An 864470-nucleotide genomic window follows, 5' to 3' on the forward strand; every position below is an offset into this window, starting at 1 on the left:
TGATCTGATAGCCATTACAGAGACATGGTTGCAGGGTGATATAGATTGGGTCCTGAATATTGAAGGGTACAGGGCATTTAGAAAGGACAGGAAGCTAAGAAAAAGGTGGAGAGGTAGCTCTGTTAATTAATGATGCTATTAGTGCAATAGAGAAGGATGACCTAAGTTCAGGAGACGAGGATGTAGCAGTCGTTTGGGCAGAGATGAGAAATCATAAAGACAAGAAGTCATTTGTGGGAATGGTGTACAGGCCACCTAACATTAACCACACTGCAGGATGGGGTATAAAGGAAGAAATAAGGGCAGCTTGTCAGAAAGGTACAGCGATAATTATGGGAGATTTTAACCTACATATGACTGAAAAAATCAGATGGGCAGAGGTAGCCTAGATGAGGAATACATAGAATGCTTTCGGGATAATTTTTTGGAACAATACATTCTGGAGCCAACCAGAGAGCAGGCTATACTAGACCTGGTACTATGCAACGAGATAGGACTAATTAATGACCTCATAGTTAAGGAGCCCCAAGGTAGCAGCATTCATATGATTGAATTTAACATTCAGTCTGAGGGAAGAGAAGAGTGAGTCCAAAACTAGTATTTTAAACTTAAATAAGGGCAATTATGAGGGCATGAAAGCAGAGCTAGTTAAAGTGAACAGGCAAATCAGGTTAAGGGATAGTCAACAGAGATGCAGTGGCAGACATTTAAGGGGATATTTCAGAATACAAAATACATTTCAACGAGAAAGAAAAATTCCAAGGGGGGGGGGGGGGGGGACCTGCCATCCGTGGTTAAAAAACAGTTAAAGACAGTATCAAACTTAAAGAAAAAGCCGAAAATTGCGAAAAGATGGGAGGTAAGTCAGAAGATTGGACAGAATATAAAAAAACAGCAAAGAATGACTAAAAGATTGATAAGGAAGGTAAAATTAGAGTACAAGAGAAAGCTAGCTAGAAATATAAAGACAGATAGTAAGAGTTTCTATAGATATTTTTAAAAAATGTCAACAAAGTGAGCGTTGGTCCTATAGAAACTGAGTTTGGGGAATTAATAAGGGATAATAAGGAGATGACAGATGAATTGAACAAATATTTTGCATCAGTCTTCACTATTGAGGATACAAGTAACAACCCAGTATTAGCTCTAAGTCAGGAAATGGAAGATAGGGAGGAACTCAAGAAAATTACAAACACCAGGGAAGTGGTACTGAATAAATTGTTGGAGCTACAGGCTGACAAGTCCCTGGATCCTGATGGACCTCATCCTCGGGTGTTAAAAGAAGTGGCTAGTGAGATAGTTGATGAGTTAGTTTTAATTTTCCAAAATTCCCTAGATTCGGGGAAGGTTCCATTAGATTGGAAAATAATGAATGTAACTCCTTTATTCAAAAAGGGAGACAGAAAGCAGGAAACTACAGGCCAGTTAGCGTAACATCTGTCATAGGGAAAATGTTAGAAGCTATTAAAAACATTAGAGCAGAACATTTAGAAAAATTCAAGGTAATCAGGCAGAGTCAACATGGTTTTGTGAAGGGGAAATCATGTTTAACCAATTTATTGAAATACTTTGAAGGAGTTACATGTGTTGTGGATAAAAGGGAAGCGGTGGATGTATTGTACTTAGATTTCCAGAAGGCATTTGATAAGGTGCCACATCAAAGGTTATTGCAGAAAATAAAAGCTCATGGTGTAGGGGGTAACATATTGGCATGGATAGAAGATCGGCTAGCTAACAGGAAACAGAGCAGGCATTATTGAGTCATTTTCTGGTTGGCAAGAGGTAACAAGTGGTGTGCCAGAAGGATCTGTGCTGGGACCTCAACTTTTTACAATTCATATAGATGACTTAGATGAAGGGACCGAAGGTATGGTCGCTAAATTTGCTGATGACACAAAGATAGGTAGGAAAGTAACTTGTGAAGAGGACATAAGGGGGCTACAAAGGTTACGTGAGTGGGCAAAGACCTGCCAAATGGAATATAATGTGGGAAAGTGGGAAATTGTCCACTTTGGCAGGAAGAATAAAAATGCATATTATCTAAATGGTGAGAGATTGCAGAGCTCGGAGATGCAGAGGGAACTGGGTGTCCTGGTGCATGAATTGGACAAGGTTAGTATGCAGGTACAGCACATAATTAGGAAAGCTAATAGAATGTTATTGTTTATCACGAGGGGAATTGAATACAAAAGTAGGGAGGTTATGCTTCAGCTACACAGGGCATCTGGAGTACTTCGTACAGTACTGGTCCCCTTATTTAAGGAAGGATGTAAATGCATTGGAGGCAGTACAGAGAAGGTTTACTAGACTAATACCTGGAATGGGCGGGCTGTCTTATGAGTTAAGATTGGACAGGCTAGGCTTGTATCCGCTGGAGTTTAGAAGAGTAAGAGGCAACTTGATTGAAACATATTAGATCCTGAGGGGTCTTGACAGGGTGAATGTGGAAAGGATGTTTCCCCTTGTGGGAGAATCTAGAATTAGGGGTCACTGTTTAAAAATAAGGGGTCACCCATTTAAGACAGAGATGAGGAGAAATTGTTTCTCTCAGAGGGTCGCGAGTCTTTGAAATTCTCTTCCTCAAAAGGTGGTGGAAGCAGAGTCTTGGAATATTTTAAAGGCAGAAGTAGATAGATTCTTGATAAGCAAGGGGGTGGAAGTTTAGGTGGAAACATGGAGTAATCAGTTCAGCCATGAACTTATTGAATGGCGGAGCAGGCTTGAAGGGCCGAGTGGCCCACTGCTGCTCCTAATTCGTATGTTCTTTACTATCTTATATTTCTGGCCCCTAGTTTTGGTCTCCCCCACAAGTGGAAACATGTTCTCTATGGCTCTTCTCTGTTCTGGCAGGTCACAGACTTGAAATGTTAACTGTTTCTCTCTCTCCACAGATGCTGCCTGACCTGAGTATTTTTAGCATTCTCTGTTTTTATTTCAGATGTCCAGCATCTCCAGTATTTTACTTTTATCTCCTATCAAATCCTTACACAAGCTTCAAGACCTCAATCAGGTCACATTTCAGCCTTCTCTTCGCTAGGAGAGCACTCTGGCATGTTCAATCTTTCCTGATATGTATAACCTCTATGTTGTGATCTCATCCTTGGAATTTTTAAAAATCCTTTTCTAGTCCTTCTCTATCCTTTCTAGAAGATGACCAGAATTGTGCATAGTGTGGTCTAAACCAAGGTTCGATACAAGTGAAAATTAACTTCTCCATTATTTCATAGAATCATACAATGAGATAGCACAGGAGTCTGCCGTTCAGCTCATCAAGGCTGTGCCGGCTCTTCAAAAGGGTTATATAACTGGTCCCACTCCCCTGCTCTTTGCCCATAGCCCAGCAAATTTTTCCTGCAGTAGCTCTTTTGTAGTACACCTCAGCAGACTTAACAACTTACAGTCCAAGTGAGAGTATTTAACCAAATAGGTCCATGCTAACAGTTCTCAGGTCAAAACTGGAGGGGAATTTATTACACACAGGTAAGACAAGTTTCCTGAAAATTACACTCTAAACTATTTGAACATTCTTCCCACTTAAAGCCCAGTTCTTCGCCCTTACCTCCACTTTAGTTCATAAAAAGCAAAGTGGTTACAACAATACTCCCAGATATACAGTGGGGAAGGCGACAAAAGATTCTTTTAGCTACAGCTTTATCAACGTTCATTTGAGTTGCATTAAGTAAAAGAAAATAAGATTTTAAAAAATAAAACTGTAAACATACAAGAAAAACTAAATAGTTGCTGTGTTTAACCTAACTTAAGCCTAAATTTAAAAACACTGAATGTTCAGTGAATTGTAGCTGGCAGATTTTTGGACCACAAACAAAGTTCTTTAATGATGGTGCTCATTATGGATATATATTCCGTACATACCCCAGTGCTCCTGAATAGCAGCAAGATTTGCCAGTAATTTTTCATGATACAGCTTTTCCAACTGAATAAATTGAATTGCTTTCTCATCTAGGCGTAGGGTAAAGGAAAATCACTTATTGCTCATATATCAAACTAACTGCAAATTGTTGCTAACTCATAGTCATGTTGTCCGTGGTGGTAGAAATTACAGAGGAGAGAGGTGCTGTTGAACTCGAGTTACTGCAGTGCATCCTGTCGGCCATAAATACTGCAGCCAGAGTGTGTTGGTGATGGAATAGACAAATATGGAGTCCCGTGGTAGGGGCCCAAATTAAGCAAACTGCCTTGCCCTAGCGAGCGTTGAGCTTCTTGAGTGCTGTTGCAGCTATTCATCCATCCATCGCTGTGAGTCTTTAGGTGATGTAGAGGCTGCAACGGGTCAAGAGGCGAGCCACAAATCACACAGTACCTAGCCTTTGCTTTCCTCATAGCCGGGATGTTGATATGGCTGGTCCAGTTCAGCTTCAGTGCAGCCCAGAATGCTGATCGTGGGAACTCACAGCCACAGGAACTTTGAGAGAAACTTTGCAGGCCTGTTCCTTTCAGGTAAACTTGGGTTTCAAATGGCCTCACAACCATAGGTTGGGGAGAGGAAAACTAATTTGAGTTCCCACGACTGATCATTATGTAGTGACCCTTGTTGAAAGTCTATTTATAAAGTCATTGAATGCAGACAGGATAGGGTTCACCTGTGATGGCCCCCTTTGGTGTCCTGTTCAGAATCTAGATTTGTACAAATAGCCACTTGGATTAGGTATCAGGGCAACTGAAACCAATGTAATTGCGCAAGGAGGCATGAACTATTTAAAAATGAAAATGAAAGGATACATTCTTTTTCATCAAAATAAATTTCTGCAATCTGAAAATGAGAAAATGATAATCAATAATTGCCACATTTATTGCACTGTAAACAGTTATGATAGAACACAACATGCAACTGGATTATAAAACGTTATACGCTATGAACTTGCTTTGAAGCCACTTCACATACTTATTGCAGAAAATTAAAAAGATTAAACAGATTGAAACTTTTTTTTTTACAAGAGGTACACATCTAAACAAAAACAAATCTGCAACAAAAAAATCAAAAAACAATGAGGATTGGTCTGTTTATTGATTTTTACTATCCACTATTTAGTCAGTTTCTACTCAGTCATTAACAAGTTGGCTGTTATTAAGTTATCACAATTAACACAGTATAAAATAGCATTTCAATTATCCTGACAAACAAGTAGACAAGCTAAAATAGCCAATTTAACCCTCTGTTATTGCCAAAAGTAAATGAGCAAACAAATCTGTTATTTGTTAAGGCCTGGTTGATTAATTTTTATTTAAGGTTCAGTATATTCCTCAAAGAAATTTAAAATAACTAGCTAACTCACTCAGTTGACATAAATTCAACAATGGAGCAGATAAACTCTTCAGTCGATATCTGTTCAACTTGTACTTGGCTACAACTGTTACATGAGCTGGTACAGTGTTGCCTTTAGTGAGAAAAGACTGTTCAGGAGAGCAAGCTCCAGAGACTAAGCACCCATGTGGCCAATAACTTGCTAACAGTTTATTAAACTGTGCCTCATTGACAATGCAAGTTGTTGTAAGCAGAATTGTCACCCATTATCCTTCTTTACATCCTCTATCCACTGTCTGCTGGATCACTCAATTTCCTACTAACGCATTACTACGTCCTACTACTAATTATTCACTGCTTTACTTCAAATTCTTTCGGCTCTTCAAAGTCAGTTCACAATAAAACAAACAAGTTCTATTTTATATAGGGCCTTAATGTAAAAAAAGATCCCAAGGCTCTTTACAAAAGTGTAATTAGACAAAAACTGTCACAGAACCAAAGGGGAAGATATTAAGAGGGGTGATAAAAAACTTGGTCCAAGAGGAAGGTTTTAATGAAGATCTTAATGGTGGAAGAGAGGTGTGTAGTTTAGGGAGGCTGGTACTGTAGAAGAAAAAAAACTCATTTATATAGCATCTAAACCTCAGAACATCCTACATTTCTTCACAGTCAATTGGCTTTTTTTGAGATGCAGTCGCTTAGTGGACAAATGCAGCAGCCAATCTGCACACAGGGAGGTCCCATAAAGGTAATTAACTAATTAAACTGTTTCTGGTGTCTTTGCTTGAAGAAATACTCACTCTCAGACTGGAAAAATTCCCTGCGCTGATTCAAATAGTTCTGTGGGATCTTGTGTTCACTTGAACAGCTAACATCTCACCCGGAAAATGGCAATTTCAATATTCATTAGAGTCAGCCTGAATTCAGCAATCCCGGTAGTGGGCTTGAACATACAATCTTTGGATGCAGAGGTAAGAATACTCCGGAGACAATCTGACAATATGGGGGTATCAGTTTTTTTTGACATGCATAAGATTTGCTGCAACCAAACTTCTAAAATTTCCTTTCGTAAAATGCCCACAACCAGGGGGATGTCAATCAGGTATGCATAATACTTCACCAGCTATGTGGGAATACCGAACCAAAAATATGACCCTCCTTGAAATGGGAGCGATGGACCCTGAGGCTGCTGGGGTTAGGGAAGCATTTGTGACTATATCTTTTTCACCTCCATTTCTTCCACTCCTCTTCTTCCTCCATTCCCTCAGAACCTGCTACAACACATACAGGTGACTGAGGAACTCGGAACCACAGCTGACAATTAATAAGAATCCTGGGAAGGAACTCAACTCAAATTGGGCAAAAAATAAGTGAGGCAGAGTTTATTTTTCGTAGACAGCACTCAAATTCATGGAGAAGGGTCTTGCATTGTTTAAATTCATACTTTTTTCATGAACAAGGATTATTTTGAATCAAAACTACTCCTCCCGACTTGCCTTTCACTTCAGAAAAACTAAAGCAACTTTATAATTTACTGAAATGATTTGCTTACATAGCCCATAGGAGAATAGGTTTATTTAAAATCCACTCTTCCTTTCACTCATGCTACATTTGGATGAAACAGGGGGAAAAAGTCACAACTGTTGTACCTGATGAAGATAGTGTGGCAGGCTACTAGAATCGTTTAACTCTGTTACTCTCTGGATGCAGTTGAGCAGAGTCTGAAGAAGTCCTTTCCTATCGACTTGCTGACAGTTTACTTCTGACTCAGAACTTGTGTCATATAAAGCAGTGCTCAGTGACTTGGATAAAAATTCTGAAGAATCTTCTGTGGCTTCCACTGAGGTCCCTGTAAACCCACAAGAAGTCTACTTATAATAAATTATATAATTGAAATAAATGAACACGCAACAGCTCAGAACATTATGAAGAAAAACAGCACCCATTAAAAATTATGCCCAACTGCATGGTACATTGCATTAACACACATTTCACCTTTGGGACTACAGCTCAGGTTCTGGTGAAAAAAAGTAAAAGGATGGCACCTGTGAGAGGCTGAACCAGACGATTCACAAACTTGGTGTTGTATCTGACCCAGAGATGAACTTCCGACCCCACATCTGTACTATCACTCAGACTGCCCATTGCCACCTCTAACATCACCCAACTCCACCCCTGCATCAGCTCATTTCCTGCTGAAACCCTTATCCGCTCCTTTGTTAGCTCTAGATTTGACTATTTCAATGCACTCTTGGCCGGCCTTCCATCTTCCACCCGCCGTAAATTTTACCTCATCCAAAATTCTACTGCCATAGCTTAGCTCACAGCAAGTCCCCTTCAAACATCACCCCTGTTCTTGCAGACTTACATTGGCTCCCAGTTGATTAATGCCTCAATTTTAAAATTCTCACCCTTGTTTGCAGGGCCTCGCTTCTCCTTACCTCTGTCACCTCCTCTGGCCCTACAACCCTCCAAGATAACTGTGCTCCTCCAATTCTGGCCTACTGCACATCCTCAATTTTAATCTTTACACCACTGGCTGCCAGAGGCCCAAGCTCTGAACCACTCCAACTCTTTCCTCTTATAAAATGATTTTCAGAGTCTACCTCTGGCAAATCTTTTGATAATCTGCCCTAATATCACTATGTGGCTCAGGCAAATTTTATTAATACTCCTGTGAAGCACCTTGGGACGTTTTATTACATCAAAAGCACTACATAAAAGAGAAACACCACACACTTATTATATTCGTTTCTTCAAACAATTCTTTCCCCCACATGAAGTAATCAGTGTACTGTTTTCTTCCCCTTCCTGGGTTATGGTTCCATGTGGCTGACCATGAAGTATCGCACACAAGTACCCAAACTTTATCCAGGGGAAAAGACATCGAGTGTCAACAGGTTATTTGACTGCTGAGAACATCACAGCTCAGCAAGAACCTGTACTTAGCTCACATTCACACTCTGGACAGAAATCAAGAGCAGGATTCCGAGTCAATTTCCCCTTCATTAATTCAGAGATGCAGAACCCAACTGTAGCCGAGACCAATTAATATAAAAAAGACGGACAGATTTGCATTTATCTAGCACCTTTCATGACCTCAGCGCATCGCTAACTGACTTAGAACGAATGAAGTATTTCTGAACTGAAGTCACAGTTGTAATTAAGAAATGCGGGAGCCAATTTGCACACAGCAATCTCCCACAACAGCAATGTAATAATGACCAAATAATCTGTTTTTTTTTAAAGTGATGTTGTTTGAGGGATAAATATTGGCCAGGACATTGGGGATAACACCTTGCTCCTCTTTGAAATAGTGCCACGGGAGCTTTTATTTCCACCAGAAAGGGAATATGGGGCCTCGATTTAATGTCTCATCCAAAAGACAGCACGTCTAACAGTGCAGCACTCCCTCAGCACTGCACTGGGTGCCAGCCTTGATTTTTTTTTTTTGCTGAAGTCCTGGAGTGGGACTTGAACCCACAACCTGCTGAATCACAAACTTCTGTGCTATCAAATATAGCACAAGTTATGGATTAAACTTGGGATCTTTTGGTCTGAGTAATTCAGGTACACATTGCCTTAAATAGCTAGGTCACCAGGCAAGCTTTATGCTAAAAGTGAAGAATGTAATTTGTTGTATATAGTGATTTAATTATTTGAAATACTGTTTAATATTGGAGGAGTAAGGTGACAGGGGCAGGGGGGCTGGTGGGGAAGAGCTCCAGATTGCAGTTAAATGACCCATGTTGGTAGAGTGGTTAAGGTCAGAATGGAATTAGAGATGACGTGGCCTGCTGTTCAACCAGTTATGGAAGCTCACTGTTTTAGATTTAAACATGATAAATGTCAACATGATAAAAGGTTGACAGCTGAAGTTCGAACTATACCTCCACAAAAGTTTCCATCTTTTGGAGGGGTAAGAACTGGGAGGTACAAATGGCAAGTAAATTTATTAGAACACAAAAACATACTGAACCAATATTTTTTCAAGTTTGTTATATGCTTTTAGGTTTCAAGTGTGTTTTTGCTGGTTTGGGCAGCGAAAGATCCTAACTGAAAATTTACCAGAAGAGGTGATTTTCAATTTTCTTTCCATTTCTGGTTCCCAATTCTTAACTGGTTTTATTCCCAATGGCAGTTCAGCACTCAGGTTATCAATGCTGTTTGAAACCTCAGCTTCATCATCACAAACGGCCTCCATACAATCACTTTGCATGATCTCAAAGCCAGTTTTGTCATGGTCCTCTTTATTGTTATTGGTTAAATCTTGCTTGATCCAGTCAAATCCTCCCATTCTGTCATTACTGCATGGTGACATCTGTACCTCACGAATCCGATTTTCATTTTCATCTGAAATTAATGGGGAAAGTTTAGTGGCTGCACTGGCCTTTTCCACACTCTCCTTACAGCCACTTTTCTTTGTTGTATCAAATTCAGTCGTAAGTGATCCTCCTTCATCCATGAGAACCTTCGACTACAGCCCAGGCTGGGACCATCAATTTTCTTCAGTTTTTAAAAAAATATAGTATGCCTGTTAAAATAAAATGAAAAATCAATCGAGTAAAAGAATTATTAATATGGCCCTGATCTGAAATTCAAGAGTTGTAACTACAGATTTTTTTCCCCAAGATATGGCCAAGATTCTGGCATGCGGTTCAGGTAAACTACAGCACTGCAATTTGATTTACAAATCACAAAGAACTGCCTTTTAAATCTTCACACGGATCTCATTTAATACTGCCATACAGGATCCTATCATTTTATGTCATCCAAAAGCAGCATTTAACTAGTAAATCTACAGCATGTTTTTTGTTTTCATATCCAAAGGACACTAACAGGATTTTGTAGAAAATCACAACAGCTTCATAGACACTTCATATAACACAGGCACTTCTGTGCTCTAAGAATATTTTAAGGTAGCAACAGACTACAAATCCAATTGTCCCTTGCATTGTAATAAGTCTATTGGCAACAGCTTCTCAATATACAAGTCACTTGTTAGAATTATGCCCTCAACTTGAACTATCAAATCATATTTGAATATTGTAGCCACAGGAAAAGATAAAACTTATGCTGAAGTTGATACAATTTCTTACATGGCGTGTTTCTGTACGCGAAAATACAGTGGCTTTTCGGTTGATTGAACTGTAAATTCAGAGATGAACCTAAGAAGTATGCAAGAAATCAAAGAAAAAAACCATTTTTAAAACACTGAAAATGGTAGCTCGAGTACCAATTCTTTTAAATTCCTCCAGAATTACCATTGCCAAAATTTACTAATTATTTACTTACTGTTCTGGAAAATTTCTAAAATGACTACACCATTTAACAACTAAGATCATCAGCTTCCAACCTGTGTCCAGGTCACCAACAATGCAGTTCAAAATGGAATGGCAACTTACCGAATTTGCCTCCACCTTGTGGGAAGCACATGGGGCTGCATTTTAAGAGTCCGCTGCCGAAGTAGGCGGCGGACGCAAAAAAAATGCGCCCCGCCCACATAGGCACCGCGTCATGGAAATTGCAGTAGCTCATTTGCATGGCGATCACATGGAGGCGGAGGGCAAGCCATCACAGACAATGGCGTCCAGCGCTAATGCACAGACGTAATTTTTAAAGGGCTAGGTCAGTTCAATGACCAAAAAAAATTTAAATTATCATTAAATTCATTTTCTCTCCCCCACAGCATTTCAAAACATTCCTGCCCTTTCCCACCCTCCCCCTAGAATTTGTTTAAGAATTTGACCTACCCCACCACCACCATCCCCCCCACAAAGTTCGGCACCTTTGCCCTTTACCCCTTCCCATCACCTACGTCTCGACCAATCCGCAGCGAAGTGACACCACTCCTGCACAGAGAAACAATCCTCCTCCCCACTCTCTACAGGCATCATGCCACATGTCCCCTAATGGGGATTCAAAGGCATGGCATTGTCGGCCGCCCAAATGAAGATTGGTGCGGCAATCAAGGAGGCGACGGGTCCATCATTAAATCAGCTATGTAAATTAGTTTACATATTTAAATGGGGATCTCATCACCGTGCGGCGTGACGGCTGCCAGGAGGCCTTGATGCCGCCGAGATTGGCATGGGGCCTGTCGCTGTCGGTGGCAGGCCTCCGCCACACCGAACTTCATTACCTTCCCGCCAATGTTCCTGATGGCGGAGGGGCTTTAAAATCCAGCCCATGGTCTCTGTTTGATACCAAATTTGGACATGGCAACAAGGATTAATAATCTGACTTCAGGAATTGTGGAATTATTCATTTTCCTTTCACGCTGTGGCATGTAGCAGCATTAAGCAAACATATTTTGTGATGGAAGGCTGTTTCTAATGGGGTTCTGCAGGGCTCAGTACCAGGTCTTCTTATTTATTATTAAGAGGAAGTCATAGCAGGGCACTTAGAAAATCTCAATGTAATCAGGCAGAGTCAACATGGTTTTATGAAAGGAAAATCATGTTCAAGCAATTTATTGGAGTTCTTTGAGGAAGAAACATACAACATCTATAAAGAAGAACCTGTGGATATGCTATACTTAGATTTACAGAAGGCATTTGACGGTGCCACATCAAAGGTTACTAAGCAAAATAAGGGTAACGTATTAGCATAGATAGAGGATTGGTTAGCTCAAAGGGAAACAAAGTAGGCATAAATGGGTCATTTTAGGGTTGGCAAGATGGGACGTTTGCAGTACCACTAGGATCAGTACTGGGACCGCAACTATTTACATTAAAGACTTGGATGAAGGGACGGAATGTATGGTTGCTAAATTTGCTAATGACACAAAGATATGTAGGAACATAAGTTGTGAAGAGGTCATAAGGAGTCTGCAACGGGATACAGATAGGTTAAGTGAGTGGGCAAAAATTTGGCAAATGGAGTATAATGTGGGAAAATGTGAACTTATCCACTTTGGCAGGAACAACAGTAAAACAGCATATAATTTAAATGGAGAGAGATTGCAGAACTCTGAGGTACAGAGGGATCTGGGTGTCCTGGTACATCAATCACAAAAGGTTGGTATGCAGATACAGCAAGTTATTAGGAAGGCAAATAGAATGTAGTCATTTATTGCAAGGAAAATGGAATTTTAAAGTAGGGATGTTTTGCTACAGTTGCATAGGGTATTGTTGAGACCACATCTGGAGTATGGTGTACAGTTTTGTTCTTCTTATTTAAGAAAGGATATAAATGCATTAGAAGCAATTCAGAGAAGGTTCACTCGACTGATACCTGGAATGGGATGTTACCTTATGAAGAAAGGTTGCAGAGGTTGGGTCTGTATCCACTGGAGTTCAGAAGAATGAGGGGTGATTTTATTGAAACATTTAAGCTCCTGAGGGGACTGGACAGGGTGGATGCTAAAAGGATGTTTCTTCTTGTGGGAGAGACTAGAACTAGGGGACGCAGTTTAATGATAAGGGGTCGCCCATTTCAGATGGAGATGAGGAGAAAGTTTTTTCTCAGAGGGTCGTGAGTCTTTGGAACACTCTTCCCCAGTGAACAGTGGAGGCAGGGTCATTGAATATTTTTAAAGCAGAGGTAGATAAATTCTCGACTAACAAGGGAGTCAAAGGGTAATAAGGGCAAGCGGGAAAGTGAAGTTGAGGCCACAATCAGATCAGCCACGATCTTATTAAATGGCGCAGCAGGCTCAAAGGGGCCAAATAGCCTATTCCTGCTCTTTAATTTGTAGGTTCGTATGTCTTTTAGTGGTATATTTCAAAGATGTAGACTTAAATGTAGGGGGCATGATTAAGAAGTTTGCAGATAGTACAAAAATTGGTTGTGGGGTTGATAATGAGGAAGAAAGCTGTAGATTGCAGGAAGATAGCAATCGACTGACAGGTGGGCAGAACAGTAGCAAATGGAATTTAATCTGGAGAAGTGTGAAGTAATGCACTTACTAAAGGAACAGAGTACAAGAGTAGGGAGGTTACGCTGGAACTGTATAAAACACAGTTGAGGTATAGAAAATGAGGGGCCTGGACAGAGTGGATAGAAGGACCTAATTCTCTTAGCAGACAGATCAATAACCATGGGGAATAGATTTAATTAAGTGGCAGAAGGAGTAGAGGGGACTTGAAGAGAAACTTTTTCACCCAGAGGGTGGTGGGGATCTGGAACTCACTGCCTGAAGGAGTGGTAGAGACAGAAATCCTCATCACATTTAAAAAAAATACTTGGATATGCACTTGGCTACAGACCAAGTGATGCAAAGTAAGATTAGGCTCGACAGATTTTTCTCAGCTGGCACAGACATGATGGGCTGAATGGCCTCCTCTGTGCTGTAAATTTTCGACATTTCGATATGGCACGACGATGACTTTTACAATTTTAAACTGAAAAAGACAAAATAACTACTAACAAAACATTCCCATGGAGTTCTTTTTCTTTTAAATTTAATAATTAGTCACTAGAATTATGATTAACTTGAATGTTTGCACACTGAGTGTAGGTAACTAGCATGGAAGTAAACCAAGCTGAAGACATCAGTTCATAACATTGTCTACTCCCAGCAATTTCAGCTGTGAACGTTAACTGGATTCTCAAGCTCAGTAACTTCCCCCAAGGACCCATTTAAGAATTCCATATGCCCATTCACGTCCTTTTTTTAAAAAAAAAGTTCCAAATAATGTACTACTTTTATTATCTTTGTCTTAGTAGCACTTGTTTCTTGGTTTGGAGAAGTTATTGAGTTTTAATTAGTTTAATTCTGTAACTGTCATAGTCATAACGGCACAGAAGGCCATTCTGCCCATCAAGTCCATGCCTGCTCTCTGCAGCACAATCCAGCTTATGACAGTTGACCAAACCATTCTCCTCCAAAGCCTCTACCCTGTTGTCCAGCTGGGTGTGTCTGCACTCAGCTGGTTCCATTCTTAACTATTTTTAAAAATTCGTTCACGGGATGTGGCCATCACTGGCTAGGTCAGTATTTATTGCCCATCCCTAATTGCCCTTGAGAAGGTAGCGGTGAGCAGCCTTCTTGAACCGCTGCAGTCATTCTGGTTTGGGTACACCCACAGTGCTGTTAGGAAGGGAGTTCCAGGATTTTGACCCAGCGACAGTGAAGGAATAGCATTATAATTCCAAGTCAGGATGGTGTGTGACTTGGAGGGGAACTTGCAGGTGCTGGTGTTCCCATGCGTCTGCTGTCCTTGCTCTTCGAGGTGCAAGAGGTCGCGGGTTTGAAAGGTGCTGTCGAAGGAGCCTTGGGGAGTTGCTGCAGTGCATCTTGTAGATGGTACACACTGCTGCCACTGTGAGTCAGTGGTCGAGGAAGTGAAAGTTCAAGGTGGTGGATGTGGTGATCAAGCAGGCTGCTTTGTCCTTGATGGTGCTGAGCTTCGCAAGTGCTGTTGGAGCCGCACTCATTCAGACAAGCGGAGAGTATTCCATCACACTCCCGATTTGTACCTTGTAGATGGTGGACAGGCTTTGGTAGGTTACTCACCACAGAATTCCCAGCCTCTTATAGCCACAATATTTATGTGGATGTTCCAGTTCAGTTTCTGGTTACTAGTAACCCCCAGGATGTTGATAGTGGGGGATTCAGTGATTGTAATGCCACTGAATGTCAAGAGGAGATGGTTAGATTCTCTCTTGTTTGAGATAGTCGTTGTCTGGCATGAATGTTATTTGCCACTCATCATCCCAAGCCTGGATGTTGTCCAGGTCTTGCTGCATATGGACATGGGCTGCTTCATTATCTGAGGAGTTGTGAATGGTGCTGCACACTGTGCAATCAACAAACATCCCCACTTCTGACCTTAGGATGGAGGTAAGGTCATTGATGAAGCAGCTGAAGATGGTTGGGCCTAGGACACTACCCTGAGAAACTCCTGCAGTGATTTTCTGGGACTGAGATGATTGGCCTCAAACAACCACAACCATCTTCCTTTGTGCTAGGTATAACTCCAGCCAGTGGAGAGTATTGTCCCCAATTCCCATTGACTTCAGTTCTGCGAGGGCTCCTTGATGCCATACTTGGTCAAATGCTGCCTTGATGTCAAGGGCAATCACTCTCACCTCACCTCTGGAGTTCAGCTCTTTTGTGCATGTTTGGATCAAGGCTGTAATGAGGTCAGGAGCTGAGTGACCCTAGCAGAACCCAAACTGAGTGTCAGTGAGTAATTTATTGCTGAGCAAGTGCTGCTTGATAGCACTGTCGATGACCCCTTCCATCGCTTTGTTGATGATTGGAAGTAGACTGGTAAGATGACAATTGGGCGGGTACACGTCTTCAGTACTACTGCCGGAATGTTGTCGGGCCTTTGCAATATCCAGTGCCTTCAGCCGTTGCTTGATATCACATGGAGTGAATCAGATTGGCTGAAGACTGGTATCCGTGATGCTGGGGACCTCAGGAGGAGACCGAAATGGATCATCCACTCAGCACTTCTGGCTGAAGATGGACGCAAATGCTTCAGCCTTGCCTTCTGCACTGATGTGCTGGGCTCCCTCATCATTGAGGATGGGAGGTTTGTGGAGCCTCCTCCTCATGTCAGTTGTTTAATTGTCCACCGCCATTCACATTTGCAACCCTGATAACTGGAACTACACATCAAAGTTATATGTTGACTATGAAGCACTTTGGGATGTCCAGAGGACATGGAAGGAGTTATATAAATCCAAATTCATTGATTATTTAATAAATTTGTTTTATCACAACAAAACTTAAATCCCATTGTTCAAGTTCTAATTTAGTTACATTTTTATAGTTAACATACACTGTTCACCCTGTTCAACAAGCACCTGTCATCATGTCGCAACAAGTCAGCCTTTCTTCTGTCAAATATCCTTTGACAAGGTTGCAGATCAATACAAATCTATTTGCATATCCTAAAAGGAGTAACCCACATCTCACTGTTCTAAAAATCTACGCACGAAGGTGAGTTTGTTTGCCTTTTCCAATCCTAATTTAAATAATGTAACTGAATGGCCTAACAGCTGATACAGCACAAATTCTGCTGCAATTGGAAATGTCCAACTGCTTGAAACAAAAAATGATCAGCAGTATTCTCAATTTTGTTTTCAAAGGCAATGATTGAAATATATCTAATAAAAATGAGAGATTTTTATTCTGACAATATGCAGATTGTGACGAAAAGCACACCTTCCAAAAATGAGACATTAATTTCGTGATATGGAACATTATTTTTGACCTGTTACTGGATTTGAAATAACTTGTTTAAAAAAACCACAACATTGGCTGAAAATAAGGCTGCACATTTGCATTTGAAAAGACAGTTGCCCGAAGAGGACAATGGGGATGCCTTCCTGATTCAATTAGCCAGATGGGTTTTGATCAAGAGACATTGAATATTTAAGAGCCAGCATTCCATCACTCCTCCCCATTGAGAGTGTCTGCTCAGCTTGAAGGCATCCACAAAACCTCGCAGGCAAAAAGAGTTGTCCAGCACCGAATGTTGCAGACTGGCACATTCCAAGGTCCAGGACTACATGCCGAGGGACGCACTAAAGCTTGGGGCAGCCGCAGCAAAGGCTCAATGGGGAAAGACCACTGTGTAAGGTCCCCCCACCAAGCTGAACGGAGGGGCTGGACCTATGGGAAACCCCTCAAACTGTATCGGGAAAATTTCTGTCTCCTGTATAATGTAAAAATGTATCTGGCACGACAATTGTGAAATGGAAGGGTTGTGAGGCAACTCATGATTGTATAGAAGGAAACTGATCACCTTTGCAGTGTTTGTATTTTTTGACTTGATGCTGTTTTAAACTGTTTGGGAATGTTTTTTTTTAAACAGATTTTTGTGAATAAAGTATATTTTGGAAATTTAAAGGAACCTCACAGGCGAGGCTGCTCTAAATAAGGAGCTAGTCACATGACTAACCTGCTGGCAACCTGCGGGTTGTTTGAATTGTGCCACAAAGAAAGGAAGAGACTGGTTTTTGAAGACCAAAGAGAAGCCAGGCCCCTCTCTCTCTCATGCAAAGTTCCAAGGACCCACAGAAGTAACTTAAGCCTCAAGACAGAAGACCAGCGAAACAAGTTTGAAAGTGTGCACTGGGCCCCAACGACAACTGCAAGACTTGACTTTACATCAGAGAGTTTACATCAAATCCAAAGCCTGTAACTGAACTCCAGCTATTGCTTCAAACCTTCCCCCTTTGATTCTTCTTTACTGTCTCTATTTGTGTGCGTGCTCATCGCATATGCATACTTGCGTGGTCGCGTCGTTTATTTCTAGTAATTTTAACTGAATTAGCGTTTTAAGGTTAATAAACTTACACCTTTCTTGATTAAATCTGAGAAAACCTGTCTGGTTGATTTTTTTGCCATTACAATTAGAGACGCCAAATTCATTGCAGGCAGCCGCAAACCTGAAGAGTGTCTGCAGAGACTCATCGACAGGTTTGCGGCTGCCTGCAATGAATTTGGCCTAACCATCAGCCTCAAGAAAACGATCATGGGACAGGACGTCAGAAATGCCCCATCTATCAATATCGGCGACCACACTCTCGAAGTGGTTCAAGAGTTCACCTACCTAGGCTCAACTATCAGCAGTAACCTGTCTCTCGATGCAGAATTAAACAAGCGCATGGGAAAGGCTTCCTCTGCTATGTCCAGACTGGCCAAGAGAGTGTGGGAAAATGGCACACTGACACAGAACACAAAAGTCCAAGTGTATCAAGCCTGTGTCCTCAGTACCTTGCTCTACGGCAGCGAGGCCTGAACAACGTATGTCAGCCAAGAGCGACGTCTCAATTCATTCCATCTTCGCTGCCTCCGGAGAATCCTTGGCATCAGGTGGCAGGACCGTACTACCAACACAGAAGTCCTCGAGGCGGCCAACATCCCCAGCATATACACACTACTGAGTCAGCGGCGCTTGAGATGGCTTGGCCATGTGAGCCGCATGGAAGATGGCAGGATCCCCAAGGACACATTATACTGCGAGCTCGTCACTGGTACCAGACCCACCGGCCGTTCATGGCTCCACTTTAAAGACGTCTGCAAACCCGACATGAAATCCTGTGACATTGATCACAAGTTGTGGGAGTCAGTTGCCAGCGATCGCCAGAGCTGGTGGGCAGCCATAAAGGCGGGGCTAAAGCGTGGCGAGCCGAAGTGACTTAGCAGTTGGCAGGAAAAAAAGACAAAAGCGCAAGGAGAGAGCCAACTGCTTAACAGCCCCGACAACCAATTTTATCCGCAGCACCTGTGGAAGAGCCTGTCACTCTAGAATTGGCCTTTATAGCCACTCCAGGCGCTGCTGCATAAACCACTGACCACCTCCAGGCGCTTACCCATTGTCTCTCGAGACAAAGAGGCCAAAGAAGAAGAACAATTAGAGAGCAGCGAGCAAGGACTCACTGAGAGGGAAGCTAAAACATGGTGTTTTAAAAACTAAACCCCATTACAGCCGAACCAGAAAAAGGCCAAGAGGGAACCCCTAAACCCCTTTTTCACCTGGTTGTAACAGAAATTTGGGGGCCAGCATCCTGGATTGGACCCACAGACAAACAAGAAATTGGAAGTGGGAAGTCAAATTGATCCCAGTCAAAAAGAGAAAAGATTTTAATTCCAGGTTTTATTGTGGTTGTGTTTGCTAGAATACCAACATGTCTGCGACTGAAGCCAGTAACTAAGCAATGTGGGATCACTGTCCATGCCAAGGCTAGGAAGTCCGAACTCCTAAGACTAGTGACCAATTTTCCCTCGAGCCTGAAGAATCAGAAACAGGGTTAGCAATAGACTTAGATAGGGTATTGCTAGCAAAAGGTACAATTGGAAGAGAGGAAACTTGAATTAGAAGACAGGAAAAGAGAGAGGGAGAGACAGGAGAAAGGAAAAAAGGGGAGAGAGAAAGAATGAATCTTCCAGAAGGAAGGTGAGGAAAGAGAACTGATGAGGCTTGAGTTAGCTAGGGGGCGACACAGTAACCCCAGTGAAAGCATGGCCAATATGGAGAATAGTAATTCGGGGCTGTGCACAGAATTCTTAAAAATTTTCCCAATTGATTCCAAAATTCAATGAGGGAAATGTGGAAGCATTTTTTGTACCTTTTGAAAAACTTGCAAGGCACTTAAAGTAGCCAGCTGAGAGCTTACTTTGCAACAGAAGAGTCCAACTAACAGAAAAAGCCCATGAGGTTTATGCCCTGCTGCCAGATGCGAGCTCATCATATTATGAACTGACAAAAAATGCTATCCTCAGCGCACATGAGCTACTCCAGAATCCTACCGCCGGATGTTACAAACCCTCAAGAAGCAAGTTGATCAAACCTACTTGGAGTTTGAGAGAAATAAGCAGCTGGCTTTTGACCAGTGGTTGAGGGCTCTTAAAGTGCAGCCCAGCTATGAAAACCTCAGATAGGTAATTCTGCTAGAGGAATTTAAAAACTCTCTCCCACTCTCCATAAAGACCCATGTAGAGGAACAAAAAGTTCATAGAGCAAGGCAAGCCGGAGTTCTGGCTGATCACTTTGCTCTAATATACAAGTTGATTCCCCAGGGGAAAACCTTTCCTATTCACCCCCACAAATCCAAAAAGGACAAAGGGTGGGAAGGTGATTGGAGCCCAGGCAGTCCTGGGAGAGAAAGAAAAGCAGGAAACACAGGGGGCCCTCCTCCAGCCAAAAAGGAAGGTGATATAAGTAGGAATGAGACCCAGAGACCGATGTGCTTCCATTGTCATAAAGCAGGACATCTAAGAGCTGACTGCTGGAAACTACGGGGAAAGCCAGCAAGGTTAATCAGGGCACGACTGCCCAGTGAAGGAGAAGGGACCCTGATGAACAGCACAGCTGAACAAGGCCAGAAAACATACTGCTGTGGGTGCAGGAAATTTTAATTGGACCCCTGAAGGTTATCAGGATTTTGTGTCTAAAGGGAGAGCAAACCCATACCCCAAGTGGGGCAAGCAAGCCCATAGTAATCCTCAGGGACACAGGGGACACCAGATCCCTTTTACTGGCAAAAGGCCTGACCTTTCCTCCAGAGAGTGCAGTAAATACCAGAATAGTGGTGAATGGTATTGGAGGGCAGTGTACGCCCGTACCTTTACACGGGGTGCATTTGGAGTGCGACCTAGTTTTGGGACCGGTGACCGTAGGGATTGTCCCTAGTTTGCCTGTGGACGGGGTTGACCTGCTCCTAGGTAATGATCTGGTGGGGGCGAAGGTCGTAGCTTCCCCAGTAGTGATCAAGAGACTGCAGGAGGTCAGAAAGACAGGGCAGTGGCAGGCGACAGTCCCCCACAGTTCCCCTGAATGCGTCGTGAAACGGGCCATGACCAAACCAGCTCCTCCAGAGGAGACTGAATTGGTACTGCAGGCAGATGACTATGAGGTCTGTCTGTCTGAGACTCTCTTTGGAAAGTTAGAGGACCCAGGGAATGAACCTTCCCTAGCTGAGGCTCAGCGAGCTGACCCAGTACAGAGAGTTAGCGCAGGCTGCCCAATTTGAAACTGAAGCAGAGGGAGTCCCTGACTGCTATTATTTAAAGAATGAGGTATTGAAGAGGAAGTGGAGGTCTCCTCACAGACTTAAGGGCAAAGAGTGGGCAGTGGTTCACCAGTTAGTGGTGCCGCAGAGGTACCGGAGAGAAATATTAAGAATGGCCCATGAGATTACAATGGCTGTACATGTCAGTTTACTGAAAACCAAAGCCTGCATAAGTCAGCAGTTTGACTGGTCAAAACTCGACAAAGATGTGGTGGAGAACTGTAGGTGTTGCCACATGTGCCAGATTTAGGGGAAACCCGAACCTACAGTGAAAGTTGCACCCCCAAGTCCTGCACCGGCATTTGGAGGACCCTCCAGAAGAGGGCTGGTGAATTGTAAGGGGCCCCTGCTGAGAAAAGGGGACAGACAGGCACAGGGCTGACAAAAGGTTAGAGGGGAACAGGGAAACAGGGACAAAGAGGACATGTTAAAGGAGATCCAAGAGGATTCCCAAATGGAAACCCGTCTGGTTATCCAACCACTAAATGTTGGAAAAATTAGACCCCACATCCTCCTATGTAAATGCAGACACCAGAAGCACCCCACCAGAGTTGCTAACAGCATTTATAGAAACCTGCAGAGACAAAGAGAGTCCTCAAGGAGGCAGAGAAACTGAGGGTGATGCCTCACCTAGGCAAAGTGTCGCATGGGAGTGCAGTAGAATCTGGACAAATGCCTGCAAGCAGGAATGTCCCAGAGGACGAAGGGAAGACTAGCTAGGAATCCACCCCCATAGTCAGTAGAAAAGGGAACCAACCATACCCTAAGGTGAAAAGCCCTTGCATGTTTCATCAAAGTATTGAAAGAGAGATCAGAGTAGATCCACCCACTGCCAACTCTCATGAGCAGAACTCCAAACCAGGGCTAACTAGATCTAATTCTAACAGGACTTGACAGGGTAGATGCAGGAAGGATGTTCTCAGTGGGGGAATCCAAAACCAGGGGTCATAGTCTAAGGATACAGGGTAAACCTTTCAAGACTGAGATCAGGAGAAATTTCTCCACCCAGAGAGCAGTGAGCCTTTGGAATTCGTTACTACAGAAAGTAGTTGAGGGCAAAACACTATGTTTTCAAGAAGGAGTTACATAGAGCTCTTGGGTCTAACGGGATCAACAGGTATGGGGAGAAAGCGGGAACAGGTTTCTCAGTTGGATGACCAGCCATGATGATAATGAATGGCGGAGCAGGCTCGAAGGGCCGAATGGCCAACTCCTGCTCCTATATTCCATGTTTCTATCTAACCCTCCCCCTGCAGACCTCAACAGGAACAAAGGCACCCTCGGTAGTCATAGAAATGTGCAAACCTCCCCAAAAATCACATGTTTATTGGGATGTCCATTCCCAATGTATTGCAGGCTGATAGAGAAGAAACTTCAAACCCCTTTGGGCAACACTTAACTATCTCAAACCCACCTCAGGGAAAAGGGACAGTTTAAAGCAGCATTGCTACAAAGGAAAGACAGGCTGTAACAATTTTTAGGATTTCTGAATGAGAATCAGAGAAATGCATGTATTTTCTCTTCTTGCTAACGTATAATGAAATGCTCTAATATTGCATTTCATTCTGCTGGATGTGGAGGTGTGACAAAGCGACACCTGCCAAAAATGAGACATATTAATTTCGTCATATGGATTATTTTTAACCTGCTACTGGACTTGATAGAATTTGTTTAAAAAGACCACAACAGTGGCTGAAAATATGGCTGCACATTTGCATTTGAAAAGACAGTTGCCTGAAGGACAATGGGAATGCCTTCCTGATTCAATTAGCCAGATGGATTTTGATCAAGAGATATTGAGTATTTAACAGCCAGCATTCCACCACTCCTCCCCACTGAGAGTGTCTAAACTTGAAGGAATCCACAAAATCTAGCAGACGAGGCTGCTCTAAACAAGGAACTTGTCACATGAGTAACCTTGCTGGCAACCTGGGGGTTGTTTGAATTGTGCCACACAGAAAGGAAGAGACTGGTTTTTGAAGACCAAAGAGAAGCATGGCCTCTCTCTCTCTCATGCAAAGTTCCAAGGATCCACAGAAGTAACAAGCCTCAAAACAGAAGACCAGCGAAACAAGTTTGAAAGTATGCAGAGGGCCCCAATGAGAACTGCAAGACTTGACTTTACATCAAACCCAAAGCCTGTAACTGAACTCCAGCTATTGTTTCAAACCTTCCCCCTTTGATTCTCTCTCCTTTTCTGTCTCTATTTGCTTGCGTGTTTATCGCGCATGCATGCTAGTGTGGTTGCGTCACTTTTTTCTAGCAGTTTTAACTGAATTAGAGTTTTAATGTTAATAAACTTGCACCTTCCTTGCTTAGATCTGAGAAAACCTGTCTGGTTGATTTTTTTGCCATTACAATTAGCCATTACACTGGTCCGCGGTGACTGCAACAACTACCGTGGAATCTCCCTGCTCAGCATAGTGGGGAAAGTCTTTGCTCGAGTCGCTCTGAACAGGCTCCAGAAGCTGGCCGAGCGCGTCTACACTGAGGCACAGTGTGGCTTTCGTGCAGAGAGATCGACCATTGACATGCTGTTCTCCCTTCGTCAGATACAGGAGAAATGCCACGAACAACAGATGCCCCTCTACATTGCTTTCATTGATCTCACCAAAGCCTTTGACCTCGTCAGCAGACGTGGTCTCTTCAGACTACTAGAAAAGATCGGATGTCCACCAAAGCTACGAAGTATCATCACCTCATTCCATGACAATATGAAAGGCACAATTCAACATGGTGGCTCCTCATCAGAGCCCTTTCCTATCCTGAGTGGTGTGAAACAGGGCTGTGTTCTCGCACCCACACTTTTTGCGATTTTCTTCTCCCTGCTGCTTTCACATGCGTTCAAATCCTCTGAAGGAATTTTCCTCCACACAAGATCAGGGGGCAGGTTGTTCAACCTTGCCCGTCTAAGAGCGAAGTCCAAAGTACGGAAAGTCCTCATCAGAGAACTCCTCTTTGCCGATGATGCTGCTTTAACATCTCACACTGAAGAGTGCCTGCAGAGTCTCATCGACAGGTTTGCGTCTGCCTGCAATGAATTTGGCCTAACCATCAGCCTCAAGAAAACGAACATCATGGGGCAGGACGTCAGAAATGCTCCATCCATCAATATTGGCGACCACGCTCTGGAAGTGGTTCAAGAGTTCACCTACCTAGGCTCAACTATCACCAGTAACCTGTCTCTAGATGCAGAAATCAACAAGCGCATGGGTAAGGCTTCCACTGCTATGTCCAGACTGGCCAAGAGAGTGTGGGAAAATGGCGCACTGACACGGAACACAAAAGTCCGAGTGTATCAGGCCTGTGTCCTCAGTACCTTGCTCTACGGCAGCGAGGCCTGGACAACGTATGCCAGCCAAGAGCGACGTCTCAATTCATTCCATCTTCGCTGCCTTCGGAGAATACTTGGCATCGGGTGGCAGGACTATATCTCCAACACAGAAGTCCTTGAAGCGGCCAACACCCCCAGCTTATACACACTACTGAGTCAGCGGCGCTTGAGATGGCTTGGCCACGTGAGCCGCATGGAAGATGGCAGGATCCCCAAAGACACATTGTACAGCGAGCTCGCCACTGGTATCAGACCCACCGGCCGTCCATGTCTCCGCTTTAAAGACGTCTGCAAACGCGACATGAAATCGTGTGACATTGATCACAAGTCGTGGGAGTCAGTTGCCAGCATTCGCCAGAGCTGGCAGGCAGCCATAAAGACAGGGCTAAATTGTGGCGAGTCGAAGAGACTTAGTAGTTGGCAGGAAAAAAGACAGAGGCGCAAGGGGAGAGCCAACTGTGCAACAGCCCCGACAAACAAATTTCTCTGCAGCACCTGTGGAAGAGCCTGTCACTCCAGAATTGGCCTTTATAGCCACTCCAGGCACTGCTTCACAAACCACTGACCACCTCCAGGCGCGTATCCATTGTCTCTCGAGATAAGGAGGCCCAAAAGAAAGAATTACAAAAAAATGATCGCAACTCCTTTTCATGATCATCTTGATGTTAGTAATCCAAGATTTCCTCCCTTTCAATAATTAGTATTGGTTTTTATTACCTGCATTCTACAACAAAAAAGTTTCACGTATTGGTTGATTTTGTAACAAATACCAGGAGACTGCTAAAAAAAAACAATGAAAACTTCAGGAAGTTGTGCTCTGCCTGTGTTTATGTGTCTGAACTCTTCAGAAGATCATGTTTAACTAAGCTACAATACCTTCATCACAGGTGTGGGATGCAAGCAAACAAAACACAAGGCAAAGGAAACCTGATTAAGAAAGCATCCAAATTTGTATCACAAGAACATCTCTAAAGCTATTTTTCTTTACAAAAAATGTGTTACTTAGAAAAGCAAATGTCTTATGTAAACAACGTAATAGTAATTTTGCACACAGAAGTTTCAGTAGTAATGAGATGAATCATCAGGTAAGTGCATTTGTTTTGGTGGCACTGGTGGTGAAGAATATTAGCGAGAACCTAAGTCTTCAAGTAGTGTTATGGGAGCTTTCAAATCCTCTTGAATCACTAGGGCAGAGAGACAGCCAAGAGCACTGCCAACTTACTAAATGTAAACTCCAGAAGGTGGTTTTGTTCTCCATTAATCCCACTCCTCTTCCATTGATTGGCTGAACAGTCAAGTAATTTGTTACACTCACCCATATATACACAAGGACCATACACCTAATTTCTGTAAAGACGAAGAAAAGAGATTATATGCAATCTTATTCCTAGCTCCTTTTTACTATCTCATGACCTTTCTTTCAAACGTGCTTTGTATAAGAACTCCCAGTTTTAATTTTTTTTTATATAATGGCAGTTAAAGCTCTGCTTGGGTATAAAATTAAAACCCGACCCAGGCCTGATCGACCCACTGCCAAAAGGAACCTAACTGGAGCCAGAGTCCTTTAACTTTTTTTCATGCCCGGCCCGACCCAATATCGCAATGAATGGAATCTACGGTAATCAGAAGTAATTATAGGTGCGATTTGCACACCGAGAAGTGGAAAAAACACTTGCTAAAATGTAATAATGCATTTACTTATAAAACACGGAGCCAGTAAATCCAGCCAGACCCGACCTGAGCCCAAATGCTGGACACAGAATATAGACTCAACCCCACCCGAGCCCAACACATGTAGTCAGGTTTGGGTCAGGTAGCCAGACTTTAATGGCACGCAATTACTCGATTAATGAAAGTGAATGCAAGGCACCTTTACTTTCACTAATTTTGACTGAATTCCATAAAACCAAGATAAAAGCAAAATATTGCAGATGCTGGAAATCTGAAATAAAAACGAAGTGCTGGAAATACTCAGCAGGCCAGGTAGCTTCTGTGGAGAGAGAAGCAGAGTTAATGTTTCAGGTCTGTAATCTTTCACCTTTGCCAGTTCTGATGAAAGGTCACAGACCTGAAACGTTAACGCTGCTTCGCTTTGCACAGATGCTGCCTGACCTGAATATTTCCAGCATTTATGTTTTTATTCCATAAAACCAAGAACTGGTTATATGCAATCTTATTCCTAGCTCCTTTTTATTATCTCGTGACCTTCCTTTCAAACGTGCTTTGTATTTGTCAAAGAGCTATAGTTAGTAGGGTTTTTAAACAGTTTTGAAACAAAGAAATGCACAGGAATATTTACAGAAAGAGCAAGATGGGAAACTAAGTGTTATGGGTTTAACACAACAGCACTATTGCACAAAGATCTGACAACAGACATGAGCTGATAACCATTTAATTGACCAACTCTCAGTTGCACTATCTACTACAGTAATGTGTTTGTGATCCTTTGCAGTATTAAAACTGGTGATTTTATCAGAAACAGCTTTACTTTCCCAACTGTTATAAGTAGTCATGGGAGGTGAGATAAAAGAATGCAAAGAAACAAGTATCAAATAACATTTACCCCATATTTCCCTGTAAGATGATCGAAGTACAACGAGATTCCTGCCCCCCACCAACCCCTTCCAAAAACAACAGAAGCTTTACCTCAAACAGCAACATTGATTCAAATTTCAATTGCAATTTTACACTGGTATTAGAATAGATGCATCGTTTTTCAGCCGACAGACATGATGGGCCAAGTGGCCTCTTTTTGTGCCTTAAATTTTCCATGATTCTAATCTCCTGCTCACCAATTATTTTCTAACACAATTCCATAGTTACCGAAACACCACAGCTCCCCAAAAAGTAGATTTGGTTAAATATGCCTTCTCAAGGGCAATTAGGGATGGGCAATAAATGCTGGCATAGCCAGTGATGCCCACATCCCATGAATGAAAAAAAAATTAATGCTTACTGTTGACAATGCTGCTGCTTCATACCAACATAGTCAAGCACAGGAGACTGGAAGCTGGAGCTGATGAGTTCATAATGGTCAGCAGAGGGATAAAGACAGGACAAAGCCCAGGTACACTGTGTTGGCAGCCGCACAATGATCCACATGCAAGATGACAATCCCTACCTACATTGATCTAAATTCTTCCTCTTATATACTAGCGTCAGCTTGGATCAATACAAGCACTTTCGATTCCAATTCTCATTTGTGAGCTTAAGCCCCAATCCAGGACTTGAATACAAAATGCAGGCTCAGTGCTTGCCTGAGGGAGTGCTGAAAGGAACAATAAAAACACAGTTCCAAAGTCAGTATCAGATGTGCCATCTTTCAAGGTCCATCCATCTGTTTAGATGGATATAAAGAACCCCATAACACGTTCTGTTCTGGACAATGTTTAGCCTCAACCATCACCACCAAAACAGATGAACTGGCCATTCATCTCATTGCTGTGTATAAATCATTTGCCAACTAAGGGATATACTTAGAACTTGAAAGGTGCTATACAAATACAAGCTCTTTTGTTCTCTAATATACAAGCCAAAATATAACAAAGGAAGCAGAAAACAAACATTTTGGGAAGAGTGACGATACAGTAAATTGAAGAAAGGAAAGGCGGCTATAATTAAATTTAAAAATACAGCCTATGACTTATGAAAAATGTTCCACCCAACAAGTTGGTAATGCTCCAGCTGCTGAACTTGTATTGCCACCCTCTCGAAAGAATTAGCTGAGAGTACAGGAATGGTGGAAATAAGGCAAAAATTCTTACCTATAGTTTTTTTTTCTATTTCTCTCCCAAAGAATTGTGCCTCCAGTCTTGCCTGTCATTAAGGTATACTGCATTTTGTATATGTATTATTTTTGCTATTAATTCCTTTATAACAACCAGCAAACTCACCACAAAGAGCTGGGTGTGCCTTAGGCACGGAAGAAATTACAAAGCACAGCTAAGATTATGTAATCCCAAAGTCACACCGCCATTTAGTAGATCAAGAGTTACACAGATATTAACAATGCTGCTTGTTTTTTGTTCTGGGAAGATAGAATTTCTTAAAAGTTATCAGATGAGTTTTCTCAGCCAGCAACAAACCTGAAGTAAGCTCATCAAACCCAATAAAGTAGGGACCAAGATGGCCTAGTCAGAGCAGATTTTTCAGGCCTTAACTGACCCTTAATTGAGAGTTGCCACCAACCGCACGAGATCTTCCCACCTCCCAGCAGCCCTAACCCCAGTAAACCAAAATAAAAGCGGCTGAAGCAGAGAATCAACAGGTGACAGTAGGAGAAAAGTTTGGGATAGAATAATCACACATGTACTCTGGATGGAGTGCGCGTCATGGACAGAAGACCTTTATCATTCGAGATTTTTGCAGTGATTGGCACACCAATATTTTAAATCAAACTAATATACCTCAAAAACATTTAAATATTTTGTAGAGAACAAAATAAACCTTCCTCATTCCTCTTAAGCAGTCTAGCTGCTTCACTGTTTACAAAATTATTGCTTTGGAAAGACTACAATGAATGAAGTTACTTAAGAGACCTAGCAACAGCTCACTTGCAGTTGAAACCAAGTTACCAAACATGTAGAGCGCACACCAGCTTCCAAAAGGAAGTCAAAAAATCACTGTGACACAAAGTATTTAAATAAGATTTTATATAATGTACAGATTAAGCTATGGGGCTGCACTGAATATAGTACGTAAATATACACTTGGAAAAAAAACGCAAATGGCAGCACACAATAACACCTGCCATACAAGAGCAAAAATCACTTTAAGGTGCAGCTATACATGTGAACTGCAATTGTTAAAGAATAAAACTTGATGGCAGAAATTATTGGTGGCACTTCAGTATGTCATTGCTTGGTCCATTATTTGAACAGTGGTATTAACCTGATCAAGTTCACCCATTTATTTGACATGAGATAAAACCTTCATTAAAACAGCAGAGAGAAGTGATAGGAACAATAAGCAGTTGCCAGTTAACTCACCCACAGTAATTTCATTTGATCAGCTGTACATAATTCACCTTCACCATATAAAGTCAAGTACTTGTAATTAAAAATAACTTATTTTATCTTATTTATAGAATTGAGATTCAGAAAACTTTGCTGAATAAATTCAGTTTCAGATGAAAACACATTAGACTTCAAAAGGTATTTTGGTTTCTTAGAGCAAAAGTTCAACAGTCAACATGACTACAAAAGGAGATACAACACCTCAACAAAAATAATTGATCTGTTCAAATACATTGAACATACAAGCCTAATATTATGCTACACAAAATAGTCCGGACTTGGTCATTGTAATGATGACACACTGCCAACTGGCTACAAGAGCAGGTCAGAGGCTGGGAATTCTGCGGCAAGTAACTCACATCCTGACTCCCCAAAGCCTGCCCACCATCGACAAGGCTCAATACACTCCACTTACCTGGATTAGTACAGCTCCAATTCAAGAAGCTCAACACCATCCAAGACAAAGCAATCCGTTTGATCGGCACCCCATCCACCAGTTTAAACAATCACTCCCTCCACCACCAGCGCACAGTAGCAGCACTGTGTGCCATATACAAGATGCACTGCAGTAATTGGCCAAGCCTCCTTCGATAGCACCTTCCAAACCCATAATCTCTACCACCTCGAAGGACAAGGGTAGAAGGCACATGGGAACATCACCACTTGCAAGTTTCCCTCCAAGTCACACACCATCCTGACCTGGAACTACATCTCCCGTTCCTTCGCTGCTGCTGGGTCAAAATACCGTATCTCCCTTCCTAACAGCACTGTGGGTGCGTTGGTGAGCTACAAGCACAAATAGCAGTATGGGAATATGATGTAGTGGCAATAACGGAAACATGGCTTAAAAATGGTGAGGACTGGGCACTTAATATGCAAGGATATCAAGTGTTCAGAAAAGATAGAAAAGGAAAAAAAAAAGAGATGTGGGATGGGCAGTGCAACGTACCTCCTGTGCAATGTGGGAAGTGCCATGTGACCTTGGTGAATCTGTCTGCACAAAGTGTCTCCAGTTGCAGAAGCTTGAGCTTCGGGTTTTGGAGCTCGAGCGGCAGCCGGAGTCACTGTGGCGCATCCGCGAGGTGGAGGACTACGTGGATGGCACATTTCAGGAGGTAGTCAAGCCGGTGCCCAGGCGAGCACAGTCGGGGGGGTGACTGGGTGGCTACCAGACGGACAAAGAAGTCAGGGCAGGTATTGCAGGAGTCTCCAGAGGACATCCCACTTTCTAATCGGTATTCAGTTCCGAGTACCAATGAGGGAGAGGGTTCCTCTGGAGAATGCACCGAGAGTCATGACCAGAATGTCACGGCTGACTCAGCTGTGCAGGGATGGAGAAAAAGGGACAAGAGGACAATCGTGGTAGGGGATTCTGTGGTTAGAGGAACAGATAGGTGTTTCTGTAGTCACAGACGAGATTCCAGGATGGTATGTTGCCTCCCTGGTGCAAGGGTCTTGGATATCACAGAGCAGCTACAAAGTATTCTGGAGGGTGAGGGTGCACAGCCAGAGGTCCGTGGTCCATGTTGGTACCAAGGACACAGGTAGAAAGAGGGATGAGGTCCTGCAAAAAGGAGCTACACAGCAGATTAAAAAGTAGGACCTCAAAGGTTGCAATCTCTGGGTTTCTTCCGGTACCACGGGCTAGTGAGTATTTGAATAGGAGGTTAGAGCAGATGAATGCATGGTTGGGCAGATGGTGCAGGAGGGAGGGCTTTAGATTCTTGGACAACTGGGCCTGGTTCTGGCGAAGGTGGGATCTGTAGAAGATGGACGGGTTGTACCTGAACCAGAAAGGGACCAGCATCCTTGCTGGGAGGTTTGCTAGTGCTGTTGGGGTGGGGGTTAAACTAATTTGGCAGGGGGATGGGATACAGAGTGGAAGCACAGTAGGGGGTGATGTACAATCAAATATAAGTATGAAGCTAAGTCAGTCCAGAGGACAGAGTAAATGTCGACCTGTTAAGGCTCAGGCAAATAATGCAAGGCTGGATTGTATCTATTTTAATGCAAGGAGTCTTACTAGTAAGGCAGATGAATTGAGGGCGTTGATTAACACCTGGGAACATGATATTATTGCTATTACTGAGACATGGTTGAAGGAAGGGCAGAACTGGCAGCTGAATATCCCTGGGTATAGAATATTCAGACGTGATAGGGCAGGGGGTAAAAGAGGTGGTGGCATTGCACTGTTGATTAAAGAGACAATTACTGCAGTAAGGAGGGATGATAGCTTAGAAAGTTCCTCTAATGAGGCCATATGGGTAGAACTTAAAAACAAAAAGGGGGCTATTACTTGGCTGGGAGTGTACTATAGGCCTCCAGTCAGGCAATGGTAGAGGAGCAGATATGTAGGCAAATCTCAGTGGTGCAATAATAATAGGGTAATAATAGTAGGGGATTTCAACTTCCCCTACATTAGAGGGGATAGTATTAGTGCAAAAAGGTTAAAGGGGGCGGAATTCTACAAGTGCATTCAGGAGAGCTTTTTGAGCCAGCACGGAGGGAATCCTACAAGAGGAGGGGCGGTACTGGACTTAATCCTAGGGAATGAAGCCGGACAATTAACAGAAGTGGCAGTGGGGGAGCATTTCAGGGATAGTGACCATAACTCTAAGATTTAAGGTTGTTATGGAAAAGGACAGAGAGGGACTGGGAATGAGTACTGAATTGGGGGAAGGCAGATTTTAATATGATAAAACAGGATCTGGCCAAAGTGAACCGGGAGCAGCTTCTTCTAGGAAAGGCTACATCAGACCAGTGGGAGTCATTTAGAAGGGAAATTGAGAGGGTTCAAGGTGCAGTATGTTCCTGTTAAGGTGAAGATTAGGACCAACAGGTCAAGGGAACCCTGGATATCAAGGGATATAGAGGATTGGATAAGGATAAAAAAAAAAGGAGGCATGCGGCAGATTCAGAGTGCTGAAAACAGCGGAGGCCCTAGAGGAGTATAGAAAGTGTGGGGGAGTACTTAAAAAAGTAATTAGGCGAGCGAAGAGGGAGCATGAAAAACCACTGGCAGACAAGATAAAGGTAAATCCCAAGGCATTTTATAAGTATGTTGGGGCAGGAGGATAACCAGGGAAAAAGTGGTGCCTATTAGGGATCAAGGAAGCAATCTGTGTTTTTAGTTTTAGTTTTAGAGATACAGCACTGAAACAGGTCCTTTGGCCCACAGAGTCTGTGCCGACCATCAACCACCCATTTATACTAATCCTACACTAATCCCATATTCCTACCACATCCCCACCTGTCCCTATATTTCCCTACCACCTACCTATACTAGGGGCAATTTATGATGGCCAATGTACTTACCAACCTGCAAGTCTTTTGGCTGTGGGAGGAAACCGGAGCACCCGGAGAAAACCCACACAGACACAGGGAGAACTTGCAAACTCCACACAGGCAGTACCCAGAATTGAACCCGGGTCGCTGGAGCTGTGAGGCTGCGGTGCTAACCACTGCGCCACCGAAGGACTTGGGTGAAGTTTTGAACAATTATTTTTCATCTGTGTTCACTAAGGAGTGGGACAATGTAGGTGTAGTGATCAGGGAAGGGGATTGTGATATACTTGATCAAATTAGCATTGAAAAGGAGGAAGTATTAGCAGGCTGAAAGTGGATAAATCCCCAGGCCCAGATGAGATGTATCCCAGGATGTGAAGTGAGGCAAGGGAGGAGATAACGGGAGCTCTGACACAAATTTTCAGATCCTCCCTGGCCAGAGAGAGGATTGAAGGACAGCAAATGTGCGACCATTATTCAAGAAGGGTAGCAGGGATAAACCAGGTAATTACGGGCCGGTGAGTCCATCAGTGGTAGGGAAATTATTGGAAAAAATTCTGAGACACAGAATTGATCTCCACTTGGAGAGGCATGGATTAATTAGGGATAGTCAGCATGGCTTTGTCAGGGGGAGATCGTGTCTAACAAATTTGATTGAATTTTTCAAGGTGGTGACTAGGTGTGTAGATGAGGGTAAAGCAGTTGATGTAGTCTACATGGACTTCAGTAAGGCTTTTGATAAGGTCCCGCATGGGAGATTGGTTATGATGATAAGAGTCCATGGGATCCAGGGCAATTTGGCAAATTGGATTCAAAATTGGCTCACTGGCAGTTGGCAGAGGGTAATGGTCGAGGGTTGTTTTTGCGATTGGATGCCTGTGACCAGTAGTGTACTGCAGGGATCAGTGCTGGGACCCTTGCTGTTTGTTGTGTACATTAATGATTTAGACATGAATATAGGAGGTATGATCAGTAAGTTCGCAGATGACACAAAAATTGGTGGTGTCGTAAATAGTGAGGAAGAAAGCCTTAGACTACAGGACGATATAGGTGGGCTGGTAAGATGGGCGGAGCAGTGGCAAATGGAGTTTAATCCTGAGAAGTGTGAGGTGATGCACTTTGGGAGCATTAACAAGGCAAGGGAATATACAATGGATGGTAGGACCCTAGGGAGTACAGAGGGACCTTGGGGTGCTTGTCCATAGATCACTGAAGGCAGCAGCACAGATAGATAAGGTGGTTAGGAAGGCATATGGGATACTTGCCTTTATTGGCCGAGGCACAGAGTATCAGAGCTGGGAGGTTATGATGGTGCTGTATAAAATGCTAGTTAGGCCACAGCTGAAGTACTCTGTACAGTTCTGGTCGCCACACTATAGGAAGGATGTGATTGCACTGGAGAAGGTGCAGAGGAGATTCTCCAGGCTGTTGCCTGGGCTGGAGCATTTCAGTTCTGAAGGCAGACTGGATAGACTAGGGTTGTTTTCCTTGGAGCGGAGAAGGCTGAAGGGGGACCTGATTGAGGTATACAAAATTATCAATGCCCCTTATAAGATAGATAGAAATAAACTTTTTCGCTTAGCGGAGGGGTCAATAACTAGGGGGCATAGATTTAAGGTAATGGGCAGAAGGTTTAGAGGGGAGTTGAGGAAGAATTTTTTCACCCAGAGGGTGATTGGAATCTGGAACACACTGCCTGAAGGGGTGATAGAGGCAGGACCACTCACGACATTCAAGAAGTATTTGGACGAGCACTTGAAACGCCATAACATTCAAGGCTACGGGCCAAGTGTGGGGAAATGGGATTAGTTAGGACGGGTGCTTGATGGTCGGCGCAGGCGCGTTGAGCCAAAGGGCCTGTTTCTGTGCTGCAATGCTCTATGACTCTACTGATTGGGGAAAACATTGTAGTGTTGGAAAGGGGATGTCCTTGAGGGGTCAAGGACAGAATCCATTGGTGAGAGTTGAGAAGCAAAAAGGGTAATATCAAACTATTCGGGGTATTCTTATAGACCTCCAAATAGAGAGAGGAGCCAATTTGCAGGAAAATCACAGATGTGCAAGAACTATATAGAGTGGTGTTGGGGGACTTTATCCCCATCAATATTTGGACAATTAATGTTAGGGTAAAGGGAAAGGAGAAGGAGTAATTTCTGAAATATGTTCAGGAGAACTTCCATGGTCAGTATGTTCTCAGCCCAACTAGAAAGGAGGCATTGCTGGATCTGGTGCTGGGAAAAGAGGTGAGCCAAGTGGACCAAGTGCCTGTGGGGGACCACTTGGGTAACAGTGATCACCGTATCAGAAGGTTTAGACTCGTTATGCAGAAAAGCAAGGAACAATCTAAGGTACAATGGTTAGATTGGAAGAGAGCTAATTTCAATGCAATGTAAAGGGATCTAGCCAGGATAAAATGGAACCAAAGACCAAAAGGAAAAACATGTAATGGAACAATGGGTTATCTTTAAGGAAGAGATGCTTCAGGTGCAGGCTAGGTACATTCCAACAAGGGCGAAAGGTAGGAGAACCAAAAAACAGGGCTCTGGATAACAAAGGAGATAGAGAGTATGATGAAACAAAAAAAAGATGGTGCATGATACATGGCAGGTGAATTCCTCAAGTGAGAACCAAGCCAAATACAATAAATTTGAGAGAGAAGGTGAAGAGGAGAATAAGACTGGCAAAGAGAGAGAACTGCAGTCAAAATAAAAGGGAACCCAAAAATTTTCTACAGGCATGCAAATACTAAGCTGGTACTAAGAGGTGGAGTGGGGCCTATTAGGGACAAACAGGGAAATGTATGCTTACAGGCATAGGGCTAGGCTGGAATAGTGAATGAGTACTGTTGCAACCAAGGTGGGAAGAGTGCAGTCTTTTCTAGTTCACTTCTCCACAAGTCACAACATGTATTTGAATGTTTATCCAATTATGATGCGGTCAATCCACGATCGGACAGCACTTGCTAAATAATCCTCAGTGTGCTAAGAATTACGCTGAAAACCAATTTAAGATTGTCAGTCGGGCTCACAGTGTGGCGCATTTGCGTGTACTGGAAGCTACATATATTAATACATAGGGCCCTGTTCTCTGCAGACAGAAAGAATATGTACACACATTGCAACTGTTTCAGCTAAACAAAATAAGTGACAGCCATTTGCTGGTTCTTTCCTCAGGCCTTGACCAGAGTCAAGCTGCCTGGTTTAAATTTCAAACAAAGCTTGGCAGTTAACTGTCAGTCACCATAAACTGGTACGCTTCTACCATAGTCCATTTGCCAACCATTCAGCACTCTCTTCTAATACAGTATAAATTTGTTGCTTTCCCTTACATTGGTATTCTTGCATCTTGTCCCTATGAGTGCAAGGCGAAAAGCTTCGACAAAATGTCTGTTTTCAGCAATACTGTAAGAAACTGCCTCAAACCAGTTTTCCCTGGAAAGTCTTCCCAAACTGATCTTTAACGTCGCCTGACAAGAATCGTTTCAGGAAGATCCCAGTGACAGCCCAACATACATATTTGGGACACCAAACCAAAAAGGACATCTTACATCTTTTCTTCAAGATTTAGCAAGTATTTTGGCCAACGTATTTTTTTTTTTATACAAGAGCTCGAAAGATCTAAAATCGATAAATCTCTAGGGGCTTAGGTAAAAAGGAAATTTTTATATTTCAGACTGTGTGTTTATGCTTTGCGATGTTACTGGTTAAGACTTGTTTTATAATAAACTGATAATTTTGTTATTTATTAAAGAAACCAGATTGTTGTGTTTTATTCTGGGATAAAAATAGAGTCTATGATTGACTGCACTGTTAAGTGGGGAAAAAAATTAAAGATATGTTGTGACCTGTGGAGAAGTGGATCAAGAATAAACAGTGCACTCCTCCCACCTCAGTCGTAAAACAATATAAATATATCATTCTGTATTTATGATGTTCAATCTATCCCATGTTAAACTTTCTTCCCCATTGTGTACAGCCTACAGGCTGTGAAATTCTATCCAGCAATCTACAGTTGTGATTGGCATCCTTCCATCTATGAAAGATGATGGACACACAGCAAACAATTCATTTAGGTAGGGTGTCTGCTCTTGGTGCACCTTTGCTGTTGGCTGTCAAACCAATTCTTGAGAGGCAGGTTCTGCCACAAGTGCCAAACGTGAAGCTGTGAGTTGTTTAAGCATTGGTGCCTGTTGCCAAGCTGCTATAGCCACTGGTCGTCGTAGTAATGTACACCAGTCCACAGGAACATACACAGCAATACCCAACCTTCATAGTGATATTCAAGAAATTACCTCAATCTTGCGTGGAAGAGGACAACAAAGGATATTGAGTTATAATAAAGATATCTTCACCTACAGCAGAATGCAGGAAGGCCAATTCAAAAGTCATTTACCACAGTCCACACATGCTCCAACATAGCCAGCACTCCATACCAATTGGCTGTTCAGCGGCTGACAGCTCAAGAACACTTTCCTCCACATAGTCTGGCCACGCCACTGGTTTTAGCTATTCTGAATCGTAGTCTGGGAAATCACTAGGAACATGACCAGTCTCAATCTCAGATGGCCCAGCTTGGTGCTTGCACACTGCAACAAGCAACTTAGCACAATTCTTGTTACTAGTGGCAAAGAGCAGTCGCAACCCCAACTAATATGGCTGAAACACATCTGCTGTTGCACCTCCACCTGGTATTGAGTGAGTACCAGGCAGTCTGGGGACTGTGTCCGGAGACCCACACAACATAATATCCCACCCATTGATCAAAATAACCAAAAGTAGGTAGGACTCTGTCCTGCCAACCATAACACGAACCAACATCATAACTAAGGAACAAACAAGCGGTCTCAATTCTCTAACACCCCTCAACCTACATTGCTCTCCATGCAAGCAGCCTGATGTAGTCGTACATTCCACCCACATGCATGTGTAACAAGTTTAACTCTCACAAAATGTGCGATTGTACACATTAATATACAATGACGTCAAAATATATGTTAATCATACAATCCTTCGCAAATTTTCAATGTACATGCATAATAGCTTCATTGAATATAAACATTGTACTCCAGGGAGAATGTTGTCACTGAGACTGCCCTCAATGCAGCCCAGCCTCTACCAATCATGGATGAGCTGGACGTACAGCCAACAAAATCGGAACTCAGTGATGCCATTGATTCTCTAGCCAGCAGAAAAGCCCCTGGGAAGGACGGCATTACCCCTGAAATAATCAAGAGGGCCAAGCCTCCTATACTGTCAGCACTACATGAACGGCTTTGCCTGTGCTGGGACGAGGGAGCAGTACCTCAGGACATGCGCGATGCCAATATCATCACCTTCTATAAAAACAAAGGTGACCACGGTGACTGCAACAACTACCGTGGAATCTCCCTGCTCAGCATAGTGGGGAAAGTCTTTGCTCAAGTCGCTTTAAACAGGCTCCAGAAGCTGGCCGAGCGCGTCTACCGAGGCACAGTGTGGCTTTCATGCAGAGAGATCGACCGTTGACATGCTGTTCTCCCTTCGTCAGATACAGGAGAAATGCCGCAAGCAACAGATGCCCCTCTACATTGCTTTCATTGATCTCACCAAAGCCTTTGATCTCGTCAGCAGACGTGGTCTCTTCAGACTACTAGAAAAGATCGCATGTCCACCAAAGCTACAAACTATCACCTCATTCCATGACAACATGAAAGGCACAATCCAGCATAGCGGCACCTCATCAGACCCCTTTCCTATCCTGGGTGGCGTGAAACAAGGAATGTGTTCTCGCACCCACACTTTTTGGGATTTTCTTCTCCCTGCTGTTCTCACATGCGTTCAAGTCTTCAGAAGAAGGAATTTTCCTCCACACAAGATCAGGGGGCAGGTTGGTCAACCTTGCCCGTCGAAGAGCGAAGTCCAAAGTACGGAAAGTCCTCATCAGGGAACTCCTCTTTGCTGACGATGCTGCTTTAACATCTCACACTGAAGAGTGTCTGCAGAGTCTCATCGACAGGTTTGCGCTGCCTGCAACGAATTTGGCCTAACCATCAGCCTTAAGAAAACGAACATCATGGAACAGGACGTCAGAAATGCTCCATCCATCAATATCGGCAACCACGCTCTGGAAGTGGTTCAAGAGTTCACCTACCTAGGCTCAACTATCACCAGTAACCTGTCTCTAAATGCAGAAATCAACAAGCGCATGGGAAAGGCTTCCACTGCTATGTCCAGACTGGCCAAGGGAGTGTGGGAAAATGGCACACTGACACTGAACACAAAAGTCCGAGTGTATCAAGCCTGTGTCCTCAGTACCTTGCTCTATGGCAGCGAGGCCTGGACAACGTATGTCAGCCAAGAGCGACGTCTCAATTCATTCCATCTTCGCTGCCTCCGGAGAATACTTGGCATCAGGTGGCAGGACTGTATCTCCAACACAGAAGTCCTCGAGGCAGCCAACATCCCCAGCGTATACACACTACTGAGTCAGCTGCGCTTGAGATGGCTTGGCCATGTGAGCCGCATGGAAGATGGCAGGATCCCCAAAGACACATTGTACAGCGAGCTCACCACTGGTATCAGACCCACCGGCCGCCCATGTCTCCGCTTTAAAGACGTCTGCAAATGCGACATGAAGTCCTGTGACATTGATCACAAGTCGTGGGAGTCAGTTGCCAGCGATCGCCAGAGCTGGCGGGCATCCATAAAGGCTGGGCTAAAGTGTGGCGAGTCGAAGAGACTTAGCAGTTGGCAGGAAAAAAGACACAAGCGCAAGGGGAGAGCCAACTGTGTAACAGCCCCAACAAATACACTTTTCTGCAGCACCTGTGGAAGAGTCTGTCACTCTAGAATTGGCCTTTATAGCCACTCCAGGTGCTGCTCCACAAACCACTGACCACCTCCAGGCGCTTACCCATTGTCTCAAGAGACAATGAGGCCAAAGAAGGACATCCATAAGCAAAAAGGTCTTCCTGAGGGTACACAAGTTACACTCAAACATATAGGGGTGGGAGCGCAATACAGGACATTCTTAATGTGGGGGGAGAAAGAAATTCCATTTACAGCACAAGTCACATCCAGAAATGATACTAAACAGCAGACTGTGTGATATAGCTTATTTAGTTCCAAGTAATGTTCAGCTTAATTGAAAACAAATCGATTATACAGCTTGCAGCTAATATTTGTTTCAATATGAAAATAACATTTACTTTTTTTTTTACAGAAAACTATTGGGCCAAGAGCAAGAGGAACTGCATCCTTCTAACAGTCTATGAGAGACAAGCATTTCACAGCTGTCAGCCACAGCTCCAGGGAGGACAATCACCCCTAAACAAAGAAAGAACTTACATTTATATACATAGCACCCTTCACAATTACAGGACTTTACTCGGTGAAGCATAATCACTGTTGTTATGCAGGAAACGCAGCAGCCAACTTATCCATATGGCTTGAACCCACAACTTTCTGACTCTGAAGAGAGAGAATGCTACCTCTGAGTCAAGGTTGACAGAATCAAAAGGTGGCATTGTTGAAGACCCAATCCTAAAACTCGAGTTCATAATTGAGGCTGACACTTCAGTACAGTCGTGAGTGAATACTGTACAGTCAGAGATGCCATCTTTGGATTGCAATGTTAATCCAAAGCGCTCTCAGGTGCCCTTATTAATAAAGCACAAGATCTTGCACACTTTATTAACCACGTTCTCAACCTGTCCTGTCACCTTCAATGACTTATGCACCCATACACCCAAGTCCCTCTGCTCCTACACCCCTTTAAGAATTGTATCCTTTTCTTTTATATTGTCTCCCCATGTTCTTCCTATCAAAATGTATCACTTCATATTTCTCTGCATTGAACTTCATCTGCCACCTGTCTGCCCATTCCACCAACTTGTCCACGTCCTTTTGGAGTTCCACACTATCCTCCTCACAGTTCACCATCCGCAAACTTTCAAATCGTGTCCTGTACACCAACATCTAGGTCATGAATATACATCAGGAAAAGCAAGGGTCTCAACACTGACCCCTGGGGAACTCCACTGTAAACTTTCCTCCAGCCCAAAAAACATCCATTAACCACTACCCTTTGTCTCCTGTCACTCAGTCAATTTCGTATCCATCTTGTTACTGTCCTGTTTATTCCATGAGTTATAAGTTTGCTCGCAAGTCTGTTGTGTGGCACTGTATCAAATGCCTTTTGGAAGTCTCTGCACACCACATCAATTCATTGCCCTTATCAACCCTCTATTACCTCTTCAAAAAACTCCAGCAAGTTAGTTAATGATTTTGGGCGGCACAGTGGTTAGCATTGCAGCCTCACAGCTCCAGCGACCCGGGTTCAGTTCTGGGTACTGCCGGTGCGGAGTTTGCAAGTTCTCCCTGTGACCGCGTGGGTTTCTGCCGGGTGCTCCGGTTTCCTCCCACAGCCAAAGACATGCAGGTTGATAGGTAAATTGGCCATTGTAAATTGCCCCTAGTGTAGGTAGGTGGTAGGAGAATGATGGGGATGTGGTAGGAAATATGGGATTAATGTAGGATTAGTATAAATGGGTGGTTGTTGGTCGGCACAGACTCGGTGGGCCAAAGGGCCTTTTTCAGTGCTGTATCTCTAAACACAAAAGTCCGAGTGTATCAGGCCTGTGTCCTCAGTACCTTGCTCTACGGCAGAGAGGCCTGGACAACGTATGCCAGCCAAGAACGACGTCTCAATTCATTCCATCTTCGCTGCCTTCGGAGAATACTTGGCATCAGGTGGCAGGACTATATCTCCAACACAGAAGTCCTTGAAGCGGCCAACACCCCCAGCTTATACACACTACTGAGTCAGCGGCGCTTGAGATGGCTTGGCCATGTGAGCCGCATGGAAGATGGCAGGATCCCCAAAGACACATTGTACAGCGAGCTCGCCACTGGTATCAGACCCACCGGCCGTCCATGTCTCCGTTATAAAGACGTCTGCAAACGCGACATGAAATCGTGTGACATTGATCACAAGTCGTGGGAGTCAGTTGCCAGCATTCGCCAGAGCTGGCAGGCAGCCATAAAGACAGGGCTAAATTGTGGCGAGTCGAAGAGACTTAGTAGTTGGCAGGAAAAAAGACAGAGGCGCAAGGGGAGAGCCAACTGTGCAACAGCCCCAACAAACAAATTTCTCTGCAGCACCTGTGGAAGAGCCTGTCACTCCAGAATTGGCCTTTATAGCCACTCCAGGCGCTGCTTCACAAACCACTGACCACCTCCAGGCGCGTATCCATTGTCTCTCGAGATAAGGAGGCCCAAAAGAAAGAAAAGAATCTCTAAATAAATAAATAAATCCATGCTTGCTTTCTTTAGTGAACCTGTATTTGTCCAGGTGACTATTCATTTTGTCCCAAATTCTTCTTCCTAGAATTTTTCCCACTGCCAAAGTTAAACTGACTAGCCTGTAGTTACTGGGCTTATCGTCACACCTTTTTTTTGAACAAGGGTGTAACGTTTGCAATTCTCCAATCCTCTGGTACCACCCACCGAGTCTAAGATAACTGAAAAATTCTGGCCAGTGCCTCCGCTATTTCCATTCCCACTGCCCTCAGTATCCTTGGATGCATCTCATCCGGTCCTGGTGCCTCATCCACTTCAAGTACAGATCAAGAACACATACCTAAATTGCTAAACCCATCCTGTAACACATTAGAGCCCCAGCACCTAATTCAGTTCTAAAGAGAGCATTCTAGGTCAGAAATGCTGAAGCAAGAGATAAACTTGGATGTTTCTGCACTCAGCAAATAGCCACATCCCTCTTGACCAGGCCTGGCACAGATTATTACTCGCTTTCTGGTCAAGTACCATAGTAACGCATTAATCTACTTGCAGCTGCAGGACAAAAAACAAAATGTATCCCTCTCAGTAAATATATCCCCCATAGAAATACAGTACAAGGGATATTTCCAAAAGAGGAAAGGGAAAATAAAAACAAAGGTACTGTGAGTGGTTTAGGGATTCCTGCAGTACATAAACTAACAGATGCAAACATTTAAAAAGAAACCACAACTACAATTGCTACACAAACTGTAATTGCTTAACAGTTAAATGGACATGTTAATTCACTTTACAAAGCCTGATATTCTGTTTAAACAAACAGCAGGATTCAAATAAGTTGTAAAGGCATACTGCAGATAAAGTTCTTGACAGCTTTGTCCTGAAATGTGTTAAAAAATGCACTGCCCAAGATAATTCCAGTAATTACAAACTTCATCAATTGCCTCAATTGGAAATACTCTTGCTTTTATGTCAGAAGGGTATGAGTTCAAACTTCACTACTGATTAAAGCACTTAAAGGGAGTTCTGCATTGTTAGAGGTGCTATCGTTCAGATGAATTATTTATTTAAACCCAGTCTGCCTATTCAAGTGGATGTAAAAACTCATACTATACAAAAATAAGCAAGATATTCTGGCCAACATCCCTCTTTCAATCAGCATCAACACAAACATATTACACAGATGTACAGAGAAATTACAGCACAGAAACAGACCATTATGCCCAACTGGTCTATGCCACTTGATCAACTTTGCTTCTCATTTCCACCCTTCTCGCACCTTTACATGGTCCATCGCCAACACTTCCCTTCCTCGCCTTCTCTGTCTCCATCTCTGGGGATAGACTGCGTACTAATATCCATTATAAGCCCACCGACTCCCACAGCTACCTCGACTACACTTCTTCACACCTTGCTCCCTGTAAGGACGCCATGCCATTCTCCCAATTTCTCCGTCTCCGACGCATCTGCTCTGATGATGCTACCTTCTGATATGTCTTCCTTTTTCCTCAACCGAGGATTCCCACCACTGTGGTTGCCAGGGCCCTCAACCGTGTCCAGCCCATTTCCCGCACCTCAACGCTCACCCCTTCCCCTCCCTCCCTGAAATGCGACAGGGTTCCCCTTGTCCTCACTTTCCACCCCATCAGCCTCCATATCCAAAGGATCATCCTCCGCCATTTCCACCACCTGCAGCGTGATGCCACTACCAAACACATCTTTCCCTCCCTTCCCCTGTCAGCATTCCGTAGGGATCATTCCCTCCGCGACACCCTGGTCCACTCCTTCATTATCCCCACCACCTCGTCCCCTTCCCAAGGCACCTTCCCCTGCAAATGCAGGTGGTGTAATACCTGCCCATTTACCTCCTCTCTCCTCACTATCCCAGGCCCCAAACACTCCTTTCAGGTGAAGCAGCGATTTACTTGTACTTCTTTCAATGTAGTATACTGTATTCGCTGCTCACAATGTAGTCTCCTCTACATTGGGAAGGCCAAACGCAGACTGGGTGACCGCTTTGCGGAACACCTCCGCTCAGTCCTAAAGCATGACCCCGAGCTTCCAGTTGCTTGCCATTTCAACACTCCCCGCTGCTCTCATGCTCACATCTCTGTCCTGGGCTTGCTGCAGTGTTCCAATGAACATCAACGCAAGCTCGAAAAACAGCATCTCATTTAATGATTAGGCACACTACAGCCTGCCGGATTGAACATTGAGTTCAATAATTTCAGAGCATGAAGGGCCCCCCATTTTACTTTTATTTTTAGTTATTTTTTCTTTTTTATATTTTATTGGGTTTATTTTAATCTTAGTTTGTTCAGTTTGCCTACCCACTTTTATTTTTCATGTTTGTACTTGCGGTTGTTCAGTTTTCAGTCCATTAACACCCTATCTGTACTAATGCTTTGTCTTTCAACACACCATTAACATATTGTTTGCCTTTGCTCCATGACCTTCTGGTCAGTTATTCTCTGTGACCTTGTCCTATCTACACCACCTCCTTTGTTAACTCTTGCCCCACCCCCACTTTACTTGCTTAAAACCTTTCACATGTCTAGTACCTGCTAGTTCTGAAGAAGGGTCACTGACCTGAAACGTTAACTCTGCTTCTCTCTCCACAGATGCTGCCAGACCTGCTGAGCATTTCCAGCATTTCTTGTTTTATTATGGTCTATGCCAATGCTCATTCTCCACACAACCCTCCACCCACCCTCTGATTACCAAGTCATAGGCTGTTGTGGGGGTTGGGGGGGGGGGGGGGGGTGCAAGGACACCTTTCATACTTTCTTGGTGCTGGAGGTGGTGGGTAGGAGGTGGAATTCCACACCTGCAAAATGGTGGATCTGAAGGAGCCCCAGCATAGATTTTCCCAATTTCTTCCATCCACTGTGGCTGGCTTCGTTCACAAGACGTTTTTTAAGTTACAAAGTCCTTATAGCACAAGAACCAGGCCATTTGGCCCAACAGATTCATGCCAGTGTTGCTGCTCCAGACAAGCTCTCACTTCTTCATCTAACTCCATTAGCATATTCTTCTATTCCTTTCTCCCTCATGTGCTTGTCTAGCTTCCCCTAAAATGCATCTGTGCTATTTGAATAGGTTAGTCCTTGTGGTAGTGAGTTCCATATTAAAATCGCTCTCTGGTAAAGAGGTTTCTCCTGAATTCCTTGTTGAATCTGTTAGTAACTATCTTCCTTTCCTTCTTTGGCCTCCTTATCTTGAGAGACAATGGGTAAGCGCCTGGAGGTGGTCAGTGGTGTGTGGAGCAGCGCCTGGAGTGGATATAAAGGCCAATTCTAGAGTGACAGGCTCTTCCACAGGTGCTGCAGAAAAATGTGTTTGTCGGGGCTGTTACACAGTGCTTTCCCCTTGCACCTCTGTCTTTTTTCCTGCCAACTGCTAAGTCTCTTCGACTCGCCACACTTTAGCCCCGCCTTTATGGCTGCCCGCCAGTAACTATCTTATATTTATGGAATACCACCAAGGACCAAGTTCATGGTTTATAAGGCCTGTGTTCTCAGCATCTGACTCTATGTCTGTGAAATATGGGCGACTTATAGCTACCAGGAAAAGCAGCTCAATAATTACCATGTTCGCTGTCTGCCGTGCATTATGCGTATATCCTGGCAGGACAAAATCACAAATGTGGCAGTCCACTCAAAGGCAGAGCTCCCAAGCGTGTTGACACTAATCAAACAGAGACAACTTCAGTGGATCGGATATATCCGCAGGACGGAAGACTGTCGCATACCTAAGGACCTTCTATATGGTGAGGAAGCCGGGGCCAGCCTACTAGTGGGGCGCCCAAAGCTCCACTTCAAGGATGCTTGCAAGCGTGACAGGGAGGCCCTAAATGTTGACTATTGCACTTGGAAGTCACTAGCTGACGAGAAAAGGAAATGGCGACACATCTTGTGGACTGGTGTGCACTACCACGATGACCAATTGCTGCAGTCCAATGACCAAATACAGTGGTAGGATTTACAAGATCAGAATTAATGAGTGAATGCTTGGAAGAAGCCAGTTTGCTTATAAAATAGCAAGTATTCACATAAATGAAAGAGGAAATTTTTCTTGACCAGAGTAGAGGTCTGTGCAAGATTTAAATGGTATCAAATGCTAAAAATTAATGAGCTGATCCTGCCATAATACTAGAATAATTTTCCCAGGCAGTATAAAATCACAAAACATCTAACTAACATCCACTGATTTACTGGTCCAAGTATATTGTGAGGGGACCAGCTTGTATTATAGGTAGGTATTATAGGCAAAATGATACGGATATCAACATACTACATGATTACCAGATCTGAAAGATAAAATAAGGACAAATATTTAACCATTTCCACTTCCAATATATATCCACCAAGACCTAATGACAAAATTTCAGATTGATGGGTCCAAATTAAAATCTTTTGCATTTAAATCAGTATATCCACAGTTTAGAAATTCCTAAATATGTCAATCCACTCAAAATCAGAATTGACTTGACAACTAATGAAGTAATGTTCTTTTAATACCTTATTTATAATGCTTGATAGAGATGGGGATAAAACACAATTGTAGTTTTATCATTTATCTGCCCAAAGCAGACTCAACAGAGCACCAATGATCAGTTTTGTATGAATCCACTCAATAATCCACTCTATAAAAACAAAGGTGACCGCGGTGACTGCAACAACTACCGTGGAATCTCCCTGCTCAGCATAGGGGGGAAAGTCTTTGCTCGAGTCGCTCTGAACAGGCTCCAGAAGCTGGCCGAGCGCGTCTACCCTGAGGCACAGTGTGGCTTTCGTGCAGAGAGATCGACCGTTGACATGCTGTTCTCCCTTCGTCAGATACAGGAGAAATGCCGTGAACAACAGATGCCCCTCTACATTGCTTTCATTGATCTCACCAAAGCCTTTGACCTCGTCAGCAGACGTGGTCTCTTCAGACTACTAGAAAAGATCGGATGCCCACCAAAGCTACGAAGTATCATCACCTCAGTCAATGACAATATGAAAGGCACAATTCTACATGGTGGCTCCTCATCAGAGCCCTTTCCTATCCTGAGTGGCGTGAAACAGGGCTGTGTTCTCGCACCCACACTTTTTGGGATTTTCTTCTCCCTGCTGCTTTCACATGCGTTCAAGTCCTCTGAAGGAATTTTCCTCCACACAAGATCAGGGGGCAGGTTGTTCAACCTTGCCCGTCTAAGAGCGAAGTCCAAAGTACGGAAAGTCCTCATCAGGGAACTCCTCTTTGCTGACGATGCTGCTTTAACATCTCACACTGAAGAGTGCCTGCAGAGACTCATTGACAGGTTTGCGGCTGCCTGCAATGAATTTGGCCTAACCATCAGCCTCAAGAAAACGAACATCATGGGGCAGGACGTCAGAAATGCTCCATTCATCAATATTGGCGACCACGCTCTGGAAGTGGTTCAAGAGTTCACCTACCTAGGCTCAACTATCACCAGTAACCTGTCTCCAGCTGCAGAAATCAACAAGCGCATGGGAAAGGCTTCCACTGCTATGTCCAGACTGGCCAAGAGAGTGTGGGAAAATGGCTCACTGACACGGAACACAAACGTCCGAGTGTATCAAGCCTGTGTCCTCAGTACCTTGCTCTATGGCAGCGAGGCCTGGACAACGTATGTCAGCCAAGAGCGACGTCTCAATTCATTCCATCTTCGCTGCCTCCGGAGAATACTTGGCATCAGGTGGCAGGACCGTACCTCCAACACAGAAGTCCTCGAGGCGGCCAACATCCCCAGCTTATACACACTACTGAGTCAGCGGCGCTTGAGATGGCTTGGCCATGTGAGCTGCATGGAAGATGGCAGGATCCCCAAAGACACATTGTACAGCGAGCTCGCCATTGGTATCAGACCCACCGGCCGTCCATATCGCCGCTTTAAAGACGTCTGCAAACTCGACATGAAATCCTGTGACACTGATCACAATTCGTGGGAGTCAGTTGCCAGCGTTCGCCAGAGCTGGCGGGCAGCCATAAAGACAGGGCTAAAATGTGGCGAGTCGAAGACACTTCGTAGTTGGCAGGAAAAAAGACAGAGGCGCAAGGGGAGAGCCAACTGTGTAACAGCCCCGACAAACAAATTTCTCTGCAGCACCTGTGGAAGAGCCTGTCACTCCAGAATTGGCCTTTATAGCCACTCCAGGCGCTGCTTCACAAACCACTGACCACCTCCAGGCGCCTATCCATTGTCTCTCGAGATAAGGAGGCCCAAAAGAACTCAACAGGTAGTCTGCACAATTTGCAACAATTGCAAACTTGAGCACAGCACAATTTTAGGGCAAGCTGGTTTACAATTAAACAGTAATCACAACTTCAAGATAGAATTACTCTTCCAAATCAAAATAATAACCGAGAGATAAGTTATATCGGTGCAGTTGGCTCCCCAGTTATGCTATACAGTTGGCAAATTGTGTAATACGATATTGGTGCAGACAACAAAAGCAGACTTAAGCCAAAAAGTGTAAGACTATCAACAAAAGCTATAATATCACTTCAGAGACACTCTCGTGACTTGGCTTCACACTCAGTGCAGTCCAACTGCAACTCTGGGCCACTCGCCAAATGTTGAGCTCAAGTTCATGGAGAGCGTTGGAATAGTCAAGTTTGGAAATAATAAAGGCATAGATAAGGATTTCAGCAGCAGTTGAGTTGAGGCAGGGGGTAAACATGGACAATATTATGGGGGTGGAAGTGGGCAGGCTTGGTGATGGAAAAGATGTGGGGTTGGAAGCAGGGTCAACAAAGATGCTGAGATTGTCAACAGTCTATTTTAACCTCAGACAGCAGCCAGGAAGGGGGATGAGAAATAAAGGGGGGGGGGGGGGGGTTGCAGAAGACATTAGTCTTCCCAATATTTTAATTGCAGGACATTTCTACTCATTTAATACTGGAGGTCAGACAAGCAGCATAACAAATCATAGGCGGTCAAGAGAGGTAGAGCTTGGCGTACACGTGGGATCTGATGATAAAATCTAGAATTAAAGATTCGTTTATGAGCTAGATGATATTTTTACTATTTTGAGACCTGGTTAATTTCAAAAAGATTCTGACACCACTAGTGAAAGTGAGAAGCTACAACTACAAAAACTGATTTTGAAACTGAAGATTCCCACACACAAAAAAAAAACAAAACCGAACAGAGGAGGGAAAGTAAAGGTAGGCGACTACATAAAACGATTTAGCCTTGCGCTGGAATTCAGCCAGGCCAAAGCACGATATGTGGGTGATGCTGAGTGGAGAAGGATGGTGGTTACAGACGGACAGTCTTGGATTTAAACCTCGCACCAGTCTCACTGGAATACAAGTCGAAGGGGGGACCGCGCACCCCCACAAAGACAGAAAGGGAGACATACACACAGAGACAGACCAAATTAAACCATTTCTGGAAATAAAAACTACATTAAGGAATGGCAGCGAGCAGCTCCCGGCCGCTAGGGGAGTGTTGGCCGATGCCGTAACAAGAATCACATCAGAGAGCAGCTGCCCGCAGACGGCAATCACAACACACACACACAGACAGACCGACCGACAAAAGCGGGGCATGGCCCAACCCGCCGGCAGCACCGGCCGGCAACTATCTGACTGACCTGTGACTCGGGGTGGAGAAACTGAAAAGAAAAAAAACAAAACCGTCGTGCTTTTGTTTTGAATGGAATAGTCCGAGGACTGGAGCAGTGACGATCGCAGAAAGAGAGACAGGCAGCGAGAAGAGACACTCACCCGCGGTGGAGGTGACAGCCGGACCGCTGCAGTGGACATCCATCGCCCGGCCGAGCGAGCCTCTCTGGAACGCCGAGCCGTTACTGGCGCGGGGGGGGGGGGGGGAGGGGAGGCTGCGCGCGACCCTCAGCTGCTTCGTGCTCCCAGCTCCGCGCGCGCTCTTGATCGTCCCTCGCTCCCTGAGCCCCGGGCGCCAGGTGACGGCCAAAGAGCTCACCTGTTGAGCAGCAACAGCGACCACAGCCTCCCGCGCTGCTACCCTCTATCGGAGGAGCCTGGCACCACCGCGCATCCAGCATCGCTCTCTGCCATATTAATAAACCGGCTACGCACATAAGAAATACGGGCTGAATCGGATCATTTGGTCTTCCGAGCACGGCTCTGCTTTTCAACAAGAGCATGGCTAATCTTCTGCCTCAACTGCATCTTCCCCCGCTACCCCAAATCATTCAATTCCCTTAGTACACAAAAATCTTTGGATATTTGTATGAAATTCTTTTCCTCCACTATTTCAACGTGGGCACTTGATTTTTAGCTTGGTTAGGCCAATTATATTCTTCTTTTGGGCTTCCTTATCTCGAGAGACAATGGATAAGCGCCTGGAGGTGGTCAGTGATTCGTGAAGCAGCGCCTAGAGTGGCTATAAAGGCCAATTCTAGAGTGACAGGCTCTTCCACAGGTGCTACAGAAAAATTTGTTTGTCGGGACTGTTACACAGTTGGCTCTCCCCTTGCGCCTCTGTCTTTTTTCCTGCCAACTACTAAGTCTCTTCGACTCGCCACATTTTAGCCCTGTCTTTATGGCTGCCCGCCAGCTCTGGCGAACGCTGGCAACTGACTCCCACGACTTGTGATCAATGTCACAGGATTTCATGTCCCAATTATATTACTGGTGGCATTTATTAGTGATTGCCCTGCTGGCAGTGGGATCATACCTGGTACCTATGAACCCAGACAATTCACAGAATCGTTACAGTGCAGAAGGAGGCCTTTCAGTCCATCATGTCCACACTGGCTCTCCTAACAAGCATTTCACCTAATTCCATTCCCCCGCCTTCTCCCTGTAACTCTGAATATTCCTCCTTTTCATATAAATATACAATTCCCTTTTGAAAGCCTTGAATAAACCTGCCTCTACCACACTCTTGGGCACTGCAGACTTTAACTGCTCACTGTAAAAAGTTTTTCCCCTGTCACTTTTGCTTCTTTTGCCAATCACTTTAAATCTGTGCCATCTCATTCTCGATCCTTTCTGGAGTGCAAAGAGTTTTTCCCTATCCACTCTGTCCAGACCCCTCATTATTTTGAATACTTCTATCAAATCTCTCAGCCTTCTCTCCAAGGAAAACAGTTGCAATTTCTCCAATCTATCTTCATAAATAAAGTTCGTCATCCCTGGAACCATTCTCATGATTCTTTTCTGTACTCTCTCCAATGCCTTCATATCATTCCAAAAGTGCAGCACTCAGAACTGGACGCAATACACCAGCTGAGGCCGAACTAGTGTCTTATACAAGTTCAACATAACCACCTTCCTCTTGTACTCTCCTTCTTCTTTGGCCTCCTTATCTCGAGAGACAATGGATAAGCGCCTGGAGGTGGTCAGTGGTTTGTGAAGCAGCGCCTGGAGTGGCTATAAAGGCCAATTCTAGAGTGACAGGCTCTTCCACAGGTGCTGCAGAAAAATTTGTTTGTCGGGGCTGTTACACAGTTGGCTCTCCCCTTGCGCCTCTGTCTTTTTTCCTGCCAACTACTAAGTCTCTTCGACTCGCCACATTTTAGCCCTGTCTTTATGGCTGTCCGCCAGCTCTGGCAGACACTGGCAACTGACTCCCACGACTTGTGATCAGTGTCACAGGATTTCATGTCGCGTTTGCAGACGTCTTTAAAGCGGAGACATGGACGGCCGGTGGGTCTGATACCAGTGGCGAGCTCGCTGTACAATGTGTCTTTGGGGATCCTGCCATCTTCCATGCGGCTCACATGGCCAAGCCATCTCAAGCGCCGCTGACTCAGTAGTGTGTATAAGCTGGGGATGTTGGCCGCCTTGAGGACTTCTGTGTTGGTAGTACGGTCCTGCCACCTGATGCCAAGTATTCTCCGGAGGCAACGAAGATGGAATGAATTGAGACGTCGCTCTTGGCTGACATACGTTGTCCAGGCCTCGCTGCCACAGAACAGGGTACTGAGGACACAGGCCTGATACACTTGGACTTTTGTGTTCCGTGTCAGTGCGCCATTTTCCCACACTCTCTTGGCCAGTCTGGACATAGCAGTGGAAGCCTTTCCTATGCGCTTGTTGATTTCTGCATCTAGAAACAGGTTACTGGTGATAGTTGAGCCTAGGTAGGTGAACTCTTGAACCACTTCCAGAGCGTGGTCGCCAATATTGATGAATGGAGCATTTCTGACGTCCTGCCCCATGATGTTCGTTTTCTTGAGGCTGATGGTTAGGCCAAATTCATTGCAGGCAGCCGCAAACCTGTCAATGAGACTCTGCAGGCACTCTTCAGTGTGAGATGTTAAAGCAGCATCGTCAGCAAAGAGGAGTTCCCTGATGAGGACTTTCCGTACTTTGGACTTCGCTCTTAGACGGGCAAGGTTGACCAACCTGCCCCCTGATCTTGTGTGGAGGAAAATTCCTTCTTGAGAGGACTTGAACACATGTGAAAGCAGCAGGGAGAAGAAAATCCCAAAAAGTGTGGGTGCGAGAACACAGCCCTGTTTCACGCCACTCAGGATAGGAAAGGGCTCTGATGAGGAGCCACCATGATGAATTGTGCCTTTCATATTGTCATGGAATGAGGTGATGATACTTAGTAGCTTTGGTGGGCATCCAATCTTTTCTAGTAGTCTGAAGAGACCACGTCTGCTGACGAGGTCAAAGGCTTTGGTGAGATCAATGAAAGCAATGTAGAGGGGCATCTGTTGTTCACGGCATTTCTCCTGTATCTGACGAAGGGAGAACAGCATGTCAACGGTCGATCTCTCTGCATGAAAGCCACATTGTGCCTCAGGGTAGACGCGCTCGGCCAGCTTCTGGAGCCTGTTTAGAGCGACTCGAGCAAAGACTTTCCCCACTATGCTGAGCAGGGAGATTCCACGGTAGTTGTTGTAGTCACCGTGGTCACCTTTGTTTTTATAGAGGGTGATGATATTGGTATCGCGCATGTCCTGGGGTACTGCTCCCTCGTCCCAGCACAGGCATAGCAGTTCATGTAGTGCTGACAGTATAGCAGGCTTGGCACTCTTGATTATTTCAGGGGTAATGCTGTCCTTCCCAGGGGCTTTTCCGCTGGCTAGAGAATCAATGGCATCACTGAGTTCCGATTTGGTTGGCTGTATGTCCAGCTCATCCATGACTGGTAGAGGCTGGGCTGCATTGAGGGCAGTCTCAGTGACAACATTCTCCCTGGAATACAGTTCTCGGTAGTGCTCAACCCAGCAGTCCATTTGTTTGCGTTGGTCAGTGATTATGTCCCCTGATTTAGATTTGAGGGGGGCGATCTTCTTGATGGTTGGCCCAAGAGCTCTCTTAATGCCATCATACATTCCTCTGATGTTTCCGGTGTCTGAGGCCAGCTGAATATGACTGCATAGGTGTTGCCAGTCGTCGTTTGCGCAGCGCCTGGCTGTTCTTTGTGCAGTGCTTCTGGCTGCTTTAAGTGCTGTGGATGTTGAATCGCTGGGGGCTTTCTTGTAGTTCAACAGTGCAATGCGCTTAGCGGCTATGACAGGTTCCAGCTCTTCATTATAAGATTGAAACCGGTCTGCATTTCTCTTCCCACTTTTGCCGTAGGTGGTCAAAGCTGACTCATAGATGGCGTCTCTGATGTGGGCCTACTTGGTCTCAGCATCCCCTGTGGGAGTGTTTTGAAGGGCTGTACTCTATGCCCCTATTAATAAAGCCCAGGATACTGTACGCTTTATCAACTGCTCTCTCAACCTGAACTGCCACCTTCAATGACTTATGCACATACACCCCAAGGTTTCTCTGCTCTTGCATTCTCTTTAGCGTTGTACCCTTTATGTTATACTGTCTATCTATATGTTCTTCCTACCAAAATGAATCACATCACATTTCTCCGCATTGAACTTCATCTGCCACTTTTCCGCCCATTCCACCTATTTGTCAAGTCCTTTTGAAGTTCTACACTATCGTCTTCACAGGTCACAATGCTTCCAAGTTTCGTATCATCGGCAAATTTTGAAATTGTGCTCTGTACACCAACGTCTAGGTCATTAATGTATATCAGGAAGAGCAAGGGTCCCAACAATGATCCCTGGGGAACTCTACTACAAATCTTCCTCCAACCTGAAAAACATCCATTAATCACTACTCTCTATTTCCTGTGTAGCCGGATGGCTAACAGCTAAGCATCTGCAAAGCATGAAGGGAAAAATAGCCATCCTTACACAAGGACAAGGACTGTGAAACAGCTGCAGTTGCAGTTTAATGAACTGCCCGCTGCGTAGGCAATTTATGATAAGATGCGTGAGACTGCTGCGGTTGCGAAGGTTGCTAGACAAGGATAGATAAGAAGAACAAGGCCAGCAGATATATTTTGTCTTGCAACTAGTAGCTAAGCAAACGGATGACTCCAAGTCATGGGTGTATGTGACTAAGGACATTCTCGATGCTGGGAGCAACTGGATAAAAAGGGGAGGCTAGGAGCCTCCGCAGCGAAGCCGCATGAACAACCATCGTGGAAGGGAACCCTGAGTCCGGGATTCAGTGAAGAGAACCCATCGGGAGGGAGACTGATCACCTCACCTCGCTGTGAGTCTTGTGATTTATTGTAACAAGTAACAAGTAGTTTAACAAGTGAAATAACGAGTAGCTTAGTAAGTGATTTAAGTATCAATAAAAGTGTTTATATGAAGTATTTCCTGTCGGTGTCTTTTGTCCGCCACGTCAGTTGACACCCAAGTTTGAGGGTCAACATTTTGGCGTCCCTGGGTGGGCACGGTTAAGTGATCGCCTTAAAGTCACACCGTGTCCAACCCATGGACGTGCCGGTCAAACAGCAGAATGATGGATGCCTGTCCAGATTGGGAGAAGGTGCTCCGGGAGTACCAAAAGCGTAAACGGCCCAAGTGGGTCGAATAGGCTGATAAGGTTTTTGAGGGTCCGGGACCCATTGGACAGAAACACTGGGAAGAGGCTAGGAAAGAACAAGTGAAACGCGCCTCTAAGCTTAGTAAGGCTATAGCAATAGCCAGTTGCGTGAGGGAATTGTGTGAAAAGAAAATGGAAATTGTTAGGTTAAAAGCAGAACTCGAGCGGACCAAACTGATTCAGTTTATGGCAGAGTGACATAAAAAGGCTATATTTTAGTGGAATTTCAAGTGAGTAAAAACAACTTACTGTGTCTTTTGATTCGAATGTGTGAATGTTGGAAGCTTCCATGAATGAAATGAATGTCCTTGGGATGTGCAGCTTGTGTTCTGTAGAACTGACAGTCGTTAACTCTTTGTTGTCTGGCCTTAATGTTGAAAGCATGAATCTGTTACTTGTTCTATTTTTTTCCACATGTATATTTTGTGGGAACCTTGAATCATGTTTTGGTTGTGAACCAGTTGAAGCTGTGTGTTCCTTGGCATCGGGACAGGGAATTTAACACAGATTTTGGTACTTTGAATTGATAACCCATTTCACGAATCAATTTTCGAAGTAGTTTGGAATTGAATGAGTGTGAAAAGTGACTGTTGAGTGTATTCACACAATTTAAGATTGTGCACCCAGGAATTGAATATAAAATTGAATTATATTTTAAGTTAAAGTTTTATTTTTATTTTAAAAGTTGGTTTTGCAACTGTGAAAAGGCAATGAAAAATTTTCTAAGAGATTATCTTCAGCCTTGAAGATCTGAAGATGTCTGGCAGAAATCCAATTTGAAGGTTAAAACACTGCTTTAATTGGAGTTCCAGTTTAAAATCTGTTCTTGTTTTTTTTGCAGTTTAAATTAAATACATGTTTTACTGACTGTTTTAAGTAGCAAATGTCAGGACTGAGATATTGGTTTAAAGGAGAGAAAGATAAACAAAGGAGATATGGGAAAGATTCTGTCTGTTTAAAGTTTGTTTAAGAAGCTGGTGTTAACTCTTTTGTTTTAAGAATGTTAAATAACTTTTTATTTAGTTTTTGGTTTTATTACAGTCATTTGAAAAGGCGCTTGAAGAAAGAACAAGAAAAATGATGTAATCTTTTAAAAAGCGCGTGCTATTCTGTTATGTGTGTAGTTAATAAGTATTATAAGTTAATAAGTCTGAGTTAAATTTATACTGTTAAGGTTAACTGACCTGTTAAGTTGAGAAAACTGGAAATTTCATTTTTGGCCATAATGAACTTTCAAGTTTATGATGTCATGTTTTGAGGGAGTCTTTAATTCTGGACATAAGACTTGCTCATATAGCATTGACAGCTTTGATTTTTAAATGTTTATTGCCATGAATTGGAATTTGGAATCATCTTTGTTGTATAAAAAAAATCCCTGGATTAGAAACCTCTTACAAAAGATGCTAAAAGTTTGGAAACAATTGCAGTTTAATATAAAATGCTGTCTTTCCTGATGGAGATGCTTTCCTTTGAAATTGATAATGGTACTAATTATTTTGTTGTTTTCAAACCCTAAGGATACCAAAAGAATTGAAAAAACTGTTTAAAATGGAGAATAGTTCTTTCTGATTGGAAAAGAAATTACATAAAGTGACGCAGCTTAGAATGTTTTGCTCCGCCCCCTTGGAGACAAGCAAAAAATTAACACTGCTGCAACTACTGTTTTTCCATTTAATCGACCACACAATTTTTGCATTGCTGAGAGTAAAATGTATATATATTGGACATTATTAAATCTTAAATTTCTAAATTGACAGATATAATTGGACAAATTTAACCCATTGGGCTCAGGGACAGAGCCACAATGGATTCTTTGTGTTTTTTAAGCAGGTGATGGGGGGGTTCCAAGGCCACATGAGAACTGATGCCACAGCAAGAGATTCCACAGCTTTAAGAATTTAAGAACTTAATTGCAGACAGCAAATGTCACAGTATCTTTATCAATGAGACAATGTGCTTGAGAAGGAGAGATAGTTGCAAGCACTTCTGTCTTTAATGTAAAAAAAATGCAATACCACCAAGTCTGGGCATAAGAAATTGGAATCGATGAACACAATTTAATTGATATGAGTGGTTATTTAAAATTTATCTGACATTTAACAGGACAATCAAAGTTTTAGAAAACAAAAAAAACATAAACAGTCTAAGTGGTTTACTGTGTTGGACATTAGCAATGGGTTCTGGTCCATACCGCTGGCACAAGAGTGTCAATATAAATTTGCGCTTACGTTTCAGGGACAATAGTACACCTGGACGTGTCTAATAGTCTGTCGATATTCCACCAGCGGTTGGCACAGAGTAAGGAGGAGCAATTAGAGCTATTGGAGGAGCTCCTTTGACTCCTCTGGAAGGTTGGAGTGAAAATTAACCCTAAAAAGGCACAGATAATGAAAGAAAAGGTCTCCTATTTCGGATTAGTGATAACACAGAGAAAACATGAGATAAAGCAGTTGCAAGTACAGACAATCCTCGATCTCCCCCTACCGCTAGATATTAAGGCTCTGAGATTATTTTTGGGCCTCGTTGGGTAAAAGCAGGAACCATATTGATGAATTTGCTTTAAAGGCAGCCCCTTTATATGTTCTCCTGAAAAAGAAATCCGAGTGGGTATGGACACCAGACTGTACGTCAGCAGTTGCAGAATTAAAACAGGTGCTGGCCACAGCCCCGGCGCAACAGGTGCTGGACCCATCCCTACCCTTTGCCTTCGATGTCGCTACCACAGATACTACCTTATCAGCAGTATTGCTTCAGGAAAAACATGGTCGATTTTGCCCAGTGGCATACGCATCTCGCCCGTTAACTTCGGTAGAACGGGCCTTGCTGGCCATCATCTGACAATTCAAAATTTTACTTATATTGTTGGTCTCAACCCCATAACTATCCTGACTGAACACACACCCATCCAGTTTTTTTTTTAGATTTTTTTTAGATTTAGAGATACAGCACTGAAACAGGCCCTTCGGCCCACCGAGTCTGTGCCGACCATTAACCACCCATTTATACTAATCCTGCACTAATCCCATATTCCTACCACATCCTCACCTGTCCCTATATTCCCCTACCACCTACCTATACTAGTGGCAATTTATAATGGCCAATTCACCTATCAACCTGCAAGTCTTTTGGCTGTGGGAGGAAACCGGAGCACCCAGAGGAAACCCACGCAGGCACAGGGAGAACTTGCAAACTCCTCACAGGCAGTACCCAGATTTGAACCCGGGTCGCTGGAGCTGTGAGGCTGCGGTGCTAACCACTGCGCCACTGTGCCGCCCAGTTGTTACTGGATGTATGACTGAAGGACGACTGTTAGTCAGAATCGTATTGCTCGGTATACCTTGCTCTTGCGAGGTAGAGACATTTTGGTAAAAAGAGCAAGGATGACTACATGCCTGGCAACCAATTTAATATACCAGGGCGCACCCCATGAGTATCAGGTTTTGACAGCAAAAGCCCTCAAGGGACCTTTTGTGTCAACATCATTGGGAGGTGTACAAGGGAAGGAGCCAGCAATCAAAATCTTTATTTTGGAGGATTTGGAGGACGGGATTAGGCAGACAGGGTGTGGATTACATGTACAGGAAGATGGAAGTCCCAGACTCAGGGATGCGGTGGGTCTTTCTTGTAAACATTACTATCGGACAGTGGGTATGTGTCGAATGCCCAAAAGTGGCCACATTAAGGGACCCACTAGGGGGCCCTGAGTTCCCTGTATGGCAGTGCGCTGATAAAGACTGTAGAAACCAATCAATATGTGAGAAACCACACAATGATGGGGGCTATTGGCTTTATTGTGTTGGGAAAAATAAAAAAGGACAGTTCCTATTCCAGGTCGTGAGATTAAACGGGCAAGAAGCACCAATCCCCACAGTTACGCCCACATCTGAATTACCAACGGGTAGGGTTACGACCCAGCAGCCACAAGTGACTGATCTCCCTTGCCCTGCCTTAACTGTGTGACCAGAAAATGGACTTGCAATAATAAAAACTTGTTAAGGTATGGAAAGGTCAGGAGTGTGTAAATACGAGATCTATGAGTATTGGAGTAGTATTGGGAATACCTGTAATTCCAAGAGATAAGTTAGGGATACAATTATACGAAGTAGAAAATATAGGGGTGATAAGGGGAAGAGATTACATAAAATACTATGATATAATGCCCTATGTTGTGGAAATTGGAAAAGAGATAGTTGGAACAATGTTGTCTGCATGTCATCTGGAAAACCAGGTGGTCACATGTCCTCATCCTATATATAAAACAGCAGAGTCAAAATGTGGATTTAATGCCACTGTGAATTGTACCATGGAAACTAGGAAAGCATTGTCAGGGCTAACCCATGTGGCCTATATGTGGCCTATTGCTTAACCACCACGGTGAGGGAATACCAGTATGGACATAACCGGGCTTGTCCAGTGAGCAACAGTATGTTCTGTTTCAACCCACAAATAACAACCAGAGTAGGAAAGATAGAGTTGGTCGACATACATAAACGAAAGATTGAAACGGTTAGAGTAACCAACTGGTGGGATGATATTTTGAGTTGGAATATCAACATACAGATACATCCGTGGATAAGAATTGTTTCACGCATTGTGATTATTGGTATGATTGTGATTTTGATGTATCAAATGTATACTATGATTATGTTTAAACGTTGGAAAGTTGAAACGGAAGGAAAGTTGGAAATAGACTGGTATGTGCGAAATGCAAATAAATGATAGATATAACTAAATGTAACACGGCATGGACTTGAATATCTGCTGTCACGAGGTGGGGTATGATCAGGGCTCCTTTATGATCCAATTCGCTAATGCTTAATGGATCAAGGGGGGGACTGTAGCTGGATGGCGAACAGCTAAGCATCTGCAAAGCATGAAGGAAAAAATAGCCAGCCTTAGGGCGGCACAGTGGCGCAGTGGTTAGCACCGCAGCCTCACAGCTCCAGTGACTCGGGTTCAATTCTGGGTATTGCCTGTGCGGAGTTTGCAAGTTCTCCTTGTGACCACGTGGGTTTTCACCGGGTGCTCCCGTTTCCTCCCACAGCCAAAGACTTGCGGGTTGATAGGTAAATTGGCCATTGTAAATTGCCCCTAGTGTAGGTAGGTGGTAGGGAATATGGGATTACTACAGGGTTAGTATAAATGGGTGGTTGTTGGTCAGCACAGACTCGGTGGGCCGAAGGGCCTGTTTCAGTTCTGTATCTCTAAATAAATAAATAAATACACAAGGACAAGTTGTAGTTTAACGACCCCAGCCTGCTGAATAGACAGTGTGTGATAAGATGTGTGAGACTGCTGTGGTTGTGCAAGTTGCTAGACAAGGATAGATAAGAAGAATAAGGCAAGCAGATGTATTTTGTCTTGCAACTAGTAGCTAAGCAAATGGATGACTTCAAGTCATGGGTGTACGTGACTAAGGACATTCTTGATGCTGGGAGCAACTGGACAACAAGGGGAGGCTAGGAGCCTCCGCAGCAAGACCTGCAGGAACAACCATCACGGAAGGGAACCCTGAGTCCGGGATGCAGTGAAGAGAACCCATCGGGAAGGAAACCGATCACCTCGCCTTGCAACGGTAGTATTTAAGTCCAAGGCATGAGTCTTGTGATTTATTGTAACAAGTAAAATAACGAGTAGCTTAATAAGTGATTTAAGTATCAATAAAAGTGTTGATACGAAGTATCTCGTGTAGGTGTCTTTTGTCTGCCATGTCAGTTGACACCCTAGTTTGAGGGTCAACACCTGTCACTCAGCCAACTTCGTATCTATGTTGCTTCTGTCCCTGGACATGAACTGGTTTAAAATAAATACTAAGGTATCAGTCCAGAATATTTCAAAGCTCTATTTAAACTTCTCTGAGGAAGGGGAATAAGCTAATTTTTTCCAGAGCTACTTAGGCCAAGTCAACAGCACTCTTACTTGAGTCAGAAAGCTGAGCGTTTAAGCTCACTCCCAAAACATGAGCACATACTGAGTGGGAGATGCAGTCCTTCAGATACAACATTAAACTGAGCTTCCCTTCAGTATAAACATTAAAGATCCCATAGTACTAGTCAAGGAGGGAGTCTTCCAAGTCTCCTGGCCAACATTTCTTTCCATCAATACTATCATTTCAGTGTTGTCTATTAGATCTTGCTTCAAATAATGTGAAATAATTTGCGAAGATTCTGGGAGTCACATTAAGATAGTGCCTTTTTAAAAGTTCTGCAACTTCAGTGCTACTGTACTGAAGGTAAACCAAGGAAACCCCAGGAAAAACTACCTTTTTAAAATTTGATCATGGGATATTGCCATTCCTAGTTGCCCTGTGAACATTGTGCTGGGCCTTCAACTCTTTGTGGTGATGACACTTCCATGCTGGAAGAGAATTCTAGAATTTTGATCACCAGTGAAGAAAGAATGATGATATATGTCCAAGTAAGGATCTCATGTGACTTTGAACGTAATTAAACCATCATTAATTACCCTTAGTGCAATGGGTGACCCAGACACAGAAGTTGGGGATTCCAAGGCCAGTCCTCTCCATTCTAGTACATGTCCCAGCAGCTTTGACCATAAAAGGCCCTTGAAGCTAATGGAAACTACAGTGCTGCGATCAACAAACAGAAATCTGGTGGAAACATGACTCATTCCAGAAACTAGCTACAAAAATGTCGGTACGCTCAATGGTAAGTAAATAGGGCGGCACAGTGGTGCAGTGGTTAGCACCGCAGCCTCACAGCTCCAGGGACCCGGGTTCGATTCCGGGTACTGCCTGTGTGGAGTTTGCAAGTTCTCCCTGTGTCTGCGTGGGTTTTCTCCGGGTGCTCCGGTTTCCTCCCACAAGCCAAAAAGACTTGCAGGTTGATAGGTAAATTGGCCATTATAAATTGTCACTAGTATAGGTAGGTGGTAGGGAAATATAGGGACAGGTGGGGAAGTTTGGTAGGAATATGGGATTAGTGTAGGATTAGTATAAATGGGTGGTTGATGTTCGGCACAGACTCGGTGGGCCGAAGGGCCTGTTTCAGTGCTGTATCTCTAATCTAATCTAATCTAAATTCATGACCATGCCTTGGGTTGATTTGCCCAGCAATTATTTCCTTCCTCTTTTGTAGGGGAGTGCTTGGCCTTCAATCAGCATCTGCTCCTGATGGCAGACTGAGGAATCTTTGCCATAATCCTACGTCCTACAACTCAATGATATTTTGCAGGTTGCCCAGTTTAATTTGTAAATATTCTTTTGTTTCTTCAGGGTACATTAACCTCCAAGGAGAGAACATATGTTCACTTGCTTCCTCTCTCCTCACCCCTCATGCTTGAGAGGGCAGGAAGAATTACATTTCTTACATTGCTTTTCCTACTGTGATGTGAGAAATGAACAGAGGCTGAACATCATTGTTCCTCTTCGCTATGTCAGGAGGAATGCATCCTCTCCCTACCACTGCTGCCTCTGGACCACTCCAACTCTGAAGAAGAGATACATAGCTACTGTCTGACATCACCCTGTATGGAACCAAGTGCAGTCAGCTCTTGACTTGACTGCTCTATGATGATGCACATTAAATTGTTGACAAATCCTGTCGTTGGTCTATTTACTTGACCCTTAAAACATTCAGGGACTAAAACACTAATTTTAAAACACTATCTGCGGTCAGTTGAGAGGTGAAAAGTGGAAGTCATTTACCCACCTGGCTGTAACATTAGTTATAAACTTGGATATGTTAGCACCACCTCCTCCCTGCTTTCCAAACAACACTCAAGAAGCTCGACACCATCCAGGACAAAGCAGCTCGCTTGATTGGCACCCCATCTACAAACATTCATTCCCTCCACCACTGATACACAGTGGCAGCAGTGTGTACCATTTACAAGATGCACTGCAGCAACGCACCAAGGCTCCTTGGACAGCACCTTCCAAACCTGCGACCTCTACCAACTAGAAGGACAAGGGCAGCAAATGCATGGGAACACCACCACCTGCAAGTTCCCCTCCAAGTCACACATCATCTGACTTGGAACTCTATCGCCGTTCCTTCACTGTCACTGGGTCAAAATCCTGGAACTCCCTTCCTAACAGCACTGTGGGTGTACCTACCCCACATGGACTGCAGCGGTTCAAGAAGGCAGCTCACCACCACCTTCTCAAGGGCAATTAGGGATGGGCAATAAATGCTGGCCTGGCCAGCGACGCCCACATCCCATGAATGAATAAAAAAAAGTATGTTTTAAATTGATTTCCAACCATCCCTATCTGGTGTCCGTCTCCCTTACTCTCTACCCCAATAAAACACTTGCGTTATTCCTCTGTAATGTGAACTACCATTTATCTAAATTGTATGATATTGAGTTGTTGAAACAATATAGCAAGTGCCTTGTACTGTGTAATTCTGGTAGCAATCAGCTATTACGCTGTGGGGGGTGGGGGCCAAATAAAAAGGAATAGGGTCAAATAGGTTGCAAGCTAATGAGCAGAACCTAGCTGGGGTTGCGAAGACATCCACACAAAGCAATTACTCTTTCGTCACCGGAAATCATTCTGAGCTTGCAAATTTGAGACAATTAGAAAACCATGTAAAATTATGTTGTTCAAATCCTGAGGTCAGATTGGTTCCAATGTGCCAAAGTGCTGGTTTCATCCATCAGTAAAATATGATTCCTTGATCAGAAACAACATTGCTCCTGAGTTTAGAGTTTTAGACATCGCTGACACTTCTTCCATTCATGCAAGTCCTAAAAGAAATAAAGCAATTAATCCTCATGCACCAAAGCATTTTACCCCCCACACAGACAGGAATGTGAAATACCATGTGATGCTGAATACAGCTAAACCAATCTGATCAGATTGTACAATCTCCTAACGTAGCAATATCAGATTTGATCTGTATGAGATGATTGAATAATGATACCATTATTCAAGGGGGATAATTTTCCCCAAAATGATCAGAAAAATTCACTTCCATGATACAAAATGTGATTTGCCTCTTTTTAGTGGCAGAGTTCATTCTGCTGGCTGCTTGACTCGAACTAAGGACTTGTTTTGCTTTGCACAGGAACTCTATGCTGTAGTAGTTAGAAGTTGAATCAAGGGTTCTTTTGAGTGTCAGCAGTGAGCTGCCAAAGTTGTTGCACAATTAAACATTATAATTGCTCTGTTGAAGTAATTCTGAAAGGAAACTCAGTTCTTTACACCCATTGTAAAAGTCGACCTGCTGAAAAGTCACTTACCATTAGTGCTGGTTTCAGAAATTACAAACCGTGAAACCTGTCTTGTACACGTAATTAATTGGGTTTTTTCTGCCTGTTTTCTTGCCTTTTCCTTATTTCCTAAAAATATGCCTAGCTAGAATATAGTTCCCTCCCTGATAACCACCCTCCAGTACCTCACCTCTGACCATTGATCACATGTGAGTCATGATGATGTCAGTGAGCTATTTGACCACATCTTCACTGAACCCTATGCCTGCCAATCTTCCCAGACTATGGAATCTCACACGCCGCATACAAACTTGCCCAAGATATAGACAATACCTTTGTTTGGTACATCAGACACTTTATATCAACTACTGTTCAATAACAGCAAAATTCTATGTTTACATTGTATCTTTAATGCAGAAAAAGGTCCCAAAGTATTTCATAGAGGTGTAATCAATAAGTTCTTGTGTGGCAGGGTATGTCTGTGCCAACTGACGAGCCCCAAATTGTCATTGTGGCCATTCCATCAAGCACCCCTGCTTTGTCTCAGGATGGTAGCTGGAAACTGTTCGTAGGTGCCACAAAATCCTGCATCCAATGAACAGTTCACCCTGTTCCTAATGAGGTGCTGTACCATAAGAACATTAGGAGCAGGAGTAGGTCATTCAGCCCCTCGAACCTGCTCCGCCATTTAATAAGATCATTATTTATCTGAATGTGGCTTTAACTCCACTTTCCTGCCAGTCCCCCATAACCTTTGACTCCCTTGTAGATCAAGAATGTGTCTAACACAGCCTTGAATATATTCAATGACCCAACCTCCACTGCTCTCTCGGGTAGTGAATTCCAAAGATTAATGACCCTCTGAGAAAAGAAATTCCTCCTCATCTCCATCTTAAACGGGAGTCCCCTTATTTTGAAACTGTGCCCCCTAGTTCTAGAAACATCCTGTCAGCATCTACTCTGTTAAGCCCCCTCAGATCTGTTAAGACCCCTCAGAATCTTATATGTCTCAATAAGGTCACCTCTCATTCTTCTGAATTCCAATAAGTAAAAGCCCAACCTGCCCTCATAAGACAACCACTTCATTCTGGTCCACCTTCTTCGGACTGCCTCCAATGCAAGTATATCCCTCCTTAAGTAAGACCAAAACTGTACACAGTACGCTAGACCTCATGTCTCCTCCGAAAAAAGGCAAGGTTGTTCCCTCCTGCGTTATGTGCGGTGCAAACCTGCATTCCAAACACCCTGTGCCTCCTAGGTGGCAGGACACACCCTCCTAGAATATAGTATGCTTTTAAATTCAGTCTGTGAGGTGAAGCATGAGTTTTCTGTCTGCCTTTCCCTGAGCTTTTATATTTGGTGCAGCAAGCTACCCTTCCCCCAGCTCTCCTCGCGTTCTATTCTGCACCATGGAGCCCTAAGAATCATGTGGTGTAATGATGGCTGTTCCTCTTCCTGCCTCTGTGGGGCTCAGCTGAACCAGCAAGACTTGATCTCTTTTTTTCCCCGAGCTGTCTATCTGTAAGCTCTCTTCATTTCAATGTCATTTCATGACAAAACACCAAGTGGCGTGGATGAATAATCCCACTTCCCTGTACCCTATATAACCAAAACATTCCATCCAAACTCTGGTCACATTTTTGGTCATGTACTGTCCCCAAATATGGGCAACATTGCTGTTCACATAACGGTAGTCCTCTCAAGTCCTCTGAAGAAGGAATTTTCCTCCGCACAAGATCAGGGGGCAGGTTGTTCAACCTTGCCCATCTAAGAGCGAAGTCCAAAGTATGGAAAGTCCTCATCAGGGAACTCCTCTTTGCTGACGATGCTGCTTTAACATCTCACACTGAAGAGTGCCTGCAGAGTCTCATCGACAGGTTTGCGGCTGCCTGCAATGAATTTGGCCTAACCATCAGCCTCAAGAAAACGAACATCATGGGGCAGGACGTCAGAAATGCTCCATCCATCAATATTGGCGACCACGCTCTGGAAGTGGTTCAAGAGTTCACCTACCTAGGCTCAACTATCACCAGTAACCTGTCTCTAGATGCAGAAATCAACAAGCACATGGGAAAGGCTTCCACTGCTAAGTCCAGACTGGCCAAGAGAGTGTGGGAAAATGGCTCACTGACACGGAACACAAAAGTCCGAGTGTATCAAGCCTATGTCCTCAGTACCTTGCTCTATGGCAGCGAGGCCTGGACAACGTATGTCAGCCAAGAGCGACGTCTCAATTCATTCCATCTTCGCTGCCTCTGGAGAACACTTGGCATCAGGTGGCAGGACCATATCTCCAACACAGAAGTCCTCGAGGCGGCCAACATCCCCAGCTTATACACACTACTGAGTCAGCGGCGCTTGAGATGGCTTGGCCATGTGAGCCGCATGGAAGATGGCAGGATCCCCAAAGACACATTGTACAGCGAGCTCGCCATTGGTATCAGACCCACCGGCCGTCCATGTCTCCACTTTAAAGACATCTGCAAACGCGGCATGAAGTCCTGCGACATTGATCACAAGTTGTGGGAGTCAGTTGCCAGCGTTCGCCAGAGCTGGCAGGCAGCCATAAAGGCGGCGCTAAAGTGTGGCGAGTCGAAGAGACTTAGCAGTTGGCAGGAAAAAAGAGAGGCGCAAGGGGAGAGCCAACTGTGTAACAGCCCCGACAAACAAATTTTTCAGCAGCACCTGTGGAAGAGCCTGTCATTCTAGAATTGGCTTTTATAGCCACTCCAGGCGCTGCTCCACACACCACTGACCACCTCCAGGTGTTTACCCATTGTCTCTCGAGATAAGGAGGCCAAAGAAGAGTCCTTCACCAGGCTGCCATGCACTATTGTGAATAAGTAGTCTTTGTTCCATAACCCTATTATGTGCATAATATTCAGAGTCCATGTGAACGTAAAGGCAACCTACCTACATCACTAGTCACAGCATAACGCGCCATCTCATACCTTACAAGCTTGCAGGGATTCCCGGTTTTCGTTGCAGGATTTCTGAGAGCAATAGCAGTTTACCCTGTGGCCTGCCCTGCTACATTTGAATCACCATCATCTCATTGTTTTCAGACCTCTGGCTTCTGTCCAGCTTCCCACCTTTTGACCTTAACCAGGGTAGTTTGTGCAACTGGCTCACTGAGTGACTCAACTATGAACAGTGTGATTGAACCTGTGTGACTGCTGATTTGTGCTCACAAGTCAATGAAATGATCTCCACATGTGTCAAACTGCTAGAGTTTTATATTCCAGATCATGTAACGAGATTTTAAAAATTATTTGTAACTATTTCCAAAAAGTTGTCCCTTAGCATTATACGGTAAAGACCTTCATAGTCTGTTGGCCTTTGTTTTCCCACTAAATTTGCCTCGTCTCGAGCGGGTTGACCATTCCTCTGGAAGAACTTACTGAGTTTCTTAAATTTCTGCCTGTACTTTTCAGGGATTAAATCAATCTGGGAACAATATGCTTTACAGTATCATCCATTCAATTGGCAGGATTGGCAAGAAAACACCACACAACCCAAGAATAATCAGAATATTTTTGTTTTTTGTCTTCCTGACATGGTTGTAAGCTTGTACAAAGTCAACTGTATTCACCAATAGGCAGTCAGGCATTTAGACCAGAGATGAAAAACTTCTTCACACGGAGGGTTGAGTGTCTTTGGAATTATCTAGGCCAGGAGTCTGTGAATGCTCAGTCATGGAGTATATTCAAGACTGAAATTGATAGATTTTTGGATATCAGAGGATAGGGCAGGAAAGTGGAATTGAGGTAGATCATTAGCTATGAACTTATTGAATGCTGGAGTAGGCTCAAGGGGCCTTATAGCCTTTTTTTTTTACACAATAACCAAAAAATGTTTGTGACTTCACCAACACACACACATACATACACACAACGAAAGACAGAGAGTAAGGAGTAGCATGCAATTAAAGCCCAATGGTTGTAAAAGAGTAAACCTTTACAAGCAGCTTTTCAGGAGGAAATCTTTCAGCAGTGCAGGCCTGAATGTTTGTTATCTTGAAAAGGATGAAGTGTTGCATGTTCCATATGGTTAAGCCTGAATCCGAAGTCGGTGGTGGAAATCCTGGTTCACTTTCACAGATGGGGAGTTCCAAAGTCACCTTGCAATTTCTCTGTTGCAGTAGTTATTGTCAACAGGGCTCTTGGTTAGCTGGAACTATCTCATAGCTTTTCTGGCTGAAGAAGGCTGTTCTGCCCTCTCTCCAGAGAGATACCTTTTAAGGCAGGAACTTGTCAGGTTTGGCTGCTGGTCAGGTGACTGAGGGCTCTCTCCCCTGGGGTGATTCATACAATGTTCCAGGATACGGGAACCATTGTTACATGATGGCGTCTGAATCTGGTGAAGCGATGCTGCTTCACACCTATTATCTTAGTCTTGGCTGCGGAATCAGCCTGTATGTAAAAGTCTTTGTTAACTCCCTATCTTCAGGAATGGAGCTGTTAGCATGGAATGGGCTGTTTTACATTTCAATGTGTTTTCCTCAAAGCTAATTCACACATGGATAATGGGTTTTGTCTTCAACAGACAAACATGTTTATTGACAGCACAGGAGGGGGTCACCTGACCTCTACTCCATCTTGCCTGTAGCACAAATGTGTCCATTTTTTGTAGTTCAGTTCAACAGTTGACTTGTATTTTGTAATTCCTCCAGTTCATTTCATATTCCATCACTGTTCCCTCCACGAGCATAACACTGAATATCACCTACCCTCTAACGAACGACGAAAACTTTCAACAAGGGATATCTTTGTTCAAAGTTAGGTCTCTTTTCAGTAGTCACTTATGCTTGTTCAGTCTGCATTCCAATTTAGCATAGTTTTTACAGCCTCCATTTGATATTTTTAAATTTAGTATCCATTAACCTTTCCAGTGCTCCCTGTATTAATTCAAAAGCCTTAATTTTCTTTTCCCTTGAAATGTTCATCTATCAAGGTTTTTAAAATCAGCTTGAGAATTAAGCAACTGTTTTGCTAGACCACATTAGCTTTCAACTAGATATTTTCATTGGAAGCTTGAAATCACTTAAAGTGGTTTTACCTTTTCCAGTTGCACAGAAAAGTTTGAATAGCGGAAGTGCACACTGCCAGCTGCACGTAAAACTGTTAGCATGTATACGCACCAAAACAGTTGGGTTGCACATACCAGTCAGAACACACACAAGTTAAAGACAGCAGAGTTGAGTACACGGGTCATTAAATTTGTCTAGTTTAGTATGCAAACTTGGACAATGATTTTATTGAGATAAAAGGAAAAATAGCAACATTTCAATTCCCAACAGGTTCCAATTTCATTTGGAGTTACGTCAGACACCCTTTGACTTTCCCCGGTTGCTATTTGAATATAAATCCCACTGCTTACAGGCATCCACTATAAAACATTAACACAACAGTACCATTATCTAGTGCAAATGAGATTTTAGTTGAACACACTAGGAAAGTTTCTGTACCAAAACTAAACATTTGTCAAGAAATAACTGCAGCAGTCACCATGCATAGTCATCCAGGTCCAATGCAATTAGTACCATCCTACCCCAAATCTGTATTAATTTTTTTTAATGTTTATTGTTCCACAGTCACATGCAGGAATTATTAGTTGAACATAGGGTAGTATCTGTTCTTTGATTTGTAATGTATGGGTTTGGTACTTTTTCTTACTGGGTTAGTGTATACTGAAAAATATTTCCGTGCAAAACATCACAAAAAGTTCTCATATCCCAGCTACCACTAAAATTAAATATGGATGATATTTAAAGACAACATTTCATCACTATTTGTAACTAAACTGAACAGAAATGAAAATCTCTCCATTTCAAATGGTGTCTGTTGCTTTGACCCATCCACTCTTATCTCTGTGTCAGGTCTGGTACAATCAGATACAGTTGCACTTTCCACCCAAGCACCCCCGACTTGCACTTTTCCTTCAGGTCTTTTGGTTTTAATTCCACCCTGCAATCAGGAGTAATTCCATGGAGGAAACACAAATTACTTAAAATTCCTTTGTGGGATTCCTCTAGATCTCATCAACGATCCATAAATCTTGTGAAAAAGATCAAGGGGATTTGATTAAGCACAAAGCCAGCATTAACTGTGTTGTTTGCAAGATTAAGAATTCATTGAAACACATCCACTTCATGGACCTTGAGGCTTTCTGGTGAAACTAAAAAACAACACAGTGCAACTGACAGAAAAGGACTTGGACTTGAAGCCCTTGTTTATTTGCTTCCAAGTGAAGCCAATATTAAACTCTTGTAACTCATGTAACATTAAATATGGAGCAGATCCTCAGCCACTGTCACTGAATAATGTGACTGGGAGGAATTACATATACAAATACAGCATCAGATGTGATTTGAATCACATACAAAGAAAATTTATTACTTTACATTTAATATTCATGGAAGCATGATGACATATTACAATACCCTTGAATTTAAAGAAAATGGGCAGGTGATTAGAGTTTTCCCAGCTGAAAACATTAGTGATGGCAAATAATGAAAGAATTGCTTTAAAATCATTTGTAAACAACTCTGATGTTTAAACACAAGCTGTAGCTTACAAAAGCCATCAGTGTATTAGAGAATGTACGAAGAACCAAGTTAAAAAAAGCTATGAAAATCTTCAGATTTTCAAGAACAGATTTACTTGGTATTAACCATTGTACAATTGGGCTAAATTTGATAGTTAGTCAACAGTGATGCAATATGGCTGACTATTAACTGCCCTCTGAAATGGCCTGGAATGCCACTCAATTCTCAAGAAGGCAGCTTACCACCACCACCTTCTCAAAGTCAGTTAAGGGTGTGGAACAAATACTGGCTTTGCCAGCAATGCCTACATCCCATGAACGAATAAAAAAACACTGTATATATCTAGTTAAGAATTAAAATGCCATTTGCAAATCACAGCCGTGAAGTGGCATGCACAATTCGCCAATTGTTCATCTGATTTGTATGCCTTACAATGGATTAAGAAGTCAATTCACTTTTCATTTGTTAATCCTGTAACTCAGTTATGATCTTGTTGCTCATGAGGCATTTGACTTTCTATAATCATATAGTGAATATGTAGATCAACAGAGTACCCTCCAAACCAAAATCTAACAGGCTCCACTGAAAAAGAACTTCACTGCTGAATAAAAGCATTTAATGAGAATTCTATTACTTTTAGTACATTGTTTCAAAAAAAAAAATTCAGTTTTTGGATAAGTTTAAATGCCACCAATTGCTGCAATCTGTACTTCTGTAGAATATGTACTCTTCACTGTTATGTCTCATCTCATATTTGTCAATTGAGCTCTGTGCAGCAATTAGAATGGCAAGATCTAACATTCCTTGTGATATGAGGAGGATCTGTAATACAGAGGTTGAAGCCAACATGAAGATTTCACTAACCGGGTGCACGGCATATCATTTTGGAAATGGACCATCCTTTTAGTGATACATGTAAAAGCACGCGAAGGTCTCCAGTGATTTGGATGCAGTTGCATCTGCATGGCAATCACACAGCACTGAGAGACTGAGGAGAACAGTTTTTTCCTGAAGTTAGACATTCAGATGTGTGATACCGTAGAGTTCATGTTTTCCAAGACCTCGTCATAGAGCCAGCTTTGACTGAAATCCTGAGAGTGCTCCATTGCTTCAAAGAGTTCCTTGTACTCCTCTGGATGCACATCACCTGTTAATACATCCTCTGGTAAATCTAGCTGCATCAGTAACTTCTCTCCACTTCCAGGACACCAAGACCTATGTAGTGATTTAAAAACATTTTGGGGGATTAAAAGATTGCTGTTTAAAAAGCCAATTAACATTCATTATGTTTCAATAAACTGAATAGGTATATAGGTATAATATTTTGCATCTTAAATCCAAAGAGGTCATAAGACATATGAGTGAAGCTCAGTTTGTTTATAAACTAAGCAGTACTGAAATTAGATTGGATTACTGCTTAAAATTCACTGAGCAATATCAGTAATTACATGGAAAGTAGGGAAGTTTTGATTTTTGAATTTATAGTCAAGTATAGTTTTGATACTGCACTTACTAAGTGTAGAAAAATTGCCTTAAATGGGTCTGGAGTCAATTATCAGGCTGAGGTTGTACAGCTGTAACAGACAGATCCAAGTGTCCAGTTCTGGGCGCCGCACTTTAGGAAAAAGACGTGAGGGCACTGGAGAGAGTACGAAAGGATTCACGAGAATTGTTCCAGGGATGAGGAATTTCAGTTATGAAGATAGAATGGAGAAGAGAAGGCTGAGAGGTGATCTGATAGAGGTATTCAAAATCATGAAGGGTCTGGACAGAGTAGATAGAGAGAAACTATTCCCATTCATGAAAGGATTGAGAACGAGAGGGCACAGATTTAAAGTATTTGGTAAGAGAAGCAAAAGTGACATGAGGAAAAACTTTTTCACGCAGCAAGTGGTTAAGGTCTGGAATGCTCTGCCTGAGAGTGTGGTGGAGGCAGGTTCAATTGAAGCATTCAAAAGGGAATTAGACTGTTATACAAAGAGGAAGAATGTGCAAGGTTACGGGGAGAAGGTGGGGGAATGGAACTGAGGGAGTTGCTCTTTCAGAGAGCCAGTGCGAACATGATGGGCCGAATGGCCTCCTTCTGCACTGTTGTGATTCTGTGAAGTGTCTCACTTCAATGTACAAGTTTCCCAAAGATCAAGGAAGGAGATTTAAGCAGTTACCCAATGCAGAAAATGAATTTACCTAGAAACAAAGGATCTTGGAGAAATCCAAAGCATCTGCACAGATTAGATACAAATACAACATGCTTTTATATTGTGGCCTTAATGTTCATAAAGCGAATGATTATGTAAGTTCTGGAAACATTGCAACAGCAAGCAAATATTTTCATCTATTTCAATAGACCAGCCAATTATTTGCTGATAACTTGTCAGCTTTCTAAGGAATCTAATCTTAATTTTGCCAATTTACATCAACTTCAGACTAAATTTATAAACAGAAAGCAGTCACTGATTAATTACTGTGACATAACTGAACTGCCTTTGTAACCCTTTAGTCAATTAGCCTTATCTACTACTTACTTGTTTACCTAATTAAGTGCTGCAACTGGGATTCCAAAACTAACAAAGAAGTTAATTTGTTACTTTGTTGTCTGACTTCTTTCATAAACAACCAAAGAAGGGTTAACTCAAGAGTTTGTTGTGGATCATGTTGGGAGGTTAGTGGTGGAACTGTTAATATCATCCTAACTGGTTGATCCAAGACAGTCTGGCTAGCCAAATATAGGCATCAACAGAGTGCTGAATCGCCAATATTTCCTTGATGCTAAGTTAAGCATGGCCTTTATGAATATCTCGTCAGGCTATTAATCCTGATTCTCCTAAAGACACAAAGCATTGGGTAGCACTGGTTACATCATGCTCAACCACAAATTCACAATGCCTCAGAATATAACCCAATTTAGGAAATGTGGACAATGATCATACACATTTATTTAAAACTCCATCAGAATTTCAAAACCATAAAACACCCAAGTACAAGATGATCAGCTAAGAGGCAATGTGATTCTGATTGCAATACTGAGGGTAAGGAAAAATTCTTTTAGTCATGCTGCTCTGGGGAGTGCCTGAATTTCCAGTTGATGAGTTTTGCCAACTTTCAGCACCAAGCAATACCTCAACGATATCACATGCTCACTTAAAAGGGAACTGGTAGCATCTGATGGATCTTCCTATTTGCCTCAGCTTGGTGGTTGGGGGGGGGGTGGGAAGAGGGGGAAAGAGCAGGAAAGGGGAAAGAGAAAGTTGAATGTTGCACCAGGAAGTGCCCAACTTGATAAAGTACTGTATACTTACTCCAGTCGATCAATTAATTTAGCTTTACGTTTTGTAAGGCACTGCTTCAGCATCAGAACTAGCGTGGATGAATTGGCAGCCGTCAAAGTCTGATTGAATAAGTCTCTGCGTGGAGTCAGTCGCACAAGACACAAATGATCGTTTGTCAGCTACAGAAATTTCAAGAGATAATATGGTTAATTTCATATTTGAAGTTAAAATCCTCTTAACTGGCAATATTTATAAACAACGGTTAATTATAAAACCTGCAGAATTAAAATGTTAGCTGAAATACCAAAGGAGCCCATTTCAATTGGCTTTCCCATTTTCAATGTACAAAAATGAAGACCGTTTCATATAACATCAACATTAACCAACTGGGGCTCAGCATAACTTGTAAAAATATAAAAATAAGTAGTAAACACATCAGGAAATAGGCTGAGAGGAATTCCCACCCTGGAAATCCAAATACCGTTGAAACCAAAACAGATTACTGAGCCAAGCATAAAAAAAACTATTAAAACAGACAATTTTTCTGGGTGCAGAAGTGACAATGAAAACCAGTGTTTGTAACATGGAGAAAGAGAACTGAGATGTAATTCAAAATTACATTGTTATATACAATGGGGTGAAAATACCAATTGCTGACCACTGCGTGACCACTGATTTGATTCTTAAACAAAAATAATGGATAGCGCCCCAGATATTACTCCCACATTTGAAGGAGCATTTATTGCTATGTACAGACTGAGACAAGTTTTTTGTAACCATTTTGAACAAAGAAAATTCAGAAATCAAAGAATTTGTACTTAACAACACTCAAGACTTAAAGCTTACCGAACTTCGTGGTATTGCACATCCACCATTTTTAGAATTTGTAGCAAAAGACGACCAAGGTTCCTAAAACAATATATTTATTTTAAAATGATATTTGGCACTTCAAAGCAATAAATATTACAGTTGTATTGCTAGTACGAATGCTAAATATTCAACCTAATAAAATCTTTCACGAAGAGCGAAGGCACCAAATAGCCCTACAACTGGGGACGATGACTATTGTATAATGGCTGGGTACCTTCAATTATTTGTATTATAAGAATTTGTATTTATCCTATTTCATCACATTTCCAGGACTTCACAATCAATGGTTGCTTTTGAAGTGCAGTTTCAACAGGCTTAAACACAGCAGTCAACTGGAGTAATCCAAGATCACACAAACAGCAAATGAGATGGTAAACTAGCAAATCAATTTTTCACAAATTTTTGAATAATGGCTTGGGATCTTTGAAGCCCCCTGAAAAGGCAGCATGAGGGAGATCAATTTAAGGCTCCCTCCAAATTCCAATGCAACATTTCCTCAGCCCTGTACTGGAATATTAGCAAAAATTCTATGCTTAAAACCTGGAGAATGGCTTGTGGCCACAACCTTCTGATTCAGGCAAGACAGAAGTCAAATTTCAGTATACTTCCATGTATGTTAGCAGGTTATAGGTAACAGTACAGAATCAAAAAATAATTGGCCTATTATCAACACACGCCAATGAAAGATGCTGTAATCAAGGAACATTTTCTGAGTCAAACTGTTCAGATACATTATCCAGTTTTAGAAATTGTGCATAATCATTCACTTAGCTTGAAGTATAAATTGAAGCGTCCTATAGCCCTTTAAGTTTCAACATTTCTTGTCCTTAGAAAAGTGTCACTTTATCTACATTATTGAAGTCATTTTAATGCATCACCTTACCTTTGCAATAAAAGATTCACATTATGGGCACAAGGCAGGTTAAAATGTTAAATAATATACAAATACTTGTACACATGTCACTACTACCTCAGCACAAGACTAAGGAAACTTGAGACTTGAATGAGCCTCTTGTCTCATCCCAGTTGAATCCTCGTAGCTTAATGACACCAACTGCTATAGCAATGTTATTCAGCTAAGTACTGAATGAGGGAAACATAATAATCAAAATTTAGAGAAATACAGTGCATAACTAGATGACTTAGTGCAGCACCAAAAATTCAGCAGTGCTCAAACGAAGCAAGAACCGGAGAGAGATTCCCAGCTCCGCGTCAATGGAGGGTTACTGAACACTTAGGGAAGGAGGGAAAGAAAGATAGACAGAATGGCCAAATGGATAAATTTTTAAAAAGCGACTTTGGAAAACACAGATTGCAGATCAAGTGTATATTTCAGCTCATTAAAAGTCTAGAAAGCCAAATGCACTTGCAGAGCTAGTTCACCATTTCAAGAGTGATTCATTATTCTAAATATGGATACAAAAGTAGGAAAAAACAAACCATTTCATACAATTACTGTGAAATCCACACCAGACTGCTTTCAGCTCAGACCCTTCAATCCACAATTTGGTGATTAATATTAAGATTCACATGGAGGAGGATATAAGGCTACACTAGGTTCACTTTAACTCAAGAATGTTTGAGTCATAGAGTCGTACAGCATAAAAACAGGCCCTTCGGCCCACCGCATCCATGCTGACCATAATGCCTATCTATACTAATCCCACCTGCCTGCATTAATTCCATATCTCTCTCTGCCTTTCTCATTCAAGTACCTGTCCAGATGCCTCTTAAATGTTGCTACTGTTCCTGCCTCCACCACCTCCTCTGGCAGCTCATTCCAGATACCCACTATTCTTTGTGTGAAAAATTTACCCATTTGATCCCCTTTAAACCTCCTCCCTCTCACCTTAAACCTATGCCCTCTAGTTTTAGTCACCCCTACCATGGGAAACAGACTCTGGCTATCTACCCTATCTATGCCTCTCATAATTTTATATACCTCTAATCTAGTCCCCTCTCAGCCTCCTTCACTCGAGGGAAAACAGACCTAGCCGATCCAATCTCTCTTTATAACTCAAGCCCTCCAAACCAGGCAACATCCTTGTGAATCTTTTCTGCACCCTCTCTAGCTTAATCACATCTTTCCTGTAGTGCGGCAACCAGAACTGCACACAGTACTCCAAGTGCGGCCTAACCAATGTTATGTACAACTGTAACATGACCTCCCAACTCTTGTACTCAATGCCTCGGCTGATGAAGGCAAGCATGCCATATGCCTTCTTCACCACCCTGTCTACCTGTGTTGCCACTTTCAGGGAACTATGTACTTGCACCCCAAGGTCTCTCTGCTCAACAACACTCCCCAGGACCCTGCCATTCACTGTATATGTCCTGCCCTGGTTTAACTTCCCAAAATGCATCACTTCGCAATTGTCTGCGTTAAATTCCATTTGCCACTCCCTTGCCCACTTTCCCAGTTGATCTATATCCTGTTGTAACCTTAGACAACCTTTTTCACTGTACACTATACCACCAATTTTGGTGTCATCTGCAAACTTACTAAACATGCCCCCTACATTCCCATCCAAGTCATTAATATATATGACAAACAACAGAGGGCCCAGCACCGATCCCTGTGGCACGCCACTGGTCATCGGCCTCCAATCTGAAAAACAACCCTCCACTACCACCCTCTGCCTCCTGTCACCAAGCCAATGTTGTCATGATAAATGACATTCCAAACTCTGGAAGGGGGATCCTCAAATGGAACAACCTCAACAAAGCCAGAGTCCAGTTACAGTCTGTAATTGTAAAATCTGATGCAGTTACGTGATTTCTACTACACACAACCATCAGTGTTACATACACTTAAAAATAACAAAATAAATGCAAATAGAAGCAAAGTCCACAACTGAACAATCATAGCACTAAAAAAGGAAACAAACAAATTCTCACCTTGTGCAACAGCTGTATTTCACAAGCAATCTGGCAAAGAGCAGTCAATGCCTGATAGTGTTTCAGGTTTCCAGGCTCTGCTGTCAGTTTCTGCATGTAAAATAATAAAATGCTCAAGTTCACCAACTGAACTCAAAGCACACGTCACATGAACATTTCAAGCACTTCAAAAAAAGATTGCTAGACATACTGTGTATTCTTTTTCACTCATGAACATGTTCATTTCTATTCTCCCATGTTGAAACACTGAAATCCGTTCAAACAATGCATATATAAGCTTCCAAAGCATGTTCCGTTCATTTTTTTGTGGGAAGATTCCAACTACTTTTATTGGAATATCTAGGAAAGAGAACAGGAATTTCTTAATACATTAGCCCATTTTTGTTTTTACAAATCCAACAGAATATAATACTTAATTTGTCTAAAGCACAAATCAAAATCTGCTCATGCCATGGCCATAAAACTTACCCCTTCCCACCCCCATTTCTCCTCAGGCTGCTGGCTCTTTGCTGATGTACGGTTCTACAACCTTGAGCACTGACCTATACTGCACTCAAGTGGCCAGTGTTCATCAGTGAGCCTTCACAGTTGTAGCAGGATATAGGAGTGTTGGAGCACCAAAGTTAATCCAGATCCTGTCCTCATCCATCATCTATGTAGAAGGCTGCTGGATAGCTTAAGGAGCAGGAACTTCGGTTGATTTTCCCCCTTACTAACTTGGGGGTGCTGATGCCAACTGCATTGACCTCAACTGATGATCTCCAAAATCTTGGAGAAATGGTACTAGACAAAGTAGTGGAGTTAAGGATGGACTTAAGAAGCAGGTTACAACAACAGGAATACTATGGGGGGTGGGGGAGCTGGGGGAAGCTACTGTTGTCCTCCCAAGTCTTGAAGAACCCACCAATCAAAACCCTCAAGGGGTTTGTCCAGTTAAAAAGGCGACCAATATACAAAGGTGCATAAAGCTCATGCAATTTATAAATAAAACAGTATTCAAAAGTTATAAATTAAATCAAAATCCTCCAACTGATAATCTCTAGGCAAAAAAGGTCAATTCAGGGCGCAATACACAATGTCAAATTGACAAACAAAAAAAAACTTGCAATTATCTAACATCTTTCACGACCCAAGGACGTCCCCAAGTGCTTTAAGCTGATGAGGTACTTTTGAAGTCTCGTCATTGTTATGATGTAGGAAATGTGACAACTAATTTGCACACAGCAAGCTCCCACAAGCATTAATGTGATAATGACCAGAAAATTGTTTTTTTAAAAAAATAATGTTGACTGAGGGATAAATATTGGCCAAGACACGAGGATAACTCCCCTGCTCTTCTTCAAAGAAAGCCATGGGATCTTTTACATCCACCTGACAGCACAGACAAAGCCTTGGTTCAATGTCTGATCTGAAAGTTGGCACCTCTGACAGTGCAGCACTCCCTCAGTACCTCAGTGGAATGTCAGCCTAGATTTTTGTGTTCAAATCTCTAGAGTGGGATTTGAACGCATAACCTTCTGACTCAGGTGAGGCTACTACCAACTGAGTCATGCTGATTCTTCAAATCTCAATGCACCACCTCCAACTATCCATTTCTAGGGACTAAATTTTTATTTCAATAAAGTTGGCAATTTGTAGTTATTGCCAAATGTACAACGTTACTCTTAACACCATCTAGTGGACTTTCAACTGTATTACGACTCAGTTACCCTTCATACAAAAGTTCAGAGAAGAGTTGCATACAATTCTTTGCAGTGTAAACATTGTTAGATTCAAACATTTAAAATGAGGATTCTGTAACTCAGTTCACAAGAACAGAAATTATTCACCTGCAGTCCAAGCAACTGGTGATATTCCCAGATCATTGAAGAGTTTGTCAGATAACATGGCAGGAGGTTTCACTGGGCCACGGCCAATTGGATCCAGCTTGAAGAAATCACAATGCACCACTTCCAACTGTCCATTCAAACGTTTTTCTAGGGACTAAATGTTTATTTCAATATTTTAGAAAATGCTTCTGAAGGTATTTCTCAAGTGCTGACAACTACTTTACTTTAAAGCACCAATCAGTAACTATTTACCGCGGTACACAGTGAAGAAATGGGAGTCTGTACCTTCAAATACTGAACATATTTAAAAGTTAACCAGAACAAGGTACCAGATGCAGAAAAACACAATCATTTGAGGAGCGATGGGGAAGGAAGAGTAAGAACATATGAACAGGAGAAAGCCATTTAGCCCCTTGAATCTGTTCTGCCATTCAATGAGATCACGACTGATATGTGACCCAACTCCATTTTCCTGCCTTTTCCCCATATCCCTGAATATCTTTGGTTAACAAAAATCTTAAACCAATCTCAGATTTTAAATTACGACTTCAGGCAGTAAGTGCTGCTTTTTTGTGGGGCAGAGTTCCAAAGGTCTATCACCCTTTGTGTAGAAGCATTTCCCAACTTCTCTCCTGAAAGGCCTCGTCCTTGATTTTCCAACCAGCGTGAAGAGTTTCTCTCTATCAAGCTATCAATTTTGCTTAATAATTTGAAGATTTCAATCAAATCGCCCCTTAACCCTCTAAATTCCAGGGAATACAACCCTAGTTCAAGTAATCTCTCCTCCTAATTTAACCCTTGGAATAGAATCAGTCACTCATGCAATATGTGCAAACCTTGGATTGGTCACAGGATTTTACCTGAAGGTTTATGACAATGTAAATCCTTTAATCTAGCATTATATCCACTTTACATGAACATAAGACGATAAGAAATAGGAGGAGCAGGCCTGCCCCGCCATTCAATAAGATCACAGCTGATCTTCCCCAGACCTCAACTCCTCTTTCGTGCCAACTCCTCATAGCCCTCAAATCCCCGATATTTCAAAAATCTATCAACCTCCTCTTTAAATACTTTCAGTGATCTAACCTCTACAACTCTCTGGGGTAGAGAATTCCAGACATTCACTACCCTCAGAGAAGAAATACCTTCGCATCTCAGTTTTAAATGAGTGTCCCCTTATTCTGTAACTATGTCCCCTAGTTCGAGATTCCCCCACTAGTGGAAACATCTTCTCAACATCTACCCTGTCAAGCCCCCTCATAATCTTGTACATTTCAATAAGATCACCTCTCATTCTTCTAAACTGTAATGAATAAAGGCCTAACCGGTTTAGCCATTCTTGATAAGTCAACCCCTTCATCCCAGGAATCAGCCTAGCGAATCTCTTTTGAACTGCCTCCAATGCCAGTATATCCTTTCTTAGATACGGGGACCAAAACTGTACACAGTACTCCAGGTGCGGCCTCACCAACACCCTGTACCGTTGTAACAAGATTCCCCTATTTTTAAACTCTAACCCCCTAGCAATAAAGGCCAAAATTCCATTTGCCTTAATTACTTGCTGCACCTGCATGCTAATCTTTTGTGTATCATGCACAAGAACACCCAGATCCCTCTGTGCTGCAGTTTTTCGGAGTGTCTCTCCATTTAATTAGTCTTCCTTTTGATTCTTCCTACCAAAGTGCATGACCTCACACTTCCCTACATGAAACTCCATCTGCCAAGTTTTTGCCCACTCACTCAACCTATCTATATCCCCTTGCAGATTCCTTATGTCCTCATCACAACATGCCCTCCCACCTATTTTTGTAGCGTCAGCAAATTTGGATATATTACACTCTGCCCCCTCCTCCAAGTCATTAATGTAGATAGTAAATAATTGAGGCCCTTGGACTGACCCTTGTGCCACTCCACTAGTTACGTCTTTCTAACCTGAAAAAGACCCATTAATCCCGAGTCTTCTGTGTGCTAACCAATCCTCAATCCATGCGAACAGATTACCCCCAATACTGTGAGCTCCTATCTTGTTCAATAATCTTTTATGTGGCACCTTATCGAATGCCTTCTGGAAATCCAAATACACTACATCTACCGATTCCCCTTTATCAACTCTGCTTGTTATATCCTCAAAGAACTCTAGCAAATTTGCCAAACATGATTTCCCTTTCACAAAAGCATGTTGACTCTGTTTGACTGCGTTAAGCTTTTCTAAATGTCCTGCTATTTCTTCCTTAATAATGGACTCCAGTGTTTTCCCAACGACCGATGTTAGGCTGACTGGCCTATAGTTTCCTGCTTTTTGTCCACCTACCTTCTTGAACATGGGCATCACATTAGCAGTTTTCCAATCCGCTGGGACCCTCCCGGAATCCAGTGAGTTCTGGAATATTTTGACCAATGCCTCCACTATCTCTGCAGCCACTTCCTTTAGAACCCTTGCAGGTCCTGGCGACTTGTATGCCAAGAGTTTGTCAAATATTTTGTCCCTTGTGATAGAGACTGTAACAAGATCTTTCCTCCCATTAGCTCCTCGCTTATTTGATACCTGTGGGATGTTTATAGTGTCCTCCACCGTGAAGACCGAAGCAAAATATTGGTTTAAATTATCTGCCATTTCCCTGTTCCCCATTATGGTAAGGAATATGAGATTAATGTAGGATTAGTATAAATGGGTGGTTGTTGGTCGGCACAGACTCGGTGGGCCGAAGGGCCTGTTTCAGTGCTGTATCTCTCTCTATATCTCTATATCAATTCTCCAGTCACATCCCCCAAGGGTCTCATGCTCACTTTAGCTACTCTCTTTCATTTTATATACCCGTAGAAGCTCTTGCTGATTGTTCTTATTTTTTTTTATATTTCCATAATCAATTTTCTCCCTCTATTAGCTTTTTAGTGATCCGCTGCTGGTTCCCAATCCTCTGGCCTATCATTAGTTTTTGCTGCTTTGTATGCCTTACTTTTTGATTGGATACTCTCCTTGACCACCTTTGTTAACCACGAGTGGTTCATCCTTCTCATCGAGTCCTTCTTTGACCAGGATAGATTTTTGCTGAGCGTTATGAAGTATCTGCTTAAATGCCTGCCACTGCTCATCCACGGACTTTCCCCTTAGTCTATCTTCCCAGCCCGCTTTAGACAACTCTTTCTTCATACCCTTGTTTAAGTTGAGGACACTGGTTTGAGACCCGAGTTGCTCACCCTCAAACTGAATTTGAAATTCTACCATGTTGTGATCGCTACCCCCTAGAGGATCCCTAACTGCGATATCTCTTATTAATCCTACATCATTACTAGATCTAAAATAGCCTGTTCCCTGGTAGGTTCTGCAACGTATTGCTCTAAGTAACAATCCCTGATGCACTCTACAAATTCATCTTCCATGTTACCTCTGGCAATCTGATTTGTCCTGTCAATTTGCAGATTAAAATCACCCTTGACAATTGTAGTGCCCTTCTTACACGCCTCCTTTATTTCCTGATTTAAACTTTGTCCTATAGTGAAGCAACTCTTTGGGGGCCTATAGACAACTCCCACCCATGACTTCTTCCCCTTGCTATTCCTTATTTCCACCCAAACTGATTCCACATCACGATCTATTGCAACTATATCACTACTCACCACTGCACTGATACCTTCCTTTATTAACAAAGCTACCCCACCTCCTTTTTGCCTATTTTTCCATAACGTCGAATACCCTTGAATATTGAGTTCCCAGTCTTGGTCACCCTACAACCACGTCTCTGTAATAGCTATCAAGTCATATTCATTTTTCTATGGTCAACTTGTGTGGTCAACTCATCTTTCTTGCTACAAATGCTGTGTGCATTCAGATAAAGAGCCTTAAGCTTTGACTTTTTATCATTATTACTCATTCTGGTTCTAATTTCTGCTGCACTCTTCTGCTTCCATTTTCTGCCCCTTCCTGTCACACTTTGACGACCGTTCACCTCTTCACTACCCTGTACCTCTGCTCTCTCATTTCGTTTTGATTTTTTAAACACCCCCACCCCCCAATTAGTTTAAAGTCCTATCTACAACCCTAGTTATACGATTCGCCAGGACACTGGTCCCAGCATGGCTCAAATGAAGCCCATCCCAAAGGCACAGATCTCTCCTTTCCCACTACTGGTGCCAGCGCACCATGAATTGGAACCCATTTCTCCCACACCAGTCTTTGAGCCACACGTTTACCTCACTAATCCGATTTACCCTACGGCAATTTGCACATGGCTCAGGTAGTAATCCAGAGATGAGTACCTTTGTGGTTCTGCTTTTTAATTCAGCCCCAAGCTGCTCATAATCCCTCAGCAGAACCTCTTTGCTAGTCCTATTTATGTCGTTGGTACCTACATGGACCACGACAACTGGATCCTTCCCCTCTCACTCCAAGTTCCTCTCCAGCCCAGAAGCGATGTCCTTAACCTTGGCACCAGGTAGGCAACACAGCCTTCAGGACTCCCCTGTTTTTGCTGCAGAGAACAGGATCTATTCCCTTAACTATACTGTCCCCTATTACAACATTTCTTTTATCGCCCCCCACTTGAATGGTGCTGTGGTCAGATTGCTCATTCTCCCTGCAGTTTGTGCCCTCGTCTACACCAGGAGCAAGAACCTCGTATCTATTGGATAAGGGCACTGGCTGAGACTCCTCCAAAGCTAAATTCTGGATCCCCATACCTGCCTCACTCGCAGTCACACCCTCCTGTCCCTGACCACGGTCCAAATTTGATGTAATTAATCCAAGAGGTGTGACTCTGTCCTGAAACAGTGTCCAGGTAACTCTTCCCCCTCCCTGATGTGTCGCAGTGCCTGCAGCTTGGACTCCAGCTCATCAACTCTGAGCCAAAGGTCCTCGAGCAGCCAACACTTGCTGCAAATGTGACCACAGTGGATCACACCGGCGTCAACCAGCTCCCACATACTACAGCTGCAACACATCGCCTGCCCAGCCATCTCTATTCTATTTAATTAATTAATTTGGATGTTAAATAATTTAAAAGTGAATTTCTTAACTGTACTCTTCAGCTGTAATAATGTCTCGATTTAAACCACTTGGCCAAAAAGAAACATGGAAGTGATACCCACCAATCACCTACCTGTTTTCCTGTGACGTCACACCTCGGCTCTGACAGGTAGAAAGGGCTCTCTGCTGCCAGTGTTTATCGCCTGCCGCTGCTGCCCTTCTCAGTATACAGACTTAAATGTTGGATAAAAATAAAGATCAGCAGAAAAAAGAAAAGGAGAAAGTGAGAAAAAACCCACCAGATACTCACCAACCAGCTCCCTGTGCCTCGCCACTCTCCCCTCTCACTGTTTTTGTCGCTCTGAAGTCTCACCCAGCCAATCGCCTATCTGCTTCCCTGTGATGTCCACTTACCAATACAAATCTACCTTATCACTATTCATATCCTCTACCAATACTAAAATATTACCAATAGTAGTATTAACCTCAGTAATAAACCTTATTGCTTTAAAATAAAACAGTACTCACCAGTTTTTCCCTTCTGCTTGTGTGCCTTAATTAATTATAAGGTAGTTCCAGATATTTAATTGTTATTTTTCTAATTTGTTGCTATTTATTCACACACCCCAACAGTAGTGTACAAACCTAACTATTTACAGAGACCCCTTAACAGCACTTACTCATTGACCAATCATCTTACAGCTTTCCTGTGATGTCACGGTTTGAATTTTTTTTTCAAACTCAGCCAGCACACGCCAAATCCTGAAAAGATTCCAGCCCTCTCAGTTACCCTGAAGGTAAGTGCAGGCCCGGAGCCTGGTGCTGTATTTATTCTCTCCTGGGTCTAGCTGCTTCCTCGCAGGTCCGATTCCAGCCTCTCGGCTCCCGAAGGTAAGTGCATGCCCCGAACTTGGTGCTGTATTTATTCTCTCCTGGGTCTAGCTGCTTCCTCGCAGGTCCGATTCCAGCCTCTTGGCTCCCGAAGGTAAGTGCAGGCCCTGAGCCTGTGCTGTATTTATTCTCTCCTGGGTCTAGCTGCTTCCTCGCTGGTCCGATTCCAGCCTCTCGGCTCCCGAAGGTAAGTGCATGCCCCGAACTTGGTGTTGTATTTATTCTCTCCTGGGTCTAGCTGCTTCCTCACAGGTCCGATTCCAGCCCTCTCAACTCCCGAAGGTAAGTATTCTATATGTTCACATTTTATTTATAACTGAGGATGAGAAACTTCACTTAATCTGCTTAGAATTAAAACATCATTTGGTTATACCTTATCTAACTTGATTGGAACTAGCAAATCCAGAATGTGAAATATTAAATCAATAAGTGTTCAGCACCTCTGGATCCAACCAAGCTTCCCTTCCATAGAATGGTTAACTGGATTAATGTTCTCTCACATGAAAATTATGAAAAATCCTGATCATTTAAAAGAACACAGGAGAACATTCCTTCCTTAGAAAACTGAACAATTAGCAGCTACAGCTTAGCAGCCTTGTGTTGTGCAACACAGCGCCATCCTGCTTTTCTGAAAAAAACTGGCCATTAAAGCCAAGTAAAGGAGCAGCGACTGTGGATGCTGGCTAACATCCCTTCCAACATTCTGTAACCTTGTTCAGGTGCTGTGCAGAAGGGATAACCTGATGTCGATTGTGTCTCAAGAATGAGGTTGGGTGGGAACCCAGACTCATATGCTGTCAGGTCAGGCCGCAGAAAAAATTACTCGTCTCAAAACACAATGCCAGGTGCAACCTCCATTCTTTCAGAAGCAAATTTAAACCAACCAAAGCGCACATGCCACAGGACTTGTGATTGGATTAATAAATGCAAATTTCAGCATTCCTGGACAGTGTATCTATGAAATACAAAGTCAAATTGTCCAATCTAACTCATAGGTAATATATATTGTCAGCAAAGGAAACTCGGAACAGAAATTTTGAACTCTTGATGCTGAGTCAAGCCAAATAGAAGTTTCACTCTGGTACTTACTGCCTTCAACATTTAAGCATTTTTGCTTTGGAAATAAGACAATACATCAAGTTTTTTTAGCCACCCACTAATCCACCACTTGCATAACTTGTGGGATTCTATGGAAAAACCCAGTGCATTAAATGCAACAGAATGAAACCACATTCTTTACTCATGAGTAAATTTTAACTTCTAGGCCTTATATGTAATCATTCTCAATTGTGTTTAATGTATGTTATTCTATGAATCCAATTCTTTAGATACTCAAGGAAAGCAGGATTACTTATACAAGTCAGTTCAACTGTTCTTTCCTAAGAGCAAACCAGCATCTATAAGACATCTTTCACAACCTCATATTTCACAGCTGATGAATTACCTTTGCAGTGTAGGACAATGGAGAGCTCCCTATTCTTCATCTTATGCCAATCTGAGCAGACATATTTATTCTCACATTTCATCTGATAAAGACAGCATTTCTGACATAGCCACAGTCCCTCAAAACTGCATGAAAGTGCTGTTCTATATTATGTGTTCAACTCCTGGAATATCAGTGACAGTAAACTTGGGAAATGGACCAAAAACATTGATACTCCTGCTGTGAAAGGTGGACCTATGCACAGCTATCACAGCTTCTGCAAAGACTGCCAATACTTGTAACAATACCTGCATGAAAATTCATGGCCGATGAAGACATCAGATTCTTTCTCCCAGAATTATTACACAGCAGATCCTAAACATTCATTTACAAATGGCATAGTCCCAGGATAAGTTACAGTATCAACCTGTGCCACATTGTTTATATTTCTTTTTAGATTTAGATAATAGCCCCAGTTCCAAAATCTATGAGTGGGGAGGGGGGACATGTACTGAAAAAAATCATTCTACCCTTGTAGATGTCCAAACATTCTCATTTTAGCATAAATATTACTCCAAGTTTCAAGTTCTGCCTTAATGGAAAGCACCATGGACATAGCTAATGACGGTAATGGTGAGAAAAGAGCCACAACTGGATATGAAGCAACTAGTGTAGACACAAACCCAAGAATGTTTCAGTTTAAAAGGGGGAGGTGTTGAGCGGGGCAGGGGTGGGGAGAAGAACAAAGAACAGTACAGCACAGGAACAGGCCACTCGGCCCTCCAAGCCTGCGCCGATCTTGATGCCTGCCTAAACTAACTCCTTCTACACTTCCGGCGCCCATATTCCTCTATTCCCTTCCTATTCATGTATTTGTCAAGATGTCTCTTAAACGTCGCTATCGTATCTGCTTCCACCACCTCCCCTAGCAGCAAGTTCCAGGCACTCACCACCCTCTGTGTAAAAAACTTGCCTCACACATCCCCTCTAAACTTTGCCCCTCGCACCTTAAACCTATGTCCCCAAGTAACTGACTCTTCCACCCTGGGAAAAAGCTTCTGACTATCCACTCTGTCCATGCCGCTTATAACTTTGTAAACCTCTATCATGTCGCCCCTCCACCTCCGTTGTTCCAGTGAAAACAATCCGAGTTTTTCCAACCTCTCCTCGTAGCTAATGCCCTCCAGACCAGGCAACATCCTGGTAAAAGAGAAGTAGCTTTCTTGGTAACTTGGAGACAATAATTCTTGGTAACATGGCTGCAGAGCAGAATCAATAAGCTCAAGAGTAAGTGAGAATTTTCCTGAGCAAGGAAACAGCACTGAAATGCTCTTGCCAGTTAGGATCACTTTACTTTCTCTCATCCCATTGAGTGCTTGACCTTCATTCCTTTTTCTATTTAAAGGTTGAAATCAGGAATTGGTATGGAGAGTTGGGATCCCAACTTACTGGTCCATCTAAAAACAAGTTCCATTAACCTGCCGAATGTATCTCATTCACTAAATTGTGATGAGCTCAGTTTCTTAAAATTAATTAATGTCAATCAAGTAAACAAAAATGAACTAGGAATAAGGAATATACCTGTAACGCAGGGAGAAACTGCTTGTCACTCTCCAGAGCCACCACTCTCTGTGCTCCACCATTCAGCAATGCACGTGTCAAAACTCCAGGGCCTAAGAATACAAATCAAACTAAGCTAATCATCAAGGGAGGGGAAGAAATCCTTCACCAAAGTACAAACATACATGTTCAAAAAGAGTAGACCTACCTGGATTGCACTCAAAAATTACTGCATTATTTTCAGAGAGGTCACCATCAAGACATTCCACGATTAGATTTGCTAGGTCAGGATTGACAACAAATCTCCTGAAATGTTTGCTCCTCTCTGCCTTTATTATTATTTCTTCAATGTCCTCCAAGTCCAGAAAGTCAAACCTGGATAACGGCCTCTGCTGTTCTTTTCTGAGTACTGAACTGGCGAATGCTGACAAATATCTCTGTGTTCTACCACAATAGGTTGAATATTCCACAAGCTTGTGTAGAGACTGAAATTTTGGTGGGTTACCGTCTGGAAACCCTGCGTTATGTGAATATGATTTTAGTAAATGCTGGACTTGTTGCGGACAACCACATGCTCTACAGGAAACGGTCCTTAGTGTGAAAAGCGCAGTCTTGTAACTTAATAACAACATTTTGGTTGTGATCTGCAATAAAAGGAAGATATTAAAACTCCAGACAATAAAATTAAAACCCTATCCATTACTTGCACCAAACCCAAATATACAATCGTGCTGCTAATACCGCTAAAGTCAGGATTCCACTTCACATAGAAACATAGAAAATAGGAGCAGGAGTAGGCCATTCAGCCCTTCGAGCCTGCTCTGCCATTCATTATGATCATGGCTGATCATCCAACTCAGTAACCTGTTCCGACTTTCTCCATCACTCATCATGGTGGGTGAAGATTACAAACAGTACTTTACACAAATGGCAATATCCATATTCTAGCATGGACCAAGCATCAATAGATCATGAACTGAGGGGTGAACTGAATTAAGGGTGCATTCAATCTTCACGAGATATTCTTAAAGGAGGCTTTGCTGAACAGCAAAATGAAACTCTAATTCTGTCTAATCTTTCCCTACCAGAGCATGGAGGTCAACTGTCGTCCTTCCATCATCAATTGGCTGAAATCGGCCCTCAAGATAGAAATTGTTCATTCATTATTAGCTCCTGCAATAACTCAGTGAATTTCATGATGACTTGAGAAAACATTGCTACTATGAATCAAAATTTCTTACATTCTTGTGTTCTACCAAAGTTTCATGATTTCATACTTAGGCTTAGATGATTTACCTGCAAATTATGATTTCATTTAAAAGCTGTGGCTTGTATTTATGAAGCAACATTTTCAGCCAGCTATATTTAGCAACTCAGCTGATATGGTGAATGGAAAAATTATTTTTAAAAAAGGTAGGTTCTATCAAAATACAATTAAAGACAATGTAGATTGGGCTACTTCTGTTTCCAAAATGTCAGTGTCATCATAATTGATGCAAGTAAGATGAACATAATCCAAAAATTGTCACACAGCTTTAGATATGACAAAGGTCATTAATGTATCAACAATCAACGGAAAAAGTCATTGGAACTGTTTTTGTCAGGCTGCTCAGTCACCTATTTTGTGAGGGTGCAGTGGGTGAATGGGAAGGAAAAATGCTCATGAAAAAAGGTACAGAGCCAAAAAAACTGGGAATTGTCATTTCTTCTTACAGATGGAGATAGAATTGCTCCATAATTCCCTCCATTTTTTGATTTTAATTCAAGAAAAAAATATTGGATGGGATTAACTCTTTTGGGGAGGCCATTATCCTGCATTTTCTTTAGAAAAATTATTTCCTGCTCCTTGCTTTAGTTTTAGATCATATGCTACAATCAGCACACATATGACCTCTCAATCTACCGATGTACAGTGAGCAAGACAACCTGGAAAAGATTGTCCCATAGCAATCAGGATGCCAATTACCTATAGGTGCAAAGCACTAGCAAAAATGTTGAAAGTTCAACTTGACAGACATTTTAACTTTCAACAAACTCACCAACTTTTTGCAGTCTTTCTAAACTGACAAAAGAGCTGACATGACAACAGTTTAAGTGGAAACACAGCTCACTGCTCAAGCCTAAATGAAAACAATTTTAGTACAAAGGGTACAGAAAATGCTATACTAATATGCCACAAACACCAATGTGAAGGAGCAGCATGGCATTAACACATATTATGCCAGTCTTACACAAGTGACAACAAAATAGAAAAAAAGTGTCAGAAGAAATGGAAATACAGGTGTATCAATAACACTCTAGATCAGTGGACTAAATCAAGCCAAATCAAACATTAGGGTATGGTAGGCTATTGATTATGATACAGGATTAGGAATCCAGAGGCAATAATCCCAAATTTGAACATAAAATTCAAATCTCATAAAACAGCTTGAGAATTTGAATTCAGTTAAATGGAAATCAACAGTTGGTATTTGGTATCAGGAAAAAAGTGACCATGAGGGTGGCACAGTGGCTAGCACTGCCACCTCACAGCTCACTTCTGTGTACTGCCTGTGTGGAGTTTGCAAGTTCTCCCTGTGACTACGTGGGTTTCCACCGGGTGCTCTGGTTTCCTCCCACCGCCAAAGACTTGCAGGTTAGTAGGTAAATTGGCCATTGTAAATTGCCTAGTGTAGGTAGATGGTAGGTAATATGGGATTAATGTAGGATGAGTATAAATGGGTGGTTGATAGTCAGCACAGACCTGGTGGGCTGAAGGGCCTGTTTCAGTGCTGTATCTATGAGGGCATCAGATTGCCCTCAAAACCCAACTGATTCACCAATTTCGTTTACAAAAGGAAACCTACGTCCAGTGCCCACATCAACCTGGCTGACGTTTAATTGCTCTGTGATCGAGCAAGCCACTCAATTACATGACAACTAGGGATGAGCAATGTATGCAAATCATGCCTGCATCGCAAGAATATATACATATTTTCTAAAAATACTAGAATGCTTGATCACAGTGACCGATTAAAGTTTTCTTTTACTTAAAGCTGGTAACACGCTCACAAGTGACTATAAACTGAAATTTACAGCACTCCAAGGTGCTGAATGCGGAATTTCTGCGTTGTTATGCAATGATTTGGGGATGGGAAATAGAAAAGCAAGGGTCGACTCAGTTCCAAGCATCCCGAATTTGGGAGTGAGATTGGTCGGTCTGTTTCAAATATGATTAGCTTGATGCGTAGTTCAGCCTGGAACACCAACACATCGTGTTTGCAATCTAATTTCTGCTGTTACGAAATGTTAGCCCTTCAGCATGGACATTTCTGCATTGCGAAAAGAACGATATACAAGAAGAATATGCCACAGATCCCATTAAACCTGACCTGATAAAAAAGCGGAGTACCGAGCCTGTGAAATGAGTTTAGTCACCACTCATGCTACTTACACCACTCATTTCCTCAAACACGCCGCCGCCATTGTAACACTGAACCCGACGTAACTACGACAGCACGTTCCGAATTCACGTCTCATTACGTGTTACGTCATTCCCGACCGTTGGCCTGGCGCCGCTCGAGACTGAGTTCCAGGCTGAGGTAAGGGCTAAAGATTATCAATAAAACCTCAATCTTGAACACCCAAAAAAGTGGGGCAGAGAAAACGTTTTAATTCGTTTCTGACGCTGCAGCTGAAAAAGAATATCTTTCAACGACCGCTTTAATCCATCAATTTTTAAATCTGAAGCAAACGATCCGCCTCCTCGGAACTCCGCCCACGTGCGGCGGACGTTCGGAAATATTTAATTGGCGCATGCGCGATCGCGGAGACGGCACTCACGGTATCCTATGTGCGCATGCGCATAAGCTGCGATGCCCGTATATAGTCCTCAGTATGTGTGCGTTGTAGGGGTTTGGTTGAGGTGGGTTTGTGTGTGTTTCGGACAGGAGTGTACCAGGAGCTGCGGGGAGGTAACTTCACCATCTCCGAAGCTAAGGAGGTGGTGGGCGGTCGCCTCCTCGTAGCAGGTGTAATGTACAACAACGCTTCGCTCCGGTTGATCAACGTATATGCTCCGGTTCAAGGCAGTGAGCGGCTGACCGTTTTCCAGCAGCTCCTGGCAACGTCCAGGCCTGTCATCCTAGGCGGTGACTTCAACTGCATCATTGATGCAGCTGGACGATCCGGTAGAGACGACAGCAAACTGGACACTACGTCCAGATTCCTAATCGAAACAGTAAAAGATGCCAAACTGCACGACGTCTTCAGCAAACCTGCAGACGGAGCACAGCGTCGATACACATGGTCAAGATCGATGGGTCTGCCCGTTCCACAATTGACTTCCTGTTTGTGTCCCGTGCTGTCACAGTTGGATCCACCGACGTCAAGCCGGTGTTCTTCTCCGACCACTGTCACTTACAGGACGACCAGCGGGTTGGCAGGGGGACATGGAAGCTTAATACTGCACTGCTAACCCCAGAGAACGTTGAGGAACTCAAAAGGGATTACAAAGGTTGGAGAACCGTTAAACCCCTCTTTGAGTCTCCAGTTCACTGGTGGGAAGCGATCAAGGAGAACATCAAGAGGTTCTTTATCCTCAAAGGTGTTCAGAGGGCGAGAGAGAGACAGAGGGAAATGTCCCGACTAGAAAAGCATGCAAAATCTGATCCGGCTGCAGTCAATGGGGGTCGAGGTCAAGGAGGACCTCCATGAGGTGAAGAGCCAGCAGGCCTCGCTCTTTGCCACGGAGGCCTCCAAGATCATCTTCCGGTCCAGAGTCCGCTCCATTGAGCAGGATGAGACATGCTCGCGTTACTTCTTCCAGAAGGTACACAGAGAGAGCTCTGTTATCAGCAGCCTGAAGGAAGAGGATGGCTTGATAACATCTTCGCAGTCCGACATACAAAGGATCAGCAAATCCTTTTTTGCTGGGCTGTATGACGCAAAGCCCACAGACAGCAGAGCCTCCCAGTCTTCCTGTCATCTATCACAGAGATCTTAGATGACAGCACGAGGGAGAGACTGGACAAGCCGCTAACTCTGGACAAGCTGACAAAGGCCATCGAGTCCTTCGAGACGAGTAAAACTCCCGGAAGCGATGGCTTACCGGTTGAGTTGTATTCGGCCCTGTGGGACTGGGTCGGCCCAGACCTGCTGGAAGTATACGAGAGTATGCTCCTGGCCGGCAGCATGTCAGAATCCATGAGGAAAGGCATCATCACCTTCATCTACAAGCGGAAGGGGGAGAGGGCCGAAATCAGAAATTGCCAGCCCATTTCACTGCTTATGTTGACGACAGGATTCTGTCCAAAGTCATAGCCGGTCGAGTCAAGACTGCTCTGGAGTTGGTGATCCACCCTAATCAGACCTGTACTGTACCCGGCAGGATGATCTCTGATAGTCTCGCGCTACTCAAGGATACAATCGCCTATTTATGGGACAGGAGGGTGGACACCTGCCTCATCAGCCTGGACCAGGAGAAGGCTTTTGACAGGATATTGCACACCTACATGATGGACATGCTTTCCAAAATGTGGTTTGGGGAGGAAATCTGCAATTGGGTCAAACTGCTCCACACAAACATCAGTAGCGCACTCTCAATCAATGGGGGGGAATCAGGAAGTTTCCCGATCCAATCTGGAGTCAGACAGGGCTGTCCTCTCTCCCCGGTCTTGTTTGTTTGCTGTATTGAACCCTTTGCTGAGTTTATGAGGAAGGATGTGAGCATAAGAGGGGTGACAATCCCAGACAGTGGAGACACTCAGGTTAAAACCTCCCTGTACATGGATGACGTCGCCGTCTTCTGCTCTGATCCGCTTTCTGTGCGCAGACTGATGAGCATCTGTGACCAGTTCGAACTGGCGTCGGCAGCCAAAGTTAACCACGGCAAGAGCGAGGCCATGTTCTTTGGGAACTGGGCTGACTGATCCTTTGTCCCCTTCACCGTCAGGTCAGACTAGCTGAAGGTGCTGGGGATGTGGTTCGGAAGAGCCGGGGCGTGCATCAAAACCTGGCAGGAGCGAGTATCCAGGATACACCATAAGCTGAGCATGTGGGAGCAGCGATCTCTCTCCTTTGTGGGTAAGAACCTGGTCATCTGGTGCGAGGCTCTCACGTTGTTGCTGTACGTGGCGCAGGTCTGGCCCATACCCCACTCCTGCGCTGTGGTGGTCACCCGAGCCATTTTCCGCTTCATCTGGGGATCTAAAATGGACCGGGTCCGGAGGGACACGATGTTCAAATCTCTGGATAAGGGCGGGAAAAACGTACCCAACGTCGCTCTCATCCTGATGACTATTTTCGTGTGTGGCTGCATCAAGCTGTGTGCAGACCTCCAGTACGCAAACTCCAAGTGTCACTACGTGCTGAGGTTCTATCTGTCCCCGGTGTTGCGAAGGATGGGCCTGGTCACATTGCCGCGGAATGCTCCATGCAGTTGGACTGTGCCGTACCACCTATCCTTCATGGAGCAGTTTCTGCGAAAAAAACACCTTTGACCACCGATCCATCAGGCAGTGGTCTGCACGGAATATACTCAAGGCCCTACGGGAAAAGGAGATGGTGGATCCTGTCGGATGGTTCCCCGAACAGACCGCCAAAGTCATTTGGCGGAATACCTCATCACCAGAACTTTCAAACAAGCATCAAGAAGTAGCTTGGCTGGTGGTGAGAACAGCCCTTCCCGTAGGATCCTTACTGCACGCCCGAAGTCTCACCTCCTTCGCACAATGCCCTCGCGGTGGCTGTGGTGGGGAAGAGACGGTTACCCACCTCTTTCTGGAATGTGTCTTTACAAAACAGGTGTGGAAAGAGATGCAGTGGTTTTTGTCAAGGTTCATCCCAAGCAGCTCTGTAACACAGGAGTTTGTGCTCTACGGGCTGTTCCCAGGGACGCACACAGAGATAAACATCAACTACTGCTGGAGGACTGTCAGTTCGGTGAAAGATGCCCTTTGGTCTGCCCGAAACTTGCGCAAAGAGTTGTCAACGACCGAATGTTGCAGACTGGCACATTCCAAGGTCCAGGACTACGTGCTGAGGGATGCACTAAAGCTTGGGGCAGCCACAGCAAAGGCTCAATGGGGAAAGACCACTGTGTAAGGTCCCCCCACCAAGCTGAACGGAGGGGCTGGATCCATGGAAAACCCCTCGAACTGTATCGGGAAAATTTTCGTTTGCTGTAAAATGTAAAGATGTGTATGGCATGACAAATGAAATGGAAGGGTTGTGAGGCAACTCATGATTGTATTGAAGGAAACTGATCACCTTTGCACTGTTTGTATTTTTTGACTTGGTGCTGTTTGAAACTGTTTGGGAATGTATTTTTTTTACAGATTTTTATGAATAAATTATATTTTGGAAATTGTTTCGGTGTGGTATTCACAATATCCAAGTCTGGGTATATTATTTGTTAACATACACGAAGTCTCCTTGATCGTGACTCACTTGAAAAATAAACTGCATTCATGCTCTGGTGAAATTAACGTGGTGTCAACAAGGGAGTTGGAGAATGAGACGGACATATGCCATGGGTCTTGTGACATCGAATGGTTACAGTGCAGAAAGAGGCCATTCGACCCGTCGTGACCTTGCCGGCTCTCTGGAAGATATCTCAGCTAGTCCCGCTCCACTGCCCTTTTCCCCGTAGCTCTTCAGCTGCTTATCCAATTCCCTTTTGAAAGCCATGATTGAATCTGCCTCCACCACACTCTCAAGCAGCGATTCCAGATGCTAACCACTCACTGTGTAAAAACATATTTCCTTGTGTCACTTGTGTTTCATTTGCCAATCACTTTAAAGTGGTGCCATCTGGTTCATGACCCTTTCGCCAATGGAACAGTTTTTATCTACTCTGTCTAGACCCCTCAGGATCCCAGACAAGTCCAGTGACAAGGAAATCTGGCACAATGAACAGAAAGATGATAGTTCTAAAAAAATCAATATTTTTGTAGTTTTTAAAAATTAAAATCATTTTATTCATATAACAATTCATGTCACAAGGTCAATTTTACTAAACTGAGGAGTGATTTGGCAAAAGTGAACTGGAAACAGCTACTTGAAGGTAAATCAGTGTCAGAGCAGTGGGAGGAGTTCAAAGGGGAGAATTCAAGGGGTTCAGAGTAAACGTTCTCACAAAGAAAAAGGGTGAGATGGCCAAATCTAGAGCCCCATGGATGTCAAGGAGCTTACAGGGCAGAAAAGAACATAAGAAATAGGAGCAGGAGTAGGCCATTCAGCCCCACAAGCCTGTCTCGCCATTCAATAAGATCATGGTTGATCTGTCCCAGACCTCAACTCCTCTTTCGGGCCTGCTCTGCATAACCTTTGACTCCCCGAGATTTCAAAAATCTATCTACCTCCTCCTTAAATACATTTGGTGACCAAGCCTCCACAACTCTCTGAGGTAGAGAATTCCAGAGATTCACCACCATCTGAGAGAAGAAATTCCTTCGCATCTCAGTTTTAAAGGCGTGACCCCTTATTCTGAAACTATATCCCCTAGTTCGAGATTCCCCCACCATTGGAAACATATTCTCAACATCTACCCTGTCAAACCCCCTTAAAATCTTATATGTTTCAATAAGATCATCTCTCATTCTTCTAAACTCCAGTGAATAAAGGCCTAACCTGTTTAACCGTTCTTGATAAGATAACCCCTTCATCCAGGAATCAGCCCTCGTGAACCTTTTCTGAACTGACTCCAATGCTAGAATATCCTTCCTTAAATACGGACAGCAAAACTGTACACGCTACTCCAGGTGTGGCCTCACCAACACCCTGTACAGTCGTAACAAGACTTCCCTATTTTTAAACTCTAACCCCCTAGCAATAAAGGCCTAAATTCCATTTGCCTTCCTAATTACTTGTTGCACCTGCATGTTAACTCTTTGTGTTTCATGTACAAGAACACCCAGATCCCTCTGTACTGCAGTATTTTGTAGTCTTTCTCCATCTAAATAATAATCTGCCTTTTTATTCTTCCTACCAAAGTGGATGACCTCACACTTTCCCACATTGAACTCCATCTGCCAAGTTTTTCCCCACTCACTTAACCTATCTGTATTCCTTTGCAGATTCTTTGCGTCCTCATCACAACATGCCTTCTACCTATTTTTCTTTCGTCAGCAAATTTGGATACACTACACTCTGTCCCTTCTTCCAAGTCATTAATATAGATAGTAAATAGTTGAGGCCCTAGGACCAATCCTTGTGGCATCCCACTCGTTATGGCTTTCCAACCTGAAAAAGACCCATTGATCCTGACTCTCTGTCTTCTGTATGTTAACCAATCCTCAATCCATGCCAACACATTACCCCCAATACCTTAAGCTCTTACTTTGTGCAATAACCTTTTATGTGGCACCTTATGGAACGCCTTCTTGAAATCCAAATACACTACATCTACTGGTTCCCCTTTATCCACTCTGCTTGTTATACCCTCAAAGAACTCTGACAAATTTGTCAAACATGATTTCCCTTTCATAAAAACCATGTTGACTCTGTTTGATTGCATTATGTTTTGCTAAATGTCCTGCTATTTCTTCCTTAATAATGGACTCTAGCATTTTCCCAATGACCGAGGTTAAGCTAACTGGTCTATAATTTCCTGCTTCGAGAACACAATACTGCAGAAAGCCGAGAGGACGTTAAAAAGTGGTTCAGGTTGGACTTTGCCATTGTGGGTGCTGGTTCTGCCTGCCTCTCTTCTGTGGTCCTGTCTGCCCCTGGGTGGCCCTGGAGAAGGAGCAGGTGGTGTTCATTTCAGTCCTTGTGCCACCAGTGGGCATCGCAGGGTCTGGAGGGCATATTTATTTATTTATTTAGAGATACAGCACTGAAACAGGCCCTTCGGCCCACTGAGTCTGTGCCGGCCATCAACCACCTATTTATACTAATCCTTTCTTTGGCATCCTTATCTGGAGAGACAATGGGTAAGCGCCTGGAGGTGGTCAGTGGTGTGTGGAGCAGCGCCTGGAGTGGCTATGAAGGCCAATTCTAGAGTGACAGGTTCTTCCACAGGTGCTGCAGAAAAATTTGTTTGTCAGGGCTGTTACACAGTTGGCTCTCCCCTTGCGCTTTTGTCTTTTTTCCTGCCAACGGCTAAGTCTCTTCGACTCGCCACACTTTAGCCCCGCCATTATGGCTGCCCGCCAGCTCTGGCGAACGCTAGCAACTGACTCCCATGACTTGTGATCAATGTCACAGGACTGCATGTCGCGTTTGCAGACGTCTTTAAAGCGGAGACATGGACGGCCGGTGGGTCTGATACCAGTGGCGAGCTCGCTGTACAATGTGTCTTTGGGGATCCTGCCATCTTCCATGCGGCTCACATGGCCAAGCCATCTCAAGCGCCGCTGACTCAGTAGTGTGTATAAGCTGGGGATGTTGGCCACCTCGAGGACTTCTGTGTTGGAGGTATGGTCCTGCCACCTGATGCCAAGTATTCTCTGGAGGCAGCAAAGATGGAATGAATTGAGATGTCGCTCTTGGCTGACATACGTTGTCCAGACCTCGCTGCCAGATAGCAGGGTACTGAGGACTAATCCTACACTAATCCCATGTTCCTACCACATCCCCACCTTCCCTATATTCCCCTACCACCTACCTATACTAGGGGCAATTTATAATGGCCAATTGACCTATCAACCTGCAAGTCTTTGGCTGTGGGAGGAAACCGGAGTACCCGGCGAAAACCCACGCGGTCACAGGGAGAACTTGCAAACTCCACACGCCGCCCATACTGGACATTGACACTTTTTAATATATGTAAGTTTCCTTTGTTTTACAGTTTGATTCCTTATTAGTTATGCCCCTCTAAAAAAATGGGCCACTTTAGTTTGTTCTTTGTCAGATGGCACTGAAACAACACATTGCCACCTTCTCAGGTGATCAGAAAAGGTGAGAGCAACAGCTTCATGTCACGTGAGAGTGGCGCCTGTTACGCAAGCTTCTGACGCATGACGTCGGGGGGCGGGGCGAAGAACGCAAGTACGTTGGAGAACGCGCCAGTCTCCAGATTCCAAATCAGCTGTTGCTGGACAGGATGGCGCGCTATTTCCAGAGGAGCAGCTGTGGGCACAGAGGAGAAGGACTGAAAGCCACCAGAGCTGTACCCCCTGGGCAGCTCCTCTACTCCGCTTCGCCCTACACTTGCATCCCTTCCAAGAAAGCCAGGGGCTCCGTCTGCGAATACTGCCTTTCCAGGTACCATTGCTGTCTGACTTACTGCATGTTGCACTTTGGTAAGATGTGCCATTTACCTGTCACAATGCCTGTAGCAGTAATTAAGGAGGCTGGGTATACTTTGCACTCCTGCTTTGATTCACATCACTCTACAAAACACCCCGTGTTTAAGTATATTTGTCATCTATGTTACTCGTTATTTAAAACTTTAGCGATTTATGTTCTTAACAGCTTTGATACGCAACACATGAGAAATTTACAGTTATAAAAACGCATTAGGATAACCACAGATTCCTTAATCCCCTCCTTGAGGAAGTTTGTAATGTATAAGCGTTGCCTGATGTTTACTTGTTTACTCACAAAAAGGCTTGCATTTGTATAGTCACCTCAGGAAGTCCCAAAGCACTTTATAGCTCATGAAGTACTTTTCACGTGTAGTCACTGTTGTAATGTAGGATATGTGGTCGTGGAAATTATGTAGAGTAAGCTCTCACACACACACAAGTGTGATAATGACCAGATAATCTGTTATAGTGATGTTGATTAAGGGATGCCTCATTGTTAATATGGGGAGAGTGAAGGAAAATCTGTTTGAAAGAAAGTTTGATGCATTGGTTGGAATTTGAAGCAGAAGAGCTGCCAAGTTATAATTTCAGGGCTTTGGTAGGACTGATCAGTTTGAATAGAAGCACAGTAAAATTGGGTGGATAACTGGGCTGGCTGGTGTTAACTTTGTGTGACTGGAACTGTGTTGGGGTTACATCTGACTTGCACAGGATAGATGAACTGATTTAGATCTGATAGGAACAAGGAGATTTGCTGCTGATACAGAGGAGGGAGTAAAGCTTCTTAAAACTAGGTACAGAAAGGGTAGAGAGTCAGTTACAGTAACGTATATTTATATAGTGCCTTTAACATAAGAAAATGTCCCATGGTGCTTCACAGGAACATTATAAAAGAAAATATGATACTGTGCCACATAAGGAGATATTAGGTCAGATGACCAGAAGCTTGGTCAAAGAGGTAGGTTTTAAGGAGTGTCTTAAAGGAGGAAAGTGAGGTAGAGAGGCGTAGGGAGGGAATTCCAGAACTTGGGGCCTTGGCAACTGAAGGTATGGCTGCCAATGGAGGATTTAAGGCATTTTCTGGATATAAAGATTAAGTAAAACAGGAAATATAGGCCGAGTAATTCAACACAGATATTGGAAAACCCTCATGCAAAAGTTAGGAGCCTGAGTTTTTTTTTTCCATTTATTCTCAGGATGTGGGTATCACTGGCAAGGCTAGCATGTATTGCCTATCCCTAATTGCTTTTGAGAAGGTTCAAGGGTAGAGGTTTGGTAGAAATGAGTGGCTTGCTAGGCCATTTCAGAGGGTGGTTAAGAGTCAACCACATTGTTGTGGGTCTGAAGTCACATCTAGGCCAGACCAGGTAAGGATTACAGGTTTCTTTTTCTGAAGGGACATTTGTCGACCAGATGGAGTTTACAATAATCCAGTAGTTTCATGGGTACCATTACAGATACAAGCTCTTCAATTCCATGGTGGGACTTGAACTCACATCTCCATGATTAATCCCAGCTATTTGGATTACTGGTCGAGTAACATAACCACTATGCTACCTGAATATTTACTATGTTTACGTGAATGCTGGTAGCATTGGGAACAAACTGGAATTGGAAGAAGTATTGGGGCATAGAGTATAAAAATTGGCAAGTCATATTGCAGCTGTACAGAACTTTAGTTAGGCCACACTTAGAATATTGTGTGCAATTCTGGTCACCACACTAACAGAAGGACGTGGAGGCTTTGGAGAGGGTACAGAGGAGGTTTACCAGGATGTTGCCTGGTCTGGAGGGCATTAGCTATGAGGAGAGGCTGGAAAAACTCGAATTGTTTTCACTGGAACGACGGAGGTGGAGGGGCGACATGATAGAGGTTTACAAAGTTATAAGCGGCATGGACAGAGTGGATAGTCAGAAGCTTTTTCCCAGGGTGGAAGAGTCAGTTACTAGGGGACATAGGTTTAAGGTGCGAGGGGCAAAGTTCAGAGGGGATGTGCGAGGCAAGTTTTTTTACACAGAGGAGGGTGAGTGCCTGGAACTTGCTGCCAGGGGAGGTGGTGGAAGCAGATATGATAGCGACATTTAAGAGACATCTTGACAAATATATGAATGGGAAGGGAATAGAGGGATCTGGGCCCCGGAAGTGCAGAAGGTGTTAGTTTAGGCAGGCATCAAGATCGGCGCAGGCTTGGAGGGCCGAATGGCCTGTTCCTGTGCTGTACTGTTCTTTGTTCTTATGATGTCCTGGAGGAGTTCAACACAGACACATCCATTGTTGACAATGGACATTGAGCTTTATATGAATAAAATAATATGGATGTAAAGGAAGTTGGAAAAATATTTCAAAAGAAGGAGACAAAATAAACATGATGGCTGGGAAAAGAAAAAGCAGAAGATTGGATTATCTTTTGAGAACCGAAGAATCTGAGGTTTACAGCAGCACAAGAGGCTATTTCAACGGTGCATTTTAGCTTTTCTTGCTAGAGCAATCTAACTAATTCATAGAATAATAGTATTTTACACGTGCATGAGTTGCAAAGAGTTGGTATGCAGGTACAGCAAGTAATAAAGAAGGCTAATGGAATGTTATCCTTTATTACGCGAGGAATTGAAAATAAAAGTAAGGATGTTATGCTTCAGTTATACAGGCCATTAGTGAGACCACATCTCGAATACTGTGTGCAGTTTTGGTCTCCTTATTTAAGGAAGGATGTAAATGCGTTGCAGGCGGTTCAGAGGAGATTTACTAGATCGATACCTGGAATGAGTGGGTTGTCTTATGAAGGAAGTTTGGACAGAGTGGGCTTGTTTTCACTGGAGTTTAGAAGAGCGAGGGGAGACTTGATTGAAGTTTATAAGATCCTGAATGGTCTTGACAAGGTGGATGTGGAAAGGATGTTTCCTCTTGTGGGTGAGTCCAGAACTAGGGGGCACTGTTTTAAAATTAGGGGTCACCCTTTTAGGACCGAGATGAGGAGAAATTATTTCTCTGAGGGTTCTGCGACTTTGCAACTCTCAGCCTCAGAAAGTGGTGGAGGTGGGGTGATTGAATATTTTTAAAGTGGAGGTAGATAGGTTCTTGGGCAAGGGAATCAAAGGTTATCGGGGGTAGATGGGAGTGTGGAATTCGAGACACAAACAGATCAGCCATGATCTTATTGAATGGTGGAGCAGGCTTGAGGGGCCGAATGGCCTACTTCAGCTCCTAATTCGTATGTAAACATAGAAACGGAATATAAGGGCCAACAGGTCCATGCTGGTATTTATGCTCCACGCGAGTCAATTTCACTGCCTTGCATCTTTGTCTGCTTAAAATATTCATCCAAGCTTCCTTTTAAAAGGTGCAGTGGTGTCTGCTTCAGCCATCCCCATGATCCCTGCTCCATCTATTCTGTGAGAAGAGATTTAACCTAATTCTGCCACTCCTGTTCACTTCTCTTTGTGATAATTTTAACGTGATGACCTCTGGTCAACTGGCATCCCAACCAGTGGAAATCTTCTTTCGTTGGTCCCTACATCAAAACCCTTCATAGCTCTAAAAACTTCTCTAAGTCTCCTTTGTTCTAGTGGAAGTAATCACACGCTCTCAAGTATCTGAACTATAATTTCCCTGGCATCATCATGGTGAATCTGTGTTGCGTGTTCTGTATGACGTTAATGCACGTTCTGTAATGGAGCACCCAAAACTGGCCATAGTAACTATGATCTAACCAATGTTTTGTATAAATTTATCATTTCTTTACTCTTGTACACTGTGTTCCTATTTATAAAACCCAGGATCTGTTGGTAGGGTTCTTACACGAAAGGATATTGGCCAATTCGCTTTTTTTTTTAAATTGGCATCCCAGCTTTATGGTCATTTTTACTGATGCCAGCATTCTATTTCCTGATTTTTATTTCAGAACTGTATTCAAATTCTTAGCCTAGGTGGGATTTGAACTTGTGTTCTCTGGAATATTAGTCCAGTAACATAATCATTACATTACCATTGCCTTCCACTTGACCTGCATCCCCCACACCCACTCCGTGCCTCTCCATAACCAAAAAAAACAAGAACAAGAGGGCCTAGCGCTGACTCTTGGGATTACACCACTTCTAACCCCTCCCAATCCAAGCAACTTTCATTCACCCAGGGTCTTTGTTCCCTGTTTATCAGTTCTCTCCTTGCTGTGACGTTTCCTCTTAGAATCTTGAAGCTTGTTTTTGAACAAGCCTCTTATTCAGCACTTCTTTCTGAAAATCCATGTCTATGTCAAATCTGCTGTGACAGAATCCTCCTCCTCCAGTAGAAAAGATAATGGCGAATTAGATTGCTCTATATGGACAGGTTCATACTGGGTTTGTGCAATTAATAAGATGGATGATGTCACTCGACTTCGTGCAATGCCCAAATAGTTGTGGGGAGAAGCAGTCTTCCAACCACACTGTTATGGATCACAGCTTTATCCCTGGAAAGGAATCAGGATGGCATCTACGATTTGCAAGAAATGGCAACATCTGGAGGTGAAACCGTAGGAAATGACTAGGAATTTGGGCCTTATAGTGATAGTGGCAGCAAATTCAATATTAACATTTGGAAGGAAATTGGATAAATACTTGCAGAGAAAAAAATTCAAGGCTATGGGGAAAGAGCAGGGAAGTGGGACTAATTGGAAAGCTCTACCAAGGAGCTGGCACAGACACTAAGGGCCGAATGGCCCCTCTATGCGCTATATAATTCTGTGAGGTTGACGTCATCTGGCAGTCAGTGGCAGCAAAAATCGGGGCAGAAGTATTTGGTTTCAAGTAAACTTCAGTTGAATAAGGGATAAACTAATTGTGTGAGAGAGAGCGCAAGCAAGCACTGTGCGTTTATATATTCACATTTCTGTAGGTGATGGGCTGAGATTTTGTACTGATTAGGCAACGCCAAGCTTGGATTTAAAATTGTAGTAGGAATTGAGGGCGATACTAGAGTCTTGCAATCAACAGGTCCTGGGAAAGAAGGTGCTGGAGTAGGAGACTTTGTGATGAATGGGGTTTGTCAGAAGTTTCAGATTGTGATATGGCTTTGTGGGGCTCAATATCCTCTCCACCCTCTGGCTAGTGCTGCATGCGGAAAAGAAGTTTCTGAGTTCATGGGACATTTGCCAACAGCTCTGAGGAAGCCTATTGTGTTGGAACTTACTGGTCTCCATGGGATTTGCGGCTTGTAAAGTGTTAGCTTGGCCCAGTTGGTGGTAGTGTTTCCTCTGGGTTCGAGGGTTCAAATGCCATTTCAATATCTGAGCCCATCATCCAGGCCGGCACCTCACTGCAGTACTGAGGGTGTGCAGATGTTGAACCGAGGCCTGAAGCGCTTGTTGCGGTTAGTATTTGAGGAACCATGGCACTACTCGAGAAGGGGGTTCTCCTTATCTTCTGGTCAACCTTCTATTCATTTTATTTTTTATTTTTATTTAGAGATACAGCACTGAAACAGGCCCTTCGGCCCACCGAGTCTGTGCCGACCATCAGCCACCCATTTACACTAATCCTACATTAATCCCATATTCCTACCACATGGCCACCTTCTCTATATTCCCTTACCACCTACCTATACTAGGGGCAATTTATAATGGCCAATTTACCTATCAACCTGCAAGTCTTTGGCTGTGGGAGGAAACCGGAGCACCCGGTGAAAACCCACGCGGTTCACAGGGAGAACTTGCAAACTCCGCACAGGTAGTACCCAGAATTGAACCCGGGTCGCTGGAGCTGTGAGGCTGCAGTGCTAACCACTGCGCCACTGTGCTGCAATTTAATTGCTATTTGTGGGACATTGTGTGCAAGTCGCTATGGTCACCCAAATGACAGCTGCACAACGTAATTCATCTGATGTGAAATGCGTGGGAACCTTTGTCGTTGTGCTTCTTTGACAGCACCTACCAAACCTGCGACCCGCACACCCAGATGAACAAGGGTAGCAGATGCAAGGGACCACTATCTGCAAGTCCCTCACCATCCTGACTTGTATCGACATTCATTTATTGTCACTAGGTCAAAATCCTGGAACTCTTTTCTCCACTCCCCACACTGGCCACCACCCCTAACGGCACTGTGGGTGTACGTACACAGGGCCTGCAGCAGTTCAAGAAGGCAGCTCACTGCCACCACCTTGAGGGCAATTAGAGATGGGCAGTACATGCTGAACTTGCCAGCACTGCCATATCCCCAGAATAAATTAAAATTTGAGAGATGTGACCAAGGCACTTATTAAAGTATGCAAAGTATCAGTTTTAAAATGTTTTTTGCTATGAGAAATAAGTTGAGCTTTCACACTTATTTTTTAAAAACGGCAAATAAATCCGTTTGTTCTTAGAATTACATCGAATTTACAGCACTAAAATCGGCCCTTTGCTTAAAGCTCCATATGAACCTTCTATTCGTTCCTCCGTGTACTTATCCAGCTTCCCCTTAATTTCTTCTATGATTTGCCTCAGCCACTTCAGGTTGCAGCAAGTCTCCAGATTCTAACCACTCTGATAAAGATATTTCAGGCTGCCTGGAACACACCAAATATAGCACAAGGTGAGTGGATTGGCTCCTCCCAGAGTGCTCCCTACTTTGGCACATCCGGAATTGTACAAGAGGAATGACTGGCCAGTTGTCGGTTTGGCGGGCATGGGGGGCAAGCGGGGAGAGGAGGAGGAGGAGGAAAAGTGAATCTGTTCAATTTTTAACCTTTTGGGATAAAAATGAAATTCTTGCCATGAACCATACTTAATTTATTAATTGGGTTAATTGGAAGTGCAAATTACATCAAATGGAATCAGTACAGGTGCCTATCAGATTTGTTGTACAAATTGATACAACACAAAGTTAACAAGTGATTGGGAAAACAAATGGTACGTTGGCCTTTATTGCGGGGGAGTTAGAATACAAGAGTAAGGAAGGCTTGCTGTAATTGAACAGGGCTTTGGTGAGACCACATCTGGAGTATGGACCTAAGGAAGGATATACTGACCTTGGAGGAGGTGCAATGAAGGTTCACTAGATTGATTCCTAGGATGAGAAGGCTGTGCTGAGAGGAGTGATTGAGTAGAATAGCCCTGTACTCTGACTATTCTGGCTACCCAGCTATTCACAATATATGGGATGAGGGAACTAAATGTAATATTTCCAAGTTTGCAGATGACACAAAGCTGGGGGGGAATGTGAGCTGTGATTTGGACAAGTTGGGTGAGGGGCAAATGCACGGCAGATGCTGTATAATGTGGATAAATGTGAGGTTATCCACTTTTTGGTTGTAAAAACAGAAATGCAGGTTATTATCTGAATGGTGAAAGATTGGGAAAGGGAGAGGTGCAACTAGACTTGGGTGTTCTGGAACACCAGGTGCTGAAAGCAAGCATTCAGGTGCAGCAAGCAATTGGGAAGGCAAATGGTATGTTGGCCTTCATTGCAAGAGGATTTGAGTACAGGAGCAAGGATGTCTTACTGCAGTTATACAAGGCCTTGGCAAGACCACATCTGGAGTATTGTGTGCAGTTTTGGTCTCCTTATCTGAGGAAGGATGTTCTTGCTTTGGAGGGAGTGCAAAGAAGATTTACTAGGCTGATTCCTGGGATAACAGGATTGATGTATGAGGAGAGATTGGTTCGACTAGGCCTATATTCACTAGAGTTTAGAAGAATGAGAGGGGATCTCATAGAAATCTATAAAATTCTAACAGGGGGGGGACTAGACAGGCTAGATGCAGGGAGGATGTTCCTGATGGCTGGGGAGTCCAGAACCAGGGGTCACAGTCTCAGGATACTGGGTATGCCATTTAAAACTGAGATGAGGAGAAATTTCTTCACTAGAGGGTGGTGAACCTGTGGAATTCTCTACCACAGAAGGCAGTGGAGGCCAAGTCACTAAATATATTCAAGAAGGAGACAGATATATTAATGCCAAAGGGATCAAGGGATATGGGGAGAAAGTGGCAACAGGGTACTGAATTGGACGATCAGCCATGATCTTTTTTGAATGGCGGAGTAGGCCCGAATGGCCGCCTCCTGCTTCTATTTTCTATGTTTCTATGAATTAGAAGAATGAGAGATGATCTCATTGAAACGTACAAGATTCTGAGAGGGCTTGACATGATGCTGAGAAGTTGTTCCCTCTGGCTGGAGTGCAGAACTAGGGGCAATAATTTCAGGATAAGAGGTTGGCCATTTAGGACTGAGATGAGGAGAAATTTCTTCACTTGGTTGTGAATCTTTGAAATTCTGTTCCCCAGGGAGCTGTGGATGCTCAATCATTGAGCATATTCAAGACAGATTGATGGATTCGAAGGGAATTGAGGGTTATGGGGATTGGGCAGGAAAGTGGAATTGAGGTCAAAGATCAGCTATGATCTTATTAAATGGTGAAGCAGGGTCAAGGGACCATCTGACGTACTCCCACTCCTATTTCTGATATTATGTTAGCTGCTTTGAACAGTGATTTTTAAAAAGTTTATATCGAGTCAGAGAAGTCAGGTGAGCTCACACCAACTCTTAAAGACAGGGCAGAAATCTTGGTTACCAGGACAACAGAGAACACTGATCAAAGACTGCAGGGGTAACACCTGAAGAACGATGGGTTTTCACCCTCCCAGACTTTTTGATGATAAACAAGGAATGACTGATTCCTAAGCTGTTAACACCTGGGAACAAATGGAAGGCCCAGGGGGCTCTGTTGAAACCAGACTTCTGGACTTTGCATATTGGAAAAGGACAATGAACTGTTGAGGTTTGGTTCCAGATAAATTTAACAGATTTTACGAAAGCAGTCTCCGAGCAGGCTATACAGAAGACCAGCAGTGCTAGCTTCAGGGCAGGCTGTAAGAAAGGAAGACTTCCAGCAGTGGCAGCCTTAAGGGAGAGAGAGGGAACACCTGCTCTCAGAGAAGACTGATACCCCAAAAGACTGTCAAGACTTTAACCTGTTTTAGAAGTTGAGGTTTGTGGAGAAGTAAAAGCCCAATAGGATCACCAGGAATCGCCCTATTCATGGACCTCCAGGTCAAAAGGGCTTGGAGAAGTGAGCGAAGAGGGCATTAACTTTGAGAAAGGTCTGGGAAATCCAACCTATTGCAACTGGGAGGAGTTTGGTACTTATAACCACAAAGATTTTACCATCGAAGAGGACTATTGTATGAATGTGGTGTGAGGTTTTCAAGTATTTTCATAAGTAACAAGAATACCTTTTTATAATTCAGGATATCAGCTACTTTTGAAGTACTATTTCGTCAATGGGGATTTCTTTTAGTTTAAAGAACAAAGAACGGTACAGCACAGGAACAGGCCATTCGGCCCTCCAAGCCTGTGCCGATCATGATCCCTGTCTAAACTAAAACTTTCTGCACTTCCGGGGACCATATCCCTCTATTCCCATCCTATTCATGTATTTGTCAAGATGCCTCGTAAACATTGCTATCGTACCTGCTTCCACCACTTCCCCTGGCAGCAAGTTCCAGGCACTCACCACCCTCTGTGTAAAGAACTTGCCTTGCACATCCCCTCTAAACTTTGCCCCTCACACCTTAAACCTATGTCCCCTAGTAACTGACCCTTCCACCCTGGGAAAAAGCTTCTGACTATCCACTCAGTCCATGCCACTCATAACTTTGTAAACCTCTATCATGTCGCCCCTCCACCTCCGTCGTTCCAGTGAAAACAATCCGAGTTTATCCAACCTCTCCTCATAGCTAATACCCTCCAGACCAGGCAAAATCCTGGTAAACCTCTTCTGTACCCATTTAGTTTAAATGAAAGTCTTAAAATGTGAAATTTTGTTGTGTAATTCTTTTAAACTAGTCTGGGGGTTCATATCTTGTAGTTTTAACATTGTAATGATTTCATTGAGGTCGCAATATAACATATGAATGGAACAAAAACAAGAAATTCTGGAAATACTCAGCAGGTCTGGCAGCATCTGTGGAGAGAGAAGCAGAGTTAACGTTTCAGGTCTGACCTTTCATCAGAACTGGCAAAGGTTAGAAATGTAATAGGTTTGAAGCAAATAAAGTGGGGGTGGGGCAAGAGATAACAAAAGGCAAGGTGTTGATAGGACAAGGTCGCAGAATAACTGACCAGAAGGTTAGGGAGCAAAGGCAAACAATATGTTAATGGTGTGTTGAAAGATAAAGCGTTAGTGCAGAGAGGGTGTTAAATGACAGAATAATAAACAGCTCTGCCCCAAAGCACAAACATGAAAAAAACAGTGGGCAGGCACGTGGTAAGAAAAATGACTGATGCAACAAACTAAAATAAAAGGAAAAAAGAAAAAAACAACTGAAAATAAAAATGGGGGGCCTGTCATGATCTGAAATGACTGAACTCAATGTTCAGTCTGGCAGGCTGTAGTGTGCCTAATCGGTAAAGGAGATGCTGTTCCTTGCGCTTGTGTTGATGTTCACTGGAACATTGCAGCAATCCCAGGGCAGAGATGTGAGCATGAGAGTAGGGGGGAGTGTTGAAATGGCAAGCAACCGGAAGCTCGGGGTCCTGCTTTTGGACTGAGCGGAGATGTTCCGCAAAGCGGTCACCCAGTCTGCGCTTGGTCTCCCCAATGTAGAGGAGACCACACTGTGAGCAGCGAATACAGTATACTACATTGAAAGAGGTACAAGTAAATCGCTGCTTCACCTGAAAGGAGTGTTTGGGGCCTTGGGTAGTGAGGAGAGAGGAGGTAAAAGTGCAGGTTTTACACCGCCTGCGATTGCATGGGAAGGTGTTGGTGGTAATGGACGAGTGGACCTGGGTGTCGTGGAGGGAACGATCCCTTCGGAATGCTGACAGGGGAAGGGAGGGGAAGATGAGTTTGGTAGTGGTGTCATGCTGCAGGTGGCGGAAATGGCAGGGAATGATCCTTTGGATATGGAGGCTGGTGAGGTAGAAAGTGAGGACAAGAGGAACCCTGTCGCGGTTTAGGGAGGGAGGGGAAGGGGTGAGGGTAGAGATGGGGGAAATAGGCCGGACACAATTGAGTACCTTGTCAACCACAGTGGGGGGAGTCCTCGGTTGAGGAAAAAGGAAGACATGTCAGAAGCGCTGTCGTGGAAGGTAGCATCATCAGAGCAGATGCGTCGCAGACAGAGAAACTGCGAGAATGGGATGGAGTCCTTACAGGAGGCAGGGTGTGAAGTGTATTAGAGGTAGCTGTGGGAGTCAGTGGGCTTGTAATGAATATTAGTAGACAGCCTATTCCCAGAGATGGAGACAAAGAAGTCAAGGAAGGGAAGTGTCAGAGATGGACCATGTAAAGGTGAGAGAAGGGTGGAAATTAGAAGCAAAGTTGATAAAGTTTTCCATTTCGGGGCAGGAGCAGGAAACTGCACCGATACAGTCATCAATGTACTGGAAAAAGAGTTGGGGGAGGGGGCCTGAGTAGGACTGGAACAAGGAATGTTCGACATATCCCACAAAAAGACAGGTATAACTCGGACCCTTGCGGGTACCCATAGCAACACCTTTTACTTGAAGGGAGTGAGTTCAGTTGAAGGCGAAGTTGTTCAATGTGCGAACAAGTTCAGCCAGGCGGCGGAGGGTGTTGGTGGATGGGGACTGGTTGGGCCTCTGTTCAAGGAAGAAGCGGAGAACCCTTAAACCATCCTGGTGGGGGATGGAGCTGTCGAGATATTGGACGTCCATAGTGAAGAGGAGGCGGTTGGGGCCAGGAAACTGGAAATTGTCAAAATATCGTCGCGCATCAGAAGAGTCACGGATGTAGGTGGGAAGAGACTGGACCAGCGGAGAAAAGATAGAATCTAGATAGGAAGAAATATGTTCAGTGGGGCAGGAGCAGGCTGACACAATGGGTCTGCTGGGACAGTCCCGTTTGTGGATTTTGGGAAGGAGTCTGGCTGTCCGGGGTTGCGGGACTTTGAGGTTGGAGGCTGGAGAGGGAAGATCTCCAGAGGAGATGAAGTCAGTGACAGTTCTGTGGACAGTAGCTTGATGTTCAGTGATGGGGTCATGGTCTAGGGGGAGGTAGGAAGAAGTGTCTGAGAGTTGGCGCTGAGCCTCTGCAAGGCAGAGGTCGGTACACCAGATAACAACAGCACCACCCTTATCTGCAGGTTTGATGACCATGTCGGGGTTAGACCTGAGAGAGCAGAATGCGGAAAGTTCAGAGGGAGACAGGTTAGAGTGAGTGAGGGGGCAGAGAAATTGAGACGGCCGATGAATCACTGACAATTTTCAATGAAAAGATCAAGAGTGGGTAATCAGCCAGAGGGAGGGGTCCAGGTAGAAGGGGAATGCTGGAGGCAGGTGAATGGGTCTGCTGGTCGGGGGGAGGACTTCTGGGCAAAGAAGTGAGCCCAGAGGCGAAGGCGACGGAAGAAGAGCTCAATGTCATGCCCAGCGTGAAATATGAATGGAGCACTCTCGGTAGTGACCTTGATTGGCCAACAGAGGGAGCTTCTCCCCTGCTTAGAGGTTATAGAAAGCAAGAAGGCCCAGTGTATGTGCTGGCAAACAAAAACTACTCTGATTCCAACTGCTTCAAATATTACTGCACTCTCCCTTAAAAAGATGTGATGAGAGATTTCACCGGGAAGCAGCGAGATCAGAGCGGGGCAAACTGCTGCTGTTGCTCCTACTACCAGTCTGCTGGCATTCGGGAAGAAAAATCGAGGTGTGAGATCTCAGGGAAGCAGGTAGGTGATTGTAGCTCCGAAGTCATACCCAGCCAAACAGCACAAGAGGGGGAAGAGAGTAGCGAAGCACGGGGAGCTAGTCGGTGAGTATCTGGTGGGTATTTTCTGACTTTTTTCATGCTGATTTTTACTTTTTCTTAACATTTAAGTCTATCTACTAAGTAGGAGCTAAAATACCAGTAGTCAAAGAACAAAGACCAGTACAGCACAGGAACAGGCCGTTCGGCCCTTCAAGCCTGCGCCGATCTTGATGCCTGCCTAAACTAACACCTTCTGCACATGCGGGGCCCATATCCCTCTATTCCCTTCCTATTCACATATTGGTCAAGATGTCTCTTAAACGTCGCTATCGTATCTGCTTCCACCACCTCCCCTGGCAGCAAGTTCCAGGCACTCACCACCCTCTGTGTAAAAAAAAAAACTTGCCTTGCACATCCCCTCTAAACTTTGCCCCTCGCACCTTAAACCTATGTCCCCTAGTAACTGACTCTTCCACCCTGGGAAAAACCTTCTGACTATCTACTCTGTCCATGCTGCTCATAACTTTGTAAACCTCTATCATGTCGCCCCTCCACCTCCGTTGTTCCAGTGAAAACAATCCGAGTTTTTCCAACCTCTCCTCATAACTAATGCCCTCCAGACCAGGCAACATCCTGGTAAACCTCCTCTGTACCCTCTCCAAAGCCTCCACATCCTTCTGGTAGTGTGGCGACCAGAATTGCACGCAATATTCTAAGTGTGGCCGAACTAAGGTTCTGTACAGCTGCAACATGACTTGCCAATTTTTATACTCTATGCCCCGACCGATGAAGGCAAGCATGCCGTATGCCTTCTTGACTACCTTATCCACCTGCATTGCCACTTTCAGTGACCTGTGGACCTGTACGCCCAGATCTCTCTGCCTGTCAATACTCCTAAGGGTTCTGCCATTTACTGTATACCTCCCACCTGCATTAGACCTTCCAAAATGCATTACCTCACATTTGTCCGGATTAAACTCCATCTGCCATTTCTCCGCCCAAGTCTCCAACCGATCTGTATCCTCTGACAATCCTCATCATTATCCGCAACTCCACCAACCTTTGTGTCGTCCGCGAACTTACTAATCAGACCAGCTACTTTTTCCTCCAAATCATTTATATATACTACAAACAGCAAAGGTCCCAACACTGATCCCTGCGGAACACCACCAGTCACATCCCTCCATTCAGAAAAACACCCATCCACTGATGCCCTCTGTCTTCTATGACAGAGCCAGTTCTGTATCCATCTTACCAGCTCACCTCTGATCCCGTGTGACTTCACCTTTTGCACCAGTCTGCCATGAGAGACCTTGTCAAAGGCTTTACTGAAGTCCATATATATAACATGCACTGCCCTTCCTTCATCAATCATCTTCGTCACTTCCTCAAAAAACTCAATCAAATTAGTGAGACATGACTTCCCCTTCACAAAACCATGCTGTCTCTCGCTAATAAGTTCATTTGTTTCCAAATGGGAGTAAATCCTGTCCTGAAGAATCCTCTCTAATAATTTCCCTACCACTGACGTAAGGCTCACCGGCCTATAATTTCCTGGATTATCCTTACCACCCTTCTTAAACAAAGGCACAACATTGGCTATTCTCCAGTCCTCTGGGACCTCACCTGTAGCCAATGAGGATGCAAAGATTTCTGTCAAGGCCCCAGCAATTTCTTCCCTTGCCTCCCTCAGTATTCTGGGGTAGATCCCATCAGGCCCTGGGGACTTATCTACCTTAATGCTTTGCAAGACACCCAACACCACCTCCTTTTTGATAATGAGATGACTGAGACTATCTGCACTCCCTTCCCTAGGCTCAGCATCCACCAAGTCCTTCTCTTTGGTGAATACTGATGCAAAGTACTCATTTAGCACCTCGCCCATTTCCTCTGGCTCCACACATAGATTCCCATCTCTGTCCTTGAGTGGGCCAACCCTTTCCCTGGTTGCCCTCTTGCTCTTTATATATGTATAAAAAGCCTTGGGATTTTCTTTAATCCTGTTTGCCAATGACTTTTCATGACCCCTTTTAGCCCTCCTAACTCCTTGCTTAAGTTCCTTCCTACTGTCTTTATATTCCTCAAGTGCTTCGTTTGTTCCTAGCCTTCCAGCCCTTACGAATGCTTCCTTTTTCTTTTTGACTAGGCTCACAATATCCTGTGTTATTCAAGCTTCCTGAAACTTGCCAAACGTGTCTTTCTTCCTCACAGGAACATGCTGGTCCTGGATTCTAATCAGCTGACGTTTGAAAATACTGTTTCAAGAAGCCCTCCTGGATGCTCCTCACAAATTTTGCCCCATCCAAGCCCCTAGCACTAAGTGAGTCCCAATCAATATAGGGGAAGTTAAAATCACCCACCACCACAACCCTGTTACCTTTACATCTTTTCAAAATCTGTCTGCATATCTGCTCCTCTACCTCCTGCTGGCTGTTGGGAGGCCTGTAGTAAACCCCCAACATTGTGACTGCACCCTTCCTATTCCTGAGCTCCACCCATATTGCCTCGCTGCATGACCTCTCTGAGGTGTCCTCCCGCAGTACAGCTGTGATATTCTCCTTAACCTGTAATGCAACTCCCCCACCCCTTTTACATCCCCCTCTACGCCGCCTGAAGCTTCTAAAGCCTGGAACATTTAGCTGCCAATCCTGTCCTTCCCTCAACCAAGTCTCTGTAATAGCAACAGCATCATAGTTCCAAGTACTAATCCAAGCTCTAAGTTCATCTGCCTTACCTGTTATACTTTTCGCATTGAAACAAATGCACTTCAGACCACCAGTCCCACTGTGCTCAGCAACATTTCCCTGCCTGCTCTTCCTCGGTCGGTGGTTACTCGTTTGTTCGTTCTATTTATAACCATTTTATTGTGTTATTTAACTTCAATTTTAGTGCAGTACATAAATAATTTGAGGCATGGCAGGGCTACCCACATCAGTTGAATGCACATCCTGTGCCATGTGGGGATTACAGGGCCCTATCCATATCCTGGAAAAATACACGTGCAGAAAGTGCCACCAAATGCAAAAACTCGAATGCCAAATCTTGGAACTCGAGGAGAAGCTGGAGTCACTGAGATGCATTCGCAAGGATGCAAGATACATGGATAGCACGTTTCAGGAGGTTGGTCAACCCACAGCTTAAAAAAGCGCAGGCAGAGAGGGACTGGGTGGCTGCCAGACAGACAAGGAGGACGAGGCTCCGGAGGGCATTCCACTTTCTAACCGTTATTCAGTTCTGAGTACTGTTGGGAGAGAGCACTCTTCAGGAGAGTGCAGCAAGAGTCATGAGCAGAGCACCATGGGTGGCTGAGCTGTGCAAGGAGGGAGGAGAAAGGACAAGAGAGCAACAGTGATAGGGGATTCTATAGTTAGGGGACCAGACAGGCGTTTCTGTGGTCGCTGACGTGACTCCAGAATGGTAAGTTGCCTCCCTGGGGCAAGGGTCATGGATATCACCAAGCGGCTACCGAGAATTCTGGAGCGCAAGGGTGCACAGCCAGAGGTCGTGGTCCACATTGGTATCAATGATATAGGTAGAAAAAGGGATGAGGTCCTGCAGGCTGAGTTTAGGCAGTTAGGAAAGAGATTAGCAATCAGGACCTCAGACGTAGTAATCTCTGGATTACTCCCAAGGCCACATGCTAGTGAGTATAGAAATAGGAGAATGCACCAGATGAATGTGTGGCTGGAGAGATGGTGCAGGAGGGAGGGCTTCGGATTTCTGGGGCATTGGGACTGGTTCTGGGAAGGTGGGACCTGTACAAGCTGAACAGGACCAGGTGGAATATCATTGCAGGAAGGTTTGCTGGTGCTGTTGGAGATGGTTTAAACTAGATTGGCAGGGGGATGGGAACCTGAGGGCAGTTTCAGATGGGACAAATTCAGAGCAGGGAACGGGAAGCAGAAAATTAACGAGTGACTCAAAGACAGAAGAAGCCAAGATTAAAAAGTGTGCAGCACAGGAATTTTGCAGTGTTGAAGGGTATTTATTTAAGTGCAAGGTGTATGGTAAGCCCTTCTTAAAGCATGGACCAAAGTACGGAAAGTCCTCATCAGGAACTCCTCTTTGCTGACGATGCTGCATTACCATCCCACACAGAAGAGTGTCTGCAGAGTCTCATTGACAGGTTTGCAGCTGCCTGCAATGAATTTGGCCTAACCATCAGTCTCAAGAAAATGAACATCATGGGACAGGAAGTCAGAAATGATCCATCCATCAATAGCGGCGACCACACTCTGGAAGTGGTTCAAGAGTTCACCTACCTAGGCTCAACTATCACCAGTAACCTGTCTTTAGATGCAGAAATCAACAAGCGCATGGGAAAGGCTTCCACTGCTATGTCCAGACTGGCCAAGAGAGTGTGGGAAAATGGTGCACTGACACGGAACACAAAAGTCCGAGTGTATCAAGCCTGTGTCCTCAGTACCTTGCTCTACGGCAGCGAGGCCTGGACAATGTATGTCAGCCAAGAGCGACGTCTCAATTCATTCCATCTTCGCTGCCTCCGGAGAATCCCTGGCATCAGGTGGCAGGACCATATCTCCAACACACGAGGCGGCCAACATCCCCAGCTTGTACACACTACTGAGCCAACGGCGCTTGAGATGGCTTGGCCTTGTGAGCCGCATGGAAGATGGTAGGATCCCCAAGGACGCATTGTACAGCGAGCTCATCGCTGGTATCAGACCCACCGGCCGTCCATGTCGCCGCTTTAAAGACTTCTGCAAACGCGACATGAAGTCCTGTGACATTGATCACAAGTCGTGGGAGTCAGTTGACAGTGATCGCCAGAGCTGGTGGACAGCCATAAAGGCGGGGCTAAAGCGCGACGATTCGATGAGACTTAGCAGTTGGTAGGAAAAAGGACAGAAGCGCAAGGGGAGAGTCAACTGTGCAACAGCCCTGACAACCAATTTTATCTGCAGCACCTGTGGAAGAGTCTGTCACTCTAGAATTGGTAGCCACTCCAGGCGCTGCTTCACAAACCACTGACCACCTCTTGGCACTTACCCATTGTCTCTCAAGACAAGGAGGCCAAAGAAAAAGAAAAACAAGGAGTATAGTAAATAAAGCTGATGAGCTGAGGGCACAGATAGACTCATGGCAACATGATATCATTGCTATAATGGAAACTTGACTTAAAGAGGGGCAAAAATGGCAGATCCCTGCATATAGAGTTTTCAGGCAGGATAGAGAGGGGGATAAAAAAGGAGGGGTGTAGCATTATTCGTTGAAGAATCAATTGCAGCTGTGAGGAGGGATGATCTGCTAAATGAATCATCGAATGTACCTACCAGGAGTGTACTGTAGGCTTCCAAATAATGAAAGGGAGAAAGAAGAACAAATATATGTAGGCACGTTTCTGAGTGCAAAAACAATAGGGCAATAATAGTTGGGGATTTCAATTGCCCTCGTATCAACTGGGATACAAACAGTATGAAGGGCACAGGGGGCACAAAATTCTTGAACTGCATTCAAGAGAACTTTTTTAGCCAGCACGTAACCAGCCCAATGAGAGGGGGCACAATTCTAGATTTAGTCTTAGGGAATGAAGCTGGTCAAGTGGAAATAGCAGTGGGTAACCATTTTGGAGATAGTGACCATAATATAGTTAGATTTAACATTATTATGGAAAAGAACAAATATAGAACAGGAGTAAAAGTTCTAAATTGGGGGAAGGCAAATTTTACAAAGCTGAGAGGTGATCTGGTGAAAGTGGACTGGATACAGCCACTTGAAGGAAAATCAGTGGGAAACCAGTGGGAGGTATTCAAAAGCAAGATTCTATGGGCACAGTGTAAACCTGTCCCCACAAAGAAAAAGGGTGGTACTGCTATTGTGTATTCCCTTGCTTTGTTTGCCCTCCCAGCTAGGGTTGTTTTCCTTTAGAACAGAGGAGGCTGAGGGGTGACTTAATTTAAGTGTACAAAATTATGAAGGGCCTGGATAGAATAGACAGGAAGGACCTGTTTCCCCTAGCGGAGAGGTCAATTACCAGGGGGCACAGATTTAACGTGATTGGTAAAAGGATTAGAGGGGACTCGAGGAAAATCCTTTTCATGCAGAGGGTGGTTGGTGTTTGGAATTCACTGCCCGGATCGGTGGTGGAGGCAGAAACCCTCAACTCATTTTAAAGGTACCTGGACCTGCATCTGAAGTGCTGTAACCGGCAAGGCTATGGACCAGGTGCTGGAAGGTGGGATTAGATTAGGTGGCTAGTTCTTTCAGCTGGCACAGACACAGTGGGCTGAATGGCCTCTTTCTGTGCTGTAACCTTTCTATGGTTCTCTGGTCTCTGCCTCAGTCATGTGGCAAAGTAACCATGTTTAACAGCTCTTTGCCTAAGGAAATTTCACCTAACTCCTCTACTCTCTCCAGTTTTAAGTTGATGACTCTTTGTTAGTGACTTCCCAACTAAAGGCAAAAGCCTATCCCTGTATCAATTTTTAAAAAAAAAGAAAAGCCTTTTATCAAAGCTGTTCTTCAGCTTTCTCTGCTCCAGTAGTCCGAATGCCTCATATTTCACCTCATCACAATAAGTTTTCATTGCTCGTGTCATTCTGGTGAATCTACCCTGTATCTTGCTTAGTCTTTCATATCCTTTCTATAAAGGTTGCCTAAAACTACACCCAGCACTCTTAACTGTGGCCTAACCATTGCACTGTAGAAATTTATCCTCATTTATTGTATTTAATGCCACTGTTTACAGAACTCTGCCACTGCCATTTATTTCAGGATTACATCTCTGCACTCATTTTTTAAAAAAGATTTCTAATCCCCTCGGTCTTGACAGCAACCACCACCTGCGTTGCCTTTTAATGTAGAAAAACATTCCAAGGCTGTTGTTGAGGCCTGAGGAAGATGGGCACTGAGTCAAAGAAGGGGATGTTGGGCAGGGTGACTAAAAGCTTGGTCAGAGATGGGCTTTAAGAAGGGTCTTAATGGCTGAGAGACAGAGGGGTTTAGGGAGGGAATTCCAGACTTCCTTGCTGCAGCGGCTGAGGGGTGGGGTGAATGTCAATCATCCCTGGAACCGAGGGAAGTGATTGGGCCCGTCAAATGTGGAGGGAATAAGCATGAAGCTGGAGTTAGAAGATTGAAAGAACTGTCGGGCTAGAGTAGGTTAGAGATGGGGCAGAGTAAGCCTGTGGAGGGGCTTAAAAAAAAAGATACGAAATTGTGAAAGGCGCTGCATAAATGCATTTATTCCGTATGGTGAGGATTATGGAAGAAGGTCATTTGGAGGATAAACTGCAGTATCCGCCTAATGCCGTTAGAGGGTAGCATTGTCCTGCATTGAGGATGGGATAGCCCAGGTCCTGCATTGATCGTTTATTTTATAGTAGTGGTTTTGGTTATAATTATTGAACATAAGGGTGAAAAAATGCACAAATGACCTATTCACTGTATTAGGCAATGGAATCTGATGTTCGGTGAATTTAGAAAATGCTTTCTTGCAGGAAGGGAAAAATAAGGCTAAAAGCCCCATCTGTACAATGTATAGTTAGAATGGTTAGCAAATTTGACTGATAATACTCATTCCTCAGAGGAGCCATCTACTCTAATCCTGCTCTTGTCATGTACCCTTTAGTATTTTACTTGAAGCAGATCCAATTTCCCCCCCCCCCCCCCCCCCACCCCCCCAATTAACCCCATGTTCGTAGCCACTTGTAATACGTTCAAAATTCAATAGCCCTTTGCAGGGTAAATAAACTCCTCTAGCCCCTTAGTCCTGGTTCCAGTATTAATCCTGTTTGACTCATTGTTGGCAGAGGCTTGGGAACAGGTCATTTGTCTATTGTGATCTGTTGTCTGGATCACAGGTCGTGAGAGAGAGAGAGAGATGCAAAATTTGAAAGCTGTTTTTAAGTTGTCACTTTATTGGCAGTGTTGCTCTATGTGAAGCTTTAATAAAAATAGCTTTAAGCTGTCAGAATGAGGTGCTGAATATTTATATAGGAATGAGTTCTGAGAGCCCATGTGACCAGCCCTACCATTGAACACTAATGATTACACTGGTTCTGCTCAGATTACAATGATTGGAAATTTGCTTCACATCTTTTTATACAGAAGTGAATTCTGTCACCACTGTGTACTGTCACTGCTTGAAGGATGTTGAACTGCTGAGACACTAGATTGGGGATAGTGAGCTGAGGGAAGAGAATATGACAGCGAAGATGTGGAAACCTGGCTGAAGTTATCAAGAGTCCAATCCCAGCCAGTCTCGTCTGACCAATAGGACATGAAATGAAAATCTGAGATGCAGTGGAAACATAAAATGTCATTTTAACGTTTTTCAAATTGGCTGGGTGCTTGGTGAGAAAATTGTTTCCAAAAGATTGAAGCGTCTCACCCCAGTTTCTTTTCTTATGTTGGCCCAATTGCCCCCTCTACTTTCATTCCTCTTCCCCCTGCTTGTGACTTCTATTGTCAAACCCCGGGACTGACCATTGTATGTGAGCAGTTTGACCTTTCCTTTGATTTGATTTGACCCTTTCAACCTAAAAACCTTAAAAGCTTAAAACCTCTCCTTTTCTTACCTTTGCCAGTTCTGATGAAAGGTTACAGCCCTGAAATGTTAACTCTGCTTCTCTCTCCACAGATGCTGCCTGACCTGCTGAGTATCTCCAGCACTTAGTGTTTTTATTTTGATTTGACCTCCCTTGTGCTTGACCTGTCGTCTCAGCACAGAGGGAAAAATAAAACTTTGCAGCAATTTTTGGAAAACAAATGATCCCTTATTATTTGACTGATCTTCAGAGGTCAATTTCAGAAGGCATTCCTGTTTAATGTTCTACCAGTTTCCATCTTGTCTCCTCTGAAGATTGTGTTCCACAGTTGCCTTCTGACATTTTGTAGAAGTGATTGTTCTGCAGTGATGACCAAAGCCCTGGTGTTCAGCCTCCTGCTACGAACTCCATACCCTAGTCACCAACTTCATCATTGTTCTGAACCACCATCACAGACTGAACCTGACTGTTTACAACTTTGTGTCCTGTTGTAGATTGAGCTGAGTTTCCATTCACTTACTCTCTCCATCAACAAGACTGCCTACTTCACCTCTAACATTGCTGGTTACTGCCCCTACCTCAGCCCATCAGCTACTGAAACCTGGATGACGCGATTTCTGCTTCAGTCACGAACTCTGGTTATTCATTGCACGAAAACCGCGCAATCCACAATCCTCGCCCTCTTTAATTTTAAAAAAGAAGTTTCTCCTGCTTTATGCCCTAAATCTTACATTCAATCTTGCATTTATGTCCTTTCTTTCAGGACCTCACTGTAAACAATCTGCTTTGCCCCATCCCTTTAATAATTTTAAACCCCTTTATCAAAACACTCCACACAGTGAGTTGTGATGATCCGGAATGCTCTGTCTGTCTGAAAGAGTGATAGAACTCGATTCAATAATTACTTTCAATGGAGATTTGGATAAATGCTTAATTAGGAAAACAAAATGCAGGGTTTTGGGGAAAGAACAGGGGAGTGGGACTAATTGGCTAACTTTGCCAAATAGCCAGCACAGACACAGTGGGCCAAATGGCCTCCTTCTATGCTGCATCGTTCTAGGGTTCTAAGCAAGTCTCTCCTAATGAACACAAGCCTCTTTTAATTCTTTAGAAATAATGTAGTGACACTGCACAGCAGAAGCATGGAGCTCCTCCCTGGGCTTTAACGCGCATTCATGAAGCGATATTTAGATATGCTTCCTGTTGTCTGAATTCAGGTTGACATGTGGCGTCCAGATGGCATGTGCTTTCTGTCTGACACCCTGGATGCTAAGGCAGTCTGCCAGGCAGTACAAGTTCCATCCCTTCCATTTCATGTTTCATTCCCATGGGGAAATGCAGTGAAGATATTTCCCCTGGTAAATATGCATCATGCTGTTTTTAGCTCCTTACTGCTCTTTAGGGCAATGGATGGTCAATAGGCTTGTCTGGCAGACTTCCCCCTCTTGGTGGCTTGGCAAGATCTTTGGTTAGACCACAGTTGGAGCCCTGTACAGTTCTGGTTTCCATATTACAAAACTGATATGGAGGCATTGGAGAAAGTGTGTAACAGATTCACAAGGATGATAGCAGAACTGAGAGGTTATACCCAGCAGGAAAGGTTGAGCAGCTTGGGGCTGTTTTCTCTGGAAAAGAGAAGGCTGAAGAGCGATGTAATACAAGTCTTTAAGATTATGAAAGGCTTTGATGGGGTGGACGTAGAGAAAATGCCTCTGCTTGTGGGGGAGCCCTAAGCTGGAGGTAAATAACGTAAGATAGTCACTCATAAACCCAAGAGGGAATTCGGGAGAAACTTCTTTAATCGAAGAGTGATTAGAATGTGGAGCTTGCTACCGCGAGGAATGGTTGAGGTGAATAGTATAGATGCATTTAAGGGGAAGTTAGATCAGTACATGAGGGAGAAATGAATAGAAGACCATGCTGAAAGGGTCAGATGAAGAGCAGTGGGAGGAGACTTGTGTGGGGCATAAATGCTGACCTAGACCAGTTGGCCGAATGGCGTGTTTCTGTGCTGTGCACTCTAACTTTACGTCAGAGGCTGATTGTTGATGTGACTTTCACAGCCACAAGAACAGTCATCCTTGTCCTTTTAAAGTTGTCTGCAAGATTAACATATAGTCAGTGGAATAACTTGGCCATTGCGTCTCTCGTGAAGCAGTTGCACCAGAGGTAGGTTGACGTCTGACCTACACCGGTAGGACCGGTGTCTGTAGAATCGGGTCTGAGTATTGGCAGCTGACACGCCCAGGCTCTCTTTGGACACAGTTCCCATGAGTTGGTTCTCCTCATCCAGTTATTCCAGTGCGATCGCCAAAAAAATTAACCGTGCAGCTTTGATTGGAAACAACCTTTCTTGAAAGTTACAATGGGAAATGTTTTTCGAGCAATCATTTAAAAAAAAAAATTATTGAATGGCTATTAAATCATGTGTGAGAAATTTCTAGAAAAGTAGATTGTGATCTTAATGGTAGTGGAAATGGTATGCTTCATTAGTGACTAGTTTTATGGAGAGAAGTTGTGACTGAAGAAATCAGAACAAGGGAGCAGTTTAATGTTTAAAAGGAAATTTCCTATGGATTTTCTTAAACATGGTCTTTTTCTATTGGTCAATTACTTTTGGGGGGATGAACCCTTTTTTTTTAAAGGGAGGTTCATGCACAGCCTATTGTTAAGCGATGACTGGGCTGCTTCACTCTATGAAGTTGGGAACTAAATAACTACACTTGTTCACATGCTTTACACCTCATGTCCTCCAGTCTTGTAAGAGCAGATGAGATTCTGACTGGAACTCCCGTTGTCCGTTTTGTGCCATTGTTTTTTTTTTTTGGGTAAGCAATACTGAATGATTGACCTTTGAATTCTCTTGTCAGCTGAGGCTCAATAGGTGGCACTCTCGTCTCTGAGTCGGACGTTGTGGGCTCAAGTCCCGCTGAGGGAGTGCTGCATTGTTGGAGGTGCTGTCTTCAGGATGAGACGTTGCCTGTCCTCTCGAGTGGACATAAAATATCCCATGGGACTATTGTGAAGAAGAGCAGGGGAGTTATCCCCTGGTGTCCTGGCCAATATTTAGCAACATGGCTAAAACAGATTATCTGGTCCTTATCACATTTCTGTTTCTGGGATCTTGCTGTGTGACTACTCTTCCAAAGTATTTCAACGGTTGCGAAGCATTAAGGAAAGTCCTGAGGTCATGAAAGGTGCTATAGAAATGCAAGTCTTCAAAATTGAGGTGCTACCTGAAAATGTTCTACGTTCCTGAGCAAGGAACCTAAAAAAAAAAAGCAGCTGTGGATGATTAATACCCAGAGTCAAAGGTTCATTACAGCACAGAAGGAGGCCATTCAGCCCATCGAGTCCATGCTGGCTCTCTGTAGAGCAATCCAGTCAATTCCATTCCCCTGCTCTCTCTGTCTGTCTCTCTGTCTGTCTCTCTGTCTGTCTCTCTGTCTGTCTCTCTGTCTGTCTCTCTGTCTGTCTCTGTCTGTCTCTCTGTCTGTCTCTCTGTCTGTCTCTCTGTCTGTCTCTCTGTCTGTCTCTCTGTCTGTCTCTCTGTCTGTCTCTGTGTCTCTGTGTCTCTGTGTCTCTGTGTCTCTCTGTCTCTCTGTCTCTCTGTGTCTCTGTGTCTCTGTGTCTCTGTGTCTCTGTGTCTCTGTGTCTCTGTGTCTCTGTGTCTCTGTGTCTCTCTGTCTCTCTGTCTCTCTGTCTCTCTGTCTCTCTGTCTCTCTGTCTGTCTCTGTCTGTCTCTGTCTGTCTCTGTCTGTCTCTGTCTGTCTCTGTCTGTCTCTGTCTCTCTGTCTGTCTCTCTGTCTCTCTGTCTGTCTCTCTGTGTCTCTGTCTGTCTCTGTCTGTCTGTCTCTGTCTGTCTCTGTCTGTCTGTCTCTGTCTGTCTCTCTGTCTGTCTCTCTGTCTCTCTAGCCCTGCAAGTTTATTTTCCTCAAGTGCCCATGGAATTTCCTATTGAAATAATTGATCGTCTCCGCTTCCACCACCCTCGGAGGCAGCGAGTTCCAAGTAAAAGAAGTCCTTTCTCATGTACCCCACTGCATCTCTTGCCCAACACTTGAAATCTGTGTTCCCAAGTCCTTGTACCATCAGCTAATGGGAACAGCTTTTCTTTGTCTACCTTATCTAAACTTCTCAATCATTTACACCTCTATCAAATCTCCCCTCAATCTCCTTTGCTCCGAGGAGGTCCACCCCAGCCTATCCAACCTAACTGGCTGTTATGAGGCGTTGTTCAACTGCACATGTGTTTACCACTGTTGGCCATTAACTGGGTGAAGGTGTGATGGGAATAGTTTCCTGAGAGAACCTCAAACAGATGTTAAGATATGTGGGAGGGAAGGGAGATCAGATCATGTCTGAAACTGGAGCAGAACAGAGGGAAGTTGAGGTCAATAATGCATGTGAAAAATAATTGGTTTTGGTGCCTGTTCTCTCAAATATTTCCAACTCATTGGTATCCCTGTGTTTAGGGATACAAGATGAATCATCCCTTCGTTGATGAAGAGATGAAAATGTTGGCAGCTTTACAGTGCACAGTGGAAACACTGCGACAATTTTATCAGCGTGGAGTTAAAAATGCTGGAAAGCTGAGGTACTTGAAGTTGGTGTCCAGGGTTCGTTCATGTTCGTATTGCATGAAAAATCTATTTTACACAGTGTAGCTCAAGGGATCTCACACAACACATCACACAATTAAAATTACTTGGGGGGGGGGGGGGGGAAATGCAATTGGAATTTAATTTTTGTGAAAACCATTAAAATGTATTAATCTTTGGGCGTGATAATACAATATTTAACTGAGGGGAAAAAAATCAGTAAGAGGTAGCGACTAGCAAAGTTAATTGGAAGGAAAGCTATGTGGAAATGTGAAGTTAGTCAGAAGTGTTGCCTATGGGAGATAGATTATTGCAAAACCTATGGTATTGATTTATTGTGAAACTTGTATTCAATTTAATCTTTAAGATTTCGGTGTGATTGTCAAGATGGTGGTTGTGGTTGAAAACTGAGTGAAATTCTCTTAAAGCTTTATTCTGACTTCATTCCAGCTTTGTTTTCTTTCTGGATTCTCTCCAACCTACCAGCCCCTCCCTGCCCCTGCACTGTTCCACAGCCCATAGGCCTGTGGTACCACACAGTTAGCAGAAACGACTTGTGGAATTGGTGTGATGTTGTTTGAATCTGTTTTAGGCAGTCCTTGAAGGTGAGGTGCATTTTTTAAATAAAATTTGATCTTGCCCATCCCTTGTTGTCCTACGGGTAGTCAAACCGAATAGGGTGGAACTGGAGACCCGTAGACACCACTGGTAGGGTGTATGCACCTTACCTGAAGAAAATAAATGAATCAGTTGGTTTGTTAAAACAACAGCTTTTGTGTTTTTTTTCCCCCTCTCCAGTGCCAACCCACAAATTATCAGTTTAATTGAATTAAATTTCTCAGCTTGCAGCATGGTTGGGATTTGAACTCATGATCTCTAGGTTGCCTGTCCAATACCATAACTATTAGGCTACCATACCAAGACCTGGATGTTAGGATTCGGGTCCCTTTGTGATTGATGCAAAGGTTACCTTCTACAGGCAAATGTGGGTCTCTTTAAAGCCTAGGTAGCTGAAGGTTAAATACTAGAATTCCCTTTTTTTCCCTCTCTTGCTTGCTCTCGCACTCTCTCCCCTTCTCCACCCCCCCCCCCCCCCCCCCCCACTTTACTGGAACAGTTTGGCTTGGAGCACAACTAGTTCTGGAGCGTAAGTGTTCAGCATTACAGCTGGGATGTTGTCAGAGCCCATGCCTTTGCTGTATCCAGTGTGCTCAGCCATTTCCTGATAGCACATGGAGAAAATTGAATTGTCTGAAGCCTGGCATCTACGATGGTGGGAACCTCAGAAGGAGGTGAAGATGGTTGCAAATACTTCAGTCTTGGTCAGCACACCAGTGCTAAAGACGCCCCCCCCCGCCACCCACTCTCTCCAACGATCATTGGGGATGGGGATGTTTGTGGAGCCTCCTCCTCTGGTCAGTTGTTTAATTGTCCACTGCCATTCACGACTGGATGTGACAGGACTGCAGAGTTTTGATGTGATCTGTTGGTTGTGGGATTACTTAGCTCTGTTTATAGAATGCTGGTTAGCATGCATGTAATCTTGTGTTGTAGCTTCACCAGGTTGGCCCTCATTTTTAGGTATGCCTGGTGCTGCTCCTGGCGTGCTGTCTTGCGCTCCTCATTGAACCATCACTGCAAGGCCAGCATTTATTGCCCATCTCTAATTGTCCTCGAGAAGGTGGTGCTGAGCCACCTTGAACCACTGCAGTCCATACTGTGTAGGTACACTCGCAGTGCTGTTAGAAGTTCCGGGATTTTGACCCAGCAACAATGAAGGAACGGCAATATAGTTCCAAGTCAGGATGGTGTGTGACTTGGAGGGGAACTTGCAGGTGGTGGTGTTCCCATGCATCTGCTGCCCTTGTCCTTCTAGGTGGTAGACGTCATGGGTTTGAAAAGTGCTGTTGATGGAGCTTTGGTGAGTTGCTGCAGTGCATCTTGTAGATGGTACATGCTGCTGCCACTGTGCGTCGCTGATGGATGGAGTGATTATTGAAGATGGTGGATGGGGTGCCCGTCAAGTGGGCTGCTTTGTCCTAGATGGTGTCGTGCTTCTTGAGTATTGGAACTGCACCCGCCCAGGCATCATGACGATTATTATGAACAAGACTCCAGAAATGAAGAATTTCCTCAAAATAGATGCCAACTTGTTTCATGTTGTCTTCCGTTGTTCCATTTCTGACCTCCATACCGTGAAACAGTTAGCCAAAACAATGTGGTCATGAAAATGCACAAACCCTACGTACTGTAGTTTCAACAAACACCTAAACCAAAGTTCCAGTTAAATTGTACCTCAAAATTAAACTCTGAAGCATCCTTGGAATGAGCAACTTGAACTATTTTCAATATTTCTAGCTACAGTTCGAATCTACAAGCTATCTAGCTGTTAAAAGAAACCAAAAACTTTAATAATTGCCGTGAAGGAATATGTTGAGCTGTGGGTAGTCCAATGTTGCAGGACCTGTAAGGGCAGAGTTCAAGGTAGCTCAAACTTGTGAGTTAGTATAATTACAGATGGCGCAGAGGGCGTCTTTTATCCTGTCGATCGTGGTTGAATTCATAACTTGGGGCCCCAGAACTGAAAGCTTGTGCTTTCCATTCCCAAAGTCATAAAACGTTTGTGTTGTCTTTTTGTGAGGTTGTTGATTTGTAGGATGTCTGAAATATCCAATGGGCCTGCACTCTGAAGGTTCTATTCATCAGTGAAAATTGAGGGATGATATGTTTTTCTTGGCTAAAAAGTTTTATTTTCATAACACACTTCTATTTGCTCTCTCTTCAGTGCCTCTAGCCGATTAACTCAATTTACCGGGTTCTTTCCACTCCACCCCTCCTGACTATGTGCTGTGAGGTGCATGTTTGAGATCAGCTTGAATGTCCATTCTTTGTAGGTTGCCCGAGGGGAGTAGATAGGCTGCTGATCAATAACAGGGCAGACAAAGATTGATTGGCAAGAAAACAGGTATTTATCAGGAGGTTGTTAGCTTGCAATGGGGATTTACAACAAAAAAGAATTTTTATGTACTGGAGGTTTATCTAATATGGTGTTGGCTGTGTTCAGCTGGTAGCAAACTTTGCCTTTTGAGTCAGTAGATTGTGGGTTCAAGTTGCACTACTGTTACGACCGAGGTGGGAGGAGTGTACTGTCTTTCTCTAGGTCCACTTCTCCACAGGTCACAACATCTATTTAAATATGTACCTAGTTACCAATGCGGCTAATTATATACTCGACCTAGTTTAGTTTCAGAATAAAATCCACTGACCAGGTTTCTTTTTTTAAACAACAATTGTGTTAATTTATTATAAAACAAAACCTAGTCAGTAAAGATGCAAAGCTGTAACACGCCGTTTGAAATCTGACAGTAAATATATATATTCTCTTCTATATACCCAATGCACACGCACAACCGTTAAAGGAAAAATAACCATGCTTTTTCCAAAGTACTTGTTAATTCTTGAAGAAAAAGGATAAGATATCTGTTCCAGATGGCATATAGTCTGGCGTCCGAGTACACTTAGATGGATCACTGGGATCTTTTCGGAAGCAGGTTGTTCAGGAGATTTCGAGAGGAGGTCTTCCAGAAGCTTCTCGGGAGAAATTCTGCTTTGGTTTCTCGATTTCTTACACTTGAGTCTCAGGGTTTCTCAAAGAAGTGGAGAAAAGTTGAACTGGTCTTCTCTTTTAGCAGATGGACCTCCAACTGACATATCAAAACAATCCACACCCCAACCTGACCACCATAAACCCTGACATATCATTTCTCTGTAAACAACTCCCCTGAGTCACCAAGGCGTTTGTTTTTAAACCGAAAGCTAAAGTCCTTCCATTGACCTTTTTTTTAAAAAAAAATACATCCATGGAATCTCTTCAGTCCTCCAAAGGAATCCATCTCTACAATTCTAAAACACGAATCCTCAAAAAATGGAAGCACTTTCATATCATTACAGAGACTTCGGTGCATAATCTAGGTTGACTGTCTCAGTGCAAGAAAAAGAGCATGCTGCACTGTTGGAGGTATCATTTTTTTGGTTGCGACATTAAATTGATGCCCCGTCTGCCCCCTCAGATGGAGGTAAAAGATCCTGTGGTATTATTTTGAAGAACGCTGAAGTTCTCCCTGGTGTCCTGGGCCATTGTTTATCCCTCAATCAACATCACTTAAACAGATTATCTAGTCCATTGCTGTTTGTGGGAACTTGCTGTGTGCATACTGTCTGTTGTGTTTCCTACACTACAATAGTGACGAGACTTCAAATATACTTCATTGGCTGTAAAGCACATTTTGGTATGTCTGGTGGTTATGAAAGATGCTGTATAATGCAAGACCTTTTTACACATCAAAACTACTTCATTGACTGTAAATGCTTTGGGAAGTCACGAAATGTGCTATATATTGCAAGCTTTTGTCCCTTTTTAATTTCCCAAGCCATAAAAATGCTGCTTGCTTCCATTCAGGTGGTTGAGATTCTGTCTCGTGTGCTGGAGTTAGCTATGCCTGCACACTGTTAGACCAGTCCTGGATCGGAGTGGCCTAAACATTAGACACTCAGCAGTCTGGCTGATCCACAAACCAGACTGTGCTGTGCAGTACCCTGTCTGGAGGACACTGATAGGAATTGACACTTGCTGGTGTCCTGAAAAGGGGTCGATGTAGTGGGGGTGTGGTGTGAGGAATGCCTGAGGGAATGGGGCCTTAGTCTAGATCACTGTGAAAGCTCTTTGTAGATCCCATGAATACACAATTTAAGGACTGCCAGTAGTCTGTACTGCAGGTAGGAATTGCAATGGATTGTTCCAATACACTGCGACAAATACCCTTTTTTGATGAGAGATGTTGCTAGTTCAGATATGGGCTTGGATCTGATAATTTTCTTTCCCCTTTCTTTCCTCTATCCCTATCTCTAAAAACATTTTGTTTTTTGCTGTTTCCATCTGATTGCATATGACAATGCGATTAAATACTGTGGGAAAGCAATTTGTATTACACAATATGCCATTTCGCGACTCCCAGGGCAAAGTGATTTGCCCTTCTGACGTGGGTGGAAAATTAAGCAGCAATATCGTTAGCATCTCATCCTGTGAATGTATGAGGTTCAGCTAGTGATAAGGACGCAATTTATGGCTGGAGAAAATTTTTAGTTTCAAAAATTAAATGATCTTTTGTGCTTCGTATGTTTGCATGCGCTTATCTTCTCTCTCACAACTCTGGTTCTCAAGCCATTGTCTACATGCCTGAAGATGTTCCTTTGCAAAGCCTCCTTGGGTTTCATTCTTGTGATGTATGGGTTGGATGGGAATCACACAATCACTGACCAATGCAAGCAAATGGACCGCTGGGTTGAGCACTACCGAAGAACTGTACTCCAGGGAGAATGTTGTCACTGAGACCGCCCTCAATGCAGCCCAGCCTCTGCCAGTCATGGATGAGCTGGACGTACAGCCAACAAAATCGGAACTCAGTAATGCCATTGATTCTCTAGCCAGCGGAAAAGCCCCTGGGAAGGACGGCATTACCCCTGAAATAATCGAGTACTAAGCCTACTATACTCTCAGCACTCTACGAACTGCTTTGCCTGTGCTGGGACAAGGGAGCAGTACCACAGGACATGCGCGATGCCAATATCATTGCCCTCTATAAAAACAAAGGTGACCACGGTGACTGCAACAACTACTGTGGAATCTCCCTGCTCACCATAGTGGGGAAAGTCTTTGCTCGAGTCGTTTTAAACAGACTCCAGAAGCTGGCCAAGCGTGTCAACCATGAGGCACAGTGTGGCTTTCGAGCAGAGAGATCGACCGTTGACATGCTGTTCTCCCTTCGTCAGCTACAGGAGAAATGCCGTGAACAGCAAATGCCTCTCTACATTGCTTTCATCGATCTCACCAAAGCCTTTGACCTCGTCAGCAGACGTGGTCTCTTCAGACTACTAGAAAAGATTGGATGCCCACCAAAGCTACTAAGTATCATCACCTCATTCCATGACAATATGCAAGGCACAATTCATCATGGTGGCTCCTCATCAGAGCCCTTTCCTATCCTGAGTGGCGAGAAACAGGGCTGTGTTCTCGCACCCACACTTTTTGGGATCTTCTTCTCCCTGCTGCTTTCGCATGCGTTCAAGTCTTCAGAAGAAGGAATTTTCCTCCACACAAGATCAGGGGGCAGGTTGTTCAACCTTGCCCGTCTCAGAATGAAGACCAAAGTACGGAAAGTCCTCATCAGGGAACTCCTCTTTGCTGACAATGCTGCATTAACATCTCACACTGAAGAGTATCTGCAGAATCTCATCGACAGGTGTGCGGCTGCCTGTAACGAATTTGGCCTAACCATCAGCCTCAAGAAAATGAACATCATGGGACAGGAAGTCAGAAATGATCCATCCATCAATATCGGCGACCACGCTCTGGAAGTGGTTCAAGAGTTCACCTACCTAGGCTCAACTATCACCAGTAACCTGTCTCTCGATGCAGAAATCAAGCGCATGGGAAAGGCTTCCTCTACTATGTCCAGACTGGCCAAGAGAGTGTTGGAAAATGGTGCACTGACACGGAACACAAGTCCGAGTGTATCAAGCCTGTGTCCTCAGTACCTTGCTCTATGGCAGCGAGGCCTGGACAACGTATGTCAGCCAAGAGCGACGTCTCAATTCATTCCATCTTCGCTGCCTCCGGAGAATCATTGGCATCAGGTGGCAGGACCGTATCTCCAACACAGAAGTCCTCGAGGCGGCCAACATCCCCAGCTTATACACACTACTGAGTCAGCGGTGCTTGAGATGGCTTGGCCATGTGAGCCGCATGGAAGATGGCAGGATCCCCAAAGACACATTGTACAGCGAGCTCGCCACTGGTATCAGACCCACCGGCTGTGCATGTCTCCGCTTTAAAGACGTCTGAAAAGGCGACATGAAGTCCTGTGACATTGATCACAAGTCGTGGGAGTCAGCTGCCAGCGATCGTCAGAGCTGGCGGGCAGCCATAAAGGCGGGGCTAAAGCATGGCGAGTCGAAGAGACTTAGCAGTTGGCAGGGAAAAAGACAGAAGCGCAAGGAGAGAGCCAGCTGTTTAACAGCCCCGACAACCAATTTTATCTGCAGCACCTGTGGAAGAGTCTGTCACTCTAGAATTGGCCTTTATAGCCACTCCAGGCGCTGCTCCACAAACCACTGACCACCTCCAGGCGCTAACCCATTGTCTCTCGACACAAGGAGGCCAAAGAAGAAGAAGAAGAAGGAGGGTTGGATGGGAAAGCTCTGGACCAGTAGTATGGTATCCTGTCTTCTGGCATTGGGTTGGTCGACTGCTTCTAAGTCATTTGTCTTTGCAGCTTCTGGTCACATTGTACTGTAGTTGCTATGACATCAGGAAACACATCTGGCTTGGGTGTGATGGTCTAATAAGAATGGACCAGCGTGGGTTATCCTTGGAATACTGGCCTATTTCTGCTCACTGTCAAAGTTCGCTGTTGAAATAGTCATTGTCACTTTGTGAAAAGTTTCAAGGTGCAGTTAAAGAGAAAGGAAAATGGAAGTTCTTCTCCCGTTCCAAGCTTTGGGATGTCAAAAAGAACTTCGCAGTCAGTGAAGTTCTTTTGAAATGTCATCACTGTTGCAATGTAGGAAAATGTAGCAGTTAATTTGCGCACAAGAAACTCCCAAAAGGGGCCATGAGATAAGTGATGTTGCTTGATGGATACATAGTGGCCAGGACTCCGAGGAGAGATCTGCTACTCTGCTTTGAATGGCGACATAGGATCTTTACATCTACCTGAGAGGGCAGACCTCAGTTCAACGTCTCATCTGAAAGGCGACATCTCCGACAGTGCTGCACTCCTTCTGTAGTGCACTGAAGTGGCTTGAACCCGTAACTTTCTGTTTTAGAGGTGAGGCAAAGCTGGCATGCAGGTAAGTTTTTTTTTTTAATATCACTGTAAAATAGATCCTGAAGTGATTATATAATGTCAGAGTCGTCATGCGAGACTCCTTTGGTGAAAGCCTGCATTGCATTTCCTGGGCTTGACGCCACAGGGGTAAAACTTTTTGGAATATTGTCAAGCCGGGTTTTAAAAGGCGGACCTCGGGGGCACGTTAAAAAGCAGAACAATTTTGTTCTTTTTAAAAATAATTTTTGCTGGGACATGTGTGCTCTAGCTCCACTCCCAAAAGATAAAACATTTATCAAGCAGGAGAGGAGCATAATCGCAGTCTTGCCATCTGTGCTAACCTAATCTATGCAGTTGGCATCCATCCAGTCAAGCTTCTATCGTTGGGGCTTTAGGCTGTTGGGGGGGGGGGGGGGGGAAAAGTAAATATTGAAAGCAACTTAAAATCCTCTGCTTAAATTAAAATTGAGGACTGTTGGAAAGTAAGTGACCCCTACATTTGTTGTTCATTAGTTACCCTGAGCATAGCTCTGCTATTTCACCCATTAGAAATGTTTAAGGCGGAACATTGCTTTGGAAATGTAGTCCAAAAATAACAATCGAAGAATTCAGTTACAGTATTTTCATTGCGGAACGTAACTCCATTTGCTTTGATGCAGTGCTCACTGCAACCTCAGTTTCATAAAAACCCTCTTGTCAACTTTTATCATGTCGAGGATTTCATCTGGTTCTTGTAAGCCAAGAATTAAATTGACCAGAACATAATCTGATGGAGGGGTTGATTTTTTTTTTATGACTTGAACAATGCAAATTGTTCCAATCTTGTAAAAATTCATAAAATATGTGGCAATCTTTATAGTGCCATATAATAATAGAAGGATAGCAAATTCTTTACTTGCATTTAAAACATCCAAGCTCCTTGGACTGGCCAATGTCTCTGTTCGTGCTTTTGGATTTTTATGCAAAATATTCTCTTCAATTCAATGTCACTGCCTCTTCTGTAAGCAGATCTTCCGTCCCCGACAACTGACTGCACCTTTTCCTGCTGCTCGATAACTAGGGCAGCACAGTGGCGCAGTGGTTAGCACCGCAGCCTCACAGCTCCAGCGACCCGAGTTCAATTCTGGGTACTGCCTGTGTGGAGTTTGCAAGTTCTCCCTGTGACTGCATGGGTTTTCGCCGTGTGCTCTGGTTTCCTCCCACAGCCAAAGACTTGTAAATTGGCCATTATAAATTGCCACTAGTGTAGGTAGGTGGTAGGGGAGTTGAGGGAAGGTGGGATGTGGTAGGAATATAGGATTAATGTAGGATTAGTATAAATGGATGGTAGATGGTCGGCACAGACTCGGTGGGCCGAAGGGCCTGTTTCAGTGCTGTATCTCTAAATAAATTAAATAAATAAATCGATACAGACCTGAAGATCATAACAGAGAGCCTGTATTCTGTTAATTGGTTCCTGGAAAGTTTGCACATGAAATTCTTTCTTTTGCGCTCTCTGTCTCTCCGTCTCTCTGATAGAGGGGGTCTGAACAGAGTAGGTAGAGAAATACTGTTCCCATTGACGAAAGGGTTGTGAACCAGTGGACATCGCTGAGAGAGAGACTGCAAAATGCTGTGAGAGAGGGGGATCTGGGTGGTGTTGTACGTGAATCAAAGTTAGAGGCAGGTACAGCAAGTAATTAGGCAGGCAAATGGAATGTTACTCTTTATTGCAAGGGGATGGAGTATAAAAGTCAGGAAGTCTTGCGACAACTGTATAGGGTATTGGTGAGACCACACCTAGAATACTGTGTACAGTTTTGGTCTCTTTTTATTTAAGGAGGGATATACTTGCATTGGAAACAGTTCAGAGAAGGTTTACTAGGTTGATTCCTGGGACGAAGGTGTCTTGTGAGGAAAGGTTAAGCAGGTTGAGCCTATACCCATTGGAGTTTAGAAGAATGAGAGGTGATCTTGATTCTGAGGGGGCTTGACAGGGTAGATGGGTAGATGCTGAGAGGATGTTTCCCCTTTAGGGGAATCTTGAACTAGGGGGCACAGTTTCAAAACAAGCGGTCTCCCATTTAAGACTGAGATGAGGAGGAATTTCCTCTTTGAGGTTCGCTGATCTTTGGAGCAGCGGAGGCTGGGTCGTTGAATATAATCAAGGCTGAATTATACAGATTTTTGACTTACAAGGGAGGTGAGGGTTGCGGTGTGGGGGTGGATAGTTGATTCTCAGTCTTGTGATCAAATCCCACCATGGTCCATGGCCTCGCCCCTCTATCTTTGTAACCCCCTCCAGCTCCACAACCCTTTGAGATATCTGCGCTCCCCAAATTCTGGCTTCTTGAGCATGCTCGATTTTCATTGGTGGCAGCACCGTCATATATAGCCCTAAGATCCCTCCCTAAACCTCTGTACCTCTCTACCTCTCTGCTCTTTTTAAAACCTCCTCCTTTCACCAAGCTCTTGGTCATGGACCCTAATTTCTCTTTCTTTGGCTTGGTATCAACTTTTGTCATCTTATGCTTTTGTGACGAGCCTTGGGCTGTTTTACTATGTTAACGACACTTTATAAATGCAAATTGCTGCCCTTGTTTCTGACATGAACTGGAGAATAGCTGCATCAATGACCATGAATGCTGTTTGCAGACGTACCAATGAGTGCTAATGGAAAATTTTCTACCCCAAATGGGGGTTCATTTGAGTCTTATTATAATAGCACATTGAGAGTTTTGATGGCGTTGTCTCTATTTTCTGACCCTGTACAATGTGAATTATTGCTATGTAAATAAAAAAAAATCCAGCATATTATTAATATATACACAGCCATAGCATTAAATATTGAAGGTTTGACCTTAAACAGCATTGGAATGTCGTAGCTGCGATTTTATTTTGGCTACTGTTGCAGAAGTTGGACAGTTTTGAGAAACTCCATTATTCCTCTTTAGTTAAACCGTGAACATTGCGATTCCATACTTGTCATGGGCTGGTTCACTTGTAGATTGGCCGCCTCCTGCTCATATGTATTTAATTCAACCCCTTGAGTCTTTTTCTGCCATTCAGTTCTACCATGTATGATCTGTATCCTAACTCCATCTACCCACCTTGATTCTGTAAATCTTAATACCTTTACCAAACAAAACTGTCAAGCAAAATTTGCATTTATGTAGCCTTTTATGACCACCGGACATCTCTTTGTGCTTTCCAGCCAATGAAGTATTTTTGAAGTGTTGTAGGAAATGCAGCCAATTTGTGCACAGCAAGCTCCCACAAACAGCAATGGACGACATAATCTGTTTTTGAGATTTTGATAGAGGGATAAATATTGGCTAGGCTAGGTAACTTCTCTGCTCTTCTTCGAAATAATGTAATGGGATCTTTTACATCTGGCTGAGAGGGCAGATGGGGCCTTGTTTAACATCTCTCTGAAAGGCAGCACCTCTGGAAGTGCAGCACTCCCTCAGTCCTGCACTGGAGTGTCAGTCTTGATTTTTGTGTTGAAGTACCTCGTGGGACTTGAACCCTCAACTTTTTGACTCAGGAGTGAGTGTGCTACCGACTGAGCCATGTCTGGGACTTTAGGAAGAGTTCCAGATTTCCGCTACCCTTAGTGTGGAGAAGTGTTTCCAAGCATCACCCCTGAATGGTCTAGCTCTATTTTTAAGCTTATGCCCCCTTGTTCAGGACTTGCACCACTAGAGGCAATAGTTTCTGAGAATGGCAGGCTTTTGTCGACTGAAGTGATGGTGATGGGGTCAGCCTGTTCCTGCATATTGTTGACTAGCTTTTTGAAGAAGAAAGTTTTGAGACAAGATGTTTGGTCACTGAAGCTTCGAGATACAGTGGAAAATTAATACATACTTTGAATTGCAAAACTTCACAGCCTGGATAACTGGACTTCTGTCATCTGGTCTAAAAATGAGCTTTTTTTTTGAACAGGAATGATTGGTTTTATTTCTAGACTTCCTAAAGAGTGGGTAGGATGTGTGTGCCAACTTAAAATGGCTGATCACAGACTTGACTTGCAAACTCTGTCTTTTTTTATAAATTTGGCAATCGCTTTTCTTTGCTTTCCAGAGTATTTTACCTGGTACTGATGTGAGGCAGATGGGTTTGTAACAATTTGTGCCTGTTTTGGAAAAATTAGCATCTCTTTATCCCATTGGCAATCTGTTAGAACAGTCTTGCCATTCATCAATGTCCCTCATAATGACCGTTAACACCTCACACAGGCCATCCCTTGGTGCCAGAGGATAACCATTCTTTACAAATGAAGTATTATGGATGTGGAGATACAAGCTCCCGCAACACAGTTGCGGAAATGGAATTGGCCATGCTTGGTTTCAAATTCTCGCAATGCATGTTTACGATACAAGTTGCTTGAGTAGTTTGTGTGGATGTGTGCTGTAAGCAAAAAGCTTTTCTCCTGCTGACTGGAGGCTATGCAACTGTTTAGATATGACACCATTTAAATTGATCCGTTGCAGTTCTTTCCAAGACTTGTTGGCAGCGACGCTTCTGGATCTATCTGCTGATTGTTTGTTTAGTTCTGCCTTCTTTGAGCTGTCTGCAACTGTGGCTGTTGTCCACTGGGTTTTCTCTTGACTTAGTGCAGCAGCATATCTTCATCCCTTTGCCTTCAGTCAGTCTCTGGCTGTGAGGTAGAGGCACTGGAGTTTTCTAATGACCTCTTGGCCCAAGGTCTGAATATTTTTGAGATCTTTCTGACCACTACCTCCATGTTGATGCTTTGCTGGTTGTTCTGCAGAATGTTACCTAGTGTTGTTTTTTTTCCCCCATCTTAATACCTTCAACTGCCGATTTGGTCCCCAAATTCTTTCCTTTTACACTTGGATCTCTTATCTCATCGAATATGATGAAACTCCAGATAAAAAGTGCAAATTTCAGTTGGTCACCTCAACCAGAAGGATGCAAATCTGTCATCAGGAATAATCAAAATGTTAAGAATCGGGTTCCAGAAGTAATTGTTCATGGACTTGTAGACTTGTCTACTTTCCACTGACAATTCTGGCATTGGAAAACTATTACCAAACTATTTACTTCCAAAAAGAATTGCTGTAAAACAATGAATTAACATTTTTTTTAATACTTTGCCAGTAATAGGGCATGAATACATGTAAAATATTTCTGTAAATCTCTGGACATGCAGATCGCCTTATCGACAATTGTGTTCCACTTAAACGAAGAATATTTTGTGCTTGAGGCAGATTCATCAACATAGTCATGTTTTTTGGGGTATTGTTTGTGCAATACTGTAGCACTGGAATTGTCTTCATACCATTTCAGTGAACAGGTGACAATAGATGTGTTGCATAATGTTTGACGCTGACTATTAGCTTGTAAATCAGTTAATACAAGGCATAACCCACTAAAAATCAAGTACATCAAACCAAAATCAGGGCTCCATGTTTTTGCCTGCACTTAATATTTCAGGAAAATCTTGAACCCCAGTTTGGTGTCTGAGACACATAATGACACCTTCCCTTCAAATCACACAGGTTCTTCAAGGGATTTGCTTCATGCATCACAACCATCTCTATTGTTTGCCTTTGCTCCATGACCTTCTGGTCAGCTATTCTGTGACCTTGTCCTATCAATACCTTCTCTATTGTTATCTCTTGCCCCACCCCCACTTTACATGCTTAAAATCTTTTACATTTCTTGCATCTGCCAGTTCTGAAGAAGGGTCACTGACCTGAAACGTTTTCTCTGCTTCTCTGTCCACAGATGCTGCCAGACCTGCTGAGTATTTCCAGCACTTTGTTTTTATTTCAGATTTCCAGCATCTGCAGTATTTTGCTTTTATCTTTTATGCTGCATTTCTGGCATTGGGTCTGGTTCCTTTTGGACTGTTTGGAAGGAACCTTTTTAAAAACAAACTCTGGTAGCCTGCTCTACTGTAATTTAAACATTCTAACAACTTTTGGCTGAATATTTCATCAGCTCCTTTCAATCATTTGAAATATCACTGGCATTCAAAGGCCATTGAGCACTAGTTCAAGTGAAACTCAGCCTTTCGCTGCTTGACTGCAATGCAATGAGGCTTCACATTTCAGAATATCGCTTGCACCCCTTGATGAGGTGCATTCATGTACTCTTGCCTGCCTTCTGGGAGGCTTTCAGTTAATTCTTCTTTCTCTCCAGCAGGAGTGCTCTATGTGGATGGGGTGGGTAGGATGGTGGGTCCCAAGATCCATCCTGCAAGAACTTTATTAAAATATAGAAACTGAGAAACCTACTGGTTTTAATGAAGTAATTTCTCTTCTGCTCTGCATAATGGCTTTAGTCTTAACAAGAGAATGGATATTCAGATGTAGAAGCTGAAGGGAAGATGGCTGATGCACCATGAGTTATTGGGAAAGGCAGGGGGCAAATCACTTCACACTTATGTGGGGCTTTAAGAATGAATGTACATTTATAAAGCACTTTTGACAACATCAAGACGACCCAAAGCACTATACAGCCAATGAGGTGCATTTAATGTATAATCATTGTTACAGTGTCAGGAAACATGGCAGTTATTTTGTGCACAACACTGACCCACAAACAGCAATGCTGTAGTGACCAGTTAATGTTGTTATTACAAAAGCAAAATTCCACGAATACAGAGAATTAGAAATAAAAACAGGAAATTATGGGAATACCCAACAGGTCTGGCAGCATCTGTGGAGAGAGAGGTCACAACTGTTTTTCATAAGAACTGGGAAAAGTTACAAATGTAATTGGTTTTAAGCAAGTGAAAGGGGGAAATGGGTGTGGGTGAGAAAAAAAAAAAGCAAAAGGGAAGGTCTGTAATAGAGTAGAAGGCAAGAGCGATTTAAATGACATTTAAAACCTGTTAAATTTCTAACTTTTTCCAATTCTCAGAAAAGGTCATAGACCTGAAAAGTTAACTCTGTTTCTCTCTCCACAGATGCTGTCATATTTGCTGAGTATTTCCAGTCTTTTTTTTAATGATTAGTAAAGGGACAAATATTGGCCAGGACGCTGGGGATAACTCCCCTGCACCTCCTTGAAATAGTGCCGTGGGATCTTTTACCACCTCCTGAGGGGGCGCACAGGGCTTCGGTTTAACGTCTCACCTGAAAGATGACACCTCCTGTAATGTAGCGCTCCCTCAGTACTGTACTGGACGGTCAGCCTGTATTTTGTGTCCTCTGACTCTGAGGTGGGAATGCTACCACTGAGTCACAGCTGACTCCCTATTGTGGTTACGTTACCATTGTGTATTTTAAAAAAAAAAATTATTGTTGCCATGGTTTCGATCCAAACTCTGCCACAGCGAAAGCTTGCAGTTTGCTGTAAGGAATGGTTTTTATGTGCCGTACATTTCATGCAAGTCTGATTCTGTCAATTTCCTGCTGAAATGTAGGCTCCCAATGGGCTGAAAAGCTGACTGCTCCTCGCATTAGCTCCACTTCGATTTATCACTCCTACGTTCAGCTGAAGTACAAAAATCACCATGAAATGCGGTGTTACGATTGTATGTGTGGGCTTGAGTATTAGAGAATATATGGTACTTGGAAGGGAAACTGAAAGTGGCTTTGTGTTTTGGGGAAAACACCTGACCTGGGGGTAGTTGTAAGGACAGATAGCTTTGTAGCCACAGTGAGCAGCAGTAAGCAAGAACTCTACAGAAGTGTTTAATAAAGCTTGTTAAATCTTTGTTAAAGTAAAAGCTGTGACTTCAAGTGTGATTCTTCAGGCTGAGCTGTGACTCACGGCACAACAGCTGGAGTCACAAATGAACTACGGTTCGTGGGTTGGGCATCATTCAGTGGCTTGACGGCCTTGATGGGTTGAAGAAGCTAAGAAATCTTTAAAGCTCATGAGCCCAAGTGATGACCATGACCATCTCTTGCCTGAGATTACAATTGCTCTTTATCCCAGATTTTGAAGCCGCAATTAATTCATCAAATCTGGGTTAAAAGCGCTAGCTGTGTCTGTTGTACAACGACGAGTGTTGGAATGTGGTGGTTTTGTGGGGATGTCAAAACGAACGATTAACTGCTCTTTGTGTAATGACACTTGCTGTGAGTGATGCGGCGCAGATGAAATTTGAATTAACCTTCCTGCTCCCCTTTGTGTCACTTCCCATCCTCAGTTGATTCAGCGCACGCTAGGATTGAACAAGGGACCTGCCTGCATACAAGGCTCCCTGTGCCATGCATTTAGCCACTGAGTTCTGGGGGGGTGCAGATGTTTTTTTAAATTCATGAAATGATGCAAGAATTTTCATATTGGTGACTGGTTAATTAAACTTTTATTGTCAATTCTGGGGGAAGTTCATCCCTTTTGTATTCCAGCCTGAGATGTCGGGATCTTTAAATGTTAAGGCTAACAGTAAATGGCCAAAGCCTGATATCTGACTAGCAACCTTGACTACGGTACAGATTTATCTCCAGCAAATTACATTACTGTGCAGCAAAGGTAGTCTGGGCTGAGCAGTTAATTATCTAACTTGCTACAGCAGGTTTTTCCACAATCTGTGAAACAATTGGGAGCATGTAACTGAGAGCTACACTCAGTGCAAGGTGTGACATAATCCTTGCCATTGGGAGTGAGGTTGATTTAATTGTGCAAAGCAGCAGGTTTCTGAAAGTTAAATGCAGCATTACATTAAAGTCAGTTTCTCTGCGAGGGTAGCTAATTGAAGGATGTTTTGGTAAATGTACTTTTTCAAGCACATTGGACCCTTGGCTTTAAAATTGTCATTTTAGAGTGAGGAGCGGGGTTAGGGGAAATTTCTTCATAAGTGGGTTGTTGCAGTGGGGAATATTTTGTCAGAGGCAGTGGTTGAGGCAAAGACCATTGAATCTTCCAAGCAAAAGCTGGCTAAGTATTTGAATTGGATCATGATGTTATAGGGGTCTACGGAGCAAGCAGAACAGTGCAGTTAGTTCAGGATTGTTCAGACAAAGGCGAATGGTCGATTGACCTCCATGGCATTGTAAGCTTCTATGAGCTTCTGATCAGCCTCGTAAAGGGTTTGATAGAAAGGTCAGTAACGAGAGGACACAGATTCAAGATAATTGGCAAAAGAACAAGAGGCAAGATGAAATTTTCTTTTTTAAATGCAGCAAGTTGTGATGATCTGGAAGGCAATGCTTGAAAGGGTGATGGAAGCAGATTTACTAACTTTCAAAAGGGAACTGGATAAAATACTCTAAGGGGAAAGATTTGCAGAGCTATTGGGGAAAGGGCAGAGGAATAGGACTAATTGGGTAGCTCTTTAACAATGAATCGACATGGGCACAATGAGCCAAATAGACTATTTCTGTGCTGTATTGTTCTGTTCCAAAACAGCCTGTACTCTCCAGAGTTTCTACACTAACTGTAATGAGCATGGCATCGCACAAAGTTTACACTCGAGGAAGGAACACTTGTAATGTTGCTGTCAAACTTGAATCCTAAACAAGGACTTTGTGATGGAACAAGATTGGTAGTTCGGAAGTTGTTTTCTTCGACAGGTGCTGAAATTATAACCGGCAGATTTCAAGGAAATTAAATGTTTATTCCTCAAATAATAACGAACTCATCACTTGTAAACCTGCCTTTTCAACTCAGGAGAAAACCGTTCCCAATTAGACTTTTATATTTTATAACTATAAATAAGTCACAAGGCCAGACTTTGACAAAATTTGTATTTATATTTGTCGGCCTCTTTTTACACATGGGCAGCTTTATGTAGCTTTTTCCAGACTGAGAAGTTTTGATTCCGTTGAAGTCTTTGGTGGAAGAATAACTAGAAGTACTGTTGCAATAAAGACACTAATTTAACCACTGATGTTTTGCGGGTCTCTGCTAGTATTTTTATATTTTAACTTTACCAAAGCTCGCCTATCATTTGGACATCTTGATCGTTCGTGACTAGTATGTGAAAATTTGTGGGATATCATATGCGTGTTATAGTTTGCTGCCGTCCATTGTTCTGTCTTGCTGAGTTTCTCACCTCGCTGCGTTGCTGTGGAAATGAGCAAGGCCAAGACCAACTACCACACTGGAGTTATTTGCTGCCTACAAGGCAGGTGTTTCCTGAGGGTTGTTATGCAATGTTGGAGTTGCTGGTTAGCTGCAGGGAGACTGTTAATTCTATGTATTTAGTATCAAACACATTTTCTTATGTGGAATGTACAGGACAGAAACAGGCCATTTGGCCCAACGGGTCTCTGCTGGTGTTTATGATCCACATGAGCCTCCTCCCACCCTGCTTCATTTATTAATAGCTATCCCTCGCATGCGAGGATGATTGTCTTCTATGAGTCTGAAGATTGCTGATGAGGTTGATTCAGGATCTACAGAGTTTATGGCACGTCGGGCATTTGTTGTCACGTGGGATGTCTGGTTGTGTATTACTCGCTCGGGTCATGGCTCGTTCTTTTTGCTGCTCTCGCTTTTCATCTTCTTTTTGTTGTTGGGTCTCAAAACACTGGGATCCTTCCCACAGACTCTGCCTCCATCTGGTTCAGTCCAAGGCGATGATCTCCCAGGAGTTGATGTCAATGCTGCATTTCTTCATGTTGGCTTTCAGCACATCCTTGAAGCGCTTCTTCTGTCCTCCTCTGGTGCGTCTGCCCTGATTGAGCTGGGAGAAGATGACCTGCTTTGGGAGCCTGGCATCTGACATCTGAACCAACCCAACGAAGCTGATGGTGGATAATCATAGTCTCGATGCTTGTGAGAGGACACTGTTGCTGTGCCTGTACTCCCACTTGATATGTAGGATCTTCAACAGACAGCTTTGAAATGACTCCACTGCTTTGAGGTGCCTGCTGTATGTTGTCCATATTTCAGCCCCATATTGTAAGGTAGGGATCATGACTGCATGGGTAGCCCATGAGGTTGGTTTCAGTTTTGATGTCGCGATCTTCAAACACTCGCGTTCGCAGGTGGCCAAAGGTTGCACCAGCAGCTTTCAGGCGATGTTGGATTTCTTTGTCATTGTCAACCTTCTGTGAAAGCTAATCTCCAAGATATTGGGACGTGTTCCACATTTTCCAGGCACTCATCATGAATCCTAATCGGTGGGGCTGGGGCGTGTGCATTTGGAGCTTGCTGATTGAGGACTTTGGTCTTCTGAAAGTTCAGTGCAAGTCCCATCTTCTCATATGCCTCAGTAAATACATCGCTGATTCTCTGAAGATCCATTGCTGACACTTACTGCAGCGTCATCAGTGTATTGGAGCTCAATGACTGATGTTGGGGGGGGTCTAGGTTTTTGATTGGACTCATCTAAGATTAAATAGTTTACTGTCCATTTGATAAATAAGCTGCACTCCAGCAGGGAGCTGGTCTCTAGTCAGACGGAGCATGACTGTTGGGAAGATCGACCAAAGAGTTGGGGTGATGACACAACCTTGTTCAACTCCTGTCATAATCTCAGTGTTCTGTAATGGATCCATTGTTGAGGATCACTGCTCGCATATCATCATGAAACAGGCAAAGGATGGTGGTGAATTTTGGAGGACATCCATACTTCAACAGAATGTGGCAGAGTGCATCACGATTTAGAGTCAAAGGCCTTTTGTCAAGTTAAAAAATGCTATGTTGAGAGGCTAATGTTTGCGACATTTTTCTTGTAGTTGGCAAGCAGTTAAAATCATGTCAGCAGGGCCTCTTGATAGCCTAAACCCACACACAGATTCGGGGAGTAGCTCTTCAGCAAGTGTAATGAGTCGGTTCAGAAGGGTTCTTGTAATGATCTTTCCTGCAATGGAGAACAGGGACATGCCTCTGTAATTTCCACAGTTGGATTGTCACAATCATAGCATCCTTGAGATCATTCGGGACGTGATCCTCATTCCAGATCTGTAGGATGAGGGCATGGAGGTGTAATGTTAGTTCCTCTCCTCTTGTGCTTAAAGTTTGCAGCAGGGATTCCATCACCTCCTGCTGCTTTGTTGTTGTTCGTTTGTGTGATAGCTTTCATTACCTCCATAGGCTTTGGTGGAGTTCCAAACTCATCTCTAACTGGATGTTGTGGGACGCTTTTTATAACTCTAGCATAATATCCTGCTATTTCTTTCTCTCTATAGTGTATACCTAGCTTTGCCTTAAAAGCATAAATGCTGTTTGCCTCATCCGCTCCATGAGGTTGCGTGTTTCACATTCCAATAACTTTCTGGGTAAAAACCTTTCTCCTGAATTCTTACCGAATTTACTAGTGAAATCTTGTATTTGTAGCTACTACTTTTAGCCAACTCCACAAGTGTTAACATCTTTTCTATATCTACTTTATCAAACCCACTTCATAACTTTTAAAGACCTCAATCAGATCACCCCTCAGTCTTCCCTCTTCTATGGAAAAGATTCCCACCTTGTTTAATCTTCCCCGACAGTTATAACCTCTCCGTTCTGGTGTCATCCTTGTAAATGTTTGTTTTTGGATCTTCTCCAATCCCTGTATATCCTTGTAGTAATAGTATCAACAACTGCCCTCCCTTCCTTACCCTTCTCCCCCACCCCACCAAAATAACCTGTTCTTTGAGTGTCAAAACTGAATGAATATTGTGTCTGTAACTGGGTCAGACTACAGCTGCATGCAAACATCTGCCTGTGATCTGCTCGGCATGCATCCTTGTTAAAACTGCAGTCCAGGCAAGGTAGTGTGAAATTGGAATGAACTTACTTCCATTCTCCCAAGTGAAAATTATTTTCAGTTCTGCCTCCAACAGCACCAATTAAAGACTCTATTTTCAGTCTCCAGAACTTGAGCTGTGTGCCAATTTCAGCAAGTATTCCTGCTGTACTATAATTTTTGCACCTCCTTGAGTTTTTCAGAGAAGGACACTTTACAAAAGCCTCCTGGCTCACCTCTTGTTTGGTTGCTGCTCTGTACACGAGCTCATCACTTCCATTCCCTCCTCTTTTACTTTTCTCTCTGCTCCGCCTGGCCCCTCCGCTTCCAGTCCTGTCGGCATGCCTCCTTTAATTTCTCCCCTCTCTTGGGGGCCCCCCCCCCCCCCCCCCCCTTATCCCTACCCCAATGCTTCAGCACTCCTCGACCTTCCTGTTCTCCTGCTGCCATCCCAGGCTTGACTCGTTCTTGGATGAGCATGCTGTGCCTCTCTCGGTTCTCCAGAAGGGCCATCGAGGCACTTGCAGCTACCTCCTCATGAGCAGCAACCCCAACTGCCCCGTCCTACTCTCTTGCTGACCTTCCCACCTAGCCTGCCTGCTGGTGGGCTGATTCTGCCAATCTGTCCAACTCTCCCCTTCCCGGTGCTGATGCTGTGGATTTTGCCAGCAGATCAGCTCACACTGCCCCTCTCTGCATCTCTCTCCAGAATGTCCATTCACTGGTGAAAAAAGCTATTGCTATCCATGAGCTTATTGTGGATGATTGCTTCAGCATCATGGCCTTCCTGGAAGCCTGGCTGACGGGTGATGACATCTTTCCTATTACTGAAGCCTCTCTGCCTGTCTATACCTTTTCACCACTTGCCTGTCTAGATCATTGTGGTGGTGGCTTGGCAGCTTTTACCAGATCATACCTTTTGTCTGATCCCCCGACTCCTATGTCACTTTCTCCCCCTTTCGGCATCTTGCCTTGTTCTACCCCTCTAGCCTCTTATTTAAAATCCTGGTTCTCTACGACCTGCCCAAGTACCATGCCAATTTTCTCAACGAGATAGCTTCACTGCTTTCCCCTCTTAGTCTCTGCACCGAGACTTCTCCTCCAAGGTGATTTCAAGCTTTAACTCAAATTATCACGTTCTCTCTCCTTTTGAATTTGCTGCCCTCTTATCCTCCCTTAATCTTACCCTCCATGTAAACTCCCCAACCCATTTTCACAGCCACCCGCTTGGTTTTGTCATCTCGCATCTGCTCACTCCTCCCATAGTATCAATCACGGGTAAGGCCATCTCTGACCACTTCCTTGTATCACTCGCTAACCACATCCCGCTTTCCCCTCGAAACCCTACTTCCTTCTGTATTCATCCCTGTGGGGAAAAAAACTCTCTCCAATTCACTTAGAACTGCGCTTTCAAAATCCCAACTAGTCCAGTGACATTACCACTGCGCACCGCCACCAGCTTCATCCACCTCTCTAGCCATTGTCTGAGGCGGAACCAGACTGTTCACAACCTTGATGTCATATTTGACCCTGAGATGAGCTTTCAACCATACCTCTGCGCCATCACAAAGACTGCCTATTTCCACCTCCGTAACATCTGGTTCACTGATGTCCTTCAGGGGATGAAATCTGCTGTCCTTACCCGGTCTGGCCTATATGTGACTCCAGGATCACAGCAATGTGGTTGACTCTTAACTGCTGCTGAAATGGCCTAGTGAGTCACTCTGTTGTATCAACCTGCTACAGAAAAGTTGAACAAGAATAAAACCAGATGGATCATCTGGCGTTGACCTAGGCACCGGAAATGACAAAGGCACTCACTGCAAAGTCCACCTCACGAACATCTGGTGATCCCTCCATCATCATCCCTGGTTATGTCCTGTCCCACTGGCAGGACAGACCCATCAGAGGTGCCAGTTAGGAGGGAATGGCCCTGGGAGTCCTCAACATTGACTTTGGAGCCCATGATATCTCATGGCATCAGGTCAAATCTCCTACTGCACTCCCTCAACAGATGAAGCAGTGCTGCTCCATGTTGAACACCACTTGGAAGAAGCACTGAGGGTAGCAAGGGCACAGAATGTATTCTGGATGTCAGACTTTAATGCCCATCACTAGAGTGGCTCAAAGCACCACTGCTGACCGAGCTGGCCAAGTCCTGAAGGAGCTATCTGCCAGACTGGGCCTGTGGTAGGTGGTGATCGATCCAACATGGGGGAAACCTACTTGATCTCGCCAGTTTACCTGTCGCAGGTGCATCTGTCCATGACTGTATTGGTCAGAGTGACCATCGCACAGTCCTTGTGGAGACTGAGTCCCATCTTCACACTGAGGACATGCTCCATCATGTTGTGTGGCACTACCACCGTACTAAATGGGTTAGACTCAGAACAGATCTAGCAGCTGAAAACTGGGCACCCATGAGGCGCTGTGGGCCATCAGTAGCAGCAGATTTATATTCAACCACAATCTCACCTCATTCCCAGCATATCACTACCATTACTATCAAGCCAGGGGACCAATCCTAGCTCAAGGAGGGATATAGGAGAGCATGCCAGGAACTGCCTTAAAAATGAGTTGCTAACCTGGTGCAGCTACAACATGTATGCTGAACAGCAGACGCCGCATACGATAAATAGGGCTAAGCGATCCCATAATCACGGGTCAGATCAAAGCTCTGCAGTCCTATCACATCCAGCCGTGAATGGTGATGAACAATTAAACAACTAACCAAAGGAGGTGGCTCCACAAATATCCCCATCCTCAATGATGGGGAAGCCTAGCACATCAGTGCACAAGTAAAGGCTGAAGCATTTGCAACCATCTTCAGCCAGAAGTGCCGAGTGGACGATCCATCTCTGCCTCCTTCTGAGGTCCCCAGCATTAAAGGCCTGCTCCCTGACCTGGACCTGACGACGTGTCGGGTTCGGGTCAGGCCGCTCTTCCGGGTCCGACCTTCGGGCTTGGGTCGGGCCGGCCCGGGTCCGGGTCGGGGGCACACAGCAAGGTAAGTGTTAAAAGTTAAAAAAAATTTAGCTGAGCTGTGAGTCCGGGACGTCAATCAGGGGAACTGAGTCTGCGCAGTGAGCGTCTCCATGACGTCATCACGCTCACGCTGCAGCTTCCGGCAGATTGGGAGTTGGAAAATAAGTAAAGGGAACATTGTGGTGGTCGGGTCGAGGCGGGTCGGGTGAGGCTCTGGGAGGGAAATGGAGGGTCTCGGGTCGGGCTTGGGTCCCACGTGGTTCTGTCATTTTTTTTGTGTGTCTTGAGCAGGCCTTTACCCAGCATCACAGATGCCAGTCTTCAGTCAATTCGATTCACTCCACATGATATCAAGAAAAGGCTGAAGTGACTGGATACTGCAAAGACTATGGGTCCTGACAACATCCCGGCTGTGCTTCAGAACTAGCAATGACTCCTAGTCAAGCTGTTCCAGTACAGCTGCAACACTGGCATCTACCCAACAATGTGGAAAATTGTCCAGGTATGTCCTGTCCACTAAAAGCAGGACAAATTCAACCTGGCTAATTACCGCCCTATCAGTCTGCTCTTAAAGTGATGGATGGTGTCGTCGACAGCGAATGTCCCCACATTTGACCTTATGAAGGGAAGGTCATTTATGAAGCAGCTGAAGATGGTTAGGTGCTATCAAGTGGCACTTACTCAGCAGTTACCTGCTCATGGATGCTCAATTTGGGTTCCACCAGGGGCATTCGGCTCATTCCAACCATAGTCCAAACATGGACACGAGCTAAGTTTCAGAGGTGAGGTGAGAGTCACTGCCCTTAACATCAAGGCAGCATTTGGCCCAGTATGGCATCAAGGAGCCCTTGCAAAATTCAAGTCATTGGGAATCAAGCGGAAAACTCTCCACTGTTTGGTGTCATAATTAGCGTCAAGGAAGAGATGGTTCACTGATGTCCTTCAGGGCGGGAAATCTGCTGTCCTTACCCGGTCTGACCTATATGTGACTCCAGACCCACATAAAAAATGTGGTTGACTCTTAACTGCCCACTGAAATGTGTTCGTAAGCCATTCAGTTGGATCAAACTGCTATAGAAAAGTCAGTATTAGGGATGGGCACGATTGAATTAAAAAAAAAAAACTCAGTCCCAGGACATCACTGCAGGAGTTCCTCAGGGCAGTGCCTGAGACTTAACCATCTTCAGCTGCTTCATCAATGACCTTCCCTTCATAAGGTCAGAAGTGGGGATATTTGCTGATGATTGCACAGTGTTCAGTACCACTAGTGATTCCTCAGATACTGAAATGGTCCGTAGCTACATACAGCAAGACCTGGACAACATTCAGGGCTTGGGCTGATAAGTGGCAAGTAACATTTGCACTACACTAGTGCCAGGCAATGACCATCCCAAACAAGAGAAAATCTAACCACCTCCCCTTGACATTCAACGCCATTACCATCGCCGAATTCCCCACCATCAACATCCTGGGGCTAACCATTGACCAGAAACTGAACTGGAACAGCCGCATAAATACTGTGGCTACAAGAGCAGGTCAGAGGCTGGGAATGTGATGCAAGTAACTCAACACATAACTCCCCAAAACCTGCACTGGTCAGGAGTGTGATGGAATGCTCTCTACTTTACTGGATGAATGTAGCTCCAACAACGTCATCTGACACCATCCAGGACAAAGCATCCCACTTGTTTGGCACCTCATCCACCACCTTAAACATTCACTCCCTCCACCACTGGTGCATCTACAAGATGCACTGCAGCAACTCACCAAGCCTCCTTCAACAGCACCTTTGAAACCATGACCTCTGCCACCTAGAGGAGTAAGGACAGCAAATGCATGGGAACACCACACCTGCAAGTTCGCCTCCAAACCACACACCATCCTGACTTGGAACTATATCGTTGTTCCTTCACTGTTGCTGGGCCAAAATCCTGGAACTTCCTCCCAACCAGCACCTTGGGTGTACCTACACCACATGACTGCAGCGGTTCAAGAAGGCAGCTCACCACCACCACCTCTAGGGCAATTAGGGATGGGCAATAAATGATGGCATAGCCAATGGTGCCCACATCCCATGAACAAATAACAAAAAAAGGGTTCTCAGAATGAGATGGTCATATTGACACAAGACAGGAGATGATTGCAAGCTTATTCAAAAAGATGGGTTTTTGAGGAGGGTCTAAAAGAAGGAGAGGTCACTGTCCTGACATTCTTTGCTTATTGTGGCTCAGTTTCCAAAAATTGAAAGTATCCTCTTTTTCCCCCCCCACCCATTTATCATCAAAGGGTTGAGTGCCTAACACTACCTTTCTCCCCACTCTTGAGTGTTGGTACTTTGAAAGTTGTACTGTGCACTTACTCTCAGCTGACCTATCTAATGTGATATTAAAGGCTATGATAGCTTCTGCAATACAAGGCGGAATGACGTCAGGAAAATGCTGGAATCTATAATTGAAGAATTCTTAACAATGCACTTGGAAAATCATAGTCTGATGAGACAGAATCAACATGGTTCTACGAAAGGTAAATCGTGTTAGACAAATTTTTAGTTTTTGCGGATGTAGTATACTTGGATTTCCAAAAGTCATTCGATAAGGTGCCACATACACCAGACAAGGGCTCATGGGGGTAATATAATAGCATGGATTGAAATGGACAGGGAGTAGGGATAAATGGGGCATTTTCAAGTTTACAGGCTGCTACTAGTAGAGTGATGCAAGGCGCAATGCTGGGGCCACAGCTACTTACAATTTATATTAATGACTTCGAGACAGAGTAATATGTATAAGTTTGCTTATGATTCACAGCTCGGTGGGAATGTAAGCTGCGAGGAGGACACAGAGGGGCTGCAAAGAGATAGTTGGCAGATGGAGTGTAATGTGGGGAAGTGTGAGGTAATTCACTTTGTTTGTAAAACAGAAAAGCCAGAATATTTTTTAAAAGATCTAAATGTTAATGTTTAGAGAGACTTGGTATACTCTTACAAGGAACACAAAGCTAGCACGCAGGTACAGCAAGCAACTAGGGAGGGAAATGACATGTTGGTATTTATTCTGAGAATTGAAGTCTTGCTACAATTGTACGTGGCCTTGGTGAGACCACACCTGGAATAGTGTGTGCAGTTTTGGTCTCCATATTTAAGGAAGGGTATACTTGCATTGGAAGCAGTGCAGCAAAGGTTCACTGGATTGGTTCCTGGGGTGAGCGGGTTGTCCTATGAGGAAGAGGCTGAGTAAATTGGGCCTATACTCTCTGAAATTTACAAGAATGAGAGGTAACCTCATTGAAACGTCTAAGATTCTGAAGAGGCTTGACCTGGTAGACACTGAGACGTTGTTTCCTCTGGCTGGGGAATCTAGAACATGGGAACAGTCTCTGGATACAGGTTCGATCATGTAGAACTGAGATGAGCAGAAATTTCTTCAGTCAGAGTGTTGGGAATCTTCGGAATTCTCTACCCCAGAGTGTTGTGGATGCTCCATCGTTGGGTATGTTCAAGACTGAGATTGATGGAGCTTTTTGCTGTCTCAGGGAATCAAGGGAAATGAGGAGCGGGTGGGAAAGTGGAATTGAGGCAGAAGATCAACCATAATTGTATTGAGTGTCGGAGCGGGCTCGAGCGGCCGAATAGTCTACTGTTGTTCCTATTTCTTGTGTTCTTAAGCTGGACTGCATCCTTTACCAATAATGCAAATTATAAAGTTTTTTACGGTTTTTAAAGTTTAAAACTTTCAAGGCTTTTTGTATAAACATCTGTGTATATTGGAGAACACATTAAAATGTCTGGGCCACAGGCCATGTTAGTTGTGGAAATACAATACTGTAAATGCACGTAGATGTCTGAAAGAATTATGTTGTTGCTGAACTAGTAGGCTGTGGACAGAGCGTGCAATACCAGATGCTGCAATGTGGGTATGTGCTCTGGCGATGCAAATAATTAAGATGAAAATTTTACATGAGAAAGAAAAAAACTTGCATTTCAGGGGCACCTTTCACATCCTCGGGGTGTCTCTAATCACTTCACAGCCAATGAAGTGCTACTCCAATGTAGCCACTGCTAACCAGATAATTGTGGCAGCCAGTTTGCACCCAGCAAGGTCACCAGATGAAATGAAAATACTGCAGATGTTGGAAATCTGAAATGAAGATGGAAAATGCTGAAAAATCCATTGACGATCAGGCAGCACTTGTGGAAAGAGATACGAGAGTTAAATTTTTCAGGTTGATCGTTCGTCAGAAAACATTAGGTAATTTAACAGTTTATAAACAAGTACAGAGACAGAGTAAAAGGAGGGTATGCGGGCAGGGAAAGAACGAAGGATGTGTGATAAGGAAGGCAGGAGTGATTAAATAACAAGAGCGATGGGGATTCAAGATAAAAAGGGGGTGGTGATGGGACGGGTCTCTTCAGAGACTCCAGACAGTTCAATGGATTCTGGTTCTAACAGATTGTCCAGTCGCTCGTCCTGCACGTACTGCTCATTGCTTAATGTGATGCACATGCCCAGCTGCTGGTAAGATCAGTAGTGCCGTGTGCTTGCCAGCCTATATAAACAGGAGTTAGAGCCTCAGCATGGTGATCAGTTTCACTGCCCACCCTCTGAGTCACACCTCCTGAGTGTGTTTAGCAATTAGGATACCTTTGTTGCTACTGATAATCTGTTCACATAAAATAAATTGCACGGGAATATCCCTTCCCACTGCATTCTTGCCCCCTTAGTCTGTTCATTTACAATCCAGAATAAAATGGGATTTCCAAAAGGCTAAGCATTAATGGGAGGGTTTTGGGTGGTGAATCCTCTGACTCTCCTTGGTTGAACATTATTTAGTATAACTCATTGATATGATCTGATGCTGTCACTTTCAGGTTGTCTGCTTGTAATTTTTTGTGACTAACCTGGCCTGTCCTCTTTGAGCCTAGTGCTAAAATTATCTCTCTCTCTCCTGTGGAAGTTATCCAACAGGGTCTGAGGTGGTCATATAAGTGTTTGTTTGAAAGGGTTAATGTCTGGGACAGTGTGAGCAATACCTCCCACAATGATAACGTAAGAGATCACATGAGAGAGAGATTTGAAGAAGCGGCATCTTGACCATTTGAGGACTTCATATTTAATAAAGTGTATACAGTTCTCTAATATGTAATAAAGCAGTTATTAAAGCTTACTGAAGCTTCTGTAATCTCTCCTAGCTACGCTAACCAAACATACAATAGAGGTGAACTGGTGACTAATTACTAGAACACCCTTGAAATTGGCATTAGCTTGGCTCCTCTTGTTACCTGTAGAAGCTTGCTGATTCTCTCCAAGGACAGGAAGTAACTGGGTTCTTTTCTCCTTTCTTAAAATTAAGATTGTTCAATTGTAATTTGTTCCCTAGCTACCAACTCCATCGCTGCTCTTGGCAGCTTTTTGAGGCTGAACAAGACTGTTCACAACCTTGGTATTGTATCTGATCCTGAGACGAGCTTCCAACCACATCTGCTCCATCACCAAGCTCGTCTCCTTGCACCTCCTAACATTGACCCTGCCTTTACTGATCTGCTGCTGAAAGCCTCATTCATGTCTTTGCTGTCTCTAGACTTGACTAATCTGATTCTCTCCTGTCTGGCCTCCCATTCTTCCACCTATCCAAACTCTGCTGTCCGTATCAAACTCGCACCAAGTCCCATTCACCCGATACCTCTGTACTCATTGACCTACATTTGGCTCCCAGTTAAGCAACACCTCCAGTTTTAAAATTCTCATCCTTGTGTTTAAATCCCTCCCAGGGCCTCACCCCTCCCTATCTGTTTAACCTCCTCCAGCCCTTCAACGCTCTGAAATATCTGCACTCCTCCAATTCCGGCCTCCTGAATGTTTCTTTTTTTCCCTACCTTAAGAGGCTCATTAAGCCTATTGGTTATCTAATATGAATATCTCTTTATGACTTGGTGTTAAATTTTGTTTTGATAGCGCTCCTGAGAAGCACCTTGGGATGTTTTACTATGGTAAAGGTGCTATATAAATGCATGTTGTTGGTGTTTTGCACCAAGTGTGTTGTCTGGAAAGTGACCCATTTTTACCAAAACTTTTTTGTGTAAGTTAACAAAACGGTTGAATTTTCTGTAATTAGTATCCATGCATTAGAAATTTAAATTAAAAAAAAAAACTTGCTTTGGCTAAGATCAAGATATACTCAGATGAAGAAGGCTTGGGCCCATCTGTTGTCACACTCAGTGATCATGCAACTCTTAATGCCTTTGCATTGTGCATTTTTGACATCCACCTGAACTGAACCTTGGTTCAATATCTCCAAAAAAAAAACAATACCTGCAGCAGTGTCTCACCTCTTCATACCTGCATTGGAACTTGCATTGAGGTTGTGTGCTAAAGTTCTGGTGTGGGACTCAAATCAGATCTTTTATTCCCAGAGCTGTGATATTTGTTTCCAACTGAGCAAAGCTGACCATTTGACCTCGTCTGGGTGCATTCTAGAATAGTTATTGATCACCAGATCCGGTCTGGCTGCACTGATAGCATGGAGAATGAATCATACAATGATAGACCGAATGGCCTCCTTCTGTGTTCTATCGTGCCTGTGCTAGCTCTTTGGTAGAGCTATCCAACTAGTTTTAAAAATTCTTTCATGGGATGTGAATGGCGCTGACAAGGTCAGCGTTTGTTGTCCATCCCTAGAATGCCCACGCCCTCAAATAATGAATCTGAATAAGAAAGGGTGAAATGTGTGCTGAATTAACAGTTGGATTTATTGGGATTTGGTTACAAGCAAGTACACATGGGGTCTCCTCGTTAACCTTTGGCAGGAAGTTGTTTCGAGATGCAGTACAGTTCAATTCTAGGATCAGAATTTAAAAACTGTAGCAAGTCCCTCCGTTCAGGCAATCTCCAAAAACACGTGAACCCCATATGGTGATGAACCTAGTTTGAGCGCTTTAATAAGTTCAAAACTGGTGTGAAGTCAACAAGAACAGATGGCTACAAATAGAATGCAGTGCAATTAGCAAAATCCTGGGCAATGATGAAATGATCCTTCATAAATACTTAGCACAGATCCAGAAAAAACGCTTGCAATGATTTGCACCTGCCGGCCGCCCTATTTATTTTGGCATTTACAGGATGGTAGATTAAACTAGTTATTTAAAAAATGATAAATGGATGTTTTAACCACGAGAGGGAGGGTTATGGTTTTTGGGTGGGTTTCAATTTGACGACACTCCTAATGAAAACAGGCGGGGAAACTATTCAATAGATAAAAATTCAGGACTGAATATCATTTTTGTTCGACACGACACTGCCACCACTACTTGCTATGCTCACCTACGGATGGCAAAGGACAGGAGATGGTTGCGTAGTGGTAATATCACAGAACTAATAATCCAGACGCTCAGGCTAATGTCCTGGGGACACTGGTTCAAATGCCACCACAGCAGCTGGTGAATTTAAAATCAATTAATTGATTAAATTTAATTAGTTAATCTGGAATTGACAGCTAGTCTCAGTTTCATGGCACCATTACTATCATCGATTGTCATAAAAACCCACCTGGTTCACTAATGTCCTTTTTTAGGGAGGGAAATCTGCTGTCCTTACCTGGTCTGGCCTACATGTGACTCCAGACTCACAGCAATGTGGTTGATTATTAACTGCCCTCTGAAATGGCCTAGCAAGCCACTCAGTTGTCAAGGGCAATTGGGGATGGGCAACAAATGCTGGCCTTGCCAGTGATGCCCACATCCCATGAAAGAATTTTAAAAAATGTGGCCAGCTCCAGGACTCGGTAAAGGATACTCCCCTGCTGTCATTTCAATTGCTAGAAACCTTTGGCAGATGCAGAATCACTGTTTTGTTTGCTGTGGCGGGACAACCTTCAATAAAGTTAAGGTGGGCAGTTGGTCGTTGCTGAAAATGGCCATTCCATTCTGGCGAGTGGAAGGGGTGCAGTAGCACCAGTTAGAAGTATTACCTGCAGGGTGGCCACAGCAGGAGGACTTCTTGCAGGACATCTTCACCCCAGCCAGGTGTACAGACCCAGACCAGAGTGACATTCCTGGAACTCTGAGGAGCAGTGCATCAGTAGGCTGTCACACAGCTGCGTAGCCTTCTGCGACCAGACCTGTAACCCAGCGCAGGTGACTGGTGCCATGGTAGGTGAAGTAACTGAGTTCAGCTGATCTTCCCCATGGACAGCCAGAAACAGCAAAGCAGAGCCTCTGGGGTTCACGCTGCTTGCAGGTTTTCCCCAAATCCAGAGCAGTCGCTGTCTGCACTCTCATTTTCCATGAGGGCTCCCGCACTCCAGCTGGCTGCCTTCATGAACCGCAAAGGCTTCCATTCCCTGAGTGTACAGTTGGTGTGTGCTCACCCCTTGGAGGTCTGTTCCCACGTTCCTGCAGCTGATCTTGCAGCAGTCCTTCAGCCCCACCCTTCATTCTCTCTTGCTGCAAATGTGTACCGTGCGGCTGCTGCCATTCTAATTTGCTGTGCATTGAAGTGCATCAGCTGTTGCTTGTATTTCTTTTTCTCTGATCCTAGCATTTAAGTTTAAATTGTACCTCAAAGCCACAATGGCCTTCTGCGTTGTAAATTTTCCATGCTTATGTGTGTGTCTTGTTATGTTACGTCTTGTTTGTGTCCAATTTAAAAAAAAAACATAATTTCTACTTCTTTCCATGTTCACTCATTGCAATGGTGATGCTGATTGATTAATAATCAATCTTGCTGTTGACCACCGTGCTATGATGATAGTGTTGAGCCATTAGGTTTTTCAGGAGTGATTCCAAGGTAGAAATCTGACTTCGAAGCTTGTGCGTTGTATGACTCTTTTTATTCACTTGCCATTCAAGTCAGTTCCAACATCTTTTTTTTAAAACATTGTACACTGGGGTTATTGATGACGGCTATAGCTAATCGATGATGTTGCGTGATTTTGGCCGCACAGAGATTTTGAAATCACTTAACATGACGATCCACAGGTGAAGACTAAGATTCCTTCCAATTGCTGGGGAATTAATAAATCAAAACCTCTTAGTAGTGCTTATTTACCCATTCGCATCATTTTTATGGTGAGAAAACTTATATTTTGAATTTATCAATCTGAGTGAAGGTTGGGCTGTAAAGTGAAAGAGCTTTCCTAAGCACTGGTAATGGGCTGGTACAGAATGTTAAGCCACAAGCTGTTACTCTCATAGTTGGTTTCTCTTATTCTCCCCTGAGTTAGCATTCCCTACTGGTTACCCATAGAATAGCCAATGAAAGTCGAGCACTTCCCTGCAAAAGTGGAGGAAAGCAAGAGAATGATACAACAGGCACTATTTTTACTTAAAAGGTTAGATTCACTGTTTACTTGGCCTACTTGACCGTACACCACATCCTTACAGAGTACCAGCCCTGATACATCAGCTGTGATCTAATTAAATGGTGCAACAGGTTCGAGGGTCTGAATGGCCTACTCCTGTTCCTATGCTCCCTGCTGTCTTCCCATTTAACTTTTAATATCCATCTGAGGCATGGAGAGTACTTCAACATTTCACTCAAAGGAGGTTATCTCTTGATAGTGATGTCACAATTTCAATGCCCTTAATGGTGGCGGCATGTTTTAGATGGAAATATTGAGTGAAAGCCTTAATATAGCAGCGACGAGGGAAAAATAATGCAATAAAAAGCCTTCTTTTAGAAAGCTGACTTTGTCATTTGAATATTGGGGCTGAACATACACACGAGTTCATGATATTCCTGTGTGTAGGACTACTGCATCCTCAAAATGTGAAGTACTGATTCTCTGTACAAATGAACACAGCTGAAACTGGTGTACTCCCATTGATTCCAATCGATTATTTGGGAATGCATGATTTTCTCAACCCTTAAATGTATGCCCCAAAATGAATTCAAGAACATTGTTTAACGTGTGTGACTGCCAGCTGGCGTAATTGCATAGAATTTAACTCCTTTCTTTTGTGAATAATGACATATTCGCCAATGCAAGTGTTGCTCTCCAGAGAGGAGAAATGAAAAATTTTGAAATTATATTACCCATCCCTTTGGTTTTACAATTGAGGTTTTGCTGTAATCGCCTTTTGGGTGAAGAAATGGCCTGCTGAGGATGTGTGGCAAATCAATGTTATTGGTACTTAAAATACAGGTGAATGATAAAGATAGTTGCTGTTGCCAGGCTTGTGTTCAGCTTGTGGAACGAACCAGGGAACAGGCTATTTTAGATCTGGTCATGTTTAATGAGAATTAGTTAATGATTTCAGAGTAAAGGATTCTCTCGGGAAGAGTGATCATAACGTGATAGAATTTCCCATTCAGTTTGAGGGTGAGAAACCTGGATATGAAACTTAATGCCTTAAAATTAATTGAAGGCAATTACAAAGGTCTGAAGATCGAGTTGGCTGAAGTGGACTGGGAAAATAGATTAAAAGGTAAAATGGTAGAGGAGCAGGGCAGACATTTGAGGAGATATTTCATAATTTTCAACAAAGATATATTCCACTGAAAAAGGAAGACTCTACGAGAACAATGAACCATCCATGGCTAACTAAGGAAGTTAAGATATCAAATTGAAGGAAAAAATATACTATTTTGTGAAGATTAGTGGTAGACCAGAAAATTGAACATTTTAGTAAACAGGAAAGGATTTTTAAAAAAGGAAAAAAATAGATTGAAAGTGAATTCTACAAACAGGCGTATGATCTTCTATAAGTATATGAAAAGGAAGAGAGTAACTAAAGTAAAGATTGGTCCCTTGGAGAATGATACTGGGGAATTAATAATGGGAAACTAGGAAAATGGCAGAGACTTTCAACAAATATTTTGTATCTGTCATCACGTTAGAAAATACTAAAAGCATCCCAATAATAGGGCAAATGAGGGGGCTAAAGGGAGGGAGGAACTGAAAAGAATCATTATCACTACAGAAAAAGCACTCGGAAAACAAATGGGACTAAAGGCTTACATGTCCCCTGGACCTGATGGCCTCCATCCTAGATCATTAAAAGATGTGGCTGCAGAGATGATGGATGCATTGATTGTAATCTTCCAAAATTCCTTAGATTTTGGAAAGCTTCCACCGGATTGGAAAGTCAGAAATGAAACACTCCTGTTGGAAAGGAGGGAGACAGAAAGCAGGAAACTATAGACCATTTAGCCTAACATCTGTCATTTGGAAAATGCTGGAACCCATTATTAAGGAAGTAGTAGCAGGATATTTATAAAATCATAATACAATCAAGCAGATCAACTTTGTTTTTATGAAAGGGAAATCGTGTTTGACAGATATATTAGAGTTCTTTGAGGATGTGATGATCAGGGTAGACAAAGGGCAACCAGGAGATGTGGTGGTATGAGATTTCCAAAAGGCATTCAATAAGGTACCACATAAAAGGTTCCTGCACTAGATAGAAACTCATGGTGTTGGGGGTAATATATTAGCATAGATAGAGGATTGGCTAACTAACAGAAAACAGAGTTGGGATAAATGGGTGATTTTTCAGGTTGGTAAAGTGTAACGAGTGGAGTGCCATCGTGTTTCAACTATTTACATTATTTGAATGACTTGGATGAGGGAACCAAGTGTATTGTAGCCAGATTTGCTGACTATACAAAGATAAGTAGGAAAGCTAGTTGTGAGGAGGATGCAAAGAATCTGCAAAGGGCTATAGATAGGTTGAGAGTGGACACCAGTTCGGCAGATGGAGTATCACGTGGGGAAATGTGAGGTTGTCCACTTGGATAGGAAGAATAGAAAATTAAAGTATTATTTCAATGGAGAGAGACTGCAAAATACTGTGGTACGGAGGGATCTGGGTGTCTTCGTGCATGAAAAGTTAGCATGCAGGTATAGAAAGTAATTAGAAAGGCAAATAGAATAAAAACAAGAAATGCTGGAAATACTCAGCAGGTCTGGCAGCATCTGTGGAGAGAGAAGCAGAGATAACGTTTCAGGTCAGTTGATGAAGGGTCACTGACCCGAAATGTTAACTCTGCTTCTCTTCCACAGGTGCTGCCAGACCTGCTGAGTATTTCCAGCATTTCTTGTTTATATTTCAGATTTCCAGCATCTGCAGTATTTTGCTTTTATTTTAGGGCAAATGGAATGTTGGCCTTTGTTGCAAGGAGGATGAAATATAAAAGTAGGGAAGTCTTGCTGCAACTGTACAGGACATTGAGACCACACCGAGAGTACTTTTTCAATTTTTAAAATTTAATTTAATTTTTTAAATTGTACTGTGTACAGTTTTGGCCTCATTTATTGAAGGATGGATCTACTTGCATTGGAGACTGTTCAGAGAAGGTCCACTAGGCTGCTTTTTGGGATGAAGGGTTTGTTTTGTGAAGAAAAGTTGAGCAGGTTGGCCTTTTATGCTTTGGAATTTAGAAGAATGAGAGGTGATGTTATTAATACGTATAAGCTTCTGAGGGGACTTGCCAGGATAGATGCTGAGGGAGAGAACTTGGAACTAGGGGGCACAGTCAAAGGATTTGTTCATTTAAGACTGAGATGAGGAGGAATTTCTTCTCTCAGAGGGTCATGATCTTTAGAATTCTGTACCCCAGAGAGCAGTGGTGGCTGAATCATTGAATATATTCAAGGCTGAGATAGACAGATTCTTGAATTATAGGGGAGTCGAGGGTTACGGTGAACAGGCAGGAAAGTGGAGTTGAGGCCATAACCACCTTGAATGGTGGAGTAAGCTCAAGGGGCTGAATGGCCTACTCCTGCCCCTAGTTCGTACGTTCTGCCTGACTTTTCAAGCTTTTATACTGCAGCTAGTTTGGCAATTACAATGGTGCTGCCCCCTTTAGGAATATTTCTCACTTGAACTTGCTTTGGGAGAATAATTAGAGACAAACGTTCAAATCTGCTGAGTTTTTCTGTTTTGAACGAAATTCCACAAATTAGAGATTACACTAGCAGAGACCTGCAAGACATTTGTGGTGAAATTAGCAAGCCACTCAGTTGTATCTAACCACTACAAAGTCAATAAAAAAAGAATTAAACCGGACGGACCACCCGGCATCGACCTAGGCACTGGAAAGGACAACGGCAAACCCAGCCCTGTCGACCCTGCAAAGTCCGCCTTACTAACATCTGAGGGCTTGTGCCAAAGCTGGGAGAGCTGTCCCACAGACTAGTCCAGCAACAGCCTGATATAGTCATACTCACAGAATCATACTTGACAGACAATGTCCCAGATACTGCCATCACCATCCCTGGGTATGTCCTGTCTCACCGGCAGGACAGACCCACCAGAGATGGTGGCACAGTGGTATACAGTCAGGAGGGAGTTGCCCCGGGCGTCCTCAACATCAACTCCGGACCACCCATGAAGTGTCATGGCATCAGGTCAAAAATGGATGAGGAAACGTCCTGCTGATTTCCACCTACTGCCCTCCCTCAGCTGATGAGTCAGTACTTCTCCATGTTGAACACCGCTTGGAGGAAGCACTGAGGGTTGCAAGGCACAAAATGTACTCTGGGTGGGGACTTCGATGGGTGGCTCGGTAGCACCACCACTGACCGAGCTGGCCGAGTCCGAAAGGACATAGCTGCTAAACTGGGTCTGTGGCAGGTGGTGAGAGAACCAACAAGAGGGGAAAACATACTTGACCTCGTCCTCACCAATCTGCCTGCCACAGATGCATCTGTCCATGACAGTATTGGTAAGAGTGACCACCGCACAGTCCTTGTGGAGACGAAGTCCCGCCTTCAAATTGAGGATACCCTTCATCGTGTTGTGTGGCACTACCACCGTGCTAAATGGGATAGATTTTGAACAGATCTAGCAATGCAAAACTGGGCATCCATGAGGTGCTGTGGGCCATCAGCAGCAGCAGATTTGTACTCCACTGCAATCTGTAACCTCATGGCCCGGCATATCCCCCACTCTACCATTACCATCAAGCCAGGAGACCAACCCTGGTTCAATGAAGAGTGCAGGAGGGCATGCCAGGAGCAGCACCAGGCATACCTCAAAATTGTCAACCTGGTGAAGCTACAACACAACTTGCATGCCAAACTGCGTAAGCAGCATGTGATAAACAGATCCCATAACCAACAGAGCAGATCTAAGCTCTGCAATCCTGCCATATCCAGTCATGAATGGTGTGGACAATTAACAACTAACTGGAGGAGGTGGCTCCACAAATATCCCCATCCTCAATGATGGGGGAGCCCAGCACATCAGTGCGAAAGATAAGGCTGAAGCATTTGCAACAATCTTCAGCCAGAAGTGCCAAGTTGATGATCCATCTTGGCCTCCTCCTGAAGTCCCCAGCATCACAGATGCCAGACTTCAGCCAATTCGATTCACTCCGCATGATATCAAGAAACAACTAAAGGCACTGGATACTGCAAAGGCTATGGGCCCTGACAATATTCTGGCAATAGTACTGAAGACCTGTACTTGCCATGCCCCTAGCCAAGCTGTTCCAGTACAGCTATAACACTGGCATCTACCTGGCAATGCGGAAAATTGCCCAGGTATGTCCTGTACACAAAAAGAGGACAAGTCGAACCCAGCCAATTACCGCCCCATCAGCCTACTCTCAATCATCAGTAAAGTGATGGAAGGTGTCATCAGCAGTGCCATCAAGTGGCACTTGCTTAGCAATAACCTGCTCAGTGATGCTCAGTTTGGGTTCCGCCAGGGCCTGTCAGCTTCTGACCTCAAATCCGTCTTGGTTCAAACATGGACAAAAGAACTGAACTCAAGGGGTGAGGTGCGAGTGACTGCCCTTGACATCAAGGCAGCATTTGACCAAATATGGCATCCAGGAGCCCTAACAAAACTGAGGTCAATGGGAATCGGGGAAAACTCTCCGCTGGTTGGAGTCATACCTAGCGCAAAAGAAGATGGTTGTGGTTGTTGGAGGTCAATCATCTGAGCTCCAGGACATCACTGCAGGAGTTCCTCAGGGTAGTGTCCTAGGCCCAACCATCTTCAGCTGCTTCATCAATGAAATTCCTTCAATCATAAGGTCAGAAGTGGGGATGTTTACTGATTGCACAATGTTCAGCACCATTCACAACTCCTCAGATACTGAAACAATGCGTGTGGAAATGCAGCAAGATCTGGATAATATCCAGGCTTGGGCTGATAAGTGGCAAGTAATATTCACGCCACACAAGTGCCAGGCAATGACTATATCTCCAACAAGAGAGAATCTAACCATCTCCCCTTGACATTCAGTGGCATTACCATCGTTGAATTCCTCCTCCTATCAACATCCTAGGGGCTACCATTGACCAGAAGCTGAACTGGAGTAGCCATTATAAATACCGTGGCTACAAGAGCAGGTCAGAGGTTAGGAATCCTGCGGTGAGTAACACACCACACCTCCTGACTCCCCAAAGCCTGTCCATCTTCTACAAGGCACAAAGCGGGAATGTGATGGAATACTCTCCTCTTGCCTGGATGAGTGCAGCTCCAACAACACTCAAGAAGCTCGACACCATCCAGGACAAAGCAGCCCACTTTGATTGGCATCCCATCCACAAACATTTACTCCCTCCACCACCAATGCACAGTGGCAGCAGTGTGTACCATCTACAAGATGCACTGCAGCAACGCACCAAGGCTCCTAAGACAGCACCTTCCAAACCCAACTACAAGGACAAAGGCAGCAAATGCATGGGAATGCCGCCACCAAGTCACACCATTCTGACTTGGAACTATATCACCGGTCCTTCATTTCTGCTGGGTCCAAATCCTGGAACTCCCTTCCCAACAGCACTATGGGTGTACCTACCTCCCATGGACTGCAGCGGTTCAAGAAGGCAGCTCACCACTGCCTTCTCGAGGGCAATTAGGCATGGGCAATAAATGCTGGCCTAGCCAGTGATGCCCACTTCCCATGAATGAATCAGAAAAAGGATGGTGTTTTTCATCAGACCTGTTTTGTTGGGGGTGGCATTGGGTTTGAACAAATTTGCGATTTTATTTTAAGTTTGCATTTGTTTAACTGAATTGAACCAGATTTTGACCTTTTTGTGTAACTTGAGTGAAACTTCACAAGAGGGATCCAGTGCAGTCAGAGTAGAGAAGTGTATCCAGTTGGTATTGTGCAGTTCTTAATAGCTTTATGTATTAACAGCTGTGGTGATGTAACCGTGTTCCATGTCATCAAATGTTGATTTTTCTTTGGCCCCATTGCAAGACCTAGACCTAGCAAGAGCTGTGTGTGAACACTTCTTCACACAAAGGGTAGTGGGAATCTGCAACTTTCTTTCCCCACCCCAGCCACTGACCTCGGAAAAGCTGTTGAGGCTGGGGGTCAATTGAAAATTTCTAAACTCCGCGCAATAGATTTTTGTTAGGGGAGGTATTGAGGAATATAGAACCAAAGTGGGTGAATCGAGTTGAGAACCAGGTCATCCATGATGTAATTAAATAGAATCTAATGGATCAGGCTTCGGGGGCTGACGAGCCGACTCCTGCTCCTGTGTGTCATTATAAGGCAGCACGTAACACGACAGTAATTTTTCTACCTTGCCCCGTTGTTCATGGAAAAATGTCCATTATCTCATTTGGTGGGTTGATAGTAAAGGTCAGTAGGCTGTGTATTCTGAAAATCAGGAGTCCATTCACACAATTTATGCTGTGTGATATTGGAAGAGAATAAACCATTTCTAAGGTCAGGACATAGTGAAACGATTAAACATTTCTCGGAGGATGAAGTGTCTTCTGTTAACTTGAAAAAAAAATACACATGTAGTTTTGGCTGTTGAAAGACGTGGGGTACTAGTTAACTTCAAGGTTGGAGTAGTGGAATAATGTCTTTTTTAAAATGTGTTTCACATTAAGTGTTCCTGCTCTTCAACTCTGCAGTGTACCATGTGCTATTACTTGGATGAAGCACACTAGACTTATTCTGGATGCTGTTCTCCTTGTGCTTGTTTGTCGATGAGACAAACCTGTTGGAGGACGACAGATTCGCAGAATCTCTTGTAGTGCAGCAACTAGCTGCTCTGAACAGCTCTTGACAATGAGATCCGAAGACCAAATTTATGTCTTCCAACGTTTATTAAATGAATAAATCAGACCACACTTCATATATTCCAGGACAGTGCAAACACAGGCTGGTTTTGCCCTGGAGGCATTCCATTCATATGTATAAGTACGGTTTCCTGTTTCTGATGGGGTCAGTTTTGTTTCTGTAGTTTGAAGAAAAGGCTGAAAATTTGTCATGACATAAACAGTTTCAACAAAATTCCGACGTGTGTTTTGGTGCTCATTTTGATCTTCAGTGTAGCTCTTCACATGGACATGAACACATACGTTATGAGCATCACTAATTCCGATCTATAAGCTGTCAATACTGTGTATTGAAGATCTGCAGTGCTTCTTGGGCAAGTTTTGTTGTTGCCTCCAGATGGCACTGAAGTTCAGAGAATAAGCGAATTTGAGCTTTGCTTTATCAGACAGTGGAATGAATTTGTTGTGGTTTTGCTGCTCTCTATTATGGCCTGAGATTGTTGGAATCAAGTTGTGCACATTTGCAGATTTGCTCTTGGGGGAGTTTCTGGATTTTGCTAGGTTTGTTTTGGGAGATTGAGATAAAGTAACTTCCAAGTCCTGTAAATCCAATTTTCCTTCAAGTTAAGCGTTTCAGTTTTTCATTACAAATCTCCTGCAATCGTACATCTTTCTCCAGTAAATTCTTGGATGGTGTAAGTTGAAGGTTGAGTTTTTTTTCCCTTTCCTTTTAAACTTCTTTTGCAGGTGTGTACACTAGTGGGCATTTTAGTAATGCAACCTGCAAGCCAAATGTCCCAGTTTCTGAACAGGCTTTTGCTTAAAATCTTTCTGTTGATGTACTATCTCAACCTCACCACCCCCTCCCCCCACACTCTGAAGTTTGGGACGATTGCAGTTGTGTTATTTAGATTGCTAAATTCTGGCTGTGTTCGCTGTGAAAGTTCAGTTCATCAAAGTTGAAAATTGGAGTTCTTGAGTCTAATGTGTTCATATCAGGCTGCTCCAAATCGGGCGCAGGATCCTGTGCCCATCCAGAGTAAAGTGAAATGGTTTCTCATGTCCTTGAGGATTCCTCTGGCATTTGGGAGCTCTGTTAGATTATTTTTTTTTAAAATGCAGATAGCCTATGAAACTGAAGTATTAGTCACTATCTTGAAGAATTTGTAATAAATTGGCATGTTTTATGTGGATGTGTGAATAAGAACATGGGAGCAGAAGTAGGCCATACGTCCCCTTAAGCTTGCTCTGCCATTCAGTAAGGTCATGGCTGATCCAACTCAACGCCACTTCCCCACCTGATCGCCGTATTCCTCAATTCACAGTCTCCAGAAATCTCTCAAGCTCTGCCTTGAATATACTCACTGATTTAGCATCCATTGCTCTCCGGCGTACAAAACCAAAGACTCGCAACCCTCATAGTGAAAAAGCTTCTCCTCACCTCAGTCCTGAATGGCTGACCTCTTTATACTGAGACTGTGACCTGTCGTTCTAGACTCTGCAACCTGGGGAAACAACCCCTCAGCATCTACCCTGTCAAGCCCTCCAAGAATTTTATTTGTTGAATTGCAATCACCTCTCATTTTTCTAAACTCCAGAGAGTATAGGCCCATTCTACTCAATCTCTCCTCCATTGGACAAGTCTCTCACCCCAGGGATCAATCTAGTGAACCTTCCTTGGGTAAGGAGACCAAAACTCTGCACAACTGATGGCAGCTTTGTGTTGGCATGAGTGCGTTCAGTAATGCGAGCGTTCTGTTTCTTTATCGCTTGATAACCAAGGTGTTTATTCCCTCTACTTAATACCAGTGACAATTTGTAGATAAGTGGGCAGATGGGAAACAGGTGCCTTCTAATTCCCAGTTGGCATCTGATGACGAAGAGTTTTTACTTTTTATATCTTCTAGACCGCTAAGGTGAAAGTTTTTTTTTTAACAAGTGCATTCTGCTTGCTGTCTGTAGCAGCAGAGAAGACCCTTTATCTCTGATGAGGACTTGGTGAGAGTCTCCTTGTCTGGTCTTCATGCCATTGTCTGCACTCAAGCTAATTAGGTTACAGCTTGCTATTTGGGCAGACTTTGCTCTTGTCAAGTTTGCAAATCAGAAGAACAGACAAATTAACGGCAGACCTGTTGAGGAATATGCTTGGAGGAATATCAACACTTAAGACATGAAGATCTTCTCTCTGCATAAAGCAGCTGGCCAGCTCTGTTTTAATTTGGTCCAACTGTCAGCCGGGCTCTGTGTAGTGGACAGGAATTTAACATCACCTAGCTACAGCTATCATATTGTGAATGTCTGCGACTTGTCTCATCCAAAAGCCTTGTCTTAATTAATTGTCCAACAAAGGGTATTTTAATCTCTTATGATTTTTTTTAAACTGTATTTCCTAGATATCTATTAGTAGTATTTACTTGTACATTTTGAATGGTTTATTTGCAAGTGAAGTTTAGTTTTAATCTGAATTTAAAGGTCTGAAATCTCTTGCTCTCCACTGCACACATAACATTGTTGCAGGAGAATTTTTAGTCCTACCATGTGGTACTTCACTAAAAGCATGCTTAAGGGTACAGATTCTGCATTGTAGAAGACTCTATATGCTTGTGGAATCTGCTTCTATGCTGTGAGCACTAAATCAGTGTCAGGAGAATGGCTAAACTGGAATACATGGTGGTGAGGAGGCATTGGAACACATTTTTGTCCATTTTTTTTTTTGTTGCCGTTGAACTGGTGCTAAATTTGGCAGTATCAGGCCACAATCCAGCACACCCCATTAAAAACTGGCAGTGCAACACGTGCCGTATTGGTAGGGTGCCCCTTAGTCGTCCGGGGAGGCTGCTGAAAATAAGAATTTTACATTTCAAAAACATTGTCGCTTAGCAGGAGAAACCTGTGGATTGAGTGGTGCAGTTGTTTGGCACTCCAGACCTGATTGATGGGATGAATGTCTTCTCTCTTTTTGGCTTGGGAGAGAGTTGTAGTGGGCGTTGGTCTCTACCCTGGGATAAGCTGACATGTTCATTCGGACCACCAAGTTTGGGAAATGGAACTGGGTGCAGTTTGGGTTTATGGTATGCTGGGCAAGAGAAGAGGGAGTTTTACATTGTACAGAACCTGACTGAGGCGTGCTTGATTGGGGACAGACCTCTTTTTTTCATTCTATTTATAATGAGCCCAAAAATTAATCACATGGTCAATTTATCAACCATATTTCAGATGAAATGGTTGATATTGGAGTTGCTGAGTGACAGTGGTGTTTTTTGCAGGCTGAAGAGCTGGGATGTCCTGCATTAGAATTGGTTTTACAGCTCCCTGATGACCTTGCAATTGAAGGCCGTGCCTGGTAAAGCACGAAGCCATATGGAGCAGAAAGATCCCAGGCTTGACTCCTGGATCACTGCTGAGTTACAGTCTCAACTACATTTGACCTCCGTGACATGGACAAGGGAGAAATGCAGTTGGGCTGGTGTTTCCAGCTCAGGTTACCCCCCAATATTTCTTGCTAGAACGGGTGGTCATTGGGTGAGGTCATGTTTACACTTTTTGCTGTAGTTCCCTCCAGTATTAAAATACTTTTTGGCAACACTTCACTGTTACTACCACTAGTCTACCTACAGCAGTGTTCTTTTTTTCCCCTGCCCTACCTGTCACCTCCTTACCCTCGCTAACTTTGTGCTGTCATGCAGGCCCCCACCTGCCAACAATGAGAAATATTAATTGCGCCACATGAATTTTAAACTGTTACTGGAGTGAAGAAAACTGGTTTTAAAAAAAAAAACCCACAATGGATCCTTGGCTGGAAAGACATTTTTTGCATATTAACAGACAGCACTTGGAAAGGACGAAGGGGCTACTCTCTGCTCCAATTTAGTCCACAATGGACTTTTGATTACCAGAATTTGAGGGTGGAGGAGCTCATGTTCCTGGTTAACTACTTTAGATGGCCGAATACACAAATGGATGAGGTCACACTAGCTAGTCACATGACTAACCTGGGTCACTGAAGTTTTTTTAAAATTTGAACTTTCCACAGAGTTTTGAACTGGCAGAAAGCTCCTGGCTGCTGGATTGAGAACATTTCTCTCCTGTCTGCTCCGATCTCTTTCTCACGGAACTCCAATACCTATTGAAGACACATGAACTCCAAGAGAGAAAAGTCTTCTGCAATGAACAAGGTTTAAGAAGAATACTGGGCCCCAACGAGAAGCAAGATCCACCTACAAACAAGGACTCTACAGTGAACTCGAAGCACAGTAACAAGAAACTCTCTTCGGATATTGCCTCAAACCTCTCCACTTTATTTTTCTTTTTTTTTTGTCTCTATTTGCATGTGTGTATTGTGTACGCATGCTAGCATGGGGCGCGGTGTGTATCCGTAGGCGTTAACCAAATTCGAGTTTAAGTTTTACTAAATTTCACTTTTCTTCTTTAAACCCAAGAAAGCCTGTTTGTGCTCATTTCTTTGCCTTCTAATTGGAAAGTGGTGAACAAGGATTCACCAAGGGGGAGCTCCGAATACTCTGTTCAAAATCAAATCCTGTTACAGTAAGACCAGGTGAAGGCTGAAAGGGACCCCGAGAGACTTTTCTCACTTGGTCGTAAGTGTGCCCACTGGGGGACGTCCTCTGTATTTATCTTGCCACCATCTCTCATGACCACCTATGTGCTGGTGCCCTCACTGATCTTTGTTTTTTTTAAAAAATAGAGCACAAGTTGGGAAACTCCTGAGAGTAGGTTGTCTTTGGTTAAAGAAAAATTGCTGCTGTGTGTGGCAGGGTGGGGGTGGCGTGGAAAACAAATGAAATGAGTACGAGCTGTTGGCTGATGCTGGAGCAATTTGGCTTTCCTGATATTTTATTCATTTTGAGGGATGTAATGGTTTTATACGGTGAGCTTTTTGGATTATGATGGTGATATTTGCATTTAACTGTATTAATTTACCCTTGTAATTCTTGTCTGATCCCAATTCTGGTGTCTATGGTATTTAAAAAAGATAATAATGTTGAAATTTTCAAGATCACCTACATTATGCTATATAAAACTCTTTTTAGACCATCTAGATTACTGCTGTCATGCAGGCCCCCACATGCCAAGCATGAGGCATATTAATTCCGCTACATTGGACATTAAATTTCAAACTGTTCTTGAAGTGAAGAAAGGACTTGCTTTAAAAAATTACCAGATCTTGGCTGGAAAGGCATTTGCATATTAACAGACAGTGCTTGGAAAGGACAAAGGACCATTCCCTGACACATTCAACCCACAATGGACTTTTGATCACCAGGCGTTGAAGGTGGGGGAGCTCGCATTCCAGGTTGACTGCTAAAATGGCCAACTACACAAATGGACATGGTCAAACCAGCTAGTGACATGACTAACCTGCTGGAAAACCTGAGGTTTTTGAATTTGTACAAACAGTTTTGGCAGAAAGCAGAATGCACCTGGACTGAGAAGATCTCTCCTGGCTGGCTCGCCACAGACCCTCCTCTCTGCCTGCTCCCATCTCTTTCTGATGGAACTCCAAATCCACTGAAGGCAAATGAACCCCAAGAGAGAAACGTCTCCTACAGTGAACAAGGTTTAAGAAGAATACTGGGCCCCAACGAAAAGCAAGGCCTACCCACAATCAAGGACACTATAGTGAGCTCGAAGAACCGTAACACAAAACCCACCTCAGATATTGCCTCAAACCTTTCCACTTTATTTCTTTTTGCTTTCTGTCTCTATCAGCATGTATCGCGTATGCATGTTAGCGTGGGCGTGTCGTGTATCTGTAGGCGTTAACCAAATTACAGTTGAAGTTCAATAAAATTTCACTTTTCTTCTTTAAACCTGAGAAAACCTGTTTGTGCTGGTTTCTTTGCCTTATAATTGGAAAGCGGTGAACAAGGATTCACCAAGGGGGGTGGAAAACAGTGTGTTTCAAAATTAAACCTTTACATTAAGACCAGGTGAAGGCTGAGAGGGAACTCTAGACACCATTCTCACCTCGTTGTAACACTGTGTTCAGTTCTGGGCCACGCCTCAGGAAGGATGAGGCGGGAGTGCAGCACAGATTCAGCAGAATGATATGGGATACAAAAGGTTAAATTATGAGGACAGGCTATATAGATTAACTTTGTATTTCCTCGAGTGTAGAAGATTAAGCGGTGATCTAATTGAGGTGTTCAAAGTGATTAAAGGATTTGATACGGTAAATAGAAGGAAACTATTTTCTCTGGTGAGGAGTCCCGAACAAGAAGGCAGAATCTTAAAATTAGAGCTCGGCCATTCAGGAGTGATGTCAGAAAGTGCTTCGTCACACAAAGGGTAGTGGGAGTGTGGAACGCTCTTCCGCCAAAAAGCTGCTGTTGCTTGGAGTCGATAAAAAATTTCAAAACTGAGATTGCTAGACTTTGGTTCAGGATGAGTTATGGAGCAGTTCGATGGATTTAGTTACAGAATAGCCATGATCTAATTGGTGGATCAGGCTTGAGGGGCTGAATGGCCTCCTGTTCCAGTGTCTCAGGCTCACAAATTCGCAGGGCCCGCTAAGTTGCATTCTGCCTGCCAGGAGATGTTTGACTAAAGTCACCCATGTTTTGTTAGTTCAGTTTGACCCTTGCTAATAAATAAATCTATCAAGGTAGTTGTGGAGCAGTTGAATGGGACTGAGTTGAATTGATCTGCATTGAGGTATGGGCTTGGAGTTTATGCTTGGGTGTGGGTCAACTGGTTCCCTTTGAGGTTAGGAAGCATGTGGCAGGGAGAAGGGAGCAGGAAGAAAGTGAAAGAGGGAAAAGCGAGCAACATTCAACTTCCCAAATCCTGAGTTTCACTGATCTCAGTTCTGATGTTTTAATAAGTTTAATGGATCAATAAAAGGATCCCAATGCTTTCATTTTGACCTAACTAAGTCATTGGAACCAAAGGGCGATGACACAGTTTTTGGCACTCCCCTTTTGAACTATAGGATTGGATTTGTTTCCATGGTCAAACCCGCAACATGTGATTTTGTTTTTGCTCTTGTATTGATTTTGTGCAGACACGTAACAACCATCAATCTACTTGGGAGGTGGAGGGAGTGGGGGGGGGGGGTGGGGGGGGTTGGGTGGTGCAAAGCAAGTAATCTCGATGCTGAGGGACCGGGAGGTGCTTCACTTTCCATCTCCTGTGCAAGTTAATTTGCTCCACAGTTGAAGAACAATACAGCTAGAGACCGAAATGAGCTTTCAGAGAAGGTCTCTCGGGGTAGGTGCAGCTTAAGAGCTGTGGTGCTTGGAATGGATGCCGTCCACTCCTGAGAATTCAGTCATTTGCTTTTCATGAACATTAAAAAATTTTTAATAATTGCGTTATCCAGTCATTTGAATTGAACCATGTAAATAATGGAAGAATGCTTAAAAAGAAAATTGAATTTGAATTCAGGGACTAAGAAGGCTTTAATACAGCAGTATTGCGGATCTTATGTTGTCTGACCTGGGAGTGATCTATATTTGTAATGAAAAACATATTAAAGTCTATTTTTTTTTTCTGTTCCCATTTCATCCCGAGTCTGCCAGATCACCAGCGGGAATGTTCCTTGATGAGCACCAAAGAAAAAGCAGGCAAGGAACAACCCATCGGTTTCTTCCCAAGATAAAATCTGATACTAAAGCTATTACAGATGTAATCAGGATGTTGAAGACCGGAAATGTGTAAATCCATTCTTTTCCGCTCTTCAGTGTCGCATGAAATTGAGAATAGGCACTTTTGTGAAAATAACATTTTATTTTCCAAACCAAAAATGTATTGGAATATTTATGATGCACATTGTAAAGCAGATTTATTTCAAGCACTTGGAAACGGCTGATTTTCAAGTCTTTTTGTCTTCATGGGCTGTGCAGGTACAGCAGTGACTACACTTCATAAGTATTTCATTGGCTGTAAAGCACTTTGGGACATCCTGAGGTCATGGAAGGTGCTATCGCTACCCTATCCGTCTACTCTCGATCATCAGCAAAGTGATGGAAGGTGGCGTCGACAGTGCTATCGAGCGGCACTTGCTCAGCAAAAACCTGCTCGCAGACAACATTCACTCCCTTCACTACCGACGCACAGTGGCAGCAGTGTGTACCATCTACAAGATACACTGCAGCAACTCACCAAGGCTCCTTAGATAGCACCTTCCAAACCCATGACCTCTACCACCTAGAAGGACAAGGGTAGCAGATTCATGAGAACAAAACCACTTGCATGTTCCCCTCCAAGTCACACACCATCCTGACTTGGAACTGTATCGCCATTCCTTCACTGTCGCTGGGACAAAATCCTGGAACTCCCTTCCTCACAGCACTGTGGGAGGATCTGCTTCACATGGACTGCAGTGGTTCAAGAAGGCAGCTCACCACCACCTTCTCAAGGGCAATTAGGGATGGGAAATAAATGCTGACCGAGCCAGTGACGCCCACATCTTATGAATGAATTAAAAAAAAAATGCAAGTTCTTTGTTTCTCTCCCTTTACAATAGAACCCAGGCCACACATATCTGTGTTGCTATTGCTTTGCGCAAGCCTTCAGTTTCTGCTGCGACCAGAACTTGGTGTTCTGATTTTAAGATTTATCTAACAACTGTGCTAAAAATAGCTCTTTCCAAACCTCCAGGACCAAATGGGATTAACCAATCTAAGCACATAGCCTGAGCTTCCAGGAGCTAGATTGTCGATGCTCAAGAAGCTAAAAGGCTGTTGTTTGTGACCCCTTGCTGTAATTTTATCCTCCACTGTTTGTTTTCCTTTTAGAAATGTAAATCCTCAGTTATAAAAAAAAAACTTGCATTTATATAGCGCCTTTCATGATCGCAGGAGGTCCCAAAGTACTTTACGGCCAGTGAAGTACTTTTGAAGTGTAGTCAATGTAATGCAGGGAAACACAACCGCCAATTTGTGTGCAACATGAAATAATGATCAGGTCATAATTTTTAATGTAAAAATGGAAGATGTTGGAAGCTCTCAGCAGGTCTGGCAGCATCTGTGGAGAGGAGAACACAGTTCATGTTTCAGGTTGAAAGGGCTGACCTGAAACGTTGATTGTTTCTCTCTCCACAGATGGTACCAGACCCACTGAATATTTCCAGCATCTGCAGTAACTTAGTTTAGTAGTGATTTTTTCATGTTCATTGTTGGATAAATATTGTCCAGGACATCAGGGAGAACTGTCCTGCTCGTCACATGATGCTGCGGGCTCTTATACGTCCACCTGAGGGGGCAAGGTGGGGCCTCAATTTGATATCTCATCATAAAGACTGCACCTCTGACAGTGCAGCACTCCCTCAGTACTGCACTGGAATGTCCGCCTGGATTATGGGCTCAAGTCTCTGGAGAGGGACTTGAGCCCACAACGTTCTGACCCGGAGGTGAGCTACCCAGTGAGCCGCCACTGACAAATTGAAAAGTTACAGCATCCTTACCATAATTAGTTTGTTCATCTCCGTGTCACCCGTGGCTCAATTGGTTAGCACCTTTGCCCCGGAGTCAAAATGTTCCAGTTTCCAGTCCCACTCCAGTTCTTCCATCTATCTGCCTTCTTGAGGCGATGTAAAAGATCCCATGGCATTATTTTTGAAGAAGAGCAGGGGAGTTCTTCCCGGTGTCCTGGCCAATATTTAAACCTCCATCAACATCATTAAAACAGGTCATTATCACTTTGCTGTTGTGGGAGCTTGCTGTGCGCAAATTGGCTGCCATGTTTCCTACATTACAACAGTGACCGCACTTCAAATAAAGTACTTCATTGGGTGCACAGAACGTTGAAACTTGCAATGGTCGTGAAAAATGCTATTTAAATACAAGTCTTTTTTCTTGTTCCTTGAAAGTACTTCAGTTGATCTTTTTTAAAAAAAAAATGTTTCTCAACCCTAACAACATTTTCAGATGATCAAAACAAGTCACTCTGGACAAACACAAGGTGTTTGGGGCGATGAGGGGTGCGAGGGGAATACTGAATACAAAATGTCATGTGTTGATTTTTGGTTGCTGTGGAGATCTGAGGATAAGGTGCAAAGACTTTTTCAATTAGATTCCCAATGGTGCATTTCTGGAGCACGCTCCCTTCAGAAGTAGCCTGTCTCTTGTATTTAGTTTGGGCAGGAATAGAAGTAGACAGTATTATTGATGGGATTTTTGTAATGCGTGCAGCAGTTTCCTCTTTATAGCTGTGACCATGTGGGGAAAGCAGATATCATCATAGGCAATGTTTCCCCAAAGCTGAGATTTGAAATATGTTTTCGAGCAGTATCTCGGGGACTTGGAATAAATCAAGCTCGGGGAGCTCGAGAGGTCCATTTATTTTGTTTTTAAATGGTAAAGTAACTTTTAGAGTGGCACATCAGTGCTTGAATGTCTCAAGAGTCTGCCACATCTGAAGCTTGTTTTCTGCCCGTACGCAAACGTTTTTATGCGATGCATTTAATGTTACAGCGGCAGATGTTCATTCACTGGGGAAGCAAGAACAAATTGCATTGATGGCTGGGGATCTGATCTTGCATTTTTCATGGAGCTTAGTTTTAGTACGTTAGTGCAGCATGGGGAGCTTTTTTGATCTTTTGAGGAAGTTTTTGATATGCAAATGTGTACTTTCCTCCTTTTTTACCCCGTCCTGTACATAGAAGCATGGAATCTTACTGCACAGAAGTAGGCCATTCGGCCCATTGTGCTCGTGTCAGCTCTTTGGTCAAGCTGTCCAATCAGTTCCCCTCACCTCCTCTTTCCCCATAGCTCTGCAAAGTATTTCCTTTTCAAGTATTTATCCAATTCTATTTCAAAAGAAGCAACATGAGAAAAACTTCTTCACGCAGTGAGTCGTTAGGATCTGGAATGCACTGCCTGAGAGTGTGGTGGAGGCAGGTTCAATCGAGGTCTTCAAAAGGAAATTAGACTGTTAACAGAAAAGGAAGCATGCACAGGGTTATGGGCAGAAAGTGGGGGGAATTAAGTGAATTCCTCATTTGGAGAGCTGGTGCAGGAACGATGGGCTGAATGGCCTCCTTCTGCTCTGTAACAATTCTGTGACTCTGTGAAAGTTACTATTGAATCTGCTTCCAGCGCCCTTTAAGGCCGTGCAGTCCAGATCATCACAGTTTCAGCTTATTTACTCGATCAAAATCCTTCATCATTTTGAAGGCCTCTGTTAAATCTCCCCTTAATCTTCTCTGCTCTGAAGAGAACAATCCCAGTTTCTCTAGTCTCTCAGTAGAACTGAAGTCCCTCATCCCTGGTACTGTTCTGATAAATCTCCTCTGCACCCTCTAAGGACCTGACGCCCTTCCTAACGTGTGGTGCTGAGACTTGTTCCTTCCATAACAGTGTACGTGTCTGACGTGAGTGTAATACCCATTGAGGGAGTTGGGGTGGCAGTGAAGGTGTTGTGGTTTCCTCATCTTGTAACACCACTGAGCTCACACCTCATCACACCTAACAGCATTATACTCTTGAAGAGTAATGCTTGACGCACTGAAGTTTTTAACTTGAAGCTTGAGGAGTGTGAATTGCACAAATACCCGAGCTTGCTCGCATGTCGTAGCTGCTTCTCCATGTGCTTAGAACTGAGTGCAGACGCCATTGTTTCCTCCCACCTTGTCATTGAACATCAAACCACTTAATACAGTAAAGCCCATTTGGTCTCTTGCATATCTTGTTCAATGAGTTGAGATGTCATTTAGGTTTTCTGATTTTCTTTCCCCCCCCCCCCCCCCCCTTCTTCCCCGAATTCACAAATAAAAGTATTTGCAGAATCAGAAGGCTTTAAGTTTAATCAACAAACCAGTTCTGGAAGGAACAAATAAAAGATGAACAAGTTAATGCTTTGTAACTGCTTAACCAAAGAACATTTTAAAATGAGTTCATATGCATTAAATGTAACTCCAGTATCTCTTTGTTTAATTCCTGCCCCTCCTCCCATGGAATTTATACTTCTAAATGGCAATTGGTGTGGAATGAAGATCAGTGCTAAATGGTAAAAGTTGACATGGGTGTCCTGCAAGATCTACAGTGTGTCAGTGTTGACGTTTCTGGTTTTAATGGGTTTATTTTCCATTTTGAAATTTATCTTTTGGGGTATTCCAATCAAAGTGTTTCAAAGAATTCAAATCTGAATAAGAGACCGTGTGCTGAAGTGTTGAGCAGCATGAATGTGCTTCCATTATTATTTTTTGAGGACTTGTGTTTAAAAGACTGTGGAAAATGCCCGAGGAAATGCTGGACATCATTTTTTTAAAGGGTCACTGGAAGGACACTTGGGACTTTGTTTTTAAAAAACTGTCATGCAGGCCCCCACCTGCCAAGAATGAGGCATATTAATTTTGCCACATGGACATTACATTTGAAATTGTTGCTGGGAAGAAGAGAAGGCCTATTACAAGGGGTTGCCAGGCCCCCTGGCTGGAAATACATTTTTGCATATTAACCAACAGTATTTGTAGACAAAGGACCATTCCCTGACCCACACAATACACAGTCAGAAGTAGGTATACCAGTAAGTCACGTGACTACCCTGCTGGCCAACTTGGGGAATTTTAAATTATAGAGACAGCGTTTGAACTGGCAGAAAGCAGAATGCTCCTGGACTGAAACAGACCCCTCTCTCCTGTCTGCTCCCATCTCTTTCTCACAGAACTCCAAAAACCCACTGAAGATACATGAACCCCAAGAGAGAAAAATCTCCTACAGTGAACAAGGTTTAAGAAGAATACTGGGCCCCAATGAAAAGCACGATCTATCTACATTCGAGGACTCTACAGTGATCTCGAAGAACCATAACACCAACCCTTCAGATATTGCCTTACCCTTCCACTTTATTTTTCACCTGCCCTTTTCTACCTCTATTTGCATGTGTGTGTCGCGTATGCATGCTAGCGTGGGCGAGTCGTGCATCCATAGGCGTCAACCAAATTAGAGTTTAAGTTAAATAAAATTTCATAATCTTTAAACCTAAGAAAGCCTGTTTGTGCTGGTTTCTTTGCCTTATAATTGGAAAGCGTTGAACAAGGATTCACCATGGGGGAGCTAAAAACACGGTGTGTTTAAAAATAAAACCCTGTTACAGTAAGACCAGGTGAAGGCTGAGAGGAAACCCGAGACCTCTTTCTGACCTGATCGTAACAAAACACTTACTGGAAGTCACATGTCTTAAGCTAAACAGCAGGAGCCTTGCTGGCGATTGGAGTTGTTTACCGAGAAGTCACTTATCTGGGTTTTTGGCTCAGGAGTTTGGGTTTTGTTTTGAACTGTTTGAATGGGCAGTTGATGTGTATCCTGCTAAGAGAGAAGCCACCCAACTCATCCTGTTCCACCTCTGAGAAACTGTCAGAATCCAGTGTGATAGCTGAAGCCACGGATGCGGTAAATCTCCCGAAAAGCCTGCAAGATTACTTGTTGACATTTCCTGAATGACCTGCTTCTGAAGAGATCCCAGTGACCGGCCGTCTACGTGTATCTGGATGCCAGACCAAAAGGTATCTGGAACATTTTGTATCATCCCTTTTCTGCAAGAATTAACAAGCATTTGGCCAAGTATTTTTGTTTTTGTAAAGTTGATCTTTGCAGAGAAAGCTTCTTTATTTTATCTTTAACGCGTGTGTGCGTGCGTTGGTCTGGGATAACCCAAAGACGACTAAATGCAATTGTGAGTGTGGTAATAATAATTGAATAGGGGAAAAGGAAAATGCCAGGTTTCTTGTACATTACAGTCAAGTTTATACTGCTGGAATGGCTACTTTTGATGCGAATGCGTTTGTGCAACAGTCTGGAATAATTATGATTCTTTAAAGGCATTGTCTGCTGGTGAGCTGTGAAGTGTGGCGGAGCACTTGAAGGTAGATATTAAATCAAAAGCTCGGAGACCTGAAATTCAGAGACTAGTGGCCAGACAGCTGAAGATTGAAGGGAAAGAGCCAGAGGGACAAGTAGAATTGGAAGAAGACAAGGTAACACTGGCACAGATTCAGTTGGACCGGACAATGTTAGAGCTAGAATTTCAGAGAGAGGAAAAGGAAAAAGAAAGGGCATTTCAAAGGGAGCAAGCAGAGTGGCAGGAGAGAGAAAGAGAAAGGACAAGAGCATTTCAGAAGCTGGAACTAGAATGGCAAAGGTAAGAGAAAAGGAAAAAGACGAAAGGCAGGAGAGAGAACGAGCAAGAGGGAGAGAAGAAAAGGAGTGAAAGGGAATACCAGCTTAAAAGGCTGGGACTAACAAAGAAGGGTGGCCTTGACTCCAGGGAAAATTCTGAGGAGAAAGAATCTGATTCCAACCCAGGACCCAGCTATTTAAATTTGTGTAAATCCTCCCGAAGTTTGAGGAAAGGGATGTCGATGCATTTTTCACTTTTTTTTTGAAAAGCTAGCTAAACCGATGAGGTGGCCAAATGAAAACTAGACACTGCTCATGCAAAGCAGTTTGATGGGCAGAGCTCATGAAGTTTATGCTATGCTTTCTGAGGAGGCTTCTGCAGATGGAGTTGGCAAAAAAGGCTATTCTCACTGCTTATGAGTTGGTCCTTGAAATTTGCAGGCATAAATGTTGGAACCTCCAGGAACAGCCTGGGCAGACTTATATAGAAGTTGAGAGGGTAAAGCAAATTAACTTTGTTCATTGGATGCAGGCACTGAAGGTAGAGGCCAGGTATGCGATCCTTGGGGAAATAGTTCTCCTGGAGGAATTTAAAAATTCACTTCCTCCGTTAGTAAGAACCCATATAGAGAACCAGAATGTCTCAACAGCCAGACAGGCAGCTGAGATCGCTGATGATTACAAGCTTGTTTACAAGTCCAAACCCTTTGTCTATCACACCTCAAACCCGAGAAGGATAGAAGGTGGGAGGGTGAAAGGAAGGCAAGAAGCCGGAGACAAGAAGGGACAGCTGGGAATGCCCTGGGGTTTCCTCAGGCTAGAAAGGAAGATGCTGAGTGTGGAAGTGAGGTCCGAAAACCTAACCATTGTCACAAGTTGGGACACCTTTTGTGTGGATTTCTGGAAGTTATGGTGTAAACCCATGGGACTTATTTGGCCTTGTGTACCCCATGCAGAGAAAGGGGCCCTGACCGAGAGTACGACAGATCAGGCTGTAGCTCTGACTGCAGCTGTAAGGCCAGGTAGAAAAACTGCTGAGAGTGCGGGGGACATGAGCAAGATACCTGAAAGTTATAGGGAATTCTTATCGAAAGGAAAAGTAACTCCTTATTCCTCAAGTGAGTCGGGTAAGCCTATAGTTATTGTCATGCAGGCCCCCACCTGCCAAGAATGAGGCACATTAATTTTGCCACATGGACATTAAATTTCAATTTGTTGCTGGGAAGAAGAGAAGGCCTGTTACAAGGGGTTGCCAGGCCCCCTGGCCGGAAATACGTTTTTGCATATTGACCAACAGTATTTGTAGACAAAGGACCATTCCCTGACCCACACAATACACAGTCAGAAGTAGGTATACTAGTCAGTCACGTGACGACCCTGCTGGCCAACTTGGGGAATTTTAAATTATAGAGACAGTGTTTGAACTGGCAGAAAGCAGAATGCTCCTGGACTGAAACAGACCTCTCTCTCCTGTCTGCTCCCATCTCTTTTTCTCACAGAACTCCAAAAACAGACTGTAGACACATGAACCCCAAGAGAGAAAAGTCTCCTACAGTGAAGAAGGTTTAAGAAGAATACTGGGCCCCAACGAAAAGCAAGAACTACCGACAATCAAGGACTCCACAGGGATCTCGAAGAACCTTAACAACAACTCTTCAGATATTGCCTCAAACTTCTCCACTTTATTTCTTCTGTTGTTTTCTGTCTCTATTTGCATGTGCGTATCGGGTATGCATGCTAGCATGGGTGCATCGTATATCAGTAGGCATCAACCCAAGTAGAGTTTAAGTTTTAATAAATTTCAATCTTTAAATCTAAGAAAGCCTGTTTGTGCTCTTTTCTTTGCCTTATAATTGGAAAGTGGTGAACAAGGATTCACCAAGGGGGAGCTAAGAACACAGTATGTTTAAAAATAAAACCCTGTTACAGTAAGGCCAGGTGAAGGCTGAAAGGGAACCCTAGACCTCTTTCTCACCTGGTCGTAACATTATACTTAGGGATACAGGAGCCGCACAAACTCTTTTGCTGGGGAAAGGCATAACATTTCCACCAGAGAGTGCATTGAATGCCAAGGTTTTATTGAGCGGTATATGTGAGGAGTATATACCTGTACCTTTGTATCGGGTGCACTTGGAGTGCCTGGAATGGTAACCATAGGAGTTGTCCATAGTTTGCCTGTAGACGGAGTTGAACTACTCCTAGGGAATGATTTGGCTGGAGCAAAGGTAATAGCTTCCCCAGTAGTCATGGAAAGACCAAGTGAAGTTTAAGAGACAGAGCAGTTGCGGGAAAAGGTTCCAGGAATTTTTCCTTCATGTGTAGTGACCTGGCTATCTGAAACTTTCTTTGGGGATTTGGATAATCCAAAGGAAATGCTCAGTAAGTCTTCTCTGATCGAGGCTCAGCAAGCCAATCCAGAGTTAAGTAAGGTGGCACAATCTGCTCAAACTGAAGCTGAGGCAGAGAAAGTTCTGGAATGCTGCTATATTCAAAATGGGAGTCTGATGAGGAAGTAGAGACCTCCTCACAGACCTGTGGATGAAGAATGGACGGTGGTTCACCAGATAGTGGTACCGCCCAAGTATTGCTGGGAAATATTTAGGATAGGCCATGAAATTCCTATGGCAGTAAGTGTGGGGATCCAGAAGACCCAAGAAGTTTAAGTCGACATTTTTTACTGGCCAGGTCTTTCCAAGGACATGGTGCAGTTTTGTAAAATGTGCCAGATTGTGGGAAAGCTGCGACCTGAAATAAAACCGGCACCTTTAATTCCCATACCAGTTTTTGGGGAACCATTCAGTCGGGTTTTGGTCGACTGTGTAGGACCTTTACTTTTAAAACAGTGTTTTTAGCTTCCCCTCAGTGAGTCCTTGCTCACTGCTCTCTAATGGTAATTTGTAAAAGAATCAACCAGACAGGTTTTCTCAGATTTAAACAAGAAAGGTGTAAGTTTATTAACCTTAAAACTCTAACTCAGTTAAAACTACGAAAAATACACGATGTGACCATGCTAGCATGCATACGTAATAAACACACACACAAATAGAGTCAGAGGAGGATGGGGGAATATTTAGGGAATTAAGGGGGAAAGGTTTTAAGTAATAGTTGGAATTCAGTTACTGGTTCTGGGTTGGATGTAAAGTCATCGACTGAAGATCAGTCTTGCAGTACTTGTTGGGGCCCAGTGTATGCTTTCAAACGTGTTTAGTTGGTACCAGAAGGCGACAGGAGTCTTCTGTCTTTAGGCTTGAGTTACTTCCGTGGGTTCCCGGAACTTTGCGCCAGAGAGAGAGAGACAGAGAGGGAGTGCTCTCTTCTTTTCAGTTGCAGTCCCTTCCAAAAACTGTTCTGCAATTCACTTAACTCCAGGTTGGCCAGCAGGTTGGTCATGTGACTAGCTCCTTGTTTGGAGCAGCCTTGCCTGCAAGATTTGTGGATTCCTCCAAGCTGACCTCTCTGTGTTGGGGGGGGTGGGGTGGTGGGTGGTGGAATGCTGGCTCAATGACTCTCAATGTCTCTTGATGATTACTATTGACAAAACCCATCTGGCTAATCGAATCATGGAATACTCCCATTGTCTCTCCGTGCCACTGTCCTTTCGAATGCAAGTTTTCAGCCACTGTTCCGTGGTCTTTTAAAACAAGTTATTTCAATGTCCTGTAACAGTTCAAAAATAATATTCTATATGACTAAATTAATGACTCATTTTGGCAGGTGTGGTTTCCATCGCGTTTTTCTTCATATTCTTTTTTTGTCCACAATTTATAATAAAACACATTTAAAATGGCGTTTCATTCCTCCAAGGGTGGAGGTGTCATGAACCTGCTTCCATTCTTAATTTTTGAGGACTTGTGTTTAAAGTACTGTGGAAAATACCAGAGGAGATTTTGGAATTTTTTTTTTTTAAAGGGTCACTGGAAGGACACTTGGGACTTTGTTTAAAAGCAAACACTTACTGGACGTCACATGTCTTAAACTAAGTGAACAGCAGGAGCCTTGCTGGCGATTAGAGTTGTTTACAGAGAAGTCTGGGTTTATGGCTCAGAGGTTTGGGTTTTGTTTTGAACTGTTTGAATGGGCAGTTGGTGTGTATCCTACCAAGAGAGAAGCCACCCAACTCATCCTGTTCCATCTTTTTGAGAAACCCTGAGAATCCAGTGTGATAGCTGAAGCCATGGATGCAGTAATTCTCCCGAAAAGCCTGCTAGACTACTTCTCGACATTTCCTGAACAATCTGCTTCTGAAGAGATCCCAGTGACAGCCATCGACGTGTATCCGGACGTCAGACCAAAAAGTATCGAGCACATTTCGTAAAATCATTTTTCTGCAAGAATTAACAAGTATTTGGCCAAAGTGTTTTTGTTTCTGTAAAGTTAATCTTTGCAGAGAAAGCTTCTTTATTTTTTTTCTGTAACCTGTGTGTGTTTGAGAAGAATATATTTATACTTTGACATTTCAACTTGTGTGTTAATAAGCTTTGCATCTTTATTGAATAAGTCTTGTTTTATAATAAATATGCAGAATCGTCAGCAAAGAGGAGTTCCCTGATGAGGACTTTCTGTACTTTGGTCTTCGCTCTTAGACGGGCAAGGTTAAGCAACCTGCCCCCTGATCTTGTGTGGAGGAAAATTCCTTCTTCTGAAGACTTGAGCACATGTGAGAGCAGCAGTGAGAAGAAGATCCCAAACAGTGTAGGTGCGAGAACACAGCCCTGTTTCACACCACTCAGGATAGGAAAGGGCTCTGATGAGGAGCCACCATGTTGAATTGTGCCTTTCATATTGTCATGGAATAAGGTGGTGATACTTAGTAGCTTTGGTGGACATCCGATCTTTGCTAGTAGTCTGAAGAGACCATGTCTGCTGATGAGGTCAAAGGCTTTGGTGAGATCAATGAAAGCAATGTAGAGGGGCATCTGTTGTTCATGGCATTTCTCCTGTAGCTGGCGAAGGGAGAACAGCATGTCAATGGTGGATCTCTCTACTCGAAAGCCACACTGTGCCTCAGGGTAGACACGCCCAGCCAGCTTCTGGAGTCTGTTTAAAGCGACTCGAGCGAAGACTTTCCCCACTATGCTGAGCAGGGAGATTCCACTGTAGTTGTTGCAGTCACCGCAGTCACCCTTGTTCTTATAGAGGGTGATGATATTGGCATCGCGCATGTCCTGTGGTACTGCTCCCTCGTCCCAGCACAGGCAAAGCAGTTCGTACAGGGCTGAAAGTATAGCAGGCTTGGCACTCTTGATTTCAGGGGTAATGCTGTCTTTCCCAGGGGCTTTTCCACTGGCTAGAGAATCAATGGCATCACTGAGTTCTGATTTTGTTGGCTATACGTCCAGCTCATCCATGACTGGCAGAGACTGGGCTGCATTGAGGGCGGTCTCACTGACTATGTTTTCCCTGGAGTACAGTTCTAGGTTGTGTTCCACCCAGCGGTCCGTTTGCTTGCGTTAGTCAGTGATTGTGTCCCCTGATTTAGATTTGAGGGGTGCGATCTTCTTGACCGTTGGCCCAAAAGCCCTCTTAATGCCATCATCCATTCCTCTGATATTTCCAGTGTCTGAGGCCAGCTGAATATGACTGCACAGGTGTTGCCAGTAGTCATTTGCGCAGCGCCTGGCTGTTCTTTGTGCAGTGCTTCTGGCAGCTTTAAGTGCTATGGATATTAACTCGCTGGGAGCTTTCTTGTAGTTCAACAGTGCAATGCGCTTAGCGGCTATGACAGGTTCCAGCTCTTCAATGTGAGATTGAAACCAGTCTGCATTCCGCTTCACACGTTTGCCATAGGTGGTCATTGCTGAGTTGTAGATGGTGTCTCTGATGTGGGCCCACTTGGTCTCTGCATCCCCTGTGGGAGTGTTTTGAAGGGCTTTTTCGAGTGAATTTAGAAACTTACATAACAGCTGTGGATGAGAAATTCTGCCAGTGTTGATGCGCGGGCGGCCCTTCTGCTTGGAGTGATGCAGCTTCTTTGGTTTGAGTCTAACCTTGCTGCACACCTGGGAGTGGTCGGTGTCGCAGTCCGCACTGTGGAAGCTGCGTGTGATTTGAACGCTGTTTAAAGAGGCTCGCTTTGTGACGATGAGGTCCAGCTGGTGCCAACGGCGTGATCTTGGGTGCCTCCAAGAAACCTGGTGACAGGGTTTAGTGTGAAGGAACGAGTTGGTGATGCAGAGGTTATGATAGGTACACAACTCAAGCAGTCTCTGTCTATTCTCATTCTCATTCACCAGTGCCATAGCGTCCAAGGCAGGAGGGCCATGAGTCATGGTCGGCCCCAACCCTGGTATTAAAGTCCCTCAGCAGGAACAGGTGTTCGGTGTTGGGGATGCTACGAATGATCTTATGGAGTTCCTCGTAGAACTGGTCTTTAGCTTCAGTTGGGGAGCAGAGTGTTGGAGTAGCTGCTCAGTAGGTGTACTAGAACAGAGATGGTGAACAGCTGGATGGACAGTATGCTTTCCAAGTGATTTGAGGGTGGCTCTATCATGCTGAGCAAAGAGTTTCTGACGATGCTGCATTAACATCTCACACTGAAGAATGTCTGCAGAGTCTCAGGGACAGGTTTGCAGCTGCCTGCACCGAATTTGGCCTAACCATCAGCCTCAAGAAAACGAACATCATGGGACAGGACGTCACAAATGCCCCATCCATAAATATCGGCGACCACACTCTGGAAGTGATTCACGAGTTCACCTACCTAGGCTGAACAATCACCTGTAACCTGTCTCCAGATGCAGAAATCAACAAGCGCATGGGAAAGGCTTCCACTGCTATGTCTAGACTGGCCAAGAGAGTGTGGGAAAATGGCGCACTGACGCGGAACACAAAAGTCCGAGTGTATCAGGCCTGTGTCCTCAGTACCTTGCTCTACGGCAGCGAGGCATGGACAAGGTACGTCAGCCAAGAGCGACGTCTCAATTCATTCCATCTTCGCTGCCTCCGGAGAATCCTTGGCATCAGGTGGCAGGACTGTATCTCCAACAGAAGTCCTCGAGGCGGCCAACATCCCCAGCACATACACCCTACTAAGCCAGCGGCGCCTGAGATGGCTTGGCCATGTGAGCCGTATGGAAGATGGCAGGATCCCCAAGGACACATTGTACAGCGAGCTCGTCGCTGGTATCAGACCCACCGGCCGTCCTTGAAGACGTCTGCAAACGCAACATGAGGTCCTGTGACATTGATCACAAGTCGTGGGAGTCAGTTGCCAGCGATCACCAGAGCTGGCGGGCAGCCATAAAGGCGGGGCTAAAGCGTGGCGAGTTGAAGAGACTTAGCAGTTGGCAGGAAAGAAAGACAGAAGCGCAAGGGGAGAGCCAACTGTGTAACAGCCCCGACACACAATTGTATCTGCAGCACCTGTGGAAGAGCCTGTCACTCTAGAATTGGCTTTTATAGCCGCTCCAGGCGCTGCTTCACAAACCACTGACCACCTCCAGGCGCTTACCCATTGTCTCTCGAGACAAAGAGGCCAGAGAAAGAAGGAAGATAATAGTTTTGTTTATTAAAGAAAACCTGGTTGGTTGATTTTTATTCAGAAACTAATATAGATAAAGTATATAATTGGCCGTATTGGTAACTGGTAAAACATTTACGTATATGTTGTGACCAGTGGAGTAGTGGGGCTAGGGAAAGACAGTGCATTTCTTCAACCTCGGATATAAAATGAGTCATGGGAAGGAGAGGTTGTACCAGAGCATGTTTGGAGTGAGGAGCAACACTTCATGTTCAGGGGAGTAGGACCAGAGTAGGATCAATAGTGTAGGCAAAGGCAAAACGTTTTGAGTGCCAAATTGATGTGGAAGGATTTCTTTTGGGCCTCCTTATCTCGAGAGACAATGGATACGCGCCTGGAGGTGGTCAGTGGTTTGTGAAGCAGCGCCTGGAGTGGCTATAAAGGCCAATTCTGGAGTGACAGGCTCTTCCACAGGTGCTGCAGAGAAATTTGTTTGTTGGGGCTGTTGCACAGTTGGCTCTCCCCTTGCGCCTCTGTCTTTTTTCCTGCCAACTACTAAGTCTCTTCGACTCGCCACAATTTAGCCCTGTCTTTATGGCTGCCCGCCAGCTCTGGCGAATGCTGGCAACTGACTCCCACGACTTGTGATCAATGTCACACGATTTCATGTCGCGTTTGCAGACGTCTTTATAACGGAGACATGGACGGCCGGTGGGTCTGATACCAGTGGCGAGCTCGCTGTACAATGTGTCTTTGGGGATCCTGCCATCTTCCATGCGGCTCACATGGCCAAGCCATCTCAAGCGCCGCTGACTCAGTAGTGTGTATAAGCTGGGGATGTTGGCCGCTTCAAGGACTTCTGTGTTGGAGATATAGTCCTGCCACCTGATGCCAAGTATTCTCCGAAGGCAGCGAAGATGGAATGAATTGAGACGTCGCTCTTGGCTGGCATACGTTGTCCAGGCCTCGCTGCCGTAGAGCAAGGTACTGAGGACACAGGCCTGATACACTCGGACTTTTGTGTTCCGTGTCAGTGCGCCATTTTCCCACACTCTCTTGGCCAGTCTGGACATAGCAGTGGAAGCCTTACCCATGCGCTTGTTGATTTCTGCATCTAGAGACAGGTTACTGGTGATAGTTGAGCCTAGGTAGGTGAACTCTTGAACCACTTCCAGAGCGTGGTCGCCAATATTGATGGATGGAGCATTTCTGATATCCTGCCCCATGATGTTCATTTTCTTGAGGCTGATGGTTAGGCCAAATTCATTGCAGGCAGACGCAAACCTGTCGATGAGACTCTGCAGGCATTCTTCAGTGTGAGATGTTAAAGCAGCATCGTCAGCAAAGAGGAGTTCTCTGATGAGGACTTTCTGTACTTTGGACTTCGCTCTTAGACGGGCAAGGTTGAAAAACCTGCCCCCTGATCTTGTGTGGAGGAAAATTCCTTCTTCAGAGGATTTGAACGCATGTGAAAGCAGCAGGGAGAAGAAAATCCCAAAAAGTGTGGGTGCGAGAACACAGCCCTGTTTCACACCACTCAGGATAGGAAAGGGCTCTGATGAGGAGCCACCATGTTGAATTGTGCCTTTCATATTGTCATGGAATGAGGTGATGATACTTAGTAGCTTTGGTGGACATCCGATCTTTTCTAGTAGTCTGAAGAGACCACGTCTGCTGACGAGGTCAAAGGCTTTGGTGAGATCAATGAAAGCAATGTAGAGGGGCATCTGTTGTTCACGTCATTATTCCTGTATCTGACGAAGGGAGAACAGCTTGTCAATAGTCGATCTCTCTGCACGAAAGCCACACTGTGCCTCAGGGTAGACGCGCTCGGCCAGCTTCTGGAGCCTGTTCAGAGCGACTCGAGCAAAGACTTTCCCCACTATGCTGAGCAGGGAGATTCCACGGTAGTTGTTGCAGTCACCGCGGTCACCTTTGTTTTTATAGAGGGTGATGATGTTGGCATCGCGCATGTCCTGGGGTACTGCTCCCTCGTCCCAGCACAGGCATAGCAGTTCATGTAGTGCTGAGAGTATAGCAGGCTTGGCACTCTTGATTATTTCAGGGGTAATGCTGTCCTTCCCAGGGGCTTTTCCGCTGGCTAGGGAATCAATGGCATCACTGAGTTCCGATTTGGTTGGCTGTATGTCCAGCTCATCCATGACTGGTAGAGGCTGGGCTGCATTGAGGGCAGTCTCAGTGACAGCATTCTCCCTGGAGTACAGTTCTAGGTAGTGCTCAACCCAGCGGTCCATCTGTTTGCGTTGGTCAGTGATTATGTCCCCCGATTTAGATTTGAGGGGGGTGATCTTCTTGATGGTTGGTCCAAGAGCTCTCTTCATGCCGTCATACATTCCTCTGATGTTTCCGGTGTCTGAGGCCAGCTGAATATGACTGCATAGGTGTTGCCAGTAGTCGTTTGCGCAACGCCTAGCTGTTCTTTGTGCAGTACTTCTGGCTGCTTTAAGTGCTGCGGATGTTAAATCGCTGGGGGCTTTCTTGTAGTTCAAAAGTGCAATGCGCTTAGCGGCTATGACAGGTTCCAGCTCTTCATTATGAGATTGAAACCAGTCTGCATTTCTCTTCGCACTTTTGCCGTAGGTGGTCAAAGCTGACTCATAGATGGCGTCTCTGATGTGGGCCCACTTGGTCTCAGCATCCCCTGTGGGAGTGTTTTGAAGGGCTGTTACAAGTGAATTTAGAAATTTTTGTAACAGCTGTGGGTGAGAAATTCTGCTCGTGTTGATGCGCGGGTGGCCCTTCTGCTTGGAATGATGCAACTTCTTTGGTCTGAGTCTAACCTTGCTGCACACCAGGGAGTGGTCGGTGTCGCAGTCCGCACTGTGGAAGCTGCGTGTGATTTGAACACTGTTTAAGGCGGCTCGCCTTGTGACAATGAGGTCTAGCTGGTGCCAACGACGTGATCTTGGGTGCCTCCATGAAACCTGGTGACAGGGTTTAGTGTGAAAGAACGAGTTGGTGATGCAGAGGTTATGATAGGTACACAACTCAAGCAGTCTCTGCCCGTTCTCATTCATCCTTCCAACGCCATAGCGCCCAAGGCAGGAGGGCCATGAGTCATGGTCGGCCCCAACCCTGGCATTAAAGTCCCCCAGCAGGAATAGGTGTTCGGTGTTGGGGATGCTGCTAATGATGTTATGGAGTTGTTCATAGAACTGGTCTTTAGCTTCAGGTGCGGAACAGAGTGTTGGAGCATAGATGCTGAGTAGGTGTACTGGACCAGAGGTGGTGAGCAGTCGGATGGACAGTATGCGTTCCGAGCCATTTGAGGGAGGCTCTATCATGCTGAGCAAGGAGTTTCTGATGGCGAAGCCCACTCCATGCTGTCTTGGTTCTTCAGGATCCCTGCCCTGCCAGAAGAAGGTGTAGTCTTGCTCTGCTAGAGAGCCACTCGCGGGGAGGCGAGTCTCCTGAAGTGCTGCAATGTCCACATTGAGTCTACTGAGCTCGTTGTTAATGATGGCGGTCTTCCGAGAATCGTTGATTTGTGTAAGGTCTTCCGACAGGCCAGGACACATAGTTCTGACGTTCCAGCTTGCAAAGCGAAGGGCTGGTACCTTCTTTCCTTTTTTCATGTTGTTTGGTGCGGTGTATCAGTCCACCTTTCGGGCAATGACCCTGAGCTCCAAGCACCCATTGAAGCAGGCAGACTGTGGCGGGACAGAACCTTATTGACCGGGGGCTGCCCGGTTTGAGGCGGGCGGTAGCTGTCCAGTGAGGTGCAATGACCTCTCCCACCGACAAAGGCAACCCGTGGCGCCCAGTTTCTACGCCAATTTATCTGGACTTATAACCCGTAACTGCTGCCTTCCGTGTTGTTTCAGTCGCTGTGAGGCAACTATGGAGTGACCTCTCCATGGCGCATGCCTGGGCAAATTTATGGAGGTTGAGAGTTGCCCAGTCGTCAAAACCCCCCTCTCGGCCTTTCTGGTGGGGTCCAAAGGAGTGCAGGACACGACGTTTGGCACCAGTATGGCTGCAGGAACTGCCGGAAACATGCCAAAGGTGACACATGACCGCCTACGGGGTTCCGCTCCGGATTTTCTGTTAGGGTTTACTCCCTTAGCCTTGGTCTCTCCCGAGACGCCCACAAGGCAGTGGGGTTGTTGGGGCCCCTACACAGGTGTAGGATGGTGCCGGTGGGAGGAGGGGATGCAAGGGGGAGGGGTAGAGGGAGGGGGTGGGGGGGGTGCAGGGGAAGGGGGTGCGGGGTGAAGATGGTGCGAGGGGGGGCGGGCTGGGACGGGGTTGTGAGGGGGTGAGCTGAGAGGGTGGAGCAGGGAAGGGGACGGGGGTGGGGGGGGGGTGGAAGGGGGGTAAAGTGGGGGGGAGGGGGGGTGGAATCTGGTGCAGGTAATAAGCCATTTCCTCAGTGCCCACCATCGACGTCCGGAAAGCTCATCCACGTCCTTCGGGAGGTGAAGCATCATTTGGCAGACTTAGAGGTGATTACATTTGCTAAGGGTTTTTTTTTTTGCAGTGGTTTAAATAAAGGCATGCAGCATTGCCGACAGTGCGCTGCAGATGCTCTCCGAGCCATCTCCCGCGGGCGCTTTGAAGTTGCGGCCGGGGGGGCCGTTCGTGGATGTTTTGGGTGTTCGGGGCACCTTTTCACAGGACTTCTCTCGGGTCCCGCAGCTCCTTCTTCACCTCAATGGACTTACCGCATGCCGTGGCTGCAGACACTCTGGACTGTGAAGACAGCAGGATCGGAGATTGAAGTATCGGCAGCTGTTCTCGTCAGTTTCATCCGGATCAATTTCATTGAGAAAACAAAGAGCAGGTGTGGCTGGGGGAGGGCAGTGGGCCCAGGTAACATACACTAAACTAACTGTTAACTTTTAGATAGGGCTAAAATGAACTGATTTAAAGAGCCAGGGGAATTTAAACAGTTTAAGAGGGCAGATTGGGGGAGAAAACGTTAGGGATGGGAGCAGATGGCCATGGATAGAGTTGAACAGCTAGGGAGCTTCCTAGGGAGCTTCCAGCCCAGGAGCCATCTTGGAACAACACTTGGAGGATTACATAGCAAATAAAAATATCCTGCCAAGAGTGAATAGAGACTCTCCGAGTATTGTTGAATCTGTAATGAGGGGTCACAGACTCTAGATAAGGGGTTGGCCATTTTGGACTGAGGTGAGACATTTCTTCTTTCAGAGAGTTGTGGATCTTTATAATTCCTTACCCCAGAGGGCTGTGGAGGCTCAGTCATTAAGTGTGTCCAAGAATGAAATGGATAGATTTTTAGACAATAAGGGAACCAAGGGCTATGTGGATAGGGGGTGAAAGTGGGTTTGAGATAGAGCATCAGCCATGATTTTACTGAATGGCGGAGCAGGCTGAATGGGCCAAATGGCCCACTCCTGCTCCTATTTCTTATGTTCTTAGACCAGAGCCCGATTGAGGTTTTTGATTGATTCTGGCTCCTGTGTTTTTTCTTTTCTCAGTCAATTTTGCCCCTCGCCACCTCACTTCCTGAAGGATCCATTTCTTTACTGGTGTATAGTTCCATGGATAATGGATGTCTGGCAGTATCTGAGTGAAATGGCTATTCTTTGTGCGTCAACTGATTGTTTACAAAGTTTATAGCAGATCTGAAAGGTTATACCAATCAGCAAAGATTGAACAGACTTTGGGCTATTTTCTCTAAAAAGGAGTAGGCAGAGAAAGGTGAAATAATTTGTTAGAATAGATGTCGAGAAGATGTTTCCACCTGTGGGGAGACGAATACTATGAGCCTTAAGTATAAGACAGTCACTAATAAATCCACTAGGAAATTCAGGAGAACCCTCCTTACCCAGGGAGTGGTTAGAATGTGGATCTCACTACCACGTGGAGTAGTTGAGGTGAATGGCATCGATGCATTTAAGGGGAAGCTAGATAGGCATGTGAGGGAAAGTGAAATAGAAGATTATACTGTTGAGGGTTTGAGAAGGAAGGGTGGGAGAAGGCTTGTGTGGAGCATGAGCATGAATAGACCAGTTTTGGGCCAAATGGACTGTTCCTCTGCTGTAAGTTCTGTGTAATTCCATTTATGTTACACTGGCAAATTAAGTAGTTTTTTTTGGCATGCATTTTGTAACCTTCTAATTTTGTTTTCTCTTCAGCGTTGAGGTTAGCAAAGTGCCTTTACCTGATCTTGTTCCTCCCTTTTTCACTATTCCCTAATCTGTCTGAAGAACATCCTGTGTTGGAGGGAACAAAAGGTTTTTGTTGATGGAGTTTGTTTCTATGTGAACTTGCTGGCGATTTCTCCTAGAAATCAAGTTCAAGTGTAGCTGGCTAATATGACTCAGGTGCCAATTTAAGCACTTACTTGGCAGCACAAACCTGTATTATAAATTCCTGCTTTCAACACACACCCCATAAACCAGAAATTATTGCCTTTCCTTCTGCTCTAAAGCTTTTTGTTGCCGCAGATATGTCTGGCAACAGTTATTTTGTAAACTAGCAAGCTACCTGGATGAAGTCTGATCATGGTCTGCTGACTTTGTACTGTTCTTTGTTTGCTTTATTATGTAGGCCTGGTATCCGAGGCCTCAGCCAGCAAGGAATTTTCTGGATTATCCTTGATTATCTCTTTTTTTTGTTCGCAAAATTGCTGGTGGGGAAATATCACTGGATACTACAAAAGACAGATTATGTTTGGGTGGTGATCACTTTGTGTCTTGATTATGTGCTTGCAGCGAGTATTTGTTTTACAGTAATGGGGATTGTCAGGGGGAAAACCCGCCGGATTGGTTGTCATAGAATAATGCAGCGCAGAAGGAGGTCATTTGACTCATTGTACCCGTGTTGCTCTTTTTCAGTCGCCCTGCAAATGTTTCCGTTTTTTTGAGTATACTGTATATTTTCCTTTTGAAAGTTTTTATTGAATCTGCTCTCAACACCCTTTCAGAGAGTGTGTTCCCACTCATAACAATGTGCTCCTTTTTAAAAAAAAAAATCGCCTTTTCTGCCCCCTGGCTTCATGCCAATTATCCTCAATCTGTCTCCTCTGGCTAGCGATTCTCTTACCGCTGGAAAGAATTTCTTTCTTCCACTCTTGACTACGCTCTCATAATTTTAAACAGCTCTATTAAATCACCCCTTAACCTTCGCTGCTCTAAGGAGAACAATCCTAGCTTCTCTAGTCTCTCTACAGAACTGCATTTCCTTATCTCTGGTAAACATCGTCTGCACCTTTTCCCAGGCCTTAACGTCCTTCCTGTAGTCTGATGCCTAGAATTGGACACAATACTCCAGCTGAGGCCAAACCAATGCAGGTTTTGCATAACTTTCTTGTTCAAGTGAATTGGGATTGGGGAGTTTATGATATCTGGCCAAGTGCATGTCTGAAATGTTAAGTGTTTCCAGTTCATATACTGTACTTCGTGTAATGGATGTTGTCTTTTGTTGCTAAGCGTGATTCTGGCTTCATATGCCACAAACTCCACTCTCACTAGCTCAAAATGACTGCCCAGCTGGGGCTCCAGAGTAATCTGTCCAACTGAACAGTCAGGCAGACAAATGTTCCAACTGAGCATCCCATTCAGCTTTTATTCACGTAAAGGGTAGTGGAAATATGGAACTCTCCCCTGAGCACCCCCAAAGCTGAGGCTGGGGGTCAATTGAAAATTTCAAAACAGAAATTGATAGGTTTTTGCTAGGCAAATATGTTGAGGGATATGGAACCAAGGCGGGCAAATGGAGATAAGATACAGATCAGCTATAAGTTAATTGAATGGTGGAACAGGCTCGAGGGGCTGAATGGCCTACTCCTATTCCTGAAAGGGAACTTTAGACTAAAATGGCAAAATATTTTTTGAAAAAAAGTTCTGTATATGTTGGCACAGGAAAAAATTTGAAGGCAAAACTAAATTTTATTTTAAAAGCAAAATACTGCAGATGCTGGAAATCTGAAATAAAAACAAGAAATGCTGGAAATACTCAGCAGGTCTGGCAGCATCTGTGGAGAGAGAAGCAGAGTTAACGTTTCAGGTCAGTGACCCTTCTTCAGAACTGGCAAATATTAGAAATGTGAAAGGTTATAAGCAAGTAAAACAGGGGTGGGGGCAAGAGATAACAAACGAGAAGGTGTTGATAGGACAAGGTCACAGAGAATAACCGACCAGAAGGTCATGGAACAAAGGCAAACGGTATGTTAATGATGTGCTGAAAGACAAAGCATTAGGACAGCTACGGTGTTAACAGACTGAAAACTGAACAGCCACAAGCACAAACTTGAAAGAAAAAACAGCGGGTAGGCAAACTGAACAAACTATGATAAATAAAATAAACACAAAAAACAATTAAAAGAAAAAATAATTAAACTTTTTTATTTTTAGTTATTTTTCTTTTTGTTTTATATTTTTTGTTTATTTTATTTATCATAGTTTGTTCAGTTTGCCTACCCACATTTTTCATGTTTGTGCTTGTGGCTGTTCAGTTTTCAGTCCATTAACACCTTAGCTGTCCTAATGCTTTGTCTTTCAGCACATCATTAACATACCGTTTGCCTTTGTTCCATGACCTTCTGGTCGGTTATTCTCTGTGACCTTGTCCTATCAACACCTTCTCGTTTGTTATCTCTTGCCCTACCCCCGCTTTACTTGCTTAAGACCTTTCACATTTCTAATACCTGCTAGTTCTGAAGAAGGGTCACTGACCTGAAACGTTAATTCCGCTTCTCTCTCCACAGATGCTGCCAGACCTGCTGAGGATTTCCAGCATTTCTTGTTTTCATATATAAATTTTAATTTGGATGCTGCAAATTTGCTAGCGTTCCAGTCTTGTTTCCCCAAATCACAGGCCCTTGTTTGCAGTTTCTAAAGCCACAAGTACACCAGGTAGTACCTAAACAACACAACACACATTCTATTAAAGCATATTAAAAAAAAAAGCATCAGTATATTGAACATGTATAGAGCGTGCGAAGTGATTGCATGCCACCTCTTATTCGGTGGTATTCAGTCTAATTCAATTCCATTGTTTGAGATTATCATACATGTAACACTTGGTTAACTAACTCTGGTCTTTGTGGGTAATAGGCTTTCCAGTTTTATGATTTCATGTTTGGGTTTGCATTAGTTTTTGGAGGATCGCAACAACTGATAGGTTGGTCTGTTTTCAATGGGACACTTTATATTGGCCTTGCATCAGAAGAGAAGATTTGTGAACCCTTCATGTATAATTGTAGAAGTTGTAATGCAAGTTCCAGACCTAAGTGTGCGTTATGGATTGAGTCTTCTGTAAGAAAGATTGATTGTCATCTTGCTAATAGTTCTCTGGATGTGGGTAATCTTGGCAAGCCTTCATTTATTGTTGATGCTTGGTTGCTGTGATAATTAAGTGTGGCCTTTGCAAAGGACAATATGTCATCACCTTATGTGGAACTGGAATTGCCGGTAGGCCAGACTTGGTATGGGTGGCAGGTTTTCTTCCCTCGAGGATATCAGTCAAGCGGTTTGAAATTTTCCAACTATCCGGCAGTTTTCGAGTGACATCTGAAGAAAGCCCAGGTAAAGTTGAGACTTTACTCCATGCATAGTGTCGGCTGCACACAGGTGATTTAAGCGGAGAGCAATTGTGGAACATTTTAAAACTTGCATCGTGGAGTCTGTTTTTGTGGGGCACAGGAACAGTTGAAGCTTGGGTTATCATGAGCTATGGGCGTGTGAGGCTGTGACATCCATGAGCCTGTGCTGCTGTGGTTAATGAGCAGTACATATGGCTGCCACACAGAGACTCGTCTCCAGTCGTTACTTAGAATCCCACGTATTGATCCTGATTGATTTTCTCCAGACTGCTGGCGCTCCTACAGAACACCTCATCAAAGGTGCAACCTTAAGTCGGCTGCATGAGTGAGCACTTCTTACACTGCGGTTGATGCAAAACTTGGAAGCATTGTGAACTGTGAGGGGGATAGCGTTAAAATTCCAAAGGGCATAGGTTAGTGGAATGGGACAAGTGGCAGATGAAGCTGAATGTGACATGATTCATTTTGATTCAAACACTAGTTCAGCCTCAGCTGGAGTATTGCATCCAGTTCTGGATACTGCACTTAAGGAAAGATGTGAAGGATTTGGAGAGAGTACAGAAAAGATTCGTGACAATGGTTCCAGGGATGAGGAAGTTCAGTTACTTGGATAGATTGGAGACGTTGGGACTGTTCTCTTTAGCTAAGAGAGGGTCAAGAGGAGATTTGATAGAGGTATTCAAAATCATGAGGGGTCTGGACAGAGTAGATCGGGAAAAACTGTTCCCATTGGTGGAAGGATCGGGAACAAGAGGGCACATTTTTAAGGCAATTGGCAAAAGAAACAATGGAGACATGAACATTTTTTTTCACGCAGTGAGTGGTTAGGATCTGGCATGCACTGCCTGCGAGTGTGGTGGAGGCAGATTCATTCGAGCCATTCAAGAGGGAATTGGGATATTATCTCAAAAGGAAGCATGTGCAGGGCTATGGGGAGAAGGCAGGGAGTGGCACTAGGTAAACTGCTCATTTGGAGAGCCAGTGCAGATGTGACAGGCCAAATGGCCTCCTTCTGTACTGTAACAATTCTGTGGTTCTATATGTCCTCATCCCTTGGCGAATGCCTCCAGACTTGGACAATGATCTTGTGAATGAGACTGACTATTGAAGGCTGAGCTTGAATTGAAAACTTGAAACGACCTAACATATTTGCCATCAGTTTTGAGTTTGCGTTTTAGTTTTACACCTGAAAATAAATCATTAAATATGTTTGGGGAGAAAGGGAAGCTTTATTTTTTGAAGTTTCGTTTAGACGTGGATTTTTTAGCATTGTAATAAAGTGTGAAATTTATATTTAAAAAATGTGCTTTTAATTTAGTGCCTTTCACGACCACCGGACGTCTCAAAGTGCTTTACTGCTATTGAAGTCCTTTTTGAATGTAGTCATTGTTGTAGGAAATGTGGCAACCAATTTGCAAACAGCAAGATCCCACAAACCGATCAGATAATCTGTTCTTGTGATGCTGATTGGAGGATAAGTATTGGCCAGGACACCAGGGATACCTCCTGTGCTCTTTGAAATCGTGCCATGGGATCTTTTACACCCAAGCAGGCTCATGGGGCCTCTGTTTAATGTCTCATTCAAAGGACAGCACCTCCGATAGTGCAGCACTCCCTCAGTCAACAGTGTCACCAACTGAGCCACAGCTGGCCTGAGGTGAGCAATGCATGAATTTGGAGTACTGTTGTGTTAGCACCAAGAATCTCCATTTCAGGAGGTATACAGATAGTAATGAAAGCAAAGCATTCTGCACTGCACCAAAAATGTTTTGAAGTTCTCCCAAGAACACCATGTAGAGTTCACGGTCTGGGTTATTTAGTGGTTGGGGCAGGTTTCACGTTGTCACAGCAATATCGGTGACAATTGACCTTTCTAGATTCTCTTTCCCCCGCCCCTTCCGCTACTCCAGAAGCAGGAAGACTTTGCTTTATAATGCTGTCCTGCACTCCTTTGCTGAAATCCTAATTGAAGGCTCGCTAGATGAAGCATATTTGAAATTGTGTAAAATGTGCGAGTTTTGTTATTGTGATTAATAAAAAATGTAATTTTCCATCAATGCGCAATGTAGCGCATCATATTAAATGTGTTGCTTTAGCTGTACAGTGGTGGTTTAAATGGATAAGCTGTGCTATTCCTCCACCTAGTCTCCTTTTATTGTCAAGTTCTTGAAGCGTGAAATAACCTGCCAGCTAACACAAGCTTAAGTTAATGAATTGGTAGGTATATATATCAAAAGTACTTACCAACAATCTTCTCATACAAAGACACAGAACTATAGCTTTGTTTCCATTTTTGTTTTTCCAACTAAGCCACTTCTTATTGAAAAGCAGGCCATGGTTTACTTACTGAGCCTACCTTTTGAGTGGTTGGCTTGTTCTCTGCTCTGATGAGCACAGCCAGGTTCTTAGCTGGATCAAGTCCACTTCAATTAAATCTGATTGTGTGTTGTGCATCGGCTTTTGGTTTGGGTAATATTCAGCTGTAACAGCTGAGCTCCCAAAGGCTTGTTTGTTGTATATTTTTAGGAGTTTTTTTTTTTTGCTCATCAAAATGAGGGAACCCAGTTGTAGGAAGTGAAATACCCGGACGGTTCAGACTCCCAGAGGGTAAAATTCAGCTTCAGCAGCCGGTAGCCATTCAGTTGTCTGTTGTACATCCTGCCTGATATTTCTTTCCCTTGAATTCTATGTGGTGAGTTGTATTGCGGGCTACTGATTGCTTCAGCTCCTTTTTGCCCCTGTCAAAATTCCACGCCCCCAGCCCAGTGTCATCATCATGCACTCCAGGTCTAGAATTGCATATGAAAATCTTATAACATGCTTATTGTTATTTGGGCGGCGCAGTGGTTAGCACTGCAGTCTCACAGCTCCAACGACCTGGGTTCAATTCTGGGTACTGCCTGTGTGGAGTTTGCAAGTTCTCCCTGTGACCGCGTGGGTTTCCTCCGGGTGCTCCGGTTATCTCCCACTGCCAAAGACTTGCAGGTTGATAGGTAAATTGGCCATTGTAAATTGCCCCTAGTATAGGTCGGTGATAGGGGAATATAGGGAAGGTGGGGATGTGGTAGGAATATGGGATTAGTGTAGGATTAGTATAAATGGGTGGTTGATGTTCGGCACAGACTTGGTGGGCCGAAGGGCCTGTTTCAGTGCTGTATCTCTAAATAAATAAAATCATGGGCAGTAAAAGACCTGCTGGCCCATTAAGCACACCCCCAGCTAAGGTATGCAATCTCCAAGAATGGATGTAAAGATCCCTGAAATCTGCTGCAATAATGTCTATCTTAATGAGCAGCCTTGAAGTGGGGTGGGGGGTGGGGGGGGAAGGGGATATCCCTTCAAACTGCACAAGTGCTTTTTCTTTTAGGTTGTGCTTCCAGTTTGAAACTATTAAACTGCCCCAATTACATGCAGAAGACTCTACAATCTCAGAATTGTGGCCCGGATGCATCTGAACACATTTTTTTCGGTAAGATCCGTAAAGTCAAATAGAGGAAATTTGAGGTCAGAGTGTGGAAACTTTCAGTCAGTTAAAGGGAAATAATTCCCATCACTTCAGGCAGAGTTGAACCAAGATACTATTGTGTAAGCTGAATTTGAGTTTTACCCCAAAGATGCATAATTTGAGTTTGGAATTAGCTTGACCTGGCAGTCTAAAACCTCATGAAAATTAGTGCTGGGAAGAAATCTGAGGTAAATTATTCAATTTTACAAAAATATATAAAGGGCTTGAATGGATTGCAGAGCTAAGGCAGAGATAACTGTTGATGATGTGCTTTGATTTATGGGTCTCTGATTGATTAGCTCCAGGCTTCCAGTAGATGTTTAAGTTGCTGGTGGCCTTTTATGACCTCAGTGTCTCTGAGGCAAAGATTCCAAGACTGTGGCGGGGCGGGGCAAGATTTTAACACTATTTATTTCTTATCCAACTGGGAAACCTCCTCCATAGTTGTGACTGGATGTTTCATGGATACAGAGTGCTGTGCTTGAATGAGGTGGTGCAAATAACCTGGGGAACTTGTTCTGAGCTGTGCAAAACTAGAATGTGCAGAGCTATCTCTGGGGTAGGTAAATAGAATAGCTCTTTGAATTAGATGTAATAGCTGAAAGGAAACTGGCATTTAGAACCAGTTCAATCAGAGCTGCAGGACGTCCCAAAGTGCTTCAGAACCAATGGTTTACTTTTCAAGTGAATTCATTGTAGGCAAACACAGCAGCCAATTTGTACACAACCATTCTATAGCCAGTTGACCTGTTTTTGGTGGAACGGATGGTTGACTAGCTTACTGGCAGAGCCTCGTGCTCTTCTTTGAATAATGCCATGGGATTTTTAACATCCACCAGAATAGGGAGATGGGGCATTATGTTAATTCCTTATCTGAAAGATGGCACAGCTCTCCCTCAGTCCTGTGCTGGAGGGTCATATCTATGTTACTTTTTTTTATTTGGGGGATGTAGGCATCACTGGCTAGGCCAGCATTTATTGCCCATCCCCAATTGCCCTCGAGAAGGTCTTGGAGTGGAGCTTGGAGTCACAATCTGCTGACTGTGTCAAGCGTCAACTTGACACTAAATTAACAAGTATTATTGTTTAACTGATCTTTAGACGTCTTATTTTTGGCTCTTGTGGAACTGTGTGGCTCAGGGCAGACTGGTACAAAAGGTGAAGTCACACGGGATCAGAGGTGAGCTGGCAAGATGGATACAGAACTGGCTCTGTCATAGAAGACAGAGGGTAGCAGTGGAAGGGTGCTTTTCTGAATGGAGGGATGTGACTAGTGGTGTTCCGCAGGGATCAGTGCTGGGACCTTTGCTCTTTGTAGTATATATAAATAATTTGGAGGAAAATGTAGCTGGTCTGATTAGTAAGTTTGCGGACGACACAAAGGTTGGTGGAGTTGTGGATAGTGATGAGGATTGTCAGTGGATACAGCAGGATATAGATTGGTTGGAGACTTGGGCGGAGAAATGGCAGATGGAGTTTAATCCGGACAAATGTGAGGTAATGCATTTTGGAAGGACTAATGCAGGTGGGAGGTATATAGTAAATGGCAGAACCCTGAGGAGTATTGACAGGCAGAGAGATCTGGGCGTACAGGTCCACAGGTCACTGAAAGTGGCAACGCAGGTGGATAAGGTAGTCAAGAAGGCATACGGCATGCTTGCCTTCATCGGTCGGGGCATAAAATTCGTGTATAAAAATTGGCAAGTCATGCTGCAGCTGTACAGAACTTTAGTTAGGCCACACTTAGAATATTGCGTGCAATTCTGGTCGCCACACTACCAGAAGGACGTGGAGGCTTTGGAGAGGGTACAGAAGAGGTTTACCAGGATGTTGCCTGGTCTGGAGGGCATTAGCTATGAGGAGAGGTTGGATAAACTCGGATTGTTTTCGCTGGAACGACGGAGGTGGAGGGGCGACATGATAGAGGTTTCCAAAGTTATAAGCGGCATGGACAGAGTGGATAGTCAGAAGCTTTTTCCCAGGGTGGAAGAGTCAGTTACTAGGGGACATAGGTTTAAGGTGAGAGGGGCAAAGTTTAGAGGGCATGTGCGAGGCAAGTTCTTTACACAGAGGGTGGTGAGTGCCTGGAACTTGCTGCCGGGGCAGGTGGTGGAAGCAGGTACGATAGCGACGTTTAAGAGACATCTTGACAAATACATCAATAGAATAGGATGGGAATAGAGGGATACGGTCCCCAGAAGTGCAGAAGGTGTTAGTTTAGGCAGGCATCGAGATCGGCGCAGGCTTGGAGGGCCGAATGGCCTGTTCCTGTGCTGTACTGTTCTTTGTTCTTTGTGTGAGTTTATGACATGCCTGCTATTATTGTTGTGGAAAAATATCTGGCGAGTAACGGCTTGAAGGTCCGATAATGTTCTACTTTTGAATGGCTGGTCCAAATACTGCATTTTCCAAATTGAACCCATTCAAAAAAACAACAGCGCTGATGTCGAGGCTGTCGTCTTTGAGGTTGTTATGGTAACATGTTTCTATAAATGGAGGTTGTTAGCATCCTGTCGTTTCACGTTGTATTCACTGGAGGAACCAGGTAGTTGCTGGCAAGCAGAACCAAGTGAAGAGAGCTTCAGGCCTTTGACTTTGGAAAATCTGACGAGAAAGCTGGCTAACAGAGGGATAGATTCTTTAGTTTAACAGAAGCCTACCATTCTGAAACATAAACCGCAAAACCAGATCACAAACTGGACTAATTCTTTAGCTCCTTTTGGTGCTGCAACTCAATGGAAGGAAACCAAGTCTCTTAGATGAATCATAGAATGATAGTTTGGCCCATCGTGCCTGTGCCGGCTTTTGGTGGTGGTCCTGGTGATCTGCCCCAAGGCAGGTCCTCTGCTCATTTCTCAGTGCCTCACGGTCCTGTACTTTCCTCATGAGTTGCTTGTAAGAGCTTCCCACTTTTTAACTTCCATGAGAAATTAGCAATATGACGAGAGAAAAAGTGTATGAGGTGGTTTGCCGTTGCCTTCCTCGTGTGTTTTAAAGGAGACACAAATCCTCTTCCCTTTGGGAGCAGCCGTTGTCCCTCGAGGTTCAAGCATCACCAAGATTTCACTGGTGCTGCCACTGGCCATGTCTTGTAACCCTGAACATGGGACCCTAACCTGGACCTGGGGCGACTCGCACAAGGGCAGGAACAACCACTTTCTGAGCTCTTGGTGGATTTGTCCAATTCATCCTGCATTCCACTCTTCCCCAAAGCCCTGTAAATGTTTCCCTTCAGGCATTTAGCCTTTGGAATACCACTACTGAATGTGCTCCCAGTCTTTCAGAGTGCGTATTCCAGATCAGCTCATTGATATCAAAAAAAAATGTTTCCTCTTGTTGCCTCTGATTCTTTTCCAATCGCCTTTAATCTGTGGCCTCTGGTTACTGACCCTTTTGCCATTGGAAACTCTTAAACTTCTCTGTTCTAAGGAGAACAACCCCAGCTTCTCCATATTAGCTAAGTCCTTCATCCCTGGTACCATTTGTTTTCTGCACCCTGTTCAAGGTCTTGACATTCTTCCTAAAGTGTGCCTTGAATTGGACACAACACTCTAGCAGAGACCTAACTGGTGTTTTATATAAAGGTTTGGCATAACCTCCTTGCTTTTATACTCTATGCCTTTATTAACAAAGCTGACCATTCCATTTGCTGTTCAACCTTCTCAACTTGCCCTGCTGCCTTCAAGGATTTGTGTATGAGTTGGTATAAAATGTATAAGCTTGAAGCAGAAGTGTAGCACAACAGCCTAGTAAATAAAATACTTTATGTATTGACTAGACAGAATTCAGTCTGCAGTACTCTTGTGATAGACTTGTGGCTGTGCTGAATTACCAGTTCATTGCAACCTCAGTTGACTCTCGGCTGATTTGAGAGGGGGTGGGGGCATGGGGAAAGCCTATACAAGCAAGTCATCAGTTTGTTGCTTGGATCTACAAATGTATCTTGGTTCTACTTAATTATCTTAAAAGTAATTCCTGTCTCACTATCTAATCCTCATTTTACTTTGGCAGTCGAGTGACCGCATGAAATGTGGTGAGGTCTTTTTTTTTGGTGCTGAAAACCACATCTTAATCACCTTTTTTTTGAGGAGAAGCTTCGAGTCATAACATCATGTGGGAGAACGTGCTGCTACCTGCTGTTAGATTTTCCAGCAGTGCATTAGAATACAGGCCTATGGAAGATTTGAAGGGTGCTGAGTGTAATGTGTCTAATGGGCTATCTGCTTCTGCACAGGGATACACACAGGCAGTTCATGTGTCTCATATGCAACAGCACCTGCCAACTAAGATGCCTGGCTGCCAGGTCATCGTTAACGCCCATGCCAACAGAGGAAAGACTTAAAACATCTTTCACACCCACAGGACAACCTGAAGTGCTTTACAGCCAATTAATTACTTTTGAAGTGTAGTTACTGTTGTTGGAAAGATGGCAGCCACTTTTTGCACAGCAAGCTCCCGAAAACAACAATGTGATAATGACCAGATGATCTGTTTTTGTGATATTGACTGAGCTATAATATTGGGATAACTCCCCTGCTCTTTGAAATAGTGCCATCGGATCTTTTACATTTGCCTGAGGGGGAAGACAGGGCCTCGTGTTAATGTCTGAACGGAAAGACGGCACCTCCAACAGTGCAGCACTCCCTCGGTATTGGACTGGACTGAGCTTTTGATTCTTGTGCTCAAGTCCTAGGGCTGAATTTTGGGTCCTGCTGTAGTTGGGAATGGAGACAGACGGGGCATGAAAATACCAACACTGGTCAGCGGACTGGTTTTTTGACGTCATTCCTGGCGCCGGCTATGTTCGCGAGGGTGTGGGGGGGACAGGAACACAGGAGCAAGCCATTCAGCCCGTCAAGCCTGCTCCACCAATCAATTCCATCATGGCTGAACATCTACCTCAATGCCACTTTCCCTCTATCCCTATATCCTTTGATGTCATTGGTATCTAGATATCTATTGATTTCTGTGTTGAACATGCTCAATGATTGAGCTTCCACAGCCCACAATTCCAAAGATTTACAACCCTGAGTGAAGAAATTCCTCCTCCTCCTCAGTCCTAAATGGCCTGCCAGTATCATAATCCTGCCACATCCCGCCTGAAGGCCAATTAAGTGCTTGGAGAGCTCATTAAGAGCTTGTGAATGAGGGTGTTGAGAGTTTCATGGAGGCGCATGGGTTTCCAGGCTGTCCAGGGCAGACCAGTTGAAGGGAGTTGGATAGACAATGGGGAACCGTTAATGGCTGCCCCAGGGAAACCCCCAAGACCATAAAAGATTAAACTGCACAAAGGGGAACTCGGCCATTGACAAACCTGCTGGCAGCAAGCACTTGGGCAGTGCAGGGGTCATTGCCCTCCTGGCATCGCAGGGGCAGACGAGCAGGGGGCAAGGCCACCAAGGACAATTAAGCAACCAGCTGAGAACAAGGAAGGCTGCAGCTGGCAATGGGGAGCGACTCTCGGTTTTGGGCCCACTGATTATGAGGAGCAACATCCTCTGCAGGGAGGGCAGGGGAGAGGGACGAGGGGCAAGAAAGCAATGGAGGCCACACACTCCGCATTAGGATCTACTGCCGAAGGAGGAGCTCCCTTAAGATGACCGATTAACCAGTGCTGCAGGAGGCTTCGACTCTCCAGGCGAATGGTCACAGACATCTCGCAGCACCGGTCGCCATGCCCTGTAGCCTTGAACCTCTTGGACTCTGGCTCCTTCCAAGGATCAGCTGCGGACCTTAGTTGCATCTCACAAACAGTTGCACACCACTGCATCTCGCAGGTCACTGATATGCCAGAGCTGGACAATACCTTCATTTCACGACAGGTGAGGTCACGCAGGCACAGAGGGCATTGGGTTTCACTGCCATTGCTGGATTCGTCCCGAGTGCAGGGCATCATCCATTGTACCCATGTGGCCATCAAGGCACCCAGTGACCGGCCAGTCAGATTGCTGAACAAGAAGGGCTTCCGTTCCCTCAACCTTGAGCTGGACTGCGACCAAAACACAAGTTTCTTCCACATGTGTACTTGCTTTCCTGGCAGCTGCCATTATTACACCATCCTCCGCCAGTCCACACTGCTGCTGATCTTCACTCCAACCCAAAATGTCCATGGATAGGTCCTAGGGACAAGGAGAATCCCTTGACGTGATGGCAACTCACCTCTCTGAGAGCTCTAGACAGAGGCACAGAGGTGATACAACCCATGCTGTCCATAACTAGGCTCTCCAGGGAGGTGTGGACCTTGAGGGCGGTGAAGCTCTAGAAACAGTTCATTGGCGGGAGAGGAGGAGGAGGGTGGTGAAGAACGGAGGTGACTGGGCACAAAGATCTCGTCAGGATGTCATCAGTGTCGGGGATCATGTGATTCAGGAAGGTTTTAGCTGAGTCCCTCTGACCCAGGATAAAGGGCAGGATGGGGAATTCAGTTTGAGATACCTGTGCTAATGCATCCATTCAAGACGCAACCTGAAACAGCTAAAGACTTACTGCCAATGAAGGATGCACCGCTGCCCAGAGGCTTTGCCCTCACTGTTGAGGAACCTTGATCATTGTCATCCCCTCTCACCACTTTTCATGCCATCAGTAAGGCAGTCTCATGTGTGTGGCTTAAAGTCTCATTATGCAGTGCTAAGAAAGGGAAATAGTGTGCAGAGACAGTAAGAAGACACCCCAGTGACGCAGTCAGTGCTCATCATGATGCAGTGTCCTCCGCACTCAGCCACTGCTACGCAGTGTTCCCCTTGTGGCCTCTGAGGAGTCGGAGGCAGCCTGCTCACTTGTCTCTGCCTGCAACTGAGATGCATGTGACAGTCATCCTTGTTGTGGAGGTGCTTGTGGGGGGGCATCTTCAGAGGCTGCTGCCCCTGCATCATTGCAGGGGCAGTCTCTGTCACTTGGCCCTGCGGACAAAGGCTTCCACAGTCAGAGGAGCCAAGGAGGCTGAGGACGATGAAGGTGCCATGTGAGGGGTGGCACCTTCATCCTCCTGCATGATATCCTCAGCTCTTGGTGGGCACTCCAGATGCCGAGAGGGGGAACTAACTGGGGCGCAAGTGGCATCCACTCCAAACATCTCTGCGCCACCAGCACCACTGGCCGGTCCAGGCTACATAGCGTGAAATGCATCCTGTGAACGTCAGGTGTTCAGTTTCTGTATATGCTGCATATAGCTCATCATGAGGTTGGCCACTAACTCAATGGAGGACCTTGTGAACTCAAAGCCCTGAGCCACGGTGGCACTCATGAGCTGGATGGACACCTCCCCCCTCTGCCCATTACTGCGCACTGCCGCAGGAAACTCTGACATGTGGGAACACATCTGCAGCTGCTGGTCTAAGTAGAGCCTTCTTTCCAGTGACTCCTGACGCCTTGCATCTGTGCCCAGCTGAGCAGGGCTGTGTCTGATCTCCCTCCTCTGATGGGAAATGCCCACAGATCCCTCTGCCTCTGGCGGCTCCTCCTGCTCACTCGTGGTGTGCTCCTCCCCCTGTGATGCACTCCTTAACAGTGTCTGAGAGAATCTGTTCTGGCGGACAGCGCGCTTGTAAGGTGTGATGGTGCTTCTTCTATATCATGTTGCTGCTCTTGGGCCATTGCTCGGGAGGGAGACGATCTCTGGATGAATCTCTGCACCTGTGTGAGACAAGATAAACAAAAACGTGAGAACTAGCCTAGGAGAGCAGAAGCCTCTGCTGTGCTGAGGCCTCCCAATGCAACTCCGTGTTGGGCATGCTGTCGGACGGGGTGAAGTGCAATGCACCCCCTTAATGAGCATATTGCCCTCCCTAATCACCATCTCTACCATGACTGTCCATTTCACCAGGGCCAACTTCCTCCTGGTCAGTGCTCCTGGCTATTTCCATCGCTTGATTGTCTGGGTGTTACTACCTGAAAGGGGACGCCTCCTCCCATTTGGGCCCTCTCCCTTGCACTGTGTGTCCGTTTCTCCTGCAAGGACAATTGAGAGTGAGATAAAGCACCACTGTCCTTTATGGCCAATGTCATCTGCTCCTGTTCATTTGCAGCTGCATGTTTCAGTGGTGACAGGGTTCTGAGCCTTGCTGAGGGGTCTGTAAATGGAATGGGTGTACCTGCTCCCATGTTGATGAGCAGCTTGCACCTTGGGACTTCTCAGTGTGTGCTGCTGCAGGAGGGTGAATAACCAGGGACCTGTCCCGATGGCTGCGGCTGGCACTCGCCTTGCCAGAACTTATAAGGTTATTGAACCTTTTCCAGGGATCTCTGGGTTACACGTCCGTCACAGCGATGTTCTGCCAGGCCTGTTTTGTTTGTGTGTGTGTGACCGCCCCCTGCCACCCTTTGCAAAGGGGACCTCCCTCCTCTCCCTCACAGCCTCCAACATGGCCTCAAGGTCTGCAGTGGAGAAAGGAGGGGCAGCCCTGCCCCAGGTTCCAGGCCCCTGGCTCTCCTGCGACATTTTAAACAACAGTGGATTGAATTGAACATCAGCCACAGTAATGGCTGCTGTGGTCTGTTTAAATCAAGCCTGCACTTTAACAGTCCCGCCTTTGTTCTGGTCCCCACGGCTGTTAATTGGATGGCGGAACCCATCTGCGTATCATTTATGGGGTCAACCCCAAGAATATTTGTGCATCATTTCCATCTGCCACCAGGTGGTGCCCCCTCCACGTGAAAATTGAGCCTCTGGAGTGAGACCTGAACCCACAATCTTTTGACCCAGGTGAGAATGCTGCCATCCAAGCCCAGCTGAAGTTCATCTATTATGTTTTTTTTTCATGTGTTCAAGATACTAAAGAGCAGTGCAAGTATATCCTTTTTTAAATATGTAGACCAAAACTGCACACAGTATTCCAGGTGCGGTCTCACCAAAGCCCTGTACAATTTTAGTAACGCTTCTTTATTCCTGTACTCCAATACCCTTTCAATAAAGGCCAACATGCCATTTGCCTTCCTAATAGCCTGCTGTACCTGCATGTTAACTTTGTGCGTTCCTTGTACGAGTTTCCCCAAGTCTCTCTGAACATCAACACTTATCAGTTTCGCACCTTTTTAAAAAAAAAAATTCTGCTTTTCTATTTTTATGACCAAAGTGAACAGCTTCACACTTCCCTACGTTATACTCCATTTGCCATCTTGTTGCCCACTCACTTAACCTGTCTATATCTCTTTGTAGCCTCTCTACATCCTCCCCGCAGCTTAACTTTCCACCAAGCTTTGTATCATCAGCAAACTTAGATACATTACTCCCTGTCTCTTCATCCAAGTCATTAATATACAGTGTAAATAGTGAGGCTGCAGCACTGATCCTTGCAGCACCCCACTATTCCCTGCCTGCCAACTTGAAAAAGCCCCACTTATGCTCATTCTCTGCTTCCTGTCTGTTAACCAATCCTCTATCCATGCTAATATATTACCTCCAACACCATGAGCCCTTATCTTGTCTATTAATCTATGATGTGGCACCTTATCAAAAACCTTTTGAAAATCCAGGTATATTACATCTACTGGTTCCCCTTTATCTACCCTACTAGTTACATCCTCAAAAAAACTCTAATAAATTTGTCAGACAGGATCTCCCTTCAGTAAAACCATGCTGACTTGTTCTAATCATATTATGCTTTTCCAAGTGCAATGTTAAGACTTCTTTAATAATAGTTTCCAGCATCTTCCCAACGACTGATGTTGGGCTAACTGGCCTGTAGTTCCCTGTTTTCTCTCTGCCTCCTTTCTTGAAAAGTGGCGTAACATTTGCAAATTTCCAATCTGACGGGACCATTCCTGAATCTAAGGAATTTTGGAAAATCATCACCAACCCATCCACCATCTCTGCAGCTATCTCTTTTAGAACCCTGGGGTGCAGGCCATCTGGTTTGTGGAACTTGTTAGATTTTAGCCCCTCAAGTTTCTCCAATACTTCTTTTCGACTGATATCAATATCCTTAATTTCCTCACTTTTTAGCCCTAGATTACTGTCTATTTCTAGTATGGAACTTGTGTCTTCTACTGTGAAGACAGACACAAAATATTTGTTCAATGCCTCTGCCATTTCCTCATTCTCCATGATGATTTCTCCTGTCTCTGCCTCTAAGGGACCAACGTCTACTTTAGCTATTCTCTTCCTTTTTATGGGAAATACAATCTGTTTTTATATTGCTGGCTAGTTTACTCTCATTCTATTTTTTCCCTTTTTTATCAACCTTTTAGTGGCCCTTTGCTGGTTTCTGAAACACTCCCAATCCTCAGACTTGCTACTATTTTTTGTAACATTGTAAGCCTCTTCTTTTAGTCTAATACTCTCAACTTCCTGAGGGAGCCACGGATGGATCTTTCTGGACTTGTTTTTGAACTGAATGTACTTTTGTTGAACCCTTTGAATTATTTTCTTTAAATGTTTCCCACTGTTCATTTACTGCCATACCTTCCAGTCTATTTACCCAGTTAACCGTAACCGGTTCTCCCCTCCTACCTTCGTAATTGGCATTGTTTAAGTTTAAGATTCTTGTTTCTGATTGAAATGTGTCACTTTCAAACTTAACATGAAATTCTGATCACTATTTCCCAGTGGATCTTTTACCACGACATTGCTTATTAACCCTGCTTCATAACACAATGAGTTCTAAGATAGCTTGATCCCTAGTTGGTTCTACAATGTATTGCTCCAAGAAACTGTCATGAAAGCTTTTGACAAATTCATCTTCCATACTGCTGCTGCCTATTTGATTGTCCCAGTCTATATGCAGATTAAGTCTCCCACAATTAATACATTACCTTTTTTACATGCTCCAATAATTTCCCATTTAATGTTCTATCCAATAATATAACTACTATTAGGGGGCCTGTAAATTACTCCCACCAGTGTTTACTGACTCCTGCTATTCCTAACTTCTACCCAAACTAATTCTACTTCATGCTTTTCTGAGCCCAGATCCCTTCTTACTAATGTCCTTATGCCATCCTTTAGTATCAGGGCTACTCCTCCTCCTTTGCCATTCTGTCTGTCTGCCCAAAGTATTGTGTACCCTGGAATATTTATTTCCCAACCTTGATCTCCTTGTAACCATGAGAGTGTAAATAGTTATGTATATAAAATAAATAAGTTACTCTTTAGCCTTACAAAGACTCCGAGACATCTGTAAACAATGCTTGAACTACACTAATAACAATATACAACATCCTCCAGCCCCTCCTAGAGATCGGCACTCCTCCAATTCTGGACTCTTGAGCATCCCCGATTTTTAATTATGCTGCCATTGGTGGTCGTGCCTTCAGATGTCTAAGCCCTCAGCTCTGGGACTCCTGTCCTAAGCCCCTCTACTCCTCTCATCTCCTTTAAGGTACTCTTTAAAACCTACCTCTTTGACCAAGCTATTGGTCATCTGCCGTAATATCTTACGTGGTTCGGTGCCAAATTTTATTTGATAACACTCCTGTGAAGCGCTTAGGGACTTTTTTTTTTTACTATGTTAAGGGTGCTGTATAAATGCAAAGTGACATTGATGTTTGTGCTGAGCAGTGTAACAATTTTTAATTTGGATGCCAAGTGTATATGTTGCAGTAAAGTCTTTATGTGCAGTAAGTACTTCCAGGTCACCAGCGGCATAGCTAGATGTAGCGTAAATCTTCATCTCTTTCCCAGCACCTCCAATAATGTGAATAAACCCCAGGTTTAGAAGTGGGCTGCTATACCAGACTGACACTCATTATTTTGTGGCCTCTGCGTGAAATTGACAATTTAGGGTAAAATTTGGGGGCAATTTTATGCTGTCGGCCTGTTTGGACAGAGCACACTGATTTCACAGAGGTCCCTTCTTGCCAGCATGCAGGAGCCTTGCATTCTATTGGGGTCCAAGCTGGTGTCAAACTCCAGTCCCAGAGGTGAAAGCCCTGTCTGTATACAACTTTACAATGAACCAATTGTAGTGAGGGCTGGTTGAAGTAATTTGCAAGACTAAGAGGTAGTACTTGGAAACATTTGCCCAGTTGGTGTAATATGACACACCTGCACTTATTAAATGTACATCTATAATAATAATACGCAGTTTTTGTCCGTCTGGGCTGTTTTGATTGGTCAGTTTAAGGGGTGTGTCTGTTGGTGGGTACATTTGGTGGGCGGTGCCTGGGTACACTCAGTACCCAAATGTTAAAATCAAGTTTTAAAAAATCTAATTAACCAATTGTCATCCCAGTGATGACCAGAGTTTTACAGAACGACCTCAGCAAACAGAATGGGTGAAGGGAGGTGGGGATGGCATCACGGGATGGGGAATGGGATGGCATAGAAAGAAGGGATGGGGATGATATGAGAGGGATGAAAAGAATGGAATGGGGTGGGTATGGCAGGAGAAGGACACCATGGGGAGGATGGGATGAAGATTTAAGGAACTACTTTTGCAATAAAGATACTAATTGCACCAGAAATGTTTTGCAGGTGTCTCCTAGTTTAAAATAGAATACAAATGGACTAACTTTTATCAAACATCCTTTTCAGTTTTTTAAAAATTCTGAAATCAGCTACTCGGATGGCAAAGGAAAGGCCCGATGACGAGCAAGAGGCTGTGTTTGAGAGCTTGGGTGGCACAGGGCACCAGTATAATGCCTTGGATACCTTAAGCAAGTATCCACCAAATTTTTTTTTGGAGAAAAATTAGAAGTGAACTGCATTGGTGGTTGGTGAAAGCTGACAATTTTCCAAGCTGTTTAAAATGGAACCACGTGGAGTGGGATGAATAGCATAGATAGATTTGAGAGGAAGCTAGGTGAAGATGAGGGAGAAAGGAATAGAAGGATATTTTGATGAGGTTGGGTGAAGAAGGGTATGGGAGGAGGCTCATGTGGAGCTTAAAAGCCTGGTTGGGCCAAATGGCCTGTTTCAGTGCTGTACATACTATGTGCGAGTTCCGTGTATTTCAGCTAATGTGGTTTAATCAGCAGAAATGACTCCTGTGAGCTAGAGAGTGCTTTGGCCAGTGAACTTTGTCATTTATTCAACAGTTGGGAGGTCTTTATTATTTGCAAATGCAGTACTCCAGCATGCGTCATTTAAATCCCATTGTATGTTTAAAAATACGTTGGATTCATTTTGAGATGTGTGAACCAATGACTTTCACAACTGATGCCGATTTCATCCTTTATATGGCTTGGTAACTGGTTATGAAATGTTCTGATGAAGGGTCACTGACCTGAAATGTTAACTCTGCTTCTCTCTCCACAGATGCTGCCAGACCTGCTGAGTATTTCCAGCATTTCTTGTTTTTATTTCAGATTTCCAGCATCCACAGTATTTTAGTATTTTGTTTTTATAAAATGTTGGATCTCAGTTGTTGATTATTTAACAGCTTCAACATTGGCCAAGGAAGAGAGAGCGAGGGGAAATATATATATTTTTTGGTGTTGGGGGTGGGGGTAGAGAACGGGAGCTGCATTCTCTGGCCATGGGGGAGGGGAGGGGGGGCTGCATTCTATGACCAGGGTGGGGGGGGGGGACAGGGGCTGCATTCTCTGGCCATGGGGTGGGGGGGCTGCATTCTCTGGCCATGGGGGCGGGGGGTGGAATTGGGGGCTGCATTCTCTGGCCATGGGGGGGGAGGAGGCGGGTTGCATTCTCTGACCATGGCGAGGTTGAGGGGATGGTGTCCTCTGACCTGGTGGGGTTGTTCTCCCTTTGGCTCAAGGAGATGGGGTGCAAGCTCCATGGACTGGGAAGAAAACTGAAGAATTTGCACTCTCTCTGAAGTTCTATATCATACCTTTTTACTTTTGTATGTTTTGGACATGTTTATATGTGCGATGTCGTTCCTCAACTGAGGAAGCCTTTTGTGTTGCAGGAAGCTGTTTGGAAAGAGAGTGTCCATTCAGTTTGTCTAACTGTAAGAAAGTACATACAACCTCTGGTTACAGGACTGCAAAAACATTCACCCAACTCCTCAATCGTCAAACAGAAGTCTGATTGTCAGAGTTTCTCGTCATAGTTTTGTACTCGGGGATTTTCCCGCCGGCGGTATTGTCAGGCCCTGCATTCAACAATCATGTCCTCAGTGGTTGACGACCTAAGTGCTTTCGCTGTTTTTGTTTCGATTAACACAGCAGTCTAGAACCCATAAACAGCAAAGGAGATGAATGATCAGTTAATCTGTTTTTGGTATAGTTGGTTGAAGGGTAGCTCCCCATTGCTCGTCTTTGAATAGTACCTTGGCAGTCTTTTGCCACCATCTTACGCAGTTTTTCTCGTTCCTCGGCCCACTCAATACAAGTCAGCGTTGGGGCTGTTAATTCACCTGAAGAAGGTGGTAATGGACACAAATGAGCAATTTCCATGTTTCACTTAGTGTGAAGTTAAATCAAAAGCAAGAGGGAGATAAATAAAATGCATTTAAAGAAAAAGTGAGAGAGAAAGGGAGATGGATAAAAAGGCAAGTTAAAAGTGAGTGAACTGAGTAGCCATCCCAATGTAATATTGTTTTGTCAGGATGAAACTGAAAAGCTTTTAAAAAAAAAAAAAGGCCTAAAGAGTGGAGAACTTTCCTTGACGTTCGTCTAAGGGTTAGACATGTATGTTATGGTACCCTGCATCCAGCATGTGATTGTGTCATGTTAGTATGTCCATGTTCACAGATGAACATTTGCACAAATTTGGGCTGCTGTGTGCCACTCGGGTCAAACCCCTGTGACCTTTGCTTGGTTGTAGTTGAGAGGTTGAACTGAAGGTGGATATTTAACTCGCTGTGCTCAGGCAGCTTTTTATTCATTACTCTGGTTCTGGTGCGTTTGGTCTGTATTTGTAATTGGAATCTGGTGGGGCACAGCGGGAGGGTCAGGGAGAAGCTACAGAGTGAGACATGTTACAGTAATCTTGCAGCAGATATTCGGGGTTGCATGTTTTTCGAGCTGAAACTGCTGCACTACCTCAAACGTTAACTTAAACCAGCAGCATCATTTTGGTACCCTTGTTTCTGGCGGTCCTCCTTTTCCCACCCCCTGCCCTTTTTTGGGTCTGAAGTTCTGTTAATGGATGATAAATACCTGGTAGTTCAAGATAATAGGGTCAACGGGTGTTGGGTGTTAATTGTATTCCAGTGTGATATATAAAGAAGAGCCAGCCAGCAGTGGCTGAGGGTGTTTTTTTTTTTTTTGGAGAGCAGAAGTAAGCTCTGTGGCAAGCAATAAACAATCTCCACCAAAGCATCCTAGTCTCAGTGTCTTCACAAATAGGCTGGGATATTTCTCGAACAGCCCTAACCCCGTTATGATAAAATGATAGTATTACACAGAATGAGGCCATTCAGCCCTGTTGGGTCTGCAGCAGCTCTTTCAAAGAGCAATCCGGTTAGTCCCACTCCCTCCACTCTTTCCCAATATCCCTCCATCTTTTCTCCTTCAAGTATTTATCTAATTCCCTTTTGAAGGCTACTATTGAATCTGTTTCCACCACCCTATCAGGCAGTGCATTCCAAATCCTGACCAGAAGGTTTTTCCTCATGTTGCCTCTGGTTCTTTTGTCAATCACCTTAAATCTGTGCCCTCTCGTTATCAACCCGTAAGCCATTGGAAACAGTTTCTCTCTATTTACTCTATCTAAACCCTTCATAATTACATCCTTGTCCTCATGCAGGGTATTTCTCGGTGAAAAGGAGACCAGCTTAGGTGTCATAAGGTGCAGATAGCGATTGGAAAGCACAACAGGCAGTTTAAGGTAGTAATAAAAAGCAGAAAGTGTTGGAAATACTCAGCAAGTCTGGCAGCATCTGTGGAGATGGAAACAGACTTAATTTTTTAGGTTGATGACCTTTCATCAGAACATTTCTAGTCACTGACCTGAAACGTTAACTCTGTTTCTCTCTCCACAGATGCTGCCAGACCTGCTGAGTATTTCCAACGCTTTCTATTTTTACCTGCCTTATAGTCTCAGTTTTCATATTGGATGCTGAGTGATGTATGCACTGGTCCTGTGATCTTCGGGACTTCTGATCTCCTGAATAGGTTCGAAGGAATTTTTCAGATTTTGTTTTCCATTTAATGGGTCTTTTAATCCTATTTTTTGATCGTCCCAATCATGGATTTAGAAGCCAAATTTACCAGTTTTTAAATTTATTTTGGTAGGATTTCCTTTTTATCTCAACTTTAACAGTCAGCATTGAATAGGTTGAGTTGCTCATTCACAAATTACCTCCTCTTCATATCACCTTGAGGAGCTATGCTCCAAAATGTCCTCATCTGTAAAACACAGTAAATGTTGTAATAAAAACAAGAAATGCTGGAAGTACTCAGCAGGTCTGGCAGCATCTGTGGAGAGAGAAGCAGAGTTAACATTTCGGGTCAGTGACCCACCTTTGGAACTGGCAAATATTAGAAATGTGAAAGGTTTTAAGCAAGTAAAGCAGGGGTGGGGCAAGAGACAACAAAGGAGAAGGTGTAGATAGGACAAGGTCACAGAATAGCTGACCAGAAGGTCTTGGAGCAAAGGCAAACAATATGTTAATGGTGTGTTGAAAGAGAAAGCATTAGTACAGATAGGGTGTTAACGGACTGGAAATTGAACAGCAGCAAGTACAAACGTGAAAAAAACAGTGGGTAAGCAAACTGAACAAACTAAGATGAAATAAAATAAACATACAAAAAAAAATTTACAAAAGAAAAAATAACTAAAAATAAAAGTAAAATGGGGGGCCCGTCATGCTCTGAAATTATTGAACTCAGTGTTCAGTCCGGCAGGTTGTAGTGTACCTAATCGGTAAATGAGATGCTGTTCCTCAAGCTTGCGTTGATGTTCACTAGAACACTGTAGCAAGCCCAGGATAGAGATGTGAGCAGGGGGGAGTGTTGAAATGGCAAGCAACCGGAAGCTTAGGGTCCTGTAAGTGTTGTAATGGTTTGCTAATTTACAGTACAGATTGTAGTATTCATCTAACTCTTATATCATTTGATTCTGGTATTTTAAATTATCTATTTCGGTTTTTCATGGTAGCGACTTGATGCAATTAAAAAGGGGTTCATGTTGCGGCTTGTCTGATGTTCAGTAAGTGTCGTCTTGACAACCCAAACACCAGCCAATGAATGCATTCTGAAAGCACCTATAACACGATGTCCTTTTAAGTCATGCCACCACAGCACAGTGGGTCTGTCTCTGTCGCTCCTGCTGTGTGTGTCTCTATCTGTATCTCTTGCCTTCTCTCTCTCTCTCAATTGTCAATAAGGCTGATTTACCTTCAAGTTACTCTTTCCAGTCCACTTTTGCTACATCACTCCTCAGTTTAGTAAAATTAGCCTTGCCCCAATTGAGAACTCTAACTCATGTTCTATCTCTGTCTTTTTCCATAATTATGTTAAAACTGACTGAATTATGATCACTATCACCAAAATACTCTCTCGCTGCCGTCCCTTCCACCGGCCCATCTTCATTTCCTAAAACTAAGTCTAAAACGGTGCCCTTTCTTGTTGGACTTGCTACATATTGGGCAAAAAGGTTCTCCTGAATGCACCTCAAGAATACTGCTCCCTCAATTTCTTTCACACTAAAACTACCCCAGTTAACATTGGGGTAGTTAAAATCCCCTACTATTACTTGCACTTCTCAGAGATTTGCCTACATATCTGCTCTTCTATCTCCCTCTGACTGGGGTCTATAGTACACTCCCAGCAGTGTGATTGTCCCTTAGCCCAATCCATATGGCCTCATTTGATTGACCTTCCAACATATCATCCCTCCTCACAGCTGCAATAGTTTCCTTGACCAAAATTGCCACTCCCCATCCTTTCATCCCTCTCCCTATCTCGTCTGAAACCCCTGTAACCAGGAACCAGCAGTACTGAAGACCTGTGCTGCAGAACTAGCTGTGCCCCAAGCCAAGCTGTTCCAGTACAGCTACAACACTGGCATCTCCCCAACAATGCAGAAAATTGCTTAGGTATGTCCGGTCCTGTACACAAAAAGCAGGTCAAATCCGACCCAGCAAATTACCACCCCATCATTCTACTCTTGATCATCAGCAAAGTGATGGAAGGTGTCATAGACAGTGCTATCAAGTGGCACTTGCTCACCAATAACCTGCTCACCGATGCTCAGTTTTGCTTCTGCCAGGGCATTTGGCTCCTGACCTCATTACAGCCTTGTTCCAAGCATAAACAGAAGACCTGAGGTGATGTGAGGTGAGTGACTGCCCTTGACATCAAGGCATCAAGGAGCCCTGGCAAAACTGAAATCAATGGGAATCGGGGGAAAAACTCTGCACTGGTTGGATTCATAATTAGTGCAATGGAAGATCGTTGTCGTTGTTGGAGGTCAATCATCTCAGTCCCAGGGCATCACTGCAGGAGTTCCTCGGGGCAGTGTCCTAGGCCCAACCATCTTCAGCTGCTTCATCAATGACCTTCCCTCTGTCATAAGGTCAGAAATGGGGATGTTTGCTGATGATTGCACAGTGTTCAGTATCATTTGAGATTTCTCCGTTAATGAAGCAGTCCATGCCCACATGAAGCAAGACATGGACAACATTCAGGCTTGGGCTGATAAATGGCAAGGAACATTTGTGCCACACAAGTGCCAGGCAATGAGCATCTCAAACATGGGAGAATCCAGCCATCTCCCCTTGATATTCAATGGCATTACAATCGCTGAATCTCCCCACTGTCAACATCCTGGGGGTTACCATTGACCGGAAACTTAACTGGAGTAGCCATATAAATACTGTGGCTACAAGAGCAGGTCAGAGGCTAGAAATTCTGTGGTAAGTTACTCACCACCTGACTCCCCACAACCTGTCTACCATCTACAAGGCACATGTCAAGAGTGTAATGAAATACTCTCCACTTGCCTGGGTGAGTGCAGCTGCCACAAACCTCAAGAAGCCGCTTGATCGGCACCCCATCCACCATCTTAAACATTCACTCCCTCCACCAGCGGCACACAGTGGCTGCAGTGTGTACCACCTACAAGATGCACTGCAGCAATGTACCAATGTTCCTTTGACAGCACCTTCCAAACCCGCGACCTCTACCACCTAGAATGACAAAGGCAGCAGCTGCACAGGGCCACCACCACCCGCAAGTTCCCCTCCAAGCTGCACACCATCCTGACTTGGAACTATATCGCTGTTCCTTCACTGTCGCTGGGTCAAAGACCTGCAGCTCCCTCCCTCACAGCACTGTGGGTGTACCTACCCCCCATGAACTGCAGCAGTTCAAGAGGGCAGCTCACCAACACCTTCTCAAGAGCAATTAAGGATGGACAATAAATGCTGGCCTAGCCAGCAATGCTCACATCGCACGAAAGAATTAAAAAAAAAAACAATTTCGAGTGATGGAAATCAGGGATGCGTAGAAGGCCAAAATTGGAGGAGTTCAGAGATTTCAGGGTTGTAGGGCTGGAGAAGGTTACAGAGTTAGGGAGGAATGAGGCTCTGCAGGAATTTGAAAACAAGGATGAGAATTTTAAAATTCGTGCTTGCCCTTTAACTTTAAATAATTCTAGCAACGGTTGGAGACATGATAGTTTTTTGTATTGTTGACGATTCCATGGAAGCTGGGGTCGAATTGTGATGCCACCTTTGGCACTGTTGAAGGACCTGTGGTGTCCAAAAAGGTGGGCATTCTTCGGTTGGTCTGGAGATACTGCACAGTTTTCTTTCCATGTAAAGCAAAACACAGCAACTGAAATGAGAATTAAACATGTGGGGCAGACCAAAACTTAAGAACCATCAATATAAGATAGCCGTTGATGAATCCAATAGGGAATTCAGGATAAATGTCTTCAACCAAGAGAGTAGTTTGAATGTGGAACTCGCTACCACAGGGAGTGGTTGAGGTGAATAGCATCAATGCATTTAGCCGAAAGCTAGATACGCTAAGGTGAGAGAAATAGAAGAATATTCTGATAGGGTAGATGAGGAGGCTGGTATAAAGCATAAGCACAGCCAGTATGGAAGAGCTGGGCCGAATGGCCTGTTTCCGCACTGTAAATTTTGAAATGACTACTGAAATGCACAAAATGCTCAGCGGGTCAGAGAAAAGATAGGTTTGTGTTCTGGGGCCTTCATTTGTGACTTGCAGCAGATCACTTCTGTCTCAGGTAAAGCTTGACCCAAAGAGAGAATGGCAAGTTATTATGTATGCGGAGATTCCTGGAGGGACAGTTGGGTGCGTGTGTGTTTATACATGGATAAATTCTCATCAAAGAGAAAGCATGACTGTCGGTGCATCTGAAATTCCAATGGACATGATCCAGCTGTTTCTGTTGTGAGAACCATTATGACAGGATGTTCTTCCTGGCACTTGGGTTGCAATATATCAGAGCTCATCTGGAGGTCGTTTCCAATTTGGAACGGCTCGATTTGTGTTTTCACAGTGACCATTTATCCACTTTTTCCTTTTACAAAGCTGTGATTGTAAAGAAATGCTTGGAGTGTCTTCAGGAAATTTGTAACGCAATCCCAGCCGACACGGGTTTTCTGAGAATCTCTCTTTTTTTTTTTTAGAAATGTATTAGACTTCTTTTATTGGGTTTGAAATGGTTGTTTTTTTTTCACCACCATTTTTGAAAATTACATGATCAGTTGCCATATAGTATTCAAATCTTGGCACTCTTGCTGTCTAGGGAGAATGATTGATTGAAATTTCAGCAACAAACTCAAGTTCAATGGATAGTTAAAAGGTAAAAATATGGTCAGCCCTTTTCATTATTGTGAGGAGAGTTAGCTGTCTTCTGTTATGCTAGCTGTTAACTGATATAACCAGGCTCTTACCAGTGCTTTTCATTAACTCATCAAATGACTGAAATGTAACACTTTTGCTGATTTATGTATGAAATAAATTAAAACTCAAACGTGACGTTGGATTAAATCAAGTCTTTTTAACAAGTGAAATGGTAGACACTTGAACAGCAAGTCCTACTTTTCTTCACCTGGTAAACAGTGCTTTACACACTTGGAGGCTGAGAGCAGCAGCTATTATCACTGGCAAGGCAAGGGCCTTGCATGGATTAAAGCTACAATGACATTCCTCTTCTTTCCTCCTTGGCCATTGATTTTTCCATACACATACTCCATGAAACACCTGAGGATATCTTTCATATTAAAGGTGCTACATACCGTGTCCTGCCAGTGTTCAGTGGGGTGTGTTACACTGCACACAAGGGCTTCTGTATGAGAGTGCAGCCAATGATTCACAAGTATACAAACATATATGGGTGTGTGCTGGATTAAAACTCCAACAAGATTGGAAGGGGTAAAGGGAGTGCTCTAGCTTTGATTAGAGCTATTCGAAGCTCGTGATGCAGTGTGAAGTCTTGCAGTGTATTAGAAACAGTTATTGTATAATCAGTTTGACCATGAAGTTTGGTGGTTTTTACTTATTTCAGCATTCAGTGCTCAGTGCGTGTTTTCACCTTGCATTCCTGTTATTGGTTGGGTCTTGAAAGTTGCGGCGGGTTAATTGATGTCTCGTGCTGCCGTTTCCTGGGTTGTGTGCAGATGGAAGAGCTGCTTCCAGTGGCCAAGACACACCAACCTGTGGCCGGTGCTTGACTGTAAGCAGTCTGCCAGGTTTGGACATTTGAGCAGAGGACAATGATGGGATGGTATCAACAAAATATTTGCGGGTTTGGCTAAAGATCAAAATTGATGGGTGACGTTCAGAGACATGAAGCCTTCAAACCTAAATCTAGTACTGTACATTTAAAACAAATTAATTTATGATTAAGGTCCTATGTAGCTGGAACCTATGGACAAGATGATCCGCTATTGAGTTCATTGTGCTGAGATGTGCTTCAAGTAGTCTTGGTTCTTGTGGGAGGAGCTAAATCAGCTAGGACCCCTCCCCCTTACTACTACTGCAAAGTGCACATCAGATGAGGGTGGGACTGTAGCCTCATTGGAATGTCCACAGCAACCAGGCACGAGGAGTTATTGTTAGGGTGATAGAATTGAAAAGTAGGAAATTATGCTAAACCTGTTTCGAACCTTGGTTAGACCATCCCTAGAGTACTGAGTGCAGTTCTGATCGTCATATTATAGAAAGAAAATAGAGGCACTGAAGAGGGTGCAGGGAAGCTTTGCAAGGATGATAGCAGAAATGGGAGCGTATACATATCAGGAAAGGATGAGCAGGCTGGGTGTCTCTTTTGAAAAAAGGCTGAGGGTGACCTAATAGAGGTTTTTAAAATTATGAATGGTTTTGATGGATTGGATACAGGGAGAATGTTTCCACTTGTGGGGAAGAGCATAACTTGAGGCCATCAATATAAAACAGTCACCAAGAAATCCAATGGGAAATTCAGAAGAAACTTCTTTACCCAAAGAGTGCTGAGAATGTGGAACTCGCTACCACAGGGAGTGGTTGAAGTGAATACTACAGATGCATTTAAAGGGAAGCTAGACAAGCATATGAGTGAGAAGGAAATAGAGGGTTACGTTGATAGATTTAGATGAGGAGGAAAGATGGGAGGAGGCGTGCGGTGAGCATTAACGCTGGCATGGAATTGTTGGGCCGAATGGCCTTTTTCTGTGTCATATATCCTCTGTGAATGAATTTGAAAAAGATAGGTGGAAGGAAAATGGAGACATTCCGCTCCTCAGACCATTGTAACAACGATATAATTGCTTCCTCCTGCCATTAGAAATGGGCGCGATTGATCTGAAGTTTATCTGGGTGGATTGTGTGGATAAGGCTGACTGTGTCAGCAATCCGCCAGCTTAGCTGAATTGGCCCGTGGGAACCAGACTGCACAGCCAGGGTACGGGTGGGTTTCACTGATCCAGTGGTGTTGATACACCTTGAGGAGAATGGTAATTCCATCAACGACATTAAAGCACCATAAGAAAAACCCGCAGGCATGGATTGAGGAGGCACAGTAGCTCAATTTGTTGTGAGTTCAGGGCATTGTATTTGATGTCTGTGCTCCCCTGTGTGAAGCAAGTGTTGACAAGTCTTAACCCTTTTTGTTTTTGCAACAGAGTAGCCTGTTTTGCTAAATTTGAAAAAAATACTTGGCAGGATGCCAGGATTGCAGATGTTCCTTCTGTCAGCACCATGTTGGAGGTATTTCTTTGAATTTAAGAAAAAAAACTTTTTAAGACTGTTTCAAATCGGTTAGTTCGATGCTCCTGTAAACCTGACATAAGTTGCTGTCCGATCCGTGTGTCTTGACCACTTGCTGCAAAGCAGTGATTTTCCAACTGGGATGTGTGGGTCAGGAAGGGGAGGGGGATGTGGGAGAGAAGGTTGGTATTTGAGGAATTGCCAAAAGGCCTGTAAATTGATGATCTGAAATCTGGATTTGTATCTTTGGTCATGCAGCAGAACTCTGCAGCAATCAGTAACTTTCTGCAGTGACATCCCCATTTTGCCTTGGAGTTCATGGAATCCTACAATACAGAAGGAGGCCATTCAGTCCATCGTGCCTGTGCTAGCTCTTTGGCAGAGCAATCCAATTAGCATGGATAGGGATAACATATTAGCATGGATAGAGGATTGGTTGGCTAACAGGAAGCAGGGAGTAGGGATAAATCGAGAATTTCTGGGTTGGCAAGCTGTAACTAGTGGAGTGTCACAGGGATCAGTGCTGGGGCCTCAACTATTTACAAACTATATCAACGTTTTGGCTGAAGGGACTGTCTGTATGGTTGCTAAATTTGCTGATGACACAAAATAGGTAGGAGAGTAAGTTGTGAAGAGAACATAAGGAGTTTGCAAAGGGATATAGATAGGTTAAGTAAGTGGGCAAAAGTTTGGCAGATGGTCTATAATGTGGGAAAGTGTGAATTTGTCCACTTTGGCAGGAAGAATAGAAAAGCAGTATATTATTTAAATGGAGAGATTGCAGAACTCTGCATTACAGAGGGGTCTGGGTGTCCTGGCACATGAATCACAAGATGTTAGTATGCAGACACAGCAAACGATTAGGAAGGCAAATGGAATGTTGTCCTTTTATTGCAAGGGAAATGGAATATAAATAAAGGGAAGTTTTGCTGCAGATGTGCAGGGCATTGGTGAGACCACATCTGGAATACTGCGTACAGTTTTGGTCTCCTTACTTAAAGGATATAATTGCATTAGAAGCAGTTCAGAGAAGGTTCACTCGACTGATTCCAGGGATAAAGGGGTTATCCTATGAAGAAAGGTTGGAGAGATTGTGTCTGTATCCATTGGAATTTAGAAGAGTGAGAAGTGATCTTTATTTTTATTTATAGATACAGCACTGAAACAGGCCCTTCGGCCCACCGAGTCTGTGCCAACCATCAACCACCCATTTATACTAATCCTACACTAATCCCATAACCCTACCACATCCCCACCTGTCCCTATATTCCCCGACCACCTACCTATACTAGGGGCAATTTATAATGGCCAATTTACCTAACAACCTGCAAGTCTTTGGCTGTGGGAGGAAACCAGAGCACCCGCGGAAACCCACACGATCACAGGGAGAACTTGCAAACTCCGCACAGGCAGTACCCAGAATTGAACTCGGGTCCCTGGAGCTGTGAGGCTGCGGTGCTAACCACTGCGCCACTGATCCTGAGGGGCCTCGACAGGGTGGATGCTGGAAGGATGTTTCCCCTTGTGGGAGAAACTAAAACTAGGGGACACAGCTTAAAAATAAGGGGCCATTTAAGACAGAGATGAGGAGTTTTTTTCTCTGAAGGTTGTTCGTCAGTTGAATTCTCTTCCCAAGGGAGCAGTGGGGGCAGGGTCATTGAATATTTTTAAGGCTGAGTTAGATAGATTCTTGATTGACAAGGGAGACAAAGGGTAGACAGGAAAGTAGAGTTGAGGTCACAATCAGATCAGCCATGATCTTATTAAATGGCAGAGCAGGCCCGAGGGGCCGAAAAGCCTACTCTTGCTCCGAGTTTGTATTTTTGTATGCCCCACTCCTCTTCTCTTTCCCTGTAGCTCTGAAATTATTTTCCTTTTCAAGTATGTCATTGCTGTTACTGTTGATTAATTCAGGGTGAGATGTTTGAAATGTGCAGGTCTCCCACACGTGAAAACTTGAAAGCCACACTGTACTGATGTATTATTTACTTAGAATTTTAAATAACATGAAACAGAGTTCTTGTACTGAAGACTGGAACCGTGCACCAATCAATATATCTGCAAGAGGAAAGATTAAAAGGAGTAAAACTGTCAAACCGACTAAAGAGGGTTTGAGTTGTTGTAGGTAAGCACACTTGAGTGTTTTGTCAGCAAACATGAGCTCATCCAAAACACTGCTGCCCGTATCCTAACTCACAGTAAGTCTTGTTCACTCATTACCCCTGTGTTCGCTGACCTACATGAGCTCCAGGTTCAGGATGCTATGACCTCCAGTGAGACTGTTAACATTAAAACAGAAGATATGAACCCCCAGAGCAATTTATAGAATTACACGACAAGATTTCACTTTCTAAAACTTTTGTTATAACAACTAATTGGAAAGAAGTCCCCATTAACTGAATAGTACTTTGTAAGTAGCTGATACCCCCAAATTACAGAGAAAGGTATTTTCTTCACTTGAAAACCTCACACCAGACTTGTACATCATACAGTCCTCCTTGATAGCAAAATCTTTGTGGTTAAAAGTCCCGAACTCCTCCCAGTTGCAATGGGTTGGATCTCCCGGACCTTTCTCAAAGTCAGTGTCCTCTTCACTCACTTCTCTGAGCACTTCCAACCTGGGCATCCGTGAATAAGTCGCTTCCTGGTCATTCTGTTGGCAAACCTCAACTTTCAAAACAGGTTCAAGTCTTTTTACAGCCTTTCGCTGTATCAGTCTTCTCTGAGAGCAGATGTTTTCTCTTGAGGCTGCCACCGCTAGTCATCTTCCTTGCAGCCTGCTCCGAGGCTGCAACTGCTAGTTTCCTTTCTTACAGCCTGTCTGCCTTCAGAAAATCTGTTAAATTTATCTCAAATCAAAAGTCAGTAGTCAATTGTCCTTTTCCACGAAGCAAAGTTCACAAGTCTGGCTGCAGTGGAGCCACCCTGGCTTTCCATTTGTTCCCCAGTGTTAGCAATGCCAATTCACATTTACATTTCTGAGTCACTGACTCCTTGTTTACGATCTGAAAGTCTGGGAGGGTGAAACCCATTATTCTTCAGATGTTCTACCCCTGCAGTCTCTGCTTTTCAAAAAGGTTATGATCTGGGTTCTTTATTGTCCTGGTAACCAAAATCCCTGTCTTGTCTTTAAGCAGAGTTGATGTGAGGTCACCTGACTTCTGACTCCATCTTAAACTTTTAAAAATCACCTGTTTTTAAAACATAATCATGCTGCAAAGTCCAACATTCATAATGAGCAGTACCTTGATTTTTAAAATTCTCATCCTTATTTTCAGATCCCTCCATGGTCTCCCCCCAGCAGTTGCAGCCTCGGAGCAGGCTGCAAGGAAGATGACTAACGGTGACAGCCTCCTCCAGGCCTCCAACCCTCCTAGATCTCTTCCAATTATTGTCTCTTGTGCATCCCTGATTTTCATCACTCCACCATTAGTGGCCATGTTTTCAGCTGCCAAGACCCTAAGCTCTAGAATTCTCTTCCTAAACCTCTCAGCCTCTCCACCTCTCTCTCCACCTTTAAGACGTTCCTTAAAGCCTACCTGTTTGACTGAGCTTTTGGTCATCTGACCTAATACCTCCTTATGTGGCTCGATGTTGAATTCTGCTTGATCATGCTCACGTGAAGTGTCTTGGGACATTTTACGAAGTTGAAAATTGGATAAAAGTGGTGAGTTGCAGGGTCAGATTGCTCTGGGAGTTTGGGCTATCATGGTTTTAACTTGGACATGCCCTTGGCTAGGGCAGGACTGAGGAATGGCTTTTCATCATTGCAAACCATTAAGTTTTTTAAATGTTTTTCTGAAATCCTCTCATCCTGAAGCCTCCCAGCACAGAGTGAAGGGGAAGTTTGGGGTTTGTCAGAGGGTGTGGAATTTGGGGTTTTCTCACTGCTGCGATCAGTCAGCACTGTGCAGGAGAGCCTGAATGTGGCATGATTGGGAGATGAGATGAGTGCTACAGGGTCTGGCATCACTGCTTTGTAAAGATCCAAGATCTCAGAAGAGGTAACAAGTATTTATGATTTATTTGTTGAAAAGTAAATAGCATTTTATTCGGATAAAGAAATGCCACAGCTGCTGGCAACAGGCGCCATCGCCGAAAACAACTCAGTGTCACATGGTAGCTTCACTGTGGCACTTGTAGCAGAACCTGCCTCTCAAGACTTGGCCTTCGGCCATCGACAAAGGTGCACTGAGAGAAGACACCCCACCCAAATGGATTGTTTGCTGTGTGCCCCATCATCCACAGATGGAAGGATGCCAACCAACCAGCTGTAAAAATAAATATCAAGATTCTACTCTCTGCCCCTCAGGAACATTGAACAAATATGTGACATCTTCAACACACAAGCTTACTTTTACTTCCAAGCCAAATTTCAGCAATTGTTGCACCTCCTGTCCGATGTGTGAGAGGGAGAAGCTTTCAAACAGTTGCCCTGCAATAGGCCAGTTTTGCTGTAAATTGTAAACATTTCCCGAATTTATTTTTATTTCAGTAACATGACTGCAAAATATTTTTGTGCAATCTGAGTTTTTCCTGCTGCACTGGGGCAAATCCTCTGTTAATGCCGAAATCCTGGTGTCAGTCATTGAAATAATTTTTAGAATACAAAACATACGTTTACCTCAGAGATATGTCCTAAAATTCAGAATTTGCGTTCGTTTTCCTAAGATTTCCAGGAACAGAAGAAAATCCCTGGAAGCGATTAGTATTATCTCTTAAATGCAGAATGGTATTGTAAAAATAAATCTGCAGCAATACTTTGTATCAATCCATGACTGAAGGCTAAAAGGGTACGGGTTCATTCTGGTGAAGATTAAATTAAGGATGTCTTTCAGATGAGACATTAAACCCGAGGCCCCGTCTGCACTCTCAGAGGAACGCAAAGGTTGCATGGCTGTGTTACAAAGAGCAGGGGAGTTCTCCCCAGTGCACTGCCCAATATTTAACCAACAGCCAATACATAAAGACGGATTGTCTGGTCACTATCTCATTGATATTTGTCGGGCCTTTAGTAATTGTATATTAATTGTATTTAATTATATGCAGGTGGTGGGCATTAACTGGGCATTCACTTGAGCTCCCTATAAATGGACACAGACGGAAACTATGGTTGCAGGGTTTGGAGATCTATGCTTGTAATGTGTAACTCTGCAAATAAATATGAAAGTGTGTGAAGATTTGCTCCAGTTCTATGCTTCACTGACTGGCTTTCTGGATCTGAATAATCTTGCTGTGTGCAAATTGGCTGCCCCGTTTCCTACATTACAACAGTGACTACACCTCAAAAGTATTTCATTGGCCGTAAACAGCTCCTGAGGTCGTGAAAGTAGCAAATGCAAGTCTTTCTTTAGGACCAATGTCAAGAAGTTCTAGAAACAAAACCTGATCAATGTAGGGTAAGGTAGAAGAAACAAAAAGGCTCTGGAACTGTTTAAGAACAAGTTGGATTTTGAAATTGAAGGTGGTTGGAGGATGCAGAGCCAGACTATAATGAAGGAATTCTAAAAGGCCAGATGGCCTTTCTTCAACTGTATCTTCTGGAAGATGTTTGTTTGCAAGCAGTTGGGAGAATTTGGGAACATTATCATAATTTTTGATTCTGTGAATTAAAGGCCAGCTCGGCTCTGCAAATGAAACCCGACCCGACTTGAGCCGGACAGAACCACATCCGGCCCAAGTCCTTTCATTTTATATCTGACCAGACCATCAGTTAACCTAGCTTCCGTTTTTCACTTTGTTGCTTATCTGCACAAGCTTAAAATTACTGTAACTAAACAACCTTTCAAGTCCAACAAGTACATTAACATTGGAGCCACTTACCGGAGGTGGTGATGGAGAGTGTCCGCCCCAGCCTGACCTGACCCAGCCGGACCCGGAAGAGCGACCTGACCCGAACCCGACACACGTCTTCGGGTTCGGGTTGGGTAGCCATGCTTTACTGTGAATGCTGTTCAGGTAAAAGAAAACCAACAGGAGGGGAGAAATGGCACCAGTTTTAAGTGTGTCCTCAGTAGGCAAAAGGGTTTGGAATTAGAGCAGAAAGCAGGTTGGCCCAACTGGAGCAGTCACTGGGGACCACTGCAATGTAGTTTGTGTTCCTGTTCGGTTTAAGAGGCAGCTCACCTGAAATTCCGCACAAGTCGGTGACCAAAGTAACTTGGAAAATCTGAATCAGAAATTGTTCCAAAATTTTTAAATCCTGACAAGGTTATTTCAAACAGGCACAGCTAGTGTGCTGCTTTTAAATATTTCTTGAAGAGACGAGCACCACTTCCAGAGATGAATTATGGTTGTTGATGAGACTGGATGCATTTGGAATGGCTCTTTAAACCACTCGTATCACTTTTGAGTTTTTAAAATGGTTGTCCGTCATTGGCCACGAGGCAAATTTGAGTACAATATGAAAAGTAATTTGTGGAAAACTATTTCTACTTGTGCATGCAGCAATATTGATGGTTACACATAGTGGAATTATTTGCACCTCCCTTGGCAGCTGTGCCTTGAGCTGTCTAGGCCCTGAACTCTGGAATTCCTTCCCTACACCTCAGCTTCCCTTCATCACCTCTTAAGCCTTTGAAGACCCTCCTTCAAACCTACCTCTTAGACCAAGCTTTTAGTCACACCCTCTTTGACTCGTTGATTTTTGTCTGAATATGCTTCTGTGATGAGCCTTGGGGCTTTTTTCCTATGTTGCAGGCGCTATATAAATGCAAATTGTTGGTCCTGGGATACAGGTGACATTGCACAAAGCAGAATTCATGACCGCCAGACCAAGTTGGGTGGCGGGTTCTCTTTCCTCAATGGAGTTGAGTTGGGTTTTTCATAGCCATCTGGAAATCTTCGTAGTTGGCTTCATACTGGCACTAATCCACAATAAAGCCTGGCTTGGGTATAAAGTTAAAACCACACCCAGGCCTGACCTGACAACTGCCAAACCGAACTCGACCCGGGCCCCGAGTCCTTTTTTTATTAAATGCCCGACCCGACCCGACCCGAAAATAACAAACATATTATTGAAACAGATAAAAACCGTAGATTAAAACAAAAGCAATACGAAACAAAACAGTACTGTCCAACCCGAGCCCGCATGCTGGATGCATACAGACCCGACCCGAACCCGACACGCGTAGCTGGGTTTGGTCGGGTTCGGGTCGGGAAGCCAGGCTTCAGTCCACAAGTTACAGGATTTATTCAATTACATTTTGCAGTTTGCCATGGTGGGATTTGAGTTGCTCATTTTGTGCTAAACCACGAAACTGCCATTGAGCCCACAGGAGATTTCAATCCTTTTTATTTGTGTTCAGTTTTCATCGATGAGAAGACAATGTGCTGAACTCACTGCACCACCAGTTAATGTGGCTTTCTGGTGTGGGAAGAGGCGATGGTGGAAGTGTGGAAAATTGATGGAAAATAGAATTCTTCATATTGTATTCGAATGAGGAAAAATGGGTTCATGTCGCCAAGAGCTGGGCAACCACATGGGATAGTGTGAGGGAACATAGTTTTCAAGATTGCTATCGTGGGAGCCAACTATCTGTTTAGAAATTTTTTGCGTGCACTATCATCTAATCCACACTTGTGCGTATTTATAAATTCTCTGGAGGGTTTCTGTTTTTTTTTGAAAAAAAAACTGAGAAAGCTGTAGATTTTGGCTCCAGGTTTTGTTATATGCATTTTGCATTCATGTTGTGAATTACCTGAAATCTAATCACGGCTGAGATCCCGTAGCTGATATCATGTTGAGCATGAGGGAGGCAAAGAGCCTGCATTACCCGTTTTAATGGCAGTCCTGATGTGTAAATCTGCACTGACATGTAACTGATGGACAGATTTAAGTCTCACGGGTGGTACAGTATGTGATGGAGGTATGTCTGAAGGTGGGCAATGTGCACAGTTGGCTGCTGTTAGTCACGCACTGCAAAATTGTATACTGGTTCTTTGCTGTTTTGGTTCTGTCATTTTTTTCCCCCCCTCTTCTGATCCTCTCTTCTCAATCCTGTTAAGAACATAGGATCAGGAGTAGGCCTTTTAGCCCTTCAAGCCTGTTTTGCCATTCAGTGTAATCAAGGTTGATCTGTGCTCTAATTGTATAACCACCTTTACCCCATATCCTTCAATAGTTTTGGCTAATCTTGCAGATTTAAAATTAACAATTGACCCAGCATCAACTGTAGTTGTTAATTTCTACCCAGTTCTTTGTGCATAGAAGTGTTTCCTAATTTCATTTCTGAAAGGCCTTGCTCTAATTTTTGGGTTATGTCCTCTAGTCTTAAGACTCCCCAACCAGTGGAAAGATGTGAGGACGACTGCCCTGCCTGGAATGGGGTTCCGTGTGCAGCCATAATAATGTAAAAGCAAAATACTGCAGATGCTGGAAATCTGAAATAAAAACAGAAAGTGCTGGAAATACTCAGCAGGTCAGGCAGCATCTGTGGAGAGAGAAGCAGTTTCAGGTCTGTGACTTTTCATCAAAACTGGCAAAGCTTAGAAAAGAATTAAGCAAGCCAAGTGCGGTGTGGAGGGGTGGGGGGGTGGTGCGGGTGGTGAGGTAGACAACAAATTTGAAGGTGTTTGATAGGGCAGGAGAGATTAAATAACAAAGCTGCCCTGGGGCAAAGGCAAAGCGTGTGTTAATGCTTGTGGTGAAAGCATTAGTCCAGAGACTGTTAATAGCGGAATAATAAGCAGTCTGTCTAGATGAAAAGCAGGCACATGGTTAAATAAAATAAATATAAAAATATTTTTAAAAAAAGGCGAGTCATGCTCTGAAGTTATTGAACTCAGTGTTCAGTCTACAAGGCTGCAGAGTGTCCATGTGCAGCCATCTGCTCCTCTGCTGGTTCTTGCAGGTGGACATTTCTGTTTGTTTTTATTTGTTCATGGATGTGGGCGTCGCTGGCTAGGCCAGCATTTATTGTCTATCCCTAATTGCCCTTGAGAAGATGGTGGTAAGCTGCCTTCTTGAACCGCTGCAGTCCTTGGGGTGTAGGTACACCAACAGTGTTGTTATGAAGGGAGTTCCAGGATTTTGCCCCAGAGACAGTGAAGGAACGGTGATATAATTCCTTGAGAGCTGCTGTAGCTACACTCAGTCCTGTATTCATGGGACTCCTGTAAACAGCGCTTAGTTACCTTTCTGTATACAGTAGCAAAAATAATGACCTGTACTTTTTTTTTTAGAAACTTGAGATTTGTCTGGTGAAGAATGTTTTGGAAGTTCATGAGGTGCCCGCCTCTACCGCTGTTCACTTACTCAGCTACAGAATGGTTAAGGCTGGGACCATCTTATATGTACACACGGCTCTTGTAGTTGGAATGCTCAGAGACTTGAGGAATTGTTTGTACAAATCGGAGGTGGCGGCTGTTTTCAAAAATGCATTAGAAAAGTTTGTACTGCATTAACTTGACAGTATGTTGACCTCACTGTCCAGTGTGGTGAACACAACATAGTTTAAGCAAACAGTAAAAGCATCTTAGTCTCCACAATGTCTCTTCAAGATGGTGACTAAGTCATGATGATACATTTTGCAGTAACTGTTTGCAGTTGGGTGAAAATGTGGAATCCTGAAGTGTGGCAATTGATTGAAGCACTTGGTGGAAATGAGTAGTTGACATTCCAATTCAGGATTAGTATGTCATTACAATAAAAAAAAAATTGGCTTTCCTTTTATGCAGTGCCACAATGGATTAGTGTCCTCATTTGTACAAATGAAACATGGGATGTACAGCATATAGAAACTGGCAAATGACAGGTGGGATGGTTACGTTAAACATACAAGCAGAATTTGACATTTGCAGAAGAACATTTCCCAAAGTGTTTCTCTTGGAGTGAGGCTTGTGAAGACCCGCAGTAGTGGCATCTCTCCTCCTCATCTAACATTGACAGCCAAGGCCTGGAAGGTTTGAACGTTTAAGGTTTGAGGATGTATCACTGACGTGGACAGTTGGACGATTCGTAAAATATGATGGGCATGAAGAGGAGGTTGAATTCAAAATTTCAGAAGAAGCACTTGAGCTGTGCATTTATATGGAAGAACATATCAAAAATCTATTCTATGGCAGATTCAATCGTGGCTTTCAAAAGGGTAAGCACCTGAATGGAAAATATTTGCAAATCTACAGGGAAAGAGCAGAGGAGTGGGACTAACTAAATTCCTCTTGCAGAGAGCCTGTATGAGCTCGACAGGCTGAATGGCCTCCTACTGTGCTGAAACTATTTGATGATTATTTAAATAGAGTCCAGTTTATTGTGACAGGAAGTTTGACTGCCAAGAAATGGACTCCTTGTGACAACAGTCTCTCAGGACTGATTGCTGGCATTTTTTTGAACCTCCCATTGGAATAAAGTTTGCTTTTGCTCTGCTGTGCTAATTGTTTCAGTCACAGTTAGAGAGGTGATGTTTAATCTGGGTGAGGTGGCATTGTATAAGGTTCTCGGTGGCCTATGTTTGAAAAGTAATCCATCATCCATCAATGGTCTAATCACTGGGTGCAAGCATTATACAAGTCTCCTGAGTGCACTTTACAAATTCGATCCCTCTAGCCCTGCAAGTTTATTTCTTTCAAGTGTCCATCCAATTTCCTTTTGAAGCCATTGATCATTTCCGCTTCCACCACCCTTATGAACAGTGAGTTCCAGGTCGTTACCACCTGCTGCATAAAAAAGTTCTTCCTCACATCCCCCCTGCATCTCTTGCCCAGAACATTCAATCTGTGTCCCCTAGTCCTTGTACCATTAGTTATGGGAACAGTTTTTCCTTGGCTAACTTATCTAAACATGTCATAATCATGTGCACCTCTATTAAATCTCCCCTCCATCTCCTTTGTTTCAAGGAGAGCAACTGCAGCTTTTCCAACCTAACCTTGTAGCTAAAATCCCCCATCTTAAGTTAGCCAAGATCAATGTAACTCTCATTCCTTTCTCTGCCTTTTCCTCACTTCCCACCCTCCTGGTGGCAAGACTCCCGAGTTATGAAGTGAGCTGGGTGCAAATTCTGTGAAACATTTCTTGGTTGAATATGGGATAACCAAAATGGATCTTTTTCAAGAGTGGAAGGGGAAGTATTGGAGAGGGAATTATCACCCTTTTGTTCGACCAATTCTGACCACTTGTGTATTCCCAATTTCCTTTGCTCCGCCATTGGTGGCTGTGTCAGACCTGGTAGGGTTGTGAGACCCCCTGATTGAGTCTTACACTGCCAAGGCCCTAAGCTCTGGAATTCCCTCTCTAAACCTCTCTGTCTCTCCTCTTTTAAGATTATCCTTAAAACCCATCTCTTTGACTAAGCTTTTAGTCATCTGTCCCAGTATCTCTTTATCTCAAATTTTGTCTAATAACATGCTAGTGAAGCACCTTGAGACGTTGTACCACAATAACGGCACAATATAAATGCAAGTTATTGAGAGTTGAAGGTGTTCTTGAAATGTCTGTTTCATTGCTCGACAGGTGTTGAGCAGCTTCATTTCTCAGTTGGTTTTCTGTCCCCGCAGCAATAATCGTGTTATTGAAATGCTAACTTGGGGAATGCTGGGACTTCCCTTCCCAGCTGACAATCTTCACTTATTGGTTTTGGTCCTGATTGACTGTGTGACTGAGTTTCACTTTCCAGTTTTTAGCAGCTTCTATTACAAAGAGGCCTGGATGCAGATATGAAGTATTGAGTGAGGGACTGTATGATGCTGCCTCAATCCAACCATGTTACTATTGAATCTGCTTCCACCAGCCTTTCAGGCAATGCTGTCCAGAGCACGACAACGTTTTGCATTTTAAAAAAAAGTCGTCTCCTCTCCCTTCTCGTTCTTTTGCCAATTACCTTCAAATATTTTTTCAAAACCAGATTTCTTTTTAAAAAAAAAAATCCGGAAACCCAAGTGAAAATCCTGCTTCAAGAATGAAAATAAATGTTAATAAAAATTAAGTGCTAAGGCATTGCTCCATCAGTTTGAAGTGTTTAATTAAGGCTTTGTTCTCTCTGGTTACTGAAGTCGATGTATATTGGTTAATGGCCGCTGCTGGTGTTTCCTATATAGAGCAGGCAATGCTCTGATTTGTATAAATATTTGACCTGGAAGCATTTGGAATAAATTACATGCAATTCAGTTTTAATTTAAAACAAAAATGGTATCCATAGTAAGGATGGGAACAAGGTTTTTAAAAAAAAAACATACACATCAGTAGTCAATTGACACCTGATGAAATTGTTGGCCTTATTAGGTCGTCTCCAGGGTAATGTGCTTGTTATACCATTACACACGCAAACTGGTAATTTAATCACAGAATGCTGCATTCGGGTGCTAACTGACTGATTGCATGTTGAAATTCAACGTTATTCAACATTGTTCAAAGGCGGTCAAATGGTGTAAAGATCTGTACAGCAAGATTAATTGACGTGAATATTTGTACCAAAGGATATCCTTTTTAAAAAAAAAAAATTATACTATGGAATCTATTTCAAGTACCATGATAAAATATCTCTTTATTCACCCCCCCCCCCCCCCCCCGCCCCCCCCACCTCAGTTAATATCTATTAGGATTGGGGGAGAGGGAAAGGCAATGGATCAGTATCTGTATCTAGGCACTCGATATCTGAGCAGCATTTGTTCTACACTTAGCTAGCCCCCCAATGTGCTGCAGCAGCTAATGTCCTGGCAGTACTGATGAGCTATTTAAACCACCTAGATTTTGGCTGTGTTTTTAGTGGATAGATGGCGAAGTCTGCTTTTAAACAAACAAACCTTCTTGTAAGATGCAATGCTTTTGATGAAGAGGCTTGTGTGCCAAACTTATTTTTATTTTAAGCTTGTATTAATAACTGAAATACATAACCGCATTCATTTTCAATATTCTTTACACAGATGTTATGACTGTTCTCCTTTTGTTGATCCTTCAGCTGACTGATGGAAACCAAGGAACAGCTTGCCAGCTGTTCACTTCCTATATATAAACAATCTGAATCTGGGAATAGAGAAGGGTATATCTAAACCTGCAGGTGGTGGTAAGCTGAGAGGTGTAGTGAATGGCAAAGAAGAGAGCAGAAAATTTTCAAAAGGCACTTAAAGTGATTGGGTAGAACAATGGCAGATACTGTTAAATGCAACAAAATCTCAGGATATTCAATGGGACAAATATTCACTTGTTAGTTAATTCTAGCTGGACAGATCTGTACACTTTGGACATGAGTAGCTGTTGGGAAGACAGTCTAAATGCAAAGCACTATAGATGGTGGGGAAGAGAGACGTTTAAAAAGGGATTTCAGGCTTAAGTACACAAGTTATCAAAAACTCGATTGGGAGCATTCAGAAAGGCTAATGGACGGTTGGGCTTCGTTGCAAAATGTTAATCTCAAGTAGATTTACCGAGTATGGTCATTATTTGAAGATTTCATGTTCAATTAAATGATCTGGAAAGGTGGCAAAATAATCTGCCTATCTGTCAGTTGGGTGCCTTATTTTAACATCCTCAGCTGGCATTAAAGGGCATGAAATTCCCAAATGAAAACCGACCAAAGGAAACGTCCTGGGTTTCTTTTCCTAAAGCCCGTGAAACCTTCAAACTATTCATTTAAAAACTATAGAATAAGGAATTGTCGAGGGACTCTAATTGGGAGTATTGTTTAGTTTTGGATGGCATATTTTGATCTGAGAGGGAGTTCAGTAATGATACATGGGCTATTATATTTCCTAGAGATGGGGTTAATGGTTGATCTAATTGAGGTGTAATGTTACTTTATTAATGAGAGGAAGTTACAAGGTCAGTGGAAAGTGTCTTTACTCTCCAGTACAATTTTTTAGAACAAAGGGACAGAATATAATTAGATAGAATAACAACTACTTGTATTTATACAGTGCTTTGAACAGAGACAAATGACCCAAATAAAAACAGAAAGTGCTGGAAATACTCAGCAGGTCTGGCGGCACCTGTGGAGAGAGAAGCAGAGTTAACATTTCAGGTCCGTGACCTTTCATCAGAGCTGGAAAAGGTTAGAAATGTAATAGGTTTTAAGCAAATAAAGCAGGGGTGGAGGAAAAAAGAATAAAAATAAAGGTGTTGATTGGACAGAGGGCCAGAGAGATTAACTGACGAGGTCATGAGGCAAAGGCAAAAGAGTGTACCAATGGTGTGGTGAAAGACAAAGCATTAGTGTAGAGAGGGTGTTAAATGACATAATAATGAATATCCCTGGCCAAAAGCACAAACATGAAAAAACAGTGGGCAGGCACATGGTAAAACAATAATGAAACAAAATAAAATAAAAGTAAAAATAAAAAAAAGGACCAGTCATACTCTGAAATTATTGAACTCATTGTTCAGTCCGGTAGGCTGCAGTGTGCCTAATCGGTAAATGAGATGCTGTTCATCGAGCTTTTGTTGGTGTTCACTGGAACACTGCAGCAAACCCAGGACAGAGATGTGAGCATGAGAGCAGGACAGAGATGTGTTGAAATGGCCAGCAACCGGAAGGTCGGGGTCATGTTTTCAGACTGAGTGGAGGTGTTCCGCAAAGCGGTCACCCAATCTGTGTTTGGTCTCCCCAATGTAGAGGAGACCACATTGTGAGCACTAAGTACAGTATACTAAATTGAAAGAAGTACAAGTAAATCACTGCTTCACCTGAAAGGAGTGTTTGGGGCTTTGGATAGTGAGGAAAGAGGAGGTAAAAATGCAGGTATTCTACCTCCTGCGATTGCATGGGAAGGTGCCGTCGGAAGGGGGCGAGGGTGTTGCAGAGGGAACGATCCCTTCGGAATGCTGACAGGGGAGGGGAGGGGGAAGATGTGTTTGGAGGTGGTGGAAATGGTGGAGGCTGATGGGGTGGAAAGTGAGGACAAGGGGAACGCTGTCGCGTTTCTGGGAGGGAGTGGAAGGGGTGAAGGCAGAAGTGCGGGAAATGGGCCGGACAGTATTGAGGGCCTGTCGACCACTGTCGTGTGGGGAATGCCCCAATACACTTCACAGGAGTGTTATTGGACAAAAACATGACCCAAGCCACATAAGGAGATATTAAGGATGTTAGTGAGCATTTTAAAGGAGGAGAGCGGGACGGAGAGGGAGCTCATTCCAGATACTGGGGCCGAGGCAGCTGAATGCATGACCGCCAATGGTGGAGTGATTCAAGTCAGGGATGTGCAAGAGAAATGCAGAGATCTGGGAGGTTTGTGGGGCTGGAGGAATTTACAGAGATAGGGAGTGTCAAGGGCTTAGAGGAACTTGGAAACTAACCATTCAACTAACAATGGACTTTTGATTACCAGACGCTGAAGGTGGGGGGAGCTAGCATTCCAGAGACTGCTAAGATAGCAGAATCCACAAACACAAGTGGTCAGACCAGTTTTAGTCACATGACTAGCTGGCTGTTGAGATTTGAACTTCAACAAGGGATTTGAACTCCGAAAGTCACGTGCTCCTGGAACTGAAGCAGAACCCTCTCCTGTCTGCCTGCTTATCTCTCAGGGAACTGAATCTTGTGAAGACACGTGAACCTCAAAGAGAGCAAAGTCACCTACAGTGAACAAAGTTTAAGAATACTGGGCCCCAACAAAAAGCAAGATTATTTACAGAAGGACTAAAATGAGCTCGAAGCACAGTAAACAATAAACTCTTCTGATATTGCGTCAAACCTCTCTTTACTATATTTTCCTCTCTTTTCTGTCCCTATTTGCGTGTTTGTATCGTGTGTGCATGCTAGCGTGGGTGCGTCGTATATCTGTTGGCGTGAACCGTATTACAGTTTAAGTTTTAATAAAATGTCATCTTTCTTTGAACCTCAAAGCTTGTGTGAATTGGTTTCTTTGTCTTGTAATTGGAAAGCTGTGAACAAGGATTCACAAAAAGGGGAGCTCAAAACACTCTTTAAAAAATAAAAGCCTGTTACAATAAGACCAGGTAAAGACACCAAAAAACCCCAGGACACATTTCTCACCTGGTCGGAACATCTGACACAGCTTACCAAATGGCAGACTGCCTAGCTGAGCCAAATAGCTTTCTCCTTTGTTTCAAATAGTTGTAAAATATGTCCAACACCTTGTAGTTCTGTATCAAAATAAACTACCTATCATGTCATCATACCATCTGTCTCATTTGCTGTACCCGCCCTGCACCCCCATTATAAATGGGCGGTTTTGGACTTTTCTGAAATTGCAATCTGTCAGACGTTCAGCTGAACATATAAAGTGTGTGTTGAAAGATTGAGTTGGGCTTGTCATCTGGAGATAGTCTTAAATTCAGAGCTATCTGGTGTTTATAATGTAAGCTGTTATTTTCTTGTGAACTGCCTCTATTATATTCTACATTCCGATGCTAACAGTTTGGGTGATGAGTTGCATTTTAAAGGTTGTCGTGTAGCAATTCAAGGGATATCCAGTATTAGTATCATTGGTGGCATGTGTTACTGAGTTATTAAATCATTTACTGAAGAATTTAAAGCTATCGCAAGGTACATAGGAACAGGAGTAGGCCATTCAGCCCCTCAAGCCTGATCTGCCATTCATTTAGATTATCGCTGATCTGTACCTCAATCCATCCACTTGCCTTTGCTCTATGCCCCTTGATACTTCTGCTTAACAAAATTCTATTGCGATAGATTAACAAAAACTGCATCAAGAAGGTAATGACTCCATGGGGTTGATCCCGCTATGGGAAAAGGTCATTAAATATCTTCTTTGGCCTCCTTATCTCGAGAGACAATGGATACGCGCCTGGAGGTGGTCAGTGGTTTGTGAAGCAGCACCTGGAGTGGCTATAAAGGCCAATTCTCGAGTGACAGGCTCTTCCACAGGTGCTTCAGAAAAATTTGTTTGTCGGGGCTGTTACACAGTTGGCTCTCCCCTTGCGCCTCTGTCTTTTTTTCCTGCCAACTACTAAGTCTCTTCGACTCGCCACATTTTAGCCCCGTCTTTATGGCTGCCTGCCAGCTCTGGCGAACGCTGGCAACTGACTCCCACGACTTGTGATCAATGTCACAGGATTTCATGTCGCGTTTGTAGACGTCTTTAAAGCCGAGACATGGACGGCCGGTGGGTCTGATATCAGTGGCGAGCTCGCTGTACAATGTGTCTTTGGGGATCCTGCCATCTTCCATGCGGCTCACGTGGCCAAGCCATCTCAAGCGCCGCTGACTCAGTAGTGTGTACAAGCTGGGGATGTTGGCCGCCTCGAGGACTTCTGTGTTGGAGATACGGTCCTGCCACCTGATGCCAAGTATTCTCCGAAGGCAGCGAAGATGGAATGAATTGAGACGTCGCTCTTGGCTGACATACGTTGTCCAGGCCTCGCTGCCATAGAGCAAGGTACTGAGGACACAGGCTTGATACACTCGGACTTTTGTGTTCCGTGTCAGTGTGCCATTTTCCCACACACTCTCGGCCAGTCTGGACATAGCAGTGGAAGCCTTTCCCATGCGCTTGTTGATTTCTGCATCTGGAGACAGGTTACTGGTGATAGTTGAGCCTAGGTAGGTGAACTCTTGAACCACTTCCAGAGCGTGGTCGCCAATATTGATGGATGGAGCATTTCTGACGTCCTACCCCATGATGTTCGTTTTCTTGAGGCTGATGGTTAGGCCAAATTCATTGCAGGCAGCCACAAACCTGTCGATGAGACTCTGCAGGCACTCTTCAGTGTGAGATGTTAAAGCAGCATCGTCAGCAAAGAGGAGTTCCCTGATGAGGACTTTCCGTACTTTGGACTTCGCTCTTAGACGGGCAAGGTTGAACAACCTGCCCCCTGATCTTGTGTGGAGGAAAATTCCTTCTTGAGAGGACTTGAACGCATGTGAAAGCAGCAGGGAGAAGAAAATCCCAAATAGTATAGGTGCGAGAACACAGCCCTGTTTCACACCTCAAATATCATTACTGCCTTAAGTATTGTGAATCTTTGGAATTTTCTGCCCCTCCAGGGCACTATAGATGCGTGGTTGTTGAGTATATTCAAGACTAGATCAAGAGATTCTTGGGCACAAAGGCAATCAAAGGATATGGTGATAGGGCAGGAAAGAGGAGTTGGTAGAGCAGCCTTGACCTTATTGAATGGCAGAGCTGTTGTATGGCCTACCTTGCTCCTATTTCTTGTGCTCTTAAGTATTTCTGTACCTGAAGAGAACTCTCCAATCTTGGTATCCAACATCCTACCCATCATTCTTGTTTTCAAAGCCATAATCATTATATGATCAAAGACCAATGCATCGGGAATGATGAATATTGCGATTTGCAGTCCGATGCGATGTACTGGCTGAATTTACTGTCTCAGCGAAACATCTCTATCCTAGGTAAATGATAAAACCTCAAATCTTCAAAAATTATTTTGGAAGAGTTACTTTCACACAATGAAACGCCTGGTATTTTAGCTATTCAACCCTAGTTTGAGTCGTAGGCCTCTCCCACTTCCCACTTCATGAGATGATTCACTCTTCCCTCTACTCTGCCTTATATAGAGCAAACCATTTGGCTTCCATTCAGTAGCTCTCCTGTTAGCATAGCCACAAATCTCACAATGGCCAGATGAAGGGTTAATCTGTGAACTCTGGACTATCTGGGCTGCTGTCAACATTAAGACAGCTACATCAATAGTTTTTCTTCCCTATCCTGAGTTGTGGGTGGAACTAAATGCGCAAAAGAAATCGGGAATGCAAAACCTTATTCAAATAAGAATTTTAAAAGCAACTGGCTTAAATATGCATATTTCATGCAGCTATCATAAAATACCAAAAAGTAAAAGTGGTCAAATTTGCCTCTGCCAAAAGTTGGTCTTGCTGTTGATCAATGGCCTTGTTATTTTATGAACTGCGACTGCAAAGGCATCGCTCCACATGTTCGGTGACGGATGCGAGAATTTCTGCTTTTATTTTTATGGGATTTCAGATTGTCGGTTCAAGTCCCATTCCATGGACTCGACACAAAATCTAGGCTGACATTGCACTGCAGTACTGAGGGAGTGCTGCACTGTTGAAGGTGCCATCTTTCAGATGAGATGTTAAACCATGGCCCCGACTGCCCCCTCAGTTGGCTGTGGAAGATTCCATGGCACTATTTTGAAGAAGAACAGAGGAGTTCTCTCCGGTGTCCTGGCCAGTCTAAATTGCAGCTTTGTGGGAGCTTTCTTTGTTCAAATTGGCTGCCATGTCTCTTACATGACAACAGTAATGGTGATCTGTCCAAGGGTAGGTCCTCTGCTCATTTCTCTGCGCCCCTCAGTCCTGCACTTTCCTCTTCAGTTGCTCGTAAGTGCCTCCCATTTGTTAACTTCCATTAGAAATGACCAATATGATTAGTGTCAAGCAAACCTGCTATAACCAATGAGGATTTTTAATTCATTGATTGAAAATATACTTAAACTTTTAAAAAGGAAAGCTGGCACCCTACTTTTAACTTTTTTAAAAGCTTGCAGCCAAGATGCCCACCACAATTTGCATTGAAATACCTCACATTCCAAGACATCAAATTGGAGATGCATGTCGAAAGTGGTCCCAACCAGGAAGACGCCTCATGAATTTGGAATCAGCTAGCAGGTTTGCCTCTAATGACAAAACATTCATAGCCATCTTAGAACATTAACAATGGAGCCATACCTCCAGGGGGTGAACATTGAAACAATGAGACTAGAGAGAGATTAAGACTTCTCAGACTTGAATCTAATTAAATTGCAAACAAGGACACTGGACAATCATGCGACTGCCTCCCCATCTGTGAAAAAATTAGCAGTCTTTTGTAAAAGGACAAGCTCCTGAGACTTTGAAACAGGAAAGCTTTGAATGCTAACCAGACAAGTCCCCAGTGGGATAAAAACAAGAAATGCTGGAAATACTCAGCAGGTCTGACGGCATCTGTGGAGAGAGAAGCAGCGTTAACGTTTCAGATCCTTCATCAGAACAGTGGTGCTGTGTGTGTCTCTCTCTTTTTCTCCAGATACACTGCAAGTTTTGAAACCTGTCTGCGACTGTGGAACATCCAAATCTACCATTGCTACAGACAGAGACCCCAGGGAAGAAAGCCACCTACAAACTTGTCTCCAAGAAAACCTGAATCAGGTGGGCCAGCCACAAAGTGCACTTCTACCAGCCAGAGACTTCAAGATCACAACTTTAGCTAGAAGGCAATGGAATTACCAGACCTCACTGACTGTATATTATTTTACTTGTACTGGACTCTAATCCAAACCAAACTATTCCTCATCACTCTGTGACCTGTTTGTGTGTGTGTGAATGAAAGTGTAGCATAGTTTTATTACTTTATCTAGATGCAGTTTAGATTTTTTCCTGTTTAAATTCAAGAGCACTTTGCCGATTGGTTCTTTTATGATCACAACAAAGGTGAAAGGTTAAACATTCACTGAAGTGGTAAGCACATCCACTGTTTTCAAAGGAATAAACCCGGTTGCAGTCAAACAAGGAGAAGGACAAGAGGTGTGCCTTGTGGCCCCTCCTCACCTGATCATAACATTAGGGAGAAGGTACATGAGGTGGTTTCCTGTTGCCTTCCTCGTGTATTAAAGGAAACACAAGTCCTTTTCCCAAAGGATCCTCCGCCTATAAGCAGCCATTGGGGGAGGCGGTGGCTTAGTGGTAATGTCTCTAGACTAGTAATCCAGAGCCCAGGCTAATTCTCTGGGGGCATGTGTTTGTATCCCACTCCAGCAGATGGTGAAATTTGAATTCAATTTTAAAAAAAAAAGTTAGTCTTATGGTGACCATGAATCCATTGTCGATTGTTGTAAAAACCCATCTGGTTCATTAATGTCCTTTAAGAAAGGAAATCTACCATCCTTATCTGGTCTGGCCTACATGTGACTCCCGACCCACAGCAATGTGGTTGACTCTTAAAATGCCCTTTGAAATGGCCTAGCAAGCCATTGAGTTCAAGGACAATTAGGGATGGATCATAAATGCAGGCCTCACCAGCGATACCCACAGCCCAAAAATGAATATAAAGAAATAGCCCCTCGAGGTTCTACCCCTTCTGCCATCACCACTGAAAATTAGCTGGTTCCGCCCTTGGCCATGGCTCATAACCCTGAGCTTGGGACCCTTACCTGGGCCAGGGACACTTACAAAAGGGCATGGAGGACAACCCCCTGAGGTCTCAAATGATCCTCCTGCCCTAATTACAAAAGTGACTCCACTTAATTGGCTGTAAAGCACTTTGGCATGACCCAAGGTTGTGAAAGGCACGATAAAAATGAAAGTCTTTTTCTCTCTTTTTAATGCAAGTTTAAAATAAAAAGAAACACTTCAGCCAGATGTGTGTCTGCAAATACTTAGAATCTCTTTGTTCTTTGGATTCATTGCAATGATTCTTCTGACTCAGAGCTCGAGAGCTCTCTGATATAATGAGGTCTGTTATTTGCATCCTGGGGAGACGGGGTAGATGAATAATGTAATTTTAGTCTTCTGTCAGTTCTTGATAACCAGTACAACTGGCGAGGTGTGAACATCACTGAAGAGAGACTAGTTTCTGGGGATAGTGATCGTCCACTGACTCTGATGGTTAAATGCTTGGATACAGTTCAACAATTTTCTACAGGCCTGCTTTTACATGCAAGAAAGGATACCTTTACACTCCCAGAGACCCTTTCAGTATTCTCTTTTGCCTTCCTGATGACATCTGATGCACGCTAATAGAGACTGCAAAAGAGATGGAGTTGTTGACTTAATTCGCGATCCAAGACTGTAGTTTCTAGGGTTTGCCAAGTGGGTTGGAAAGGTTTGGTGGATAGGGTACATCAACCATAGATGTTAGTTTTAGGGTGTTTATGAATTGCACTGTCTCAATTCCTTGCTGTCACTTTGTGTCTGTACATTTAATCTGAGTCAATTTTACCAAGTTTTAGTCTGTGTGCATATAATGGGGATTTTTATCTACTCTCCCATGGCAACACATCATTGGCTATGGTTTAATTGTGAAACTAGGGCACGTTAACCCATTCCTAGCCATGAACAGATGAAATTTCATTTGGTTCTTTTATAGAAACTACTGTCTCCATGTGAATAAGGGTTCGGGAGGGAGAAGGCAAACTGAACTATAATAGCACCATTCTGCAATTCTTCGTGACTTCTGCTTGTCTCCAGGTTGATGTCACATGTTGGCTGTGTTAAATTATGGGTTCCTAATATGGTCTTGTTTGTAAAGGTATCCGTTAAAAGGAACAGTTTGGAATTCATTTTGTCTGCAGAACTGGGGGGAAACATTTTTAATGAAGCCAACAATTTATGGCAATGTTTTGGCATTTAGAGTGCCTAATGTTGCCTTTTATTCAAAATGACATAATTTTCTTGATATAACTTTTTTTATTGATGGCACTGTTCGTCGAAGTAACACACAAAATATGTTCACTGCGTGAAAATGTGTTTTAGGCAAATGAAAATTTTCATTTATGGAATCTAATTACATGCTGTAGCTCCCTAGAACTCCACGTGATGTATTGCCCAGGTCACTCTCCTGGCACTGAATTGTCATAAATGCTTTACAAAAACATTGCTGTAAGTACCATTGACTGTTGGCACCATTCATGAGGACCTAAATAAAACATGTCTAGATTTGCAGGCAAAGTTTCAAAGCACAATGAGGATGTGGAGACAATTGGTAACTATCGGGGTGTTTGTTTTATGTCCCTTATTACCCGAACTGCATGTTGCAGTTCATTTAATTAACAAAATGATTTCCTCCTGATGAGTAGCAGAACAGTTACTAGATTTCCATGCATGGAAACTGCTAGCAATGCTGCAAGATAGTGGGGAATAATATGAAACAGTACAAGTTCAGCGATATGGGTAGGACCTTGAGAGATTAAAAAACAATGAAATCCAGATATGTGAAAGCGATGGATCGAACTATATTTCAGTGCCTTACTTAATCCAATTTAGAATTTTTTCTTCTCTTGTTTTACTCTAATTTACCATGACGTATTCCGTTGTATTAATGGTGATAAAACTAAATCTGTAACTGTATCTATTTGAGAATCCTGGGTGAAAGTCGAGCAGTGTCATCCAGGACACCAGCAACTAGAGAAGAATACAAGAGTAGCTTGAGATTATTAGATGGCATCACACATGGGGTTTAAGAGTCTGAAGATTGTTGGGGGTGAGAAAAGGGAAAGATTGAAGGGATGAGGAGCTTAAGGTCCTGGGGAAGGTTGGCCGAAAGTAGGAGGAGGATAACTCTCGATTTACATCCACGAGGGCGTCAAGAGGAGAAAGAGTGTCGTGGATTCATAGTTTAGAAAGATGAAGGAAGCCAGGTTCAGAAGAGTACTGACCATGGTAATATTGGGGAGTGATATGAATTGCAGAGAAACCGTTTCATTTGTTAAGGTCAAACCAGAAAAAAGGATTGTGGTTTGTAAAGTTGTTCCTCGTCACTCAACACTTGCACCAGAACTTTTCTGTCTCTGCTATCTTATTACTGTTGTTTGGTTGGTGTCCCTTTGGATATTGTGAATTTATTGAAGCATGTTAAAGCCAAGAAAGCTTCAGCACAATTCCAACCAGTACAAGGCCTTCTACTGTTCACAAAATGGCATTCGTTAGTCTTATAGCTGAATAATAGTTTTGATGTTGTCCTTTTAAGGACCGAAGCAGACTGACTTGAAACAACATTCATTGTCTGTATGTGGCGTATACGCAACAATAAGACCAACTTGCATTTATATAGCGTTTTTAACAGTTTTACGGTGTTTCATGGGAGCGTTATCAGACCAAATAAGACACCAAGCCAAAGAATGGAACATTAGAACAAGTGAAAAATAGCTTGGTCAACGGAGTAGATTTTAAGGAGCATCTTGAAGGAAGAGAGGTAGACAGACAGAGTTTAGGGATAGAATTTCGGAGTTTGGATGCTACGTAGCTGAAAAACTGGCCATCAAAGGTGGGACGATTTAAAATGGCAGATGCTCAGAAGGCCAAAATGCAGATATCTGAGGGTTATAAGGCTGGAGGAGGTTACAGAGATAGAGGCAAAGCCATGGAGGGAATTGAAGACCAGGATGAAAATTCTAAAGTTGAAGTGTTGCTGGACCATTAGCTAATGGAGAGCACTGGGGTGATGGGTGTACAGGATTTAGGAGACTGTCAGCAGAGTTTTGGATGAGCTCAAGTTTACGGACAATACAAGATACTAAGTAAACGCTTAATTTGTATAAGCAAACCTTCCAATTGTCAGTGGGCAAAATCTAATTTTGTTTGTTCTGCCTCCACAGCTGAATTTCAAAACTAGGGTCAAACTTCATAAAACACAAGTGGAATCTTCAAGCTACACGAAATTGTAAGATTAAAAAGACTCTGTGTTCCCCTTTGCTATAAATAAGTCAGATAGTGTGTAAGGCATACCTCTTCCCCACTTCAAAAATAGATGCTTGCTGAGTTCAGATCAGTGCCCATATTGCGCTGAATGCATATGTTGCTTCATTAACTAATTAACAGACTGCATTAATATAGCACCTTAAACGTAAAGAAACATTCCAAGACGTTTCACAAATAGGCCTAAATCAGATATACACAAAGGCAGAAAGGGAGCAATGTGGTGGGGTGACTGAAAGACAGGTCTTGAAAGTTTTTAAGGTGGAGAGAGAGGTGTCAAGGCAGAGGGATTCAGGGTGGGAGTTCTATGGAGCAGGGCCGAGCTGTTTTGAAATCCTCGCCACTAAATGTTGGGGCATAGTGGGGGAGGGTGCACTGAAGGCTGGGAGAGTGATTTTGGAGGAGATTGCAGAGATGGGATGCGATGAGACAGGGCCATGGACCAATTTTATGGACAAAAGCAAGGATTTTGAATTGACTGCTTTGGGGGATGAAGGTGATTGGGCAAGCAGGCCTCTGTGTGGGACAGGGTAGGTGCAGCTGAGTTTTGTCAAGTTGGAGTGCACGGATGACCAGCAAGGAGAACATTGATGCAGTCAAGCCTGGCAGTGATGAAGATGTGTATGGGAGCTTCAGGGCTGGGAGGGCTCAGATTGGGGTGGAGGTGAACAAGAGGGTAGGCATTTCAGATGAAAAGAAGAACGAAAGGAGAAGTTAGGAAAATTAAATTTTCTCACCCAAGTGGGTTAGAATGTTGAATGCTCTGCCACAAACTGAAACGGGAAATAGATACGAGCAGAAGGATGTGATTAGACTAGGTAGTTTCTGTGGGGGGAAAAGCAGTGGCACGGACCTGAAGGGCCGAATGGCCTGATTGTCCTCGCTGCAACATTTGGCAATTGTTGAAGATTTATTAGAATATATTCTGGAACACCATTTTAATGGCTCATTTTTGGACTCTTCACCCCCTCGATGCCCCTTCTGAAAAATGGAATCTATAGTGCTTAGTGACACTGTGAGTTGGCTTTCATCAGTGATATGATTTTGTGTAGTGGAGGGGGTGGGGCGCGTTTTCTGTTTATTTTTTGTCTCTTACTCCAGGATCTCACATCCCAGCGTGACATTATATGACTGATTATTACTGTTGGCGGGGGTTCGGGGGGGGTGGAGGTGGGGTTTCAGACAGTGCCTGAAAATGCATTGTAGCATGTTTGATTTAAGTAATGGCCCCATGATCTCTTTTTGAAACATTATAATGACTGTGCTATCTTTATTTGATTTAAGATGTGCAAGCTTTCTTTTTTCCGAAGTTAGCCTGTTATTGTAAATGGAAAGAAGATGTACATCAGAGCTTGAAAATGTTCTGAGACTTTAACACAGTAATTTAATCTGCTTGGTAAAGCTGATGTTTTAGGCAGTGCTTCGTGACACTGTGAATTGGCTTTCATCAGTGATATGATTGTTGGCCTTTGTTTTAAGCTGCTTTTTCAGTGTCGTTTAATGTTGCTTTTTGTTCTCCATCTACTCTTCAGGTCTAATTTTCAGTTGATGCTTTCCCCCCCCCTCATGTCATGTAAATAACGTCACTGTGCAATTTATTACATCATACCAAGAGTTTTTTAAAAATTAGTACATGGGATGTGGGTGTTGCTGGCTAGGACACTATTTATTGCCCATCTCTAATTGCCCTTGAGAAGGTGGTGGTGAGCCGCCGCCTTCAACCGCTACAGTCCATGTGGGGTAGGTCCACCCACAGTGCTGTTAGGGAGGGAGTTCCAAGATTTTGACCCAGCGACAGTGAAGGAACGGCGATTATAGTTCCAAGTCAGGATGGTGTGTGGCTTGGAGGGGAACTTGCAGGTGGTGGTGTTCCCAAGATTCTGCTGCACTTGTCCTTCTAGTTGGTAGAGGTCGCGGGTTTGGAAGGTGCTGTCGAAGGAGCCTTGGTGCATTGCTGCAGTGCATCTTGTCGATGGTACACACTGCTGCCACTGTGCGGCGGTGGTGGAGAGAGTGAATGTTTGTAGATGGGGTGCCAATCAAGCGGGCTGCTTTGGCCTGGATGGTGTCAAACTTCTTGAATGTTATTGGAGCTGCACCCATCCATGCAAGTGGAGAGTATTCCAACACACTCCTGACTTGTGTCTTGTAGATGGTGGACAGGCTGTGGGGAGTCAGGTAGTGAGTTACTTGCCACAGGATTCCTAGCCTCTAACCTGTTCTTTTGCCACGGTATTTATATGGCTACTCCAGTTCAGTTTCTGGTCGATGATAACCTCCAGGATGTTGATAGTGGAGAATTCAACAATCGTAATGCCATTAAATGTCATGGGGAGATGGTTAGATTCTCTCTTTGTTTGAGATAGTCAGTGCCTGGCACTTGTGTGGCACGAATGTTACTTGCCACTTATCAGCCCAAGCCTGGATATTGTCCAGGTCTTGCTACATTTCTACATAGACTGCTTCAATATCTGAGGAGTCGCGAGTGGTGCTGAACATTGTGCAATCATCAGTGAACATCCCCACTTGTGACTTTATGATTGAAGGAAGGTCATTGATAAAGCAGCTGAAGATGGTTGGGTTTAGGACACTACCCTGAGGAACTCCTGCAGTGATGTCCTGGAGCTGAGATGATTGACCTCCAACAACCACAACCATCTTCCTTTGCGCTAGGTACGACTCCAACCAGTGGAGACTTTTCCCCCCCGATTTCCATTGACTCCAGTTTTGCTGGGGATCCTTGATTGCATACTCGGTCAAATGCTGCCTTGATGTCAAGGGCAGTCACTTTCACCTCACTGTCACTGGACTAGTAACCCAGAGACCCAGGGTATGGGTTTGAATCACACCATGGCAGAAGATGGAATTTGAATCCAATTAATAAATCTGGAATTAAAAGCTAGTCTAATTATGGCCATGAAACTATTGTTTGTCATAAAAACCCATCAGGTTCACTAATTTCCTTTAGGGAAGGAAATCTGCTGTCCTTACCTGGTCTGGCCTACATGTGACTCCAGACCCACAGCAATGTGGTTGACTCTCAAATGCCCTCTGAAATGGCCTAGCAAGCCACTCAGTTGTATCTAACTGCTAAGTGTTCATCGACACAAAGAAATATTTTGCTACATTCGGGTAGGCAGTACTTAGTGCAGTGGGTGCGGTATGATGTTGAACAATCAAACAAATTTGATTGAGGGAGTCATTGGAATTTGGCTGCTTCAGCAGCAATGGAGGGTCCTGCAAATGCAGTAATGGTCATTGTAAAGTTGGGCATTGTCACTTGTCGAGTGGTAGGAAGAGGTTGTTTATGGCTTTACTCGGGTTTTCTCAGCAAGGGGGTGTGTGGGGTCGGGTGGGGGTGGGGCTTTGGGGTTGGTTGGGGTGGTCCAGGCCTATGTGGGATGTGCCTTGATCATGTGAGCTTTCAAGAATAGGCTCCAGACTGCCTTGTATTTCCCAAATTCCAAGCCAAATCACTCCATATAAATAGGACATGTCCCACAGTTATAGTCTGGGAGGCAGCGGAGGGTGTTATGTTCGAGCACAGTGGGAGAATGCATGGTCTTCCAATTACTTCCAACCCCCTGCATTTTCCCCATGGCGCTGCAACTTTTCTCCCCTTCAAGCATCCATCCAATTCTCTTCTGAAAGTTACTGTTGAATCTGCTTACGCCACCCTTTCAGGCAGTGCATTCCCGATCATAATAACTGGCTGCATAAAAAAAAACTCATCCGGCCCCTGGTTCGTTTAGTGTTTCAGCTGCTAAAATCATTGGGTAGTGATCTTGTAGGTTCATGCCAATTTAAAAGAATGAAGGTTTTAAAAAAAAAACTTCTGAACTAAATTTCGAAACAAACCTTGCTTGAAAATGGTATTCATAATGTATCCTACATAGCAATCATTGTCCTTCAGAATAATTCTGTTTGAGAGAAATTGAGTTGTTGAGGAGATGTTCTAAAGTGCTACATTGCAAGTCTCTTTCTCTATTGTCCATTTGAAACACTAATCATCATTAAAGGGAAATGAAAACAAATCTACCGAATTGTTGAAAGGAATTCCAGACCATGATTGTATTTGGAAGTGCTGCTACATTAGGATCCAACAACCAGGAGTGTTTTAAGATAGACAAGGGTAGGAAGTGCCTCATCACTGTGTGTGTGTGTTTCTTCATTTAGTGCATCAGTGGTGATGGATTTCTTCTGCCAGACTCTCTCCTCCTGTATCAGAGTCTGGACTGCTATCAATATTAAAACTCTCAGCATACTGGACTGATATTTCAGGGAGAAATGATTGTCCTTGTGATGCCTTGGGCCAGATGTTAACTCTTGGCAAGTGGGTGTTTTGAATAGGTTAAAATTGGGTCCTCAAGCTTTGTTTGAGGACTAACAAAGTTCAAATGACTTCAGATGCTAACTGGAGGAAGTATAGAGTTACAGAATAATGGGTGGAAAGCCTGAAGAATTGGTAATAAATTCTTCAGGACATTTAGGTGTAATGATTGCTCTTTCCAGAAATTTGATACAAGGGTCAGTGTACATAACAAGAAATAACAGCAGGATAAGACTGCTCCAGCCTGCTCCGTTATTCAATACGATCACGGCTGATCATCTTCCTCAACTCCATATTCCCGCCTGCTCCCCATTTCCCTTGATTCCCTGAGGGATCAACAATCTATCTCCACCTTGAATATACTCAACAATGGAGCATCCACGACCCTCTGGGCTAGACAATTCCACAACCCTCTGAAGAAATTTCTCCTCCTCTCAGACCTAATTGATCGACCCCTTATCCTGAGACTGCGCCCCCTGTGTTCTAGGATCCCCAGCCAGGGGAAACAAACTCTGTGTCGACCCTGTCAAGACGCTTCAGAATCTTGTACGTTTCATTGAGATCATCTCCCATTCTTCAAAACTCCAATTTACTCAGCCTCACATCATAACAGCCCTCTCAACCCAAGAACCAACTAGTGAAGTAAGGAAGTTCTTAATCTAGTGTTTTCTTCTTGTGGTTTTTGATGTGGATCCTTTCAGAAAGGCCAGGAAAGGCTGGAGTACTTGCTTTTCGGTGATGGGTTTAATTATGAAGGGGGCTGGCACAACACTCCAGCAGCCCTCCAAAACTATCGGTTGACTCGTTAAGCCCAGGGAAAACTAGCAAGTTTTGGTCATGGCTAATAACCCACGTGAGATGAGAATGCTTTTCTGTTTTTAAAAAAAAAACTGATGTGCTGGCTTTCATTAATGCAAAATGAAAAAGAAAAATGTGCATTTTTTAGTGTCTTTCGTGCCTCAGGAGGTCCCAAATTGCATCACAGCCAATGTAGTACTTTCTCAAATGTAAACGCTGTAGTGTAGAAAATGCGGCAGCTAATTTGTGCATCGCAAGGTAGATTGTACAGTAAGTTTTTCTGATTAAATGGGAGTAGGATCCATATCTCCCCATCCTCTCCATAGTGATTAACTCATTGCCCTTGGTGCAGTGTTGGAGAGCTACTGCAGCAACACAGTGTAGAGGCGAATTTTCGGGATTTGCAAAGTATAGCTGAGTACTATAATGGGAAAGTTAAGGGTCCAGTCGAATGGGCTTTGGGAGCCAAATGGGCCTTTTTCATTCGACACTTATTACATTCCTTTACTTTGTGCAGTGTACTATAACTGAGCTCCGAAATAAGGAACAATTTCTGGCCTTTCTGTTTGTGTCTTTCTAAGATGACAGTACATGTGCAGTGATAGGAGAGACTTACTCATGTGATTTCTCCCCCTCTCTTGACTCCGATCTGCCACTGCTAATCAGCACCTTCCCAAGTGGTATAGTTGTGTTTGAGAACTTTTGCGTATGGACTGAGGCCTGAATCTGACTATTCTTATGAGATGTGCTCCTTGCCAAAATGAAACAACTAAAACAAGTCATAATTCATAACCGCAAATGTACTAAGGATGAGAGTTTATTTATTTTTTTGATGCCAAGCTTTACAAAACACGTACTATTGGGTTTCCAAGTATTCCATCAGGGTACGCGTGCCTGGTTTGAGCAGTCCCCTGCTGAGTGCTGCCTCAGGGATCCGAATGAAAGCAAAGTGGCATTTAGTATGCTGGAAACCAGAGACACATTCCTACAAACCAAGGCTGGCCTATGACTTAGCAATTTTAGCAACAAGTGAAGGATGCAAGGCACTAACAAGTTCACCTCTATATCATAGATCAAGTCCCGGAAACTCCCCTCCCCTTCCTTCGTGATCACATCTCTCCATTCCTTTTCTCCATAATCTCCTCTAATTATCCTTTTGCTGATGCGTGAAACACCTTGGGATGTTTTGCCACCCGAAAGGTGCTTGCTGGTTTGAAGTTCACTCGAAGGTTAATGGGGTCATGGACTAAGTTCTACCAGGCTTCTGTTTCTGCTCCCAACCACTTTTCTGTCACTTCAAAGTCTCTTGTGGAAAATAATATCTTTTTTTTCTAGATTTGGCATGGTGGCTTGAAATGCAGTCAAAATACCCCAAGTTTAAAGGCTAGCTGTAATTAAAATTTTGTGATTTTCTGCATCTATCATTCATTTCCAAGATTCCAGGAAGTTGCTTTCCCCTGAGACTGAACAATAAGCTATTTGTTAGCTTGTCTGGGTAATAGAAAAACACCTCGCATCAACTGTATTGAAAAGTTCTTTGCTTCCATTGCAAGGTTATTCAGGCTTTGAAATAGAGAGCTCGAAAAGCTTCGTGCGAGGTCAGGAATGCTGGAAGATCATTAACTTCAGTTGACCTACTGATGTGGGGAGGTGTGGTGAATTCTTTATTTTGTATCATTGCGCCAAGATGTTTTGTCGTGTTTGAAGCAAGTGAGTTCCATCATTCTGGATATTCACAACGTGAAATAAAGTAATTTCTTGGTTCGTATTGGGCCCAGTTTCAGGAAGTGTTCTCTCCGCTCGCTCTCCACTCCTGGAGAGTTGAAGAAACGCTTGTGTGGAAGATGCAAATAAATATTGGGCAGTGTGAATCAACTCCTAATAAAAGTAAGGTGCACCTTCTGCTTAAGGAGCGACTGGTGCCACTGGGCTCCTGATGGTACCTACAGCAACCCAAAGTTAACTATCAAGGCAAATCATGAGTAATGTCACAGTGGGGCTGTGTCTTTGACTCATCCTTTATGCGTGAGTTGAGGTGGAGTACTTGTTTCCTCCTATATTCCCCTTTGTTTCACATCATTTCATTAGTTATGTATCTATTTTATGTAAACTCGAGCTGTTTTTTAATCTCTGGTTCTTGTGTCTAGGAGTATGGGAGGAGGGTTCAAACCGCCATTATTTGAAATTTGATAGTTATGGAATATGTTGTAGTGCAATTCACGTTGCCTTTTGGATTGTGTACACGGTGAAGTGTTTTAAGCGTTCACTTGTGAATGATCTCTCAACTCTGGCAGAACCAATTCCTGTGGGACCGTGAGCCCTAATAGAAGACATAATTTTTTTTTCCATGAAAAGTTCGGACTTGATGCTTACCCTGGATGGCTGCCGCTTGCTGCTGCACCCATTTGTTTGCAGGTTTTCTGAGTTCCCAAGATAATCAGATGCTTTGCCAGGAGAGTTTAGCTTAGACTAGTTTGCAAAGGAACCAGTTCTGTGGCTCTGCCCTGTCCCCAGTGCCGCTGATGTCAGTTGGTGGTGTGGGATTAACCTGTTGTTCCTCTGCGCTCCGCTGCATCTGCTGACTGGCAGCTGTCCTTCACTGCTGTGCCTTCTCCCTTGGGATTATATAATGGTGTTGTTAGCTGGATTACAAAGACAATTGGTATAAACAGGAAATTGTTGAAGGAAACTCCATTTGAAAGCTGTTGGGTGCGAAGCTGTGCTTGTTCAGCTGGTCAACTCATTTCTCAGCTGTGGCTCAGTGGGTAGCTCTCTTGCCTCTGAGACAGTGGGTTCGAGCCCCATTCCGGAGACTTGAGCGTAGAAACTTGGCTGATAATTCAGTGCAGTACTGAAGGAGTGCTGTACTGTCGGAGGCACCATCTTTCGGATGACCCGCCCCCTCAGGTGGGCGTACAAGATCCATGGCACTATTTCAAAACCAGTACCACTAAACCAAATGATTGTGTCATTACCACGTAGTTGTTTGTGGGAGCTTTCTCTGTGCAAATTGATTGCAGCATTTCTTATATTACAACAGCGACGACACTTCAAAAATGCGTCCTTGGCTGTAAAGTGCTTTGGGATGTCCTGAGGTCGTGCAAGTCACTTGAACACTTCCTGGAAGGATGCTTCTCACACCGAATTTCATAAATTCCCGAATAGAGTTGTTACCAAACTCAAAATCTTCAGAAGACTGTATTTAAAAAAAAATTAATCTCAGAATGAGATGTTAATTCGTGTTTTCCTTCCTAAAGCCTCATTGCAGTTCGAGTTCAAGCACTGGCAATTGAGTAATTGACAAATACTGAACAAGTACTGCTCTTTCCTTAAACTTAGATTTATATTTGTCATTTGCTACTGTTAGTGTCTGTTGCTTTCCAAATGTCTAATTATTAAGCAAGTGGATTCTCCTAACTAAGTTTGCAATCTGACCTCGATAGGCGCAATCACGGTTGCTGGTTTGGGTAAGTAACTGCTAGTGTGATGATGTAGGGTCTTGTCTTTTTCATTTGTCTATCTCTCCCTCTTGCCCATCTTCCTGCTGTTAAATATGATGCTATCAGCAGTTGATGTCCTGCGAAGCTGAGGTGTGAAGGTTACTGGAAGTTAGGATTCCATTCATGCTCTTCAAGCAGGTTGCCAGGGATTGATACGACCTTATTTATAATCTCTATCATTTATTGTGCTGACTTGAAATGTGCCTTTGAATACCCTGGAGCAATAAATATCAGCATGTATACTATATTAAACTGGAGTTTGGCAGCCCATATGTTAGTCTTGTTCTACGGGGATCCAATAAAACTGAAGGATAAGACTGTTCTTTTTTTTTTTGCTGGTGCCTACACGTGCTCCTGTCAGCAGCGAGCGGAAGAATAATAGCAGAAGCCTGGTTGGGCGGAGGGGATGAATCTATTTTCTGCTATCGTTGAAATTTTGAGAGTTCTGTTTTAATGTGAGCAAAATTCAAAATCCCTGACTTCCTCTTCTTTCCTTTCCCATTTTCTGGGGTAAGTGCTACACATTTTTCTTATATTGGGTGGATTTGATCGGGATGCAGTTCTTGTTTCACCAATCATGTGGTGACAGTGAGGTTGGCTCACGAGTAAATTGTTTACCAGTGACATTACAGATCAGTCAATACAAGACCAAAACACAGGAAAAGGGATTCACTCTCCATCTCGCTATATTTATCCAAAACATTACAATTAACAACACTGATAAATGTGAAAACCCCCTGACTTACCCAAGAGTGATTCTTAGCATTCACTTGGTTTCCAATTAGGTAAATAGTCTGTAATCAGCAGTCGTTTCAAACTCTGAGAAGTAGTTCTTTTCATCCTGAATCTGAGGCCAATTGTTTGAATATTTTCACATTGTAGGCTGACTTTAGTTTGCTTTCCCTTTGTAGGTTTAAAACCTGGAGTCAGCACTTGGCCATTGAGTCTGGAGCCAAGTGATTTGAGACTCCTCAGAGCTGGTGGTTTGGTTGTGATGGGGTTGATGCCATAGCCAAATGTGGCATCATACTGAGTTTAAAAAGTATTGCTTTGAGAAAGCTTATCTGCATTTCATTTAAAAATTTGAAGACTGCAGACGATGCCACCCACACATTCTGAGCATTAAGATTTATCAGAGTAGAAAGCAGCTCCCACATATAACCCTGCGTGTGTGTGTGTGTGTCTGTGTGTGTGTGAAACCCGATCCTAGGTGGCAGCTTGCATTTCCAGGCAGGAAATGTAAACAGGCTACTGCCCGGCTGGAACCGGTGCTGGAGCTGCCTTTATGGGCCGAGTTGCCACAATTAAACATAGCACTGGTTCCTGAGGCCTCATTATTTTTAGGACCAAAGCATATGTACAAAGAGGGGTTTGAACTGTTCACTGACTGAATGCTTGGTGAAATGATGCCCAACACGGGTGTTTCCTACAATTTAGAGAAATGCTACTTTAGGCTTTGTTAATTGGTCAATGTGCTTTCTTTGAAAGTACATAAATTACCTGCCACATTTTTCTTTTGATCATGAAGTACCCGTACTTTACAAGCATCTGGTCAAGCCCATTTACTTTGCCTGTAAATTCCGCAAGGAGGAAGGTGCTAAACTGGATCTTGTACTAAAATGTGACCGTCTACTGCAAGTAAACGATGCTTTAACTAGTGGCTAACAGGATCATTGTCATCACTGGGTAGAAGTTGTGTTCCTTCTGGATTTCGCACTGTTCCTTCATCCTAGTCTGAGAACAGCACCCTCTACTGCATCAGTTATGACATTTCCGCTGCCCATGTTTGCTGCTTTTCAGGGTTCTTTGAGTGAATTTGGAGTTATGTGGGTTGGTTTGTGCTGTGGATTCACACTCACAGACTCAATTTACAATGGACCTTTACAACTGGTACAGAATAACTTCAGTCTGGCTTCAATCCAAGCCCATTCCCTACAATGTAAAAGTAGCACATCACTCTTCTACCCAGTTCATATCGCTGATTCAAACGGAATTGTCAACAAAGCAATGCAGTGCCATGTTTTTATCTACAGAGCATTTCATGTCGTTTTTTTAAGGTTCCATGTGTTTTGCTGCTAAAATTAATTACTTTGCATTTGAAACTTTGCCCTCTTAAAATATGCCTTCTTCACAGAAGGAGAGAATTGTGATAAATTTGGAAGTGCATCACCTTTTGTAATGTAAATGAATGTGGTAGTCATTGTATGCACAACTTCCTCCAAACTGCAGTGAGATGAATGACGAGTTGATTATTGGTTTACCATTCCATGAGAAGCTTGTCACCTCTGACAGTGCAGCACTGTCACAGTACTGCGTTCAAATCTCTGTCCAGATTACACGCTCCAGTCCTACAGCCATTGAACCTTCAACGTTCTAACTGAAATGAAGGTCCTATTGGCTGAGCCAAGCTGACGCTGGGTAAATTGGGTAAGGAAGGAAATTTACATTTGAAAAAAAACGTGCATTTTCTTGGCCGTCTGTTATTGCTTGAGAGATAGTTGGATTGATTGTCCAGTGCATTCAGTAAAGCCTTGTACAGTTGTAGTGCTGGAAACACTCATCTTTCCACATGTACTGGAGGGACAATGGTCATATTGGGATATAAACTTCCTGAATGTGCTCATTATTTCAGTCTAGATGACTATTATTAGTTGAATGGTGACCCTAATCAGGACCCTAAACTCTCTATTTCTATGAATGCACCTCTGGATCTGAGCACAGAGATTGGCACTTCATGTGCTACACACAACTTTGTCTACCAGCTGTGTGGGTCCAGGTCCAGTTAGCAACCAGATCAAACTGGTTTTACATATTATGGATGCCTGACCTTTCAAAAAACATTACATGCGTCATATCTCCATCTCTTTGATAACGCTGCTGTGAAGCACCTTGGGATGTTATACTGCGTTAAAGCCACTATATGAATGCAAGTTGTTGTTGGTACAAATTCTGCCAGGCTTGGGGGCACATATTTGAATGGGTTTTGTACGACGTGCACGTTGACCACTTCTGGCCGTGTCTGATGGGTTTTGGGGACTTTGTGACTGAAAAGGTCAATCATCTTTAAGTTGGGCAACTGTATCTTCGGGGCTCTTGCTACCTATGTAATCTCCTATCCGACTGTAATCTTGGAAATTGCTCTCATTTCTTGGCAGCATAATTTTTATCTTCCTCTGAGAGCATACTGGTGAGGAGCCTTGGGTGAGTCTAGTGATGGTCATCACATATATGTTCTTCACAGCACCTATGTCTTTTGATCAGCCTTGAGCTGACCCTTCATCCAGTGCAAGTACTTGTGATACATTATTTTATGATTCCTGTTGCATTCAATTATTAATGGTCATCATTCCCGTGATTGGGAAAAGGGAAAAACCTTGAAATTTAACAAGTACCCGATTGTTTTAAAAAAAAAAAGGAATTTGATAAGTACTTGAAGGGAAAGTTTTGCAGGGCTATGGGAAAGAGTGAGGGAATGGGATAAATTGGATAGCTCTTTCGAAGAGCCAGCACAGCATGATGAGCCAAATGGCCTCCCTCTGTGCTGTATTATTCTATAACTTATATTTATCTCTGTTTTCTTCACTGCCCTCCCTTCTCCAATATTTGGTGCTCTGGCAAGTTGTTGAACAAGACTAAAGTATATATTAACGATTTGGACGTAAATGTGGGGGGACTGATCAAGAAGTTTGCAGACGACACAAAGATTGGCCATGTGGTAGATAGCGAGGAGGATAGCTGTAGGCTGCAGCAAGATATTGATGGTCTGGTCAGATGGGCAGAAAAGTGGCAAATGGAATTCAACCTGGAGAAGTGTGAGGTGATCAATTTGGGGAGGTCAAACAAGACAAAGGTATACATGATTGATGGGAAAATACTGAGAGGTGTAGAGGAAGTGAGGGACCTTGGGGTGAATGTCCATAGATCCCTGAAGGTAGCAGGATGGGTCAATAAGGTGGTTAAGAAGGCATATGGAATCCTTTCCTTTATTAGCTGAGGTATAGAGTACAAGAGCAGGGAGGTTACGCTGGAACTGTATAACTCATTGGTTAGGCCACAACTTGAGTACTGTGTCAGTTCTGGTCACCTCGTTACAGAAAGGATGTAATTGCACTAGAGAGGGTACAGAGGGGATTTACGAGGATGTTGTCAGGACTGGAAAAATGCAGCTATGAGGAAAGCTTGGATAGGCTGGGGTTGTTCTCCTTGGAACAGAGAAGGCTGAGGGGAGATCTGATTGATGTACAAAATTTTGAGGGACCTGGATAGAGTGAAGGTGAAGGGTCTATTCACCTCCGCAGAGGAATCAGTGACGAGGGGGCATAGATTAAAGTGATTGGTAGAAAAATTAGAGGGGAAATGAGGAAAAACTTCTTCATCCAGAGGGTGGTGGGGGTCTGGAACTCACTGCCTGAAAGGGTAGTTGAGGCAGAAATCCTCAATTCATTCAAAAGGAGTCTGGAAATGCACCTCAAGTACTGTGATCTGCAGGGCTATGGACCAAATGCTGGAAGGTGAGATTAGAATTGGGGGATCATTTTTCTGGTGGCACAGATGCGATGAGCCAAGTGGCCTCTTTCTCTGCTTTACACTTTCTATGATTTCTATAAAGCAGCTCTGTACCCAAGCAGTTATGGGACATACATGAGTACATTATTTCCTTCTGATCTATTCAAGGGATCTTCTGTTGTGTGGATCCTGCTTTCAACACACATTCTGCACAATGTTACTTAAAAAAAAAATTGAGTATTTTATTGGCCACTTGTTATTGCTCGAGAGAAAATTGGATTAATTCTCCATTGCCTTGACTAAAGCCTTATATAATTGTCGTTCTGGAACTGTTCATCCCTTAGCTCGAGAGACACTGCTCACATTGCATCATACACTTCCTGAGCATGATCTCTGAACTATGTCAATCTAGATGACAACTGTTGGTTGAATGGTGACCAGAACCAGGTTTACAGTTGAATGTCCTTCTGTGCATGTATCTTTGGATCCTCGTGCAGAGATTGCACCTGCTGTCATATTGCTCTAATGTCATTGAGGCTGGATTTACAAAGGGTAGATTACTGATGGCACTAAAGGAGTATGAAAGCAGCTTTCTCTCAATATGCTGCACAAGGTCACCCGATTACAAGCGGGTTTAACATTTCTTTTTCCATTTTTGTGGCAGATGGACTATTTGCAAATATTGAGTTGAATTTGATGCCAGTAAACATCTCCTTGATTCTGTCAGTGCAAAATCAGATGATCTGCATACAACGCCTTCGCTTCGGCAGTAGTGTGTATAGATTTTTAAAATGTGCCATCGAGTTTCAGGTCAAGTTAAAATGCCTATCTATCAGAAAGCAGAAAGACCTATTCTCCTTCTGTTATACACAATTCCTCTTTTCACAAAACTGGGCAAGGACTCGAGAGCTCATCAGGGAAGCGGGTGATGGTTCGCGATTCCTCATTCTTTCCTCCGTCCCTACAGCAGGGCACCATTTGGGAATAGATCAGCCTGACTTTCATGCTCTAAAGTTGCGTGCGGGCATCGTGCCCAAATCTAGGGTTGGCGCCTGTGGGTAATTGGAGTGTGGATTGTGTGTTCTATGTACCAGCGGCTTTCAAGGTTATTGACGCTTCTACGTCGTTGTGGAGAGGAAAGCAAAGGAAGAAAACTCAAAGTGGAGAGCTTTTATTCTGACAGCTGACCTTCTGGTGAACTCAGTAAAGGTTAGCTTGTAGATTATACGGAACCTAATGGAGGCAGTATATTTTCTGTAAAGTCATCAATAATAAATGGTGCAGAAAACGCTGCTGATGGCAAATGAGTATTTGGCACTTGAGTGAAGGAGCATTTTATTCAATCTTTTTGAATTTGGCTGCAGTCTGTATTCTTCCTGTTTCGGAGGTGGGTGAATTAACAAAGGCACTTCCTTTTACCCTTTGGAACGTGGGAGTCTGTACGAGGACGTATTGGGAAGTGACCCAGATTTAATTTCCTTTTTAAACGATGTCCTTGCCTGTGTTCTGCAGGTAATGGAAGTGTGCAATGAACGACCTGCCCTACCTGCTGTCGGGGTGCTGTACATTTTTTAGTTTTATAAACTACCGTTCAAACACTTTTCCCCTCTTCGCCGATCATGCTCTCCTTTCCTGGAAAGTGGCAACTCTTTCTGAAGTATGGTTCCAAATGCCCTGGGTACCCTTTTGTAACTGGCTAAAGTGGCTGTTTTTCACGTGTTAACAAAGCTACTGTTCTGCTATTCAACTACTGGTAGACTCGCATCCATCTCATCCTGTTCTCACCTGACTGAAGGGTACATTCCATACTGGAGTCGATGTAAAATGATCAAGAAAGGGTGCTATAGCTACTTTTCCCCCTCCCCACCCAAGAGGTTTATGTACAAGGAGGTGGGTTTTTACGATAATCGATCGTTTCATGACACTGTTACAGAGACTAGCTTTCAATTCCAGATTTTTGTGAATTAATTGAATTTAAATTCCACCAGCCGCCATGGTGGGATTTGAACCCGTGTCCCGATGGCATTAGCCTGTGCCTCTGGATTACTAGTTCAGCGACATTACCACCATCTCCACTCGGTGGTGATCAAAGTTTTCTAGACTTTGTGCTGCACCGATAAAGTGAATGAGACGCACTGATAGAACCTTCGTGGATCAAAGGGACCAGGCCTTCGTGAAAGTGTTCGGCGAAGATTTCTCTTTGTGGAGGGTAATTCACCACGTGATAAAGTGCATCGCTTTGCTCCGGTGTCATGCACAAATGGTTTGTTCATGTCCTCTCGTATGATTTTGGTCATTATTAGCCTGTTAATAAACAAGTGAGAGAGGATGCTGCAAGTTGGACATTTGATTCTTTAGAAGTTGACTCCCTTTTAGCAACACTTTATGAACATCAATTCACAAGATTTCATCTTCATAATTGTACACCAGAAACTTAAAAAGTAACAGTGGAAAATACCTGAAGTGCAGCATAATTAACACCTATCAATGTTCAGTTTTGTAGAGCTTCGCATCTGGATGGTGCTGTTCACATTGTACTTTTGGTAACTTTCTGAATCATAGAATTACACAAAACTTTAAGTGCAGAAAAGGCCATTCGGCCCAACTGGTCTATGCTGCAGTTTGTTCCACACAATTGAAAAAAAATCATTTAATTCTTGTGATTTGCTAGTTTAATAGCATATGCCTTTTATAATCCAATAAGGTCGCACCACTGGATTGTCCCAGTGAGATCAACTTGAAAGTCAACTAAATAAATGTCGCCCCTTTTTATACAGCGACTAACAGAACTTAAGGAAACTTAGCAGACTAAATGATGATGTCATTCTGGATATTTGATACACACTTTGGTCCCTGCTGTGTCCACTGGTCGCTGAAAGACTTTTACGGAGCTTAACAGCGGACCCTGCATACTCTCTCCAGGTCCACCTGGAGCGTGGACAAGACCGCGGAGGAGGGGCAGGCAGTCAGAGCAACACTATTCTCTCTCCTCACGGGCTGCGCCCAGCCTGTACATATGGTGGTTCTGTTCCGGTGACCAATTTTAGTTACTTTAAAATTGAAAAAGTTGATCTTTCCCACCCCTAACTGAGTGAGCAAATGCATTACTCTGTGTGCAACAGTAAAGAATGCCTGTGCTAAATGAATGGATTTCCACTTGGACAGAGTCGAGAGGCTCGTTATCCGCAAGCTTAGAATGGAGGAAGCAGCAGAAATTTCCTCTCCTAACCGCCAGCCAGTGATGCTGAGCAAGAAAGGGGTTTCCTAACTTATACCAAGTCCTGTTTACCCATCACCCCTGTGCTCACTGTGTGAAATTGGCTCCCATTTAAGCAAAGCCTTGATTTTAAAATTATCATTCCTGTTTTCAGTCTGTCCACGGCCTTCCCTCCCAATCTCAGTAACCTCCTTGATCTATATTAATGACCTACTCTTGGGTTTGCAGGCCACATTTTCAAAACTTGCGGATGACAGAAAACTTTGACGTATTGTGAACTGTGGGGAGACATAGACTGGCTGGTGGAATGGACAGACACATGGCAGATGAAATTTACTGCAGAGAAGCGTGAAATGATGCACTTTAGTAGGAAGAACGAGGAGAGGCAATATAAAATAAAAGATACAATTCTAAAGTGATTGAAGGAACAGAAGGACCTGAGGGTATATTGTACAAATCGTTGTAATTGGCAAGACAGGTTAAAAATGGATATAGGATCCTGAGCTTTATAAATAGAGACATAGAGTAGAAAAACGAGAAATTTTTGGTGAACCTTTATAACACTCTGATTCAGCCTCAACTGGAGTATTGTCCAATTCTGGGCACCACACTTTTGGAAAGATCGGAAGGTTTTAGAGAGAGTGCAGAAGAGATTTACGAGAATGGTTCCGGCGACGAGGGACTTCAGTTACATGGATAGATTGGCGAAGCTGGGGTTGTTCTCCTTAGCGAAGAGAAGGTTGAGAGGAGATTTGATGGAGGTGCTCAAAATCATGAGGGGCCTGGACAGAGGACATAGAGATAAACTGTTCCCGTTGGTTGGAGGGTCAAGAACCAGAAGACAAAGATTCAAGGTGATTGTCAAAAGAAGCAATGCCGACCTGAGGAAAAACTTTTTTATTCAGCAAGTGGTTCGGATCTGGAATGCACTGCCTGAGAGTGTGGTGGAGACCGATTCAATTGTGACTTTCAAAAGGGAATTGGATAAGCACCTGAAGAGAGAACATTTGCAAGTGATAAGGCCGGGGAGTGGGACTGACTGATTTGCTTTTGTAGAGAGCATGGACATGATGGGCCGAATGGGCTCCTTCTGTGCTGTAATCCTCTATGATTTTGTGGCAAGATCTGACTTAGCTGAGGACTCTACCCAAGGCGGAGCAGAACGCTGATAACTCACCCATGTTCCTGACATTTGTGTCAGCTGTTTTTTGTTGGTGAATTTCAAAACTATTGTGAATATTTTCCTTTATTGGTTTGTATGCATGCCTCTGATTTTAATTGCTTCAGCATTGGTGGCCGTGCCTTCAGATGCCTCAGCCCTAAGCTCTGGAATTCCCTCCCTAAACCTTCCTGCCTCTCTTTCCTCCTTTATGACCCTCCTTAAAACCTACCTCTTTGAACAAGCCTTTGGTCACCTTCCCTAAAGTTGCCTTGTGTGGCTCGGTGTCAATTTTTGTTTACTGCTCACTCCTGAGTAGCACCTTGAGACGTTTTACTACATTGAAGGTGCTATATAAATGCAGGGTATTGTTGCTAGTTCTCCGCTTTTGGTGTTACTGGGGTCCCTTCAAAACACTCCCACAGGGGATGCTGAGACCAAGTGGGCCCACATCAGAGATGCCATCTATGAGTCAGCTTTGACCACCTACGGCAAAAGTGCGAAGAGAAATACAGACTGGTTTCACTCTCATAATGAAGAGCTGGAACCTGTTATAGCCGCTAAGCGCATTGCACTGTTGAACTACAAGAAAGCCCCCAGCGATTTAACATCCGCAGCACTTAAAGCAGCCAGAAGCACTGCACAAAGAACAGCCAGGCGCTGCGCAAACGACTATTGGCAACACCTATGCAGTCATATTCAGCTGGCCTCAGACACCGGAAACATCAGAGGAATGTATGATGGCATTAAGAGAGCTCTTGGGCCAACCATCAAGAAGATCGCCCCCCTCAAATCTAAATCAGGGGACATAAACACTGACCAACACAAACAAATGGACCGCTGGGTTGAGCACTACCTAGAACTGTACTCCAGGGAGAATGCTGTCACTGAGACTGCCCTCAATGCAGCCCAGCCTCTACCAGTCATGGATGAGTTGGACATAGAGCCAACCAAATCGGAAGTCAGTGATGCCATTGATTCTCTAGCCAGCGGAAAAGCCCCTGGGAAGGACAGCATTACCCCTGAAATAATCAAGAGTGCCAAGCCTGCTATACTCTCAGCACTACATGAACTGCTATGCCTGTGCTGGGACAAGGGAGCAGTACCCCAGGACATGCGCGATACCAATATCATCACCCTCTATAAAAACAAAGGTGACCACGGTGACTGCAACAACTACCGTGGAATTTCCCTGCTCAGCATAGTGGGGAAAGTCTTTGCTCGAGTCGCTCTGAACAGGCTCCAGAATCTGGCCAAGCGCGTCTACCCTGAGGCGCAGTGTGGCTTTCGTGCAGAGAGATCGACCGTTGACATGCTGTTCTCCCGTCGTCAGATACAGGAGAAATGCCGTGAACAACAGATGCCCCTCTACATTGCTTTCATTGATCTCACCAAAGCCTTTGACCTCATCAGCTGACGTGGTCTCTTCAGACTACTAGAAAAGATTGGATGCCCACCAAAGCTACTAAGTATCATCACCTCATTCCATGACAATATGAAAGGCACAATTCAACATGGTGGCTCCTCATCAGAGCCCTTTCCTATCCTGAGTGGCATGAAACAGGGCTGTGTTCTCGCACCCACACTTTTTGGGATTTTCTTCTCCCTGCTGCTTTCACATGCGTTCAAGTCCTCTGAAGAAGGAATCTTCCTCCACACAAGATCAGGGGGCAGGTTGTTCAACCTTGCCCGTCAAAGAGCGAAGTCCAAAGTACGGAAAGTCCTCATCAGGGAACTCCTCTTTGCTGACGATGCTGCTTTAACATCTCACACTGAAGAGTGCCTGCAGAGTCTCATCGACAGGTTTGCGGCTGCCTGCAATGAATTTGGCCTAACCATCAGCCTCAAGAAAACGAACATCATGGGGCAGGACGTCAGAAATGCCTCATCCATCAATATTGGCGACCACGCTCTGGAAGTGGTTCAAGAGTTCACCTACCTAGGCTCAACTATCGCCAGTAACCTGTCTCTAGATGCAGAAATCAACAAGCGCATGGGAAAGGCTTCCACTGCTATGTCCAGACTGGCCAAGAGAGTGTGGGAAAATGACGCACTGACACGGAACACAAAAGTCCGAGTGTATCAAGCCTGTGTCCTCAGTACCTTGTTCTATGGCAGCGAGGCCTGGACAACGTATGTCAGCCAAGAGCGACATCTCAATTCATTCCATCTTCGCTGCCTCCGGAGAATCCTTGGCATTATGTGGCAGGACCATATCTCCAACACCGAAGTCCTCGAGGCGGCCAACATCCCCAGCTTATACACACTACTGAGTCAGCGGCGCTTGAGATGGCTTGGCCATGTGAGCCGCATGGAAGATGGCAGGATCCCCAAAGACACATTGTACAGCGAGCTCGCCACTGGTATCAGACCCACCGGCCGTCCATATCTCCGCTTTAAAAACGTCTGCAAACGTGACATGAAGTCCTGTGACGTTGATCACAAGTTGTGGGAGTCAGTTGCCAGCGTTCGCCAGAGCTGGCGGGCAGCCATAAAGGCGGGGCTAAAGTGTGGCGAGTCGAAGAGACTTGGTAGTTGGCAGGAAAAAAGACAGAGGCGCAAGGGGAGAGCCAACTGTGCAACAGCCCCGACAAACAAATTTCTCTGCAGCACCTGTGGAAGAGCCTGTCACTCTAGAATTGGCCTTTATAGCCACTCCAGGCGCTGCTTCACAAACCACTGACCACCTCCAGGCGCGTATCCATTGTCTCTCGAGATAAGGAGTCCAAAGAACACAGGGGTCCCTGTGGACTGGGCAAAAATCGCTGTTTGCTGCTGCAGGTCAAGTTTATGGACTGTATCCTTTGAATAATACATATAAGTTGCATGTAAAAAAATTAAGACGACTTGATGAATTGATCTCCACAAAGGGTCTTGCAGATGATAAAGGCCGCAATTCATTAAAATTTAAATGCTGTAAGCTGCTTCATTTGAACGGTTTATAATGTGATACCAATAGATTTTAAACAGCTTTCAGTTGGTAATGTGCTATTGAACTGAATTGCTGATGCTTTTCCTTTTAGTCCCTAAATTCCCAATTGCTGGTTGTTGGAGACATCATAAATCATCGGTGCAGATAATCTTACAGTGCGGGCATCCTGATGAAGAAGGCTACTAATGATTAATGCTGGACAAGCAGGAGTTTATCACAGTCACAGCCCTGGCCACATAAGGTACATTCAATTGGATGTCGAGCAGAGGTGTCAACCCTGGCTCAGTGGTCACACTCTTGCTTCTGAGTCAATAGGTTGTTAGTTCGAGTCCCAGTCCAGAGATTTGAGTGCACAATCCAGGCTGACAGTCCAGTGCAGTACTGAGGGAGTGCTGCACTGTCAGAGGAGCTGTCTTTCAGATGAGCCATTAAACCAAAGCCTCGTTTGCCTCTCAAGTGGGTGCAAAGATCCCATGGCACTTTTTTGAAGCAGAGCAGGGGAGTTCCCTCTGGTGTCCTGGCCAATGCTTATTTTTCAACCAAACATTGCTGGAAAAAGCCCCCAAATTATCTGGCCATTGTTCTCCTCCTTTGCGGTTTGTGGGAGCTTGCTGGGCGCAAATGGGCTACCACCTTTCCTACATTACAGCAGTGACTACACTTCAAAGGAACTTTGTTGTCTGTAGAGCACGGTGGATGTCCTGAGCTTGTGAAAGGCGATCTATAAATGCAAGTCCTTTTCTTTCTCTTTCTCTCCCTTTCTCTTTTTAAGCAGCTTGCATGTGGCGCCATGTTGCAGGATGACTGATGGTTCTGATTCACCACGTTGACAGTTTCTGTTTGTAACAGTACCACTTTAAGGGGGGGAGGGAGTGAGAAATGTGTTGAGCAAAATCAGTATGGTTACCCACGATAGGTTGGGAAAACTGAAGATTGAATTCCCAGTTTAACCTTTCAATCTTACTCTTTGCTCTCAACCTCCCAAAATGATGCAAATAATTGTTCAATAGTTTTACATTCTTGGCGTTGGAGGAGCTCCACAAAGAATAAAGGGAACAGAATAAGGGGAAATGTTCATTTTACTGCCTATGCTTTTTGGCCTTTTCTGTTGTTCTTGATTATTCAAGTATTGTATCACTGTTGAAGGGGTTGAGCAATCAGTTGAGACTGGTGACGCTTTGGGTTTCCTTCCAAGTGACAATGCTTAGTGCGCAAGAACCAAGCTAATGACATATATTGAGAATCCAAAGGCAGTGTCCTGCAGAACTGATCTGTACAGACCAGCCGAGTCCCACGTTTGACCCCAGACAGTGGACTGATCTCAGTTGGGATGGTGGTAACACTACAGTATATTTTGGAATGGGGAGGTGGTGAATTTCACCTAATTCTTCCCATTCTTAATGTTTATTTCTGTGACTCCAGTAGAACATTGCATGTGATTGGGCTGGAACCTGAGGCCCCCCTCCTGGATTGGACTGGAACCTGAGGCCCCCCCTCCTGGATTGGACTGGAACCTGAGGCCCCCCCTCCTGGATTGGGCTGGAACCTGAGGCCCCCCCACCTGGATTGGGCTGGAACCTGAGGCCCCCCCACCTGGATTGGGCTGGAACCTGAGGCCCCCCCACCTGGATTGGGCTGGAACCTGAGGCCCCCCCACCTGGATTGGGCTGGAACCTGAGGCCCCCCCACCTGGATTGGGCTGGAACCTGAGGCCCCCCCACCTGGATTGGGCTGGAACCTGAGGCCCCCCCACCTGGATTGGGCTGGAACCTGAGGCCCCCCCACCTGGATTGGGCTGGAACCTGAGGCCCCCCCACCTGGATTGGGCTGGAACCTGAGGCCCCCCCACCTGGATTGGGCTGGAACCTGAGGCCCCCCCACCTGGATTGGGCTGGAACCTGAGGCCCCCCCACCTGGATTGGGCTGGAACCTGAGGCCCCCCCACCTGGATTGGGCTGGAACCTGAGGCCCCCCCACCTGGATTGGGCTGGAACCTGAGGCCCCCCCACCTGGATTGGGCTGGAACCTGAGGCCCCCCCACCTGGATTGGGCTGGAACCTGAGGCCCCCCCACCTGGATTGGGCTGGAACCTGAGGCCCCCCCACCTGGATTGGGCTGGAACCTGAGGCCCCCCCACCTGGATTGGGCTGGAACCTGAGGCCCCCCCACCTGGATTGGGCTGGAACCTGAGGCCCCCCCACCTGGATTGGGCTGGAACCTGAGGCCCCCCCACCTGGATTGGGCTGGAACCTGAGGCCCCCCCACCTGGATTGGGCTGGAACCTGAGGCCCCCCCTCCTGGATTGGGCTGGAACCTGAGGCCCCCCCACCTGGATTGGGATGTAATCTGGGGCGCCTCCTCCTGGATTGGGATGTAATCTGGGGCGCCTTCTCCTGGATCAAACTGGCATGTCCCAGTCCCCCCTCCCCCCACAAACAGACGCACTTAAATGAATCTAAATTTTAAACTGGTTGTTGAATGGGGTTTGTAATGTGAGCATGTGCAGTGTGATTGGTGGGATGAGGAGGTAGTGAGAAAACACATGGGCCTCACTTTGTCAGTTGATGCAATCCCTATCTGGTTTAGTGTCACAAGGACTGAGACTGCAAATTTAATCAATTTCTGTTTTTCATGTGTGACTGAAATCAGATTGTTTTGGGGGGAAAATAAACTCGAATATTCAATTTTTATTCCATTGATTTATTCATAAACTGTGTGTTGCTGCAGAAATGCCCTCTTCCCACCCATCCAAATGCCACAATTCCTCTTTCACCCTGAGTGTGGAAAAACAATTTTCAGGTGCCAATAAATCCATTGCATGATGCTGTGCAACAACTCAGTAACTCACTACAGTCGACATGAGGAGCCCTTAATGGTCAAAAAATGAAGGAAATCACTGCAGTTGGGCTGTAGAGATTTATGTGAGGCAGCTGTTGTTGATCTTCAGGATCCAATACATTTTTGTATTTTCTGCCCTCAGGGCAGTAAATAAATCTTGAGTCTAATTTTTTCGGACATTTGTGCTTGCTCTTGGTTTGCCGGTGATTGGAACCGAAAAGTGACTAAACCAGCCTTTGTTGCTCTGTCAGGGTGTCGCCAAGAAAGAAAGAACTGGTGTTACAGCCTCAGTCAGATTGTTAACGCGAAAAATATGAGATATGAACCGCCAGACCAATTTCAAGAATTACGTGACAAGATTTCACATTTTAGGACTTTTATTCTAACAACTGAACTAAAAGAAATCCCCATTAACTAAATAGTACTTTGTAAGTAGCTGATACCCCAAATTACAAAGTAAGGAATTTTCTTTACTTTAAAAAAAAAATAGTACTTGAAAATATTGCACCACACATATAGGTTATACAGTCCTCTTCGCTGATGAAATCCTTTGCGGTTAAAAGTCCCAAACTCCTCGCAGTTGCAATGAGTTGGATTTCCCAGACTATTCAAAAATCAATGTTCTCTTCACTCGCTTCTCTGCGCACTTCCGACCTGCTTGTCCGCGAATAAGGTGATTCCTGTTAATGCTGCTAGTCTTTGACTTCTCCGCAAGCTTCAACTTTCAAAACTGATTCAAGTCTTTGTAGCCTTTTACTGTAACAGATGTCCGAGAGCAGGTGTCTCCCCTCTTCCCCCTCTCCCTCTCCCCCGAGAGGCTGCAACTGCTGGTTTCTTCTCTTGCAGCCTGATGTGAGGCCACAACTATTGGTTACTTTTTTTACAGCCTTTTTGCCTTGAGAAAGTCTGTTAAATTTATCTGGATTCATATGTCAATAGCTTATTGTATTGTTCCAAAAGTACAGAGTCCATAAGTCTGGTTTCACCAAGCCACGTGGGCCTTTCCATTGTTCCCAGCTGCCTGGTACTTTACATCTTCTGAATCACTGATTCCTTGTTTTACAACCTGGAGGTCTGGAAGGGTGAAACCCATTGTTGTTTACTTGTTAGCTCTGCAGTCTATATTTTTCAGAAGAAAGTCTTCGATCTGTGTTCTCTGTTGTCCTGGTAACCTTTTTCAGAGTAGAGGTGAGGTCACCTGACCTTCCAGACTCCAACTTGAACATTTAAAAATCATGACTTTTAAAACATAATCATGTTACAAGGTCCAGCATTCATAACACTTGTGTTTCTATAGAGCACCTCTTACATCCTCAGGATGTTCCCAAACACTTCACTGCCATTGAGTTACATTAAAATTATACTCCAGTATTGTTCTGTCGGCAACCCAGGGCAGCCAAACTTGTGCTCAGCAAAGCTCCACAATCAGCAGTGAGGTAAATTAGTGGTTAATCTGTATCGGTAATGTCAGTTGAGGGATGAACATTTAGCAAGGACACCAAGAATTTGCCTGTTTGTTCTCTGCTTCATGCTATGGTATCTTGTAGGTCCACCCAACCTGAACAGGCAGATGGGGCTTTGGTTTAATGTCTCACCTGAAAGACGGCACCTCTGACAATGCAGCATTCTCTCTTATCAGCTTGAATTATGTGCTGTAGTCCTTGGAGTGGGCCTTAAACCTGTGGCCTTCTGCTTCAGGCTATGCATCTGCCTGTACTAAAAACTGGAAGCTGCCAAATCGTCTGTCATTGAAATCTAAAGTGGGATTAGACTAAGATTCATCAAATGTAGGCCAGGTTGTGGTTGCTATTTTTGGAGCTCCAAAAATACAGATGCCATACTGAGGAGTGAAAAATAATGAATGTGTTAATACATGTCAAGGGCATTTGATTTAAATCTTCCATGAGGCACCTGAGGAGAGAAAGTTTTCTCATGACTTCTCATGTCTGGGATCTGGATACTTTTGATGGGGGAGGGACGTGGGGGTGGCAGGCAAATTATTTCTGCGTCTCTGGAACTAATGAGCCCCATAGGTCAAATTGCCCTTCATCTTGTGTATTTTCTTTAATATTACTCATTCCTTTGCGTGAGCTATTGTAAGATTCACAGGAAGACAAGTAATATCCAAAGAATACTTAGGTTTTTATTGCAACTTAAACTGGAACATGTATACGCACAGCTACTACAAGAGCACACCGACACGTGTCTTACTCTGTCAGGCTACACCCACAACTCTCTGGTCATGTGTGACGTGATATCACTTCCTCTGGTGATCTTCACTTACAGCCTCTAGAAGTGATCCCACAACATCCCCCTTTTTTCCCAAAGACAAAAACCTATGTACAATATACGATAATGTTACGGTTCAGGCTAACTTCCCAGGAATAAAACAAATTTACAAGTAATTTACAAGTAGCAAGTTTAATGCTCTCTTAAAAAGTTGAGCCCCTAGATCCAATTGCCCCTTTGTCTGAACAAAGAACAACAAAGAACAGTACAGCACAGGAACAGGCCATTCAGCCCTCCAAGCCTGCGCCAATCTTGATGCCTGCCTAAACTAAAACCTTCTGCACTTCCAGGGTCCATATCCCTCTATTCCCATCCTATTCATGTATTTGTCAAGATGCCCCTCAAACGTCGCTATTGTACCTGCTTCCACCACCTTCCCCGGCAGCAAGTTCCAGGCACTAACCACCCTCTGTGTAAATAACTTGCCTCGCACATCCCCTCTAAACTTTGCCCCTCACACCTTAAACCTATGTCCCCTAGTAACTGACTCTTCCACCCTGGGAAAAAGCTTCTGACTACCCACTCTGTCCATGCCACTCATAACTTTGTAAACCTCTATCATGTCGCCCCTCCACCTCCGTTGTTCCAGTGAAAACATTCCGAGTTTATCCAACCTCTCTTCATAGCTAATGCCCTCCAGACCAGGCAACATCCTTGTGTATTTTCTTGACGCGACACACTGACACAGCTCAGAGAGTAATGGAACAAAACAGTAGTTGTTATTTTTGGCAGTTAAAAAAGATTGCTGAACACAGCTATCAGTAGAATGAAAGGTTTTATGTAGAATTACTTAGGTTTTGATTGAGCATAATCTTTTAATCAGAGTAATTAGGTTCATAAGTGCAATGGTATTACAGGTGCTTTATGAAACAGTGCTGTTTAATATAGGATCCTATCCATTATTGGTGCATAACCCATTTCAGTGTGCAGATTAATAGGGCCAATGTGCTGCCAGATCAGTGATGTTTCACAATGGGGCCATTCCAAATTTTCCAAGATTCTCCATAGCACCTCCCATAGGATTCAATGTAAAATGGAAAAGGGCTATATTTCTCAAAAGCTTCAGCCTTTGCATTTATTTTTACGGGTCAGCAGAAATTGGTCAGGATTACCATATGGCACTTATGCCGGTGTTTAGTTCATCATTGCTGACTGGTTCATGTTACTGTGTAAACAGTTGAAAGCAAAATTAAACTTGCGGGTGGTCCGCTATCACTGGTCAAATCTAGGTCACTTTGAAATTTTATCTACGAGTGTATATAAATATAAATTTGGTTATGTTGCTTTATAGTGTGTTTTTAAAATTCATCAGTTGCTATTTTGAAACCTAAATATCTGAAGAAAGCCTTTCTCCCAAAGACCTTTTTATTAAAAGTCACCAATGTTGCACGATATTAAATTGTGTTCAACCATAAACGTGTCCTGTTTTATTCAGTTGGTAATATATTATTCTCTTCACAGGAAGGAATCTTTGCTGCGATGTTCTCAATGCAAGATGGCAAGATACTGCAATACCACATGCCAGGTAAGCCGTTACTTTTGAAGCTTAAATCCATCCTGGGTGTATGGTGTGCCCTTTATTCTTGATGTCATGGAACTACTTATTTTCTCCTCTGATTAAAACAGTGTGCCTTTAAAAACTAAGAGGCACAGTGTGGCAGCTGCACATGTTACCTAGGCAACAGCAGGAGAGTGAGGAGGTCACATGGCGTAATGTTTCAATTTGACTGTGTGCAGGGGCTGGCTGAAATCAGTTTTGAGACACCAGTGAAGCTTGCTTGCCTTGAAGGAAGAGAATCCTCTCAGCAGACATTCTACAATGAGCTACAGGCTGTGGTAATCGCCTTGGGAGAAAAAAAAACCTTTTGCAGAGAACATTTGTATCGCTGGAGGTAGCAAAATTCCTAAGGAATCTTTGCTTCAAGATTGAATCTCTCTTGACTGATTGTGTTTTCTGGAATTTGCAGTAAAGCTTCAAATGAAATCTACAAATCTTAAAATCCAAACATAGGCCAGTCGTCATACCCCGTGTTGAAAAAACTGTTTGATGCCTGCTGCAGCCGAAGTGCTTTGGAAAAGACTTTCATCAAATCCGCGTGGAGACTTTGGCATCTGATTATTTTTACACTAGGATACCTCGCCCATCAGGAATGTAACCCACAAAGACTAACAACCCAGTTATTTATTTATTCTTAAGCAACAGCTAATTTTTTAAGACATAATTTTAAAACTGGTTAACGGTTGATTTTTGAATCTGTGTGTGAATGAGGGAGTCAGGTTAAAATAAGAAGTTATAAGGTCTTTATACATAGGTTTATCTTAATTATGTTAAGATTTAGTTTTAATAAATAGTTAACTTATTGTCGAAAGATGCCTGGTTTGGTCTGTTTTATTCTGGGAGTTACTAGAGTGTTTAATTTGGCTGTTTTTCAGTTGGGTGGGAAAACTTTAATAATATGCTGCGACCTGTGGAGTGTGGACTGAATTGACAGGGCATTACACCCTCCTCGGTCGTAACAATGATAAGAAAGCAAAGTGAATATTGATGTCACTGAGTTGGAGGCAGGATGGAACTTGTGGCAGGATTCACAACGAGCAGTCTAATTTACAGCAGAGTCTATTTGAAAAGATTCTGTATAAACTACAGCAAATAGAACTCATGATCAAAACTGCAGAAACGCCTCCCGATAAAAGCAGGGTGATTTCTCCAGCAAAATGCAGTGAGTGAAGGATAGTTAAACGATATAAATTATATGCATAAAATAAACCCAGTCACTTACAGCAGTAAAAAGAAAGACTTGCATTTATATAGTGCTTTTCATGACCACTGGATGTCTCAAAGTGCTTTACAGCCAATGAAGTACTTGTGAAGTATAGTCGCTGTTGTAATGTATGTCATGAGGTTTTTTTAAAGAAAACTAAGGGGTCTGTGTGCCTTTAAGACTGAGAAAAAAAGACTTTCTGTGAACTAAATGTTGACACTTGGTATGAAGTGTAGGCTGGTTTGGTGTGCTTTATTCTGGGGGATAAATAAAGTATTTAATTGGGCTAATTTACAGCAGATGGTAAACTTTACGAGTATACTGTGACCTGTGGCGTAGTGGGACTGAAGAAACAGTGCATTACTCCCGCCTTGGTTGTAACATGTAGGAAACGCGGGAGCCAATTTACTTACAGCAAGCTCCAACAAACAGAAATGTGATAGTCACCTGATTGACAGGGGAATTACCCAATCATCTCAATCCTGGTTTGGTCTTGTGGTGGTACATGCAGCTCTAAGATAAAGCACAGACACTCAGGAGGTACTTGATAAACAGGCTGTCTTTTTTTCTATATTTTTTATGATGTGTGCCCTCAGGATTGTATACCAATCGTTACTTAAATTCATGCTCAGCAGCTCAAAAAGCACTGGGCTCCGATTTACAAGGCTGAAAATGCTTGGGTTGCAAAAGTCTGCCAGTGATCCACATTTGCTTTTAAACAATGCAGTGCTCAAACCAATGAAGCAGTGCTTTCAGCAGGGTCTGTGACACTTTGAGTGTGAGCAGCCAAATAAATTAAATGGAATGTAGAAATAGATGGACAATGTTCAGGAGATGTCTATCTGTCTGTCTTCAACTAGAACTAAGCAAAAACCTTGTTCTGTCTTGGCTCTGCAACAGACTGAATTTCTGTCGAGTTACCCAACCAGCCCTGTACTCCAAATAGTTATTCGTTGTGTGAAGCAGCCAGAGACATTTCAGTGTCAAAGGTGCAATTTAAACAAAGGTATTATCATTATTGGAGGGTACAGTACTTGTTGATGGACTGCGTTTGGATTTGTGCCTGCCCTTGTCTGCAACTTAATACCTTGCCTGTGCCTCGGATAATTTTTTTAACAGATTTTTGAAAACTGATAGACTTGTTAGGCAAGGGTTGCAGAACCTGTGTTGATAGAGTTATGATGCATTATCTAATTGAGCAGGCTCGAGGGGCTGGATGGCTTACTCCTGTTATTTTTTGTTGGCTGAATTTGTCAGTAGAGGCCTCACATTGGTGCTTTTTGGGTTAAAATGCTTTTTGCAGCTTTCAAATTCCTTGCACATTGTGTGCAACCAATCCCCTGTGGTTTGCAATTCTGACTGTGGTATGGCAGAATTTAAGGGATTCAGGTGAGTTGCTTTGCTTTCCAGTGAAGCTCCACAGTTCCCAAGGACAAATTGGCTTTCACCACAATTGAGAAGGAATAACCTTGAGATATTTAAACTTGCTAATTGTCTTAAAGCAAAGAAATTAAAGGGGAAAATGCTAGAAACGCAGCTGGAGACAAATGATCTAAAGGCACGATTCGAAAAAAAGCAGGGGAGTTTTCCATTGTTCAACATCTCTCTTTATTATTCTTTTCCAGTATTGAGTTTTCAACGTTCAGTTCACTTCGGTCTTTCTTTTTGTTGTTTAATGTCCTGTCATTATATGTGCAGTTCATGTTTTTTTAATTTAATTCTCTTTGTCTTTTTTAATGAGGTCTAAAAGGACTTGTTATGAAGCAACAATTCTCAGAGCATTAGTGCTTTAAATAACTTAGAAACTAAATGAAACCTTTGTTTCAGAAATTAACTCTATCTGCAGTTACTGAACAGAGTTCCTGAATATACACATGTTCACATGGCCCTCGATACACATGGTCTCTCTCTCTCCCTTGCTCTATCACTCACTCTCGCTACACACGGTTAAAGAAGGTCCTTCTCGGCCCTCGACCATGCCGTCTCTCTTCCTCTCTCTCTCTCTCGGCTCTAGGTACATAGTGTGTATTGCCAATGTGTACAAAGTGCACACACCTGAGTATGTAATGAACAGTAATGCTTAATGTATTTGAAACGTTGAGCCAAGTTTTAGTTCAAATAATATTTGTTTGGGAGAAGAGGGAAGAAATTTATTTCCTTGGCCCGATTTAAAATCTTTCTCCCTTTCTTTCGGCCTCCCCATGCATTCGCTGTATGGCTAATTTTAAATTTGTTCCATTGGAGGCACCATGTGTTGACAGCCGCACTCTATTTAGTCACCCAAAGAGGTACATTAGCTTAGTGGTTATGTTACTGGACTAGGAATCCAGAGGCCTGGACTAATGACATGAGTTCAAATCTCACCCTGGGGGAATTTAAGTTCAATTAAATAAATCTGGGATAAAAAGCTAGCATCAGCAATGGTGATCATAAACTACTGAGTTATTGTCAAAACACATCAGGTTCACTAATGTATTTTATAGAACGATATAGTCCATCCTTACCCGGTCTGGCCTGCGCATGGCTTCAGACCCGCAGCAGTGTGGTTGACAATGTGGCCCTTTGAAATGGCCAAGCAAGCCACTCAGTTGTATTCAAGAAGGCAGCTCACCGCCACCTTCTCAAGGGCATTTATGGATGGGTAATAAATGCTGACATAGCCAGAGATGCCCATATCCTGTGAACGAATTTTAAAATAAAAGCTAGGGTAAGTGACTCTTGCCAAACCTTTGACAGTTTCATTTTTCTCAGGCCTCACCAGTGTCCTTGGAAAACCCAGATTATGCTATTGTAAAGGCATTTCACAACATGAAATTTGAACCTATTCTGTGCCCTATATGTTCGGTATACTGTTATTCCTTGATACTGGGATAGAGACATGGAGATCCATAAGCTGTCAGTACCATGGTTGCGATTTAATGCTACCAGTCTAGTTGGTTCTGTTGGAAGACAAATTTCTCATCAATACGAATGACTGCTCCCAGGGAAGGTCAGGTCCCAGATAGCATTGGAAGTTTGTCCTCTTTATAATGCTGCTCATTGGAGAGAGTGTTTCTATGTATCTGTAAGCTGTCTGTAAAAACATCCTAATACAGTGTTGCAGCTTGGATTGTAGTCAGTGTGTGTCTATGTTGGTGGCCTCACTGTGTGTAACTGAGACGATGCTTTTATTTTTAAGCAGTCAGCAGGAGCAGTGTGGGGAGAAATTAGTTTAAGGATACATGTACAATGAAGTGAGTGAATTATTGCCATTGTCTGCAAATATCCACCCATCGTGAATGATGTACAGCTGCGGATACCATGCAAATAGAATGAGCTGCAACTTAAGCTGAGATATGTGTGTGTGTTTGGGTTGGGGAGCAGTACCCCAGGACATGCGCGATGCCAACATCATCACCCTCTATAAAAACAAAGGTGACCGCGGTGACTGCAACAACTACCGTGGAATCTCCCTGCTCAGCATAGTGGGGAAAGTCTTTGCTCGAGTCGCTCTGAACAGGCTCCAGAAGCTGGCCGAGCGCGTCTACCCTGAGGCACAGTGTGGCTTTCGTGCAGAGAGATCGACTATTGACATGCTGTTCTCCCTTCGTGAGATACAGGAGAAATGCCGTGAACAACAAATGCCCCTCTACATTGCTTTCATTGATCTCACCAAAGCCTTTGACCTCGTCAGCAGACGTGGTCTCTTCAGACTACTAGAAAAGATCGGATGTCCACCAAAGCTACTAAGTATCATCACCTCATTCCATGACAATATGAAAGGCACAATTCAACATGGTGGCTCCTCATCAGAGCCCTTTCCTATCCTGAGTGGTGTGAAACAGGGCTGTGTTCTCGCACCCACACTTTTTGGGATTTTCTTCTCCCTGCTGCTTTCACATGCGTTCAAATCCTCTGAAGAAGGAATTTTCCTCCACACAAGATCAGGGGGCAGGTTGTTCAACCTTGTCCGTCTAAGAGCGAAGTCCAAAGTACGGAAAGTCCTCATCAGAGAACTCCTCTTTGCTGACGATGCTGCTTTAACATCTCACACTGAAGAATGCCTGCAGAGTCTCATCGACAGGTTTGCGTCTGCCTGCAATGAATTTGGCCTAACCATCAGCCTCAAGAAAACGAACATCATGGGGCAGGATGTCAGAAATGCTCCATCCATCAATATTGGCGACCACGCTCTGGAAGTGGTTCAAGAGTTCACCTACCTAGGCTCAACTATCACCAGTAACCTGTCTCTAGATGCAGAAATCAACAAGCGCATGGGTAAGGCTTCCACTGCTATGTCCAGACTGGCCAAGAGAGTGTGGGAAAATGGCGCACTGACACGGAACACAAAAGTCCGAGTGTATCAGGCCTGTGTCCTCAGTACCTTGCTCTACGGCAGCGAGGCCTGGACAACGTATGCCAGCCAAGAGCGACGTCTCAATTCATTCCATCTTCGCTGCCTTCGGAGAATACTTGGCATCAGGTGGCAGGACTATATCTCCAACACAGAAGTCCTTGAAGCGGCCAACACCCCCAGCTTATACACACTACTGAGTCAGCGGCGCTTGAGATGGCTTGGCCATGTGAGCCGCATGGAAGATGGCAGGATCCCCAAAGACACATTGTACAGCGAGCTCGCCACTGGTATCAGACCCACCGGCCGTCCATGTCTCCGTTATAAAGACGTCTGCAAACGCGACATGAAATCGTGTGACATTGATCACAAGTCGTGGGAGTCGGTTGCCAGCATTCGCCAGAGCTGGCGGGCAGCCATAAAGACAGGGCTAAATTGTGGCGAGTCGAAGAGACTTAGTAGTTGGCAGGAAAAAAGACAGAGGCGCAAGGGGAGAGCCAACTGTGCAACAGCCCCAACAAACAAATTTCTCTGCAGCACCTGTGGAAGAGCCTGTCACTCCAGAATTGGCCTTTATAGCCACTCCAGGCGCTGCTTCACAAACCACTGACCACCTCCAGGCGCGTATCCATTGTCTCTCGAGATAAGGAGGCCCAAAAGAATTGGGTTGGAAAAGGAATTTCTAACAAAACACAAATGCTTTGGAGGCTGGTCTTTCTGCAGACTGAAATGTGTTGATAGGATGGTGTAGGGTGGCGAATAGGCAGGGGGAAAGGAGAAACAAAATTGGGTTGTGGAAGACAATGGATCCCACAGCGCTCTCTCTATTCTACCATTGGTAAACCGTGCCTTCAGCCACCTCTGGCTTTGCTCTGGAATTCTCTCCCGCAGCGCCTCTACTTCTGCCTTTTCCTTGAAGACCCTTTTTTGGGCAAGCTTTTGGCCACCCTTGCTAATCTCCTTTGGGCCAGAATCCTTTTTTTTCCTTTCCATACAGAGGAAATAGGAGCAGGAGTAGGCCATTCGGTTCCTCAAGCCTGCTCTGCCATTCAACTATCTCATGGCTGATCTCTGCCTCAGTGCCATATTCCTGCACTATCCCCATATCTTCAATATCTAGAGATCTCTGTCTTGAACATGCACAGTGAGCCTCCACAGCCCTCTGGGGTAGAGAATTCTACAGATTCACCACCCTCCGAGGGAAGAAATTCCTTCTCAGTTCAGTCTGAAATGGCCTACCTCTTATCCTGCGACTGTGTCCCCCCCCAGCCCCCACCACCAACCACCCCCCATCCCAGCTGGGGAAACATCTTTCCAGCATCAACCTTGTCAAGCCCGAAAATAATTTTCTATACCTCAATGAGATCACCTCTCATTATTCTAAACTCTTGAGAATGCAATCCCACCATCCCAGGGATCAGTCTGATGAACCTTCGTTGCACTCTCTCTATGGCAAGTATATCCTTCCTTGGGTAAGGAGACCAAAACTACACAAACTCCAGGTGCGGTCTTCCCGAGGCTTTTTCCAATTGCAGCAAGACTTCTTTACTCCTGTGCTCAATTCCTCTTGTAATAAAGGCCAACATACCATTTGCCTTCCTAATTGCTTGCTGCACCTGCATGTTAGTTTTCAGTGACTCATGAACAAGGACAGCTAGGTGCCTTTAGACATCAACACTTCCCAACCAGTCACCATTTAAGAAATACCCTGCATTTCTGTTAGATCTCCTTAAAGCTCCTTGGAATATGTTTTTTCCATGTTAAAAGCACTACAAAAGTCCAGGGGGAATTTTACTGTTGGAGGAGGTAATGGCTGTAGTGAGTGACTGGGCGATGAAAGAGGTTTAATCTTGAGAACTTATCACATCAAGAATAAAACTGTGATCTTCCTGGTCTATATGGCTCAGAACTACACTCCTTGCAATGCATCTGGTTAAACAAAGTCACCTTTTATGAGCTCTCGGGGTACAGGGAAGTATTTGAAAACAGCAGGGGGAATTTAATGCTGGCGGCAGGGCTCTCGTCAGGGGGACCCGACACTGAGATCCCAGCGTTGCCTCTTTTCTGGAAGACCCACCCGATTTAGTGCCAATCAGGCACTTAAGTGGACAGCGGCGGGCCTTCCCTAAGATTTAGGACCCCGTCGCTGGAAGTCCCACCCTTGGAGAGCTGTTGGCCAATCAGAGGCTGGCAGCTGCAGCGCCACTGCGGAGGCGGTGACTGCTGCTGGAGATGACCATCCTGGAGGCCGAGGATCGTTGCTGGACCCAACCCTCAGGTAGGTCAGGGTGGGAGGGGGTGTTGACAGCAAGAGCAGGAGGGGTGGCCCTCAGCGCATGGGTAATTATGACTGCAGCAGGAAGAGGTCCTTAATTGGGAGTTTAGTATGATGCCCTCATAGATACAGCACTGAAACAGGCCCTTCGGCCCACCGAGTCTGTGCCGACCATCAACCACCCATTTATACTAATTCTACACTAATCCCATATTCCTACCACATCCCCACCTGTTCCTATATTTCCCTACCACCTACCTATACGAGGGGCAATTTATGATGGCCAATTTATCAACCTGCAAGTCTTTGGCACGTGGGAGGAAACCGGAGCACCCGGAGGAAACCCACGCAGACACAGGGAGAACTTGCAAACTCCACACAGGCAGTACCCAGAATTGAACCCGGGTCGCTGGAGCTGTGAGGCTGTGGTGCTAACCACTGCGCCACTGTGCTGCCCAGTTCAAGGCCTCCATTGGCAGTAGGGCAGGAAGGCTGTTCAGACCTTCCTACCCCGGACTAAATTTTCGCAGAGGTGGAATGATGATGGGACCACAACGACCCCCCCCCACCACCATCCCACCCGATGTTATGTTCTCCCCATCTCCAAACCCGCCATGGGGGAGAGCCTAAAATTCCCCCCAATGTATGTAAATGTTCTACATGAACTATGTTGCCATGGTCCCATTGCTTCATCACAACTCCTGAGTCATTCTGGTTTTATTTAATACAATGTGATGAGCCACACACAATACAGAGTATCTTGGTACAAATAGCATCATGTAACTCCTTATTTTTTAAACAAGGAAATGTTAATGGATATCCACTCTAATGAGTCAGTCAGTCGTGAGGAACTCACTGGAGGGAATGAGAATCACCAGACACCTTAAATTAAGTGGTGATGGCGTGCTGTGACTTTTAGTGGCCATTAAAACATCTTTATTTTGTGAGTCTGATGCAAAAATACATAATGTATTGAATAAATGTTGCAGCCCATTATTCTGTATGTTTTGTCATCTTGTGCTATTTCTTGTGATTTACTGATGGCTGCACCTGTCTGAGCATTAAATCCAGCATGCTAAACAATCAGCGGTCCTGTGTAATTAAACTTGAGAACTAATGTGTGAAGCACTGGACCTGTTCCCAGAGGTGGGATTGTCTCGATGATTTCTGTCGGGAGAGCAGTGCAGGTGCTGTACGTGTGCAGTAGCTGCAGCTTGAGATGGGAATGGGCTTACAAGGAGCAAGTGTGTCTACCAGATAGCCTGAAATAACTCTGCTTCCACACATCAAATGCATTGATAAAGGCATGATTTGTTGTATGCTGCATTTTGGTTTCCACCACAAAAGTCCAGGCTGACACTTCAGTGCAGTGCTGAGGAAGTGCTGCACTGTCGGAGGTGCCGTCTTTTGGATGAGACGTTAAACCCGAGGTCTCGCCTGCCCTTTCAGGTGGATGTAAAAGATCCCATGGCATGATTTTGAAGAAGGGCAGGGGAGCTGTCTCTGGTGTCCTGGCCAACATCAGAGAAACTGATTATCTGGTCACTATGATGTTGCTCTTTGTGGGAGCTTGCTGTGTGCAAATTGGCTGCCGCATTTCGTACTTTACAACAGTGACTACACCAAAGTACTTAATTGGCTGTAAAGTGCTTTGAGATGTTGGGCGGTTATGAAAGGCGCTAGATAAATGCAAGTCTTTCTTTCTATTCCTTTACCAGAAAACATGACCTCAGTTACGGGAAGCCTGTGGCAAATGATATCTGGGTAGTTAGATCCAGCTTTTAGAGTTGAATGACCAATGGGAACCATCATTCCCTCTATTTCTGTTATAAATCGTATATATGGGCAGTCTTGCTCTAGTCTTTAGGAGGCACTGGCCCCCCAGCACAGCATTAATTGACACTAAATTGACGATCTGAAGTTAGATTGGATACAGGGTGGCTGAAGTGGAAACATATTGCTCTGGGAAACTGGAGTGCAGCATGCAACAAATCTTGACTTTTATTATAAATTCAATATGGACTCATTGGCAATAGTGCGGAATTACCACCAGTGGTCTGACATCTTGCAGGTCTGCCAATTAGTAACCAAAACCACCACCTTTTTGGACTGTTATAAATTGTCTGTTACAGAGAGCCAGCATGGACACAATGGGCTGAATGGATTTGTTCTGTGCTAGACCGTTCTATGATTCATTTGCTTCAATAAAAATCAAATCTTTCTATATACTCACTCTTTGGTAAATCTTCAATTTTTCTAACCAGTGCTGACCTGGTTTAAAAGAAATTGTAGTGGCGAGGTTGACCCCTATTAAATTAACAAAAATGTCCAAAGTTTCATCTTCATAATGATGTGTTGCCTGTTAACACTTTTGCCAGTCGCATCTGATGACAGTACTGGTGTTCTAGAGTAATGGCGGCTTTTATTTCAGATTTTCTGGAATATTTTCTCTAGACATAACAGACAATTGGGCGGCACAGTGGCGTAGTGGTTAGCACCGCAGCTTCACAGCTCCAGGGACCTGGGTTCAATTCTGGGTACTGCCTGTGCGGAGTTTGCAAGTTCTCCCTGTGACCATGTGGGTTTCCTCTGGGTGCTCCGGTTTCCTCCCACAGCCAAAGACTTGCAGGTGGTAGGTAAATTGGCCATTGTAAATTGCCCCTAGTGTAGGTAGGTGATGGGGAATGTGGGATTACTGTAAGGTTGGTATAAATGGGTGGTTGTTGGTCGGCACAGACTCGGTGGGCCGAAGGGCCTGTATCAGTGCTGTATCTCTAAAAATAAAAAAAACAATGTGAGGAGACCTTGGGATGTAATTACTACAGGATACTTGCTCTCATCAGAAAGCTCTCGTTCTCAATTGACGGTTTGCAAGTAAGCTATGTATGTAATTAGTTTTGTACATTTTCAAGGTTTTCCTGTGTCTTCAGGGTCTTGCTGTCAGTAACTGTGTAACCGTATCAATTTGTCACTTGCTGCACATCAAGAAATGTTTTAATTTAACCAAGAACATCAATCTTGACAGGCAGCTTAATAAAGATTCTATTTATCTCTGTGTATTAAGGTTAAGAGCACCTTGGAGCAACTATTCCAAATCAATGCTAGAAACCAAACCAAGTTGTCCTGTGTTTTGTGGCATTATGTATCCTTCATTACTTCATTTGTATTGGAAGCAATGCTTTGCTTGGAGATGGTGCAGCTCGGGACCAGAGGCTCGTTTCCCCCCCACTCCCCAGCCTTGTAATTAACTATCTTCTGCTCGCCTTGTTTAAGTATGGTTTCAGTGCGATACAAGGTGAAGTTTCTTTGCTGTCACGTCAACAAACTCATAAGGGGATTTTTTTAATGAGTTTCTAACTTGAATCCAAGAAGATTGTAGTTTTTAATGCTGTTGTCATTGTCTGGTTCATTCAATGGCTCAGGACAGTTGAGGCTCTGTTACCTGGTGTGCATTAATTGGTCTCTCTGATCAGGAAAGCTCAATTGCAGAGCTGGCTGTTCTGCACGGTGGCTCTGTGGGAGCTACACATTGGTATCCTTGGGTTAATGACAGAGAAAAATGCCAGGGTTTCTACTCTTGATCGCTAGCCATTGACTTATTGCTGAAAGATTAATGTTTGTTCATACCTGTAATTTTATAGAATTACAGACAGCATCTTCAGTGATTGGGTTATGTTAATGTAACTTTATGTAAACATCCTGCTGCTATAATGTATTAATTAACTAAGTGAAAGGGCCCTGAGTTCGTTCTCCCTCTCTCTCTCTCTCTCTCTCTCTCTCTCTCTCTATTTCTCCTCCCTCCTCTCCTCTCCTCTTCTCACCCAAATCAGTCACGTTTCTAAGTGTCCAGAGCTTATCTAGTACAGCATGTCTAATCCTTCCCAACTGCGGATTGCTCCCTGCTGTTTGCAGTTGTTTGATTCTTGTGCTGTCTCTAAATAAAATCTTGAAATTAATGTTAATTCATGCAGATTTTAGTCATGTTTTGTGCTGTAGCTTCAGGTCTGTGAGGAACTGAATTGAGACATGTCAAAGTATATTTCCTTCAGGACCCTGAACAGGGACTTCCTGCCATCAGGAGGGAAGAGAGAAAGGCCAGAAGTGTTGCTCCTGGTTTGCGCTGTTTTTGTTTTTGAAGTACATTGTCGTGTTTGGATGCAAATTACATTTTTGCATTGTTTAGCAAAATCTTTTACATCAATTTAACACTGTTTTTGATCTGGCATAAGAAATAGCAGCTGGATTAAGCTATATGGCCCTATGAATCTGCTCTGCCATTCAGCAAGAGTAAGGCTGATTTTCTACCTCAATTGGACTTTCCCACACTATCCCCATATTCCTTAATTCCCTTCATACCTACAAATCCATCCTTGAATTTGCTCAACAAGTGAACATCCACAGCCCCTTGGGTAGAGAATTCCAAAGATTTGCAACCCTTTGAATGGAGAAATTTCTCCTCATCTCGATCCTAAATGGCTGACCCCTTATTCTGAGATTGCGACCCCGTGTTCTTGATGACCAGCCGGGGAAACATTTTCACAGGGTCTACCCTGTGGAAACCCCTTAAGAATTTTATATGTTTCAATGAGATCACCATTCATCCCCTGCCCTTCTTCGAAGTAGTGCTATGGAATCTTTTACATCCACCCAAGCAGGCAGATGGGGTCTCTGTCCCATCCAGTCTCAAAAACCTCTTTCAGCCCATGTTGTCTGCTTTTCCAGTTCTGTGTTCCTGTGCCTTTCCCTTCTCTCTTTCCTCCACACGAATCGTCAACCACCTATAATATACTAATCTTACATTAATCCCATTTTCCCTCTCACTTCCACACCTTCCCTCAATTCTCCTACCACCTACCTACACTAGGGGCAATTTTTTTTTTTATGCTGACCAATTTACCTATCAACCCGCAAGTGTTTGGCATGTGGGACAAAACTGGAGCACCCGGAAGAAACCCACACGGTCACAGGGGGAACTTACAGACTCCGCACAGGTAATATGGTGCTAACCACTGCGCCACGGTGCCACCCAGTTATTTGGAGAACCAGGAACAGGAAGTGAAACTCAAGTAGTTCTGTTTTTTGCCCTGGCAGCCAAGTTGAAGATTTAGACTGTGATACTGTAAACGACTCATGTGCAAGCTCATTTGTGTACATTCTTAATGTGATTGGTTATCTTCTCTTCCTCAGCACCCTCTCCTTAACTCATTAGTATGTGCATATCTAACTGAGCTTTGAGTGCAAGCATAGTTCAGGGGAATTTTACCCAATTTTACAGCTGTTGATGAAGTGCAATATATAAGCAAAAGTACAATGTCTGCACAAGGTACAAAACTCTGCCGCAGGCTGTGCACAACACAAATCACCATTAAACCCCATTCTGATTCGGAGATTGGAGACATTATGAGAAAATGTCCCTTTTAATTGGCCATCTTATCACTGATAGCAAGGTTACAATTTTATCTTTTGTTAGTGAAAAGTAATCGATTTTTGAGCCTAGTCTCTTGATGTGCGCAGTATTTATAATTGAGTACTTTTTAAAATTGTTGTTAAGTATCGTCTGTCGGCAGTGCATTGGTAAGACAGGGCTGGGTGTCAAAAAGCTGCCTAACACACACACACACAAGTAGGATTATTGATACTTCCACCAACTAATCCAAGCCTGGGGTAAAAATATGAAACTTATCCAACTTCACTGAAGCTGCCAATGTTCAGGTTGCTGCTACTGTTGAATTGATAGATTCACTGGGTCTTCATTTCACTGGGTGAGTGGTCATCGCATTATTATTGGAGATTAACATTATTGGCCATATGCTAATTGAATTGGGACAAACTTAATTTCTGAAGAGACCTCCGTGTTCCGTGGTGTAGTTGTCTCTGTTGTGCTGTTTCGTCTGATTTGTGTCTTTCTTTCTTCTCCCGTCCCCTTCACACTCCCCTAACACCAACAACTTGCATTTATATAGTGCCTTTAATGTGGGAAAAATGTCTCGAGGCGCTTCACAGGAGTGTCATCAGACAAAATCTGACATTGAGCCACATAAGGAGATGTTGGAGAAGATGAGCAAAAGCTTGATCAGAGGTAGGTTTCAAGGAGTGTCTTAAAGGAGGAGAGAGAGATTTAGGGAGGTAGTCATAGAGTTTAAGGCCTAGGCTTAATGCACAACCGCCAATAGTGGAGCGATTAAAATTTGGGGATGTGCAAGAGTGCAGAATTGGAAGAGCACAGACTGCTTGCTAAACAAATGCCCACTTGGAGCTTTTTATCAAATTAAAGTATTTGCTGAGAAAGAGAGGGTTTCACAGTGCCATGCATGGTAAGATATCTGTATTAATTGAACACTGTGCATTTCTAAATGAAGATCAGAACAGCAACTGATCTCCTCCTGTTGGGGAGGTCATCTTGCAAACCAGTTCCCTGATGCCCTCTTGTGACTTGCTGGTCAAAGACAGTTGTTTCTTTACTCCCTGAATCAAAGTGTGAGGAGCTGATAGTTCACCATGTTTCAAGAATTCTCGCAACCATCTGAGTAGTTTGAGCTTGCTCATGTCTTTCCATGAAAGTTACCTCCCTATTCTTACAATGAGGGCCGTCTACTTTTACAATCCGGTTCAACAAGAGAAGCTGAGTCGTGAAGACAGCCAAGAGCTGGGTGGCCACAGGAACCTGTGCTTGGAACGTCCTGAAAGAATGTACTGTCCCAAATCCTGTTAAATTGTGACACTTGCAAAATAAGCAAGGCAGTGTTTCGTATTTTCCCTGAACACGAAGCCAACAGTCCAAGTTTCTGTCTGATTCGCTGCTTCATGAGGCCGATCTGTTGAGGTGTTCCTTATAAATTAAGATTACAAGATTCACAGGCTATTAAACCAATCAACTGCTTTGCAACAGTTGTTTACACATTGGCTCATTAATCCTTTTACCTATTTTCCTGTCTCCTCCTATTTTGCTCAGCTCTATAAAATTGCTTTCTCATCTTTATTTTAACATTGACCATTGGCCCTCTTTCCTTTCGTCCAGCCTGCTGTGTACAGCCCTTTTCTTGTTTTTGGATTACAAGACATTGCTTTACTGCTTCGCGGATAGGCCTGCACCGTAAGCAGTTGACTCTATATTTAAAACAACAGCTTTTGTTGGTGTTCTGGGTCACGTTGCCCAGATGGACGACAGTCGCCTGCCAAAGATTGTGTTGTATGGAGAGCTGACCACCGGTAAAAGGAACAGAGGGGCCCCATGCAAATGTTTCAAGGACTCCCTGAAGAAGTCCCTCTCTGTGTGCCACATCGATCAAGACCAGTGGGAAACACAGGCCATAGATCATGATGCCTGGAGATGCTACATCAGGAGGGCTATAGACATCTTTGAAACTGAGCGAAGAACCAGCATGAAAGAGAAAAGGAGGAGAAGGATAGATCCAGTTGCCCCCAGCAGCGACTACACCTTCACTTGTACCCGCTGTGGTAGAATCTGCCGGTCACAGATAGGCCTGACTAGCCACCAGCGGGCCTGCAACCGATGACGACAACCTTCCCAAAATCTTCATCAGCGAAGAGATGTCGAGAGAGGCTCTGGAAACATTATCTGTTTGATCTTTTGTAAATTTTGGATGCAAATTTTAATCTGATTTGTGCACTGAACTCTTTGGGCTCTGTTTCCAAGCAGCTGACTTGCAGCCATCTTCTTGAAATTGAATTCTCTTCAACACTTCTGGAGAACAAATCTCAGTAACCCAAAAGGGAGTTAATGTCGGCAACTTGAACTTTGAAAACTCCCAAGTTATGCAACTTTATTCAAAGTTCCTGTGGTGGGGGAGGGGTGGAAAGGGCTTCCTTGCTCATCATTGTTTCATGACCGTAGGCTCCTGATTGCAGACTGTTGAGATGTCTTCACCAACGCATTACTGTTTAGCTTCTACGTGCCCTGCAAACTGCTGCATGAACTGACTGTAGCGTGCTTACATTTATACTGTTTATTTTCTTGCTTGTCTTTATCCATCCCAAATCTTCAAGTTCTTACATAGAACATAAAACATAGAACAGTACAGCACAGTACAGGCCCTTTGGCCCACGATGTTGTGCTGAACCTTTTAACCTACTCTAAGATCAAACTAACTACCTACCCTTCATTCTACTATCATCCATGTACCTATCCAAGAGTCGCTTAAATGCCCCTAATGTATCTGCTTCTACTACCACCGCTGGCAGCGCATTCCACGCACCCACCACTCTCTGTGTAAAGAAACCTACCTTTGACATCTCCCCGAAACCTTCCTCCAATCACCTTAAAATTATGCCCTATGGTGATAGCCCTTTCCACCCTGGGAAAAAGTCTCTGACTATCCACTCTATCTATGCCTCTCATCATCTTGTACCCCTCTATCAAGTCACCTCTCATCCTTCTTCGCTCCAATGAGAAAAACCCTAGCTCCCTCAATCTTTCTTCGTAGGACATGCCCTCCAGTCCAGGCAGCATCCTGGTAAATCTCCTCTGCACCCTCTCTAAAGCTTCCACATCCTTCCTATAATGAGGCGACCAGAACTGAACACAATATTCCAAGTGTGGTCGAACCAGGGCCTTATAGAGCTGCAGCATAACCTCGCGGCTCTTAAACTCAATCCCCCTGTTAATGAAAGCCAACACACCATACGTCGTCTTAACAACCCTATCAACTTGGGTGGCAACTTTGAGCGATCTATGGACATGGACCCCAAGATCCCTCTGTTCCTCCACACTACCAAGAGATCTCTTCCAAGAGATCAAATCCACTTTTTGTGTGCGAAGCTATGCAACTGCCTGTTGATTTTCTGAAGAGGTCCATCCTTGTTGGCCTCTTCAGTGGAAGCTTCTAGAAGCTTTCTCAATTCTGTTCAATACAAATGATGACACAATTCTATGGACTGTCAACCATATATGGTTCAACTGAAGATGTATTGTACTTTGACAGCACCTCGTTTGTCTTCAACCTCTACTACTGAGAAGGACAAGAGCAGCATATGATGGGAACATCATCTCTCCAAGGTCCCCTTAGAGTCACACGATCCTGACTTGGACGTAGAGCAAATTTATATACAATATCTATCCTGAGTCCAGTCCTTACTAATTTTAGCCTCTGCTTGACTTGGTGGCTCGCATTGATGACTTGGACACCACCTATTTCCATCTCTAACTTTCTCCTGACTCTACCCCTGCCTCAGCTCATCTGCTGCTGAAACCCTCATTCATGCCTTTGTTACCTCTTGACTTGACTATTCCAATGCACTCCTGGCTGGCCCCCCACATTCTATACTCCGTAATCTTAAACTCATCCAAAAATCGGCTGACCATATCCGAAATTGCACCAAATCTTGTTCATCCATCACCTCGTGTGCACTGACCTACATTGGCTCCTGGTTAAGTAATGCCTCGATTTAAAAAAAAAAAAAAAAAAATTCTCAAGGTTGTTTTCAGATCCCCCCATGGCCTTGCCCCTCCCTCCCGTTATAACCTCCTCCAGCTCTGTAAATCTGAAACCTTTGGGTTTCTCAAACTCCAACCTCTTGAGCACCCCTGATTTTAATCACTCCACTATTAGCCATTGTGCGTTCAATTACCAGCTCCTCAAGTTCTGGCACTCCGTCCCTAAACAACTCGCTGCCCATTTCTCCTCCTTTAAGATTCTCCTTAAAATGTACCTCTTTGACCAAACTTTTGGTCACATGCCCCAGTATATCCTTATGTGGCTTGATATCAAATTTGATAATGCTCCTGTGAAAACTTGGCATGTTTTACAACATTGAAAGCGCTATATAAATGAAAGTTGTTCTTGGAGTTAGAATTTTATGGATTTAGCACCACTCCAGACACTTGAGCATATAATCTAGAAAGGTACTTAAGTACAATACTGAGAGAATGCTTCGCTGCCAGAGGAGCTACTCCAGACGATATGGTTGATTTTTAATACCCTCAGCCAACTTCCTTTTTTCAGTCCTTCCTTAATTTTGTTTTGGGTCATTCAAGTCGTGCTTTTTTGGATAAGGTTCCCTTCACTTCTGGTTCATCCGTGTCCCGTACACTGTCAGCAGTCGTGCATATGGAGTAAAAATGATATTCATACACAAGAAGTCTTTCAAAAAAAAAGTTGTGGATTTTACCAAAGAGGCGGTGAAAGGTTGGTTCATTATAGCTTCAGTCCTGCTGCGTAGAGATTGATGCAGTTTAAAGACTGTGCACTTTGTGTAGGACTTGATTACAAATTACAGTCCACGACTATTTTGGTATTTTATACTTTTGATTGCTGTAGGGTTTGTACTGGGAGTGAGGGATATGTCAATATCTTTCAACCAGGTTCTGACCCCATCTGTTGGGGTTATAAGTGTGAAACTGTGTTCACAAACCCAATTACTATGATGTGACTGCCTACGATGGGTCTTCAGGAATAAGACTGTTCTCGGATTAGTGTTTTTCCTTAGAAAATGCTATTTCTGGTTCTTGGTATTGTTGACAACTATCTCCTAGTTAAAGATCCATATTTAACAGTTTAGGGATACAATATATGTAAAGTGCTTTCTCTCTTAACTCCAGTAGATTTTAGATGGGTCAACTGTTGCATCCAGATGGATGGTTTTAGCTAACTACCTTCCTTAACTGCTGAGAATCCAGTGCTTGGTTGTGAGAATCCAAAATTAATGTTCCCAGTCACAATGCAATTGATAATTGACATGTGCCATAATTGCTTCTAATTTGATAATTTGGTACCAACCAAGATGGTCATTGTGGGGAAATCCATCCACCACCTTAAACATTCACTCCCTCCACAACGGATGCACAGTGGCATACACGAGATGCACTGCAGCAACTCGCCAAGCCTCCTTTTGACCGCCCCTTCCAAACCGGCGACTTCTACCACCTAGAAGGACAAGGGCAGCAGATGCATGGTAACACCATCACCTGCAAGATCCCCTCCAAGGCACACAGCATCCCGACTTGGAACTATAACGCCATTCATTCACTGTCACTGGGTCAAAATCCTGGAACTCCCTTCCTAACAGCACTGTGGGTGTACCTGCCCCACATGGACTGCAGCGATTCAAGAAGACAGCTGACCACCACCTTCTCGAGGGCAATTAGGGATGGGCAATGAATGCTGGCCTACCCGCAACGCTCACTTCCCATGAAAGAATTTTTAAAAATTACATGAACACAGTAAAGGATGGTTCACCAAGACTGAGGCTTAGGCACATCACTGGGCCAGAGTGGAATAACTTTATTCTGGATTGTGCAGCTCACTGCCTGACCTGGGACTGCTTAATGCTGGCACCAGGTGTCAGTTTTTCTGCCTTTTTCTTTGACCATCTTCAGGCTCTTTTCTTGAAACCCCAGCTTGAAGTCACCAATCCATTACTTCCTGATTTTATCTCAACTGTGTCACTGTTTCCAACCTCTGTCTTGATTTCCCAATTTAAAACATGCGATGAGAAAAAGTTTAGTATTGTGGTGCAATGAAAAGCACGCGTACATAAAATGTGGAATCTGAAATAAAAGCTCATCATTCTCGAACTAGGGGTCACGATTTAAAAATAAGGGGTGACCCATTTAAGACCGAGATGTAGAGAATTTTTCTCAGGGTCGTGCGTCTTTGGAACTCTCTTCCTCAAAAGGCGGTGGAAGCAGAGTCTTTGAATATTTTTCAGACAGAGGTAGATAGATTCTTGATCAGCAAGGGGGTGAAAGGTTATTGGGGGTAGGCGGGAATGTGGAGTCGAGGTTACAATCAGCCACGATCTTATTGAATGGCGGAGCAGTCTCGAGGGGCTGAGTGGCCTCTCCCGCTCCTAATTTATATGTTTGCAGGTCAGGCAGCATCTGTGGAGAGAGAAAGAGAGTTAGCGTTTCAGGTCGATGACTTATCAGACCTGGAAGAAGTAAGAGGTTTAACAGGATTTAAGCAAGTACAGAGGCAGGGAAAGGGAGGAGGAGAGTAAATCACAAAAGGCAACGTCTGTGATTGGATGGTAGACAGGAGTGATTAAATGACAAATGGGATGATGGTGTAAGGCAAAAGGAGATGGTAATGGGAACAAGTAAAGAAAGAAAAGGTTGGTCCAAAGGAGGTGTAAATGTTTCCGGCAAAACCATTACCAGCGCTGGCTATCCGAGAAAATGGGAGCGGTGGATATGATCTAATGTTCAACTCCGTGCTGAGGCTGGTAAATTATAAAGTGCTCAATTGAAAAATAAGGTTCTACTTCGTCATTGTGTTGAGCCTGTTTGGAACAGTGTAGTAGACTGAGGACACAGAGAGGGAGTGAGGTGGATATCTTTTGCTTTACTTCAATACTGAAAAGCCAGAACAGGGCCTTATAAATAGATCGGTGCCCCATCTCACCAGAGTTTATTAGCATTATTTGAAGACTGTTGACATGTTTCCAGGCACTTTTATTCCCATGTTTTTCCACTTAACCACACTCTTCTGTGTTTTATAGATCTGGGGCATCTATAGTTTGACCCTGCATCAGTACGGTGGCTTTATTTTCTCCACTTTCTAATCTTATCCTTTCTTCCTACTTTGAATGTTCTAATCTGTGCATTTTGATATGTTTTCTCTTTTGAATCATCTCTTGGCTATTTTTGAAAATATCAGGTCTGTTTCAGATTTTGGATGATTGGCTCTGGAAATATATAAAGCAATGAAATCCCTGTGGTCTGGCACCAATCCAGCTTATTTTATGAGTGAGCTGTCTGACTTTTATGGAGGTGGATAGTGTGGTTAAAATCGGGTTGTAAAATTCTGGCTGTTTTCAACTACCTCTGCTCCATGACTGTTTGTTTGTATTAAATGGGTGGTATTCATTAGATCCTGAGGCTAGGCTTCAGACACTAAGAGCTATTAGTTTCCTGTATTTCTTTAACCCTGCTTTTGCCACAGCATCTGGTGGAAAGTTTGCAAACACATCCTGTCATTTTTCAGCTGGGACTCCGAGACTGTATTGAAGATACAGGAGACAGAAATTTTGAAAATAATTTACTTTATATTTAAGAAAAAAAGACAGGACGACCTGGTCAAGTTTGCGAAATGGGCAGATAGGAGGTGGATACAGTTTAACACAGAGAAATGCAAGATAGCACACGTTGACAGGAAAAACAAGGAGCAGGTATATGTACTCGATCAAAAAATGAGCAAAGAGACCTAGAAGTTCAAGTAAGTCATTACTTGAAGTCACGGTTACAGGTAGATAATTCATAAGAGATCAGAAAAAAAAGAACGCTTTGTATTTTATAGGTAGGAGGATTGAGTTTAGTGAAGATTTATGCAACAATAACTTATATTTATATAGCACCTTTAACATAATGAAACGTCCCAAGGCGCTTTACAGGAGCATTATAGAAGAAAGTATTACACCGAGCCACATATGGCAATGATCGGTCAGATGACGAAAAGCTTGGTCAAATAGTGCCTTAAAGGAGGAAAGCGAGGTGGAGAGCTGTAGGGAGGGTATTCCAAAGCCTGGAGCCAAAGCAACTGAAGGTGTAGCCGCCAGTGTTGGAGCAATTAAAATCAGGGATGCACAAGAGGCCAGAATTAGAGGAGCGCAGATATCTTGGAGGATTATGGTGCTGGAGGAGAAACACTGGTTCGGCCACAGTTAGTGTTGTTTGCATTTTTTTGGCACTAATATAGAAGGGACATTAAAACTGCAGAATGCACAGTGTAGGTTCACCAGAATGAAGTCAGGTGGGCAAACTATAGTTACAAGAAGAAATGTGAGATATTGGGACTGATTCCACAAGAGCAAAATCGGCTTTAAGGAGCTTTATAGAGGTTGTTAAAAATGTGTAAGGGTTATAACATGATTGGTTTGGAAAATGCTGTTTCTTCTGGCTGGGGAGTCAGTGATGAAGGGACTTTTTCAAATCATCTGAGTGAGGAGAGCAAGTGGGAGAAATTCCTTCATGTGTAGGGTTGTTGGAGCATCGAATGCTTTGCCACAGGGAGCGGTTGAGACAGAGACCATTATATATCAAAAGGAAGTAGTGGTAATTTGTCCAAAGGCAGGTCCTCAATTCATTTCTGCATGCTTCACAGTCCTGCACTCTCCTCTTCAGTTGCTGACAAGAGCCTCCCTTTTTTTTAAACTTCCGTGAGAAATGAACAATGTGACGAGGGAAAAAGTACGAGGTGGTCTCCCGTTCCCTTCCTCATGAGCGTTCTAAAGGAAACATGAGTCCTCTTCCCGAAGGATCCTCCACCTGTAAGCAGCCGTTGTCCCTCGAGTTCTATCCCTTCTGCCGTCACCACTGCAAATTCGCTGCTTCCGCCGTTAGCTGTGGTTCATAACCCTGAGCATGTGATCTGTACCTTGTCCTGGGACACTCTTAAAACAGCAGGGAGGACCACCCCCCTGAGGTCTCAAATGATGCTGTTACCCCAAAAGGAAAAATGACTAAATATTTGAAGCAGAGCGAAATACAGGGCATGGGGAAACTGGCCCAGTGAGATTAGTTTTGCATTGTTCTAGCCAAGAGCTGGCCTAGTCATGCTGGGAAAAATGGCCTCTGTTATCCTGGTCGATAAGCCAAGATAGTCCCTTGACAACCATTACCATTTATTTGAACACACTGCTGGTTTGTTCACTTTTGTTTTTGAGCAGGAAGTTGGACAGCAGTTTAAAAGACATGTTGAATAATTGCAGTAAGAGTTATTTATAAGAGGGAGACATGTAGAAGCATGTTGCAATTTTTCCCACCCTACGAGAGTGTGTCTCCCTTCAAAAGACGAGAGGAACTGCTGACTAAGCCACTTAAGACGGATTTAAGTTGGATTCAGACCAGAGCCAAACATGATCTCAGAGTACACTGGTGTCAAGTGTTATTTCTCACTAATTATAGTAAAGTAGACTTTGATTTTTGCGACTTGTGTAGGTGATGAGAGAAGAGGACAACATGGTTCAATAGGACACAAAAGCAGACAAGTTTAGGAAGGGTGGTACCAAAATACACCTTGTTGTAGGATGCTGCCAAGTTTGAAATAATGGAGTAATGTTTCAACGTTTCATCATTCCCTGCAACATCCGACCGACTGGAAAATGGAAGTGAAAGTGGAGTGAACAGCGTGTTTATCAGGCTGGGACAGTTTTATGAAATGAGAAGGGAAGCCTGAGAGAGGGGGAAAAGAGAGCTTCACGCCCACACTCCCTCCTTTAAACTGGAGAACAGGGAGTTCAGGAGTGGTTAGAATGTTGAACTCTCAACTGCAAGGATTAGTTGAGGTGAATAGCATAGATGCATTTAAGGGGAAGCTAGATAAGCACATGAGGGAAAAGGGAATACAAGGTTATGCTGATGGGGTTAGATGAAGAGGGTATGAGGAGGCTTGCGTGGAACATATACGCCAGGGTGGGGTGGGGGGGTGGAGAGCTGGAAGACTGTGGAGGAGGAGGCAGTGGAGAGGTGATGGGGAAAACTGGGACTTGAGGTTGAGGGGGCAGCTGGGCGTCGGGGTGGTGGGATCTGGGAGTTTGGCCACATTCCCTACTTGGCCACTTTTGTGATGTTGGTTTCAGACAATGCCCCCATATGTCTCAGTGCAGTTCACTGTGGGTACATTAGCCTGGCTTCGAGGGTTTTGCCAACTTTTGGCACCGAAAATCTGGTTTCCCAGAGCTGGGTAACTCTCGATCCAGTTTGAAGTTACAAGCATTTTGTTTATAGTGAAGCCATTTCCATTAATTGATTTCAGCTGAGTGGCCGCGTGACCCCACATGAAAATCTCCTACTGTTCAGTCAACTGGCCAAGGAGAAGCAAGTCCCGTGCTGGAGACTTGAGTACAAAAATCCAATCTGACACTCCACTGCAGTGCTGATAGAGTGCTGCACTGTCAGAGATGCCATCTTTTGGACGATTAAACCAAGGCCCTGTTTGCTCAACATAAAAGATCTCATGGCCCTATTGCAAAGAAGAGTCGAGTGACCTGGCTGTGATTTATCCAGCAGTCACCATCACTTTATAAAAAAAGTGATTAACACATTGCTGTTTTGTGGCAGCTTGCTGTGCACAAATTAGCTGTTGCGTTTTCCACATTACAGCAATGACTACACTTCAAATAAAAAAAGTTAATTGGCTGTAAAGCACTTGGGAACAGCCTGAGGTTGCGAAAGCTACTTTCTTTCTTGAGCATCTCTTTATGTTGCATCGACAGGCTGAAGACAGGTGAGCTCCTCACCTGAGTCTCGCTATGCTGAACGTAAAAATGACATCTCTGAAGAAAAAGGCCTGAAAAATTAGAAGGCAAAACTGTAATTTCCATCTGTAAGAATGAAGAATACTTTGAAACAAACATTGTTCCTTCTAGTCTTGAAATGTGCTGTGTATTATTAAGAAGGGCACAGTTGTGAATGACTGTAAGTAAGGGAGGCATCAAGAGTCGGAGCATGAGTCAGGCCATTAAATGTTGGTGCCTCTCCCAGAAAGTGGATACGTCCACTTAGTAACTTGGCAAAAGTATCAGGTTATCTGCAAAAAATATATAATTGGCTTGAATCAGAGTAGATGTTTTGCAGTCGACATTGTCATCCTGTGGTTTGGATTCTGCAGATACTACCCGTCTTCCTTTAAAAGTAGAAGAGTGAGGCCCGTTTAAACAAGCCTAAATTTTAATTTAGGATTTTAAAACTGAGGGTATTGTTGCAAGGTTAACTCTGGCTTTTTCCAGTAGCTGGGTCCATGTTTTAAAATGCCCTCCTTTTTTATAAAAAAAAAGTTCTTTATTGCGATAACATGGAGAATCTTCGGGTTATGATACGGCAACATTTAAATGAGAAGAAGCAGCCGTAGTTTGGTCCAGTGGCTGGAAGTGACCATTTTACTTTCTGATGGGCTCTACTTGGCGACTGAACAGACGCTTGAAAACTTACTGACTTGTTTGTAGAATGTTTGAGATGGTTTGATAAGTTGCATCCCAAAGTCCTGAGCATAATGTTGGGTGGCACTGTGTCTTCCTTGCTTTTAATTTTACTCCTCCTTTACACGATCATGTTGCAGCCCATCTATCTATAAATATATCTATAAATAATCTATCTATAAATATATCTATAAATCATCTATCTATAAATTTACCAACCATGTCTCCAGCCTGCATGTCAAATCACATCATCAAGCATCCAATGTTCTTGTCATTTAAAACTGGTCTTTTTGAAATACCAAGTATTCGACTGGCTAATGTTCTTATCCTATATCATTCTTGATCATATATTATAATAGTGCGGCTTAGCACAAGTAATAATGTTCATACAGAAGATCCAAGAAAGATGACTGCTATTGTTTGGGCATGTTTCTCGGATGGAAACAGACTACCTTTCACAGCCCTGTACACAGAGGTACACAAGAAGCTAAGGAAGACCAAGGAAGCACTGGACAGACAATGCCAAGAGGCACCTGTCACAGAAAGAGATACAGATGATTGAAGTGGCCAGGCGAGTTGAGAACTGACTGGAGTGAATTAATTTGGCCCCATTGTTGCTGACTATGGGAATTTAGTTGTAGTAGTAAATGTTCAATAGAAAACTTGTATTTATTTATTACGCCTTTTAATTTAACATAATGTCCCTAAGCACTTCACATCCTGATGGGTGAGGGCTTTCGGGGAGATCACCAAAGGGATGGTCGAAGCTGTAGGTTTTGAGTACATTTTATCTTGAAAGACTGAAATGGGGATGATCCAGAGAATGCAACCAAGATGACTGAAGATGGAACAGAGAGAGAGGGGATGCAAATGAGGCCAGAGTCATGAGCCGAGGGCACGTGGGAGCATGTTGGGTTGCAATAGGTCATAGAGATGGGGAGGGGCGAGCTCATGGAAAGGTTTGCAGATGTTACTGAATTTTGAATCTGTCACACTGGTGCATGAGGAGCCGTTGGGATGCAGCGAACAAATGACCAGTCAGATTTTGTGAAGTTGCATTGAGCTGCCATCTTGAATTTTTCTCCAGCCAAAAACTTACTGCCAGAAGTAACAGAAGAAACTTTTTTTCAAAAAAAAACTGCCGTTCTGAATAAAATGCTTGTTGTTCAAAGTGACTTGAATGATGTTGGTTATAGATTTTCTCACAGAGCTGTATTCATAATGTTGGAAACCAGAGACATAACCTGGAGTACTTGGCTGGAGCTTGAAGTATTGGATTGGACTTTATTTTAGTTTATGACTCTGTCAATGCCTCGGGTCCTCCTGATTTGGCTACAATCCACATCAATGAAGGCAAGTTCCTCCATCTACACTTCAGCTACGCCCGTGATGTTAAGAGTTCTGATGGTTGAACCAGTTCATTCATGCCTTCTTCAGCAGTCTGCCTGACATTCCCAATTTCGTTCCAAACCCGATTCTCCCTTTCACCTGTGCTTATCTCAACAGTTGTTGCTGTTTTCAGTTATTTGCCAGCTATGTTTGTGATTATAGTTGGCTTGTGCACTCTTCTGTCTGTTCTGATCTGCCCAAGTGGTTTGGGCTTGCCTGTTTGCATGATTGTCCATGTTGAGTTCCCCTTGCCCTCTGCCAACTTGCTTGTCCAACCTAACTGCTTTCTGATGCATTTGTCCTGGGCTCCTGCCAGCATGTTCATGCCTGGTTAGCCAAGACACCCCCAGTGTTTATTTAATAGGCTATTGTTATTGGTAGCACGCTTGCCTCTGCGTCTAAAGGTTGTGGGTTCATGTACCGCTCTGGAGACTTCACAAAAATCTAGGCTGATACTCCCAGTGCAGTACTGAAGAAGTGCTGCACTGTCAGAGACGCTGCCTTTTGGGTGAGGTTTAAACTGAGGTCCCGTCTATCCTTCTAGGTTGATGTAAAAGATCCTATGTCGCTATTCAAAAAAGAACAAGGGAGTTCTCTCCTCATGTCCTGACCGGTATTTCTCTCACAACCAACATGACAGATAATCTGGTCTCCAAGGAACATAGGAGTAGGCCATTCAGCCCGTCGAACCTGCTGCGCTTTTCAATTTAGATCATGGTTGACCATCTACCTCAATGCCACTTTCCCACACTATCCCCATATCTCATTGCTGTGACTGTGCAAATTGACTGCCGCATTTCCTACATTACAACCGTGGATACACCTCAAAGGTACTTTATTGGTTGTAAAGTGCTTTGGGAAGTCCTAAAGTGGTGAAAGATGCTACAGAAATCTGTCTTTTTCTTTCTTTTAGTGATCAGGAATGACATTTTTGACCAATTTTCTTTTTTTCCCAATTGCGGCATTTCTGTTCATTCCCTGTTTCAGGAACTGAATGCACCTTTAATGGAGCAACCTTTTAAATTTTCCCACGGCTTAGTTCTGTTTGTTGACTTGCAATTCATTACACTTGCTGCTACTTTAGTCACCTTGCATTTACTGCTATTTAACAGGTTAGCTGGGCAGTTTATTTTGTCTTTCCTGAAACTACCATCTGCTAGAACAGTAAAAGGCCAAGTTTTATTGTTAGATCTTCACATTGTTGCCTTTTTGTCCTTTACAAAAAGCTCTGCAAGAGATGATTCTGATGTGTTTTGAAACGCCTTTGGTGACATGAAACTTTTAACGAACACATGTGAAGAGATATATACTGATGACTGACTCTAGCCCTTACTTTCTGTTTTGTTTTGTCGGCTAAATGAGTCATTCCTCCTTCCAGTGCTACTTGGGCAGACTCCCGGATCTTTTCCATTGTTTGATTGATGACTGCTTTTGTGCTGTGGTTGTGTCTCTTTTTGTTTTGCCCTGTTGGATTTTTCCTTTTACCTTCCATTATGTTCCCTTTAACTTTGGCGTTGTTTGAATCTCCTGTTGTATTTGCATAATCCAACTGTGGTGATCTTTCAAACCCATCTGGCACTTTGATGACTTTACAGCTGAATCTGTCCACCTCTCTCTCTCTCCTCCTTTGAAACACTCCCTAAAACCTGCCTCCCTATCTGAATATCTCCTTATGTGGCTCTGTGTCAAATTTTGTTTGGTAACACTCCTGGGAAGTGCCATGGGATGTTTTACTATGTTAGAAGCACTATATAATTACAGGTTGTTGTTTTAAGTAAGGCAACAGTTTACTGGTTTTGAACCCATAAGCAGACTCTGTGCACTAGTACTTCACAGATTGTGTAACTGGCAATAGAATCACAGAATGGTTACAGCACAGAAGGAGGCCGTTCAGCCCATCGTGTCCATGCCAGCTGCCTGCAAGAGCAACTTTGCTAGTACATTCCCCTGCCCTTTCCCCATAGCCCTGCATGTTACTTTTCTTGATTTTGCCTATTGTTTATCCTCCACCTCCAACTATTACAGTCCCAGCCCGATAAAGGGGTAGAGTCTCTCTTGCCTACACCAGTTCTCAATAGGGCTTTCACCTGAAAAGTGTTTTCTCTGTACAGATGCAGAGTAACCTGCTGTATACCTCCTATTTTATGTTTCAAATTTACAGCATTCAGCAGATATTTTGTCCATTTAATCCTTTTAAATCTGTTTTTTTTTGTTCTAGAAATTAGCTTGGCCAGACCACAAGCGTGAATGCAAGTGTTTGAGAAGTATCTATCCTAAAGTTCCAACTGATATGACCAGACTTGTGGCGAGGATAATCTTCAAATTGGTAAGTTGGTGTATGCAACAAGAATGATTGTCTCAATGTAATATTATAAAGGAATTTGGCGCATTTGTAAAGGGATTCAAATGTAATTGCAGATTACTGCAAGGCAGGAATATTCTTAATACATGCCATGAGCCATGTGCTGTCCACCTCCTGTTTACCTCTGGCTTTTGACAGATGGTGCTCCATGTCCCTCTCAGGCCTGGGTTTCAAGGACTGTCTGGCGGTGAGATATTGACCAAACTATGAATCACTATTATCCCCACAGCTTTTCTAGCTCTCCATGCAAGGGAATGTGGGTACAAAGTGCATTTTTTCCAGAAGCAAAATACTGCAGATACTGGAAATCTGAAATAAAAGCAGAAAGTGCTGGAAATACTCAGCAGGTCTGGCAGCATCTGTGGAGAGAGAAGCAGAGTTAACGTTTCAAGTCTGTGACTTTTCATCAGAACTGTTCTGATGTAAGATTGCATTTTTTTCCTTGAACAGGTGGAAACTATTAGTTCTGTCATTCAGTATTCATTTTACTTCTCTCATGTTCACTTGCCAACTGCACACAATGGCTTGATTGAAACCAGGAAAGAATATAAAATTATGACTATGTCAAAATAAAATTTAGACCGAGAGCCATGTTGGAGCTTTATGATTCCTAATCTCCTTGTATACTCACTTCAATAATGACGCCCCCTCTCTGTCTTAAATAATAGGCTGTAAGTTGATGGAAGTCATGCTTAGACTTTGAAAAATTCTGATGAAATCACACCTGTGTACTGTGTGTATTCCTAGCCAAAGATACCAAGGAAACTTTGAAGTCCAGGAAATGATGTGGACAGGAGCCATGAGATTGCTGGAGCTATGCGGATATATCGAAGACAAACTTAGTCTTACTCATTCACAATTGCACACTCTTGATCATTTTTTCTTCCATGCACACTTTCCAAATTTACAGAGACGTTCTTCAATATGTACCTGGCGATAGAATCATAGTTACAGCACAGAAGGAGGCCATTCCATTCAGCCCATCGTGCCCTGCCAGCTCTATGGAAGAGCAACCCACCTAGTCCCACTCCACCGCCTTTTTGCCATAGCCCTGAAAATATTTTTGCTTCAGATAATTATCCAATTTTCTTACCAAGGTCTCAGTAAAAATCTGCCTCCACCACATGCACAGTCAGTACGTTCCGCATCCTAACTACTTGTTGCATCAAAAAGGTTTTCCTCATGTCGTTGCTTCTTTTGCCAATCGCCATAAATCTGTGTCCTCTGATTCTTGACCCTTCCATGAACAAAAGCAATTTCTCCCCATCTACTCTGTCTAGACCCCCTCATGATTTTGAACGCCTCTATCAAGTCTCCTTTTAATCTTCAATTCTCTAAGTAGGATAACCCCAGCTTCTCCAACCCATCCACATAACTGAAGTTTCTCATCCTTGGAGCCATTCTTGTAAATCCTTTCTGCACCCTCTCTAAAGCCTTCACATCCTTCCTAAAGTGTGGTGAACAGAACTGGACACAATACTCCAGTTGAGGCCAAACTAATGTTTGATACAGGTTTATCAAAACTTCCTTGCTTTTGTACTTTATGACCCTATTTATAAAGCCCTGGATTCTGTAAGCCCTATTAACTGCTTTCTCAACCTGCCCTGCCATCTTCAATGATCTGTGCACATATCCCCCCAGGTTTCTCTGCTCTTTGGAATTGCACCCTTTATTTTATATTGTCTCTCCTTGTTCTTCCTACTAAAATGTCTATCAAAATGAATCACTTCACACTTCTCTGCATTAAATTTTGTCTGCCACGTGTCTGCCCATTCCACCAGCCTAAGTTCTCTATCACTATCCTCCTCACAGTTCACAATGCTTGCAAATTTTGACATTGTGCCCTGTACACCCGTCTAGGTCATTAATATCAAGAAGAGCGGAGATCCGAACACTGACCCCTGGGGATCTCCACGATATGCCATCCTCCAGTCTAAAAATCAACCCTTGACCACGACACTCTGTTTCCTGTCACTCAGCCAACTTCGTACCCAAGCTTCCACTGTCCCTTTTAGACCATGGGCTCTAACTTTATTGATGAGCCTGTGTGGCACTTTATCAAATGCCTTTTTGAAGTCCATGTACATCACATCAACTACATTATCCACATCAAGCCTCTCTATTACCTCATCAAAAAACTCAAGCAAGTTAGTTCAACATGATTTGCCCTTAAGAAATCCATGCTGGCTTTCCTTAACTAATCTGAATTTGCCCAAGTGACTGTTAATTTTGTCTCGAATTATCGTTTCTAAAGGTTTTCCCATCACTGAGGTGAAACTGACTGGCCTCTAGGTGCTGGGCTTGTCCTTATACGCTTATTTTGAACAAATTTAATCTTCAAATTATTGAAGCACTGGCACCAGAACATGCCAGTTAAAACATTTGTATTTGTCTATTATCACGCCAGTGTTATACTTAGTGGTTTCTTAAGGTTTGCTGTTTACATGGGTATTGAGGCGACTGCCACCTTAACATGAATGTTGCGCATAAACAGCAGAAACAGGGATTTGGAACAAGAGTGCAAACCATTCGGACGATAATATCAGACGGTAATTACTAATCCTGTTGGAACAAACTCTGTTCATATGGCTCCCCTGCAGAAGCTATGGGCGACATCCATTGCTCACCACTAAATGCAATTTTTGCTAAGTACGGTGATTAGAAAATGTCAATTGTGCATCAGTTCTTGGGGTTCTTCACTGCAATCAATGCATGTTTGTGGATGCAACACACTGTAAGACAGTAGTGAATGGTTTTCTGTAGGCCGTTAATTGTAACTTGCATCTGCTTGGCAGTTCATTGATCAGAATGATCTGATATAATGTCCTCTGCAAATACAAACACATATATTGTTTGATCTATTCAGAAAGCCAAATAAGATCATAAGAACTAGGAGCAGGAGTAGGCCGTCCGGCCCCTCGAGCCTGCTCCGCCATTCAATAAGATCATGGTGATCTTTTCGTGGACTCGGATCCACTTACCCGCGCTCTCACCGTATCCCTTAATTCCTTTATTGTTCAAAAAAGATATCTACCTTCGCTTTAAAAACATTTACTGAAGAAGGGTCAACTACTTCACTGGGCAAGGAATTCCATAGATTAACAACCCTCTGGGTAAAGAAGTTCCTTCTTAATTCAGTCCTAAATCTGCTCCCTCTAATCTTGAGGCTATGCCCTCTTGTCCTAGCTTCACCTGCCAGTGGAAACATCCTCTCTACTTGTATCTTATCTATTCCCTTCATAATTCTATATGTTTCTATAAGATCCCTGCTCATTCTTCTGAATTCCAATGAATATAATCCCAATCTACTCAGTGTCACCTCATAAGCCAACCCCCTCAACGCCGGAATCAACCTAGTGAACCTCCTCTGCACCCTCTCCAGTGCCAGTACATCCTTTCTCAAGTAAGGAGACCAAAACTGCACACAGTACTCCAGGTGTGGCCTCACCAGTACCTTATACAGCTGCAACATAACCTCTCTGCTTTTAAACTCAATCCCTTTAGCAATGAAGGACAAAATTCCATTTGCCTTCCTAATTACTTGCTGTACCTGCAGACCAACCTTCTGCGATTCATGCACAAGGACACCCAGGTCCCTCTGCATAGCAGCATGCTGCAACTTTTTACCATTCAAGTAATAATCCTTTTTACTGTTACTCCTACCGAAATGAATGACTTCTCATTTATTAACATTGTATTCCATCTGCCAGACCTTTGCCCACTCACTCAATGTATCTATGTTCCTCTGCAAGGTTTCACAGTCATCTGCACACTTTGCTCTGCCACTCATCTTAGTGTCATCTGCAAACTTTGACACCCTACACGTGGTCCCCAACTCCAAATCATCTAATAAATTGTAAATAATTGCAGTCCCAACACCGATCCCTGAGGCACACCACTAGTGACTGATTGCCAACCAGAATAGCACTCATTTATCCCCACTCTCTGCTTCCTGTTAGTCAACCAATCCTCTATCCATGCTAATACTTTACCCCTAACGCCATGCATCCTTATCTTATGCAGCAGCCTCTTGTGCGGCCTCCTTGTCTCGAGAGACAATGGGTAAGCGCCTGGAGGTGGTCAGTGGTGTGTGGAGCAGCGCCTGGAGTGGCTATAAAGGCCAATTCTAGAGTGACAGGCTCTTCCACAGATGCTGCAGAGAAATTAGTTTGTCGGGGCTGTTACATAGTTGGCTCTCCTTGCGCCTCTGTCTTTTTTCCTGCCAACTACTAAGTCTCTTCGACTCGCCACACTTTAGCCCCGCCTTTATGGCTGCCCGCCAGCTCTGGCGAACGCTGGCAACTGACTCCCACGACTTGTGATCAATGTCACAGGACTTCATGTCGCGTTTGCAGACGTCTTTAAAGCGGAGACATGGACGGCCGGTGGGTCTGATACCAGTGGTGAGCTCGCTGTACAATGTGTCTTTGGGGATCCTGCCATCTTCCATGCGGCTCACATGGCCAAGCCATCTCAAGCGCCACTGACTCAGTAGTGTGTATAAGCTGGGGATGTTGGCCACCTCGAGGGCTTCTGTGTTGGAGATATGGTCCTGCCACCTAATGCCAAGTATTCTCCGGAGGCAGCGAAGATGGAATGAATTGAGACGTCGCTCTTGGCTGACATACGTTGTCCAGGCCTCGCTGCCATAGAGCAAGGTACTGAGGACACAGGCTTGATACACTCGGACTTTTGTGTTCCGTGTCAGTGCGCCATTTTCCCACACTCTCTTGGCCAGTCTGAACATAGCAGTAGAAGCCTTTCCCATGCGCTTGTTGATTTCTGCATCTAGAGACAGGTTACTGGTGATAGTTGAGCCTAGGTAGGTGAACTCTTGAACCACTTCCAGAGCGTGGTCGCCAATATTGATGGATGGAGCATTTCTGACATCCTGCCCCATGATGTTCGTTTTCTTGAGGCTGATGGTTAGGCCAAATTCATTGCAGGCAGCCGCAAACCTGTCGATGAGACTCTGCAGGCACTCTTCAGTGTGAGATGTTAAAGCAGCATCGTCAGCAAAGAGGAGTTCCCTGATGAGGACCTTCCGTACTTTGGACTTCGCTCTTAGACGGACAAGATTGAACAACCTGCCCCCTGATCTTGTGTGGAGGAAAATTCCTTCTTCAGAGGACTTGAATGCATGTGAAAGCAACAGGGAGAAGAAAATCCCAAAAAGTGTGGGTGCGAGAACACCGCCCTGTTTCACGCCACTCAGGATAGGAAAGGGCTCTGATGAGGAGCCACCATGTTGATTTGTGCCTTTCATATTGTCATGGAATGAGGTGATGATACTTAGTAGCTTTGGTGGACATCCGATCTTTTCTAGTAGTCTGAAGAGACCACGTCTGCTGACGAGGTCAAAGGCTTTGGTGAGATCAATGAAAGCAACGTAGAGGGGCATCTGTTGTTCGCGGCATTTCTCCTGTATCTGACGAAGGGAGAACAGCATGTCAACAGTCGATCTCTCTGCACGAAAGCCACGCTGTGCCTCAGGGTAGACGCGCTCAGCCAGCTTCTGGAGCCTGTTTAGAGCGACTCGAGCAAAGACTTTCCCCACTATGCTGAGCAGGGAGATTCCACGGTAGTTGTTGCAGTCACCGCGGTCACCTTTGTTTTTGTAGAGGGTAATGATATTGGCATCGCGCATGTCCTGGGGTACTGCTTTCTCGTCCCAGCACAGGCATAGCAGTTCATGTAGTGCTGAGAGTATAGTAGGCTTGGCCCTCTTGATTATTTCAGGGGTAATGCTGTCCTTCCCAGGGGCTTTTCCGCTGGCTAGAGAATCAATGGCATCACTGAGTTCCGATTTTGTTGGCTGTATGTCCAGCTCATCCATGACTGGTAGAGGCTGGGCTGCATTGAGGGAAGTCTCAGTGACAACAATCTCCCTGGAGTACAGTTCTAGGTAGTGCTCAACCCAGCGGTCCATTTGTTTGCGTTGGTCAGTGATTATGTCCCCTGATTTAGATTTGAGGGGGGCGATCTTCTTGATGGTTGGCCCAAAAGCTCTCTCAATGCCATCATACATTCCTCTGATGTTTCCGGTGTCTGAGGCCAGCTGAATATGACTGCATAGGTGTTGCCAGTAGTCGTTTGTGCAGCGCCTGGCTGTTCTTTGTGCAGTGCTTCTGGCTGCTTTAAGAGCTACAGATGTTAACTCACTGATCCGTAGCTTTAGGAGCTACGGATGCTAATTAGTACCACCAAAAGGTTAATGTTCCTCAAGGACAATTCAACCTCAATTATAATTGAGATGAGCTAAAAGCCCACCAACTATTTCTTGTTTGCAATGAAGTGACTGAAGCAGTTGTTTACTCTGTGTTCTGGGAAAATTCTATTGCTTCCTATCTATCCCATGCTAAGCGTGCCACTTTGGCTCATACTCACTTCTGAGTCAGAGTTTGATGGGTTCAAGCCTCACTCCAGGCTGATACTTGAGTGCAACACTGTGGAAGTGCAGCATTGTTCCAGGTGCCCTCCTTCAGATGATACAATAAATTGTGTCCATCTGTTCTGGTGCGTGCAGAAGATTCAAGATTCAAAGAGGATCATGGAGTTCGACCATGGTCACTCAGAACAGACCCTGGAACATAGAATGTCTCAATGCCCGATTCACAGATACGAAGGAGGTATCCAGTGATCTACTGGGTAACTCCTGATACAGTTAGCCGACTAAACCGCCTGAATGTAAATTTATAGCTATTGCTGTATATCTATGTAGTTCATCACTAAAACAAATCGGTAACTTGACCTCATGGCAGCCTTGCTGTGGCATATTTGCCTCCAAGACAAGAGTGACTGCACCTCAAACAGAATGAATTGTTTGTGAGAGGCTTTCGGATGTTCTATGGATGTGACTGGTGCGATATAAATGAAAATTCATCGTTCCGATTTGTGTGTTCTGATTAACCTGACCTGAAAATGGCAGATGGTGAAGTTGCTGCTCAACATTGCTCATTCTGGTGATTTTTGAATTTGACCATTGGGTCGGCAAGTGGAGCGAAATGAAATTATCTGGTATTTTCAAAATTAGATGATCACGTGCAGCATATGTTTCATTTTTGTTTCTGAAAATGGAGTAACTTGGCAGCACAATCGGTGCGCATGAGTTCGGTAGATTTTTTTTATTTGTTCATGGGATGTGGGTGTCACTGGCTCGGCCATCATTAATTGCCCATCCTAAATGCACTTGTGAAGGTGATGGTAGCTGCCGTCTTGAACCGCTGCAGTCCATGTGGGGTAGGTACACCCACATTGCTGTTAGGAAAGGAGTTCCAGCATTTTGACCCAGTGACAGTGAAGGAACGGCGATATAGTTCCAAGTCAGGATGGTGCGTGACTTGGAGGGGAACTTGCAGGTGGTGTTCCCATGTGTCTGCTGCCCTTGTCCTTCGAGGTGGTAGAGGTCGTGGGTTTGGAAGGTGCTGTTGAAGGAGACTTGGCGGGTTACTGATTGTTCGAGGTGACGCTGCCTTCAACATGTAGATGTACAATGCTGCTTGTGTGGTATTGTATAAAGAAACTTCTGAATAAATCTGTACAAAATATTGAGGAATAAATTTAAGATTATTTTGTGTGGACGCTGTTGTAAACCTGGAGCCTGCTGCAATATTTTTTTGTGTGAATGGTTTTATCGCGCTCAGATATACTTTGCCAAATTTTGGAAGAAGCAGCAAGTCGAGATGGTGTGTAAACACTCCCGAGAAGTTCATTGTTCGGTGCACCACATCTTCCGTTAGCATTCAAAGAAAGAAACAAAGATTTGCACTTAAAAAGCGCCTTTCATGTCCACAGGATGTCCCAAAGCACTTTTGAGACGTAGCCACTGTTGTAATGTAGGAAACGCAGCAGCCAATTTGCGCACAGCAAGCTCCCGCAAATTGCAATCATAGAATGGTTACAGAACAGAAGGAGGCCATCTGCCCCTAGAGCCCATTCTGGCTCTCTGCAAGAGCAATTTAGCTAGTCCTAGTGCTCCGCCCTTTCCCCGTAGCCCTGCCCATTTTTTCCCATGGGTGCTCATCAAAATTTCATTTTGAAGCTGCAATTGTTAATGACCAGCTTATTGGTCTTAGTGATATTGGTTGAGGGATACTGACAATATTCAGCGGGTTTTATGTACCAGTTCTGTGACGTGTTGAGAATCGAAGACTGAAAGATTCAAGTTTACACATTTTTTTAAACCAGTTTTAAAACATGAAAGTTGTGTTTTAAATTGGATAATATTACAATGAAAATGATCATTTTATCTTAAGTTCATGTACAGTCCTCATAATTGTTAGAATTTCTGCAGTAGAGTCGTACAGATCAGGCAGGTTCTGGGCTCGATACCAAGGCTGTGTGGAGGATGTTGATCTTTAGCCAGGGGACTGCAGGTGGTTTTTGAACTACTAGTTAAAGAAGGAAAAATAGGCTTGTGCTCCTGTTTGCTTGCTATCCAGCACTCTGTTTTACAAGAGTGCATGTGTGAATGTAAGAACGAAAGAAAGACTTGTATTTATATAGCGCTTCTCAAGACCTCAGGACATCCCTAAGCACTTTGCAGCCAGTGAGCTATTTTTGAAGGGTAGTCATTGTTGTAATGTAGGAAATATGACAGATAATTTGTCCACAGCAAGTTTCCACACACTGCATTGTGAGAATAATCTGTGTAAGTGATGTTAGTTGAGTGATGGACACTGGCCAGAAAGTGGAGAGATCGCTCCTGCTCCTCTTCGAAATAGTGAAATGGAATCTTTTATATCCACTTGAAAGGGCAGACGGGGTGTCAATTTAACAACTAATCCAAGAGCTCTCGGGAGAGAGGGCAAGTGTGAACGTGGCTGCAGCCTTCTCCCGTATTTGAGTTCTTGACTGACTACACTGTTGAGGCTCAAACATTAAGAGACATCCCAGAAGGTGCCTGTGCCACTACACCACAGCATGGAGATGGCGAGCCTTCAGGAGAATGGGGAGAACAGCGTTGGCGGGTGTGAGGGGGGGACATTCCTAATATTAGGATGTTTAAAGTGATCTATATTTGTTCCACAGTTGACTGGATCGCCCTGCTCATCAGAAGAGTTGTATTCTGTGTCAGACCTTCAGTCCAGTAAGTACTTGCTTTATGTCCTTTTGAGTAAAGCTGCATCAGTTGTGTCCTATTGGCCGCTAATTACCGTACTGGCGGGTGGATTCTCATCAGATTTTTACCAAAACGGTTCAAGTTTGGTAGTGTGTAAATAATTTTCCTGATTAGGTTTGGGGCTTTGGCTGTGTTTTGCAGCAGTACATTAATTATATATGCAGTGCTGTGCACTAATTGAAATACTAATAATGTGTCAAACCAGCATTCTGCCAACCACCCCCCTTCCATGCAAACCAAAATGGACGAGATGGTTGAAATTAGATAGTTCTTTGTCAGCAGGCTCCCCGTAGGTTAGCTGTAGTATATGTTGCATGTTGTGGCAGTCATACTGCTTGCTTGCTGAGCTCTGGCCATTTATGCTTTGGTTTAATTTCCGATGCAGCAGTCATCACTGTTGGGGCTGCTGCTGTTTAACTGCGCTTCTGTGTTTCCAAATCCTTCTGCAACTTGTTAATCAATGCATTGTTAATGGAACTGGTTAGTAGGTTGGGTTAGAGGGAGGCTTTGCTGCAGCACGGAGCACCCCCTGTCCATTAGAATGGGCAATGATTTATAGAAGTGTCTTGCATTCGCTATTCACACAAGCATTACTCATGGCTAATGCTGAGATAGTCATTAGTTAACTAAATACGTAGAGCGCACTGGATGGATGGGAGTGAATTGCAAAGCAGTAAGTCAGTTGATGGGCTCGGATAATTTTGTTTTTAAAAAATAAACTGGAGTCAAGTTAGAGTGGCTACTAAAGACGTAAACCCAGAACCGGGTTGTAAATCCTGCGCCGCTTATCCGGTGTGTGAGATGTTTTAATCGTCTGACTATGATGCACCTTTTGGGTGATGATGCAAAATAATACAGGTGTTGCTGGCTGTTCGCATCAGGGTGACATAAGATCTTGCAGAATATTTTGTTCTTTAGGAAGACGAATTGGAGGAGAAATCACTGTCTCGACCCTCACTATCCACTATGACAGAATGGCTACATTAGCTGGTGCTGATTCAGCAGGCTCTACTTGGTGAAATTGAAATTGGTTTCCAATCTACCTGTCCAGTCCAAGCATGTTCTTCAATTTCATTTGATTATCAGCAATTTTCTGACGAAAAAGCACAGGTAATTCTCGCTGGCGCTTTGGATTTTGTGCAGAGAATTGAGACAAGCACCTTGTTGACATGGGAATGAGCTGGATCAAGTTGAAATCTCCATCTCTGTGCTTGTCTGTGATTTTCTTGTGTTCTTTAGTCCCTTCAGTAAACATGTTGGTGGAACTCCTTCTTCGGAAAAAGAGCAAACAAATTCCTGACACACGTCCGAATTAGGCCATAATATATTTCATAACAACAACTTGCGTTTATATGGTGCCTTTAAAATGCTAACACTCCTCAGAAGGGTGATGGGATGTTTTATCAAACAAAATTTGACACTCAGCCACATATGGAGATATTAGGACAGGTGACCCAAAACATAAATAGCTAGGTTTTAAGGAGCATCTTAAAGGAAGAGAGAGAGTTGGAGAGGTTTAGGGAGGAAATTTCAGAGCTTGGGGCCAAGGCATGGCCATCAATGGTGGAGATGAAAATCAGGGATGCAGGGAGAGACCAGAATTGGAGGAGCACAGAGATCTTGGAGGGTTGTAGGCCTGGAGGAGGTTATAGAGAGGGAGGGGCAAGAGGCCATGGAGGGATTTAAAAACAAGGAAGAGGATTTTAAAATCGAGGTGTTGCAGAACCGGGAGCCAATGTCGGTCATTGACTGCAGGGACAATGGGTGAGTAGGACTTGCTGTGAGTTAGAGTATGTAGAGTATAGTTTTGGATACGCTCAAGTTTATGGAAGCTGGAAGACGGGAGGCCAGTCGGGGAGTATTGGAATAGTTGAATGTAGAGATAAGAGAAGGCATGGATCAGGGTTTCAGCAGCAGATGAGCTGAGGCAGGGGCAGAGATGGACGATATTAGAGGTGGAAATGCCAATCTAAGCATTGACCCAATGTCGAAGCATGAGTGCTTGCTTCTGACCTTGAAGTAAGTCCCGCTAAGAGATCTAATGATCTCTCTGTCGAGAATTTCACCTTGATCAGACTGCATTGGTGTTGCAACTGATTGCAGCGTTCATTACTGGGGAGTTCCAGCATGGAACTGCAGTGATGTCATCAACCTGTCCAAGCAGCCAATCACGTCAAAGGACTTTCACAGCCACCTCACTCCAGAATAGCAAAAGGAGTAAAAATAAAATCACTTTTTAAAAATTTTTACGTGGAGAAAATTAAAGATTGGAACATACACATAGGGTGAAGGTAGAAGCCAAAATATTGTGAAAAAACTTTTAATAAAATTATTTTAAAAAAAATTAATTTGAAAAAGCTACCAATTAATCATTTACGAGCACTCCACGAATATAAAATTATTTTTTCAGGGCCAGTTCTGTTATTCATCAAACTTTAATCAGATCACCCTTAAAAGCCCAATTAAACCTGATTGAACATGGTGTAACATTTTATGGGATTTCTAACAGCAATGTGAGAGCAGAAAAGGGGAAATTCTGGCCAGCTCTTGGGAAGGGTCCATAGTGCAGCCAATGTTGGAGCACCGAGTTGCAGGCCGTAACTTCAGGGTTTCCATGCCAATCTGTGTGTGCCCAACATTTATTTTTTTTAATTTTTTTATTTTTATTTAATTTAGAGATATAGCACTGAAACAGGCCCTTCGGCCCACTGAGTCTGTGCTGACCATCAACCACCCATTTTATACTAATCCTACATTAATCCCATATTCCCTGCCACATCCCCACAATTCTCCTACCACCTACCTACACTACGTGCAATTTGTAATGGCCAATTTACCTATCAACCTGCAAGTCTTTGGCTGTGGGAGGAAACCGGAGCACCCGGCGCAAATCCACGTGGTCACAGGGAGAACTTGCAAACTCCGCACAGGCAGTACCCAGAATCGAACCCGGGTCGCTGGAGCTGTGAGGCTGCGGTGCTAACCACTGCGCCACTGTGCCGCCCAAGTTAGCATCCAAGTTAACATCCCCAAATTGTGGTCAGTTTGAGGGGTAAAGACGGCGAGTGCTGACCATTCACAATCAACCACAACTCACCACAATTCAATAGTATTGAATTAATTGTGCAGAAAATGCTTTCGTAAGGCGATCTGAAAGCTGAACCAACACTAATTTATGCCTTTTTAAAAAAAAGTGTTAACTGTAATTGTCAGTGAATTTTGCTTTAAAGAAAAACATGACTGCATTTAACTGTGCTGCACCCATCAATATATTTTAATATAAGTTGAGTAATTGGAACTAATTGTGGATTTGATAGTGTGCATTCTGTGCTTTTCAGTCCATGACTGCACCATTTAAGAGCTCATAATTTGACAAATTTTAAAACACAGGATGTAAAGTTGAGAATACAGCAGCATTAAATACAACTAGAAGAACACTATGGAAATTTTCTTTAATTGGTCCAAATTTCTGTCTCATTCCTAGTTTCTGTGCAGTTTATTTTTCGATGATATTTGATATCAAGAAGGCACTATAAATACTGTAAATTTATGGTAATGACCATCTGGATCATGCTCCTGCTTACTTAACATCCTGAAGGACTTCAATTGTGATATGTCACCCATACTTACATGGGTTAGTTGACTGGCTGTAAACAGACTGACTTAATTCTTCCACAGCACATTCGGTATTCTCTAACTGTTTAGCAAGCTATCAGTTTCATGAACGATTCTTGCTGAGCGATTATAGCTGAGTATCTTGAACAGTAGGGCCCTCAAGGGTTTCTGTGAGGTGCTCTTTTGGTCAATGATAGCTCTGTGAGCACTTAGTCTGTTGTTTCTCGTTGGAGTTTCTCTTGAAAACGTTTATCTCGTGCTGCCATATGACTTCAAAGGTGTTGCCAACCATGTGGTGCTTCACCGTTGTTAACATGTGAGTCCTGACACTGAGTGTCAACAGGCTATTTGACTGGGTAGGGAGGTGGGAAAAGTTGGTAAGGGTCACATGATGGCCAATCTGATCCTTTCCCTTCCTGGCGTTTACACATGTACCACTTCCAACATGGATCATAGGAACAGCAGGAGGCCATTCAGCCCCTCGAGACTGTTCCGCCATTCCGTGAGATCATGGCTGATCTGTATCCTAACTCCATCCACCCGCCTTGGCTCCATACGGTTGGTATGACTAAGGAATGGGTAGTCCAGCAGATTTCCCTCTTGCCTTCACTCTCCCAGGGGTCCCGTTGACTATAGATGCATCTCCTTTTGCTGTCTTGACTATGGTTAACTCGTTCAATGTGCGGATCGAACCTGTGGTCTTCCTGATCGGTTTTGTTGTTGAACCTAAACTACTGACTACAGTAATGCCTAAGATAATGTCAAGATATTGGGTCCCATTCAACAACCTACTGGAGCTTCTCCCAAAAAAGGCAAATATCTTGTGCCCATCTTCCAGTTTTTGGAACAACCTCAAACAAAATGACGACTCTGTCCTTCCCTGTTCTGCACACTCTGATGGTTCATTTCAATAACACATTTTACCTGCATGTCACATGGTAATAAGGCCACTGATGTTGTTCTCTGCCTCACTTTAGCTGTGAACATGCCCACTTTTTCTTAACTATTGATCCATTTTGCTGACCATATCCTGCATCATAAATGTATCCTTCAAATTTGTTTCGGTGGGAAGTATAAGATCTTCCTGCCTGCAGAATTTCTTTCGATCCATGTCTCTGAACCCAGTTAAGAAACATGAACAGATCTGACTATCAATCAAGCAATACATTTAAGTGGCCACCTGCTTTTCTGCTTGAGGCCAGAGGAAGTAGTAAGATCGCAAATGTTGACAAATGAAGAAGCACCAAGCATGAAGCTAAGAGTTTGTGGTTGCTAATTACAAGACTTGAGGTCTGGCAGACCCTATGCCTTTTGAAGAGCTGAATGAAAACATTATTTTCCCTTCCTCATTTTAAGGTCCTGAAGACGATCATTGCACTGAGAGTGGGGTTGGAGAGGGAGAGTACTGGGGCATTGCTATGTGAAGGAAGTTATTCAATGTAGACTGGAATCATAAGCAACGGATGGGCTTATGAATGGAGGAAATCACAGATGAGAAGGAACTGAGTGGTAGAGAGTACAGGAAATCCCTAATTTAGTGGAAGCAGAATTCAGAGGTGGTATCGCCAACCACAGCTCAGATAACAATTTGAGAATAATAAGATCACCATGAATTTATCTTTGGTGTGAGGTCACATGATAACTTTGTATAGAATTACATGGTGTCAGATTCTATCAGAGGCTTTGAATGTACCCTAAGCAATACGAATTAGGAGCAGGAGTATTTTGATTGATGAGGGAAGGGCTGTCGATGTCATATACATGGACTTCAGTAAGGCGTTTGATAAGGTTCCCCATGGCAGGCTGATGGAGAAAGTGAAGGCGCATGGGGTCCAAGGTGTACTCGCTAGATGGATAAAGAACTGGCTGGGCAACAGGAGACCGAGAGTAGCAGTAGAAGGGAGTTTCTCAAAATGGAGACGTGTGACCAGTGGTGTTCCACAGGGATCCGTGCTGGGACCACTGTTGTTTGTGATATACATTAATGATTTGGAGGATAGTATAGGTGGACTGATTAGCAAGTTTGCAGACGACACGAAGATTGGTGGAGTAGCAGATAGTGAAGGGGACTGTCAGAGAATACAGCAGAATATAGATAGATTGGAGAGTTGGGCAGAGAAATGGCAGATGGAGTTCAATCAGGGCAAATGCGAGGTGATGCATTTTGGAAGATCCAATTCAAGAGTGAACTATACAGTAAATGGAAAAGTCCTGGGGAAAATTGATGTCCAGAGAGATTTGGGTGTTGAGGTCCACTGTTCCCTGAAGGTGGCAACGCAGGTAAATAGAGTGGTCAAGAAGGCATACGGCATGCTTTCCTTCATCGGACGGGGTATTGAGTACAAGAGTTGGCAGGTCATGTTACAGTTGTATAGGACTTTGGTTCGGCCACATTTGGAATACTGCGTGCAGTTCTGGTCGCCACATTACCAAAAGGATGTGGATGCTTTGGAGAGGGTGCAGAGGAGGTTCACCAGGATGTTGCCTGGTATGGAGGGCGCTAGCTATGAAGAGAGGTTGAGTAGATTAGGATTATTTTCATTAGAAAGACGGAGGTTGAGGGGGGACCTGATTGAGGTGTACAAAATCGTGAGAGGTATAGACAGGGTGGATAGCAAGAGGCTTTTTCCCAGAGTGGGGGATTCAATTACTAGAGGACACGAGTTCAAAGTGAAAGGGGAAAAGTTTAGGGGGGATATGCGTGGAAAGTTCTTTACGCAGAGGGTGGTGGGTGCCTGGAACGCGTTGCCAGCGGAGGTGGTAGATGCGGGCACGATGGCGTCTTTTAAGATGTATCTAGACAGATACATGAATGGGCAGGAAGAAAAGAGATACAGACCCTTAGAAAATAGGCGACATGTTTAGATAGAGGATCTGGATCGACGCAGGCTTGGAGGGCCGAAGGGCCTGTTCCTGTGCTGTAATTTTCTTTGTTCTTTGTTCTTTGAGTAGGCCACTCGGCCCCTCGAACTTGCTCCGCCATTCGATAAGATCATGGCTGATCTGATTGTCATGATCAATTGTTGCTTTTAAACACCTCAGTGAGAGTTCCATAGGTGTGTGCTACAGATGAGATCATCAGGAAAATGGCCATGTATAAAGCATGCTGATGATAATGGACTAAGCCAGAGCATTCAAGATGATGGCCAATTTGAACATTAACAACAGCTTACATAACATTAGAAGGTCCCAATGGATGGGTAGAAATTGGCAAGGTGAAGGAACTCCAGCAAAGTTCCAAGGAGAGAAAGGAATGGTGATAAATAAAAGAATAGGACAGAGGTATGCATCTTGAGTACAATATGGAGGCATAGTGTCCAGACCAGCGTCATCTTAGAATACATAGTGATGGAAACCACACCTGCCATATTAATTTTGTCATATGGAACACTACTTGAAACTTTTTGTTGGACATTGCAAAGAACTTGCTTTAAAAAACAGAACTGACCAGATGAAAGCATGGTTGCACATTTGCATTCTGAGAGACAGTTGATTAGAGAGACAATGGGAGTGCTCACTGTTTCAGTTAACAAGATTGGGCTGGGCAATCATGATCAACATTTTTTGCCTGTGTAAGAACCAGAACTCCACACCCCACCAAGTGTGACTGGAGAGCTTTGAGAATCAACAGCCCTCCCAGAAGATGCTCTTTCAGACCAAGTGATGGTCATATGACTTACCTGCTAGCCAGACTAGGGACTGTTTGAATTCTGCCTTCGACTGCAACTGAACTCAAAGAAGAAAGCAACTCCGTCTCTGTATCTCTCTCCAGTAAAGTCCCTGGAAAGCCACAGTGGCAGCGTAAGCCTCAAGACTACAGAACTTTACAGGCGACCACCGAGAAGACAATTAAAACCTCTCTTCAGCCTTTTAGTAACAGAGAAAAAGTCTGAAAGCGAGAACTCCAAGACCTTCAACCAAGGACTTTACAACAAAAACAAAAGACAGTAACTGAATTCCATTTATTGCCAACCCTACTTCAACACCCGCCCCCCCCCCAATTCTTTCTCTTTTTCACCCCCCCCACTTTATCTATTTGTGTGTGCCTCTCGTATGCATGCTAGCGTGGTTGCATCGCGTATTTTAGTAATTTTAACCGAGTTGGAGTGATAAGGCTAATAAACTTGCATCTTTCTTGTTTAAATCTAAGAAAACATGTCTGGTTCATTTGCAGTTACAATTAGAGAGCAGTGAGCAAGGATTCACTGAGGTGGTAAACTAAAAACACTGTTTTAAAAGATACGGCCAAATCAGGAAAGGGGCAAGAGGGGAGCCTGAGACCCCTTCCTCACCTGGTCATAACACAGATTGGAAAATCTGTCGACACTTAGCCAGGATAAAATTTGACGTCAGTCACAACAGTTGAGAAATGGAGGGACGATCTTCAGTAAAATGATCAAATGTTCAAGGCAGAGCAGAAGAGAGGGAAAGATATTTTGGCTTTTCTTTAAGGAGAGCTTGCAGTTGTACTGTCAAGACAGAAGAGAGATGTAAAAGTGGATCTATATAAAATTAATATAATACACCCTTGAAAATAAAACGGAGGAGTGGGGAGACAGCTGTTGATGATCTCTTTCAATAAAGTTTTATTTAGCAGCTATGATGGCAACATTTTGAATGCTGATAAAGGAAGCTTGGGATGCTTCGGAGCAATTGGAATACGAGAAGCAGTGAGCAGAATTTTTGAGAGTAGCAACAGAATGATGGACATGATTGAACTGAGTTGTGATGCCATGATTGGGAACTAAATATTCCAGGCAATAGCAACTTCAGAAGGGACTGGGAAATTGGGAATGAAGGAGGAATAGCAGCAATATTGATAAAATACACAATTACAGCAGTGGAAAGGATCTCTGTGATGGTGTTCAGGCAGTGGGAACACTATGGATAGAATGAAGGAACGACAATGGATGCAAGACTCGGGTGGGAGTTTACAGACCTTCTAACATTAATGTAGTGGGGGGAATGTATAAACCTAGAGATCAGGGAAACATGTATCAGAAACAATGTGATAATGTGAGATTTGAATTTACCTATTGACTGCAAGAAGCAGTTCAAGTAGTAAAGGCATTAAATTTCTAAACTCTATTCAGGGCAGTTTTCTGGACAATATGATTTAGAATTGACAGGAGAGCTGGGTCATACTGGTTTCGTGCTGAGTAACGAATGAGAATTACTTAACTAAGCGAACATCTTGCAATATTAACTGTAATATGATTGCATTTGATATTAAAATTGAGAGAGAGGGGAGAATCGCAAAGGAGGTTTTAAATTTACTAAGGCAAACTTCGAAGGGGTGAGAAGTAACTTGAGGACAGTAAACTGGGCTGAATTGTTAATGAGTAAACAACAAGAACAACTTGCATTTATATAGCACTTCCAACATAGTAAAACATCCCAAGGCACTTCACAGGAGCATAATTAAACACAATTTGACACCGAGCCACATTAGGTGAGATTACGACTAGTGACCGAAAGTTTGGTTAAAGATTTGGTAGCTTTTAAGGAGATTCTTGAGAGAAGCAGAGAGCTGGTTAAGGGGGATATTCCAGAGCTTAGAGCCCAGGCAGCTGAAGGCACGGCCGCCAGTGGTGGAGCAAATAAAATTGTGAATGTGAAAGAGGCCAGAAACGGAGGAGCACAGAGATCTCAGAGCGTGGTAGGGCCTGGAGGAGGTTATAATGCTTGGGAGAGGCCAGGCCATGGAGTTTGAGAATTTAAAAATCAAAGCATTGCTTGACAGGAAGCCATTGTAGATCAGTGGGTGATGGGTGACTAGGACATGGTGTGAGTTACGATATGGGCAGTGACGATATGGATAAGCTCACATTTACAGAGGGTGAAAGATGGGAGGCGGGCCAGGAGAACATTGGAAAAATGATGTCGAGAGATAAGAAAGGCATGGATAAGGGTTTCAGCAACAGATCAGCTGAAGCAGACGCAGAGGCGGCTGATGTCATGGAGGTAGAAGTAGGTGGTCTTGGCAATGGAGTAGACATGTGGCCAGACCCTCATCTCCGGATCATGTCGGACACCAACATTATGAACGGTCTGGATCAGCCTCAGTGACCAGGGAGAGAGGAATTGGTAGCTCGGGAACAGAGCTCGTGACAGGAACCGACGTCAATGGCTTCAGTCTTCCGAATATGTCGTTGGGAGAAGATTTCTGATCATCCAGTATGGGATGTTGGACGAGCAGCGTGACAAATCAGAGACACTGGAGAGGTCGAGAGATGTGGTGGTGAGGTAGAGCTGGGTGGTGTCAGCATACATGTGAAATCTGATGTGTTTTCAGATGATGTCACTGAGGGGCAGCATGTGGATGAGAAATAGGAGAGGGCGAAGGATAGATCCTTGGGGAACTCTAGACGTAACGGTATGAAAACAGAAAAAGAAGCCATTGCAGGTGATTTTCTGGGCTACAACTAGTGGGAAATATTCAAAGAAGTCTTTGGTCCAGGACAAAGCCAGTCTACACCCCGAAAAGGCAAAAGCTCCACTTGTGCAGTTAATCAGTCATGGTCAACAAGTGAGGTAAGCGGTAGTATAAGCTAAAAGAAAAAGCTCCCACACATGCAAGGTAAAGTGGAAGACCAGAGTTATAGAAAATGATGGGACATAAATGAGAGATGCAAAGAGAAGTATGTTTTTTAAAAAAAAAAGTCTTGCAAGGAATACCAAAACTCACAGTGAAAGTTTTCATAAAAAGATTGGTAAAAGGAAATGGGGCGGCACAGTGGTGCAGTGGTTAGCACCACAGCCTCACAGCTCCAGCCACCCGGGTTCAATTCTGGGTACTGCCTGTGCAGAGTTTGCAAGTTCTCCCTGTGACCGCGTGGGTTTCCGCCGGGTGCTCGGGTTTCCTCCCACAGCCAAAGACTTGTAGGTTGCTAGGTAAATTGGCCATTATAAATTGCCCCTAGTGTAGGTAGGTGGTAGGAGAATTGAGGGAAGGTGGGGATTAATGTAGGATTAGTAGAAGTGGGTGGTTGTTGGTCACAGACTAAGTGGGCTGAAGGGCCTTTTTCAGTGCTGTATCTCTCTATGACTCTATATGTGCACCCATTGAAGTGGGTGTTTCCACGTGGTGGGTCCACCCAGCTGGAGACCCATGGGTCCAACTTCTGTAAGACAATGTGATCTGCCCAAAGCTAAACAGTGCTCTCATGATAATCAGACACAGCAAAAGTAACAAAGTTCCACAAACGAAGAAAAGATACAGAATACACAATTCTGGAAACACTTTGTTTGTGGCATGCCCAGCATCAGGTACACTGAAATCTGATGACCTGGTGGCATAAACTTGGCAAATTTCTGCTTTCATCTTCTGTTAATTCTCACTGGCAATTTCTCTCGGGTTTTTGAATTCACTTATCCGTTTTAAGTCATTTACGTGACTGTTTACATATTGAATTTCCCTCTGTTCTTGGTTCCAGTGGCGATGTCCTGGGCTTGTCAGTTTGAAAACCTGTGCCTTAAGGTAGTGTGATTGGAATATTTGAAACTCAGATTCATACGACAATATGAGGAATAATAATAATAACAATAAGGAGGAAAGCCTTAGACTACAGGATGATATAGATGGGCTGGTAAAATGGGCGGAGCTGTGGCAAATGGAGTTTAATCCTGAGAAGTGTGAGGTGATGCACTTTGGGAGGTCTAACAAGGCAATGGAATATATGATGGATGGTAGGAACCTAGGGAGTACAGAGGGTCAGAGGGACCTTGGTTTACTTGTCCATAGATCACTGAAGGCAGCAGCACAGATAGATAAGGTGATTAGGAAGGCATACAGGATACCTGCCTTTATTAACCGAGGCATAGAATATAAGAGCAGGGAGGTTATGATGGAGCTTTATAAAACGCTGGTTCGGCCACAGCTGGAGTACTGTGTACAGTTCTGGGCACCACACTATAGGGAGGATGTGATTGCACTGGAGAGGGTGCAGAGGAGATTCACTAGGATGTTGCCTAGGCTGGAGCATTTCAGCTATGAAGAGAGACTGGATAGGCTGGGCTTATTTTCCTTGGAGTGGAGAAGGCTGAGGGAGGATAGAGGTATACAAAATTATGAGGGGCATTGATAGGATAGATCGGAAGAAACTTTTGCCCTTAGCAAAGAGGTCAATAACTAGGGGGCATAGATTTAAGGTAACGGGCAGAAGGTTTAGAGGAGAGTTGAGGAAATGTTTTTCACACAGAGGGTGGTTGGAATCTGGAACAAACTGCCTGAAGGGGTGGTAGAAGCAGGAACATTGACGACATTTAAGAAGTATTTAGATGAGCATTTGAAACGCCATAGCATGCAAGGTTATGGGCCAAGTGCAGGGAAATGGGATTAGTTTGGTGCTTGATGGTTGGCGCAGGCGCGTTGGGCCAAAGGGCCTGTTTCTGTGCTGCAATACTCTATGACTCTGTGACTCTAATATTTCGATGTGATCCCATTGCTCGTAGGCCACTCTAATCAGTCCACTGGGAAGTGTTTGTGGACAAGAATGTGTCTTTTTGACCAACTTTTAATGTTGGAAAGCTTCCTTTTGTGTGTGTGGGGGAGGGGAAGTAGATTGACTTGATCTTTTCTTTAAAAAAATGTCTACGTGAAAGATAATGTATAAAAAAAATTATAAATATCTCCTTTCAAACAGAAGAGATGCATCTGTGTCGAGCATTAATGAGATAACCTCATGCTCAACAAAATGACAAATACCCAATCCACAGTCTTGTGAAGTTGTCTATCCGCAAATTTAATTTCTAATAGCCTCAGGCTGTTTACATTACATAAATAATTAGATGATGATAGATTGACAAATCTTGTATTATTCCAGTATGTGAGATGTTGAAGTATTGTAATTGTCATCACATTTCTTCTTACAATATTCCAGGAGGTAAAATATTAATGTTTTTTAATTGTTAAGATGTATTACTTTAACTGCATAGTGGGCAAATTAGGATGAGTTTCACATAATGTGCCTTAGAAAATTGATGTTAGATTACATAGGATATGCAGCACAGAAGCAGGCCATTCGGCCCAACCAGTCCATGCTGGTTGAACATCTTCACGTCCTTCCTCATCTAACTGTATTCGCATAACCCTCTGTTCCTTTCTCCCTCATGTTTTTATCTCACTTCCCCTTAAATGCATGCACACTATTCATCTTAACTGCTCCCTATGGTAACGAATCCCACATTTTCACCACCCTTTGGGTTAAGGAGATTTCTCCTGAGTTTCCTATTTCTTTTCTTGGTGACTGTCTTCGATTGGAAGGATTGAGTGATATAATGTGTAATACAGTAAAAGCTTTTTGTTATCCAGCATGTGCCGCACTGGAGAGGTGCCAGATAATAAAAAATTCTGGTTAATCAAGAGCTGGGCTTACCAAGGCAATACAATAGTTTTAGTTTTAAGAGAAATGATTGTACAAAGTACAAGAAAATGTCCAAGTGCAGTGCCACGAAGAGAACTTTCGACAGCATCAATAACTAACATCGAGAACAATCAACTGCATTCAGGAAAAACAGTCTGCGAGAGCTTTGTGAGATGCCTGGAGGTGCCGGATAGATTCCGGTTACTAAAATTGAGACCTGTTTAGGGAGATTTTGGAAATTTTGGCAAATAGAGCTTGCCAGTTGGTGAAGTGCCAGATAACAAAGCTTTTACTGCATTGAGATCTTTTGGATGGGAGATTCCTGCAGCAATGATCTGGTTGCGAGTGTGTCCTGTAAATAGGACTCAAGTCCTTTAAGTATCTGCCTCTCTTGCGATTGAAATGTTTTGTGCCTCACGTGTGTCCATCACACTTGTACCTGTTTAGCTTAAATACCGTGTTCATAAAACAGTAGAAAACCATAATTGAATATGCAGGGAGTGTACCAATGAAAGAACAGATCAGGAACCAGTGAGATAACTGCCAGGCAACTTGCCAATAAATAAACAGGTACAGCAACCAATCAGGAGTCTTTCGATGGAAAACATCTACCAATGAAACCAGGAGAAAGGAGAGGGAACCAATAGAAATCCCTTTGACCTCTATTTGTTTCCTTAGCCAGTTGACCGGATAGGACAAAGGTTAAAAATGTAATTTATGGCCTAGCAATTTGATTTTAAAGAAGTTTATTTGGTAAAAACAGTTATTTACAAAATTGCACAATCCCTCTTGAAAACACATCCAATAGGAATTTTGTTTCTGTTGCAGCAGTGTTGTTTTTCTTGGCCTTGAGTCAGGTCATATCAATCTCCTCCTTGTACTTACTACACTCAGTCCTCTCCCCAGATTGCATTCCTCTCCCTACCCACTGCACCAACTGCTACTGCAACCTCATTACTTGCAAACCTCCAAAAAAAAATCGCCCCCTCTCACTCTAACGCACTTCCTTTTTCTCCGCTAGTACTGTCAAAGCAGAGGAACCCCTCATCCCCAAATCTGCAAAATGCCAGGACTACTTTCCCCAGAGCTGTTTGAGTAATTCGATAGGAAATTTAAAAAGAAAGGCTGGTAGTTGTAATCCATTTCCCCAGTTGATCACTAAATTTTCTTTGCTCGATGGGATTTGATTCATAATATATGCGGCAAATGCTGGTTCAGATCGAGCTCTGATTTGAAGTAAAATGCAATCAGATTTGCGTAAGCTTGCTTCTATTTCTGTGAATACGTCAGAGCAGATAGATATCACATAGTGTGTAATCTGTGTGCCTGTTTCTCCACAAACTATTAATGCTCACAATGCAACAGAATCTGGGCAGGCGAGAGGCCTGGCTTCCTGAAAGCATAGAGCTACAGTCCTTATGGCTGAACCCATCACGTAAACATCGGTGCGTCATTTACTTATGAAGTGTAGTCACCGTTACAATGCCAGGAAACCAGCAGCCAGTTTACGTATGGCAAAGAGCAGTGATCAGGTAATCTGTTTTAGTGATGTTGACTGAGGACTAATTGTTGGCCAGGTCACCAAGGAGAATGACCCTGTTCTTCTTCAAATACTGCCATGGTATCTTTAATGTCCGACTGTGAGAGCCGATGGGTCGCCGTTTAACATTTCATCCAAAAGACGACACCTCCAATAGTGCAGCATTCCCCCAGTGCTGCATTGAAGTATCAGCCTAGATTATGTACTGAAGTCTCTGGACTGGGACTTGAACACACAACCTTCTGGGTTCAAAGGTGAGTGTGCTCTCCATTGTGTAATGGCCGACAGACAGCTCATGTTTATAATGATTGAGTTGTCAGTGTAGCCTTAATTTTATCGCCAATGTAACCCTACCTATTCTCTGAAATGTGCTTTTGTCCCACAGTTTAATAGCATTTCATTTATTAATAATTTTCTCCATTTCCATCAGCGTAAATGAATCAAATCCAATTCAATATATTGCTTCTAGCTACAGAGAATTGTCAAATTCTGTAAATACAAATGAACGGTAACATCAGCATTTTAAAGTGTATGGGAAGTAATTGCGAAGCATACAAGACGGCTGGAAAGGAAATCATCAGAGAGCACAAATAACCTTGAATTTACATCGTGCTTTATCACTCTCTCAGAACAATCCCAAAGTGCTTTATATACACTGAATTATTGTTGTAGACAAATGTAGCTATTTTGGAGGGGGAAAGCTGCTTTTCACTTGTTTGCTAATTTATCTTAAACTGCCTGTTGCAAAGATGCTCCTTTGCTTGTCACAACGTGTTCTCTAAAGGCCTATCGTATATGCATAAGTCAGAAATGCAAGCCTGTGGATAGTTGTTCTAGAGCATGCCTTGGAAAATAGGCGTTTATTTTGTTAGAACAACACGGATTACGGAGTAATATAGAAGCAGACCCCATTCAGTCCAGCGAGTCTGAGCTGGCTCTTTCGATGAGAAATCCAGTTAGTCCGAGTCCCCCTCTCTTTCCCCATATACCTGCTAATTTATTTCTCCTTCAAGTACTTGTCTAGCTCCCTTTTGAAAACTGCTCATGAATCTGTGTCCACCAAACTATCAGGAAGTGCATTCCAAATTTGGTAGAATTTTATGACTAAAGCTATGGAAGGATGGGACAGGGCCAATAGATATAGACCATTTTCAGTTGCAGAGAGGTTAAAATGAAAGTCCATCGATCCAAGATTAAATGCACTATGTTTAGAGCAGTGGACAGGAGAAATGGTGAGTGGTGATGCTGTGGAATTTGCTTTCACAGTTAGTGACTGAGAAAGCAAATATGTTGACATTCAAGATTAGATTGGATTGGTGGATGAAGGATCCGAGGGACAGGGTGGATATTTATGCTTGGGGAGGGTAAATGCTGACACGGACTGGTCGGGCAGAATGGCCCGTTTCCGTTTTGCAAACTTCTATGTATTTCCAGAACTGGTGGCAGCGACCCTTCCACTCGGGAAGCAGCACACACTGACCGGCTGAGCTTGACAATTTATGGGTGCTCATCCATGAATCTATTGTTTGTTAGTTTTGTGATACAAGGACATTTCCTCACATGATTTGCTTTTTTGCCACTGGCCTCTGTCTTGTCTAAACAAAAACAAATTGCACCAATCCTCGCCACAGAGATTTGAAGAAAACAAATGCCTTCCTTGCAATATGCTGCAGTTTGATTGATCACCTGCCCTGAAAGATGCTGTCCATTTTTTTTTTTGTGCACAGCGCTGAGTGGCAGGAGCTTGTTGTATGCTTCATGTATGTTATTTACCTGTCAAAACTGCAAAGATATATGCTTGTGCCCGTTTCAAATTGAATTGGGGAGTAGATGTGTCTAGACAGACCAGCTGCCGCAAAACATTTTTTTTCATTGTTGTTGACGACCAGTTTTCTTCATTCCTTCCCAGATATCAAAGAGATGAGTGAAGAAATGAAAGGAAGCCTTGGGCAACTTACAGTCATGCTGCAATTTTATGTGAAAGAGGAAATTCACGACGCATCCCAGCTGCCTCCTGGTTTAAATCTTCTTCATCTCTTCGGTCAAGTAAGTTTTTTTTTAAACTTACTGGCGTGAGGATTGAAATGTTATTGAACTGGCCAAGGCAGTTCTCTGTAGACTGGCCCTGTGAATTACTGAGCCTGATGCAGTGATTTGGAGGCTAAGTGTGTTTACTGGATATGGTATTGCAGGTCTCTGAATTGAGATAAAACCAATATAACTGCGCACAACTGATACTCGGAGATCCTGCCGCATAAAAATGTTACTCTGAAGATGTACATCATGAGACACTATAAAGGGAATGGAAGTGAAAGAACTCATCTGCTGCCAATTAGCCGCATTTCTGTTGAGGATAAATTATTCTAGGAACTGCTAGTTCTCTTCAGTAAATGTTGTAAATAATACCAGTTAGGTGTCAATGAATTGCAACACAATCCAATCTCTGTTTTCAGATGAAAATATTAACAAGTTGAATGTCATTCTTGGACTTGATGATCTTTGCGTTCCTGTGTTGCAATTCATTGCAAGGTTTGAAGAATCTACACTTAATATTGAAAATCCCCAAAACACAGTGCTTTATTTCCCAGTAGACTCTTATTGTTCACCATTCTGATATCCCAAAGCCTTTCAGTTGTAATTTTTGCAAACCCCCACCCTGGGCCTTGGAACGGCCTTGCTGTTTGACGCATGCATTCATTTACCATTGCCAAGTGTCATTGTTGGGGCTCTTCAGTTCTACATGGCACAGAAACAGCAACAGGTTGAGTTTCACTCTAGTGAGCAGTGTGTCAGGCATTTGCAAGGGTTGTGACTCTTCCCACTTGGCTCCAGATAACGGTGCAAGACAATTCCCTGGACGGGAAGGGTGAAGCCAGTTGAACCAGTGACCAGAAGCTTTCCAGTGATCTATGATAATTTGTTGATTCTGCTTGAACAGCACAATCTGAGCTCATTCTAATCTGAGCACAATTTGAGCTTGTGCAAAGGAAGTGTCTCCTTAACACAGTAAGGGAGTTCATTGAATGTCAAGCAAGTAGAAACTCTACTTGTGTCGATTGTCTCATTTGTTCTACTTCGAGACTGTTAATAGTGATGGGTTTCTGAGTATTAGACAGTTGGCAGACAACAAAACTTTTTTTGTATGCACCTTAGTTGAGACAATACTAATTGATGAAATAATCATGTCTGTGCCTTGATTGTTAACTACTTATACTACTGGGGAAAGACATGCCATTTTTCACCTTCAAATCAGTCATTCAGATATCAAATAAAATGTTTGGAATTGTGTAGTGGGATGTAGCACTTTATCATACATGGCTGAAACTCGCATCTTATGTGTATCGTAACATCCAAGCACATCTACCCACTCTATGTACAGCCACTAGGACAGGAAGAGAAATTGTTTGAATGTACCAACAGGAATGGGGGGGGGGGGATGGCTGCCTCAGGAGTGAATTCTACACTTGTATTAAGTGGCCAATGTGTTTTTTGTTGCCCGTGTGGTGAGAGGGAGGTGAGATTAACAACTGAAGTAGTTCTTTGACAAGTCCAAGCTTGGCTTTTGCTTGGTAGCTTTTAGAAGTTTGTGTGTGTGTGTGTGTGTTTCTGTGTTTGTTACAGATCTTGTGCCTGCACAGACATCCTGTCAACTGTTCTGTTATGGTCACATTTATTAGAGAAACTGCCTATGTAAACACGTCACACTGAATTACAAAGTTTCCCAAGTGGAGGTGGCCTTTTGTCAACTTGCCCCAGGATGCATATTTACTGTTGGTACTGTAACACTGATCATTTCATCTCTCTTCATATAATAGTTTTTGAAATCTAATATGACTGCATGTTTTTTTCCAGTTCTAAACCCTGATCTTACCTCAGTTTTTTGAAATCTATAACTGCTATCGAACACGCAACCTCCCAAGTATATTTGTACCAGTGTTATAGTAAAGCATGAACTTAGCTCTAGATGCTGTGAATTTTATTCATGCCTCTGTATGTTATGCAGTCTGGGATATTGTGTCTGACATGGTATAATTATGGCTATGTGTAAAGCATGTTGTGCCAAGTTTGTCATGTCCCATGCAACATGAAGTGTAAAGTGGCAGAGCTGTTTTGTGGGCTAGAGTGCAATATCATTGGCAATGAGAGGTCAGTGTGCTTCAAACCATCTCACTTTAGTCACATTGGAGCAGAGTTGACCTGAGCTGGGCTGTGCTCGGCCTACGTTTCTCTTTGCACTTTAGACCAGAAAACGTACGACCATATGAGTTGGGGGCAGAAGTAGGCCATTCGGCCCATCAAGCCTGCTCTGCCATTCAATAAGATCATGGCTGATCTGTTTGTGTCTCGAATTCCACACTCCCATCTACCCCCGATAATCTTTGATTCTTATTAGCAAGGGAATCAATCTAACTCCGCCTTAAAAATATTCAATGGCCCCGCCTCCACCACCTTCTGAGGCAGTGAATTCCAAAGTCATGCAACCCTCAGAGCAAAAATTTCTCCTCATCTCTGCCCTAAAAGGGCGACCCCTAATTTTAAAATAGTGGCCCCTAGTTCTGGACTCACCCACAAGAGGAAACATCCTTTCCACATCCACCTTGTCAAGACTGTTGAGGATTTTATAAACTTCAATCAAGTCTCCCCTCATTCTTCTAAACTCCAGTGAAAACAAGCCCAGTCAGTCCAACCTTTCTGTCCAATCTGTCCAATTTATGCAATGTCAAGCTTCCCAGCTCAACAACTTGAACTGACGCTGTCCTATTCCTATTAGCTCATCAACAAGAGACAGCTCTCAAAATCTTGTCAACGCTCTGCACTAGATTGGATCCTAATGTTTGCACCCACTGTGTACACTATGAAACAATGCACACGTGGGTTAAAGACACTTGTACGGATTGAATTGATGGGAATTTCTGAAAACTCAGGGCTACTGATTATGGCCGGTTGCAAATAGTGTTTGCATTTATGTCAATTCATTCAGTAATAATGTGATGGTAGAGTGTCCTCTTTCTCTTAGTCTGTCTTGGAAAAAGTGCAAAGGTTAAATTTCTACTGAATGAGTCCGGTTTGCATCGGAGATGTGTATATTGAGTGAGAACAATAAAGTAAATCAGTCCTCCATAAAACCTGCTGAAGTATCTTGGGTTTCTGTAAACTTCCAGCATCAAGGCTGCAGTGACTATTTTATGGGTTGCAGTCCCTTGAAGCTTCCTGTGTTAATGCAATCTCCAACTGATGGTCTGAATTCATGAGCTGATGGACTTGCTAATCACAAATAGAGACCATTATTAATTTTCATATTGCAAGAGGTGCATTTTCCTCAGTTCGTTATTGCTCGCTGCCAATTCAGAGCATGGTTTCCCATTTCCGACCAATGCTGATTTATTTTGTTTGCTAACAGCCAGTTGAGGAAATAATTCCCGACTGTCATTTACAATTTGCGTGTGTGCGTGTGTGTGTGTGTGTGGTGTTTCAGTCATTTTCGGATAAACAACAAATGTGGATGTCAGATATATTTATTACTGTTGCTTTGCCAATAACCTGAGGTTATTATGCATGTTGACTCATGATGTGAACTAAGCTGGGGCTATTAGAGATTTGTTTCTCCTCAGATTGGAAGAATACCCCTCTTGTTTTCCTACTGTTGGATCTAATTTTGACAGGCTGTTTGTAATTGTCTGGTTTTGCGATAGTGACCACGTGATCTTCTCTGACTTGTCAGTCAGGCGCATTTCATCCCAGTCTCGAATGTGCTGAGCAAGGATTTTCAACAGCAGTTGTAATTTGTCTGTTTCTGCATCATTCACCCAGAATGTCACTAACATGGCTATTTACCTGGAAACAAACCCAACGTTATCACTCCACTTTGGAAAGTGTTAGTTTAATAAGTAAACTAAGACCTTATCACTGAATTCTCCAAATCATTGACCACTTGTGTACAATCTTGGTGTTTGGGTTGATCTTTTGTAGTTTTTCCCCGATGTCTAAAATTTGAAAAAAAAATCTCTTCCTGCAAATTTACCTCTGCTCGTTCTCTCCTCTTTGTTAGTCTGTCTTCCTGCATTCAAACAGTGACTGCACTTCAAAATAAATGCTTCACAGAATCGGTAAAGCACAGAAGGAGGCCATTCGGCCCATCGTGTCTACGCTGGCTCTCCAAATAAGCAATTCATCTAGTGCTGTTCCCCCGCCTTCTCCCTGTAACCCCACACATTCTTCCTTTTCAGATAACAGTCTAATTCCCTTTTGAATGCCTTGATTAAACCTGCCTGCATCATACTCTCAGGCAGTGCATTCCAGACCTTAATCACTTGGTGCGTGAAAATTTTTTCCCTCGTGTCACTTTTGCTTAATTGACTGACTGTAAAGTGCTTTGGGGTGTCCTGAGGTTGTGAAATATGCAATATACCTGGAATCATTTTCTTTTTTTTGTTCTTACTCTGTACGCATCACACTTTATTTTGTTATCCATATCTGCTTGTCTCTGATTATCCTTTACGCTTTTTCTCCCTCTTCCTGTTTGTTTCCTACCTCCATCTTCATGAAATTCTCTTTCCTGTCTGTCTTTTGTTTGATCTGTATGCCTCTCACGCACTACGGGGAGGGATTTTATGTGGGGAACGCGGCCAGTGGCTGAAGAGCCAGTGAGTACCCCGCGACGCCTCCTCTGGGGAAGGCCCTGCCTTGTTGGCAGCGAGTTCCAGGTCATTGCCACCCGCTGTGTAAAGAAGTTCTTCCTCCTATTCGCCCAGAACTTTCAATCTGTGTCCCTAGTCCTTGTACCATCAGTTAATGGGAACAGTTTTTCCTTGTCTAACCTAAAGCCTGTCATAATCTTGGACACCTTGATTAAATCTCCCCTCAATCTCCTTTGTTCTCGAGAATGAACCCAGCTTTTCCAACCTAACCTTGTAACTAAAATCCCCCATCACTGGAACCATTCTGGTAAATCTCCTCTGCACCCTCTCGAGGACCCTCACATTCTTCCTAACGTGTGGTGACCAGAACTAGATGCAATACTCCAACTGGTACCTAACCAGAGCTTTATAAAGGTTCAGCATAACTTCCCTGCTTTTGTACTCATGCCTCTATTTATGAAGCCCAAGATCCCATATGCTTTACTAAGCACTCTCTCAATATGTCCTGCCACCTTCAAAGATTGATGCACATGTACCCCCAGGTCCCTCTGTTCTTACGCACTTTAGAACTCTGCCGTTAAGTCTATATTGCCTCACTATTTTACTGAGCAGCCCCACCATGAAGGTGATGGCTGCTGCCAGTAATGCACCCATCGGAGGCCAAGGATCGTCGAGGGACCCAGGCCACAGGTTAGTCGGGATGGGAGTCGCGGGGGTAGGGGTTGTGGGGGGTCAGCAGCAAGGGCAGAGGTGTGGCTCTCAGCGGGCTCCCCTTCCCGATGCAGCATCCCTTGATCAGGCCTTTGAACGAGGGACACCGTCCCTGAAGCTGGCAAGCAGCCCGCATGGGTTTACTTGGTGTGTTCGCTATGTGGCGACAGGCCAGCCTGCTGCTGGGCTAATACTGGCAGTGGCGAGGTGGCACCCTTAATTGGACATTGATTGTCCACTTAAGGGCCTCAATTGGTGGGGGTGTGGGAAGGCCGTCCATGGGCTTAATCGGGGTGGAAGTGGGAAGGTGGCGGGGTTCTCCACCTCCCAAACTTGCTGGGGCGGGGAGGGGGGTGGTGGGGAAGAGCATAAAGTCCCTCTCTTCATAAGTCTTGCTTCCTCTGCCTGCATGTCTCTCTTTCACGTGTCGGGCACATAACTGATCTGCTGAGCAGGAGTTGGCAACCTTAATACATCAAAAATGCAATATCTTAAGAGTCGCAATGCTGTTACTCAAATGCCAATAATAACAAAGAAAAGACATCTGCACATTTCTATACATCGTTAAGGTTTTGACAAAAAAGTTGTTAATTGAATGGTACTTTTTCACAAGTACAATGTTAATAGAAGTTTGAAAAAACAAAAGCCACTTAATTACCATCAAAATGGGTTTGAGTGATCAAGGTCAGGAGCCGCACTTGAGTCCTTAATGAGTCACGTGCGGCTCCGGAGCCGCAGGTTGCAGACCCCTGCCTTGAGGTGTCAAATGGACATGCTTTCTGCCACAAGGAACTTGGATGGGAAAGTTTTCCTGCTCCATTCTTTGATCCTCTCTCTGCCAGTCCTGAATGCAATGTTTACCTGAAGCTGCTGCTTGGATGGAGGAGTGGACTCGTCTTTGGGCTCACAGAATCACAGAATTGCTACAGCGCAAAGAGAGGCCATTCAGCCCATCGTGTCTGCACCGGCTCTCTGAATGAGCAATTCACTTAATGCCATTCCCCCACCTTCTCCCCATAACACTGTACATTCTTCCTTTTCTGTTAACCGTCTCCATATGGAGATCCCTGGACTTGTGATAATTCCCACTCGCAGCAAAGGGTCTCCACCAGGTGCGAAGCAGTTGGGATCTGTAGGTGGGACAAGTCCTGAGAAAGTCAATAAAGTGATGGATTGCGGCTGTGAATCAGATTGGGAATAAGAAGATTCGAAGGGTAGGCTTGCCTATAAGCCGCTATGGTCAAGGAGGGGGCAAGAGTGTGACATGGAGGAGAGTAGCTATGTGAATTAGGAAGGAGGGGGTTAAGGTAGATCATATGTTTCTACCAACTGGGGAATGTGTAGGGATTGGAATAGAGTTCTTTCATGGACTGTTTGAAATGAGTGTCTCTTAGAGTGGGGAGTGGCATTAGATGACGGGGGTTGCCTCTGAAAAGAGAGAGCAGCTCTTAATGTATCTTTTGGGAAATTATATTATTGGTTTGATGAGCATGTATTGATTTAGCAATTGTGAAATAAGTGTTAGAATTCACCAGATTGCACCATGTTTAAACACAAAATGTCTATGTTTTCTGGTAGAGCACAGCCTCATGCATTTTAAAATGTTTCAATGCTGTAGTTTAATTAGACACTGGCAGATTGAAGCTGCAGTTTGCAAACAGAAGGGATAATTAACCATCTTGTCTGCATTTGATTTGTAAAGGAAAGGAGTAAAAGTAATGAAAATGTGATGAGATGGCATCCATTGGCAGTGATCTCCCTTTAATCAGGTTGTTAATAAACAATCATCACTCAAATTGCTATGCCCTTGAAGTGTACTGAAAATGGGAAGTGGGAGGGGAGAAAAGATGAGGCTTAAGCTTTCCTCTGGTCTGTCGGCTGCTGCCAATGTTTTTGCATGCTGAGAATATGCTCTGGTTATCATGGGGTTTTTTTGACACCGTCTACAAAAAGCAATGCAGCTGTTGCATTGTGTCAGGCTTGTTTCTCTTCAGGTTGTCACTTAATATTAAGCACTGCACTGATCCAGCCCCAGCATATGGCATAAAGATACTTGGCTTATCCTGAAATTTAACCTTCGTATGTCGTGAGTCAGCTACTCTTGGGGGAAAATAGATGAGCCCTTATTTTCATTTTGGGATTTGTGAAGGAAACTATTTTGGATTCAGTTTGTTCTGTATTTTCAGAGGGAGTTAGGCAAACACTTGGAATAAGGAAAAATATTCCAAGGTACGGGGAAAGAGATTATATAGCTCTGGAGCTAGCACTGAATGGCGACCTTCTGTACTGAACTTTCTGTGATTCTGTTCAGGGTATTTCATCACATTCCAAGAATACTATCTTATTTGGGAGTCCTGCCTGTGATTCTTCTGCCAGTTTGAGGCTTTGATGGTAGACAACAAGAATCGTAGAACTTTCAGGAAATGTGGGGAACATTTGACCCATCATGCCTGTGCTGATATTAGCTCTTCAGCTGAAGCTATCCACTCTAATACCAATATTGCAACCCTTTCCTGTATCCCTTCCTGTATTCTTCCTTTTCCAATTCCCTTTTCAATTATGCTTTAGTTCCGGCTTCAATAGGTACTTGTAAAGCGTTCCATGTTTCAGTGACCACCGTGTGAACGATCCCTTCTAACTTCTCCTTTCTAGTCATAATCCTCAGTTTATGTCTGCTTGTTACTGATATGCCAAGCAGTAGAAGCAATCTACTTAACCATCTCAAAGTCTCCAATAATTTTAAAAACTTCTACTGGATCTCCTCTAACCTTAGCTCTTCCAGTGAGAACAAAAAAAAAAATCACTTTTTGAGCCTTTGTTCACAAGTTGAACAGCTCATTTCTGGCATCGTTCTAAAGAATTGTCACAGTTCCATTTCTATGGTTCTCACTTTAATGGAATGTCTGAAACTGAACATACTGCTGCAACTGTACCTAACCAGTAACTTGTATAAATTCAGCATCAGTTGGTTCTTTTGGATTTGCTAGCCCTATATGTGAAGTCAAATTTCTATTTGCCTTTTTATGGCCTTGCTTACTGCACTCCCTGATCAATGTATCTGATTTTTATATCTGTACCTTCACTCTGTTAAAAATAGCATTTCAGGTCATTGAGTCATAGAGTTATACAGTACAGAAACAGGCCCTTCGGCCCATCATGTCTGTGCCGTCCATTAAGCACCTATCTATTCTAATCCCATTTTTCAGCACTTGGCGCGTAGCCTTGTATGCTATGGCATTTCAAGTGCTCATCTGAATACTTCTTAAATGTTGTGAGGTTTCCTGCCTCTACCACCCTTTAAGGTAGTGGGTTCCAGATTCCAACCACCCTCTGGGTGAAAACATTTTACCTCAAATCCCCTCTAAACCTCCTGCTCCTTACCTTAAATATATGCCCCCTGGCTATTGAGCCCTCCGTTAAGGGAAAAAGTTTCTTCCCATCTATCCTAGCAATGCCCCTCATAATTTTGTATACCTCAATCAGGTTCCCCCTCGGCCTTCTCTGCTCTAAGGAAAACAACCCTAGCCTTTTCAGTCTCTCTTTATAGCTGAAATGCTCCAGTCCAGGCAACATCCTGGAGAATCTCCTCTGCACTCTCTCCAGTGCAATCACATCCTTCCTATAATGTGGTGACTAGAACTGTACACAGTACTTCAGCTGTGGCCTAACTAGCGTTTTATACAGCACCATCATAACCTCCTTGCTCTTATATTGTTTGCCTCGGCTAATAAAGACAAGTATCCCATATGCCTTCCTAACCACCTTATCTACCTGTGCTGCTGCCTTCAGTGATCTATAGACAAGTACACCAAGGACCCTTTGACCCTCTGTACTTCTTGGGGTCCTACCATCCATCATATATTCCCTTGCCTTGTTAGTCCTCCCAAAATGCATCACCTCACACTTCTCAGGATTAAATTCCATTTGCCACTGCTCCGCCCATCTTACCAGCCCATCTATATTGTCCTGTAGTCTAAGGCTTTCCTCCTCACTATTTACGACACCGCCAATTTTTGTGTCGTCTGTGAACTTACTGATCATACCTCCTATATTCAGGTATATATTCCTATATATAGGTCACCGTCCCTTTCTCTCAAAAATGGACTACTAAACATTTCTTTGCATTGAACTGAGGAAGAAAGAACTGAAGGTTTAGGGTTAGATGAAGCAGAATGGGAGGAGGCTCGTGTGGAGCATAAACACTGGCCTCTATCAGTCGCACTCGAATGGCTATTTTCTGCTGTAAATTCAATGTAATTCTTTGAACTGTATCTGCCCATTTTACTGACCTGTCTGTCCTCCTCCAATCACTTGCATTTTCCCCCCACAGATCACCATATTCCCTACCTTGGCCTCAACAGCAAACTTCATTATCACTTCTGTTGCGCTCTAAATCAAGGTGCTAGCACAGATCCCTTGGCACACCACAACCCCCATCCTGCTCATTTGAAAAGCATCCCTTTACCCCTACCTTCTGCACTTGACCATCTCTTAATCTATGTATCCATATTCCCTTCAAAACCACGTGGCTTGATTTTTACTGTAAGCCTCTTATAGGTCACATAATTAAATGTCATCCAAAAATCCTTATAGACAGCATCCAGTGCACTCCATTTAGTTCTGCAGTCTGCGATTTCTTCACATTTCAAATTAATCAATTGCGATGTGCACTTTTAGGGACAATGGAACAGGAGTAGATCATTTAGCTCCTTGAGCCATTCAATTAGATCATGGCTGATCTGTATCATACCTCCATATACCCACCTTGGTTCTGTAACCCTTAACATCTTTGACGAACAAAAAAATCTTAAAACTTAGTTTTGTTCTTTTCAATTGACCCTCGGCCTCAACAGCTTTTTGGGGAAGTTCCAGATTTACGCTACCTTATGTGTGAAGTGCTTACTGACATTGCCCCTGAATGGCCTACTTCCAATTTTAATGATGCCCTTTTGTTCTGGACTCACTTCATTAGAGGAAATAGTTTCTCATCAATCAAGTCTACTATCAGGGTAGGGAAAGACCGATTTTGTACTAAGAACTTGTCAGCAAACTACCCAGTCTATGCCTGCTCTTGTAGCTAGCTATTGTGTTGATGTGGCTGATCCAGTTCAGCTTCTGGTCAACAGTGACACCTAAAATGTTGCTGGGTGACTTTGTAATGGTTGTGCCATTGAAGGTCATGAGGAGATGGCGGGGCTTTCTCTTGTTTGCGATGGTCATTACCTGGCAATTTTATGTGGTGCTGTTATTTGTTACTCGTCAGGCTAAGCTAGAACAGTAAACTAAGAGCAAAATACTGCGGAGGCTGGAACTCAAACGGGAATGGAAAGTGCAGGAAGTACTCGACAGAATTTGGCAGCATCTGTGTCGGGAGAAACAGAGTTAATGTTTCAGGCCTGTGACCCTTCATCAGAACTGGTAAAAGTTAGAAATGTAACAGTCTTTGAGCAAGTAAAAGGGGGAAGGGGGCAAAGTAGAACAAGAAGGAAAGTCTATGATAGGACGGTGGGGGGGGGGGGGGGAGAGAGAGATTACATGACAGATGCCATGGAACAGAATGCAAATAGAGTGCTAAATAGTTGTAGCAAAAGACAAAGCACTAGTCCAGAGAGAGTGCTAATGGCCGAATAATGAACTGGTCTGTACGAAAGCAAAAACATGAAAACTAATTTTAAGACTAGCACGTGGTTTTAAAAAAACTAATAAATAAAAATAATAAACAAAAAAATAATGGGGCTCATGGTTTGAAATTATTGAGCTCAATATTGAGAACAGTGTTGTCCAATAGGATTTCGATGCTTGCCAAACTTGTGGTGATCAGGTCATCATATTCATCACATGATACAAAATATATGCAATATTAATAAAACAAATGCACATCCTTTGAAAATAGGTTTGAGGTTTTAACCAGTCAGCAATCAAGACTGATACTGCCAGAGCCAGGAGAACAGCTTCAAAAGAGTTTTATAATTCAACTGGTCTGCAAAGCAAGCCTGCTGTTAATACTCTCAAAGGGTGGTGACAATCAGTTAACTGAAGTGTTCTGTTTCTGACAGTGTGCTCCAGTTTATTTAAAAAAAAACTAATTTATTCAAAATAAACTGCCTCTATTTTATCAGAATTGATATATTTGGAATCTGGGAGAGAGAAAAGAATCGACAGATCGCTACTTATTGGCTTCCATGCTCTGACTCTTGCCTTGCTTATGCTCTGTCACCTGCCATTCTGAATACAGTGTCCGGACATTTAATAGACCTTTGGCTCATGGCCAGCCTCTGTAATTTCTCCTTTTCCTTTCAATCGCTTGTTGCAATAGGTCTATTAAGATGAAGGCTGAACACATTTGGATGTTGCTGCACTGCCCACTTTGCCAAAATTGTGCATTGCAGCCCTCATTGGCTCATGCACCTCAAATGTTTTCTGAAAACGACCAACCACCAGCTGTTAAACTCCAGAAAGCTTGTTATGGAAGGATAATGCTGGAGCCTATATTTACTCAGTTTCACGTTTATTGTGCAGAGTAAAAGGATTACAAACATGTAGCTCCTCACTGAAAGCCCTCATTGAGTGTCTCCTGAGAAGTGCTAAACGAAAACCCTTCACCTGCATATAATCAAACTATTGATGCACAAATAACGGATTAACGGCAGCTAAACAAAACTAAGTTCTTCAGTTACCATCCCCTGTGTCACTAGATTACCAAAGAAAATTTTGAGAGCAGTCGCACCACTGTCCTGCCAAAGGCCAGCCTTGCTTTCACAGCACTTCACAGAGCGGTCCCGTAGAGCCAAATGTATTGTCATTAGAGGCACTTGGTGAGAACAGGAACAGTGAAGGTAACAAATGGCAGACTGTTTTTCTTGTTTCATTGAGCAAGTGGCCCTTCAGCTTTCAGGTGACTCGGAACCTGACAATTGAACTATAAAAAACTCTGATAAACATGTTTGAGGGCTGACCGATATGTGACTCCTGTCTAACAGCAATGTGGTTGATTCTTCCTTACTCTGGTAAGTGACACCCCTGCAGCTGTAACACAACTCAGTATGGGTGTGGCTCTAAAAACGAAGAGACATCAATTTACCACATGTCTGTGGCTGATTTGCCACACGTGGCGAGTGGCGAGAGATTTGGGCAACAATGGGCTCGAACATTATCCCAGTCCTGCAGTCAATTGGCATTGGCTGCTTCACTGGAGCAGTTGTGAATGGAGCTGAACTGTGAAATTGTCAGTGAACGTCCTCACTCCCAACTTGTTTGAAGTGAAGGTTAATGATGAAGGTTGGTGCAGGGCTGCTTCTCTGATGAACTCTTGCAGCGATAACTTGGCCTCTGATAACCACAACCATCTTCCTTTTGGCTCTTTGGTGCTATACTCAGTTTAATGCAGCCTTGCTGTCTCCATTAGTTTTCAGCTCTTATCCCTGTCTGGGTCAAGGCTGTGGCAAGGTTTGGAGTTGAGTGCTGTATTGGAAGCTGAACTGAGTGTGAGGAGGGGACGGTGTGGAGGGGGGTGGGGGCAGAAATAGCATTTTCAGTGTAACACACAATTCATGTGTGTATTTATTTTAATAAATTCAGGCGTCACCTGCGGAAACTTACACACAAGATGGCCACCTTGTTTCCTGGTGTGAATAGGCTGCGAGTTTCTTGGTGCACACTGAGGATTATTTGTGCTGTGCTAATTGTTCATGAGAAGAGCAGCCTTGATACATCAGCATTTAGCTGGGTTTAATTGCACCGTGTGATTCGGCTGGGCTATTTTTAGTGGTCCCTGATGGCACCCCATATGCTGAGGAATTTGTTTTCTTGCTTTCATCAGGTAGTAGATAATCCATTGCCAAGAAGCAACTGTCTCTCTCTGAGCAACAGATCACCTCCCCATGCAACCCTCCGCTGGTATAATTTGTTTTCCTGCGTCGACCTTCCTTGTGTGTTAGAATGAGATTGGCAATTAATGCAGTTTTGAGCTCTCGGTTCAGATGCACTGGGAACTATATTGAGACTCCCCCTGTGTGTAATTTAATTTGGAATCACCACAAAGATGTGTTTTCAGTCCCATCAGTTGGCCCAGTATTTGAAATTGGGTCTCAGAGGTAGAAGGAGAATGTAACTGATTGTCTCTCTCAGTCTCTGAGGTCTTAATTCTGGATAAGGAATTTTGGCATCCAGTTTACTTAAAGTTGTATAAATGTGTTAACGAACAGAGACCTTGATCTTTCCTCTCTTTCTCAGGATAATGACAGCTGTTTATTGCTCCACCATTGGCGGTTGTACCGTCAGCTGCCGGGCCCTTGAATTCCCTTCCCAAACCCCTCTCTCCCTTTTAAATCCACCTCTTTGACCAAGCTTTTGGTTACTTGTCCTAATATCACCTATGTACCTCTTCCGAATTTTGGATGATAGCGCTCCTGTGAAGCACCTCGGGACGTTGTACAAGTTAAAGGCACTTGATAAATGCATGTTGTTGTACAATTTCAGCACTTAACTGGTTTTATTTTGGATTTCCAACCTTTCTTTTCGACGTAGGGTGGGTTCCTGGTCTTAAATCAAGTGATGACAGTTCTCTTTGCAGCTGTTCTCCTGGGATTGATGAGTTGCTCGTCAGAATGATATGCTGATTGTTGCTGTGCACAGGACCTTGGACTAATACGTTGACTCTTTTTAACTTATTAGCCCTTGCAGGTGCATTGGGTTCTCAGATTTCAAACCTGTTGCTTTCTGTTACTTTTGGCTACTTTTGACTTCATTTTCTTTCTTTTCTGCTGGACATTGGTCAAAGGTCAAGAATCATCTTCTCCTTCTTCTTTGGCCTCCTTGTCTTGAGAGACAATGGGTAAGCGCCTGGAGGTGGTCAGTGTTTTGTGGAGCAGCGCCTGGAGTGGCTATAAAGGCCAATTCTAGAGTGACAGACTCTTCCACAGGTGCTGCAGAAAAAATTGGTTGTCGGGGCTGTTACACAGTTGGCTCTCTCCTTGCGCTTCTGTCTTTTTTTCTGCCAACTGCTAAGTCTCTTCAACTCGAGTCAATGTTAAAGTAGCCATCCTGTTTTGCGAAAGAAATGTTAATTAAGGTAAGAATGGAAAATGCTGGAAAGACTGACTGACCTGTGTAAAGAGGTCATTTTGAAGGTACAGACTGTTCATCAGAACCGAAATTGAAGGCCAAGAAGAAACAGGGCTCATCACATTCTCACTTGCAAGATCTTCAACTGGAGCAAGCCACTTCAGTCCCATCCCCCCTGCCCTTTCCACAAACCAAAGACACTGGGGCTCTTTTCTCTAGAAAAGAGAAGGCTGAGGAATTACCTGGTCGAGGTCTTCAAGGCCTTCTTCAAGGTCTTCAAGAAAGGGTTTGATAGGGCAGACGTAGAGAAGATATTTCCACTTTCTGGCAAGACCACAACTAGGGGCCATAAATATAAGATAAATGCTAATAAATCCAATAGGTAATTCAGGAGAAACTTCTTTACCCAGAGAGTGCTTAGAATATGGAACTTGCTACCACAGGTGAATAGTAGAAATGCATTTGAGGAGCTAGATAAGCGCAAGTTGATATGGTTAGTTGAAGTGGGGTAAGAGGAGGCTCATGTGGAGCATAAACATTGGCTCAGACCAGTTAGACCAAATGGCCTGGTTCTCTGCGATAACTTCGATCTAAGACAGTGTAGTGTTATGGCAGTGGTATATTTTCGGTAACAGCTTTATTTCTATGTGTGTAGCATCACTCAGGAATGCTACCATTTGCTGCTGTTGTGTTTAAAGCTGTGTTTTTGACCTGACCTGAAAGTTGTAGCATTTATTTCAGGTTCATGTAAGATGGTAGTGATCATACCAATTTTCTTTCTTATCGTTGTTGCATTATGTCTGGAGTTTGCCTGTAGCCACTGTTATTAAAACAGGCTACAGTTTTTTTTAAAAGTTTTTGAAAATTGCACTGGGTTTTAAATACGCTTGTATTTTATTTTTATTAAAAAGGACTGGATGTCTGAGTGACTGCTTTAGTTCACTGGCTATGTGGATGTAATTACATATTAATCAACCTTCAGTTCTGTTTCAACACTTGACTATATTGTACAAGTTTCAGTCTTGGTGTGAGGTATCTTTTAAATTTTTAACTGTTGTGGAGCGTGTAAACACACGTTTTATTACAGCATGCATTATACCAAGGATGGAGTGTGAGTGGTAATAATTCATTCCCACACACGGTCCTGTCAATAAACAATGGGAATATGAGTGAAAATTAAGATTGCTCCCTCCCCCACTCCCCTCACTCTTATTTTGATGTGCAAAGATTTGAAATTCTTTTTTGAAAAGAAGCAAAGTGAGTTCATAATAATATTGTTGACCAGGGTAATGTTTTGTTGCTGCCTGGTCAGCACGTTCCGTTTCTATTTTTAATGTTTTGATAGCCTGGCTGGACTGCAGAGAGATCTTGCTTCAGTCTGTCTTGAACCAGTCATCTTGCCTCACGCCAGCATTGGTCAGCTTGCTTCAAGCAGCGGTAACTTTCATCTCCGTGACGCAAGTGACACATTTTGGCAGGGAGAGCGAGGAGGGGCAATGTAAAATAAAGGGTACAGTCTGAAAGGAGGTGCAGGAGCAGAGGGACCTGGAGGTATATGTGAACAAACCATTGAAGGGCAGGTTGAGAAAGTGGTTAATGAGGCATGCAGCATCCTGGGTTTTATAAATAGGGGTATAGAGTACAAAAACCAGGAGATTATGATGACTCTTTGTAAAACACTGGTTTGGCCTCAACTGGAGTACTGAGTACAGTTCTGGGCACCGTACTTCAGGAAGATTGTGAAGGCATTGGAGGGCTGCAGAAAAGATTTATGAGAATGGTTCCAGGGATGAGAGACTTCAGTTACATGGATAGATTGACAAAGCTTTGGTTGTTCTCCTTCGAGAAGAGAAGGTTGAGAGGTGATTTTATAGAGGTGTTCAATATCATGAGGGGGCTGGAGAGAGTAAATAGGGAGAAATTGCTCCCATTGGCAGAAGGGTTGAGAACCAGAGGACATCGATTTAAGGTGATTGGGAAAAGAACCAGAGGCGTCATGAGGAAATTTTCTTTTATGCAGCAAGTGGTTAGAATCTGGAACGCACTGCTTAAGAGTTTGGTGGAGGCAGATTCAATCGGGAAAGGCAGGGGCGTGGGTCCAGCTGAGTACTCTCTTGTAGAGAGCCGGCACGGACATGATGGGCAGAATGGCCTGCTTCTGTGCTGTTACCATTCTATGAAGGTATTCTACAAGGAGCCCCTTATCAGGATCTGAATGACTATCCTCAGCTTACAGTCCTGCAAAGGCACTGCATTGTCGGAGGTGCCGTACTTTAGATGCAATATTAAACTCCAGTGTTCCTGTTCCGCTGGATTTTGAAACTGTAATGGGAAGATGGCAGGATTGGTATTTTGGTAGGATGCGTTCAACTGGGCTGAAAGGACTACTTTCAGCCACACCATTGAAATATAATCCAAAAATCTTTGCAGCGGGGAGGATCATTCTAAAATAAAAGCAAAATACTGCAGATGCTGGAAATCTGAAATAAAAAGAAGAAATGCTGGAAATACTCAGCAGGTCTGGCAGCATCTGTGGAGAGAGAAGCAGAGTTAACGTTTCGGGTCAGTGACCCTTCTTCAGAACTGACAAATTCATTCTAAAAGCTGACTATTGTAAGACCTTGCATGTTTACATAGTGCTTTTCACGCCGTGAGGATATACCTGGGTGCTTTTACAGTCAATGAAGCACTTTTTGAATTGCAGTGACTGTTGTAATGTAGGCAATTACAGCAACTAATTAGTGCATCGTAAGGCCCCACAGACAGCAGTTAGTTTAGTTGAGGAATAAATACTGGAAAGGGCCCTGGAAAACCCACCTGTTCCTCTTCGAATCGTGGAGTTTTTGTTTCCGCCATTACAGGCAGATTGAGCCTCGTTTTAACATCTCATCCAAAGTATGGCGTCTCCGACAGTGCAGCACCCCCTCAGTGCTACACAGAAATGTTAGCCTAGATTAAGTGCTCACATCTGTGAAGTGTGGCTTGATCACATCTGTGATCATCTGTCTCTGATGTGAGAGTGTTACCCACTGAATCAAGGTTGACAGCTTTAAATTTGCCCCAAGTGAGGCTGTAATTTAACAACTTCAATATAAAATGAAAGATAAATATATGCTAAAATTGTATGCAAACTCCCTTGATCAAAATTAAAAATATGGAAATGACAAAGTTAAGAAATAGTATGGTATCAAAAAAATGAGTATGCGGTGCAATCAGGGTTAGGCTTTAAGTAACAGAGTACAAGGATTAGCATTGGTAATTACTTAAATTGCTGCACAAGCTCTGTTCCATTAAGTTGATAGGTTAGCTCCAAAGAATCACATAAGAGTTAAAATGTGGCAGTTCTATTGATTACCAGTTACAGTGGTAAATCAGGAGCAAGGATGTCTTGCTGCAATTATATAGGGCCTTGGTGAGACCACATCTGGAGTATTGTGTGCAATTTTGGTCGTCTTATCTGAGCAGGGATATTCTTGCTATGGAGGGAGTGTAGCGAAGGTTCACCGGACTGATTCCTGGAATGGTAAGACTGACGTGTGAAGAGAGTTTGGGTCGATTAGGCTTATATTAGGTAGAGTTTAGAAGAATGAGGGGATCTCATAGAAATCTACAAAATTCTAACAGGACTGGACAGACTAGATGCAGGAAGGATGTTCCCGATGGCGGGGGAGTCCAGGACCAGGGGTCACAGTCTAAGGATAAGGGGTAAGCCATTTAGGACTGAGATGAGGAGGGATTTCTTCACCCAGAGAGTGGTGAACCTGTGGAATTCTCTACCACAGAAAGCAGTTGAGGCCAAATCATTAAATATATTCAAGAAAGAGTTAGATATCGTTCTTGGGGCTAAAGGGATCAAGGGATGCGGGGAGAAAGCAGGAACAGGGTACTGAGTTTGGGTGATCAGCCATTATTGTCTTGAATGGCGGAGCAGGCTTGAAGGGCCGAATGGCCTACTCCTCCTATTTTTCTATGTTTTCTCTGTGCCAGCTTCAGATGTGTTCCTTCATTTCTTGGTAGTAATCATTGTGCCATGCCTGGTGTGCAGGCTGCAATGTGGAGCTCAGAACTGTAAATGCTTCGAATCATACAGCATAGAGGGCGGCCATTCGGTCCATCGTACCTGTGCCAGCTCTTTGTAAGAGCTTTCCAATTAGTCCCACTCCCCTGCTCTTTTCCCATCGTCCTGCAATGTTTTCCCTTTCAAGTATTTATCCAATTCCCTTTTGAAATTTGCTATTGAATCTGCTTTCACCACCTCTTCAGGCAGTGCATTCCAGATCAGCGAAACTTAGTGCAAAGAGTTTTTCTCATCTTGCTTCAGGTTCTTCTGCCAATTACCTTAATTCTGTCAAGAAATGCTGGAATCACTCAGCAGGTCTGGCAGCATCTGTGGAAAGAGAAGCAGAGTTAAAGTTTCGGGTCAGTGACCCTTCTTCGGAACTGACAAATATCAAAAAAGTCACAGATTAGCAAGTGAGGTGGGGGTGGGGCAAGAGATAACAAAGGAGAAGGTGCAGATTGGACCAGGCCACATAGCTGACCAAAAGGTCACAGAGCAAAGGCAAACAATATGTTAATGGTGTGTTGAAAGACAAAGCATTAGTACAGATTAGGTGTAAATACACTGAATATTGAACAGCAGCAAGTGCAAACCTGAAGAAAAACAACCTGAAAAAAACAGTGGGTAAGCAAACTGAACAAACTAAGATGAAATGAAATAAATGCAAAAAAAGATTGTAAAAAATGTAAAAAGGAATGTAAAAAAAAAAAGGAAGAAAAAATAACTAAAAATGAAAGTAAAATTGGGGGCTGTCATGCTCTGAAATTATTGAACTCAATGTTCAGTCCGGCAGGCTGTAGTGTGCCTAATCGGTAGATGAGATGCTGTTCCTCGAGCTTGCGTTGATGTTCACTGGAACACTGCAGCAATCCCAGGACAGAGATGTGAGCATGAGAGCAGGGGGGAGTGTTGAAATGGCAAGCAACCAGAAGCTCAGGGTCCTGCTTGCGGACTGAGCAGAGATGTTCCGCAAAGCTGTCACCCAGTCTGCGCTTGGTCTCCCCAATGTAGAGGAGACCACACTGTGAGCAGCGAATACAGTATACTACATTGAAAGAAGTACAAGTAAATCGCTGCTTCACCTGAAAGGAGTGTTTGGGGCCTGGGATAGTGAGGAGAGAGGAGGTAAATGGGCAGGTATTACACCTCCTGCGATTGCAGGGGAAGGTGCCCTGGGACGGGGACGAGGTGGTGGGGGTAATGGAGGAGTGGACCAGGATGTCGCGGAGGGAACGATCCCTTTGGAATGCTGACAGGGGAAGGGAGGGGAAGATGCGACTGGTAGTGGCATCACGCTGGAGGTGGCGAAAATGGTGGAGGATGATCCTTTGGATATGGAGGCTGGTGGGATGAAAAGTGAGGACAAGGGGAACCCTGTCATGGTTCTGGGAGGGAGGGGAAGGGGTGAGGGTAGAGGTGCGGGGAATGGGTCGGACATGGTTGAGGGCCCTGTCAACCACAGTGGGGGGAAATCCTCGGTTGAGGAAAAAGGAGGTCATATCAGAAGCACCGTCATGGAAGGTAGCATCATCAGAGCAGATGCATCGGAGATGGAGAAACTGGGAGAATGGAATGGAGTCCTTACAGGAGGTAGGGTGTGAAGAAGTGTAGTCGAGGTGGCTGTGGGAGTCGGTGGGCTTATAATGGATGTTGGTAGACAACCTATCCCCAGAGATGGAGACAGAGAAGTCGAGGAAGGGAAGTGTCAGAGATGGACCATGTAAAGGTGAGAGAAGGGTGGAAATTGGAAGCAAAGTTGATAAAGTTTTCTAGTTCGGGGCAGGAGCAGGAAACGGCACCGATACAGTCATCAATGTACCGGAAAAAGAGTTGGGGGAGGGGGCCTGAGTAGGACTGGAACAAAGAATGCTCGACATATCCCACAAAAAGACAGGCATAACTAGGACCCATGCGGGTACCCATAGCGACACCTTTTACTTGAAGGAAGTGCGTGGAGTTGAAGGAGAAGTTGTTCAATGTGAGAACAAGTTCAGCCAGGTGGAGGAGGGTGTTGGTGGATGGGGACTGGTTGGGCCTCTGTTCCAGGAAGAAGCAGAGAGCCCTCAAACCATCCTGGTGGGGGATGGAGGTGTAGAGCGATTGGACATCCATAGTGAAGAGGAGGCAGTTGGGACCAGGAAACTGGAAATTGTCAAAATGACGTAGGACGTCAGAAGAGTCACGGATGTAGGTGGGAAGAGACTGGACCAGCGGAGAAAAGATAGAATCTAGATAGGAAGAAATATGTTCAGTGGGGCAGGAGCAGGCTGACACAATGGGTCTGCCGGGACATTCCCGTTTGTGGATTTTGGGAAGGAGGTAGAAGCGGGCTGTCCGGGGTTGTGGGACTATGAGGTTGGAAGCTGTAGAGGGAAGATCTCCAGAGGAGATGAGGTCAGTGACAGTCCTTTGGACGGTGGCTTGATGTTCGGTGGTGGGGTCATGGTCCAGAGGGAGGTAGGAAGAGGTGTCTGTGAGTTGGCGTTGAGCTTCTGCAAGGTAGAGGTCGGTACGCCATACAACAACAGCACCACCCTTGTCTGCAGGTTTGATGACCATGTCAGGGTTAGACCTGAGAGAACGGAGTGCCTCAAGTTCAGAGGGGGACAGGTTAGAGTGAGTGAGGGGAGCAGAGAAATTGAGACGACCAATGTCTCGCCGACAGTTTTCCAGCATCCGCAGTATTTTGCTTTTACCTTAATTCTGTGCCCTCTGGTTACATAGGAAATAGGAGTAGGCCATTCGGCCCCTCGAGCCTGCTTTGCTATTCATCTAGATCATGGATGATCATCTCCTCAATGCCATTTTCCTGCACTCTCCCCAATCCCCATATCCTTTGATATCCAGAAATCTATTGATCTCTGTCTTGAACATGCTTAATGAGCGTCCACAGCCCTTTGGGGTAGAGAATTCCAAAGATTCACCAAACTCTGAGTGAATAAATTGCTCCTTATTTCAGTCCGAAATAGCCTACCCCTTATTCCGTGACTGTATCCCCTGGTTCTAATCCCTCCACTCCTCTTCCCCCCACCATGCCCACGGCGGAGGGAAATATCCTTCCTGCATCTACCCTGTTACTGTCCCTTCTGCTACTGGATACAGTATTTCCTTATTTATCAAAATTCTTCATGATTTTAAACACCACTACAACATCTCCCCTAGTCTTGTTGCTCTAATGAGAACAACCCCAGCTCCCCAGCTTCTCCAGTCTGTCCACATAACTGAAGTCCCGCATCCTTGTTGAATTCTAGTGAAGTTCCTCTGTACCATCTCCAAGGCTTTGCCATCCTTGCTGAAGTGCAGTGCCCAGAATTGACTGCAATGTCCCAGCTGGGGCCTAACAGAGGACACACCTGAAGCGGTTTGGACTAGCAACAGTGTTGGTGGGCTGCCTTAACTGGTTGTTATTGTTTTTGCAACTCTATGGCTTGCTGAGCTATATTAGAGAGGATTAAAAGTTACATTTGGCGTGTGGGAGTGCAGTCACCTTTAGGCCAGACTGGGTGTCAGAGTTGGCCCTTCCCTTTACGTTCGTTAATGAACCGGTTGGGTTTGTATGGCAATCCAGCAGCTTGAACGGGTCACTTTTTTCTGGTCCCAGCTGGCAAGTTAGCAGATGTGTCCAATTCAGTGTCTCAACTTCCCGTGCTGGGGCTTTGAATTTACGAGCCCCGAGTTGGTAGCCCAGTAATTTACCTGTGGTGGGAGAAAGTGAGTTAATGTTTCAGGTTGATGACCTTTCCTCAGAACTGCGAAAAGTTAGAGATGTAACAAGTTTTGAGCAAGTACAGAGGAAGGGAAAAGGGGGTGGGGGTGGCTGAAGAACAAAAGGGAAGGTCTGGGATAGGGAGGAAGGCAGGAGATTAAATGACAAAAGGGATAATGGTGCAAGACACAAAGATGGTGGTAATGGGACAAGTAAAGAAGTAAAAGATGTGTCTAGAGGAGGTGTAAATGGGAATAGAAGAGTCATTACCAATAGCTGCTCTCCAAAAAAAAAAAAAAAAAAAAAACTGGGGTCAGCAGGCTATGATCTGAAATTAAACTAGATGTAGAGTCCCGTCGCCTGAAGTACCCAATCGAAAGATAGGGTGCTGTTACTTGAAATTTCATTGAGTTTCATTGGAACAGTGTAGAAGGCCGAGTACAGAGAGATCAGATACATTACCATATGCAATGGGGTCACATTCCCAGGGGTGAGGAACCAGTCCTGTTCATGAGAAGCACTGTTAGCAATTTAAAAAAAGACTGCGCTCGCAGTTGAAACATTGTAGGGTTTTTTTTCTGGTTGTGAACCTGTCGGTCAGTCTGCCTGGCAACACCTTACACCCTCGCCAACAGGAGGTGGTAAGATACCTCACTGTCCCTGTCTCCAGACACAGCCGCAGCACTGCGTGACTTTCGAGCAAGAGAGACATCTTCAAAAGTCTGGATCTATAAGCCAGTGCAGGGAAAAGAAGGGGACTCTGCTGGGACAGGCTTCACACATTGTTCAATCTCAACATGACCCAACAAAGATGCCACTGCTAAGGATCCTGTATGTCACCAACTCTCAGAAGGAATCTCTCATTACTTGGATGAGAGTCAGAAACGGGAGGTGTCGGCGTGAGTGGTGGAGGACAGTGGGCAGGGTGACAAACTAGTTCAGTAGAAACATCAGCGCTCGTTAAGCAACTTCTCAGTTTCGTTCTGTAATGCTGATAACTGCAGGAAGCAACGGTTTTGCAAGTAAATGTTAGGTGGTTAATCATCGGTCTAAATTAGGTGTTCTCGCACCTACACTGTTTGTTTGGGATTTTCTTCTCCCTGCTGCTCACATGCTTTCAAGTCTTCAGAAGAAGGAATTTTCCTCCACACAAGATCAGGGGGCAGGTTGTTCAACCTTGCCCGCCTAAGAGCGAAGACCAAAGTACGGAAAATCCTCATCAGGGAACTCCTCTTTGCTGACGATGCTGCTTTAACATCTCACACTGAAGAGTGCCTGCAGAGTCTCATTGACAGGTTTGCAGCTGCCTGCAACGAATTTGGCCTAACCATCGGCCTCAAGAAAACGAACATCATGGGGCAGGACGTCAGAAATGTTCCATCCATCAATATCGGCGACCACGCTCTGGAAGTGGTTCAAGAGTTCACCTACCTAGGCTCAACTATCACCAGTAACCTGTCTCTCGATGCAGAAATCAACAAGCGCATGGGAAAGGCTTCCACTACTATGTCCAGACTGGCCAAGAGTGTGTGGGAAAATGGCGCACTGACACGGAACACAAAAGTCCGAGTGTATCAAGCCTGTGTCCTCAGTACCTTGCTCTATGGCAGCGAGGCCTGGACAAAGTATGTCAGCCAAGAGCGACGTCTCAATTCATTCCATCTTCACTGCCTCCGGAGAATCCTTGGCATCAGGTGGCAGGACCGTATCTCCAACACAGTAGTCCTCGAGGCGGCCAACATCCCCAGCTTATACACACTACTGAGTCAGTGGCGCTTGAGATGGTTTGGCCATGTGAGCCGCATGGAAGATGGCAGGATCCCCAAAGACACATTGTACAGCGAGCTCACCATTGGTATCAGACCCACCGGCCGTCCATGTCTCCGCTTTAATGACGTCTGCAAACGTGACATGAAGTCCTGTGACATTGATCACAAGTCGTGGGAGTCAGTTGCCAGCGATCGCCAGAGCTGGCGGGCAGCCATAAAAGTGGGGCTGAAGTGTGGCGAGTCGAAGCAGTTGGCAGGAAAAAAGACAGAAGTGCAAGGGGAGAGCCAACTGTGTAACAGCCCCAACAATCAAATTTTATCTGCAGCACCTGTGAAAGAGTCTGTCACTCTAGAATTGGCCTTTTATAGCCACTCCAGGCACTGCTCCACAAATCACTGACCACCTCGAGGTGCTTACCCATTGTCTCCCGAGACAAGGAGGCCAAAGAAGAGGAAATAAGAATTGGAATTTGTCAAGAGAGGGAGGAGGATAAGACTAATGGGCTGACCTGTATCGGGACTGGGATGAGAAACTAGCCATTTGTTTTCCTGGGAATTTGCACTGTTGAATAGCTATAACTTTAGAGTATAATCATCTTTCTGTCTTTTATCTTTTCATCTATGTTTGTGTCTGAGAGAGAGCAAGAGACAGAGAGATGCACACATCCTATAGAACAGCAAACACTGTCAGCTGGAGAACTGTCCTGGTTTTGGGCACTGATTTTTTTTTTTAAGTTAACTGTTGAGAAACATTTTATTTGTAAATACACTAAGCAAGTAGGAGGAATCGCTGTGGCTGTTGTGTGTAATGAGCTTATGAACATGTTCTTTTTGAATGCATCTACAGTGTCTATACATTGTGACCAGAGTAACTCCTGCCCCACTCCCAACAAGTATTTATTAAATGGCTAAAATAAAAGCAAAATACTGCGGATGCTGGAAATCTGAAACAAAAACAAGAAATGCTGGAATCACTCAGCAGGTCTGGCAGCATCTGTGGAAAGAGAAGCAGAGTTAACGTTTCGGGTTAGCAACCCTTCTTCGGAACTGACAAATATTAGAAAAGTCACAGATTCAGCTATGTGGCCTGGTCCAATCTGCACCTTCTCCTTTGTTATCTCTTGCCCCACTCCCACCTCACTTGCTTATAATCTGTGACTTTTCTAATATTTGTCAGTTCCGAAGAAGGGTCGCTGACCCGAAACGTTAACTCTGCTTCTCTTTCCACAGATGCTGCCAGACCTGCTGAGTGATTCCAGCATTTCTTGTTTTTGTTTATTAAATGGCTGTTGGTAAGCCCAAAAACAATGAAACATGATTCATAGGATGTATCCACTTCATTGTTTGAGTGACTAGAGAGCCAACCATAGATTTTTACTTATTAACAAAAATCTACTGTATGTACGTGCAGCTAAATATTTAATATTGATCTCAAGGTTCTGAAGAGTCATATCCGACTTGAAACATTAACTCTGTTTCTCTCTCCACAAATGCTGCCAGACCTGCTGAATATTTCTAGCCCTTTCTGTTTTTATTTCAGATTTCCAGCATCTGCAGTATTTTGCTTTTAATATAATATTGATGTTTCTCCCCCTTCTTTATTCTGCTTCACAATCATACATTTTTAAAAAAACTGTCCTCAATTTGTTTGCAGCCTGATGAGGTGTTTACTATTGAAATTGTAATCAGAGGAAGGTTTATGCTTTGTAGAATAGTGAAAGAAAATTAAAAAGCTCCCTTGAAAATGGCTGCACCATCTGAGCTCTCTAGAGTTGTACACTCGTCTATGTCTAAGGGAACAATGGTGAATGGACTCTTTAATAGCACTCGCATCAAGTCATAGCTGAAGCATTGTGCTATTGGTTTAACATGTACATCCATCACAACAGTCGTTATGCATGAACTTGACAAATCCATTTCACACAAAGAGCTCAAGATTGCTGTGAGTTCCCGTCATTCTGTTACTTCTCCCTCTCTTCATTTCCACATCTCATTCCGCCAAGTACAAGACCACAAACTCAGTTAGCCACTAATTTGGGTGTCTGCTAAATTCAGCCATCAGTTTGGAGCCTGCTAGTGTTGTTTATTATATTTATTTTGGCCCTGATTATTCTAAAAATCTACACCCCATGTGGGAAGTTAACTGACTTGGATATAACCTTTGACTGCAAAGTATCTAATTTTCCATTACATACCATGAGCAGAATATATTCAGTCACACAAGTGAACACTGAGGAACATTCATAAATGTTTCTATTGCGTCTCCTTATCTGTCACTACAGAATTATAGAGTAATTCGTGCAAATAATTGAATTAGAAATGTAACCCCCAACTTTATTTTTCGATGCAGTTCCGTATTCCTTTCCCCCAAGCCCGAGCTTCTATCCAGGTCCTCTGCCTGCCATTCAACAGTTGTTGAGGGCAAACAATTAAGTTCCTGACCACTAAGATGTAGACAAGAGTGGCCTAATGTCCTCTTTAGCCTTACAGTTAAACGGTTAAGCCTGTGAACTTACTTGTGGGTGTCTCCCTCTTCCTGGAGTAAGGCTGCCTTTTATTAACTTGGGCCCATGTACATGTTATTACTTTTTTTTTCTTGATTTGCTCTTGGAATGTGGATGAAGCTCGTTGCTCCAAAGCTGTTGAGAGTCAAAGGTTTGGTGTGGGATTGGAGTCTGTGAAGGCCAGACCTGTTATGGATGGCAGGCTTTTTAAAGTTCATTCTCTCTCTGTGAGAGTTGTTGGCAAAATCGTATTTATTGTCCATCTGTAATTGCCCTGAAAGGTAGTGGGCTGTCTTTTTGCACTGCTTTTTGCAGTGGCTTGATAGAACTGAGTGACTTTCTAGGCCATTTCAGAGGGCAGTTACAAATTGTTGATGTGGGACTTGATTTACATGTCGGCCAGACCAGGTAAGGACTGTTGTTTTCCTTCCCTACAGGACGTTAGTGAACCAATTGGATTTTTACGTTAATCCGACAGCTTCATGGTCACATCTACTGATATAACTTTTTATTAATTTCCCTTTCCTGAAGGGCATCAATGGACTGGTTGGCTTTTTATGGCAATCTGACATTTTTTGTAGATTTTATTTCCGTTACTTTGTTGAATTCAATTTTACAACTTGCCATAGTTGGATTCTAATTGTACTTCACTGCAAAGGATGTGAGTGCCTAGATTGTGGAAGTTCACAAGCAATTTCAATGTGGACGATGTTGCAACTTAGCTCCACCTGATCCTGGTCTCATGCGATGTCCATGCTTGTGTACTTTGCAGAAGAGGTCACGAAATGAGCAACAGCAGCATAAACCCTGCCTGATCTTTCCTTTTTTATCGTGGTGCCGAGTCCGATTGTAATTCCCCAATTGCACACTAGCTGGGATCGTTGACTGGGAGTGGAACCTGAGATCATGTGATCTTGTATGGCTTATTAAGGAATGGTGAACCTTTACAAAACATTGGTTCAGCCTCAACTGGAGTATTGTTCCCAATTCTGGGCACCACATTTTAGGAAGGATGTGAAAGCTTTAGAGAGAGTGCAGAAAAGAATCTCAAGAATGGTTCCAGGGATGAGGGACTTCAGTTATTTGGATAGACTGGAGAAACTGGGATTGTTCTCTTTGGAGAAGAGAAGGTTGAGAGGAGGTTTGATCGAGGTGTTCAAAATCATGAGGGGTGTGGCCAGAGTTGATGGGGAGAAACTGTTCCCGTTGGCGGAAGGCTCAAGAACCGCAAGACATCAATTTAAGGTGATTGGCAAAAGAATCGGAGGCAACATGAGGAAAAACTTTTTTCCACAGCAAGTGGTTAGGATCTGGAATGCACTGCCTGAGAGTGTGGTGGAGGCTGATTCAATCAAGGCCTTCAAAACTGGATAACTAAAGAGAAAAAAATTGCAGGGCTATAGGGAAAAGGCAGGGGACTAGCTGTGTTGCACCTGCACCGAGCCAGCACCAACACGACAGGCTGAATGTGCTGTAACCACTTTATGCTTCTAAGATTATTGAACCTGGGAGTGCCAGGTCATTCTTCAGGATATTGTGTGGCTATGCCAACTTGTGTTGTGATGCAGCCTATCTGTGGCTTCCTGGCTTTAATTGAAAATGTACTCCTGTGGCCATTTCTGGACTGTAGTTTATATTTCAATGTCAGTCAAAATAATTCTCTTTGTCCTATAATACTGACAATATTGCTGTGATTGCAATTTGTTGCAAGTCAGTATTACATGTACCCAGATGTTCTGTATTGCGTGAGGGATGAGATGGGCATTGCACATTGGGTGATCTTGAGTTCCCCTCTCATGCAATATACGATTGAGGCTGTTAAGGTAGCTGGCTAGTTAGAAGGAGCTGAATGCTTCAATTTTTGGTGAAAGTATTTAAACTAAAGGTAACCTCTGCCCCACCCTCACCCTTATTAGGATTTTTAAAAATAATTGACTTTTTGATTTTACAGTAATGTATTGCATCCTTTTAATAGATTACTTGCATGGAAATAGTAGCTGAACTGTCGAGAAACCTGGTTATGTAGTGACTGTCCAAGCAATGTTGAAGGTCAAGTTTGCTTTTGTATTTTTTTTTGAAGTTTTGAAAACATGTTGAAGGAAGATTTGACAAATGTAACAATGGAATTTGAAAAAGATTAGAGCAATTAAATCTGAGTTTTTTTTTAATAATTGAAAAACTGGGGGAAAGCATGATTCAATGCCAAAATATTCAGATTGTGGTTCATTTTGGATCAGCTGTTGTGTGAGGTGGTGGGATGTAATTTTCCATGTGCTTGGAGGATCTTGATTGTGGTTAAGATTAAGGTTTACATTTGGGTTTGCATGCTGAAAACTTTCAATGCGACTCCTGAACATGGTGGAAGGGAGCTCCTTATCTCTTGATCAACGTAGATACTGTTCCAACTAATCAGTTCAAGCACAGCAACATCTACAAAATACATTCTTCAGCTTCAAACAGTATGTATTGGGGGAATGGCAAATTCCTCTCATTCATTGCCCATTGTCACGCCAGCAACTGAATGAGATTGTCAGCTAATACCAAATTAGAGACAGTTTTTCTCTCCTGGTGTAGGCCCCATGCCAGTCTAGGAAGTCCTTTAAGACGATTCTTATGGTCAGCAGACTGAAAAAAGTTTAATCGATCAGCCCAAATCGGATTTGAACCCATGTCCCGGGGTGAATGGGCAGTGTCTAAACCCTTGTGCCAACCAGTTCCCTCAGGTAACTATATAATGAGTAATGCAGAAGAGTTCAAGTGGCACATTGAATTCACCTCACCATTTTTGATCCTGAAAACTTGAAGCAACCATTTAAATACAGCTAAAGATGACAGGGTTCCAAAATTCTGCTCTTATTTTTACCCAACATGAAACAGAGAATGCTGGAAATGTACCATGTCGATGGACACCTAAAAGAGAAAGATCGATCTTAACGCTTCAATTAAAAGGTTCATCCAAACCTGAAACAAAATCACAAAATAAGTTCAAATGCATAAATCCCTTCACCCCAGTTGAGCTCATCTATCCAAAATACATCGAAATGTTTCTTAATTGAATCCAGTGACCTGACCGCAACCCCCATTCTTTATAAGCTCTTAAAAGATGTTCATATCTTATAACAAAATAATATTTGTGCTAAAATTGCCCTTTGCAACCCTGAATGTGTCCCCTCTTGTCCTGTCCTGCTCCCCTGGTATAACTGAAAGTGTTGTTTTGGTTTTATTTATATACCGTACCTCCCGAGACATCTGTCTTCAAGGCAGAAGAAGCCTAATTTATCACATGATGCCTTATAGCTTCTCCCCATGAAATGTCGACCTGGCCTTTTCTGAGCTGCTCTGAAGTTGAGCAGTTTCTGCTTTTATTTCAAATCTCCAGGGTTCAGGAGAAAAAAAACCTCTGCACCCTCTGCTGTCTTATTAATTTTCCTGTAAAATGCAGAATTACCTTCAAGTTCAGGAGTGCGAAGATTCTGATCACAGAATGAAATAGCCAACGAGAAGAGCGCTGTTTGTGAATGTGTGCTTTGAAGAGAAACGGGGGTCTGAAATATTGTGAGCGGGGCACAGTTGCTTCAGGAAATGGAGAACATTAAGCAGATTTTATCAGACGCATAAAGTTTTGATTTGTGCTCGGGACATTCTTGAGGTATAAACTCCGAGATGCAGCCTGTATAAGGACTCGGGTTGAAGCATTGCCAAGCTGCCCTGTGTTGAGTGTTTTTTTTTAAGATTTGCTTCCAAACCTCATAATGTTTTAAAGTCAACAGTGACAGTTCTATCCCAGGACTGTAATTAGAAACTGCTGTTGCAACCAGGTTTTTTTTGTTATTAAAATATTCTTTGAAATGAAGGATGACTGTAACTTTGTTTTTGACTAACTTGGGCAGCTTTCCCATCAAAATCAGTCACACTTTGTGATTTTCCAATGACCTTTCCTGTTTTAAAAGAAAAACATGGTTCTTTTTCCCTTCTCTGGCCCTGCTATTGTGACTACGTGGGTTAACCCAGATCAGACACTTGATCGGCAAGACTTTGCTGCAACCTCCATCAAAATACTGTGACTTCCTAAACAGTTGTGTTTAATTCCTACTGATAAAAGCCCCCTCCCACTTCCCCCTTCTCCCCTCCCTGTGCTATATTTCCTTCATAGACTTCCCAATCTAATTAATCTTTATGAAGGTGAAGACTCACCCAATTGTTGAAGATGCAATAAGAAACATAAATAAGGAGCAGACCATACAGTCCATCAAACCTGCTCTGTCATTCAATAAGATTGTGTCGGATCTTCTATCTCAGTTCCATTTTCCTTCCTGCTCTCCATGTTGCTTGATTGCCTTCACAGCCCTCTGGTTTAGAGAATTCCAAAAATTCACAACCCTCTGAGTGAAGATATTTCCGCTGTTTGGAAGTGTCTTGGACTAGGGGGCAGAGTCTAAACATGAGAGCCAGATCTTTCAGGAGTGAAATTAGGAAAAACATCTACACACAAAGGTCAGTGCAAGTTTAGAATTGCTACATCAGGTGTTAATTTTAAATCTGAGATTGATAGATTTTTGTCCGCCAAAGGTATTGAGGAATAAGGGGCAAAGCTGGGAATATGGAGTTAGGTTGCAGATCAACCAGGATCTCATTGAATGGCAGAACAGGTTCAAGGGGCTAAGTGGCCTCCCCCTTTGCTTATGTTCCTATTTATAATCCCAGAATGCCTTGTTATGGTTTTATCTATCTCAGCTTACACTTGCAAGGAATTCAGCATTTGAATCTCAGTGTCCCTGTTCCTCCACACTCTTCAGCATCTTTGCATTGACTTTATGTTCCCATTCTTTGATTTTCCTCCAGGAATGCATTGCCTCACACTTCTCCACATTAAACTGTATTTCTCACTTGGCTGCCCAATCAACTAGCCTGCCTATGTCTCTTTAATGTGTGCCAATATTTATTATTAGCAAATCTCTCTCTCTCTCTCTCTCTCTCTCTCTCTCTCTCTTAGAGACCATTTGCTAAATACTCCATGCAGTATGAGAAAAAACCCTTAATTTTCTCATATATATTGTTCATTTCTTTTCATATTCCTATTTTATCCTTCCTATCTTCCTTTTCCTCTCTCCACTGCACTTGCTGTATTCTGGTTGTTGTTTATTTAATATCGATATCCCTTTTGTGCTCAGTTAATTGCGACCAGATTTCTTCTTACGAACACTTGACTATTTTCCAGTTCTGCTTCGCACTATCATTGTCTGTTTTTATATTGAACATTACTATGTCACTGTCCCTGTTTTATAATTGTTCTCCTCCTCTGTTATTTGTCTCATTTTTCTTCCCAGAACTAAATCTAACAAAGCCTCAGATTAGAAACATAAAGGATTTGGGAAACAGACTTGGATGGATCTCTGCCAGATTAGTTTCAGCTCTCTTAGTCAGGATGCTTCATAGCCACATCTGTCTTTTCCAGAATTGGAAACATGAGGCTGGTTTGTTGGTTTTCTGTAAGATTATGGCTGGAGTAGCAAGGTAACCTGTTGATACAATTAACACCTCGATGTTCTATAGCAACCCAAAATGCAAATTGCTAAGAGCACTGTATGTATATTCTCCAGAAATTAATGCTTTTATACTCTTTATGGACTTTTATGCTGTTCCCCCATGGCAGATTTGGAGGCCGGGAGAGCATAAAATCGGGTGGGATGGTGGCGGGAGTCCCTACCACCTTCCTGCCTCCACCAAAATTATGTCCAGGGCGGGAAATCCTGTGAACGAGGGGTTCTCGGTGTCGCTTTTTCTGGATGCCGAGATCCCCATCGCCAGCATAAAATCCGAGCCTAAGTCTGGGCCTGTTTGCCTTGTGTATGCTTTATTCACATACAGAGTTAACTCGCATTTATAAGAGTGTTTCCTGGAGTTTGCATTCGCCTGCGAGTTGCCCATTGGTCATGTATCATATTTTTCCCCATCACAAAAGCAAAATACTGTGGATACTGGAAATACTCAGCAGCTGTGGCAGCATCTGTGGAAAGAGAAACAGAGTTAAAGTTTCAGATCGATGACCTTTTCTTGGAACTGGAAGGTGTTCAAGGCAAACAGCTTTTAAGATTTTAAGGGATATCTTATAGGAGGAGAAAGGGGGAGAGATTTAGGAGGGAATTCCAAAGCTTCGGGCCTTGGCAGCTGAAGGCAAGGTGGAACAACTAAAATTGTTCCTTCACTGTCGCTGAATCAGAATCCTGGAACACCCTCCCTAACAGCACTGTGGGTGGACCAGCACTGTGGGTGTACCTACACCGCATGGATGTAGCAGTTCAAGAAAGTGGCTCAGCACCACCTTCTCAAGGGCATTTAGGAAAGGGCAATAAATTTTGGCTTTGCCATTGATGCCCATATCCCATGAACAAATAATTTAAAAAATGAAAGTTCAAGATGACAGAATTTGTGGAGCATAAGATCTCGCGGGGGGGGGGGGGGGGGGTGGGGTGCGGGGGAAGGGAGGGTGATGGGGGCGAGAGGGTGCACTGTGAGGCTGAAGGTCACAGAAATAGGGAGGGGCAACGTCACAGTGATTTGAAAGAAAGGATAAAAAACATTTTAAATCGAGGTGTTGCTAACATGGGAGCCAGTGTAGGTAAGCGAGCACGGGGGTGATGGGTGAGTGGATACAGAGCAAGTTCGAGTGGTTACAGCATTTCCACCTTTGATATTCTGATTTCTTTTCAGAGTTTTGATGTTCCTAGCATCTGGCAAGGTCAAAATTAATGAGACACCAGGGCGGCACAGTGGCGCAGTGGTTAGCATTGCAGCCTCACAGCTGCAGGGACCCGGGTTCGATTCTGGGTACTGCCTGTGTGGAGTTTGCAAGTTCTCCCTGTGTCTGCGTGGGTTTTCTCCGGGTGCTCCGGTTTCCTCCCACAAGCCAAAAGACTTGCAGGTCAGTAGGTAAATTGGCCATTATAAATTGTCACTAGTATAGGTAGGTGGTAGGGAAATATAGGGACAGGTGGGGATGTTTGGTAGGAATATGGGATTAGTGTAGGATTAGTATAAATGGGTGGTTGATGGTCGGCACAGACTCGGTGGGCCGAAGGGCCTGTTTCAGTGCTGTATCTCTAATCTAATCTAATCTAATCTGATTATAGTTGCTTTTGGTAGCAGCCTGTTGTTGTACCATTTCATATAAAAAGAAGGAAAAACTATATATTCTTATTATTCATACAGTCATTGAGAGATACAGCACTGAAACAGGCCCTTCGGCCCACCAAGTCTGTGCTGACTCTTGTTTGCAAAGCACGGTTGGAACTCAGATTGTGCTTTTGGTACAGGTCAATAATGTATATGCAGAAAGCTCATGTACTTGCTCAAATACAAGTACAAGTGCATGTTCTTCTGTATGACCAGTATAGAATGTTTCAGGACAGTGTCACACAATAGCTCTGGGTGACCGAGGAAAGATCTAATGGCCGTTAATAATCCTTTTAGCTTAGTTCTTTATTTTATTACCAGTACAGCAACTGAATCCAAATTTGAACAACTTGAGCACTTGCCAGAATATTTCTGAAGCAGAAAGATGACAAATGGTCTGGACTGACAGTGAATTCCATGCAAGGAATGATAGAGGTGTAAGTAATTGGGAACTATGTTGTGCTTTAATCAGGATCATTTATTGCAGTTCAAAACGTGGTCCAGGAAATGTGTGTGATGAGAGTCAGGAGTGATTTGTGGCCTTGGAACCTTCTGTACAGGCTGAGGATGTTTATTTGTGTTTGGAAGCAACTTGCTTGGAATATGTTGAGTTTATCACTGTCACTGTCAGTTGCTGGATGGAAAGATTTCTCTGTTGTTCTACTTTATAAAGTCTAAACAATTTTTTTTGCTTTAAATGTCCAGGATGCTGGAAATGACCTTCAAAAGGTTTGTGGGTGGATTTTGGCTGCTTCTCTTGCATGTTGACCTCTGTAAGACTTGGTGCTCCTTTGTCATGGCTCAGTAAGCACTTCCCAACAGTGGAAATCTGGAACTCTATTCCCATTTAGAAAGCTGTTGAGGCTGGACGGGGGGTGAAAATGTCAAACAAAAATCGATAGGTTTTTGTTGAGTAAGGGTATTGAGGGTTGCAGAACCAAGGCGGGTAACTGGGGTTAGGGTACAGATCAGCCACAATCTAATTATATGCCACAACAGGCTTGAGCTGCTGAATGACCTGCTGCTGTTCCTATGTCTCCTTTGTAGTGTGTACATGGTTGAAGCCCTGATACATTGCTATTTCCAGCTGCCCGTTTGCTGTTTTCTGTGACGGTGAGCCTTGCTATCCATGGTACGTGGAGAATGCACCAATAAATCAGCCTGCCCCAGACCCAATCCCGCTGTGTAGCTCCGTTGCACAGAGCTGTGGGGATTGGCTTAGAAATGGAAAGTAGCAGGAGGTTCTGCTCGACTGAGTGCTGCACGACAGAGGACTTAATTCGGGAATTTGGTAAGTGTGGGAATTAGGCGCAGTGAGGGAGGAGCTGCTGTTGTGGTCTTTTGTGAACAAGCAGTGATCAAAGAAAGGGAGCTGGAGACAGTGAGAGCTGAAGCCCAGAGGCATTAACTAGGTGAGTTGGTAGGTGATTGGTTGGTGAGTTTTAAACATTTTTTTTCCCTTTCTAAACTGGGACAGTAGTTTAATCTGATACTGGGCGATATAAGCATTGTATTAAATTTGTAGCTTACCTAGTTAAACTACTTAATGTAACTACATATTATCAGTGCTATTTTTAAACTTGAAACCTAATTAGTTAAATAAAACACATCAAAGATGGCAGGGCAGGTGATGTTTTGCAGCTGTAGCATGTGGGAGCTGGTGGACACCATTGTGATTTAAAAAAAAAAATGTGTTCATGGAATGTGGGTGTCATTGGCTAAGCCAGCATTTATTGCCCATCCCGAATTGCCCTTGAACTGAGGCCATTTAAGAGTCACATGTAGGCCAGTCCAGGTAAGGACAGCAGATTTTCTTCTCTAAAGGACATTAGAGAACCAGATGGGGTTTTACAACAATTGACAATAGTTTCACAGTCACCATTAGGCTAGCTTTTTATTTATTAATTGAATTCAAATTTCACCATCTGCTATGGTGGGATTTAAACCCATGTCCTCAGAGCATTAGCCTGAGCCTCTGCATTGCTAGTCCAGTGACATTACCACTATGCCACCGCCTCCCCCATGCTGGGGAATCCACTGCAGCCTCATCTGTATTCAGTATCTGCAGCTCGAGGAACTTCGGCTCAGAATTGATGAGCCGGAGTCCGAGATTCAGACACTGCGATGCATCAGGGAGGGGGAAGTTACCTGGACACTTTGTTCCAGGGGACAGTCACACCCCTTCGGATAGGTACTTCAGATGTGGTCCATTCCCAGGGACAGGAGGGTGTGGCTATGAGTGAGGCAGGTATGCGGATGCAGAAGGTAACAATGGAGGAGCCTCAGCTCTCACAATTGTCCAACTGGTTCAAGGTTCTTACAGATTGTGTGGATGAGAACAAGGACTGCAGGAAGGATGAGCAAATTGACTACAGCACAGTGGTGCAGGGGCCCATTCGAGTGTGGGGAGTTAAAAGGAATGCAGCTGTAGTAGGGGACAATATAGTTAAGGGGATAGACAGCTGAGAGTGAGAGTCCCGAAGTCTGTTCTGCCTGCCCGGTGCAAGGGTTAAGGACACCTCCTCGGGGCTGGAGAGCAACCTGAAGTGGAAGGGGAAGGATCCAGTTGTCATGGTCCATGTGGGTACCAATGACATAGGCAGGACTAAAAAAGAGGCTATGTAAGGGAGTATGAGCAGCTGGGGGCTAAATTAACAAGCAGAACCACAAAGGCAGTAATCTCCGGATTATTCCCTGAGCCATGAGCAAATTGGCAGAGGGTAACTAAGATCAGAGAGTTGAATGCATGGCTCAAAGACTGATGAAGGAGAAATGGTTTTCAATTCATGGGGAACTGGCACCAGAACTGGGGAAAGAGGGAACTGTCCCATTGGGATGACCTTCACCTGAACCATAATGCAACCAGTATCCTGGGGCCTTGACTATTTATGATCTATATGAATGACTTAGATGAAGGGACCAAGTGTACTGTCACCCAATTTGCGAACGGTACAAAGATAGGTGGGTAACCTAGTTTTGAGGAGGACACAAATTGTCTGCAAAGAGATATTGATTGGTTAAGTCAGCGGGCAAAAATTTGTCATATGGAGTATAATGTGGGAAAATTTGAGGTTGTCCACTTTGGCAGGAAAGCAGAATATTATTTACATGGAATGACTGCAGAATGCTGTGGTACAGAGGGATCTGGGTGTCTTGTACATGAATCACAAGAAGTTAGCGTGCAGGTACAACATGTAATAAGGAAGGCAAATGGAATGTTGGCCTTTATTGCAAGGGAGATGAAGTATAAAAGTAGGGAAGGCTTGCTACAACTGTATGGGGCATTGGTGAGACCGCATCTAAAGTACTGTGTACAGTTTTGGTCTCCTTACTTAAGAAGGGATATACTTGCATTGAAAGCAGTTCAGAGAAGGTGCACTAGGCTGATTCCTGGGATGAAGGGGTCATCTTATGAGGAAAGGTTGAGCAGGTTGGGCCTATACTCATTGGAGTTTAGAAGAATGAGAGGCGATCTTGTTGAAACATATAAGATTCTGAGGGAGCTTGACAGGGTAGGCACTGAGAGGATGTTTCCCCTCGTGGGGTAATCTAGAACGAGGGAGCATGGTTTCAAAATAAGGGATCTCCCTTTTAAGACTGAGATGATGGGGAATTTCTTCTCTGAGGGTTGTTAATCTTTGGAATTCTCTTCCCCAGGGAGAAGTGGAGGCTGGGTTATTGAATATATTCAAGGCTAAGTTAGACAGATTTTTGATCTTCAAGGGGTTTGGGTGGAGGGCAGGAAAATGGAGTGAAGGCCACAATGAGATCAGCCATGATCATCTTGAATGGTGGAGCAGGCTCGAGGGGCCGAATGGCCTACTCCTGCTCCCATTACTTATGTTCTTATGCCTGCCACATATCTAAAGAGAAACCAGAAACGTAGACAAGGGTGAAAGGACTGATGGAACAATGCACTTAAATTTGTGGAGCCTGAGTTTAAATTCAGTTCAACGAGAGAGATTAAGATCTCCTTTCTCTATTGGTTTACAGGTCTTGGTTACATTAGCTTGAGCTGCCAGGTTGCCTATCCCCAGGTTCAAATATATAGATTGGTGTGGAAAATGGAACTGTCACGTTGATACAGTAGTCTTTTGAGGTTGAGTTATTCTAGAGGGAGCCACACCATATCTGACCTGGGGCGCTCACTGTTGAGACTGTGTGCTGAAGGTGGAACAGTGTTCCTTTATTTGGAACTACCTTTTGTTGATAGTAGCAGGTAGCGCAGTGGTTCTGACGTTGACTATTAACCCAGCAGTTGCAAGTTTAAATCCCACCGCAAGTGGAGTTGAGTTCAATAAATCTGGAAAAATGCAATCTTCTGGATTGTTATTAAACGTACAACTGGTTCTCTGATGTCTTTAACGAAAGGACAGTCTCCCAGCCTGGCAGGGACACTGGAGCATGGCTGAATCTTAACACCCTCAGGACAACTAGGTATATGAATGTTGTCCACATCCCAAGAACAATTTTTCTTTTTAAAAAAAGAGAACTGGAGCATTATATCTTGTCAGGCGTCACATTGTATTTTGCAATTTGGTGTTCTGTGCAGCGTCTTTCTGAGGTAGTATTTTTAATACTGTTTGTAGGTGATTCCTGGAGAAAATTACAAAGGGTTGCTTGTGCATGGGGAACTTTATTCTGAATGTTCTCTTTTATGTATTATGGGGTACTCCTTAATGCTAACTTAATACCGAATAATTAATTTTTTTTTTAAACACAAAAATGACTGAATTTCAAAGGGGTAGAAAAGGCTTGAAACTGGCTTAGTGTCAGGTTAGCCCAGTGGGAGTAGAAATAACAGCCAGTTGTGGAGCAGGCAGAATTGTCTTTAGACACATTCGCAGCTTCTGAAATCCCAAAGAAGTGATTTAGCAACGCACGATTTCTGTGGGAAACAAAAGAGATCACCCCCAGCATCCCAAAAGCAAGCACTTTTTCCGAACTAATAATCATAGTGTTCCTCCTCCAGCCCCCAGCTAAAGCATCCCCAACCAGCCTTGAGGAAAAAAGGAGACAGAAAAAGATGTGCCAATTGAATGCGGACTTGTGTCATAATTTAGGAGGAACATAGTAAGTTTGGATTAATCAGGCTGGAGAAATGTATTGTGTCTCTCCGAGAGGATTCGGACTTCCTGAAAAATGGATCTGTTTGGACAAATTTACTGAGACATTGAGAACAACCATTGAGAGTTGCTACAGACATGTGATGTGCAGCTGGGTTATTAGTTGTTTCAGTGTGATAAACTGCACTGTGTAGGAAAGGCCTTGTTAGAAACTTCTAACTGCTAATAACGTAGCCCGAATACTGAAGTGGAAAGAATAGGAGGAATCACCACAGCAGAATATAGGAGCAGGAGGAGGCCACTCAGCCCCTCGAGTCTGTTCTGCCATTCAATTAAATACATATCTTAAGTCCATCTACCACTTTGGTTCTGTATCCCTTAACACCCCCGACTAACAAAAATCTATCATAGTGGAAAATAAGTTGCAAAGGCAAGTCTGTCTGTGGGAAATTCAACATCAGAGTGGCCTTTCCACCATTACCTACTGTGACGCTGGCCACGTATATATGTTCTGTTAATGTGTGGTGTGTTTCAGTGCTTTCCGTGTTAGTTGCATAGTTGAAAATATGTAATCTAATGGATGGATAGTTGTGAAATCAAGGGTAATGATGACATTTAGAGTCACAAAGACTTGCGTGCTTTTTCTTTCATCACCCAAATTACTTTTCCTTCCGTGCTTCCTTTTCTGAGGATTCCTTGGATTTCTGCCAGTTGAGAATGCAGGTGGGTGTCTCATATTGCCTCTGCTTTTGGCTTAAGATGGCTTTCTCTTACCCCCACTCACCCCTCCCCCCACCCCGCTTTACCTCCCACCATGTTTCCTGCCCTCCCCGCTGCTCACTCCTGCCTTTTCCATGTGTTTTCCGTTGAGCCTTCCTATTAAGTTTTGGAATGCTTCTAACTAATTTGCGCATGCATTTGCGCCTGGAAACCCATGTCGTCAGGAAGCAAAGGAAATACCTGTATAAGATTGAGGAAACCCGAATGTGAGTGTGTTATGCACACAACTTGGCAATGCTTCTTCAACAACCTCTGCCAAACCCATGACCTTGGCCACCGAGAAGGATAAAGGCAGCAGGCGCGTGGGAACACCACCACCTGCAAATCTCACACCTCATCCTGTCCTGGAAATATATCACCATTCCTTCATCACTTGGCCAAAATCCTAAAACTCTTCTCCTAACAGCACTGTAGCAGTACCTTCACCACATGGACTGCAACAGTTCAAGAAGGCAGCTTACCATCACCTTCTCAAGGGGAACTGGAGATGGACAATAGATGTCAACCTTGACAGCGATGCACATATGCCAAGAATTAATTTTGAATAAACAATGCTCTTTTATGCCCTTATATCGATTTATGTGCCAAATGCATCTCAGATCTGTTATGAAAGTGCTTCCATTTTTGTTAAATATTTTTGAGGACTCATTTAAAGTGTGGAAATGAATTCATTTTGGAAGAATGAAGATTTCATAGATGCTGGACTTTGTTTCTTTGTTGAAAGTTCACTGAAAGGACACTGAGAGGTCTTGTTTGAAAACAACCTTTAGTAGGTATCACATGCCTTAAGCTCAATAAGCAATAGAAACCTTGGTGACGTGGGGGAGATGTTTACAGAGAAGTGACATGTCAAGATTTATGAGGATCAGGAGGTGGTTGCGCTTCTGAGATATTGTTTTGGTTCAGTTAGGGTCTGGAGAGTGTTGAAAAGCAGCTGGTTTTGTAGCCTGCTGAAAAGAAACCCCCCCCCCCCCACCAGCTCATCTTTCCTGCACCTCTCTGAGACCCTAAAAAATCCAATGTGTCAGCTCCTGTTTCTCTTCCTCTTTGAAAAAACTGTGCAAATCCAGAGTGTGATAACTGAAATCTTTCATGCCACATTTCTCTTGGCTACCAGAGTATTTCTCGACATCTCCAGAATGAACTGCTTCTGAAAAGGTCACAGTGACCCGTCTCCATATACCAGGACACCAGACCAAAAGGGACAACTGACATCCTTCCATATCTTCACTTTTTTTCTTCGTGGATTAGCAAGTATTTGGCCAAAATATTCCTTTTTTTGTCTTTTTTTGTGTAAAAGATCTCTGCAGAGAGAATTTATTTTTTTTCAGTGTGTGTGGGGGCTATTTAAAAAGGGAACTTTCATATTTCAATCTGTGTGTTAATGCTTTGCTTCATTATTGGACAAGTCTTGTTTTATAATAAACTGATAATTTTGTTGTTTATTTAAGAAACATGGTTGGTGTATTTTATTCTGGGATAAAGAGTAGAATATATGATTGACCGAATTGGTAACTGGGTCCTTTTGGCCTCCTTGTCTCGAGAGACAATGGGTAAGCGCCTGGAGGTGGTCAGTGGTTTGTTGAGCAGCGCCTGGAGTGGCTATAAAGGCCAATTCTGCAGTGACAGACTCTTCCACAGGTGCTGCAGGTAAAGTTGGTTGTCGGGGGCTGTTACACAGTTGGCTCTCTAATTACACTGCTGTCTGTTTTCCTGCCAACTGCTAAGTCTCTTCGACTTGCCTCTCTTCGACTCGCCTCTCTTCAGCCCCACCTTTATGGCTATTCTCCAGCTCTGCCTATCGCTGGCAACTGGCTCCCACGACTTGTGATCAATGTCGCAGGACTTCATGTCGCATTTGCAAGTGTCTTTAAAGCGGAGACACGGGCGGCCGGTGGGTCTGATACCAGTGACAAGCTCGCTGTACAATGTGTCCTTGGGGATCCTGCCATCTTCCATGCGGCTCACATGGCCAAGTCATCTCAAGCGCCGCTGGCTCAGTAGGGTGTATATGCTGGGGATGTTGGCCACCTCGAGGACTTCTGCGTTGGGGATAGGGTCCTGCCACCTGATGCCAAGGATTCTCCGGAGGCAGCAAAGATGGAATGCATTGAGACATCACTCTTGGCTGACATACGTTGTCCAGGCCTCGCTGCCGTAGAGCAAGGTATTGAGGTAACTGGGTAAACATTTAAATATATGTTGTGACCTGTGGAGAAGTGGAAGTAGAAAAGACAGTGCACTCCTCCCGCCTCGGTTGTAACAGATCATTATCCTGATCATCCCCCGGGCTAAAGAGTCATACAAGAGAATTTGCTTCAATTTTGTTGGTTCAAAACTGGTGTAAAATTTAAGTCCAGAATTTTAAGTGCAGCAGGAAAGAATAGCATTTTTCTGGTATTTTATTGAAACTTTTTGAGTGATACTGTTACTATCCTTACTGAAACGTGCATTGTATTTTTGTTTCAGTGTATTTTTATGGCAACAGTGTACATCACATTTAAAATTGAAAAACTTCCAGTTACATGTTATTAAACATACTAATGTGAGTAAATGATGGATTGATTGGATCTTTAGTTTACATACTTTGCAAAGGAATATAGGGTGTGAGTCTGGTGTTTCCTCAGTGCTCAAGTTGTTTCGGGTGATTTTTGCTTGTGTACGCTCATTTTTATATACCATGTATGAGATGACAGGGAATTTGGAAGTAAATAGACATCAGAATTGGTGTAATTTGGAGTTGGGGTCCCTACAGGAAATTCCAGGCAGACTTTTGCCCCTTTCCCTGCCTCATAGTGAGCATGTGAGGCAAAACCTGAGACTGTTAGTTGTAAGAGGCAGTGTTATAAATGATAACATTGAGCAGACAAGAGCCAGACTTGCCAAAGGGAACAGTAGGTAACAGCTTGAAGAGCAAAGATGGAGATGCAAGACAGGTCATGAAACTCAAATAAAAGCATGTATTCTGTATTTAGTGTATTTTAAGATTGCAACTCAACCATGTGATGCACAGTAGGTAACTAAAATTGAAGTATGAATTTTGGATCTCTCAATTGATTTGCTGTGCACCTCTGTTCATACATTAAAAAGCAATCATCAGCACTTTAGGGATCCACACACCACACCATAATCTTATTTTGCTTGTGCTGAGAAGTTCTTCATATCCTGAGAGAGAACAATTGTAAACGTACGTCTAATTATCACTATTCTTGAGTGTCTTGGCATTTACAAAGTCCCTCCAAATTCCCAATGCAGTTTATAAGTGCTTTAGATGAAGTCCAAGATCCTCTAGAATCATAGAATTTTACAGCACATGGAAAGGACATTCGGTCCATCGTGCCTGTGCTGGCTCTTTGAAAAAGCTATCCAATTATTCCCATTCTTCTGCTCTTTCTCCATAGCCTTTCAGATTTTCCCCCTTCAAGTATTACCTTAAATCTGTGTCCTTTGCTGACTGACCTTCCTGCCATTGAAAATAGTTTCTCCTTATTTACTCTATCGAAACCCTCTATAATTTTGAACACCTCTACTAAATCTCCCAATAATTTTCTTTAAGGAGAACAACTGCAGCTTCTCTCGCCTTTCGACATCACAAGTCTCTCGTCCTGGTGCCACTCTAGTCAATCTCTTCTCTACCCTCTCCAAGATCTTGACATCCTTCTTAACGTGCGGTGCCCAGAATTGGACACAATGCTCCAGCTGAGGCCTAAACAGTAATTTATAAAGGTTTAGCTATAACTTCCTTGCTATTTGTACTCTCTGCCTCCATTTATAAAGCCCAGGATCCTGTATGCTTTTTTCACAGCATTATCAACTTTTCCTGCCACCTTCAAAGATTTGTGTACGTGAACCTCCAGGCCAAATAATGGCATGAAATGTATTTCATATAGCCACAGGATGGCTGCTGAAATCAACCCTGATTTGCTAGTTACATTAGCTGTCTTTTATCTGGAATATCGATGTGTCTTTTATCGACTCTTCTCTCTTTTTCTCTTTCTGCCTCACACCCCCTCCCATCCCAGCACCCCACGCTTCGATATAAATGTGCCCATGCTGAGCCCCACTGATGGGATTTATTCTCTCCCTCCTTTAAGAACCACCGTGTGGCTCATTGTTCTGAAGTGGAATGCACTGTTTATATAAATTATATAAATTATAAACATGCCTGGGGTGGGGGGGGGCAAACTCCAGACGCTGATACTTTGTCACACATGTGCTCTTTGGTAAATGATGATGGCAAATGATCAAGAGGGATTCTGCAAGCTCTAACCACTGTGGTGACTGCAAATACTGCGCAGTTAATGTCAAACAGCCTCTGATAATGCAGGATTTCATTCTGTTTCTTCAATAGTAATTCCAGTTGAAGTTTGAAGGACACACAGTGGGTTCCAACAGGAGGTTTTAATGTTGATGAAGTGGCTCTGTTTGTGAGGAGCTTGCAACTTATTAAATGGCTTGTGTGTTATTTCAATGCAAAAGCTGCTGACGGAGGCTCTTTTTTTTTAAACCGTGTTGACAAGCTGTTAGTGCTGGTTTCAATATTGTATATCTTAGAAACTAAGAGAAGAAAAAGCATGACTCAGCTTATTGAAAACAACAGTATCTTTCAGTCAGGAACAGATGGAGTAATGCTCTGAAAAATAATAGTTTCAACATTCCTTTTAGTAACTATCATTGAAGCAGATCATATCGTTCACTTACACCATCCAGGACAAAGCAGCCACTTTAATCAGCACCCTATCCACCAGATTAAACATGCACCACTGGCACACAGTGGCAGCAGTGTGTACCATCTACAAGATGCACTGTGGCAACTCACCAAAGCACCTTTGGCAGCACCTTCCAAACCCGCGACCTCTTCCACCTAGATGGGCAAGGGCAGCAGATATATGGGAACACCAGCGTCTGCAAGTTCCCCTCCAAATCACACATCATCCTGACTTGGAACTATATTGCCATTCCTTCACTGTCGCTGTGTCAAAATCCTGGTATTCCCTCCCTAACCGCGCTGTGGGTGTGGCCTGCAGCGATTCAAGAAGGCAGCTCACCACCACTTTCTCAAGGGCAAGTAGGGATGGGCAATGCCCACATCCCAAGAATGAGTGGAGTTTTATGCATTTTTGTCTAAATATAGTGACCAATGAGCAGGTTTTGGTTTTAGTGGCAACGTTTCTATTTTACGAATTGGGAGTAATGGGTCAGTTCTAGTATATTGATTGGGAATATTACGTGACATTCCACCACATGATGTTGCTAATGAGCCATACATTTCTGTTCTCATTTCTTTGTCGAAATTTGATTTTGGAATTATGTAACAGCTCATAACGATTGGGCTGAGAGTGGAATTAATGAGCATTATCTGCTGTTGTTTTGTTCCCAAGTTGGCATAAATCAATTCATAGAAGTGTAGAATCTTGCTTGGTTTACCTACAGTAAGAATTTGTGAGCAGATGTTAATTATGAGAATGCAAGGTTTCCAATGGGTTAAATTCAACGACTCACTTTCCTGGGTTACCTGCTAACTCCTCTGCTATGTGCTGTATGATTAATCTTTTGGATGTCCACTTGACCCAGTTGCCTGAGTCGAAAGGTTATGGGGTTTGAAACCATAGCAGGGCTGTCGTCCTTCGAATGAGACGTTGAACTGTGGCTCATGTCTGTACTTTTTTTTTTAAAAAGCTGCAGTGGGGGGAGGGGCGGAGTCCTGGGAGGTTGAGTTTAATGGGCTGAAGGGCTTACCACCCAAACCTTTCCCATAATCTCTTTATATAATTTGATTTCATTTTTCCTTATTTGTGTGGCTCAATGGATAGCCTTTCAGTCAGAGGGTTGTGGGTTCAAACCCCACTCCAGAAACTGGAGCACAACAAATCTAGGCTGACACTCCTGATGCAGTGCCGAAGGAGTGCTGCACTTATGGGGGTACTGTCTTTGGATGAGATGTTAAACCGAGGCCCTGTCTACCTTCTCAGCTGGACATAAAAGATCCCATGGCACTATTTTGAAGAAGAGCTAGGGAATTTGCTTTGGGATCCTGGCCAATATTTATCCCTCAATCTACATTACTTGAAAAAAAATTATCTAGTCATTATCATATTGCTGTGTGTGGGAGCTTGCTGTGCGCTTATTGGCAAGCGTGTCCCCTACGTTACTATAGTGGCTATACTTCAGAACTAGCTCATTGGCTATAAAGTGCTTTGAGGCATCCTGAGGTCGTGAAAGGCGTTATTTAAATTCACGGCTTTTTTTTCTTTGTGCAATAATTGATCTGTAATTCCAAAATTAGAAAAGAAAATTTCTTTAAAGGAAAAGATCACTCGACCGATTTTAGAATGAATATCTTTATCAGTAGGTGATAAATATTTGGAATAATGTGCCAGGCAGGGTAGTGAGAACAAGATTCCAGATAGTTAAAAAGAGGCTAGATGGAGAGAGTTGGGATACGAGAAGAATGAGACTCGATGTGTGAAATGACCAATTCCCGGTCATGACTTGACTTGGGTTCTTGGGAGATCGAAACAACTACAGTGTAATGCCCAAGAAATAGCTGAGCTGAAATTGATGGTCACCAGATGAACAGTGGAGTTGTCCTGGAGATCTGAACGGTAGGAATGGCTTTCTCACCATTAAAGAAAAAGGAAGCCTTGCATTTATATAGCACCCTTCTTGACCTCAGGATGCCCCAAAGTGCTTTACAGCCAATGAAGTACTTTTTGAAGTGTAGTCACTGTTGTAATATGGGAAATGCAATAGCCACTTTTTGCACAGCAAGCTCCCACAACCAGCAATGTGTTAATAAGCAGGTAATCTTTTTTTAGTGCTGTTGATAGAGGAATAAACATTGGCCGGGATACCTGGGATAACGACCCTCCCGCCCCCCGCTCTTCCTGAGAATAGTGCCATGGGACTTTTTGCATCCACGTGAGAGGGCAGATGGGGGCCTCAGTTTAATGTCCCATTTGAAAGACACCTCTGACAGTGGAGCACTGAGTTCAAGCTTAGAGTTTTGTGCTCTAATATCTAGAGTGGAACTTGAACCCACAACTCAGAGGAGAGATTGTTACCAACTGAGCCACAGTTGTCCATGTCGGCACACCTAATGTGTTTATTTTAGAGGGGTTTGGGGGATAGCGGGCCTTGACTTTGTTCCTGGTTAAATCAGTTGCTTCACTCTAGTAGAAATGGTTCTGGGTAACATTACACTTCAAAAGGTACTTTATTGGCTTTGAAGCGCCTTGGAATGTGCTAAGGACGGGAAAGGTGCTCTATAAATGCAATCCCACTCATTGATTGAAATTGAAACCATCTGAAAAATGGTTCAAAGATTAAATATTAGTGGTGTACTTCCCATCAAGAATTTGTGTGGAGCGGGCTCCTTCAGAACTTAGCTAATTAATCCAATAGATCAATGTCATGAATTCAGTTCTGAAAACCGTTTTATCTTTTCTACTGTTGACGCTTGATTGAAAATTCTTTTTGCTAAACAAAATTACCATATTCACAGGAAACTGCAGACCCTCTCCTGCCTCTGTTTGTTGTCATATCTAGTCATTACAAATCACCAGTCAAGTGTTTCCTTATCGGCACGTATTTTTGATGTTTGACTGCCAGAGAGTTTCTGGGGAAAGTATTTTTGAATGAGAGGTTTATGTTGATGGAGTTTGCAATAATGAAGCTTTACTGCAGTTGCGTTGCTTGTAGTGACTCTGGCCACATTGTAAGTGGAGCTGCTGAGCAGACAGGTCCGGGCTCTTTGGAACTTCTTTACTCTCCTCGTTGTGAGGAAAGGATACAGTGTAGAATGATACTGGTGCTAAAAGGGTTGAACTATGAGAACAGGTTGCGGAGATGAAGCTTGTATTCCCTCAAGTGTATAAGATTAAGGGGTGATCTAGTTGAGGTATTTAAGATGATTAAAACATTTGATTGGGTAGATGATTGTGGCGGGGGGGGAGGGATTGGTCCAGAGCAAGGGGACATAACCTTAAAATTCGAGCTAGGCCATTTATGGAGGATGTCGAGAAGTACTTCACACAAAGGATAGTGGAAACCAACTCTTCCCCCAAAAAGCAGCTGAGGCTGGGGTCAATTGAAAATATCAGAACAGAGTTTGATCGATTTTTGTTAAGCAAGGGTTTTGAGGGTTACAGAATCATGGCAGGTAGATAGAGTTTAAGATCTCGATCAATCGCAATCTAATTGAATGGCAGAACAGGTTCTAGGGGCTGAATGGCCTACTCCCCTTCCAATGAAGGCGTGGCGATTTATGGGAAGATATGAATAGCAGTCGGCCATTCAGCACCTCATGGCTGTTCTGCCATCCTACTAGACTCTCATTTGGGCTAGGTTCTTGGGAGAGAAGCAGCCACGAAATATCCTCATCTAATAACCAGTCTTCATAACTGAGTTTATCTGCAGCTAGTTTACTGTGGCAAACATCTCCGACAAACCTCACCCTGTTCCAGCATCTTCTGACACGCAGGTCCCAGAAAGGGGTCACAGGAGGGTGATCAAGGTTGTGGATTCAGGCCATGAGCTTACTTAGCACAGGCCAGAGGATGAAGGTGGCGCCTTTTTGGTCTCTACCTGTTACAGCACCAATTTGAAACAAATTGAGCAATGCAGGGAGTTACAGGTAGTTTCATTCTGACATTTTTTTTTTTGCTGCTTTTCTGAATAAAAATTGGGCATTCCGTTTGCTAAGAAAACTACCCAGTTGACACGGTAGAATCATGTCGTGATAGATTTAATGTCACCTCTTTTGCTTTGAAAACAAAACTAGTTTACTTATTTCAACAGCTATTCTTTGAATTATCAATGCAATGTCAGAAGACAGTTAATAGCAATCTTGTCCACCAGACTCAGGAATTTGCTGACTGTCAGTGTGAGGCCCTCACCTGCCAAGTATGAGGCATATTAATTTTGTCATGAACATTGATTTTAAACTATTACTGGAGTGAGGGGAGGACTCATTGAACAGATCAGCCGTGGCTGGAAAATACATTTGCATATTAACATACGGTGTTTGGAAGGACAAAGCAGCCATTCCCCGACGTTCAATCCACAATGGACTTTTGATCACCAGACGTTGAAGGTGGGGGAGCTCGCATCCCAGGTTGACTGCTAAGGTGGCCGAATACGCAAACAGACATGGTCAACCCAGCTAGTCACATGACTAACCTGCTGGGCAACCTAAGTTTTTTTTTTTTTTTTAAATTTGTACTAACAGTTTGGGCAGAAAGTGTTTGCTCCCGAACTGAGAAGATCGCTCCTGTCTGCTCCCATTTCTTTCTCACAAGCCTCTGCATCCACTGAAGACACATGAACCCCAAGAGAGAAAAGTCTCCGACAGCGAACAAGGTTCAAGAAGAATACCTTGCCTCAACGAAAAGTGAGATCTACCTACAATCAAGGACACTACAGTGAACTCAAAAAACCATAACAACAACTCTTCAGATATTGCCTCAAACTGTTGTACTTTATTTTTCTTCTGCTCTTTGCTGTCTCTATTTGCATTTGTGTATCGCGTATACATGCTAGCGTGGGGCACGGCATGTGTCCATAAGCGTTAACCGAATTAGAGTTTAGTTGAATAAATTTAAACTTTTCTTCTTGAAACCTGAGAAAGTCTGTTTGTGCTGGTTACTTGGCCGTATAATTGTCAAGTGGTGAACAAGGATTCACCAAGGGGGAGCTAAAAACACGGGGCTGAATTTTACCGGCCCCTCGATTCTGCGGATCACGGTGCAGGGGCCGGTAAAATTCTAAGGGGAGAGGTCCACCTCAACCCGCAGTGTCGAGAAGGGCCCGCCGCAAATTACTGGCGGTGGGGGGACCTCGGTGCAGCTTCCCTCGCCGCACAGCGGCAGCACCCCAATTTGAATATGTTAAACGGTACTTACCTCTGCAGATTATGCAGCCCGCTGCCTCGCCATGGACACTTCCTGATTTTGATTTGAACAGGCGGCCGTCACGTGCCGTCCTGTTCACGATTAGAAAAGCCGGCAGGTCATCGGAGGCAGAAGGTTTTGCTACGGAAGATAAGTTCCCTTTTCAGGGGTCACAGCTCTGCGTTCTTAAAGGGAGGAGGGAGGGGGTCTGGGATTACTGGAGTGAAAGCTCTGCAGACTTGAAAGGAGATACTGTATAACCTCCCTCCATAAACAGTGTATGCTTTGTGTTTGTTTGTGTTTGTGAAGGAGCAATGGCACTCTAGTCACCCTGTGTGTGGGGAGTGTGCCAGAAAGTTTAGTTTAGAGATACAGCACTGAAACAGGCCCTTCGGCCCACCGTGTCTGTGCTGACCATCAACCACCCATTTATACTAATACTATGCTAATTCCATATTCCTACCACATCCCCACCTATATTTCCCTACCACCTACCTATACTAGGGGCAATTTACAATGGCCAATTAACCTATCAACCAGCAAGTCTTTGGCATGTGGGAGGAAACCGGAGCACCCGGAGGAAACCCACGCAGACACAGAGAGAACTTGCAAACTTCACACAGGCAGTACCCAGAATTGAACCCAGGTCGCTGGAGCTGTGAGGCTGCGGTGCTAACCACTGCGCCACTGTGCCGCCCTAAAGGGTAGGAGCATTAAGGTTATCTGGATGGTAGGGGCAATCGATTCAGTTGGTAGGATCTCGATGTGGTCATGCTGTGCCACTCTGAGTGTTGGCCAAGATGGGCAATGCCATGGCACGCCACATAGTTGATCCAGGAAAGCAGCTGATGTACCCGTCAACACCAATGCCTTGTTAGGAACCTTCGAATACATGCAGGGTTCGACTTTATTTGTCACATGGAAATAGGTATGGCTCATCCTACATCCTACGCACGTGAGGATCCATATGTGCCAGAGGTAATACCAACAGGAAGGTGCGATCCACGTAGAGGCCACTGGTCATGAGCAGCAGCCCCCAAGGGGAGCCTGCCATTCCTATTGCCGTGCATCTACAGGCCCCACATGACATGCCATTGGATGTCAGAGCACCAGCGTTAGAGGCAGTTGCACATGTAGAGAGGGCGGTGACACGTCTCTGTGCCCTGCTTAAGGATGACCTGCAGCCCATGGGCTCTGGTGGACATCTGAACTCGACATTGAGTTCGACAATTTCAGACCATGGCCCGATCTTAAATTTGTTTTTCATGTTTTTGTTTGTTTTTTTTTTAAACAAGGTTTGAGTACATAACAGATGTTCCAAAAGAAAACTGATTTTTTAAAAGAAATTGGGTTCCTCCAAATTTACTTGGAATGGTCCAGTACTTGTTCAGAAAAATTAACATTCAAGTAATTAATACGAGGAATTAATTTGTTCGAAACCACAGAAGTATTAAAAGAAAACGACGGGAAAACACACTATTTTTGAGGAGCAGCACCTCATCCACCGATTAGGCACTTTACAGCCTTCTGGACTCAACATTAAGTTCAACAATTTCAGACCATGACCCTGTCTTAAATAAAAACAAGAAATGCTGGAAATACTCAGCAGGTCTGGCAGCATCCTGTGGAGAGAGAAGCAGAGTTAATGTTTCAGGCCAGTGACCCTTCATCAGAACTGGCAAATATTAGAAACGTAAAAGGTTTTGAACAAGTGAAGCAGGGGTGGGGCAAGAGATAACCAAAGAGAAGGTGTTGATAGTACAGGTTCACAGAGAATAACTGACCAGAAGGTCATGGAACAAAGACAAACGGTATGTTAATGGTGTGCTGAAAGACAAAGCGTTAGTACAGAGAGGGTGTCAATTGACAGAAAAATGAACAGCCCTGGCCCCAAGCACAAACATGAAAAAAAAACAGTGGGTAGGCACAGTAGAAACAAACTTAACAAAGTAAAATAAAATAAAGAAGAAAAAAATAACTAAAAATAAAAAGGGGGGCCCTTTGTGCTCTGATATTATTGAACTCAATGTTCAATCCGGCAGGCTGTAATGTGCCTAATCGGTAAATGAGATGCTGTTCCTCGAGATTGCGTGGATGTTCACTGGAACACTGCAGCAATCCCAGGACAGAAATGTGGGCACGAGAGCTGGGGGACGTGTTGAAATGGCAAGCAACCGGAAGCTCGGGGTCATGCTTTCGGACTGAGCGGAGGAGTTCCGCAAAGCGGTCACCCAATTTGCGTTTGGTCTCTCCAATGTAGAGGAGACCACATTGTGAGCAGCGAATACAGTATACTAAATTGAAAGAAGTACAAGTAAATCGCTGCTTCACCTGAAAGGAGTGTTTGGGGCCTTGGATAGTGAGGAGAGAGGAGATAAATGGGCAGGTATTATACCTTCTGCGATTGCAGAGGAAGGTGCCGTGGGAAGGGGACGAGGTGTTGGGGGTAATGGAGGAGTGGACCAAGGTGTCGCGGAGGGAACGATCCCTACGGAATGCTGACTGGAAGGGAGGGGAAGCTGCACTTGGTGTTGGCATCATGCTGGACTTGGCGGAAATGGCGAAGGATGATCCTTTGGATATGGAGGCTGATGGGGTGGAAAGTGAGGTCAAGGGGAACCCTGTCACGGTTCTGGGAGGGAGGGGAAGGGGTGAGCGTAGAGGTGCGGGAAATGGGCCGGACACGGTTGAGGGTCCTGTCAACCACAGTGGGGGGAATCCTCGGTTGAGGATAAAGGAAGACATGTCAGAAGCACTGTTGTGGAAGGGAGCATCAACAGAGCAGATGCTACGGAGACGGAGAAACTGGGAGAATGGAATGGAGTCCTTACAGGAGGCAGGGTGTGAAGAAGTGTAGTCAAGGTAGCTGTGGGAGTCGGTGGGCTTATAATGAATATTAGTAGACAGCCTATCCCCAGAGATGGACACAGAGAAGACAGGGAAGGGAAGTGTCAGAGATGGACCATGTAAAGGTGAGAGAAGGGTGGAAATTAGAAGCAAAGTTGATAAAGTTTTCCAGTTCGGGGTGCGAGCAGGAAACTGCACCGATACAGTCATCAATGTACTGGAAAAGGAATTGGGGGAGGGGGCCTGAGTAGGACTGGAACAAGGAATGTTCGACATATCCCACAAAAAGACGGACATAACTAGGACCCATGCTGATACCCATAGCAACACCTTTTACTTGAAGGAAGTGAGTGGAGTTGAAAGAAAAGTTATTCAATGTGAGAACAAGTGCAGCCAGGCGGAGGAGGGTAGTGGTGGATGGGGACTGGTTGGGCCTCTGTTCAAGGCTGAAGCGGAGAGCTCTCAAACCGTCCTGGTGGGGCATGGAGGTGTAGAGAGATTGGACGTCCATAGTGAAGAGGAGGTGGTTGGGGCCAGGAAACTGGAAATTGTCAAAAAATGTAGGGCATCAGAAGAGTCACAGAAGAGACTGGACCAGGGGATAGGAAGAAATAAGTTCAGTGGGGCAGGACCAATGGGTCTGCTGGGGTAGTCCTGTTTGTGGATTTTGGGAAGGAGGTTAGAAGTGGGCTGTTCGGGGTTGTGGGACTATGAGGTTGGAAGCTGTAGAGGGAAGATCTCCAGAGAAGATGAGGTCAGTGACAGTCCTGTGGACAGTAGCTTGATGTTCGGTGGTGGGGCCATGGTCCAGGGGAGGTAGGCAGAAGTATCTGAGAGTTGGCGCTGAGCCTCTACAAGGTAGAGGTCGGTACGCCAGACAACAACAGCACCACCCTTATCTGCAGGTTTGATGACAATGTCGGAATGAGGCCTGAGAGGACGGAGTGCGGCGTTTTGAGGGGGGCAGGTTAGAGTAAGTGAGGGGGCAGAGAAATTGAGATGGCCGATGTCTCGCCGATAGTTTTCAATGAAAAGATCAAGAGCGGGTAAGAGGCCAGAGGGAGGGGTCCAGGTAGAGGGAGAATGCTGGTCGCGGGGAGGACTCCTGGTCAAAGAAGTGAGCCCGGAGGCGAAGGCGACGGAAGAAGAGCTCAACAGCATGCCGAGCACGAAATTCATTGAGGTGGTGGCGTAAGGGGTTAAAACTGAGTCCTTTTGAGTACAGAACGTTCAGCGTCATAGAGTACAGTGAATACATGGCAAGGGGTCAGATCAGAAGGGGTGGAATCAGAGGTAAGTGAAGGGGAAGAAGGATCTGGAGGGGCATTAGTCCCCATCAGCTGCTGGAGCTTGCGTTCCTTAACACCTTAACATCAGGGCGGCGCAGTGGTTAGCACCGCAGCCTCACAGCTCCAGCGACCCGGGTTCAAATCTGGGTACTGCCTGTGCGGAGTTTGCAAGTTCTCCCTGTGTCTGCGTGGGTTTCCTCCGGGTGCTCCGGTTTCCTCCCACAGCCAAAAAGACTTGCAGGTTGATAGGTTAATTGGCCAATCTAAATTGCCACTAGTATAGGTCGGTGGTAGGGGAATATAGGGACAGGTGAGGATGTGGTAGGAATATGGGATTAGTGCAGGATTAGTATAAATGGGTGGTTAATGGTCGGCACAGACTCGGTGGGCCGAAGGGCCTGTTTCAGTGCTGTATCTCTAAATCTAAAAAATAAATCTAAAAAAACCTGAAAGGAAGAAAAATAGTTTTTGTTAATACGTCAGATAAGTCGAAGGATGAAATGAAACTGAGGAGTAGAACAGCTTTGAGATGAGGTGAGGCGGTGCTTCTGGAGAGAGAGGTCCAATGTGTACATGTGGTGGCGCATGGCGTTGAGTGTGGATCTCAGGATGCAGTGAGAACAGCAGTCCGAGGAACGTTGTATTTCTCGGAGATACCTAAAATCCTGGATGGATTCAAAACACGAAGGATGAAACTTCAGTTGGAATCCACGTAGAATAAGTCGGAGCCGGAGACAGTCACTGAGGAGGGAGATATGGTTGTGAAAACGAGTTTCGATAGACACTTTATTGAACACCAGGAGGGAAATAGAAAGCAATGAAGGTGAACAAGGTAAAAGAGACAAACAAAAATCTTGTCAGAGAGAAGAACAGAACTTCTTCAAGGTAGGCTTTCCTGGAAGAGAACTGGCAGTGAATTAAGCATTAAAATAAAAGCAAAATACTGCAGATGCTGGAAATGTGAAATAAAAACAATAAATGCTGGAAATACTCAGCAGGTCTGGCAGCATCTGTGGAGAGAGAAGCAGAGTTAACATTTCAGATCAGTGACCCTTCATCAGAACTGGCAAATATTAGAAATCTAATCGGTTTTAAGCAAATAAAGTGGGGGGGGTGGGGCAAGAGATAACCAAAGAGGTGTTGATAGGACAGGGTCATGGAGAATAACTGACTAGAAGGTCATGGAGCAAAGAAAAACGGTATGTTAGTGGTGTGTTGAAAGACAAAGTGTTAGTTCAGAGAGGGTGTTGAACTTGTTTTTCATGTTTTTGCTTTCTGACTGAGTTGTTCATTATTCTGCCATTGATGCTCTCTCTGAACAAATGCTTTGTCTTTTACTACAACTATTACCACTCCCTTTGCCTTTTGTTCCATGACGTCTTTGTCGTTTAATCTCTCCCACCCTCTGCCCTATCACCGACCTTCCCTTTTGTTGTTCTTCCCTCCCTCCCCACTTTCACTTGCTCAAAGCATTTCTAACCTTTGCCAGTTCTGATAAAAGATCATTGACCTGAAACGTTAACTCTGTTTCTCTCTCCACAGATGCTGCCAGCCCTCACAGAATCACAGAATAATAGTCTGCACCGATGCATTAAAGACACTTGACCTGCCCACCTAATCCCATTTGCCAGCACTTGGTCCATAGCCTTGAATGTTATGACGTGCCTAGTGCTCATCCAGCCCTGCTGAGTATTTCCAGCACTTTCTGTTTTTATTACATGATTTTGTTTGTTGCCTCTATGATTTCTCTCTTGGGATTGCTCACAGCAGTGCCCAGAAGATTAATCTTGTATTCCTGGAGATTCCAGGCCAATCCTGGAGAGTTGCCAACCCTACCCGACAGTACTTTGCTCATTGGGATTCTTGTTGGGAAGTTTTTTAATTTGTAAAATCAAATTGAAAAGAAATAGTTTATCCCTGGAAAGTAAAATGCTTTACAAGTGCAGAATACTGCAGATGCTGGAAAGCTGAAATAAAAACTGGAAATGCTGAAAATACGCAGTAGGTCTGGCAGCATCTGTGCAGAGAGAAACAGAGTTATTGGTTTCGGTCAATGACCTTTCATCAGGAGAGTGTTTTGTTGCTCTTAAAATATGTTTAACGAGGATGGCTGCAAAAGAAATCCTTCACCATGTCTCCTTGGAGCTGATTTGTTCTGAACAGTCTGCCAAATCTGTGAGCAGCTAATAATTTCAATGGCCATTTTTCATGTAAATATTCAGGTAGCTTGCGTTGTCCCAGCAGTGAGATGCAATTAATATTTGCCACAAGGAATTAATCTTCCACAGTACTTCAGCACTTTCACAGATGAAAAAGTAGAACATGTCAAATACTTTGTAAGTTTAACAGACCATCTGGAAAGTGTCACCCTCGAACCTTTCATTAGAGCTGCACATCTTTCATTGGAAAAGCCACATTTTGTTTCAAATTATTAAAAATATTCAATTGTTTATTTCTAGAACTGATTAGATCTTGCGTTGCTGATTGTGATATTTAAGGAAGCAAATTTCTCTGACTGTTGAGCTGTTTGGCACTCTGAGCTTCTGAAAGCAGACTGGACTTGGTTTTTTTTTTAAAGGGTGTAATAACCTGCCACAAGGCAGGGCATGAGTGCTATTAGATACTGTATATCTGGAATTGGGCATCTTTTAAGAGCACTGAGATTGGGGCTGCCTGTGCATTGTGACATGAAACCACAGAGGTGGCTTTTAGACACATTGCAACTAGATGTGGTTTGCTCCACAGGCATTTTATGTCCGTTCATCCTGATATCAATTGTCCCAATTTGTACTTTTGGGGCCACGTTCTGGGTTGTTTTAACTGGATGCCTTGCTCTCCAGCTGTGTGCCATCAATTACTACCTTAATGGGATGTGAAACCTGTTTTTCTGCATCTCTGGGATGATTTGAAACAGTTAAAAGAAAAACCATCATCTATCGGACTAGTCAGTCCTAACCAGCATGGCCACAAAAGCCACTGTCATGCCATCATGCTGTGTCTTCTCATTGTTGATATTTCAGTCGCGGTCATCATCATCTCTGCTTTGGTTTTCCAGCTGGGGAATCCATTCATTAAAAATTATACAGAATTATCTGGTAGAGAAACGGGCCATTTGGCCCAACATGTCTATGCTGGTGTTTATGCTCCACATGAGCCTACTCTCACCTGACTGCATCTTTCTTTGTTGCATTTTGAGGGTACCAGTCTTCAGCCAAAGGGCAGATGGTACCCATGCCTCTCTGCAATCTGCTAAAGCCACTTTTCAGTCATTTCAGTCTTAGCCACCCAGTTCTTTCAGCTGATCCTCAACAACCTTTTGCACACCATGTTCCAAGAGCATCCACCCTTTGTTCGCTGTCATCCCTTGGATGAGACATTAACCTGAGGTCCTGTTTATCATCTTCAAATGGAGGTTTGAGAACCAGTGACACTTTACAAAGAAGAATCATAGAATAGTACAGCTCAGAAAGAAGATATTTGGCCCAACAAGTCTGCACTGGCTCTTTTGAAAAGCAATCTAGTTAATCTCACTTCCTTGCTCTTTCCCCATATTTATCCAGTTCCCTTCTGAAGACTACTATTGAATCTGTATCTACCACTCTATAGAGTAGGTCCCTTGGCCGTTATTGGTCCTGGTACAAATAACGCTGCCAAAAAATAATGATTGTTTATCTCATTGCTGACGGCTTTGTATACCTAGTTCACAATGATCGCTGGACTCCAAAGTAGTAGAGGGGAAAAGAGTTATCCTTTCAGGTCAAAGACCTTTTATCAGGTCAAAATAGAGAACGTAAAATGGAGCACACAAGCTCTGGTAGGTGAACTTTAGGGTCAAGTTTCCTTGTTCAATTGGCCAACAATTTGGTAAGTTGCATCCTTAGTGCCCAGCAATACAACTCTCTAATTTATAGTAATAAAACAATAAATGCTGGAAATACTCAGCAGGTCTGGCAGCATCTGTGGAGAAAGAAGCAGAGTTAACGTTTCAGGTCGGTGACCTTTCATCAGAACTGGCAAAGGTTAGAAATGTAATAGGTTTTAAGCAAATCAAGTGTGGGTGGGACAAAAGGTAACAAAAGGGAAGGTGTTGATAGGACAGAGGGTCACGGAGAATAACTGACCATTAAGTCATGGAGCAAAGGCAAAGAATGTGTTAATGGTGCAGTTAAAAACAAAGCGTTAGTGCAGAGAGGGTGTTAAATGACAGAAAAATGAACAGCCCTGGCCAAAAGCACAAACATGAAAAAAAAAACAGGCACATGGTTTAAAAAAAAAATGAATGATGAAACAAACTAAAATAAAAATAAAAAAGGGGGCCAGTCATGCTTTGAAATTATTGAACTCAATGTAGGCTGTAGCGTACCTAATCGGTAAATGATGTTCACTGGAACACTGCAGCAAGCCCAGGACAGAGATGTGGTTATGAGAGCAGGGGGTTTGTTGAAATGGCAAGCGACAGGAACCTCGGGGTCATGTTTTTGGACTGAGCGAAAGTGTTCCGCAAAGCAGTCACCCAATCTGCGTTTGGTCTCCCCAGTGTAGAGGAGACCGCATTGTGAGCAGCGTATAGAGTATACTACATTGAAATTAGTACAAGTAAATAGCTGCTTTACCTGAGAGAAGTGTTTGGGGCCTTGGATAGTGCGTGGACAGGAGGTAAATGGGCAGGTATTACATCTCCTGCGATTGCAGGGGAAGGTGCCATGGGAAGGGGATGAGATGTTGGGGGTAATGGAGGAGTGGACCAGGGTGTCGCGGAGGGAATGCTGACGGGAGGGGAGGGGAAGATGCGTTTGGTAGTGGCATCATGCTGGAGGTGGCAGAAATGGTGAAGGATGATCCTTTGGATGTGGAGGCTGATGGGGTGGAAAGTGAGGGCAAGGGGAACCCTGTCACGGCTCTGGGAGGGAGGGGAAGGGGTGAGGGTAGAGGTGCAGGAAATGGGCCGAACGTGGTTGAGGGCCCTGTCAACCACAGTGGTGGGGAATCCTCGGTTGAGGAAAAAGGAAGACATCTCAAAAGTGCTGTTGTGGAAGGAAGTATCATCAGAGCAGATGTGTCAGAGACAGGGAAACTGGGAGAATGGAATGGAGTGCTTACGGGAGGCAGGGTGTGAAGAAATGGGAGTTGAACTTATAATGAATATTAGTAGACAGCCTATCACCAGCAATGGAGACAGAGTAGTCGAGGAAGGGAAGTGTCAGAGATGGACCAAGTAAAGGTGAGAGAAGGGTGGAAATTGGAAGCAAAGTTGATAAAGTTTTCCAGTTTGGGGCGGGAGCAGGAAACTGCACTGATAGTCATCAATGTACCAGAAAAAGAGTTGGGGGAGGAGGCCTGAGTAGGACTGGAAAAAGGAATGCTCGACATATCCCACAAAAGACAGGTATAACTAGGACCCATGCGGGTACCCATAGAAACACCTTTCACTTGAAGGAAGTGAGTGGAATCTGAGAACAAGTTCAGCCAGGTGGAGGAGGGTGGTGGTGGATGGGGACTGGTTGGGCCTCTGTTCAAGGAAGAAGCAGAGAGCTCTCAAACTGTCCTGGTCGTCCATAGTGAAGAGGAGGTGGTTGGGGCCAGGAAACTGGAAATTGTCAAAATGACGTAGGGCGTCAGAAGAGTCACGGATGTAGGTGGGAAGAGACTGGATTGGGGAGAAAATATAGAGTCAAGATAGGAAGAAAAAAGTTTAGTGAGGCAGGAACTGGCTGAAATGATGGGTCTGCCAGGACAGTCCTGTTTGTGGATTTTGGGAAGGAGGTAGAAGTGGGCTGTCTGGGGTTTGTTGGACTGAGGTTGGAAGCTGTAGAGGGAAGATCTCCGGAGGAGATGAGGTCAGTGACAGTCCTGTGGACAGTAGCTTGATGTTCGGTGGTGGGGCCATGGTCCAGAAAGAGGTAGGAAGAAGTGTCTGAGAGCTGGCGCTGAGCCTCTGCAAGGTAAAGGTCGGTATGCCAGACAACCACAGCACCACCCTTGTCAGCAGGTTTGATCACGATGAGAGAACGGAATGAGGCAAGTTCAGAGGGAGACAGGTTAGAGTGAGTGAGGGGGCAGAGAAGTTGAGACGGCCGATATCTCGCTGACAGTTTTCAATGAAAAGATCAAAAGTGGATAAGAGGCCAGGGGGAGGGGTCCAGGTAGAGGGGGAATGCTGGAAGCGGGTGAATAGGTCTGCTGGTCGGGGGGCGGACTCCTGGTCAAAGGAGTGAGCCCGGAGGTGAAGGTGATGGAAGAAGAGCTCAACGTCATGCCAAGTGCGAAACTCATTTAGGTGGGGACGTAAGGGGATAAAACAGAGTCCTTTGCTGAGTACAGAACGTTCAGCGTCAGAGGGGAAGGTCAGAGAGTATCGTGAACACATGGCAAGGGGTCAGATCAGAAGGGATGGGGTCAGAGGGAAGTGAAGGGGAAGAAGGATCTGGAGGGGCATTTGTCCCCATCAGCTGCTGGAGCTTGCGTTCCTTAACACTTGAAAGGAAGAAAAAATGTTTTTTATTATAGCATCGGATAAGACGAAGGATGAAATGAAACTGCCGAGTAGAACAGCTTTGAGATAAGGTGAGGCGGTGCTTCTGGAGAGAGAGGTCCAATGTGTACATGTGGCGGCGCATGGCGTTGAGTGTGGATCTCAGGATGCAGCGAGAACAGCAGTCCGAGGAACATTGTATTTCTTGGAGATAATCCTGGGTGAATTCAAAACATTAAGGATGAAACTTCAGTTGGAATTCACATGGAATAAATTGGAGCCGAAAACAGTCACTGAGGAAGCCGATGTGGCTATGAAAACAGTAATTTAGACAACAGTAATTGTCTAATTTACAGATTGTATTGCACTCTAAATAGAATGGCTAAAATAGTTTGCTTGCTGAGACTGTGACTCAGTAAGCAGCACTCTTGCCTTTAGAGTCAGAAAATTGTGGGTTCAAGTCCCACTCCAGGAACCTAAGCACAAAATCCAAGCTCACACTCCCAGTGTAGTACTAAGGGAGTGCTGTACCATTGGAGGTACCACTTTTAGGATGAAACGTTAAACCGAGACCCGTCTAGTAAGTGATCTCACGGTACTATTATGAAGAAGAATAGGGGAGGTGTCCTGGCCAATATTTATCCCTCAACCACCATCACTGAATACAGGTTTTGTTAAAGGGAATCATGTTTAACCAATTTATTGGAGTTCTTTGAGGGAGTTACATATGCTGTGGATGAAGGGGAACCGGTGGATGTATTGTACTTGGATTTCCAGAAGGTATTTGATAAGGTGCCACATCAAAGGTTATTGCAAGAAATAAAAGCTCATGGTGTAGGGGATAGCCTATTGGCCTGGATAGAAGATTGGCTAGCTAACAGGCAACAGAGAGTAGGCATAAATGGGTCATTTTCTGGTTGGCAAGATGTAACGAGTGGTGTGCCACAGGGATATATGCTGGGGCCTCAACTTTTTACAATTTATATAAATGACTTAGATGAAGGGACCGAAGGTATGGTTGCTAAATTTGCTGATGACACAAAGATAGGTTGGAAAATTACTTGTGAAGAGGACATAAAGAGGATACAAAAGGATATAGATAGGTTAAGTGAGTGGGCAGAAATCTGGCAGATTAAGTATAATGTGGGAAAATGCGAAGTTGTCCATTTTAGCAGGAAGAATAACTTAGAAGCATATTATCTAAATGGTGAGAGATTGCGGAGCTCTAAGATGCAGAGGGATCTGGGTGTCCTAGTGCATAAATTGCAAAAGGTTAGTATGCAGGTATAGCACGTAATTCGGAAAGCTAATAGAATATTATCGCAAGGGGAATTGAATACGAAAGTAGGGAGGTTTTCCTTCAGTTCTACAGGGCATTGGTGAGACCACATTTGGAGTACTGTGTACAGTATTGGTCTGCTTATTTAAGGAGGGATGTAAATGTGTTGGAAGCAGTTCAAAGAAGATTTACTAGACTGATACCTGGAATGGGCGGGCTATCTTACGAGGAAAGATTGGACAGGCTAGGCTTGTATCCACTGGAGTTTAGAAGAGTAAGAGGCGACTTGATTGAAATTTAAGACAGAGATGAGAAGAAATTTTTTCTCTGAGGATCTTGAGTCTTTGGAATTCTCTTCCTCAAAAGGCGGTGGAAGCGGAGTCTTTGAATATTTCTAAGGCGGAGGTAGATAGATTCTTGATGAGCAAGGGGGTGAAAGGTTATCGACAGTAGGTGGAAATGTGGATAAATCAGTTCATCCGTGAACTTATTGAATGGCGGAGCAGGCTCAAAGGGCCGAGTGGCCTACTCCTGTGCCTAATTCGTATGTTAGTATGTTTGTATCTGGTCATTATCTCATTGCTGTGTGTGGGAGCTTGCTGTGCAACATTTCCTACGTTGCAACAGTGACTGTACTTCAAAGCATTTAATTGGCTGCAATGCAGTTTGGGAGGTCCTGAGGTGATGAAAGGCGCTATGTAAATTCAAATCTTTCAATTAGAATCACATACCCACTTTCACATACTGTGATACTCTCCTCAAACTATTTGGCAAGCAGCACTGAGTACAAAAACCAAGGTGAACAGGCAAACCGTTGACAATGAACTTAATATTAGTTTAGAGATACAGCACCGAGTCTGTGCCGACCATCAACCACCCATTTATACTAATCCTACACTAATCCCAGATTCCTACTCCATCCCCACCTGTCCCTCTATTTCCCTACCACCTACCTATACTAGGGGCAATTTTATAATGGCCAATTAACCTATCAACCTGCAAGTCTTTGGCATGTGGGAGGAAACCGGAGCACCCGGAGGAAACCCACGCAGACACAGGGAGAACTTGCAAACTCCACACAGGCAGTACCCAGAATCGAACCCGGGTCCCTGGTGCTGTGAGGCTGCGGTGCTAACCACTGCGCCACTGTGCCGCCCATGTGTGCTTCTTGATGCTGCCAATGAATTAAGCTGCAAAATATTGGTTTAAAATGAGTATGTGGTTAAAATTGAAGACCAAGAGTCTAATCCTGTCATGATAGAGAGTTACCTGGGTGAAGGCAGTCATTGATGATGTGAGAAATATCATTGTGCGGCGAAGGTCATCTTCTGTCATTGAATTTGGGAAGTGATGAGCAAACCTCTTGGTGCACATGGCTGAGATATGGAGATTGTCCCCTTGTGGGAAAGGGAGGCTTCTTCCTGCATACACACAGGAACCAGTTCTCCTCCTGCTCTCCTTTTGCAGGATTGGGATACTGGGAGAGCTTTGTTTCAGGTTCCTGGGCCTATTCAGTATGGGAGCTCAACCATTTCCACTCCCTGGTTAATGGATTATTTGAAAGGTGGGGATGCACAGGGCTTAATTGGATAGTTGGAATTTTATTGCAACAGTTATATCACACATTGTGGCAATGACATGGTGCATGTTGCTGTGATCTGGAATGAACTGCCTGAAAGGGTGCTGGAAGCAGACTCAGTAATCATTTTCAAAAGGGAAAATGGATAAATATTTGAAAAGGAAACATTTTCAGAGCTATGGAGCAAGAGCAGGGGAGAGTGGGACTAATTGGATTGCTCTTTCAAAGAGCCGGCAAAGGCAGAGTGGGCTGAATGGCCTCCTACTGTGATGTTAGATTCCATGTGTGGGCTGGATACTGGCTGCGATTCGTCCTGTTTGATGTTTTTTGAGGTCTGTGGTTGAAGTTTTAAAAAATTAAATCTTACTCTTAAAAAAGAAAAATAATAAAATGGGACTGTTGAAGCGTTGAGCAGGGATAAACAGTGACAGTGTTTGCACAGTCCCTGCCTCACCGTGTGTGCATGATTTGGAGTATTGGCCTGATCACATAATAGTCTTTGATTTTCAACCCTGCTAATGCATAAAAAGTGATTAAAGTACCCAAGCAAGACAGCTCCAGTTCCCTTTCTCTTTTAACTCTGATTTTATTTTAAAATAAAGAGCTGTGTAGACCATGCATAATTCATAATCTTGTACTTCTATGATTGCATTTGACATGTTTGATTCATTGGAATATAATTTTCCATTTAAAAAAAAAATGTTATTAATGCATGTTCATGCGATTGGAAATTTAAATTTGAATTTAGGGAAGACTTTCTCGCTTTGCTGCAGAATATCAGATCGTCTCCAATCACAGTCGACCGCTGGAAACTTTAAAAGCTATGCATTCTCTATAATGTGTTAAATCCCAACATGGAGACATATCTATTATGGAAAGGTGATACGTCTGCCTGAGTTTAAAAAGACGCATCTGTCTTCTTGTACTGTGTGTTTAATAACTTCCTGAACCCTCTCTGCATAGCATTCAGTTGCATGGGTTTCAAAGCTTCCAGTGTTTTGTACAAAATATAATTAAAATAGATAATGGTAACTCTGCTTAAATCCAAGACAATCTTTCCACGCCAGCTGATCAAATGAAATAAAAGGTTCCTTTAAACTTTTCAAACAAAATTTTTTTGATTGATCTCCACTTTGAAATTTTGCGTGGAGTTCACTATCTATGTTGCTCATTAAGCTTTCCATCCCATTCTACACCAAGTCCCTTGTGACTCACTTGCAGTTGTGCTCATCACTGTGAGGTCCCTTAATTTTACTGGCTGTATTCCTTGGGAAATGCAGGTACTGAAAGATGAGTTGCACTGTGCAGACCTGCACTGTGCTTCGTTCAAGTAAACCGCATATTTGGGGTGTTATGGTTGCAGGAAACATGGGGAACCCCAAAGGTAAATGTTTCTGTGCAAATTATTGTGTGAAAACTCAGTAACCTGTGAAGTGCTCCATCACTGGCCCAGTTATCTCCAGATACCTTGAGGTATAAGCAGATACCTGTCTGATGCCAAAGCTGTCAGCACTGCACGAAATATTCACCAGTTACCAATGTCCATTTTAGTCTACTTGATTGCTGTATGATCAGCCATCAAGTTGCTTTTTATCAGTGTTATCCATGGCTGAGTTGGCAGCACCCTTGCCTCTGAATCAGAAGGTTGTGAGTTCTAACCCCATTCAGGCTAGTGCTTCCAGTGCAGTACTGAGTGAGTGCTGCACTTTTGGAAGTGCTGTCTTTGAAGATTTGAACAAGACTGGGGAGTTCTCCCAGGTGTCCTGGCCAATATTTATCCCTCAACCAACGTCACTAAAAATAAATTATCTGGCCATTATATTAGCTGTTGCTGTGTGCAATTTTGCTATCTCATTTCCTACACTTCAGAAGTATTTCATTGCTGCAAAGCAAGGTCTTGACAGATGCTATATAAATGCAAGTCTTCATTACGGCCTGATTATCAGCCCCAATGCATTGATGTCACTTACTGCAGGATTTGTGACTGAACATATATTTGAATAAAATTGAGTTTGTGGCAGCTTGTTAAGTTCGACGTGCAGGTCATATAGTGAAAAAACTATCTGAAAAGATGAGTATTGGGAGAGATGCCATCACTATGCACACATATAACAGGTACCTGCACATGGCAGACATTTAAATTAGGCTGTCTTTATGCAGCTGTCAAATTTTTGGAAACCCGTCCCGCGCCTGCATTAATTTCCCATTATATTCTCTTTTCCACTCGGCTGTTAAACCATTCCTCATTCCAAGTTTGCTCTTTACATGCATGTAATAAAACACCAGGGAGCCTGATGTATACAATGTAGGGGTTTTTTTGTCTGCCTTTACCACAAGTTTTTAGTAGGGCCTAATTTTCCATGGAACTCATTTAAACATCCATGTCTCCAATGCATTTATTGGTGCTATGAATATTTTAGTGGAAGGTCTTTTTTTCATTTATCAGTTTGCTGTTTGACAGAAACATGCAGGTTTATTTAAGTCACAGAAACTGAGAGACCTGCATTTAAATAGAATTGTCCCCCAGGTCTTCACGCACAATAAATTACTTTGAAGTGCAGTGGTTTTTGCCAAAGTCGGTAATAAGGCAGCCATGTTCCTAAGAGCAATGTACCACAAATAACAACAACAGCAACCTGCCTTTATATAGCACCATTAATGTAGAGAAACATCTCCAGGTGCTTCACAGGAGCGTGAACCAATTGTATGACCAGTAAATCTATTTTTGGTGGTTGCGGGAGAGAATTTGACCAGGACACTGGGAAAATATCCTACTCACAAGATAGTAAGGTCGGGGCTTGCCAGGGCCAATCGGCAAGCTTGCTCTCCCCCTTTCAGGCTCTTATGTGAGGCAAGGGAGGAGATAGCAGGGGCTCTGACGCAAATTTTCAAATCCTGTCTGGTCACAGGAGAGGTACCAGAGGACTGGAGGACAGCGAATGTGGTACTATTATTCAAGAAGGGTAGCAGAGATAAACCAGGTAATTACAGGTCAGGAGTCCAACATCAGTGGTAGGGAAACTATTGGAAAAAATTCTGAGGGACAACTGGAGATGCAGGGATTAATCAGGGATATTTAGCATGGCTTTGTCAGGGGGAGATCATGTCAAACTTGATTGAAGAGCTCATGGGATCCAGGGCAATTTGGCAAAGTGGATCCAAAATTGGCTTAGTGGAAGGAGGCAGAGGTTGATAGTTGAGGGTTGTTTTTGCGATTGGAAGCCTGTGACCAGTGGTGTACTGCAGGGATCAGTGCTGGGACCCTTGCTGTTTGTAGTGTACATTAATGATTTAGATGTGAATATAGGAGGTATGATCAGTAAGTTCGCAGATGACACCAAAATTGGTGGTGTCGTAAATAGTGATTACAGGACGATATAGATGGGCCGGTAAGATGGGTGGAGCAGTGGCAAATGGAGTTTAATCCTGAGAAGTGTGAGGTGATGCACTTTGGGAGGACTAACCAGGCAAGGGAATATACAATGGATGGTAGGACCCTAGGGAGTACAGAGGGACCTTGGTGTACTTGTCCATAGATCACTGAAGGCACCAGAGATAAGGTGGTTAGGAAGGCATATGGGATACTTTCCTTTATTAGCCAAGGCTTAGAATATAAGAGCAGGGAGGTTATGATGGAGCTGTACAAGGTGCTAATTAGGCCACAGCTGGAGTACTGTGTATAGTTCTGGTCACCACACTGTAGGAAGGATGTGATTGCATTGGAGAGGGTACAGAGGAGATTCACTAGGAAGTTGCCTGGGCTGAAGCATTTCAGTTATGAAGAGAGACTGGATAGTCTGGGGTTGTTTTCCTTAGAGTGGAGAAGGCTGAGGGGGGACCTGATTGAGGTATACAAAATTATGAGGGGCATTGATAGGATAGATGGGAAGAAACTTTTTCCCTTAGCGGAGAGGACATAGATTTAAGGTAAGGGGCAGGAGGTGTAGAGGGGATTTGAGGAAACCCTTTTCACCCAGAGAGTGGAATCTGGAACACACTGCCTGAAGGGGTGGTAGAGGCAGGAACCCTCAACATTTAAGAAGTATTTAGATGAGCACTTGAAACGCCATAACATACAAGGCTACGGGCCAAGTGCTGGAAAATGGGATTCGAATAGATAGGTGTTTGATGGCTGGCACAGACACGATGGGCCGAAGGGCCTGTTTCTGTGCTGTATAATTCTATGACTCTGCACTTCTCCTACAATATGATGCATTAGCTAAAGAACTGTACCACAGAAGCCCCACACAGACCATATTTAATAGATCCCATGGCACTATTTCGAAGCAGAGCTGGGTTTGGGGAGGAGGAGGGGAGTGGTTTATTTACCTTGATGTCCTGGCCAACATTTATGACTCAAACAACCTCACTAAACAAAGCAGATTACCTAGTCATTATCTCCTTGTTTGTGGGAGTTTGCTGTGCACAAATTGGCTTCTGCGTTTCCTGCATTACAACAGTGAACAAACTTCGAAAAGGTACTTTGTTAGCTGTGCAGCACTGCGGGGCATCTTGAGGTTGTGAAATGCACTATATAAATGCTAGTCTTTGTATTTCTTCATATTTGTGAATCTGACACTGCTGTTGTTTTATGTTCCAAAACATCTCCACGTTATAAAGAGAATATAGAGACACTGGAGAAGGTGCAAAAAAGATTTACTGGACTGATACCAGAACTGAGAGGTTATACCTATCAGAAGCGATTGAACAGGCTGACGATTTTTCTCTAGAAAAGAGGTGGCCTAATATCGATGTTTAAGATTATGAAAGGGTAGACTTAGAGCAGATGTTTCCGCATGCAGGCTAGACCAGGACTAGGGACCAGAAATATAAGATAGTCACTGATAAAACCATTGGGGAATTCTGGAGAAACATCTTCACCCAGAGAGGGATTTTAATGTGGAACTCGCAACCACAGGGAGTAGTTAAGGCGAATAGTGTGGATGCCTTTAAGGGAGCCTAGGTAAGCACTTAAGGGAGAAAGGAGTAGAAGGATATGTTGATGGGGTTCGATGAAGGGGGATGGGAGGAGCCTCGTGTGGAGCATAAACACCAGCATGGGCCTGTTGGGCCGAATGGTCTGTTTCTGTGCTGTAAATACTATGCCGGTTCCCATTGTTGCAAGGCCGCCCCATTTATATGCGGTCAGATTTAGCAATAGGTGTCAGCAGCTGCTCGTGCAAGACCTTTATTCAGGTGAACTGAGAGTTAGGCCCTTTGCTGAGTTTTCTTCCTGGTTAACTTGGCCATTGGAGGTTTGTAGGAGAATTACCCCTGAATTGGGGAGTGTGTTCTTTGTCAGTGGCAATGTTACAAATGTACCCTTTTTATGAGCAGTTGCTTTGTACTCCGATTTTTGGGATAGCAGGATTTAATCTGCATTAATCCACCAAATGTTGTTTCTGCGGCTTTGACTGTGGTAGTTGCAGGACCAAAGATGGGATGACCAGGAACTTCAGCTGAATATTTTATGACGGAACGTAGGAGTGCAAATTTCCTCCACCTTTAGTGCACCCATCAACTTGTGTAAGCAACCGCAAACAAATGGAAGGAGGGAATGATCCAGTGATTAATAAATGATGAAGCAGATTCTGGTTTATTGGCTGTGTTTAGATAGGATTAGATTTAATGAATGGTTTCAGTTTCCGTGAAAAGATTAACTGTGACTCTGAAAACGATTATTATTTCTGTTCATGGACCCTGCAAAAACGAACGTAGAATAGCATGTGACGTGAAGTTCACCCATGCAAGAAACGCAAAATGCTATTGGCATTTATATCACTTCATCATTCCTCATCACTTGGAGTGAGTTAGGACACAAGCAGCAGAGATTGGATGAGTTTACGGAGAGTAGAATGTGGGAGAGCAGCCAGGAGTGCATTGGAATAATCCAGTCTAGAGGTAACAAAAGCATGAATGAGGGTTTCAGCAGCAGATGAACTGAGGCATGGCGATGTTATGGAGGTGGAAAAAGACAGCCTTAGTGATGGCCGGGATAAGTGGGGAGAAGCTCATCTCGAGGTCAGATATGGCACCAAGGTCATGAACAGTCTGGTTCAGCCTCAGGAGAGGGATAGAGTCGGTTGCTCGAGAGTGGAGTTTGTCGAGGGGACCAAAGGTGGTGGTTTCAGTCTTCTCATTATTGAGTTGGAGGAAATATCTGCTCATCTATTACTGGATGTCAGACCAACAGTTTGACAATTTAGAGACAGTGAAGAAGTCAAGAGAGGTGGTGGTGAGGTAGAGCTGGCTGTCATACATGTGGAAGCTAATACTGTGTTTTCAGATGTTGCTGAGGGACAGCGTGTAGATGAGAAATAAGAGGGGTCAAGGATTGATCCTTGGGGGACACCAGAGGAAACGGTGAGGGTGCGCGAAGGTCATTCTTTGGCTTGGAACTTGAAAACTCAGGTGTGGACTTTTCACTTCCCACATCAGCCATCCTTAGACCTGTCTGAGTGAGATCACCAGTTGGTGCTGAATTGGGACAACTTTGCACTGTAGGTTCAAGCATGCGAGGAACTGTGATATAACTGCCCAAACTCATGTCAAATTGGACCATTGCAGTCACAGCATCCAACTGAATAAGCTGAGCACAGTTAAATGTCTTCTCTGAAAGGTAGCCCCTCTTGACAATGCAACACTCCTTTATGCTACACAAGAGTGTCAAGAGTGTGCAGGTCCTAGTGTGGGGAATTGAAGCCAGCAGCTTCTCAATTGGTAAGGTGCCCCAAGGAGCGCCAAACTGGTACTGTGAGACAGTGACATTGAGAGAAAGTATGTGAGAAGCTTATTTTGCTCCCTTTTAGAGTCAGAGTTATTTACGGCACAGAAGGAGGCCAATCGGCCCATCGCGTCCATGCCGACTCTCCACAGAGCTATGCAGTCAATCTCACTCCCTGGTTTGATCCCTGTAGCCCTGCAAGTTTATTTCCTTCAAGTGGCCATCCAATTTCTTTTTGAAGTCATTGATCGTCTCCGTATCCACCACCCTTGTGGGCAGCAAGTTCCAGCTCATTACCACCTGCTGGGTAAAAAAGTGCTTCTTCATATTCCCCCTGCATCTTTTGCCCAAAACATTCAATCTGTGTCCCCTAGTCCTTGTACTATTTGTTAATGGGAACAGTTTTTCCTTGTCCAACTTATCTAAGCCTGTCATGATCTTATCCACCTCTATCAAATCTCCCCTCAATCTCCTTTGCTCTAAGGAGAACAACACCAGCTTTTCCAACCAAAACTTGTAACTAAAATCCCCCATCCCCTGAACCATTCTGGTAAATCACCTCTGCATCCTCTCAAGGACCCTCACAACCTTCCTTAAGTGTGGTAACCAGAATTGGATGCAATACTGCAGTTGGGGCTTAACCAGAGCTTTATAAATGTTCAGCATAACTTCCCTGCTTTTGTATTCAGTGCCTCTATTGATGAAGCCCAAGATCCCATATGCTTTACTAACCACTCTCTCAATATGTCCTGCCACCTACAAACATCGATGCACATGCACCCACAGGTCCCTCTGTTCCTGCACACTCTTTAGAACTGTGCCATTAAGTATATATTGCCTCGCCCTATTCATTCTGCCAAAATGCATCACCCCACACTTGTCTGTATTAAATTCCATCTGCCACCTCTCTACCCATTCTGCTAGCCTATCTATGTTCTGTTGCAGGCGGTTCATATCATCCTCACTGTTTGCTGCACCTCCAAGTTTGGTATCGTCGGCAAATTTTGAGATTCTGCTCTGTATTCCAAGATTGAAGTTATTTATATATAGCAAGAAAAGCAGTGGTCCCAGCACTGACCCTTGGGGAATATCACTGTCTACCATCCTGCAGTCTGAGAAGCAACCATTTACCACGACTCGCTATTTTCTGTCTTTGAGCCAATTTTTTTATCTAACTGGACGCAGACTCTCCTATTCCATGAACCTCAATTTTGTTAATTTGCCTTTTATGTGGTACTTTATCAAATGCTTTCCTAAAATCTGTATAAACAACATCCACTGCATTCCCTTCATCAACCTTTGCTGTTATTTCATCAAAAATTTCAATGAGATTAGTCAAACATGATCTGTCCTTTACAAATCCATGCTGGCTATTCTTAATTAACTCAAACCTCTCAAGTGTCTCTTCATATTTTCCCTGATTATTATTTCGAAAACCTGACCCACCACTGATGCTATCCCTGACTTCCATCCAAATTATTGCAAAGATTGGGAATAAGAGCTGGGATTTTATCTGGGCGATGGGATTCTCGTCCACTGGTAGAAACGCCGGCGAGAGCCCCACGTCGCCTCCTCTGGGGAAGGCTCACCGGATCAAGTGCCAATTAGGCATTTAAGTGGACAGCGGTGGGCCTTCCCCGGGATCAAAGACGTCGGCAGTGGAAGTCCCATCTACTGAGAGCTACCGGCCAATCAGAGGCCAGCAGCTCTTTAACTGAGCAGCGTCACCGTGGAGGTGGTGACTGCTGCTGGTGGAGCACTCACCCAGGGCCTGGAACCAGGCCACAGGTAAGTCAAGGCGGGAAGGATTTCGCGGGGTGGGGGTGGTGGGGGGAGAGGGGTGTAGGGGGGTTCGCCTCCATCCCCCACCCTGATGCCGAGTCCCTCGTTCAGGCATTAATTGCCCAGTTAAGGGCCTCAATTGGCAGTGGGGGCAGGAAGACCATTCACAGGCCTTCCCACGCTGGACTTAATTTGGGTGGAAGCTGAAAGTTGGCAGTGATCGCTCCCATTCCACCCCACTACCATTCCACCCGATTATATGCTTTCCCCAAATCCAAACCTGATGCGGGGGACAGCTTAAAATCCACCGCTCCCTCCACCAGGTCTCTGATTCCAGCTTGTTTGGGAATGTGTGGAAAACCCGCCAAGGAGACTGTCCTTTCAATCTGCTTCTAAATAAATGGAATTCCACCTTCTTGTTTGTTGGGAAGTTTTTGGCACCTGGTTGACACCTTCCCCAACAATCCAGCTGAAATCAGGAACTCTCCCGTCAGGTGACCCTGAGTGTGAGCAAAGAGAACATCTTTATATTCCACAGTAGTAGTGTGTTAGCTGCCATTTAGTTTTTAAAACCACTTTAAATTTGCTCGTGGTTGTCGTGCGATTTCAGTGGCGTGTTAAATCCTGAAATAGAGGACTGGGGGAGGTAGAATTTGCAATGCAGAAACCTGCGTGCTGTTGGGAATCCGATCTGAATGGGTTTTTTCCCAGTAGTTGACCATGCCACTGTGCTATGTTTTATTTTGCAGTCATGATCCTTCGTAATGATGTGAACTTTTGCCACTAAATTGTGAGCTTAATCCCTCCTCCCAAATTGGTTGCTGCCATATGTATTTTATTTACTACAAGATCTCATGACATGCCGGTGGGGGCAGGGTGTTCGGGAGGAGAGTTTGAATTGTTTTTCTATGCGACAGTACTTTGTTGCCCTGGCTGCTGTTGTCTATTTGATGTTTGGTCCTAGTTACGGCAATGCTTGTTGATCACTTGTTTAACTGAGGAATAGGATCATTCTAAAGGGGGAATTGCATAGAATTTATGGCACAGAAATCAGGCCATTCAGTCTATCTGGTCCATGCTGGTATTTATGCTCCACATGAGCTTCCTTCAACCCGTCTTCAACTCACCCTGTCAACATATTTTGGAGCGTTTTATTCATTTCTGTAATTCTTGTGTGAACGGGAACCTCAAGATCTTTTACAGTCTTTTCATCCCACAAGTTTTGTACTTGCAGTCTTTGAAATTGGTCACAATACTCAGAGTGCACGGGTTTGCACCGCACTATGGCCCGGTGTGTTTAAAGGCACAGGAACTTGTCATTACTGGGTTTAATCAAACAGCACCAGACACCGATCAGCGAAATGGGTTCCCCACTGAGAACAGAGTAGGTTCAAACCCTTACATTTTGCCAAATACAGCAGTTGCTTGTCAGCCTGAAATGATTTGCCCCGTATCTCACTATCTGTGTACCACTTCTTATTTGCATTCCTTTCAAATATCCATTTTTTTTAAAAAAAAGTTGAATTTAGGAGGTCACATAGGAGCAGCCAAATACAGAGTGTTGTACGGTGGCGAAGTTATTAAGTGGTGAGGTGAGGGGAAGGCAGGTGTCAGCAACCATGCTGCTGTTGGCAAATGCCAAGTGGTCAGTGGTCCTCCCGCAGGGTAAAGATGTCGTTGAGATAGTAGGGAAGGGTAATCGAGAGAAGGGGGGAGGTTGTAGAATTCATAGATTTGTTGGAGGAAATTTGATGTCTAGGTTTATAATTACCTTGAGGTTGAATTCTCCCTAGTATCAGGAGACAGCGAATGTGGAGTAGACAACCATTATAAATGTAGTGTTGTGTGAAATTATTTGGTGGGATAGTAATCATTTGCTTTGTTGAGTGCCTTTCATTGTCAAATCCTCTTATTTTTCAGGGACTGGAACAGCGAGGTTGACATTTGAAAAAAGGAAAGGCATATTTGTCAGAGATTAAAATCTCTTCAGAACGTACAGAGTGCTGGATCTGACTTTTGGCCGAGTTTCAAAGACCTGCTAATTGAGACGAACCACTTGTCATTGCTCAGTCTTTATTTTCTCATTAAGTTTTGAAAAATTGCTTTAGAGCTTTAGCCACCTTCAGTTAGAAACAGAGGAGGAGATCCTGTTCCTTTTTGATGAATTTGGGGCTCTCTTGGAGGCTGATATTTACACCTCCCCATTTTCCTGCTCTTTGCCCCCACAATTGGCAACAAAAGCCCCCGCTTCCTTCATCGGTCACATCAGCCTCACCTATATCGCCTCAGTGCAATGATGGAGCACAACCAAGCTGTGTGAATATACCAGCCAAAATAGCAAATGCCCAGGGGAAGAGAGTAGAGTTTATTTCAGTCTCCAGGTTCAGCAAACTGTTTGCAAACCCACTGGAGAGCTAGTGTTGCAATTCAAAATCTTATTTAGGACCTCCTTGATTGAATTGCAGCATTGTAACTCCCTGCCAAGTATGTACCTGGTGTGTATAAATCAGCTTTCTCGTATTTCTAAAGGCTGTGCTGCCCTGGAATGATTGTAAAGCCAGGGCTGATTTACAGCCAGCTTTGATGCAGAATCTAGTACAGGGAGATACACATGGGCTTGCGCTAATCAATACTGTGACTGATTGGTTCATATATCAACAGTGACTTCATACCGTTCTGACTCTAATGAGTAGTTCAGTAATTTGGCTTTGCCATGGGTGAATGGCACTCCTCATAAAATTTCATACATAAGCTGAGGGAGAAGATTGCGTCTTTAACCCCTTCAGACTTTCAAGAGAGCAAAGAATGAGCGCGGCTACTGCTGATGGAAGTATATCTGTAATCTGTGCCAGGGCCTCACCTCTGCCGACGCCTCTTGATGCTCCTCGATGAAAGGCTTCCGCCTAATTTACCTGCTCGTCCCCTCCGAAGGAGGAAAATAATTAAAAGCCATTATCTTTTGTCGAGTTTGGGCTTTGCAGGGAAAACGTGCAGTTAATTATTGATGAGCTGGTGATAGCTTCTGTTGCCGTGTGACTCAGTGATTTGCTGCATGGGTGACGTTTTGAGTGAATTTTAATCGGAATCTGCATTGGCAGAAAGCTGCCATTCAATTGACGGTATTAGCAGTTTCGAAGTGAATGTCAGCAAATGTATATTATCTCATCAATACACAGTGGGGCACACCTCAGTGCTCTCTGTCGAGAGTGCATGTCATACAGAAGTGCACTGATCCATAGAAGGGAAAGATTGCTTCTTGATTGGAAATGCCATTGTATTTCCATGTACTAGAAATGCAGTGCTGTCTCTGGGCCTATTTAATGTACGTTGCGCCAAAGGTAATATTGTAGGTAAGCTGATGCACTTTAATGTGGTGTCATAAACTTCCTGTCCACTGCACTTAATCAATTACCTACCATTTCTGCTGCCACAAGCCCCACCAGTGCCTAATCTGTGTTGTTTTGCTTAGAATGCTCTGTCTCTGCACAGCCCCAGTTTGGATGGATGGATGGAATCTGTAATTGTACTGCTGCTTACTTAGCATAACTTTGAGTGGTCACAATGCGACAACATCATGCACCCACTACGATGCTGTGGTGAGTTTGGACATTGTGATTGAGTTTATACTTGTGAAAGTTGCAGCTGAGAAGGAAAGCTCTTGCATTTATATAGCGCCTTTCATGACCTCCGGACCTCCCAAAGTGCTTTACAGCCAATTAAGTACTTTTGCAGTGTAAGCATTGTTGTGATGTAGGCAACGCAGCAGCCAAGATATGCTCAACAAGTTCTTTTTTTTTATTCGTTTATGGGATGTGGGCGTCACTGGCTAGATCAGCATCTATTGCCCATCCCTAATTGCCCTTGAGAAGGTGGTGGTGAGCTGCCTTCTTGAACCACTGCAGTCCATATGGGGTAGGTACACCAACTGTGCTGTTAGGAAGGGAGTTCCAGGATTTTGACACAGCGACAGTGAAGGAATGGTGATATAGTTCCAAGTCAGGATGGTGTGTGACTTGGAGGGGAACTTGCAGGTGGTGGTGTTCCCGTGAATCTGCTGCCCTTGTCCTTCTAGTTGGTAGAGGTCACGGGTTTGGAAGGTGCTGTCAAAGGACCCTTGGTGCATTGCTGCAGTGCATCTTGTAGATGGTACACACTGCTGCCACTGTGCGTCGGTGGTGGAGGGAGTAAATGTTTGTGAATGGGGTGCCAATCAAGTCGGCTGCTTTGTCCTGGATAGTGTTGAGCTGCTTGAGTGTTGTTGGAGCTGCACTCATCCAGGCAAGTGGAGAGTATTCCATCACACTCCTGACTTGTGCCTCGTAGATGGTGGGCATGCTTTGGGGAGTCAGGAGGTGAGTTACTCACCACAGGATTCCTAGCCTCTGACCTGCTCTTGTCGCCACACTATTTATATGGTTACTCCATTCAGTTTCTAGTCAATGGTAACCCCCAGGATGTTGATAGTTGGGGATTCAACGATTGTAATGCCATTGAATGTCAAGGGGAGATGGTTAGAGTCTCTCGTTGGAGATGGTCATTGCCTGGCACTTGTGTGGCGCGAATGTTACTTGCCACTTATCAGCCCAAGCCTGGATATTGTCCAAGTCTTGCTGCAGTTCTACACGGACTGCTTCAGTATCTGAGGAGTCACGAATGGTGCTGAACATTGTGCAATCATCAGCGAATATACCCATTTCTGACCTTATGATTGAAGGAAGGTCATTGATGAAGCAGCTGAAGATGGTTGGGCCTAGGACACTATGCTGAGGAACTCCTGCAGTGATGTCCTGGAGCTCAGATGATTGGCTTCCAACAACCACAACCATCTTCCTTTGTACTAGGTATGACTCCAACCAGTGAAGAGTTTTCCCCCTGATTCCCTTTGACTCCAGTTTTGCTAGGGCTCCTTCATACTTTGTCCTGCAAACAGCAATGTGATGGAGACCAGATAATCCGTTTTAGTGATGTTGGTTGAGGGATAGCTATTGATTGGCCAGGACACTGCGGAGACCCTGCTCTTCTTGGAATAGTGGCGGTGGGACCTTTTACGTCCACCTGAGAGAGCAGACATGGCTTCGGTTTAATGTCTCATCGGAAAGACGGCACCTCTGACAGTCCAGCACTCCCTCAGTACTGCAGTGGGAGAAACAGTTCAAATCATGTGCTCAAATCTTTGGAGTGGGGATTAAACCCACAACCTTGTGACTGAGAGGTGAGAGTGCTAGCAAGCTGAGCTGTCTTTTGTAACAGCGCTGGCGAAGGAAGCCTTTTCTGTTTCTGCTGGTTTGTGTTGACATTGCAAATTCCTAAGCAAGTTGCAAAGCTAAGCTGCTCCATTCTGCCTTGAACACGAAGAGCACACCCTGCTCCACACTTCCTACGCCAGCAGTCCCTGTGGGCTTTCGGAAGCTGCCAATTTGAGGCTAAATTTATGAGCGGTTTTGTTCTACGAGCTTACGTGTATTTTGAACTGGGTACAAAGTGACCCGGACTGAGTCCATGGAGGCTGCTTTCATGCTGGATTCAAACCAGCCTCCTAGAAGTGTAAGGATACAGAACTACATTATGTCTCCCAACAATGTATTCCATTCTGTCTTTAAATTGGATATGTTGGTCATGCCTGGACATTATATCAATAACGGCTTTTTTTCATTATGTTAATGCCATCTAAATCCTTTTAAGCATTTACCATCAGTAAATCCACTTGTGGATAAGTCACAGCAATGTAGCAGACTGATGCTGGTGAAGCAACATGATGTGTCTAGTTCCGAAGAAGGGTCACTGACCCGAAACGTTAACTCTGCTTCTCTTTCCACAGATGCTGCCAGACCTGCTGAGTGATTCCAGCATTTCTTGTTTTTGTTTCAGATTTCCAGCATCCGCAGTATTTTGCTTTTATTTTATTATATTGATGTGTCTAGTGTAGTATTCTCATTGAGATAAGGAAGAGTACTGGGGCAACCATTCCCTCGCCATGGGCCAGCTAATTGATTGTTTCATTATTGCACAATCCAGTTCATTGTTAGCAGTTTTTAAGCCAGCAGAAGATCTTCACTGAACTCAAGCTGTAAATTTTAACAAAAGCAAAATACTGTGAATCATAGAACAGTCATTGAGTGGTTACAGCACAGAAGGAAACCATTCGGCCTGTTGTGTCTGTGCTGGCTCTCTGCAAGAGCAACTCACCTAGTCCCACTCCCACACCTTTTCCCCATAGCCCTGCAAAAAATTTTCTCAGATAATTATCCAGTTCCCTTTTGAAAGCTACGATTGAATCTGCCTCCACCACACTCTCAGGCCACGCTTTCGGATCCTAACCACTCGCTGCGTAAAAAAAGTTTTTCCTCGTGTCGTCATGCTGCTTTTGCCAATGCTGGAAATCTAAATTAGAAACAAGAAATGCTTGGAAATCTCAGCAGGTCCAGCAGCATCTGTGGAGAGAGAAACCTGTTATCTGATTGCTTTTAAGAGGGACATCCCTTTAAGATCTTAGGCTAATTAGCCAAGTACCAGGATGCAGTCATGTGACTCTGTAACTGTAACACCCAGAGTAAGGTTCTGTAAATAATTAGCTCTGTACTGTAGATAATAGTCTAGCTGTAAATAAACCTGTTTGAGATCTTCAACCAACTGGACTCCACACATCAGAGAACATAAAATAATGCATTACATGGTGGCAGCTGTGGTGAAAAAAAGTCTGATATTGAAAACCACAGGTTAAACAGCTTTGCAAATGACCATTTCTACAGCCACTAGAGAGAAAGTTTAAAAAAAAAGAAAGACTCCTGACAACGCAGTCAAGTGCTGATGTCATCAGTGCATTCCCAGCTGCGCATGTGCATAGAACAGTTTCTTCCTGCCAGTATGGTGCTGCGCATGCACAGCCTACGTCATTACCTGTCTTGCCAGGACTAATACCCGCATGCGCTGTAAAACGTCATCGCATGCTGGAACGGGGCCACTCGCTTCCTGCTGCCTTCCCTCAGCCACTCGCTGCCGGCCTTGCCACTTTCCCTCCCCCTCCCCTCCCCGGCTGCTCGTTGCAGCTCTCACCCTTATCCCCCTCGGCCACTCGCTCCCAGCCTCGCCACTTCCCCCTTTGGGCAATCGCTCCACGCTGCGAGAGGCGTGGAACAAGCCACTGAGTTGGGGGGGGTCGGGGGGAGGTGTGGAAGCAGGGAGTGAGCAGCCGAGGTGGGGAAGTGGTGAGGGTCGGTGCGAGTGGCTGAGGGAGAAGAAGCAGAGAGTGGGAGGGAGTGACGAAGGGAAGCGCGATGGCTTCTTTCTGAATTATAGCTCAGAATCTATTTGCACTGCTGTGACTGTGCAAGAGGATAAAGCACATGAATCTATTTCCAAAACCAATATGTTAGAATAATAAGCATCATACAAAGAGCGAATTGAAAGATGCCTTACAATGAGATTATTTGGTTCTGTACTAGCACAGGTACTGTTGGGGATGGGATGGAGGCAACGATCGCAGCCACTGTGGGGATTTGGGTTTCTGCTTTTTGTGACAAATTGAGCATCTTTAATCCTGGCAGCTGCCAGAGCCTCACAGATAGTGACGTTTCAGTGGATGAGGCTGCATTTGCGCATGTGTCAGTACTGCACCACCTTGTGGTTGCGTTGTCAGCAAACTCAGCTAAGAAATACTGGCTTAAACAGTGAAAAAAGAACTTGCCTCATGCTGTAGAAGACAGAGCACAGAACGACAGACTGCAAGTAAATCGGGTGAATCATTGTGCTGATGGGCGAGGGATACTGCTTTAAAAAAAAAGCTTTGCGGTCCTTCAAAAGATATTTTCTTTTCAAAAGCCCCGTATAGAAAAAAAATGGGGAAGACCCGACTCCCTTCCCAAGCTGATCGAGTTCGGCGCCATTACAGGAAGCATCCGTTGGACAAAACGTGGGACAATGCAGATCACTGCAGAGCCTTCATCCATGCAGCCAAAGTTTAGATAAAAACTCATTAAACCATTCGAGCATGAAGGACAAAACAAATTCTTCAAAAAAAAATTCCATTTAACTGCCTATTGAACAGTTCTGTAAACACCTGCTCCTGTCAATCAAAGCAGCTAGTATAAATAAGAGAGTCTCTTAAAGGGGAAATGGTCCAGAGACGTGGAACAATTCTTAAAGCAAGTTTTAAAGCAAAAGAACAGCAGAAATATGTATGAACTGGGAGGCCTTGGCTATCCTATCCAAGTTCCAACTGTTCGCACAAAGAATGCAGTTATTCGTCACAGACCAAATAATTGTAGAATCAGAAAAACAGGCTGTAAAAATACTAATAGCAGTTGGGAATGAGTGATTACATAGAATCAACACCTCTGGACTATCTGACAAGGACTAGAAATATCCCGCAAAGATATGGAAAGTGCTAGAAGCCCAACTCCGATTATGAGTGAATTTTAGAATTCACTGCCTGGAATTTATGTCCTACAAGCAATAGCTATAGGAATCAATAGACCAGTTCGTCAGTAGATGCCATAGTAAGGGCAACGAATGAGACTTTAGAAACTGAGCTGTCAGACTGAATAATGGACCTAGTGATTGTATCGATATCTCATTGAAGCATTTCGTAAGACCTCTTGGGGGGGAAAAAAAGGTCACAACATTGATGAGCTGCTGGACGATGGCAGGAAATACGAAGCCATTGTAGCTGAACAACAGCGCCTGCAAGCACTAGGTGCAGCCAACAGTATCGGCTCCATAACCAGGTCGAAAAGAGCAAGCAAGCTGTGTGGTATGTGTGGTCTGTTCCACTCACGGCTAAATTGTCCTTCATTCCGTGGCCTGTGCAAGGCGTATGGTGCAAAAGGGCACTGGACCCGCCTATGCAAGAAATCTGGCTCCAAAGCCAGAAACCACAGCCGGTCACAGGCAAACAGAAGACAGGCGCAGCCATAGGACAGCAGCAGCAAGGAGAGCGCCAGAGACCTGCATAAATGCAAGCCGATACACAAAGTCCACGGCAAAACAAACCTGAGACAAGACTCAGCCAGAAGGCGAACAGGCGTTTCACATTGTGAACCTGACACATCATGTTGATGAAGTCAAACAACTGGAAACTCTTGCCGCTGTTAACATCACTTGCCCAGAGAAAGCTGGCAGACACTTGGTCAAGATTGACACTGGCCCTAGTGCAAATATCCTACCAGTACGAATATTCAAAGATATGTACCGGAGTCGTTGGAAATCAATGATACAACTAACTATTGCCAGGTTATCTGCATACAGCGGGTCACCCATTCCTTGCAGTGGCACACTAACAATGCAGTGTAGCTACGGCAAGTCGGCATGGAAACCACAAACATTCTACCTAGTATACACGAGTGGACCAGCAGTGGCAGGACTTACCGGTGTGTAAGGGCCTCAACATCAAAACTATCCATGAGAGCATTGCCAAGGGGAAATCTCCAAGGACCGGAACCCACTCGCAGACTCTGGCCAGCATCAAACGGTGCAGTCTGGAAACCCAGCAACAGCACAACTATGCCACGCCTTCACTTCTGCTTTATAGAGAACCGCCAGCACCTCAGCTAGAACGGACAGGTACTTCCATGAGGCCAAATACTCTTCCCCCAACAAGTCCTCGACCTTGAGCCCAAGACCTTCAGACGGGAGGTTGAGGAGAGGCAATGGACACACAATGCCTTGAAGAGGCAGAGGAGGAATGAATTGAAGCATTGTCTGTTGGCTGTTCGAGATGAGGTGCCAGAACTCTTCAAGAATGACAAGGCTTTAAAAGTGGTCATCTTGAGAAAAGCAACCGAGTATATTAGCAGGCTGAAGGCAGAGCAACAGAAACTGAATGCAGAGAGGGAGAAACTTCAGAAAAAACAGCAATAGATGAGACGCAAATTCCCCGAGCAAGAGTTGTCAAACCACCAAAACGATCTATGGACTTTTAAGCCTCTGCATGTGTTAAATTTCATGATCCCTATCCTTGTACCTGTAAATTTTATGATCTATATCCTGTTTAACTAGTTTCGATATCTAATGTTATGTATTTTTACTTTTAACATACGAGACTTATCTTTGGAAAGAATGGGAATGTTGTAGGATTGCCTTTGAGTGATGTCCCTTTAAGATCTTAGTATGATAATGACCAAGTATCAGGATGCAGTCATGTGACTCAGAGTCAGAGTCACTCTGCAACAGTAACACCCAGAGTAAGGTTCTGTAAATAGTTAGCTCTGTACTGTATATAATAGTCCAGCTGTAAATAAGCCTGTTTGAGATCTTTGACCGACTGGACTCCACGCATCTCATTTAAGTTGAATCAGACAACATAAAAAAAACCATTACAAAACCCTGCTGATGTTTTCGGTCGATTATCTTTTATCAGAACTCCAGCTTATTTTCACTGGTCTAATATCAACAACAAAAAAAAGTCTCTCATACCCTTTGATGGGCGATGCGCTGAATTTTGTTGAACTCCCAACGTCGAGCTCTGTGGCGCAGAGGGGGTGGGGAAGATCGTACTGGTAACGGTCCGCCATAGAGCCCGATGCTGTGAGTGCTGGGGCCTGATCTTCCTGGCAATGGCGAGGCTCCGTGGTGGCCCCCACAGCCACTGGGCAACGGGACCCAACTTTACATATTGAAATAAAGTACATGAATACATTTAAATAAAATTGACCGCAATCTTATTGGCTGCCTGGGATTTTCCTTGCGACGGCCGGCACTCGCGCTCCTTCACTTTTCCATCCAGGGAAAGCTGGCGCCACTGAGGTGGGGAAGGGGGGGGGGAACGTAGGATTTTTAGTGTAGTTAGAGGGGGTGGGGGATGGGGTCACATCTGCAATAATAGTATGGGCGGGGGAGAGGTTAAATCATCAATCTAAGTGTTTTTGGTGGGGGGGGGGGAAGGGGCGACATTTTATTAGCAGTGTACTGGGGGAGGGTTACAGGTTTAAATGTTCGAAGTTAACGGCAGGTCTGGCAGCCCTTTAAAAAACCGCGCCAGTGCTTGCACAGAGGTAGACGATGCCGGTGTCGCAGAGCCCGCCCCCACCACATGTTTGGGAGGTCCAGCCCAGCCGGTGTATTACCATGTGCCACGAGATCGCGGCGGCACGGGGCCTGCACATATGGGCCGCCATTTTGTCCACCCACCGCCGCTCCCAGTGGCAGGAACATGAAATCCAGCCCCACATTCTTCTTTTCCTTTTGGTTGGGGGTAATGCTGATTTTTATCCATGTTTTGCACTTGTTAATTGCCTGTAGCCCTACAACCCTCTGAGATATCGGCCGTCCTCCAATTCTGACCTCTTGCACATCCCCAATTTTCATCGCTGCACCATTGGTGGCTGTGCCTTCGACTGCCAAGGCCTGATGCTCTGGAATTACCTCCTTTAATATCTGTCTCTCTCTCTCTCTGCCTTTAAGGTGCTGCTTAAAACCTATCTCTTTGACCAAGCTTTTGGTCATCCATCCTAATATCTCCTTAAGTGGCTCAGTGTCAAATTTTATTTGATAACGCTGAAATCTGTTGCGTCTTATTGATCAGGTGTTGTTTACTTTTAGTGCAGTGTCTTTATTTTAAAATACAGTGAAATGTGAAGCTGGTTAAATTGTCGCTTACTGTTCTGGTTTGGACTGTTCACATGTAACCAACAGCAGGTCAGTATTTGAGATGGGGAGGAGTGACAGGTGGACAGGGGCAACCCCTGAGCCTCGCCCTGAGAGCATACCATGCAGCAGATGACTGAATACGGTGCCTGTTAGTAATGTGAGCAGGATTGGAAATAAAACACTGGAGGCCCACATAAATCACAGGTAATTCGTTTGATCATCATGCTGTCTGCAAGACCCTTAGTTCGTGCATCATCTGTGTGACCACGCATTTCCTTCATGAGAAGCTAGGACTGCGAAGTGAGGCAGAATTATAGATGGCTGTAGCTTCAGGGAGGCTGTGCTGTGCCTGTAATGTTACAAAAATGTTAATAGTGAACAGGTTCTAATCACTCCTTGGTACAAAAATAAAATGTCTGGCAGGCGATGTATTGCACATTTAAAATCATTAAATATTTAGAATGTAATAGCTTGGGACGTATTAAGGGTAGGAAAGGATCACTTGGTTCTGTTCAATGACGCTTGGTGAAATATGTTAACAATTCTTCTCTTGCCGTTCTGGAGACTGAATGGGAAATGTGTTTGGAAAGGTTTTAAATGTTAACGTGCCAATCTGCATGTTGGCACACTTCCAATTCCTTTGTCATCAAGGTGTAGAGGTTGATGCTTAGTTGAGAAAGCCCCTTCATTCTATTCACAGTTATTGACCATGTTTTATGGCTTTTGATTTGACTTGATATGCAGAAACGAATTTCAGTGCAACATGTGTCTCTACGTTTCCCCATCTCACTTCTCAAGTGTTTTTGAGATGTTGGCTGCGAATATTACTTCAGTCATGTGTCACTGGGAGTGTTTTTTATCCCTTAGAGTTCTGTTTCTGATGGTATTGTCGGAAGATCAATGTCGGGGGTCAGCGACCAAATGCACTCTACGGTGAGTTGCCAAAATCATGCAGACCACCAAGAACCCAACGTCGATCTCCAGTCTGCGTTAAGGCAGTTGTTCATACTCCTCCTCCCCTCCCCTTTCCACATTTCCTCCCCGTGTTTTTAAAATTCTTTTATGGGATGTGGGTGCCGTTGGCAAGGTCAGCATTTGTTGCCCATCCCCAATTGTCCTTGAACTGAGTGGCTTGCTCGGCCATTTCAGAGGGCAGTTAAGAGTCAACCACATTGCTGTGGGTCTGGAGTCACATGTAGGCCAGACCAGGTAAGGACAGCAGATTTCCTTCCCTGAAGGACATGAGTGAACCAGATGGTGGTTGTTTGCACCATTACTGAAACTAGCTTTCAATTCCAGATTTTTATTAATTAATTGAAATTAAATTCCATCAGCTGCTGTGCAGGGATTTGAACCACTGCTATCATCTCCCTGCCCCTCTCCTCCCAATGCCTCACGCTCCCCTCCTAACAGATTAAATAGGCAGTGTTTAGTGTCATTGTGTACTAATATGTAAGAAAAAAGTGGTAAAAAAAGATTTCCTGAATGATACCAGAACTGAGAGGTTATACTGAACAGCAAAGATTAAACAGACTGGGACTCTTCTCTCTCTAGAACAAATAAGACTGAGGGGGGTGACTTGATGGAGGTATTTAAAATTATGAAAGAGTTTGATCAGGAAGACTTAAAGCAGATGTTTCCACTTGTAGAGAAACTAGAAATAGAGGTCGTAGATATAGGATAGTCAATAATCAATCCAATAAGGAATTTAGGAGACATGGCTTGACCCAGAGAGTACTCACTACCACATGGAGTAGTTGAGGTAACTTACATAGATGCATTCATAAGAACATAGGAGAAAGAGTAGACCATTCAGCCCCTTGAGCCTGCTCCACCATTCAATACAATCATAACAGATCATCCACTTCAGTACCTTTTTCCCACACTACCCCATATCCCCTTATGTCATTGGCATTTAGAAATCAGTCAATCTCTGCTTTAAACATGCTCAATGACTGAGTTTCCACAGCTCTCTGGGGTAGAGAATTCCAAAGATTCACAACCCTCTGAGTACAGAAATTTCTCCTCATCTCTGTCCTAAGTGGCTTCCCCCTTATTTTGAAATTGTGTTCCCTGATTATAGACTCCCCAGCTAGGGGAAACATCTTTAGTTGCATCTACCCTGTCTATCCCTTTAAGTATTTTGTAAGTTTCAATAGATCACCTCTCATTCTTTGAAACTAGGGAATACAGGCCCAGTTTCCCCAGTCTCTCTTCATAGGGCAGTCCTGCCATCCCAGGAACAAGTCTGGTGAACCTTCGTTGTACTCCCTCTATGGCAATAATATCCTTCCTAAGGTAAGGGGACCAAAACTGCACACAGTACTCCAGCTGCAGTCTAACCAAGGTTCTATACAACTGAAGCAAGACTTCACTACTCTTGTACTCAAATCCTCTTGTGATGAAAGGCTAACATGCCATTAGCCTTCTTAATCACTTGCTGCACCTGCATGTTAGCTTTCAGTGTCTGATTGACAAGGACACCCAGGTCCCTTTGTACATCTACACTTTCTAATCTCTTACCATTTAAGAAATACTCTGCACATCTGTTCATCCTACCAAACTACCTACTATAGGGCAGCTAGATAAACACATTAGGGAGAAAGGAAAAGAAGGGGATATTGATAGGTGTGATGAAGAGGGGTGGGAGGTAGCTCATGTGGAGCATAAACACCAGTATGAACCTGTTGGGTTGAATGGCCTGCTTTTGTGCTCTGAATACTCTGCAAAACCGAACCTTTGTCGGATGTTCCTTGCGAAAGTTAAAGGCCAATTCTAGTTGGAAATGTATCAAATAAACCCCAAGTTTGCAGCAAATCTCTGCAATCTTGCAGCTGTTTTGCGTTAATGGGAAATGTAAAAATGTAATTTCAAGATACTGCATTGCTTTTCACCCACTGTACTTTTGAAATGTGATGGAGATGAAGCAAGAAAAATGTTGTCAGCTGGGCAGAGGCAGTGTTTGAAGGTAGTGCTGTCGCTGGCTCTGTTCAAAATATATCAGCAAGATGGATCAGGTTATTAGAGGAACACGAAAGTTACATTCATCGGAGGAGTTGTACATTATAGTTGTGATAGTTTCTGAAAGTGGACCACGGAAATAAATTCTTCCCCTCTGCACTTAACAAACACAGAACCAGAAACCATCAATTCTCTTTTCCCAGTGATTGTATGCCAGTGACTGGGTATCAGGTTCACAGGTGCTCCTAAAGGAGAGTATGTGCTGCAGGGAGAGAAGCTTGGCTCCATTCTGTGAAGGTAACTGGAGGGTGTGGGGAGAGCAGATGGAAAATGGGAACACACAGATTTGTGATGAAACAGCAATTGGAGGGCAAGAAAGGATAGGGTGTATGTGCAGCTTGGGACATTTTATTACATTAAAATGTGCTACATAAACATGGGTTGAGTGTGGATGGTGGCAGGTTTGTGCTTGGTTTTATTGGTTTCTCTCCCCCATTGAGGTCAAATATTCTGTTGAAAGTCATTGTACGACCTCTCATGTAGCTCTATGTGGGCCCTTTGAATTGCGTCTAGCACAAGAGCCAATGCCTTGCTGAGAAAGATGGTGGAAAAATGAAGGGAAATCTTTTTATCTGGATCGTGTCCTGTATCAATACTCCCATTGACACTGGCTCAAGCTCACTTGTATTATGGGAGTTAGTCTTTCAACATTTTACAGTGATGCTGTGCTCTAAAATAAAATTTGTCTCTAATCTTTCGTTTAAGGTTTCTCATTTTGCTGAGATTTACACACAGTAGATTTGATTTCCATCTCTCTCCTGTTCCTGAACCCTTTTGGGTTCAATTAAATGGATTCAGACAATTTGCATTTGTATTCTGTTATCCTAAGCAATCCCTGTTATGCGGCCTTAATGTGTGTTTCACTTGAATTGCATTTTGCTTTACTAATTGCAGATTAAGTGATGGTAGATGTTAGGAGAGCTGTTTTGGTCTGTTATGGTCCATTGGTTAGCAGGCTCTTGTCAGGCCTCTGCCAATACCACCCCCCCCTCGCCCCCCATCCCACCATCAGCCTGCAGAAGTTAGCACCATCAGCACTTTCTTCTTCTCTCTCCAGCTTCTTTCTGTGTCTCTGTCTCTCCAGAGTCAGCACATCTTCAACCAGGAAATTGTCACCTGGGGAACTTCCGAACACAAGCTGCTTGTTCCAATTTTATGGTCCGACATATTGCACTAGTTCTATCGGACCATACAGACATGCTCTGTACCTCTTCATTTTTAGAAGCCATTCCAATTGTTCCATTGTCATTGCATTTCCATTCATTGCACACAGTATCCAAGTTGCTGTGTATATGGTACAGTGCGACTGTGACAGCAAAGCTTGCATTTCAACCTGGCTTGGAGATATTGCTGGGGACTGACTCGTAGGGACACTGGTGCGTTTATGAAACTAGTTGGGCGAGAGCTACTGTTACTGTCAGGGAGAGGGTGGGGGTGGTGGTGGTGTTTTTTGACTCAGAGGTGATGGCTGTGTTTCTGTGATGCTGGGAAGATGGTGAAATATTACAGTATACTTATCTTGCCTGCTTTGACTTGAGCACGTAATCGAGGCTGACACTCCAGTGCATTACTGAGAGAGTGCTGCACTGTCAGAGGTGCTGTCTTTTGGATCAAATGTTAAACTGAGATGTAAAAGATCCCATGGCACTATTTCAGTTTGCTGTTCAGAAATTCGCTCCCATGTTTCCGACAGCACTATTTCCCAGTTTCCCTCCCTAATTTTTAGCTGGGAAGTTTTTATAACATTTTGTTTTGATGACTGACAAAGACACATGGGAGGCAGCTTACAAGGAAGTCTTAAGGTGTTTAAATAAGTTGGAAGCAAGTTACAACTAGAAAGTGTTGCTGAGTCTCCAGCAAACACTGTTACCACCAGGTGAACAATGTGTCTAGGGGTCTCTTGCTGTATTCTTACTGGAACAGGATTTAATTTTAAACACACTGTATTTTTGAACTCCTCCTTTGTGAATCCTTGTTCACAAATTATAAGACAAATAAATGAGCACAAACAGGCTTTCTTTGGTTTAAAGCAGAAAGAGGAAATTTATTAAAGCTTAAATTAAACTCTAATATGGTTCGCACCTACGGATATACGATGTGCTCACGCAAGCATGCATATGTGATAGAAACATGCGAATAGGAGTAGAAAAGCAGAAGAAAAGGTAAGTAGAAAAGTTTGAGGCAATATCTTGTTACTGTTTCTCGAGCTCGCTGCAGTCCTTGATTGAAGTTAGATTCTTGCATTTCATTGGGGCCCAGTAATCATCTTAAAACTTTGTTCACGTAGCAAACCTTTCTCTCTTTGAGTTTCACGTGTCTTCAATGGTTTCAATTCCCTGAGAGATGAGCAGACAGACAGGCAGGAGAGAGATGTTGTTGCTTCAGTTCCAGGAGTACACAGCGTTCTGCCTCAAATCCCTTTGTTTGGGAGTTCAAATTCAAAAAAAACTCCAAGTTGCTCAGCAGGCTAATCATGTGACTAGCTCCTTATATGGAACAGTCTCTTCAAAAATCCTTTGTGGGAAGTGCAACTTCTCTGCAACAGCCATAGTCATGTGGCTAAAACTGGCCTTACCACTTCTGTGTATTGGGAAGCAACTGCTGGGGCCCCCATTGTTTCAACATTGTCTTGTATTATGCAAATATCCTTCCACTTAGGGCTTGCGATTTTAAGTTTCTGTTCATGCGGCAAAATAATGTGTGCCTCAGTCTTGGCAGGTGGGGGGTTTGCCTGACAACACCAAAGATGCTGATTCTCAGGGAAGCTATACTTCATTGGCTGTAAAGTGCTTTGGGATGTCCTGAAGTCATATAAATGCAAGTTTGTCTTTCTTCTATTAACTTAGTACAACTGCTTCTAACAACAACTCATTGCATGTGCCAACTGACATTAACCTGACATTTCACAAATCCATGAGTTAATCTGCTTCTGAAGCACACAAGATCATCATTATTTCTCACTAAAGCTTTGGCATCCGACACACTTTCATTTCTGTGTCCCTGCATTTCTTTTGCTGCCTTCCTGAATTTTAGTTGGAGAAAACCTCACTGTAACTAAGTGATTCAGGCGACTGGGGAGGAATGAAAAAGCTGAGGATAAACGGAGGTCTTGGCTCTGTAGTTTGTAACTTATTTTCATGCTGCCAGTCTCCCTGGGGAATCAACATCATTGGTGTTGGCTGCAGGCGGAGGAACAGTTTCCATTTGCACCTTGCTTTCAGCTTATTTATTTTTAAACACACATGAGACTTTCTTCTAAGCTGCATCCCATGTGTCTTTGACCGTGTCTGTCATCAAAAAATTAAAAGAGAAAATTCCTGTGCTAAATATTAGGGAGGGGAACTGGATTGCTTGGCATGATTTGGCACTGTTCTTTTTATCGCTGGTATTCTGGGTAGGAATCTCACCAAGGTTGATGACATGCAAGTCTGCTCTCTCTGCCAGTCTGACATGAAATCTGTTGGAGCAGTTTCGACTAAATTGCAAAAGGGCGAAGTCTCACTTCACAAATTGCCTCCAATTGGCAACTACAAAGAATCCATTGGATGGTGTAGGAAATGGGGGGACAAAGTCTTTCTCTTGTTACAAGTTGGGGCATCAACTCATGTACCTGCCCTGGGCGTGCTGACGCTAAAATGGAAGGTGCAAGGGAACATCACTTGCCTTGGAACACAACATTCTTGAGGGCATGATGAAAGTACACTGTACTGCATGAATATTCTACTTCCGTAGTCAGGTTGATGATAATGAAGATATTGTCATTGTGTCAGGTGAACTGACCCAAGATAGAGAGGCTGCAGGATGGTGCTGGAAATGGAAGGGTGAAGGCCGAGATACTTTACACTTGTTTAGAACCATTGAAAATAAATTTGATATACCCAAGGAAAACTTAGGAGAACAGAATAAATGTGTACAAATATGTGACTGTCTCTCTCTCTTGCAGAGAGGAGAAAGATCTCATTCTAAACTCATGCTGTTCTGCTTGACTGTAGTCCTCTTGCAGCCTGGACAGTTTGTCACTGGGAGAGAATACTGCTGACTGACCAGCCATCACTAACTTCTCCTGCTTTGGATTCTTCCAGATTCTGACATCCCTTGCCTTGATCACTAACATTCCCCTATCAATTTAAAAAACAAAGCATCAGCAGGCTTTGGAAACTGCTCGTATATCTCAGAATGTGTAATATATTGAACATTATCAGCCACAGACATGAGTAGTATCTGCATTAACATAGGGAGCTGACATTTTGGATACTGTATTGGCTGATTACTTTGGCTATTATCGACAGACTAAGCCCAGTGGAGTGTGACTTCAACTGAGAATCATGTGCGGAATCCTGAATTACTCTAATGGACTAAACATAAAAGATTATGTTTGGTTCCTTGTCTCACTCTTTCTCAGTGCTTCAAATGAAAAGGCACCGATATCTCCGAAACCATTGCCATAAGCGTTAGTACAGAGCAATCTCGGGTGAAATATAGCAGACAGATGCTGACAAGAGCTCCCTCTGCTTCAACCTCAGAAGAGAGATGTTTCCATTTCTCACACCAACCTCCAATTTGTACTGAATTATGTGCAGTTAACTCACTAAGAGCTGAGACAAGACTAACTCTCCTCATTTAGTCTCCTTACAACTAGCAAGCAGAGGAATCTTTCCTCCCTTCCACCTGGGCTTGATCGAAACCCAGGGAGAGGACAATGTTTAACACAGTATACCCTGAGTCTAGCTTCTTCAAGTGCAGTTGTTTTAACACTGCATGTGTGAATGTGGATGAACTAAGGTGAAGAAAGTTTTGCACTTCTGCTCAGCTTTCAGCTTTACCTGATTTGCTGAGCTGCCCCTGAGACCCTGTGAGACTGGGATCAATAATCTTGACAAGGATATGCCTCAAGGACACCAGGTAAATCTTTAACCTCTTGACCTTAACTTCTATTAAGGAACCATTTTAGGTTTGTCACCCAGTTTATGTCAAGGAGTTAATGATGCCTAAGTTTGGCTCACCAAACTGTTCAACATCTAGTGCTTCAATTTGTATCAATATTTACACTACCAATCTTTAATCAGGATTTGCACAAGTTCCCGAGTGAATGAATTAACCCTTTCTTGCCAGTTATCAAATTCAAAGTCAAACAAGTCATGAACTAACAGCTGTATTTTAACCTTGGAATTATAGTTAATAACACTTGAACTTTGAGTACGAAAATAATTAGTAGACCAGGTTAATTGGTGAAATAAATAAAGGGTTAAAATGGCAGTTCAGTTGTCACAGTAATTCAGTATTCGATACTTTGTATAAATTTAGAGAGTCTGAGATTGATATAAATTGGTGGGATTAATTTAGAACCAGACTCCTTAAATAGCTAACAAATTAACAGTGTTAGATAACTAGTCTATTGACTAGATTGAAGTCCATATGCTTGTAGTTAGCAATGTTTCCAGAACTTAAAAACTTGCCAGCTGCCATGGATGAACTGGCTGCCTAACCTTTCCCTGAGAGGATGGTGTTGGCCTTCTGAAATATCTGTAGAGGCACCAGCCGTTCCCCTGGATCCTCTGCTCCTGGGTGAATTCACCTTACATGCTTGTATCTGTGTCTAGATTTTCTGGCTTACCTCTCTATTTCTTGCACATCTGGCTGGTCTAGTTGTACAATTTCAACTTGTTTAACCTTTCTCTCAGTGTCAGAAATACAGTTTCTGATCTTTGAGGCACCCTCCCACATGTATTAGAAACACAACTCCTACACCTTCTACCAAAGAGACAGCTACAAAAACTACCAGAAGAACTAGAATTAAATTGTTGTAAGTTGAAGAATGAGAAAAATCACCATCTTGTATATCCTTAATTTCCAAACAAACTGCTTCCATTCTGTTGGCCAATTTGACCATCATGTGTCAGAAAATTGCAGCCCTTGTGTGCCAATCACTTCTTCACGCAGCCATGTTGCTAGTCCTGATGACCTCCAAACCAACTAAATGCTGGCACATGTTTGTCCTGAGTATGTGGCCACTTAATGCAGGACAGGGCTAGCACCTGTGGCCAGTTTATGCGGTTGTTAGCAGTTCAGTTTGCATAAAGATGAATATTTCTGAACAAGAGTCTAATTCATAGGAACTTCCTCTGAAAGGGTAGCAAGTTTTCTTTTAAAACATCTACTTGTGTTTTTGATTCACCCTTTGATTATTAATGCTTGCACAACACAAATGCATTATGGTTGAAATGTTTCAAACAAATCCTTCCTCTTTTTCACCAGTTTTTAGAGGTAGAGAGGTTAACGATAAGTTCCCAGGCAAAAGCCAGTTCTTTCCTTGAGCTGGCTACTGGAGGTTGATGAGCACGGAGTGGACTACAGTTCTTGTAACCCCTCTGTTTCTCAACCCACCCCTACCCTTGCAATCTTACAGGGAAGCACCCAACATGAGCTCAGGGGTTCACTGCTGGATGACTTGCCTTCAAGCTTTTGAGGAGTGAGGGAGCTTGACAAGGTAGGTGTGGAGAAGATGTTTCCATTAGTGGGGGAATCTCGAACTAGGGGACATAGTTACAGAATAAGGGGACACTCATTTAAAACTGAGATGTGAAGGAATTTCTTCTCTGAGGGTAATGAATGTCTGGAATTCTCTACCCCAGAGAGTTGTGGAGGCTAGATCACTGAAATTATTTAAAGAGGACGTAGATAGATTTTTGAAATATTAGGGAGTTGAGGGCTATGAGGAGTTGGCACAAAAGAGGAATTGAGGTCTGGGGCAGATCAGCGATGATCTTATTGAATGGTGGGGCAGGCTTGAGGGGCTGAATGGCCTACTCCTGCTCCTATTTCTTATGTACTTATGTTTTGTCGTAACTCTGCAGCATGGCCTACTAGAGTAACTGCAAGAGCTTCAGAAAACCTTTGATGAAGTTAGAGATGTAACTTGTCAGCGTGATCTCCAGGACTGGTGGGGACAGGGACGGTGGGGGGGAGTTGATTGTTTGAGGGGCACAGAGAGGAATTTTCCAACGTAGTTTTTGTCTTCCTCTCCCAGGAGATAACCTGGCGGTTGGGAGGGGGGCTCGGGGGGGTGGATGGTGGGGGAAGAAGTGTTAAGTCATGATGTTCTAGCCATCATAAGTGTGGGGCAGGCATGATGAACCAGCTTGTCCTTTCCTTGACTGTCAGTTTTCTATGCTGGTATGCTCTTTCGGCCACTAGAGCTGAAAGCACTGGAAACTTCAGGTGAAAGCTGGGTATGAATAAGGAATTGGAGAAAGGATAAGAAGCAGCAAGTCTCTTGTTAGGAGAGTTGATGTCCATGGTGGAGGGAAGGGAGAGTACTGAGTGCAGTACCGAGCGATAGAATAACTACAACTGTCTTGTTATGTTTTCTTTAAATGGGCATTACTACCCTATTACGTATTGTAGGATATTGTAAGTACGGTGTCGCAGTGTGCTTCATGGTTGATTTAATAATTATCTGATTAAAGTACAGTTCCACTGGTTCAGATCAAAGCTTTTGTTATTAGAAATAAATCTCTGCCAAACACAAATCTCAGGTGAGGAGCAAAATGACTCATTTGTCCATTTTGCGTGCTGCAGCTTTTGACAGTTAATGGGCAGGAAACCATTTGCTTGTCGTCGATCTGGATGTAGTTAACCTTGCTAACCTTTCTGTAGGCTGCGATCATTTGCTGTTGGACATCCATAACCCACTCCGCTACCCTTAAAACAGCACAGCTTTTATTTACCAACACACAGTTAAATGGCCTTTGGCATCCCTTTGTGCCAAGCTGCCATGGTAATGGCCTGTCAAGTAATTATTCAACAACCTGATTGTTGTAAATTGCAGAAATCTGTTACTATGTAGCTATAACCATTTAACTAAACCTCTGAGGGAATGTTCTAATTATTTACCGTGGCAGACCATATTTTACAACGATTTAGTATGATTTTTTTGCTTTTGCTTATAGACTCTCTTCTACGTTATGGCGAGTTAGGGTGTAAAGAAAAAAGCCCAGAAACGTCAGGAAGCTGTTTCTTTCTTCTGTACTGTGACTTCAGTGGAGACTTTTCTAAGGATTAAGAGGATGAAATCGCCTGATAACAAAAGCATTAATGTTTTGGTATGAAATTAATCAGTCTGCCACTTATCGAAAGCGTTTGTTATAAGAAAGTTAAGCCCTTTGTTAAATCAGTGAGCAAATTAATTTCCCAGGAATGTGCAACTTCTTTGTTGTTCATGTCGGACCACACAATTGCAACCTTTTAAAGTCGCCTCAGATAACTGCCTTTTTTCTATATTTGCTCTTCTGATGTGCTGGACAGTATATTTTGCGCCCACTGTCTGCATTATGCACTTTCTGGACAAATTATTACACATTAGAGATGATGTTTTGTCCCAATAATGTATTTCGATACTGGTCATGATAGAGAAGCTTAAAATATACTCGTGACACGTCTGTTTCTGATATCAGCCTTTTTTATGTGCACCCTCTTGACATGTTGGTTAGTCTTGATGTTAGTGCCAGTATCAGTCCTGCATGAAAACAATGCATCCCTCATCCGTGCCTTTGTCACTTCCAGATTTGACTATTCCAGTACAGTCCTGCTGGCCTCTCACCTTCCACCCATTGTAATCTTGAGCTCGATCCAAAACTCTGCCGCCCATGTCCTAACTTGCACTAAGCCCCGTTCACCCATCACCGTTGTGCGTTCTGACCTACATTGATCCCCAGTCCAGTATCTCCTTGATTTTAAAATTCTTACCCTTGTGTTCAGATCCCTCCATGGCTCACCCTTCCCTGTCTCTATAACCTTTTTCAGCCCCACAACCGTCAGAGATCTCTGCACTCCTCCAATTCTGTCCTTGTGCACGTCCCTGATTTTCATCGCTCCACCATTGGTGGCCATGCCTTCAGTTAAGTAGGACCTAAGTTCTGGAATTCCTTCCCTAAATCTCCCTGTGGAAACTTCAGCTCACCTGAAGCCTGTATCCTATGCCACTCACCCACTTGATCTTCACTGGCTCTGGTGCCCCAGCAGCACAAAACTTAAAATTCTCGTCCTCTTATTTAAATCCTTTTATGGGACCCATACATATTTAAGGGAAAGTGTTTTTTAAGATGGAGAGGGAACAGTTCATGGAACAACTATTTAAAGTGGCTTTCAGTACATTTAGTTTGTGGAAATTAAACTGGGCCGAAGCACTATATGTCTCTTGCAAATGGGTTCCTTGACTACAGCACGATGTCCCTCTGTAGGGGTCTCTCTAAGGCCATTATATAGCAAGCGTGGGTCCAGATTTAGTGTTGTGAAGAGTTTTTCTTTTTAAGACTACTTGGCACAACGGCTTTTGTCATCTCATTGTGTCAGTCTGAGTTGCACTGTCATCACTTCACACTTCAACATGAAGCACTCATTAAAGAGTGGAGGCGGTGGCATAGTGGTATTGTCACTGGACTAGTAACCCAAAGACCCAGGTATTGCTCTGGGGACATGGGTTCAAATCCCACCACAGCAGAATGTGGAATTTGAATTCAATTAATAAATCTGGAATTAAAAAGCTGGTCTAATGATGGCCGTGAAACCATTGTCGATTGTTGTAAAAACCCATCTGGTTCACTAATGTCCTTACCTGGTCTGGCCTACATGTGACTCCAGACCCACAGCAATGTGGTTGACTCTTACGTGCCCTCTGAAATGGCCTAACAAGCCACTCAGTTGTATCTAACCACTACGAAGTCAATAAAAAGGAATGAAACCGGACGGACCACCCGGCATCGACCTAGGCACTGGAAACGACAACGGCAAACCCAGCCCTGTTGACCCTGCAAAGTCCTCCTTACTAACATCTGGGGGCTTGTGCCAAAGTTGGGAGAGCTGTCCCACAGACTAGTCAAGCAACAGTCTGACATAGTTATACTCACGGAATGATACCTTACAGACAATGTCCCGGACACTGCCATCACCATTCCCGGGTATGTCCTGTCCCACCGGCAGGACAGACCCTCCAGAGGTGGTGGCACAGTGGTATACGGTAGGGAGGGAGTTGCCCTGAGAATCCTGAACATCGACTCTGGACCCCATGAAGTCTCATGGCATCAGATCAAACATGGGCAAGGAAACCTGCTGATTACCACCTACTGCCCTCCCTCAGCTGATGAGTCAGTACTCCTCCATGTTGAACAGCACTTGGAGGAAGCACTGAGGGTGGCGAGGGTACAAAATGTACTCTGGGTGGGGGACTTCAGTGTCCATCACCAAGAGTGGCGTCGGTAGCACCACTATTGACCGAGCTGGCTGAGTCCTAAAGGACATATCTGATAGACTGGGTATGCGGCAGGTGGTGGGGGAACCAACAAGAGGGGAAAACATACTTCACCTTGTCCTTACCAATCTGCCTGCCGTAGATGCATCTGTCCATGACAGTATTGGTAGGAGTGACCACTGCACAGTCCTTGTGGAGGCAAAGTCCCGCCTTCATATTGAGGATACCCTCCATCGTGTTGTGTGGCACTACCACCATGCTAAATGGGTTAGATTTCGAACAGATCTAGCAATGCAAAACTGGGCATCCATGAGGCGCTGTGGGCCATCAGCAGCAGCAGAATTGTGGTCAACCACAATCTGTAACCTCCTGGCTGGGCATATCCCCCACTCTACCATTACCATCAAGCCAGGAGACCAACCCTGGTTCAATGAAAAGTGCAGGAGGGCATGCCAGGAGCAGCACCAGGCATACCTCAAAATGAGGTGTCAACCTGGTGAAGCTACAACACAGGACTATCTGCGTGCCAAACTGCGTAAGCAGCATGCGATAGACAGAGCTAAGTGATCCCATGACCAACGGATCAGATCGAAGCTCTGCAGTCCTGCCACATCCAGCCGTGAATGGTGGTGAACAATTAAACAACTAACTGGAGGAGGTGGCTCCTCAAATGTCCCCATCCTCAATGATGGGGGAGCCCAGCACATCAGTGCGAAAGATAAGGCTGAAGCATTTGCAACAATCTTCAGCCAGAAGTGCCGAGTTGATGATCCATCTTGGCCTCCTCCTGAAGTCCCCAGTATCACAGATGCCAGACTTCAGCCAATTCGATTCACTCCGCGTGATATCAAGAAATGACTGAAGGCACTGGATACTGCAAAAGCTATGGGCCCTGACAATATTCCGGCAATAGTACTGAAGACCTGTGCTCCAGAACTTGGCCGCGCTTCTAGCCAAGCTGTTCCAGTGCAGCGACAACACTGGCATCTTCCCTGCAATGTGGAAGATTGCCCAGGTATGTCCTGTACGCAGAAAGCAACCCGGCTAATTACCGCCCCATCAGCCTACTCTCAATCATCAGTAAAGTGATGGAAGGTGTCATCAACAGTGCCATCAAGCGGCACTTGCTTAGCAATAATCTGCTCAGTGATGTTCAGTTTGGGTTCCGCCAGGGCCACTCAGCTCCTGACCTCATTACAGCCTTGGTTCAAACATGGGAAAAAGAACTGAACTTAAGAGGTGAGGTGAGAGTGACTGCCCTTGACATCAAGGCAGCACTGAGGTCAATGGGAATCAGGGGAAAACCCTCCGCTGGCTGGAGTCATACCTAGTGCAACGGAAGATGGTTGTGGTTGTTGGAGGTCAATCATCTGAGCTCCAGGACATCACTGCAGGAGTTCCTCAGGGTAGTGTCCTAAACCCAACCATCTTCAGCTGCTTCATCAAATACCTTCCTTCAATCATAAGGTCAGAAGTGGGGATGTTCGCTGATGATTGCACAATGTTCAGCACCATTCGCGACTCCTCAGATACTGAAGCAGTCCGTGTAGAAATGCAGCAAGACCTGGACAATATCCAGGCTTGGGCTGATAAGTGGCAAGTAACATTCGCGCCACACAAGTGCCAGGCAATAACCATCTCCGACAAGAGAGAATCTTACTATCTCCCCTTTACATTCAACGGCATTACCATCACTGAATCCTCCACTATCAACATCCTAGGGGCTACCATTGACCAGAAACTGAACTGGAGTAGCCATATAAATACCGTGGCTACAAGAGCAGGTCAGAGGCTAGGAATCCTGAGGCGAGTAACTCACCTCCTGACTCCCCAACTCCTGAGGCGAGTAACTCACCTCATGACTCCCCAAAGCCTGTCCACCATCTACAAGGCACAGGTCAGGAGTGTGATGGAATACTCTCCACTTGCCTGGATGGGTGCAGCTCCAATAACACAAGCTTAACACCATCCTGGACAAAGCAGCCCGCTTGATTGGCACCTCATCTACAAGCATTCACTCCCTCCACCACCGACGCACAGTGGCAGCAGTGTGTACCATCTGCAAGATGCACTGCAGCAATGCACCAAGGCTCCTTAGACAGCACCTTCCAAACCTGCGACCTCTGCCAACTAGAAGAACAAGGGCAGCAAATGCATGGAAACACCACCACCTGCAAGTTCCCCTCCAAGCCACACACTATCCCGACTTGGAACTATATTGCCGTTCCTTCACTGTCGCTGGGTCAAAATCCTGGAACTCTCTTCCTAACAGCACTGTGGGTACACCTACCCCAAATGGACTGCAGCGGTTCAAGAAGGCAGCTCACCACCACCTTCTCAAGGGCAATTAGGGATGGGCAATAAACGCTGGCCTGGCCAGCGACGCCCACATCCCATGAATGAATTAAAAAAAAAAGAACCACAGACTCTCTTTGTCCCCCATACCATTGGCTGCAATTGGTCAGCAAATTATTGGGAAAAAATTCTGAGAGACGGTATAAATTGTCATTTAGAGAGGCATTGATTAATCAAGGGTGGTCAGCGTGGATTTGTTGACGGAAGGTCATGTCTGACTAACTTGATTGAATTTTTTGAGCAGTAACAGGAGGGTCGATGGGAGTAGCAAATTTGATATAGTATATGTGGATTTTAGCAAGGCTTTTGACAACCTTGGCACATGGCACACATGGCAGGCTGGTCAGAAAGTTGAAAGCTCATGGGATCCAAGGCAAAGTGACAAGTTAGATGCAAAGTTGACTCAGTGGCAGCAAGCAAAGGGTTATGGACGATGGGTGATTTTTGTGACTGGGCGGCTGTTTCCACTGGGGCTCCGCAGGTCTCGATACTGGGTCCCTTGCTTTTTGTGGTACATATCAATGATTCTGACTTAAATGTAAGGGGGCATGATTAAGACGTTTGCAGATGATAGAAAAATTGGCTGTGTGGTTGATAGTGTGGAAGATAGCTGTAGACTGCAGGAAGATATCAGTGGACTGGTCAGATGGGCAGAAAAGTGACAAATGGAATTCAATGCGGAGAAGTGGGAGGTTATGCCTTTGGGAAGGACAAACAGGAAAAATACACAATAAATGGTCGATTTTGAAAGTGTAGAGGAGCAGAGGGACCTTGGGGTGTATGTCCACAGATCCCTGAAGGTAGCAGGACAGGAAGATAAGGTTGTCAAGAAGGCATTTGGGATACTTTGCTTTATTGGTCGAGGCATGGAATGTAAGAAAGGGGAGATTATGCGAGAACTGTAAAAAAAAAAACACAAGTTCGACCCCAGCTAGAGTTTTGCTTACCGTTCTAGTCACCACATTATAGGAAAGAAGAGATCGTACTAGAGAGGGTACAGTGGAGATTTAAGAGGATGTTGCCTGAAATGGAGAATTTTAACTTTGAGGAAAGATTGGATCGACTAGTGTTGGTTTATTTGGAACAGAGGAGGCTGAGGGGAGATTTCATTGAAATGTATAAAGGTAACCGGAGTAAGAAGTCCAATAATTTCCATCTTTGTCTGCGGTGCATTATGGGTACATCCTGGCAGGGCAAAATCAGAACTACAGCAGTCCTTTCAAAGGCAGAGCTCCCAAGTGTGTTGGCATTAGTCAAACAGAGGCGGCTTCGGTGGATCGGACATGTCTGCAGGATGGAAGTTGGTCGTGTACTCGTGGGGGGGGGGGGTGCAGCCAGACGACCAGTGGGGCGCCCAAAGTAAAGGCCTGCTCAGGTCAGGAAAAAGAAACCCGACCCAAACCTGACAGAACCATATCGGACCCGAGCCTCGCCCGGCCAGAGTCCTTCCATTTTTTTCCCACACCGACCTGACCTGACCCCCGGAATGTTCACTTTACCTACCTTCCAATTCCGAATCCGTTTTACACTTTTTCAGTTTGTGCAGATAAGCACCAAAAACTGTAATTGGGCTTGAAAGGTTGTTTAAAAAGATGAAGATTGGAGCCACAAAGTCAGTGATCGTTTGGTCACGAGTTAAACAGAAACCCATGGGGTTGTGCCCAAACAGGTTGTGCCACACTGTACCAGTATTGCTTAAAATAAAAACAGCAATTGCCTGAAGGCTCAGAAAATATCATTATACATTACCTAAACTCCTGCTTTACAGATTGAAATACTTGCTGCAAGTTTATCCAGTGAGCGACTGAGATGCAGAGACTAGGAAGGTCCTGAGTGATTAATTATTATAAAATATACAGTATTTATATAATCACTCAGGACCCTCCTAGTCTCTGCATCTCAGCTGCGCACTGGATAAACTTGCAGCAAGTATTTCAATCTGTAAAGCAGGAGTTTAGGTAATGTATAATATTTTCCGAGCCTTCAGCAATTGCTGTGTTTATTTTAAGTAATACTGGTACAGTGTGACACAACCCCATAGGTTTCTGTTTAACTCATGGCCAAACAATCACTGACTTTGTGGATCCAATCTTCATCTTTTTAAACAACCTTTCAAGTCCAATTAATACTGTGTGTGTCCGAACCATCCTGAGCCCAAAAACCAGACCTGGAAGAGCAACCCGAACCCGACACATGTTGGGTCCCGTCTGGTTCAGGTCGGGTAGCAGGCCTTTCGCCCAAAGCACCGCTTCAAGGACGCTTGCAAGTGTTTGACATTAAGGCCTTAAATGTCGACTATCACACCAGGGAGTCACTAGTTGGTGAAAGAGGGAAATGGCGACACATCCTGTAGACTGGTGTGCACTACCATGACGACCAGTGGCTACAGCAGCTTGGCAACAGGTGTCAATGCCGAAAACAACTCACAGGGTCACTTCACAGCTTCACGGGCAGCACGTGTGGCAGAATCTGCCTCTCAAAGATTGGCCTTCACAGCTATCAACAAAAGTGCACCAAGACACTCCTCCTCAAGTGATTGTTTGCTGTGTGTCCATCATCCTTCATAGATGGAAGGATGCCGACCAAAACGTTATAAGGGGACTAGAGAGAGTAGATAGGAAGGACCTATTTCCGTTAGCAAAGAAGTCAGTAACCAGGGGGCATAGATTTCAAGTAATTGGTGGAAGATTAGAGGGGAGCTGAGGAATGTTTTCACCCAGAGGGTGGTGGGGGTCTGGAACTCACTGCTTGAAAGGGTGATAAAGGCAGAAACCCTCACTGCTTTTGAAAAATCACTTAGATATGCACTTGAGGTGCCATAACCTACACAGCTATGGACAGAGAGCTGGAAGGTGGGATTAGACTGGATAAGACTTTTTCAGCTGACATGAACTCGATGAACGAATGGCCTCCCTCTGTGCCATAAATATTTCTGTGTTAAGATGTTTCTACACCATCTACCAGCAGAATTCAGCTCAATATGTGCTACACTGCTTCCAAATTTCACTGGCATTGCAAACATCTTGGAGGCATCTGTTAACAATTTAGAAAACTTAACCCCTTTTGCTTTTACTTCTCAGTGATTAACGTAGCACACCGGAGAAAGAATTTGTTCAGATTGTCAATGAGCTCCAAGCAGAGCAGCTCCAGAACAACAATATTTTCAAAAATGCTAATTACCCATGCGAGTTTGGAGGGCGCGTTGTTGCTGTTGGGAATGTTCTGTCATCTAACGGCCATTAATGCTTCACTGAGCATGAAGAGACAGCAGCACCAAATCGTGTGGTATAGTTTTTGTCCTGGGAAGATCAGACGTCGTGTGATCCAAGGCAAAATTGTACATCAGCGCATAAAATATCAATGAAATTAGGTGCAGGTTTTTGTGTCTTATTCTTCAATTCGAGGATATGTCTGCCATCGGCCCCTCCTTCAAAACCACGCTTTGCACTCTGAGTGCCTTTCACATAGCTAACATCCCATAACCATTGACAGCAGACGCCAGACATTGCTGAGCAGGATGAAGGTGAAGAAAGAGATCAGAATGACTGAGCAATTTTTAACAGCATTTGAATGCAGAGGTGTGTTTATTGAAAATTCTGTTATCTAGTGTGCAGCGCAGACAATAGACCATATCCTGCTAATTGCTGCGATCAGATGCCCGTCATCCCTCTAATTCCAATGCTACAACCCACTTGGCCTGTCACATTTTGCCCAGCTCCTGATTAAGTTGAGGCTTTATTTTCATGCAAGCCTGTTTGCATTATCAAAATGGATCGGCATGCAGATGGAAAATGGTGATTTTTACTGAAGAAGTAAGCCAGAGGTGGTGAGTTCAGATCCTAATGCGGAAAGTGTTATGATATTGAATTCAGTAAATCTAGCCATTTTTAGGCTGACAATGGGGAAAGTGAGCATGGAAGCACCTGGTTCATGCATGTCCTTCAGGGATGGGAACCCGCCATAACAACTTCCTCCAGGCCACACTACATAGTTAGCCCTAGCTGCCTCGTAGGTGGCTGTGCAAACCACACAGGATATTTTCTTCAGTTTGTGAATTAGGCTGCTCCCTCCTCTTTTATCCTAGAGAACAGAAGGATTATGAATTTATCCCAGGTCTCCGTGGCAGCACTGTTCTGAACTGGTGGGTCATAGCTTTGGAACAGTAGCCTGGTGATGAGTTATACATGAGCATTTTTACCCCTTTCCCTCCCACTTGCACCTTTGCTTCATTCTTCCATGGGTCAGCTGACGACAGTCATGAACTTTGGGGGATTGTGGTCTTTGGTATTAGTCTTCCAGCACAAGCTAACCAAAGGGAGAGCTCCTTTTAAAACATAGAAAGCAACACATATAGAGCTGTCCAATGTAATAAATCCATCACAGCATTAAACTGGGTGGAACAAACACAGAGTTCAGATGCTTGATACCAAGTTTGACTGCTCACTGCTCCATTGTCTCTAGATTACTTGTCGACAACAAATTTTCACCTGGATTGGAATACAAAGGATTGAATGACATCAAGCTGAAATTGAAATAATGGAATTGATGTTTCAGTGACGATTTGACACACTGCTATCTTTTTCCCACCTGCTTATAGAAATAATAAAAAAAAACAGTGATCTAAGCTCATGTTTTGACAACATTAAATAGAGTCACACACACAAATTGTGTCTACGTTTGTAGGCTGTGCTGTTCAGTTGTTTTCCAGATGTATGTCCCCCCCATTGGCACGGACAGTATCAGGAACCTTCTGCTGGGAATTATGGACACATGATAAATATAAAACTGCAATTCTGCTTAATGCTGTCAGAACACACTTTTGGAGCATTTAATTTTTTAAATGATTTTTGTAGCATTTTAAACTCGCAGCAAGTATGAAAACACTGGAAGGATGAGCCTTGTCTCATTGACATTTGTGTTTGGTCGGTTCATATTTAGATGTTTGGTAATAAAAATCAAAACCACATATCCATTTCCATGCATATCTTGAATAAGAAAATGTTTTTATGTAAGAAAAGGAGGAGTTGGTAAGAAGGAAGAGTCATTCAGCTCAGCAATCTACTCTGTTCATTTTCAGTCATGGTAGGTAACCATATTTTGAATAACCCCAGGGTTTTTGTGACTTTGTTTGGTAGACTACTGCAAGGTTTTGTCACTTTGAATCTAGAAGTAGCCTGACTGCCAGGTTAAGCACTTAGATAGAATTTTTTTTTTTAAGTTGTCATTTTTGTAAGATCTAAATCAGATGTGCTGTTTTTGATTCTCAGATTTGGGAAAAGGTCTGGGACAAAGCCATTGACTTCCCACGTGCTCTCAGCCTTAAATGGATTCCATCTGGTTATTGGCATTAATACATTGGCTTTCATTGCAAGTGCTAAGTATACTGCATCGTTGGTCAGATTTTTGCTGGTATAACATCTTTGGAGAGCACCTTGTTTTGGAGGCTTGTCTATTATGTCATGCGCCTGCCAAGAATGAGGCATATTAATTTTGTCATATGAGCATTGATTTTAAACTGTTGCTGGAGTGAAGAAATTACTTGTTTGAAGATCTCCAGACACTGGGCTGGAAGGACATTTGCATAATAAGAGATGCAACTTGTGCAGACAAAGGATTATTCCCTGCTCTAATTAATCCAAGCGTATTTTGCTCACCAGACATTGTAGGTGTAAGGAAGCGCATTCCAGGGCCTGCTAAGATGATGCAATCCACAAAGCCAGGACTGGTTAAACCAGCTGGTCACCTGACAAACTGGCTGGTCCAGGGTTTTTGAACGAGCCACAGGACAGTTTGAATTCAGAAGACAGTTTGCAGCTGAAGCTGAAACAAGGAAGCCTCTCTCTCTCTCTCTCTCTCTCTCTCTCGCTTTCTCCCACGCCACTGGACCCAGGCAAGACACGTAAACGTCAAGAGAGAAAAGACTCCTACATCGGAACAAGTTGACGTGTGAACTGGGCCCCAACGAATTGCAAGACCTACTGGCAACCCAAGACACTACATTGAACTTAAAGGACTGTAACTACCAGATATTGCCTCAAACTTTTCCCCTTTAATCTTGTCTGCTTTTTCTGTCTCTATCTGCATGTGTGTTTATTGCATATGCATGCTAGTGTGGTCGCATTGCATATTTGTAGTCGTCAACCGGATTAGAGTTTAAGATTAATAAACTTCTACCTTTCTTGTTTAAATCTAAGGAAACTTGTTTGATTTTGTTGCCTTACAATTGGAGCAGTGAACAAGGATTCACTGAGGGGGAGCTAAAAACACGGTGTTTCTAAAATTAAACCCTGTTACGGTTAAACCAGGCAAAGGCTGAGAGGGAACCCCTTGACCCCTTCTCACCTGGTCGTAACAATTATTATAGTCTAAGTGAAGCTTGGGTCTTAAACTCTTCAACCAAGTACATGACTTCGTCAAGGATGATCAGGTGGGTGTACAAGATCCAATGGCCCTCTTAGAAGAAGAGCATTGAGTTCCTCTAATGTCCTGCTCGCAATCCTCTATCAACCAACACCGTCAGTGGGCTGTTCATCTTCACTGGTTGAGAATCTTGCTGTGCACAAAATGGCTGTTGCATTCGTCCAGATAACACCTCAATGTCATGCATTGGAAGCAAAGTGCTGAGAAATTGCTGAGAGGAATTTTATACAAAGGCATGTCTTTTTTTCCAACGATGAATTTGTGCTCCTGTCATAGCAACATAGAATATAGGAGCAGGAGTAGGCCATTCGGCCCTTTAGGCCTGCTCCACCATTCAAAAAAGATCATGGCTGGTCATCTAATTCAGTACCCTGTTCCTGCTTTCTCCGCATATCCCTTGATCCCTTTGGCACTAAGAAATATATCTATCTCCTTCTTGAATATATTTAATGATTTGGCCTCCACTGCTTTCTGTATTAGCGAATTCCATAGGTTCATCACCCTCTGAAGAAATTTCTCATCTCGGTTCTAAATGGCATACCCCGTATCCTGAGACTGTGACCCCTGGTTCTGGACTCCCCAGCCATCGGGAACATCCTCCCTGCATCTAGCCTGTCTAGTCCTGTTAGAATTTTATAGGTTGCTATGAGATCCCCTCTCATTCTTCTAAACTCTAGTGAATATAGGTCTAGTCGACCCGGTCTCTCCTCATACATCAATCTTGCCATCCCAGGAATCAGCCTAGTAAATCTTCTTTGCACTCCCTGTCAATTGATCCCTGTCTCTTCCTCACTCAGTGACGACACATGCACTCACCAGCAACCAGATAATAATCAGGACCAGGAAACCTCGAGTTTGACCATCTTCATTATTGGCCAGAGCTCTTGAATCCAATTGCAGAGCACCTACAGCTGCCTCTGTTGGGTTAATAAACTCTTCAGAGTGGGGATTGGACCGAGCACCTTCTCGTCCTTGTAGATCAGTTACACGATATTAGGTGAAGTCCAAGCCACGTTTTCTTTTCCTTCTGCTCACCTCTGTTGTTGTACTTAGCCCTGTAAAAGTGCTGCAAGTTGTATGTTCAGAGCACTATGGAAATATAGATCGTGGAGGGAAATTTAGATGATGCAGTGAGTGTGCAACTTTTAATTTCTGGGACTTGTGTTCAAACTCAGCCCAGACTGATGGATAATGGGATGAAAGATTGCATTGTTTGTAGGGGTCCCTAGTGAAATGGGATGATGCTGTCGAGTAGGGGGAGCTGATCTCTGAGTGCTGGATGTTGGCCCCGGATACTGAAAATAGATTATGTTCCACTCCCTTGCACTAACATCATTCACTGTGGTGAGCACATTAAACTGATATTTCCCAATCTAGGTGTATTTTGCCCGTAGAAAACTGATGCAGAAAGGAACAACTTGAGAATATATCAGCTTTTGTCAAGCAAGTGAAAAATCCTCTCATTTCATGGTTGTTCAATTATTTTTCTGCATTTTTAATTACCATTGCAATAAACATTTAGTCGAGAATCATGAGACACATTTTTGATGGTCTGAATTTCTTTTTCATTGATAATGATAATCAAACCACTCAGGTATTGCAGAACTATTAGTTCAAGAACATTTCTTTGCAATGGGATGGGAGCAGAAATGATTGAAATCACTAATTAGGAGCAGTTTAGGAGTGCGGCTGCATTTCAGGCTCTTGGCCTAGTTCATAGAATCGTTGGCCACTATATTATGTCCCCCTCCCCAACCATCAGGAGCAGGCTGGAAGGCAGGGAGGGGTGCATAAAATTGGGTGGGCATGGGGTGGTGCTGTGCCCATCGCCTACCCACCTCCTTTGGTATTTTACCATTGGTGGGGTTGGTGGCGGGCGGCCTGTCTGTCCTTGGGTCAATTGAGGCCCTGAAGGGCCTCTTCCCACCACCCAAATTTTGAAATCGTGCCCTGTATACTCAAGATATAGATCAAGAAAAGCTGGGGTCCTATCACTGACCCTGGGGAACTCCACTGTATACCTTCCTCCACATTAATATGAATATATATTTTCTTGGATGGAGAACAGAGTGTAATATATCATTTAGAAATATCTCATCTGTGTTGAATATCTGCTGATCCCTCAACAAACAAGCAAATGAACCCAGTCAAGCCTTGTATTTCTTTCAGCATCTTGCTAGTTTCAATGAATCTCTCTTGGAAATTTGATGAATTAAATGTCTCCTTAATTAATGTGGTAATAAAACACTAATGAGCGTGCAGCACACGCGAGCAGCTGCAGTGTTCTGTTACCCAGTTTGGAGAGGTCCCAGAACATGTGGACGAATGTTGATGGCTGGAAGCCAGTCACACATTACCATTGGATACACGTTTCCCTGCATCTAACATGCGAGTGTAGTACATACATCAAATTTCCATTGCAAAGCAGATTGGAGGATTGAGCAGTCAGGGCAGAAAGCAAGTAGGTGAAGATGAGTGACCCGTCTCCTGGCTCCCCAGTGCCTGTCCACCATCTGCAAGGCACAAGTCAGGAGTGTGATAGAATACCCTCCACTTGCCTGGATGGGTGCAGCTCCAACAACACTCAAGAAGCTCGACACCATCCAGGACAAAGCAGCCCGCTTTGATTGGTACCCCATCCACAAACATTCCCTCCCTCCGCAGCAACGCACCAAGGCTCCTTCAACAACATCTTCCAAACATGTGATCTCTACTGACTAGGAGAACAAAAGCAGCTGATGCATGGGAAAACCACCACCACGTTCCTCTCCAAGTCACACACCATCCTGACTTGGAACTATGTCACCATTCCTTCACTGTCGCTGGGTCAAAGTCCTGGAGCTCCTTCCCTAACAGCACTGTGGGTGTACCTACAGTGGATGGACTGCAGCAGTTTCAGAAGGCAGCTCACCATCACCACCTCAAGGGCAATGAGGGACGGGCAATAAATGCTGGCCTAGCCAGCGATGCTCAGATTCCACATATAGATTAAAGAAAAAGATACAGCTGGTCTACCAAGTCATTTGTCGACCTGTGTTTGAGCTCTGGAATCTCCCTGGAAACACTGCCTGTTGACCTTTGTTCACGTGCTGGTGATGTCAGAAAAGGGTTATTTGGTTTGGGTGGTTTATCGAGTAGGTGAGGCTCTACGGGGCTCTGTTTTCCAATTTTTTAAAGCACTGCCAACAAATACCAGGTGTTTAAGTCCATCACAAAGCCCTGCGATGTGTAGTATGGCTGTGTGGAGCACAGTGATACCAGCTGCTTACGGCTGGATGAGTTTGGATGAGTATGCAAATGAAACTTTACTTGGGAGCAATTTAATCGACATTCATTTATTTTTCTGTTTGTGTTTCTTTTGGTGTCCCTCTGCTTATTGAACTGACAGATGGACTGTGGCCTTGCTGCATGCAGTCGTCTTGCAGGAATTTTTTTTGTACATTGTTATGTACAAATCTATTTTACAGAAATGGAAAAAAGAAACCAGTTAATCATAAAAAAATGTCCCCCTGCACTCCAGCCAGGTTGGTTATGTGGAGAGGTGGTGTGGCACTTCTAAATCGAACAGATCCTTTATTTTCTTTTCATAATTTTCTCCCCACTACCCTATTTTGTGGAGATGCTGCCTTTTTGCTGGGATGTGCTTACTTGGGTTCTGCGTGTTCATTTTCAGGACCTCATCCACCCTCTTGATTATTCTCCATCTGTCAGCGCAGAGAGTAAACGTTGGTAGTACCAGTCCTGGCACTATATCGGTACTGTACCAGTCCTGGAGCAATACCACACTGTACTGTACCAGTCCTGGAGCAATACCACACTGTACTGTGCCAGTCCTGGAGCAATACCACACTGTACTGTGCCAGTCCTGGAGCAATACCACACTGTACTGTACCAGTCCTGGAGCAATACCACACTGCACTGTGCCAGTCCTGGAGCAATACCACACTACTGTACCAGTCCTGGAGCAATACCACACTGTACTGTACCAGTCCTGGAGCAATACCACACTGTACTGTACCAGTCCTGAAGCAATACCACACTGTACTGTACCAGTCCTGGAGCAATACCACACTGTACTGTGCCAGTCCTGAAGCAATCCCACACTGTACTGTACCAGTCCTGGAGCGATACCACACTGCACTGTGCCAGTCCTGGAGCGATACCACACTGCACTGTGCCAGTCCTGGAGCGATACCACACTGCACTGTGCCAGTCCTGGAGCGATACCACACTGCACTGTGCCAGTCCTGAAGCTATACCACACTGTACTGTGCCAGTCCTGAAGCGATACCACACTGTACTGTATCAGTCCTGAAGCAATACCGCACTGTACTGTACAAGTCCTGGAGCAATACCACACTATACTGTGCCAGGCCTGAAGCGATACCACACTGTACTGTGCCAGTCCTGGATTTGTACCACACTGTACTGTACCAGTCCTGGAGCAATACCACACTGTACTGTGCCGTCCTGGAGCAATACCACACTGTACTGTGCCAGTCCTGGAGCAATACCACACTGTACTGTGCCAGTCCTGAAGCAATACCACACTGTACTGTACCAGTCCTGGAGCAATACCACACTGTACTGTACCAGTCCTGGAGCAATACCACACTGTACTGTACCAGTCCTGGAGCAATACCACACTGTACTGTACCAGTCCTGGAGCAATACCACACTGTACTGTGCCAGTCCTGGATTTGTACCACACTGTACTCAGTCCTGGAGCAATACCACACTGTACTGTGCCAGTCCTGGAGCAATACCACACTGTACTGTGCCAGTCCTGGAGCAATACCACACTGTACTGTGCCAGTCCTGGAGCAATACCACACTGTACTGTCAGTCCTGGAGCAATACCACACTGTACTGTCAGTCTTGGCGCAATACCACACTGTACTGTGCCAGTCCTGGATTTATACCACATTGTACTGTCAGTCCTGAAGCAATACCACACTGTACTGTGCCAGTCCTGGATTTATACCACATTGTACTGTCAGTCCTGGATTTATACCACATTGTACTGTCAGTCCTGGATTTATACCATATTGTACTGTCAGTCCTGAAGCAATACCACACTGTACTGTCAGTCCTGAAGCAATACCACACTGTACTGTGCCAGCCCTGGATTTATACCACATTGTACTGTCAGTCCTGGATTTATACCACATTGTACTGTCAGTCCTGAAGCAATACCACACTGTACTGTCAGTCCTGAAGCAATACCACACTGTACTGTGCCAGTCCTGGATTTGTACCACACTGTACTGTCAGTCCTGGCGCAATACCACACTGTACTGTACCAGTCCTGGATTTATACCATACTGTACAGTGCCAACCCAGTATCTGTACCGCACTGTACAGTGCCAGTCCCTGAGATATACAACACTGTACGGTGTCAACCCCGGATCTGTACTGCACTGCATGGTGCCAGTCCCGGGGCTCTACCACACTGTACAGTGCCAGTCTCTGATCTATACTGCACTGTACAGTGCCAGTCCTGGATCTGTGCCGCACTAAGCTGCCAGTCCCAGATCTGTACTGCACTGCACGGTGCCAGTCCTGGGGCTATACCACACTGTAAGCTACCAGTCCTGGATCTGTACCACACTGTACGGTGTCAGTTCCGGATCTGTACCACACTGTACGGTGTCAGTTCCGGATCTGTACCACACTGTACAGTGCTAGTCCTGGATCTGTACCGCATTGTACGATGTCAGTTCCGGATCTGTACCACACTGTACGGTGTCAGTTCCGGATCTGTACCACACTGTACGATGTCAGTTCCGGATCTGTACCACACTGTACGATGTCAGTTCCGGATCTGTACCACACTGTACGGTGTCAGTTCCGGATCTGTACCACACTGTACAGTGCTAGTCCTGGATCTGTACCGCATTGTACGATGTCAGTTCCGGATCTGTACCACACTGTACAGTGCTAGTCCTGGATCTGTACCGCATTGTACGATGTCAGTTCCGGATCTGTACCACACTGTACGGTGTCAGTTCCGGATCTGTACCACACTGTACGGTGTCAGTTCCGGATCTGTACCACACTGTACGGTGTCAGTTCCGGATCTGTACCACACTGTACGATGTCAGTTCCGGATCTGTACCACACTGTACGGTGTCAGTTCCGGATCTGTACCACACTGTACAGTGTCAGTTCCGGATCTGTACCGCACTGTACAGTGCTAGTCCTGGATCTGTACCACACTGTACGGTGTCAGTTCTGGATCTGTACCGCATTGTACGATGTCAGTTCCGGATCTGTACCACACTGTACGGTGTCAGTTCCGGATCTGTACCACACTGTACGGTGTCAGTTCCGGATCTGTACCACATTGTACAGTGTCAGTTCCGGATCTGTACCACACTGTACAGTGTCAGTTCCGGATCTGTATCACACTGTACGGTGTCAGTTCCGGATTTGTATCACACTGTACGGTGTCAGTTCCGGATCTGTACCACACTGTACGGTGTCAGTTCCGGATCTGTACCGCACTGTACGGTGTCAGTTCCGGATCTGTACCACACTGTACGGTGTCAGTTCCGGATCTGTACCACACTGTACAGTGTCAGTTCCGGATCTGTACCGCACTGTACAGTGCTAGTCCTGGATCTGTACCACACTGTACGATGTCAGTTCCGGATCTGTACCACACTGTACGGTGTCAGTTCCGGATCTGTACCACACTGTACGGTGTCAGTTCCGGATCTGTACCACACTGTACGGTGTCAGTTCCGGATCTGTACCACATTGTACAGTGTCAGTTCCGGATCTGTACCACACTGTACAGTGTCAGTTCCGGATCTGTATCACACTGTACAGTGTCAGTTCCGGATTTGTATCACACTGTACGGTGTCAGTTCCGGATCTGTACCACACTGTACAGTGCTAGTCCTGGATCTGTACCGCACTGTACGGTGTCAGTTCCGGATCTGTACCGCACTGTACGGTGTCAGTTCCGGGTCTGTACCGCACTGTACAGTGCTAGTCCTGGATCTGTACCACACTGTACTGTCAGTCCTGAAGCAATACCACACTGTACTGTCAGTCCTGAAGCAATACCACACTGTACTGTGCCAGTCCTGGATTTATACCATACTGTACAGTGCCAACCCAGTATCTGTACCGCACTGTACAGTGCCAGTCCCTGGGATATACAACACTGTACGGTGTCAACCCCGGATCTGTACTGCACTGCATGGTGCCAGTCCCGGGGCTCTACCACACTGTACAGTGCCAGTCTCTGATCTATACTGCACTGTACAGTGCCAGTCCTGGATCTGTGCCGCACTAAGCTGCCAGTCCCAGATCTGTACTGCACTGCACGGTGCCAGTCCTGGGGCTATACCACACTGTAAGCTACCAGTCCTGGATCTGTACCACACTGTACGGTGTCAGTTCCGGATCTGTACCACACTGTACGGTGTCAGTTCCGGATCTGTACCACACTGTACAGTGCTAGTCCTGGATCTGTACCGCATTGTACGATGTCAGTTCCGGATCTGTACCACACTGTACGATGTCAGTTCCGGATCTGTACCACACTGTACGGTGTCAGTTCCGGATCTGTACCACACTGTACGATGTCAGTTCCGGATCTGTACCACACTGTACGATGTCAGTTCCGGATCTGTACCACACTGTACGGTGTCAGTTCCGGATCTGTACCACACTGTACAGTGCTAGTCCTGGATCTGTACCGCATTGTACGATGTCAGTTCCGGATCTGTACCACACTGTACAGTGCTAGTCCTGGATCTGTACCGCATTGTACGATGTCAGTTCCGGATCTGTACCACACTGTACGGTGTCAGTTCCGGATCTGTACCACACTGTACGGTGTCAGTTCCGGATCTATACCACACTGTACGGTGTCAGTTCCGGATCTGTACCACACTGTACGGTGTCAGTTCCGGATCTGTACCACACTGTACGATGTCAGTTCCGGATCTGTACCACACTGTACGGTGTCAGTTCCGGATCTGTACCACACTGTACAGTGTCAGTTCCGGATCTGTACCGCACTGTACAGTGCTAGTCCTGGATCTGTACCACACTGTACGGTGTCAGTTCTGGATCTGTACCGCATTGTACGATGTCAGTTCCGGATCTGTACCACACTGTACGGTGTCAGTTCCGGATCTGTACCACACTGTACGGTGTCAGTTCCGGATCTGTACCACATTGTACAGTGTCAGTTCCGGATCTGTACCACACTGTACAGTGTCAGTTCCGGATCTGTATCACACTGTACGGTGTCAGTTCCGGATTTGTATCACACTGTACGGTGTCAGTTCCGGATCTGTACCACACTGTACGGTGTCAGTTCCGGATCTGTACCGCACTGTACGGTGTCAGTTCCGGATCTGTACCACACTGTACGGTGTCAGTTCCGGATCTGTACCACACTGTACAGTGTCAGTTCCGGATCTGTACCGCACTGTACAGTGCTAGTCCTGGATCTGTACCACACTGTACGATGTCAGTTCCGGATCTGTACCACACTGTACGGTGTCAGTTCCGGATCTGTACCACACTGTACGGTGTCAGTTCCGGATCTGTACCACACTGTACAGTGTCAGTTCCGGATCTGTACCACACTGTACAGTGTCAGTTCCGGATCTGTATCACACTGTACAGTGTCAGTTCCGGATCTGTATCACACTGTACGGTGTCAGTTCCGGATTTGTATCACACTGTACGGTGTCAGTTCCGGATCTGTACCACACTGTACAGTGCTAGTCCTGGATCTGTACCGCACTGTACGGTGTCAGTTCCGGATCTGTACCGCACTGTACGGTGTCAGTTCCGGATCTGTACCGCACTGTACGGTGTCAGTTCCGGGTCTGTACCGCACTGTACAGTGCTAGTCCTGGATCTGTACCACACTGTACGGTGTCAATTCCGGATCTGTACCGCACTATACAGTGCTAGTCCTGGATCTGTACCGCACTGTACGGTGTCCGTTCCGGATCTGTACCGCACTGTACGGTGTCAATTCCGGATCTGTACCGCACTGTACGGTGTCAATTCCGGATCTGTACCGCACTGTACAGTGCTTGTCCTGGATCTGTACCGCACTGTACGGTGTCAGTTCCGGATCTGTACCGCACTGTACAGTGCTAGTCCTGGATCTGTACCGCACTGTACGGTGTCAGTTCCGGATCTGTACCGCACTGTACGGTGTCAGTTCCGGATCTGTACCGCACTGTACGGTGTCAGTTCCGGATCTGTACCGCACTGTACAGTGCTAGTCCTGCTCTGTACTGCACTGTACGGTGTCAGTTCCGGATCTGTACCGCACTGTACAGTGCTAGTCCTGGATCTGTACCGCACTGTACGGTGTCAGTTCTGGATCTGTACCGCACTGTACGGTGTCAGTTCCGGATCTGTACCACACTGTACGGTGTCAGTTCCGGATCTGTACCGCACTGTACAGTGCTTGTCCTGCACTGTACGGTGTCAGTTCCGGATCTGTACCGCACTGTACAGTGCTAGTCCTGCATCTGTACCGCACTGTACGGTGTCAGTTCTGGATCTGTACCGCACTGTACGGTGTCAGTTCTGGATCTGTACCGCACTGTACGGTGTCAGTTCCGGATCTGTACCGCACTGTACAGTGTCAGTTCCGGATCTGTACCGCACTGTACAGTGCTCGTCCTGGATCTGTACCGCACTGTCCGGTGTCAGTTCCGGATCTGTACCGCACTGTACGGTGTCAGTTCCGGATCTGTACCGCACTGTACGGTGTCAGTTCCGGATCTGTACCGCACTGTACGGTGTCAGTTCCGGATCGGTACTGCACTGTACGGTGTCAGTTCCGGATCTGTACCGCACTGTACAGTGCTAGTCCTGGATCTGTACCGCACTGTACGTTGTCAGTTCTGGATCTTTACCGCACTGTACGGTGTCAGTTCCGGATCTGTACCACACTGTACGGTGTCAGTTCCGGATCTGTACCACACTGTACAGTGTCAGTTCCGGATCTGTACCACACTGTACAGTGTCAGTTCCGGATCTGTATCACACTGTACGGTGTCAGTTCCGGATTTGTATCACACTGTACGGTGCCAGTTCCGGATCTGTACCGCACTGTACAGTGCTAGTCCTGGATCTGTACCGCACTGTACGGTGTCAGTTCCGGATCTGTACCGCACTGTACGGTGTCAGTTCCGGGTCTGTACCGCACTGTACAGTGCTAGTCCTGCTTTGTACCGCACTGTACGGTGTCAGTTCCGGATCTGTACCGCACTGTACGGTGTCAGTTCCGGATCTGTACTGCACTGTACAGTGCTAGTCCTGGATCTGTACCACACTGTACGGTGTCAATTCCGGATCTGTACCGTACTGTACAGTGCTAGTCCTGGATCTGTACCGCACTGTACGGTGTCCGTTACGGATCTGTACCGCACTGTACGGTGTCAATTCCGGATCTGTACCGCACTGTACGGTGTCAATTCCGGATCTGTACCGCACTGTACAGTGCTTGCCCTGGATCTGTACCGCACTGTACGGTGTCAGTTCCGGATCTGTACCGCACTGTACGGTGTCAGTTCCGGATCTGTACCGCACTGTACGGTTTCAGTTCCGGATCTGTACTGCACTGTACGGTGTCTGTTCCGGATCTGTACTGCACTGTACGGTGTCAGTTCCGGATCTGTACCGCACTGTACGGTGTCAGTTCCGGATCTGTACCACACTGTACGGTGTCAGTTCCGGATCTGTACCACACTGTACGGTGTCAGTTCCGGATCTGTACCGCACTGTACAGTGCTTGTCCTGCACTGTACGGTGTCAGTTCCGGATCTGTACCTCACTGTACAGTGCTAGTCCTGGATCTGTACCGCACTGTTCGGTGTCAGTTCTGGATCTGTACCGCACTGTACGGTGTCAGTTCTGGATCTGTACCGCACTGTACAGTGTCAGTTCTGGATCTGTACCGCACTGTACAGTGTCAGTTCTGGATATGTACCGCACTATATAGTGCTAGTCCTGGATCTGTACCGCACTGTACGGTGCCAGTCTCAGGGATATACCTCGCTGTATACTGCCGGGCTTGGAGCTATGCCATCGTGTAGTGTACCAGTCTATCCCTCAGCACAGTGGCAATATTCCAAACTCCAGTGCTAATATTCTTCATTGACAAAAAATTCACTGATTTTTTTTTTATATTGCAGTTTTTTCGGAATAAAATGGAAAGCATCTGTACTTAGACCACATTGTCGCCTTAAACTTACTAACTCCCAACTGTTGATTCTGCACCTTGTTTTAGTTTGAAATAATAAATTAAAGACACACATCACCAGCTCTCGTGTTTAGGAGTGGCAGTGTTTTTTCTCGTATTATTTCTCTCTATGCCAGCTCTGTCTGCTTGGAATTACTTTTAATGTTTTCACACCATGCTGGAGAACAGGTCCTCACAGTGCCACTCCCACATGTTAACTTGAACAGGCAGCGTTCACAGATTGCTCAGCTGCAGAAGAGGAATCGAGGTCCTCATCCAAAGCTCAAAGTATGCACTTTCCAACAGAGCAGGAAAAGAAAGACTTGCATTTATATAGCCTCAGGTGGCCTCAGGACATCCCAAATCACTTTGCAGCCAACCAAGTACTTCCTTTTTGAAGCGCAGTTGCTATTGTAATGTAGGATACAAGGCAGCCAATTTGTGCACAGCAAGCTCCCACAAACAGCAAGTGATAATGATGTGAACATCTGTATTTTTGCTGATGGTTGAGGGATAAATATTGGACAGTGCATCAAAGGAGAAATCCCCTGCTCTTCAGTAACGGTGCCATGGGATCTTCCACCTGAGAGAGCAAATGGGGCCCTGATTTAACGAATCATCGGAGCGTCACGCTCGCTCTGTACCGAACTCGGAGTGTCAGCCTAGACTTTTCTCAAGTCCGTGGGGCAGGACTTGAAGCCGTGACTTTCTGATTCTGAGGTGAGAGGTGACACCGAGCCAGTCAAGGTCACGAGACAGCTATGAACTGTGACTGTTTTTCTCCTCCCTTAACCTCGGGTTCCTGAGGTCTGTTGCAGTGTCTCTGGAGAATGGAAGCTGGCAGCTTGCAGGATGTGTAGCCGATGCGTTGGAGCTGCTCGCTGTTTTCACCAGCTGAGTTACTGGAATGGAGGGAGTCTCCAAAAAAAAACCCATTGAATAGCAGCTTTGATCTTCCAGTTCCATAGATAGTTTGAATTAACAGCACAGAAACAGGCCATTCAGCCCAACTTGTCTTTGCTGGTGCTTATGCTCCGTACGAGCCTCCTCCTGCCCTACTTCATCGTGCTCTATCACCAGGACCTTCTATTCCTTTCTCCCTCATCTATCTAGCTCCTCCTTAAATGTGTCTATTCTCTTCACCTCAGCCACTCCCCATGGTAGCAAGTTCCACATTCTCACCACTCTCTGGGTAAAGAAATTTCTCCTGAATTCTTTATTGGATTTATTAGTGACTCTTGTATTTGTGACCTTTATTTCTGCTCTCCCTCACAAGTGGAGGCACGTTCTCCGTGTCTACCCCATCAAACCCTTTCATGCCTTTAAAGACCTGTATCCGGTCACCCTCTCAGTCTTCTCTTTTCTAGTTCCTTCCCACTCTCATCCCCCAGGGACTGATGAACTTCATAACTCAAGCTGGTACAGTATTTACAACTGAAAAATGCTTTTGTGCAATATCCCTCGTTGCTATTAATCAAGCTGTAAAGCTTTCAGAAGGCTAACTGAGGGAACGCATATAATTGTGAGTTACAGGGGGAGTTATTTATGAAATACTACAATAGCATTTTCTATTGGCGCTGTGTGCGAGTACCTAGTGTTTATCGTGTGAGTTATGGGGGAGGGAACAGCTTTGAGCATAATGAGTGAGGTTTATACAGCATGCATATATAATCTTCCCTGTCTTCGGGCTTCCATTCATTTCAAAAAGGAAAATGCACCTCTCAACAAAAATAATATAGTGCATCTGTCCCTGCATTAACATACGATCTCTGCTTATCGTCTCTTGTGCAAGAAATTTGAAATCCATATTGTGTGTGATACTGGCTTTGAAAGGCTGTGCATTGCTGCACCATTGACGAGCACTGACTGTAACTGTGGCATCTCCTTTACCGTGCCAACTAGAAGCTAATGGTCATCTCCAGTGAGAGAGAGCTTGGTAATTTCCTCTTGATCTTCAATGGCATCAAGCTCACCAAATCCCCCAGCTACCGACCTCTTGTGGCCCACCATTGACTAGAAGCTTAAGTAACGCAGCCATATCAAAGCTGTGGCCAGATCCGCACAACAGGGATGCTCTGGCAACTGCCTCAGCTGCTTATCAAACCTTCACAGCCTATTTATCATAGGAAAGGCCTCAAGACAGGGGCATGATAGAATACTCTCTGTTTGCTTAGATGGGTGCAGCAGGAACAACACTCATGAAGTTTGACACCATCCAGGATGGGGCAGTTTGCTTGATTGGTAACTGTAGCCTGCGGATTTACTGGGACGGGTTATGGAGGCTGGGAGTGGTGTGGGGGCCAGAGTTTCAGACAGAAAACCTGTAAGACCGGGTTTCTGCACACGCCAAGTTTCAATTCCACAGTGTGCATCTTTTTTTGTCCTAGACAGGCTCTCTGTCCAGAAGTCAACCTGATTGACAGGCTCGGCTTCACATTGGGCCGGGAGGACTCTGGTGCAGGTTGCAGGAGTTGGGTGGGGGGGTGGGGGGTGGGGGGGGGGGCAGGCGTCCGATTCCCGATTCCAGGGTTCTTCGCATAGCGTGGGGAGTTGGGAAGCTTGGGGGGACTGGGGGAAGCACTGCTTCTCCTCCTGGCCCACAAACAGTGCTATAAAGGCACTTGCCTTTGCCCCAAATTTTTCTTCACCTCCCTTCAGCTGCCAGTTTCCCAAGGCCTGGGAAACACAGCAGATCCCAGTTAAACCTGCGAAGCAGGTCTAGTCAGAGGCTGGCACCATCTCCAGGATACACTGCAGCAACTCACAAGGTGACCTCAGCAGCACCTCATTCCCCGGGCACCCATCACAGAGAAGGACGAGAGCAGCAATATCATGCAGACTCCAGGTTCCACTCCGAGTCACATGCTATCCCAACTTGGATGTACATCACTATTCCGTAGCTGGGTCAGTGTCCTGGAATTCCTTACCCGACACCTTTGTGGGAGCACAATCACTTCAAGGACTCCAGCAGTTCAGGGAGAACACCCACCATCACCTTCTCGGGCTCACTAGGGATGGGTAATAAATCAGGCCTTGTCGCAATGCCTCTATCTCAAGAACAAATCTTCCAAAAGCCTCCCAAAATCATTCGTGAGGATGAAAAGACTTTAGCTACTGGTGAAACACAGCCAGTGTGGAAGTCAAGGGCAAGAGCTTTGGTAGTCAGAAATGGAACATGTTTCCCTCTGGCCATTCATTTTACCATGCAGCCTCTATGCTGAAGGACTTACCCATCAGATATAGCAAGCAGTGAAAGCAAAATAAATCTCCCTCGACTCTGAACTAACAAAAGGCCTTAACCCCAACTTCCAGTGTGATTGTTTTCATTTTCTGCACACGATTCCTGTGGCCTATCAGAGTGAAGTTAACAATCAGTCTCTCACCAATTTGTGCTGAATTGTGTGCTGTAGCTCAACAGCCACGGCGGGAAAGGCCACAGACTCTCCGAACATGTTTCATGGTGCCACCAGAGAGATGAAGGTCTCATCCTAACAGTCTGTACTGAATTGTTGAATGTTTTCTAACAAATTCTTCCCAGCAGTATAGCTTCTTTTGTTTTCAGAAGTGATCAGCTGTGACTGAGGATAAGAACGTATGGGGAGCAATTTTTTGCTGACACCATCAAAATTCTGTCAATTTGGGTGGACTGTTGTTTTGCAATCGGGGTCCCTTGACCCTGAAAATTCTATGAGGAGATTCTGAGGTCATCAGATTTCTCTGTGTTGATGAACTGACACGTTAATGCCAACAAAGTGCATTTTGTACACTGAAAGCACTCTTTTATTCCCTTTAGGCATCACTGTCATTTGGAACTTAGCATAGATTGTCCCAAGCACACAACAGTTTAGAAAACCACTGGGATGGATAAAAATAAGAGCTAAATGCAAGGTATAATGAGTTCTCGTATAATATGAACAGAAATACTCAGCAGGTCTGGCAGCATCTGTGGCGAGAGAAGAAGAGTTAACGTTTCAGGTCTGTGACCTTTCATCCATTTATCTCTGCTTTTCGCTCCACAGATGCTGCCTGACCTGCTGAGTATTCCTAGCATTTTCTGTTTTTCTTTCAGATTTCCAGCATCTGCAGTATTTTGCTTTTATAACAATGGAGGAGGTCCTGGAATAGGCGAGTGGGGAGGTCGGGCCTCGCCAGGGACTATCAGCTGGTCCCCAGCGAGGAGGGTGGGGCTCGGAATGGTGGTTATTTTAGGCGGAGCGACCCTTGCTGCTGCCGGGGTGGGCGGGACCCTATGGAACACAGGGAACCAGATCAGGAGGGCCCCTCCGCACATCTTGCAAGGGGACCGCCAGGTATTACTGGGCAGCCTCCTCAGGTGATGAAGTGCCCGTCTGCTGCTGGTAAAATACCAGTGATGGTGGGAGGAGACCCTAAAGTGGTAGTTAATTGGCCACTTAAGGGCATCAATTGGCCTCGGGCAGACGGGCCATTTGCCACCTCCCCCACTGCTGGTAAAATAGCAGCAGGGTCAAGTAGGTGATGGGAATGGCCCCCCCCCCCCCCCCCCCCCCGCAACCACCTCCACTCGATTTTACGCACCCAGCCACCCCACCACCCGCCAGCCCACTCCCGGCGGTGGGGGCATAAAATTCTGGCCATTATGCTGACCGTGAGATGGCAGGTTTACCCATCTTGAAGCTTGAGTTGATAAGACAGAGAAGCCTGACTTGGCTTCTGGCCCCTTATATCATTCACTCTCCTACTCACTCTCCCACCCTCACTCAACTCATCACACTCCTAGCTGATAATTTCACAAGTTTCCAAGACCCTGCAGTGTCCTTGCACTGTACTTGGAATTGGTGCCACCTCAGCCTCATGTAAGCTTCAGACTGTAGCACGGTAAAAGTCCAAATTGCTTCTTGTCACTCGGGCTGTGCAGGACTGCCGAAAGGTTTAGTTGAATGCAACAGCTGGCATCTGTAACATTTGCATCTCTTCGAACACATTCCAAAGCTCCTTTTTATTGGAGGCTTCATTTCCCCTCTGATGCCTTGCTACATTCAATAGAAAATGTCAAGCTTGGAATAAGGGCTGTAATAAATCATTAGCTTATAATATGCAGGCCTGACAACCAGTGTTACAGTTTATTAATGGCTGTTTTACCCAGGGACACACAGAGGAAGACTGCAGCACCAAGCCACTTTTGCTTCGTCAAACTGAATATTCATCGATGTTTTTTGAAATAGAATTTATTTATATATATGTATATATATATATATATACATATAAACAAAATCTATGCAGCAGCAGCCAAAAAAATGATGATTTGTTCCGAAAGAGGAACAAGGTGAAGATTTCAGTTTTACTGAAAACTTGGCCTGAAAATTTGAAGCTCAATTATTTGTCAATCCCTTGAAACTGGTTCACCATGGTAACCGTTGAAATAGGCTGAGGGGTGATTTTGTTGTGAGTGTCAGTCCTTCGCCTGAGTTTGTTGGAAACCAAGCTCTGAAATCCTGAGATTCCTGAAATCCCCGCACCTCAATAAGCTGGCAGATGCAGAATGTGGTCTCAGCTGATGGTCTGATCCTGTGTTCTGGAAACTCTTCACGTACCTTGACTGGAATTAACATTGCCAACTGGCAGCAGACGCTGGGTGTAAGGGAGGGTTCCCAGTAACCTTTCCGGCATCTGAGATATCATGAGTTCTGGTTTGCCTTTGGATTACCTGGGAGACTGATATTTGTGGAAGCTTGGCACCATGTTCTAGACTCTCTGAGCCAAACTGCTGAGAAATGTATACAGAAAGGGGTTTCATTTGCTCTAATAGGCAGTGTACACACCTCTTCCCCCCCCCCCTACCGCCCCCATCTCTCTCTCATTCATTTTCTCTTTCTCTGTATATCTATGTCTCTCTCTCTCTCTCTCTCTAGGGCACACCCACTTCCTCAAATCCAGCAAGCTTAGACTCCAGCTGGGACCACCAGTGTTAGAGCTTAAGGATTATCTAGAGCCAAGTGGCAGGAGTCCCAGTTCCTATTGACAGAGGCACTGCTCTGGGTTCTATTAGTGAGCCAGACTTGCTGGCTCATCACTAGCTCGCAGTATTGCAGGCTCACTCAGCCCTGGTATTGGATCAGTCAATCTTCTGCAAAGGGTTGCCACTTGGATCCTCGGAGACGATGCTTAATTATTCCTGTCCTTTCTCTCCCACTATTCCACCTCCCCCTCCCTCACCCCAACCCAATACTCAAGAGGATAGTCATGAATTGGCTGTGAGATAACAGCTTTGCCCACTTACTAAATGAAGGGGAGAGGGCAGCTGGTGGGGAGCAAGGGTTACAGTGTCATAAATGCATCCTTTATAAACATTTTACTGCACCTTGCGTAGAGAGCAGATCTTTCAACCCCCTCCCAGCACGGTTATTTATAACTACACCAACAAAGAGTGAACCTCTATCCTGGAGGAACTTGCTTTCCTCTCACGGTTGTTTTTTTTGGGAGCGTTGGTGTTGGGGTTGTTGCATTTCTTTACTATGTGCTTTAAGGGAACTTTCATTTCAGGCTTGGTTTGTGCTGGCCTAGATTCTTGTGGTTTCCTTAATCAAGCAACCGAGGATTCCACACTCTGCTGAAACTCTGAGGTTTGGGTTCTACTGCAAGTGAGATGGGCTTGGATGGTTAATCTCGACAAAAGCATAGTTGAATTTTTCCAGTCTTAATGGGGGTGGGGGGATGGGGAAGTGACAGACAGAACAGTTTGATTTTTCGAGGGATGAAATCAAGATGTCTCCGGTTTGTTGGGGAGGGAGGAGTGGTTGGCTGCGGGGGAGCTGGCTGATGCTGATGTAAATCACCTCTGTGTGCTGCCTGGCACACAGCTGCAATGAAGGTTTGGACAGTGTGGAGAGTCCCGAGTGGGCACGTGCTTGACAGCATAAAACTGCCCCCCCCCCCGCAGCCGCCTAGTCTGTCTTAATTAGTACGCATTTGGCGACCTCGTTTAGGAAGCCACAGGATGGTTGGTGTGGGTGAAAGGAAAAATGACGCAGAAGCAGTTGGGAAAACTGTGCTGAGATTCCCGTGAACCAGAAGGAGGTTTCCCTTCCACCTTGCTGTGCTGCAATTGCTTCAGCATTCATTCCCTCACACTGGCCTCTTGAGCGCAAAGGATTCTCTTGAAAGACAACTCATTAAAGAATAAACCTTTCGCTTAACTTGTATATAAATTATGTTGTTTTATTACAGTGCCAGACGGGGCAGATGCAAGCTAGATCACCACACCAGGAGCCCCTATACGTTGTGTACTGGAGAGCAGGGAATATGTATAACATTTGTGTTCTGCAGAGGTGTGTCTGTGTGATTACCAGATATTTGTGCGTTTAGCAGTTGAGCTGGAGGACTCACGATAGCAAATCAGCAGCCAGGAATTTAGCGGAGAAGAAAATCGGGCGGAGTGTAAAGGGATTCGCCAATTGACTAGCACCAGTTCCACCCGAAGACCAATTTCAGCCCTTGTTTTATTGCAATCTAAGTGCTTATACCGTGAGGGGAATGAGTTCAGGGCCGTGATTTAAGTGACTGAATAAATCAAACCCCGTTTTTTATTAAATGTTAGTTTGGGATTTTTACTGGTATTCTGGGAATTGAATTCCACAGCTCTGTCCACTGTTCTGTGCAAACTACCTCTATTTTGTATGGATGCCTTTACCTACACATTTATTTTTTGTTTGTTGCTTCCATCATTAGTTTTAAAGCTGAAAATTGCATGGCAAAATGGTTTGCAGGATGTAACAGTTGAAGTTAGACATCTGGGTGCGGGTGGGCGTGTCGTTACTCATCCTCCAACTCACTTAGCGATGCCCGAGAAATCTGCTCATGTATATAATTATTAACAAACGTCTGATTTGAAACATATAGTTGTGGATTATACAAGAATTGGTCTATAATGTCATAAAGGCAGAACAATCTGGGGGTGGAAAAGAAATCCTCTTTAATGCTCTTTTTCCTTGATGTAATCTGACTGCCTTTATGTAGTGCCTCGCTCAAGAATCTGTTCTTCACATCTGAGCGCTGATATACAATTCAACCACAGGCTGAGCTGATGATCCCATCCCAGGAATACGCCTGCGGAGGCACCCCAATGGAATGGGGTTAAGAGGGTCTCCCCTTTTTTGGATTTTCCCTCCCCTATTTCGCCGGATACTCTTTGCCCCCTTGCAGGAAGAGTCTGGTCTTCAGCCTCAGCAGAATATGGGTGAGCAGGGAATTGCGGTTAACAGTTGTACAGCCACAGTGCTGATAGCTGAAGATGCCAACTGCAAGTCCACTAGTCCCTAGGATCTACAAGAGGTAGTCAGCCCGAGCACTTTGTAAGGAGGAGAGCAATGATCAAATCTTCATCCATTTTTCATTTCAAGCGTTCTATCTCCTCCTCACAGTGGGGCTCAGCTGCAGAATTTATGTGCAATAAATCAGCAGCTTAATTGAAAAAGGTTTGTAGACCTTTTCAGTTTAAAAGGAAGCTTATTTCAGAAGAGCAGGTTCACCAATTCCCTCTGACTGTATGCTGACACAAGGCCAACGTTATTTGCCCTGCTGCTAGCATCAAGTTGATGTTAAGATCCTGTTTAAGGTGACTGCCTCTTGCGTTTTCCTATGCTAAACATAAATCGGCTTATGTCAGGAATTAATGTCCTGGGCTAACAGCCCTGTTGCAACTGATGTGGCCAGGATGAGAAAGTCGAGCTCACTGCTGCATCAGAGAACGCAGCAGATCAGTCATTTGGGCGGCGCAGTGGTTAGCACCGCAGCCTCACAGCTCCAGCGACCCGGGTTCAATTCTGGGTACTGCCTGTGCGGAGTTTGCAAGTTCTCCCTGTGACCGTGTGGGTTTTTGCCGGGTGCTCCGGTTTCCTCCCACAGCCAAAGACTTGCAGGTTGATAGGTAAATTGTCCATTATAAATTGCCCCTAGTATAGGTAGGTGGTAGGGGAATTGAGGGAAGGTGGGGATGTGGTAGGAATATGGGATTAGTGTTGGATTAGTATAAATGGGCGGTTGATGGTCAGCACAGACTCGGTGGGCCGAAGGGCCTGTTTCAGTGCTGTATCTCTAAATAAATAAGTAAAATGTGATATTTCTGTTTTAGTCAGGAGAGCGCAGCGATGTCAGAATGCAGGAGAGTTCAGAAGGTAAGACCTCCTTGTTTTCAAGAGAGCACGTTCAACCATTGGCTCCGTCAGTCTTTCTGAACTGCAGAAGATTAGGTTATTGCTTCGAAGCCAATCGAAGCTGCCCTTCAGGGATGCAAATATCTTGTGAATAATTTATGCATAACTGTATTATCGAGTCACAGGTACAGCACAGAAGGAGGCTGTTCAGCTCATCGTGTTTGCAGTATCTCTGAAAAACCTATCCAATTAATCTCTCTCCCTGCTCTTTCCCTATAGCCTGGAAAAAGTTTCCGTTTGAAGTATTTATCCAATTCCCTTTGTTAGTGTCTAACAAGTTTTGTTAATAGATGTTAAATACCTAGTATTTGAAGGTAATAGGGTGAACAGGTAATGGGTGTTGATTATTTAATTGTACTCAGATGTATTTATAAAGAGCCAGGCAGCACTGACTGCGTGTTGTTAGGAGTGGAAAGTAACCTCTGTGACGAGCAATAAACAATCCCCTCCAAAGCATCCTAGTCTCAGTGTCTTCTTCACAAACAGGCTTGGAAGTTTCTCTAACACCCTTTTGAAAGTTACTACTGAAGCTGTTTGCACTGCCCTTTCGGGCAGCACATACCAGATCCCAATCTGCTTGTCTTCTCCCTTTTTTTGCCAATTATCTTAAAAGAAAATTTTTGATTCCATGTTCTGTGAGCTGGAGCAAGCAGCTTCCTGACTCTGGAGATAGCCTGGCACAGTCAGTCAGCAAACCAACACCTCCCACCCAACCCCATGGTTCCCCTGAGCGGCCTTGGAGTCCAGCCCGATCAATGGGATGAAATTCTCCCACCATTATGAGGTTGATGGTTAGGCCAAATTCATTGCAGGCAGCGAGTGCCTGCAGAGTCTCATCGACAGGTTTGCGGCTGCCTGCAATGAATTTGCCCTAACCATCAGCCTCAAGAAAACGAACATCATGGGGCAGGACGTCAGAAATGCTCCATCCATCAATATTGGCGACCACGCTCTGGAAGTGGTTCAAGAGTTCACCTACCTAGGCTCAACTATCACCAGTAACCGGGCTCTAGATGCAGAAATCAACAAGCGCATGGGAAAGGCTTCCACTGCTATGTCCAGACTGGCCAAGAGAGTGTGGGAAAATGGCGCACTGACACTGAACACAAAAGTCCGAGTGTATCAGGCCTGTGTCCTCAGTACCTTGCTCTATGGCAGCGAGGCCTGGACAACGTATGTCAGCCAAGAGCGACGTCTCAATTCATTCCATCTTCGCTGCCTCCGGAGAATCCTTGGCATCAGGTGGCAGGACCGTATCTCCAACACAGAAGTCCTCGAGGCGGCCAACATCCCCAGCTTATACACACTACTGAGTCAGCGGCGCTTGAGATGGCTTGGCCATGTGAGCCGCATGGAAGATGGCAGGATCCCCAAAGACACATTGTACAGCGAGCTCACCACTGGTATCAGACCCACCGGCCGTCCATGTCTCTGCTTTAAACACTTTTGCAAACACGACATGAAGTCCTGTGACATTGATCACAAGTCGTGGGAGTCAGTTGCCAGCGTTCACCAGAGCTGGCGGGCAGCCATAAAGGCGGGGCTAAAGTGTGGCGAGTCGAAGAGACTTAGCAGTTGGCAGGAAAAAAGACAGAGGCGCACGGAGAGAGCCAACTGTGTAACAGCCCCGACAAACAAATTTTTCTGCAGCACCTTTGGAAGAACCTGTCACTCTAGAATTGGCCTTTATAGCCACTCCAGGCGCTGCTCCACACACCACTGACCACCTCCAGGCGCTTACCCATTGTCTCTTGAGACAAGGAGGCCAAAGAAGATTTTAGAATAGTGGAAACAACTCCCCAAGGATTGTTTAAGACTACTGAGTTGGGTTGGGTATTTTTATTGCCTTTCTGGATGAATAAACTAAGATGGGCTCATTCTTTTTTTTAACCTGTGATCGTTGGCTTCAGATGCCTGTTACAACCCCACTCCACCTTAGCTGGTGGGGTTTGAAATGATCCAAACGCTCATGATATTTGTGTCTGCTCCTAGTTATCCATTTATATATACTCCATAACAATATAGGGAATAGACTTCCTCTAACAGTGAAATAAAAAAATATACCAACAGTTCAAATCAAGTGAGCTGTTGAGCACAGAATCGAGGCTGACACTCCAGTGCAGTACTGAGGGAACACTACACTGCTGAAGGTGTCATCTTTCGAATGGGTCCGTCTGCCCCCCTCAAATGGACGTAATACATCCTTTTGCAGAGGAGCAGGGGAGCTCCCCCCCACCCCCTCCCCCACCCCGTGTCCTGAGCCAATATTTATCCCTCAACCAACGTCATGAAAACAGATTATCTGGTCATTATCACATTGCTCATTGTGGGAGCTTGCTGTGCACAAACAGGCGGCTGCATTTCTTACATGACAACAGCGACTACACTTTAAAAGTACTTCATTACTTGTGAATTGCTTTGGAACATCCCGATATCGCGACAGGCACTATATAGAGGCAAATCCTTCATTTATTCCTTGTGTATTCAGGAAGGGACTGTCTTACTGGTTTGAGGTGTATGCGTAATGGGGTAACATTTAAAATCTAGAGCAAGGAAGCTATGCTATTAGGCTGCAGGTGACTTGTGACTCCATTCCCCCCCTCCCCCCCCCACCCCCCCCCCCCATAGCCAGAGAATGCTCCTCTGTATATTGAAGCAAGCTGTAGTCTCTCTGCTTTATTAAACTCACCCTTTCAGTATCATATTTGAATAGTGTAGCTTTGATCTAGACAGTAGGGGGCACTCCCATCTAGCACAGCAGGAAAAGAGGAATTCTTGGCGAGCAAGTTGATGGCAGGTTAACTTTAACAGCAACGAGTCTGGTGAAAACATTGTCAAAACAGTAACTGGAACTGGGATTGCCAACCTTCCAGATTGCTCCGGAGTCTGCAGGAATTTAAGATTCACCTCCAAGACAGTGCTGCGAAAAAGAAATCATAGGGGCAATGTGTGTGCTTCTTAAAAAAATTTCCTTGAATATTTTCATTTGTTAGTTATAAAAATATTGGATATGGTCGCAAACAGTTAGAGGCAGGAGGTCATGTGTGAAAACCTGTGGGATAGGCCCAACCCGAGTTGGCAACTCTAACTGGAACTTGCCGTGCGTTGCGGGAATTTCTTTCCCGGTTATGTAACACGCCTTTCACTTGCAGGTGTAGATCTTCATGATGGTGTGGTGTCCATCAACTTAAAAAAAAAATAACGTGAACAAACGCAGCCTGACATATTGGTTGGGCACGATGTTCACTTGGTGTGTAAGAGCTGTGGGAAAGGGACCAGTCTCGGGAGTGGGAAATACAGAATAGGGAGGGCGTAAGTCCTACTAAAAAAAATTATATTGCAATTTACAGCACAGAAACAGGCCATTCGGCCCAACTGGTCTTTGGTGTTTATGCTGCACACAAGCTTCTTCCAACCCCTACTTCATCTCATCCTATCAATGTATCTTTCTGTTCCTTTCTCCCTCATGCCTTTATCTAGCTTCCCCTTAAGTGCATCAACACAGATCAATCTGCATAAAAGATAATTTTATGTGTGGTGGCAGAAAAGACAAAAGGAAGGGATGGGAATCAAATCCTAATATGAAGGTGGCAGCTGTGCGTTGAGGTGCCATGCACAGCTTACTTTCAGAAGAACGCAAGCCACTTGCTGTGCCATTACCTGCTGCAGCTGTGAGTGAGGCAATCTGTTATCTGGAGCAGCTAATTTTTCATTTGCCGTTCCACTGGGCCGAAGAGTAAAGTGGTGGCGGACTGGCAACTTGTGATCGCAGTCAGTGCACTGTAGCAGTTTGTCGAACCTGCAGATCATTAACAAAGGTGCAGGTGGGGGAATGTTATGTTTATATCAGAAAAAGATGAAAAATCCAGAGAAGTGAGCCATCATCCTCTTGAAAAAGTGCGTTTCCCAGGTGATGGTCGTTAACTTTTAAATCCAGTGTGATTAAAAAGAGGTGGTATGCTCGATTTGGCAACCAAGTGAGTTACCTGTACTGCAACAAAAATACAGGAGACCTTTACTCCAGGAAGTAGTTTAACCAGAAATAAAAACAGAAAGTGCTGGAAATACTCAACAGGTCTGGCAGCATCTGTGTAGAGAGAAACAGAGTGGTTTCAGGTCGATGACCTTTCATCTGGAAGATGCTAGAGATGAGCAATTTTTAACCTAGTATAGAGCTAGGGAAAGGTGTGGGGGTGGGGGGTGGGGAGGGTGGCTAGGGAAAAGAAACAATGGTTTAATCAGGTTTAATTACAAGAATTATTTGCCTGAAATTGTATTATCAATTGTTAATGGGATGTACTGTTCCCATTTTTTTTGTTTTTGAATGTTCAAATTCAGTTTTCCTCACTTTTCTCGGTTTATTGCTCTTCTTAACTTGACTTATTTTGGAGGTACAGTTGTCCAATTTGCAAAGCTCTCAGAGAAGCAGAACCTCATCCTACTTCACAGAATATTTCTTGAGCATCCCCGATTTTAATCGCTCCACCATTTGTGGCCATGCCTTCAGCTGCCAAGGCCTTAAGCTCTGGAATTCCCACTCTGAAACTCTATCTTTCTCCCTCTCTTACCTTCTTTAAGACACTCCTGGAAACCTACCTCTTTGCTCAAGCTTTTGGTCATCTGACCTAATATCATCTAATGTGCCTCAGTTTCAAATTTTGTTTGGTAACACTCCTGTGAAGCATCTTGGGACATTTTACTATGTTCAAGGCGCTAGATAAATGCCAGCTGTTTTTCATCTTTTTTCAGATGAAATTTTACATTGGCCAATATATTGTGAATCGAAAGTGGATTTTAGTTCACTGCCTTCTGAAAAGAATTCTGTTTTTATTTGTGTTGGAGGCATGAGACAAATACTGTCTGCACAAGGATAATAGCCAGCCTTGGTTAATGTAATCAGACCGTTTCATTGTCTTGTACTTCGAAAAGTTCCAATGACAATGTTTGCCAGTGTGGAATAGACCTAACGGGGGTGAAATTTGCCTTGGAGGGGATGTAAACTGGCGGTATTGCACTTTACGCCTGTTCTGCACTCCGCCCAGCTTTCACATCCATTGACGTCAACAGCTGAATATCTGATGTAGCATATAAGAGGCAGCTGATCCCTGCCTGAGTCCACTTTCACTCCGAACATCTCCAATTGCCACAACTATGAAGATAATATCACAACAAACACAAATCCCAGCAACCTTTGTTTTTGGTCCTTGTCTAATGAACACTTCTACAGATGGTGTCTCCTAAGTCTACGCCTCTGTAAAGTGTAAAGTCCCAGGTGTTTTAGCCTATCTAGATAACTGAGGTGCTTCAAAGTGGGAGTTAACCTATTAGCACAGCTCTGCACCCTTTCCAAAGCCTCAATATCATCCATCGTGAGGAGACCAAAACTGGACACAGTATTCCCAGTGAGTCCTGTCCGAGCTCTTGTAAAAGGCCAAAATAGTATGCTTTACCTCATAGTCAACAGTCCTATAAATGCAATCCAACACTCTATTCACTCTAACTAGCGCTTCATGAACTGTTCATGAACCTGCAGAGATCGACGCATTAGAATGCCCATATCTTTCTTTCTGCAATGGCTTTAGTACTGTTCCCTTAAGGGTGTTCTCCCTGCCTCCATGCATAAGACAGCACTTTTCTAAGTTAAACCATTTACCAGTCAGAAACTCAATTCCCCCTTTGCTTTGTTAGGTTTGGGTTTAATTTATGAGTGTTTTAATCAGTTCCATTTTGAGTTTCAGCTGAGGGCAAAGAGTGGGTGATAACACAACAGTTACACACAAATGTTTTGGTTTAAAAAGTCATTCACATGAACTAGAGTGTGCCACATGAAGATCGCTGATGCAACTGTAGTAATTAGTGAATAAATGATTTGGTGGTGCCCTATGCTTTCTACCACTCCCTCGCTGTTAGTAGAAGGTGCATGGGAACACCATCACCTCCAAGTTCCCATCCAATGCACACACCAACCTGACTTGGATTTAGATCAGGTGCTCGTTCGTCGTCGTTGGGTCAAAAGCCTGGAACTCCCAAACTAACAGCATTGTGGGAGCATCTTCACCACATGGACTGCAGTGGCTCAAGAAAAAGGCTCGCCACCACCTTCTCAAGGTCAGCTTGGCGTGGGCAATAAAAGCCAGCCTTGCCAATGATGCCCACATCCTGAGAATGAATTAAAAATAAAGCAGTAGACCTTGGTGTACCAATATGTGCTACCATGCAGGTCATGGGGCATTTTCTCTTATATAATTACTGAGCCACCAGTCTTCATCAGGCAGCAGGAATACCAGTCTCCAACGTTGGTGAGTTACCCACCCTCCCCACAGCTAGTTCACTTCAGTTAACAAAACAAATAAAATATTAGCATATATGGCCAGAATTGTGGATTCTAAATGTCTGATCTTCTGCACTAATCTAGATGTGAACTAACTGAACGACTTTCTTGTGTTCAATTCTGGTCACTGCGTCCACATTAAGGATTAGTGAGGACACTGAGAAGAGCAACATAATGATTTCAAGTATAAAATGGCTGAGCTATGAGTAGACATTAGAGGACTTCTAGATCTTAATGTAAGTTAGTGAAAAGCATATTTAAAAACTGATATAGGGAAGAACCTCTTGAGTCAATGGGCAGTAAACATTTGAATATTCTGTTTGTAAGTGACCAAACGTTCAAATTGCAAGTGGACGCAAGGCTGTGGGAATTAAAGCAGTAGATAGATGAGCTTTGACAGTCTACAAGGCATTTCTTGCCTTGAGATTTCTCACGTTCTTAATCATACCACACCCTTAGCGTCAACCTGCTGGAAGCTGTTTTCTGCAAGTCTGTGATCTTGAGGAATGTACTTGTGAGAGCTGGGAGTTTGACACCGTGATGTATTACTGAACAATGTTCTAACGATCTTAGCCTTGAACACTCCAATTGTCCCAGCATAGGCAGCCTTTTGAGGAGAGAGAGTTCCAGATTTCCAGTACCTTCATTAAAATCCTCATTCCCACCCATGGGATCAACACAAGTGTTTCACTTTTTTCAGAATTACGTGACATTTCATTGTCTTCAATGGGCAGCAATCTGTAATAAACTCTACCTGACTGTAATTTACAGGGTGCATTCTCCCATTACAGGGGGAGGCAGTGGTAAGATCTTTTTGCAATTTGGGTTATTGAGTTTTGTCTTCAACCTTCTCTGGGTGTTCAATTCTTGGAGGAACGACAGCAGTGCTTCCCATGAGAAATTTTGACCACATCAAACATATTTATGTATCTCTTTTGCCTGTTATTAGGAAAGAAGACTTGCATTCATATAGTGCTTTTCACAGTCGCTGGCCGTCACGAAGTGCTTTACAGCCAATGAAATACTTTTGAAGTGCAGTCACTGTTATGTAGGAAACCGGGCAGCACAGCAAGCTCACACACACAGCAGTATGATAATGACCAGGATAATTGAGGGATAAACATCGGCCAGGACATCAGGGAGAATTCTCCTGCTCTTCGAAACAGTGCCTTGGGATCTTTTATGTCCTCCTGAGAGGGCAGGCGGGGCTCTCACTTCAATATTTCGCCTGAAAGGGGGCACCTCTGACAGTGCAGCACTCCCTTAGTACTGCACTGGATTTTTGTGCTTGAACCCAGAACTTTGTGACTCAGAGGTGAGAGTGTTACTAACTGAGCCACAGCTGACAAGGGTTTGCAGGTGGTTTTAAATGTGTTTTTAAGTAATGTGGAAGAAAGTTGTGATCTTGCCATAATTTTCACTGTAAAAGGTGCAGTGCCTTTGTTATATCAATGTATTCTGGATCTAATATTTTTCTATATTCTGTTGCAAATAACTGCTCTAAGCTTACAGGACAGGTGTTGCGAGTCAGTTTATTACTGTTTTTGATTGGGATACTAACTAATACTAGTTGGCGATACATTTTTTTTCTTATTCGTTCATGGGATGTGAGTGTTTCTGGCCAGGCCACCATTTATTGCCCATCCCTGATTGGCCTTGAGAAGGTGATGGTGAGCTGCCTTCCTGAACTGCTGCGGTCCATGTGGTGTTGGTACACCCATAGTGCTGTTAGGGTGGGAGTTCCAGGATTTTGACTGAGCATGATTTCAAGATTTTAGCTTCCTGTTTTGTTCCCATTACCAACTATGGTGAGTAACATTGGCTCTAATGGGCATGTTTTATACTCAAAGTACATCTGCGTGCTTAAGTGCCCAATTACCACTTAACAATGGGTCTATGCCAGTTCTTCAGTAGCATCAGGCAACCCTTCCCTGATGGTTTGACCTGATTAAAACTGATGATACTTACCTTATTTGTTTTTCATAATGTGATGAGATATAAGGAGCTGGGATCTTCCTCATTACTCAAGTGTTGCCATTTTGGCTGAAGACTAGGGATGCTACAGGGAGGAAATTGTCCTGACCTATGAATGCCTACTGCTTGGTTAATGACAAGTAATGGGCAGTGCGGGCAGGACAAGTGACATAGTTCAAGGCCTATGATGCCAAAAATGATGACCTCAGCCTGATGGTTAGCCTCATTGGTTCAAAGCAGAAGAGTGAAGTTTGAGAGGAGATTTGATAGAAGTGTTCAAAAGCATGAGGATTCTAGACAGAGTAGATAGAGAGAAACTGTTCCCATTGGCAGAAAGAGTTGAGAGCCAGAGGACACTAATTTAAGGTGATTGCAAAAAAAATTGTTCTTTGGTTCTTTTGTCAAAGTGAGTGGTTAGGATCTGGAATGCACTGCCTAAGAATCTGATGGAGGCAGATTGAATTGTGGCTTTGAAAAGGGAATTGGATAATTCTCTGAAGGGAAAATATTTGCAGGACTATGGGGAAGGGCAGGAGAGTGGGACTAGATAAGTTGCCATTGCAGAGAGCTGGCTTGGGTTCGACAGGCCGAATGGCCACCTTCTGTGCTGTGAACATTCTATGATTCTGTTCTATGGGGAAGGCAATATCTCAGAAGCAGGAGAAAGTGATTTTGATAATGGGAGTAGATGTGGAGGAGGGAGCTGACCCTGGCCTGAGCAGAACACCAAGCCCTTGACTTCCCAGCTGGCCATTATTTAAATGCCCATCGTTAACCTGTTTAAAATAAGTTGCTCAGGTCGGAGAATATTCGCTGAAGATTCTATCCCTCTCAACTCCAATTATCTTAAAATCTGCGTCCTCTGGTTACTGACCTACCCGCCAGTGGAAACAGTTTAATTTTTATAATTGCTACTCTGTTTAAATCTCCTATTAGCTAAATGGTAATTTTACACATTGTAGTAATTGGACAAGGAACAACAAACAAACACAAATCAGTTGAATTACTGCCAGCTGCAGTAATATACTGACAATTGACTGTTTCATCATTTCTCTGGAAATGTTATTGCCATTGAAAAGTCATTAGGAAATTGTCCATGATACCTAATGGTGTGTCCAATTCTGGCCTTTTGCGCATCCCCAGTTTTCATCGCTGCACCTTTGGTGGCTGTGCCTTCAGCTGTTTGGTCCATAAATTCTGGAATTCCCTTGCTAAACTGCTCCATCCCCTACCTCTCTCTTCCTTTAAGAAGCTCCTTAAAATGTACCTAATTGAGCCAAGTTTTGGCAACTCGCCTTAACATCTCCTTATGTGGCTCAGTGTCAAATTTTGTTTGCTAACGCTGCACTGAAGCACTTTGGGATGTTTTACTACGTTAAAGGCACTATGTAAATGCAAGTTGTTGTTCCTTCAGGGTAAAGTGGAAATGATGCTTATTTTAGCATTGGTCGCAGTTGACCTTGATTCTTTAACAATATGTTGTCCATAAATATCAAGCCCATTTCTATTTTGTTCAAGAAGTGAATGGTGGAATTGAAGGCAGTGCTGGGTAGATGGTGGTGTTGTGGTAACCTGTTATAGGAACCTCAGGTCAGTTCTTCTTCCCTTGTGTATTTTTACAAGTCTGATCATTAATGGTCATTACAGCATTTTGGGACATCCTGAGGTTGTGAAAGCCGTTACATAAATGCCTTCCTCCCTCCCTCCCTCTCTCTCCACCGCCCTCCCTTCAAACCTCCCTCCCATTCATACTACCTTTTATCCTTCCTTCCTTACCATCCTTGGGATCATCCGCCGTCACTCAACAAAATGGACACTTATTATGTTTGATTGAATGAATTAAAGGAACCCCTACTTCCTGCTCCCTTCCATTTTTTTTGCCTCCTTTGCCAAAACAAAGCAAATACCTTGGTCAGCGATATGAAAAGATGGTCTGTGACTCATCACGTGAGCATCACTGTTGAGGAGTGAGACCAAAGGGATTCCATCGGCCAACATTGTCTCAGCATGTCCATTGCCTGGTTCAGTGGTCAGAATGGTTGGGGTAGGCCTGGCGAAGGATGTTTGAGAAGTATATTACAAATTAGCCGCTACAGTAAAGCCGCTAACCTTTGAGTTTCAGAGTGGAGGTACTTACTATTCTAATAATTGCTGCTTTGCTGAAGTATCGTTTCAGCTAAATAAAAATGGTTAAGAATTGGAGTAATTTTACAAGGAGCAACAAGCAAGAATAAATCAGTTGAATTGCTGCCAGCTGCTGTAAGAAACTGACAATCAGCTGCTGTGTCTTTTCTTTGTAAGTGCTCTTCCTGTTGCTTAGGAAACAGTCGTAATATCTTAACAGATCAATTGGTAACTGATATCTTTGAATGAGGGTGAGAAATTCAAAATGAAACCAATGAAATTGACAATCCTGGGCCACTTTAGGTTGGAGAGGAAGAAATGGATTGACTCATTGGAGTGAAGGGAAAGGTGATTTGATGGCTCACACGATGCTTGGAACCAAGTGTGTGAAGGATCAGAACTGATGAAAGCTGTGAAGAATATTGACAGATCTAACCTTGATTTCTTATACTTCTTGTCCGTGGAGACTGTGGGCTGGATTTTCGTCATGTAGGTGGGAAAAAGGAGCCGGGTCTGGTTTTGGATCAGAAACCCACCTCTGGTGGGAAACTGATTCAGGTTCAGATTTTCAAAAGGGTGAGCCCTTCATGGGTTTCCTGTCCACTTGGAGCCAGTGAGACAGGGAATGGCGGGGGGTGTCAGCTGAAGTACAGGACTCATAGACACCCCACGGCAGCCATCACTGAGGATGCTGGTTGTCCTGAGGGAGAGATCTGTGTTTTGTGCCAAAACCTTCCACTGCACCAGAGGGAAATGAGATATCACAGGGGAGCTGGAGGCCTGGCATTCGGAGCAGGGAAGACCCTCAGTTCATCGATGCCAACCTGGATCTAATGCTGGAGGCCGTGAGAAAGAGAACGGAAGTCCTCTTCCTGGAGGGTGGCAAGAGGAGACCACCTCATTGTGCAGCAGAGGCACTTTTCTGTTTGGTGTCATCTCCCTCCACCTCCTCTCTCCTGCCTCCTCTCTCTCTCTCCTCCTCCTCCTCCGTTCTCTCTCTCTCTCTTTCTGCTCCTCTCTCCTCCTCCTCCTCCGTTCTCTCTTTCTCCTCCTCTCTCCTCCTCTCACTCTCCTCTCTCTCTCTCTCTCTCCTCTCTCTTTCTTTCTTTCTTTCTTCCCTTCTTTCTTTCTTTCTTACCTCCTCCTCCCCCCTTGAGCTGTCTCCTTCATGGGCCTCACTGTCCTCAAGGTCCACACCTCTCTGGAGGGCCATGTTATGGAGAGCACAGCAGACCACCACAATGACCAAGATCATTATCGGAGGGTACCGGAAGGAACCACCCAACTGGTCCAGGCACCAGAATCCCTTCTTCAGAAACCTGATGGCCTGCTCAATTGCTGGTCTGCTGAGCAGCTGGCATTGTTTGTATCACTTCTGTATCTCTGGGGTTCCTGTAGTGGGGTCAGTAGCCATATCTTCAAGGGATATCCCTTGTCCCCTGGGATGCATCCATGCACTTTGGGGGATAGAGTGAAGATCTGAAGCAGCCTGGACTGGCAGAGAATGATTGAGTCTTGATAGCTGCCAGAAAAACGAGTGCACACTTGGAGGAAGCTCGTTGTGGTCGCAGACCAGTTGGACTTTGAGGGAGTGGAAGCCCTTCCTGTTGATGGACCTCACTGGCCAGTCACTGAGTGCCTTGATGACCTCAAGTGCAATTGATGATTCCCTGCACCTGGGAGAATACAGCGATGGAGGCAAAACCCACTGCCCTGTGCACCTGCACAGGCCCATCTGTGGCAAATTGGATGTAGTTTCTGCCCTCCTGATTATGGCATCCGTGAGCTGCCGACTGCGAGATGTCATCTTGGACTGCAGCTGATCCCCGGAACAGCCTGGTTGCATAGAAATTCAGAACGACAGTGACCTCGATGGCTTTAGGGAGGGGGCTGTGAGGCCTCAGGTCATTGTGGATCAGAGCACACAGGTCCGAGACCATGTGCCTGTATAGGTGCAGCTTCCTACGCCACTGACACTCTGTCATCTTCCTTTCGTCTTCCTTTTGCAGCCCCTGCTGAGCTTTTCTGGCCTTCTGCTGTCCAGGAAGTTGCATCATCTGAAGCACATCCTGGCTGCTCTGTCCAATCTCTGAGTCGCCTGTTCCCATCTGAACTCCTTCAGCTGGGCTTTGTGCATTCACCAGGTCTTCCCCTGCCAACCCCAACTGCCACAGCGATGCCAGCGTGCTCACATCCCTCTCCAGATTCCTTCCACTCACCACTGAGAAAAGCAAGTCTTCCATCTTCGGCAATGGCTACAGTGGCACTTTTGGAGCAGCTGAGCTTTATTTTGTGCCTCTGCATGATGTTAGTCAGCCCTGCCCATACCCCTCATGGCCCCCCATATAGTTCATGTCTTCTAAACCTGCCGTGGTCCAGGCATGGCGTCTTCCCTGTGCCCTTGCTTTGAAAATCCCAAACTGCTGCTGACGAGCCTATTAATGAGCACCGCAATGAATTCAACAGGCGATTAATTGGAGGCCATTCACTCCCTCGTGGCATCCCTTTAAAAACTGCTTCACGTTCCGGAGGCAATGGGACCCACAGCCAACCCCCGAGAACGCAATCTTCAAATCACACACACACCCGCTCCTACCCTCAGCAGGCTTTAAAAATCCAGCCTTGTATCTCTCCTACTCCCCGATTCAACACTTCTGTTTTTGTTTACTTTTCATTTTAGTTAATTCAGCCTATCTGCTTTGGTCAACTACGCGTTGAACTTTTCCTTCAGTTTCACATCAAAAGTCATCCATTAAAACCTGTGACCAAACAAACGAGTGATGCATTTGCACCATTTTAAATTCAACAGTTCGAAGCTCTTTGTGATGATGACCTGGAGTTTCCTGACAACTTAACACGATAGCGGTGGCCCTGTTACACCTATTGTGACCAGTGCAGAAGTTCCAAGATGTTACAGTGTAAGGGATTTACGCTGGTTGTTACACTGCGCCGTAATTTCCTGGGCAGTCTGCTGGGATCGTCGGCAGATGCCTGAAATTCATGAACATACTGGATTTGTTCTGGTTTATTTGTTGCTTTATGGAAAGACCATACATAAAGTCTCAAATGATTGCAAAGGTTAGTTCTGGGCATAGGAAAGTGAGTTAACCCTTTTGTCCTAATTAACTATAAAGATGTAGAAATTCTAAAGCAGTGCCAGTGTGTCGTAATCACTCGTTGTATCATAATCACAAGTTTCTCTGCAGTTCCCATCTAATGGGAAGAGTTCACAGGGTACATGGTAGAGAAGTGTTCCCATTAGATTGTGGCATTTTGAATTGTTTGCTGCCTCGGGATCAAAACTAGAATGGGAGTTTAGTTTTGTTGTTTGTTGGTGAAAGCCAAGCGGGTTCGAGACTGAAAGTCTCTGGCACCACTCGAGACCTTCAGGAATACACGGGAACAGGAGTTTGGTCATTCAGTCCCTCGAGCCTGTTTCGCCATTTAATTTGATCATGGTTGATCTGTATCTTAACTCTATCCACCTGCCAACGTATTCCAATAATAGAACCAGTGCACTGGCCAAATATTTAAATATTATTTTAAAACACAAAGTTTGAAATGCTGAAGCAAGGCATTAGCTTCTCACAACCATTTCAGAGAGAACTGGGCAATGTTATTGAGGTTAATGTTAACTCTTGAGCTCTGATAGGGAGGCTAGAGCTTCTGAATCATCATCAATTCTAAAAGGGGCCTTTTTATTTAGCTCCCAGAGGCTGCTTTATGCACGATGTTTCAGTGGATGGCTCCTTTCACCATTGGTTTGTAGCAGTTTATTTTTGGAGCATTGGTCTTTACTTTTGGTTCTCAAATGACCTTTCGTACTTTGCAAGGGAATTTGGTTGTGAAATGGTTAACGCAGCTTGTTGCAGAATGTGCTCCTGAACCCAATCTGGGTAAATTGTTCACACTCTTTCTGTTAAATCAGGAATTGTGCTGAACGAGGTCTGGAAGAATGATGTCCAACAAAACATTACCAAAGTTCAACAAATGCTGGCCTTGCTTGCGACGTCACATCCCATGAAAGAATTTTTTTAAAACGAAGACAGTAGTCACATGATTTATAGAAGGGGGCCGCACAGTATCTTCTACGGAAAGTGGTGAAATTTAACAACCTAAACTGTCTGTGTGGTTATAACCTTTTTAACACACGATGTGCTCTGGGATCTAGGGAGTACGGATGGAACGGATTTATTAATGAACCCTATTGATCTTGCATTTGGACAGTGATATATTCGTACAGGTGTTCAAATCAATAGAAAGCAACAGCACATTAAACTGCTTTGTAATGTACAAAGGAACATTTTTCAGTCTTGAGTAAATGGGACAGCGGACTGAGCTCAGTAATGGTCTAGCCACCAATTGCACACAGTTTCGGCCCTCTTGCATTGATTGATGGTCCCGACCATGATGACAGCAAATGTTATTGCTGGGATGTGGGATATGAACTGAGGGGCACAGCGCAGTTAATGAAGATGAGGGGTCAAACTGCATGACATCTTCTACAGACAGATGGTAAGTGATGCCTATTGTATTCCATTTTTAGCAAAACGAACAGTGTTAACAGGGTTGGCTGATTTGATGTTTGAGTTCACTGGGCTATGTTGTCTCCCAGCCCTTCCACTGAGATGTTCAGTTATATATTTCATAGTGAACATTTCATTGACTTGTGCAAAAAAAAAACATTGTTGATTGTTTCTAATTGGTTTACTCCTTTTGAGATCATAATGATAAACCTGTTGTGCAAACAGAAACTTGAGTATTGCTGAAAATAGAGACATGTTGTCGAAGCTTTTCGTCTTGCACTCATCAGGACAATCTACAAGAATACCAATGTAAGGGAAAACAACAACTTTATGCTGTATGAGAAGAGAGTGCTGATTGGTTGGCAAGTGAACTCTGAACAGAAACTTCTTTACCCGGAGAATGGTTAGAATGCCACCTCGAGTAGTTGAGTTGAATATCATAGATGTATTTAGGGAAAGCTAGGTAAGTACATGAGAGAAAAAGGAACAGAAGGTTATGCTGATAAAAGATGACGAGAGGTGGGAAAGTGGCTCATGTGGAGTATTAACACCGTCATGGTCCAGTTGGGCTGAATGGCTTGTTCCTGTGGCATTCTGCTCCTAAAGCTCCAACAATAGCCTCTTAAGGAGCTATTAGATGTCTGGGAATCTTTCCTCCACGTGGCAACAAGGCTCAGATGGACAGCGTGGCAGTGCAGGAGAGCAAACATGTATCTCTGATTGCAGTGGCACTCCACCACATAATTTGTTCCCCAGGTTCCTACCTTCTTAGTTTCGTAGAGTATGTTTCTGCCTCAATTATGATGGCAGCTAAAGATTCTGTTTCTGACCCTTCTCCATAAGAGGAACTTGGGTCGCATTTTCTGGTGGGGTTTTTTCTCCCCCACATATATTTCTTACTCCTTCATGTGGGCAATCCCACAGTTATTGGGAACCTGCTAGCTGGGGAATTTGTGGCAATAAACCCCAATCCAAAGACTCAACAACACAGCTCACTGTCCACGTCAAGTTTATTGACCGCTACAAAATGGCGGCGCCGTCTTTGAGATCTGAGAAGGGAACAAATTAAATGGAAGCAGCTCTTCCAAGTAAATAAAAAGCCAAACAAAGCTTTGCTTGACAAAGGAGACCATGGGTTTGGGATCAAGTGAGATTTGTAAACGAGCAAAGATAATCTAACTGTATTCAAAAGTTATTGAAACAATCCATTTTTTATTTTCTGTTGAGGTTGATCATGGAGACCACAAGAACTACAAAACCCACTTGTGGCCTTTTGGAGGTTTGGATTAGTGCTAGTCACGAAAACCTTGTCCTTTTGTAGAATCTCTTGTATTTCCACAAGGCCTGTGTTAACACTGGTGAACAAAGTTTTTTTAAAAACACAGGTAAGGAACAAATAGAAGCGGAGAAACCTCACAAAGGAGTGACACTTCAAGTGACGGCAAATTGCTTTCAGCTAGATAGCTGCAGTGGAAGTTTGAAGATACAGGGACTGATTGACTAACGTAATGAATGACCACAGTTAGATAAATTTATTTTTGACTCCCAATTTTTTTTTCGAGCTTGGATATATAAATGATTGCCTGCATTTATCTAGCTCCTGGGTCCTGTTAGGATATATTTTATGACGAGATATGTTATAACAAAGTTAAGTACCAATGAAGGAGGCTGTTTGCTCCATTCTGCTGATCATCCGTGGAAACTTACTGTCCAATAACTGCCTCTTGAGTTATTCCAGAGAGTTTGTCTCTATTGCTTTACCTGGGTGACCATTCCAGGTATCGATCACTCTTTGCGTGAAGATGTGCTTGCTGACGTCGGTCCTGAATTTGTCTTTAATCACTTTGTATCTTGTTATGAGTTAGGCTGTTTGGGATTGCTCTTGTTCCCAATGCAAAGGTTAGTCCCTGTGAACTGTTGTTCAGATGCGCCAAGCAATCCAGGGTAACATAGGGAAATACAGAGTCTTCACGTGGGACAAAATCATCCAGGAAGGGTCTGTTACTTAAATGAAAAGAAAGTAATGTGTGTGGAAAATGAGAGATTTTGGGGTTCTGGTTGACAGTGTAACGATACACTGGAGTACTTAATTTTGACATTGGATAGAAGCAGTGGAAATTTCTAGGCGAAGGACCTCGCACCCTAACGGCATGATCGACCTTGAGCCTTTCTGCACCAGCCCCTCCCCCCACCACCACTTTCTGTGGACTGTCTGTAAAGGTAGATCTTTGTGGAATTGGTGGATTTCCTGTCCTCTTATGCCGCCTGGCCAGCATTGAAGAAAATAAAGACTTGCATTTACGTGGCGCCTTTCACAACCTCAGGATGTCACAAGGTACTTCACAGCCAATAGAGTAGTCACTGTTGTAGGAAACACAGCGGCCAATTTGCGCACAGCAAGATCCCACAAACATCAATGTGATAGTGGCCCACGAATCTGCTTGCGGTGACATTGGCTGAGGGATGCATATTGACCCGGCCACCGGGGAGAATCCCACTGCTCTTCTTCAAAATGCTGCAGGATCTTTTACATCCATCTGAGAGAGCAGACGGGGCCTCAGTTTCACGTCACATCCGAAAGTTGGCACTTGCAGCAGTGCAGCACTCCCTCAGCACTCCCTGAGATGTTGGCCTAGATTTTGTGCTCAAGTTTCTGAAGTGGGATTTGAACCCACAACCTCCTGACTCGGACGTGAGAGTGCTACCCACTGATCCATGGCTAAGACATTGAGTAAATCCAGTGAGGGTGGGGAGGGGAGGTGTGGTGGGGGAACAGATTTCTGGAGGGGCTTGGGAGAACTTTTGTGAGTGGTGTTGGAAGCCAGGCACATAGACAGCTCTCTCTCCCCGAGTCTTTCCCTGAAAGCCAGGACCTGCGACTACACAAGCGACTGGGACAACACTCGGTTCGGTTTCATCCAGCAACGAAACACCATTACAAATTCAATAATGTGTAGGAGATCCAAAGGATCATCCAAGAGCAAGCAGGTAGAGCACTTATCTCTTTCCTCCCACAACTGCCGTCCTCCACAGTGTCACATTATCACCTCGATAAAACAAAGTTACTGCAATTATCAGACTTTGCATTTCTGATCAGGTTAATGTAATTTTTTTTGCATGTAGTTAATTACTGCTTGATAAATTAGCCCTGGAGGGAGATGTTAGTGAAATGTTTCCAATAATAGGCATCTCTGGGTGAAACAGATGGCACAGCCCAAAGCTCTGAAACTTCTCTCAGCTGTTTTATAGGAACAGGAGGAGGCTATCCTGCTCCTTGAGCCTCTTCTGCCATTCTATTAGATCATGGCTGATCTGTACTACTTAATCCACTTGCACAACGAAAATCTATACCTTCCATGACTGAAGAAGCTTGACTGCATCCAGGACAAAGCAGCCCGCTTGATCGGCACCCCATCCACTACCGTAAGCATTCACTCTCTCCACCATCAGCACACAGTGGCAGCAGTGTGTACCATCTACAAGATGCACTGCAGCAACTCACCAAGGCTCCTTCGACAGCACCTTCCAAACCCGTGACCTCTACCACCTAGAAGGACAAGGGCAGCAGATGCATGCGAACATGGAGCTCCCCTCCTAGTCACACACCATCCTGACTTGGAACCATATCGCCGTTCCTTCACTGTCACTAGGTCAAAATCCTGGAACGTCCTCCCTAACAGTACTGTGGGTGTACCTACACCACATGGACTGCAACAGTTCAAGAAGGCAGCTCACCACCACCTCCTTGAGGGCAATTAGGGATGTGCAATAAATGCTGTCCATGCCAGTGAAGCCCACGTCCCAAGAATGAATAAAAGTATTTTTTTAAAGATGCTGATGCGCCTGCCGTGTTTTTCCAGAGTTTCCATTTTTATTTCAGATTCTCCGCCTTTGCTGGTTATTTTCCTCTGGAGCGCTACTGTGTTTGTATTGGGAAAGTAAGGTCGGATGCTTTGGATCCTAGCCACCACATACTTTTTCAAACTTTTTTTTCCGGGTTGTGGTCGCCTGAATCTCCTCTGTGTCACAACTGGAATTGCCAATGTGGTATGTGGTTGCCAAGAAACCTTTTCTGTTTGATGAGATTTCTTTTTCTATAGGCTGGGGAAGGTGGTTGGGGGGGAGGCATTGGCTGCGGGGTAAAACAACCTGCTTCCAGGTGGACTGCACTGAAGCAATGCCTAGCCAGCAAGACTCTGGGATGACCCCTCTCACACCCCACACTTCCCCCCTCTTGCAAGGAGACACTTTGACTCAGATACAACAACAGCAACAACTTTCCCACAGAAATGTGACTGAAACTCAGAACTCAATTAATACTAAGCCAATCAAAACTGTAACCCACCATTTCAGCTAGTTTCTACCAGTCAAGTAGGTTTGAATGCAGGTCCTGGAGGTGAAAGACAATATCTAAAAGATGGAGTGCCAATTCTCTAAAATTTATTATAAAATTAATTTTTTCTCCCTCCCCACCCTTGGATTGTATCGTATTTTTTATATATTGGTTCATGGGATGTGGGTGTCGCTGTCTACGCCAGCATTTATTGTCTATCCCTAATTGCCCTTGAGAAGGTGGTGGTGAGCTGCCTTCTTGAACCGCTGCAGTCCATGGGAGTTAGGTACACCCACAGTGCTGTTAGGGAGGGAGTTCCAGGCTTTTGACTCAGTGACAGTGAAGGAACGGCGATATAATTCCAAGTCAGGATGGTGTGTGGCTTGGAGGGAAACTTGCAGGTGGTGGTGTTGCCATGCATTTACTGCCCTTGTCCTTATAGGTGGTAGAGGTCGCATGTTTGGAAGATGCTGTCTAAGGAGCCATGGTGCGTTGCTGCAGTGCATCTTGTAGATGGTACACACTGCTGCCACTGTGCGTCGGTGGTGGAGGGAGTGAATGTTTGTGGATGGGGTACCAAGCAAAGTGGGCTGCTTTGTCCTGGATGGTGTCGAACTTCTTGAGTGTTGTTGGAGCTGCACCCATCCAGGCAAGTGGAGAATATTCCATCACACTCCTGACTTGTGCCTTGTAGATGGTGGACAGTCTTTGGGGAGTCAGGATGTGAGTTACTCGCCACAGGATTCCTAGCCTCTGACCTGCTCTTGTAGCCACAGTATTTATATGGCTATAGTGTCCTAGTCCCAACCATCTTCAGCTGCTTCATCAATGACCTTCCTTCATCGTAAGATCAGAAGTGGGAATGTTCATTGATTGCACAATGTTCAGCACCATTCGCGAATCTTCAGATACTGAACAGTCCTTGTATAAATGCAGCAAGACCTGGACAATATCAAGGCTTGGGCTGATAAGTGGCTAGTAACATTCGTGCCAGGCAATGACCATCTCCAACAAAAGAGAATCTAACCATCCCCCCTTGACATTCAGTGGCATTACCATCGCTGAATTCCCCCCTATCAACATCCCGGGGGTTACCATTGACCAGAAACTCTGTTAAAGCTACAGAATATCTAGCGGACATATTCATGGAATAAAAGAGTATTATGAGATGGAATAGCACCAGGAAGATCGAGCGAGAGTGGTACAAGGAAGCCGAGAAAGGCAAGGAGGAAAGAGATTAAATGCAGATTACACCAAAGGCATCTCCAGAAAAGCAAAGAAGCTGGAAAGTTGGGATATTGGACAGAAAACCAGGTGAGAAGAAAATGAAGACTGAGGAGAGCAAAACAGAAGAAATGATGAAATGAAAGCTTAAGAACTTGATCCTTTTGATGATGCTCTCAGAGAGAGAGAGACAGTTGATGACGATACTCAGCTCTACCTCACCACCACTCCGCTTGACTCCTCCACTGTTGCTAAATTATCAGACTGCTTACCTGACATCCAGTACTGGATGAGCAGAAATTTCCTCCAATTTAATATTGGGAAGACTGAAGTCATTGTTTGCTGTCCCCACTCTAAACTCCGTTCCTTAGCTTCCGACTCCATCCCCCTCCCGGGCAAAAGTCTGAGATTAAGCCAGTCTGTTTGTAACCTTGGTGTCACATGACTGTGAGATGAGCTTCTGGCCTTTTTCGTGCCATCCCGAAGACTGCCGATTTGCACCTCCATAACATGGCTCAACTTCAGCCCTGTCTCAACTCATCTGCTGCTGAAACCCTCATTCATGCCTCCATTACAGTAGACTTGACTATTCCAACGCACTCCTGGCTGGTCTCCTACATTCTACCCTCCGTAAACTTGAGGTCCTCCAAAACTCTGCAGCCTGTGTCTTAACTTGCACCAAGTCCCGTTCCCCTATCACCCGTGTGCTCGCTGACCTACATTAGCTCCCGGTCAAACAACATCTTGATTTTAAAATTCTCATCTTTGTTTACAAATCCCCCCATAGCCTCACCCCTCCCTATCTCTGTAATCTCCTCGACACCCTCATATCTGCGCTCCTCTAATTCTGGCCTCCCGTGCATCCCTGATTTTAATCGTTCCACCATTGCCAAAGCCCCAGGATCTGGAATTCCCTCTCTACACCTCTCCGCCTCTCTTTTCTCCTTTAAGACACTCCTTAAAACCTACCTCTTTGACCAAGCTTTTGGTCATCTGACTTTATATCTTTTTTGTGGCTCAGTGCCATACTTTGTTTTAAAATATTGCTGTGAAGCGTTTTATTACTTTAAAGGCACTACATAAATATAAGTTGTTGTATTGTTGTCCAGTAGAAATTGTTGACCAGCTACACATGTAGCTATGGTGACATTGTTTTAGTCACTTGTTCAAAATGTAGTTGGAAACGCCTTACGTGCAATGCTGATAAACGTAGTTCACGTGTATATTTGCTTAACAAATATTTACCGCCATTCATTGCGGAATATTTGCAGTCTTTCTCTTTCATCAAAGTTTGGAAAAGCATGAATTTTGTGAGAGCAGCACATCTTGGTACCGTTTCTAGGTTTCTGTCCAGCATTTACCAGTCTTGTTCTGACTTCATCAGAATGATTGCTGAGAATGTTGACTCGCACATCGAGATGCACCAGACCTGCACTGCTTTCTATCCATAATATGGTTGGGTGCTGCTTGCCTGTTGACATGACATTTCCTGTTGGAGATGCTCATTACTGGTTGGACTTGCTTTCTTCTGCTGGCCTGCTGTGGTTATTCCGATTGCTCGAGCTGACCATGATGGCAACCTTCTTAGGTTATTGCTGGTGTGTCCATGGTGCTGAAGCCTGCTGTTTTTCATCTGTGTGACACACCATTTTAGCAGGTAATCAAGGAACTAAAACAAACACTGATGTATAAACACTCACACATTCTGCTCTATATCTTACCATTTTACCAATAAACGCACAGAATGGTTAAAGTACAAAAGCAAAATACTGCAGATGTTGGAAATCTGAAATAAAACCAGAAAATGCTGGAAACTCTCAGCAGGGCTGACAGCATCTACGAAGAGAAGCAGAGTTAACAGGTTGGTGACTTTTCATCAGAACTGGGAACAGTTCAAGATGTAATTGGTTTTTAAGCAAGTTAAATGGGGTAGGGTGGGAAAAAAAGGGAAGGTCTATAGAATAGAGCAAAAGACAGGAGAAATTAAATGACTAAATATTTCATGGTACAAGGCCAAAGGGAGTGGTAACGGGACAAGTAAAGAAACACAAGATGTGTCTCGAGGAGGTGTGACTGGCAGAATGGTGAATAGCTGCAACCCAAAAGCAAAGACAAGAGATAAACACGAGTAAAACCGAAACATGCAAAGAAAATGGAAACAAAATGGGGGCAGAGATTACGATCTGAAATTGTTGAACTCAATGTTGAGTCCTGAAGGCTATAAAGTGCCTAATTGGAAGATGAGCTGCTGTTCCTTGAGATTAAATTGAGCTTCATTTGGAATACTGCCAAGGACAGAGAGGTCAGCGTGAGAGCAAGGTGGAGAATTAAAATAACAGGCGATCGGAAACTCAGGGTCATGCTTGTGGATTGAATGGAGGTGTTCCGCAAAGCAATCACCCGTCTGCGTTTGATATCCAAAAGGTTGAAGTACAGGTGCTTACACTATGCAAATATGACTACTGGAATCACATACTCAATGAGGGTGTCTATTACTCGATTTTTATTTACTAATCAAAAATGCAAGTAGCCACATGTCCACTTCCAATTGGGTACATGTATTGGACATCACTGCATGAACACAGATGGATGAGGGAGATAATAGCACAAAAAGAAGGAGAAATCTGACACTTGTTAAATATCTTGGTTTGACATTGACATTTTAATTACTGCCCCAGATGTTAGTGCCTCATGTTGTAGAGAATTGATCGTTAGTTTGCTTTCAGCAGTGCTTAAGCCAGTTGTTCTTTGAAGTAGGCCAGTTAATGGGTGCAACAATTTTCTATTCCATGGAGACTGGGTGGGGGGGGTGGGGGGGAACGGAAAGGGAGAGAGAGAGAGAGACACGAGGTTACAGCGTTACAGGTTAATAAATTCATTACTTAGGGTAATAAGTGGATCCGAATGGCCTCCTTCTGTGCAGTTACGACTCTATGATTCTATGGTTTTATATATCCTCTGCCGAATTACTTTTTTTAACACGCCTCTTACCATTCGTAGCTCATTGTCATTGGCAAGATTGTTGCATATGGTAGAACAGTCATGGAAGTTCTTGACACTAAGGTTTCCTTTCACTGCTGGCAATTCTTTGCTGCAGTGACACTGTGTTATCCATTTGTTTGATATAGCCTCTTTTACTTTGAGTTCAGCGCTATCCCACTGGGCTGCTCAGCGGATTGATTGACTGCTTTTTAAAAATTCCTTTCATGGGATGTGGGCATCACTGGCTAGGCCAGCATTTATTGCCCATCCCTAATTGCCCTTAAGAAGGTGGTGGTGAGCTGCCTTCTTGAACCGCTGCAGTCCATGTGAAGCAGATCCTCCCATAGTGCTGTTAGGAAGGGAGTTCCAGGATATTGACCCAGCGACAGTGAAGGAATGGCGATATAGTTCCAAGTCAGGGTGACTTGGAGGGGAACTTGCAGGTGATGGTGTTCCCTTGCATCTGTTGCCCTTGTCCTTCTAGTTGGTAGAGGTCGCGGGTTTGGAAGGTGCTGTCTAAGGAACCTTGATGCGTTGCTGCAGTGCATCTTGTAGATGGTACACACTGCTGCCACTATGGGTCGGCGGTGGCGGAAGTGAAGGTTTGCGGATGGGGTGCCAGTCAAGCGGGCTGCTTTGTCCTGGATGGTGTCGAACTTCTTGAGTGTTGTTTGAGTTGCAGCCATCCAGGCAAGTGGAGAGTATTCCATCACACTCCTGACTTGTGCCTTGTAGATGGTGGACAGGCTTTGGGGAGTCAGGAGGTGAGTTACTCACCACAGGATTCCTAGCGTCTGACCTGCTCTTGTAGCCACGGTATTTATATGGCTACTCCAATTCAGTTTCTGGTCAATGATAGCCCCAAAAGTCTACTGCCCGTGTCTTTTATATATATATATGATATATATATATATCATGTTGTGTTGCAAAGATATATTTTTGAGGTGGGATTTTGGTATATGGCAGTTGTGTCTGAAGCATATTTTTCAGATTTACTCTACCTTGCAAGTCATCCTCATAGTTGTATAGTAATTTAGCAACAACAGCTTGCATGTATATGGCTCTTTTGGGAGCTTGCTGTGCACATATTGGCTGCTGCATTTCCTATATTAGAACAGTGACTACACTTCAAAAGTACTTAATTGGCTGTAAACCATTTTGGGAAGTCCTGAGGTTGTGAAAGGCACTATATAAATGCTAGACTTTCTCTTTATGAGGAAGGTGCGTGACCAGAAGAGTATGAAGATTTGTCATTGAGTGCTGACAAGTTATTTGAATCTGGGAACCAGCATGAGCCAACCCCTTGTGTCCATCCTGTTCACATCATTGTCCATTCAATTGGCAAATGAACCAGTGGGATGAGGAGAATTTTTTATGTAGTGAGTTCAGGGATGCTCAAGAGGCCTGAATTAGAGGAGGGTATCTTGGAGGGTTGTGGAGCTGGAGGAGATTACAGAGTTAGGGAGGGGTGAGGCCATGGAGGGATTTGAAAACAAGACGTTGCTTGACCGGGAGCCAATGTAGATCAGCGACCACAGGGATGATGGGGGAACGGGACTTGGTGCGAGTTAAGACACGGGCAATAGACTTTAGGATTACCTCAAATTTAAGGATGGTAGACTTTGGGAGACCATCCAGGAATGCGTTGGAATAGTCAAGTCTAGAGGTAACAAAGGCATGAATGAGGGTTTCAGCAGCAGATGGGCTGAGACGGGGCCACTTCGAGTGATGTTACGGAGGTGGAAATAGGCGGTCTTAGTGATGGTGCGAATATGTGGTCAAGCTCAACTCGGAGTCAAATTTGACACCAAGATTGCAAGCACACTGGTTTAATCTCAGACTGTTGCCATGGAGAGGGCTGGAGTCAGTAGCTAGGGAACGGGATTTGGAGCAGGGACAGAAAACAATGGCTTCAGTCTTCCCAATACTTAATTGGAGGAAATTTGTGCTCATACAGTGGCCGTGCCTTCAGTTGCCTAGGCCCCAAGCTCTGGAATTCCCTCCCTACACCTCTCCGCCTCACTTTCCTTCTTTAAGACACTCCTTAAAACCTATCTCTTTGACCAATCTTTTGGCCATCTGACTTAATATCTCCTTATGTGGCTTGGTGTCATATTTTGTTGCATAATGCTTCTGCGAAGCACCTCATGAGATTTTATTACATTTAGGGCGCAATATGAATGGAGTTGTTGTTGTGAGATGATATGGAATGCAATGTCTGAAAGGGCAGTGGAAGCAGATTCAATAATAACTTTCAAAAGGGAGTTGGATAAATACTTGAAGGGGAAAGAAATTGCAGGGCTATGAGGAAAGGAACAGGAAGTGGGTTGAATTGAATCACTCTTTCAAAGAGACAGCACAGGCACAATGGGTTGAATGGCCTCCTTTTGTCCTGTATCATTCTATGATTCTATGAATTCAATGCCTGCAGCTCAGATGTGTTACTTTGTATGTCTGAAGTTAAACAGTGGCCAGTTGGAGGTGAAATCTCCTTAATCCACCCACAGTAACTCGAGCAGAAGACTTGATTATTGACTGCAGAATGATGAATGCACCTTCTGAATTTTGGCAAAGTTTTTCAGACTAATTACCTGCTTCCCTGCACCTCCCAGGGATAGTCAAACTGCAAGCAGACGATGAAGAGGCTAACTAACGAGAGAGCTGAGAATCAAACGTCAATCCGATGAAAATCTTCACGGGCCATTGACGCTAATTTACTTGGCAATTGTGGGAACCAGGTCAGAGTTAATGTGCCTGGTGCTGCCATTACAGCGAATGAAGTATTTACTGAAGGAGTTTAGGACTGAGGATTATTCACTCAGCAGACTGAGGAACTGATTGTGGGGGAGGCGGGGTCCATGCCTAATTAACAAGCAGTTTGAAGATTTGGGATTTATTCTTGTGCAAAGTGATTTAACTGTACTCGACAGTGAAATGGCAGAGCATTGCCTAATTGAAGAGATGTCGTTCAGTGATAGATGGCTAGCTCAGTACATGCCAGATGTGAGAGGATTAATGTCACACAAAATGGTATTCAGTTTGTCATTATACTCGGAACAAATCTGCAGCCGTGTTTCTCTTTGAAACAGAATGAGGAGAAAATAGACCTACACACACCACCCCCTTGTATGTATTAGCTTATATTAAGACACAGTGATTCAGTTGGCTGCGGATTGTTGATAGAGGCCCACATTCTAAGACTATATTTTATTGTTAGGTGCTGAACGCCTGTTTAAAAATCACATTGGCAAGTTTTCCATTGCAGCCCAGCTGTTTGTTAAATGCTTCTGGTGTGTAAAGGATTACCAGGTGTTTGCAGTACAGAAACAGACCATTCGGCCCAACATGTCCGTGCTGGTGTTCATGCTCCACACGAGCCAATCGATAGCGATATTTGCAGCAGCATTTAATTAGGACAATGAGCTTTATGTGACACTGGTTTCCAAACGCTGCTTCCCCTGAAAAAATGCCAACCGTCATTAAAGATCTCAAATCCTGGTTCTCAACAGAATTAATCAACTCCTTTCAAAGGTGCGGGTTGACCTTTAATCAACTATTTTCTTTAGAATTTTGTTCTATGTATTGACTATTTTCTAGGAGTGGAGGCAGTGCTTTTCCTGATCTTTAACTTATTTGAAGATTGCAATTTATTATTTGCTTCCTCTAATTCCTTGCTCACTGTCCAAAACGCACAGCTTGTTTAACCATCTCCTGGGGGTTTTCTAGAGAGAAGCTGGGTATGGTTACAATGGAGAAGAGGAGGCTTAGGGGGAAATCTTAGACAAGAATTAATGATGCAAAAAGGTATAGTCCAGATAGGCGACAATATGTTTTAAAAAAAATCAGATTTTACAACAAAAGGGCGTAGTCTTTAACTTCGAAGAGTAAGGATACAAAGACAGTTTAGATTTAACTGCGCAAAGGGTTGTGAAAATTATGGCACAGACTGTTAATCTCGCAAACCTTAGTGTCTTATTTGACCTTGAGCTGACCTTTCAACCTCACATCCTATCCATCACTAAGACCACCTACTTCCACCACTGCAACACTGCCCAGCTCTGCCCCTACCTCAAGCCCTCTGCCACTGAAATCTTAACCATGCCTTTATTACCCAGACTTGATTATTTGGCTTCCTATCCTTTATTCTCCAAGGAGTGTGGAAGGAAAAGAGATGGGTAGGGAGGCAGTGACACTCTGGTCTGCTGTGGCATCCATAATGTACATGAACTGCAACATTAGCAGCAAGAAGAGTTTAGTTGCAAGAACACGGGAAAGGGTTCAAGTGCAGCCAAGGAATGGAAGTTAGCCTGAATGCAAAGTTCTGGATGCAGGCAGGAGGTTGGCAAGTCTGAGGCTTGGCCTGAAACAAGACACAGGGGATCTGTAGGCAGGCTAGTGGGATCTGTTATCCATGAACAGGCTGATGGGGCCTGGGATCCGTGAACAGGCTCCCAGGGTCCTGAAGAAGTCCAAGGATAGACTTAGTGAAGAGCCTGGGCAGCAGCAGAAGCTAGAGCAGCAATAGGTCTTTCAGAACTTCGTTGCAGAGTCTTCTAGCGTATGGATATGTTGGAGCAGGTATGAAGGCAGCAGAAATTTCCAGGGTGCTTTATTGGGAGGAGCATAGGAAGATGAGTAGGCTGTTTGGCCCTTCGAGCCTGTTTTGCCTTTTGCCTCCATATACCTGCCTTTGCCCCATATCCCTTAGATTTTTGTTAACCAAAGGTATTATCAGATTTAAAGTTAACATTTGATCTAGCATCAATTGCCATTTGTGGACGAGAGTTCAAAATCTCTACCACCCTTTGCCGACCCTGTTAGGCCACAGCATTGAATCGGCACTGTAGCAGAACAGGAGTTATGAAGAAATTGAGCCAAGCAATTGCTGAATCTTGTGTGCAGCCCAGCTCGAGAGGAGCAGGAGATGCCGACTCAAGGCAGAATGGATATTGGATATTGAAATTCTCTCCCGCAGCGGTGTGCAAGAGCATGCATGCGATTTCATCTTGAAGCCAAACACAAGTATCTATCACCCTTTATTAAACACCTCAGCTACTCCTGTTTAATCTGGGGCAACGCAGTCACATTCTCAGGTGTGAAGAAATGTATTTGCTGGTCTATTTTCACCAGCTTAGTTCACCTCTTAAGATTACATATAAATAAAGGAAAAGTAATTTCTGTTGTGCCTACACCAGTTTCCTTTATTGGTTTCAACAACTGAATCAGGTCATCCTTTAACCCCCTCAGCGCCAGGAAATTTAACATGTTCTTTCATCACAGCTGTGTCCCGTCGGGGATCCTTCTTAACACAGGGCACCCGAAACAAAGCACAACATTCCAAATGACATCTGAGTAGGAATGCCGTTGAAAAATATATGTCATCTAAACTGGCACTGCTCTTAGTAGCTATTACATGAACAACATTGGCGTAAACCTGTCTGGTTGCCCCGTCTACTTTCGTTTGACAGAGGATATATGCAAATTGGGGGAGCTGTCCCACAGCCTGACATAGTCATACTCATGGAATCATACCTTACAGGCAATGTCCCAAACACTGCCATCACCATCCCTGGGTATGTTCTGTCCCACCGGCAGGACAGACCCAACCAAAAGTGACAGCACAGTGGTATACAGTCAGGAGGGAGTTGCCTGGGAGTCCTCAACATTGACTCCGGACCCCATGAAGTCTCATGGCATCAGGTCAAATATAAGCAAGGAAACCTCCTGCTGATTACCACCTACCCCCCTCCCTCAGCTGATGAATCAGTGCTTCGCCATGTTGAACAGCAATTGGAAGAAGCACTGAGGGTAGTATGGGCACAAAATGTACCCTGGGTGGGGGACTTCAATGTCCATCATCGAGAGTGGCTCAGTAGCATCACTACTGACCGAGCTGGCTGAATCCTAAAGGACATAGCTACTAGACTGTCTGTAGCAGGTGATGAGGGAACCAACAGAGGGAAAAACCTACTTGACTTCATCCTCGCCAATCTACCTGTCACATATACATCTGTCTATGAGAGTATTGGTAAGAGTGACCACCACACAGTCCTTGTGAAGACGCAGTCCCATCTTCATATTGAAGTTACCACCATCATGTTGTGTGGCACTACCACCGTGCTAAGTAGGATAGATTTTGAACAGATCTAGCAATGCAAAACTGGGCATCCATGAGGTGCTGTGGGCCATCAGCAGCAACAGAATTGTACTCGACCACAATCTATAACCTCATGGCCCGGCATATCCCCCACTCTACCATTACCATCAAACCAGGAGACCAACCCTGGTTCAATGAAGAGTGCAGGAGGGCATGCCAGGAGCAGCACCAGGCATACCTCAAAATGAGATGTCAACCCGATGAAGCTACAACACAGAACTACTTGCATGCCAAACAGCAGAGACAGCGTGCAATAGACAGAGCTAAGCGATCCCACAACCAACAGATCAGATCTAGGCTCTGCAGTCCTGCCACATCTCGTGAATGGTGGTTAACAATTAAACAACAGGAGGAAGAGGCTCCACAAACGTCCCCATCCTCAATGGTGGTGGAACCCAGGACATCAGTGCAAAAGACAAGGCTAAAGCTTTGCAACCATCTTCAGCCAGAAGTGCCAAGTGGATGATCCATTCCGGTCTCCTCCTGAGGTCCCCTGCGTCACAGATGCCAGTCTTCAGCCAATCCGATTCACACCACGTGATATCAAGAAACGGCTAAAGGCACTGGATACTGCAAAGGCTATGGGCTCTGACAACGTTCTGGCAATAGTACTGAAGACTTGTGCCGCACCCCAAGCCAAGCCCAGGTATGTCCTGTGCACAAAAAGCCAGTTACATTTACCATCCCATCAGTCTACTCTTAAAGTGATGGTTGGTGTTGTCGACAGTGCTATCAAGCGGCACTTGCTCAGCAGTAACCTGCCCGCTGACACTCAGTTTGGGTTCTGCTAGGGCCACTCAGCTCCTGACCTCAGTACAGCCTTGGTCCAAACATGGACAAAACAGCTGAACTCCAGAGGTGAGGTGAGAGTGACTGCCCTTGACATCAAGGCAGCATTTGACCGAGTATGGCATCAAGGAGCCCGAGCAAAATTGGAGTCAATGGGAATCAGGAAAACTCTCCGTTGGTTGGTGTCATACCTAGCACACAAGAAGATGGTTGTGGTTGTTGGAGGCCAATCATCTCAGTCCCAGGACATCACTGCAGGAGTTCCTCAGGGTAGTGTCCTAGGCCCAACCATCTTCAGCTGCTTCATCAATGACCTTTGCTCCATCATAAGGTCAGAAGTGGGGATGTTTGCTGATTGCACAATGTTCAGCAGCATTCGCAACTCCTCAGATACTGAAGCAGCCTGTGTGCATATGCAGCAAGACCTGGACAATATCCGACGCACAGTGGCAGCAGTGTGTATCATTGACCAGATGCACTGCAGCAACGCAGCAAGGCTCCTTCAGCAGCATCTTCCAAACCGGTGACCTCTACTACCTAGAAGGACAAGGGCAGCAGCTGCATGGGAACATCACCACCTGCAAGTTCCCCTCCAAGTCATACACCATCCTGGAACTATATCACTGTTCCTTCACTGTCGCTGGATCAAAATCCTGGAATTCCCTTCCTAGTAGCACTGTTGGTGTATCTACCATCCAAGGACTGCAATGGTTCAAGAAGGCAGCTCACCACCACCTTCTCAAGGGCAGTTAGGGATGGGCAATAAGTGCCTGCCTAGCCAGCAACGCCCACATCCCCCGAACGAATAAAAAAAATGTTTGCCAAGTTGTGGGGTGGGGGTGAGGAGGAGACAGGAAAACATCCAGAGGTTACCTTGGGTTCCAGTTTATGAATGTGCAACTGAGTGACAGTCATATCATTTTACTGTGATTGGAAATGTCGGGAAATCTTTAAACAAGACAGAAGAGTTAAATGTGTCTGCTCGATTTCCCCACGGTAAGCCTTTCTGACTGTCCGTCTAGATAGGCAGAGCGATATTAGTTCTGGGCCTTGTATGCTTCACTGCACAACATGACATCCTTCAAATGCGTACTGAAAATTGTAGCTAGGACATGTGACTAAATCCTCATGATGAAAACCATGTCTTGAGAATTTTTACAAGAATGTAAGATTTCGGCATCAATAAGCAGTGATCCATGAAGCAAAGGCACGCAGTGCTTCTATCCCAAAGCATCCTATGAAGTAATTACCAGCATGGGGGAGGGAATCAAAATAAGAACGAGGTGGATTTACAAGAAGTCCTTCGAGACATCAGCAGTTTGCTTCTGTCTCAGTGATTGACAATGTAAAACACACAGAATCCTGGCAAATTGCAAATTTCTGTCCGTAAACAGTGTTGCAAAGGATTACAGTGGATCATGTGTTAAAGTCATAAGTAAAGCCTCCAGAACATTGCAACCGTGCATAATTGCAATTCAGATATTGAGATGTTGAAATTTAATTAGGCGCTTAATAGAAATATGACAAAGTGCTTTCTGGTATATTAAAAAGTGTGAACACCAGGTTTATTAATGTTAAAATGGTTATCTATGGTTTGAATAGATGGAGCATTTGATCGCACAGTAGAAGCCCCTTAATGGGACCACCCCATGACAACAAAATGCTCCCACTATCTAGTCATTCCTTTCAAGCAAATTCAGTGGAATTTAGAAGAATGAACCTGAGCAATTGTCCCACTTAAGCAAAATGTTCTGTAAACCTTTGACAATTGAAGAAGAAAAAGAACTTGCATTTATATAGCACCTTTCACAACCTCCAGGTGTCCCAAAATAGCAATTAAGTACTTTTTGAAGCATAGCCATTGTTGTAAAATCGGGACTATTATGAAGGTGTTTCCATGTTTTAGTATTTTTTGAGGACTTGTGTGTAAATGTCTGTGGCAATATCTGAGGAGCTGCTGGACTTGTTTTTTTTTAAAAGGTCACTGGAAGGACTTTGGGACTTTGTTTAAAAACACACTGACTGGAAGTCACATGTCTTCAGTTAAGTAAACAGCAGATGCCTTCCGACTGTGGGAGTTGTTTACAGAAAAATGACATGTTGAGATTTATGATGGTCAAGAGTTGGTTTAGTTGGGGCTAAGCCTGCTAAGAAAGAAGCAACCAGCGCATCCTTTTTCCACCTCTCTGAGAAACCCTGAGAATCCTGTGTGTGATAGCTGAAACCCCTGATGCCTCATTACTCCTGGAAAGCCTGCCAGTCTAATCCTCGACGTCGCCTAAAGAGAACTGCTCCAAAAAAGATCCCAGTGACAGCCATCGACACGTATTTGGGACGCCAGATAAGGGACAACTGATATCATTCCATATCTTGCCCTTTTCCTTCAAGAATTATTAAGTATTTGGTCAAAGTATTTTTTTGTCTTTTTTGTAAAGAGACCCTGCAGAGATAACCTCTTTTTTCGTTAACTGGTGTGTGTGTGTCTGTGTGTTGGGCTAAGTTAGAAGGGAACTTTCATATTTCAAACTGTGTGTTAATGCTTTGCATATTTACTGAATACGTCTTGTTTTATAAGAAATTGACAATTTTGTTGTTTATTAAAGAAGCCTGGTTGGTGGATTTTATTCTGAAATAAAAATAGTGTATATAATTGGCCGTATCGGTAACTGGATAAACATTTAAATATATTTGTGACCTGTAGAGAAGTGGAACTAGAAAAGACAGTGCACTCCTCCCACTCCTTGTAACAGGACACACAGCAGCCAATATTGTCATAGGCACAACCTATCAAGTGAACTCCTTAACCGAGCTAAAATTTATTTACTTTCATCCTTGGTGTAAATCTCTTCTATTTGACCTCCAGATAAAATACTCTGCCATCAAATGGATGTGAGAGTCATGGTGAAGAAATACTTGAAGAGGAATAAATTCTTCATCAGGAACAAACCAGGGATAATCTCTATGAATCTAATCTATTAAACCTTGTTAGTATTGTTTCAGCAGGAGGATATTGTGCCTAAAGATGCTTCCTTGTCTTTTTGCAGGAGGTGAAAGCTCAAAGTTGAAACAGGAAATCTTATGTTGTGTACCTCGACTTTCAGATAGTTTTTGATAAAGTTCCACATGAAAGGCTGCTATACTAGCTCAAGGTGGTGGGTGAGCATGGTGCAACTTGCATATGCCAAGCAGTTGGTTGTAAGGGAAGATGCACTAGGTACTAGTCAGGGGTCTAATGTTGAGCGGAAGACATGTAATGAGTGGAGTGTCCCATGGATTGGTGCTGTCTCTCTCCTCTACTGTTTCTAATGGATATAAACAGTCTGCTTTCAGAACATTACCTTTGCAGATCATACTAAGTTGGTGTGGTGAGGTCAAGAAGACCAGTGGATGCAGTCAACTTTAACAAGGCAGGCAAGGAACTGCAAAAAGACCTCGATTTTATTCAAGATTTTCAAGTGGCCATTGGGAGATGTATTTTATGTCTGTTGTTGAACTAGCTAGGTGAGAGGTAAAAGAGATGTCTGAGTGGACTTCACACTTGATATGAGCAGCCATTGCACAGTGACAATCAGTACAGTGAGCAGAATGAGGAACATTGTTGCCAAATTGGTGGAATACAAGTCCAAGGCCTTGATGCTGAGACTGCACCTTTCTCTGGTCAGGTTGCACCTAGTACACTGTGTTCAGTGCTGGAGATACCAAAGAAATATCGAAGCCTTGAAACCAGTGCAAATGTGCTCTGAGGCTGATTCCCAGTGTCAGAGGGCTGAGTTATGAGATTGCACAAGAAGAACTCTGACTTTTCATCCCTGAAGTAAATAATGGAGGACTGTGTGGAGGTGTATGAGCTACTAAATTGAAAAGCAAGAATAAATTCTCAACACTTCAAAGTTAATATCTCAATGCACAAAGCAAGCGGACATTGGTAAAAAGTGGTAAAAGGCAATTTCAGGAAGTGCTAATGGAGACACAGAGTGATTAATGTGCTCTGGATAAAGGCAATAACCCAAGTTGTTCAGCAGGAGACTTTTACAGGCTGCATTGGTTTCAGTCTATTATCAAGGAAGTTTTAACAATGCACTTAGAAATCATAGTGTGATGAGACAAAGTCAACATGGTTTTACGAAAGGAAGATAGCGTTTGACAAATTTACTAGCGTTTTTTGAGGATGTAAGTAGTAGGGTAGATAAAGAGGAACCAGTAGATACTTGGATTTCCAAAAGGCAGTCAATGAGGTGCCACACACAAAGATAATACAGAAGATAAGGGCTCATGGAGTTGGGGGTAACATATTCGCATGGATAGAGGATTGGTTAATGGACAAGAAGCAGAGAGTAGGGATTAATTGGGCATTTTCATGGTGGCAGGCTGTAACTACTGGGGTGCTGCAAAGATCGGTGCTGGGAGCTCAACTGTTTATAGTCTATATTCATGACTTAGTCGAAGAGACCGAGCATAATGTATCTATGTAAGCTAAGTGGGAATGTAAGCTGTGAGGAGGACACAAAGAGGCTGCAAAGAGATATAGACAGGTTAAGTGAATGGGCAACAAGGTGGCAGGTGGAGTATAATGTGGGGAAGTGGTAAGAACAGAAAAGCTTTTTTTTTTAAAGGCATGGAACTTCTAAATGTCGGTGTTGAGAGAGACTTGGATGTACTCATACAAGGAACACAAAGTCAGCATGCAGGTACAGCAAGAAATTAAGAAGGCAAATGGCATGTTGGAATACAAGAGGTACAAGAATAAGGAAGTCTTGCTACAATTGTCTAGGGCTTTAGTGAGACCACACCTGGAGTACTGTGTACAGTTTTGGTCTCCATATATATACTTGCACTGGGGGCGGTACAGCGAAGGTTCACTTGATTGGTTCCTGATGAGAGGGTTGACCAATAATGAAAAAAAACGTTGAGTAAATTGGGCATATACTCTCTGGGGTTTTTGAAGAATGAGAGGTGATCTCATTGAAACATACAAGATTCTGAAGGAGCTTGACAGGGTAGGCACTGAGAGGCTGGGAATCTAGAACAAGGGCCACAGTATCAGGATAAGAGGCTGATCATTTAGGACTGAGGTGAGGAGAAACATCTTCAATCAAAGCGTTGTGAATCTTTGGAATTCTCTGTCCCAGAATGTTGTGGATGCTCCATCGTTTAAGGTTGGGATAGATAGATTTTTGGTGTCTCAGGGATTCAAGGGGAGTGGGTGGGAAAGTGGAGTTGAGGCAAAAGATGAGCCATGATCGTATTGAATGGTAGAGCAGGCTCGAGGGGCTGAATGGTCTATTCCTGCTCCTATTTCTTATGTCCTTATCTGTACTTATCCTTGAGTGTGTAATTTTTATTTTGTGAGTTTTTGAGATGCAAATTTGGGACCTGTTCTTGGTTCTGTGCAATTGATATTCACACATGATTTAGAGGAAGCAATTTCAGAACCAACTCCAAGTTGTGACCAGGTGATGAGTGCAAACAAGATTGATGACATTCAGAGGGGTCGAGAGCTATTAAGCAAATGGGATAATAAATGACCGATGGATTTTGGTTGTAAATATAAGGCCTTGAGCGTTCTAAAAGGAAGTTTGAAACATGCAGATGATAAATGTGTGTTTGTTGGCAAAGCTGGAATATAGATGGTTATTGATCATTCAATTAACTGAAAGTTATCAAGTGAACAAGATTAATGTAGTAGTACTGCGATCCATCAGTCAATTATAGTGCAAACAAGTTATCCTAATCGCAGATTATTGAACTCAATTTTTTGATATGAGGGATTTTTGGACTAGGGCTCTTTTTTATTATTCGGTCATAGGATGTGGGTGTCGATAGCAAGGCCAGTATTTATTGCTGATTCCTAATTGCTCTTGAGAAGTGGTGGTGAGCCCACTGCCTTGAACTGCTGCAGTCCGTGTGGTGTAGGTACTCCCAAAGTGCTGTTAGGGAGGGAGATCCAGGATTTTGACCTAACGACGATGAAGGAACACTGAAAAATTTCCAAATCAGGATGGTGCAGGGGAACTTGCAGATGGTGGTGTTCCCATGCGTCTTCTGCCCCTGTTCTTCTAGGTGATAGACGTTGCGGGCTTGGAAGGTGCTGTCGAAGGAGCCTTAGCAAATTGCATCTTGTAGATGGTACGCACTGCTGCCAATGTCCCCAGTGGTGGAGGGAGTGAATGTTGAAGGTGCTGGATGGGGTGCCAATTAGGTGGGCTGCTTTGTCCTGGTGGTGTCGAGCTTCTTGAGTGTCATTGGAGCTGCATCGATCCAGGCAAGTGGAGAGTATTCCATCATATTTCTCACTTGTGTTTATAAATGGTGGCCAGGCTTTGGACAGTCAGGGTGTTAGTTATCTGCTGCAGAATACCTAGGGGGAGTTTTATGCTGGTCGCGGGAAACGGATGCTAAGGTCCCACCTTGCCTCTTTTCTGGAAGGCCTGCCGAATTTAGTACCAATTAGGCACTTAAGTGGACAGCGGTGGGCCTGCCATAGGGTTTAGGACCTCGTCGCCGGAGGTCCCACCCTTGGAGAGCTTCTGCCAATTAGAGGCTGGCAGCTGCAGCGCCACCGCGGGAGGGGTCTTCTGGGATGGGGATCGTGGAAGATGGGAGGGGGAGGGAGTCTGCAGCAAGGGTCGGGGGGTGGTCCTCAGTGGAACCCCTCCCTCTTCCCAATGCCAGGTCCCTCGTTCAGGCACTAAGTGCCTATGAACGAGAGACTCCCCCACCGCCTCCCTCACCCCCCGAGCCGCGAAGCAGCCCACATGGTTTTTCCTACCGTGCATCCTGTGCAGCGACAAGGCTACCCACGGCGTAGGTAATTGCGGTTTTGGCGGGAAACGGACCTTAATTGGGGGGTTAGTTGCTCAGTTCAGGGCCTCAATTTGCGTGGTGGTGATGGTGGGAGATTCAGTGATGGTAATGCCATTGAATGTCAAGGTGAGATGTTAGATTCTCTTGCTGGAGATAGTCATTGCTGGCACTTATGTGCCACGAATGTTATTTGCCACTTATCAGCCGAAGCCTGAATGGTGTCGCTGTCTTGCTACATGCAGACATGATCTGTTTATTATCTGAGGAGTTGTGAATGGAATGGTGCACTGGACAATTATCAGCAAACATCCAGACTTCTGACCTTAGGAAAAAGGCAAGGTCATTGAAGCAGCTGAAGATGGTTGGTCCTAGGACACTGCCCTGTGCAACTCCTGCAGCAATATCTTGGGGCTGAGATGATTGGCCTCCAACTACTGCACCCATCTTCCTTTGTGTTTGGTATGAGTCCAACCAGTGGCGAGATTTCCCTTGATTCCCATTGGCCTTAAGTTTGCTATGGTTCCTTGATGCCACATTCGGTCAAATGTTGCCTTGGTGTAAAGGGCAGTCACTCTTATTTCAGTTCTGGAATTCAGTTTCTTTTGTCTATGTTTGGGCCAAGACTGGAGTGAGGTCTGGAGCCAAGTTGTTCTGGCAGAACGCAAGCTGCCTTTGAGGCATGGAAGGCAGATTTTACAGCATATACAATGTGAGTCAGTTCTTAGACACTGGGTTCCTGGAACCTGAATTAAACCTGCAATACAAAAACACAGTTCCAATTCTCCAAAAGTTCTTGTGCACCTGGAAGTGTACACCCTTATTATCCGCCCAGGTTTGACTGAAGGGGGCATCTTTGCTTAAATTTGCCGTGTGTTGTGCAGTGGCTTAGTTTTGTTCCTTTGTTGAAGGTGTAGAAAAATCAGCATGCTTGCAAAGAAGAGTGTTTCCCCTCCTTGCCCCCACCCCTCTTTCACCCAACACAGGCTGATGGCTGAACTATGGTTGAGTTTCCCTGGCATAGATGCAGGTTATACCTTAAATATATGCTTGGGTGAAGCATTTCATAGAACAACTTCAACAATAAATAGGTCCCATGCACATCTAAAATGGGATTGGGAAAAATGGAGTGTGTACTGCGGGTAGGTGAAGAAGGAAGATTGACTTGCATTTATATAACGACCTCAGGACATCCCAAAGTGCTTTGAAGTGTTTTTTGAAATGCAGTCGCTGTTGTAATGTAGAAAATGTGTTAAGTATTGATTATTCATTGTAATTTATTCCAGGCTTGTTCCATACTTTTAAGAATGGGTTGGGGGGGGTGGGGTGGGGGGGGAGTTGGGGTGAAATGGCAACTCTGCGTTTCCAAGGGGATTCCCCTCGACTGCAGCTATCCTGTTGGATAACGAGAGCCATGATCTGTCAAGCTGAAGAAGGAAAAATCTCACGTTCCTATTCGTCTGGGAGAGGGGAAAAAAGAAATCAGCAAATAATATCTGCAACATGTGTATTTGATAAATTGAAAGTGATGGTCAGTTCATCAAATTGTGTCAGATTGAAACGCGATGGTACGACCACACTAACCTTTTCATTAATGCGTTTCCATTAAATGTGGCTATTTCTGACCATGTCAATATTGGAAATGAAAACTCATTTCAGTTTACAAGGCTGGAAGGATATTTTATATTCTGTGAGAGCAATAAATAGGAGGGCAAAGAGTGCTGAATTCGAGTGTGGTGCATTGTATGTATTACAGATTCAGACTGGGTTTTGGTTATAAGGTTTTGTAGCATCAATTTGGGGCATAAATGTATAAAGTCTCAGCTTTAACTGAATTAATTAATGTAGAGATTGACTCCAGCGTTTTCTCTCAATATAAGAATATGAACTGAGCTGTTTTTATTGATGGTTGCCCTCCAGCCTTCCTGTTTAATTAAAAATATATGAAATTCCCATGATTCTGATACATTAATGTTTGTCCTAGGATGCATAAAAACAAACACAGATGGAATATTCAATTGTCTTTTGTCAAATTCCTTTGCTTCCAACTCGATTGTGGAATGAGTGTGACTGAGAGGCTGAGTTGTTGACTTGCTCAGACCCTACTCTTGCCATTAGGTGACTGCTCCCCTCTTCTAAGTTAGAGGTCATTGTCTTTAGTTTAATAGCATATTTGGATCTGTGTAAGGAATTGTTAGATTCTGCAATGGGAAGATGATTGAGACTTCGGAAGGATGAGTTCCAGTGGACAGATGAGTCTTGTCTTGTGCACTTGGATAATTTATCTATCTCTATCAGAGCTGTCTATGACATTCCAAACAGATGGTCATTTCAGCTTAATTTCTTCCAAAATGCAGGGGAAATGTACCAGTGCCTGCATCCGGTGCATCCTCTACTAACCCATGAGCATAGGAGATCCACTTGGTCGCAAGAAATTCCCTGAAACAGAAGTTTTGACCCTTTGAGAATGAGATCACACATTCATTATTGAAGATTGATATTGATCTCATATTCTTCGAAAATGATTTTTCAGTGGTTTTTTCCAGTTAAATATTATCAAGTGGTTTGTCAAGGCATCATGGGGAGCTCTGTGCTGCTGAATATAATGGGCTGGAATGTTCTGGAAATGTGCACCGTAGTGATGACGTATCAACGGCGTGCACCACTATTCAAACGTAAGAGTTCCAGGAAATAAAAGGTTTGGGCAAGGTTGGCCTTGCTAGTGATGCCCATGAATGAATAAAGAAAAAGTGGGTTGTGGCATTAGCTGCACTGCACCATAATTAACTGGGGCCTTTGCACCATTCCTCTCAGAGCTGCAACTATATCATTGCGCTGTCCCACCATTGTAGTCAACGGTGATGATGAATTTCCTTGATTGATGCTGCAGGGAGTGAATGTCAGAGGAACTGGCCGTACGCAGACCATGCTTCACTGAGGAGACAATTGATCACCTCAGTGAGGTACTCCATGAAGACCTGACCTCCTTCAGGACCTTGCCTGTGGGTATGGCTTTTGTCCCTCTTTCTCCACCCTCAGTGTATTTATTACCACTAACTGTGCACATCAGACAAATGGATATCCTTGTTATGCTGCTCTTCATGACTGGTTAAGTGTATGATAACTGAGAGATGATCTTACAGATGCATGTAAGGTTGTTAGTGGCATGGTGGTATATTCTGGCAGGACAAAATCACAAATGTGGCAGCGCACTCAAAGGCAGAGCTCCCAAGTGTGTTGGCACTAATCAAACAGGCGGCTACGGTGGATCGACCACGTCCGCAGGATGGTCGATGATCACATACCCATGGACCTTCTGTACGATGAGGTAGCCGGGGCCAGATGACCAGTGGGGCGCCCAAAGCTCCGCTTCAAGGATGCTTGCAAGCGTGACATGAATGCACTAAATGTTGTCTATCGCACCTGGGAGTCACTAGCTGGCGAAAGAGGGAAATAGGGGCACAACCTGTGGACTGGTGTGCACGACCACGACGACCAGTTGCTGCAGCAGCTTAGCAACAGGCACCAACGTCAAAAACAACAACTCTCAGTGTCACTTGGCAGCTTCACATGAAGCACCTGTGGCAGAACCTGTCTCTCAAGGATTGGCCTTCACAGCCATCAGCAAGGTGCACCAAGAGAAGACACCCCACCTACAGGGATTGTTTGCTCCGTATCCATTGTTTTTCGTAGATGGAAGGATGCCGACCAATTAGTTTAAATCAAACTGTGGAATAGAACTTGAGATTACAGGTTCAGACTAGAGAAGGATATTTTGAAGGCAGGAGTTAAGATACCCTTATTTACAGAGAGTGATTATTACGTGAAATAACTATCCAGATAGAATAGTGAAGGCAAACAAAGGGATTGTTTAATTGGATGCTTAGATGGGGAGACTGTAGTATCTTTCTGAATGCATGTGTCAAGGTGGGCTGAATGGCCTTCCTCAACCCTAATTATCTTGTGATCTTCTAACCACTGCTGTTTCTCTTTGCAAAGCTTGCATTAAATTTCCAGCTTTGAAGAATCTGACTGAATAATGAATATATTTCTCGGTAAATGATTCCCCAGGTGGAATGAATATATCACACTGGATCCCAAAGAACTGTTCAATGTCAAGTTAATAGGTGATATTTTGCCTCATACTTTGGATAATGTGCTCCCCGGTGAAACATGCACATTAACGAAGCAGAAGGTTGTGCAGGAAGACGAGGGAGCACTGACACTTTCAAGGAGAATGTTGCAAGCTCAGATTGTCCAAGAGCACAGCTTAATGTGACGAGGACACAGTTGGGGAGTTGTGATGATGAAGTAATTGATTGATTGACGTTTAATTTTCTTTGGATAGACTACAGAGGTTTCCTTCAATAGCACGCAAACCAACACTACCATCATTTCACAGTGTTTGATAACCTGCCGGGGTGTGGGGCTGCAAATGGTCTTGAGGATAATGTAGACTTATCCTGGCTATAATTATACCATCATAAACTGCACAAACCAACGTAACTTGTGGAGATAGTCACTGTCATATTGCAAATTGCAGTCAACTTGAAAACTGTAATGGGAAAGGGACAAGTAGATTATGTCAATGTTTTGTTCATTGATTTGTTCATGTAATGTCATGTTTGTAATATTTTTATTGGTGTTTGTACCTAAATAATTTTTTTCAAATTGTGTATGTTAAATGCAATCCTTCAAAGACATCTAGAGTAGTACATTAGATAACTACTGCCATTGCTGTGTTAGTAGACTAGAAATCCAGAGTCTTGGGCCAATAATCCTGAGAACATGAATTCAAGTCCCACCAATTGGAATTCAGTTTTTTAACACAAAATCTGGGGATACGAAGCTGGTCTCGGTATAAGTGATCACTCAGTAAAAGTCAGATTGTTGTTAAAAACCCAGCTGGTTCCACGAGTGTCCTTTTAGAGAAGGAAACCTGTTGTTCCTACTCAGTTTGGAGTATTTGTGACTCCCGTCCAACACCAACGCGTTATCTGAAGTGGCCTAGCAAGCGACTCTGTTGTATCAAACATTACCAGTAGTTCAAGAAGGAGGCCAGTCCTATCTCCTCGGGACAAGTAGCAATGCCACGTCCTGAGAATGAATGAAAAGCAACATTCATAACTTTATTTGTGGGGGGAAGGTATTAGTTTAAGATTTCCTGATTTTTTTTTAAAAACAAGTTAGAAGGGTCAAAATACCAGAGTACATGAGAAAAAATTAAATTAGGATTACGAACTTTTCCACCCAAAGAATAAGAGACTTGCAGAAATAGTTTTCAATGAAGAACATTGAATTAGGTTGTATAAAACAAGGGGGAATTTTATGCTCCCTTCCCCTCCCCCCCACATGGGTGGTTTGGAGGAGGGGAGAGCATATAATTGGCGGGATGGTGGCGTGGGGTGTAAGGCAGCGGAAAAACCCCGTCACCTGCCCACCTCTGCTGAAATTAAGTCCGGGGCAAGAAGGCCTGTGAATGACCTTTCGGCCCTGCTGCCAATTGAGGCCCTTAACTGGACAATTAAGGGCCTCATCCTGCCACCACCACAATTAGCTGAAAGGCGGACAGCCTCTCAGAGCATGGGAAGCACAGCAAGAAAAACTGTGCACGTTGCTTGCTGGCTCCCAGGGAGCTGGGGTGGGTCCCTCATTATAAGGCACTTAGTGTCTGAATGAGGGGACCCAGCTATGGGAAGGGGAGGGCCTGCTAAGAGCCACACCCTGCTGTTGCTGCCGAACTCCCTAGAACCTCCTCCCCTGCCTCCCCCACCCTGCTAGACCCCTCCCGCCCTGACCTACCTGTGGCCTGGGTCCAGCGCCACTCCTGCCTCGGGTGGTTCTCCACTGGCAGCAGCCACTGCCTCTGCGGTGGCGCTGCCCAGTGTAAGAGCTGCCAGCCTCTGATTGGCCAGCAGCTCTCAGAAGACGGGACTTCTGTCGCCAGGGTCCTCGATCCTATGGGAGACCTGCTGCTGTCCAGTTAAGTGTCCAATGGACACTTGATTTGGTGGGCCTTCCACAGAGGAGGTGACACAGGGTTCTCAACAGGGCATTTGCCAAACATCGAGACCCCCATCACCTGGATAAAATCCTTGCCTAGATGTAATTCTGGAAAGAAGGGGCTGAAGGATATGGTGAGAAGGAGGGGTGGGGAAGGGCTTATTAAGACTTTCGTTTGTAAAAAATAATTCTTATGTTTTTCCAACTGGACCATAGTGAGTTCTGTTTCTGAGCTAATGGTGCAATAAATATTATAAAAGTGGAAGAGAAAAGAACACTCCCATTTGGACAAATCCAACTTCACTCTCATTTTCTCTTAACTTGGGTTCCGGAGAGGTGTGGCTTAACACTTGTGGCTGTCTGTTCACATCATTGAATTTGGTGATCCATTGCCTTGTCATCTGTTTGACTGATCTGTGATAAATGTCGTTGCCTTGCAACATCAGCAATAGCAACTATTGACTGTTAACGGAACAAAAATCAATTTTACATCCAAGAAGGATCTTGAGCATTTATGTTTCATAGCTGAGCACTTGGACTTTGTTTGTATTTGCCTGGCTATGGTGGTAGGGAACTCTGTATGTATATGCCTGTATAAATCCTGCTCAGACTATATCCCGCTGATTCACTAAGAAATCAAGAAGCTCATCTCTCTCAGAAAAGCATTCATTTTGATCATTTTGATTGGCTACCGCCGGCAAAGTGCGCGCTTAGTCTGGCTACACGCCAAAGTGGAGTCACACCCACATCCTCCAACTTTCAGCCCTGGCATCAGAACGTCTGCCGCCGCCGCAGAATTCCGGCCAAGGTGTTGATGTTCTCTGTGATATATGTTAATGGTAGAATGGGGTTGTTGTCTATCTAGAGCTTGCTATCCCAGGCTAATTTGTGCGCAAGGTCATTCTTCAGATACTTCTCTCATGCCCAAGCCAAAGGCGAGCCTTTACTCCTCAGGAATTGAAGCGAACTTGAATCTTGGGCAATAGTGTTTCATACATACTGCAAATGGAGTCTGCCTGATATTGTAACATCATCTCCATTGATTGATATTCCATAATCTGACTGCTATCTAGTTAATTAGTAGTCACAGTAGCACTGTTTTTGAAAGGTAGTGCTTTATTGGAACATAGGAGCAAGAGTAGGCCATTCAGCTTCTTGAGCCTGTTCCACTATTCAGTTAATTCATGGCTGATCTGTACCCGAGCTCTGTTTAACCTCCGTGTGCCTTACCCAACAAAAATCTATCGATCAAAGTCTTGAAAATTTCAGTTGACACGGCATCCGCAGACCTTTGGGGGAGTGAGTTCCAGATTTCTCATACGTTTGCAGATACCTGAGGAACACATTCGTTCTATTGGGATTGTGAAATTTCAACTTGTTTTTGCTGGTTGCCTATCATTCCCAGAATTTCATCCAGCAGGAGAGGAGCAATGATGGCTTTAGTCTTAATTCTGAACTAAAGCAAATGGGTTTACGTTTCAGCTTGGCTCAGTTGGTTGTGTGTTCAAGCTCCACTCCAGGATGCGAGCATTTAGTCTAAGCTTTCACCTCTGCCCTACTGAGTGAGTTCCGCACTGCTGAAGGTGCCACACTTTAGGCAAGACTTTAAACCACGCACCTGTCAGTTTGATTCAGTTGTTCAGTTGAAAGATCCCACAGCACTACTCAAAGAAGGGGTGGGAATTCTCCTGTTGTCGTAGCCAATATGGCCAAGAACAGATTCCTCTCATTGCTGTTTGTGAGATCTTGCAATGGTATGTTTGCCAACATATCCACTACTGCTCTTCAGTGTAATCCACTTAAATTTGAAGCATGATGTTTCTGCGATGACAAGTTTCCTTTTCCTTTTCCTTATTGAATTCTTTGAAGATGTGACAAAACGCATTGATGAAGGAAGAGCAGTGGATGTGGTGTATATGGATTTTAGCAAGGCGTTTGATAAGGTTCCCCATGGTAGGCTCATTCAGAAAGTAAGGAGGCATGGGATACAGGGAAAGTTGGCTGTCTGGATACAGAATTGGCTGGTCCATAGAAGACAGAGGGTGGTAGTAGATGGAAAGTATTCAGCCTGGAGCTCGGTGACCAGTGGTGTTCCGCAGGGATCTGTTCTGGGACCTCTGCTGTTTGTGATTTTTATAAATGACTTGGATGAGGAAGTGGAAGGCTGGGTTTGCCGATGACACGAAGGTTGCTGGAGTTGTGGATAGTGTGGAAGGCTGTTGTCGGTTGCAACGGGACATTGACAGGATGCAGAGCTGGGCTGAGAAGTGGCAGATGGAGTTCAACCTGGAAAAGTGTGAAGTGATTCATTTTGGAAGGTCGAATTTGAATGCAGAATACAGGCTTAAAGACAGGATTCTTGGTAGTGTGGAGGAACAGAGGGATCTTGGGGTCCATGTCCATAGATCGCTCAAAGTTGCCACCCAAGTTGATAGGGTTGTTAAGAAGGTGTATGGTGTGTTGGCTTTCATTAACAGGGGGATTGAGTTTAAGAGCCGCGAGGTTATGCTGCAGCTCTATAAAGCCCCGGTTAGACCACACTTGGAATATTGTGTTCAGTTCTGGTCGCCTCATTATAGGAAGGATGTGGAAGCTTTAGAGAGGGTGCAGAGGAGATTTACCAGGATTCTGCCTGGACTGGAGGGCATGTCTTACGAAGAAAGGTTGAGGGAGCTAGGGCTTTTCTCATTGGAGCGAAGAAGGATGAGAGGTGACTTGATAGAGGGGCACAAGATGATGAGAGGCATAGATAGAGTGGATAGCCAGAGACTTTTTCCCAGGGCGGAAAGGGCTATCACCAGGGGGCATAATTTTAAGGTGATTGGAGGAAGGTTTCGGGGAGATGTTAGAGGTAGGTTCTTTACACAGAGTGGTGGGTGCGTGGAATGCGTTGCCAGCGGTGGTAGTAGAAGCAGATACATTAGGGACATTTAAGCAACTCTTGGATAGGTACATGGATGATAGTAGAATGAAGGGTAGGTAGTTAGTTTGATATTAGAGTAGGTCAAAGGTTCGGCACAACATCGTGGGCCGAAGGGCCTGTACTGTGCTGTACTGTTCTATGTTCCACGTTCCTTGTTCCTTACATGGCTGCGAGTTCTTTCAGGCTTCTCTTAAAAGAAACCGTTATTCTGTGAAAATTAAGTCTGGCTCAATTAACTATAGATGCTGTCCTTTGATAAATTCATGATGAGGTTTGTACTTGAGCAACTGTAAAATCAAATCCCAATGCAATTTGTTTCTACATCATTTCACAGTATAATCAGGCCAGCATTTCTCATTCTGTTGAGAATACGCAGTTATTGTGAGAACATTGGAACCTTTTGCAGCTTAATCCCTCTATGAATGCCATTTATCATTTAACAGCTCCAAACTAAGAGGGGGAATGAAACCAAGTTCGTACACTTCCAGAAATTTCCTGAGCTTTTTATATTCCCCTCAGCTTCCAGCAGTTCAATTTGGATTTTGATAAAATATCTCAACTCGAATAGAAGTGTGAAATTGTTAATGTATTTGTCCAAGTCATGGTACTGGAAATTATGGTTTTTCTGCAACAGGATCATTATAAAACCATTTCGGAATTGAACGGATCCTTCACAAACTGTGTAAAATCTCCAGAGAGAACCAAGTGTTGATGTGAGATTCTGTTCTCCGAATATGTTCCTGTTCAGATTATCTCTGCACAGCATTGGGGGGGGGGCGGGTGGTGAGGGGGGGGGGGGAATTATTTTCATGTACAGAACATACCAAACAATTGGCTGAAATAAAACTGATCACTTCCGTTATAATTTTTTTTCTAAAAGTTTGGTTCATATCCATACCATTTGTAACTGTTGTATGTATTATAATGTGTGGATCTGCTGCGGTATTGCACACCAGGCTAGCAGTGATGGGAAGCACCTCCTCTAAAATACAGTCACCATGAACAATGCAACGGAAAGTAGATTCTGTAACCATATGCTCGAGACTGCTGACGACTTCTGACTGTGCTGAAATCCAAGACCCAATGACAGGACTCAGAGTTGATCAAAGCTGGGAGAAAGTGGGCAGTCAAGAGGCTGAAGGTCTGAGCTCAGAGGAGGAAGTGTTCCAGATTGTCCAGCCTGCTCACATTTGGAGAAACACACCCTGTCTCCATTGAAGAATGAATGGGGTCAACAGGAGACTGAAAACTTGAAGCTTTTAAAGTGGGAGATCCTGGGTAGAGATCCGAGGAAGTCCAGTAGGATAAAGGTTTAGCAGACCAAATGAGGTTAGAAGCTGCAGCACTGCTGTCAATTGGGGAGTCAGAGATGGGTTCCATTTCAACGTCTCTTCTGATTTTATCAAGGCAAGAATGCAGACTTTGCAACTCCCAGAACTGTAACATCAGTGGCAAATAGCAGGAGTTTACAGCACTCCTTTTCTCTCTCTCGCTCTCTCTCACTCTCTCTCATTCTCTCTGTCACTCTCACTCTATCTCTCTCTCTCTCTCCCCCCCGCCCCTTCCCCATATCTATCTTCCTGTATCCTCACGTGAGTTTGTCTGCTTTATTTGATTTTAGTTGTGAATGACTCGAGTTGTGAGCAGCACCAGGTTTGGATATACAAGGTTTGGAGCCGAGATTTCTTATGAGTACTTGGTCATCAGAGATATTTAACAGGGTGGTTTCAGTAGTTGCTATCCTCTCACACACCCCCACCACCCTCGGGTATCCATATGCTCACCTGTAGATCTACTGGATTTCCTCTGACAATGTCCATCTTAAATTGATGATCCCACACCAAGGGGAATAGTAGAGCAACTTTAGGACCCGGAACGGAGTTTTGTTTCAAGCAGACTGACGGACGAGAGAAAGAACGACAGATTTCACAATATATTGGGGCAAGTCACCAAAAATCAAGGAAGACAACTGAACGTGGCCAGTGGTAATCCTGTTGCCTGCTTGAGGGACAACTGCTTGCCTGGTACGATTGTCTGTTTGGTTTGAGTGCACTTGATGTGCCGCATTATTTTAGGATAGCAAATTTCCTAGTGGTCCTGTAGGGAGTTGCTCGGCTGATGCCAGCTATCAGCTCAGTCAATCAGCATCACTCTGCATGGCTCCAAATGCCTATCAAGCTAGGGAACTTCGGTCATAGTTGAACATACAGCAGGAGCTGATATTTCCAAACCTCCTAACCATTATCCAGCTGTATCCTTACAGTTTGAGGTTAACCATGTTACAACGATCCAAAAAAAAACTTACTGTTTGCAACATCAACTTAGAAACAGGAGGGGCCCAGCATCAGGTAGTATCATTCAGGGCAGAAGATGGCTTTAAGCTCGCAATCGTCCACGTAGTTTTGGGTCAGCGATGTTAGCCGTGCTATTACAGGAAGGTATTGAGTGGAAACCAGACAAAGGAAAGGACTTTCATTTATAAAATGCCTTGCACGACCTCAGTACGGCCCAAAGTGCCCCACAGCCAATGAAGTTCTTTAGAAGTGTAGTCACTGTTGTAATGTAGGGAACACAGCAGCCACTTTGTGCACAGCAAGCTCCCACAAACAGCAATGTGATAATGACCAGATAATTTTTTGTAGTTGTGACAGATATTAACCCAGGACACTGGAGAGAATTCTCCTGCTCTTCTTTGGAACAGTGCCGTGGGATCTTTGACCTTCACTGGAGAGTGCAGAGGGACAGAGTCTGCAGCTGACTCCCCCACTACTGTTGACTGGCTGGACTTAAAGAAGTATTGGAAGAGGTCAAGCAGCATGCTGCCTGCCTCTTGTTCCTTTTTGACAGAGAAAACACATTAAAAACAGGTAGTCTCACCCTTCAAAATAAGGTTAAGGTAGGGGGAAGGGTGATTGTCAAATAGATATTTAATAAAGAAAATTCCATCCAGAAACGATTCCTCCTTAACCTCGGCAAACACCACCTCCTCTCGGTAAGTCTCTATGTAAATGGTGACAGTGCTATAAAGCCAACAACTTCGCCTGGTTACATCATTATAGTGACTAGGACAGGGAACACAGGGAGCAGTAATCTCTGAAACCTGTGCATTCAATAATGTTACGTTATCATTACATTTAAATTCAGATTGGTAATTCACATTTAAAGAAAACACTTGGTGCCCTGTTGATCGTGCAAAAAGGCTCACAACAATTAGGTAACTTTTCCAACATAAAATTGTCATTTAACAATTGACAGCAGCAACCAACTTTCTTTCTTGTGCCAACAGCATTATACCATGTATAAATGCAGGGAAGAAAAGCATCTGAAACTAGATTAATGCTTTTGTTAAAGATCTAACACTCTCCTGACCACTTCCCATCTTCCATCCTCCATCAACTTGGGCTCATCTTAAACCCTGCTGCCCATAACTTAACTTGCATCAAGTTCCGTTCACCCATTCCCCCTGTGCTCGCTGACCTACAGTGCCTCCGAGTCTGACAATGCCTCAATCTTAAAATTCTTATCCTTATTTTCAAATCCCTCCATGGCCTCACCCCTGCCTATCTCTGTAATCTCCTCCAGTCCTACAACCCTCCAAGATTTCTGTGCTCCTCCATTTCTGGCCTCGGGTATCCCCAATTTTTATTGCTCCAACATTGGCGGTCGTGCCTTCAGTTTCTTCGGCCCAAAGCTCTGGAATTCCCTCCCTAAACCACCTCTAAGATGTTCCTTAAAGTTTTAGTTTAGTTTTAGTTTTAGAGTTTTTTAGTTTTAGTTTTAGAGATACAGCACTGAAACAGGCCCTTCGGCCCACCAAGTCTGTGCCGACCATCAACCACCCATTTATACTAATCCTACACTAATTCCATATTCCTACCACATCCCCACCTGTCCCAATGTTTCCCTACCACCTACCTATACTAGGGGCAATTGCTAATGGCCAATTTACCTATCAACCTGCAAGTCTTTGGCATGTGGGAGGAAACCGGAGCACCCAGAGGAAACCGGAGCACCCAGAGGAAACCCACGCAGACACAGGGAGAACTTGCAAACTCCACACAGGCAGTACCCAGAATTGAACCCGGGTCTCTGGAGCTGTGAGGCTGCGGTGCTAACCACTGTCTACCTCTTACACCCAGCTTTTGGTCACGTGACCTTGTATACCGCCTTATGTGGCTTGGTGTCAAATTTTGTTAGATAATGATCCTGTGAAGTACTTTGGGACATTTTAATATGTTAAAGGTGCTATATATATGCAAGTTATTATTGGCAGCACCAGTACAACAGAGGTGTGAACTCCTGAATGAAGTGAGAAGAACGCAAAGGGGAGGCAGAATCATATTGAAAAGTTGTGAGCCAGGTGTACTAACTGGCATTGTATAGAGCTGGCTAAGGGCCTGTGGATAGATTTTTAAAAGTAGTTTTGTTAAAGTGACTGCAATGAGGTGAAGTGCTGAAATAAATGAAGCATATCTCAATTTGGCAGCTCACCACCACCTTCTCAGGGGCAATTAAGGATGGGCAATAAATGCTGGCCTGGCCAGCAACACCCACATCCCATGAACGAATGAAAAAAAACAAATGCTTCATTGAGAGAAACAATCCAATAAACCCAGGGAGAGCTACGGTTTGAAGCTGCTGAAGTCTGTGCTCAGACTTCAGGGGTTACTGCTCACTCAGGAAAAAGATGAGTGAGTCACTGTTTCCGAAGTTTGCCTTGGACTGGTTGGAACATTGTAGTGAGTTGAAGGTAGAAATGTTGGTCTGAGTGCAGTCAGCATCAGGTTAAGAGCTTAGAGTAAAAGTGCAGCCTAACGTGGATACTGACCTTTGTTTTTCTCCCAGTATTTTTCATCTCTTTCCAATTATTTTTTTTTTGCACATGGCACGAAACCTAACTTAATTGCAGTATATTTGACCTTTGGCCTTCACCCATTGAACTTCACTGCCTTCCCTCTTTGGTTTGGTCTATTTTGTTGTGAGGCTCTCTTAGCCTGTTTTTCCAGTTCTGGTATTGGGTCACAAATGGTAACTTCTTTCTCTTTTCAGATGCCAATCGACCTGCTTGTAATTCTTGCATTTTCTGTTTTTATTTCAGATCTTTTAGCATATCTGTTCACATCATGTACCTCTACATAGTGTGCATATATATGGATGTGTGTGTATACATAGGGATGTATGTACATTTGTGGATTATATCCATAGACATTCCTATAACATACGAACATACAATATGACAGCAGTTTATTGCTGTTTGAGCATGAGGTGATTCTGGACACAAGCTGGAAGCTGCTGTCGATGACTAAACCATTAGTGAAGAACAACTGGAGTGACATTCCTTTAGTCTGGAGTGCGATTTAATGGAACGGTTGGGTCATAAAACTCTTGGATTGCTGTTGCCAAGCAACCCTTTTTATAACCACAATTTCTGGAATCTTTTTAACTCTTCCATTGCCTGTGCAGTGATCTGCCTGTACCTGCAATGTGCACAGATGCACTTGAAAGGGAAGCAATACATTTTACAGTCCTTTTGATCTTAATTTGAAATACCCATTTTGGAACACATATTTGTTGCCATGACTCGCAAGGGGATAGGCCAGCTTTGAAAACGCTCACATTATTTATCTTTTATTAGATTCCACTTGTCACACATTTGTCAATGCTGACTTCTGAAGCCGGGAAGTGTTATCACTTTTGGCCACAATCAGTGTTGTTCTCTGAATGACCAACAGATGGTAGGCTTCTATTGGGCAAGACATGGTTTGCATCTACTGGGATGAATTCCTATATTACTGCACAGCACCTATAGTTGTGGATTAGAATGAGTCTTCACCCTGAATGGGAGTTTCAGTGTATGAAAATACAACTGTTGTTTAAATATCCTGTTATTCCGAACAGAACATGCAGTGTAACTTGGGTAGGATTGTACCACAATCCTCATTCAGTTTAACCTTGGGATGACCACAGTGGGATATATGCCACTGCCAGCATCAATTTATCAGTTAAATAGTCATCAAAAAGCTGGCTCAGGACTGACATTTCCTCACATGCATCCATGATCACAGCTGACTGATTGAAGCATTTCACCACAGTGACAACCGCCACAACCAACTTTCATTAAGTCACGCCTTTAACATAGAAAAAACATGGCAATGCGCAACACAAGAAAGTAATCGGACAAAAATTGACACCCGCGCCAAAGAAGGAGACATGAAGAGGATCATAAAGGAGAAAGGGGAAAGAGAGAGGGGAGAAGAGACTTAGGGAGAGAATTCCAGAGCCTAGAACCCAGAAGGCCGAAGGCACAGCTGCTCTGGTAGGGCAATGGGAGTGGGGGTTGCATAGGTGAACGGAATTGGAGGAGGGTAGTTGTCTTTGAGGATTGTGGAGCGAGATGAGGTTAAAGAGGAGAGAGGCCATGGAGGGATTTGAATCTCAGGATGAGAATTTTGAATTTGAGGTGTTGGGGGATCAGGAGACATTACAGGTCAGCGAGCACATGGATGGTACATGAGCGGGACTTGGTGCAAGTTAGGATACGGTCAGCAAAGTTTTGGATGAGGTTAAGTTTATTGAGGGTGGAAGGCCAGCCAGGAAAGCTTTGGAATACTTAAGTCTGGAGGGGTCAAAAGTATGGGTGAGGGTTTCCGCACAGATGGACTGAGGCAGGGCCAGAGAAGGGTGATGTGATGGAGGCGGAAGTAGACAGTCTGAGCGATGGAGAGAATTTGTGGCTGCAAACATCGCTCGCTGAGCTTATGAGCAATCTGGCTCAGCCTGAGATCGTGGCTGGGGAGGGGAGAATGGACATGGTTGCTCGGGAACGGAGCTTGTGGGGGAAGTTGAAGCTAATGGTTATGGTCTTCCCGATGTCTAATTGAAGGAAATTGCAGCTCATCCAAGACTGGGCATCAGACAAGCAGGTTGACCATAAGGAGGCAGCAGAAAAGTAGAGAATGCTGATTGCGAGGTGAAATTCAGTGTCATCAGCATACATGTGGATCCTGATGTCATGTCTTCAGATGACATTGTCGAGGGGTAGCATGTATATGTGAAAGAGAGGGCAAGGATAGATCCTCGGGGAATTCCAAAGGTGAAGGAATGGGGTTGGGATATTCTCTGGCTAAGGCTGGATAGCTAAGAGTGGAACCAGACAAGGGCAGTCTCAGTTAGCTCAACAATGGAGGAAAGATGTTGAACGAGAATGGAATGATCAACCATGTCCAAGACTGCAGAACAGTCGAGAAGGATGAGGAGGCATGATGCACCATGGTGCCAAGTCACAGAGGATGTCATCTGTGATTTTGATGAAGGCCATTTTGGCGCTGGGGCACAGAAACCTGATGAGGTAGGAGAGACCCGAGAGCCATATCAATGTATTTTTTGTTCATACCCACGACTGGTGCTGTGAAGGCAAATCAAGGATTGTTGTGGAAAGATGGCTGATAAATTAGTTCCCAAGTCAAGTAGCACCTTTCTTTGGCCTCCTTGTCTCGAGAGACAATGGGTAAGTGCCTGGAGGTGGTCAGTGGTTTGTGAAGCAGCGCCTGGAGTGGCTAAAAAGGCCAATTCTAGAGTGACAGGCTCTTCCACAGGTGCTGCAGATAAAATTGGTTGTCGGGGCTGTTACACAGTTGGCTCTCCCCTTGCGCTTCTGTCTTTCTTTCCTGCCAACTGCTAAGTCTCTTCGACTCGCCACTCTTTAGCCCTGCCTTTATGGCTGTCCGCCAGCTCTGGCGATCACTGGCAACTGACTCCCACGACTTGTGATCTATGTCACAGGACTTCATGTCGCCTTTGCAGACGTATTTAAAGCGGAGACATGGACGGCCGGTGGGTCTGATACCAGTGATGAGCTCGCTGTACAATGCGTTCTTGGGGATCCTGTCATCTTCCATGCGGCTCACATGGCCAAGCCATCTCAAGCGCCGCTGGCTCAGTAGGGTGTATATGCTGGGGATGTTGGCCGCCTCGAGGACTTCTGTGTTGGAGATACGGTCCTGTCACCTGATGCCAAGGATTCTCCGGAGGCAGCAAAGATGGAATGAATTGAGACGTCGCTCTTGGCTGACATACGTTGTCCAGGCCTCGCTGCCGTAGAGCAAGGTACTGAGGACACAGGCTTGATACACTCGGACTTTTGTGTTCCGTGTCAGTGTGCCATTTTTCCACACACTCTTGGCCAGTCTGGACATAGCAGAGGAAGCCTTTCCCATGCGCTTGTTGATTTCTGCATGGAGAGACAGGTTACTGGTGATAGTTGAGCCTAGGTAGGTGAACTCTTGAACCACTTCCAGAGCGTGGTCACCAATATTGATGGATGGAGCATTTCTGACGTCCTGTCCCATGATGTTCGTTTTCTTGAGGCTAATGGTTAGGCCAAATTCGTTGCAGGCAGCCGCAATCCTGTCGATGAGTCTCTGCAGACACTCTTCAGTGTGAGATGTTAATGCAGCATCGTCAGCAAAGAGGAGTTCCCTGATGAGGACTTTCCGTACTTTGGTCTTCGCTCTTAGATGGGCAAGGTTGAACAACCTGCCACCAGATCTTGTGTGGAGGAAAATTCCTTCTTCTGAAGACTTGAACGCATGTGAAAGCAGCAGGGAGAAGAAGATCCCAAACAGTGTAGGTGCGAGAACACAGCCCTGTTTCACGCCACTCAGGATAGGAAAGGGGTCTGATGAGGCGCCGCTATGCTGAATTGTGCCTTTCATATTGTCATGGAATGAGGTGATGATACTTAGTAGCTTTGGTGGACATCCGATCTTTTCTAGTAGTCTGAAGAGGCCACATCTGCTGACGAGGTCAAAGGCTTTGGTGAGATCTATGAAAGCAACGTAGAGGGGCATCTGTTGTTTGTGGCATTTCTCCTGTAGCTGGTGAAGGGAGAACAGCATGTCAATGGTGGATCTCTCTGCTCGAAAGCCACACTGTGCCTCAGGGTAGGCATGCTCTGCCAGCTTCTGGAGCCTGTTTAAAGCGACTCGAGTGAAGACTTTCCCCACTATGCTGAGCAGGGAGATTCCACGGTAGTTGTTGCAGTCACCGTGGTCACCCTTGTTCTTATAGAGGGTGATGATATTGGCATCGCGCATGTCCTTTGGTACTGCTCCCTCATCCCAGCACAGGCAAAGCAGTTCATAGAGTGCTGAGAGTATAGCAGGCTTGGCACTCTTGATTATTTCAGGGGTAATGCCATCCTTCCCAGGGGCTTTTCCACTGGCTACAGAATCAATGGCAACACCGAGTTCCGATTTTGTTGGCTGTACATCCAGCTCGTCCATGACTGGCAAAGACTGGGCTGCATTGAGGGCGGTCTCAGTGACAACATTTTCCTTGGAGTACAGTTCTAGGTAGTGCTCCACCCAGCGGTCCATTTGCTTGCATTGGTCAGTGATTGTGTCCCCTGATTTAGATTTGAGGGGGGCGTTCTTCTTGACGGTTGGCCCAAAAGCTCTCTTAATGCCATCATACATTCCTCTGATGTTTCCGGTGTCAGAGGCCACCAATAGATCCTAAATCACTAAAGCTGCTTAGAGCTGCAGCAAAATATGACGGAGTGTTAGCATTGCACCCACTTTCCAGCCAGCTTCGCTGCATATACAAGTTGTGTTGGCTGGAAGAGTCAGAGCTCAGATTCTGTTCTTTTCAGTTGATCTGAATAATAATGGGTTGTTTTGGAAGGTTTCCTTATGGAACACCAGACTGTGCTGCTCTGCTTTTTTTATTAATTGAACCCTTGTTAAGGATCTGAGAGAAGCAGTTTAACTGTCTCATGATTTGTTTTTCCAAAATATACTTTATTCATAAAAATCTGTAAAAATTACATTCCCAAACAGTTTAAAACAGCATCAAGTCAAAAAATACAAACAGTGCAAAGGTGATCAGTTTCCTTCAATACAATCATGAGTTGCCTCACAACCCTTCCATTTCATTGTCATGCCATATACATTTTTACATTTTACAGCACACACAATTTCTCCGTTACAGTTCGAAGGGTTTCCCATGGATCCAGCCCCTCAGTTCAGCTTGGTGGGGGGACCTTACACTGTGGTCTTTCCCCATTGAGCCTTCGCTGCGGCTGCCCCAAGCTTTAGTGCGCCCCTCAGCACGTAGTCCTGGACCTTGGAATGTGCCCGTCTGCAACATTCGGTGGTGGACAACTCTTTGCGCTGGAAGACCAGCAAGTTTCGGGCAGACCAAAGGGCGTCTTTCACCGAATTGATAGTCCTCCAGCAGCAGTTGATGTTTGTCTCAGTGTGCGTCCCTGAGAACAGCCCGTAGAGCACAGACTCCTGTGTTACCAAGCTGCTTGGGATGAACCTCGACAATAACCACTGCATTTCTTTCCACACTTGCTTTGCAAAGACACATTGCAGGAGGAGGTGGGCGACTGTCTCTTCCCCACCACAGCCACCGCGGGGGCATTGTGCGGAGGGGGCGAGACTTTGGGTGTGCATGAAGGATCTGACGGGGAGGGCCCTTCTCATCACCAGCCAACTACATCTTGGCGCTTGTTTGAAAGTTCTGGCGGTGAGGCATTCCGCCAAATGACTTTGGCGGTCTGCTCGGGTCTGCTCATGATGGTACACGAGTGTGTGTTTGGGTGCAGTTTCGTCCAATGGGAAACATGTGTTGTGCTTCCCCTGAGGTGTAGAGCAAGTGTTTAGGTCACTGTGTTTTAGCTTCTGAGACCTAGGTTTGGATCTAAACCAAGCTGCTGGAGTGAAATTCTACCTTCTTTGCTTTCAGGGCCAGGAGTAAAGGGAATTTGGGAAGTCCCATTCAATTTCCCGTTCAGCTGCCTTCAATTGGAAGTCACGCTGAAAGCAACAATAAGAGGAGCAAAGGAGGGAAATGGGTCATGTGAATGTGGTCAGTTGGCCATTGTCTGTTTGTGGGAGCTTGCTGTGCGTAAATTGGCTGCCACGTTTTCAACATTAGAACAGTGGCTCCACTTCAAATGTACCTCATCATTGGCTTTAAAGTTCTTTGGGACGTCCTGAAATTGTGAAAGGCGCTATATAAATTCGAGTCTTTTTTCTTTAAGCAGCAGGATGAAGGTGAGTGTTTTATATTGTATATTGACTTAGTCATGCTTGATGCCTGCCCTTTAGCATGGTCATACATATTAGAACAAAAGCTTTAATTTCTAATACTGTCCTCTCCTCACTTCTTCTTCTTTGGCCTCCTTATCTCGAGAGACAATGGATACGCGCCTGGAGGTGGTCAGTGGTTTGTGAAGCAGCGCCTGGAGTGGCTATAAAGGCCAATTCTGGAGTGACAGGCTCTTCCACAGGTGCTGCAGAGAAATTTGTTTGTCGGGGCTGTTGCACAGTTGGCTCTCCCCTTGCGCCTCTGTCTTTTTTCCTGCCAACTACTAAGTCTCTTCGACTCGCCACATTTTAGCCCTGTCTTTATGGCTGCCCGCCAGCTCTGGCGAACGCTGGCAACTGACTCCCACGACTTGTGATCAATGTCACACGATTTCATGTCGCGTTTGCAGACGTCTTTAAAGCGGAGACATGGACAACCGGTGGGTCTGATACCAGTGGCGAGCTCGCTGTGCAATGTGTCTTTGGGGATCCTGCCATCTTCCATGCGGCTCACATGGCCAAGCCATCTCAAGCGCCGCTGACTCAGTATTGTGTATAAGCTGGGGATGTTGGCTGCCTCGAGGACTTCTGTGTTGGAGATACGGTCCTGCCACCTGATGCCAAGTATTCTCCGGAGGCAGCGAAGATGGAATGAATTGAGACGTCGCTCTTGGCTGCCATACGTTGTCCAGGCCTCACTGCCATAGATCAAGGTACTGAGGACACAGGCTTGATACACTCGGACTTTTGTGTTCCGTGTCAGTGCGCCATTTTCCCACACTCTCTTGGCCTCTCCTCACTAGATGAACACAATCCATTGCAAACTGGCTTTTCTTCCAGTTCCCCTTTAAAAAATAAACCCCATTATTTTAAGGATCTTAGCAGCTTTCTGTTAATTGGTGAATCTACCGGCTGCGTTCCTGGTTGGTGTTGTCACGAGTGAGAAGATGCTTCAAGAATAGCACAACGTACACTTGACTTACTGCTTCCATATGCAGTTCAGCATCACTGCATCACGTGGGGCAGAGAAACCTGACTTGAATGCATTGTAGATAAGTGTCTGTACATCGCATCTTCAAAGTGTTTTGAAAGGAAACATGAATCCAAATCCCCAAATTAACCTGAAGTGCAGCCTTCTTTTATTGTCCAAGCACTATCAGTTTAAGTTATTCAGTGCAGTGTCTTCAGGATTCGTCACTTTACTGTATTCCGGATTCAACACATCCCTTCATTCCCTTATTATCCAAAACTCTATTGACCTTTTGTCATCAATATATTTAACAACTGAGCATCCACAGCTCTCTCAGTGAAAGAATTTCTCCCCATCTCAGTCTGACATGGCCGACATCTTATTCTGTGACTACGACCCCTAATTCTAGACTCCCCAGCTACGGAAGACGTTCTCCCAACATGTAGCCTATCAAGCTTGTTATGAATTGTATATATTCCAATGAGGTCACCTTTCTTTCTTCTAAAGTCCAGGGAATGTAGGCCCAGTCTCCTCAATCTCTGCTCATGGGACAATCCCCTCACTCCAGGAATCAGTCCAGTGAATCTTCATTGCATTCCCTTCAAGGATGATACATCAGATATATAATATCTTGATAATAATAAAAGCAAAATACTGCGGATGCTGGAAATCTGAAACAAAAACAAGAAATGCTGGAATCACTCATCAGGTCTGGCAGCATCTGTATAATATCTTGACCTCACCCCACTAACCCCATGACCTCTCTCACTGAGAAGGGCAAGAACAGCAATATCATCGCCTTTGAGTTCCCTGTCCCATGTTATCCTGGCTTGGTCAAAGGTTCCTTCATGATTATAATAAAAGGAAAATACTGCGGATGCTGGAAATCTGAAATAAAAACAAGACACGCTGGAAATACTCAGCATCTGTGGAGAGAGAAGCAGAGTTAATGTTTCAGGTCTGTGACCCTTCCTCAGAACTGGCAGATATAAGAAATGTAAAAGATTTTAAGCAAGTAAAGTGGGGGTGGGGCAAGTGATAACAAAAGAGACAATGTTGATAGGACAAGGTCACAGAATAGCTGACCAGTAGGTCTCGGAGCAAAGGCAAACAATATGTTAATAGTGTGTTGAAAGACAAAGCATTAGTACAGATAGGGTGTTAATGGACTGAAAACTGAACAGCCACAGGCACAAACATGAAAAAAAACACAGTGGGTAGGTACAGTAGAAAAAAACTGAACAAACTAAAATAAAATGAACACAAAAAAGAAAAATAACTAAAAATAAAAGTAAAATGGGGGCCTGTCATGCTCTGAAATTATTGAACTCAGTGTTCAGTCCGGCAGGCTGTACTGTGCCTAATCAGTAAATGAGATGCTGTTCCTTGAGCTTGCGTAGATGTCATGACCCAACACCATTGTGGGAGTAAGATCAGCACAAGGATGGCAGCCCTTCAACTGGCACAACCATCACCTCCACCACCTGCTCAGGGCAACGAGGGATGGGCAATAAATGGCAGTCTTGCCAGCATTACCTACACCCCAAGATCAAATAAAAAGACATACACGAGGCCAGATGGACTGCAGCGGTTCAAAAAGGCGGCTCACCGCCACCTTCTCCAGGGCAATTAGGGATGGGCAACAAATACTGGCTTTGCCAGCGACACCCACGTCCCATGAAATGAAGTTTTAAAAACTGGCGAGGAGCCTATACTTTCTGGAGGGAAAAGAGGACAAAAGTACGATAGAGAAGGGAATTGAGAAACTGCTTTAAATACTGCTGTTAATGTTCTCGAAGCCACTTCCTTTTTAAAACATTTTTTTATTTGGTGCCATCAATTGGCCTCCTTTTGAGTAAATTGAAATATGAATTGGCTAAAGTGGTACTGAAAATGCTTACACTGCATTGTCCTCGGGCGGCGCAGTGGTTAGCACCGCAGCCTCAGAGCTCCAGCGACCCGGGTTCAATTCTGGGTACTGCCTGTGTGGAGTTTGCAAGTTCTCCCGATGTCTGCGTGGGTTTCCTCCGGGTGCTCCGGTTTCCTCCCACATGCCAAAAGACTTGCAGGTTGATAGGTAAATTGGCAATTATAAATTGCCCCTAGTATAGGTAGGTGGTAGGGAAATATAGGGTGGGGATGTGGTGGGGATATGGGATTAGTGCAGAATTAGGAAATTGGGTGGTTGATGGTCGGCACAGACTAGGTGGGCGGAAGGGCCTGTTTCAGTGCTGTATCTCTAAGCTAAACTAAACTAACACTGCAGTCCTTCATCCAATCATGTCTGAGGACAAAATTAGGTATTGATTTTAAAGCTTATGATTTATATGGGCCAAAATAATATGAAAAGAAACAACAGTTCACACTCGAACCTCTTTGTGATTTTACTCAATTTAGATAAAATGGATACAGATTCCATTTGGCAGCTCTGGAAAGGAGCTGGGCTGCCAAATAGAGGAATGAAATGTACCTGAACTGTATGATGATGGGGTTAGTGCTGTGTGCACATGACAGGGAGATAGATTCTCCAGTGTCCGGCACACCATGGAAATTGTTGCCTCTTGACTCCAGGAATGTGAAAAGATGCTACAAGGATTCCTAGTCTTTTCCTGGGAGGCACTAATCATCATCATGGGGCTGAATCTGCTCTTGCGGCAGTCACCTACTGTGTATTTCAAAGAACAAAGAACAGTACAGCACAGGAACAGGCCATTCAGCCCTCCAAGCCTGCGCCGATCTTGATGCCTGCCTAAACTAAAACCTTCTGCACTTCCGGGGACCGTATCCCTCTATTCCCATCCTATTCATGTATTTGTCAAGATGCCTCTGAAACGTCGCTATCGTACCTGCTTCCATCACCTCCCCCGGCAGCAAGTTCCAGCCACTCACCACCCTCTGTAAAAAAAAAAAAACTTGCCTCGCACATCCCCTCTAAACTTTGCCCCTCTCACCTTAAACCTATGTCCTCTAGTAACTGACTCTTCCACACTGGGAAAAAGCTTCTGACTATCCACTCTGTCCATGCCGCTCATAACTTTGTAAACCTCTATCATGTCGCCCGTCCACCTCCGTCGTTCCAATGAAAACAATCCGAGTTTATCCAACCTCTCCTCATAGCTAATGCCCTCCAGACCAGGCAACATCCTGGTAAACCTCTTCTGTACCCTCTCCAAAGCCTCCACGTCCTTCTGGTAGTGTGGCGACCAGAATTGCATGCAATATTCTAAGTGTGGCCTAACTAAAGTTCTGTACAGCTGCAGCATGACTTGCCAATTTTTATACTCTATGCCCCGACCGATGAAGGCAAGCATGCCGTATGCCTTCTTGACTACCTTATCCACCTGCGTTGCCACTTTCAGTGACCTGTGGACCTCTACGCCCAGATCTCTCTGCCTGTCAATACTCCTAAGGGTTCTGCCATTACTGTATACTCCCCACCTGCATTAGACCTTCCAAAATGCATTACCTCACATTTGTCCGGATTAAACTCCATCTGCCATTTCTCCGCCCAAGTCTCCAACCGATCTATATCCTGCTGTATCCTCTGACAATCCTCATCACTATCCGCAACTCCACCAACCTTTGCGTCGTCAGCAAACTTACTAATCAGCCCAGCTACATTTTCCTCCAAATCATTTATATATACTACAAACAGCAAAGGTCCCAGCACTGATCCCTGCGGAACGCCACTAGTCACATCCCTCCATTCAGAAAAGCCCCCTTCCACTGCTACCCTCTGTCTTCTATGACTGAGCCAGTTCTGTATCCATCTTTCCAGCTCACCTCTGATCCCGTGTGACCTCACCTTTTGTACCAGTCTGCCATGAGGGACCTTGTCAAAGGCTTTACTGAAGTCCATATAGACAACATCCACTGCCCTTCCTTCATCAATCATCTTCGTCACTTCCTCAAAAAACTCAATCAAATTAGTGAGACATGACTTCCCCTTCACAAAACCATGCTGCCTCTCGCTAATAAGTTCGTTTGTTTCCAAATGGGAGTAAATCCTGTCCCGAAGAATCCTCTCTAATAATTTCCCTACCACTGACTTAAGGCTCACCGGCCTATAATTTCCTGGATTATCCTTGCTACCCTTCTTAAACAAAGGAACAACATTGGCTATTCTCCAGTCCTCTGGGACCTCACCTGTAGCCAATGAGGATGCAAAGATTTCTGTCAAAGCCCCAGCAATTTCTTCCCTTGCCTCCCTCAGTATTCTGGGGTAGATCCCATCAGGCCCTGGGGACTTATTTACCTTAATGCTTTGCAAGACACCCAACACCTCCTCCTTTTTGATAATGAGATGACTGAGACTATCTGCACTCCCTTCCCTAGGCTCATCATCCACCAAGTCCTTCTCTTTGGTAAATACTGATGCAAAGTACTCATTTAGTACCTTGCCCATTTCCTCTGGCTCCACACGTAGATTCCCTTCTCTGTCCTTGAGTGGGCCAACCCTTTCCCTAGTTACCCTCTTGCTCTTTTTATACATATAAAAAGCCTTGGGATTTTCCTTAATCCTGTTTGCCAATGACTTTTCATGACCCCTTTTAGCCCTCCTGACTCCTTGCTTAAGTTCCTTCCTACTGTCTTTATATTCCTCAAGGGATTCGTCTGTTCCTAGCCTTCCAGCCTTTACGAATGCTTCCTTTTTCTTTTTGACTCGGCTCACAATATCCCGCGTTATCCAAGGTTCCCAAAACTTGCCAAACTTATCCTTCTTCCTCACAGGAACATGCCGGTCCTGGATTCTAATCAACTGACGTTTGAAAGACTCCCACATGTCAGATGTTGATTTACCCTCACCAGCCGCCCAAATCTAAATTCTTCAGTTCCTGCCTAATATTGTTATAATTTGCCTTCCCCCAATTTAGCACCTTCACCCGAGGACTACTCTTATCCTTATCCACAAGTACCTTAAAACTTACGGAATTATGGTCACTGTTCCCGAAATGCTCCCCTACTGAAACTTCGACCACCTGGCCGGGCTCATTCTCCAATACCAGGTTCAGTACTGCCCCATCCCTAGTTGGACTATCTACATATTGTTTCAAGAAGCCCTCCTGGATGCTCCTTACAAATTCTGCCCCATCCAAGCCCCTAGCACTAAGTGAGTCCCAGTCAATATAGGGGAAGTTAAAATCACCCACCACTACAACCCTGTTACATTTACATCTTTTCAAAATCTGTCTACATATCTGCTCCTCTACCTCCCGCTGGCTGTTGGGAGGCCTGTAGAAAACCCCCAACATCGTGACTGCACCCTTCCTATTCCTGAGCTCCACCCATATTGCCTCGCTGCACGACCCCTCTGAGGTGTCCTCCCGCAGTACAGCTGTGATATTCTCCTTAACAAGTAATGCAACTCCCCCACCCCTTTTACATCCCCCTCTATCCCACCTGAAGCTTCTCAATCCTGGAACATTTAGCTGCTAATCCTGTCCTTCCCTCAGCCAAGTCTCTGTAATGGCAACAACAATTGAGCTTTCAAAATTGAGCTTTTTTTAAACTCTTTTTGTATTAATGTGCTGCCGCTTGACAGCCCACATCTGGAGACGCACTGGAGTGAGGTGGCAGCTAATTGGACAGCCTGTTTTTTTGGTAACTTGGTGAATTGTGCCTTCTCCGGCTTTAATAGTTCAATACATTTTACATGAGCTGTTTGGCAGATTCAGTATTAAGTCAATTGGATATTTACTCCAAGGAAAAATAATTTCAGGGGTAAGGGGAGAGTGTGGGCAGTGAGACTCCTTGGGTAGCTCTTTCAAAGAGCCATCACAGGTATGATGGGCCAAATGGCCTGCTTCTGTTCTGTGATTCTATGATAATATAGTCCCTTCTACCGAAGCCCAGTTAGCAAATGATCATAGCTGAGCCACAAGAATGAGTGCTTGAGGCTATTCCACCGTGATGAACATTGCATCTGCCCATCTCTTTCCCCCCCCCACCCGCCAACAAATTGGAAAATGGGAGCAGGAGTAGGTCATTCAGCCCATCTGGTCTGTTCCACCATTCATTTAGATTGCCATGGCTGATCTGCACTTCGACTCCATTGTCTTATCATGTAGCTTAGAAGCTGCTGTCTTGAAGGGAAAGCAAGATAATAGAGAGAAGACAATAAACTGGACTTTGCTACTGTATCTCCAGCTGGAGGGTGAAAATTAACATCATTACAAAATGTGTGCTGTCATTGGGAAAGAGCTAAGGGCATCAGAGGAATGGTGTAATGGTGTGTGGTGCCTGAGACAGGGGGAGGGGTGTGGGGAGAGCAGCAAGTTAATGTTAAAAATGACAATTCTATTTTTTTTTAAAAAGTAATCTCCCATGTCTCCTCTCCATGTCCTTATACAGATGTAACCTGGAGCATGCATTAGATAGATGAGCAACCTTGCATTGTGTATTTGTTCCTGTGTCATCTCAACATGTTTCGACTCTCTCCTGATGTCAGTTTTTGCCCTCCAGTTGTCAATATTGTAGTGAAGCACACTCTATTCTGATCCAGTTTATTGTCCTCTCTTATTATCTTGCCTTCTCCCTTTGGCCACCTTCAGTTGAAGTAACAGCATCATAATAGTTGGAGCACCGCCTGCCATTTTATATTGTTGCTGTTTGTCTTCTTTCAGTCGGTTAGGTGGGACTGAGCTTACACTATTTACCACCAACTTGCTGCTGTCAGGGACCCTTGCGCTTTATCAGGTTTTACGAGGGATACTTGGCGTCAGTGTGCCAATGTTTGTTGTGCCCAGCCTGTTTGTTGCACCCCCACATAAGCCTTGTGGTCCCCATGGCAGACCTTGGGGCGCTCTCCACCCGCCCCTACCTCCCTCCCCCCCCCACTGGCTCCCCTGGCAGATCCTGGGGTCCCCCCAGCAAGCCTTGGCCCCCCCCACCCCTCCCCAGTATGCCCTGGGCAGGCCTTGGACTTCCCAGACAGGCCTTAGCTTTGCTGTCCGAGACTGTTGCTCAAACAAGTGATATCATTCAAAGGTTTCAGATCTTAGTTAAATTAAAATAGTGATTATTCGCATCTACTGGTTGTTCCTTATTCACTCGTTTCTACATGTAGGTTCTGTGTCAGGAATTACTCAGAAGATGGCACTGTCATCTCTGACTCAGAGGCTTGTGGGTACAAGTCCCACTGCAGAGGCCTGAGCACAAAATCTAGGCTGACATTCCAGTGCAGTACTGAAGGAGTGCTGCACTTTCGAAGGTGCCGTCTTTCGGATGAGATGTTAACCCGAGGCCCCATCGGCCCATCTCAGTTGGACATAAAACATCCCGTAGTACTGAAGAGCAGGGGAGTTCTCCCTGGTGTCCTGGCCAACATTTGGCTGTCAAGCAACATCGCTAAAACAGATGAACTGGGCATTATCGCACTGCTGTTTGTGGGAGCTTGCTGTGTGCAAATTGACTGCCACATTTCCCTACATTACAACAGTGGCTACACTTCAAAAGTAGTTAATTGGCTGTAAATCGCTTTCAGATGTGCTGAGGTCGTGAAAGGCAAGTCTTTATTTTTAAACTTTCAAGAGTGATGTATTGGATTATGTTCAATCTCAAAATTAAGGTTATAATCACAAATCACTGCATTTCAAAAGTAATTAATCATGTGAGATGCTTCGGTGTGATACGGCACTATAGGAATGTCTCATCACCAAGTGCCATTATTTCTCACTGTTTTCTTTGGCAGAATAGTTTTCATTACTTTAAACTGTCTCATCGCACTCAGTCCCCAGCAGATAACCTCTCGGTCAGTTCTGTCAGAGTGATATCATTCCTTGTAAAGGCCGTTGCAAAATTAAGTTTAATTTGGGTGGAAGCCGTTAAAGGAAAACCCTTTGTCAGATATTTTAATTTGGATTGGGGCTGAAGAATGCAACATGTATTCACATAAGGTAGACCGGGCATCCCATCTTAGTTCATCCATCGGGGAATGGGCTCATACTGTCACCCCTCCACCCCGTCCCAACACATCATCTAACTCGACTGTGAAAGAATCGAAGGTATTTTCTTCCAGCAGCCAAAGATCGATTGTTAATCTTGCCCGAGGTCATCTTGCTCAGCAATTAAATTTGTTTCATTATATGTGTTGAGAAAGAAAAGGGGAAGAAATAACTTTGACAACCTTTTTTACGCCTCTTATGAAACCTGCCCGTTTAACATTTCTTAACCTCGAGTAACTGATTTGGAATCGTTGGGTTGCATTAGTCGCCTGTATTTATAATTTTCAAGTGAGGGCCACTAACATTCCAGTATTGACGGCCGTCTTTCATCCCACCCCTTTTTTTTCCACGGGTGACAGCTGAGAGTGGTGGAGCTGAAGCAGGGAATTTGGTGATCACATTAACCAGTTTATAATTGAACTATCTCACTCTCGGAGTTAATGGGATAGGTGCAGATTTGGGGAGAGTGGAGGCAAAACCTAACTTGGGATTTTTATTTGGCCGTCAATTTTCAGGCGGTATATTCAGAGCCTATAACCCCTGTCGTGCATGATGCTTTGAAAGGGGTGGGGGGGAGGGGCAGGCTCGCTACTTTTTATCTGTGCAAAGGTAGACAGGTTGGGAAGCCCTGTAATGGCTGAAAGCAGCCCCGCTCTGCTCTGTATTCCAGTAGTGTGTGCGGTGCAGAGTCCATTGCCTGTGTTCCCTTGCGCAGTGGAGCTGTGGGCTTGGCATGAGATGGATGATAGTAATTTCCAGGGCTCGGGGCACCACTTCATCACGAGGAAGTAAATAGAAACCTTTAAATCATGTTCTGTTACGGTGCACATTCTCAAGTAGAAATGTGTGCTTCATGTAGCAGTCTGCCCCAGACGCTCTCCACATCATGGGGCACTGAGTGGGTTTGCTGTAATTTCTCTGGGAGGGCAGGCTGCAGAAATGCAAATGGAGGCGGCTTTGCAAATTAATCAAATCCAGATCGAGCATTGCTCCAGCCTCCTTGCTGAAGGATCTGTTCCCATTACACATCTGTGAAGGACAAACAAACTAAAAATACCAGGCAGAGAGGCCAGCGTCACAACTGGTCTAAGACTTGGAGGTGTTGCACAGACTGTCACAAGGGTCTCCTGGCATGTAGTTCTCATGAACATCTAAGTGGGAGGACTGCTTGGCTGGCCGCCATCAGTCCATGTCAGTTTCTCCCGCCACATTGACATGTTTTGCAGTGGGAATAGAAAATCCTCGTGCCTGGTTATTCATCCTGTAGTGGGGCCTGAACTCGGGATCCATTGTCTGCTGCATATCCCTAGTGGAATGTCCCATGCCTTTGTGTCCATGTGGAGCGCTGGCTACCTTTTGGGTTGGGCTGGAGATCTGGCTGTCAACCCATTATCAGGGGATTCTCAAAGGCTTCAGCGTTGCAAATAGCCCAGACAAGTATAGGGGTATTATCAACTAGCAAAGGGCACCCAGGACTTTGATAAACTTTCCATCGAGACTCATCATTGGAAACCAATGTATCCTTTTTGGGAGGATATATTTTCTCTCTACTCTTCCTAATAGATTAGAGTTCTGAGATTACTTACTTCATTACTTTTTTTTTTGATCAAGCAAAGGAGTATTTGAAGATGTTGGCTTTGCAAATTGCAGGCACCTTCTCCAAAAGCCAGCTGTGATAGAAATGATGAGGGCTCAATCAGATGAGGGCGTACTCAAAAATAACGCTCTGTAAATTGGAATGTACGGAGTTTGTAAACAGCAACCACTGCTCTTTGACATTTTTACAACCAAGGACATTGCTTTGGTTCTGAAAGTTTGTCGGATTGTGCAGTTTTTAAGCAGATTGGAAAAGACTGCCAATTTGAGTCCTTTTAGTCCACTGGCCTATCTCCATTCAGTACAGATGCACATATATATTGTTACTTACCCTTTCCTGCACATTACAAGAGGCATTTGTTGAGGTAGATGTAATGTTGTGGCTTGAAACAGTTAGTAGACAGTTTGGGTTATAGCCAAGCCCTGTGCCTTTCAAGGTTCATGCTACTGTGTGTCCACTCAGTTTAGTTGGATATAAGCAAGGTCTGTGAATGTGTGCAAAGTAGTTCACCGTGTTGTTTTGAGTTTATTCTCAATCAAATCTGTTGGGAGCCAGACGGAAATCCTGAATTCCCAGAGGTGTAGAGGAGAAGCACTTTGTATTTATCCCAAAATCTTCATTCTTGGGGTATCCAAGATTCACATCATGTGAATCTTCCGATGAGAACTAAAAGTTGGATTTTATTTTGGTTTATTTCTTCACCCAGCCGACTTCACTTCCCTTGTTTTTCTATTTTGTTCATTCAGCTTTCAAACACTTCTTGTTTTCAAAAAAAGCCATAAAAACATGAGGCTAGAAGATGGCAATCATTGTGGACAAATGCGCCATTGTTGCTGTGTGTGGTGAAAATGGGAATTTGTGTACAAAGATACCACTGTCGATGGTAATGTAAATCGAAGGTCATCAACGTCACTAAATGGATTTTCCCTCTAAACAGATGCGACATATTTAATAACCTTGGAAAGAAAAAAATAGCATTGTAGCAGCACAGAAGGAGCCCATTCAGCCCGTCGAGTCAATGCTAGCTCTCTGTAGAACAATCCATTCCGTCCCATTCCCCCACTCTATCCCCGTAGCCCTGCAAGTTTAATTGCCTAACTTTTCCTTACGTCCCCCCGCCACCCCGCACCCCTCCACTCCCCCACCCGTATCTCTTGCCCAAAACCTTAAATCTGTGTCCTTAATCCTTGAACTTGAGCTGATGGGAACAGTTTTTCATTGTCTACCTTATTGAAAACTATCATAATCTTACACATCTCTATCAAATCTTGCATTTATATTGCGTATTTCACGACCACAGGACATCTCGAACCATATTGCAACTAACGAGGTACTTTTTGGAGTTTTATCTCTGATGTCCTGTCAGAAAAGCAGCAACCAATTTTTGTCCAGCAAGGTCCGACTAACAGCAGTAAGGTTCTGATCAGGTAGTGCCCCAATGATGTTTCTGTGTAGTTGCTGGAAGCAGTGTGGGAGATTTATCATCAATTCCTGGAAGATCCTGGGCAACCCTAGATTGGAGTTCTGATCAAAGTTCACAACCAAAGATGAACCTGACTTTTCTTCTCCGTGCATTTGAAACATTTTCTCCCTTTAAAAACACGAGGTTACAAATTACTGATGGTAATCATTGCAGACAAGCGTGTTCACTCCTTCGAAATAAGCCACCATTAGCAGCAACTGTAATATTTACTGTGTCTTGATCATCTGCCGCTTTCACAAAGTTTCACTGACTTATGGAAGGAAATACGAATCATTGTGCACTGCAACCATTTAAAAATAATCCCACCAAACTGTACAACAATGTGATTTGCAGGGAGCTAAAATCTGTGCTCTCACATGCACCTGCCTGACTGGCTGCAATTTGTAATCTATCATACTCTTGTCGATTTGTTAATGTCATGCTACACATTTTCCGTGTGGATATTCACTAATGGAGATGGTGTGGGTTCCCCTCCCCCCCCACCCCCCACCCCCCCACAGACGATGCTGCTGACACACAGCAACAACTCGACCCCACCGCCATGAATATGCAAATAAACTGAAGCCAGTTTTCAAAGTAGGAGAACATCGTAACCCGCCCACAAACAGTTCAGGAGCCAGCTTCGACCTCATATTAACGCTGTAGTAAAATCATAGGATCATAGGAAATAGGAGCAGGAGTAGGCCATTCGGCCCATCGAGCCTGCTCCGCCATTCAAATAGATCATGGTTGATCATCTACCTCTCCGCCATTTTTCCCCACTATCCCCATATCCCTTAATCTCATTAGTATCCAGAATTCTATCGATTTCTGTCTTGAACATGCTCAATGATTGAGCTTCCAGAGCCCTCTGGAGTAGAGAATTCCAAAGATTCACCATCCTCTGAGTAAAGAAATTCCTCCTCATCTCAGTCTTAAATGGCCTCCCCCATATTCTGAGACTGTAATAACTTGCATTTATATCGCACCTTTAAGATACTAAAATGTCCCAACGCACTTTTACAGGAATGTAATCAGACAAGAATTGACACCAATCCAAAGAAGGAGACATTAGGCGGGGTGAGAGGTCGGTTTTAAGTAGCGCCTTAAAGGAGGGCAGAGAGTTGGAGATGCGCAGAGGTTTAGGGAAGAAACTCCAGAGCAGGGGGCCGAGGTGACTGGAAGCACGGCCAACAGTGGTGGAGCAAAGAAAGTGGAGAACGCACGAGAGGCCAGAGTTGGAGGAATGCAGAGTTCTTGGAGAGCTTTGGGGCTGGAGGAGGTTACTGAGAGAGAGAGAAGCAAGGCCATGGAGTGATATGAACACAGAATGGGAATTTTAAATATTGAGGTGCTGCTGGATTGGAAGCTAATGAAATTCAGCGGGCACAGGGTGATGGGTGAATATAATGGTCTGAGATAGGATATGGGGTGTGACGTTTTAGATGAGCTGAAGTTAATGAAAGGTGGAAGTTAGAAGGCCGGTCAGGTGAGCATTGGAATAGTTGAGACTGAAGGTAACAAAGGTATGGATGAGGCTGTCAGCAGCAGGTGGCTGGGTGGGGGTGGTGGGGGGGCAGGTGTGGAGTCAGGCGTGGAGTCAGGCGATAGAGTGGAAGTAGGCAGGCTTTGTGACAAAGATGATATGGGGTCGGAAGCTCATTCCGGGGTCACATACACGCCGAGATTGCAAAGAGTCTGATGCAGCCTGAGATAGTGGCCAGGGAGAGGGATGGAATCAGTGGCGGGGGAATGGAGTTTGTGGAGACAAGGGCTTTGTTCTTCCCAGTATTTCATTGCAGGAAGTTTTGGCTCATGCAGGACTTGATGTTGGATAAACAGTCTGACAGAGCAAAGGCAGTAGAGGGGTCGAGAGAGGAGGTGGTAATACAGAGCTGGATATCATCAGTGTCCATGTGGAACCTGTCATTGTGATTTCAGATAATGTTGCCAAGGGGCAGCATGTAGATGAGAAATAGGAGGGGGATGGGGAGCAAGGATAAATCCTTGGAGGACTGCAAACATAACTTTACTAAGCACCCGTTTATTTCTCAGCTTTCAGTCCGATGAAGGGCAAAAACTACAAATGGCCGAACCTGTCTTTTCTCTTCCCAGTATTTTCTGGGTGTGTTATTTTTCAGATATGTGACGTTTCCAGTTTTTCTTTCTTTTATATTCCCTATTCTCATTATTCTGTCTATTACTCAATTCTGTGCACTCTCTGGACACTCAGCCTGTTCCCTTGGCAGCCAGCAGATATATAGCAAACAAAATGGCTCTACAGTTTTCCCTTTGTGACCATTGCAATCTGCTTTTCTCATTTCCTCTCTTCAGTTGAGTAATCCTCAGTTGCCCTCTGTATTGAACCCATCTCCTTTCTTTCCTGATTCCTTATATTACTTGTTGTCCATTATGCTTTTCTTTACCTCTCTGTTCAGCCTCTGACAGGCTAAACTTTCACTCCTCAGCCTCGCACATGACTGGGCCTGTTCTGTTTTGTATTTTTTAGCTGTTTAATAAAATCTCCCAATAAATCTTTCTGTCTCTTCCTCTAAGAGGAATTTGGCAATTATATTTGCACTGCAGTATTTGTTTCTCACCTGTTGTAAAGAGTTCTCGATTTTTATTTCCAGAAATGATATGGAGTTCAGACCCAGAGGGGATAGGCTCTTAGATTTTCAATGAGACGTGCCAGAGAAGCCTATTTCAAAGCAACATTGCTCTCATTAGATGTTTTGTGTCTCTCGACCAAGAAACAGGCTCCGAGAGGTTATCCAGTCCGCCCTTCAGTCCCCCCTCGCTGGAGGCTTGAAAGAATTTCTATGATTGTCATGCTGCTGGTTTATAGTTTTCCAAACTGGAATGTTCAAGTCCACCATTTTTACGAATCAAGTTCGGAAGCTCCCCCTCTACTCTCAGAAGTTAGGATGTTTTTGAGAGAGACACAGTCACATCCTTGATGCTGGTAGTAAGAGAGATCTTGCATTTTTGTGGTATGTTTATTCACCTGTGGGGGAGTCCAGAACATGGGGTCATAGTTTAAGGATACGGGGTAAACCTTTCAGGACTGAGATGAGGAGAAATTTCTTCACCCAGAGAATGGTGAGCCTGTGGAATTCGCTACCACAGAAAGCAGTTGAGGCCAAAACATTGAATGTTTTCAAAAAGGAGTTAGATATAGCTCTTGGGTCTAAAGGGATCAAAGGGTATGGGGCGAAAGCGGGAACAGGTTACTGAGTTGGATGATCAGCCATGATCATAATGAATGGCGGAGCAGGCTTGAAGGGCCGAATGGCCTACTCCTGCTCCTATTTTCTGTGTTTCTACCTCATCCCACAGTGCTTTGCAGCCAAGGAAATGCTTTTGGAAGCGCGTCACTGACGTAATGTAGGGAACGGGGCAGCCAATTTGTGCACAGCAAGATCCCATAAACAGCACTGAGATAATGATCAGATGATGTTTTTTGGGTCGTTGGTTGAAGGGTAACTGTTGGCTAGGACTCTGGGGAGAACTCCCCTGCTGTTATTCGAAATCATGCCATGGGATAGTTCATCTCCACCTGAGAGGGCAGGCAGGGCCTGGATTTAACATCTCATCCAAAAGAGGGCACCTCTGACAGTGCAGCAGTCCCTCAGTACTGCACTCGGAGTGTCAGCCTAGATTTTGTGTTCAAGTCTCTGGAGTGAGACTTGTACCTACAACCTGGTGAATCTGAGGTAAGAGTATGACCCACTGAGCCACAGCTGACATCTATAATTAGTAATTTATAGAATGTGGATGTATATAAGCCTTTTTTAATTTGATTGTGGAATTGGCAGGTTGTATTTTATTGTCGATCTCTGGTCGGCTTGAAGTGCTAAGGTCGCAGGTAGGCCAGACCATGTAGGTTTGGCAGCTTCCTATCCCTGAAAGATAGGAGTGATTTTGTATTGTCCGACAATCTGACCGTTTTTGTGGTTACTGTCCTGGTGATACCTGCCACCTCTCAACCCCTACTGCCCATGCTCATGCCAGTCAGCAACAACAGAAAATTGCATTTATATAGTGCCATTAAAGTAGTAAAATATCCCAAGGAATCGCCCTCCCCTCACTCCACACAGTTCCTTCGGGTGGGTTTCTACATTGACAATGATGTCGATGGTTGAGGCTCTGTTTCCAACTGCTGTACATCACCTTCCTTGTAATTCATTCCTCTTTGTTTGGTCTGTAATGCCCACCACAATCACTCTTCCATCTTTGATGATAATGGTTCACATTTCAAAATCTAATTCATGTTTTGCATTTCTCTCTGTTCCTCAACAACAACTTATATTTATATAGTGCCTTAAACGTAGTAAAACTCAAGAAGTATTATAAAACAAAATTTGACACCGAGCCACATAAAGAGATATCAGGTCAGATGACCAAAAGCTTGGTCAAAGAGGTAGGTTTTAAGGAGCGTCTTAAAGGAGGAAAGTGAGGTAGAGAGGCGGAGAGGTGTATAGAGGGTTTCCAGAGCTTGGGGCCGAGGCAACTGAAGGCACAGCCGCCATTGGTGGAGTGATTAAAATCAGGGATGTTCAAGAGATCAAAATTAGATGAGTGCAGATATCTTGGAGGGTTGTGGGATTAGAGGAGATTACAGAGATCGGGAGGGGGAAGGCCATGGAGGGATTTAAAAACAAGGATGAGAATTTGAAAATCAAGATGCTGCTTGACCGGGAGCCAATCTAGGTCAGCGAGCACAGGGGTGATGGGGGAATTGGACTTGGTGCAAGTTAAGACATGGGCAGCAGAGTTTTGGATGCTCTCAAATTTATGCTGGGTCTGATGTGAAAGACCAGCCAGGAATGCATTGGAATAATCTAGTCTAGAGGAAATGAAGGCATGAGTGAGGGTTTCAGCAGCAGATGAGCTGAGACAGGGGTGAAGTCAGGTGATGTTATGAAGGTGGAAATAGAATGTCTTAGTGATGGCACAAATATGTGGGCGGGAGCTCATAATGGGGTCAAATATGACAACAAGATTGCAAACAGACTAGGTTAGTCGCAGACGGCTGCCAGGAAGAACAAAGACAAAGAACAGTACAGCACAGGAACAGGCCATTCCGCCCTCCAAGCCTGCGCCGATCTTGATGCCTGTTTAAACTAAAACCTTCTGCACTTCCGGGGACCGTATCCCTCTGTTCCCACCCTATTCATGTATTTGTCAAGTTGCCTCTTAAACGTCGCTATCGTACCTGCTTCCACCACCTCCCCTGGCAGCATGTTCCAGGCACTCACCACTCTCTGTGTAAAGAACTTCCCTCGCACATCCCCTCTAAACTTTGCCCTTCTCACCTTAAACCTATGTCCCCTAGTAACTGACTCTTCCACCCTGGGAAAAAGCTTCTGACTATCCACTCTGTCCATGCCACTCATAACTTTGTAAACCTCTATCATGTCGCCCCTCCACCTCCGTCGTTCCAGTGAAAACAATCCGAGTTTATCCAACCTTTCCTCATAACTAATGCCCTCCAGACCAGGCAACATCCTGGTAAACCTCTTCTGTACCCTCTCCAAAGCCTCCACATCCTTCTGGTAGTGTGGCGACCAGAATTGCACGCAATATTCTAAGTGTGGCCTAACTAAAGTTCTGTACAGCTGCAGCATGACTTGCCAATTTTTATACTCTATGCCCCGACCAATGAAGGCAAGCATGCCGTATGCCTTCTTGACTACCTTATCCACCTGCATTGCCACTTTCAGTGACCTGTGGACCTGTATGCCCGGATCTCTCAGCCTGTCAATACTCCTAAAGGTTCTGCCATTTACTGTATACTTCCCACCTGTATTAGATCTTCCAAAATGCATTACCTCACATTTGTCCGGATTAAACTCCATCTGCCATTTCTCCGCCCAAGTCTCCAACCGATCTATATCCTGCTGTATCCCCTGACAATCCTCATCACTATCCGCAACTCCACCAACCTTTGTGTCGTCCGCAAACTTACTAATCAGACCAGCTACATTTTCCTCCAAATCATTTATTTATACTACAAACAGCAAAGGTCCCAGCACTGATCCCTGTGGAACACCACTAGTCACATCCCTCCATTCAGAAAAGCACCCTTCCACTGCTACCCTCTGTCTTCTATGACCGAGCCAGTTCTGTATCCATCTTGCCAGCTCACCTCTGATCTCATGTGACTTCACCTTTTGTACCAGTCTGCCATGAGGGACCTTGTCAAAGGCTTTACTGAAGTCCATATAGACAACATCCACTGCCCTTCCTTCATCAATCATCTTTGTCACTTCCTCAAAAAACTCAATCAGATTAGTGAGACACGACCTCCCCTTCACAAAACCATGCTGTCTCTCGTTAATAAGTTCATTTGTTTCCAAATGGGAGTAAATCCTGTCCCGAAGAATCCTCTCTAATAATTTCCCTACCACTGACGTAAAGCTCACCGGCCTATAATTTCCTGTATTATCCTTGCTACCCTTTTTAAACAAAGGCACAACATTGGCTATTCTCCAGTCCTCTGGGACCTCACCTGTAGCCAATGAGGATACAAAGATTTCTGTCAAGGCCTCAGCAATTTCTTTCCTTGCCTCCCTCAGTATTCTGGGGTAGATCCCATCAGGCCCTGGGGACTTATCTGCCTTAATGCTTTGCAAAACGCCCAACACCACCTCCTTTTTGATAATGACAGGATGGAGTATGGAGGAAGGATGGAATCAGTAGCTAGGGAACGGCGTTTGGAGCGGGGACCGAAAACAATGGCTTCAGTTTTCCCAAAATTTAATTGGAGGAAATTTCTGCTCATCCAGTACTGGATTTCGGATAAGCAGTAATTTAGCAACAGTAGAGAAGTCAAGAGAGGTGGTGATGAGGTAGAGCTGGGTGGTGACAGCATACATGTGAAGAGTAACACTATGCTTTCATTCTCGTGTTGGCAGGCTGTGACTAGTGGGATACCGCAGGGACCAGTGCTTGGGCCCCAGCTTCTCACAATATAGATCAATGATTTGGATGTGGGGACCAAATGTAGTATTTCCAAGTTCGCAGATGACACAAAACTAGGTGGGAATGTGTGTTATGAGGAAGATTCAAAGCAGCTTCAAGGGGATTTGGACAGACTTAGTGAGTGGGCAAGAACGTGGCAGATGGAATATAATATGGAAAAATGTGAGGTTATCCACTTTGGTGGGAGGAATCGATGTGCAGAGTATTTCTTAAATAGTAAGAGATTAGAAAGTGTAGATGTACAAAGGGACCTGGGTGTCCTTGTCAATAAGTTACTGAAAGCTAACATGCAGGTGCAGCAAGCAATTAAGGAGGCTAATGGTGTGTTAGCCTTTATCGCAAGAGGATTTGAGTACAGGAGTAGTGAAGTCTTGCTTCAATTGTACAGAACCTTGGTTTGACCGCACCCGAAGTACTGTGTGCAGTTTTGGTCGCCTTACCTTAGGAAGGATATTACTGTCATAGAGGGAGTGGAACAAAGGTTCACCAGACTTGTTTCCAGGATGACGGGACTGTCCTATGAAGAGAGATTGGGGAAACTGGACCTGTATTCTCTAGAGTTTCGAAAAATGAGAGGTGGTCTCATTGAAACCTACAAAATACTTAAAGGGATAGACAACGTAGATACAGGTAAGATGTTTCCCCTGGTTGGAGGGTCTAGAACCAGGGGACACAATTTCAAAATAAGGGGGAAGCCACTTAGGACAGAGATGAGGAGTAATTTCTGTACTCGGAGGGTTGTGAATCTTTGGAATTCTCTACCCCAGAGGGCTGTGGAAGCTCAGACATGGAGTATGTTTAAAGCAGAGATTGACAGATTACTAAATACAAATGACAAGGGGATATGGGGATAGTGTGGGGAAAAAGGCACTGAAGTGGATGATCAGCCATGATCGTATTGAATGGCAGAGCAGGCTCGATGGGCTGAATGGCCTACTCCTCCTATGTTCAGATGGTATTGCCGAAGGGCAGCATTGTAGATGAGAAATAGGAGGGGCCAAGGATAGATCCCTGGAGGGCACCAGAGATAACACTGTGGGAGCAGGAAGAGAAGCCATTGCAAGTGATACTCTGGCTTCGATTAGATAAGAATGGGACAGGTGAGAGCAGTCCCACCCAGCTGGACAACAGTGGAGGGCCATTGGAGGTTTGAAACCGCAAATCACCAGCCTTTCCCCCTGCACAAGTCCATAGCGGAGTGCACAGTGGATTGATTGATTGTTTTGTTAAACTGTCTTAGACAATGGGCTTCAAGTACATTACTGGATGCCCGGTGAATAGAGCAGCGCTAGACATTGTCTGAGCTGGTGATACAGTTATGCTGTTTAGGAGAGTGACATTTACAACCCAGCAGTGTGCCAGATAAAAGATGGGTGTCATTAATAATCAGTGATGCACTAACGCTTGTGTATTTGTCCTGCAATTAGTTGAGAGTTACAACTCACTTGCTATCAATCAGAAGTGACGACTTCAATAACTCAGATCAGTTAATTTTTTTTTATAGCTTTCCTCAAGCTTCTTAATCCGAGATGGATTTTTTCGGGAAGTGGCTGATTTAGCCCTTACGGTGATACAGACTGCATGCGTAAACTTTTGTGATCATGTCGTAAAAATATGCCTGTAAATTCTGTCGTTTGCATAATTTATTCCACGTTTTCTTTTTTACACAACACAATTTTACACAATTTTAAAAATAATATTACGATACCCAGTGGGGAGTACTGGAATGCAGATTTCACTCAAGTAAGGGATGTTTACAACTTGCTTGTGATTTATCTCCTTTTTATTTGAATAGATTGTGCATTACAGAGCCAAGTGTTGAATTATCTTCTATGTGCTTTGGTTTCCCAATATCAGTGGTTGGTGTTTATCTTCTGTTTTGCTGTGTTGTGGCTTTTATTCCAATTCTCTTCATTGCACTCCTCCTTGTTTTCATTCTTTATTGTGGGAAGGTTCCACATCTGCATCCTCCATGACTGTGCCCATTACTCAACAACAACAAATGCCGCAAGGCACTATAGTATAAAAATAAAATTGGACGCTTAGCAAAGGAAGGAGATAATCAGCGGGGTGGGGTGAGGGTGCCAAATGCTTGAGCAAAGAGGTGGAATTGAAGGAAGAGAGGGAGCGGGAGAGTTGTAGGGTGGGAATTCCTGAGTGTGGGAATTCTAGAGTGTGGGCTCTGATTGAGTTGAAGGCATGGCTGTCAGTGGTGGGTTAAAGGAAAGAGGAATGCACAACGCCCAGAGGAAGGAAGAGTTCAATATTCAATAAGAACTCTGTATTGGCAGACTACTGGATGGCAAGCTACCTCAGAGACAAGCCCCATTATACATTAGATAGAAATACAACAAATTTACAGCACAGTAACAGGCCTTTCGGCCTATTAGTCTCTTGTGTTTATGCTCCCCATGCACTGCCTCTCACCTCTCTTCATCTAAACCTATTACCATATCTTTCCATGCCTTTCTCCTCCCTGTTCTGATCCAGCTTTCCCTTAAATGCTGCTATGCTATTCACCTCAACTGTTCCCTTGTGTTTGCAAGCTTTCTTTCATTGTCTCTTTATTTGATGGCCACACAAGCGCAGTTCCAGCAAAGGTCATCGAGTAACATCGGGATCAAACCTGGCCATTTTTTTCCTTCCTTTCCTCATCCCAAGGCAGTGGGAAAAATTGTTGAGTCTCCCCTTTAGTCCTGGCTGACATGACATAACACAGCACATGCTGGGTAGTGAACCTGCACCTGACCTAATATACCTGGCTCAGCTAATCTGGCTGAGCCTTCACAGAAGCTCTGTGCAGTGATACTTAGATGCATGTATTCTCTGTTGTTCTGTGCCTTGTGAGATAGTACAGAGAAACTAAAGTTATACTGCAGCACATTGAATCATATAACAGTACAGCACAGAAGGAGGTAATTTGGCCCATCGAGTCTGGACCTGCTGTTTTGAAGAGCAATCCAGTTAGCCCCACTCCCTTGCTCTTCACTAGTTGATGAGTCTTGCATTATGATGCAGATTATTCTTGTATGACTGAATGTTAAGAAATACCTTCATCTGAGTAGGTATCATTGATCCTGCCACTCAAAGTGTACAGTGTCACAGCAAATGATCTGATTTCCTTGATTTTTTTTTTGTTCTTGGGATGTTTTCAGACTAGCAAGTCTGTATTTATCCCTAATTGGCCGGAGAAGATGGTGAGCCTATTCCTTGGGCTAATGGTTTTCCCATGACGATCGTCTCAGCCCCTTTGTTTCTGAAACCCTTATCTGTGCTTTTGTCCCTCCAGATTGATTACTCCAGTGCTCTCCTTGATGGCCTCCCATCATCTGCTTTCTGAAAAGTCCAACTTGACTTGTTCATAACTTACCCTGTACTAAGTCCAGTTTGCGCATCACTTCCATCTTCCCTGGCCGACGCTGACTCCCCTTTCCCCCATGCACCAAATTTAAGAATCATGTCCTTATCTTTCAATCACTCCGTGGATGTGCTTCTCAGCCTTGCTACCTTCTACATGCTTAAATCTTCTCCGGCACTACTACTACTTTGGTCTTCTAACTCCAGTCTCCTTGGAACAGGCTTGAAGGGCTGAATGACGTCCTGTTCCTATGTTCTATGCATCCCTCTTTGCCTAACCATTAATGAAAAAGCCTTCAGTCGTCTTGGCTCAATTCTCTGAAGGTTTTTCGCTCAAAACGACTGCCTCCCCCCCACCCAATACCCACCCGCTCCACTTCTCACTCCTCCTTTAAAAGCCTTTTCAAAACTCAGCTTTTTGTCCTTGCTTCAGTTCCCTCTCCTGAAGTTTGGTATCTGTTCCTTTTAACATTTCTCTGTGAAGCTCGAGGTGGTTTGAACGTTAAAGGCACTTTAACAAATACACGTCGTCCCGCCATCTTGAATAAAACTGAATGGCTTGCTGGGTCATTTCAGAGAGCATTTGCTGAAAGTCTGGAGTCACATATAGGCCAGACTGGGTAAAGACAGCACATTTCCTTCTCCAAAGGACTTTGGTGAAACAGATGGGTTTTTATGACTTTCTGGTAATTTCAGGGTCACCATTATCAACACTAGCTTTTTATTCCAAATTTTATTCAATTTATTGAATTTAAATTGTACAACTGTTGAGGTTTGAACTCATGTCTCCGGATCATTAGTCCAGGCCTCTGGATTACTCGTCCAGAGACATAACCATTATGGTACTGTACCGTACCCCAATTCACATCTCCCTTGCATGCCACCATTGTGCGGGAGCTCAGCTGCCATTGGGAAGCCAGCAGCATGGGGGGGCTGAACCTCCGTCTCCCGTGGCCAGAGTTGTCGTGTTCAGCGCCTCGCTGCTCTCTCCATTGCAGAGGGTGGAAGAAGTTGTTGCAGCCACCACGTGCTGGAATAACAATTTGGATTTTGCTGGCGCATAAGCGCTCAATAAATTCTTCACGTCGGCCACAGTTGCAGGTGGAAGACTCGCTAGATTACGAACAGGATTTATTGTTTCTTTTGGGTAGGCTTCCTGGGTGTTTATTTGTAAGAGATTTATAGACAACTGACTGAAATTACTTTTCTGCCAGAAGTGTGTTAAGAAGCCTTGCCAATCATGTTGAAGGAGAAACCAGTTCTGTTTCTCAAGAAGGTTTGTTGTTGAAACATATTGTGCTCTCTTTGGATTTAGCTTGCTTGATACTTGCTTGTAAAAATGTTGTTTGAGCGGAGAGATACATTTCAAAATTGCATTGCAAACAGGACAATGTTACATTACCTTATTTCAGAATAAAACTATAACCTCATCCATGATAAATGGGTTTTTGTGGGGAAAGGAAAGTGGCTTTATTACAATATGATTTGGCCAATAAAGGCTATAATTATTTCTTTGAGTAATCCAAAGCATCTTTATGCATTCTTTATTAAAACGGTTGAGAATATCCATAGTATTAATGTCATCGCATCCATCATTTTTACTGGTGTCCAACTGTGACTCAAGTCAGGCTGGCAGGGCACTCGATGCTTCAAAATTAATTTGTTATTAAGTCGAACATATTAACGGAACTTGTCCATGGCCTTTATATTCCAGTAAACTATGTTAGCAAAGAAAGAATATGATTTTAATAGTATCTGTTTATAGCTGGCCTCTTAAATTTGGCTCTTGGTTTGTTATTAGGAATGTAGGAATTGCTAAATGATAAAAGTCCAGGATTCATCCGGTTGGCCTTCTCCCATCCTAGTAGTCACATAATGCAATGATAATGGAGTTGTTGACTCATGATATCATAGTAATTAATCTCTTAACAATTAATTTATAGCAGACCCAGACGTGACATGAGGAAAGCCCCTATTTTCTAAGGACAGCAGGATTAAGCTAGTCATCAATGGCCTTAACATAGCAGGGATGTTGTTCGACACTAATGAGTTAGTCACAAAGCTTTCCATTCTAGCTCTATGTAAGCTTCCTTCCCCAGTTATTCATTGCCAAGAGTAATCACGTGGCAGCTCTCTGTCTTCTCCTTTCAATAACTCGCTTTCAATTTGTAAACTGTTTATTTAATTTAGCTAAGTGATGATCTTAGGCCTATTGCTTGATTTTCAGGAGGTTTATTTTCCCTCTGCAGGCCACGACTTTGAATAGCTTGAAGATTTCAGGCAGGTGTAAAATGAAAAATGTAAATAAGAATCTTAGAGATTTGTTAAATTCGGAGGGCGTCTTGCACCTATCAAATGCCTACTTCAGGTCATGCCTGTCTTCATCTCACGGATGCTACCAAAAAATTTAAAAGGGAGCCAGTCACTTATATTCAGTAGCTCCTTCAATCAGTCTTGACGAGATAGTCACGGCAGGTCCTGAAGACAACAGAGCAGATGCTAATTCTCCATCATGGTACATTGGGAGGGAATTTTAGAGCATTGGGCTTGGAATCTTAAAATACAACCACCATTGGTGGGGTGAAGGAAAGGGGATGCTTAAGAGGCCAGAGTCAGGGGAACGGAGTGCTCATGGGTGATTGTAGGGCTGCATTTGCAAGGAGCAATTGAAATAAAGAGCTTGCAGTTCATGGACCACAAGACATCCCAAAGTGCCTTCCAGCCAATGAGGTACTTTTTGTGAAGTTGCCATGTAAGAAATGTGACAGCCAATTTTTACACAGCAAGATTCCATAAGCAGCAATGAGGTAATGAACAGATAATTTTTTTTTTGTGATGTTGGTTGAGGGATAAATATTAGCCAGTACTCCCCTACTATTCTTCGAAATAGTGCCGTGGAATCTGGTGTAGGACTTAACCTATGACCTACTGACTCAGTGCAAACAACCAAGCCACAGCCGAGACCTTAAACAGGGGAATGAGAAGTTGAAATTTGAGGAATTCCGATGACGAAAAGAGATACGAGGTCATTAGTTCCATAATCATGGTGCGGAAGCTGTTGAGAGGCTTGGAAGAATAGATTAGATAGACTGAACCATAGCAAAATCACGGCACAGATGGCGGCCATTCAGCCCATCCCGTCTACGCCTGCTGAAAAAATTAGTCGCCCAATCTAATTCCACCTTCCAGCACCTGGTCTGAAGCCTTGCAGGTTACAGCACTTCAGGTGCATGTCCAGGTACCTTTTAAAACAATTGAGGGTTTCTGCCTCCACCACCATTCCTGGCAGTGAATTCCAGACACCCACCACCCTCTGGGTGAAAAAGTTTTTCCTCATGTCCCCTTTAATCCTTCTACCAATCACCTTAAATCTGTGCCCCCTGGTAATTGACCTCTCCACTGAGGGAAACAGGTCCTTCCTGTCTACACTATTTAGGCCCCTCATAATTTTGTACACCTCAATTAAGTCACTCCTCAGCCTCCTCTGTTCTAAGGAAAACAACCCTAGCCTATCCAATCTTTCCTCATAGCTGCAACTGTCAAGCCCTGGCAACATTCTTGTAAATCTCCTCTCTACTCTCTCCAGAGCAATTATGTCCTTTCTGTAATTTGGTGACCAGAACTGTACACAGTACTCCAGCTGTGGCCTAACCAATGTTTTATACAGTTCCAGCATTACATCCCTGCCTTTGTATTCTATACCTTGGCCAGTAAAGGAAAGCATTCCATATGCCACCTTCACCACTTTATCTACCTGTCCTGTCACCTTCAGGGACCTGTGGAAACATTGTTCTTTTGCAATGTTAATCTAAGAGTCCATGGTGGAGGAATTAAAAAGGAGGTGTTGGTATGGAAGAGAGAGATGGTTTGGGATGCAGTGCCATGAGAACAAGGCTTATAGAACATAAATTATGCGGGAGATTAATAGCATTCGGTCCAACGCATTTATGTTTGCCTCTTGCATCATCTTGCACAATCAGTATCTGTTTAGAAAATATGTTTGAGACTGTCTCTCACACTGAAATGAGCACATCTGCCTTTCCCACAGGCATTGAGGAAATTAAGGAATTCAGAGGAGGAGAGTGTAGTTGAAGAAATCCATTTTTAGGCGACATTTGAAGGCAGGAGAGAGTTAGCGAGACAAAGTACCTTTTCAAAAGAGTTTGTAGAGGGCTGGGGTACAGTTGTTGAATGAACCACTTATCTTAATTTTTCTTTCTTATTTCTCTCTACTTAAGATTGACTAAGAAGTTACTTGAAGGAAATGACTGATGATGCATTAACTGCACTGGACCCAGTCTGTTCCATAGACGAACTATTTGTTTAACAAGAGTTTTTTCCCCTTAACTTCAGTTCGGCTTTTGTTTTCCAGTTTTGAAATGATTCCATCTCTGGTTCTATGTTGTTTGAAGGTTTTCATGGTGAGGGCAGTAAGGTTGAGTAAGATGATTTACGGTTTACACCATGTGAATTGCTCTGAAAAGAGCAGTTGTTTTCTTGAAAGACGAGGTCTTGGAGAACTGTTAGGACCTGACGGTTCGGGCATCATGCTCTGTCCATCTTCTGGAGAAAGAAAATTGATGAGTACTCAACCTTACCTCTGGTTCTGTTTTCAGATTTAACGCAGAATTAGCAGCCTCACATCATTAACTTGTCTTATCGTAAAGATCTGAATCTAAATATCCTTCAGTTATCTTTTCTCTAATGTATCTTATCCCAGATCCTTTGTAATGGTGCTTTTAAGTCCAGTAGCTATGCAAATCACTCTCCTTCATACCCATTCCAGTGCAGTAATGTCCTTTTGGGGTCATAGTGACCAGAATGTGTAAAATGTTCCATGAGCTCTCTCCAATGAGTTGGTGGCTGTGCTGTCAACTGCCAAGGCAGCCAAGCTCTGGAATTCCCTCCCTAAACTTCCCTGTCTCTCTACCTCTGTCTCCTCCTTTAAGACGCTGCTTAAAACCTACCCTCCTCGACCAAACTTTTGATCATCTGCCCCGTTATTGCCTGATGTGACTTGTGAAGTGCTTTGGGACAGTTTGTTATGTTAAAAGACAATATGAATACAAGGTGTTGGTGTGTGGAATTCTATTCGTCAGGCTGTGAGCTCTGTCCAGTTTTCATGCTATTTTCTCACCAGTTTCCCTAATGTATGCGTTAGGTGTTACCAAAAATCTTATGTGGCACTTTGTCAGATGTCTTATGAAAGTGCGGGTGGATACAGTATTCGTGCAACAGGTGCCATTCGCCAACCTGGGAACATTCTGAAGATCACCATGGAAATTTGGCCCATCGTGTCTGTGTTGCTTGGGTAATCCAAAATGCAGAATCCCCATTCTCGCTCCTTAGGCTTCAAATGTTCATCTGTTGAGAGATTTTTTTTTTATTTCCAAAATATACTTTATTCATAAAAATCTGTAAAAATTACATTCCCAAACAGTTTAAAACAGCATCAAGTCAAAAAATACAAACAGTGCAAAGGTGATCAGTTTCCTTCGATACAATCATGAATTGCCTCACAACCCTTCCATTTCACAATTGTCGTGCCAGATACATTTTTACATTATACAGGAGACAGAAATTTTCCCGATACAGTTCGAGGGGTTTCCCATGGATCCAGCCCCTCAGTTCAGCTTGGTGGGGGGACCTTACACTGTGGTCTTTCCCCATTGAGCCTTTGCTGCGGCTGCCCCAAGCTTTAGTGCGTCCCTCAGCACGTAGTCCTGGACCTTGGAATGTGCCAGTCTGCAACATTCGGTGGTGGACAACTCTTTGCGCTGGAAGACCAGCAGGTTTCGGACAGACCAAAGGGCGTCTTTCACCGAATTGATAGTCCTCCAGCAGCAGTTGATGTTTGTCTCGGTGTGCGTCCCTGGGAACAGCCCGTAGAGCACAGACTCCTGTGTTACAGAGCTGCTTGGGATGAACCTCGACAAAAACCACTGCATCTCTTTCCACACCTGCTTTGCAAAGACACATTCCAGGAGTATGTGGGCAACCGTCTCTTCCCCACCACAGCCACCGCGGGGGCATTGCGCGGAGGGGGCGAGACTTCGGGCGTGCAGGAAGGATCTGATGGGGAGGGCTCTTCTCACCACCAGCCAAGCTACATCTTGGTGCTTGTTTGAAAGTTCTGGTGATGAGGCATTCCGCCAAATGACTTTGGCGGTCTGCTCGGGGAACCATCCGACAGGATCCCCCGTCTCCTTTTCTCGTAGGGCCTTGACATTCCGTGCAGACCACTGCCTGATGGACCGGTGGTCAAAGGTGTTTTCCCGCAGAAACTGCTCCACGAAGGATAGGTGGTACGGCACGGTCCAACTGCATGGAGCGTTCCGCGGCAATGTGACCAGGCCCATCCTTCGCAACACCGGGGACAGATAGAACCTCAGCACGTAGTGACACTTGGAGTTTGCGTACTGGAGGTCTACACACAGCTTGATGCAGCCGCACACGAAGGTGGTCATCAGGATGAGGGCCACGTTGGGTACATTTTTCCCGCCCTTATCCAGAGATTTGAACATCGTGTCTCTCCGGACCTGGTCCATTTCAGATCACCAGATGAAGCGGAAAATGGCTCGGGTGACCGCCATAGCGCAGGAGTGGGGTATGGGCCAGACCTGCGCCACGTACAGCAACAACGTGAGCGCCTCGCACCTGATGACCAAGTTCTTACCCACAATGGAGAGAGATCGCTGCCCCCACATGCTCAACTTTTGTTGTACCTTGGCTACTCGCTCCTCCCAGGTTTTGGTGCACGCCCCGGCCCTTCCGAACCATATCCCCAGCACCTTCAGGTAGTCTGACCTGACTGTAAAGCGGACAAAGGATCGGTCAGCCCAGTTCCCAAAGAACATGGCCTCGCTCTTGCCGTGGTTAACTTTGGCTCCCAAGGCCAGTTCGAATTGGTCGCAGATGCTCATCAGTCTGCGCACAGACAGCGGATCCGAACAGAAGACGGCGACGTCATCCATGTACAGGGAGGTTTTCACCTGAGTGCCTCCGCTGCCTGGGATTGTCACCCCTCTTATGCTCGCATCATTCCTAATAGACTCAGCAAAGGGTTCAATACAGTAAACAAACAAGACCGGGAAGAGAGGACAGCCCTGTCTGACTCCAGATTGGATCGGGAAACTTTCTGATTCCCAACCATTGATTGAGACTGCGCTACTGATGTTTGTGTAGAACAGTTTGATCCAATTGCAGATTCCCTCCCCAGAAGACGTCCATCATGTAGGTGTGCGATATCCTGTCAAAAGCCTTCTCCTGGTCCAAGCTGATGAGGCAGGTCCACTCCCCTGTCCCCTACATAGGCGATCGTATCGCAGAGTAGCAGGAGGCTATCAGAGATCTTCTGCTGGGTACAGTCTGGTCAGGGTGATTCACCAACTCCAGAGCAGACTTGACCCACTGGCGATGACTTTGGACAGAATTTTGCAGTCCACATTAAGCAGTGAGATGGGCCGCCAATTTCTGAGTTCTGCCCTCTCCCCCTTCCGCTTGTAGTTGAGGGTGATGATGCCTTTCCTCATGGATTCTAACATGCTACTGCCAGGAGCATACTCTCGTATACTTCCAGCAGGTCTGGGCTGACCCAGTCCCACAGGGCCGAGTACAACTCAACCGGTAAGCCGTCGCTTCCGGGAGTTTTACTCGTCTTTAAGGACTTGACGGCCTTTGTTAGCTCGTCCAGAGTTAGCGGCTTGTCCAGTCTCTCCCTCATGCTATCATCTAAGACCTCTGTGATAGATGACAGGAAGGACTGGAAGGCTGTGCTGTTCGTGCGCTTCACGTCATACAGCCCAGCATAAAAGGATTTGCTGATCCTTAGTATGTCGGACTGCGAAGACGTTACCGAGCCATCCTCTTCCTTCAGGCTGCTGATCACAGAGCTCTGTCTGTGTACCTTTTGGAAGAAGTAATGCGAGCACGTCTCATCCTGCTCGATGGAGCGGACTCTGGACCGGAAGATGATCTGGGAGGCCTCCGTGGCAAAGAGTGAGGCCTGCTGGCTCTTCACCTCTTGGAGGTCCTCCTTGACCTCGACCCCCATCGACTGCAGCCGGAGCAGATTTTGCATACTTTTCTGGAGTCAGGACAGTTCCCTCTGTCTCTCTCTCGCCCTCTGAACATCTTTGAAGGTAAAGAACCTCTTGATGTTCTCCTTGATTGTCTCCTACCAGTGCACCGGAGAATAAAAGAGGGGTTTCAGAGTTCTCCAACCTTTGTAATCCCTTTTGAGCTCCTCAACATTCTCTGGGGTTAGTAGTGTAGCATTGACCTTCCACGTCCCCCTGCCAACCCGCTGGTCATCCTGTAAGTGACAATCGGCCAGTAAGAGGCAATGGTCAGAGAAGAACACTGGTTTGATGTCAGTGGATCTGACCGTAAAAGCACGGGACACAAACAGGAAGTCAATCCTGGAACGGGCAGACCCATCCAGTCTTGACCAGGTGCATCTATGCTGCACTCCTTCTGCAGGGTTGCTGAAGACGTCGTGCAGTTTGGCATCTTTGACTGTTTCCATCAGGAATCTGGACAAAGGTCACTACTTTTTTTTTATTATTTCCAAAATATACTTTATTCATAAAAATCTGTAAAAATTACATTGCCAAACAGTTTCCAAACAGCACCAAAAAATACAAACATTGCAAGGGAGATCAGTTTCCTTCAATACTGTCATGAGTTTCTTCCCAACCCTTCCGTTTCACAATTGTCATGTCAATTACAGTTTTACATTTACAGCAATTGAGAATATTAACGATACAGTTCGAGGGGCTTCCCATGGTTCCAGCCCCTCAGTCCAGCTTGGTGGGGGAACCTTACACTGTGGTCTTTCCCCATTGAGCCTTTGCTGCGGCTGCCCCAAGCTTTAGTGCGTCCCTCAGCACGTAGTCCTGGACCTTGGAATGTGCCAGTCTGCAACATTCGGTGGTGGACAACTCTTTGCGCTGGAAGACCAGCAAGTTTCGGGCAGACCAAAGGGCGTCTTTCACCGAATTGATAGTCCTCCAGCAGCAGTTGATGTTTGTCTCGGTGTGCGTCCCTGGGAACAGCCCGTAGAGCACAGACTCCTGTGTTACAGAGCTGCTTGGGATGAACCTTGACAAAAACCACTGCATCTCTTTCCACACCTGCTTTGCAAAGGCACATTCCAGGAGGAGGTGGGCGACCGTCTCTTCCCCACCACAGCCAACGCGGGGGCACTGTGCGGAGGGGGCGAGACTTCGGGTGTGCATGAAGGATCTGACGGGGAGGGCCCTTCTCACCACCAGCCAAGCTACGTCTTGGTGCTCGTTTGAAAGTTCTGGTGATGAGGCATTCCGCCAAATGACTTTGACGGTCTGCTCGGGGAACCATTCGACAGGATCCACCGTTTCCTTTTCCCGTAGGGCCTTGAGGACATTCCGTGCAGACCACTGCCTGATGGACCGGTGGTCAAAGGTGTTTTTCCGCAGAAACTGCTCCACGAAGGATAGGTGGTACGGCGCCGCCCAACTGCACGGAGCGTTCCGCGGCAATGTGACCAGGCCCATCCTTTGCAACACCGGGGACAGATAGAACCTCAGCACGTAGTGACACTTGGAGTTTGCGTACTGGGGATCTACACATAGCTTGATGCAGCCGCACACGAAGGTGGTCATCAGGATGAGGGCCACGTTGGGTACATTTTTCCCGCCCATGTCCAGAGATTTGAACATCGTGTCCCTCCGGACCCGGTCCATTTTAGATCCCCAGACGAAGCGGAAAATGGCTCGGGTGACTGCCACGGCGCAGGAGTGGGGTATGGGCCAGACCTGCGCCACGTAGAGCAACAACGTGAGCGCCTCGCACCTGATGACCAGGTTCTTACCCACAATGGAGAGAGATCGCTGCCCCCACATGCCCAACTTTTGTCGTACCTTGGCTACTCGCTCCTCCCATGTTTTGGTGCACGCCCCGGCCCTTCCGAACCATATCCCCAGCACCTTCAGGTAATCTGACCTGACGGTGAAGGGGACAAAGGATCGGTCAGCCCAGTTCCCAAAGAACATGGCCTCGCTCTTGCCGTGGTTAACTTTGGCTCCCGAGGCCAGTTCGAACTGGTCACAGATGCTCATCAGTCTGCGCACGGACAGCGGATCCGAGCAGAAGACGGCGACGTCATCCATGTACACGGAGGTTTTGACCTGAGTGCCTCCGCTGCCTGGGATTGTCACCCCTCTTATGCTCGCATCCTTCCTAATAGACTCAGCAAAGGGTTCAATACAGCAAACAAACAAGACCGGGGACAGAGGACAACCCTGTCTGACTCCAGATTTGATCGGGAAACTTTCGGATTCCCACCCGTTGATTGACACTGCGCTACTGATGTTTGTGTAGAGCAGTTGGATCCAATTGCAGATTCCCTCCCCAAACCCCATTTTGGAAAGCACGTCCATCATGTAGGTGTGCGATATCCTGTCAAAAGCCTTCTCCTGGTCCAGGCTGATGAGGCAGGTGTCCACCCTCCTGTCCCGTACGTAGGCGATCGTATCCCTGATTAGCGCGAGACTATCGGAGATCTTCCTGCCGGGTACAGTACAGGTCTGATCGGTCACTACTGTGTGCTCTGAGCCCTGAGCCCACACGCTAAGAAAGACATCACCACAACCTCCCAACCCCACAGTGTTTACACAGCATATCAAGGTTAGCTGGACCACAAACACTGAATACTAATGAAGGACCTGGGGACAATCATATCATTGGCACCATCCCCCTAGCAGAAGGAAAAATAAACAAGCTCCACTCGCTCCTGTCCACACAGACAGCATCCACTTCTCATCCAGCTGTTCAAGGGCAGTGTGAGAATCAAAAAGCAAAACCGCACTCACAGCAATAATATTCCTGGATAAAGAGAAAAGGTTGATTCAAAACCAATTTTTCTTCCCGCAGCCCTGGCACATCGAAAAGTGACTTCACACTTTACCTCTCTTTTGTTCCATCTCTGTCTCTGTCTCTGTCTCTGTCTCTCTCGCTCTCTCTCGCTCTCTCTCGCTCTCTCTCGCTCTCTCTCGCTCTCTCTCGCTCGCTCTCGCTCGCTCTCGCTCTCGCTCGCTCTCGCTCTCTCTCGCTCTCGCTCTCTCTCGCTCTCGCTCTCTCTCGCTCTCGCTCTCTCTCGCTCTCGCTCTCTCTCTCTCTCTCTAGGTTCCTGTCTCCACAGATAGAATGACCAAGCTCTCTGCAGAGTAGGACCCACTAACCACAGGAATGCCAGCTGTGCTGGATCTGCACAAAAGGAGGCACTCTACTTGACAAGATTCACAGACACACAGTAATCAGGACGGGAGGTGAGGTGAAGTAGGGAGGAGGGTCTACAAAACTGTCGGCTTTCTGCAACAACAACAACAGCTTATTTATATAGCACCTTTAATGTAATGAAACGTCCCAAGGCACTTACAGCAACATTTTAAAACAATATATGACACCGAGCCACTGACCAAAAGCTTGGTCGAAGAGGTGGGTTTTAAAGATTGTCTTAAAGGAGGAAAGTGAGGAGGAGATGTAGAGGGGTGTAGGAAGGGAGTTCCAGAGCTTGGGGCCTGTGCAACTCAAGATGCGGCCACCAATGGTGGAATGATTAACATCAGGGATGCACAAGAGTCCTGAATTAGATGAGCCCAGTTATCTCAGAGGGTTGTGGGACTGAAGGAGATTACAGAGATAGGGAGGGGCGAGGCCATGGAGGGATTTGAAAACAAGGATGAGAATTTTTTAAATCGGGGTATTGCGTGACTGGGAGCCAATGTAGGTCAGTGAGCACAGGGGAAACACAGGCAGCAAAGTTTTGGATGACCTGACGTTTATGGACGGTAGAATGTGGGAGATCAGCAGGAGTGCGTTAGAATAGTCTGGTCTAGAGGTAACAAAGGCATGAATGAGATTTTCTGCAGCTTGGGTTGTTCATGCCTAGAAGTGTAGACAACAGAGGGAGAATGCGCATCTGATAGTGGGGGCTCTCCTTGCCTGTACAAATGCCAAAAACCATATCTGGAGATTGCAGCAGACTAAAATAGTGACTGAAAGATACATCTGTGAAACAGAGTACTGTGACATATGGAGCTATGGTATTGCTTCAGCAGTGCGGAAAGGATATTGCAGCTATTGAAAGAAAACAGAGGAGACTGACCATGATGATTGAGGGGATCGGGCAATTGAGGAGCGATCATGTAGTTTTGGGCAAGTTCTCACTGGAAAAAGAAAAGGTTAAGAGGTGATATGATTGCTCTTTTCAGGATTTTAAAGGAACTAATCTAGATCATGGCAAGTTATTTCACCTCGTCCAGAGCAATACAACCAGAGGACATAGTCTGGCTAGAAGGAGTACATTTAAAATTAATCTGCAGCCTATTTAAGTGATCAAGTGGTCAACCTATGGAACAGACGCCCCAGGGCGACTGTGGAAGCAGCTGGTATTGCTTCATTGAGATGCAAATTACGTTGATTTCTTTCAGAAACTAACAGTTTGGAATACAGTATATGAGTAACTTCACCTTCGGGTCTTTGGGAATAATTGCTGTTTCTAAAACTTTGGAAAATTTCAGACAAGGTCCCTCCATTTCCTCTTCAGGTCAGCCTTTCTGGGTCTGCATCCTCTCGACATTCATTATTTGCTTGCAACTTATTTTTTTTATATGAAATCCAGGTTCATTAAAGCCCTGCTGATAGTGGAATCATCGTCTTCACAAGATGTGGAATCTTTTTGCCTATCTTGGAAGCTGATGTGAAGAATTAATGACTGGTCGGCCCTTTGCAGCCCTCAAGGATTTACTGGTTCTTTAATCATCATCTTCCTGTTGATGCAACTGAACATTTGATTTATTTGTCTTGAAGCTTCTTTTAACCTGATTCTTTGTGTTGTTCCCTAAGTTTTTGTCCTCGTCGCTTTCCATTGTATTTAATGATGGAGTTTTTATCCCTGTCTGGTTCATTGTCTCTTTACACACTCACTTTCTTCATACAATCTTTAATCTCATCAGTCGACCCCATTTGCTTTGTTCTATAACACAATCTCATCACTCAGCAAGATCTATTTTAACTTGAAAACCCTGACAAATCCTGCAGGGAGTGGACAGTACAATGGGTCAGATACTGTTCTTTCACCTTTCAAGCCTAGGATTTGCAAATACCCTCTGCATGTTGACTCCAAGCATCCTATGTAACATGAGTTGAATCCAGTTCATTACGGTCTTGAAACAACCGCATAAATCTACCCCCATACGGCACTGAATTGACATTTGGGGAGGCCGTTCACTCATTGAGAAAATGGAAATTGAGGTGCTTTGAGGCTGAGGTCGGTTCTAAGGAAAATTTCTTTCTGCATCGGACATTGCTATGTCGTGCTGTACCTGGCCTGGCAGGGTTTAAGGCTGATTGCTTGAAATGAGAAAGTGTTTCACTCCTCAGTATTAGCATCCCCTGACGGACATTAAATTCACAAAACTAAACGCTTCTCGTTGATTTTCTCCCAATAAAGTTTTTTGTCTGCCATTCAGGAGGGAGGCTGGAGTGCCAGTTGAGACCAGTTCAGTGCTTTTTCCCTTGCAGAGTGAATCCAATTATTTCAATAGTTGTATTTTGAAGCCAGTGGGAGTTTGTGCTGTTTTGCCTGGGTTGATGTGGAGCACATTGTGTTGAGCTGCAGTCTTTTCCACCAAAACCTCCCTGATTCCAAATTAACACTTGCACTGGCAGAATAAATGCCCAGAGAGAGAGGCACAGCCAGAAGTAGGCAATTGGAGAACTAATTCAAAAGTATTATTAATACAACAGCAAAATACTACAGCTGCTGGAAATCTGAAACGAAAACAAAAAATGCTGGAAATCCTCAGCAGGTCAGGCGAGCGAAACAGAGATAATAGGCTAGATTTTAAAGGCTCTCCACTGGGAACGGTGGCGGGGTGGGGGGGAGTGAAGATAGGAACGGAGGAGGCCCACCTCCGACCCCGATGCTGGCAGGCCCGTACCGATCTCGGTGGCGGCAACAGGGCCTCGTGGCAGCTGCCCTGCCGCTCGGCGACGGGACCACGATTTCCATATTTAAATTAACTTGAATTAATGAAGATCCTGTCACCTCCTCACATTTGCCACACCGATCTTCATTCGGGCAACCGGCAATGCCGTGCCTTCAAATCCCATTTCGGGGAAATGAGGTGTGACTCTTGTGGGGAGGGGCGAGTGGGGTCAAACTCCTCGGATTGGTTGGGGGGGTTGATGGGAAGGGGTTGAAGTTAAAGTTTAAGAACTTTTGGGGGGTGGAAGTTTCACTTTGTCAAGGTAAATATTTTGGGGGTTGAGTGGGCAATGAATTTAATGGAAGGCTATTGAGGGGGTGTGAGAGGGGATGGAAAACATTTTTAATTAACTTTAATTCATGTGTAATGTAATGTTGCTTTAAAAATGTAAATGCTCAGTTAGGGTTCTGAGCCCTTTAAAATGGCGCCTGCACATTGGCGCCAGACGCCGTTGCGGGGATGGCTCAACTGCCCACTCCACGTCATCGGGGGGGAGTGGGGGTGGGTGCTGCCCCCCTGGCCGTGCAAATGAGCCGCCACATTTGGAATCGCGGTGGCTCCACGATGTGGGCCCCATGCGTGCAGGCCGCAAATTTTTCCACCCGCCGCCGATTTTGGCGGCAAGCTTTGAAAGTGCAGCCTAATGTTTCAGGTCAATGACCTTCCGTCAGGAGAGTTGGAGCACGTTGTCAACAGCCAGTGTAAAAACAGGGGTGTTGAGCTCCGGTGCCAGTTATTAATTAATTTGGCACAGCTCCTTCAAGTTTACCACTAACAGGACTGGACACAAAATGGGTGAGTTAGTAAGATGACCAACCTGCTGGGATTTTATTCCTGACATTCCTAATAATATGGACCCTCATTTCGAAAAATGACTATGTACCAATCCATTCTAAAAGAGGAACTAAAAGAAAAGGAAAACTCGTTTTTATATTTTTGGTTGGCATCCTTCCATCTATGAAAGATGATGGACACGCTGCAAACAATTCATTTAAGTGGGGTGTCTTCTCTTGGAGCACCTTTGTTGATGGCTGTGAAGGCCAATCATTGAGAGGCAGGTTCTGCCACATGTGAAGCTGCCAAGTGACGTTTTTGACGTTGGCGCCTGTTGCCAAGCTGCTGTAGCAAGAGGTCGTTGTGGTAGTGCACACCAGTCCACAGGATGTGTCACCATTTCCCTCTTTCACCAGCTAGTGACTCCCAGGTGCGATAGTTGACGTTTAGGGCCTTCATGTCACGTTTGCAAGTGTCCTTGAAGCGGAGCTTTGGGCGCCCCACTGGTTGCCTGGCCCCGGCTACCTCACCATACAGAAGGTCATGAGGTATGCGACTGTCTTCCATCCTGTGGATATATCCGATCCACCAAAGCCGCCTCTGTTTGATTACTGCTGACACACATGGGAGCTCTGCCTTTGAGGGGACTGCAACATTTGTGATTTTTGTCCTGCCAGGATATACCCATAATGCGCCACAGACAGCGAAGATGCGAATTATTGAGCGAATATAGTACTTTTCAAATGCTCGGGACATCCAAAAGTGCTTTAAGTGTAGTCACTGTCGTTATGTAGGGAAGCCATGTTTCAGTGCTGCAGGAACACAACAATGATCCATCCTTTTCCAGTGCCGTGATAGTTACTGAGCCGATCTCCCAATCAACTCCCCACTTTCAGTCCCTTCTAATTATGATTGCATCTGTTAACCAAAGACAGAAAGTTAACATAATAAAAACAAGAAATGCTGGAAATACTCAGCAGCTCTGGCAGCATCTGTGGAGAGGGAAACCGAGTTAACGTTTCAGGTCAGTGACCTTTCATCAGAACTGGCAAAGGTTAGAAATGTAATAGATTTTAGCAAGTGAAAGCAGGGGGATGCAAGAAGAATAAAAGGGGAAGGTCTGTGAGGGGACAGAGAACAGGAGAGATTAACTGAGAGATGTCATGGAACAGAATGCAAATGGAGTGCTAAATAGTTGTAGTAAAGACAAAGCATTTGTCCAGAGAGAGTGCAAATGGCAGAATATTAACAGTGCTGCCCGAAAGTAAAAACATGAAAAACAAGTTTATTACTAGCACATGGTTAAAAAATAAATAAATAATGGAGCTCATGGTCTGAAATTATTGAACTCAATATTGAGTCCGGAAGGCTCTTATTTTTTCTGTCTTAGTTGCTTAAATTAGCATTATTAAGAATGATTCCTGTTCGTCCAGGTTTTGGTACCAAGAATATTGAAACTTTTCTGACTGAACTCACCTGAGGTAAGGTGGAAAAGATTTTGGAATTCAGCACCCATCTGAGCCTTGTGTTCACTCTACCCTTTACAGGTGCAAGACTCCTAAATGAACATCATCATCTATGTTTCTCTTGTCCACGAATTCCCAGTTCAAAACTCACACAACCTGTTGTCCATTGTGAAACAATTCCCATTCCAACCTAATGTAAATGGTCCATGACAAGTTGTGACAAATTAGTGGCAAAATCTTCTTTGGCCTCCTTATCTCGAGAGACAATGGATAAGCACCTGGAGGTGGTCAGTGGTTTGTGAAGCAGCGCCTGGAGTGGCTATAAAGGCCAATTCGAGATTGACAGACTCTTCCACAGGTGCTGCAGAGAAATTTGTTTGTCGGGGCTGTGCACAGTTGGCTCTCCCCTTGCGCCTCTGTCTTTTTTCCTGCCAACTGCTAAGCCACACTTTAATCCCGTCTTTATGGCTGCCCGCCAGCTCTGGCGGACGCAGGCAACTGACTCCCACGACTTGTGATCAATGTCACAGGATTTCATGTCGCGTTTGCAGACGTCTTTAAAGCGGAGACATGAACGGCCGGTGGGTCTGATACCAGCTCGCTGTACAATGTGTCTTTGGGGATCCTGCCATCTTCCATGCGGCTCACATGGCCAAGCCATCTCAAGCGCCGCTGACTCAGTAGTGTGTATAAGCTGGGGATGTTGGCCAACTCGAGGACTTCTGCGTTGGAGATACGGTCGTGCCACCTGATGCCAAGTATTCTCCGGAGGCAGCGAAGATGGAATGATGGTGGCAAAATTGTCTTGATTAAAAGGCAAATTGATTTAAAAAATAATAATTCTACATGTTCAGTAAACAAGGGCACAGCAGGACAAGCCATTTGGAATTTCTCGCCGTATACAGCTGCAGATTTCTCCCCTTGTGTGGTAGTGGGTCATCCATATGTATTACATCACATTGTTATTCATGATGCATCCTTTGTTTCAAAGCAATAGCCGGCACCTGCACTTAATTCTCATTTAAATGCCACTCAACTATGTGCCTTACAGAAGCCAAGTGCGGAATGAACTGGGATGTTCATTTTACTGTGATGGTACATGTGGTGGACAAGTTGTAAAGCACCTCTGCATACAGTATCCTATGAGACTAGTAATCCAGAGGCCTGGACTAATAATCCAGAGATCTGAGTTCGAATCCCACTACAGCAGCTGGGGAATTTAAGTACAGTTAATGAATTAAATAAATCTAGAATAAAAAGCCAGTATCAGCAACAGTGACAATAATTACTGGATTGTTGTTAAAAACCCATCTGGTCCACTAGTGTCCTTTTGGAAATTGATTTATATGCAACTCCAGGCCCACATCAATGTGGCTGACTCAACTACCCTCTGAAATGGCCGAGCAAGCCATTTATATCACGTGAACTGCAGCGGTTCATGAAAGTGGCTCACCACCACCTTCTCAAGTGCAATTCGGCATGGGTAATAAATGTTGGTCTTGCCAGCGGCGCCCACATTCCGTGAATTAATTTAAAATAATCCCAGTAGCAAGACTCACTTTTTTAAACAAAACCTTCCAGTATTTTAACAAATATCAAGTTATTCTAACAATGCTTGTGGGAAGTAACCAGGTCAAATTATCACCTTTCTGTTCCATCGCCTTCCAATTCTGTTGGTTTGTTAAAAGCACAGGCACTGAGCTACAGCACCTGCATCAGCAGCTCCCTGTGACTCTTGAAAGATCCTGAAAGGAATAATGAGAATTCCACTTATTTCATTTGGAAAAGTTATGCATAAATGCTGCGTACATTTGTAAATTGTAACTTGTAGGGGGTCGGAAATTGAGGTGGTGGGGGGGGTTGCGGGTAGGAGGTAGAATTATTGTTCGACATGGATGGTTCTGTGAAGAGGCTGTCGAGAGTGTTCGGATGTAGTGTAGTGTGCCTAATAAAGCACGCGGTGCGGATAGAGGCTTCAAATCTCATTAGCTATTCCGAACAGCAGATTAAGTTGGCACAATCAAAACAGACCAATTATAACATAACATTTCACCCTCGCTGAAGTGGATTGATTACGTCTCAGCACAAAGAGAGAGTTATCGTTTTGAGAAGGGGAGGGGAAAAAAAACACTCGCCCGATATCCAATTTAGTGCAGAAATATCCTCCTTAAAATATATGTTGGAAAGGTACATGGCGTGCTAATCACAGTTTTCATTGATGAGAGGAATTAATGATAGCCACTGTAATGAATTTTAAATAGTAGAAACTCTTACCATTTTCAGGGGTATAATTAATCACTGAAACAGATATTTAGTGTCATTACACATGCTACTGAATTGTTTCTATGTTCTTGTGGTTTCTTGAACTGCATAATTTGGTTCAGAGCTGTAGTTGTAGCTAATGAACTGGGAATCAGTCCCGTATATAATTTAACTAATAATACTGGAGCTATTTTCAGCTTTTAAGGAGCACTCCCAGTGACATCGATTAACATTTCCACAACCATTTAGGAAGAAAAAACTGGACCAAAATGTTTGGTATTTGGTGTAAAATGTGTACAGAAAACTTATGGTTGAAATTCTTTTTCCAAGACTTGCATTTATATAGCAGCTTTCACGACCACAGGACGTCCCAAAGCACTTTACAGCTAATGTACTTCCGAAGTGTAGTCAGTTAGAATGTAGGAAATGCGGCAGCCAACTTGCGCACACAAGCTCCCACAAAAAGCGATAGTGATCAGATAATCTGTTTTAATGATGTGATTAAAGGGATAAATATTGGTTTGGATACCAAGGATACCCTTGCTGTTCTTCAAATGGTGCCATGGATTTTTACACCCAACTGGGAGGGTAGATGGGGCCTCTGTCTAATGTCTCATTCGAAAGACAGCACCTCTGACAGTCCAGCACTCCATCAATGCTGCACTTGTAGTATAAGCTTAGATTTTGTGCTCAAGTCTCTGGAGTGAAACTTGAACCCACAATTGTCTGGCTCTGAGGTGAGTGCTACCAACTGAGGCACGGCTAGCACGACAGAAAGCTTTCAGTAGCGTTAATATTTTAAATTTTAGCATTCCTGAGGATTCTCCTAATGTATGTAGTGATGTATCAGTGATTCACTGAGCCCAGTTTGTGCACTGATCAAGGATTTCAGTTACTTCAGAAAGAGACACGGTTCATAATGCTTTGGGAAGCAAAAACTACTGTTGTATTGCATTTGTATTGCTTCCATTGTCTTGTTCTGCACATCCAGGTCCTCCAGCAGACTTCCTTATCACTTCAGTGCCTTGCTGTGGGAGAGACGTGGTTGAGGGAGCAAATGAAAGTGAGCTTTCCAAAAAAATGCCAGGTGTCTTCAACGCCAGTTGAAGCACAGTCAACAAGGGTCTAACAAAAATGACCAATGACTCTTTCCCCACTAGCACAAACTGCAAAACAAAATGAATGTGGGTCAAGAAAAGACTGTGGAACAGATAGCAGAAAAATGAGCATTTGGACTCTGCCTAGGAATGACACCAGATTCCAAGCTATATCACTGGTGGTCCTCATATATGATGGGAAGAAGGTTCTGACTAATGGGACCTCCTCACATAGGCACGTGTAGCAGTGACAATCCTGGAGTGATAACTTTTCAATTTAAAGAGAGGATTATATTAAATTTGTTGCAAATTAACAGTCCTGCTCAGGAGGCTGATTTGGCTTGTAGAATATTTCATTCACAGGCCATTGAGGAGATTTCCTTGGCTCAGAGAGTTTTGTTCATAGAATATTGTGACATTGTTAAGAATCTGAGGTTTCAGACCCATTCTGGATGTTAAAAATGTAAATTTATTCTTGTGAAAGGACTCACTTATATGGTTAATCTGTGCACCCAAGATATAGAATCGCAGAATGATACAGCACAGAAAGAGGTAATTCCACCCATCGTGCCAGTGCCAGCCCTTGGAAAGGGCTGGCCAATTAGTCGCACTCCCTAATCTTTCTTCATTGTCCTGCAAAATTTTCCCTTTCAAGTGTTTTGTTAACATTGTAGTGTTCAAGTATGACCCTTCAGCCCAGTTTACCATTATAGACCTTGGTTATATTTTGTGAGTGTGCTTCTATTTTTTTGTAAAATATGTTTTAAGGACTTATAGTTGAATTATGGACATTGATTCATCTGGAAGCTTAAAGAAATGCTGAACTTTGTGTTTTTTAAAAGAGGTCACCAGAAGGTTTCCTGGGCTTGGCTTGTAAACAAGCCCTTACTGGAAGGCACCTGTTTTTAGATAAAATGCCAGCAGGGAGCTTCATTCCGAAGAAGGGTCACTGACCCGAAACGTTAACTCTGCTTCTCTCTCCACAGATGCTGCCAGACCTGCTGAGTATTTCCAGCGTTTTTATTACCAGCAGGGAGCTTGTTGTTTTAACTTGGAGAAGATATTTACAGAGAAGTGATGGGCCAGGAGGCTTGATTCTTGTGACAGTTTTTTGGTTTCACTTTGGACAGTGAGTTGGAGGGTGAACTGTTTGGAAGACAGTTTGATTTGATTTAGATTTTTTTGATTTAGAGATACAGCACTGAAACAGGCCCTTCCGCCCACCGAGTCTGTGCTGACCATTAACCACCCATCTATACTAATCCTACACTAATCCCACATTCCTATCACATCCTCACCTGTCCCTATATTCCCCTACCACCTACCTATACTAGGGGAAATTTATAATGGCCAATTTACCTATCAACCTGCAAGTCTTTTGGCTGTGGGAGGAAACCGGAGCACCCGGAGGAAACCCACGCAGACACAGGGATAACTTGCAAACTCCACACAGGCAGTACCCAGAATTGAACCCGGGTCGCTGGAGCTGTGAGGCTGCGGTGCTAACCACTGCGCCACTGTGCCGCCCACAAGGCCTGCCAAGGAAACACATCTCATCTGTTTCTCTCTCTTGGAAAGAAACCCTGCATATCCAGTGTGTCAGTCTCCTCTTTCCTTCTGTATTTGAAGAAACCCTGCGTATCGAATGTGTAAAACTGAAACCCCTGTTGCCGCATTTCTGCTGTAAGGCCTATCTAAAGCCTCTGTTGCTACATTTCTTGGAAAGCCTACCCAAACTGATCTTCAACATCGCCTGGAAAGAACTGTTCTAGGAAGATCCCAGTGACAGCCGCCTTTATGCATTTGGGATGCCAAACCAAAACAAAGGACATCTTTCCATATCTCTTTTTCTCTTCAAGAATGAGTAAGTGGGGTTTTTTTGTCTTTTCTTTGTAATAGCTCTAAAATAAAAAAAAATCCTATTTATGTTTCCGGTTAACTGGTATAAGTATGTGTGTGTGTATGTGAGGGGCTAAGGTAAAAAAAAAAGGTAACTTTAATATTTCAATCTGTGTGTTTATCCTTTACTTCATTACTGGTTAAGATGTTTTTTATAAGAAACTGATAATTTTGTTTATTAAAGAAACCTGGTTGGTGTGTTTTATTCTGGGAAAAATAGAGTATATGATTGACCGTATCGGTAAGGATGAAAATTTAAATATATGTTGTGACCTGTGGAGAAGTGGAACTAGAATAAACAGTGCCCTCCCACCTCAGTCGTAACAATACATATTTCCACATATATTGACAGGCTACATCAGCAAAGTGCTGATGCTCAGATTGAAAGAAAATGAACTATCACCTCAAGGCATTTCTATTCAAGATTCTGTTATCAAGTCTGACCTTTCTCAGTTATTTAGTTCACCAGATTCCCAACCTGTGAGGACTGCAGTTTGTCATACTCTGACCATCCTTGGGAGTCTGGCATTCCGAAACAATCGGGAGAAATTCCTGCTGTCCTTCACAAGGTTGTCTTCAGACATCTCTGGTGACCGTCTCACTGCCACCGAATTAATCAACAACTGTTAAAAACAAGAACTGTGGAGTTCAGAATCCTGTCCAAATCTCACCTGCCGACATTGGATTTAGTGGTGAACAGCTATTTCTGAACTGCATAAGACTTTTGGAGCTGAATCCCATCCATCGTGTGGTTTCCATGGCGATCTTTGTCCTACAAGGTCAGGCTTGACCAATGATTGATGCTCCTTGAGCTGATAATCCCGAGGGAGAAAGAGTACGACGGGCTGGTGCAGGGTCAAGTTGCAGCTAGATGTAACCATCCAGTTGACAGATGCATTTATAACTGGATGGGGATGCTCATTTGCAGCTTGCTTGGACCCCAAGGCATTTGCAGGGCAGATGCTAAATAGGCTGGAATTGCATAGCTGCCATTATACGTCCTCTGGGACCATCGCAGTTTGTGTGGGTAGAAGCCAGTGCAGTGTGACGGCTTGATCCATCACATTACTCCTGAAACCCAGTCTGATTTTCAGCCGTGCCCTGTGTTCGTTGACTCTCTTGCGATGGGGACGAACCAGCAAATGCAGGCATGATGGGCCAAATGGCCTCCTTCTATGCCTTATTATTCTACGACTCTATGATAAGTCCATTATGTGGAACTGTATCTTACTGCATAAAAATGATCCGATTGCAATAGCACAACATCTTATTTTCTGTTTTCCCAGTGATTGAAGAGAGTTCTGAAAAACACTGCATCAATTGAAAGGGAGAGTGTGCATTAATGTGCTGTTAAGGGTAATGAGACAGGTTTATACAATCATTTTATTTTAGAAAAAAGAACACAGCTTGTGTTAGTGCTTTAATTTCAAAATGATAAACTATTGCATTGTAGTAATAAGACAAAGCCACTGAAGCCTTAGCCTTTAGAGCATCACAGTGACAAATGTTGTCGAGTGAAGGAACCCAGCTCAGCATTCTTGTACTGACACTGATTTAGTGGAGTTTAATCCGGGGTCAATAATAACCACAAAGTACAAGGGACTGTGGGATTCAACAATTTTTTGGAGGCCTGATTAAAGATTTAGGATTTTGTAGTGAGAATGTGGTTATTTCACCATTGTCCGTATCGAGTGGTTAGTTTTAAAATTAATTGGATTAATATTGAACAGGGTACAATGTAGGGGATAGCCTCCTGGTGCTGTAATGGTCAGGGATGATGAGATTTCTAATAATAAAAAGGGACTTGTATTTATATAACGCCTTTTGTGACCTCAGGACATCCTATTGAAGTATATTTTGCAGTGTAGTCATTAACAACTACTTTTCAGGAATTGTCATGTTTCTGAGCCCTATTGTACTGATGGTGGTGGGGGAAGGACGAACACCAGACCATCAGGTAGATTGGACATGTATATTCTACAAGACCAACATGCAGCTCAGACACATCGGATGGGGGAGTGATAAAGTGAATGCACGCGTCCGTAATTCCCAATCCACCTGTCATCACATGAAGCCGGCTGTGTAAGAAGTTTGTTTTTGACATGTTGGCCCAGATGTAGTGTTATCATTTCGCAAATGAGGTTGGCTCACACAACAGACTTGGCATGGAACCTAGAATCTTTTAAAGTTCTGAATTGTTTGGTATTCATCCACTGAGCCACGTCTCAGAGTGAGAGACATATGAAGTCACATGACCTGAAACCCTATGAACTGGGCCCTAAATTGGTATTTTCCCAAATCCACTTCCTGCCAGTTCAAGTCCCATCAAGTTTTTTTTAATTTCCAAAATATACTTTATTCATAAAAATCTGTAAAAATTACATTGCCAAACAGTTTCCAAACAGCACCAAAAAATACAAACATTGCAAGGGAGATCAGTTTCTTTCAATACTGTCATGAGTTTCTTCCCAACCCTTCCGTTTCACAATTGTCATGTCAATTACAGTTTTACATTTACAGCAATTCAGAATATTAATGATACAGTTCGAGGGGTTTCCCATGGATCCAGCCCCTCAGTCCAGCTTGGTGGGGGAACCTTACACAGTGGTCTTTCCCCATTGAGCCTTTGCTGCGGCTGCCCCAAGCTTTAGTGCGTCCCTCAGCACGTAGTCCTGGACCTTGGAATGTGCCAGTCTGCAACATTCGTTGGTGGACAACTCTTTGCGCTGTAAGACCAGCAAGTTTCGGGCAGACCAAAGGGCGTCTTTCACCGAATTGATAGTCCTCCAGCAGCAGTTGATGTTTGTCCCGGTGTGCGTCCCTGGGAACAGCCCGTAGAGCACAGACTCCTGTGTTACAGAGGTGCTTGGGATGAACCTTGACAAAAACCACTGCATCTCTTTCCACACCTGCTTTGCAAAGGCACATTCCAGGAGGAGGTGTGCGACCGTCTCTTCCCCACCACAGCCAACGCGGGGGCACTGTGCGGAGGGGGCGAGACTTCGGGTGTGCATGAAGGATCTGACGGGGAGGGCCCTTCTCACCACCAGCCAAGCTACGTCTTGGATCTTGTTTGAAAGTTCTGGTGATGGGGCATTCCGCCAAATGACTTTGACGGTCTGCTCGGGGAACCATCCGACAGGATCCACCGTTTCCTTTACCCGTAGGGCCTTGAGGACATTCCGTGCAGACCACTGCCTGATGGACCGGTGGTCGAAGGTGTTTTCCCGCAGAAACTGCTCCACGAAGGATAGGTGGTACGGCACGTCCCAACTGCACGGAGCGTTCCGCGGCAATGTGACCAGGCCCATCCTTCGCAACACCGGGGACAGATAGAACCTCAGCACGTAGTGACACTTGGAGTTTGCGTACTGGGGATCTACACACAGCTTGATGCAGCCGCACACGAAGGTGGTCATCAGGATGAGGGCCACGTTGGGTACATTTTTCCCGCCCTTGTCCAGAGATTTGAACATCGTGTCCCTCCGGACCCGGTCCATTTTAGATCCCCAGACGAAGCGGAAAAAGTCCCATCAAGTTGCCTCAGGACATTCTTAATGTTGTCGACTCCACCTATCCCATGAGAATCCATTCAAAAGAAAGAAGGAACTTAAGGGTATTCAGTTCTCTGTTTAGTCATGTCGACTGTTTTCTTTTAATCTAAGGTTAGCTTGCAGGGGAAACTTAATTTCTTTACTATTAGCTGCTCATTCCATGTCCCACCTCAATCCAGTATAGGTACTGAAAGTTGAAAAAGCAAATGGAATGGGGATTTTGAAACCTACCATTAAGCTCGGGGGGCCTCACTCTAAAAGTGACAAACCCGTCTGGGTAGTGTTAATTATATTGCATATTTTACTTTGAAAATGGTCACCAACGCTGTGAAGTCCTGTTGTAAATATTGGAAATTTATGACTGTTCTGGGTAGGGCAGGGTTAAGTGAAGGTTTTGAGATCCCCAATCTTTTATCCCATCAATTCCTTTTCCGCCTCATGTCAACTGCTCCACAATCACATTATTCCTGCATAATAATGATGAAAAAATAGGTTGTAATTAAACAAGATCAGGGACTAAGGCCAATTTGCAACATGATCCAAACGCCACTTTACAGCAAATGGCTGGGATTTCGAAGAATTTCCAAACTCATCTCCAGTGCTTTTTTTTTTGTTTTGTTCAAAAGGGAGAAGCGAGCCTTTACATTTCAAATAAACCTTAGTAAAATTATTGAGAAGTATATTATGAATCCTAAATTAACATGACTAATTTTAGTTTCAATGATTTTGACTGCAGGTTCAAACTGTGTGTTTCTCCTCCACCGTCTCCCCCTCCCCACCTCTTTACTTCACATTGATTCTTTGCCGCGATTATAATAGTTGTGGGATTTCCCCCTCTGTCTAGCGTGTGAAATTGCTCAGTAATCTGCCTTGTTTCCTTGGTCAAGCATTCACTGCCAGTGACAAGGAGGATGAGATTTACCTGTGCCTGGCCCTCTGCCAGTGCTATTCTAACCCTCTGCTCCCGTCTTTGTCAGCTGCATGGAAGTAGTCCAGGGATAGCTTTCCCCTCTGACCTTTTCCCTTCCCTGGTGCTTCTCTGCGACACCATTGACTGAGCTCAGGACTTTGTCGGGTCTCAGGGAACTGACTCTTTATCCCATCACTCTGCGCTGCTTCATCTTGCCGTTTTAACTCCTTATGAACACCAGCCGCCTAAAGAGGACTGTAGGTACAAGTAACAGCTGATCCTCCTGTATGCTGGACTGGGGATCTGAAGAATAGATGAATGGTTAAAGGAGGAAATTGTAGCAGTTGATTGAATTCAGGATCCAATTCCAACACTTGGTACATTAGTATGCTTACAAGTGTGTTCTTGTTCAATCTGATTGCTGTTTGGGGGATCTTGCTGTTGTTACAACCAAGGCGGGAGGAGTGCATTGTTAATTCAGTCCCACTTCTCCACAGGTCACAGCATATCAATAAATTTTACCACTTACCAAAATAGCCAATTAAATACTCTATTTGTCCCCAGAATAAAGCACACCAACCGGGTTTCTTTAATCAACAACACAATTAACCATTTATTACAAAACCAAATCTTAACCAATAATGAAGTAAATCTATATACAAATTGAGATATTAAAGCTCCTTATTTTTACCCCAACGCTCATGTACATGCGCATAACATCCAAAACCAGTTAACCGGGAAAAAAAGTGATTTTGGTTTAAGGATGTTTCATAGGAATAAAAGGAATAAAAACCTTAGATTGCCATGATCTTCAGTATGGCGAAGTGTCCCAAAGTCAAATAGTTGGATGCCACTCCAAGTCTTTCCAGGTAAGGTTGATGAACAGTCTGTGATGGGTAGGCGTTCAAAGTACTTCAACGGTAGAAGGCTTCACATAGGTCTTCAATCAGGGGTGTAGCAACAGGTGTCAGTTCTCACATTCATTCCAAAATCCTTTTTTTAAAGATGCAAGAATTCTGCAAATTCAGGGTTTTTTTTGAAAATGCAGGAGGCAACACAACTACTTAATACAAGCTTTTGCTTTTCAAGAGCAAGGATTCTTTACAGAGAGGTAATACTTTTCTGGTTGTTCTTCTGATCTCCAGGCAGGTCAAAAATCAAATTTCAAATGCCTGCTTCTGTCCAAACCCACTGGCTTTTAAAGTTCAAAAATGAAACCAAAACCTTCCAAAAACAAGTCACATGCCCAGTCATAAATTCTCTCTTGTCCTAACAGAGGGTAGCTCTGAGGTCAACCCCCTGCTGGTTTCCTTGAAATTGCCTGCATTCCAGTCCTTGTTTACCAGTTCAAGTTTTGTTGAACTTCCTTTGAAAACATCTATATAAAATTTAGCTATCTCCAGATGTCTCAATGTCCACTGAAACCCTTTTCAGTTTTTAAAAATATAGAATCCCAGGTTTTAATACAAAAAAAAAGGAAATCCTCGTAACACTATGCATAAATTGGCCTCTGCATTTGTCTATATAATAGTAGCTGCACTTCAGGAAGTGATTCATTGACTATGAAACATTTTAGAACATTCCAAGGATGTGAAAGGTGCAACATCACAAAACACTTAAGGATGTGGAAAGCAATTCAGCCCATCTTAATTCATCCATCCAGAATAACTTGACACATCCTCACCCCTCCTATTATTGCTTTTAGTTTTTTCTTAAAAAAGACTCCTGACATTCTTCTTAAGGTTACATTTTATTAGTTTAAACTGCTGGCTCTTGTCCTACTCCTACAGTTTAATTTAATAGTAACAAACTAGATTAACCATTTCCAGACCATTTACAAGAGTGGGCACAGTACTCAACGTACACTCTGTACAGAGTCCAGTATGATCAAGACTTCCTCTGGCATGGATTCTTAGCTTTGCCTATGTAATTTATTTATCCATTCAGTTTTCTTGACTGCTGCTTCCTATTGCTTGAACATATGTTGTATCTACTAAGATTCCTAAGTCTCTTTCAGCTTCATCCTTAACTATTTCAGTGCCATTCCTGGAATACATGAGTGGCCCATTTTCCTTCCTATACATCATCTATACTTTTGCCTGCATTAAATTTCATTGGCCATTGTTGTACCCACTCACATGTTCAGTTAATTCATTCTGTAATTTCTGAGCTGTCCCTCAACAAACTCACTATCTGCAAATTTGACCAATTTGCTTGAGTTTCTGAGTTGTACGTTAGAAACAGCAGCAACATTGAGTGCTGGGGGACCCCACTCAGTCCTTCCCCTTTCACCCCTCTAAAGGCTGGCATTTCTCCTCTAACCAGCAGCTGTTGTTTTCTATCCTTCAACCAATTTCTTAACAATCCCAGGTTTTGCCCTGAGTTCCCACAGCTTTGAGCCTAAGTGGTAGCCTTGAGTGCAGAACTTTATCAGATGTATTTTGGAGCTTAAAGTATATAGCATTGTAGGGCTTGCTGCAGTTGATTGGAGTGACACTGCCTCAAACAAATCAAGACCCTCTTCGAAAGCCAGATTGACTGTGTTCCAGTTTGTTCTTCTTTTGAAATGGCCACAGACACAGGTTAACCTTTACATTTTAGCACAGTGAAACTTGGCTGGTGACAACTGTAGTTGATCTCCTTTTACCCTGCAGTGTTTTAGGATGGACTGCAGTTATTCATTGCACAAGAGCCTCTGCGTGGTGTTTGCACAACTAAACCCCACTCGCTTATCCCATGCTCAGAATCATCCTTATCCTGTGAGCAATCAGAATGCGTATCAGTTTAAAAGCAGTTCAATACAGCCTGTCTCAAAACTCTTCCTAATCCTTTCCAAGGACAGTAATCACATTTTTATCCTACTTAGACACCTGAATTGTTCTGCGGTATGGTCAGATTAGTATTAATGCTGGTTAATTAAGAGGTATTAAGTAAGAAAGACCTTGCATTATACATTCCCTTATCAAATCCTTAGGATATTCCAAAGCAGTTCACAACCAATAAATTGTCTTTGTGTTTGTGGAGTAACTGATATTGTCATGATGGTAAATATGTCCATTTTGCACACAGCAAGATCCCACAAACAACAATGAGATGACCGATCAGTTAATCTGTTTTGTTCTTGTTCTTTGTCACCTGAGGGAAGAATGTTGGCCAGGACACGGAGAACTTTCCCATTGCATCATGAGATTTTTATTTTTGCTTGCCTGAGTAGGAAAATGGAGCCTTGATTTAATGTCACAACAGCAAAATAATTGGTATTGGACTCGAGTATCAATTGGAAGGGAGCTGGAACTCTCCCAACCTGGCGGGCGTGTTACCAAGTGAACCAAGCTGACAAAGTATGAACAGAGGCAAGAGAGTCGAAAGGAGATGCGATTGCATCTACTCTGAGGCAAACAAATCAAACGTCCAGCTTAATCCCATTCTTCCGGGCATCATGAGCTGTACCTATGTCAAATTCCTCATTGTGGTCCAACATCATTGATCCTTGATAATTGTCAATAAACGTATTTATCATATTAGTTCAACTTATTAAATATTCTATACATCAGTAATAAAAATTTGCACATAATCTAGACCCTTCTTCATGTCTTGGTCTTACACGCAGGATATGTCAGCCCCGTGGGTATGAGAATAGATCGACATAATATAAATACCGAACGGCTGTGGGTTCGATGTGCATCTGAGAGGAGGAGATAAGAGTTGTCATCGATTGTAATAGGGCAACATTGCTAGCAAGGTGTTGCTGTGTAAGACTTCTGGTGGTTAATTGAGTAAGCAATTAACTATAAAAATTGAAGATTCCACTGTAATTTAATCTTGTTTATTTTAGAAAAAGAGAGTTACATCTATTTTACCCAACTGTGTACATCTCTGTTTCAAATGGCAAGAATGTAACTAAGAAAGGGGCTGACCAGCATCTCTAAGAGAAAGATATTTGGAGCTGCAAATACCATTAAATAGGAGAAGTGGACAGTGCAAAATCAGGACACACCTTTATAGGAATTGTAATATTTTATTCTACTCACATTGGGTTATGTATCACTGAGAAACTGTTGAAATTCAAGTCTTTTTTTTGTTCCTGTGTAGTTTATTATCCAGTGATTCTACTTACATGACCTGGACTTTCTGGAAACTTGGAAAAAATTGTACAGTGATAGGATTCTTTATTTTACTGACTGTTATTGTGGAGCATTTTGTTGATTTATATGGTTCACAAAACTTAATTGCAGTCGAACAATGCTTCAATTACAGGTTTTTGTGGGGGTATTGGTATCTTGAGTTCCTCCCCATCAAGGAGTTAAAGGCTTTATTTGGGAGTAAGGCCTATTTTCAAGGGTGGCCTTTAAGTACATCAATATGGTAACTTTGATTTCTTGCTCCTTGAGATATTATTACTGTAAATATTATAGAACACACTTTAACCTGAAGATTTTAATTTGCAACTCCACTGAAGTGTGACTCTTACCAATATTTCGAGATTGGTTGCACGGTGGCCCTGTTAAATTCATTTATATCCTGACACTGTTTCGCGTGCCCCTGAGTCACTGAAGTAGATATTTAATTTTGTTTACTAATTCGATTCTAACCTTAGTTCTTACTCCGGGCCAAGTGCTGGAAAATGGGATTAGAATCGGGCCTGTTTCTGTGCTGTATAACTCTGACTCTCTAATGCCAATTGCACTCTTGTGAAGGAAATTGTGTTGAAAAGTGAGTTGCCGCAACTGAAAAAAAACTAGTGGCGTCAGATACAAAGGCAAAATACCGTGGATGCTGGAAATACTCAGCAGGTCTGGCAGTGCCTGTGGAGAAAGAAACAGAGTTAACGTTTCAGGTCAATTTATCTGATGGAAGGTCATCAATCTGTAACTTTAACTGTTTCTCTCTTCACAGCTGCTGTCTGACCTGCAGAGTATTTCTAGCATTGTCTGTTGGTGTTTCAGTTTGTTTTTTGATGCCCTATTTCATACTCCATTTGCGATATGTATAGTTATTGAAACTCTTGCCAAGTGATTGTAAACTGGATGACCCTGAGCTTTCAGAACACTGGCACGTCTGCTCTAAGGGTGAGGAGCCATCTTAATGATGACTGTTACTTTTTTGTAGAGGGATGAATAAAGAAAAATTGATGCCATCGTTGGCACTGCTGACACTCCCAATGTACTCGTGTTCGGCTTTTCTTCATAAAATCTTTTCTCATGTGAGAGATTCAAGCAAAGCTTTTTTTTAATGTATTTAAATCTTCTTTGGCCTCCTTATCTCGAGAGACAATGGGTAAGCACCTGGAGGTGGTCAGTGGTGTGTGGAGCAGCGCCTGGAGTGGCTATAAAGGCCAATTCTAGAGTGACAGGCTCTTCCACAGGTGCTGCAGAAAAATTTGTTTGTCGGGGCTGTTACACAGTTGGCTCTCCCCTTGCGCTTTTGTCTTTTTTCCTGCCAACTGCTAAGTCTCTTCGACTCGCCAGGCGCATTGCGATAATTAATTCATAAATCACAGGCTTTGTGTGGAGACTAAATGCTGGCGTTGGCTATTTGGGCCAAATGGCCTATATCTGTTAAGCAGATGGGCCTTAATTCTCTGTGTTGAATTTATCAAATGCCATTTGGAACTTAAAGTACACAGCATCATAGAGTGGCATATCTTTTGACAAAATCACAGGTGGTTTGTGTATGTGTGCGCATGGGCTTGTGTGACTCTATGTCTTTTTGATTCTTTGTGTGCATATAGGTGTGTGGATATTTGTGTCTGGGTTTGTGTGTGTCTCTTTGTCTTTGTGTTTGTGTTTGTGTATTTGTCTGTGTGTGTGCGTCTGTCTATCTTTGTGTGTGTATTTGTGTTTGTGTATTTCTTTGCCTTTGTGTGTGTCAGTATTTGTGTGTGTGTGTACGTCTGTGTTTGCATGTGTGTGTTTTGTTGCACGTTGTGGAGAATTAAAGGATTCACAGTCAACTTTCTTTGTATACAAGCAAAATGCTGGAAATCTGAAATAAAAACAGAAAATGCTGGAACTACTCAGCAGGTCTGGCAGCATCTATGGAGAGAGAAACAGAGTTAATGTTACAGGTTGATGACAATAGATTTTCCAAAATAAACAGGACTTTAAGCTATAATGAGAGGAATGCATAATTTATCTTCTGATATTTAAACTGCGCAAAGAAATACATGACAGTAATGGCATCAGCCATGAGTAATTGAAGTATAACTTTATGAGTTAGGGTAATAAACGTAGGGAGAGACATCCATTAGCTGTAGTATGGAAAGATAACAGTTGATTAAGCCTGTTCTTCAAAGGTATTGGAAGCTGTTAAGTCGGGAAGTCTTGTTTGTAGGTAAGTAGCTTTTGAGTAAACAGCTACAACTGTGCACATGAATAGTCTGTCTTCAAAGGAATCAGGAGCAGATACGTCTTGAGGTCTTATCTGTGATATTTGGCTTTGATGTAGGAACAATGTGGTGTATAAAGGAGAATAGTTATCAATAATTCTTCAGAGGGCTCGAAAGATACAGAAACTGAAAGGACACTGATCGGCGTTGGGTTGTTCCCTCAACCCGGGTATCAATAAAGTCTGTTCTGTAGATGACACTACGACGTGTCTTGTGCTCACTCACAACATATTATTGTGAGTCATAGTGGAAGGAGGTTGACTGTTAACATTTGTGCGTGTCTGTCATTTTGCGTCTGTGTGTGTGCGTGTATGCGTGCAAACGCGCACCTCTAGAGAATCCTGCAGGCTAATGTGCAGTTCTTACTGGACAAGCAATGAGAGCTGATCACTGCTCTGTGCTGATACAAAAACAAAACACTGCGGATATTGGCAATCTGAAATGAGAACAGAAAATGCTGGAAATACTCAGGTCAGGCAGCATCTGGGAGAGAGAGAGAAACTGAGTAAATGTTTCAGATCGATGAACTGGAAAAAGTTAGAGATTAACAGGTTTTAAGCAACTACAGAGGCAGGGAAAGGGGGCTGGATGCTTTTACTGGTTAATCATTAGCAGTCTTGCTTTTGAACAGATGGGGCTCCCTGTTCTTGCTGAGCTGATAACTAAGGTGTGTCCTTGCAGCAAGAGAGAGGGCGAGGGCCCCCATGACATGCTCTATGTGGCACAAACAGCCTCTACCTAAGTGGATTTATGAGTTGCTTGGATGAGATGGTGATGGGATCCTGTGCATGGAAGGTGCGTGGTTGAGCAAGAAGAAAAAAAACATAGAAGAAGAATCATAGAATGGTACAGCACAGCTGGAGGCCATTCGCCCCATCGTGTCTGTACCGGCTTCTCTGCAAGAGCAACTCATCAGGTACCGCTCCCTCCTCTTTACCCTGTAGCCCTGCAATTACTTTTCTTCAGATAATTATCCAGTTCTCTTTTGAAGGCCTCAATTGAACCTGCCTCCACCACACTCTCAGGCAGTGCATTCCAGATCCTAACCACTCACTGCATAAAAATGTTTTTCCTCATGTCGTTGTTGCTTCTTTTGCCAATCACCTTAAATCAGTGTCTCTGGTTCTGGATCCTTCGGCCAATGGGAACAGTTTCTCCCTATCTACTCTATCCAGACCCCTCATGATTTTGAACGCCTCTATCAGATCTTTTAATCTTCCCTTCTCCAAGGAGAGCGGACGCCGCTTCTCCAATCTATCCACGTAACTGAAATCCCTCGTCCCTGGAACCATTTTGCGTTGCGACTGGTTTTGTTGTGCTTGAATAGAACCAGTCAATTCCTGGTGGTGAACTGGACCTAACCCGACCATTAAATTGCAATGCCTGAAACCGTTTCCCATTCATTCTCGTTGTGCAGAGACTTGAGGCAAGCATCAAAATTAATTGAAATGCCTAATTGATTGGGAAGTTGCACCTTTCCTATTTATCTGATCTCCGTGCTCACTGTACTATGTGCAGGCAAGTTACTCACTACTGTAACCTGGAGAAAGCAGTCCATTTTAAAAGCTTTGTCGCTGTGAATACAACAACAACTTGTATTTATATAGCGCCTTTAACATAATAAAATATTCCAAGGAGCTCCACAGAGGCATTATGAAACAAAATATGACGCCAAGCCACATCAGGAGATATTAGTTCAGATGACCAAAAGCTTGGTCAAAGAGGTAGGTTTTAAGGAGTGTCTTAAGGGAGGAAAGCGAGGGGCAGAGGTGTAGGGAGTGAATTCCAGAGCTTCGAGCTTAGGTAACTGAAGGCATGGCCACCAATGGGAGAGCAATTGAAATCGGGGATGCTTAAGAGCCCTGAATTAGAGGAACGCAAATATCTCAGAGGGTTGTGGGGCTGGAGGAGATTACAGAGATAGGGAGGGGTGAGGCCATGGAGGGATTTGAAAACAAGGATGAGAATTTTAAAATCAAGACGTTGCTTGACCGGGAACCAATGTAGGTCAGCGACCACAGAGGTGATAGGGGAACGGAGCTTGGTGCGAGTTGGGACGTGGGCAGTGTCGGATACTATGGTTTGTAAAGTTAATTTGTTTTAGTTTGATTGAGTTACTGAATGAACTCAACAGGCTGTGCTAGGAAAAAAAAGATGAAATGCGTTATTCCTATCTGAAGATTGATCAAAATTCTGATTGAAGCATAACATTTCTTGGCAGTAGTGTTTTATACATCTCAGAGAGTTTATGAACACACATCCATTTCAGAGATCAATCATTGGCACCAATTGTGTCTAAGGTTTGCAGATTTACTGTTACTGAGGCAATGCACTGCAGTAAATCTCTAATGCCAACCGAATAGTTGAATTTCTTCCACAGCCAAGCTGTATTTTCGAGACTGACAACTGTCCAATTGATTCTCTCTGGAGGTGAGAAGGATTACAGACAGATATCATCCAAAGGACTCTCCAGGTATCAGTTACACTTTAATCAGCTAAACAGTCTCTAATTATCCTCTGATTAGCACAACATGGAGAGCAATTGGTCAGAACTCAATCTTTTGAGTTGTGATCTTTTAATTGCAAAAATAATGACTTGAGATTCAGGTGACCCCTCTTCATGATACATTTGTGGAAATTCTAGATTCTAAGATCCAGCACATGACCAGGGCTGACTGGATGAGGTGTGGTAACAACAGAGAGGTAGGTTTTAACACTCTCGCCCTTGTTTTCAAATCCCTCCGTGGCCTGGCCCCTCCCTATCTCTGTAAAATCTCCTCTCGCCCTCTGAGATATCTGCACTCTTCCAATTCTGACTCCTTGTGCATTCCCAATTTTAATCACCCTCACCATTGCTGGCCATGCCTTCCCTGAGGGCCTAGGCCCTAAGCTCTGGAATTCCCTCTTTGCACCTCACCAATTCTTGACCTCTCTACCTTTCTCTCCTCCTTTAAGAGGCTCCTACCTCCTTGACCATGAGGTTCAGTGTCTTTTTTTATTATAGTCCTATGAAGCACCTTAGAATGTTTTACTGTGTGGAAGATGCTACATAAACACGTTGTTGTTGTTGTTAAAGTTATGCTCCCTCTTTCTGGGCTCCCCCACCAGAGAAATATTTTCTCCCTACACAACATGACAAACCCTTTCATCACCAAAATCAAACTCAGCAGTTTACTAGGAAGAGGCTGGTGCTCTGAGTAAGGGTTGCATCTTTAATGAACGTCTCGCTACCAGGATGCTCATTAACAGGCCTGTCCTCGATCTCCAGTCTTGTCCAACATTCGTTACAAAAGGAAAAAGCCGTATGATAATTTTGTCTCCTTTTATTCTCTGTAAATCTGGCTGCCTTCAGTGTGGCAGCAAAATGAATACAGTTGAATGAAAACTAGCACTTCAAATGTTAGTCACACAATTATCCCTCCGAGTCTGAAGCATCTGAAATAAACTTGTACATTTGTAAGACGTGATTAAATGCAAGACTGGGAGCATAAATATTCTTTTCCACGGGTAATTGAACATAGACATTAATACAAAATATTTGTTGAACAACTTGAGAGTCGTTAATCTTCGAACAAGGACACCTGATTCTGTAAGAACCCTCAAAATTGATGCTTGCTTATAGCGGAAGAGCTGATTGGGAGCCTGCACAATGCGTGCTTGTGGCTGGTGTAGTACCAGTTCCATGTCGAGTGTTTGTACTGATAATGAACCTGTCCATTATCTAAATGAATTGGTAGTCTGAGCACATAAGGTTTTGTGAGATTATATGGCTTTGGCATTATGTTAAATTTTGTACTGATTTATGCCACAGCTGAAAGAGTGAGGCATTACCATCCCCTGTGTCATCCTCAAAACTAAATAACTGTGAGGATGGCTTGACTCCAACATAGGGAGCTTGACAGAAGAGACCGTAGTCTAATTATTTTTTAATACCTCCGGGAGAAGAATGAGGCTGTCCAGGAAACTCCACCCTAGTGCAGGAATGGTTAGTAAGGTTCTTTTATTGCCCCCAAACAGCTTTCCTCGGCTTTTTCTCCATGGAGAGAGAGAGATTAATCCTGAATACAAGCAACAGCCAATCGTTGGCTACTTTAAGAAGAGGTGGCATCTTCATTGGGTCTGGCGAGGACCATGTATGAAGTGGGGAGCACTGTATTCTGAGTAGATTCTATTGTAATTTTGATTCAGGTGTTGCAAGAATAGTCACTTTAGATGGAGGTCTTCAGTAGCGAGAGTGTCAGCCAAGGCTCAGTGGGTCGGACTCTCGCCTCCGAATCGGAAGATGACAGATGCAAGTCCCCACTCCAGAGACAAAATCTAGACTGACACTCCAGTGCAGTACTGAGGGAGTGCTGCACTGTCAGAGGTGCTGTCTTTCGGGTGAAAGGCTAAACTGAGGCGGATGGCAGAGATCCCATAGTACTGTTTTGAAGAGCAGGAGGGTCCTCCCTCGTGTCCTGGGGAGTTGGGCGTCAAACAACATCTCTCAAACACATTATCAGGTCACTAGTCCATTCCTGTTTGTGGGATCTTGCTGTGCGCAAATTGGTTGCCACATTCCAACATTAGAGTGACGACAATTCAAAAAAGTACTTCATTGGATGTAAAGCATGGAAGGTGTTGTAAATACAGGGCTGTCTTCTTTCTAGAGTGTGCAATTCCTTCCATTGATTGTTCAGTAAAACTATCAGCGTGAGGATAAATATAAGAGCATAAGAAATAGGAGTAAGAGGAGGCCATTTGCCCCTTCGAGCATGCTGTGCCATTCAATGAGATCTTAGTTTAGTTTAGTTTAGAGATACAGCACTGAAACAGGCCCTTCGGCCCACCGAGTCTGTGCCGACCATCAACCACCCACTTATACTAATCCTACACTAATTCCATATTCCTACCACATCCCCACCTGTCCCTATATTTCCCTACCACCTACCTATACTAGGGGCAATTTATAATGGCCAATTAACCTATCAACCTGCAAGTCTTTGGCATGTGGGAGGAAACCGGAGCACCCGGAGGAAACCCACGCAGACACAGGGAGAACTTGCAAACTCCACACAGGCAGTACCCAGAATTGAACCCGGGTCGCTGGAGCTGTGAGGCTGCGGTGCTAGCCACTGTGCTGCCCTGATCATGGCTGATCATCTACCTCAACACCACCTTCCTGCACTATCCTCAACATTCAAAGTTTGACTTTAGAACAAAAACTTTAATTTATATCAAGTCTTTCATGTAGTAAATTGTTCAAGGCCCTTCCTAAAGAAAAAAACCAATTTCTTGATAAAAATGTCAACAGGGAGAATTTTACCCTTTCGTCTCTTGGGGATGAACCTCGGCACAAGTGAGGTCAGAGGTCAATTCCTTTCTAGTCAGCCTTTCTCCTCCCATGTATTGCTGACTGTTGTTTCTTGCGTGAAGATTAAGTGTCACAAATATAATATCGTCACCAATAAATCCAATAGAGATACAGGAGAAACTCCTTTACCCAGAGAGTGGTTAGAATGTGGAGCTCTCTACCACAGGGAGTAGTTGAAGTGAATAGCATTCGACATGCATTTAAGGGGAAGATGAGGGAGAAAGGAATAGAAGGTTATACTGATAAGAGTTGGATGAAGAGAGGTGGGAGGAGGTTCCTGTGGAGCATAAACATTTTCATTGATCAGTTGGCTGAATAGCCTGTTTCTGTTTTGTACATTTTAAGTCAAGGCTGTAACCCAGTCCAGTTCAGTTTCAGGCTGTAATGAGCCAGATCAAGCTGCCCCTGTGTGTCGAGTTAAAATCTGTCTGGAACTGATCCCCATTCTCACACGCATCGGCTTTTTTTATTTTGCTGGAATTTGAACTAATTCAATAAAAAAACAAGATCTGTTCAAGACACACGATCCTTGCAGGAGCCCCTTGTTGTTACCTGCCCTTTAATATTCAGAGTTCCAGCGTAGTTATTTCTTTGTTCCCCTGCAGCTGTTTTTATTGAATAATGTTCTTCCAGCACACACGGATACAGTGTTTATGTGGAACAATGGTGCCCATTCTGCATATATTAAACTTCCACAGTGTAATTGCTATGTTTGATTCGGTTATACTGCGGCATTAATTGGCAATCGGAATATGTGGACTGTGTGGATTGGGCTGTTCTTGATTCACAGCTCCCTCCCTTTCACCAGCACAAACCTGCATTTAAGGTTTAAACACACTGCTGCCGAAACCATTAATCTGTGTTTCTGTTCATAAATGTTCTGCAGTCGTTGAAAGTCTGAAAGGGGATTGGGTGGTGCAGTGAGTCGTGGAATCATAGAACTTCTTGGCACAGAAGGAGACTATTCTGCCCATCAAGAATGTGCTGGTTCTTTGAAAGAAATAATTTACTGGGTCCGTGTTCTCCCTGTTCTTACCCCATACTCCTGCAAATTTTTCCTTTTCAAGGATATATCCAATTCCCTATTCGGAGTTACTATTGAACCTGCTTCTTCCGCTCTTTCAGCTAATGTGAGGACGGCCAACGATTCCAGGGGCTGAATTTTCCCGGCCCCAGGGTAGCGGGCTGTGGGGGCGGGAGAGGGGTGCTGGGAAAATAGCGGGGAGCTGCTTCGGGATGGAGAAGTTTCCGGGGGCGGGAAGGGAACCGGATTGGCTGCCCACTTCACAGAAGGGGGAGCCAACTTACATAATGAAGGCCCCATTAGGGGCAAATTGCCTGTAATTCCCCGATGTTGGAATGGCCCCACCCCGACTTGGGAAGGTCGCCAGCTTGATGGAGGCAGCCTCCCCAAAAAGGGTGCCATGGGCAGGAAAGGCTGCTCCAGCAGCCCCATCCGCAGGGGTTTCCCCTCCGATCTGAGGGACCTACCGGATTACCATCTCTGATTAATATATTTGATTTTCCTCCTCCAAGGGCGCCATCATGTTGAGGCACCCTCATGGACCCCGACCTGCCTCAGCAGTGCCCACCTCACCCACTAAGGCTGCGGAGGCTTCAGATAGCATTGGGAACCCACCTGCTGTCTTTAATAAACCTCCTAATTGGCTGTCTCTGCGTATATCGGTGTGCCGGTTGCAGTCTCGGCAAATGCGGGCTTGGGATCACCATTTAATCCCAACGTCAGGGTCCCGAAGCCCGTGGGATCGTCCTGCTCCATGTCGTCAAAACCCTCTCCTCATAAATATTCTCCCTACGTCCCAAAAACAAAAGCCGCAGCCTCTTCAAATGCAGCCCAGGCGAATGGGATCAAATCTCCTCTGCCTGCTTGCTGCACGAGCCCCAGTTGTGGTGAGTGCAGGCAGACCTGATACAGTTCCCAGTGGTGGGCAGGGAGCCTTGGCACACAGCTGCCTGATGTGGTAATAAAAGTGGCACGGTGGGTCAGTGTGGGAAATGGAAAATATCGCGTTCTTGCGTCATGTGGGTGTTAATCTGAGGCAGATCATTGGTGGGTTGGAAGGGGGTGAATGTGGGGAATGTAAAAGGATCTTTTACACTGTATTTAGCGATGTTGTAACTGACATCGGACTGCTTGATGCTAACACTATGCCTTAAACAAGAAGTATTCTGTTGCTCGCAAGTAACATCCCTCAGCCTGACCACAAGAAATAACCACCAATAAAATCTTTACGAAAAAGATTTTTTAAAAAAGGCTGTTGCTAAATGACCAGATTTGACATCTGTCGTTGAATTTTGCAGAAAACCACTGCTGGCCTGAACAGGGAATGTTGTCAAAACATAAATAATAGCAAATTAATAGGAGAGGAAAAAGCAACCTGAACCAAAGCTGACAACAATCTGAACCATTAACGCCGTACATATCTGGAGCTTCAGGTCAGCTGAATTAGTGTAATGTGGAGAGAGATGAAGAGGAGGAGACAGCGAGAGAAAATGAGCCTTGTTTGTATCAGTGAATAGCTTTGGTCACTAGGCAGAAAAGCAAATAATTTATCAGGAATCTAGTTTTGAAAGCCTTCACTTGACACATCAACAAGGGTGTAAACAGAAAGCAGTTTTCAGTTGCTGAATTTCAGCTCATCTTGCAGAAATATTCACTTGTCAGCAATTGGTTCCTTGGAGATTTATTGACTGCACTACAGTAATTTTACACAAAGGCACTTGGGGATACAAGCACGGTGTGGAGGATGATGGGTATCAGTACGGACAACCTGACCATTGTCATTTAACAAGGTGACAGCTCCATCCATCTGCATTAAAGATGAATGCACTGCAGAGCACATATGCCTCCTTCCTGTCCCTCTCGACCTCTACATTTAATGCACTGAAATGTGTGCAGTTCCTGCCAGACAGGGCTTGCAGTTAAGAATGCATGAACCTGACTTAAAGAAAATACTGGGAGCAATTGGCAGGTCAGGCAGTTTCTGTGGAGAGAGGAAGCTCAGAGACCCTGAGTTACTGTTGGCCAAGTCTCTGTTGAAATGTGGTGACTGGCACAGATTGTATCAATGTTTACGGATCCACCCAAGAGATTTAAACGTAGGATTCTGCGCATTTCAGTTTCTCTATTCCCAACTCCCCGCCCCCACCCACAACAGAACGAAAAGGAGGAGCGCTTGCCACCAATGAAAGAACTACATTGATAGCGCTACAGTTCTGTAGCTCAATTCCAATGAACATGTGGCTCTTGCTGTACTTGGGGACACGGACAAAGAAAGACTTACATTTCTGTAGCACCCTTCATGACCTTACGAGATCCCAAAGCATTCTACAGTCAATGAAGTACTTTTGAGGTGTGCTGACTATTGTAATGTAGGAAATGCAGCTGGCAGTTTTGAACACAGCAAGATCCCACAGTAATGAGGTAAAGAACAAAGAACAGTACAGCACAGGAACAGGCCATTCGGCCCTCCAAGCCTGCGCCGATCTTGATGCCTGTCTAAACTAAAACCTTCTGCACTTCCGGGGACCCCATCCTCTATTCCCATCCTATTCATGTATTTGTCAAGATGCCTCTTAAACGTCGCTATCGTACCTGCTTCCACCACCTCCCCCGGCAGCAAGTTCCAGGCACTCACCACCCTCTGTGTAAAGAACTTGCCTCGCACATCCCCTCTAAACTTTTCCCCTCTCACCTTAAACCTATGTCCCCTAGTAACTGACTCTTCCACCCTGGGAAAAAGCTTCTGACTATCCATTCTGTCCATGCCGCTCATAACCTTGTAAACCTCTATCATGTCACCCCTCCACCTCCGTCGTTCCAGTGAAAACAATCCGAGTTTTTCCAACCTCTCCTCATAGCTAATGCCCTCCAGACCAGGCAACATCCTGGTAAACCTGCTCTGTACCCTCTCCAAAGCCTCCACGTCCTTCGAGTAGTGTGGCGACCAGAATTGCACGCAATATTCTAAGTGTGGCCTAACTAAAGTTCTGCACAGTTGCAGCATGACTTGGCAATTTTTATACTCTATGCCCCAACCGATGAAGGCCAGCATGCCATATGCCTTCTTGACTACCTTATCTACCTGCGTTGCCATTTTCAGTGACCTGTGGACCTGTACGCCCAGATCTCTCTGCCTGTCAATACTCCTAAGGGTTCTGCCATTTACTGTATACCTCCCACCTGCATTAGACCTTCCAAAATGCATTACCTCACATTTGTCCGGATTAAACTCCATCTGCCATTTCTCCGCCCAAGTCTCCAATGACCCGATTTTTTTTTTTTAGTGATGTTGGTTGAGCAATGAATATTGGACACTGGGGAGAACTCCCCTGCTCCTCTTCGAAATCATGCCATGAGATCTTTCACATTCACCTGAGAGAGCAGGCGGGATCTTGGTTTAATGTCACATACAAAAGATTCCACCTCCAACAGTGCAGCACTCCCTCAGTACTGACCCTCCAACAGAGCAGCACTCCCTCAGTACTGACCCTCCAACAGAGCAGCTCTCCCTCAGTACTGACCCTCCAACAGTGCAGCGCTCCCTCAGTACTGACCCTCCAACAGAGCAGCACTCCCTCAGTACTGACCCTCCAACAGAGCAGCACTCCCTCAGTACTGACCCTCCAACAGAGCAGCTCTCCCTCAGTACTGACCCTCCAACAGTGCAGCGCTCCCTCAGTACTGACCCTCCAACAGAGCAGCACTCCCTCAGTACTGACCCTCCAACAGAGCAGCTCTCCCTCAGTACTGACCCTCCAACAGTGCAGCGCTCCCTCAGTACTGACCCTCCAACAGAGCAGCACTCCCTCAGTACTGACCCTCCAACAGAGCAGCACTCCCTCAGTACTGACCCTCCAACAGAGCAGCACTCCCTCACTACTGACCCTCCAACAGTGCAGCACTCCCTCAGTACTGACCCTCCAACAGTGCAGCGCTCCCTCAGTACTGACCCTCCAACAGTGCAGCGCTCCCTCAGTACTGACCCTCCAATAGTGCAGCGCTCCCTCAGTACTGACCCTCCAACAGAGCAGCACTCCCTCAGTACTGACCCTCCAACAGAGCAGCGCTCCCTCAGTACTGACCCTCCAACAGTGCAGCGCTCCCTCAGTACTGACCCTCCGATAGTGCAGCGCTCCCTCAGTACTGACCCTCTGATAGTGCTGCGCTCCCTCAGTACTGACCCTCCGATAGTGCTGCTGTGCCTCAGTACTGCACTGTGGGATTAGAAACAGTTTCTTTGCATTGTTTGTTTGGATAAACGATGAAAAGAAGACAGATTTGCATTTATATAGTGCTTTTCATAACCACTGGACGTCTTTACAGCCATTGAAGTACTTTGTTAGTGTAGTCCCTGTTGTAATGTAGGAAACATGGCAGCCAATTTGCTCACAGAAAACTCCCACAAACAGTGATAATGACCAGATAATCTGCTTTTGTGATGTTGATTGAGGGGGGGGGGGGTGGGGGTGCGGAGGGACTCCCCTGCTCTTCTTCGGAATAGTGCCAAGGGATCTTTTACATCACCCAAGCAGGCAGATGGGGCCTTGGTTTAAAGCCTCATCCAAAATAATGAGGATTTGGATACTGGCCCAATCAAAAAGGGGTTAATGCGAAAACAGCAAGCACAGTGGTGCTGCAGACTTGCTGCATCCACATAAGTCCTCCTGTCAGTGAGGCGACTGCACGATTGTGGCACCAAGTGTATGATCTCTGTTTGCAATGTGAAAATCAGTATTGGTGGATGGGTGGGGCAGTCTGAACGTGGATGAAATTCTAGTTAACACCTCTGGACTCATGGTCAGGAAGTAAATCAGAGTCCCTGCTTCTGGTCTCTGACTGGAAAGTGTGGACATCTGATGTAGTTTAGGCTAAGCAGCGATATGTCCTAACTCTCACTGTTAATAAAAGCAAAATACTGTAGATGCTGGAAATCTGAAATAAAAACAAGAAATGCTGGAACTACTCAGCAGGTCTGGCAGCATCTGTGGAGAGAGAAGCAGAGTTAACGAACAGTTCTGATGAAGGGTCACTGACCTGAAACCGGAGTTTTTCCAGCATTTCTTGTTTTTATTTCGCTGTTAATAATCTTGTATCTGGGATAGCCAATTGAGTGAAGCACTGTAGAATTGCTGACAACCATGAGGCTGTACTTCATTCAGCATTATGATGGGTAAATGACCAAAACAATAGTTTTAACTTACCTCTAGGGAGTAAAGTGGGTTAGCACACTGTCCTTTCACCTCTTGGACCTGAACTCCATTGCAAACTGGACACTCTCGCTTGTTGTTCAGTATACTAGTGCTGGCATTTTTTACCTTGGGTAAAATATCTTGGGTCAGGCACAGCACACGACAGAAGCAAATTGCTTTACCTCAGCAACCTGCCTCGCAACAACCTGACGAGTGAACTTTAATGAAACATGCAAAACTTATTCAATGGAGCTTTATCAGGGATGAGGGACTTGGCTTCTAAGGAAAGGTTTGAAAAGTTGGGATTGTTCTCCTTGGAACAGAGGAGGTCAAGAGGTGTCTTAATTAGTGGCTTTCAAGATGATGAGAGGCTCTGATAGAGAGAGGAAAATTCTTCCCTCTGGCAAGTGGGTCAGTAACCAGTGACCTTAAATTCAAAATCATTGCCAAAAGATCTGGAAGGGAAATGAGGAGAAATATTTTCACTCAGAGTTGTCGGGATCTGGAACACTGTACCTGAAAAGGTGGTGGAAGCTGATTCCATAAATAATTTGAGGCTCTTGAGGATGAGGAACTTACAGCATTAGAGACAAAAAGTGGGAATGTGGGACTAAGCAAGACTGCTCTTGCAAAGAACAAGCAGAGGCACAGTGGGCTGAATGGTCTCCCTCTCTGTTGGAACTTTCGATACTTTAATGAAATTCTATGTAATTCTAATTCAATTTAATGTAGCCAAGAGTGAGAGAGAGAAAGAGTGTGTGTGTGTGTGTGCGCGCTTGTGCAGACGTGAGCACTAGGACTTGATAGCTGACAGCTCTGCCACCATTGGTGGAGACCAAGGTGTAGGGATGTATGGGATGCTAGAGTCTGAAAAGTGGGAGCTCGTTGCTGGGACATTGGGATCAAGTCAAGTAGGATGCAAGAGTGGTGGGATTTGTAAATGAAGAGGAGGATTTTGAAATTGTTTTGGGGGTTTGAAGCCAGTGGAGTTTGATGAGGATGGGGAGTGGGAGTCCTACCTATTGGGTGTGGGCACTGGGACTTCCTGCAAGATGGAGTTCAGGAGGCCAGATGGGAGGGAAATAGAGAAGTCAAGCCTGAGAGTGGCCAAAGCAGGGAGACGTGTTTCACCATTGCTGGGTAGGGGAAGACCAGGCAGAAACTGGACAGCATTATGGAACATAAATATAAATATCCCAGCAATATAAACAGGCCAGATCCAGAAGTTTTGGCCGCTAAAGCATGCAGAATGGGTGCTAGTTGAGGCGGTTCCTTGATATGAAGCGGACATAAAGATTGTGCATTTTCGGCTTTGGAAAAGTTTGCTGCATCACCTGAGATTACCTGAAAATTCCAGACTGTCATTCGGTTGCCAGAAAGACCAACTCAAGCAGTGTCTAAATTCTGACAGATGTGACCTTTGCTTGACGGTGATGGTTGTACACATTAACACAACAGATGGAAAGAATCTCTTCATTTCCGTTTACACTTCTGGAAACCAGAAGACAATTGTTGGCAGTAAAAGGCACAAAGCGGTTGTTCATTTGGATCTAGACTGACAGTGCTATTTAGTGGACTGCATCCAGTGACCATTGTGTCTGATCGTCTTGTTTTAGCACTGTTGCCTTCAGCTTGCAGCCCTGCTGAATAATCTGTTGCAATCTCTTCACAATTCTCTGTAGAGAATTCTAATGGATAGAGCACTATCCTCTGAGTCAGAAGGTTGTGGTTTCAAGTCCCACGCCAGAGACTTGAACAGATAATTGAAACTGGCAATCCAGTGCAGTACTGAGGGAGTGCTGCACTGTTGGAGGTGCCGTCTTTCGGATGAGTCATCAAACCGAGGCCCCGTCTGCCCTCTCCGGTGGGCACTATTTCGAAGAAGAACAAGGGGATTCTCCCTGGTGTCCTGGGCAATATTTATCCCTCAACCAATGTCAATAAAAACAGCATTGATTATTTAGTCATTATCGCATTGTTGTTTGTGGGACCTGGCTGTGTGCAAATTGACATGCAAGGCATTATATAAATGCAAGATTTTCTTTCTTTGATTTTTTTCTTGTTTTCTTCTGGTGTGTTTTAACACCAAGTTATTCATTCATGGGATGTGAGCGTTGCTGGCCAGGCCAGCATTTATTGCTCATCCCTAATTGCCCTTGAGAAGGTGGTGGTGAGCTGCGTTTTTGAACCTCTGCAGTCCATTTGGGGTAGGTACACCCACAGCGCTGTTAGGAAGGGAGTTCCAGGATTTTGACCCAGTGATACCTTTTAAAAGTATGAACGGTGAGTTTTCTGGAGTATGTGGGCTGGGATTTTATCCGGACGACGGGAGTCTTGACCTCAGGCAAAAACGCCACCGAGAACCCTGTGTCACCTCTTCTGTGGGTGGCCCGCTGCTATCCAGTTAAGGGCCAAGTTGGCACTTGATTCAGCGGGCCTTCCATGGGATCTAGGAGTCCAGTGACGAAAGTCCCACCCTCAGAGCTGCCAGCCAATCAGAGGCCTGCATCTCTTCAATTGAGCAGCGCCCCCAAGGAGGTGGTGGAGCACCTGCCGGAGACCCAGAAGCGCTGCTGGACCCAGACCACAAGTAGGTCAGGGTGGTACTAGTCTCATGGGGTGGGGGGGTGGGGGGCTGCAGAATGGGTGTTGTAGGGGGTCGGCAGTGAGGGCAAGACGGTGGCTCTTACTGGCCCCCACCCTTTCTGATGCCAGGTCCCTCATTCAGACGCTAGGTGCTTTTTAATGAGGGAGCCCAGCCCCCCTCCACCCAGCCCCTCCCGGGAACCATCAAGAACCCGCACAGTTTATCTTGCTGTGCTTCCTGTGCGGCAAAGGGCCGTCCACCTGACGCACGGCTAATTGCGGCGGCAGTGTAATGAGGCCCTTAATCGGGCATTAATTGCCCACTTAAGGGCCTCAATTGGCAGGCCGGGTAGGCCCTTCACAGGCCTTCCCACCTCGAACTTAATTTCGGCAGATTATATGCACTCCCTGCCTACAAGGGAGAGCATAAAATTCCCCCATGGTCTCGAGGCACCCTCCCCCGATTGAGTCCGGCCTGTTACTGTCCTGCTACACAGCTGGATCACAGGCCGGTCTATCTCTGCAGGGTTACTTACATACATTGTTCCGTCAGACAAATGGAGTCCCTTATATAATATAAATAAAAACAAGAAATGCTGGAAATACTCAGCAGGTCTGGCAGCATCTGTGGAGAGAGAAGCAGAGTTAACGTTTCAGGTCAGTGACCCTTCTTCAGAGCTGGCAGAGGCTAGAAATGTAAAAGGTTTTAAGCAAGTAAAGTGGGGGTGGGGCAAGAGATAACAAAAGGGAAGGTGTTGATAGGACAAGGTCACAGAGAATAACCGACAAGTGGAGCAAAGGCAAATGTTATGTTAATGGTGTGCTGAAAGACAAAGCGTTGGTGCAGAGAGGGTGTTAATTGACAGAAAAATAGAACAACCTGGCCCAAAGCACAAACATTACAAAAAAAAAGCAGTGGGTAGAAAAATGAATGATGAAACAAAATAAAATAAACAAATTTTTAAAAAAAAGAAAAAAATAGCTGAAAATAAAAAGGGAATAAAAATGGAGTCCCTCCACTGATAACCCTGACTTAGATCTACGCTTCCCTCCTGTACTTCTATCCCTACAGAAAATCAGCACAGTAAGATTTCACACCCTCAGTGCATCCCAAAGCACTTTACAGCCAGTGAAATACTTCTTGAAGTGTAGTCACTGTTGTAATGTAGGAAACGCAGCAGCCAATTTGCGCACAGCAAGATCCCACAAACAGAAATGCAATAATCACCAGATAATCTATTTTAGGTGTTGGCTGCGGGATAAATATTGGCCAGGGCACTGGGGATAGCTCCTCTGTTCTTACGCAAATAGTGGCGTGGGATCGTTGACATCCACCTGAGAGAGCAGACGGGGCCTCAGTTTGAAGTCTTGTCCGAAAGACGGCAGGTCTGACAGTGCAGTGCTCCCTCAGCACTGCACTGGAGTGTCGGCCTTGACTTTTCTGTTTCAGTCTCTGGAGTGGGACTTGAACCCACAACCTTCCTGACATCGGGGCAAGAATTCTAGCCACTGAGTCACAGCTGACATCTGGAGGGCTTTTATACTCTAACATCTGTCTAACTATGGGATGTTTATGGTCTACAAGTATTGTGGCTAAGGAAATCTGGCCTCACAAACCAGACTTGTGACCATTTCGAAATTGTTGGCCTTTCACGGAAGACAGTTTGAAATTCCTCTCAGCAGACAAAAATGTCTTTTTTTTGGCATATTTGGGCGGCAGCAACTCTGATTCGACCTTTAATATTTCTAGAATTTTTTTTGTGGCTTTCTATACCCTCTGAATATGTAACTTTAGCTGCCTGCTATGTCATTAAAGTGGGTTAAGGAGCTTGTCTGTTGAAATATAGTTGGTACAATTAGTGGCTTTGGATTTACGAGACTCTGCCACTGAAAGTGAAGCACGAATGAGGGATTTAGGGAACTTTCTTCTGGAGGATGAGTCATAACTTAACCAGGGTGATCAAATCTTTCCAAGACATCCTATCTGGAACACAGAGCAGTTTCCCAGAGTGCAGTTTATAAGGGTTTTACATTGAAGATCAAAACTGGGAGGCTGGGAGAAGTGTGCCTGTGTGCTTTCTGTGTAAGGGAGGATATTGGAGAGTGAGCTAGAGGGCTCGGCGAGAATTTCAGATTAGGAAAATGCCGGTTTCAGTCCCAAGTCTGTGCTGAATTGGATGATCTTGCTAGCAGAGCGTGCTATCTGCAGTTGGTCTCAGCATCCCTTGTGTTCAGAGGGGTAAATCAACCAAGATTGTCTGCCTTCAGTCGCTGTTCAGCAATCCTTGCTGGAAGATTATGTCAACATTAGGCGGGGCCAGGATCAGCTTCAGCTGTGATGCCCTTCTGGGTGAAATCGCAGGCTGATTTTTTTTTTTCTCAAAATTTACTTTGTTCATAAAATTTGTAAAACATACATTACCTAACAGTTCAAATTGGACATTGTATAAAATGCAATACAGATCAGCTTCTTTCAATATAGTACATGAGGTGCCTCACTACACTTGTCATTACAGGTTATATTTATAATGAACAGTCGCATTTCATGTCAAACATTCTCTGGTGCATACAGCCCGAGGGGCTTTTCACCCATTCCAGCCCCTCGGTTCACTATGGTGGGAGGACCTTACGCATTGGCCTTTGCAGTGGCTGCCCCAAGCATTCCTCGGTACGTAGTCCTGGATCTTGGAATGTGCCAGTCTGCAACACACGGCCATCGACAGCTCTTTGCACTGGAAGACCAGCAAGTTTCGGGCAGACCAAAGAGTGTCTTTCACCGAATTGATGGTCCTCCAGCAACAGTTGATGTTTATCTCGGTGTGCGTTCCTGAGGACAGCCCATAGAGCATAGACTCCCGTGTTACTGAGCTGCTTGGGATGAACCTCGACAAAAACTACTGCAACTCTTACCGGACCTGCTTTGCAAAGGCACATTCTAGAAAGAGGCGGGTGACGAGGGCAGCACGCAAATGCAGTGAGACTCCAAGCATGAGGGAAGGACCTGACGTTGGCTGATGCTCATTATTAAGTCTCTCACAAGTGAATAATGGCAGCCTGGACGAGGCTGAAGCGAGTGACTATCATCGAGCTACCTCACATTTTAAAGAGGGCGGAGAGGAAGTCGACGAGTAAACAATGGGCCAAATGGCCTCTTTCTGTGTTGTATCATTTTATGATTCTATGGAAGGGCAGGGGGCGAGTAAAGAATAGGAACCCAGCTGATTGTTCTGAGATAGCTTGCTAAATCGTGGAATCTGTTCGCAATTTGAATTCAGAGACAGAATTATTGTATTTAATTCACTTCGAAGTGTTTGTCGTTTAATAGGGTCACCACGGCCTTTTTTCCAGCCCCTCCAGACTCCTCCCCCCACCCCACCCTGCCTCCAGCTCCAGGTGGAGTGTGCAAGATTTGACTCCTTCTGCTAATTTATCACTGGGTGTTAGGAAAGACAAATGAATATTCACATGCTATGCTTGGAAAGTAGGAGCAGGGATTCAGCTCCTCAAACCTGCTTCCCCATTCATCAAGGCTGATCTGTACCTTAGCTCTATTTACCCATCTTAGCTCCATATCTCTTGATACCCTTACCCAAGAGAAATCTAGTGATCCTGGTCTTGAAAGCTCCAATTGCAGTATCCACAGCCAAATGCGGGAAAGAGATCCAGATTTCCGCTCCCCTTTGTGAGGAAAAAGTCCTTCCTGATTTCCCTCCTAAATGGCCTGGTTCTAATTTTAAGATAATGTCGTCTTGTCCTTGATTTCTCCAATCAGAGGAAGGATTTTCTCTCCATCTACCCTGTCAAATCCTTTGGCCAAATTAATCGCTTTGCTAGTAGACGGTGCGAGAGAGGCCTCAGCACCCTGTGTTAGGAGGGGTCGCCCCCAGTGCTAATGGCTAGATCCGCTTACATAGAATCATAGAAGGTTTAAGGCACAGAAAGAGGCCACTTGACCCAACGTGTCTGTGCCAGCCGAAAAACGATCCACTTATTCTAATCCTACCTTCCAGTCTGTAGCCCTGCATATTATGGTACTTGAGGTGCATATCCAGACACGTTTTGAATGCGTTGAGGTTTCCTGCCTCAACTACCCTTTCAGGCAGTGAGTTCCAGACCCCCACCACCCTCTGGGTGAAGAAGATTTTCCTCATCTCCCCACTAATTTTTCTACCAGTCAGTTTAAATCTATGCCCCCTCATCACTGACCTCTCTGTTAAGGTGAATAGACCCTTCACCTCCACTCTATTCAGGCCCCTCAACATTTTTTACATTTCAATCCCATCTCCCTTCAGACTTTTCCATTCATGAGGAAAAACTTTTTCACGCAGCGAGTGGTTAAGGTCTGGAATGTGTCGCCTGAGAATGTGTTGGAGACAGGTTCAATTGAAGCATTCAAAAGGGAACTGGACAGTTATATGAAAAAGAAGAATGTGCAGGGTTATGGGGAGAAGGTGGGGAATGGAACTGAGGGAGTTGATCTTTCAGAGAGCCGGTGCGAACACGATGGGCTGAATAGCCTCCTTCTGTACTGCAACGATTCTGTGAAGTGGGCACTTGTGGTAAGACGGGATGGTGAAGTGGGCGGTTATGGTGAAGTGGGCAGTTACGGTGAGATGGGATGGTGAAATGGACGGTTGTGAAGTGGGTGGTTGCGGTGAGATGGGCAGTTATGGTGAAGTAGGTGGTTGTGGTGAGATGGGATGGTGAAGTGGGCAGTTATGGTGAAGTGGGTGGTTGTGGTGAGACGGGATGGTGAAGCGGGCGGTTGTGGTGAGACGGGATGGTGAAGTGGGCGGTTGTGGTGAGACGGGATGGTGAAGTGGGCGGTTGTGGTGAGACGGGATGGTGAAGTGGGCGGTTGTGGTGAGATGGGATATGCTCCATGCCCGGGTTTCCCGTGAGTTTCTGAGCCCAGTCCTCTTGCTGCGTAAAAGAGACAGGTGGGTTCCTCCAGTCACAACGAGCGGTCATTCTTATGACCCATTCCGCAGCTCTGAGCGTGGAACAGGAGCAGACTGACTGCAGTTGGTCTGTGACCTGTGGAAAGTGTAGATGGGGACAGCATGATGATCAAAAACTGGTGGTGTCCCCTCGTGAGGCTTATTTTATGTTTGTTTCTCACGGACTCCCATTATCCTGCCAGCTAGATGAAGGCAATATTTCTAATTCCTTTTATATTCCAGTTCATTCCTTCTTTTAACCAGATCACTTTTCCCCTACACCTACAGCAGCTTCCCAGCCCTGGTGTTACTGGGTGGTCAATGAAAGCATTTGATCAAGTTCTCCTTCCTATAGCTAGGTTTGCAGTCAAATCACAACAGAGCAATGGCCCCTGCCGTGTGTCAGTTCTTTAAGGTGCTCAGTTATGCATTTTGGGACAATTTGGTGGAGTGTGTTTGCTGCTGATTGTGAAAGCCAATTGAAAAACAAAGTGCCTATAGCCGGTGGTCCACACGACTGACGTTTTTTCATTCGTTCTTAGGATGTGGGCGTCGCTGGCTATGCCAGCATTTATTGTCCATCCCTAATTGCCCTTGAGAAGGTGGTGGTGAGCTGCCTTCTTGAACCGCTGCAGCCCATGTGGGGTAGGTACACCCACAGTGCTGTTAGGAAGGGAGTTCCAGGATTTTGACCCAGCGACAGTGAAGGAACGGCAATATAGTTCCAAGTCAGGACGGCGTGTGACTTGGAGGGGAACTTGCAGGTGGTGGTGTTCCCATGCAGCTGCTGCCCTTGCCCTTCTAGTTGGTAGAGGTCACGGGTTTGGAAGGTGCAGTCGAAGGAACCTTGGTGCATTGCTGCAGTGCATCTTGTAGATGGTACACACTGCTGCCACTGTGCGTCAGTGGTGGAGGAAGTGTGGATGTGGTGCCAATCAAGTGGGCTACTTTGTTTTAGATGATTTCCAGATTCCTGAGTGTTGTTGGAGCTGCTCCCATCCAGGCAAGTGGAGAGTATTCCATCACACTCCTGACTTGTGCCTTGTGGATGGTGGATGAGTTTTGGGGAGGTGGGTTACTTGCCGCAGAATTCCCAGCCTCTGACCTTGTAGTCAGAGTATTTGTATGGCTACTCCAGTTCAGTTTCTGGTCAATGATAACTCCCCAGGATGTTGATAGTGGGGGATTCAGCGATGGTAATGCCATTGAATGTCAAGAGGAGATGATTAGATTCTCTCTTGTTGGAGATGGTCATTGCCTGGCACTTGTGTGGCACGAATGTTACTTGCCATTTATCAACCCAAGCCTGGATGTTGTCCAAGTCTTGTTGCATATGGACATAGGCTGCCGCATTATCTGAGGATTCATGAACATTGTGTAATCATCAGCAAATATCCCCACTTCTGACCTTATGATTGAAGGAAGGTCATTGATGAAGCAGCTGAAGATGATTGGGCCTGGGACACTACCCTGAGGAACTCCCGCAGTGATGTCCTGGAGCAGAGATGATTGATCTCCAACAACCACAACCTTTGTGCTAGGTATGACTCCAACCAGTGGAGACTTTACCCCTGATTCCCATTGACTTCAATTTTGCTCAGGCTCTTTGATGTCACACTTGGTCAAATGCTGCCTTGAGGTCAAGGGCAGTGGAAATACAGAACCCTCTTTCCCACCACCCCCTCCAAATAAAGGGTTGTTGAGGCTGGGGGTTAACTGAAAATTTCAAAACTGAGTTTGATAGATTTTTGTTCAGCAAGGGTATTCAGGGATAGGGAACCAAGGTATGTGGATAGAGTTAAGGTAGTGATCAGCTGGGAGAATGGGCTTGAGGAGCTGAATGGCCTACTCCTGCTGCTATGGAGATTTAGACTGGTTTCTGGTCCTTAACTCGGTGCTTAGGATTCTGGACGTTGAATACTGTGTTAATAAAACAACCTTGCATTTATATAGCGCCTTTCACAACCACCAAATGTCTCAAAGTGCTTTACGGTCAATGAAGTACGTTTTGAAGTGTTGTCACTGCTGTAATGTAGGAAATGCAGCAGCCATTATGTGCACAGCAAGCTCCCACAAGCAGCAATGTGATAATGACCAGATAATCTGCTTTTGTGATGGATAAATATTGGCCAGGACACCGGGAATAATACCCCTGCTCTTGTTCAAAATAGTGCCTTGGGATCTTTTACATTCATCCGAGCAAGCAGATGGGACCTCGGTTTAACGTCTCATCCGAAAGACTGCACCTCCGACAGTGCAGCACTCCCTCAGTACTGTACTGGAGCATCAGCCTGGATTTTTGTGCTCAAGCCCTGGAGTGGGACTTGAACCACAGGCCACTTCATTCAGGCTTGGGCTGCTGGAGATTCAGTACATTGGTGATTGGACCACAGTTTCTGAGAGACCAGGTGCCGATTACTGACTCTAGGATTGTGGCTTTGGAGAGTGCTACTGGTGGCTCTCGGGGCACAGGTTTAGATTCTTGGGAGATGTAGGCATGGTTACTGATCCTGCGGATGTAAGTTTCCGGAATATAAAGATAGGGCAAGCACTATGATGTTTGGCTCACTTTAAAGGTGTATTTATATCACAGCCCATTGAGTAAATTGCTGAGAATTAATGTTGTAGGTTGCAGAAGGGGTAGTGGACAGCTAGTGCACATCTTCCATACATTGTCCCAACCGGATTCACTTGTAACGAAATTTCACTCCCCTTCTATTTTACTTTTGATTACGCAAGGCATTTCCTCTTAAATACTAATGCGAATGAAGGAGTGTTTCCATGGAAACAGTGAGAGGGCTCCCGATGGTTATGAAAAAAGCTGAGATGAATATTGACAAAATGTGACTTGTTCAAAGGGAACAATATCAGCAATGTTTCTCTAATAAAATTAAAGTAATGCTTCACAGCACATGGTTGAAGTTAAACTTCAGTAAAAGCTTGGATTTTTTTCCCCCCTCATTGCAGGATATACTTCGATATTGGTTCAGGTTTGTTTTGTGTTCTTAAAAAAAAAAGGCTTGGAAAAATGCTCAAATCAGAAAGAAATCAAGAGTACAATGAGTCTGAAAGGTTTGCAGGATGCAAATTTAATTGGAAAGCAGAAGGGAAATAGTTTGCATTGAATGCAAAATGGTCATTTGAATAATAGCTAGTTAACTAAGAGCTTTGAAGCCAAATGGATGATTGAGTACAGGGTTTTGGTAAAGGCCCCTTTATGACAGGAAGCTCCTTCAAAAGATGCCATTAGTCACATGAAACTAATCCCACAGGATGATATGATAATTTACCCCGAAAGCAGCCAAGACAAAAATTACTTAATGAAAACTGAGAGAAGAAAAAGAAAACCGCTACCACTGATCTGTAACCGCTCTCTTTTCAGAACATTTAAACGTCTGTTTAGTAAGCTGCACTTTTTCATCAAGGAAGCCATTGCAGTATGCACCAGTGCGGTTGTATGCAACTGTTGTGGCTGCATTTGGGCCAATCCTCTTAATTATTCGAACATTTACTGTGTGATTTGTAGATATTGGCAACCTCGTGGCCGAGGATTCCATTCTGCATTGGCTAACAAGAACAAGCTCAGAGATTCACTCTCAGTATATTTAATGTTCAGTTGTGGGATCACTGTCCCTCGTCCAGTGGCTGCATCAACAGCCTACTGACCTGTGCTTCACTTCGAATCTGTCTCACAAACAGCCAGCCTGTTCTCCGTGACATTATATCAAGTCAAAAGGGTCCTCTTTCAATCTGGTCAGATTAAGAAAAATGACAAGCCCTGCTGGCATTATGTTTAAATGTTGATTTTTTTTTGGAGGCAGTGAGGGCAGCAGTGGTTTCCGTGGACAAATATTAGTTCCTGTAATGCAATTTATTATCAACAAATTTAAATGCCCCGTTTAACTTAGTTTGTAGTTCACAAAATTTTTCAAAATTCATTTTACAGTCATTTACACGGTTGACGTTTATTGTCCATCCCTAGTTGCCATTGAGAAGGTGGTGGTGAGCACCTTCTGGAACTGCTGGGGTGGAAGTTTAGTAGCTGCTATAGTGGATGTACAGCAGACAATTGACCAATGATGCCTGTATGTGCTAATGGGGCCTTATGTTCTGCAGTGAACCCTCTGGGAAGAACAGCAATTGTATAATGCTACAGTAGTTGGATGGATGAAGAAAGCCTTTTAGCCCTGTATAAATTCTATCCACATCCTCATGTTCTGGCTCAGCTGCCCTCCCTAGAATCATAAATCAAACAGCACAGAAGGAGGCCATTCATCCCATCGTGTCTGTGCTTGCTCCTTGAGAACTATCCAGTTAGGCTCCCTCTGCCCTCTTTTCCCATAGCCCTGCAAATTTTTCCTTTTCAAGTATATATCCAATCCCCTTTTTAAAGTTACTGTGAATCTGCTTCTATCATCCTTTCAGGCAGTGGATTGCAGATCATAAGAATTTGCTGCATTAAAAAAAAAATTCTCCATCTCTTTTTTTTGCCAGTCATCATAAATCTGTCTCTTCTGGTTACCAACATAACAGTCAGTGCAAACAGTTTCTCCTTATTTACTCTATCAAAACCCCTCATAACTTTAAGCAACTTTGTTAAATTTCTCCTAACTTTCTCTGCTTTAAGGAGAATGTTCCCAGCTTCTCTAGTCTCTCCACATAACCAAAGTCGCAAATCCCTGGTATCATTCTGACAAATCTCCTCTTCACCCACTTCAAGGCCAGGGCATCCTTCCTTAAGCATGGTGCCCAGAATTGGGCACAGTACTCTAACTGAGGGCTAACCAGTGATATTTTGCCATCTACTCCACCCATTAATCACCCCGTGTGAAGAAATATTTCATGATGTCTGTTCTAAACTTGCGCTATAGAACACTGAATATATGCTCTCTCACCCTGTTGCCTTTTCATGTCTGAAAGTTTGATTTAGATGCATGGCCTGGAGTAAAACTGAGACATGCAGATAAAACCAGGCTTTGTCCTTGATCACAGAATAATTACAGCCCAGAAGGAGGCCATTCGGCCCATTGTGTCTACACCGGCTCTCCTAACGAGCATTTCACCTAGTGCCACTCCCTCATCTTCTCCCGGTAACCCTTCACATTCTTCCTTTTGATATAACCGTCTAATTCCCTTTTGAATGCTTCAATTGAACCTGCCTCCACCACGTTCTCAGGCAGCGCATTCTAGACCTTAACCACTCGCTGCGTGAAAAAGTTCTTCCTCATGTCACTTTTGCTTCTCTTACCAAATACTTTAAATCGTTCTCAATCCTTTCACAAGTGGGAACAGTTTCTCTCTATCTACTCTGTCCAGACCCCTCATGATTTTGAATACCTCGATCAAATCACTCTCCACCTTCTCTTCTCCAAGAAAACAGTCCCAACTTCTCCAATCTATCTTCATAACTGAAGTTGCTCATCTCTGGAATCATTCTCATGAATCTTTTCTCTACCCTCTCTAATGCTATCACATCCTTCCTAAAGTGTGGTGCCCAGAACTGGGTGCAATACTCCAGTTGAGGCCGAACTAGTGTCTTATACAAGTTCAAAATAACTTCCTTGTTCTTGTACTCTATTGCCCCTATTAATAAAGCCCAGGATACTGTATGCTTTATTAACCGCTCTCTCAACCTGTCCTGCCACCTTCAATGGCTTATGCACATATACACCTAGGTCCCTGTGCTCCTACACCCTCTTTAGAATTGTACCCTTTTATTTTATATTGTCTCTCCATGTTCTTCCTACCAAAATGAATCACTTCACATTTCTCCGTATTGAACTTCATCTGCCACCTGTCTGCCCATTCCACCAACTTGTCTATGATCTGTGATGAGGTCACTGATTTGTAAATGTTGAGGGTGACATACTGGATGGCTGATGTTACCTTTGGAACCAAACCCACTGTGGTGCCTTAAGGGGAGGAACGATTAATATTTGTGACAGTGAGGCCAGTGAGTCAGCTTCAGTGTAGTTTCATTGTTAAAAGGGAAAGGCCCATAGTCAACTGCTTGAGAACATCTTGTTCTTTGATGAGATGAGAAGGGTATTTACAGTGTCACTGAAGACAATCCAGCCAATTTTGACACACTTATCAGCTTTTGTCTTAACTTTGATTCAGTGGGTAACACTCTCATCTGAGTCAGAAGGTTGTGGATTCAAGTTCCACTCCAGAGACTTAATTAACAAACACTCCAGTGCGGTACTGAGGGAGTGCTGTACTGCCAGAGGTGCCGTCTTTTAGATGAGACTTTAAACTGAGGCCATGTCGGCCTTGTCAGGTGAATGTAATAGAGTCCATGGCAGTATTCTAAGAGCACTGGAGTTCTCCCTGGTGTAATAGTCAACATTTGTATCCCTTAAACAACATCATTAATACAGATTATCTGGTCATTATCTCATTGCTTTTTTTGGGAGCTTGCTGTGTACAACTTGTTTCCTACGTTACAACAGTGACTACACTTTTGGTAATAATGCACTTTGGACATATATACATGAAGATTGCCTCTGAGTACAGCCTGTGTAGTTCAGTGTTAAAGTTTTTTTCTCCTCCCCTCAAGCTAACTAACTAAAATCAAGGGAAATTGCCTTGTGTGTTCAGGAGTTGAACCACCCAGCTGTAATGTACCAGCTTCCTGGCCTGGACATTGCTTTGAATAGAGGTCTGGGTATTGAGCTGAGAATAAGTTATGGTCAGCGGAATCATGGCATCAAAATCGTATCCTATGAAACTGAAAACATGGAGGGTGCTAAAGCTTTTCTTTCTTTATTTCAAAAGAAACAGGTGGGATTGTGCGTGCAACTTTGTTTTGAACAAACACGCCACTTATAAACCTGATGGATGTGAACCGCAAGTAAAGTATTGCTCACGTCAGGTGAGCATTTCACTTACAGCAAGTCTTGGAAACAACACCAACTTTCATTTATATAGCACCTTTAACATAGTAAAATTTCCCATAGAGCTTCACAGGAATGTTATCAGACAACATTTGGCACTGAGCTACCCAAGGAGTGAGCAAAAGCTTGGTATCTGGGGTAAGTTTTAAGCAGCATCCTAAGGATGAGAGAGAGAGAGAGAGAGGTGGAGAGGTTTAGGGAGGGAATTCCAAAGCATAGGGCTCAGTCAACTGAAGGCTCAGCCACAAGTGGTGGAGTAATTAAAATTAGGGATGCTCAGGAGGCCAGAATTAGAGGTGTGCAGAGATCTCAGAAGGTTGTAGGGCTGGAGGAGGTTTCAGGGATAGGGAGGGGTGAGGCCATGGAGGTATTTGACAACAAGAATGAGAATTTTAAATGAAGACATTGGGGCCTGGGTCAACGAGCACAGGGGTGTTGGAAATATACCAGCATTGGATCAATCTCTTTCACAGTTCAAACAAGGGCTGAGCAGCAAGCTAACCTCCGGGCTCCTTCAGTACTTCATGACACAAATATACACACAGGAGGGGACGCTGTGGAGTTTTGTTTCATGTTGATGGCACATACGAGTGTGTGCACACTGGGTGACAGCTCATGTGGATTGAGTAGCTGGTCAACAATCACTGTGCATCTACATTAGAAAATTAGAGATCTACTGGTACTCAAGGAACTATATCTCACTGCCTGTTGGAGTTGAGGGATGTGAAAGTAAAGTGTTGCAGGAAATAGAGGCCAAACTGTGCACAGCAAGCCCCCACAAACAGCAAAGTGATGGTAACCAGGTTATGTTTTATAATGGGAGGAGGTGCAGGGGGCGGAAAGAGAGTCAACTTTGTAAATATATGATAAAGGCCGGACAGTTTGTGTATGAAGAGGCAACAGGAGCTTGTGCATAGAGGTCGCTTGACTGTTTGAAATGAATGGGTTAATCTTGCCATTAAAATAAGGCTGCTTAAAAAAATCAAGGCTAGGGAGTCAACGGGCTTTCACCTGTGATGAGCATCAGCTCTCTCTACACCCTCTCCAGCAGGGCTCACTGGAATCTGATCAGGAAAGAGAAGATCTGTCTGTGTTCCACTCTCTCCCCATGCCATACATCCCATCCATCTGCTTTCTAAACTCCTCTGTCACCAGTCATTACTTCACACCTAAAGTTCACGTCTTTCACTGGGTTTGCCAGCTCGTCGGTGAACTGGATCAGTTGGAGGACGGGACTGGATGCTGTTGGAGCCAATTCACTTCTTTTAAATGGGTTAACGGGCTCCATTAAAACAGCAAACTGAGGAATGCCACCATTGGTGCATTAACCGACACTCATTTCCAGCCTGGTATATTCTCCGGCTTTAAGAAGAGAAAATGTTTGAAATGCACAACAGGTCAGTCAGCATCTGAAATAGGAGAGACAAGTATCGTCTTTGACCAGATCTGAGTTCTGTGGCTCAGTGGGTGGCACTCTTGCCTCTGGGTCAGAGTGCTGTGGGTTCAAGTCCCACTACAGACCCTTGAGCACAAAAATCGAGGCTGACACTCCATTGCAGTATTAAGGGAGTGCTGCACTGTCGGAGGTGCCGTCTTTCAAATGAGATATTAAACCGAGGCCGTGTCTAACATTTCAGGTGGTTGTAAAAAGATTCCATGCCACCATTTTAAAGAAGTGCAGGGAGTTCTCCCCAGTGTCCCGTTGGGCTGTGCTTTCCAGATCATTCCGGTTCTGTTATGTGAGCCAATAGAATGGAATGGAGACTGCCCAAGAGCACCCATGACATCCAAACACCATTACACAGTGTCCTGACTTGAACATTCATCACCTTTCCTTCAATGTCACTGAGCCAATAGCCTGGAATATGGGAGCACCATCATGCAGTGGCTTAAGGGCAGGACAGTAAGGGATGGGCAATAAATGCATCCTTGCCAGGGCTGCCCACATCCCCTGAACAAATATTTTAAAATATCGTGTTTAATGAGCAAATGTACCGGACTGGAAAAGGCCATTGGTACATCTGGGCAGTCTCAAAAGCTATTCTGGAGTGTCTCATAATCCTTAGAACAGGAACATTTGCTTGCTGATTGTGTGTGCAGCATGTTGTAGGAGCTTTTACAGCCAACTTAGGATATTGTCTCTTCAAGTTTACAGGAATAGTATAACATCGGTCTGGTCCTGTCCCACAAATAGAACCTTCTTAGCCGCAGCTCAGTGGGTAGCACACTCATCTTTGAGTCAGTAGATCACGGGTTCAAATCTAATTCCAGAGACTTGGGCACAAAATCTGAGCTCACGCTCCTGAAGGAGTGCTACACTGTCAGAGGCACTGTCTTTTGGATAAGACGTTAAACCGAGGCTCCGTCTCTGCTCTCGGGCGGACATAAAGATCCCATGGCATTATTTTGAGTTCTCCCCAATACTTATCCTTAAACCAATGTCACTGAAACAGATTATCAGGTCATTTCCTACATTACAACAGTGACTACACTTCAAAAAGGGCTTCGTTGATAGCAAGTCACTGTGGGACATGGCATCACCATCAACGGCACTACAGAAATGCAAGTATTTTCTTCTTTTACAAGTCAGATGACTAAAGGATTTTTTTTTAAACGGCTGTAGTTTGTGTTTCTTGGGAGGAATGGAATTGCAGTCATGCAGAGCAGTTGCGCAAGACACAGTATGTCCCATGTTCCCATTGAAGTTACAGGTGGCATTTACTGGGAGATTAGAATTGTGACATTGCCTCCTGCTTTGTGCCTGCTGCAGACGAGGGACATGCTTTTTATTCTTTCACAGACAATGGAAATGAGTTTAATGAGAGAAGCCCACTGTGTATGAAATATATATCCGAGAGGAATTTTAATGACTCTCCCTAAAAGCTATGTAACAAACAGTGCAGGGAGCCTATCCCAGTGCCGCATTTAGAATAAAATCAGTTTTATTCTGAGAGCATCTTCTGTTCCTTAATTCCTCAAGGATGATGGGCCCTGGAAATTGGTTTCTCTTTTAAACAACTCAGTCTGATTTAGTGAACACTGTATAATGCCCCAGTCTATTATATCTCAGAGCAGTAAGAGTGTCTATCAGTGTCTATTTTTAAATGAAGAGGCTGATTACTGAACTAAGGTTCTCCAGTGGGTTAGAATCATAGAAAGTAATAGCACAGGAGGAGGCCACTCGGCCCGCCATGCCTGTACTGACTCTTTGAAAGAGCAGTCATGCTTTGTCCCCCACACTCTTGCTTTTTGTCCGTGGCCCTATAAGTTTCTCATCCTCAAGAACCTGTCCAGCCCTCTTTTAAAATGATTTATGCAATCAGCTTCCACCACTTTTTCAGGTAGAGTGTCCAGATCCTGACAACTCTGAGTGAAAAATATTTCTCCTTATCTCACCTCTAGATCTTTGCCACTGATTTTAAATCTGTCACCTCTGGTTATTGACCTGCTCGCCAGAGGGAATAGTTTTTCATACTCTGCTCTATCAAAATCTTTCCTTATTCATTGCCAATGGTTGTCAGAATTGGTCTTAATGCCCCTCCACTGAGACAGGGCAAAGAATTGACCCAGCACTCCTGTACCTGATTCGCTGTGTTGCAACCCTTACTGCACCTGTCAGGTGAAGACAGGATTGGGCTCATCCATGTGATCAAACGGCCCAATGATCATCTACTGTCAAGGCCAGTGTGTGAATAATGGCTACGACAGCCAAGTCCGTTTAGGTGACTGAGCCTCTGCAGAGCTGGCAAGGAGTGAACATGTTATAAAGAAATGCTGCAAAGGGAAAGGCTCCCTGCCTTGTGCTGTACACAGCTTTTATGGAGAGTCATTATAATTCCTCTCAGATCTATATTTCGTACACGGTTTCTCGTAACAAGATCATTCACATTCTCCACAAAAGAAATTATGTACAGCAGCAGCCCCTCGCCTGGACTCTTTCATGTGCACTGGAGCCTGTTTGTGGGAGCTTGCTGTGCGCAAATTGACTGTTGCGTTTCCTACATTACAACAGCGACTACACTTCAAACTGTACTTCTTTGGCTGTAAAACACTTTGGGGTGCTCTGATCATGAAAGCTGCAACAGAAATGCAAGTCTGTCTTTTTTTTCTGAAATGGAGTTCAATTCTTTTGTTTGTTCATTTCATTCCATTCATTTCATTCACACATTTCCTTCACCCACCTGATGCTGACTGGAAGCTGCCTCATGACCTGTTCCAAAGCTCTCTGGTCATTAAGCAGGACCAGCTGTTGGAAACTGCTCATCGGAGATCAGCACATCATCAATACTTTTCACAGCACTCTTTTGGAAGTTTTGTCTTGAAGGATTGTTGTTTACAGCAGGTGTGTGAACTCTCCGCCACCAACGGCACTTACGGATATAAAGCTGATGACCTTTGGGGGACCAACTGCATCTGAGACCCTAATAGTTGGGAACCCCATGAGCTGTTGTCAGATCCCTACTAATCCTTCAATGGAAAGATTAGTGTGTTAGCAGTGCAGCATCAACAACCTGCAGAGCACGGAGGGAGTAGGTCTCCTGGGCCCATACATACTTAATGTAAAAGCTAACTTTCTGTGTGGTATCCTCTGTGCCTGTGACACCCTTCCTGATTCCCCAATGCCTGCCCACCATCTACAAGACACAAGGCAGGAGTCTGATGGAACACCCTTCACTTGCCTGGATGGGTTCAGCTCCAACAATGCTCTAGAAGCTTGGCACCATCCAGGACAAAGCAGCTTGCTTGATCGACACCTCATCCTCTTGCTTAAACGTTCACTCCCTCCACCACTGATGCATAGTGGCAGTAGTGTGTACCATCTACAGTGTGTACCATCTACAAGACGCACTGCAGCATCTCACCAAGGCTCCTTCAACAGCACCTTCCAAACCTATGACCTCTACCAACTAGAAGGACAAGGGCAGCAAATGCATGGAAACACCACCACCTGCAAGTTCCCCTCCAAGCCACACACCATCCTGACTTGGAACTATATCGCCGTTATTTCACTGTCGCTTGGTCAAAATCCTGGAACTCCCTTCCTAACAGCACTGTTGGTGTACCTACCCCACATGGACTGTGGTGGTTCAAGAAGGCGTCTCACCACCACCTCCTCAAGGGCAATTAGGGATGGGCAATAAATGCTGGCCTAGCCAGTGACGCCCACATCCCAGGAACGAATTCAAAAAAAATTAGTCCTCCTCAACTCCTCTGCAGCCTTTGACACTATTGGCCTTGCTATCCTCCTTCAAAGACTTTTCTCTCTTGTCTGCCTCAGCTCTCACTTGGTTCCACTTTTAACTATTTAATTGTAGACATTGAATCTCCCGCAGTGGCTTCTTTTCCAGTCTTCACTGTTATCACTATTCTCGGCCTCCTTCTCTTCCTCAGCTACACGCTGCCCTTTGGGGATTTCAGTCACAAGACATGGGGTCAACCTGACAATGCCTGGATCTACCTCTCCACCATCCGTCACCACTCTGCCACAGGCTCTGTGTTTTCAGCCTAATTGTCTGTATCCAATTTTGGACAATCTGGAGTTTTCTCCAGTTGAACATTGGGAGGTATATAAACCCATCATCTGCAGACGCCGCGATAATCTCTGTTCCCTTGCCATCAATTCTACAGCCCTCTCAGGCCATACGTCTCGGGCTGAACCACATTGCTTGTAATGTAGGTTGTCATATTCCAGCATGAAATAAGCTTCTGACTCCGTATACTCTTCATCACAAAGGGTGCCAACCTCCACCTCTAACAAAACCTGCCTCCATCCTCAGCTCAGGCCACCTGCATCTGAAACCCTCATCCACACCTACAAAGTCTGCTATTTCTAATACTCTCCTGATCTGCCTCCCATCTTCCATCCGCCATCAACTGGCAGCATTCGCCGTCACTTTCCCTCTGAAACTGAATGCAATTTTGGGATGTCGGGCACGTGCAGAATAGTGAGGAAGTCCTGAAGATCTGGCTGTCACTCAGTGCTCTGCAATTGGCTGGGCTGTGGACCCTCCCCAGAGCTGGTAAACATTGAAATCAGAGAGAATTTCCCCATTTTCGCTCTCAAATTGCAATTGGAAACGCCATAAAAAGTTACACCTCCTTCAGTCAGGTTTAAGTGGGTTTTTAATTGCAATGTGAGCAATGACTATTGCTGAACAACAGAAGTGACCCTAAAAACATAATTTTATGATCGTGGAGTGCTGTTAAGTTATTAATTAGTAGATTTTTTAAGCTAATTTTTTTTTCATTTTTTTAAAAAACAATTTTGTTTTGAAATAATTTAACATCTACCTTCGCTCCGTGTGTATGTCCCAATCTCTAATTTGTTCCAAGTAAAAATTTTTTAAAGTGCTTTTGTTTCAGTGCATTTCATTTCCTGGTGTGTGTGAAAATCCTTTAAAGTGATTGGCTGCTTGGACAGTTTATTTATTTTTATTTTTATTTAGAGATACAGCACTGAAACAGGCCCTTCGGCCCACCGAGTCTGTGCCGACCAGCAAACACCCATTTATACTAACCCGACAGTAATCCCATATTCCCTATCACCTCCCAACACTACGGCCAATTTACAACGGCCAATTTACCTATCACCTGCAAGTCTTTTTTGGATGTGGGAGGAAACCGGAGCACCCGGCGAAAACCCACGCAGACACAGGGAGAACTTGCAAACTCCGCACAGGCGGTACCCAGAATCGAACCCGGGTCCCTGGAGCTGTGAGGCTGCGGTGCTAACAACTGTGCCACCCAAGTTTGATGACTTCCCTGCAGCTCCACACTGGGAATCCCCAGTAAAGAGCATTACAATCAGTTACAATACCACTGCAGGGAGATCGAGGTGAAATTCGCAAGCGATTGCTAGATTGCTCAGCAGGACTTACTTTGAGGTCTACAGCAGACACTGAGCCATTAGCTTCAACATTTTGTAATGCCTGCCAAATAGGATCATTAACATCAGCAGCTTTCTCCAGTGTCCTGGTTCTAAAATACATCCTTTCATTTTTTGGATGAGAAGTGCAAGCAAAATCTATACAGATGCAATAAAGAACGTTCTTTCAGTCAGCGCCTGATCTCTTCCTGAAGATGTCCCCTGGCTTCAAGAAAAAAAAGACTTGCATTTATATAGTGCCTTTCACGACCACTGAATGCCTCAAAGTGCTTTACAGCCAGTAATGTACTTTTGAAGTCTAGTCAATGTTGGAATCGTGGCAGCCAATTTGTGTATGGCAAGCTCCCACAAACAGCAATGTGATAATGACCAGATAATCTGTTTTAGTGATGTTGATTGAGGGATAAATATTGGTCAGGACACCAGGGCGAACTCCCCTGCTTTTCTTCGAAATAGCACTGTGGGATCTTTTAGATCCACCCAAGCTAGCAGATGGAGCCTCGGTATAACATCGCATCTGAAAGACAGCACCTCCGAGATCTCTTGCTGCGGACTTGGGTCAGGGGGCAGTTCTTCTGAGAATTGGAGCTAAAGCCCAGAGGGGGAGCTTTATTCTGGATCTAAGCAAGCTGCACCTGACCTGGCAGACCTGGATGCTGACAGCTCTGCTCAAAGTTTAAAAAATAAGGCAATAGTGTTCCATTCCTTATCACTGATAGCCATCACCTTTACTAGTGCAATTAACTAATTACAATATAATCAGAAAATCTTTTTTCCAGATGTTGTACTTTTCAGCATGAGGAAAGCAAAAAGAGCAGCTGGTACAAGAGTTAGTGCTTGGTTACTTGTTACTCTTTCAAAGTTGCACTTTCTTTCTGTCAAAATATCCTGCATACCATCTCTTTCAGACAGAGAGTTGAAAGGATTTTAAAATCCCCAACTGACTTGGACATTATCCTTCCTAAAGCATGGTTTAATTCCTGGTGCATTTGTAACCACTATTCCAGAGTGCTAAGGGATTGACCTCATCCATTCTGCCACTGAACTATACATCCCCACAGCTGGGGGTTAATATATTAAAAGCAGCTTGGTAGCTGCAGCCAAGTAATTCCATTTAACTCGTTTCTTATGTCCAGGAGTACTACAGGATTTTTTTTTTCTTTTCTCTGCACGCACCCTCCTGTTGCTGTGGTGTGCGTCTAAGACTTCTGTGCAGTGTCATGGTCATGTTTCTGATGGTGATTTGCAGTCATTGAGGATGAAGATGTTGTTTGGTCTTCTCTGCGTGACAGCGTGTCTGAACTTTGCACTTTCACCCCTCTTGAGGTCCAAAGTCAAATTCAGGGTGGACGGTTTGCTTACTCTTGTTGCTGCAGAGGGTCAGGGAGCCAGAGGTTCTTGATCAGTCTCTCAGTGGACATGGTCAACCCAGTAAAAACAAAGCTGACCTCATTGTGAAGTTATCATTTTCCAGTAGTCTAGTGAAATGTTTCAGGAACTTGAGGGGCACGGCGAATCGAAATGGCGTGCTAGCTTAGTCGAGGGTGAGTGAAAGCAGCTCAAGGCTATGGTTTTCCCTCTCTGCTAACTTAAGCAAAAATTTGAATCAGAGGGCTGAATTTTATTTGGGCCCCGCCCTAAACACAGCAGGGTGCCCGAATTCAGCGGCCGCCGAGGAGCCCCCGCGATATTTCACGCGGGGCTCATTTAAATAGTGGGGGCGAAGCGCCCGCCACTGATGACGTGTCGGGGCAGTCGCTGCGTCCAATGGCGTCCAGTGCCACCGTGCGGGCGTCACCACCATTTTTAAAGGGCTTTAAGCCCTTACAAATAATTATAATTTTTAAAGGGAAAATATAATTGATTTTTATTAAATGTAAAGATAAGTGATCGAGGCCCTTCCACAACCCCCAGCCCAATAATCAATTAATTGCCTGAAATGACCATCAATTGCTTTTTCAAATACCTGAACTTTTCCCCTCAACCTTCAATCTTTTGCCCTTCAACTCCTTCCCAGCATCCCCACATCCAATAAAAATTGATTTCCCTGCTCCTCCACCCCTCCTGCCTTGAAAATCTTATTCCTCCCCACTCCCCACCAGGTTCTCGCCTCGGAACTCTGTGTGCAGTTCTTTAGGCTGAACAGAGGCCGTAAAATTGGCGTGGGACGGCAGGTATGATATATGAAGATGAAGGGCCCGCTGCCAGGCAGTGGGGGGGGGGGGGTATGGGAGTGGGGGGGGGGGTGGGAATGGGAGTGGGGGGGGTGTGGGATGGGAGTGGGGAGGGTGTGGGATGGGAGTGGGGAGGGTGTGGGATGGGAGTGGGGGGGGTGGGAATGGGAGTGGGGGGGGGTGGGATGGGAGTGGGGGGGGTGTGGGATGGGAGTGGGGGAGGGTGTGGGATGGGAGTGGGGGGGGGGTGGGATGGGAGTGGGGGGGGGGGTGGGATGGGAGTGGGGAGGGTGTGGGATGGGAGTGGGGAGGGGGGGGATGGGAGTGGGGGGGGGTGATGGGAGTGGGGGGGGTGGTGGAGAGGGGCGGGCAGGGGGGCACCAAGGCCCCCCCGCGGCTGGTAATATGCAGCGAGCCCTTCTCAATGTTACGGGTCGAGGCAGGCCTCTCCTCGCAGAATTCAGTCTTCTGGTGAAATGTTTCAGGAACTTGAGGGGCACGGCGAATCGAAATGGCGCGCTAGCCTCGTCGAGGGTGAGTGAAAGCAGCTCAAGGCTAACTTGAGCAAAAATTTGAATCGGAGGGCTGAATTTTATTTTTTTAGTTTTTTTTTGGAAAAAGTGGGCCAACACATCTGTTTTGATTTTCCTCCCTCGGGAGTCAGTGTTACTATTGTTACGGGGGAGTTCTTCCCGGTGTCCTAGCTGATTATTTGTCATTATCAAAATCATTTTAAAAAGCAGGTTATCTGGTCATTATCGCATTGCTGTTTATGGGAGCTTGCTGTGTGTCAATTGGATGCCCGATTTCCTACATTACGACACTTTAAAAGTACTCCATTAACTGTAAAGCACTTTCGGATGTTCTAAGATCACAAAAGCTGCTATATAAATGCAAGTCTTTCTTTTGGCATGGATGTTCACTAAACAGAACTAACTTACTAAAAGGAACTCTGTGGCTTTTCATCAAGTTTGGAATTACATTTTAAACATATGTTAATGCCTGGTTCAGAGGAGTAACTATATATATCGCTAGGAGCTGTTTCCAATACTGGTGAGATCACCACACAACAGCTCACCTTGTGATGAGGGACTCTGCTTTCTGGCACTCAACTTACCATCTTATTGAAATTCTCATCATGCAGCCTCATAATTTTTTTTATGTCGTTTGGAGAGATGTAATTCCCATCGGTGAAGTAATGGGATGTTTATAGCCCAGATCTCAAAAGTTTTCAACCAGCCCTTCTACTACCTGCCTTCAACAATGAGAATGAGTGCTTGGGAATATTAATTAGATATGATTCAGGACAATCTCGAGCTCATTTTGATTTGATTTAGATTTAGAGATACAGCACTGAAACAGGCCCTTCGGCCCACCGAGTCTGTGCCGACCATTAACCACCCATTTTATACTAATCCTACACTAATCCCATATTCCTATCCCATCCTCACCTGTCGCTATATTCCCCTACCACCTACCTATACTAGGGGAAATTTATAATGGCCAATTTACCTACCAACCTGCAAGTCTTTTGGCTGTGGGAGGAAACCGGAGCACCCGGAGGAAACCCACGCAGACACAGGGATAACTTGCAAACTCCACACAGGCAGTACCCAGAATCGAACCCGGGTCACTGGAGCTGTGAGGCTGCGGTGCTAACCACCACATTTTGTCAGACCTTTTCCTGGAAAACAAATCTCTGTTGGTTTCCTCACAGTTCAGCGGGAGCTAATCATTCGGGCTCAGGGCTGCAAGTTAGTGTTTGGTATTTCAATGCAAGCCTTTCTCTATCTGAGGTAGCCCCATGATTGGGTGAATCCTCTTCAAAAGACGTTTATCTGCGAGCGCAGCAAATCTCGGATGATCAGTGCTTGCTTTATTAGATTTTAAATGCTGGGGAATTTGAGAGAGCTGCAGTCGGCTACCAATGCGATCTTGACAGGCTGTTCTGGGCAGCTTATTGTGTTTACTTGTGTGCATTACTTAACCGTTTAACAGTTCCTGTGTTTTCAGAGCTGCTGATGCAGTGGCCTGGCGTTGGCTGCGTGCTTGCTCTGCGATTTTGTGTGGTTGGCAGCTAACCATTTGAACTTGGGTAATGTGTGATGCTGTCAAGCACCTTCCCCTCCCCTGTAAATGATCTGATATTTGGACTTGGGCTTCGCTTGCAGTGCACTGCCTCATGCAATTAATCTTTGGACTTAATACAGATTGGTCTTGGACAATTCATTCTTTGTGACATTTATATTTCTATGAGGTAACCGGCCCAAAGTAGCAAATCACTTCAGTTTACACTTGGTTTTAAAACATCAGTTGGGATATATTTGTGCCTCTCAAAATGGCACAATCTGGTGAGTCTGATTAGGATTTGATGCTGTTACATCAGGAAATTAATATATGTGAAGAGGAGAATCAATGTTGAGACGGAAATGTAACATATAAGCATAGAACACATTGTATTAAACTGGTTTTATTTACACTGGAAATAAATAAGGGGCTGCATTTTAATCCTTGTAATCCTTACATAAAAGCCAATAGAAATATGTCAATCTACCAGTTAATGACTGAGTTAAGTTGCACTGCCCAAGATGTGGTTATTGCAGCAATGGTTTGCTGAGCCTTTTAGATCAGGAATGGTTAGCATGTGGAGTTCGGTACCACATGGAGTAGCTGAGGCGAACAGCGAAGGTGCATTTAAGAGGAAGCTAGATAAGCACATGAGGGAGAAAGGAATAGAAAGAGATGTTGTAGTGTGAGATGAAGTAAAATGGGAGGAGGCTCGTGTGAAGGATAAGTACCGCCACAGACCTGTTGGGCTGAATGGCCTGTTGCGGTTTTGTAAATTTTGGACTTCATGAAGTTCTTGGTGACTTTTCAATGGGGGAAAGGGAGTGGGGGAGTGGACCTGTCAGCTGGCAGGGGTGGGGGGGGAAATGGCAGGGGAGAGGGGGGATGTTGGAATGTATCCTAGCTTTCAAACCCATGTCCTAATGAACAGTGTGATCCGTCTAGGTAAGCAGTGTGGAGCTTACCAGCCCTTTAGGCTGATGGGCTGTGAGGCGCTAGCTGGTTGAGATGCAGTCCTTGAGGATTTGTTGAACTTTGGGATTTGCCAAAATGTGCCTAGTTTCTCTGGGTTAGCTAAGTGTCACTAAGGCTGGATAGTGTGTACCAAGCGAATAGAACCTCCACCTTTGTGGATTTTGGAGTAATTTGGTAATCTAAAGATGTTGGACTGATCAAAACCAAATATATACAACAACCTGTATTTGTATAGTGTCTTCAACGTGGCAAAACGTCCCAAGGCGTTTCACAAGAGCTGGATTGATCAAAAGTTGCCACTGAGCCACAGAAGGAGGTAACCGGACAGATGACCAACAGCTTAGTTGAAGAGGGAGATTTAAGGGAGCATCTTAAAGGAAGAGAGATATGTTTAGGGAGGGAATTCCAGAGCTTAGGGCCTTAGCAGCAGAAGACACGGCCACCAATGGTGGAGAGATCAAAATTGGAAATGCACAAGATGTTGGAATTGGAGATCCTGGTGGGGGGAGAGGGGGCATTGTAGTGCTGGAGGAGGTTAGAGATGGGGATTGCAGGACCATGGAGGGATTTGACAGAAGAATATAATTTGAAACATCCCTTTATGAAAAGTAGCACAACAGTCAGCAGGTTAAAAATCCTTACGACTAAAAAGGGTTATTTTAGAAGCTACATCTACACAAGGAATTGGAAAATGTCAGTAGAAAATAACAAAAAGACTTATTTAAAGGTGATGAAACTAGAGGGTTGAATTGTTGACAGCAGCAACAGAAATTCAGAGAAATCTTGCAGCTACTTATGATGAAACGGGAATGTTGAAGACCAGACAAGTCCTGTCAGGCGCAGGTAGAAATGTCATGGGGCGAAATCAGGAAATGGCACATGTGTTACATTAATTCATCAGTGTTCAGGAATGAAGGCTATGAGCAAACCTGAGTCTGGAGAATGGCTAACATATGTTAAGGCCAGTAATGCATCTCTTACAAAGAAACGTGCAGCATTAACTGTATACATAACACTTGGAACAACTGGGATATACCCCGGAGGTCTCATTGGAAATAAATGAGGGGGAAAGTCGAGCCGTGTCTAATCTTTATGTATTTTTGAATATTATTTTGTCAGTATACATTGATGGTTCAATGACAATATGTCCTATTGGTATAATTATTTATAGAGTTATGTTACTTTGAGTTGCGACAATAAAGATGCCACAACAGGTAGTGAAAATCTGGAACTGTCTTCTCCCAAACTGCTGTTGAGACTGGGGGAGGTCAACTGAAAATTTTGAAATTTAGATTGTTGTTAGGCAAGGGATGTTAGGGGTTGCAGAGCCAATGTGGGCAGATGAATTTAAGATACAGATCTTGAACCATTGAGCACCGATTTTCCTGTGCAGACTTATTAATGGCTATTTGTAGCCTTTTGTATGAAAGTGCAGTCAAAGGAAATGAATTCATTCTCCAGCATGGAGACCTCTTGTTCTCCGAAAAACAACCAAATATGATGCAGACTGAAGCAAGGTCTGAGCGGGTACTGTTATGGCATCATTGAACAATCGCCCGTGACACTTGAAAGCTGTCGATTTTTGAGTGCGCAGCATTGAATAGGGAATAATCAACATAATTCGGTGTGCCGGGGCAGTATAACCACAATATTAGGGCGGCACAGTGGCGCAGTGGTTAGCACCGCAGCCTCACAGCTCCAGGGACCCGGGTTCGATTCTGGGTACTGCCTGTGCGGAGTTTGCAAGTTCTCCCTGTGTCTGCGTGGGTTTCCTGCGGGTGCTCCGGTTTCCTCCCACATGCCAAAGACTTGCAGGTTGATAGGTTAATTGGCCATTATAAAATTGCCCCTAGTATAGGTCGGTGGTAGGGAAATATATGGGGACAGGTGGGGATGTGATAGGAATATGGGATTAGTGTAGGATTGGTATGGATGGGTGGTTGATGGTCGGCACGGACTCGGTGGGCCGAGGGGCCTGTTTCAGTGCTGTATCTCTGAACTGAACATTTCATGTCACATCCATCTCACTTCTATAGTATCAAAACATTCTTCTTTGCCTACCACAGTGACACTTACTCGGAGGGAGGTCCAACAGCTAGTCTGGTACAAGTTTAAAATCCCTACCCCAGATCAGTTTGGTAACTAGGCAATTTTTTTCAAGAGGTGATAACCTTCAGGAATTGTGTCTTGTCGTTTGGGCAATATAACTTAATCAGACTAACGCTGTCTATAGCAAACATCACTAAAAACAGAAAATGCTGGAAATACACGGCAGGTCTGGCAGCATCTGTGGAGAGAGAAACAGAGTTAACGTTTCAGTTTAATGGCCTTTCATCAAAGCTAAATCACATCTCCACTGCATCTTTGTGCAACGCAATGTTCCACTATTTCTAAATTTGGTTTTGGGATGTAGATGACCCAGGCAAGGCAGCACTTATTGCCCATTCTTAGTTACTGTGAGGGCATTAAGAGTCAACCCTGTATTGTGGGACTAGTCATATGCTGGTATCCCTTACCTGAAGGGCAAGGGATTGGGATTAAATGGGGATTACGTCTCCTGGAGTGTTCATAATCACCTGCTCCTGTCTTGTGTTTCAGCACAAATACCTCCTTCAAGGCAGATCAGAGTGATAAGAACTTGGAAATTGCTACCACATGGAGTAGTTGAAGCGAATAGCTGAAATAGAAGGGATTAGAAGGATGTTCAGATAGGGTTAGATGAAGAGTGGTGGGAGGAGGCTAGTGTGGAGTATATACACTGGGATGGACATGTTGGGCCAAATGGCCCCTATCTGTGCAGTTAATTGCATATCCAGCAAGAGTTGGATAACATTCAGGCTTGAACTGAGGAATGGCAAGTATCATTTGCGTCACACAAGTGCCAGACAATGACCATCTCTAACAGAAGAGAATCTAACCATCTGCCCTTGACAAACAATGGTGTTACCATCGCTGAATTCCCCACCATCAGCATCCTGGTAGTTACCATTGACCAGAAAGTCAACTGGAATATCCATATAAATACTGTGGCTACAAGAGCAGGGCAGAGGCTGGGAATTCTACAACGAGTAACTCACCGCCTGACACCCCAAACCTTGCCCATTATCTACAAGGCGCATGTTAAGAATACTCTCCACTTGCCTGGATGGGTGTAGCTCCAACAATGCACAAGAAGCTTGACACCATCCAGGACAAAGCAGTCCGCTTGATTGACACCAACATCCACCACCTTAAACATTCACTCCCTCCAGCACTGACACACAGTGGCAGCAGTGTGTACCATCTACAAGATGCACTGCAGCAACTCACCAAGGTTCCTTCAACAGCACCTTCCAAACCCACAGCCTCTACTACCTAGATGGACAAGGGCATTAGATGCATGGGAACATCATCACCTGCAGGTTTCTCTCCAAGCCACACACCATCCTGACTTGGAACTGTATCGCCCGCCATTCCTTCACTGTCGTTGGGTCAAAATCCTGGATCTCCCTCCCTAACAGCACTCTGGGCACCACATGGACTGTAGCGGTTCAATATGGTGGCGAACCACCACCATCTCAAAGGCAATTAGGGATGGGCAACAAATGCTGGCCTTGCCAGCAACATTCACATCCCAAGAATGAATTTTTAAAAATCTATGTATGTAGTCAGTCTTCTGCCTGCACAGCCTCTCAACCAACTCTCCAAACCTGCTCTATTTTTAGGCAGCATCTATCTAAATAATTTCACATCCTGCTTCACCTGACCTACTCTTTGGTTTATTCTGTTTTTTTGACAGCTGTGAGTTTCCACAGAAGTCCAGCCCAGTCTGAGGTGAAACAGGCTCAGCTGAGCCTCTCTTGCTAACAGGTTGTTCAGAGCTGGATGTTAATTCCCAGTTGTGTCTCCCCATGCTATTTATCAGAGATCAGAAGGTGTAGGATTCAGCGAGGCGTATTTTGGTCCCCTAACTTTCTCAGGTCTGAATGTTCATGGGTCTGGTTGGATGTCTTTGGCAGAGAACCAACATGAGCCTCATCAACCTCTACATTACATGACCAGTACAGTCACTTCTTTATTTCATCACAGATCTGTTCCTGTTACTTTGTCTCTTCCTTTCCTTTTTGTCTTGGCTTCATTCTGTCTTGCCTTTTACCTCTTTGTCCTTCATCTTTGTTCTCTTGCTACCACTTTTAAATCTCCTTTTAATGGCTTTGGCTTTTGTCCCTCCTCTCTTGCATTTTTCTCTCTCCGGCATTGCTTTGCTTGCCTCACTCTGCAGTCTAGTTTTAGTGTTCTCTCTCTGCAGTTTTCTTTCTACGAATGTAAAAAAAAATCACCTCAGCAGCCACTTCTTCCTCTGTCTGGGTTGCCAACTCTTGTTGGATACTTCCCTGGAGGTTTCATCACATGACTTCATCTCTCTTTCCCCCTCCCCCAACCTAGTCTAATAGACTTTCTGCCCATCTTTGATAATTTTATGATAAACAAAAGTGTTGAAAGAAAATTAAAACACTTTCTTTTTAAATGCCTCCTATGATTGTTCTCCTGGGTGCCTCGCAGCAATGTCTGTGAGATTAATCTCCCAATTCTTAAAGGCTTCAGGCCAATCCTGGAAGGTTGACAACCCTACACTTGGTGTGTATGGTTTGGTTGGGGGTGGTGTGTGTGTGTAAGGGGTATAGGGGAGGGGGTTGGTTGGGAGTAGGTTCTGTCATGCTGAGGGGGTTGCGCCTTCTGGCTGTGAGAAATACCAACTGTGTTAACCTGTGCCTCTGGACTAGGAAGCCAAGCCTACACAGAGCTGGCCACTGTGACACCTGGAAGTCATATTCCTTGGGCTGGAGCTGAGGGTAGAATCAGAGGCCATTTTTGAAATGTGAAGCTAGACAGTGACTCAAATGGAGATTTCCATTAGCTGCATGCGTGCGGTTGCTAGGGTTTGTAGCCTTCCCTGTATACATTGGGTGGTATCTGCAACAACCAGAATTCAATTGTATGAGCCCCATTCCTTCTTCCAGCAGTCCTGCAGTATAAACTTGCCATAAATGCTGAGACAGTGAAGGATTGCTCTGCTCAGCGCTCCTTAATTATTATTTCAGTCACATATTTGTGAACAATAAAGAGCTGCTCAATCTGGTTCAACTCGAAGATCTGCGAGTTGATCACTTTCAGAATGCTGATTGCAGCAACTATGTCTGCACTTGGGAGAGAGCATTTGGTGCAGCAGAGAGTCCAGGCGTAGTTTGTCAGATTGATGCATTTGCTTCATTGCTCTTGGTTAATAGTGAGATTGGTTACAGTTCCCAGCCACAGAACCAAGACCTAAATTATCCTCGGCATCAAAAAGAGACCAGAGACCAGAGGCCAGGGGTGGGCGGTTTGTAATCTACACTGTCCCCACCTGACTGGTGATCTGGCAAAGTGGATTGCTAGCCCATTGTGGAACTGCCCGTTGTAGGGTGAAAAAAAGAAAGGCTTGCATTTATATAGTGCCTTTCAAAGGACATTGCAAAGCATTTTGCAGCCGGTGAAGTATTTTTTGAAACGTAGTCACTGTTAACATGCAGGAAACACGGCAACCAACTTTTCCACAGCCAGGTCCCACAATCAGCAATAAAATAAATTTTAAGATCATCTGTTTTTAGGTGTGGTTTGAGGGATAAATTTCGGCCAGGACACTGACCTTCTTGAAAGGCGTCAAGGGATATTTTACACTCACCTGGAAGCACCAATAGGCCTTTGGTTTAACATCTCTTCCAGAAGACAGCACCTTCGACAGTGCAGCACTCCCTCAGTACGACACTGAGTGTGTCAGCCTAGACTTTGTGCTCAAGTCCTCGGCAGGTGCATGGGACTTGAATGCACAACCCTCCAATTCAGAAGCAAGAGTGCTACCATGTGAGCCACCGCTGGCATTGCTTTCGTGATAAACATGTATCCACTGAGCTATCGGGTAAACCTGAATCTCCTCTTCTAAAAATCAAGGGAAAAGTGGGAACGTCCTTTGTAAGGAATTCTCTTGCGAGGCTGTTGAGGATCTTCATCCAGTTTTTCAGGTTGATGTCCTTTCATTAGAACTGGGATGTTAGAAATGTAATAGGTTTTAAGTAAGTGGAAAAAGAACAAAGGGAAGGTCTGTGATAGGGTGGAAGGCAGGAGAGATTAAATGACAAATATGATGATGGTGCGAGGCCAAAGGAAGTGGTAATGGGACAAGTAAAGAAACTAAAGAAGGGTCTGGAGGAGGTATGAATGGCAGAATGATGAACAACCGCCGTCTGAAAGTAAGAACAAGAGAAAAATGAGAGTAAAACTGAGACCTGCAAAGATAAAGGAAACCGAGATTACGATCTGAAATTGTTAAACTCAGTGTTGAGTGCAGAAGGCTGTAGAGTGCCGAATCAAAAAATGAGCTGCTGTTCCCCGAGCTTATTTTGAGCTTCGTTGGAGCTCTGCAGGAGGCTGAGGTCAGAGTGAGAGTAAGGTGGAGAATTAAAATGACAGGCGACCAGAAGATCAAGGTGACGATAGCAGACTGAAGAGAGGTGTTGCACAAAGCTATCACCAATCTGTATTTGATCTCCCCAGTGTAGAGCAGACCGCATTCCGAGCAGCGAATACAGCATACTGAATTGAAAGAAGTACATGTAAGGCACTGTTTCACCTGGAAGGGGTGTTTGGGGCCTCAGACGGTGAGGAGAGAGGAGGTAAAAGGACATCCTCCCCCTTTCACTTGCTTAAAACCCATTACATTTCTAACTTTTCCCAGTTCTGATGAAAGGTCATTGAGCTGAAATATTAACACTGTTTCTCTCTCCACAGATGCTGCCTGACCTGCTGAGTATTCCCAGCATTTTCTGTTTTTATTTCAGATTTCCAGTGTGCGCAGTATTTTGCTTTTGTTCCTCTCAATTTTTGTTCAGTAAGAAGTTAAATCCTGAGTAACTTCTTCTGATGTTCCAGTACATGTTGTCTAATTAAATGCAATGATGTGGCTGTTATCTGTTGCAATTATAAATAAGTGAACAAAGCAAGATCTTGTTGTCAGTCCTTATCACTCACTGATCAGGCCTTCGACAGCACATTCCATATCCACAACCTCTACCAACTAGAATGACAAGGGAGCAGATGCATGGAAACACCAGCACCTGCAAGTTCCCCTCCAAGCCACACACCATCCTGACTTCACTGTCTCTGGGTCAAAATCCTGGAACTCCCTCCCGAACAGCACTGTGGGTGTACCTACCCCACATGGACTGCAGCGGTTCAAGAAGGCAGCTCACCGGCACTTTCTCGAGGGCAATTAGGGATGGGCAATAAATGCTGGCCTCGCCAGCGACCCCCACATCCCATAAAAGAATAGAAAAAGAATTGAAACACAGGTGACAGGCATCAAACACCCTTTTCTAAGGCTGTCAGTTTCCCAACAACCTGGGTTCCCTTGATAGGCAGATCACACAGCAGATCTGCTTGTCTGAACAGTGAACATTTTGAAGCAATTTTTTTTTTAAGGAAAGCAGTTTTTTTTGGCTGTTGCAGTTTATATCTGACAATAGTAACAATTCTAGTTGGCTGCGATATGTATTTTTTCCCCTTTTTTTCCAAAAGTACTGAGTGAAAGGTATGATTTATGGCCAACCAAAATGAGAGGCTGGAAATGTCCTTCAGAAAACCATTCAGTTAGGATCATATTTCTATTAAAAGATAGTAATGGATGAATGATCTCTGTTATTATTTGAATTAACCTCCAAAGCAGAGAGGAGTATACTGTTTTGCTGTGTGCCTGTCAGCTCATTGACTTGATGCACTAATTCACACCTCCTTAACCACCCTGGTCTGTTTGACCCTGATACCAACTTTTATTCATGTCTCGCTCAGCTACTTTGTGGGGTGAGGGGGTGGATGAAGGGTAGGATCTATCATGTTTGTCCTTGAAACGTCCAGGGTCCAAAAATACCAGTCACGAAATGCTACAAGACTGAGTTCCGATTACAGCCTCCCAAGTTTAATCAAGCCCCGCATGTCAGTTGCAGCTCAGTTGATAGCACTCTCGCCTCTGAATCACAAGGTTCTGGGCTGAATTCCCACTCCAGGACTTGTGCACAAAAACCTAGCCCGACACTCCAGTGCAGTAATGAGGGAGTGCTGCACTGTCAGAGGTGCCGTCTTTTGGATGAGATGCTAAACTGAATCCCCGTTTGCCCTCTCAGGTAGACGTACACGATCCCATGGCACTATTTCAAAGAGGGGCAGGGGAGTTATCCCCAGTGTCCTGAGCAATAATTGTCTCTCAGTTGCCGTCACAAAAGCAGATTATTTGGCTGTCATCACATCTTTGTTTGTGGGAGCTTGCTGTGCATAAATTGGCTGCCACATTTCCTACATTATAACAGTGGCTACACTTCAAAAGTATCTAATTGGCTGTAAAGCACTTTGAAACATCCGGTGGTCATGAACGGCGCTATATAAATGCAAGTCATTCTTTATACACATTTGGCCGGGCCTGAGATTCAGCTATTCCATTCAGAACTCCCTCGCTAGCTCCCTCTGCCATGTCACCTCATGGCAGTCAAAAGCTTTCCTCAAGACCCTTCTCTTAAACCCTCACACACTCTTCCTTCATCCCTTTTTATTAAACTGATGTTCACTGTTGTGCCTTCCCCCATAATTTGGGACATCTTCCAATACATGAGGCATGCTAAAACAGTGCAGGATGTTGTGAATATTGCCCATGTTATTGAATCGATGGGTGGAAAGTTTTTTTTTGATGATTGAGATCAAAAATCAAATTCAAAAGCTAAGAACCATAAAACTTCATACAATTTTGCCTGTAACAGATCTTTTCTCTTGGAGTTAAGTCTGAGGACCAACTTCTGATATTGAATTACGATCGAGCGGTCTTTACTGTTGGGAGATTCTTACATTTGTCAGCAGTGGATGTGTAACCTCAACTTTCCAGGACTCTCGATGTTTTCTCCCCCAATGGGAGACACATTTGTCGAAGTTAGCATGAGTGGTACAACTGCGTAAAAGAAAGAACTTGCATTTATATAGTGCCTTTCACAACCTCAGCTCATTTCAAGGAGCATTACAGTAATGTAGGAATTGTGTCGGCCAATTTGTGCACAGCAATGTTCCACAAACAACAATGAAGTTAAAGACCATATAATCTGTTTCAGTGATATTGGCTGAGGGATAAATATTGGCCAGGACACCGGGGGGCATAGGCTCAGGATAAAGGGATCAGCCATTTAAGACTGAAGTGAAGTGAAGGTTCTTCATTCAGAAGCTTGTGAATCTTTGGAACACTCTACCCCAGAGAGCTGTGACTGCTCAATTGTTGAGTACTTTCAAGGCTGAGATCGATAGATTTTTGGACATTAATGGAATCAAGGGATTTGAGAACAGTGTGGGAAGGCGGAGTTGAGGTAGAAAATCACCATGATCTTATTGAATGGTGGAGCAGGCTCGAAGGACCCTATGGTCTACTCCTGCTCCTATATCTTATGTTCCCGTGTCTCACATTGGAGGGCAAAGAATGGGCTTGGTGGGTCTTCACCAGCACTTTCAACATAATTTGGAAGTCCTGCTGAAGCTGCTTGCAGGATCAGGCAATGTGAGCTGGGATTTGGTGTTGGAACTTTTGCACAAGAAGTACAGCATGCGGTTCTGGAAAGCTGGTATATATTGAGAAGTGGGAGTACAGAAGAGAGTGCGAGAGTTTCCGGAGTGGGAACTGCAAACTTGCTCCATGGCTTCGGGCCTGTAAACAGCATGAAGCAGCCCTCGCTGTCGGAGAAGGTGTTTATTTTGTTGTCAGATATGATACAAAAGGGAGAGCGTTTCCTCCCTATAAGGATTTTGGCTGCAGTTTTGTTTATTGTATTGTGGAGAAGTGGCTGGCCAGCTGTGTGCTGCAGGGATTGCTAAATGGAAAAAAATGACCAAACTCCATGTAGTTTACCATCCTGGCAGTTGCATGATAAAACAGTAATGGAGTTGTTGATTTAATCAGAGCAATTAATCTTGAATCGTCCCTTACAGATACAGACACGGCACGAGGAAAACACCAGTGGTGGAGAGCTTGGGGAACCATTAACTGCCTTTGTCATTCTTAAGCATATTGCAATGACACGTCATCTCTCAGATTTCTCATATGCTCTGTCCCATAACGATGGGGCTATTTACATGATAATGGTAATTCCTAATTTGCTGACTGCAATGTGTATCATTGAGGAAGGATTCTGTGTACTGTGAATGGTTTATCGGCTAACAGTAAGTTCCCTTGACGTGGTGTTTAATTTTATCGGAATCCAGTTCCTCATTCGTATGCTGCAATGGAGAGCTTTAGGATTTCTCTGGATGGGTTGAATGGTGATAGGCTGAATGGCCTCCCTATTGCCTAAATATCTTGTGGGGAAAAAAAGCATCACGTCAACCCTGCAATGTTATGTCGTGTGTTTGAATGCCACTGTTGTGCCTTTCCCCAGTCCTCTTGCTATGAAGGAAGTTACCAATCAGTGCAGTAACTAGCTGGTGTTAGTTAACATGCGCTCGCTTGTCACCCAACTAACCGAAAGCATCTTCCCACCATCAGCCAGACTGTGAAAGACAGAGCAGTGACACTCTAAACACACTTGGTTAGAAGTCCAGATGTCCGTCAGCTTGACAATCACAGCGACATCTTGAAAGATCAAATGTGGAGTTTCATACGACCAGGGAATCTTGTTCCCAAGCCCACTAAAGCAATAAAGTTACTGGTCTGATCAATCACACCCTACACACAGGTTCTACAGTGTACAGGATACAGCAACTGCATCATTTCCCTGCAACAAACACATTCCTGTACCATTGTAACTTCTCATCATACACAATAGTCCTGATGGGACCCATCTCACAGTTATAGAGGAGTTCAAACCAAGCCTAAGGATTTACAGCTCTGACGGCAGTGGAAAGAATGACTGCTATTAATATTATATATATATATATATATATATACTATATGGAACTGACTGACAGGAAGGAAATGAGTTTTTGTACTCAATAGAGCTCAGATCAGAGGGCGCAGAAAACAGAACTCATCTGAAAGAATTGTAGAATCTTGCAGCACAGAAGGAGGCAATTCAGCCGGTCGTACTTGTCCTGGCTCTTTGCAGGAGCTGTTCACCTTGTCTCACTGCCCTGTTTTTTCCCCGTAGCCCTGCACTTGTTTCCTTTTTAAGTGTTTATCCAGTTTTTGAGGTTACTATTGAGTCTGCTTCCACCACCCTTTCAGGCAGTGCATTCCAGATCGTCACAGCTCACTACTTGCAAAACAAATTCTCTTCATTTTCCCCGTGCCTCACTGTCACTCCGGCCCCTCCCACTGTTGTCTTTTATGCCAATTATTTTAAATCTGTGTCCTCTGGTTACTGACCTTCCTGCCAGTTTTTCCCTGTATATCCTGTCAAAACCATGAGTAGCTCAGTTAAATCCTCCCTTAACGTTCTCTACTGTAAGGAGAATATAGGATGTAAACATTGCAGATTAACATTGCATTTTATATTGAAAGTAACCATTTGCTGAACACTGCAGTCCTAAGAAAAACAGCTAGTTAAATGTGCCCAAAATTGTTTTACCCTCAACCAAAGATAGACAATTAGTAATTTATCATTGTGTTCCACTTGTGCTTACATTGTTTAGTTTTAGTTTAGTTTAGAGATACAGCACTGAAACAGGCCCTGCGGCCCACCGAGTCTGTGCCGACCATCAACCACCCATCTATACTAATCCTACACTAATTCCATATTCCTACCACATCCCCACCTGTCTCTATATTTTCCTACCACCTACCTATACTAGGGGCAATTTATAATAGCCAATTTACCTATCAACCTGCAAGTCTTTGGCATGTGGGAAGAAACCGGAGCACCCGGAGGAAACCCACGCAGACACAGGGAGAACTTGCAAACTCCACACAGGCAGTACCCAGAATTGAACCCGGGTCGCTGGAGCTGTGAGGCTACGGTGCTAACCACTGCGCTGCCCTGCTGAGCGCCTTGCTGTTCCATTCATCAAAGGAGATGAGGCAGTGAGAGTTCGTAGGTATCTTTGATGGCCACCCACTCTGCAATCACTGTGTTCGCTGTGAGGTTTCCGTTCATGACTGGTGTCTCCTGTTGCCGTCAGATTTTAGTGACATGATGAGTGGTGTGATAAGGAACAGCTGCTGTTGTGGCCTAGTAATTTTAAGTTCGAGTGTTTGTTCGACTTGATACTCTCTCCTCTCACCCTGCTGTCCATGCCAGCAGATCAATATACTGTACTGATCAATTTTTTAAAAAATTTAGCTTATTAAACTCTGATGCACTTATCGATGGCAAGAAGTTATTTGAACGATTGATCAATACTGGTTTTGGTAGGACATGGCTTTAACAATTTAAAGCAGTCTTAAGTGACTGTAAGAAACCCACTGTCTGTGTTTATGATGTGGTTCTAGTGGGACTTTAGCAGATTGGATCAGCAGAGAGTTTGCCACCAAATATCATCTCCTAGGCTGACTTTGATCAGCGGTTCTGAGGCATAAACCAAGGTAATATCAGATATATGCAGTTACCTGCAAATTCATTGCACCATGTTTCTCTTTTAAGTGGTACAGAAGCTTTATTCACAGTTTATAAAGAGTAACCTTGATCTAGCGGCACCAGTAACAACTGTTAATAGTATATTTTTTAATTACTCGTTCATGGGTTGTGGGCATCGCTGGCTAGGCCAGCATTTATTGCCCTTGAGAAGGTGGTGGTGAGCTGCCTTCTTGAACCATTGCAGTCCATGGGAGGTAGGTACACCCACAGTGCTGTTAGGAAGGGAGTTCCAGGATTTTGACCCAGCGACAGTGAAGGAACGGCGATATAGTTCCAAGTCAGGATGGTGTGTGACTTGGAGGGGTACTTGCAGGTGGTGATGTTCCCATGCATTTGCTGTCCTTGTCCTTCTAGGTGGTAGAGGTCGGGGTTTGGAAGATGCTGTCAAAGTCACTTGGTGAGTTGATGCAGTGCCTCGTGTATATGGTACACACTGCTGCCACTATGCGTCAGTGGTGGAGGGAGTGAATGGGGTGCAATCAAGCGGGCTGCTTTGTCCTGGATAGTGTCGAGCTTCTTGAGTGTCGGAGCTGCACTCATCGAGGCAAGTGTGCCTTGTAGATGGTGGACAAGCTTTGGGGAGTCAGGAGGTGAGTTACTCGCTGCAGAATTCCCAGCCTCTGACTTGCTCTTGTAGCCACAGTATTTATATGGCTGATCCAGTTCGGTTTCTGGTCAATGGCGACCCCCAGGATGTTGATGGTGGAGGATTCAGTGATGGTAATGCCATTGAATTTCAAGGGTAGATGGTTCGATTCTCCCTTGTTGGAGATGGTCATTGCCTGGCACTTGTGTGGTGTGAATGTCACTTTCCATTACTTGTAGTGCATCGTGTATTAATAGGATGAAATGGTGATAAGTAGGTGAGGCTTTATGTACAAAGCCATGCAGCCTGTGTATTATGGGGCGGGGGAGTGAATTCAAATATATTGCAATCAGAAATCACTGTGATTAGCAGTGAAGTATTAACTGATGCCGAGCAGGGCAGAGCCTTGCCAATGGGACTTAATGAAATGCAGTCGGACCACTTTGACTAAGACAATCTTAACCTGCAATTCAGAAAGTGTCACATGGGGTGAGGGAAGGTGGGGGAGGAAACAGGTTCCTCCCCACTCATAGGGCTGGATTTACATTGCCATAAACAATGGCGGCCCGCACGTGGCGGCTCATTTAACTGGCCAGGGTGTACCGTTCCAATTGATGATATGGAGGGGGCGGGCGGTCCGTCCCCAGTAATGGCGTCAGGCGTGACACCATTTTTAAAGGGCTTCGAGCCATACATTGCAATTTAAAATTTAAAGCAACATTGTTTTTAAAAAATTAATTAACTTCTGACCCTCTCCCACCCACTTTCCCCCCACCCCCCACAAAAAACACTTAACTGGTGCACCTGACTTTCCACCCCAAAGTTCATAAACCTTAAACTTTACCCCTTCCCGCCATCCCTTAGACCAATTAAATTACTCTGATGCTGCTCCCCTCATCTCCCGCACAGAGAAACTTACCTGCTCCCCCCTCCCAACCAGTGTTCCACCTCGGATCTCCGGACGGCGATGTAAAGGCACAGGAGTGCTGACCCCGGCACCAATATCAGGCCGGGCCTTCACGACATCGCGGCCCATGGTGTGCCTCTTCCAGAGGCATTTTCCAGCCCCCGACATCGGTGAAATGCAGCCCTATTATAATCTTTGTTCCTCTAACTTCAGCCTCTTGTATACTCCACCCCTTACCATTGCCAGCTGGGTTCTCAGCTGCCTAGGCCCCACACACTGGAATTCCCTCCCTAAATCCCTCCACCTTCCTCCCTTCCTTTAGTGATCTCCTAAAAACCCACATCTTTGACCAAACCTTTGGTCACCCTTCCTAATGTTTTCCTTTGGCAGGATGTCCATTTCCTCCTTGTGCCTTCAAGGTGCTTCTGTCCAGCAAAAGGGAAGTTGGACGTTCAGCTTTGAGCGCTGTCTGCATACTTGAAGAGCATGATGCTACTCCATCACCGTGTAGTAATTATCGACCAATTATTTTTCCCCTTTTCGCCTCCTTATTTTCTATTTTTTTTTTAAACCGTTTCATTGTCCTAGAATCTTCAAACTGAAGCTTGGTGTCACTACTTCTTGATCCCGACTTGTCTCCTCTTTTGTTCTGTTCAAACTCAGTGGTGTCCTGTGCTATGGCCCTTGACCTTTCAAGGTTAGCTCGGTGCTATTCATGTTGAGGGAAGCACTGAATCATTGGGCTCGGGAAATCCTGGTACCTCACATGCCTTTTCTTTTGGACAGTTGCATTGAAGTACAACAGTACTGACTTGGTATTATAAAAGACACAGGCTGTGTTGTAGCTCATTGATCAGTGGAGCAGTAGAGGGAGTTTATAGCTGAGGTCACCTCAGATGGGAGGGCCATAAATTCCAATGCAGGTTCAATTTGTATGGATAATGTGATTTGCAGATGTTTTACTTCGTGGCGGAGCTTTCCAATTACAAACAATTCTGCCCTCCCGTTATATCAATAGGTACAGATCTGTGGCATGCACCTTTAAGTGATTTTAAATCACATGCCTGAAGCTGTCCTTCTCTAGGCTCATAGGAACAGGAGGAGGTCATTCAGCCCCTCAAGTCTGTTCCTCCATTCAATTAGATTCGGGCTGATCTGTATCAAAACTCAATCTACCTGCCTTGGTTCTGTAACCCTTAATATCCTTACCTCAAAAAATCTATCAAGCTCAGTTTTGAAATTTTCAATTGATCCCCAACCTCAGCAGCTTTTTGGGGGAGAGACTTCCAGATTACCACTCCCCTTCGTGTGAAGAAGTGCTTTCTGACATCAACCTCTGGATGTTAAGGTTATGCCCCCTTGCTCTGGACTCCCGCCACCAGAGGAAAAGGTTTCTCTGTATCTACGCTAGCAAATCCTTTAATCATCTTGAACACCTCATTAAATCACCACTTAACCATCTATACTCGAGAGAATACAAGCTTAGTCTGTACAACCTTTCCTCATAACTTAACCTTTTTAGCCCCAGTATCAATCTGGTAATCTGCAGTGCACCCCCTCCAAGACCAATATATCCTTCCTGGGGTGTGGTGCCCAGAATTGAATGCAGTTCTACAGATGGGGTCTAACCATACAACTGTACCATGACTTCCACTCCTTTGCATTTTATATCTATTGTGTAAATAATCTATAGGATGCTTTGTGGAAACTGAACTTAACGCCTTCCTCCTCTGCTACCTCTTTCACCAAGAAGGGCAAAACAGGAGGAACGCCATCACCTCCGAGTTCCCCCTCACGTCGCATGCCATCCTGACTTAGAAATGTACCCTCTATTCCTTCATCGTCACTGGGTCAAAATCTTGGAACTCCCTTCCTCACGTCATTGTGGGAGCACCATCATGATCAGGACTGCAGAGGTTCAAGGAGGAGGCCCACCACAATCATCTTAGGGCAACCAAGCATGGGCAATAAAATGCCACCTTGCTGGTGTCGCCCAGATCTCAAGACCAAAAAGGTTCAGGAATTATATAATCACTGAAACTTACAGAACAGAAGGAGGCCCTTCAGCCCATCATACCTGTGCTAGCTCTTTGAAGGAGCTGTCCAACTTCTTCCCCATAATCCTGCGAATGCATGTCCATTTGCCTTTTGAAAGTTCCTATGGAATCTGATTCCACAACCCTCCCTTTCAGGCAGTTAGCTCCAGAATCAATGTTTTAGAGGCATAGGACAATGTAAAATAACATCATGTGCCGTTTCCATGTGTTGGCTGAAACAGTCCTGGTCCTGTCAAGGGAACTCATAATATCTACTGAGACTCAATCCCCACTCTTGAGTTTAAAAGCTAGAGAATGGCACTCAAAAATCACTCAAAATTGAATGCAATGCTAAGTGCAAAGTAAAAGCACCTTTTTATCTATTCAAAAGCTTTGTAACCGAAGAAAGTTCCAGCACAGAAGGAGGCCATTCATCCCATTGTGTCTGTATTGGCTCTATGATAGTGCAATCCAAAACTAATCCCACTGCTCCCCAAACTGCACACAGGCGCGTAACTTTTTCTACGTCAGAAATGTATCCATTGTCCAGTAAAGCATTAAATGGATTCTGCCTGTTGTGTATAAATGAATTCTCCAGTGGGTTATTCACTAGAACATGTGGAGGCAGAGACTCGTTCTATTTTTGTTGTCCTATGTTTCACTATTTGCATAATTTATTCAATATTTCCTTTTATAGCATTTTGTTTACATGAATTGAGCTGTATAATCAGTACTCAGTGGGGAACAATAAGGCATAGAATTTAATCCAACCTTGAAGGTGACATTGATCACTCATCCGTGTTGTTTTTGTTTAGTCCTCTGGTGTGTCTCCATTGTTGAATGGATCCAGCATTCCATAGTCACAAATTGTTATCAACTGTTTATGCCGTGGGTGTTTTTTTTTATCAGAAAGGCCTTAATTTGTATGAAGTCTGCCAGTGAAAAAAAGAACAAATTTGCATTTATATAGCACCTTTCACGACCACAGGACGTCTCAAAGCGCTTTACAGTCAATGTTGTAATGCAGGAAATGTGGCAGCCAGTTAGTGCACAGCAAGCTCCCACAAACAGCAATGTGATAATGACCAGATAATCTGTTTTAGTGATGTTGGTTGAGGGATAAATATTGGTCAGGACACTGGGGAGAACTCCCCTGCTCTTCTTCCAAATAGTGCCATGGGATCTTTTACTTCCATCTGAACAGGCAGATGGGGCTTGGTTTACCGACTCATCTGAAAGACGGCACCTCCGACAGTGCAGCACTCCCTCAGTACTGCACTGGAGTGTCAGCTTTGATTTTTGTGCTCAAGCCCTGGAGTGGGACTTGAACCCAAAACCTTTTGACTCAGAGGTTAGATATTGGCCAGGACCCTTTTCCAATAGTTCAGTGGGTTTACAGAGTGAGTAGTCCACCGTACAGACCCAGGTAAGTCCCATGTTTAATCTCAACCTGTGCTGACTTAGATGTTTTTAGCTGGGGTCAGTATAACACGTCTTGGCATCACTGCGTTAGGTAGAGGAAAATCAGCCAAGGTTCCCTGTTAAATTTTCTTTGAAAAGAATTCAAAGCCTTCAGGAGAGGAGAGGAGGCAAAGGAAGAAAATTAGTGGGGAAAGTTGGTGAAAAGGAAAAACAACTGTGCCATAGACTTGTTACAGCACAGAAGGAGGCCATTGGTAACCAAGGAAACAACACTTGTGACATTGAGTATTGCTGAAAACAGAGACATTTTGTCGAAGCTTTTCATCTTACACTCATCAGGACAACTCGCAAGAATACCAATGTAAGGGAAAGCAACAAATTTATACTGTATGGGAAGAGAATGCTGATTGGTCGGCAAGGGCCCTGTTCTTTGCAGACAGAAAGAACATAAACACATATTGCTGCGCCTGTTTCAGCCAAACAAAATAAGTGACAGCCATTCGCTGGTTCATTCCTCAGGGCAATGCTTTGACCAATCAGAGTCAAGCTGCCTGGTTTAAATTTCAAACAAAGCTTGGCAGTTAATTGTCAGTCACCAGAAACTGGTGCATTCTCCAAGGCAATGCCTGCGCCAATCAGAGTCCACTTGCCAACCAATCAGCACTCTCTTTCTTGCGAATTGTCTTGATAAAAGCTTCAATAAAATTTCTCCGTTTTTTAGCAGTACTTGTGATATTCTTAACAGTCAATTTCCATAGAGAGAGCACCTCCATAAACTTACAGTAAAGCTTTTCTGTAGAACTAATGCTTTCATGAGGACATTATGATCTAGAAACATGAGGGTGTAAGATGATCAATAAATTGATAGAATTGTGAATTTTATCACTTGTGTTTAGTATAAAAGTCACAATTAATACACTTGATTTTAGGCTAATTGGTGACAGTAATCACATGTTTCTACTTATCTGATGGTGTGAAAGGAAGTATGCCATATATCAGCCTTGGATCAGTAGAAGGACACCTGCCTCTGATTGAGAAGGTCGCGGGTTCAAACCCCATTTCAAAGACTCGATCATTGCTGCTAATCTGTTTTAGTGGTGTTGGTTGAGGGAGAAAATAGTGGCCAGGATACCAAGGAGAATTCCCCTGCTCTTCAAATAGTGCCATGGGATCACTTAGATCCACTTGTAAAGGCAGACGAGGTTTAACATCAGTTTAACATCTCCTCCAAAAGCTGACACCTCCAACAGTGCAGCACTCCCTCAGTACCGGAGTGTCAGCCTAGATTTTGTCCTCAAATTTCTAGAGTGGGACTTGAACCCATGTTCTTCTGATTCAAATGAGAGAATGTGGAACCTCAAATGGAAAAAGATGGAAATCTAATAGATTAGAGAGAATGCCGGAAAATCCATGGCAGATCTGTAAACTCCAGTGCCCAGATAGGTGACTGCCGTGGCTGAACTGGAGGCACAGATCAGCACTTGTTGAGGGTAACCCATACTTTACAGCCACTGCATAATCCCTGTTCTGAGCTTAAGAACACGGCAGAGGTAAGGGATGCAGAGAATTAACACAACCGCAGCGCAAATAAACCCAGAGGTGAACCATTCAAACAATTTTGAAAGTTTTCTCATCTGCCATTTTATTCACCTCAGTCTGCCATCAAGGGGTCGAAATAAGGTTTGCAGCATAATTTTAAAAGTGACTCAGCTCCCAATAATTATGGAACTAATTCATGACAGCTTCTTCCCATTAAATCTTTAGTTGAAGGCCTCAGCCGTTTGGAAAAGCTTGGGCTGGGGGGACTTTTTGTTTTTGGATGCTGCATTCTGAGCATGTGCACAATTTCCTAAAATACGTCTGTAGGATTCTCTGCACATGTGGTGGGAAAATAGCTTCTGAGCTTATTTTCCACACAAAAAAACAAACTGAGGTCAAATTCTGAAAGGTTTTTGGGTGACGGGTTCGTTAATAGTCGAGGGCAATTATGGGAATCTATGTTTGGTTTATACTTTAGATCAAAACCATTCAAATGAATTCAGCTGTGTGGGAAAGGAAACACCAGATTTTGGAAACTTAATTGAGCAAAAACAGTTTTGGATGAAAACTATTAGCAACCCCGGCTCTAGGAACCCCCTCTCATCGTTCCCAAATGTTTCTCAACTCTGACACGAGATGCTCCCAGTGCTGCCAAAGCCCAGAAACTCCCCACGCACCCCACCCCTATTAAATCCTGTGACCTCCTCCCTCCCAGAGCTGCTAAACTCTCGATTCCTAACTCCTTCTTAGTACATCTTGCTTTCCATCTTGTTGCATGTCTGGGCTTTATTTTTAAAAAAGGTGAGATTAATTTGAGTGCATAAGTGAAGGTACATAAAATCATCAATGGCAGAGATTTGTAGTTTTCATAGCAAAATGAGCAGAACACCAGATTAGTGGAGAGCACTGGGCATTAATAGAGAACATTAGGCAATAGCAGAGAGCTCTAAGTATCAGAACTTTATGGTACAGGCTAAATAGACCAGTGAGTCTTTTCCTCCTTATCAGTTTCATAGGTTTTTATGCTTTTTGCTAGGCAGAAAGCAGTGACTCCTAAAAGAAACACCATGAGGTGATCTCCCTAGGTCCTTGACCACAGGTTGGACATTCCCCAGATTGAGCAAATGCTCTGCACAGCCTCGTTCTTCCCAACAGTCTGGTATCAATAACCTCGACCTCTGCTCATGGTTTCACTGATAGAACAATCAGGATGCAAGAAGGCAATTTGGATCCATCAAAGCTCATTTCTTAAACCACTTCCATCCGCCTGAATCTGAAATTGTTAAAGAATGCATTGAACGTGAAGTTAATTAAAGTCGTAACTTAAAATGGCCCCAGAGAATATTGATAAGATATTTCAGTATTGCAGCTGTCTTCCCTTTATTCCAACAGGCCTTGTATTTATATAGCATCTTTAACATAATAAAATATCCCGAGACACTTCACAGGAGCATTATAAAACAAAATATGACACCAAGCCACAAGAGGAGATATTAGGTCAGATGATCAAATACTTGGTCAAAGAGGTAGGTTTTAAGGAGTGTCTTAAAGGAGGAAAGCGAGGTGGAGAGGTGTAGGGAGGGTATTCCAGAGGCTGGGGCCTCAGCAACTGAAGGCACGGCCACCAATGGTGGAGTAATTAAAATCAGTAATGTACAGGAGTCCGGAATTAGAGGAGTACAGATATGAGGGGCTGGAGGAGATTACAGAAATGGGGAGGGGTGAGGTCATGAAGGGATTTGAAAACAAGAATGAGAATTTTAAAATCGAGGCGTTGCTTGACCGGGAACCAATGTAGATCTGCGAGTACAGGGGTGATAGGAGAACGGGACTTGGTGCAAGTTAAGACAAAGGCAGCAGAGTTTTTGATGACCTCAATTTTATGATTTGAGGATTCATACTGGAAGCAGTTGTCTTGGAGGAGGTGCCATAAAGAGATGCAAGATGATTTGCAGAGTCAAATAAGTAATCCCAAAACGAGAGTTTTGTGTATGCTAGGTTAGCAGGACAAGATCGCAAGACTGTGGAGGGCAAATTTAAGGCCGTTGTCTGTGACAAAAATGAAGCAGTTTTGCCTCGTTGTAATCACAGTCGCTTTAATTAAATCACAGCACATAAGGAAACTGTTGAAGAATGTGATCTCCGATTAGAATCAGATGTTAGCCATGTGGAATTATACATTTTATAATTGATGAAGGGCGGCATTTTGTTTGTGGCCTCTGGGGAGAATCATAGAAGAGGAGACAACAACAACTTGTGTTCAGATAGCACCTTTAACAGAGCAAAGCCTCCCCAAGGCGCTTCACAGGAGCGCAATCAAACAAAATGTGACTCCGAGCGACATAGGGAGATGTTAGGACAGGTGAGAGGTGGGTTTGAAGGAGTGTCTTCCAGGAAAAGGGAGAAGTGGAAAGGCAGAAGGGTTTAGGGAGGAAATTCCAGAGCGTCGGGCCTAGGTAGCTGAAGGGAAATTAAAAATAAACTGCCCAAGCCTAGATTTTCCAATCAGCCTTAATTCTAATGGCAGTGGGGCTTGTTTATTTGAAATGGGTTACATGCCTGCGCTAGCATGGACACGATGGGCTGAAGGGTCTGTTTCTGTGCTGTATAACTCTATGACTATTATAATAAGATACGCAGGGGGTAATTTTCAGAGTTGGTGGCAGAGTTGTTGTAGAACCTGTCCGAATTTTATCCTGTGGATTTTGCCCAGGCGGTGAAGGTGAAAATTGCAGTCTCGGATTGATGTATCATACGGTCTGGAGCTCCCAAGAACTTCTGGGATGGTTTTGTCAACACTTACTGTCTCGCCAATCAATCAAGAGGGTGTGTGTGTAACGGAATAAGTCTTTCACTTGAGAATTTCTTCGTGGCCACAGGCAGGCGTTTACTGCAGGCTTACCTAAATGCCGCATTTGTCTCTGATTGACAGCCAATGCTGGACGGGGTCAGTGATCGATAAGGACTGAAGGATGAGTAATCCACGTGTCAAACTCTTCAAGTTTCCTTCCTTAAACTCCTTGGGTTGTTTTCCTTGTATCCTATTGTTCTCAAACATGGTGTCAGTCAAATAAATCTACAAAACACAGCTGGGGGATTAGAAGCACAAATACCTTGCCATTATTGTTGCTTATCTCGAGGAACTCACTCTTGCTGGGGAAGGCTACAAAGAAGTCAGCTTTCCCAGTGATTGTATTGATTTGCTGTCTTGCAATCTCACCGCTCAAGTGCTAAAGAATTGGCATCAGTTTGATCCAGTGTGTGGCATCGTGCTGGTAGCATAGTCCAACTGGACTTTAACATAGCCAAAACCTGACCGTAAAAATTCGACTTTCGTGTAGTTTGGCTCCTGGTTAAGCAGCGCCTCAATTTTAATAATTCTCATCTTTGTTTTCAAATCCCTCCATGGCTTCTCCGTTCCCAATCTGTGTAAATTCCTCCAGCTTCACAACTCTCCAAGATATCTGCACTCCTCTAATTCTGGCCACTTGTGCACCCCTGATTTTCAGCACTCCGCCATTGATGGTCATGCCTTCAGTTGCCTAGGCCCCAAGCTCTGAAATACCCTCCCTACACATCTCTGCCTCTCTGTCCTCTTTTAAGATCCTCCTTAAAACCTACCTCTCTGACCAAGCTTTTGGTCACCTGACCTACTATCAGCTTCAACAGTACTTTGTTGGCTTTGAAGCCGTTTGGGATGGCCTGAAATCAAGAAAGGCACGATATAAATGCAGGCTCTCTTCCTTTGAAAATATAAAACTGTAATCTCATTGAGATGGCGGCACACAAGCTGCATGAGAGATCACAAAATGGAAGTTAGTTGTTTGCCACCAAGGTAGTGTAGGATGCTAAGATGAGAAAAGGTAGGAGACAGGCTGAGATATAAAGCAGGATCAAGATTTGTGCATGACTGTTTACATTGATTTGGTTTGTGTATAGAGCTTTATCACTCTCTCTACAATCTCACTTTCGATAATGCTGCAGCATCACAAGCATTAAGAAGACCAGCATAGGTAGTTGTAAAACGTTTCAACAGAAGTTGGAAAAACAGTTGAGAGCACTGATTGATCATCAATACTGAGCCTGAATCTAGTGAAAACGCCCTTAATCAAATTCTGAATTCATAGTTGTCAGCCCTGGCACAGTGGCAGCACTCTCACCTCTGAGCCAACAGTTTATGGATTTGAACTCCACTCGAAACACTTGAGCACAAACTCTAGGCTGGCATTTCAAGGCAGCACGGAGGGAATGTCAGAGATGCTGCTTTTCAGATGCCACCTTGACCCCATCTGCCTTCCCATGGTACTATTGGAAGAAGAATGGGGGAGTCTCCTGGCCAATATTTATAGGATCATCGAATCGTAGAAAGTTTATGGCACGGAAAGAGGCCACTGGGCCCATTTATCCCTCAATCAACATCATACGAAAAGATAATCTGGTCGTGATCACACTGCTGTTTGTGGGAGCTTGCTATGCACAAATTGCATTTCTTGCACCTTGACGACACTTCAGAATAATTTCATTGGCTGTAAAGCACTTCGGGACGCCGTGAGGTTATGAAAGGCGCTATATAAATGCAAGTTTTTTTTTACCCGTAGATGCCTTAATCTACATAAATGCACCTCTCTCAGTTGTATTTTCAGCATCCAAGAGAGGGAGCTGTTTTCTCACAAAAATCTCACATTTTCCAATACCTTGCCCCAACATTTTGAGTGAATTTACAGCTAGGCTTGGCACCTTTGGATAATTCCAAACTATTGGATAGTGTAGACAGTGAGGAGCGTGCATTTCATCAACCTGCGGATTTGCAGCAACCGCAGGATTTTGCCATTTTGTACCAGAGAACAGAAATCTGGGGAATTTATTGACTGAGTCAAGATCTTTAGGGGTTTTGACAAGCTGAACCCTGAGAAATGATTTCCTATGGCCCTGCGGACAGCAGTGAAGTGGGCAGTGGGGTGAAGCTCGGAGGTGGGGGTAGTGGATGGGTCAGCACCGTGCTCTTGACGCCGAGGGTAGTGAAGATCTGGAACAGACAGTCCAGGGAGGCTGTAACATCTATCACTTCTTTGAACTCTGTGGCTAGAACCCGACATTCTGCTTCCTAATCCGGAACTTTACAAAAGCCGCTTGCCTGCATTCTGCTGGCTTGATAACTTAATTGCCAACCTCAGAAGGAAACAGACTCTCAACAGGAAAACTGTACCCAAACTGCGTTTCAGTCATTGTTCTGTGCTGAGGTCAGGGCACTTTGGAAACCTGAGATTCAACAAGGCTGTGTTTTGTGAAATCACAGATGAGGAGATGTGTCAACTCAAACAGAAAGTAAATCACATTGAAAATCAATAATATCAAGCTTTATGTGCGGAGGTTCCGACGTCGAGATGGATTTGGATATTTCTTTGTGTTATGTGGGGTCAGAGCAGGCTGACCTCAAGGCAAGTGATGCAGAGATGGACCCAACTGGTCAGTGGCTTTACTGGTCAGTGGCTTTACGTTTCTGCATCTCTCACAAGATCGTCTTACTGTAGCAGTGGCCAAGCACAGTAAACACAGACCACGTCAACAGAAGTAAAACACTGCAGAGGCTGGAAATCGGAAATGAAAACAGAAAATGCAGGAAAACACTCAGTGGGTGCGGCAGCATCTGTAGAGGGAGAAACAGAGTTAATGTTTTCAGCCAATGACCTTTCACAGAACCACACCTAATCTTCTGACTTCGGTGAAGCTGAAGAGTGTTTCAATAATGGAATAAAGGGAGGATCATTTCCGGGGGTTTGGGGCTCTCTGTGAAAAGCCATTCAAACTTTGAGGGTGATTTCACTTTTGATTGTTTACATTGATGCTAAATGTATCGGCATCAAGTTCAACATCGAGTATATCCCAAACTTGAATGGTGGTTCTTTGAAAAACCAAGAGACCTTACATTGCAATTTAAACCCCAAATCATTCCCACTCGAATTCCATCCTTACTCCCGTTGCTTAAATCCAATTTTACAGTTGTGTTAACCAGGTCTAGTTTCCGTGGCTTGTGTTGATTAAAAACTGTGCTATCACATTGAGAGGTTTGTACATATAAATGTATAGAGGGGGGGAATGCACTACTGGATCATCCATGTGCACTACAGCGCTTGTTATGTACTGTGCTAAGATGTAAAGAGCCAGTGTATTTTTCCTTTGAAACTCATAACTTATGTCCTGTTGATAAGTTTTTGTGGTTAGGCTGTTGGTCTGTACCTGAACCACATGAAATGGGTTAACGATTAGTGCTGGGCAAGGAGTGATGGCCTTGCCAGTGACACCCATAAATCACGGAAACGAATAATAAAAAAAAATGTTGGGTCTAGTGAATCACATTTTTCCCCAAGATGGTGCGGCCTAAAATTGGGGGAGATGTTCCCAGCCGCAAAGTCCAGGTCCAGTTGGGAGCAGCAGGCAGATTTCATCTGGTCTCTTCCTTTGATCCTCTCTGCATCCAATCCGATCTGTGCCGGCCCTTGCAGAGACACAGTGCTGTGTGAGTCCTGACCCCTTTCTGCTAATTCTCCTCAGTAACCAAAAGTCAGGTGGGAGCCTAGATGGTCGATGGCAAGCAGTTCGACCATGGGAGGTAGCACAGCCAAGCCTATTGCCCTGACCTCACATCACTGAGACGCACACCAATCCTGGGAACGCCTTTGATTACTGTGGCCAGTGCTTTTACTGGTGCATAGGTGAGCTAGATATTGTCTGTTTTTGGTTTCTCCCATTCATGAATGTTGTTCCAGATGAGAGCAAGGTGGTACCTGACAGCGGTGGGATTGCTGAAACTGGGAGCTCATCTCATAGGACTTAACAGGTGTTAACTCCGTTCCACAGTATTCTGGTCCTCTGGCATGCTCTGCCAGATAAACCTACTATTTTAGAAAGTACCATTTCCACAGCAGTTCATTGCAGTAGGCACTCTCCAACTAAACAACCCCATGGTACTATTTGAAGAAAGGGAATAGGAGTTTCTCCGCCAATACATATCCCTCAAATCGTAACACAGACGATCCGGTCATTATCACACTGCTATCCCACACTGTGGGATCTTGCTGTACACAAATTGGCGGCCGCACTTCCTCCACTGCAACAGTGGCTACACCTCTAGAGTGCGTCATCAGCTTTGGAACATCCTGAGGTGGTGGAAGACGCTATTTGGATGTAAGCTCTTTCTGTTAACATGTTTGATATTTGTGGGAAAGCTACTGTTATTGGATTTAACAATGTTTTGAAGCAGTGTAGAGCCCCAAAAAATAGACTTTTAATTAAACAAAATGCGATTGTGTCTTGAACAGAGAAGTGTTCCTTTTGGACCAAAGACTCCTCGTGCTCTTTGTTTCTGCTTGCCAAGCTGCACACACAATTGAACACTGCACAAAGCATGGAGCTTGGGTTGTAACACAACCGACTTAGGTCAAGGGGCTAAGTTTCATGCTTCCTGGACAATGGTGATTCTGACCCCGACCCAAGAAAGCCGGGTCCAGACTTCAAAGGTGGGAATCTAAGGCTTCTCTCCGACCTGCCAATACACACGACACTTTGTAATGTTACACTGCAGTTATCAGCTCTCTCCACGCACAGCAAACAACCTGCTAACTTCAAAGCTCGAAGGGAGGTCAGCAATTGAGAGAGGGAGGCGGGGACGAGAATGCTTTCTGACTGGTTATGAATGAGACGACAAATGCGGCACATGTCGTGGGATCCCAGCAGACACGCAGGCAGCCAGCAGAAAGGCCCATTTTGTGTGCCGCCAAGTTCACTTGACAGGTCTCGGGCGTGCCTTGTCAGCTAACCCTGTGCCCTCGCCAGAAAGCACAAAGGTATCCAGTGCATTGACTGCCCTTCTTGATGTCAGTGCAGTTTCTCGGTAAGGGCCAAGGGGTTAACTGTGTAACAAAAGTGCACGGGGTGAGGAGGTGAGATTCTGGGCGAATGAAGATGAAGTGAGGTGTAGCACTGTTGCTTTGGCCACGGGTGATACACATGAAAGAAAAGGAAATAATCTGAAACTGAGGTGAGGTGATGTGGGGGTAAGGTAACCCGAGTGTCAGGACTAGAACTTAACATCTTATACATTCCTGGTAAGCAGACCCTCTTGAATCTCACCACCTTCTCATAAGATTCACTAGGCTTGCTCAGTGTTCAATGGGGAAAGCACATAAGCAATCGATTTCTAAACTGGGATCATAATGAAATCCCAGGGATATCTGATTTGTGCCTGAGGGCCAGGAATATCGTCTGCCATCAGCAGAGTACCCCAACAGTTCCATCTTCCACATAATCAACCGCGTGTGCTGTTTTACTGGCTTGTTATGCTGTGTGCTAATAATCAGTTTCGCCAACTAACGCACCAGTTTTCCCTTGTGCAGCTCATGCTGCTTTTCAGAAGTAAGGGCTGTGGATCTTCAGGAGCATGTCACTTAGCTGCAGGGGGTCTCCGAGAGTATGTCAATGAATTGCCCAGTTCCATTCTTTTCAGTGGTCTTTTAATCCTCCTCACTTTATTTTCTCCCCTTTGCTATCTTCAGTTGTCTCTTTGTGATGTGTGCTGGCTGAGTTTTTCATTTAAATAAAGACTTGTTTACAAATCTCCCCCATGGAGCCCTGCATATCATCTTCATCAGTTGAAGGGGTGGAAGTTAAAGCCTGGCTCGGGTATAAGTTTAAAACCCGGCCCGACCACAGCCGACCCAACCCGGGCCCATGCCCTTTTTTTTTCGGGCCTGACCCAACCCGACCTGAATCTCCTTCATCTGTTCCGGCTGCACGCTATTCCTGCAGCTGGAGTTGTGGGGAATCATGAGTAAGCCCTGATCCCGTGACTTCCCGGATAGCCAGGCTTTAATGGAAGTTATGTTACTGCTGTACAGAGCTCCCATTTGGAGGACTGTAGTCACTTCTGGAAACTGCACCTCAGGAAAGGCATATTGACCTTGGAATGATACCAGGGTAAAGGAGCTAAATTGTAAGATTGTATAAATTAGGCTTGTGTTTCCTTGAGTATAGAAGGTTAAGGGGTGAGCTAATTGAGGTATTTAAGATGATTAAGAGATTGATGGTCTCTCTCTCTCTCCGTTTCCTATGGTTTGATAATGCTGCTGTGAAGCACCTTGGGACATTTCACTATGTTAAAGACACTATATAAATGCATGATATTGTTGTTGCTGTTCTAGGCTGTTCGGGGTGATGTCTGGAAGCACTTCACACAAAGGGTGGTGGAAACCTGGGTCTCTGTTCACCCAAAAAACTGTTGAGGCCAGCAGGGTCAAATGAACATGTCAAAACTGAGATTGTTAGGTCGGGGGGTGAAGGGTGAAGATACAGCTCGGTCCTGATCTTGTTGAATGGCGTAATAGGCCCAAGGTCCTGAATGACCTTTCCCTGTTCCTATGAGCTGCCGTTCCCTAGCTTTGTCCTGATGTTTGCCTAAGTGATTCCTTTACAGTTGGTGTTCAGGCTGCATTTGGGTTAATATTTTGGGGTTTTCGCACTCTTTTTCTGTCAGAAGGCCTCTATCTTTCTGCTCAAGTGAAAAAATATTAAACAGGATGGCCTGAAAATATAATTACTGTGGACAAACAAAAACTACTGGGACCTTAATGGGAAGATATTGCCATCCCTGGTCCTTCAACCTGTTGGCTCAACGCAGTAACTGTGACAATGGACAGAGGCTGCTTCTAATCAGCAACACGTGATCTGCAAATTAATTTGATTTTATTTCTTTTGTCAATTTTTTTCCCTCTCTTTCTTCTGAAGGTTCTGATTCTGTACTGGGGTACAGCCCCACTGACACACTCCCTCACTCTCTCTCTCTCTCTCACCCACCCTCACTCTCTCACCCCCAACTCTCCCTAACTCTCTCTCTCTCCCTCACTTTCTCACCCACCTGCACTCTCACCCTCCTACTCTCCCTCACCTTCTCGTCCTCCCTCTTCCCCTCACTCTCCCTCTTCCCCTCACTCTCCCTCATCCCCTCACTCTCCCTCATCCCCTCACTCTCCCTCATCCTCTCACTCTCCCTTATCCTCACTCCCTCACTTTCATTCACTCTTTTACTCTCCCCCTCTCTCCCCCTTTCCCCCTCTCCCTCCCCTCTCTCCACCCCTCTCCCCCTCTCTCCAGCCCTCTCGCTTCATCTCCCTTTCTCTCCCCCTCCCTCTCCCTCCTCTCTCTTCCCCCTCTCTCTCCCCCTCCTCGCTCTCCCCCCTCCTCGCTCTCCCCCCTCCTCGCTCTCCCCCCTCCTCGCTCTCCCCCTCCTCGCTCTCCCCCTCCTCGCTCTCCCCCTCCTCGCTCTCCCCTCTCCTTTCTCTCTCCCCCTTCTCTCTCCCTCTCCCCTCTCTCTCCCTCATTCACACTCCTCCTCTCACTCACATTCTCCCTCTCTCTCTCTCTCATCCTCTCTCTCTCTCTCATCCTCAACTATCTCACTCTTTGTCCCTCCCTCACTCCCTCCTTCACTCTCTGTTCCTCCCTCATTCACTCAGCTTCCTTCACACTCTCACCCACCATCATTCTCTCTCTCCCTCATGCTCCCTCACTCTCTCTCTCTCTCTCACTCTCCCTGTCCTTTGCATCCATTCTCATTCTCTCTCTTTCCTTCAGTACTCACTCACCCTTGCGCTCTTCCTCACTTTTTCGCTGTCCGTTATTCTCACTTACTCTCACTCACTTATCCACCCTCACACTCTCGCCCGCCCTCACTGTGTCTCTTTCTCACTGCTTCTCGCTTTCACCCATCTGCTCTCTTCGCTGACTTCCCTGGCAGTCACCCATTCAAGCGTGCGCTCTCTCTCCCGCGCCCTCTTGATCTCACTCAGCTGGAACCCTGCCAATTTGTCTGGTCAACTTCCGACACACAGTTGTGTGTCAGGGACAGAGAGGCCAGAGTATGCACGACACTGTAGGAAATCTGTGTGAAAATCTTGTTGCTGCTCTAGAATATATTTCTCTAAACCCTTCTCTTACTCCCAGCTACAACTAAGATTATATCCCTGACTTAACAATTCATGGCCCAGTCATGTCCAGCTGACAGATGTTAAGTCACCATATGTACAAGTTGTAAAACATTGCCAAGAATTACAGTGGGATTTCTTTAGCCCACCCGAATGGAGGGACCTCTCTGGGTGGATAATGGGAATTGGCAAACATTTGAGAGGATTGACCTCTCCTTTCCAATACAGAAGCACCACAGGGGATGAAGACAGATAACCGAGGAAATACTATGTACTTTTATTCATGAAGAAAAACAGCTTAAATACAAATAACAAAAAAAAACCTGTTCCATTAGGCACTGTCTCGTGTAAGGATTTTCCCTGTGGAAGTTCTGGATAGATAATGTGGATTAAGCTGTATTTTAACTAGCTGTCATTCATTTCTGTTTATTTTAAATGGACATTGTTTGAATGTTAAGTCCTATTGCAGAGCTGGGGATGTGCTGTCTGTCCATCTGCACCTGGTTTTTATGATATGGGTGAGGGGACGAGCAGCTATTATTCCACTGTGTTCTTCTGCCATTGGAAGGGGGGATCAAGGAGGCTGTAATTCCACTTGATCTTATACCAATGGGGGGGGGTGCAAGGAGTTACAGTTTCTCTGTATCTGTCTTGATGATCTCTCCAGCTTCACCTTAATCTTGCACCATTGAATATCCCAGAAAAATACACTGACGTCCAAGAATTCAGAACCAGCTTTTTCACATGTGCCAACTTGAATGCTCTGAGTGCTCCTGTTCTACTGTTTGTCTTTTTCTATTCATGATTCACTCAAGGGGAGGTGTGTTCTGTAGGGTTTTATGGCGATCCACCCAGTACTAATTTGGGAATCAATTTACAACACCTGCTGAAATGAATGTAAATAAACCTATCTCCTCTTGTTCCCATCTCTAAATTCAGGAAATAAGCAGGTGTAGTGTTTCTCTGATTACAAGGTGGTGTCAGCTTGATAACAGTTTCCATATAATTTACATTTACCACAGTTGACTGCTGTCATCTCAAACACCATAGCATCTGGAGCAGTGTTCACTTCCTTTTACTTTTCTATTGGAATTTCAGGCTCTCTGATCCTGCTTTGGGACAATGTGTTTCAGTGTGTCACTCCTCCACTTTCCTTCCTCCATCAGTACCAACCTTTTTTTTATTGGTGCCCATTGCACCATTTGTACAGAGCCCAAGAGCAAGGGCACTGGACCGGTTATGAGGGAGTGAGAAAACCAGGGGGCTGAATAATCCCCACTGGAGGCAGGAAACAGGAGTTGGAACTGTTTGCAGGTCCTGCACCCACCTCCAGTGGGTAACTGATTAAAGTTATAATCGTCATGTGGGTGAGCCCTTAATTGGCATGGAGACAAGTTCCTTGTACAATTAAGGGCGGCGGCTGGGCTCTGAAAACTGGAGTGCCAATCAGAGGCCTTGCAGCTTCAGCGAAGCACCCGGCTGCAGTACAAGGTAAGTAATTGAGAGGGTACCTCAACAAGAAGGTGCGCTGGCAGCCCCTTTTTAAAAACTTTAAATAAAAAACAGAAAAACCAGCCAGGCCACCACTGTGGGTTGGTGGTGGGGGGGGGGGGGGGGCGCGTTGCAGGGAGCCCTCTATAGGGCAACCTTTGGCTGCAGCCCCACCCAGGCAGACAGGGATGGCCTGTAGGCCTGCCAGGAGCGCTGGCACTCCAGCCTGCCACTGGTGCCCGCCTCCAGGCAGTTGATCTGCCCCTCATCGCGTCGGGTAACTGGAGGCCAACAGAAAAATCCCAGTCGGCCTCTTTAACTCACCTCTAACAAGGCTTTTAATGAACCTAAGTGCCTGCCCACCCTGTAAGGGCAGCCAGCCTTCCCCGAAATGGCTGACATCAGGAGCAGGTTCGGGAATCTGGCACACCAGCTGGCCTTGTAATTTTCGGGCCCCATCCTCCTCAATTCCCAATGTCGGTGGGGCCTGAAATTTCAGCCCAGGGTGTTTGAAATGATGAAGGGGATCCTTAAGAGGTAGATGCAGAGAAACTGTTACCTCTGGTGGGGAATTCAGAACAACAATCTTAAAACTAGAGATAGGCCAGTTTGGAATGAAATCAGGAAGGAAATCTGGATCTCTCGAAGAATGCTCAGTTAATAGAAATTTTCAAGACTGAAAGTAATATATTTTTATTGGGTGATGGTATCAAGCGATATGGAGAAAAGGTGAGTAAGTGGAGTTGAGGTACAGATCAGCTGTGATCCATTAGAATGATGGAACAGGCTTGAAGGGCTGAACTGCCTACTCTTGCTCTTGTGCTTCTCTCAGTCATGGTCACGGTATAGACTGACACAAGTGAAAGCCTCAACACAAGGATAAGAATCTTAGACCATATTTCCGTGTGCCTTGGACGCTGGATGGTTCCTGGAATTTGGAGTTGGTTGCACTGTGGAGTGCAGCTGTTAGAGGGATCTGTGATCAGCTGCACTGATATATTGTAAAAACAACTTCAGCTTCAGCACATGGCAAGTTACACACAGTTGGCATGGAGTCTCATTCCAATATGTCACTGTTTGGTAAGACTGGCAGTTCTTGGGGCAGGATTCTCCCTGCGGGCTTCAGGACCCCACCGTCCGGCTCAAATGGGGGTCAGAAGCCCACACTCTGTGGGGAACAGTCACTCACCTATGATTTTCCCCAAATTAACCAATTAATGGCCGGAGGGTGGGCTTGCTGTCCAATTAAATACTTTGGGCGGGCTCTCAAAGCTGGAGGGTCAATAGGAGGCCCTCCAGCTTAGAAGCAGCAGACAAGTGAAGGAGAGGGCATCCCAAAATGGAGACACTCTCTCTGCAACTTTTGAAATCTATAGTAAGAAAAGGCCTTTGTAGTTGGGCCTCCATTGATGGGGGTGAACCACTTCACGGGGCGGCCTGCGACTGAAGTTGAACCCAGGCATGCACGGAGGGCCTCTAAGCCTGCCTGGAGTGTTGGACGCCCGGTCTGCTGCTGAGAGGCCGCCTCCAGGCAGCTGCACTGTCCTCCGCTGCCTCCGGGGAACTGGAGGCTGACTGGAAAATCCCAGTTGATCTCCGACAACAGGCCTTAATAGGCCTTTAAGTGATTTGATTGGCTACCTGCTGGCCCCACATCCCACCTCTTGGAAAATGACCTGGGGGCGGGATGGAGCCAGGAAACTGGCATAAACTCAGCAAGTCAGGCTGCATCTGTGGAGAGAGAAGCAGTGTTAACGTTTCAGGTCTGTGCCCTTTCATCAGAACTGACAAAGGTAAGAAAAGTATTAGGTTTTAAGCAAGTGAAAGGCAGGGGGATAGGGGAGAGAACAAAATGGAAGGTGTGTGATAGGGCAGAGGGCAGGAGAGATTAAATAACATATATGTCATGGGACAAAGGCAAAGAGTGCGTTAATGCTTGTGGTGAAAGAAAAAGCATTAGTCGAGAGAGGGTGTTAATAGCAGAATAGTGAGCAGCTCTCTCTACATGAAAAACAGGTACATGGTTAAAAATAAAAATAAAAAAAATAGAAAAATGTAAAAATCGGCCAGTCATGCTCTGAAATTGTTGAAGTCAATGTTCAGTCTGCAAGGCTGTAGAGTGCCTAATCGAAAGATCAGGTGCTGTTCCTCGAGCTTGCGTTGATGTTCACTGGAACACTGCAGCAGGCCAAGGACAGAAATGTGGGCATGAGCGCAGGGAGGAGTGTTGAAATGGCAAGCAAAGAGAAGCTCAGGGTCATGCTTTCGGCACACTGGTCAGCGGCACAAACTTCCACACCCACCCACCTCCGGGCCTGCGCCCATTGGGGGCTATCTCTACGGCTCAAACCGTTGATGACCCATGTCTCCAGATTCAAACTAACTGTCTCCCCGGTCTAAATGGCTCAGACCTCACAGTGTGCTGCGTATTTGTAACCACTGAGCCTTACAACAGGTTTAATATCTGAAGGAAATGGTTTCACTTACTCCTGTATTCTGTGGTCTTCAATCAGTTATTAATGATGCAGTGAGGTTTTTTGCAAGCCACTATTTTTGTTTTATTATCTTGCAGCTGAGATTATAAATTAGGCTCGTAAAGTCACAGAGTCCATTCTGCAGGAATAATTAAGCTTTGTCTCAGAACGTACAAAGGCTAAATCTCCCTTTCATCTTCCTTAACATTAGCTGTGTCACCAAATTCATTGTTTTTTTTAATGCAGGAAATATTTATCCACACAAATATGGATAAATGTAATTGAAATGGTAGCAGAGTTGAGTGAGATGTTCTTTTAGATTCATAAACACCCAGGGGTAGGATTTCCACAGGGGTTTGCCGATCTCTCTGATCCTGAATTCAGCAGGAACTTGGGAGAAACATCATCAAGGGTCGTTTGCACTGATACTCTGGCACCTGCTGATCTCGTGCAGAGAACAAGAGCTGGGAGACCTCCCTTGGGAATTTCAGGCAATTGATTCAGAGATGATAAGATACTTCGACTTGGTACAAGGACAAGCATCCTCTGCTGCCCTCAGAGCTCAGCAGCTGGTGGGTGGGATGTGAGTGAAAGCCTCTCAGTCCTGTCGCCCGCACCCCCACCATGCTTGGGGCAAGCCGCCAGTTATTACTCGGATCTGCTGAGAAAACATCATCTTCCCTGCCTTTCTGTGCAAAGCTCGGGTACTTGGGCAGCAGATGCTACTTACAGACTGGTTCTATGTTGAATGGACAGCGTCTTTGTGCGGCAAGGCCCATTACATTGCATGGACGAGGCATGATAGTTCTTGTCCCTGTGATTCATATCATTACAAGTGTTAGGTGAACCGTAATTTGGTTACAAATACCTTTCTCATGGAGGCAGTGTCCCTTTAATATCTACATTCCTCTGATAGTCTCTCATTTGGCTTTTCCCTTCAGTTCCAACTCTTTGACTCTTGACTCTATCAGACAGATTGCCACCACTTCCACTTGCAGTGATACAGTCTCTCCTTCAACACGCTGTGCTGGACCCTCCCCTCCCCCTCGTTCCTTCTCCAGTGCTGCTCAGTCAAGTTTCTTTGCAGGAAAGTTACAGCACTGCTGATAATACATGTGTGGTGATGCAATTAATGAAGTGATTGCTTTGAGGGTTGCTGTGTGTCGATTTAAATTGATGGTCGATTAACCAGCAGCAAGCCCCAATCATGGGCGCCCATTTATTTTGTCCAGCAGTGTCGTGTTAGGAACTGGTGACTGAAAGCTTCTCGACTGGTTTCAAATGGGTTTGTATCCTGCAGCATTTAAAGGACAAGTCACAGAACAGGAGACTGTGTGACTGCAGAATAGATCAATGTGGTGTAGGAAGGACTGTTAACAGAGAAGACAAGAGTGCAATTCTTGACTGTTTGTCATGGTATTTGGCCTCCTGTTTTTATCTATGTGCAGTACACGGAACATTATAATGGATATGAAGTAAAAACATAGGGATTGCAACGGAATGAGAGTGGTTGATTTGTGACCCTAAGGCTTTTGACAGCTTTGTATCTGCAATAGGAGTGCAACTTTAAGAATTAATATAAAATGTCAGAATAGCCAAGGTGGTATTGCTTGAAAAAGTCTTTGCCCTGAATTGCCTTCAATCAGTGAACAATTCCCAGCCAGCAAGGATATAAATAGTTCAGTGGGGTAGAGGTATTTGGAGAGGATGGAACTGAGATTGAGAAGGTATAGGCTGGAATGTAATCCCTCTTAGCATCTCGCACTTAAAGACACAACTGCCATGGGTGAATAAACCTCACTTGTTTTAATCATTGAACTCTGGTCTGTGTGTCTAATGGACTACTGGGCCCTGGGCCTGCTTCAGCTTGTTACTGAGTATAGAGATTGGCAAGACTGAGAAACCCATTTCAGTCCATCTTGCACTTTACTGTAGCTCCTATTTTCAACATTGGGTATATTTTGTCTGCTACAGGACTTGATAAAAGGCAACATCAGATATAACCAGCACATTTGAGCTGAATTTGGTCTCTCGTTGTAAATTCTGATCCTGATGCCAACAAGACATTGGTGTTTCAGATCGAAAGATGAGAGAACAAACCAGTTTCCAGATATACTGTCTTATCCATTCTCCATTATACTCCCATAAGGCATTGGATTGCCTGCCTTAGTTTGTGAAGCTGGGGCTATATTTATATTGGTTCAATTTATTTTCTTGGCAGGGCTGGATATAACAGTTATCCTGCATCCATCCTAGCTCCTTGGAGTATTCATAAAAACATGCTGTCAGGCAGGGAGCCAGCAAATAGACAGCAGTTTCCTCTATATGGTTTTCCTAATTGAGAATGCAATGTTTTTTAATTAACTGCACTAACCTGGGCCCATGACCCTTTGTCCAACCAGCTTCAGTAGCAAAGACCACCTGCTTCAGCATTGCAGAATGGTGACTGCATGAAGGATTGTCCATTGACATCATGGCTTTGCAGCTGTAATTTAAATATAAGAGCGGTCAACATGGGTTTTACCTGTTCTTGAGAGATGTCCATTTCTGGCTGCAATTCTCCAGTTCAATACATACCAAATCCAAACCTACAATTCCTATGCACCAAGATGCTTCTCATTTATTCCTCCACACAACAGTGACGACACTTTCAAGCCACTTCGTTGGCTATAAACTGCTTTGGGATGTTCTGAGGTTCTGAAATGCACTGCAGCAACTTAGCAAGGCTCCTTCGACAGCACCTTCCAAACCCGCAACCTCTACCACCTAGAAGAACAAGAACAGCAGGCACATGGAAACACCACCACCTACAAATTCCTCTCCAAGTCGCACACCATCCTGACTTGGAATTATATCGCCATTCCTTCACTGTCGCTGGATAAAAATCCTAGAACTCCCTCCTTAACGGCACTGTGACTGCACCTACACCACATGGACTGCAGCGGTTCAAGAAGGCGGCTCACCACCACCTTTGCAAAGGCAATTAGGGATGGGCAATAAATGCTGACTTTGCCAGCAACACTCACATCCCCTGAATGAAGAAAAAAATAAATGCAAGTCTTTTTCTTTTTCCCTTTTCTTTTCACTTATTTCCTAGCCTAATTGTAAAGTATTGACCGTTTCTTTTTCAATCCTTACATTTGAACTGGCACTATTCACGGGACTCGATTTGGGAGAACTTTGCCCTCTTGTTTGATGTGTTGAGAGGTGTGTTGCCTCAAGAGGGCTTTCTTAAGAAGAGTCGAAGGCAGTGGTCTCATATAGTTGACATAGCTTTGTGCCTGTGAGCGTGCATAGCACTTCAATGATCTGCAAGCCATGGATGAAACTCGAGGCTTTCAGCAGCTAACCCAATGCTCATGGCTGCAGCTCTTCTGTGGGTCAAAAGATATACCAGGTTCAATGATGGGGATGTCCTTGTTTGCAGTTGAACTGGGTGCAAAAGGCCCCTGGATATACCCAAGGATATTACAGGAAGCGAGGGAAGAGATTGCTGCGCCTTTGGCGATGATCTTTGCGTCCTCACTGTCCACTGGAGTAATACCGGATGATTGGAGGGTGGCAAATGTTGTTCCCTTGTTCAAGAAAGGGAATAGGGATAACCCTGGGAATTATGGACCAGTCAGTCTTATGTCGGTAGTGGGCACATTATTGGAGAGGATTCTGAGAGACAGGATTTATGATTATTTGGAAAAGCATGCTTTGATTAGAGACAGTCAGCATGGCTTTGTGAGGGGCAGGTCATGCCTCACAAGCCTTATTGAATTCTTTGAAGATGTGGCAAAACACATTGATGAAGGAAGAGCAGTGGATGTGGTGTATATGGATTTTAGCAAAGCGTTTGATAAGGTTCCCCATGGTAGTCTCATTCAGAAAGTGGGGAGGCATGGGATACAGGGGAAGTTGGCTGTCTGGATACAGAATTGGCTGGCCCGTAGAAGACAGAGGGTGGTAGTAGATGGAAAGTATTCAGCATGGAGCTCGGTGACCAATGGTGTTCCGCAGGGATCTGTTCTGGGACCTCTGCTCTTTGTGATTTTTATAAATGACTTGGATGAGGAAGTGAAAGGCTGGGTCAACAAGTTTGCCGATGACACGAAGGTTGCTGGAGTTGTGGATAGTGTGGAAGGCTGTTGTAGGTTGCAACGGGACATTGACAGGATGCAGAGCTGGGCTGAGAAGTGGCAGATGGAGTTCAACCTGGAAAAGTGTGAAGTGATTCATTTTGGAAGGTCGAATTTGAATGCAGAATACAGGCGTAAAGACAGGATTCTTGGTAGTGTGGAGGAACAGAGGGATCTTGGGGTCCATGTCCATAGATCGCTCAAAGTTTCCACCCAAGTTGATAGGGTTGTTAAGAAGGCGTATGGTGTGTTGGCTTTCATTAACAGGGGGATTGAGTTTAAGAGCTGTGAGGTTATGCTGCAGCTCTATAAGGCCCTGGTTCGACCACACTTGGAATATTGTGTTCAGTTCTGGTCACCTCATTATAGGAAGGATGTGGAAGCTTTAGAGAGGGTGCAGAGGAGATTTACCAGGATGCTGCCTGGACTGGAGGGCATGTCTTACGAGGAAAGGTTGAGGGAGCTAGGACTTTTCTCATTGGAGCGAAGAAGGATGAGAGGTGACTTGATAAAGGGGTACAAGATGATGAGAGGCATAGATAGAGTGGATTTTCAGAGACTTTTTCCCAGGGTGGAAAGGGCTATCACCATAGGGCATAATTTTAAGGTGATTGGAGGAAGGTTTCGGGGAGATGTCAGAGGTAGGTTTCTTTACACAGAGAGTGGTGGGTGCGTGGAATGCGCTGCCAGCGATGGTAGTAGAAGCAGATACATTAGGGACATTTAAACGACTCTTGGATAGGTGCATGGATGACAGTAGAATGAAGGGTAGGTAGTTAGTTTGATCTTAGAGTAGGTTAAAGGTTCAGCACAACATCGTGGGCCGAAGGGCCTGTACTGTGCTGTACTGTTCTATGTTCTAAATTACAGAAGTACAGAAACATGGTGATACTGCCCACCTGGTCTATACCGTTGTTTACACTTCACATAAGCTTCCCATTTTACTTCATCTTTCGTATTCAGCATATCTTCTGTTCTTTCCTCTCTCGGGAACTTACCTAGCTTCCCCTCAAATACATCAGTGCTAGTCACCTCAACAGGTCCTTGTGGTGAGTTCCAAATTCTAAGCACTCTCTGCATAGAGATGTTTCTCCTGAATTCCCTATTAGATTTATTAGTGACTATTTTATATTAATGATCCCTAGTTTTGGTCTCTACCCCCTCCCCACAAGTGGAAACATCTTTCCCATGTCTCCCCTATCAAAACCTTCCATAATTTTAAAAACCTCTATATCTGTCTGCTCTGTCAAAGTCTGCAATGTGGTTTTCTGCCTTTTTAAATGCATTGATTGAACTGAGAACATCAATACTTAGGAACGACCTGCTCCTATTGACAATATGCGACAATGCTGTGGAGTGCTAGTTGGAGAGGTCATTGTGCTTGCTATGGGATGAGCTGATAAGCAGAGGAAGATGCCAGGGTGTGAGAAGCTAGCAGGGTGTTGGCAAGCAAATAATAAAAACAGAAAATTCTATACGTACGTAACTGTTTTGTCGATAACTGTGAAAAGACATAGTGTGTAGACCGTCTGCCAGAATTCTGATGCCTGGAATGTTAGCTGGTCTTTTTCTCATTAGGTGCTGACAGGCCTGTTATATAATCTCAACATTTTGGAGACTTTTTAAAACAGATTTGCAGCATTCAAAGGCAGAAAGTACTTTGTGTAATCTAACTGTTCAAATGGCGCAACTCGGGAAATATGATTTACGAGAATGATGGGCTAATAGTTAAAGTGAAGGTGGGTGCTTAGGGGCATCCTTATATAGCCATGTAGGGAGGGAAGGTCACTTGACTCTGCATGAATTGGCATTCCAGTTATGTTTCTGGGAGAGAGAGAGTGCATTATTTATTTATCCAGTTATATTTCTCGGGGAGAGATAGCACGTTATCTAGTTCATCCAGTTATCTTTTGTGACCAGCAGATTGAAATGAGAAATTTGGTGATATTTCTTTTCCCATGGTCTCTGCAGCTCCCATGTTTCCAGTGAGGCCATTTTTGTTTGGACTGAACTGCTGAATGAATGATTCAAAGGTCCAATGCATAGATCTGCAAAAATTCTATTTTATCTGCACTTCATTAGAACCTTATTCCAAGGAGAATGTTGCCCAGTCTGCTTATGCATTTACAAGGATTCAACTGCACTAACGTTGTCACCTCGCAAGGGACTAAAGACTCTGTTTTAAAGTAGTGAGAAAATGAGAGTCGTTGCACTACTGACAGGGACAGATTGATACGTTCTCTCTAAGTGTGTCCAGATACTGGTCGGTGGACTCAATCTCCCGTTGTCGCGCAGTCTTCATGTCGGGGCTGCACGCACTCTATTGTTCCTGTGGCCAACAAACAACTGGACAAGCAAAGTTGCATCTGACACAAAAGGAAAGGAAGAATTTGAATTCATATCGTGCCTTTCACAACCTCAGGACGTCCCAATTAAAAATGCCCTATCCCTCGGGCAGAAACATAACTGGGCTGCTGGTCCATTCCATCACAAAGGTCACATCACACTTAATAAACGCAGTAAAAGAGCACCATAAAGTGAGAAATGATGTGCGAGAGGATGAAGGAATTTTGACCAGTGGGGGAGGGTGAAAGGGGAGACTAAGAAATGGATCTAATTATAAAGGAAACCTTTATATTTGGCAGTAGGGACAAGACTTCTAAGGCTCACTCGGCTCAGTAAACGTGATGTGAGAGGTCCCCCGGGATTTGAAATAGTCTGTTGTCTTTATTTATTGTTTTGATCAGTCGATGCTGTAATGATATAGTTCAATACATTCAAATGCACGAATGTCGGGTACATACACCGAGCCCTTTCACACCCCAGCCTCAAGGGGAATGCAATCATCTGTAACAAAGAGTAGAATGTCGATTTAGCCAGTGCATGCTGTCCGGAAACTCAATTACCTTCCCGTGTTGAAGGGACTGGAGGAGATGCTCGGTTTACCTTTAACACCTCTTATAGAACGCAGATGTGCCCTAAGGTCAATGAAAAGAGCTGTCTTACTGTGACTGAGCAGGTAGCCACCAACCCAGAAACTGAATGGGCTGAGAACCAGTGACTAAGAGGCAGGTGACAAACATCAAGGGGCAAGTCAGCTTTTTAATTAAAATATGGACTTTGTTTAACAAATGAACAAGACAATAGGTTTAGTCAACTCCATATTCTCAATTTTAAAAGTCCTTAACATCTACCAGTTGTTCCATTCGGAGGTATGAATATTCAATGCACAATGTAACAAGTAATTATACACATCTGAGCTGGTTAAACAGATTTATTAGCGCAATATTATTGGTGTGTGGTTGTAAAGTTGACATTGCTGCAATAAAAAAGACTTGCATTTATATAGCGCTTCTCACGGCCACCAGATGTCTCAAAGCGCTTTGCAGCCAATGAAGTACTTTTGAAATTTAGTTGTAATGTAGAAAACGGGGCAGTCATTTTGCACACAGCAAACTCCCACAAACAGCAACGTGATAATGACCCGATAATCTGTTTTAGTGATGTTGATCGAGGGATAAGTATTGGCCAGGACACTGGGGAGAACTCCCCTGCTCTGCTTCAAATAGTACCATTTTACATCCAAGTAGGCAGATGGGACCTCAGTTTAACATCTCATCCGAAAGACAGCACCTCCGACAGTGCAGCATTCCTCAGTACTGTACTGGAGCATCAATCAGCCTTGATTTTTGTGCTCAAGCCCTGGAGTGGGACTTGAACCTGAACTTTGTAACTCAGAGGTAAGAGTGCTACCAACTGAGCCACAACTGACACATACTGGGGTAACGTATCAAAGGAATGATTTGCCCAGCTCTGCAGGCATGGGCCTGCCTTCAGTCTCTGAAGGAACAAGATTGTGCCACAGCACTGTACTGCTGCTGGCCTAATTTGAGGACATTCATATTGTAATTGTAAAAGTGGAAAATATAATTATATGAAGCAGTGTTTAGTGGCTGCGTGAATATGGTTCCATTCTGTGGCATTGCATGTGCAATTTGTGCACTCCTGATTCCCTCATTACTACTCTTCTGCCTGTGTTCACTGAAGCTCCAGAGACATACTGGTAAAGGTCTACCATCGACTTCTAAGCCCTATCGGTGGGAGTGTGAGGGCTTGGGGCTGGAGGGAATCTCCAGGTAGGGTCACTTACTAAAAAAAAAAGGAGCAAATTGGACTAACAGGAACTGCTCCCTGCCGATTCTCGTTGGCTGCAGTGTACAACAGCAGTTTATATTTATCTAGCACCTTTAACTTGGTAAACCATCCTTAAGCGTTGCAGAGGATCATTATCTGACAGAAATTGACACCGAGTCAAAGCTGGAGATTGACTAAGTGTTTGGTCACCTCTAAGAGGTAGGTTTTAGGAGTGTCTTAAAGGAGAAGAAAGGCAGAAAGATTTCGGGAGGGAATTCCAGAGTTTAAGGCCTTGGGCAACTGAAGGCATCAATGGTAGAGCGATTAAAATTGGGGATGCTTAAAATGCCAGAATTGGAGGAGTGCAGATATCTGGTAGGGTAATGAGGCTAGGGGAGATTACAGAGATAGGGAGGGGGCAAGGCCATGGATGGATTTGAAAATGAGGATGAGAATTTTAAAATTAAACCCCATGCCGGACCGGGAACCATTGTAGGCCAATGATGAGCAATCTCAGTAAATCCCTTTTAGTTTTCTCCCTGCTGGCTTTTTGAGGTTGTTCTTCACCCTGTTTTACTTCTGGTTAGTTTATTCATTGTTTAAGTTCATACTTGCCTTGTTTACACCGGCTTTAACTGGGTATTTATTCATTCTGCATGGGCAGCTTTACATCTCTCCAGATGGCCCACATGTTCTCTACTCAAATGCTGTTGAACAAAACCCATCCCAATCATTTTCCCGAAGCTGTTTCCTCATTTCCTTGAAGTTGGCCTGAACTCCATACACAGTGTATTTTCTGCCCAGTTACTACCTGAATGAAGAATCATTGGGTTATTTTCCGAATGTAATATTTTGTGGGCTTTCAACTGCTTTGATGTCTGATCAGAGCACAGTTAATTTCTGGAAAACTGGGTTGTTCCCGGTTGGTATTGCATTGTGGCAAAACACAATTGGCAACATGAACTGGCTGGACACGTACCTGAATTAATCAATTCTCAGGAGCAATGTGAGTTGGACACTGACAATTCATTATGCAAGCTAATGAGGGGAAATGGAAACATTGATTGTAGAAGAGCCTTGGTGAATAGGAGCAAAAATCCTTCATTTAACTTTATTTTGCTAAATTAATATAGATTCAGTGGGAGTCATTTTAACCTAACAAGTCAGGCAGGAAATCCACAGGATTGGGTGGAATTCTGCTTTTACACTATGTCTAATATTGCTGTCTGTTGACTTTAGTGCAGTGTAACTCGAACACGATGTGAAACCAGCATTGTCCCCAAACCCAACGGTGGCTTTGAGTAAAATTGCCCCCAGTGTTTCTTGTTATGGTACATGAGGTCAGTGGTTTAGTGCCACGTATACAATCAAAGGGATTGAGTCCAATATACATGGGACAATTGAGCCCATCAAAATTGATTGCTTGGAGCAGTCCTTGGGGGGGCGGAAAGTCCTTTTTCTTACGTAAACAATATTTCTGTAGTCCTGAGAAAGTTGCAATGCCTATTATGAGCTGATTGATCTGCACCTGCAGCTGTTTTGTGCAGCTGGACGAGGAAGGGATGTTCAAGGATTGAAACCGGGTGACCGATTTGCTGGGGGCGGTCCTCAGTGGCTGTCTGACACCAAGTAGCAATGAATTTACCACCCGGCTTCCCTCCACCCATGTACGTTCTGAATGACAGTATGGCTAGGAGGGCTGAACACAATTTGTCAGTATCCCATCAGAACTGGAAGGTCATTGACCTGAAACATTATCTGTTTCTCTTGCTACAGATGCTGACAGACCTGCTGAGTATTTCCGACATTTTCTGTTCCTATTTCAGATTTCCAGTATCTGTAGTAAGTTTGCTGTGATATTTTATACATTCTTGAGATTTGATTTGCACTGACTATATCTGAGCAGCAACAGAGTGTCTGAAGGTTGGACATTCATTCTTATAAGCTTTTCCACTTTTTATTTTACCTCCACAGTTTTGGTCACAAGGGGCTTATTAATAATTGTGTTGCTTCAGGGGTCCGGGCACTGAACTATCAAGTACTGGCTAGCACAATGCAGATTGCTGAGCACCATTGACAGCATACATTGAGGAAACCTCTACTACCTATAAAAAAGAAGCATATTATCAAAATGGTAAGAGATTGCAGAGGTCTGAGATGCAGAGGGATCTGGGTGTCCAAGTGCATGAATCGCAAAAGGTTAGTATGCAGGTACAGCAAATAATTAGGAAAGCTAATAGAATGTTATCATTTATTGCGAGGGGAATTGAATACAAAAGTTGGGAGGTTATGCTTCAGTTATACAGGACATTGGTGAGACCACATCTGGAGTACTGTGTACAGTATTGGTCTCCTTATTTAAGGAAGGATGTAAATGTGTTGGAAGCAGTTCAGAGAAGGTTTACTGGATTAGTGCCTGGAATGGCCAGGTTGTCTTAGGAGGAAAGGTTGGGGCAGGCTAGGCTTATATCCAGTGGAGTTTAGAAGAGTAAGAGGCGATTTGATTAAAACATATAAGATTCTGAGGGGTCTTGACAGGGTGGATGTTGAATGGTGGAGCAGGCTCGAGGGGCCGAGTGGCCTACTCCTGCTCCTAGTTCGTATGTTCATATGACACAGGTTGTTGACGCAAGGATGGTTGACTTTCCTCAGTGCAGACTTCAGATGACCAGCCGGTGAAGACTGCCTGCCTGCCTGTAGTTCCTTACAGGAGTTCCGGTCCATTTTTAGGGCCAGAGATCATTAGCAATTGATCAACCAGGACTACAGGGTGCTAGGCTCCAGGGAAGACACGGGGAGCTCGGGGGAGGGGAGGGGATGGGATTCGACTCTTATCTCAAGAGGAGGGTGAAGATAATGGAGCATTATTAGCCCATGCCGGTTTTGTGGAGTCCGGGGGACAATCCTGCTTCATCAACCCTCCCAAAAATACATATACCCCCATCGCCAATAGCATATCCCTCTGTTCCTAATACAATATACTGCACGCAGCAATTGCATACAGCATGGTATCTGCTTACCAATATCCCAACTAAATCTCAATACTTGTCATGTACATATATGGTTGACAGTTTTCCATCCAGGATTTTTCTCCAAACCAATCCCATTGTTTATTTTGAAGATAAACAGTGCAAACAATTTTTTGATATTTCAAATGTTAGTTGAATGATTTTTTTAAAATTTCGATACAGACTCTGCAGAATATTGTGACCCTGGGGAGATGGACACTTGAGCTCCTTTGCCCTTGTGAAGTGGAGCTGTATGGAGTTTTCTTCTGCATGGTGATGCAGTAAGTGCTGGTCATGGAAGAGGGACTATAACAAGTGCATCTCTTGTTACAGGACCATGTAGCGGGGTTTGTTGGAGGCTGTGGGGCACTCCATGTTCAGGTGAATCCGCCCTCCTGTGCTGGGGTTCTAGTCGGGGGTTGGGGGGCAGTGTGAAATGTTCTGAAAAATGAGCTGCCCCGAGACTCACTGGGGTAGATCTTGACTTTGTTAAATGTAGTGTGAATTGAGCGAATGCGAGCTGGCAGCCAGTTTTACATCTATCTTTCCATTGACTTCAATGAAAGTAAAAATCGGACGAGATGTAAAAACATGCTGGTGACTCGCTGTCACCTGTTAACACTATGGCACAAAGTCAAGACCTACCCCACTGCATGTGAGGCACTCTTTAAGGTGCTTATTATAGTGTGAGGGACTGACTAACTCTTCAACGGCTTGAGGTTTCTATCTCTTCCCGATCTTTATGAAGGAGCAACCCCGTGTGGATTTTTTGGCAGTGATTCAGGCCCCCTTGCCCGACATCCCCCTCCTCCCCGCGGACCCCCCCCCCCCCAACCACCCAACACCCCATGAGACTGGCCGAGCATTAGTTGGCAGCAACTCGGCAATTGTTACTACTTTGTGAGTAATGGCATATCGGATTGACCCAGAGAGTGCATTGGATTGGAAATCTGTGCCTCCTTGATGCTGCGACAGATGACTGGGGTCTCGGGGAGCTTACCGATTCCTATCCTGGCCTCAGGCCTGAGGGAAGAATTCAAGACACTTCTATGAATTAGTTGTGTTTGTCACAGTTCGCCCTGGATGATGGCTCCCATGAGCAGGCTGCTGCTCCGCAATTTGTCCAATATATCTTCAAAGTACCACCGAAGTGAGGCATGACCTGGGTTTAATGAAACACTTATTAATGCCGACGACAGTTACATTTTATCCGCAGAGCATTGCTTTGTAAGGTATTTTGAAGAAAATTAAAGTGACCATTCGAAGAATTGGGTCAAACTGGCAACAGCTCTGAAGGTGACAGTCAAATGTTTGAACTTGTCATAGGAGATCTTTTGTGGAGAGGATGAGGATGGGGTTAAAGACAAAAGGTGAGCAGTTGCTCAGTGGGTAGCACTCTTGCCTCTGAGTCAGAAGATTACAGGTTTAAGTCCCTCTCTGGAGAGTGTGAAAGTGCAGATCTTTCAAGTCTTTCTTTAAAAGGACTGTCAGTGGGCTGAATGCACCAGAGACTTGGTCATTACGACAGAGAAAGAGGCCATTCAACCCATCAAGTCCATGCTATAGAGCAATCCAATCAGTCCCATTCCCCCTTTCTATCCCCGTAGCAAGTCTCCATTTTCTTTTGAAATCATTCATCGTCTCCACTTCGACCACCTTCATAGGCAGCGGGTTCCAGGTCATTACCACTCGCTGCATAAAAAAAATTCTTCCTCACGTACTTCCTTGTAGCTCTTTCCCAAAACCTTAAATTCCCTAGTCCTTCTATCATCAGCTAATGGGAGCAGCTTTTCTTTGTTTACCTTATCAAAACCTGTCATAATCTTGTATACCTCTAACAAATCTCTGCTCAATTTCCTTTGCTCCAAGGAGAACCACCCCAGCTTCTCCAACCTAACCATGTCGCTAAAATCCCTCATCCCTCAAAGCATTCTGGTAAATCTTGTCTGCACCCTCCCAAGGACCCTTGCGATTCGAAGCCTGTGACCACCACAGGGATCGGTGCTGGGACCCTTGCTGTTTGTAGTGTACATTAATGATTTAGACATGAATATAGGAGGTATGATCAGTAAGTGCGCAGATGACATGATGTCGTAAATGGTGAGTTGGAAAGCCTTAGATTACAGGACGATATAAATGGGCTTGTCAGATGGGCAGAGGAGTGGCAAATGGAATTTAATCCTGAGAAGTGTGAGGTGATGCATTTTGGGAGGACTAACAAGGCAAGGGAATATACAATGGGTGGTAGGACCCTAGGAAGTACAGAGGGTCAGAGGGACCTTGGTGTACTTGTCCATAGATCACTGAAGTCAGCAACCCAGGTAGATAAGGTGGTTAGGAAGGCATATGGGATACTTGCCTTTATTAGCCGAGGCATAGAATATAAGAGCAGGGAGGTTATGATGGAGCTGTATAAAATGCAAGTTAGGCCACAGCTGGAGTACTGTGTACAGTTCTGGTGGCCACACTATAGGAAGGATGTGATTGCACTGGAGAGGGTGCAGAGCAGATTCACCAGGATGTTGTTTGGGCTGGAGCATTTCAGCTATGAAGAGAGACTGGATAGGCTAGAGTTGTTTTCCTTAAAGCAGAGAAGATTGATGGGGGACCTGATTGGGGTATACAAAATTATGAGGGGCATAGATAGGGTAGATAGGAAGAAACTTTTTCCCTTAGTGGAGGTGTCAATAACCAGGGGGCATAGATTTAAGGTAAGGGGCAGGAGGCTTAGAGGGGCTTTGAGGAAACATTTTTTCACCCAGAGGGTGATTGGAATCTGGAATACACTGCCTGAAGGGGTGGTAGAGGCAGGAACACTCACAACATTTAATAAATATTTAGATGAGCACTTGAAACGCCGTAGCATACAAGGCTACGGGCCAAGTGCGGAAAAATGGGATTAGAATAAATAGGTGCTTGATGGCCAGCACGGACACAATGGGCCGAAGGGCCTGTTTCTGTGCTGTATAACTCTATGACGACTCCATATTGGTGAATTCAAGGATGAGAATTCATATAGTTCTCCAAATCCAACTTTTTTGTGCTTTTCCCACACTTCTGCTATAAATTAGTTGACCTGCCGAGAACTGATAGCAATGTAGAAGCTCCAAATTCCGGCTGTACAATCTTCTGTCAGTAATTATGAGGAGACTTTCGACTACCGAGCAATTGGGTTCCCTTGGAGCCCCTCCATAAATCAGCATCCAATGAAACATAAAAGAGCAACGCGCAAAGAGAACTTTCCTAAGAGATCTCCATAAAAAAGTACATTAAAACAACTTTGAGCTGCTCATTTCAACAGAGCTGTCAACATTGGGGAAATATAGCAACAAGATTGATATATAATCCAGATAATCGTTGACTCTGAGTTGCTGGTCCAGCACCGTAACCACTGGCTACTGTGCCCTGTTTGTGAAATCTAAGTGTCTAGAAGTTGGCCTGCCTCATAACAGTCACCTTCATCGATTGTGAAGCAGATTGGAGCATTCTGAGGAGGGGCAGCATAAATGCAAGTTATTTTTATTAGTGGCCTGATGTTTTGTATTGACACTTTGGTGGACTTACATGACTCTTGCTTCCATATAACAAAGCTCATAGAATATACAGCACAGAAACAGTTCATTCAACCTGTTCTATTCCAGAAAGCCAGTCGGTGAAGGTTAGAACTGGAGCCAATCTTTACACACTTTTATAAGCATTTATTTGCAGAGTTACACATTAGAAGCTTGCATCTCCTAACCCAAAAACCACAGTTTATAGGAGCACAAGTAAATCCCCAATTAATGCCCACCACTTGCATACAATTAAACACAATTAACAAGCCCAACCAGTCCTATGCAGGCTTTTATGCTCCATTTGAGCCTTCTCCCATACTTGCTCATCTAACTCAATCAACACAATCCTCTATTCCCTTCTCTCTCAGCTTTGCTTGAAAACTGACTACATTGTAGGTCTGCAGTGACCAACAGCTGGTTCTGTGCATTAATGTACTGAAGGGCCAACGAAAGAAGTCATTCGTTTTCCATACTGAGGAAGACAAGGTTCCATATAATGCTTTAAAAAGATCTTCATGTGGAGAAATTCCCACCTGAACATTGAGGGACATGAAAATCAATACAGTCGTGAGATGACAAAGAAAGAAAGAAATAACTTGCATTGTTTAGCACCTTTCACATCTTCAGGGCATCTCAAACCCCTTCACAGCCAATGAATTCCTTTTGAAGTGTAGTTATTGTTGTAGTATAGGGTACCAGTTTGCACACAGCAAGGCCCCACAAAACAACAATGAGAAAAATGACCAATTAAACTGTTTCAGTGGTGTTGGTTGAAAGATGAATGTTGGCCAGGACACTTGGTAGAACTCCGATGCTATATTGAAATAGTACGATGGGATCTTTTACATCCATGTGAGAGGGCAGACGGGGCCTCTGTTTAACGTCTCTTCATTCTCCAGTGCCGAACATTCTGAGTACTGGAGTGTCAGCGAGATTATGTAATCTATGAAAACAATTGAAAATTTTGCTATGCATAGTGCAGAAACTGTGTTGCCCACCTGTGACTCCCTGCTTTACAAAGATTTGTTTGGGAAAATGGGCTCAATGGGCAGCAACTGGATTATTTCAAACGGCTGTGTCTGTCCATCCATCAAAAGCCCGGTGTGGTTCCAATTTCTGTTCAGCACACTCGGAGAGGCTGGTAAGAGCTCTGTGTTAGATGTCTCATTAACATCGTTATCCAGTACATCAGTGGCTCTTTCAAGAGTACTGTCGCAGCGGCATTTGGCTTTGTAAATTCAAGTACAGTAATGCTGGTACCTAAATGTTGCCATGTGAAAAACAAGTCAGAATGCTTGGAACACACTTTGCATCCCAATTGTAAGTCGAATAGATTGTCAAGGACGATAGTAATCTATCAGTTTGTCCATTTGTCCTGGCTATTGGTGAACGGAGTACTGGGGAATGAGGTGCAAAAGACTACTTGTGCTTTGAGAAACTTGTATATTAAATGAAAACTGATGAAAAATTATTTGAACCCTTTTTAAAGAAGGAAAGCAAACGAAAGGTCGTTTTTCAGGCAAATAGTTTACTGAGGAACAAGCTGCCTTAGGCTGAAGTGGTTGGACTCATTACAGGAGCTGAAGGTAAAACCATAATGAGAGAGGACCAATCAGTTCAGCTGAGCTCATTGCTTAGATCTACTGACCACAAGCTGTCCACAATCCTGCACTAATTGGCACTAAACGAAGGATCTCGGTGAGGAAAGTCACAAGGATAATCGGCTAGGAAAATGGAAAATTCGTACTGATGTGGTCGGAAGTACTTTTCTGAGGTTGAGAATAAGGCCCAAAGGGAGAAGGTTTACCCTATAAGCTCGCACAGAATTGGAACCGCATTTATAAAAAACAGATTTATGTGTCTCTCTACACACACAAAGGAATGTCTTTGCTTTTACAGGCAGGGAATCTCTGTTAATGTGGACAGGGTCAAAATGAGTCTGTCTCTCTCCCTCTGTCTTTTGGTGCTTATTAGGGTAAGGAATGTTGGTCTTGGAAAAGGAATGTTTTTTTGTGTCAGCATCAAGCATCCCCATGTCAGGTGCAACAAAAGGTCAGGATATTCAAAAAGCAAATTTGCCAGCAAGAACTGTTGTCTTCTGAGACAATGGCCGACCATCCAAAGCAGCACAACTTTCCTATTTATTACCAATGCTTTCAGCAGTAGTAAATGTTTAATGTACACAGATCTCTCGAGTCCATCAGAACTTTATTGGCTACTGATCAAGTAGGGACTACTTTCCATTAGCTTTTCTTGCTAGCAAATCCAGTGGCTTTTTCCTTTAGACATCTGAGGCCATAGTTCTAAACTAACTTAATGTTTCCTTCAGTAAAGCCAGCTTCACATATGTCTTAAATTAAATCATGGAAGACATCCGATAACAATCTCCTGCTCATAAAGGATAAGTATGAAGGATACACTAATGATGAATAGTTGGTATCAGTCCAGAAACAAATTGTTCTCAGTCCATTGGTGAAGTGTTCGATGAAGAGATTCCAGATTACTGACGAGCATGGTTTTGTTTTTTGGGGGCAGTGGGGGAGGAAAGGAAAGAAATTGAGCTTGTTAATTCACTGAAGTTAGATGTAGTGTTAAAAGATTCATTATTTTCTGCATTTTCACCTACTGCCAGGTAAGTCACGATGTGTACCCCTCCCCAAAGAAAGTTGCTTATTTCTAACCTCTGGATGAATGTTGCCATCTAACCTTACAAGAAGAAAGGAAAACAAGAAATGCTGGAATCACTCAGCAGGTCTGGCAGCATCTGTGGAAAGAGAAGCAGAGTTAACGTTTCGGGTCAGTGACCCTTCTTCGGAACTGACAAATATTAGGAAAGTCACAGATTATAAGCAAGTGAGGTGGGGGTGGGGCAAGAGATAACAAAGGAGAAGATGCAGATTGGACCAGGCCACATAGCTGACCAAAGAAGAAAGGACTTGCATTTTAGTAGAACTCAAGACCTCCCAAAGCATTTTATTCCCAATAAATTACTGTCACAGTTGTTTTAGAGGCAAATGCATCAGCCCTTTTGTGCACGGTGGGGCCCCAAAAACAGAAAATGAGATAAATGACCAATGAATTTGATTTAGAGAGGGATAAATGTTAACTAGGACACCAGGACATCTGCCCTACTCTTATTTAAATAATAACATGGGATTGTTGGTGTCCACCTGAACAGTTAGACAGGACCTCAATATAATGTCTTGCCTAAAAGAAGGCAACTGCTCAATATTTATCCCTCAACCAACATCACTAAAACTCACATTATCTGGTCATTTCTTTCATTGATGTTTTTGGGATCTTGTTGCATGCAAATCAGGTCCCGTGTTTCCCACATTACAACGGTCACGACACTTCAGAAAGAAGTATTTAATTGGCTGTAAAATACTTTGGGACATCCTGAGGTCATCAAAGGCGCTATAATTTTTTTTATTTGTTCATGGGATGTGGGCATTGCTGGCAAGGCCAACATTTATTGCCCATCCTCAATTGCCCTTGAGAAGGTGGTGGTGAGCCACTTTCTTGAACCGCTGCAGTCCTTCCGGTGTAGGTACGCCCACAGTGCTGTTAGGAAGGGAGTTCCAGGATTTTGACCCAACGACAGTGAAGGAACGGTGATATTGTTCCAAGTCAGGATGATGTGTGTGTGGCTTGGAGGGGAACGTGTAGGTGGTGGTGTTTCCACGCGTCTGCTGCTTTTGTTCTTCTCAGTGGTAGAAGTCGCAGGTTTGGAAGGTGCTGTCAAAGGAGCCTTGGTGCGTTGCTGCAGTACATCTTGTAGATGGTACACACTGCTGCCACTGTGTGCTGGTGGTGGAGGGAGTGAATGTTTAAGGTGGTGGATGTTGGTGCCAATCAAGTGGACTGTTTTATCCTGGATGGTGGCGAGCTTTTTGAGTGTTGTTGCAGCAAGTTACTTTTCTTTCTTCTTAGGCGGGAGTGAGGCCTTGCCCCATGTGTTTGAAAGTAAGAGGAGGGATGACAATGACTTGTGCAGATGTCTGTCACTGCTGCATTGTGAACCTACTGTTGACTGTACTCACTCAGTTAAAAAGTGCCTCTTATCCTCTTGAGCTTGATTTGGACTGTTGCCTCATATTTCATTTCTTTGCGCTCTCAATTATCTTGTGTATGAAGTGAGCTGACCTGTTGACAGAAGGACTGTTAAGTCTATTAACACATTGTGAGGTGTTTGTTGCGTGTCTGCAGGCCTTTAATTGGTAATGAATGCAGTCGGGTACAGGGGAAGCGCCCTGCGCAGGTCGTATTAGGTCACTGGGTCGCCTGCAGCTCTGAAAGCAGGAAACTAGATGCAAGCACGTTAAAAAGGAATTCAGCTCTATAGAACTGAATGACAGGGAAGAGGTGCCAATGAATCAAACAACTGTGTGTTAAATTGGATTATCGAGACTGCTTTGTATCCTGTAGTCAAACACCCCCCATCAGTTATCTCAAAGCAATTTATTTTATTTAATATATTGCAGTGGTGATGATTGGCAGAACCAATACATTTTTAATACTGGGGGGATTGCAAGAAATTCTGGAGCCAGTCCAAACTGGCAAAGTCATTTGCCAACAATCCAATCATATCAGTCAGTCATAGCGCAGGTAGGTGCACGTGCCACGTGTGTGTGTGTGTGTGTGTACGCGATTGCTTCAATTGTTTGGCCAACAAGATAAAAAAAATTGCCTCCATCCAGAAGGAATTGTTCAGCGATTTTTCTTTCATTTGTCGCTGCTTCTCCTGTTTATTTGTGGCCAAATGTTGTAAAGCAAGAGCGAGCCCGTGATCCATGGCCAGCCGCTACAACAGAAAGGAAGCTAGAAGTGTCTCCCTGAGTGAGACTTCCTTCAAATCCCCTCATCAACCATTTAAAACATGAGAGCAAATTGAGTAAGAGGCCTGGCTGCTCCCTTCAATTAAAAGAAAACAAAGATAATGCAATACAAATGAATGGAGGCTTTTTTGAGTTAGTAATCCGCATGAGCTGAAGGTCTGCTCAGACTGCAGAATAGCCGTGCACTCTGGTGGGGACCGCCAGCTCTGTCAGCTTTGGGGCGATACCAAAGGACTGGCACCTCTGCAACTATAATTCACAAAGGAACCAACACCTTTAGGAGAGAAGAATGGGAGGGAAGGATCTGCAGATCTTTGCAAACAGTGCACGTGCATAAAAAGAGAAAGACTTGCATAAACAGAAAGCCTTTTCCAATCTCGGGATGTGCCAAAGTGTATTACAGCCAATGACGTACCTTTTGAAGAATAATGGCTGTTGTAGGAATTGGGGCTGACCATTTTTCACAGCAAGGTCCCACAAGCAGCAATGACCAGACGTTGTTGATTGAGGTATATGTATTGGTCAGGACATTGCCAGAAGAACTCCCCTGTTCTTCTTCGAAGTATTGCTTTGGGATCTTCTACTTCATTTGCAATGGCAGATGGGCCCTCGGGTGAACAAAGCCAGCACCTTGGACAGTGCAGTGACCATCCGGAGTTCTCACTCAATGACACAACCCTCTTTTTTTTCTGTTCCTGTGGTAATGTGCTGCAGTTCTGAAAATGACTTCTTAAATTATGAAGTTATAATTGACTTTTGTAACAATGTGATGTGATCAGATTAGGACTTAACTCAATGCACGGCTGAAAGAGAAAGATAACTGATTTATAGAGCAAAAAAATTAGTTTTCAAATGTCGAGCTTGCTAATTACTGTTTTGCAACATCCCTGAGGGGAAAGTCCAGGAACTGGACCTGGAATTTTGCCAAAAATGATTGCAATAATTAAGCAGAATTTGAAAGAAAGGGAAATAAGTATTCACAGGCACAGACTTCAGAGCACTGAGAACCGTTTTTTTAACAATTGAAGGTGTAAAGATAGCTTTTTATTTCCTTCATTTTCTCCCCCCTCAAAGATTTCTCCCTTCCTCTTGGGTTGACTCCATAGGGATGCAGTTTCACAATTGTCTTCAGGTAGCTTCCTCAAGATTGCCAGTGTTGACAGTCGGTTCACCCTCAGTGGTAACATTGCTGGGCTTGAGTCTGGTGCTATCTTCATCGAGTTATCAGGAGCAGGAACCCTGGCGCAATTTTTTCGACAGGGAATGGACGATGGAAGAGGCAAGGGGAGAATTGTACATGTCGAACCTGAGCCTTGCTACCATGGACTGAGAGAAGAGGAGTAATTGGAAGGAAAGAAAGCCTTGCATTTATATAACACCTTTCACAACCTCAGGATGTTCCAAAGTGCTTTACGGCCAATGAAGTACTTTTTGATGGACACAGTTGTACTGTAGGAAATAGGGCAGCCAATTTGTACACAGCAAGCTCCCACAAACAGCAATGTGATAATGACCAGACAATTTTATTTTTAAATGTGATGTTGGATAAATATTGGCCAGGACACTGATGTAATCTCCCCTGTTGCAAGGGGGAAAAAAGAGAGCTGAGTAACAGGAGGATTATAGCTTTGTCTCCCTGTGTGGTGCTCCTGGCACTCTCCGCCACATAGTGCATGCACCTGTGTCTGCCATTGATCCAATAAACAGCTTATCAGCATTATTTCACTGCAGTGCTGCAGTATCACTGATAACTTAGTGCCGCGTCTGGGTTCTAACTACAGTATATTTAATTTCCTAGATGTGTTTAATTTTCCAATTGCCTCTTTTGCTTCAGCGATGGGTTGAAACATAGTCAACAGCTGACCAGTCATTTATTGTCTTAATGTCACTCAGGAATCTCTTCCTTAACTGAATATTATCCCTCTCTCTTTTTGTACATTTGCTATAATGTTCTATAAAACCTCCTTCTCCCCCATGCTTACAGGTGAACCCTGATTGTTATCCTTTGACTTTTAGCGATGGTGATCCCTTTGAGTGACCAGGAGGAATTCCATCAGGGAAATGGTTAGATACCCCATTCAGTAGTCCACTGCCAGAGAAGAAACCTGCAAGACTAGAAATCATCGACGTCAGCCAATCTTAAATTATCACAGCAGGTGGGCAACCAGACCAACAGGCCATTTGGCCCATCTACTCTCGCAGACTAGCATTCCCCTCCATTTTGAAAACACCTAATGGCTTTGTATCGACCTGGAAGCTTGTTCCCAACATTAATCACCCTTTGAGTGAAAGGTCATCCTAATTTCTTCAAAGTTTTCCCTTTTAAAATCATTTCCTCTGCTCCTCATTTGAAGTCCTCTTCTACGTTAATCTTATTTATGCCACTTACTGCTTCATGAGCACCCCACTTAACCACATTCTTTCTAAACTGTTAAGAATATCGTAGTACCTTTAGCAGTGCCACAGTTCACCTTCAGACTCATAGCAAAATAGAAAATCTAAGGGATTGTTCACCAGGTTAGTCAACATCTCAAAAATACAAATAGGTCAAGCTTTGGGGAGGGAGATTCTCTACAGCTTGTGGCAAGTCAGCATCAAAGATGCAGTACAGGTCCCCCTGATATCAGCCTGGTCCTAGCAAAAACAAGCTACCTGCTGCAGTATAGAATAGAATCTTACAGCACAGGTCCATCGTTCCTGTGCCAGCTGTTTGAAGGAATTGTCCAATTTGCCCCTGCTCCTTCCCCATATCCCTGCTATGTTATACAGTCTTCTCTCAATGATCAAGTTTCTGTAGTTTCAACTTGACATAAAGTGAGCGTCACTATAAAGAAGAGACTGCTTCCATTCATTGCAGAGTGAGCAATGGTCTTCTGTTGTGGGGTCGTGGTTGAGGTTCTGTACTTGCGACAAGTAAGCAGGCTCCTCAAACCAGCACCTCTTAAAACATCCCAAAAACACGATCGCCGAGGAATGAGGATGTGCATGTTTTTGGGATCCTTAAGGGGGAGGGGGAGCACCCCCAAGTCGTGGTCCACATAGGCACCAACGACATAGGTAGGAAGAGAGATGGGGATTTAAGGCAGAAATTCAGGGAGCTAGGGTGGAAGCTTAGAGCGAGAACAACCAGAGTTGTTATCTCTGGGTTGTTGCCTGTGCCACGTGCTAGCGAAGAGAGGAATAGGGAGAGAGAGGAGTTGAACACGTGGCTGCAGGGATGGTGTAGGAGGGAGGGTTTTGGTTTCCTGGATAATTGGGGCTCTTTCTGGGGTAGGTGGGACCTCTACAAACAGGATGGTCTTCACCTGAACCAGAGGGGTACCAATATCCTGGGGGGGAGATTTGTTAGTGCTCTTCGGGGGGGTTTAAACTAAATCAGCAGGGGAATGGGAACCTAAATTGTAGTTCCAGTGTACAGGCTGTTGAGAGTAGTGAGGTAGGGGATAAGGTTACAGGGACGCAAGAGGGCACTGGCAAGCAAGAACTTGGTTTAAGGTGTGTCTACTTCAACGCCAGGAGCATCCGGAATAAGGTGGGTGAGCTTGCAGCATGGGTTGGTACCTGGGATCCTGATGTTGTGGCCATTTCGGAGACATGGGTAGAGCAGGGGCAGGAATGGATGTTGCAGGTTCCGGGATTTAGATGTTTCAGAAAGAACAGAGAAGAGGGTAAAAGAGGGGGGGGTGTGGCATTGTTAATCAAGGAAAGTATTACAGCGGCAGAAAGGACGTTTGAGGACTCGTCTACTGAGGTAGTATGGGCCGAGGTTAGAAACAGGAGAGGAGAGGTCACCCTGTTGGGAGTTTTCTATAGACCTCCGAATAGTTCCAGAGATGTAGAGGAAAGGATAGCGAAGATGATTCTCGACAGGAGCGAGAGTAACAGGGTAGTGGTTATGGGGGACTTTAACTTTCCAAATATTGACTGGAAATACTATAGTTCGAGTACTTTAGATGGGTCTGTTTTTGTCCAGTGTGTGCAGGAGGGTTTTCTGACACAGTATGTGGACAGGCCAACCAGGGGCGATGCCACATTGGATTTGGTACTGGGTAATGAACCCGGCCAGGTGTTCGATTTAGATGTAGGTGAGCACTTTGGCGATAGTGATCACAATTCGGTTAGGTTTACCTTAGCGATGGGCAGGGACAGGTATATACCGCAGGGCAAGAATTATAGCTGGGGGAAAGGAAATTATGACGCGATTAGGCAAGATTTAGGATGTGTAGGATGGGGAAGGAAACTGCAGGGGATGGGCACAAACGAAAGGTGGAGCTTATTCAAGGAGCAGCTAATGCGTGTCCTTGATAAGTATGTACCTGTCAGGCAGGGAGGAAGTTGTCGAGCGAGGGAGCCGTGGTTTACTCAAGAAGTTGAAGCGCTTGTCAAGAGGAAGAGGGCGGCTTATGTTAGGATGAGACGTGAAGGCTCAGTTAGGGCGCTTGAGAGTTACAAGCTAGCCAGGAAGGATCTAAAGGGAGGGCTAAGAAGAGCAAGGAGAGGACACGAGAAGTCATTGGCGGATAGGATCAAAGAAAACCCTAAGGCTTTCTATAGGTATATCAGGAATAAACGAATGATAAGAGTTAGAACAGGGCCAATCAAGGATAGTAGTGGGAAGTTGTGTGCGGAATCAGAGGAGATAGGGGAAGCGTTAAATGAATATTTTTCGTCAGTATTTACAGTAGAGAAAGAAAATGTTGCCGAGGAGATTACTGAGATACAGCCTACTAGGCTAGATGGGATTGAGATTCACAAGGAGGAGGTGTTAGCAATTTTGGAAAGAGTGAAAATAGATAAGTCCCCTGGGCCAGATGGGATTTATCCTAGGATTCTCTGGGAAGCCAGGGAGGAGATTGCAGAGCCGTTGTTGTTGATCTTTAAGTCGTCATTGTCGACAGGAGTAGTGCCGGAGGACTGGAGGATAGCAAATGTTGTCCCCTTGTTCAAGAAGGGGAGTAGAGACAGCCCTGGTAATTATAGACCTGTGAGCCTTACTTCGGTTGTGGGTAAAATGTTGGAAAAGGTTATAAGAGACAGGATTTATAATCATCTTGAAAAGAATAAGTTCATTTGCGATAGTCAGCACGGTTTTGTGAAAGGTAGGTCGTGCCTCACAAACCTTATTGAGTTTTTCGAGAAGGTGACCAAACAGGTGGATGAGGGTAAAGCCGTGGATGTGGTGTATATGGATTTCAGTAAGGCGTTTGATAAGGTTCCCCACGGTAGGCTATTGCAGAAAATACGGAAGTATGGGGTTGAAGGTGATTTAGAGCTTTGGATCAGAAATTGGCTAGCTGAAAGAAGACAGAGGGTGGTGGTTGATGGCAAATGTTCATCCTGGAGTTTAGTTACTAGTGGTGTACCGCAAGGTTCTGTTTTGGGGCCACTGCTGTTTGTCATTTTTATAAACGACCTGGATGAGGGTGTAGAAGGGTGGGTTAGTAAATTTGCGGATGACACGAAGGTCGGTGGAGTTGTGGATAGTGTCGAAGGGTGTTGTAGGGTACAGAGGGACATAGATAGGCTGCAGAGCTGGGCTGAGAGATGGCAAATGGAGTTTAATGCGGAGAAGTGTGAGGTGATTCACTTTGGAAGGAGTAACAGCAATGCAGAGTACTGGGCTAATGGGAAGATTCTTGGTAGTGTAGATGAGCAGAGAGATCTTGGTATCCAGGTACATAAATCCCTGAAAGTTGCTACCCAGGTTAATAGGGCTGTTAAGAAGGCATATGGTGTGTTAGCCTTTATTAGTAGGGGGATCGAGTTTCAGAGCCACGGGGTCATGATGCAGCTGTACAAAACTCTGGTGAGGCCGCACCTGGAGTATTGCGTGCAGTTCTGGTCACCGCATTATAGGAAGGATGTCGAAGCTTTGGAAAGGGTGCAGAGGAGATTTACTAGGATGTTGCCTGGTATGGAAGGAAGGTCTTACGAGGAAAGGCTGAGGGACTTGGGGTTGTTTTCGTTAGAGAGAAGGAGGAGGAGAGGTGACTTAATAGAGACATACAAGATAATCAGAGGGTTAGATAGGGTGGATAGTGAGAGTCTTTTTCCTCGGATGAGGATGGCAAACACGAGGGGACATAGCTTTAAGTTGAGGGGTGAAAGATATAGGACAGATGTCAGAGGTAGTTTCTTTACGCAGAGAGTAGTAGGGGCGTGGAACGCCCTGCCTGCAACAGTAGTAGACTCGCCAACTTTAAGGGCATTTAAGTGGTCATTGGATAGACATATGGATGTAAATGGAATAGTGTAGGTCAGATGATCGGCGCAACATCGAGGGCCGAAGGGCCTGTACTGCGCTGTAATATTCTAATTCTAATTCTAATTCTAATTCTAGAGTGTGTGGCTGAGTATGGGGCTCGGGGCTACCTGACAGAAGGAGCCAGGCCTTTAATGCTGAGCATCACAGTGCATAATGACCTGCCGCTACCATTTAATATCGAATGCCAGCACCTTCACAGGTCATTCCCCTGCAGCTGTGCATTATTAAAAGGGTTTCTCCCTGCTGGATCCATTGTGCCAATCGCCAGATCAGACGGGGAGCAGGGAGCCAAAGGGAATGGAGGGTGATGAGTATATTAGAAGGACATAATCATGCTGGCAAGGAGACCTGAGGGTAGAGAAGCAGGCTGTACAGCTGCCAATTAATGTGTCCAGATAATTAATACCCCCAAAGGTTTTAAGGATAAGCTCAAACAGCTTTTTATAGTTAAAGTAGCAGCTTATGATGGACTGAGACTGACCGAATGATATGAGCAATATAACCAGATGTAGATATTGGGATCTTCCTGCCCTTCGTGGCTCAATGAGACAGCAGTGGTAAAGTCAGCACTGGAGTCGTACGCATTACAATTCTAAGTAAAGGCTTTTCAGTTTTGGCAATTTACCCTGATCAACCATAAACATTGTACCCTTCTAAGTGTAGCAAAAATAGCACTGTTGAAGAAAGATTGTATTGAAGGTTGTCATGCAAATCATGTTGGACATGGCACAAAGGGGAGGATGGTCTGACCTCTGGAATCTGATGGATTATTCTGATGCAGCAGCTGTGACTGATGGGTTTCTTATTGTTTATAGAATGTGTCAATGACTCTTCCTGAGTTCGAATGTGTAGCTCCAAAACACAGCTCCAGGACTGAAGCACTTCACATAACGCAGTACAGGAATATAATTTGAAACAACTTTTTTAAAGAAGTGAACTGTTCATAGAATCATTAGAATTTTAGAATGGTTACAGCACAGAAGGAAGCCAGCCATTCGGCCCATCACATCTGTGCAATTTAGCTAGTCCCACCCCCTGGCTCCTTCCCCATAGCCCTACAATTTTTTTCTCTTCAGGTGCTTATCCAATTCGCTTCTGAAAGCCACTGAATCTGCCGCCACCACACTCTCAGGCAGTTCATTCCAGATCCTAGCCACTCGGAATCATAGAATGTGAGCAACAGAGAAGGAGGCCATTCATCCCATTGTGTTCTTGCTGGCTCTCTTTAAGAGCTACTCAGCTAATCCCATTCCTCTGCCTTTTCACCATAACCCTGCAATTTTATTTTACACAAGAACACAAGAAATGGGTTTTAAAAAAGAGCAGCACCAAAAACAGATCAATCACTCGTTCATCTCTACTGCTGTTTCTGGATCTTTGCTGCGTGCAAAATGGTTTTGTGCACATGAGTCAGTGCACTTCAAAGACATTCATTCGATGTGAAGCACTTTGAGATGTTAGTTGAGGTGCTAATCTAATGCCAAGTTCTCCTCTCTCTATCACAACAAAGGTTTTTTTCTCTAACTGCAACACTGAGAAAAAAAAGAACTCTTTATTCACAGCTGGGTAATTGTCAAACTCCCCAGAACAAAAAGCAGAAAGTGAATAATCTATCATGTGGAACACTTTAAAGAAACAAAATACTTTGAATTCCTGATGAGAGTAGCACATAGAACTGGCGCACTGCAGTTTATCAGTAGTTATCGCCGCAGAATGGCGCTCCAATTTATCTCGTTTTATTTCTCTCTTCCTCCTGCATCTGTCTCTCCCTGTTTTATTTAATGATTTACAGCTCGTGCCTCCAGTTCCCAGAGACCCGAAACTGTTGGGTTTTAAAAATGCCTCAGAATTTAGGCTTTTTTCCAGAGCTGATTAAAAAGATATTTGTCACCCAGATTTGATACGGAGTGGCCTGTGTCCTGGATGTATTTAAATGTAGGGCTCAAACTTGAAGTGCCGGCAGAGACAGTGGTGTGGTGGCAATGTCACTGGGTTAGTAATCCAGAGTCCCAGCCTAATGCTCTGAGGACGAAGGTTCAAATCCCACCTTGGTAACTGGTGGAATTTGCAGGGGAGTGGGACTGACAGGATAGCTCTGTGGGGAGCCAACACGGACTTGATGGGCCGAATGGCCTCCTTTTGTGCCATAAATGACTCTATGACTGTACTTTGCCGTGCGGCAGCTTTCTGTGTAGCTGAGAGGAATCCACTTTGCAGATATTGTTTGGCGTGATATGAGAGAGAGAGTGGGTGATGTGGGAGAAGAGCGAGTGAGATATTAATGCCAGCTTTAAAAATAATTACAATTCAAAGAGATTTTTAAAGATGAGTGTTTTATGTCATTTAAAAAAAATCAAGTATTTTTTAAACTGCTTTCAAATGTGAGTGGCTTTAAATCTAAATCCCATTCAAAAATAAAACCTCAAATCTCACTCCAGAGCCTTGAGCACATAATTAGACTGATACTCCGGTACAGCATGGAGGGAGTGCTGCACTGTCATAGGTGCTGTCTTTTGGATGAAATGTTAAACCGAGGCCCTGTCTACCCTCTCAGGTGGACAGAAAAGATCTCATGGTGCTATTTTGAAGAAGAGCAGGGGAGTTCTCCCTGGTGTCCTGGCCAATATTTATCTCTCAATTAATATCACAAGAAAACAGATTATTTGGTCGTTATCACTTTGCTGTTCGTGATATAAAAACAGAAAATGCTGGGAATACTCAGCAGGTCAGGCAGCATCTGTGGAGAAAGAAACAGAGTTAACGTTTGACTCCCACAACCTTGCATCAGAACTGTTTGAGCTGTTTACGGGAGCTTGCTGTGTGCAATTTGACTGCCATGTTTCTTAATTTACAACAGTAACTGCACGTCAAAAGTAGTTTGCTAGCTGTAAGGCAGTTTGAGGTGTCCTGAGGTCGTGAAAGGCGCTATATAAATGAAAGTTATTCCCTTCTTTCTTTAAAACCTGCTTCTTTCACCAAGCTTCTTTCTGGTCATGTGTCCTCATATCTCTTAACGTGATTTGGTTTCAAATGTTGTCTGATTGCGTACCTGTAAAGTGCCTTAGGATGAATTGCTACATTGAAGGTGCTATATAAATGAAAGTTGTTGGTATATGTAACTATGGGCAGAATTTTCACCCCCACATGATGGCGAATATGGAGGTGGGAGGGCACTGAAATTCACGCCATTGGCTGACATGCCGGTTTATGTTCACCATTCCTGCCCCTTAGCCATTTTCCCGGCGGTGGGAGGGCTAACCGCCCGCAAGTAGTGGCTAACCAATTATGGAGAGTCCGTGGCCTATTGAGGCCTACTGTCAGAGGCCGATTGGAATTTTCCGGTTGACCTGTGAGCCCTCCCCCGAGTCATCAGGAACTCGGCCATCTACCTACAGGTGGCCTCCCGGTGGAAGACCTGAGGGAGCCTGCACTCCAGGCAGGCTTTGAGGCCCTCCCCGCCTCTCTGGCCACAGCTGCGACTGCAGGTCATCCTGTGGAGGGGACCCCCATCCACAATGGTGGCCCCGCTGCTGAGGCAATTTTTCACTTTCAAACTTTTGAAAGTGCCTCGAATGGAGGCTCTCTCTCTCTCTCTCTCTCTCTCTCACCTGATGTTGCTCCTTCTGCGGTTCAACTTTCGTGGTTGAAATGCTCGATGATATATTGAAGCTGACGGATTAACTTGTGAGTGAGCCCGTCATATGTAGCTATTAGTTGCCTCAGAAGTGAAGTCGCTACTGCCCTGACCCACTTATTTGGGTCCCTTCATGTTTGCGACAGATGTTTAAAAATATGATTGTAGAGCAATTTTTGGCATTTCTCTCTTAGTAAGTGATACGCCCAAGACCCATGACTGTACTGACCAGTGTTCTGGTGGTCAGATGTCTCTCTCTCTCGTTGTTGTGAAAACAGACTGAATGGAAGAGCCTTGACGTTTGGTTCGAATTCTTTTTGCTTTTTTAAAATCACAATTCAAAGGAAGTCATGACAGCTGCAGCTGGTATTCTGATCATTTCAGGTCTCCAGACACCACAAATAGGCATTGTAAATATTTTAAAGAAACTAATGGTACTTCTGGAGCTCCCCCTCTCACCGCCCTCTTGATTTGCTTTTCTGTTTGTTGTTGAGGAGATTGCACACAAAGGAATCCCGGTCTCCACCTGCCAGATCAGACCTGTGGAACATCTGGCTTCAGACCAATCCGTCAGCTATTATCGTAATGATTTCCTTTGCCAAGATTCCCTCTTCTCTCTCATCTCCCTCCAGGTTAAAGTGGCAGTGCCTTCGCAAAAGAAAATGCTTGCCAAACAGAATTTTTAGACTCAGTGTGGGGAAGAAGCTCACTCAGGTTCCCTCATGGGATGTAAAATATCCCATGTCGCTATTTTGAGGAAAAGCGGGGGAGTTCTCCCTGGTGTCCTGGCTAATATTTGTCCCTCAACCAGCACTAAAAACAGATGATTTGGCCATTATGTCATTGCTGTTTGTGGGACCTTGCTGTTAGTAAATTGTCTGCAGTGTTTGTCACCTTACAATACTGGCTTTATGTCAATTTTGTGACTGTGACAATCCTCGCTGGTGACTTGTGTTCCAGTGTAATTAAGGCCTGTAACCTTTTTCCACAAAAAATGGTTCCCCTGCAATTTTTCTTCCTGGGAAGGGTGCCCCTTTAACTTGAGCTGAGTGCTACCTTCCTCGGCCATTTCATTCAGACGGCCTCTATTGTCACTTATGCCAATTGCCCAATGTTGTGAGCAAAGGGTGCACCTCACTGACTCATGCAAGTCAGCCCAAGCACCAACGCAGCATTTAGAAGGTGAGATGCAGCTTCATTTCTGCATCACCTTTCCATGCAGGGAGCTCTGAACTTTCTCAAAGGACTGTATAATGGACCTACCCATTAATGAGCTCTCCTCTGTAGGCTGCCCCCGTCTGGTGTGAATTGGCGGGGCCTGTAGCAGAGGAGCATTCTGCTCTAATCCTCCTTTCATCTTGTCGATGCTCCTCTGCTTCCAACTCCATTGCTCCTCCTCATTTGGGCTTATCCAGTTTAATCCTCCTGCCCCCATTTCACTTGTTCATCTCTCTCATGCTCTTTCTCTCTCACATTCCTATCTTTCTCACTCGCTCTCTCGCATTCCCATCTCTCTCACTCGCTCTCTCGCATTCCCATCTCTCTCTCGCATTCCCATCTCTCTCTCGCATTCCCATCTCTCTCCCGCATTCCCATCTCTCTCTCGCATTCCCATCTCTCTCGCTCTCTCACATTTGCATCTCTCTCACTCTCTCTCTCTCTCATATTCCCATCTCCCTCACTCGCTCTCTCGCATTCCCATCTCTCTCTCGCATTCCCATCTCTCTCTCGCATTCCCATCTCTCTCTCGCATTCCCATCTCTCTCTCGCATTCCCATCTCTCTCCCGCATTCCCATCTCTCTCCCGCATTCCCATCTCTCTCTCGCATTCCCATCTCTCTCTCTCGCATTCCCATCTCTCTCTCGCATTCCCATCTCTCTCTCGCATTCCCATCTCTCTCTCGCATTCCCATCTCTCTCTCTCGCATTCCCATCTCTCTCTCTCGCATTCCCATCTCTCTCCCGCATTCCCATCTCTCTCCCGCATTCCCATCTCTCTCCCGCATTCCCATCTCTCTCCCGCATTCCCATCTCTCTCCCGCATTCCCATCTCTCTCCTGCATTCCCATCTCTCTCTTGCATTCCCATCTCTCTCTCGCATTCCCATCTCTCTCTCTCGCATTCCCATCTCTCTCTCTCGCATTCCCATCTCTCTCTCTCGCATTCCCATCTCTCTCTCTCGCATTCCCATCTCTCTCTCTCGCATTCCCATCTCTCTCCCGCATTCCCATCTCTCCCCCGCATTCCCATCTCTCCCCCGCATTCCCATCTCTCTCCCGCATTCCCATCTCTCTCCCGCATTCCCATCTCTCTCCCGCATTCCCATCTCTCTCCCGCATTCCCATCTCTCTCTCGCATTCCCATCTCTCTCTCGCATTCCCATCTCTCTCTCGCATTCCCATCTCTCTCTCGCATTCCCATCTCTCTCTCGCATTCCCATCTCTCTCTCTCGCATTCCCATCTCTCTCTCTCGCATTCCCATCTCTCTCTCGCATTCCCATCTCTCTCTCTCGCATTCCCATCTCTCTCTCGCATTCCCATCTCTCTCTCCCGCATTCCCATCTCTCTCTCGCATTCCCATCTCTCTCTCGCATTCCCATCTCTCTCCCGCATTCCCATCTCTCTCTCGCATTCCCATCTCTCTCTCGCATTCCCATCTCTCTCTCTCGCATTCCCATCTCTCTCTCTCGCATTCCCATCTCTCTCCCGCATTCCCATCTCTCTCTTGCATTCCCATCTCTCTCTCTCGCATTCCCATCTCTCTCTCTCGCATTCCCATCTCTCTCTCTCGCATTCCCATCTCTCTCTCTCGCATTCCCATCTCTCTCTCTCGCATTCCCATCTCTCTCTCTCGCATTCCCATCTCTCTCCCGCATTCCCATCTCTCTCCCGCATTCCCATCTCTCTCCCGCATTCCCATCTCTCTCTTGCATTCCCATCTCTCTCTCTCGCATTCCCATCTCTCTCACTCTCTCTCTCTCACCTTCCCATCTCTCTCTCACCTTCCCATGTCTCTCACACGCTCTCACTCACATTCCCATCTCTCGCACTTTCTGTCACATTCCCATCTCTTGCTCTCTCCCACTCACATTCCCATCTCTCTCGCTCTCTCGCTCTCGCGCTCTCACATTCGCATCTCTCTCGCTCGCTCTCTCTCGCATTCCCCTCTCTCTCTCGCATTCCCATCTCTCTCTCTCTCTCTCGCATTCCCATCTCTCTCACTCTCTCTCTCTCACCTTCCCATCTCTCTCTCACCTTCCCATCTCTCTCTCACCTTCCCATGTCTCTCTCACGCTCTCACTCACATTCCCATCTCTCACACTTTCTGTCACATTCCCATCTCTTGCTCTCTCCCACTCACATTCGCATCTCTCTCGCTCGCTCTCTCTCGCTCTCTCTCGCATTCCCCTCTCTCTCTCGCATTCCCCTCTCTCTCTCGCATTCCCCTCTCTCTCTCGCATTCCCCTCTCTCTCTCGCATTCCCCTCTCTCTCTCGCATTCCCCTCTCTCTCTCGCATTCCCATCTCTCTCGCTCGCATTCCCATCTCTCTCGCTCTCCCTCTCTCTCTCTCTGTCTCTCTCGCTCTCTCTCACGTTCCCATCTCTCACATTTTCTCTCACATTCCCATGTCTCTCGCACGCTCTCACTCACATTCCCATCTCTTGCTCTCTCTCTCATTCACATTCCCATCTTTCGCACTTTCTCTCATATTCCCATCTCTTCCGCGCTCTCTCTTTCCCATTTCTCACTTCTGAAGAAGGGTCACTGACCTGAAACGTTTACTCTGCTTCTCTCTCCACAGATGCTGCCAGACCTGCTGAGTATTTCCAGCATTTCTTGTTTTTATTTCAGATTTCCAGCATCCGCAGTATTTTGCTTTTATTATCTCACTTTTTCTTGCTTGTTCGCTATCTCTCTCACATTCCCAACCCTCTCACTTTCTCTGTCCAGCTTGTTCATTCTCTCTCTCATATTCCCTACAAGGTGGATGTATCTCAGCTGGCTCCTGCGTGGGCCCAGGTGCCTTACAGTGTTCATAAGAAGGGTCAGATTCTTCCTCATCTTGCCTTGAAGCCTCCTCGAATCCTTGGCTACTGGATCTCAATGACTGGCCTTAGATTTCATGTTCATTTTGACCCCCTCTCTTGGGCCATTCCCCGATGGTCTTCGCGGCTGCAATCTAGGCACCTGACTTGCCTAGCTGATATATGTTGTTATATGTTGTTCCTTTTTCTCTGAGTTCTGACGTCCAACTGTTTGTGTACTAATTGGCCATTGGTGCACACACAGTACCATTAGTTTCTTCTAAAAAGTCATTTAGCTCAGTAAGTGAAACTGCTGTGCCTGTATCTTGGGCTCCCAATTTCCTCAGTCATTGAGTTTGTACATCAGCAGCAGCAACAGCAGTCTAATGAGAGAGCTGCTGATGGTGATGGAGAATGTCAGACAAGAGATTTCTGATCAAGGAGAGTTTGGGAGATGCTAAACTCATTTAAATGCATGAGCTGAGCTTTTTTTTGGAGTCAGAGCCATCAAAACGAGCCATAACGTAAGACCAAGAATCTTAGTTTAACTGAGAGCTAATGGGCCGTGGCAAATGAACAGCAGATAATGACAACAAGTAGGATTTAGACACACTCTTATTTCAGTCGATCAGACATGTTGCATGGTAAAAGTTTACAGTCCTAGCACAGGAGGAGGCCATTCAGCCCATCGTGTCCATGCCGTCTCTCTGCAAGAGCACTTGCCTTTTCCTTGTAGCCCTGCAAATTTTTTCTCTTCAGATAATTATCCAATTCTCTTTTGAAAGCCACAATTGAATCTGCCTCCACCACACACTCAGGCAGTGCATTCCAGATCCTAACCACTTGCTGCGTAAAAAGTTTTTCCTCTTGTCACCTCTGGTTCTTTTGCCATTCAGCTTAACTTGGTATCCTCTTGTTCTCGATCCTTCTACCAATGGGAACAGTTTCTCTCTATCTACTGTCCAGACCTCTCATTATTTTGAACACCTCTATCAAATCTCCTCTCAACCTTCTCTTCTCTAAAGAGAACAGCCCCAGCTTCTCCAATCTATCTACGTAACTGAAGTCCCTCATCCCCAAAACCATTCTCGTAAATCTTTTCCACATCTTCTGGGCGGCACAGTGGCGCAGTGGTTAGCACTGCAGCCTCACAGCTCCAGGGACCCGGGTTCGATTCTGGGTACTGCCTGTGCGGAGTTTGCAAGTTCTCCCTGTGTCTGCGTGGGTTTCCTCCGGGTGCTCCGGTTTCCTCCCACATGCCAAAGACTTGCAGGTTGATAGGTTAATTGGCCATTATAAATTGCCCCTAGTATAGGTAGGTGGTAGGGAAATATATAGGGACCGGTGGGGATGTTATTGGAATATGGGATTCGTGTAGGATTAGTATAAATGGGTGGTTGATGGTCGGCACAGACTCGGTGGGCCGAAGGGCCTGTTTCAGTGCTGTATCTCTAAACTAAACTAAACTAAACTAAAACTTCTCTAAAGCCATCACATCCTTCCTAAAATGTGATGCCCAGAATCGGACACAATACTGAACTAGTGTTTAATAAAGGTTCATCATAATCTCCTTGCTTTTGTATTCTCTGCCTCTCTTGAAAAAGCCCAAGATCACGAATACCTTATTACCCACTTTCTCAACCTGCCCTGACATCTTCAATGATTTGTGCAGATCTACCCCCAGGTCCCTCTGCTCCTGCATCCTTTAGAATTGTACCCTTTATTTTGTATTGCCTCACCTTGTTCTTCCTACTAAGCAGTATTGTATTGGACCTTCACTGGACCTCAGTTATCTGCCATTCATCTTTCTGTCTGCGTCTCTCCCTGATCCATTGCCCCTTTGATTATTTTATCTCCGCCAATCCATCAGGTTGAATTGAGAATACCTGCTGCTGATCTTAATATTGCTTCTTCCAGCCTTGAACTGATCTCTCCCAGGCCTGTCAGTAGCTAAAAGCTCAACGTGTGTTGCCAACCCTCCAGAGTTACCCTGGAGTCACCAGGAATTAAAGACTCATTTCCAGGACACTGCTGTGAGCAACTTAGGAGTAAAATCAGAGCAGCATTAAAACATAGTGTTTTAAAAAAATTTTTTAAACACTTTTGTTTTGAGTTATGGATGAAAGAAGCACAAAGTCTGTTTGACTGACGGTGAAGAATCAGCCAATTGGCCAATGAAGAGTCTGTTTTTTGGCATTGGAAGGCAGGGCAAAATGAGGTGGACGTGTTGGGCGACCAATGGCTGGAGAGTGGGGGTGGGGCAGTTAGAGGCAGGAGGTCATGTGACACTTCCAGGCATATGTCCAACCAGGGTTGGAAATCCTGAGCTCAACCCCTTTTTTTGAATCTGTAGTTAATAAGGATCTTGTTCTTGTTGAAGCCCCTCTTCTAAATAGAGAATCTGTTAGATCTCTGGATCCCATCTTGACCGACTGGGTCCAGTTGGACGGCACTGCCATCTCAAGCCATCTGTTTGGCGACTTTTTCATCTCTGGTTGAAAGCTAGATGATCTTATTTCACCCGTTCCCTGTGCAAAGAAGTGCATAATCAGAAACTCCTCTTTGCATTGTTATCTGGAATCACCACTGCCCAAGGCCAGCCCATTTCTGATCTATTTGGGTCAATATCTCATGTCTGCCTTTATTTGTTTTGAATCAATTTCATTTACTGCTGACTGTTTTAGTTAAGGTCACAGGTTACTCTGTGAATTCATTTCCTCTCGTCGTGTTATCAGACTCTCCCACAATATTGCTTCTCAATCTCAAGGGCACTTGGCTTTTCCTATCACTACTGATCCATGTAATTTTGCTCTTCTGTGCTCTTTGTTCTCTCCTTTTGGCAAACCCCATAATAATTTTTTAAACACGCTCCATAAATGAAGGTCCTTGCAGGTAACGGAAAGAAGACCAATTAGATCTCTTTGTCCTACCTGTGGTGGACAGTCATATCATAAAATCATAGAAATTTACAGCATGAAAGGAGGCCATTCGGCCCATCGTGACCACGCCAGCTGTCAGGTAGCCATCCAGCCTAGTCCCATTTTCTAGCTCTTGGTCCGTAGCCTTGTAGGTTACGGCACTTCAAGTGACTATCCAAGTCCTCTGTCCCAAGAAAACAACCCTAGCCTATCCAATCTTTCCTCACAACTAAAATTCTCCAGTCCGGACAATATTCTCACAAATCTCCTCTGTCCCCTCTCTAGTGCAATCACATCTTTCCTATAGTGCAGTGACCAAAACTGCACACAGTCCTCCAGCTGTGGCTTAACCAGTGTTTTATACAGTTCCAGCATAACCTCCAAGCTCTTATGTTCTGTGCCTCGGCTAATAAAGGCAAGTGTCCCATATGCCTTTTTGACCACCTTATCTACCTGTCCTGCCACCTTCAGGGATCTGTGGACATTCACTCCAAGGTCCCTCTGTTTCTTTACACTTCTCAATATCCTACCATTTATTGAGTATTCCCTTGCCTTGTTAGCCTTCCCCAAATTCCTTACCTAACACTTCTCCAGATTGAACTCCATTTGCCACTGTTCCGCCCACCTGATGAGTCCATCGATCTCTTCCTACCTTCTACAGCTTTCTTCTTCTTTATCACCCATAAAGCCAGTTTTTGTATGCAGACTTTCATCTGCAATCTTTTTGGGTCATGATGAAGAGAAAGGAATTTTCAAAGGCAGAAAACTGTTCAGAGGGAGATTTACATGGTGAAAAAGAGTGCAACAGATCACAAGTCCATTTAAACGTGGACATGCATTTATTTTTTTAAGAATGAGATGCGTCAAACTAGCTGTAATTTTTAAACTAATATCTCATGCCAAGTGAGTAAGAGTTGGCAGATTCACTTTAATGAGAACAAAATAGCCCATCCTATTTGAATAAACCTCTGACCTTACCAAAAAAAAGCTGCTAAGTTTAGGTTTTTTCACTATAGTCAGAACTGTCCTCACTGCAAGGTAGGGTTTAGATCAGCAGGATATTCCTGCCGATTTCCAGAATAACAGTTTGACTGTCATCCCATTACTCCAACCATGGGAACGCAGTCAAGGGGACCAGATTTTCCAAGGGCCGCAGATTGGCTGGACGGAAAAATCGCCGTGGGAGGGCAGCTTGCCGGTTTGCTGGCATTTTCCTGTCTCTGGGCCATTTTCAAGGAGGCCAGGGCGGTGACCAAAACACAGCCTTAAAGGGACAGGGTTCCCGTCACCGGGCACTTAAGTGCCTGGGTGCTGTTGAATTGCACCAGGTAGGGGCTCCGAAAGGCCGAGGCAGGGTTCCCCTTGCCTTTTCGGCCCTGTGCCAGGAGCCCTGCTGGCACAACTAAATTCAACCCATAACTGGAGCTTTGGTGGTTGCAAATAAAGGCTGAGAAACATATCATAAGAAAAAGTAGCAGAGCTGTGAACACAGACTGACAATGCTCATCATCAGCAAAGTGTCAACTGTGTAGCGTTTGATCTCATGACTTCAGTGTTGCATTTAATTGTCTAATTAAGTGTTCATAGCCGTGCCAGAGGAAAGGGAAGCTTGCAAACATAGATGAGCAGGTTTCTGCAGACTGCAAAATCATTTGCCGAAGGAGTTCAACCAGCCAGTGGGGGCAAGCAAAGAAACACAACTAGTGGCATCCAGAATATAAAACAGATTGCCTAAAGTTCCTGCTCTGCCGTCACCAAAAGTCTCTGGTATTTTGTTGCAGCCCTTGGTGTTATGTGGTCACTTTGCCGAGCACAGCAGCAAAAAGAAAATACCCTGTATGACACTAATATTTGAAAGGAAGGGAGTCTCACCGGGGACAATCGGCTGGGTCTTGGCGATGCGGGTGTCGGGGGGTAGTGGTTGTTCAAGAGGGGAAGGGAGGTGCTCCAGGGGGGACGGCTTGTGCCGCGGGGGGAGGGACCCTCCTTCGGGCCCAGGGTGCCTGATCAGGAGGAGCCCCCCACAGTCTGCAAGGAGGCCGCCAGGTTTTACTGGGTGGCCTTCTGAGCTACTGAAACACCTGCCCGCCACTGGTAATATACTAGCGGCGGCGAGAGGAGGCCCTTAAGTGACAATTAATTGGCCACTTAAGGGCCTTAATTGGTCTTGCTCTGGCAGGCCATTTGTTACCTCCCCGGTACTCATAATATTGCAGTGGGGGTGGGTAGGCGACAGGAACGGCACCCCCCACCTTCCATTATGCCCCACCCCCACCTTTATCCTGCTTCTGTGGCGGGGTGGGGGTAAAATTCCGGCCAGTATCTCCTCATGTGGCTCGGAGTCATATTTTGTTTTATACTGCTCCTGTAAAGTTCCTTGGGACATTTCATTACGTTGAAAGTGCTATATAAATATAAGTTGTTGTTGGAGTGCCTTGGAATCTTTAATGCAACTCAACCAAACAGACAGCCTCAGTTTAACGCCTGATACAACAGACGGCACTCCCTCTGTGCTGCGCTGAAGTGTCGACCGGGATGATGTAAGGCTCGGCCGTGTAATGTTGGAGTTGTCAGCACCAGTGATGACTGGTCATGTAATTCAGGGATAATTTACCGATTCGTGAGGCAATTACAGTCACCTCTTGGCTGAACTTATTTATTTGCTCTCACTGCTGACCATGATGTCTTCTTGATGAAACACTTGGGTAGGAATTGAGGTGTTGCTCTCCAGTATTAGCAGTGCACTAATGTGACAATTCCATTGCCTGCTGCCTTAACAAAGGAGCTAAACTTTTGTCAAAGTAGCTGACAGGTTCTTACGAATGTGTTATGACAGATATGATTAATGTTTCAGTGGCTGAAGGTGAGTTGGCACTGTGATGTTAGAGCTGTGAGACTGAATTTTATTTTTGCAACAAGTGTTTGAATGCTAATTCAGGATTCTCTGACAGTGAGTGGGAGTGACATTGCAGTTCAGGATTAGAATGCACTTCCAATCCAAACTGGTCCAAATTCGAGCAGTTTAAAGTTCTTTGTCCAAAGCTGAATTTTTGGCACATCACATCTGGATATATCCTGGATACCCCAGTCTTTCTTTCTCCTTTATTTTATCCTTTTTCAATTTATTTCCACCCCTCATCCTCTCCATAATGACACCAGAGGTGGAATCTGTCCCTAAACCTCTGCCAGTGGTACTGAATCAACAACAACTTCTATTTAAAAAGCGCCTTTAATATTATAAAACCTCCCAAGGTGCTTCACGGGGGTGTAAGCAGACAAAATTTGTTGTCAAGCCATTTAAGGGGATATTAGGACAGGTGAAGAGGTACGTTTTTAAGGAGCGTCTTTTAAAGGAGGATAAATATTGAGGGAGGGAATTCCAGAGCTTAAGTTCTAGACAGCTGAAAGCATGGCCACCAATGAAGGAGTAATGAAAATCGGGGATGCACAGGAAGCCAGAATTGGGGGAATACAGAGATCTCGGGGCGGGCAAGTGGGTGTTGTGGGGCTGGAGGCTCCAGAGATAGGGAAATTAAGAGAAGGACATGGAGGGATTTGAAAGCTCAGGTTAAGAATTTTAAAATCGAGCCGTTGCCGGACAGGGGATCCAGTGTAGGTCAGTGGGAACAGGCATGATGAGTGAATGGTGCGAGTTAGGATATGGGCAGCAGCATTTCAATGAGCTCAAGTTTACTGAGGGTGCAAGATGGGTCAACATCCAGGAGGAGTCTGGAGGTAACAAGGACTCTGATGAGGGTTTCAGCAGTAGAGTCTACTTTCCACCTGTGCACAGACAGGGCTGAGTCTCATCGTTGGCTGTTTTGCTCTCTTGGTTCTGATAAATTCAGGCTTTTAGTCATTGATCTACAAGTTTATGACCCAAACCCCAACTGCCAGATTCCTGCATGATTAATTTCATGCATCTGGCAGCATGAACCGAACCGCCATGTGTTGAATAGGAGGATATTATCCACCAAGCTTTGCCCATTAACTCTGTTTGTACCTTTGCCTGAGGGACTAATTAGACAGATTACTGACAAACACAACAAATCAATCCCAAATGCTTTTATTCATTCCACCTCACTGGAGTGCTGGTAATATATACCGTCTCGCAAAACCCAGCCTTGGGGTAAACTTTTATATCCTCCTATTATCATTGCTTCTGAAATGAGTTCAGCTGTCCACAAGGCACTCAGTATTAACTGGGTCTGGGAAATATTAGTGTGCACATAGTCTTTGTTGGTACTCTTTACACAAGCATCCATTCCAACATTCAAAGAGATGTGGACAACTGCTCCTGTTACAGGAAGTGCTTGTGACAGGAACTTCCTGTTCACTGTCTTGCTCCTTCACAAGAAGATGACAAAATGAATCTGGCCACTTCTGTAAAAGGGCAACGTGTGACCTTTACATAAAGCTACAAAAGCAGTCACTACTCAGTTGGAATGCAAAGTCAATTAGACATAATGATCAGTGACCTTTCACCTTTAGTTTTTAGTTTTAGTTTTAGAGATACAGCACTGAAACAGGCCCTTCGGCCCACCGAGTCTGTGCCGACCATCAACCACCCATTTATACTAATCCTACACTAATCCCATATTCCTATCACATCCCCACCTGTCCCTATATATTTCCCTACCACCTACCTATACTAGGGGCAATTTATAATGGCCAATTTACCTATCAACCTGCAAGTCTTTGGCATGTGGGAGGAAACCGGAGCACCCGGAGGAAACCCACGCAGACACAGGGAGAACTTGCAAACTCCGCACAGGCAGTACCCAGAATCGAACCCGGGTCCCTGGAGCTGTGAGGCTGCGGTGCTAACCACTGTGCCGCCCTATCATGTTAGAATAAAACCATGGAAAGTTTACGGCACAGAAAGAAGTCACTTGGCCCATCGTGTCTGCGCCAGCCGAGAAACGAGCCACCCAGTCTAATTCCCACCTCCCAGCATTTGGTGCTTAGCCCTGCAGATTACCGCACTTGAGGTACATATCCAGACTCCTTTTGAATGAGTTGACGGTTTCTGCCTCTATTCCCCTTTCACGCAGTGAGTTCCAGACCCCCACCACCCTCTGAGTGAAAATAAATTTCCTCATCTCCCCTCTAATCTTTCTACCAATCACTTTAAATCTATGCCCCCTCCTCACTGACCTCTTCACTAAGGTAAATGGGCCCTTCACATCCACTCTCTCCAGGCCCCTCACAATTTTATACATTTCAATCAAATCTCCCTCAGCCTTCTCTGTTCCAGGGAGAACAACCCCAGCCTATCCAATCTTTCCTCCTGGCTGCATTTTTCCAGTCCTGGCAACATCCTCGTAAATCTCCTCTGTACCCTCTCTAGTGCAATTACATCCTTTCTGTAATGAGGTAACCAGAACTGTGCACACTACTCAAGTTGTGGCCGAACTAATGATTTATACAGTTCCAGCATAACCTCCCTGCTCTTATATTCTATTAATGTATATATATATTAATGTACATATAGTTTTCTCTGGATGCTTTCAATGCCACATGACAGTTTAATTTTAAATTTAGGGGAAATGTGAACCAGGCCATCAGAGTTTCCATGCTTTGCAATCCTGCAGTACCCTAAAATCCACCACTGGCCTCTCCACATAAAATGTCTCTGTGCATGTAAACATCTTACAGCTAATTATCCTGTGGTTTCATTTACCACTGAGTTACTTTTGTGTGTGCTCATTCTCTCTCTTTCTCACTTTCTCTATTTATCTTTCTTTCTTACATACTCCCTTTCTCTCTTTTGCTTTTTCTCTCTGTCTTTCTCTCATATTTTGCTGGCCTTGTGGTCTCCATCCTCCCCAGAACCCCACCCAAAACCTCTCACCAATAATGAGAAATGATATAAAGGGAGTTTCCCTGGATTCTGTTACTTTTAACTCAATCACTTCCCTCCTTCCTTCCGCCTCCCTACCCCCACTTCAGACTCGGTGGAGCAGGCCTGCTGCTTTGTGAACGCCCTCAGTCCGAGAGTTCGACAACAGGCCTTGGGTGGCTCACTTCAGAACAGAGCTGCGAAGATTTACTGATGCACAGTGATATTTCCTAACGACTGCAACCTGGAACAGACACTCCTCATAAACTGAGAAGGACAGAACAAGGTTGCATTTTGGCAGGTTGATTGCTCACGTACATCAGGCCAGCATCAAAACGGAACTGTAAACTGGCAACAGCACAAAGCACTATTTAAGTAGCCTGAGCCGTTGGTTATTGCAACATTAAAACCAGACTGAAGGCAAAGCAATTTTGACATTTCTAGTTCACACAGAGAGATGTTCTGAAATGTTCCTAATTATCATATTGTTATATGTAGTCTCAGTAGGGGTGGGTTTGAGATCAGGGGTGGGTAGAAGGCAGAAAGTGATTACATCACATTACATAGGGCGGCACAGTGGCGCAGTGGTTAGCACCGCAGCCTCACAGCTCCAGGGACCCGGGTTCAATTCTGGGTACTGTCTGCGTGGAGTTTGCAAGTTCTCCCTGTGTCTGCGTGGGTTTCCTCCGGGTGCTCCGGTTTCCTCCCACCGCCAAAGACTTGCATAGGTAAATTGGCTGTTATAAATTGCCCCGAGTGTAGGTAGGTGGTAGGGCATATGGGATTACTGTGGGGTTAGTATAGATGGGTGGTTGCTGGTCGGCACAGACTCGGTGGGCCGAAGAGCCTATTTCAGTGCTGTATCTCTAAATAGATAAAAATAAATAAATAAAAATCAGAGTTTTAGCAGGAACCTGAACAGCTCTAAATGTTCTCCGATCCCTTCTAATGTTCTCCTGCCTCCTTTGGCATTCTCCTGTCCCTTCTAACAATCTCCATCATGCTTTCACATAATCCCTTGCCTGCATGAAGGACCTTTAAAAGTTATCTGGTCAAGCCTGGCCTCTGGGTAATCTTTACTGACAGCTCATTATATAAACTCAAATGTTTTCGGTTGCCATTTATTTTGTGGGGAGGTTGGGTGGGAGTGGCAGTGCTGATTTTCACCATCTTTGTGCCTGGACCATACCAGACCAGCCTGCTACATTTCCTTTGGTAATTAAGCTGCTCCTGTGCACTTACTGCCGATAATGTGACGGCAGCCTCATCGCCTGCCCATAGATGTATCACGTCAATCTGAAGTAGCTGCTGTTTAGCTCTGTTAGGGTAAGACCAGGTGGCGGCTGAGAGGGACCCCGAGACACCTTTCTCACCCGGTCGTAACAGTCACCTGACCTAGTACTTCCTTATCCAAATCTGTGCACTCTCCTAGGAAAGGCAAAATATCAGGAAAAAACCCCAGGCCAAATGATTGCCATCACTAAGACAGCCGATTTCCAACCCCGTAACATCACCCAACTCTGCCCTGTCTCAGCTCATCTGCTGAAATGCACATTTGTGCCTCTGTCACCTCTAGACTTGCCTATTCCAATGCACTCTTAGCTGGTCTCCCACATTCTGCTATAATAAAAGCAAAATACTGCGGATGCTGGAAATCTGAAATAAAAACAAGAAATGCTGGAAATACTCAGCAGGTCTGACAGCATCTGTGGAGAGAGAAACAGAGTTAATGTTTCAGGTCAGTGACCCTTCTTCAGAACTGGCAAATATTAGAAATGTAAAAGGGTTATAAGCAAGTAAAGCGGGGGTGGGGCAAGAGATAACAAAGGAGAAGGTGTAGATAGGACAAGGTCACAGAATAGCTGACCAGAAGGTCATGGAGCAAAGGCAGACAATATGTTAATGGTGTTTTGAAAGACAAAGCATGAGTGTTAATTGAACAGCAGCAAGTACAAACATGAAAAAAAACAGTGGGTAAGCAAACTGAACAAACTAAGATGAAATAAAATAAGCACACAAAAAAAATGTAAAAAATAAAAAATAACTAAAAATAAAAGTAAAATGGGGGGGGGGGGGGCCCGTCGTGCTCTGAAATTATTGAACTCAGTGTTCACTCCCACAGGCTGTAGTGTGCCTAATCGGTAGATGAGATGCTGTTCCTCGAGCTTGCGTTGATGTTCACTGGAACACTGCAGCAATCCCAGGACAGAGATGTGAGCATGAGAGCAGGGGGGAGTGTTGAAATGGCAAGCAACCGGAAGCTCGGGGTCCTCCTCGCGGACTGAGCAGAGGTGTTCCACAAAGCGGTCACCCAGTCTGCGCTTGGTCTCCCCAATGTAGAGACCACCACATTGTGAGCAGCGAATGCAGTATACTACATTGAAAGAAGTACAAGTAAATCGCGGCTTCACCTGAAAGGCATGTTTGGGGCTTGAGATAGTGAGGAGAGAGGAGGTAAATGGGCAGGTATTACACCACCTGCATTTGCAGGGGAAGGTGACATGGGACGGGGACGAGGTGGTGGGGGTAATGGAGGAGTGGACCAGGGTGTCGCGGAGGGAACGATCCCTTCGGTATGTTGGCAGGGGAAGGGAGGGGAAGATGCGTTTGGTAGTGGCATCATGCTGGAGGTGGCGGAAATGGCGGAAATTCTACCCTCTGTAAACTTGAGGTGGCCCAAAGCTTTGCTGCCTGTGTCCTACCTCGCACCGAGTCCTGGTGACCTATTGGGGAAAGCTGGGGGGAAATGTGGAAAATTTTGCTTCGATCACTGACCCCCCCCACCCCTCCCCCACTGCCACTGCCCCCAGAAGTGATCAAAGCTCACCCGGGAGATCGCTTTGGCTCTGTTCATTCAATGCAGTTCCGACCTGATGATAACATTGGGAAGAGCTACGTATTTAAACAATTCCTGAGTGAAATAGTTAACTGGATGTGGCCTCTCTCGAAGTAACCACAACCCACAGAAGCTCTAGATGTAATCTGCAGCTTCCCCTCGCTCTCCTCCCTACACCCACCCACCCCTCTCCCAACGACCCCACACGAAAATGTAAAGAGTTGTATGTGAGAACCGGTTTAAGTGTCTCTGTTGGATGAATATGAGGGGTCAGCTTTGTTGGTACTTGTCAGAATAAATTACTGAAATTAATGCCTTTTTTCTTTATCAGAATAATTGGTTTGCAGCTTCATCACTGTTTCCGTGCAAATTGTGGCATTTTATTTCCCCCTGTGTTATTGAATGTAATTTGAATAAAGATCTTCAAAAGGAAAGGACCTTGGGACGTAGCTGATCTCCGTCAGGAATGATGGTGCTGCTTTGAGCAGTCGAGAGAAATTCCAGTAGGTCTTTGATAGGTCAATAGCCCAGAGGGGGCGTCATCTGAGTAAATTTAGTTATCATAGAATTCATTTCAAATGCACCAGACTTGAACTTTGTCTCATTTTTTTAGTTCGTATTCCTCCTAAGGAGTGTAGCTATAGAATCTTAGAATGGTTACAGCACAGAAGGAGGCCATTCGGCCCATCATATCCATGCTGGCTCTCTGCAAGTTCAACTCACCCAGTCCCACTCCCCCGCCTTTTCCCTCTAGCCCTATAAATTTTTCTTCAGATAATTATCCAGTTCTCTTTTGAAGGCCTCAATTGAACTTGCCTCCACCACACTCTCAAGCAGTGCATTTCACATCCTAACCACAGGTTTTTTTCTCATGTTGCCGTTGCTTCTTTTGCCAATCACCTTAAATCAGAGACGTCTGGTTCTCAACCCTTCCGCCAATGGGAACAGTTTCTCCCTATCTGTCCAGACCCTTTCATGATTTTGAACATCTCTATCAAATCTCCTCTATGGGCCCCTCCAAGAGCTTAGCTGAGGGAGTGAGTGGCTGAGCCACATGCAACTCGCTCCCAGGTTTGATGGCCATAGAATTTACTGAGTTGGCTTATCTCAACAATTGTGGGGACGGTGGGTGGAAAACGTTACAAATTGCCTCAGTGCCCCTGATTTTGGGATGGGAAAATCAATTTGGGGGCTTCACTCCTGTTGGCTATTTTGTAATCTGCATGTTTGGACATGGCCATAGTCTGGGTTCAGTTGCGATGTGCCACGTGGTAGAGAGACCTTGACTATTCCAATGTTCTCCATAACCTTGCGTTCACCCGAAACAAAACTGCCTGTATCCGAATTCGCACCAAATCCCGTTCACCCATCACCCCTGTGCTCGTCGACCTACATTATCTCCAGGACTGGCAACGTTTTGTTTTAAAAATTCTCATGTTTGATTTCAAATCCCTCCATGGCCTTGCCTCTCCCCATCACTGTAATCTCTTCCAGCCCCACAACTCTCTGAGATAGCTGCACTCCTCCAATTCTGGCTTCTTGAGCATTCCTGATTTTAATCACTCCACCTTTGGAAGTAGTTCCTTCAGTTCCCTAAGCTCTCGAATTTCCTCCCTAAACCACCTTCTCTCTACCCCTCTCTCTCTCCTGCTTTAACATCCTCCTTAAAACCTACCTCTTTGACCAAGCTTTTGTCTTAATCTGTCCTATCATCTCCTTATGTGGCCTGGTGTCAGTCCTTGATAAGGCTCCTGTGAAGCACCTTGGGATGCTTTACTACACTAAAGATGCTGTAAGTTGATGTTCTTTATTAGAAACTCAATGAAATTGACCCCTTTGTTAGAAATTGTCCCCTTTACTTCCACCTCCCAGCCAATATCTGTGTAGTAGATAAATGGAATGTATTGTGAGGTTAAATCATTGATATATTGCAGATATTTTGATTGCCTTATTTTTGGATTTGCTAGATTTGTGGACACTTAAAGAACTAATTCTGCAATCACTTGATAAACTGGAGAACAAAACTGCGTCACTAATTAATTTCCTCCATTTGGTTGTATGGACGTGTTAACATTATTGAACCTCAGGTAGCCATTTGTAATGATTTGTTTTTATTTCCCAAAGACCATTTTTAAGGTCATTGAGACGGTGATTAAATTGCCCTACTTCAACCTTCCTGTCAGTTCAGAGAACTGCTGGGTTAAAAAAAAATTCCAGGAATTTTACCTCGTGTGTTCAGTACCGTGTATAATACTGTAATTGCACACTGCTGTATCCTTCAACACGCATGCTATAAATCAAACTGTAAAAATGGGCGATTCTTCAAAATCTTGGGCATTGGGAAAATTTACTTCATTAAAAAAAATCCCCCACTTTCTCGTCCACTCACCCCCGAGATGTTTATTCTTTCTTTAATGGATTTTTTTCTCTTCCGAAGTCCACAAGGGGAGCTTTCCTTCTCTGACTCTTGTAATCACACAGCAGAATAAAGGCTGCAGGTGGGAGATGTATATATTAAAATTCACTGCCATTATCTTGTAGGAAGGATAGGAAAGACTGAGGTGGGGGAAGATACTTGACAGCTAAACACCACGGCTAATGTCTTCCACCTGGAACACTCTCTCCACATATCGATATGCGAGTACAGCCATCAAAGAGGGGGAGAGGAACCTTCTGCAGCAGGAAGCAATTAGCAGCAAAAGGGGAATTAAAACAAAAAACAATCGTAAATCTGGATTCTAACAAAGGTGGTCAGTGAAGTGGCACGGGGGCATACGCGTTTCAGCAACAACTGGGGAGATGGTGGTGTAGTGGCAATATTATTGAACTAGTAATGCAGAGGCCCAGGCTAATGCCCTGGGTACAGGGGTTCAAATCTCACCACGGCAGCTGGTGGAATTTAAATTCACTTAATTAATAAAACGAAATCTGGAATTGAAAGCTAGTCTCAGTAATAGTGCCATGAAACTATCGTCGATTGTCATAAAAACCTATCTGGTTCACTAATGTCCTTTAGGGAAGGAAATCTGCGGTCCTTACCTGCTCTGGCCTACATGTGACTCCAGACCCACAGCAATGTGGCTGACTTTTAACTGCCCTCTGAAATGGCCTGACAAGCCACTCGGTTGTCAAGGGCAGTTAGGATTGAGAAATAAATGCTGGCCTTGCCAACAACGCCCATGTCCCATGAAAGAATTAAAAAAAACTTGCATTAATATAGCACCTTTAACATAGTAAAATGTCCCAAGGCAACTGAACAGGAACACCCTCAAACAAAATTTGACACCGAGGCCACATGAGATATTAGAGCAGATGACAAAAAGTTGGTCAAAGAGGAGAGAGAGGTAGCGTGTCAGAGAGAGTTAGGGTGGGAATACCGCAGCTGAAGGCACGGCCAGCAATGGCAGAGCGACCGAAATAGGGAATGTGCAAGAGGCCAGAATCGGAGGAGCGCAGAGATCTTGGCATGGTGGAGGAGGTTACAGAGAAAGGGAGGGGTGAGATCATGGAGGGGTTTGTGAATTTTAAAATCAGGGTGTTGCTGGACTGGGAGTCAATGTAGATCAGCAAGCACGGAGGGTGATGGGTGAGCAGAAAATGGTTCAGTGAAGCCAAAAGCAAGACTGCAGAGGCAAGGCAACTAAAGAGTTAAAAGCAATCAATGTTGTGGAATCAGAGAAAATGCTGTCTCTCATCCCCACCTCCCCCTCCCCCAGATGAGAAAATAAGATGCAGATAGGCCCTCAGTCACAGGAACAGTTTGCCCTTGAACTTGGGCTCATTCCAGTGCATTTGTGTCATTCAGATCAGTCACATTTCACTACATCCAATTAATTCACTCATTGAGAAGCATCGCTGAGAAAATGGAAACTGCTTCCCTCCTCCACCGACACAGAATTAGGGCCTGGCTGTTCACCCTCATTTAATCGTTCTTCTTTACCAGAGTTTTCACATTTATATAGTATTTCTTTTTAATTAGCCTTTTAAATGATTATAAAACGGTGCAGGATAGCTGTGCCTAGGTCCACTGAGATGCTCTCATTTTATTCGTTGTGACATCCTGGTCCACTCCTCAATCAGCCCCAACAAACCCCCCACCCCCGCCACTTCCTAAAGCACTTTCCGTGCAAGTGCAGGAGATGTAACACCTCCTCCCTTCTCACTGTCCAGGGCCCAAACTCTCCTTCCAGGTGAAGCAGTGATTTACTTGTACTTCTTTCAATTTAGTATACTGTCTTCATTGCTCACAATGTGGTCTGCTCTACACTGGGGAGATCAAGTACAGATTGGGTGACTGCTTTGCGGGACACCTCTGTTTAGTCCACAAGCATGAACCCGAGCTTCCAGTCGCCTGTCATTTTAATTTTCCGCCCACTCCCACTCTGAGCTCTCTGCCCTCGGTCTCCGCGCTGTTCCAATAAAGCTCAACATAAGCTCAAGTTGCAGCATCTCATCTTTTGATTAGGCACTTTACAGCCTTCTGGACTCAACATTGAGTTCAACAACTTCAGATCATAATCTCTGTGCCCAATTTTTCAGACCGCTAGTGTTGGTAATGATTCTACTATTCCCATTTACACCTCCTCCAGTCACATCTTTTCTTTCTTTACTTGTACCATCTCCTTTTGCCTTGCACCATTATCCCTTTTTGTTATTTAATCTCTCCTGCCTTTCACCCTATCACAAACCTTCCCTTCTTCAAACCATCACCACCCACTCTCCGCCACTTTCCCTGCCTCTGTTCTTGCTCAAAACCTGTTACATCTCTAACTTTTTCCAGTTCTGATGAAAGGTCACAGACCTGAAACGTTAACTCTGTTTCTCTCCCCACATTTGCTGCCACACCTGCTGAGGATTTCTGGCATTTTCTGTTTGTATTTCAGATTTCCTGCATCCGCAGTATTTCGCTTTTGTAGTAGGGAATAACACTGATCCCAACACTTTAATGGCACTAGTAATTGAATATTGCTCAATATGCTCCAACAGCATAGTCTAGTGTCACTTGCCCTGTGTTTGTCGTGATTTACAATAACAAGTTGCTTCGACTATGAAGGTTGTATAGTTGCTGTGAAAAACTAGTAGATGAGGTAAAAGGGAAAACCATGTTTTAAATCATGCATTTTCAAAACACAAGTCGTTGAGACTTGTAGCTTAATGCTTAGCATACTGGTGGCATTGCACTGTTTAGAACTGAACCATAGAAAACATGTCCTGCAATAAAAACAGAAATTGCTGGAATTACTCAGCAGGTCAGGCAGCATCTGTGAAGAGAGAAACAGAGTTAACGTTGCAGGTCTGTGACCTTCCATCAGACCATACCCTGATCCTATGCCAAGCTTGAAGATCTCATTTTGGGTTCCTACTAGGATTAAGCTCACAGCAACTGGACTAGGTGGCAGAGCATTTGGCAGTAGTGCACGGCGATTTGGATGAGACACTGAGGTGGTAAGTTCAAGCCCAACCCAGAGACTTGAGCTCAAAAATCTAGGCTGACATTCCAGTGCAGTACTGAGGGAGTGCTGCACTGTCAGAGGTGCCATCTGTCGTCGGATGAGACCGAGGCGCCGTCTGCCCTTTCATACGGATGTAAATGATCCCATGGTATTATTTTGAAGAAGAGCAGGGGAGTTACCCCCAGTGTCCTGGCCAATATTTATCCCTCAATCAACATCACCAAAACAGATTATCTGGTCATTATCACATTGCTGTTTGTGGGATCTTGCTGTGTGGAAATTAGCTGCTGCTTGTCCTACAATAGTGACGACACTTCAGAAGTACTTCATTGGCTGTAAAGCACTTTGAGATATCCTGAGGTTGTGAAAGACGCTATATAAATGCAATTTTTTTTTTCCTTTCGAGAAACTCCAAAAGCTTGTGAAGCTGTGCTTCAATATGACTGACTATCCAGGAGAAGTATTCTGTCCCCATCTTGAAAAGAGAATTGAACACCCAAAACCTTCTGCGGCATTTAAGCAATGGGGTTAAGGAGTCCAGTAGATTCTGTCTTATAATGTAAGGAAAATGACATACTGACAAGGGTGCCCACAGTCAATTTGCTCATAAGAAAAAACAAGAACGTAAGAAATAGGAGCAGGAGTAGGCCATACAGTCCCTCGAGCCTGCTCCGCCACTCAGTAAGATCATAACTGATCTATTACCTCAACTCCACTTTCTCGCCCTATGCCATATCCCTTAATTTCTAAAGTCCATGTAGACAACGTCCATCGCCCTGCCCTCGTCAATCCTCTTGGTCACCTCCTCGAAAAACTCAATCAAATTCGTGAGACATGATTTCCCACGCACAAAGCCATGCTGACTATCCCTAATCAGACCATGCCTTTCCAAATGCATATAAATCCCGTCTCTCAGAATCCCTTCCAGATGTAAGGCTCACTGGCCTGTAGTTCCCTGGCTTATCCCTAATGCCCTTCTTGAATAAAGGCACAACATTAGCTATCCTCCAGTCTTCTGGTACCTCACCCGTGGCTAACGATGATACAAAAATCTCTGCCAGGGCCCCAGCAATCTCCTCCCTTGCTTCCCATAGCATCCTAGGATACACCTGGTCAGGCCCTGGGGATTTCTGTCTTGAATATACTCGATGACTGAGCATCCACAACCTCTGAGTGAAGAAAATTCTCCTCATCACAGTTCTAATTACCCGACCACTTATCCTGAGCCTGTGATCCCTAGTTCTAGACTCTCCAGTCAGGAGAAGCAGCCTCTCAGCATCTACCCTGCCAAGTCCTCTGAGAATTTTGTACATTTCAATGAGATCACCTCTCATTTATCTAAACTCTAGAGAATAAAGGCCCATTCTACTCGCTCTCTCCTCACAACAGTGAGAGGAAACTCGCCGATATCTTCTATGTGACTTTGAACAATTTTTTTGTTGCTAGAGAGATTCTGGTGACTTGCTAGATTTACTTTGGGAAACAGGAATATTTGGGAGCACTTTTCCTCTCTTGAATGGTTGGACGGTGCCAATGATGAAATGGATCTTCTCTAGCCGGCAGCAGGATTGGCCTTTCCCCATTCCATGCTTTCTCATGTTCCTGCAAATATGACTATTTCCCATTGTGGCCTTTTGTAGGAGCTCACATATTTGTGTAACCTAAGAATGAAGAATTAGATGTGTTACTACATCTCTTTTGTAGAAAGTATTTTCATTGCTACCTAACAGGCCAGAGAACTTGTTCTAGCAGTTTGTTCCTTTCCCTTCTACCCCTTTCCCCATGCCAACCCATATTGAAGTTTTTTTAAAATTCACTCCTAGGATATGGGCATCACTGGCTAGGCTAGCATTTATTGCCCATCCCTAATTGCCCTTGAGAAGGTGGTGGTGAGCTGCCTTCTTGAACCATTGCAGTCCATGTAGTGTAGGTGTGCTCACAGTGCTGTTAGGAAGGCAGTTCCAGGATTTTGACCCAGCGACAGTGAAGGAACGGCGATATAGTTCCAAGTCAGGATGGTGTGTGGCTTGGAGGGGAACTTGTTGATGGTGTTGCTCGTGCACCTGCTGCCCTTGTCCTTATAGGTTGCCACCTTTTTAAGTCCAAATCTAGATGTGGGGGATCATTGCTTGAGCTGCAGTATTTGCTTTGCTTACGATTAAATAAAAAGTAATTTATTTTCTTATCGTGAGCTGCAGAAGTCAGTAGGATGAGGAAAACTGGACTTGCACCATAAGAACAAGAGTTTTGGAGTTGAGGTAGACCTTATTGAATGGCAGAGCAGGTTTGAGGGGTAGTAAGGCTTACTCCTGCTCCTATTTCTTATGTTTGTATGAAGGAATAATGTCCTAAAATCAGCTGAATGACCACTGCTGTTTGCATTTTCCCCACTGGAAGTTTCAGCCGTGCCATTTCCAGCCTTTGTGGTTTCTGAAGTTTCCGATAGACTTGGTGTGCTGTGTTAGGACAGCTGTTTCGTATTCTTATTTTGTTTTTAATCTACTACTGATTATTGACCAGCGGAGGGTTTTATGACTGTGATTGGGTTACACTGGAGGTTCGACTGCAAACAAACATCCTCAAGTGGCCTCACAGAGACTATAAATCTTTGTTCTCATTAATAATGTGCTTGTAACGGCTCTTAAGGCTTCATTTTTCTTTCTGTTTCCTGTCATTTTCTTTGCATAGAGAGTATGCTCTGGTGACCATATGTCCTTCCCGTTCTTCTGACAACCATCCCCCCCCCCCCCCCACCCCCCATAACCATCCCCTCCCCTGCCCCGAAAAAGAAAGGAGCTGGAAAGTGCGATAGCTGAATGTATGAGTGAACTGTTCTGGCTGGGTTACAATCCAATTGTCTTTCTGGATGGAAGGCTGAATTACAAACTGATGTGTTTGAAATCCTCATGCGCACTCTCTCCGCTGTAGCGTCCTGTCCGTCCAGGAGCTTGTGACTGGTGCACGCAGCCTGCGTTGTTTTTGTGAAGTGTCTCTGTTCGCTGAAACCCAGCAGAGAACTGAAGAGGTCTCAAAGCATCCTGGGGAGACATCCACATGGCGCTGACAACTGGCACAAGGCGTGTGTCGATACCTCTTCAAATATTAGGCGTGGTTGTGTGTTGTTATGAAGGGTATCAAGGTCTTATCTACACATATAAATAAACAGTTAACTTACAGTATTTTCAGGCACTGCACAAGTTTGCTGCTTAACTGCATCTCGCACAGAGGTGAGAGAAAAAAACAAAGGAATCACCTGATGAATCACATGACAAATCCCATGATGTCACACACCTACAGCCAATGTGCTCCTCGTGTCACAAGGAGGGGAACGCAATGCAACAAGGTGTGAGCATCAGGACATGAAGAGAGTAGCCAAAACTTTCCCCATTGGGATCGGACTCCTGCCCGCCATGTAACCTGATCCCTGCTAAATGTCTGGCCCGCTCTTGTTCAAGTACTTGAGATAGGCTCCCTGGAATTAGGGAGCCAACGTTGGGCAGAATATAGTCAAGGCGTGCTGCACCCTGGCAGTGGGCACCAGCCTCAGAGCTTCCAGGAATAAAACAAATGGAGAAAGTTTTCTTCCCCGTTTTTCCTCTTCTGGGGCTTGTACATAGCAACGCTTCGGCAGCCATAGCACAGGCCCTGTTCCACCAACTGTTAAACCCTGGATGCCTGGGTCTAATGGGCGGCCTTGGTGTGCAGTGTTTTGCGGACACAAGCACTGTGAGATATACTGGAGGATAGACCTCCCACCATTTGCACGTCACTCCTATGTGTCTTAACCTTATTCGGGTGGGCGTAACTTGCATTACCAGACCGGCTCACAGGGGAATAGGAGGTGGCATGAATGTGGAATCGTGCATCCTGAGTAATCGCCAATCGATAGTGGAGTTGAGGTAAAAGATCAGTCATGATCTTATTCAATAGTGGGGCAGGCCTCAAGGTGCTATATGACCTACTCCTGCTCCTTTTATTTATGTTCTAAGTGGAGTGGGGAGGGTCGTTGAATATTTTTAAGGCGAAGATAGATAGATTCTTGTTAGGCAAGGGAATCAAAGGTTATTGGGGGTAGATGGGAGAGTGGAATTTGAAACAAACAGATCAGCCATGATCTTATTAAATGGTGGAGCGGGCTTGATGGGCTGAATGGCCCACATCTGCTCCTAACTCGTATGGTTGTATGGTTCTTATGTTTATGGCTGACTTGACTGTGGAGTGTTGCTGACGCTGGCATGCAGTGCCATTCCTCACTTGTGAGTCCAGCGACAGTAAACATGGGGATGCTGTTAGGAGACCAGGCCTGTCCTGGTACCTACAGCACCAGTGAAGGGGTCATTTGTAACTGTCCATTGTGACACATTTGGAAATGGGGAGGTCGCCATGTGACATATTGTGGGCGAGAGTTGTGACCAATCAGTCCAAAACACAGTGAGGTAGAAATCGGGTTCTAAGTTTGAATGGTACCAGGGCACCAATCTTCAAATTCCTATTGATATGCCACCACATCTCGCACCTTCTACTTATCACTCGCATCTGAAATGTGTCCGTAGTGAAGTGAAGGGGAATTTTGGAACTGTTGACTGCAGCTTCACAAACTGATGTCTTCTCAGGCATTCTTGAGTCCAGTTTAGTATATAAGTGAAAAATGTGAAAGGCATAGGTACGAACAAGCTGCAAAACCAGTGCAGACTGGGAGATTGTCGTCATCTGACATCATTCCACTTTTCAACACCAGCTGTTGCGTACCTGCAATTGAACATTGCGATGCCACTTCATACCTAATGTGTGTCCTCTGCCTAGGTGAAAACTGAAGTGAGACAGCTCAGTGCTCAGTGGCAGCTGTTACAGGAAACATGTGAGAATGGCTGGGTTGAACACCAGTACATTGACACACAATGTAGGGGCGGCGCAGTGGTTCGCACCGCAGCCTCACAGCTCCAGCGACCCGGGTTCAATTCTGGGTACTGCCTGTGTGGAGTTTGCAAGTTCTCCCGTGTGCTTTCTTCCGGTGCTCCGGTTTCCTCCCACATGCCAAAGACTTGCAGGTTGATAGGTAAATTGGCCATTAGCAATTGCCCCTAGTATAGGTAGGTGGTAGGGAAATATAGGGACACGTGGGGATGTGGTAGGAATATGGAATTAGTGTAGGATTAGTGTAAATGGGTGGTTGATGTTCGGCACAGACTTGGTGGACCGAAGGGTCTGTTTCAGTGCTGTATCTCAAAACTAAACTTAAAAAAACAAGTTTTATAAGCAAAAGCCCGCAGTTAAACACTTTTAAAATAATTATTACTGGTATCATGCTCGGCCCCCACCTGCCTAGAATGAGGCACATCAATTTTGTCATGAACATTGATTTTTAACTGTTGTTAGAACGAGGAAATTACTTGTTGAACAGATCAGCCGTGGCTGGAAAAAGAACATTTACATACTAACGGACATAGAAGGTGAGGAAGCGATTTCCAGGGCCTGCTAAGGAGTATACAATCCACAGGGGCCAGGACTGGTTAGACCAGCTGGTCACATGACTAACTGGCTGTTCCAGGGTTTTCTTTTGAACTGGTCACAGTTTGAACTAAGAAAGACTGTTTGCTCCTGGACTGAGAAGATCTCTCCTGTCTGCTCCCATATCTTTCTCACAAGCCTCTGAAGACACATGAACCCCAAGAGAGAAAAGTCTCCCACAGCAAGCAAGGTTTAAGAAGAATACTGGGCCCCAACGAAAAGCAAGATCTGCCTACAATCAAGGATTCTACAGTGAGCTCAAAGATCCGTAACAACAACTCATCAGATATTGTCTCAAGTTTTTCCACTTTATTTTTTTTCTCTTTTCTATCTCTATTTACAGGTGTGTATCGCATATGCATGCTAGCGTGGGCGCGTTGTGTATCCATAGGCGTCAACCGAATTAGAGTTTAAGTTCAAGTTTAATAAATTTCAACTTTTCTTCTTTAAACCGAAGAAAACCTGTTTGTGCTGGTTTCTGTGCCTTATAATTGGAAAGTGGTGAACAAGGATTCACCAAGGGGGAGCTAAAAACACTGTGTGTTTAAAATTAAACCCTGTTACAGTAAGACCAGGTGAAGGCTGAGGGGGACCCCGAGACACCTTTCTCACCGGTTCGTAATACTGGTCACTAAAATATTGGAGCGAGATCCCAATGCATGGGGTCAAAGTGGACTTGCTAAAGCCAATGGCGGAAAAAAACAATTTATTCCTTAAAGAGGCGTTAGTAAAACTAATAACGAATTCAAGAGAAACTTCTTTACCCAGAGAGTGGTTGGAATATGGGACTCATGACCACAAGGACGAGTTGAGGTGAACAGCACAGATGCATTCAAGGGGAAGCTAGATAAGCACATGATGGAGAAAAGAATAGAAGGGGATCTGTTGGGCTGAATGGCCTGTTTCTGTGCTGGGAATTCCTTGTAATTTGGGTCTTCACAGCTGCTGTTGTGAATGAATTCAATAAGTTTCACTTAGAATTGCTTCCAGCTGCGGGAAACCCATGCAGTGGAGGTAAGAGTGAGCTGGTTCACTTATAAAGGGAGGGTTTTCCTCTGATCCAGTGAACAAGACTTGCGTTTATAAAACACAACCACCAGACTTCTCAAAGTGCTTTACAGCCAATGAATTACCTGTTGGAAGTGTAGTCACTGTTGTAGGAAATGCAGCAGCCAATTTGTGCACGGCAAGCTTACACAAACAGCAATGTGATAATGACCAGATAATCAGTTTTTGTGATGTTGATTGAGGGATAAATATTGATCAGGACACCAGAGCGAACTTCCTTGCTATTCTTCAAAATAGTGTCATGGGATCTTTTACATCCACCTGAGAAGGTAGATGGGGCCTTGCTTTAAGATCTCATCTAAAAGACAGCACTTCCAACAGTGCAGCACTCCCTCAGTACTGCACTGGAGTGTCAGCTCTTAATTTTTATGCTGAAGCCCTGAAGTGGGACTTGAACCCAGAACCTTATGCCCCAGAGGCGAAAGTGCTACCAACTGAGCCATAGCTGATTCTCTTATATAAGAATATATGAAAGTTTGTGCCATCTTGGCTCTGATGTCTGAATACATCTTCTATCTGATACCTTCAGAAGTGCCTGTGGTGAACTTTGTTGGTGTGTTCCCTCACAGTGGGTTTGCAACAGATCTTACTGATCTTACCTTCTTTTAGAATATCAACAGTTAGTGACAGTGCAAAGGGGAATATCAAATGAGGAAAATTCCCAGTGCAAGCTGCTTTTCTCAGTAAATCAAAGTGGCCCCTGTTACTGATTGTGACTGAATTTCATACCATCTATAATTTTTGAAAACTGCGTAAACGTCACTTATATTATCCATATTCCTGTTGCTGGGCCATTCTGATGTGCTGCCCACCCAGACTGGTGATCCAGACTGGAGCAGGTTGTGGCAGAGCTTGATGGTATGGGGGTGTGAAAAGGGGACTGAGAAACGAATCAGTTGGCCTCTGCTGAAGACCCTGTGGTTCATTACAGATCTTCTAGCAAATTAAGTACATTGGTTGGCCCCATGCTGGCTTCCTGTTTGACCTAATTGAAGAGCTGTTGAACAAAACCTCATGGCAAAATGGCAGCACATTTTGTTGCTTTATCCAATTTCCCTAATGGAACAGTGCAGCCTTAGGATAAAGACTCATTAAATTGTCGCCTTTCTCCCACCCTCTCCATTACTTTTGCTCAGGGAAACATCAGTTGCATTGAGCGAGCCCTTTTGTCAAATAGCTGAACACAATCCATTAATGATTATGAAGTAACATGCCATATTTAGCCATGTTAAACTGTGGTTTGTGTTGGGGAGATGTGTTAAAACGCAGATGGGTTGGATTGAGACTTGTGATTGATGTTGTTATTATGACAGCTGGTTTTGTATCCTGATGTATGATTACAAGTAAGTATCAGTTCCAGCAAAGTTACACTATACTTTGCTTCATGTGCAGTTCAAGCAGTTCACACACTGTTATGATGTTTACATTCTCCCAACCACTGTATCAGACCACAGAAATGGGTAGTGCGTGGGTGGCCCTGGAATCGGTTGACAAAAAGGCATTTGGAATGGCAGAGTGAGGTTTTGTTTAATTTGGATCACTGCTCACCTAATGGGATTAACTAGGACTTTCCGTTAGCTCTTTTGTTATTTAAACAAAAAGTGTCATTTTTTAAAAACTGTGTTACAAAGGAATAATCCTACCCAGAATTTAGTAAACCAACATTAACACAAATTATTTATGCCTAGAGTTAGCTTGGCATGGGTCAGCGTGTGAAACCCTTCAGTTTCGTGTAAGAATTAGGTAAAAAAAAAAATCCTTAGGCCCAAAAAACTAATTTTCAGAGATTATATGTATCCTTGATGCACAGAAACCCCAGCGCATTTTTAAAAGTTATTTATTTATTCTTCGGATGTGAGCGCCACTGGCAAGGCCAGCATTTATTGCCCATCCCTAATTGCCCGTGAGTAGGTGGTGGTGAGCTGCATCTGGTGTAGGCACACCCGCAGTGCTGTTAGGGAGGGAGAGCAGGATTTAGACCCAGCAAGAATGAAGGAACGGCAATATAGTTCCAAGTCAGGATGGTGTGTGACTTGGAGCGGAACTTGCAGATGGTGGTGTTCCCATGTTTCTGCTGCCCTTGCCCTTCTAGGTGGTACAAATCGCGGGTTTAGAAAGTGTAATGAGAAGTTTTTTATGTTGTCTGATGCATGGAGTTCAGTTGATTGAAGATCTCAAAACAGGTTTATTAACAGCTCACAAGTATATACCGTAGAGAGCTAACTATTTGTAGAAGCTGCCTCTTGGTATTACAGTTACAGAGTGACTGGCTTGTAGTCAAATGACTGCATCCTGGCACGTAGCTCATTCGCATACGAAGATCATCAAGATAGAGAGTGACGTATTTGATTCTGAGACTTAGTAAGGGAAACTACGAAGGTATGAGGGGCGAGTTGGCTATGACAGATTGGGAAACGTTACTTAAAGGGATGACGGAGGATAGGCAATGGCAAACATTCAAATAGCGCATGGATGAACTGCAACAATTGTTTATCCCTGTCTGGCGCAAAAGTAAAACGGGGAAGGTAGCCAAACCATGGCTTACAAGGGGAATTAGAGATAGCATCAGATCCAAGGAAAGGCATACAAATTTCCCAGAAAAAACAACAGACCTGAGGATTGGGAGCAGTTTAGAATTCAGCAAAGGAGGACCAAGGGATTGATTAAGAAGAGGAAAATAGAGTACGAGAGCAAGCCTGCGGGGAACATAAAAACTGACTGTAAAAGTTTCCATAGGTATGTGAAGAGAAAAAGATTGGTGAAGACAAATGTAGGTCCCTTACAGTCAGAAACAGGGGAATTTATTATGGGGAGCAAAGAAATGGCTGACCAATTAAATGCATACTTTGGTTCTGTCTTCACAAAGGAGGACAAAAATAACATACCAGAAATGTTGGGGAACACATGGCTTAGTGAGAGAGAGGAACTGAAGGAAATCAGTATTAGTAGGGAAATGGTGTTGGGGAAATTGATGGGATTGAAGGCCGATAAATCCCCAGGACCTGATGGTATGCATCCCAGAGTACTTAAGGAAGTGGCCCTAGAAATAGTGGTCATCTTCCAAGATTCTATAGACTCTGGAATAGTTCCTACAGATTGGAGGGTAGCTAATGTAACCCCACTGTTTAAAAAAGGAGGTAGATCGGTTGGAGACTTGGGCGGAGAAATGGCAGATGGAGTTTAATCCGGACAAATGTGAGGTAATGCATTTTGGAAGGTCTAATGCAGGTGGGAAGTATACAGTAAATGGCAGAACCCTTAGGAGTATGGACAGGCAAAGAGATCTGGGCGTACAGGCCCACAGGTCACTGAAAGTGGCAACGCAGGTGGATAAGGTAGTCAAGAAGGCATACGGCATGCTTGCCTTCATCGGTCGGGGCATAGAGTATAAAAATTGGCAAGTCATGCTGCAGCTGTACAGAACTTCAGTTAGGCCACATTTAGAATATTGCGTGCAATTCTGGTCGCCACACTACCAGAAGGACGTGGAGGCTTTGGAGAGGGTACAGAAGAGGTTTACCAGGATGTTGGCTGGTCTGGAGGGCATTAGCTATGAGGAGAGGTTGGATAAACTCGGATTGTTTTCACTGGAACGACGGAGGTGGAGGGGTGACATGATAGAGGTTTACAAAGTTATAAGCGGCATGGACAGAGTGGATAGTCAGAAGCTTTTTCCCAGGGTGGAAGAGTCAGTTACTAGGGGACATAGGTTTAAGGTGAGAGGGGCAAAGTTTAGAGGGGATGTGCGTGGCAAGTTCTTTACACAGAGGGTGGTGAGTGCCTGGAACTTGTTGCCGGGGGAGGTGGTGGAAGCAGGTACCATAGAGACGTTTAAGAGGCATCTTGACAAATACATGAATAGGATGGGAATAGAGGGATACGGACCCCGGAAGTGCAGAAGGTTTTAGTTTAGGCAGGCATCAAGATCGGCGCAGGCTTGGAGGGCCGAATGGCCTGTTCCTATGCTGTACTGTGTTCTTTGTTCTTTGTTCTTGGTAGAGAGAAAGCAGGGAATTATAGACCAGTCAGCCTGACGTCAGTAGTGGGGAAAATTCTAGAGTCCATTATCAAAGATTTTATAGCAGAGCACTTAGAGAACAGTGGTAGAATCGGGCAGAGTCAGCATGGATTAACGAAAGGGAAATCATGCTTGACAAATCTACTAGAATTCTTCAAGGATGTAACTAGTATAGTTGATGAGGGGGAGCCAGCGGATGTGGTTTATTTGGACTTTCAGAAGGCTTTCGACAAAGTCTCACATAAGAGGTTAGCTTGTAAAATTGAAGCGCATGGGATTGGGGATAGTGTATTGCGATGGATAGAAAATTGGTTGGCAGACAGGAAACAAAGAGTAGGGATAAATGGGTCTTTTTCCGAATGGCAGGCAGTGGCTAGCAGGGTTTGGTGCTCGGACCCCAGCTATTCACAATATATATTAATGATTTAGATGAGGGAACTAAATGTAATATCTCCAAATTTGCAGATGACACAAAACTGGGTGGGAGGGTGAGTTGAGAGGAGGATGCAGAGAGGCTTCAGGGTGATTTGGACAAGTTGAGTGAGTGGGCAAACGCATGGCAGATGCAGTAAAATGTGGATAAATGTGAGGTTATCCACTTTGGTCGCAAAAACAGGAAGGCAGATTATTATCTGAATGGCTATAAACTGAGAGAGGGGAATATGCAGCGAGACCTGGGTGTTCTCGTACACCAGTCGCTGAAGGTAAGCATGCAGGTGCAACAGGCGGCAAAAAAGGCAAATGGTATGTTGGCCTTCATAGTGAGAGGATTCGAGTACAGGAGCAGGGATGTCTTGCTGCAATTATACAGGGCCTTGGTGAGGCCACACCTGGAATATTGTGTGCAGTTTTGGTCTCCTTATCTGAGGAAGGATGTTCTTGCTATAGAGGGAGTGCAGCGAAGATTTACCAGACTGATTCCGGGGATAGCGGGACTGATGTATGAGGAGAGATTGAGTCGGTTAGGATTATATTCGCTGGAGTTCAGAAGAGTGAGGGGGGATCTCATAGAAACCCATAAAATTCTAACAGGACTTGACAGGGTAGATGCAGGAAGGATGTTCCCGATGGTGGGGGAGTCCAGAACCAGGGGTCATAGTCTCAGGATACGGGGTAAATCTTTCAGGACTGAGATGAGGAGAAATTTCTTCACCCAGAGAGTGGTGAACCTGTGGAATTCACTACCACAGAAAGCAGTTGAGGCCAAAACATTGTATGTTTTCAAGATGGAGTTACATAGAGCTCTTGGGTCTAAAGGGATCGAAGGGTATGGGGCGAAAGCGGGAACAGGTTACTGAGTTGGATGATCAGCCATGATCATAATGAATGGCGGAGCAGGCTCGAAGGGCTGAATGGCCTACTCCTGCTCCTATTTTCTATGTTTCTATCTTAAAGGTATTGCCATTAATATGCGTACAGTTGAACTGCTAATACCAACAGATAGTGCATCCACTAAGTAGACAAAAGTGTCAAATTCAGCATATTCCAAAATGCCAGGGTCCATGAAATTTGAAGAGGACAGACTAGCAAATAAGAAATATTCACAAATAAGAGGTCGTCACCCATGATGTATGAGCTGGGTTACCATGAGTTTTTGTGGGTTATGTGCCAGGCCCATAGCCTGCTGTAGATCATAAAACTGCCCATTAAATCAACTCATTCATTCTGAACAAAACCCAGCAGAAGTCACTTACGTATATCCGAGTTACACTGTGTGTTCCCGTATAGCAGAATTATTTGAGCAAGTAAGCTAGACAGGTTAGTGAGTGAATTCAGTCACAAGTGGAAGAAAACGTTTTCTATTTTGTGCGAGTGGCCTGTTTATCTGAAGTCAGTGTTTGTTTTCCGTAGTTTGAGTATGACATGGGATGAATTGGTCTATCTGACTTAAATGTGGTTGATGTTCTGTTGATATTGGGTTTGCTAACGTTGTCTTATTACTGGCTGTTCACGGTCGAGAGGGAAGTGTATTGTGCGACAATAGGGGGGAATTTGAACCCAAAAGAAATGAGTGGGCTTGGGTCAGGTGAAAAGGGGGCTAAAGGGTTAAAAATCAGAGTCAAAAACCCAAACCCACCTCCCAGCTGCTCACTTGCAGCTTTAACTAAGGTGGGAAAGTGGCTGGGTAACTAAGTCACTCCAAGGAGGTGTGCTTTAAATCGCGGGTTTCGAACGTGTAATGAGAAGTTTTTTATGTCATCTTTCAACTTTTCACCGTTGTCGGCCCGTTTCCCTGAGTATCCGGAAATCCAGCAGCCGCAACGAGGCAAGGACTTGGAAGATCAAGGAGGTGTGTGTCTTTACACCTACCTCTTGCATCCTGGTGCCAGCATACCTGCCTGAGGTACCCCCCTGCCAATCAGGAACCCTGCCCCACCTTCTCCCCTCCACCCACAACCTTCCCCATGAGGCTTCCAATTCCTCCCCCCCCCCCCCCCCCCACCCCCCCACCCCCCCAACACCAGTCCTCCAATCTCTCTCCCAGGTGTCTGACCTCTCTCCCGGGCCTTCGAACTCTTTCTCGGGCCACTGATCCCTCTCTCTTGGGCCACTGATCTCTCTCCAGCCTCTGACCTCTCCCCCGGGCCTCCGACCTCTCTCTTGGGCCTCTGACCTCTCTCTTGGGTCCTCCACTCTTGCTCCTGAGCCTTTGCACCCACCCCCCCACCCACCCATCCCAGCCACCCAGCATGACTTCCAGGTTCCCAGCGACCCTCTGACCCACTGTTCCTGGCAGGTGAGGTATGGCAAATTCCAGGTCACATTCACTGTTCTATTTCCATTAAGCAGACAGATGTAATTTTAAAATTCATACCAATTTGATGTTTAAACGAATGTGTCCATTAATGTCAGTTATAAATTGTGAATTCAACTCATGGCATCATTATGACCTCCCCAAACATTGCAGCATCCCCTGACCTACCATTGCTGCCCTATCCAGGCATAGCTACACCTTGGCTACCTTCCCACCATCCGTAACCCAGCTATCTACATTACTATTTCTCCAATCATTCTGCCCTATCAGCCCTGTCCCTCCACCAATATATCTGTACCCAGCTCTGTCTCTCCACCACATCATGCCTCTCCTGTCTTAACATAACTCCATCTCTCCACCACACTATTCTACCCAATGAGACACTGGTCACACCACCAGCATCCTTTCTCATCTCTTAGAAAATGCTAATAAAAAGCACATCTGCTTTTGCTGCCTCCCAGTTTACTGGGCCCGAAAATAAATAACACTTTACCCACCATCATGCAGGCTTTTTGTGTCACACAGTTTGCGCAGTGAGTCTGTCCCTCAGTGGGGAACTATCAGTAAAGCTGTTCTACTCCAGACACAGGGCATGCTGCCAATCAGTCATGTGGAGCACTGCTGAGAACGAATAAGGATGCGCGAATTTGAGAAGTGGGATTTCTGCCCAGCTGAAAGTGCAGCAGGAGCTCAGGTTTCTTCATGGAGGCTTGGTGTAATGTGGGACTTTCCTTCTTGTTTACACAGGTGACCAGCAACTGTTTCACCGTTAGCGATGGGGAGATGCAGGAAGTTGGTGTTGGCCTTTATCCCAGGTACTGTGAGTGGAATCAGGACAAACCTGCAACTCATGCGGAATGAGCCCTGTTGCTCAGCTTTGCCTTCTGAATGCTTTAGTTGTTCTCAAAAAGAAACTGAACTTCTTCTTGGACGCGGGCTCAGGTGGTGTGGCGGCTCTGCAAATGAAAACTTGTTAGTTTCCCCTAGGGGTGCTCCTTCACACTTCTCTGCATTTTACTGGTGTAAAGGCGCTATATAAATGCAAGTTCTTGTTGGGCTGATCTGCGTCTGCTGCTTATCAGGCCAGCCTGCTACCCTGCCTGTGCCGTAGAATCATTCAGCACAGAAGGAGGCCATTCAGCCCATCGTGTCTATGCCAGAAAGAGCTGTCCAGTTAGTCCCACTGCCCTGAATTATACAGAGATGCAAATTCGATAATGAAATCTAGGACACATCGTCGAAATGTTCGTATTCTCGGTGGGGAGGCAGTGGCGTAGTGGTAATGTCACTGGACTAGTAATCCCAGATTAATACCCTGGGGACACAGGTTCAAATCCCACCTCGACAGCTGGTGGAATTTAAATTCAATTAATTGATAAAAGTCTGGAATTGAAAGCTAGGCTCAGTAATGGTGCCATGAAACTATCATCGATTGTCATAAAAACCCACCTGGTTTGCTAATGCCCTTCAGGGAAGGAAATCTGCTGTCCTTACCTGGTCTGGCCTACATATGACTCCAGACCGATAGCAATGTGGTTGCTCTTCACTGTCCTCTGAAATAGCTGAGCAAGCCAGTCAGGGCAATCAGGGATGGGCAACAAATGATGGCCTTGCCAATGACACCCACATCCCATGAAGGAATAAAAAAAATACAAAATTATGATCAGATTTAAACCAATTACTTCCCATTGCCCTAACTGGTGGTGAAATTGCAAGGCAGCCAGTCAGGGAAAGTAGATTCATTACTATATATATAATCTATATGATGTGTATTGTGAAAAAAGTGTTTTTAAGTTTAAAAAAAAGCTGAAATAAATGAATGCTCCTGAAATTTCCGGCATGCTTTCTCACACTTTGCCATGGCCCCTTATTTTAGTGTCATCGGTAAACTTTAGTATCAGTCCTCATGTGCCTCATTTCCAAATGATTTCTATAAATGGAAAACAAATGAAGTCCAAGCATAGTGATCCCTGGGGACAGCACAACCTACATGCAGCCAACATCTGTTTATCCCCACTCTTCGCTTTCTACCATTAACAGTCACTCACATGGCACCTGATTAAAAACTCCCCAGTATGCATCTTTGTTCTACAGCTGTTCATAAACTCTCCCTCCCCTCCCCTCCTCCCAATGGATTGTTAAACACTTTCAGTCCATATCTATCCCGACCTACAGTCTCCAGTCCATTTCCAACTAAATATTTATACCACCTCCTTTTCAAAGGAGATATTGACTCAGTCTTGACTTTTACTTGGAGTCTGTTCCAAATATCCACTGCTCTGTGGGGAACAAACACGTTTTCTCTAATCTTTATTTTTGCTTAAGGCTGTTAAACCCGTGCACTCTAGATCTGTCAAGCTAGTCTATTAGCTTCTTTACACCTGTGTTATTTATAGCTCTCAGCATGTTTGCAGACCCTTTAATTTTCTCTTCCCTGTTTAAAAACTAGCTCAACTCTCACTGCTCTCTATAACTTACTGTCCAAAGACCGAGAATCAGCCTTGTCATTCTTCTCTGAATTCTCACCAGTATATCAACGTCTGTTCGATGGAATGGGGCTTTTTTTCCCTCCATATTCTGCCCCCTTCACACAGGAATGCCAAAGTTGAGGTGGCAACAGTCCCTTCTTCAGTGATTGAAGATGTGTAAGGTCATGTAAAAACTGCTGCTGATGTGTTTGTCAATGGCATCCCACCCCAGTACAAGGCTGAGTAAGGTAAACTATCTCCATGTCATGCTCACGCATGGAGAAGTTATGAAGTAGATAATGAGCTGAATTTTACAGATCCCCCCCTGGACATCCAGGGTCGTGACAGCGGGGTGGTGGGGTGGGGGTTGCGGAAAATGCCTTTGGCAGAGGCCTCGACGCTGGGAATACCTGGCCCAATGATGCTGGCAGCGGCGAGGCCTCATGACTGAGCCCCCACTGCTCGGCGACGGGAGCCAAATTTAAATATGTAAAATAATGTAAATGACCGAATAAATTACCTTCCAGCTCCCGCCGTCTGTCCCGGAGCGATATTGATGCCGGTGGCTGGCACTCCTGCGCCTTCGGTTCCCCGAGATGGAACACTGGTGGGGGGGTGGGGGGGGAGTGAGCGGCGTCAGTCATTTCAATGGTGTAGGGGATGGTGGGGAGGGGTGAAGTTTAAAGGTTGTAAACATTGGGAGGGGGGGGAGTCAGTTGCACAAGGTAAGTGTTTTGCGGGGGGGAGCGGGCAGGTAATTAATCCTATGGTTATTGGGGGGGGGTGGAGGGTGGGAGGGCCAGGATCAATTTAATTAATCTTTTAAAATCACTATCTCTTTAAATATTTAAATTGAAATGTGGGGTTCAGAGCCCTTTAAAAATGGCGTCAGTGCCTGCTCAAAGGCAGCTGACGCCATTGTGGTGATGGACCTCCCGCCCCCCCACGTCTTCGGGATGGGCGGTTCGACCTGGCTATTTAAATGAGCCACCGCGTTTAATATCACGGCAGCTCCGCGATGTGCGGCCCATGTGGGCAGGCCGCCACTGTTTACGTCCGCCACCGATTACGGCGGCAGAAGTATAAATTTCAGCCCAATGAATTTATAAAACAAGCCCAAAAATGGACACTTTTCCTGCAAAACAAGATGGAGTCAAGAGGTCAGGTGATTTTATCCTGTACTGCCAAAACACATAGAAACTACAAGAACCCTGAGTCAATCTTCATGTCTGGACCAGCCTTGCAGAAGGCATTAAAATGTAAATGGTCCATTCTGTGTTAATGGCTACCTCTCCTCAATAAATTGGATTAACAATGGATGGCAGACATGGTGTCTCCAAATTCAAACTCAAATGAATGGGTGTGAAAAAACTTAACTTTATCAAAATGGAATGAAGATGGGTGACACCCAGACCCCATCATCTAACAATAGCCCCACCGTCAGACACTGTTTATGTTGTCGTTTTTGGCTTTCCCTCGATTCGAGGATGGCATCGACTCAAGGTCGCAAGTTTCTGCCATGGGTCTTCAGGTGACTGAACAGGCCAATTCTTAACCCGCAGATCTTTGGGCACATGGGGCAGGACGTCCCATTTGGTAGTGGGATTCGAAGTGCAGGATTTGCTTCCATTTCTTTGCTTCTCTGCTGCCGCTCTGCCTCGTCATTAAGGCGTTTGGACTCAAAACATGACGCTGCTTGATGGACAAGTTGTCATCATTTTGAACAATTGGTAGCAAGCTCCTCCCAGTCATCAATGTCAATGCTGCCGTGCTTCAAAGAGAGCTTCAGAGTGTCTTTGAAGCATTTTCCTTGTCCTCTCTTGGAAAGGGCTCTGAGAGTTGAGAAGAAAGGACCTGGCGGGGAAACAGTTTTAAGCCATCCGGGCACAGTGTCCAGTCCATTGAAGTTGGTTTTACAGGAGTTTTGTCTGAATGCTTGTGGAGCTGGCTTACAGCAGTACACTAGCATTTGTTTGACGGTCCTCCCATTGAATCCAGAGGATGCGGCGGAGGCACTGCTGATGGAATTTCTATAGCTCTTATGTGTCGCTGATACACAGTCTAGGTCTCACTGCAGTACAGGAGCGTGGTGACAACAACTGCACTAGGACTTGCAGAGGTCTTCAAGGCTGACACCCAGAGACAAATCCGGAAGATAAAGGACAAGTAGTGGGAAGAGAAAGCCTGAGAGATTCAACAATATGCCGACCATCATGACCTGCAAAGCTTTTTTGAAGCCACCAAGACCGTCTATAGACCAAGGTCAAATGGACAAAGTCCCCTTCGCTCACAGGAAGGTGTCTCTCTTCTTAAGAATGACAATGCCATCTGTCAATGCTGGAAAGACTTTTTCAACAACTCCTCAACTGTGAATCCACAGTGGCAGCTGATGTTCTTCAGGCTATCCCGCAGTATCCTGTGGTAGAATCCATGGATGAACCACCTTTGATGTGAGAGTTACAACAAGCATTCAAACGGATGAAAACAACGAAGCCTGCGGCCCCGATGGTGTTCCAGCTGAGGTCTTCAAAGCTGGTGGACTTTTGCTCACTTTGACACTCCATGCACTCATCCTACAGACTTGTAGGATGGGAGGAAGAAGAACTCTTTCTCCCCCACCCCGCCCCTGACTTCAGGAATGCGACAATTGTAACTATCTTCAAGAAGGGAGCTAAATCATGCTTTGGAAACTATCGAGGTATTTCCGTCTTGTCCATAGCAGGGAAAATACTGATATGCATTCTCCTGAATCGCCTACTTCCAGTGGCTGAGGAAATCCTCCCAGAGACACAGAGTGGCTTTAGACCTTCCAGAGGACCCTCCGACATGGTCTTTGTTGCCTGACAAATCCAGGAAGATGTCGAGAACAACACAAGGAACTCTTCTTTGCATTCATTGACCTGACCAAAGCATTTGACTCAGTAAATCACGAGGCTCTGTGGATTGTGCTCCAACGATTTGGATGTCCAAGAAACTTCATCACAGTCCTGCAATTGCTCCATGATGATATGACTGCACTGTCTTGAGTTGGAGATCTGAAACAGATGCCTTCAAAATCCAGACTGGAGTCAAGCAAGGCTGTGTGATAGCCCCCATACTATTTACAATTTATCTGACAGTGGCTATTCATCTCATGAAAGATCAGCTGTCCTCTGGTGTGAGTATTAAATACAGCCTAGATGGAAAACTCTTTAACCTCAGTTGCCTCCATGCCAAAACTAAACTGACCACCATAGACATACATGACTGCAGTGTTGTTGCCCACTCTGCACCAGATTTGCAACCGCTCTCCATCTCTTCTATTCTGCATACGAGAGATTCAGCCTGTCCTTGAACGTTGCCAAAACAAAACTCATATGTCAACCCACACCTGGTCAGCCAAATATCCCACCTCCCGTATATGTTGAAGGAGAGACTTTGGAATATGTTGAGCACTTCCCGTACCATGGCAGCCACCTCTCTCAAAAGACCACCATTGACGAGCAGATCCAACACTGTGCCAGCTCACTGTTTATGTTGACGGTGGTAAAGAGAAACCATGGTCACATGACAGAAACCAGGGGTCTGATGAGGAGCTTAATAATTGAATATGCTGGGCGTCTAGACAAGGACAGAAAACCAGGAAGAGAGAGAGATTTCATCTGTTCCAGCAGAAGAAGCGCCCTGCATAAGATCACCATCTTTAAACTACAAGTGGGTAGTGACTGGAAGGGGCATTGAACTCCATTCCTGAGAAATCGTACCATGGTTTTCGACATTGAACTGTGACTGAGATACAACAAAACAAAGTCTGCAACAACGCATTCGGCCTCTTGAAACATTCCAAGCTTCGTTTTCAATGAACTGGGGAAAAGGAAAAACAGGCCTGCACCGTTTTTTAAATCTTCACCTCCTCCCTCCAACCAGGGAAGAACGCCAGGTTTACAGTGAACTGTTTTAAAAACCATCAGACCTAAATGCATGTTATATTTTAATCTCTATCTTTTCTTGTGTGTGTGTATCTCTGTGAGTGTGGGTGAAGTTTCAAATGTTTTTAGGTGTTGTTGAATAAACATTTCCCTTTCTTTAAACCTACGAGAAAACCTGTCATTTGTCTGTTTGTTGACCATTAACCTGCTCAGGGATTAAAACACATTTCCAATAAAAATACTGTCTTTGGTCAGTTGAGAGGTGAAAAGGGAAAAACCACCCCTATCATTTCCCACCTGACCATAACAAGTGTTCACAACAACCTGCATTTGATGCAACACCCTTAACTTAGCTGAAGGCCCACATGCATTTTCAAGTTAAAAACGTGCAGCTTAGACGATGGCTCAGTGACATTATTCCCATGAGTGATGGAAGCATGGAGAACGAGAAGGACTTGAGTTCAATGCCTAATCAGTGCTGAGTTAGCGAGTCTCAGACACTCATCGAAAGTGGCCTCAGGGTGAGACAGTGGAAAATCAACCAGGGCTCCTTCTCTTGCTTGTTGTCCAGCCACACCGGTGCATTTCTATGAAGGAAGTACTTGTATTTATATAGTGTCCAAACTGCACTAGGGATAATTAATGCAGGGTCGCCAATGACCTAGTTAAAATGTTATTACGACTTTGTATCAGTTTTATAGTGATATTGGGGCAGTTGAGGGACAGCCAGCAGGCATCAAGAAACTATTTGGGTAAATCTTGACACTGCAGCATTATCTCATCCTAATTGGGTTTCAAGACATGAGAATCACAGTGTTGGGATTGGGAATAATCTGAGCTCTTCACTCTGGAACCAAATGATGACCAAGCATCGAGATCCTCAGCTTTCTCTAGCAAGTCTGCCATCTTGACCAGAGTAGCAGAGTGGAGGAACTTTGCCTGTCCCATTAGGGGAGATAGGTTTTCCTGGGCCTGTGTCCAGGTGCACTGGATATCCCGAGAGCAGTAAATATCAGAAAATTGGGCAGGTCGAGCACATGCCTGGAAAGGAGCACAATGGATTTCCCTTCAATTTAAATGGAAGGGACACCAGTGGGTTCCTTTACTCGTGTGCGCTCTCTTCTGCCCAATGTTCCAATATTCACTGTCCTACCTAGGTGTGTCTCACATGGAAGTCAGTGAGGAATTCCTTTCACGGCTGCCTCATTCTTTCGGGGTGTGAAAATTGTTTGGTTCATAAGTTCCTAAGTTATGGTTCTGATAATGGGAGGAGGCACTTGGCGGCAGGTTTGGGGGAGGGGGGTGGTCGGGAAAATGGCAAAAGAATGCATTAGGGCCAGCTCCCTGATGTGTACCCCCCTCCTTGCACTATCACCGGAGCGATATTTTTCTCTAGTGGTGATGGCAACCCGCCAGGCAGCAGCTGGAAGCCAATGAAGGTAATTATGGAGGCAATTAGCGGGTATTTTTGGAAGGCTTTGGAATGTTGCCGGCATCACACTGGACCCCCCGTCCCCCCGCACTACTGTGTCTGCAGCTCGTCTACTCACATGAGACAGGAGCAGAGCGGGAGGTCGGAGCTCCTTAAGATTCATGTACAGTGATTACTTTAAAGGACAAGATTGGTGAACCTCAGGGCATCCACAGACGAATGCTTGCAATTGTTTGCTTGTTACCTGCAGACCGACCCACCAGATTGTGCCGGTCTTGAGGAACTGGCTGCCAGTCCCGTCAGCAGTATGGCATCTCCATCTTCTGCCGCCCTCTCCTTCTCGTTTCACCTCAGAAACACACAGCATTCGGAGCAGGTCAGCTGGCCGCCCTTCACGTCGGGTTCTCTGGTCTTCCTGCATCCTCAGGCTGCCCGCCATCTCCGAGTTCGCATCCTAGAAATCAGCCTGATAGCGGGCACATGACACGAAAGGGAAAATTCAGCCCAATGTGTCTGGCAAGTCAAAGAACATGGAAACTTTTGTAACTTATTTTCTCTCAGGCAGAAGCTTGAGGGAGGCTGGGTGTGAGAGTTACAGATGTGAGATAAGAATGGTTATAATTGGGTGCATTTCTCAGGAATCTATCTGAACGCGTGGCAAACATCTGCCATGTTAAATATCATGTACGGTGAATGGAAATCTCCTGACCTATACCCTTACCAGCTGTATGCGCATAAGCACATAATCTAGAAAAACAAATAATAATGCATTTGAAGAAACAGGAGGAAATGCTACGCTTCTAAATTTCATGGAGATAAAGTAAGATCTTTTCTAAGTGTGCGTGTAGAACTGTGTAATATTTATACTCGGCAATTGGTCTAACATGGTTTATTTTTTGGGAAGGGAGAGGTCGTGCATGTTTGCTTCTCCAATGGATTGTGTTGGTTAAGCCACGCCCCTTATTCAAAAGCAGGGTTGGGCAAGTGTCCAGTATAGGCGAGAGAATGTCTGTGTAAGGAGTAACATGAGCTGTAGAAAACGCACCAAGTGCAACCGAGGTGAAATTGCTGGGCCACCGGAGTGGAGCTGCGTCTCTCTCCGGCTGAGAGCCAATGGCAGCACTCATCATGCCTGCATCTTGCAATCAATCAGTGCTAAAGCTGACTAAGGTTAGCAGTTTTTTTGGAGAGCTTGCAAACTGAGAAAAGAATGTTGGCAGCTAGAGGTGCTTTTTTTTTAAAGAATATGAATATATCCACCAAATAGTACATTTTGGTGCGGAATTAGGGAATGAGGAATATCCTGATCAGCATTCCTTTAATTGCTCTATTTTCAATAAAAATGATCATCTTTCTACAGGACTGCGGGGGTTGGTGGGGGCAGTGAAGTTGGCCACTGCCAGGAGCATAAAATAGGCTGGCAGTAAGTCGACAGCCAGTATTACACTGTGCCTGAGTTCCTTTCCCATTGTGGAAGGGGCTGCCGATTTGCCATCAGCCCATGTTACGTTCCTGCCGTTGGCCAGTGTCACTCCTTGGATATTTCATGAGCAAAGGCTCCAGACTCTGTAAAGAGGCAGCTGTCCCCTGCACTACATTGCTGCTGCAGCCGAGTGATGAACGTTCACAGCCAAATACAGTCCAAACATTCAATACTCCAAACTGCCAAATCAAACCCTTACATTTGAAAGGTTAGTCTGCTACTTGGAGTTTTAATTTTTTTTTTGTCAGTTAATGATTTCACTTTTTTATTTTGGCTTTTGCAAGCCATTTCCTGTCCCCACAGGCCAAGAAGGAAGGCCCCTAAGTGACCTGTTCTTAGACTTTTAGTCATTGTTGCCTGCTGGCTGAAAGTATGCTGAGATGACTTGCCCTGGAACTTTACGTCCACTCTGAGGACAAATGCTTGGCCTTCGCCTGGCTCTGAGAGCTCATCTGAGATTGGGATTTCACCAGGTGGATGAGTGCAGACTCATTTTGTCTCTCCTTTAACAGAGCTCACGATGAGAGTTTGAGTAAATCAGTTGCTGCAGTCATGCAGGTGTACAAAGTGTTGGTGGCGCTCGCTGCCCACATTCTTCCCCAAGACATGAGTTGGCACTGCTAAGCGGGAGTGGCACAGCAGCAGGATTCCTACAAGAACTGCTGCAGGGTGGGTGCACCATGAAATAATTGTCCAGGCAGCCCAATCACTGGCGGGACTTGGAGGATTAAATCCATCACTGGAGCTGGACCGCTTCACACGCTGGAAGTTAAGGCTCTAATAGGTAGGAGTGCTCGAGCTAAGCAAGCCATGAGCCGCAACACAAGCAGAGTTGAAATATGACGTATATTATCCAGGCAATATGGCCACTCAGCTGCCACGTTCAGGTTACAATCGCCATGATGTAAGAGTGATCTGTAAGATGAAGCAAACTTTCCATGCTTATTGAAGCTTCAAAGCAACCAATGAATCCTCTCGTCTGATAAGAAATGCATACTGCTCTTCTGCTAGGAGCACACTCACTTACCTAAGGCTGGGAAGTTGGTTTCCAAGATTGGCCACACCCAAGGCTTACCTCACGTGTGTGCAGGTTGAACGGAGGAGTTTAACTGGCACTGATCACTTGTCATTGCTCGTCCAGCTCGGGTTTTCCTACTCATTAGGCGTTAACTCGCAGAGTGTCAAAACATGTCAGCCCTAGTGGTCGTTGTAGTCCTCCAAATCTCTCTCACCATTGAACCAGACTGTCTTCACCATCGTAAACAGTGCCCCGGATTACCACATACCTGCCTGGTGTCAGGTACGCTATCCACGGTGTCCTCACTGAAATCAGTGCGACAAAAACACTGCTCAAATTGATCAAAACGAGCCTCCACTTTAATAATTAGAACTTGGATGTCCCAAAGAGCTTTACAGTCAATTAGGTATTCTGCAGGAAGGAGAGAGAAATGCTAAACTGTAATAACCATGACTAGAGATGGATGAGATGTTAAACTGAGGCCCTATTTATTTCTCAGGCAGACACTGAAGATCCCAGGGCACTATTTCGAAGAAGAGCAGTGGAGTTCTTCCCGGTGTCCTGGCCAATATTTATCCCTCGATCAACATCATGAAAAAACAGATTGTCTGGTCATTATCACATTTCTGTCTGTGAGAGCTTGCTGTGCGCAAATTGGTGCTGTGTTTCCTACATTACATCAGTCACTACATTTCAAGCGCACTTCATTGGCTGTAAAGCTTCGGGATGTCCTGAGGTTGTGGAAGACACTATAGAAAATGCAAATTCTTTTTTTTCTCTAAAATTAGCTACTGGGAGTTAATCAACTAACTCTTAGCAGTGAGGGAGTTAACATCTGTGAAGGGATTTGGGAAACGCAGGCTCGCACTGTTGACCTGATGGCTGCATATCTGAGATGCATTCATTTCAGTAGGAAAATCCAGCGGTGCGTTGTCAAGGTAATAATGTACACGCAGTATGCAGTACGCTGGGTGGAATGACAGTGCTGTGCAGCTTTGATCTTCAAGACACACATTACACGCATTATGCTTATCAGTCTTGCTCAGTATGGGGTTTACTGCATCAATCAAGAGCGGGAAAAGGCAAGGTGCAAATAAATACAGTCCAAATTGGCTGGCAGGTGCCCTTATCATTGGGTTGTTGTTGTTCCTTCAGCTCTGAATTCTCTCTCTGCTCCTTGAGGCACATCACTGCACGCTGAAGTCCTTTGTTATCACAGCTATTATGTAAAAAAGGAGAGGGAATTTGTATTTACACAGCGCTGCTAATGAATTCAACAGTGCTAAGCCTCAGTTAAATGGATTACATGGATTTTACTGTTTGGGGTTTAGATAATTAATGGCTGCTTTCAATTCTAATTGACGGAATATAAAATGCCGTTTGTAACCTGCATTCGCAAGGGATGTGCCCTATATTTGGATGTGACTTGAATATGAAACATGGTGCTGGAAAGTGAGAAAGTTACTGAGATGAAGTAAAGCTCAACCACGACCTGCCTGCCCTCAATGGAAAAATACCCACTTTGAATCTTAATGTAATAAAAACAAGAAATGCTGGAAGTATTCAGCAGGTCTGGCAGCATCTGTAGAGAGAGAAGCAGAGTGAACGAACAGTTCTGGTGAAGGGTCACTGACCTGAAACGTTAACGCTGCCTCTCTCTCTCCACAGATGCTGCCAGACCTGCTGAGTATTTCCAGCATTTCTTGTTTTTGTTTCAGATTTCCAGCATCTGCAGTATCTTGCTTTTATTGAATCTTAGTGTGGTTTTTTCCTCCCTTATGCCCATTTACACAGGAATACCTGTGTTGAAAGGGAAACCGGCCCTCCTTCAGTGAATGAATGTAAGGCCAGGTAGAAATTGCTGCTGTTATGTGCAGTGGCTTCTGTTCAAGTAGAACTCTGAGTAAGTTAGACCACCCACAAACATTTATGTGATGCCCTCAACTTGGCAAATTGTCTCCAGGCACCTCGAACTTAAAAACATGCATCTGACTTGATGGCTAAGCGAATTTATTCCCATGCGTGATGGAAGCAGGTAGAATGAGAAGGACTCGAGTTCAGTGCCCGGTCAGTGCTGAGTTCACAAGTCTCTGACATGCATCAAAAATGGCCTCAGGGTTAGACAGTGAAAAATCAACCAGGGCTTCTCATCTTGCCTGCTGTCTAGCCTCACCAGCTGAAAAAGCTTTTCTATAAAATAAATTCATGTATTTATTTAGCGCCTTTCAAGCCGTCCCAAAGCACTTTACAGCCAGTGACGGGCTTTTGAACTGTTATAATGTAGGAAATGTGGCAGCCAATTTGCACACAGCAAGCTCCCATCAATGGCAATGTGATGATGACCAAATAATTTTTTTTCTATGTTGATTTGAGGGATAACTATTGGCCAGGACACCAGGGAGAACTCCCCTAATCTTCAAAATAGTGCCATAGGATCTTTTATGTCCACCTGAGAGTTAGCAGTGCTTAACAGCTTTTTTTTCTTTTTTCATGGGGCATGACTGGCAAGGCTAACATTTGTTGCCATCCCTAATTGTCCTTGACAATTAGGCTAGGTCATTTCAGAGTCAACCGCATGTAGGCCAGACCAGGTAAGGATGGCAGATTTCCTTCCCTAAAGGACATTAGTGAACCAGATGGGTTTTTATGACAATTGATAATTTCAGTGCACCATTACTGAGACTAGCTTTCAATTCCAGATTTTTATTGATAAATTGAATATATTAATTGAATTTAAATTCCACCAGCTGCCATGGTGGGATTTGAACCCATGCTCCCAGGATAGTAGCCTGAGCCTCTGGATTATTAGCTTGGATTGGATCATTGCCATTACACCACTGTCTCCTTCCAGCTGTTGGATGTTAGAAGTGAGAACTTGTATCCATCCCCCAGTGCTAATATTCTTCAAGTTGATGAGCACAAGAATTCATCAAGAAAAAACAGCACTAACAGATTGTGCGCTTGTTATGACATATTTTTGAAGTCTCCAATTTCCACATTTGGCTGATTTTTGATAGGCTGATTTCTGATAGGCTGATTTCTCAACACTGCATTAATTGTTTCTTCCAAAACCATCTGCTTATGTCCAACCCTAGCAGATTAGCCAACCATTCCTGCACTGTCACAGTAGAAGGCTTTTTATCAAATTACCTCAAAACCCAGCCACTTGCTTTGGAGTGTGTTTAATTCTGAAGTGGGCACCTCGGCACAGAATACTGAGACGATTAGCTGCCAATAGCAAACTGAAGATTTTCTCTTGGCCATGTGGTAATGACTAACCTTGTGATTGTTTTCTTAGGGCTTCAAAAAAGAACACAATTGACTTTTGACCTGGAAGAGAAAGTTAATTTATGTTGTGGATAATAGCAGCTCAAGTACGGCATTTTGGGAGATTTTGTTTTTGAAACATGACAAATTATTAATAATGTTTTTGAGGGATTTGGTGTAATCTCCAAAGATAATCTGCCTTTCAGGAATTCTAAAGTAAAGTGGGCATAGGTTGTCACAATGAACTAATGCAAATGGTTGTCTTTTACAGCATGTCTCTGTTGAACCACAGCTGTGACCCGAACTGTGTGATTGTCTTTGAAGGAAAGCAACTCCAGCTTCACGCAGTTCGACAGATTCAAGCCAATGAAGAGGTAATTTATTATATGATAATGTCTGCAAGTGAAGGTGTTGAAGGAACTCTGCTGCTTGTAACTTAACAGACAGCAAGTCCCCTTCACCCATCACCCATGTGCTTGCTGACGTACATTGGCTCCTGGTCCAGTTGCACCTCAATTTTAAAATGCATATCCTTGTGTCCAAATCCCTCCATGACCTTTCCCTTCCCTATCTCTGTAATCTCCTCCAGCACTACAATCCTCGGAAATCTCTGCGCTCCTCTGATTCGGGCCTCTTGTGCATCCCCCGATTCCCTTGGCTCCATCATTGGTGGCTGTGCCTTCAGCTGCCTGGGCCCTAATTGGCCTTTGTCATTTGGAACAACAGCTTGTATTTATATAGCTTATTTAACGCACTAAAATGTCCCAAGGAGCTCCACAGGAACGTTATGAAGCAAAACTGGACACCGAGCCACATAAGGCGATTTTAGTCAGCTGGCCAAAAGCTTGGTCAAAGAGGTAGGTTTTAATGGGTGTCTTAAAGGAGGAAAGAGAGGCAGAGAAGTTTAGGGAGGGAATTCCAAGGCCTAGACTGAAGGCATAGCCACCAATGGTGGAGCCATTTAGAGAACATATTTCAACATAAATCTTTGAAAACACACGATTTAAACAGATGACCAGCAGACTCTGACTTGCTATAAAGCACCCAGACTCTCCTCACGTCTAGGTTAGGTTGTAGAATCTCTCCATAATTTGGGATTGTTGAGCAGTTATCTCTTTCATTTACCTTTGACCTCAATGAAATTCTGGCCCACATTGAGGCAGAGCAAAGTTACCGTTGCTATTATAAATAAAACATCACCAGCAATGGCCAGAGGATAAAAATTAAAAACTATCATAATCATGAAAATGATTAAATAACCCTGTTCTCACTTTATGGGAGTGGACAGCCAATTTTAACGGGTATCAGAGGGGAATTATCCACACAATCCTGTACGACCAAAGAAGGCGAGCACTTTTCCAATTCTGCTTTTACAATATAAGTAGCCCTTCACTATCTCTGAAATAGCACCATCTTTGATATAGTTAACATTGTTAGTGATTCCCTCACTGAGAAACGACCCATATCGAGCACTTCCTGCTAATACACCCACCATTGTTACACGATCTTGATTTTTGTTTTCTGTGGGTGCCAAGAACGAGGTTAAAGAGAGGTTATATGTTGCATGGTTTGTGTTAAACGCTAATAGTTTTTTTTTGTATTTGGGACTTAATTTTGACCTGAAGCTTGGGCTACAGAGATAACTTATGCCATAAATACAATAGATATAACTTCTTACCGGCCGGTAAAGTGATGTACTCAGGCAGTGTAGCTCATGAAAAGCTCATCGTCTTGGAACAGCCGTGCTTTCCTGGGGTTGGGAAAAGTCAAAGTGTTTGTATGGGACAAAGCAGCACCCACTCCCACCTCACTTTCCCAAAACATGACCCAGCGATGTTTGGAATGGATCATTCAGTGTGATTCAGGGGAAGGAAATGAACATTCTCAGCTCAGGCGCTCGAAATGAAGAGCTTGTCACTCAGAGGCTTTTATGTGTTTGCTCAAAGTAGCAACAGCAGCTCAATCATTTCGCCATAAATGGGCCCATCTGCAATATTGGTCACTATCACACCATTATCATTAAATACCACTGGGAACAGTAGGGGAGTGTGTTTTATAGAATCATCATGGAATCATTCAGTACAGAAGGAGGCCAATCTTTGAGAGAGCCGCCCAATCAGAGTCACTCCCCTGCTCTTTCCCCATCACCCTCCACATTTCTCCTTTTTAAATATTTATCCAATTCCCTTCGGCAAGCTCCTGTTGAATCTGCTTCCGCCACCCTTTCAGACAGTGCATTCCAGATCATCGTAACTCGCTGCGTTATAAAAAATCTCATCACTTCTCTGGTTCTTTTGCCAATTGTCTTAAATCTGTGTTGTCTGATTAGTGATGCTCCTGCCAGTGGAAACAGTTCCTCTTTATTAACTCCGTCAAAACCCTTCGTAATTTTGAACACCTCTATTAAATCACCACTTACCTTCTCTGCTCTAAGGAGAATAATCCCAGCTGCTCCAAATCTCTCCACACTGAAATCGCTCATCCCCCTGAGCATTCTAGTAAAATCTCCTCTGCACTCTCTCCAAGGCTTGTACATCCCTCCTGAAATGTGATGACCAGAATTGAACACAATGCTCCAGCTGAGGCCTAACCAATGGTTTATAAAGGTTTAACATAACTTCCTTTGGTTTGGTTTTGATAATAAAACCACAGGAGTGCTGCAGCTTGATAGTGCATCTGCACTTCTGGTAAGGGTATGGCACAGTGGCGCAGTGGTTAGCACCGCAGCCTCACAGCTCCAGCGACCCGGGTTCGGTTCTGGGTACTGCCTGTGTGGAGTTTGCAAGTTCTCCCTGTGACCACGTGGGTTTCTGCTGGGTGCTCTGGTTTCCTCCCACAGTCAAAGACATGTGGATTGATCGGTAAATTAGCCATTGTAAATTGTCCCTAGTGTAGGTAGGTGGTAGGAGAATTGTGGGGATGTGGTAGGGAATATAGGATTAATGTAGGATTAGTATAAATGGGTGGTTGAGGGTCGGCACAGACTCGGTGGGCCGAAGGGCCTGTTTTAGTGCTGTATCTCTCTATGACTCTAAGAAGGGGCTTCTTCACACCTTTGATTTGACTCATGAAGCCTTAATGATTCTCCCTGGGAGTGGGGGGAAAGGTATTCTTGGATGGCGAATCGCCACAGCCCACCTTTCCTTGCTTCTTGGATCAGCCATGGTACAGTGTGGGAGCAGATTCCCACCTCACAGCCGCAGAATGATGGTTGGCCCCAGAAGAGGGTAAAAACCAGAATGACAAAAGTAGTGAGGAGGGACAGATTGGGCGGGGTGGGGGGTGCTGTTCGGCTGACGCATTTGCAGCAATCTCCAGCCAGAAGTGCTGAGTGGATGATCCATCTCTGCCTCCTCCTGAAGTCCCCAGCATCACAGATGCCAGTCTTCAGCCAATTTGATTCACTCTGTGTGCTTTCAAGAAACGACTGAAGGCACTGGATACTGCAAAGGCTATGGGCCCTGACAACATTCCAGTAATAGCACTGAAGACCTGTGCCCCTAGCCAAGCTGTTCCAGTACAGCTACAACACTGGCATCTTCCCGACAATGTGGAAAATTGTCCAAGTATGTCCTGTATACAGAAAGCAGGACAAATCCAACCCGGCCAATTACCACCCCATCAATCTACTCTCGATCATCAATAAAGTAATTGAAGATGTCGTTGACAGTGCTATCAAGCGACACTTGCTTAGCAATAACCTGCTCACTGATGCTCAGTTAGGATTCCGCCAGGGCCACTCAGCTCCTGACCTCATTACAGCCTTGGTTCAAACATGGACAAAAGAGCTGAACTCAAGAGGTGAGGTGAGAGTCATTGCCCTTGACATCAAGGCAGCATTTGATTGAGTATGGCATCAAGGAGCCCTAGCAAAACTGGAGTCAACGGGAATCAGGGGGCAAACTCTCCATTGGTTGGAGTCGTACTTAGCACAAAGGTAGATGGTTATGGTTGTTGGAGGCCAATCATCTCAGCTCCAGGGCATCACTGCAGGAGTTCCTCAGGGTAGTGTCCTAAGTTCAACCATCTTCAGCTGCTTCATCAATGACCTTCCTTCAATCATAAGGTCAGAAGTGGGGATATACACTGATGATTGCACAATGTTCTGCAGCATTCGCGACTCCTCAGATACTGAAGCAGTCCGTGTAAAAATGCAACAAGAACTGGACAATATCCAGGCTTGGACTGATAAGTGACAAATAACATTCGTGCCACACAAGTGCAAGGCAATGACCATCTCCAACAAGACAGAGTCTAACCATCTCCCCTTGACATTCAATGGCGGCTAAATCCCCCACTATCAACATCCTGGGGGTTTACCATTGACCAGAAACTGAACTGGAGTAGCCATATAAATACCATGGCTACAAGAGCAGGTCACTGGCTCACCTCCTGACTCCCCAAAGTCTGTCCACCATCTACAAGGCACAAATCAGGAGAGTGTGATGGAAAACTCTCCACTTGCCTGGATGGGTGCAGCTCCAACAACACTCAAGAAGCTCAACACCATCCAGGACAAAGCAGCCCGCTTGATTGGCACCCCATCCACAAACATTCACTCCCTCCACCACCAACACCCAATGACGCACCAAGCCTCCTTAGACAGCACCTTCCAAACCTGCGACCTCTGCCACGTAGAAGGACAAGGGCAGCAGATGCATGGGAACACCACCACCTGCAAGTTCCCCTCCAAGCCACACACCATCCTGACTTGGAACTATATTGCCGTTCCTTCACTGTCGCTGGGTCAAAATCCTGGAACTCCCTTCCTAACAGCACTGTGGGTGTACCTACCCCACATGGACTGCAGCGGTTCAGGAAGGCAGCTCACCACCACCTTCTCGAGGGCAATTAGGAATGGGAAATAAATGCTGGCCTGGTCAGCAACGCCCACATCCCAGAATACAAAAAAAGGGGTGGGAGGCAGAATTGTTAGCATGAAGTCACACTCTGTTAAAGTATTTGAATTAAATTTCCACAGGCCGCTCTTGAGCACAAACTATTACCCATTTAACAATAAGCGGGGCCGTCTTTCCATTAGGCAGCGGGTGGAGGATTTCCTACCACTGCGGTAACATGCCGTTTTGCCTTAGTGGAGGGCCAGTGATGTGAAAGCTAGAAAAATGGGATGGAATTTAAAAACAACAAACCATGTTCTGTTTATCTCTGGAAACTATGTCGCCGGAGCCCTTAATTACTTGGTGGGTAAGAAGCAGGCCATCTTTTCACTTTACAATCTCTATTACCCTACCTTCAATCATCAAGCAAAAAATTCACGCTGTCTCTCAAGTTACCTTTGTTATCAAGATAATGAAGTGCATGGTGGCTGCCAGCCAGGCTGTTACTCCCTGCAGTCAAGGACATACTGAACCTGCCTTTACCGGGCTTCCCCCTGTATAATGCACACACAAGAGACAGTGTGTGATGAGAAGTAGGGAAGGTGATGGGCGTGTTGACAAACCGCTTAATAGCTGGCCACAGCAGGATCTCACCCGTTGCTTTTGAACTTTTACAGCCTCAGTTATGAATGCAATCGGTGCTGATATTTCTACAGTGAAGACCTTAGGTTTTGGCTGACCTTGTGTTCACCTTTCATAGCAGTGAAGAGTGAAGCCTTTTAATGGGGCCAGAATTGAACAATCCTGCATCTGAAAGCTGGCCGAATAAAAATATCTGTGCAGTCAGGGATTTGTTAAAGAACTGATGGCCAGTCCAGCTCTTCCCTATGGCTCGCTGAAGAAAAACCTGCATTTGTGTAGCACCTTTCAGTACTTCAGGATGTCTCAAAGCACTTTACAGCCACTGAAGTACTTTTTAAAGTATAGTCACTGTTGTAAAGAAGGAAACACAGTGGCCAATTTGTACACAGCAAGCTCCCACAAACAGCAAAGTGATAATGACCAGATAATCTGTATTTTTTAGTGGTGTTAATTGAGGGATAACTATTGGCCAGGACACCAGGGAGAACATCCCTACTCTTCAAATAGTGCCATGGGATCTTATACATCCACCTGACAGGCCAGACAAGACCTCATCTTAACATCTCATCTCAAAGACAGTACCTCTGACACTGCAGCACTCCCTCAGTGCTGAACTGAAGTGTCAGCCTTGATTTTGTGCTCAAGTCTCTGGAGTGGGACTTGAACCCACGCCCTTCTGACTCAGAGACAAGGGTGCTACCCACTGAGTTGACATCTGAGTGATACGTGTTTCCTGCCCAGCCTTCAGCCTCTTGCATAGGGTATGTGCTTGAGAAGCCATCTTGCCTACAGCATTCAATGGTTCCCACGTCATGTGCTGCACTTCAAACAGGTCAAAACTATAAAGATGAGAACTAAAAGACAATCAGCAATTTCATGCTGATTTCATGTGACCCAGAGCTGGAAACTGAGGGAGCAAATTCCCTTCGCAGATGGCAATTAACCTCTAACTGACCTCAAAGGGACAGGACAAAGTAAACGGTGCTCCGTCTCAGCAGAATAATCCTTTGTGCATTAAATGGTACAAGGTCTCTTACTGGTAATTCAACTTAACTCACTTGACTCAAATTTCTTAAGTTTTTTTTTTAAAAGCCCATTGTGCTGTTTTATGTAAATTGCTTAAATCAAATTTCAGGATAATTCAAATCTCTAAGAAATAAAACGGTTGAATTAATAGGCGCAGACTGCAGTTCTATTGTTATAAAATGCCATCTAATCTGACCTAATGTGAGCAAAGCCATGGGGAATCTGTTAGCTCATTCAGAAAAAATATGTTTTGTATTTATGATTTATCAGGACGGTAGCAAAGTGGTAATGTTACTGGAGTAGTAATCCAGGGGCCTGGATTAGTTCTGTGATGACTTGAGTTCAAATCCTACCACAGCTGCTGGAGGAATTTAAAAGCAATTAATATATAAATCTGGAATAAAATGCTAGTCTTATTAACAACCATTGAAAAAAAAACTCCTGTATTGTTGCAAAGACCCATCTGGTTCACTAATGTCCTTTAGGGAAGTAAATTGGCATACCTTACCAGGTCTGGCCTGTAAGCGACTCAAAACCCACAGCAATGTGGTTGACTCTTAACTGCCCTCAGAAATGGTCTAGTAAGCCACTCAATTCATGGGCACTAAATGCTGACCTTGGCAGAGACACTTGCATCACAAGAATGAATTAAAAAAAAGGATAACACACGTTTAAGAGGAAGCCTAACTCTGTTTAAGGGTTTTCGGTAGAATTATTTTATTTGTAGACTCTAAACTCTCACCAGTTGGTCAGCTTCCTTCCATCTATGAAGAATAATGGATACGCAGCAAACAATCCATTTAGGTGGGGTGTCTTCTCTTGGTGCATCTTTGCTGATGGCTGTGAAGGCCAATCCTTGAGAGGCAGGTTCTTCTGTATGCCACACGTGAAGCTGCCAAGTTGATGTTTTCGGTGCTGGCACCTGTTGCCAAGCTGCTGTAGCCACTGGTTGTCGGGGCAGTGCACACCAGTTGTTACGACCTGGTGAGAAAGGGGTCCACAGGTTCCCTCTCAGCCTTTGCTTGGTTTAACCGTAACAGTGTTTAATTTTAAAACACTATTTTAGCTCTCCCTCAGTGAATCCTTGTTCACTGCTCTCCAATTGTAAGGCAAAGAAATCAACCAGACAGCTTTTCTTAGATTTAAACAAGAAAGGTGCAAGTTTATTAACCTTAAACTCTAATTTGGTTAACGACTACGAATATGCGATGCGGCCACGCAAGCATGCATATGCAATAAACACGCATGCAGATAGAGACAAAAAAGTAGAAAGAATAAAGAGGAAAAGGGTCTTTGATTGCTGCTAAGTCTTGCCATTTCAGTGGGGCCCAGTGCATGCTTTAAAACTTGTTTTGATGTAGGAGTCTTTTCTCTCTTGGGGTTTAAGTGTCTTCATTGCGTCCGGAGATTCATGAGAGAGAAAGAGAGAGAGCTAGCCAGGAGAGAGGCTGTCTTCGTCCAAATTCAGTTGCAATCTGACCCAAACTGTGCTGTGAGCAGTTCAAACAAAAACCTGGGCCAGCAGATTAATCATGTAACTAGCTGTTTTAACAAACACCTGCATTTGTGGATCTTAGCAGACACCCTGGAATGCTGGCTTTCTTACACAGTCAATGTCTGGTGATCAAAATCCGTTTGGGTTAATTGAATCAGGGAGCTGTTCTATTGTCTCCAGGCACTGTCTCTTAGTATGCAAATGTTTTCCAGCCGCTGCTGATCTGTTTAAACAAGTCATCCTTCCAGCAACGGTTTAAAATTAATGTTTGTATGACAAAATTAATATGCCTCATTCTTGGCAGGTGGGGTCTTCATGACACTAACCACAGGATGTGTTGTCATTTCCCTCTTTTACCAGCTAGTTCTCACCAGTGTCTGAATTGTGAACTGGCACAGTAATGATCAACTCTTGATATCGTGGTTCAGACTGGAACTTCTATATAGTGAGGAGTGTTGGACTATAAATATTCTATATAGTGAGGAGTGTTGGACTATAAATATTCTATATAGTGAGGAGTGTTGGACTATATATATATTCTATATAGTGAGGAGTGTTGGACTATATATATATTCTATATAGTGAGGAGTGTTGGACTATATATATATATATATATATATATATATATTCTATATAGTGAGGAGTGTTGGACTATATATATATTCTATATAGTGAGGAGTGTTGGACTATATATATATTCTATATAGTGAGGAGTGTTGGACTATATATATATATATATATATATATATATATTCTATATAGTGAGGAGTGTTGGACTATATATATATTCTATATAGTGAGGAGTGTTGGACTCGGGGACATAGCCTTTTCAAGAGTGAAATTAGGCAACACTTTTGTGGGGAAAGGGTGATAGAAGTTTAAAAGCCTTTTCCATCAATGGCAGTTGATGTTGATTTTAAATCTGAGGTTTTTGTTGACCAAAGCTATAGGGTGAAGCAGGAGAATGACAAAAATCAGCAGAACAGACTTGAGGGGCGAAATGGCTTCCTCCTCTTGCAATGTTCCCAGTTTCACCTTTTCATCCTTTCATCGGTAGTGCTTGTGATTTGAATACAGCCCTGACGGAAGGAATGGAAATCCCTTCTGTCTTTTGGCTGCCAAGGTGGCACGTGAAATGAGATTGCACAGCTTGACCCTGTTGCTTGTGGGCCAGAGGATAAAACTGACCTTCATTTAGCACAATTTCACTGAGGAACTACATGGCTGGTGTGAGCAGTATAAACTTTTAGCTTGGTGCAGCAAGTGGTGCTAAGATACGGGGGAAACCATATTATTGGGGAAGATAGTCAGGGAGACTGGGTGGTGCAGTGGTTTTGCATGCTCGCCTTGCATCCACAATAATGTAACTGAAGGCTTATTGATGCTACAAGTGTGGCCATCACATGTGGCAACTTATTAAAAAAATTATTTCATGGGATGTGGGCGTCGCTGGCACGGCCAGCATTTGTTGCCCATCCCTAATTGCACTTGACAACTGAGTGGCTTGCTAGGCCATTTCAAAGGACAGTTAAGAGTCAACCACATTGCTGTGGGTCTGCAGTCACATGTAGGCCAGATCAGGAAAGGACAGCAGATTTCCTTTCCAAGGGCATTAGTGAATGCAATGGGTTTTTAATGATAATCGATGGCACCATTACCAAGACTAGCTTTCAATTCCAGATTGAAATTGAATTTATTAATTAATTGAAGTTAAATTCCACAAGCTTCAACCCATGGACATTAGCCTGGGCCTCTGGATTGCTAATCCAGTAACAATTACCACAATGCCACCATCTCCCCAAGGTATCTGCCTTAGTTTGGTGTTGGCACTCTTGCCTCCTGAATGAAAACGTGATGGATTCAATCCGCAATCTATAGATTTGAACACATAATTTAGGCTGACACTTCAGTGCAATATGAACAGAAGAAATAGGAACAGGGTAGGCCATTCAGCCCTTCGAACCGGCTCTGTCATTCAGTATGCTCACGGCTGATCTTCTACTGCAATTCCACCTGCCCACACAGTACCCATATCCTTTAATTCCCTTATTATCCAAAAATCTATTGATCTGTGTTTTGAATATGTTCAATGACTGAGCATCCACAGCCCCCTGAGGTACAGAATTCCAAATATCCACAACACTCTGAGTGAAGAAATTTCTCCTCATCTCAGCCCTAAATGGTTGACCCCTTATCCTGAGACTGTGACCTCTAGTCCTAGGCTTCCCATTAGGGGAAACGTCCTTCCAGCCTCTACCTTATCAATCCCTCTAAGGATTTTATATGTTTCAATGAGATCACCTCTCCTAAATTCCGGGGAATACTGAGGAAGGTGCTGGCATTCAGATGAGATGTTAAACTGACCTTTCAGTTGGACCTAGAGGATCTCATGGCATTATTTGAAGAAGAGCAGGGGTGTTCTCCCAATGGCCTGGCTCATTTTGATCCTTCAACCAACATCACTGAGATTATCTGGTCACTAATCCCATTGTTACTTGTGGAATATATGACAAAAAAAACTTGTATTTATATCATGACTTTAACATGATAAAAAGCTCGCAAGGTGTTTCACAGGACCATTATAAAACAAAATATGACACCGAGCCACAAAAGGAGATGTTAGGTCAAATGACCAAAAGCTTGGTCAAAGAGGTAGGTCTTAATGGAGGGAAGAGAGGCCGAGAGGTGTAGGGAGGGTATTCCAGAGCTTAGGGCCTTGGCAACTGAAGGCATGGCCACCAGTGGTGGAGCGATTAAAATCAGGGATGCACAAGTGGCCAGAATTAGAGGAGCGCAGATATCTAAGAGGGTTTTAGGGCTGAAGGTGATTACAGAGATAGGGACGGGCGAGGCCATGAAGGGATTTGAAAGCAAGGATGAATATATTAAAATCAAGACGTTGCTTGACCGGGAGCCAGTTTGGTTGCCGCGTTCCCAAATTACAACAACAACTATTTTTCCAAAGTACTTAACTGGCTGCCAAGCACTTCGGAACTTCCTGAGATGCAAGTTTGCTCTTGCTTTCTCTCCCGTCCTCCCCAGATATCTGTGTTTGGAAGTAGACTGCAGAGTAATCTGAGGAGATCCCTGATACCATTTTATAGAGGGAGACTGCTGTCAATGTCACTTTGTAATATGTAGTGAGGCAACTCCTGTGATGGGTCAGTGTTGGGCCTCTTGCACTTCCATGGGTCTCACCAGCTAGTTTGGTGTCCACTGAAAGTTAAATGTGTGGAAGCAATAAAAATAAATCATTGAGAATAGCCAGGAAGGCCTCCATTTGAGTGTTGATCCCCTTGGACCCCAGTCCTAAATGGAAGAAAGTGTATTTAATGAGTGAACACGTAGACTGCAATCTCACTCTCCCCCATGGCCCTGGCACCACAATACATAGAGGACAAAAGGTCACCTTTCACATGTAATGCAGGGACCTTGAACTGTTAATACTGACTTGGAGTTTTTATCTTAGATGATAGAAAATGGGACTTCTTAATGTTTCAGCTTAATCATTTATTTTTCCTTCTGCCCACTAGCTGACTGTCAGTTACATTGATGTCATGGCAACAAGCCAAGAACGTCGGAGACAGATAGAGAAGCAGTATTGCTTTGTGTGTGACTGCAAGCGCTGTGAGACAGCAGACAAGGTTTGTTATGTCTGGATTACTTGGGAAGTTGGGTCGTGTCAAGGTTCCCAGTTTATTTTTTGTATTTCATCCAGTACTTCACTTAATTCGCTGTATTCGCTGCTCACAATGTGGTCTCCTCTACATTGGGGAGACCAAACGCAGACTGGGTGACCGCTTTCCGGAACACCTCCGCTCAGTCCGCAAGCAGGACCCCGAGCTTCCGGTTGCTTGCCAATTCAACACTCCCCCCTGCTCTCATGCTCACATCTCTGTCCTGGGATTGCTGCAGTGTTCCAGTGAACATCAACGCAAGCTCGAGGAACAGCATCTCATTTACCGATTAGGCACACTATAGCCTGCCGGACTGAACATTGAGTTCATTAATTTCAGAGCATGATGGGACCCCCATTTTACTTTTACTTTTAGTTATTTTTTTCTGTTTCCTTTTTGCAATTTTTTTTTCTGTGTTTGTTTTATTTTATTTCATCTTAGTTTGTTCAGTTTGCTTACCCACTTTTATTTTTCATGTTTGTACTTGTGGCTGGTCAATTTTCAGTCTGTTAACACCCTATCTGTACTAATGCTTTGTCTTTCAATGCACCATTAACGTAATGTTTGCCTTTGCTGCACGACCTTCTGGTCAGCTATTCTCTGCGACCTCGTCCTATCTACGCCTTCTCCTTTGTTATCTCTTGCCCCACCCCCGCTTTACTTGCTTATAACTTTTTACATTTCTAATATTTGCTAGTTCTGACGAAGGGTCACTGACCTGAAATGTTAACTCTGCTTCTCTCTCTCAGATGCTGCCAGACCTGCTGAGTATTTCCAGCATTTCTTGTTTTTATTTCAGATTTCCAGCATCTGCAGTATTTTGCTTTTACTTCACTTAATTCTGTTTGAAGGACACTTGCACCTGTTCCGTTGCCTCCAATGTCTTGTTGCATTAAAATCCCGTCATGAGTACTATTTAATGCTTAAAATATGATTATTTCAATGGCTTTGGCATTTAATTCCTTTGGGAAAATGAGATGTTGGTACTAGTTGTGATGTCAGGGAAGTACACTGGGAGGTGTAGTGGGTTAGGGGACATTGATGTTAATGTTCATCGGACAGGTGGGTTTGAATCCAGCTTAGGTTGATGTGATGAAAATCTTCTGTCTCTCCTTGCTGGCTGTAAAAGTCCTATATAGTGTCAGCCATGTTCAGTTCTGAGCACTTCACCTCTGAGTCAAAAGCTTGTGGGTTCAAGTCCCACGCTAAAGACTTCACAAAAATCTAGGCTGACACTCCCAGTGCAATATTGAGGGAGTACTGCACTGTCAGCAGTGCCAACTTTCAGATTTGAAACAGATTATCTGGTTATTATCATGATGCTGTTTGTGGGAGCTTGCTGTGCACACATTGGCTGCTGTGTTTCCTACGTTACAATGGTGACTACACTTCAAAAAGTACTTCATTGGCTGTAAAACGCTTTGGGACATCCAGTGATTGTGAAAGTCGTTATAAAAATGCAAGTCTTTCTTTCCTTTATATCAGATCTCATGGCACTATTTCAGGGAACAAATAGGGGAGTTATCCCCAGTGTCCTGGCCAACATTCACCCCTATATCAACATTGCAAAAGAAGAACAGATTATCTGGTCATTGCCACATTGCTGTTTGTGGGAGCTTGCTGTGTGCAAATTGGCTGCCGCGTTTCCCACATTACAGCAGCGACTTCAGAAGTGTGCTTAGCGATGTCCTGAGATTGTGAAAGGTGCTACATAAATGCAAATCTTTTCTCGATACGAAACTAACTAGGAAAAGTTCCAGCTCGGCTTGAACTGGGCACAATTCCTGCAGCGCACCACCACATTCAATTGGCAATTATGCTCACAGTGCCCTGTGTCTTAAAACAGGCAGAAGAAGTGAAATACCAGCTGTCTCGATGTGGGGAGAGAGGTGTGTTGCGATAAGTTACCTGCCAACTCAACTTATGAAAAAAAATCATCTGTTGCCAAGAAAGCATAGAAGTGATGTCAGAGCTGTGCTGTCACTGCACTGATACCTTCTTGACAGGAAAGATTTGATCAATCTGGGACTGAAGTGGATTCCAATAAAGTCGTTTTTTTTGTTGTCTCTGTGACCAGAGATTTATTAGCTTAGACACACAGTGCCTCCCCGCAAATAAATCAGGCCCAATGACTTTTCACATCAGTTCAATTCAGAGTCAGTATGATATTCCTCCATCATAGAATCATAGAAAGTTTAAGGCATAGAAAGAGGTCACTTTCCCATCGTGGCTGTGCCGGCAGAAAAACGATCCACCTATTCTAATCCCACCTTCCAGCATTTGGTCTGTAGCCCTGTAGCTTACGGCGCTTGAGGTGCATATCCAGACTCCTTTTGAATGAGTTGAGGGTCTCTGCCTCAACTACCCTTTCAGGCAGTGAGTTCCAGACCATCACCACCCACTGAGTGAAAAAGTATTTCCTCATCTCCCCTCTAATTTTTCTACCAATCACTTTAAATCTATGCCCCCTCGTCACTGACCTCTCTGCTAAGGTGAATAGAGCTTTCACCTCCACTCTATCCAGGCCCCTCAAAATTTTGTACATTTCAATCAGATCTCCCCTCAACCTTCTCTGTTCCAAGGAGAACAACCCCAGCCTATCCAATCTTTCCTCGTAGTTGCATTTTTCCAATCCTGGCAACATCCCTCGTAAATCCCTCTCTAGTGCAATTACATCCTTTTTGTAATGAGGTGAGGGCTCCCAGAGAATAGCAAAAAGAATGAAGGAGGCCAGTGGATTGACATTTCAGCTGGAAAACTCTCAGAGCACCTCTCCGAATCCCGGTGTTCCCGCGTAGAAACCAGTGGCTGAGTGGAATGACAGGAATCCAGAACTTCCTCTCTCCTTGTAAAATTAGCACCTTTATAAGGGTCACAGGCCACTTACTAGCAAGGCTGGGACACTATCGTGGAGGATGTGGAAATCACAGGGTTCAGAAATTGTGCCATGGAGGCTGTGAAACTCACTGGATTGTGACTGTGCACAGTGAGCTGCACAGGATTGTGATTATATAGTGAACCACACTGGTGTTATCAATGCTAGACTTTGGAGCATGATTGTTTTAAAAACTGTGATTTTTAAAAGTTTAATTTGGAGTCAGAGAAGTCAGGTGACCTCACACCATCTCTGCTGAAAAACAAGACAGAGATCTTGGTCACCAAGACAATAAAGAACCCAGATCAAAGACCTTTCTGAAAAGCAGAGACTGCAGGGGTATAACATCTGAAGAATAATGGGTTTTACCCTCACAGTCTTTCAGATCATAAGCAAGGAGTCAGTGACTCTGAAATGTAAATGTGAATTGGCATTGCTAACACTGGGGAACAAATGGAAAGCCAGGGTGCCTCTGCTGTAGCCAGACTTGTGGACTTTGCATATTGGAAAAAGACAATTGGCTATTGACTTTTGATTCCAGATAAATTCAACAGATTTTCAGAGGTTAGGCAGGCTGTAAGGAAGATTGGAAGATAACCAGTGGTGGCAGCCTTAGAGAGGAGAGAAAGGGAACACCTGCTCTCAGAAATCCGATATAACAAAAGGCTACAAAGATTTGAACCTGTTTTGAAAGTTGAGGTTTGCAGAAAGCAAAAGACCAACAGGATCACCAGAGATCACCTTATTCAGAGGTCCAGGTCGAAAGTGCTCGGAAGAAGAAGACTTTGAGAAAGGTCTGGGAGATCCAAAATGTTGCAACTGGGAGGAATTCGGGACTTTTAGCTGCAAGTATTTCCCCTCGGGGAGGACTGCGTAATGTATAAATGTGGTGTGAGCTTTTCAAGTGAATACCTTTCTCTGTAATTTGGGGTATCAGCTACTTGCAAAGTACTGTTGAGATAACTGGGGATTTATTTTCATTTAGTTGTTATAATAAAAGTCTTAAATGTGAAATCTTGTCATGTAATTCTTCAAATTGGTCTGGGGGAATCATATCTCGTGTTTTTCAGTTAACAGTCTCACTTCAGTCTTAACAACTGTATTGTGACAGTGTACAATAGAGGTTGTGAACCTCACTGGACTGAGGCAGTATTAAGCGAACCTTACTGATTTGCAGTGAATGTCATTGGATTGAGGCAGTATATGGTGTACCTCACTTACAGTGAACTTCACTGGATTCTGACAGTATACAGTGAACTGCACTGAGTTATGACAGTATTCAAGGATGCTCACTGGATTCTGCCAATGTACAGTGAACTGCACTGATATACAGTGAATGTCACTGGATTGAGGCAGTATGCAGTGAACAGCGCTGGGTTATGGCACTATACAGTGAACCTCACTGGATTATGACAGTATACAGTGAACCTCACTGGATTGAGGCAGTGTACAGTGGACCTCATAGTATGTACTTGGGTAAATGGATTCTTTGAATATTACACGCTGAAATAATGCTCTAAAATCAATACTGCTCTCGGCTTGATGTTTTACATCTTGTTGGTCAACCCAACATTGAGGCTTTGTCTAGCTTGTGTTTCTAATGAGCAATAGTTCAATGCTTGGCTGCTCACAGAGAGAGGGAGAGAAAGCCAGAGAACGCTTCCATTTGCTGATCACAGCACCTTTCACAGCTCAGTGGGTTTAGTGATATACTGTACAGACTCTGGACTGGATGATTAATTGCTCAATGCTTGTCAGAATCAGGCTATAAATAGCCATTTTGTTCAGGTAGTTTGCCACCTGGGTTCAAATTTACAACCTGAACCTGAGGTGGAATGCGCTGACAGCATAATTTAACGTCCTCCTGAGCATGGGCAGAATTAAGTAAAAAAGTCACTGAGCGTTGGAGTGCTGCTGCACATCATATAACTCCACAGATACTGAGATATTTCACAGAGCGAATGAGCCTCTTGATTATTTAAGCAATTTGCCCAGAAAGTGCAGATAGCCAAACTATGTCATCAGGGCCTGAGCTACTTCAGTATCAGTGTCTCTGGGTCTGAGTGAGAGAATCAAAGGTTCAAGCCCCACACCAGAGACTTGGGATCAAAATCTAGACTGACATTGCAGTGCCTGCACTGAGTGAGTGCTGCACTGTCAGAGGTGCTTTCTTTCAGATGCAGCGTTAAACCGAGGCCCATCTGCCCTCTTGGGTGGATGTTAAAGATCACACAGCACTGATTTGAAGAAGAGCGAGTGAGTTCTCCCTGGTGTCCTGGGTAATATTTATTCCTCAATCAATATAACGTAGCTAAAAAAAGAACAGATTACCTGGATATTTACCACATTGATGTTTGTGGAAGCTTGCTGTGCGCAAATTGGCTGCTGCATTGCTTACATTACAACAGTGACTACCCTTCAAAAAAGTGCTTCATTGGCTGTGAAGCACTTTGGGATGTCCTGAGGTCGTGAAAGGCGCTATATAAATGCAAGTCTGTCTTTTATCCTGGGATCTAGTTGACCATTACGCCAGTTAGAAATTTCAACACATCAATAGGCTGTTTGGCTCTCTGTGTTTGTATTTGTTCACCGCACCACAGTCGTCCTGTTCCCACATCTCTTTATTCCCTTTTTCCTTCAAACCGTCTGTTTAACCTATTCTTAAATGCTGACATCAGGGTGAATTTTAGTTCCAAGGTTCCGAACCCGATGCCGGGCTGAATTCCGGGTTGATATCCTGGAAGTAGCTGTGGCTGGACCCTGGAGGAGGTTTACGAGGAGGTGGTCACTTCAGACGCCCCCTCCAGGAGCCCCATCCAATTAAGGACGGCAGGTGGACCCCACAGCTGGGAGGGCCAATGGGAGCGCCCGAGGTCCAGGCGGCCTGCAGTCTCACCGGTAGAGGTAGGCGCTGCCTCTGTAGGTGGGAGACCGCAAGGGTGCCTCCATCTTTGAAAGCTAAAATGATACAAATTATTCTGTGGCCAGAGCTGTCATGCCATCATAGCAGAGGGGGACCCCTCCCCAGAATGGCATGTGGCCGCGGACGTGGCCGTCACAGCCCAGAGAATTCATGCTGGGCTGCTTTGCAGGATGTGCCTTTGTGCACCCCACCCCCGGCCTACTGCCAGGAGGCCGACACCATTCCATCTATGGGTTCCAGCCACATCAGGGAAAATCCAGAGGTTGGGTGGAAAATTCAGACACCGTGTGAAGAGTGCCCACCATTGGCAATTTAACTGGCCTAATGAGGTACCTGCAACTAGTGGGCGGATACCCCGCAGAAGCCGCCTCCATGAAAATAGGCTGGAAGTGGGAACATGCCAGCAGACCGGCATGCTGGCCGGTAGCGAGAAATTGCTGATATGCCCGCTTCCAAACCTGCCTTCGCCTCAGGATGAAAATTCTGCCCACGGTCTCTGCTTCATCACCAACTCTGCTCGTGCATTCCAGATCCTTACAGCCTCTGTGTGTTTAAAAGAAAAGTTCCACCTGACACCTGTCCGAAATGCCTTACACTAAATCTGTTATCTATGTCTGGAAAAGATGACACTTCCCTTTTTGAAAGTTTTGTAGCAGGACCAGACTAATTCACCTCACGAAGTGTTTTGAGGCCATGTTACAGACGAGGCCGAGCCGGTCAGCAGCGACAGTTCAATCAAAAAGCCACAGCGGTGACGTGTTCACTCTCACACAGATGGAAACACAATCACAGATGGACATGGCCTGTGTTGATGGTGAATATTAACAGGCCTCAAGAGCAGTACCAGGCCTGTCACAACATCCCAAACCTACGCCCCCACCCCCCCGCAGTGATGTTACAAACTGTTGCGGTGGTGGGGGGTGGTTTCTGAGTGAATACCAATCGCAGGCTTGCTCATAGTCAGGACAGGGTTTCCAAAGGAAAATGTGCTTTTACAGAGAAAAGTGGACAGGGTATTTAGAATGCGATTCCTGAAACACCAACGAAAATCACAAACTTCCCACATGATTAATAATGAAACTTCACGTGTTTAGTCACCGATAAACCAGTGGCCCTGATTAGAGCAGAGTTCAACCTCCAGAATAACTGGTAGAAATCTCAGGACGGTGTGTGATAGAAATGAACGTGAGGAATGTTGAAATTCGAATAATGCCACTGAATCTCAACGCTTGTTTATGGACAAATGATCTCCACAGGAAATTTGGCCTAAGTTTGTCGCCGAAACTGGTGCAGATGTTTGTAGAGTTTGGAAACCGTGCTCTGCTGTTTTGGTGGTTTAAATTCTGCGATTCTTTTCTTTCCAGTCCCATTACATTCCATTTGGCCGGTTGTCCAGACTTGGTACACTTGATATGCGTATGATTCGTGACTCTGTTGCAATAATTGGTAAAAGCTGACTTCGAGTGTGAAATTAAAACCTAAGGCCTCATGTTTTTGTGTTTGTTCAAAAATCGTTTAGCCTTTCAGCACTTTCTGATTTACAATTGACAGATTATAATTATCTAGGAATAAATATTGACACTTGCAACAGTATATGTTTATGATGCATGCTGAATTTCTTGTCCCAGTAAATCTAATTTAATTTGATGTGTGTTTTGTACTTATTCAGGAAAAGGGCATCAGCCGTCATTTTGGAAAATGCTAAATTAATTCCTGATGAGGCTAGCCAGAAGCAAATGTTTTCCTCCTTATTTCTTTAGGCTTGTCCATAATCTAGAGATATGGGGCAAGATTTCCCCTGCAGGCTTCAGGACCCTGCTGTCAGGCTCGATTGGGGGTCAGAAGCCCACACTGGGTGGGGAGACAGTCGCTCACCTGTAATTTTCCTGAATTGGCTAGTTAATGGCCAGGGGATGGTCTCGCCGTCCAATTAAGTATGGCAGCTGGGTTCTCGAAGCTGGAGGGCCAGTAGGAGGCCCTCCAGCTTGGAAGCAGCAGCAGGATGCCATGGCAGGTAAGTGAAGGAGAAGGTACCCAAGATAGAGGCTCCCTCTCACCAACCTTTTAAATTTAAAATAAAAAAAAAGGTCAAGCAGCTGGGCCTTCATTGTGTGTGTGTGTGTGGCTGGGAGGGAGAGCCTCCTCCGCAGGGCGGCCTGTGGCTCCGTCTGAAGCCTGACAGGCGGGGAGGAACTCAAAGCCTGCCTGGAGCACTGCCCCACCCCCCCCAAGTCTGTCGCCAGCAGGCCACCCCTGAGCAGCTGCAGGAATCTGGAAGCTGACTGGAAAATCCCAGTCAGCCTCTGACAATTGGCCTTAAGTGGCCATTAACAAGGTGAATTGGCTGCCTGCCATTTGTAGATGGGTAGTGCTGCTGACCACCAACGCCCCCACACCCACTCCCCATCCCGCCTCAGGAAGATGGCCCTGGGGGCAGGATGGAGCCGGGGACCCCACGTGCTGTCCGGCGTCACGGACGTCTATGCCTCTGTGCCAAACCTCGGCGGTCCCTTACAGGCTCAGCTCCAAATAATCTCCTGGTTCCTAATCCCACACTCTTGAGTACCATGTATCACCAGCCAGTTTTCAGTTCCTTTTCTCTTGTCTTCTGCACCAATGTCCAGCTGACTCTTCCTTTGCCTCAGTGTCCCACTCCCTTTATTGCACCATTGGCAGCTGTGTCTTCAGTGTTATCAAGACAAAATTTGATTGAGCCACATAGGAGATAGTGGGGGGGGAGAGGCGGTGGGGGGGAGTGGCCAAAAGCTTGGTCCTAGAGGTAGGTTTTAAGGAGCATCTTAAAAGAAAGAGAGAGGGTGGAGAGGTTTACGGACGAAATTCAAGAGCTTCGGGCCCAGACAACTGAAGGCATTGCTGCCAATGGTAGGGCAATGGAAATTGGGGATGCACTAAAGGTATTGTATTCACCAAATACCGAAGAGAGGAACTCTTCCCTATGGCCTCTTACATTCTGTTCTGAAACTCGGGCTTGACAAACTCTAGTTGTTCAGGATTTTCAGAAGATGCATAGCAGTCGAAACCCCATCTGCAACAATTTCTTCAACCCATGTCCCAGTAAGTGCAGTAAATAACATGGCCTTTGGTCAGAACTACAGCAGTGTTGACATTACCAGCTGCCACAACTGTCAGAACATAGAGTGTGTATTTAAGACATCTGGGCTGGTGATATCCATGCATTTGTTGACAGGCAGAGTTTTAACATGAAGACTGAGTGATTTACACTCCTGGCCCCCACCCTCTCACTGACCAGCTTTCCCCCTCCAAGGCACGGTGCTATAATTGTACACGATCCCTATTGACTGTAAATTAGAACCATCACATGCTACTGCGTGCAAGCAGTCAATGGTCCCGGCCAACTGCTTTGGACCCTCTGTGGAGCCTTCAAACTGTGCTGAGGCTTTTACACTTAGTGGTGATGCCTCCTTGTTGATGCATGGTTACTTACCAAGCCATTCCTCATTCACTTCTGTAGAACGTGTTCCACTCAGTCAGGATCGAGCGTGTTTAATATTCTGCCATTCCAGCACGAAGGTGAAGCATGCTAGTCAAGGCCATCGTGTGCAGATCCATCGACTGTTTTGAAGTGCCCAGCTGTTTGAATAATCTTATGGGAATTCAATCCCTGGTTGGTATTAACTGATGATCTGGTTTGAGTAAGATGAACGCAGCCAGGTGCAGCGATAGGGATGCTGCAGTTGGCCTTGGTGATCCTGAAGGGTTCAAAAATGAACTCCTCACCAGTCAGTATAGTATGACACCACCCCCCCCACCCCCCTACCCCCAGTCCCTCAACACCAACCCCCCCCGGCCACCCAACCCTCCCTCCCCACCCAATGGAGTTGTACATGCTTCACATCAGGTGTGGACAGTATCGGTCTGCCACTGCCTGAGGTTCTAGAATATGGAACGGACACTAGAGTGTTAGCAACTCCTGAAAAAGTCTAACCCAACAGTAAGAGTCTGCTGAGGAGAAATGAGGAACAAAATCAAAGGGATTAAGATTCTTCCTCCATTGTAACTCTAACAGTGATACCTGGCACTATTTCCATTGCTGTTCTGCAGCATTGCTTTAATCTTATTATCTTCCATTCTGCCTTGTCATTGACATTCTTCAGCAATCTCCATCACCTGCTGTATTTTCTTTGTTTTTTTTTAAAATCGATGTACCTGGCTTTTATTTTTGGCCTGTTTAACGTTGCAGTTCCATTGATACCCAGATGCGTAGTTGACCAATTAATATGCAGAATGTTGTTATTGCCATGGTGACTGGGTGCACTGTGGAGCAGAATCTTCATTCTTGCCTTGTGATGTGACACGGTGTAGTGTGAATGGATAATGAAGCAACTATCAGTTTATGCATACTCCAGTGTGCTGCCACATCAGCAAAGTGGAGAGGCCACACACCACAGGGTGCTTACTGACTACTCTCCACCTCTACCCCTTGTCTAAAACAAGAAGGATCCAAAAATGCTGCTTGAAATGTTTGCGCTGCTGAAGAGTTTGCGATGGAGCAATGAAAGAAAGACATTGCATTTCTACCACACTTTCACATCGTCTGGACATTCCAAAGGGCTTCGCAGGCCTTGAATTGCTTTTTTGAAGCGTAGTCACTGTTGCTGTATAGTCAAATGCAGTGGTCAATTCATGCACAACAAGATCCCAAAACAGCAAACGTGATGAATGAGTGGTTCATCTGTTTTTGGTGGAGTTGGTTGAGGGATGTATGTTTACCAGGACACTGGGAAACACTCCCTACTTCTTCCAAAGTGCCATGGGATCATTTGCACCTGCCTGGGATGTTTTATATCCACGTTAAAGGTGCTATATATGTGCAAGTTGTTGTGTTGAATAGGCCTTGGTTTAACTTCTCATCCAATAGGTGAGGAAAGAATAGCATGGTGCCACAACAGAGGCTCTGTTTGTAGACCCACTAATTTGTGCTGCATTGTTGAGTGAGAATGATATTCTTACAGGATAATTATCCTTACTGGATAATTTTGGACAAGCTGGGCTGAATTTTATCGGCCCCTCGATGCCATGGGTTGCAGTGTGGGGGCCGGTAAAATTCTGTGGGAGAGGGCCGCCTCGACCCACGACGTCAAGAAGGGCCTGTCGCATATTACCGACGGCGGGCCCTTCATCTCCAGATGCAGATTGTCAATAAATATATGCAAAATAACTTACCTGCCGTCCCACGCTGATTTTATAGCCTCTGTTCGGCCTTCGCGCGCCTTCAGAACTCCGCATGGGGTTCCGAGGCGAGAATCTGGTGGGGAGGGAGGAGTGATAAAAATTTCAGGGGGGGAGGAGCGGGAAAATCAATTTTTATTGGATGTGGGGATTGTGGGAAGGGGTTGAAGGACAAAAGATTGAAGGTTGGGGGGCAAGTTCGGGTATTTGAAAAATCAATTCATGGTCATTTCAGGCAATGAAATGACCATAGGGAGGGGGGTTGGGGAAGGACCTCTATCACTTTATTTTGATATTTAATAAAAAATCAATTATGTTTTGCCTTTAAAAATTAAGATTAATTGTAGGGGCTTAAAGCCCTTTAAAAATGGTGCCGGCACCTGCGCGGTTGCGCCGGACGCCGTTGCCGGGGACGCGGTGGCCGCCCCTATACGTCATCGGGGGCGGGTGCTCCGCCCCCACTATTTAAATGAGCCCCCGGGCGAAATATTGCTGGGGCTCCTTGGCAGCTGCTGAATGCGGGCATCGCACTGAGTTTAAAGGGCACCACCGTGGGGCGCAGCACCTGAATAAAATTCAGCCCGGTGTCTGAATGTGTGCCTCTCTGAGTGGTAAAGTGCAGAACCGCTGACTCTCAGCTGGTTAAGGGGGAGGGGAAGAGGGACGAACCACAATTTATTGGCTTTGTCAAAGGGGACAGTTAAATTAGTGCGCATATTGTGTCAGGAGCTACAAGTGACCACTGCTCATTTTTTTTGCTTGAATATCTGACCTCTTTTGAAGCATCTCCCACTTAGAAAATAAACACAGCTCTGTGTGTTTATATCTTCTCCCTCCAGTTGATCTTAAGTGTCAGTTGACATTTTCAGAAAAGAATTGCAAGACTCAATCATTTGGGCCCAACAATTCTGCCAAGTGCCGCATTATCCTTTGACATCCTTTGTTCACGACATCCACTTATAAAGAACAAAGACAAAGAACAAAGAAAATTACAGCACAGGAACAGGCCCTTCGGCCCTCCAAGCCTGCGCCGATCCAGATCCTCTATCTAAACATGTCGCCTATTTTCTAAGGGTCTGTATCTCTTTGCTTCCTGCCCATTCATGTATCTGTCTAGATACATCTTCAAAGAAGCTATCGTGTCCGCGTCTACCACCTCCGCTGGCAACGCGTTCCAGGCACCCACCACCCTCTGTGTAAAGAACTTTCCACGCATATCCCCCCTAAACTTTTCCCCTCTCACTTTGAACTCGTGACCCCTAGTAATTGAATCCCCCACTCTGGGGGAAAAAGCTTCTTGCTAGCCACCCTGTCTATACCTCTCATGATTTTGTACACCTCAATCAGGTCCCCCCTCAACCTCCGTCTTTCTAATGAAAATAATCCTAATCTACTCAACCTCTCTTCATAGCTAGCGCCCTCCATACCAGGCAACATCCCGGTGAACCTCCTCTGCACCCTGTCCAAAGCATCCACATCCTTTTGGTAATGTGGCGACCAGAACTGCATGCAGTATTCCAAATGTGGCCAAACCAAAGTCCTATACAACTGTAACATGACCTGCCAACTTTTGTACTCAATACCCCGTCCGATGAAGGAAAGCATGCCGTATGCCTTCTTGACCATTCTATTGACCTGCGTTGCCACCTTCAGGGAACAATGGACCTGAACACCCAAATCTCTCTGTACATCAATTTTTCCCCAGGACTTTTCCATTTACTGTATAGTTCACTCTTGAATTGGATCATCCAAAATGCATCACCTCGCATTTGCCCTGATTGAACTCCATCTGCCATTTCTCTGCCCAACTCTCCAGTCTATCTATATTCTGCTGTATTCTCTGACAGTCCCCTTCACTATCTGCTACTCCACCAATCTTAGTGTCGTCTGCAAATTTGCTAATCAGACCACCTATACTTTCCTCCAAGTACAGTGGCTTCAATGACCTTTCCTGATAACTTATTCCTGATTATTTCCTTCCATTTAAAGGGGTCGTGCAAAATGGGCCATAACGAGTGGACAGCCCATTTTGCCCTCTGCCTGATTTTCTTTTGAGCTTAGTGCACAACTGATTGCCAATTTGCTCGCTGTTCCCCCTTTTGCACGAGTAATTTACACAAATTTATGAATATAAATGTATAAAGTCTTTTCATTCCTCACTCCTACGGGCCGTTCTGGTGGGCCTATAATTAACAACGCTGCAAAATGGAGTAAAGTTCTGCTCATTGTTTCACGTACGGAAGTCTTGGATTTGGATAACAGAGCATGTCCAAAATGAATGATGTGCTGTCCTTGGCTGTGTTCAGTACTGCAGGGGGTGATTCTGGAAATAACAAGTGAATGCTCCCAACACTTGCCCCGTCACGTTACAGCAAAGTTTTCAACAAAAGACACTTGAGATTCCTTTTTGTAGAGGTGGCCATCGATATGGAGCACGCACAGTCCCTCTGAATTTGGAGAGATGTGGAGAATTTCTTTGGCTTTGATTGTTAAGGCAATGTTCTAATAATATGATATCCTTTAGCCTTGGGTCACTGAAAGCTTGTCTTTGTCTGGAGGCTTTGTCTGTCAAAATGTCTGTAAACAATTTGGGCAGCAAGAAAAGTTCTCCCTTTTTTAAATGGAGAAGCCGAGGTGAAAGATCAAGGTCCCATAGAGTTATACAGCACAAAAAACAGGCCCTTCGGCCCATCGTGTCTGTGCCAGCCATCAAGCACCTATCTATTCTAATCCCATTTTCCAGCACTTGGCCCATAGCCTTGTATGCTATGACGTTTCATGTGCTCATCTAAATACTTCTTATGTGTTGTGAGGGTTCCTGCCTCTACCACCCCTTTAGGCGCTGTGTTCCAGATTCCAACCACCCTAGAGTCATACAGCATAGAAACAGGCCCTTCGGCCCACCATGTCCATGCTGACCATAATGCCTATCTATACTAATCCCACCTGCCTGCATTAATTCCATATCCCTCTATGTCTTGCTCATTCAAGTACCTGTCCAGATGCCTCTTAAATGTCGCTACTGTTCCTGCCTCCACCACCTCCTCAGGCAGCTCATTCCAGATACCCACTATTCTTTGTGTGAAAAATTTACCCCTTTGATCCCCTTTAAACTTCCTCCCTCTCACCTTAAATCTATGCCCTCTAGTTTTAGTCACCCCTCCCATGGGAAACAGACTCTGGCTATCTACCCTATCTATGCCTCTCATAATTTTATATACCTCTATCATGTCCCCTCTCAGCCTCCTTCGCTGCAGGGAAAACAGACCCAGCCTATCCAATCTCTCTTTATAACTCTGGCTGAAAATTTTTTTCCTCAAATCCTCTCTAAACCTCCTGCCCCTTACCTTAAATCTATGCCCTTTGGTTATTGACATCTCCGCTAAGGGAAAAAGTTTCTTCCTATCTATGCCCCTCATAATTTTGTATACCTCAATCGGGTCCCCCCTCAGCCTTCTCTGTTCGAAGGAAAACAACCCTATCCTTTTCATAGTACAGGGCACCACCAAGGTTTATAAGTGTATACTAGAGGAGGTGAGGTAAATCAGGAAATAGCAATTAGGTAATGCCAAATTTAGGTTTTAAAAGTTGGAGCTTACAGAAGTGGGGAAAATCTGAGGGCAATAAAGAAGTTCACAACGCTAAGGATAGATCAAGGTAAGAGACTGTGCAATGAGTCTTGCTTTTGTTACGGACAGTGGAGAGATGGTGTGGGTGACTTCCACTTTTCACCTCTCAACTGACCACAGACTGTGTTTTTAAAAATATTGTTTTGGTCCTTGAGTGTTTTAGCGGTCATGTAAACAGATGAACAACAGGTTTTCTCATAGGATTAAAAGAAAGGTAAATTATCTATTAAACAATACCTGAAAATATTTGCGACCTCACTCACTTACACGTGCACACAAGGAGAGATAGAGATTAGAGGATAGCACGCTTTTAAGATCGATTGTTGTAAAAAGAGTTTACTTTGAAACCATCTTGGTTTTCCGGGAGGCATTTTTAACAGCGCTGCAGGCCTGGTATTCCTTTTCTTGGTTCGTTGAAGTATTGCAGACTCCTCTGGTTAAGATTCTGTCAAAGTTGGTGGCGAGAATCGTGTTATGATTTCTCAGGTGTGAAGTTTTCACACCTTGCAATCTCTGCCTCTGTGGTTTAATGATGTTACAGACAGGGTCATCTTCTTGGCTGGAATGGATTTCTCAACTTCCTGGCTGGTTGGCTTTCTGTCTCTGTCTTTCAGAGAGTTTTTTTTTTAAAGAAAGAAACCTCATCAGGGTTGATTTCAGTCATGTGACCACAGATGCTCTGCCATGGTGTATTCATACAATGTCTTTGAACGTGTGGCCATTGTTAGACAATGGGGCTTGAATGTGGTGTTATGTCCCACCAATTATCTTGGCTTTGAATCCAGAGTCTCCCTGTCTGTGAGGGCCTTTGTTAACCCAATTCTTGGAGATGGGAGCCATTTAGCATTGAATGAGTTGCTGGGCATTTTAATGTGCCTTCCCCAGGACTAGTCCAGACGTAATGATGGGTTTAGTCTCCAACCGTCACTATGTATATTTGTAGTACAGGAGAGGTCACCTAACCTCTTCATTTTGTCTGCAGCAAAAATGTGTCCTTTTTTTGGAGTTTAGTTTACCAGTTCATTTTTAGAGTTCATAATTGTTCCAATTCACTTTGCTTCATAACTATTCCTTGCGTGATCTTGACACTTCCAACACTGGGGGTGAAGAGAGGAGCAACTGTGTGTTGTTTCTTTCCAATTTAACGGAACAAGGATGGGCAATTCCATAAACAGCGAAAGAAACACAGAGGCTAGAGGCTGCCATCGAGCCACAAGCCTTTTCTTGCATCCTGTCCAAGAAACTGAACTGGATGGTAGAAGGGTCTTTGCAAATGTTGGAGGTATTCAGGCCATGAACCGACGTCAGCAAAGCGAGGAAAGCCGTTACTGAGGGAGGGGAAAGAGAGGTGTTTGACATGAGCTTCTTGGAGCTAGTGTTAGAATGGGTGGAAATTTGTGAGCTCCTTTTGCAGTCAGAGATGATGAGCAGAAGAGTGTAAATCAATGGAAGATTAAAGGTGGAGATATGGAAGGTAAGAGGTGGCAGCTGTTGCTTCGAGTTATGAGGGAGAAGAAATCGTTATTCTACTCTAATAGAAAGACAAAACTTGCATTTATATAGCGCCTTTCACAAGCTCAAGATGTCCCAAAGTGCTATATAGCCAATGAAGTAATTGTGAAATACAGTCACTGTTGTTATGTAGGAAACGCAGCAGCCAATTTGCGCACAGCAAGCTCTCACAAACAGCACTGTGATAATGACCATGTATTTTTTTTGTGTTATTTGTTGAGGTATAAATGGCCAGGACACCATGGAGAACTACTCTACCGTTCTTCAGAATGGTGCTAAAAGGGCAGATAGGGCCTCATGCAAAAGACGGCATCCCATCATTGCAGCACCCCTTCAGTGCTGCACAGATAGTGACATCCTGGATTTTGATGAATATAGGAAATGTGGCAGCCATCTTTTGTGCACAGCAACAGCAATGTGAGAGTTTAGTGGTTTTTTTATTCATTCGCGGGATGTGGGCATCGCTGACTAGGCCAGCATTTGTTGTCCATCCCTAATTGCCCTTGAGAAGGTGGTGGTGAGCTGCCTTCTTGAACCACTGCAGTCCTTGGGGTGTAGGTACACCTACAGTGCTATTAGGAAGGGAGTTCCAGGATTTTGACCCAGCGACAGTGAAAGAATGGCGATATAGTTCCAAGTCAGGATGGTGTGTGGATATTGGTTCAGGAACTCCTGGTGCTGGGAATCCCCACTTCCTAGCTTTGGTTCCTGGCTGCCATTTGCCTCGTAAGGGCGACAGTGGATGTTCTGCCTTTTATAGGGCAACCGGGCAGCTCCAGGACAGGGAAGGGACCTGGCACAGCTGTAGAGATGATTTGCCCCTCAACACCTTTTCAATGCCAATTACAAGAATGGCAACCTGGCAGATTACAGAATGCCAGCCTTTCCTGCCCTGTGCTCCGTCAGATACAGTGATCCTTTGATCACTATGTCCAGACTGTACTTTATATTTCTTTACCCTTGCTATTAAAAGTCACATAAAGCTGGACAGTAGAAATCAAGGGCTGCTTCCCCATATTACTTGCAGAGGTTTATTGTTTGGGGGAATAGCTTTTATATTCTAGGAACCAATTAAGAAGCACGTTGCTGTCTCCGGAGAGGCTGCTTACAAGCTGATGGACTATGTGGGGAGTTAGGTATTCTATCCTGTAGCCACTAAATGAATGAAAATGTCCTACTATAGATGTTCGGAGTGAAATAAGTTTGAGGCATATTCCTACTGAAGGGGAATGAGCTGACAGCACAAGACTATCCATACTTCAGCACTGAAGTGGCAGTCTTTCAGAGAGACCATGAGAATAGCGAGTGTGGGAAATGAGAAGATTCACACTGTTACTCTTAAGTTGGGGGTTAACATGCATTTCTAGGGCCGTGTGTGGGAGCCTGACACTTCATGTCCAAACATGGAAAATTGTTTCATGCTTCAGCATAAATTTCCTCCCCTTGTTGAACACTAGACTCCGTCAGGCGCCTGTGTTGCAAAGGTTTTTGAGAGGGACCAAGTGTGGTCAGATGGAGTGTTGCCTGTACACTTTGGAACTCTAACCCACATATGAGTCACATCAGTGAGGAGAGAAAATAATTAGAGCAGGGATGAGGGAGAAGGGAATAGAGGAATTATTCTCTCACCAAAAAGGACATTTCAATTCCCTTGTGTCTATTATTCCAGTGTTGTCTGCTGGGTATTACTGACGACCACTCTTGTGGGTACAATGACACCATTTAAATCACCTGCAACAAGTAAGCAGAGCACATACAATGGTCAAAAAAACACTTGCACACTTTGCTTTTTGCCTGGTATTTTACCAGCAAACATTCAGGTAGGATAAAGTGCACCTGCATATGGTCACATGCTCAACGCCGGTGTCTATTACACCTTTTTTCGGAACTAATCAGTAAAGCATTTGAAAGTTGGTAAAGGCACCATCTGGTTTATTTTTTCAAAGGGTGTGGGGCCTGGAGGAGCAGAAGAGTGCACTCCCGAGGGCACTACTGAGCAGCGATCACCACCCTCAACACCCGACCAATTCCTTTGTCCTCTTTCATCACCCACTTTCAGGTCTTATTTGAAGACTGGTTCACCTGCTTCAGGCAATTGAGATGCCTCTGGAGGTATGATGGGTGCCATCAGCTCATCTAAATAAAGGATATAGAGGCATTGGAGGAAGTGCAAACAGGATTTACATGGATGATCCCAGAACTGAGAGATTGTACCCATCAGGAAAGATTGAATAGGCTGGGGCTGTTTTAGATTAGAGATACAGCACTGAAACAGGCCCTTCGGCCCACCGAGTCTGTGCCAACCATCAACCACCCATTTATACTAATCCTACACTAATCCCCCATATTCCTACCAAACATCCCCACCTGTCCCTATATTTCCCTACCACCTACCTATACTAGTGACAATTTATAATGGCCAATTTACCTACCAACCTGCAAGTCTTTTGGCTTGTGGGAGGAAACCGGAGCACCCGGAGAAAACCCACGCAGACACAGGGAGAACTTGCAAACTCCACACAGGCAGGACCCAGAATCGAACCCGGGTCCCTGGAGCTGTGAGGCTGCAGTGCTAACCACTGCGTCACTGTGCCGCCCTTTTCTCTAGAAAAGAGAAGACTGAGGGATGACCGGATAGAGGTCTTTAAGATTATGAAAGGATTTAATAGGGTAGGCATAGAGGAGATGTTTCCACTTGTGGGGGGAGAGCAAATCTAGGGGCCATAAACATATGATTGTTGCTAATAAAGTCAATTGGGAATTCAGGAGAAACTTTACCAGAAAGTGGTGAGAATGTGGAACTCGTTAGCACAACGGGTAGTTGAGGCGAATGGAATAGATATTTAAGGGGAAGATAGATAAACACTAGGGAGACAAAGGAATGGAAGCTTATACTGATGGGGGTGAAGTAGGGCATAAAACACGTGGAGCATAAAACACCGGCAGAGTCCAGTTGGGCCAAACACACTGTTTCTGTGTTGTCAAATTCTATGTAATTGTAATGAGGCTAGAGGCACAATCTCAGGTTGGCCTTGGGCCTCTCGGTAGGGGTGAACACTCGGTTGGTTATGGACCCAAAAATGATCCATAACCAATCTCTACCCGTGTGTGGCTATTATAAGCAAGCAGAATTGGGCTTGGCTGCAATGCCTTCTCTGATCAAATAGCAGTCTAGGCACACCCCCACCCTCACCCCGACTGTGCAAACAATGGTCACTGGGTGAGGTAAGGAGAGTGCCTGGATCCTTTGGAACCATGACCCAGAGAGGAGCAGTGTCATCCATAGAGGGGGAGAGAAAATTAGAGGAGAAAAATCCCAAAGCCACCTCTTGGTGCTAAAATAGTCATTGCTCCCATTCTTCACGTGAATTGTAATTGCACAGGATTTCCTGGGCAATGGGGGTCAGCATCAACTAAAAGTACATATTTGGAATTTTAGAGCTGTAAATGTAATCATTTTTAGTGATGGATCTCCTCCTTGACAGGATGTATAAAGTTTGTAGGCTGCAGATTAATTTTTAAGCGTCTGGCCCCTGTGAGACCTGCCTCTTCGGCTTAGAAGGAATGACTGTGTTCGGAAAAAGCTCAATCATTAGTAATCCAGGATGTGGGAAGTCAGAAATGCTGGAACTCTAGTGGAGACAGACGATTGACGAACATTGAAATCATAGGGGTTTGAAGCAGTGAAATTATGTTTGTCTGTGTGTTTGGGGAGACAATGGGGGGGGAGGGGGGAGTATTGCATTACAATCTGAAGACAAGGTGAAAGAAGTGTTTCAATATCTCAACCTCTCATTCAGTGCATCCACAGGGGTAGCTTTTTAGAGGGACTGTTCTTGACTCCACGCATATCCGCGCTTTGTACCATACAGCCTATTCTGTCACAACGGCTTAAACCTTCTGGTATTTTATGTTTCCCAGGCAAGTTCCCTGTGGAATAATTGTGTGTGTTTGTGAACTGTCAAGGGCTGGCCTTTGTTTACCCTTTAACAGGGGGGATGTAATGTGACAGAGGAGCTGTGAATGACATGCCTGACCCCCTGGTGCCTTACCAGGAGAAATCACCGACGTGTGTATTCCGACACCCTTTCTAACATTGCACTTGTAAACAGTACAATCAGGCACAATATGTTGATGCTCGCCAGCAGTAGATCAGCAGAGCAGGCCCAGAACATGAGGGAGGGCAGTTCACAGTGTGCAGCATGTGTGCGTTCAGTGCAAAGATGAACTGGAGGAGATCCTGATCCCTGTTGACACCCTGTTCCTGATCAGTTAGCCTCAGGTTTTTTTTAAGCAGGCAATCACTCCTTAGGGAAATCCTTCAATCTGGTACTCCTCAGGGTGTCCTACAATATCATTATCGATGCAGACTTGAGATTTGAAAAGGAGCTTCACAGAGCATAAACAGAGTAATGGACCAAGGCACATAAGGAGATATTAGGACAGTTGGCAAAAATCTTAAATACATAAGAAATAGGAGCAGGAGTAGACCATTCGGTCCCTCGAGCCTGCTCTGCCATTCAGTATGATCATAGCTGATCTACCTCAACTCCACTTTCTGCCCACTCCCCATATCCTTTGATTCCTTGAGTGATCAAAAATCTATCCTAGCCTTAAATATACTCAACAATGGAGCATTCACAAGCATCTGGGTAAAGATTTCCAAAGATTGAGTGAAGAAATTTCTCCTAAATGATCAAACCCTTATCCCGAGGCTGTGCTCCCATGTTCTAGATTCCTCTCAAGTGTCTATCCTATCCGGCCCCTTCAGAATCTTGTGCGTTTCAATGTGATGGCCTCTCATTCTCCTAAACCTCAGAGAGTGTAGGCCCAATTTACTCAGCCTGTCATCATAGGACAACCCTCTCATCCCAGGACTCAATTGGGTGTACTGCCTCCAAGACAAATATACCCTTCCTCAGAGACAAAACTGCACACAGTACTCCAGGTGTGGTCTCACCAAAGCCCAATACAATTGTAGCAAGCTTGATGTAAAAGGGAGTACCTTGAAGGACGAGAGGCAGAGAGATTTATGGAGGAACTCTGAGGGGCTTGGGGCTAAATCTAAAAACTAGATAGTGCAAATCTAAGACTAATACTCACCTTGAATGTAAGGCACAGAGCCTGCTGGGTGTTGTATGCTGGACTATTTTTAGCTCGTGATAAATAGCCTATGTTGCTGATGCCAAAGATCAGCTGAGCAGTTACCAGTTGGGTGGAGAATGGTTGAAAAGGCAGAGGTACCTACATAGTAATTACTAAAACAGATGCATTTAGACTTCCTACACAGTACAGAAATTTCAAGTATTTGATTTCCAGTTCTTTACACCCCAGATGTCTGCACTTGCAGTTTCACACTCTATACTCACGTGTTTTCTAACATATCAAGGGGTTTCTTGGGGACTTAGCCTGCTGAGTTTCCTCAAGACGCCATTCCTCGGACTTTTCGAAAGTCCCACCGCTAGGTCTGTTGGCTATGTAGGAATGGTCATATAATCAGCCTTAAACATACCCATAAAAATAACTTTCTAAGAACAGTAGATGTAGGACTGGCCACATGATCAGTCCATTATCCCTGTGCTCACTGATGTGCATTGGCTCCCGGTTCATCACTGCCTCGATTTTAAAAATTCTCATCCTTGTTTTCAAATCTGTCCAAGGCCTCGCTCCTCCCTATTTCTGTAACCTCCCTCTGAGATCTCTTTGCTCTCACAATTCTGGTCTTTTGTGACTTCTTGATTTTAATTGCTCCACCATATCTGCCCATGCCTGTGGCTATCTAGGCCGTAAACTCTGGAATTTCCTCCCTAAACCTCTCCGCCTCTCTACTGCGCTCTCTTGCTTTAAGTTGATCTGAGATGAGCTTCTGCGTTCATATTCGTGCCATCACTAAGATTGTCTATTTCCACCTCCATAGTATCACCCGACTTTGCCCCTGTCTCAGCTCATCTGCTGCTGAAACCCTCATTCATGCCTTCATTACCTGTAGCCTTGATCATTCCAACACACTCCTGGCGGGTCTCCTGCATTCTACCCTCCATAAACTTGAGATCATCCAAAACTCTGCTGCCTGTGTCTTAACTCACACCAAGTTCACTTATCACCCCTGTGCTTGTTGACCCACATTAGCCTCTTGTGCATCCCTGATTTTAATCACTTCACCATTGGCGGCCGTGCCTTCAGTTGCCTAGGCCCCAAGCTCTGGAATACCCTCCCTACACCTCTCTGTGCCTCCACGCACTTTCTTCCTTTAAGATCCTCCTTAAAACGTACCCTTTTGACCAAGCTTTTGGTCATCTGACCTAATATCTCCTTATGTGGCTCGGTGTTATATTTTGTTTTATAACGCTCCTGTGAAGCGCCTTGGGATGTTTTATTATGTTGAAGGCGCTATATAAACAGAAGTCGTTGTTGCTGTTGTTGTTAAAACCCACCTTTTTGTCTAAGCTTTTGGTTGCCTGTCCTAATATCTCCTTATGTGACTGAATTTTATTGGATAACAGTCCTGTGAAAGGTCTTGGGATGTTTTACTGCATTAAAGGCAGCATATAAATACAAGTTGTTGTAAAAGCTGAAATTTGTCTGCACTTGATGCTGCTTAAAGACTAAGAAAGCTCCATCTCGGACACATTCGTCAATATTTTTGGGGAGGGAGGAAATGGAGCACTGTTTGTTGACAGAAATGTGCAGTCTGAAGGCAGATTCCCAGTTTTATAGGGCTCTTCATCTCCTGCCAGCTCGGATTTACTAGGTTTGGGGCACTGCAAGCTTTTTATGGTGGGCCACAGAAGCAGAAGGCCATAATTGAACCCAGCCACAGACTCTTTCCACACTCCAGGGGAGGTTTGGGTTCAGCCTGCCAATTCACATGATATTATATCAGTTTGGGGGTTAGTGGTGGATTGAAAATTAATTTGTTTGCAATGGGAGGAGGAAGCGCTACTTTGAGCTCGAAGTTACAGAGGGCGGCACAGTGGCGCAGTGGTTAGCACTGCAGCCTCACAGCTCCAGGGACCCGGGTTCGATTCTGGGTACTGCCTGTGTGGAGTTTGCAAGTTCTCCCTGTGTCTGCGTGGGTTTTCTCCGGGTGCTCCGGTTTCCTCCCACAAGCCAAAAAGACTTGCAGGTTGGTAGGTAAATTGGCCATTATAAATTGTCACTAGTATAAGTAGGTGGTAGGGAAATATAGGGACAGGTGGGGATGTTTGGTAGGAATATGGGATTAGTGTAGGATTAGTATAAATGGGTGGTTGATGGTCGGCACAGACTCGGTGGGCCGAAGGGCCTGTTTCAGTGCTGTATATCTAATCTAATCTAATGGTAGGAAAACTTGTTCAGAGGCGTGCGTCCGATTAAGTTGCTTCTCCCTCCCCAACACAATTATTGCTAAGGCATAGCATCTCAATCTGAATGATATATTTAACCTTTACTAAGTGATACGAGAATGCCCCTGTGATTCATCCGAACATACTGTTTGTTCCGAGAAGTTGTAAGGAAATCTGTACTGTTCATAAATGTGAATGCTTAAAAAGAGCAGATTGCTGCCTCGTGAGTTTTATCTTTCGGGTTTTTGTACTGTTTTAGTAGTTTTCCTGCATTCTTTTTGTTCCTGTGAATTAGGTGTTTGTAAACATATTTGATTGCTAGTTTAGTCAGATCAAAGTGATCCAGCCCTGATAATTTCTGCCTTCTGGCTATATGGGAGTTACAGTGTGCATGCTACAGGCTCTGCAATAAGCATTTTGCCATCACTGGGAGTTAGTCATCGAACCCAGACTATGATAACCTGCTGCGGCAGAGAGTACAAGGCACAGGGTTCATTCATAAGAGCTTAGGGATCAACTAAGTCTCACTTTCTAGGCTCCCATGCAAAGAAAGACTTGCATTTATATAGCACTTTACAGTACTTTAGAAGTGGAGTCACTGTTGGAAGGTAGGAAACGCAACAACTGATTTGTGCAGAGAAAGCTCCCACAAACCACAGTGGTAAAATGGCCAGATAATCAGTTTTTAGTGATGTTGGTGAGGGGCAATTATCGGCCAGGACACTGGGGACGACCTCCCCCGATCTTCGAATAGTACCCACGGAGTCTTTTACATCCACCTCAGTGGGCAAATGGAGTCTTGGTTTAATGTCTCATCTGAAAGTCAGAACTTCCAACAGTGCACTGCTCCTTCAGTACTACACTGAAGGGCCAGTCTACATTATGTACTTAAGTCTCTGAAGGGGGCTTAAACCCACAACTTTCTGCCTCAGAAGCAAGCATGCTACCCACTGAGCCATGGCTGATTAGAATGGCCAGTTGGGTGAGGGAACACAAGAAGTATGAGCAGGAGTAGACCATATGGCCCATCGAGCCTGCTCCGCCATTCAATACGATCATGGCTGATCTTGGGCTTCAATTCCACTTTCCTGCCCACTCCCCATATCCCTTGATTCCCTGCGAAACCAAAATTCTGTCTATCCCAGCCTTAAATGTATTCAATGATGAAGCATCCACAACCCTCTGGGGCAGAGAATTCCAAAGATTCACAATCCTTTGGGTGTAGTCATTTATCCTCATCACAGTCCTGAATGATCGGCCCCTTATCCTGAAACTGTGGCCCCGCGTTCTAGATTCCCCGACCAGCGGGAACAAAGTAAACCCAGTCAGCGTCAGTGCTTTCCAGCAAGGAGAGAAAATCCGAGGAGAGGCATTTCCCAAGTATGTTTTCCCCTTATTGGCCTTGGATTCCTTTTCTCTGTTTATTTGCCTTTCCCGGGAGATTACATGGTGGTGGTGGGGGCTGGGATGATGTGTAGGAAGTGATGCTCCAACCAGCATGAGCTTGTGGCAGCCTTGATGTACCAGCTGCTCGTTCCCTGCCTGTCATTTTCATATGTTGGAATTTCTGTTTGAGTACAGATTTCTTAAATTAGGATAGCTGGCCTAGCCGGGCCTGGCTGCCTTGCAACTTGCTCACGCACCAGGTGCGGCTGCATGCTGGAATCTCACAAGATAAATTGAAACAAGGAGGAGTATTCAGCCATCTGCCTTTAGGGCTTGACAGTCTCCCTTGTGTCTTGGACACAGCGCAAGAAGGTGTGGTCTGGCCAAACTGCTCTTCGGTTTCAGCGTCACATCCTCGAACTCAGCAGATGTCAAAGACTAGGAAAAGGAGGTTGACCCATTGTTGCAGCAATGTGTTGTGCGGTGTCATGCTAGGATACAAGATCACATACCAGTGATTCCATTCTCAATGAGCTCCTGTTTTAACATGATTCACCCCGGGGCCAGGATAGAATAAGCAGAAGCTGCCTTCTGCCTCACCTGTGGGAGAGAAACTAGGCTAACAAGTCACTGGAGGGCGCGCCTTGACACCGCCTTTGGGCAACCACAGAATAGCATCATCAAAAACCTGTGAAGTGTTCTTGGCTGGGGATGACCTTATATTATGTGGAGGCCAAGAGAGAAGGAGCACCAGTGAAGAATGAAATAAAAACAAGAAACGCTAGAAATACTCAGCAGGTCTGGCAGCATCTGTGGAGAGAGAAGCAGAGTAAACGTTTCAGGTCAGTGACCCTTCATCAGAACATTTCATCACTTCAGCATCCTGCTGCCAACAGCACAAGAGTGTCAGGTTTCCCCACCGCTGTAGTCAGGCACACGCGCCACAGAATCCATGTTTGGTGAGGAGTTGTTACCGGTTAGCCAGAAGTGGTTAGTCACTGGACACGCTCCAGTTGGAAAGGATAAGGCCCCAAGAACATATGGTTGTCTCTGATTGCTTCAGGAGCACTGACTGGAATAATGCAATTGAGATTCTACAATTCCGGAAAACACTGAGAGAAAAATGAAAGTCAAAGGAAGAACTTGCATTTATATAGCGCCTTTTACGACCTTGGAACGCCCCAAAGCCCCAACATACAAAATGGAATGGCAGGAAAAGACCAGTAGTTCCATCAAGCCTGGTCCACACCATGATGGCAAGAGCATCATGGCTAAACACTTCATCCCTTCCCCCACCTCCGATCCATTCCCCCCACACTGCCCACCTTCCTCACACAACTCACTCCCAGCTGTATAATCTCCTGGGAGAGGCAGAAAACAGAAAAAGAACAGGGCCACAAAGGGGGAAAGAAATACTCTGGAAAATTCATCAATGACCCCCTCAGACGGTCAACACCGGCCCAGGAGATCACATGGTCCAAGCGTTATCTGTAAAGCACTGATCTTTTACGTGAATGCATTGCCTACCCCATTCAAGAACCTGTCCACCTTTCTCTTGAAGGTTGCGGTGAGTCAGCAACTGCCACACCAGCCAGCAACGCAATCCAGAGGCTCACTACTCTTAGAGGAAAGAAGTAACATCGAATGAAGTATAATATGGGGATTTTTGTTGGGAATTATTTAGTCAATTATTCGGACACTCAAATCTTCCACTTTTCCTTCATTTCCCCTCGCTCACAGGGTGATAGCCACGTGTTTAATGATTTGGGTTTTCCTGTTGCTGACATTTGTTCCTGTAATTACAGTGTACAGTGGTTGTGTTGTCAGTTTGACTGCTCTCCTTAATGTTTTATTATGTCTGCAATTATGAAGAATCTTCTTTATCTGAATGCTGCTGTTGTATTTGTGTTTTGCAAAGGCAAAGTGCCAAACTAATTTTAATCAAAAACCATGAACATTATTCCCACTGGCAGGGGAACGCCTGTATATTTTTTTCAGAAATCGATGACCTGTATGCAGATATTGGGAGCAAAGGTTGGAGTCAACTGGAAAACGAGAGAACTGGTGACTTAGTAGGAATAGGGAAAAGTCGAGGAGTCCAACAAGCCAAAGTCTCTTTTCCAGAGATTGCTCCCACTTATACACCTTCCCTCCATCCCTGCTCGCTTCCAAAGTCCATGCTTATCCCCAAGAGAGAAAGAGGGCGTGTGTCTTGGGGTCAAACTAGAGTTGCCAATGCTCCAGGAATTGACAATTAATCTCCAGGCCACTGCTGCGAGCCACCCTGGAAGGAAATCATAGGGGCATGAAACAAAATTATGGATTTTCTTTCCCGTTTACTTTGAAAACTTTCGTTTATTAGTAACAAAATATTGGAAACCAGATAAAAAGACTGACAGGCATCAAGATTAATCCAATTGGGTAACGAAACGACACCCAATTGGTGTCAAAGGCCATCGGCCTGCCGGGTGGACCAAAGGCAGCAGTGTGATCAGAGGCTAGGAGTCATGTAATGAAACCTCCAGGAATACACCCAACTAGAGTTGGCAACCGTATGTCCAACTGAGCATCTGTTAACAGGCTGGAGATATTTTAAGTTGTGACGTTACAGGATACATAAAGAGTTTTGAGGTAGCTTGAGTACATTCTCTACCTATTGCTTGACGTATCCAGGCATCCAGAAAAAAATTCATCTGACTTCGGGTCTCCAGTTAAAATATGAACCTATCCTATGTATTTTGGAGGCTAACAAGCCTGCGTGTTTTGCCAGCATTTTCAGTGTTTATCACTCAGCCTATGAGGGAGCAAGATTTGTATGCTAATTAGTTGGGCAGTTTATCACAGATGAGACAGTTCAGCCCCAGGTATAAGATCACTGCTCTTCAGCGCTCATTTTATCAACAACCTGATCTGCAAACATGCAAAATTGCCAGGCAAGAAAAGACTAGCTGGTCCATCAAGCCTGTCCCACCCACCATGATGGGTGAAGCATCTTGACTAAGCACTTCACCTCCTCCAAGTGGTCACCCTGTCACCCCCCACCACACCCCCAACCCCCCACCCCACCCCACCCCACCCCACCCCACCCCACCCCACCCCACCCCACCCCACCCCACCCCACCCCTACTCACAACCCTACTCACAACCCTACTCACAACCCTCCGCCAATCCCGCAGTCCCTACAGTCATATAACCTCTTGGGAGTAAAAGAGTAACGGGGCTAATGAAGGAAAAAAGTACTCTGGAAAATTTCTATCCGACCTCCTCAAGTGATTGAAACCTGCACTATTTCCTGCCTTAAATGGGATGAATGTTCTGGAAGATCAGATTTGAGCACATAACCATTTTGAGGAGCAGGACAAGGCCATTAAGTTCAACAGGCCTGTTCCATTCATGCAAGCCATCGGGGAATACCTTAGTTCTTAGGAGCAAAGGAGTTATGAGCCGATAAAAAAAGACCGGTCGATCTAGTTTGCCCTCTGCCATCCGGGTAGTCAAATGAGGCAATGACAATAGAGTTGTTGACTAATCGTAACAATTAATCTCTATCAATTAGCCCACAACAAATCCAGACAACTTCTACTTTTTATATCTCATGTATTTAGTTGGTAAAATAAGATTAATTTGCAGCAGGGCACTACACCCTGAGGTGATTTGGCACTAGATGGCGATGCAGACACCTGCTTAGTTATGGATACAGTCCAGAAAATGGAGAGAGAAGAACATGCTGAATGCACATTCTGGATGTTGGTGGAAGTGTAGCCAGCAGTCTGTGACCCTGAGCACTGCAGTGTGCCCTCCGGTCACCTTCCCCTTTAACAGAGGTGTGCGTGTGTCCATTGTGAGTGGCAAGATGAGGTGTGGGAGATCTCTTTCGAACCTCTCAGTCTTCCCTCCCACTTCACTTGACTTGCCCAAAATCCATCAACTGGGGAAAGAAGAACTCCTTGTTCGGCTGTTGCTGTGTTGCACTCTAGGTTATAATTATGTACAAAAAAAAATTAGGAATCTTAGCAGAAACCACAAGATATGAGTCAGGCACTGCTGTGAAGAGCAGGCATGTTTGATTGTAGATTAAATTACAGCTCTGTGTACAGCGTTTGTCCTGTCTGTTCTGTAGATTTATTCATCTTTTATCTGATTGCATGTTTCTTTTTTTTATTGTTGGTAAAGCCTTGTTTGTTTTGATTTCTTCGTTGCATAACCCTTCGAGCTGTCATTCGCTGCTCTTTCAGGCAACTAAGTTCGTTCTCTTTTCTCTCTCTCTCGAGTTAAGTTGTTTCTGTTCTTCAAGGCCGGGATAGGATGTCTGTGTAATTCCTTGTTGCTTTGTGTGGCCCTGGAGCCAGCAATGAGCACTCTGCATTCAGTGTAATGTGCTTTTCAAGAAAAGAGTAGAGAGAGTTGCTTTTATGTAGTGTCTTTTATGACATCAGGGCATCCAAAAGCGCTTTACAGCCAATGAAATACTTTTTTTTTGAACTGTTGGAATGCTGGAAATTTGCAGCCAACCTCTGCACAGCAAGCTCCCATAAATGGGATAATGACCAGATGAATTGTTTTTGTGATTGTCGGTTGAGGGATTACTATTGGCCCCGGGACACTGGCCAAAATTTTAAATGTCAAGTGAAAATTTCCATCCTGGGTAGGTCAGCTCCAGCTGCACCACCGAGATTTATCCATTCGGCAGATTGACCATCCTCAGCTCAATTTCCAATCTGAGCCAAGTTGTCGATGGTTGTGGGACCATACCTGTTGGGAACTGGATGGTGGCTGAGGGAGGAATCTTACTGGCAGCAGGGATAGGTCTGGGCTTGTGGGGGGAGCAACTCTCATCCCATCAGCCTGGGCTGGACTACACTGGGGAAAAATGGTCAAAAACTTTAATTCTGGCATATGGAAGGTCAGCTGAAATTTCAGGTGCAGAAATGAAGGGCAATAGATTTTGAGAGGAAGAGTAAGGAAAGGAAATACACCCTAAATGGTAATATATATAATAAAATACAAGGGGCTGAAATTTATACTCCTGCCGCCAAAATTGGCGTGGGCGAAAACAATGGCAGCCCGCCTGTGCGGGCCGCATGCCACAGAGCTGCCGTGATCCTAAGTGCGGCCCCCATTTAAATAGCCAGGGTGGGCCGCCCTTCCCCCGAGGGGGCGGGCTGTCTGTCCCCGGCAATGTGTCAGGTGCCTGTGCGCAGGCGCTGACATCATTTTTAAAGGGCTTTGAGCCTTACCGTTCAATTTAAATATTTAAAGAAAGACTTAATTTAAAAAATTAAATACATTTATTTTGCCCCTCTCCCATGTCCCCCCAATAACCATAAAATTAATTTCCTGCCCTCTCCCCCCACAAAACACTTACTTTGATCACCTGACCTTCCTACCCCCCCAAAGTGCATGAACTTTAACCTAAAACCCTTCCCACTATCCCCTACACCAGTGATGTCTCTTTGACCCTGTTTTCCCCCCACCCACCGGCACTGAGAAATTTGCCTCCTCCCCCACGCCCACCGCCGCCCCCCCCGCCCCACCACCAGTGTTCTGCATTGTTTCCCCAGACGGGGATCCAAAGGCGTGGGAGTGCCGGCCAGCGGCACAAAGATCGCACTGGGACAGACTGTGGGAGCCTAAGTGTAATTAATTCATTGATTTTAATTTATTTAAATATTTAAATGGCAGTCCTGTTGCCTGGCGGCACTGGCGGGGTGGGGGAGGTGGGTGGGCGTTGCCGTCATGAGGCCTCACCACTGCCGGCAATATCGGGCTGGGCCCTCCCGGCATCTGGGTGCATGGCGGCCTTCTCAGAGACATTTTCTGGCCCTCCCCCACCACGACTCCCAATGTTGGGGCGTGTGTAAAATTCAGCCTAAGGTTGATAAATAGAAGCATGGAGTACAAATGTAATGAGATAATGCTATATATATAATAAAACACAAATCATTAGTAAGGCTACAGTTTAGAATATTGTGTCCCGTTTTGGGTGCCCTTCTTTAGCATGTTAAGTCCACGGGAAGGATGTGAAGGAGCTTCACTACGATGACAACAGGGATGAGATAAGGAGAGACTAGAGAAACATGTTGACTAAAATGGAAAAGATGTGATTGAGGTGTTGAAAATTATGAAGATTCTGTACCGAGTGCGCATAAATTTACAATCACCAAAAGAATGACAGTTGTTAGGACATGAAACATCGAACCAGAAATAGTGGGGAGAAGCAGAATCCATAATTGCTCAGAAAAGTGGATAACTATTTGAAGAAGAAAATGTTTGAAAGTTTATGTGGAAAAAGTAATGCTGGATAGCTCTTTCAAGGACACGACGGGCTGAATGACTTGCATTTCTTGTCCAGGCCAATGTATGGTAACTGACCGCAGGGTGAGATACTAGAGATATAACTTCATGAAAGGCCATTGACAGGGGGTGGGGCAGTTGGGGGAATGAAGCGGAGAAAGAAATTGCAACTGTGTTCCTTTTTTTCTAGCAAATTGAACCCCAAGGTTCATGGAGAAGAGCAATATTCAGAGATAACTTCATCGTTTTGAGAACGCTTCCTGGTTCTGAGAGCCATTCTGAAATCTTTGACCATTGTCCTCGCCCCATCCTCACCCAGTTCTGCCTTCACCTCAACCTCTGACTTCACCCCTCCCCCCCCCACTCCCATCTGCTGCTGTGTTCTCACCCTTTGTGTAAGGTGTTCAGTGATTTTCTCTTCATGGGGAGTGGGATAGAAATGGAAGCTCTTATTGGGCTTTCACATGACTAGAGCTGAAGGGTTCACTGCAATGAGTTAATCTGATCTCGGTTAGTAACTGCACCTCATTTAAAAGTCCGCCGCTCAATTTTGAATATTTATTTCCACGTGCATGTTAATTTTCTCCCACACCTACATGCAGCCTTTTGGGGTTTGAAGAATCCCAGTCCAGAGGCAAAATGCAGCACCTTCTTCACCAACCCCACAGCTGTTGTTCTGTCTGCACAATGTCACTTTCAGAGGGAAGGAAGGATGTAGACAGCTGCTGAGCAGAGCATTTGGAAGCCTTCAGGCATCCTGAGCACGAGGGAACAATTTGAAGTACCTATGCTCAAAGTATTTTTTCTTTCTCATTATTGCATGGAAATGAGATGTATAATATGGATTTTTATAATAAACAAATGTGAGTGGCTTTGTTGACTGAGTGATGCCCTACAGCCAGATATACGCACTTGATGTCTTTCTCTCTCTCATACCTTCTCTCTCACTCAGTTGTTCATTCTCTCTTTTTCCATTTTCTCTCTCAAGCACTTCGGTAGCTTCCTTCCTCTTTCTCTCCTTCTCACTTTTTCACATTCTGTTACATTTAGCATTTCTGTAGTTTAAACATTTTGTTCTTCTGTGACTCCTTCATCGGGCTGAGGGAGCCAATTTCACAGATGTAAATATAAGCCGCCAGTGCACAGACATCAATCATTCTCCTGCGATTTGAGCTCTAGAATGTCTGAATGTGAAAGTGCTGTTTTCTCCCTTTCTCTTCCTGTCCCTCTGTTTTTCTCTCTTCCCCTCTCTCTCTCTTCTCCCACCCCCCCCCCTCTTCTCCTCCCCCCCCTCTTCTCCTCCCCCCCCTCTTCTCCTCCCCTCCCTCTCTCTTCCCCTCCCTCCCTCTCTCTTCCCCTCCCTCTCTTTCTCTCTCGCTGGTATGCTTTCCATCTGTTTTATCTCATGTACAACAAACATCTTTCTATGAATTTGTGTCATCTCACTTTCTCTGTTCCTGCTCTGCCTGTGTCCTCCTTTTCTCCCTCTCTCTGTCTCACTCTATTTCTGTCCAGCCAAAAGAAGCTGTTTCCTCTGTGGTTGTGCATGTCACTCTCTGTCTCACTCACTCTCTCTCTCTCTCCCTCTCTCCCCGTCCTCTCCTTTGTGCTGGGGTCCATCCAGTGTAAGCAGAGACCTGACGTCCCTTTTGACAGATGTGTCCAGGTTGTTGAATTTTTGCAAAACATCTGCTACTACTATTTGAAGATTTGAACATCTTGCCTTTAAATTTTTGTTTAAGAAGAGGCCACTTCCGAAAGGCTCATAGCTGCCACAGAAGCTGTGAGGTGGTGGCCAAAAACAGCAGAGTTTGCAGCTGGATCTGAGTTTGCCTGCGCCCTCCCCCACTAAGGGACTGAAAGGCCCATGGGTCCCATGTATCCTCTGTGTAGAGGTAACATTGCCAGAATTAAGTATATAAAATAACTTGCTGACTGGATTCTAATCGGAAACATCTGTGGGCAGTAGCTTGGAGGGGTGGCTGCATAACCACATCAAACGCAGGTCAGTAAAGTGGGTGCACGTGTGCGAATATTTAGCGGAAGGGCAGCGTGGACTAAACACGTCGAGAACTTCCGACGCTTGCGGAACACCCACCATTTATTGAAACTTAGAATCTGCTTCAGCAAGTTAACCTTTCTTCCACTGGAAAACATTGCCTTCTGCACAGCAAGACAGTCTGCAGTGCTGGCTGTTACTTCATGAAGATCTCTCTTTCTCTGATGCAGAGGGGAGTCTCTCTGCAATGGGAAAAGTAATTGCTGATTCTCTGATGTGTTATAATATTAACATGCGGGATGAAGATCCAGGAGGCTGCATGTGATCATGGAGAGATGGGACTTAATGTGTGTTTGGGATAGAAATGCAACACTGTACTAACGTGCCTCCTGGCTTGCTGTAGTCATGTGACCTCTATCATGAGGCACTCACTGCAGGCAGCCATCACAAGGCCAATTCAATAAAGACACAGTGCAGGTAAGACTTGTCCTGTAAGCTCGTAACAATATGTGACTGTGTGTGTGTGTGTCTCTCTTTCTTCCTCTTCCCATGCCATCTAGCTGAGATGCTCTTACAGAGAGCCAGCATGGACTCAATGGGCTGAATGGCCTCCTGTGCTGTAACCATTCTATAATTCTATCTCATTTATAGTGTATGGTTCTGCAGGTGCTGGCAGATGCCCAGTACCTTGCCCATGTACTCAATTATCCTGTGAGCTTAGACTGTGATTGTCTCTCGGCTGTTCAACCACAGGGAGCATCAGCCAAGCCTGATCCTGTCCACATCCACACTTGCAATCTACACCAGGTATCATTGGCTGGTGATCAAGATGGGAAACGTTTACCTGGTTTTATTTCTTGCATGGCCAGTAGGAAGGAAGGTCACTAGTGCACTTTAGCTTTTCACACCATAGATGCTTTCCAGGGGTAGAGTTGTGGCTCAGTGGGGAACACGCTGGCCTCTGAGTCAGAAGTTTGTGTGTTCAAGTCCTGCTCCAAAGACTCGTAAAAGTAATCCAGACACCCCAGTGCAGGACTGAAGGAGTGCTGCACTGTTCACGGTGCTGCCATTCAGGTGAGAGCCTAAACCAAGTCGTGCCCGCCCTCTCGGGTGGAATAAAAGATCCCACGGCACTATTTTGAAGAGTTCTCCCTAACATCCTGGCTAATATGTATCCCTCAACTGAGAGATTATTTCAAAGATAAATTGTTTGACATAATGATAGTACAGTAGCATAGTGCGTACATTACTGGATAAGTGATCTGGAGACATGAGTTCAAATCCCACCATGGCAGCTGGGGAATTCAAATTCAGTTAATTATATAAAAATCTGGAATGAAAAGCTTGTATCATAATGGTGGCCATGAAACTAGGAGATAGTGATAAAAATCCATCTGCTTTACGAATGTCCTTTTCGGAAGGAAAACTGCCGTCCTGACCCGTCTGACTTATACATTACTCCAGACTCTTAAATGCAAGGCACGCAGTGGTATCAAAACTGCCACGAGAAAGTCTAATAAGAATAAAACTGGATGGACCACCTGGTGTCAGCCTAAGCACTGGAAATGACAAAGGCACACCCAGTCCAACTACCCTGCAAAGTCTTCCTCACTAACATTTGGGGAGAGCTGTCCCACAGACTAGTCATGCAACAACCTGACATAGTCATACACACTGAATCATATGTTACAGCCAATGTCCCAGACACCTCCATCACCATCCTGTGTACGTCCTGTCCCACTGGCAGGACAGACCCACCAGAGGTGGCGGCACAGTGGTATACAATTGGGAGGGAGTGGCATTGGGAGTCCTCAACATTGACTCCGGACCCCATGAAGTCTCAGCATTAGGTCAAACACGAGCAAGGAAACCTCTTTCCTATTACCACCCACTGCCCTCCCTCAGCTGATGAATCAGTGCTTCTCCCTGATGAACACCACTTGGAAGAAGCACTGAGGGTGGCAAGGGCACAGAATAAAGGCCTGCTCAGGTCGGGAAAGAGAACCTGACCGATCCATAGCAGACACGAGCCCGACCCGGCCCGAGTCGCTCCAATATCACCCCGAGCCCGACCCCACTCGACCCGACCCGGCCATCCCTTTACTTACCTTCCGACTGGGAAGCTCCACAAAGCTGCAGCGCATGCGTGATGACATCATAGTGATGTCACACACTCACTGCGCTGACTCGGTTTCGTCCCAGACTCCCAGCTCAAGTAAGTTTTTTAATTTCAATACTTACTGGCAGAGCACTTACTGTGTGTGTCCGACCTGGCCTGACCCGACCCGAGCCCGAAAGCCGGACCCGGAAGAGGGGCCCGACCCGACCCGAACCCGACAGATGTTGTTGGGTCCCGTCGGGTTCGGGTCGGGTAGCAGGCCTTTAGCACAGAATGTAATCTGGGTGGGGGACTTCAATGACCATCACCAAGAGTGGCTCGGTAGCACCACTACTGATCGAGCTGGCCGAGTCCTAAAGGACATAGCAGCCAGACTGGGCCTACGGCAGGTGGTGAGGGAACCAACGAGAGAGAAAAATCAACCTACCCTCGTCCTCACCAATCTACCTGTCGCAGATACATCTGTCCATGACAGTATTGGTAGGAGTAACCACCGCACAGTCCTTGTGTAGACGCAGTCCCGTCTTCACACTGAGGATACCCTCCATCATGTGTGGCACTACCAACATGCTAAATGGGGTAGATTCAGAATACTTCAGCAGCTTAAAACTGGGTATCCATGAGGCGCTGTGGGCCATCAGGAGCAGCAGAATTGTACTCAACCACAATCTGTAATCACATGGCCTGGCATATCTCCCACTCTACCATTACCATCAAGCCAGGAGACCAACCCTGGTTCAATGAAAAGTGCAGGAGGGCATGCTAGGAGCAGCACCAGGCATACCTCAAAATGCAATGCCAACCTAGTGAAACTACAACACAGGACTGCATGCATGTTAAACAGCAGAAGCAACATGCTATAGACAGAGATAAGCCATCAAACAACCATTGGATCAGATCAAAGCTCTGCAGTCCTGCCACATCTAGTCGTGAAAGTTGGTGGACAATTAAACAACTGACAGGAGGAGGAGGCTCCACAAATATCCCCATCCTCAATGATGGGGGAGCCCAGCACATCAGTGCACAAGACAAGGCTGAAGCATTTGCAACCATCTTCAGCCAGAAGTGCCAAGTGGATGATCCATCTCGGCCGCCTCCTGAAGTCCCCAGCATCAGAGAACCCAGTTTTCAGACAATTCGATAAACTCCACGTGATATCAAAAAATAGCTGAGGGCACTGAATACAGCAAATGGGATGGGCTCTGACAACATCCCAGATGTAGTACTGAAGACTTGTGCTCCAGAACTTGCCACACCCCTAGCCAAGCTGTTCCAGTACAGCTACAAGACTGGCATCTACCTGAAAATGTGGAAAATTGCCCAGGTATGTGCTGTTCACAAAAAGCAGGACAAATCCAATCCAACCAATTACTGCCCCATCAGTCCACTCTCAATCATCAGCAAAGTGATGGAAGATGTTGTTGATAGTGGTATCAAGTGGCACTTACACAGCAATAACCTGCTCATTGATGCTCTGTTTCGTTCTGTCAAGACCACACGGCTCTAGACCTCATTATAGCCTTGGTCCAAACATGGACAAAAGAGCAGAATTCCAGAAATGAGGTGAGGGTGACTGCTCTTGACATCAAGGCAGCATTTGAGTGAGTGTGACATTAAGAAGCTCTAGTAAAAATGAAGTCAGTGGGGATCGGGGAAAATCCTCTACTGGTTGGAGTCATACCCAGTACAAAGGAAGATGGTTGCGGTTTTTGGAGGCCAATCATCTGAGCAGGACATTGCTGCAGGAGTTCCTCAGGGCGGTGACCTTGGCCCAACCATCTTCAGCTACTTCAGCAATGACCTTCCTTCCAACATCAGGTCAGAAGTGGGGATGTTTGCTGATGATTGCACAATGTTCAGCACCATTCGCGACTCCTCAAATACTGAAACAGTCCATGCCCACATGCAGCAAGACCTGGACAACTTTCAGGCTTAGGCTGGTAAGTGGCAAGCAACATTCACACCACACAAGTGCCAGGCAACATCTCCAACAAGAGAGTCTAACCAGCTCCCCTTGACATTCAACAGCATTACCATCGCTGAATCCCCCACCATCAAAATTCTGGGCGTCACCATTGAACAGAAATTGAACTGGACCAGCCATATAAATACTGTAGCTGCAAGATCAGGTCAGAGGCTGGGAATTCTGCAGCGTGTAACTCCCCTCCTGACTCCCCAAAGCCTGCCTAACATTTACAAGGCACAAGTCAGGAGTGTGATGGAATACTCCCCACTTGCTTGGATGAGTGTAGCTCCAACAACACTCAAGAAGCTCGACGCCATCCAGGACAAAGTAGCCCGCTTAATTGGCACCCCATCCACCATCTTCAGCATTCACTCCCTTCACTGCCAGTGCACAGTGGCAGCAGTGTGTACCATCTACAAGATGCACTGCAGCAACTCACCAAGGCTCCTTAGACAGCACCTTCCAAACCCATTACCTCTACCACCTCGAAGGACAAGGCCAGCATCTGCAAGTTCCCCTCCAAGTCACACACCATCCTGACTTGGAACTATATCACCGTTCCTTCATTGTTCCTGAGTCAAAATCCTGGAGCTTCCTCCCTAACAGCACTGTAGGTGTATCTACACCACATAGACTGCAGCGGTTCAAGAAGGCAGCTCACCACCTTCTCAAGGGCAATTAGGAATGGGCAATAAATACTGGTCTTGCCAGTAACACCCACATCCATCAATAATAATAAAAGATGACTGGATTATTTTAGGAATTCCCAATGTACTTTACAGGCAATTTTTTGCAGTCTTTCACTGTTGTAATATAGGAAGAGCTGTGGTTGTGGAAGAAAAATAAGAAGACAGGTGGAGTCAATAGGTAGAAATTTCACCTGTCAAGAGCCTGACATGTTTAATAATCTTAAGAAAAGCACTTCCTCAGCACCAATGACAGATGTAGGTGGGCTTTACATAACAATTTACTGCACCAGCATCTGTTTATGCAGCAGTGCCGAGGCTCCTGAGTGATTAGATGGTCTGTTGCTGTCAGAAATAAACCCTGTGTTTTTTTTTTAATTGACATGAGGCTGAGCGGGAAGGGGGGGGTGGGGGGTGGAGGGGAGAATTGGGAAAAGTAGACAGCGATTACTAACTCTTACTGTTTACAGGTAATGAGAGTGAGGTGGTTGGAGTGGGGAAATATATGGAGCATATAGGCCCTGACATGGTCAAAGGAGTGAACTTCCTTCTTGTTCTGTGCAGGATGCTGACATGCTGGCAGGTGAGGAACATGCCTGGAAGGAAGTCAAGGATTCGATTCCTAAAGTGGAGGAATTACAATCTGCAGAAAGTATCCTTATGATTCCAGGCCATGGGTGACATTGAGTCCAATTTCATCTACGTGGGTGATGTGAGATGAAGCTTGCATGATAATAAATACAACATACAGGTGGGTGGCATCCATATGCATTTTATTTCATGCACACGGCTTCTCTTTTTCCAGTTTTAGTTTCTTTGAACTTCTCCCTTTGAGCGGCAGCTTTCCCCAACTCCTGATCGACCAAGGAACTGGGCAAGTGACCTCTACAGAGGGCTCTGTAAGGCATTTATTCTCATTACTCTCCCCTTTCACACAGTAAAGTAATATACAAAGCAGCAAATTCTTCGAGATAAAATGTTATTAGCATAGAGCTCCTGGAATTAGGCTTCTGACCTTGCTAGGCCGCCCTGATGACATCGTTGATTGGGGAACTGTCACCGTATGTCCTCGATTTGGTTCCACAGTAAACCACATAGTTGTTAGGTGCTTGATGGCCGGCATGGACATGATAGGCCAAAGGGCCTGTTTCTGTGCTGTATAACTCTATGACTCTAACAGGCCCGCAACTTCTGACAGGCCTGAGAGCCTGTCTCGGAAACACTTTCCTGGTACCTGGTGTCGTAGGATTCACATGACTGCAGATTAGCTTACCAGCTGATTTTTGAAGTTGGCGATGCCTCTAACCCTGCCAATTGCTGTAAAGTCTGCCTTTGTTATACTGGAATGTTCCTGTTAGTGTTAGAATAACAGTGGTCTTGTGGGGTTAGAGAACTGCCTCAGAAATTATGAAAGTTGCAGAGTGGGTGGAGGTGGGTGTTTGCTGGAATTATACCAGAGTATTCAGGGGTCAGGTACCTTTCTTCCTTTCTGCTCCTCCTCCCGCTCCTTGCCTTCTGCTTTGACATCTTCCTCAAGTGTCATTTGGTGCAGCAACAGAATACCTGGATCAGTTGTTCCAGCCGATTGGTGCCATTTGCGGCAGCAACAAAGTGCTACGTGTTGCTTTCTGTAGTGACACTATAAATGATGTTACATGATGCGGTAACGTTTGGTGTGATGATAACATTGCTGGTGTAATATCGTGCAGCAATCGAATGTGAGCTATGATTCCTCTTCCACCAAGTTCCAATATCTCACTTGTGTTATAGGAAAGGATGAGAGGATGCAGGCCCTGGTGGAGTCCAATCCACAAGATTCTCTGATCACTTCCCTTCAGGGAAGGAATATCTCGGCCTGTGAGCAGTAGGTTACTTCCAGGCGAAGATTGTATTAAAAGCAAGAAGGAAAGAAGTGCCTATGTGGTTCAAACACCGGTGGTATTACTCGCTGTTCCCAGGCTGGTTCTGTGCCATTGCTGATTGGTGTATTCTGTACTCTGGCACTCGGCTGTCTACCAAGTGGTGGATTTTATAGCTGTCTGCTGTACATTAGCTCCCAGTTCAGTTTCTCTGAACCAGGTGTGGCCCCAGCCTTCTCAAACTTTCCTGATGGTTATAATCTCTCAGTTCTGGTAACATCCTTGTAAATCTTTTTTTGCACCTTCTCCAGTGCCTCAATATCGTTTTTAGAATATAGTGACCAGAAATGTGCCGAGGCCTAACCAAGGTCCTATACACATTTAACATAATCACAGAATCATTACAGTGCAGAAGGAGGCCATTCAGCCCATCATGTCCTCACCGGCTCTCTGAAAGAGCAACTCCCTCAGTTCCATTCCCCTGCTTTCTCCCCATAACCCTTCCTTTTCATATAACTGTTTAATTCCCTTCTGAATGCTTCACTTGAACCTACCTCCACCACGTTCTCAGGCAGTGCATTCCAGACCTTAACCACTCTGCGTGAAAAAGTTTTTTCTTATGTCACTTTTGCTTCTCTTACCCATTACCCAATCCTTTCACGAGCCCTCTGCTTTGCAATTCTATCCTTCTACAAATAAATCCCAGAGCTTTGTTTGCATCTTTATGGCCTTATTAACCTGTGTGTCTGCTTTTGGTGATTTGTATATCAGTACTCCTACATCCTTTTGCTCTTCTATCCCATTTAGATTTATTTCCCAAGGATTATGTAGCCTCCTTATTCTTCCTACCAAAGTTCACCACCTCTCACTTATCTATATTGAAATCCATTTGCCAATGGCATATTTTTTAATGTGTTCTTTTAGGTCCAAGCACACTGCACCCCAGATGACAGGGTGGGTAGCTCTCAGGTCTCTGTCCTTTCGTGGACGTGACTTATTCCCACTTAGAAGGTTTAAACAGCCGGCCGATTATTGTTTTCAACAAAAGAAAATGGCCAGCTGGTGAGAGTCTCTTCATTTATTTTCTGGACCGACACACGTGAACTGTTGCCAATGCTGCTCTCGTGCCAACTGCTTGAAGATGTGCAGTAGTGGCTGAGGACCTCTCCCATTCTGTCATTCTTACAGTTTCTCCCTCAGTGTTCTGCTCCACTCTGTACTGCGGAGCTCCTCACTGGGGATGAGGGTTATGAGCTTCCAGTGCTTCACTCCAGCTGTCAGTGAGGGCGGCAAGTTTGTCAACTGTGAAGGGGAATGCAGGCTGAGCCCAATCCTGTTCTCATCTGATGTGTGCAATTTCCAGCAGAAATCATTTGTCGGTGATCAGGAGTGGGAATCGGGGCTCTTTTTTTTTCTTTTTGCCTCCTAAAACTAGTGGTGCTGCAGCCAATCATAATGCTCCTGTTGCCACCCCAACTAACATCAGTTATCTCACTACAGACCAGGGATCAATGCTGGAACCATCTGGTGGTGCCATCTGGCCTTGTGTTGCTCAATGTAACATTGCTTCGTGACTTTACACAAGCACACACACCCTATCTGCCTCTTTATATATCGAGATACAGCACTGAAACAGGCCCTTCGGCCCACCAAGTCTGTGCCGACCATCAACCACCCATTTATACTAATCCTACACTAATTCCATATTCCTACCACATCCCCACCTGTCCCTATATTTCCCTGCCACCTACCTATACTAGGGGCAATTTGTAATGGCCAATTTACCTATCAACCTGCAAGTCTTTTGGCTGTGGGAGGAAACCGGAGCACCCGGAGGAAACCCACGCAGACACAGGGAGAACTTGCAAACTCCACACAGGCAGTACCCAGAATTGAACCCGGGTCACTGGAGCTGTGAGGCTGCGGTGCTAACCACTGCGCCACTGTGCCGCCCCCACTTTCTCTTTCCCCGCCTGTCTGGTCCTTCGCTCTTCTGTTTATCTCCTCTCTCTAGCTCTTCTCCCTGTCATTCACTCTCTCCGTCTGCCTACCAGTTTTCTCCCTCTTTTTCTCTCGCTCTCTCTTCCTCTCGTTCTCCCTTTCTTTCTATCTCTTCCTCTCCTCCTCCTTCTCGTTAAATGAAACACAAAATTCACATAAATGCCTATTATACTGCACTTGAGGCCTACACATTCACAAAGGTTGCAGAGGTTGGCACACGGTGAGTTCAGATCACAACACGTTATCTGAATGATTGGAACATTTGAGCAACTCATGTTAGCAGATCTCATTTTCTAGATTGCAGCTTTCAATTACTTTCCTACCATGGCTCCACCACTTCATTGAAAAAATCCTTCCGTTGCTGTGACAAGACATTCCTGCATCACTAAAGTAATTTATTACTGGCTGCCACATTGACCCATTTGCATTTTGTTTATTATTATATTTTGCTTTGTTGCATGCAAGTCTTATTCAAGGCAAAAACTACAGATAATGTTATTATGGACAATCTTCCAAATTCTGCAGTTCTTCCACCCCGACTTTCTGAATAATTATATTCTTTATAAATGTATCATCCTTAGTCAGTTTGCTGATTTATGTTCTGAATCAAACAGAATGATCCTGGTGACGGGAGGAGCTCATCGAGGGAACTTAGTGGTGGCAAGCTTTTTTTGCGTGTTGTTGAAGCTGACCCCATTTTGGAGAGCGATGAGTACATCAGACTCTTGACTTGGGCCTTGTAGATGGTGGAGAGGCATCGAGAGGTCAGGTGGTGAGCCATTCGTGACAAAATACGCAACCTCTGACCTACTCTTGTAGCCACAGTATTGATATGCCTAGTCCACTTCTGGTCAATGCTGACTTCCAAGATGATGCTCATGGCTGATCCGGCCATTGCGATGCTGTTGAGGGTAAAAGGGACATGGCTGCACTTTCTTTTGTTTGAGATGGTTATTATCTAGCAGGAATATTGCCTGCAATCGGTCAGCCTGAGCCTGGAAGTATCCAGTTCCTACTGTGAGCTTGCTGGGCTATTTCATTATCAGAGGACTTGTGAAAGGAGCTGAACACTGCAGAATCATCATCAGACAGCCCAACTGCTGATCTAATGAGGAGGGAAAGTCATTGTTGAAGGAGTTGAAAATGGCTCGAACCACGTTACACTCCTGCATTGATATCCTGGGGATGTGATGATAAGCCTCCAATGACCATGACTATCTTCCTTTGTGTCAGGCATGATTCCAGCTGCTGAAAAGTTTTCTTGTTGATCCCCATTGTCCTTGACACCGTTAAGAGCAGTTTGTTTGGCTGGTGTCCATACCATTACACTACATATCCATCCCCTCCACCACCAGCACACTGTGGCCGCAGCTTAGCAAGGTTAGTTCAACAGCACCCTCCTCCCCTGCAACCTTCACCACTGAGAAGGACAAGATAAACTGTGATATCCAAGTTACACTGCATCCTGAATTGGCCATGTATCGCTGCCATTCCTTCATTATCACTGGGTCCCGACTCCATTGTGAGAACACCATTACCACGTAGACTGCAGCAGTTCAAGAAGAAGGCCCAACACCACCTTCTCGAGGGCAACTAGTGATGACCACATCCTGAGAACAAAGAAAAATAACAGAACGAATGAAGGGTTTGTGTTGACCCAAAGCTCCTGGGGGCATAAAAGAAGCACTTCAATCTCTTGAGTCTACATCCTCATCCAACATTCCTCAGCGTAGAATGTCAACATCCCCACAACACAACTGCACACCGTGTGCAGATACCCAATTGTGTTTTGTGTTCAGTCCTACTGTCTGCTATTTAGAGGTGGAGTTCCTGTTTAATTAGTGCAGATGTAACATGTGTACTTTTTATATATTTAGAAAAAAACAGAAACCATAAGATAAGAGCTGAGCTGGCTCCTTTTGCCTCCCATGTCTGGGTTCATTCATCCAGATATGTTCTCAGAGTACATTACTTTACTGTGAAAACGAAAGGCATAAGTAAACAAGATATTCTTTTCTGCTTTAGAACTGGCTGATTTCTTACTGAAATTGGTGTTTGGTTTAACCAGGGTCTGCGATCATCGTGACATCGCCCCCCCCCCCCCCCCCCCACCCAACCGCCATGTACGAGCTTTATCTCATCTGGGATTGACTAAGAGGGGAAATCAGCTTGGGAGTTGCCCAGTCGGGTCAGCTCCTGAGGTGCAGGGGACGAAAGACAAGTGTGAGTGGCTTGGCTTTAATAGAATCCTCTCACTCAAATGGCATTGAAAATCAATGGAGCAAAGCAAGACTTCAAGAACAAAAGAACTTGCATTTATATAGCGCCTTTCACAACCTGAGGACATTCCCAAAGTGTTTCACAGCCACTGAAGTACTTTTTGAAGTGTAGTCACTGTTGTAATGTTGGAAAAGTGGCCGCCAATTTGCAAAAAGCAAGCTCCCACAAACATCAATGAGGTAAGTGATCTACTGATTGGTGATGTTGGTTGACGGATAAATATTGGACAGGATGCCGAAAAGGACTCCCCTGCTTTGCTTTGAAATAATGCAATGGGTCTTTTAGATGATGGACGGACTCTCCGATCATCTCCAAGACTGTGCAGTAGACTGTAATGCGCTCCTTGCCTTTTCCTCTATCTTTGACAGAAGGATGTAGATCCTCCTGTTTGAACAGCTGGCATAAAAGTTGCTGTCTTTCCCATACAGTGTCACATGATGGGACAGGAGGGGCATTGACATTTGCACTCCCGGGGTGTTGAGTTCTTGTGTGGGAATTCCTGCGGGTTGCAGGCTGCCCAACACATCGAACCTCATGAATAAACTGTGCCAACAGAACCTGAGACACTTGCCCACACTAAGGCCAGATCAGTTCTGCTTTCTCACACTTCCGAGCAACCAGTTGTAGAACAACATTGGAGACTGTCCCACTGTGGAATCCAGACAGAGATAGATCTTGGAACCAAATAGAGACGTTTTTAAAAAAAAGGTCACAGTATGAAAGATTAGAGAGAAGTCTTGAATCTTACCAGACTGGTAGCAGAAATGAGGGACTTCAGTTATGTGGAGAGACTGGAGAAGCTGGGATTGTTCTTGTCAGAGCAGAGAAGGTTAAGGAGAGATTTAATAGAAGTGCTCAATATTATGAAATATTTTGATATCATAAATAGGGAGAAACTGTTTCCACTGAATGAGGGTAGGTAACCAAAAGGACAGAGATTTAAGTTAATTAGCAAAAGAACCAGAGAGGGGAGATGAAGAGAATATTTTTACAGTGAGTTGTTTTGATCTGGAATGCACTGTCTGAAATGGCAATGGAAGCAAATTCAATCATAACTTCCAAAAGGGAATTGGATAAATACCTGAAAAGAAATAATTTCATTTACAGGCTGATGGGAAAGAGCAGGGGCGTGAGACAAATTGGATAACTCTTTCAGAGAGCTGGCACAGGCACAATGTGGCCTCTGTCCCTGCTGTTTAATTCTGTGATTACAATCCTGCTCCAGACCTGAGAGCAACACCACGGGAGACCCTCTAATAATACAAGTCTTTTCAAACCAGTATTGTGGAGGGGAGTTGGGGTTGGAGGAGAGGTGGAAAAGATCGGTTAAGGAATGTAATATGGGACATTCAGTGACAACTTGTAAGGGTTAGTGTCAGTTTAATATCGGAATGGTGCAGCAGTCCAAACAAATGTACTAGTTCTGGTCTGTTTTCCAGGTTTTGCACAAAATTCATTCTAGGCTGTGCCTCACTGTTGCTTTTCCTATTTTTGTTTAACTTGAGAGCCTGAAGTGATGGTCCCAAAGCCGTTAGGGAATGACACCACTGAGGGTGGGAAGAATAAGAGGTAGAAAGAGAGGTCAACCAGAAGTTACATAGAATTTACAGGGTAGGAACAGGCCACTTGGCCCAACAGGTCTGTGCCAGTGTTTATGCTCCATACAAACCTCCTCACACCTTACTTCATCTTAGCCAACAGCATAGCCCTCTATTCCTTTCCCTCATGCTTATCTCACTTCCCCCTAAATACATCTATGCTATTCGCCTCAACTACTGAGTTCCATGTTCTTACCACTCTGATTGTACCATGAAGCAGGTGGTTATGCTGAAACACAAGACAGGAGCAGCTGATGTTAAACACTCCAGGAGGGCCACTCTCTCTTCTGTCCCTTGCCGTCCAGGTAAAAGCTACATGCATGTGACTCCAGTCGCACAATACAGAGTTGACTCTTAATGCCCTTGCGGTAACTAAGGATGAGCAAGAAATACTGCCTTGCCAGTGTTGTTCACATCCCAAAACCAAATATAGATGAAGTGGAATTACTGTGTTGCACTAAGGGCACAGAACAGAGACGAATTTTAGTGATGGGTTTGTTTGGCATAACAGAGTTAGTCCAGTTAGCATAACAGTTCCTAGGTGATGCCAAGTTTGGTTTTTAAATGCCTCAAGATTTTGGGGCGAAAGAAGATAAGTAATGCCAGTGTCTTGAGACCCTGGGCAAAGAAAGAGTTAGAGTAGGAGGCTGAGCACTAAGTCTGGCGTTGGCTGTATAGGACAGTGTTTTTGGAGTTTCAGAGGAACAAGATATCCTCATGTATTAAAAAATGTAATAGCAGTGGAGATGTGGTAACACACAACACAAAACAAGTCTCCACGACTCCTGCTTTGAACTGTCTAGCACACTGTTGTGATATTTTAAGAAAGCTAATTAAATTGGAGATATATTATGTGTTGAATATTTGATTCGGAACAAACTAGCCAGGGTAATGAGGCCCTCCAGAGCAAAGCAGATGCCCTTATTCAGTGTAAAGCAGCTGTCTTTTGTAAAATAATATCATTTGGGTTTTCGTTTTATTTTCCTGCCTGACTCCTTAACTGAAGTTAATAACAGACTGGGAACAGATTGTGGACATGTGCCAGGCTTTCATAGATAAGAAGCGAGATGTCCTCCCAGACACTAACCTCTATCTGTTGAAGATGCTGGACGCTGCCTTGGATGCCTGCATTCACCTTGCCCGCTGGGAGGACGCCTTGAGTTATGGCGTGAGGACACTGCATCCCTATCAGTAAGTGGCAAAACTCCGATTGCAATTGCGTTCTCTGTCTTTATTAGTCTAGGATTGCATGTGTCTGAATGTTTGAGAGAATGTGAGAGAGAGCATGTGTGTATTTGTCTGGGTGTGTGATTGTCCAAGAATCTATGTGTGTATTTGTCTGAGAGTGTGCTTGTTATCTGTGTGTTTGTTTGTCCAAGCATGTGCGTTTGAGTGAGAGTGCCTGCATCTTAACTGTTTCCAGTCCTGCCAAATCTGGGACTCGCCCATTATCATTTAAAAATGAAACCTGTTTCAATTAATCTCACTCATATTAAAAATGCAGCCCATGTATTTTATTAGTTTTATAATCTTGTCTCACTCTTTTAAGTCATAAATCTGATTTACCAGTTGCCTGATAGTGATGGCTATCCCTCGATACACATCTTGCAGTGCTGCTCTCCTTGACCATTGCTGTTGGGTAGCTGCAGGGTGACCTTGTCAGAGAATAACATCTTTAACATAATCACTAGATGAAAAATCTGTGCTAGGAACTTCTCTGAAATCTTTTAATTCAAGTTAACTCTTCAGAGGCTTTCCCAAATGGCAAATGTGTCAGCATATCTTTTTGAAGTTATTTTACATTGCAACAGAAGTAGGCCATTCAGCCCCTTGAACCTGCTATGCCAATCTCCTAGATCAACTATATCTTACCTCCATCTACCCATCTTGGTTCTGTAATCCTTAATAACCTTACTGAACAAAAAAATCTATCAGTTTTGAAATTTTCACTTGATCTCCTGCCTCAGCTGTTTTTTGGGGCCGTGAGTTGCAGATGTGAATAAGTGCTTTCCGGCATCACCCATGAATGACCTAACTCTAATGTTCAGGTTCTGCCTCCCTGTTCTGGACTCTCCCACCAGAGGAAATAGTTTCTTTCTATCCACCCTACATGGTGTTACTACACACTGTTGCTCAGCCAAATTCACAGGCTGAGGTGACAACCACTCTGTGCCTCACCCTTTGCCAGATGCTCTCTGTAATCCAGGAAGTGTGTAAAAAAGAGGCCTGAGTCAGCTAGCTCTCTGTCTGTCATACCTGCCCATGTGAGCAGACAGTCCAGGTAATGAGCAGGCGTCACCTGGTAATATCTAAAATATCTATTTTTTTGAAAAATCTCTTTTCCCCCCCATTTCCTTCTGTGCCTTATGATGTGCAGAAATTGGTTGTTAAGATTTTCAATTAATTTTCATACCATTGGCAAAGCAAGTCTCCGAATTAAAACCCAGACTCCATCCCAAGCCCCATCCAACCTGTGTCCTCTTCACTTTTGGAGCTGGCAAAGTTGCGAACCATAGGCCTTCGAAAGGGTACTGAGGAGGTTTACCAGGGATGAGGGACTTCAGTTATAGGCACAAATTGGAAAAATTAGAACTGTTCTCTTTGGAAAAGAGAAGGCCCAGAGATGACAGAAGAACATAAGAAACAGGAGCAGGAGTAGACCATGTGGCCTTCAAGCCTACTCCGCCATTCAATATGATCATGGCTGATCTTCTAGCTTAACTCCACTTTCCCGTCCACTCTCCTTATCCTTTGAGTCCCTGAGAGACCAAAAATCTGTCTATTCCAGTCTTGAATATGCTCAACCATGGAGCATCCACAACCCTCTGGGGTAGAGAATTCCAAAGATTCACAACCCTCATCTCAGTCCTAAATGACTGACCGCCCCCCCCCCCCCCCCTCCGCCCCACCTATCTTGAGTCTGTTCTAGATTCCCCAGCCATGGGAAACAACCTCTCAGGCAAGCCCTGTCAAGCTCCATCAGAATCTTGTATGTTTCAATGAGATCACCTCTCATTCTTCTAAACTCCAGAGAGCATAAGCCCAAGTTACTCAGCCTCTCCTCATAGGACAACCCTCTCATCTCAGGAACCAATCTAGTGAACCTTCACTGTACCGCCTCCAATGCAAATATATTCTTCTGTAAATAAGGAGACCAAAACTGTGCACAGTATTCCTGGTGCAGTCTCACCAAAGCCCTGTACAATTGTAGCAAGACTTCCTTATTCTTGTCCTCCAATCCCCTTGCAATAAAGGTCAACGGGCCATTTACCTTCCTAATAGCCTGCTGTACCTGCATGTTAACTTTCTGTGTTCCTTGTCTGAGTATACCTATGTCCTTCTGAACATCAACATTTACAAGTTTCACGCTTTAAAAAAGAATTCTGCATTTCTATTCTTAGTATTAGACAGGATAATCTCACACTTACCCACATTATGCTCCATCTGCAACCTTGTTACCCGCTTACCTAACCTGTTTATATCTCTTTGCAGCCTCTTTGTGTCCTCCTGATAGTTTACATTACCGCCTAGTTTTTCATCATTAGCAAACCTGGATCCATTGCTCTCAGTCTCTTTGTCTAAGTAGATAGAGAACATAAGAACATTATTACTTAAGAAATCAGAGCAGGAGTAGACCATTCGTCCTTTTGAGCTTGCTCTGCCGTTCACTAAGATCATGGCTGATCTTCTACCTCAACTGCACTTTACTGCACTATCCCCAGATCCCTTCATTCCCATAGTATCCAAAAATCTATCAATTTCTGTTTTGAATATACTCAACGACAGAGCATCCACAGCCCTCTGAGGTAGGAAATTCACAATCCTTTGAGTGAAGAAATTTCTGCGCATCTCAGCCCTAAATGACAAACCCCTTATTCTGAGACCGTGACCCCTAGTTTTTGACTCCCCAGCCAGGGGAAACATCCTCTCAGCATCTACCCTGTCAAGTCCTTAAGAATTTTATACATTTCAATGAGATCGCCTCTCATTCTTCTAAACTCTAGGGAATTTTGGCCTACTGTACTCAATCTCTCCTCATAGGACAATCCCCTCATCTCAGGAACCAGTCTAGTGAATCTTTGTTGTACTTTTCTAAGGCAAGGTAAGGAGACCAAAACTGTACACTGTAAGAAAGGCTGTTGCCTCTGGCGAGTGGGTCAATAACCAGAGGTCGTAGATTTAAAATCATTGGCAAAAGATCTGAAGGGGAGATGAGGTGAAAAGCTATCACTGAGACACTCTATCTGAAAAGGAGATGGAAGCGGATTCCATGAATCATTTTAAAAGGGATTTGAACAGGCACTTGAGGATGTCACGGACAAAGAGCAAGCTTGTGGGACCAATCTCAACTGCTCTTTCAAAGCTGGCGCAGGAACGACGGGGAGAATGGCCTCCTTCTGAGCTTTAAGTTTCGATGATTCTAAGATAACTTTGGACTAGGTTTGGGAATCTTGCTCCCTCCTTCCTATGGGGAGAGTTCCGGGTTGGGGGTAACTGTTGTACTGATTCTAAATTTCATGTAGATGCACAATATGTAGCTGGAATACTACATTCAGGGGAGATCGTGTGGCCTTGTGACTGTCCACTACATAGCTACAATATTATAAATAATCGGAATGCAGGTGGCTTGTAGTGGAATTCTGGATGGGTTGATATGGGTTGAGATTTGATTGTTAGGAATGTAAACTTCTCTTCTCCACCCCCTTCTCCTACAGGACACTCCTTGAAACGTTCCCTTTTGATCAATATAATAAAAGCAAAATACTGCGGATGCTGGAAATCTGAAACAAAAACAAGAAATGCTGGATTCACTCAGCAGGTCTGGCAGCATCTGTAGAAAGAGAAGCAGAGTTAACGTTTCGGGTCAGTGACCCTTCTTCGGAACTGGCCCTTTTGATCAATCTTTTGGTCACCTGGCCTAATGTTTCTTGCTTTGGCTCAGTGTCAGTTGTCTGATAACGTGCCTGTAAAGTGCCATGGGGCATTTTATTATTTTAAAGGGGCTATATAAATGCAAGTTCTTGTTGTGATGCATCTGCACCCTATCATTTCATAGCACAGCCTGTTATACGGCAAAATAACAAGCAATGAAGGGGGTGATAACACACACACACACACACTCACACTCACACTCACACTCGTCCTCATACACAAACCAGCTGCCACAACCTGCATAGTGCAGGTTGCTTATGTACAGGGAATGGATAAATATGGCCCAGGAAGAGAAGTAATGAAGAGTGATCTTTCAGCTGCAGTTGCACCTGGTTAGTTATTATTTGTCTCGTGTGTATCATAAGCCATTTCCATCTCCTTTCTGTTCCCCTCTCTCCCTCTTTCCATTTCCAATTTATTTTTCGGCCTTCCATCTCCCACATTCCCCCTACAGGTTGCTCATTCTCCTCAGCAAAGGAGACGATAGGTAACCAACTCTCAGGTCCCCATTGCTGTTTAGATCACTAGTTGTCCATTCGGAGATTTACTGAAGCAATCCAGGGTAATATGTCTATTGAACATATCATTCCTGTTTGTCGGGAGGCAGCAAGATTCTGTTGGGCAACTTCTCGACCTCTCACCCCAACGGTGCAACTGCCTGAGATAAACAAGATAATCAGACACGATGGGCACCATTACAGCATCCTCAGCGTGCATTGCCGTAGCACATACAACATTCCTCTCCCTGGCGGCAGTCTGAGATTAAGTCAGTCTGTTTGCTAACCTTTGACCCCGAGACGAGATGGCATATGCCATTACTAAGATCGCCTATTTCCACCTTCATAACATCATCCAACTTTGCCCCGTCTCAGCGAATCTGCTGAAACCCTTGTTCATGCCTTTGTTACCTCAAGACTTCACTATTCCAGTACACTCCTGGCTGGTCTCCCACATTCTTTTCTCCGTAAACGTGAGAGCATCCAAAACTGCTGCCCGTGTCTTAACTCACACCAAGTCCTGTTCCCCTGTCATCCCCTGTGCTTGCTTACCTACATTGGCTCCCGGTCAAGCAACATCTTGAAAATCCTCATCCTTGTTTTCAAATCCCTCCATGGCCTCACCCCTCCCTATCTGTGTAATCTCCTCCAACCCCACAACCCTCCAAGATATCTGCGTTCATCTAATTCTGGCCTCTTGTGCATCCCTGACATCAATCCTTCCACCATTGGTGGCCATGCCTTCAGTTTCCAAGGCTGAGCACTTTGGAATACCCTCCCTACATCTCTCCGCCTCTCTACCTCACTTTCCTCTTTTAAGACACTCCTTAAAACCTACCTCTTTGACCAAGCTTTTGGTCATCTGACCTAATATCTCCTTATGTGGCTTGGTGTCATATTTTGTTTTATAATGTTCCCATGAAGCGCCTTGGGGCATTTTATTATGTTAAAGGTGCTTTATAAATATAAGTTGTTGTTGATAAAAACACAAGCACACTAATCACAACCAGTGATTCATCTTCAGCAACAACCTGCATTTGTGTAGCGCTTTTAGTAAAACATCCCACGGCACTTCAGGAGTGTTAATGAACAAAATTTGACACTGAGTCACATAAGGAGATATTGGGCTGAATTTTGTGAGTGCGTTGCAGAACGCGGTGGCGCGCTCCAATCTCGCTGGTTTTCCCGTGCAGTTGCGTTGTCGCTGATCTCCCCCCCCCCCGTGATATTTATCGTGGGGGCTCATTTAAATGGATGGGGCGGTGCAGCTGCCTCCAGTGATGAAGAGGGGGCAGCTGCTCCGTCCCCGCCAATGGTGTCCGGTGCCACCGTGCAGGCGCCGGCGCCATTTTTAAAAGGCTTCAAGCCTTTCGATGAGATTTGAATTTTTAAAGTAATAATGATGGTGACTTGCGTTGAAAAAATTAAATGAAAGCTGGAGGCCCTTTCCCACCCCCTCACCCCCAAAAGTATCACCAAAAGTAACTTTATTCCCAACCTCGTAACATTTGCCCTTCAACCCCTTCCCGCCATCCCAACAGCCAATAATAAGTGTTTTCCCCACTTCCTCCACCACTGCCAACCGCACTGATAATTTCACCTCGACCCCCCCAACCACCCCCCCCCCCCCCCCAACCAGGGAGTTACGGCCGGTGGCCAGAATATTGGCATAGGACGGCCGCCGGGACAAGGTAAGTTAATCTGCATGCATTAACCTTCATTAACATATTGAAATGAAGGCCCTGCCGCTCGCTGCACCGAGGCCTTGCTGCCGCTGGTAAGATGCAGCAGGGTCTTCTCCTTGTCAGGGATCGTGGCGGGTCGCTGCCGGAAGAATTTTCCAGGCTCCCCCACCACGGTCCCCAACGCCGGAGGACTTATAAATTTCAGCCCATTAGGTCAAACGACAAAAAGCTTGGCCAAAGAGATAGGTTTTAGGAGTGTCTTATAGGAGGAAAGTGTCGGAGAGGTTTAGGGAGGAAATTCCCGAGCCTAGGACCTAAAGGCAGCTGAAAGCACGACGGCCAATGGTGGAGTGATTAAAATCATTGATGTTCAAGAGGACAGACATATTGCCTCTAACACAAGCCCCTCAATTTTATATAATTTATATATTATATATATCGATATATATAAATCAATTGTACATAATTTTTGTAATATCCGCAATGAAAATTGAGATGGGGAATCAAATAGACTGTTTCAAGTCAGTAAGGTTTTTTTTTACATCTCTGATCTCATATGGACATGCAATCATCTTTGACTGGAAGCTGACATTGCTCTCATGTCCTTATTTTCTTAGCTGCTATCACAAACAATGCACAAATGCCAAGTTAAAATGAATCATTCCTTCGCATTTTTCCTGTGAACATAAGTGAAATGTATTTGATGCAGTGGGTTTCAGGAATTTCCATATAGGGGACCCACTGCAAATACTGGGAGTCCAGCTGTCCTCATTCCCAAAAAATAGATTGAACTGTAATAGAAAGTAAAATTCTACGGCAGATGCGATCCCATCCATTTCCAGTCGGGCAAAGGGTGGTTAGGTTAAAATGACCCCAAGAGTGTCAGCAATCCAAATGAAACCAGCACTAGAATATTAAAACAATAGGTATTAGTTCACTATTCTGTTGCCATATACGAATAAATCAACACATATACTAATAAATCCACACATATACTAATAAACCAACACATATACTAATAAATCAACATATATACTAATAAACCAACACATAATGAGGCATCGGGGACCCGCGAATCCAGTTACATTAGGATCTGGGATCCTCAGTTTGGAACCAACCGTTTAAAGAAAAGGTGAATAGTTTAGCCTGCTTCCAACTTTTCCCAAACATCCCTTTTATGCTGTCAGATGGATGTTGTATCAGCTGTGCCTCAGTTGGTAGAACTCTCATCTCTGAGTCAGCAGGTTCTGGGTTCAAGTCCCACTCCAGAGACTTCAGCACAAACATTGAGCTTAATACTCCAACGCAGCACTGAGGGAGGGCTGCACTGTTGGAGACTCCATCTTTCTATGAGATGCTAAACTGAGGCCCATCTGCTCTCTTGGGTAGACATCAAAGCTGCCATGGCAATATTTTTAAGAAGGGCATGGAACATATCCCCAGTATCCTGGCTAATATGTAACCCTCAAACAATGATCAGAAAAACATTATCACATTGCTGTTTATGGGAACTTGTTGTGAAAGTTTCCTACATTACAACAGTGACTACACTTCAAAAGTACTTCATTGGCTGTAAAGCGCTTTGGGATATCCTGAGGTTGCGATCGGTGCCATAGAAATGCAAGTCTTTTTCTTCTTAATGTCCAAGGTCTCAGCTTAGCTTTAATGACTGGTTAAACAGAGACAAAACCAATGCTACTATTGTTCCCTTGATCAGTCAATTCAGTGTGTTACAGTTGGCAGCTTTCTCTGTTGACTTGCTTCCAGCCGTTAGCAGCCCTTAGTGAGTTACAACAGAGGGAAATGAAACAAAAATATTTTAAAATATCAAACGCCTCACGCCTTGCCACTTCAGGAATTTACTGGCTGTTGGCATTCCTTCTAATAAGTTGACTTTTGACATTGAAGTGTTCATTAAGCCCTGCATGTGCTATACAATAAGGTAATTTCAAACCCCTGAGATTGTCTAAAAATGTAATTTCTTTTCCCCTGGTGATACTTGACATTCAAATTCTATTTCTCCTCCTTCTGCTCCTGTACCCTGGCTCCACCTCTCTCTCTCACACCCACATACAGACAGACACACACACAGGGCTGAATTTTATGAGGCCTTTGGCATCGGGGGTCGTGGCAGGGGGGGGCCAGGAAAATTCTTCCGGGAGAGGCCCACCACAACCTCCGACACTGAGAAGGCCCCGCCGTATTTTACAGGCGGCGGTGGCGAGGTCTCGGTGCAGCAACCCCCCCCCCCCCCCCACCAAGTGGTGGAGCCTTCATTTAAATATGAAAATAAAGTTAAATAAATGCAAATTAACTTAGCTAGTCCCGACGGCTGTCCCACGCCAATATTCCCGCTGCCAGCCACAACTTGCGTGCCTTCAGAACTCCGTTCAGAGATCCGAGGCGTGACACTGATGGGGAGGGGGGGGAGAAGTGAAAATTTTATTGCGGGAGGGCGGGGGGAAGGGGGAAAACCGCTCCAATTGGTTGCGGGGATCGTGGGAAGGGGTTTCGGGTCAAAGGGAATAAAGTTCGAGGGCGGGGGGTAGGTCATGAGTGAAAACTCACTGTTTTGGGGGAATAGGACAAAAAAAAATCAACGGATTATTCATTGAGGGGGGAGGAGAGGGGATTGTAAGTGTTAATACATTTTATTTCAATTTGGTAACAACCCTGTCTCTTTAAACATTTAAATAGCACTGAATGGCTTGAATCCCTTTAAAAATGGCGCCGGCACCTGCGCGGTAGCACCAGACGCTATTGGTGGGGACAGAACGGCTGCCCCCTCTATGTCATCGGGGGTGGTCACCTCCACCCCCTCCATTTAAATGAGCCCCCACAATATCCCGGGGGCTCAGCGATGGCGCATTCCACCTGCAGGCCGCCGACTTCAAAGCGAGGCGCTGCGATTTGCGGTTTGTTAGTAAAATTCAGCCCCACAGATACACACACATTCCTGGAAATATCAAACGTTTTCTGGTCTCAAGCATCACATTATTGTAAGGAGGAGATATTGGAGGCGATTCAGTGATCTAGGCCTGGAGGTTTGGCCAAAATCATCCAGAGTATTGCAAAAGATCAAGGAATTTCAAGCACACATTGCACCCAACGCAAATTGCATTTGCATGATTTTTTGCGCTGGTTTGAAAAACATCGTGCTGGAAGGTGGCCCCACCCACAAAATGGACCACTCCTCCTAGATTGAATGAATCGCCGTGGTGAGTTTTCACGAATTGCACCTGTTTATGGGCCTTCACAGAGGTTCTTAAAATGAAGTTTTTTTTTAAAACACAAGGGCACTAACAGACACCTTTGTAGATGATTTTTTTTTAATTTACTAAGGAACTGACTACTGTACACCAATGAAACTCTGTATAATTTTTAAAAGTCATTTTCAGGTGTTTAAAATTGGATTGCTCACAACTAAACACTCTGATTAAAAATGCTTATTTTTTGTGATAAACGCATTTTCAGCTGCATCAAGGAACCCCCTCTTAAATACATCGAGAAATGCTTTTTGATGAAAAAATTTAGTTTTATAAAAATTACATTTTAAAATGCTGGCTGTTTGTGCTGGCTCGTGGCAGATTTTCCACTTGACGATATGCAAATGAGTTTGAGAGGAAACTTGAGAAAAAAGCTAAAGATTGTCGCAATTTTGCTCACAATTTGCACCCAGATCCCCGATTGTGCGCAAAGCCCGGGCAGCAGTGTTCTCAGTGCATCCTGGGAAATTGCAGCTGTGCTTGGCTGAACTTTAACCTCAACTCCACTTTCCTGCCCCATCCCTGTATCTCTTGATTCCCTTAGTGACCAAAAATCTATCAATCTCAGTCTTGAATATACTCCATGACTGAGCATCCACAGCCCTCTGAGTGACGAAGTTGCTCTTCATCTCAGCCCTAATTGATTGATCCCTTTTCCTGGGACCGTGACCCACCTAGTTCTAGACTCTCCAGCCACAGGAAACGGCCGAATTTATAGATTTCAATGAGATCGCCTCTCGTTCCTCTAAACTTCAGAAAATATCGGCCCATTCTACTCAATCTATCCTCAAAGGACAGCCCCCTCATCTCGGGGATCAATCAAGAACCTTTGTTCCATCCCCACCAAGACAAGTATGTCCTTCCTTAGGTAAGCAGACCAAAACTGTGCACAGTACTCCAGGTGTGGTCCCACCAAAGCCCTATGTCTGTTCTATTTGGCTGTGTTTGCTGACAACGCAGCCACTAGGTGGCGCAGTACTGGCACATGCACAAATGCAGCCTCATCCACTGAAACGTCATTGCGACGTCTCAGGCAGTCGCCAGTCATAAAGATGGCGCTCAATTTGACACAAAGAAATGAATTGAATCCAAACCCCCTCACCCCTCAATGGCCATGATTGCCGCCTCCACACCCCCCAACAGTATCCAGCTCCCTCCCGTGATCACCACCTCAGTCACCACTTCTCTTCCCCACTCCATCCTGAAATTGGCGTCTCAATCACAGCTTCTCTTCTCTGCTCCTGCCTACTCGCTGTTCCATCCCGCGCCCGTCTGTTCACTGTTCCCTCCCGCCACTTGCTCCCCGTCCGGAGAAGCGGCGGGATGGAGTGAGCAGGGTGCAAATGCGAGGGTGGGGGAGTGGGGGGTGGGGTGGGGTGGGGGAAGCCCTTGATTGGCCCTCCAGCTTCAAGAGCACACCTGCTGCCATTAATGGGACAGGGAACCTGTTTCCATGGCAATTGAGGGGGGGTAGTCTCTGTAAAAATCCCGAAGAGTGACTGTTTCCCCCAGGGTTGAGTTCAGGACCCAGAAACAGTCCCAGCTTCTGTTTCCCACCCCTGCAGGGAAAATCCAGCCCTTTGTCTCTTGCTCTCTTTCCTTCTCACTCTCTCTCTCACTTTTTTTCTCTCTCACTCTTTCACCAGCTCTTTTTCTCCAACAATCTCTCTTGCTCTCCCTTCCACTCTCTTTCTCTCACTCTTTCTCCCACTCTCTTTCTCTCTCAATCTCTCTCTTTTTCTATCTCTGTCTTTGTCATCTGTTTGTCTGTTTTCTTCACTCTCTCCTCCCCTTCACTTATTAACTGGTGTTTGCTGTCTATTTCTCACTAGAAAGCAGCCTTTATCACATTTAAATTAGTGCCTTTTGAACAATATTACTGTAAGGCTCAGAAATCTCAACCATCAACTCCTTATAGAATTACTGTTGCTGCTGCTTGCGTTCTGAAGGTCCAACCCCCGTCTTATTAATTAAATATCATGACTAGTGTCTGGAGCAGTCAATTTTGTGCGTGTGCCTCTGTGAATGGTACTTCCTATATTTCATTGCAGATTTCTGATGCCAGAATTGGGAGAAATCCTGTGATGTTCAGCTTGGGCCCCATTAGATATAATTTAGAACGCAGAGCACTTTATTGAAAGAAAAATTAACCCAGGCAATTGTCTTCCAGATCAGGGGTAATATATTAGCTCCGTATCTCGGTTACCATAAAAACATGGGGCAGGATTTTTTGCATGGGGCTGGGAAAGGTGGGGGGGACAGACATTAAATAGTGCGTCACCGGCTGGCTTGCTGGTTCCCCAGCTCCACCCTGCCCTTCGGCCATTGTCCCAGAGGCAGGATGGGGTGTGCGACAGGGCAATCCGCCCACAAGCAGCTGCCAGCTAATTGAACTAATTAAAGGCCTATTGAGGCCTGTGGTTGGATGCCGGCTGGGATTTTCCAGTCGGCCTCCTCATTGCCACAGGCAGCGGGGGATTGCAGAGCCGAAGAGCCTCCGCGATCTCCCGAGCAGCGGTTCATTTAAATAGCCGGGGCGTCTCCACCCCCCCCCCCCCCCCACAATCACGTGGAGGAAGCGGCTGTCAGTCCACAGCAATGGTGTCAGCTGCCTGTGCACTGGCGCCATCTTTAAATTTTTAAAGAAGTATTCCTCCCAATAAATACAATAAATTTCTAACGCCCCTTTCCCACCCCCCAATAACATTTACATTAATTACTTGCCCTCCCCCCCCAAAGCCTTGTAAATGTGACCTTCGCCCTGCCAGACTGCACAAAGTTTAGAGTTCATCCCTTCCCAACATCCCCTACACCCATTATGTTTATTTGACTCCGCCTTCCTCCCCTCCCCAAAACAGATAATATTGACTCCTCCCCCCTCCCCACCAGTGTCACACTGCCTTTCCCCAGATGGGGAATAGCGAGTGCGGGAGTGTCCATTTAAATGTATTCATTTTATCAATTTGAATATTTAAATTCAGGTCTCGTTGCCCAGCGACGGGGGGGGGGGGGAGGGGTGGGGGCACCACGGAGCCTTGCTGCCGCCGGGAGGATCGGTCAGGGCCCCCCTGATGCCGAGGTCCATGGCGGGCCTCTTCCAGACCCATCTTCAGATCACCCCCACCCTGCTGCGGATCTCAACACCAGGGAGCCAACAAGTTCCAGCCCAGTGTGGGCTTCTGACCCCTCCCCCCCATTTGAGCTTGGCAATGGGGGTCCTGAAGCCCGCAGGAAAGTCCTGCCTATGGTGTTTAATCCTTCTGTCACCCTTCACTCAGAACAAAATGTAGATGAAAACACAAAAATAAAAGCAAAATACTGAGGATGCTGGAAATTTGAAATAAAAATAGAAAGTGCAGGAAAAACTCAGCAGGTCTGGCAGCATCTGTGGAGAGAGAAGCAAGTGACCTTTCATCAAAACTCAGATGAAGTGCAGATGAAAACACACTGTGGGGGCAATTTTAACCATACCTGCTAACATTGAAGTCAATAGAAACATAGAAAATAAGAGCAGGAGTTGGCCATTTGGCCCTTCGGGCCTGCCCCACCATTCAAAAAAGATCATGGCTGATCGTCTAATTCAGTACCCTGCTCCCGCTTTCTCCCAATATCCCTTGATCCCTTTGGCGTTAAGAAATATATCTATCTCCTTCTTGAATATATTTAATGACTTGGCCTCCACTGCCTTCTGCGGTAGAGAATTCCACAGGTTCACCACCCTCTGGGTGAAGAAATTTCTCCTCATTTCAGATTTAAATGGCATACCCAGTATCCTGAGACTGTGACCCCTGGTTCTGGACTCCCCAGCCATTGGGAACATCCTCCTTGCATCTAGCCTGTCTAGTCCTGTTAGAATTTTATAGATTTCTATGAGATCCCCGCTCATTCTTCTAAACTCTAATGAATATAGGTCTAGTCGACCCAATCTCTCCTCATACATCAATCCTGTCATCCCAGGAATCAGCCTAGTAAATCTTTGCACTCCCTCCATGGCAAGAACATCCTTCCTCAGATAAGGCAACCAAAACTGCACACAATGCTCCAGATGTGGTCTCGCCAAGGCCTTGTATAACTGCAGTAAGACATCCTTGCTCCTGTACTCTCATCCTCTTGCAATGAAGGCCAACGTACTATTTGCCTTCCGAATTGCTTGCTGCACCTGAATGCTTGCTTTCAGCGACTGGCGTACAAGGACACCCAGGTCTCGTTGCAACTCCCCCTTTCCCAGTCCATCACCATTCAGATAATAATCTGCCTTTCTGTTTTTACAACCAAAGTGGATAACCTCACATTTATCCACATTATACTGCATCTGCCATGCATTTGCCCACTCACCAAACTTGTCCAAATCACCTTGCAGCCTCTTTGCATCCTCCTCACAGCTCATGTCCCCCCCTAGCTTTGTGTTGTTTGCAAACTTGGAAATGTTACATTTAGTTCCCTCACCCAAGTCATTAATATATATTGTGAATAGCTGGGGCCCAAGCGCTGATCCCTGCGGTACCCCACTCGTCACTGACTGCCACCCAGAAAAAGACCTGTTTATTCCTACTCTTTGTTTCCTGTCTGTTAACCAATTCTCAATCCATGCAACGGAGAGTCATATTGAATGGGTGCAAAACTGAAGTTCCACCCAATCCCATGGCTTTCCCCCTCAGCCAGTTAGGTTAAAAGTACCCCCCAACATCTCCACAGTTAGACTTGCACATCTGGTGAGGGTCAGCGCCTCCACTTGGTTAGTGGTTCATTTTCATTGGGAGCTTTTTATTATCAAGAAAAAACTTTTTTGTTTAAACGACAGAAAGGGCCTGCTTGCAGAAACTGTCAATGGAGCTTTGCTCTAGACTTGCACAGTGACACATTGAAAAGAAGCAAGCAGCAACTTTGTGTTCCGAGAGATTGGTCAGTAGCCCAAGTACACGGAGCTGATAGGGAGAAGGGAGAGGGTTTGGAAAACTGGTAACTGATAAACTTGCATGTATAATCCTCTCTGCTGCGTTTGGATGAGCTGCAGCCAAATAATTAGTAATGTGATACGTTTGCCTGAATAAGTACATTTGAAGAAATAATTTGCCTAATTGCATTGTACTGATTTCCCAGATGAATTATGCTTTCCAGATCTGACAAGTTAAGATGTTAATACAACATGGGCCAGCCTTTTAATGATATCTCAACAATTATAAAAAAATATATACTATTTTGTCAAATTTTCTCATTTAATTCCTCATTGCTGTAATGATTGTAATCATCAGCAAAGTGTCTTGTCACACTGGCACAGGTCTGACCCTTGCCCCCAAGCAAGGTTCTTAAAGCTTTTATAATGTATTAACTCATTAAGGGGGCTGACTCCCTGGGGAAGTGCTCTAAGTGTTTTGTTGTTTGTTGAGAAATGTTCATTAGTATGAATTCAAAGTGTAAATGTCATTCCTCAATTGCAATATACCTAGAATCTTCTGCCAACTATCTGATAATCAAAAAAATATAATGGTTACCATTTTCATAAATTGCTGTGCACTGATATCTGATTGTCCCTCCTCTCCGCCACTGTGACCACCACAACAGCTACTTGTACTGGTACCTGTACTGGTGTCATGCCTCCACAACAACTTGCACACATGGGGTGGAATTTAATGGGCCCAATGGAGAGAGGCCGGGACGCAGGGTGACCCGTAGAATAACGATGGAGGTGGAGGGGGGGGGGGGGGGGCGGAGGGCCCGTCACCTTCCTGTCACCCTGCAATGAAGTGGCGGGCGGGAATGGCTGAGGATGGCCTTCCCGCTCAGAGGCCAATGGAGGCCTTGCGTGGCCAATTAATAGCCACTTAGGGGCCTCTTCCCACCCCTGCTGGAATTACACCAGCGTGAGGAGGTCGGCTGGTGAAATGAGGCAGCCTCCGTGCGGGCTGTGGCTCACGACAAAGGCTGCCTCTCCAGTAACCACCCCCACCCCCTCCGCCCTCAATGACCGCCCTCTCCTCAGCCCCCTCCCCAAACACCAAGGCTTACCGGATGGCCCTGGTGACCCCGCCACACTCATCTGAGCTCTGGGGCACCAGCGCTGGGCCTGGTGTCAGGCCTGGCGTAGTACCAGCAGTGGGCCCTGCTCCCAGTGCGCTGCCAATACTACTGAGCTGCCGGCCCGAGGGATGCTGTGGCCCTGCAAGGCCGCGTGTCTCAGTGGACATGAACAGAATGGTGGAGGGTGGGGGTGGGGGCACGGTGGGTGTGGACGTGTTCACTTCTCCTGCTACAAAAACCTGTTTTAAGTTCTCAGCATTGCAGATTCCGCAACGTTACTGCGGGGCCTTCCCCATAGCGGTCAAGCGGTTTAACAAATTCTGCTCCTTTAGTTCAGCCTCACTCAGAAGTTCATGTCACCGTTTACATGGGCAGTCAGTAATAGTCAGGCTTTTCAGGCCTTAAGAAAACTCCATTGAGTGCAGTGTACTTATCCAAGAAGTACTGCAGGTAAGTTCAAATAGTCTGTAAGTTGGTAGACACAGAGTTAAGTCGGAGACATTAATTGACAATAAAGGGGTCTGAATTACTGGAAATCCAATGAATCTAAAATATTTGCCTTTGATGCCGTCTCCTTAATAAGGTCAGAGTATGCTTCTAAAGTGATGCCTTTCTGTGGTTCATTTTTTAAACTAGTTTTGCTTGCTGTATAATTGGAAAGCTCTTGTGATGACTCGATAAAGGCTGATGATACCATGATGAGACAGGGTTTGAGCCAGCTTTCCAGATTTGGCTACATATTTGTGGCCTGGCTTGCTTAGCAAGCCCGTCCTCGTGACATTGACTCATGCTCTCTAACACAGCGGGTATCTGGAGAGCAGGGGTTGGCTGAGCTTTGGGCTTTTGGCTTAAGATTTCACTTTTTTTCTGCCATGAGAGTGTATTTATTGGAACCTTTTCCGGCGTTCTGTCTTGTTTGCTTCCTTCTGTTAATCTAGCACGGTGTAAATGTTTAAGTTACTCATGGCTGTTCTTGTGCAAACCAGTGTATAAATAATTACTCAATTTCATAATAGTAGTTAGAACTAGCACTGTCATCCTCTCTTTTATTTACAGGACCTAGGGATAGAGAGTACAGTAGTACTGGAAGGAGCAGTGATGGATCAGTTTAAATTTTCTTTCACTAAAGAGAGGAGGTTGTTTAGAGGATCTGTTCTGTGATGTGAAGTCATCCAGTTGATAACCTCCCCAGTTGACTTGTGCTGCCAGTGATGTGCGAAATGAAAGTGGTTTCTTTGCATGCTCCGCACCCCCAGCACAACACGTGAACGCACACACACATTCACTTTCTTTCTCTCCCCCACCTCCCCCCCACCATCCGCTATGTCTTTGACTCAAGTCTGTGTGTTGTCATGTATCTTAAAGGAATTCAGCCTGACATTGTCTTATGTCTCAACAGAGTTTAGCCCCTCTTGTCCTGTATCTAACAGATATCTTGTGCAGGATTAGAGACTCCTCCCTCTCCCTTGCACTCCCCACCACTCCTCCGTTCCCCCCACTCCTTCACTCTCCCCACCTCCCCACGTCCCCCCCCTCCTCCGTACCTGTAATGGTTATCTGGAAAATCAGTGATCAAAACCATAATCATATTAATTTTCCATTATCATAACTGTAACCAAACTGTAACCATATTGGATATTCGTAATCACAGCAGAATCATACTAGTTATCAGTAGTGATCATACTGGTTAACTGTAACCAAACAGTAATTATACTGGTTAACTATAACTACTGGTTATCCATGATCGTACAGAGAGCTGGTATGATTACAGTTTGATTATGGATATCCATTGCAATTACAGATGATCAAACTGGCCCCTATATTAATCAGTGATTGGATGGATATTGACACAGAAATTGAGTCTGACTATTATTTGTGTATCAGTTGTGTTTAATTCTATGTTGGTGGAGTGCATTAATTGGGGTTTCACTTGAGCACATATAAAGAGATATTTACTGAAACTGTGATATGGTTGAGTTAGGAGGTATATGCTTGCAATGTTTCACTCTGTAAATAATGGTAGACTAAGCAAAGATTGGCTCCAGTACTATGCTTCACGAACTGGCTTTCTGGGATCTATCACTGACCACAACAAATGGGAATAATGCTGAAAATATTGTAAACTGGTTATTTTGGCCGAGAATTAACTCGCCTAGAAAACGATAGCCATGCAAGCTGGTAATATCCTCAGTGACGAATAGGCATATTATAGGCTCAAATATTACACTCCTCTGCAAGTTACCCATTTTCCAGGAATTTACATTTTACCGAAGCGACATTAAGTTTTAGATTATTGAATAGCTTTTGAGGATTTCCAAACATGCTGTGTGGTGATGTTCCTGCTTAATGAATGTTCCTGACACTATAGTCTCACTGCTGTCCACCCAGAGGCTTGTTGCTGAGTAATTCACTCTCTGTCAATCAGCTTCGGTTACAAATATTGTCTTATCCAGAGTGAATGTAGAAAAAGCATTAGATACGGTCATGGTTTTAAAATTATTTTAATTGAAATTGAGGATCAGGGCTGTCATTGTAGGAGAATGAGATGATATTTAGCACCCAGTGTCAAAAGCTTCCAGGTATGATTACCACCCATGCCGTTTTCAAGCAGACTGTCTGGCTTTTTTTTTGAATATGCTGTCTGGAAAGTTCTGCAGTCTACACCAGAGGTCCACTGTTTACAATAGAAATAGTTTTCTCTCCTACCCCCGACTCTTATGGAATCGCGCACTGACCATCGTTTTGGTGTCACATTGTTTCCCAGAACATCATAACAGAACAAAATTCTGGAAACACTCAGCTGGTCTGGCAGCTTTTGTGGTGAGAGGGAAACATTTAATGTTTCAGGTCGATGACCTTTCATCAGACTGGAAGAAGTTAGAGATGTAACAGAGTTCAAGCAAGTGCAGCGGAAGGAAAGAACAAAAGGGAAGTTCTGGGATAGAGTAAAAGGTAGGAGAGATTCAATGAGGCAAAAGGGATGACGGTGCAAGGCAGAATTGGGCACAATACTCCAGTTGAGGCCGAACCAGGGATTTTTAAAGGTTCACCATAATTTCCTTACTCGACAGTTTTGACTCTGGGATCCACAGCTGGAAGAGCTGGGTTGAGGTTGACCAAACTCATTTCGGCCAATAGAAAATTGAGACCTTTTTGTCTCGACAACTTGGATTGGAGCCCAGGTGCCAGAAGTGAAAGGATATATTGTCTCTCATCCAGTGCCATCCTGTTATTAGTCTCCAGTTGGTATACAGCAACCGTCTGAGATAACTCAACCTGGACAAGTTGGGTAGCATATGAAAAAAATGGAAACAAAGCAGCAGATAATATATAAAAAATCTAAAACCTTTAATTGTACTTCATTGGCTGTTAAGTGCTTTGGGATGTCCTGAGGTCGGGAAAGGTGCTATATAAATGCAAGTTTTTCTTTAATACTTGCCGCTGCCAGGGCTGGGTGGTAACTTTTTCCACCTGTCGCTGTAACTTTTGAACCCAGACGTGTCTCCTCTATTAATGTTTCTTACATTACAGCAGTGACTACACTTCAGTTGTATTTCATTGGCTTTGAAGTGCTTTGGGATGTCCTGAAGTGGTGGAAAGTGTTGTGGAAATGTCTTTAAGAATGGTGTCACTTTGAAATCTTAGTATGCTAATAAGCTAAGTGCCAGGACATAGTCATGTGACTCAGAGCCAGAGTCACTTTGTAACTGTAACACCTAGAGGCAAGTTCTGTAAATAGTTAGCTCTACTGTATATAATAGTTAGCTGTAATAAACCTGTTTGAGATCATCAACAACCTGGACTCCATGCATCTCATTTATGTTGCATCAGACAACATAAAAAGAACTCATTGCATGGTGGCAGCTGTGGTGAGAAGACAGAATCTAAGATTGAATACCACAGGGAAAACTGCTCTAAAAGCTACCTTTCTACAGTTAACAGGGAGAAGTTACAGCTTCTCATTACAGAAGGCACTATATAAATGCACATCTTTCTTCCGGTCTGCTAGATTTGAGAGCTGATGTAATTGCGACCAGAAGCAATGAGAATCAGGGTTGGGTTTGCATGAGGTAGACCCGTACTAAAAACCTCAGAGCCCGGCACAAGAGCCACCCATGCACGGTCGACCAAGCAAAGCATGCAGGCACTCACAAGAGGCCTGATCATTGCCATGTACAAAAAGTTACGCCAAAGTTCACTGTTCGGCTGACTGAGAGTGTTTATGGATTCAGAACAATGACCGCGTTTCCTCTATATTCTGGGCAGCCCTTCAGCTTTCCTCAGTCATATCTAATCATCAATCTGTGAAGCATTTCATGACCCTGTAGGTCATGGTGCTGTCGCTCTGCTGCTTCACGCACTGATTCTGTAATGACAGTAATATTCCCAGTTGGATGCTAGCTGTAAATAAAGCCCAGGGCACCTTTTACAAGCGGTTGTGTACTTTTACCCTCCTCACATGCTTTAACTGTGGTTTAAACTTATGTGGCTAATTAAGTAAGTGTTACATAAAATCACAGTGGCAGTTTAAATTTTAAATGATGACCTTGACACCTCTGAGAATACTCTCCACCCTCATCATAACGTTAACCTTGGATATAGTCACCAACCCTCCAAGTTCGTCCTAGAGTCTCCTAGGAATTGAAGACGAAGCTCCAGGACACCACTAAGAGCAACCCAGGCAAAGAAAAAAAGATGTGCATTTATATAGCGTCTTTCGGGACCACCGGACATCTCAGAGCGCTTTACAGCCAATGAAATACTTTTTGAAGTGTAGTCACTGGTGTAATGCAGGAAATACAGCCACCAATTTGCGCACAGCAAACTCCCACAAACAGCAATGTGATAATGACTATAATCTATAATGTTGATTGAGGGGTAAATATTGACCAGGACACCGGGGAGAACTCCCCTCCCTTCTCTTCGAAATAGCGCTATGGGATCTTTTACATCCACCCGAGAAAGCCGATGGGGCCTCGGTTTAATGTCTCATCTAAAAGACAGCACCTCTGACAGTGCAGCACTCCCTCAGTACTGCACTGGAGTTGCCTTGATTTTTGTGCTGAAGTCCTGGAGTGGGACTTGAGCCCGGAACTTTGTGACCCAGGTGAGTGTGCTACCAACTGAACCACAGCAGGAAAATCATCGAGGTGTTAAACAGAATTATGATTTTTCCTTCCAATTTCTTAGAATACTTTATTAGTTGTAACATTATTGGAGATGGGGGGAATGTCTGTTTGACTGGGTGGGGAAGTTGGTGGCGGGAGGTTATGTGATTAAACCTCCAGGAATATGTCCAACCAGAGTTGGTAACGCAGACCTTGGGAGCCATTATTTGCTTGTATTAGATCTGATTATTGCTTCAGATGCAGGAAACCAAGCTGGTCAATGTGCAACTGAGCTCTTGCCATTACTGGACTATTGACAATAGCTTGCGTACTTTCTTCATATTCCGCTGAGTGAGTTGTCGATTGCATTGGGAGCTCGCTATTTATAAGCTTTCACCTAGAGTTACTTCCTAAAGCTCAGCAATGTTGACAATCACTTTGCATCGATGTCAAAATCAGGCCATCAGTGGATGGAATGATCGGAACAACCGATGCCACCGCCATTCATTTACCTTTACTAGATAAATAACTGCTTAGAAAGAACTTGCATTTAAATAGCGCTTTTCACATCCACAGGACTTCCCAACGCGCTTAACAGTCAATGATGTACGTTTTCACAGTGTCATGAGTTTTGTAATGTAATAGCTTCCTGTTGTAACTACTTTTCCATCACTAGATGGTATATGTTCTCCAAATGGTCAGTCTTGATGTCAATCACAAAAAATTCCTGTTATGTTATGTACCACCCACCTCCAGATTTGGTTGATTGCACTCAGAAAGGAGACTGACTCAGGCTGATTTCTGGGTGTTGTAGTGCACAGATTACTTACAGAGAGTGATGTTTATACACCTTGGAAGTACAAACTGTTTTCAGTGATTGAGGGATCTAAAGTGAGAGGAAATAGAATAAAAAAATAAAAAAATTGAATTTAAATAGAGCCTTTCACAATCTCAGGATGTACCAAGGTGCTATATAACCATCGTCACTTGTATGTAGGAAAGTGTGGCAGCCATTTTGTGCATGGCAAGGTCCCAAAAATAAAAGACCAGATAATCTGTTTTTTTAGTGATTTTAGTCGAGGCAATAAATGTTGGCCAGGATATTGGGAGAAACCCCTAATTCTCTTAGAATTGTGCCCTAAAAAATTTTACATCTACTTAAGAGGGCATTTGAGCCCTCAGATTAATATCTCATCTGAAAGACGGCAAGTCTGACAATGCAGCACTCCCTCAGTACTGCACTTAGGATTGAGTGTAAACAATTTAGGTCAGAGAGCCAGAGAACATTTTTTACACAGAGAGTTGTGAGGAAATGAAATATGCTACCAGAGTTAGTGATTGAAGGAGAGACCACGTCAATATTTAAGAATAGGTTAGATAGATGGTTGAAGGAAAGATGGATAATGCGAACAGGGTGGGAATGTGGGATTAGGACTACTGCTTATGTGAAGGATAAACACTAACACATAGTACTTGGGCTGAATGGCCTGTTTTGTGTTGTCATTTCAATATCATCGTTGTTGAGTTGAGCCTCTTCATTGGGTTGGCTGAGTTCAGTCACGCCTTGGGATTCTCAGAGTGAAGTGAGCCTCAGATGGAAAATGCTGTTAAAACATTACAGATACAGATACAACAGCTTTATAGGTAAGTTTGAACATTTTGTTGTAACTTTCTGACATCTCTTTTATGTATGTTTTATTCCCGGTATTGTCCTTCACTTAGAGAGCATTTCACGATGAATTAGGAGTTACTTCATTGGCTTCCTTATGGCTCTTACTTTTGATAACTGCTGACTTCCCACTTTAGATAGATAGTTTAATATTAATGCGAAGAGTTTATTTCCATTATGACCTATTTACTGATAGATACAAAGCACTTGTGATTTGCTGCTGTTTAATGACGCATGTAGACTCATGGCTGTGCAGTGGGTATCCTTCCTTTGGATTTTACCTTTCACTTAATAGTCACCTCGCCATTCTGCCTTTGGCTTCATGTATTGCTTTCCTATACTCTATATTCCCTTTAATTGCCTCCTTCCCTTGAACAATAGCAGTGACTTGCATTTATACAGTGCTTTTAACATGGTGAAAAACATCCCAAGGCACTTCACAGGAGCATTAAAAATCACAAGTTGACACCGAACCACATAAAGAGATAGCAGGGCAGATATTCAACTAGTGAATGGCCGGCCAGGAGTGAATTGGAATAGTTAAGTCTGGAGTTAACAAAGGTATGAATGAGGGTTTCAGCAGCAGATGAGCTGAGGCAGGGACAATGTTACGGAGGTGGAAATAGGTGTCTTAGTGATGTCGCGAATATGTGGTCGGAAGCACATCTCGGGATCAAATATGACACCAAGGTTGCAAACAGTCTGGTTCAGCTTCACACATTTGTTAGAGAGAGAGAGAGAGAGATGGAGTTGGTGGCGAGGGAGCGGAGTCTGGAGTGGGGACCGAAGACAATGACTTCAGTCTTCCCAGTATTTAATTAATTTCAGAGATGTATATTTATATGTTTATATTTTATCAGCCAAAATTTGGCACTGAGCCACATAAAGAAATATTAATGCTTGGACAAAGATAGGTTTTAAGGAGCATCTTAAAGGAGGAAAGAGAGGTTTGCCAACACTACCATTACTGTGTTCTCTGCCCGTCGGGATAGATTTTGACTTTGTGTGACAGAGTAAAACAGATGCTAGCAAGTTGGCTATCCATTGATGTCAATGGAAATTGAAATCTGAGGAGATGTTAAATGGGCTGCCAGTTCATTAATGCCCATTTTATACCATCAGGCAAAGTCAAGATCTACCCCGTTGAATTCTATACCTGAAGATTGGGTGGAGGTGACACCTTTTTATTTCAATCTGTCGAGACCCTACCACTGACCCTTCCAGTCTCAACTGGGCCCATATTGAAAACATCGAGACAAACAAGTCAAAATGCTCTTTTATTACAGTACTCCTGGACTTGTATCAGTGTTTTGGGAATCCTGCAATTCTTTCCAGGTTTTAAACCACTTCCATATGTCTGAGAATGTGGGCTTGGGAGAGATGTACAATAATACGTTCAGGTAAATGCAGCCATGTTTTATAGGGGCACTGTCAACCTGTCAAAAAGTGTTTGGCGAGCAACTGAAACAAGCCTCAGCAAAGATATGGCGTAATCATCAAAACCCAGCACTGTCCTGAAAAGAACATTGAAATAAAACTTGTCATGTCTCCTCTTCTTCCACAGTAATGGTGACGGCTGTCCATTAAGTATAATTATCAATTCAAGGGTAGTCATTAAGTGATAAAATCTCAGCTACTTTTATTTAAGCAGTATGCCTTTCTGACACTGCTGGAGGTGTATGAACTGAGTTAGAATGTATTTCTTCAGATCATTTTGGTCAATTTTAGGCCAAACCTACCAAGGAGCGAGAACAAATTCTTGGAAACTCTCCTCTTAATTGCTTTCTCTACTTTCTTGTCTGTGAATGTTGTTATTATCTATACCAGGGGTGTCAAGTCAAGCATTTAATTAATCCTTTGAGCACTGTACAGAACAAAAATCTTTAATTTTTTTTTTCAGGCACTATTGTTTTGTTAAGTGAAAGGCTGCACTATTTAGATGTATAGTAACGATGAGGGTAATTTTCAGTCAAGTGTATGGTTCTGCAGTCATACTGATGTCCTATTTAAACCGTGGGTTGAGTGGCCTGTCTCTGACCCTTTATGATGATACTCCCACAAATAAATGTGGGCCTGTTTAATATCTCACTAGTCTTTCAGATGAGGTGTAAAAGATCCTGTGGCATGTTTTGAAGAAGAACAGGGGATCTCTCACCCATGTCCTCACCAATATTTATCCCTCAATCAGCATTGCTGAAAACAGATAATCTGGTCATTATCACATTGCTGATGTGTGGGAGCTTGCTGTGTACAAATCGGATGTCATGTTTCCTACATTACAACACTTTAAAAAGGCTTTGGAATGTCCTCGGGTTGTGAAAGGCGCTATCTAAATGCAATCTTCTTCCTGTGCTGTTGCAGTAAGTATTCGTACTGCAACCTTTTTTGAAAATGTGCCTATTAAGTTTTGACATGCCACAGAATGGCAGGATACGGCATCTCTGACAGTGCAGCACTCCCTCAGTACTGCACCAGGAGTGTCAGCCCAGATTATGTGCTCAAGTGGCTAGCCTGGGAATTGAACCCACAACCTTCTGACTCGGCAGCAGGAGCGCGACCCGCTGGGCCACAGCTGACACCATCATAGAGTAAAGTGTACTCAGAGTGAATCGTTTCACGCAATCCACACAAACGGAAAATCGGACGTGGTGTAAGAGCAGTTGCCAATTCACCGTGAGTGCACTTGGTGCGACTGTGGCTCAGTGGGCAGCACTCTCACATGTGGGTCAGAAAGTTGTAGGTTCAAAACCCACTCCAGAGGCTTGAGATCACAGTTAAAGACCAGTCATACAGTTTGAGTTTCTAACTTAATGGCATGTTTACTGTGGAGAGCCATAGAAGCCATGTTTGCTACATCAGTACAGCCTAGAACAGCTCCTGTTTTGAAAGAACATCTTCAATTATTTTAAAATGGAAGAGAGGTGATAAAGGAACAGCAAAGCCTAACCCATTCAAAACGCAGCCACTTTCACAGAGTTAAAATTGGGTCCTATGCTTTTGGCTTTGGCAGTGGTTATTAGAATGGCATTAACAGGTTTTTTCCTTCACGTAGGGAAGATATCCCAGGGCCGAGACCCAGCATAACACAAACAGATACAACCATGTAGTCGGTCACTGTCAAAAACATGTCTTCATTTTTACGAAGCCAGCACATAGAAACAACGGAACGCAGACCTCGATAAAGCACAGCATTAATCTGTCATCACCTCAAGCATGTTTGGGGATATAGAAACAAAAATATGCAATAGTGACCTTGTGTTGGATACCTCTGCAAAATGAATGGCTGGCTCTGACTTGTATAAAGAGACTGATCCATACAGGAACAAGCCACGGGGCACTACATTAGTTTCCCTGTGTTTTCTTGTCATTCTGATAGAGTATCTATGTTTTTCCCCCCTCCTGGCGTTTGCAGCAGTTTCTTGTGTTTCATGAGAAAATTAGCCCATTACAAGTTAGAGAAATTCAGCCAGTTAACAGTTAGAAAAATTGAGTCCATTACAGGTTAGAATAATTCAGCCATTACATCCTGCTCTCAGCATAGGAACAGCCATTCAGCCCAGCCAGTCTGTCTGGTCTTTCCACTCCATGCGAGCCTCCACCCACTCCTCTTCATCTCACCCTCTCAGCATAACCTTCTGTTCCTTTCTCCCTAATGTACTTACCTAACTTCCCCTTGAATGCATCTTTGCTGTTTGCTCCAACAACTCCTTGTGGTATTAAATTCCACCATCTAACCACTCCCTGGGTAAATAAGTTTCCCCTGAACTCCTTATTGGATTTGTTAGTGACTCTCTTGTATTTATGATCCCCTAGTTTTGGACTCCCATCACACGTGGAAACATCTTCTCTGTATCTACCCTATCAAACTCCTTTATCATTTTAAGCACCTCTATTAGGTCACCCCACAGCCTTCTGCTTTCCAGACAAATGAGCCCAGCCTGGTTAGTCTTTTCTGACAGGTATAACCTCTCAGTTCTGTAATCATTCTTGTAAATCTCTTTCACATCTTCTCCGGTGCCTCTATAATATGGAGACCAAAGCTGAGCATAGTACTCCAAGTGTGGTCTAACCAAGGTTCTGTACAAGTCCAACATAACCTCTCTGCTTTTCATTGCTATTCCTCCAGAACTGAACCCCTGCACTTTTTATGGCTTTGTTTGAAAACTTTAACAGGGCTCCCAGAATGGACTATGTAGAATAATACTTGGTCCCCTTTGGAAGCCCAAGCAGTTTCTATGAATTACCTTCTGTTTGAGAGCCAATTCTCATTCCTATTTACTGTGTATTCCATGAATGTTTGCTTGGGTTTCACGTGAGGAGCTTTGTTGATCAATTTAGGGAAAGCAAGTGAGATGCATATACAGGAGTCTGCTCATCTGCTAGTTTAGAATGCTACAGGACAGAAGGAGTCCCATCATGCTCTTTGCTGAGCTATCTAATTAATCCCCACTCCCCTCCCCTTTCCCCATCACCCTGTAAAGGGTTTCTCTTCAGGGATTTATCCAATTCCCTTTTGAAAGTTATTATTGAATCTGCTTCCACTGTCCTGTCAGGCAGCACATTCCCGATTGCAACTCGCTGTGTAAAAATGTTTCCTCATGTCGTCTCTGGTTCTTTTTCCAATCACTGTAAATCTGTGTCCTCTGGTTACCGACCCTTCTGCCACTGGAAGCAGTTTCTCCTTATTTACTCTATCAAACTATTTTTGATTTCAAACACCTCTATCAAATCTCCTCTTAACCTTCTCTGTTCTTCAGGGAAATAAAACCCAGCTTCTGAGGTCTCTCCACATATTTGAACTGGAGTTCCTTATCCCTGGTACCATTCTAGTAAATCGCCTCTGCGCCCTCTCCAAGGCTTTGACCTCCTTCCTAAAGTGCGGTGACGAACACAATGGGCAAGAATTTAACCCACTCAAAACCCTGCCACTTGCAGAGTTAAAATTGGGCACGATACTCCAACTGAAGCCTAGCCAATGTTTTTAAAGGTTTATGACCACTTACAACTAAAATCATGCAGAGACCACCCAGGAGTTTCAGGTCAGGAGCTTTCAGGATCATATCATTCATTTAGTCAAAGGGGATAGGATGTGTTTATCATATCCCCATTAAATTTCAAACCCCTAAGACATGTTGAAACAATCTTTCTGTTCATATTGCGTTCAGACATGGAATTAATTGACACAGATTGGCAATTGGAACAGTCAGAGTGAATGTAAACATTTGTGGTTTTTTGCTGCATTTATTTGTTAGTCCAAGGCATGCTTTTAGCATGGCTAGCACCTGCTCAGAATTTAATTAGTTATAAACCAGATGAGGGTTTTAGACAGACAAAAACAGATCTCCGCACAGTTTAAACAACTGGAAGGGAACTGGGAGGCCTTTGTGCGCACAGTGTCAGGTTGTCTGGTTGGGTGTATTTCTGGAGGTTTCCTCACATGACCTCCTGCTTCGAATCGCTCTGCCCCCACACTGCCACCATTGGTCCATCCTCCATCCTTCCCCCGCCAATTGGAAAGGGAACAATTGCTATGGGCAGGATTTTCACCCCCAGATGAGGGTGAGTTCAGAGGCGGGCGCACTTGAAAATCCAGTTTCCCAGCTCCATCCTGCCCCAGGCTATATTCCTGAAATTGGGATGGGGGTCAGCAGGGCTACCTTCCCGCAAGTGGCGGAGAGCCAATTAAGCTGGGTAAATGGCCTATTGAGGAACAGGCCAGCTGCCTGGAGGCAGCAGACCGGAAGGCCAGTGCTTCAGGTAGGCTTTGAGGCCCTCCCCGTTTGCCTGGCTTCAGCTGCTGCTGCAGGCCGCCCTGTAGAGGGGCCCCTCCTCCACAATGGTGGCCCAGCTACTGAGGCCATTTTTAAAGTTTAAAGTTTTAAAACGTGCAGAGAGTGCACCACAAAATGGAGTCACCCTCCCTCTCTCTCTCTTACCTGAACTGCAGGCTTCATCTCCTTCTGAGCTGGCGGGCCTCCTGTGGTGCTTGAGGCAAAATAGTCTAGCGACACTTTGCTGAGGTATCAGAGGTCACCTGGCACCCATTAAGAGACAGCTCCATCAGGAAGCGAGCGGAGGTCTAGAAATTGAGTGCTGATAAGCTGTTTTAACTGGTGGGGAGGAGGAAGGGCAAGTTACCACCAATTTTGACTATTTCTTTGGCCAACATCCTTCTCTGGCAACTATCTGAAATCGCCACTTTGGTGTCCCATTTGACCCCGAGATAAGCTTCCGACCTCATGCCCGTACCACCACTAAGACTGCCTATTTCCACCTCTGTAACATCGGCTGGCCTTGCCGTCTCAGCTCATCTGCTGCTGAAACCCTCATTGTTACTTCTGGACTTGATTATTCCAATGCACTCCTGGATGGTCTCTCACGCTCTGTAAACTTGAGGTCCATCCAAAACTCTGCTGCCCGTGTCTTAAACCGCACCAAGTCCCGTTCCCCTGTCACCCCTGTGCTCGCTGACCTACGTTGGTTCCCAGTCAAGCAATGCCTTGGCTTTAAAATTCTCATCCTTATTTTCAAAACCCTCCATGGCCTCACCTCTCCCTATCTCTGTAATCTCCTCCAGCCCCACAACCCTCCTAGATATCTGCGCTCCTCTAATTCTGGCGACCTGTGCATCCCTGATTTAAATCGCTGCACCATTGGTGGCCACACCTTCAGTTGCCGAGGCCCTAAACTCTGGAATACCCTCTCTACACATCTCTATCTCTCCACCTCATTTTCCGCCTTTAAGACACTGCTTAAAACCTACCTCTTTGACCAAGCTTTTGGTCATCTAACTAATATCTCTTTTTGTAGCTTGGTGTCGCACTTTGTTTTATAATGCTCCTGTGAAGCACCTTGGGACGTTTTATTACCTTAAAGGCGCTATATAAAGACAAGTTGTTGTTGAACATTCATGCACACATGCCTTTCCATCAGGAGTCACTGGATAAAGTTTAGGAACAGAAACGCCGGCTGAGGGCAGCACAGTCCCTGGATTCAACCTGAGGGAGCAGACATTAATTGGAGCAGAGATGTCTCTTTGGAATTTCCAATGTTATGACGAATCCTTCTCATACCTAGAAATGAAGGCATGCCAGATTATATAAATCCCGTACAGGAAGTAACATAAGGGCCGGATTTGTTGTACAATTTCAGGATGTAGCAGCATTTAATGCACAGGAATCCTATTTCTTCAGCCCTGCGCAGTTTGTTGCCAATCCTCTGTTCCAGATGAATCTTCTTGACAATGTGACAGTTGGAGTTTAATTCTCAATTCCCAGGGTTGGAAGAGTAGCTCCTTTCGCAAGTTTTGTGAGAAATAAAACTAAAGTCTTATCACCACTGCCCAGGAATAGGTGTGAAACTTGTGCAGATTACACGGTTAGCAGGGCTAAAGGAATTTTCATCTTCAGGGTATAAGGTGTTTTCCCTTGATCCATTTATCCAGAATTGCTTTTCATGGCTTTATACTTCGCAACATGCACAGTCAGGGGATCCTGTATCACTGTCTGGATCTCAGATTCAGCACATTGGAGACTGTGAGCCTTAATGGCTGTGCGGGATGGTTATAGGGGGAGATGCTGGTGTGGGTAGTGATGCCTGCACTGTAAACTACCCAAACTTTTCAGGAGAAATGTCTTTACCCAGAGAGTGGTTGGAATGTGGAACTCGCTACCAAAGGAAGTCGTTGAGGTGAATAGCTTAGACGCATTCAGTGGGAAGCTAGATAAGTACATGAAGGAGAAAGGATTAGAAGAATATGTTGATGTGGTTAGATAAAGAGATGTGGGAGGAGGTTTGTGTGGAGCATGAACACCAAGATTGACCTGTTAGGTTTCTGTGCTGTAAATTCTTTGTACCATAAGGAAGGAACATTGCCTGTTGATAGTGTTTTGGCTCTTTGCCTTTCTTGGATGTTGAGCATGTTTGACAATGATTTGCTTATACTGGAGGTTAAAAGGGAAATGGATGGAGGGGTGGTGCTGCGATTGTAGCTTTTCACATTCATTCTCGGGGTGTGGGAATCACTGACAAAGCCACCATTTTGCCCACCCCTTGTTGCCTTGAGTTTGGCACAACTGAATGACTTGCTGGCAGTTAAGAGTCAACCGCTAAAATTAGAGCAAAATACTGCGGATGCTGAAACCCTGAAATGAGAACAGAAAGTGCCGGAAATACTTAGCAGGTCTGGCAGCATCTGTGGAGAGAGAAGCAGAGTTAACGTTTCAGTCTGCGACCCTTCATCAAAACTGGCAAAAAATTAGAAATGTAAGTCTTTGAGCAAGGGAGAGGGAGGAAGTAGAACAAGAAGGAAGGATTGTGATAGGACGGAGGGGGGAGAGGTTAAATGGCAGATGTCATGGAACAGAATGCAAATGGAGTGCTAAATAGTTGTAGCAAAAGACTAAGCATGAGACCAGATAGAGTGCTAATGGCAGAATAATGAACAGAACTGTATGAAAGCAAAAACATGAAATATAAGTTTAAAGCTAGCACATAATTAATATATAAATAGATAAATAAAATTAAAATATATGTATATATAAAAAAAAACAAAAAATAATGTGGCTCCTGGTCTGAAATTATTGAACTCCGTATTGAGTCCAGAAGGATGTAGAGTGCCCAATCGGAAAATTATTTTAAGAGTCAGCCACGTTGGTGCAGGACTGGAGTCACATGTAGGCCCAGACCGGGAAAGGACGCTAGTTTCCTTCCGGCTCGTTTTTTTTTACATTGACAATCGGACTGCTTCACGGTCACTTTTACAGCTTTTTTATTTCCTGATTTTATTTTGAAACAGAATTTAAATTCTCAAGCCGTTGTGAAGGGGTTTGAGCTCTCAGTCTCTGGGCAGACCGCTGCTGGTCATTGACGATTACAGGTGTAGCTGGCCTTGTTGTGTTCCCACTGGAACGAGAAATGACCTTGTGTGTTCAGCAGATTGGTCGCGACTCAGCTCTCTCCCATAGTTGTAACAAGGCTTGGGAGGACTAAACGGGGAAAGCTTTTGCAGCAAAGAAGGAGGCTGGTTAACTCATAATAAAAGGAATTGAATAAATAACCAGATGCAGAGAAAATTAGCGTAGATAATACATTTTATAGTTTAATATAGCCGAATAGCTATTCTAATTTATTTGACCATATATGAAACTAGATTATATATTAGGTTCCTAATCTGCTTATGATTCTATTTTAAAATTTTAAAACAGTTGCCTCACAATCCTCAGACTCCCATTAATCATGAAACCATATTATTCCTCTGCAGTCGGTTGTCAGAATTGATGATCACTCCATGTGATGAATGAATGTTGTACTCTTGCAATGTGTTCCATAAAAGTAACAGTGCAGCCACTGAAATCTCTCCTGCCACTATTTCCCCCTGTGAACCATCCCTCTTCCCCCACCACACACACACAATTCTCCTTTCTTGGGGTCATTTTGATTTTGGTTGATATCGGATGAGGCGTCCGTAAACACTACTCTCCATTTTATTTCTTCTCTAGCATTGACTCACTAGGCACTCCGCTGACTTCAGCAGAAATTCAAATTGGAACGTGTGACTGATCCGATAGCGCCCGTTTGTCACTACCAGAGTCAAAATGACTCCTCTGCTGTGGTACCATTTCCGATGTGCCAGTCAGCTTCCAGTACCTCAGCCCCGGGGCCTGTCTTCGTGTGTGACGTCAGGTTAAATTGTAAAGAGTCTCATCTTCTAAGTGGTGAGAAGCTGCTATTATATTAGTGTACAGCTGCAGATGAATTTGTATACAGCTGCAGTGGGATTAGTATACAGCTGCTATTGTATTAGTATACGGCTGCTATTGTATTAATGTACAGCTGCTATTGTATTAGTGTACAGCTGCAGAGGGATTAGTATACAGCTGCTATTGTATTAGTATACAGCTGCTATTGTATTAGTGTACAGCTGCAGTGGGATTAGTATACAGCTGCTATTGTATTAGTATACAGCTGCTATTGTATTAGTGTACAGCTGCAGTGGGATTAATATACAACTGCTATTGTATTAGTATACAGCTGCTATTGTATTAGTGTACAGCTGCAGTGGGATTAGTATACAGCTGCTATTGTATTAGTGTACAGCTGCTATTGTATTAGTGTACAGCTGCTATTGTATTAGTATACAGCTGCTATTGTATTAGTATACAGCTGCAGTGGGATTAGTATACAGCTGCTATTGTATTAGTGTACAGCTATTGTATTAGTATACAGCTGCTATTGTATTAGTATACAGCTGCAGTGGGATTAGTATACAGCTGCTATTGTATTAGTGTACAGCTATTGTATTAGTATACAGCTGCTATTGTATTAGTGTACAGCTGCAGTGGGATTAGTAGACAGCTGCAGAGGGATTAGTATACAGCTCTTATTGTATTAGTATACAGCTACTGTATTAGTATACAGCTGCTATTGTATTAGTAGACAGCTGCAGTGGGATTAGTATACAGCTGCTATTGTATTAGTGTACAGCTGCAGTGGGATTAGTATACAGCTGCAGAGGGATTAGTATACAGCAGCTATTGTATTAGTATACAGCTATTGTATTAGTATACAGCTGCAGAGGGATTAGTATACAGCTGCTATTGTATTAGTATACAGCTATTGTATTAGTATACAGCTGCAGTGGGATTAGTATACAGCTGCTATTGTATTAGTGTACAGATGCAGTGGGATTAGTATACAGCTGCAGAGGGATTAGTATACAGCTCCTATTGTATTTTTATACAGCTGCAGTGGGATTAGTATACTGCTGCTATTGTATTAGTATACAGCTCCTATTGTATTAGTATACAGCTCCTATTGTATTAGTATACGGCTGCTATTGTATTAGTATACAGCTGCTATTGTATTAGTATACAGCTGCTATTGTATTAGTATACGGCTGCTATTGTATTAGTATACAGCTGCTATTGTATTAGTATACAGCTGCAGTGGGATTAGTATACAGCTGCTATTGTATTAGTGTACAGCTGCAGTGGGATTAGTATACAGCTGCAGAGGGATTAGTATACAGCTGCTATTGTATTAGTATACAGCTGCTATTGTATTAGTATACAGCTGCAGTGGGATTAGTATACAGCTGCTATTGTATTAGTATACAGCTGCAGTGGGATTAGTACACAGCTGCTATTGTATTAGTGTACAGCTGCAGTGGGATTAGTATACAGCTGCAGTGGGATTAGTATACAGCTGCAGAGGGATTAGTATACAGCTACTATTGTATTAGTATACAGCTATAGTATTAGTATACAGCTGCAGAGGGATTAGTATACAGCTGCTATTGTATTAGTATACAGCTATTGTATTAGTATTTAGCTGCAGTGGGATTAGTATACAGCTGCTATTGTATTAGTGCACAGCTGCAGTGGGATCAGTATCCAGCTGCTATTGTATTAGTGTACAGCTGCAGAGGGATTAGTATACAGCTGCTATTGTATTAGTATACAGCTCCTATTGTATTAGTAGACAGCTGCGGTGGAATTAGTATACTGCTGCTATTGTATTAGTATACGGCTGCTATTGTATTAGTATACAGCTGCAGAGGGATTAGTATACAGCTGCTATTGTATTAGTATACAGCTGCAGTGGGATTAGTATACTGCTGCTATTCTATTAGTATACAGCTCCTATTGTATTAGTATACGGCTGCTATTGTATTATTATACAGCTCCTATTGTATTAGTATACAGCTGCTATTGTATTAGTATACGGCTGCTATTGTATTAGTATACGGCTCCTATTGTATTAGTATACTGCTGCTATTGTATTAGTATACAGCTCCTATTGTATTAGTATACAGCTGCTATTGTATTAGTATACGGCTCCTATTGTATTAGTATACGGCTGCTATTGTATTAGTATACGGCTCCTATTGTATTAGTATACAGCTGCAGTGGGATTAGTATACTGCTGCTATTGTATTAGTATACAGCTCCTATTGTATTAGTATACAGCTGCTATTGCATTAGTATACAGCTCCTATTGTATTAGTATACAGCTGCAGTGGGATTAGTATACTGCTGCTATTGTATTAGTATACAGCTCCTATTGTATTAGTATACAGCTGCTATCGTATTAGTATACAGCTGCTATCGTATTAGTATACGGCTCCTATTGTATTAGTATACAGCTGCTATTGTATTAGTATACGGCTCCTATTGTATCAGTATACGGCTGCTATTGTATTAGTATACGGCTCCTATTGTATCAGTATACAGCTCCTATTGTATTAGTATACAGCTGCTATTGTATTAGTATACAGCTCCTATTGTATTAGTAGACAGCTGCGGTGGAATTAGTATACTGCTGCTATTGTATTAGTATACGGCTGCTATTGTATTAGTATACAGCTGCAGAGGGATTAGTATACAGCTGCTATTGTATTAGTATACAGCTGCAGTGGGATTAGTATACTGCTGCTATTCTATTAGTATACAGCTCCTATTGTATTAGTATACGGCTGCTATTGTATTATTATACAGCTCCTATTGTATTAGTATACAGCTGCTATTGTATTAGTATACGGCTGCTATTGTATTAGTATACGGCTCCTATTGTATTAGTATACTGCTGCTATTGTATTAGTATACAGCTCCTATTGTATTAGTATACAGCTGCTATTGTATTAGTATACGGCTCCTATTGTATTAGTATACGGCTGCTATTGTATTAGTATACGGCTCCTATTGTATTAGTATACAGCTGCAGTGGGATTAGTATACTGCTGCTATTGTATTAGTATACAGCTCCTATTGTATTAGTATACAGCTGCTATTGCATTAGTATACAGCTCCTATTGTATTAGTATACAGCTGCAGTGGGATTAGTATACTGCTGCTATTGTATTAGTATACAGCTCCTATTGTATTAGTATACAGCTGCTATCGTATTAGTATACAGCTGCTATCGTATTAGTATACGGCTCCTATTGTATTAGTATACAGCTGCTATTGTATTAGTATACGGCTCCTATTGTATCAGTATACGGCTGCTATTGTATTAGTATACGGCTCCTATTGTATCAGTATACAGCTCCTATTGTATTAGTATACAGCTGCTATTGTATTAGTATACAGCTCCTATTGTATTAGTATACAGCTGCAGTGGGATTAGTATACTGCTGCTATTGTATTAGTATACAGCTCCTATTGTATTAGTATACAGCTGCAGTGGGATTAGTATACTGCTGCTATTGTATTAGTATACAGCTGCTATTGTATTAGTATACAGCTCCTATTGTATTAGTATACAGCTGCTGTTGTATTAGTATACGGCTCCTATTGTATTAGTATACAGCTGCTATTGTATTAGTATACAGCTGCTATTGTATTAGTATACAGCTGCTATTGTATTAGTATACGGCTCCTATTGTATTAGTATACAGCTGCTATTGTATTAGTATACAGCTGCTATTGTATTAGTATACGGCTCCTATTGTATTAGTATACGGCTCCTATTGTATTAGTATACAGCTGCTATTGTATTAGTATACAGCTCCTATTGTATTAGTATACAGCTGCAGTGGGATTAGTATACTGCTGCTATTGTATTAGTATACAGCTCCTATTGTATTAGTATACAGCTGCAGTGGGATTAGTATACTGCTGCTATTGTATTAGTATACAGCTCCTATTGTATTAGTATACAGCTTCTATTGTATTAGTATACAGCTCCTATTGTATTAGTATACAGCTGCAGTGGGATTAGTATACTGCTGCTATTGTATTAGTATACAGCTCCTATTATATTAGTATACAGCTTCTATTGTATTAGTATACAGCTGCTATTGTATTAGTATACAGCTCCTATTGTATTAGTATACAGCTGCAGTGGGATTAGTATACTGCTGCTATTGTATTAGTATACAGCTGCTATTGTATTAGTATACAGCTCCTATTGTATTAGTATACAGCTGCAGTGGGATTAGTATACTGCTGCTATTGTATTAGTATACAGCTCCTATTGTATTAGTATACAGCTGCTATCGTATTAGTATACAGCTCCTATTGTATTAGTATACAGCTGCTATTGTATTAGTATACGGCTCCTATTGTATCAGTATACGGCTGCTATTGTATTAGTATACGGCTCCTATTGTATCAGTATACAGCTCCTATTGTATTAGTATACAGCTGCTATTGTATTAGTATACAGCTCCTATTGTATTAGTATACAGCTGCAGTGGGATTAGTATACTGCTGCTATTGTATTAGTATACAGCTCCTATTGTATTAGTATACGGCTCCTATTGTATTAGTATACAGCTGCTATTGTATTAGTATACGGCTCCTATTGTAATAGTATACAGCTGCTATTGTTTTAGTATACGGCTCCTATTGTATTAGTATACGGCTCCTATTGTACTAGTATACCGCTGCTATTGTATTAGTATACAGCTCCTATTGTATTAGTATACAGCTGCAGTGGGATTAGTATACTGCTGCTATTGTATTAGTATACAGCTCCTATTGTATTAGTATACAGCTCCTATTGTATTAGTATACAGCTCCTATTGTATTAGTATACAGCTGCAGTGGGATTAGTATACTGCTGCTATTGTATTAGTATACATCTGCTATTGTATTAGTATACATCTGCTATTATATTAGTATACATCTGCTATTGTATTAGTATACATCTGCTATTGTATTAGTATACGGCTCCTATTGTATTAGTATTACAGCTGCTATTGTATTAGTATACAGCTGCAGTGGGATTAGTATACTGCTGCTATTGTATTAGTATACAGCTCCTATTGTATTAGTATACAGCTCCTATTGTATTAGTATACAGCTGCAGTGGGATTAGTATACTGCTGCTATTGTATTAGTATACAGCTCCTATTGTATTAGTATACAGCTGCAGTGGGATTAGTATACTGCTGCTATTGTATTAGTATACATCTGCTATTGTATTAGTATACATCTGCTATTGTATTAGTATACGGCTCCTATTGTATTAGTATTACAGCTGCTATTGTATTAGTATACGGCTCCTATTGTATTAGTATACGGCTGCTATTGTATTAGTGTACAGTTGCAGTGGGATTAGTATACAGCTGCAGAGGGAGTAGTATACTGCTGCTATTGTATTAGTATACAGCTGCTATTGTATTAGTATACAGCTGCTATTGTATCAGTATACGGCTCCTATTGTATCAGTATACGGCTGCTATTGTATTAGTATACAGCTGCAGTGGGATTAGTATACAGCTGCTATTTTATCAGTATCCAGCTGCAGTGGGATTAGTATATAACACGTTAGGAGAGCGTACCTGGCTGCCATTTTAATGGAGAATACCGGCCGTCATTATGTCTTCAGACTGAACAACACTAGGGAAACACAAGAGAAGTGTTATGTTCAGCAAGATTGCAAACCTATTGAAACACGTGAAGCTGTGTCTTTGTGACATAACTTTAATTTTTTTTTAAATTCATTCTTGGGATGTGAACGTTGCTGGCAAGGCCAGCATTTATTGGCCATCCCTAATTGCCCTTGACATGGTACTGAGCTGCCTACAACTGAGTGGCTTGCTAGGCCATTTCAGAGGGCAGTTAAAAATCAACCACATTGCTGTGGGTCTGGAGTCACATGTAGGCCAGACCGGGTAAGGACAGCAGATTTCCTCTCCTGAAGGACATTAGTGATCCAGATGGGTTTTTATCAAAATCCGGTAGTTTCATGATCACTATTACTGAGACTAGATTTTAATTCCAGATTTATTAATTTATTAATTAATTGAATTTAAATCCCCCAGCTGCCGTGGTGGGATTTGAACACACGGGCGGAATTTAATTGGGCCCTCCCAGAGATGGGCTAGGAGGCGGGGGTTGGGGATCCCATAGAATTGCAATGGGAGGCAGGGGGGCGCAGGGCCTGTTGTCTTCCGGGCGCACTGAAATTAAGTCGGGTGGGAAAGGCAGAAGACGGCCTTCCCTCCCCATGAGGCCAATTGAGGTCTTTTAAGTGGCTAATTAATAGTCATTTATGATCCTCTTCCTGCCACCACCGCTGGGGTGGGTGGGGGGGTTGGGGAGTGCAGGGGGGTGTTCTCCATCATGTGGGGAGGTCACTGCCCTCATCACCCACCCTTCCTCCCCCCAAAACACCATTAAATTGCAACCGAGGTGCTCTGAAATGCTGAGGCGGGGATCCCCTCACTTTTTTGGCCTGGCATCAGTACTGCCGTCAGCATGACTAAATCCAGCCCCAGGCCGCTGGATTACTAGTCCAGTAACATTACCACTATGCTACCATCCCCAGTTTTCTTGCATTTTTGAATCAGAATGGGGAGGGGTAATTTCAAACCCCAAAACAGGTGGATTCTGTCTGGGTGGGATCACTCACTCTGGCAGTGTATTCCATTGCCTCGCAACCCTCTAAAACAAAAATTCTCTTCTCTGTCCTAAATGTCTTGCGTTCAATTTTCACCACTGAGGGAGTGCTGCACTGTCAGAGGTGCCTTCTTTCAGATGCAATGTTAAACCAGGTTTCAAATGCCCTCTCAGATGGACCTAAAAAAACTCATGGCACAATTCAAAAAGGGATAGGGAGATTCCCCCATTGTTTCTGCCCAACATTTATTCTCTCGGCTAAAAAAGAACGGGTCTCTGCTTTAGTCACGACCTCTGGTTATGCTTTCTACAGCCTCACAACCCTCTTGGGCGAGTAAACAAAACCATGACTCACCAACAATGGATAGCAAATAAAAGAGCTGAACATCATGGGTTCAGATGTTGAGTATCTTCCATCCCCATCTCTTTTCCGCATGCATCTTCCTCCCAAACACACAGCAGGGGAATGAGAAGGCTGTATGATGGTGAGAAAAATTAAGTAATTTTTACTTTAGTGATACTCCCTTTTGTACTCCAGGTGAGGGGGGGGAGTGGGGGGGGAGAATTCAGCTGCTCCTCGCAATTAGCTGCCAATTTTGAACTGGTACAGATTCAGTCAGCTGCCTGCCATGTGATAGGCAGCAAAGAACCTGCCACCTGCCCTCACGGCTCTCGAGATTCCTCTCTGCCAATTCTGTGGCTCGGAATATCAGTGATCACATCGCACACTGTTGCATTAATGCCCCGAGGAACTCTAATGTTCCTTCTTAAATAATAGAAAACATGAGATAATAAACTTCTGGGCACTGTACTAGGGGGATTGAGGGTACCCAGCACGTCCATCGAAGGATGCAGCACACACTCCCATCCTGCAGATTAACCTCAATTCCTCAGCACAATGCGAAGCAGTCAACCATTATTAATTATAAATCATTCCCGATCAGACTGGAGCACTTTCCTTGGATGTCAGCAGGCTGAAAGAAAAATTTCATGGCGTGTGCTCACTGCAGATTGCATCCTGTTTCCATGCCAACTCTTGCATCTGAATGTTCAGGGTCAGAATACCGGTCCCCAGAAGTGTTTTGAATGACTCTGGTGTTCCGCAATTCTGTTTTTTTGGGGCGAAGCTTATATCCCATTTAGAAATAAGTGCCTGTATGCTGAGTGAGATGTTCTTCCAACCACCTCCTGCGGTCTCGCCTACAAGATTATGCGTCACAGTTAATGTGTGTGAGACAGGCTGGCTGTAAGTTGCTCAAGTGCCTGACCATGTCGGTGAGGTAGTGTAGGGGCACTTTGCCTGTAACCTACAATATACAGGTGTACTGGTGGCAGATGCCAAGTGTAAAAATATTTTGACATCCTTCATGTTCAACACAAGAACTACCTCACCAATTAAAACTATTTGACGAATGCCAGATCCCCAACTAAAGTCTTTGCACTACTGATCAATGACAGTAATACCTCCAATTAAGGAAGTGTTAAAAGTAAGTTACTCGGTAGGGTACTCTGACATTGGTGAGTTATGGTTTTGTTCTCTAGAAGGCTGGCCATCAGGAGGTAAGAGTTTGTGTTTAACAAGGAAAGAACTTGCATTTGGAATGTCAGCTGTGGTTCAGTGGGTAGCATTTCCGCCTTGGAGTTAGAACATTGTGTGTTCAAAAACTCCTCCAGAGACTTGAGTGCAAAAATCTAGTATGACACTCTCTGTGCAGTACTGAGGGAATGCTGCACTGTCAGAGGTGCCCCCCTTTGAATGAGACATTAAACTGAGGCTCCTCTTACATGAATGTAATCCCATGGCACGATTTCAACAAAGAGCAGGATCTCCTTGATGTCCGAGCCAATATCTATCCCTCCATCAACATCACTTAGCAAATTAACTGGTTATTATCACATTGCTTTTGTAGGGCCTTGCTTTGCGCAAATTGACTGCTGTGTTTCCTACAACACTGCAAAAGTATTTCCTTAGCTGTAACGCACTTTGAGATGTCCTACGGTCATGAAAGGTGCTACAGAAACGTAAGTCTTTCTTATAGGACCTTTCATATACTCAAGGTGTTCCACAGGATTTCAAAACTGATGAATTACTTTCTGAAGTGTAATTACTGTTGTTATGTAGGCAAATACGGAAGCCACTTTGCACAAAGTTAGGTCTCAGTAGCAGCAATGCGATGAACAACCAGTGATGGCTAAGGGGACAATGATAGGACACCAGGAGACACCTTGCACCTCAAAAAGGTGTGATTTCATCTTTTACATACGCCTCAGAGGGTTTTCTGAACCTTGATATAACATCTCATTCAAAAGGCAGCCTGTCAACAGTACAATATTCCCTGAGTACTGCACTGAAGTGTCAGTCTGGGTTATGCACTCTGGTCCTGGTGTGGGACTCAGACCTCTGACCTTCCGACTCAAAGGCGGTCATTAACGTTCGAGATCTAAAATTATAAATCCTTTGAGAAATGGGCAAAACACCTCCTTATTTGTAGGACATGAGGTATGTTTAATTTATTCTGATGCAGACGTACTGCTGGAAGCTTCAGTCAATTTCATTTATCAAAATATATTTTCAGAATATTCTGAAAAAACAAATTGGCACACTATGCAGCTTGAGCATAAATGTTTTACACATTCTCTGTCTCTCGGGGAAATTGCAACCCAGACTGATTGTATCAAAATTGACAGGATTGAGGTTTTTCTTACTCAATCATGATATGTGGGCATCGCTGGCAAGGCCAGCTTTTATTGCCCATTCCTAATTGCCCTTGAGAAGGTGGTGGTGAGTCACCTCTTTGAACCGCTACAGTCCATGTGGTGTTAGGAAGGGAGTTCTGGGATTTTGACCCAGCGACAGTGAAGGAACGGCGATATAGTTCCAAGTAAGGATGGTGTGCGACTTGGAGGGGAACTTGCAGGTGGTGGCGTTCCTTTTTCTTCAAGGTGCTAGAGGGCGCAGGTTTGGAAGGTGCTGTTGAAGAAGGCTTGACAAATTGCAACAGTGTATCTTGTAGATGGTACACACTGCTGCCACTGTGTGCCGGTGGTGGAGTGAGTGAATGTTTAAGGTGCAGATCAAGCGGGCTGCTTTGTCCTGGATGGTGTTGAGCTGCCTGAGTGTTACTGGAGCTGCACTCACATAGTCAAGTGGAGAATATTCCATCACACTCCTGACTTGTGCCTTGTAGATGGTGGACAGGCTTTGGGGAGTCAGGAGGTGAGTTACTCACCACAGAATTCCCAGCCTCTGACCTGCTCTTGTAGCCACAGAATTTATATGGCTGGTCCAGTTCAGTTTCTGGTCAATGGTAACCCCCAGGATGTTGATAGTGTGGGATTCAGCAATGGTAATGCTGTTGAATGTCACGGGGAGATGGTTAGATTCTCTCTTGTTGGAGATGGTCATTGCCTGGCACTTGTGTGGCGCAAATGTAACTTGCCACTTATCAGCCCAAGTCTGGATATTGTCCAGGTCTTGCTGCATTTCCACACAGACTGCTTCAGTATCTGAGGAGGAGGCCGAAATTGATCATCTACTCACCACTCTATCTGAAGTTGCTTGCAAATGCTTCAGCTTTGTCTTCTGCATTGATGTGCTGGTCTCTCCCATCATTGAGAATGGGGATGTTTTTAGAGCCTCTGCCTCCTGTTAGTTCAATTTTCTGCCATCATTCACATCTGGATGTGGCAGGACTGCAGAGTTTTGATCAGATCCATTGGTTGTGGGATCACTTACTTGGTCTGTAGTATGCTGCAGCCACTGTTTAGCATGCATGTGCTTGTAGACTTGTGCCAAAATTGCTCTCGCAGTTATCAGATGTTGGTGAGGAGGACTTTGCAGGGTGGATGGGCAGGGTATGCCTTTGTCATATCCAGTGCCTAGGTCGATGTCAGGTGGTGCATTCGGTTTTATACTAATTTGACTTTCTCATAGTGGTTTGATACAACTGAGGGGCTTGCTAGGCCATTTTAGAGCTCTGGAATTCCCTCCCTACATCTCTCTGCTTGTCCACCTGTCTTTCCTCCTTTAAAACGATCATTAAAACCTACCTCTCTGACCGAGCTTTTGGTCACCTGACCTAATATCTCGTTGTGTGCCTCGGTGTCAAATTTTGTTTGATGATGCTCCGGTGAAGCAGTTTGAGACATTTTATTACGTTATAGGTGCTGTATAAACATAAGTTATTGTTGTTGAATTAACTATTTAAAAGTAAGGCCATTTTTTAACCTGGGACAAATCGGGTGTGCAGGGGTAAAACCGAGAATAACTAGGTTTTTTTGAAGATGGGTTGAGTTTCCCTTTAATCGGCTGCCTGCCTGCAGCAGCAACCTCATGTTAGTGACAGAATTAAGTGCAGGTACTTCACAAGCAGAGAGGAAGTGGTAAAGAATGTGGTTATGTATGTCTTTTGATTTTTGATACCACTTTAATCCCGCATAAGTGATCTTCCCACTTCAATCAATCGACTTGTCTTTTAAACTTTAGAATACTTCAGCTCCTTTGCAGTAATACAGTCTCACCTGCCGCATGTTCCCAGCCAACGCAGCCAGGGAGAGGCACACGGTATGGACTGAATAATGCTGACATCTGTATTACATACAGTGGGCAAGACTAGCTTAAATATCAAAGAGGCCACAAATTCCATAACTGACTATCCAAGTGGGAGAGGAGGAAAGAACAATTTCCAAGAGGGACATTAAAAACATATCTTTTTGAAACAGTTGACTTGAATTTTTATCTGATTTAACCCCCGAGTTCCTCAGAAGTCTCGCAATTTATCATAGAATCACAGGACCATAGAATGGTTGAGACACAAAGGTCATTTGGTCCGTCGTATCCTCGATTGAATCGGCCTCCACCACACCTTCAGGCAGTGCATTCCACATCCTAACCACTCACTGCGTAAAAATGTTTTTCCTCATGTCACCATTGCTTCTTTAGCCAATCACCTTAAATCGGTGTCCTCTGGTTCTGGATCCTTTGGCCAATGGGAACAGTTTCTTCCTAGTTACTTTGCCCAGACCCCTATGATTTTGAAATTTGAATTTAAAAGCTTTAATTTTCTGAACGATTCTGTTAAATACCTTTAAACAGGATAGACATGATTAGTTAGGACTTAACTCCAGTATTTGTTGCCATTAATGTGAGATGTCATTTTATTGCATTGATCTCTACTCAAGGTGATCGGTGAATAAAAATAGAGAATAGCCAATTAGAAAGGAAAGAAATACAGTGACTTAAGCAATTAGGAAGATTAAAATGAACCGACTTAGTGAAAACAACAAACACAAGAAATTACTTTTCAAAGCTATAGGTCAGAGTAGAGTAGGTATATGTTAGCTACTTCAAAGCAACCCACTTGTTACAAGATAGGATTTGCGAAAGTGGGATTGAGGCAGAAAATTAGCCATGATCATACTGAACGGCGGAACAGGCTTGAGGGGCCGAATGGTCTACTCCTGTTCCTATTTCTCATGATTCTTATGACTTTTCTTGTGATGGAGGGACCTCTAGATTCTGTGGTCTCTCCAGGCTGGCAAAAATTTAATTAATGTAGAAGATATATTTTTGTGTTAATCCAGAGAGGGAAGGGCAATTTAGACTTCTGTAACAAAAATGAAAATTGGGAGAAATGTATAAAGGGGTAGCTGATCCCACATCACCTGTTTTACACTATGAATATTATCCCAGATTCTTTACCGTGTTCTGCGCGAACTATTGGAACAGGAGTCGGCAATTTGGTCCATCGAGCCTGATCCCATTTTGTTAGCCATGATGGCTCTATCCTTTTAATCCCAATTCCCCGCCCTTTCTAAATATTCCTAATTGGCCTTATTTTCCAATTATGTCCTTCCTTTTCAAACCATCCCCCCAAGTTGACTTTGCATCAGTGACCCTCTGGGACAGTATATTTTACACTGTCACAGTCCTTTGCAGCTAAATATTTTTACTAGATTTGCTTTTGTCCCCTTGTTCTAGGGCCCCTGGTGGAGGGAGGAGTCATTCGCTTCCGACTGGGGCAAATACCTTTTGTTATTTTAAGCACCTCAGTCAAATCACTCCTTAACCTCCACATCTCCAAGGGCTATATAATCCACGTTTGTACATGCCACACATTAGTGTGTCATACTGACCATCAGCATTCTGAGGGTCTGGTCTGCTTGTCAATGTTTACTGACAATGGCACTGAGAGGAAGGAGGATTTGGTTGGCAAAGGATTGGAGAGGTCAGGAGGAAATTTGATGGTCATGAAGAGAAGAGAGATAGCGGGAGTGGGGGGGGGGGAATGGCTGGCAGTAAATTGGAGAAGGAATGAGGGACATGGATAGAAAAGGGGGGAGTGGGTAAGGAAAGTAGAGGGAAAGAGCAGAAGCTGAGAGCAGTGGTTTCGAGAAGATAGGAGCAATGGGGCAGGATGGATGGAGAGTGTCATTAACTGAGAGGAATTTGGGAGAAGGGTGCACACATGAGCTGAGGATCAGGGAGGGAGTGCAGCATTTAATCAGGGCCATTCATGAATTGTCAGCATTTTTTGGAGTTTGCCATCAGGTTTACCCAGTCAACTGTACCCAGGACCCACCAGGCTTACCCAGTCTGACTGTACCCAGGGTCCATTGGGTTTACCCAGTCTGACTGTACCCAGGGTCCATTGGGTTTACCCTGTCTGACTGTACCCAGTGCCCACCAGGCTTACCCAGTCTGACAGTATCCAGGACCCATTGGGTTTACCCAGTCTGACAGTATCCTTGACCCTTTGGGTTTACCCAGTCTGACTGTACCCAGGGCCCACAAGGTTTAACCAGTCTGACAGTATCCAGGACCCATTGGGTTTACCCAGTCTGACTGTACCCAGGGTCCATTGGGTTTACCCAGTCTGACTGTACCCAGGACCCACCAGGTTTAACCAGTCTGACGTATCCTTGACCCATTGGGTTTACCCAGTCTGACTGTACCCAGGGCCCACAAGGTTTAACTAGTCCTCCCATGTATCACCCTGGACAATTTCAACTGAACCTTCAACAAAAGGACACTATATCCTTGCATAGATAAGGCATCTGAAATTGAAGACTGTATTCTGGATGAGGTCTGACCAGCACTCTCTATCACTGCAGCAATACCTAGTGCATAATGTTTTACTTTGCGTTCCAAAAGCCATCATGAGTATGTATGAGTTTCCATATTGGAATCATTGAAGTGTTCTGCCGGAGTGCTTTTGATCTTTCTTTTCAATTAATAAACCACTTGTGCAACAGCTGGAGGCCATTAAACACCTTGACTGTTTTCATTTACTAGCTGTTGCTAATTTTAAAGGGAAACATCCGCTTGGTATCAGCAGTGAACGGGTGATTCCCTGGTGCTCTGTAAAAGGCACGGCTCTGTGGGGAAAAAGGCAAACTCGCCAAACCTGACACACACTCAATGATTTTCAGTTAGTTTTTGTTTTCACAAGGTGGTCGTTTACTGAACAAAAACGGTTTGTTTGTTCTGTTTGTAACAAAGCTAACCTCAGTGGTGCTCGCACCTTTCCAGTTGAGGGACTAATTAAAGGGTGGAGCCTGTTTATGGTGGTGCTGACTGTGAGGGTGAGGTGGCACGTTGATGGGGACTATGTCAACCCAAGGAGAGGTTCCATTTCCCATTGTCCCCTGATTTCCCAAGATGGCTTTGAGATTTATTGACACCCCTGCGCCCCCCACACCATTTTTCATTGGTTTTTCCCCTCCTAAAGGTCCTGATCTATGGTTCCACATCATTGGGTGTTGGCACCATGGTGGGGAAAGGGGAGGGAGGGTCCCATCACAGCTGAACTTGACTTTGGCTTTACAGCAGCCATGATAACTCATGATGTCAACGCCATCATTCCATTGAGATCTAAGACCTGAAAGTCACACTTTCAGCCACGACACTGGATCACAATCAGAGGCAGCAACACTGATGTCTCAATTGTTCCCTTCTTTAGCCTCTTGAGTAAATTGGTGCACAGCATTGCCGGCTTGTTGAAGATCAGCTGATTTGCCGCAGACTAGGGATTGAATTTACAACCTTGTTGGCCAGTAACACGGGCAGTGTGTTGAACCACTATTGGAGATGTTGCAGACAGTTTGGTGACCAATCCTGGGAGTTACTAATCAGGGGTGATATCAGGAGGCAATTCTTCACACAAAAGCTTAGTGTCAGTCTGAAACTCTGTTCCCAGCCACAAAAAACCTGTTCAGGCTGAGGAGGAGGGGGCCATAGAATCATAGAATGGTTACTGTACACGGCTCTCTGCAAGACCAAGTCGGATGGTCCCACTCCCCCTGCCCTTTCTTCGTAGCCCTGCACATTTTTCTCTTCTGATAATTATCCAATTCCCTTTCGAAAGCCATGATTGAATCTGCCTCCACCACACTCTCAGGCAGTGCGTTCCAAATCCTAACCACTCGCTGCGTCAAAAAACCTTTCCGCATGTCACCTTTGATTCTTTTGCCATTCACCTTAAATCGGTGTCCTCTGGTTCTCGACCCTTCTGCCAATGGGAGCAGTTTCTCCCTAGCTACTCTGTCTAGACTTCTCATGATTTTGAACACCTCTATCAAATCTCCTCTCAACTTTCTCCTCTAAGGAAAACAGTCCCAACTTCTCCAATCTATCCATGTAACTGAAATCTCTCATCCCTGGAAGTATTCTCGTAAATCTTTTCTGTACCGTTTCCAGTGCCTTCCATCCTTCCTCAAATATGGTTTCCAGAATTGGACACAATAATCAAGTTGAGGCTGAACCAGTGTTTTATAAAGGTTCACCATAACTTCCTTGCTTTTGCACTCTATGCCTCTGTTTAAAAAGCTCACGATCCCGTATTCCTTATTAACTACTTTCTCAACCTGCTCTGCCACCTTCAAAGATTTGTGCACATATAACCTTAGGACCCTCTGCTCCTGCAAACCCTCCAGAATTAGTCCTGGATTATTGTTTCTAAAAACTTTCCCACTACTGAGGCCTGTAGTTGCTGGGTTTATCCTTACACCCTTTTTTGAACAAGGGTGTAACATTTACAATTCTCCAGTCCTCTGGCACCACCCCTGTATCTAAGGAGGACTGGAAGATTATGGCCAGTGACTCTGCAATTTCCACCCTTACTCCCGTCAGTATTTTCATCCGGTCCTGGTGACTTATCAACTTTAAGTACAGCCAGCCTTTCTAATCCCTCCTCTTTAACAATTTTTAGCCCATCCAGTGTCTCAACTACCTCAACTGAAAATGTCAAAATTGGGAGTGATACATTTTTGTTCAGCAAGGGTATTGAGGATTACAGAACCAAAGCGAGTAAATGGAGTTGAGATACAGATCGGCTGTGATCTTATTGAATGGCAGATCCGGCTTGAGGGGCTGTTTGGCCTGCTCCTGTTTCAATGTTCCTATTGTCCTTTTATGTGTAAGGGATAAATTCTCTTCCCTTGTTTGGTTATTGCTGTAGTAATATTTTTTACATTGTTTTGCTTGTAATTTAAGTTGTGTAAGAAGGAAGGGAAAACAGAAACAACCAGTGCTCTTGTACACACTAATAGAAAGCATCAAGGAACCACTGAGGTGTATCAAAAGAGAGTGCAGGGGTTTCCAGGAACTCGGATCATAGGCACCAAAGAATGTAGCCAGAGCATACACAGCCATAGACCTGCTCTGCTGTACATTCACAAACATAAAAGGTCATAAACCTTTTCTATCTAATGGCATACGAGTAATGTGCATTAGGTATTAGATTTTAGATCGGATCTATTCTAGTCAACTGAATTGCAAGCACGCGCCCCGCATTCATGGAGTGTCTTACTATTAGAGGCCATTTATACATTTGCACCCTACACCAGCTGCACATCACCAGTCAGCTACCTCAAAGTTATTGCCGAGCCTAGATATGAATGGGGGAACTGACACGCACAATGGACGCAGAGGCAAAAACTGTCCACCCAAAATAGCTTTTACGTTGGACCAACTTCAAGAGACTGAAAAGCCTGGTTTTCCAGAAAATGGTGTATGAGAGAAATAAAGAACTCGCTATGATATTGTACCTTTCACACCCTTAGGCTGTCCCAAAGCGCTTTGCAGCCACTGAAATACTTTCCAAAGTGTATCACTGTTGTAATGTAGGAAATGCGGCAGCCAATTTATGCACAGCAAGATCCCACAAACAGCAGTATGATAAATGACCAGATTTTCTGTTTCTAGTGATGTTGGTTGAGGGATAAAAATTAGCCACTAGGAGAACTAGCCCACTCTTGTGTGAATAGTCTCGTGGGATCTTTTACACCCACCCGAGGGGAAGACAGGGCCTCGGTTTAGACTGCATTTCTGACAGTGCAGTGCTCCCTCGGGGTACTGCACTGGAACTGTCAACCTCAATTTTGTGTTTGAGCCTTTGGAGTAGGATTTGAACGCACAGCTCTCTGACTCGGAGATAAGACTGCTGCCCACTGGACTATGGCTGACATATCCACGGTCTCAATCAAGACACAGGAAAAAATGATAATCATTAATCAAGGGAAGATCAGAATGACAGGAAATATAGCTCCAGTCTGGACTGTCTGGCAGACTCCTCCTCCCACCATCATATTGGCAGGCAGTTTTGTAGCAGGGCTCCACATAGTGACCTATTGCTACCATGTTGCTGCTCTTTAAATAAATCCAGGAAACCCTTTTGAAAATCTGCTTCATGGAGAGCAGTGTCACCTTTAGTATTGATATTGGGCGGCACAGTGGTGCAGTGGTTAGCCCCACAGCCTCATAGCTCCAGTGACCCGGGTTCCGTTCTGGGTACTGCCTGTGCGGAGTTTGCAAGTTCTCCCTGTGACCGCGTGGGTTTCTGCCGGGTGCTCCGGTTTCCTCCCACAGCCAAAGACTTGCAGCTTGATAGGTAAATTGGCCATTGTAAATTGCCCTTAGTGTAGGTAGGTGGTAGGAGAATGGTGGGGATGTGGTAGGGAATATGGGGTTAATGTAGGATTAGTATAAATAGGTGGTTGTTGGTCAGCACAGGCTCGGTGGGCCGAAGGGCCTGTTTCCGTGCTGTATCTTTAAATAAATAATATCCCTTTTGTGGCAGCAATAGCTCTTGTTCTAGGATTTTGCCCCTGACAGGTTCTGAGAGGCCCCTGACAGGTTCTGAGAGTTTCCCGGGCAGAATATGTGTGAGCTTTCCCTGTACTTGCCCAGGGCAGACATTATAAATTGATTCAGGAGTACCTGTTCTCTTACTCCTGCCATTATTCTGCCTTAGATACCAGCAACTCTTGTGGTGCTCGTCTATCTTCTGCAGAGGTCTAAAATGCAGCTAGATCCTTCGGGAACTGCTGTGGAAGGTAACTGTAGCATAGAATAGATATGGGCTTCTGTGGGCGGACTACATTGTGGTTTGGTTTCTTATGAATTAGCCAGCCTGCAGATCATACTATATGCAACACTTACCTTTAGTTGTCATAAACAGGCTGTGGCTGAATTTGACCTGTACCTTCGATCTGCTTGCAGATTGTATTACGCTGGTCCTCATCCTGTGAGAGGAGTGCAGCTAATGAGAGTGGGAAAACTACAACATCATCAGAGGAAGCTGAGCCAAGCTCTGGACACACTAAAGCAGGTCAGTGAACTCCAAGAATCCTGTAACACATTCCCACATTGCTCGCCTGTGGAGAGGCTGGAAAATTCTTTGGACCAAAGCACCGCTTTGCCCTTTTCACATTGTAGCATCTTGCAGCACAGAAGGAAGCTATTCGGCCCGTTGTCCCTCTGGTGGCTCTTTGAAAGAGCTGTCCAATTTAGTTCCATTCTCCAGCTTTCTCCCCATATCTTTGCAAATTAGTCCTCTTCAATTACATGTCCAATTGCCTTTTGAAAGTTCCTAAGGAATCTGATTCCACCAACCCTTTCAGGTAGTGCATTCCAGATCTTAACCCTCTGTGTGAAGAAATTCCTCCTTATTTCCCCTTGAGTTCTTTTATAATTCTTCTTCCATTCTAACCCTTCTTCAATCTGAATAATTTCCTGTATTGTTAACACCAAGAAGTGAGCAGAATAAGATCGCAATGAAATGATTCCACATGAACCTCTACTTAATATTTTTCACTATTCAAGACAAAGTCACTGATTTGTGGCTTTCACAGAAAAATGGGCAGAATTACAAAGCTGATCCCGAAACACTGGTGAAGATCCTGGACTCCCTTACAATGAGGGCTGAATGGGTTCATTCAATCACTGTAAACCAGTGACCCTGATTATAAACTGATGGAATTGTGGAATGTGGTCCCGAAAACACAGATTAAAAATTCCCAAATCCCATGGAGTTTGTCCTTAATCACCGCAAGCCAAGTGACCTTAATTATAGATTCTCAGTACGCTGCTTGTAACCTGAGCCTTAGAGGTAAGTGGGGTGTTGCACTTAACTCATCCGCCCTCCCTTATTCAATCTATGCTAAGAATGAATTCCAGCATTAATTGCTTTGGATAGGACTCTGTTAAATTGAAGGGCATTAACATAACAACAAATTAGGATTTATTTTAACTGTTCTGCTATTTGTATGATGCCATGTTCTAATAGGTAGTTCAATACCCTTCTCTTTCACCACATGCAAAGCAAAAATTATATGGTGTTTAGCAATGCAGCAGCTGAGTTATTATCTGTTTTTCTTGCTGTTGTGCTGGTTAAGGTATAAATTTGCATAATATTACACGGCTCTGTAGAGCTCAGCCCTGGTCGTCTGATCCCATGCAGATAACGGAAATGGCTGTTGAGACATTCCGATTACAAGGTAGAATTTGTATGGCTCTTCTGCCAGCTCCTTGTTCAAAGGGAGGAATCGTAGACTGTGAGATAGAGGGGAACTGTAAATGAGCTGCGTGTTTGGGAATAGAGTGTCACGCTGACTTGTTTGTTTTTTCACTGCCAGGCGTTTGACATTCTGAAGGTGACCCATGGAAGAGAACATCCCTTGACTCACAACCTGAAGCAGATCCTGGCAGAGTGTGAGGCTGAGCTCAGCAGCAGACTGGAGCAGTTGTGAACAAACCAACAGCCAGTGTCTGCGTGCGTGCATCTTTGTGCTTAATGTGCCCCTAATACTGGACTAAAGCTAGACTGTCAGCGAGTGTTGGTCCAACACAAGCTAAAGAAGAAGAATTAAAATGATACAACTTGTGTTCCACTGCGCGTACTTGGGGTAGCCTTCACCGAACAAACAGGATCCGTCATGGATGAATTCTGCAATACATTGATATGCACAGTTGTATACACCCTTTGTTTCTAAGCCCATGTGGTGAAAATAGCTGAACCATTCTGCTGATTCATAATACATTTCTGTCTCGTAGGCACTGTCGCCATCCTGGTGGCCAGCTTCCTATGTCTTGATGACCTCAAGTAGATGTGGTCACCTTGAGAATTAGATTGACCCTACTGACCCTGGGGTTAAAGATTCAGCCAAGTGTTTAAGGCCCAAGGCAGAGCTAGAGATTCAGAGGCTGCTTTCCCCAGTGACGGCCATAATCGCTTTGCTTATTCTGTTCGATACAAAACATACCAATAAATGGACTAATGCCATTGTGTGTTTCTATCAAAAATTGTGGATGATGAACAGCGATGGGACCTCATTAAAACCCTCCTTTTAAACTTCCCTGTTCTGATGAAAAAGCCCCAATTTCTCTTCTCTCCTCATATCTAAAGCCTCACAGTCCTGGTGTCATCTTGGTGAATCTCTCCTGCACCCTCTGTATGGCCTTGGCATCCTTCCCAAAGTGGAGAGCCTACAAATGGGCACAATACTTGAACTGAGGCTTTACCAGTGATTTGTGTCAATTTGACTTTACCACATCTCTGTTGTACTTGCAGCTATTTATGAAACCTAAGACCCTGTCTGCTTATTTTTTTTTTACAGCTTTATCACTACGTCCTCCCGCTGTGTGGGGACAGGTCATCAAACACCTTGGGCAAACACTGCCACATATGTTGCTGGCACATTGATACATCAGCTGGCGCCAGGGGCCTAAACCCTTGACAACCCAAATAATTATCTAAACGCTGCTAGGTTATTAGGCTTGGATGCTGTAGATGAAGGTTGTTGAAAGGACTTGAGTTGTCTCACAAGTGTGGTTACTGATTTAGTCTGAACATCACTCATTCAGTGTCTTCAGTACTTTTAGAATCAGAGCCCAGCATCTGTGCAAACTGTAGGGCAACACGCGATGCAAGGTAGAAATAAATCTAATGTTCACTAACAGTTAGTTTATGTCTATAGCACATCCAGGAATGGAGATATTCCATGGGAAAGAATGCTGGCCTGACAAAGGATTTTTAGAATTATATTTTCATTGTGTAACATCGTGTAACTTTTGCATCATATAAGTGAAGAACAGATGAGACCGTTTTGTAAAGCAGTATTGATCACTGTTTGGTTAAATTGAGAATCAACTTGAAAGATTCCGTATTGAGGTTACAGATTGCATTTGTGATAGAGCCTTGCAGCAGAGAAGGAGGCCATTCGGCCCATCGTGGCTATGCTGGCTCCTTGAACTAGATATCTAACTCGTCCCGCTGCCCTACTTCATGCAATTTCCTGCCCTTTCTGAAGGTTTCAGCTGTGGTTCAGTTGGTAACACTCTTGCTGCTCTGGGTTTCCACTTCAGGGCCTTCAACACTGACACTCCAGTGCAGTACTGGGGAAGTTCTGCACTGTCAGAGTTGCTGTCTTTTGGATGAGATGTCAACTGTAGGCCCCATCTGCCTGCTTGGGTAGATGTAGAAGACTCCATGGCATTATTTTTGAAGAAGAGCAGGGGAGCTGTCCCCTTTGTCCTGGCCAATATTTATCTCTCAATCGACATCACTGAAACAGATTATCTGGTCATTGTCACATTGCTGTTTGTGGGAGCTTGCTGTGTGCAAATTGGCTGCCAGATTTCCTGCATTACAACATGAGTACGCTTCAGAAAAGTACTTCATTGGCTCTAAAGCACTTTGAGATGTCCAGTGATTGTGAAAAGTGCTAATACAAATGCAAGTCTTTTCTTTCTTTAAGTATTTATCCAGTTCCCTTTTGAAAGTTACTATTGAATCTGCTTCTACCCTTTCAAGATCCCAGACCCATGTGGAAGTTTTACGTTAACAGGATTTTCCCTTCCTGATATGGGCAAGCAATTGAAAGACTTCCTTATACTACAAGATTTTTCCATTTGTTACCTCCAATAGCCACCACGATTCTTTGAACATTTTGGCCATGTATGTCTTTCACAAGATGCAACCAATGTTGCAGCTCACATCCGGGGAGATCCCTGTTCAAGCAGGGATTTGCAGTAGAGACTGTTAAAATGCACAAGGAAAGAGAGGAAAACTGGAGACAGGATAGAAGGACAAAGGAGGAGAAACAGGGAAAATACAAAGTGCATGCAAGGGAAACAACGCAAGGAGCAAAAGAAAAATACAGGCATTTATACCGGAGAGAGAAAAGGCAAGATTTTATTAAAATAAACAAGACAAAGGGAAGATAAGTAAGCAATGAAAAGAATCAAGACAACGATTGAGGCCCAGGGAAATAAATCAAAAACAACAGAAGCAAGTGTGTGCAGTTCATTTTGCTATGTCCCTTAGTTTACTTTTTCTTTATGCAGATAACTTGGATCAAAATATCCTAACAGGTTAATTGTTTAGGGCCCTTTCACAATCCATTCTCAGTTTAGTCTTTACTGGGAAAGTATAACAAGGTCTCACTCTGATCTGGGAATATTGCATCCTCCATTTCACAAGACCTTGTACACTCAAGCCTTATTGCTGTTCAATCACACCTTAAGAATTTACATGTTTAGTAAACCATTCGTAACATTTATAGTCTGCTTCCAAATGAACGGTAATTAAACTGTTTTAAATATATTTTCTCCTTTTCCCTTATTTATTTTCTCTCCCAAAGGCACCATTTGGTGCTGGAATGTTATCTTCTGCGCACCAACAGCCCTCGAGTACCTCACAGAAGTGGCTTCTACTCCTGTGTAAGAGTGTGTCATGAAGGTTTTGTAGATGCTCCTAAAGCCATCCTCACCCAAATGTCCACAAGGAAGTAGACATCCCAGTTGATTTATTTTTACTTCTCGCTGCACCTGCTCCCCACCCCAACTCGAAAAGGTTGGATGCCATTGTTGCACCTCCTATTGTTTGTTCTGACTCAGCACAAAGACCAGGGGAATATCTGGTACCTACCTGGTCTGTGGAATCTTGGTGCCACACTGAGGATTGATGGAAGGGGGTTGCGGAAACACTGAGCAATTATGGAAGCCCGAGAGAGAGATCTTCCATTGCTCTTGTTTATCTTCTGCCAGACTGGAAGCAATGGAATTGTGTGGGATCCAGGAGATCTAGATGAGGATGATGTGAATTCCACAGCTACACTCCCATTCAGAACATAAGAAATTGGAGCAGAATATATTTCAATGAGATCATCTCTCATCCTCTAAACTCTAGAGAATATAGACATAGTCCCCTCAATCTCTCCTCATAGGACAATCCCATCATCCCAGGAATCAATGTGGTGAACCTTCATAGCACTCCCTCTAAGACAAGTATATCCTTCCTTAGGTAAGGAGAGCAAAACTGTACACAGTACTCCAGGCATGGTTTCCCAGAGCCCTATGTAACTGCAGTAAGACTTCTTTACTCTTATATCCTAATCCTTTGTATTAAAGGCTAAAATCATTGTTGACTGCTGAAAAGAGACCACAACAGACTGAGAATGAAAGGCAAACAAAGAACTGGCTACAATTATCTCTGAATTTTATTTTGAAGCAGAATGCTGAAGAAAAATCCAGTGAGCATTATAATCCATTATTTAGTGCTGTATCTCTAAAACTAAAAACTAAACTAAAGAGCCAGTAGCGTGGGAACTCTGTGCACATCACAACTTCAGTACCAGGTATGGATGCCAGTCAGCAACGTTTTTTGTCTGTGATTGTTAAATGATCAATGTGATAGCAGCTGCTCACAAGCCCATATCAAGAGATGAGGAGAGCTGTGTTCTTTTTAAAATTGCATTTTCTGCTGCCTTATTATGCTTTTGGGAAGAAAAGTAGTAATAAAGAGACTTTGGAGAAGGTTGTTGTGCACTGTGCTCTCTCTACCCTACCTATTAGTCAGCTCATCTTTACAGTCAGTGCTTCACTACGACTTCCTCCTATACTTGGTTCTAGTCAACGTTGTGCTTATGCTGTCCAAGGCACAATGAATAAGACTCCAATTATATCTTTAGTCTATCTTCCTCTGCACACTTAATATTTGGTGTATTTTTGTGCTTGTCAAGGTTGAATCATGCACGTTGTAGGGGATGGAATCTCAGCTGAGGAGTCTTCTTGAAGAGAAGTGTGAATTCATCCACTTCCCATGTTAGGCTCCTGACTTGACATCGCCTTAGAGTGGACAGTAGAGTGGGGAGGTGGTGGTGTAGTGGTAATATCACTGGACTAGTAATCCAGAGCCCAGGGTATTGCTATGGGGATATGGGTTTGAATCCCACCACGGCAGATGGTGAAATTTGAATTCAATTAATAAAATCTGGAATTAAAAAAGCTAGTCTAATGGTGACCATGAAATCATTGTCAGTTGTTGTAAAAACTCATCTGATTCACTAATGTCCTTTAGGGAAGGAAATTTGCCATCCTTCCTGGTCTGGCCTACATGTGACTCCAGACCCACAGCAACGTGGTTGACTCTGAAATGCCTTCTGAAATGGCCTAGCAAGGCCACTCAGTTCAAGGATAATTAGGGATGGGCAATAAATGCCAGCCGAGTCAGTAATGTCCACATCCCACAAACAAATTTAAAAAAACTGGGTTGAAGGTGTTAAATTTATTTCACCAAACTGCTCCATAAAACCAATTATCTTGTACCAATCCAGGTGGGATCATTCCATTACAGGGAATATTTCATTAGGAATCTCAATCATTGCTTTTCTCTGTCAGTGATGACCCTCTTGGATTCTTATTTTAACTGGGTGCCAGAAGATTGGCCTTCACAGCCATCAGCAAAGGTGCACCAAGAGAATACACCCCACTTAAATGGATTGTTTGCTGCGTGTCCATCATCTTTCGTAGATGGAAGGATGCCAACAACTTGGTGACATTCAGCTAGTCGTTTCTCACACTCACAATAGTTCCGGTTCTATCAGAATCTCTTCAATCCAATCGTGCTAATTCCACGTAACATGTTTTGCAATCTTAAAGCACTGTGACAGTGCCCATGACACATACCAACATGGCTTGAGCTATGCAGGAGATGCCGAGCAGGACTATTGGCATCTGTAAGGAAGGAAGGTAAGATTTTGGGTGCAGATTTCTCTAGAGCTCCAACAAAAATGTCTCCCCCTGATACATTGACCCTAATCCAAAGTTACAGATGCTGATCATGGGCTTCTTGCGTATTTCCAACATTTCCTGTTTTATTTCAAGATGAACAGCATTTGAGTGTTTTTTTCCCCTCTTAATGAACTTTTTTTTCCTAACTAAAGGAATCAGAATGCAGCATGTTTCATCTCACAAACTGAAGAATCAAACTTGTTTCCAGTCACAAAAAAAGACTCTGTGGGCAGGATGCTCACAATGGGCAAGGGGAATAAAGCACACAGTAGTGGACCAGCACCCATTATACACCCCACTTGATTCTTCTTTCTGTCGAACTCACTGGCTGATCGGTTGCCGCTCGTGTTATATCCCCCCACCCACCACCAAGTTCCAAGTTCCACCCTTCGTTTTTGAAACTTCATGGCAGTTTGTAGATTGGTTTTGCAGTCGTCTTTACTTTCTGAAGGTCGTACATTTTATCGAGAGGAAATGCGCATCATCTTGACTAATGTGTTAATCTCACCATAAAGGGAGTTACTTGACCCTGGCAAGGTGAATTGATTAACAAGTAAGAAATAAAGACTTGCATTTATATAGCACCTTTCATGACCTCAGAATATCCCAAAGCGCATAACAGCCAGTGGAGTGAATTTTTTAAGTGTAGTGACTGTTATAAAGTAGGAATCATAGACAGCTATTAATATCAGCGTTAGCCTTTCCCCCGATAATGGACTAGCTATCACCAATTGTATCAGGAATGCTGTTCAGACGGTATAAACATATCAGGAGAACCTGTCAGGCAGTGTCTGAACATCTGTTTATTTGGCAGCGAAGTGTGATGGGGAAAGGTTAGTTTTTGTAATTTTCCTTTCTTTTAGTTTTTATTTCAAAGAAAAGGAAGGGTATAATTGAAAGCCAATAACAAGGTTTCCTCATTGAATCTACACCAACGAGCTTATGCTGGTGAAACTCAGTGTTATACATTTAAAACTGCATCACAGGCGTTGGTACAAAGTACAGCTGCAATAGTGCAGAACTGGTACAAATGTCAAAACGTTTCATTGCTTTGCAAGAGATTCTGTAAGTGAACTGAATGATTGTGATTTAGCCAACTGCTGTTGTCTTTCTTTGATTTCTGATACTCTTATTTTCTTAAATAAATCCAATTTATAGTTTAGAGCCTGCAATACAATCAGACCATTGTTTGCCTGACCATAGGCTGGAACGGGAGCATTTGTAAGAGAGAATTATTCACCCTGTGACCCATTATCCCAGCATACTTCACAAACAAGTTAACATGATGACACCTGTGGATACAAACCTTTGCTGCAGATCTGAGGAAAATGTATGTGGAATGTAGCCAAATCATGTCAGCCAGCTTATTGCACCCTCTCTGCTCATTCCAGTCTTAGCTATTTTAACAACAAAGTATCACCCTCATGCTAACACTTCATGAACAACATTTCTGCAGAACTGAATGCTTCACCAGTTCCGAAAGTTCAGTGTTACTGAAGTGTGTGCATCTAAAATGCATCATGAGCAATGATATGCTGCACATCATTCTGACTCCCTCAAAGAGAACAAAGAACAAAGAAAATTACGCACAGGAACAGGCCCTTCGGCCCTCCAAGCCTGCGTCGATCCAGATCCTCTATCTAAAAATGTCGCCTATTTTCTAAGGGTCTGTATCTCTTTGCTTCCTGCCCATTCATGTATCTGTCTAGATACATCTTAAAAGACGCTATCGTGCCCGCGTCTACCACCTCTGCTGGCAATGCGTTCCAGGCAACCACCACCCTCTGCGTAAAGAACTTTCCACGCATATCCCCCCTAAACTTTTCCCCTCTCACTTTGAACTCGTGACCCCTAGTAATTGAATCCCCCACTCTGGGAAAAAGCTTCTTGCTATCCACCCTGTCCATACCTCTCATGATTTTGTACACCTCAATCAGGTCCCCCCTCAACCTCCGTCTTTCTAATGAAAATAATCCTAATCTGCTCAACCTCTCTTCATAGCTAGCGCACTCCATACAAGGCAACATTCTGGTGAACCTCCTCTGCACCCTCTCCAAAGCATCTACATCCTTTTGGTAATGTGGCGACCAGAACTGCACGTAGTATTCCAAATGTGGCCGAACCAAAGTCTTATACAACTGTAACATGACCTGCCAACCCTTGTACTCAATACCCCGTCCGATGAAGGAAAGCATGCCGTATGCCTTCTTGACCACTCTATTGACCTGCGTTGCCACCTTCAGGGAACAATGGACCTGAACACCCAAATCTCTCTGTACATCAATTTTCCCCAGGACTTTTCCATTTACTGTATAATTGACTCTTGAATTGGATCTTCCAAAATGCATCACCTCGCATTTGCCCTGATTGAACTCCATCTGCCATTTTTCTGCCCAACTCTCCAATCTATTTATATTCTGCTGTATTCTCTGACAGTCCCCTTCACTATCTGCTACTCCACCAATCTTAGTGTCGTCTGCAAACTTGCTAATCAGACCACCTATACTTTCCTCCAAATCATTGATGTATATCACAAACAACAGTGGTCCCAGCACGGATCCCTGTGGAACACCACTGGTCACACGTCTCCATTTTGAGAAACTCCCTTCCACTGCTACTCTCTGTCTCCTGTTGCCCAGCCAGTTCTTTATCCATCTAGCTAGTACACCCTGGATCCCATGCGACTTCACTTTCTCCATCAGCCTACCATGGGGAACCTTATCAAACACCTTACTGAAGTCCATGTATATGACATCTACAGCCCTTCCCTCATCAATCAACTTTGTCACTTCTTCAAAGAATTCTATTAAGTTGGTAAGACATGACCTTCCCTGCACAAAACCATGTTGCCTATCACTGATAAGCCCATTTTCTTCCAAATGGGAATAGATCCTATCCCTCAGTATCTTCTCCAGCAGCTTCCCTACCACTGACGTCAGGCTCACCGGTCTATAATTACCTGGATTTTCCCTGCTACCCTTCTTAAACAAGGGGACAACATTAGCAATTCTCCAGTCCTCCGGGACCTCACCCGTGTTTAAGGATGCTGCAAAGATATCTGTTAAGGCCCCAGCTATTTCCTCTCTCGCTTCCCTCAGTAACCTGGGATAGATCCCATCCGGACCTGGGGACTTGTCCACCTTAATGCCTTTTAGAATACCCAACACTTCCTCCCTCCTTATGCCGACTTGACCTAGAGTAATCAAACATCTGTCCCTAACCTCAACATCCGTCATGTCCCTCTCCTCGGTGAATACCGATGCAAAGTACTCATTTAGAATCTCACCCATTTTCTCTGACTCCACGCATAACTTTCCTCCTTTGTCCTTGAGTGGGCCAATCCTTTCTCTAGTTACCCTCTTGCTCCTTATATATGAATAAAAGGCTTTGGGATTTTCCTTAACCATGTTTGCTAAAGATACTTCATGACCCCTTTTAGCCCTCTTAATTCCTCGTTTCAGATTGGTCCTACATTCCCGATATTCTTTCAAAGCTTTGTCTTTCTTCAGCCGCCTAGTCCTTATGTATGCTTCCTTTTTCCTCTTAGCTAGTCTCACAATTTCGCCTGTCATCCATGGTTCCCTCATCTTGCCATTTCTATCCCTCATTTTTACAGGAACATGTCTCTCCTGCACGCTAATCAACCTCTCTTTAAAAGCCTCCCACATATCAAATGTGGATTTACCTTCAAACAGCTACTCCCAATCTACATTCCCCAGCTCCTGCCGAATTTTGGTATAGTTGGCCATCCCCCAATTTAGCACTCTTCCTTTGGGACCACTCTCGTCTTTGTCCATGAGTGTTCTAAAACTTACGGAATTGTGATCACTATTCCCAAAGTAGTCCCCTACTGAAACTTCAACCACCTGGCCGGGCTCATTCCCCAACACCAGGTCCAGTATGGCCCCTTCCCGAGTTGGACTATTTACATACTGCTCTAGAAAACCCTCCTGGATGCTCCTTACAAATTCTGCTCCATCTGGACCTCTAACACTAAGTGAATCCCAGTCAATGTTGGGAAAATTAAAATCTCCTATCACCATCACCCTGTTGCTCCTACATCTTTCCATAATCTGTTTACATATTTGTACCTCTATCTCACGCTCGCTGTTGGGAGGCCTGTAGTACAGCCCCAACATTGTTACCGCACCCTTCCTATTTCTGAGTTCTGCCCATATTGCCTCACTGCTCGAGTCCTCCATAGTGCTCTCCTTCAGCACAGCTGTGATATCCTCTTTGACCAGTACTGCAACTCCTCCACCCCTTTTACCTCCCTCTCTATCCCGCCGGAGGCATCGATATCCTGGGATATTTAGTTGCCAATCATGCCCTTCCCTCAACCAAGTCTCAGTAATAGCAATAACATCATACTCCCAGGTACTAATCCAGGCCCTAAGTTCATCTGCCTTACCTACTACACTTCTTGCATTAAAACAAATGCACCTCAGACCACCAGTCCCTTTGCGTTCATCATCTGCTCCCTGCCTACTCTTCCCCTTTGTCACGCTGACTTCATTATCTAGTTCCTTACAGGCTTTAGTTACTACCTCCTTATTGTCCACTGACCTCCTCATTTGGTTCCCATCCCCCTGCCACATTAGTTTAAACCCTCCCCAACAGTGTTAGCAAAAGCACCCCCAAGGACATTGGTTCCAGTCCGGCCCAGGTGTAGACCGTCCAATTTGTAATAGTCCCACCTCCCCCAGAACCGGTCCCAATGTCCCAAAAATCTGAACCCCTCCCTCCTGCACCATCTCTCAAGCCACGCATTCATCCTGACAATTCTTTCATTTCTACTCTGACTATCACGTGGCACTGGTAGCAATCCTGAGATTACTACCTCTGAGGTCCTACTTTTTAACTTGGCTCCTAACTCCCTAAATTCTGCTTGTAGGACCTCATCCCGTTTTTTACCTATATCATCGGTGCCTATGTGCACAACGACAACTGGCTGTTCACCCTCCCCTTTCAGAATGTTCTGCAGCCGATCTGAGACATTCCTGACCCGTGCACCTGGGAGGCAACATACCATTTGGGAGTCTCGTTTTCGACCAAGGAAACGCCTATCTACTCCCCTTACAATCGAATCCCCGATAACTATAGCCCTTCCACTCTTTTTCCCGCCCTTCCGAACAGCAGAGCCAGCCACGGTGCCATGAACCTGGCGACTACTGCCTTCCCCTGGTGAGCCATCTCCCTCAACAGTATCCAAAACGGTATACCTGTTTTGGAGGGAGATGACCGCAGGGGACACCTGCGCTGCCTTCCTGCTCTTTCTCTGCCTTTTGGTCACCCATTCCCTTTCACCCTCAGCAATCCTGATCTGCGGTGTGACCAATTCGCTAAACGTGCTATCCACGACCTCCTCAGCATCACGGATGCTCCAAAGTGAGTCCATCCGCAGCTCCAGAGCCGTCATGCGGTCTAACAAGAGCTGCAGCTGGACACACTTCCAGCAGGTGAAGGAGTCAGGGACATCAGCCGTGTCCCTGAGCTCCCACATTGAGCAAGAGGATCATAACACGGGTCTGAGATCTCCTGCCATTTTCAATCTTAAGCTTAAGTTAGTCTTAACTTAGATAAACGATAAAGGAACGAAAAGTTTTCCCCAATCACAGGAAAGAAAAATAAATAGAAAAAGCCTCACCTTATCTGCACACCACCGAGTCCTTTTTTTTTGGTTAGAGGAGGAGGGCGGGTGGGAGACACTACAGGTGTAGTGTCTCGGGTTCAGCCGCTGCCCAAATATATAGGACTTACTTACCCATCTGCCACCTCGCTCTCCCTGTCGCTCACTAGTAAAGAGCCCATGACACACCCCCATGGTAATGAGCCCTTTGCAATGCACAGTTTGTACAACTTACATAGCTTTATGAAAGGGTCTACTTTAATTCAAATCTAGTGGCGCACAGAGGTGAGTCACCATTATTATACTTTTAAGTAAGGTAACCTTCAGATTACAATAAGGTGCTGTTTTTTTTCGAAAGATTTTTTTTACACAAATCACTGTAGAATCAGAGGTATATGCCCCTTGGGTTTTCTCTGCTTGATCGTGAGATTGCAATTATGGGGAAATGGTGTTACATGCAAACACTTTTTGAAAACCTGAAACCTTCAGTGAATTTTGCACTTAGCAAAATAAGGGATAGATTCCATTCTGAGTTCCCAGTATCAGACTGAAACACCGCTGCTGTATACCAATTTAAATATAAAATAGCCACTAATAAATCCAACAAAAAATTCAGGAGAAGCTTCTTTGCCTGGTGATTGGTTAGAATGTGGAACCTGCTACCACATGAACTGGTTGAACTGAGTATCACCGTGTCTTTAAAGAGGAAACTAGATACGCATGTGACAGAGAAAGGAATACGCTGATGGCGTTAGTTAGATGAAATAGTGTGAGAGGAATCGCGTGTGAAACACTGGCACAGCCCTGTTGGGCTGAATGGCCTGTTTCTGTGCTGTAAGTTCCACATAACTCTATGTAAAAACACTGACCGATCGCAGTCAAGTGCGACTGTTGAGAGCGATTGACAACTTTTGGACAGTTTTTTTCTGCTGTGTGCCTGCGAAACTGTCCAAATCCAGTTAACATAGGGCTCTTTTCCCTCTAGGCCTTCAGTGTTGTATTGCATTACTGGAGCCAGAGCAGGGATATTTGGAGTGGGTTCCAATGGTGATGGTGAGTCTGAGGCAGTAGACTGGCTGGAATTTCGTATAATCAGGCCATTTGCTTGCGATGTTTGAGGCTGTTGTTGATGCATAGGGCACTACCAAATTCACAGGCAAATTTAACAAATTTCACGGTCACAGCATTTTAAGAATCATAAATTTCTCGGTGTCGCAACAAACCATGGAAATGACCTATTTAAAACAAAAAGACAAGGGAGGATTCTGGTTTCAAATGGTATTTATTGTACACTCAAAAACTATTGTAAAAAGCTGATTATTGTTACGATCAGGTGAGGAAGGGTTCCCCTATTTTCCCTCTCCTTGTTTAACGACAACAGATTTATTTCTTTAAGTGGATATTCTGGCCAATTCAGTGAGTGTTTAACTGTTTATGTACTGTGATTATAAAAAGAGCCAATCGGACTGATTTTCTTGAGTTAGCAAAGAATGAGGTTTACTTTATTGTGCTTAACCGATCTCAGTAAAAATAATCAAATACCTTCCAACTTTCACACATGCACATACACACACACACAAATAGGTTACAGAGTTGGGGAAGGCTACATTAGTCAAATTGGAGTCCAGAGAAATAAAAGTATACAGCCTATGGAGGTTGGTGATTCGGCTGGCTTCAGGCTGAATTCAGTGGTCCTGAGGCTTCCAGTTTGAAAATGTGGATGCTGATTCAGTGGTTCTCCCAGAGACAGCAATGCGGCTTATTTCCTTTAAGCGGGGAGGGGTGTCGTCTCTCTGTTATTTCTGGAACGTTCTCTACTCTCAGTAGTTTTCCCTGTCAGGCTTAAGTCATTAAGCACAGTGAGCATCAATCAGTGAACAGACTAACAGAATCAAACACAGGTCAATTAAACCACTGAACACTACAGTCTGCAGCAGGGAATATGCCTCCGTGCTCCTGGTCAGCAGGCAGAGTCCGAAGCTTGCAAGTTGTGAGTGGTGTGTCTCCACCAGTTTAATATTCAGATTTCCAGCCAGTGAACTAAAATTCGACCCAGCACGTTTTCATGACACTATAAACAGGCCACATTCTTTATTCACTGATGTCACTGGTTGAAGTCACTGAGCATGGAGCAACCTGCAACTGTCTCTTTCTTCATTCCCTGTTGCTAAGTGGTGCTGAACTGTTGCTCGCCTTGTGTTATCCAATGAAAGACTGCAGCTTGTACAAAAAAAGTATTCCAACATCAGCATGCAGAATTTTGCTTCCAAATTCTTTTGCTCAGTGTACTACAAGTAATGGTTGTGGCCTTTTTTGATTTGCTGATTCTGGCATTCTCACTTGTCTGCTAATACTTGAGACTGCTACTCTCGAAACTGTGCCAGAAGCCCTCCCTAATGCACCAATCAGTGAGTTGAGCCTTATGTCAATCACTAAAACACACAATGTTTGTAACATGCCCAGCAATCAGCAGGGTGAGCCTTGCGGCAATGAATAAAACGCCCAAAGTTCGCAAAATGGCCACTTTCACAGAAGACCCGAGATTTCATGGTCCATGATGCATTTTTCGCAGCCGTGAATTTGGTACGACCTATTGATACACAATCACCTCAGCACACACTTCATGTTTAAACAGGCCATATGCCTTGTGAATTCCTGCTGTATTTTCATCCTTGTTTTCAAATCCCTCTCTATCTCTGTAATCTCCTCCAGCACTACAACCCTCCGAGATATCTGCACTTCCCTAATTCCAGCCTCTTGAAAATCCTTGATTTTAATTGCTCCACCATTGGAGGCTGCACCTTCAGTTGCCTTGGCCCTAAGCTCCAGAATTCCCTCTCTAAACCTCTCTGCCTCTCGACCTATCTTTCCTCCTTTAAACCACTCCTTAAAACCTACCTCTTTGACCAAGCTTTTGGTCATCTGATCTAATATCTCCTTATATGGTTTAGTGTCTGCTCCGCCATTCAATAAGAGAAAGAAAATGTTGTCGAGGAGAATACTGAGATTCAGGCTACTAGGCTAGCTGGGATTGAGGTTCACAAGGAGGAGGTGTTATCAATTTTGGAAAGTGTGAAAATAGATAAGTCCCCTGGGCCAGATGGGATTTATCCTAGGATTCTCTGGGAAGCTAGGGAGGAGATTGCAGAGCCTTTGTCCTTGATCTTTATGTCGTCATTGTTGACAGGAATAGTGCTGGAAGACTGGAGGATAGCAAATGTTGTCCCCTTGTTCAAGAAGGGGAGTAGAGACAGCCCTGGTAATTATAGACCTGTGAGCCTTACTTCGGTTGTGGGTAAAATGTTGGAAAAGGTTATAAGAGACAGGATTTATAATCATCTTGAAAAGAATAAGTTCATTAGCGATAGTCAGCACGGTTTTGTGACGGGTAGGTCGTGCCTCACAAACCTTATTGAGTTTTTCGAGAAGGTTACCAAACAGGTGGATGAGGGTAAAGCAGTGGATGTGGTGTATATGGATTTCAGTAAGGCGTTTGATAAGGTTCCCCATGGTAGGCTATTGCAGAAAATACGGAAGTATGGGGTTGAAGGTGATTTAGAGTTTTGGATCAGAAATTGGCTAGCTGAAAGAAGACAGAGGGTGGTGGTTGATGGCAAATGTTCATCCTGGAGTTTAGTTACTAGTGGTGTACCGCAAGGATCTGTTTTGGGGCCACTGCTGTTTGTCATTTTTATAAATGACCTGGAAGAGGGTGTAGAAGGGTGGGTTAGTAAATTTGCGGATGACACTAAGGTCGGTGGAGTTGTGGATAGTGCCGAAGGATGTTGTAGGGTACAGAGGGACATAGATAGGCTGCAGAGCTGGGCTGAGAGATGGCAAATGGAGTTTAATGTGGAAAAGTGCGAGGTGATTCACTTTGGAAGGAGTAACAGGAATGCAGAGTACTGGGCAAATGGGAAGATTCTTGGTAGTGGAGATGAACAGAGAGATCTTGGTGTCCAGGTGCATAAATCCCTGAAGGTTGCTACCCAGGTTAATAGGGCTGTTAAGAAGGCATATGGTGTGTTAGCTTTTATTAGTAGGGGGATCGAGTTTCGGAGCCACGATGTCATGCTGCAGCTGTACAAAACTCTGGTGAGACCGCACCTGGAGTATTGCGTGCAGTTCTGGTCACCGCATTATCGGAAGGATGTGGAAGCTATGGAAAGGGTGCAGAGGAGATTCACTAGGATGTTGCCTGGTATGGAGGGAAGGTCTTACGAGGAAAGGCTGAGGGACTTGAGGTTGTTTTCGTTGGAGAGAAGGAGGAGGAGAGGTGACTTAATAGAGACATATAAGATAATCAGAGGGTTAGATAGGGTGGATAGTGAGAGTCTTTTTCCTCGGATGGTGATGGCAAACACGAGGGGACATAGCTTTAAGTTGAGGGGTGATAGATATAGGACAGATGTGAGAGGTAGTTTCTTTACTCAGAGAGTAGTAGGGGTGTGGAACGCCCTGCCTGCAACAGTAGTAGACTCGCCAACTTTAAGGGCATTTAAGTGGTCATTGGATAGACATATGGATGAAAATGGAATAGTGTAGGTCAGATGGTTTCACAGGTCGGCGCAACATCGAGGGCCGAAGGGCCTGTACTGCGCTGTAATGTTCTAATTCTAATTCTAATTCTAAAAAGATCATGACTAATCTGTTAGTAACCTCAACTCCACATTCCCACCTACCCCCTTTAATCTTTCACCCCCTTGCTTATCTAGAATCTATCTACCTCTGCCTTAAAAATATTTAAAGACTGCTTCCACTGCCTTTTGAGGAAGGTTCCAAAGACTCCTGACCCTCTGAGAAAAAATTCTGCTCATCTCTGTCTTAAATGGATGAACCCTTATTTTTAAACAGTGATCCCTAGTTCTAGATTCTTCCACAAGAGGAAACGTCCTTTCCACATCCACCCTATCAAGACCCCTCAGGATCTTATATGTTTCAATCAAGTCATCTCTTACTCTTCTAAACTCCAGTGGATACAAGCCTAGCCTGTCCAACCTTTCCTCATAAGACAGTCTGCCCATTCCAGGTATTAGACTAGTAAACCTTCTCTGAGCTGTTTCCAATGCATTTACATCCTTCCTTATATAAAAAGAGACCAATACTGTACACAATACTCCAGATGTGGTCTCACCTCTTGGCATTTCTTTGTGGACGAAGATTTTGGGAAGGTTGTAGTCATCGGTTGCAGGCCCGCTGGTGGCTAGTCAGGACTATCCGTGACCGGCAGATTCTACCACAGCGGGTACAAGTGAAGGTGTAGTCACTGCTGGGGGCAATTGGATCTATCCTTCTCCTCCTTTTCTCTTTCATGCTGATTCTTCACTCAGTCTCAAAGGTGTCTGTAGCCCTCCTGATGTAGCATCTCCAGGCATCACGATCTAAGGCCTGCACTTCCCACTGGCGATGGTCGATGTGGCACACAGAGAGGGACTTCTTCAAAGAGTCCTTGAAATGTTTGCATGGGGCCCCTCTGTTCCTTTTAGCCATGGTCAGCTCTCCATACAACACGATCTTGGGCAGGCGACTGTCGTCCATCCGGGCAACGTGACCTGCCCAACGCAGCTGTTTTTGCAGGAGGATGGCCTCGATGCTGGTGATGTTGGCTGTTTCCAATGTTTGTGATGCAGTCCTGCCAGCAGATCCTGAGGCTGCTGCAGAGGCAGCACTGATGGAAGCGCTCTAGAAGGTGTACATGACGGCAGTATAGGACCCGTCACTCAGCACCATACAGAAGGGTGGTGAGGACTATGGTTTTGTATACTTTGAGTTTGGTCTGTGCTCTGAGGCTGTGGTTGCTCCACACTCATTTGTAGAGTCTGCCAAATGTACTGTTTGCTTTTGAGAGCCTATTGTCCACTTCCTTGTCTATGGTGGCATCAAACATCATACTCCTATGAAAAGAACAAGTTAAATCAACATTAAGTAAATTATCAGTTAAAAAAAAAACCACATACACTGGACCAATCAAATCACTCAAAAATATTTTTCCAAATTTTCTCAGTTGTTTCTTTTTTTCCATTTCAGCCAAATAATTACACATGAATTTAAAGAAGTGTTGAACAGATTTGTTCCATGTCAAACACACAATGATTCAAAAATAATATCTTTTTAAAAGTTGTGTCTTGTGTTTGTCAGTCCCTAATCAATGTTTATACTCCTGAGGCCCCAGCTTCTCTCTAAAAAAAAAACAAGGGGTGGGAGGTGACATCCCTCCCAGAACTATCACTCTGCCTGTTGAAACCAAAATTGGGCATTACAACAATAACCACACTTTAAAAAGAACTCCATTGACTGCAAAGTGCTTTGAGATGTCCGATGGTCGTGAAAGGCGCTATATAAATGCAAGTCTTTTTTCTCTTTTCTCTCCTGGCCAGCGTCCCACCTTCTACCTCCATAAACTTCAGCTCATCCAAATCTCTGCTGCCAACATCCTAATTTACACCAAGTCCCGGTCACCCTTCACCCCTGTGTTTGCTGATCTACATTGGTTCCCAATCTGGCAATGCCTCCATTTAAAAATTCTCATCCTTGTTTTCAAATCTCTCCATGGTCTCGCCCCTCCCTATTTCTGTAACCTCCTCTGTACCTACAACCCTCTGAGATCTCAGCACTCCTCCATTCCTGACCTCTTATGCGTCTCTGATTTCCTTAGACCTTCCATTGGCAGCTGTGTTTTCGGCTGTCTATGTTACTGGCCCTGGAATTCTCTCCCTAAGCCCCTCAGCCTCGCTACCTCGCTTCTCCTTCCTGACGCTCCTTAAACTTTTACTTCTTTAACGAAGCTTTGGATCATCTGTCCCAATCTCTCATGTTGGTGTGGTGTCAAATTTTGATAATGCTCTTGTGAAGCGTTTTGGGATCTTTTACTATGTTAAGGGCACTTTATAAAAGCAAGTTGCTGTTGGCGGTGATTGTTCCCAGTCAGATTCATTTAATTTTGTCCCTAATTTTGCTTAGGCCTGTTGACCAGGGGATTCTGAGACTAATTCAGCTAGTTCAGCACCCACTCTGGCCCTACCTGTGTATTCGCCTCCTGCCCCTCATTGGTGATCAGTCTTCAGCCATCTTAGCCTTCCCTCCTGAAACATTCCACCTCTCTGCATCTTTGCCACCATTAAAATACCTTCTTGAAACCCATCCTACCCATAGGGCAGCTCCACAAGGGCATTTTACTCCCACTTACTGAACCAAGCCATGTGCCTACCTGCGGGACCACAGCGAGTCAGGTCAGGTTCTTAAAGCAGGGAATAAAATGAAACAAAGGGAGAAAACCTTCCCAAAAGCAATTGCAGAAGAACCAAAAATATAGGAATGAAATGAATGTTGCCTTTATAGAGAATGAAAGGATTTGCCTACATATATAACACCTTTTATGACATCCCAAAGTGCTTCAGAGGCAATAATGTACTTTTGACGCATTATCACTTGTAATGTAGGGAGATGTAGCAACCAAATTATTCACAGCAAGGTCATGAAGGACCAGATAATCTGTTTTGTGGAATAAATGTAGGATTTCAGGAGGACTTCCCTGATCTTGTTTGTAATAGTGCCGGAACATCGTTTGCATCCAGTTGAGAGGGTAGACAGGACCTCAGTTTAACATTGCATTCAAAGACCTTTGAAAGTGCAGCATTCTCTCATAATCACACCAAAGCGACAGGCTGGATTTTATAGTGAAGTCTCTTGAGGGAGTTCTCACCCCATAACCCCCTGGCTCAGAGGCAGGAGTGGTACCACTGAGCTACAGCTCTCAATGCAGTGATCAATCAAAATGTCTCCCCAACACTCTTAAACTGGAGAATGTGAATTCCCCAACAATCAGAGTCCCTAGATTTTGGTGTAGTTTATCAACATCACCCTTGACATAAGAATGAAGGAACATTATGTAGTTATATTTGTCAGCTGTGGTTCAGTTGCTCGCACTTTTATCTCTCAGTCACAAGGTTCCAGGTTCAAGTCCCATTCAAGAACTTGTGCACAAAAATCCAGGCTGATGCTCCAGTGCAGTAATGAGGGAGTGCTGCACTGTCAGAGGTGCTGTTTTATGGATGAGAGGTAAACCAAGGCCCCATCTGCATGCTTGGGTGGATGTAAAAGATCCCATGGCACTATTTGGAAGAAGAGTTGGGGAGTTCTCCCCTGTGTCCTGACCAATATTTATCCCTCAATCAACGTCACAAAATCAGATTATCTGGTCATTATCACATTGCTGTTTGTGGGATCACATTGCTCTGTCTAATAAACATTTGCTGTGTGCAAATTAGCTGCCACGTTTCCTACATTACAACAGTGACTGCACTTCAAGAAGTACTTCATTGGCTGTAAAGTGCTTTGAGACGCCCAGTGGTTGTGAAAGGTGCTAGATAAATGCAGGTCTTTTTTGGAAGATGTGAAATACAAATAACAGGAGAAGCTGTGAAGCAAGGCGACAAGGCTTTGTCCTGTGAAATTTCTGCCAGATAGGTGGATAATAAAAATTTCCACGATAAGAAATAAAGCTCTGTCTAATAAACATTTTCAAACCTCTGCATCCTTTTGAATTCAACTCACCTAGAGGAGTGCAGGTGCCTGATAGTTAATTTGATGCATCCAAATGGTTTGGTTCATGCCACTGAATTATCACAATCTGTCAAATTACCCTGGCATGTAAACATGTTAATGCAGTGTAGGATATCATTTATTTCTGATGAACACATGACAAACCAAAGCTGCATGTCAACATTTTATTTCATATAAACAGGTCGCGTTACATTTATAGCATGTCAAAGGCACTGAGCTGAAGTGTAGGCTGATGGATATGAGATGCAAATACAGGACGTTATGCGCCAACCTCATTCTCGGTATTAATGCGTTTGTCAACTGAAGTCATTGCTTTCCAACATGAGGTGTGTTGAAATCCATCTGTTTCAACAAGAGCTAATCGATTTTGAAGGTTGTGAATTTTATAAGGTCGTGAGTACTTTGATAATTTTCTTGTTATCAAATCCACATTGAGAGACTCTAAACGTGTTCTGGCACCTTTGGATAATAGCTAGCTCATGTGGATTACACAAAGAACAGTGAAGGTCTCCTTAAGCTGTATCCACACCTCATAAACCTGAAGGAGAGCAGGCCTGGCAACAGGGCAGCACAATATTCTAATGAGGGGGTCCTTAAACAGGTGGGAGAATCCCTCGTTAAAATAGGCAAGCGCCTAATGTCTGAACTAAAGTCAGATTGGGACATTTCCCTGAGGTCGCAGGACATTGGTCCCTCAAAATTTGGCTTTGGGCCCATTTTACACCCACTGACTGAGCTGCTGTGTGTATTCCAGCATTTTCTGTATTTAATCATGTTTCCGACATTATTTAGTCTCTCCATCACTAAGGCAGTGCTACTGGCAGAATCTTCCAGTTTGGATGAAGGCAAAAGAGCAACGCAGAAATAATTTGCAACTTGCAGCAGAAACGTCTGAATCACAAAACACGCTGGATGAAATGGATGATTCAATTAGCCATAACCTTTAGATTCATGGGACTATCTGAAGAGATCGAGAAAAGGTCACACAGATGTTGACTTAAATGTGAGATTCTATTAAAAATCATAATTGCACCTTAGTCTCAACAAAACGGAAATATAGGCCCATAAGCCTCCAGCTTCGGTAATGAAAGATCTTCTGATTGTTCCATTATTTCATTTGAAGATGACGAGAAAACTATCAACGCTGCCATTCCCTCATAGGACAAGCCACACAGAGGCTGCAAGAAGATTATTTACTGAAACCTGTTCCAAGATGGCGGGGAGAAAAAGTCTCCACCGATCCATTAAGGTCTGCCTGAAGCTGACTGTCCCATTCTGTACTTGTGTATCATGATTCAGGGTTAGCCCAGCTAATCTCCCTCTCTCACACACACATAGGCATTGACAGATCCCATACAGGAGCACTCAGGTTGCAAAAGTTGCTCAGGGTAACAGTAACCGAATGTGGAAATGCCCACATTGCTATCCCAGCACGTTTTATTATTGTGAGGTGGATAATTCACTGAAAACTACACTCGAACCAGCAGAACCAACACCTGACTTAATCGATGATCAGCTGGTATATAAAGTGGATTTTCTTGAAGATGTTTCGTGGGTGAGCGAGGTCAGTATTGAGGTGTACATATTTGTTGGTGCAGTAAAGACTCTTCAGCTGTGAACTACATTCCTGTTCACATGTTTTGTGGGTCCGTTAACCATTTGTGTGGCGGCAAATTTAGGATTAAAATAATTCCAACAGTGAAGAGCAAAGAGCTTGACCGCAATTCCTGGGCTCGGTGAACAGGCCACTGATGACTGAATCACCTCGGTTCAGATATGAGCAACAGCCACTTGGATGGTGGGATGTGGGACTGCTGACAGCAATGGATGACCCACACCTCCCCCTACCCCCACCCAATAGTAAAGTCACTCTCTTCAAAAGGACAGGGTATCAAGAATATCTACAAAGCACTTTAACACTGTGCAGTTATTCAGCATAATCTGTGTGTGCTCTTCATTGTTGTTGCTTTGTCCTTCTTTTCAATGGCAGTGGGGGGTGGGGGGGTGGGAGGGGAAGAGTGAAAGGAAACCAATCAAGGCCACTAATTCTTTTATAAATTCGACACGTGCTAGAAGCTTCCCTGTTGTGGGTCTCTGTCTACAAATTGAAGCTGCCAAATTCATTGATTTCAATGCACTTGGACAAAAGCAAATTAAACTCATTTGTTAGGTCTTCCACTGCCACAGAAGAATGACTCTGCGGTGCTGACAACGCCTTGTTACAGCAGCGATGCACGTGTCACAGATGATAAATGAGGCGGCAGTGAATGAGAAAGTGTGCGTATCGGGGTTTTTATTGTTGTTTTATAACAAACCAGTGCTTGTTCTTGAGGTGAAGCATGGTACTAATAGAATCATTGCTGTGAGAGTTCAGCCACATTCACTCTTCCTTGTTCATTACCAGCTCCTATTCAGTTCACCAGTCTCTAAATAAAAGTCAGTTACAGTTTAAGCATCCCTCTTGCTGATGGATTTGACTGGTTTTTTCCAAACTGTCTGCTCTGACGACCAGTTCCACAGTGGGCAGAATCTTTATGTGGAGTTGCAGCTAATATCATCGTTCTGATTGGGAGTTCTCCCTGCAGCTAAATACAATGTTGATTTTGGTTTCAGTAGACAGAAAGAAGAAAGTCATTCACCTCATTGTGCGCCGCGATGGGTCAGCCTTGGCTCAGTGGGTAGCACTGTTACCTGTTAGGTCAGGAAAGTGGTGGGTTCAAGTCCCATGCTAGAGACGCAACTAATGCACATAATCAAGGCAGGCTATCCTCGTACTGAGGGAGAGCTGCACTGACAGAGGAGCTGTCTTCCAGATGAGATGCTAAACTGAGGCCCTGTCTGTCCTTTCAGGTGGATGTAAAAAAATCCCAGGGCACTATTTTGAAAAAGAGCAGGTGAGTTCTCCTCGGTGTCCAGAGCAAAATTTATCCCTCAACCAAGGTCACTAAAAAAAGACAGGTTACCTGTTCATTATCACATTGTGTGTGGGAGCTTGCTGTACACCAATTGGCTGCTGCATTTCCTACATTACAACAGTGACTGCACTTCAACTGTACTTCAATGTCTGGAAGCACATTGGGATATTGTGTAAGACGCTATATCAGTAGAAGACTTTTCTTTCCACAGGTCATTGTACTCACCCAAATTGGACACTGCTTCAACTGTTTCATCTCCTAAAGGAGCATTTTTGCACAAAGCCTTCCTCCATCCACAAAGGCGACTGAATGGATTTCCAGAATGTTTATCTATCCCTTCGTCAGTGCTGTTCAGCAAGTGGTCAGGTGACACCCTATTCCCTTGGCCCCCACCTGTACAGGAACCATTTTTTCTTTCTTTCTTCTTTTGGGCCTCCTTATCTCGAGAGACAATGGATACGCGCCTGGAGGTGGTCAGTGGTTTGTGAAGCCTATGGAGTGACCTCTCCATGGCGCATGCCTGGGCAAATTTATGGAGGTTGAGAGTTGCCCAGTCGTCAAAACCCCCCTCTCGGCCTTTCTGGTGGGGTCCAAAGGAGTGCAGGACACGACGTTTGGCACCAGTATGGCTGCAGGAACTGCCGGAAACATGCCAAAGGTGACACATGACCGCCTACGGGGTTCCGCTCCGGATTTTCTGTTAGGGTTTACTCCCTTAGCCTTATATGATCAGGCCTCGTTCAACCAGGTAATTGCCCACCCCTCCCTATCTTCATAACCTCCTCCAGCCTTACAACCCTCTGGGATCGCTGTGCTCATCCAATTCCGACCTCCAGCGGATCTCCTGATTGTCATCGCTCCACCATTGGTGGCTGTGCCTTCAGCTGCTGAGGCCCTAAGTTCTGGAATTCCCTCCCTAAACCTATGTCTTAGACCATACTTTTGGTCACTTCGCCTAATATCTCCTTACGTGGTTTGTTGTGAAGTTATGTGTTAATACAATCCTGTGAAGCATCTTGAGAGGTCTTACTCTGTTTAAAGACGCTATATAAATGCAAGTTGTTGGTGTATCTTGGGTTCAAATAGTATTCACTCAAGCTTCATCCTCTGGTTTATAATTGCATGCAATGTGAGGAGATTAGTAATCACATATTTATTTCATAGTAGGGTAGATGCAGAGGCTGCTTCCCCCTGGCTGAAGAGTCCAGAACTAGGGGTCACAGTCTTAGGATAAGGGGTCGGCTATTTAGGACTGAGATGAGGAAAAATTTCTCCACCCAGAGGGTTGTGTTCCTTTGGAATTCTCTGCCCCAGAAGGATGTGGATACTCAGTTGAGGAGTATATTTAAGACTGAGCTCGATAGATTTTTGGGCACTAAAGGAGTCAAATGATATGGAATGGAAGTGGGAAAGTGGAGTTGATGTAGAAGTTTTGCCACCATCTTATTGAATGGCAAAGAAGCCTTGATGGGGCATACGGTGCAATCGATGGTGCCCTGCATCTGGGGAATCCAGCAGTGTAGGCAAAACCCACTGCCTTTTGTCCCTACGAGGCTGTGACTGTCATTAAATGAATGTGCTGTCCAAGACTGGCAAAAATGGCATAAGTGACCAGCGAGATGCAGTGGTTTGCAGCTGACTCTTGGGAGGGTCCAGGAGCAAAGACGTTCAAGGCCACAGTGACTTTGATGGCCATTGGCAGGGCACAGCGACCAGAGCTGAGACGTGCAAGGTCTTCAGCAATAAGGGCACAGTTATCTGTGATCATCTGCCTGGAGAGTCACAGTCTACTGCGGCCCTGGATCTCAGTCATCTCTAGGTGGCTCCTTTTCAGCAATAGATCCTGTGTTGAGGGTTTGATCTCCATTGTTTTCTTGTCCTTCTTTCCTCTCCTGTCCCCTCCTGATGCCCAGAGTTCTGCACTTCCTTGCGGAGGATGTTGCTCCTCATCGCCACTGGGCCCAAAATCTGACAGTCGTGCCTCCATTGCCAGTTGGAGCCTTCCTTCTGCCAGGTGGATGTCCAATTGTCCTTGGCAGCCATTCCCCCTACTCTTCTGTCTCGGGGATGCCGGTGGGGTGTGACCCCATTCAAAATCTGGACACTGAGTGCCCACTCTCCCTGCCAACTGTACAGCGCCAAAGGCACCTCCATACCGTGCCCAGACCCCTTTTCCCCACAGACCCTCTCATGGGGCCAGGGTGATGCCCTGGAGGTGCCCATGACTGGCTCCCCATTCTTTACCCGCCTGCCTTCACATAAAATATTTCTGAAGGCATGGGTAACCTGTCCAGCCCTTTCAAAATCAGAAGTATAATTCCTTAAAGACTCTTGATCAGCTTTTAAATGATCTTAATTGGCCTGAATTGGAGGGAGAATGGGATTCCTGTCCCCCCCCCCTCCCTCCCCACGCTGCCCATTATTGTCAGTGCCGGGATCGACATGCCGCCTAGCGCTGGTATTTTCGCGCCCCCTTCCCCCTCCCCCCAACTCTGCCTCCGTTCCCATCTTCAGGGGCCCTGAAAATTCAATCCTATTGTCTCAACTATTGGTTCAGAGTCACAGAGGTTTCTGCCTCAAGGGGGAGGGGTGGGGGGGGGGGGGGGTGGCGTTGGTGCGGGTGTTGTCCTCTTGAGCAAGTGATCAACTTTTATCTCTGAATCTATTGACAAACACATGACATGATTATATAAAGTGTCTTACTAATCATAATCTGGTCACTTCATGCATCATAGCAAAAATAATGCAGAGGTCCATTCCCTTCCCCAGATGAATAGAGGTGTTTGCCAAACAAGATGACAGTGGCCCTTTAAGCCTTGCCTGTGTCTCTGGATTTTTTAAAAAAAATTTTATTTTTAGAGATACAGCACTGAAACAGGCCCTTCGGCCCATCGAGTCTGTGCCAACCAACAACCACCCATTTATACTAACCTTAGAGTAATCCCACATTCCCTACCACCTACCTACACTAGGGGTAATTTACAATGGTCAATTTACCTATCACCTGCAAGTCTTTGGCTGTGGGAGGAAACCGGAGCCCCCGGCGAAAACCCACGCGGTCACAGGGAGAACTTGCAAACTCCGCACAGGCAGTACCCAGAATTGAACCCGGGTCCCTGGAGCTGTGAGGCTGCGGTGCTAACCACTGCGCCACTGTGTTAATGTAGCTGGTCCATTATCTTAGATCTGCAGGTTTCATGGTTGGGTTGATTTGATTTAGAGATACAGCACTGAAACAGGCCCTTCGGCCCACCGAGTCTGTGCTGACCATTAACCACCCATTTATACTAATCCTACACTAATCCCATATTCCTACCACATCCTCACCTGTCCCTATATTTCCCTACCACCTATCTATACTAGGGGCAATTTATAATGGCCAATTTACCTATCAACTGCAAGTCTTTTGGCTGTGGGAGGAAACCGGAGCACCCGGAGGAAACCCACGCAGACACAGGGAGAACTTGCAAACTCCACACAGGCAGTACCCAGAATTGAACCCGGGTCGCTGGAGCTGTGAGGCTGCGGTGCTAACCACTGCGCCACTGTGCCGCCCTGGTTGTGTACACCAGGAATACTATGCCACGAACCTCTGTGTTTTCCTGAAACACCCTGTGGACGTTAAGCACGCTTGGCACAATGCCGTCCATGTACCGATGATTTAAAGGTTATGCTGGGGGGTGGGTGGTGGCACAGTTTAGCCTCTGAGTTTATCTGTAAATGGAGGTTTGTGGTCATTAGACAGTAGCGCAGTGTAATGTGGAGGAACAGCTGCACAGTCAGACTGGGTTACGGGGACGCAATTTACAGCTAAATTTGGGAGTAGTTTAGATCTGTGGATTCCTCGCCTACAGGAAAATGGATTGACATTGTCCAAACCCTTTTCACTTTGACCCTTTAACAGCCATCATTCGTGCAATAGCCATCTGTTTCATATCCTCAAATCCACTACTATAAAGTTTGATTCATCTCACTGATGGACTGGACTAACTAAACCCATAGGACTAACTAACACTTCATTCCACATGTAAGTCTAAACTCTCCTTTCATGAGCCCTCCCTCCAAAGCACTGCCTTATTTTTTTAAGTAACTCAGTCAGGAATTTCAGTAATTAAAAATCTCAAGGGATGGTATAAAACCCTGCCCCATGAGTGGTGACTGGATAGAGCGTCAGTCATGCTGTGCATGGATCTAGCAGAGGCTTGTGTAAACACAATAATCATTAAAGAGAGCAGTAAAACTCCACTATAAACAGGAAAGGCCTGCAGGGAATTTACGAAGGTACACTCTACCCAAAGGTTTAATTGGAAAGTGTTGGAAGCCATAAAAAGTTCATGCATTGTGACTCACTGGTGGTCCTATAGCAGGAGTTTGTGGTTGTATGAATGGACTGTGCCACATGTGGGCAAAGTGCAACTTGGTGTCCACGATTATCCACCCCATCGCCTTCTGATTTCATCCAGAACATCAGAAAGATGTGGAAAGACATCGGAGGGGAAATGAAAGAGGGTCTTCCATTTCTATAGCGGCTTTCATTACATCAGGACGTCACATCTAATGAAATATCTTTGAAGTGTAGTCACTGTTGTGATGTAGGTAATTTACACAAAGCAAGGTCCCCACAATGATAATTTGTTGTTTAGTGATGTTGGTGAGATAAATATTGGCCCCTGCCCTTCTTCGGAATAGTGCTATGGAATCTTTTACATCTACCTGAGAGGGAAGACAGGGCCTCGGTTTAACATCTTCATCCCAACAATGACTCTTCTGACAATGCAGCACTCCCTCAGTACTGCACGCCGATTGTCAGCCTAGTTAAAATGTTTAATTCGCTAGAGCAGGACTTGAAGCCACAACCTCCAGACTCAGAGGCAAGTGGGCTGTTCACTAAATTGCAGTCATCATCTTGCAGGAAGATATCAGCAGGTGAGGCAAGTTCAAATGCATCCTCTAGTAAATGTACAACAGTAAAATCCCTGGTGTGGACTGGCGGCTGGGATTGTGGGAGAGGTGGTGATCGGCCAATTGTTTTCCCAATGAAGAGGGAAGATTCGAAAAGCAAATCCCAGGAGGGCGGGGAAGGAGTTATTACTAGAAGTAAACCAGACAATGTAAAGACCATCTCACAAACATATATCCTCACCTGTCCTATCGAACAAAACTATCAATGTCCGCAACTTGCCCAATCATGTGCTGTAGGAAACCTTGCCCTTCTGGGACTGCACTGACTTGACGTTCAAGTAGTTATTGAATTCCTTTAAGCTCCGCAATTGATATAAAGTATTAAATAGTTTTCAACTACCATGCTGAACCACAAGTAATTTTTCTTGTGTGGCAGGTTTACTCCCTTTCTTACTGTCTGCAGCAGCTATCTGGCCTTGCTCTTTTCGACACTCGCTTTGAAAGCTATAGATAGACTCACTAATTTTGTAAAAGACAGACTGATAAATACCTTCCAAAATAAACAGGGCCTTAATGAATTTAAGTAACTACTCCTAAAGTTCAAAAATGTATTTGAACACATGTATTCAAATAGAATGACCTGGCTCCTCCCATGGGCATCTGCCCAATCACTGGTTCAGCAATAAATGTATCAAAACTGAGTTGAGCAAATTTTTTTTTAACCCCTTATGTACCATGAAACCAATAAAGACGATTATGCCAAGCTTACGTGTTTTGAGATTGCTACGTATTTGGCCAGAAAGGGATTTTGTTTTAATTTGTCTTATACTATTAACGTAAGGGCAGATTTAGTTCATAAAACACTAACATCGTGAAATGGACAAGCTATTTAGAATGTTGATTAGGACGGTGTCTGGATTGTACCCCAAATGAAACGACTATCATAGACACCAGTTTGTTTCATTTTGCATGTTTCATTAGTTTTGAGAAAATGAGGGTTGTTTCAGGTATGTTTTACCATTATTATAGAGTGTGTTTTCATTCGATATGCCCAGCTAAGCAGCCATACAGGTACCACATTTGGGGAGAATTTTATTCTGTGCGGTAACTTTTTGAACTTGGTGAGCCAATCACCTGTGCAAAGAGTTTACGAGGGATCAGAAGGCACTCTCACTCTGTCTGTGCCTCTGGAGCGGTCATTCCGAGGCAGTCAGAGAAATGCAAAGACTAGGTCAAGAATGGCAGAGTGCATCCACATGGCTTGTAGTCTAAAGACAGTGTCAGTTAATATAGAAACATTTAGCCTTTTAATGACTTCTCCCATCAACATCCTGGGGGGTTACCATTGACCAGAAACTGAACTGGACCAGCCATATAAATACTGTGTCTACAAGAGCAGGTCAGAGGCTAGGAATTCTGTAGCGAGTAACTCACCACCTGACTCCCCAAAGCCTGTCCACCATCGACAAAGCACAAATCAGGCGTGTGTTGGAATAATCTCCACTTTCTTGGATGAGTACAGTTCCAACAACACTCAAGAAGCTCAACAATACTTGATCAGCACCCGATCCACTACCTTAAACATTCGCTCCCTGCACCACCAATGCACAGTGGTAGCAATGTGTACCTAAACCCGTGATCTTTACCACCTAGAAGGACAAGAGCAGCAGATGCATGGGAACACCACCACCTGAAAGTTCCCCTCCAAGCCACACACCATCCTGACTTGGAACTATATCGCCGTTCCTTCACTGTCGCTGGGTCAAAATCCTGAAACTCCCTTCCTAACAGCACTGTGGGTGTACCTACCCCACATGGACTGCAGCGGGTCAAGGCGGCAGCTCACCACCACCTTCTCAGGGCAATTAGGGATGGGCAACAAATGCTGGCCTAGCCAGCGACACTTGCATCCCGTGAAAGAATGGAAAAAAAAGTAGCAAAGTTGTGTATTTTGTGTGTATTTCATTTATTTAATATGAAGCATGATAGGAAATGGAAGTATCTTATTACTAAATGATATTCTGTTCATTCATGTTGTCTATGAAAGATAAATCAGTTCTGAGATATCTGTGCACCTCCAATTCTGACCTCTTGTGCATCCCTGATTTTAATCGCTCCACCATCGGTGGCTGTGCCTTCTGCGGCCTAAGCCCCAAGCTCTGGGATTCCCTCCCTACATCTCTCTGCATTTCTGCCTCCCTTTCCAGCTTTAACATACCTCTTTGACCAAGCTTTCGGTCACCTGTCCTAATATCTCCTTTAATGGCTCGGTGCTGGTAACTCTCCTGCGAAGCGCCTTTGGGCATTTTATTATAATAAAGGTGCTATATAAATGCAAGTTGTTGTTATTGGATAATAATCTGCCTCATCTCAATTCCTCTTCCATAAAGACAGGACAAAAGCGTATGCGAGATCATAGTATCCATTTTACACAATGAAGGTTATGATGCTTGCGCTGTGCTGTTGTTTAACTGAACACTGGCCGCTAAAGGTACACTGCAAATCATTGGGAGTGTGAAGGGAGGGTTTGGCCCCTGATGCTTCAGCCCAAAGGAATATCCAGCGCAATTCATAGCACAAGCTAAATCTTAGAGAGGAATGCTTCATGTTTGTCAGAACCTGATTTAGCTCATTTAGGGTTAACTTGCAAACATCTAATTTGAAGTTACTTTTGCCACTCTCAAAGGTCCCTTCTTCTTGTTTATGCCTCACCAACTCCCTCCTCAGTCCTATTATCATTTCTCAACTGAAGAGACAAGTAGCTAATTCAGCTCATTCATGTCGATGGCTGTTCTGTGACCACTCGCTATGAGCTGCATAAAATCAGAGCAAAAGAGAGGGAGTGCTGCATTGTTGGAGGTGCTGCCTTTTGGATGAGACATTAAACTGAGGCCCTGTCTGTCATCTCAGGTGGATGCAAAAGGTCCCACGGCACTATTTGAAAGAAGAAGAATTCTCCCTGGTGTCCTGGCCAATATTTATCCCTCAACCAACATCACTTAAAAAAAATTGATCTGGTCATTATCACATTAGTGTTTGTGGTGACTCAGCAAGATCCTGTAAATTCAGTGGCAAGACAGGTGCTCCAATATCAGTGTCCTCTCTCAGGCCAACAGCCCGAGTATCGAGACACTGGTCATGGCTAGTCAGTTACGTTGGGCGGGCCACATCGTCCGCATGCCTGACACAAGACTCCTACTCCGAGATCCGTCACGGCAAGAGGCTACCAGGAGGGCAGAGGAAACTCGACAAGGATGTCCTTAAAGCCTCCCTGAAAAAATGTAACATCTCCACTGATTCACGGGAATCTCTTGCCCGAGACCGCCCAAAATAGAGAAGAAGCATCCGCGAAGGTGCCAGCCAGTTCAAACAACGCCGACTTGCCCAGGCAGTGGCCAAGTGCAAACAGCGGAAGGAGCATTTGGGAGCTCGAGCATCCCATTCGCTCACATCACCAAACACCACCTGCCCCACCTGTGGCAGAGTGTGCGGATCCAGAATTGGACTATTCGGTCACCTAAGGACCCACAACCCTGCAGTGGAAGAAAGTCATCCTCGTTCCTGAGGGTCTGCATGAGAAGAAGAGACGAAGAAGGTGTTTGTGGGAGCTTGCTGTGCGCAAAGCTGGCTGCCACATTTCCTACTTTGCCCCAGTGACTGCACTTAAAAAAGTATTTCATTGGTTGTAAAGAACTTTATGACATCCTGAGATTGTGAAGGACGCTATATAAATGCAACTCCATAAATTTCTCTTTGATAGGAAAGAGAAAATCCTGAACTCAGCATATGTGGAAAGAACAGTTGACAACAGATCTCTGCATTTTGCGAACATTGAGGAGATACAGCTACTTTGTAAATGAAGCAACCTTGAGGTTCTTTCAGTGAGGAAAAAAAACTTGCATTGGTTTCCATGGAAACAAAATCTTCCTGATACCATGAATAGCCAACAAAATTAGAACCACACCAGCTGTTATTGAAATACGTTGAATAAAATTGACTGCATATGAACTTGTGATTCGATTAAGCATTCAGGGATCCAAGAATGCCCAAGCTTTAAAATCAATATATATTTCAAAGTCAGCTCCAGTCATCTTTTCTATTTCTCACATTGCTTGCCCTAGTGTAAAATCAAACAGGTTCTCAACTTGGTTATGTAGTTGAGGATGATTCATGCAGAAAACTGAACAAAGTTGACATCAGATCACCCCTCAGATTTTGACATCCCACGCCTGCATACATGCCAATCTTGAAAATTACTAAAAGCTATCCAGCTTTTGAGAAAAGGCTGGTGCCTGAGCTCTAGCGATAGCCCTCATGACACCTAAAGACGGAGAGTTATACTGAAAGTGCAGTGGGACACAAGTGTGCTATGCCTTAAGCTGCAGGGATACTCAACATGCCAACACTTTTATTGCAGGGACGGCATCAATGACTAGAGAGAGATCTAAATTGTAATTTACTTAGTGCACATTCAACCACAGTCTTGCAGGCAAACCTGCACCAGGGAACAGGAGATAGCTGATAACAATACCAGAACTGAGAGGTTATACCTATCAGGAAAGCTTAAACAGGCTGAGGCCTTTTCTCTTGTAAAGACTGAGGGGTGACCTGATAGCAGTCTTCAAGATTATGAAAATGATTGATAGGGTAAATATAGAGAATATATTTCCACTTACAGGTGAGAACAGAACTAGGGGTCATATGTATAAGATAAGTCAGTAATAAATCATACAGAGAATTCAGGAAAACGTCTTTATCCAGAGTGTGGTTAGAACATGGAACTCATTACCACAGGGAGTATTTGGGGCGATCAGTACAGATACATTCAAGGGGAAGCTAGTTAAGCACACGAGGGAGACAGGAATAGAATATGCTGATGGGGTGAGATGAAGAGATTCCTGTGGAGCATAAACACCGGCATGGACCTGTTGGGCTGAATGGCCTGTTTCTGTGCTATACCTTGTCTTCAAGCATTCCTGCGTGGGGGCATCTCTGTGCAATATTGGCACACTTGCCCTAATTTCAAACAAAAAGGAAAAGCAGGGCTCTCATTGCAGGAAACATTATTTGTAGGCAGCAGCAGCTAGAATGTGCTAGTCAGTCAACAAGTAGAGAAGCAAACAGCAAATGTACAGGACACAATATGTTGCGTGTCATCACTGATGATCTTCAGGTCTCCCCTCAGAATCCACTCCCACATCTCCACGCCCAGAGTGCAACCAACCCCAGTTTCTACATTCTTCAGGTAGAGGAGTCTGCTAATGAATTGGTGATCTCATTTATGGGGCTTGCAGCTCAAATAGACCCAGACAAGACAGTTCTCTTACCTCTGTGGATCGAGGAGTGTTTATGTAGACTTTCTCTTGGGAAATGAAGGATGTGGGTGGAGTCCGTGATAATTTGGACATGGGCTGGGGCAGGAGAATGGGTTTAATGACAGTCCTTCAATTCATGCTTTCTTCTGTACATCTAGTTAAGACCGCAAGGAAAGATGAATAGGAGTGAAAGAAAGACTTGTATTTAAGTAGCACCTTTCACACTAGAGCAAGGATAATGGGACTGTCTGGATTGCTCTACAGAGAGCTGGCATGGACTCGATGGGCAGAATGGCCCCCTTCTGTGCTGTAATAACTCTATATGTCTAGTAAATACTGGTCTACATTAGCCGAGCTGGTGAGCTCATTGGAATTTGCTTCCTGAACATTCAAACCAGTGAATTTTCCCAAGTTGGTGCAATATAGAATTTTCCTACACAATGTAGACTTATTTTGAGGATCATTCTTAATTGTGGAACCAGTTTATATTTTTAAAATATTAATTTAATGCTATATTAATTCAATCTGGTCAGAATCCTTAGACTCAACTAATGTAGATTGGAACTGCTAGGTATGTAAGCAACAAAATACCTTCCAAACACAAACTCACATTAGCCCAGTCTACCAGTTCACAACAACTGTATGTGTAAATGTACATGTGTGTACATGTGTGTATACGTCATGGAGATGGCCATTTGTTCTCTGTTAATGCTTCACAATAATATTCTCTTGCTTTTGATGTCCATTTTCTAGTCTTATGCATGATTGTTATTTTAAAATAAATGGTCTGGCAACATCTTGATTTTAACACTCTCATACCAGTTTTTAAATCCCATCATGATCTCACCCCTCCCTAGCTCTGTAATCTCTCTGGCCCTATAACCTTCCAAGATTTCTCGAATTCCCTCCCTTAACCTGTCTCCACCTCTCTCTTTCCCCTTTAAGACGCTCCTTAAAACCAATCTCTTTAACTTTACCTTTGCTAATATCTCCTTTCGTGGCTTGGTGTCAATTCTGATTGGATTACATATCTTGGGACGCTTTAAAAGGTTAAAGGCGCTATATAAATGCAAGGAGGTTTTGTTGATACATTGTGATAGTATTATGTGTGTCACGATCTGAACGTGAGGCTTACTCAGTGTTATTTGAAGTGAGTTCAACAGATGGTGAAAAGTCTGAATTAAGAGTGGAATTGAAGTGTTAGTTCTGGAAATGGGTTGTTGAATAAATAGTATGAATGTTCAAAATCATGAGGGGTCTGGACAGAGTAGAGAGGGAGAAACTGCCTCCACTGGCCAAAGGGTCAAGAACCGGAGGACAAAGATTGAAAGTGAATGGCAAAAGAACCAAAGGAGACATGAGGAAAAACCTTTTTACTCAGTGAGTGGTTAGGATCTGGAATGCACTGCCTGAGTGTGTGGTGGAGGCAGATTTAATTGTGGCTTTCAAAAGAATATTGGATAATTATCTGCAGAGGAAAAATTTGCAGGGCTACGGGGAAAAGGTGGGGGAGTGGGACTAGGTGATATGTTCTTGCAGAAAACCGGCGCGGACACCATGGGCCGAATGGCCTCCTTCTGTGCTGTAACCATTCAATGATTCTATGATACCAAGATAACGGTAAATTCACAGGTACAATAAGAACAATGTCTTCAAAAATAACAGCTTCTATTGTAACATGTTCATCCAAGCCCGCATACATTACAGTGGTGATACAGTTTAAATGAGAAGCATGCACTGTGTTCACTGTCAGCAGAACACTGCAGGATGCCAGTGGTTCGGGATTCTGGCTGTCTTTAAGTGTTGAAGGCTAATTATCTTGTATGTGCCCTTCCATCCAATAATCTCCTTGTTCCTTTTATGCTCGATCAGATGCCTAAGCAGCTATTTCAATTTGACATGAAACGAAATCGGTAACATGAAATAAAATGCTAACTGCGCATCACAAGGTTATTCATAGGGTGAAACATCAGAGACATTTTAAGGTGATAAGGGCGGGCAGTGGAGGTGATGAAAATGTGGAAAAAGCAAACACACACACACAGTGGGACCTGAGAGACTGAAAGTAGTGTCTCTCACTGACGTAGTTATTACCTTTAATCTATTTTTTACACATTTTTATGAATAAAGTATATATTGGAAATAAAAAATAAAATAAGTTATTACCTTTAGGACAGACGGGACCGGTTTCGAGAGAGAATGTCCTCTTCGGTGGAGAATATTGCAAGATGTTAGATTTGTCCATTTCACCAATTCTTCCCAGTTCCTCCCTTCCTGAACCGAATGTTCTGAATCTGGCTGGGGTTCAGGTTAGGATGATCAGCTCTGGTGGGATGAACCCTTGGAGGTTTCATCACAAGACCTCCCACCTCGCCGCCCTGTCAAACAGCCTTTTCTGTCCCAATATTTTTATGATTAATAAGCGTTCAAATGCATTATTTTTAAAAAATGTCCCTATGATTTTCTCTTGCGTATTGTGCTCAGCAGTGCCCTGGAGATTAATCTTGAATTCCTGGAGACTCCAGGACAAACTTGGAGGGTTGACAATTGTACTTCAATCCAATGGAGCTGGCAGCCTTCTCGTATCTTGCTCCAGGGCTGTTCATGTGTGACAATAATAGTGTGTGGAAGGCATCACAGTTTCAGCAGGTCCTGTTCCTACCAAAAACACCCCCCCCCCCCACCACGCACACTTTTCCACCAGAAATGAAACTGGGGGAGGAGATTCCCTCTGCTCTAGATGGCTTAGCACTGCACTGGCCTGTTCCCTTACTCATATTTCTAGGCTTGTACCGAGAAGCAGAGGTGAAAGCCAAGGTCCCAAGCGCAGTACGCCACTAGGGTTTAAAGAGCACGAGAGGAGGCCTGGTAATTTTTTTTTTATTCTTTCATGGGATGTGGGCATTTTGTTGCCCAGTGGAACCAGAGAGACTGAAATTAGTGAGTCTCACTGATATACCCCATCCCTGATTGCCTTTGATAACTGAGTGACCATTTCAGAGGGCATTTTAGAGTCAAACACATTACTGTGAGTCTGAAGTCACATGTAGGACAGACTGGGTAAGGGCAGCAGATTTCCTTCCCTGAAAGACATTAATGAACCAGATGGATTTTTATGATAATTGATGCTAGTTTCATGGAACCATTACCGAGACTAGCTTTCATTTCCAGATTTTTATTTATTAATTGAAATTATTATTTAATTGAATTTAAATTCCACCAGCTTCCATGGTGAACCCATGTCCCCAGTGCATTAGCCTGGGCCTCTGGATTATTAGTTCAGTGGCCACTACCACTATGCCACCATCTCCCCAGGAAGAAATTGCAGATGCAGCAACAATATAGAGAGGAGGTTGAGCAGGTAGGAGGACAGTGTATTAAACAGTGAGGCAGGAATGTTCAGAGAAACAGTGATCATTGCTCTATCAATAAAATAAACCATTGATATAGGGAAACCAGAGACTAGGTGACAAATATTTTTCTTTCACAACTGTTGCTCTCATAGATATTGATACTAAAACTAGGTGGCAGCAAGGTAGTCACTAGACAACACTCTTCTGTTATATTTTCAGCAGTATTTATGTGAAGGGGTTTCTGTTAAATGCCTGTAATAGGCAATGATGTTTATTTCCAGCGAAGGTCCATGTCAAAAGATGTCACTCCAGAATTTCCTGGACACTGCGTGGCGTGGCCCATTTTACAGAGCCAAAGTTCCAGGAAATTCTACATACATACCCCATAACATACTGGGGATTTTCCTCTTGCCCTCATCGAAACACTTGAACAGCTCATTATAATAGTTCTGCCCCTGTGGAAATCAATGGCAACGGTGAATTCACCGATTGCCACCTGTTTTCACGCTGTTGCCACTCGGGAGTAAAAGGCAATGGGCCTTGCAACATGCGCTGTTTATTCCTCAGAAGTAGTTTCCTTAAAAACGTGCCCGTATGGCATTAGCTTAAAAGTGGGCTGGTGTGTAGTGAGAAATCAGGGTCAGCAAACCCTGGGATAAACAGATTGTTGGTCTCGCAGGGATATGGGGAGCGGGCAGAAAAGTGGAATTGAAGCCCAAGACCAGCCATGATCGTATTGAATGGCGGAGCAGGCTCAATGGGCCATATGGTCTACTCCTGCTCCTAGTTCTTGTGTTCTTGTGTTCAAGAAAATGTAACACTGAGCAGATGCTGCCTGACCCACTTCACCGAGCAAAGCTCAGCCTATTGGGTGCAGTGCTGTGGGGGAGTGCCCTATTTCGACCTGAAGCCAGTTTAAGTCTTTACATTGCTGCCTTGTTCAATGAATTTGCGGAATATTACAACACAGAAGGAGGCCATTCAGCCCATCATGCCTGTGCCGGCTCTTTGAACGAGCTATCCAATTAGTTCTCCTCCCTCTGCTCCTTCCCCATAGCCCTGCAAATTTTTCCTTCTCATACATTTAGCCAATTCTCTTTTGAAAGTTACTATTGAATGTGCTTCCACTGCCCTTTCAGGCAGTGAATTCCAGATCACAATAACTTGCTGTGTAAAAACAATTCTCCTCATGTCACCTCTAGTTCTTTTACCAATGATCTTAGATTTATGTCCTCTGGTTACCAACCCTCCTGCAAATGGAAATAGTTTCTCCCTATCTATGCTTACCAAGACCTATCATCATTTTGAACACCTCTGTTTAATCTTCCCCTATCCCTCTCTGCTCTAAGCAGAACAACCCCAGTTTCTCTAGTCTTTCCACTTAACTGAAGTTTCTCATCCCTGGTACTATTTATTACCTCACTCCACATGACGTCAGATCGCTGGAAAAGAATGGTCATGTCTCTTTCTGATTCGTCACCACGGTCACTGCAATGTATCACGATTAGAAATACCGGGAAATATAATGAAAGCTGTTGGCAGCGAGACGGGCATGTCAGAGAGCAAGACGGGTGCAGCAGGCCATGAGATGGGCATGTCAGACATTGAGGCACGTGCGCCAGATGGCATGAGGGGCGTCAGACTGCGAGACGGGCGGCCAAATGGCAAGACATGCACGTAAGGCAACGTGTCAGGTGTCAAGACAGATGCGGTGGATGGCAACATTTATAGCCTGCACCACCTGTTCCCACATATGCAGGAAACTCTGGAGAGCCTCATTTCAACAAGCGAGTGACTTTTTTAACAGGATGTAAAATATAATGTTTATTCACAATACCAGGCTACAATATTTGACTATGGTACACATTTTATACAAGGGGTTAGGTAAACAGCAAGCCTCAATTGTTCTGACAAGTAAAGTCCAAGATTACAATGCAAAGGAAACCAAGCCGGAACAAAGGAAGAACAATGTGAATTAGGCGACTGTACATAACAATGCATAGATAGCACTTGTTAGCTTCTTATCGTGATGTGTAAATAAATTACAAAATACAAGCAACTTTATAAAACAAGAGCATCCTGAGTTTATAAATAAATTATGTCCTTCATACATAACATGACAAAGACGTGTTAGTTGGCAGCAGCTCCAAGTGTGGGATTAATTTTAGTCAAGAGAGAGAGACGACATACAAACATTCAGAGCTGAAACTGCCTCAAGCACCATAAAGAGACAAATATCCGCAAAATATAATGCACAACTTTGGGAAAGACCACACAGAGGCAATGTGCTTCTCGGGCAGATAAACATGAACCTCAGTCTCGCTCATTATTTGGATGCATGAATGCCCAAGGGCCATGGGAGTCCCTAGGAAAAGCCCTTGCTATGACCAGGAACAGGTGTGAAACGCTTTGACCCAGAGGCCAGTTCTGGCAATGATTAGTTTTCTTCAGAGCCTTGTTTGCTCTTTGAATTGCTTTCCTTGTGGAACGAAACGGCCATAAAATAATCACCCACAATAAAACTGATGAACCCAGAGTGAATGGAGTTGTGTGTTACCCTACTGACCTGTTTGGCATATTAAGTTTGGTCTAATGTCGAGACTGAGTTGTAACTTTTATCCTCAATCCAGCAATCTTAGTTATCTGTGACTATTGCATTAATTTGCTTTATTGTATAACAAAAATTCTTCCTATGTATTCCATTGTTGCATAATAGTGAAAAGGAATAGATATCCTTAAATGTGAAGATTATTTCCCTGCGGCCTCTCATATTCTGCAGCGTTCCTCTTGCCTTGTACAGGCTGATGAGAATTAACAGCTGGCACCCTGTCCAGGTGGAATGGTACAAGCTGGTTTTATGTTTGAGTGCATGGTGATTTAGGTTGGTACTTTTCCCTCAAATTAATAACTGGATGGGAGTTGGAATGTCATGGGGATGGAAATAGCGACAGAGATGGGAATGGAGATGGGGATGGGGATGGAAGTAGGGATGTGGATGGAGATAGGGTTGGGGATGGGGATGGGATGGAGGTAGGGATGGGGTTGGAGGTAGGGATGGGGTTGGAGATAGGGATGGGGATGGAGTAGG

The 864470-nt window shown here is 44.3% G+C and overlaps 3 protein-coding genes across 10 annotated transcripts in view; 1 reads left to right on the forward strand and 2 right to left on the reverse strand.

The window, feature by feature from the left end:
• Positions 1 to 49609, reverse strand: part of cnsta (consortin, connexin sorting protein a) — a 95744-nt gene extending 46135 nt beyond the window's left edge. Inside the window, exons 1-6 of one of the 3 annotated variants that reach the window (XM_068045409.1) lie at positions 49390 to 49609; positions 10363 to 10431; positions 9332 to 9797; positions 6913 to 7112; positions 4741 to 4771; positions 3874 to 3960 (exon numbers count right to left, since the gene is read on the reverse strand). In XM_068045409.1, the coding sequence (XP_067901510.1) occupies positions 3874 to 3960; positions 4741 to 4771; positions 6913 to 7112; positions 9332 to 9728 (715 nt within the window). In that variant the 5' untranslated portion in view covers positions 9729 to 9797; positions 10363 to 10431; positions 49390 to 49609. The remainder of the gene's footprint in view (positions 1 to 3873; positions 3961 to 4740; positions 4772 to 6912; positions 7113 to 9331; positions 9798 to 10362; positions 10432 to 49389) is intronic. The other 2 variants (XM_068045410.1, XM_068045407.1) reach the window with 2 other exon arrangements.
• A 20274-nt stretch (positions 49610 to 69883) lies between these two features.
• tfb2m (transcription factor B2, mitochondrial) lies at positions 69884 to 91509 on the reverse strand. Of its 2 annotated transcripts, none has more exons than XM_068045415.1 (9): positions 91371 to 91509; positions 88146 to 88581; positions 87959 to 88050; positions 79098 to 79251; positions 77459 to 77607; positions 77269 to 77358; positions 74347 to 74409; positions 73531 to 73679; positions 69884 to 71446 (listed from the first exon to the last, which is right to left on the reverse strand). In XM_068045415.1, exons 1-9 carry the CDS (start codon positions 91377 to 91379, stop codon positions 71254 to 71256), a joined length of 1335 nt encoding a protein of 444 aa, XP_067901516.1. In that variant the 5' UTR covers positions 91380 to 91509; the 3' UTR covers positions 69884 to 71253. The 2 variants fall into 2 exon arrangements, with proteins under 2 accessions (XP_067901516.1, XP_067901517.1); XM_068045416.1 differs by having other exon boundaries at positions 91309 to 91444.
• smyd3 (SET and MYND domain containing 3) lies at positions 91481 to 829432 on the forward strand. Of its 5 annotated transcripts, none has more exons than XM_068045419.1 (12): positions 91481 to 91518; positions 274285 to 274348; positions 302676 to 302783; positions 311850 to 311907; positions 328370 to 328506; positions 702661 to 702728; positions 715761 to 715863; positions 727024 to 727134; positions 765657 to 765744; positions 773847 to 774021; positions 823855 to 823963; positions 825270 to 829432. In XM_068045419.1, exons 2-12 carry the CDS (start codon positions 274319 to 274321, stop codon positions 825381 to 825383), a joined length of 1101 nt encoding a protein of 366 aa, XP_067901520.1. In that variant the 5' UTR covers positions 91481 to 91518; positions 274285 to 274318; the 3' UTR covers positions 825384 to 829432. The 5 variants fall into 5 exon arrangements, with proteins under 5 accessions (XP_067901520.1, XP_067901519.1, XP_067901521.1 ...); XM_068045418.1 differs by lacking the exon at positions 91481 to 91518 and adding an exon at positions 98917 to 99124; XM_068045420.1 differs by lacking the exons at positions 91481 to 91518; positions 274285 to 274348 and adding an exon at positions 292259 to 292338.
• The last annotated feature ends 35038 nt before the right edge of the window (positions 829433 to 864470 follow it).

The sequence above is a fragment of the Heterodontus francisci genome, chromosome 13 (assembly GCF_036365525.1).
Source record: "Heterodontus francisci isolate sHetFra1 chromosome 13, sHetFra1.hap1, whole genome shotgun sequence".
NCBI classification, from domain to species: Eukaryota; Metazoa; Chordata; class Chondrichthyes; order Heterodontiformes; family Heterodontidae; genus Heterodontus; species Heterodontus francisci.

Coding starts and splice junctions, on each gene's coding strand:
- tfb2m (XM_068045415.1), bottom strand. Junction 88,051..88,145: donor AATTTTTGAGTGCAATCCAG/GTAGGTCTACTC, acceptor TTGTATTCTTAG/GCCCTGGAGTTTTGACACGT. Junction 74,410..77,268: donor AAATACAGCTGTTGCACAAG/GTGAGAATTTGT, acceptor ATATTGTTTTAG/GAACCTTGGTCGTCTTTTGC.
- smyd3 (XM_068045418.1), top strand. CDS start 98,964: ATGGCGCGCTATTTCCAGAGGAGCAGCTGTGGGCACAGAGGAGAAGGA. Junction 328,507..702,660: donor TTCTTCATCTCTTCGGTCAA/GTAAGTTTTTTT, acceptor TTGTTTACACAG/GTGACCAGCAACTGTTTCAC. Junction 727,135..765,656: donor GCTGTGAGACAGCAGACAAG/GTTTGTTATGTC, acceptor TGTTCTGTGCAG/GATGCTGACATGCTGGCAGG.